This window comes from Rhinatrema bivittatum, chromosome 5 (genome assembly GCF_901001135.1).
Source record: "Rhinatrema bivittatum chromosome 5, aRhiBiv1.1, whole genome shotgun sequence".
In the NCBI taxonomy this organism is placed as follows: domain Eukaryota; kingdom Metazoa; phylum Chordata; class Amphibia; order Gymnophiona; family Rhinatrematidae; genus Rhinatrema; species Rhinatrema bivittatum.
Genome location: NC_042619.1, coordinates 232,680,622 through 233,815,183, shown reverse-complemented (window position 1 = coordinate 233,815,183; position 1,134,562 = coordinate 232,680,622). Strand labels below are relative to the sequence as shown.

The following is a 1,134,562-nucleotide window of genomic DNA, read 5'->3' as shown; positions in this document are numbered from 1 at the left end:
TCGTCTGCATTGGCTTTTGAGAGGGAGCGATTAAGAAATAAGAGTTATTTGGAAGGAATAATTGCTACTATTTTGCAGTGTAGAAAGACTTCCATCTCCTTGGCCTATGTGAGGATATGGAGAGTTTTTGAGGCCTGGTGCAAGGTGTTGATCCTATGTGGGCCTCTGTGGCACATATTCTGGCTTTTCTGCAAAATGGTCTGGTAAAGGGTTTATCTTTTAATTCTCTCAAGGTTCAGGTGGCAGCTCTGGCTTGTCTTCAAGGTAAGATTCGAGGAGCGTCTCTAGCAGGGCATACATACGTGATGCATTTTCTCCGAAGAGCAAAGCATTTGCATCCTCTTTGGAAATCTTGACCTTCTTGGAGCCTTAACGTAGTCCTTAAGAGCATGTGTGTGGTGCCATTTGAACTTCTGAAACAGGTTACTATGAAAGATCTCACTTTAAAGGTGGTTTTCTTGGTGACAATTTGTTTGGCTCATCAAATCTCGGAGCTTCAGGCCTTGTCATGTAGAGAACCTTTTTTGAGATTTTCAGATTCGGGGGTCTCCTTGAGGACGGTTCCTTCCTTTCTGCCGAAGTTGTCGTAGTTCCACTTAAATCAGTCAGTGGAGCTCCCGTCCTTCTCCACTTTGGATCCTACTATGCCTCAGGCCAAGGAGTTGCGGCGTTTGGACGTGAAGTGAACATTGTTGCAATACCTTGAGATCACTAACCGTTTTTGCTTGTCTGATCATATTTTTGTGCAATGGAGTGGTGCAAAAAAGAGTCATAAAGTGTCAAAAGCTACAGTTGTGCAGTGGTTGTAAAAAGCTTTTTGCTCCGTGCACATCTGTCAGGCTCAACCTGTCCCAGAGGGACTAAGAGCTCATTCTACCCATTCTCAGGTGGCCTCCTGGGCTGAATGTCAGCAAGTTTCGCCGCAAGAGATCTGCAGAGCGGCTACTTGGAAATCTTTGCACACTTTCACCAGGCATTATCGTTTGGATGTCCGGGCCCTTGAGGCTATGAGTTTTGGTGAGTGAGTACTTCGAGCGGGACTCTTGCAGTCCCACCCCATCAAGGGAAGCTTTGGTACATCCCAGGAGTCTGGCCTGATCTGGGTACATACAGAGAAAGGAAAAGTGGTTCTTACCTGCTAATTTTCATTCCTGTAGTAACACAGATCAATCCAGAGTCCCGCCCACTAGAGGAAAGGGAGTGTTTCAGAGTCCACTCGACCTGTTACTGTGATTTCTCTGAAGAATGGCAAGTTTTGTTCGTCCTACACGGGTTCTTGTGTGGGCGCAGTTATCTGTTCCATGTTTCCACTTCCCACTGCTTGTTCAGGGGATGTTAGTTGGCAATTATATTGGTATTTGTTTTTTTTATTTTGGCTTGGGTACAGTTCAATACTGAGAGACTGCAGGTGGCACCTCGTGTTATGTGGCAGTATCTCTATCTCCATCTGCTGGAGGGGAGGCAAAACCCAGGAGTTTGGACTGATCTGTGGTACTACAGGAATGAAAATTAGCAGGTAAGAACCAATTTTCCTTTCTTATTTTCTGTGGTAACTCCTCTATCCTTAGTGTGAAGTTCATTATTAGGTTTAAAAGGCCACGAAATATCCAACACTTCAAACTTATATTGATTATGATGCCATTCCCAACAATAGCGAAGTTGGCAAGCCATATTATAAAAGCAGAAATGAGGCAACTTCTGTCCACCATAATTTTTGGGGCACATGAGGGTATTGTATTTCAAGCTAGATTTTTTTCCTCACCATATAAAACTTACTACTATTTTATGTAACTGCTTTACATCTGATTGGGTCAGCCAGACAAGGGAGTATCTGTAGTTTATACAAAATGTTTGGTAGAAGAGCGATGTTAAACAGGGCACTGCGACCTAATAAGGATAATGGAAGATCGTTCCACGCCACTAATTGCTCTTTGACCTGTTCAATAAGCATTGTAATAGTAAGCTGGTATAATAAAGTCAAATCACAAGGGATCCAAATTCCTAAATACTTGAAATGTCCTCTGAACCAAGTTTGGGGCAGTTCTTTTTTTTTTTTAATTTATTCAAGTTGGGCATTGCTTCAGATTTTAAGAAATTAATTTTTAGACCAGCAGAAGTTCAAACTGGTCTATAAAGTTAAGTGTTACATTGGGATCGTTCAGGATTTCTGAAGAATAGCGTGTCATCAGCAAAGAGACAAATTTTATATTCTTTGGTACCAAAGCAAAACCCTTGGATCTCTGCAGAGGTTTTTATTTTAATTGCAAAGGGGTTCAACCGTCAAAATGTACAGCAGTGGGGGAAAGAGGGCAAACCTGTCTGGTTCCACTCTCTAAATTAAAGCAGAAGACTCTCCATTTATGGATATACTAGGTTTTGGACTAGAATATTAATTGGATAAAATTGCTCTAAAAGATTCCAGAACCCATATTTCTGTCATAGCCAGAACATGTAAGCCCACTGAACATTGTCAAATGCTTTCTCAGCCTCGACACTAATAATCAGCCCTTCTGGGTTTTATATATATATATCTCCAGATCATAATGCCTTAATTAATTTGCGGATATTGGTGACTCCATTTCTATTTTTGACAAAGCCAGTCTGATCTGAGACCACCAAACTAGGTACCACCTGGCCAAGCCAATTGAGTCAGCACAGAAGCCGAGATTTTCAAGTCCACATTAATTAAGGAAATTGGTCTGTAAGAACCAGCTTGCGTCAAATTCTTACCAGGTGTGGGAAAGATTGTGAAGAGAGCATAATTCATATCATGATACTAGGTACCCCTATTTAAGCAACTAATATAAGATTTGGTACCAAATCAGTCAAGAGCAGGCGCCTTTGCCAATGACAAATTATTTCAAACTGAGAGAGAGGATTAGCTAATCTCTGACCAGTTTGAGCAGTTATGTGTGGTAGCTCTAATTTTTCAAAACATTTGTCACAAACTCTATCAGGTTTCCTTGAAGATGAAGTTTAACAATAGTTCAGTATAATATGGGTAAAATTTGCATTGGAAGTTTGTAAATTCCCATTCTTATCAGCCAATGCTGTAATATAGTGTTTAGGATATATGTGTTTTTACTAAATGTGCTAACAGTTTGCCGCCTTTATTGCCCTGTCGGAATAACTGAGCCTTATGCTGTACAATAATATTGTACTTCCCTTTGATATAGTAAGTGATTTAAGGATTTTGCCACATAAATTATTTGATCACTTATTTTGGAATGAAGGGATTGAATATGTTTCTTTAGAGTTCTTAATTGTTTGCAAAGAGAGAATTTCCTTATCTCTGTCTCTTATTTTTATGGCTAGTATTTGCAACAATCTGTCCTCTAAGGGCTACTTTCCCCACATTCCAAAAGACAATCACCTTGCACATCCTGGGGCGGATTTTAAAAGCCCTGCTCGCGTAAATCCGCCCGGATTTACGCGAGCAGGGCCTTGCGCGCCGGTGCGCCTATGGAACACAGGCGCACCGGCGCGTGCAGAGCCCCGGGACTCACGTAAGTCCCGGGTTTTTTCGAGGGGGCGTGTCGGGGCGGGACGCGGCGTTTCAGGGGCGGGCCTGGGGGCGTGGTTTCGGCCCGGGGCGGTCTGGGGGAGTGGCCGCGCCCTCCGGAACCGCCCCCGGGTTGCGTCTCGGCCCGCTGGCGCGCGGGGATTTACTTCTCCCTCCGGGAGGCGTAAATCCCCTGACAAAGGTAGGGGGGGGTTTAGACAGGGCCGGGGGGGTGGGCTAGGTAGAGGAAGGGAGGGGAAGGTGAGGGGAGGGCAAAAGAGAATTCCCTCCGAGGCCGCTCCGATTTCGGAGCGGCCTCGGAGGGAACGGAGGTAGGCTGCGCGGCTCGGCGCGCGCCGGCTACACGAAATCGGCAGCCTTGCGCGCGCCAATCCAGGATTTGCGCGGCTACGCGCGTATCTACTAAAATCCAGCATACTTTTGTTTGCACCTGATGCGCCAACAAAAGTACGCGAAGGCGCACTTTTTAAAAATCTACCCCCCTGTGAACTCTACATACTCTTTCCATTTGGTCTTCAGAAAGTCAGTGAATGCCATATTATAGTACAGTACTGGTTGCAATCTCCATTGAAATTGTGATGGTGTGCAATTATAAATAGCTATATCTATCAAAATAGGCACATGAACTGATATAGTAAATAGATCAACAGTCACAGAGCGAAGTTTAGGAAATCAGAGGAGATCAAAAAATAATCTGTCCTCAAGTATGAAGTATGAACCTTTGAATAGTATGTAAAATCCAATTCAGTAGGATGCAAGGACCTCCACGCATCAATGAGCTGCAATTCTTTCATCCAAAAATGTACCCCTTCCGTCTGTTTGTGAAGTACTTTCAGCCGTTTTGGTTTGGTGTCCATCTCTGGATGTTTAGGTAAATTAAAGTCTCCCCTCACTATTAACTTATATTGTAAAAACTGTCCCAATTCAGCCATCAAGCCAGAGAAAAAAGCATGATTATATACATTTGGAGCATACACATTACAGAAGATAAACTTTTTATTAGCAGTGGTACCACTTAAGGAGATATCTTCCCTCATTTATCTGCTATTTTTTTCCAGAATAAATTGGTAGTTCTTATGTATCAGGATGTCAATACCCCTTTACCTGTTAGAATAGGTCACATGATGGCACTGATCCACCCAATCTTGCTTTAATTTCCTGTGCTCCTTGTCTAGTAAATGGATTTCTTGAAGGAACATAATCTGGGTTTTGGCTTTTTTTTAAAGGGATTTAATATTTTCCTTCTTTTGACAGGAGAATGTATCCTATTCACATTTAAGGAGAGTATTCATAGTTCAGCCATAATCTTTATAGAAATAATGACCAATCTTTAAGAATAATTTACTCTGGGAAAAAACAGGATGCCGCCCAGCCTCCACATCCCAGTCTAATGTAATGAATTTCCCATTAGATTTCTCCTTAACCAATTTCCTATACCTAGGCAGCAAGGTCAGTCATCCTACTAATTGCACTTCAACACATTCATCACAATCAACACACAAAACCAACAATATCATCCATACACTTGCATTCTTCATTCGCCACATTACAAACCACCAAAAAGTTAAAAAATAAATAAAAAAATTCATACTCCAAGGAACTGCATAGCTCCACTCGTACATCCTTATGAAGACACACCCATCAGGCTTTTGAAATGCATCTGAATATAATAAAACAGAGTATAACTTTTAATACCAATTAAACTTGGGAAAAAGAGAAAAAAAAAGCACCAAAAACAAGAGCTATGGAAAGTTGCAAGTAATCTAGAAGGTTAGTAGCACGCTGCACAAATGCCTTGTCACAACAAATATATTGGGAAGATATCCTCCTTCCTTTTTTGTCAGATGCAGGCAGTATTGTTTTCTGATGAGGCCTGTCCATTATCAGTTCCAAAAAAAAAAATGTGGATATTGCCAATAGATAGATTTCCACAATCTGGATCAATTCCATTGTTCCTCATTACCATAAAAAAAAAAAAGAGAAAAGCTATTAACGCCGGACTTTGATTCTATATGAAGTGACAACATATTGTCTTAGGCAGTGCAGTAAAATAATCATCAAAATGGTCTCAGATACGCAAACTCTGGTATATAATTATAACTCTCTAAATCCGGCATTTCAAATGCAGTCAATTGCTTCAATTTCAACACTTGGACTTCAACGACATACAAAAAGAACAGCTGCAAACATAAGATGGTGATCAGGTAATCACTCCGTGAAAGAAACACTCCAAAATATTTGTTTCTCTTGATACTATCCACATGTGGCTACAGTTCATGTCTGTAAGAGATTCATTTGTTAAAATTTTGCCATTGTCAACTGAAAATTATAGAAATTTTGCACTAGGACAAGTGGGCTTTATGAAAAGAAATTAAATTCCAAATGTATTCAGTTCCTGGTCCACTTAAGTTCTTTGCCAATATCTAGATCCCTATCTTCGGGATTAATGATTCCAGTTGCTCCATAATGCCAAAGGAATAGAAAGACTAATAGTGACGCCAGACTTTGGTTCTTATTAAGAGACAACGCATTGTCCCTGGCAGAATACCAAAATAAACATCAAAATATTGCCATATACAAAACCTCTGGTATATAAATACAATACTCTAGATCCGGCAAGCCAGTTGCAGTTAATTTACTTCTATTGCGACATTTAGACTTCTGCAACCCAAATAGAAAAGAAGAAAAAAATCAGCTGCAGACACAAAATGGCACTGAGGATACTTTCCACATGTAATTGCAGCTCATGTCTTTCAGTGATTCATTAGGTAATGTTGTCATTGCCAAACCTAAAATTTATAAAAACTTTGCAATAGTGCAAGTGGGCATTATAAATTCCAATTGTACTCAGTTCTGATCCACCTATGCCCTCATGTCAGGCACATTTTCTCTTTTGTTTCCCTTTATTTCTTTTTTCAGGCTATAGTTCAAGATTCCACTGAGCTTTCTATGGAGTTCAGAAACTTATGCACCTGTTCCTTAGCGAGCAAAATGGTCAAGCGATCATCATGAAAAACTTTGTTTCGCAGGGTACTGAAGTGAAAATTTCATTCCTCTAAAATAATTCATAGCGCACCTATCCTCAGATATTTTTGCTGAATAATCATTGAATAGTAGAATACGTGAGCCGTCATGTTTCACTTTTTATACGCTGTAAGGATTTTAATTTTATCTGTAAAAATCAGAATCCTGGCTCTAACGGGCCATGATTTAATAGAATTCTGATTATTCTGGCCAAACCTATGGGCCTTTTCTATCACCACCGGCTCCATGATCAAAGAGAGACCAAGCGATTCTGGTAGCCACCCATGCAATAGCTGCATGAGGTCTGGTTCTCTCACTCGCAAGTTGTTCCTTCTTCCTCTTGTCCTGCTCTTCAATGTGATCTTTTAAAATGGCGTTTTCTTTCTTTATCGCTATCAGTTCCGCTTCAGTGCAGCCTTTAGTTGCTTCCTGCATCACAATTCGGTATTCTCTTTGATCTCATCTATCGAAGACTGAAGTTTATTCAATTTATCTTGCAGTGCCACCGAACCATTTTTTGAGATTTCTTTTATTAGTTCAGTTTTCATTTCTTGCATCTTACGTTTGATCTCTGTCGCCATTTGTAAATCACCAGTCTTTGCTTTTTTTCTCTCGTGCTCCTCAGTGTTTTCGTGGTCATACCTCTCGACGCAGCCCAAAAAAAACCCCCACCTGTTGTGGATCATCTACTATGTGTTATATACTGTCCAGTAAATTTTCTCTGGTGTATTTTGAATTAAACAGAAAAATAAGTTAAAGCCTGACTGTAGCCCTTCTGAACTCGACTTCACAGCTGCCTGACGACACAGGAAGCGCAAGTGTAGCTCTTAATGGTGACCATGACACACTCCCACCCAGCCAGCAGCTGAGTGCTGCCTCCACAGAATCCCCCACTCACACAGATTGTAGGTGGCTACTTCCTTTGCTGCCTTCTGCCCTGTCAGCAGGTTAGATAGCAAAAGACAGACCTTTTTGCTTTATTCCTGCAGAGTACAGAAAACCTCCAGTGTGATAAGACTGTTAAGCTTTTTTTTCTTTGCTGAAGGTGGGCGTTAAGTTCAGTGTAACTAAACATTTTTTGATTGTTAAACTGTCGTGCTGACATAGCGCCATTCACCTGGAGGGAAAATGCCTCAATGAAGCCGTGTGATGGTGCAGGCAGGTGCTTTCCACACGGAGGGATTTAAGTTCCGGGTCAAGCAGAACGGTCATTTCCAACTTTCCTGCTATACAGACACCACCACCAAACCTCACCTCCCCCCCCCCCCCACCCCAAAATGTGTAGGAAATGCCTTCTGCCACTCAAGGTCTGCATTGAGGCCTCAGAATTTAGTGAAAATATATGGACCAAACTATTTCCTCCTCCACTCTCCTGCTAACCCACCACTCTGCCTGCAGGACCATTGAGGGAGCCTTGGATTGGCCCTGCATGGATGGAAAGCTGCTAGAAAAGGAAAATCTCAGCTAATACCCAGAGCATTTCTGAAACTGGAAATGTTTTATTCGAAAAGGCTTTCTCCCTCCTAGGCCATATAGCTCTGTCGATCCACAGCCGCAGAATTTAAACGATGTTTAACTCTTGCTTTAAATACTATCAGTCAACGTTAGACTTCAACACCAGCAAGAGGATGGATGCTTTTGTTTTAGTTCTATATAGAGGTTTTGTTAAATTACGAAACCAATGTTTATCCTCTCTACGGCTGCATCCTTAATAATAGGTTTGTTACCCTGTTGCTGTGCTCTTGATTTTTTTTTTTTGTTTGTTTTTAAAATTTCACTAGCCTGTTGCAATTTTAAAGATGTACCATCAGGGTTAAAATATGAATTTGGAAACTGCTGCCTCTCGTCCCTCCAGCAATGCTGCAGTAGCCAGTTTGCAGCTGGATCAAGGGCTGAAAGGAAAGCTAGAAGCAATAGAGTAGGGGGGCAACAAATAACCCCGGAATAACTGGAATTATCTTTATAGAGATTTTTTAATTTCCGTTTTACTATTCCTTGCAGTGTTCCCCTAAGACCACGATCCCCTAACTCCAGACTGGAAAACTACCATCAGCTCGTCATCTTCAAATAACAAACTTAGACAAATGAATCTGCTTCCTGGTCTGTGTTTACCGCTATATCTCATGACTATTCATAGTGGGTGCCACGGGGAACCAGTCGTGATACTGCAGGAATGAGCAACGCTGGTTTTTGAGGGCCACTAATTAGTCGGGTTTTCAGGCCAACCCTAATGAATACGCATGAAATAGATTTGCATTCAATTGAGACTGGGCATGTAAATCATTGCCATGCATAGTCATATAAGAATATCCTCAAAACCCAACAGGTTGGTAGCCCTCAAGGACCGGAGTTGCCCCACCCTTCTGTTAGTGACGCAGAAGGTCAGCAGTTAGAAAGTGCGCCTGCAGTCCTGCCCTGCTGCTTTATCAGCAAATGACTTTGTATGACTTCAAAAGGGAGCAGAGTAACTGTTAACATGCCTTTCAGGCTAAAGGAAATGTAAGGCCTCTAATCACTTGGATGAGCTGGTTGCCCCTGTATGACTCTGTTTAGGTTACAGCTGCTCAGATTTCTAGGTAAAATTTCCCCCCTTTTTTTTTTATACTTGGTTACTATCTCCTTACCATGGCTAGGAAACCCTATGGCATAATTGTTTTTCAGAGCTGCCATTGCAGTGAATACCTTAAACTTTGGTTGTTTTAGCCTCTTCCTTTCCCTCTCTCCCATTGTCTATAACAACGCATAAAGTCATGTCGTTTTTAATTGTGTAGCTGCACTTTCTGTGCCAAGAAATTGGCTGAATAAAGAAATTGGAGCATGGTGATCCTGTTCGGGTGGAAAAGGATGTGAACTTCTTAAGGGTCACCCCAAGCTCTGCATGTTCTGGCACCAGCTGAGACCATCACAGCTGTCTCAGGATATCGTAAGTGCCAGCTGTCCTAAACAAGATAACATCTCATCTGTACAAAAGTGGAGAGAAAAGGAAGATCATTTTTATTGAAATTCAGATTTAAGGCCTGATGTACTAAAGGGTTTTTCCCATTTTATTGTATGTAGGAAAAATTCTTATTGTTTCTGGTCCTTGGTATCTGATTGCTATTTATTACTTGCTCCCCTACAATTTATGTTTTTGCTTTGTTTCTATAACTAAAATGCACATCACATGGAAAAGTGAAAGAGGATCTGTGTTTACAATTGAATGCAAAAGTTTAGACATCCCTAGTTACACTGCATGATTCGATGAAATAAGTCAGGGGTTGCCAACTCCGGTCATCAAGAGCCACAAACAGGTCTGTTTCTCAGGATATCCACAATGAATATGCATATGAGAGATTTGCATGCATTGGCTTCATTTTATGCAAATATATTTCATGCATATTCATTGTGGATATCCTGAAACCAGGCCTAGTAGTAGCTCTTGAGGGCTGTAGTTGGTTAAACTGTAGGAGCAGTAGTAAGCACTGAATACCAAATAGCCAGTAAGAAAAAATAAATGTTTAGTTTTTAATATAGGATATCTTATAAGGAGCAGTGCAGCTTGCAAAACAATGTACAGTACAATAAACCCCAGCTCAGCTTGGCTTAGCTGTTAGTTCGTTAATGTCACCACCCCTAAGCTTAGACACCAATGGGTTAGTTTATTTGTTTGCATAACATTTTCCAATTGGTTGGTGGTATTTTATTTCTTATATGCTAATAAGACTGGATTTTTATAAGTCATATTATTTCTTGTAAGTTGAGTCCAGAAGGCAAAAAAGAAACTTTGTGCTGACCTTAGAGATATTGAATAACCTTTGGAATACTTAATAGCATTTCAAAGGCCGTGGCTTGTACTGTTGCTGTCTTTCTGTTTCTCCTGAGATGGTGTATTATGCTCTCTGTTTTGCTTTATTTAAAACTCATCTTAAAACCCACCTTTCTAAAGCTGCTTTTAACTCTTAAGCCTGATTGTCCACCTTCAGCCTCATTAACTAATTTTAATCATTAGACTCCCCAAGTCTTTTGGCCTGTATGTTTGTCTTGATTAAATTGTAAGCTCTGTCGAGTAGGGGCTGTCTCTTATGTGTTTGTACAGGGCTGTGTATGTTGAGCAGCACTATAGAAACATTAAGGAGTAGTAGTAGTCTTCACATAGAACCTCCTCAAAAGCACCCTTACAATTTCTGTGCTAAGTGAACAAAAGCTGACACAACCTCTACATCAGTGGTTCTCAACCTAATCCTTAGGATGGACCTAGCCAGTCAGGTCTTTGTGATATCCACAATGATTATGTATGAGGTAGTTTTGCATGCACTGCCTCCATTAAGTGCATATTCATTATGGATATCCTGAAAACCTGACTGGCTAGGTGTCCCAAAGATTGAGTTGAGAACCTTTGCTTTGGTACAAAGTTAATTGTGACATCTTTCTGCAATGTTTAATGCAAAATTACTATTTGCTGATTTTTACAGATTGAAAATAATGAAACAGTGAATATAGCATGTGCAAAAATGTGTTCACCCTTCCACTTAATTCATTACAATTTTATTTTTTTTTTAATAAAAGGCTGTTAAAGCCCAAAATGTTGACTGAATTGTTAAGCCTTCAGTTAGTCAGCTGAAGGCAATTCTAATGTTGAACAAATACTTTGATCCTTCTGACCTCTCAGGTTGTGATTGTTCTGTCCTATTTCAACAGCCATGGGCTTCTCTAAGTAATTGTCTGAGCTTTTGAAAATGAAGATAATTCACTCTTACAAAACAGGGGTATGAAAACATCTCTAAACGCTTCCAGTTAGCAGTTTCAACTGTCAGAAACATTATTAAGAAATGAGTTACAGTATCTTGCATGTTTATAGCCAATCAGTTCAATTTTTGTTTCATCAGTTCAAATTATTTTGTTAAAAAAATTTCAGGCTTAATCAGGTTTTGTTTTGCATACTTTAGACCAGTGATTTTCAACCAGTGTGTCGCCAAGAACACGCAGGTATGTCGCCACACTTCCCGGTCCCCCACTGACCCAGCTGCTTCCCGGTCTTCCTCTGCCCGGGCTTAAAATGCTGTCATCCTGGGCGGAACGCGGCAGAACAGCTGGAGTCTGTGGCACCAGCATGGTCTCTCCTTCCCCCCCCCCCCCCCCCCCACAGCCCGGAAGAGGAAGTGGTGAGCAGCGGGTGAGCAGCGGGTGTGCGCGCAGGAAGAAGAGCCCATGCTAGTGTGGTCAGTGTCGGCCCGAAGAACAGAAGAGAAGCATGGCCTGAGGAATGGGCAGCGCAGTTCGGAGAAAAATGAAGAAGAATGTCAACGTGAATTCTTTGGAAAGAAAATTCATCAACACCAGCATAACCCCAGAACCCTCTTCGACTTCGTCACCAAACTGACGCTACCCCCCCTCCTCGCCCCTTCAACAGACAGCACCACAAAAACCTGTGAAGATCTCGCCCGATTCTTCTCTGACAAAGTCAGCAAACTCATAAATCCCAACATTCACACAACAGAAGACAAGCCCACCGCAATCAACGAAACACCAGCCACCTGGTCCAACTTTGATCTCATCGCCTCAACAGAAGTAAAAAAGATCATCCAGAAAATCAACCCTGCAACACACCCCATCGACTCAATCCCAGTCAAGTCCCTCAAACTCATTCCTGACTCCATCGCCAAACCCATTGCGAACATCATAAATACCTCACTCAATCAAGGCATATTCCCAGAAGCCCTGAAATGCGCCATTATCAAACCAATTCTAAAAAAAACCACATCTCGACCCCTCCGACCTCACCAACTACAGACCTATCTCAAACCTCTCTTTCATATCCAAGATCATAGAGAAACACGTCAACCTCCAACTATCTGAACACCTTGAAAATCATAACATCCTATATCCCAACCAACATGGCTTCAGAAAATCCCTCAGCACCGAGACCCTCCTCCTATCTCTCACAAACACAGCATTAAGAGGATTGGACGCCGGTCAATCGTACCTTCTCATATTACTGGACATCTCCGCGGCCTTCGATACTGTAAATCATAACATACTGATGGCACGCCTGATGGAGATCGGCCTAAGCGAAACAACCCTCAACTGGTTTCGATCTTACCTATCAAACAGATCCTACAAAGTTCACCTCAACAACAACGAGTCAGAACAATATCCTCTCCCTCATGGAGTCCCACAAGGATCATCCCTCTCATCTACCCTTTTCAACATATACATGCTCCCTCTCTGCAAACTGCTCTCCACCCTGGACCTCACTTTCTTCATCTACGCAGACGACATCCAGATTCTTCTCCCCGTCAAAGAAAGCCTACCTAACACCATCGCCTTCTGGAATTCCCTCTCCACCCAAATATCAAATCTCCTCATGCAGATATCCCTCACACTCAACCACAAAAAAACCGAATTCCTCTACATATCTAACAAAAGCACAACCAAATGCAGCAAAGTCAACCCTTCCAGCCAGCCTCACACCACACTCACCAAGGAGGTCAGAGACCTTGGCATCTACCTCGACTCAAACCTCAACATGAAAAAACAAATCAAGTCGACAATCAAAGAAGGTTTTTACAAACTGAAAATCCTCAAAAAACTCAAACCTCTGCTATTCCACCACGACTACCGCACAGTAATTCAAACCCTCATACTATCCAAGTTGGACTACTGCAACTCCCTCTTCCTCGGACTGCCAGCCTCCACCACTAAACCTCTTCAGCTTCTTCAAAATGCCGCAGCCAGAACCATCACGAACACCAACTGTACCTCCCACATCACCCCAATTCTAAAAGAACTACACTGGCTCCCCATAACATACAGATCTCAATACAAAACCCTTACCATACTACACAAAACCATCAACAACCAAAATATCAAATAGTCCAAAGACCCTCCCAAACTACAACATAACCAAAGAAACCTGCGTTCCCAAAACACAGGCCTCATTAGCATACCACATACAAAACTTGCCCATCTGACCTCCACCAGACAACGCTCCTTCTCTGTAGCCGGTCCTTCCCTCTGGAACCAGCTTCCTTTCCACCTCAGATTGGAACCCTCCCCCCAAACATTCAAAAAGCAACTGAAAACTTGGCTCTTCCAGAAAGCCTACCAACTCCCTACCTAACTCCCTTTCCCTCCCCCCCCCCCCCCGGCACTTGCCCGCCCTGGTACATGCCCCTGTACCCACTCCTCCCGCAGTCACTCCCCTGCCCCTCTTATTCCACTCCTGCCCACCTGATTCCCAGCCCATCCGCCCCTTCCTCCACCCCACTCCTCCCTCCCTCCCTCCCCCACCCAATATCTTTGGCCCTCCCAACTTGGCCCTCCTGTCCTTCTGCTAATGCCCCCCCCCCCCATCCTGAAACTTTTCTCTCTACGCCAACCCTTCCGTCCCCCACCTACCTTAGGAATGTATATATGTTACAATGTATAATTTAATCCATGTTACAATGCTCCTATGCACAAAGCATAAATGTTACAAGGTTTAATTAAAAAAATTAATGTTGCAATGTAAAAATAATACGACCCGTCATACTATTTCCTCTGTTACAATGTGAACCGATGTGATGTACCCCTACGAATGTCAGTATACAAAAGCAAATAAATAAATAAATTAAATAAACCCTCGCGGCCGATGGGACTCCTTTCTCCGCAACGGCTGAAAATGAAGGAGGTTAGGGTTGGGAGGAGGCTGCTGCTAGTTCCGGGGTGGGAGGGAGGGAGAGAGAGTGAATGAGCAAGCAAGCATGTGTGTTTGAGATCCTGTGTGTGTATGTGTGTGAACGAGATAGCAAGTATGTGAATGATTGAGAGCCTGTATATGTGAAAGAGAGTATGTCTGTGATTGAGAGCATGAATGTTAAGTTTACTTCTGCCTTTTCTTCTCTTCCAGCTTTTAAGCTTCCCAAGTTTTTTACTCCTTGTTAAATGTAACTTTACCTTATTCACTTCTCTTGTTAATTACTTTTATTTATTGCTTCAGTTATACCCTTGTTTTATGTAAACCGATCCGATATGGTTAATACTATGAAGGTCGGTATAAAAAAGTGTTAAATAAATAAATAAAATAAATACTATTGGGAACCTGATTGTGTAAGTTTGTGATTGAAAACCTGTTTGGGTGAAAGAGTATGTGTGTATGATTGAGATCCTTTGTGTGTGAGAGAGATTATGTGGATGTATGATTAAGAGCCTGTGTGAATAAGTAAGAGAGAGAGCATGTGTGTCTGTGTGTGATTGAGAGCTGGTTTAGGTGAGAGAGCATGTCAGTATGTGATTGAAAGCCTGTGTGTAAATGAGAGCATGATTGTAAGCATGTGAATGAGAGTCTGTATGTGAGAGAAAAAGACAGCATGTATGAGTGTGATTGAAAGCCTGTGTGTGTAAACGTGAAAAGATAAGACAGCATATGTGTAATTAAGAGCCTATATAAGTGAGAGAAAAAGCATGTGTATATGTGAGTGACTGAGAGCATGTATGTATAGGTGTGTAATTGAGAGCCAGTGTGAGAGAGAGCGCTGGTATGTGACAGAGAGGAGAAAGTTCCAAGCAAACCACCCCTCCTCCTGCTAATTCAGAACAATCTCAGGACACCTGGATATCAAATGTTCCCAGGTATGCAGAGCAAAAAAATTTTTGTATCCTTATTTTTCATTACTGGGTCTTTGTGTCTGCTATTTTGAAATATTTTATTGGTATCTAGAAATTTTTATATGAGTTTTTAATTATTGGATATTCCACTCCTCATCTGTTTCGAAATAATCTGTTCTTTTTGTTAATATGGTTTTACTGCTACTGATTTTATATTTCTTGATTTGTTTTATAAGGATGGGTGATGTTTCTCTTTTTCCTTTGTTACACTGCATACAGAGACTCTGGCTTGTTGCAGTTACCAATTCAGTTTTTGTCTGCATGCTTCTAGTTATGCGTTTTGGTCTCTTTATTCTTTGTTAGGTGAGGGTCAGCACATGTGATTCAGGTGAGGTTCTCTACTGGCGTGTAGTTTCTGTGTAGGGCTCTATAGTAGTCTGGCTTGTTCCGTTTTCCTAATAGGAGATGTATTGGTGTCTTAAGGCCTGGTGTAATATTTTCAGTGTTGCCTTTTCTTAGGTAAGGTGGTTACTGTTTAAGTGCTGGAAATTGGTGCTGTTTTGGTGTGGGATGTTTACTATTTATGCAATTTCTGTTCAGACAGAATATGTATCTTTTCCTTGTGTCATTTTAAACAATAAAAATAATTACCGGACCTTGACTTTTTATTTCCGCCGTGAATTGTAATGAGCAGTGTGTCACACGTGTGAGCGTGGCCTGTCAGGTGTGTCACGATGGGAAAAAGGTTCAGAACCACTGCTTTAGACAATACCATTTGTGATGTCATAGAAAAGATTTTCTTCTGACAACAATTCTGTGCATATTTATTGTTGTGTAAGCAATGCTGTACTGTAGACAGCTACTCCAGCTGAACTTTTCATCGGGTCGTTTGCAGTTACCTGTGGGTTCTGCTTTGCGGATCTAATCAGTTTTTGATTTGTTCAATCAGATTTTTCTTGGTCTTTCAGATCTTTCCCTGGTTTCAACAGTTTCATATAACTCCCATTTCTTTTAACAATGGTTCTGACAATTGAAATTGCTAGCTGGAAGCATTTAGAGATTTATTTTTTTTTTAATAGCCTTCCCCTACTTTGTGAGAGTGAATTATCTTCATTTTCAAATGCATAGACAACTGCTGCTTAGAGGAGTCCATGGTTGTTGAAAATAGATGAAAAACAACAATCGCCCAATTTGAGGGGTTAGAAGGGTCAGAGTGTTCAACTGTGGAATTGTCTTCATCTGACTAATTGAAGGCTTAATGAGTCAATCAACTTTTTTGGACCTCTAACATTTGTTTTAACAAGTAGTAATAAACTGGAACGGTGACCAGACTTTTACACACACCATATTCACTATTTATTATTTTCAACCTGTTAAAAATCAGCAAATAATATTTTTTGCATGAAAAATAGCAAAATGATATCATGTTTAATAACTTTCTATACTGCCACTCTAGTTTATATTGATATAGGTGTAATATAGAGTTTAACATTGAACGGTATAGAGGTTGTGCTAACTTCTGTTCACTTAGAGATTGACTGAAACAATTTGATCAAGAGTACCTAAACTTTTGCATACAATTCTGTATAATGTTCTCTAATACACCTAATTTATCTCATTGCCATACACAAACCACATTGAAGGAGATGAATTTACGGAGTCGGTTTGCATTTTTCATGTTCACTGCTGCTGGTCTAGTAAACTTGTTTCCAACCTCTAAGTTATCTGTTTTCTTTCTCCGCTGAGCCTCTGCATTACAAGACCTTTTGACTACATTTTTAAAATTTCTTTATTACTATCTAAACTGTGCAATCCCTAGGTAGAGGTAGTGCTGCCCTAGAAGCACCACGACAGCAGGGACAATATTACAGCCTTAAATGTCCATAACTCTAGTCTGTCTGAGTGCCTGTCCCAGCCTCTTATTTATTTTATAATTTCAACTTGATGTCTCACTGTTTGATTAACCCTAAGCAGGTTACAATGCAAATAAAATCACCCAAATACCATTCTATCAACCAGGTTAAAACAAATTCTCTCCCCCCCCCCCCCTCATCCCATCAAACCTCCCCTTCCCTCCTCTCTCACTCTCCCACACACACACACTTTAGGTAAACCACTCTTTACTGCGCACAAAAACTTAACATTCTGCATACTTTATATTGGTCAAAATAACCCAATTTACATGACAGTCTTTAAGTAATTACATTTTAAATTAATACAGAACATTTGTATTACTTAAAGTTGTAGAGTTTTAAATACTTTGAGCAGAATTTCCCTAGAAATTCATTGTAAGAGTGTCTCTTCCACCCTCTCTCCCTACTCCCCTGGACAGCCTCCTTTCACTTTGCCCTCTGAGGCTCCAACGCCTTCACCTGCCACAATCTCTCCCCTCCCCTCCCTCTCTAGGCTCAATCCCTTTCCCTCTATCTCCACTCCCAGAGTTTGACTCCTCTCTCAGTATTGTCCCTCACACAGACTCCCTCTCTCACACACACATACATAGGCTCTCTCTCTGTAGTGTACATCCACACTCTCTCATACAGGCTGCCTCACTCTCTTGCACACAGACCACACAGGCTCCCTTTCTCTCCCATGCATATACCCTCACACATGCTACTTATGTCTCTCACACATCCCTTACACACTGGCTCCCTCTCTCACACATACCAGTCCTAACATAGAAATGACGGCAGAAGAAGACCAAACGGCCCATCCAGTCTGCCCAGCAAGTTTCGCACTTTTTTTTTCTCATACTTATCTGTTTCTCTTGGCTCTTAGTAACGTTTTGGTTCCATTTCCCTTCCACACCCACCATTAATGTAGAGAGCAGTGTTGGAACTGCATCTAAGTGAAATATCTAGCTTAATTAGTTAGGGGTAGTAACCACCGCAATAAGCAAGCTACACCCATGCTTATTTGTTTACCCAGACTATGTAATTCAGTCCTTGTTGGTTGTTGTCTGTATATAGATCCACTTTTCTTCATTCCTTTCACACAGGCTTTCTTTCTCACACATATACCTTCAAACAGGCTCTCATAAACACCCTCACATACACACAATGGGGTACATTTTAAAAGACAGCGCGCGTACTTTTGTTCGCGCATCAGGCACGAACAAAAGTACGCTGGATTTTATAAGATACGTGCGTAGCCACGAGTATCTTATAAAATCCGGGGTCAGTGCGTGCAAGGGGGTGCACATTTGTGTAACTTGCGCGCGCTGCCAGTTCCCTCCGAGGCCGCTCCGAAATCGGAGTGGCCTCTGAGGGAACTTTCCTTCCACCCCCACTCCCCTGCACCTTCCCCCTCCCTTCCCCTACCTAACCCACGCCCCCACGCCCCCCCCCCCCCCCGATCTAGACCCTCCCTACCTTTATCTGAAAAGTTAAGGCAGTAGTAACTTACGCGTGCTGGTGCGGCAGGCCCTGACACAGGCTGCTGTGTCGGGGCACTCGGCCACGCCCCTGAACACGCCCCGAGCTGAAACTGCACCCCCTGGCCATGCCCCCAACCGCCCCTTTTTTGCAAGCCCCGGGACTTACGTGCATCCCGGGGCTTGCATGCGCTGCTGAGCCTATGCAAAATAGGCTCGGCGCACGCAGGGGGGTTTTAAAAGGGTTACGTGTGTACCTTATGCGCGTACCCCTTTTAAAATCCGGCCCAATCCCTTTTTCACACATACACTAGCTCCCAATCTCTCACACATCTACACATTCCACAATCTCCTCACATAGACTCCCTCTTTCTGGCACCCACACTCATGTTTGCTCTCTCATCCTCCCCTCCATAGGCTCCACCCTCCCCTTACACACACACTCATCTTAACACACACACTAACTCACACTAGGGCCTGCTGCCTCTTCGCCATATTCAGTGACTTCAAGTACTGTTTATGAAAACAGGGACATGAATCAAATTCTGATTGGTTCTTCTTCACTTTGACTGCTTGATTCCCTCCCCCCCCCCCCCCACTAGGGCCAACCTTCTTCTGTGTGGCAGCTGCCCTGAGTGTTGACTTGATTCTGAGAAAGGTTCCTCACAGGATTGGAGGTGGTGTTGCCAGCCACGTCTGAGCTTTGCTGAAGTATCAGGTCTGTCTCCTCTCACCCACACGCAGGCCTGCATTGTCTTGTCCCCTTCTCTAATTCCTGACAGAGGTTGTTCTTTAATAGATTTCAAGGCAGACAATGTGTTTGGCATGGGCCATAGGTTAGTATTGTAGCTTCTCAGTTCAATATCAGGTCAAGGATCCAAATGTGAAGTAACAATCCATTTTGCTGTATGGACAGTGGTGAAGCTTAGTTCTTATTCCTCCACCCTTACAGAACCCTCCATCAGCTGCACTAGTCATTTTGCTTGGCTGTGTTTAAATGTTATATGTAGTGCAGGTCTGATTGCCATGAGACTTCAGGCTCAGTATAACATAAAACTTCCATAACTAGTATTTTCAAAAGGTGCACTTGAAACAATAACATGCAGTATATGTTTACAAATCAGCATAATGCAGATTGCTATTTCTTCACAAAGAGGGTGGTGAATGCCCTCCCCCAGCCGCGGGTGACCATAAAAACAGTTAATGAATTCAAAAGAGCATGGCACAAATATTGTGGATCCCTAAAGACTTAAAGAAAGGGATGGCATAGGAGTAAGCTGCTCGCAGCGGCAGTTAATACCCTAAACAGAACATATGGAGGACGTTCCATGTCAAATGGACCAATTTAGAAAATCATCCACCCTTGACCTTCAAATTGAATAAAATTGTGTGGATGTTTGCTAGAGCCTCAAACAAAACTAAGCAACATTTTTTTTTCGGCTGCATTTCCATAGGTTGAAGAACTAGAGGCAGCTGAATGAAGGTCACTCTTAGAGCACTTTGCTCGACACAACCCAAAACAGCCACTTTGTCCAGGCACTGCAGCCAAACAACCCCTGCTGGGGCCTGAAATGTTGTGGACCATTAAATCCTCTGGTGCTAAGTTCCTATGCAAAGTTTGGAGCCTAACATGAGCTTGCCCCTCTTTTTATGGGCCAGAAAACTATGTGAAAAATTTTACAAAGGAAATTTAAGGCCTACTTTGTCTCCTCATTGCTCCTGATGAATACTTTGATTCAGGCCATACCTGGATCCGTAGTTATGGCCCATGATGTACATCTAGGATTTGCATTAGGAGGCTTGCAGCCAACTGAAAGCAAAGATATAGTTACAGAAAGACATGATGTCACCTTTTTATGCACATTTTCGCTATCATTTGGGTGCAACTAATATCATTAGAAAGAGCACCTTTTTTTGCTACAAAAGTCACCCTGTTTCATCTTGGATCCAGCCTTGCTTTGGTCAGAATTACAGTCCCAAAGACAAGCATCATTTGCATGCATGAATGCACTATGTTAAAAAGAGCCCTCTCTGGCACCCAACTGTGAATCATGCAAATGAGCTAGAGATGTGAAATGTTACAATGCAGCTCAGTTTACGGTGCTTATCACACTTTTAGCTTTTGACACATTTGTTTAGATATGTTTTCATAAATTAGTCAAAGTCCTTGCAAAACTTTGTATGCTGATTAGGCACCTTGCATTGGTCAGTGGTGGCTGAGCCACTGCCAATTCAGCAAATCCGACAACCCCATCACCTAGGGCAGGGCTGCGCAAACTTCTTAAGGCTCACCGCCCCCCCTTCCATCCATACAATTTGTTAGGCTCCCACCCACCAAAGTCGCGTTACATTGTGTATATAAAATGTGGATACATATATACATACACATACACATATGTATAGCCTCTTATCAACCAAGCAGCTGTTGATCCTTTTGCCAAATAGTAGGCAATCACGCTTCCAGCCAGAAGTTCAAAATTCCAGTTTTGATTCACTTCAGGTTCCTGATAGGAGCCATCAGATACACACAAACACAAAGAGAGGCAGATACCACACCACATCCAGACAGGCACCTCACAATACAAACTCCTTTCACAAAACCCTACAGAAAGAGACACTCAAAATCTATACAGCAAACTTATTATTTAACAGTGGTAACACTAAGAACTCAAACAACCCTTCCTGTGAAAAAGCAGCACTGTAAATAATACACTGAGTTCCAGAATACCAATACACTACCTACTGGGGAAACAAAACAAACCCGACTGCTATAGATCCCTACACAGACACTGCAGGCTAGCAGAATCTCTCACCTCCGTCACACACAGAGCAGAGACAGATCCTCACCAAATACAGAATTAAAGGATCACAAATTAGAACCAGCAATATGCAGACAAAAAATGAAATGGAAATGCCAAGAAGCCAGACTGTGTAACAATGGAAAAACAGAATCACCCTTGCTCATAAAACAATAAAATCAAGAAACATAAAGCATCAATTATAATAGTAAAACCATACTAATAAAAGAATAAATATTTCAAAAGTACTGACAAATAGAACATCTATTAAAGTCATATATATATTTTTTAAATTTCCCAAACGCCCATGCTATCGCACGCGCATGTTATAAAATTGGGTGTACATTTGTGCGCGCCGTTTCGAAAATCTGCCCCAAAGGGTGCAGTTGTTTCCCCCGTTGTTGCTCTGAAACAACCCTCACTCCCCCCCAGCCTTCAGGAAGTGTTAAAAATGTAAGCTGTCTGGGGAGGGGGAACTACTGCTGAACAGTAGGCTAAAGTTAGGATGCACACTGTTCAGTGAAAGCTGCCTTCCCAACCTGCGTGCAATCATGTTAGGCATGCTGACCATAGCTGTTGAGGAGGTCATCTTCAGAGCACTCAGTCTGTCATTTCTGCCTCAGCAGGTGCTGTAAACAGCTATGTTGTTCTTAGTGGTGGGAAAGGGGGACCAGCTGTAGTGCCCTCCCCAGAGAATTTGGCGCTTCAATTACTTGTCAAAATTGCCTTGAATGAGAGGTTTTGCCCAAGTCAGGATGTACAGTGCCGAAGGGTGTGCTGTTCAGTGGTAGGTGCCTGCCCGTGACAGTTAGACTTGGCCACTACTTGCCAAAATGACATTGCAGGGGTAGTGCCCACCCACCCCCCTGGTGCCAAAAGTCAGAGGAGACTGGCATACAAGAAACCTACTGGCCCCCATTATAATTCAGAGACCCACTGGTTTGTGGGTTCGTGATCATTGCTGTGTCCACCCTAGCAAGGTAGGGTACCTACCCATTGTTATCCCTGGCCCTCACCTATGTGATTTCTCAGACCCAACTGTAGACAGAAAACCAGACTCTGCATATAAGGATACATTTTTACTTAAAAAGGCATGCAGACACCATAAGTACAAAGAATAGCAAAAAACGTAATGTAAATATTGCAAGATTACACATCAGGAATTTTCTTTCAATCATGGTAAAAAAAAAAAAAAGTAATTTAAGGGCAAAGGTAGGCTATGGGTCGCCCCTAATAAAACCAGAGAACAGCAACAGTCTATACTCAAGGCTCTTGGTGAGAAGGGGGACCCTATTGAGAACCTTGTACCAGTTGAAACTGCTGAGGGGGTTTTCCATGGGCCAGATCAATCTTGAAATATTCCCAGCTCCTCCTTGGGCTGAACTGTTCATGTTGGATCCTTGGTGGTAGAAGCTGCTCTGGCATTTAAACACCCCTATCCCACAGAGCACATTCACCTCTAATACCTCACATTTCGGTCTTGTTGAGTCCAAACAGAGTTGACAAAAAAAAAATAAAATAATAATAATTGCAACAGGCTACAACCCTGAGATGTAGAAAAAGGATATTGGTATGGGTTCCCTGACTGTAATAGTACTGGGAGCAGTTTCCCTCCAGTCCAAAAAGCACTCTCTCTACTTAGTGCTTTGCCCTCCCAGGAGGAGCTCCTTGCTATGGCCAGATCAGAGGAAGTCTTTGGGGCAAAGATAAAGGCAGCCTCTGCGGGTTTCTTTTCCTGCAGCTCTCTTCCAAGATGCCCCCTCCATGAGCCAGCCTGCCTCTGACCCCCAGACCGCTGGGGCTCTCTCCCATGCCACTGATTCCTCATGATGCAGTCACCCACTTGTTCCAGCTCTTCCCCTGCAGCTGCTACTGCATCCTGCCACCAAACATCCTGCCGCCTTATGAGCAATTCAGTCGTGGAAGGCGCTGGCTCTGATTCACGCCAACAGTTCCATGCTCAGTTTCACCGTAGAGCGTTCATCCACATCCTCTTATGACTGCTTGTCCAGGAAGGGGCAGCTTTCACTCAGGCCCCTGCGATACCTTGCGCTGGCCGCAGGGCCTGGCGCAAGATGCGATTGGACGTGCATCTGTAACCCCGATGCAAAACGGGGGTTAGCATGTCCAGAACGCACGTCCAGTAAGAGCACGAGGCTAATAACTCTCATCAGAAGTAAATTCATGTAGAGGAGGCTATTAGCTATTGTGCCCGACGTGCCCATTTTTACCCTCAAAAACTGCAGCCGTTCATTTCTGAGGAGCCCAAAAAGTGTAAAGAAAAGCAGAAAATACTGCTTTTCTGTACTTCCAACAACTTAGTAGCATGGGGATACTAAGATGGAGAAATACAAAAAGGAGAAGTGTTAAAGGTGCCGGGGTCAGGTTAGGATAAGAGACGCTCAATTAATGAGCGTTCATTTTCCTAATCCGTGGCTCTGCACAGGTTAGGGAGACACATGCTCATAAAATTGATCGTCCGCTTTCCTAACCCGCTGCCAGCCACCTCTCCCAGGCCCCTGATGCCGAGGAGGTGCTAGGGGTGCACAATTTTCCCTAGCGCCTCCTTTTTACCGCAGCAACCCCTTTGCATATTGCATCGGGCAGCCCCGGAGAGGTCACTCAGCGCTCGTTAGGAGAGCGCGAGTTCAATCATGAGCGCGTTCGTTTTCTCCGCCCCGATACTGCATCAGCATGAATGATTCTTAGATGGAAAGGCCTGAGCTCCGCCCACGGCCGACCTCTCTGTTCCCCCGTAGAGGGACACAAAGCAAGTATCCCCCGCCTTCAGCAAGTTGGAAGGCGTTTTATGTCCCCGTTTTGATTAAGGGGCTGCTCTAAGGTCAGTTACTGTCCAGCACGCATTGGTTCCCCTTCTTAACTTTAGCTCTGTCCTTGCAGACTGTGCACAAGACCCTGGTGTAGTATAAGCTCATGGGGGAGAGGACTTCAAGGTTGTGTTTTTTTTCTGAAGACTTTTCACACATGTGAGATTGTGCCCACGTTGCAATGCACAAACGCAAAGAGCGTATATTATTTTCTATGCAACTTCCCCAGAGAGCCGATGGTGGGATTTTACTCAGCATGCCTTGCCAAAATGGCTTTGCTCACCAGATTGTATCCGCATTTGGCATGCACAGCACCAGCATCCCCTGGAAGGCCATTTTGATGCCTGAAATCAAAGTGCAAGCTCTTTGATTGCCCGCTGGTCACGCTTTCCAATCATTTCCTGGTTTTCACCAGACTCTTTTGCCTTACTGGGGGGTTTTAGCATGGATTTTCAACTTTACTTACATTTTTTATGGGTTTTTTTTTTCCAGTTTAACATGTTTTTAAGATTCATGGTCTATTTACCTGTCATTTGCTTCCTGTAGCCCACTCTGAGTTATTTTTTTTACCACATGACTAAATGAGACTCCACCCTGAACATTAGTGAGGGTTTTATCCCGCAGCATTGTATTACCTCGGGCTCTCAGATAAGCTTGGTGGTGTTCAAGCTGCTTTTTGCACTTCCCTGAAGGAGCAGCTCAGGACCCGGGACGTGTAATAGGACTTCCTACTTGAGCCCTGGGTTGGTCCCTGACTCCCTGCCTTTCTTTTATTCATTCAGTAACTTTCCTTTCAAATGCAAAGGGAGGGGTGGATGTGGCTGAGAGATTACCCTGGCCAGCTCTCCGTGCAGGTGCTACATCAAGAAGGTATTAGCAGCAGCTGCGATTCCAATTAGCAGTGCAATTAGTAGAGCAGTAGTGCTAATTAGATCACTCAAAATATTCACATCTATTTCTTGGCTATAATCTTCCCACTCAGGGGGGATTATTCATAGGTTATTTTTTGTCCAAAAAGATTTGCTGCTGCTGCTTCTACTTTCCCCTTCCTAATCTCTTACTTTTGATTTTTGCTCATTGCAATAAAAACCTAAGCATCTGACGCGTGTAGTAAACCTCATTAATATTATCATTAGACTCCAAATTAATGAAAGAAGGGTCTTGCATCACTTGGATACAGGCCCAGGCCAGGTCTTATAGGTGAACCAGTACATGATGTTCTTACACTTGTTTTGCAATTCCTTAGCTCAAGTTGTGTAATGGCCATGTTAGTTCACGTGCGTGAGCAGAGATAAAGAAATAGAAGGGGAGACCATTTTCTTGGATGATCGATGCATTTCCTCGACCACCTTTCAGGAGATGCATTCCCTTCAGCAGGTCAAAACAACATGACCTGATTTTTATTTTCACTCAACGAAGGGCATACAGTGAAGAAAATGCATCAACAGGCCGATACTGTAAAAGACATGCAGAAAACGGGCATTCAGTGTTGATTCATCCCACATGCAAAAAAAAAAGTGCATCCAATCTCCATATTTTTGCACTCAGAAATTAACACCTGCCCAGAGCAGGCATTAATATCGCCACGATATTAAGTTGGAGGATGTACAGAAAAGCAGTATTTTCTGCTTTTCTGTACAACTTTTTGGGGTGCTCAGAAATTAAGTCGGAGGAACTAAAAGTTTAAAAGATTAAAAAAAAAAAAAAAAAGGGTGCGCCACAGTCAGGTTAGGGAAACGGACGCTCAGTTAACCAGTGCCCGTTTTCTGAACCCATGGCTGTGCGCTGGTTAGGAAAACGGGCATCGATAAATTCAGCATCTGTTTTCTAAACCTGTGTAGACAGCCGACCTCTCCTGGGTGCCTGCTGCCAAGGAGGCGCTAAGGGCACGCAATCAACCCTAGCGCCTCCTTAGCAGCGTGACCCCTAATTTGAATATTGCATGGCACCCCCAGGAGATATGTCCTCGGTGCACATTTTTATTGCATCAGCCCCATTGTCAGCTTAAAATGGAAAATGGGGGGGGGGGGGGGAAGGGGTTTTGCTGCGCATTGCCCCTGACAAACTCCCTTCGAAGTGAGGCCAGCTCTGCTTTGCAGGGTATAAACCTTGGAGAGGTTATTCCTGTGGAATTTCCAAAAGCACCAGTGACTTTGAACGCACCGGCGTTTACATCTGCATAACTGCTGTACCAAAGGACACGCACGTGCAGGATAGTGCAGCGTAATTGTGACCACTCGCTCAAGTTGTCCTCGCTGGAATAGCAAGGGGCATTTTACTCTGTCTGCTGAAACAATCTCTGGGGGCAAAACCTTCCATTTTTGCACATGGCACAATCCCAAATTGAGGCTTTGTCTGTTTGCAGCTCACTAACCAGGAAGCGTTATTTTTGTTCACTTTGCAAACTTATAGCCGGCACCTATCTGACATTCAAGGCAGGTTACAATAAAAAAAACATATACAAACCAGAACTAAGATAATGAACAAACAAAACGACTAAACTACCGGTGTGTTATAAAAACATTTAAATATTAAATCAGGATTTGGCTTGTCAAAGCATCTCAGGCACCAGTTGTGTCCATTTTGGCAGAAAACTAAAGCAGTTATGTTTGCCATGTTAGCTGAATGCATGGAAATAGAAGTCATTAGGAAAAAAAACATACAAAGGGATACCTGTTTATTGGACTAATGAAGAAATGTATTTAGTCCAATAAAACATTATTGCCTTTTTTTTTTTTTATTTTGCTGCCCTCCTACCCCCACCCACCAACTAGAAAAATATACAAAAAAATATCTAAACCTTGACCAAATCCTAATCGAGACCACAGGCCCCCATTTTGACAGCAGTAGTGCTTGTAGTCTGCCTGCCCTTGGAGCCCTGAAGCACAAACTTCCTGGCCCACCACCAAAGTTAAACTAACCGTGCATAGGTTTCCTATTTTTAGAGTATGATTTACATAGTAGCATCATAGTACGCCAGTTTAGCCCCGGGTTTGTATCTCTCTGCAGGGATCTACTCCATCCCAGCTGCCAGCTGTTAAGAGCTTGACTGCATTTAGACTTTCACTTCTTATCCAAGTCCATTTTTATTTTTTTCCCCAGTCTTGGAGGCCAATGTCATAAGCTGGGTGCTGAAATTCAGCACGCCATTCCCTAACACACATGCTAAAAAAATATCTTTAACTCCGGCTGCAGTAAACTAATGCATCGGGAGTTTAAACAAAAAAGCGCACTAACCCTAAACAACGTGCCCAAAAAAATGCTTAGCACGCACAAAAACACGATTTATGCACACAACAAAATATGATCAGCATGTACATTTTGCAACATAAATTGCAGTTCTTGTACATTACTTAAACTTGGCTTCTTATGTTTGGCACAAGCATGCCTGCCAGGCGATCCACTCTTTCATAAGCATAGGGCTTTAAAGACTGGTGGAGGTATAGCTACAATTTGCATTAATACCTTCAAAATCAAAAAAGTAACTCCGATCTGCCTCCTTTATTGATGTTCTCTTACTGCAAGTTGATGCTATGAAATGCTTGAAGCTATTGTTAATATACAATCCCGTGAATTCCTCTGGACACTCTTTGGGGCAGATGCTATAAAAAACACGCGAACAAATTGTGTTCATTAGGGACGCACGCGGTTTTAACACATGCATATTTTTTATTTGCCAGCACCATGGACACAGTATTTAAATTAATCTGAAATTAAAAGCATGCGAAAATGTGTTGTTCGAAACGGAGCGTCTATAGCGCCATTGTTTTTATTGCATCGGACGTTCAATATTGCATCGCTGGTGCACTCAGTCTGTGTATATCTGTCAAAAAAAGGTTTGGCAAATGTGATACAATTGTTGAAACACAAAAATCAATATTTAAAATGAATAATGCTCCCCTATTGTGCCTGTGACGTCAGCAAGCACGTCATAATCCTATCAGAAGCAGGGAATATCAACAGTTGCAAACAGGTAAACTTCCCCTTTGTGTCAAGTTTGATTGGACCTGTACTGGCTACAGACTGGTCCCTTGAATTCACACGACTTGAGCTTCCTCGAGACTTGAGCTTCATCGAGATTCATTTCATCTCTTCATTTCCTTCATTTTGCAAAGGTAAGAACTGGTTGCTTTCTACTTATATAAACACTTTTTATATTATATATATATATATATATATATATATTTATTGAATAAATTGTTAATGTACGTCCTTAAATATCACATTTGAGGATAGAGCGTGTTAAAGATAAATGTCCGAAAATAGGGCGTCGCAAAATCAATGGGTCCGCTGGTATTGGAAACGTGTGTACAAGGGACAAACTTTTTCATAAGATAAGTGTTCCTGAAAATTTTTCTCTGCGTCCTATTCCTGTATGCCCGGCTCACATCATCGCACAGCCATAAAATTGCATTGTAGAATAAAGTCTCATGCTTGAATGTTTATAATACCTGGAGGCAGCCACCCCCGGCACTGACATTCTTATCCACTTTTCGAACGTCTGTTAGCTTTTTAAAAAATGCTCGATCCCTGTACGCCGGTGACTCGGCATGAAAACCCTTGATTTTTTTTTATTTGTTATTATTTTGTGCTAGCAATCTGGGAGGCCTCTCTCTCTCTCTGTCCATTCTCTGAAGGGCTGTGTTTCTTTGTCCTTCCTGGAGTTTTTCTATACACGTTCAGAAATTCCTTGCTTTCTGGCCCCTAGAAATCCATTTTGCGGCGCCGAGTTAAGAACATCTGATAGCTTAAGGATGCTCAATCCATGTACACTGGTGATACTTTTTTGGTGCCATTAAAGCACGCCTTTTATTTTTTGGTAGCAATCTGGGAAGCCTCTCTCTCTCTGTCCATGTTCTCTGGGGTGCCTGTGTCTCTTTATTTTTCTATCTGTCCATGCTCACTCTGAGGCCTTTCTCATGATGTCCATGCTCTCTGGGGTACCTGTGTCTCTTTATTTTTCTGTCTGTCTATGCTCTCTGGTGGGCCTGTGTTTCTTTATTTTTATGATGTTTGTCCATGCTCTCTCATAGCACATTCTGTTCCTGTCCGATGTTTTCTCATGTATCATAGCCACTAACTGGAGTACTATACTTTTCTTTCCTGTCTCTATTTCGGCAGCGAATAACTGACATGGAGAACGATGGTCGAAATGCCGGTGGTCATGTGGACAGACATCAGAATGCCAATGGAAGAAAACAAAGCTTGCATCCGGATGAAGAGCAAGCAGGCCCTAGTGGTGTCCAATCACCTCCACAGAAGCGTATGCGTGATGTGCGCTTCTTCTGACGCGGAGAAGGAGCAGCTCTGCCGGAATGTGTGCGAAAGCTACCGGACCCTCTTCAATTCCAAGTGCTCACAGTCCAACAGAAAGCAAATCTGGGAGCAGATCGCTCGAGAGGTCAGTCTCCAGGGGGTCAAGACCAGGGATGTGAAGCAGATCCAGCTCAGCTGGCATGACACCCACAGAGAGGTGAAGGAGAAAGCTGCCAAAATTGCAGCTTCGCATAAATGGACAGGTGGTGGACCTTGACGGAGTGACTGCACCTGATGGCTGTGGCTCAGGTCAACCAGAAGGCACAATTTTCAAAATGTCTACCATGTTTGCATTCTTTGTTTATTTCTATGGGCTTGGGCGAGCGACCCAACTCATTTTTGAATGTTTTGTCCATTCCTGCAGCTGCTATGTCCAATGACCCTTCAGCGAACCTCTGAGCCTCACACTGTGTTGTCCACTTCTGCAGCCGGTTGTTCAGGTGGATCTGGGGGCAAGTTTTCTGGGACCTCCACTTCCAGGCCAAAGCTCAAGGTGAGGTTATGTAGCATGATGCAGGCCATAATAATGCATGCAACCTTTTTAGGACTATACTGGAGGTTACCACCAGACCAATCCAAGCATCTGAATCGTCCATTCGATGACAGACCTAGTGCTTGTATGTGCCTCGTTGTACAGTCTTTCCACTGCGGTGTGCGGGGCCTGGAGAGGATTCAGCAACCACGGCTTACTGCCGTACCCAGCATCACCTATAGCAGAGGTAATAAATATTGCATCTTTGACACTGACAAAAACAAACACCAGGAAACACATATCTACACAATAGTAACAACACACTTTAGGATAAGGCAATTTGCTTCTATTTGTGCATTACCCCGTGCCACCTGGTTCTCTGTCAAGACTATGGTTACCTACTGTTACTTACCAATCAACCAGCCATCACCGTGTTTCCCTTCTGGAAAATAGGTTCCAAGCGAGGAATGAACAAGGATGTAGGAATTGTTGCAGTTCCCCAGAAACCTTGAAACTACATTCAGGATCTGTTGACGGGCATCCACCTGCACATTCATCGAATGGAATGACTTTCGATTGTGGAATGCACTCTCCTGTTCCAAGCTGGGGGTAAGTGCGATATAAGTGCAGTCTACTGCTCCCAATACATTGGGCATCCCAGCTATCTCAAAAAATCCACGCCGGACCTCCTGCAGTTGCACTGGGTCCACAGGGAAATAAATATACTGTCGAATGCATTTCATCATAGCCCTCAAGGCTTGACCAAATTGCCGCGAGACTGAGGACTGATTCATTGGGCTGGACGATGAAAAGGTGCCTGCACTGGAAGGAGAAAAGGCCATGGCCACTGCAGTCAGGAGCTGGAGAAGGCTGGAGCAATGGGCTTAGCATCAGGAACAGGAGCAGTGGGCTTTTGCAGCCACAGAGAGAAGAAGCAGACTGGAGCCGTGAGGCCCATGTGGCATCAGAAACAGAAGGCTGAAACCACAGGACCTGAACAGCATCAGGAGCGGAAGGCTGGAGTAGCAGGCCTGTGCAGCAATAGCAAGCAGGCTGGAGCCGCAGGGCTTATATGCATCAGATGCAGAAGAATGGAGCCACAGGCCTCGTGGCATCAGGAGCAGTGGGCTTGCATAGCTATGGAGAGCAGCAGAAGGTTGAAGCAGTAGAGTCACATGGCCAAGAGGAGCAGAAGCAGGCTGGAGCAGTGGGACTGTCCCAAAGAGAGAGGAAGAATCCCATCCATGGGGGGGGCTGCTCCTTGTGCTTCCGGGGGGGGGGGGGGGGGGGGGGAGTGAGTAATTGAGAAAGGGTTCATATTTGTGTGATTGTGTGTGTTTGTATATAAGATAGAGAAAGGAGAAAGTTTACGCACAACTCCCATCTTCCCCTGCTAATCCAGGACAATCTCAGACCATATGGAAATCAAAAACTCCCAGGTGCAGAGAGTGGGGGATATTTTTTTTAATCCTTGGTTTTAATTATTGTTAAGAACATAAGAATTGCCATACTGGGTCAGACCAACAGTCCATTGAGCCCAGTATCCTGTTTCCAGCAATGGCCAATCCAAACATTAAATAAATCTCAAGCTTCTATTGCTTATTAATTAATAGCAGTTTATGGATTTTTCCTCTAAGAACTTATCCAAACCTTTTTTAAACCCAGCTACACTAACTTCCTCTAGCAATGAAGTCCAATGAATTCCAGAGCTTAACTATGCGCTGAGTAAAAAAGAATTTTCTTCAATTTGTTTTAAATGAGCTATTTGCTAACTTCATGGAATGCCCCCTAGTCCTATTATCTGAGAGTAAATAACCGATTCACATTAACTTTTCAAGTCCTTCATGATTTTGTAAACTTCTATCATATCCTCCCTCAATCATCTCTTCTCCAAACTGAATAGTCCTAACCACTTTAGCCGTTCCATGCCTCTTAGCATTTTGGTTGCCCTTCTCTGCACGTTCTCCAGTGCAACTATATCTTTTTTGAGATGCGGCGACCAGAATTGCATACAGTACTCAAAGTGCGGTCTCACCATGAAGCGATACGGAGGCATTATGACATCCTCCATTTTATTCGCCATTCCCTTCCTAATAATTCCTAACATTGCTTTTTTGACTGCTTCAGCACACTGAGCTGACAATTTAAATGTATTATCCACTATGACACCTAGATCTCTTTCCATGCTGGTAACTCCTAAGATAGAACCTATCATTGTGTAACTACTATTGTTGTTATTTGATGTGCACATAAATATAATATAGATGTTGTAAATCTGTTTTGAAGTGTCTGAAGGGTGGGATATTAATCAAATTAGTGATATTTTTGTCTCTGAATCCTGTACTTGTTCTTTTTTATGTAATATCTTTTATTATAAATCCATGATTGTGGAGAGGGTGTGATTGAGTGGGGGAGGGATGCCAGGCTGTAAGGTTCACCTAGGATGCCTAATACCCTTGCACCAACCCTGTCCGTGCTGATAAGTCAACCAACCCAGCAGGCATTCATTTTCTTTTATCCACTTCTGACTTGGGTCTAACACAGTGGATTCACGAACCAACATATCAAGCTGGACAGTCCTTTTTAATTCAGATCAATTACAACTCAGGATTCAATAAGCTACTTGCATCTTATGAAGTGATAATCATTTAGTAATTTGTTTCTATTAAGTGGGTGGTTGTACAATCTACTAATTTGAAGTCCTTGACCTCTGTGATGAATTATTAAAATACAAACATGAACCCCAGATCATTTTCCTGAAGATTTCCCAGTTTTACCATTGGATGATGAGTTCTCAACCCAGTCCTCCCCAGTTGTTTTCAGGATATCCACAATAAATATGCAAGAGGAAAATCTGCATGAAATGCCTCATTGTAAATCTCGCTCATGGATATTCATTGTGCATATCCTGAAAACCTGACTGGCTGGGGGTGTCCCGAGAACTAGACTGAGTAACCCTGAATTAAGGAAATAGGATGACATCTTGAAAAATGTCTTTGACACCCCAGGAGCCTCTTAACTCTGCTCTGTAAAGGAAGATTTAGGTTGGCCCTGGTTTCATTCTAAACTAACAGGCTGATGCAATAGAGTGGGCTCAGGCTAGCCCACCAGGCAACACTCTATTGGACTCATGTTTTGAACGCGCTAAAATATCCCCCAATGCAATACGAGGATTAGCGCATCCAAAACACGACCAATTGAGTGCATAGCTAAAAGCGCTCATCATATGCAAATTCCATGTAGATGAGGATATTAGCTATTACCCCACGTTGCCAAAAATTGCATTTTAACAGGGCAAATTTAATGCCTGTCTGGGAGCTGTCATTGAAGCCTGCTGTGTTTAAAGGCTCACTGAAGGAAAAAAATATCTTGCTTTCTGTGATTCCTCCTATTAGTATTGTTGTGATATAAAGTAGGAGGAACCGCAGAAAGCAGAATCAAGCTGCATTCAATGGCTCAACCAAAAAAAAAAAAAAAAATGATGCTTTCTGTGGTTCCTCATAGGGGGATCCTCAGAAAGCAACATCCACAAAGGGCCAAGTGGTTCAGCTCTTGCCAGACTCCAAATCCCCCCCTCCAGGCCAGGAACCCCTGCCAGCAGTAAGTGAAGGAGTGTTGGGCACTTAATATTAACTTACTGCCGATTGGTCCATTCACTGACAAGTGTCAGTGAAAAGGACCAATGGGGGAACAGCCCTGCCGGGGGTGGGGAGGGAGCTCTGGCCAGGCTGCTGTGGGCGCACAGCCACATCTCCTGGGCACCCGATACAGAGCGCTAGGGATGCACAAATTACCCACTGCGCATCCCTTTCAGCACAGCAGCTCATTTGCCTATTGCATCGAGTGCCCAGGAAAGGAGGATGTGCAGATGTTCAACAAACGTGTCCAGTTTGGACCCAAGTTTTCTACGCGATGATATTGCATCGGCCTGTTAGTCTTCTGAACAAGCAGCGCATCACGATTAAAAGATGTGCAGATCGAAATCTGATAAGAAAGAGTTATCTAGGTCTAGTGTTAAATGTTATCTGATCGGAATTAAATAAGGATAGACTATCTTCCTAAATTATTACAAAAGGCAGAGGACAGGCCTAGACTACTCATAAGGCAATTACTTGGTTTTCTAATGTGAATGAGGCCTTAAACCTGAGATGATTCCATGATTTACAGCAGAGGCTTCTGCCTTTCTCTTTAAACAGAAAAACCTACAGATCCAGAAGGTATTCTCTCATTGTTCTTCTAATTCTGGTGACAAGGAATTAGTCCCCATCCTATCTCAGCAGAGGCATTGCTAGGTATTTAAAAGACTAGGGGCACAAGCCCATAAGCCCTTCCCCCACCCCCTGAGATTTTGTAACTCACTTTGGGCATTCAAGCGATAAGGCGAGTAATAAGTTTCCAAAATAAATAGACTCAATTATTTTTAGCTCCACCTCCTCCCCACCACTACCAAGAACAAACATAATTGGGCATCACACTTTTAAATATTAAACTTACTATTCACCATGCAAAAGCAATTATACAAATTCTGGGTCACATCAGTTAACAGCAACACAAAAACCCTCCTCTGTCAGGCACATTGTGAAACAATACAAAATCTTGCAGAAAATGCACTCTTATAGAGCAAACCTGCCACACGAGAAACTCACTGACACCAATAATCTTATCCAAGAAAAAGCAGCACTGCAAACATTACTCCAGGAACCTAGCACACCAAAACACTACTGCTAAACCAAAAGACTAGCAGAATCCCTCACCTCAGTCACAGAGTAGTATCAGCCTCAGCTGCTAGGGTTCAACAATTACTCCTGATCCAAACTCTGTCCAACACATCACCTGGAATTTATAGAGGCTCTGCTCTATACACCTTAAGCCATGGTTTTTCTACTTGCCAACAGTGTCACAGACTTAGGAGCTAATTTTAAAAGGAGTTACACATGTACATGTAACATACTATGGTAGCAATTTAAAAAAAAAGTAATTTACCTGCTTTAAGTGCAGGTACAACTTGTTGACTATTCAATGGCAAATATTGTAGCAATTTTCAAAAGCCCACTTACAAGGGTAAAGTGATTTATTTACACATGTAAAACCCAATTTTAAGTGTGTAAATGCTTTTTAAAATCAGGCCCCAAGTGTCTACATGGGAGAAAGTGAGGTCAGCAAACAGACGGCGCCATGAGGTTGGGTCTTACTGTTTTAGCAGTCCACACAATTCCCATGGCACGTCTCCGTATGCCACCCACATAATGGACACTAACGTTCCAGTAGAATAAAGCCACTCAGGGCATAGAGAAGAGCTTCCCAAACATGTCCTCAGAATATTTCCGAGATACGTTTTATAATGTTGCTTATCCAATATCATGCATATTCTTTCTGGACAGCCTGTGGGTTTGGGAAGGCTTGGGCTACAGACATGTATCTGTACTAGAGAAGCCCAGAAACTCTGTCTTGGTGTTTCTTCAACTCCCATTCTGAACTGGCTAAGGGCACGCCCTTTCAATTTCAACGACATTTAATTGTCCTGCCCTAACCACTGCTATGTCTAGTCTGAGCTGGAAAGTTCATGTGAATGGACTCCACATTCAGGAATCCTGCTCTCTCTTGCAGAAAAGGCTTCATATCAACCTTATCAAGCTCATACACTATGCACTAAGTACCTGCAGCCCCAAGATTTTTGGGGGGGAAGAGCAGTATTTCATTTGGATTTGGTTCATTTAATGGGGGTTTGTTTTTTTTCAGTTCATTTGCCAAACTGAAAAAAATTAAACTAGAAAAAAAAACTCTGAACCCCCCCCCCCCCCCCCCCCCGAACTGCTTAAAAGGGCCTCCAGCAACCCTGGTTATATTTTTATAATTTCTCATGGAGGTAAAGGGACCTGTGGCCTGGTCTTGGCACTTGGTCTCAACAAGGAGGCCTAGACCTAGCCATGAAACCTGGTCCCAGTACCAAAGTCTAGGCCAGTGCCTTCAATGGTATTGCCCATATCCTAGCACTTGGAAACTGACCCCCTCTGCTTGGAGGACGGCACTGATTAACCATTGGAGCTAGCACCATAATCCATTGTGAAGTGTGACCACCATTCTGGCCCTTTCCTCCAGGCAAACAGCATCACTTTTCAAGCACCGGGACACAGACAAAACTACTGGAAGCCCGGGCCTAGATCTCGGCATCAGTCCTAGCCTCAACACCAGACCTCTGCACTGGGGTCCAACCTGGACCTAGGTGCCAGGCCTCAGTGCTGGCCTAGGCCTGAACCTTGGCCTCAGGGCTAGGCCTTGACATTAGGCCCAGGCTGGGCTAGGTCTCTGTATCTGATCTGGCTCAGTCCCAGGCATTGGTGCTAAAGGCATGGTTCCACTAGAGACCCTCTTCTCCCCCCAGTTTTTAAATACAACAAATATGAAAATATCCACAAATGTTTAAGTATTTTAATATGTTATTTTCAGTTTGTTCATCAGAACATAAGAATTTCCATATTGGGTCAGACCAAAGGTCCATCAAGTCCATTATCCTAATTCTAACAGCAGCCAATCCAGGTCACAAGCATTTGACAAGATCCCAAACAGTAAATAAATCCCATGATGCTATTGCACAGTGATAAATAGTGGCTATTCTCTAAGAGGTAGATTTTCAAAAAATACGCGCGCGCACATATGGACACACACAAGGAGGGGTATATACTTTAGTAAATTTGCACAGTGATACATCTGGGCCTTCCCCAGTTCCCAACCCCCTATCCTACCCTACCCCTATTTTTTTTTATTTTACCTATTGCTCCTGCAAAGCTCTCACAGCACAGCAGCAAATGACCGCTGTACCGGGTGCCTCTAGCCCTGCCCCCCCCCCCCCCCGCCCCTTTCAGGAAGGCACGCGCTTATGTGTATACTGGCCTTTACATATGTGGCCGAGCCTTTTTGAAAATAGGCTCGACACGCGCCAGGTCTGGCCACGCACGTAAAGGCCCGAGTTTCTCCCCAGAACTTGTCCAAACCTTTTTTAAACCCACCTACACTGTTTTAACCACATCCTCCAGCAATGAATTTCAGAGCTTAATTGTGCATTGAATGAGAATTTTTCCAATTTGTTTTGAATGTGCTATTTACTAACTTCATAGAGTATCTCTTAGTATTTATTTTTTTTTAAAGAGTAAGAGTCACATTTATCCATTCTGTTCTACTCATGATTTTATAGATCTCTATCATATCCTCACTTAGCTGTCTGCTCTCCAAACTGAACAGCCTAAACTGTTCAGCCTTTCCTCATAAGGGAGCTCTTTCATTCCCTTTATCAGTTTGGTTGCCCTTCTCTGAACCTTTTCCAGTTCAACTATATCTTTTTTTTTTATATGCGGAGACCAGAACTGGACACAGTACTCCACGAGTGACCTCACCATGGAGCGATAAGGAGGCATTATGACATTCTCTGTTTTATTCTCCATTCCTTTCCTAATAATTCCTAACATTGTTTGCTTTTTTGATCATTGCTGCACACACACCTGAGGATTTCAAAGTATTGTCCACGATGATGCCCAGATCCTTTTTTTGGGTGGTAACGCCTAATGTGGAACTACAGTGTGGGTTACTTATCCCCATCTGCATTACTTTGCACTTGTCCACATTAAATTTTATCTGCTTTTTCAATGCTCAGTCTTTCAGTCTCACAAAGCCCTCCTGCAATTTTTCACAATCTGCTTGTGATTTCACTTGGAATAATTTTGTCATCTATAAATTTGATCACTTCACTTGTCATTCCCCTTTCCATATCATTTATAAATATATTAAAAAGTACCATATAGTTACAGAATCCTGAGGCAGTCCACTGTTTATCCCTCTCCACTGAGAAAACTGACCATTTAATCCTACTCTGTTTCCTAGCTTTTAACCATTTTGCAAATCTACACTAGAATATCGCCTCCTATTTCATAACTTTTTAATTTTCTCAGGAGCCTCTCATGGGGGAATTTATCAAATGCTGTCTGAAAATCCAAATACACTACATCCACCAGCACACCATTATCAACATTTATTAACCCCTTCAAAACAAAAAAAAATCTAACAAATTGGTGAGGCAAGATTTCCCTTGTGTAAATTCATGCTAGCTGTGTCCTATTAAACCATGTCTTTCTGGATGTTATGTGATTTTGTTCTTTAGAATAGTTTCCACAGTTTCTCAGTACTGAAGTCAGATTCGTCAGGCTATAGTTTCCCAAATCATCTCTGGAACCCCTTTTTAAAAATTGGTTTTCTATTAGCCACCCTCCAATATTTGGGTACAATGGATGATTTTGGTGATAGGTTCCAAATTATTAGTAAGAGATCTCCAATTGAATTTTTCAAGTTCTTTCAGAACTCTGGGTTGAATACCATCCAGTCTGGGCTATTTGCTATTCTTTTGTTTGTCAGTCTGCCCTATTCCATCGTTCAGCTTCATGTGATTTGTTTCAGTTCTTCTGCATCACCATCACTGAATATAGTTTCTGGCACAGGTATTTCCACAACATCCTCCTCACTAAACACCGAAGAAAAAAATTCATTTAGTCTTTCTGCTATGGCCTTTTCTTCTATATGTGCTCCTTTAACCCCTTGATCATTTTTTTTTTTTTGCTTTAACTATTTATTTGATATGACCACACTACAGTATAGTAAAATCAACAATAAAATTTCTGGAATAAAGACTGGGGCACATCATTTATCAAAAGGCTCTCTCGATCATCTAACTGTCCAACCAACTCCCTCACAGGCTTCCTACTTTGGATATATTTTTTAAAAGTTTTTCATTATGATTTTTTTTTTTGCCTCTATGGTCAACTCCTTTTCAAATTCTCTTTTAGCCCACCTTACTCCATTCAGAATGAACCAAAAATGACCTCTATTTGTTGTATATTTTGCATTAATTATAAACGAATGCACATCCCTAAACCTTACTACCAAGACTGCATGGGTTAAAGCTATGAGGAAAGGGAAGGATGATTTCCTTTTCAGTGGTGGATGATGCCTCTGTCAACACTGCACTAACAAAACATTTATCACTGCTGTCTCCGTCAGGCAAAACCAGCCTCATAGAAGAGACGAGCCACTTAATATCGAAGACGTACTGTGCTCTACAGTCAATGTAAAGCGAGTTACTCAGTGGAAGAGCCTCAGAAGGACACTCTACTTCTGATCATCTATAATTAAAGATAACAATTAATCTGTCCCTTTGTTTGGGCGGCCTCTGCAAGTGGAAATAATTCCATTACGATTATTCTGAAGTGATTTCTAGATCTCTTTCCTAGCTTTTCAATCCCCCTTTGTGTCCATCTCAGGGGAGTTCAAGACAGAGGCAGGGCTGGATTTCCTACTGGACACATGGGAAGGGGGGGGTGCCTGCCCCATGCAGGGCTTCATGGACTGAATCTGTGGTAAGTTTGAGCAGCCCCATGAAGATCCTCACCTAAACCCTTCCTCAACCCCCAGCCCAAGCCTTCTGCCTACCTCTGATGGTAGAGATGGCGGGGGGAGGGGGAGGGGGTGGAAGAGGAGAAAAACATGGACGAGTTTGCTGAAGAGCTTGTGTTTAGGGGCTATGTGACATGTAACTCCAACCCTGCATGGAGATGCTTCTGTTTAGTAAATGGTCAGGACCAGATTTTGCTGCTGCTCTGAATGAAGTATCAAAATGAAACAACAAGTATCAAAATGAAACAACAGGCATTGGAGGGAAAAGTGCTATCCTAGACTCTGTTTCCTAACTTCTTCCATTTCAAGACATTTATGAATAAAACTGAGGTGCACACACTCTCCTGAGTGATACATTACAGAGAGAGAACCCTAAATGAGAAACATTGCTTTGACTAGTTTAATGAGGTTTGGAAATGTTGCTTTTGTTTCTTGCTCCACTGATCTCGGCTGCTCTTTATGCTTTTTTTAAAACATTTTTATTGGCCTTGGATGGAATAGATAACAAAAAGTCATCCATGCACTGTATTTTTCAGCTTAAGTCATTCCAGCCTTCATGTTATAGCTGCTTCATGCTTTTATACAGAGAAATGTAAAATATGATGACAGATAAGCACAAACCCCATCTAGTCAGAGGTACATAGACCACAGCTGATCGGTGGCTTTCCCTTCAATTCTTGGTCACGATCCTCTGTTTATTGCAGGCTTTTTTAATTTTTAAATTGTATTAATCTTTTTACTACCACAACAGTGGGAGGTCATTCTACGCATCCTCTCATCCTTTCCATGAAGAAATATTTTCACTTGTTATTTTTGGCTCAACAGTTTCCTCCTACTCCCTTGGGCTTCCAAGCTCAATTAGAACCAACCTCTGTTGGGTGCTGATGCAAGTTGCCTTCATTTGCAATGACCCAAGGATTTTTCCCTATAGTTTATAGCTCCCTCCAATCCGTAAAATTACAGTTCTTGGCCAAGGGCCATAGATCATGACTCCCTCTGCAACCTGGTATAATACATACACCCTAACTGCAGCCCCTCTCATCCCCCTGGATCTGGGTACCATGAAGAAATACTTTCCAATGTTATTTCTGCATCTACTTGGATTTCAGCAAAGGTTTTGGTGCGGTCCCGCATAGGAGGCTTGTGAATAAAATGAGAAGCTTGCGAGTAGGTGCCAAGGTGACGGAATAGATCACAAACTGGTTGACTGACAGGAGACAGTGTGCAATAGTAAATGGAACCTACCGTGAAGAGAGAATAGAGTTAAGTGGAGTGCCACAGGGATCAGTGTTGGGACCGGTTCTGTTCAATATCTTTGTGAGCAACATTGCGGAAGGGATAGAAAGTAAAATTTGTCTATTTGCAGATGATATTAAGATTTGCAACAGTGGACACATCTGATGGTGTAGAGAGAATGAAAAGTGATTTAAGCAAGACTGAAGAGGGGTTGAAGACTTTGCAGCTGGTTTTCAATGCCAAGAAGTGCAGAGGCACAGCATCTGGGGTGCGGTAATCCGAAACAGCTGTATGTGATGGGGGGAGGGGAAGGGAAAGATTAATGTGTATGGAGTGGGAGAGGGACGTTGAGATGATAGTATGTGGGGATCTGAAGGCAGCAAAGCAATGTAACAAGGCGATAACTAAAGCCAGACTAATGTGGGGCTGCATAGAGAGAAGAATAACCAAGTAAGAAAAAGGAGATAATCCTCTTGTACAGGTCCTTGGTGAGGCTTCATCTGCAGGCCAATGCAATAAAGTGCACTCAGCCTAGCACACAGGTTAACCCGCAGCTGGACACATGTTTTGGATATACTAGACTAACACCCAATGCAATAAGGGGATTAGTGCACCCAAAATGCACAGCCAAACAAATGCGTAGCTAATAACATTCATCACATGTAAATGCCATAAGAACATGCCATACTGGGTCAGACCAAGGGTCCATCAAGCCCAGCATCCTGTTTCCAACAGTGGCCAATCCAGGCCATAAGAACCTGGCAAGTACCCAAAAACTAAATCTATTCCATGTTACTTTTGCTAGATATAGCAGTGGTTATTTTCTAAGTCAACTTAATTAATAGCAGGTAATGAACTTCTCCTCCAAGAACTTATCCAATCCTTTTTTAAACACAGCTATACTAACTGCACTAACCACATCCTCTGGCAACAAGTTCCAGAGATTAATTGTGCGTGGAGTGAAAAAGAACTTTCTCCAATTAGTTTTAAATGTGCCTCATGCTAACTTCGTGGAGTGCCCCCTAGTCTTTCTACTATCCGAAAGAGTAAATAACGGATTCACATCTACCCGTTCTAGACCTCTCATGATTTTAAACACCTCTATCATATCCCCCCTCAGCCATCTCTTCTCAAAGCTGAAAAGTCCTAACCTCTTTAGACTTTCCTCATAGGGGAACTGTTCCATTCCCCTTATTTTGTTCACCCTTCTCTGTACCTTCTCCATCGCAATTATATTAATATGGAACCTAACATTGTGTAACAGCATGGGTTATTTTTTCCTATATGCATCACCTTGCACTTATCCACATTAAATTTCATCTGCCATTTCGATGCCCAATTTTCCAGTCTCACAAGGTCTTCCTGCAATTTATCACAATCTGCTTGTGATTTAACTACTCTGAACAATTTTGTATTATCTGCAAATTTGATTACCTCACGCATCGTATTTCTTTCCAGATCATTTATAAATATATTGAAAAGTAAGGGTCCCAATACAGATCCCTGAGGCACTCCACTGCCTGCTCCCTTCCACTGAGAAAATTGTCCATTTAATCCTACTCTCTGTTTCCTGTCTTTTAGCCAGTTTGTAATCCATGAAAGGACATCCCCACCCATCCCATGACATTTTACTTTTCCTAGAAGCCTCTCATGAGGAACTTTGTCAAACGCCTTCTGAAAATCCAAATACTCTACATCTACTGGTTCACCTTTGTCTACATGTTTATTAACTCTTTAAAAAAAGTGAAGCAGATTTGTGAGGCAAGACTTGCCTTGGGTAAAGCCATGCTGACTTTGTTCCATTAAACCATGTCTTTCTATCTGTTCTGTGATTTTGATATTTAGAACTTTCCATTATTTTTTCTGGCACTGAAGTCAGGCTAACTGGTCTGTAGTTTCCCGGATCACCCCTGGAGCCCTTTTTAAATATTGGGATTACATTAGCCACCCTCCAGTCTTCAGGTACAATGGATGATTTTAATGATAGGTTACAAATTTTTACTAATAGGTCTGAAATTTCATTTTTTAGTTCCTGCAGAACTCTGGGGTTTTTACCATCCGGTCCAGGTGATTTACTACTCTTCAGTTTGTCAATCAGGCCTACCATATCTTCTAGGTTCACCGTGATTTGGTTCAGTCCATCTGATTCATTACCCATGAAAACCTTCTCCGGTATGGATACCTCCCCAACATCCTCTTCAGTAAACACTGAAACAAAGAAATCATTTAATCTTTCTGCGATGACCTTATTTTCTCTAAGTGCCCCTTTAAACCCTCAATCATCTAAGAGTCCAACTGACTCCCTTACAGGCTTTCTGCTTCGGATATATTTTAAAAAGTTTTTACTGTGAGTTTTTGCCTCTATGGCCATGTAGATGAGGCTATTGGCTATTAAATACCCCCCCCCCCCAATGCAAAAAAAAAAAAAATTTGCAGTGCGCCTTTTAACATGGCAAATTTAACACCAGCCCCAGAGCTGTTGTAAAGTCCTCTGTGCATCATGGGCTCAACTAAAAAACAAAAAATACTTTTCTATGGTTCCTCCTACTTAGTATGATTGCAATACTAAGATCTACTCTTTGCGATGACTAAAAATTATTAAATAATAAAAGGTTTGATTAAAAAAAATGTTTTTGGGTGCACAATATACATGCTCCAGACTGTGTATATTGTACCAATAAATTATCTGTGGCGGGATAAAAACGAATGCTCCTTTTGAGTGTCCATTTTCCTATCACATGCATAGCCACATCTCCTGCCCACCTGATGCTTTTGAGCAATAGGGATGCACAATTTATCCCTAAAGCATCCTTTTTAGTATGGCAGCTCATTAGAATATTGCATTGCAGCCCCAGGAGAGGTAGATGCGCGCACGATGAAAAAACAGGCACCCAGTTTGGATGCACGTTTTTACGCACGTATGTTGCAGCGGACCCCTGGAGTAGTGTTCAGAACTGGAGCCTATATCTCAAAAAGGATATAGGCTCCAGGATATAGACAGTCCAGAGAAAGGTGACCAAAATGGTGTAGGATCTGTAGCAGATGTCTTATGAGAGGCTGATGGATCCGAATATACATACATACATACATACACGCACCACCCTGAAAGAGAGGAGGTGCAGGCGAGATTTAATGCAGACTTTCAGATACCTGAAAGGTTTTAATGATGCCCATTTCCTCAAACATTATCCATAGGAAAGCAAACGGTAGAACTAGGGATCACAATAGGAAATGTCAGGAAATATTTCTTCACTGAGAGGGTGATGGATGCTTAGAATGTCCTTCCAAAGGAGGTGGTGAAAATGAAAACAGTAAACAAATTAAAAAAGGGATGGGATAAACACTGTGGCTCCCTAAAGACTAGAGTGGGAAATTAAGAAAAAGGGTGCAGGGTGGGTAAACAGCATGAAGCAGCAGTTACTAGCCCTAAAAGAAGGCATGGGGATTATAACCAATTAACTGTACTCCAAGCCTTGATTCCAACTGGTATAAGATTACTGGATCTCTTTGTATATTGGCCTTCCTGATACTGCACTTTGTCCGTTGCAACTGATTCTGAATATGGCTGCCCATCTCATCTCCAATACTAAATGTAACAATCATATAACCCCAATTCTTCAATCACTACACTGGCTTCCCATCAAACAACGCATACAATTCAAAGCTATCAATTGTTCATAACCTCGTTTACAACCCCTCAGCTATCTGGGTCTGTTCTGCTCTCAGACCTTTCCAATCAACTCGTCAGCTCTGCTTACTAGAAGTTCCTACAGTCAAAGTGGCAAGATTAGATCTAACAAGAAAACGTGCTTTTTCAGTTGCTGGCCCCCTTTTATGGAACTCTCTTCCAGACTCATTGGGGCAGATTTTAAAACCTGCGCGTGGGCGCAGTTTTGTTCACGCAACCCAGCGCGAACAAATCTACGCCTGATTTTATAACATTCACTTGCAGCCGCGCGCATGTTATAAAATCCAGGGTCGGCGCGCGCAAGCCTGCCTCCGTTCCCTCCGAGGCCGCTCCGATTTCGGAGCGGCCTCGGAGGGAAATTTCATTCTGCCCCCCCCCCCCCCCCACCTTCCCCGGTCCCCCAGCCCTACCTAGAACCCCCCCTTACCTTTGTTGAAGAAGTTATGCCTGCCTCCCGGCAGGCGTAACTTACGAGCGCCGGCCAATGGCCAATGGCCAACCCGCGATCCCGGGCACAGCAGCAAATGACTGCTGTGCCTGGAGGCTCAGGTCACGCCTCGCCCCGGACCGCCCACACCCTGCCCCCGGACTGCCCACGTCCCGCCTCTTTTTGCAAACCCCAGGACCTACGCGCGTCCCGGGGCTTGCTCGGCACGTGCAGGGGCAGCTTTTCGGGGGTTACTCGTGTAACCCTTTGAAAATCTGCCCCATTATGTCTAATTTCAAACATTAAAGACATTAAACACATTTATGTTCCTCAGTTTTCAATAGAATCCCTACTTTTACAATTCTCTCCTACCTGTTGCACTTCCCAGCCGCGTCTGCTCCTGCTCACCTCTTCCATCCGTCTACTAGCTCTGGGCTCCCTCCCTCTGCTGCAAGTTTGCGGTGTCCCCGGATTCCCCGCTCACAGTCTCAGACACTGGCCTTACAGTGGAGCTCCCGCAGGGGCTCCGCGTCTTCCTGCTCCTCGGCCCCGCCCCTAGGTGCACGCACGGCCAACTATCTCCATTATAAAGACCCAAGCGCGGGAAACCCAGGCCCAGCACTCACCAATGACGTCATGACTCTCTAGTATAAATAGAAAGGCCCGTTCCCTTGAACAGTGCCTTGGCAATCGGGTCATACACTCCGGTGTCTCTAGTTTGCCTTCCTGCGTTCCAAAGTCAGCATGGCTTTACCCAAGGCAAGTCTTGCCTCACAAATCTGCTTCACTTTTTTGAAGGAGTTAATAAACATGTGGATAAAGGTGAACCGGTAGATGTAGTGTACTTGGATTTTCAGAAGGCGTTTGACAAAGTTCCCCATGAGAGGCTTCTAGGAAAAGTAAAAAGTCATGGGATAGGTGGCGATGTCCTTTTGTTGATTACAAACTGGCTAAAAGGCAGGAAACAGAGTAGGATTAAATGGACAATTTTCTCAGTGGAAGGGAGTGGGCAGTGGAGTGCCTCAGGGATCTGAATTGGGACCCTTACTTTTCAACATATTTATAAATGATCTGGAAAGAAATACAAGTGAGGTAATCAAATTTGCAGATGATACAAAATTGTTCAGAATAGTTTAATCACAAGCAGATTGTGATAAATTGCAGGAAGACCTTGTGAGACTGGAAAATTGGGTATTGAAATGGCAGATGAAATTTAATGTAGGTAAGTGCAAGATGATGCATATAGGGAAAAATAACCCATGCGTACAGTTACACAATGTTAGGTTCCATATTAGGTGCTACCACCCAAGAAAGAGATCTAGGCATCATAGTGGATAACACATTGAAATTGTCGGTTCAGTGTGCTGTGGCAGTCAAATAAGCAAACAGAATGTTGGGAATTATTAGAAAGGGAATGGTGAATAAAATGGAAAATGTCATACTGCCTCTGTATCACTCCATGGTGAGACCGCACCTTGAATACTGTGTACAATTCTGGTTGCCATATCTCAAAAAAGATATAATTGCGATGGAGAAGGTACAGAGAAGGGCAACCAAAACAAGGGGAATGGAACAGCTCCTCTATGAGGAAAGACTAAAGAGGTTAGGACTTTTCAGCTTGGAGAAGAGATGGCGGAGGGGGGATATGATAGAGGTGTTTAAAATCATGAGAGGTCTAGAATTTGTAGATGTGAATCGGTTATTTACTCTTTCAGATAATAGAAAGACTAGGGGGCACTCCATGAAGTTAGCATGTGGCACATTTAAAACTAATCTGAGAAAGTTCTTTTTCACTCAACGCACAATTAAACTTTGGAATTTTTTTGCCAGAGAATGTGGTTAGTGCAGTTAGTATAGCTATGTTTAAAAAAGGATTGGATAAGTTCTTGGAGGAGAAGTCCGTTACCTGCTATTAAATGAATTGACTTAGAAAATAGCCGCTGCTATTACTAGCAATGGTAACATGGAATAGACTTAGTTTTTGGGTACTTGCCAGGTTCTTATGGTCTGGATTGGCCACTGATGGAAACAGGATGCTGGGCTTGATGAACCCTTGGTCTGACCCAGTATGGTATGTTCTTAAGTAATTTCTCTATTTCCCTACATGTAAACAGATGGACTCAGGACCAGTGGGATGTACCAAAGCTACTCCCCAACAAGGTGGGAGGCTGCCTGCGGTCCAGTCAACACCAGACATGCAAAGGCTGCATCCTCCTAGACCTGCACATCCAGATGATAAAACCTGCAAAAAGTGTGTAGGGAGGGCCACATTGCAGCTCAGCAGATATCGATGGGAGACAACAGACTAACCTCTGCCCATGAGAATGCCTGAGCCCTAGTGGAATGAGCCCTAAACTGAGTAGGTAACAGCTTTCCAGCATCCACATATGCAGCCGTGACCACCTCCTTAATCCAACAAGCTATGGTAGCCCTCGAAGCTGAAGTATCCTACTTCCTCCTGCCATGGAGAACAAACAGGCAATCTGTCTTTCGAAAAGACTCAGAGACCTCGAGATACCACACAACAAGACACTTAATATCCAAGGAGTGCAAAAGGCGAAACTCCTCAGACTCCCTGACCTTATCCAGGGATGGCAAGGAGATGTATTTATTCAAATGAAAGTCCGAGACTAGCTTGGGCAAGAAGGATGGAACAATATGCAGCTGCAACGCCTCCGGAGTCACCCAAAGGAATGGCTCCCGGCAAGAAAAGACCTGCAGCTCAGAAAGCCAACGCGAAGAACATATAACACCAGGAACACAGTCTTCAAAGTCAATAACTAAGGAAAGGCTACACAGTGGTCAGAATGTAGGGCCTGCCAAAAAGTCCAGCACCAAACTATGACTCCATCATGGAACTGGTAACCTCAAGGGAGGCCTCAGGTGCTTCACTCTCTTCAATAAAAACAGGCTACATTAGGATGAGACGACAAGGAAACACCATTCACCAGGCCTTTCAAACAGGCAAGAGTCACAACCTACAACTTCAAGGAATTAAGGGCCAAGCCTTTATTCAATCCATCGTGCAAAAAATCCAGAATTGGAGGGATCTTAACTAAATGAGGAAGAACACCCCCCCCCCCCCCCCCCGCTCCTCAGACCAGGCCTCAAAAACTCTCCAAACCCACACATAAGCCAAGGAAGAGAACTTGCGAGCACGGTGTAAAATGGCAATTACTACAGAGGAATAACCACATTTTAACAGGCGAGCCCTCTCAAGGGTCAAACCGTAGGACAGAATAGAGTCTGATCCTCGTGAAGAACTGGACCCCTGCTGAAGCAGATCCATGTGCGATGAAAGATGAAGGGGGGGCCTCCACCAGGAGTCATCGCAAAACCACATAAAATAGATGCCTGGGCCAGTTCGGTGCCATTAGGAGTATTAGCCCCTTGTAGCCTTTGATCTTGCAAGTTATCCTGCCCAGTAAGGGCCATGGAGGAAAGGCATAAGGCAATCTGGCCAGACCTGTATGAGAGTGACCATTCTCAAGGACCAAGGATATCTCCTGTGACTGTAGACGCGAGGAACTTTTGCATTTCAAGAAGTTGCCATTAAGTTTAGGAACGGAAGGCCCCAACGATCCACAATCAGCTGAAACGCCTCACTCTCTTAGGTCCAGACTCCCTGTTGAGAAAGTCCACTCTTATGTTGTCTTTTCCTACAATCTGAGAGGCTGAGATCATCTCCAGATGACCTTCCGCACCTTTCATCAGCTGGTCTATTTCCTGCAGCACTTGCAGGCTCTTGGTTCCCTCTGGCGAGTGATATAGGCCACCGTCGTTGTGTTGTCAGATGTGGGCCCCTTGATTCCGCAGCCTGTGGCTGAACACCAAAAGCATGCCAGCTGTACTGCCCAGGCCTCTGGTGATTGATGTTCCTGTGAGACTCTTCGGCATTCCAGTGCCCCTGGGATGTTAACTCCAGACATCGAGCCCCCCAACCATAGAAACTCACATTTGTTGAGAGTACCAACCAGGCCAGAGAGGACAAGGGAACTCCCTTTCTCAGATGATCCTCCTGCAACCACCACTGGAGGCGGGAGAAGATTTCCATTGGCAAGTGAAGCCGAACTGGATAACCCTGAGACTGCAGGTTCTAACAAGATAGCAAAGAGCACTGGAGAGGACACATATGCTCCCTTGCCCATGGCACTTCAAGGGTAGCTACCATCAAGCCGAGTACCTGTAAGTAGGACCACTCCATCGGTGTTCATCAACTGATGCATTTAAGACATCAATCTCTGGATCCGAACTTCTGGTATGAAAACTCTGTCCTGTTCCATGTTGAACCAGACCCCCAAATACTCAGATTGGGATGGCTGAAGATTGCTCTTGGTCAGGTTCACCACCCAACTGAACTCCTGCAATAAGGAGATCATTTTTTTTTTTTTTGGCAGACTTCACATTAAAAAAATAAATAAATTATATATATATATATATATATATATATATAGGAGAAATTACTTACCTGATAATTTTGTTTTCCTTAGTGTAGACAGATGGACTCAGGACCAATGGGTATAGTGTACTCCTGATAGCAGATGGAGACGGATCAGATTTCAATCTGATGTCAGTCCTAGTACATATACCCCTGCAGGAAGTGCAGCTCTTCAGTATTCTCCTCGAAAAGCATTGTGGATATATGTATGACTGAATAATTTGAATAACTTGATTAACTTTATAACTTGGTTAACTTGATTAATTTGAACTGGTTGAATTGGCTATAGCTGGAGACCACCAGTGCCCTCAACCAAGAAACCTGGTAGGGTGGTGTCCTAGATGGAGGAAGCATGGCGAACCCGTGAATCACTCGCTCCCGGGGATGTCCCCCAAGAATTCCATGAGTAACAGCAGCCGTGGGTGGGATGCTGAGTCCATCTGTCTACACTAAGGAAAACAAAATTATCAGGTAAGTAATTTCTCCATTTCCTAGCGTGTAGCAGATGAACTCAGGACCAATGGGATGTATAAAAGCTACTCCCAAACCAGGTGGGAGGCTGCCCGTGACCCACTTAGTTCTGTCCTTGCAAATGCTGTGTCCTCCCGAACTTGAACATCCAGGTGGTAAAACCTGGAGAAGGTGTGGATGGAGGACCATGTCACCGCCCTGCAGATCTCGGCGGGTGACAGCATCTTGGTTTCCGCCCAGGACACTGCCTGGGCTCTAGTAGAATGGGCCTTGACTTGTAAAGGCGTTGGTTTGCCTGCTTCTATGTAGGCCGTCTTGATGACTTCTTTGATCCAGCGGGCTATGGTTGCTTGCGAGGCCGCTTCTCCTTGCTTCTTCCCACTGTGAAGGACAAATAGATGGTCCGTCGTTCGTACGGATTCCAACCTTTCCAGATATTGGACTAGGAGTCCGCCGAGTTGAGATGGCGTAGACTTCGAGCCTCTTCCGAATTCTTATGCTCATCTGGCGATGGTAGCGAGATGGTTTGGTTGAGATGGAAGTGAGACACCACTTTGGGGAGGAACGACGGAACTGTGTGTAACTGGATTGTTCCCGGGGTGAGTCTGAGGAACAGCTCCCGGCAGGACAGTGCTTGTAGCTCGGATATACAATGAGCTGAACAGACTGCCAGCAGGAAGGCTGTTTTCAATGTTAATAGACGGAGAAACAGGCCACGGAGAGGTCTGAAGGAGGTTCCTGCTAGGAAATCTAGGACTAGGTTGAGGTTCCAAAGAGGCACCGGCCACTTTAGGGGTGGTCGGATGTGCTTTACTCCTTTCAGGAAGTGGGAGACATCCGGGTGAGAGGCTAGGCTGCCGCTCTCACTCTTGGTTCCGTAGCAGGACAATGCGGCCACCTGTACCTTGATGGAGTTGAGGGACAATCCCTTCTGTAGGCCGTTGTGTAGGAATTCCAAAATCGCAGGAATTTTGACTGAGCATGGAATGATGTCATGGTCCTCACACCAGGCTTCGAATACTCTCCAAATCCTTATGTATGTTAGGGATCTGGAGAACTTGCGTGCTCGGAGTAGGGTGTCAGTTACTGCCCCCGAGTATCCCCTCCTCCTTAGGCGAGTCCTCTCAATGGCCAGACCGTAAGAGAGAATCGAGCTGGATCCTCGTGGAGGATCGGTCCCTGTTGGAGCAGGTCTCTGTGTGGAGGTAGCAGCAGGGGATTCCCTGCCAGCAGTCTTCGCATGTCTGCGTACCACGGTCTTCTTGGCTAGTCCGGGGCCACTAGAAGTACTGGTCCCCTGTGGTGTTCTATCTTGTGGGTGATCGTGCCCAAAAGGGGCCATGGCGGGAAGGCGTATAACAGAGCCTCCTGTGGCCAGGTCTGTACCAGGGTATCGATTCCCTGGGACTGGGGTTCCCGCCTGCGGCTGAAGAATCTGGGTACTTGGGCATTGGATCGTTTGCCAGGAGGTCCATGGTTGGTGTTCCCCAATGGTTTACTATCAATTGGATTGCTGTGGTTGACAGTTTCTATTATCCTGGATCTAGACTTTCTTTGCTGAGGTAGTCCGCCGCGACATTGTCTTTCCCGGCAATGTGGACGGCTGAGATCTCTTGAAGATTCACTTCTGCCCATGACATTAAGGGGTCTATTTCCAGAGACACCTGTTGGCTTCTGGTTCCTCCCTGACGGTTGATGTAGGCCACTGTTGTGGCGTTGCCCAACATTACTCTGACCGCTTTGCCTCAGAGTCTGTGACCGAACCTTAGGCAGGCTAGTCTGACTGCCCGGGCTTCTAGACAATTGATGTTCCATCCCGACTCTTCATCGTCCTATTGCCTTTGGGTGGTTAGGTCCTGGCAGTGTGCTCCTCATCCTCGTAGGCTGGCATCCCTGGTGAGTAGGATCCAGGTTGGGGAGGATAGTCTCGTTCCCTGGCTCAGATGGGCTTCTTGTAGCCAGCATCGTAGTTGGGCCCGAACTCTGTTCGGGAGCTGAAGCCGTACGGTGTAGTTCTAGGACAGTGGATTCCATCATGATAGTAGTGAGCGTTGTAGGGGTCTCATGTGAGCTCGTGCCCATGGGACTGTTTCCAGTGTGGATGCCATGAGGCCGAGAACTTGTAGGTAATCCCTTGTAGGTAATCCCAAGTTCGCTCAACAGGGCTCGTAACTGGGTCATCAGTTTTGATCTCCTTGTCGGTGTCAGGATGACCTTGTCTTGTTTGGTGTCAAAACGGACTTCCAAGTATTCTAGAGATTGGGAAGGCTGCAGGCAGTTCTTGTTTGTGCTGATCACCCACCTGAGGCTCTCCAGTAGAGTTTTGACTCTGTTGGTTGCCTGGTGGCTTTCCTCTGGGGATTTCGCTCTGATCAACCAATCGTCTAGATAAGGGTGTACGCGGATTCCTTCCTTCCTCAGTGTTGCTGCTACCACCACTATGATCTTGGTGAACGTCCGGGGTGCAGTGGCTAACCCAAAAGGTAGTGCCCGGAACTGGTAGTGACGGTCCAGGATCAAGAAGCGTAGAAAACACTGATGCTCTTGATGGATCGGAATGTGTTGGTAGGCTTCCGACAGATCCAGGGAGGTAAGAAACTCTCCCGGTTGTATCGCCCTTATTACTGAGTGTAGGGTTTCCATGCTGAAGCAAGGAATCTTCAGGTGACGGTTGACTGCCTTGAGGTCCAGGATAGGTCTGAACATTCCTTCCTTCCTTCTTGGGAACGATAAAATAGATGAAATAATGGCCAGTATTTATTTGTTGTGGAGGCACTGGTGTTATAGCTTCTAAGGCTAGTAATCTGGTCAGTGTAGCTTCCACTGTCATTCTCTTGGAAAGGTCGTGGCAGGGAGATTCCACAAACTTGTCCGGAGGGAGGTGGTGGAAATCCAAGTAATATCCCTCTCGAATGATGGATAGGACCCACTTGTCCGAAGTTATCTCGACCCATCTTTGGTAGAATAGGGCCAGTCTGCCCCCTATGGTTTCTTCCTTTGGATGGGTCGGCTGATTTTCATTGTGGGGTGCGGCTGGGGCCTGGGCCTCGGATCAGACCGGGGTCTAGCCCTGCTAGGGCTGATCAACCCGGTGGCACTGGTCCCGGCTGGCAACCTGTGCGTCTCCTCGAGCTTCGGAGACCGGAGACTTTTAAATAGATTTCTACCTTACCTTGTTTCGGCGCTTCCCAGTTTCATTCCGGGTGGTCTCCGGCTGCGAAGGGAGAAGGAAAATACCTTCACCGCCGCGCTCGAGGTTGCACCTGCTGCCTCTCAGCCTCACCTGATGTTGGGGGCTAGGTCCCCACCGAGGGTCGGCCGCTGGACCGAGGCTTACCTCCGAGAGATCGCGGAAATCACCTCGGGAAATCTCAACTGGGGAAAGGACCCAACGGGTGTCACTGCAGGAGAGCGGGGCTCATCTGTAGAGGTAAGATTTCTTCTTAATTTGGATTTCTTTGGTAAAATTTACTCTAACGCTGTGCTAGCATGCATAGAGTCCCTAACTGCTATGGAGATGGAAAATACTTAAGTACTGCACTTCCTGCAGGGGTATATGTACTAGGACTGACGTCAGATTGAAATCTGATCCGTCTCCAACTGCTATCAGGAGTACACTATACCCATTGGTCCTGAGTCCATCTGCTACACGCTCGGAAAATATATATTTTTTATACCCCTGGCTGGTGAAATGAGTTATAAACTGTTGGAATACTTTGCAGCTTTCTGATCAAAGTCATTAAAAACCAGTTTAAATCTTGAGCACATTTTTGAGAAAGTCTGGATTCAGTGCATTAACCTGAAATTTGCTGCATAATTTGGAATTTTGGAAATTTCAACAGCCCTCCTGCTTATGTCTAATGGCCTCTGCCTGCACCACGGCCCATCACTGCTCTATGACTTACCTGTGCCTGCATCCACCATGGCACACCTGTGCATGAATGGCAGCAGCTGGCTGCTCTGTGACACACCTATGCATGACTGCAGCCAGCTTGCATATATGTAACACAACAGCATGCCACACCTATGCATGCAAGCACGAGTGGCGTCTGTGTGGGGCCAATGGCACTCCGGTGTGACACATCTATACTGCTGCACAAACTGGTGGGGAAACATTTCTGTAGAAAAAAGTCAATTTATCTTGTAGTGAACTACAACTTTTCCCCAGTCTGTGTGTGAAACAGAATGAATAAAGTCTGAGGTGTACAGATACGTTGTGTGCGTATACAGACATATTCTTAATCAGCAAATTCCCTACTGCAAAGCCATTTGAGTATTTAATGATTGTTGTTAGTTATTACTTAATTAGATCCATTTAGCAGATAATGAAGTGCATACATATCTCTTTATATCACATACAGTATCAGATCCATGAAGCAGTAAAAGGATCAATCCATCACCTGTTTAATGAGCCGACTGTGAATTGTGTCATGAATAGAGTTGTTAAAGGCAGCATCGAGGTTTAATTTAACTGATTTAAGTGTGTGTATATGTTTAAAGCCTGAAGATCCTTTGTCTCGACACTGAACTCTTTCCGAGGAAGAAGAGAAGGCGTGGTGGAAGAAGCAGTCCTACATAAGATGCTCTGAAATCCCTTGCATGGATTTATTTGGGTTTATTTATTTAGCCTGGCTCCCTTCCTCCTAACCTCCAGACCATCAGAACCTGCGCTAATTCCCATTCACTGCCACTTATGGCAAGGGGGCAGAAGATGAAGCAGTATGGGCTTTCATGGCAACCTTAGGGAAAACAGTGTGGCTGAGGTAGGGCCAGAGGCAGCCACCCGTCCTCCTCCTCCTGGCAGGAACAAGGAGGGAGTGGGGGAGACTGGAGGAGACAGTGCAAGCAGAGTGACTGAGCCCTCAAAGGTCTCTTTTTTAAGACAAACAAAAGATGATTTTGGTATAATTCCTGGATGGAGTGATGTTGCTTTACAAGAATTTTCCCTTTAGACACCAGCTTGTGGTGCCAAGCGTACACCTGTTGACAAAGACCTGCATGGATTTTGAAAGGCTGCAGCTGCTACTGTCCTACAGTTGGCAGAGATGGCACAGATGTCAAACAAAGGCATGAGAAACTCTGCTAAGCCCAGCACACAAGCTTATCTTCTCAGAAAGACAAAAGACTCTCTCAAGAACATGGCTGCAAAGAAAAGTGACATTGCACAGTTACAATTTATAACTTACAGTGCTTGGTAAATAGGGGAGTTCTGAGCATGGTAAAGTTTGGATCTGTTTATGGTTTAATTACTGTTTAAAACAATGTGAAAGATTAGAAATAATTAACTTTTTTGCATAGTGAGAGATGTGAACCTTTATGAAAAATTATGCAAGTTTGCCAGAGAATTCACTAATTCTTGCTTCCGAATCTTACAAAATCTGCTGCAGGAAACCAGAGGCTGTGATTGAGTTCAGTTGAATTATTGTTAGTAATTATAAAGGAGATGAATTCTCCCCTTCCCCTATCCACCGTCAGTGTTAGTGGATGCTCCAGTGCATATAATGAACAGCTGCTCAATTGATTTCTAACCTTGATTTCAGCTTATGTTGTGGGTCAGTGTGTGCTCCATCTTGAGTGCTCAAGTCAAATGCTGAACACAAAGACTTTCTCCCCTGGACATAACATAATATGCTTAGGGCATGGCTCTGATCGAGAACCTCCACCAGACTGAAGTTGTGATCCAGGGAAAACCAGAGCCCAAGCAAGCGAATGTGAACAGCGACAGAGCTCCTGGCTCCTGCACAGTCTGACTGCCCATGCAGAAAGATTGTGAGAGACCATTGCACAAGCAGAATTCAAGCAGACTTCTTGATCAGAAAGGGGAAAATGACAGCCTCATCCTCAGTGCAGCTAAAAGTCTGTACATTGCTCCAGAAACTGTACGCATTTAGCCGTGTGAGAGGAGGGGATCCTGGGAGTGTGTTCAGAGCAGGCGAGGAAGAGTACATGTGCAAACTTACGTACTTACTTTAATAAGGAAGATTTTACCCACACAAGAAGCAGGCCTAAGAGTTTGCTGCACACGCCAACTAAATGCAATTTTCAAAGAGAACAGCACATCTACTTTTGCTTGGAGAACTGGTGCAAAGCTCAGGGGGAGCTTTGTCCCAGAGCGGACAGGTTGCAAATTCAAATAGGACTACAAGTGAGCTCCCCCCTGTGTGTAACTTCCTGCTGCTGGTGGGAGCCTCCGTTTTATACTGCAGGGATGGCAGCAAGACCCACCCCACTGGGTGTGAAAAGCTGGGGGCACTCTGCACCTATCTCAGTGCCACATGGCACGGCGCTTCCAAAACAGGGGGGAAGCACGTGAACAAAGTCAAAGCTGAGGTTAAAACACAGCATTTTTAGACAAAACTTTGAACGATCCGAGACGTGTATAAAATGAAAAGGCTCCAAGAAGGAAGGACGGCCAGCTATGTCGACGGCTGGAGGGCTTGGAGACTGCCTGCAACACGCCTCTCAGCCCTCTTTTAGATGCCACTACCCTCTGAGGCACCCATGACGTTTTCTGCCACGTTGGCTCCTGGTGGCTGCAAAGTATGTACACCAAGCAGCACAGCACAAACTGTTCTCCTTGGCAAAAGTTTGTGCTATTTCTTTTATTCAACTTGCTCTTTCAGTCACAGGGACAGCTTCTGTGGCACAGTCCTTACGGGCTCAGACCCACGGGAGCCCTGCCCGGCCTTCACTTGGTCACATTCTGTTCAACTTCAGGGGGAAGTTCTCAGTGATGAGACTGTCGTCCTGAAGGATCACCACCACATTCACCTCAAACTCTGCAAGAGAGAAACATCTGGTTATTTGCACTGGAAGGGGAGATTAAACCTCATGCTGTTTCCCCTCCCCCCCTCTTCCTGGGAGCCACACATGGCATTTGCCGATGAGACACTGCATGGTTTTGTTCAAATTTTAAAGGTTACAGGGTAGGATGGAGGGTTACTAAGGGGCCGATGCAATAATGTTCACGGAAAGCGGGCGCTGACTTTAATGTCCGCTTTGTTAAACGCAAGGGTTTAATCGGCAGCCATTTTTATTACTGGCAGATGGCCAGTTATGAAAACTGACGCAGAGTTTACCGGCATTGGTCTTCATACCTCGGAGGTCTGCAGAGTTATTTTATTTTTTTTACTTTAAAAAAAGAAGTACAGAAAAACAGTTTTTGTTTGCTTTTCTGTGCTTCTTTTACCCGCACTCAGCTATTAACACCTGCTCTTTTTGCACACGGAGTGATTGAGTAATAGCCTCATTCTCATGCATTTGCATGTGATGAGCGCTCTCTCATTCACTCCATGTTGGGAGCGCGTTAAATAGGCGCTAATCCCCCTATTGCATTAGGGGGTGAATTAGCGCCTATTTATCCCGCGCTCGGCTGAGCGCACTGTATTGCATCGGCCCCAATTGAAACCTGAGCTCAGCCTAACAGCAAGTAGGTGCCTGGTGGAAAACAAGTCCTACTAGTGGGATTGCCGTGTTACTCCATCTGAATACAGAGCATATAAAAATAAATATATAAAAGGTGACATTTTTACTGGACTGACAATGCATTTCTTGACTAGCTTCTGCGATTCTGACTCAAGGAAGGGAGTGTAAATGGCTCCCGAATGCTGGTCAAGAAATGTATTAAAATCTGCCCAATATAAAAAAATAAAGGTATTGCCTTATATTTTTGTTTTTATTATTTCTTGACCTTTATTTCCACGCTACTAACAGGAATCAGCATGCTTTGATTTGGCCCTTTAAAAGGCAAGGTCTCACCTTCTGTGTTACATGTAGATTGGACCATACTAAACCTCTTCCTTTTAAGTTGCATTGGCTGCCAGTTGAGCAGAGTGTGATGTTTAAGGCTTTGTGTGTGATTGTACAATTTTTAGAGTTTGTGGCTCGGGTATTCCTAGGTATCTGGCTGACTTGCTGAAAGACCTCTTCAGTCCACATAACAGGATCTACGGGTGGTGCCTAGCTTGACAAGTTAAATTGACCAGTACACAGCACAGGGCCTTACTTATGGAACTCAATCCTGCTAGAATTGCGAGTTGACTTAAATTATTATTTTCGCAAGAAAGTGAAATCAGGACTCTGTAAAAAGAATTTGAAGGTTCATAGATAGGAGCAGTGCCGAGTGGAGGTTTGGTTCTTACTAGTTGATGGGAAAGCATGTGATGCAGAAAATGAAAATAATTATTTTAACAGGGAATTTAAGGGGCGAGGGGTTAGGATCGGGGTTGTAATATAGCCCTCTTGCAAGAATGAGAACGGCGTGGGAGTATGGGCACAGCTTGGCTCAAACTCACTCAGATGCGTCAATTCTTGGGCAGGGAGCCGGAGAGCGCAGTCTATGAAACTTTAAGAACAGGTCAGAAATAGGAGAGCATAGCCGGCATGCGTGGAAAAGGCACTTTAAAAAAACCTTCAGCTTTAAATTATTCTCCCCTTATCTCAGCTGGCAGCAGGAGAGCAGCCCACCTTAACTGCTCTTCTCCTGCTGGCCAGAGGGGGCTTGGGGAAGAGAGAGAGAGGAGAGAGTTTGGTAAGAGCAATAGAAGAGAGACTGGAGCTGGTTGGGTGAGTGTTTTAGGAGAAAATGTCTCAAAGCAGCCACCAGCAAGAGAGAGAGTTAGTGACTGCACTCTGGGGGCCACAAGATGTTTAACTCTGTCCTAAGTAACATCAAAAAGGAAGCTCTAGTGACTTTTATTGGGATTTAACATTTTTCTACTGCTGTTCTGTTTGTCCCTTAAAATTGAACTTGACTCCATTTCAGGCAGCATCCTGCAGTGTTAGAGATGGGCACAGATTGTAACCATCTTTCATTGTACAGCACAGCTACTGGTGTATTGTTTCATGTACCAATAATTTCTGTCATTAACAAAAGCACTATACAGATTAATCATAAAAACATAACAGCTTTTCAGCTTGCAGACTACTTGCTTTTTCAGCAGATAAGTATAATTTAGTCCTGCGCTATTGCAGAGCACAGAATTCCCCCCTACGCAGAATTGCCAGAAAATGGCAGAGGAGACCCCGGCGTGCTGCGAACGGAGTACGCCAAGATGAAGGCCCCAGCACGCCGATCGCAGTGAAAATGAGGCCCCCGTATGCTTTGGGACGCGTGCCGTTTGCGGCAAAGATTAAGGCCCCGGTGACAGTGAATGTGTGTGTGTGAGAAAGGGGAGCAGGTGCGAGAGAAAGCAGGTAGGTGAGCAGGAGGATGCGAAGGAGAGCATGGGGGGGGGATGCTTGAGTGTGGGTGCCAGAGAGGGAGCCAATTTGAGGAGATTGGGAGCTCGTGTGTATGAAAAAGGGATCGTGTGTATGTGAGGGTGCTAGCCTGTGTGAAGGGATTGTGAATGTGTGAGACAGAGCCTGGGTGAAGGGATGCGTGAGAGAGAGACATAGGTAGCCTGTGTGAGGATGTATGCGTGAGAGAGAAAGGGAGCTTGTGTGGGTGTGTATGCAAGAGAGAGGGCCCTGTATATGGGGATGTGTGTGTGTGTGCGAGAGAGTGAGGGAGCCTGTATGAGGGGGTGTGTATGTGTACTAGAGAGAGGGAGCATGTGTGTGAGAGAGAGAGGGACAGAGGGAGCCTGTGTGAGTGGAAGTACTGAGAACGGGGTCAAACTCTGGGACTGGTGATAGAGTAAAAGGGGTTGAGCCTAGAGGTGGAGGGGAGAGATACTGGCAGGTGGAGGAGTTCGGGGCCTGAGAGGGAAAAGTGGCCAGGGGAGTAGGGAGAGCGAGAGGAAGGGACACTCTTACAGTGAATTTCTAGGGAAATTCTGCATCTCTAAGTAATGGAGAAATTACTTACCTGATAATTTCGTTTCCTTAGTGTATACAGATGGATTCAGGAACAATGGGTATAGTGTGCTCCTGATAGCAGTTGGAGACGGATCAGATTTCAATCTGACGTCAGCACCAGTACATATACCCCTGCAGGAAGCTCTGTTCTTCAGTATTCTCCTCGCAAAGCAATTGTGGATATAAGTATGTGTGGATAATTTGATTAACTTGGTTAACTTTGTTTAACTTGAATAACTTGAGAAACGTGATTAACTTGAACTGGTTGACGTGGACTATAGCTGAAGACCATCAGTGCCCTCAACGGAGAAACACCAATACCCGGTAACTGTGGGTGTCCTAGCTGAAGGGAAGCGTGGCTTACCCGTGTTTGTCTTGCTCTCAGGAACGGACACCCGAGGTTTTCGTGCATAGCGGCAGGTTTTCGTGCATAGCGGGATACTGAATCCATCTGTCTACACTAAGGAAAACGAAATTATCAGGTAAGTAATTTCTCCATTTCCTAGTGTGTAGCAGATGGATTCAGGACCAATGGGATGTACGAAAGCTACTCCCGAGCCGGGTGGGAGGCTGCCCATGGCCCACTTAGAACTGTCCTTGCGAATGCTGTGTCCTCCGGAGCTTGAACATCCAGGCGGTAGAACCTGGCGAAGGTGTGAATAGAGGACCATGTCGCCGCCCAAAAGATCTCAGTGGATGACAGCATCTTGGTTTCTGCCCAGGACACTGCCTGGGCTTTGGTGGAATGGGCCTTGACTTGTAGAGGTGGAGGCTTGCCTGCCTTGATTACTTCTTTGATCCAGTGGGCTATGGTTGCCCACGAGGCCACTTCTTGTTTCTTCCCGCTGTGAAGGACGAATAGGTGGTCCGTCTTTCGTACGGGTTCCGACCTTTCCAGGTATCGGGCTAGGAGTCTGCCAACATTAAGGTGGCGAAGACGGCAAGATTCTTCCGAGCCCTCGTGCTCATCTGGAGATGGTAGCGAGATGGTTTGGTTTAGACGGAAGTGAGAAACCACCTTTGGAAGGAAGGAGGGGACAGTGCGTAGCTGTATGGATACCGGCGTGAACCTGAGAAAGGGTTCCCGGCAGGATAGTGCTTGAAGTTCGGAGATGCGACGGGCCGAACATATTGCCACTAGAAATGCGGTCTTCAAGGTTAGTAGTCATAGAGACAGACCGCGGATAGGTGTGAAGGAGGCTCCCGCTAGGACGTCTAGTACTAGATTGAGGTTCCATAGGGGTACCGGCCACCTTAAGGGTGGACGGATCTGCTTGACCCCTCTCAGGAAGCGGGAGACGTCCGGATGAGATGTTAGGCTAATGCCTTCCACTTTGGTTCTGAAGCATGCCAACGCGGCCACCTGAGCCTTGATGGAATTGAGGGACAACCCCTTCTGTAAGCAGTCCTGCAGGAATTCCAGGATTGTGGGAATTTTTGCTGTCCGCGGAAGGATGTCATGGTCTTCACACCAGGCTTCGAATATTCTCCATATTCGTATGTAGGTTAGCAATGTGGAGAACTTGCGTGCTCGGAGTAAGGTGTCAATCACCGCCCTTGAGTATCCGCTCTTCTTCAAGAGTGTCCTCTCAATGGCCAGACTGTAAGAGAGAATCAAGTTGGGTCTTCGTGGAGGATCGGGCCTTGCTGGAGCAGATCCCTGTGTGGAGGTAGAGGGAGAGGGCTCCCAGTCATGAGTCTTCGCATGTGTGCGTACCACGGCCTTCTTGGCCAGTCTGGGGCCACTAAAGTACTAGTCCCCTGTGGTGCTCTATCTTGCAGATGATCCTGCCCAGTAGTGGCCACAGGAGGGGGGGGCGGAAGGCGTATAGCAGGTCTTCACGTGGCCAGGTCTGGACGAGGGCATCAATCCCTTGGGATTGTGGTTCTAGTCTGCGACTGAAGAATTTGGGAACTTGGGCGTTAGACCAGGTTGCCAGGAGATCCATGGCTGGGGTTCCCCAGCCATGGATCCCCTCCCATCTACTAGATAAGGGAGTTTAGTCTTGGAGTCACGTCGGCTGACCAACTTCGGAGCCAGAGTTGCCTTCTGGCTGCCACTATGGATGAGATGCCCCTGGCTGAAGGTACCAGATCAGAGGTTGCATCAGTGAGGAAGGATACCGCTGGTTCTGGTGCTTCACCAGGCATGGCGGCGTTCCTGGTCATGGATAAGCAGGCGTGTTACCACGGCACAGCAGGCAGCAATCTGTAGTGACATAGCTGATACGTCGAATGACTGTTTAGGGATGGATTCCAGACATCTGTTCTGGGCATCCTTGAGTGCTGCTCCTCCCTCAACTGGAATGGTAGCGCGCTTTGTGACCCCGCAGACCATGGCATCCACTTTGGGGAACACTAGTAGATCTTTGGCCGAGGGTTTCAGTGGACATAGGGCTTCCAGGGCCCGCCCCCCCCCCCTTTGAAACTGGCCTCTGGGACCTCCCATTCCAAATTGATCAGCTGTTGTACAGCTTGCAGCAAGGGGAAATGGCGGGAGGCCTGACTGAGCCCTTCTAGGAGAGGGTTCGTCTTTGGTTCCTCTGTGGCACTCCTACCTGGAATGGTGAGCTCCTTCAAGCTGAGAGCCACGAGATCTGGTATCTCGTCTTTGGAGAAGAAGTGCCTCATGGTTCGGTAAGGTTCCGTTCCTGGAGGTATTTCCCCTTCCTCTGGGGGGGTCTTGATCCTCGTCCAAGGTGTCTGTGTCCCTATAGTGAGGTTTGTGACCGGGGGGGAACATATCACTGGAAGGCCTGGAGGGCCCTGGGAGGCAAGGGTCCTCTGGCGGCGGATGTGTCTGTGCCATCGGTGGTGGCTGCATGTGGACAAACGTGTGTAGAGCCTTAAAGAATTCTACCCAGGAGAAGGATCCTGGGTCTAGATTAAAGGCCACTGCGTTCCCCAGGGACCCCGTTTGGGGATAGAGAGTCCGGGGTACTATCGGTGGATCCGGATTCCTGAACTGGCTAGGGAGGGCCTTGTCCAGGTTCTCCTCGCACTGTAGACAAAGAGCTGCGGCCTCCTCATGCTGTGCCGCTCTTATGTGGCAGAATGGGCAGAGGGCGTGTGCCTTGGTTTTCTAGGCCGGTGGTGCAATGGTTTTGGCGCGTAGGTCGTTGAAACCCCAGTATGTGCGTTTAATGTGCGCGCCGGGAGGCTTAGCTATGCACTCCGGGTGTGCTCAAGATGTGCGTGTAGGCCAGGATGCGCGCTCACTGCAATGCGCATATCGCTGTGCGCACAAGCCTTAACTTGTGCGCCCGGCACAGTTGTGCATGTAGCTGTGCGTACGGCACCTATGCGTGTGCCGCTGTGTGCACAAATAACTTGTGCGCCTGGCTTGCCCTGTGCGCATGGTTCAGTTAGGCGGAAAGAGCGGCGAAATGGCGTCGACAACCACGCTAGCAAGATGGCAACCACATTAGAGGGTCTCCACGTGGGAGGACCCTCGTATCCGATCGGGGTCTAGCCCGGCCTGGGCTGATCAATCTGATGGTACAGACGCTGGCAAGTGTCTGTACCTTGGTGATACAAAAATGTGTTGCTTCTAATTGGAAAAACAGTGAGCCTCCGTCAGTACAGAAGTAGTTTAATGAACTTGATATAGGTGCTTTATTAGAAAGAGACACCCACACAGCCTCTAAAAAAACAGAACCAGTTTTTACAAGGTTTAGGAAGATGAATATTTGTTAGGCAAAGGGACAGAGTTTACATTGCAGTTTAATCAAAATCTGTGTACCACAGCATCGTGTGAGATTCCTGTACGGTTTACTGTGATAGGCTTTGATTTAAGACGGTATGACAGGTAATTGGGACTGGCTGATCTTGGAGAATTTTTACAAGCCTCGGAGACCGGAGACTTAGAAAAATAAGTTTCCACCTTACCTTGTCTCGGCGTTTCCCGGTATCGTTCCGGGCAGTCTCTGGCTGCAAGGGGAGATGGAAGTACCTTCACCGCTGCACTCTGTATTGCACCCGCTGCCTCTCAGCCGCTCCCGTTGCCGGGGGCTAAGTCCACGCTGGGAACTGGCTACCGGACAGAGGCCTACCTCTGAGGGATCTTGGAAATCACCTCAGGAAATCTCAACTGGGGGAGGGACCCTTAGGAATCACCGCAGGAGAGCGGGGCTCGTCTGGAGAGGTAAGATTTCTTCTTTGTTTGGAATTTTCTTTCTTTGGTTTGAATACTCTAATGCTGAGCAAGTGTGTATAGAGTCCCGAACTGCTATGAAGACGGAAAATACTGAAAAGCAGAGCTTCCTGCAGGGGTATATGTACGGGTGCAGATGTCAAGACTGAAATCTGACTCCGTCTCCAACTGCTATCAGGAGTACACTACACCCATTGGTCCTGATTCCATCTGCTACACGCTAGGAAATAACTTTTTTCTGTATTAATTTAAAATGTAATTACTTAAAGACTGTCATGTAAATTGTGTTATTTTGACCAATATAAAGTTTGCAGAATTTTAAGTTTTTGTGCACAGAATTTTAAATTTTTTTGTGCAGAATTCCCCCAGGAGTAATAATTGTATAATTCCAGGTTTTCAACCTTTGCAATCTACTAGATAAGGGAGCCCTGACCGACGTGCCGCAAATGCGCAGTAGAGAGCAGCTCTACCGCGCATGCGAGCACGTCGGCCAGCGCAGAGCGTGCCCGGAAAAAAAAAATGGCGCCTGCTCCTTAGGAGCAGGAGCGGCGGCGGCAGCAGCAGCAACCATCAGGAGCGGCGGCGGCGACAAGCAGGAGAAGCAGGAACGGTGGCGACAAGCAGGAGAAGCAGGAACGGCGGCACGCGCGCGAGGGAGGGAGGGAGGGAGGAGCAGTAGCGGCACGCACGCGAGGCAGGGAGGAGCAGTAGCGGCGGCGATGCGCACGGGAGGGAGGGACAACCCCTGTCTGCCGGTTGTGGATGAGCTGAAAGGGGAGGGGAGTGAGAGGAGGGGTGAGGGAGGAGAGAGTGAGGGGAGGGGTGAGGGAGGAGAGAGTGAGGTGAGGGGAGGGGAGAGGGAGGAGAGGGAGAATAGAGGGGGGAGGTGGGAGGGAGACTAGAGGGGGGAGGAAGTGGGAAGGAAATGGACCGAAAAAAAAAAGTTTAAATATAGCCCGTTGTTACAGGCTTAACGGCTAGTCTAATATATTGAGCGACAACAATCATTCCAAAGTTCTCACTATGCTGGACATTCATATCCTCTTTCTTTACAGTATAATGGGAGATGGGGAAAGGCAGAATTCTGCAACGCACATCCTTGGGGACATACCGTGGCAGGGCAATACCAGACCGCTGCATCACTCATTCTTGGGGAAAGAGGCATACTGTGGTAGGGCCAAATGCAATGTCACACATTCTTGGGGAAAGGGGCATACCATGGCAGGGCCAAGGGTGGCATCAGTCATCCCTGCGGTGGGGGTGCTGCGTCACTTATCCTTGGACTGGAGTTGGGGGGAGAATAGGATGTACTGTGGCAGGGCAGAGTGTCGAGTCACTCGTCCTTGGCTTCAGGAGGAGAGGAAGTATGGCGGTGTCGAATGATATCATTCATCCTTGGGTTTGGGGGGGGGGGGTGGGTGGAGGGAGTGCCATGCCATGCCAGGCAGAGTGATGGGAAGAGTGGGGCAAGAAATATGATGAAGCCAACTGCTGGGTCACTCATCCTTGAGATGGGAGAGAGTACTGTGGAAGGCTTGAGGGCTGGGCTACTGGTTCTTGAGGTGAGGGTCATACTGTGATTGAATGTTGCATGCTCATTCTTGAGGTGGGGGACAGCACTATGGCAGAGCCAAGTGCTGTACTGCCTACCCTTTGGGTATGGGGCTGTATCATAGTAGGGCTGAATGCCCCATTGCTCATCCTTGGGGTGTTTAGGAGTGGGGAGTGGGTACTGTACTGTGGTGAGGCCATGTGCTGTGTCACTCATCCTTGGGGTGGGGGGTTGACTGCTATGTCACTATTCCTTATTGCAGGGGCTGTACTGTGCCACTTATCCTTGTGTACAGGACCGAGTGCTGCGTACACTATTGGGCAGATATAGTAAAGTCCGCGAGAGAGCGGGCGAATGCCCGCTCTCCCGACGCACGCACAGGCCACTCTCCTGGGTGAGGCCTGGCGGTAAAAACGGGCAAAAGGAGGCGCTAGAGACACTAGCGCATCTCTAGCGCCTCCTTCTGGACCGGAGCAGCAGCTGTCAGCGGGTTTGACAGCAGACGCTCAATTTTTCCGGCGTTGGTTCTCGAGCCCGCTGACAGCCACGGGCTCGGAAACCGGACGCCGGCAAAATTGAGCGTCCGGTTTTCGACCCGACAGCCGCCGGCCGACTTCAATTTTTTTTTTTCTTTTGTACTTTTGGAAAATTTCGGGACCTCCGACTTAATATCGCCATGATATTAAGTCGGAGGTGCACGAAAAGCAGTTTTTACTGCTTTTCTGTGCACTTTCCTGGTGCCCGAAGAAATTAGCGCCTACCTTTGGGTAGGCGCTAATTTCTGAAAGCAAAATGTGCAGCTTGGCTGCACATTTTGCTTTGTGAATCGCGCAGGAATACCTAATAGGGCCATCAACATGCATTTGTATGTTGCGGGCGCTATTAGGTTCGGCGGATTGGATGCCCATTTTCAACCCCTTACTGAATAAGGGGTAAGGGAAAACATGTGTCCAGTGACAGGTTAACAGTGCGCTCCGTCGGAACGCACTGTACTGTATCAGCCTGTGGGTTAGGCGTGAACTGTTGAACCTACACTAACTTTGGCTCAAAGTTATTTGGTTTTAAGCCTTATTTGTAAATTCTCTTGAGGACAAGATAAGAGAGAAATTAAAAAGCTTATATTCTGTGGGCTTCTCTCCTTGCCATAAAAACAAACCTAAATGCACAAGAAGCTTATAAAGAACTGCAAAAATATTTGGTTTTAGGCCAGTAAACTTGAAGTTGATTTGTCCCTAAACTTTCTCAAAATTTTATGTCAAGTTTATTTCCCTTGGTGATACAAAAATGTGTTGCTTCCAATTGGAAAAACAGTGAGCCTCCTTCAGTACAGAAGTGGTTTACTGATCTTGATATAGGTGCTTTATTAGAAAGAGACACACACACAGACTCTAAAAAACAGAACCAGTTTTTACAAGGTTTAGGAAGATGAATATTTGTTAGGCAAAGGGACAGAGTTTACATTGCAGTTTAATCAAAATCTGTGTACCACAGCATCGTGTGAGATTCCCGTACGGTTTACTGTGATAGGCTTTGATTTAAGACAGTATGACAGGTAATTGGGACTGGCTGGTCTTGGAGAATTTTTACATGGAAGGTCTGTGTGTGACACATTGGTTATGTTACCTACGTGACCTGTGACAAAATAGAATGCATTTGTACTATACGTTACAGAAAAGTCTTTCAATACAAATTTAATCAAACCCTCTGTACAGCAATGCAACCTGAGATACACCTGAACATTACTGGAGTTGAGAACTGTAGAAACGGGAGTCTGGTCTGCTGTGGGCGATGGATGGAATTTATAGCTCCAGGGCCAGTGGCTTTCCTTGGAAAAAAGGATCACACACCTAACCTTTGCTAAACAGAGGACTGTTCAAAATTGTCTGCAGAACTTTGGTTTGATCTTCAAAAAATGAAATGAGAATCTACTGGTAATAAGACATTTCAGCCAGGAGACAACGACTTCTCTCATAAAGAGCCACGAGAACAGAAGGGGCTATGTATACCCACTGATACACAAAATTTATAAGTAAACGATAATTCCACTGTGTTGGCAACAGACCAGCTGTATGGTCAAGGCTGGGACAGATACTGATCTTCTGCGAGCTTATATCTGCTGGATGGACCCATAGACTAAATATTTCTGAAATGATTACACCAATTTCCAATCAATATCAGATCAATGTAGTGATATCGCATCAGAAAAGGGTGTAGCTAACCTGCTGACTTGTACCATGTATGGAGATTTAGAATATACAGGAGATTATCTCCTCATTAATGGGTAACACAAAGACAACAGCTGCGCTTTTAGTGTGTTTGCCTTGCTTTCCTGTAACTGTGGTCATGCTGTCTTGCTGTAGCTGACAAATTTCTGCAATAAAGGATATGCTAATTATTCTACACAGATCGACTCCTTGGGATATCTCAGGAAGAGAAGGAGCCTAGCAGACAACTATAGATTCAGGGCTTTCTCTCTTTACAACCTGCTCTTAAACGCTTGAAAAACAGTGGCTTCTTACCGATCTTGAAGTTGGTGGTCTGTAAGGTTGGACAGGTGAAGAGCCTGGGAAACACCATGTAGATAGGAATTGGCAATACTCTACAAACATCACCCTCAGCGATCTGAATATTCTGAATCTCGGTTGCATCGCGGGCATATCCCTCGGCACAACCTTTAACAAAACACGATGCAAAATAAACACCCAACTGTAACAAGCCCAAAGCAGCAACATGGTATGGTTTCCTTTTGTGCTGCTGCCTCTCTCTTCTCTCCCCATTGTGAGTTTGAAAATCTAATTCTAAACTCTTGACTGGCATGTGTACAGGCCATGGAAAACGTGTCATGTAGCAGCAGAGATCCAGAATGCACACAAGGCAACCACAAAACAGAAGAAAACAAAGTGATTGATGTCAGGCATTCATGGCAGAATTCTCATCCTTATTTTCCTGAAAATGTATTTCTGATTTCTTAACACTCCCTGAAAGGTTGTACATTTCTACATTTAAAAGAGAAGCATCAGAAAAAAAAATGAACAATTCAGCCTTACTGCTGGAACAGAGTGTCATCATGTTTCCACCGCCTGTATACAGTACTTTTTAGGGGGGGGGGGGGGGGGCGGGGGGAGATAGGCGTGGAGGTTAGTTCTAAGCCATTTCGTAGAACATAAGACATTGCCATACTGGGTCAGACCAAGGGTCCATCAAGCCCAGCATCCTGTTTCCAACAGTGGCCAATCCAGGCCACAAGAACCTGGCAAGTACCCAAAAACTAAGTCTATCCCAAGCTACTGTTGCTAGTAATATCAGTTGCTATTTTCTAAGTCAACTTAATTAATAGCAGGTAATGGAATTCTCCTCCAAGAACCTATCCAATCCTTTTTTAAACACAGCTATACTAACTGCACTAACCACATTCTCTGGCAACAAATTCCAGAATTTAATTGTGCGTTGAGTGAAAAAGAACTTTCTCCAATTAGTTTTAAATGCGCCACATGCTAACTTCATGGAGTGCCCCCTAGTCCTTCTATTATCCGAAAGAGTAAATAACCGATTCACATCTGCCTGTTCTAGACCTCTCATGATTTTAAACACCTCTATCATATCCCCCCTCAGCTGTCTCTTCTCCAAGCTGAAAAGTCCTAACCTCTTCAGCCTTTCCTCATAGGGAAGCTGTTCCATTCCCTTTATCATTTTGGTCGCCCTTCTCTGTATTTTCTCCATCGCAATTGTACACAGTATTCAAGGTGCGGTCTCACCATGGAGTGATACAGAGGCATTATCACATTTTCTGTTTTATTCACCATTCCCTTTCTAATAATTCCCAACATTGTTTACTTTTTTGACTGCCGCAGCACACTGAACCGATGATTTCAATGTGTTATCCACTATGACGCCTAGATCTCTTTCTTGCGTGGTAGCTCCTAATATGGAACCTAACATTGCATCACCTTGCACTTCTCCACATTAAATTTCATCTGCCATTTGGATGCCCAATTTTCCAATCTCACAAGATCTTCCTGCAATTTATCACAATCTGCTTGTGATTTAACTACTCTGAATAATTTTGTATCATCTGCAAATTTGATTACCTCACTCATCGTATTTCTTTCCAGATTTCAAGTACCTGGCATGTACCCACACATTAAATAGATCCCAAGCTACTATTCCTTATTAATTAATAGCAGTTTATGGACTTCTTCTCTAGGAACCTATCCAAACCTTTTTAAACCTAGTTACACTAACTGCTGTAACTACATCCTCTAGCAATGAATTCCAGAGCTTAATTATGGGTTGAGGGAAAATAATTTTCTCCGATTTGTTTTAAATGAACTACTAGCTAACTTCATGGAGTCCCTCCTAGTCCTTCTATTGTCTGAGAGAGTAAATATCAGATTTAAATTTACCTGTTCAAGTCCTTTCATGATTTTGTAGACCTCTATCATATCCTCCCCTCAGTCGTGTCTTCTCCAAGCTGAATAGCTCTAACCAATTCAGCCGTTCCATGCCCTTTATCATTTTGGTTGCCCTTCTCTTTATTTTCTCCAGTGCAACTATATCTTTTTTGAGATGCAGTGACCAGAATTGCACCCAGTATTCAAGGTGCGGTCTCACCATGGAGCAATATAGAGGCATTATGACCTCCACTGTTTTATTCACCATTCCCTTCCTAATAATTCCTAACATTCTGTTTGCTTTTTTGATCGCCACAGCACACTGAGCCGATGATTTCAATGTAATTTAAACTATGATGCCTAGATCTCTTTCCTGGGTGGCAAGTCCTAATATGGAACCTAACATCGGGTAACTATAGCAAGGGTTATTTTTCCCTATATGCATCATCTTGCACTTCTCTATATTAAATTTCATCTGCCATTTGGACGTCCAAACTTTCAGCCTCACAAAGTCCTCCTGCAGTTTATTACAATCCACTTGAGATTTAACTACTCTGCATAATTTTGCATCATCCGTAAATTTGATAACCTCACTCATCGTATCCCTTTCCAAAACATTTATAAATAAAGACATTAAAAAACACCAGTCCAAGTATAGATCCCTGAGGCACTCCACTTTTTATCTTTTTCCACTGTGAAAACAGACCATGTAATCCTACTCTGTTTCCTGTCCTTTAACCAGTTTGCAATTGACAAAAGGACATCACCTCCTATCCCATGACTTTTTAGTTTTCTTAGAAGCCTCTCATGAGGGACTTTGTCAAATGTCTTCTGAAAATCTAAATACACTACATCTACCGGTTCACTTTTATCCACATGTTTATTCACCCCTTCAAAAAAAATGAAGATTTGTGAGGCAAGACTTCCCTTGGGTAAATCCATGCTGGCTGTGTCCCATTAAACAATGTCTATCTAAATGTTCTGTGATTTTCTTCTTTATAAAAAAGTTTCCACAATTTTTCCCAGCAGTGAAGTCAGGCTCATTGGTCTATAGTTTCACAGTTCACCCCTGAAGCCCTTTTTAAATATCAGGGTTATATTGGCCATCTTCCAGTCTTCAGGTACAATGGACGATTTTAATGATAGATTACAAATTACTTGTAATAGGTCTGAAATTTCATTTTTTAGTTCCTTCAGAACCCTGGGGTGTATACCATCCGGTCTAGGTGATTTACTACTCTTCAGTTTGTCAATATGGTCTGCTATATTTATTTCTTCCCACTCGTTTGGGCTTCCAACTCATTGGAACACAGGCTGGGATCCAATATCATAAGCTTACATTTGTAATTACCCAGAGATTTTTTGCCGTATTTTATATCTCTTTCCAACTCACTTAGTCCAGCCATTGCAGCAAGGCTCCCTCTGGAACCATGAAATCATGGGCCTTAAATCCAGCCATCAAGTGTCAATGATGCACGATAACTGGGATTCCCTCCCCACCCAGGGACTGTGAATTCCACCTACGCAGCATCCCGTGCCCCTGCTGACCAGAAGGGGTGGAAAATGAATCCAGGTCCCTCCCTGTCCAGTTTGCATGAAAGGGTCACTATCAGATACCTGAAACAAACATCACTGCTTTAACAGTTATTGATCAAAGCACATCCAGAGTCTGCAAGCTTTCTGACACCAGAAGTGTTAAGAGTGGCACTCCAATCTCATGCAATGAAGCACAAAATGCATTCATTAAAATACAAAAAAGCCATGTAACTAGCTGTTCCCAGAGGGATTTTTATCACTGTTATACCATCATAGAACCAATTGTTCCTGAGATGACGACATCATTGGGCTTTTCTGCACTGCTTTTCATACCAATGATGTCATCAGCAGGTGAATGCTTGTAGGTTCTTTTTCCACATTTTGGTATTAAACATAAGATTTTCAAATTGCATGATGGGAATCAAAGAAAAACAGGGTGAGCACTCTGCTATGAAAAGAAGGAGCACAGAGTCCCAAACTCGTTCAAAAGAGAAGAATTCCACTCACCAACACCCAAAACATGTTCCACTTTTGGCAAGGAAGCTGGGCCACTTGCCACATTTTAAACACTGATTTTTTTAAATCTGTGCACAGTTGATGTATATTACTTTTTTGATTATTTTATATTTTTAGCTTTGAAATCTCTATCTAGTGTTTTAGACTCCTGGCTAGTGTATTGAAATAACTGTGTTTGTAATTTATAGCACAAAGGGCTGCTATTGGAAGAGTAGTCAGACATCCAAGATTCAGAATCCCAGGAATAACTGGAGTACAGTTGGCTCTGGCAGAATAAGGCCTGCAATGAAGAGACACCCACTCTCTCAACTGTTACCCTTATGTAATGCTTTTTCTGCTTTGGAAAATGAAGAAGCCCCAGCAACAGAACATGAAGTGATTTCTACAAGGGAAGTAGTCACGCAATCTACCCAGAAACCCTCTAACATGGTCAAATGTCATAAAAGAAAGCTGCTTCTTCTGGGAGACTTGGTCATCACAGGTACAAATTTGGGAACTCAATTTGATAGGGACACAATGGTTAAATGCATTCCAGGATGCTCAACTAATAGAAATGCAAACCAGGTAGTCAATGCAATTATAGAAGAAAGAACGTGGATATCAATGTTATCATCCATCTGGGAACCAGTTGCTTCACTATAAACAGTGTCCAAACGGTACAGGAAGCATTTCCAAATGTAGGGGAGAAGATTAGGCACATGCCAAAAACGGTTGCCTTTTCAGAAGTATGAGCAGTTCATGGAAAGGGAAAGGAAAATTTATATATAGCCAATTTCAATGTCTGACTCAAATCCTGGTGTAAGGAAAATGGTTTTGGATACATTGGAAGCTGGGGCCATGTATGGAGCAATAAAAGTTTATATGGTAAGAATGGCCTACGTTTGTCTATGGCAGGAAAGAGGATGATAGGTTAAAAATTCAGATCATACATTACCAGACATTTAAACTGGAAGTGGGGGTGACAGGAGGTGGCCAGTGAAATTGGAATGTCAAACCCAAGCAACACAGGAAGTGGGAAGACAATCAGTTCAAAAACAACAGAAAAGGCGACTTGGAAGGGCAGCTGGAAAGCTATGACCACAAATGCTCGTAGTATGAACAATACAATTCCAGACCTGCAGGCCCTAAAGGTGGAGGCAGATTTGGACATTGTTGCTGTCACGGAGACATGGTTCACGGAGTCTCATGACTGGGATGCGGCCACCCCGGGCTATAACTTGTTAAGGAAGGACAGAGAAGGGGAAGGAGTAGCTCTGTATGTCAAAATAATATCCAAGCAACTAAATTGCAAAGGAACATGGGGTAAAGAAGAAGCATTATGGATTGTCCTAAAAAGAGAAGATGGTGCTTCCATTTTTAGTGGTGTGATCTACAGGCCTCCAACCTAAACGGATGAACTGGTTAGAGATCGAGGACATTCTAAAGTTTGGGAAGAAGGGAGAAATGCTGCTCGTTTGAGATTTTAATCTGCTGGATGTGGATTGGAGCATCCCTTCTGAGGAATCTACACAAAGTAGAGAGATAGTGGATGCCCTTCAAGGTGCTCTGCTCAAACAAATGGCAATGGAACCCACGAGGGAGGGTGTGATCCTCAATGTAGTGCTTACTAATGGAGATAATGTCTCTGATGTTCAGGTAGGGGCTCACCTGAGCACCAGTGATCAGACAGTATGGTTCGATATCTCAAATAGGATACAGACAAGTCACACAAAGACCAGAGTTTTGAATTTCACAAATATGTACTTTGTCAAAATGTGGATATGCCTAGAGGAAGAACTGGAAAACTGGGAGAAAATGGGTGAGGTGGAACAATAGTGAGCCAAATTAAAAGAAGCTATTGCAAAGGCAACAAATCTATATGTTAGGAAAGTAAATAGTAGTAAGAGGAAAAGAAACCAATCTGGTTCTCTAAGGAGGTGGCTGAAAAACATTAAGGCAAAAAGAACAGCATTCAGAAAGTATAAAGGATCTCAAAAAAAGGAATACAAGGAATATCTGCAAAAATGAGGGAGATGAAGAAAAATCAGAAAAGCAAAAAGTCAAGTGGAAGAAACAATTGCCAAAGAGGTAAAGAGAAGAGACAAAATATTTTTTTAGATATATCAGAGAAAGAAGGAAGGCCCAGAGTGGTACAGTACAATTGAAAGGTGACGAGTAGCAACTTGTGGAAAGAGATGAAGAAATGGTGGAAATATTAAACAAATACTTCAGTTCAGTGTTCACTAAAAAAGACCCTGGAGAAGGACCGTCGCTCCTTAACAAGACTGTGGAAAGGGGTGGAGTAGACTAAACTCTGTTTACAGAAGAGAATGTATGGGAAGAGCTACAAAAACTGAAAGTGGACAAGGCCATGGGGCCGGATGAGGCACATCCCAGGATACTGAGGGAGCTCAGAGATGTGCTGGCGGCTCCGCTGAAAGACTTATTCAATAGATCCCTGGAAAAGAGAATGGTGCCGAGTGATTGGAGAAGAGCAGTGGTGGTCCTGCTCCACAAGAGTGGGAGCAGAGAGGAGGCTGGAAAGCATAAGCTGGTTAGCCTCACACCTCAGCGGTGGGAAAATGAATAGAGACTCTGTTGAAGGAAAGGATAGCGAACTATCTACAGTCAGGAGGATTGCTAGACCCGAGGCAGCATGGATTCATTATGGGGAAGATCCTGTCAGACAAATCTGATTGATTTTTTTTTATTATGTGACTAAAGAATTGGATCAAGGAAGAGCGCTCAATGTGATCTGCTTGGATTTCAGCAAAGCTTTTGATATGGATCGGCAGTTTTGATAGGCAGCTTGTGAGTAAAATAAGCAGCTTGGGAATCAGCGCCAAGGTGGTGGCGTGGATTACAAACTGGTTGAAAGACAGAAGACAGTGTGTAACGGTAAATATAACCTATTCTGAAGAGAGAACAGTGTTAAGTGGAGTGTCACAAGGTTCAGTGTTGGGACCGGTTCTGTTCAATATCTTTGTGAGCTACATTGCGGAAGGGATAGAAAGTAAAATTTGTCTATTTGTGGTTGGTACTAAGATCTTTAACAGAGTGTACACACCTGAAGGAGCAGAGAGAACGAGACATGATTTAAGGAAGCTTGAAGAGTGTTTGAAGATATGGCAGCTGGGATTCAATGCCAAGACGTGCAGAGTCATGCATCTGGGGTGTGGCAATCCAAAAGAGCTGTATGTGATGTGGGGTGAAGAGTTGTTGTGCACGGAGCAAGAGAGGGACCTTGGGGTGATAGTGTCTAGCGATCTGAAGATGACAAAGCAATGTGACAAGGCAATAATTAAAGCCAGAAGAATGCTGGGCTGCACAGAGAGAGGAATAACCAACAGGAAAAAGGAGGTGATAATGCCCTTGTACAGGTCCTTGGTGAGGCCTCACCTGGAGTACTGTGTTCAGTTCTGGAGACTGTATCTCAAAAGGGACAGAGACAGGATGGAGGTAGTCCAGAAAAGGGCGACCAAAATGGTGGTGGTTGGGGGGGTCTCCATCAAATAACTTATGAGGAGAGGTTGAAGAATCTAAATACGTATACCCTGGAGAAGAGGAGGTGCAGGGGAGATATGATACAGACCTTCAGATACCTGAAAGGTTTTAATGATGTACATTCGACAAAACTTCTCCGTTGGAAAGAAATCAGTAGAACTAGGGGTCACGAAATGAAACACCAGGGAGGACGACTCAGAACCAACATCAGAAAATATTTCTTCACAGAGAAGGTGGTGGATGCTTGGAATGCCCTTCCAGAGGAGGTGGTGAAGACAAAAGCAGTGAAAGATTTGAAAGGGGCATGGGATAAACACTGCGGAGCCCTAAAGGTTAGAGGATGGAAATGAAGAAAAGAGTGCATGGGGGTAATTTGCTGATGTGGCGGTTACTACCCTTAACCAACAAGCTTTCATACTGTTGATGCTACTCCATCTTGGCTCTCTGCTTCAATGGCAGGGGGAAAAGAGGAATTAGATTCAGACAGCAACCAATAAGGACAATGAATTTTACGGTCTGGGAAAAGAAATAAGCATGAGGGTAGCTTGCTGATGCGGCTGTTACTACCCTTAATCAATAAGCCTGATACTTTTGATGCAACTCCAACATTGCTCTCTGCTTCAAAAGCAAGAGGTAACAGGGAATTGGACTCAGAAAGCAACCAACAAGGGCCCTGACTTTGACAGTTTGGGAAACTGATAAGCATGGGGGTGACTTGTATGGCGCAGCAGATATTACCATAAGCTTGCTGGGCAGACTGGATGAACGGTTTGGTCCTTTTCTGCCATCATTTCATTTCTAAGAAAGTAAGTTTGTGGGTTTTTAATATGCCCTTTTATTACTGATATGTATTCTTATTCTGTTTTGCATTTTAGCTTTTTTGACTGGAATAATGCTTGTTTCTACTTTGTGTTTTTATCTTGCTTTTTCTGTTTCTTGGTTATGATTTGTTTGTTTTTATATTTTTTAGGGTCATTGTTGCCCATTTTGAGCTATTATGAGAAGTGGGCTATAAATACAATATGATATTATTCCCTTTCATTTCCTTCCTTTGTGGTCACCTGTGATTCCCCCATAGCAATCCATTTGCAGATACTCACTGACTGCATCTACGTTTAGATTTTTACTTTGCAATTAAGATGGTGCCATTAGTAAGTTCAAAGAGACACAAAAGGTTGGGCAGATGGCAACATGATGGTCAGAAATTGACATTATCAGCCAGGTGATGGTTTCTTACGGCTGATTCAGTTCTGGTGTGTAAACACTATTCCTGCTGTGTATTGGCAATTTTAGCCCTTTCTTTATTAGAAAATGGCACAAAAACTTCCAGAACACAGCAAGAAGGAACCTGCAGGGTCAAGGATGACTTGGGTCAGGAGGCACCATGCATTTGTAGCACGTCAGAGATCATTATTTGTGAAATCGTAGCCAAGAAAAGCTGCTAGACTGTCTGTGTGCTCTTCCCCACACGGCACATCCCAGAAGTGCAAGATCCTTCCAAGAATTTCAGAATCAACTCCTTTATATCATCTTCCTTCCTCAACTGGTCATTATGTATATCTAAATGTTGTACGATGGGGACAGCTGTCTTTAAAAATGTAAGCTTCCTGAGCACGGCCTGCTGCAAGGAGAAGAGAACTCACCACACGTTTCCACGCGAACCAGCTGAAGCTCTATGCTTTTGATTGCGATGTCAGCGCTCTCCACCAGCAGCTCCCCAGTCAGAGGCTGCGTGATGATGCAGTTGGTTGAGTTCAGATGCCCTCGGATGAGAAACTTTGGGAGAGAGATTCTCTAAGAGAAGAAAGCAAAAATAACTAGGAAGTGATATGGACAAAAACATATACTGATATGATAGGAGGAGGATAACTAAATACATAAAACAAGGCGTCACAGTAACACAGTAAATAATTTCAGAAGCAGCCGATCCAATATGCCCAGTTACCCTGTCCACACTGCTATGGATACCTCCCAGCTGCCAGTCACAGATTACAACCACCTGCAAGATTTATCATTATCCAAGATGGTCTTCTTTGTCGCCATCCTTCGCACGCCACCATCTTGAGTAGAAAAGCATACAAAATTCCCACTTGGTTCCCTCCTTCCATGCCTCAGCACAAAGCTCCGTAAAAACTTGCAATACAAATCCCTTTGCACAGACTGCCAGACAGACCCAACTGCATGCGTGCCTTTGTTTCTACTAGGACTTCCAGTTCTGCCACACACAGATCCAGCTGCTAGTTTGAGTCTATCATCACAGATTGAGCTAAATAGCCACCACCACTATCCAGCCTCGTAACCTGCCATTCAGCCCCTACTTTGCCACTAGGACTTCCAGTTATTACCGAACATGCATCCTGTCACACAAGCCCAGCTGCCAGTCCATTCTACCACTGCTGCCTGTTGGGCGCCTGCGTGCCTGCTAGGATTTCTAATAGTTCATATTACTGTCTTTGCCGTACGTTCTTGCAGCCCCAACACCCGCTGTTCGCTCAGGCGAGTATGGCTATATGAGAAGGGAAGCCGAAGGCGCAACCAGGCCTGCCTCGTTCTGTGCTGTTGCCAAGGTTTCATCTCTTGTTGTATACGGATCTTTATCAAAAGTCCTACTCTCCTCACTCCAGGCGTTTCCTGCAAGAAAGGTCTATTTCTGGTGGGGTTTTTTGGGTCAATCTGCTCAGATGATGCTCTCCTCCTTTCTAAGATTCAAAGCTCATTACAGCTCAGGGCTGAGACATCAGCACCACAATCCTCTGCATTTAATCTAGGAGACTATATCTATGCACATTTTGGCTTGGTCAACAGGAAGCCTGTAGGTGTGTCCCCCCCAAGACAGGATTATGAAATACTTAGGAAGGGGAAGGAAAGAAAGACACCTGCGCAGAATCCGTGTATACCCTCACTCTAGTTTTAAGATCTGAAAGAACAAAGCTGTTGAAAATACGGTGTAAAACGTTCAGTTACGGAAAGCTGCTTGCAGGCTTTTGCAGTACTGCAGAACGCATTTCTTGTGGAAATTGAGATTTTGGAATGTTCTTTAACTTTCCGAAAGAAAGTAAGAGTGTTTCTCTTCGATTAAGCTTTCTCTGCATTAAGTCTTTTGTTTGCTGCACTGACTTGACTACTGAACATTGCCTTTGGACTTTTATGTATTGTTTATTTTATTGCATTATTATTGCTGTGTTATACCCTTTTGAATGCAAGCTTTTACGATCCACGGGATGTAACTACTTTTACATAAGGGAAAAGAAAACTCAAGAAAAAAAAAAAAGGCTAGTTTTCAAAAAAGCTTTACATGGGTCAAGCTGCCCTCACCCCTCAGTATGGATAGATGTGTGCACCCTGCTTAACAGGGGGTGGGCGGGTGTGGACTTTCCAGCTGCTGCAATCCAGGTGCAAATCCACAGGTACTTTCAGACGAGCCTGGGGTAGTTTCCCTTTGAAAATGAACTTGCTGGTCTGCAAAACTGCCTGAAGAGCACAGAAAATTGCACACCACCCAACCCATACTTATAAAAACCAGGAAAACGAATGCAAATGAGAAAAGATCCATCTTCTTGTGTCCCCATCAGAAACTCAATGTCTTTCCAGAGTTCTGCACAAGTGAGGGCTTTCTGCTGCCACAGCAAGGTCCAAGGAGTCGGCAAACAAGCAGGTCCTCCGCAGTCTGCACCTCGCCGCGCTCACATGAGTGGCAAAGTGCAGACCATTCATTTATCAAAAGAGAGAAAGGACTTCTGATGCTACAGTTTAGCTCATAACTGCAGGTGTCCCGTTTCTTTACAAATAACAGGGGCTGTCTGCCACGCACTAAGAGCTGGTCCAGCCTCTGTCTCTTCAAGGGCTGAGCAGGTTGCATTTTAAGACACGGAGGGAGCATACCTGGCTGATAAATTTCTATAAAATGGCTGGGAGAAATCTTCCCCTTCCAGCCAATGCGTATGTGCCCAGCAGAGGGTGATAGCATTACAGACAAGAGTATTGTAATTTATATTAGTAAAAAAATAATATGAATCTGGCAAAATTAAAAATCATTGGAAGGTGGGGGAGGGGAGGAAAGACCAATGGCCAGACCGGAGGTTGATTCCCAGATCCAACTGCTGCCCTTTGGGCTAGCTGAAGCTGAAAGTGCTGCAGAGGCAGCATTCACAGCCCTAAGAAGGGAGGGAGAGAGTCCCACCTACTGACTGCTTCAGGTTCATGAGCCCGAGGACTGTCACTACAATGGCTAAATTAGAGAGGGGAGGGAGGGAGGGAGAAGTAATAAAAGTGAGAACCCCTGTTCCCTCTAAGCTGTGCATGTATGAGCGCCCACAAAGGTCATGAATCCTGCGCGCATAAGAAATCCAGATATTTGCATTATACGGGCTCACAGTGCAGAGATTTGAAAATGGCCTATAAAAAGTTGCACAAAAAGAAAATATTTGCGCATGCAATTTTTCAAAATTTTGAAGCAACATTGATAAGGACATAAGAATATAAGACTTGCCATATTAGATCAGATTTCAGGTCCATCAAGCCCAGCATCCTGTTTCCAACAGTGGCCAATCCAGGTCACAAGTACCTGGCAGGATCCCAAACAGTAAATCAATCCCAAGCTGTTTATCCCAGGGACAAACTGTGAATTTCCCCAAGTCTATCTTAATAATGGTTCATGGATTTTTCCTCCAGGAACTCGTCCAAACCTTTTTTAAACCCAGCTACACTAACAGCTTTTACCACATTCTCTGGCAATAAATTCCAGAGCTTAATTACACGTTGAGTGAAAAAAATATACATGTTGGCTTCCTGGACCATGGGATGAGGTTTCAAGGACTACAGAGTACAGATGGGGCCCATCTGTTGAAGAAGGGGCTCACGTTTTCCAGCACAGACTGGCAAACCTACTGAGGCGGGCCTTAAACTAGGGATGGGTGAACAAAATCCTAAGGTAAGTAAAACATTAAATACCTGTACAGAAATGGGAAAAAGGGCAATAACTGGAAAGTTATATATACTAATGCTCATAGATTGAGAAATAAAGTCCCAGCTCTAGAGACAGTCATTGAAGGAGCTGACTTAGATAGGGTACCCAGAAAATCATGTCTGAAATAGTTATACCGGGCTACAATCTATTCAGGAAGGACCAGGTAAGAAGGAAGGGAGGAGGCATGGCATTATCTATAAAAAAAAATATTAAAACAAAATAGTAGGACTTATGAGGTATGGAGCAGCACTGTGGGTTAATCTGGAAAGAGGGAATGAAACATCTACTTTTACTGGTGTAATATACAGACTTCCATCACAAACAGAGGCGATGGATAGAGATTCAATAAAGGATGTTCACAAAATTGCTATGAAAAGGGGGGATGCTATTGCTAGGGGATTTCAATCTACCAGATGTTGACTGGGAGATCCCAGCTGCAATATCTTCCAGAAGCAGGGAGCTCCTGGATTCTCTGCAAGGAGAACTGTTCCATCAACTGGTAATAGAGCCCACATGGGAGGGAGCGAGACTGCACCTGGTGCTTACCAATGGGGACAGTATCTCTGATCTTATAGCTGATGATCATCTGGGATCCAGTGAATCCTGGATGGTGTGGTTCAGCATTCGAGCACAAGAGGAGTCAGGAAAACGAATTATGTTAAAATGGGGAAGTACATCAAGGAGTTGTTAGCTGGTTGGGAAAATGTAGGGGAAGTAGAAGAGCAGAGATCGTATAAGGGCAACTAACCTTTTTGTCAGGAAAATAAATAAAGGAAATAGGAAAAAAAGGCTGCAATGATTCTCTAAAGAAGTAGCTGCAAAGGTAAGAGAGAAAAGATTAGCATTCATAAACTACAAGAAATCGCAAAAAAAAAAAAGGAAGGCAGGCAATATCTGGAAAAGCTAGGAGAAGCTGGGAAAATTCAAATAGAAGGGAAAAAACCCAGCAAATACAGTAAAATAGGAGAGACAAAATTTTTTTTTTTTTTTAAGATATATTAGTGATAGAAGGAAGTGCAAAAGTGGCATTGAGAGACTCAGAGGTGAAGGGGGAGGAATATGAAGAGGCTGATAAGGAAAAAAAGCAAAATTGCTTAACAAATATTTCTGTTCGGTGTTCACTGTAGAAGGACCTGGAGCAGAACCACATACAATGAATACAAATAAGATTAGAAGTGAGGTAAACCTCAACTGATTTTCAGAACAATGTGTTTGAGACAAGCTAACTAAACTTAAATTAGATAAGACAATGGGGCCGGATGAGATACAACCGAGAGTATTGAGGAACTTAGAGAAATCCTGGCTGTTCCCTTTTCAATGCTTCTTTAGAGTTGGGAGTAGTTCTGGAGATGGGTAGATGTAGTTCTGTTCACAAAAGTGGAAGTAAGGAGGAGGCTGGAACTATAGGCCAGTTAGTCTGTCCTTTGTGGTGAGCAAATTAATGGAATCACTGCTAAGAGAGAGGGATCTACAGTTTTTGGAATCCAATTGGCTGGAAGATCTGAGGCAGCGTGGATTTACTAGAGGTAAATCTTGTCAGATGAATCTGATCAATTTCTTTGATAAGGGGACCATAGAGTTGGATCAAGGGAGAGCGCTAGTTGTAGTGTATCTGGCTTTCAGCAAGGCCTTTGACACTGTTCCACATAGGAGACTTTTAAATAAACTGAGCCCCCTTGGTATGGAACCTAGAATGACTGACTGGGTTAGAAACTGGCTGAGTGGGAGGTGACTAAGGGTAATGATGTAGGGAGTTTTCTCTGAGGATTGGGGCATTACTAGTGGTGTGACTCAGGGATCAGTCCTGGGACAGTTCTTTTCAAAACGTCTGTGAGTGACATAGCAAAAAGATTGTCAGGAAAGGTTTGTCTCTTTGCTGATGATACCTAAATCTGCAACAGGGTAGACAACCAGGGAGATGTGAAAAACATGAGGCGGGATCTAGCGAAGCTTGAGGAATGGTTTAGAGAATTGGCAGCTAAGATTTAATGCTAAAAAATGCAGAGTAATGCATTTGGGCTGCAAAAATGCATTGGGAGAGGTACAGTATTGGAGGTGAAATTCTGCTAAGCACAAAAGAGACGCAGGATCTGGGGGCGATGGTATCTGATGTTCTTAAAGCGGTCAAACAGGTGGATAAAGCAATGAGCAACGGCAAAAGCCAGAAAGATGATTGGCTGCATAGGGAGAGGAATGGTCAGCAGAAAAAAGGAGGAGATGACATTGCCCTTGAATAGGTCCTTCAAGAGGATATAAACAGGATGGCTTTGGTCCAGAGGGTGGCTATTAAAATGGTCAGTGGTCTTCTTTCTAAAGCATATGGGGACAGACTCAAAGATCTCAACATGTACACCCTACAGCAGGGGTCGGGAACCTATGGCTCGCGAGCCAGATGTGGCTCTTTTGATGGCTGCATCTGGCTCACAGACAAATCTTTAATAAAAAAGTAAAAATCTTAACAAAACCCCCCACCCTTCTGACGCCCCCACAAGACCTCCAAAATTAATTTACTACAACCCCCTACCCTCCTGACCCCCCCCCCCCAAAGACCTGCCAAAAGTCCCTGGAGGTCCAGGAGCGGTCCGGGAGCGATCTCCTGGACTTGGGCTGTCGGCTGCCAGTAGTCAAAATGGCGCCGACGGCCCTTTGCCCTCACTATGTCACTGGGGTCGACCAATGGCGGTGGTAGCTCCTGTGACATAGTAAGGGCAAAGGGCCTTCGGCTGCCAGTAATCAAAATGGCGTTGACGACCCTTTGCCCTCACTATGTCACAGGGGCTACCGCCGCCATTGGTCGACCCCAGTGACATAGTGAGGGCAAAGGGCCGTCGGCGCCATTTTGACTACTGGCAGCCAACAGCCCAAGTCCAGGAGATCGCTCCTGGACCCCCGCTGGACCACCAGGGACTTTTGGCAGGCCTTGGGGAGGGGGTTAGGAGGGTGGGGGGTTGTAGTAAATTAATTTTGGAGGTCTTGGGGGGTGTCAGGAGGCTGGGGTGTTTTGTTAGATTTTTACTTTTTTTATTAAAGATTTGTCTGCGAGCCCTGGACCCCCACTGGACCACCAGGGACTTTTGGCAGGTCTTGGGGGGGGGCGTCAGGAGAGTAGGGGGTTGTAGTAAATTAATTTGGTAGGTCTTGTATGGCTCTCACGGAATTACATTTTAAAATATGTGGCGTTCATGGCTCTCAGCCAAAAAGGTTCCCGACCCCTGCCCTACAGGAAAGACAAGACAAGGAGATATAATATAGAGACATTTAAATATCAAAAAAAAGTTTCCAAGCACAGGAGGAGGGCCTCTTTCAGTGGAAAGGAGGCTCTAGAACAAGGGATCATGGGAGGAGGATGAAAGGGGGTAGACTGAAGAGTATTAAGAGATATTTCTTTACAGAGAAGTAGAAAACGCATGGAACGGCCTCCCAGTGGAGGCAAAAATAGTATCTGAATTCAAGAAAGCATGGGATAAATGCAGGGGATTTGTAAGGCTAGATAAATTAGACAGATGGACAGACTAGATGAGCCATATGGTCTTTTTCTGCCGTCATATTTCTGCATTTCCATGTAAATGTACTATTTAGTAACTTCATTCCATGTTCATCATTCAATCATTCCAACCCTATCATTTTGGTTGCCCTTCTCTGTACCTTTTCTAATTCTGCTATATAATTTCTGAGATGCGGTGACCAGAACTGCAAGTTCAGGCCCATGATTCCAGAGCTCCAGTTGGGAAAGCTGCCGATAGGGCTGGAAGCCCAAGAAGTAGGAATAGGCTGACAGACACCCCTGCACCCTGCAAAAAAAGGAACAAAAAAAAAAAAAAAAGAAGACATTAAGATGCCCTTTCTGGCTGAGATTGTATTTCATTTCTGAGGCAACCTTCGCATTTCAATTGGTTAAATAAGAGAACTTACAAAACCAATCTCATTATTATGAACTGAAGCAAATCAGGGAGGTGCTGGGCTGATGCTTATCAGAATCGTAGCCACAGGTGTACAGCGTGAATGCAGCATTAACAGCTGAAAAGCAGATTAAGGGTAGGGGATTTTTTTAAAAAAAAAAATCAGAGCTTTGATCGTCATAAAAAAAGGTTCACATAATAATAGACAGTCACATAGTAATGATGGCAGAAAAAAGACTAAATGGTCCATCGGGTCTGCCCAGCAAATTTCTCATGGTAGTGACTGCCACTCCGTGCAGGTTACCCCCATGCCTTATATTGAGGGTAGTGATATCTACAATCGACGCAAGCAAATCGCTTGCTGAACAGATCAGAGTTAGGATGAAAGCAGGATGGCTAAAGCAGAGAGAAGTGAGTGTTATGACGGCATCCTGGCCTGGCTAAAAGGAAATGGCGAGCCCGGTGGCTCATTGCTGTGCAGAAGGTCCTCTGCCCCCAGGATTGGCTGCGGAGTCTGTGGAGGAAGCATTCCCAGCACCTGGAGGCAGGTAGGGGGGGGCAGCGAGCCATGGCCGTTGCCTAAGGGTGACACCTAGTAGTATATTCGGGGTCTGTGAGTGCAGGTCCTGGGTAGCGGCGAATAACAAAAAAAGGACTGATGTACAAGATGGGAATCAGACCATTACTGGTCTATGGAGCAGCAGATGGCGGCAAGAAAAAGGAGGAGGAATGGGTGTGACAGAGGTAAGGATGCTACGTTGGATGGCTGGCGTGATATGATGGGGCAAGGTCAGGAACGAAAACATTAGGAAAAGGCTTGATGGTGGAGGAGATCCCAGAGATGAAGAAAAGACGACATGTAAAAAGAAGAGACGAACGTTACATCCGTAGGAAGAGATATTCAGAGGGAGAGCCGTGCTAGTCTGGTGAAGCAAAAAAATGACACAAGGCGAGGGCACCTTACAGACTAAGCAATTTATTGAGATATGAGCTTTCGTGGACAGAGTCCACTTCATCAGGTGCACAAAGTGAGGTACAGAGGTGGGTAAAATATAGGGATGGGGGGGGGGGGGGGGGATACAGTTTCCAGTGGGAAGGTGCTGGAAATGCAAGTGGAAGGCAAAAGGCCCAGGGAAAGGGAAAGGGCGAACCCCCCCCCCCCCAAAAAAAAACCAAGAGAGACATGGGATGAGTTCTTTCACCAGGAGATCAAGGGGGTTGCAGCTCAAGCGAGAGAAGAGAACTGCATGTTACTGACCACATGGTGGAGAGCGGCTAGGACTGAGGGAGAAACTCGCAGAGGAGAAGGCTGGTTTTGGTTTAAAACTATTTCACTGAGTGCATTCATCATTACACTAATTCAAAAAAAAATTCCATATAATACAATATATCCGGTAACAAAACATTCTCTTCGAATCAGAAAACAACGTAACGACAAGAGGTAGAAGAGCCAAAAAGCATGTGGCTAGGGGAAGGCTTTTTACTCCAAAACATGTAAAATAAGTGAAATAATCGCCAGTACAAGAGATCAGTGAATAAACCATGGAGTTGGAAGCTAGGCAGGTTACTCTTCGTCTCCGAGCAGTGCTGCTGCTTTTAGGGGGAAAATGATGATTGCACCCTAATAAAGCAGTTCTGCAGAGTGCCGGCAAAAAGGCACAGACTGTTATAAAACTTCGACGTGACTGGCATCCAATCAAAGGCAGCAATGAAGGATCTACCCAGTTTTAACGTTCTCCCTCCGATTCATGTCCCCCTCCCGAGAAATCCCAAAAACACTGCATCGCCTGCAACCCAGCAGCGTGTGCTGCGAGAGCCGACAACAGGACCGGGTGCTGCTGAAGGACCTATCACAAAGATGAGCCCAGGAACGGTCCTGGTAAAGTCTCCTGTGGGGAATCTTATTACTGTAACAATCTACGCGTGCACACAATGCTTGGCAGTGTAGTCTGGGAGCTGTTCCCACACAGATCCGAGCAAGCAAAATCTCAAACTTTGGCGTAGTCCATTTGACATAAGATAAGTCTAAATGTGGAAAGGCTACATCTGTCCTTGACCTGAAGTGGAAGGGAGGGAGGAAGGACAGAGCTCCTGCATCCAGCACAAAATTTTCCTGCATCCAGCACAAAATTTGGCCAAGAGGCAAATTCTGTGGCTGAGGCTCCCAACATTGCTCCTGATCACCAGACAGGGAGGGTTCTGCCCAGGGCTAAAGCCTGTCTTGTACAGAGGACACCCACACTTGAGCCCGAATATTCAAAGCGAACTTGTACACATAAATCTGCTTTGAGAATGAGCCGGAGCCCGGCACCACCCCTGCACACACATTTACTGCTGCTGGTTAGCAGAGGTGAATGTGGACGAGCAGCCACCCCCCCACTACTGCCCTCTGGAACGCCTCTTTGCTATGCACATAAAACGAGGCCTGGAATCACTTCTACTATGCGTACGGCCCTCCCCCATCCCCTTCCCAGGCAGGTTTAAAAGCCCAGTCACACCTCATGTGCAGAAATGCTGTGAACAGAAAGTAGCTGCCAGTTTCTGGAGAGTGGGAGCGGATAAAGCACCTGGACAGTTTACTGTTGCTGCACACTGGTCCGATTTCTCACTCTCGTTCTGTTCTTTTTCCATCTCTCTGGAGCGGGTTGGCAGTCAGAGAGGGGACGTGATTCTGAATTTCCGTAAGAGCATTTGTTTCCCTCCTTTTTTATGTTGGAGGCTGGATGCATTGACTGCGTATAAACACCCACCCTGCCCCCCTCCTCTCTGTGCAGCAATCCGATTTGCATTCGACTTGCACAGCAGAAAATCTTCTGCAACAGCTCCGACTGCAGAGTTTACAGCTTTTCCTCTTCATGCACAAATATGGGCCTATCCATGTGTGGGCGCGCTGGGGTTATGATCCTAGCTCTGTGTGTGTGTGTGGGGGGGGGGGGGGACGGACAGTAATCCATAATTCAAACACACCAGCATCATCAGTTGTGAAATAGATACAGCTCCTTAGCCAGAAAGTCACATCTTTTCCTGGAAAGCCAGTGGTCTCTGCCAGGTTTTCAGCCTCTCTCCTCACTTCCCCCAAAACCCTAAACGCAGAGCACCTGGCAGACAGCACAGAATTTTCTGAAGGTACTGCAGAACTCCACCCTAGTGTCTGAAAAGAAGTCCCAAGAGGATTTCAGCCAGATAGCATGGAAACAAAACAAAAAAAACCGAAACATTTTACCTCTTTAACATTCTGTAAGGTTTCTGGTGTAATCGTAAAGTCCACCGGGCTAGGAGTCAGCTTTTCCTTTTGTGGCTGCAATACCGCAAGAAAGAAACACAAAAAAGACAACACTTTACTCTGGATGCATAAATAAAAGGGATGTCAGACATGCATACAGGAGACAGACCCTACGCCTCCCTCATTCAGAAGATACTTGCGCAGGCTTAAATGTCCATGCACAGTCTCGCTGGATAATGCCGATGATTTCCAATAAAAATGCAGCAAACGAATCCTTGTTTGGCCAAAATATTGAACATTTTCCAACTGTCAGCTTCCTTAAATGGCCCCTTATTCCCAGTGCTCTTCACTGGGAGCTTAAGATACCTCCTGGCTCCAAGGTCTCTCTTTCTAGTTTTCAAAAGCCATGCATGACTGGGGCGGGGATTATGCTCCAGGGGGACACAATCCTTTTCCGAGAGACGAGGTCAACATTGGTAAAAGTTGGAGATGTTTTGCCTGCACCTATGAGGTTAGACTGTGGAATCCCTCTGGGATCTGCTTTGTCTCCTCTGTGTTTTAATATTTTTATGTGGCCATGGGAGGGTTGCTCCAGACTTTGGGGGTATCCAAATTATGGTGCCACCAGGGAAGCATGCGAATACGGCTATGGCTTGCCTGAATGAAGGATAAGTGGAAATTTCGAAATGGATGGATGAAAATAATTCATTTTAAATGCCCAGAAAACAAGATTATAGGTCATTCCCATCTCTCTGCCAGTTTTCAGTGGTGTGAATGTATCTGTGACTGAAGTAAAGGATTTAGGGGTTATGTCAGATGTTCTGCTAAATTTGGAAAAAAAACATTTTTCATGTTATAAGAAGTGCTTTTTTCAAACCAAAATCAAGAATGGTGTGAAGACTGCATCCATTTTTGGATTTAAGATCGGAATCGGCTGACGCCTTTTCATTGGAAACTCGAGACAAGTTACACTTCAGGTACTGTAGGCATTCCTCACTGTCTGAGGGCCTGATTTACTAAGGCTTTTTCTTCTATTTTCTGTCTCTCGGGAAAATGATTAGTAACTCAGACCCTAAGTTTGTACCCGAGGAAATGAAGGGTGAAGTGATTTACCTAATATCAGAAGGAGCAGCGGCAGGATTTTAACCCCCAGCTCCCCTGGTCCTCAGCCCACTGCCCTAGCCGGACGGTTACTCCCCAGAGACTGAGATTACCACTGCATGAATCCCTATTGAACTACCGTAATGCTTATGCACAGGCAGTATGCCTCAGCTCGTACACAGGCTTCAGGTTACTGCAAGAGCTGTGGTGAAATCTTCATCCCTTTTATGCCATACTGGGTCAGACCAAGGCCCATCGAGCCCAACATCCTGTCTCCCACCGTGGCCAGTCTGGGTACGAGTACCTGACAGATCCCATAAAGTAGATCTAATTCCTGTTACTCTCTCCCAGGGATAGCAATAGCTTTCTTTACTCTACTTGGCTAAATAATGCGTTGTGGATCTACTCCAGAACTTGTCAAAACCTTTTTTAAACCCCGCTATGCCAATCACCTTGACCACCTCTTCTGGAAACACATTCCACAGCTTGATAATGCACAGAGTGAAAAAAATACTTACTATGATTTGTTTTAAATCTGTTGGTTGTTAGTTTCATGGAGGGTCCCCTTGGTTTGGTATTATTTGAAAGTGTAAATAAATGTCCTTTATATATCCGTTCCACCCCATTCATGATTTTATACATTTTTATCATGTCCCCTCTCAGCCAAGCTGAAGAGCCCTAACCTGGGTAGCCTCTCATCTCAGCAGAGATGTTCCTTTCCCTTTTAACGTTTTTGTTGTCCTTCTCTGCACCTTTTCCAGTTCTGCTACATCTTTTTTGAGATGAGGTGACCAGAACTGCGCGCAATACTCAAGGTGTAGCTGCACCATGGATCAATACAGAAGAAATATCACATTTTCCCTTTTATTCCCCATTACTTTTGGGTCACTTCTAAACATTCTACTTGCTTTTTTGACCATCACCATACAGTGAGCTGAGGATTTCAATGTATGTTCACAAGGACTCCAAAAGGTACGGAATCTGGCATTGTTTAGTCATAGATAGTTTTTTTTTTCCTTATGTGCATCCCTTTGTGGTCCCTTCTGCAGATCCTCACAATCCTTTTTAACAGCTTTGAATAGTTTTATGTCATCTGCAGATCTGTTCAGCTCACTCGCTATTTCCTTTTCCAAATCATTTATAAACATATTAAACAGCACAGATCCAGTACAGATTTATTTTATTTATTGAGTTTTATATACCGTCATTCGGTAATGCCATCACAACGGTACTCTGCTAATGACCTTTCTCCATCTAGATTACTGACCATTTTGAGGTCAATATTCAGACCCAGCCGGCTAAGTAAGCTAGCCAAATATCAGATATTCAGACTTATCTGGTTAAGTTAACTGGATAAGTTAGATCGGTGATGGAGATCTAATCCATTGCTCTAAGCAGCTCACAATAAAAACTAGGGATGTGAATCGTTTTAGGACGATTAAAATTATCGTCCGATAATTTTAATATCGTCTTAAACCGTTATGGAACACAATACAATAGAGATTCTAACGATTTATCGTTATAAATCGTTAGAATCGTGAGCCGGCACACTAAAACCCCCTAAAACCCACCCCCGACCCATTAAATTAAATCCCCCACCCTCCCGAACCCCCCCCCAAATGACTTAAATAACCTGCGGGTCCAGCGGCGGTCCGGAACGGCAGCGGTCCGGAACGGGCTCCTGCTACTGAATCTTGTTGTCTTCGGCCGGCGCCATTTTCCAAAATGGCGCCGAAAAATGGCGGCGGCCATAGACGAACACGATTGGACGGCAGGAGGTCCTTCCGGACCCCCGCTGGACTTTTGGCAAGTCTTGTGGGGGTCAGGAGGCCCCCCCCAAGCTGGCCAAAAGTTCCTGGAGGTCCAGCGGGGGTCAGGGAGCGATTTCCCGCCGCGAATCGTTTTCGTACGGAAAATGGCGCCGGCAGGAGATCGACTGCAGGAGGTCGTTCAGCGAGGGTTCCGGCGCCTCGCTGAACGACCTCCTGCAGTCGATCTCCTGCCGGCGCCATTTTCCGTAGGAAAACGATTCGTGGCGGGAAATCGCTCCCTGACCCCCGCTGGACCTCCAGGAACTTTTGGCCAGCTTGGGGGGGGCCTCCTGACCCCCACAAGACTTGCCAAAAGTCCAGCGGGGGTCCGGAAGGACCTCCTGCCGTCCAATCGTGTTCGTCTATGGCCGCCGCCATTTTTCGGCGCCATTTTGGAAAATGGCGCCGGCCGAAGACAACAAGATTCAGTAGCAGGAGCCCGTTCCGGACCGCTGCCGTTCCGGACCGCCGCTGGACCCGCAGGTTATTTAAGTCATTGGGGGGGGGGGTTCGGGAGGGTGGGGGATTTAATTTAAAGGGTCGGGGGTGGGTTTTAGGGGGTTTTAATGTGCCGGTTTTGCGATTTTACGTTTTTTTCGATTTTTTACGATTTTTCACGATATTTTACCCCCCCAAACGGCAACAATACGATTCCCTCCCCCTCCCAGCCGAAATCGATCGTTAAGACGATCGAGGACACGATTCACATCTCTAATAAAAACATAAAAAGACAAACAAAACGCTGCTAAATATAAAGAAAACAAGGTACAGATCAGAGGAATCATATCAATATCTTAATCCCTGTATGCCAGATTAAATAATTAGCTCTTCAGCAATTCTTTTTAAAGTTCTAGCACATTCTATCATGTGCAGTTCTATTGGCAGGGAATTCCACAGTATAGGGTCAGCAACCAAAAACGTTTGCTTATAGGTTTCAGCAAGATGCACTGAAGAGATATCGAGGAGGCCTCTCTATGAAGAGCACAAAATTCTTGGAGAAGTTAGTCCTGGGGGAAATCGCAGAATTGCCAAATTTTGCTCAGAAAATGGCAGAGGAGACCCAGGCATGCTGTGAATGGGGCGCGTGAAGATGAAGGCCCCAGAGTGCCGTTCGCAGCGAAAATGAAGACCCCTGTGTATTGTGGGATGTGCTCCGCTCGCGGCAAAGGTGAAGGCCCCAGTGAGAATGAATGTGTGTGTGAGTGGAGAGAGGGAGGGGAGGGTGTGAGAGAGCAAGGGGGGAGGGGAATGCTTGAGTGTGGGTGCCAGAGAGAGGGAGCCAATTTGAGGAGATTGTGAAGGAGTGTGTATATGTGTGTATGAAAAAGGGATCGTGTGTATGTGAGGGTGCTAGCCTGTGTGAAGGGATTGTGTATGTGAGACAGAGAGCCTGTCTGAAGGGGTGTGTGAGAGAGAGGCATTGATAGCCTGTGTGAGGGTGTATCTGTGAGAGAGAAAGAGAGCTTGTGTGGGTGTGTATGCAAGAGAGAGGGACCCTGTATGAGGGCATATGTGTGCGAGACAGTGAGGGAGCTTGCATGAGGGTGTGTGTATGTGTACTAGAGAGAGGGAATGTGTGTGTGAGAGAGTGAGGGACAGAGGGAGCCTGTGTGAGGGGCAGTACTGAGAACGGGGTCAAAATCTGGGACTGGTAATAAAGTGGAAGGAGTTGAGCCTTCAGGTGGAGGGGAGAGATACTGGCAGGTGGAGGAGTTGGGGCCTGAGAGAGCAAAGTGGCCAGGGGAGTAGGGACAGCGAGTGGAAGGGACACTCTTACAGTGAATTTCTAGGGAAATTCTGCTCAAAATATTTAAAATTCTGCATCTCTAAGTAATATATTTTTTCTGTATTAATTTAAAATATAATTACTTAAAGACTGTCATGTAAATTGTGTTATTTTGACCAATATAAAGTTTGCAGAATTTTAAGTTTTTGTGCGCAGAATTCCCCCAGGAGTAGATTGTACACATGTAACATTTGATTGATCCAGCTAAATTAGCCAGATAAATAGTGCCGCCCACTGACTCTCCGACTGACTACTTAGTCGTATAAGTGACCTATCCAGCTAAATAGTGACTGCTGAACATAGCTGAATATTCAGTGGCCACCACTTAGCTAGCTAAGTCCTACTGATCCGGCTAAGTAGCATTTGAATATCGCCTAGTTTTTAGGAAAATACATATTGAAAATCTAAATACTCTATAATCATCCTTCTCATCTTTATCTACAGGTTTATTTACATATTCAAAACAAGCTAAAAGATTAAGGCAGGATATCCCTCTGCTAAAACCACGTTGACTTTTCCCCATTAAGCAGTGTCTACGTATATGACCAATTATTTTGTTTTTAAATAGCTTCTACCATTTTTCTCCAGCACCAAATCAGGCTCACCGATATATGGTTTCCCGGATGGTCCCAGAACCCTTTTTAAAAATTGGCGTCATATTGGCCACCTTCCAGATACTGTGTCTGCTTTAAATGATGATAGGTTACAGATTACTAGTTTCATGTTTGAGTTCTTGTAGAACTCTGAGGGGGGGACAGAATGCAATTCTGAAGATTTATTACTTTTTACATTTGTCAATTTGATCTATTACATCTTCCATTATCTCAAAGATGTTTTTTTAATTACTCAATCATCACATCTAAAGAATGTTTCGGGTGTGGGTATTTCCAACATCCTTCCCAGTAAAGACCAAGGTAAAGAATTAATTCACTTTTTCTGCTATTTCCTTGTCCTATCTGAGCACTCCTTTTACCCCCATGTTTAGCAGTTCAACTGACTCCCTCACAGGATTTTTGCTTCAAATATACTTGGAAAAAGTTTTAATTAATTATTTTTTGCCTCTCTGACAAGCTTCTTTTCAAATACTCTTTTGGCCTGTCTTTACTGTTTTACATCTAACCATCCAGTGCTTATGCTCACCTGTTTTCTTCATTTGGGTCTGCTTTCCACTTTTGGAAAGATGCCTTTTTGGCTTTAATTGCCTTTCACCTCATCATTAAACCATGCAGGTAGTCCTTTGGTCTAGCTTCCTTTTTTAATGCATGGGCATTTATCTGAGCTTCCAAGATGGTATTTTTAAACAATGTCCACACCTCATGCAAAAACTTTTAGCCTTTGCAACTGCTGCTTTTATTTTTTTTCATGGTTTCCCTTTGTAAAGTTATCTACTGCTGCAGCAGTTTTACTTAATACCCTCTCTCCGGTGATTGTGTCAAATTTGACTGCATTATGATCACTATTACTTAGTGGCTTCACCACAGTAACCTCTCTCACCACGTCATGCATTTCACTGGGGACTAGATCTAAAGCATTATACAGTTCACATAGGTTTCCAGTAGTGTGGCATATTCATTTTAAAACTGTAATGCTTATATATAGAGCGCTGAGGGGGAAGAATCCTTTTATTTGAGGGACAAATTGAGTTGGGCACTGTTGGAGACAGGATGCTGGGCTTGATGCACCCTTGGTCTGACCCAGTATGGCTTGTTCTTATGAGTTGGTATGTGCTGAAGAAATAGCTATTAGTCAGGATGAGCTTCTTGATATTTCATCTTTTAAGGAAGCAAAGGGGGCACAGATTCAAGCTCCAGCTTTGTCGATGGTGGCACCAGTTTTATGGAATCAACTGATGATCAGGCAGGATTGGAAAAAATATACTCGATAAAGGCAAGAGATGGGGCAGGAGTGTTAAGAAGAATTTGGTAGAAGGGTGGAGCGCACTGTTAGCCCGGGTTTGGATGCACGTTTCCGACGCGCTATTACCCCTTACTGTATAAGGGGTAAAGCTAGCGCCATAAGTATCACCATAAGGGGTAAAGCTAGCGTGTCAAAAACGCGCGCCCAACCCCCCGAAACTAATAGCGCCCGCAACATGTAAATGCACGTTGATGGCCCTATTAGTTATTCCCGCGCGATACAGAATGTAAAATGTGCAGCCAAGCCGCACATTTTACTTTCAGAAATTAACGCCTGCCCAAAGTCTAGAGTTAATTTCTGCCGGCGCCAGGGAAGTGTACAGAAAAGCAGAAAAAATTGCTCTTCTGTACACGCTCCAACTTAATATCATAGCAATATTAAGTCGGAGGCCCCAAAAGTAAAAAAAAAAAGTAAAAATCGGCCCGCGGGTTGGAAGACTGACACTCAAATTTGCCGGCATCCGTTTTCCGAATCAGTGGCTGTCAGCCACTGACAGCCACTGTGATTGCCACTGACAGCCATTGAGTGTCGGCTGTCAAACCCACTGACAGCCACCGCTCCTTTTACCGCGGGCCCTAATTTGCATAGGCCACCCTCCTGAATCGCGCGCCCAGGAGAGTGGCCTTTGCGTGCGCCGAGACAGCAGGCACTCGCCCGCTCTCCCACGCGTTTTTCTGCATCGGCCTGAATATGGTGTACAGGAATCACAGGAAGCCTTTGGCTAGAAATATGTTGATCCTGTTGGAGACTCATATGAATATGAAGGGTGTTCAATCACTGCAGACACAAATGCCAAAGGAAAGTGCTAGAAGTGCTGCAACTGCCAGTGAAACGCTGGAGACCGGCAGATCTCACATCTCCCTTCAAAATATCCTTCATTTAAAAACTTCCAAATACAGGGAACACCCATTTGTACTCTGGAACAGTGTAGGAAAAATGCTTTCTGGCAAAAGAGGAAAATATAAAATTAAAAAGGAGCCCCGACCACAGTTTCCAGTGGAACGTTTCTGACAATATTTTGTATACAAAGCACAGCTAATATGTTAATTGGGCTACAGCCCACCAAAGGGAGTAATCTAAACAGAGAAATTACTGGATATGGTTGGAACATGCTTCACTGTTGTTTCCTTGGAAACTCTGGGATCAAAACTACCTTGCAGCTCTTCCGAGAACGAAATGAGCACGGACAAGGGTTAGGGGATGTGGATAAAAACTGGCAGGTGTCGACTTTAAAACGTAAGGTACCCCTCAATCTGGAGTTGCACAAACTTGACTTTTCTTTGAGAATGGAACACGAGTGGCAAGCAGCAACCTGTTTTAGCCAAAATATTTTTCACATGAAGTTGCACAGAAGTGAGGGTATGGGGTGTGTCTGGGGGGGGGGGGGCATTTCTGACACTGTTCCAAATACGGCTGCTTCACAGGGTTCAGGGGAGAATTTTCTACTACACATTACCTAGAGGAAACAGCTTTCTTTTAGGGTCTTGCTTTTGAGCTTCTTGAAGCACCTCTCCTTTGGGTAGCCATGCTCAGAAAGGGGTCACAAATGTCCCCACTTGGAACAGGATCTAACTGGTTCAGACACTGCATGTAGGATATCATCAACCCAATGGACCAATCCGATCCAGGGTATGTTATTAGGTACCTTGTGAGCCTCAGGCCTTTGACATTCAGGAGAATTGTGGGACAGCAGCTTAAGGAACGGGATAAAACTCACTGCACAGCAGCGTGACACTGGGTAAGAGAGTTACTATGTGCCATCATACGTTTGTCACTACACTGTGTAGGATGGGTCATTTTGAAATTCATTAGTGGAAAGGGCTTTTTATGCCACGGGCTTTAATTATGAAATACGCCACCAACTGAGACACTTCCAGCCAGTCCAATAAACAACTAAAAACATGCGATAAGTTTGTAGAGGTTAATGGTGCTACACTGGGCATTCAGAACTGGTGAGATTCTCTTAACAGGCAATCGGAGCACATTCTTGGATCGTCTGAAAGGAAGAAGGACTTTCTAATCCTGGGAACATAATTGGCTTAGCATAAAAATACTTAAAATCTGTTTCACCATTTTAGGCTCTACTGCAGTTCCTTTATCCTTCCCAGGTGGGATTATATGGACTATGACAAGAACTATTATCTAAGATTTCCTTTCAGCCAGATACAGAGAGATTCCTCCACCTGCTCACGAAGTCTGCTGTGTGTTAAGGATACCAGATTTGGCCCATATTTTTCTCTAGGAGTTTTATTTGCCAAACTGACTAGTCTGCAGTCACTCTTCTAATTACTTACCGGTTTTCCTAGAAATATATCTAACAGTGATAAAGTGAATGTGCACTTCTCCTGCAGGAGGTGTACGTTTTACTTCTGTTTGCACTACAAGGCTAGTGCCACCTAAATTCAAATCTAAAATCACAAAACTATTTTTTCATACGAAGGTGGGTTAGGAAAAAAGTGTATGTGCAGGTTAAAGATCTACAGTTCAGATTTTAAGACTTCTCCCTCCCCAGTCTGTTTTTGGCCACAGATTTTTAAAGCCATACAAAAGGCTAATATTTAAACTCGTACCAGGACTAGAAAAATTGATTACATACTAATGGACGCCAAACAAAACATATGATAATGTTGTCAGCTATTCAACTGCTGGTCAGTTATGATATCATAATCATCGGGGTTATTTCGGGGAAATAAGCTTTCACTAAGATACACCACTGCTTGTGAAACTGAACTCGCCCTGTACATATTTTTATATATATTTATATTTTATCGCACGAGGGTAGAAAATGCACCAAATTTCAGTGCATGAACAAGAAATCCATAACTTAAATCCTCACTTTCGCTTATTCCCAGTTCCTCCCCCCCCCCCCCCCCCCAGACATGGAAATTGAATAATTATTGAAAATGTACTTGCTTACTAATGCGTGCATAATGAATTCACACGTCTTGGTGAGGTCCTTGGCCAACAGAGAGCGTCGCATATCACATCGAAGAGTGTACTGTGGGAGAGAGAAAAAGATAAAGTAACAGGAGAACCCTCTAAGTGCTTCACTCAACCGATAAGGATTTTGAGCCACCATGGAGGATAGTGAAGTGAGGGTGATCAGGAGGTGGGGAGAGCAGTTTTAAACTTATATGGGCAATAACTGACGTTTGCAGCACAGTACAAGCATTCACAGACACAGGTGCACAATAAGCATTAAGACAGACAGGGGAACAAAAGCATTAAGACAGACACTATTGGAGTGAAGGGAGATCTGCTGGCCATTGTTCATGAACTTTGCAGGAGAGTCAGATACATTTGATGCAGAGTGGCCAATTCCCTCACTAGGATTAGTGTTAAGAATGATTGTGGCTTGCTATGAAGTGAAATGATCATTGCCTCAGGTGGCACAAGATGTGTTATAGCTCTGCATGAGCAAACTCTCTCTCCTGCATGCAAGGTACAGTTACCGTCACAAGCTATAAAACCCAAAGTTACTGTACCCACATCAGAAATCAGTTTGTTATTCAAAAGCAGAAACAATCTGGTTTGGAAAGACATGCTTTCTAATTAAAGACAAGAAATCCTACCCAGAATTAAAAGGGACATGCTTTGTAGGGCGCGTGTGCACACAAGGCAACACATATGTGGATCTGAAGAAAACACACCCTGTCAGAGTCCTCATGTTCCCCCTGACATGTACTGAAAATCTGGTGTTGATAGGACATAAAAAAAAACACAACCATTTGGAAAGTTGGATACGATCCCCCTCTTTAGAAAACCTTTCCTTCTTTGAGAGTTGGGGTGAGGGAAGGGGATGCTTACACAAAGGAACTTGGAATGTATTTCCAGAAACGTTCAATTCACTTCAGTCACCTGCACCTTAATTCCCAGTAAGTCACTGCTGTTTCCAGAAGACTGGTATTGATTAAATTTTTTGGGACAGAAATCCCCCCTAAGCACACAGAGTACAACAGAGATTATTTTTATCACTTTAAGTGTATCAATGCAAGTCAACAGGTAAAAGCTACTGTTAATGTTAGTATCAGTTTTAATATGAAGCATTTATAGCAAACTGATCTCAAGCTAAAGTCAAGGCATTCAGTGACAAAGCAGGATACAGATTGCTCCACCCAGCTTGCCACAGAATATTTATTACACCAAATAATTACCACACCAAGACCCAACCTACCAGTGTAAAGCCAACAGCCAACAGATGACGTGGAATGATGAGAATGACTTTGCCCACATTACTGAGACTCAACTTTAACTGGCTGAAAATCCATGGAGAAACATTCCATCTCATGTTCCATCTCATGTAGGTATGAGCTAACCGAAATGGATATGCCCCATGTTTCATTGCACATTAGTAACTGCTGTTTTCCTGGACTCACACAGACATGGGACATATGTCACTGATGACATCATTATTAGACAAAATGGCTCCCTCCATTGTAAGTAGATTGTATTACCATATAGACATACATTCTTGAAATACGCCATTGTGTTTTATGGATTTGCAATGACAGAGAGAGACTCAGTAGCAGCTCAACAAGAACTGGTTCAGCAGCCTTCTAAGAATCAATCTTGGATTTTTACTGCTGCTAAACTATATGGCAGCCATCTTAGGAGAGGAGACAGTTAATCTAAAATAGCATCAGCAGAAAAAAATTGACCAGGAAGAAACTGCAACATACACAGCAGCACATGAACAGAAATTAGTGCAACTGGAAGAAGAGAGAAAATTGTGGGTTGCAAAACTCATTCCCCGTTTCATTCCTCTACTGTTCTCCCCATGGGCCTCTTAGCCCATGATCCAAAAATGTCATCTTAAGGTAGCAGGCTAACTCTTCCTGGGGCCAAATATGTGCTTTAAACTTTGCTCTTAAGCAGATGCGCAGAAAATTTCAAGCCTTGGACAACAGTATCTGTCTTACCTGAATATTGACAAAGACTCCATGATATGTCTCATATAACACTTTGTTGCCTTTCGAATGCAGTGGGAACTCAAAAGGAATTTCAATTTTGCCAGTGGGAAGTTTTCCTGGTTTTACCATTTCCATTGTGTTGCTGATGATCTGGATCGGCTGAAGACAAACCATTAGATAGAGTAAACGAAAACAGACTGCAGTGCAAGATCTAAATTTTCTGGTACCAAAGAACCAAAATACAGAAAATATTCACAAAATTTAGCTGCTTGGTTTTTCTGAAAGCAGCCAGGCTGGTAGCTTCAACATAGTGTAAAATGACTTGGCTGCCTAATCATTTCTCTCCTCCTTTTACTTGGCATAAATCTTATAGCCACTTCCGTTATACATTAATAGTTGTCTAGAACAGGGACAGAATTACTAAACCCAACCATAAAGCAAAAAAAGTGTGAAGTTTCTTGGGTCGGAGTGCTAAAGAGTTGCCTGGGAGAAGGCCTCAGCACTCAGTGGGCGGTAGAAATACAGTGAACTGCTCCAGCTGCTTACAAGAAGAAAGAGGTAGGAGAAAGAAACCCAGTCAGGCAGCATACTGTGCAAGAATCAATTTGCTACTACTTACTAAACATTTCTAGAGCGCTACACGACATTTGCAGTGCAGTACGAACATACAAAAAGACAGTCCCTGCTCAATAGAGCTGAAAATCTAATAAGACAAACACAGGACAAGAGACTTGGGGTATTTCACAAAGCAAGACAATGATTAAAAAGAAAAGAAAGTTAGTTATTTACTTTTATATACCGGTGTTCGATTTTACATATCACATCGGTTTACATTTAAACAAAATTTGCAGGAACTTATGCGTTACCTTTGTCAAATACATTAAACATTTAAATATGGGGATTGTTAACAAGGGATATAAAAGAACATGGGGAATGGCTAACACTACGGGATGCAAGAAGGGAAGCACAAAGGGGAGTGCCCCTTCAGCGCGCGACGCCTGGTGTTCTGGCGCCGTTTAATGTCCGTCACAGTCCTCAGTGACATCAGAGGGGGGGCGGGTCGGGTCTCTCAATCAAGGATCACACACCGCCCCTCCCCTCTCAGTTCCAGATGAATTCTTTCACCTTTTTTTCTTTCTTTCTGTCTTTCTCATCACTGTTAGTTATTTCAGGGAGCCCGGTGGTGATGGTGTGTGGCATCCCTGTGCGCAGGCACCCGGTGTTCTGGCGCCGTTTAATGTTAAGTTTTTTTTAGTTAAGACTAAAAGCAGACAATAAGGCATAAGATTTAAAAGTGGTTTCAAAAGGTAGGTCTTTAGATGGGATTTAAACAAGGCGAGAGAGGGAGCATGGCGCACCAGTTCAGGAAGACAGTTCCAAGCACACGGTGCATCTAGGTCAAAAGAACGGTGTCTGGAATTGGCAGAAGAGGAGAAGAACACAGATAGGAGTGACTTATACCACAGGTAGAGTGCACGAGAAGGGGTGTAGAAAGAGATAAGAAAGGAAAGGTAATGAGGTGCTGCAGAGTGAAGGCATTTGTAGGTGAGAAAGGGTTGCTTGATGGACCCTTGGTCTGACCCAGTATGGCATTTTCTTAACTGTATGCAGGAGTGGATAGGGAGCCAATTCAGTGACTTCGGAAGAGGGGTTATGTGAGCATAGTGACTTGGGCGAAAGATAAGTCGCGCAGCTGAATTTAGGACAAATTGCAGTGTAGAAAGATGGCTTGCTGGGAAATCTATGAGGAGCAGGTTGCAATAGTCTAAGTGGGAGGAGATGAGAGAATGGATAAGGGTTCTGGTAGTGTGCTCAGAAAGGAAAGGGCAGATTTTGGCAATGTTATAAAGAAAAATGACACTTTTAGCTGTGTTTTGGATATGCATAGAGAAAGAGAGAAGAGGACTCCAAGGTTACGGACTGGTAGGACAGGGATCACGATCATGTTATCCACAGAAACAGAGAAAGGAGGAAGAGGGAAGGTGGGCTTGGGGGGGGAAGATAAGGAGCTCCGTCTTGGCCATGTTAAGTTTAAGGTGGTGGTGGGACATCCAGGCAGTAATGCCAGACAAGCATCCGGGACTGGATTTCTGGTGAAATTTCTGGTGTACAAAAGGGAGATCTGGGAGTCATCAGCATAAAAATGGTATTGAAAGCTATGAGAGGAAATCAGAGCACCAAGGGAATTAGTATATATTGAGAAGAGAAGAGGGCCCAGGACAGAGCCCTGAGGCACAACAATTGATATTGGAATGGCAGTAGAGGAAGGATCCAACAGAGGAAATGCTAAAAGTGCGATGGGAGAGGTAAGAAGAGAACCAAGACAGGACAGAGTCCCAAAATCCAAGCAAGGACAAAGCATCAAGAGTAGGTGGTGATCAACAGCGTCAAAAGCAGCAGACAGGTCAAGGAGGATAAGAACAGTGTAAAGACCTTTAGCTTTAGCCATAAACAGGTCAGTGGAAATTTTGGCAAGGGCTATTTCAGTTGAATGAGGAGGGCGAAAACCAGATTAGAATGGATCAAGAATGGCTTGAGATGTAAAAAGTCAAGACAGCAGCGATGAACAGCACAGCACATTCAAATAGTTCGTAGGCAAAAGGACAAAGGGATATTTTGATGATAGTTGGCAGGACAGGTTGGATCCAGTGAGGATTTTTTTAAGGAGTGGTACAATTACAGCATGTTTGAAGGCAGCAGGAACAGTAGCAGTGGAAAGTGATAGACTGAGGATATGACAGATAGAAGGGATGATTGCTGTGGAGATGGAGCTGAGGAATCGGGGGGGGGGACGACAGAGTCAGAGGAACAAGTAGCGAGTTTAGAGGAAGAGAGACGACAAGCAGTTTCCTCCACTGTGACTTCAGGAAAGGAGAGTGTGGCGGAGGCTAGGGAAGGGTAGAGGAAAGAAGTGGGGGAGAGGCAGATACATTTATTATATATGTTTGATACTCCGCCTTTTTCCAAGTTAGTCTCAAAGCGGATTACAACAAATGGGATGACGCGAGTAGATGAGATCTCCTGATAAAAGCCAGCAATCTGTTGGCACCAGGACCCAGTGTGAGATGTCCCTGATTGTGAGAGATCGGGCAAGCACAGCTGTGTGCTCATATAAAAAATGACAAGATACATAGGTAAGGGTGTCAAAATGTCCCCTACTATGTACAGAGTATCGTGATCTGGCACTCCCCAGTGCAAGGCGTCTTCAGAAGGGTGCATTTCACAAGACTCATCCGCCCTCTTTGGCTTGTATTCTTTTCTCCTATCCTGTCTTAGATGTGTGCCTAAGGCTCAAAGGAGGAGCTCTCAGGCATCCAGGAGTCTTGTAGGGTCCAAAGTGGAGAAGACCCAGAGGCTAGTTGGTGAAAAAGGAGTTAGTCTCATTTGCTGTTAGTTCTGTTCAAGATCTGACTTTAGACTTGTGAGCTGCTGTTTGGAGTCCGGAAGACTCATCTGAAGTTTTTCAGGAGATTTTTCCAGTTTTCTATTGAAGGAGGAGATCTGTGCCCTCTACCTTACATTTGTAATGAATAAATAACTTCTAACTAAAATCCATGGAGCTTTTAAAACCATTAGAGAGAATTATTTTCAGGAGAACTATAATGGACATGAAAGGTTGAATATATTATGGAATGATTTAAAGCAGTCTTTACAAGGAATCATATTAGAATTGCCATGTACTGGAAAAAGATCAGACAAGAAAATAAAAATAAGCCTACAGAAACAATACACAGAGAATTATTGGCTAAAAAGGGCAACCTAATTTATTATGTGATAAATTGGCATTTGGGTTGAGGAAGCAAAAGCAGTTTGAGAAAGGCAACAAGGCTGAGAAGTCGTTAGTTCTGAAACTTCAGCATTAGAAAAAAAATGAATCCCTATCATTAACATGGCAATTTTCATACTGTCCAGGGTGCCTGAAGGCCTGCAATTACATTCTATCCTATGGGCCTACAAGCTGATTCTCAGAGGGAAACCCCAGTGGCAGGCTGGTGCCACAAAGATTTGTTATCCTGAACAAAATCGGCACATGCAAAAAGTGTGCGGGATAAAACATGCACAGGGATCTTAAAATGGAATCCTTGGTGCGCTTCAGTCGGCCTGTCCTAACCCTGCCCCCAAGGCTGCCACTTTTTCCTACCTCGGAGAGAAACATCCAGTTTTCAAAGAGCTTGTCCTGCAGGGATATCCCTTTGAAAATTATCCCCTAAAGAAGGGTTACTGTTATTTGAGTCGAATAAAATCACAGATAGGTTTAGGGAATTCCATCAGCAATATTATTGCCCAAGGTGACTCCTGAATTTGAATCTAGCTTTTTTTTCATGTTGGGTTCTAATGTCAACTGTCTTGCTTTTGCTCTGCACCTGTTCTCATGATTATTTATTGTCGTTGTGAAGATCTCTGCCTTTCTGGAAAGAGGATTCTAGAAAGAATATATTGATATTTGTTGTATGACATAATTGACTGCATCTGATGTTTGATCTGCTTTTTATCTATTCTTGTTTATTTAATTAATTGCAATACATATAAAAGTTAATACAGATTAATAATGAATTTTTAATGTTGGTAAAGTGCTTGAAAGAATTGGATTAAAATATTCTAAAATAAAGTTTCACTCATGATGCATGAGGGCTGTTGTAGATTACTTAGGAACCCATTGTAAGATGGATGCTAAGGCATTATTTATTAATAAGACTGCAACCAGTAGGGTTCAGACCTGTATGCTTACTGCCCACCCTTGTTAACCTTAGGCCCATCCAAAAACTCAGTTCTGGCTACGCCACTGACTGAGAATCTGATGACGCCTCGCTCCTCGACAAGGAGTGGGCTCTACTGTTCAGTCTTGAGCAGAGGCTTTGTGCTCTTACCCGTCAGCACCTTCCTTCTTCCAGGTCTCCATCTTGCTGTGCCCTAGGGGACATCCAACCACAGCTGTAACAGTTGAAGGCATGGTCCAAGGCCCAGGCAGTGACAGCAGATGGAATATGTATCTGAGATGAACAATCAGTGCCCACAGATGCATTCCTTGGAACTGCTGATTGAAGGCTTCTTGGCCTTGGGTTTCTCTCTCTATACTCAAACACCTTTTTTTTTTTTTTTTTTTTTAAATTAACTTAAAAGTTCCGTCTGAGGGGCTTCTGAGGTAATGGCAGAAAAATAAAAGCAGCAACAAGGCACTATAGGCCAAAAACCAAAAACCTTTTTTTTTTTAAGAGTGAGACTGGGTTACGTTTATGTGGTACTTGGCTGAAGAAAGTCAGAGGAGCTCATGAGGGAGTGTGCACGTGCAGGAACTCCCATGCAAGCTCAATAAAATCTTTACTGAGCTCTGAGAGCTGGGTCTGTATTGGCACTATCAGATGCCGTCATCCATACATTATGTTTAATTTATGCCCGCTTGTCGACAGAGAATGAGTGTCATAACTGGAAGAGAGGAGAATGCAGCAGCTGTGGCTCAAACACGACTGAAGCACTTGGTCTGGAAGTCGGGTGTTCCAAAGAGAGCCCTCAACGCTCTTCTTACCTTAACAGAGTTGTAGAATGCTTCAAACATGCCCACGCTCTTGGCACTGAGCTGCAGGTTTACTGTTCCCTCCATGGTTAAAGAAATTCCATGGTGCTGGATTGTGTCCTTACTCATAACAACTACTACACCAGAAAGGATTTCCTAGTGTGGGAAAGAGAAAACCAGAAACTATAAAATACTATTTCTTATTACACATTCTCTTTAATCCTGTTTGCCTTAATGGCATTTACCTTCTATAACAGGGGGTGGCCAAACTTTCACGTACCAAGAGCCAAGGAACCAGAATGAACGGTACCAAAAAGCCTCTGCTATCACTGGCATCAGTAGCAGGGGATCTTCTTGGTGTTTGGGTACTTGCCAGGTTCTTGTGGCCTGGTTTGGCCTCTGTTGGAAACAGGATGCTGAGTTTGATGGACCCTTGGTCTGACCCAGCATGGCAATTTCTTATGTTCTCTTTCTTTATATCAGGATCGCAGCACAGTGCGATTCTGTGCACTTCCAGCATTGCTCTAGTAATAGTGCTGGTATATTCAGCAGGACATTTATCCTGATGAATATACAGGCCAGGTTTTCAGGCTAACTTTAGCTGGATAACTTGTCCACTAACTGGCCTACTGAATGTAGGGGGGGGGGGGGGGGGGGGGAAATATGCACATGACAAAAAACACAAAGATGAAAGTTTGAGTGAAGTTTGTGTGTTAAAGATTCCTTAAAGGGCAGCAATGCTGACAAGATACTCAAGGTTCACCTGTTGTCAGGAAATAGGAAACTGTGAGCAAACATAGCACTAAACAAGAAATGAGGCTTTCATAAAAACTGCAACATCAATATTGTTCGCCCGGCCTACTCAGAACCAGGGGACATTGCATGCAGTTGACTTGCAATAAAAGTACGAGGTTTCTGCACATCAATTGTACGTGACTGAAAGATGCAAGTAAAAAAATGTCCTAAAAATTGACGCTTACTCTTCTTTTTGTTACCATCTAGATCAATATATGACCCCAGAAGTAGGCAGCAGACCCAATCATTGTTCTCACAGATGGACAGACTGAACCAGCCCCTAAAAGCTTTTACCCGAGATTTGAGAAGTGCTAAAAAAGGATTTCTGAAGTTGTGGCTTTCCTGCTTGATGGTGGACTCTTTTCTGTATGAATTGAGTGTGGTTACTGTGTTAGTGTATTCAGAGATGGACATAGAAGGGAGCACAGCGCTTAAACACTAGTCACAAATATATTGACTTAACTCCCTAAAAGCTATCACCTGCACCTTGTTTGCTGACCTTTATTTCTTTGTAAAGGAAAATAAGAAAGGCATCCCCAGCCTCCATCTCTCCAGGAGACAGAAGCTGGGGGAGGCGGGAGAAGGGATCATGGCAGGAGTGTTGAATTCTCCTTTGGAGCATTATTTATTAGATATTGGGACCCATACGCTTGGAAACAGCTGCATTTCTTGCCACATCAACTCTTTCCTTACTGGTATGAATGGGAATAGAAAACAACAGCTTTCCTTGAAATACCGCCCATGTAAACTAGTACTGAATGTGGAGTGAGGAGTAGGGAAGGAGATCTGCATTTATAAATAGAGGTATGATCCTAATAAAAGGTGCACATCTAATTTAAAAACAACAAAACAATAAAATACAGTAGAGTCAAACCATAATGGAGATCTAAGCACAAAAAAACAAATCTAACATTTTGAAAGACTAACAGGGTACTGTTCCCTTTCCTATACCTGTGACAGATCAAGCCTTCACTTTTATTTCTGCCTTGTCACATTGCTTGAATTATTGGGGCTTGTGCTGCCAAAGGTTCACGTTTTCCTAGACTACTGCTGGGAAGTTAAAATGTTTATTGATCCTACGGTTTGAGCACTAAACTTCTGGCGCTGCTTGAATCCTCATTTGCCACAGAAGTTATGAGATTTTAGTCAGTGCTGGAAACTGTAACTCCCCACTCCTTCATGCTGCTGGGCACACAGTAATAACTGTTCTATTGCGGTGGAAGGAAAACAATCCACCCGCCAGGAGAACATGTCTTCTAGGAGAGAGATGGGTACGCAAGAGAGAGACAGCCAAGCATACTTCAAGGGGATAAATAATGCACAATGGGCAAATGGTTTGATAGGAAGGGAAGCTCTAGAACAAGAAAGCGTGACAAGAGGCTGAAGGCAGAATACTCAGGAATTACATAAGTCAGTATTTCTTCATAGAAAGAGGGGCGGATTCATGAACAGCATCCCCCAATGAAGGTGATGGAGGAGGCAAAAATGATATGGAAATTCCAGAAGGCGTTGCTTAGTGGTTGGAGCAGCGGGCTGAGAACCAGAGAAGCCACGGTTCAAATCCTGCTTCTCCCACTAATGTTCCATGTGACCTTGGACAAAATCACTCCACCTTCCATTGTCCCCAATGCAAACATACAAGGTCATTAATCAAAATGCGTTATAGCCATATCGCATGCGATAAATATCACATCGTGCGGCACAGAAGCAAATTTTACAAATGTATTCAAAGGGGTGGGATTGGGAAGGGGTTTGGGCAGGATCAATGAAAATAAGGGGCATTTATCACACATGTTTAAACGCCAGAAATAACTATACCTTTTTTCCTGGTGTTAAGCTGTGCAATATACCCGAAATACTCTGCATGTAAAACTGGCCCCAAAACCTCACCTCGAGTCACTAGCTGGCCCTCCTGTAGTAGTATAAATAGTTGACTACAATGAAAGCCTTATAAAAAAAGAGGTGAAAGAAGCTATTTTAGCCAAAAGATCTTCATTCAAAAATTGGAAGAAGGATCCAACAGAAGAAAATAGGATAACACATAAGCGTTGGCAAGTTAAATGTAAGACATTGATAAGGCAGGCTAAGAGAGAATTTGAAAAGAAGTTGGCCGTAGAGGTAAAAACTCACAGTAAAACCTTTTTAAAATATATCCAAAGCAGAAAGCCTGTGAGGGAGTCAGTTGGACCGTTAGATGATCGAAGGGTTAAAGGGGCACTTAGAGAAGATAAGGCCATCACGGAAAGATTAAATGATTTCTTTGCTTTGGTGTTTACTGAAGAGGATGTTGGGGAGGTACCCGTAATGGAGAAGGTTTTCATGAGTAATGATTAAGAACATAAGAACATAAGAAAATGCCATACTGGGTCAGACCAAGGGTCCATCAAGCCCAACATCTTGCTTCCAACAGTGGCCAATCCAGGCCACAAGAACCTGGCAAGTACCCAAAAACTAAGTCTATTCCATGTTACCATTACTAATGGCAGTGACTATTCTCTAGGTGAACATAGCAGGTAATGGACTTCTCCTCCAAGAACTTATCCAATCCTTTTTTAAACACAGCTATACCAACTGCACTAACCACATCCTCTGGCAACAAATTCCAGAGTTAATTGTGCGGTGGTTCAGATGGACTGAACCAAATCACGGTGAACCTAGAAGATGTGGTTGGCCTGATTAACAAACTGAAGAGTTGTAAATCACCTGGACCAGATGCTATACACTCCAGGGTTCTGAAGGAACTAAAAAATGAAATTTCAGACTTATTAGTAAAGATTTGTAACCTATCATTAAAATCATCCATTGTACCTGAAGACTGGAGGATAGATAATGTAACCCCAATATTTAAAAAGGGCTCCAGGGGCGATCCAGGCAACTACAGACTGGTTAGCCTGACTTCAGTGCCAGGAAAAATAGTGGAAAGTGTTCTAAATATCAAAATCACAGAACATTTAGAAAGACATTGTTTAATGGAATAAAGTCAGCATGGCTTTACCCAAGGCAAGTCTTGCCTCACAATTCTGCTTCACTTTTTTGAAGGATTTAATAAACATGTAGATAAAGGTGAACCGGTAGATGTAGTATACTTGGATTTTCAGAAGGTGTTTGACAAAGTTCCTTATGAGAGGCTTCTAGGAAAAGTAAAAAGTCATGGGATAGGTGGCGATGTCCTTTCGTGGATTACAAACTGGCTAAAAGACTGGAAACAGAGAGTAGGATTAAATGGACAATTTTCTCAGTGGAAGGGAGTGGGCAGTGGAGTGCCTCAGGGATCTGTATTGGGACCCTTTCTTTTCAATATATTTATAAATGATCTGGAAAGAAATGTGACGAGTAAGGTAATCAAATTTACAGATGATACAAAATTGTTCAGAGTAGAGCTTGTGAGACTGGAAAATTGGGCATCAAAATGGCAGATGAAATTTAATGTGGATAAGTGCAAGGTGATGCATATAGGCAAAAATAACCCATGCTATAGTTACATAATGTTAGGTTCCATATTAGGAGCTACCACCCAAGAAAGATCTATGCGTCATAGTGGAGAACACATTGAAATCGTCAGTTCAGTGTGCTGCGGCTGTCAAAAAAGCAAACAGAATGTTGGGAATTATTAGAAAGGGAATGGTGAATAAAACAGAAAATGTCATAATGCCTCTGTATCACTCCATGGTAAGACCGCATCTTGAATACTGTGTACAATTCTGGTTGCCGCATCTCAAAAAAGATATAATTGCGATGGAGAAGGTACAGAGAAGGGCAACCAAAATGATAAAGGGAATGGAACAGCTCCCCTATGAGGAAAGGCTAAAGAGGTTAGGACTTTTCAGCTTGGAGAAGAGACAGCTGAGAGAGGGATATGATACAGGTGCTTAAAATCATGAGAGGTCTAGAACGGGTAAATGTGAATCGGTTATTTACTCTTTCGGATAATAGAAAGACTAGGGGGCACTCCATGAAGTTAGCATGTGGCACATTTAAAACTAATCGGAGAAAGTTCTTTTTCACTCAACGCACAATTAAACTCTGGAATGTGTTGCCAGAGAATGTGGTTAGTGCAGTTAGTGTAGCTGTGTTTAAAAAAGGACTGGATAAGTTCTTGGAGGAGAAGTCCCTTACCTGCTATTGAATAAGCTGACTTAGAAAATAGCCACTGCTGTTACTAGCAACAGTAACATGGAACAGACTTAGTTTTTGGGTACTTTCCAGGTTCGTATGGCCTGGATTGGCCATTTTTGGAAACAGGATGCTGGGCTTGATGGACCCTTGGTCTGACCCAGTATGGCATGTTCTTATGTTCTTAACACCATTTGCGATAAATATCACAAATTCTGTTACAGGCATTTTTGGGAGAGGCGTGGAGTGGGAGTGAGTGAGAGAGTGCCTCTGGGGTGGCACACATAGTAGTCAATATTTATACTGCTAAAGGAGGGCCAGCTAGTAACTCAAGGTGAGGTTTTGGTGGTGGCCTAGGGTTTGGGGGCCAGTTTTACATGTAGAGTGAGACGTATGAACAGCACAGTAGTCATCGATGAAGATTTGACATGATTTGGACCGAGGAAAGTCTCACACAGATGAGCTATCTACAGTGTTCTCTCACCTTAGCTTGATAGTACCCTGGTAGAGAGTCCATCAAGCTAAGGCGAGAGAATATTGTAGAAATCTCATCTGTGTGTGAATTTCCTCACTCCAAATTACATCAAATCTTCGTGTGCTGTTCGTACGTCTCACTCTGCATGTAAAACTGGCCCCAAAACCTCACCTCGAGTTACTAGCTGGCCCTCCTATAGTAGTATAACTAGTTGACTACTATGAAAGCCTTATAAAGAGAGCCTCTCTCTCTCTCTCTCTCTCTTCCCCCACTTCCCTCCTCCCCAAAAGTGAGAAATGTCTGTCTGGGGACTTCACAACCTGCAAAGTACAAATATCACGGGGTGCGATAACTTCAATGCACGGCGCAATAATGTACCTATGCAAAGCGCTAATATAGCATGGTGCAGTAACTCTTGAATTATCATAGCCATGCCCCTTTTCCTTATCGCGGGAGTTATCCATGCGATAATTATCATATTTTGATGAATCTAGGCCTTAGACTGTACACCCTCTGGGGCAGGGAAGTTAAGTACCTGAAGGGTAACTTGCCTTGAGCTCGGGCTTGGAAAGGCAATCAAATCCACAGATCAAGCAGGATCTGCCAAAGTGAAATAGGTAGATGAGGCAATCTTTTACTCTAGTTAACTTCTATTCAAATGTAAGCAGGTTTCCCGCACCCAGCACCTGAGGAGAGATTATGATTCCTTACAGCAACATCCCCTAACATGCTAATAGAAGCTACCCAAACTTTTTTATAGTTTACCTCTTGGCTTATACTATTTCACAGAGATTTCTACATAGTTTTCCTTTTCAAAGCTTGTAAAATTGAGCATCCGTTTTCCTAACCCACTGCCAGCCACCTCTCCCTGGGCGCACATTTGCCTCTAGGACATGCTTGGCAGCGTGACCTCTCATTTAAATATTCAATCACGTGCCCAGGAGAGGTGGCTGGGCGGCGTCAGGAAAGCGGGCGCTCAACACCGAGAGCCCGTTTTCCACACAGATTTACTGCATCGGCCCCCTAGAGCAAGACAGAAACAGACAGACCAAAGCACACCACATCCAGACACGCAGGCCACACACACATTAGGGTAAGGGCTAGAAAAGGTTTCAGAATTTTAGGTGCCATCCTAAGCATAAACTGAGTGTAGTTTACATTTCCAGTGAAGCTTTGACAGAAGCCGCGCTATATCTCGCTGGGAGTAGGTAAGTGCAGACTCCACTCCTGAAAGATTTTTTAGAAATTAGGGAATGAGAGGGAGGTGTGGTGGGGAGACGATGGAGACTGCAGATTGGGGGGAGCTGGGAGCAGTACTTTTTTCTAATCCATGACCAAGCCTGGGAGAGGGGGGAAGGCTAACAGCGGTCCTCATGATGTTTGTGATTAAGAGGGGGTGTTGGGAGGAGGGTGCAGGGCCCGCTAGGATATCTGTTACATTTGGTGGAGGTAAGTGAGGAAATCAGGCCACAGACCCCTTTAGTTTTTTGGGGTTTTTTTTCCTAAAGTGCTATTTACCCAGATATCTTTTGAAGATATCCAGATAAATAGCAAGTTACACTGGTAAACAAATTTCTGGGAACATTTTATTTCCTCCACAACCTTTGGTGAAACAAGTAGATTTTAACAAGCTGAACATAAATATGCATTTATTATGTCTGTATCACGTACCGTTTTCCAGAAACGTGCGATATAAATTGAGCATTGTTACATGTCTGTAGCAGCATAAGCTATAATGGCAATGTTGGCACCAGAAAACAAAACTAAAAATGTTTTGCCACAGATTTTCGTTTGTAATCACTGTCAGACGCTTCGCCGATGAGAGTCCAGCAATAGTCACCCAGCATGGAGGGGTTCCATTTGCCTTGATACCGTTTCTCCATTTTGACAATGTCTTGATAAAACCTTTCACCATGTTCGTCACTCACGGCGCCAAGGTTGTCTGGGAAGAAGTCCAAGTGAGAATGAAGAAAATGTATTTTCAATGACATGTTGCACTTCATCAATTTGTATGCCTCAAGCAGATTTTCAACCTGTTCGACAGTCTGCTGCCTTATAGTTGCCTAGAAAGTTACAAACGACATTCTTGAAGGCTGTCCACGCAACACGTTCTGTACCTTGTAGAAGACCATCAAAGTGGCTGTCCTTCATCACAGCTCAGATTTGTGGGCCAACGAAAACACCTTCTTTTATCTTGGCGTCACTTATGTATGTGAGATAATGTTTTAAAATTTCACAATTATTGTAACACAAAATTGGCCGTTTCTCAAAAACCTTACGTGATTGTACAAATTTTGAAGTAATATCTGTGATCAGCATCAAAAAATCTATTTGGAACACCAAAAAGCCTAAAGGAAACATAAACTTTGTTTACCAGTGTTATCTGGCCACACAAGTTATCCAGCTACATGTAGCTGGATAACTTTATATAAGTATATTCAGCAGAATAAATGTCCTGCTGAATATACTTATATAAAGTTATCCAGCTACATGTAGCTGGATAACTTTATATAAGTATATTCAGCAGGACATTTATTCTGCTGAATATACAGGACAGCTAACTTCAGCCAGATAACTTGTTCACTAACTGGCCTACTGAATGAACCCTATAAACATTAATAATGTGTTATGGTCTTTTCCTCTAGGACATTGTCCAAACCTCCTTTAAACCCAGCTATGCTAGTTACCTTAATCACGTCCTTTGGCAACAGATTCCACAACTCGATAGAGTGCTGAATGAAAAATTATCATAGTAAAGGAAAATTGGTTCTTATCTGCTAATTTTCATTCCTGTGTTTTGCCTCCCTTCCAGCAGATAGAGACAGAGAAAGTTTTACTGACACTGCCATATAATCTAGTGTGTGCTGGTGTGAATGAGTGCGGGTGTGAATGAGTGCCTGGATGAGAGCTTGTGTGTGCTGGTGTGAATGGATGCCTGGATGAGAGCTTGTGTGTGCTGGTGTGAATGGATGCCTGGATGAGAGCTTGTGTGTGCTGGTGTGAATGGAAGCCTGGGTGAGAGCTTGTGTGTGCTGGTGTGAATGGAAGCCTGGGTGAGAGCTGGTGTGTGTGGGTGTAAATGGAAGCCTGGGTGAGAGCTGGTGTGAATGGATGCTTGGGTGAGAGCTTGTGTGTGTGGGTGTGAATGGAAGCCTGGGTGAGAGCTGGTGTGTGTAGGTGTGAATGGAAGCCTGGGTGAGAGCTGTTGTGAATGGGTGCTTGGGTGAGATCTTGTGTGTGTGGGTGTGACTGGAAGCCTGGGTGAGAGCTGGTGTGAATGGGTGCTTGGGTGAAAGCTTGTGTGTGTAGGTGTGAATGGAAGCCTGGGTAAGAGCTGGTGTGAATGGGTGCGAGAGCATGTGTGTGTGATCAAGAGCTTGTATATAAGAGACCATAAGTGTGATTGAGAGACAGACTGATCAGGAAGATGACTTGTGTGAGAGAGACCGAGACTGGTTGTGGGGTCTAATTGGAGGGGTGTGTTTGTGTGTGTCTGGTTGTGGGTGCTAAGGAAGAGGACTGTGATGACAGAGCTTCAACAGCCCTTGCTGCTTCTGGTGAGTGCTATTGGCCTGCAAGGGAAAGGAGTAGGAGAGCTGCTGGAGAGGGTAAGTAAAGGTGGCTTTTTAAATGTATTTTTCTTGATTGACGGCCATTTTAATTATTGGGTATTATGCGATATCTGCTGTTTTGAAATATTTTATTGATATTTGGACATGTTTAAATAATTTTTATGAGTTTTTAATTGTTGGATATTATTCTGTTCAGCAGCTGTTTTGTAATGTTTTTAGTATAGCTTTACAATTATTTCTGTATGGGGCTCTATAGCAGTTTGGCTTATTCTGTTTTCCCAATAGGAAATGTATTAGTGTTTAGGGTCTGGTTTAATAGTTATATTTCTTAGATAGGGTTGTTACTGTTTGTGTTCCATAATACAGATGTAACTTTGTGCGGGTTAGTCTGTGTGCGTTATTGCAAATCCTGAGGGTCTGTTAGGTGCTGTATTTCTCCAGGTTCGCACTGCATGCAGAGTGGCTTTTTTGTTTTTCCATTCCAATTTCTGTCTCCATATTTATAATTTGTGGTTTTTCTGTACTTGGTGAAGGTCAGTTCTGTGTGTGTGACCGAGGTGAGGTAATTTACTAGCATGTAGGCATTTGTATCAATCTTATTTGTTGTGTTTTCTCAATAGGATATGCATTAGTGGTAAATTACTGTCTTTTCATAAGCAAGGCTATTTTGCCTGGTAGAAAAGGGAATTTGTTTTGCAATTACTGAGATGTCATCAGAACCAGAATATCTTTTTTGTATGGCGAGTTGTACAGGGTAATGCCCTAGATCTGCTCTGCACTCATTGCTGGGGGTTGAGGAGATTCCTGTGGATGCAGAGTGCATGTTTACATTTAGCCCCGTGATGGTCACATGTTCAGTGTGTCACGCATGTGAGAACCATCTGTCAGGTGTGTCCCGGCCAAAAAAAAAGGTTGAGAACCACTGGTCCAGACACCTGGGATGTACCAAAGCTTCCCTAAATGGGGTAGAACTGCAAGAGTCCCACTCGAAGTACCCACTCACCAAATCTCATAGCCTCAGGGGCCTGGACCTCCAAATGATAATGCCTGGTGACAGTGTGCAAAGACTTCCAAGTAGCTTCCCTACAAATCTCTTGCGGTGAAACTTGCTGACATTCGGCCCAGGAGGCCGCCTCAGAATGGTAGACTGAGCCCTTAACCCCTCCAGGATGGGACGACTAACAGATGTACGCGGAGCTTATGGCTTCCTTTAAACACGGCATTAATTGTAGCTTCTGACACCTTATGAAGCATCACTCCAACAGCACAAACAGGTGATCAGACAACCGGAAGCTGTCAGTGACTTTAAGACAGCGCAACAATGCTCGCTTGATATCCAAAAGTCGCAATTTTCTCGCATAAAGTGTCATCGCATCCAAAGTTGGAAAAACCAGAAGCTCTACTGACTGACCTAAGTGGAACAACGATACCACCTTCGGCAGAAAGGAAGGAAGGAACCATCCTCAAGGAGACTCCAGAGTCCATGATCCTCAAAAAAGGATCCCTACATGACGAGGATTGATGCTCCAAGATCCTTCTAGCAGAACAAATCACCACCAAAAAAAACACCTTTAAAGTGAGATTTTCATAGTAGCCCTTAAGAACATGCCATACTGGGTCACACAAAGGGTTCATCAAGCCCAGCATCCTGTTTCCAACAGAGGCCAAACCAGGTTACAAGAACCTGGCAATTACCCAAACACCAAGAAGATCCCATGCTACTGATGCAATTAATAGCAGTGGCTATTCCCTAAGTCAACTTGATTAATAGCATTCTCCTCCAAGAACTTATCCAAACCTTTTTAAAACCCAGCTACATTAACTGCACTAACCACATCCTCTGGCAACAAATTCCAGAGCTTAATTGTGTGTTGAGTGAAAAAGAATTTTCTCCAATTAGTCTTAAATGTGCCACATGCTAACTTCATGGAATGCCCCCTAGTCCTTCTATTATCCGAAAGTGTAAATAACCGATTCACATCTACTCGTTCAAGACCTCTCATGATCTTAAAGACCTCTATCATATCCCCCCTCAGCCGTCTCTTCTCCAAGCTGAACAGCCCTAACCTCTTCAGCCTTTCCTCATAGGGGAGCTGTTCCATCCCCTTTTAAGAGGCTTGAACGGAGCTGCACACATGCTCTTAAGGACTAAGTTAAGACTCCCAGAGGGGTACAAGTTCTAAACCGGAGGACGCAAATGCTTCACCCCTTGGAGAAAACACACACACCACATCAAGGAAAAAGCACTTCCCTGCACTGAAGAGAGGCCGCGGGCTCCACTATTTCTTCTGGAGGAGAGAGAACTGGCTCCATCAGCTTTCTGCCAGCAACGAAGGACAGAGCTCACTAAGGGACCCCAATCCTCTCTGCTCATCCACCTCAAAACCAGGAGGGATGGCCCCACCAGGACCTGCCAACCTCATGGGAGGAAATCACCAACTTCTCTTTTTTTTTTCCTTTAAACTAGGTACAGACTGCAGGTTCCGCACCTCTACCATCTGCTGAAGACAGAGAAATACTGAGGGACTGCAGGTGGCACACTAGGTTATATACCAGTGTCAGTAAAACTTTCTCTGTCTCCATCTGCTAGAAGGGAGGCAAAACCCAGGAGTCTGGGCTGATCTGGGTACGTACAGAGAATGACAGCAGAAAAGGACCAAATGGTCCATTCAGTCTGCCCAGCAAGCTTCTTATGGTAATATCTGCCGGGCCGTGTAGGTCGTATCCAGGTTTCTCTTAAGGGTAGTCCGTGCAGATACCCCCAATCTTTATGATAAGGGTAACAATATTTACAATCAAAAACCAAGCAACTGTCAAACCCATAAACAATTACTGCCTTCCTGAAAATTCCGGCAATGCTGACTTGTTTTGCTTTTGGACTTGGTCGTAGAAGCAGTCCTGTTCTTATTTCCTATCTCTGCCGCTTAGTATCCCCAGACCATAAAAGTCGGTGACTGTGTTGGTTGCTGTCTGACTCCAATTCTCCCTTCCATCCTCCCCACCCCAGCTGTCAAAGTGGAGAGTGATGTACACAATCTGTTTTGAATCTGTTGGTTGTTGTTAGTTTCATGGACTGAAGCCTTGTTTTAATATTTTTTGAAAGGATAAATAATCATCCTTTATTTATCTGTTCCACCCCACTCATGATTTTATAAATTTTTTTCATGTCCCCTCTCAGCCAGGCTGAAGAGCCCTAACCTGGGTAGCCTCTCATCTCAGCAGAGATGTTCCTTTCCCTTTAACATTTTTGTTGTCCTTCTCTGCACCTTTTCCAGTTCTGCTACATCTTTTTTGAGATGGGGTGACAGAACTGCACACAGTATTCAAGGTGTAGCCACATCAGGGATTGATTCAGAAGAAATATCACATTTTCCCTTTTATTTCCCATTACTTTTGGGTCACTTCTAACATTCTTTTTCCTTTTGTACCATCGCCATACACTCAGCTGAGTATTTCAATGTATGTCCACAAGGACTCCAAAGGTCCTATTCCTCAGTAGTGCCTCTCAGTACAAAACCCAGCATTGAGTACCTGTACTTGGGATTATTTTCCTCTATGTGCATCACTTTGTACTTTTCCACATTAAATTTCATCTGCCATTCAGTTACACAGTTTCCTAGTCTCACAAGATCCTGTTGCAGTCCCTCACAATCTGCTGCTGTTTTAATAACTTTGAATAATTTGTGTCATTTGCAAATTTGATCACCTCACTTGCCTTTTCTTTTCCATATCATTTATGAATAAGTTAAACAGCACAGGTCCCAGTACCAATCCCTGTGGTACACCATTTAATGACCTTTCTCCCAGGCCGATGCAATAATCTGTGCATTAAAATTAGACAGCGTACATCAGACCTACAGCCTTGCCTGTGTAAACTGAAAGAAATTCTTTGCTGAACAGGACTGGCTTTAAGGCTTTTCTTTCATTCTATACCTATTGTTCCTATCCTTAATATAAAGAATGCTAAAAAAGCAAAACCCCTAGTGATAGCCTTTTGTAAACCCAGCAGTGGGAATCCTCCAGATGTTGAGAATGCTTTCAGGCATTCGGGTCAACACCAATTCTGAAGACAATGAAGTGTGATAACTTTGATGCATTTACCTCTTTTATGACATCACTCTGGGCTATGGGGGTGGGGAGTGTGATCCTAGTCCAATTTAGTAACCTACCGCCAAAGCACGGTGACTACACACAAAACCCCTCTTTTTTTTTTGTAATGTGTCATAGGGCCCACATGACTGATCCGAGTGAGAAAAAGAGGTACTACCACCAAAAGAGAACAAGCACTCCTTGCAAGGGCAGGAAAAGGACAGGGCTGTCCTAATGATCCCTGCCACAAAGGCAGCATTGCTCCTATCGTTTCCCTGACAGTCACTAACGCTGAAGGCTAGAAAGGATACCGGGCAAAAAAAGTAATCTAATCTTGCAAAATTATTAGATAAGGATCTCTGCAGGACAGGACTTGCAGCTCTGAGATGCGTCTAGCTGAGCATACTGCTACAAGGAAGAAAGTTTTCAGAGATAAGTCCTTAATGGATGCCTGTTTTATTGAATCAAAGGGCAGACTAGTCCTGGGGGAATTCTGTGCTTCTCTGGAGCGCAGAATTCCCCCTGCGCAGAAGTTGGCCATAGAGGCAAAAACTCATAAGAAAAACTTTTACAAATATATCCGAAGCAAGAAACCTGTGAGGGAGTCTGTTGGACCGTTAGATGACCGAAGGGTTAAAAGGGGCTCTTAGGGAAGATAATTTAGTCTTTCTGCAATGGCCTTAATTCTTTGCTTCTGTGTTTACTAATGAGGATGTTGGGGAGATACCAGTTCCAGAGATGATTTTCAAGGGTGATAAGTCAGATGACCTGAACCAAATCACTGTGAACCTGGAAGATGTAGTAGGCCAGATTGACAAACTAAAGAGAAGGAAATCACCTGGACCGGATGGTATGCATCCTAGGGTTCTGAAGGAACTCAAAAATGAAATTTCTGATCTATTAGTTAAAATTTGTAACCTATCATTAAAATCATCCATTGAACCTGAAGACTGAAGGGTGGCCAATGTAATACCAATATTTAAAAAGGGCTTCAGAGGTGATCCGGGAAACTATAGGCCAGTGAGCCTGACTTCAGTGCCAGGGAAAATAGTGGAAACTATTCTAAAGATCAAAATCACAGAGCATACAGAAAGACATAATTTAAGGGAACACAGTCAACATGGATTTACCCAAGGAAAGTCTTGCCTCACAAATCTGCTTCTTTTTTTTTTTGAAGGGGTAATAAACATGTCGATAAAGGTGAACCGGTAGATTTGTGTATTTGGATTTTCAGAAGGTGTTTGACAAAGTCCCTCATGAGAGGCTTCTAAGAAAACTAAAAAGTCATGGGATAGGAGGCGATGTCCTTTCGTGGATTACAAACTGGTTAAAAGGCAGTAAACAGAGTAGGATTAAATGGTCAATTTTCTTAGTGGAAAAGGGTAAACAGTGGAGTGCCTCAGGGATCCGTACTTGGACCGGTGCTTTCAATATATTTATAAATGATCTGGAAAGGAATAAGACGAGTGAGGTCATCAAATCTGCAGATGATACAAAATTGTTCAGAGTAGTTAAATCAAAAGCAGATTGTGATACATTAGGGCAGTGGTTCTCAACCGGTGTGTCGCAACACACCAGTGTGTTGCCACATTTCCCGGTCCCCTGCTGACCCAGCTGCTCCCCGGTCCTCCTCCGCCCGGGCTTAAAATGCTGTCAGCCCAGGCAGAACGCGGCAGAACAGGTGGAGTCAGCGGCACCGGCATGGTCTCTTCTTCCTACCCCCCCCCCCCCCGCGGCCCGGAAGAGGAAGTGGTGAGCAGCGGGTGCGTGCGCGGGAAGAAGAGACCATGCTAGTGTGGTCAGCGTCGGCCCGAAGAACAGAAGAGAGGCGCGGCCGGAAGAATGGGCAGCGCGGCTCAGAGAACTCCTTTCTCCGCACGAGGGCTGAAAATGAAGGTGGTTAGGGTTGGGAGGAGGCTACTGCTGCCGCTAGTTCCGGGGAGGGAGGGAGAGCGAGTGAATGAGCAAGCAAGCATGTGTGTTTGAGATAGCAAGTATGTGAATGATTGAGAGCCTGTATCTGTGAAAGAGAGTTTGTCTATGATTGAGAGCCTGCCTGTGAGAGAGAGAGCATGAATGTAAGTTTACAACTGGGAACCTCTATGTGTAAGTTTGTGATTGAAAACCTGTTTGTGTGAAAGAGTATGTGTGTATGATTGAGATCCTTTGTATGTGAGAGAGATCATGTGTATGTATGATTAAGAGCCTGTGTGTATAAGTAAGAGATAGAGCATGTGTGTCTGTGTGATTGAGAGCTGGTTTAGGTGAGGGAGCACGTGAGTATGTGATTGAGAGCCTGTGTGTAAAAGAGAGAGAGACCATGTTTGTAAGCATGTAAATGAGAGTCTGTGTGAGAGAAAAAGACAGCATGTATGTGTGTGATTGAAAACCTGTGTGTGTAAGCGTGAAAAGATAGACAGCATGTGTGTAAATGTGTAATTAAGAGCCTATATAAGTGAGAGAGAAAAAGCATGTGTATATGTGAGTGACTGAGAGCATGTGTGTATAGGTGTGTAATTGAGAGCCAGTGTGAGAGAGAGCGCTGGTATGTGACAGAGAGAGGAGAAAGTTCCAAGCAAACCACCCCTCCTCCTGCTAATTCAAATAATCTCAGGAGACCTGGATATCAAACGTTTCCAGGTATGCAGAGGAAAAAAAATTTTGTATCCTTATTTTCATTACTTGGTCTTTGTGTCTGCTATTTTGAAATATTTTATTGGTATCTAGAATTTTTTATATGAGTTTTTAATTATTGGATATTCCACTCATCAGCTGTTTCGAAATAATCTGTTCTTTTTGTTAGTATGGTTTTACTGCTACTGATTTTATATTTCTTGATTTGTTTTATAAGGATGGGTGATGTTTCTTTTTTCCTTTGTTGCACTGCATACAGAGACTCTGGCTTGTTGCAGTTTCCAATTCAGTTTTTGTCTGCATGCTTCTAGTTATGCATTTTGGTCTCTTTATTCCTTGTTAGGTGAGGGTCAGCACCATGTGATTTAGGTGAGGTTTTCTGCTGGCTTGTAGTTTCTGAGTAGGGCTCTATAGCAGCCTGACTTGGTCCGTTTTCCTAATAGGAGATGTATTGGTGTCTTAAGGCCTGGTGTAATATTTTCAGTGTTGCCTTTTCTTAGGTAAGGTGGTTACTGTTTAAGTGCTGGAAATTGGTGCTGTTTTGGTGTGGGATGTTTACTATTTATGCAGTTTCGTTCAGACAGAATACGTACCTTTAACTTGTCAATTTAAACAATAAAAATAATTACCGGACCTTTACTTTTTATTTCCGCCATGAATTGTGATGAGCAGTGTGTCACAGATGTGAGCGTAGCCTGTCAGGTGGGTCACGATGGGAAAAACGTCGAGAACCACTGCATTATGGGGCAGATTTTCAAAGGGATATGCGCGTAACCCCCGAAAAGCTGCCCCTTCCACCCCCTGCGCATGCCGAGCCTATGCTGCATAGGCTCGGCGGGGCGTACAAGCTCTGGGACTCGCGTAAGTCCTGGGGCTTTCCTGGGGGGGGGGGGGCGTGTCGGGGGGGTGGTGGAAGGAAGCCTCACTCAGAGGGAACGGAGGCAGGCTGCGCGGCTTGGCACGTGTAGGCTGCCGATTTTGCGCAGCCTTGCGCACGCCGACCCTAGATTTTAAAAGATATGCGCAGCTACGCGCATATCTATTAAAATCCGGCGTACTCTTCTTTGCGCCGGGTGCACGAACAAAAGTACGCGCTCGCGTACTTTATAAAAATCTGCCCCAATAGGAGGACCATGCGAGACTGGAAGATTGGGCATACAAATGGCAGATGAAATTTAATGTGGACAACTGCAAGGTGTTGCATATAAGGGAAAAATAACCCTTGCTGTAGTTACACGATGTTAGGTTCCATATTAGAAGCGACCACCCAGGAAAGAGATCTAGGCATCATAGTGGATAATGCTTTGAAATGGTCGGCTCAGTGTGCTGCGGCAGTCAAAAAAGCAAACAGAATGTTAGGAATTATTAAGAAGGGAATGGTTAACAAAACAGAAAGTGTCATAATGCCTCTGTATTGCTCCATGGTGAGACTGCACCTTGAATACTGTGTGCAATTCTGGTCGCCGCATCTCAAAAAAAGATATAGTTGCAATGGAGAAGGTATAGAGAAGGGTGACTAAAACGATAAAGGGGATGAAACAGCTCCCCTATGAGGAAAGGCTGAAGAGGTTAGGGCTGTTCAGCTTGGAGAAGAGACGGCTGAGGGGGGATATGATAGAGGTGTTTAAGAAGTTCTCGTGGCCTGGTTTGGCCTCTGTTGGAAACAGGATGTTGGGCATGATGGACCCTTGGTCTGACCCAGCATGGCAATTTCTTATGTTCTTAATTGCCAAATTCTGTGCAGAAAATGGTAGGGGAGACCCCGGCATGCCGCGAAAGAAGCACACGAAGATGAAGGCCCCGGCGCACCATTTGCTGTGAAAATGAAGGTTTCCGTGTGTCGTGGGACACACTCTGTTCACGGCGATGATGAAGGCACCATGCGCCGCGAACGGAGTGTGTGCTGTTTGCAGCGAAGATGAAGGCCCCTGTGAGAGTGAGTGTGTGTTTGAGGAGAGGGAGAGGGGTGTGAGAGAGGGAGAGCAGGGGGGGTGAGCAGGAGGGTATGAGAGAGAGCATGGGAGGTGAGAGAGCAGGGGTGGGGGATGTTTGAGTGTGGGTGCCTATATAAGGAGATTATGAAGGAGTGTGTATGTGTGTGAGAGAGATTGGGAGCTCGTGTATATGAAAATGGATCGTGTGTGTTTGAGGGTGCTAGCCTGTGTGAAGGGTTTGTGTATGTGTGAGTCAGAGCCTGTGTGAAGGGGTCCATGAGAATCGGACATAGGTAGCCTGTGTGAGGGTGTATGTGTGAGAGAGAAAGGGAGCTTGGGTGGGTGTGTATGCAAGAGAGGGACCCTGTATGAAGGGATATGTGTGTGTGTGCGCGATAGAGTGAGGGAGCCTGTATGAGGGTGTATGTGTTCTAGAGAGAGGAAGCATGTGTGTGAGAGGGAGGGACAGAGGGAGCCTGTGTGACAGGCAGTACTGAGAACAGGGTCAAATTCTGAGAGTGGCGATAAGAGTGGAAGGGGTTGAGCCTAGAGGTGGAGGGGAGAGATACTGGTAGGTGGAGGAGTTGGGGACTGAGAGGGCAAAGTGGCCAGGAGAGTAGGGAGAGCGAGTAGAAGGGACACTCTTACAGTGAATTTCTAGGGGAATTCTGCTCAAAATATTTAAAATTCTGCATATCTAAGTAATAACTTTTTTCTGTAATAATTTCAAATGTAATTACTTAAAGACTGGTATGTAAATTGTGTTATTTTGACCAATATAAAGTTTGCAGAATTTTAAGTTTTTGTGTGCAGAATTCCCCCAGGAGTAACAGACTGGACTAAGGCCCTTAGCACCAAGTTGCGATCTCACTGGGGTACAACTGGGTAGAATAGTGGCCTAATGCTCTTTACCCCTTTTAGGAAATGCCTTATATCTAGATTCACGGCTACTGCGGTGCCTTTAATTCAACCCCTTCTGCATGCAATGGCTGCTACCCGGACTGTCAAAGAACTGAGCTGCCAGTCACTTGTCCAGGCCCGCCTATAATTAATCTAAAATCTGTGGGATGTATGCTTTTCAAGGAGACAGGGCCTGCTTGGAGCTGTAATCCTCAAAAATTCTCCAAAATCTGACATAGGTTAGGGAAGTGGAAAACTGCCGTGCCTTTAACATAGTTGAAAATTACTGAGGCCGAATAACCTCTCTCTCGCAGGTTTGCCCTTTCAAGAGCTAAGTTATAAAAGAATGGAAGCGGATCTTCCATCGCCACCGGACCTTGCCAGAGAAGAGCCCGCTCCTTTGGCAGAGCTGCATCCAGGAGTCTCAGCACATCCGCATACCAGGGCCTCTTTGGCCAATCTGGGGATACTTAAAATGACCAGGAACGGATGGTTCTCCACTTTTATTGTCCAGCCATGGTAGGATGGCGTACAGCAAACTGAGTCTTGGCCACAGGCACAAGACTGCTTCCGAGCCTCTGGATCCTGGCTCTGCGACTGAAAAAATGTGTCGGCCTTGGCATTTGCACATGCTGCCGTTAGGTCTGTGTGTGGGGAACCCCATCAACTCGCTATCCTCTGAAATGCGTTTGGATTGAGTGCCCATTTTCCTGCGTCCAGCCTCATTCCACTGAGATAATCAGCCTGTAGGTTCTTCTTCTCTGCTATATAGGCTGCTGAGAGGCAGAGAAGATGTTTTTCCACCCATTCAAAGAGCCAGGCAGTTTCCCGCCCTAGCAAGAAGCTGCGAATGCCTCCTTGCCTGTTGACATATGCCACCGCTGTGGCATTGTCTGGAAAAAAAACAAAACAAGCCTACACTTAATCCAGCTCCTCTGCTCTTTGCCCTTGCCAACCACAAAGCTGTATTTATTTACACTGTAAATTCCATGTTTATAATGTTGTTATAATGTTATTTATCTATTATCTCCTTACCCAGTTCTACCTTTTTAGTTTGTCTTATGTTCCGTTATATGTACTGCACAGTTTCCATTTTATGTTTTTGCTTCTACACCTGTTACATGTAAACCGACGTGATGTCCTTCGAACATCGGTATAAAACACACTATAAATAAATAAAGACCATAAAAAAAGACTGGCTCCTGCTTTGTGTGTCTGCAGGGACCTGTCTTCTGGGCTTACACCTGCGTCAATCTTGAATTAAAAAAAAAAAGAGTTGAGATCTGAGACTTCATATTCCTGCGTGGTTTTTATCTTTAGGAACCCTTGGGGTTTTGAGTCCCCTAGATCCTTCACGAACTTATCTAGATTTTCTCCGAAGAGCAGATTGCCCTTGAAAGGCATGTTACACAGGCGAGACCTTTGACGCTGATTCTGCTGCCCAAAAGCAGGGCCATAAAAGCCTCCCAGCCATTGTCCCTGAGAGCATTCTTACCAGGTCATACAGATCGCCAGTCAGCAATGCTAAGGCTGATTGCAGATGCAACAATTCTGGGCTGTTGGACCCAACACAGTGTAGCTTGGGTCACACAGCCTCTACAAATGGGGGCTCGCAAGGCCAGGCCATTTGTCATAAAGGCCTTTATAAGGGTTGCCTCTATTTTCCTATCCTGGAGAGGGGGGGGCCTTCAATCCTGAACCCCCTTCTACCGGAACGGTAGCTTTGTGTGTAACTGTTGAGACCAAACCATCGACTCAGGGGATTCTGAAGAGGCTATTCCTCTCCCTCAGTGGCAGGGGGATAGATTTTACTTAGAATTCTTCCTCCCGCTGGGTATCCCATTCAGTAAGGACCATACACCTAAGGGTGCTATATGGGGTATTAGGAAGCCTTTTGTGGCTTCCTAATATCCTGAAGGTTAGAATCCATTTTGGCTAGGTCTTCTGCAAGAGTAACTGACGCTTTCGGATAATAGAAGGACTAGGGTGCATTCCATGAAGTTAGCAAGTAGCACATTTAAGACTAATCGGAGAAAATTATTTTTCACTCAACGCACAATAAAGCTCTGGAATTTATTGCCAGAGGATGTGGTTAGTGCAGTTAGTGAGCTGGGTTCAAAAAAGGTTTGGATAAGTTCTTGGAGGAGAAGTCCATTAACGGCTATTAATCAAGTTTACTTAGGGAATAGCCACTGCTATTAATTGCATCAGTAGCATGGGATCATCTTAGGTGTTTGGGTAATTGCCAGGTTCTTGTGGCCTGGTTTGGCCTCTGTTGGAAACAGGATGCTGCGCTTGATGAACCCTTGGGTCTGACCCAGTATGGCAACTTCTTATGTTCTTATAACATCAAAGATATTTTATGGTCAACTCCTTCTACCTTAATGCCAAATTTTATTTTGCACTCTCTTATCAACTGAGAAAGGGGCTCAATTGCTAGACCGTAATAGAGGGCAACCCCTGGGACACTTTAGATATTGAGGGCAGGTGTCACAGAATCATTAATTATAACATATGCTGGAAGCAACATATATAAATAGCCCTTATACACCTATTACATTCCTCTGGAAACCCAAAATGTTCCAAAACACCAATTAAGGCCACTGTATACGACCAAAGGCCTTAGCATCTAAAGCAATCATCACACTGCAATCTTGCATGTTTTTGTGGCATTTAGAGGATTGAAAAGCTTTCTAGTATTATTGACAGATATACAACTTTTAATAAACCCTACCTGGTCTGTGCGTATCACATCCAGCATATATGATATGATCCATCCTGAGTTGCAATACTTTCCCCAACATTTTTGCATCTGAGTTTATTAATGATATTGGCCTCAACACTCCCACCTCTGTTGCATCCCCCTTTTGTTTGTAGAGCAGAATAATATTCGCATCGTTCAGCTCCCCCAATGATGTTGGGTTCTCTTAAGTAATTGAACAGCTGTGTAAGCAGTGGTACAAGCAACCTCTGTGCATCTCTTGTAAAAATCAATGTCATATTGGTTGGACCCTGGGCTTTTACCCGCAGGCAAGTTTCCTATTATTTCTATTTCTAACCCAGAGAGTAACTGCAATCTCTGCTGTTAACTGAGGACGCTCAAGTGTATTCAGAGCTGCTTTAACCACCTCTGTTCTACACTCCTAATCTTCCTCATATATCCGATCAAAGTATTGCTTAATGACCTCTCTCATATTCTCTGTAACATTAGTATATACGGTAGCTTCCTTTTGCTGTACAGTTTAGAGATACAATGTCTCTCTTTCAAACCGCCCTTGCCAGGAGAGCTACTGTTTTATTACCATGTTCTTAGCATTTTTGCCTGGTGTTGCTCAGCAAGAATTCAGTTTTATTCGCCTGCAGCGTCCCAAGCTTGTCTCTCCAATTGATCAACTTTTGATAAATTCTATTAGATCCTGTCCATTTATGCTCCTGCTCTAGTTCTACAATTAGCTTTTCAATGCGTGTCTGTTCTGCCAATTCTTTCTTTTTAATATGGTTTGCATAACTAATTATTTTACCTCTAAGTATCATATTAAGTGTCTTCCATCTCAGGGCTGGATCATACAATTCTGGATCGTGATATGAATTACAATCCCCTATTGTATTTATAAAAACTTACAAATTTCTCCCTCCCTAGCAGAGGCAAATTAATTCTCCATATGCACACTGACCTGGGCAATGCATTCCAGCTGAATGTCATTGACACTGGACGGTGATCTGACAGCTGACATGTGATAATATCACAGTATGTAACATTATGACTCAGCTTATCTGAACATTTAAAAAAAAAAAAAAAAATCTATACAGCTGTTATGTCATGCCATGAAATCTTCAGCAGTTGGGTACTGCACCCTCCAGATATCAATCAAATCATACAGGCTTATTAATTTGATCAATGTCCCAAAGACCATCTGACTCCTTGTCGGGTTTGATCTGTCCCTTTGTGGGTTCAAACCGGTTTTCTAGTCAGCTCCACACACTATTTGCACACCCGCAAACTCCTCCAGTTGCTTCACTAATCCAACAAAGTCAGCAGATTGTTGAATATTTGGTCCATACACATTAACCAGTACAAACTCTTATGTGTATATAAACTATAGTGGATGATTACATAACTCCCTTCCTTATCCACCTCAGAACTTAAAACTTGCAGTTGCTTATGTAACAAAATACACAGTCCCCGCTATTGGATGTAAAGGAAGGATAATACACTTCACCTACAGAGTCTCTGGAGTTTTTCCTGCTCTACGAGACATGTGTCTCTTGGAAGAGAACTATCTGTTAGTCTTACAGAAATGTAGCATTCTTGTCCTTTTAATAGGGTTTGAGACATCCCTGTTAAAGACAATGCATCAATCCAGTGGTTATCAACCTTTTTTCCCGTCATGACACACCTGACAGATGATGCTCACGTGTGTGACACACTGCACACTAAATTTAACAGCTATACTAAAAAAAAAAAAAAAAATCCTAGATATTTTATTGTGCAGGAGAAAGATAACATTCTTTAATTTCAATAACTGCTTATAAAATATTTTAAAATTTTTTTTTTTTTTCACAAAAATGTTAATCTTTGCTTACTGCATCAGTAAGAAATCTGGGACTGATATGCATATGCAGCACACAGTTTTTTCGATACAGACAAACTCTCATGCATCTCACTGTCAACCTCAGAAAGTTCTGACCTCTTCTGCAATTTATACAGAGCAGAGTTAGGAAATTTCCCCTTTCAACACATCACATAAAAAATATATTCAAATTCTGGTATTCCCTTCCCTACCAGCCACTTTGTGAAATAACATGAAAACCTGCTAAAAAGACATTTAGAAATTATATAGCATCCCAGCCACACCATAAGATTACTAATACCCAGGACTTGAACAGCAACAACCTAACCTATGAAAAAGAAAGACTGCACTTACTCTTGGAAAAACAAAGCAAGCCAGACTGCTTTAGATTCCTGTACAGATCTTCATTCAAAAATTGGAATAAGGATCCGACAGAAGAAAATAGGATAATGCAGAAGCATTGGCAAGTTAAATGTAAGACATTGATAAGACAGGCTATGAGAGAATTTGAAAAGAAGTTGGCCGTAGAGGCAAAAACTCACAGTAAAAACTTTTAAAAATATATCCGAAACAGAAAGCCTGAGAGGGAGTCAGTTGGACCGTTAGATGATCAAGGGGTTAAAGGGATGAGGGATGAGGGTTAGAGAAGATAAGGCTATCGCTGAAAGATTAAATGATTTCTTTGCTTCGGTGTTTACTGAAGAGGATGTTGGGGAGGTACCAGTACCGGAGAAGGTTTTCATGGGTAATGATTCAGATGGACTGAACCAAATCATGGTGAACCTAGAAGATGTGGTAGGGCTAATTGACAAACTGAAGAGTAGTAAATCACCTGGACCGGATGGTATACACCCCAGAGTTCTGAAGGAACTAAAAAATGAAATTTCAGACCTATTAGTAAATATTTATAACCTATCATTAAAATCATCCATTGTACCTGAAGACTGAAGGATAGCTAATGTAACCCCAATATTTAAAAAGGGCTCCAGGGGCAATCCGGGAAACTACAGACCGGTGTTACGAATCCGGAGGTGGAGCCCTGTTCGGAGGTAAAGTTAGCGCTACCAAAGAGAGAGTCAACCCTCTCTGGTCCCTACCGGAGGGCAAGGCTTGAAGGTTCAGCAGTTGAATGAAGACTTCGCCCTGGAAGCTCGTGGTTCCCCCAGAAGGAGCCCGTAGGAACCCAGCCGCTGGGACTTATGAGATTCCCTGAAGGCTGAAGATTGGTCTGGATGCAGGTGCCTCCTGCAGGTCGTGGATTCCAGACAGCTGGCACCTCCAGCAGGTCGAGTCAGTCCAGGAGGAGAAGCCGAAGAGTGGTTAGGAGCCGTTCCGAAGGTCGAAGCCAGAAGAAGAGTCGAATCCGTTCCAGAAGCAATTTAGGAGAATGGTCCGAGACCAGTCCAGGAGCAAGCCAGGAGAAGGGTCCGCAGCCAGTCCAAGGTCAAGCCAAGTGAAGAAAGACAGCCGGTCCAAGGGTCAGAAGCCAAGAATCAATCCAACGAGGGAGGAGAACAGAAGCGGGACGAAGACCAGGAACACCAGCACTGAATCCTAATAACCAGAAGCCTCAATACCAAGGCAAGGTCTGAGAAACAGACCTTGCCTTATCTACCCAAGGCGAGGGAGGAGTCCCGGGAAGGAGCCATGACACTTCCTGTCGTGGCACCTTTAAATCTTGTCTTAAGCCGCACGCGCGGCTCTAAGTCAGCCAGGAGGGGGAGGAGTCGTCCCAGCCATGCAGAGCCCTGCAGCCGGCCTCAGCAGCAGCCATGGCCATGGGGAGAATGTCGAAGGAGGCTGCCTGCTCCAGCAGGAGCCTCGGAGCTCACCCAATGCCACGGGTGAGTACTTGGTCCCAGCCGCTGACCGCAGCGGCCATGACAGTCAGCCCCAATCACGGCCCGCAGCCATAACACCGGTTAGCCTGACTTCAGTGCCAGGAAAAATAGTGGAAAGTGTTTGAAATATCAAAATCACAGAACATATAGAAAGACATGGTTTAATGGAACAAATTCAGCATGGCTTTACCCAAGGCAAGTTTTGCCTCACAAATCTGCTTCATTTTTTTTGAAGGAGTTAATAAACATGTGGATAAAGGTGAACCAGTAGATGTAGTGTACTTGGATTTTCAGAAGGCATTTAACAAAGTTCCTCATGAGAGGCTTCTAGGAAAAGTAAAAAGTCATTGGATAGGTGGCAATGTTCTTTCGTGGATTATAAACTGGCTAAAAGACAGGAAATAGAGAGTAGGATTAAATGGACAGTTTTCTCAGTGGAAGGGAGTGGGCAGTGGAGTACCTCAGGGATCTGTATTGGGACCCGTACTTTTCAATATATTTATAAATGATCTGAAAAGAAATATGACGAGTGAGGTAATCAAATTAGCAGATGATACAAAATTGTTCAGAGTAGTTAAATCAAAAGCAGATTATGATAAATTGCAGGAAGACCTTGTGAAACTTGAAAATTGGGCATCAAAATGGCAGATAAAATTTAATGTGGATAAGTGCAAGGTGATGCATATAGAGAAAAATAACCTATGCTATAGTTACACAATGTTAGGTTCCATATTAGGTGCTACCACCCAAGAAACATCTAGGCATCATAGTGGATAACGCATTGAAATCATCAGTTCAGTGTGCTGCGGCAATCAAAAAAGCAAACAGAATGTTGGGAATTATTAGAAAGGGAATGGTGAATAAAACGGAAAATGTCATAATGCCTCTGTATCGCTCCATGGTGAGACCGCACCTTGAATACTGTGTACAATTCTGGTCACCACATCTCAAAAAAGATATAATTGCGATGGAGAAGGTACAGAGAAGGGCGACCAAAATGATAAGGGGAATGGAACAGCTCCCCTATGAAGAAAGACTAAAGATGTTAGCACTTTTCAGCTTGGAGAAGAGACGGCTGAGGGGGGATATGATAGAGTTGTTTGAAATCATGAGAGGTCTAGGACAGGTAGATATGAATCAGTTATTTACTCTCTTTCAGATAGTAGAAAGACTAGGGGGCACTCCACGAAGTCAGTGTGTGGCACATTTAAAACTAATCGGAGAAAGTTCTTTTTTACTCAACGCACAATTAAACTCTGGAATTTGTTGCCAGAGGATGTGGTTAGTGCAGTTAGTATAGCTGTGTTTAAAAAAAGGTTTGGATAAGTTCTTGAAGGAGAAGTCCATTACCTGCTATTAATTAAGTTGACTTAGAAAATAGCCACTGCTATTACTAGCAACAGTAACATGGAATAGACTTAGTTTTTGGGTACTTGCCAGGTTCTTATGGCCTGGATTGGCCACTGTTGGAAACAGGATGCTGGGCTTGATGGACCCTTGGTCTGACCTAGTATGGCATGTTCTTATGTTCTTACATCCTAGCTAGTAGAATCCCTCACCTCTGTCAAACCTGCAGAATGCAGATTGACCCTTATCTAATACAGAATAAAAGCATACAGAGAAAAACAAACTCCAAGAAACAGGGGGGAGGGGCAGGATACAGCATGTCTGCAACATTTATGGCTTGCATTGGTGGTGGCACTGATTGCCAGGGTTGAGGGAGAAGCAGCAACAGAGAGCTGTGATGAGGAATTACCGTAAGTTCCAGCTCCTTATCTACACTTTCCTCAAGCAGCAAGCACATGTGGCTGTTATAGAAAGCATAGGCTTGCTATGTCAAATTTTTGGTGACACCTTCCACCCCTTGGTGACACATTGGTTGAGAATCACTGCATTAATCTATTCCCCCATTTAGTAAAGAATGATAAATATCATGCTTATCCTGTTTGACCTCCGTGCGCTCTCTCCTTATGACTAACACTTTATTTCCAATACCAAAGAATCATGTGTCTGCCAATTTCCCCCCCCCCCCCTCAACATCAACATTAACCCCGCTCATCCCTTAACCAAATCGCAAATGTCCCCCACCAACCAAACCTTCTAGCAAAGACAACCCAATCCTTCTTCACCATGTAGAAAGCCCCCCCCCCCCCAAAAAAAAAACAGCAAGCCCCTAACTCTACTGCACTCCTCTCTCCAACCAGTATAAGCCAACCCCCACCCCGTGGGGACAATCTGAGTGGGACACAAATCGGGCCCCAGATGATCCAGCTTGCTGCAAACTCACAAACCTCATCAGCCAACCACCTGAGCATCTGCACTAGCTCTCCTTCCTTGAGCCCCTGCCAAATCTCCAAGTAACTAAGACATGCCATACTGGGTCAGACCAAGGGTCCATCAAGCCCAGCATCCTGTTTCCAACAGAGGCCAATCCAGGCCATAAGAACCTGGCACGTACCCAAAAACTAAGTCTATCCCATGCTCCTGATGCAATTAATAGCAGTGGCTATTTTCTAAGTCAACTTAATTAATAGCAGGTAATAGACTTTTCTCCAAGAACTTATTCAAACCTTTTTTGAACCCAGCTACACTAACCACATCCCCTGGCAATAAATTCCAGAGTTTAATTGTGCGCTGAGTGAAAAAGAACTTTCTCCGATTAGTTTTAAATGTGCCACACGATAAATTCATGGAGTGCCCCCTAGTCTTTCTATTATCTGAAAGAGTAAATAACCGATTCACATCTACCTGTACTAGATCTCTCATGATTTTAAACACCTCTATCATATCCCCCCTCAACTGTCTCTTCTCCAAGCTGAAAAGTCCTAATCTCTTTAGTCTTTCCTCATACAGGAGCTGTTCCATCCCATTTATCATTTTGGTTGCCCTTCTCTGTATCTTCTCCATCGCAACTATATCTTTTTTGAGATGTGGTGACCAGAATTGTACCCAGTATTCAAGGTGCGGTCTCACCATGGAGCAATACAGAAGCATTATGACATTTTCCGTTTTATTCACCATTCCCTTTCTAATAATTCCCAACGTTGTTTGCTTTTTTGACTGCCACAGCACACTGAACTGATAATTTCAGTATGTTATCCACTATAACTCCTAGATCTTTTTCCTGGGTGGTAGCTCCTAATATGGAACCTAACATTGTGTAACTATAGCATGGGTTATTTTTGCCTATATGCATCTCCTTGCACTTATCCACATTAAATTTCATCTGCCATTTCGATGCCCAATTTTCCAGTCTCACAAGATCTTCCTGCAATTTATCACAATCTGCTTGTGATTTAACTATTCTGAATAATTTTCGTATCATCTGAAAATTTGATTACCTCACTTGTCGTATTTCTTTCCAGATCATTGATAAATATAATTGAAAAGTACGGGTCCCAATACAGATCCCTGAGGCACTCCACTGCCCACTCCCTTCCACTGAGAAAATTGTCCATTTAATTCTACTCTGTTTCCTGTCTTTTAGCCAGTTTATAATCCACGAAAGGACATTGCCACCTATCCCATGACTTTTTTTTTTTTTTTAATTCTTTATTTATACATTTTTAGTATTATTACAATTTTTTTTTTTTTTTAATTTTTATATACCGATGTTCCTGTAAAGTATACATAATCACAAAAAGAGTTATTTCAGGTATGGTTCGTTAACTGGTACAAAAAACAATAAATGAAGAAACAGGGAATAGGTATTCTATTCCAATATACCAAATATACCAATAAGCCAGTTATCCTAAACAAAAGAGATTAAACAAATACCACAATATTTATTACCATATCCTTCTTTTAAACTTTTATCTTGATTCTGTAAAAGTAATCCCTGACTAATTTTGGAGGCAGGGAAAATTTTAGAAGAGATCTTTTAGAAATGTTACGGACCCGTAACCTTACAAAATAATAGCACTAACATAGAACTAACTGGGCTTATAACTTTAACCTAACCCCGTATCGGCCGGGGAAGATGTATTGGGCCTACGGGCTTCTACAAACTGGCGAAGTTGATCAACCTGGAGGAAAATAAAACATTCATCTCCTTTATTCAGAGTGCATCTACAGGGATAACGAAGCTTAAATGAAAAGCCTAACGAAACCACCTCTTGCATTAAAGTAAGGAATTCTCTCCTCCTAATTTGGGTAACTTGAGCTAAATCAGGATAAATACGAACAGCCTGACCGTGAAATAATAAAGGAAATTTCCCATGACTTTTTATTTTTCCTAGAAGCCTCTCATGAGGAACTTTGTCAAACGCCTTCTGAAAATCCACCGGTTCACCTTTAACTACATTTTTATTAACTCCTTCAAAAAAGTGAAGCAGATTTGTGAGGCAAGACTTGCCTTGGGTAAAGCCATGCTGACTTTGTTCCATTAAACCATGTCTTTCTATGTTCTGTGATTTTGATCTTTAGAATAGTTTCCACTATTTTTCTCAGCACTGAAGTCAGGCTCACTGGTCTGTAGTTTCCCAGCTCGCCCCTGGAGCCCTTTTTAAATATCGGGGTTATATTAGCCACCCTCCAGTCTTCAGGTACAATGGATGATTTTAATGATAGGTTACAGATTTTTATTAATAGGTCTGAAATTTCATTTTTTAGTTCCTTCAGAACCCTGGGATGTATACCATCCGGTCCAGGTGATTTACTACTCTTCAGTTTGTCAATCAGGCCTACCTAATCTTCTAGATTCACTGCGATTTGGTTCAGTCCATCTGAATCATTACCCATGAAAGCCTTCTCCGGTACAGGTACCTCCCCAACATCCTCTTCAGTAAACACCTTTTCTCCAACACTCAATACCCTACTGTTGTCACTCACAAAACCCCTCCTTTCCCTACTTTATTCCACATACATCCCATTTCCAAACCCCATTCAACCTGCCACCTCCCCCCCCCCCAAACACTCTCCCTCTCTCCCCTCCCCCAAACCATTCCTGATTGCAATAAACATAAGCACAAACCAAACAGCAGGGAAAAAAAACCATGTAGGATAATCAGCAGAACTCATCACCATCTTCCTCCCAGTACCCAACCCTGCTTGTAGCACCCCCAATGTGCCCCTGCCTTGCCGCATCAGCCCTGCAGGGCAAGACAATTCCTGGCAAATTCAAATCCTCACTTTTTCGCAGGGCTGAGTTCACACTTCACGTCAAGTCTATGCCAAACTCAGACAGCCACTTCACTACCTTAGCCCACAAGTATTCAAATAATTTTTTAAAAAGTGAAAAAAAACCCCAAAAAACCCCAAGAGAAACACAGCCAGATGATACAAGCCACAACCAAACACCATCGCTGCTCAGCCAACATGCAGCATGTGGAGGAGCGCACTGCCAGCACCTTGCTCATTGAGCAGCTCCTGCCTCGGACCCTGCAGCCATGTGCAACAGCGTAATGGCATCGCACGAAAAAAAAAACTAAATAAAAAGCAAGAAGTGAAGATAAAAAGAAAGTTACTCTAACAGTACTCTGTCCTCTTGCCTTTCCCCATGCAATTTCTCGGTACCAGTATTTTTCTGATGTAGTCTGCACAGGATGCGCCTCCTGCGTTGCCAACCATTTTTCAGCTGCCCCACCACTTTAACTGCTGCCAGAACCTGGGCCTTCCCCTTCTTGCACGATCCGGAGCCCTGCTGAATAGAGCGGAGTACACTGCACACATTTAGCGCTCTCAGCTTCTTCTTCCTCGCTGTGCCAAAGCCTGTCGCTTCCGCTGGAGTTCTGCAGAGAACTCCTGGAATATGAAGATTCTGCTAGGTCAGCTCACCTGCCTTCCTGGCGGCGTGCATTTATTTTTATCTCCAGAGCTGTGCACTTTAATGAGGATGACCCGAGGTCTCTCGTTCCCTCCTTGCCTTTGTGCCGGTGTTCTAAGAGGCTCCACACCTATCTTTAATCCACTTGGTCCCATATCCAGCTTGAGGATTTCTGGCAGCCATTGTGAGATGAAGCTTACTGAAATTGTTCCTTCTGTGCTCTGCAGGAGGCCATTAATTCTTATATTACTCCAACAATTTCTATTTTCTAACTAGTCTGTTCTCTCTCCCCCACCCCCCCATACAGCCTTTTGGTTTCTTTTCAGAGCATGCAGCTTTCTCCATGCCTCTGTCAGAGATTGCTCGAGCTCCTCACCGCCTTCTTCTACCACTTCCACGCGTGGTGTGTGCTCTTCTGCTGCGGAGACCAGCTGTGCTACTTTGTCATCCACCAGCACCCATGACCTCCTTAATGCCCTCCATGAGGTCTGGTGGCAGTGCCATTTCTGCCATCTCCTCTTCCCCATCCGAGGCCTGCTCGTCTCTCCGATCTCTTTCCTCCGTTGCAATGTTTCTGCCGCTTTGCTTGCTCATTATTGGTCGTTTGGCCCACAGTTCGGGCAGGGATCCTTTAGTAACCTCCCTGGAAGGTTGAAATTGTCACTGAAATGTTATATTTATATCATCAGATACAGGAGCTCCCAGGATTTACTTCCTCACATCTCTAGTGTCTGTCCCCTCTTCTCAGTTGCAAGAACAGGAAGTGCCGAAAGCAGAGATATCACAAACCCAAGTGTGTGGGAGCCAGGACATTACCAACTGATATCTCACTGAAAATCTGGGCCCTAGTCACAGTTTTTAGGATCCAGGGCAAACTATTTTTTAGTTTTTATTTGTGTGTGTGTGGCGGGGGGGAGCATATTTTACAACATACGGTACGTTGGAAGAGTTATGTAAAAGCAATCCATGTTTGCCCGTGGGCCTATGCCTGTAGTCCACGCTTCCTTGCTTATTTGAGTTTGAATTTACACCAGAAAGCTTTATGTTAATTGGGACGCTGCTTCAGGTATGTTCTGGGCCAAGCTGCTGGTGGTGGCTTTGGGAACAGAGCCGCTGACAATGCTCCATGGTCTAACTGGCTTTCATGAGCAGCACAATGCTACCTGAAGAACACACCCACAGAATCAGACACAAAGACGACGCACAACCTGCTCTCCCCCCTCCCCTATGGCTGCACCAAATGGAAAAAAAACCCTAACACATATTGAAAAAGAGCGTACACTCATTATACAATATAAAAATCTCATTACCCACTTCTACCAATCTACCTTAGAAAGTATTCCTGAAGCTAGGCCTCGGCATGCTTTCACCAAATCTTCCTGTAGCTCTTTTCTGTAAGAGCAACAGCAGCTCCTCCTCTTAGATCTGGGCCTGCTAACGTGGCACTTAAGTTGAGGCTTGCTGAAATATCAGGGACAGAAACAGCGCCTCCCTTTGGGCCAAATCAATAGCAGGCAGCAGGTGCCAATTCCCCATCTTCGATCATAGCTATATGCAAATGTCTAAACCAAAAGGAAGAAACTAGGCATCAGGAAATCTTCACCCATCTCCTTGCTGTGCTGCCATACTTTGATTTCTAAGATTCCTGGCTTTTTCCTTGCCCTTACAGTTTCCATCTGCTGAGCAGCTCCTGCACTCCCCTCTCATCTGCTGTCAGTCACGCTCTCTGTGGCAGCTGGGTTCTCTTCCATTTAGTTACTGATAAAATTAAATCTTGAAAAAACAGAAATTAATTCTGACACAATAGTGACTTACAGGTGCAACAACCTTCCACAGCTAAGTGGACTTAAGTCTAGCTAGCCAGCAGATCTCCTTTAAGGGTCCCAGTAGAAACAGCAGGAGCTGATGAGGAAAGGGAGAGGCAGTTACAAAGCAAGGGTGACAGGGAAAATAAAATAAATCTGAAAAGCCATCAGGAGAGTCTGAAAGCTCAATGAGTGAGAACAAAGCAAGGCACATGCATGGATCTGTAGCGCCAATTTATTTAGTATTTGCATTTACAAAAAACGCACCTCCAGCAAGGGCTCTGGGTGAGAACGTTGCATACAACATAAAATATAATTAGCATAAAGCAAAACACTCAACCTAAAATAACCCTGTTAAAAGGGATGTCACCCTTAATAAATCAAGGTCATTTTCAATAAGACTGTACCAGAGCCATGATCCACCGTCTCTGCCAAATTTGGACCCCATCTGGTTCGAGGTCATGCCTCCAAACATAGCGTACAAGTGCTCTTTTACACTAATGCTGAAACACCCTGAATCCTAGAAGGCTTTAACAGGCGTGCATGTTGGGTTCTCTTGCTTCTCAGAGAGCGCGTCCTGTCCGCACGTGTGTAAATAGTTTTCCTCCAAGCCAACGGCATTGCCAAAGCAAACATACAGTCTGCTATCTACCACTACCTGCACGCTGCTATTTACCATTTCTAGGTCATGACGTCAGTCTATTCACTGAAACCTGCAAGATAAACCCATAAAACAGACTTTTGTAATCTTCACATGACTCAGTCCCGTCAGTCCCCAGTCTCCAGGACAAGTGTGACGGGGCTCACCGATTTGGCCCTTCTCTGCTGCCCTCGTGTGGATGCTGAACACGGACCTGCCACACAAAATCCACGCTGCATAACAACATTTCTGACACGTACTGCTTGGTTTTAACCCTGAAATATAGGAACTGGGATGAGATCACCAGATGCACTTCAAGCACGGCTGCTACCTGGTTTAGACCAACATTTTTTGGTTAACTGATGGAAGTGTCATTATCCTCACATCTATATTATCAAGTGTGGAAAAATATTTAGAAGACTTGGGCACCAGTCAAGACATTTTAGAAGCTCGGGAAGGATTTTTCCTTAACTTTGATGTTTATTTATTTTATTTATTTATTTAAGGTTTTTATATACCGGCAATCATGAAAACATATCTTGCTGGTTTACATGGAACGGGAGTGCATTAAATACATCAATTCGAACTGTGGTGACCGAAGGAGCAGTTACAAATAACAAGGGTAGCAGAACTTGGAGAAGAAGGAAGAGATAGGAAAGAATAAACGGTTAAACGGTATAAATAAATTAAATGCTATGTACAAAAGGCATGATTAGTGGTTGAGAGTTTTGTGGAGTCCTTGGAATGTGTCCTTGAATTGTGTCTTGGAAAGCTTGCTTGAATAACCAAGTTGTTTTGCCTATTTATTTCTGTTTTTAAGTGCTTGCTCTACCCTTCCCCTTAGGCTCTCTTCTTTTTTCTTTCCCTCTCTCTGACTGCTCTCGATCCCCTCCAGCCTCTCTCTATCTGCTGTATTGTCTCTACTTAGACCCGGGTGTGGATCCAGCCGCTCTCCATGGGCCAGGCCTTAGCACTGGCTCGTCCACCCTGGCCAGCGGGCACCAAATTTTAGAAGCCGAGGGACTTTTCCAGCCCTGGATAATTATCAATTAGAATTAAGGGCTTCTACTTTCAGGTGTTTGTAAATAAGACAAATTTAGATGTTTATTGCCCAGCTAATTAGGGGTTCTTAGAGGGTACAAACGTTTGGTGTTTTATTAGTGGTTTTCCAGTGCAGATACATTTTCTAGATGAATCACATGTATATATTTCCAGAACACAAAATGTACTGCCATAATAAAATACTCACATTCATCCCAGTAGTCAGCACGATCGCATGCCAACTCCCACCTCCATTAGCCCCACTCCTCTTCCCCTCAGAAAAGCCCAGCCCTACCAAATTTACCTCCACCACTCTCCCCTAGCCTGTCCTCAACTTTCTCCCGAATCCAGTCCCTGGCTCTCTCTCAAACTCCCCACCCTTGCCCATTTCATCCTTTCACCCCCAGCTCTGATGCTTGGCATTGGGAACATTTCTGCAATGGGAGCATGGAGACCATCAGCTGCTGACATCTTGGGCAGCTGAAGCACTGGTGTAACTAGGATTGACGTTTTGGCCAGGCCCGAGATTAATATGAGCGGCCATTAAGCAAGGCAAGGCGGCACAGAGGGAGACGGGGGGGGGGGGAGGATATGAACTCTCTCAAGAGATTTACTTTCATCCTCCCTCCAGGACCTCAGAACTATTCCCCCTTCTCCTCCCTGAGCCCAGAACTCTACCCCTTCCCCTCATATCAGCCACCACAGATAGGGTTGCCATTTTTTTTTTTTTTTTTTTTAAAGAGGAAAAACCTGCCACTCCCCCCCCCCCCCCCCACACACAAAAAATGATCCATCTCCCCTATGCTCAGTGGCATAGCCAGAACTGAGATTTTGGATGGGCCCAAGGTTAACAAGGGTGGGCAGTAAGCATACAGATCTGAACCCTATTAGCTGTACTCTTATTGATAAATATGCAAAAATGCCATAATGTGATTTGATAAATGACCCTATTAGATTGTAAACCCTCTGGGGATAGGGAAATACCTACAGTATTTCCCTATCCCCAGTGCTGAAAAAATTGCAAAAAGTGAAATATAAAATCTAAAAAATGCCTTAGCATCCATCTTACAATGGGTTCCTAAGTAGTCTACAACAGCCCCTCATGCATGAGTGAAACTTTTTAAAATATTTTAACTCTTATTTCAAGCACTTACCAACATTAAAAATTCCATACTAATATTTATTTTATTGCAATTAATTAAATAAACAAGAATAGGTAAAAAGCAAAAAACACACACATCAGATCCAATCAATTATGTCATAAAACAAATATCAATGTATTCCTTTTAGAATCCTCTTTTCAGAAAGGCAGAGATCATCATAACTACAATAAAATAGCAATAATCATGAGAATGGGTCCAGATAAAAAACTGACAGTTCACATTACAACCCAACATGAAATAAAGCTAGATTCAAATTCTGAAGTCACCTTAGCATGAAAAAACAAAAAAAAAAAGGGGAGTCTAGAACCTTGCCATACCATATCATAACAGCCCTGACTCTCAGGATTCAAATAACAGCAACCTTATGAAAAAGAAGCAATGCAAATACTACACCAGGCCCTAGAACATTAATACACCATCTACTGCACCGGAGCAGGCTCTCCCTCACCGGGTATTTATTTGGATATCAGAGATGTATCCCGAACTGACAGGCTATACGTCTCCGAGGCTCTGCAGGTGCTCTCACCAAGGTGTCTGGATTATTATATTTTTGTTGCAGCACGCTGTATTGTGGCCAAATACTGGGGGACTTCAAATGTACCTACTTTGATGGAGGTGCAGAAGAAAGTATCCCTTATATTCAAACTTGGTAAAATTACAGCATGTAAACATGGGACTCTCCAGGCTTTTCAAAAGCTATGGGACCCTTATGTTACTTGGCAGGCAAAGGTGACTCCTTAGAAATCTCGCTTTAAGTGCTTCGTATTTAAGACAAGGTCATCCTTCAGCAGCTAGCAGAAAGTGTAGCTATATGGCTGGGCTGGGTAGAGGAACGCTGAGTTGTATTCTATGTATATTGTATTTCAAGCAGTTTTTGTATTTCCATGTTTCTTAAGATTTTTGGTCGAAAGAGCGGGGGGGTTTTGGGAGGGAGGGGAGAAGAAAAGAGAAAAGAGAGAGTGTGTGTCGATTTTGCCGGAAGTTTTGTACTGCATGATGGATACCATGCACTTATTGTTGTATAGCATATATTGTATAATAAATTCGTATAAAATGCAAATGTGGTTAACTGTTTATTACACTCAATAAAAACACTATAATACAAAAAAAAAAAAAAAATCTTGCTTGTATAATCTTCTGCTTACTATCCCCACAAGCGCCCTCAGAGTGTACAGTCTGTGAAATTTTTATTGTATTATCATACATTTGTGAAATTGTTATTGTACATAGTGAAATTATGTTATTGCGAGTCACTGTATTTTGTGAATTTGCTAGTATACTGTGAAATTGCTTATATAATCCCCTGCTTACGATATCCAAGTGCCCTCTTAGTGCACAATCTGAGAAGTCTTTTATTATATTATTGTTAAATTGTTACTATTTTACACTTAACGTGGCCCTCTATCGTTAACTAGGCTATACCCTGCTGTACCCCCCCCCCCCAGATTTCCCCCCAGGTACAGTCTGTAAATTTATTATACATTTTGTACAGTCTGCTAATGCTTATATAACAAGTTTATCGTTACCTGTACTTCCCCCGAGGTACTGTTTATTTCTCGTTTCCATCCTACCGCTCTCCTTTCTCTGCTGCCGCTTCTCCCCTCCCTTCTCGCCTGCCCCCCTTCCCCCTCCCTGTTTTTTGTATTTTCTATTCTGTCAGTTATTTTGTAAACCGGCGTGATGTTCTCACGAACGTCGGTATAGAAAAGTTAATAAATAAATAAAGCCAGACTGCTACAAGTCTCTATAGAGAAACTATATGCTAGCAGCAATACTGCACCTCAGTCACACACAGGCAGAACATAGACAGACTCTTATCTAATACAGAAATAAAGAACTATAATTTAGAAACAGAAACATGCAAACAAAACTGAAACAGAAAGCCTGAGAAACCAGACTCTGAACAGTGGAAAGTTAAAGAGCAAAATACAAAATTATAAGAAATGCACATATCCAAAGATGGCATATTCCATTGCTAACATCTCAAAATATTTTTTTTTTTTACTTCTGTTTGATCTTTTCATTTTTCTAATCAGTTGGTCCAGGTCTCTTTTTTCCCCATTTTCCCCTTGTCAGTCTTTTCCTAATTCTTTCTCCATGGTCACTTTGTTCTCTTTCCTATCTTCTTCCCTTCCTCTCTCTCACAGGCACACAAAGGCTCATGCTTTCTCTTACAGACTCCCTTACACACACAAACACACACACGCTCCCATTAAGAACATAAGACATCACATACTGGGTCAGTCCAAGGGTCCATCAAGCCCAGCATCCTGTTTCCAACAGTGGCCAATCCAAGTCACAAGTACTTGACATGTACCCAAACATTAAATAGATCCCAAGCTACTATTCTTTATTGATTAATAGCAGTTTATGGACTTCTCCTCTAGGTACTTATCCAAACCTTTTTTTTTTTTTAAACTCATTTATTCTAACTACCCTAACCACATCATCTGGCAATGAATTCCAGAGCTTAATTATGCAACAAGGGGTAGATTTTCAAAACTTGCACGTGCTACCCAGCGTGCACACATGGCCGTGCATATTATAAAATGCCGGGTCGGCGTGCACAAAGGGGGGGGGGGGGGGTGTCAACTTTAGCAAATACGCGCAATGATGGATCGGGGCCTTCCCCAGTTCCCTCCAATTAAGAAGCAGACTGGGAGGGAACTTCCCAACCTCCTAGCCTACCCTCCCTTCCCCTATCCTGCTCTCCCCCTACTCCTATCCTAACTACCCCAAATTTTCTTATTTTACTTTTTGCTCCTGCCTCGGAGCAGGAGCAAGTTGCGCGCTCCGGCACCCTGCCGGCGTGCGATCCCCCAGCACAGCGGCAAATGGCTGGGCCGTTTGAAAATTGGCCCAGCACACATAAGGCACGGGCTTTTACGCATGCCAGGGTTTGAAAATCTACCTGAGTGAAAAAGAGTTTTCACTGATTTGTTTTAAAAATGAGCTACTTGCTAACTTCATGGAGTGCCCCCCGGTCCTTTTATTGTCTGAGAGAGTAAATAACCGATTTACATTTACCTGTTCAAGTCCTTTCATGCTTTTGTAGAGCTCTATCATATCCCACCTCAGTCATCTCTTCTCCAAACTGAACAGCCCTAACCTCTTTAGCCTTTCCTCATAAGACATTCCATGTCCCTTATCATTTTAGTTGCTCTTCTCTGCATTTTCTTCAGTGCAGCTAATATCCTTTTTGAGATGTGGTGACCAGAACTGCACACAGTATTCAAGGTGCGGTCTCACCATGGAGCGATACAGAGGCATTATGACATTTTCCATTTTATTCACCATTCCCTTCTAATAATTCCTAACATTCTCTTTGCTTTTTTGACTGTCGCAGCACACTGAATCGATGATTTCAATGTGTTATCCACTATGATGCCTCGATCTCTTTCCTGGGTGGTCACTTCTAATATGGAACCTAACATCGTGTTTATTTTATTTATTTAAGCAGTTTTAAATACCGTTGTATGGAGAAATCCGTCTGAATGGTTCACAAGATTCAAATATAATAAAAAAACAAAAAAAAGTTAGAAGAATGAAACAATACATATTATAAATATCTAAAAACTATAATCTAAAAAATGTAAAAATTACCATCATTAGGAATAAAATGCTACCCTTAAAAAGATTAAGACAGTGAAGAATACTATAAGGGTTATTTTTCCCTATATGCATCACCTTGCACTTGTCCACATTAAATTTCATCTGCCATTTGGATGCCCAATCTTCCAGCCTCACAAGATCCTCCTGCAGCTTATCACAATCTTCTTGAGATTTAACTACTCTGCATAATTTTGTGTCATCCACAAGTCTGACCACCTCACTCGTGGTACCCCTTTCCAGATCATTTATAAATATATTTCTTACCCCGATTCAGGGTAAGAGGCCCCCACCAGGCCCCCTCAAGGTGCCCCATTGCATCCTGCCAACCGGCTCGCCCCATCGCACGGCCTTCCCGGCCCGACGCTGACCGTGCCTCCTGCCTTCTCGCTGGCCTATCCGAGGCCTGCTCCAGCGCTCACTAATCCCGCCCAGACCAAGGCCCTTTAAATCGGAGCACTCACCGCGGGTGCGCAACCAGATTCAAAGCCAACTTAAAAACTTGGCTATTCAAATAAGCTTATCCACCAAAGACTCTCGCCCTCCTCTTCATATCATTATAGTCCTTTTGCACTTGATATTTAGCATTGCATCGCCTTGCAATTACACTGTTTATTCATATCCCTACTAATGTTTACAATTTTTATACTGTATTAACCTTAATTGTCTGTTACATGGTTCCTCGTTTCAATTTATATGCCTTGCTTACTCTGCAATGTTCCTGCCTGATTTTCTTCGTTCCTTTTAGTTTCCTACTACTCCCAATCCCTGTATGCTGTTATTTGTAACTTTCTCTTCTCTTCAGTTATAATGAAAACCGGTATGATGTTGCTACTAATACCGGTATAAAAAAGTATTAAATAAATAAATATTATAAAGCACCAGTCCAACCACAGATCCTTGAGCCACTCCACTTTTTACCTTTACTCTTTTTCCTATCTTTTAACCAGTTTGTAATCCACAAAAGGACATTAAATGGGACAGATGATTATTTTTAAATAGCCAAAATAGTATGATGGCCCCTTGATCTAATCATTTTTTAAAGATTTTGTTAATCTGAGACTGAATATTTTGATTAGTCTTTAACTTTGTACTAAGTACTTATTTATATTTTTTTTATACCATCTGCATCAGACAAACTGCACTAAGTGGTTTAAACAAAAGTAAAAATACAGGCAAAAAGGAAAAATCAAAATACAAAGCACACAATAAAACAATATCATACATTAATCATAACAACATAGGACTTTACTTTCAACAGGCTTTCACCTGTCATATAGATGTGTTGGATGTAAGGCATATCTCTCTACCTATCAGCAGTTTTCCTTTCAAACCTTTATTGGTTTCTAATCTTCATTTGTATTTATGTATCAGCTTCTGTTCAATTAGGGATTCACTGAAACAAATTTCTGCACACAACTGAACAGTACAGTAAAAAAAGAGGGAATGCTGAAAGATGTTTAAAACAAGTTTAGAATTGCATAACATAAAAGAGCACATTTTATGAGTGATCACTGCAAGGAATGGTGAGAGAAAAGAGAGGATCTGGAACAGAGGTAGAAAGATCTGGAGGAGGATCCAGGATCTGGGGAAAAAGATTCAGGATCTAGAGAACAAGGATCCAGACTAGGAAGAATGGAGATGTCCTTCTCATGGCCGACAGGAGGAAAGTAGAAGTGCATCAAGCCTCATTGTCCTCCTTTGCTGCTTCAGGTCAAAGTGAAGTTCTGAACCATGTGGCACACCATACTGCCATGCAGTTCAGAGGGGCAGAAGGGCCCCAGACAGCAGAGGAGAAATATAGTCTGATACACCTCCTCTATGCCTCTTTTTCCAGCTCAATTAATGGCAGAGAGAAAGGGAGATATGGACAAGGGAGGGTAGAGGACTGCAGGTCACTTGGGGGGGAGGGGTGCAGGAGACAAAGGGCCCTGCTCATGAGTTATGAACATAAGAACATGCCATACTGGGTCAGACCAAGGGTCCATCAAGCCCAGCATCCTCTTTTCAACAGTGACCAATCCAGGTTACAAGTACCTGGCAAGTACCCAAACATTAAATTACATCCCTTGCTACTAATGCTGGTAATAGCAGTGGCTATTCTCTAAGTCGACTTGATTTATAACAGTTTATGGATTTGTCCTCCAGGAACTTATCCTAACCTTTTTTAAATCCAGCTACACTAACTGCCCTAACCACATCCTCTGGCAAGGAACTCTAGAGCTTAACTGTTTATTCGTCTAATCACTGTTTTCAGCTGCAGTGCTAGTCTCTACCTGTATTATCATGTGAGACAGATAAAAATATAAGTGCATGTTCATTTTATGAATAACATGCTTACATTTTTTGTAATAGTTCTGACTTTCAATGTGTAGAAATAGCTAGTTTGTTGACTTATTTCTACATATTGAAGTGGACAGATACAGTAACCACAAAACTTTCAAAATTACTGAGTAATAACAATACCCCTCCCCCAACATTACTATAATCACACCTCTTTTCTTTTGAAGCTGTTATACAAATACAAAAAAAAAAAAAGTCTGACTTACCATCCCAAAGCTAGAAATGGTTGTATGTATGTTTCTGAAGTAATGAATCATACAGTATATTGAAATCCTGTCTTCATGAAAGGTACAAAATTGATCCTAATTATTCTTATTTAATCATTAGTAATTGTATTAAAGGCTCTACCACTGGATAAGCTCCTAGGCCTAAAGTTAGATGCCCTAAGTTGCGGGTAAGAAGAACAGCAGCAATAACAACCACTGGTCAGGGGACTACCACTATTAGAAAATGGAATATTTAAAAAGCGCTACTTTGAATATCTAATTTAAATAATTATTGCTTGCTCATCGCCACATTAGTAAGCCTCGACTACCCAGCTAACTTTTGATGAAGCTGGCTACTGTTAAGGTGGAAGGTAGTAGACATCTAGCCAATAGAGCCCCATCGGTCTTTCCATTCCTTCACAGTTTTTTGTGAATAACTCTGATATCTTTCCGTAAGTCGCTGGATTCTTTGCAGACAGCCGAAGTTCCCAATGCTCATGTAAAACAACCTCTATATAACAGATGTGGACAGAAATGATTTCTTTTATTTATTGTTGGTCCAACATAAGATACCACAACCTTCAAGGAACCCGATGTTTTTTTTTTCTAGAACTAACAGGACATCAGGACCATATAACCCACAAGTCCTTACACTCACAAACAATAATAATTAATAATCATAAAAACTGGAGCGGACAGCCAGAGACTTTCCTTCTTACTTACCCCTTCATGATAGACTTTATTGGCTCTCTTGATCTTGATATCCAGACTGGTCCCCATGTCCCACTTACCGAAAGGCTACAATTTCCTAGCAAAGCGCCAGCCCATCACACCACGTGACGGAAGAGACCGTCACTCCCCGGACACGTAATCAGAAAGGGCGGCGCCGCCCGATTGGGCTATTTCTCGCCCAAATGGGCATTTTTTTTATTTTGTGCAAATTGGGCTAGTTTTGTGCCAGACAAATGGGCGGCCGGGTGCTAGTAACGCTCTTTATCTTTGCTGCTGGCACCTTTTTATCTTGCTGCAGGCAGCCGAGCCGGCAGTCGCAGAGTAATGACTCATCGGCAGCAGCTAATCAGAGGTTGCAGGAAAGGCAGAACTCCCCAAAGCCACTGTTGCTGCAGCTTCCATTGCTTTGGAGAGGAAGAGCGCTTCCACCACTCTGCTCATTAAACAATGTATTTGTACTTACTTTTATAACCAGCAATAACAGATTTACATGCAAGTAAATAGTTTCTTTACAGCTTGTACTGCTATCCCTGGCATTTTCTATCAAGTAGCACCGCTGAACATAACTAACTCCGGGCAGGAGGTTCTACCTAGAGAAAAATATGGTAGAAATGAAAGCAGTGTCAAGTCCAAATCTGAATAGCAGAAGCCTTCCCATCTCAAATACAGCCATCACTATAAGGAGGTCTGATTTCTGGCTTTTCTCAAAAATATGGGTTTCAAAAATTGAGTATTAAATATTAGGATTTAGAGGTCAAAGTTTACAAAAAGCCACAAAACGGTGAATTAATAGGAGCTGAGCCACAGAACTGAGCACCCTCCAGTGAAAAGGGTGTTAGGGCACAAGATATTTCTGTCAAAGCTCACGATTTTACTTGCCTCTAAAATCCTGGATTTGTCCTTGTACTTTCTGTAACCTGTAATTTTACTGTGATTATTTTTTGAATTTTTGTCCTTTCTTCCCCCTTTTATTGAAATCATTATGTATATTACTTTGGCAACACATGTAAAATTGTCACTTTACCCTCCATTGCCTCAGGTACAAAAACTTAGATTGTAAGCCCTCTGGGGATAGAGAAATACAGTACCTGAATGTAAACCGATGAGATATCTCAATTGAGATCGAATGTCGGTATATAAAAATAATAAATAACTTTATTTATTTATTTTTATTTATTTATCTGAATCTGCTAGCTGTTTATCAGAAAACAGAGTAACCTGTCTGCTCACACCCCAGAACCTGTTGAAGTTGTTATTGTCACCACTGAATCTTGGTCTTGAACCCTAACCTCCCCTCGTCCTGCTGAAGCTTCCTAACCCGGCCGCTGCCTGGGACAAAGCAAAAGAGAATTGAAGACCACCTCAGGAGGTAAGAAGTAAGACTAGGGAAGAGGTTTTGAACTAGTGGTAATTAAGGGTTAGCCTCCTGGGAGATGGGGAAAACCAGTGGCACTGTTACGTGGGGGACAATAGAGGAAGAAAGGGGGTTGGGGGAGAAAGAGAGGATGTTGAGCACCATGGGATGGGGTAGAGTCAGAGGGGGAGTAGAGGTGAGGGGCAGAGAGAACAGTGTTGTGATAGGAGGGGCAATGGGGAGTGTGGGGTGAAAGAGTGGAAAGTAGAGAGAAGGGTGGGGGTAGAGAAAAGAGAATGTAAGGTGAGAGGATGGGATACAAAGTGGGGGCAGGGAGCAACTCCTGAACATTAGGCAGCTGGAGGGGGAGTTGAGGAGAGTGAACACCTGTACAATCCTACCTGATTTTCAAACACAAGATACCTGTGTATAGCGTGTTTGAATGTCTGCTTGTGATGCAGATAAAAGCACATGCATACCTTATAAAGAGCATTGACTGGCATAAAGCAGTGTTTCCAAACCTCCTGGAGGCACACCTAACCAGTCACATTTTCAAGGTTGATCCAATGAATATGCATGAGATAATTCGTATACATTGGACACCCAGTATATACACGCTATCTCATGCATATTCATTGTAGCAATTCTGAAAACCTGACTGGTTAGGTGTGCCTCAAGGAGATAGTTGGGAAACATTGGCATAAAGTACACGTTAGTGATGTTCCATGCATTCATTTTTTTAACAAGCCGGTAAACTTGCATCCACACCTTTGAAATGCTTCCCCCCCCCCGCCCGAAGGCCTCTCTTAATGTAGCCAAAAGTGCATGTGTTATGAAAATATGTATGTTCAGGTGGCTCAATGTCCACATATGTAGATCCAGCCAGTGAACTGGTGAAGTCCTTATTTTAAACATGTAAATCCCAAGTGAGCATTTGAAAATGCAACTCTTTATATGCTCTTTAGTTAAAATACCTAATCTGTTGCAAACCAATGTAAGCAGTAGAATTCTTTCAATTTTATTTTTTTTAAATTTAAAGTTTTTATTGAGTTTTTAAACAGTTTAAACAAGCACATCTCATACATGCTGAACAGAATACATGTAAAACAGAAAATCCCCCTGGGTTCCCTCCCCCCCACCCAGATGGTAGAGTCCAATGTGATAACAGATTCAGGGAATCCGATTAATGCCATTGCACGAAAAGAAAAAGCAAATCCGTAAGGATAAATCATATCCTCTCTTCTTCTATGGAACTTCAATGATGTACATTCAGTTAGTCAGTAAATACTTGCCCAAATCCAGAAGAGCATAGGTCTACAGAACACAGAGTTCAAGTAAAACAAGTTGAGTACACGATAGTAATGACAGTTCATAGCTGAGCAATATAGTTTGAGAAGGGTCGCCATGTTTTCATAAAGGAAGGCATGCAATTATGTTAGTAACTGTTAGGGATACCAAGTTATAATAGTAATGACATTTTTCTATAACTTCCCTCAGCTTAGGCACTTGATCCGTTTTCCATCTAAGTGCCACCCGACTGCATGAGGCAATGAAAAGTTGAACACCAAACCATTGTTGGTCTTTGCTTACAGTGTCTGGTAATACATGCAATAGTGCCAATTCAGCCGACGGTGCGATAACTACGTCCAGCCGATCACTTAACCAGGTAAAAATCGCACCCCAAAAGGGTGTGAGTCGGGGGACATCCCCACCAGATATGCAAATAAGTGCCTTGGTCCCCACATCTACGCCAGCAGTCAGCTGGAATATGAGAGTAGAACCTATGTATTTTATCTGGGGTGAGGTACCACCGGTAAACCAGTTTATAGCAATTCTCGTGCTGTCGGGCGGAAATAGAACACCTTCTAACCGTGCATAAAATCCTGCCTCACGTGTTCGCCCCCAATTGTCTGCCCAAGTCTGTTTCCCATTGTCTAATAAAGTTATAGGTCTTGGACTCCTGCGTAAAATATAACTGATAGACTTTGGATATAGACCCTTTAAGCGTGTCACTATTTAAAAAATATGACTCTAGCAGGGACCGACCTGGGCGGAGTAAGTTAGATCTTTGGACTCGCCGTACAAAATGAGAAACTTGCGCGTAGGCCAGAAAGTCATGAGGACCCAATTGGAATAGATCAGAGATCCGTTCCCAGGAGATAATATCACCCTGGAGCATCAAGTGTCCTATAGTAGTAATTCCCCTTTCCCTCCATGATTTTAAGCGCTGAGTTTGAAAACCGGCAGGTAAGAGCTCATTATGCATCAGGGAGATTTGATAGAAATATTTATGATTCCCCACCCGTCGTGTTCGCCTATGCTCCCAAATCCGCAGAGTAACCTCCAACGACCATGGAATACCCTTAACAGGGCGCCAAGTATTTTGAGGTTGCCATGGAAGAGCAGCAAGCTCCATGGACCCTACAATATGTTGTTCAATTTTTACCCATTGTTTGGGAGCTGCACGACGATTGATATCCAGCAGGGCTCTCAATTGGGATGCAGTATGATATTGGGTACCCCCAGTCCCCCCTGTAATTTAGGTAAATACAATACCTGTTTTGCAAGTCTCGGAGGACGCCTCCGCCATATAAAATCAAATATCTTTTTCTGCTAGCTCTGCAAAATTGGTGAAGGTGTGTATACCGGTAGGGCCGAAAAAAGGTACAGGAACTTTGGCAGAACAGTCATTTTGGTGATTGCAATCCTACGGCTGAGGGGGGATATGATAGAGTTCTTTAAGATCATGAGAGGTCTTGAACGAGTAGATGTGACTCGGTTATTTACACTTTCGAATAATAGAAGGACTAGGGGGCATTCCATGAAGTTAGCAAGTAACACATTTAAGACTAATCGGAGAAAATTCTTTTTCACTCAACGCACAATAAAGCTCTGGAATTTGTTGCCAGAGAAGGTAGTTAGTGCAGTTAGTGTAGCTGGGTTCAAAAAAGGTTTGGATAAGTTCTTGGAGGAGAAGTCCATTAATGGCTATTAATCAATTATACTTAGGGAATAGCCACTGCTATTAATTGCATCAGTAGCATGGGTTCTTCTTAGTGTTTGGGTAATTCCCAGTTTCTTGTGGCCTGGTTTGTGGCCTCTGTTGGAAACAGGATGCTGGGCTTGATGGACCCTTGGTCTGTCCCAGCATGGCAATTTCTTATGTTCTTATGTTCTTACCCAACCAGGAATAAGCGCCCCTGTTCCACCTGCTCTGCTCTGTTGTAAGTTTGTCAACCAGCAGATAATAATTAAGATAGTGCAGGTCCGACAGCTTCGCTGATAACTGAATGCCTAGATATTTGATGTGTGATTTGGCCCATCTAAATGGATACTGTTCCCCAATTGCTTGAACTTCTGCCGGGCTCAAATTAACATTAAGCAATTCTGACTTTGCAAGATTAACCTGGAGTCCCGCAACCTCATTGAATCTGGTTAGTTCCCTCATCACTCTAGTTAGAGAATGTATAGGATCTGTAACCATGAGTAGTACATCGTCAGTGAATAACGAGAGTTTATAAGTAGTATCTCCTAAGGTCACACCTTTTAATAACTGGCGATGCTCGAATCCTAGTTGTGAAAGGCTCCAGGTACAGGGCAAAAAGTAACGGGGATAGGGGGCATCCCTGCCTGGTGCCTTTGCCGATGTCGAAAGCCTGTCCATATCCATTATTAACTTTGACCCTGGCTTGGGGCTGATCATATAGTTTTTGCGCCCAGCGTAGAAAATAGGGCCCAAACACTAGTTTTTGCAATGTAAGGAACAGGAACGGACAGTGAAGCACATCGAACACTTTTTCAGAGTTGATGGATAAAAGTACCGCTGGTACCTGTTCCCTGCGGACCCTCCAAATCAGATCCATTACTTTGCGGATATTGTCTGCTGCCATACGCTGTGGTACAAAGCCTACTTGGTTGGAGTGCACCAGACCAGGGAGGCATTTATTGAGTCTAAGGGCCAATACCCAAGCTAGTATTTTAAGATCCACGATGATAAGGGATATAGGCCTGTACGAGCTGCCAGCACGGTGATGCCCGCCACATTTTCTTGAGAGCCAATACTCCCGTCCTCCCTAAGGCTATTGAAGAATTGTGCTAAGGGTTCCGCTATCGTATGTGCGCATTTTTTGTAATAGGCGCACGAGAATTCTTTCAATGTAATCTTCATTTTTGGAGGAATTTTATTGAATTATGGAGGTGTCAAATGAGTTTTGATCATAAAATCCAAGTTATTTAAGGGGGAAAGTGCTATTCTGCATCGTGGGATAGGGGGGAGGACAAGGAGAGGAAGAAAGAGGGGTGGGGAAGAAAACAGGATGTTGAGAACTGTGGTACTTGGCAGAGTACTGTGAACACTTTAAGGATTTTTTAATTACAAAATTCAATTTCTCTTAATGTTACTTGATGCAGTTCATACCCTGTTTAAAATCTGGCAATGCTGATTGCTTGGTTTTAGCAGTGATCTGAAGAGGCATCACTGATCATTTGATTTTAGTAAATTCATGTGGCATGCCCCTTTCCTTTCCCCCATGTCACCACTATGTAGTAGCTAAAAGAATTTATTTTATTTTTTTTCTGTTTTCTTTTCAAGTTTATTTTTTCAAGTGAATTAACAAATGTGACCTCTGTGTGATAAGGCTTTAGTTATGGAGCATAAAGCGGAGGGGGTTGGGGGCCTTCAGATAGACACATACAAGCGCATGTCGATACATCATCCCTAAAATTGGGATGGAGTGGGTGAGGTGTTGGTGGGCCATCTTGCAACTGATGGGAGAGTGATCTCTGGGGTTGACCTTGTGCCTTATGGGGGTCAACAGCATCACTGGTCAACTTCTAAAAGGGTGGCTAGAATGGCTTTGGAAGTCGTGCCATAAAGTTTTACCTTTTGAAAGTAAAAAAATTGCATCCCTAAATGTGGGGATTCTGTATTTTGTAAATATATACAACCATATTAAGAACATAAGTTGCCTTACTTGGTCAGACTGAGGATTTGTCAAGCCCAGCATCCTGTTTCCAGCAGTGGCAAATCCAGGTTACAAATACCTGGCAAATACCCAAACATTAAATAGATCCCATGCTACTTTTGCCAGTAATAAGCAAGCAGTGGCTATTCTCTATTGTGAAGGCAATTTGACGTGTGCCTAAAATAATTCAGCTACACTTAAAAATTATGAAGTTTTTGAAAGGGATATGAGCACATATAATGTTTTTTAGGTATTTGTTTTGCTAGATTTTGATTGTAAGCAACATAGTCTGATAAAAGAGATGCTTATAAAAATGATTAATACTCATCCCAGATTATAAATTTAGAGATAAACTAAAAAATGTAAAACTTAAATTTTGTGCCTCCCATCTTCTGAACACGCTAGGTAATCCCAGCCTCTTATTCCAAACCACAGGTCTCTCAGACCTTATTTCCCAAACTGCCAAGAAACTGTACTTAAGCTTTTACATTAAAATTACCAACATCCACAGCAGCACCACCTTCTCTAACATATTAGTACGAGCTGCTACTTTCTTTTCTCCCTTCCTGTGTCTTCTCACTATTTCTGACCTCACAGATTACTATATAAATACATACTCACATACCTGTTCATGAGATCGTTTTATGGTTGTAAAGCTTAATTATTTTGCTTACAGCTTTTGTCTATGCCTTCTTTACCACCGGTAGTTTTCCTAATTCTCTCAAACTGCTTTGGACAGTTTTCCTGGGAAGGCGGTATAAAAATGTTTCAAATAAAGCTACAAAAGTCTTCCTTGTTGTCCCACAAGAATAGACCAGATGCATGGGGTTTTGTCTCCCTACCAGCAGATGGAGATGGAGAACAACTGGAGCTCTGCCATCACGAGAGGGCCCCGAGCAGCCTCGGCTCTATCTCCAGCAGATGGTAGACGGATGATCTCATGCAGCTACGACTGCCTAGAGGTAGCAAAAATGCGCTCCTGAGATGTGGCCCTAAGTAATCACCTCCCCAGAGTTGAGCAGGGCTGAGTGGAAGGAGGAGGGTAGTCAGTACCCCTGACCTATGCTGGCCATCCCGCTTTGGGGGGGGGGGAGTGGCTATAGAGAAGCCCCCCTCCCCAATCCTTTGATAGGCTGCAGCTACTAAGAAGGCAGCCTTGCCTGGCAGGCTAAATCCTGTAGAGCCCTTTCTGCTGCACCAATATAGCAGACCTTTCTCAGTTTTCAGACCTGGGGGGTTTATGTTTAGAGCTAGTCCATCCACATGACATCCATGTCATGCACTCTGAGGAGTGGCTTTGCCAGACTGGAGAACCTGATCCGTGTATTATGCGATGAAGGATCCGGCTGAGCACGAGAAGCGCAGCTCATCCTGTAGGTACCACCATGGTAGAAGTCACACCATTCGTTATTGCTATTCCTGCATCAGGGGTCTATTATAAAGGCCTGCGTTGCTCACTGGGTGAGGGAGTGTGGTCACCACTACGGAAGGTAAGCTCAGTGGGTTCTCCTCAGCACCGGCCTTGAATGCCTCCGCAGGCCCCTCTGGGGGGAAAGCAGCCATTATAAGAGGTAATCTGTGCATTCATGGAATGAACCACGTATCTTTTGAAAGAGAATAATAATTATGATCAGATTTGGGGATCTTATTGTGCTTGGTGGAGGGCTACCATTTAATTTTACCTGGGGTCACCATATGGGGTAGGCTACCCCCTGTCAGCATAATTGTTTTTGAGTACTTGCTGAATGTTATGCACATGCATAAAGAAACAGCCCAAACCACAGTGTAAATCTACTCCTTCATATATAAGATGTTACCATTGTGCCTTTTGTTTTATAAAACAAAAAACAAGAGGCAAACTGCCTCATGAAGGAACTATTCCTGGGCCCACCTTCTTTAATGCTCGTGGTTTTGGACTAGCTTCAGCAGATGGATTATGTGCCCATTTTGAGTGGTGGGGGTTCCTCTTATTTATTCCTCCCAACAGTCTTCCTCACCCATTTTCTCCTGAATTTGGCATCCTCCTCCATCAAGCCTGCTACCTCAGGCATAGATTCCCCTCGGTTCCCTTTCATCTCCCCTCCTACAAGGGTTTGCTGGTACTCACAGCAAGCTATAAGTGCTGTGTTCGTGCCTCTTCTCCCCCTCGCTCCACCCTCTCTACCTGGGATGCGACTCCCTTCGGCTTTGATGGACAGATGCAGCCGTGGCTTCTCTCCGCCTCTTGGTCCCGGTTCCCCCGGGCTGGCTTGACACTACGGATCCGCCATGTTCCTGATGACGTAAGGGCGCGCGCGCTCCAGACTTTGTACCAGCAAGGGCACGAACCTCGGTGGCATCCCCCCGTGGTGACGTCATCCATTTCCACTTTAAAAGGTCTTTGTTTGCTAACCTCTAACGAGTTAGCAAGGAACTCCAATAGGACTTGCTTCGGTGGTCCACGATACTTGCAACAACAATCCGAGTCAGCAAGGGGGAACCCGTCCCCACTGCTCGGCCATTTCAAACTTACCAGGAGTACCCGCTTCATGGGGGCTCCGCTCTCTCTTCTTGATTTGAGATTGCCAGAACACTCGGAAGACTCCTTATTGCCTGGAAGCGTCGCGGACGTGAACACAGTGAGTTCTATTGTAAATAGGAATCGGTACTCGCTCCACAAGGGCCTACATTCCTACAGCTCTGAAGACTCCCTTCCGTCCAAGACGTTATCGCAGGTACGGAGATCAAGAGTTACATTGGCAAGATTGCAGATAGGAACCGGTACTCGCTCCACGAGGGCCCATGTTCCTAGAATCTTTTACAGACTCTCTTCTACTCTAGAAGCCATTTCATATACAGCAATTGTGAGTTCTTATTACAGACTGTTTGTGGGAACCAGTGCTTGCCTACGGCTCCTGTTCCTGCATGTACTGAAGACTCTGTGGCATAGAGACCATTGCAGACATCTACTATTGTGAGTGTACCATCTTGTATCCAGTATACCCTGTCTACTCACTACTTCTAGTTTCTCTCTACAGCTCAGCAACCCAGAGATTATATTCCAGTATCAGAAGGACTTCAGCCATGCCGAACACAGCGACTCACTACTGCCACCTCTGGTGGTCCAGCTTCCAGTCTAATAAAGCACAATTGTGTTTATCTCATATTCTAGCCTAGCCGGTGGTTCCGCTCAGGATCTCCTCCTGGGGGCGATGTCATCTGGCATCAGCCCAGGGATTCACCATTTCCTCCAAATGGTCATTCCATTCACTACTATCACTCTGTGGGAGCCAACCACTACTAACCACTCACACCACTCACGGAAGTATTAAATAGATAGCTACTCCTCTTTCTTTGAGACTTGCCAGCAGCTTATATATAACAGATTGCTACTCCGTAGCGGAGGCATGATAGATTGCTATCTCAATAGCGAAGGACAATATACCTATTGTTAACTCCTCTCAGAAGAGTATCATTGTACAGATTGCCAACTCCTCTTCCTTGGAGAGTTAAGAACATAAGAACATGCCATACTGGGTCAGACCAAGGGTCCATCAAGCCCAGCATCCTGTTTCCAACAGTGGCCAATCCAGGCCATAAGAACCTGGCAAATACCCAAAAACTAAGTCTATTCCATGTTACCGTTGCTAGTAATAGCAGTGGCTATTTTCTAAGTCAACTTAATTAATAGCAGGTAATGGACTTCTTTTCCAAGAACTTATCCAATCCTTTTTTAAACACATTTATACTAACTGCACTAACCACATCCTCTGGCAACAAATTTCAGAGTTTAATTGTGTGATGAGTAAAAAAGAACTTTCTCCGATTAGTTTTAAATGTGCCACATGCTAACTTCATGGAGTGCCCCCTCGTCTTTCTATTATCCGAAAGAGTAAATAACCAATTCACATCTACCCGTTCTAGACCTCTCATGATCCATAACAGATTGCTACCTCCTTTCCTTATAGGAGCATCTAACAGCAGTTCGCTACAGATCTACAGATAGCTAACTCCTCCCTTCTGGAGGAGCAGGTCATGTCATATCGCTACTCCTCCCCCTTTCAGGAGAACAGCAGAACAGATTGCTAACTCCGCCCTCCTGGCGGGGTAAGCGATAACAGATTGCTAACTCCTCCCCTCTGGAGGAGGAGAGCGTAACAATAAGGACCCAGATGAAATGTCTGTAGCATTGATCTTGGAGTTCTTGAGCATCATGGAAGGCCTGGAATAGGACTAATGGATAGAGGAGCTGGAAGATAGAGTATTCCCAGCTAGCGAGAGTGGGGAAGCAATGGTGGTTCATCTTTTCAGAAGGATAGGGGTGAAGAGGAATATGCAGTTCTTTTGCATTCTCCTTCCAGCTTCTTCTGTGTTGACTCCTGAGTCCACCACAATTTACTTGAGTTCTGGCAGCAGACAAATCCACCGTGACCTGGTAAGAGTTGCCATCAAAAATCTCCCAAGCTCTGGTGACCCTTGGCATTGTAAAGAAAGAGGAGTTGAGCAATGATGCTCCCCAGGATCTGATCCTAGAAGAGTTATAGAGACCTTCTCTGGGTGATTAGAGCACTAATCTCAGCAGAATGGGAAGCCTCAGAGGCAGAGCTCTTAGCATTCCTAAAGTGGACACCCTGTCCAGCCATTCACAAGACACGGCAGCTAAGGATCTGCAGGAAGGAGGACTGAGATAGAAACAGTCCTTTGAAGTTCTATGCTGGTCCTGAAGATGGGGCCACTTGCTGGAGTTTTCCCACTTCATTGTGGATGTCTTTATAGTGCCTCCTAGTCATTCCCCTCTGAAGCAAACAACATAGGATTTCACCTTAGAGCGTCTACTCCAGGTGAAGGCCATGGTCCAAGTTACAAAGGAGGAAAAGGGGCAAGTAAGATATTCTGGCTACCTTATTGTGCTTAAGAAAGAGGGCATCTTCTGGCTCATTCTGCATCTCAAGCAGGTCTACGTAGCACTGCACATATCCAGTTCCGCATGGAGCTCTCTACAGTCAGTGATGGGAAGGCAGGAAGAATTCCTCACATCCCTTGATCTCATGGATGCACACTTCCAAATTTCTATCAAGGGAGACTATCACAGTCCCAGCTTCCAGAGGCAGAAGAAGAGGACAGGAAGGCTCATCTGCATACTGCTCCCAGCATCTCCCGGGAGAGGAGTCCAGAGGTCACCGCAAGCGATCCAGGGATTGAATTCCACAGCCCCAGCTTCCAGAGGCCCCGCACCCTTGGCAATAGAAGAGGACCGGAAGTGCGTGTCTAACGGCATGCAAATCTCAAACCCTTGAATTAACTGAGTGAAGATCAATTTAATGGTGGTTAAAAAGGATCGGTAAGTATAGCTTTGAGAAATCTTTGGACTTATAAAAGTTTGGTGAAAGGTAGAATAGAGAGATATATTATTTAGAGTTTGTGTGTTCTGAGGTAATAAGCAAGCCAGAGATAGTTAATTCTAGTGTCTGTCTTTCCCACCCACTCAACCCTTGATTTTTAGGCAAGAGACACTTTCTCATTAAAAATCAATCAGGGTCTTATCTAAATCATATTATTGTACCAGCCCTTATTGAAAGTGTAATCATCCCCTTGTAGGACACTAGCTGATTAAGTAGTAAATTCACCTGTAAATTTAAAGTACTCTAATTCCAATTCCCTTAGTATCCTAAACTTAACTAGGAAATCAATAAAACTAAGATGAAGGCAGCAGTCCAGCAACAAGAGGGGGCTTTCCATTCTTTTGCATTGAGTGTCACATGTATGATTTTTTACCTGCTGGTGAGAGATTGTATATGTGCACTCGGTGCAAAGAGCTCCTAGCTCTCAGGGAACGAGTCCGATCTCTGGAGGCTACAGTAGCAGACTTGGAGGAGCTGAGGTAGACAGAGAGGTACAATGATGAGACCTTCAGGGACATAGTAGCCAAGTCCCAAATCCAGTCAGGCAGCCCCAGTGCTGCCTTGGATCAGAAAGGTCTCCCAGTAGGAGAACATCACCCTGGTGTAGCAGGAAGTGATCCTGTAGCAAGGACCTGCTCTCCAGGTGATGTCCTCTCGCACTGAGGACAAGTCTCCCAGGGCTACTGCCCAGGAGGGAAGGGTTAGTCTGGCCATCATAGTTGATGATTCAATTATTAGAAATGTAGATAGCAGGGTGGCTGGTGGAAGTGAGGACCGCCTGGTAACTTGCCTGCCTAGTGCGAAGGTGGCAGACCTCACGCGTCACCTAGATAGGATTATAGACAGTGCTGGGGAGGAGCCGGCTGTCGTGGTACACATGAGCACTAATGACATAGGAAAATGTGGGAGAGAGGTTCTGGAAGCCAAATTTAGGATTTTAGGTAGAAAGCTGAAATCCAGCAGGGTGGCATTCTCTGAAATGCTTCCTGTTCCACATGCAGGTCCCCAGAGGCAGGCAGAGCTCCAGAGTTTCAATGCGTGGATGAGACAATGTTGCAGGGAAAAGGGATTCAGTTTTGTAAGGAACTGGGGAAACTTTTGGGGAAGGAGGAGACTTTTCCAAAAGGATAGGCTCCACCTTAACCAGAGTGGAACTAAGCTGCTGGCACTAACTTTCAAAAAGGAGATAGAGCAGCTTTTAAACTAGAACAAGAGGGAAAGCCGACAGTCACTCAGCAGTGCATGGTTCGGAGAAATGTATCCTTGAAGGATACTAATGAAACAGGAGAGTTAGGACATCCCAACAGAGAGGTTCCAATAAAAGCAAATGTAGTCCATGTGCCTATATGTAAAAAATCACAGCAGCTAATGATTTCCAAATTATCCCTAACAACTGAAAAGCAGGTTGTTAAAACAAACAAAAAACACACTTTGAAATGTCTGTCTGTATGCCAATGCCAGAAGTCTAAGAAGTAAGATTTATTTATTTATTTATTTATTTATTTATAGTTTTTATATACCGGCAATCATGAAAACATATCTTGCTGGTTTACATCGAACAGGAGTGCATTATAAACAAAAAACTAGAACTGTGGTGTCCGAAAGTACAGTTACATTTAACAAGGGTAGCCGAACTTGGAGAAGGAAGAAGAGAGGAGAGAAAAGAGATGGTTAAACAATATACAATTTAAATATAGTATACAGAATAAATGTTATATACAAGAGGAGTGGAGTTTTAGGATGGAGAGTTAGAGTGTATAGCAGTAAATGATGAGATTGACATAATTGGCATCACAGAGACTTGGTGGAAGGAGGATAACCAATGGGACAGTGCTGTGTATCAGAGTATAAATTATATCGCAATGATAGGGAGGATCAACTTGATGGGGGTGTGGCTCTTTATGTCTGGAAGTGTTGCGGTTTCTGCCGCTTCCCCTTCGCTAGCTCTGAACAGTGCCTACCTCCGCTGCTGGAAACGCCGTGTTCCGCGTGGCTGGGACTCCGGCAGCTCTGCCGGTTCCATGTGGCGGCTGCCATTGCTTGCCTGTCTCCCTGCTGCCTCGCACGCACGCGAGGACACCCACTTTGTGCGCACAGCTCCCGGAAGTCTGGCCCCGCCTGTGCTGATGCCGCCACGCCCTGAGCCCGTTATAACCGGCGTCCGGACTCCGTCTCCTCGCCTTGCAACGAGGTTCACTACTGCCTAGTAGTTCTGAGTTGCACTTCGTCTGTTCCTCGTTTCTGACTTAACCTTTGGACTGCCTTTTGACTTTGCGTCAGCCTGCCGCCTGCCTCTGACCTTGGCTCGTTCCCGACTTCGCTTCAGCCTGCCGCCTGCCTCTGACCTTGGTCCGTTCCCGACTTCGCTACAGCCTGCTCCAGTCTACAGCCTGCTTCCGTCCACAGCCTGCTACAGACTCCATTCCAGTCTACAGCCTGCTTCAGTCCACAGCCTGCTACAGACTCCATTCCAGTCTACAGCCTGCTTCAGTCCACAGCCTGCTACAGACTCCATTCCAGTCTAGTTTAATAAGTGATGTCTGTAACACTGCCTTATTATACCTACTGTTTTACCACACTTTTGCATTTTCGTCATATGCCATGTACATGCCTTACTCTGATTTGTTGACCAGTGGATTTCATAATTTCAACTTGGACTTTGCTTGATGTATTGTGTTATTTATACAATATGATATTAAGGTTTGGCAATATTATGTAATCTATGATACAAAGTCAATAAAATACCAATTTAAAAAAAAAATTCATATGAGTTTAGTTATAGAATATGATTCTGTCAGCTGTTTTGAAATATTTATTTTTTTATTAGTATGGCTTTACTATTATGATTGCTTTATATTTCTTGACTGTATTGTTTGATGTTTCATGAGGTATGGTGATGTTTCTGTTTTTCCATTGTTGCACTGCAAACAGTCTGGCTTATTGCGGTTTCCAGTTCAGTTTTTGCCTGCATGTTTCTATTTGTACTTTATGGTCTCTTTATTTTGTATTTGGTGAGAGTCTGTCTGTGCTTTGCATGTGTGATTGAGTTGAGGTATTCTGCTATGGTATAATTTCTGAGTAGCGATCTATAGCAGACTGATTTGTTCTGTTTTCTAATAGGAAGTGTATTAGTGTTTTAGGGCCTGGCATAATATTTGCAGAGTTGTGTTTTCATGGGTATGGTTCTTACTGTTTAAATGCTGACAGTTATTGTTGTTTTGGTATGGGAGGTTTACTATATTGTAATTCTAGTTCAGTTTACATATAGCTTTCTGAGGGCCAAGCCCAAATCCAACACACTTTACAATACACACGATACCATATGTAAAGTGTCTTTTTTACAAGGATTCTTCTTTGACGCCACAGCTGTGTATGTAAAATAAATATCTTGAAAAGAATGCCAAAAGTATTACCAGTACATAATATAGACGCTTGTTAATAATGTTGACCAGTCATAATAGGCTTCATCATACAAACCAAATTGCTAGATGATTGGTCTTATTTTTAATCAAACAAACGCAGAAACACCATGTTGTGAATTCTTCAAACACTTAGGACTACAAATACAATGCTGATTTTTGAGCCCTTGACAAAGAACGGCAGTGTTCGAAACATGGACCCATGTTGGGCGTGTTGATAACTCACGGCTTCCAAGCCTAATATCATCAGCGATGTTTATAAGATAAGTCACAAAATATTGCATATAAAAGAGACTTTGCACATTGCAACTGAAAAAAATCTTTAAAAAATTTTTCCATGATTTTGGATTTGACCGATGATTAAAAATAAGGCCAATCATCTAGCAATTTTGCTTGTATGATGAAGCCTATTATGACTGGTCAACATTATTAACAAGCGTCTATATTATGTACTGGTAGTACTTTTGGCATTCTTTTCATGATATTTGCACTCTGCCACAGTACCTAGATTGATTATTCATTGGGATTCACGTGATTGTGTGTTGTAAAATAAATATACATGTTGTTGTAAGTGATATTTTTACCTCTGAAGATTGTTATAGTAGTGGATCCTTAGACCGGGACGAGGGATGACACCCACCTGTAGCACCCAGGTGTGCTCGTCTCTGGAGGGTGGAAAGTTCTGCAGCACAAACTGGCAAGGAGGCCCCAGGAAGGCATCGAGCAACACAGTCCGAGTTCCAGGCAAGGGTCAAGGCAGGCGGCAAGCAAACACAGTCCGAATTCCAGGCAAGGGTCGAGGCAGGCGGCAAGCAAACGCAGTCCGAATTCCAGGCAAGGGTCAAGGCAGGCGGCAAGCAAACACAGTCCGAATTCCAGGCAAGGGTCGAGGCAGGCGGCAAGCAAACGCAGTCCGAATTCCAGGCAAGGGTCAAGGCAGGCGGCAGGCAAACACAGTCCGAGTTCCAATCCAAATCAGGCCAGCAGATCATATCCAAACACAGGTCGGGGCAGGCAACGAACAACGAAATCCAAATCCAGGCAGAGGTCCAAGGCAGGCGGCGAGCAGCAAATCCAAATCCAATCCAAAATCAAGCCAGGAAACAGGAGAGCCAGAAGAACAGCAGACAAGCACTGGAACCTGTTGCAAAGGCATCTTCCCTTCCTCAGAGGGAGTTTAAATCTCCCTGGCTGATGATGTCATCTTCCGGGGCCGGCCTGGTTTGGGCGTCGCAGCCCCTTTAAGAGGCGGGCCTCGCCTCATCTCTCCCGACGCTGTTCCCCGACGTCCAGAGGCAGTCGCGCCGCAGCCCGTGCACTGCTGCCCGCCCCGATGGAGACTCTGTGCCAGCAACGTGGAAGAGGTAGGGGGGGTCTGGCCGCGAGTAAGCGCAACCGGGACCCACAACAAAGATTGTACTTTAAATGTTCTTTTTCATGTAAAATCTGTCATTGCATAATTATTATGTGTGTGTGTGTTGAGAGTGGAAGGGGCACAAGGCTGTAAGATTCACCTAGAACTCTAATACCCTTGGCACCAATCCTGAAAGAGTTTACCACACACAAGCCCTTACCGTCCACCCAGCTCCCACTTCTCCAGGAGGCAAAATATCAAGGTGAGCTTGGATTTTTTTTTTTAATTAGGCAAGTGGTACCCACATAATTAGGACTGTTTCTGTATCTTTAGGCAGCATTTTCTATTACATATCTTAGTACTTGTTAATCTTCTCTCTTTCCATACATAATGCAGAATAGTCAGTTAGTACTGACACTTCTATTAGTAAAGCTGTTTTTCTCAGGGGCAGGCCATCCTTGCCCATAGGCAGAAAGAAGACCCCAGCAGTTTTCCAGCAACAAGCATGTACATAAGAAAGAATGATATTAACTGTAAACATAAAGTAAGGATTTGACAATGAGAGTGAGGGCGGAGCTAGGGGTGGAGTTGGGGTGGAGCTAGGTTGCCCCACCCCCAACCAAAAAATCATTCTGCTGCTAGTGAAGGCAGTTACAAAGTCAAAATGGAAAAGAGCTTTTGTTCGCCGCATCAAAAGTCTGTCATTTATCAGATGAACACCAAAGCTATACCAGTCAATGATTATACAAATATTGCTCAAGCAATTAAGGACAAGTTGTGGCATGGATGACTTGTACATTTGAACTATGACACTAAAATCTATCAGCAAAAGTGAGAAACTCGAAGGTATTCACTTGAAGACAGGCAATCTAGATACATATGAAGACTGCATCACAGGTAAAAATTTGAGATAACAATTTACAACAATTTAAAAAGAAGCAAGCAAAAACCCACTGCAGTTAATACACATGGATTCATGTGAACCCATACCAGTGTTTTGTAGTTGTTGCAATTTGAGTGCATACAATGATGAAATAGAGCAAGCAGACCAATATGATCTCATCATCATGAGAACAATGCAAGAATTGGTCTCCATAGCTGTGCAAACAATCTGCAGGCTATACAATAGGGCAAAGCTAGATTCTTTGATAACCTGATTAGATTAGGTAAACAGTGGCACACACCCTTATCTTGCAGCCTGCACTTTGTCAGACTTGACAAGGAGGAATTATTGATAGGATGGGATCAAGAGAGGAGTGGAGGAGTTTGCTCTGTGACCTGGGGTGAAGGAGAATCCGGTAGACAGGGGATAAATGCAGCAGGAATCATATAAATATTACTCAATCACTGCCCTCCCCAGCATGCTTGGATGGAAGATAGTGGAGGGACTCAGTCTGGGCAATTGATCTTGGACATTGTATAAATGTTATACTTTGTCACTATCTTTTGGTTTCTAGATCTAGGTCATAGATGGGGTTACCTAAGGAATATACACTGCAGTGGGTCTTATAAATAAGTTACTGAAATTTGTTAATGTTTCTTCTCCATGGTCTTTTATTATTATATAAGTATTTTGGTTACTTTGTGTTCACTGTTTGAGAAAATGCTACCGTTGGTAATTTTCAGAGCAGAATATTCACCTATTAAAGGATGATGGAATTAATAATACAATTTTGTGCTAAATATGGGAGTGGAAGTAAGTTGTCCTTCCTAGATCTTTGTGGGAAAAGCAAGATGGCATCCCTTTTAGTAAAGCTAAAGGAATATAATTTTCAAGGAAAAAAAGAAAAAAAAAAGTTTGTTAATTTGTTAAAAGCATTAGTGAGGGGCAAAAAGGTTAATAATAAAAGTATTGCTGAATTAGAGATGATACTGCTGTGCTTAAAAAGGAGAGTGAAAAACAGATTATAGAATTAAAGATGAGAATACTGCAGTTCAGGTACATAGTGTAAAACAGATTATAGAATTAAAGGCAGGGGATGTGGTTGGGAGCATTCCTTCCTTGGAATCTACAAAAATTAGAGATACTGGATGCCCTTTAAGGAGCTCTGCTCAAACAAATGGAAATGGAACCCATGGGGCAGGGTGTGAGCCTCGATCTAGTGCTCACTAATGGAGATAACATCTCCGATATTTGGGTAGGGGCTCACCTGAGCACCAGTGATCATCAGACGGTATGGTTAGATATCATAAATGGGATACAGAGAAGACACACAAAGACCAAACCTTTGAATTTCACAAAAACAGACCATCAAAATGGGGACCATCAAAATGAAGACCTGGAAGATTGTGAGAAAATGGGTGATGTGGAACAGCAGTGGGTCCAATTAAAAGCAACTAATACAAAGGCAACAAATCTATGACCTTGAGCAAGTCACTTTATTCTCCATTGCCTCAGGTACAAACATGCAGGCTGATACAGTACAGTGCATTCCGATGGAGCACACTGTTAACCAGCATTTGGACGCGCGTTTTCGACGCACTAGCTTTACCCCTTATTCAGTAAGGGGTAATAGCGCGTCGAAAACGTGCGTCCAACTCCCCCAAGACTAATAGCACCCGCAACATGCAAATGCATGTTGATGGCCCTATTAGTCATTCCCGCGCGATACAGTAAGTAAAATGTGCAGCCAAGCCGCACATTTTACTTTAAGAAATTAGCGCCTACCCAAAGGTAGGCATTAATTTCTGCTGGCACCGGGGACGTGCACATAAAAGCAGTAAAAACTGCTTTTCTGTGCACCCTCCAACTTAATATCATGGTGATATTAAGTCGGAGGCCCCAAAAGTTAAAAAAAAAGTTAAAAAAAAAAAATTTAAAATGGGCCTGTGGCTCGCGGGTTGAAAACCGGATGCTCAATTTTGCCGGCGTCCAGTTTCCAAACCCGTGGCTGTCAGCGGGCTCGAGAACCGACACTGGCAAAACTGAGCGTGGGCTTTCAAACCTGCTGACAGCCGCCGCTCTTCTCCAAAAAGAAGCGCTAGGGATGCGAGAGTGTCCTGTGCGTGCGCTGGGAGAGCGGGCACTCGCCCGCTCTCCCGCGATTTTTACTGTATCAGCCCGTTAGATTGTAAGCCCTCTGGGGATAGGGAAATACCTACAGTACCTGAATGTAATCCACTTCGAAGCACTGAAAAAAGTGTGAAAAGCGGAATATAAATAGGTCTGAGACTATATATTAGGAAAGTAAACAAGAGTAAGAGGAAAAAGAAAGTGATCTGGTTCTGAAAGGAGGTGGCTGAAAAAAGTAAAGCAAAAAGAACAGTTTTCAAGAAATATAAAGGATACCAAAAAGAGGAACACAGAGAAGAATACCTGGTGGAGATGAGGGAGATAAAGAAAGAAATCAGGATAGCAAAAGGTCAAGCAGAAGAAAGGACTGCCAAAGAAGTAAAGCGAGGTAACAAAACATTTTTCAGATATATCAAAGAAAGAAGGGAGGCCTGAAAAGATATAGTGAAACTGAAAGGTGATGAGGAGGACTGTGTAGAGAGAAGTGAAGAAATGGTGGAAATATTAAACAAATACTTCATGTTGTGTTTGTGGCATCATGTGGACCCTTAATCGCAGTGGAGATGACTCCTCCAGACACCTCTGTTAGTTACCTTGGCTGCCACCGGGGGTGATGCATGTGACTGCCAAAGTGCTACTACTGCTGCTCCTCCCAAAACTGAGGGAGCGTCACATCGGGTGCTCAAGCCACACTCTCCCCATTTCACTTGGCCAGGGGATCAGTGATGGATTTAGGATTTTTGTTGCCTCTAGGCACTGCTGATAGTGTCATTCCTGCCCTCCCCTCCTGGACAAGGGACAGCAGAGTAGAAGACCGAAGGTGCAGCCTTCTTTGTTCTGACTGCTCCAAGCTCACGTCTTCCCTTCACATCCCTGACTGACCTGGAGGAGAGAGGGGCTGGATTATAGAACAGAGGGGATTTTTTGTTGTTGTTGTTGCTCCCTGCTGTGTGCTCTGACTTTAATACTCTCTCTCTCTCTGTTCCCTGCCCTGAACAGAAGGGTAGGGAGTTGGAATAGAGAGTAGAGAAGTTTATTTGCTCTGTCCCTTCCAGCCTCACTGGTGCACTCCTGTTCTCTGCACTGAAAAGAGAGGGGCAGAGTGATATTCAGCACAGCTGGGCAGCAGCAAATCTTCAGCTGGCCTACTGCCACCCCCTCCCCCTCCCAGATTTTTGCCACCCTAGGCACAAGCCTAGTGTGCCTAGTGGCAAATCCAGGCCTGCTGGGGATAGAAGAGAAAATGGAAGGATTAGAAGAAGGCAGCCCAGAAGGGTAAGGAGGAGGTGCTGTGTGCCACACAAAACATGGACCGGCTGACTATGCGCTGCAGGCTGACCATTAATTCCCACACTGGGGCCATGCTATAGCTATGAAAGAGAGGCACAGATGACTACATGTGTTCCCGAAAAGAAATCTTGTATGTTTGAGAGCCACCACTGGTGTCTTATATTGCTGCAAGGTATTGAGAACAAAGCCTGGGTGCTGGACCTGAATATCAAGCACCAGCAAGTCTTCCATGGTACACAGACTGGGAAACACTGGTTTAACTTGCTTTAAACTACAAACCCTGAAGTGTTTCCTATGCCAAGAACTTTTGACTTTCCAGGCCTTGTGCAGGCCAAGCCCAGGAGAAGCTCTGAGTGCATCTTACCTGTATCAACTGGGAGTAGTAGGTCACTGCGCTGCAGACCATAAAATCAGGGAAGAAAGAAAAGATAGCGATAACAGACCAGACATGCTAAGATTTAACCCAAGATAGTGGCAAGCATTTGTGGGAGAAGAGAGGAAGCATCCTGAAGAGCCATGGGCTTTGAAGATCCCAGAGGTAATTGCTGTACAACATTGTTGTACAGCGTTAACCAATTGCCATTTTGAAAACCAGGACAGGTGGGACAGGAGCAACTGGGGATAGCTCTTGACCATGGAAAACTTATAGATGGATGTAAGATGTGTCATGGGAGGTCCGGGAAAGGGGGGAGAGGCCTCAGGGGGGCTGACTTTGGTGGCACTGGGATTTTGCTGTGGCAGAGAGGGGAGGGGGTGTTGGCTGCTGGAAGCACATCCTTTTTTTTTTTTTTTTTTTACATGAAACACAAACTTTTGTTCATTTTTCTTTCTCTTCATTTTAAAAGCAGATTGAAACAAACCTGCAAATTGTTAAAAATTTCCTGCTTTGTTTCAAACGAATGCACGTCCCTAGTGATTAGTGGCATAAATTCTGCCCAAATAGCCCATGCAATGCAGGTGGCCCCGAGAAGAAAGAAAGAGGCCTGCTTACAGTCAGCGCCCCTGAAGAACAGCTGTTGTCACTTGTTTTGCTCTTTTGCTCCTGAATCTACAGAGGTGAAGAACCCTCCCCCCCCCCCCCCACTCTGCTGGATCTCTGGAGGAGGACCCCATGCCACTTCAGGATCCCCTTCTGAAAGTTCTGCTTGGGGGTTCTTAATCTGAGCTTCACCACTGATGGTTATGCAACATATTAGTGTCTGCCCAATAGGAACTTTTTTCCTGCAACTCCACGTAATATTTTTCTTTCTATAGTTTTTTTAAATTTAGTTATTGTAATTTGCGGCCCACTTTCTCATCCACGTGGTTACTGATGGAGCACAAAAACATTCAAATAAAAAGAAAGTAATATACATTTTGAAGTAAATAGTAAAAGACATGGTATATAAAAGTCTAAGCTTGGGAAAAGGAAGTAGAGTAGAACTGAAAGATGTTGCATGTCAACGGTTTAGCTTAAAGTTAACTGTCATAAATCTAACTATATGCTAATTTAATACAGCAGAATTTTGCAGGATTTGTACACTGTTATAGAAACAGTGACAAATACCATTAACTTACTGTATTTTTATCAACTGTTCAAAATGTCCAAATCTTTCACTTTTTCAGCTGGGTCACTGGGAAAGGACTAGCCTTGATGAAAGGAAACGTATACTTGTCCCACATTTGCTACATGCTACTGGGATTACTATAGCCTATTTTTGGAAATCTACTGTTATGCGGCACGGCCCTCTCACCTTCTTACATGGACTCCAGCTCCTGCTCTGCCATGGTCCCCAGTGTTGCCAGCCAAGATGCCCTTGCTCATCGGGCCTCTCCGCGTGGCCCGCGGAGAGACGCTGCCATCGGCACCGCGCCCCTCCCTAGGCGCGCGCACATCGCTAGTCCTTTTAAAGGGCCCGCAGCGGGAACCTGGCCGCAGCCCCGGATGTTGATGTCAGACTCTTCAGTGTATTTAAGCTCAGGCCTCGCTCCATAGCGTTGCCTTTGCAACAGGTCTCCTTGTACTCCGAGTACTCGTTGCTGATAAAGAATCCTCTCTACTTCATGTTCCTGACTCCCATGGTTCCCGGTTCCTGTCTTCCTCGTTCCTGCCTTGTCTATGTGTTGGACTGACTCTTTGGATTTCGACTCTGCTAAGCCTGACTACTCTTCAGCCTATCTCCAGCCCCAGATCTCCGCTACACCTGACTATGCCTGCCTTCTCCATGCTCTGACCATTGCCTTGATTGACTACGCCTGCCTTCTCCATGCCCTGACCATTGCCTTGATTGACTACGCTACAGACTTCTCTGTGTCCAGAATTCTACATTGCTTGCCACGACCTCCGCTTGCCGCCAGCCCTAATCCAAGCCTGTCAGTGATGCCTTCTCTAGCCTATTCCCTGGAAGTGGACTTACAAAGCTCTGGCCTTTCTTTGCTTGAGCGCCTCCAGTTACTCTCAGTTCCATTGGTACCTGAGTTCCTGTGTCAAACCCAGTCCAGGGTAGGACTACGCCACCTATCGACTGCTGTCTCTGGGCTGAACCACCTTTCTTCACAAATCAACCTCGAGGCCCACCTAAGTCCTGCCGGCCCCAGCACCCAAAGGCTCAACCTGCGGGGACGAGGGCTGATATAGGTGAAGCTCCAACGGTATAGGTGAAGCTCCAGCGGCCTCTACCTTCAGCCCACTCCACCTGCTGATGGTGGGGACCCGTAGGTCCCTACCTATGGGTTGCATCAACCCCACCTCGGCCCAAGGGTCAACTTCCAACACAACATCTACTCTGCAATTGGATCACTGGCGACAAGTAGTGAGGCATATTTACCTATTTTATTTTGTTATATATTGCTATTTTATCTAGAATTATATTGATTTTATTATATTTTGGTTTTAGAACTCACATCAGAATGACGTTATAAAAATGCAATAAATAAATAAATTAATAGTCGCTGAACTTGCCATAATGGAATGATTTTCCTTTGCTTTAAAAGATCCATTGGACCAATATGAGTTGATCTGGAGTGATTAATGGAAATGGAGGGCTTCTGGAGACGAGACCTGAATTTATCCTTGCTCTTTAAATGTAAAACATTTTTTGACATATTCCATCGCTGATTTCAATTTGTATCAGTGTATATTGAGAGTACTGATTTATGCTGGGTTTTGTGTGTCTTTAAATAAATAAAGAGATAAAAACAAATATTTTTCATGATGTAAGTATCTGTGAATTTCATTTCAACAAAATTGGATTTGCTGATGTGACAGCTGCTTAACTTTAAACTGAACTGTTAACACATATGCAACACCTTTCACTTCCACCCTGCCCCCTATTCCTAACCTCTGTAAGGTGAATTTTCAAAAGTTGCCCACGTAAAAATTAGCAGTTAGACTTGTAAAATAACATATACACAAGTAAATGCTATTTTAGAAACCTCAACATACCGTACATATGTAAATCATACAGCAACCTAGAAATGGACCAAATGATCCACCCAGTCTGCCCAGCAAGCTTGTGCCAGTATCTGCTGCACTGTGCAGCTTACCACTATGTTTATCAGATTCCCAGACAGTAAAAGTCAGGGCCCTCCTTGGATGCTGTTTGAATCCAATTTCCCTTTACCCTTGCCTTGGAAGCAGAGAGCAATGTTGGAGTTGCATCAAAAGTATCAGGCTTATTGGTTAAGGGTAGTAACAGCCGCATCTGCAAGTTATCCCTGTGCTTATTTATTCCCCAGACTGTAAAAGTCACAGCCCTCGTTGGTTGCTGTCTGAATCCAGTTCCCCTTTCCCCACTGCCATTGAAGCAGAGAGCAATAATAGAGTTGCATTAACAGTATCAAGGCTTATTGGTTAAGGGTAATAACCACCACACCAGCAAGATACCCCCCATGCACTCTTTTCTTCCTTTCCATCCTCTAGCCTTTAAGGATCCACGGTGTTTATCCCATGCCCCCTTGAATTCTTCAATGTTTTTGTCTTCACCACCTCATCTGGAAGGGCATTCCAGGCATCCACCACCCTCTCTGTGAAGAAATATTTCCTGACGTCCTCCCTGGATTTTTATTTCATGATCCCTAGTTCTACTGATTTCTTTCCAACAGAAAAGGTTTGCCGATTGTGCATCATTAAAACCTTTCAAGAATCTGAAAGTCTGTATCATGGTATACATATTCAGATCCTTCAACCTCTCATAAGTCTTCTGATGCTGACCCTCACCATTTTGGTTGCCCTTCTTTGGACTGCCTCTATCCTGTCTTTATCCTGTTTGAGATACAGGCACTAGTACTGAACACAGTACTCCAGGTGAGGCCTCACCAAGGATCGGTAAAAGGGCATTATCACCTCTTTCTTTCTTACTGGTTATTCCTCTCTCTATGCAGCCCAGCATTCTTCTGGCTTTAACTATCGCCTTGTCACATTGCTTTGCTGCCTTCAGATCACCAGATACTATCACACTAAGGTCCCTCTCCCAGTCTGTGCACATTAGTCTTTCACTGCCCATCACATACAGCTCTTTTGGATTACTGCACCCCAGATGCCGTGACTCTGCACTTCTTGGCACTGAATCCCAGCTGCCAAATCCTCGACTAGTCTTCAAGCTTTTTTAAAGCACTTTTCATTTTCTCTACTCCAGGTATGTCCACTCTGTTGCAGATCTTAGTATCATCCGCAAATAGATAAACTTTACCTTCTATCCCTTTTGCAATGTTGCTCACAAAGATATTGAACAGAACCAGTACGGAAACTGATCCCTGTGGCACTCCACTTAACACCGTTCTTTCTTCAGAGTAGGTTCCATTTACCATTACACCTCCTGTCAGTCAACCAGTTTGCAATCCACGCTACTACCTTTGCACCCACTCCCAAGCTTCTCATTTTTTCACGAGCCTCCTATGTGGGACTGTATCAAAAGCTTTGCTAAAATCCAAGTAAATCACATTGAGCACTTTTCCCTGATCCAATTCTTTAGTCACCCAATCAAAAAAATCAATTAGATTTGTCTGACAGGCTCTTTTTCTGGTGACTCCATGCTGCCTCGGGTCGAGCAACCCACCGGATTGCCTCTTTGGTCATCCTTTCTTCCACCTGAATTTTTGCTTGCTTGATTTCTTTCTTCTTCTCCTTCAGTTTCACCAGATATTCTTCTCTGTGTTCCTCTTTTTGGTATCCTTCATATTTCTTGAATGCTTTTCTTTTTGCAGAGAAGCTGCTACTTAGCCAGATAAATCCGTACTTATCGGGATAAGTGCTGTTACGTAGCCGGATAACTTGGAATTTATCCAGATAAGTACAAAAATGTATTTGTGCATTTTTTACTTGCACGCACATGTTCCCAGTTACATGTGTTTTATAACCTGAGTACACTGTATATGCGCAAGTTATAAAACAAATACCGGAGCAGTTTTGTGTGCACCCATACATATAAATATCTGGGTGCACATGCGCATGTTTTAAAGTTATCCTCCTTGTCTTTTAGGTTCCATGTCTTTTACTATTTATCAAAAAATGTACATTGCACTGGTTTCACTTGAACATTTTGAGTTCAATGAAATTCTGATTTTGTTTTTCCTTTAGTCATTATTTTCTCTTTTGGAGTTCTTGATGTGGCTCTTCTCAATCTAATTTCTAAATTTTATTCTGTGGATTTGTTCCTTAAAATCTTTGGTGTGATTGAAGTATCCATCATAGAATTTATTGAAGTTTAATTTTTTTGCCTTTGTCTCTGCATGTCTTTCGTTGGTTCAAAAAGCTGCTACATTGCCTCTCTTCTCTCATAGGCAATGAGAAAGCTGAGCTTGTCCTAAAGTCCCATTGAAATATATTGAAGTGGTTGAACATGACAGCTGGACATATACAAGAAAGGGGAGAATTTCCAAATAGCCTTGATCTTTGCAAGTTACGTGGGTGCAATCGAGGGCAAGGGAGCAATGTTCAAAAGCTGTCTGCATTGGGACAAAGTCCATGGGTACTTTATTTTTATCCACAGATTTTACACCAGTTTTCAAAGCAAAAGTATGAGCCTACATTTGATTTGAATATTGTCACAGGTACGAAGCACTGGCAGACATGTGCACCTTCTTCTTGTGCAGGCACTCTTCTTGTAGAAAACAATGCATGCAGATTTGGAAATTTCAGTCTACACCCACACTTTTCCTGCACCCCCCCCCCCCCCCCCCCGAACTGCTTTTCCTGTAGGTGAGGCTGAGAGCGCACATATCGTGGTACGCCATGCGTAATTTCCTCTGCACTGAGCAAGAGCCATTTTCAGACAGCTAATTTATTCACCTAAACTGCAATTCCCCCCCCCCCCCCCCCCCGAAGAGGTTTGAGAATTGTCTTCTTGACACACATACTTCAGAAGAATTTTCAATGAGAAGGACTTGTGTGTCGTGAAAGCGACTACACGCTATTCATTTGCTCTTTCAGCGGGTGGCAGGGAAGCAGAGCAGCGCTCATACATTTGAAAATCAGAATGTGCACCCGCTGCTTTCCTCCCTGCCCCCCTCCCTGACCTAAGCATGCCCCCAGAAACACTTCTTTTTAATGCAGGTAAAAGCACAGGCTGTGGGACCCGTGCAAACCTTTACCCACATTTAAAGAGGACAATGGTCTGTCAGGCTGTTCTACCTTATTAAATGCCTTTGAAAATTGCCCTCCGTGTGGGGATTTTCTTTACCCAAACTAGGAAGCTCTATCTCTAAATGCGGGATAGTTGACCATCTTAGACTTCTGTCAATAGAGGTTAATCCCTTCAGACAAAGTGCCAGAAGGTTTTTGTGTTATTTGTAACCAATGCAGAATGCTGTATTTTACTATTTTTACCTCCAAACTCACTATTAAAGACATAAATAACATCATTGGATGTCTAAAATCCAGTAATTTTTAGATGACCATTATTTCATATTAAGAATTTCCTATTAGAGTTGCTATAAAATAGCAAGTGCTATTTTATAAACCTCAAATATATAAGTACAAGTAATGATGAGCGAATACATTTGTTTGTATAAAAAAGGGGCGGGCTAGAGGAAGACCAGGGCATTCCAGGGCAGGGCCAACATTTCTGCACATAAGGTACTACTTTATAACCTGCAAAAGTGACACACGTACGGCTGTTACCTGTGCATATTTACATCGCTAATTATCTGGTGTAAGTCAGAATAGAATTCGTTATAACCAAATACTTACTGGGTGAGGGTCTGGGTAAACTGGGTGAGTTCAGGCTGAAGAACCAGGTGGGTCTTGATGACCTAGAGAGAGACTGAGCAAACTGGTGGACTAATTGGTAAAACTGATAATTTCCTTCACACATGCATGTTATAAAATGTGATTATTTACTCGCGTAAAAACTGACAGGTGCTAAGTAAAATACACTAGTGAAATTTCCTTGTGTAATTGATTAAAATTAGGAGCACAAATACACATAACAGATGTGCATAACTTATTTGGATACATTTTGACTTATCCAGATAAGTCTTCAAATGGTAGTTATCTGGCTATCTTTCTTGTCCAGCTAAGCAACACTTTTATTTTACTTATTGGCTATCTTACTTACGGATCGATACTGTAAAACCGCGGGAGAGCGGACGAACGCCCGCTCTCCCGGCGCACGCACCGGCCCTTGGCTGGTGCGAGCTATACAGTATTCAAATGAGGTGACGTGGTGCAAACGAGGGAAAGGAGGCGCTAGGGACACTAGCGCGTCCCTAGCGCCTCCTTTTGGCCTGGAGCGGCGGCTGTCAGCGGGTTTGACAGCCGACGCTCAATTTTGCCGGCGTCGGTTCTCGAGCCCGCTGACAGCCACGGGCTCGGAAACCGGACGCCGGCAAAATCGAGCGTCCGGTTTTCGGCCCGACAGCCGCGGGCCGAATTCAAATTATTATTTTTTTTTTTTTACTTTTTTTTTACTTTTGGGGACCTCCGACTTAATATCGCCATGATATTAAGTCGGAGGGTGCACAGAAAAGCAGTTTTTACTGCTTTTCTGTGCATTTTCCTGGCGCCGGAAGAAATTAGCGCCGACCTTTGGGTCGGCGCTAATTTCTTAGAGTAAAATGTGCGGCTTGGCTGCACATTTTACTTACTGGATCCCGCGCGCATACCTAATAGGGCCATCAACATGCATTTGCATGTTGAGGGCGCTATTAGGTGCCGTGGGTGGGCCGCGTGTTTTCCTCCCCTTACTGAATAAGGGGTAAGGGAAAACACGCGTCCAGAGCAGGCTGACAGTGCGCTCCGACGGAGCACACTTTACTGTATCGACCTGTTAGTTGGATAAGTGTTAAACAGCACTGCTTAGCCTGACACTATGGATCCCTAGAGGCTAGATCTTGGAACTGTAGTAAGGGAAACATGGAGTAATCTGCACAGATTGGCAGTTACTACCCTTAACCGAAAGCATGGGGGTAATCTGCACAGAGCGGCAAGTAGTAGTTTTTTTGAGACTTTTCTGTCTTTTTTTCGCCACTTAGCTGAATATGTTTAAAATACATGCCACATATCGCTCTTACTCCGCGAACACGACCGCGACCGCCGAGATCGGGACACCGCCAAGATCGACTGCAGCTCCAGGCCAGGCCTGCGCAGCCGGCGCTGAAGCCCGTCGGGGCAAGGCCCAGAGTTACAAAGCACTCACCACCGGGGCTCCAGCAGCGGCCACGCGGCTCACCCGATCGTCCATCAGCTCCGCCCACTGAAAAACTAAACTACCTACCAGGGCCCGGATCGCGACACACGTCAGCAGCAGAGGTAAGCGGGGGATTTAAATCCCTGCCGCTCCTCCCGGCGTCCTCTTACTCCGCGAACACGACCGCGACCGCCGAGATCGGGACACCACCAAGATCGACTGCAGCTCCAGGCCAGGCCTGCGCAGCCGGCGCTGAAGCCCGTCGGGGCAAGGCCCAGAGTTACAAAGCACTCACCACCGGGGCTCCAGCAGCGGCCACGCGGCTCACCCGATCGTCCATCAGCTCCGCCCACTGAAAAACTAAACTACCTACCAGGGCCCGGATCGCGACACACGTCAGCAACAGAGGACCAACGCCGACCGTGAAGCAAGGCAAGTTTACTTTAGTCTAGTCCCTGAAAACCCGCCCCCTAAAACCAGATAGCCAATCTATAGACGGCTACAAGGCAGCCTATCGGCTGAGGCCTAGCCGCCCTTTTAAATCAGAAACCACCCAGACGCCACGCGTCGAACGCCACGCGTCGAAGGAGCGCGTCAAAGGGGCTGGCCCCTTTGTGAGCCCCTTCGTGCAGACCGGAGTGCAGACCACCGTACACAACTGAAGCATCACTATCCTACTAACGCAAGACCCTACTAACATAACGGTTGGACAATTGCAGTAAGGACAGAACAACTCTCACCCTCAACCCTCACTACGGCATACCCTCCACAACCAAATGCTATCTCCATCACCGCTAATAGACAGTTTCACCCCAGGATCAACTCTATAGTATTCTTTCACCACATCAAAAGACCAAGTCTATAGCAAGCCCAGATAACCTAAACTAAGCCACTCAATCAAACAAATTCACATAACCAAACATGACTGTATCAACCATCCCCATCATCCACCATTTCAAGAGAGTCACAACTAAAAAACAAGCTTCACCACACTCTTTACAAAAAAGACTAATTCCTATCATCATCTCACCCTTAAACCAACTACTCGGCCTCTCACTCTTCACTTTATCACTCTTGAACGCACAGTCTTTGACAAAGAAAACACACCTCCTACATGACTACCTTCTGGAAACAAACACTGACCTTTTCGCAGTCACTGAAACATGGTTAAAACCAGAAGACATCGCTACTATCAACCAACTCCCCACGCACTCGTACAACATATTCTCTATTCCTAGACTCAAAAAACGAGGAGGCGGTCTCCTCCTCGCAGCAAGAAAAACACTTGGAATGGAGCTAAAAACTACAATATCCTCACACTCCTTGGAATTCGCAATATTTAAATCCGCCCACCTACAAATTGGTCTCATATATGCTACACCAGGATACCTAGAAGCTGATCCTTCACCACTGATTGAAAATATAACTAAACACATCAATACCGACAAACCAGCGATACTCCTGGGGGACTTTAATCTTCATGTGGATGCATCACCTCACTCTCCAAACTGCGAAACATTCCTAAATGCACTATCATTCATGGGTTTTAAACAACTAATTAAAGAACCTACCCATAGAGCAGGTCATACGCTGGACCTCATTTTCATAAACCAGGATCTTTCTCCCTCCTCCCAACCCACTTGCCTCACAGTTCCCTGGTCAGACCATAAGCTGATCAACACCGTACTAGAAATTAACCTACCTACTCCCTCAAAAAAGCAAAATAACACTATCCAATTCAGGAAAATATGCAGCCAGGAGACTATCAACAAAAGCCTAACTACTGAACTTAACAAGCTGGACCTCACTAACGCGGACTCAGCCATTTCATCCTGGAACAACATCACCAAAAAAGTGGCCGATTCCTCATGCCCAATTGTCACCAAAGCTGCCCTAGTAAATAAAGACAACAGAAAACCCTGGTACACACCAAAATTAAAATCCATAAAACAGGATCTCAGAAAAAAAGAACTACTTTGGCGTAAAAATCCAACACCTTCTAACCTCTCAACATTCAAGTCCACGATGCACCTATACAGAACATCCATCCTTCAAGCAAAAAAAGATTTTTACTCACAAAAAATACACCACTTCATCTTTGACCCCAGAGCGCTTTTCTCACTGATCTCTTCCCTCACGAAACCTTCATTGACAGCCATACCAGATGATAAAGCGGCAAGCAAAGCAGAAGAACTTGCAATTTACTTCAAGAACAAGATCCCAAACCTACTAACGCAGTCCAGGAACAACAACAATTATACGCCAACAACACCACATATTACCTTCCCATCACAAAAGACATGCCTGAGAGATTTCGAATTGACTGCCTCCTTAGAGATCGAAAACATCCTAAAAAAAATCAAACCCTCATCACATCCTCAGGATTCCATTCCCACCAATCTCCTCATCTCATGCGCTAAAACCATATCCAAACCTATTGCACAAATCATCAATTGCTCCCTATCCCAAGGGCTAGTCCCCGAATCTCTCAAAATGTCAATCATAAAGCCGCTCCTAAAAAAACCTAATCTCTCACCAGACATCCCAGCCAACTTTCGCCCAATAGCCAATCTACCTTTCATCGCTAAAATCTTAGAACGAATAGCAAACAAACAACTAACAGAATACCTAAACGACAACAATATCCTATCTCCAGCCCAATTTGGTTTCCGCCAATCCAGAAGCACAGAAACCCTCCTAATCTCCTTAACGGATTCCATATTAATGAATCTGGAAAAAAGATGTCCATGTCTTCTCATCCTCCTAGACCTATCAGCAGCATTTGATACGGTCAATCATAACACATTAATAGATCGTCTTTCAGATATTGGAATTAAAGATACAGCCCTCAACTGGTTCAAATCGTTCCTTAAGAACAGACAATATAAAGTCAAGGTCAACAGGGAAGAATCTCAACCAATCTCCTGCAACTTGGGAGTCCCACAGGGATCATCTCTATCACCAACATTATTCAATATTTACCTCCTCCCACTTTGCCAACTCCTTCTTAACCTAAATCTCATCCACTACTTATACGCAGACGATGTACAGATTCTAATCCCAATCACTGAATCTCTCCAAAAAACACTGGATTTCTGGAATACATGCCAACAAGCCATCAACAACTTACTCACAAGCCTAAATCTCATCCTTAATCAAAACAAAACAGAATACCTATTCATTTCTCAAGATGGAAACTACTCACTCCCCAGTACCAACCTCTCCACGCAAATAACATTGTCACCACAAGTCAGAAATCTTGGAGTTATACTTGATACCCAAATGAATTATAGAGCTCTCATCAATAATATAGTAAAGGATGGATTCTTCAAATTACAAGTCTTAAAAAGACTTAGACCACTCCTCCATTTTCAAGATTTCAGACTGGTTCTGCAAGCAATCATACTCACGAAAATTGATTACTGCAACTCTCTGCTAATGGGACTCCCCGCAAACGCCTTAAAACCACTACAGATGTTGCAAAACGCATCGGCAAGGATTCTAACCAAGACCAACAAAAGAGACCACATCTCACCCGTTTTAAAGGACCTGCACTGGTTACCAGTCAATTTCAGAATACTCTTCAAAGTGCTTTCATCAATACACAAAGCACTACACAACCTGGCCCCACTCGAGCTCAAAATCCCTTTACAACTGCACACCTCTACTAGACCAGTGAGACAAGCCTACAGAAACAACCTCCAAACCCATCCAATGAAATCAGCGTTAAGCAAAAGAGCATTCTCCACAGCTGGCCCCAAACTCTGGAATACTCTCCCACCTGAACTCAAATCAGTGCAATGCCCCATTGTCTTCAAAAAAAGACTTAAGACTTGGCTCTTCCACCAAGCTTTTCCATAATTTCAGCTGGCTGAATTCATCTCTGCCAAGGTCCCCTTTAGGTCTTTTTCAATCAATCTATAAGAGAACTACTTAAAAACTCAGGTTTTCAAACAACCGACAAGAGATCTATATAAGAAAGAAACAAGTTCAACTCTAAACATTCCTCGAACCCCAAAGAATACCCCAATGAACAACCCAAATAATACCCCAAAGAACTCATCAATTCAATTCAAATCTTTGGCAGTCCTTGTGCCTATGTTTTTATGCCTTTGCCTACATTAGGCTATATATTGTATCTATGTTATAATCCCCATATATTTATTTCCAAGTTATTTCTTCCTGTTCATTGTAAGACAATTACTTGTCACTGTTAAAGTTTAAAATGTAAACCGAATTGATCAGTAATTCTGTTATTGGAAAGTCAGTATAGAAAAGCTATAAATAAATAAATAAATAAATATCTTTTCGATACGTGAACATGTTATTGTGTAGATTTGTGTGCATTTCCTCACACGATATAAAATACTTCTGCACATGAACATCCATATAACTACATATATGGGCACGCTTGTACATGTTTTAAAGTTATCCTCCCTATATGCATAGTAGAACTTGTATGTATTAATCGTATTGATTTCTCAAGACAACTATTAATGGCAACCAGTCTGTATCCCAGAAGAGGAAACTATTTGGGAGACACATCATCCACTGAGAATTCAAGGAATGTAGATCAACAGCTCTCAGAGTCAGTTTCCCAGTAGACACGCCACTAGCAGATCCTCTGGCTTTTAAAATAACTATTCTAAAACTTTTGTTCGGGCTGTAGTAAGTGGCAATTTTGTGCTGCCTGCATCAGTTCAGAATAAGTTGGCAGATCTATACAGCATTGTGGATGCAGCATTCTTCTGGGTCTTTGTCATTGCTATGAATCATTCTTTTAATTTTGAAAAGTCTTATTTTCAAATATTAAAAAACACTAGGAAATTATGTTACGGCTAATACCTTTGGATATTTTTTAGTGCACACAGGGAGACTTGATTCATAAGCTTATTCTTGCTGGGTGATGAGGTATATTATCTTGTTGAAAGAATCTCGAAGACCCTGTCTTTTATGACTGGCTCCCTAGAGCCTGAGAAAATACAGAGATGACAAGAAAAAAATCTGACAAGTCAACTAGATTAATCTGGGTGCAATTTATTGATTGCTTTTCCAGCCATAGGAGGAGCTAAGACCATGCACAATATTACTCCCTGTTAAAATATTAATTTTATTCTCTTGCATTCATACATTACAAGAGAGATTTGAGGGAGAGGGATGGAAAAACAAATGAAGAACATTGTGTGTCTATGCAAGGCTTAATTTGTAGACAAAAAGGAGGTGAAGCTGTGGAGAGGGGGATGGGGAGAGGTAGAGGCAGAGTCAGGATAGGGTGTGACCTGCGGAGGGTAGGAAGGAGGGAGCCAAGACCAGGGCTGGGTGTGAACTTTCTTCTAAAACACACACACACATAATTGTGAACATACACTTCCTCCTCCTTATCTCAGTGATTCTTCTTCCCCTCCACCAGTGCTCAACCTCCAGCCCATCAATGCTCAGTAGCACTAGAGGTTGAACACTGTTGGGGGTTGCGGATGAAGGGTCAGTGAGGTATGGAGGAAGAGGAAGCATGTAGAGGGAATGGGGCCTTTTTTGTCTACCCTCCCCTTTCTCCTCCTCCTCTCTACCCTACTGATCCTGGATCTCCATCCCAAGCTCCTCCTCAGCATCCCTCCCGCTAACTGATCCCTCCAGTGGTCTTCATCTCCCTCCAATGGTCCTAGAGCCGCCAAGTCTCACTCCCATTCCCTGATGGTTCTCGAGCCCCACTCCCCCCTTATGGTCACTAATTCCCCCTTCCTGGAAAATTATTATTTCCAGCATCTCTCCACTTCCCTCCTTGATTAGTAAGGTACTGGCCTCCTCTTTAAGCCAGAATCAGCTGGGGGAGGGTCTGACCCTTTAAGACAAATATCCAGCAGAAATGATCTTAAGAAAGCGTTAAAAACTTACTTCTTTATGGAAGCATTCGGGAAGATTGACCCCCTCAGTAGCCGTTAACCCAATCACATATGTGGGTATTTTTTAATTTAATATCTTAACATCAGGAGGATCTTTAACCATCTTGATAGTCATGATTATATATCCCTTCTTTCTGTTCTAATTTTTTGTTTAAAATAATAGTTAATTACTTTAGTACTCTTCCTTTGATATAGTTTTAAAATTTTTATTTTTACATTGATCACGATGCAGATTGTATTTTTATTCTAACCTTGTTTTTATTATTTTATTTTATTTGAACCTTTTGATTTTTATGTTCATTATTATTGTAAACCACTTTGGTCAATCCTGTATTGGTAAAACGGTATATAAACATTTTAAATAAATAAATAGGGTAGGCCAGATTGACAAACTGAAGAGTAGTAAATCACCTGGACTGTATGGTATACACCCCAGGGTTCAGAAGGACTCAAATATGAAATTTCAGACCTATTATTAAAATGTTACCTATCATTAAAATCATCCATTGTACCTTAAGACTGGAGGGTGGCTAATGTAACCCCAATATTTAAAAAGGGCTCCAGGGGTGATCCGGGAAATTCAGACCAGTTAGCCTGACTTCAGTGCCAGGAAAAATAGTGGAAACTGTTCTAAATATCAAAATCACAGAACATATAGAAAGATATGGTTTAATGGAACAAAGTCAGCAAGGCTTTACCCAAGGCAAGTCTTGCCTCACAAATCTGCGTCACTTTTTTGAAGGAGTTAATAAAAATGTGGATAAAGGTGAACCGGTAGATGTGGTATATTTGGATTTTCAGAAGGAGTTTGACAAAGTTCCTCATGAGAGGCTTCTAGGAAAAGTAAAAAGTCATGGGATAGGTGGCGATGTGCTTTTGTGGATTACAAACTGGCTAAAAGACAGGAAACAGAGTAGGATTAAATGGACAATTTTCTCAATGGAAGGGAGTGGGCAGTGGAGTGCCTCAGGTATCTGTATTGGGACCTGTACGTTTCAATATATTTATAAATGATCTGGAAAGAAATACGACAAGTGAGGTAATCAAATTTGCAGATGATACAAAATTGTTCAGAGTAGTTAAATCACAAGCAGATTGTGATGAATTGCAGGAAGACCTTCTGAGACTGGAAAATTGGGCATCCAAATGGCAGATAAAATTTAATGTGATAAGTGCAAGGTGATGCATATAGGGAAAAATAACCCATGCTATAGTTACACAATGTTGGGTTCCATATTAGGAGCTACCACCCAAGGAAGAGATCTGGGCGTCATAGTGGATAGCACATTGAAATCGTCGGTTTAGTGTGCTGCAGCAGTCAAGAAAGCAAACAGAATGTTGGGAATTATTAGAAAGGGAATTCTGAATAAAACGGAAAATGTCATAATGCCTCTGTATCGCTCCATGGTGAGACCGCACCTTGAATACTGTGTACAGTTCTGGTTGCCGCATCTCAAAAAGGATATTGTTGCGATGGAGAAGGTACAAAGAAGGGAAACCAAAATGATAAAGGGAATGGAACAGCTCCCCTATGAGGAAAGGCTGAAGAGGTTAGGATTGTTCAGCTTGGAGAAGAGATGGCTGAAGGGGGATATGATGGAGGTCTTTAAAATCATGAGAGGTCTAGAACGTGTAGATGTGAATCAATTATTTACTCTTTCAGATAATAGTAGGACTAGGGGGCACTCCATTAAGTTAGCAAGTAGTGCATTTAAAACAGATCGGAGAAAATTCTTTTTCACTCAACACACAATTAAGCTTTGGAATTTGTTGCCAGAAGATGTAGTTAGTACAGTTATCATAGTTGGGTTTAAAAAAGGTTTGGATGAGGAGATCACATGATACAGTGAAGGGAGCAGACGTGAGATCCCCTTTTTGGCTCCCCGCATCTCATCCAACCCCATCCACATGCACTAAGATTTACTGCACTTCAAACTCCTGCGTGATTACCCTAGCTTATTGGAAGTCTTTTGGTTTACCCGATGGCGTCCAGGTTGGCAAAAAAAGATAAGGATAAAGAGAGGTCCAGGCCTCCCGAGCTGTTACCGAGGAAGAAATCAGGCCCTCTGACACCAGCAAGGCTGCAACCCTAGCGAATATAAAAATGGCGGTGAAAGAAGCTTTAGGACCTGAACTCCTGACGATTTCCACTAAACTCATGGAGCTTTCTGCTTCAATTACGGGCTTTGAAACCCGTTTCTCTGACCTTGAACAGCAAGTGTCAGACATCCAAGATGGCCACCACACATCGCAGATGGAAATCTCCCTTTTGAAAGCCTCTCTGGCCAAACACGCAGAACACCTAGAAAACCGGTCGCGCAGATCTAACCTGCACTTTATTGGACTACCCGAGATCCTAGCAGAGAAAGACCTTCCCTCCTTTTTGGAATCCTGGCTTGTTCAGGAGCTAGATCTCTTTCAGGCACATGGCCCACTGTAGATCGAGCGCGCACATCGGCTGGGGCCTAAAAAGGTAAACATGGCTCGCCCCCGAGTGGTAATTGCAAAAATATTTAATTTCACGCACAAGAGTGAAATTATGCAAGCGCTGCGTTCCGGCAAATCCCTCACCTATGAAAATCAAAACAAGACTTCTCTGCCAATCTAGCCCTGCAGCATCAGGCCATGGCTACATTTTGTGCCAAACTGTATGCCCTTGGTATGTATGCCCTTGGTATGGTGAGTTACTCTGGTCTATCTGGCTCACCTCTGTGTGGTAACTTCCGAGGGCACTCGCTGGCTTTCGACGGATGAGGAAGCCCAACAATTTTTAAGTGAACAAGGCGTCCCTCAATCCAGTGCCTCGAGAGAGTGAGGGGAGGGGGGAGGGAGAGGGAGGGAGAGGGGAGGGAAGGTGAGAGAGAGGGAGGGAGGGGAGAGGGAAGGGGAGAGGGAGGGAGGGGGAAGGGGAGAGGGAGGAAGAGGGAGGGGGGAGAGAGGGAGGGAGGAGGGAGGAGGGAGAATGAGGGGGAGGGAGTGGGAAGGAAATGGACCGAGCCCGTTGTTACGGGCTTAACGGCTAGTATTAAATATTTTACTCTCCCCTATTAAACATGCATGGATCACTCTCACTAAATTGCTGTCGATACTCGACTTTGTACTTATTTCCTGCCCATATGTGGTAACTTAGATTTCACCCCAGGCTGTCAATCGTCTGGGTTTAAAACTTGGGTCTCTAAAGGAATTACAGAGCTGGGGCACATTTTAGATGACACGGGTTCCCCACTTACCTTTCAAGGGGTATTGGAACTCTGTGGTCTTAACAACTCTCAAGTGTTCCCCTATTTACAAATACAACACTATGTTAAATCTTTGCATGCAACCTCCTTACACCTAGCAGTATTTCACTCTCTGGAAGCTTTGTTTCTTCTGGATAAAGAGCACACCCTTCATTGTCTCAGTATTGTAAGAGTGTAAAAAATCATATCCACACAGATATATGTTCCCTATTAGCGGAAAGATGGAACACGGACGGGACATTTATAGTCTCGTGCCCCTGCTCCAATCTTGCTTTAAACATGTGTCTGTTGTATCTCCTAATACGTATTATTGAGAAATGCAGTACAAGTTTCTACGGAGAGCGTATGTTTCTACTTCGGTGGCATTTCACTCCAAACTCTTACCCTCGGCGACCTGTGGGAAATGTCGAACAAGTGTAGGTACACTGTCTCACTTGTTTTGGGGATGCCCTCTTATCAAACGTTTTTGGGGTTATATTGTGCATTATGTGGCAGACCTGGTGGGTATCTCGGTATCACCATTGCCAAAATTATTGCTTTTGGACTGTATTCCCCCACTGCTGGTGCGAGGTATTGGGCCCCGTTTACTTTTCAAAAAAGTGAGTTTAATGGGGAAGAAACTACTACTTCTTCATTGGAAGGGTCCGGATGCCCCATCCTTTTGGACGTGACGGAATCATTTTCACCGAATGATGCAGATGGACAATATGACCTCACATCTCTCTCCACAACACCAAAGGAAGTTTTTGCAGATATGGGATCCGTATATCCATGCCTTATCTCACATATGTAGGAACTTGATTTTGAATAACTGACATATACTGGCATTGTTATTGCTTTCACCATTTGGTAACACAGTGCTGAGTTTTGTCTTGTTTATGGGGGGAGGGGGAGGGGGGATGGGCTGTCTATAATGTTACTTTTCCATGTTATAATTTTTTCAGCTTTGTTTGCATACATAAGTGTACCTGTATCCTCAATGCTGTTCGAATGTATCCTGTGTACAAAATAATAAAAATTGTTTGAACTAAAAGTTATTTAGATGGCAATGGAGTCTGCTGGCACTGGGAGTTATGGTCATTGCTTAACAGTGACACCTAGTGGCCACAATAAGGGTCCGTGGTTGCAGAGCTTCTGAAGGAGATCTGGTGCATGATCCCTGGCTGCAATAACCAGACTAGGTTTTTTGGAGGAAATATTAAATGGGGGCTGAGGGAAGATCCCCAGGTGTGAATGAAGACTCATGGCACTAGATCCCAGTACTGGTTCTGATTGAGCTAGAAATAAAAGAGGAAACTGAAGGGTAAAAAAAAAAATTCATTCTTTATTTTGTCTCACTGGATATTCAGTTACGTTGTAATTCTTACTGACTGCTGCATCAAAAGCGAAATCATAAAAGTGATTTACAATGTACTGTATATCCAGCTATGTTTTGTAATGTTCATATTCAATACATTTTACAGATCTGTAAACTTGTACATCTTAAAAAGAAAAAAAAAGGTTTGGGTAACTTCTTTGAGGAGACGTGCATTAACTGCTATTAATCAGGCTGACTTAGGGAATAACCACTGCTATTACTGGCATCAGTAGAATGGGATCTACTTAGTGTTTGGGTATTTGCTAGGTACTTGTAGCCTGGATTGGCCATTGTTGGAAACAGGATGCTGGGCTTGATGGACCCTTGATCTGACCCAGTTTGGCAATTTCTTATGTTCTTATATGCCGTGAGGTAAAGATATGCATATAATACATGTGAGATATAAAATACTATCATAAATGTGCATGCAACCATTTGTGCATGTAAATGCCATCCTGCACAGTTGTTTGAAAGCTATCTTCCCAGACAATTGCACTGGTTGCTTATATGACAAAGAGCTCAATTTAAGTTTCCTAGCATGTGGATAGATGGATTCAGGACCAGTGGATTATGCACCTCTACCAGCAGATGGAGACAAAGCAAACTGTCGTCACAGTATATATAGTCCTGCCGTGACATCAGCCTGCTAGGATTCTCCATTTCCAGCAGATGGTGGACGTGCATCTCTCGACTGGGGATTGTTTCTGATTTTAGGAGAATTTAAAAAAAAAAAAAAAAAAGCCCCACTCTCCTGCAGTGATACCAAATGGTCCCTCCTCCAGTTGAGAATTCCTGAGGTGATTTCTGTGGTCCCTCAGATGTTTGCCTTGGTCCAGTAGCTGGTTTTTCAGCCGGCGTGGACTTTGGTGATTGTACAGCTTACAGGCAGCGGGTGCAGGAAGCCGAGCTCAGAAGTGATGGTAGATGCCCTCTCCCCCCCCCCTCCCCCCGCAGTTGGAGACTGTCTCTGTATTCAGCTGGGAAGGACTGAGCTCAGGTAAGCTTAGAAAAATAAAAAAATGAAAAATATTTATTTATTTGACGCTTTTATATACCATGGTTCCATATACAATCATAACAGTTTACAATAAATACAAAAGTAAAATCAAGAAATAATAAAATAATCCAAATTACAATAAATATCTTAATAAAAACAAATAAATTACCAAAATAACAAGATAACAGTATGAAATAAATCTATAAGACATTAAAAACATAAAATAAAGAGAGCGTGCCTTATTCTTCAGAAAGAAATTTCATTTAACATCCTTGCTGTTGCGGTCCCGGTCGCCAGGCTAGCGACCGGGTCCTTACCTTTCTGCCGACTCCCCCGGGGCTGCCGTGATCCGCCGCGCCTGGGGCCTGTAGGGCCGCATGGCAGCGTCTCCCTCCACGTGGAGACGCCGCCGAAGGCCGAGCCTGACTCCTCCCACTGCCTGGGCACGCGCGAGGAGGGGGCTCTTAAAGGTCCAGCACCCGGAAGTGCTGAAACGCCCCGTTCCTGACGTCAGACGCTGGCTGGCTATTTAAACCAGCGTCTGACTGCCTTACCTTGCCTTTGCAACGTGGTCGCTCCTTGAGTGGTTAGTTGCCTTGTTCCTGCTTGTTCCAGCTGTGCCTTGCTTCCAGCTCTGGTTCCTGCTTGTTCCAGCCGTGCCTTGCTTCCAGCTCTGGTTCCTGCTTGTTCCAGCCGTGCCTTGCTTCCAGCTCTGGTTCCTGCTTGTTCCAGCTGTGCCTTGCTTCCAGCTCAGGTTCCAGCTTGTTCCTGCTGTGCCTTTGACTCCAGCTCCGACTTCACGATTCTCCTTGTCTTCAGCCAGCCACGACCCTCGGACTTCTTCACGATTCTCCTTGTCTTCAGCCAGCCACGATCCTCGGACTTCTTCACGATTCTCCTTGTCTTCAGCCAGCCACGACTCTCGGATTTCTTCACGATTCTCCTAAGTCCCAGCGACTCGGACCCCTACGGGCTCCTCCTGGGGGGGTCTCGGGTTTCCAGGGTGAAGACGTCATCCATCAGCTCCAGCTAAGCTCTGCCTCCCGGCTCATTACCAACTGTGGACGTCGTCCATATCAGCCGGCCCAAGGGTCCACTATTGACTTTCTTCACAACATAACACTTGCTACAATTATATCAAATTATTCCATTCCCTCAAAGTTTTTTTTTTAAAGCTATGTTTTTAGATTTTATTTTTTAAATCATAAAATCTGTTTGCATCCTTAAGTCAATTGGTAGAGAATTCCATAATTTAGGTCCTGCTATTGATATGGCTGTCTCCCTAACCTCACTAAGATGTGCCATGTTTACAGAGGGTACCATCAAAAGATCTTTATTAGACAATCTTAAGTTTTTCTGAGAGGTATAAAGATGCAGTGCCACATTGAGCCATTCTGTTTTATTGCCGTTAATAAATGTGTGTAAAAGACAGAGAACTTTAAAATCAATTCTGTATTTTACTGGTAACCAATAAAGAAATTAAAATTGGTGTGATATGATCCCAACTTTCTACATCTGGTTAGAACCCTAGCTGTGGCATTCTGCAAAAGTTGCAAAGGTCTTATTGTGCTTGCCAGGAGGCCAAGTAAAAGGGCATTACAAATCTAAATTAGAGAATATTAGTGTCTGGAGTACAGTATGAAAATTTTCATGAGTGAGAAGAGGTTTTAAGCATCTTAATGTAAGGAGTTTGTTATATCCATCTCTGATTTTCCTACTAATGTGCTTTCTCATGTTCAGGTCACTGTCAATTATTATTCCTAGATCTCGTGCAGGCCTTGGTCCCGCCCCCGGACCATCACCCCGCCCCCTTCCCGCCCCTTTTTCAAAGCCCGGGACATACGCACGTTCCGGGGCTTGTGCGCGTCGCCAGGCCTATGCAAAATAGGCTTGGTGCGCGTAACCCCCCTATGCGCGTAAATCCAGCCGGATTTTCGCACGCAGGGCTTTTAAAATCTGGCCCAGACAGTGCTGCGCCTCTTTGGAAGAAAAAAAGTTTCTTTACCGGTGAAATCTCATCCAATGGAATTTTAAGGATCTCTTGGGCATATTTCTTAAAAGTCAGCAATGGCAATTCACCCATTATGATAGGAAAGTTGGGGAATCTTAAATTTAGATGCCTCAAATAATTTTCATTCGATTCGAGTCTCCTCAAAGAGGAGTCCCTTTCATTGATAATAGTGGCGTTTGCACTCTGGAGATTCTTTATATTCTCATTGACATTTTGTAAGGTATTATCATATTCATTAAATTTCTGGCAATGGTCTAGCTCAAGTACCTCAACTTTTTTTGAAACATCATCCAGACATTTGGCCTGATCGTTTAGGTTGGATGCCATACCCTCTATAAGGTCCCAGATTGCGTCTAGGGTAACAACTGCCTGTTTAATAAATTGCTGTGGGGACAAGCGTCTTACCCCCAGTCCGGTAGACAAGTTACCGACCTCCGATGGTTTTGGGATGCAGACTTCTTCTGTTCCTACTACCCCGTCCGAAGCAGCAGCCTGGGTTGACGACGCTCCCCCAACCGCTCCAGCGGCGTCTGAGCCACCCGACTGAGCACGCTCGGTGAGGTCATCGAGCTGCGACTCAGCTCCTTCGTCGCTGGTTAGCTGCAAAGCTTTCGGCGGCGTTCTGGGATCCAGCGGGCTCAACGACAATTCCCCAGCAGAGTATGGGTCTCCTCTCCCCATCTCACCAGCAGGGGTTGAAGACCTCAATTCAGGCGTTGCACAGGTAAACTGGGAAATTAAACATTGCCCCAAAATACTTTCCAGTTCGGGTAGGTAAATACGGATTTTACCCTTTCTTTTGTGAGGCATTTTTTCCAAGTAAAACGCTAAAAAGCTTAATATTAGGATTCTCAAAGAGGGAGCAAACTGAGTCACAACCTCTCAGGTCGCCATCTTGTTTTCCCAGAATTGGTTAAAGGTCATGGTTGTTCCTATTTCTTATTGATCATCTTGTATTTCCAATGTAAAAGTTTATTTTGTAAATTTATTGAACGATGATAAATAAAAAATTAAAAAAAAAAATTGCTGAGATATAAATATTAACTAATTTCAAAATAAGATACATTACAGAGACAGTGAAGGAGGGTTGTTCAGGAATTCCCCTTTCCTGGCCTCTGAGCTCAGAGTGCTGTTGCGATGTTCGACCTGTTCTGAGGTTGGTTCACGGTCGGGGGCAGCCTGGCGGGTTGAGTGGCCTTTTTTGGCTAAGTCTCACTCTGAGGCTTTTCCACTGCGCACCCCATGGTAAGCCATATCAGTGTTTTTTCGTGTTTTTGCCTAAGCATTCGGCTGCCCTCTATAGGACTTCGGTTCAGCGGTGCGTCTTGGTGTGTTTCCAGGGTTTGGACACCTAGTTGTGAGTAGGCTTGGGCATCCGGATTAAGCGGTGTGCAGCTTGGGCGGGTGCTTATGTTGTGTGCACTTATGTTGAGACCCCTAGCCTTGGGATGCCCAGTCCTTGGACACAAATTTGGGACGTATAAAAAAAAGATATATATATATATATATATGTAAAATCATGGTGCCTATAGCTAAGAAGCCTAAGCACCTTGCCTTGTGCACAGCCTGTCATATTCGGGTGTCTCAGCCTTGTGCCAGCGCTATTTAAAGGCTTAGGGAGAATTATCTTCCTTTGATTTTACTAAGCCTAGTTCTTCCCAGCCTGATGAGGTTATGGGTAAAGATGTGTCAGGAGAAACACCTGATATTGGAAGTCTCCTAACTGGTTCCTCAGCAGGGGATAGCAGCTCAATGGGCACAGCAGAGGTGCCTCCTGGTTTTGGCATGGACCCTTCTTCCTTTTCTTTGGTAGAATTTTTTCAGGGTCTGCAGTCCTTTTTTCAGGCACAATTCTCCACCCCATCCAATCCTGTCAGGTCAGTTCCTCAGGCGGTGGCCTCTCCCTCTTCTGGTACTACGTTTAAGTGTTGAAGTACCCCTAAAGCTGCAGGTGTTCCTGACAGGAATTCGATGGCCCTGATGATGAGCCAGATCCTGATTCCCTGGAGGATAGGGAAATTCCTCTGAGACTAGAACTGTATAGGTCTATGTTGCGATTCTTTCATAGAGATGAATTGCTGGCTCTGTTTTCCCAGACATTGAAAATGCTGGGAGTTCCTGTAGCAGATTCTATGTTTGAGTCAAAGAAAAATCCCATTTTGGTGTCTTTGCGTAAAGCCTCTTGTTTTTTCCTGGTTATGGAGGCCATTCAAGAATTGATTGACCTTGAATGGGTCGCCCCAGATCAAATTTTAAAGGGGGTTGGACCTCGGAAGGCCTGTACCCCCCTGGATCCAGTGGTGAGTGAGCATCTACATTTTCCAAGTGTGGATGCGCTTGTCTGTGCAGTCTCTAAATGGAAGACTATACCTGTGGAGGGAGGAGCGGCCTCAAAGGATGTGCATGATAGGAAAATTGAGGCCATCCTTAAGCAAGCATTGAAGCAGTGGCAATGACTTTGCAGATAGCTTCCTGTTGTTCCTGGTAACTCACACTTGTTTGCTTCTCTCTCAGAAGGTTGATGACTTTGGAATGTCATCCAGGGCAGTTATGGAACCTGCTGCCACCACCTTCTTAGCAGATGCGGGCTATGATTTGATCCGTACCTCAGCCAGAGGGGTGGGTTCGGTAATAACGGCCAGATGCCAGATATGGCTGAGGAACTGGTCAGCTGATGCAACCTCCAAAACTAATCTTATGAAGTTGCCTTTTAAAGGCTTGCTTTTGTTTGGGAGTAAGTTGGAGAAGCTAGCCAGTAAGTGGGGCGAATCTCTGGTTCCTCGGTTGTCAGAGGATAAGAAGCAATTGCCACACCCCATTGGTATGAGGGGTCATCTCAGAGGTTCCAAGCATTTTCGGCCCTACAGAGGGATGACTTTTCAGAGACTCAGCCTTTTGGCAGGTCTCAGTCCTTTCATCCCAGACAGACCAGATGAGGTGGGGGCTCGGGTAGTGCAACCTCCCAACCCTCCCAATGAAGGTTTGCTGACCCAGTCCCGGCAACAGGAGATAGAGGGATGCCTCTCTCTCTTTTATCAGAGGTGGGTCAAGATCATATTGGATCAGTGGGTCCTGGAAGTGATACGAGAAGGATATGTGCTGGAATTTTGCAGTGTTCCTCATGATGTGTTGATGGTGTCTCCCTGCCACTCCCCACAGAAGAAGCAGGCGGTGGAGTGTACTCTGTCAAGGCTCCTCAGTCTAAGAGCTGTGGTTCCACTACCCACATCTCAAGAAAATACAGGTCGATATTCCATTTATTTTGTTGTGCCCAAGAAAGAGGGCTCCTATTGTCCCGTCCTGGATCTCAAAGGGATCAAACATCATTTGCAGGTGACTCATTTTTGCATGGAAACATTGCACTCAATGATAATGGCTGTGCAGTCGGGGGAATTCCTAACTTCCTTGGATCTGTCCAAGGTATACTTCCATATTACCATCCGATTGGAGCACCAATGTTTTCTGCAATTCGTGGAGTTTGGGTGCCATTATCAGTTTCGGGCACTGCCATTTGGTTAGCCACCACTCCCAGAACATTTTCCAAAATATGGTGGTGGCAGAACTGAGAAAGGATGGGATACTAATACACCCATATTTAGACGACTGGTTGATTTGGGCCAAGTCTCTGGAAGAGAGCAGTCTGGTGACCTGCAAGATGATATCGGTTGGGTGGTGAACCTAGCTAAGAGCAGTCTTCAGCCATCTCAGTCGTTGGAGTATCTGGGTGTATGATTTAACACGATGCAAGGCAAAGTTTTTCTGCCAGAAGCTCAAATTCCGAAGTTGGTGTCTCAAATGCGTCCTTGGTGAATACTATATGCCCGAAAGTGTGGGCTATCTACAGGTACTCGGGTTGATGGCGGCAACCCTGGAAATGCTACCATGGGCGAGGCCACATATGCGTCCACTTCAGCACTTCCTGCTGTCTCGTTGGAACTCGCAGTCTCAGGACTATTCAATTTGATTCCACCTGCCAACAGAAGAATGCTTTCACCTCCAGTGGTGGTTGCAAGCGATCATCTGAGAAAGGGAGTTTCCCTATCACCACAGGACTGGTTAATACTCACAACAGATGCAAGCCTCCAAGGTTGGGGAGCTCACTGTCAGAAACTAACGATGCAAGGGCACTGAAATACCAGGGAGTCTCTCTAGAAGATCAATTGGCTGAAAGCCGGGGTGGTCTGGATGGCATGCTGGCAGTTCAACAGCATACTGCAGGGTCGAGCGATCCGAATGATGACGAACAAAGCAATGATGGTAGCTTACCAATCAGCAGAGAGGAACCAAGAGCCAGTAGGTATCGCAGGAGATAGACCAACTTATGAAATGGACGGAAATGCATCTTCAGATGATTTTGGCATCGCACATTGCAGGAAGGGACAATGTAAGAGCAGCCTCTCTCAGCAGGGAGAGTCTGGACCCAGGAGAATGGGTATTGTCAGATGAGGCATTCCAGCTGATAATGGATCACTGAGGCCTTCCGTTTCTAGACCTACTGGCGACTTGCTGCAATGCGAAAGTTCCTCTATTCTTTAGTCGCAGGAGAGATCCGAAGTCCTTGGGTGTCGAAACTCTCATGCAAGCCTGGCCAGAGATAAGCTGCTGTATGTCTTTCCCCTGTGGCCCATTTTGGGCAGAATAGTTCAAAGGATTGAAGGCCACAGGGGGATTGTGCTCTCTGTGGCACTGGATTTGCCCAGGAGACCATGGTATGCAGAACTGTGAAGACTCTTGGTAGAGACCCTCCTTCGTCTTCCACCACACAAGAATCTGTTGCAGCAGGGACCTGCCTTCACGAAGATCCAACTCGGTTTTGTCTTATGGTATGGCCCTTGATAGGGCTTTCTTGTTGAAGCATAGATATTCTTCTACGGTGATTGTCACCTTGCTACAAGCTTGAAAGTTCTCCACTTCCTTATTCTATGTGCGGGTTTGGTGAGTGTTTGAGGCTTATAGTGTGAGGATCGAGGTGTTCTTCCTCGTTCTGTTAAGATCCCATTCATTTTGGTATTTTTGCAGGATGGATTAAATAAAGGATTGGCACTATGCATATGTTCTTGTCTGAGTTGAGAGTTTTTTGTTGGTAAGTACAGAAATGGTTGTTTCTTTTTAATCAAGTTTGTTTGTTTGTCTGTCCACAGTTGTTTTTGAAGAGAATACTGGCAGGCTGATGTCAAAGCAGGACTATATATACTGTGATGTCAGTTTGCTCCGTCTCCATCTGCTGGTAGAGGTGCATAACCCACTGGTCCTGAATCCATCTATCCATCTTAAGGAAAAGGAAATTTTCAGGTAAGTAGTAATTTCTCATTACTTTTGATTAAATCATAAAACATTTTAAAATGAAAATTTATTTTTTCTCATTAAGCTGATTATGCTTATCTCTACATCTTTTGCCATCTTCAGATCAAAATTTACTTGTTCTATCTCATTGGAATTATATGTTACAGAAAACACGAGCAAGAGTGATATCTTTTGCTGGACTTATGATTCAGAATGCTTTGCCCAATGCTATATGAGAGAATTATCTGAGCTTTAGGGAAAAGATTAAGGCATTCTTTTTTTTTTTTTTTTATTTATGCCAAATATTTTACATACGGACAGCAATATAAGCTTGCCATTTAAATAGGTACAAGGCAAAATGAAAATACCATTTGAGATTCTTAGTTTAAACTAATACATCCTAGGAAATTAATAATATAAAGTATTTTAGTTAAACCTATGTTCTCATTAATACGAAAACAATCCCTGTTATAAAGAAAATAAAGAACCAAGATAACATACATTTTGAGCAAATTCAGGTAAATTATAACTTTAAGAAATTTGTGGTAGTACTACTTCATTACCGAGACTTGGAATCAGTGCAGGTAATCTAGCATCAAGAAATTTCCTTAACTCAATAGGATCTAGAAACACAAACCTCTCTTGTTGATATTTTACAACGCATTTATTTGGATAGTATATTGTACTTTGAGCTCCCAAAGTTTTCAGTTCCTGATTCATCTGAAGGAAACTCCTCCTACGAGTTTGAGCGTTCCTTGTAATGTCTGGAAAGGTCCAAACCTTCTGACCCAGGAACAATTTCTCTCTATTTTTTAAAGACAACTTAAGTATCTTATCCCTCTCTGAGCTGTTCACAAATTTTACACATAATGTTCCCCTAGATTCAACCTGCTCAGACATAGATTGTTCTAAAAAAGCTGTAAGATTATTTATTTCATTTTGCGATTTTATATTTTGCTGAGAAACTTCATTCTTTCTTTTTCCCAATGATATAAAGAAAATTTCCTCAACAGATGGTAATTCACCTATATCTAGCATTAAGTTCTCTATCATAAATTTTTTATACTGCTCATATGGTGATATAAGTTTAACATTGGGAAAATTAAGAATTCTTAAGTTGTTATATCTTATTACATTTTCTATCATTTCAATTTTCCTATTATTCACTAATTCCCCCTGAATCAATCCTGATTGAACCTTTTCAATTTGCTCAAATCGATTTTCAAGTCTTGCAATTTTTTCTCCATGTTGAGACATTTCTGGTTCCACTTTCATTATCCGATTCTGTATATCTACAACAATATTATTCAAGGACAAAATAACTGATTTTAAATCGGTTAAAGTGGACCAGACATTTTCAAGAGTTACAGGCAGTGACTGAGACACTTTTGAGTTATTGGATAAACTCACTGTTCCTGGAGAGCAGGGTTCATTCCTCCTACCAGAGGCCTCTGTTCTCCCCTTATGCCCCGATGGTGTAGATGTTAGGGGGAATTCAATTCTTCCATTAGAATTCCCCCTAATTTTAGGTCTTGCCCCTTCTTTCTCCAAATTTCCTCCGATAGAGATGACTTCCTCTGACACCTTAGGTCGATTCCTGTCGTCCAAAACTGGAGATTGAGCAAGGTTCGGTGGCATCGGAGCCTCGGACTCTCCGGGGCTTAAAGAGGTGTTTAAATCCAGTGGGATATGTGCTTGCTCAGCACTTACACCCATACTTGGAAGCCCACCCGGAGGTTATGGTACCACTTCGTGTAAAGAAGGTTGCAATAGAAAGCTGAGGTGGGACAGGAGTAGTTGGAGTTGGGGGTTCCCCTCTAACTCTTCCCTTCCTCTTTGTATGAGGCATTAAGAAAAAAGAAAAAGAACTGTAACCCTACTTACACAAATCAATCTGCTATCTTGGAAGGCATTCTTTTTTATGCAGGTTTATAACTAATAATTATAATCAATGTGATTAATTTTATTGTTTTCTATTGAACAACTGATTGGAAATGTGGGGAGTATATGTAAGACTGTATAAATAAATAAAATAAGGGGAGGAGCAGGGATGGAAGATAAGAGTGAGGCAGCAGGTGCTAGCATGAGCAAAGCTGGTATTTTTCACCAGGGCAGGGGTAGGGTACCAAATTCAGGGGTAGATTTTATAAAGTTGCTTGCGCGCACACATGGACGCGTGCTTTTATAAAATCGGGGGTCGGCATGCGCAAGGGGGTGCACAATTGTGCAACTTGTGCACGCCGACGCCCGCAGCCTTTCCCCGTTCCCTCCCCCCTAGCCTGACCTTCCTACCCCTTCCTCTAGCCTTCCCGCCACCAAATCCCCCAATTTTTATTTTACCTGTTGCACCTGCCTGGAGGCATGCGCCAGTAGCATGTGATCCCCCGGCACAGCGGCACAGCCGAGGGCCTCTAGCCCTGCCCACTCCCCAATGCCCCAGGACATAATTGCGTCCCGGGGATTTACGCGCGTGACAGGGCCTTTTAAAATAGGCCCGGCACACATAACCTTTTTAAAATCTGGGCCTCAGTTTTCATACAGGGTGCCGATTAGCCTACAGCTAGCCCTGCCTAGAAGCAGATGGCTTCGTACAGTATCTGAAGAATCCCTGGGACTAAATCAAATTTGTCCAGCCTCTGCAATAGCCCAAAAGTATGCCCCCTTTACACAAGGAAGACCCTAAAAAACAGGCAACCTGAAGTTATACCATCATACCCACCAATGTTCACTAATGTGAACGATGAAATTCTGTGTTACAAACAGTGTGCTATGTGAACACAAGATCTGAAAAAACACCATTCCAAATGTTTAATTAACTGTGGAAGATGTGCAGAAATAAAGGTAAATACACAAAAATATGTATAAGCTGATACCTTTTTGTTTTACTAACTTTATACATTTCTTGACTAGCTTTCAAGAGCTACATTCCCTTCATCAGGCCTAAAGAAAATGACTGTGGAATTAACTTTGTACTGTATTTGATTCTATACCCTTGTAATTTGCTTAATTTCAGAAAAAACAGTTTTATGAGTTTGGAGTTCAAAACACAGGAAAACCATTAGAAGAGGTACAAATATGCCATGGATAAAGTATTTTAAAGAGAAGGGAAATCCAGACTGGGATGTGAGGGTCTTTAGGGGCTGGATGCAATCTGAATTATTTTTGTTAAGAATTTCAGTGTAAGTGAACCTTGTAACCACTTCGTGTTGGAGGATGTGATTTTGAAAACAGTGCCAGCCTGTAAATACTTTTATATAACTTTAATGTGGTACTTGTGAATGACTGTAACTGTACTGTGATGGTGAGAGCTTAGTCTTTAATGTCCTTGCCAGAAATGCAGCTGCTTCACTGAAGGAGTGTGTTTCCTTACATGGAGCTATAGAGTGTCACTGTAGAATTTGCCTTTATTCATTCACAATAGAAGCCAGATTCTCATTATCAAAATACCATGTTAAAGATTTTAAAAGGGCTGTATACTGTCAAATAATCATTACACCTTTTCCATATATTTACTGTACCTTTATCAAAAACAAGTTTTAAATTCTATATATTAAAATGTATGCCAGAAGTTTGAAATATGGATAGCACAAGTATTCAATCAGTAGGTTATTTATACACTTATTATTCTAAAACGTCTCTTGATCTATGTATTTCTACATGACCAGTATGCATTCAGTGTATGGTCATTCTGTAGATTTATAGTTAACATTAGAATTAATTTAAAAGTGTATCAAAGTAAAGAATATAAAAGAAATATACTGCAACTTTGTTTGGCAGGTTCCTTCTCTTTTGGGTGTCTTGATCAATTTAAACAAGCTTCTTATGAATCTATGGTGCCATGAACGTTTGTTTGCAACTACCTGGGTGTTCCCTCTGCTATATTTCTGTCTTTTCCCAGCTCAGCCCAGGCATTGTGATAGGCAGGGGCCATGGGTTGCAGCTCTTTGACTCAGCCTTTGTTGTGTCTCCAGGGAGGATGGAGACAAAGCTAGTTGGCACAGGCCTGCCAGTTGAACCTAGATCTTCCTCATGGAAGTGTGTATCACTTACCATTGAGCCACCAAGTTGGCCACTCCTTTTCTCAACTGGTCTAGTCAGAGCAACAACAGTTCTTGGCCATGGCTTACAGACTGCAACTCCTTCCAGAACCCAGTATGGATGCACTCCAAGTCTGGTCACTGCTGAGAAACAGGTGGTACTCCTTCCACCAGGGTAAGACCACTGTTTATCTTCAAAGCAAAAGTACACCTTTGCATCTGATTTTTCTGTGGATGCTTTTTTTTAAATGGAAAGTAACATGCATAGACTGGAAAATGCAATAGTTATGTGTTTTTTCCTCTCCTGCTTTGGGAACACCTCCTCTTAATGTGGCTAGAGCAATGCTAAGTTGCATGGAAAGGCATAACCACCAGAAAAAAAGGAGGTGATAATGTCCCTGTACAGAGCACTGATTTTAGAATACCATGTTCAGTTCTGGAGGCCGTATCTCAGAAAAGATAGAGGCTAGACGTGGCCCAAAGAAAGACAACCAGCATGGTGTGGGATTTGTATCAAAAGCAACATGAGATGAGACTGCCAGACCTAAATCAATTTACCCTAAAGGAGAAAAGAGGCATGGACATTTGATAGAGAGAAATACCCACAGTATTTTATAGAGACATAGATTTATAGAGATATATTTATAGAGCTAGAAATAGAGAGAAATACCCACAGTTCCTGAATGCAATCTACTATAAAAAGTGTCGAAAAGTGGAATATAAATAAAATAAAAATAAAGTAATAAATAAAATAAATGTAAATACCTGAAAAGTTTTAATAATGCACAAGAAACAAATCTCTCTGAAATGCTTCCTGTTCCACGTACAGGTCCCCAGAAGCAGGCAGAGCTCTGGAGTTTCACTGCATGGATGAGACTATGGTGCAGGGAAGAGAGATTCAGTTTTGTAAGGAACTGGGGAAACTTTTCCGAAAGGATGGGCTCTACCTTAACCAGAGTGGAACCAAGCTGCTGGTACTAACTTTTAAAAAAGGAGATAGAGCAGCTTTTAAACTAGAACAAGGGGGATAGCTGACCGTCACTCAGCAGTGCATGGTTTGGAGGAATGTATCCTTGAAGGATACTAATGAAACAGGAGAGTTAGGGCATCCCAACAGAGAGGTTCCAATAAAAGCAAACGTAGTCCATGTGCCTATATGTAAAAATTCACCTGAGCTAAAGATTTCCAAATTATCCCTATCAACTGAAAAGCAAGTTGTTATTTCAAACAAAAAACACACTTTGAAATGTCTGTATACCAATGCCAGAAGTCTAAAAAGTAATATGGGAGAGTTAGAGTGTATAGCAGTAAATGATGAGATTGACATAATTGGCATCATAGAGACCTGCTGGATGGAGGATAACCAATGGGACAGTGCTATATCAGGGTACAAACTATATCACAATGATAGGGAGGATCAAATTGGTGGGGGTGTGGCACTTTATGTCTGGGAGGGTATAGAGTCCAACAGGATAAAGATCATACAAGAGACTAAATGCTCAGTAGAATCTATATGGTTAGAAATTCCATGTGTGTTGGGTAAGAGTATAGTGATAGGAGTATACTACCATCCACCTGGACAAAATGGTCAGACAGATGATGAAATACTAAGAGAAATCAGGGAAGCTAACCAATTTGGCAGTGCAGTAATAATGGGAGATTTCAATTACCCCAATACTGACTGGGTAAATGTAATATCAGGACATGCTAGAGACATAAAGTTCCCTGATGTAATAAACAACTGCTTCATGGAGCAATTGGTTCAAGAACCAATGAGAGAGGGAGCTATTTAGATGCTGGGGTAGATTTTATAAATTTACGCAAGCGCGTACTTTTGTTCGCGCACCAGGCTTGAACAAACGTACGCTGGATTTTATAAGATACGCGCGTATCTTATAAAATCCGGGGTCGGCGCGCGCAAGGGGGGTGCACATTTGTGCAACTTGCCTGTTCCCTCCAAGGCCACTCCGAAATCGGAACGGCCTCGGAGAGAACTTTCTTTCCACCCCGCCGGCCCTATTTAAACCCCCCCCCACCTTTGTTGGCAGATTTACGCCTGCTTTCAGCAGGCGTAAATCTGCGCGCGCCAGCGGGCTGCTGGCGCACCATCACCCGACCCAGGGGCTGGTCCGGAGGCCTCAACCACGCCCCCGGGCCTGTGCCACGCCCCCGGTCCCGCGCCAAACCCCCCCTCCCACGAAGCCCCGGGACTTACGTGCGTCCCGGGGCTGTGCGCCCTCCGGCGGCCTATGCAAAATAGGCGCACCGGCGCATGAGTGCCCTGCGCGTGTAAATCTGGCCGCAGGGCTTTTAAAATCCGGCCCTTAATTCTTAGTGGAGCACAGGATTTGGTGAGAGAGGTAATGGTGATGGGGACACTTGGCAATAGTGATCATAACATGATCGAATTTAAAATAACTGTAAGGGGGACAATGAGTAAATCTACAGCTCTAACACTAAATTTTCAAAAGGGAAACTAATAAAATGAGGAAAATAGTTAGAAAAAAAAACTGAAAGGTGCAGCTGCAAAGGTTAAAAGTGTTCAACAGGCAGGGACACGCCTGTGCAATACATCTAGACGTGCAGTCCAGATGTATTCCACGCATTAAGGGGGAGATTTTCAAAAGCCTACGTGCGCTGGGCCTTTTATAAAGAGGACCAGCCCAGCGCATGAAGCCCTGGGACGCATGAAAGTCCCGGGGCCAAAGAAAAGGGGCGGGGCAGAGCTTGAGGCCCCCGGCACAGCGGCCGTTTGCTGCCGTGCTGGAGAATCGCGTGCCGGCACTCACAACCTGCGCCTGCTTCAAGCAGGCGCAAGTGGTAAGTTAAAACTTTTGGGGTGGGGCTAGATTAGGGCTAGGGGCTGGAAGGTTAGGGGAAGAGGTAGGAAGGATAGATTAGGAGGGGTGGAAGGCCGCGTGTGTTGGCGCACGCAAGTTGCACAATTGTGCATCCCCTTGCGCGCACCGACCCCCAATTTTATAACATGCACGCACATGTTATAAAATTGGGCGTCCATGTGCACGTGCCGGGTAGCATGCACGCAACCTTTTAAAGTCTACCCCTAAGAAAGGTGGAAGGAAGGCAAAACGATTACCGGCATAGTTAAAAGGTGAGATGAAAGAGGCTATTTTATTTATTTATTTATTTATTTATTTAGAAACTTTTATATACCGGTATTTGTGGGGACATCATACCGGTTCACATAGTAACTGAAAGATTGGAAAATACATTGCAACAGGGGAATGTAACTGGGCGGGGGGAAGAACAGAAAGGCAGTAGGAAGGATAGGAGAACAAGAAGGTAATAACCAAAACAATTTACAATGAAAGTCTCCTTAATAAAAGGAGGTCACCTGAAAGGGGACTGCGAGGGGGAGTGGAAGGAGTTATTCTGTGTAAGCATGGTTGAACAGGAGAGTTTTTAATTTCTTTTTGAATTTAAATGCTCAGGGTTCACAGGTATTTTAGCCAAAAAAAACATCCTTAAAAAATTGGAAGAAGGATCCATCTGAAGAAAATAGGTGGCATTGTCAAGTTAAGTGTAAAACATTGATAAGACAGGGAAAGACAGAATTTGAAATGAAGTTGGCCGTAGAGCCAAAAACTCATAATAAAAACGTAAAAAAATATATCCGAAAGAGAGAAACCTGTGAGAGAGTCGGTTGGACTGTTAGATGACCGAGGGGTTAAAGGGGCTCTTAGGGAAGATAAGGACATAGCAGAAAGACTAAATGAATTCTTTGCTTCTTTGTTGGGGAGATACCAGTTCCGGAGATGGTTTTCAAGGGTGATGAGTCAGATGAACTGAACCAAATCACTGTGAACCTGGAAGATGCAGTAAGCCAGATTGACAAACTAAAGAGTAGCAAATCATCTGGACCGAATGGTATGCATCCTAGGAGTCTAAAGGAACTAAAAAATGAAATTTCAGATCTATTAGTTAAAATTTGTAACCTATCATTAAAATCATCCATTGCACCTGACGACTGGAGGGTGGCCAATGTAACACCAATATTTAAAAAGGGATCCAGTGGCGATCCAGGAAACTATAGACCAGTGAGCCTGACTTCAGTGCTGGGAAAAATAGTGAAAACTATTCTAAAGATCAAAATCACAGACCATATAAAAAGGCATGGTTTAATGGAACACAGTCAACAAGGTGAACCGGTAGATGTAGTATATTTGGATTTTCAGAAGGCGTATGACAAAGTTCCTCATGAGAGGCTTCTAAGAAAACTAAAGAGTCATGGGATAGGAGGTGATGTCCTTTCGTGGATAACAAACTGGTTAAAAGACAGGAAACAGAGAGTAGGATTAAATGGTCAATTTTCTCAGTGGAAAAGGGTAAACAGTGGAGTGCCTCAGGGATCTATACTTGGACCAGTGCTTTTCAATATATTTATAAATAATCTGGAAAGGAATATGATGAGTGAGGTTATCTAGTGTACAGATGATACAAAATTATTCAGAGTAGTTAAATCATAAGTGGATTGTGATACATTGCAGAAGGACCTTGCGAGTCTGGAGGATTGGGCATACAAATGGCAGATGAAATTTACTGTGGACAAGTGCAAGGTGTTGCATATAGGGAAAAATAACCCTTGCTGTAGTTATACGATGTTAGGTTCCATATTAGAAGCTACCTCCCAGGAAAAAGATCTAGGCATCATAGTGGATAATACATTGAAATTATTGGCTCAGTTGCTGCAGCAGTCAATAAAGCAAACAGCAGGTTAGGCATTATTAAGAAGGGAATGGTTAACAAAACAGAAAATGTCATAATGCCTCTGTATCGCTCCATGGTGAGACCACACCTTGAATACTGTGTACAATTCTGGTTGCCGCATCTCAAAAAGGATATAGTTTCAGATGGAGAAAATACAGGGAAGGGCTACCAAAATGATAACAGGGATGGAACAGCTCCCCTATGAGGAAAGGCTGAAGAGGTTAGGGCTGAGGGGGGATATGAGAGAGGTCTTTAAAATAATGAAAGGTCTTGAACAAGTAGTTATGAATCGGTTATTTACACTTTCGGATAATAGAAGGACTAGGGGGCACTCCATGAAGTTAGCAAGTAGCACATTTAAGACTGATTGGAGAAAATTATTTTTCACTCAATGCACAATTAAGCTCTGGAATTTGTTGCCAGAGGATGTGGTTAATGCAGTTAGTGTAGCTGGGTTTAAAAAAGGTTTGGATATGTTCTTGGAGGAGACGTCCATTAACAGCTATTAATCAAGTTGGCTTAGGCTAGGGAATGGCCTCTGCTATTACTGGCAACAGTAGCATGGGATGATCTTAGTATTTGGGTACTTGCCACGTTCTTGTGGCCTGGTTTGGCCTCTGATGGAAACAGGATGCTGGGCTTGATGGACCCTTGGTCTGACCCAGCATAGCAAATTCTTATGTTCTTAACCTTTTTCAGGGTCAAGGAAGCTCTAGAACTAGGGATCAACTCAGGAATAGTAGAAAATATTTTTTTCATGAAAGGGTGGTGAATGCCTGAAATGCTCTCCCAGAGGTGGTAGAGACAACGGAATTCAAAAAGGCATGGGCTAATCAGAGGATCCGTAGTGGCAGGAGAATGGTAATGATGCCCTGGGATAGCCTGCATGGAGTGTTATGTCCGTCGCTGTCCGACGTCTCTGCTCCGCCCACCTTACCTCATTGGTGACTCCATCAACCCGATGGAAGGCTAGCTGCTGCGGCGTCTCCAGGCCGTCCTCCTCCAGCGTTCCCGGACTGGTTCGACATTGCAATCCGCCATTTTGACCAGGTCCCTAAGGGCGCACGCACGTGGCCAGACTGATGTACCAGTGTTGGCGCAAACCTCAGGGGCATCCCCCTGAGATGACATCACTAGCTCCAGATATTTAAGGTCTCTGTTTTCGCTAACAAGACGAGTTAGCAAGGGATTGGTTACCTAGCTTCCTCCTGGTCGCTGCGGATGGGATTCGCTCTCCGCAACCTTAACTACTCTGCCTCCTCGGACTTCACTAGAGGTACCCGCTCCTCTGGGGCCTCGCTCTCTCTTTTTCTTTGCAGGTTGCAGGCCAGAACCGGTACTCGCTCCTCGAGGGCCCATGTCCCGGACTTGCTCCTGAATACCACTTCTGCTAAGAAGTCATCGCTGCTTACAACATTGTGAGTTCCAACTATCTCTCGGAGCTTTCCCTGGGTACAGGTACTCGCTCCTCAAGGGCCTAATGTATACCGTCTCCTGGGCTGCTTTAAGAGACTATTGTGTGAGTGTTACCATTAAGGACTTGTTCCAGAACTCTGCATATACTGCCTACTCACTGTCTTAGTTTCTCTACAGCTCAGCCACCCTGGGATTGCTGTTCCAATACCTGAGGGACTACAGCCCAGCCGGGCGCTTCCAGCTCACTACTGCCACCTTTGGTGGTTTAATAGATTGCTTCTAAGAAGTCTTTGTTGCTTAACATCAGTGTGTCTATATCTATCTCTCAGAGCATTCCTGGAACCAGATACTTGCTCCTCGAGGGCCTAATGCATACCAACTCTTGGGCTGCCTTAAGAGACTATTGTGTGAGTGTTACCATCAAGGACTTGTTCCAGGACTCTGCATTCTGCCTACTCACTGTCTTAGTTTCTCTACAGCTCAGCCACCCTGGGATCGCTGTTCCAATACCTGAGGGACTACAGCCCAGCCGAACACTTCCAGCTCACTACTGCCACCTCTGGTGGTTTACCATATTGTCTAATAAAAGAACTAATGTGTGTCTGTCTCCTACACTAAGCCTGACCGGTGGTCCCTCTCGGGATTTCCCCCGAGGGAGTTGTCACCTGCCACTGGTCTAGGGATCCACCCACAACTATTCTAAATAACTACAGATTGCTAATACCAGCTTTAAAAACAGAGCTTTCTGACAGATTGCTAACTCCCAGCTTTCTCTACAGAGCTTTGACAACAGATTGCTATCTCCTCACAGAGATTCACAACAGATTGCTAACTCTGTAAGCAGCTCTCACAACATGGAGTGTCAGTTCAGTTCAAAACAGCAGTGAAATGACTGTATGATGCTTCCAAGAAGGTATGAGGTAACCTGTGCACATCAGTTACAATCCTAAACTCCTTGCTGGGCAGATTGGATGGGCCACTTTGGTCTTTATCTGCTGTCATTTTAAATGTTACTATGTATATGTGTTATGGAACAATGTGCATACTTTTAGCCACATCATGGCAGGACAACTTTTAAACACACATAAATGGCTTTGAAAATTGCATTCTAATTTGCCTTACAAAAGCTGGATTTCCTATAGTTGAGTATATCTGTTCATATTTTTCTTCTTAAATCCTGCCATTACAAACACTTGCTGGACTACAGTCTCTAAGAACAAAGGAAACTAATTGGAAGTTGATAAACCTAGAGTGACTGACTGAGTTAGAAACTGACTGAGTGGGAGGCAATAAAGGGTAGTGGTAAATTGTTTACTCTGAGAATGGGGACTTAACTAAGGATCAGTCCTGGGACCGGTTCTTTTCAACATTTACGTGAGCAACAAAGAAACTGGTAGGGTTGTTTGGAAAGATTTGTCTTTTTGCAGATGATACCAAATTCTGCCCTAACCTCTTTAGCCAGGAAGATGTGGAAAACATGAGGAGGGATCTAGCGAAACTTGAAGAAAGGTCTAGAGACTGGTGACTAAGATTAAAAGCTAAAAAATGCAGAGTAATGCATTTGGGCTGCAAAACTCCAAGAGAAAGGTACAGTATTGGAGGTGAAATTCTTTTACGCTCAAAAGAGAAGCTGGATCTGGGGGGTATTGTATCTGATGATCTGAAGGTGGCCAAACAGGTGGATAAAGTGACAGTAAAAGCCAGAAAGATGCTTGGCTGTATAGGAAGAGGAATGGTCAGTAGAAAAAAGGAGATGACATTGCTCTTGTATATAGGTCCTTGGTGAAACCTCACTTGGAATACTGTGCACTATTCTAGAGGTCACACCTTCAAGAGGATATAAACAGGATGGCTTTGGTCCAGAGAATGGCTAATAAAGTGATCAGTGGTCTTTATTCTAAAGCATATGGGGATAGACTCAAAGATCTAAACATGTACACTAGAGGAAAGGCGACATAGGGGAGCTATGATAGAGACATTTAAATATCTCAAAGGTTTCTATGCACAGAGGCTAGTCTCTTTCAGTGGAAAGGAGGCTCTAGAACGAGGTCATGGATGAGGGTGCAAGGGGGTAGACTCAGGAATAGTCTTAGGAAATGTTTCTTTCCAGAAAGGGTAGTGGAGCCAAGAACATTATCTGAATTCAAGAAAGCAGGGGATAGATGCAGGGGATCTCTGAGGGAGTGATGGGAATTGTAAGGGCTAGATAAATTAGACCCATAAGCAGACTAGATGGGCTTTATGGTCTTTTTCTGCCATCATATTTCTTTATTTCTAATTCCATGTGGGTTTTCTCCAAGGTTACTTGCAGTAGTATTTTAGAGCTTTACCTTTTATTCCTGGGGACTTCAAGACATTCATGAAAAGTTGGCAACCATAATTCCAAGAGAACAAGATCACATATCCTTCTCCAGGTCCATTGGTAGAATAACTGGCATCCTGGGCAATCCATGAAGGGGTTCCCCTTTTAAGTTCCAGCCAGCTGTAAGGGTGATAAAAGGGGGGGGGGACGGGACCTCTTTAATAAAGCAGCTAGCCAAGATTCCCCTCTGATGAAATGGCCGAGTGAGAACTTATACCTTCTACTGCTGCTGCTGTAGAAGTAGCAGAGGATAAAATGCCCCACCCCTTGCCTCCACTACCCTTTCTGTAAAGAAACATTTCCTAAGATTACTCCTGGTCTACCTCCTTTCACCTACTTCCGACAGCTCTGTCCTTCCCCTACTTTAGGTATTTGCTTGCACACAGGATTTATTGAATACTAGCTGTACCCGGCCACGCGTTGCCGTGGCTCAGTCTGGTTTAATTTCACAATGCGCATTAGCTCTGCTCCGGCCGTCCCAACTCCCTCCCCCCCCTTCCCCGGTGGTGGACGGACTGGCTCGGGGACTATTTTACCCTTTCCTCCTCCTGTGTGTAACTGTCCGGCAGTCCCTACTCCCTCCCCCCCTCCCCAGCGGCAGAGGAAAGGGCTGAGCTGTTTCTTGGAGCGGTGACTCATCTGCCCTTTTCTCCTCCCCTCTGTGACACCCAGCACGTAGCGCAGAGCTCTATGGTCTGCGCATGCATGGTAGAGCTGCTCTCTACTGCGCATTTGCGAGCCATCGGTCACAGCCCATTTATATTGTAGATAGCGTGTGTTGCTTTAACATCCAACAGATGGCGCTGTTTTTAAAAAAAAACATGTTTTTACCTGTCACAGGTGTGACATCTATATAATATAAGTATATAAAAACACGCGCGAAATCGAATGCAACGTTGTGTCAAAATTTCAAAGCAATCTGTGACGAACTTTCGGAGATTTAAGATTTTGAACAAACGAACATTTACATTTTTATTTATATAGATGGCTCATAGACTGTGATAAGAACAAGAAAATTGGTAAATAAATTACAATGTTCCCAGTCACATCTAGATTTTGATATTTATTCCCCAGTTTTCTGAGTTTGTGGCACAACAATCTAATAAACCCTACCTACAGGCAAATACCTGGTTTAGGTGAAGAGTTTGCAATTGCAGATCACAATATTGCAACTCATGGAAGCTGACAATAATGGAAAATAGAATAAAATGCAGGTCAAATAGCTCTCAAGTGAAACCTACTGTATGCTAGATAGCATTTTGATTACAAAATCAGCAATAATTTCCATTGCCAATTTAATTTAATCTGCCTTTCCAAAAGTCAAAGTGGAGGAATACAAAAGAAAAGTTGGGTAATTTACTATTGTAAATTTAGACAGAAACATTTTGTATATTGAGGGTTAAATAAAGGACAGAGAAGTAAGTCACCTTTTAACCCTCAATGTTTCCCAAAACACTCACTCCAATTATTTTTAATAGGACCATTGTGATATATCACCTTATTCCCATCACCCAATTTCCAAAATGTCAAATAGCTACTGAACCTTAGCTACGTTCTCTGGACTTTGCTATGGCATTTCTTTCTACAATGAAGAGAGAAATAGTGAGAGAAAGAGATTTGGTGACAGAAAGATGATGACATCTCATAGAAAAATAAAATGCGATGGCAGATAAGGATAGCAAGGCCCAACTGGTCCATCCAATTTATTCACTGATACATGCCATAGACCTCAGTTGAACTCTAGCTTTCTATTAGCTTCTCTTCAACCAGGGATCCTCACTGATTATCCCAGGCTTTTTAAAATTCTTTTACTGTTTTGGTCTCCATCACCTCCCCTGAAGACCATTCTGTGCATCCACTATCTTTTCTGTGAAGAAATATTTTCTATAATTATTCCTGACTCTGCCTCATAGAGCTTCATATGACTTTCCTTTCCACTGAAAAAAAGTTTACTTGTGTCTTATTTATAACCCATCAGTGTTGCATGTGCAGGCTGCAGCAGGCCCGCGGCCAGGCCCTGTTACCCTCTTTTGCCTGCTCCACCGTCTGGCTCCACTTCTCTCGTGGCCATGGGCCACCGCCTATGACCTCGGGCCACTGCCGTTGCTCCTGTCTCCATGACAGACGTCCATGCTCTGCGGGGACACGCTGCTGTCCCGCGCCACGCCCCTCCCTAGGCGCGCACACATCTCCTCTTCCTTTAAAGGGGCCATGGCGGGAAACTAACCCACGGCCCCGGATGATGATGTCACTGGGTCCCGGTATGTAAGGCCGGACCCAGCCACAGTTAGTTGCCTTTGCAACAAGTCTCCACGCTGGTTGTGCACTTCGTTGCTTCCCCTGGTGATTCCTTCGTGTTCCTGATCCTAGTTCCGGTATTCTCCCTTGTTCCTGTGTTCCTGCGTTACTCTACTTGTTCTACGGATTGACTCTTGGACTTGACCTCTGCTTTGCCTGACCACGCTACTGACCATCTCCTGGACCCGATCTCTGCTTTGCCTGACCACGCTTCTGATCTTCTCCTGGACCCGACCTCTGATTTGCCTGACCACGCCATTGATTATCTCCTGGACTTGACCACTGCCCTGCCTTACCGCTCCACCTTGTCTGCCGCCTGCCCTGACTCCAGCCTGTTCAACGATGCCTCTTCTATATTCATTCTGGACTTGGCCTCTCAGACTTTGGCCTGTTCTTGCTCAGGAGCCCCCTGTCTGCCTCTCGTTCCATTTGGCGCCCGGGTCTCAGGGACTCCGCCTTGTCCAGATCAGACTTGCTACTCTTACTGCTGCTGGTCCCTGGCTGACCTCTTCGTCCATCAGAAGACCTCGGATGGATGCCCACCTAATTCCAACTGGCCCTGGCACCCAAGGGATCAACCTGCGAGGAATGAGGGCTGGTATTGGCGAAGCTCCAGCCGGCCTCCGTCAGTCAGCCAGCTCCGCCTACTGACATTGGGGACTCGTAGGGCTTGCCCTGCGGGTAGCGTCAACCCTACCTCGGCTCAGGGGTCCACCTCCTGCGCAACAATCAGTCTGGCTCTGCACAATGTTAAGGCTCTACAAACAGACGCGAGAACTTTGCTCAATGGACAAATGTATTCTTGAAATAAGACTTGATCTGACTCGCAGATGTGCATTCTCAGTTGCCGGCCCGATTCTTTGGAACTCCTTACCTGAAGACATTCGCCTAATGCCCAATACTAAAGATTTCAAAAAGGCTTTAAAAACTTATTTTTGTACCATTGCCTACATCACATAATTATCTTCCTATGTTCACCTCCTATTATCTTTAACCAAGTAATTCTAATTCTAGTCTATTATCCAGCTATGTTTTATACGAGTCCGCTAGTCTTTGATGTTTTTATTTACAACTCCCCCTTTTTTACTGCTTAAATTATGTTTTTACTCTCATAAAGATTTTATGTATGATTTATTGTAAACCACTTAGATGGATTAATTTAATCGTATTAGTGGTATATAAAAACTTAAGTAAATAAAATAAATATAACCTGGTCTTTCCTCTTGGATATAAATATTTGTCTTTAAGCCCAATCTCATAGATGTTTTGGTTTAGACCCTATAACTTTTTAGTAACCTTTCTCTGGACTTTCTGCATTGCCCAAAATTACGGTTGTCAACTTTTCAAAATATTGTAAAAAAAACAAAACAAAAAACCCCATACACATGCCAGCTCCCCATTTCTCTTCCCACCTCTCATCGTTATTTTTCCCAGCTGGGGCTGGTCCTAAGGCCCAGTTGTGCAGTATAACTCAGTGTTAAGGAGTGTGGGCCGGAGTCAGCTGAAGATAAGAGGCTACCACAGAGCCTGGAGGAGAATGCCCATCACCTCAATCTCTGACCATGGTGTTTAACACCGAACTCAGCTGCTGCTATTGAAAGTGGACCTCCTGACTAGCCCCGACTGGGTAAAAAAAAAAAAAAAGTCAGTGGAGTGATTGAGTCGCAATTTTCTGATCATGTTGGCTACTAATCTCCCCTAAAAAAAACAGCTGGCTGGTTAAATACTGGCCATCTGGCACCCCTAGTCTACATCCTCTTGTAGGTATGGCCAAACTGAATAATATTCCAGGTGAGTTTTAATTAACAACTTGTTCAGAGGCATTATTACTTTTTTTCATTTTATGCCTCTTTCTACTGCACCCTAGCCTTCCTGTGGCTCTGGCCATCATCTTCTCGCACTGTTTTGATATCTTAAAAATAATCAGAAATGATCACCTCGCGACCTTTTTCATGTTTGGTGGACTACAACTCAGTCCCTCATCTAGTTACATACACTGACGCAATGGAAACTTCAGAAGGGACGATAATAGAAACATAATAATGTGGTTTTCTTTGTACAGAACGAAAAAGGCCAACAAATCTGCGTTTCAGCTAAAACTCGCGGGCTCAGTTTAGCTGCAATCTTCCCCCTCCCTTCTTAGCAACGTCACGGTTTCTAAGCGCCATGTCTGCATTAGCGTCACGAAAATCCCCGCCTCTAAATGTATATTCTCACGTGATCGAGTAGGGAAGCCAGTCGCCATGACGATCAACCCCCTTCCACCTTTATTTTGAAACGTCAGCGCGTCATCCGGGCCATTCCTCCCTCCCATTTGATTGACAGTTGCCATAACAACAAGTTTCTCCGGTCGCCATTTTATGTTTGCCGACGCCGTCGCTTCAGTTGAATGTTTCCTTCATATATTTTATTTTTCTAGTTTGTGCGAAATACTTTTCCCGTTCGAGTTAGTAATTAAAAAAAGCAAAATCAAGAATAAAAAATATGAAATAAATGTAAACATTTTCAAAATATATTTTTGAAAAACTAGTGCCGGTTGGACAGGAGGAGGGGAGGGGGGAAGAAAGCGCGCGAGGTTCCGATTTCGGGTTGCCTTTTTTTTTTTTTTTGTGCGTGTGTTTGAAAAAAAAAAAAAAAAAAAGGCGCGGCTGAGTGAATCCTGGTTCGCTGCCGGGGCTTCCCCCTCTTTCCGTGTCTCTCTTTCTCGCTCCCTCCCGCCTACCTTGGCTGCCGCTGCTGGCTCTCCTCCCTCCCTCCCTGTAACCTCCGCGCCGGGCCCGCTTCGCTGCGCAGGTTTGGAACACGCGCCATTTTGTGAAATTTATGAAAAAAAAAATTCTTTCTGAAAGGGGGAGGGGAAAACCCCCCAACTCTTTCACCACCACCCCTCAACTAAAAACCGAAGCGACGCCGATAGCGACTTGAGGAGGGGCGGGCGGTAGGGGGAGCGAGCCGCTGAATCTCCCGTCCCAGGCGGACCCCGCCGATGCCGCAGCCCCCCTCCCCCGCCCGACTTTGGCTTCTAGTTTGAATTCAATTCGCCTTTTTTTTTTTTTTTTTTTTGTGGGAGGGGGAGAAGACGGGAAGGATTATTAATATTCTGGTCCTTTTTACTCCCCTCCCCACCTCGGTTAGTTTGTGCCTAGTTTTTTTTTTTTTCCTCTCTTTTGGATTGGAGCGGCGCTGTTGGGATTTCTAGAAGAAGTGAGATCTGTGGGAAACCGGATTTGCTATTTGGATTTTTTTTTTTTTTTTACTTTTTTTTGTGGTGTGGATTTGACTCGCTGACACCAAAGGCCTTCGTGGAAAGGGAAGAATTACTTAATAAGAATCTAAACAGGGTTAAGGAGTCACCAGGAGGAGAAAGAGGCCGGTAAGTGTTGGCTGCGTTTAACTGCTTCGCTCTCTTTGAACACCTCTAAGGATGGTGCTTGATTGAAACAATTTATTTGTTGCTGCCTGACATTTGCCAGCCTGTCACTTTACAACCGGATAATATATTCATGGTGGGAGGCTTTTTTTCTCTTTCAAACATGTAGTGGTTTGGCTCCCTGTGAAGGAAACCAAGTAGATCCACAGTCCTGGGTTGTAAGGGAAACCAGCCATTTGCTATTATAGAGTGAATGATTGTCTACCGGGTTTATGTGGCCCTGACACCACCAAAAGGCTTAATGCGGATTAGGAAGGAAGACGGGAGAGAGCTCCCAATTAACCTCTGGTTTCTTGGAGACCCAGGGACACCCATTTAGGAGGGTGACGTAAAGTTTAGGTGAGGATAATAAACAACTACTCGTGCTCCCCCCCCCCTCTTGTATTATCATGGATTGGGATCCTGAGACGTCCATTCAGCTTGGCGTGTGCCGGTTTTAGTGCAGTCACTTTTCTAAGAAAGCGAGGGACTTATTAAATAGCAAGACACCCTTCCCCAATCTTCCCAAACTTTGATTCCCAGCAGCTTGCCAGATACAGATGTGGACTAAACTTTCACTGTGGCTGTAGTATGGATAACAGTGATTTCTTATAATTTTAGCATTCGTATCCTAACCTCTTCCTTTTCTTATGGCCAATGAATCGACAGGTCCCTACGATCCAATATTAATTTTTAATATTACTGAGGAGAAAGTTTGTCAACTCACTGGTGGTCAGTAATTACTTTGATAAACCAAAAAAGTGACGGCAAATTGTCAAGAAAATGGATTTTCAACTTACTGAAAAAATTTCTGGAATAGATGCATGCCTAGTTTAGGTGAATTAAAACTGTTTGAAAACAATATAAAATCAATTCTTGTATTTGTTATAAGTTAATTTCTGCTTAAACAGTTGTTCAAGTAGTTCGTTTGAAACGGAGGGACTACTTTCATTTCTAGAGATAGAGATTTGACAGCTGTAATACTTCCAAGGATCCTGATTTCTGAAATCTTGTAGAGCAGGAGCTGTATTTTTTTTTTTTAATTCAAGGAGCTGGTCTTGGTGCAAAGGTTTTAAGTGGTAATAAGAATGTTTACTTTTTAAAATCGGGTAATTAAGCTTTCTGAAGAATTAAGCCAATATTAGTAATTAGTGGAAGATTTCAGTTAATAGTTTTTCTTTGCAGTCACTTTAAAAGGACAAGAGTCACAGTTTGTATGTAGTTATCTGGATCTGACACAAACTTTGACTCCAGTTCCACAGAACACTTTCTTTTTTTCTAGTGGCCGTTTTTCGTTGATAACTCTTGTGCTACATGATGATAGATAAAAGGTGATAAAAGTCGATAGGACTGATTTTCCATCACTATAAACTTTTTGGAAGCATTTGGCAGGAGCTTAATATTTTAAAAACATAATATAATACTAATGTATGACATACTTAGATTTTCAGGGTATGAACGTGATAATAGGCAAATTGCAGTAGTAATTTTCTAAAATAAAGGCGTGAGGTCAGAGTCAGTGGCAGCCTTCACTTCAGCTGCAATGGGAAGAAGGAAGGAAACAGTTCAGAAAGTTCCTGGTTGGTCCCCTGGCTTGACCTGGCAGAAAATCACCACTGCCAAAGTGACCTGCAGTAAATTTGTAGGAATTTATAATCTAGCTCAGAGGGTGCTCAAACTGGTGGTTTTCAGGATATCATTAGTGACTATACATGAGAAATATTTGTATACATAGGAATTAGTGTATGCATATAAATCAAATGCATAATCATTAGTGAGATTCTAAAAACCTGACTGGCTAGGGGCCCCCAAGGACCAGTTTGAGCATCCCTGATCTAGCTGATTTGAGTACACCTTTAAGCATGGACATAGTTTTAATAAAAATATAACTCAAGTGATGAAACAGTGATTGAATATTGTTTAAAAATCTCTCTCCCAGTAAAGGCTGTTACTACCCTTCACCAATAAGCCTTGATACATTTGATGCAATTCCAGCATTTCTCTCTGCTTCAGAGGCAAGGGGAAAAGGGGAATTGGATTCAGACAGCAACCAATGAGGGCCCTGACATTTATGGTCTGGGGAACTGATAAGCATGGGGTGACATGCATGGAGCAGCAGTTTTTACTCTTAACAGAAGGCATGGGATTAACCAATAAGCCTTGATGCTTTTGAGGCAACTGCAACATTGCTCTCTGCTTCGATGGGGGGGGGGGGGGGGAAAGAGGAATTGGATTCAGAGAGAACCAACTCGAGCCAGACTCTTTTTTTTTTTTTTTTTTTTTTAATACAGTCTGGGGTATTGATGCGCAAACATAAGGGAAAATACACAGGACTACTTCTACATCCAAATCCATAAGCAAAGCATGCCAAGCAGCACTGTCTGAATTTTCAAGAAGGCTCCTCACCCAATAAAAATGTTGCTAGCAATACATTTTTATGGGTTGTTATAATGCTTGGGAATAACTGCACAGAGCAGCAATTGCTACTCTTAAGAGAACATGGGGGTTACCTACATGGCGTGGCAGATATTACCATAGAAAGCTTGCTGGACAGACTGGAGGACCATTTGGTCCTTTTCTTTCGTCATTTTTATGTTCCCGTATTAAGTATTTCATATCTGATGATCTCAAGATGGTCAAAAAAGTGAAGAAGATGACATCAAAAGCCAGAACGAAGCTTGGGTGCTTAGGGAGAGGAATTGTCAGAAGAAAAAAAGAGGTGATATTGCCCCAGTATAAATCCCTGTTGAGACCTCATTTGGGAGGGACCTGGGTTTTAACTAAGCATTGACTGTGTAAGAATCAAAGTCTCAACTAGAGTCCGCACCTTCAAAAGTATATAAACTGTTTTGCAGAGGGTAGCTACTAAACTGATAAGTAGTAAGAACATAAGAAACAAGTTCTTTTTCATAAAGCATATGGGGACAGATTTATAGGTCTAAACATATACCCTAGTGGAAAGGTGGAATAGGGGAGCTATGATAGAGATTTTTAAATACCAATGCACAGGAAGCAGGCCTCTTTCAACAGAAAGGAGGCTCTAGAACAAGGGGGGTCATAGGATGAGGGTCAAAGTGGGTAGATTTAGGAGTAATTTTAAGGATGTATTTCTTTACAGAGAGGGTGGCAGATTCAAGAAGCAGGTTTTCCAAAACATGGGGATCTCTGACAGAGTGGTAGGGATTGTAGAGATATGGTAAACTAGATAGGCTGTATGATCTTTTCCTGCCATAATATTTTTATAATTAAAATCTAGGTATTGTAGTTTAGGGAAAAACTTTTTTTTAAATCCTGAATGTAATCTCTGAGAGCTCTTTTCCAAGAAGGCTGGAGTAACCTGTGTGGAGGGGCTATGGTTAAATATGGAAGGGACCTGGGTTTTAACTAATCATTGACTGTAAGAATCAAAGTTGAGGATGAGAAGGCCTGAAATGGCTTAACAGTGGAGGTGGTAGACAGCACATTTCCAATCAGACTTGCTTAGGACAGATATGGAGGTTATTACTAGAAAAATTGAAAGTTAAGATTGGTTATAGCATTGATGTTGGGCTGGTTATAGGAATTATGTTCATCTATCCAAATTGGAAGAGTCTTAACTAGGAAGACTGAATGGACCAATTTGGTCTTTATCTGCTGTTATCTATTATGTTTCTAAGTTTTAAGATGTTGTATATAGATATTACCTATTTCCCAAGAATACAATACTAATATATAATACATTTAAACTCTGTAGATAAAAGGATTCTAGCTGAATAATCACATTTATAAGGATATTTATCTTTTCTGTATTTCAGTTTTAGGGGACAGTAAGGGAATTTTTTTGAGATGAGCATGATTGAGTTCAAATGGGGACACAATTTTTCAACTGGCTAAAGTTATTATGAGCATGCTTTGAAATGTATTGTTTGCATCTTAAATCCTGGTGTTCTAACATTTTTTGATTATTGTAGATGAGATGTTTTGAGTACTATGCATTCAGACTTTGAGAGATACAAATGAATGACAGGGATTGCTATTTAGGTGAACAGTTTGTTCCTCCTTTTGATAGTGAGAAAATTTTACATTTGACTGTTTCAGCGACATAATCCCTTGGGTACACTTAACCTGGAAACTTGAGACAAAGTTGATCTCTTCAAACTTGTTCTTTAGTTAGGTGGGTTTAATGTTATATTTTGTTATGAATGTATTTGGTAAATTTATATTATGAAGTCCAGAAAAAATGTTTTTGCATGGTTACAATGTCCTTTGCCAGTTTACAAATAGAAGTGCTCTAGAGATAGGAAAATGTTTTTTTTTTGTTTCTGGGCCTTAGAATACTTTTAACTTGATACTTCCCAACCTACTCAAGAATGAAGAAATGAGTCTCTGCCAAGAAGTGGTTCAAGTATTAGGTAGTTTCTGTGACCCATATCAATTAGTGGATTTTTGAAAGATAAACCTAGAATTCCACAGGGTAATTTTCTAGTTGTCAGAAATAGTTGCTTTCTCTCTCTTCCTTTTTTCTCCCCTCATTATCACCAAACGTCCTTGTGTTTTCAGGTTCCTTCATTTTAATTATTTTCTGTATACGCTTTTGCCTCTGTATTTGGCTTGCTGGTCCCTCTCTTCTGTGGGTTTGAGCTATATGTTTTTATTTATTTTGAAATTGTATCTGAAGTCTGTATGTTTCAGTGTTATGATGTAGGCTAAAAACATTCAAATTCCTTTTTTTGTAATTTCATAGTGAAGCTTCAAAAATGTATTTTGGAGAAGGAAAATTTACAGAAAAAAAATCTAAGGATACCTAATAAATGTAACATTTTTATTTTACAGTTGAAAAATGTTTTAGTACTTAAGCAGACTATCCACCTAAATTCTACTTTTCTATTATGAGAGTAAATATGGTTTGGTTCTAAAGTGAGCAGCTTCATTAGGATAACTTTTACAGTTTCTCAGACTTGCTGTAATTCTGGAGTCATATCCAAACCTTCATCCTCAGAAGTCTTTCATATCTGATATAAACTCATTTCTCCATTGCTTGGAGGGAGATAAGTAATAAACTTTTAAAGCAGGAGGATTACATAGAAATAGTTAAATCACAAGCAGACTGTGATACATTACAGGAGGACCTTGCAAGACTGGAAGATTGGGCATCCAAATGGCAGATGAAATTTAATGTGGACAAGTGCAAGGTGTTGCATATAGGGAAAAATAACCCTTGCTGTAGTTACATGATGTTAGGTTCCATATTAGGAGCTACCACCCAGGAAAAAGATCTAGGCATCATAGTGGATAATACTTTAAAATTGTCGGCTCAGTGTGCTGCAGCAGTCAAAAAAGCAAATAGAATGTTAGGAATTATTAGGAAGGGAATGGTTAATAGAACGGAAATTGTCATAATGCCTCTGTATCGCTCCATGGTGAGACCGCACCTTGAATACTGTGTACAATTCTGGTCGCCGCATCTCAAAATGGAGAAGGTACAGAGAGAAGCGATGGAGAAGGTACAGAGAAGGGCAACCAAAATGATAAAGGGGATGGAACAGCTCCCCTATGAGGAAAGGCTGAAGAGGTTAGGGCTGTTCAGCTTGGAGAAGAGACGGCTGAGGGGGGATATGATAGAGGTCTTTAAGATCATGAGAGGTCTTGAACGAATAGACGTGACTCGGTTATTTACACTTTCGAATAATACAAGGACTAGGGGGCATTCCATGAAGTTAGCAAATAGCACAGTTAAGACTAATTGGAGAAAATTCTTTTTCGCTCAACGCGCAATAAAGCTCTGGAGTTTGTTGCCAGAGGATGTGGTTAGTGCAGTTAGTGTAGCTGGGTTCAAAAAAGGTTTGGATAAGTTCTTGGAGGAGAAGTCCATTAACTGCTATTAATCAAGTTTGCTTAAGGAATAGCCACTGCTATTAATTGCATCAGTAGCATGGGATCTTCTTAGTGTTTGGGTAATTGCCAGGTTCTTGTGGCCTGGTTTTGGCCTCTGTTGGAAACAGGATGCTAGGCTTGATGGACCCTTGGTCTGACCCAGCATGGCAATTTCTTATGTTCTTATGATGGCAGAAAAAGACCATATGGCCCATTCAGTTTGACCATCTTGATGGATTTTTAGAACTTCTAATAAATACTACTTAAACAAGTCCAGAGGTAACACATTAGAAAATTTTGAAAATGTAGATTATTTCTTTGAGGGTTTTTTCCAGAGTCTCTCTCTGGAGTGTTAGTGTTTTCTTTAATAATAGCACTATTTAGCTTCTTTAGGTTAAATCAGTGTCTCCTGATCAGGTGTGCCACGGAAAAGGCACACTGACAGATATTAAAATCCAGGCTAGCACCTGACTTCTGCTCTTAATACTTTGCAACAAGGGAAACCAGTGGTGACTCTTAAACATGTAAGAGGTCTTTCTGAGACCATGCATGCTTCTTAGCTGCAGCATGAGCTCCGGAGTGTGGTAATTAATGGATTGCATGCAGGGCTCAGATAGCTGGGCCCTGCTTGTTCTTGCAGACCCATTGCACACAGCACCTCCTTATCTTCCATACCCTAAGCCTTCTAGCCTTTGTCCTATTCCTAGGTTAGGTGAAATGGGGAGAGATTTCACTGAGCGCTGGATATGACTTACTCTGAATGTTGATAATAGCAGCTGTGAAGGAGCTCTAGTAGCCACACATGGCAGTCAAAGTAATGTAGTTGGCCACTCTCATCACACCGACTTTTCCCTTCTCCTGTGTTTGCATATAGTGGGAGCTGTTCCATCATGCTGGGTTCTCTTGGGTCTCCATTCTTTTTCTCTATTTGTTTTAAAATTTAGAAGAGATACTGGTGGGGCTTTGAGTGCTTTTCTAGCTCTTCATTTAGCCATGTGAATCGTTTACATGTTTGTGTTGCCTGCTCTGTGGAGGTTGGTGTGCCACACATTTTTGTAAATGTAGATTTGACTTGGGCTTAAAGGCTGGAAAACACTGGCTTAGATGTTTGACCTGAATCTGATAATTATTTCATTTGATCCTCTGTGGATAAAGTGAACTTAATGCATATTCACAGAGAGATGATGCGCATGAGGACATGGAAAACTCAAATTTAATAATAGCCCCCTGGATTTGCTCACGACAGAGGATTTCTAGCATGGTCCTCCACTCTCCTGCTGTCTTACCAGCAGAAATAGTCCCCAATCTCTGATGGCCTTAGGGTACTGACGGATTTAGCACTGCCTGGGTTTGACAATGTTATATTATAAAGATTCACCCCAGCTTTCTCTGCCAGGGAGCCAGGCTGTCACACACAACACTTAGGTCAGCTACCGGGGCTATCTGGAGAAAGCACTGCACGCAGATATGACTGCAGTGGGATGGATGCCACTGTTGCTGGTTCAGAGACCTTTGAGCCTGGCAAGTTAATGCTGGGAACAATTTCTGCAGAAAGGATTCTTAGTCACCACAGAGTTCAGACTAATTGGCTTGTAGTTCCCAGCCTCCTCCTTATGTTCACTTTTTTTTTTTTTGGAAGAGGAATCGCCTCTGCCCATCTCCAGTCCTTTAGAACTGCCAATGTAGACCAATGCCAATGTAGACCACAATACGTCTACTCTCTTTTCTCATATTGAGGAACTATGTTTTTGTTATATTCCATCTCCTCACTGCGAGGATCCTTGTTGGTTTTTACTCTGTCTTTCTTAGCTGCCTATCGTTACCCCATCTCCCAGTTTGAACTTCCCTGTTAAAATGTAATTTTCCTAACTTAATTTGTTGATTGTAAACCAACATGATGTCCACAACGAATGCCGGTATATAAAATGTTTTAAATAAATAAATAAAATAAATACTCCTGACTCTAAAGAAGCATTGAAAAGGTCAGACAGTGGTGCTGCCAGAACCTCTTTAAGTTCCATTATACCCTTGGTATATCTCATCTGGCCCCATTGCTTTATTGCTTTTAGTTTTGTAAAGTTGTCTTGCAGGACTGGGAGTGGGTTGGGTGCTGACTTGACCCTACCCTCCTCCAGAGTAGAGAGAGACATTCTAACCTTCCCCTGCTGTTTTCCCCATGTTGGAAAAAAAATGTATCAAGCAAGCAAAATCAAAATAGAATTTAAACCACTAAGGAAGCTTGTCAGCGCTTGTAGAGCAGGTCCAATGATATTTTGGCTTTCCACAAATATATTTTAAAATCTTTAAAAAGCAATAGGTTTTTGTTTCCTTTTCAAAGTGTACCCTTATTTTATTCATTGTTTTTAGTTCAGTGTGACTGTGGATAATCAAAGAGCAATTTATGACATGGGAACAACTTGCTTGTTTGCAGAAATAAGGTTGATTAGTTTTGTTTTGGAATACTTGTGAAAAAGGAGAAATATCACCTGCTATAAAATAGGCAGAATTTTATTAATTTAAGCCTACTTTTTCCTCTGTGTGTGTGATATTTTGTAGCACTTAAGTCTCATTGCCACAGTTTATTAGGTAAGGTATAGAGGAAAATGCTTTTCTTTGGAAATGTCAGTCTCTAACATTAAAATTGCTTATTTTCACACAGGACAAATTATTTCTAGGGGTGAATCTACTGTGTTCCTGAAATGCCAGATGTTTTTGTTTCCTGAAAAGTTTACTTAGAAACTATTGCAACTTAGTTTCTAAGTACTTCTATAGTGATTCATTTCCTGCTTGGGGACACAAATGAGCAATTCTTTGAGAAAATAGACAAGGTACTAAAAAAAAAAAAAATCCCAGGTCCTGAACTGTAAAGCTAATTAATGGTACTGCTGGACAAAGCAATATTTTTTACTTGCTTACTGTTACCTTAAAAGCTAGCATGGATTTTACATATTGTGAGATTATGGGCAGTACAGAGAAGGGGGTATGCCAGGGATTTGGATGGTTTGTTCCATTTATTGAATTCAGGGTAAACTTGCTTATGAGTTGTTAGAGAGCATATACTTGGCTATCATTATGCTATCAAGTTATATTATTGTAGTACTGCATAACTGGCAGGTGAGCATAGGAAAGCTTAGATAAGTAATCTTCTCAGGTTACTTGCAGGATGATCAAGCAGATTCCCACTTTTTAAAAATTCAGTCAAATAACATCCTATATGTAGCCATACAAGAAGAACCAGAGCAAAATATAAGAAACTAATTACAAACTAGTTTTTTAAATGAGAGCTTTTTTTTTGTAAAAAAAAAAATAAATTTGTGCTTGAGTCATATTTTTAATGGGGAAAAAGCCAATTTTTTTTTTTGTCAATTTTGGGCCAGATGTATATACTTTATAGAAAACCATTTTGATTTCTAACTTCTTTTGTGTAGATATACCTATCCTGAAAATTTGGTTGCTGTAGGATTGAATGATTTGGGGGGTAATGTGTACACAGACAGACAAAGCAAAATATACACCTGATTTTTCAAAAAAGAAAAATGCTAAAAATATATAATCTTTGTTTCTCCAGCAAAAATTCAAACATGCATAGAGGAGGATGTATTGGCATTATCAGGGTCATTTCAAGCTTCTGGCACTTTTTCAGGGTAATCAAAGATTGGCATAATCCTAATATCTAAATTCTTTGAACAAATCAGCATGTAAATGGCATCTCATGAATCCATCATTTAATGTTAGTAAATATGCAATTGTAAAATATTGAATCATTTTGTTAAAATGGTAGTAATTCTCCTAGAACATCTATTTATTCAAAATATAATATAATATAAATCTTAACAATTCCATCAGTCATACTAATTGATGCATCTTGATCAACTAAATCCATTAGTAAATCTTGAACCTTGTTTTTTAAAATCCTCCCGAAAACTAATTGAATATAACATTTTAGTAAATTAGTAATTTTATTTTGCAACACAATTTTATTCTACTCTGTCTCTCTTCTTGATTTAATCTTTTCACTCCTAAGCAGATAGTCAGTCATTCTCTGTTCCTCCTGATGATCCACACCAGTGGTCCCCAAACTATGGGCTGCACCTAGTCTGCTGAGCTTGTTTTTCAGCTCCCCAACCCTGTCCTTCGAGAGGCCAGATCTGGCCAATGGAAGTTTTTTTTTTTTGTTTTATAAAGGTATTGGGAGAGGGGTTAACAGCTCAGAGTTGCATTTAGTATCCTTAACAGAAGGCATGGAGGTAGCCTTCATGGAGTTGCAGTTACTACCCTAAACAGCTTGCTGGGAGGGTGGCTGGACCATTAGATCTTTATCTGCTGTCATATACTTTGTTACTATGTTGAGGAAGCAGAAAGACTGGTGGGGTTTCCAAGGCACCACCAGCGAGAGAAGAGCCGTCAAACCCACACCCAAGATGGGAGGTTAGAAAGCTAGGTCCCTCTGTACCACCACCCCATATGTGAACTGCTGGTGGGGAGGCCAGGCCTCACCAGTGGGAGAAAACTCACTAGATCACCCCCCAAGCTTCTGGTAAGGTGAAGACCTGCTGGACTGCTGCCCCAGATGGGAGCCACAGGTGGGGTGGCCAGGGAGCTGTTGGGAGAAGACCTGCTGGGCCTCTGCCTTGGGAAAAGCCACTGGTGGGGATGTTAGGCTCTGCCAGTTTAAAATCAAGAAGCAAGATACTGATAGGGATATGGAGAGTGAGTGAGATGGGTGTGTGGGGTGGGGGACAATTGAGAGTGAAAGGGAAGAGGGAGGGGAGTGAGAGGGTATATATGAGAGGAAGGGCTAGTTGTGATGGGAGGAGATATGGGGAGAGGGTAGTAAGAGGGAAGGAAATGGTGAATGACAAGGGAGGAGGTATGGGAGGGAAGGGAGTGTGATATACATATAAAGGCACATGCATTCATATATAACTCCCCCATTCTACCTCATGGAGGTGGATGCAGGGGGCTGGATTCCTGTGGATGAGGCACAATTGCCAACTTTCAAAAAAAAATGTAGAATTATTACTGACACTCCCTAGGAAATCTGTCCCCCTTTTCCAGCATTTCAAATCAACCTAAGGGCCAAACATCATATGCTCCTTACCCCTCACCCCAGAAAATCTGAGAGGACCCCCACCCCATACTTCTTTTTCTGTGCACTTATTATAATTTGTAATGTATACTCTCAGGTTATAGTTCTGTATGTTATAATGTATTGCTCACCCCTTGTTCTGTGTAAACCGACATGATACGACCAACCGTGAATGCCGGTATAGAAAAAACACAAATAAATAAATAAATAAATACTCAGCAAAATCCAAGGGGGTCACCCTTCTCAGCCAGTCCCTCTTGGCAATTTGAAATGTGTTATGTGGCCCTTCCTCTGAAAAGTTTAGAGATCTCTTTTCCATACAGTGACATGCTACAGGTTATTTTCCAACACTTTGGGGCCGATGCAATAAAAGTGCACCGGAAGTGGGCACTGAGTGTTCAGCGCCCGGTTTTCTAACATGTGCGCATGCAATATTTAAACTGGGTCACGCTGCCAAGGAGGCGCTAGGGTCATTTGCATGCCTCTAGTGCCTCCCTTGGCAGCGGGCGCCCAGGAGAGGTTGGCTGTCAGTGGGTTTAGAAAATGGACACACTCTTTTTTTTTTTTTTCCTCCTCTAGTTTTTTTGTTAAATCTTTTAAACTTTTCGCTCCTCCGACTTAATATGGCCATGATATTAAGTCTGAGGATGTACAGAAAAGCAGTATTTTCTGCTTTTCTGTACACTTTTTTTGGCTGCTCAGAAATTAAGGCCTGCTCTGGGCAGCCCTTAATTGGATTGGATGCACTTTTTTTTTTTTTTTTTGCATGTGGGGTGAATAACTAATAGCCTCATCAACATGCATTTGCACGTGATGAGCGCTATTAGTTTTGCGGTGCGTTGAACTCGCTAATCCCCTTATAGCATAAGGGGCTGTGAACGCACCTTCAAAATGCGTGTCCAAACACGTTAAAGAGTGTGCTCGACTGAGCACATTGTTTTGCATCGGCCCCTTTCTGAGAAGATGATATAGAAGTTTGATAACAAAGGCATAAGAACTATTAGTTTTGGGAATATACATTTTCCGTCAATAAAGGCGTGGGGACACTAATCCACTGATGAAGTCGGTGAATTGGGAGGGTCTCCTGAGGTGAGAAACTCTGATGTATTGCCTTGACTCTGCTGCAACCAACAATCTGAGAAGAGGTTCTGATGATGTATTCACCCTAACAGGGGAGACAGGGACTACCTCTCATGGGAGAACTGTAGCAATGCTGGAGAGGAGAGGATGGGAAGTACCTTGAGTCTCCTTAGTCAAAGTAAAGAAATCTTCTCCGAACCTACTGTTTGGTCAAGTAACTGACATGTTCTTTGACCTGGTGTGTGTAATGGAACATCTTCCTTAGAGACAAGAATGGGCTTTTGCTCTTGAATAGGAGGTAAATGGTACCAAAAAACATATGGGGCCCAGGGTTTCCAGGGTTTCCAGGAATAACTCCTCTCTGCAAATAGTCTTGATATAGGGTAAGGGCTCTGGTAATGGAAAGTGGTATAAGTAGTAAATCTCCTTTTGGAGCAGGTGTAGGGCAACTAGCATATAGTTGCGTTGGCATGTTCACATAGCACTCCATATCCAAGGCTCAATGTGTCAAATGAAAGTGCAATTTGCATCAGTGAATCTGGCTTGGACGGTACCAGAAATGCATGCTTCAGTGGCACCAGGCACTTAAGACCTTTGCCAAAGAATACATTGAGTGGCTTTGCTTCTGACGCAAAGTCTATTTTGAGTGAGGATGTGTTGACGATGCATGCATTAATTGACTGTCTCAAGGCTGCTTATATCAGTGAAACACTGGCACTGTGTTACGTTGGATGGCCATCGGATAGACCCGCAACCAGCAACTGTCTCCAACTCACCTCAGCGCTTCCTGCGCCCTTCTGATGCAGTAGGAATGCTTCCATGATTCAGCGGGCCCCAGCAACCAACGCTGCTCTTCTGCTGTCTCAATACCGCCACCATTCTGCTACTTCTTGGGGTCTCCATAGGCACATGCACGGTGCATGTGCATGTATTTTAAAGGGAAAATGCTGGGAAAAGCCCTGCGGAGCCTAGTGATGACATCAGCAGTCCCTAACTAAGCGCAGCCAGACTGCCTAATGCTGCTTCAGCAATTGGTTTCCTGCCTTTTGCACAGCATGTTGCTCCTGAGTTCCTGCATTCTCTCGTCCAGCTTGGACTTGCCCAGCCTTGTCCTGTGTCTTTCTGACAGTCCTTGTCCTCTCTTGGCTTGTTCTCGTACTCGTTATAGCCTCAGACCTGACCATGTTTGCCTGCCAACTGGACTCGACTCTTGCCTTGTATTATTCTTTCTCCATTGCCATACAGACCCACCTAAGCCCTGCCAGTTGCCAGAACCCAAAGGCTCAACCTACAGGGGAGGAGGCTGGTATGAAGCTCTAGTCTGGCCCGCTTCAGGGTGCATTCGCTTGCTGTTGGCTTAGGCCTTGTAGGTTTGATCTTAGATGGTGATCCCAGTGCCAAAAGAGCAGTGGGCGCAAGGAAGGTATTCCATTTATTTTGTAGTTCCCAAGAAGGAAAGCACATTTTGTGCAATTCTAGCCCTCAAGCAGGTGAATGAGGCTCTTAAGTCCCTCATTTCCACATACAAACCTGTTGAAGAGTAATTGTAGCAGTGAGAGAGGGAGAATTTCCTACTTCTCTGGATCTTTCAGAGGCTTATGTTCATGTTCTTATTCAGCCAGATCATCAGTAGTTTCTCAGGTTTGCGATCTTGGAGTGTCATAACCTCTTTCAGATATTACCATTTGGTTTGGTTAAGGCTCCAAGAACCTTTTTTTGAAGTAAAGATTGTGGCAGCAGCACCTCGCAAGGAAAGTGTTCTGGCCCACCCATATCTAGACAAATGGCTGATCTGGGCAGAGTCTGAAAAGGAGACCTGTCGGTTTATGGCTACGGTGATTCAATTGCTTTGGGATCTAGGATGGGTAGTCAGTTTTGCCAAGAGCACATATTTTCCATCTCTTGGAGTACTTGGGAGCATGTTTCGATATAAGAAAGCCAAAGTTTTTGTGACAGTGGAAAAGATTTCCAAAATAACTCTGCAAGTTTGGAATTTTACAGTTAGTCTCAGATCCTGGGCAACTATCTTCAAGAGCTGGGTTCCAATGCAGTGGCATTGTACCTAAAGGTTTGGGCAAGTGCTCACCTATGGATGTTACAGAGGATGCTTTTGTCTTGTTGGGGGGCGCAGTCTCAGGATTTTGAGAAGAAATGACAGAGATCAGGAACAAACTGGCATTATGGCTGTCTGGAATCTGTCCAAAGAAATTTCCTTGGAAATCATGGACTAGATTTTTTTTGACAATGTATACCAGTTTGAGCAGTTGGGTTGCTCATTGTCAGGCAGATCTGTGCAAGAACACTGGAACTAACTTGATAGAGTCAACATGGCCTAGCAATTCTCTGAAGACACAGGCTATAAGGAGAGCACTTCAGGCATTTTTGCCCTTTATAGATGGGAAGATGGTGAGTCTTTTCTGACAATGGCATATGTGTTATTGGCAAGAGGGCACCAGAAGTCTCTTGGAGGCAATGGAAGCCAATCGTTTGTTCAGCTTGACGGAGATGCACTTGCAGGCTTTTTCTTCTTCACAATGCTGGTGTGGAAAACAACCAAGCAGATTTTTTTGAGTCGTCATACTCTGGATGTGGATACAGCCTTTGCCTTGGTAACTTGCAAGTGGGGCGAGCCAAAATGGGATCTCCTGGCTATGAAGGTGGCTCCTAGGATGCCCGTGACTCTTAGTTGAGAAGAGAGGACTCAGGTGGGCTGTGGAGATGTACCTTTAAGCGGGCTTCTTCCTGGTCCTAGGGCCAGGATAGTCCACGCCTCTCGCCCTGCCAATTGCCTTATTTCTTGGGCCTAGCTGGAAGAGGCGGCAGCAGTAAAGCTGCCTTGTTTGGAGGTGGGGGCAAGCTAAGTCTAGTTGCAGTTCCTTTGGCTGCTGTGGTGGGGAATTGCAGAGAACAAGCAGTAGGGAAGGGATCTGCCTTCTTTGGGATATCCTCTCTGTAGCTGTCAGCAGTCAGCCAGCTGTGGGGCCCTCAGTCTGCCTTTTTTTTAGGCCTCTTATCTTTTGCCTTGGCTGGCTTCTGAGGTGTGTTTTGGTGGAAACTGATGCCTTTTGTCTAATGTGCTGGCATTATTTTTTTTCCTGGCCTGTAGTGTGATTCAGTTAACCATTCTTATTGGCTACAAAGAAGGTGGGCATGCCTGATGTTAAAGTGGTGGGCCTAATAAACCACTACTATAGATTCTCCTGCAGGTATTCCTGGATTGTCTTCTGCTCTGGCTTAGAAAATTCGTATCTTCTGCTGAACAGAACCTCCACTCTTGGCTTCAGATCTATAGGACCATCTGTGTGGAGTTAACATTGGCTACTTTCTTGTCCAAAATCTCCTGAAATTAACTGACATGCCTATTGCGGAAGGAGGCTTTGACAGCTTTTCCACACTACCAGGTTTAAGTGGGTATGGCTGTATTTCTCTTTGTATGTATGTATACATATCTTTATATATGTGTCAGTATATATACTGTCTGTCTGCCTATGCTTCTTCAGGTCTGCCATTCTGGTCTCTGGAGATTGGACTCATTCTCTGAGAGCCAGGAGTTCTTTTACTTGGTGCACATGTACAACACTTCATCAAAAGGTAGTTTCTGGGCATCTTGTCACTAGTTGATTCCCTCCCACCAACCCAGGCTTTTTTTTTTTTTTTTAAATCTTAAATAGATACCCTCCCCAGTTAAGAGGAAAATCTCCAAAATAGGAGCCCATGAGCAATTTTGAATAATATGCTATTAACCCTGATTTTAGTGATGGACTAATTTTATTCTTGTTGGTCACTCACAAAGTAACATAAGTCATCTAGTTATCAAATTTAAAAACCTTAGATTTTAAAAGGTACCAAATAATTTAAAACTACTTAAATTGAGAGACATATGGTGCCATCATGAGCGGTCTTGAGATAGCCAAACAACAGATTTTGCAGAAATTACTCTGCTTTCTTTTGCAGTTCACAAAAACAAAGATATTAAGTTAGTATTTGTTTGCTTCTATTAGGAATTGTGAGCGTTTAGATTATAATAGGTTTTGAGCTAATTTTGTGAGTTAGTATAAATTTGTAGTTGTTTGTAAGTATTAGAATTGTGAGTTTGCTAAGGTGTAATACTGGATAATCATACACATGGCATTTGGAGCAAAAGACTGGGTGAGAGGGGAGGTGTAGCATAGTGGCTAGAGCAGTGGGCTATGAAGCAGGGAAACCAGGGTTCAAATCCCACTGCCACTCCTTGTAACCTTGCCTCAGGTACAAACCTAATTGTAAGCTTTCTGTGGATAGGGAAATACTTTAATCTTTTTAAGTACTGAAAAGCGGAATATACATCAGAATAAATATAGACCTCAACTTGCTGCTAGACTTCTGTCTGCATCTTCATTTTATTAAGTTGCTAAAATGTTAAAGCTGATTATGGCATAATTTTGTGTGAAGGGATATAAAGGAGAAAACCCCAGAACACCTTAAAGGATAGGCTCCAGAGATCTGTTCTGGTCCATCTTAAACCTAATACAGCAGATAATCCTGGACCGGAGTAGAGGTCCCTAGGAAAGGAGTATAACTCGCCAGACTCAGGGGAGAGAAGGAAGCCTGGGGAAGGTGAATACTGCTATTATACAGGCTCACAAAATTAAACCAAAGTTCTATTTCTAAACACACACAATTCTTAACACTTGCAAACAAGTACTAATTTTAAAAACTAACACACAGTAGATACAGCTAGTTTAACCCTTTTAAGAATTTTTTTTTTTTTTTAAGATTAAGGGGTAGATTTTAAAAAATTGCGCGATCGCGTACTTTTGTTCGCGCACCAGGCGCGAACAAAAGTACGCTGGATTTTATAAGATACGCGCGTATCTTATAAAATCCGGGGTCGGCGCGCGCAAGGGGGTGCACATTTGTGCAACCTGCGCGCGCCGAGCCCAGCGCGAGCTGCCTGTTCCCTCCAAGGCCGCTCCGATTTCGGTGCGGCCTCGGAGGGAACTTTCCTCCGCCCTCCACCCCCCCCTTACCTTTGTTGGCAGATTTACGCCTGCTAAAAGCAGATGTAAATCTGCACGTGCCAGCGGGCTGCTGGCGTGCCGACACCCGACCCGGGGGCTGGTCCGGAGGCCTATACCACGCCCCTGGGCCCACCCCCGAAATGCCGCGTCATTTCGGGAACGCCCCTGACACGCCCCCTCCCCGCCCCTTTTAGAAAGCCCTGGGACTTGCGCGTGTCCCGGGGCTCTGCGCGCGCCGGTGGCCTATGCAAAATAGGCGCGCCGGCGCGCTTAAATCCAGCCGGATTTACGCGCGCAGGGCATTTAAAATCCGCCCCTAAGTGTTTTTTCCAGGTAGTCCAACTTATCACTGGCAGATTAAAGTTCTGCAATCAGAACTCCTCCTGCACTGAGGTTTGTCTTAAGTTTACTTTCAGTGATTTGTCTCATGTTTATTTTTTTATTTTGGTGAAAGGAGGGGAAAAACTAAGAAAAGTGCTCCTGGAGGAATTCTGTGCACAAAAACTTTATATTGGTCAAAATAACACAATTTACATGACAGTATTTAAGTAATTACATTTGAAATTAATACAGAAAAAAGTTATTATTAGAGATGCAGAATTTAAAATATTTTGAGCAGAATGTCCCTAGACATTCACTGTAAGAGTGTCCCTTCCACTCGCTCTCCCTACTCCCCTGGCCATTTTGCGCCCTCAGGCCCCAACTCCTCCACCAGCCAGTATCTCTCCCCTCCACCTCTAGGCTCAACCCCTTCCACTCTATCGCCTGTTCTCAGTACTGCTCCTCACACAGGCTCCCTCTGTCCCTCGCTCCCTCACTTTCTCGCGCACACACATCACCTCATACAGGTCCCTTCTCTTGCATACACATCCACACAAGCTCCCTTTCTCGCTCACACATACATCCTCACAGGCTACTTATGTTGCTCCCTCATGACCCCTTCATACAGTCTCTGTCTTACACATATACAACCCCTTCACACAGGCTAGCACCCTCACATACACACAATCCCTTTTTCATACACATGAGCTCCCAATCTCTCACACAACATACACACTCCTTCACAATCTCCTCATATAGGCTCCCTCTCTGGCACCCACACTCAAGCATCCCCCCACCCCTGCTCTCTCTCACCCCTCTCCTCTCACACACACTCACCGGGGCCTTCATCTTCACTGCAACACATGGGGGCCTTCATTTCACCGCGAACGGCCATTTTGTACGGGGGGGGTGGGGATTCTGCAAAAATTCTGCACTCCACAGTAGTGCAGAATTCCCCCAGGACTAGAAAAGAACTCTTGAAATGTTTTATTATGCAGTATTCCTTTCAAAAGACGTTTTTACAGCACTGTTCCTTGTTCATCCTGGTTTTGAAACAATTTGCCATTAAGCATTCTGTCTAGTTATTTTCTTTTCCACAAGGTGACTGTTTAAATACTTCTTTTGGCAATAGTGAAACATAATCTACAGTGATGTCATCTCAAGATTTTTAAGAACATTAATAGAACAGTCTTCTAGCTGACAATATACTCTGTGGAGGTAATTTTCAAAAGGATTTATGTGCATAAAAGCATATATCAGCAATTTTCAAAAGCCCATTTATGCAGGTAGTCTTGAAAATTCATTAAAATTTGAAATGAGTTAAGCAAGTAAAATTAGTAATTTTCAAAAGCCCATTTAAGTGCATAAAACCTTTTGAAAATGACTTCCTTTGTAGTTTTTAAATGTTTATTTAGTTATCGAGTTTTATATACTGTCATTCGGTTTCGCTATCATAACTGTTTACAATTATTGATCTAAGTAGAAGATCTTAGTGAAGTAATGCAAACATTATAATACAAAGTAATATAAACGTTGTAGTTGGAGGTCATTTGAAACATAACAATGAAATACAAGTACTAATTAGGGGCATGCAATTGTTATAAAATATGGTAAGGCTGGAAGGGATGTTGGTAAAACTATTTAGGTCCAACTACATGCATAGCATGGATCAAACAAATATTTGAAACCTTACAGAGTCTTGGGAAGATTCTAGTCTGGTGTACTGTATGGTGTTTGTTTTGGCATTGTGGGACTAAAATCTACTAAAACATACTCTAAAAATCTGGGGGTTCATTGTGGCTTTTTCTTTGTCAGTGCTGAAGGATTAGGGAGCAAGAGCACATCTGTTCTCATATTAGTTACTGTTTTAGACTGTTCACTATGTTAAGTCAGTTCTAATTTATAACTTCTGTATGAAAAGAACTGCATTTGTTTTCCCATAGATAAGCAGCATGAATTAGCCATGCTGTCGGGGGACGTTCTCTGGGTGGGCAGGTGGCAGAGCTCTCTTAGAAGATAGAGTTTTTTAATAGCAGTGCGCCTGCGTGGAAAATCCTGTGCAGCCCCGGTCCTTCTCAGTCCACTTTTTTTCCATGTGACTACCAGCATGCAGAGCTCCTCTCTCTGAGAAGATTTAAAAAAAAAAAAAAAAAAAAAAAGAATTCAGTGTCACCATACTGTGGCCGCCTGGCTTTAAATTCTGCTGGTGCAGCAAAATAATGTCCGTGACCGATGGCCACTGAAAATGCTACTTGTGCCTCAGTCTGGACCACGAGCAGGCAACTTGTAGGGACTGCGTACGCATGTCCCGCAGGCCCGGCGGCAGTGGGCCGCCAGGATCGCTAAACTAAGAGAAGCGGCATAGGGCTTGTTTGCCCTCAGTAAGGGGTCTGCCCAGTCTTCCCCCGGACCCTCCCGGGCCACCCAAGCTTCGACGCATCGAAGAGCCTCCTCGGTAGGGCCCTCCGGTCTGTCTGGGCTGGCGCCGAAGCGTGCTACCATCGCAGTGAGCTCCCAATGCACCACTGACGCACCAGCGCAAGTGCATTACAGCATCGACCACACGAGCATGCCTCGCAGCATAAGCATAAAACATTGACAACACAATACGACATAGACTCCATCGACGCAGGGTGCCCCGAAGAAGCATTCCACCAGGCATAAACGACCTAGGGACGATCCCCCTCTTTTGGTGGTGGACTCTGACCTAGAACTGGCGTCCTCAGCCAACTCTCAAGGTTCCTCTGCCTTATCCAGGGTATACTCTGGCCTGTCCACTGCCTCAAAGTGCAGAGACAAATTGTATCTTCAGGAACCACTGAAAAAGAAAGATAAGCACCTGCCTAAGGTCACCCATCGGCCGAGAGGACCCAACTCTGACATACTCCCGGCAGTGGTTCCATCCTGGGGTTCTCCCAAAGAACCCCCGCCTGCCCCCCAGGACACATTAGCCTCTCAGGCCATGTTACAAATCTCACTCATCTTATCCCAATTTCTGAAGATGGTTGAGCAACAAGGAAGGCTCCAGGATGAGGCACCCCTGGAGGCTCCCTTATCTCCGCAGGAGAGCCTTAGTCTGGGACCTCCTTCTCCTTGTCCCCAATTCCCGGGTTCTCCTACTGGAAAGGGTTCCCCCCAACCTCCATCCACTTTTCCGGGATCCACCGGATATCCTTCGGACCCTGCGGAGGGCTAACCAGAACTGGTATCTCAACCTGAGGATGTTTCATACTCCAAATTTGTGGAGGAGTTGGGGCAATACTTGAACATCGAGACCTGGAAAATATCTGACCCAAGGGCAGAAGTCCTGGGCATCCTGAAGATATTTTAGTCTTCCTTAGAGCCCACGGCCTTGCCTTCCCATGCAGTCTTAAATGCAGTGATGACCAGAGCATGGGAATCTCCGTTTGCTGGCCCACCTACTTCCCACAAGACTTATCTAAAATTTTTGTATGAGACAATCACCATTCTACTCCATGGTACAGCTTCCACATGCCTCAGTCGTGGTGGAATCCGTGATGCAGAAGGCAAAGAAATCACGTCTGCATTTAAATGCCCCTCTCGGGAAAGACCCCAAGTACCTGGACGACTTCGGGAAGCATGCCTTTCAGTCGGGGATGCTCAATGCCGAAATACAGCAGCACCAATTTTATATTACGCAATACCTCTGAGTGTCTGCAATCATTTAAAACCACTGTTGCAGGAGGCATCCCCAGACCAGCGATCTCCTGAGCAGTTCCATGACCTAGAGGAAGGTCTGAGGCACTTCCTTCACACCATTTATGAGGCCTTTGCTGCAGATCTGGCTGAGGTGTCAAATGCCATCGCTGCATGTCAATTGGCATGGCTTTGGACAAGTGCGATCGTTGAAGACGTGCACGAAAAGCTGGCAGACCTTCTTTGTCTCCTGGACAATCTCTTTGGGGACAAATTTCGCGAGCCGGTGGCACAACTTAAGGAGCAGAAGGTGGCCATCATGTCGCTAATTGTATTTCTAGATTCAGCGGCTGCTAGGCGCTATTTCTCATCATATAGGAAGCCTTGATACCAGCGGTGCACATATGGACCCTACCCGCCCTACCTTCCGCACCTGTATCCACCAGCTACCGACAGCTCGTCAGCGCCAACTCCTTCCTCAACACCCTTGCCGCCCTAAAACACCAATCCTCCTAAACCACCACAGCGTTTTAGGGAACATGTGACCATCTCTACCACTACCAGTGGGAGGCAGGCTCTCCCATTTTTTTCCAGTGTGGGCGGCGATCATCTCCAAACATTGGGTCCTAAGGATAATCAAGGATGGCTACTCCCTCAATTTTGCATCCATTCCGTCTATTCTGCATGTAGTGCGCCAAAGATAGGTCGATGCACAGTGCAGATCCCTACAGTAAGAAATCACCAAGTTATTCCACCAGAGCTGTATCTGCGAGCTGTCTCCTACTCTGCTCCACCAAGGGTTCTACTCCCAATACTTCCTTATCCCTCAAGAAGTCAGGAGGCTTACGATCCATCCTGGATATGAGTTCTCTCAACAAGTACCTAACCAGGGAGAAGTTCAAGATAACGTCACTCAAGTCCATCCTGCCCTTCTTTTGTCCCAATGACTGGATGTGTTCGCTCGACATCAAGGATGCTTACTCGCATATCCTGATGCATCCCACATCCTGGCAGTACCTATGCTTCACAGCCAATGGCCACCACTTCCAATACAAAGTGCTCCCCTTTGGGGTTTCCTCGGCTCCCAGGGTATTCATGAAATGCCTAGTGGTAGCAGTGGCTCACCTCTGTAGGTGGGGATTCAACTGTTCCCCTACCTAGACGACTGGCTGCTGGTAGCCCCAAGTTCTTCAGTCCTGTGTGACCATCTACTGACGGCCATCTGCTGTCTGGACAGCCTAGGATTGCTGATCAACTATGAGAAGTCAAATCTGCACCCTTCTCAGACCCTACAATTCATCTGGGCTTGCATCGACACCACCCAGGACAGAGCCGCCCTCACATCCCTGACCACCTCCATAGAACCACCAGTGCTCCTGCCTTGCCAGATCCTGACCATCCTTGGACACATGGCCATGTCCATATATGTAGTTCCGCGCACACTCTTCCTCATGCCTCGTCTCCTATGGAGCCAGGTTCGCAATCTTCTCTCCACTCGAGTCACCCACACACCCAGCATGAAACGGGACCTGGACTGGTGGCTAACACCGTTAGTGCTCGCGATGGGAGCGCCGCTACATCTCCCAGCGCATCACATCGTCCTCACCACCGATGCCGCCTCCAAGGGGTGGGGCACTCACCTAATCCACCTTCAGACTCTAGGCCTGTGGTCCAACGGGCAGCGATCACAGCAGGTCAATTTCCTGGAGTTCCGGGCCATTCGGAACGCTCTTCGGGCCTTCGAACGCTCCCTCAGGGGAAAGACTGTGATGATCCATATGGACAACCAGTCACAATGTTCTACATCAACAAAGAAGGAGGGTCCGGTTCCTGGAACCTGTACAGATCCTGGAATGGGCAGAAAGTCGGTCTGTCTCATTGCAGGCCACTTACCTTTCGGGCATACACAACTCCAGAGCGGACAGGCTGAGCAGGATCTTCCACCCCCAGGAGTGGGAGCTTCGTCAGGATATGGTGGAAAGACTCTTTCGAACCTGGGGTCTTCCTCGCATCGATCTTTCTGCTACAGAGCGAAATTGGAAGTTACAGACCTTCTGCTTGGTGTACCCTAGTACCCGGTGCCTAGCTCAGGATGCATTCCTCATCACCTGGACGGAAGGTCTTCTCTATGCTTTCCCTCCCATACCTCTCATCTCGCACCATCCAGAAGTGATACAGAGGCATTATGACATTTTCTGTTTTATTCACCATTCCCTTTGTAATGATTCCCAACATTCTGTTTGCTTTTTTGACTGTCGCAGCACACTGAACCGACAATTTCAATGTGTTATCCATTATGACGCCTAGATCTCTTTCTTGGGTGGTAGCACCTAATATGGAACCTAACATTGTGTAACTATAGCATGGGTTATTTTTCCCTATATGCATCACCTTGCACTTATCACATTAAATTTCATCTGCCATTTCGATGCCTAACTTTTCAGTCTCACGAGGTCTTCCTACAATTTATCACAATCTGCTTGCGCTTTAACTACTCTGAACAATTTTGTATCATCTGCAAATTTGATTACCTCACTCGTCGTATTTCTTTTTAGATCATTTATAAATGTATTGAAAAGTATGGATCCCAATACAGATAGGGAAAGCCTTGGGTAGGCTATTCCTGCTTGCCACAAAGTACGCATGGTCTGTGGCTGGCTGGAGGACAGATTCACAGTATGGACTCCAGTTTCCTCTAGCACAACTTTATTCTTTGCATCAGTGGTTCTCAATCTTTTTTCGGTTGGGACACACCTGACAGATGGTTCTCACATATGTGACACACTGAACACATGACCATCATAGGGCTAATGTAAAAGTACAGTTTGCATCCACAGGAACCCCCCTGACCCACAATTATGGATGTAAAGCAGAATTATGACATTCCCTGTACAGCTCACCCTACAAAAATGATATTCTGGTTCTAATGTCATCTCAGTAATCACAACACAAACTCCTACTACCAGGCTCAATAGCACTACTTGTGAAAAGACAGCAGTTTATCACCAATGCATGTCCTCTTGAGAAAATACAACAAATAAGACTGATACAAATGCTTACATGCTAGTAAAATACCTTATCTCGGTCACATACACAGAACCGACCTAACATACTCCCAGGATCTGCAGTAATGCACATCAACTAATCCGCACATAGTTATACCTGTATTATGGAATGCACTCAAACAGTAACAACCCTACCTATGAAAAGCCACACTACAGATATTAAATCAGGCCATAAACGCCAATACACCTCCTGTTAGGAAAACAGAAATAGACAAGCAGCTACAGATCCCAACACAGAAATAATTGTATAACTATACTATTAAGCAGAATAAATGTTTCACAACAACTATGAACAGAATAATATCCAACAATTAAAAACTCATAAAAATTATTTAAAATTCTCCAAAGACCAATAAAATATTTCAAAACAGCAGACACATCATTAATATTCAGTAATTTAAAATGGCAGTCAATCAAGAAAAATAAACTTAAAAAGCCACCTTTACTAACCCCCTCCAGCAGCTCTCCTACTCCTCTTCCATGCAGGCCAGTAGCACACACCAGAAGCAGTAGTGGCTGAAGCTCTGTATTCATGGTCCTCTTCCTTAGAGCCTACAACCAGTCTCTCTGTTGCACACACGTGCACAGACACACACTTTCCCAGTCTCTCTCTCTTACGTACACGTCCACACCTTCCCAAACAGTCTCTCTTACGCACAGACACACAGGCTTCTCATTCCCTTAATATATCTCTCTCGCTCCAGTCATTTCCCTGACCTGTCACGTCTATCGTCTATACACACATCATCTCCCTGACCAGTTTCTCTTAATCACACACTTACATAGATGCTCTCAATCACAGTTGCACATTCTCTCACTTACAGGCTGGCTGTTTCTCACTTCCTGCCCCCCCCCAAGCACAAATGTTAGCTGCAGCAGCCGCCTCCTCTAGCCCCCGCAGGCCAAGAAAGAAGAATCACATCAGCCAAAGGAGGCTAATTCTGCTGTCTCCTGTACTGATTTCTGGCTGCTTCTGATTTTGCTCCGGGCCCATGCTACTGCTTGGGGCTGATGCTCCCGCTGCTACTTTTTCGTGCAGCATGGCTCTTTCTTCTTCCCGCGCACCCCACTGCACATCACTTCCTGTTCCGGGCCAGGGGGCAGGTGCAGGAAGAAGAAAAAGCCCAGCCACAGTTGCCAACCTCCACTACCACTGCTGCCGCTGGGCTTGAACGTGCTGATTACCTGGGCGGTAGCGGCAGCAGTGGAAGACTGTACCTCTCTCGCTTGGTGAAGGAAGAGGAGGGAAGAGCAGCGGGAGACCGGTAGCTCGCGACACACTGGTTGAGAATCGCTGCTTTACACAATAAATACAATTCCAAAATTGCTTACCTTACAGTACTTCACCAAAACAACATCAGCAGGTCAGTTATGTTTAAGGAGCTGCCTTCTCCTCCTTGCCCCTGGGCCTCTCTTGCTCTTCTCTGAACCTACGCTTTATTCCTGCTCAGAAGAGAAACCCTGTATCTAGAATGCCCTGCATTAAGTTGGACCGGGCCCAGACTGCTGAGACCGGTTTATTAAGGTGTTCTGAGGGTTTCTGTAGGGTGCTCTGTCATATACCCTTCCCCTCAGCTCAGTGCTACCTAGATAAATTGTGAATCTGAATCGGGAGATGGCTGATACATAATACCTTTTGGACTTTGAGATCATACTTGATTTATAGATATCTTGTTTGAGATTTTTCAGTCTTTTCGATTGGATGTTATGGGTTATGACCATGTTTTGTTTTTTGTTTTTTTCTTTTGACTCATTGACTTTTTGTTGACTGTGATTTAACATAAAGATGAGAAGCAGTGGTGGTCCGCAGCTGGAAATTGTTTCTCTGGTTGTGGAAAAGAGCTGAGAAAATGGCTGAGATCTTTGCTTAGAAAATTCCATGATCCTGCAGATATTTTCGTTTTCAATGTTAAGTCAACAACTTTGCCGTCTTGAGTACTTGATGGGCTGATGTGTTACTATTTATTTTGGTTGCTACCTGCTATGGTGTAGGAAATATTGGGGCGGATTTTAAAAGGCCCGCGTGCGTAAATCCTTCCGGATTTACGCGCACAGGGCCCTCGCGCGCCTATTTTGCATAGGCCGCCGGCGCGTGTAAAGCCCCGGGATGCGCGCAAGTCCCGGGGCTTTCGAAAAGGGGCGGGAGGGGGCGTGTCCGGGGCGTTCCCGAAATGACACGGCGGGCCAGGGAGCGTGGTGCCGGCCCGGGGGCGTGGTCGAGGCCTCTGGACCAGCCCCCGGGACCGGAGGGCGGAGTGGGGCTGCCGGCGGCGCGCGCAAAGTTACGCCTGCTTTCAGCGTGCCTTGTGCGCGAACAAAAGTACGCGATCGCGCAAGTATTTAAAATCTGCCCCATTGTGCTGTGGATGTGACTCGACAAGTCCCTATTGTGATGGAGGAATGCCACATTATTTTCTAATTACTTCCTCAGGAGGGACTGATTTTTATTTGACATCGCGAAGTGCTTAAGTTTTTCTTATTTGGCATTTTTATGTTCATTTTGGGCTAATGCTATTTACCATTTTTGTCTAATTTTTTACTGGAGTATTTTATTTTAATCTGTTTATGCTTTGTTTCAAATTATGTGATATGGGGGTGGTACCCATACACACTATAGGATGACTCCTTGCTCAGATGGGTCTGGGCTTCAAATTTGGTTTTCTTGAGGGGGGGGGGATGACATACTTTGCAAGTAGGGGCAGGGGATTGAGTAGGGGGAAGGAATACTCATAGCCTTAGTTGTTGGATTTTGTTTTTTGTATAATTGCAGCTAGGGTACTGGATATGTTAAATTACATGGTATATATTGGCATGGGTTTCCACGCTGGTAATTGGAGGATCACTAATCTAGGTGGAACGGTGGTCTCCTTCATTATTTATTTTCTTACTCTTCAGAAATATATTCCAGCTAATATCTTGTGATCCTTAATATTGCATCTTGGAATGTTTCATGTCTGGGAACACCCATTAAACATGAAAAAGTTCTTAGTTATTTAAAATGCCTTAACTCCCATGTGGTGGTGATATAGGAAACACATATGTCCGAGAAGGAACATCAGAAATTGAGGAAACACTGGGTGGCTCAGGTTTTTTCAGCAACAGATACCTTGAAGAATAGAGGTGTAGCTATTCTGTTTCACAAGATTGTTTTCTTCAAATTGTCTCAATCTATTGTAGACCTAGAAGGACGATTTATCATTTTATTGGGCGAACTTCAAGGCATGAAGGTGATTCTTGCCTCTGTATATGCTCCAAATTCCTATACACACACCTTTTTTGTCACTTTAATGTCAAAACATCGTTTGGGATCTTATCCTGTTATCCTGGGAGGTGATTTAAATTGCATTGTTGACCCCACTGTTAAACAGGAGTCCGAGTTGTCCTAGACAGATTCTGGGAAAATGTAGGGGAGTAGAATTTTTATGTTCTAATTTGCATTTAATTGATGCTAAAGTTGATTATACACATCAGGCAAGGGTGCATAACACAAAAACCTGCATTGACTATCTGTTGATAATTGAGGGGCTTTTTTCCAAATTTCAATGAGTAAATAAAGATCTAGTTATTTTGGATCATTGCCCAGTTTTGGGGCGTTTTGCCATAAATTCATATGAATGTAGTCTAGCTTGTGGCGAATGCTTCCATTTTTATATCGGGGCAATGAATTATTCCCAGCCTTTTTTTTTTTTTTTAATTATTTATTTATTGATTTTCATTATTTCGAAGAAAACTTCGATTTATAAAAGAAATATGCGGTCTTGACATTTTCAAAATATTAATGCTAAACATAATTATCTCAAATCTCACCATATGGCATTCCCACCCTTACTTATACAACCAATGGTAATTTAATAGCAAAATAATAATATAGCAATGTAACTGAGGCAGAAATTTAATGAAGATGTATCCATTACATTTTTTTTTTTTTAAATATATTTATTGCTTTTTTAAAGGGGAAAAAAAAAATATACATTTTTGCAGGAACACATTATACATACACATAATGTAATGTCAAAAAGAGAACTTGCGAGATTTAAACAAGTATTAACGTTAACATGCTTGACATATAGAAAGCAGTTGCTAGCAGCCAAGCCTAACAAAATACACAGTAATATATCCTTATACCATATCCTAAACCAACTGGCATCATCGTTTTGTAATATGACATCTATCAACATTACCACCATGCCACTGACCAGGCCAGAACTGCATATGTAAAAAAGTAAGAAGAATAATGGTGCATAGTTATATATGCATAAATATATACATATACAGAGAGATAAAGACATATTCCCCTAGTCGCCCCCATCCCCCCTCAGCACACTAAATTATTTCGTGTGTGTGTGTGTCAGTGATGACATATAAGCAGTCGCAAACAGGTATAGACAATTATATATAGCTATACTGGTTGGCAATATGTACAACTATACAGATGGACAAGATGAAGCTCTACCCAATCCTTTCAAAAGAGAGTAAAAGAAGAGAGTTAGAGTAAGAACAAGAGCAAATGACAAGTGACAGTGTAACCATTGAATTATGGAGTAATGGGTTCGCCAGGTGTAATACTAGCTGCTATCTTTAACAGCCCCCCTAGCCCGTCTTAGGTGTCAGATAATCGGCCAAGGGTTGCCAAGTTTTATCCATCTCCAGTCTCCTTTTTTCTGAGGACTCTTGACAGCTGGTATATTCCAGTGTATATAGGCGTATCAACAACTTAAACCAGAGCTCATATCTTGGACCTTCTGTGGATATCCAACATGCTAAAATGGATTTTTTCCCCGTCATGCTCACCTTACTAAGGAACTGTAAACCAGGCTTACTTAGATTAGAAGCTGGTATCTTGCTTACTCCAAAAAGCCATAACATAGGGTCCATAGGTAAGTGTAAAGACATTAACTGATTACACATAGTGATAATTTGTTCCCAAAAGCCATTGATCACCTCACATTCCCAAAAATTATGAGTGTATGAACCTACATCTTTTTTGCATTTTAGACACTCTGAGGAAGGCGTTATGCCAGCTTTATGTGCCACATCAGCCACCAGATAGAACCGCCTTAAAAACTTGTATTGCAATTCTCTATATAAAATATTTTCAGACCACTCAGATAACTCTGCAAAGCAATTTTTAAATTCTTGATCCGTTAGTTGGAAACTCGACCATTGTTGCCACTTTGAAAATGCCTTCCCCGTACTGTCTGGCGCAATGGTGTTATGTAATATTTTACTATAATTGGCAATCTTGGGTTTCCCATCATTGCTAGCGAACACTATACTGTGTAAAGACCAAAACGACTTACTGAGGCTCAAACCTTTCCCATGTACACGTATAAAATTCCTCAACTGTGCATAAGCAAAATAATCCGTGGAGGGTAACATATATAGTTTTTGTAATTCAGGAAAAGTGTAAGGGTCCCCCGTCTCCTTAGAGAAACATTGGTAGATCCACACCAGCCCTTTAAGTTTCCATCTATGGAATACGGACCTCGAAGCCGCTGGGGGAAAGAGATCATGGTCACAGATTGACAGGAATGCATTAGGTAGGGTACACATCTGTACCCGCTGACAAAGAAAAGCCCAAGCTCTTCGACAGGCCTGTAAGAGAGGTTGCAATCCAACTGATGTCGAAAGAGAAGCCCTCGGCAACTGGAGTAAAGGATTTAAGGAGCTTGACGGACTGAACCCCCACCAGACCCGCAGTTCATTCTGTGGTGTATAATATGAAAGGTCACCAACTATGTCCGTAATATGTCTCAGAAGACATGTCAGATTGTACCAACGTATGTTCGGACAACCCAGGCCTCCCCTTGTCTTTGATTGCATTAACATTTGAAGAGAGATGTGTGCCCGACGTCCGTTCCAAATAAACTTCCGAAACAAGGCATGCACCGCTCTGCAGTCCTTTCGGCTAACCCACAAGGCGGACATCTGCAATACGTATAACCACCGTGGCAGGATTACCATTTTAAGTATCTGTATTCTGCCTGTTATAGAGAGCGGCAAGTTCTGCCATTTCTGAAGCTTGTGCGCTGTATCATGCAACAAGGGATCTAGATTAAGTCTGTAAAAATCATTGATATCTGGTGGTATCTTGACCCCCAGATACTTCATTGCTGTGGACACTCACTTCAAAGGGAAAGGACCCTGCCATGTCAATTTTACCTTCCCCCCTATATCTAAGGCTTCGGATTTATCTTTGTTTATACGGAGGCCTGCAAAGCTTCCATATACTTCTTGGATGTCCAACAAGGGTTGTAGTGATTTTTGGGGGTTGGTAAGATAAATTAAAATGTCATCCGCAAAGGCTGCGATTTTAAATGTATGAGGTTCCTCTCCAAAACCCGTGATGGCCGACGAGTTTGCTATCTTCCGAAGAAGAGGATCAATGGCTAAAATGTACAATAGTGGGGAGAGTGGGCACCCCTGGCGCACCCCTCTATGGATATGAAAGCCCTCTGATTTGAAACCATTCGCTACTATATGGGAACAGGGATTTGCGTACAGCATATGGATGTAGCTCAGAAAGTTACCTTTCATCCCGTACCTTTGTAAGACTGAGAAAAGATAAGGCCAGGAGACCCTATCGAACGCCTTTTCTGAGTCGAATCCTATCGCCAGGGCATTGATATTTTGTGCTAGAGACGAAGACATGGCCGATATAAGTTTGATAATGTTAGCACATGCCGGTCTATTTCTGACAAAGCCTACTTGATATTTGGAAATAAGCTGTGGTAGTATAGTGCTGAGCCTATCTGCTAGGACCTTGGCTAAAAGTTTGAGATCACAATTGAGTAGTGATATCGGCCTGTACGAGCTCGGGACCAAAGGGTCCTTCCCTGGTTTTGGGAGAACTGTTATGTATGCCAGATTAAATTGGGGTGGGAGCGTTTGTTTGCATACCGCCTAATTGAAAAACTGTGTAAGGGTGGGAGTCAACTGATTTTGTAATATTTTGTAAAAGTCAAAGGAGAAACCATCGGGTCCAGGAGCCTTCCCCGCCTTACTAGTGGAAATGGCTGCAAGGACTTTTAGAGGAATAATAGGTCTATTCAAAAAGGAAAGCTGTGTATGGGACAAAGAAGGGAGATCCAAATTCTTAAAGAAAGCTTCTTCCTCTTTGGCGCCTCCTGTGACATCATCCGTATATAGATTTTCATAAAAGGTGCGAAAGATTTCACAAATCTCTTTCCTTGTAGTGACTAACTGCCCCGAAGCTGTTTTCATGGAGGGAATAAAGGTCTTTCCTCTATGTACCCGGATAAGATTGGCCATATGCTTCTCTGCTTTATTCCCATATTTGAAGAAATTCCTATCTGCCACTTGAAATGCTTTCTGGGCCCTCTGATGTAAAACACTATTTAAATCTCTTAGGACACTAAAATATTCCTTTTGTTGTTGTAGGGATGGACAGATAGCCATCGCCTGTTTGAGCCTTCCCAGCTTTGCTTCTAAAGTTAATATCTGTGCATTTATTCTCTTCTTACGAAAAGCTACATACGATATAATTTCTCCTCTAAGTACAGTCTTAGCAGCCTCCCAATATAATTGAGGGTTGGAAGAGTGTTGGGAGTTGTGAGAATCATATTCCTCCCATTTCTGCTGTAAAAATGCCTGGAATGTCTTATCTGTACGTAAATAGCTTGGAAAGCACCAAAACCGTTCCTCCGGTTCCCATTTTTGGAAGCGGAGCTCCACCCATATGATGGCATGGTCCGAAAGCCCCTGAGGACCAATAACTGCCTTGGAGAGTGCATGGAACCCAGCTCTAGGAATTAAGATGTAATCAATTCTGGATAAGGATACGTGTGCTCTAGAAATGTGGGTGCAAAGTTCGCCAGGAATCCAAGAGGGAGAACTCAGAACAAAGGAAAGGAACCCCCTTCCCCCCTCTATTTGTTGCCGCTGGTCCTGGAGGCGCCTTATCAACTGTTGGGTCGGCCGGAAAGTTGAAATCGCCCGCCACTACTACATATCCCTTAGCGTGTGCTACTAATTGGGAAAGTATATAAGTATAAAAACTATGCGAGTATGCATTTGGCGCATATAGACAACAAAGTGTGATTTCCCTACCATTAAGAGAGCCAACAACCATAACCATACGCCCCTCTGGGTCATGTAATATACTAGATGCGGAGAAGGAGGCATCTTTGTGGACCAATATAGCTACGCCACCTTTTTTCCCTGCTGCTGGAGTGTAGTAACAAGAGCCAACCCAATCCCTTTGCAATTTTTGACTTTCCAGTGCATTCAAATGTGTCTCCTGTACACAGACTATCGTGGGATGGTAAGCTTTAAGTTGCTTCAGGATTTTGTATCTTTTAACTGGTGACCCTATTCCATTCACATTCCAGGATAAAATCTTGAGGTCACTCGCCATGTGTAGAGCAATTTATATTTGTGGTGCAGAACAATGTAAACCTTAAGTACCTTCCTCCCAACTTAAACCAGAGCGAGGAGATGCTCCATTCGATCTCAGACGCTTCACCTCACATTTGAAACTCTCTAGATAAAGCTGCCATCATCAGAAATATTGCCATTAACTCTGTGCCATAGTCCCACCCAGAAAGTGTCTTCCCTGTGCTCCCACGTTTACTCCCGTCAGCCTGATACTTACTCACACGCTTTTTACTATTTTCAAACACACACATTCCACATTCATCCGGGTCCCTCATCCCCTCCCATCCAATCCCACCCAGACCCCCCCTATCCCTCTGTGTATCCCCTTCCCTCTTTCCCTGTCCCCCCATTCCATCCCACCTCCTCATAACCTCTCTAAAGAGGAAACCTTTAAATTGACTCCCCTAACTAGGGGTAGAGATCACGTTGTAATGTGATCAAGTGCTTCGCTCCTCCATTTGTGGAGCTGTATGTCCAATAGTTATAGTGTCTTAGCACTCCTCACATCAGTAATTAACCGAAAATATAAACAGATTACGAACAGGTATCCTTTACATTCAGAGCCACATTTCAGACTTAAAGTGAAAGAGAAATAATGAATAAGGTGATAAAAGCACCACGTCAGGGTATGGTCTCTATCTATAAACTTAATACTGCCCACAGTAATTACTCTCCAAGGGGCTAAACAGTCCAAAAAGAAAACAAAAGACCCGCCGGTATAGAAAAAAACAGACCAGAAAAAACATATAGCAAGAGTCTCCAATTTAATCACCTGTGTCTCTCTTCCGCAGCGAAGCGACTGCAATACCTGGTGTCCCTGAAGTTCAAAAGAGCTGCCATATCTTGCGGCTGCCCAGTCATTGATCCTCTGCCATCGATAAAAAAAAATGTGGAATCCCATGATCTGCAGCCATGTGTCACCAAACAAATAGCCATCGATATTGCTAACCTTGGTTCTTTGGTGCCTGTTCGTCACCGCCAACTCTCTGCAGTTTGATCAAGGGGGAAAAAAAGAAAAACGAGATCTTGCTGCGCCATTCAAATCTCTGAGACACACACAAAATGGCCGCCGGTAATTTCCTCCTTCACCCACTCACCGCACATGCGAGGCCAAAAATTTCTTTGCTGCTTCTGGCTCCTCAAATACCGATGTTTGGTTGCCATGCCAGATTTTTAGTCGCGCCGGGAATTGTAGGGTGAAACGCACTTGTTTGTCATATAATTCGGAGCAGATGGGAGAGAAACCTCTTCGAAGCCCAGAAACTTTAGCCGAATAGTCCTGAAATATTCTTATTCTTTTCCCTTCATAGGCAAGGTCTGGCACTTTCCGATACGCTTGCAGAAGTGTTTGCTTGTGAGAAAAGTTTAATATTTTTGCGATTATTAGCCTCGGGCGGTTGTCTCCTTCCTTCCGTTGCCCCAGCCTGTGCGCTCGTTCCACATGAAAAACTGGGGAGAGTTCTGGGATATGCAAGGCATCAGGGAGCCAGGATTCGAGAAAACTGCCTAAATTGGCTTCCGCCAACGATTCTGGAAATCCCATCAGCCGAATATTAGATCTTCTCGCCCTGTTTTCCAGGTCGTCAATTTTGTCAGTATGCGCTGCGACCTGTTTTTCCAGTGCCAATATTTTCCCTGTGAGGGAGAGATTTTCATCTTCCAGGAGCCCGACTCTGCCCTCTAGCCTTTCGAATCGTGGGTTGATATCCTCCAATGCCGTACGTACCTCCGATATTTGTGTTGATATAGAAGCCAATTTGAGGTCTAAGGTTTCCATTAAAATCGCTTTGAAATTCTCTGCCGCCATGGAGGATAAGGCCAGAGGGTCAGATGCTGTTTCACTCGCCGCCATCTTGGGGTCTCCCGTTTTCGTTTTTTCCCTCTCCCTTCTTCCAGCTCTTATTGGCATGCCGGGTGAGGAGCGGTTCATATAATTTGTGATGGACATGTACTCTTATATTCCTCGAATGTTTTTTGAGAAAATTTTGCAGCTAATTTGTCGAGGTAAGCACAAATTCAGAGCGAAGCACCCGGAGCTCTCCTAAACCCGACCTCCTTCGCTCATCACATCACGTGATCCTCCATTACATTTTTAAATAAGAAAAGGCCTAACATAGAACAAACTCCACAATTTTTTTTTTTTTTTAAAGCATGAAGCAGATGGTATTTATTTATTCACCATTTCCCAAAGACCATGATAAACTTACAATGCATAAAAACATAAATACATCATATGCACATAATTCACATAAAGCAAAAAACAAATCGGGTACATATAGTCGACATACATAGACATGAAAAGATAAGATATCAAGATAAAAAAACAGGCAATCTATCCTAATAATCAAAATATTAAATAGCAGAATCTTAATTTTATGTTTAAAGATTTTTATTGACTCAGCCATCTACAGAACAACATTATAAAGTATGGAACATAACACACATGGAATGTACAATAACACAAATAGATAACATAAGGAGATAACCATCCGGTCAAGTTTTTACATAACAAAAAGAGGTTCACATTCCTCCCCTCCCCCCCCCCCCCCCCCCCCCCGGCAACGAGGATGAAAACATTATAATATAAGTGGGATGTATCCAGAATAATAAAAAATAAAGAATAAGAATGGGCTGAACCATTGTGTTACATTTAGGTTTAGATATGTCAAATCAGTTGTAATTAAGCGAGGTTACTGACTAAATTATGCACCATGACAGGTACAGTGAAAGCATAGCCATGTTCAAGTCCTCTGCCTGTGACTGGTGTCACTGGAGTGCCTCCAGCCACAGAATGTATGGGCCCCAAATCTTATGAAAAACATTCAGTCTGTTATGGTGTACAGCTGTAAGATGACCTAATTGATAATACTTGTGGAGTCTAGATTGCACTTGAGCTATACTAGGAGGCTGACTCTTGTTCCAAAACATAGCAAGCTCAGAGCGAGCAGCAATAAAGACTTGTTTGCAAAACTTTGCTGTTCTTTATTCAACTCTGCTATAGTTAGGTTTAATAAAGCATGCCATGGTTGCACATCAAATGTGACTTTAAGAATGCCATTTATCCAGTTTATAATCAAGGGCCAATACTGGGCGAGATGAGGGCACTGCCACCAAATATAGTAATAAGTTCCAACCTGCTCACATCCTCTCCCGCAAAGGTCGGAGATAGATGAAGCAAAACGATGCAATCTTACGGGGGGTTAATGCCAGCGATATAACATCTTATAACAATTTTCCTGTAACCCAGAGGAAATGGAACACTTAAAGGAGTTAACAAATATAGCGTCCCATTCTGTATCTGCAATAATGCGCTCGAAATCTGTAGCCCAAGCCACTTGTTGGCAAAATAGGCTCTGTTTCTTACCATTTAATAGCGCATAACTGCACAATTTTTTAATTCTTAACTAGAAGCTGGGGACGAAGTGACTAGTTTCCTTTGTTCCACAAAATTCTTCAGTTGGTCAGGCACAAAAAAGATAAATATATCCTCCTGTTTTTTTTTTATCAGATACACAGAAAACATAAAACAAAAGAGAAACCTAGTGTGATCACTTCCTGACGAAGGGCAAGAAATTCTTTTCTCCGATTCTGCATGTTTAAAGCGAGATCTGGGAAGATCTTAACAGGTTTATCATAGAAGATAATAGGGTACTTACTAAAATATTTTTTCATGACCTTATTTAGGTCCAGAGAATTAACAAAAGTTACCAATAAAGTACCCCAATCTATTACTTGTAAGGCAGAATTTTCAAGAAAATTCATAAGATCTCCCTGAAAAGGTAATTCAGATCTGTTCAAATTTACATTTCTTTTAGGCAGGAAATAACAAACATTAATCATAGGCAGTTCAAGTTCAGTAAATCTTTTAATAGTTTCTAATGGGACTTCCCCAGCGACTCTGAGGAAGTTAAGAAAATGTAAATTTAAACGCTTGGCATTATTTTCAAAAGCCTCTATACGTCTAGATATAGGTTCTCTATCTTTAACCACTGCAGCATGAAATTCCTGATTCTTTTCTCTCTCTCTTCAAGACTTTTAATTCTGTCCTCAGATTTCTTTATTTGTTTCTGTATATGGAGGATATCTTGTTGATTTTTCCCACTTATAGAATCAAACTTTTCATTCAGGCCTTTGATATTAGTTGCCATACTAGCCATTAAGTCCCACAGCATTTCTAGTGTGACCATGGCAGGACGAGTTAGTTTCCAGGAACTCACCGCCGGCAGCCTGTTCGTCACTCCACTCCTGGGGTTAACCCGAGCCAGTTCTACCTCCTCTTCTGGTCTGGGGTCGGCTGTCTCCAATTCCAGTCCTTCTTCATGGACTTGCAATGCTGCTGCCTCCGGGCTGGAAATGGTGACCTGATCTTGGATTGCCGGTGGCAATCCAAGATCAGGACTCAGTAAAGCCTCCTCTGTAGATTCGGGCTGCCCTCCCAAGCAGCTCGGGTCATCCGGATCCTCTGTTCCCGGGAGTTTTTGTGCAGGTGAGGACATATATCGGATTATTTCCTGCTGTATTGGTGATGGCAATAGTAGGGAAGGGTAAACCCTCACCTTTCCCTTCCTCTTTGGAGGCATTTTGGAAGAAATTTTTCTCTTAAAACCAAGACAGGGGGGCAAGATGGCGGCGTAACCAGACACACACGCGCTGAGCTCCGAATCTTTGCCAAAGTTTCGTTTGAATAATGCCCGCGAAAAGGAAGGGAAAACTCAGAATCTTTCCCTCAGACTCTGAAGTTATGGCCACTCAGCGGTTGTTAATTTCGTATGTACCTGGAAGGACTGAAGAACCGGGAGGTGGTAACTCTGCTGCGGGGCTATCCGAGGAAGCGGTGGCTCCGCCAGGAGAAATATCTCTCACTCCCCCGGATCCTCGTAGACCTGAGATGACTCCGCTTCCCGAGAGCCCCCTGGCCACGGTGTCGCATACCCGTGACGTGGTAGGAGCGACTGAAGCTGAGGGAGGCCAGGGCGCAGAACATGCTGAATCTCCGTTGTGGCCTGGAGAATGCCTGGATATTTCAGGTAGTGAACATCGAGGGCTGCCGCCCACGTCGACTCCGACTTTGGGGGAGGCAGTGTAGAGGAACAACGGAGAAGTCAACATGTCTGGACAGGAAGCCACCCCGGAGGGAATATCTCCGGTAACGAAGAGGGGCGAGGAAATTTACAAACTTCCAAAATTCTGCCCCCTGTTCTAATTTCTTCAAGGGGAAGTGGATTATACTAGAGATTACATGCATTGAATTTAGATTTTTATCCTTTAATGTATGTATAATTGCATTTCCTTTTCAATAAGCGGTTATATTTGATTTGCTGTAATGTATAAAAGTGAATTAAAAAAAAAAAAACCCCAAGACAGACAGGGAGCAACTCCGAACACAACCTCCGTCTATGCTGCCATCTTGCCATTCCCAGCCTTTTTAAAGGGAAAGTGGCAGTTGTACTCTGAATGTGATAAAGACCATAGGGAAAAAACCCTGTTTCGGGAGACAGTGAAGGCAGTCATGCAGGGAGAAATTATAGGGTATGTGGCTCATAACAAGAAGATATTAAACAGATATCGTGACTTTAGGGAAGGTGTTGTGTATGCTTAAAAAATCTTGGTTATTTACCAAATCTTCTTTTGATCAAGAACAATATGGAGACAGGTACAAAGACCTTTGATTTCTTACAAACCAGAGCACAATACACTATTACTGCTTTTAAGCATAAACTCTATTTGTATGGTAACAAAGCTGGGAAAATGCTAGCAAATTTAATTAGAAGACAAAGGGCTTCCAGCTTTATTCCCTCCTCTCATGACATCCATGGTAATTTATGAACTCATCCCCAAGAAAACAAGTGAAGAATTATTACAAGGTGTGTATCTGCCAGCATTATCTGCTCAGGTGGTACAGAAGGTGAAGTTTAGAGAGCGATAGCGAAGCTGACTAATTTGAAGGCTCCGAGGCCAGATGGCTTTGATGCCGGGTTTTTTTTTAAGAACTTAAAGGAATCTTTGGGTGGAGTTTTGTAATCGTTTATCATGTTGGCTACTTTTCCCTGTCTTCCCTCTTCATAAGGAGAAGCCATTATTACACTGATTCCCAAGAGTGGGAAGGATCCCACCTACCCTGCCAGCTATATCACTCCTTAATTTGGATATTAAGCTATATGCAAAAATTCTAGCCACTTAATTAAGATTTGTAATTCAAAGGATCAAGTGGGTTTTCTATATGGTAGGAAGGTATTTCTTGCACTAGAAGGATGTCGTTAAACTTCAGTACCAGACCCTCTGTTAACTGGATGTGACACCAAAAAGGCATTTGATTGAGTTTCTAAAATCAGTTTTTCCTAAGTGTGGTTTTCAGGGCAAATGTTAGCAGCTATTAATATCGTGTATAATAACTCCACTGCGAGAATGTTGACCAATGGTTATTTGTCAGATGTCTTCCCTTTGTTACGGGGTATCCAGCAAGGGTGTCCATTATCACCTCTACTTTTTATTTTGCATTGGAGCCTCTGGTATATTTACTGAATTCTAATGAGTAAGTTAAGGGAATTACCATGGAAGAGGGGCAGGTAAAGACTTTACTATTTACGGAGGATCTTTTACTATTACTATCCCAGGCTCATTCTTCTCTCCCGTTAGCATTACAAATCATTGCCCAATATGGTCAGGTATCTGGCTTTAAGCTTAATTTGGACAAGACTGAAGTAGTAGATGATATGGTTATGTTGAAGGAATCTTGAGTGATTTTCCTTTACAATGTCAGATGGGAACTCTCAAATATCTGGCATACAACTTCATAAAGACCACAAACAATGGTACTCTTGCAATATTCCGCCCTTACTTAGAAAGTGTCAGAGCTCTCTAGAGAATTGAATGACATTTCCGATATCCTTCTAAGGATGGATAGCTCTTATTAAAATATTACCCAAAGTATTTGTATTTCATGCAAATGCTGCCATTATATTCGTTAGGGTCTGATATTAGGAAACTTCAGCTTGCATGTACTCAGTTTTTATGGCAAAAAAGAGGGCAAGGATGTCATTACTGAGGTTAAGGCTACCTAAGGAAGAGGGAGATCTAGGATTTCATAATTTTAGATGATATAATTTGGGTAGTAACATGAGAGTATTGGGAGATTGGCTATTGGGCAACAGTGATTATGTAGATTTCTTTCTTGAGCGTAAGAGCTTTCACTTCATGCCAAACTGGGAGATCTTCCAGATACTATTAATGGACAGGAAAATAATGCACTTTATGCGAAAAACGTGAAGACTATTTAGAAGTAAACTGGGCTTGTCTACTACTATATCTTATTGGTTATGGCAATCCTAATTTTCTTGCTGAGTTCGATAGTCTTTTTTTAGAAAGGAGGAGAAGATAATTTTTTTTGTCTTGAGTGATTTTATTGACAGATTCCTTTGCTGAACGTCAGTGAATATTGGGGCTCAAGGAGAAAGAATTTCACATATTTGCAAATTTGTAGCTATGTTATAAATGTAATGCTTGATAGAAAATTTCCTTTAATGTCTCCTGCCTTTAATGCATATATGAGAATGTCACAAGCATAGGCATTCAGTATCTGCTTTATATACATTTTTATGCAATTTGGATACCTACCATACTATACATTAGAACAATTTACACACGGGCCGATATAGTAAAATCGCAGGAGAGCGGGCGCTCTCCCAGCGCATGCACAGGCCACTCTCCTGTGCGCGCGATACAGTATTTTAATTTATTAAAATTAGGGCCGGCGGTAAAAAGAGGCGCTAGGGACACTAGGGCGTCCCTAGCGCCTCTTTTTTGACAGGAGCGGCAGCTGTCAGCGGGTTTGACAGCCGACGCTCAATTTTGCCGGCGTCTATTCTCGAGCCCGCTGACAGCCACGGGTTCGGAAACTGGACGCCGGCAAAATTGAGCATCCGGTTTTCGAGCCGCGGGCCTATTTCAAATTTGTTTTTCTATTTTTTTTTTTTTTTACTTTTTTTTTTTTTTTTTACTTTCGGGACCTCCGATTTAATATCGCCATGATATTAAGTCGGAGGGTGCACACAAAAGCGGGAATACCTAATAGGGCCATCAACATGCATTTGCATGTTGCGGGCGCTATTAGATTCGGGGGGTTGGACGCGCGTTTTGGACGCGCTATTACCCCTTACTGAATAAGGGGTAATACAGTACAGTGCGTACTGTATCGGCCTGACAATGAGTTAGATGAAAGTCTGGAAGTCTGTTTTGCCCTAATGTATAAGACTACAGAGACTGTTGCTCCTTGAATTACAATTTCACATTTTATATTGAATTATAATTTCTCCAGTACGGGCTAAACGTATGCAAATTGTAGATTCTCCACATTGTAGGAAATGTTCTATTTCAGTATCCACTCTGGTACATTGTTTGTGGGATTGCCCAAAGCTATCTGAATTTTGTAATGTAATTACTAAGTTTTTGCTTGTCATAACTCAAATACCCATACCCATTGATGGAGGGTTTGCAATATTACATCATATTTCTTGGGGGAAGGATATAGGGAAAGCACACACATATTTACTTCTTAAAGCTTGTTTATTGGCAAAATGATGCATTCTTATCCAATGGTTAGATTCAGTTCTGCCAGACATGGAGATATGGAAAATTCAGGTGTTCAGTTGTTTGAGTTGCTGACCTTGAAATTTAGGACATTAGACCTGAAAACAGATAAAGCAAAAGATTTTAAATATTGCTGAATGGAAACCCTTCTTGAAAACTTTAGATTTGGTATCACAGAATGTATATAGCTCTTCACCAACTTAAGCAGGTGTTCTAGTGACTTATTTCTTTCATTGTATCCTAATTTGCAATGCCTTTTGTTTTCCTTTGGGGGGGGGGGTGTAAGGGGGGAATTTGGTGGAGTTTTAAATATAAAATATATTTTTTCCCCCCTCAAATGTTGTTTTGCATTATTGCGAATAAATAGTTATATTAAAAAAAAAACCCCTGCTGGCCTCACCTGTCCTTACTTACTGCTTGACCCCTGACTATATAGGTGGGGATAGCCCCTTTAGCCTGTTGCCAATGCTGGGTGTGTATGTGTGAATGGTAGGCCCCAGAAAAAGAAAAACCATAACATTTACACCACTGTTTCTCTGTACACTGCTTAGAGCCAACACTTTCTGAAAACCTTTCTTCCTTCAGTGTGCCTTTGTACTAGTGTTTCTCTGTGTGGTGCTTAGAGCAAACACTTTCACCAAAAAAAAAAAAAATTCTCTCTCCCTCCAGTGAAGCAGAGTTCCTGCCAGTGCAGACACTTTCTACAAAGTCCTCTCTTTTCAGATACTTCTAGGAGGCTTGGACCTCTGCCTGTGCAGTAGCTTAGTGCAGAAAATCGCTGACCTGACATCATACGTCACAGAGCAAGAGTGGTCTGTGGTTGGCTGGAGGACAGATTCACAGTCTGGACTCCAATTTCCTCTTTCATAACTTTATTCTTCACACATCGCATTTCCAAAACTGCTTACCTTGCAGTACTTCACCAAAATAACATCAGTAGGTCAGTTATGTTTAAGGAGCTGCCTTCTCCTTCTTGCCCCAGAGCCTCTCTTGTTCTCCTCTGAGCCTAGAATGTATTCCTGCTCAGAGGAGACATTCTGTACCCAGAATGCCTTGTGTTAAGGTGGACCAAGCCCAGACTGCTGGAACCAGTCTATTAAGGTGTTCTGAGGGTTTCTATAGGGCACTCTGCTCCACTGCTACAGTAAGCAGAGAAGGATTAGTTGTTCTGCATGCCTAAATTGTTGACCTGATAGCTGCAGCAGTACACAAGATTACCATTCCAGTGGAAGGGGGCATCTGTTTTGAAGGATCTTCAGGATAAACAAATTGAGTCCCTAATGAAGCAATTATTCAAGATTTGATAGCATTTCCCTGTAGGCAGTAGTATGCAGGAGCTATGTAGCCAGAGCCCTGCTACATTGCATTCAGAAGTGTCCACTTGAGCCTGCAGCAGGAGAGTCGCAGTTTCCTCAGGTTATTGGATGGGATTGCAGAGCTCCGTAGTCTCAAAGTGTGGATGAGATGATGGTGCAAGGAGGAAGGAATCAATTTTGTAAGGAAATGGGGAACCTTTTGAAGAAGGGGGAGTCTTTTCCGAAAGGATGGGCTCCATCTTAACCAGGGTGGAACCAGGCTGCTGGCACTAACCTTTAAAAAGGATATAGAGCAGCTTTTAAACTAGAACAAAGGGGAAAGCCGACAGTAGCTCAGCAGTGCATGGTTCAGAGGGAGGTATCTTCAAAGATACTAATGAAGCATTAGAGTTAAAGGATCTCAACAGAGAGGTTTCACTCACCTGAGTTAAAGGTTCCAATGTATCCCTGACAACTGAAAAGCAGAATGTTAATACAAACAAAAAACACACTTTGAAATGTTTTTATGCTAATGCATGGTGGAAAGAGGGTAACCAGTGCTATACCAGGGTACAAATTATATTGCTATGACAGAGAGGAGTATCTTGGTGGTGGAGTGGCGCTTTATGTCCGGGATGGCATAGAGTCCAACAGGATAAAGATTCTGCATGAGACTAAATGTACAATTGAATCGTTATGGGTAGAAATCCCTTGTGTGTTGGAAGAGGATAATGATAGGAGTATACTAACGTCCACCTGGCCAAAATGGTGTGATGGACAGTGAAATGCTAAGAGAAATTAGGGAAGCTTACCAGACTGGTAGTGCAGTAATAATGGGAGATTTCAATTACGAAAAGTGCAATCCAGAGCAAGCTGCACTTTGAAGCAATATCGCATAGTACAAAAAGTGCAGGTTCGTTGTCAGTCCTGACACAGTACTCACAGTAGCTTTCAAAAGGTCAAAGAGATTTTTATTCATTCAATCAGGCAACTCCACTGGTTTATACAGCATGAAACTTTACGGCGTCCCCCGACACGGTCCCGTGTTTCGCCTAGGGCTGCATCGGGAGGGCACGCCACCAGGAATTCATATAGGAGATACTGAAATAAATCAATAAGGAGTCAGGATACAATATAGGACTTATAACCGAACATGAATACAAGAAAGTTAAACCATAATGTTACCTGACAGCTGGTGTATTTAAATTTGGCAGGGAGCGCGCTTCCCCTTAACACTGACAGGTATTTAAAGAATGGCAGAAGGCACACAAGTACCTTGTGCGCACAAGCGAAGCGCATAGCCACGTGCTCACTGTGCTGGGCGCATAACTTTGACCCGTGTGCACAACAGCGCGCACATTGCACTGCACGCGCGCACCAAAACCAACGTGCGCATCTTTGACTCACACCGGAGCGCACAACTGTATTGTACATGCACAAACCATGGCTCCACCTGAAAATAAGCTCAAAGCTCAGGGCCTTTGCTCAGCATGCCAGATTAGAGCTGCACAGCATGAGGAGGCCACGGTCCTGTGTATACAGTACGAAGAGGCCTTAGGGGACCCAACTCATGGCCCTCCCCAGCTGGTACCGGACCGCAGCCCCTCGAGCGGTACGCCGGACCTAGCATCACACAGCGGGACCCCCACTGAAACGGGGCTCCCCAGGGACACGGCGCCCCCTAGTCTAGACCCAGCTTCTATCTCCTGGGTGGAATTCTTCAAAGGTCTGCATACCTTCGTCCATATGCAACCGGGGCCTCCTACAATGCGGTCACAGGCACCACCAGAGGACCTCAACATGCCAGGACCCTCTATGACCAGGGAAGTGATCCCACCACCCAGAAGCCCCACCTTCGGGGACACAGACATCTCGGATGAGGAGTTAGAACCCCTGGAGGAAGGGGAACTCCCTCCGGGGACAGAAGCCCATCGAACCATGAGACACTTCTTCACCAAGGACGAACTTCCAGACCTGGTCACGCACAAATTAAAGCTTGCCATCCCAGGCACAAGTGCTTCGGGGGAACCTAAGACGAACCCACTACTAGAGGGACTCCGTCAGACCTCCCGTCATTTCCCACTATTACAAGCTGTCCAGCAACTAATTTACCTGGAATGGGATGCCCCAGAAACCACATTCAAAGGGGGCCGGGCTCTGGCAGCCATGTACCCTCTGGTCCCTGCCGCCAAAGATCTCCTGGTATGTCCAAAGGTGGATGCCATGGTCTGCGCGGTCTCGAAGCGCACTACTATCCCAGTGGAGGGAGGAGCAGCATTCAAGGATGCTCAAGACAGACATCTGGAATCTATCCTCAAACAGTCCTTTGACGTCTCTGCTATGTCTTTACAGATTGCGGCCTGCTGTGCCGTGGTGACACGTGCCTGCTTAGCAAAGACCAGGAGCAACACTCCTGGGGAAGCCCTGGAACCAGCCGTATCATTCCTCGCAGACACTGCTTCAGATCAGGTATGCACAGCAGCTCGAGGAGTCTTGGAGGAGAAGTCCATTAATGGCTATTATTCAAGTTTACTTAGGGAATAGCCACTGCTATAAATTGCATCAGTAGCATGGGATCTTCTTAGTGTTTGGGTAATTGCCAGGTTCTTGTGGCCTGGTTTTGGCCTCTGTTGGAAACAGGATGCTTGGCTTGATGGACCCTTGGTCTGACCCAGCATGGCAATTTCTTATGTTCTTATGTGGCAGCCAGAAGACAAATCTGGCTCCGAAACTGGTCAGTCGACGCATCCTCCAAAACGAGACTCACAAGGATGCCTTTCAAGGGAACACTCCTGTTTGGAAGCAAACTAGAGAAACTAGCCAACAAGTGGGGTGAGACCCAACTGCCACGGCTACCAGAGGACAGGAATAAGAGAAACCAGCGATCCTTCCCCTGAACCTCCAGCGCTTCAACCCATATAGAAGCTCATATCAAATGGCCCACCCTGCAGGCTGGAGCCAGTCCTGTTGGAAACAGGATGCTGGGCTTGATGGACCCTGACCCAGTATGGCATTTTCTTATGTTCTTTTGGAACTAGCACAATAAAAGGGGAACCAGCTATGGCCCAGGCCCCAGCCGCACCCCACAATGAAGATCAGCCGACCCATCCAAAGGAAGAAGCCATAGGGGGCAGACTGGCTCTATTCTACCAAAGATGGGTTGAGAGAACTTCGGACAAGTGGGTCCTATCCATCATTCGAGAGGGCTATTACCTGGATTTCCACACCCCCCTCCGGACAAGTTTGTGGAATCTCCCTGCCACGACCCTTCCAAGAGAATGGCAGTGGAAGCTACACTGACTAGGTTACTAGCCTTAGAGGCTATAACACCGGTGCCTCCACAACAAATAAATACTGGCCATTATTCCATCTATTTTATCGTTCCCAAGAAGGAAGGAACGTTCAGACCTATCCTGGACCTCAAGGCGGTCAACCGTTACCTGAAGATTCCCCGCTTCCGCATGGAAACCCTATGCTCGATAATAAGGACGATACAACCGGGAGAGTTCCTTACCTCCCTGGATCTGTCGGATGCCTACCTACACATTCCGATCCATCAAGAGCATCAGCGTTTTCTACGCTTCTCGATCCTGGACTAACACTATCTTTCGGGTTAGCCACTGCACCCCGGACGTTCACCAAGATCATGGTGGTGGTGGCAGCAACACTGAGGAAGGAAGGAATCCACATGCATCCTTATCTAGACGATTGGTTGATCAGAGCGAAATCCCCAGAGGAAAGCCACCAGGCAACCAACAGAGTCAAGACTACTGGAGAGCCTCGGGTGGGTGGTCAACACAAACAAGAGCTGCCTTCAGCCTTCCCAGTCTCTAGAATACATGGGAGTTCGGTTTGACACCAAACAAGACAAGGTCATCCTGACACCAAGGAGATCAAAACTGATGACCCAGTTTCGAACCCTGTTGAGCGAACTTCGCCCCACAGCATGGGATTACCTACAAGTTCTCTGCCTCATGGCATCCACACCGGAAGTAGTCCCATGGGCATGGGCTCACATGAGACCCCTACAATGCTCACTACTACCGTGTTTCCCCGAAAATAAGACATCCCCCAAAAATAAGACCTAGTAGAGATTTTGCCGAATTCTTAAATATAAGATCTCCCTCGAAAGTAAGCCATCCCTTGTAAACAGGGGCGGATTGACCTATCGGGGGATCGGGCTTCCCCCGGTGGGCCGGTTAATCCTGTGACGTCATTTTTTTTTTTTTTTTTTTAAATAAGGTTTCCAAAGTATTAGGGGCAGACGCGAGCAGTGGTGTCCCGAGGGGAGCCAATGCCCCCGGGCGCAAGGAGGCTCATGCGGCCGCTGAGCCTCCTTGCCCGAAGAAAAAGATCCTGTTCAAACGCGCTGATCCTCTTCCTCCTTCCTGCATGTGCGGCCCGGAAGTAAAAGTTGCCGGAGTCGCGTGGGCAGGAAGGAGAAGAAGCATCAGCGCGTGCAGAAGAGGAGCTGCCGCGGGCTGCTGCGAATCCCAAGTCGCAGCGGCCCAAGAAGAGGAAGAGGCCCGGTAGCAAGGAAGAGGAAGAGGCCCGAGAAGTTCAGGGCCACTGCAGAGCCCATCCTGCAGCGACCCGCGAAGAGGAGGCCCAGAGGTGAGAGAGAGGCTGAGGGTCTGTAGAGGGTGTGTGCGTGCGTGTATGAGATGAGTTGAGAGATTGTGTGTGAGAGTGAGGATCTGAATGTTTGCAGAGGCGGCATGTGAGAGCCTCTGTGTGTGTGAGAGAGACTGCGTGTGACGGTGAGAGCCTATGCTTGAGCAAGACAGCATGTGGGAGTGAGAGAGAGCCTGTGTGTGTGAGAGTCAGACAGCATGTGCCAGTGAGAGACTGTGTGTATGAATGATTGTATGAGAGACAGCATGTGACAGTGAGAGCCTGTGTGTGTGTGAGAGAGAGAAATGCATGTGAGAATGAGAACCTGACTGTGTTTGAGGGAAGAAGATGGAGAGAAAAGAAATACGGAAGAAAAAAGGACAATATAAAAGGAATTGGCAAAAAAATAAGAAAGGGAAGGTGGGAAAAAAAAAAAGCCTGTGACCAACCGATGAGAAAACTAACATCAGCCAGCAAAGGTAAAAAAAAAAAAAATTACTTTTTAGTGATTGGCACATGTAATCTTTGGGAATGTGCAAGAATAGCACTTTCTCTATGCGGATCTCACAATGTACGAGATCAGCATGGAGAAAGTGGAAGCCCACAGGGCCAGCACAGAGGAGGCAGTAGAATGGGCTTCAGTGTCAGTAGCAGCAATTGGCGCCTCCCCAATAGCCATGTGGCAGCAGTGACAGTGGCAGCAAGATTACTGACATCTGGGGATGGTGGCAGTACCAGTCGGGGGACCCCTTCCAAGCAGTGTGCAGAGGTTCAAAAGCAGCAGAGTCAGCCCAAGCTGACTACCATGAATGCTGCACACTCTTACCTTTCTCTGACAGCACACTGGTGAGGCATTGCTGACGCAGGGGCAGCCAGCAGCTCTACGGTATTAGACATCCCCTGAAAATAAGGCCTAGTGCATCTTTGGTAGCAAAAATTAATATAAGACACGGTCTTATTTTCGGGGAAACAGGGTATCACGATGGAATCCACTGTCCCAGAACTACACAGTTCGGCTTCAGCTCCCGGACAGAGCTCGGGCCCAACTACGATGGTGGCTACAGGAAGCCCATCTGAGCCAGGGAACAAGACTCTCCTCCCCAACCTGGATCCTACTCACCACGGATGCCAGCCTACGAGGATGGGAGCACACTGCCAAGAACTAACCGCCCAAGGGCAATGGAACAAAGAAGAGTCAGGATGGAATATCAATCGCCTAGAAGCCCAGGCAGTCAGACTAGCCTGCCTAAGGTTCGGTCACAGACTCCGAGGCAAAGCGGTCAGAATAATGTCTGACAACGCCACAACAGTGGCCTACATCAACCATCAGGGAGGAACCAGAAGCCAGCAGGTGTCTCTGGAAATAGACCCCCTAATGTCATGGGCGGAAAGGAATGTTCAAGAGATCTCAGCCGTCCACATTGCCGGGAAAGACAATGTCACAGCGGACTACCTCAGCAGAGAGAGTCTAGATCCCGGAGAATGGCAACTGTCAACCACAACATTCCCATTGATAGTAAACCGTTTGAGGAACACCAACCATGGACCTCTTGGCAAGCCGGTCCAACACCCAGGTAACCAGTTTCTTCAGCCGCAGGCGGGAACCCCAGTCCCAGGGAATCGATGCCCTGGTACAGACCTGGCCACAGGAGACTTTGTTATACGCCTTCCCGCCATGGCCCCTATTGGGCGCGATCATCCACAAGATAGAACACCACAGGGGGCCAGTACGTCTAGTGGCCCCAGACTGGCCAAGAAGACCATGGCACGCAGACATGCGAAGACTGCTGACAGGGAACCCCCTGCCGCTGCCTCCACACAGAGACCTGCTCCAACAGGGACCGATCCTCCAGGAGGATCCAGCTCAATTCTCTCTTACGGTTGGCCATTGAGAGGACTCTCCTAAAGAGGAGGGGATACTTGGGGGCAGTAATTGGTTTGCAGCCCTCTAGGACCGGAATTGCCCACCCCTGGTGTAGCAGATGGACTCAGGACCAATGGGATGTATAAAAGCTACTCCTGAACCGGGTTGGAGGCTGCCCGTGACCAACCTGCAGGGGTAAATGTACTAGGGCTGATGTCAGATTGAAATCTGATCTGTCTCCAACTGCTATCAGGAGTATACTATACCCATTGGTCCTGAGTCCATCTGTCTACACTAAGGAAAACGAAATTATCAGGTAAGTAATTTCTCCATTACTCACTCAGATAATAGCAGGACTGGGGGCACTCCATGAAGTTAGCAAGTAGCTCATTTAAGACAAATCGAAGAAAATTATTTTTCACTCTGCGCATAGTTAAACTCTGGAATTCATTGCCAGGTGATGTGGTTTTAGCAGTTAGTGTTACTGGGTTTAAAAAAGGTTTGGATAAGTTCCTAGAGGAACTATTACGGTAATTAATAAGCAGTAGTAGCTTGTGATCTATGTAATGTTTAGGTACTTGCCAGGTACATGTGACTTGGATTGGCCACTGTTGGAAACAGGATACTAGACTTGATGGACCCTTAGTCTGACCCAGTATGGTATTTCTTATGTTATGTTCTTATGAAATTCATCCCAGGATATTGAAGGAGCTGAGAGAGGTTCTAGTAGGCCCGCTGAAAGATATGTTCAATAGATCCTTGGAAATGGGAGTAGTGCCGCAGGATAAGAGAAGGGTGGTGGTGATCCCGCTTCACAAAAGTGTTAGTAAGGAAAAGCCTGGAAACTACAGGGCAGTTAGCTTTATCTCCTTGGAGGGAAAACTAATGGAGATGTTTCTGAAGGAAAGGATAGGGAGCTGTCTGCAAAGCAGTCAATGGGTTGCATGATCTGAGACAACATAGTTTTAGTAGAAGAAGATCTTGCCAGAGAAATCTGATGACTTTTTTGATTGGGTGACTAGAGAATTAGATCAAGGAAGAGTACTAGATGTGATTTATCTGGATTTCAGTAAAGGTTTTAATACCTATCCCACATAGGAGGCTCATGAACAAACTGAAAAGCATTGGAATGGGTCCAAAGGTACTGGAATGGATCAGAAATTGGTTGACTAACAGACAGAGAGTGTCATAAACAGAGCTTACTCTGAGGAGGGTACAGTGATAAGTGGAGTGCCTCAGGCATCTGTTCTGTTCATTATCTTTAAGAATGATATTAAAGAAGGATTAGTAGGAAAAGTTTGTCTTTTTGCGGATCATGCTAAAATTTGCAACAAATTGGACACACTTGAAGGAGTGGAGAGAATGAGAAGTGATCTAAGAAAACTCGAGGAGTGCTCAAAAATCTGGTGGTTGAGATTCAAACGAACAAGAACTTGGTTTAACATTTCTACAAATGTTAAATGGTCTTTACATATAAAATAAAAATAGTAAACCTCAAATAATTAAAAAAAACAATTACAAATCACCATTAAAATTCAATATCAAAATTAAATCATGCCAGTGGGGACCCAATACAAAACCACATAGAGACAAAAAATAGACACCATAAAACACTGATGCTTCACATATACTGCCAAACAAACAAAAAACAAAATAACATATACAAAAATGTTAAAATAAAAGCTAAGGACAATCCATTCTCAAATATTAAACAGACTTCATGTCCCTAAATAACTTGCTACAAAAAAAGATCATACCAAAAACCAGCTTTGGGATCTATAGCCTAAATAAACAATAGGGAATGGAAACAAAATGCCAGAAAACCATATCCACAAAAAAATATTCAAACATTGATGGTTCAAATGATAAAAATCCAAAAGTCTTAAAAGATGATAGCTCAAAAGCTAATAAATTGAAAACCACAACAAATCCATCTTGAGACGATAATCCTTTGCTGGATTCCAAGCAGACAAAGTTTATAAACCTTGTTAGATTCTAAACAAACAAAACTGTGTGATTAACCAATGATGGTTCAGCAATCACATCTTAATACCCAATATATTTTTGCCATTGCCTTTGTCAAGGGAAAATCACACAGCATGGTTTAACATTTTGCATTGCTTCTTATTGATGACTTCCACCAGTGTCCTCATTCAAACTTAATCACCCAACAAATGCTTTTGCCATCTTGGGATTCACTTCATAGAAGTCAGTAGAGATGTGAATTGGAACCGGAATCGGTTCGGATTCCGGTTCAGATTCACATGTGGGTTTTTTCCCATCGGGCCCGATCGCGTTTTGTTTATCGGCTGCCCAGCCGATAAACAAAAAACCCACCCTGACTCTTTAAAAGTAACCCCTTAGCTTCCCCCACCAAACCTTTTTACAGGTACCTGGTGGTCCAGTGGGGGTCCCGGGAGCGATCTCCCGCTCCGGGTCGTCCTCCGGCTACCTGGCCGTCCTTTGCCCTTACCTTGTGACAGGGTATCATTGCCATTGGCCGGATCCTGTCACATGGTAGGAGCACTGGATGGCCGGCGCCATCTTGTGCTCCTACCATGTGACAGGGGCTGACCAATGGCACCGGTAGCCCCTGTGACATAGTAAGGGCAAGGCTATCTGCGCCATTTTGGTTCCTGGCACCCGATGGCACGAGTGCAGGGGATCGCTCCCGGACCCCCGCTGGACTTTTGGCAAGTCTTGTGGGGGTCAGGAGGCCCCCCCAAGCTGGCCAAAAGTCCCTGGGGGTCCAGCGGGGTCCGGGAGCGATCTCCTGCACTCGTGCCGTCGGGTGCCAGGAAACAAAATGGCGCCGATAGCCTTGCCCTTACTATGTAACAGGGGCTACCGGTGCCATTGGTCAGCCCTTGTCACATGGTAGGAGCACAAGATGGCGCTGGCCATCCAGTGCTCCTACCATGTGACAGGATCTGGCCAATGGCACGGATACCCTGTCACAGGGTAAGGGCAAAGGATGGCCTGGTAGCTGGAGGATGGCCCGGAGCGGGAGGTCGCTCCCGGACCCCCACTGGACCACCAGGTACCTGTAAAAAGGTTTTGGGGGGGTCGGGAGGGTGGGGGAAGCTAAGGGGTTACTTTTAAAGAGTCGGGGTGGGTTTAGGGGTTATTTTTGTGTGCCGTTTTTCCCGCCCTCCCCCAAAACGATAAGGGAAGCCCCACGATCAATATTGTGGGGTTTTCCTATTGTTTTGGGAGAGCCCCGATTTTCTGACGATTTTGAAAATATCGATGATATTTTCAATCGTCCGAAGCCCGATTCACATCCCTAGAAGTCAGAGCCATGCATTTAAGGTGCAGAAATCCAAAGGAGCTGTATGTCTGTCTGTGTATATGTGAAAATCTGATGATCATGAACTGTGAGAGAGACCTCTGGGTGATGGTGTCTTATGATCTGAAGGTAGTGAAGGCCCAGAGGGATGCTGGGCTGCATAGAGAGAGGCATAACCAGAAAAAAGGTGATAATGCTCTTGTACAAGCCTCATGTGGAGTAGGTGTTCAGTTCTAGAGATCATAGCTCAAAAAGGATAAGGACTGGATAGAAGCAGTCCAGAGAAAGGCGCCCAAAATGGTGTGTGGTTTGCAACAAAAGTTATGAGTTGAGATTGAAGGCCCTAAATATGTGTACACTAAGGAGAAGTGGGACAGGGCAGAGCAAGCTGGGGGACAAAGCTTAGGTGCTCTATTACAATATGCTCCACAAAGCTCTGAGGTGGCGAAGCTAGGTAGAAATGCTCCTATTTTAGCACATTCATTGAAAGTGTGGTACTCATTTTGTGAAATTTGTGGAATGGTGGAAGTATGAGATTCCCCACTCTTGCCGCTAACTGCAAAGCTTTCTTTGGTTACATATTCTGTTGATATGGCATTGTGGAAGGAGGTGGGGTTGGACAAATTTGGGAGGAAGAGATTTTCAAAAGTTTTCAGTCATTGCAAGATGAATTTGGAGTCCCATATTTACTTTCTGCTGAAAAGAAATGTTTTCAGGGATCCATCAGGCCTGACATCTTTGAGACAAAAGACGAGGGTGGAAAAGGTTTTAATATAATCTGCTGTGGCTCTCAAGCTCATCACGCAGCTATATTGCTCACCTTTGTAAAGTAATGATGATCAGGAGACTAGCTCTGGTTTGTTAGACAAATGGAACTCAGATCTGGATACAGATTTTGATGATACGGATTGGTTGTTGATCTTGATATCCATAAATTATTTTCAATAAAAATCAGGAGCTGACATATCTGCTACTATGTTGTACATATTGATATCCTGTATTTTTTTCTCTATTTTAATGCTACTATTCCCCTGTGCTGGCGGCTGTGTGGTGAGCGAGGGTGCTATATATATTCATATGTGGTGGGGGTGTAGGAAAGTGCAACAATTTTGGGAAGATATTGTAGAGATCATTAATATTGTTATGGGGACTAATGTCATGTTTTCACCTCAACTTTGCTTATTAAATTGTTGAGAAGAATAGGACTTATCAAAATCAGATATACGGTTAGTATCTCATCAACTTGTCTGTCATGTCTCATCATGTCTGTCATGTCTCTTTTTGAAAAATAAAAAGTTATAATAAAAATAAAAATACCTGAAAGTTGGACATTTAACTATTGCATACTTTTGGAAAACCTCATTGCAAGTGTCAGTTTGGCGTAATAAAGCTGTGGCATTGGCTATCTTGGAGTGTATCACCTTTGCCTTAAAATCCAAATTAGAGGCTTATTACTTGGGGAAAGTTTTGGAAACGGAATACTTCAAATTAATATATTAAGTTTGAGAGATGTCTGTGATGCTATATTCATATACTTCTGTGTTTCTCTTTATTCATTTATTGATTGTTAATGCAGTGTAGTATATATATTATGCACTGTCATGGAACATGTCTGTCATTTCTCTTTTTGAAAAATAAAAAGTTATAAAAAAAAAAAAAATAACTGAAAGTTGGTAATAATGCACAGGTATTGAACCTTTTTTGATGGAAAGAAAACTGTAGAACAAAGGTTTATAATTCAAAGCTCCAAGGGTTTGAGCCAGGACAAATGGGATATGTTTCTTCATAGAAAAGGTGGTGGATGCATAGAATACCTTCCCAGAGGTTATTGTGAGGACAAGGATAGTAAGGGAATTCAGGAAGCATGGAATAAATACAGAGGATTCCTAGCAACTTAAATTATGGAGACAAAAGGATAACCTGCACAGGGTAACAATTACTCTAAGGGCCAGATTTTCTAACCCACGCACAGGCGTAGATTTGTGCGAGCAACCCGGCACGCACAAATCTACGCCCGATTTTATAACATGCGTGCGCAGCTGCGCGCGTGTTATAAAATCCAGGGTCGGCGCGAGCAAGGGGGTGCACACTTGTGCACCTTGCGCGTGCCGAGCCCTAGGGGAGCCCCAATGGCTTTCCCCGTTCCCTCCAAGGCCGCTCCGAATCGGAGCAGCCTCGGAGGGAACTTTCCTATCTCCCCCCCACCACCGTTATTATTTAATTTGTGCCTGCCTCCGGGCAGGCATAGGTTGCGTGCGCCAGCCGAGTGGGCCTTCGGAGGCCTCTGGCCACGCCACCGCCTCGGCCCAGACCACCCACGCCCCGCCCCTTTTTCAAGCCCCGGGACATATGCGCGTCACCGAGCCTATGCAAAATAGGCTCGGCGCGCGCAGGAGTGGGTTTTCGGGGTTATGCGTGTAATCCTTTGAAAATCCACCCCTAAAAATGTAAAGAAGAAAATTTGCTGGGCAGACTGGATGGGCCATTTGAGTATTTTTCTGCCAACATGCATTATGTTCCTCTGAACCTCTGCTACATCAGGCTACATAGTGAAGATGTCAGTGTGAAAGCTTTTTTCTCTTGTTTCCATCTGCTGGTAGGGAGGCATAACCATACGTTTGACCGGTCTAGCATAACATAAGGAAAGAAAATTAACAGCTAAGGCTAAATTTCACCTTCTCTGTAAAGACCAGAGTTTCAGCATTGTTGTCTTATTCCCTAGAGGAAAGGAGTGATAGGAGAGATAAGATAGTGACATTTTAAATACTTCCAAAGTATCCATGAAAAGAAGTCTCTAGAACAAGGGATTATGGATGAAAGGGGGTAGGAGGAACCTCATGTTTGATTTATCAGCACTCAAGGACTTTGTCCATTACCTGCTATTAAGTTCACTTAGAGAATAGCCACTGCCATTAGCAATGGTAACATGGAATAGACTTAGATTTTGGGTACTTGCCAGGTTCTTATGGCCTGGATTGGCCACTGTTGGAAACAGGATGCTGGGCTTGATGGACCCTTGGTCTTACCCAGTATGGCATGTTCTTATGTCCAAGTGTGAGCTTAGGTTTTGGTGCTTCTACACAAAACATGACGATTTACATTATTGTACCTGAGGGAGATGCTCCCTTGTGTGTTTCTGTGCCTTCATCTTGGAAGTCCTCAGGTGAATCTTTTGGCCCCACTCATTTTCCCATCTCTGAGAGGCTGGGGACCTAGTGTCTTTGGTCTGATCTTTCCATACTTATTATGCAATGATTTATAAATCACTTTGATTGAGTTTATCTCTGGAAAGCGATTAATAAAGGATATTAAGTACTATAATCTATCAAAGAGCATCTATACAAAATTCTTTTGAAAAAATTGAGCATTCAATACCAGATGAAGCTAGTGCATACTACAGTTAGACAGTAGATCTAGTCTTAAGTGTATGGAACACTCCAGGTTCATGGCAAAGGAGAGTCTATTAATCTAGATACAAATTACAGAGAGAAATTTTGGCATAAAGATCAGAGGTCCCAAAAAGCATTATTTCATTTAACTAACATATACTCAGGCCTATCCTGTAAAGTGCGGCCGCGTTTACCCTGCTCCTAAGCCGCTTTTAACTCACGTTCCGGCCGCGTTAGCCCTTCCTGCGATCCCGAATCCCCTTTAACCTACTCCTACCGCGTCCTAAATTCCCCGGGTAACCCCTTCCGCCCGCGGCATGTATATTGCATGCAAACGAGCGAATTAGCTCGATATTGCATGCAAACGAGCCAATTAGCTATTCCCCTAGCATCCCGTAACCCGCGCCCCGACTAACGCTACCTTTCCCTGCCGTTTTGTTGCGCGTTTAATCTGCAAACTTACCGCCTACCCTGACCCAGGCGGTAGAGGCATGGGTAAGGGTAGGTGGCAAGCTTTCCCCCAGCCCTCGCTCACCTGCCCCGGCCGTGATCATGGGTGCCGGTCTCCGTGGCAGCCCCAGTCCTCTCCCCTCCTCCCGAAGCCAAAAAAAAAAAAGCTTTTTTTTTTTTTTTGGCTTCGGGAGGAGGGGAGAGGACTGGGGCTGCCACGGAGACCGCTTTCCCCCCGTGCAAGTAAGTTGCTTCGCCACTGTCATCTCTTCTCCCCCCCCTCCCGGAGCAGGGCGCGAAAAGCAGCCTTGCTCCGGGAGGGGGGGGAGAGAGATGACAGCGGCGAAGCTTTCCCCCAGCCCGGACGCCAGCAAAAAACTTACTTTTTTGCAGCCAGCCATGAGCAGGAACACGATCTGGCCTGCCTTAGCTCCTCCCGACAAGATGGCCACCTGCACGGGGAAAGCGTGCAATTGGCCGCTCAAGACGTGATGTCGTGACGTCACGTCTTCAGCGGCCAATTGCACGCTTTCCCCGTGCAGGCGGCCATCTTGTCGGGAGGAGCTAAGGCAGGCCAGATCGTGTTCCTGCTCATGGCTGGCTGCAAAAAAGTAAGTTTTTTGCCGGCGTCCGGGCTGGGGGAAAGCTTCACCGTTGCTAGTGTCCCCCCTCCTCCCGGAGCAAGGCGGCTTTTCCGCCCTGCTCCGAGAGGAGGGGGGACACTGAAAAGTCGGTTCGCCGTTGTTTCTGCGCTGTCGCCGCCGTTGCTTCGCCGCTGTCAGTGTCCCCTCCTCCTCCCGGAGCAAGGCGGCTTTTCGCGCCCTGCTCCGAGAGGAGGAGGGATACTGACAAGTCGTTTCGCCGTTGTTTCTGCGCTGTCGCCGCCGTTGCTTCCTGGTATCTGTCATTTCAAATGACATTTGAAATGACAGATACCAGCGTGGCGTGAAGCCTTAGGCCCGCGCACCCAGGATCCTGTATAGGCGCTCTATCCAGTATCCTGGGTTGCGCGGGCCTAAGGCTTTTCGGACACGGCTTACATTTACATATAATTAGGCTTCAGGATCGAGCGGTAGGTGAGCTGCACTGTGCGGGCGGTAACCGCGGGTGCCGTAGGCACTAACGCAGCTCTTCCTACCGCTCGGTACTGGATAGGCCTGAGTGTTAGTCAAAGTTTCCAAGTGGTTTACATGTTGTTGTCATAAAACATAAAACAATATAAAATACAATAAAATCCATACCCAACATTAAAACAAAATATTAAAACAATCAGACAAAATCACCTTTAATAAAACATAACAGGTCAAACATAATAGGTTGCCTCTAATATTTAGCTGACAGAGTTACATTGCTCGCGAAAGGCTCTTTGAAATAGATAAGTCTTGACCAGTTTCCTAAAATTCAATAGCTTTTGCTCCTCTTTGATCTCTTTTGGAGGCATGTTCCTGAAGAGAGGGTTTTGAACATAATTGAAGAGGCTCAGTGAGCGCTAGCAGTATCTCTTGTTTATTTTATATTTCCAATTTCTTAAATAATATATACAACATATTCACTAGATATCATGTAATTCTGCATTTCATATTATTTCCACTTACCTGGGAATTATAAGTTCATATTAACATTGGTGGCTTAGCAACCAACAACCCTTTTTAATTTTCTTTGTCACACCTTTTCATTGGTAGCGCAAAGTGCTGTTTTAGATATTTCTCACTGGACAAGCAGGATGGTAGTCCTCACATATGGGTGACGTCACAGGATGGAGCTTTGTGCGGAAAACTTTTCTGTCAAAGTTTCTACAAAGCTTTGACTGACACTGGCACACTGAGTGCACTGAGCATCTCAGCCTGCAGTTATTGTCAATAGAAATTATTGACATTATCCCTGTGAGCCACAGGTGTCTCCCTCAGTCTTCTTTTTTCCGCTCTGCAGTAAGCATAGCGGTTAGGAGCTCTGTGAGAAATTCTAACATTTTTTTCACGGAAACACTTAAACTTTTACTTCACAAACACTTTTCCCTGCACGGGTCTCCCTTCGCGTACGTCTACTCGACGCCCAGTGAGTACTATGCCCTGTTTTTTCGGTCGGTTCCTGTCACCTTCCTGGCCTGCCAACCGACAGCGGCCTTCCCTCTCGCTATGTTTGTTAGCCACACATAGCCTGCGAGTGTCCCTCTGTAACACTCTGCCTGGTTATTAGCGCTAGTGAGACAGGGACTTCCACGGTTTCCGTTGCTGCCAGGGCCCCTGTCTATTCAGGTCCTTCGATTTCCTCTGTACCCTCGCGCAGTCGATGCCCCCATCGCTACCGTCTGTACCCCCTTCAGACTGTCCTGGACTCTTAGATGCCATCGGTACTCCTCCCCCCGCGTTACACTGATGCTAGCGGTCCCTGCATCGTTTCTATCAGTGCCATCCATGTTTTTCATCCATAGCACTGATTTTTCCTTGGGTTTCATTGGTGCCATCATTGCCCGGATGGATGCCATCGATGTACACCTTGTCTCGTCGGTGCCATCCATGCCAGGGTTAATGCCACAGTCGCCCGGGGCACTTCCATCGATGCCAGGATCATTTCCATCGATGCCATCCTTTATTTTATTGATGCCATCGATGCTTAGGACATTTCCATTGATGCCAGGGTCCATTCCATCGGTGTCTTCGACGTTCCTATCGATGCGGTCATAGACTCCATCGATGCCGGTATAATTTTTTCTGATGCCAATGATGTTTTTTTCGATTATTCGATGCCACATCGTTCTCATAGATACCTACGCTGATGCTGTCAGTGCTTCTGTCACTGTCATCATTGCTCTGGCCGAGTCATAGACATTTTTTCATATATATTTTTGACGATACCCTCGAGGCCGCTTCGGCCGCCATCGACACAGTCAATACCGACATAGTACTGCCATGTAATGCCCTCGCTTAAACACAATGCTCCATGCTTTGGGTTCTTATTAAAGCCCCATATTAGCCTATGTCACTACATAGTGCCAGGAGCAGTGCAGGCATGCTGACAGTCCGTCATCAGTCGCCATCCAAGACAGCGAGGGCATCCATCTCGGCGCTTGGGAAAGACTGGGCCGAGCACCGTGGCATGCATCGTCACCGACACGGTGACCGTCCGCTACCGACGCCATCCAGCACATTGGTGCTATCCTTCTCGATGCTGGACAGTGCTCGGGCCGAGCAATATCATCACTGCCATCAACACTGTTCCGCACAGTATTGGCAGACCTTGGTGCTCCAGAAACACCGGAACAAGTTCCGAAAAAATCTGCACTGGCGTCACGAGACATCGAGCCGCTGCGACGAGGGCCGGGTTCACGAGCTGTTAATCGTCTCCCCTGTTCCCGAGGCGTGCCCCACCGACATCGGTGGGGGATTGTGGCCCTCCACAAAATACTACCGTGGTAGCGCCAGTCACGCTCAGCCTGTTTCCTCTATACCTGCCCCACCATACCAGGCATCAGAGTTGAGATGGGCATCTACTCCCTCGATGACTCCTGAAATCCACAGAGCCAGCAATCTTCACCGACTTGTCCTTCGGCGATCCACGTCAGATGGTAAGTACCCGCTTCTGCGGCATTCCCATTGAGATGTGTTCTCTAATTCGGGCCACATGGTTTGAAAAGTTCTAGGTCATGTACCTTCCAAGAACCGTATTAGTGTCACATATCGCTATGCCAGCTATGTCAGCCACAATACCAAGAGAATCTCTCTTATCATTTCTTTGGGATTGCATCAGGGCATCCTCTCTTCTTCAGCAACGAGGCTCTGTACTGATTAATGCTTCTGGTACCTGCTTCAGAACTAAAGTTCCAGGTGCAATCGCTGATCTGCTAAACACGTGATCCAGCAAATACTGCCTCAAGTGTAAGTCCACCTCGAAGCTTGACAACAGGTCTCGGTGTCTCCTTGTATAGCACACAGAAATGGGGGTAAGACTTTACCGCTCACGCTCCTGTGGGAGGTTACATGATATCCAGATTACATCAGCCACTCCAGTTGGACACCTCCTGGTCTCCCAACTGGCCGGCTATCAGAGCGGCCACCCCACCTTGTACCAAAGTTCCCGGTACACTCCCCCAGATGCTACAAAGTGCAGAGGGGGGGAGGGGGGGTTGGGGAGTTTTAATTACACTATTCTTTCTTTCATCAGAAAGTAGTTACTCTCCGCCCATCCTGGACCTCAGAAATACCAACTTTCTTCAGAAGGCACAGGTAAAATAGTATCTCTCGTTACCATGCTTCCATATCACAGTAAGTACATTACCTCTAATCTTTCTATGTGCTTCATGGTGAGTCAACAATATTACAATCCCAAGCTCTGCCGGTTGCACCAGCTTCGGCAACTGGGGTATTCATTGAATCACTATCGGTGACTGCTGTTTCTCTGCGGAGTGCAACATCATTCACTCTTTCCTTGCATGGACAGCTGCATAACCACAGTCAGTCCACGCAAGGAGCTCTAACTTCTTCATGACTCACTATACATTTACTAACTGGGATTCCTGTCACTGCCATAAATCCCTTATATAACACTTCTGGACACTACAGTCATAATGACTTTCCTGTCCAGCATAAGCGCAGACATTCTAATAAATTGTTACATGTCCTTGCATGCATTTTTCCATAACCTCAGCCCCCCAATTCTTCATTGTCGGGCCATGGGGTTTTTTCACTATGCACTTTCCTCATAGATCCAAAACTGCTATGGGTTAGATTCAGTGAAATTCCATTATCAGTGGGTCTAAGCTGTTCAACCGCTTTTGTCCCTCATTCATATTGCAGATCTAGAACCAAAACCTAGTCTGATTCTGCTCATGCTCGCATTTACTCAGTGTTGTAAAGTTTGACCTAAAAGCCTCTCAACCCAATATGCGTCTATTCCGCTCCAGGCACATAAGAACATAAGAAAATGCCATACTGGGTCAGACCAAGAGTCCATCAAGCCCAGCATCCTGTTTCCAACAGTGGCCAATCCAGGCCATAAGAACCTGGCAAGTACCCAAAAACTAAGTCTATTCCATGTTACCATTGCTAATGGCAGTGGCTATTCCCTAAGTAAACTTGATTAATAGCAGGTAATGGACTTCTCCGCCAAGAACTTATCCAATCCTTTTTTAAACCCAGCTACACTAACTGCACTAACCACATCCTCTGGCAACAAATTCCAGAGTTTAATTGTGCGTTGAGCTTGTAGCCATGAGTTATACTCTTATGCCTTCCAGTACTGCCTCTGCAACAAATCTTTGTGCGGACAGACAGACAGCATAGGGACAATGTGCTTTCCAACACACAAGCACGCACAACCTCTTAGCTGCTCTGCAAGGAAGCTGCGCAGCTCTATCCTTGGCCCTTGCTCACTCCATGCATCCTCGGGCCACTTATCTAAGAGATTTACTAAACGCACTAGCAGACCTTCTCCATGTAGGTTTCCATCCTCTCGAATGGACTCGGACTACATGTGTAGCGGGAATATTTTCTAACGCTGAGGTCAACCGAACTTGCCCTCTGCGTCCAAATCGAACCATACAGTGCACAGAGTCTACTCCCTACACATGTTTCCAATGCTTTCCCATAGACTGCTTTCTTCCATCAAGGGCCTCTTAAATGTGTCTCTTCTGCTAACTCTCATAGCCAGCACTCTTCTAATGTTGAACCGGGACGGGGTTCACTGTTCCTCAGACCCACGTCCTGGCCGTGACCAGTATGCTTCTCATACTTCTCAATCTATTACACCAGTAACCAATTCGCCTTCTCCAAGTCAGTCTCAAATCGTAGACTCACTGATGTTCTTAGGTACTGGTAGCATCACAAAACCTTCCACACATAAATCCTGCCATTCAAAATGGCATGATTTACCACATGACGCATACAAAAGGGTATTACCCTTTTTTCTTTTTTCTACACCACTCTCTTCTCTTGCTCCCTTGGATTCTGCTCCCCAGACATCCTCCACATAGGTACACCTCTGTTCCAATTGGTGTATCGTTTGGGAGTGGGGATACCTGATTAACGGTAAACCCCTTCTGAGTCAGCCTACCATGGATTATCCACTGATCAAGCCGCCTCTATTTTCACTAGTCACGGAATGGAACCTATATCTTATCCTTATAAGTCTTATACATACTCCGTTCGAGCCTTTCCATTCCTCTCATTTCACAATTTGACATGGGAAATTCTTTTCCTCATAAATGTCATTTCTGCCAACAGGGTCAGTGAGTTACACACCTTGTTACGTACTCATCCGACCCTGCATTCCTCCGTGACCGAGTGGTTTTACGTATTCAACTTCATATGCTTCTTAAGGTAGACGTGGCATCTCACCTTACTCAGAATATACTCTGCCCATTTTTCCCATCACCTCTCTCTCACCAAAGCGAGAGGGTTTTTCCACTTCTTGGACAGTAATAGTGCACTTGCGTTCTACCTAGATTGCACTACATTCCATAGGAATTCACCTAGATTGCACTACATTCCATAGGAATTCCACCTAACTCCTTCTGTGGCAAGTGTCAAGCTGTGAGTTCAGTGGGCAAACAGACCTATTCCTCCTAATTGACGGTCTGTATCTCTTTCCTACCAACAAGCAGCCATTTCGCTACAACACTGTGTGTAACCACACTCTGTTGCGTTCGTCCCAGCCTCAATAGCTTCCCCTCGGCCACTGCTGCTTGTACATATTTATCAGGCTGCAACCTGGAGCTCTCTCCATACCTTCGCAGCCCATTATTGCTTACATATGACTAGCCGGCATGCTCCATGTTTGGCCAGTCCGTCTACTCTTATTCTTTTTGGGTTACCTACCCAACATCCTTCCACCAACCCGTTACGTGTTTCAGGAGGCCCTCTGTTCCAAATTCCACCCCCATCATTGCGCCTTTCACGTGTCTTGGGTGCATTTGGTGCACTCTCGGGCATCCTCAGCTCGGTACTCACCCGTACGTGAGGACTACCATCCTGCTTGTCCTGTGAGAAACCAAGTGTTGCTTACCTGTAACAGGTGTTCTCACAGGACAGCAGGATATTAGTCCTCACGAAACCCACCCGCCACCCCGCGGAGTTGGGTCTGTATACGTTTTTACTTTTATTTTAGTTTCGCTTGCGCTTTTAGCTATAAGACGAGACTGAGAGAGACACCTGTGGCTCACAGGGATAATTGCAGGCTGAGCATGCTCAGTGCACTCAGTGTGCCAGTGTCAGTCAAAGCTCTGTAGAAACTTTGACAGAAAAGTTTTCCGTATAGGGCTCCATCCTGTGATGTCACCCATATGTGAGGACTAACATCCTGCTGTCCTGTGAGAACACCTGTTACAGGTAAGCAACACTTGCTTTCCCTGTCCTCGGAGGGTTTACAATCAAAGGGCTTCGTTTACAAAACATTTTTCCCATTAGAAACAGAATGGGGGAAAAAGCCTGTTGCAGTTGTGAGCTCTTGGGCTGTGGTGTAGTTGATGCAGCTTAGTACAGGTAGGCAAACTTACTAGGCCCACACCCACAGCTGGCGACACTCCCTTTGCTGGGACTGAACTGCATCTTTACTAGCCTCATTACCCGCATGTAGACCCCTTGGGTTCCGGGGGCTGGCAGGATTTAGGTGAGAGTCCCTTAGGCGGTCGGAGAGAGAATGTACAGAGTCAGGCTAAGGTCAGAGCAGGCAGTGATCAGACTTAATAGGTTCAGCTGAGGGTCAGGGCAGGCAGTGAGCAAAAGTTAGTCTTGTGTCTGTGGGAGAGGTCGATATCAGCGGCAGGCAAGGGAATGGTCCGTGTTCATGTCCGTAGCAGAGGTCAGTACCAGGCAAGCAAGAGGAGGACCAGGACGAGGTAAGGCTGGAGCATGAATGAAACTGGCTTGAACGAAGCAGTCAGGATCAGGAACTAGCAACAGTACTGCAAGGACCTGTTGCTGAGGCACCTAGCTAGAGCGCAGCTAGGATTTAAATACTCAGCCGCGTCTGTGACATCAGTGGAGTGCCGGCCTGACTTTCTCACTGCGGCGGCTTTATTTATTAATTAAAATATTTATATTTCACCAATAGTAACTTCATTATGCTCAGTGGATTACAGTGAAAACTTAAAATACAATAGTAAAGATGTACATAAACTATGACACAAACATGACACAAAATACTTAATTTCTGTCGTCTTGCACATTTTTTATGAGAAAGCTTCCATAAATAATAAACATCTTAATTTTTCTGAAAATCTTGAAATCTGAATAAAACTCATTTGACAATGCATTCCACAGCCCAGGGCCAGTAATGGATATGGCTCTGTTTATGAGTCTCATTAATCTTGCTTCTTTAACCACAGGAATCTAGTAGATTTAGTTGACCAGATCGTAAAGCTCTTCTAGGTTTATAGCTACTAAATATCCTACTTAAATACAAAGGTGCTCCTTCCAATTGAGCCGTAAAAATTAATGTAAGAATTTTAAATTTAAACCTTTGTTGGACTGGCAGCCAGTGGAGCTCTTTTAACACAGCTGTGATATCACTTTTCGAGGCCTTTAGTACTAATCGTGTGGCCGAATTTTGTGACAGTTGAAAAGCTCACAAACGGTACTATGGCATCCCCATGAATAACGAATTACAGTAATCTATAGTAGTAAAAATGAATGCTTGGACAAACATGCAGAAATCTAAGGCATATAGATATGGTCAAAGATGGCGCAACACTCTTGAGCTTGTAATATCCAGTGGATAACACTGGGTGTAGATAATATGAAAATTTTAATTAAGAGTCAAAATAAAAACCAAGGGGCGATCTGGGAAACTATAGACCAGTGAGCCTGACTTCAGTGCTGGGAAAAAATCGTGGAAACTATTCTAAAGATCAAAATCACAGAGCATATAGAAAGACATGGTTTAATGGAACACAGTCAACATGGATTTACCCAAGGGAAGTCTTGCCTCTCAAATCTGTTTCTTTTTTTGAAGGGGTTAATAAACATGTGGCTAAAGGTGAACCGGTAGATGTAGTTAGTGTATTTGGATTTTCAGAAGGTGTTTGACAAAGTCCCTCATGAGAGGCTTCTAAGAAATCTAAAATGCCATGGGATAGGAGGCGATGTCCTTTTGTGGATTGCAAACTGGTTAAAAGACAGGAAACAGAGAGTAGGATTAAAATGATCAATTTACTCAGTGGAAAAAAGTAAACAGTGGAGTGTGTCAGGGATCTGTACTTGAACCGGTGCTTTTCAATATATTCATAAATGATCTGGAAAGGGATACCATGAGTAATATGATCAAATTTGCAGATGACAGAATTTTGTTCAGAGTAGTTAAATCACATGTGGATTGTGATAAATTGCAGGAGGGACCTTGCAAGCCTGGAAGATTGGGAGTCCAAATGGCAAATGAAATGTAATGTGGAAAAGAAAAGATGATGCATATAGGGAAAAATAACCCGTGCTGTAATTACACAATGTTAGGTTCTATTTTAGAAGCTACCACCCAGAAGAAAGGTCTAGGTGTCAATGGATAATATATTGAAATCGTCTGTTCAGTGTATTGCAGCACTCTGAAAAGCAAACAATGTTAGGAATTATTAGGAAGGAATGATTAATAAAACGGAAAATGTCATAATGCCTCTGTATCGCTCCATATTCTGGTCGCCGCATCTCAAAAAAGATATAGTTGCACTGGTGATGGTATAGAGAAGGGCGAGCAAAATGATAAAGGGGATGGAACAGCTCCCTTATGAAGAAAGGCTAAAGTGGTTATTTTATTTTATTTATTTATTAGCTTTTATATATCGACATTCGTGGGTACATCATGCTGGTTTACAATATAACTGAAGGAGGAAAATTACAAAAAAACAGGGTGGGGGGAGAGGGAGCAGATAGGAAGAGAGGATGGGCGAGAGAAGAGAGGGAAAAACAGGCAGAGGAGACAAAGAACAGTACCTGATGGAAAACAGAAGTAAGTAGCATTGCAAATTATACACTCAGTAAGGGACTGTGTATAACCTTATACACTGTGGAAAAACTTATATAAATTATACACTCCAAAAAGTATTATATACAATAGTATACATTATCTTTAACTAGTACATACAGGAGACACTATTTATGACATTACAAATTATGCATTCAGAAAGGCAACTATATATAGACTAGCGGGGTTGCTATAGGGAAAAGTAAGGTTTAAAGGATAGCTGAGGGGGGAAAAAATAAAAGGGGTATAAAAGGGTTACTATAGGGAAAAAGGTAGGGTATAAGGACAGGGGAAGGGGGAAAGGGGTATAAATGGGGGTAAATAAGGAGGTGAAGAGAAATGGGAGACAAAACAGTATAATTAAAGGAATAAAGGAGAAGGCTATGAATACATTAATGACAAGGGCTCTTTCTCTGAAGGAGTAAAGGGAGCAGGGGGACTACGTAGGTTAGGGCTGGTCAACTTAGAGAAGAGACGGGGAAAGGAGTATGATAGAGGTCTTTAAAATCAGGAGAGGTCTAGAACTGGTAAATGTGAATCTGTTATTTACTCTTTCAGATAATAGGAGTAGGGGACACTCCATGAAGTTAGCAAGTAGCACATTTTAAACAAATTGGAGAAAATTCTTTCACTCAACGCAGAATTAAGCTCTGGAATTTGTTGCCAGAGGATATGGTTAGAGCAGTTAGTGTAGCTGGGTTTAAAAACGATTTGAATAAATTCTTGGAGGAGAAGTCCAATAACTGCTGTTAATCAAGTTGACTTAGAGAATAGCCACTGCTATTACTGGCATTAGCATGGGATCTACTTAATGTTTGGGTACTTGTAACTTGGATTGCTCACTGTTGGAAATGGAATGCTAGGCTTGATGGACCCTTGGTCTGACCCAGTATGGCAACATGTTCCCTGGAGAGCAGACTCTGCTTATAGTTAGCCCTGTGATAGACTGAAGAAGCACTGAGGCAATGTCTGTGTGGGAATTCTAGCACATGCTCAGTAAAGTCAAAACTATACTAGCTTAGAGAGAAGCCTCTTTGGTGATGCAGGATAATGGCACCCACAGATCATGGCTAATACATCCTGCTATCTATGGAAAACAGTGTTTAAGATGATAAAACTTGCTTTACTCTCTTAACCAGTGCTCCTAGCCCCCTGCAATTATGCGGCTACTGTTGAAATTGCATAATTAGCTTGTTGCCACGTAATTTACAATTTGCAATAGAATCAACATTCCTAAAAGCTTTTGCACTTCTTAATTCAGTCTTTTGAAGAAAGTTGCAGGGAGTCTGCCTGCCTGCCTTCAGTTTCAGCTCTCTCTGCTTCTACTCCTTCCCTCAGAAACAGCCTGCAGGGAACCTTTTTCTGTTGTTGTCCCCCCCCCCCCCCCACACCACCTTTTCTCCTCTTCTTGTCCTAAAGTGAACAGGAAATGTGGGGAGAGGATTGTTTGAAATTGGAATTGACAGAGAAAGCATTCAGAATGTTTGATCCCTCAGAGATTTCTTAAATCCTTATCAAAATTAAAGATATTGATATAATTCTTGGATAAAGTGATGACTTTTTACAAAATTTCATCTTTGTAGAAAAGTTTTTGCACCTGCATATGAGGCCAATCATACACCATTTATATAAACCTGGATGTGTTTTTCGGAGGTCTTCAGATGCTTATGTCTCATAGCTGGCAGAGAGAGCATTAATCGAAACATTTGACACTATTGCTGACAAGTTTCAAACTTGTACTAATTCAACCCCTTTTTGTATCTGTTACCAATTGTCCAATATATGTGTACATATATTGTCCAATACCAATTGTCCAATATATGTGTACATATCTTTTTTTTCTAATTAACAGCATGACAAACTGCTAATGTTTAAGGACATTAAGGATATCAAAATGGTGACCATGTATTTGGCAGTTTAAAACTTGTGGAGACGCAGGTCAATCTTCAATTTTTGGATCAGAACTGCTGTCCCCTGATGAAGAATCCACGATTTGAAACTAGGCCTTGTCGGGATATGGACATGGATTGAAAATTCTAAGCGTGCACAGATAAGTGGAAGGGATTGTCCCCGTTGTGAAATTTAAAAAAAACTGTGTGTCGGCGTCTTTGAGAATCGTTTGGGTGCTTCTTGAAAAAAGCCAAATTGTAGGTGGAAAAGTTTTCAAGAAAAAATTCTAACACAGAGAAGTGATGGTGTGGTTCCCCATTGTGAGATTGAAAATCTGTGTGACAGCGTTGTTGAGAGTGGTCTCGGTGCTCCTTGAAGAATTAAAGGTTGAAAAAACCCTATTGTGGGTGTTATAAAATTTAAAGAGATACTCCAAGGAAATGTTTTAAGATTTTTTCACTAAATTCAATCACGCTAAAAATATACAAAAAAAAAAAAAACTTTCACGGGTTGGAGGAGGGGGTTTATGATTAGAAATGCCATACACTGCTGGATGCGATGATATGAAATTGTATGAAACCTTCCTCTTCTTCCCCTAAAAATTTGTCTTGGTGGATAAATTATTATTGGATTTTTTTCAAATAGTGAGAGATTTTTTCTCCGGTTTTCAATAATGATGATAATCATTTGAACATCATTTGAGGTGATATCATGTTTTGTACAATAAGGACATCTTTAGCATACAGAAGCTCATACTTTGAAAGCTGATGGTTGCCTTGAGCTACTAATAAAAAGGCACAAGCTGAATACACAATAAATAAATTTCACAATTAAAAGTTTGTAAAATATTTCTTAATTTGATAGTGGTGATTTTTGTACTTGTAAAATGTTTGTATTTATATATAGTTTAAATATTGTTTAAAACCAGCACGAATGGTTTTCAATTAAAATTAAATATTTTTGGCAGTCAGAGGTATGAATCTTTATGCAAAATTATGCAACTTTTCCACAGAATTGCCTCAATTTTGAAAAGATCTGCCACAGAATTTGAAAACTGTTGCTGCAGAATCTTTAAAAAATATGCCTCAGGAAACCTGGGGCTCTGCTGTTTAACCATCAAAATAATATCTTCATAAAAAAATAAACATGGCATATTTTTTAAAAATTATGCACAAATGTACCCTGTTTAATTTTACATTTAAGGATAATTAAATTCCCTTTGCTGCTGTAGCTCATACCCCTTAAAACAGAAGAGGTCCACTTCCATGCTTCACAGTAGAAATGGTGTACTTCTCTTCATAGTGTTTATGGTTGTCACTATAAAGTTCAATTTTACTCTTATCAATCCAAATTATTTTGTTCCAAGAGTTTTGAGGTTTCTCTGGATGCTGTTTGGCATATTGTATGCATACTGTTTTGTGGCATCGATGCAGCAGTGGCTTTTTTTTATGGCAACTCAACCATGCAGCCCATTTTTGTTAAAGTATTTCCTTATTGTGCATGCTGAAACACCTACACCACTTTGTTTTAGAGAAGCCTGTATTTCAGTAGAAGTTGCCTGTGGGTTTTTCTTTGCATCCCAACAAATTTTCATGGCAGTTGTATCTGAAATCTTTCTTGATCTACTTGGTATTAACAGAACCCATAATTTTCCACTTGATCAGAGTTTGAACAGTACTGATTCGTATTTTCAAATTTTTGGATATCTTTTTTTTATATCCTTTTCCTGATTTTTAAGGTTGAACTACCTTTGCTCGCAGATCCTTTGACAGGTCTTTTGCTTTCCCCATGCTTCAGTAACCACCAAGGTCAGCACAGCCCTGGATGGAATGCACAAGATTTCTCAAAAGCTAAGAAACTCATTGACTATTTATACACAGACACTAATTGCAATCTAACAAGGCACAGGTGTGGATACCTACCCTTCACTGCTGTTTCAATATGTGTGTGTCAGCTTGAGTGTATATTATCAGCCCAAATATTCAAGGTTATGCAAAGTTTAACAGGACCATTTTATTATTTCCTTTATTGCTATTGTTTGTTTAATTATTGTGTTATTGTTAATGTGTGTGATGCATAATAGTTTAATATGAAACACATTAAAAATAACAGACATGTTTTGTCTGAATGCTCATGTTTTCTTAAAATGCTACTCATCTTACAAATTCTGTCAGGGGTATGTAAACTTTTGATCACACTGTATCAGTAATATATGATTTTACAATGCATTTGTCAATCCAACTTCATTAGACAAATTAGGGATTTCGAAAACGTTCTCTGTATATCTGTTCATTACATCTTTGCTCAACTCCCCCAAAAATTTGTCAATTACTCAAGAATTCCAGGTGCTACATTTTGATTACACAATTTATACCATGCCAAGATTGCGTTCTTACTACTTCCTGCTCCTTCCATTAGTATTCTCAGCTTTTGCGTTCTTTGTGGACAAGGAGGACTAAATTTGCCATGATATGTGAGTGACGACACCCAGGGGCACTGAATAGATTTCACTCTCTTACAGGCCGGAGCGCACTGTTAAACCGCGATTGGATGCGCGTTTTGGACGTGCTAGCTTTACCCCTTATTCAGTAAGGGGTAATAGCGCGTCGAAAACGCGCGTCTAACCCCCCCAAACCTAATAGTGCCCGCAACATGCAAATGCATGTTGATGGTCCTATTAGGTATCATGGCGATATTAAGTCAGAGGTCCCGAAAGTTTAAAAAAAAAAAAAATTGAAATGGGCTCGCGGGTTGAAAACTGGACGCTCAATTTTGCCGGCGTCTGGTTTCCGAACCCGTGGCTGTCAGCGGGCTCGAGAACTGACGCCGGCAAAATTGAGTGTCGGCTGTCAAACCCGCTGACAGCAGCCGCTCCTGTCCAAAAAGAGGCGCTAGGGACGTGCTAGTGTCCCCAGCGCCTCTTTTTATCACCAGCCCTAATTTAAATATTTTAGATTACTAAATCGCGCGCCAGGAGAGCAGGCACTTGCCCGCTCTCCTGCAAACTTTACTGTATTGGCCTGTTAGATGATAGAACATTTTGCTCTACTGAGCATGTGTGGGAATTCCTGCTCAGGCATGGCTTCATTAACCCTCTAAGTGTTTCTTTTTTTCATCCAAGCACCAGCATGGATATGTGTATCCCTCTCTCTCTGTGTGAAAATCTTAATTTTTTTTCTTCAAAGTTGCCTTGTTTCCTCTGCAAGCCCGTAAACAGCATTTTTCAGTGCTTTTTGAAAAGAAAAAAAATGTCCTCACAATTTCAGGTAAGAAGAAAGCCACAGTGAGTGGTTTCAGAGACTACATTTATGATAGAAGAATGCCTATTATTGATGGACATGACTTGTGCTACCTTATGCTTAGGACTGGACCATGATCAGACCAATTGTTAATGGATGTCCCCACATGCCTAGGGGCCGGGAAAATGGAGGAACTGTGAAAGTCTCTCAGAAGCTGCAGTCAATCCTCTTCCTGAAGCACAACCTAGTTTGCCTCCCCAGGACTTGAGTTGAGCAGGGGCTCATCCAAGGTATCTCTCTGCTATCTGCAGAACAAGCCAAAACCTCAAGAGTTGAGTAAACAGAAGCTGCATACGCTGAAGAGGCGCCATTCCGTGAAGATGCTGGAATGGCTAGCATTGAAGAAGCATAGTGTTTCGAGCACATTGATGTTGTTGATGCTTGGCACATTCACATGTACATAAGGGTGAACAGGCTCTTCATGCTGTGGATTGTAGATGAGCTTTACTCTTATGTTTGTAAAGAGCAAAGGCCTTTAGGAAATTCTCACAGTTGTTCATCACCTTCAACCCAATCAAATCAGGGTTTTCTGATTGAGTATAGCAATAAAAGATACAATCAGAACAACATCAAAATAAAATGAAGTCATATCAAGTTTAAAGCTACCACAGTCTTAGCCTACCTTTGCTCTGCTTCCATAGAAAATATTTGGCTAGCTGCCACCTGTTGGTCTTTGAATAACTTCACTGCCTGTTACTGCCTAGAAAATGCTTTACATCAAGACAGTTTTGATCAAGCACTTTCCATGTTTAATTCCTTCAACTGTCATTCCAAACTCTTAATCATAGGGATTGTGTATTTTTCACCAGTGATGTTTGAGCAGAACAGACATTTTTAAGCAGCCATCAGCTTCTATTTGTATGGCTGATTATTGTCCTGCTCATCCATGAAGAAAGCAAGATTGCTTACTTGTAACAGGTACTCTGTAGACAGTAGGACAAATTAGCCACGCAGACCTACCCACTTCCCTTTTAGTATTGAAGGTTTGCTTGTTACAAAAATAACCTAAGGATAGATTCTTGGATAGGAGGCGATATCCTTTTGTGGATTGCAAACTGGTTAAAAGACAGAAAACAGAATAGTTTTACCGCCATTTCCTCTTGTCGGCCATTCAGACGCCGACAAGAGGAAATAGCAGTAAAACTTGAGAGAAAATAACAAGGACCAATATCTGGGAAACCTATGTGGATTTAAGAAACATACTTCTTTCGATAAATATTGCCCAAAGTACACCATCCACTATAGTCCCTGAAGCAGCAGCCCTGCGAAACGTATGTCGGACCGGACTTGTGCGGCAGCGCCGACAAAAGGACTGGACTTGTGTGGCAGTGCGGTAGCACCAACAAAAAAAAAAAGGGAAGTACTGTTCCACATCTTTTTAAGAAAAATAATATAAAAAGAAAAAAGTATTCGCTGTTAATAAAAAGGACATTGAGGTTACGGACCGATGATTAAAAATGACCCGTAGCGGTTGAAAATACAAGTTGACATACTTGCAAACTGCGGGTGTTATGATGGTCCTACATAAAAGGTAAACACAAATTGACACACTGAAAGTTAAAAACCTTTTCAATACAACGTGTTTGTTTGAAGTATTTTGTATTATCCCAGGACAAGCAGGATGCTAGTCCTCACATATGGGTGACATCACTGAACGGAGCCCAGGCGGGAAAGCTTTCTGTCAAAGTTTCTAGAAACTTTTGACTGGCCCTGTGAGGCCACTGAGCATGCCCAGCATGCTATGATATTCTCTGCCACAGGTGTCTCTCTTCAGTCTTCACTTTTCCGCGCTGCCGTTCGTACCGCGGACCTATAGCCCTACCGTTTGGGAATCTCTCTCTTGACTGAAAAGTCAATTTTGATAATATTCTCTGTCATAGGAAATCTCTACCTCGCCGGCTGGTGAGTACTGTACTTTTAAAATTTTCGGACGAAAAGTTTTCCCTCACATACACACACGCTCGTTCATCGACGGCCGTCGATTCAAAAATGGCGACGGGTTTCAAAAAATGCCCAGTCTGCAACCGAAATATGTCTATCACCGATCCGCATTTGGAGTGTGTACTGTACCTCGGGGAACAACACGATGTCAGTACATGCACCAAATGTGCAGAGATGACGGTAAAGGGACGAAAAGCCAGGCAAGAGAAGATGGAACACCTATTTTCTCTTCAGCTAATCCCTTCTCCCTCGAAAGCACCGAGGTAGTCTCCGGCTGGAGCAACAAAAAGGGTCTTACTCAAAAAACCGCGTCCGGATGGATCCGGTGATCGTCCGTCCTCGCCATCGTCTGTGATCTCCACAAAGTCGGTAGAGCGTTCTAAAACTAAACATCGACATCGATCATCGTCCGCATCGGTGTCCCAGGACGAGTCGATGCCGAAGCGGCCTAAAAATCAAGACACGCCGGTGGTTGGGCCTTCGCCGTCACCAGTACCTACGATGGCATCGATGGACATCGCAGCACCGCCACCGCATACACTATCAGTGTCTTCACTTATACCACAGCTAGAATTGTCTACACTTATTAGACAAGCTGTTTTACAAGCTCTACAGGATCAGCAAGTTCAGACTAGCCTGTCGATGCCGACCTCTGGGTCGATGCCGATGCCCTCAGCATCGATGCCGATACCTCCACCGTCAATATTGATGCCGTCAGTATCTATGCCAATGTTTTTTCCTTCAACATCGATGCCGGTGATAACACCGATGACAACAACATCTTTCCTTCCGAGATCCTCGACTGGTTTTATAACCACCACACCGAGGCTACAAACACAATCTACATCTATGTTATCTCAAATTCCATCGATGATCCCGATGACAGCATCCCTGCCACCACCTGATCAACCACCAGAAGTACAGGGTGAGGCATTTTACCGGCGCCTCCTACAAAGGTACCAGAATGTCATCGACAACTTGCCACCTATTACACCAAGAACAACATCTACTGATATTTTCCTCGATGATCCACAACCTGGACCTTCAGGGCTTCATGTCCCACCAGCACCAGCAACTCAAACAACTTACAGAGAAGATTCAGAAGACTCCTGGGATGATGAACCCTCTCAATTTTCCTCAGAGGAGTTCATGTCTAATCCTTCCTCTCCTGACCGAAGAAAGAAGTCACCCCCAGAAGATCTTTCCTTCTCATCCTTTATACAAACTATGTCTGATTCCATTTAAATTGACAGCTGAGGAGGACACAAGAGCACAAACTCTTGAAGTATTACAGTTTGTGGATCCACCCAAACAGGTATTAGCAGTACCTGTACATGAAGTCTTATTGGATCTTCAGAAGAGACTCTGGGAACACCCAGCTTCTACACCTGCAGTAAACAAGAGTAGAAACCACCTACATAGTTCAACCAGCTCCAGGGTACCACAAACAACAATTGCCCCACCAGTCTGTCGTTGTGGAATCAGCGCAGAAGAAATCTAAACGTGTGCGCCCACATTCCTCCATCCCACCAGGCAGGGAGCACAGGTTCCTGGACACAATGGGTAAGAAGATCTACCAGAGTTCCATGCTGAGCACAAAAATCTCTGCATATCAACTCTATATCACTCAACACCAGAGAAACCTCTGGAAAGAGATGGAACAATTCATCACTTCCTTACCCACTCAATTCCAAGAGCCTGCTCAAGCAATCATATCAAAAGGTCTAGAGGCAGGAAAACACGAAGTAAGAGCAGTTTATGATAACTTCGAAACTGTTTCAAGAACAGCAGCAGCGGGAATCACTGCTCGCCGGTGGGCCTGGCTCAAGGCATCTGACCTCAGGCTTGAGGTACAAGACAAGCTTGTTGACCTTCCCTGTCTTGGTGCCAATCTCTTCGGAGATAAAATTCAAGAGGCTGTACAACAACTCAAAGATCAAACTGAGACACTCAAACAACTGTCTCAAACCCCTCAAGAACCTCCTAATCAACCTTCTCGTCGTCCTCCTCCACGTAGAGAGGTGAGGCGTTCTTACTACAGGCCACGCAGATACTACCAACAAACAACTAGGGGTAGATCTACCAGGCCAACACAGCGATCTCAGGCCAGACAATCCAGACCTGCCCGTCCACAACCTCCTGCACAGACAGGGCCTGCAACAGGCTTTTGAGGACAACACCAGAGAACAGATTCAGCCTTGCAATCCCAAGCCAAATCTTCCAGTAGGAGGAAGAATATCCCATTTTCACACAAACTGGCAAAACATAACCTCAGATCAATGGGTTCTCTCCATAGTCGCCCGAGGTTACAAACTAAATTTCACTTCAGTTCCTCCAGAATTTCCACCAACATCCTGCCAACAACAAAATTCTCAACTTCATCAATTGCAAACAGAATTATCCACCCTTCTGAGATCCAAGGCCAGTCAACCAGTGCCCTGGACACAGAAGGGCAGAGGATTCTATTCCAGATATTTCCTCATTCCAAAGAAAACCGGAGGCCTACGTCCTATCTTAGACCTCAGAAATCTCAACAAATTTCTAAAGAAAGAAAAATTCAGAATGGTTTCTCTAGGCACCATGCTTCCACTTCTTCAAGCAAGGGATTGGCTTTGTTCTCTGGATCTTCAAGATGCTTATGCTCACATTCCAATATACCCTCTTCATCGCAAGTACCTGCGTTTCACAGTATGCCATCAACATTTCCAATACAGGGTTCTACCATTTGGACTGGCGTCTGCTCCCAGAGTATTCACCAAATGTCTAGCAGTAATAGCAGGACAACTACACAAGGAATGTGTCCATGTTTTTCCATATCTAGACGACTGGCTCATAAAGAGTCCATCTCAAAAAGGAGCAATTACTTCTCTCAACCGGACAATTGCTCTACTCCACTCCATGGGGTTTCTCATCAATTATCAAAAATCCCATCTCACTCCAACTCATCTGCTTCAATTCATAGGAGCAGAGTTGAACACAAATCTAGCAAAGGCCGTTCTACCTATAGAACGGGCAGAGGCCCTCATTCTACTAGCAAAGGCCATTTCCTTACGGACACAAACCACAGCTTATCAGTTTCTGATACTGCTAGGTCACATGGCCTCCACAGTTCATGTTACTCCTATGGCAAGGCTAGCCATGCGAGCTATCCAATGGACTTTAAGGTCACAATGGATTCAAGCCATTCAACCACTTCACTCTCCAATTCAAGTGACCCACCAACTAAGATCATCTCTAATTTGGTGGACCAACAAGGACAACCTGTGCAAAGGCCTACCTTTCCAACAACCAGTCCCAGAGATTACTTTAACTACAGATGCATCCACCTTAGGATGGGGAGCTCATGTACACAATCTCCACACTCAAGGGACTTGGACAAAACTCGAAGCAACATATCAAATCAATTTTCTGGAGCTTCGAGCGATACGTTATGCACTGCATGCGTTCCAGGACTGCCTTTCACACAAAACTGTTCTCATCCAAACAGACAACACAGTAGCCATGTGGTACATCAACAAACAGGGAGCTACGGGCTCGTATCTCCTTTGTCAAGAAGCTGCACAGATATGGGGCTGGGCCCTGAACCACTCAATGTCCCTACGAGCCACTTATCTGGCAGGCATTCACAATATAGTGGCGGATCGACTCAGTCGTCAATTCCAACCACACGAATGGTCCCTGGATCCTGCAGTAGCAACCAGGATATTTCAACGTTGGGGTCAACCAACAATAGACCTCTTTGCGTCACATCTGAATCACAAAGTGGACAAGTTCTGTTCTCTGCACAAACAGAACAATCAGCCAGCCAAGGACGCCTTTGCTCGCCCTTGGAACTCAGGCCTACTATACGCATATCCTCCAATACCGCTCATAACCAAAACTCTAGTAAAACTACAACAGGACCAGGGGTCCATGATACTAATAGCCCCGTATTGGCCTCGACAAGTATGGTTCCCCACACTGCTAGACCTCTCAGTCAGGGATCCAATTCGCCTAGGAGTAGCTCCCACTCTCATAACTCAGGATCAGGGCCGCTTGTGCCATCCCAACCTTCAGTCCCTATCCCTGACAGCATGGATGTTGAAAGCTTGATATTACAACCACTCAATCTTTCATCTCATATATCTCAAGTGCTTATAGCTTCACGTAAACCTTCCACACGAAAAAACTATTCTTCTAAATGGAAGAGATTTACTCTGTGGTGCTCAGTAAAGGATATAAATCTTTTCACTTGCCCCACAACTTCTCTACTGGACTACTTATACCATCTTTCGGAATCTGGTCTCCAGACTTCATCTGTTAGAGTACATTTAAGTGCTATCTCTGCTTACCATAACAAGATAGGAGATGCACCTGTTTCCACACATCCTCTCGTAAGTAGATTTATGAGAGGCTTAACTCACCTTAAACCACCAATTCGAAAACCCATTCCAAGCTGGGACCTGAATTTGGTACTAACAAGACTCATGCGCTCTCCTTTCGAACCCATCGACTCTTGTAATCTTAAATTTCTCACATGGAAGACTATCTTCCTCATAGCCATTACTTCAGCTAGAAGGGTTAGTGAGTTACAAGCACTTGTCACATACGAACCTTATACAAAGTTCCTACATTACAGAGTGGTTCTCCGTACATATCCAAAATTCCTTCCCAAGGTAGTTACGGAATTCCACTTGAACCAATCCATAAATTTACCCACATTTTTTCCAAGGCCCCATTCCCATCCAGGAGAAACAGCCTTACATACCTTGGACTGTAAACGTACACTTGCTTTCTATTTAAACCGTACTGCAGTCCATAGGAAATCCACTCAGCTTTTTGTTTCTTATGATCCAAACAAACCAGGGAAACCAGTGGGTAAACATACCCTATCCAATTGGATAGCAAACTGCATAGAGTTCTGCTATGAACAAGCAGGCCTTCCTCTCCAAGGGCGAGTAAAGGCACATTCAGTAAGAGCAATGGTCAACTTCAGTAGCACATTTTCGTTCAGTGCCAATCATAGACATATGCAAAGCAGCAACATGGAGTTCTCTTCACACTTTTGCAGCCCACTACTGCTTAGACAAAGAAGGAAGACAAGATTCAGCCTATGGGCAATCTGTCTTAAAGAACTTGTTTCCAGTTTAATCCCAACTCCTTCTACAACCAACCTGCTGTGATCTTCGGCTGACTCATTCAACAACAATACTTCACTGTTGCCTCAATACAACATGATTCAGCCTCTAGCTCGCTATTCACCCATATGTGAGGACTAGCATCCTGCTTGTCCTGGGATAAAGCAAAATTGCTTACCTTGTAATAGGTGTTATCCCAGGACAGCAGGATGTAGTCCTCACAGAACCCACCCGCCACCCCGCGGAGTTGGGCTTCATACCTTTATTATTTTATTTTTGCTAACGCTTTATGCTGTATACCAGACTGAAGAGAGACACCTGTGGCAGAGAATATCATAGCATGCTGGGTATGCTCAGTGGCCTCACGGGGCCAGTCAAAAGTTTCTAGAAACTTTGACAGAAAGCTTTCCTGCCTGGGCTCCGTTCAGTGACGTCACCCATATGTGAGGACTACATCCTGCTGTCCTGGGATAACACCTATTACAAGGTAAGCAATTTTGCTTTTTTCGTTGTATCCTGGACTAATTGTATGAATATTTTTGTGGTTTTCATGAATATGGCTACACCATAAGTCAATTACATAATTCAACCACAAAACATATTTCTCTAATCCCCCACAGGATGACTAAGCTCTTGCCTGCTGAGTTCCAATTCAAAAGGCTCAATAATTATGCTGTTGGGAGCGCAGGGCCATTGAAGCTTTGCCCCTCCGATGATTCTGCCATTTAATCTTGGCTTAGCAGGTAGAAGATCTCTGCGGTGTGACGATGTCCTGCTCTGAAAAAGAGCAGGACTCATTTCACAAAAGATGCAGCACAGTTTGGGGTGGTGAGCAAGGCCAATCCGGGCCACCAAAGCTGAACATTTTGACAGGCAAATAGTCTCCTCTCACCCACCCATGTCACATATTAGCAGGAATACCAGCTTTGTATTCTCTCCCTGATCAGCATTTTCATCATAAAACTTGCTGTGTCCTTTGGGTGTGGTCAACCTTGCCATGGTCCACGGTAATAGGTGTGACTTTCCATTGAAATTTATGGGGGAAGAGATTTTTCCAAAGGAAGAAGTGAAATCAATAGGGATTCAATTGGATTCCTCTTTGAATCTAGAGAAACATGTCTCAGGTTTGGTCAGGTCATGTTATTCTAGGATAAGATTGCTTAGGAAAATTAAACCTTGGATGCTGTAGTATTAAGAATGATTGAATGTTTTTGCTTTTGTATTATCTTATCTTGATTATTGCAATGCTTTATTTTTAGGTTTGCCTGTTTAAAATTACCCATAATTGCAAATCATTCAGAATACAGTGGCTTGTATTGTGACAGGAAGTACAAGGAGAACCCTGGCTAAGCCATTATTATTAGGTCTTCATTATCTTCTAGTGAGTGACAGATGTAAATTTAAAAATCTGGTTTTGGCATTTAAAAAGCCAAAAGGAGAAGGTTCCCCACAGTTACATAATTGTTTAATTTGGTATAAACCCAGTCGAACCTTGAGATCGATGTCAGGTCATCTTTTGAAGGTTCAGGATGTTAAAGTATTTAGGCACTCACTTGAAAGTAAAATCATTTTTGGGAATTATCCCAAAATTCTGTAATGATTTACCTCCTTTTATGAAAGAAGACAGATTTGCTATAAACCTATTAATACTTTAAAATTGTCGGCTCAGTGTGCTGCAGCAGTCAAAAAAGCAAACAGAATGTTAGGAATTATTAGGAAGGGAATGGTTAATAAAACGGAAAATGTCATAATGCCTCTATATTGCTCATTGGTAAGACTGCACCTTGAATACTATGTACAATTCTGGTTGCCGCATCTCAAAAAAGATATAGTTGCGATGGAGAAGGTACAGAGCCAGGGCAACCAAAATGATAAAGGGGATGGAACAGCTCCCCTATGAGGAAAGGCTGAAGATGTTAGGGCTGTTAAGCTTGGAGAAGAGATGGCTGAGGGGGGATATGATAGAGGTCTTTAAAATCATGAGAGGTCTTGAACGAGTAGATGTGAATAGTTTATTTACACTTTCGAATAATAGAAGGACTAGGGTGCATTCCATGAAGTTAGCAAGTAGCACATTTAAGACTAATCGGAGAAAATTCTTTTTCACTCAACGTACAATAAAGCTCTGGAATTTGTTGCCAGATGATGTGGTTAGTGCAGTTAGTGTAGCTGGGTTCAAAAAAGGTTTGGATAAGCTCTTGGAGGAGAAGTCCATTAACGGCTATTAATCAAGTTTAATTAGGGAATAGCCACTGCTATTAATTGCATCAGTAGCATGGGATCTTCTTAGTGTTTGGGTAATTGCCAGGTTCTTGTGGCCTGGTTTGGCCTCTGGAAACAGGATGCTGAGCTTGATGGACCCTTGGTCTGACCCAGCATGGCAATTTCTTATGTTCTTATTTGATGAAAGAATATATATAATTTTATGTTGTAAATCGCTTAGGAAGATTTTTTCTGTTAAGCGATAGATAAATGATTTTAAATAAATAAAATAAATTAATTATTTTAGTAATAATTATGTATGTGCTTGTGTTCCTCACTGAGATTTAATGATCGGCGGGTTATAAATTTTATGAACAAATTTCCTAATCTTTAGTTATTTGTAGGGACACTAACATGTGCATGGTATTGAGGGCCAAGTGACATGTGCACATCAGCCAGGGAAACAGGTTAGAGTAGGTAATTGGCGCCCAGATGCTGTAAATAACCTGATGAAAAGAAGAAAAAAGGACATATGAAAAGACTGACGGATATGCACTGATGAGAGGGCTTTATTAGCATCCTCTATTGTAGGAAAACATACCAAAATGGACAGAGAAACGTGTAGTGGCACAAGGGTTAATGGTAACCCATCCTTCAAAAATAATGGAACTGTAGCCGCTATCTTCAATCACACCAGAACTGCAAGTCCGTGGTATAGGCGAATGGGGAACAGGAATCCAAATGTGAAACACATGACCGTGGATTTCCAAATACAGCAAAGCACAGAATCATTCTTAAATGAGCTGACTTAAAGCAAAGTGACATGAGCACTGATGCCATAGGCAAACTACAGCAGAGAACGAGCATCCATGACCCGGTGTATCTTAGGCTACAAGGCATCATGTGCTGACCTCAAAGCCTTAAGCCCTCTATCTTAACAGTATAACAGAGAGCGAGCTGCATGCCAAAGGAGTTGGCAAAGCTGAAGCTACCGGATACCCATCTACATGTGACTGCAGGTTATCTGCAGAACCTGCTGTAAACAATGGTAACCTTGAATGAGGAGCTTGGGGGCAATATTGCTGCTAGTAGTAGATGATTTTTAATCCCTCAACCTGCAGCATGAAAGAAGACAAACAGGATTTAAATGAAAACATGATGTTAAACCACAAACCCAAATTTGTTTTTAAATGTATTTATTTTAATGCTGGTGACACTTGCCACTATGCTAACCTATAAACTTAACCAGGTTACAAAGGATGGGTGTATCTGTATAATACATATCCAAAGCCTTTTTCTACTTGTAAAAGTTGCTTAAGAGCATAAGAATTGCCATTTTGGATCAGATCGAGGTTCCATTAAGCCCAGTATTCTGTTTCCAATAATGGCCAATCCAGATCACAATTCCCTTGCAGGATCCCAAAGAGATAGATCCTATGCTGCTAATGTCCAGGTTTAAGGAGAGGCCTTCCTTAAAGTCCATCTGTTAACAGTCCATGGAGTTCTCCTCTAGGAATCTGTCAAACATTTTTTAAACCTAGCTATGCTAGCTGCCTTTATCATATCCTCCAGCAATGATTCCAGAGTTTTGGATGTGCATTGATTGAAAAAGAATTTGCCCTGCTACAAGATGTCCTCCTTCACATACTTCTTAGTCATTCACCAGCCACTATTTTTTTATTCAAAATGGCTTCTGCTGCCTTAAAACCTATAGCCACATGGGGGCTATAATAAAAGACCCCTATGGTCTTTGCGGAAGTCTGATGTTATTACTATATTAATTTTTTGCTTTGGTGTTTACTGATGAGGATGTTGGGAAGATGCACGTTCTGGAGACAGTTTTCCAGGGTGATGATTCAGATGAACTGAACTAAATCATGGTGAACCTGGAAGATGTAGTAGGCCAGATTGAGAAACTAAAGAGTAGAAAATCACCTTGACCAGTTGGTATACACCCCAGGATCTGAAAGAACTGAAAAATGAAATTTGAGACACGTAACAAATTACTTGTAACAGATCATTAAAATCATCTGTTGTAGCTGAAGACTGGAAGGTGGCCAATGTAACCCCAATAGTTAAGAAGGGCTCCAGAGGTGATCCAGGAAATTATAGACTGGTGAGCCTGACTTCATTCCCGGGGAAAAATTGTGGAAACTATTATAAAGAATAAAATCACAAAACATATAAATAGACATGGTTTATTGGGACACAGCCAGCATGGATTTACCCAGGGGAAGTCTTGCCTCACAAATCTGCTACAATTTTTTGAAGGGATGAATAAGCACGTGAATAAAGGTGAACCAGTAGAAGTAGTGTATTTGGATTTTCAGAAGGGTTTTGACAAAGTCTCCCACGAGAGGTTTCTAAGAAAACTAAAAAGTCATGAGATAGGAGGCAATGTCCTTTTGTGGATTGCAAACTGGTTAAAAGACAGGAAACGGAGTGTAGGATTAAATGATCTATATTCACAGTGGAAAAAGGTAAACAGTGGAATGCCTCCAGGATCTATACTTGGACCAGTACTTTTTAATATATTTATAAATAATCTGGAAAGGGAAATGACGAGTGAGGTAATCATATTTGCAGATGGCACAGAATTATTCAGAGAAGGTAAATCATAAGCTGATTGTGATAAATTGTAGGAGAACTTTGCAAGACTAGAAGATTGGGCGTCTATATGGTAGATGAAATATAATTTGGACAATTGCAAAATGATGCCCATAGGGAAGAATAACCCATGCTATAGTTTCATGATGCTAGGTTCCAGATTAAGAATTACCACCCCGGAAAAAGATCTGTGTGTCATAGTTGATATTACATTGAAATTGTCATCTGTGTGCTGTGGCAGTTGAAAAAGCAAACAGTGTTAGGAATTAGGAAGGGAATGGCAAATTAAACTGAGGATGTCGTAATGCCTCTGTATTGCTCCATGATGAGACCGCATCTTGAATACTGTGTGCAATTCTGGTCGACGCATCTCCAAAAAGATATAATTGCACTGGTGAAAGTACAGAGAAGGGAGACTAAAATAATAAAGAGCATGGAACTGCTCCCCTTTGAGGAAAGACTAAAGACGATAGGTCTTGTTAAACTTGGAGAACGGACAGCTGAGGTGGGGATATGATAGAGGTCTACAAAATCATGAAAGGACTTGAAGGGGTAAATGTGAATTGTTTATGTACTCCTTCAGATAATACAAGGACTAGAGGACACTCCATGAAGTTAGCAAGTAGCACATTTAAAATACATTGGAGAAATTTTTTCACTCAAAACACAGGCTCTGGAATTCATTGCCTGAGGATGTGGGAGATTTCAATTACCCCAATATTGACTGGGTAAATGTAACATCAGGACTTGCTAGAGACATAAAGTTCCTGGATGTAATAAATGATTGCTTCATGGAGCAATTGGTTCAGGAACCAACAAGAGAGGGAGCTATTTTAGATTTATTTCTTAGTGGAACGCAAGATTTGGTGAAAAGTAACAGTGGTGGGGCCACTTGGCAACAGTGATCATAACATGATCAAATTTAAACTAATAACTGGAAGGGGGACAATAAGTAAATCTGCAGCTCTAACACTAAATTTTAAAACGGAAACTTTGATAAAATGAGGAACATAGAAAAAAACTGAAAGGTGCAGCTGCAAAGGTTAAAAGTGTTCAACAGGCTTGGACATTGTTTAAAATACAATCCTAGAGGCGCAGTCCATATGTATTCCGCGCATTAAGAAAGGTGGAAGGAAGGCAAAACGATTACCATCATGGTTAAAAGGTGAGGTGAAAGAGGCTATTTTAGCCAAAAAAACATCCTTCAAAAATTTGAAGAAGGATCCATCTGAAGAAAATAGGATAAAACATAAGCATTGTCAAGGTAAGTGTAAAACATTGATAAGACAGGCAAAGAGAGAATTTGAAATGAAGTTGGCCATAGAGGCAAAAACTCATAATAAAAACTTTTTTAAATATATCCAAAGCAAGAAACCTGTGAGGGAGTCGGTTGGACCATTAGATGACAGAGGGGTTAAAGGGGCTTTTAGGGAAGATAAGGCCATTGCAGAAAGACTAAATGAATTCTTTGCCTCCGTGTTTACTAATGAGGATGTTGGGGAGATACCAGTTCCAGAGATGGTTTTCAGGGGTGATGACTCAGATGAACTGAACGAAATCACTGTGAACTTGGAAGATGTAGTAGGCCAGATTGACAAACTAAAGAGTAACAAATCACCTGGACTGGATGGTATGCATCCTAGGGTTCTGAAGGAACTCAAAAATGAAATTTCTGATCTATTAGTTAAAATTTGTAACCTATCATTAAAATCATCCATTGTACCTGAAGACTGGAGGGTGGCCAATGTAACCCCCAATATTTAAAAACGGCTCCAGGGGCGATCCGGGTAACTATAGACCAGTGAGCCTGACTTCAGTGCCGGGAAAAATAGTGAAAACTTCTCAAGATCAAAATTGTAGAGCATATAGAAAGACAATGATTTAATGGGACACCTGGATTTACCCAAGGGAAGTCTTGCCTAACAAATCTGCTTCATTTTTTTGAAGGGGTTAATATAAACATGTGGATAAAGGTGAACCGGTAGATGTAGTGTATTTGGATTTTCAGAAGGCGTTTGACAAAGTCCCTCATGAGAGGCTTCTACGAAAACTAAAAAGTCATGGGATAGGAGGCGATGTCCTTTCGTGGATTACAAGCTGGTTAAAAGACAGGAAACAGAGAGTAGGATTAATTGGTCAATTTTCTCAGCGGAAAAGGGTAAACAGTGGAGTGCCTCAGGGATCTGTACTTGGACCGGTGCTTTTCAATATCTATATAAATAATCTGGAAAGGAATACGATGAGTGAGGTTATCAAATTTGCGGATGATACAAAATTATTCAGAGTAGTTAAATCACAAGCAGACTGTGATACATTACAGGAGGACCTTGCAAGACTGGAAGATTGGGCATCTAAATGGCAGATGAAATTTAATGTGGACAAGTGCAAGGTGTTGCATATAGGGAAAAATAACCCTTGCTGTAGTTACACGATGCTAGGTTCCATATTAGGAGCTACCACCCAGGAAAAAGATCTAGGCATCATAGTGGATAATACTTTAAAATCGTCGGCTCAGTGTGCTGCAGCAGTCAAAAAAGCAAATAGAATGTTAGGAATTATTAGGAAGGGAATGGTTAATAGAATGGAAAATGTCATAATGCCTCTGTATCGCTCCATGGTTAGACCGCACCTTGAATACTGTGTACAATTCAGGTCGCCGCATCTCAAAAAAGATATAGTTGCGATGGAGAAGGTACATAGAAGGGCAACCAAAATGATAAAGGGGATGGAGCAGCTCCCCTATGAGGAAAGGCTGAAGAGGTTAGGGCTGTTCAGCTTGGAGAAGAGACGGCTGAGGGGGGATATGATAGAGGTCTTTAAGATCATGAGAGGTCTTGAACGAGTAGATGTGAATCAGTTATTTACACTTTAGAATAATAGAAGGACTAGGGGGCATTCCATGAAGTTAGCAAGTAACACATTTAAGACTAATCGGAGAAAATTCTTTTTCACTCAACGCACAATAAAGCTCTGGAATTTGTTGCCAGAGGATGTGGTTAGTGCAGTTAGTGTAGCTGGGTTCCAAAAAGGTTTGGATACGTTCTTGGAGGAGAAGTCCATTAATGGGTATTAATCAATTATACTTAGGGAATAGCCTCTGCTATTAATTGCATCAGTAGCATGGATTCTTCTTAGTGTTTGGGTAATTGCCAGGTTCTTGTGGCCTGATTTTGGCCTCTGTTGGAAACAGGATGCTGGGCTTGATGGACCCTCGGTCTGACCCAGCATGGCAATTTCTTATGTTCTTATGTAAGGCAGTTAGTGTAGTTTGGTTAAGTTCCTGGAGAATTCAAAAAACTACTATTAATCACTAGGGAATAGACACTGCTTGTTGCCGGTATTAGTAGCATGGGATCTGTTTAATGTTTTGTGTTTTTGGCAGGTACTTGAGACTTGGATTGGCCACTTAAACTATGCCAAGCTGTTCTCTCTCTCTCTCTCTCCTTCTCTTGTTCTCTCTCTCTATATATATATCTATATATCTCTCTATCTATATCACCCCATCTTTGCGTACAGTGTCTTCCAGGAATCTAGCTAACTCCCTAAATAATTTTAACACAGCATCTTATGTGTCATAACCAGTAATTTTAAATTTTGATCAAAACTTCACTGGGAGCCAATGCAGACCCAGCAGTGCAAGCGTAACACGATCGCTTTTTTGAAAGGCCTAGGAGCAAATGGGCAGCCTTTGTATTAAATGTAGTACATATAATTTTCAGGCACTTCAAAGCATATTACATTCAGGTGCTGCAACTATCGGTGAACATTTTCTGTCATTTGGAGGGATGAAGGGTGGAGGAGCAGTTGATTTTTGCGGTGTATTCTCTACCTAGCTTGATTGCAGCTAGGTAGAGAGTACATTGTACAGATCGGCTCCTCTTTTGCCTTTCCTCCCTCAAAATGACAGAACGTCCTCACTGATGTCAGCTGTACTGTTCGTACCTCTGTGTTTGTTTGTTTGTAAAAATGCCCCTAAAACGTACCCCAAACCTCATCCGAGTTCATAATGCCCCTTCATGTAGTGCTATCAATAGTAAACTTATACGTGAGCCTCTCCCCCCCTCCCCCCTCCCTTTTCTCCCTCTTCCTCTCTCCCCCTCTGAGCCTGCATTTGCGATTTAAAAAAATAAAAAAATAAAAAATTTTGCCCAGTAACGCACAGCTAATGCAAGCACAACGCACAGAAAAACGGTGTAGTTATTTCTGGTGTTAAAACCTGCATTGCTCTGCGTTATTCTATTTATTGCATGCCATGCTAACCAACCCTCATTTCTATTTGCCAAACTCTACCCACTTGAATGCAAATTTTAAATTTCCATACACATTTTGTGATGCGGTATTTATTATGTGGGTTAGGGCCCTTAACGTGATTTGATAAATGACCCTGCAAGTTTGCATCTGAAGCAACGGAAGGTGAAGGTGAAGTCTAAGGTCACAAGGAGCGGCAGTGAGATTTAAACTCTGGCTTCCTTGGCTCTCAGCCCACTGTTCTAGTGGATGTTTAGTGGAGGCTGTTCCTCCACTAATAATCCACTAGTCCTATACACAAGTTTCACAATAATCTAAATAGCCTAAAACAAGTGACTGAAGCACAGTCTGAGACTGGAAAATTGGGCATCCAAATGGCTGAAGAAATTTATTTATTTAATTTATTTATTTAACACTTTTATATACCGAACTTCATGAATAAAATTCATATCAGATCAGTTTACATGTAACAAGGGGTATAACTTAATCAACCATTTAACCAGAGGCGAAAGTTACATATAAGAAGGAGGTATTAACTTGGGGGCTAGGTTAGCCGGAGGCAAAGGACAGCCTAACAGAATAAACTAAATAGTGCAATGAAACAAAGAAACAGAGGAATACATATAACGCCTAAATTTGGCGGGGCGCTTAGTCAGGTAGGCGGAGTCCTGTCTGGTAGAGAATTGATGGTTTTGAAAGTTAGGGGAAGGCTTGGAGGAAGCGCCAGGTCTTGAGTTTTTTTCGGAAGATTAGAAGACAAGGTTCTAGTCTGAGGTCTGTGGGCATATTATTCCAAATGGCTGGACCCACTGTAGAGAATGCTCATTCTTTGGTGGATGATAGACGCGTGGATTTCGTTGGGGGGACTCGCAGGGTACCTTTATATGCTTCTCTGATAGGTCTTGAAGATGAGTATAATTTGAGTGGAATCTGGAGGTCTAGTTGTTGCTGATTATGAATGGTTTTGTGAATTGTGGTAAGGGCCTTGTGCAAAATTCTGTATTTTATTGGCAGCCAGTGAAGGTTCCGTAGTATTGGAGTGATGTGTGCTCCTCTGTTGGTGTTGGTTAGGATTCTAGCCGCAGCATTTTGGAGCATCTGTAATGGTTTGATGGAAGAGATGGGGAGCCCGAGAAGGAGAGCATTGCAGTAATCTGTTTTGGAGAAGAGCTTGGTTTGGAGTACAGTCCTGGAAATGGAGGAGGGGTTTGAGCCTTTTCATAACTTGTAGTTTATAAAAACAATTCTTGGTAGTGTTGTTTATAGAGAATTTAATGTGGATAAGTGCAAGGTGATGCATATAGGGAAAAATAACCCGTGTTATAGTTACACAGTGTTAGGTTCCATATTAGGTGCTACCACCCAAGAAAGAGATCTAGGCGTCATAGTGGATAACACATTGAAATCATTGGTTCAGTGTGCTGCGGCAGTCAAAATAGCAAACAGAATGTTGGGAATTATTAGAAAGGGAATGGCGAATAAAACAGAAAATGTCATCATGCCTCTGTATTGCTTCATGGTGAGACCGCACCTTGAATACTGTGTACCATTCTGGTTGCCGCATCTCAAAAAAGATATAGTTGCGATGGAGAAGGTACAGAGAAGGGTGACCAAAATTATAAAGGGAATGGAACAGCTCCCCTATGAGGAAAGACTAAAGAGGTTAAGACTTTTCAGCTTGGAGAAGAGATGGCTGAGTGGGAGATATGATAGAGGTGTTTAAAATCATGAGAGATCTAGAACGGGTTAATGTGAATCAGTTATTTATTCTTTCAGATAATAGAAAGACTAGTGGGAACTCCTTGAAGTTAGCATGTGGCACATTTAAAACTAATCGGAGAAAGTTCTTTTTCACTCAATGCACAAATAAACTCTGGAATTTGTTGCCAGAGGATGTGGTTATTGTAGCTGTGTTTAAAAAAGGATTGGATAAATTCTTTGTGGAGAAGTCCATTACCTGCTATTAATTAAGTTGACTTAGAAAATACCACTGCTATTACCAGCAACAGTAGCATGGGATCTTCTTGGTGTTTGGGTACTTGCCAGGTACTTGTAGCCTGGATTGGCCACTGTTGGAAACAGGATGCTGGGCTTGATGGACCCTTGCTCTGACCCAGTATGGCATGTTCTTATGATACTGAGCTTGTTAGACCCTTGGTTTTGACCCAGTATTTATTTATTTATTTAAAAGTATTTCTATACCATTTTTACAAATAAAATGTTATCAAAACGGGTCACAAGAACAAAATAATGAAAATAAAAATCAAATTAAAAGAATAAAATTACAAAAACCAGGTATAACAATTGATCAAAGTAACAAATTTACAAAAGAAAGTAAAAATAATCAAGTGCCATTCAATTGCCCTAATAAAATGGATAAAGGAGGGGAATAGGTGAGAAATGTTAACTTGGTATTTTTCCAAGGTAAAAAGCACAGAAAGGGGGGGAGGAGTAATGGTGGGGAAGAAGACTGGAGAAAATATTAGATGTTACTATGTTTTTGACAATGTTAAAGGCAATTTGAAACAGAGATGTTTTTAGTGATCTTTTAAAAAATGTATAGGATTTGATAATAAACGGAGTGGATTTGGCAGTGAATTCCAAAGGGAGGGTCCTGCTATTGAGAGAGCCCTCCTTCTTGTGATATCTAATCTTGCTAATCCTGGTGATGGGATATCTAAAGGTTTTGTGTTAAAGATCTCAGATGTCTAGCGGGTTTATAGATACGGAATGTGGAGCAAAGCCAGGTAGAAGAATTGTATATTAAATAGTGAATGATGGTAAGAACTTTATATTGTACTCTGAATTTTATGGGTAACCAGTGAAAAGATTGCAAGATAGGTGAGATATGACTTCTAAGGGAGACACCAGATAGAATACGTGCTGCGGCGTTTGAACTAATTGCAATGGATGAGTTGTATTATCAGGCAGACCTAAGTAAAGAGCATTGCAGTAATCAAGACCAGAGAAAATAAGTGATTGAAGAACAGTGCGGAAATCACGTTGGAAAAGTAAAGGGTGGAGATGATTTTTTTGTTACTGAGGAAATGTTGTTTCAATGATAAATCTGAATTGATAATGACACCTAGATTTAAAGCGTAATTTGATATTGGAATGGAAACACTGTTTATAACCAGATGAGAAGGTGGACCAATAGAAGACTCTGATTGATTGTTTGTTTGTTTATTTATTTAAAACATAAGATATAGTATATCTTATGTTTTTATATGTTCTGTTATGTTCTTAATTTAAAATAAAGTAGATTGTGCATGCTGGATCTTGCAAGAATGAAAAAGAACAGCCAAGCAGATGCAAATGGATAGTTTACACTCTGTCAGACAGACGGGAGCCAAAGCAGATGATGAATGAGCCAAAGTGTGGGTGTATGTGCTGTGGCACCTACCTGCCTTCCCCAAGACTATAACCAGATATGATACTGTGCACTGAAATAATTGAAAACACAAGTATGGTTCTTTTTTTTTTTTTTGTTTGTTTGTTTTTTTAAATTTATTCTTTATTGGTTTTTACAGTTTCAAACAAAGCATCCACTTTGTACAGCAATATGGTATTCACAAAATTATAGAATTTCCTAGCATGTAGCAGATGGACTCAGGACCAATGGGTATAGTGTACTCCTGATAACAGTTGGGAGACGGAGTCAGATTTCAATCTGACAGCCTACATATATCCATGCAGGAAGCTCTGCTCTTCAGTATTTCTCCCTCTCCTTAGCAGTTTAGGACACTACACATGCTTGCACAGCATTAGAAAATCCAAACCAAAGAAGAAAGAAAATCTTACCTCTACAAGACTAGCCCCGCTCTCCTGTGGTGATACCTAAGGGTCCCTCCCCCAATCGAGGTGATTTCCGAGATCCCTCAGAGGTAAGCCTCGGTCCGGTAGCCGGTTCCCGGCATGGACTTAGCCCCCAGAGTGGCTGAGAGGCAGCGGGTGCAATACCGAGCACGGCGGTGAAGGTATTTTCCCTCTCCCTCCGCAGCCGGAGACCGCCCAGCACGAAACCGGGAAGCGCCTAGACAAGGTAAGGTAGAAAACTTTCTTAAAGTCTCTGGTCTCTGAGGCTCGGATAGCTGCACAGATTGTCCTTCCAATGTCTGTTCTATTGGGTTGAGCAGCCCCGTCCGGGCTAGACCCCGATCTGGTGCGAAGGTCCTCCCAAGTGGAGACCCTCTAGGGGGACTGCCATCTTGCTTGCGTGGTCGTTGGCGCCATTCCCCACCTTGATCGCTGTATTGTCCGCACAACTGAGCCGTTGCGAACGGCGGCGAGCCGGGCGCACAAACTACTTGTGTGCATAGCGGCGCGCACATCTGTGCCGGACGCGCAATTAGGCCCGTGCGTACAACGGCACGCACATCTACTGACCTGCACGTACATCTTCTAAATTTTGCATGCACAGCGTCTGCGCACCCGGAGCGCACAACTAAGCTTCCCGGCGCGTGCACCTATGCGCACAGACAAATTTTTAAGGCACTTCACGCGCACAAACCATGGTACCGCCGGCCAAGAAAACCAAGGGACAAGCCCTCTGCCCAGCCTGTCGCCTCAGAGCTGCGCAACCCGAAGTGGCCGCTGCCCTGTGCCTACAGTGTGAAGAGGCTCAGGGGGAACCAAGCAAGGCTCCCCTCTGCCAGTAGAGGAATCCGGCTCCAACAAGGATAGTACCCTGGACCTCTCTATCTCCGGCTCGGCCCCTCCCCAGATGGGCCCTTCGGGGAACGCCGCTGGACTCAATATAGACCCAGGAACCTTTTCCTGGGTGGAATTCTTCAAAGGGCTGCAAACCTTTGTCCAGGCACAATTGGTGCCACCGGTGACACAGCCAAAGTCTCCTCCAGAAGACCAAAACCTTCCAGGCCCCTTGTGGCCTCCCCTTAGGGGACACAGACACCTCAGAGGAAGAGCCAGACTCCCTGGAGGAAGGGGAAATCCCTCCCGGAACGGAACCATACCGAACCATGATGCATTTCTTCTCCAAAGACGAGTTATCAGATCTCGTGTCTCTGAGCCTGAAGACGCTGGCCATCCCAGACACAAGCACCGCAGCGGAGCCAAAGACAAACCCTGTTTTGGTCAGGCTCTGTCAGGCCTCATGTCATTTCCCAAGTCTGCAGGCTGTCCAACAACTGATTGACCTGGAATGGAATGCCCCGGAGGCCAGCTTCAAAGGAGGACGGGCCCTAGAAGCCCTATACCCACTGGAACCCTCAGCCAAAGAACTCCTGGGGTTTCCCAAAGTGGACGCCATGGTCTGCGCTGTCTCAAAGCGCACTACCATTCCAGTTGAAGGAGGAGCTGCACTCAAGGATGCCCAGGACAGACGTCAGGAATCCATCCTTAAACAGTCATTTGATGTCGCAGCTATGTCCCTGCAGATTACGGCCTGCTGTGCCATGGTGACACATTCCTGCTTATCGCTGTCCAGGGACACAATCACGTCCGTCGAAACATTGGAACCGGCGATATCTTTCCTCACGGATTCGACCTACGACCTGGTACGCACCTCAGCCAGGGGCGTCTCATCCATAGTGGCAGTCAGAAGGCAACTCTGGCTCCGAAGTTGGTCAGCTGATGTGACTTCCAAGACGAAACTCACAAGAATGTCATTTAAAGGAGCCCTCCTGTTTGGAAGCGAACTGGAGAAGTTAGCCGACAAATGGGGCGAATCCCCAGTACCTCGGTTACCGGAGGACAGGAACAAAAGAAACCAACGCCCCTCTCCCCGAAGATCCAAGGGCAGAGGATCTCAGCGTTTTAGACCATACAAAAACACATACCAAGCACCTTGTCCCGCAGGCAGGGGCCAGCCCTTTCGGAACACATACAACAAGAGGGGAGCCGGCTCAGGTCCAGGCCCCAGCTGTACCCCACAATGAGAATCAACAGACCCAACCACAGGAAGAAGCCATAGGGGGCAGGCTTGCCTTATTCTACCAAAGATGGGTCAAGATAACGTTGGACAAGTGGGTCCTAACCATCATTCGAGAGGGATACTACCTGGACTTCCACAGTATTCCTCCAGACAAATTTGTTAAATCACCATGCCTCTCCCCCTCTGAGAGGACGGCAGTGGAAACCACACTGAGAAACTGCTCTCCATAAGGGTGATAACACCAGTGCCCGCGCACCAACAAAATACTGGGTACTATTCTATCTATTTTATCGTCCCCAAGAAAGAGGGAACGTTCCGACCCATCCTGGAACTCAAGTCTGTCAATCGCTACCTGAGGGTACCATACTTCCGCATGGAAACTCTACGCTCGATCATAAGGACAGTACAGCCAGGAGAATTTCTGACCTCTCTGGATCTGTCAGAAGCCTATCTCCACATCCCGGTCCATCACGACCATCAGTGCTTTCTACGCTTCGTGATACTGGACCATCACTACCAGTTCCAGGTGCTACCCTTTGGACTAGCTGCTGCCCCTCGGACGTTTACCAAAATCATGGTTGTAGTGGCGGTGACACTGAGGAAAGAAGGAGTCCTTGTATATCCATATCTGGACGATTGGCTGATCAGGGCAAAATCTCCAGAGGAAAGTCACCAGACGACCACCAGAGTCAAGAATTTACTGCAGAATCTTGGGTGGGTTGTCAACACAACCAAGAGCTGCCTGCAGCCCTCCCTATCACTAGAATACCTGGGAGTCTGGTTCGATACCAAACAAGACAAGGTCATTCTCACAGGACAAGCAGGATGGTTGTCCTCACAAATGGGTGACATCGAGGATGGAGCCCAACCACGGAAAACTTCTGTCAAAGTTTCTGGAACTTTGACTGGCCCCTACTGGGCATGCCCAGCACGGCACCAACCCTGCAGCCAGCAGGGGTCCCCCTTCAGTCTTCTTTTTTCCGCGCAGCAGTAGCCACGTGGTTAAGGAGCTCTTACCACATTCCTGACAGGAATTTCTTCTCAAACTTCTTTGAAGTAAAATTCGCCCCACAGGGGTCCCCCCTCTATCTAAATTTAGCCTGTGGTACTTCGGCAAGTTTTTTTTGCCATTTTTCGCCGGTTACCGTCGAGTTCAGCCCTCGCGGCCTGCTGGCAGTCGACTGTCCCACGGCTAAATTTTTGGTCAATGGCCATGGCGTCGGGGTTCCGTCAGTGCCCAGATTGTACGCGCACCATGTCTATCACAGACCCTCATAGAGTCTGTGTATTATGTTTAGGGAGTGAGCATGATGTCCTGACTTGCACCAAATGTGCTCTTATGACACCAAAAGGTCGCAAAGCCAGAATGGAGAAGATGGGACTCCTGTTCCATGCTCACACTCCGACGCCATCCATCGCATCGACGTCCTCTGAACCGGCACCGTCGAAGTCCATCCATCGTCGGCAACCTCCCGGTGACCATCTGCCATCGACGTCTCCACGGCCATCGACTCCCGTCCCTTCCCCCGAGGATTGTGGGGATCGGAGGGAAAAGCATCGTCATCTACATCGCAAGTCTCGGACCGTCGAGGAATCGAAGTCATCGACCTCTGTACCGTCCGAGCCTCCACCGAAGAAGTCTCGATCAGAAGCGGCACAGTCTACTTCTGTTTCTGAGACATTGAGGCAACCCTCACCCCATCGGGGTTTGGGAGCCGCAATTCCACCGGTGACGGTGGTCCCTCCGGCTCAGCCTCAGCCTCCCTCTTTCCCGGAGCCGGGTATTGTTACCCCAGGTCTCCGGGAAGAACTGGACTGGCTGGTCCAGGAGGCCATCGACAAAGCGATGCAACGGTTCCAGACTCCTTCGGCACTGACTCCGCCACAGAGAGTGGAACCAGTCACCGACCCGATTCCAGCAGCGCTGGCACCGCTGCTCGCCCGGATGGAAGCGCTCATGACCGCCCTTCCACCGGTGATACCCGGGTCACCGACAGCACCGGTGCGCTCCCCGATGCCAACTTCATCTGGTGCAGAAACACTGTATCGAATTCCTCCTTCGGGAGTGGTTCCATAGATGCCGTGTCGTCCCTCGCCACCGATACATTCCTCCGGGGCGATACACACATTGGCTCCATCGATGCCTTCGATGCCGACACCGATGCCTCCAAGGGTATTTTCGATGCCCCCGGTGATTCCTTCGGGTTTCTCCGAGCCTCAACCGGGACCTTCAGGTATCCAACCCCCTCGCGGTCCTACAGGTCAGCACCCTGACCCTTATGACACCTGGGGTGATGATACTTCTACAGATACCGATGATTTACCTTCACCACCCTCTCCTGCTGAAAGCAGAAAGCGTTCTCCCCCCGAGGCCCTCTCTTTCACCAACTTTGTGAAGGAAATGTCGGAATTAGTCCCTTTTCAGCTTCAGTCTGAGCAAGATGACAGACACCAAATGATGGAGTTACTCCAATTTCTGGATGCCCCAAAAGTCATCACTTCCATTCCAATTCATCAGGTTTTTCTGGACCTTCTAAAAAAGAATTGGGAAACTCCTGGATCTGTTGCCCCAGTAAACAAAAAAGCTGACTCTACTTACCTTGTACAGTCAGCACCTGGCTTTCAAAAACCTCAGCTAGACCACCACTCTGTTGTGGTAGAGTCAGCTCAAAAGAAAGCTAAAAGAATAAAGTCATACTCATCCATACCTCCTACTAAGGAGAACAAGTTCCTAGATAGTATAGGCAGAAAAGTATACCAAGGGGCCATGCTCATTTCCAGGATAGCTTCTTACCAGCTGTATATGACCCAATACAACAGGGTCATTTTTAAGCAGCTACAAGAATTTTCAGATACCTTACCAGAACAATTCCAACAACACCTTCAAACCCTCGTACTTAAAGGATTTGAAGCTGGAAAGCATGAGATAAGAACATCTTATGACATCTTCGATGCTTCCACTAGACTGTCTGCTACAGCCATCTCAGCAAGACGCTGGGCTTGGCTTAAGTCTTCTGACCTTCGCCTGGAGGTTCAGGACAGGCTCTCCGACCTGCCCTGTTTAGGGGATAATTTGTTTGGTGAGCAAATCCACCAAATAGTTGCTGAATTAAAGGATCATCACGAGACCCTTAAACAGCTCTCCTCGATTCCTTCTGACTTCCCTTCTAAACAACCATTTAAGAGGGAACCTAAAAAGTCATTCTTCTGTCCACGGAAGTATTATCCCCCACACACCAAGTCCAGGTCAACGAGGCCGTATCAAAAGCCTCAGTCTCGCCAACCTCGAAAGCAAAAGCCCACAACAGTTCCGCAACCAGGCCCTGCGTCGGGGTTTTGACTTTCACTTAGAGAGCAGATGCCTAATCCCTCTACCAAACATACCAGTAGGAGGTCGACTAAGCCACTTTACAGAAAAATGGCATCACATCACCACAGATTAATGGGTGCTAGCGATAATTGCACAGGGTTACCATCTCAACTTCCTAACTCTTCCTGCGGACTCTCCACCTCTGCAAGCGTGGAGGCTTACCGACCACTCTGTTCTTCTAGAGCAGGAAGTTTCCCTTCTCCAGTCCAACGCTATAGAACCCGTTCCTCTCTCGCAACAAGGACTAGGGTTCTATTCCAGGTACTTTCTGATCCCAAAAAAGTCAGGAGGACTTCGACCAATCCTAGACCTACGGGCCCTCAACAAGTACCTTCACAGAGAAAAGTTCAAGATGGTAACCCTGGGTTCGCTTCTCCCTCTGCAGCAAAGAGAGGACTGGCTCTGCTCTCTAGACCTCAAAGATGCTTATACCCACATTGCGATAACTCAGTCTCATCGCAAATACCTCCGTTTTCTAGTAGGCCAAAACCACTATCAATACCGAGTGCTTCCATTTGGTCTAGCATCCGCACCGCGAGTTTTCACCAAATGTCTCGTAGTGGTTGCAGCGTTCCTCAGGAAGGAAGGCGTCCATGTCTACCCCTACTTGGACGATTGGTTGATCAGGGCCACAACCCAGCAAATCGCTCGGTCTTCCCTGACCCTGACAATTCGAACTCTAATTTCTCTAGGATTTCTTGTCAACTACGAGAAATCCTACTTACTCCCATCTCAAACCTTATCCTTCATTGGAGCAGACTTGGACACCTTACACGCAAAAGCCTTCCTTCCTCATCAACGGGTTCAAACCCTTGTGTCCCTAGCTTGCCAGTTGCAGTCTCAATCCACAGAAACAGCTCGCCAATTCCTCATTCTGCTGGGTCACATGGCCTCCTCAGTTTATGTGACTCCAATGGCCCGTCTGGCCATGAGAGTCATGCAATGGACTCTGAAATCACAATGGATCCAAGCCACTCAGCCTCTGTCGACCATTGTCCGCATCACCAATGCACTCCGTCTCTCTCTTGCCTGGTGGACAAATCAATCCAACCTCCTCCAAGGCTTGCCCTTTCATCCACCAGATCCTCAAATAATTCTCACCACCGACGCTTCCAATGTCTTCTGGGGAGCCCATGTAAACAATTTACAAACCCAAGGATTCTGGTCTCTAGAGGAAGCCAAACACCAGATAAATTTCCTGGAGCTTTGAGTAATCCGATACGCTCTCCGGGCCTTTCAAGATTGCCTATCAAATCACATAATCTTGATTCAGACAGACAACCAGGTGGCCATGTGGTACATCAACAAGCAGGGAGGCACAGGCTCCTTCCTTCTCTGTCAGGAAACTGTGCAGATTTGGGCAGAAGCCCTTTCCCGGTCCATGTACCTCAGGGCCACCTACTTGCCGGGGGTAGAAAATGTCTTAGCAGACCGTCTCAGCCGTGTCTTCCAACCGCACGAGTGGTCACTCAATCCCTTGGTAGCGACCTCTCTTTTCCAGAAATGGGGTTATCCCCACATAGACCTCTTTGCGTCCCCTCAGAACCACAAAGTGGCCAATTACTGCTCTCTCATTCGCACTCAGCACTCTCGGCCCAGGGATGCATTCTCCTTCCCGTGGACAACCGGTCTGCTTTATGCATTCCCTCCATTTCCTCTTCTGTCGAAGACTCTTGTAAAGCTATGTCAGGACAAGGGAACCATGATCCTGATAGCACCTCACTGGCCACGCCAAGTGTGGTTTCCCATACTCCAGGATCTCTCCATCCGCAGACACATTCCCTTGGGAAAGGACCCGCATCTGATCACTCAAAACAACGGATGCCTCCTCCATCACAATCTCCAAGCCTTGTCCCTGACGGCATGGATGTTGAAAGGTTAGTCCTTCAACCACTTAACCTATCGGATTCAGTCTCTCGTGTCCTCATCGCTTCACGAAAGCCTTCCACAAGAAAATCTTCATCTTATAAATGGAAAGGGTACACATCATGGTGCAGTTCTCAGTCCCTTGATCCCCTTTCCTGTCCAATTCCTAAATTTTTGGACTATCTTTGGCATTTGTCAGAATCCGGTCTAAAGACCTCTTCCATTAGAATGCATGTCAATGTGGTAGCCGCCTTCCATAAAGGTATCGGGGGTGTCCCTATCTCAGTACAACCCCTTGTAACACGCTTTCTTAAAGGCTTGCTCCATTTGAAGCCACCTTTAGTCCTCCGGCCCCATCTTGGGACCTTAATCTGGTTCTTGGTCGCCTTATGAAACCACCCTTTGAACCTCTTCATTCCTGTGACCTTAAATATCTCACATTTCCTTTTGGCTATCACTTCCGCTCGCAGGGTTAGTGAGTTACAGGCTCTAGTTACCTATCCACCTTACACTAAACTCCTGCAGGACCGGGCGGTACTCCGCACTCACCCTAAATTCTTACCTAAGGTAGTTTCGGAGTTTCATATTAATGAATCCATCATACTACCTATTTTCTTTCCCAGGCCCCACTCCAACTCCGGGGAACAGACTCTGCATACCCTCGACTGTAAACGTGCTCTAGCTTTCTATCTAGACCATACAGTTGCCCACAGGAAGAGCACTCAATTATTCGTCTCTTTCCATCCTAACAAGTTAGGGCAACCTGTGGGTAAGCAGGCTCTTTCCTCCTGGTTGGCGGACTGCATCTCTTTCTGCTATCAGCAAGCTGGCATTCCCTTTCAAGGCCGTGTTAAGGCACACTCTGTGAGGGCCATGGCGACTTCAGTAGCACACCTTCGATCGGTGCCGCTTCCTGACATCTGCAGGGCTGCTACCTGGAGTTCTCTCCATACATTTGCAGCCCACTACTGTTTGGACAAAGCTGGAAGACAGGATTCCATATTCGGCCAATCTGTCCTGCGTAACCTTTTTCCAACATGACATACCAACACCCTTCCGCCTACCCGGTGGGGTGAGGATGTCCTCTACCAAATTTCACCCCAGTTGTTGTGCCTGTTGCACGCCGTTGGGTACTTTTGGTGCACGTTCGGACATCCTCAGCTCGGTACTCACCCATTTGTGAGGACAACCATCCTGCTTGTCCTGTGAGAAAGCAAATGTTGCTTACCTGATGTAACAGGTGTTCTCACAGGACAGCAGGATGTTAGTCCTCACGAAACCCGCCCACCGCCCCGCGGTGTTGGGTTCGTTTTTTCTTATTTTATTTTTCGGCACTGCCTGTAGCTTTGAAACAAGACTGAAGGGGGACCCCTGCTGGCTGCAGGGTTGGTGCCGTGCTGGGCATGCCCAGTAGGGGCCAGTCAAAGTTCCAGAAACTTTGACAGAAGTTTTCCGTGGTTGGGCTCCATCCTCGATGTCACCCATTTGTGAGGACTAACATCCTGCTGTCCTGTGAGAACACCTGTTACATCAGGTAAGCAACATTTGCTTTCTTCCAACTACAAGGCGAAGGAAACTGATAGACCAGTTGCGAAACCTGTTGACCTGTTTTTGCCCCAAGGTATGGGACTACCTCCAAGTCCTCAGCCTTATGACATCAACACTAGAGATCGTCCCATGGGCAAGGGCCCACATGCAACCACTACAATGTTCCCTATTTCACGATGGAACCCGATGTCCCAGAACTACTCCGTTCGCCTCCAGCTACCGGCAGAGGTGCGGACCCAGCTCCAATGGTGGCTACAAGAAGACCATCTGAGCAAGGGAGTAAGGCTATCCCCTCCGACCTGGGTCTTGCTCACCACGGATGCGAGCCTACGAGGGTGGGGAGCCCACTGCCAGGAACTGACGGCCCAGGGGCAATGGGACAAGGAAGAGTTGGGATGGAACATCAACCGACTGGAAGCCTGGGCAGTCAGACTAGCCTGCCTTCGATTCAGTCACAGACTCCGAGGCAAATCTGTCAGTCATGTCGGACAACGCCATAACATTTACCTACATCAACCGCCAGCAAGGAACCAGAAGCCAACAGGTGTCCCTGGAAATAGACCCCCTAATGGTGTGGGCGGAAGCAAACCTAAAAGGGATCTCAGCCGCCCACATCGCGGGAAATGACCATGTCACTGCAGATTACCTCAGTAGAGAAAGCCTAGACCCAGGGGAATGGATGCTGTCGACCACAGCCTTCCAGTTGATAGTAAACCGCTGGGGAACACCAGCCATGGATCTTCTGGCAACCCGGTCCAACGCCCAAGTTCCCAAGTTCTTCAGCCGCAGACAAGAACCACAATCCCAGGGAATCAACGCCCTCGTCCAGACCTGGCCACAGGAAGACCTGCTGTACGTCTTTTCCCCATGGCCAATACTGGGCGGGATCATCTGCAGGATAGAACACCATAGGGGGCTAGTACTTTTAGTGGCCCCGGACTGGCCAAGAAGGACATGGTACGCAGACATGTGAAGACTTCTGGCGGGGAACCCTCTGTGTCTACCTCCACACAGGGATCTGCTCCAGCAAGAACCAATCCTCCATGAAGAACCAACTCTATTCTCTCTTACGGTCTGGCCATTGAGAAGGACACTCCTGAAGAAGAGCGGATATTCTGGGGGGCAGTGATAGACACCTTGCTCCGAGCAGGCAGGTTTTCCACGTGTCTAACTTACATACGAATATGGAGAATATTTGAAGCCTGGTGTGAGGACTACGACATCCTTCTGCGGACAGTCAAAATCCCCATGATCCTGGAATTTCTGCAGGATGGCTTGAAGAAGGGGTTGTCTCAACTCCATCAAGGTTCAGGTGGCCACGCTGGCCTGCTTCAGAGCCAAAGTGGACGGCATTGGTTTATCATCCCATCCAGATGTTTCCCGTTTCCTGAGAAGGGTCAAGCAAATCCAACCACCACTAAAGTGGCCTGTGCCCCTATGGAATCTCAATCCTAGTACTTGACTTCCTTGCGGGAGCTTCCTTCAGACCTACATGCGGTCTGTCCCTATGGCTCCTGACGGCTCCTGACCTCTAGGACTGCATTCCTAGTGGCAATATGTTTAGCCCGTCGCATCTCCGAACTTCAAGTGCTATCCTGTCGGGAACCGTTCCTTAGATTCACACTGGGATCCATACAGCTCCGCATTGTCCCCTCCTTCCTTCCAAAGGTGGTTTCTCATTTCCATCTAAACCAAACTATCTTGCTGCCAGCTCCAGTTGGACTCTGAAGACTCACACCTTCTTCGCCATCTTAGTCGGCAGACTCCTAGTCCGATACCTGGAAAGATCGGAATCCGTACGGAAGACGGACCACCTATTCGTCCTTCACAGCGGGAAGAAATAAGGGGAAGTGGCCTCGAGTGAATGTGGTTCGTGCAGTTAGTATAGCTGTGTTTAAAAAAGGATTGGATAAGTTCTTGGAGGAGAAGTCCATTACCTGCTATTAAGTTCACTTAGAGAATAGCCACTGCCATTAGCAATGGTTACATGGAATAGACTTAGTTTTTGGGTACTTGCCAGGTTCTTATGGCCTGGATTGGCCACTGTTGGAAACAGGATGCTGGGCTTGATGGACCCTTGGTCTGACCCAGTATGGCATTTTCTTATGTTCTGGATCAAAGAAGTAATCAAGGCGGCCTACGTAGAGGCAGGAAAGCCTCCACCTCTACAAGTCTAGGCCCATTCCACAAGGGCCCAGGCAGTATCCTGGGCAGAAACCAAGGTGCTGTCGGGCGGCAACGTGGTCCTCCATTCACACTTTCTTGAGGTTCTACTGCCTGGATATTCAGGCCCAGGAGGACACACAGCATTTGCAAGGGCAATACTAAGTGGGCCATGGGCAGCCTCCCACCTGGTTCGGAAGTAGCTTTTGTACATCACATTGGTCCTGAGTCCATCTGCTACTTGCTAGGAAATGGAGAAGTTACTTACCTGATAATTTCGTTTTCCTTAGTGTAGACAGATGGATTCAGCATCCCGCCCACGGCTGCCCCAAAATCCGGAAACTTCGGGTGACAATCCCCGAGAGCAAGACAAGCACTGGTAAGCCAGCCTTCACCTCTAGTTTAAGACACCCATAGTTGTCGGGTGTCTGTGTTTTTCGGTTGAGTGAACTGGCGGTCTCCAGTTGGAAATAAATTCAACCAGTAGAAGGTAATCAAGTTAATAAGGTTAGCTAAATTAATCAATTTATTAAAACACACATATATTGCTTTTCGAGGAGAATACTGAAGAGCAGAGCTTCTTGCATGGGTATATGTAGGCTCATATCAGATTGAAATCTGACTCAGTCTACCAACTGCTATCAGGAATACACTATACCCATTGGTCCTGAGTCCATCTGTCTACACTAAGGAAAACGAAATTATCAGGTAAGTAATTTCTCCAATACAAAATAAGAGAATTACAATATAGGATAATCTATCCCTTCTATCTTAGCTACCCTTTAGATCACAATAGTAAGGGGGAGGTAGCATTGAAAAATTAAAGGAGACTAAAAATATAGGAAATCCTTATGTAGAAAAGGCTTAACTCTATACAACTTGCACTATATTCAATATGATGAGTTAACCTAGATACAGCTGGCTTGTAGCATAACCTTCTTGGAATCAATGAAACTCTTTAACTGTTCCGGAAGAAAAAAACCATAATTATCTGTTTTATTTGATAATGCATTTACAAGAGAACCTCAGAAAAAAGTTGCACCCAGAACTAAAGTTTCCTGACGGAAGGCCAAGAAGCCTTTCCTTCTCAGCTGGGTAGATTTAGTCAAATCAGGAAAAATCTTGATTTTTTTTTTTGACCCTTAAAGAGAATGTTGGATTTTTTTAAAATAACTTCTCATTACATCACTCAAATCTTTTTCATTGAAAGAAGATATCAAAAGAGTAGCTCTTTCAATTATTTCACAATTAGATGACTCTAGAAAAACAGTTAAATTCTCTGAATCGAGGGAAGGCTTAAGGTTGTGTATTAGCGCGAGTAGGCAAAAAATACACTTTGTCCAGGGCGGGAGCCGATTCTGTTGTATACTCCAACAGGTCAAGGAAATATCTTCTGAGGGTAACTCGTGGAACTTCTCCCGCAACCCTGGGAAAGTTTAACACTCGCAAATTTAAGTGTCTCAAAGCATTTCTATAAATTCTACCTTCCTATTTTTAGCTCTACATCTTCAGTGATTGTAGACTGAATTGCTTTTACATGATGTAATTCAGCTTCCATATTCTTAAACTTTTCCAAAGTTTCCTGTCGATGAAAATCACTGTTATCCCAGGACAAGCAGGATGCTAGTCCTAACATATGGGTGATGTCACCGACTGAGCCCGAACGCGGGAAAACTTCTGTCAAAGTTTCTATAAACTTTTGACTGGCTGCCTGAGGCTACTGAGCATGCCCGGCATGCCATGATATTCCCTGCCACAGGGGTCTCACTCCAGTCTTCGTTTTTCCGCGTGCCCATTAGCACTGCAGTCGTCGGAGCCCCGTGAGTCTCCTCACAAAATTTACTAAAAAACGTTAATTAAAACTTCAATGTTTTTCCCACATCGGGTCTCATTCCTGTTTGGAACCGGACGGTGACAAACAATTTTCTCAGACTTTTCATTATATTGGTGATTTTTTTTTTCCTCAGACTTCCCATCGACGGCTGTCGGTTTTTTCAACATGGCCTCCGGGTTCAAGAAATGTTCTTGTAACCGGACCATGTCCATTACAGATCCGCATACCGAATGTGTGATCTGCCTAGGAGAGAAACATGAAATTTCATCATGTTCTCAGTGCCAACAAATGACCCCAAAGGGTCGAAAACTCAGACAGGTGAAGATGGCCCAGGTTTTCCAACTACAATTATTACCATCGCCATAGACTTCGACCAAGTCTTCACCTACAGGGGTAACTAAAAAACTCCTACTTAAGAAAAAACATGTCGAGGGTTCGGGGGATGCGCCGTCACCGACACCATCCTCCGCATCGATCAGGTCAGTGTTAGAATTTAAGCAAAAACATAAGCACAAGCACCGTCGACCATCGTCGATTCCGCCATCGACAGAACCGTTAGCGAAACGGCCTAAAGTCGTCGGAACTCCAACCTCGGTGCCTGCGTTACCCTTTACGTCAACATCGCCTTTACCGATGACGACTACACCGGATTTCACATCCCTTGTTCAAAAATTAGTATTAGACGCATTACAAAAGCAACTTCCGGCGCCATCGCCGATGCCGGCAGGACCGCCGATGCCGACATCATCGCCGATACCATCTCTTGGTACTATATCATCTATACTACCGATAATGCAACCATTACCGATGCCTGTCACTTCCTCAATGCCTCCATCGACATCAGTCACTTCGAGAATACCAATCTCAGAATTCTCATTCCTCCCTACCTCAACGACAACTATGTCATTGATGTCAAGATCATTACCTCTTTACACCACTGCTCCCACCATACCATACCTTCCCAAAAAGGTAATTCACTCTGTCATCCACCAAGAGAGCATCATTCCTAACAAAAAGACCAATCTCTGAAGATAGGTCCTTACAGGATATTATTACCAAAAGGTATACGGACTTACTATCTTCTTTACCAACCGCACCAGAAGATGTACCACCTGAACATTCTTCATTAGATGATCCTTTACCAGGACCCTCTGGGATACATCCTACTCAAAAGGCAACACCACCTCATCAACCAACTCAATATGATTCCTGGTCTGACATGGATTCCGAACCATCATCAGAGGATTTTATGTCAGATCCATTTCCGCCACCTGCTACAAAGCAGTCACCACCAGAAGATTTTACATTCCAGTCATTTGTTCAAGAAATGGCAGATAATATTCCTTTTCAGTTACATACCGAACAAGATAATAGGCAACAAACTCTAGAAGTGCTTCAGTTTATTGATCCCCCCCTAAGCACACTCTCGCCATACCTGTCCACGACATTCTGTTACAACTGCAACAACGTCTTTGGGAACACCCTTGTTCAGTCCCTGCAGTAAACAAATGCATAGAGTCTACTTATTTGGTACAACCTTCCTCTGCATACCAAAAAACACAGCTTCCCCACCACTCGGTGGTTGTGGAATCGGCCCAAAAGAAATCTCGACGGACAAGGACCCATTCCTCAATCCCTCCAGGGAAAGACAATAGGTTCCTTGACCAGCTGGACCGCAAAGTGTACCAAGGAGCAATGCTGAATTCCAAAATATCAGCATACCATTTGTATATGACACAATACCACAGAAACCTGTGGAAGCAAATGGAAGAGTTTGTGCCATCTTTGCCTGCACAGTATCAAGAAGCTGCACAGGCTGTTATAAATAAAGGTTTTAATGCGGGCAAACACGAAGTACGAGCCGCATATGACAGTTATGACACCGCCTCACGAGTGGCTGCATCTGGCATTGCTGCAAGACGCTGGGCCTGGCTCAAAGCATCCGATTTAAGACCAGAGGTACAGGACAAGCTGGTTGATCTTGCCTGCCTGGGGGATAACCTGTTTGGTTCAAAAGTCCAGGATGCTGTTTCCCAACTACGGGAGCATACAGAAACACTGCGGCAGTTATCCACACTGCCACATGACCCTTCTACACATTCTGCCAGACGACCATCACGAAGGGATACCAGAAGGCCCTTCTTCAGACAGCGAAAATACTACCCCCCGTCTAGACCGAGACCTCCTAGATCTCAGCAAAGACCTCAACAGCGACAGCAAAGAGCTCCAAGACCAGCACCAGCCCCTCAAACTGGACCTGCCACTGGTTTTTGAGATTATATCCAGAGAACAGAGCCCACATGCCAACCCTTACCCAACGCTACCAGAAGGGGGCAGACTACAAAAATTTTACATCAATAACGTCGGACCAATGGGTCCTGTCTATCATCCACAAAGGATACCATCTCAATTTCAATTCAGTCCCTCCGTATTTTCCACCAAAACCTTCTCATCTCAGCGAAGATCACATTCTTCACCTTCAAATAGAATTATCCACCCTTCTGAGTGCCAGGGCAGTCGAGAAAGTACCCCGGACCCAGCAGGGCAGAGGATTCTACTCCCGTTATTTCCTCATTCCAAAGAAAACCGGAGGCCTTCGTCCCATACTGGACCTCAGGAATCTCAACAAATTTCTAAAAAGAGAAAAGTTCAGAATGGTATCCTTAGGCATAATGCTCCCACTCCTTCAACAAGGAGATTGGCTTTGTTCTCTGGACCTTCAAGATGCTTATGCTCATATTCCAATTTTTCCCCCTCATCGCAAGTATCTGCGCTTCATGGTAGGAAATCAACACTTCCAATACAGAGTTCTACCATTCGGTCTTGCCTTTGCTCCCAGAGTATTCACAAAATGTCTGGCAGTCATAGCAGCACACTTGCACAAACAAGGTGTTCATGTTTTCCCATATCTCGACGATTGGCTCATAAGAAGTCAGTCGCAAGAAGGAGCTCTAACTTCCCGAAATCACACAATTGCTGTGCTTCACAGCATGGGTTTTCTCATCAACTATCCAAAATCCCATCTAATTCCTTCTCATCTTCTCCAGTTCATAGGAGCAGAGTTAAACACTATCATCGCAAAAGCCTTTCTATCGGGCGATCGAGCAGAAACGCTGTCCCTCTTGGCAAAGTCGTTACATTCACGGAAACAGGTAACTGCTCACCATGTTCTAACATTATTAGGCCACATGACTTCCACAGTTCATGTCACTCCTATGGCAAGACTCGCCATGAGAGTAACCCAATGGACTTTAAAATCACAATGGATTCAAGCCATTCAACCTTTGCACTCTCCAATCCAAATCACACAACAACTTCGTTCATCTCTCCTTTGGTGGATGGACAAGGACAATTTACGCAAGGGACAGGACTTCCAGCAGCCAGTCCCACAGATAACTGTAACTACAGATACATCCACCTTAGGTTGGGGAGCTCATATAGACAATCTCCAAACCCAAGGTACTTGGACAAAACTCGAAGCAACGTTTCAAATCAATTTCCTAGAACTTCGAGCTATACGTTATGCGCTGCATGCGTTCAAGGACTGCCTTTCGCACAAGACTGTTCTGATCCAAACGGACAACACAGTAGCCATGTGGTACATCAACAAACAGGGAGGTACGGGCTCGTATCTCCTTTGTCAAGAAGCCGCACAAATTTGGGGATGGGCCCTGAACCACTCAATGTTCCTCCGGGCCACCTATCTTGCAGGCATTCAAAATGTAGTGGCGGATCTTCTCAGTCGTCAGTTCCAACCACACGAGTGGTCCCTGGATCCCTCAATAGCGACCAGGGTAGACGCCATAATTAACGCAATTGTGAAACGCACCACCATTCCGGTGGAGGGGGGAGCGGCTCTCAAGGATGCGCATGACCGACGCATGGACACCATTCTGAAACAAGCCTTTGAGGTAGCAGCCATGTCCCTTCGAATCGTGACTTTCTGCACCGTGGTGACGTGCTCCTGTTTATCACAGGCAAGAAATAACACCCCGGGAGAAGACATGGAATCGGCTCTCGCATTTCTCACAGACGCAGCCTCCGACCTCGTCCGTACGGCAGCCAAGGGAGTGTCCTCCTCAGTGGCAGCCAGAAGACAGCTTAGGCTACACAATTGGGCGGCTGACTCGTCCTCCAAGACTCGACTCACAAGAATGCCCTTTAAGGGTTCCCTACTGTTCGGCAGCGACCTTGAGAATTGGGCTACTAAATGGGGTGCTTCTCCGTTACCCTGTCTACCTGAAGACAGGTCAAGGAGGAACCAGCGTTCTGTTTCTAGACCATCCAGAGGTAGAAACTCGCAGCGCTTTAACCCTTACCGGTCTCGCTCTCAGGCACCTCGTTCTCAGGCCAGGAATCAGCCCTTTCGGGCTAAGCACACCAAGAAGAGAACCGGCCCGGGTTCTGGCCCCGGCCGTAACCCACAATGACAATCAGCCGACCCATCCGAGGGTAGCAGCCATAGGGGGCAGGCTAACCCTCTTCTACCGCAGGTGGGTCGAGATCACTTCGGACCAGTGGGTCCTCGCCATCATCCGGGAAGGATATTACCTGGATTTCTTTCGGCTTCCGCCGAACAAGTTTGTGGAATCTCCTTGTTCGCCACTCAAGGCAGTGGCACTAGAGGTGACCTTACAGAGGCTCCTGGCCCTAAAAGCCATAGTCCCAGTACCTGCGGAAGAGGTACCTTCTGGGCATTATTCCATTTATTTCATAGTACCCAAGAAGGAGGGCACCTTCAGGCCCGTCCTGGACCTCAAGTCAGTCAACCGACACCTACGGGTCCCCAGCTTTCGCATGGAAACTCTACGGTCTGTCAAGAATTCAGTACAGCCAGGGGAGTTTCTCACCTCCCTAGATCTGTCAGAAGCCTACCTGCATATCCCAATTCATCGGGATCATCAGCGCTATTTACGCTTCAAAGTCCTGAATCAGCACTTCCAGTTCCGGGCCTTACCCTTCGGGTTAGCCACCACGCCGCGGATCTTTACCAAGGTAACAGTTGTAGTGGCAGTGGCACTCAGGAAGGAAGGAATCCTCGTCCATCCCTACCTGGACGATTGGCTGATCAGGGCAAAGTCACTGGAAGAGAGTCACCGGGCAACCAACAGAGTTATAGCTCTTCTGGAAAGCCTAGGATGGGTAGTCAACATAAAGAAGAGTTCCCTACAGCCATCCCAGTTGCTGGAATACCTAGGGGTCCAATTTGACACCCAGGAAGAGAAGGTCAAAACTCCGGACTCATCTGCAGGTCTTGCTGAGCGCCAGCCGGCCCACAGCTCGAGATTATCTCCAAGTCCTCGGCCTCATGGCATCCACCCTGGAGGTGGTGCCATGGGCGCGGGCTCATATGAGACCATTGCAACGCGCCCTTCTATCTCAATGGAGTCCACGATCACAGGACTACCCCATACACCTGCCTCTACCAGCCAGAGTGCGGAATCAACTACGCTGGTGGTTACGGCCCGGCCACTTGAGCCGGGGTTCAAGAATGTCCTCCCCAACCTGGATTCTGCTCACCACAGATGCCAGCCTGAACGGATGGGGAGCGCACTGCGAGGAGCTCACCGCCCAAGGACGGTGGAGCAGAGAAGAGTCAAGATGGAATATCAACCGACTAGAGGCACGGGCAGTCAGGCTAGCGTGCCTGCGATTTGCCACAGACTTCGCAATAGAGCGGTCAGAGTGATGTCAGACAACGCCACCACAGTGGCGTACATCAATCGACAGGGTGGAACCAGAAGCCAACAGGTGTCCCTAGAAATAACTCCCCTGATGATTTGGGCAGAGGCCAATCTTCAGGACATCTCCGCCGTACACATCGCCGGGAAGGACAACACTGCAGCAGACTTCCTCAGCAGAGAAAGCCTAAACCCGGGAGAATGGCAGCTGTCACCCACAGTCTTTCAGATAATTGTGGATCACTGGGGGACGCCAGCCATGGACCTATTAGCAGACAGGTCCAGTGCTCAAGTTCCCAGATATTTCAGCCGCAGGCAGGATCCTCGAGCTCAGGGGATCGATGCCCTGGTACAGCCGTGGCCTCAGGGGATCCTACTATATGCATTTCCTCCATGGCCCCTGTTGGGCGCCATTGTTCACAGGATTCAGCGACACAGAGGTCTAGTTCTTTTAGTGGCCCCGGACCGGCCAAGAAGACCCTGGTACGCAGACATGAGAAGACTACTGGCAGGGAATCCTCTACCTCTGCCTCCATACCGGGACCTGCTACGGCAAGGCCCCATCCTCCACGAGGATCCAGCTCAATTCTCTCTTACGGTCTGGCCATTGAGAGGGCTAGACTGAAGAAAAGAGGATACTCAGAGCCGGTGATAGATACACTCCTCCGAGCACGCAAGTTCTCCACATCGCTAACATATATCAGGATCTGGAGAATCTTTGAAGCCTGGTGCAATTCTCACAGCACCAATTCGCATACCGCACAGATTCCTATCATTTTGGACTTCCTACAAGATGGACTTCAGAAGGGTCTCTCCCTCAGCTCCATCAAGGTACAGGTAGCAGCGCTGTCTTGCTACGGTCCCAGACGTGACGGCAAATCCATTGCCCAGCACCCAGACGTTTCACGCTTCCTGAAAGGAGTTAAACACATTCGCCCGCCACTGAAGTGGCCAGTGCCCTTGTGGAACCTTAACCTGGTATTGGAATTTCTAGCGGGATCGGCCTTCAGGCCCCTTCGAGGCCTGTCTCTCCGTTTGTTAACCTTGAAGATGTGTTCTTGCTGGCTGTGTGTTCAGCACGCCGCATCTCAGAGCTACAAGCACTATCCTGTCGTGATCCATTTCTTAGAATCACTCCAGAGGCTATCCATCTTCGTACAGTTCCTTTCTTTTTACCCAAAGTGGTCTCCCACTTTCACCTCAACCAAACCATATCCTTGCCTACCACGGAAGGTTTGAAGAAATCGGAAGAAGGTCAAATGCTACGTCATCTCGACATCGGCAGACTGCTGTCCAGATATCTGGAAATTTATTTATTTTATTTATTTTTAACTTTTATATACCGACATTCTTGCATTAAATGCAAATCATGCCGGTTTACATGTCAGAAGCAGTACGAAAGCCGGACCACCTGTTCGTCCTGCACAGCAGGAAGAAGCAAGGGGAAGCGGCCTCACGGCCGACCATCGCCCACTGGATTAAAGAAGTTATCAAGGCAGCCTACGTAGAGGCAGGAAAACCACCACCTCTACAGGTCGAGGCTCATTCTACCAGAGCACAATCAGCCTCTTGGGCAGAAGCTAAGCTGCTGTCGCCTGCAGAGATATGCAAAGCGGCGACATGGTCCTCCCTCCATACCTTCTCCAGATTCTACCGTCTGGACGTTCAGACCAGGAAGGACACAGCATTTGCGAGGGCAATCCTAAACGGTCCTCGGGCAGCCTCCCGCCCAGTCCTGGAGTAGCTTTTGTACATCCCATTTGTTTTGAGTCCATCTGCTACACGCTAGGGAATGTTAAGATTACTTACCTGGTAATCTCCTTTTCCTTAGTGTATGCAGATGGACTCAGCATCCCGCCCGGCTGCCAGTATACATGGGGATTCGCTGACTCACGGTAAGCCATGTTTTGCTTATAATAGGGCTTCCACCCTGCCGGGTGTCGACGCCTTCCGGTTGAGAACACTGGCGGTCTCCAGCTACCATCAATTGGTCAGGGTAATCCTGTTGGCTATAACAGCTTTTGCAAGGAAGATTACTGAATTGCTTCACTTCCTGTGGGGGTATATGTACCCGTGCAGACGTCAGATCCATCTCCAACTGCTAGCACGAGCACACTATACCCATTTGTTTTGAGTCCATCTGCATACACTAAGGAAAAGGAGATTACCAGGTAAGTAATCTTAACATTACTTTTTTTTTTTTAATTGTACAGTGTTGAGTCAGGCCCGGCCACTGCAATAGCAGCCTGAATGGGGCATAAAAGGGCCTATCCTGCCAGCACAGACAGCATGACTCTAAAGGCTGATGACCAAGAGCGGGGTTGGAAGCACACAAAGGTAAGGCTCCGAACAGGAAGGCAGAAGGGGCAGGCATTGCACAGCATTCACTGCACTAAAGAAGAAAACTGTCGAAAGAGGTGGCTGACGGGAGGGGCTTTATTTATTTTTTTTATTTATTTAGATTTATATTCAGCGCTTCAAAGTGGATTACATTCAGGTACTGTAGGTAATTATCTAAAAGATTTTATATTCCACAGCTTCCTAAACATGTTCAGTGCAGATTACAGAATAAAAATATACATAACACTGGGAACACAATTTTCGTTGAGTTAGATCTGACACTTGTTTTTGACTAACGTTTGACATCTGAATCCAAAAATGACCCCAGTTTTTCTCTCACGTCAACTTTTTAACATACAGGATACCCTCCATTTGTCCCAAAACTCATACAAAATGTACATACAAAGGAAATAAAAGAAAAAATTACCTGAATATACAGTTTGTTTAGAGTTATTTTATTCATACAAAGGCTATATATTGTTACTGTAAGTCAAATTGTGTACAAGTAGTAAAGTTCTGCTACCAAACATACATATTAAGGTAAAAATTTACGCTTATAGCTTTTCCGGCAGTGTTCAATCTGTGGACAATCTCGCCTGATGCTCCAACAGTGGCCAGCCATCATATGTACATCCCATCTACCCTGATACCGTGCCTCCATGACCTTCAAATCTTGGTGGAATCATTCACTTTGCTCATCACTGACTGCACCATGGTTTTTCAGGAAGTCAGCAATCTTGATGCTCATGTTGCAACGAAGCATTTTGAAGCTTTCCAAGAGTTTCTGGACAATTTTGGTGTAATTCTGTGCTCGTGTATTTCCAAGAAAGTCCTTGACAAGGTTTTTGAATGACAACCAAGCATTCTTTTGGAGTTCTGACATTGACCGGATGAAATGTTCATCTTTTAATGAGCTGCCGAATCTGTGGACCGTCAAACACACCGGCCTTTATCTTTTCAAACGACAGGCTAGGAAATGCCAAAATGAGATACTTGAAACAGTCTCCTTCAGTTGGCAAAGCTTTAACAAATTGCTTCATGAGACCCATGCTGTAGAGAAAAAACTTGACGTGATAGAAGAAAACTAACTGCAGTTTTGAAATTAGCATGCCTATTTAAGACTAAAACAGCTGAAAAATCGAACTCAACAGGAATTATGTTAAAAATTATTCCCCAGTGAAATTAAATCATATAAAGCAATTAAATAGACAGTCTTATAATAAATATGGCCCAATTAACTGGCCCATAAACCTCCAGATAAAATAGTGCCTTCACCTGTTTTTGAAAAACTGTGATATCCGTCTCATTATGCAGAGCTAAAGGCAGTGAGTTCCAAAGCACAGAAGCACCACAAGAAAAGGCACATGAGTGAGTTACTAGTAATCTATAATCTATTACTGAAGGTATATAATCTCTACGACTGTAGCTGTGAGTAAACGAGCTGCAGAGTACCGAATCAGTTGCAAGGCTGTAAAGTATTTTACAGGGAGGCCCATATACAAGCTGTTGCAATAATCCAAATGCCCATTAAATAAAGCTTAGAGCTTTGTTCTGAATTGACATCCCCATGGTGCCTGGGAAGGGGGGGCGACTCCTTTAGTGTCAAAACTCATGAAAGGCCTGTGGTATATGAGACCTCCAGTCGCTAAGCCTCTGGTACTATGGGATCCTAACATTGTATTGGCAAAACCAATGAAACCATCTTATGAGCGATTAGATTTGGCTCGCTTGAAGTTCCTCACCTAGAAATTAGTATTCCTAATAGCCATTACAATCAGCTACATGAGTCAGTGAGCTTCAGGCATTGGTTCATTACTCACCCTAAATTCAATTTTTCTACAACAGAATGGTGCTCCACGCTCCTCCCAAATTTATGCCAAAAGTAGTTTTGGCTTTTCATCTGAATCAAGCCATTGCATTGCCCATGTTCTTTCCAAGATCTCATGCACATGAAGAGAAGAAAGCTCTTCATTTGGTGTACTGCAAAAGGGCCTTAACTTATTATCTGGGGAGAAGTCAACCTCATTGTCAGGTTTCTCAATTTTTCATTTCTTATGATTTTAACGGACTAGAAATAGCAGTTGCCAAGTGCACGTTGGCTAACTGGCTGTTGGACTGTACTATACTTGCTCTGGTTGGCCTCTAGATCAATTCTGTCAAGGCTTATCAAATAAAAGCAATGGTTACCTCAGTGGCTCATCTGCAAACTGTCTATTAGGCATTTGCAAAGCTCAACTTGGCTTTCAGTTCACACCTTCAAGTCCCGTCACTGTCTGGACAGTAACTTTGGGCAAGTAGTTTTGTGCAGCCTCCCAGTGGTGCACTCTCCACGGGAGGGGGATGGATTGCTTTTTCACTAAGTGCTCTTCCGTGCAACACTCGGCTTGGATCTCCCTATGTGGTATGGATAGTTTAGCCCTGCTTATAGATGGAGAAAACATGTTTGCTTACTGTAAATGGGGTTGTCTATAGGCAGCAGGATAAATTAGCCATGCTTAATGCCTGCCTGTCTGCCTCACTGGAGAGTCGACTACCTAGTTAAAGCTAAGCTCTGCAATCAAATGAAGGGCTCACAAGGTAGTGTGCGCGGGAACTTCCATGCATGCTCATTTAAGCAAAAGCCCTCTGAGTTAGGAGAGTGAGTTCCATTCGGCGCTGTTAGATGATATCACCCATGTATTATGGCTAATTGATCCTGCAGTATCATTGTGCTTTGCTGCAGTGTTCTTCAAGCTCTCAGCATGTATGGTTGAAAGTATTTTGTCCCTCCCGATGCGGCACTACGTGCAAAACTTGTACATGTCGGGGGACATAGCTATATGACTCTTTCTACTCTCAGAACGTCGAGTTCAGAATGATAAGCTTGATGAAATAAATATACTTTAATATGCTGAATTCTCTTGGATGCATTTCTTCAGATGTTTTCCCCATCAGGGACTTTAAATATTTGCCATTTCTCTCTTCCTAGACTTGTTCATTATTTAAGAGTTTTGGTTTTCCTCCACCTTTATCTTTTGGAGCAAACATTTGCTAAAAAATGCAGAGTAATGCATTAAGGATGCAAAAACCCAAGGGAAAGGTATAGTATTGGAAGTGAAATTCTTCTAAGTACAAAGGAAGAGTGAGATCTGAGGGTAATTGTATCTTGTGATCTTAAGATAGCCAAAAAAATAAAGCGACTGTAAAAGCTAGAAATATGCTTGGCTGCATAGGGAGAAGAATGGTCAGCAGAAAAAAGGAGGTGATATTACCTCCATATAGGTCCCTGTTGAGACTTTACTTGGAATACTGTATACAATTCTGGAGATTGCACCATCAAAAGGATATACAGAGGATGGAGTCGGTCCAGAGGGTGGCTACTAAAATGATCAGTTGTCTTCGTTCTAAAGCATATGGGGATAGAGTTAAAGGTCTAAAACATGTACACACTAGAGGAAAGGTGAGATAGGGGAGATATGATAGAGACATTCAAATATCACAGTGCTTTCCCTGCACAGGAGATGAGCCTTTTTCAATGGAAAAGAGGCTCTAGAATTAGAGGACATGAGATGAGGTTGAAAGGGGGTAGACTCAGGAGTAATCTTAGGAAATATTTCTTTTCAGAGAGGGTGGTGGATGTGTGGAACTGTCTCCCAGTTGAACTGGTGGAAACAAACAGTATCTGAATTTAAGAAAGCATGGAATAAATACAGGTAATCTCTAAGGAAGTGAGGAGAATTATGCTAAATTAATTGTATGAATGGGCAGACTGGATAGGCCACATGGTCTTTTTCTGTCATCATGTTTCTAATTTACAAATAGCAACACCTCTATGGGTGTGATTCAGTGTGCAGTGGTCTGATCTCTAATGACGATTGTTGAAAAGACTGGCATATAGAAGGAGAAGAGTGGGGACTACTTGCGGAAGGGCCTATGGCACCTCTGCGCAATGCTCTCTAGTCTTAAATGGTAGTAATTAGGCTGGGAAATATCTAAGGAAATGTTGCCATTATTAAAGATTCCGTAAAGCAAAATTGACAAACTGCTAACCATGTGCACACAGAATAGACAGGTAGACATCATAACTTCCAACTCGATGAAGAATGATCCAGTGACAGTTCTTGGTAGAATGAGACATTTTTATTGGGAATATATTTAGTTTTTAATCTGCTGAGATCTTGGTGCTATCTTTATGTTCTTCTGTGTGAGTTTGAGGAAGACCGGGTTTGAAAACTTTATTCAAACTCAAAGCAAATGAGGCCAAAAAAATTGGTTTATGGTATATTTTTACTTTTTTTTTAAATCTGTTTTGGAATATTTAATCACTATCACATGGGCAAGATATGTGGTCAATAATATAAACTGTAGTGCTCAGTGACTTTTGAGTAATTCATAACTTTCAGTTGATATAAAAGCAGTTGTGAATTATCAAAGTACATTGGAATATAGCATAAATTGAAATAAGTTCATTGTACCAAGTGATCCAGTGTAACAGGATTCCACTATATTGTACAATTGGTTTCAAATATTTTGTTTTTTATATCAATATTGCACCTATTTTGTAAATAACTACAGTAGTTTTAGAAGATGTTTGCACGATTTTTTCTGTATCATGATTTATATGAGAAAATATTTACCATATTTTCTGCTCCATAAGACACACTTTTTTCCCCCAAAAGTGGGGGGAAAATGTCTGTGCGTCTTATGGAGCGAATATTAAAAACCAAACAAACAAAAAAAAACACAACTAACTACAACCAATGGTTTTTTTTTTGTCCTCATTCCCCATCCCAACCCTTTAAATTTAATTAACTACGACCCCCCTCCCCACCCCCACCCCAAGACTTGCCAAAAGTCCCTGGTGGTCCAGCAGAGATCCGGAGCGATCTCCTGCACTCGGGCCGTCGGCTGCCAGTATTCAAAATGGTGCCGATAGCCTTTGCCCTTACTATGTCACAGGGGCTACCAGTGCCATTGGTCGGCCCCTGTCACATGGTAGGAGCAGTGGTCTGCCCCTGTCACATGGTAGGAGCACAAGATGGTGCTGGCCGTCCATTGCTCCTACCATGTGACAGGGATCGACCAATGGCACCGGTAGCCCCTGTGACATAGTAAGGGCAAAGGCTATCGGTGCCATTTTGAATACTGGCAGCTGACGGCCCAAGTGCAGGAGATCGCTCCGGATCTCTGCTGGACCACCAGGGACTTTTGGCAAGTCTTGGGGGGGGGGGGCATCAGGAGGTGGGGGGTTTGTACTTAATTAAATTTAAAGGGTTGGGATGGGGAATGGGGGCACAAAAAAACATTTTATGCCCTACCCTAATTTGCTCCATAAGACACACAGACGCTTGGGAAAAGAGCCGGTTTAGCACACCATTATTATTATTTTTTTTTTTTAATTTTCCCGCTCTGAATCCTAGGTGCGTCTTATGGAGCAAAAAATACGGTAATTAACCTTTCAGAAGTTGAACACACTTTAAAAAAAAAAAAAAATTGTATAGACCTCAATGAAATTAAAGTGACAGTTAAATTGCTTGTTAGGCTCTAGTGTTTTAGTAGTATTTCAGGAAAGAAAAAAATAGCAACTTGTAAATAATTTTGTCCATACATTTTCTCCTTTTAAAGTATAATATTGCTTTCTTAAGATAGTTGACTATATCTTTTATTATCTTGTTTTTCTTTCTATATATTAGTGTGGTGGTTTTTTGTTGGACTCTCCCCCTCCACCCCACAGGATGATATGAGACTTGAAAGAAGACGATGCATACAGGTAACTGTTTTTGGAGTAGTTGTTAATGTAATGTGATCTTGAACAAATTTATGTAAGTCAGTATTACCATTTGCTTTAAACTTGTACAAGAAAATAATTTGTGAAGAGGCTTTGTTAGTCTCAGATTCTGTTGCCTGTGACTAGTTCCTTGTATAGTACAGTAGGTAATGATAGTTATGATACTTGTATGGAAATTTAAATACATTTATTGATCGTTTAACCCTACGGCTAAATGTGATATACAGTAATTGAACACAAATAGCATCACAATATAACATAAAAACATAATATATAATATCAAATTAATATACTGTTCCTCTGCAAAGCTATTTGAATGCAGATCAACTGGGGAAAAAAGGAAGGAGAGAGGGAATAGAGCAAGAAGTATATATTAGTTAATCTGTTCAGATTTTCAGTAGTGATTGGAGAATAGATGGGAATTTTTACAATACCTTACAGGTTATAGCACCACAGTATTGTGTGGTTGATACATGTGAAAAATTATAGGATGTTACAACTTTTCACTTATTTGATGGTGAAAAAAATTCTAAATATTTTCACATTGTCAAACTGTAAAGAAAAATGTGCATTCCTTGCTGCTTTCTAATCTTTTTTTTTTTTTTTTTTTTTTTTTATTAAAATCCTACTGTGGAAATATCTGTTGCATCAGTACATTGGAGCAATCTTGGTGGAGCAAAAGGGAGTGTTGAGTCAGTCTGGGAATCTCATTGGCCGAATAACCTGATGCTTTGGAGTTAAAATAAATGCTATCTGCTCAATTTAATTTTCCCCGTCACCTAGCTAAATGAGTCCAGATTTGTGGGTTTGTCATCCTAGAGATAGAAGTTGACAACTTTTTAGTGACATTATCACTTCTATAAGGAGTGATGCAGCACAGGCACTTGCCAGTATTTTCTGTCTTCAACAGATGGTGGCATGTGCTGTATTGGTGCAGAAAGATTCTTGGCTAAAGGCTGACTTTGGATTTTTATTCCCTGGGGAGCATTCCTAGGTTCGCTGCCAGGTCCTGTGGCTCTTCTGATGCTAAATTAATAATTTGATAATTGTTCCCTAGGTTCTTGCTTCTGGGACTTTCTCTCCCCCCCCCCCCCCAATTGGTCCTCTGGTTGAGCAGGACATGGTAAGTGGCACCCAGGATTCTTTTGGGTCTTAATTGAGTCAAGAAGTGCAGGTCGGCTCTGGAGAGGACCTCTCCAGTGAGTGTGCCATCCAGTCCCCAAGGAGAAGATCTTCCTGAGACTCTCCTCTCTTTTCTCTCTTCCCCCTCTGGCCTATTCCCCCTCTTCCATCCCTGTCCCTTTGCCAAGCCTCTAGCTGGAAAAGTCAGTGGAGATGGACAGTAGGGTTAAAGTTTTTATATTTTAAAAGATTTTACTGTCTACTGCAGCTGAGCCACCCCATACCCTTTTTCTTTGTATTCTGTTTAATTTAAGGCCCAAGTAGTCCTAGGATTGTCAATACTTTTTTTAATGATTTTTATCTGCTGTGAGTCCTCCTTTTCCATTTTACTTATAAAATATAGTCTCACCACAATATTATCTCTCAGCCAGAAAGTGAGCATGCTGCTAAATGTGATCTTGTTGTGACACCTTAGAAAAGGTCAAATTTTCTATCATATATTGTAGAGAATCCAAAACTTGAAATTGTGCCTGCTCAGAAATACTCTATAATAAATTGATGCACTTAGGTTTTGCAGACAGTTGGCAATAAAAAGTTAACAGAAGGAGAAAAATAATAGTTAAAGAAAGTTTAATGAAAATGAGAGAAAAAGGAAAATTGGCATAAAGGCAAGAAGAAACATAATTGGAGAATTATTTCAATTAAGGGATGCAGGCTATATGAATTACAGAGAACACTAGACCTTGTGGTTCCAGGTAATAACCCAAACATAGTTTAAAAAAAAATATATAAAACCTGTTTATCACAAACACAGATGTCAACGTTTTTGAAATGGACATATTTAAAATAAAGAAATGTTTGCATAGTGGATATAAATTGTCTTGCCAAGTTTACATGAGGTAGTCTAAAAGAATTTTCTGTGTTTGATCATCTATATCATAGATAAGGCCACTTTGTGGATAAAGTCTTTCACTGTAAGACTTTTGAGTTTGTACTTTTTTATTTGAAGAAATTTTGGAAGGGAAAAAGCATTTGTTCATCTCTATTTCTCAAACGACAAGCAGGATGGCAGTTCTCACAAGTGGGTATACATCAGATGGAACCAGATACAGAACTTTTATCTCAAACTTTCTAGAACTTGAGCGTGTCCTACTGGGCATGTGCAGCATATCATAATGCTATGCATCCATCATGGGGGAGGGGGGGTACCTTTAGTCTCATCTTTTTTTGTGTAGCCCACTGGTCATGTATCTTTGCTGTCCTGTTTATTTATTTATTGGTTTTTGTATACCTTCGGTGTAGCCATTACAACGGTTAACAAAGCATGAAAAAAGCAGTTTCTAACACAGAAGTACTATGCATGGTAAAAGTTGACTTAGATAATAACCACTGCTATTACTAGCAACGGTAACATGGAATAGACTTAGTTTTTTGGGTACTTGCCAGGTTCTTATGGCCTGGATTGGCCACTGTTGGAAACAGAATGCTGGGCTTGATGGACCCTTGGTCTGACCCAGTATGGCATTTTCTTATGTTCTTAAGGGTGGTTCTGTATGAGCTGAAGGCTTTCAGAGATCAGTTGATCAATAAAGTGATCTTTGTCCAGATGGACAATCAAATAACAATATTTTACATCAACAATCAGAGAGGAATGAGATTATACTTCCTGTCAGGCGACTGTCCTGTCCCTGTGGATGGTTCTCAGAGCCAAGTATCTGGCAGGTGAGGAGACTATTCTTTCAGACAGATTGCTTGGTCCTGGAACCGCACGAATGGTCCCTGGATGGGGGGAGGGTGGTGGGCAAACCAGATATTTCATGAGTGGGGCACACCCATGGTAGATTTGTTTTTAATCCGATAGACAGGAAGGTCCCACTCTTGTTCCAGGAAAGGGACTCAAGGGAATCTAGTTTCGGACACCTTTGCCCTTAGTTGGGGTCAGGGCCTGCTGTATGCATATCTTCCATTTCTGCTTGTTGCAAAGACTTTTTGTTGAAGCTCAGAAGAAACTGGGAGACTAATACTCTCATAGCATCATTTTAGCCAAGAGAGATTTGGTTTCCATTCCTGCAGAAGATGACAATCTGGAATCCAATCAGGCTGGGGAATTTCCCAAACCTCATCTTTTAAGTTCTGGGGCTGTTGTGCCATCCCAACTTTGGGTATCTGGCTTTCTTAGCCTAGACATTGAGAGGGTAGTCTTGCAGCCTTTACACATTTCAGAGGATGTGTCTCATGTTCTGTCTCAAGAAAGGACACCACAAGGAAGTCCTAATTACTAAAGTAGAGGAGGTTTGTCTTTTACTGTGAGAGAAGAATGCTCTAGATTCTTTTGCTTATACTAAACAAAAACTGCTTGATTATCTTCTGCATCTTACAGAGTCAGGCTTCAGGACCATCAGAGTTCATCTCAGTGCAATTGGTACCTCTTGCCAACATGTAGAAGGTAGACCCTACTCTTACAGCCTTTCGTTGTCTGATTCATGTGGGGCTTGCTTCACTTGAAATATCTCAAGGTTCCTGTTGTATTTTAGGACTTCAGTGTGTTACTGACTCAGCTGATGAAAGCTCCCTTTGAGCATATGCACGCCTGTAAGCTGAAGTATCCGACTTGGAAGGTTATGTGTTGGTAATTTTGTACTGGTTTCTGCTTTTTATTAATTTTTTTTATTTTCCTTTTGCCTCATTTTAATCTGTTTTATTGTTTTTGTCTTTATTTGTTGTGATGTAAGATGTTTTAAAATAGTTTTTTCATATTTATTTTCTACTTTCTATGAATATTTATATTTGTATGCCACTTAGAGCCTGTGCATCCAGCAACTAATGAATGCAAAAAAATGTTTTTGGTGGTGACTGGCGTGCAGAATCTGAACTCCAGGTTCTAGTGACTTATCCAACTTATACCAAATGTTTTCATGATAGTATGCTTCTATGCTCACAGCTTAAGGCATTGTCGATTCCAGGCTGGACAAACTGAGCATCACTTTCGCCCCCCAAAGGGGGACCTAACTGCAGAGGGAAGTCCAATCATCTTCTCACTAAGACTTCTTAATAAGAAGGATCTCTTGCAGCACTGTACAACAGGAAAATGGAGAGCTTTGTTTGATTTCTCTGAGCTCACTCAAACTCCAGGCGCCTTTCTCATCGATTGGTCACAACGTCTGTTTCCACTTATCTCTCAATCACTCCTCAGATGCAAAGACCGGGCGATTCTGCCATATCGCAGATAGGCATAAAACCAAGCGCATCTGTTCCTCATCGCACCAACATAACCAAGATGTCCATGGTACGGTTCCTTATGACTGCTTTCGATCTGCAACCCAATTCTCCTGGACACACCTCCTAGTTTCTTAACTAGACCGAGTGAACATCCTCTCCACGCCTCCCTACATCTTAGGACATGGACATTGCCGAGCTCGCTTATCTATGTTTTTTCTCCTATCCTCGAGATAACTCGCCATCATGTTCAAGTACCAGTAAGATTGTCCCGCTGCGCTTCCGAGTGTTCATCAACAGGTATAGCCCCTTAACTGGCTCACCTGGCGGTCTTTTGTTCTACCTCCATCTCGCTGCAGCAAAAGCAATGCAACTCCTCATTTGTTTTATTTATTTATTTGCTTTTATATACCGACATTCGATCGAGATATCAGATCGGTTTACATATAACTGAACACATAAGGCAAGATTTGCTTATTTTACATTGTGACATTGTAACTAGTATAATAGATGAAGATACACATTGTAAAAAGTATAATAGAAAAAGATACACATTTTCTCACAGGACAAGCTGGATGGTAGTCCTCACATATGGGTGACATCATCAGGATGGAGCCCAATCACGGATAACTTCTGTCAAAGTTTCCAGAACTTTGACTGGCCCCTACTGGGCATGCCCAGCATGGCACTAGCCCTGCAGCCAGCAGGGATCCCCCTTCAGTCTTCTTTTTTCCTTGCAGCAGTAGCTTCGCAGTTTAGGAGCTCTAAAGTGATTCCTGACAGGAATTTTCCTCACAGAATTTTTAAAGTTAAATTGCCCCACAGGGTCCCTCTAACATTTCTTCGACCGCGGTACTCCGGTAAATTATTTTCCGTCGATTACCGTCGAGTTTGGCCCTTGCGGCCTACTGGCCCCGTGGCTCGATTTTTTTTCAATGGCTATGGCGTCTGGGTTCCGTCAGTGCCCGGAGTGAACTTGCACCATGTCTATCACAGACCCCCATGGAGTCTGTGTAATGTGTTTAGGCCGTGAGCACGATGTCCTGACTTGCACCAAATGTGCCCTCATGACACCAAAAGGTCGCAAAGCCGGAATGGAGAAGATGGAACTCCTCTTCTGTGCTCAGACCCCGACTCCGTCCATTTCATCGACGTCATTGGAACCGGCCCCGTCGACTTCGAGCCAGCATCGACCACCGACCGGTGACCGACCACCATCTACGTCTTCACAGCCATCGACACTCGCTACTCCCCCTCAGGATTGAGGGGATTGCAGGGAGAGACATCGTCAGTGACATCACAAGACTCGGACTGTCGAGGGAGCAAAGGCATCGACCTCGCCACCGTCCGAGCTACCGTCGAAGAAGCCCCGTCCAGGAAAGGCACCGACCATTCCTGCGACCGGGTCATCGAGGCCACCCTCACCCAATCGGGGTTTGGGAGCCACGATTCCGCCTGTAAAGGTGGTCACTCTGGCTGTGCCTCTGCCTCCCTCTTCTTTTCCGGAGCCAGGGCTGCTTGCTCCAGGTCTCCGAGAAGAACTGGACCGGCTGGTTCAGGAGGCCATCCATAAGGTGATGCAACGTCTCCAGGTTCCTCCGGCACCGATTGTGGAACCTGTCATCGACCCGATTCCGGCAGCGCTGGCACCGCTGCTGTCCAGGATGGAGGCGCTGATGGCTGCCCTTCCACCGATGGATCCCGGGTCTCCGATGGTTCCGATGCCCTCCTCGAGGACAGCTTCATCGGGAGGAGAAACACCGTTCCACATTCCTCCATCGGGAGTTTTACCTCAGCCATCGATGCCAATACGTCCCTCGCCACTGATTCATCCATCGGTGCCAATACGTCCATCGGCGCCATCGATGCCTGCACCGATGCCTTCCATGCCATCATCTGTACCTCTGGCGATTCCTTCGATTTTTTTTCGGCCCTCGCCCGGGGCCTTCAGGTATCCAACCCCCTTCTAGTCCTACAGGACAGTCTGCTGATCCTTACGATACTTGGGGTGATGCTACTTCAACAGACACCGATGACTTACCTTCACCACCTTCTCCTACTGAAAGTAGAAAGTGTTCTCCTCCAGAGGACCTCTCATTCATAAATTTTGTGAAGGAAATGTCTGAGTTGGTTCCTTTTCAACTTCAGACAGAACAGGATGACAGGCACCAAATGATGGAGTTACTCCAGTTTCTGGATGCCCCCAAGGTAATCACCTCCATTCCCATTCATCACGTACTTCTTGATCTTCTCAAAAAGAACTGGGAAAATCCTGGGTCAATTGCTCCAGTTCACAGGAAGGCTGACACTACTTACTTAGTTCAGTCAGCCCCAGGTTTTCAAAAATCTCAGCTTGACCACCACTCAGTTGTGGTAGAGTCAGCTCAGAAAAAGGTGAAAAGGTCAAAACCTCACTCATCCACCCCACCTGTTAAGGAACAAAAGTTTCTAGACAACATTGGTCGACGAGTGTTCCAAGGAGCCCGGCTCATCTCCAGAATTGCTGCCTACCAGCTTTATAATGACCCAATATAATAGGGTCATCTTTAAACAGATACAGGATCTATCTGAGTCCCTGCCTGAACAATTCCAAGACCAGCTAAACCCTTGTTAACAAAGGTTTTGAGGCAGGAAAACATGAGATTCGAACATCTTTTGACATATTCGACACCTCTACCAGAGTGTCTGCAGCTGCCATTTCAGCAAGACGGTGGGCCTGGCTTAAATCTTCTGACCCTCGCCCAGATGCGCAAGACCAGTTGTCCAACCTGCTGTGTGTGGGAGATAATCTGTTCGGTGAACAGATTCAACGAATGGTGGCTGAATTAAAAGACCATCATGAGACCCTTAAACAGCTCTGTTCGATGCCTTCAGACTTCTCTTCAAGACAGCCCTTCAGGAAGGACTCTAAAAAGTCTTTCTACCGTCCAAGGAAGGCCTACCCACCACCAGCAAGGTCCCGTACTACGAGACCTTATCAGAAACCTCAACCTCGCCAAGTCTGAAAGCAAAAACCACAAGCAGCTCCCCAGCCAGGACTGCTTCAGGTTTTTGACTTCCGCTTGGAGAGCAGCAGCCAGATTCCTCTTCCAAACATACCAGTAGGAGGTCGATTGTGCCACTTTCTCAACATGTGGCAGTCAATCACAACCAACCAATGGGTATTGGCAATCATTGCTCAGGGTTACCATCTGAACTTTCTCGCCCTGCCACCGGACTCCCCACCTCTCCAGAAGTGGAGAACGTCCGACCACTCCATTCTTCTGGAACAAGAGGTCTCCCTCCTTCTCCAGTCAAGAGCAATAGAACCCGTTCCGTACTCGCAGCAAGGCCTAGGGTTCTATTCCCGGTACTTTCTGATTCCCAAAATATCAGGGGGTGTTCGTCCAATCCTGGACTTACGTGCTCTCAACAAGTACCTCCAGTGGGAAAAGTTCAAGATGGTTACCTTGGGATCGCTTCTACCTCTTCTACAAAGAGAAGACTGGCTCTGCTCTCTGGACCTCCAAGATGCATACACATACATTGCGATAACTCCAACTCATTGCAAATATCTGAGGTTTTTAGTAGGTCTCTGGACCTCCAAGATGCATACACACACATTGCGATAACTCCAACTCATCGCAAATACCTGAGGTTTTTAGTAGGCCCCAAGCACTATCAATACCGAGTGCTTCCATTCGGCCTGGCATCTGCACCACAAGTCTTTGCCAAATGTCTCGTAGTTGTCGCAGCTTTTCTCAGAAAAGAAGGTGTTCACATCTGTCCCTATTTGGACGACTGGTAATCAGGGCCCCAACCCAGCAAGCGGCTTGGTCGTCCCTCGATTTGACTCTACACACTCTCATTTCACTAGGATTTCTCATCAATTACGGGAAATCCTATTTAGTCCCATCTCAAACTTTGTCGTTCATTGGGGTAGACTTGGACACCCTGCAGGCAAAAGCTTTTCTACCTCACCAACGAGCGTTAACTCTTGTGTCTCTCGCTCACCAGTTACAGTCTCAAAATACTGCGACTGCATGCCAATTTCTCGTCCTCCTAGGTCACATGGCGTCCTCAGTCCATGTCACACCGATGGCCCGCTTGGCCATGAGACTCATGCATTGGACTCTGAAGTCACAATGGATTCAAGCTGTTCAGCCTCTGTCGGCCATTGTCCACGTCACTGACTCACTCCGTCTGTCTCTCGCTTGGTGGAAGAATCAGAGCAATCTCCTCCAGGGATTGCCCTTTCACGTGCCAGATACTCAAGTCATTCTCACCACTGACGCTTCCAACCTCGGGTGGGGAACTCATGTGAACGATCTGTAGACGCAAGGATTTTGGTCTCCAGAGGAAGCCAAACACCACATAAATTTCCTGGAGCTTCGAGCAATGCGATATGCTCTCAGAGCTTTTCAGGATTGCCTTTCCAATTAAGTCATCCTGATTCAGACGGACAACCAGGTGGCCATGTGGTACATCAACAAGCAGGGAGGCACAGGCTCTTTCCTTCTGTGTCAGGAAGCTGCACAGATTTGGGCGGAAGCTCTCTCCCTCTCGATGTACCTCAGGGCCACCTACTTGCCGGGAGTGGACAGTGTTCTAGTGGACAAGCTGAGTCATGTCTTCCAACCGCACGAGTGGTCTCTCAACCCCTCGGTAGAAAACTCCATCTTCTGACAATGGGGTCATCCCCAGACAGACCTCTTTGCGTCCCCTCAGAACCACAAAGTAGACCATTACTGCTCCCTCATTCACAGCAAAGGCTCTCAGCCCAGAGATGCATTCTCCCTCTCATGGGCAACCGGTCTGCTTTATGCATTCCCTCCACTTCCTCTTCTCTCGAAGACTCTCATGAAGTTACGTCAGGACAAGGGAACCATGATCCTGATAGCACCTCACTGGCCACGCCAAGTGTGGTTTCCAGTACTACAGGATCTCTCCATCCTCAGGCACATTCCCTTGGGACAGGACCCGCTTCTGATCACTCAAAACAACGGGAGCCTACACCATCCCAATCTTCAGGCCTTGTCCCTGACGGCATGGATGTTGAAAGGTTAATCCTTCAACCACTTAACCTTTCAGACCCAGTTTCCCGTGTCTTGATTGCTTCTCGGAAGCCTTCCACGAGAAAATCTTAGTCCTATAAATGGAAAAGGTTTACCTCATGGTGCACTTCTCAGTCCCTTGATCCTTTTTCCTGTCCAATCCCACAGTTTTTGGACTATCTCTGGCATCTGTCAGAGTCTGGTCTCAAGACATCTTCCATCAGAATGCATGTCAGTGCGGTAGCCGCCTTCCATAAAGGGGTCGGGGATGTCCCTATCTCAGTACAACCCCTTGTAACACACTTTCTGAAGGGCTTGCTCCACATCAAGCCACCTTTACGTACTCCGGCCACTTTTTGGGACCATAACCTGGTTCTTGGTCGGCTCATGAAACCACCATTCGAGCCTCTTCACTTTTGTGATCTAAAATATCTCAATTGAAAAATGATTTTCCTTTTGGCTATCACCTCAGCTCACAGGGTTAGTGAGTTACAGGCCCTAGTTAACTATCCACCTTACACTAAACTCCTGCAGGACTGGGCGGTACTCCGCACTCACCCTAAATTTTTACCAAAGGTAGTTTCGGAGTTTCACATTAATCAATCCATCATACTACCTACCTTCTATCCCAGGCCCCATTCCAATCCAGGGGAACAGGCTCTGTATACCCTTGACTGCAAGCGGGCTCTAGCTTTTTATCTAGACCGTACAGTTGCCCACAGGATGAGCACTCAGTTATTCATCTCGTTCCACCCCAACAAATTAGGGCATCCTGTGGGTAAGCAGACTCTCTCCTCCTGGTTAGTGGACTGCATATCTTTTTGCCATCAGCAAGCAGGAATTCCTTTTCAAGATCGTGTTAAAGCACACTCTGTGAGGGCCATGGCGACTTCAATAGCACACCTTCGATCGGTGCTGCTTCCTGACATTTGTAGGGCTGCCACCTGGAGTTCCCTCCATACTTTCGCAGCCCACTATTGCTTGGACAAAGCTGGAAGACATGATTCCATCTTCGGCCAGTCTGTCCTGTGAAACCTATTTCCAACGTGACGTACCAACACCCTTCCGCCTGCCCGGTGGGGTTCAGGATGCCCTCTACCAAATTCCACCCCAGTTGTTGTGCCTGTTGCACGCCGTTGGGTACATTTGGTGCATGTTAGGACATCCTCAGCTCGGTACTCACCCATATGTGAGGACTACCATCCTGCTTGTCCTGTGAGAAAGCAAATGTTGCTTACCTGTAACAGGTGTTCTCACAGGACAGCAGGATGTTAGTCCTCACGAAACCCGCCCGCCGCCCCGCGGTGTTGGGTTCATAACGTTTTGTTGTTTTATTTTTCGGCACTGCCTGTAGCTATCAAATAAGACTGAAGGGGGACCCCTGCTGGCTGCAGGGTTAGTGCCATGCTGGGCATGCCCAGTAGGGGCCAGTCAAAGTTCTGGAAACTTTGACAGAAGTTTTTTGTGATTGGTCTCTATCCTGATGATGTCACCCGTATGTGAGGACTAACATTCTGCTGTCCTGTGAGAACACCTGTTATAGATAAGCAACATTTGCTATATTAAAAATGTTATATCAACTTGGGAATATAAGTTTGGATTAGGATTTACATAGTCTTAGTGAGGTGGAGTCCTTGATGGAGGGCTTTTAAGTTGCGGCTAGGGGTGGGGGGATGGTGGGGCGGTGGTGTGAACGTTCGGATGGCTGCAGGGTGGGCTTAAGGTGGGTTTCATCGGGTTGGTAGCGGCTGGTAGGGTGTCGAGTTATAGGCAGGGATGAGCCTGGGGGGAGGCTATGTATCTGGCGGGAAGGCTTTTCTGAAAAGCCAGGTTTTGAGTTGTTTTTTGAATACTTGAGTATTCAAAAAACATTGAGTTCCTGCAACCACCATTACAGCTTATTACCTTCATCTAGAGGAAAAACCACTTTCAGGTTACTCATTGGTATACCTCTTCATGTACGGCCTATTACTCCTACATCCACTTACAAAATCACCGGTGCTGTGGCAGATTAACATGAATTTCGAACAGCTAATGCTGTTATTCCTTGCACCTCTACACACTTGTCACCTTTGCTCCTCACATACAGGTGTTTTTTCCTATTCGATTTCACTCCTGCAAGAAAACCAAGTGAATTACAACCATTGGTTCACAACCCTCTTTCTCTTCAATTTCACCATAGCAGGGTAACCTTGCACACTTACCCAGAGTTTCTGCTAACTGTAATGTCCCAATGTCTGCATTAACCTAGACATCACCTAATCCACGTTCCATCCAAACCTCTTACACTTAGCAATAAGGAGAAGTTGACATACCTTGATGGTAATCGTGCACTAGCATACTACAATACATGCACTCTGTCACCCAGTCGACCTCACAACTGTTTCTTCGTCAATCCAAACGCACAAGAGTGTCCAATACCGACAACAACTTCATCCAAAGCTATATCCAATTATATCCTTTTCAGCGAAAATGGAAAGTTGCAAATGCTATCTGCAATCCTAATGACACATCAGGTGCATGAGATGACAACCTAGATTGCCTCTCTCTCTATCAAGTACCTCTCATAGACATCTATGAAGAGGCGACACAATCACCGCTACACATTTTTTCACATCCCACCAGTGTTTCCAAAAACAGACGGATGATCCTTTGCGATGGACTATCTTACAGATCCTTTGGTAACTGGAGCCTATTCCATAACCCCCCTATCTGGGGATGCTTCTGGACATGATCTCACTAATCAATTTGATACTCAGTCTACTTCAAATGCTAAAGCTGGGAGCCTTAAACCTGTATCTATGGAGATGTTATGGTCAGCAATTGTATCACTACAAAATAATATTGTTTGTTTAAATACTAATATAAAAGAAATGCAGACCACTCTCTTAAATATAAATCCTTTAGTAACAAGTAATGAAGTATCTCTAGTGAAAGTAAAAGAAGAATTAAGTACTATAAAAGAAGTACAATCATCAATAATAAAGGGAGAAAATATTTTATCTAAAAAAATGGAAAATCTAGAAAATACAGTTCGGTATTGTAATTTGAGATTTGTTAATTTCCCAAAATGCAGTATGACTTCCCCAGGGGAACAATTGAAGAACTATTTTAGAGAAGTATTGCTTTATACATCTGAAAGCCTTCCTTTAATTGTAAATGCTTACTTCTTGAACGAGAGAAATCAAAATGTAAATACTGAAGCTCTTCCACAAGAGGTAACTTTAAATGTTACGGAGCTACTCGAGACCTCATATACTGCCCAGATTGAGATGAGAGGTACTTTGATGGTTAAATTTGCCCACTCCCTTGAGAGGGACAAAGTATTAAAATTGTTTATGCAGAATAGAACCTCTCTCTATCTAGGTCAGAAGATATGGGTCTTTCCAGATGTAGCGAAAGAAACCCAAATTAGGAGAAAAAAGTTTATTAATTTAGCGAATATCGCCAGAACATTTGGTATTCGAATACATGTAAGGTTTCCCAGTAAATGCGTTATGTATGTGGATGGTTCGAAATACATATATTATGATCCAATCGATTTAGAGAAATATTTGGACGAATGCAGAAACCAGGGAGGGGAGGCGGAGACTCCGGGTTATAACTCAGTTGGTAATATGTCTAATCATTAATCTGTTTTACTTCTGTTTATATGTATGAAGATTTATTCTTTTTTTTAGTTATTAGAATTTGATCGAGAGGCTCCCACAACTGTTTGGTAACATGAAATCAGGACAATTTGAATATTAGTGATGTAGCATTTATTATTGAAGTTATAAATGTTCCTGATTTCTTAAGATTCAATGTAATAATTGAATACTAATTATGAATGGAGTTATATTGTTAACTAAAATTTCATAAATAAAGAATTAAAAAAAAAACAAAACAGATACAGCCTTCATAGGAACTGTCCGCCACTATTTCGTTTTGAGCAAAAAAAAAATAATTGACGCATACTAATTGCTCAATACGTCAGCTGGGGACTCCCATACAGCATGGCTAATTTAGCTGCTTAGCTACGTGAAAAGAGCAAGTTTGCTTACCGTAAACGGTGTTTTCCGTAGATAGCAGATGAATTAGCCATGCTGACCCGCCCACCTCCCCGGACAGTTCTAGCATACCTACCCTGCTTTGATACTGACTGAGGAGCCTTAGGTAATCCTGTCAGGATACAGGAGGGAGAGAGTACCTAGCTAAAAGTCTTTGATAGACTTTGAGAGCTCCGCCACCTAGTGGCACGGAGGACATACCCATACAGCATGGCTAATTCATCTGCTATCTACAGAAAACACAGTTTAAGGTAAGCAAACTTGCTCTTTTCTGAAGTGGAGTCCGCAAAACTTTTTGTGGAGGAGCTAAAGACTGACTGAGCCCATGTTTTTTAATTACCATCGTTGGTATTTTTCACCCGGCAGTTCTTTCCCCGCGTTGGGACAGCGATCTTATATATTATTTCGCATACAGAGCGTCTGTGGAGCAGTGGCCTTTTGCTCTAAATTTGCTCTAAATTTGCACTACTTACATTCAGGTCGATACAGTAACGTGCGGTTGAAGATTTCCCGTCTGTAACGTGCTGGGAGCGCACAATACAGACGAGTAAGGCCATCCAGCGATACAGTCTCCAGTTTCACGCGTCCTTAGCGCTTCCTAAAATAGACACATAACCCTTTCCGCACCCAGCATGTAGATGATGTGTAAATGAACGAATTAGCTGTATAATGAAGGAATTAGCTATTCCCCTCCGATACTGTAACGGGCGCTGATATTATCTCCTTAGTAACCCGCTGTTTTGCCGCGGCCTTAACGTGTTAGTTTACCGCCTCCCCCTAGTAGGTGTTAGGACTGTGAGTCTTGTAGCAAACCCATCGACCCCACTTAAAATACTGAAACACAATAAAACAAAAAGCGATACAGAGATGATCGAGAAAATGTAATGCTGTGGGACACATAAAAACCTGTCAGAAAAAAAAATAAACATTTTTAAATACCTGTCGGAGGGCCGCGTGGGTCCAGGCGGGCGGCTGCGGGAGCCGGGGAGCGAGTGGTCGCGTGTAAAATCTAGGCCACGGGCGGGTGGGAGCCTGTTCCAAGCGGCGGCGGCGGGTGGACGCGTGATAGTCTCAGATGGGCGGCGGGATCTGGGCAGAGGGAGCCAGCGGCGAAAACGGCCTCCGGCTCCCTCTGCCTGGATGAATGCACGGCAGTGAAGGAATGGCCGTGCGATTTCAGCGCTCAAGGCAGTCACATTTGAAATAACAGATACCAGCGCGGCCGTGAAGCGTTAGGCCCGCGAACCCAGGATACTGTATAGGCGCTCTATACAGTAAAATGGGTTGCGCGGTCCTAACGCTTGCCTAAGGCTTCGCAGCCGCGGCATGCATTTGCATGCAATTAGAAGAGAGTATCGGGCGCTAAGTGAAGAGAACTGTGCGTGCGGGGAGGAAGGGTGCGCCTGACACTGCCGCACTGTTTCTACCGCGGCCTTACAGTATCGAGCTGCTTGTCTATGCAGAGGACTGGGACATTCTTTCTATTGACAGGAGAAATGGCTGCGGACTGAGAACACATGAGAGACAGCTGACAGGTGATCTTTGCTTTTCACTCAGAGAATCGTTTCATCCCTAGATGACTATCCTATATTCTTCCTCCTGGTATCGGGAGCTCACCACAGTCTTTTCTGAGTTCTGAAGTGCCACTAAAGTATTGGTTTAAGGATTTACTAATTCTTTCTTCCTTTTCTTTAATATGTTACTCAAATTTGGCGATAGCATTTCAGTTCTGATATTCCTAATATTGCTGGGTTCAGAACAAGTTGCTCAGTCTCGGTTTGGTTAAGAGATGCTGGCTTTGGGGGTGTCACAGCACATCATTATCGTGCCCTGTCTCCTTCTTTTTGGAAGGAGATAGGGTGATGCTATGCTTATTGGAGTTGGGTAGGGGGGGTGTGTATAGAAAGTGAGCAATTTTTTTTCTCTTTTCTGTATTGAACTGTGCATGGGGGTATACACACATTCTGACTTCTGCAGTCCCCTCTCTGTGGAGAGGAAACAGCAAATTGAGAGAAGTTCATGACCAGGTGACATGGAGCTGGACCGTGGGTTTAGGCTGGGGAACCCATAGTCCTAATTTGCTGATAATATTTGAAAGTCTAAGTAATGTAATAGGTATCACTTGAAAGAATATGAGATTGGCCAGTCTAAATGTCAATGGACTGGGTAGTCCTATAAAACGTGCCAAGGTGTTACAATTTCTTAAACGATCAAAAGTGCATATTGCATGTATACAGGAAACCCATCTTACTGCTGATGAAAGTAAGAAATTGCAAAAAGACTGGGTGGGTGCCAATTTTTTCTCCCCTGCGGTGGATAAGAAGGCAGGTGTAGCGATTCTTATACATCACAGTGTTTCCTTTCAACTACTCTCTGAGTTTCATGATTCAGAAGGCAGATATATCATCCTTGTTGGAAATTAAATGGTAAGGAAGTTACGATTGGTAATATCTATGGACCTAATTCTCCCAATCCTGGTTTCTTCACTACCATAACTAATCTGATCCAACTCATGGGAAAGGTTACTTATTTTTGGCAGGGGACTTTAACAGCATTCATGACCCTCTGGTTGATCGCTCTGTACTACCTGTAAAAGTGTCCATACAACTCAGAGAATGCACATTAGCCAGCTGTGTCATAATTTGCATCTCATAGATTTTTGGAGAGTATTTCATAGCAACGAACGAGATTACACACATGTTTCTAAAGCACATTTATTTATTTATTTATTTACATGTTTTTATATACCGACTTTCCTCAAAAAAGAAATCAAGACGGTTAACAAAAAACGTCTATACAGATCTATGAGACCATGATGACGCGAACATTTCCATACATAATTCCATAACCAAAATAACAGTCAAATCATAACAATAAAATTGTAACATATACTGTCTACCTATCTAATCACATTTCTAATTGGCAGTCTGGAACAATACTCTGGTTATAAAATTTTTGTCTAACTGTATTAACATTACTGTTAATATATAAAATAATAAAATACAACAGCTAAATCTTAAAAGCATAAAATCTTACTAAAAATTAAAACTAATAAAAATTACATTTCAAAACTTAATATAATAACGCTTCGGATCTGTGTGTTACCGTATAGTGGATCTAAGATGTTAAAATAGATCAACTTGTATCCTTAAAGGCCTGTTCCAATAGCCATGTTTTTATCAGTTTCTTAAATTTCAGAACACATGTTTCAGTTCTAATATCAACAGGAAGGGAGTTCCAAATTTTGGGACCAGCCAAGGACAGGGTCCTATCCCTAACTGAATTCAGATGAGCCATTTTTGGAGAGGGAACTGTGAGCAATGCTTTTCCCAACGATCTTAAATTACGAACAGGAGTGTGAATCCGAAGAGAGGCATTAAGCCATTCAGAATTAGCCCCATATATTGTTTTATGAATCAGAGTCAAGCATTGGCACATTATCAAGGATTGACTATATCCTAGGTTCAACATCCATTTTTCCCTTACTTAGCTCAGCAGGTATTGGACCAGTTGCAGTATTGGACCATACACTAATTTGGATTGATCTAAATTTGGAAGGGCGGATGCCATTGAATCCTTGGTGGAAATTTCCAGTGTATCTGAAAAATGATATACCATTCCAAAGTTTCATACGAGATAAATGGAAACAATTTCAAGAATCGAATGCACAACATAAATATAACCTGGGCCTGTTCTGGGAAATGGGGAAGGCCGTTCTAAGAGGGGAAATAATATCATATGTGAGGAGTAGAAATAAGCATTTACATGCAGAGATCTTAAAACTGAATGCTGATCTGAAAAGTGCTAAGCGAGACTTGATACGCTCCCCTACCAGAGCTAATTCAGCTAAATATCACGCAATATTAAGTGCCCTGCAATCTTATTTACATCAGAAGGCTCTTAAAAATGATCAATTAAGGAACACTCATACTTTCGGTATGGAAATAAGTCTGGGAGATTATTGGCTAGACTGGTGCGCTTGCGACAAGGAAAATCATATATTGAAAAATTAAAAACTCTACAAGGAACATGGGTGGTCCAGGGTGAAGAGATCTGTGCGGTGTTGAGGTCTTTCTATGAAAAATTATACACAGAAGATAGACCGGGGGGAAAGAAAGAAGAAGATTCTTTGAAAAAAATTAAGGTTCCCAAAATTACGTCCTCCCAACTAGAAAGTCTTAATACTCCCATCTCTGATGCTGAAATCTTAACAGCTGTTAAAACCAGCAAGCCAGGTAAAACACCTGGACCCGATGGCTTCTCTTATGATTATTATAAAATCTTAGGCAGAAAAGTTACAGAGGCCTTCGGCTCCTTCTATAGGCAAGCGATAGATATTCATCAATTTCCTCTTAATTTTAATAAGGCTTATATTACAATCCTCCCTGAACCTGGCAAGGACCACATGCAGCCAGTATCGTACAGACCCATATCCCTGCTGAATTGTGATCTTAAATTCTTAGCAATAATATTAGCCTTAAGAATTGGGTTCAACCCTTCCAGGGATTATATCAGTTAATCCGATGGGATTTGTTAAAGGGAGGGCGGCTAGTTCACACATTATCAAGCTTATTACGGCATTTGCTTACTGTCAAACCCACAAAATCCTGGCTATGGCAGTTAGCTTTGACTCGGAAAAGCATTCAATCTTTTCTTTGTGTTGAGACGTTTTGGGCTGCAGGGAAATCTCCTCAACTATATATCTCTTCTATACACAACTCCAACTCGCACATACTAGCCAATGGTCTTACCTCACAAGCATTCATTCCGCAAAGAGGAGTTTGCCAAGGATGCCCCTTATATCCCCATTGCTGTACATCATGGCTATCGACCCTTAAGAATTATTTCAGAAGATGAAAATATCTTGGGTCTTGATAGCTCTGGACCTCCATTTAAGGTGGCGGCCTTTGCGGATGACATTTTGATTTTCCTTACTCACCCGCAAACTTCGCTCCCACGTGTATTGGCGTACCAGACTAGCTACAGGACATTTTTGGGACTTAAAATCAATGCGGGTAAGTCGGAGGCGTTAGAGATTTTTGGGAATCTAAACCAAAGCTGGGAATCTAGGTTTCCACTGCGATGGGCTGCTGGGTTCATTAAGTATTTAGGAGTGCTTATACCGAGCTCCATAGAATCTATATATACCATTAATGTGAATCCCATGCTTCAAAAAATGAAAAAAAGGTTCGAGAATTGGTTATTATTACCCTTCTCTCTGACTGGGAGGATCCACCTATTAAAGATGGCTGAACTTCCCAAGTGGCTTTACCTCCTGCAAACGCTCACAATCTGGCTCCTAGGGCGAGACTTACATTCCATGAATACTCTAATGTGGAAATTTCTATGGAGAGGAAAAGAAGCGAGGCTGGCACTTCAACACTTGTATAAGCCTGTTACTCATGGAGGCCTAGCGTGTCCTGACTTTCAAATTTATAATCTAGATTGTATGCTGCGACATATCAGAGATTGGATTTTGGGCACTGAATATTTTTCACCTACCTCCTATCTTACTAATTGGCTTCAGGGCTACTCCCTTGCATCACTTATACAATCTGATTTTCAGCAAATACCCCATGCATGTAAATCCTTTCTCACGCTCCGTTCAGGGAGACAAGCTTGGGTATATTTATGTAAACGGCTGGGCATCTTATACACTTTGACCCCCTTAACCAACCATTGGTCAGAACCCGCAATTACCACGGGGGAGAGTCCAATCAGTTTTTACCTTGTGGGCTAACAAAGGGCTCTTACGCATTTCTCAACTTTTCCCTACCTCCTCTAATGACATGTATAGCTTTCAAGAGCTCAGTGATACGTTCCAACTTGCCAGGGGGGATTTTTACGCCTATCTGCAGCTGAGACTACATGTGCAGCAAACAAACCTGCACAAGTTTCCCATTGCTAAACGGTTTTTATTGGAAACATTGTTTTGTTCACGGTCACAAGTTAAATTTCCCTGTTCTACATTTACTAAAATACTGCAGTCATATGAAGATACACCCACTTATGCAGACATTTTAAGCAAGTGGGACAAACACCCTGAGATTTCTTTGACCTTGACAAAGGTTAAATTTTATATTCAGCAGAGTGGTCATATTTCTGAAAATGTCACCTTGAGAGAGATGCAATTCAAATTTATTTGGAAACTCTACTATTCCAATGTAAGGCTTTCTGAGTGGGGATCAGCACAACGCCACTTTGCTTAAAATGTGGTACAGTTAATGGGGACTATTTACATTGCTTTTGGTCTTGTCCCATAATTAAATAGTTTTGGTCTAATATAACTAATTACTGTTCTAAGATCTGTAACCGCCCCCTGGCTTTAGATCCCATGTTGTGGCTTTTTGGAATATATCCGTCGACTACCAGTGGACCTACAAAATACCAAAAAAGCTCTTTTGAATAAAGCCGGGTTGATGGCCAAGCAAGTCATATTGAGTGTCTGGGTATCCAGCAAACCTCCTACTTTCATGCATTGGGGTAGGAAAATGTTACGACTAGCTACCTTCGAGTTTGACAGCATCAGCACTCAGTATTCAAAAACAAAAAATTACGGGCCAAATTTTTCATGTCTGGAATTTGGCAATAGTGGCTATGGTCCACTGAACTGATTGCTTAAGCTGGGGATTCAAAGTAGGAATATTATTGAGCTTTTCTACTCATTGGGAGTTCTGTTGGCTACCTCACATGGTCGGTATCAGTAAGTTGCGTTGTCACTAATACACAAAAGTTTCCATTGTTGTACGATAATTATATATGTATCTTTATACTGTGTTATGGTTTCATGTTACCTGAAAAGTTGTATGTACAAAATTTTGGATTATAAAAAACCAAATAAAAATATTACAAAAAAAAAAAAAAAGGGCAACATCTGAAAGCTATGCATGCTAATGCTTATAGCATGGGAAATAGTCACTGATCTAGAAGCACTCATGGAAGAAGTTGATTTGGATGTGGTGGTTGTCATAGACCTATGGTATATGGAAAACCATGACTAGGATATAGTTATACTGGGTTACAATCTGTTCAGAAAGGACTGGGTAGGAAGAAAGGGGTGAGGTGGGGCACTATATACAAAAATAATAAAGCAATAGAATTGCTGGTCTTATGAAGTAAGGAGAAGGAAGGCACTGTGGGTTAATCTGGAAGGAGGGAATGGAACCTCTATTTTTACTAATGTAATATATAGATCTCCATATAGACAGAATAGATAGAGATATAATGGAGGATATTCACAAAATTGTTATGAAAGTACAAGTGTTATAACTAGGGGATTTCAGTCTGCTGGACGTTGATTAGAAGACACTGCAGCTGGGATGTCCCAGATGCAGAGAGATTCTAGATTTTCTGCAAGAAGAAATATTCGGTCAACTGGTTATAGAAACCACATGGAAGTGGGCAATACTGAACCTGGTGCTTACAACAGGCATGGTGTCTGTTATAGTGGATGATCATCTGGGATCCAGTGATCACCGGATGGTGTAGTTCAGAATTAGAGCACAGGAGATAAAGGTTTGTGAAAGGCAAGGTCTTATACTTCAATAAAACTAAATTTATTAAAATGGCCAAGTACCTAAAGGAATCATTAGCAGGATGGGGAAATTTAGGAGAATCAAAAAGTGAGCAAAACTAAAAGGAGTTTTAAGGGCAACTAATCTTTTTGTTAAGAAAGGAAGCGGTCGCTATGTTGCAGTAGCTGAAAAGGTAAGGAAGAAAAAGTTAGCAATCATAAACTACAGAAGATTGCAGAAAGAGATAAATGATATCTGGAAAAGCTAAGACAAGCTGGTAAAGTAATCAAGAATGGACAAATTCAAATGGAAGAAAAAAATAGCAAATATGATAAAACGGAGGAGGAGATCTTTTTTTTTTCCCTTAGATATGTTAGTGAAAGAAGGAAATGCAAAAGTGGCATTGTGAGACTGAGGTAAATACAGTTTTTGAATATGAGGAGGAAAATGCAAAATTGCTTAAATATTTATTTGGTGTTCACTGTGGAATGGCCAAGTGCAGGACCACATAAAGCAAACACAAATAAAATTGAAAATGAGATAAATCTCAATAGATTTTCAGAAAAGTGTGTTCATGAGGAGCTAAATAACTTAAAGTAGATATGGTGATAGGGCTGGATGGGATACATCCAATAATACTAAGGGAACTTAGAGAAGTCATAGCAGCTATGCTGGCTGACATTTTTAGTGCTGCTTTAGAGTTGTGAGTAGTGCTGTAGGACGAGATGGGTAGAAATGGTTTCTATTCATAAAAGTGGAAGTAAGGAGGAGGCTGATCTTTGTGGTAAGCAAGTTTATAGAATTGCTGCTAAAACAGAGGATAACACAGTTTCTGAATCCCATGGATTGCAAGATCCGAGACAGCATGATTTTAGTAGAGGTAGGTCTTGTCAGAGGGAAATAATCTTTTTTGATTGAGTGACCAGATAGTTGAACCAAGGTGAGAGGATTAGATATACTGTACTTGGATTTCAGTAAGGACTTTGACATGGTTCTGCATAGGTGATGTATAAATAAATTGAGCACCCTTTAAAAGGGAGAGTGACAAACTGGTTGAGTGGGAGTTGATAAGGGCAGTGGTAAATGGAGTTCACTCTGAGGAGGCAGGTGTTACTAGTGATGTGCCTCAAGGTTCAGTCCTTGGACTGATTCTTTTCAACATTTTCGTTAGTGACATTGACATTGCAGAAGGATTGTCAGGAAAGGTTTGTCTTTTTGCTGCTAATACCATAATGTGCAACAGGATACATAGCCAGGAAGGTATAGAAAACATGAGGAGAGATCTAGCAAAGCTGAAGGAATGGTCTAGGGTCTAGCAGCTAAGATTTAATCCTAAAAAATGCAGGGTTATGTATTTAGGGAGAGGTACAGCATTGGGGGTGAAAGTCTTCTAAGCATGAAGAAAGAGTGGGAACTAGGGATGACTGCATCTGATGATTTTAAGGTGGCCAAACAGGTGGATAAAGCAACAGCAAAAGCCAAAAAAAATGCTTGGCTGCTTAGAGAGAGGAATGGTCTGCAGAAAATAAGGTGATTGTCCCTGGTAAGACCTCATTTTGGAATATTGAGTACAATTCTGGAGACTGCACCTTCAAAAAGATATGAACCGGTTGAAGTCAGTCCAGAGGATGGCTACTAAAATGATCAGTGTCTTTGTTCTAGAGCATATGGGCATAGACTTAAAGATCTAAACATGTATATCCTAAAGAAAATGCAAAATAGAGGAGATATGATATAGAGATTTAAATACCTCCAAGGTTTCCATGCACAGGAGGTGAGTGTTTTTCAATGGAAAGGAGGCTCTAGAACAAGGGGTCAAGGGGGAGAATGAAAGGGGGTAGGCTCATGAGTAATTCAAGTAAATATTTCTTTACAGAGAGGGTGGTAGAGACAAAAAACAGTATCTGAATTCAAGAAAGCATGAGATAAAGACCAGGGTATCTCTAATGAAGTGATGGGAATTGTGAAGATTAAATTAGTTAGATGGATGGGCAGACTAGATAGGCTGTACAGTCTTTTTTTCTTCTGTCACGTTTCTGTCTGTCTGGTGAGGTTCTAGATATAGCAGAATACTCCGGGTAAGAGTTGACCATAGTCTAGGCTTTAGGCACTTGAAATTTTGGAGGATGGTGAGTTTCATTTTGAGGGAGAAGAATCCTCTCTCAAATTAGGCTTTATTGAAAGAGTATCTTGCTTTGCTCATTGCCTGGGTTGTTTGCTCGCATCGTATATCAGATTCCAAGATCGAGGAGTATCCTGAGGGAGATCCCATCTTTGAGGTGATTAGGAAATCCCTCAAGGCCATTCCCCTCCATAAAGCAGTCAAATGCATGGGTTTGTCTCAGTGGAAGTTTTCTGATTGGGGTCTTGGAGGAGGTAAGCCATGAACAAGGTGTATCCTCTCTTGGCAGAGGACAGAGGATACATTTTGGGTCCCTCAGCTTAATGCCCTTGTATCAGATGTGAACTGCAAGACAATTATTCCAGTATAAGGTAGCATCACCCTTAAGGATATGAAAGATAGGTTGTATCCTTCTTGAAACAGTCTTTCTCATCTGCAATCTTGGTCATCCAGGCCTCTGTTTGTGAGAGATATTTTGCCTGTACCTTATTGTGCTGGATTTAATAGCTCTCAGAGAAACCGAAAATGACTTGGTTGGAATCCAGGGCTGCTTTACATACGGACACAATGTATGACCTTTATTTAGGATCTCTTCTTGGTCTGTGGCATCAGTTGTTGTAGTGCATAAGTTGTTGTGGTTATCACTTGACTGTAGATACAGCATTTAAGGCCAATCTGATCAAGTTTCTCCTGAAAAGGAAATCGTTTGATCTAGAAAAATTATTTAAGATCTGGGAGTGTCCAAGTCTCACAAGCTCAGAAGGATAGAATTGGCAGACCTTAGACTGAGTGGTAGAGTTGGTGAAGACTTTCTTTGCCTCTCTGGTGGCTAAGGATGAGAGAGGCACTCTTCAACCTCTCCTGCTCTCTCAAGAAGGATTCCCTTTTGTTGCTGAACCCAGGGGCACCTCATCAGAACCTCTGCAAGTGGGGTACAAGTCCTCTCCACTCTCGTAGCAGAGTCCAGGAAGTTGGAGGACATTCCCCAAGAATACTCCACTCTGAGGTGACCAAGGACCCCACTTCATTCACTGACATCATCATTGGGGTTCTGGATCAGTGTCCCTTCTCCCCTTGAATCAGAGGAAGGATCAATGGGAAAACCCCTCTGACTCCTTACCTGAGCCTTTGGAACACTTGACACCTCTTGAAGACCTCTATTAATTCCAAATTTCTGGATAAATTGGGTTTGTAAAGACAAGGACACTTGCACGCAAGTCTTTAGCATTCTCCAGATCCTAGATACCCCAGCGGAGTCAACAGCAATTCCAGTACATTCCATTCTGCAAGAATTACAGACAAGAATATGGGAAAATTTGATTTACTATGCTCCTGTAGCCAAAAATTAAACCTCAATTATATAGTCCAAAAAGCTTTGGTTTTGGATTGGTGCAGCTTGTCCCATTGATAGGTCGTTTTGAAGTCAGCACTAAAGCGGGTAAAGAAAATGTTATTCTCCAGCACGAAACTGGGAAAAGATCATAGGCTGCTGGACAACTTTGGGGGGGAAAAGGTATTTCAGAGATTAATGCTTGCATTTCCGTGCATTAGTTCTACATGGTGCAGTACTTACATGATTGCATTTAGAAACTGTAGCTGTTGCTGACCCAGTTGAAGGGGCCCACACCACCTATCTGTATCTGCTCCTGGATGCAGAAGAATGCATATGTCATCACATTTGATTAGTGCATGAGGCATTCATCATGTCTTGCTCGTCATCTGCTTCCATGGGAGCATGTCCTTTGGCGTGGCTATGGACCAGTAGTTTGCGCGATGATGTACATGAGAAGTTGGCAGATGTTCCTTCACAGGGGATTATTTCTTTAGAGATAAGCTTAGGGAGACGGTTGCACAGATAAAGGTGTAGCATGTGGCAGTCCAATTGTGGTCTACTAGCTTTGATTCATCAAGTTGCACCTATTTCACTTTTAAGCATTCCTATTCCAGAGATGTCTTTCTGGCAATTCCAGTAGTATTGCGTTTCAACTGTGCTTCCACAGCAGCAACTTCTGGATGAAGGCTGGCAACGTGAAAGGTGTCAGTGGAAAGCAGTAAAGCAGGCTATCCTAAACCTGGATCCATTTTTTGGCCAGATTCCAGTTACAACAATCATCCCCTCCAGTGGTGGGAGAGGATTTATCTCTACCTGGAGGAGTGGTGGAAAATCACCACAGATCTGTGCAATCTGGTTACATTTGCATTTCTCCCAGCTTACAACACTTCCCCATTGGTAAGCTTTCAATCCTGATCCATCTCACTCAGTGCAGCTCCACCTGGAGGTGGGGCAGCTTCTCAAACAATGAACAATAGAACATCTCTCTCCTGACCAGAAGGAGAGGTTCTATTGTTCACATTTCCTCATCCTCAAGAAGTCTGGGGGATTGAGACCAATCCTGGATTTACAAAAGCTGAACAAGAACCAATTACAGGAGAAATTCAGTACAAACTCCCTTCATCTAGGCAAGGGATTGGATGTTTGCCTTGGATCTGAAAGATGCATGTACCCACATATCCATCTATTCCTCCCATTGGCACATTGGTTTTTGGCAGAATCCTGTCACTGCCACTGCAAGGTTCCCCCCCTGTGAACTCTTGGTAGCATCGAAGGTTGTTACCAAATGCCTAGCTGTAGGAGCAGTTTGTGTTTTCCCCTACGTGGATGACTGGCTAGTGCTGGGATCTATTTGGGGGGGGGGGCTGAACTCTCTGCACAAGATAATCCAACTTTTTCAATCATTGGGTTTCCTAGTAAACTTCAAAACATTTAACCCTGATCCAATCTCAGAGATTCATTTTCATAGGAGCATGGATAGAGTCTCTACAAGAAAGAGCATTTGTCCCAGAAGATCAAACGGACACCATTACCTCCTTCTCTGGCAGATGGGTCAGGCAACAGCCAGAGAAATACTAGTGGTCCTGGACTTACATGGTGGTAGCGGTTTATGTGGTCTCTCTAACCTTTCTCCACATGTGCATCCTTCAGTGGGAAGTCTGCACACAATGGGATCGGTTCATTCAGTTCCTGAAGACCCTGGTGAATGTGTCTCAGGAAATTAGCTCCACTGGTGGTTAAACCTGGGCATTTTACAGGAGGGAGCCCCACTCCTTTTGCTTCCCAGTCAGCTCACAGTATTGGCAGATGCGCCAACCAAGAGATGACGAGCACACAAGGGTCCCTTCCAAACCTAAGGAACTTGGTTGGCAGTGGAATGGCAGTTTCATGTCAACCTATTGGAACTGCGAGCAATCACACGCCTTGAGAGATTTCTTGCCTATTCTCAACAGAAAGGGAATTGTCATCTAGTCTGAGAACCAAGTAGCCATGTTTTATGTCAACAAGCAGGGGAGGCACAGGCTCATGGACTCTCTGCCAAGAGGTCATGAAGATTGGGAATGGGCGTATGACTATTGCAGTGTCTTGCAAGGAACCTACCTTCCAGGGATTTCCAACATGTTGGTGGATTACCTCAGCAGAATGCTATCTGCTCTTACTGCACAACATGGCCAGTGTTTTAGCGGTCATCCCGCCTTCTTTAAGGATCAAGACAAAAGTGTTTTACAAAAATAAAAGAAATTAAAAACGTAATACAGATACCCAAATTATACTATAAACAAACATACAGAATGCCTCTCATCTGACTTTACAAAGCACTGCTCAGCATTTTAAAAAACATAATGGCGCACTCAAAGATACCACTAAAAACCTCTAACCATTTAAAAGCCTAACAGCCAATCAGTGAGGAGATTTATCAGCCTATCAGAGCTTTCAGTCGCAATACCTCTTTAAAGAATGCTAGTGTCTTGGGTTGTATGCCAAAAATCTGAATCTTGGAAAGTAAATATTTGGGTACAGACTCATATTGTAATGTTACTACTGTACCTCATAGAATTTTGTCGTATAACCCGAGACATAGCACTCTTTAAAGAGGTATTGAGGTTGCAAGCTCCGATAGGTTGATAAATCTCCACGCTGATTAGTTGTTAGGCTTTTAAATCATGTGGGGTTTTCGGCGGTGTCTTTGTGTGTGCCACCATTCTTTGAAAATGCTGAGCAGTGCTTTGTAAAATAAGATCAGAGGAGTTGTGTATATTTGTTTATAGTATAATGTGGATATTTGTATTAAGCTTTTAAATTATTTCTTTCATTTTTTGTAGAGTGCTTTTGTCTTGACCCTTGAGGAAGATGGTCAGTGTTTGGCAATCATCCCATGTTGTGCAGTAAGAGTGGACAGCACTCTGCTGAGGTAATCCACCAAAATGTTAGAAATCCCTGGAAGGTAGGTAGGTAGTAGGTTTCACTCGGTGGACGCTTGGCATGTACATGTGAGGTATGTGTGCTTGAGAGTGGGGAGTGAGTGGTTGGAAGGTGTATGTTGATTTATTTTTATTTTATTACTTAAATTTTATGCTACCTGTCTAAGATAGCTTAGGAGGTATTCAGCATATAAATACACAAATACAAATAATTTAAAACAAAGTAATAAACATAATTAAAAGAAAATAATTTAAATAAACCTTAAGTACTACAATCAAAAGAAAAACCATGCATGCTTTTTTTTTTTAATTGCAGTATTTTTTAATTGCATATACTCTATGCAGTGTATTATGAGAGCAATAGAAAAACCCCCACACTTTTCAACCTTTCCTGAATGTTAAATAGAGGATAGTTTCGGCTCCCTAGGTAATTTATTCCAAAACACTGGGGCAAGTACTGCAGTCTCTATAAGCTTAATAGCTGAAGCACCCTGCAATTTTAAAAGAAAATCCTGACTGAAGCACAAAGCTCTTCCAGGGATATAAATGGTTAAACATTCAGACAAATACTTAGGTTTTTTGATACAAAGCTTTATGGATTAAAAATAAATGCTTTAGACATTTTTCTAAATTGGACCAGTAGCAAATGAAGTTGCTGAAGAATGGGGGTAATATGATCTCTATATTTAGCCCCAGTAACAAGGCGAGCAGCTGTGTTATGAATTATCTGAAGCTGATATAATTGAAGTTTAGATAATCCATCAAATAGAATGTTACAATAGTCAAGTAGACATGTAATTAATGCATTCACAACTGTAGATAGTTCATTCTGGTCCAAAAAAGGGTGAAGACTGCGAATAAAGTGCAGTTGAAAATAGCAAGGTTTTATCACTGCTGTAATATAAGAACGAATGGTTAACATATTTAAGATAGTACCTGAAATTCTTACTTCATTTTTCAGATAAACTACCAGATTTGCCAAGGTTATAGCAGGGGCACCAGAATTCGGTGATATATGGTAAATCCATAAGTCTTCAGTTTTAGCTGAATTTAGGAGTAATTTATTTAAAGTCAAGTAGATAAATAATAAATCCAAAATTTCCCAATGGATAAAGAAAAAAAAAAATTGGTTCAAAAAATTCCCAACAATTTTTGCAAACAATATCAAGTACCCAAACACACTACACAAAAAAAAAAAATATGCAAGAAAGCGCAAATCCCATCCAGCAGTAAAGTCTCAAGAACGAGTAATACCCAAATGGAAGGCTTTGACTGCCATCATAGGTAAACAAACCCTTTCAGAATTCCATAAAGAAGTTTTTTTCAAAGTTTTTTTTTTCAACAAAACACCAAGCTAGTAAAGTCTTACAGTCCAACATAAAAATGTGCAGTGCTTATTTCACCAAAACACTGACATGGGCCATGTTTCGCTTCAGTCCAGCTGCTTCGGGGTCAAATAATTAAATACTTCAAATTCTTCAGTAATGGGGACCATCAGGGAGAGAGAGAGAGAGCCGTTTCTGGCATGGAGAGAGCTCTGAAACATCTGTAGACTTCTTCCTGTTCTTTGGCCTTGACATGGTGGTGATTTCCTTGTTGGGAGCCCAGTGTCTGACATCATCATCCTGTGACACTGGGCAGAGTCATGAGAGTCTCTTTAGCGATGCTTCGTCACTGTCTAAGGGGCATGCGGCTTTGACTTTTTCTTTCATTGATTCATGAAGCTGGACTCATTTCTTGAAGTAAGGTTTCTCTCTCTTTCCTGGTTTTTTTTTTTCCTATTGCAATTCCTTCTGGTCGAATGGGGAAAAAGGACAGGAACTGTACACCTTCCCCCACCAATATCTGCAGGGCCATCCTTTCTCTCACAACTGACTATTGAAGGTTTTATGCAATCCCTCAGCACTAGTACCCCTTCGGTGCCTGTTCAGCTTGGCATGGAATCTTATGCAGCTCCTTTGGGGAACTCTATCTCTCTCAGCCATTATTCTCGCCTGCCACCTTTTTTGAATTCTGGGGCTTCAGCAAGTTCTCTGGAAGCTTCTCTGCAACCTCAGGGTGTTCAGAGTTCTCTTCTAGAGGTGGGGGAACTTGCTTTGAATGAATCTCAAAAACTGGTTAGGAATACCAATGAGGCTCTTGCAAATCCAACCCTTGGAAATGTTTCTGCAGTTTCAGCTCTTGAGACTCCTGCACAAGTAACATTGGAAACACTTTGGATTGCCATTAAGGGTTTACAACAGTGTCTGGTGTCTAAATCTGATAATGTAAACTCAGTTTTTGTACAAGTTCAAACTCAAGTATCTGGTCATGACCAGGTGATTAAAAGTAATATTGAATGTATTTCTTCTTTAGGAAAATCAGTATGATTATTTAGGGAAATGTGATTAAGGGTCAGGAATTTATACAATGACGATTGGAAGCCTAGGAAATTGAACTTGAGAAGACTTAATTTTCCTAAATCCTCGAGTGTTTCTCCAATTAAATTGTTAAGGAAATTTTATGTTTAGGTTCTTAATGTTCCTCAAGATTCGGTTCCTCCTATTACTAAGGCTTTCTATTCACCCTTTAGACAGAGTGGAAATGTTAGTGGTCACTCTTTATTACAATCTAATATATTAGAAAATTTGACAGATGTCGGAATCTCAGATTGAAATACAGGGTACTGCTACTCTACTTTTAATAAACGCTATGGAGCATGACTGTATATGGACTAAGAAAGAGTTTTTTCGTTCTGTTAAGAGTTTCTTATGCTAACAACTGGCTTTATTTCCTGATGTCGCTAAGTTGACCCCCACTGAGATGAGTACTTGATATTAGTGCATCATTTCTTTAATAGTTTCCTTGTAAGTGTATTATAAAACTAGGTACTAACAAATATATTTTCTTTGATACTGACCAGTTAGGAAGGTTTTCTTCAAAATCATGAAAGACCCTCTCCCGTTCTCCCTTAATGACGTAGTTTCATTTGTTTGACGATAGTGAGTTTATATTGTTGTTGAGCTTTTCCTTTATTTTTTTCCCTTTCAGTTGAGTAGGTCCCCATAATGTGGTCTTACAGGATACAATTTCCAATTGTATGTATTTTTTTTCTTTTATCCCAGGACAAGCAGGATGCTAGTCCTCACATATGGGTGACATCATTGATGGAGCCCTATTGCGGAAAACTTTGTCAAAGTTTCTAGAAACTTTTGACTGGCACTCTGAGCCCACTGAGCATGCCCAGCATGCCATGATATTCTCTGCCACAGGGGTCTCCCTTCAGTCTTCGTTTTTCCGCGCTGCTGTTGGCATCGCGGAGCAGGAGCCTGTGTGAGTTTTCTCACAATTTCTCTGACTAAAAATCAGATTAAAAAACAATTCTTTCTCTCCCATATCGGGGTCTCCTGTGTTACCACCGGCCGGTGAGTAATTTTTTCTCTCATTTTACTCTCTTGAGTAAACTATTTTTTCCTTCTTATTTCCATCGACGGCTGTCCAGGGAAATATGGCCACGGGTTTTAAAAAATGTTCCAACTGTAATCGGACTATGTCCATTACAGATCCACACCTCGAGTGTGTCCTTTGTTTAGGTCAAACGCATGATGTAACATCTTGTCCAAAGTGCGCTGAGATTACCGTGAAGGGTCAAAAGGCCCGACAAGAAAAGATGGAGCATTTATTCCATCTACAACTTTTGCCTTCCCCATCGACGTCCACTCAATCATCTCTGGCCGGAGTTTCGAAACGTTTAATCCTCAAAAAACATCATCCGGAAGGCTCGGGGGATCGTTCGTCGCCGACCCCCATCCGTGGCATTGACGAGGTCAGCGGCGGAACATCGACCAAAGCATTGCCATAGTCACCCATCGATCCCGGAGGCAGTTCTCTCCCCAGAGAAATCGACCGCAAAATGGCTTCTACTTCAAGAAATACCGAGGCCTTCACCTTATCGCGATGGGCTGATCATCGAACCTCCATAGGGCCCTGTGGAAGGATCAACAACACCTCCATCACGTGTAGCTGCTCTGCCTGTACCAGCTATCACGGAGGAATTGACAGATTTTATCAGACCAAATCGGTGCTCTACCATCGAAACTGATTCCAGCCAAACCACATGAAGACATCCCTGGACGGATGCCGCTGGATGATCCACAGCCAGGTCCTTCAGGGCTTTCTCGACCACCAAGGTCTTCTCCCTCTTCTCCATGTTGAGAAGACCCTTACAATTCCTGGGAGGACAGGCATATGGATACTTCTTCTGAGAGTTTTATGTCTGACTCTTCTCCGGAAGGAAGGAAGAAAGAAATCCCCACCGGAAGATTTATCCTTCACAAATTTTGTTAAGGATATAGCAGACACCTTACCATTTACTTTGGTATCAGAAGAGGACACAAGACAACAAACATTAGAAGTCCTACAGTTCGTGGACCCTCCAAAAGAAGTCTTGGCCATCCCTGTCCACAAATTAGTTAGAATTACAGCACAGACTCTGGGAGCATCCATGCTCCGTACCATCCATAAACAAGAGAGTGGACACCACTTATTTGGTTCAAAATGTCTCCGGATATCAAAAATCACAACTGCCACATCAATCAGTTGTTGTGGAGTCTGCACAAAAGAAATCTAAGAGAATAAGACCTCATTCCTCCACTCCTCCTGGGAAGGATCACAGATTCCTGGACTCCTTGGGCAGGAAAGTCTATCAGGGAGCCATGCTCAATTCAAGGATTGCATCATATCAGCTATATATGACGCAATACCAGAGGAATCTGTGGAAACAGATGCAAGATCTCTCAAATTCTTTACCACAGCAGTACCAAGAAGCAACTCAAGCCATAATACACAAAGGGCTTGAAGCTGGTAAGCACGAGGTCCGAGCCGCTTACGACAATTTTGAAACTACTTCCAGGGTAGCGGCCTCAGGAATAAGTGCATGTCGCTGGACATGGTTGAAGGCCTTGGACCCTCAGGCCTGAGGTCCAGGAAAAACTAGTTGATTTGCCATGCATAGGGGACAACCTCTTTGGCTCAAAGGTGCAGGATGCTGTGACCCAGTTGAAAGAACATACTGAAACATTGCACCAACTGTCTTCAGTTCCACAAGATTCTGCTGCGTCATCTTGCAGTCCTCCAAGGAAGGAATCTCGAAGGCCTTTCTACAGGCAGAGGCATTACTACCCTCCAGCATCAAGGGGCAGATCATCTCGGCCGCAGCAAAGATCTCAGCCCAGACAACCTAGAGCTGCTAGGCTTCAACCTCCACCGCAGACGGGACCGGCTGCAGGCTTTTGAGGTCACCACTAGAGACCAAAGCCATCTCCACAACCGGATCTACCAGTAGGAGGCAGAGTTTCCTCCTTTTACAAACATTGGGTACAAATAACAGACCAATGGGTGCTCTCAATAATATCTCAGGGTTACCAACTCAATTTTGTCTCAATTCCAAGAGATTCTCCTCCAAAACCTCTTCCACTAAGCGAAAATCACATAATTAATCTATAAGCAGAATTATCCACCCTTCTGAGAACCAGAGCCATAGAGGCGGTGCCCCGGACTCAGCAGGTCAGAGGATTCTACTCCTGTTATTTCCTCATTCCAAAGAAAACCGGAGGCCTACGTCCCATCCTAGACCTCAGAAATCTCAACAAAATTCTGAAGAAAGAAAAGTTCAGGATGGTTTCTCTAGGCACCATGCTTCCACTTCTTCAAACAGGAGATTGCCTTTGTTCTCTGGACCTACGCTTACGCTCACATTCCAATCTTCCCGTGTCTGTGCTTCCTGGTGGGTCATCAGCATTTCCAGTACAGAGTACTACCATTCGGACTTGCCTCTGCTCCCAGAGTATTCACAAAATGCCTGGCAGTAATAGCAGCACACTTACACAAGGAAAGTGTCCATGTCTTCCCTTATCTTGGACGACTGGCTCATCAGAAGTCAATCTCAACAAGGAGCTCTGGCTTCTCGGCTTCTCTCGGTCGAACAATTACTCTACTTCACTCCATGGGTTTTCTCATCAATTATCAAAAGTCCCATCTCACTCTGTCTCACCTACTTCAATTCATAAGAGCAGAATTGAACACCATACTTTCAAAAGCTTTTCTACCCGAGGATCGGGCTGATACACTTTCCCTATTGGCGAACTCGATACACTCAAAGAAACAAGCAACAGCTCATCAGTTTCTAACTTTACTGGGCCACATGGCCTCAAAATTTCATGTCACTCCTATGGCAAGACTAGCCATGAGAATAACCCAATGGACTTTAAAGTCACAATGGATCTAAGCCATTTAACCACTGTACTCTCCAATTAAAGTAACCCACCAGCTACGTTCATCTTTACTGTGGTGGGCGAACAAGGGCAACTTGCGCAAGGGCCTGCCCTTCCAACAACCAGTCCCACAGATATCTTTAACTACAGATGCGTCCACCTTAGGTTGGGGAGCTCACATAGACAATCTCCAAACCCAGGGTACTTGGACAAAACTTGAAGCAACATTTCAAATCAGTTTCCTGGAACTTTGAGCTATACATTATGCTCTGCATGTGTTCAAGACTGCCTTTCACAAAAGACTGTTCTGATTCAAACGGACAACACAGTAGCCATGTGGTACCTGAACAAACACGGAGGTATGGGCTCGTATCTCCTTTGTCAAGAAGCCGCACAGATTTGGGACTGGGCCCTGACACATTCAATGTTTCTACGGGCAACTTATCTAGCGGGCATCCACAGTGTAGTTGCAGATCGCCTCAGTCGTCAATTCCAACCACACGAGTGTTCCCTGGATCCCTTAGTAGCGACCAGGAGATTTCAACGTTGGGGGCAACCAACAATAGATCTCTTTGCATCATGCCTGAATCACAAAGTGGACAAGTTCTGCGCTCTGCACAGGCAGAAACACCAGCCAGCCAAGGACGCCTTTGCTCGCCCTTCTATACGCGTATCCTCCAATATCAAAACTCTAGTGAAGCTACAACAGGACAAGGGGTCCATGATACTCATAGCCCCGTATTGGCCTCGACAAGTATGGTTTCCCATACTCCTAGACCTCTCGATCAGAACACCAATTCGCCTGGGTATAGCTCCCAATCTCATAACTCAGGATCAGGGCAGGTTGCGCCATCCCAACCTTCAATTCCTATCCCTGACAGCATGGATGTTGAAAGCTTGATTTTACAACCACTCAATCTTTCAACCAATGTCTCTCAAGTGCTTATAGCTTCATGTAAACCTTCAACACAAAATAACTATTCTTTGAAATGGAAAAGGTTTACTTTGTGGTGCACGCAAAAGAACATTAACCCTTTCTCCTGCCCCACAACTTCTCTACTAGACTATTTATGCCATCTTTCAGACTCCAGACTTCATCTGTCAGAGTACACCTAAGTGCAATCTCAGCTTACCAAAACAAAATGGGAGATGCACCAATATCCATACAACCTCTTGTTTATGAGAGGTTTAACTCAATTCGGCCACCAGTCACAGAATGGGACCTTAATCTGGTCTTAACAAGGCTCATGCGTTCTCCTTTTGAACCCATGACTTCCTGTGATCCTAAATTTCTCACATGGAAGACTATCTTCCTCATAGCCGTTACATCGGCTGGAAGCGTTAGTGAGTTACAAGCACTTGTCATGTACTCACCCTATACAAAATTCCTACATGACAGAGTGGTTCTCCGTTCACATCCAAAATTCCTCCCCAAGGTAGTTACGGAATTCCACTTGAACCAATCCATGGTTTTACCCACATTTTTTCCAAGGCCTCATTCCTACCAAGGAGAACGGGCTTTACATACCTTGGACTGTAAGCGTGCGCTAGCATATTACTTAGACCGCACTGCAGTCCACAGGAAATCCACTCAAATCTTTGTTTCTTTTGATCCAAACAAACCGGGTATCACACTCTCTCCAACTGGCTAGCAGATTGCATACAGTTTTGCCACGAAAAGGCAGGCCTTCCTCTCCAAGGGCGAGTAAAGGCGCATTCAGTAAGAGCAATGTCAACTTCTGTAGCACACTATCGGTCAGTGCCAATTCTTGACATATGTAAAGCAGCAACATGGAGTTCTCTTCACACCTTTGCAGCTCATTACTGTTTGGACAAGGAAGGACGACAAGATTCAGCCTACGGACAATCTGTCTTAAGGAACTTGTTTCCAGTTTAATCCCAACTCCTTCTACATCCAACCTGCTGTGATCTTCGGCTGCCTTATTTTCACCAACAATACTTCAGTGTTGCTTCACTACAAAATGACTCAGCCTCTAGCTTGCTAATCATCCATATGTGAGGACTAGCATCCTGCTTGTCCTGGGATAAAGTAAAATTGCTTACCTTGTAATAGGTGTTATCCCAGGACAGCAGGATGTAGTCCTCATGAAACCCACCCACCACCCCGTGGAGTTGGGTCCGATACGTTGTATTATTTTATTTTGCTAAAGCTTATTGCTACATACCAGACTGAAGGGAGACCCCTGTGGCAGAGAAGACTCCAGTGGCAGAGAAGACCCCTGTGGCAGAGAAGACCCCTGTGGCAGAGAAGACCCCTGTGGCAGTAGAAGACTCCAGTAGCCAAATTCATACTTCAAGGTGTAGTGATTAGAGCCAATGAATCTGTACTCTTCTCGCTGAATTGACAGTCTTGCTCACCACCCCGTGAATGTATAGGTGTAGTGTCAATGACACAACAACGAAGATCTGATAAAGAATGCTGAAAAGTCATACAATACTGAATGAAGCATTTTATTGAGATGAGTACTGCAAAGTTCAATGCTGGTTGGTGTTTTGTTGAGATAAGCACATTTTTATGCTGGACTTTGACTTCACTAGTTTGGCATTTTGTTGAAAAAAGTTTGAAAACTTCTCTATGGAATTCTAAAAGGGCTTTTTTTTTTTTTTAAACTTTTGATGGCAGTGAAAGCTGCCTATTTGGGTACTAATTGTAGTCTTGGGTCTTTAATGCTGTCTATCTTGGGTTTTTCACTTTTTTGCATTTTTTGTTTTGTGCAGTGTGTTTGGGTACTTGAATATTTGCAAAACTTGTTAGGAATTTTATGAACTAGTGTGTTTTTTTTTTAATGTTTGGCTGGCTTTGAATAAATCAAAAGATAATCTGTAATTGAATGTAAACATTGGTACAATTTCAGCTATTTTATTTGGAGATCGGAGTCCAGTTCACAAATGACATGAACATCAACAGCATATAATGATATTTCAGTCCAAAGGATCCAATAAATTTAGTGAAAAGCTGCAAATATTAAACAGCATAGGAGATAACAATGATCCCTGAGGAGCTCCATACACTATTCATCAAGTAGAGACCTGATATGGTCTCTACCATGAAGGTCGGTATAGAAAAAGTGTTAAATAAGTTTAGAAATGTCAGTTCCAACTATTACTTTCTGATTATGCCCTGAGAAAAATGAACTCTTAACATCTGACCAATGATATCAAGATCATTCAACCGACATAGCAATATGGTATGATTGATTGTATCAGAGATCACAGTTAGATCAAGGGAGACTATCAGAGAGTTCTGAACCTTATCCATAGGACGGAGATAATCAATCAGGATAACCAGTGCAGACTCTTTAAATCCTGATTGGAAATTAACCTAATAATTAGAATCTAAATTATTAGTCATTTGAAGAACCACTTCCTTCTCTACCAGCTTTGCCAAAAAAGGGCTAGTTGGAAATTGGATGATGATTTTCACATCTTCAGATATGGTTCTCAAACTGTCATGGTGTGTAGCCATCTTTATTCTTAGCAAATAACTTGCCAAGAAAAAACGTCCCCAATTCTTGTGTTCTCTTCAATTTGCTGGTGTAACGCGTTATAACCAGTGCACATAAAAACTAACCTTTGTGCTAATTCTTGCAAATATAGGAAAGGAGAGAGATTTATTTCAGCTAAAGAATGCATGGCATTGTACCATACAGTCTCAAATGTCTAAAATTTTTACAGAGCATGGCAGCTAAACTTCTGGCAGGGGCCAGATCCACTGGCCATATTATGCCAATTTTGAGTAAGCTACACTGGTTCCTAGTTGAGAACAGAATAAAATTTAAAACACTTTCCTTTGTCTTCATATGTATGAATCAACTGGTCTCTGAATATATTTCTGAACTTCTGCTCTCCTACACCCACAAAAAGAAGCATCAATTCTCAGAATACGCCCTTCTACCCTCCCCACCTCTATCTTTAGCCAGACTAACATGCATGTAGCTGTGGCCATACATTATGGAATAAGTTATCTCTAATGCTGCACTTGGAATAATGTTACCTCACCTTTTGGAAAAATGTCAAAACTTGACTGTTTAGCCAGGCCTTCCCTTAGAATCTACAGTAGAGACTCATCCTCTTGTACCTGCCTACCTGAAATGTGCCTGACTGTGAATTCCACAAGATTTGTCCACTTTGGTGTTTAATTTATTCTTAAAATATATGCAGTATCTACTCATTCTACCGACTTCCATATTCCTACCTAATATATCCTACTTGTCTATTTTTATTTGTAATCTACCTTATATCTGTATATATCTATTACTTATGGTCTCAATGCTTTGTTAATTGGTGGTAGATGAGAAAACTTTATACTAGGATTTATGTGCAGAAAATAATCAAAATATTTAAATATGGAATTGATGGTAACTTATGTGTTTGTTTTCAAGCCCTCTGTGATTGAAATAGAGGACTTTTGACTTTTCCTTTTAGGACCACGTGCAAAGCATTCTTTTCGAAGGGGGAAATTCTGTTAGTTTGTTACATGTAAATAGTGCCATCTGCCAGCTTAGCAGACCAATGCCAGTATTCTTAGGAAACGTTCCTACCTACTTCTTCCCACGATACCTTTTGCTGCTTAGCCTTCCCCAAAGACAGATATCATTAACTGAGTGTTAAGTTTGCACTGAAATTCAGTGAGGGTTTCATAATGCACATGCCAGCTTATTTTTTAACTCCAAATGCAGTAAGTTAATTGTTTGCTAATGCACTGGGAGTTTAAAAAAAAAAAAGGGCATAAATCAGAAAATATGCATATAGAAAAGGCTTAATGCACAGAAATGCATGATTTATGCACATAGCATGTTTTATGCACATTAAAATACAGAGTAATGTACTGGCAATGGAATTTTTGCTTCTGCCCATAGACTTTACTCCATCTTAGACCAAGAGTAAAATTTCCAGCACTAAGAAAACATGGGTTAAACCAGTACAAATCATTGCATTGTGGGGTAAGAACCAATGCCTTCATGTGCATGGAATTTCCAAGCGAGGGCTCTAAGCAGGGCATACAGCTCTATAAATACATTTTAAATGTGCAGAACTCCTTGCTGCCTTGGGAATAAAATTTTTGCACAAAAATTGTGCACAAATGTAGGTAAAATGGCAATGTTCTGAGTGCTTCTTATTACAATGGGACTCCAGTTAGTCTGCTGGTATGCAGAAGAGTAGCCAAGTAGTTAAAGCAGCAGGCTGAGAACCAGGGAAGCCAGGTTTCAAATACCACTGCTGCTCCATGTGACCTTGGATAAGTCACTTCACCTTCCATTGTCTCGGTTGCAAACTTAGGGGTTCATTAAGTTATGGTATTTTTCCCTGATGGAATAATACTGTGGGAGTCATAGTCAATTTTAATGTGGCTCCTTAATATTTTAGTTGATTTGTTTTATTGGTCTGTTATAATTTTTTGGGTTGATTTTTTTTCAGTATTTTATATTTGTCATTTGCTTTTATGTATTATATTATACTGGGAATGTAAAAGTTTTTTTGTATTGTTTTTGTGCAGATTTATATTGTAAAATGCTTTGAATGCCATCGAAGCAATATAGAAATGAGTTAAATAAAATAAAGCCACAGTAAATAGCCCTGCGGCGTTATGATTCTTATTTTTACCCACAAAATACTGTAAAGAAAAGTACTACAGCTAACGTCAAATCAAATAATGTGGCTTGCAGTTTTTTTCAGCAAGTTGTTCAATATACATAGCTTAGGGTATGTGTGGTAAGGAGCTCATTTAAATATGCATGGTGTTAGAACTCAAATAACAGCTTGTCAGAGGTGAGTGGGATTATGGAGCACACCAGGTTTTTGCAGTCTCTCCACTACAAGTCTAGGTGGGATGAGCATCTTGATTAGTAGAGGGGGCAGAGGCGATCTGACTCCTTCAGATGTAGATCTAGGATAAGAACATAAGAAATTGCCATGCTGAGTCAGACCAAGGGTCCATCAAGCCCAGCATCCTGTTTCTAACAGAGGCTAAACCAGGCTACAAGAACCTGGCAAGTACCCAAACACTAAGAAGATCCCATGCTACTGATGCCAGTAATAGCAGAGGCCATTCCCTAAGTCAACTTGATTAATAGCAGTTAATGCACAGACAACAAACACTTCATCCTTTATATTGCCCCATAAAGCTTTCTTTAGGCTGGAGTATAAGCATTTCTTGTTCCCTTCTCTGAATAAAGTACCCTCCAAGAATTTTATATTCCCAGAGCTTATATTCTGTGATAAGCATTCTTTAATATAATGTCTAAGTTGGAGATACACATAAAACTCCTTATGGGATAAAGAAAATTTCCTTTAACTCATGAAAATTGTGCAGCCATTGCTGTATCTCCGATAAAAACTTGTACATTTATTAATCTTTTGACCTTCCAAATTTTAAAGACTTGATCCTGAATCCCAGGATTGAATTGTGGATTCCCATGAATGAGTATGAAAGTGGAAGTTCTTTGAGGTCTCTTAAATAACTTAGAGTCCCAGGCCTTCCTATAGGAACTCAGTAAAAGATGACTTTTGAGATGTAAAGGGATGTCTTTTCCCTCTACCTGAACTAACATATATTCATGGGGAGGGGAGAAGCCCAGGCATTAAAAAAATGTAGCGGAGTATAGTCAGAAGTACCATATAGAAAATCCTTGATATGCCTCAAGAGACATGCCAAATTGTACCTCTGCAAATTTGGACAATTAAGCCCCCCCCCCCCCCCCCCCCCCCCCGCCCGCTGGCTAGTTTCCATCAAAGTACTTAACAGTAACCTTGCTTTTTTTTTTTCTCATTCCATATAAATTTCCGTATACAACTATTTATCCTTTGTCCTTCCTTGTTATCCATAATGGGAGCATTTCCATTTGGGGACATCTATCATCTTGAGTAGGTGAGATTGGTACAGTGTTCTCTCAGCCTAGCTTGATGGACTCTCTACCTGGGTAACATCAAGCTAGGTTGAGAGAACACTGTACCAATCTCATCTTTGGTTGAGTTTCCTCACTCCGAAGGACCTCAAATCTTCACAAGAGTGTATTGTTCTGTTCGTATGTCTCACTCTGAATGTCGAAGCGGCCCCTATTCCCTACACTAGTACCTCACCCCGAGTAACTAGGTGGGCCTCATATAGAGGTATAAATACCTAACTACTATGAGGGCCTTATAGCTGGGTGCGCTCTCTCTCTCTCTCTCTCTCTCCCTCCCTCCCTCCCCCCCCAACCTGGTTGTAGGTAGGAATTACAACAATTGTGGCACTTACCGCAAAGTGCGAAAAAGTTATTCCACTCTGCGGTAATACCTATGCGAAGCGCTAAGATAGCGCACTTTGCAATAAATAAGCTATTACCATAAAACATGCCCCTCTTTCTATCACATGCGATAGTTTGATGAATCCTGGCCCTAGTTTTTTTGAAAATTCACACTTTTATTCAGAAGAATTGCTAACCCCCCTTTTTTCCCATTTGCTTGTGAAAAATAGTATTCCTTTACCTATTCTCTTGTGACTTTTACTTTCACTTTGACATATGTATCTCTTGAATATCAGCTATGGCAGCTTTATATCTTTGTAAAGTTTGTAATACCTTCTTTCTTTTTATCGGGAAATCCAACCCATCTGATTTCTAGGAAACAATTTTAAGGTGATCCCCCATCTAAACAATTCCCATATTAAAAGAAAAAGAATATCTCCATACTTTGGTGCGAAGCTCCTAGCCATACCTAACACCATCTGAACAAAGCTAAATTTGGTGCCTTTTATCAATAAAAAACTTTCCATCTCTTGACCCCCAATCCCTCCAGCACATACTTCTTAAAACACTTATTTCCCTTAGTCCCGCCCTCTTTCCCCAAACCCATCTGTCCCCTGCCCCTCCCCATCCTTCCCCTTTTCTCTTATTTTGTGTTTGCTCTCCTAACAATAGCATGGAGTCTGCTAATTGTGTGCAGGTGCCATCCCCTCTCCCCCTGACAGAATATATTCCAAACACTCAACAATTGAAGATCTAAAAGAGAAAAAAAAAACTAAGTAGAGAAAATATGGAAACAAACTCATTCCATCTTCGAACTGCCCAGTCATACTAGGTTCGCATATATCGTCTGCCCAAGCCTCTCCAGACCATGCAAGTCTTCCAGAACTCTTTGCTGCAAAGTCCAAAAGCTCACAGGGCCATCTCCGACAATACTCAGCTTGCATAGAATCTTCTCACCTTCGATGATAATCTATGCCAATCTCATAGGTGATCCAGGCTTACCAGCTAAGGCCATCTCTGGTATGACCTTCAAAGAAAGATAATAATCCCAGTTAATATGGCAAGGGATATGGATATAGACAGAGGCAACGACCTGCCCTTTGTAAGCTAACAAGAAACTCTCCTGAGCTAATTCTTGTCTTACTTTGAGGATATGTTCTTCTACTTGCAAAATGAATGAAAATTCTACTTTCTTATTCAGTTTCCATACCAAGAAAATGAAGAAGAAAAAAAGCCAGATGATTAAACATTTGCAGTACCCAGAACATGAGTTTCTTCTGAAACTAGATACAGGGAAGCTTAGCTGACTTCTGTATACTTTAAAAACTTTATTCAGGGTAGAGATTGCAGGAATTGCGCAGCTTTTTCCACTTGATCAATTATTTGTACAGCCCCTTTATGCCATATCTTGAAGTGTACAAACACAATATGGCTTAATTACCTCACGTATCAAACATAAAAAAACCCTTCTCAATCATGAGGACCACTCTTAATTCTCTAAAAAAAAAAAAAAAAAAAGAATTAGTATCAGTTAGCAGTGCTCTTTCAATACAATCTCCAGGCTCTTGCTCGCAATGGGCTTCAACCAGTATCATATGTGAGCACTACATTTTACGTCATTTACTTCTTCCTATATATCAATTTTTACTAAATTTTATTCATTTCCTAAAAACTTATTTATTCCCTTTTAATCCTTCTTCACATTATTGAAATACATTTTTTACTTATCTTTCATTAACTCTATGTGTGCTTGAAATTTCTCATTTGCTTGAAAGTTCTTAATTTCTTTTACTACCCGCTGCAGTGCTCCCACTTCATTGACAATGTTTCGGCATGTTCCCATGCCTTCTTCAGGGGACACAATGTTACTCTTGAAAGAAAGAGAACATAGCAGACACTCATATTCAAATTATTTCCCAGTTTTCTTATTTACATGCCTCTTTCCACTACAGTCAGACTTGCTCTTTTTTACAGCCCGAACAGGCTCCACATCGCAGCTCTCCAAATTGGCGTTCAACGCTTATACACCCTTAACCGGAAGTGCAGCACTGCTTAGACAAGGGGCAAGAATTTGAAAATCTATGGTGTATAGTTTTGGAAGTGTTGTCTTGTGATGCGAGGGGTGGAAATATGAATTTGAGGTTGTTAGAGAGGGATCAACATTGGATTTTTAAATTAAGTTCGGTACATCCCGCAGGATTAATCAAATAAGTGGACTGGTCAGTTTATATGTAAGGGAGTGGCTCCGATTGGATGGTAGGTGAGTGGGGGTTTGTTTATATAAACTACACTTTCGGTTAAGGGTGTATAAGCGTTGAACACCATTTTGGAGAGCTGCAACGTGGAGCCTGTAAGTCTGACTGTAGTGGAAAGAGGCGTGTAAATAAGAAAAAAGGGAAATAATTTGAATATGAGTGTCTGCTATGTTCTCTTTCTTTCTAGAGTAACATTGTGTCCCCTGAAGAAGGCATGGGAACATGCCGAAACATTGTCAATGTCTGGCTTAGATAAGTTTAGTTTAGTTTATTGTATTTCTATACCATCGCATCAGACGTACCTTCACAACGGTTTACAAAGTATAAAACATATAATAAATACAATACATTTATAAAATAGTAACTAACTCTGTTAAAAGTATGAAATAAGTTAGTTATTAAAAGCAGTAAAAGTAAAATAGGTCAAATAAAATATAAGATTAAAACAAATACTCAAAAAACAAAACAAACAGCAGACAAACCATATACAGACTCAGCCTAGTGGTGTAACTGGTGTTTCTTATTTGTATCTTACTCCGATCTTCCTTATTTGGTGTTCGATGTTAAAAGCTCATATTCAGTAAAAGCACATTTAAAAAGCCAAGTCTTGAGGTCAGTTTTAAATTGTTTTTTTTCGGTACATAACCTCAAGGATGATGGTAAAGAGTTCCACAATTTAGCTCCAGCAACAGACAATACGCGTTCCCTCACTTGTGTAAGCCTTGCCGATTTAATATTGGGAATTGATAACAAGCCCTTATTAGCCGATCTCAGGTCTCTCTGAGGTATATTCAGCCATTCCGTTCGCTCCCGGTATACAACATTTTGAATTAAACAGGCCATTTTATAATGTATGCGATATTGGATTGGAAGCCAATGAAACTTGATCAATGTGGGGGTAATATGGTCACGTTTCCGTTTACCAGACAGAACACGTGCTGCTGCGTTCTGCAAGACCTGCAGTTGTCTAATATTTGAAAGAGGTAAGCCAAGTAATAAAGAATTACAGTAATCTAAATTCGCAAAAATCAAGGTCTGTAAAACAGATCTAAAATCTTTAAAATTTAAGATCGGCTTTAACTTTCTTAAAGTTAATAGTTTAAAATAACCATCTTTCAATTTGGTGGCAAAATGCTTTTTAAAAGAGAATTCAGTGTCTATAATAATTCCTAAGTCACGGGTATAAAAAACAGGACTTATTTTAGTGTTAGCATTTAACATCAAATCTGGAATATTTTTAACATGACATTTGCGTTCAAGAAGCACAATTTCAGTTTTGTCCATATTCAGAACTAAACTCAAGTGTTGAAGTAGCTGTTTTAAAGATAAAATATACATTTTAACGATTTCTAACGTGGCCTCTACTGAATTTTCAATAGGTACTAAAAACTGAATATCGTCAGCATACAAATAAAATGTTAAACCAAGTCCATTTAAAAAGTGACATATAGGTAAAACATAAATATTAAAAAGAGTGGCTGATAATGTAGAACCCTGCGGAACACCGGTCTGAAATACAAATTTTTCAGAGGTAGCATTATTGATTTTTACACAAAAAGACCTGTTATTAAGAAAAGTTGTAAACCATTGAAGTACCATGCCTCCTATGCCAATTTCAGTAAGCCATTTCAATAAAACCCCATGGTCCACAGTGTCAAAGGCAGAAGACAAATCTAAAAGAACCAAAAAATAGCTTTTACCATTATCAAAACCCCTTAACACTGTGTCCATGAGAGCATTTAAAAGAGTTTCTGTATTAAAATTCTTTCTAAAACCATACTGGTTGGGAAATAAAGTGTTGTTGATTTCCAAGTAATCATCAAGTTGTTTTTGGCTTACTTTTTCCATTATTTTTGCTAAAAATGACAAATTAGAGATGGGTCTATAGTTTTTCAATTGAGTGGTATCCAAAGTAGGTTTTTTCAAGATAGGTTTAATTATTGCATTCTTTAAAATTTCAGGGACGATTCCTTCTGATAGTGATGCATTGACAATATCAGCAATAAATGGTGCTATAGTATTAGCAATTGTTTTGAGACTACAAACTTGAATCGGATCAATTGGATGTTTAGCCGGGTTAAGTTTTTTTATCAGCGATTCGATCTCTAGTGATGAGGCAGTATCAAATGAGTCCCACTTTATATCAGGTTTTAAAGGTAACCTAACTTCTTGGTCTGGGCAACTGTTCTGATTAGAAATAAGTAAGTCTATTTTTTCTTTAAAAAATGTAGCGACTTCATTGCATCTGTCTTCAGACAGTCCTGCCACATTAGATGGAAATTTGGTTAATATATTAACAATCCTGAAAAGCTCTCGGGGATTATTTAATGATTTTTCTAGTTTTGTTCTAAAAAACTCCTTTTTTGCACTCTCTATACTTTTTTTATATTGATGTAAAGCCATCCTGTATGTGGCACTGCAGCGGGTAGTAAAAGAAATTAAGAACTTTCAAGCAAATGAGAGATTTCAAGCACACACAGAGTTAATGAAAGATAAGTAAAACATTTATTTCAATAATGTGAAGAAGGATTAAAAGGGAATAAATAAGTTTTTAGGAAATGAATAAAATTTAATTCACAGAGAGCTGTTTTAATGTCTGTGATTTGCTTGGAAATCAAGGAAAGTTCAAAGCCGAAACAACCTTTTATTTATAACTTTTTTATATACCGAGGTTCAATTAACAAGATTAATTATCACTTCGGTTTACATTACAACCAGCAAAATAACATAGACAAAGTCTTGTTTTACAATGAACAGGGAAGAATAACCTGGATAAAAACTCCGTAATCATTTCACTATTAGTGGTAGGGCATGTTACATTAGCATTTACGGCGGCCATTTTCTCCTCCCGTGCTTGCTTTCTCTTTATCTTTATTCGCCCCCCCTTAATGGGCATATTCCCTGGCGATCTTTGCATAAATATGTCAGTCAACATATAGGAATCTTACCACATTGTCATTTTGTTCTGTGCAACAATATTTAACAGAGGATGAGTCTCGATGAGAGGGAATGGCACCCGGAGCACTGAGAAAAAGACTTCCCTGGCTCACCACATTATGTGACCCATCTCAGTGTAAATTAAAGATGCTAGTTTTAGCCTTTAAAATACTTAAGGGGAAAAGTCCACTGCATCTAATGAAGCATTTTATTTAACATGTTTTGTATACCATCATTCGGTATTGCCATCACAACGGTTAAAGGACGTTAGACACATTCCTATTCCCATAGCAATCTAAAACTTAACTAGGAACTGATCAAAATTGAGATGAAGGCAGCAGTCCAGCAGCAAGAGGGGGGCTTCCCAGTCTTTTGCAACAAGTGTCACATGTATGATTTTTTTTACCCACGGGTGAGAAGTTGTACATGTGCATGCGATGCAAAGAGCTCCTGGCTCTCAGAGAACGAGTCTGATCTCTGGAGGCTGGAGTGGCAGACCTGGAGGAGCTGAGGAAGACAGAGAGGTATATAGATGAGACCTTCAGGGACATAGTAGCCAAGTCCCAACTTCAGACTGGCAGCCCTGGTGCTGCCTTGGAGGAAGAAGGTCTCATGATTGGAGAGCATCACCGGGTGCAGCAGGAAAGGATCCTGTAGCAAGGACCTGCTCTCCAGGTGATGCATTCTCCTTTCGCACTGAGGATATTTCCCCAAGGCCTACTGCCCAGGAGGGAAGGGTTACGTCGGCCGTCATAGCTGGTGATTTGATTATTAGGAATGTAGGTGGCTGGTGGGCGTGAGGATCGCCTGGTAACATGCCTACCTGGTGTGAAGGTGGCGGACCTCACGCGTCACCTAGATAGGATTTTAGACAGTGCTGGGGAGGAGCCGGCTGTCGTGGTACATGTGGGCACCAACGACATAGGAAAATGTGGGAGGGAGGTTCTGGAAGCCAAATTTAGGCTCTTAGGTAGAAAGCTTAAATCCAGAACCTCCAGGGTAGCATTCTCTGAAATGCTCCCTGTTCCACACACAGGTCACCAGAGGCAGGCAGAGCTCCGGAGTCTCAATGCGTGGATGAGACGATGGTGCAGGGAAGAGGGATTCAGTTTTGTTAGGAACTGGGGAACCTTTTGGGGAAGGGGGAGTCTCTTCCGAAGGGATGGGCTCCACCTTAACCAGGGTGGAACCAGACTGCTGGCGCTAACCTTTAAAAAGGAGATAGAGCAGCTTTTAAACTAGAACAAAGGGGAAAGCCGACAGTCTCTCAGCAGCGCATGGTTCAGAGAGAGGTATCTTCAAAGGATACTAATGATGCATTAGAATTAGGGCATCCCAACAGTGAGGTTCCAATAATTAGAAAAGTAGTCCAAGTGCCTGTAACTAAAAACTCACCTGAGCTAAAAAATTCTAACTTATCCCTATCAATTAAAAAGCAGAATAAAAATACAAACAAAAAACAAACTTTGAAATGTTTGTATGCTAATGCCAGAAGTCTAAGAAGTAAGATGGGAGAATTAGAATGTATAGAGTGAATGATGACATAGACTTAATTGGCATCTCAGAGACATGGTGGAAGGAGAATAACCAATGGGACAGTGCTATACTGGGGTACAAATTATATCGCAATGACAGAGAGGAGCACCCGGGAGGCGGTGTGGCGCTTTATGTCCGGGATGGCATAGAGTCTTAAAAGGATAAACATCCTGCATGAGACTAAATGCAAAACTGAATCTTTATGGGTAGAAATCCCTTGTGTGTCGGGGAAGACTATAGTGATAGGAGTATACTACCGTCCACCTGGTCAAGATGGTGAGAAGGACAGTGAAATGCTAAGAGAAATTAGGGAAGCTAACCAAATTGGTAGTGCGGTAATAATGGGAGACTTCAATTACCCCAATATTGAATGGGTAAATGTATCATTGGGACGCGCTAGAGAGATAACGTTCCTGGATGGAATAAATGATAGCTTTATGGAGCAATTGGTTCAGGAACCGATGAGAGAGGGAGCAATTTTAGATCTAATTCTCAGTGGAGCACAAGACTTGGTGAGAGAGGTAACAGTGGTGGGGCCGCTTGGCAATAGTGATCATAATATGATCAAATTTGAATTAATGACTGGAAGAGGAACAATATGCAAATCCACAGCTCTCGCGCTAAACTTTGAAAAGGGAAACTTTAATAAAATGAGGAAAATTGTTAGAAAAAAACTGAAAGGAGCAGCTACAAAAGTAAAAAATGTGCAAGAGACGTGGTCATTGTTAAAAAATACCATTCTAGAAGCACAGTCCAGATGTATTCCACACATTTTAACTACACCTCTTTGGATTGGGCCAGGCTGTGCGATAGCTGCCGTGACCGTGCGATAAGGTGTCATCGCCATTTGCGATGTCTCCCGTAAGTCCTATTTCAGGTGAATTGACGGGTTGAGAGAGAGAGAGAGAGAGGCTGGCCGGCCAGCAAATCTTCACAAGAGACCACTGTTCTGTTCGTAGGTGTCACGTAGAATGTCAAAGTGGCCCCTAACCCCCTACACTCGTACCTAAACCCCATATCTCTCTCTCTCGCTCTCCCCCCCGGTTGGTCCCCTGGTGGTTGAATGAAGGAAATACAACAGGTCTGGCACTTATCGCAGAATCAGAAAATGGTATCGCACAAATTGCGATAAATGCTATATTAGCATAAAACACGCCCCTTTTGCTATCGCATGCGGTACTTACCGCATTTTGATAAATACACCCAACAGTTTCTTGAAACTTCAACGGAATTGAAGATAACTGAGAGGAACACTGTTTATACAGTGTGTATTTTCACAAGATAGAGAAATGATAATGAAAGCTTTTTTCCGTAATAGAAAAGTACAGTTTTTTGGCCAATTAGTATGGGTATTTCCCAACATTACATGTTCCACTCAAGAACGAAGGAAAACATTCTTATCTATGCGAGCTGAAGTAGAGAGCAAGAGAGCTAGATTTAATCTTAGATTCCCATGCCAATGTATAGTGAATAAGCAGGGTGTAAAAAATGTATACTTTGAACCTGAAGAATTGCACAAATTTTTAGATTCCGGGTCCACTGCGAATTCAAGTTAAAGTTAATTTGATTACGGTATGTAAAATGGAAAGTAACATGAAATCCTCTAGTTACTGTAATTTAAATTTTATTTCTATACAAATTCTGCTTAGATCTGGAAATTGCCTTCTTTTGCATTAATATTACATAGGGATTATATTTGCAGTTAAAGTTAAATTTGATAGAGATTAATTATTTCTTTGTTAAAGTGGCAATAACTATCAATGTTAAACTGCAAATCCTATTGTATTTTGCCTAAAAATTGCCTGTAATTATGGTAAAATTCTATAAATAAATAAATAAACAAATAAAAAGGTGGAAAGAAGGCAAAACGATTACCGGCATGGTTAAAAGGGGAGGTGAAAGAAGCTATTTTAGCCAAAAGATCTTCATTCAAAAATTGGAAGAAGGATCCAACAGAAGAAAATAGGATAATGCATAAACGTTGGCAAGTTAAATGTAAGATATTGATAAGACAGACTAAGAGAGAATTTGAAAAGAAGTTTGCCGTAGAGGCAAAAACTCACAGTAAAAACTTTTTAAAATATATCCGAAGCAGAAAGCCTGTGAGGGAGTCAGTTGGACCGTTAGATGATCGAGGGGTTAAAGGGGCACTTAGAGAAGATAAGGCCATCACGGAAGGATTAAATGATTTCTTCGGTGTTTACAGAAGAGGATGTTGGGAGGTACCCGTACTGGAGAAGGTTTTCATGGGTAATGATTCAGATGGACTGAATCAAATCACGGTGAATCTAGAAGATTTGGTAGACCTGATCGACAAACTGAAGAGTAGTAAATCACCTGGACCAGATGGTATACACCTCAGAGTTCTGAAGGAACTAAAAAATGAAATTTCAGACCTATTAGTTAAAATTTGTAACCTATCATTAAAATCATCCGTTGTATCTGAAGACTGGAGGATAGCTAATGTAACCCCAATATTTAAAAAGGGCTCCAGGGGCAATCTGGGAAACTACAGACCGGTTAGCCTGACTTCAGTGCCAGGAAAAATAATGGAAAGTGTTCTAAACATCAAAATCACAGAACATAAAGAAAGACATGGTTTAATGGAACAAAGTCAGCATGGCTTTACCCAAGGCAAGTCTTGCCTCACATATCTGCTTCACTTTTTTGAAGGAGTTAATAAACATTTGGATAAAGGTGAACCAGTAGATGTAGTATACTTGGATTTTCAGAAGGCGTTTGACAAAGTTCCTCATGAGAGGCTTCTAGGAAAAGTAAAAAGTCATGGGATAGGTGACGATGTCCTTTCATGGATTGCAAACTAACTAAAAGACAGGAAACAGAGAGGATTAAATGGACAATTTTCTCAGTGGAAGGGTGTGGGCAGTGGAGTGCCTCAGGGATCTGTATTGGCACCCTTACTTTTCAATATATTTATAAATGATCTGGAAAGAATTACGAGTGAGATAATCAAATTTGCAGATGATACAAAATTGTTCAGAGTAGTTAAATCACAAGCAGATTGTGATAAATTGCAGGAAGACCTTGTGAGACTGGAAAATTGGGCATCCAAATGGCAGATGAAATTTAATGTGGGTAGGTGCAAGGTGATGCATATAGGGAAAAATAACCCATGCTATAGTTACACAATGTTAGGTTCCATATTAGGTGCTACAACCCAAGAAAGATCTAGGCGTCATAGTGGATAACACATTGAAATCGTCTGTTCAGTGTGCTGCGGCAGTCAAAAAAGCAAACAGAATGTTGGGAATTATTAGAAAGGGAATGGTGAATAAAACGAAAAATGTCATTATGCCTCTGTATCGCTCCATGGTGAGACCGCACCTTGAATACTGTGTATAATTCTGGTTGCCACATCTCAAAAAAGATATAATTATGATGGAGAAGGTACAGAGAAGGGCTACGAAAATAAGGGGAATGGAACAGCTCCCCTATGAGGAAAGACTAAAGAGGTTAGGACTTTTCAGCTTGGAGAAGAGACGGCTGAGGGGGGATATGATAGAGGTGTTTAAAATCATGAGAGGTCTAGAATGGGTAGATGTAAATCGCTTATTTACTCTTTCGGATAATAGAAAGACTAGTGGGCACTCCATGAAGTTAGCATGTGGCACATTTAAAACTAATCGGAGAAAGTTCTTTTTCACTCAACGCACAATCAAACTCTGGAATTTTTTGCCAGAGGATGTGGTTAGTGCAGTTAGTGTAGCTGTATTTAAAAAAGGATTGGATAAGTTCTTGGAGGAGAAGTCCATTTCCTGCTATTAATTAAGTTGACTTAGAACAGTGATGGCCAACCTTTTGAGCTCAATGTGTCAAAATTCATAAAAAAAACCGAGCATAACTCGGGTGGTGTGTCACTTCTAGAAAAATCCTAATTTTGTGATATTTGTAGCTCTAATTAATAACAAAAAGTTATAATTTTAATATATGTACTGTATTTATTAATAAAGCAAAAACAAATAATTCTTTACCTTACCTGCTTAGTGACTTTTTTGTTGCTGAATTTCATTGGCTAAATCTTCAATTGAAGGTTGGTATTTCGTACACTTCAAGCCCAAGCAAGCGTTATAAACTTCATCTGTCAATCGGTTTCTTTTATTGGCTCCCATTCATTTTCACACCACTCCCTCCCCAACCCCCAGGCATGCACACATTCATTCTCACACACACAGACCCCCAGGCAGGCACCCATGCATTCACACACATACACTCCCAGGCAGACTCCCATTCACACACATACACACACTAAAGGCAGACCCCCCTCTCTTTTGCCAGCAACCTCGGAACCTCTCTCATTCCTCTGCTGCCACTGTCACTGTTGCCACATGGCTAATGGGGAGGTGCCGATTGCTGCTACTGGCACTGAAGCCCTTCTGCTGCCTCCTCTGTGCAGGTCCCGTGGGCTTCCACTTTCTCCATGCTGATCTCGTACATTGTGAGATCCGCATAGAGAAAGTGCTATTCTTGCACATTCCCAAAGATTACATGTGCCAATCACTAAAAAGTAATTTTTTTTTTTTTTGCCTTTGCTGTCTGATCTTAGTTTTCTAATTGGTTGGTCATAGGCTTTTTTTTCCCACCTTCCCTTTCTTATTTTTTTTGCCAATTCCTTTTATATTGTCTTTTTTCTGTTTCTTTTCTCTCCATCTTCTTCCCTCAAACACACAGTCAGGTTCTCATTCTCATATGCATTTCTCTCTCTCACACACACACACACACACACACACACACACACACACACACAGGCTCTCACTGTCACATGCTGTCTGACTCTCACACACACAGGCTCTCTCTCACTCCCCCCACATGCTGTCTTGCTCAAGCACAGGCTCTCACTGTCACATGCTCTCTCTCATACAATCATTCACACACAGTCTCTCACTGGCACATGCTGTCTCTCATACAATCATTCACACACACACAGTCTCTCACTGGCACATGCTGTCTAACTCTCACAGGCTCTCTCTCTCTCCCACATGCTGTCTTGCTCAAGCACATTCTGTCTCTGCAAACATTCAAGTCCTCACTCTCAAACACAATCTCTCAACTCATTTCATACATGCATACACACACCCTCTACAGACCCTTAGCCTCTCTCTCACCTCTGGGCCTCTTCTTTGCGGGTCGCTGCAGGATGGGCTCTGCTGCGGCCCTGATTTTCTCGGGCTGTGGCGGCCCTGCTACCGGGCCTCTTCCTCTTCTTGGGCCGCTGCGACTTGGAATTCGCGGCGGCCCGTAACCGCAAGTGCTGCTCCTCTTCTGCACGTGCTGATGCTTCTCCTCCTTCCTGCCCACGCGGCTCCGGCAACGTTTACTTCCTGGGCCGCAGACAGGAAGGAGGAGGAGCATCAGCACGTTTAAATGCAATCTTTTTCTTCGGGCTGTGATGACGTGAGCCTCACCACGGCCCTGCCTATCGCTGCGCCGCATGAGCCTCCCTGTGCCCGGGGGCATGGGGGAGGGGGGGGGGGGAACACTAAAAAAACAAATTTTAAAGGGTCGGCGCAGCTGAAAACAAAAAGGCTCGGCGCAGCAGATTAAAAAAAAAATAAAAAATTTCCCGATAGTCCATGAAACGCTGTGCGTGTCAGCAAAATGTGACCTCTGATACGCGTGTCATAGGTTAGCCATCACTGACTTAGAAAATAGCCACTGCTATTACTAGCAACGGTAACATGGAATAGACTTAGTTTTTGGGTACTTGCCAGGTTCTTATGGCCCGGATTTGCCACTGTTGGAAACAGGATGCTAGGCTTGATTGACCCTTGGTCTGAACCATTATGGCATGTTCTTATGTAATATATGGGGACAAAGTAAAATTAGGGTTTTAACAGTGAATATCATAGTTGAAAAGTTAGGTAACATTGGTGGAAGTAATATTAGGGTTAGTTATATATAGGTAAAAAGTTCTTGAAAGGCTATTGAAGGTTTCATGGTTGTGTTGAGATTTCATGGGTGGACCAGGTGGTATCACTGTTTTCTTGGTGTTGTCTGGTTGGGAGTCTGTTGGTGTTGATGATTAAGTGTGTCTGAGAAGGCTCTGGTAAATAGCCAGGTTTTTAACTTTTTTTTTTTTTTTTAAATGAAGGTTTTGGTGTCGCATTGAATTCGTAGATTTTAGGGTAAAGAGTTCCATAGAGATGGGCTGGTGATGGATATAGCTCTCTCTCGGGTTGATGATAGAAGTGTGGTTTTTGCGTAAGGAGTTTTGAGGAGGCCTTTATTCATTGATCGAAGGTTCCTTTTTGGAGCATGTAATTCGATGTGTTTGGTTAGCCAGTAGATTTGTTGTCCTGCGATTATTTTGTGGAGGATTGATAAAACTTTGTAGTCTATTCTGTATTTTATTAGGCGCCAGTGTAAGGAGATGAGAGTTGATGTAATATGTTCTTGTTTGTTAGTTCCTGTAAGAATTCTGGCGGCTGCATTTTGCAGTATTTGGAGTGGACGGATGGTAGTAAAACGGAGGCCAAGGAGTTGAGCATTGCAGTAGTCTAGGTTTGCAAATAATAGAAGTTGCAGGACTGTTCTAAAATCATTTTGTGTGAGGAAAGGTTTGAGACGACTAATTGTCAGTAGTTTGTGATAACCTTCTTTGATTTTATTTATGTGTGTGGAAATCATTGAGTAGGCTACAGAGATTCCAAGAAGGCCAGTTACAGCTCCCATCAGTTAAGGCTTTTCATCATGTTAAGTTTCAGAAAAGAACCTTCTCCATGGTAATCCCCAAGATGCGGAATGAGCGACCCCTGCTGATTAGGGAGGAAAATGTTTTATTGAAATTTAGAAAGAAATTGAAGATCTGGCTTATGCTTAATGATGGGAACCGATGGTCTCTGTAATAGGGTTTTTGAGCCACATTGTATTTTATTGTCTGTCTGTTGAAGAGATTAATTTTATTTTATTGCTTTTATGATATATTTTACTGTTGTTCATCATCTTGGATGATTTATTTAAACCGGTAAGGCTGTTTATACATTTATATTAAATAAACAAATCTTCTTTTGTTGCAACCTTCTTAGTTTTTTTTTCCTAATAATAATTCACAGTGACCACAGAAAAATGTTTCATTTCAAACCCTACAGGAGCGCTCAACCTTGTTGCTCTGCTATCCTGACAGGTAAGGAGGCAGGAGCCATAAAATTTGTGGTAAACAGTCAAGCCAATGCAGTAAGGTGTGTTCAATTTTACTCACAGTTGTGCTCATATTTTGTGCGTGTAGCTCTTACTGCTGAGCAGCAAGAAGTTTTAAACGGATAAAATGTGCATGTAAAACTATGCATCTTGCTTTGTGTCCTCATATGAAAATCCTGTTCAAATGAAGGCATTAAGATTTACCTCTCAATGCAGACAGGTCTGCTGGCTTAACTCACATTTTCTTAGTGCTGGAAATTTTACTCCTGGTCTAATGTGGAATTAAAGGTTCCAGCACTAGTTAAAATGTTGATTTCAGTGGTTCCCCCACCCCCCCTTTTTTTTTTTGTTTTTAAACAGCTTGTTAGTGAAATGAACCATGAGGAGAACATGCACTTTTCTAACTGCAGGAATGGCTTGCATTAAGGGACAGAAGGATTTTAGCAGCAGACACGAGGTCAAGAGTTTATTTATTTAACACTTTTATATACCGACCTTCATGAAAGAAATTCATATCAGATCGGTTTACATGTAACAAGGGGTAAAACATAATCAACCATTTAACAAGAGGCGAAAGTTACATATAACAAGGAGATTTTAACATGGAGGACTAGGATAGCCGGAGAAATAGGAAGCATAACTGAATAAATTAGATAATGCAATAATATAAAGAAGAGAGGCATAAGTATAATGCCTGAACTTGGAGGGGTGTTTAGTTAGGAATCAGTGTCTGGTCTGGTGAAGAAATTGCTGGATATGTAAGTTATGAGAAGGCTTGGAGGAAGAGCCATGTCTTGAGTTTTTTTCGGAAGGTTAGAGGGCATGGTTCTAGTCTGAGGTCTGTGGGCATCTTGTTCCAGATGGCTGGGCCGGCTGTAGAAAAAGCTTGTTCTTTGGTGGATGATAGGCGAGTGGATTTCGTTGGGGGGGTTTGCAGGATGCCTTTATATGCTTCTCTGATAGGTCTAGCAGATGAGTATAATTTGAGAGGAATCTGGAGGTCTAGTTGTTGCTGATTATAGATGGCTTTGTGAATTATGGTGAGGGCCTTGTGTAATATTCTATATTTTATTGGCAGCCAGTGAAGGTTCCGTAGTATGGGAGTGATGTGTGCTCCTCTGTTGGTGTTGGTCAGGATTCTAGCCGCAGCGTTTTGAAGCATCTGTAATGGTTTGATAGATGAGATGGGGAGCCTGAGTAGGAGAGAGTTGCAGTAATCTGTTTTGGAGAAGAGCGTGGTTTGGAGCACAGTCCTGAAATCCTGGAAGTGGAGGAGGGGTTTGAGCCTTTTCATGACTTGTAATTTATAAAAGCAATCCTTGGTAGTGTTATTGATGGATTTCTTAAGATTCAGATGGTTATCGATGATTACTCCTAGGTTCCTTACTTGCGTGATCTGGGTGTTGCCAGCTGGTGGATTGATTAAGGCCGAGTGGTCCGAGGAGATAAATAGGAGTTCTGTCTTGGTTGCATTAAGAACTAGATTCAAGCTGGTGAGCAGACGGTTAGGCGAGAGATTTAGGGAGGGATTCAGTTATGGGAATCAGAATCTGTATGTCGTCTGCATAGAGATAGTGTTTTAATTTTAGGTTAGTAAGCAATTGACAGAGGGGTAGGAGGTATATATTGAAAAGTGTGGGTGACAAGGAAGAGCCTTGTGGTACGCCTAATGTTGATTTGACGTCTGGCGATTCATTGTTATTGATTTTTACTTTGAAGCTTCTGTTACTGAGGAAGGAGTTAAACCAGTTGTGGGCAGATCCTGTTAATCCGATTTCTGATAGGCGATTTAGTAGGATGGAGTGATTCACGGTGTCAAAGGCTGATGATATGTCAAGAAGGACTAGGATAAAAGAGAGCCCTCTGTCCAGGCCCATGAGGATGTGGTCGGAAAGTGAGATAAGGGTTTCTGTACTTGCTGATTTATGAAAACCATATTGGGTTGGGTAGAGGATATTGTGTTCTTCCAGGTAAACAGAGAGTTGTGTATTTACCACTTTCTCCATGATTTTTGCCAGAAAAGGGAGGTTGGATATGGGGCGGAAATTGGAGGGTTCTCTTGTGTCCAGATTGGGTTTCTTCAGGAGGGGTTTGAGGGACGCCGTTTTTAGCCTGTCCGGGTAGATTCCTTGGGCGAGTGAGCAATTTATGATGTTGGCAGAGATCTAGAGATAGCATTCGGGATGAGAAGCAGTAGTTTAGTTGGAATGTGATCTGCTGGGTGGTTAGATGGTTTCAGCCTCTTAAGTATAGATTCGATCTCCAGTGGGGTTGTAGGTTCGAAGGAGTCGAGGACGGCATCAGTACGAGGAATGGAATTGGAGAATAAGGAGGGTGGGGTTGCATTGGTGGGGAGGCGCGCTAATGTGTCTGCAGTTTTTTTCTGAAAGAAGAGTGCTAGTTCATTTGCTTTGGATTGAGCTTGGTCGTCTGGTATGGTGGGGGTAGAGGATTTTGTGAGTTGGGAGACATAAGAGAACAGGGTCCTAGCATCAAATTGAAGATCGTGAATTCTTTTGGCATAGAAGTCTCTTTTTGTCTTTAAGATGGAGTTCCTGTAGTTGTGGAGGGTGCATTTGTAGTCAGACAAATTAATGGAGTTGGGGAGCTTACGCATTTCACGTTCTTTGTGTCTAAGGTCTTGTTTCATCTGCTTAAGTTCTGGGGAGAACCAGGGTTGATTCTTCTTATGTGTCGAGTTGATTATTTTCACCGTTTTAGGGCATAGTTTATTCGCTATTGCCTCAGTGATATTGTGCCAAGAGAGGAGGGCTGTATTGGGGCTGGAGGTGTCCAGATTGGGGAGTTCTTTGGTAAGATGATCACTAAGGGTGTCAGAGGTGCAGGTTTTCCTGAAGTGGATGGTGGAGTGGGGCTGAGAAGGCTTAGGGTTTCCTTGAGTCGTGAGGGTGGTTGAAACCATTGAGTGGTCTGACCAGGGAATAGGGGTACAGATAGGGTCATTCTTGTAAGATATGTTAGAATTGATGAAGATGAGGTCAAGAGTGTGTCCTGCTTTATGGGTAGGTTTATCAATGATTTGCTTATCTGCATTTTTAACCATCTGATTTTTAACCATCTGCAGGCAGGACCTGCAGATGTTTAAAAATCAGAAGTATTTTCAGGCTAGTTTGCTGGGTTATTTTATCCCACTTGTGCTGTACCAATGGAGCTCCTTTGCCTGCTTTTCTGCTAAGAGCTTCGAACATAGTGAATCTGAGCCCTTTCACATCTTTCTTCCAGCTTCGCAGACCAGAGGAGGACCGGGGAGAGGAAGAGTAAATTGTTCTTCTTTAGTAATCAGGGTCTGGTCAACAGGTAACCTCTTAGGAAGCATGTGGCTAGAGAAGAGATTCGGTGGTCCTGTCCAAAGGTGTTTACCCATGGCACATCGGCTAGCTTTGCTACATCATGCTGGAGATGGCCGACTGGAGCAGATAGCAGGAGAAAAGACATCAGAGGGCCAAATGATTCTTTTCGCCATTCAGAACTTCCTCCCACCCTAGTTGAAATGTACATTCAGCCTGTGCAATATGCACATTTTAACTCTCAATACATTAGCATAATAGCTTACTGCATCGGGAGTTAATTTTTTTTATTTTTTATTTTTTTCTTTTAACTTGTGCGTTAGGAAAACTGTGCGTTGAATTTCAGTACACGGTTCTAATGCTCAGCTTTCTGCATTGGCCTGAGTTTTGATATTCCAGCCCTTTGGCAGGATGGGGCTGGGGAGAGAGGTAAGGAGGGTAGCAACTTCAGTGATACTTGGCAGTCTGAAATGCATTAATAAGCAACAAGTAGGTATTAAGTGTGATAAAATGTGGCTACAGAATAGGTGGTTTCAGTCTCTATCTAGACCAAGGTTTTCTTGCTCCAGAGGCCTAAGAGACAAAGGGGCCAATGCGATACAGTGCGCTCAGCCGAGCACACTGTTTAACCTGCTAATCCACCCCCTAATGCAATAGGGGGATTAGCGTCAATTTAACGCACGTCCGACGCGGAGTGAATGAGTTAGTGCTCATCACATGCAAATGCATGTGAATGAGGCTATTACTCATTCACTCCAAATGCAAAAAGATAAATGTGTGTCTCAGACGCACATTTATCTTTCAGATATTAACACCTGCCTGGAGCAGGAGTTAATAGCTGAGCGCATTGAAAAAAAGTCAGAAAAGCAGAAAAAAACTGCTTTTCTGTACTTTTTTAAAGCAAAAAACAAATAACTCGGCAGACCGCCGAGTTATAAAGACCAACGCCAGTAAACTCTGTGTCGATTTTCATAACCAGGCATCTGCCAGTAATGAAAATGGCTGCCGATAAACTCTGTGGCTGTTTTCATTACTGACAGACAGATAGACAAGTTATGAAAACAGAGGCAGAGTTTACCGGCATCTGTCTTCATAACCGGCAGCCATGGCAGGTTGCTTTAGCAAGGAGGCGCTAAGGTCGCGCAAGTGACCCTAGCGCCTCCTTCCTAGCATGACCCCCTAATTTACATATTGCATGGCGCCCCCCCTCTGTGGGGTGCCATGCGTGCGTTAAGAAAGCGGGTTCTGAAAAGTCAGCCCCCGCTTTCTGCGAAGATTATTGCATTGCCCCAAAGAGCGAAAACAAAATATCTATTAGAAAAAGGAGCAGTGATTCCTCTTATCAGTAGCAGAGAGGTTTTCAGGCATCTTTTCAAATTATTTCCTAGTGTAGAAGTCTGTGGACTTTGTCAGTGTTGGAACTCAAGAGTAAACGTTTGTAGCACATTTTTCATATGGCTTTCCTGTCTTCCATTGTACAGGCAAGCAGACTAGTAGATTTTGTACAAGTTAAGCTCTGTGAACTTTTGAAAGTTGTTAGATTTTCACTGGATTTTAGAAAATACCCAGTAATATAATTTGGATATATGAAATATGTTGTGCTTCTGCGTGTGGAGCGTTATTGAAAGTTACTCCTTGGTTTTATCAGCATTTCTTTACAGTTTTTATGTGGCACTCTACCCAGGTTACCATGTGGCAATTGAGAATTTATTTATTTTATTTATTTAAGGCTTTTATATACCGATGTTCTTGTACTAGTACATATCACGTCTGTTTACATAGAACCAAAGTTGGAAATTACATCAAACAAGAGGGTACAGATAACAGGGCTAACTTCGTATGAACTTATAGATAAAGCAGCGAATGACTTAAAATAAAATAAAATAATTATAAATATAAGTATAAATATAACAGGGCTAACTTCGTATGAACTTATAGATAAAGCAGCGAACGACTTAAAATAAAATAAAATTATTATAAATATAAGTATAAATATACAAAATATAAATAAACATAAACATTCAACAAACTTGGATTTACAGCAGACTTGAAAAGCATGAATGCATTATAACATACAGCTTGCGGGGAAATAATGAGATTAAATTATAAGATTAAATGGTTACAGCTTCGGACATCTCGCATCATCGTGAATCTGACCCTGATGGAGAGACCTTTAAGTGAAGGCTTTTGTGAAAAGCCAAGTTTTGAGCTTCTTTTTGAACGTCCGACTACAAGTTTCTAGCCGAAGGTCTGTGGGAAGGGCATTCCAGTGAGAGGGGCTGGCGGTCGAGAATGCACGTTTCTTGAGCGATGACTTGGCTGGAGGTGCATATAAGGTGCTGATTGGTCTCGATGATTGGGGACGAAGTGGGTCACTTAGATTTAGCGAAGTTTGGGAATGAATGGTCTTGTGGGTTATGGTTAGTACTTTGAATATGATTCTAAATTTAATAGGGAGCCAGTGTAGGTTCTTTAGGATAGGTGTGATGTGTTCTCCTCTACTAGAGTTGGATAGGATCCTGGCAGCCGAGTTCTGCAGCATTTGTAATGGTTTGGTGGTGATAGCTGGGAGGCCAATTAGCAGAGAGTTGCAATAGTCAATTTTTGAAAATAGAATAGTTTGGAGGACTCTTCTAAAGTCCTGAAAGTGGAGGAGAGGTTTTAGCTTTTTCAATATGTGTAGCTTGTGAAAACATTCTTTCGTAGTGTTTGACAAATTTTTTGAGATTCAGCCTATTGTCGATAGTAATGCCAAGGTCTCTTACGTGAGTGGGGGAGATCATTAGCGGTGTGATTAGATTGTTGGCAGCCTGACAGTTGTCATCCAGGGTGATCAGCATAAGTTCCGTTTTTGCAGTATTGAGAAGTTAAGTTAAGGCTAGTGAGGAGGGAATTTATGGACTGTAGACAGTTGTTCCAGAAATTGATGGTGTTGGAGATTAGATTCAGTGATAGGCAACAGGATCTGGACGTCGTCGGCGTATATGAAGTGTGTGATCTTTAGACTTGAGAGCAGATGACATAGTGGGAGAAGATAAATGTTAAACAGGGTTGGGGAGAGGGAGGATCTTTGTGGGACTCCAAGAGTGGACTTGACCGGGTGTGATTCCTTGTTGCTTATTCTGACCTTGTATGTCCTATTGTTAAGGAATGATCTGAACCATTCAAGGGATGATCCTGAGATGCCTATGTCTGAGAGCCGGTTGATGAGGATAGAATGCTTTACAGTGTCGAAAGCTGCAGATATATCGAGAAGTGCCAGGAGGTAGGGGGTCTTTTTTTCCAAGCCGGAGAAGACTCTGTCCGTCAATGAGATTAAGAGGGATTCCATGCTGAGGGATTTGCGGAATCCGAATTGGGCTGTTGTGAGAATCTTGTGGTCTTCTAGGAATTCCGAGAATTCCTAGAATAATAAATTTAAATAATAAATTATAAAGAATTCCGAGAATAATAAACACATTGCTTAGTAATATGGTAATTGATCAGTAAAAATGCAGACAACTAGAGGAAATATTCATTAGGGTGCTTCTTGTACAGTCTTATACACAGCCCTTCTTAAAGACTGTATATAGCTCTTTAAATTGTATTTCACTATTTATATGATGTACATTTCTTGGACAATGTTATATAACTACTGTAATCTATTGACCCAACTGTTTGTTTATATTTAATAGCATAGTATCATAGTTACATGGTTACTGACAGCAGATAGACCAAAATGGTTATAAATCTATTAAATAAATAAAATGCTCCATCCAGTCTGCCTAGTAAGTTGCTTAGTGCAATAACCACCTTCTATGTAGGTTATCTCCTTTCCTACTCTGTGCAGGTACTCCCATGCAGAAATGTTGTTATATGTAATAACTGCCACTCTGTGCAGGTTACCCTGATGTCTTCTGTTACGGTTAGAACCACTGCTCTATGCAGGTACTCCCATGCATAAACGTTAATTTCAGGTGTTATAGAGGTTACCCCATTTCTTCATTTCCATTCTTTAGCCACTATTTATTTGTCCCACATCCTTTTAAATTTCATTATCATTTTTGTCTTGTATCTACCACCCATTCTGTGAAGAGATATTTCCTGACATTGTTCCTGAGTCTTCCCTCTTGAAGTTTCATAACATGACCCCCATTTTACAACTTAATTTCCATCAGAAAAGTTTTGGTTTTTGTGCATCATGAATTCTTTTCAGGTATTTGAAAGTCTGTATCATAGCTCCCCTGTCTCTCCTCTCCTCCCCTCCAGGGTATACATATTTAGTTCCTTCAGTCTCCTATCTTAAAGTTTTCCGGTGCAGACCCCACACTGTTTTTATTGCTTGACTCTGCACTGCTTCCATCCTATCCTTAACCTTTTTGATATATGGTTTTCCAGAACTGAGCACAGTACTCCAGGTGAGGCCCCACCAATGACCTGTACAGGAGCATTATCACTTTTTTTTCTCCTTTTTTCCCTGCTAATTATGCCTCTCTATGCAGCCCGTATGTAATTACACAAAGGGTACTTGAATACAACTCTCTATAATCTTGTCATAAAATTACACAAATATTCGAGAGCCAAAATGAATGTATCAAACATACAAAATTTATTTAAACACACCACCCATATATGAACCTGTATAGACAATAAAAACTAAGCTAGCACACTCACACATACACACCCACAAAATAAAAAATATGTCTTTTTGAGATACAACATACAAGTATAATCTCTTACTGCTAATGCATTTCACATATGTTTCTTCTTCATAAATACTCAAAAATTACATATATCATGTGTTTCTACAATTTTTTGAACTGGGATGTTTAATTCTGAATGTCCGACAAAAGTAGATACAAGATCTCTTCGTTTCACCCCTCACAAAAGGGGCTTCCTCAGGGACCGTTATGATTCATCTATTCTAAATATGCTGCCGCACTGCAAAAACAAATATCACAAGAATTACCCACAAATCTAACATCAATATTATTTTCAACCGATGCCATCCCCCTTGTTTTTCATCTCTCCCATTTATTTTATTCCATTTTTAAACAATTGAGGGACTTTCCATCACCAATAAATACCCCAAACCTTATTTAGAATATCTCCCTTTTACTTATAACCATACAATGTGACAATACTACTTACAATCACAAAAAACACAATTTTTCTTCTCCTATTTACCTTATACTGAACCCCTGAAAAACTCAGGTCAAGTTTATAGTGGCCGTACCTACCTCAAAATCTGAATCATACATATGTTTCACTTCAAAAACTTCTTGTAAACTCCATCCAACACCATGTTTTCAATGCACTGAGGCCATCAGTTCAAACACTGCATCTACCGCGGTGTGTCCTTAGATATTCCCTTTAAACGTTGCGAGGTGATTCCACCTTCAATTCCTTTATACCGCTATTACAACACACACCGACCTGTGCTCTCAAGAAAACATATTCTGCAACAATATAACCCAAAGAATTGATATTAAAGTTAAAAAACACTTTTTCTGCGTAGTAAAGGACTTGGTGGTCAATGGTAAGTGGGTGTGTTTTTTAACTTTAATATCAATTCTTTGGGTTATATTGTTGCAGAATATGTTTTCTTGAGAGCACAGGTCGGTGTGTGTTGATTTTGAGGTAGGTACGGCCACTATAAACTTGACCTGAGTTTTTCAGGGGTTCAGTATAAGGTAAATAGGAGAAGAAAAATTGTGTTTTTTGTGATTGTAAGTAGTATTGTCACATTGTATGGTTATAAGTAAAAGGGAGATATTCTAAATAAGGTTTGGGGTATTTATTGGTGATGGAAAGTCCCTCAATTGTTTAAAAATGGAATAAAATAAATGGGAGAGATGAAAAACAAGGGGGATGGCATCGGTTGAAAATAATATTGATGTTAGATTTGTGGGTAATTCTTGTGATATTTGTTTTTGCAGTGCGGCAGCATATTTAGAATAGATGAATCATAACGGTCCCTGAGGAAGCCCCTTTTGTGAGGGGTGAAACGAAGAGATCTTGTATCTACTTTTGTCGGACATTCAGAATTAAACATCCCAGTTCAAAAAATTGTAGAAACACATGATATATGTAATTTTTGAGTATTTATGAAGAAGAAACATATGTGAAATGCATTAGCAGTAAGAGATTATACTTGTATGTTGTATCTCAAAAAGACATATTTTTTATTTTGTGGGTGTGTATGTGTGAGTGTGCTAGCTTAGTTTTTATTGTCTATACAGGTTCATATATGGGTGGTGTGTTTAAATAAATTTTGTATGTTTGATACATTCATTTTGGCTCTCTATGCAGCCCAGCATTCCTCTCACCTTAGCTATCACCTTGCATTGTTATGCTATAACTTCTCTGTTGTACTATATTAACAATTCTATTTGTTACACACTTTGAACTCTGGCTGGAGAGGAGTGTTATAAATGAATGATGAAGATATTTAGAGATTTATGTAGTAACACAGAAGAAAGTTTTAAATGATAGAGAATTTGTTGAAAATTGTCAATAAACCAATGATAATTCTCTACTAAAGAAAACTACTGCAGTATCATTTAATTATAAAATGAGGAAATATGTTGAGGGAAAAAACCTAAAAGGAGTAATTCATGAGATTAAAAACTTGGGGGAACTGTGGACGTAGTTTAAAATTACCATTCAGAGGGAGTCTAGAGGGAATGATGAAATCAGAAGCTTCATCTGCTGTTGGTAAATTGTACTTGCTAGGAAAGAGTGCTTAGATCTTGAGAGAATTATTTGTTTTATATTGTGTGCTAGTTTTAAAGTTAGTATTTGTTTTCCAGTGTTAGAATTGTATGCATACTGGGGAAATAAACTTAGATTAATTTGAGATAGTAAAAGCTACTATTTGTTTGCCAGTTTTAGAATTTTGAGTTTGCTAGGCACTTACTCTTTCACCTTCTCAAAGCAAGTATGGGTTCTTGGGGCAACTAGTTAGTTACTAGTTTGATTTCCATCCCATCTCTCACCTACCCCATTCATATTTTTTGATATATAGATTATTCTTCCCAGGAAGACATTTTTCAAAATAAGTCAATTAATGATTTAGAATAACATTCAAATAACCCTGATTTTAGTGATTTGACTAATTTTAGTCCGGTTGCTGATCATTCACTAACATTAGTCATTTAAGGGTTGATTTTAAAAGATCTACGCATGTCTCTGTGCGTACTGTTCCCGGCGTGCGAACATAGGTGTGATCATTTTATAACATGCGCGTATTAGCGCGCGCATGCTATAAAATGCGATATCTGCGCCGGATTTTAACATTCGTGCACTGGGGTGGGTGGGGGGGGGGGGGGAGTATTCTAAAATATTCGTGGGACACGATCAGGCCTTTGCCCACTTCCCTCCCAGTCCACTCTAATTAAGGTGTGGCCGGGAGGGAGCATTCCTACCCGTAACCCCAGCCTTCCTCTCTCTTCCCCTCTCCTCCCCAACCCCTAAACTAATCCTAATCTTCCCCATTTTTTTATTTTTATACTTATTGCTCTTCGGGAGTGGAAGTAACCTCCACGCCCTGGCTGGCTGCCGGCATGCGCTTCCTCGGGACAGTGGCTAATGGTGCTGTCCCAGCCTGTCCCCTCCCCGCCCCTTTTTCAGGGCCCATTAAAAAATGCGCGTGGTGCGTGCAAGGCCAGGCAGCACACGTAACCCCGTTTTTTATGCACATGGGCCTTTTAAAATCGGGCCTTAAGTAATCAAATTTAAAAACCATATATTTAAGATTCTTAAATTTAAAAACCCTAGTAAAATTTAACAGCTCTTAAATTGAGAGATACCCATGCCTTAAATTAATCAACTTAAGACTTTAGCGATTTAAGCAAATTAAATGCAGACAGAAGTCCAGCAGCAAATTTTGGCTATCCAGTCTTTTACATGGTTTAATGGGGAGAATCAACACGGTTTTTGCAAAGAGAAGATTTATCTTACCAATTTACTAGATTTTTTTGGAGGTGTAAGTAAACATTTGGATAAAAGTAAGCTGGTTGATAGTGTATTTGGATTTTCAGAAGGCATTTGATAAAGCCCATCATGAGAGAGATTTCAGAAAATTCGGAAATCATGGGATCAGAGGCAGTGTCCTATGTGGATTGGTAACTGGATAAAAGACAGGAACCAGAAGATAAGACTAAATGGTCAGTTTTTCAAATGGAGAGAGTTCATTAGTGGAGTGCCCCATTGGGACCTGTGCAATTTAGCATATTCATAAATAATCTGGAAATGGGAACGGTGAATGAGGTGACCAGATTTGCAGATAAGACAAAATTATTTTGTGTCATTAAAACAGCAGCAACTTGTGAGAAACTGCAGAATGACCTTGTGAGACTAGGAGATTGGACATCTAAATGGTAGGTACAATTTGATGTGGACAAGTGCAAAGTAATGCACGTAGGGAAAAATAATCTCAACTTTTGTTACATAATGTCGAGTTCTGTGTTACGTCACCACCCAGGCAAAGGTCCTTGGTGTCCTTGTGAACAGTACTTTGAAATTTTCGGCTCAGTGTGCAGTGGCAGTCAAAAAGGCACATAGAATGTTAGGAATTACAGGTAGTCCTCGGGTTACGACGGTCTCGAGTTACGTTGTTTCATGGTTACGACGCTTTATTACGACGCCTTATTCCGACTTATGGTTACGACGCTTTATTACGACGCCTTATTCCGACTTATGGTTACGACGCTTTATTACGACGGACGTCTTATTCCGACTTACGTGGTTGTGCGTCTCCTGCCAGCCATATCACCCTTCATTATGGCTCCCAAACGTAAGCCAGACTCTTCTGATGCCAGTGCATCAAAGAAAAGGAAGGCCATCACCATGGAGGTGAAATTAGATATCATAAAGAGATCTTATAAGGGGGAAACGGCGACAGACATTGGCCGGTCATTAGGACTTAGTCGTTCTTCTGTTGCTACGATTATCAAGGATAAAGATCGTATCCTTGAACATGTGAAAGGATCTGCTCCTATGAAAGCGACAGTAATAACAAAGCAGCGTAGTGGGCTTATTATTGAGATGGAAAGATTATTAGTGCTGTGGTTGGAAGACCAAAATCAACGCCGTATCCCTGTGAGCCTTATGGTTATTCAGGAGAAGGCTAGGCGATTGTTTGAGGCATTGAAAAGAGAAAAGGGGGAAGGAAGTGAAAGAGAAGAGTTTGTGGCGAGTAGAGGTTGGTTTATGAGGTTTAAGGATCGTGCCAACTTCCATAACATTAAAGTGCAAGGTGAAGCTGCTAGTGGTGATGAGAAAGCAGCAAGTGAATTTCCCAAAGCATTGGCTGAGATAATTACGGAGGGGGGTTACTGTGCTCAACAAGTGTTCAACGTGGATGAGACAGGTTTGTTTTGGAAGCGTTTGCCTAACCGTACGTACATCGCCAAGGAGGAGAAGTCAGCACCAGGTCATAAAGTCTGCAAGGAGAGACTGACTTTGCTTCTTGGGGGCAATGCTGCTGGTGACTACAAACTGAAGCCCATGCTAGTGTATCAGGCTGAGAATCCAAGGGCACTCAAGGGCATTTCCAAGGGTCAACTACCAGTCATCTGGAAGTCTAATAAGAAGGCATGGGTGACATGAGGACTGGTTCACCAACCATTTTGTGCCAGGCGTGGAGCAGTACTGTACCTCCAAGGATATCCCCTTTAAGGTGTTGCTAATTCTGGACAATGCCCCTGGACACCCTGCCCATCTGGATGACTTTCACCCTAATATCAAGGTGGTTTACCTTCCACCTAATACCACTGCCCTAATACAGCCTTTGGACCAAGGAGTCATTGCTACATTCAAAGCCTACCACCTCCGAAGGGTCATTGGTAATGCTTTAGGAGCAACAGAAAAGAATAAGGACTTGACTCTAAAGGACTTTTGGAAAGCATACAACATCCTTGATGCTGTGAAGAACATTGCCGATTCCTGGGATGAGGTGAAGCAGACCAGTATGAATGGTGTGTGGAAAAAGCTGTGTCCCCAGTTTGTGAATGATTTCACAGGGGTTCAAGAGTCAGTGACTACTGTCATAAAGAACGTTGTTATTATGAGTAAGACAATGAATCTGGAGGTGAGGAGGATGATGTCACAGAGCTACTGGCATCTCATGGAGAGGAGTTATCTTCTGAGGACCTCATTCAACTGGAGAAGCAGATGATAGAGGAAGAGGAAGATGTACCAACCCCAGAACCCAAGAGATTTACAAGGCAGGGCTTGGCAGGAGGATTTGCCTTGATAGAGAAAGGGTTGTCAAGGTTTGAGGCTGAGGATCACGACACGGAAAGGTACACTAGGGTTGCCAGAGGAGTCATGGATTCCCTTAGGTGTTACAAGGAGATCTTGGAGGAGAAGAAGATGGTCTCCTTCCAGGCTAACCTGCAGCAGTACTTTAAGAAGGTAGAGAGACCTGCAACAGATCCTGTACCTGTACCCTCTACTTCACCTATCCCTCTGGACTCACCTGCCAATCTTGACTCGGCTGCCCCAGTATCTCCAGCACCTTCTGCAGCTTCCTCCCAATAAGCCTGTTCTCTCTTTGGAATTGTTCTCTGTTTTTTACAGTACAGTACGTAAGTACTACAGTTTTTTTTATTACAGTACTGTACACTGTTTATGACTGTACTGTTGTACAGTATTTCATTATTAAACCTACTGCACAATATTTTACTGTACTTGTGTGTTTATTGATAATTACTAACTGTGTTAGTATAGGCTAAGTGTTTACAGTACAGTACTGTATGAACGTATGGTCCGACTTACGTCGAAATTCGGTTTACGACGCTGCGTAAGAACGGATCAACGTCGTAAGTCGAGGACTACCTGTATATGGAAAGGAACAAAGAATACAACTGAGAATATCATAATGCCTTTGTATAGATTCCTAGTGCGACCACATGTTGAGTACTGTTTGCAGTTCTGGTTGCTCCATCGCAAAAAAGACACAGAAAAGGTACTTAGAAGGGTAACAAAAATAATAAAGGGGATTGAAATGCTCCTCTTATGATGGAGAAAGGCTAAACAGATTAGGGCTCTCTAGCTTGGAGAAGAGACTACTAAAATGGGATATGATTGAGATTTATAAAATCATGAGTGAGTGGAATGCATAAATAGGGAGAAGTTATTTACCCTTTCAAACCATAGTAGGACTACGGGTCACTTCATGAAACTAGCAGCCAGCAGATTTAAAACAAATTGTAGTAAGTATTTTTTTCACTCAGCACACAATCAAGGTATGGAATCTGTTGCCAGATGATGTGATCAATGGACAAGTTCCTGAAAGAAAAGTCCATAAACTGTTATTAGCTAAGCAGACCTGAGAAAGTCATTGCTTATCCCTGGGTTCGAAATAGTTCAACTATTTGGGATCTGCTGGATACTTGTGACCTGGACTGGCCACTCTCAGAGACAGGATGCTGGGCCTGATGGATCTTGGCCTGATCTAGCATGGCACTTCTATGTTCTGTATGGATACAATAAAATATTAGTTGTTAAAGTATATTTCTTAGTAGTGACTTTGCTTAGTTTTTAAGACAATAGTAACTCTTGTGGGGAAAAAAAATTATAACTTTAAAACTTTCATTCAAATTAGTATAACCTTTCTAAATTTGACACAAAAGGTGGGTTAAAACTATCTAGGTTGCATAGGTATTTTTGCAAATATGCTGCATTAAACTTCTACACAACAAAAATACATGAATATCAATTCAACCCCAGGACCCTCTTCTCCTACGTCAAGGACCTAACCAACCCAATCCAGAATGATTCTACGCCGAACACCGCCACCATCTCCAGCGAAAAGCTAGCACTATTCTTCAAAGACAAGGTCGACGACATCATAGCCAAGATCCCCCCCAATCCACACTGACGCAACAGAAATCCTCCCACTCAACCCCACATGGTCACAATTCATCCCTGTCGCATCAACAGAAATTGAACCCATCATCAAAAAAAACAAAAAACAACCCCGTTTCCCACCCTTTGGACCCCATCAAAACCCTAAAACTAATCAGCAAGATCATCGCCAAACCTATAACCGACATCATCAACCTATCACTCGAACAAGGAATATTCCCTGACAAACTCAAAAACGCCGTGGTTAAACCAATCATCAAAAAACCTCAACTCGACAAAGCCGATCCAGCCAATTACAGACCAGTATCCAACCTCCCATTCAAAGCAAAAATCATCGAAAAAAGTCAACAATCAACTTATGGATCACCTTGAATCACATAACATTCTATATCCTACACAACATGGCTTCAGAAAACTTTTCAGCACTGAAACCCTCCTTCTTACACTCACCGATACCATCCTCAGAGGGCATGACCAAGGTCATTCATACCTCCTGATACTCCTCGACATATCCGCCGCCTTAGACACCATCAACCACAGAACACTCCTCACCAGACTCAAAGAAATTGGACTACGAGACACTACAATCAAATGGTTTGAATCATACCTCACAAACAGATCCTACAACATAAAGATAAACACATCAGAATCCTCCCAAGTATCACTTACACACGGTGTCCCACAAGGATCTTCTCTATCCTCAACCCTATTCAATATATACCTCCTCCCACTCTGCAAATTCCTCTTAGAATCACACCTCACTTATTTTGTATATGCAGACGACCTACAAATATTACTCCCCATAAACAAATCCATCGAATACACCCTGGACAGATGGAATAAACTCAGCTTGAATATAACTCAACTGCTGTCACAATTATCACTCTGCCTCAACCAGTCCAAAACTGAAATCCTTCATATCCCAACGATCACCCCTCTACACCCCTCAGCAACAACACCACGAAAAACCTAGGGGTGCAACTCACACCATCAACAAGAAACCTAGGTGTGACTATCGACAACGAACTCAACCTCAAACACCACATCTCCAACATGATCAAAGATGGATATGTCAAACTGCAAACACTAAAAAAAACCCCCCTCAAACCCCTTCTTCACGCTCAGGATTTTCGAACAGTCCTACAATCAATAATCTTTTCAAAACTCGACTACTGCAATACAGTACTCCTTGGCCTCCCCAAAACCTCCATAAGACCTCTTCAGGTTCTGCAAAACGCCGCTGCCAGGACCATCACAAACATAAAAAAATGCAATCACATCACACCCACACTAAAAGAACTTCACTGGCTCCCCATTAGACAGAGAATCCAATATAAAATCCTCACCCTCATCCACAAAAAAATAACGAAATGAACTGGCTAAACATTGCTATACTCCACACAGAGAAACCTCAGGTCTTCAGACACTGGCCTCCTCACCATTCCCAACTCCAAAACTGCACACCTCACCTCCACCCGCAAACGAGCCATATCAGTAGCGGGCCCAACACTGTGGAATTCCATCCCACCCCCTCTCAGAAATGAACCTTCCACCCAAGCTTTCAAAAACAACTCAAGACATGGCAATTCAGAAAAGCCTTCCCGCCAGATTCTTAACCCCCTCCCTGAGTTCAACACTCACGCTAAAATGAAGCCTTCCCGCCAGATACATAGGTCCCTCCCCGGTTTCAATGCTGACTCCTAAATAAATCTCCCTATCTGCCCACACTCCCACCGGTGAACCCCCCTCCCCCGCTCACACTCCCACCGATGTAACTCCCCCACAGCTTCCTTTTGTTTCGTTCCTCCCCCAGCTAGCCTCCCGAAGCCTCTACCTAAACCCTCAGCCAATCTTATCTTCCCAAGCAATGTTGTCATGTTATATTAGAAATGTTTCTCTCCAGCTCTAATACCAGTTAACCTCGTTACAATGTAAAATGTTATAATTTACAAATTACCTCATTACAGTGTAAAATGTTGTTATATTAATATATTATAATTGTTATTAATGCTATTATAATGTATTATAGCTGTTACAATATATATTCATCTTTAGATCTTAGACAAGTTACCACGTTACAATGTAAAATAGGCAGACCTTGCCCTATTCACTCAGTTATATGTACACTGATGTGATATCTCGATTGAATGTCGGTATATAAAAGCAAATAAATAAAATAAAGATGAATAGAGACAATAAGCTTGGTAGATTTAAGAATGTGTGAGTGAAGAGATGTAACTGAGTCTTGATCAGATATTGATCTTTATTTTGCTTGTACACAGAGTTAAAATATTTTGGTAAATTTTAGTTCTAAAACATTTTTCAGATTCTTGATTATGCTTTTAAGTCCAAGTAACCATCCTGTTTGACAGTCAGTAGGTATAATTTGAAGCAGTATCTTTTCATGCCCATATGAGTAAATCAAATTTCTTTGCAAGGCAGACGTATTAATTACAAAACATAAACAATTGACAGAAATTGGGGACTGCATAGCCCTCTCAGCTCTTTGAACTGCTTACTCCAGAGGTTATGAACAATATTTCTGACCTGAAAGTTGGCTGGATTGTCCAGAATTGAGGGTGGGGGTGTGTGTGTGTGTGTGTTTCTTTTAATTTAGTCTTCCTGATGCATAATGGTTTGTGATTTGACCCACAACCACTGTTTGTAATTTGACCCACAACCACTGTGAATCATTTCCTTAAAAACATTTGTTTGAGATAGAGTAGGTAGATTGAAATATGGTATTTTGTTCTTCAATAAGCTTGCAAAATATGAGAACCCTTGGAAGAGAACTCAGTACAAGTGAACTCAAGATTGAAACTTCAGCTTACTGATTTTTCATATTCTATATTAATATATTAGGGCTTACACACACAAGAGACAGCAATCAATATGAGCCACTTGAAAAAAAAATATTTAAGCTCAGAAATGTCACTGCAAAGACATACCAAAAGTCTATTTTCTTCACAAATGGGGATCTGTGTGGGCTGACATATTTTAAAGAGGAAGTAGCATAAACTTTTTCAAGATTGAAGTACTTTGTTGTTGGTGTACCTGGAATCTGCTTTTCTTGTATTATATTTTTGATTTGCTAGTATCTGACCAACAAAAATAATTTCCCTATGATCTTAGTTATTGTTTCCTGCTGCAAGGGCTGTTGGGTAAATATGATGTCACAGTGCTGTAGGTAGTTTGTGCATATATGTGCTTGCTAGTTCCACTGGGGAATTCTCCTGCAGGAAAAAAGGATTGAAGTCCACAGAATCCAGGAATTTGGTGTCTGGTGCCAAAGACCATAATATACGTGAGGCAGGTGGCAGAATCTGTTTTATGTGGAAACTTAAAGAAATCTGAAGTACTATGTCTATCTCATAGAATGGGAAAAGATAGGGGAAGGGCCAGACGAGCAATAGCAGGTGGATTGGGAGAGGGGACCTGAAAGTGGAAGCAGGGGATGAGAGTGGGGGACAGATAAGCAGTAGCATTAGGTGAGGGGAGGGGAGGACCTGATGAGTGGAAATTGTAGATGAAGTAGGGAATGAAGGAGTGGCAGCATTGGTAGTGGAGACAATCTAGTGGGTGGAGTAGTGTTTGTAGGCAGTTAACTAATGTGATCAGTTAATATAATTGGAGGTTAAATGGAATACTGCTGCAAAAGCAGAATGTAATCTGAAACCAGTGTGACTGTGAGCTGTTAATTAAGTCTTGCATTGACTGTGAGATGAACCCAAGTAAGACTGAGAACTGAGAGGCAACAGCAGGCTGACAATCAGGCTGATACTGTAGTGTGCTGGAAAACGGACGCTCATTGTTGAGCGCCTGCTTTCCTAATGTTCGCCCAGCCACCTCTCCTGGGCTCGCGATATCGTAATTAAATGAGGGGGTCATGCTGAAAAGGAAGCGCTAGGGGCAATAGCTCGCCCCTAACGCCTCCTTAGCAGTGGAAGCCAAGGAGAGGTGGCTGTCAGTGGGTTTGGAAAAATGGATGCTCAATTTTATGCAGGTTAGGAAAATGGACTCTCATAAAATTGAGCATCTGACCTGACCTGCTGGCACATTTTTAAAAATTTTTTAAATTTAACCTTTTGATTCTTCCAACTTAATATCACCTTGATATTAAGTTGGAAGTGTACTGAAAAGCAGTATTTTCTGCTTTTCAGTACACTTTTCTGGGCTGCTCAGAAATTAGCGCCTGCCCAAGGGCTGTTAGTTTTGGCAGGTTTTGGACACACATTTTGGATGCACTATACACCTTATTGTATAAGGGGTAGTGGATGGGCATCCAAAACACGCATTCAACCGCGGGTAAAACTGCGCTCAGTGGAGCGCACTTTACTGTTTGGGTCTGTTAGAGCATGTGGAGATTTAATGTTATTACTATGTATAAACTTTCTATGTTGAAGCTGTTCTAGATTGTATTTGCTGTTTTCTCATTGACTGGTAAAAGCTTTTCTCATTTCATCACTTTCTGCTTCTCTCTTCCCCCCCCCCCCCCACCCCCAAACCACAATATAATGCAGAATGTAGAGTATCGGAGAAAGGGTTTACACTTGTACCAGCATGCTTTCTGATGACCCTTGCAGTTTCCATTTTTTATTGCAATGCATGCTTGTTCTGGCAAACAAAAGAAAGCAAGTTGACTGCAAGCATGTTGATCTATAGGCCTAGAAACAAAGTAATTTAAAAAACTTTTTTCAACTTATTCCTATGTGTAATATGCATGATCTACAAAATCTGTTTGAACAATATTTACCCATTTAATATTATACTACATTGACACCATTAGGAATTTTCATAAAAAAATATTAGCATACAAAGCCTACATAGTGCCTTATCTAAAGATAAGAGGCATCAACTTCTAAGTGTGCTTATATTTTGGTATGCAGAACCATTGAGGAAGAAAACTAGAATTATTTTACTGATTTTTATTTGACTTGAAGCCAGCAAATGCTATATTTTTTTTGTCTGGATAAAGAAGATTCGTTTTAAAATGTGTTCTCCAGTCTGTTATTTTGGCAAAAATCTTTGACCAAAAATGTAAAAAAGTACTGACTAGTGATAGTTCTTACCTTTTTGATGCATTTAAATATAATCTGCTGGGTTTCAGGTGTATTTTGTGGCCATTTTTTGTATTGTTATCAAATATTTTTACTGTGAATTCCATTCCATATATATATAAAGGCTTGTAGAAAGTTTTGGATGTGCAAGTAACCCATTTTCTCTCTCTAAGCATATTTTATTTATCCTTGTGCCACTTAGCACGTTAACACATTGAATAACTTGATTGGATTACTTAGAACAGAAAGGATGTTAGGTTTATTGAAAGCTAGTTTTGTTTAATAGGATTTATGGAATTTTTATTGTTAAGAAATTTAGAGGCCCTGATTTGTATCATAGGTCAGTGAAGAGGAACTGTTTTGAGTTTGAACCATAAAGTGCCAAATGTCTATAATAACCAGATTGATAGGTGCCAAAGTCAAGACTTATTTTATTTTATTTGTTGATTTTATAACACCATGCTGGTTTACATTGTAACTGATTAACAAGAGAGTGAAATACAATAAACAGGAATGGGGGGAGTGGGAGCAGCAATGGAGGAGGAGAGAGGACAGCAGAGGGAAGGATAGGGAAAGAGAGAAATTGATAGGAACATTCAAAGAATATAAATTAACAAGAGACAATATATATACAGATGGGCTGAAAGTACCAGACCATTGATGGCAGTGAAAGGGAGAGGTGGGTGGAGGGAGGGACACAGGGAGGATAAGCTTAGGGTGGAGGCGGGGGACTAATAACACTATATTTAAAAGTCTTTGCTAGGTGCGAAGAGTGGGGAGAAAGAGGAGAGGCTGCTAGGAGGAGGGGAGAATGAGTGGGCTAAGGGATTGGTGCAAGCTAAGTTTGGTCAACATCTGGATACACTAATGTAAAGAGCCAGGTTTTGAGCCCTTTTTAAAATTTACGCAGGTTAGGTTCTAGGCGGAGAGCCGTGGGCAGGGTGTTCCATAGGGAAGGGTCGGCAATGGAGAAAGCCCTTTCTCTGGTTGAGGTGTGGTGAGCAGTTTTTAGGGAGCGGGGTGTATAGAGTTCCAGCAAGGTTGGATCTGGAGGGGCGGGTTGATGATCGAAAAAGTGGTGCATTCTCGAGCTAGGTATGATTTTGATTGTACAATAGATTGTGGAGAATGGTGAGTGTTTTGTATTTTATGCGGGAGGCGATGGGTAACCAGTGGAGGTCTTTTAGGATAGGAGTGATGTGATCAGATTTACGTGTGTTTGTGAGAATTCTGGCCATTGCATTCTGTAATAGTTGGAGGGGTTTGATAGTGGAGAGAGAGAGGTCCAGAAATAAGGAGTTGCAAAAGTCCAGTTTAGATAAGATAAGATTTCATTCTTAGTTGAGAGCTGTGCTTCTTGAGTGCCAGTAGACAAGTGTCACTTTGAGTAATTATACCTTCCCATCTCTGTCTAGGTGAATAATACATTGCAATTTAGAAACTGAACGCTCAGAAGCAAGATTTTTGTCGGATGCTAGGAAGATCAAGCAATATGATCTCCTGACTAAGTTTCACTTTGAAAGCACAGCTACCTAAAAATACTGTAAGACTGGAAACCTTATTGTAACGAGAGGAATACTCTTTTTTTTCAGAGAAAAATGGAATAATCTAGTAGATTGGCAATTAAGGGGTTAGGAGTACTTTGTATGATAAGATGTAGAAGGATTTGCAGCTGTAAGTTAATGTTCATTTAGAAAACATTTGAAAGCTATTGTCAGCCCTAGAGAAATGCACAAAAACCCAGTTCACAGTCATGTATGTCCACTCATGTCTTGAGTGCCATTGCTTCCCTCCAACACTCCTTTCTCATCCCAGTGCTATTTTCAGAAGTGTGTTGGGTACGTATTACAGCTAGCAGAAACTTCAGACTGTGCCTCCTAGCTTATGAGCTTACATATTCACTGTCCTGCCAGCAAGCCCCATCCTCTCCTTCCATGGGCTTCCCAAGCACAGTTCAAAGTTTCTGCTAGCTGTAATTGGTTATCCCTTGGCACACCTCGCATTTTATGAATATCACTTGCAATTTGTGAGCCTCTGAGTGGTATTCTAAAGGATTAGTATTGGCATTGGCTTTGCCTTACTTGAGGGCTTCTGATCCTAGGTGTTTATAAATGCAAATTTAGATGCTTATTTTTTTTGGCATTTAGGTGTATTTGACAGGTACTAAGAAAGCATGTTGATCAGTGTTTTTGCTTTGCAAACTAGAATTTTTGGTACATTTATAGGTTTTTTTTCACTTTAATAAAGCATAAATAAATTCATCTTCAATCTTTTAAATCATTTTATTAAAAGTTAAAATTCCAAAATGCAGTGCCAAAAAGCTATGATTCAGGATGGGGGTGTGGCTGGGGGGTTTGCAGGTATGAGTGGCTGAGGGGGGATAGTTTTGGGGCTTCCTCTCCCGAGCTCCCTTCCCTTCTTCCAATTGCACTTCCCTGACCTCCTTCACTCCTTGGGCTGGGTTTGGACTCCACTGCAGTCTGCTCCTCCATCAACTCCATTTCTTGGGCTGGGTGGAGTTTGGGCTCCCTGCTTGTCTGCTACTCCTGCGGTGCCTATTTCTTTTTTTTTCTTTTCCTTTTTGTTGGTAGGGCTTGGTCTCTTCATCAGTCCACTCTCATGATAAAATCTGGGTGCTGGTCCTGTGCCTCTTCTTGACTGACAGTGACTGGATGATGACATCAGAGTATCTCAAGATAGGCTTATTTTCAGGTTTGGGTGGTTTGTTAAAACTGAAAAACTGTTTCCCCATCGGTTATGTTTTGTTGGAGTTTATCAGTTTTAACCAAAAATCAGATGAAATACTTATATTTTCTTTGACAATATTTTATACATGTCCTCAAGAATTTTAAGGGAATGGAATCATGTTACAAAACCTGGTGATTGACTGGCAGGAGATCTTAGCATGTGTGTTGATAGTGAAATTGGCCTCACCTTGGCATTTATCTGTTGCTTGGGGATATATGTAGAATTGTAACAATAGAATCTTTAGTCTCTAATTACTTAGTCCAACAACTCCAACATTTGTTTTGCCAGCTTATCTGTTTTACTAATCTGTTAGATTAGCAGAAAAATGGTATTTTCTTTTATAGTAGGGCTGGGCAAACCATTTTTAAACAGGGTCACATTACTGGTGCTTAGGGGGGATTGGTGGTGGTGGGGGGTTGTTACAGTTGCAAGTATAACCCATAATGAGAGGACCAAAGCAGCACCCATACCAATCAAAAGAATAATTCAAAACAGTTAACAAATAGAATAACATCACATAGTTTAAAACGCCTATAAAAATGTTCTCAGTACCCATATAATATTTCAAAACAGATGCATCGTATAATACCCAATAACTAAAACTAATAAGGATTTAAAAACATTCCTCACTCTCCGTACCTGGGAACTTTTGATTCCATATGCCCTGAGATTGTCAAGGATTAGCAGGCAGAGAGGAAGCACACATGTGCTGTCTCTCTCTCACCCACACACACATGCTTTCTATCACCCACACACACCATGTGCTCTCAACCACCTACATATACACATACTCCCTTACCACCTCCACACACATGCTTTCTGTCATCCACACACAATGCCCTCTCACCCACCCACATACACACACACACTTATTCTCACTGGCTCCTTCATCCCCCGCCTCCTACCAGGTAAGCTCCCATTCATTCTTACCCACATACAGACCCCCAGAAAGGCTCCCATTCTTTCTCTCTCTCTCTGGCAGGCTGACATTCATTCATATACACACCCAGGCAGGCTCCCTGACATCGCTGCTGATAGGATGGGGTTCACTGGCAGCCGCTTTACCTGCTCTCACTGTTTTTTTGCTGCCTGTGGGATGTGGTCCGGTGGCTGCATGGGTCTCTCGCCCTGTTTTTCAGCTGCCAGTGGGATGGGGACCACTAGTGGCCACAAGAATCTCCCTGTGCCTGCCATCAGCACATGCCAATTCTGGCAGGGCTGCGATGATCCTCCCCTTCCTGCTCTGTTTTAATTGGCTGACACTGGGTTGTGTGCTGCTCTCTCACCTATGCTTTACGTCAAGGTCTATGCCTCTGAAGGGGATGTCTCCACCTGCTGCCAATATCTAGGTCGACGTAGTCGTCAAATGCCCGTGATGTCAGGCCATTGTTAATGACATCATTCCAAGGTGCTGATGGGCCAGAGATAATGTGGCAAATTGAGTAGGAGGAACCTGGGTTTGGCCTGTGGGCCGTCATTTGCCCACCCCTGTTTTATAGGTATGCTCACAGATGTTCTTTATACAATGACATTTTGTTTTTTATAAATAATGATTAGGTTGTGAATTTCCTTTGTAGAATTCCGGTGTGTTAGTATTTGTAATATTCTGGTGATGACTAAAATGACTGCATATTCGTGTTTCTAAGACCTCTTCTTTTTTTTTTTTTTTACATATTTCCAATGCTACATTAAAAATCAAAACTTTTTGTGTATACTTTTACAGTTTTAATTCCATTTAATTTGCAAAAACTGCAGTTAAGTTCTGAGGTGACAGCACAACTTTAGTAGATGATTTCCCTGCTCCAGACAGGAATCTCAAGTTGCAAAAGATACTTTTTGCACATGCAGATAAAATGTATTTAAAAAGTACAAAGAAAAAACAGTCAAAACCAATTCCTGCCTCAATGGTGGAGTCAAAAGAAATAGTTACGCCCCAAGGTTCATAATATAGGCCTATCCCCTCAAATTCATGCTTCCCCTCCCTTGAACACAATAGAAATCTTTATATACACAAATACACACTTGTGTGGAATTAGTCACAGCTTTATTAACAATACGATGGTAATGTGCACAGTATCGTACCTAAACCCTTCTATTCTCAGACAGAATTAGCTTACATTGCATTTTCCTATCATAGAACCAGCTGGGCCATCAAAATTTTCAAACCAGGAAGTGCCTTCTGTAGGGACCAGCAGGACTACGGTTATCTCCTGTACAGTCCAGGCCACCATGTGTAATGTACATTGCCCCCAGAGACAGTGTTGAACCCTGCACATGCCCCGTGGTGTATTGGGTTCCCCAGCATTCCATATCTCCTGGCATCATGATAGTTGACAGTGAATCCCTCCGCCACTCTTCCCCTGTCGGTTAGGGGCTTCCCTCTCTGGGTATATGCTCAGCAATCGGGAGTGAGTACCTGATTTTATTTGCAAATACATAAACCAGTGCCCCCAGGCTCAGGTATCCTAAGAACATAAGAACATGCCATACTGGGTTAGACCAAGGGTCCATCAAGCCCAGCATCCTATTTCCAACAGTGGCCAATCCAGGCCATAAGAACCTGGCGAGTACCCAAAAACTAAGTCTATTCCATGTTACCGTTGCTAGTAATAGCAGTGGCTGTTTTCTAAGTCAACTCAATTAATAGGTAATGGACTTCTCTTCCAAGAACTTACCCAATTCTTTTTTAAACACAGCTATACTAACTGCACTAACCACATCCTCTGGCAACAAATTCCAGAGTTTAATTGTGCGTTGAGTAAAAAAGAACCTTCTCCGATTAGTTTTAAATGTGCCACATGCTAGCTTCATGGCTTAGTCTTTCTATTATCTGAAAGAGTAAATAGCCGATTCACATCTACCCATTCTAGACCTCTCATGATTTTAAACACCTCTATCATATCTCTTCTCCAAGCTGAAAAGTCCTAACCTCTTTAGTCTTTCCTCATAGGGGAACTGTTCCATTCCCCTTATCATTTTGGTCGCCCTTCTCTGTACCTTCTCCATCGCAATTATCTTTTTTGAGATGCGGCGACCAGCTGTGACCAATAAATAATACAAAACATGACATGCAAACACAAAAGAAACAAAATCACCCCCCCCTTTTTTTTTTTTTAAACATATGATGGACAGGTTGGGGTGGGTGGGTTATTCTTCCTGGAAGAAGAGTGTTGACAGTGGCCTGCAACCTGCACTCTGCATCATTTCATGCCCAGTGCCCCTTGCCCTTTTTATCTGACAACCTCTGCAGGACTCCCAAACATTATTAGGAGATTTTTCTGCCAAGGCAGGAAGGAGGTTAGGGGGCTGGAACACAGTTTCATGTTTTTGGTTACCATTTACTTGGCTCAGCACTTCTCATATTCCTATCAGCACTAGGAAGACAAAGTTGCCCTGGATCATAAAAAAAAAAAAAAGATACGTTCTGCTTAAAATTTGATGTTTGCGGGAAAAGCGTAAATAAAAATGTTCCCTTAAGTCTAACATAGCTTGTCTTAACTCAAAAATGTTTTCCTATGAAACTGTTTTGTGTGTGTGTATGTGTATGTGTGTGTATATATATATATTTGCTGGGCAAACTGGATGGACCATTTGGTCTTTTTCTGCCATCATTACACTATATATATATATACACACACACACACACACACACATAAGAACATAAGAAAAAAAAAAAATATATATATAGTGTAATGATGGCAGAAAAAGACCAAATGGTCCATCCAGTTTGCCCAGCAAATATAAACAAACAAACAAACAAACAAATAAATAAATAAATATATATATATATATATATATATATATATATATATATATATATATATATATACACATACACATACACATACACACACACACACACACACGAACATAAGAAAATGCCATACTGGGTCAGACCAAGGGTCCATCAAGCCCAGCAACCTGTTTCCAACAGTGGCCAATCCAGGCCATAAGAACCTGGCAAGTACCCAAAAACTAAGTCTATTCCATGTAACCATTGCTAATGGCAGTGGCTATTCTCTAAGTGAACTTAATAGCAGGTAATGGACTTCTCCTCCAAGAACTTATCCAATCCTTTTTTAAACACAGCTACACTAACTGCACTAACCACATTCTCTGGCAACAAATTCCAGAGTTTAATTGTGCGTTGAGTAAAAAAGAACTTTCTCCGATTAGTTTTAAATGTGCCCCATGCTAACTTCATGGAGTGCCCCCTAGTCTTTCTACTATCCGAAAGAGTAAATAACCGATTCACATCTACCCGTTCTGGACCTCTCATGATTTTAAACACCTCTATCATATCCCCCCTTGGTCGTCTCTTCTCCAAGCTGAAAAGTCCTAACCTCTTTAGTCCTTCCTCATAGGGGAGTTGTTCCATTCCCCTTATCATTTTGGTAGCCCTTCTCTGTACCTTCTCTATCGCAATTATATCTTTTTTGAGATGCGGCGACCAGAATTGTACACAGTATTCAAGGTGCGGTCTCACCATGGAGCGATACAGAGGCATTATGACATTTTCCGTTTTATTCACCATTCCTTTTCTAATAATTCCCAACATTCTGTTTGCTTTTTTGACTGCCGCAGCACACTGTACTGACGATTTCAATGTGTTATCCACTATGACACCTAGATCTCTTTCTTGGGTTGTAGCACCTAATATGGAACCCAACATTGTGTAATTATAGCATGAGTTATTTTCCCTATATGCATCACCTTGCACTTATCCACATTAAATTTCATCTGCCATTTGGATGCCCAATTTTCCAGTCTCACAAGGTCTTCCTGCAATTTATCACAATCTGCTTGTGATTTAACTACTCTGAACAATTTTGTGTCATCTGCTAATTTGATTATCTCACTCGTCGTATTTCTTTCCATATCATTTATAAATATATTGAACAGTAAGGGTCCCAATACAGATCCCTGAGGCACTCCACTGTCCACTCCCTTCCACTGAGAAAATTGCCCATTTAATCCTACTCTTAGTTTCCTGTCTTTTAGCCATTTTGCAATCCACAAAAGGACATCGCCACCTATCCCATGACTTTTTACTTTTCCTAGAAGCCTCTCATGAGGAACTTTGTCAAACGCCTTCTGAAAATCCAAGTATACTATATCTACCGGTTCACCTTTATCCACATGTTTATTAACTCCTTCAAACAAGTGAAACAGATTTGTGAGGCAAGAATTGCCCTGGGTAAAGCCATGCTGACTTTGTTCCATTAAACCATGTCTTTCTATATGTTCTGTGATTTTGATGTTTAGAACACTTTCCACTATTTTTCCTGGCACTGAAGTCAGGCTAACCGGTCTGTAGTTTCCCGGATCGCCCCTGGAGCCCTTTTTAAATATTGGGGTTACATTTGCTATCCCTCCAGTCTTCAGGTACAATGGATGATTTTAATGATAAGTTACAAATTTTTACTAATAGGTCTGAAATTTCATTTTTTAGTTCCTTCAGAACTCTGGGGTGTATACCATTCGGTCCAGGTGATTTACTACTCTTCAGTTTGTCAATCAGGCCGACCACATCTTCTAGGTTCACCGTGATTTGATTCAGTCCATCTGAATCATTACCCATGAAAACCTTCTCCATTACGGGTACCTCCCCAACATCCTCTTCAGTAAACACTGAAGAAAAAAAATCATTCAATCTTTCCGCGATTGCCTTATCTTCTCTAAGTGCCCCTTTAACCCCTCGATCATCTAACGGTCCAACTGACTCCCTCACAGGCTTTCTGCTTCGGATATATTTAAAATAGTTTTTACTGTGAGTTTTTGCCTCTACAGCCAACTTCTTTTCAAATTCTCTCTTAGCTTGTCTTATCAATGTCTTACATTTAACTTGCCAATGTTTATGCTTTATCCTATTTTCTTCTGTTGGATCCTTCTTCCAATTTTTGAATGAAGATCTTTTGGCTAAAATAGCTTCTTTAACCTCCCCTTTTAACCATGCCGGTAATCGTTTTGCCTTCTTTCCACCTTTCTTAATGTGTGGAATACATCTGGACTGTGCTTCTAGAATGGTATTTTTTAACAATGACCACGCCTCTTGGACATTTTTTACTTTTGTAGCTGCTCCTTTCAGTTTTTTTCTAACAATTTTTTTCATTTTATCAAAGTTTCCCTTTTGAACGTTTAGCACGAGAGCCTTGGATTTGCACACTGTTCCTTTTCCAGTCATTAAATCAAATTTGATCATATTATGATCACTATTGCCTAGCAGCCCCACCACCGTTACCTCTCTCACCAAGTCCTGTGCTCCACTGAGAATTAGATCTAAAATTGCTCCCTCTCTCGTCTGTTCCTGAACCAATTGCTCCATACACACACCAGTTTCATAGGAAAACATTTTTGAGTTAAGACAAGCTATGTTAGACTTAGGGGAACATTTTTATTTACGCTACTCCCGCAAACATCAAATTTTAAGCAGAACGTATCATTTTTTTTATGATGGCAGAAAAAGACCAAATGGTCCATCCAGTTTGCCCAGCAGGTTTACTATGGTTACCTCAAAGCCTTATGTTAAAGATAGTAATATTAACATCAAGCACTGTCAAATCTATAATAAAATTACTGCCATCAACATTTTTACAGGGTGAGTTTGATCGTGCTTTGCTTTTGGACTTGGCTGTAGAAGCAGTCCTGCACTTTTTCCCTAATGTCTGCGTATTGGTACCCTGGACCGTAAAAGTTGGGGCCCAGCATTGGCTGTCGTCTGAATGCAATTCCCCTTTTTCCCCTGGGTTAAGGGTAGTAATCCCCATGCCTTCAGTTAGGGTAGTAGCTGGCACTTCATGCAGGTTACTCTCATGCACCCTTTTCTTAATTTCCATCTCTAGCCTTTAGGGATCCACAGTGTTTATCCCATGCGTTTTTGAATTCATTTACTGTTTTTGTCTTCACTATGTTTATCATATTTTCTCACAGGACAAGCAGGATGGTAGTCCTCACAGATTGGTGACATCTGTGAGGACTACTATCACGGAACACTTTTGCCAAAGTTTCCAGAACTTTGACTGGCACCTTCTGGGCATGCCCAGCATAGCATCAACCCTGCAGCCAGCAGGGGTCCCCCTTCAGTTTTCTTTTTTCCGCGCAGCAGTAGCCACGCAGGTTAAGGAGCTTTTCAGAGATTCCTGACAGGACTTTACCTCGCGGAACTTTGTTAAAAAAAATTTTTCAAAACATTTTACCCCACAGGGTCCCGTATCGATTTCTTTGCTCTGCGGTCGAACGGTAAGTTTTTTGCCCATTTGTGGTCGATTCCCTTTTTTCCCTCACGGCCTATCGGCCATTGACCGCACCGCGACTAAATTTTGTCGAAGCCATGGCGTCGGGTTTCCATCCGTGCCCCGACTGCACTCGAACAATGTCCATCACTGACCCTCACACTGTCAATGTGAAGTGCTTGGGGTCCGGCCACGATGTCCTTACTTGCACCAAATGTGCCCAAATGACACCAAAAGGTCGCAAGGCTCGGCTTGATAAGATGGGTCTTCTCTTTCGGCCAAAACCCCGACGACATCGATAGCTTTGTTGTCGGAACCAGTGCCGTCTACGTCACGCCAGCACCAGGAGTCCGCTGCTACCCAACGGGCCTCGACGACTCCACGGGTGTCGACTCCCTCTGTTCCCCCTCAAGAAAAACATAGACACCGTCATCCTAAAGCTCAGGACATCAATACCGGTAAACCCTCGACATCGACTTCATCTGAGCCTCCGACAAAGAAGCCCCGTACAGAAAAGGCTTTGTCCTCTTCTATCTCTGGATCACCGAGGCGTTCCCCACCTGGTCAGGTGTCGGGATCCGTGATTCCACCTTCACCGGTGGACCCTCTGGCTACGCTAGTGCTACCTCCCACTCCGGAACCGGGTATTCATGCCCCAGGTTTCCGTGAGGAATTGGATTGGATGATCCAAGAGGCCATTGGCAAAGCACTCCAGGGCTTCCAACTTCCATCGATGCCGGTTCCTCCTCTGGTCCCCGACCCGATACACATGGTGCTTGCACTGCTATTGGCTAGAATGGACAAGTTGATCGGTGCCCTTCCACCAGTGGATCTGAGGAAACCGAGGGACCCAACTCTTCCTCGCCAATTCCCTTATAATCGGAGGAAGATGAAGAAACAATGCTCTTCATTCCACCATCAGGCGTGCCGCCCCTGACACACACCCATCAATGTCACCGATTCCATCGATGCCTCAAACAATGCCTTTGATTCCTCCTTTGGGACCTTCAATGCCCAGGCCAGGGCCTTCAGGAATAACTCTATTACTTCCTTCTGAAGAAAATTTGGGAGCTGGTGATGACCCTTATAATTCTTGGACCGATGATTCGTCCCAAGATTCTGATGATCTACCTTCACAGCCCTCCCCTCCTGATGAAAGGAAGCATTCTCCTCCAGAGGACCTGCCCTTTATTAATTTTGTAAAGGAGATGTCTGAAACAGTCCCGTTCCAGCTTCAGACAGAAGAAGACTCTAGACACCAGATGCTAGAGCTTCTATAATTTCTCGATGCTCCAAAAGAAATCATGCCCATTCCTATTCATAACATCCTTTTGGACCTTTTGAAGAGAAACTGGGAGCACTCGGGCTTGGTGGCACCTGTTAATCGAAAAGCAGATGCCACCTACTTAGTTCAGTCAGCCCCTGGCTTTCAAAGAACTCAGTTGGATCATCACTTGGTGGTTGTAGAGTCCGCCCAAAAGAGGGCCAGATGCTGCAAACCTCATTCATCCATTCCCCCAGGGAAAGATCAGAAGTTCCTGGATGCACTTGGAAGATGGGTATTTCATGGATCAATGCTCATATCTCACATTGCATCCTACCAACTTTACATGATCCAATATAATAGGGCCTTGTTCACAAAGATTCAAGACTTTGCTGAAGCCTTACTTCTGCAGTTCCAGGACCAGCTTCATGCCCTAGCACAAAAAGGATTAGATGCTGGCAAGCATGAAGTACAATCAGCGTATGACATCTTTGACACCGCTTCCAGGGTGTCAGCAGCCGGTATCAGTGCAAGGAGATGGGCCTGGCTGAAATCTTCAGACCTCAGATCAGAGGTACAAGACAGACTGGCTGACCTGCCCTGTGCAGGGGAGAATCTTTTGGGTGAAAAGATTCAAGAAGCAGTGACACAGCTCAAGGATCACCAAGAGACTCTGCGCCAACTCTCTTTACTGCCTTCTTATCCCTCTTCTTCATCCAAAAGATCTTTTAAGAGGGGTTCTAAGAGGCAATTCTACTGGCAGAGAAGATACTATCCCCCAGCGTCCAGGGGTCGGCCTTCTAAGCCTTACCAAAAAGGCCAACCTAGGCAGCCTATAGGGCAGAAGTCACAGCCAGCCACTCAACCAGGTTCAGCGGCAGGTTTTTGACTCCTTTCTAGAGAGCAGTACCCAGCTTCTACTTTCAACCATTCCGGTCGGTGGCAGGTTGTGCTACTTTTCCAGCCTATGGCACACAGTCACCACAGATCAGTGGGTACTGGCAATAGTATCCAAAGTTTACCACCTCAACTTTCTCTCTGTCCCACCGGATTCCCCGCCTCGGCTGACGTGGGGAGCATCCGACCATTCCCCACTCTTGGAGCAGGAGGTCTCCCTCCTCCTAAGTAGATTAGAAATAAAGAAGTAAATGAGATTTTGCCCAGTACCAGGCCTCCTACAGCAAGGACCGATCAAGGTGGTGGAAGATCCAGCTCATTTCTTGTTTATGGCATAGCTATTGAGAGGGATAGGTTTGAGAAGTGAGGATATTCCGCAAAGGTAATCGCCATGCTCCTTACAGCAAGGAAAAGATCAACCTTTGTAGCCTATGCACAGACCTGGAGATTATTAAAGCGCTGGTGTGTCTAAAGAAGTCTCAACCCAAAAAAAGTTGAAACAGCAGCAATACTGCAGCTCCTACAGGATGGCCTGGATAAGGGATTAGCAGTTGGCTCCCTGAGAGTCTAGGTGACTGCTATTTCTTGCTCCGGGGGCAGATCAGAGACGCCTGCATTGCTGCACTCTCAGACTTCACTTGGTTCCTCTGAGGATTGAAACACATAGGCCACTGCACAAACAGGTAGTGCCAGTGTGGGGTCTGACCTTGGTGCTGAGGGTGCTGGCTAAGGCTCCCTACGACTCACTTAAGCTAAGCGATCTGACCTGAAAAATAGCGTTCTTCTTAGCAGTATGCTTGGCAAGAAAAATATTGGAGATGCAAGCCCTGTCGTGCTGGGAGTCATATCTCTCCTTTTCAAAGGAAAAGGTAGTAATTAGGCCAGTCTCATCCTTCCTCCCCAAGGTGGTGTCTGAGTTCTACTTTAACCAACCAATCACCCTGCCAGGATTCAGAAGGGTGGAGTATTCAGAGAAGAGGACGGACTTGCACTTTCTGGACATCATAAGGTTCCTCCTGAAGTTTTTAAAGTCTACAAACAGGTTTAGAAGGATTGCAGACTGTTTGTTCTGTACTCAGGGGTTCGGTGAGGAGAGGCAGCCTCCAAAACCTCTATCGCGAGATGGGTCAGAGAAGCTATCACCTCAGTGTATATAATAAATGGCAAGGAAATGCTGCAAGGCCTGAAGGCACGCTCAACAAGGGCACAAGCCGCCTCCTGGGCAGAATACAGGTCAGTAATACCCATTGACATTTGCAGGGCAGCCACATGGGCCTCAGTGTACACATTTATGAAATATTATAGGCTGTATCTCCATGAATGGAAGGACATGAGATTTGCAATGGGGATCCTGGAAGCAGCCCTAGGGCTTTCCCACCTGGAATGTCAGTAGCTTGTGAAGTCTGGTCTGGCAGGATGAAGAGGAAGGTACAATTAGAACTTACCTTGCTCATCATCTTTCCTCAAGTCCTGACAGACCAGTCCAAATTCCCACCCTTAAAAGGGAAAGATAAAAAGAAAAAAGAGGAGAACCTGTATAGAAGGGGAAGAAGGAATAATCTCCCCCCCCCCCCCAAGGGGCAAGTGAGTGTCTTTCTCAGGGTGAGGAGAAAGGGCCAGCCAGGACCGTCCCTGTCTCTTCCGTTTGTTGACTGGGAATCGGGCCATGCTTTTAATTTATTTGTATGGGCTACCTCAGGGTGTAGAGTCAAGGTATTATCAATACATTTTGATGGTGGTGGGGGAGGGGAGGTAAGCAGGTGGCTTGCCTTCCCAGGAGGTCAATTTGACTACTACCGCCCAGATTGCCCCTTCTTGGTTGGGTGACTGGGGGGTGGGGAGGGTTGGGGAGAGCATAACAGCATTCAGGATACAGCAAAGATTGGAAGGGAAATTGGGGGGGGATAGCAACAGCTTGGGCAAGAACCTACTGACACCTTCCCTGTTGAACCAGCCTATATAGGAGAGGGCCTCAAGGAAGATGTCTGTAACTCCTCCTCCATCTGCTGGTAGGGGGATGAAACCCACTGTGAAGACTGGTTTTCAAGGACATGAGAAAAGAAAATTAGCAAGGAAAGCTCTAATTGTGCCATAACTGTACACAGATCTAGAATTTTAGCCATACTACCAGGTTCTCTTATAGGGCCAATATTTTTAGCTGTTTCTACTGCAGACACTTCCTCACTCACCTTACTTAGAGTAAATTTTGTTTCAGGTTTTCCAGTCTCTCCCTACAAACCTCTGCACTCAGAATATTAGGGAAAGCTGTTGTTGTCCCCTCTACACCACCCACTGCTCTAATGGCACTGTGAGCCATTTCTAGACAAAGTCTGGGAAACCCGATAGACTCCATAGTAGACATAAAAAGAGCCAGCTGACAAACTCGACGAGGAGGACCTGCAAGAGAGTTTGACCCTCTTTAACCATTGTGTTAAAGCTCTCTTTTGGTAACAACACATGCATATACTTCATAGGCTCATAATCTCGCCCCATTGTGCATTTCAAATTTGATTACTGGGAAATCCGGGTTGTTGGAGGTGCTCAGAACCCAGGGCATCGCTCATGGCCTAAGGACCTGTCCAGATATCCAAGAGTTTTGGATGAGCCTCAGGTCTTTCTTTTTGGATTAACTAAAAATATGAATTCCAATGCAGGCGCACATATGTGTTCTGGGGACACTGCCCAATGATACTTCATACATCAAGTTCGAAGTTGTCCTGCTAACAAAGGGTCTCTGTGTTGCCAGGAGGTGTATTTTAGCACGCTGGGTGATGGGAAATCCCCCTGCGCTTCCTCTATGGCATGCGGAGATGCTAGACTTTTTTTTTTTTTTTTGCAAAATCATTTTTATTGTAAAGTCAAGCATTTCCACTAGCACTGCAACATATTCAAAAACAATAGCAACAAGAGAACAAACAGTACAGTAGTGATGCTGGCCTCCTGTTTAGTAACAATACCCACCCCAATAAGCAACCAAAACCTCCACCACTCCCAACACATTCAAACTACACAACCAAACACACCACATACACCCCATTCAGACAACCACCTCACCTTCCAACCATATTCACACCCCCCTTAGGGCCCAAGAGCTCTAAAAACATTTAGGGAAAGAGAAACCCTGATCAAGAGAATTTAGTAGCAAGGCTACTCAGGATTTACTCGCCCCGGGAGAGCTGGTGTACCAAGTTTCAACATATCCTGCTGTAAGCAGTTGAGTCTGGAAATCCAAGGTGAGAGAAGAGTAATAGCAAGCCCAGCAATCAGCATATCGCTTATCCCTAGGCTGAGGAGACTTGGGAAAATCCATGCGTTCCAGCAAAATCATGTCCATCATGCGATGGTGCCAGGCCACAAGTGAGGGTGTACTCGCAGGCTCAATCCACTCAGCAAGTATTGTTCGGCAAGCTAGTAGAAAAGCAGTCCTGCCAAAGCGATCCTGTGCCCCCGTACATTTCACAAAGAGCACCTGCGGTCCTGCCAATAGGAGCACAGCAGACAATCGTAAAGGTATCTGAATACATTTATTGATGCAGGCCAGTATATTTTTCCAGAAAGTCTCCAGGGAAGAGCAGAGAATCAGCCGATGCAACATGGTACCCTCTGTTGTGGAACATTTAATACATAGTGGAGAGGAGAGACGACCCATTCGAAAACGGCGCACATCGTCACAAATAGTATGATGGATAATCCCAAAATTGCAGGTCACGCGACCCGCAGTCCTTCAGTCGTTTATGTAGAGAAGTGAAGCATGAAGTAAGGAAGGGAACTGTAACATCCTTTGCACAAAACGGCGTCCAGTAGCGGGCCAGAAGATCAAGATGAGGAGTCAATCGCATATTTGAAATCAATCTACTCCAGCCCTGTATAGAATTATGTAAGTACGCGCACTCAACCAGTGTTTTAGCAAAAGCAGTTTCGCGTGCATACTCCTCTGATTGCCAGCAAAAGCCTGCAAGTAGTGGCGAGCTTGTAGGTAGGCAAAGAAAAACTTACGGGGTAACTTGTAATTCTCAACCATAGTTGTATATTGTAACACTTGAGGGACGTCCTCTTCAAAGTAATGATAGGCATACCTAAGTCCACAGCGAGCCCAAGTCTTGAAGATGCCACTGGTGGTAATACCAGGATGAAAATCACAGTTACCCACCAGCGGGGTAAACAATGAGAACAAGCCCGGCAATCCATACAGCCGACGGAGCCACTGCCAGGCCCTGCAGCATGGATAAAAAAAACCATTTGGGAATATTGAGAGATTGTACCGTGGCCGCAAGAGCTTGGACCGCGTAGAGAGGGAGACCAGGGCCAAGTCATACGATTTAACATCCCTTCTTCACAGTAAGTATATTCATCAAGAATCCATTCACCAATAAAACGCATCTGACAAGCAACATTGTAAGCACAGAAATCGGGCGGGCCCAACCCACCCCGAGCCTTCGGGTGCACCAGTGTTTGATAGGCAATCCATGCACGCTTATCCGCCCATATAAATTGGATCAACCCCCTCTGCAATTTATTAAGATCATAAACCTTAAGCCAAAGGGGAAGCATGTGTAACTTGTATAGCAATTTAGGAACAATCATCATTTTAACTAGAGCCCAACGCCCTGAAAAATTGAGGGCAAGAGATTGCCAGGCCTGCAACTGCTGCCCCAAGGATGCCAAGGTTTCACATATGTTACACTCATAGAGCTTATCCAATTCTCTGGGGATCCATACTCCTAAATATTTTAGTTTCCCAGGTGCCCATTTGAAGGGGAAGGAGCCAGGCCACGTCTGTGGAAGCCGTGAATGTAGGGCCAATGCTTCTGACTTGGAAAAATTAATGTGAAGGCCTGCTATATCCCGAAACTGTGTAAAAATAGAGAGTATTACGGGCACACTTTACCGGGGGTCGTCCGACAAAGAGCAGAATGTCATCCGCAAACAAAGCAAGTTTAACAGGATGTCCACTCAAACTGATTCCCCAAAATCCTTTATCCCATCGTAACTTCTCAGCTAGTGGCTGTATTGCCAGTACAAATAGTAGGGGGGAAAGTGGGCACCCTTGCCGAACCCCACATTGCAGAGGGAAGGAGACCGATAAACCTCCGTTAATAAGAATTTTGGCACTAGGATTGTTGTACAGAACTTGTAGCCACGTAACAAAGTCCCCAGTTATCCCAGATTGCTGAAGCACCCAAAACAATATAGTCCCAGGATAAGGAGTCAAAAGCCTTTTCGGCATCCAAACTTAGAATAAGAGCTTCCTCCTGGGGATAGTAATTTAGGGCAGCAATGAGCCGTCTCACATTTTGCACCCCTTGACGACGAAAAACAAAGCCAGTCTGATCTGAGTGCACCAAGGTGGGCAAGATAATGCTGAGCCGAGCTGCCAAAACTGCCTCAAGAATTTTGATGTCCACATTTATTAGAGAAATGGGCCGGTAAGATCCCACCTCTTGTAAATTCCTCCCTTGTTTTGGCAATAAAATGATAGTGGAACAATTTTCATCCGGTGGGAGGTTCTTACTCTGAATGAGAGGATTATAATATGAGGTTAAACTAGTCAATAATGGGAACTTTAGGATTTTGTAAAACTCGTTACTTAGCCCATCGGGACCAGCTGCCTTGCCCTTTTTCAGTTTCTGTATGATAGCAAAAATTTCAGAGTCCACAATGGGGGCATTTAATGTATGGAGGGTGTCTCCAGGCAGGTTTGGCCAATTTAGATGTTGAAAAAAAGCTTCCGACTGCAATCGAGGGAAAGGTTTAGATGCATATAGCGACTTTACAAAACTCGCTTCAATATTATGTGGATCATTATGCTAGGTACTATCACTACCCTTAACCCCTGCAATAAAAGACTTGGCTTTGCGAGGTCTGGTTAAGTTCGCGAGAAGCCTACCCGGAACATTCCCATGTTTAAATAATTGATATTTAAAATATCTTAAGGATTTCGACGCTCTCTGGTGCAGAGCATTGTTTAAGGCATTCCGCATCCGGTCAGCCTCTTGCTTGTTGGCTGGAGTTGAGTCGCAAGCAGATTTAACCTGCGCTCGCTTTAACTCTGTGGTAAGACGCAGAATTTCTGCATTTCTCTGCTTGTTACGTGTGGCAACGTAAGCAATAATTTTCCCCCTCATTACTGCTTTTTCAGCGAGCCAAAGCATGTGCGGGTCAATGCCGGGCATATTATTGAATTGAATATACTCGTCCCCATCCCTCTTTAAGGTACTCCTGAAAGCGCACATCAGAGTCTAAATCCAAGAAAAAGCTGCAGGAAGGGACCTACCCAAATTTAAAGTAACAGAGACGGGGGCATGATCAGAAATTGAAATAGGCCCGATAGTGGCGTCTGAGACGCGAGAAAAAAACACGCTCTGGCACCAAAATATTATCCAACCTTGAATAAGAGCTATGAGGATGAGAAAAAAATGAGAAATCCTGTTCCCCTGGGTGTAGAGTCCTCCAAACATCTATTAAATTGAATTCATTACAGAGAAAATTAACGCCTTGATGCATGTCTCAATACAAAATACAAAATACTCACTATCATACATAACACGCTATATAAAAATAACTCCCCCTGGATCGAAGATATGCCACACTTCCACCAGGCCAACCGTCCTACCAGAAACTCCCTTGCGGGCACCCTCCACACCCCTTCACTCAAAATTGCTCACCTCACAAACACCAGAGCGAGAGCCTTCTCCATCGCCGGCCCCACCCTTTGGAACTCCCTCCCCACCGAGCTCCTACTAGAACCTTCACTTAATCAATTCAAAAAAGGAATCAAGACCTGGTTATTTAAACAGGCCTATCCCAACGCCTCTCAACTCTAGCATTTGACTTCTCCTCAACACTCATTATTTCCCTCTCCCTAGTACAGTGTCCCCCCGCCCCCCTACACACCCTCCCTCCCTCACCACCCCATCCATATTATGGCTTCCTGATATTCAGTCACCACCTCTCCTTCCCATCGCCACCCCCCCTGCCCCCTTGTACAGTTCCTACCCCCCCCCGCCTCCCCTATGCGCTTCATCCCCCACCCCCGCGCTACCCCCCACTTTGTCGTCTCTTGTATATAATTAATTTATGTCCAACCTGGTTAACCACATGTAATCTCATTTAATAACTGTGGCGCCTGTTGGCTCTACAGTAAAGTTGTCACCTTTTAACTTCCTATCCTTCCTCCATCTATCATTGTAATTTCCTTTCTCAGTTGTCTGTAAACCGACATGATGTTTTTTTTTTTTTACGAATGCCGGTATATAAAAGTTATAAATAAATAAATAAATAAATAAAATGTCATTACTGCTCGCAGCTCTAGGGGGCTTACAATCAATTTGCTTATCCATGACCGTATTGAAGTCGCCTCCCGAAATGAGGGCGCAATCAGGTAGTTTCGTTAAAATACCCACCAAATGGGTGAAATAATCATGGGAATAGACGTTTGGAGCATAGGCATTACAGAAAGCTATTCTTTGATGGCAGAGTGTCCCCACCACAATGACATAACGACCTTCCACATCCTGTAACACCTCATCCAGCTGAAATGGGACCTGTTTGTGCAGAAGTATTGCTACTCCCCTCTGTCACGAAGAATACGAGGATGAGTAGCAGCTCCCAACCCACTCCTGTTTCAGTTTGTTATGTTCCAGCTCCGTCAAGTGAGTCTTCTGTAAAAAGACCACCTGTGATTTGGAACGCTGAAACATGGATAGCAATTTTTTCCTTTTGATTGGAGAATGTATGCCATCCACATTCAGAGATGTTATCTTAATCATAACATAGGCTCGGCAGTCTCCAGTGAATAGTTTTGGTATTTCAAATGAGATGACTCATGGTCGGTGAGCAACAAAGAATTTAGAGATTTAGAAAAAAGCTATTTATGGGGGGATTGAGTGTGAATTGATTAGTATGTTATAATTCCCCAAAACATTTTTTGGTGCTTTGTTGTATTAGCTGTTTAAAGGGAACATAATAGCAGATAGCATTTAAGTGACAATGACAGTGACGGGACCGAGCGCCCCCCAGCCTGGGCACCCCACCTCCCACATCCGAAACAATAGAAAAACTTTCCAGACAGATTTAAGAAACCGAAAGGGCTCCTGGGCGTATCTTTGAACCCTCCCCCCCCCCCCCAACCTGTGACACACACAGACATGTCTCATCCAACCCCATAACATTTTGCTCCACAAGAGGCACGAAATACCCATCTGCCCCATAGGGCCATGGGCTTCCCTCTGTCCCCTCCCCCCCTCCCCCCAAGCCTTTGCCGCCACCATCCCCCTTCCCTATACTTAAGGCACTACAGCTGGTGACAATGAAACAAACACTTTGAAGTTTACTAAACCACTGAACCGCCCCTCAAAGAACAGTGAACTGTAATAAAAAAAAACGAAACTGTGAGGAAACGAGAATTGTACCCTTAATTAGGGGCCCAAAGTCAGTCATAGGGTAACTACAGTGAATTGAAAAACAGTCTTTTGCAAATGCAGAGCCAGCAGGCTCACACCGCTAGGAATTTGAAGATCTAACTTGCTGGCGAATTTCAGTCCATCAAAGCTGCATCATTCAAGTAGCATTGACTTGTTCCAGCGAGGATATAAAAGAATTGGCTTCCTCCTTTTTAGAGAAAAACAGGGTAGTACCATTGTGCTGCACTCGGAGTTTGGCAGGAAAAAGTAGTGCAAACTGGATCCCCCTTTTATGTAACTCTGTGCATGCAGGAGACATAGCTTTACGCTGTGCTGAGACTGCTGCGGAGAAATCATGAAACAGCATGATCCGGTGGCCCTGATATTCCACACCCCTGTGCTGCCGAAAGGCTCTCATAAGTTGAATTTTTTGGGACCAGTTTAAAATTTTGGCCATCACAGGCCGAGGCTTGCTAGTCGCTTCCCTGGTCGGCCCCATTCTGTGTACCCTTTCGCAGCGCAAGCGACCAGAAATCAAAGTCAGACCCACCTGAGCCGGCAGCCAGACTTCAATAAGATCATACAATTCTTGGTCTGACACGGATTCTGGAAGGCCAATTATTTTGATATTGTTTCGCCGGTTCCTATTCTCTTGATCCTCTAAACCAGTGGTCCCCAACCTTTTTTGCATCAGGGACCGGCTTCAAGCAAGACCATTTTTCCATGGCCCGGCAGGGCGGGGCAGGGGCGGGGCTTTGGTCATATGGTGGTGGGGTTATGGAGGGGGTTGGATTTTAGTGCACACTTATCATTTAATTATGACATTTATAATGTGAATGTGACTCAACTCACCATAGGTTCTCACATGCATGGCACACTGACCCATGATCATCACGGGGCTAGATGTAAAAGTTCAGTTTGTATCCACGGGAACCCCCCTGACCCACAATAATGGATGTAAAGCAGAATTATGACATTCCCCATACAACTCACCCTACAAAAAAGATATTCTGGTTCTGGTGACATCTCAGTAACAGTAACTCAAACTCCTTCTACTTCCAGGCTCAATAGCCCTACTTATGAAAAGACAGCAGTTTACCACCAATGCATGTCCTCTTGAGAAAACACAACAAATAAGACCGATACAAACACTTACATGCTAGCAAAATATTTCATCTCGGTAACAGATACAGAACCGACCTAACATACTCCCAGGATCTGTAGTAATGCACAAACTAATCCGCACACAGTTACACCTGTATTATGGAATACACTCAAACAGGAGCAACCCTATCTATGAAAAGGCAACACTACAAATATTAAATCAGGCCCTAAAAACCAATACACCTCTTATTAGGAAAACAGAACTAGCAAGCAGCTATATATCCCCACAGAGAAATAATTGTAAAACTATACTAATAAGCAGAATAAATGTTTCAAAACAGCTATGAACAGAATAACATCCAACAATTAAAAACTCATAAAAACTATTAAACATTCTCCAAACACCAATAAAATATTTCAAAAAAGCAGACATTACACAATTAAAATGGCAGTCAAGAAAAATAAACTTAAAAAGCCACCTTTACTTACCTCCTCCAGCAGCTCTCCTTCTCCCCTTCCCTGCAGGCCGTGGCACACACCAGAAGCAGCAGTAGAAGCTAAGCTCTATACTCATGGTCCTCTTCCTTAGTGCCCATGTCTCTCACACACACACCATACCAGTCATGCCCCCATGACCAGTTTCTGTCTCTCACACACCAATCATCTCCAGTCTTTGGCACACGCACACTAGTCACCTTCCTGAACAGTTTCTCTCATGCCATACACACACACAGGCTTCCCACTCCCGTGTTCTACTTACATATATGGGCTTCTCACTCTCATAATCACTTTCTCTGTCTCACACACACACACACACACTCACCAGTGTCTCACTCCCATGCTTGTTCTCTCCACATGCACAGGCTTCTCATTCCCATAATCACTTTCTTTCTCTCTCTCTCTCACACACACACACACACACACATCAGTCTCTCACTCCCATGTTCTCTTTCAGATATACAGGCTTCTCACTCCCATGCTGTGTCTCACACACACCCAGGTTTCTCACTCCCATGCTCACTCTTCACATGCACAGGTTTCTCATTCCCATAATCACTTTGTTTCTCACACACACACACACACACACACACACACACACACACCAGTCACCTGATCTCTCTCATGCATACACACAGGCTTCCCACTTCCATGTTCTGTCTTACATATACAGGCTTCTCCCTCACATGCTGTGTCTCACATACACCCAGGTTTCTCACTCCCATGCTCACTCTCTTCACATGCACAGGCTTCTCATTCCCATAATCACTTTCTCTCTGTTACACACACACCAGTCTCTCTCATTTCCATGCTCACTCTCCACGTGCACAGGCTTCTCATTCCCTGAATCGCATTCTCTCACATTCACACACACCAGTCTTTTTCTCTCACACACCCGGTCATCTTACCAAGCAGTCTCTCTCTCTCATGCATGCACACTCACCCAGGTTTCTCACTCCCACAACACCAGGCTTCTTACGCCCATGCTTTCCCACATACCCAGACTTCTCACTTCCATGCTTTTTCTCTCTCTCTCTCACACACACATCAGTCACCTCCCTGACTAATGTCTCACACTCTCACATACACATCAGTCATCTCCCTGAGCAATCACTTTCATTGTCTCTCACATACACACACACATCAGCTCTCTGACCAGTCAATCACACACAGGCTGGCTGCCTGCTTCTCTCTCTTTCTCTCACTCACTTCCTCTCTCTCGCCCCCAGCACAAATGGGAGCTGCAGCAGCCCCCGCAGGCCAAGAAAGAAGCCTCCCATCGGCCGCAGGAGGCTCATGCTGCTGACTCCTTTCTCGGTTATCGGCTGCTTCAATTGCTTGGGGGCCGATGCTGCAGCCGCCGCTGCTACTTTATCACGCGGCACTGCTCTTTCTTCTTCCCGCGCACCGCGCATCACTTCCTGTTCCGGGTCACGGGGGGGCGGGCGCGCGGGAAGAAGAAAAGGCCCCAGCCACGAGTGCCACAGCTTCCTCTAGCCCCGCTGCCGTTCCCACTGGGCTTGAACGCGCTGATAGCCCGGCGGCAACGGCAGCGGGGAAGAGCAGCGGGAGAGACTGGGAGCACGCGACGCACTGTTGGTGCTTGGCGGCGGCGGCGCGGACCGGCAAAAATCCCCAACGGCCCGGTCCGCGGACCGGTGGTTGGGGACCCCTGCTCTAAACGGTCCAGCAGTGAGGAATTTTGCATGGTTAGATCTTGTACTTGCCTTTCCACAATATGCAGCCGGTCTTCCTGATCAGATACTCTATGCTCCGCCTCGTCCAGCCTTTTAGCCTGCCCCCTACTGCATTCTTTATTTCCTCCATGGAGGATTGAATTTTTAACAGCCTGGCATCCAGCACTTCAGCAACCCTAGCAGATATTTTTAGGAGGGCCGTCTCAGAGTCCTCTGCCACCGGAGCTGTGCTATCTCCTGCGATGGCGGCAGCCATCTTGGCCACACTATGCCTTTTCTTCTGGGGAGTCCGCGCCAATTTTTGGCTCATATCAGGTCGCAGAGCGCTCGTTTTGGTCCCCAGCCGCGGCGAATCTACAGCCCCACACGTCCTTTATCACCACCAAGCGCCAGACAGGCAAAAGAAAAACAGACTGAGAGAGGATGGCAGCCGATTTGAACAGAGGTGCTTCGGAGCAAACTCACCAGAGGAGCTAGGTAGGCCGCACCAATCTTGGGCTCACTGCGGGTCTCTGGATGCTCGTTTTTTCGCCAAACTGCGGCGAAATAGCAGCCCTCGACGTCCTGCACTACATCCAGCTGAGAAAAAAATGTTTTTTTTTATAGTTTTAAGGGAGGGAGGGCCCTGAGCCAGCTCACAGTGCTGTCGACCCCAGTGACATCATCCAGGAAGTCGCTAGACCTTTTATTGATGGATTACAAATCCTGGTGTCTGGGACTAGGGGGGAAAAATGCCAAACTGTTCCAGTCTACCTGGAGTCCCTTTATAGCGTGGCTACCCCCATTGGTGCAAGCCAGATTCCCGGGGATCTTGGAGACCCATCGGGTAACCTGAATTTACTCCAGGATTTTATCGGGGAGTCTGACTATTGGGGGTTCCCCCTTCTATTTTTGAATCTAGTATATTGTATACCTTATTCCCGGGGGGGGGGGGGGGGGGGGGGGGGGGAATTTGTTCTTTGTTCTTGTCACATAGGACTAAGCAATAGAACTTCTTCCACTCTGGAAGGTGTCGCTTTGAGTTGTAATTGTTTTCCGACGCTGCTATATTACCACTTGTATTATATTTTTGCTGATATTAAAAGTGAATAAAGATATTTAAACAAAAGAGAGCCAGCTGAAAATAATGTTCAGTAGGGATATGTTGTGATATCACAAGAAAGCTGGACTAGGTGTCACTTCTAAAGCTGCTGCTGCTGTGGCCAAAAGCTCAACATTGGGCAGTTCAGCTCCCTGCAGGCCTCTGAGAAATGGCAGAATGTTCCCATCCTTGGAGTCTTATCAGTCCTTAGACTTTCTCTTGCTTCACTAAATTGAGGGGATGACGAGATCAAATTTAAAAGAAACAGAATAAACCCAAGGGAGAGATTCATAAGAACATAGGTTTTGCCATGCTGTATAAGAGTAAAGGTCCATCAAGCCCAGTATCCTCTTTCCAGCAGTGGCTATTCTAGGTCACAAGTACCTGGCAGGATTCCTAAGTTCAATAGATTCCAAGCTGCTTATCCCAGGAATGAGCGATGATTTTCCCGAATCTATGTTTGGAACGATGCTATTTAAAACACCTAAATGAATGAATGAATAATAATGGTTTAGGGACTTTTCTTCCAGGAACATGTCCAAACCTTTTTTTTAAACCCAGCTACCCTAACAGCTTTTACTACATCCTTTGGCAATGAATTCCAGAGTTTATGTGTTGAGTAAAAATGTCTTCTGTTTGTCTTAAATGTATCACCTAGTATCTTCTTTGCATATCCACTGGTCTTTGTACTTTTTGAAAGCATAAACAAACATAAGAACATAAGAAATTGCCATGCTGGTCAGACCAAGGGTCCATCAAGCCCAGCATCCTGTTTCCAACAGAGGCCAAACCAGGCCACAAGAATGTGGCAATTATCCAGACACTAAGAAGATCCCAGGCTACTGATGTAATTAATAGCAGTGGCTATTCCCTAAGTAAACTTGATTAATAGCCGTTAATGGACTTCTCCTCCAAGAACTTATCCAAACCTTTTTTGAACCCAGCTACACTAACTGCACTAACCACATCCTCTGGCAACAAATTCCAGAGTTTTATTGTGTGTTGAGTGAAAAATAATTTTCTCTGATTAGTCTTAAATGTGCTACTTGCTAACTTCACGGAATGCCTCCTAGTCCTTCTATTATTCAAAAGTGTAAATAACAGAGTCACATCTACTCATTCAAGACCTCTCATGATCTTAAAGACCTCTATCCTATCCCCCCTCAGCCGTCTCTTCTCCAAGCTGAACAGCCCTAACCTCTTCAGCCTTTCCTCATAGGGGAGCTGTTCCATTCCCCTTATCATTTTGGTCACCCTTCTCTGTACCTTCTCCATCGGAACTATATCTTTTTGGAGATGCGACGACCAGAATTGTACACAGTATTCAAGGTGTGGTCTCACAATTTGTGTTTACTCTTTCTAATCCACTCATTTTATAGACCTCTATCATATCTCTCCTCAGTCATCTATTCTCCAAGCTGAAGAGCCTTAACCTCTTTAGCGTTTCCTCATAGGGGAATTATTCCATCCCCTCTATCATTTTGGTCACCCTTCTCTATACATTTTTGACTTTTGTATTTTTATTTTTGAGATATGGTGACCAGAATTGCACACAGTATTCAAGGTGTGATTGCACCATGGAGTGATACAGAGGCATCGGGATATTCTTGGTTTTATTCTCCATTTCTTTCCTAATAATTCCTAGCATTTTATTTGCTTTCTTAGCTGTCACTGCACACTGGGCAGAGGATTTCAACCTATCCATGATGATGCCTAGATCTTTTTACTTGTTAGTGATTGCCAATGTGGAACCTTGCATTTTGTAGCTATAATTTGTTCTCTGTGCATCACTTTGCACTTGTCTATATTAAATGCCATCTGTCATTTGGATGCCTAGTCTCGCAAGGTTGTCTTGCAATTTCTCACAGTCCTCTTGTAATTTAACAACTTTGAATAATTTTGTATTATCAGCAGATTTGACCATTTTGCTCATTATTTCCATCTCTTGGTCACTTATAAATGTTTTACAGCAGTAAGACCCCATATAGATCCATGGTGCACTCCACTAGTCATCTTTCTCCAGTGAGAAAATTGACCATTTAGCCCTACTCTGTTTTCTATCTTTTAACCAGTTCTCAATCCACAATAGAACATTGCCTCCTATTTCATGCCTCAAGAGTCTTTTGTGAGGTACTTTGTCAAATGCTTTCTGAAAGTCCAGATACACTGTCAACTGGTTCACCTTTATCCAAATGTTTATTCACCCCTTCAAATAAATGTAGCAGATTAGCCAAGGGAAATCTTGCCTCACTAAACCCATGTTGGGCTTGTCCCATTAAACTATGACTATCTGTATATATATATATATATATCTGTATATATATATTCAGCAGTTTTGTTCTTTATAATAGTTTTGATCATTTTTCCTGGCACTGATCTGTAGTTTTCTGGATCACCTCTAGGAATCCTTTTTAAAAACTGACTTTACATTGGCCACTCTCCAATCTTCAGGAACTATAGCTGATTTTAATGATATCTTACAGCTTAATAATAGGTCTGCAGTTTCAATTTTTAGTTATTTCAGTACTCCGGGATGTATACCATCTGGTTCAGGGAATTTACGAATCTTTCGTTTTCAATTTTCCCTATTACATCGTCCTGGTTCACTAAGATTTTTAAAATTTCCTCTGAATCATCACCTTTAAATATCACTTGTGGCATGAGTATCTTATATCCTCCTCAGTTAAAACTGAAGCAAAGAAATAATTGAATCTCTTTGCTATGGCCTTGTTCTCAGTTAGTGCACCTTTTACCCGTAAATTATCTAATGCCGTGTTTCTCAACCTTTATTCTGTTGTGATACACCTGTCAGATGATCCTCACATGTGACACACATGATCATCATGAGGCTAAATGTAAATATATATGCTGCATCCACAGAAACCTCTCTTCCCTGTTCCCCCCCCCCCCCCCCCTCCCGACACCCAACAGTGGGTGCAGAGCAGAACTAGGACATTTCCCTGTTCAACTCATCATACAAAAAAGATATTCTGAGTCTGCTGTTATCTTAGTAAAAGCAACAGAAACTCCTTCTACTTCCAGGCACATTGTAAAATACAAAACCTGAAAAAAATAACCCTCAGCATATGGGTAGCAAATCTGCCATACCATAGCAGCAAGGACTCTCAAATAGCAATAGCCCTACCAATGAAAAGGCAGCAGCGCACCACCAATGTTGAGAAAACACAACAAAGAAGACCAATACAAATGCCTGCATGCTTGTAAAGTACCTCCCCTCAGTCACACAGATAGACCAACCTTCACCAAACACAGAAACTATAAATGTGGGGACAAATACTGGAATGGAAACCCAGAGAAGCCATTCTGCATGCAGTGCAAAACTGGAGAACTAGAAACAAAGACATTGCCTCCTACACAAAGCCAAGTACAAAAATAGGAAAAGTGCACATTCCCAAAACTGATATATTATGGCTCTTGCATACCATCACACTCCCTCCATGCACCCATCATCCCTCACTTTTCCCAACTGCTCACTTTCAATTATTCCCTCACACAATCATATCCCTGCCCAGCATCCCCAACCTCACCTCCAGCGTTTTCCTCCTCATGCTCCCTATCTCTCCTGCTCATCTACTCTCCCTTATATCTGGAATTCAAGAAAGCAAGGGATAAATAAAGGGGATCTCTAAGGAAGTGTTTCTCTGTTTCTCCTGGGACAAACAGGATGGCAGTCCTCACACATGGGTGATATCGGATGGAGCCTGGCCCGGAACTTTGATTTCAAACATGCCCTACTGAGCATGTGCAGCTGTAGTTATCACCCTGCCCCCCTAGGCAGAGTCCCTCAGTCTTTGTATCTGCTGAGCCGTGTGGGCATGGTATTCAGGTTTGCTCTCTCCTCAGTTTTTGCTGTGATTTTTTTCTGGTGCTGCAACTATTTTTCTCTTTCTTACAGTGTTTTTATTTTTTGTTTATTTTATTTTTCTATTCCTTTCAACTTTCTGCCAGCCACATGGCAGGCCTTAGTTGCTGTGCATCCTGGAAGTCTAATTCTTTTCCTTAAGAAATATATATTGCATCTGCAGTTTAGTTTGTGTTCTCTCCTTGCTCCTTGCTCTGTCTATTTTTGTGCCTTTGTCTGATGCTGACATGACTGACAGAATACAGTCCGTGGGTGATCTGTATAGGCCACTAAGTCTGAGGAATCGCCTGAGTTCTACCTGGGCAGGAGTTCCATGTCGTTTCACCAGTCGATGGGCATCGATGGAGGCCCGGACAGTGAAGGGATTGAGAACCGCACCTTTCCTGTAGGGGAGGAGAGCTCTTTCCCACATTCTAAGGAGCAGGAGCCCTAGATGATGTAGCCTCCCATCTTGCTTGCCAGTGATGGCAATGCAATCTCCTTGTGAGAGAGAAGTGAGCAGGAGCCTGGGCAAATAGCATTGCTGCTGCACTTTTGGTGCCATGCACAGTAATGGCTGCCTGTGCACACCCGTGCCATTGCACCGATTGTCTGATGCAGCAATGTTAGGATCACGTTGGGGACCAAGGCTGCCATTGAGTGCCATGGTCACCCTTGATGCCATAGAGGTACCGGGGTGCACTTGATGCCATCAAGGTGCATGACCACCCTTGACACTGTAAGTGCCAATGACTGTGGGTGCATAGAGCGCCATGCACACTGTCGATTGCTCTGGCTGGGGGCGGGAGTCCTTCCGTGACATAGGTGTCAGGTGCATTTATGTGCCAAAGATGCTATCGAGAACCATGGGCGCTTGATGTACTGGAGAAACCGAATCGATCTGAGTGTTATTGAGCGCCATGGGCTTTGATTTGGCTGAGTAATGGCACCGACCTTGAGCATTATGGTCTGGACTTCACTGGGGACCGGTACTGCCATTGAGCTCCACAGTCACCCTTGATGCCATCATTGCCACCTTCGATGCCATCAAGGTGCATGGCTGCCCTCGAGGCCATTGAGCACATGGAGGCTATTAGGCCAGCGATGCCATTCGTAATTGCTCTTGACAGTGTCGAGCACCATTGCCGCCATGGGGCACCAGGATCACCATAGAGTGCCTGGTCAACCACAAGGCCATCAACTGCTGGAGCTTGGGGGTTCTGAGAGCCCTCAATCACCATGGAAGCCCTAGGCTGACTAGAGTTTGGTGTCTGGGGCAGCTGTGGTGCTGTTGAACACCAAGGTTGTATTGACCTGAGGCACCCTGGAGTTCCAAGGCATCCAGGATGCACCATGGTCCTGTGCTCTCAAGGCTATCAAGCATTGGGGGTGTTGATGAATCCCTTTGCAGTATATGGAAGGGACACCGAGGCACATCTAGATATGCCATCATTGGCGTAAGGCCGTCAGATGCTATGGGTGCTTATGCTCTTGGGTGCTTAGAGCTGCCATACAACGCTACGGGCGCTGGAATCAGGCATCGGAGGCCCCCTGAGGCTTCGAGCAGCATTGGTGCTGCCAAGCACTGGGGTTGCTATCGAAGCTAGTATCAGCCAAAGACTGGCATGGATGCCTTTAAGCCTGCTGCGTCGACACCCTTGGGCGCATAGCTGAGCTGAGGGGAACCGTTGAGGACACTGGCCATCATAGATAATTTTGGGCACGGATGTGGTGTGTTGGTACCGGTGGCACGCCTATACTGCAGGGCCTCTGCCTTTGGGCACCGTGGGCATCATTGGTATTGCTGGACTATCACCTATGGACACTGGTCTCCATAGGTGCTGCTGACCCTTGGACATTTTCGGCCTGCGGTGTTCACGAGTCATCAATGCCTTTTGGTGCAGGGCACACCATGAGGGCCACCTAGCTGTCGATGTTAGCAGGTACCTGGTGTGCTATCGATAGTACTGCATTCTTTTGAGTATGCTGGGCACACATGTGGCAAGGTTAAGTGCTGTCGAAGCTTTGGGCGGGGCATTAGTGCTAGAAATGCGATCCATCGCTTATGAACGCTGAGGGCGTTATTGGCACTCTGGGCACCATTGCCACTGCGGGCACTGGTGGAAACGGTCAGATGCCACAGAGCACCATGGGCTTCCCTTCTGCCATTATGTGACGGAAAGGTCAGTGAGCCATTCACGACCTCAGTTCAAGGACCTTTTGGAATGTTGTCAGGATCCGTGGGTATCATGGGAGCAACACCGCCTACCACCAGGGATGGCCATAGTCATAACCCCTGTGGCAATGGGGACGCCGTCATCACACTGTACATGCCGACTCCATTAGGAATTAGTGTGACGGTGGAGTGCATCATGTGCGGTTGGGTATGGTGGAGATAGTCTACTTCTCTGACGGCCTCAGGTGCTAGTGGGTGGCATTCTCTCTGTCATTGCTGTGCTTGAGATAGTGGGCCCGCCATCGTCATATCTGGGTATTGGGTTCCTCATCTGTTTCGCACCTTAATGTATGATGAGCCACTTGCAAAGAGGATGCCATCTCACTCTCTTGGATTGCTTTTTGGCAGTATGCAGCCACCAACTCTAATAAATGCTGCTCATTCCCTCTGTGCTGTGGGATTCTACCCACAAGTGCAGCGATGGGGTACGAATGTGCACTGCCTCCCCTAAGTCAGGGTACCGCCGTATGAGTACTGGTCATCGCACTTTTAAAAGTGGAGGGCACTATTCTTCCAATTGTCCTCTGCTGTAGGTGGGAGTGTTTTCTCCTTGTGGCACACGCAGTAGATTGTGTGCCACTACCACAGGACTCGCCTAAGACTGCATTCCTGGTGAACCACTAGGGTTGTAGATACCAGGAGTGTAGTGTCTAGAATCTTTCCCTCCCACAGTAGAGGGGTATGTCTTTCGACCCCTCTCATGTTAGCTTACGTTGTATCACCTTAGGGGGGAAAGCTTGTGGGGTTCTGTCCATTGCAGGCCCATAGCTGAACTGAGCCTTGATTCTTTTGAATCTGTGCGCCTCCTTGCAGGCCAGGATGGCAGTGTTTGTCATTGGACTGTTCTTCCTGGTCTATGGATTACTGTGAAGGCCTATCCCGTTTGACTGGGTGGCACCTGTGCTCGATTTGGTCGCTTATGAAGCTAAGCGGTTAGTGACAGTAACCCACTCTCCCCTGGAGCTTAGAAGGGTTTTTTGGGATCAGGATGCCCTGATTCCCATTGCTTTCATGTCCCTTCAGAAAGGGGAAATATGACTAGGATGCCAGAGGCAACTTTTATGGGCTCCCCCTTGGAGATTGGATTGTCCATCCCAGCAAGGGGGTGATCCTTGTTATCCATTTCTCTAAAAAGGGATTTCATTACCTCTGACTGGCGGTTGCTCTCTATTCCCCGCAGAATCTGAGAGCAAGTCGGGCATTAGCGCTCTTTCTTAGGTCATCCTAAGGTTCAGCAGATCTATTTTGTGAAGGAGCTTTTCTGGATTTGGTCTGCCTGTCGTTCCCGGGGTCTCCCCTTCTGGGCAGCCTCCTGGTGAAGATTTGAAGGGGGGGGGGGTGTGTATCTTAGTGTTTTTCTGCAGTGAATGGTACACCACCTTTTCCCTGTTTTTTCCAAGTTCTGGCCAAGTCTGCTTTTAGCTTTTCATACTTTACTGGATTGATCAAAGTGCTACCCTGCTTACAAGAGCTATCCTATGGACAAGATGGATAGGCCTACCTTTGACAGGGTGGCTTTTGGGCTAGCAATCCCGTTTCAGGGATTGCCTTTCATCCCCTGACTCTCTTGATGTCTCTCCTGGGTGGTCAGATCTATTTGGTACTTTGGTAGGTAAGGTCTGCCACAGATCTGGCTGCTGTTGCCACTTCTTCCAAATGTTGCTTGGGTTTTTCTGCTTATTGTGCCTATCAACCAAGCATTGGTGCGCTTCTGCAAATGCATTCTGTCCTTCAGATGCTAGTGGCCCATAGTTTCTTTCTGGAGGGCTTTCTGGCCCTAGTTGGTTTTTCAGTTGTCTTGTTCCAGTGAAGAAAACTGTGGTCTTTGTCCAAGAGTTCTTGTCTTGGTTGATTCTCTAGTTATCTTTCTATTTCCAGGAGGATCTTTGCTTGTTGGGGTTCGTTGATCCAAAACCTTGACTGTAATAGTCTTGTGAGGCAAAGTATGCTTCTCGTTGAACTTTGCATCATACCCCTGACTTAGGCGCATCTGCTGTGCATCAGAGTATTTGTGTATCTGTTCTGTTTTTTTTTCTAGAACCCAACTCTTTTCCCACCTACACTTGTTTTTGGGTCAGCTGCCTTCCAGGCAAATGGGAGAGAGGTGGTGCTTGCAGCACTGTGAGGTTCGCCACTTTGTCCTGCATGGGCAGCCTATAGCTTGGGAATTACTTGTGTGAGGACTGCCATCCTGCTTGTCCTCTGACAAAGCAGAGTTGCTTATCTGTAGCAGGTGTTCTCTGAGGAGAGCAGGATGTTAGTCTTCAGAAAACCCACCTGTGGTTTCTCTGTTAGCTATATCATGGGCTGAGGGCATCTGCCTAGGGGGCAAGGTAATAACTACAGATGCACTTGCTCAGTAGGGCATGTTTGAAAGGTCTAGAATCTTTGAGATCAAAGTTCTGGCCAGTCTCCATCCAATGATGTCACCCATGTGTGAAGACTGACATCCTGCTGTCCTCAGGGTGTACCAGTTACAGGTAAGCAACTCTGCTTTCCCCCTTTCTTCTCTCTTCCTGCCCTGCATACCCCAACTCTTTCCAAGCCCTTTTTGCTCAGCATCCCCTGATATTCCCTCTCTCCCTGGCTAACAGCCCCTACACCTCTTCTCTCTTCCACCTTTCCCTGCCAGCATTCCTGACATCACCCTGCATCTTTGTCCCTGTGCTCCCTCTCTCCCCTGCTTGGCTCTCCTGCCCCCTTTCTCCCCTCTTCCCCCTCCCTGCCAGCTAGCCCTGAATCCCCTCTTTCCCATGCCTTCCTGCTCAGCAGCATCACATTTCCACTCTTTTCTACTCTTCCTGCCCAGCATCCCCACCCTCTTTTCTCCATTCCCCACAGGATGAAAAGAGCATCAGCACATCACTTCCAGGCCCAGTGGAGGAGGATAAAGTTGATGTTCTGTCTGGCCCAGAAGAGCAGGAGCTGGCAAACCTCGCTCTGAACTGGGTGAAGAACGGAACAGCCTCCCACTGGGCCAGAAAGAGCGATGGAAGTGATAGTATCCTCCTGTAAGGCCCGATAAAGGAGAATTCAGCTGACTCCCTCCTGGGCTGATGAGAGAGAAGCCGCCTCCTGGCCCTACGACGCACCACCCAGGACCTCTAGACACACTAGTATGTTGCGACACACTTGTTGAGAACCACTGATCTAATGGTTCAACTGATTCCCTCACAGGCCTTTTGCTTCAAATATATTTGAAAAAGTTTTTATTATGAATTTTTGCTTCCTCAGCAAGATTCTTTTCAAATTCTGTGTTCGTCTTCCTTAATAATGAAGTACTGTTGGCAGTCCATGGCTATCTTGAATTCTCAGAAGATAACTTAAAACCAGAAGGTTTTAAAGAATGTGCAAGTTGCCAGTTTAGTTCTTGCAAATATTTAAAGCAAACTAAGCAGCCAAAGGTTTCTTTAAAGATTAAGCACCAGTTGAATAGGACCATAAGAGCCCGATATTCAGCTGTGGCAAGTTCAGCAAAGTTAGCTGGATAAATTTATCTAGCTAATTTTATATGGGATATGCAGGTTGAGGCTGCACTGCTGAATATATCCAGTTAACTTAAAGTTAGCCAGATAAGCAGCACAACCAAACTTAAGGGCCGATACAGAAAAACCCACGGGAGAGCCGGCGAGCGCCCGCTCTCCCGGCGCGCGCCCAAGCCACTGTCCTGGGCGTGCGATTCAGAAAAGAAAAATATGTAAATGAGGGCTTGCGGTAAAAGGAGGCGCTAGGGACACCAGCGCGTCCCTAGCGCCTCCTTTTTGACAGAAGCAGCTGCTGTCAGCGGGTTTGACAGCTGATGCTCAATTTTATCGGCGTCTGTTCTTGAACCCGCTGACAGCCACAGGTTCGGAAAACGGATGCCAGCTAAATTGAGCGTCCGTCTTCCAAGCCGTGGGCAGATTTTACATTTTTTTTTTTTAATTTTAGATTTTTTTTTTTTAATCTTTGGGGCCTCCGACTTAATATCGCTATGATATTAAGTCTGAGGTGTACAGAAAAGCAGTTTTTTCTGTTTTTCTGTACACTTTCCCAGTGCCGGCCGAAATTAAAATGTGCGGCTTTGCTGCACATTTTGCTTTCTGTATTGCACAGGAATGACTAATAGGCCCATCAACATGAATTTACATGTTGTGGGTGCTATTAATTTCGGGGGGGGGGGGGGCTGTCCGTTTTCGATGCGCTCTTACCCCTTACTGTATAAGGGGTAAAAATAGCGTGTCGAAAACGCGGGCTAACAGTGTGCTCCGCCGGAGCGCACTTTACTGTATCGGCCTGTTATTTGGATAAGTTAGCAGGATAACACTGAATATTGACATTATCCAACCTACTTATCTGGATAAGTTTGGCCTGCCCTGGAATGCCCCTGCGTTAACATAGAAACATGACAGCAGAAAAAGACCGTATGGATCATCCAGTTTGCTCATCCATCCAATTAATTTAGCATTATAAGTCTCATTACTTAGAGATCCCCTGTGTTTATCCCATGCTTTCTTGAATTCATATACTGTTTTTGTCTTCACCACCTACACTTGAAGTCTTTTCCACAGATCTACCACCCTCTCCATTAAGAAACACTTCCTAAGATTACTTCTGAGTCTACTCCCTTTCAGCCCCATCTCATGACCCCTCATTCTAGAGCTTCCTTTCTATTGAAAATGGCTCACTTCCTGTGCATGGAAACCTTTGAGATATTTGAATGTATTTTTCATATCTCCCCTATCTTGCCTTTTCTTTAGGATATACATGTTTAGATTTTTAAGTCTGTCCCATATGCTTTAGAATGAAGACCACTGACCATTTTAGAAGCCACACTCTGGATTGACTCCATCCTGTTTATATCATTTTGAAGGTAGGATCTCCAGAATTGTAAATAGTTGGTCATACACTTAGGGGCAGATTTTTAAAAAGTATGCGAGCGCGTACTTTTGTTTGTGCACCCGACACAAACGAGTACACCGGATTTTAATAGATACGCGACACGCGCATCTTTTAAAATCCGGGGCTGGCGCGTGCAAGGCTGCGCAAAATCGTCAGCCTGCATGCCGAGCCGCACAAACTGCCTCCGTTCCCTCCGAGGCCGCTCCGAAATCGGAGCGGCCTCGGAGGGAACTTTCTTTCTGGCGCCCCCCCCTGGCCCTAACTAATTCCCCCCCACCTTTATTTCAAAAGTTACGTCTGCCCGGGCCGGCTGCCGGCGCGCCATGTTCCGGTGCAGGGGCTGGTCCGGAGGCCGCGGCCACATCCCTGGAACGCCCCTGGGCCGGAACCATGGCCGTGGCCCCGCCCCCAGATCGCCCCCCCCCCCCCCCCCCCCCTTCCCGGAAAGCCCCGGGACTTACGCGCGCCGGCAGCCTATGTATAGGCTCGGCGCACGCGGGAGGAGCTTGGGGCAGGTTTTCGGAGGTATGCGCGTACCCCTTTGAAAATCTGCCCCGTAGCTAGATAATTTAGGGGAGTTCAGCCTGGCAGAAATTTCAGAACCTGTGGTTTGTCAGGTTGAGTCCCAATCTTAGCCAAACTATTGTAGTATAGATCTCATAAATGTTTGTTTTGTTGCTTGACTGAAATCCTTAAGACTTTCAAATTTTGTGTATGATAGGCTCAATCTGATGGCATTCTACTAGTCAGCTGAATATGAGACTTCAGTAATTTATATAATTTTAATTCTTTTGTGTTGTATAACTTGATTAATCTAATTACCTGATAAACTAACGACTTTTCAGTAGGTTCAATACACAGATAGTTTTGTCATTCATTTCCATGGTTTGACTTTTATGCACATCATTTATTTAAATGAAAGAAATTCTTAACCTTTTTCCCCCCAAACACAATTTTCCTTGAGGAATAGATGATTTGTGTCATTTGAGTCTGTCAATTATTGTTCATCTCTAATTTGACCCTTGTAGTAACAGTTTAGCATGCATTACTGTATATTGATAGGGGAAGATACTTGCCATTGCTTCAGTATCAACTGTTTAAATATATCTTATCAGTAGCAACAAATGAGATGTGACTTGAGTTGCTTCAGATTTCTCTAGGAAGTTCATAAACTGGAAAAAAATTATAGCTTTAAAAATATTACAGAAGGCATGCCAATTATTAATCATGAAAATTTAAATGCATTAAATTAAAAAGTGGCAAGTTTGAGCATTTTGGACACATTTTTGACAGCCGGTCACTGATATATTTGGAAATAGTAATGTCTGAACTTTTTTCTTTTCTTTTTCTTTTTCTTTTTTTTTAACCTATGCACGTGAATTTTAGTGTTACACTTCTCTTTAATTTTGTAAGAATATTATGCAAACAGTGATTTAATAAAATTATCTAGATGATCAGATCAATGACTTAAACAATGGTCAGTCATCATTGTGGGAAGATTTGGGCCACTGTAAGGTAACTCCGCAGTTCAGAAGGGGGTTCAAGCAGCAATCTGAGCACCCTTCCAGTAGGGGGAGGTGAGGCATATGTTGTGATAATGTAACAGAATGTCAGGCACTGATGTCTGAACTATGCTATGGGTTTCTTAAGTTGTGGTGAGAAACAATTTCTTTAGTCTCTGTAGATTTAATTTCTTAAATTTTAAAGCCATAGCATTATAAGAAAAAGGAAAGTTGCTAAAAGTTGTATAGGTGTCTAAAATTAGATAACTAAACAGAACATCTGTTCTGGAGTACATTTTATTTATTTATTTATTTATTTATTTATTTATTTAGTAATGTTTATATACCGCCTTTACAATTCAAAGAATTAATCAAAACGGTTTACAATAAACATACATAAAATAACATAAAATAACATACATGTTCATGTAAAGTCATTCAAGGGAGATATTTTTGGAATGTAAATTGACTGTTTAGAACACCTTTGAGTTTTTTCTGAGTGTTTTCTGAGACTGGATATAGCCTACCATCCAAACTATTCTGACTAATAATCCTATTTAGGGAAGATATTTTCTCTGGTACAATGTGTCCCCCTAATAGGCTTCAACTATAAATTTACAATAGCATAAATGGGGGGACCATTGAAGGGGTATTGCTATGAATCTTGACCAGGTAAGAATTATTGGAGAGAATAGAAAATTAAGTACAATTATAAACAAGGCAAAAAAAAAAAGGTTTTGCATAAACCATAATATATGGACAATGAAGGTGGGGGGATAAGGACTTCCACTCAAGTTTGGTGCTTGCATCCTACATAACACAACTGTAGGAACTAACAGAAAAGTTATTGAGCAAGGAAGAAAAGAATTCTTGTAACATGTGCCCTGTATCCGTAAAACATGTTACTTTTTAAGTTGTTACTTTTCAGATTCTTTAAATTGCTCCCCAGAAATTTGCAAACTCTTGAAAGCAATTGCATAAGTGTCACAAACTAATGTCAGCATTTGATTTGCTTGATCAGTGGTTAGTTTGTTAAATATTACTTCACACACAGAGAGGCAGATCTTCAAAACATACGTGTGTGTGTACTTTTGTTCGCGCCACCGGCGCGAACAAAAGTACACCAGATTTTATAAGATATGCGCGTAGCTTATAAAATCCAGGGACGGCGCACGCAAGGCTGCACAAAATCGGCAGCCTGCGCGCGCCTAGCCGCGCAGCCTGCCTCCGTTCCCTCCGAGGCCGCTCCGAAATCGGAACGGCCGCGGAGGGAACTTTCCTTCCGCATCCCCCCGCCTTCCCCTCCCTTCCCCTATCTACCCCACCCACCAGCCCTACCTAAATCCCCCCCCCTACCTTTGTTGGGCAAGTTACGCCTGCCGCCCCGGCATTCCCCGGCACAGACCGCAGTGCCGGGGGATTCGGGACCGCCCTCCCGGCCCGCCCCGAACCATCGCCACGCCCCCGGACCCGCCTCGGACTGCCCCCTGCCCCGGGACTTACGCATGTCCCGGGGCTTTGTGCGCGCCGGCGGCCTATGCAAAATAGGTGCGCCGGCGAGCGAGTGCCCTGCGCGCGTAAATCCTCCCGGATTTACGCGCGCAGGGGTTTTTAAAATCTACCCCAGAGCTTTTACCAATTGTTATGATTAATGTAATTTATGATTGATCAAAATATATCTATTTCCAATGGTTCAGGGATATACTTAAATTCTATTGGAAAACTTGAGGATAATCTGTGTGTGCAGATAAATTTATCTAGCTAACTTATACCGGGTATTCACACACATGCATACACACAAGTTACTACTTGGCAAATGGAATTATGAAAGTTGAGATCCTAGATGATGCACTTATATATATATTTTTTTTAAATGAGCAAAAATCTTTCTACTTCTAAATGTTCTGTTTTTCCCTTTGATTTATTTGTTTTGATAGGCTTTTTTTTTCTGTAAAATTAAACTTGTGTTTATTGTCCCTGTTTTTTTCCTCTGTTCCTTTCATCTGTGGATCCTGTTCCTTTTTTATGCTGCTTGGGCATTTTTCAGTTGAAGATTCTTTTCTAGTCCATCTGAGTTGTGCTCCGTAACTTAAGAGAAAAGAACCCTAGCGGCAGGAATTGATGTTATATAGCATCCCCCATGAGTGAAAGCAGAGAAATTAGCAGTTTACAAAACAAGGGCTAGATAAAAAAAAAAAAGTAAAAATAAAAATTGTATAACTGAGATAGTAAGATGACCAAATTTTTAAAATTAAATCACATGGGCATTCCCTTATTATGGACAAGTTTCTCATCTTTCAACCTTCAAATGCAGCACAGCCAGACTGTAATTTCCTTGAAGGAAATGTGCTAAAATGTTTTACATTTTAAAGAAATATTAACATAAGTTAATTATTAGTATTTATGTTCTGCCCTTAATTGGTATGAAAAGTCAGGGACCTGAAGCTGTTAGACAGTTGAGATGATTAATCTAATCTATTTTTAGGGCTGGAAATACAATGTTTTCAATTTAGAGGGGTTGTTTCCAATATCTATGCTGGCATGTTTACAGCAAACTAAAATACACCTATAACTAACTTAATCTAGTGTTCCATGATGGAATACTTTATCAGGTTTAGAGATTTTAATTGAACATAGATTGAGATGAGAAAAATCGGTTACTCTTTATTTAGTGCAATTTTATTTTCTTAGTACTGTACATTTAGTATGAAAGAACTACAGTGTTGGGAAACTTTGTATATGGTAATAATTTGTCTTTGGGATTGCATGTAGTCAGAAAATTTCATTTTGGTTCCTTGGTTCAATGCAGGGATTTCAGACAAGCTCACCCTTGTGCCTTTTTGTAAAGCTAACTTTATCTGAAGCAGTGGTAGTTTCGATACAACTGCACCAAGGAGCAAATATTTTACTAGTATCAGTGCAAACTAAAGATATGTTGTCTGTCATTCATAATTCTCTTAAATTGCAGCAACAGCATTAGAATGTTTTGAAGTGAATATATTTATTTATTTATTTTTTTGCAGATAGTTTCCTTTCAATAGTAAAGTTTAAATCCTAATGCAGTATGTAGTTATAATCCCTGTGTATTGTTACTGCATTGCCCTGCCCTTTCTTTAGACTGCAGTGTAGAACATGATTCTAATCCTTTCTGGTTGCTGCTGATTTTTCTTTAAACTTGAAAGTGTTAACTGCAACTTGAAAATGTGACAAAGCTCAATTTCATTTCTTGTTTATTGCTTGTTTTCCTATTGGACAATAGGAAGCAGTTCTACCCTGGCAACTGAAGCAGGCTATTTGCATAGCCTGGTTTGATTGGCTAGTTCTCTGACTTGCTCTTCCAATCATACAGTGTCATCTTACTGGTAGGCTATGCTAATTAGCTGCTGTTGCTGGGGTTCAGGGTGGTTTCTGTGTGCTATTCTGCTGCATTGTGTTGCCTGGTGAGAGACGTTGATAAATGAGTATTTAATGATCTGCAGCAGTTCCCACTCACTGCAGGCAGGCACAGATTTTAAAACAGAAGTGGAAATCAAGATTTAATTGCTGTGTTAAATACCTGTAACCAAAATGTATTCTTGGTTTGAATTATTTTTATTAGCAATTCTATGTGCTGTACATATTATGCTTTTTATACAGCATGGAATTCATTTAATTTTTATTTTGCTTCCAACTAATACGATTAGAGCACAAAAGTGTAACTGATAATCTGTAATGTGCAAAATCATATTCTATGGTTTATATTTGATAGGTAATCGCACATCATAGAATATTAAAATTATTTTAAGATATATTTTGGATTGTTATCATAGTGCCTTTGGAAACTAGGGGATTTAATTTATCGTACAATGTAGTTTTACTATTCATCTTTAAATGTATATGCTTTTCTATGTTTTGATAAATCTTACTGGTTAATATTTCAACAGGTATGCAAATGATTTGACATATGCTCACATGATTCTGTATCACTTGATATATATTTTTATTTTTAAAGCAAATTTATTTTTATGCATTCAAGTAATCTAACACAGCAATCCCAATACTTTATCCATGATGCTGTCTGACTTTTCAATAGTTTTCAGCTTTTCTCAACCACTGTTTGATGTTTTCATGATCGCAACTGTTCTATTTAATGAAAACAGTTTTAAAACAAAATGATAAAAATAGAATGTTAAGCATTCTTAAAATGATTTCATTCTTTGCTTTAGGCTTCTGCATTTCAGCTTATGATTCTATGGAATGTATAAATACATTACCTATCAGATTTAAAAAAATTGTCCCAATACAGATCAAGGATAGCTATTTTAAGAAAGGGGCAATGACATGTTTCTTCAGCAGCTGATTGCTATTATTCCTTGAGGATCTCTGTTACCAGTTTGAAAGCAGACTATTTTGGTAGAGGGTGTGGTTGTGTGTATGTGTATATTTTTGTGTGTGTATATATATATATGTGTGTGTATGTGTGTATATATATATGTATATATATCATTCAGTATTAATATGCTGCAGTAATATGGGGTTAGGACAGATACTTAAAAAAAAAAATGACACTGGACAGCTGAAAATGTTGCTTACACTTTATATGGGGAATGCTAGGAATCATTTGGAAAAGAATGGAGAATAAAATGAGATCATCATGCCTCTATATAGATCTGTGGTACAGTTGCAGCTTGAATATTGTATGCAATTTTAGTCACTCCATCTCAGAAAAGGATATAGTGGAGTTAGAAAATTTACAGAGAAGGGCAACACAACACAAATGGCTAAGGAATTGAAACAATTCTTATGAAGAAAGGCTAAACATGCTGGGACTATTCAGCTTAGAGAGGAGAGGATTGAGGGGGGGGACATGATTTGAAGTCTCCAAAATCATAAGTGGAGAGATCAGATAAATGGTGAACAGCTATTTGTTTTCATATAATACTAGGACTAGAAGACACTCCTTTAAGTTAACAGGTACCACCAGATTTAAAACAAATTGGGGAAAGTATTTTTTTCACTTAATCAAGCTGTGGAATTCATTGTCAAGGATGCAGCTAGTATAGTTGGGTTTAAGAGTTTGGACAATTTATGGAAGAAATTCCATAAATAGTTATTAACCAGGTGACTCAGGGAGACCCACCACTTGTCATAGGGAGCAAGCAGCAAGAAATAGAATCTAATTTTAGAAATTAGCTGCTGTTGGAGACATGATGCTGGACTAGATGGATTTTTAGTCTGACCCAGCATGGCACTTATGTTTTTTTTCACCCTTAAAGTTAAGGTGGTGGTTTTTGCAAAATTAATCTGAGTGGATTTACTGTAAGTAGCAATTTATCATTTTCAAGTTAAGATTTTTTTTTATTTTTGAAGTTTTATTTATTTTAGGGTAAATCGCAAAGTCTCTGATGTAACAAGGTGCACTTGGCTGTGCACGCATTTTTTTTTGCATACAACTTCACTCCCAATTTAACAAGGAGTTTAATGCACAAAAAAAAGCATGCAAACTTGAGTGAAATTTGTGCACAAATTAACGCTTCTCCTTTCAAATCCTATGTTAAGGTGCTAACTATCACTCCCCGATGCAGAGAGATGTGTAGGCTTAACTCATGTTTTCCTAATGCTGCAAATTTAACTCTTGGTGGTGGAATAACGTTTCTGGGATTAGTGTTAGTCTCTGGGGCTGAACCTGGAGATCATGGTGCCGGGGGCCCCATACTTGGGATTTATGCACATTGTTAGAGATGTGGCAGAATAAGTTTGTTTAGATAAGTGAATACCTGCTAAAGAGAAACAAGCCAGGAAGGTTTCTTCTTTGCTGATGTGAGCTCCAGACCAAGTTCTTGCTGTTGGGGCCAGATGAAATTCAGCCAAGGGCCAAATCCAGCCCTTGGGTCATAGTTTGAGGAATACTTCAACTAGAACCCCATGTCCTGGTGTGAGGCTGAGCTTAAGAGTCATTTCTCATCCAGAAATGAGGCGTCATCTGACTCTTGGTCCAGATGGGAATCTTACCCCTTCTTATTCCCGCAACCACGAAAAGACTCTTCCCATGTGATGCCTGTTCCCAGGTCTCTCAGATCAGGGGTTAAGCATGGCATGGAAACTAGTGGAACTGGTGGAGGTACCAAGAAAAGTGGTTAGACAACATGACCCTTTGGGGCTGTCTCTCTAAGAGCCAAAAGCAGATCAGTTCCATCAGTCCAGGGCCCGATCAAGGCAAGGGTCTGGTTGGCACAGGTCCCATCAACCAGGACCTGGTGCCAACCAGAGCGCCATCATGCTATCAGTATGGATGTTGCATTTTAAGACACAGTGAACACACTAGGCATGGCAGGCCAAAGTGCTATTGATTATATTGGAGTAGAGCACTTTGGTGCATAAGCCCAAGATTACCATTGCTGGAACTATGGCATGGAAGGAGGTGCTTCTGGTGCCATCCATGGAACAAGGCTCCATTCAACGGCAGTTGTTGGCGCACCCGGCATGGAGTTCCTCAGAGCTGGCTTCTTCTACAGCAGGTGGAGCTGCCATAGTGCTGAGATCCCCCTTGGCTATTTTGGCAGCCCTTAGTGAGGATTAGCTTATTTTGGGTTTCAGAAGACAGTGTCTCTTCTCTAACTCGGATGAAGTGTGTCCTTCAGCTACTGGGAGCTGAGCTAGTGGAGAATTTTAGCCTCCTTAAACCCTGAGGACTGGAGAAGGAGATAATTTATTTCTTGGACAAGAAAGATTCTATTCTCACATAGTGGGCTGCCCAAAATCCCACATCATTGTATACCTCTCCTCAAGAGCTTCCATGAGTTGGTGGATTCTCCTCCACAGGAATCCCTTCATGAATTAGAAGTGGGATCTTTTTGTTCTGAGTTCCTGATGGCCATTTCGTCTCAGACCAGCAGAGATCGTTGTCGTCGCCATCGCTCAGTTTTCCCACGTGGTTAGGGGAGCAGGAGGATTCCACAGGAATTTCTTCGGATCTCTTGCCAGTCTGGCCTCATCATGCCTCTTCTGGAAGATCTCTGCTACTTATTGTTTTGGATAAGGTGGCAAAGACACTCTCCATTAGTGTTAGGAAGAAAAAGGACAGTAGTTGTTAGGCTGCTTCAGTTTCTTCAAACTCCAGCAGACTCCACAGCTGTCCTAGTTCATAAATTCCTCAAGGATCTGCCGACAATATGACTTCCAGTAGCCTGAAAGCTGGACTTTAAGTATAGGATCCAGGCTTACCAGGGCTTAGGGTGGTCAAACTATTGTACCACTCAGTGATTACTCTAAAATGCCTTCTGGGAAGGATCCAAAAGCATTGAATGTGTTTGGGTGGGAGGGAGATCTTCCAGGGATCTATATTGAGTACCTGATTGCAACTTGCCAGCTGTATATAGTGCAGTATTTACATGAATGTGTGCAAAAGCTAAAACCTTTGTTGAAATAATCATACCCAGGACATGTGGACTTCCATTGAGCTGTGGAAGACGTGAAGGAATGTGAGAATTATCTTATCTGTTCCAGTTATGAATCTTTTAATACCATTGCCAGAAGTTTGGCCACTTCCAAAGGAGATTGAAGACTTGCATGATTGTGAATGAGTGGCCTCTGGGAAGATGTGCATGATTGTCTCATGGATTTACCTTGTACAGAGGACAACTTGTTTGATGACAGAGCCTCATTCCACCTTAAATAGTTATCAGCTGCAGTGGTGGACTAATCTGCTCTTGCCAATGCCTGTATTTTTTCTATGAGCGTTCAATCTTCCAAAGATGTCCCTTATGTTCTTTTCAGTGTCATAAAGTTCCTCCCACTTTTCAGCGCAGCAGCTGCCCCACTAGAGGTCAGCAGAGGGTAAGGCATCAGCTGAACGCTCAACAGCAGATGTAGCCTAAGCCCAGAACCAGTTTTTAATGACTTCGAGACCTGCCTCCGTTAGGGGAAAAAGGGTTCAGTCCTTCTTCCTGGAATGGTTCTGTGTCTCTGAGGACTGATGAGCTTGAAACTTGTGTAGTATGGCTACCATTAAGGCCTCTTTTGCTCTCCTCTAACCCAATGGATTTCAGTCCTGTGCTCCAATTCTTCTCAATCTGCCCGGCTGCAGCTGGAAGTGGAGTTGCTTCTTCAGTAGAAGGCAGTCAAGCCTATCTCTTCTCAGGATTGCGACCAGGGATTTTATTCCTAGTATTTATTTAGTCTCCAAGAAGTCAGGGCGATTTGAGGCCCATACTAGACTTGCGGGGACTGAAAAAGTTGTTAGTTTGGGAGAGGTTTAAGGTGAACTCATTCTAAACTATCCTTCCTGTCATTCAACAAAGGGGTTTGATATTTGTTCAGGGTTTGAAGATGCTTTATGTGCACACCCTCATTCAGCCTGACCATCAGAAGTTCCTTTGTGTGAAGAATGTGCACTACCAATATAAAGTGTTTCCCTTTATCCTCTCTGACCCTGAGAGTGCCTTGTATTGGTGGTGGCACAATCTTTGTTGGCAGGGAGCCCATGCGCTTTGCTACTTAGAGTAAATCCATTCAGATTTAGTTTTGCAACAAACATAACTTCTAATAATTGCCATGCTGGGTCAGACTACAGGTCCATCAAACCCAGCATCCTATCTCAAACAGTAGCCAATCCCTAAAAGTAGATTTTTTTCTTGCTGTTCACTCCCTATGACTATTGGTTGGTGATGGGTCAATGCCTATGAAGAGTCCTGGAGCCCCTCGAGAAGACCAATACTGCTCCTCTAGTTTCTAGGTTTCCTATTCAATTTACAAGTCAAACCTGGCTCTGTCTCAAAGAATTTCAGGGAAAAGCATTTCTCCCTGTCTAAAGAGCTACATTGCTGATAGGCATAGTAAGGTCTGGCCTTCAATGGGGGAATGAGTGTCAGCAAGGTCGACCTGGTCCTTCTCAGATCCAAGGCAGCTTCAGTACATGTGGTTCCTCTGACTCGTCAGCATATGTAGGGCATTCATTATAGCCCTTGAAGCCAATGTGATCAGTTCTATCAACTATTATCTTACCAATTCTCCAGGACACCAGAGATGAGAACATCCCTTCATTGATGGATGTATCCAGAAGTTGTAAAGGTGGGTGTCTCACTGTGTCCCCCACTGCATCAAGTGACTCTGTCTACTGACACCTCCAACAAGGGCTTGGGGGGGGGGGGGGAGGGGGCTGCATGATGGTGTAGCGTGAACCCATGGATTCTAGTCCCCACTGGAGAGTCTCCAGCAAATCAGCCCTAGAACTATGAGACATCTGCTGTGCTTTAAGGTCTTGCTTTCATCTTCTTTCAGGGTAGAGATGGAAAACCAAGTGACTATGATCAAGCATAAACAAGTAGGAATGTACCGGCTCGATGTCCTCCATGAGGCTCTCCAAATTTGTTGTGGGCACGACATCACAGTGCCCATCTCCACCTTCTGGGAATTCAGACTATGTTGGTGGGTCACAGTAGCAGTGTTACAACAGCATGAGTGGTCATTGGATCAACTGGGAAAAGTCAGTTTTCGATAGTTTGCCTTAGAAGACAACTGAGAAGTTTTGCTTCATTTATCCTAGAAGTTACAGATAGTTCCTGATGTTTTGTGCTAGACTAGAGCATCGATTTACTCTCTGCATAGCCACCAATTTCTTCTGATCATCAGGATTATCCAGAAGTTTCTTTGGAGCAAGATGAGAATAATCCTTACAGCACTGGCTTGACCACGGCAAGTGTGTTATCAGTATCTTGCCATCTGCCATTTCAGTCTCTGGTTTTATTGGGAATTTTTCAGACTCTCATCACATTGGAGACTGGCAAGCTCTGTCATCCAAATCTGCTATTGCTGGTCCTCTCAGCATAGATGTTGATCATGTAGTAGTCTCCTTACTCCTCAAAGTGGAAGAGGATATTCTGATTTCTACCAGGAAACCTTCAACCAGAAGATTCTGTGGTTTCAAATGGAAGAGGCTCTCTTCTTGGTGTAGAATAAGCCCTCTGGATACCTTTTCCTGTGGCTGAGGGACTTGCTCAGGGCTGAGGGACCTCTCATCTTCAGACCTTAGCACCGTTTTCATCAGAGTTCATCTTGGTGCCATTGCTGTGTCATTCCTAACTTCTGATCAGTAAATTTTGAAATGGTTAAAATGAGCTGATCCTTTGCATTGGGACCTCAATGTAGTTCTAGCGCAACTCATGAAACATCCATTCAAACCTCTCGAGTCAGTGGACTTGAAATTTTTGACCTGGAAAGTGTTGTTTCTTGAGACCATAACTTTGGCACAAAAGTAAGTGAACAGGTGGCTCTGGTTTCGTGTTTACCATTCCTTCAATTTTTTCATGATGTTGTGGTTCTATGAACTGATTCTTCCGAAAGTGGAATCTGCGTTCTACATTAATCAGGCAGCTGTTCTATCTGCATTTTTTCCAGAATCATATATGCACAAAGTGAGAATGGGTTCTTCATTCCTTGAACTGTAAGAGAAAGGTAGCATGTTACCTAAAGAGGTCTCAACTTCCCCGTTAAACTTTTCAATTGTTTGTCCTTTAATCCTGATAGATTGGGAAGGACAGTTACCAAATAAATTCTGTCCATTTGGTTAGGTACTGGATAGCAAACTGTTAATCACTGGTTGGCTTTCAGATTACAGACTCTGTCAAGGTTCATCCCGCAAGAACCATGGCGACTTGAGTGCTTCATCTCAGGGCCACTTCTGTTGAAAACATTGGCAAAGCTACTTTTTGGTCATCTGTTCACACCTTCACATCCCACTACTTGTTTGGACAGCATAAGAACATAAGAAATTGCCATGCTGGGTCAGACCAAGGGTCCATCAAGCCCAGCATCCTGTTTCCAACAGATGCCAAAACCAGGCCACAAGAACCTGGCAATTACCCAAACACTAAGAAGATCCCATGCTACTGATGCAATTAATAGCAGTGGCTATTCCCTAAGTAAAATTGATTAATAGCCATTAATGGACTTCTCCTCCAAGAACTTATCCAAACCTTTTTGAACCCAGCTACACTAACTGCACTAACCACATCCTCTGGCAACAAATTCCAGAGCTTTATTGTGCGTTGAGTGAAAAAGAATTTTCTCCGATTAGTCTTAAATGTGCTACTTGCTAACTTCATGGAATGCCCCCTAGTCCATGTTCCAAGGAAACAGTAACAGTTGACAAGGAGTTCTATGAAGCTTGTTCACCCAGTACTTTACTCTCCTTTTGGGTTTCCCCAAGTGTTATGGCTAATTTATGCCTGCTTGTTAATGGGGAAACCAAGTTTGTTTACCTGTACACAGCACTCTCCCTAATCAGCAGGATGAATTAGCTATACTACTCACCTGCTTCTCTGGAGAGTCAACTATCTCACTAAAGAGTAAACTCTCTGGAAGAGACAGATGGTTTCAACTGGCAGTGTGTGCCCATGGGAATTCTTGCGCATGCTCAGTCTTTACTGAGCTCAGCTAGATTTGTGATGGCGCCATCAGATGATGTCACTTGTGTTATGGCTAATTCATCCTGCTAGTTTACAGGTAAGCAGACTTGCTTAATTTCTTATACACTTCCTCTAAGCACTTACTCCTAGTCTTTATCAGAGACTGTTTTCTGAGCTAGTTGGGCTTTTGGCCTGACCCAAAATCAGCAGTTGTTATGTTTTAGTGGGTTTTGTATGTTTAAGGCAGGGATATCTGATAATTTTGTTGTCTTTTCAAGAATTTTTTTTTAATGAATTCCTATGTTTTCAGAGAACAAAAAAAATGCCCAAACCTTGTTAAACTATATCGGCTTCAGTTGATCAGGGTTGTAATTACGGTTTCCTCTGTGGAAAGGTTCACAGATGTTTGTTCAAACTGTTTTCTTCTCAAAGCAGGTGATTTTTTTTTAGCTCAGTTTGTTTATTTAGATTTGATTTTCAGCTTTATCAACACAAGCTGAAATCTGATTACATTTCATAAAGTTCAACAATCTAATATAATACATAAGCAATATGTTAATATTTCCATGTTAATTGCCATACTTTCCATGCAACCATCTAAAAAACAATATAGTATGTACCCCTCTTACTTGCTGTTTGTGTGTGTGTGTGTGTGTGTGTGTGTGTGTGTGTAAACACATATACATATGTGAAGGGTATTAATCAGGCAGCCACACTGTCAACCAGTGACTCAAAAAGCACCTATTTTTTTTCTCTCACAATATTGCTGAAAGGAGTAAACTCGCGCACGCACATATATACAAATATATACACATACACATAGGCACAGAGAGACAGATACCCCAAACCTAGACACAGACACCAACAGAGAGACAGAAACCAATACTAGCAGGCACAGAGACAAACAATACCACACCTGGGCAGAAGAACAGACAGAAGACACAACATATCTAGACAAACACAGGCAGACACACCCCACCCAGACACAGAGAGAGACACAGGCAGTCTTCCTGGATTGGGCAGCCAGTGGGGCCCTCGCTTCAGGATTATTCAAGCCCTCCCTTGGGACCCTGCCTCCCAAGTTTGCTCACACCTGCTTTAACCCATCCTTTGGCAGTCCTACATCTTGTACACAGCTGTCTCACTTAAACTGGAGATTCAGGAAATGCTTACTCAGAGTCAAGTATTTACTTGTTCTAGATCCCAGATAGTATGTTTCTACGAGGATAAGCAGGATGGCAGTCCTCACTTATGGGTGACATCGGATGGAGCCTGGCATGGAACTTTGATCTCAAAGAATCTAGAACTTTCAAACATGCCCTACTGAGCATATGCAGTTGTAGTCATCACCCTGCCCCCTTTGCAGAGTCCCTCAGTCTCTTTTTTTTTTTTTTCCCATGGAGCCGTGTGGTTGTGGGAATTGTGTGTGTCACGGTATTCAGCTTTGCTCTCTACTCACACTTTTTGTAATTGATTTTTTTCTAGAGCTGCAGCTGTTTTCTTTCCTTTACCTTTTATTTCTTTTCCTTTTTCTTCGTCTTTCCTCTATCTGCCAGCCACATGGAGAGACTTATTCGTTGTGCAGTCTGGCAGTGTCTATTTCTATTCCTTAAACAGAAGAAAAATAAATACTGCACCAGCAGTTTAATATTTGTGTTCTCTCCTTGGTCTGTCTGTTTTTGTATCTTTGTCATGTGCTGACAGGACTGACTGGATGCTCTCCGTGGGTGATTTGTGTAGGCAGCTGAGCTTGGGGACTCGCCTGAGTTCTGCTCGAGTAGGTGTTCCACGTCGTTTCACAGATCGATAGGCATCGATGGAGGTTCAGACAGTGCAGAGATGAGGACCACATTGTTCCTGGGGGGCGGGGAGGAGCTCATCCTCCTCACATTCAAAGGAACTAGTCTCCACGGGCAGGAGCCCTAGATAATGTAGCCTCCCCTACTGCTTGCTGGTAATGGCAGTGCAGTTTCCTTTTTAGAGAGGGTGAGCAGTAGTCTGGACAAGCAGCTTGCTACTGCACTTTCAATGCCATGCCCAGTAATTATTGCCTGTGCACATCTTTGACCAGTGCACTGTTGATCTGACGCATTGATGTGAGGACCATGAGGGGGACCAGGATTGCCATTGAGCGCCATGGTCACCCTTGATGCTATAGAGGTACTGGACCATCCTCGATACCATCGGGGTGCGTGACTGCTCTCGATGCCATAAGGGCCTTTGGTACCATAAGCATCTTTGGATGTGGAGTCTCGATATACCGGAGTCTTGAGTGATTGGGACTTGGGCCTCTAGGTGGCGGAGTAGCAGCACCGACCTCTAGTGCATCAATGCCTCAATCCCATCGAGGTGCATAGCCTTGATGCCATTGCGGTGCGGAGCTGCCCCAATACCATCAAGGAGCAGGGCTGCCCTGGAGGTCATTAGGCGTGGTGCCCACCGATGCCTTTTGTTGCCACTCTCGACAATGTCGAGCACCAACAACGAGGTACTGGGTACACCAATGAGTGCCCTGGTTGTCCCCAAGGCTTTCGACAGCTGGGGCTCTTGAGAGTCCTCGAGTGCCACTGAAGCTCTTGAGCAACAAGGTTTTCGGCCTTGAACGGATCGAGGGCCGGGGTTACCATTTACTCAAGGCACCCTAGTACACCGAGGAATACAGGCGCAGTGGTCTGGTGCTCTTGAGGCTCCTTGGTGGTGTCCCAGCGGTGCACTTATGGGCATTGTGCTGGCCCATCACTGGCCTACAGCTGTCAGGCACCATGGATGCTGATGATCTCAGGGGCCCTGAGCCATGGATCGGAGGCCTTGCCTGGATTCATGCACCATTGGTGTTAATGAATGCTAGTGAGGCTATCGTTGGCCTCAGCCACTAGCGAGGAACGCTATTGAACTCGCAGCATTGACGTTCTCGGATGGATAGGTGCGCTGAGTGGAACTGTTGATGGTGCTGGCTGTCATCGGTTCCTCTGGGCACTAATGGGGGGTGTCAGGGCTGCAGAGCCTCTGCCTGCAAGCACCCCTGGCATCCTTGGTACGGCCATTGCATTGATGTCTTTGGGCACCGGGGTCTCTATTGGTACCATTGGGCTGTTGAGGACCAAGGGTGCCTGTGGTGCTGGGGATGGTGCTATATACCGTTGAACTGATCAAAATTTGATCAAGCGCTGTTGAAGCCTTGGGTGTAGTGTTTGGTGCCCTTGATGTGATCCATCATTGGTGAGCGTGAAAGTGCTATGGGCTGTAAGGGCGCCATAACCAATGTGGGCAGTAGTGGTCATGGTTGGGTGCTACAGGACATGACCGCAGAGCACCATGGGGCACTGTGGACTTCACTGCTGTCCTTCCATGAAGGAATCTGTGGTGAGCCATTCTGGATGCAGTTCAAGGGCTTTGTCCAGCCTCTTGGAGCGATATTAGGTACTGGAGGGGGTGACTCCATAGAATGCCACCATGCCAGAGCCCTAATGGTGCTGGGAATGCCGTCGTCACACTGCTTCTATGCACTACACTGGGAGTTACTGTGGCAGTGGAGTGCAGCATGCGCGGTTGGGTATAGCAAAGCATCTACTCCAAGCGTCTTGGGTGATGGAAAGCAGCAATCTCCCTGTCTGTGCAGTTCAGACATGCCAGGGTAGTGCCGTCGTTATGTCAGTTCTGCACCACAAAGTGCTGGGGAGCACTCATGAGGAAGGCATCATCACACACTCTGATTTGCCACCGACTCTAGCAAGTGGTGCTTAGGCCTTGCTGTGCCATGGGATTCTATTCACAAGTATGGCGAGTGGGATCATAGGTATGCTGTTATCCATAGGATGGAATTCCATTGTATGAATCCGGGTCATTATGCTTTTACAGCAGAGGACTCTATTCTCCCAGGACAAGCAGGATGGTAATCCTCACATGTGGGTAACGTCACTGGACGGAGCCCTATCACAGAAAAATTTTCTGTCAAAGTTTCTAGAACTTTTGACTGGCACACTGAGCATGCCATGATCCCTCAAGCCACAGGGGTCTCCTTTCAGTCTCCTTTTTTCCACGTTGCAGTTTGCCTCGCGGTTAAGAGCTCTGTGAGAATTTTCACACACATTTCCTCACGGAAACATCCTGAAGTTTACTTCAGAAAAACATTCCCTCATAGGGGGTCTCCCATCGGGATATATTTTTCCATTGTTCGGTGAGTAAAATCACTGTTCCCGGTCGATGCCGCTCCCATTGTTTTTTTTCGGTGTCTGCAGGCCGTCAATGGTTTTTGGACCTCAGCCTCTGCCATTATGGCAACAGGTTTCCGAAAATGTCCGGAATGCCCCCGAACCATGTCTATTACCGACCCACATGATGTCTGTGTGCTGCGCTTCGGCTCCTCACACGACATCTCTACTTGCCCAAGTTGTACCCAGATGACTCCGAAGGGTAGGTGGGCTCGCCTCGACAAGATGGAAACACTGTTTAAAATTAAACTGACTCCATCGATGTCCACCCAATTGTCACCTGCAGGAGCATCGAAAAAATTGGTCATAAAACCTCGCCGGGAGCATCAGAGCAGTGGTGACCGTCCGTCACCGACTCCGTCAAAGGCATCAACATCATCTAACTCGGCGCTGGGGAAAGACCAGGCCGAGCACCAAGGAAGCATCGACACCGGTACTGACAAGAGTCTACCCCCGGCGCTGTTCCGACTCCGCATCGGCTTGAATGGCTATCGAGCCGCTTGCGAAGAGGACATGGGTAGAGGAGCTGTTAACACCTTCTCCACCCAAGCAACCAAGGTGATCCCCACCAACATCGTTGCCGGGTACTGAGCCCCCACAGTTTCCTGCGGTGGTTACAGTAACGCCTAGCCTGCCACCCCCTATAGCTGCGATGTCTACTACAACTTTCAGGGAGTTACCTGACTGTTTTATCCGCCAGGCAGTGCTCGATGGTCTCCGAGACCTACAGACACCTGTGCTGGCCCTCATACTGGCACAGACACCGGAGCCATCGATATTTGCACCATTGCTAACCAGACTCGATACACTCATCGGTGCCCTTCCAACGCAACCCGTGCCACCGATGCCAAACAACCCGTGCAGCCTCTGAAGGCCCCGATTCCCATTCCCAGCTCTTCAGATGATGAGGACTTAGATTCAAGTCCCATTTCACCGATGCCTGGTCCATCAGGGTTCTCGGGACTGAGAGGACCACGTCTTCCATCGATGCCTCCGGTGCCTCCGAAACCTCCCATTGGTGCCACCGCGTCATCTATCGAGGCCATCAAAAGATCCATCGGTGCCAATACAGCACCAGCCTTCTTCAATCCTTCAGGATCTCGACTAGAGACCTTTTCTGACACATGAGAAGATGTAGACACAGACACATCCACGGAGGATATTTTGTCGGAACCATCTCCTCTGGAGGAAAGGAGAAAATCTCCTCCAGAAGAACTCTCCTTTGCCAATTTTATTAGGGAAATGTCAGAGACAATTCCCTTTGATCTTATTCTAGAGGACGACACAAGGCACAAAACAGTGGACGTTCTCCAATTTGTTGATGCTCCAAAGGAAGTAGTGGCCATCCCAGTACACGAGGTTCTGGTAGATCTACAGCATTGTCTCTGGGAACATCCTTGTACTGTCCCAGTGAATAAAAGAACAGATGCAACTTATCTGGTCCAACACATTGCTGGATTCCAAAAACCACAACTGCCCCATCAGTCAGTGGTAATTGAATCTGCACAAAAGAAATCCAGAAGACTTCGACCACACTCTTCCACACCTCCTGGTAAAGACAAAAAAATTCCCGGACGTATTAGGCCGCAAAATGTTTCACGGTTCTATGCTAGTGTCATGAATAGCTGCATACCAGCTGTACATGACACAATACCAAAGGAATCTATGGAAGTAGGTTCAAGAAGTAGCTGACACTCTTCCTCAACAGCAGCAAGACAGCCTCAATGCCATATTACATAAAGGCCTAGAGGTGGGTAAACATGAAGTTCGTGCTGCTTATGACTCCTTTGAGACAGCTTCTCGAATGTCAGTGACAGGGATCAGCACCAGGAGGTGGGCCTGGCTGAAAGCATCTGACTTGAGACCTGAAATCCAAGACAGACTTGCCAATTTACCACACACCGGTGACAACCTATTCGGTGACAAGATACAAGACGCAGTGGCTCAATTGACAGACTACAATGAAACCCTGCATCAATTATCAACAGTGACTACCGAGGCCCCTTCTTCTGGGAGAAGATCCACCAGGAGGGACCCTAAAAAACCATTTATATGCCCACACAGATATTACCCACCTGCATCTCGTGTGCGGACAGCTAGGCTGTCTCAGAGCACATCCTCAACAGCCCAAAACACCCAGGTCTCAGCCACCTCCACAAACAGGCCAAGCATCTGGATTTTGAAACCTTTCCAGAGAACAGCAGCCGCTCCATAAATCCAGAACCAGATTTACCAGTAGGAGGTCGAATTCATCATTTCATAACCAATTGGCTCAACATTACCACAGACCAATGGGTTATATCCATCATAATCCATGGATACTGTCTAAACCGCCTCACGTTATCTCCGGATTCACTGCCCAATCCACTGTGGATGCAAAAAGATCACACAATTCTTCTAGAGTCAGAATTGTCCACTCTTCTGGGCGCCAGGGCCGTGGAACCTGTTCCCCGAGCACAGCAGGGCAGAGGGCTCTACTCTCGCTACTTTCTCATTCCAAAGAAATCAGGCAGCCTCCGCCCCATCTTAGACCTCCGCAATCTCAACAAATTTCTACGAAGAGAAAAATTCAGGATGGTGTCCCTGGGCACCATGCTTCCACTTCTGCAAAACGGAGATTGGCTCTGTTCTCTGGATCTTCAAGACGGTTACGCTCACGTTCCCATCTTCCTACACCACCGCAAATGCCTGCACTTCCTAGTAGGACATCGACACTTTCAATACTGGGTTCTGCCCTTCGGATGTGCCTCGGCTCCCCGTGTATTTACAAAGTGCCTGGCAGTGGCTGCGGCCCACCTGCGCAAGAAACAAATACACGTCTTTCCTATCTGGACGACTGGCTCATCAAGAGCCAATCCAAGCAAGGAGCTCTTGACGCTCTCAAACTCACTATCACTCTACTGCACTCCTTGGGATTTCTTAACTACCAAAAATCCCAGCTGACTCCATCTCATCTCCTGACGTTTATCGGAGCAAATTTGGACACCACAGTAGCGAAGGCCTTCCTTCCCAATTACCACGCAGACTCGATCTCCAGACTAGACGTACGTTTGCGCACGAAGAAAACAGCCTCAGCCCATCAATTTCTAACGTTACTGAGCCACATGGCTTCCATGGTCCACGTCACTCCTATGGCCAGGCTGGCCATGAGAATAACTCAATGGACTTTGAAACCTCAGTGGCTTGGAGCCACTCAACAGCTCTCATCCCAGGTCCAAGTAACCCACCAGTTCTCTGGTGGACGAACAAAGACAACTTGCTAACAGGTCTGCCTTTTCAGCAACCACTTCCATAGATAACTTTGACCACAGATGCATCCACCTTGGGTTGGGGAGCTCATGTGAACAATCTGCAAACTCAAGGTTCTTGGACACAATTCGAAGCAGCATTTCAGATCAACTTCCTAGAGCTTGGAGCTATACGTTATGCTCTCTATGCATTCAAGGACTACTTTCACACAAGACTGTTCTCATACAAACAGACAGCACAGTTGCAATGTGGTACTTGAACAAGCAGGGCAGCACAGGCTCTTATCTCCTCTACCAAGAAGCCATGCAGATCTGGGACTGGGCCCTTGCACACTCCATGTTTCTACGGGCCACTTATCTGGCAGGCATGCAGAACCTAGTAGCAGATCGCCTCAGCTGACAGTTCCATCCCCACAAGTAGTCTCTGGATCCTGTGGAAACGACCAGAATTTTCCAACGCTGCGGTCAACCAACAATAGACCTCTTCGCATCTGAACTGAATCACAAAGTGGACAGAATCTGCTACCTACAAAAGCAACAAAACAAGTTAACCATGGACGCCTTTGCTCGCCCCTGGAACACAGGCCTCCTATAAGCATATCCCCTGATACTGCTGATAGCCAAAACTCTCATGAAGCTACAACAGGACAAAGGGTCAGTGATACTCATAGCCCTGTATTGGCCTCGACAAGTGTGGTTTCCCATGCTTCTCGACCTCTCGATCAGAGAACCCATTTGCCTGGGCACAGCGCCCACTCTCATAACTCAGAACCAAGGCATGTTACGCCATCTGAACCTTTGGACCCTATCCCTCATAGCCTGGATGTTGAAAGTTTGATCCTCCAACTGTTCAAAGTTTCAACTGATGTCTCTCAAGTGCTTGTAGCCTCACGAAAGCCTTCCACACGAAAATACTATCGTTCTAAGTGGAAAAGGTTCACCACGTGGTGCATGCAAAAAGGTATTGATCCCTTTTTCTGCCCCATGCCATCTCTATTAGACTATCTCTGGAACTTTTCAGAATCTGGTCTCCAGACTTCTTCGGTGAGGGTACACCTGAGTGCCATCTCAGCGTACCACAAAGGAGTTGGGGATGCCCCGGTAACAGCGCAATCCCTTGTGAGTAGGTTCATGAGGGGCCTATTACAACTTAAGCCCCTCTACGCCCACCAGTCACCAAGTGGGACCTGAATGTAGTACTTACAAGGCTTATGCGCTCTCTGTTTGTGCCTTTGCACTCCAATGTTAAATTTCTTACATGGAACGTGCTCTTCCTAGTAGCCATTACATCTGCACGAAGGGTTAGTGAGTTACAAGCACTTGTCACATACTCACCCTATACCAGGTTCCTACATGACCGAGTGGTCCTCTGAACTCACCCTAAATTCCTTCCCAAGGTGGTTACAGACTTCCTCTTGAATCAGTCTATAGTCTTGCCCACCTTTTTCCCAAGGCCTCACTCTCACCAGGGCGAGAGAGTTTTACACACCTTGGACTGTAAATGTGCAGTTGCATTTTACCTAGACTGTACTGCAGTCCATAGGAAATCCACCTAGTTCTTTGTTTCTTTTGACAAAAACAGACTAGGAGTTGCAGTGGGCAAGCAAACTCTCTCCTACTGGCTAGTAGACTGTATCGAATTGTGCTATGAAAAAGCAGGCCTTCTCTACAGGGACGAGTGAAGGCGCACTCAGTAAGAGCCATGGCAACCTCAGTAGTACACTTTATCCCAGGACAAGCAGGATGCTAGTCCTCACATATGGGTGACGTCACTGAACGGAGCCCAGGCGGGAAAACTTTCTGTCAAAGTTTCTAGAAACTTTTGACTGGCCCAGTGAGGCCACTGAGCATGCCCAGCATGCTATGATATTCTCTGCCACAGGTGTCTCTCTTCAGTCTTTGTTTTTCCGCGCTGCAGTTAGCATCGCGGGTCCGGAGCCGTTGAGTGTTTGTCTCAACTTTTTCTCTCGACTTAATAGTCTTAAATTTGATATTCTCTCTCACAAAAAATCTCTCGGGTCTCTCCTTACCGGCCGGTAAGTAACCCAGTCTCAGATTTTCTTTTTCGGAGAGTAGAGAATTTTTTCTCAGTCGAATCGACGGCCGTCGATCGATACAAAAATGTCAACAGGTTTCAAAAAATGCCCTGTTTGTGCCAGAAAAATGTCACTTACAGACCCGCACACTGAATGTGTGCTGTGTCTGGATGAAAAACATGATGTACAAAATTGTCCACAATGTGCGGAGATGACGCCAAAAACCCGGAAAACCAGACTCGAAAAAATGGAGCATTTATTCAGCCTGCAACTTATACCTTCTCCGTCGCAGTCATCGAAGTCGTCTCCGGCTGGAGCGACTAAGCGCATAGTACTTAAAAAACCTCGCCCGGGACCGTTGGGGGATCATTCGTCCCCTTCATCGTCCTCTATGTCGACAAAATCGACAGAAAAATCGAAGTCGAAACATCGACACCGGCATCGAAGCCCCTCGTTGTCTGACTCTGCTTCCCAGGAAGCCTCGACAGCGAAACGGGCTAAACATCAGGACACATCGGAGTTTTCAACACCTCGGCCTACCTCGACTCCAGTGCCAGCGACAGATCCAACACAAGGTACGTCTCAGGAACTTGTGCTTCAGCCTACGCCACCGCCCTCAACCGCTCTGCTCCCAACGGTTGTGTGGCCGGAATTGTCAAATTTAATCCGATTTCACAGGCTCTGAAGGATCAGTTTTCAGTACCAACTTCTCTGTCAATGCCGATGCTTACCACATCGATGCCGGCAAACTTGCCGATGCCGGTGGTAACGCCGATGCCGGGGTCATTCTTGACTCCGGTACAGAGGGAATCGACGTCGACACCAAAGATTATTACGTCATCGACGTCGATATATGCTCAAATCCCATCTCTTTCATCGATACCTATGACATCGATGGTACCGCCGTCGACAGTATCGACACCAGGAAGACCACCCTCGACAATGACATCGAGGCCACCTATCATTTCATCGATACCAACAGTACCAGATGATAGTGACCCTCAGGAGTTAGCACTTTTTCAATGTCTTCTACAAAAATACCAAAAAGTCATCGATACAACTCTTCAGAAAACCACAGAAAACATCCCTCCAATGATTTCCATCGATGAACCTTTACCTGGACCATCGGGTGTTTCCACAAATTTAAGAAAAACCCCAAGAACTCCCTATCAAGAACCAGATGAGGAAGATTCTTGGGATGATCAAAGGTCAAACACCTCTTCTGAGGAGTTCATGTCCGAACCCTCACCTCCTGAATCAAGGAAAAGATCCCCACCAGAGGACTTATCCTTTTCCAGTTTTGTCCAAGATATGGCAGACACCATACCTTTCAAGCTTTCATCAGAAGAAGATTCAAGGCAACATACCCTAGAGGTACTGCAGTTTGTGGACCCACCAAAACAGGTTCTGGCAATCCCTATCCACGAAGTGCTGTTGGACCTACAACAACGAGTATGGGAGCACCCATGCACGGTTCCAGCAGTTAACAAACGTGTTGACACTACCTACCTAGTGCAGCAAGCACCAGGTTTTCAAAAGACAGTTACCACATCAATCTGTGGAAGTAGAATGTGCCCAGAAAAAATCCAAAAGGGTACGTCCACACTCCTCAGCTCCTCCAGGGAAGGATCATCGCTTTCTAGACTCCCTTGGCAGAAAGGTGTACCAAGGTGCACTCCTATCTTCCAGAATCTCTGCCTATCAACTGTATATGACACAGTATCAAAGGGATCTCTGGAAGCAAATGGAACACTTTACAAATTCTCTCCCAGAACAATTCCAAGAATCTGCACAAACCATCATTACTAAGGGCCTGGAGGCTGGGAAGCATGAGGTAAGGGCTGCTTATGACAATTTTGACACAGCCTCAAGAACAGCAGCAGATGGCATTACAGCACGAAGATGGGCCTGGTTGAAAGCATCAGATCTCAGGCCTGAAGTGCAAGAGAAGCTTGTGGATCTGCCATGTCTTGGAGATAATTTGTTTGGGGAAAAAGTACAGGATGCTGTCCAACAACTTAAGGATCACACAGAGACCTTAAGACAGCTGTCCCAATTACCACAAGAACCAACGACTCAGGGCCCCTAGGCGTCTTCCTCGTCGAGAACCTAGACGACCATACTACAGACCAAGAAGGTACTACAATCAGCCTACAAGGGCTAGACCTTCTAGGCCTACTCAGCGCTCTTAATCCAGGCAACCAAGAACAGCCCGTACTCAGCCTCCTCCACAGACTGGTCCAGCTACGGGTTTTTGAGCAACAGTCCAGAGAACAGGCCCTCCCTCCTAAACCCCAAACACATACCAGTGGGAGGAAGAATTTCATATTTCCACTCAAATTGGGAAAAGATAACAACAGACCAATGGGTACTTTCCATTGTAGCTCACGGCTACAAACTAAATTTTCTCTCAATTCCTCCAGAATTCCCACCAACTTCCTACCCACAACAAAATTCTCAAATAATTCAATTACAAATAGAATTATCCACCCTCCTGAAAGCCAGGGCTATTCAACCAGTGCCCAGGTCACAGCAGGGCAGGGGATTCTACTCCAGATATTTCCTCATTCCAAAGAAAACTGGAGGCCTACGCCCCATCCTTGACCTCAGAAATCTCAACAAATTTCTAAAGAAAGAAAAGTTCAGGATGGTTTCCCTAGGCACAATGCTCCCACTTCTTCAAGCAGGAGATTGGCTCTGTTCTCTGGATCTTCAAGATGCTTATGCCCATATACCAATATACCCTCCTCATCGCAAGTATCTGCGCTTCATGGTGGGCCTTCAACATTTCCAATACAGAGTGCTGCCATTCGGACTAGCTTCTGCTCCCAGAGTGTTCACCAAATGTCTAGCAGTAATAACAGCACACCTACACACAGAAGGTGTACATGTTTTCCCATATCTGGACGATTGGCTAATCAGAAGCCAATCTCAACAAGGGGCAATACAGTCTCTCAACCGAACAATTGCTCTACTACACTCCATGGGATTTCTCATCAATTATTCAAAATCACATCTAACTCCAAACCATCTCCTACAATTCATAGGAGCAGATTTGAACACCAGCCTCTCGAAGGCTTTTCTACCAGAAGATCGAGCAAGCACACTTTCCCTACTGGCAAACTCGATTCACTCCAAGAAACAAGCAACAGCTCACCAGTTTCTAACATTACTAGGCCACATGGCATCCACAGTTCATGTCACTCCTATGGCCCGATTGGCCATGAGATTAACCCAATGGACTTTAAGATCACAATGGATACAAGCCATTCAACAACTGCATTCTCCAATTCAAGTAACCCATCAACCTCGTTCTTCTCTACTATGGTGGGTGAACAAGGACAATTTGTGCAAGGGCCTACCCTTTCAACAACCAGTCCCACAAATAACTGTGACTACAGATGCATCCACCTTGGGTTGGGGAGCTCACATAGGAAATCTCCAAACACAAGGAACATGGACAAAGCTCGAAGCAACATTTCAAATCAATTTCCTGGAACTTCGAGCTATACGTTATGCTCTGCATGCCTTCAAGGACTGCCTTACAAACAAGACAGTGCTGATCCAAACAGACAACACAGTAGCCATGTGGTACATCAACAAACAAGGAGGGATAGGCTCGTACCTCTTTTGTCAAGAGGCAGCTCAGATATGGGGATGGGCCTTGAACAACTCCATATTTCTCAAAGCCACTTATCTGGCAGGCATTCACAATGTAGTGGCGGACAGATTCAGTCGTCAATTCCAACCACACGAATGGTCCCTGGATCCCTCAGTAGTGACCAGGATATTTCAACGTTGGGGACAGCTAACAGTAGACCTCTTTGCATCACATCTGAATCACAAAGTGGACAACTACTGTTTCCTATACAACTTGAACAACAGGCCAACCAAGGACGCCTTTGCTCGCCCTTGGAACTCAGGCCTACTCTACGCGTATCCTCCAATACCGCTCATAACCAAAACTCTAGTGAAGCTACAACAGGACAAGGGGACTATGATACTCATAGCCCCATATTGGCCTCGACAAGTATGGTTTCCCACACTTCTAGACCTCTCAGTCAGGGATCCAATTCGTCTGGGAGTAGCTCCCACTCTCATAACTCAAGATCAGGGTCAGCTGCGCCATCCGAACCTACAATCCCTATCCCTGACAGCATGGATGTTGAAAGCTTGATCTTACAACCACTCAGTCTTTCATCCAACATATCCCAAGTTCTTATAGCTTCATGTAAACCTTCCACAAGGAAGAACTATGCTTCCAAATGGAAGAGATACACTTTGTGGTGCAAGCAAAATGACATCAATCCTTTCACTTGCCCTACAAAGTCTTTACTAGACTACTTGTACCATCTTTCAGAATCTGGTCTACAGACTTCATCTGTAAGAGTACATTTAAGTGCAATTTCAGCTTACCATAACCAGGTAGCAGATGCACCTATATCTACACAACCTCTTGTCAGCAGGTTTATGAGATGTTTAGTTCACCTCAAACCACCAATTAGACACCTTGTCACACAATGGGATCTAAATTTGGTTCTAACTAGACTCATGCGTTCTCCTTTTGAACCCATAGATTCCAGTGATCTAAAATTTCTTACATGGAAAACTATCTTCCTCATAGCCATTACATCAGCTAGAAGGGTTAGTGAGTTACAAGCACTTGTCACATATGAACCCTACACTAAGTTCTTACATGACAGAGTGGTTCTCTGCACTCATCCTAAATTCCTCCCTAAGATAGTTACGGAATTCCACTTAAACCAATCTATAGTTTTACCCACATTTTTTCCAAGGCCTCACTCTCACCAAGGAGAGAGAGCCTTATACACCTTGGATTGTAAGAGTACTCTGTCTTTCTACTTAAACCGCACTGCAATCCACAGGAAATCCAATCAGCTCTTTGTTTCCTATGACCCAAACAAACCGGACAAGGCAGTGGGTAAACATACTCTATCCAATTGGTTAGCAGATTGCATACAATTTTGCTATGAACAAGCAGGCCTTCCTCTCCAAGGGCGAGTAAAAGCACATTCAGTAAGAGCAATGTCAACTTCAGTAGCACATTACCGTTCCGTGCCAATACTTGACATTTGTAAAGCAGCAACATGGAGTTCGCTTCACACTTTTGCAGCTCATTACTGTTTGGACAAGCAAGGAAGACAAGATTCAGCTTACGGACAATCTGTCTTAAAGAACTTGTTTCCAGCTTAAACCCAACTCCTTCTACATCCAATGTTATGTGATCCTCAGCTGACTCATTTCAACAACAATATTTCACTACCAAATGACTCAGCCTCTAGCTTGCTAATCACCCATATGTGAGGACTAGCATCCTGCTTGTCCTGGGATAAAGCAAAATTGCTTACCTTGTAATAGGTGTTATCCCAGGACAGCAGGATGTAGTCCTCACAGAACCCACCCGCCACCCCGCGGAGTTGGGCCTTCTACCCTTATTATTCTTTTTTGCTAACGCTTTTGCTACATACGAGACTGAAGAGAGACACCTGTGGCAGAGAATATCATAGCATGCTGGGCATGCTCAGTGGCCTCACTGGGCCAGTCAAATGTTTCTAGAAACTTTGACAGAAAGTTTTCCCGCCTGGGCTCTGTTCAGTGACGTCACCCATATGTGAGGACTACATCCTGCTGTCCTGGGATAACACCTATTACAAGGTAAGCAATTTTGCTATCGTTCAGTACCGATTGCTGACATCTGCAAAGCAGACACATGGAGCTCTCTTCACACATTTGCAGCATATTACTGCCTGGACAAGGAAGGACGCCAAGATTCAACCTTTATTTTATTTATTTAAAATTTTTTATAGACCGTCATTCGTCTTCACATCAATACGGTTTACAATACGTATTTTTTGCTCCATAAGATGCACCTTTTTTCCCCCCAAAAGTGGGGGAAAAATGTATTGACATCTTATGGAGAGAATATAAAAAAACCTAAAAATATAACAAAACTCCCCCACCCTCCTGGGGCCGTCGGCGCCATTTTGATTACTGGCAGCCAACGGCCCTTTGCCCTTACTATGTCATAGGGGCTACCGCTGCCATTGGTCGGCCCCAGTGACATAGTAAGGGCAAACGGCTCTCTGCGCCATTTTGATTACTGGCAGCCAACGGCCCAAGTCCAGGAGATCACTCCCGGACCGCTCCTGGACTCCCGCCGGACCACCAGGGACTTTTGGCAGGTCTTGGGGGGGTCAGGAGGCTGGGGGGTTGTAGTAAATTAAGTTGGCAGGTCTTGTGGGCGGGGGTTATTAGTTAATTTAAAGGGTTGGGATGGGGTTGTTTTTTTTTGGGGGGGGGGGGGGGGGTGGTGGTTCCCAGAGAAAGATAAGTTTTCTGATCTGGGGAGTGGACCGAAATGGCCCTCCCCAGACCCGAAAACAAAATGGGGAGAAAAAAAAAGTTATGTACTTGCCTAATTTGCTCCATAAGATGCACAGACGCCCGGGAACAGAGCCGGTTTAGCACACATTTTTTTTTTTTTTAATTTCCTCCCTCTGAATCCTAGGTGCATCTTATGGTCAGGTGCGTCTTATGGAGCGAAAAATACGGTAATAACATCACATGCAATTATACAAAGGAATTGCAAAATGCAATTATACAAAGAAATTAAAATGTCATAAAATATGGCCAATCCGTCTTGAAGAACTTATTCCCAGTATAAGCCCAACTGCTTCCACTTTCAATCTGCTGTGATTTCAGGCTGCCTCATTTTTCTCTACGGTACACCAGTTGTTGTGCCTGTTGCACAAGTTGTACACTGTTGGTCCAAACAAATGAGTCAGCCTGTAGCTTACTAATTACCCACATGTGATGACTACCATCTTGCTTGTCCTGGGAGAAAGCAGAGATACTTACCTGTAACAGGTTTTCTCACAGGACAAGCAGGATGGTAGTCCTCACATATGGGAGACATCATTAGGATGGAGCCGAATCACGGAAACCTTCTATCAAAGTTTCCAGAGCTTTGACTGGCCCCTACTGGGCATGCCCAGCAAGGTACTAACCCTGCAGCCAGCAGGGGTCCCCCTTCAGTCTTCTTTTTTCCGCGCAGCAGTAGCCTCGCGGTTTCGGAGCTCTGAAGAGATTCCTGACAGGAATTTTCCTCACGGAATTAATTAAATTTAAATTGCCCCACAGGGGTCCCTCCTCTAACTTTTCTCAGGCCACGGTACTCCGGTAAGTTTTTGACCGTCTTCCGTCGAGTTTAGCCCTCGCAGCCTACTGGCCGTCGACCGTACCGCGGCGCGATTTTTTTCTATGGTCATGGCGTCGGGGTTTCGTCGGTGCCCGGATTGTACTCGCACCATGTCTATCCCAGACCCTCATGGAGTCTGTGTAATGTGTTTAGGCCGTGAGCATGATGTCCTGACTTGCACCAAAAGTGCCCTCATGACACCAAAAGGTCGCAAAGCCAGAATGGAGAAGATGGAACTCCTCTTTCGTGCTCAAACCCCAACGCCGTCCATCACATCGACGTCATCGAAACTGGCACCGTCGACGTCGCGACAGCAACGTCCACCGTCTGGTGACTGTCCGCCATCGACGTCTTCACGGCCATCGACGCCCGCTACTCCCCCTCGGGATTGCAGGGAGAAACATCGCCATCGACATAGTAGGACTCAGACCATCGAGGGAGCGAAATCATCGACCGAGCCACTGTCGAAGAAGCCCTGTCCAGGAACGGCATCGACCATTCCTGCGACCGGTGCATCGAGGCCACCCTCACCCTATCGGGGTTTGGGAGTCGTGATTCCGCCTGTAAAGGTGGTCTCTTCGACTGTGCCTCTGCCTCCCTCTTCTGTCATGGAGCCAGGGCTGCTTGCTCCAGGTCTCCGGGAAGAACTGGACCGGCTGGTCCAGGAGGCCATCGACAAGGCATTGCAACGACTCCAGGTCCCTTCGGCAGCAACTCCGGCACCAATTGTGGAACCGGTCATGAACCCGATTCCAGCAGTGCTGGCACTGCTGCTATCGCGGATGGAGGCGCTCATAACCACCCTTCCACCAGTGGTTCCCGGGTCTCCGATGGCTCTGGTGCGCTCCCGTTCCGCATTCCTCCTTCGGGAGTTTTGCCTCAGCCATCGATGCCAATTCATCCCTCACCACAGATTCATTCATCGGGGGCGATTCGATGCCTTCGATACCGACACCGATGCCCTTCATGCCGTCCACGGTGCCCCCGGTGATTCCTTCGATTTTCTCGGAGCCTCGGCCGGGGCCTTCAGGTATCCAACCTCCTTCTCGTCCTACAGATCAGTCTGCTGATCCTTATGACACCTGGGGTGATGATACTTCTTCAGACACCGATGACTTACCTTCACCTCCTTCTCCTACTGAAAGTAGAAAGCTTTCTCCTCCAGTGGACCTTTCTTTCATTACTTTTGTGAAGGAAATGTCTGAGTTGGTCCCCTTTCAGCTTCAGATGGAGCAGGATGATAGGCACCAGATGATGGAGTTGCTCCAGTTCCTGGGTACCCCTAAAGTGATCACTTCTATTCCCATTCATCAAGTTCTTCTTGACCTCCTCAATAAGAATTGGGAAAACCCTGGATCCATTGCCCCAGTCCATAGAAAATCTGACACTACCTATTTAGTGCAGTCAGCCCCCGGCTTTCAAAAATCTCAGCTCGACCACCACTCAGTTGTGGTAGAATCGGCTCAAAAGAAAGCAAAAAGGACGAAGCCTCACTCATCTACCCCTCCTGTTAAGGAACACAAGTTCCTAGACAATATTGGTCGAGTGTTCCAAGGGGCCATGCTCATCTCCAGAATTTCTGCTTACCAGCTGTATATGAGCCAATACAATAGGGTCATCTTCAAACAGATACAGGACTTCTCTGAAACCCTGCCTGAACAATTCCAAGACCAGCTTCAAATCCTTGTCAACAAGGGGTTTGAGGCAGGAAAGCATGAGATAAGAACAGCTTACGATATCTTCGACACCTCTACTAGAGTGTCTGCAGCTGCCATTTCGGCAAGACGATGTGCCTTGCTGAAATCTTCTGACTTTCACCCAGAAGTACAAGACAGGCTATCTGACCTACCATGTGTAGGAGACAATCTGTTCGGTGAGCAGATTCAGCAAATGGTGGCTGAATTAAAGGACCATCATGAGACCCTCAAACAGCTCTCATCGATACCTTCCTACTTCCCCTTAAGACAGCCCTTTAGGAAGGACTCTTAAGAAGTCATTCTTCCGTCCAAGGAAGTACTATCCTCCACCAGCAAGGTCCTGAACAATGAGACCTTATCAAAAGCCTCAGCCTCGCCAGGCCCAAAAGCAAAAGCCACAAGCAGCTCCCCAGCCGGGGCCTGCTTCAGGTTTTTGACTTTCACTTGGAGAGCAGCAGCCTGATTCCTCTGCCAAGCATACCAGTGGGAGGTCGATTGTGCCACTTTCACAACATGTGGCAATAAATCACAACCGACCAATGGGTGCTAGCAATCATTGCTCAGGGTTACCACCTAAACTTTCTTGCTCTTCCACCGGTCTCACCACCTTTGCAGGCGTGGAGAGTATCCGACCACTCTGTCCTTCTGGAGCAGGAGGTTTAACTTCTTCTCCAGTTAAGAGCAATAGAACCCGTCCCATTCTCGCAGCAAGGCCTAGGGTTCTATTCCCGGTACTTTTTGATCCCCAAAAAATCCGGGGGGCTTCGTCCAATTCTGGACCTACGTGCTCTCAACAAGTACTTCCAGCGGGAAAAGTTTAGGATGGTAACCTTGGGTTCCCTTCTACCTCTTCTACAAAGAGGAGACTGGCTCTGCTCTCTGGCCCTCCAGGACGCATACACACACATTGCGATCACTCCAAACTCATCACAAGTACCTCAGGTTTTTAGTAGGCCCGAAGCACTATCAATATCGAGTGCTTCCCTTCGGCCTAGCGTCTGTACCACGAGCCTTCACCAAATGCCTCGTAGTTGTAGCAGCTTTCCTCAGGAAAGAAGGTGTGCACGTCTACCCCTATCTGGACGACTGGTTAATCAGGGCTCCACCCCAGCAAGCCGCTCGGTCGTCCCTCGATTTCACCATACACACTCTAATTTCTCTAGGATTTTATTTATTTGATGTGTTTTGTATACCGTCATTCTGTTTCGCCATCAGAACGGTTTACAGAAACATACAACAGATTGTAACATTATCATCACAAAATCTTATATGTAGTGTAGGTTAGTTACATCTACTAGTTATTACTTGCGCATCAAGTTATTACATACTGCAAAGATATTGCCTACAGCTGCTGTTACTTAGCTGGGGATGTATCCTTTTTATGTTGTTGGGTTGTGTGTTTGATTTGTATGCTGGATGATTGAGTGAATTTGATTAGGCTCTCGTGAACAGCCAGGTTTTTAAGTCTTTTTTGAACATTTTCATGCTTGGTTGAGTTCTTATTCCACTTGGTATAGAGTTCCATAGTTTGGGGCTGGCAATGGATATGGCTCTCTCAAGTGTTGAGGCTTACCAGAATGATTGAAAATGTTCTTTCAATTGACAATAGGAGTATCTAAATTCAAGCAACTATGTCTGTGTTTTGAATTTGTTTAAAGTCCTACATTTAGGCTTGAACTATTTCCAATATCAGAGGAGCAATTAATGGTGTTTCTGGTAAAACTTCAGAGGCCCAAGGTTGTTTAGGTCACCATTTTTAACATTTAAATTTGGTACTGAATGTTGTGATAGTCTTCTTTTGAACAGATAGGATTGACTTATTTTTATTTTCTAACAAGATAGTGAGCTTGCTTTTTTGTTGGTGTTAGAGATTTGTTTAGTTAGGCAAGGTTGTTTTGAGAATGAATGCTTGTTTTGTTGCAAAAATCAATTTTTTTTCTAGATAAACCAAGGAATTATTCTTATACTTTGTTAAAAAGCCTTTCATCCAAAAGAGATTGAGAGCCTTAAAAGGTTTTTTTGTATCTACAGAAGAGTTTTTTTAGGAAGTCTCAATAGTTCTTACTCTATAGGGGTAAGTCTTTGCTACAACCCATTGATACTACTATTGAAGAGTGTAATAGAATGTTTATAATATGTAAACAATTGCAACATGGAACTGGACATCAGTTTTAGCAGGAAATAAATAGGTTCAGAATGATATTAGTACATCCCTCTGTCCCTTACCTCAGACATCACATACCGTATTTTTCGCTCTATAAGACGCACTTTTTTTCCCCCAAAAGTGGGGGGAAAATGTATGTGCGTCTTATGGAGCGAATATAAAAAAAACAAAAAACAAAAATCTAACAACCCCCCCCTCCTGACTCCCCCAAGACCTGCCGACTTAATTTACTGCAACCCCCCAGCCTCCTGACCCCCCAAGACCTGCCAAACGTCCCTGGTGGTCCAGCGGGGGTCCAGGAGCGGTCCGGGAACGATCTCCTCGGCTTCGGCCGTCGGCTGCCAGTAAACAAAATGGCGCCGACGGCCCTTTGCCCTCACTATGTCACTGAGACCGACCAATAGCAGCGGTCGGTCCCAGGGACATAGTGAGGGCAAAGGGCCGTCGGCGCCATTTTGATTACTGGCAGCCGACGGCCGAAGCCGAGGAGATCGTTCCCGGACCGCTCCTGGACCCCCGCTGGACCACCAGGGACGTTTGGCAGGTCTTGGGGGGGTCAGGAGAGTGGGGGGTTGCAGTAAATTAAGTCGGCAGGTCTTGGGGGGGTCAGGAGGGTGGGGGGTTGCAGTAAATTAAGTCAGCAGGTCTTGGGGGGGGTCAGGAGGGTGGGGGTTGTTAATTTAAAGGGTTGGGATGGGGGTTTTTTTTTGGGGTTCCCAGAGAAAGAAACGTTTTCTGATCTGGGGAGTGGACCGAAATGGCCCTCCCCAGACCCGAAAACAAAATGGGGAGAAAAAAAAAAGCTATGCACTCCCCTAATTTGCTCCATAAGACGCCCAGGCGCAGAGCCGGTTTAGCACAATTTTTTTTTTTTAAATTTTCCCCCGCTGAATCCTAGGTGCGTCTTATGGTCAGGTGCGTCTTATGGAGCGAAAAATACGGTATGTAGTGTATTTTGAAGGCATGCTTCTTCCTTATATTGCTGAGTTTATTCTGTGGTACTGAGAACATTTGTGCTGTCAAGTACTAGTGTATGGGCTCCTTCTTGTTACTTTACTTTCTGCAGGGTCCATTAAAATTTGTTTCCGCTGCTATTTCTTCATTTTCCTCTACCTTTAAATGTAGAGAGAAACATTTAGCTTTTTCATCTTTTCTCTGTGTGTGAATGTGGACTATATTCTTCAATATTATTTTCTAGCACTTGATGGATCCTAACTTTGCTATCTGCTACTGGTTTGTCATCTGCACAGTACATTCCAGGGCCTCTAGAATGGATGTCGTTTTCTGACTTGGCCAGGTAAACCATATGGAAGATGTCCCTTTCCTGAAATATTGTACTTAGGGAAATGGATACAACCCCAAAATGGGTCTCTGAATTTTTAGGACAGGCTTTAGTAATTTTCCCATTGATAGCAGGGCTGAATTAGCCATGCTGTCTGGGAAGTGCCGCGATCCCGGGTAGGCGGAGTTTCTCTTAGCTGATCAGAGTTTTCAACTCCGTGCGTCTTCGCGGTTGTGTTCCTGCGCGGTTCCCTCACCTCTTCAGTTTCTTTTTTTCCACGAGCTGTTTGCACGAGGGGTTTTGTCTCTTAGCGTATTTTTTGCCTGACTGGATATTTTTTCGTCTATTTTTTTTCGCGTTTTTTTTTTCTCACGAATTCTCAACCCAGATGGCTCCAGAGCCATCTGGTTTCAAATATTGCCAATGTGGCAAAATTATGTCCATCACGGATGGACATAATTATTGCTACATTTGCTTAGGCCCGGACCACGATCAAAAGTCGTGCTGGGACTGCGGCAGGATGTCTCCGAGGGCCCAGCGACACCGGGCCGCGAAGATGGAGAGGCTCCGCATGGGCACTTCGGGCCCACCATCCTCCATCCATTCTTCGCTGGGACCGGCGAAGTCGGGTAAGGCCCATCCGAAGTGGGAGTCCAGCAGGACTCGAGAGACCCGAAAAACGTTACAGGCCAGGGTCTCACACACCCTTAAGGCCTCGTTCGAGAGCCGGGGATCCGGCTGAGGAACTGCGGTACAAAGTACTGGCGGGTACTTTTTCGGAGCCTGCGCCGTCAGCGTCGTCAAAAACACAACACGACGCTTCAAAACGTATGAAGCATGGATACGACGCGTCTATGGCGCATCGCCACGATGACGCATCCTCGACACGTCATACGACGCACGGAGCAGCTAAGGCGCACGGAGCAGATACGGCGCGAGGCCTATCGCACGACGCACCTACGGAGCATAGGTTAATCCTGGACGCTCCTAGAGCACATGGCGTTAAAACAATGCACCTCCAATCACCAGAACGAAGTGTATCGGGCAAATATCGCCATAAGTTACATCATATAGCATCTGCAAAACAGATAAGATCTAGAAGTTCTTCAAGAATGTCCTTAACTTCTGATGTAGACATTGAAGGCTTCTCGGCATCTGAATCTTTATCATCAGGCCGTTCTCCTAGTGGTAGTTCTTTGGCCAGTCTCTCATCGGCTTCTAGAGAGAAGAGATGTTCTCCTTCCTTACAAATGCCATTAACAAAATGTATTTGCCCTTCGCCTGTTATACCTCCTCAAGGTCAACACAAGGGGAAAGCACCTGAGGATATTTTGCTTGCGGCAATTTCAACAAAAGCTCCAAAGCAAAAATTACACATTCCTCTACAAGGTACTTTGGCGGCATCTACTATGACGAAAATCTCAGATGTTCTCAGCTCTTTTTTCCAAGAATTGGAAAAAACGAAAGAATTACCACCACAGCATTCTCCAGAGGGTTCTTCGACATCTCCTCCAAATATAGAACCTCTAGAACCGGTCAAAGATACTCCAACTCAACCCATCAGGCCAGGTTCTCTGGAATCAGTTCATTCTTTGAATTTTTCAACGGGAATGCCATCTGACCCTCAGGAAGGACTACCTGAACCGTATTCTCCTCTGGAGGACTTGACCTATGCAAAATTTATTGAGAAAGTAGGCAGTCTTCTTGAGGTAGAAACAGGAAGAATACCTGACCCCAGAGCTGAAATGCTCGGTATATTAAAGATATTCGAATCTCCTCCCGAGCCCACTGCTCTTCCTCCTCATTCTGTATTAGAAAATCTACTCTTTATAATTTGGAAAACTCCTTTCCTTTCTCATCACTGGCTACTTCAAGGAAAATTGACATCAAATACAAGATGCGTAATTCACCAGTTTACGAGTCTGCCCAGCTACCCCACCAATCCATCGTGGTAGAATCAGCCTTGTCCAAGGCAAAACGAAATAAGTTGCATTCAAATACTCCAGCGGGCAGAGAGAATAAATGCCTAGATGATTTTGGCAAAAAGATCTATCCACTCCTCCATGCTTACCAACAGGATACAGCATCATCAGTTTTACACTACACAGTACCTTTTCGAATCACTCTAAAAACTGTGTCCACTGTGTCTTTCGGAGGACAACACATCACAACAATCTTTCTTAGATATGGAAGAAGGACTCAGTCATTTAATGCGCTCCATTTACGAATCCTTTGAATCTTCAGAAAGAGCGTCTGCTTCGGCTATAGCGGCCAGATGTATGGCTTGGCTCAAAGCCAGCGCAATTCGAACTGATGTACACGAGAAGTTAGCCGACATCCCATGTATGGGTGACAATCTCTTTGGAGATAAATTTGGAGACATCGTATCCCATTTGAAGGAACAAAATGCAGCTGTACTATCTCTCACCACTCCTGAGGATTCTCAAAAATTGCAACATCGATTCTATCCTTACCGTCGCCGGTATTACTCCAGACCATACAACAGGCCTTATTCACAGTACAGGCCTCAACCGTATGTCCCTCCAAGAAAAACAGCTCCGCCGAATTCTAGGGGTCGTGCCAGACAACAAAGACAAGTAAAACAAACGCCAGCCCTTCAACAAACCTGCCTCCTCTTTTTGAAATTAATACAGCCACCACCACTACCGGTTTTCATAGGAGGACGCCATCAATTTTTTCTCCACAATTGGGAATCCATCACTTCAGATCAGTGGGCACTCAACATTATCAAAAACGGTTACTCTCTAAATTTTCAATCCACTCCTTCTCTTTCTCGTATTCCTCCGAAGAGGATGATACAATCCCACTCCACATCCCTCACAGCGGAATTGAACAACCTACAAATTCAACAGTCTATACAGATTATTCCCCTTCATCAACAACACCAAGGGTTTTATTCCCAATATTTCCTCATTCCAAAGAAGTTTGGGGACCTACGACCCATTCTAGATCTCCGAATACTCAACGAACACATACAGAGAGAGAAATTCAAAATGACTTCTCTCAAAAATATCCTACTGCTGATTCAGCACAACGATTGGCTATGTTCCATCGACCTGAAGGATGCATATTCCCATATACCAATCCACCCGTCTTCTTGGTGTTACCTTTGTTTCCAAGTTCAGGATATACATTACCAATACAAGGTTCTCCCATTTGGCCTATCTTCAGCCCCAAAAGTATTCACCAAATGTCTAGCAGTGGTGGTGGCTCACCTCAGGAAACTTTCGATCCAAATATTTCCTTATCTGGACGACTGGTTAATAGTAGCATCGGATCAGTTTACACTGAGAGATCATACATTACGCGCGATCGAATGCCTTCAGAGGTTGGGATTTCTTATCAATTTCGAGAAGTCTCACCTACAACCGACTCAAATACTACAGTTCATAGGCGCTCTCATAAATACGGTGGAACAGAGAGCGTACCTTCCTCACGACAGGATGCAGATCATACAATCATTGGCACACAGCCTGCTTCACAGAAACCGGACATCTGCACGTCAGGTTCTACAACTTCTGGGTCATATGGCAGCAGCAATCTATGTGGTTCCTCACACCAGACTTCACATGCGTCGCTTACAGTGGGGTTTAAAGACTCAGTGGTCTCAGTTCATACAGCCACTCAGCACCAGAATTCAAATTACAAACGCAGTGAAAGAGGACATTCGATGGTGGCTCCTTCCCAAGAACCTTGCCTCGGGAGCTCCATTCCATTTACCACCTCACCAGATAACTCTGACCATGGATGCCTCCAACAAGGGTTGGGGGGCACATCTGGGCGATCTGAAAACTCAAGGTCTGTGGACTTCTCAGGAATCTACATACCAGATCAATCTCCTGGAACTAAGAGCCATTTGGATGGCACTTCATGGTATATACAGACAACCAGGTAGCCATGCTTTACATAAACAAGGAAGGAGGGTCCGGTTCTTGGACTCTATGCCAGGAAGCAATACGGATTCTACATTGGACAGTCAAAGCCCAAGTATCAATTCAAGCAACGTATCTTCCAGGTCTGGACAATGTAACAACAGATCATCTCAGTCGGATTTTTCATCCACGCGAATGGACCTTAAATCCAGAGGTGGCGCAAAACATCTTCCAACAGTGGGGGTTTCCCAGAATAGACCTCTTTGCCACGGAAGCAAACAGGCAAACCCAAACCTTTTGCTCAATTTACCCCAGCAATCAAAGGATGGCTCCAGATGCCTTTCTCATTCCATGGATGCCAGGCTTGATGTACGCCTATCCACCCATTCCACTCATATCTTGAACGATTCAGAAATGCATCCAAGATGTATCAGACATGATTTTAATAGCCCCGGCGTGGCCAAAACAGCCCTGGTACGCGTATCTCGTGAAACTTTCCATTCATCTACCAATAATGCTACAAAACCTTCCACATCTTCTGACACAGGAAGAGGGCTCATTACTTCACCCCATGAATCAATCACTTCATCTCACAATGTGGAGATTGAAAGGCAAATACTAACTCCCTTAGGCTTATCTTCTCAACTAGAGGATGTTCTTATTGCGTCACATAAACCTTCAACCAGACGTAACTACAAAGGAAAGTGGCAACATTACTTGGACTGGTGTACTCCAAAGAACATAAACCCTTTCTCATCCATTGCCACTCAATTACTGCAATATTTGCACACACTCTACGAAGCAGGATTAGCCACCACTTCGGTACGAGTTCATATCAGTGCTATAGCAGTTTTTCATTAACCTTTTAATAACCTTCCAATGTCTAACCATCCGTTGATTTCTAGATTCTTGAAGGGAATGATCCAGCTTCGCCCACCGGTGATTAAGCCCCCAATTCCATGGGACTTAAATGTAGTGCTGGAACAACTAATGCTTCCGCCTTTCGAATCATTAGACTCTAGCCACATCAAATATGTGACATGGAAAACAGTTTTTCTCATTGCCATTACTTCTGCAAGGAGGGTCAGCGAACTACAAGCCTTGGTTCACTACTCCCCTTATCTAGAATTCTACCATGACAAGGTGACCCTTCGTCCTCACCCTTTCTTTCTACCTAAGATGGTAACATTTTTTCATCTTAATCAAACCATAACTCTACCGATTTTTATGTCAAAACCACATAATGCTTGTGAAAAACCTTAACACACGTTGGACTGTAAGAGAGCATTGGCTTACTATAAGAACAGGACTCGGTCAACTTAGAGACCTTCTCAATTGTTCCTTTCCTTTAACCCAAATGATCCTGGACAACCAGTCTCAAAAAGGACCATAGCTGTTGGTTATCACAATGCATACTTTTTTGCTACAATAAACGTTCAATTAAACTACTCACAAAGCCTCAGGCACACCAAATCCGAGCCACCGCAGCATCTATTGCCCACTTGAACAAAGTTCCCTTAATTGATATCTGCTAAGTGGCAACATGGTCGTCTATTCATACCTTCACATCGCATTATTGCCTCCATCAGCAAACGACCTTTGATGCAGCACTAGGCACAGCAGTCTTATCACTAAAAAGAACATGAGACTGTCTACCACTTCAGGGGTTGATGTCCTAACCTCAAAACAATGAAAATACAAGGACACAACCCGGGAGCTTGGGACTCCCAGACAGCATGGCTAATTCAGCCCTGCTATCGATGGGGGAAAAAGCAAGTTTGCTTACCGTAAACGGTGTTTCCATAGATAGCAGGATGAATTAGCCATGCGTTCCCTCCCTCCTCCCTAGACAGTCTCACACAGACAGACATACCTTCTGGACTTACCTCTCGCTTGACTACAAAGACACTGAAGAGGTGAGGGAACCGTGCGGGAACACGACCGTGCAGATGCACAGAGTTGAAAACTCTGTGATCAGCTAAGAGAAACTCCGCTTACCCGGGATCGCGGCGCTTCCCAGACAGCATGGCTAATTCATCCTGCTATCTATGGAAACACCGTTTACGGTAAGCAAACTTGCTTATCATACTTTATTCAGATGGCCTTAGGTTGAGCAAGAATGTTAGTAGCATGTTTAGACATGCATGTCCCTTCAGAGATAAATTGTTGGAGGCTTCTGCCTGTCTTTTATTTTTTGTTTACTTATTGTGTAATGACATTTTCTAGAGGCAGTGGGCCTGGCAGAAAGAAAACATTTCAAAATATAAAATTCTTATCTTGAACAGGTAAACGCCTCCTTTTGAGTAGCGGTCGGAGAGAGAAATGTGCTGATTATTGTAGATCAGCATGAATACGTTTCTCATGGAGTTCATTTATCTGCATTAGGATGTAAACATAGTATGATATCAGATAATTTCTTTAGACTTTGAAGTATTAATCTGCAACATGTTGAACCCCAGGTCCTCTTCGTGGTTTTTATAGTCTTTAGGACACAGTCTTCATTATTTTCTCAGATTTCCGAGCCTGAGGAATCTTAGTTTTAAGAGGTCATTCTTGAGTGCCTATTTTGCAAATAGGAATGATAATAGGGTGTCTGATAAGCACTCAGATTGTTCTTTCCTTTCAGAAGCAGATCAACAAGACATCTACCAACATGTATTCATTATGCTTTCCAACTGGACATGCCTCAGGTTTGAAGGTATGGATTACTGTTTCTAGTATAGAGAGATTCCTTCAGGCTTGGTGTTCATTCCATTCCACACTGTAAATAAAGTAGTGTGGTTGTTGTGTTCGTCCATGTGGATAGATAGAAATAAAGATCAACAAACACATTTTAGATGATACTTTTTTTATTGGATTAACTTAACATTTGTTTATTTTAGTTTTTTATATTCTGCTTTTCAGAACTTCAAAGCGGATAACATTCAGGTACTATAGATATTTCCCTATTTCTAGGGGGCTTACAATCTGGGTAAAGTGACCTGACCAAGGTCACAAAGAGCAACAGTGGTATTTGAACCTTGATTTCTCTGTTTTGTAGCCTGCTGCTCTAACCATTAGGCTGCTTCTCCACTCTTATTTGTGGTGAGCTGTTGAGAACTATTGCTTCTGTTATTAGATCCTTTCAGAATAAGCAATGGATGATACTGCCCAATTCTACAAGTAAATTACAGTTTGCATTTTAACAATTGTGATATTTGTTTTTAACCCTGTAAAGAGTTGAACAGTGAAGGAGGAACATAGTTACAGAGAGGTGAAAAAACTGAAGGAGATAAACAGCAGACCGTACATCTGTAGGAGGACTATTTGAGGAAACCAGTAAACCTTTTAAATCTTTGTGTTTGTTTCAAAGTGTTTGATAATTGTAATTTTGAGTGTCTTACATTCTAGTATAGTTTTGAAGTTCTCTTTTAGTCTCCTGTTCCTAAGGTTTTTGATGTAATGTTCTGAATTGCTATATCAGAGAAGTGGGTCAAAAATTAAACATGAAAAGAAGTTCAGAGACTCAATATAATATATCACATTGAAGAGCAAGGTGACATTTGTGGGAAGGAGAATTCTTTTTCAGGTTAGACTACTTTATTATTGCATTTACTAATAGTAAAAACTTGTCCAAGGATGGGAAATACTTTGGTGTGTATAAGAGGTGTGTAATTGAGATGTATGGTAGAATTGAACCCCATATCCTCATTCTCCTTTCCAAAGCCCCTTTGATCCCCTCCCTCTCCCTCTTTCACTTCCTGACCCCACGCTTGATCCCCTCACTCACCCAAATTCCCTCCATCCTTCCAGGACACCCTCACTCATCCTGGTTCCTCACAAACTCCTCACCCAGATTTACTTTCCATTCCCAAACCCCTCATTCACTCTGGTTCACTACTTCTCCCCACCACAAACTACTCATTCACTATGGTCCACTCTCTCCTCCCACCCCCTGAAACCTCACCTTGATTCCCCACATACCCCTCACTTGCCTTGGTTTACTCTCACTCCCAAACCCAGCACCCACTCTGGTTCACTTCCCCAATCCTCGGTCAGTTTCTTCCCTCCCACCTCCCCCCCCAATAATCTCTGGTTCACTCTCTTCCAGCCCTTCCCCTTGGACCCCCCTCACTCACTGACTCCTATCGGCCAAACAGGAGGAGGATGGTGGCCTTGCTGTGTCTCTGGCATGTCCTCCTCCTCCCTTCTGGGGCTCGAATGTCATGCTTTGAACCATGTGGTTCAAAGCTTGCCATTAAGGCTTGCCGTTCAGGCTCCAGCAGGGGAGGAGGGAGTATACACTGGAGGCCCTGCAAGGCTGACCTTCTCTTCCTGTTTGACTGATAGGAGCCAGTGAGTGAAAAGGTGGGGGGTGGTAGATTGTGCTGTCCATTGTGACCAGTATTTCTCTTAAGGGGCAGGCAGGCGGTTGGGAAAGAGTAAATGCACAGTCAACTGCCATTAATGTTTCTCTTTCGGGATGGGTTCAAGTTCCATACACAGAGAGAGAGAGGGGGGTGGGGTGGGGGTGGAGCAGCAGAGTACAGGGAGGGAGGGAGGGAGCGGAGCTCAATTTGCATACTGACAATGCAGGCGAGGGGCAACTTGCCTTTTTATTATAGTTAGATGATCAAGATATTAAAATTAAACTTCATATCTACCCAATAATGTAAGACATTAAACATTAAGATAATTTTGAAAGAAATACAGAGGTACTTATTCAGATATAATAAGTTAAGTTAGTTCAATAATGAGGTATTGCCTTTAGCTTTTTTTCCCCCCTTTATTTTTACACATTACAAATGTAATATGTGTTGGAGGAAGATTGGACCGCAATGTCCATTGCAGTGAGTGACATGGACTTTAACTGCTGGGTTGAGAGGAGAAAAACTTAAGGGAACTGTCTAGTAGAACAGACTGCACATTAAATACCATAGCTCCTCTCACAAGATTTTAGGTGTTTCAGTAAGACCACCCTGTAACAAGGGGATAACATTGATCAACCATTTAACAAGAAGTGAAAGTTACATATAACAAGGAGGTAGAACTTGGTGTGGCTAGGGTAGCCAGAGGTAAAGGACAGAATATCTGAATAAATTAAACAAAAGCATAAATATAACGTTTAAGCTAGGCGGGGCACCTAGTCAGGGAAGTTGGAGTCTTGTCTGGTCGGGTATTGAAGGTTTTGAGAGTTAAGGGAAGGCTTGGAGGAAAAGCCAGGTCTTAAGTTTTTTCCGAAAGGTTAGTGGGCAGGGTTCTAGCCTGAGGTCCGTGGGCATGTTATTCCAAATAGCCGGGCCCGCTGTAGAGAATGCTCGTTCTTTGGTGGTGGATAGATGTGTGGATTTCGTAGGGGGGACTTGCAGGGTGCCTTTATAAGCTTCTCTGATGGGTCTTGAGGAGGAGTATGATTTGAGTGAGATCTGGAGGTCTAGTTGTTGCTGATTGTGAATAGTTTTGTGGATTACGGAGAGGGCCTTGTGTAAAATTCTGTATTTTATTGGCAGCCAATGAAGGTCCCGGAGAATGGGGGTGATGTGTGTTCCCCGGTTGGTGTTAGTTAGGATTCTAGCCGCTGCATTTTGGAGCATCTGTAATGGTTTGATGGAAGAGATGGGTAGCCCAAGGAGGAGAACTTTGCAGTAATCAGTTTTGGAGAAGAGCGTGGCTTGAATGGTGTTTGCTGAGGAATGGGCGGTGTTAGGTTTGTGCCATATATAGCATTTGAATTTTGGCCAAAAAGCTCAGTTTTTGTCTTTTGACCACACAAACTATTCCAAATTTTAGCTGTGTCATTCTGATGCTTTGTAGCAAACTCCTGACATATGATGTGGGCTTTCTTCAGTAATGGCTTCTTTCTAACTATCCTCCCATGCAGGCCAATTGTATGCAGAATTCTTGATATGGTTGACTGGTGCACCTCCACTCCAGTCTCAGCCACTGAACTTTCTAGCTCCTTCAAAGTGATTTTTGGCCCCTGTGACTTCCCTTACAACTCTTGTCCTTTGATCTGACACTGAGTTTTGAGAAACAGCCTTGTCTAGGCAGTATCTGGGTGGTATGATGCAGCTTCCATTTCCTCACAATTGATCCAGCAGTGCTCACTGGGATATCCAAGCACTTGGATATTATTTTGTAGTCTTTTCTTGTTTTGTGTATGTCTATAATTTTATCTTTAATTTTCTTAGAATGCTCTTTGGTCTTCATTTTCACAGCTTTCCTTCAGGTTCATAGTCTGACCAATGGTACTGGAATTAGGGGGTCTTTTATCCAGAAAAGTTGACCTTTTTAAATCATTCACTGATAGAGACCAATTGTAAGCTAATTGTTAGGGCAATATCTTTCCTCTGTGTAAATTTGGAGCTTCCACAGCACAGGGATTGAATAGTTATACAAGCAGCATTTTTCAGTTTCTAATTTTATTTTATAAAAAATGCAGAGAAATAATGAATTGTGATTTTGAAATTTTAATTTGAGCATACTGGTTTGCAATAAACATAGTGTCTGGAACAATCTGTGTAAGTGTCATCTGTAATCCACACAAATCAAATTTTTTAGGGGGCTGAATACTTTTGCACGCCATTGTATGTATGGTAGAAGGAGAAAAACATGTCCATCCACGTGGTCACCAATTTCTATGGTGCTGAAGAATTGGTGCTAATAAATCATCCCAGAATGGCCAGAGTCCAGTACCTCTTCTGTCAAAGCTCCAGTGTCTCTGCTGCTTTGTATGCCACAGTGCCAATCTTTTGTTGTTATGGTTATTGGTGTTTGGGTGGATCCTTGGACACTGTGGCAGCTGACCATGCCCACGGGGGGCAGTCCCGTGCGGGATCACAGTGTCAGGCTAAACTCCGGACAGACAAACATAGATTTGAATCTTTTATTAAACAGTATATGGAACCACCAGAGGTGGCAGTAGTGAGTTGTGGTTGTAGAGCCCGGCTGGGCATGTCTTTCACAGAACGCTGGAAATGGATCCTCTGTAAGCAGTGCTGTAGTGGAAAGAGACTGAGAGTTATGAGCACACAGTAGATTTAGCATTCAGAGTCCCAAGTAGAATAGGGGAGCTCCTAGACAGGGAGGCAGGCCCTCAAAGAGCGAGTACCTGATCCTTTAGAGCAGAGAGACTCGATAGCGTTGAACTCACTAGCAGTAGCAGAGATTCCACTAGACGAGAGGTCTGGCACCAGCACAGAGGGCAGGCCCTCAAGGAGCGAGTACCAGTTTCCTGATAGCACCTGAAAAAAGGAGAGACGCCCTCGAGGACCAGGTACCCCGTTAGTGACCCCGAAGGGTAGTATGAGTTCCAGTTAGAGCTGGAGTGGCAGAGTAGCTTAGGAACAGAGAGCGAATCCCATTCGTATGAGTTCTGTTGTTAACTCAACGAGCTAGCAAATGCAGTAGGCAGATATACCCTGGAGTTGTGATGTCAGGACAGGGAGACGCCCCTGAGGTTCGCGCCAATGTGAAAATAAAGATGAGGGCGGCGTGTGCGTGTGTACCCGCCCTAGAGGTACCTTGAAGGAGCATGGAGGGAGGCAGCACCAGAGCCGGTCCGAGCACACCGGAGAGGTCGGCAAACAGACGCCGCGGCGGCCATCAGTCCAAGGTGAGTGGGAGGAGCCGCAAGCAGAGAGAGGTAGGCGGGGCGAAGCCGTCGAAGACCGGACGCAACATTCGTTAAGAAGCTCTGGACAGATATTGTGAAAAGCTATGTCCAACATTCCATCTGCTTCTATGTTCTCTCAGCCTCTTCTAGAAAAACTATTGCCAGAACTTCAAACTCAGTCCTTCATTACACCATACTAAAAAGTCCATCTAGAGAAATCTTGTACATCTAAGAATTTTCCAGTTATGAAATTCCAGATTATTCTGATCAGTCTTTTCAAACTCTGGAAGTCTTTTTTGAAATACTATCGGATCCTTCTCCAAAACATCAACGAAGAAACACTCCAACTGAAGATATGACACATCCAGCTTTTTTACTGAAAATATCAGAAAGTATTCTCTTCCAACTAAAAGAAAATACCCAACAAACAGAGGGATTCCAAGGTATCCTGAAATTTATTTAGCCACGAAAACAAATCAAGGCTGTTCTTGTTCATAAAGCGATGCAAGATCTTCAGACAAGAATATGGAAGGCTCCTTGTTCAGTGCTACCAGTAGCAGAATATATAGATATGAAGTACAGAGTACAGCGTCCAGGCAACACTAAAATTCAACTTTTTCACAATTCGCTGTTGTAGTCAGCTTTTCAACTGCTCCACTGGGAAAAGACTCAAGGTTACTGGGTACGATGGGCAAGAAGCAATTCCAATAGCGACGCTTCAGTCAAGAATAGCAGCCCATCAGTTGCAAATGGTACAATACTTATACAGCACTCTTCATAAGATTAAGAAAACTTCACAAACCTTATATCAAGCGGATCAGATTAAATTAATCCCACTTCTGAATGAGCGGAGGAATACGCAAAACATATGACTAGATCTGTCTATGACTTATGATATCTCTAGATCTTTGGCAATAGCCATAGCCACTAAAAGACTATCATGATTGAAAGCATCTGGTCTGAGAGAGGGCATTCATGACAAAATAGATGCACTATGCTTAAGAGACAATTTGTTACGCGTGCCGTCCATTGAAAACCTGCTGCGCGGCCCTCTCACCTTTCTATACAGACTCCAACTTCTGGGTCCTCCTCGCTTGTGGCGGTGGGTCGCCAGCTCAGACCTCGGGCCGCCCCTGGTGCCTCTGGCTCCGCCACAGTTCCCAGCGACTCAGCTCAAGAGGCCATTGCTCGTCTGGCCTCTCTGCGTGGCCCGCGGAGAGACTCCACTACCCGCGCCGCGCCCCTCCCTAGGCACGCGCACTTCACTGATTCTTTTGAAGGGCCCATGGCGGGAACCTGGCCACAGCCACGGATGATGTCAAACTCTTCAGTGTATTTAAGCTCAGGCCTCGCTCCATAGCGTTGCCTTTGCAACAGGTCTCCTCGCTACTCGAGTACTCGTTGCTGATAGAGAATCGTCTCTACACCTTGTTCCTGACCCTCGTTGTTCCTGGTTCCTGTTCTCCTCCTTCCTGTCCTGTCTGTGTTTTGGATTGACCACACAGATATCGACTTTGCTTTGCCTGACCACGCTTCTTTCTATCTCCAGACCCAGACCTCTGCTACGCCTGTCTACGCTACTGCCTATCTCCAGACCCAGACCTCTGGTACGCATGGCTATGCTACTGCCTATCTCCAGACCTTGATCATTGCTTTGATTGACTCTCTCTATTGGTTTCTCCGTGATCAGATCTCAGCATTGCTTGCCATGAGCTCTGCTTTGCCGCCAGCCCTGGTCCAAGCCTGTCCTTGACACCTCTCATAGCCTTCTCCCTGGACGTGGACTTTTTAGGCTTTGGCCTACCTTTGCTCGAGCGCCCTCAGCCAACTTCAGTTCCATTGGCGCCTGAGTTCCAGTACCTTACCCAGTCCAGAGTAGGACTATGCCACCTATCGTCTGCTGTCTCTAGGCTGAACCAACCACTCTTGCTAACTAACTTCAAGGCCCACCTAAGTCCTTCCGGCTCCGGCACCCAAAGGCTCAACCCACGGGGAACGAGGGCTGGTATAGGTGAAGCTCCAGTGGCCTCTGCCTATCAGCCCACTCCACCTGCCGACGGCGGGGACCCTTAGGACCCTACCTATGGGTTGCGTCAACCCCACCTCGGCCCAAGGGTCCACCTCTGATGCAACACAACTTATCTGGAGAGAAGGTAAAGGAGGCAGTGGATTAAAAACCATTCTTCTGTTTTACAAACTCTATCGACATCGACAATATAACTTTCTCAAAAGAGATACCAACAACATTCTTTTAGTAAACCTTATTGCTCTCGAAGATATTATCCATGTATACATTACAAACATCCTTATACTTAGCAACGGCATTAGCCTCAACAATGTCAGCAAAACTGAGCTTAAAACAGGGATAGAGACCTCAACAGACAAACTCCTCAATTATCTTGGATATGTTTTAACTACCAGCCTCCTTTTCACTCCCAGTGTGGAGGGGAGGCTTCAATTTTTCTTTCATCAATGGCCCCTTATCACATCAGACAGAAGGTTATTGCTAAATTTTTAGTCTCTTCCATCCCTGGTCATTCCTCCTCCTTAATATCAATCCAAAGATTAACTTTTAATACCGCAGCAAGAGATAAAAACTCTGTTACTAGCTCATGCAATAGAGCATGGCCCACTGGCACAAAAAGTTGAAGCGATGAAAAAAGTGCGAAAAGCAGAATATAAAAATCTAATAAAATAAAAGGAAAAAGTTTCTGTTACAGATATTTCCTCATCCCTGAGAAACCAGGGGGGTCTTCATCCAATTCTGGATCTCAGAAAATTGAATGCCCATGTGAAGAAAGAAAAGTTTGAAAACAAACTCCCTAAAAACCATTCTAACACATCTGGAGATAGGGGATTAGCTAAAAACATTAGACTTCAAAGATGTTTATCTGCATATACCAATTCATGAGCCACACAGGAAATATCTTCAGTTTGCTCTAGAAAATTAGCATTTCCAATATTAAGTTCTTGTATTTGGTCTAGCAACTGGTCCTAGAATTTTCACAAAGTGCCTGATTATTATTGCTACTCATCTCAGGAAATAAAGTGCTAAGTGTTTCATATTTAGGCGATTTTGTAGTTTCAAACATTTCTTGAAAAAGATCCAAGAACATGATTTATGTTCTCAGGATATTACAATTTCTAGGAGTCATAATAAATTTAGAAAAGTCTCACCTTGTTCCTGCCTATCAACTAGAGTTCATAGGAGCACAATTAAGCACAAAGCATGGAAAGGCTTTCCTTCCCTTTGAAAGGATGTGCAGTCTGATGGAAATAGTTCAGACTCTCTCGAATTATCCTTCAGTGATGGTAAAAATCTTCATATGGATACAAGGTCACATGGCAGCTACTTGCGGTTTAAACATGTGACAAGCAAAATGGCACCTCCAAATATCATTGGAATTAGCGCCTTCTTAAACCAAAAGATTCAGATTTGCAGCATTCTAGTTCATGCCTTACAATGATGGATGCAACTGTTACACCTTCATCGTGATCACTCATTTCATCCCCCGAAAGTTTAGCACATGAAAACCACAAATTCATCTCCACACATATATTATATAACACCATCCAGGTGTCAATGTTTTTTCTTTTAATCATTAACACACCTTCTGCCTCCAATTGTTTATTTTAAATGTTTATATTAAATGCTAAGCTGGGTTACAGAACGTGAACCCCATTTATTTTTTATCACTGTTTATTTTCCATTGTTATGAAGAAAAATTGGGAGAATTTAAAACAACATTAGAAGAACTCCGAGGGACTATAAAAGAAGCTAAAATTAAGAAATTTAAAAGAGATCAGAACGACTATTCGGCCAATAAAATATATTTATGGATGTATAATAAAAATAAATCTCAGGGGAGGAGAGTTCACTTTGAATCATCAAGTGATAGTTCGGGTACATCTGAAGAGTCTGAAGAACAAGAGAATGAGCATCGGGTACAAGAAGAAAGAAAAGAAATAAAGAAAAATTTTTTAGAGGACAGACAAGATCAAAAAAGATACCCGAAGAAATTAAAATCAGCATTAATAAATCCAAATCGAACATCGGAACGGGTGACTCGAACCAGGAGTCAACAGTAATAATAAATTTATCAACAATACAGTTGACAGATATCCAAACAGATATTAAATAGTGGTTTATCGTTTGTTCCCACAGTTTTCCACGATCCATTTGAAAGTCGTATAGCATTATACAGACTTATTAGGAAATTGAATTTGAGGTTATACTTTTCAAATCAGAGCATGGAAGCAACTGATATGTCCATTGTTAAACCCCGGTCCCGATGGAATCCTCCGGGACCAATGGATGCGAATGTAAAAACATTCTTACAGTTGGTATTAAAAGATATAGATGATTTTGAAGAACAAAAAAGATGGGTGCCACAGAACATCACAAAAGAACAAAGGCAAGCGTTGAAGACATTGGGGGATATGGAAGAGATAGTAATTAAACCTGCTGATAAGGGGGGAGCAATTGTAGTGATCGGCAACGTTATGAGCAGGCTGTATTAGATCATCTGGCTGAAATAAAATACTATAAGGTATTGGAGGAAGATCCAACATTAGTGTTAAAAAAGCACATTGAAGAAATTGTAGATCAAGCCAGTTATTTGACAACCAAGGAAAAGGCGTATTTGATACAACAGGAACCAAGAGTTCCATTGATCTATGCAGTCCCAAAAATTCATAAAGATATGCAAAATCCCCCCTATGCACCCATTGTGTCTTTAAATGGAACTATTTTGGAACCCCCTGCAGTGTTTGTGGATAAACATCTCCAACAATTGGTACAAAGTAAACCATCATATGTAAAGGACACTATACATTTTTTGAATATATTGAAAGGTGTGGAGGTTACAAAAGATACCACTTTATTAGTTACTATGGACATACAGTCGCTGTATACACAAATACCTCAACAAGCTGCGTTTGAAGTGGTGAAACGGGAGATAATGGACAATGACATAAGTAACAGAATACCTACCCACTTTTTATTACAACTTACTGAATTGGTGTTGTTTAATAACTATTTTGTCTTTAAAGACAAAACGTATCATCAAGAGCATGGAATCCCTATGGGGTCATCATTAGCACCGGCAGTTGCCAATCTATATGTGGCGAATTTTGAGCATACCAAGATATATACATCAGAGTGGTGGAAGTTGATTAACACCTGGTGCAGGTTTATAGACGACATATTTTTTATATGGCGTGGAACAGAGCAACAATTAAGCACTTTTGTGCAATGGATTAATATACAGGATGACAATTTAAAATTCACATACATAAGTAGCATAAACAGTATTGCATATTTGGATGTGTTAATACAGATACAAGGAGAAATTATTCATACAACAGTTAACAGGAAATTAACTGACCGAAATAACCTATTACGATACGAGAGTTTTCATCCAGTGGGATTCAAACGGGGGTTACCCGTGTCTCAATTTTTTCGTATTCGTCGCATTTGTGCTACTATGGATGAATTTAAAAAGCAGGCGGAGATCCTCAGTAAAAAATTCATGGAGAGAGGTTATCCAAAAAAAGTCATTCGAAAGGCTTATAAGAGAGCACGATATAGCGATAGAGATTCGCTATTGCAATATAAACCTGCTAAAGAACAGAAGAGGATGGTATGTGTGTTACCACAAAGTACTTCCACCACAGTTATTGCTGAATCCATCAAGAAAAATTGGCACATAGTGGCATTACATAGTGGATTGCAAGAGGCACCCCTCATAACAACAAGTAGAGGGAGAAACATCAAGGATCAAGTGATTCACTCACGATTAAAAATGAACGTGAAGGAAACAAAATGTTACCATAAAAAGTGTGGTAAATGCACGGTTTGTGAAAATACAATAGAGGGGGACACTTGGACGGACCTGGTGACTGGGTATAAAATATATAGGAAATCTAACACTGATTGCACAATGAAGGCAGTGATATATGTATTAGTGTGTGACTGTCCGAGCAGTTAAATTAAGAATAGCGGAACACCGGTCTAGAATAAATAATGCAACTATCACAGCCCCGATTGTTCAACATTGTATTGATAACCAGCACACATATGAGCAATTGAAGTGGACAATCATTGACAGTATTGTGGACAATGGTGGAGGGCAATCTTTGTTAAACCACCGAGAACAGTCATGGATATTTAAACTACACACAGAACAACCAACAGGGTTAAATGACCAATTGGATTGGTTCTCTCTGATTTAGAAACAGCTGATAGGTCGACTTAGTATCCAAGAGGTGGGATTATAAATCAAACAGGAAACAGGAAATAACACAGACGCCGCCGGGAATGGTAGAGAGAAACGGAGGTTCGATTGAGCACCGGAGAATTTGAACACCAGTTCTACAAAGAAAATTGCTTATTAAGGAATGAAGATACCCTGAGGAAGACAGCAACCTGCAAATGTCGAAACTTGCGCAAGTCGGGAGTAAAAAAGACATTCGTTAAAAGCTAAGTAATTTGTGGTTAGTCCCGGGACGGCTTATAAAAAAATCAAAAAAAGTGCTAGTCACAGAAACATTTTTTTTTAACAATGGAAAATAAACAGTGATAAAAAATAAATAGGGTTCACGTTCTGTAACCCAGCTTAGCATTTAATATAAAAATTTAAAATAAACAATTGGAGGCGGAAGGTGTGTTAATGATTAAAAGAAAAAACATTGACACCTGGATGGTGTTATATAATATATGAAACCATCTCCTGCCATCCTAAAAATTTTTTTAAGATATAAACATTTTTTTTATATAGAATGAGAAATTATTATCATCAACATTGCTGAGCTGGTATATAGAGGGTCACCCGTACATAAAAAATACTTATATATAAAAAATATACACCGGGTGAATTTTAGTGTATGGTAACCCATATTCGGAAGCAAGAGGTAGGGGGATGTGTCTCTCTCTCTTTTTATCAGAGGTGGGTCGAGATTTCATCAGATCAGTGGGTCCTGGAGGTGATAAGAGGAAGGATATGCGCTGGAATTTTGCAGTGTTCCTCGGGAAATGTTAATGGTGTCTCCTTGCCACTCCCTGCAGAAGAAGCAGGCAGTGGAATCTGTTGTCAAAGTTCCTCAGACTGAGGACTGTGGTTACAATGCCTATGTCTCAAGTAATTGTGAGGGCGATATTCCATTTATTTTGTTGGGCCGAGGAAGGAGGGCTCTGTTCATCCCATCCTTGATCTCAAAGGAGCCTAACCTTCATTTGTGGATGACTCATTTTTGCATGGAAACCTTGTGCTCAGTGATAATGGCTATACAGTTGGGAGAATTTCTGACCTCCCTGGATCTGTCTGAGGCCTACCTCCATATTCCCATCCGAGTGGAGCACCAACATTTTCTACATTTTGCAGTGTTGGGGCACCATTATCGGTTTTGGGTGTGCCTTTTTGGTCTAGCTACTGCTCCCAGAACTTTTTCCAAGGTTGTGGTGGCAGAGTAGAGAGAGAATGGAATCCTAGTACACCCGTATTTAGGTGACTGGCTAATTAGAGCCAAATCTCTGGAAGAGAGCCACCTGGTGATCCACAAGTTGATCTTGTTGCATGAGCTCGGTTGGGTAGTGAATCTAGCCAAGAGCAGTCTTCAGCCATCTCAGAGTATCTGGAGATTCTGTTTGGCATGAGGCAGGACAAAGTTTTCCTGCCAGAAGTTTGGATTCAGAGCTTGGTGTTGTAGGTGTGTCTTTTGGTGAACACTATACGTCCAACAGTGTGGTCCTATCTACAGGTACTTTGCTTGATGGCGGCGACCCTGGAAGTGGTGTCATGGACGAGAGAGCATATACGTCCTCTTTAGCGCTCCCTGCTGTTTCATTGGAACCCACAGTCTTAGGGTTATTCGGTTTGGTTCCCCTTGCCGATGGAAATCTGTTCTCACCTGCAGTGGTGGTTGCAGGAGGTTCATCTGAGAGAGGGAGTTTCCCTAACATTGCTGTTCTGCTAGATTCTCATGACAGATGCGCGTCTCCAGGGTTGGAGAGCTCACTGTAGGGAACTAAAAGTGCAAGGGCGCTGGAATTCAGAAGAGTCTCTCTGGAGCATCAATTGGCTGTAAGCCTGTGCCGTCTGGTTGACACACTTGCGGTTCAGCGATCGTTTACAAGGTTGAGAGGTCCGAATAATGTTGGACAATGCAACGACAGTGGCTTACATAGTTGGCAGAGAGGAACCACGAGCAACAAGCATCTCAATTTATGGAATGGGTGGAAGGGCAGCCCCAGGTTATTTTGGCCTCTCACATTGCGGGAAAAGACAACGTAAGAGCAGTCTTTCTCAGCAGGGAGAGTTTGGACCCAGGAGAATGGGTATTTTCAGATGAGGTGTTTCAGCAGATAGTGGATCGCTGGGGCCTTCTGTTCCTGAACCTGCTGGCGACTTCTTGCAATGTGAAGATTCATTGTTTCTTCAGTCTCAGGAGAGATCCGAGCTCCTTGGGTATCAGTACTGTCATGCAGGTCTGGCTGGAAGACAAGCTGCTGTATGCCTTTTCCCCATGGCCCCTGTTGGGCAGAATTGTTTGCAGGATCAAAGACATAAGGATGGTGCTTCTGGTGGCACTAGATTGCCCCAGAAGACCATGGTATGCAGATATGGTAAGACTCCCGGTAGAGAACCCCCTTCATTTTCCGCCGCACAAAAACCTGTTCAGCAGGGTCCTGTCCTTCATGAAGATCTGACTCGCTTTTGTTTTACGGTATGACCTTTGCGAGGGCTCGCTCGTTGAAGCATGGATATTCTTCTATGGTGATTGCCACCTTGCTACGGACTTGAAATTTGTCCACTTCCTTAGCCTATGTTCTGGTTTGGCAAGTGTTGTGAGGATTGAGTTGTTCTTCCTCATTCAGTTTAGATCCCGCTCATTTTAGAATTTTTGCAGGATGGGTTAAATAAAAGAATGATCCTTAATTCCTTGAAGGTACAGTTTGAGGCTTTTGCCTGTTTCAGAGGCCAGGAGAATGGTGAATCCTTATCTCATCATGATGTGACCCATTTCTTGAAGGGAGTAAAACATCTTAATTCTCTCTTGCGGTTACTGGTTCCCTTGTGGAGTCTTAACCTGATAGTGGATTTGTTGACGGGCCCTACGTCCCAACCTCTATGTAGCCTTTCCTTGCGATTATCTACCTTGAAAACATTATTTCTGGTGGCAATATGTTCTACCTGTCGAATTTCCGAGCTGCAGGCCTAGTCTTGCCAGGAACCATTCCTTCGGCTGACTCCAGGGGCGATACAGCTGCGTACTGTTCCCTCTTCTTTCCTAAAGTGGTTACAGATTTTCACTTGAATCAATCCATTTCCTTACCATCCTTGTGGAAGAATATCGCCTGTTGTGTCTCTTGGATGTCGAGACATTTCATGCGGTATCTGAAGGTTTCTAAACCTTTACATAAGACGGATTGTCTGTTTGTTCTTCATGGTGGAGGAAAGCAGGGCAAACCAGCTTTGCAGGTTACAATAGCTTGCTGGATTAAAAAGGTGGACATGGCTATGTATGTGGATGCTGAAAAGCTGTTGCCTACTCTGGTTAGGGCTCATTCTACTATGGCTCAGGCATTGTCATGGGCAGAGGTTAGATTGTTGTCTCCCATCAACATTTGCCAAGCTGCAACATGGTCCTCCTTACACACATTTTCCAGTAGTTATTGTCTGTATGTGCAGGCCTGGTGGATGCAGCTTTTGCGTGTAGCCTCCCACCGAAGTCGGGAGTATCTTGGCTATATCTCACTGGTCCTGGGCCCATCTATCTACATGCTAGGAAAGGAGAAATTACTACTTACCAGATAATTTTGTTTTCCTTAGTGTACAAAATTATTCAGAGTAGTTAAATCACAAGCAGATTGTGCTAAATTGCAGGAGGACCTTGTGAGACTGGAAGATTGGACATCCAAATGACAGTGCAAGGTGATGACTATAGGGAAAAAAAATCCATGTTGTAGTTACACAATGTTAAGTTACATATTAGGAGCTACCACCCAGGAAAAAGATTTAGGTGTTATAGTGGCTAATAGATTGAAATTGTCAGCTCAGTGTGCTGCAGCAGTCAAAAAAGCAAATAGTGTTAGGAATTATTAGGAAGGGAATGGTAAATAAAACGGAAAATGTCATCATGCCTCTATATCACTCCATGGTGAAGACCGCACCTAGAGTGATTATGGTCGCTGCATCTCAAAAAAGGTATAGTTGCGATGGAGAAGGTACAGAGAAGGGCGACCAAAATGATGAAGGGGATGGAACAGCTCCCCTATAAGGAAAGGCTAAAGAGGTTAGGGCTGTTCAGCTTGGAGAAGAAATGGCTGAGGGGAGGGAGGGGGGATATTGTAGAGGTCTTTAAAATCATGAAAAGTCTGGAACGGGTAAATGTGAATTGGTTATTTACTCTTTAGAATAATAGGAGGACTAGGGGGCACTCCATGAAGTTGGCAAGTAGCACATTTAAAACTAATCAGAGAAAATTCTTTTTCACTCCATGCACAATTATACTCTGGAATTTGTTGCCAGAGGATGTGCTTAGTGCAGTTAGTGTAGATGAGTTTAAAAAATGTTTAGATAAGTTCATGGAGGAGAAGTCCTTTAACTGCTATTAATCAATTTGTCTTAGAGATTAGCCACTGCTATTACTGGCATCAGTAGCATGGGATCTGCATAGTGTTTGGGTACTTGCCAGTCACTTGTAGCCTCGATTGATCACTGTTGGAAACAGGATGCTGGGCTTGATGGACCCTTGGTCTGACTCAGTATGGTAATTTCTTATGCTCTTATGACAGTCATTTCAGACAGTCAGACAGTCTCTTTCAGCCATGAAAACCCAGCTCTGCCTCTGTGGGCCCTGTCTTTGGGTGCAGGCCGCCTCCTCTGGTTATTGCAGCTCTAGTTGTTGTGCACTTTATCACCGTTTCTCTGCTACACATGTTTGGAACGGCCTGGAGCTACATAATCTCCCTTGTGTGATGATTACCATCCTTCTTGTCCTTGGAGAAAGCAGAGTTGCTTACTGGTAACAGGAGTTCTGCAAGGACAGCAGGATGTTAGCCCTTACGAAACCCACCTGCCATCTCTTAGAGTGGGTTTTCTCTTGGTTTGTTATTCTTCGCAAACTCTTTTATAAGACTGACGAGGGACCCGGTGTGGACACGTGGTTAGCAGCACGCTGATCATTCTCAGTGTGCCAGTCAAAATTTCTAGAAACTTTGACAAAAGTTTACCCTGCTGAGCTCCATCCAATGATGTCATCTGTGTGTGAAGACTAACATTCTACTGTCCTTGGAGAACACCTGTTACAGGTAAGCAACTTTGCTTTCAGCAAGGAAGCCATCTACCAGAAGAGCGTATAGTTTTAAATAGAAATATTTTTCATCTTTTTCAGTCAAGTTCCCTGAACCTGTTCACCTGTGCTCCAAAAGATTTTCTTCAGTACTTGTTCTACCTCTCCTATTCAGATCCCAGTACTTTGTCGTTCAAAGTGCTTCTAAGTGCCATTGCCATTTCCCACTCAAGTGGATGGAATGCCAGTCTCCATCCATCCTCTACTATTGAAGGTTCATGAAGGGTTTGTGGCATACGAGACATCCAATTGTGAAGCCACCGGTGCCATGGTATCTCAATATTGTCTTGGTGCCATTGATGAAGCCTCCCTATGTGCCATTGGATTCAGCTTCTTTAAAGTTTCTTACCTGGAAAGTGGTATTTCTAGTTTCCATCGCTTCGGCTAGAAGTGTCTGTGAAGTTACAAGCATTAGTTCATTACTCCCTGTGCCTACGGTTTTTCCACAACAAAGTGATGCTCTACCCTCACCGTAACTTTTTGCCAAACGTGGTTCCTGTATTTAATTTGGATAGTTAATGTTTTTCTCATGTTCTTTCCAAGATCTCATGCACATAAAGGGGAGAAGGTCCTCCATTAATTGGACTGTAAAAGAGCCTTGGCTTATTATCTAAAAAGATCTCGACCACACAATCAAGATTCTCAACTTTTTGTCTCCTACAATCATAACAGATGAGAGGAGCTGTTGCCAAACATACGTTGTCCAGCTAGCTAGCAAACTGTATTGTTAGTTTTTCACTTGATAAAACTTCCTTTCTTCCCATTAAGATCTAAGATGGTGTACTATAAAATTAAGCAATAAAACGACAACTAACCATATTATTTAAAACAAAAAGTAAATAAAATAACTTCATAAAAAAATGCAAATAAAAAATAAAGTAAAATCCAAAGAACGACCAAGCCTAAAAATAGAATTTAAATTGCTACATTTCATAGGTCTTACTGAAGAGCAGTGTTTTAAGATCCTTTCTGAATTTGCAATAATCTTTTTCAAGGCGCAATTCAAAAGGAATAAGGAATGAACCACTTAGCCAAGTAAGAAGGATAGTTAAAATGAAAAGCTTTAAAAGCAGGACAACCTATTTTAAATTGGATTTGCAAAGAGACTGGAAACTAATGCACACTTTGCAAAAGTTGGCATTACATGATCTTATTTTTACTTCCTAAAAATGTCTGACAGGTGTATTCTTAATTTGTTGAAGATGATATTTAGCACGTGAGGAAAGGCAATGATAGAATGTGATACAATATAGTCTGTTCATCACAAGGGAATGGATTAGCAACTTTAGATCACCAGTGCTCAAGAATGATAGTTATCGAATAAGATGTAAGAAAAAGTAAGAAGATTGGACTAATTTAGACCTTTGCACTTCCAACGTAAGCTGGGATTCAATTTAATTTCCAAACAGGTAACAATACTTTTTAATTGACTAGGCGTACCAGAAATAGAAGGCACCTGAAAATCAGAAGTATCAGCTTTGGTAGCAAACTAGATGGTTTCAGATTTTCTAGGATTCAATTTGTTTGGCAGCATAGTTCCTGTTGGTGACTTCAGAGTGAAAATGCTATGTCCTGGCTGGCCTCAAGATCACAGATACTCTCAAGGTTCATCAAGTAAGAGCCATGGCTACCTTAATGGCTCACATAAGAGCCAAGTCCATTGAAGACATCTGCAAAGCTACAAGTTGGTCATCAGTTATTGCCTTCATATGTCCCATTATGGTCAGGACAATCTCCCAAGAAGCGACATTAGCTTTGGGCAAGCAGTTTTGTGCAGCCTGTTCACCTAGTAATCGACTCTCCATAGGTGGGGTCCGGGTTGCTTTTTCAGTAAGTACTCTGCTATGCAGCTCTCAGCTTGGACTCCACATGTATCTTAGGTACTTCAGCACTGCTTGTCAATGGAGAAAGCAAGTTTGCTTAACATAAACGGGGCTCTCCGTAGTCATCAGGATGAATTAGCCATGCTTTATTTATGTATTGTACTTCTGTATCACCAATACTGAGGCCCAAGGCAGTGAACAATAAAACATTCATAATTCACATCAAAACATCCAAAAGAAAACCAAAAGAAATTCAAGGAGTACATCAGCAGTCCCTAAAATCAAGTCCATATTCATTCAAATGCCAGCCTAAAGAGGTAAGTCTTCAGCATTTGTTTAAACATCTTAGTACAGTTCATCAGGAATAGAATTCCAGATGAATTGGAGCAGCCACAGAAAAGGCCCACACCCTCATTTCTATAGACCCGGCCTGGTGAACAGATGGAATGTTAAGCAATCCTCTGTGAAGAACAAAAGAGTTTGAGGGATTGTAGAGATGGCGAGAGTATTAGCCCATGGCAGTGGCTTAATACCCACCTACTTCTCTGGAGAGTCAACTACCTATCAAAAGCTAAGCTTTACAATCAATTGAGGGGCTAATAAAGCAGGGTATGTGTGGGAAATCTCACGCATGCTCAGTGGTAAAACTTTACTGAGCAAGAGAGATGGGTCCATTTGGTACCATTGGAGAGCATCACTCACGTTTCATGGATAATTCATCCTGCTATCTACAGAACCTCATTTACGGTAAGCAAACTTGCTTTCATCACAAGCTTATATTTTATAATATGAGGTGACCCTGTTTCAGTATCCTTTTTGATGGCATCTTTTATTATTTTATGGTTTTTATTTTTATTACGGATTTTATGGTATGTCAGGATAGTCTTTTTTTTATATTTTAAGATTTTTATTGCTTTAATTTTACATCTGTACCTTATTTTATTTTATTTGTACTTTAAAGACAGTTATGTATGTTTGAATTGTAAACACAAAGAGACGGATCGATATGTGGAAAAGAACTATTAATTAAAAAATACTAAAATTCTGAATTTTTGTCTATTTGCCATTATGATATTTTTACACACATACATATGTCCTACCTTTTAATTTTTTAATATATGCTTTTGCACACACACACACACACACACACACACACACACACACACACACACTGTCTTATATTTGGAAGTATTTATGTATTTTATATGTACTTACATTGTTGTGTTTTATAATTTATTTGTTTTAATTTCATGCATATGTGCATTTTTTTGATTTTATATATTTATGTATGTGTGTTTTATACTTGTTTTTAGTAGCCCCTGAGGCAGCTCCTAGAGGAGCGAAACTGGGCCTGAGTCAGGCAAAGATTGAATAAAAGTCCCAGTTTTACTGATCCTTTGTGTTTATCGCTGCTAGCCATCTTGGATTGGCTTCTGCTTTGTTTGAATTGTAAACCAACTAGCTTGTTTTTTAGGCGGTATATAAGTAATGCTAAATAAAAAAAAAAAAAAAAATCTCACTGTAGAAATTTGTGCTTAAGGTTTTTGACATCTCCTTCTTGTCATTCCCACCATGACGAATCTGAGAGAACTGGGAGCTGCTGTATTGATTCTTAACAGAATTCCATGGAGGCAACATTATGATGGAGCCTGCTGTTAGCAACAACACACAAGTTTTCAGCAACTCATTTTGACTAAGTCTATTTGTTCATTGATGCAATATAAGATCAATCTGCAAATGAGACCATAAGTGTTGCAGGTCAAGCCTTTGTATCTCTCCATGGTGCGACCTCATCTTGAGTATTATTTGCAGTTCTGGTCACCACATCTCAAGAAATATATAGCAGAATTAGAAAAGGTACAAAGAAGAGCGACCAAAATGATAAAGGGGATGGAACAATTCCCCTATGAAGAGAGGACAACAAGGTTAGGACTCTTTAGCTAGGAGAAGAGACAGTTGAGGGGAGATATGATAGATGTCTATAAAATAACGAGTGGAATGGAACAAGTAAATGTTAATCAGTTATTTACTCTTTCGAAAAGTACAAAGACCAGGGGAGACATAATGAAGTTAATGGGTAATACATTTAAAATTAGTAAGAGAAAATATTTTTTTACTCAATGCATAATTAAGCTCTGGAATTTGCTGCCAAAGAATATGGTAAAAGCTATTGGTGTAGCTGTATTTAGAAAAGGTTTGGACAAGTTTCTGGAGGAAAACCCCATTAACCATTATTAAGGTAGAGTTGCAGAAATCCAGTGCTTATTCTTGAGATAAGCAACTTGGAATCTATCTGCCCCTTGGGATCTTGCCAGGTACTTGAGATCTAGCTTTGGCCACTGTTGGAAAACAGGGTACGAGACTGATGGATCTTTGGTCTGACCCAATATGGCAGGTCTTATGTTCTTGTCTTGTCTTCTTTTCCTTTTTTGCTTGTATTTGCTTGGTTTTCAAGCTTTGGACAGCCAAATGACAAAGCTGCCTCCATTTGACCCTGTTTAAGACCATATCATAACAACTGTTGAAGTCTGCTTTGCAAATTTTTTTTTAAATTCTTTATTTATAATTTTTCACAACATTACAGACAAGAAATAAGCTTATAATATAGCTTTACATCTATTTAGCTCTTCAACTTCATAATAATAAAAGGAAATCTTAGCTTTCAATATAAGCCATTCTTCTGTATCATATTTTTAAGGCAAAACAAGGACCACAGAGATTTAACAGGAGCATACAAAAAAAATAAAAAATCCAATTTCAATTTATAGGAAGTTTTAGCAGAATCCCTTTTATATATACACCTCAGTTGACTTAGGTATCATTATTCTCATTCTTACATTTATCTATAAATTCCCTCAAATGTACTGGATCATAATAAGCATACTTATTGTTCTTAAATGTAAACGTACATTTACACGGGTATTTAATTACCACTTGGATCCCCAAGGATTTTGCCTCTTGTGACATTTCTACAAATTTTTTCCTTCTTATCTGGGTTTCCTTCATAAGAGCTGGGTAGATCCATAATTTTTGATCATAGAACTTTTTATCACGGTTCTGAAGAAATGTTCTTAAAATCATATCTCTATCCATTTCATTTATGAAGGAGACTAATAGTGTCCCTCTAAAATCTATTTGATCTTCCGAGGGTGCCTCAAGATAAGCTGTTAATTCTGTTTCTATATTAACATCAGGTACTTTATCTTCTTTTCTGACTCCTATATTAGGGACAAAGTATATTTTGGAAAGAACTGGTACTTTGTCTTGTGGGATCAAAAGAACATTAACCAGATATTTTTTAAATAATTCTTTGGATGAAATTAATTTCATACTTGGGAAATTAATTATTCTCAAGTTTAAATATCTCATCCTGTTCTCGATTCTTTCATAATTTCTCTTCATTAACTCGTCAGATTTAATCAAGTTAACTTGTATATCTTTTATAGAAGATAATTGAGCTGAAATCTCATTCATCTTAACCTCATGAGTATTCACTACGGTATTGATATCACTGACTTTGTTATTAGAAACATTTATAGATTTAGTTAACAATGTTATGGAATTTTCCATTGTCATCAAGGCCTTCCATATGGAGTCCAATGTGATCACCTCTGGTTGTATTAATTTTTCCATAATGAGATTAGATGACACCACTCCTTCCTGACAAACTTGTGAAATCTGTGAGATTTCTGTTGCCAGGTTTTCTACACACCTATCTGATGTTATATTTCCCCCTTTGCTGGCACTTCCAGGTTTCTCCTCTGTGTTCCTGAGACTGCTTACATCCTGCTTCTCAGGAACTGGCCCCTGGAAATGTCCCAGGGTTGGGTGTGTGGGTATTTCAGGTGCTCCGGGGCTTAGAGAAGTGTAATTGTCCAGGAAGGTGAGGTTTTGCTCCATCCCTTCACCTTCAACGGACCCAGCACCCGGTGTCGATACTGCTATTGGTGTGAAGAAGCCCTCTATCACTTGCTGTGCAAGGGGGGGTTGCGTAGGTGCAGAGGAATCCATACGCAGTCGCCCCTTGCGCTTAGTATGTGGCATTATGTTATGTAATTAAGAAGAAGGTTCCTACCACACAAACTTCCTTACGAGCGAACTCTTGGTCCTCAGGGAGGTGTGGGAGAGTCCAACGTGCGTTTGTAGACAAAAAGAGTAGTTACTCTGCCGTCTTCGAGCCGTCGCAAGCAAGTCGCAAATAAGTCGCGCGCCCCTTGAACGGCGCGCGGCTTCAACGACGCGCCGGCGGATGCTACGCGCCGCAGTGGGGGTGTTTTTGTAGGCAAAGGGTAGTCGCAATCAATGACGTCAGGAAGGTGGAGCAGGGCAACGGGGCCGGAAACCTCACCCCGACAAGGTCTTTTCTCCTCTCCCTCCTCGTACACCAGCGCAGCAGCGGCGTTTTTGTAGGCAAAGGGTAGTCGCAATTCATGACGTCAGGAAGGTGGAGCAGGGCAACGGGGCCGGAAACCTCACCCCAACAAGGTCTTTTCTCCTCTCCCTCCTTGTACACCAGTGCAGCAGCGGCGTTTTTGTAGGCAAAGGGTAGTCGCAATCAATGATGTCAGGAAGGTGGAGCAGGGCAACGGGGCCGGAAACCTCACCCCAACAAGGTCTTTTCTCCTCTCCCTCCTCGTACACCAGCGCAGCAGCGGCGTTTTTGTAGGCAAAGGGTAGTCGCAATCAATGACGTCAGGAAGGTGGAGCAGGGCAACGGGGCCGGAAACCTCACCCTGACAAGGTCTTTTCTCCTCTCCCTCCTCCTGCTTTGCAAATTTTAAAGTTATGCTTAAAGGTGCCCTGAAATCTAAGGTGCATGGCTTCTCCTATGATTTCACTTTTCAGTTGGCCATAAAACACAATGTTGAAAATTTGTGTCCTCTATCTTTGACATGGCCTGCTCACAGAAAACTGAGATTTCAACACAATTCCTTTCATGATGGCAATTTGGTCCTTTTTGGGAACTTCTCTATTGGAGATTTTGTCTTGCTACCTTACGTTGCAGACAGATTTCAAGGACTGCTGATGGAATTACTTGAATTGCCTGAGGTGTCTACATTATAGCATCAGGGATTCCCATTTGTACAGCAGTGTGTGTGGACAGTAGGTACTGCCAGGTGTATGATGATCTTAGTAGATGGTCTCGCCCCCTCTCATATCTCTCAGTGATTATGGAAGAGGAAAAGGAAGAGGTTGCCTTGATGATGCATTGTATAATCTGTCATCGTTTGTGGTATTAGAAAGAATGCTTCCGAGATAACAGAATTCATCAGTTGCACTGAGTTGTGCCTTCTTGGTAAAAGTTTTTGACTCGACATAGCCATAAAATCAGTTTCCCAACCTTTTCAAGCCCAAGGCACACACCTACATTAACAAAAATGTGTGGCACACTGATTTCCATAGAGCAGGCATTTTGGTCATGGAAAGGACTCGTATGGCCTAAAGAAGAGTCAGGGAAGCAATACAAACCCCATCACTTGTTACAGTGGGCCAGTTCCCTCTGTTAGAAATGTAGGAGAAGGTAAATGTTGGTGTGATTTGGGAAGCTGGCTCAGGCAGTTACCTGGGCTGCCACATGCGAGATCCAGTGCTCTTCTACTGCTGCTTTTCCTCATAATGAGTCACATCCAGTGCTCTGAGTACACACACTGTCTTGCTCAGCTTGGGGGTAAGATAGAGGCTGGAAGGACTCAAAAGGAGGAAACTCAGGAGGGGGGAAGATGAGGAGATGTGCATTATGTTGCACTGCGTGGCTATCCATACCCTGCATGCTGTCCCTTAATTACCATGCTCTGGGGCTCATGCTGTATCTAGGAAGAGGAGGCATGCATGATTACATATATTCTCAGAAAGATGCTCCTACATGTTTAAGAACCATAACTGGTGACTCTTGTTGCTATGAGATGCTGATAGTATATCCCAGATGCCGACCAGGATCTGAGTATAAGGAAATGGTGACTTTTTTCTTTGGCATACTTGCTCAGATTTGAAGGCATGCTGGTTGGGAAACACTGCCATAGATGGCTCTGCCTGGTACCTGACCTCCATTTTTTCAAGCTGATGGTTATCCTGAAGCATATAGTTTCTTGATTTAAACAGTCTGTGATAACTTTGATGTCCTCCAGAGAATGAGCTAGAAGTGCACAATCATCTACAAACAAATCCCTCATCACTGATTCCACTGCCTTAGAGCGAACCTGCTGTAGATGTCTCTGGTTGAGCAGTCCTCTACCAGTGCCTGGCTGGATATGAACACCCCAATGCATGTCTTGGAAGGCATCAAGGAGTATCATGGAGAAGTGTATGGTGTCAGTACAGTGCCTTGTTTTGTACTATTTGAAACTAAGGTGAGTTCAGAGGATTCACCATATTTGTGCACCTTGGCCAACATTTGTTAGTGAAAAGATAGGATGATGGGATATACTTATCTGGGTAGCCAAGTTTCTGCAGAATTTCCTATGGGTTATTATGGTTGATTGTATTGAAGGCCTTTGTCAGATTTACAGAGACCATGTGTAGACCATATATTGATCTTGATGTTGCTCAAAGCACTTCACCTGAATCTGCTTAGCTGAGAGCACTATGTTTCATGTGGTTCATTCCCTTGTGATGGTATCTGAGTCTGGCTCTTTGAAACTCTCAGCCTTGACATTTGAGTGTTTTGACACTTATTTCCATAATATGATCGCTCAGTTAACTGATAGCTTGGAAGTTATCTCATGTGCACCTTCTATGCCACTATCTGAGGATAATGTGTGGAGTGATTTTACTCTTCCTTTGACAAAACACAGAAATGATGGCAGAAAAGGACCAGTAGTCTATCCAGTCTGTCCAGCAAGCTTCCTATGGTAGTATCTGCCGTGCCGTGCAGGTTACCCCCATGTATCAGTTAGTGCTGCTTGACGAGCTTTGCTTATGGACTTGGCCGTAGAAGCAGTCCTGTGTTTTTCCCTTAATGTCTGCACATCAGTACCCCAGATTGTAAAAATGTCATGGCTCGTGTTGGTTGTCTCTGAATCCAAATTTCTCTTTCCTTCCACTATCCCCACCCCCTCTCCCCTCCTTCGAAGCAGAATACGATGTTACAGTTACATCAAAAATATCAAGACTTATTGGTTAAGGATAGTAATCCCATGCTTTCTGTTAAGGGTAGTAACTGCTGTTCTGTTCAGGTTACCCCCAATGTTATCAGTTCCCCAGAAACTGTAAAAATTGGGGCTCTTGTTGGTTGCTGCCTGAATCCAATTCTCCCTTTCTCCTGCTGTTGAAACAGAGAGCAATGTTAGAGTTACATCAAAAGTATCAATGCTTATTGGTTAAAGGTAGCAACTACCGCTCCAGCAAGTTTACCTCCATGCATGCTTTCTTCGTTTCCTTTAGGACTTGGCTGTAGAAACAATCCCGTGCTTTTTCCCTTATGTCTGCAGATCAGTATCCCAGACCATGGAAGGTCAGGCCTTCGGCTGTCGTCTGAATCCAATTCCTCTTCTCCCCCCCCCCCCCCCCCCCCCCCCCCCCCCGGCCATCCAAGAGGGAAGCAATGTTGCAGTTGCATTAAAAGCCTCAAAGCATATTGGTTAAAGGTAGTAATCTCCATGCTTTTTGCTAAGGGTAGTAGTAACTGCCATACCAGCAAGTTACTCCACTGCACGTTTATCTCATTTCCATCCTCTAGCCTGTACAGATCCACAGTGTTTATCTATCCCATGCTCCTTTGAATTATTTGACTGTTTTCTTCTTCACCTCCTTTGGAAGGGCGTTCCAGGCCACCACCACCCTGATCTGATCCATCTAACTATCGCCTATTTCCTCTCTTCCTCTGCTTGCAATGGTTATTGAAAAGGTGCTTTTACATCAGTTGCAGGAATTTCTAAATGGCAACCTTTTACATAATTCTCCATTTGGATTCCATTCCCATCATAATACAGAATCTTTGCTTCTTTCTAGTTTTGACCAGATCCGTTATGAGTTTAATGCTGGTGTTATGTATGTATTGGTTCTCAGTGATTTAATTGTATTTGAAGCCCTTAATCAAACCATCTTATTGGGTAACCTTGAATCCCTGGGCATTCTGTTTCGTCCTGGTTCTCATCATTTCTGACTAATCATTCATATAAGGTAGTTATGGGTGATGCTTGTTTGACATCATGGGTGATGCTTGTTTGACATCATTTCCTTTGTATACTGGCATCCCTCAACAGTCGACCCTTTCCTCCGTTTTGTTTAACATATGTCTTCTTCCTTTGTGCAGAATTTTGTCTGTTGGATACTATATTTAAACTGTATGCTGATGTCATACAGTCGTTCCCCCCCCCCCCCCCCCCCCCCATAACTTCATCTTTCAATTCTGTTTTAGACAAGTTCTCTACATGTTTCTCACAGATTAGAGCCTGGCAGTCTGAGAATAACCTGGTTTTGAATGTTAAGGCAAAGATTACTTTCTTGTTTTGAACGGTGTTTTCCGTAGATAGCAGATGAATTAGCCATGCTGTCTGGGATGTCCTCCAGTCCTGTAGGTGGCGGAGCTCTCAAAGTAAAGTTCTTGAGTCTTGCTGTAGTGTGTGCCTGCTTGGCACCTCCCCCACTTCCCTCAGTCTCCTCAGTCCGTGATTAAGCAGATGATATGGTAGCAAGAACTGTCCGGGGAGGCGGGAGAGTCAGAATTAATCTATCTACGGGAAAACACTGTTTACGGTAAGCAAACTTGCACTTTTTCCGTAGATAAGCAGCATGAATTAGCCATGCTGATTGGGAGTCCCCATCTGGTGACTTGAGTGACACGTTTTAATCATGTCTATGATGAGTTTTGTAATGCCTCAAGACAGTGGAGAAAAACATGCAGATAGTTCCTTGTTTGGTTCTTGCTTAGGAGGTGCCGCCTCAAGTATATTTGACTCCATGCTAGCATCGGCCGCTGAGCTTGTCCAAGCAGTAATGGGTGGTGAATGTACGCAACGAGGACCAGGTTGCAGCCTTGCAAATGTCCACAATGGGCACGTCATGCAGGTGGGTTATGGAAGTTGCCATAGCATGTACCTGGTGTGCTTTAGGTGATGTAGCTAAGGACTCTGAGCGTTTCTGGTAACAAAATTGTATGCAGTTTGTGATCCAAGTTGATAGTGTTCTCTTGGAAACAGGTAGGCCTGGAGTATTAGGGTTAAAAGAGAAGAATAGCTGCGATACGCTATTATCCGAGGCTGTCCTTTGTTTATAGTAGCAAGTGCACACTTGCAATCCAGTGTGTGTAGTCTACATTCTGCAGCATTACTATGAGGCTTAGGGCAGAAGGTTAGAAGAGTGATAGACTGGTTGAGGTGGAAAGATGAAACCACTTTAGGGAGTAAGGCAGGATGCGTGCGTAATGTGACTTTGTTGTGGCAGATTTCTAGATATGGAGAATAGTGTACTAGGGTTTGTAGCTTACGGACACGCCTCGCAGAAGTACGTGCTACTAGAAAGAGTACTTTCCAAGCAAGGAATCTGGGATGACAAGTATGCAGAGGCTCAACAGGTGGTAAAATGAGTTGTTCTAGCACAATATTTAAGTCCCAAGGTACGGGGGGCTTCTGGATCGGTGGGCGTAGACGTAAAACCCCTTTCATAAACCTCGAAATTAGGGGATGAGCAGATATCGGTGTGTCATTGTGCAGAGAGTGATACGCTGCTATGACACTTAGGTCGACTCTGAGGCCTTGGCTAGCTCTTTTTGGTAGAGTAAATGAAGGTATGCCAATAGTTGTTCTGGTGGACAGGTGAGTGGGTCCAGACAGCTGTCCGAGCACCAAGAGGCAAACTATGTCCATTTTTGTCTGTAATTTATTCTCGTGGAGGGCTTTCTAGAAGAGAACAGGATATTCTGGAGCTGAGGTGACAGGTCTAGGCTTTGGAATAACATCCTTTCAATCTCCACGCTGTGAGTTTCAGAGAGGAATGGAGTGGATGTAGGAGGGAGCCGCCTCCTTGGGTGAGGAGGTGAGGGTTGCTTCCCAGGGGGATTGGTTGTTCCACCGATAGCCGAATTAGGTACGCATACCATGGCTGCCTGGTCCACGCTGGAGCCATCAGAATGAGTTCCATATTGTCTGTAATGCACTTCTGGACCGTGCGAGAAATCAGCGGTATTGGGGGGAAGGCATACAACAGGCCGTCCATCCGTCCAGTCTTATGAGAAATGTGTCCTGCGCTAGTCTCATGGAGCTTGGATATATGGAGCAGAAGGTCTGAACATTGCAGTTGCTCTCTGTAGCGAAGAGATCGATTCGTGGCCAGCCCCAGGTTTGAAAGAATTTGAGTGCCACATTCTGATGAAGTTCCCATTCGTGGGGATGAAAAATTCTGCTCAGTTTGTCCAGTTTGATGTTGTTGATGCCAGGTAGGTAGGTGGCTTGCAGGGTTATGGACCTCTTGGTTGCCCATTCCAGGATTTTTATTGCTTCCTTGCACAGGCTCCAGTAACCGGACCCCTTCCCCCCCCCCCCTCCTTTGTTTATGTAGGACCTGGCCACTTGATTGTCCATGTGGATCATGACTGTTTTCCCTTCTAGTGTTTTTTTGAAGGTTCGGAGAGCATTTCGAATTGCCCTGAGTTCCAGTAGATTGATCTGCTGTGTGTGCTCCCAGGTGGACCATAGGCCCTGAGTTTGCAGACGGACTAGATGAACACCCCATTATTTGGTTGATGTGTCTGTGGTGAGTATGATATGATGAGCTGGGGGACGCAGTGGGGCTCCCACTGTGAGAGATGTTGGTGTCAACCACCAGCCCAAGTCCTGTTTCATGCTGTGCGTGATGGTGACAGGCGCAGAGAGATGGCTGGAGAATTGATTCCATTACATCTTTAAGCCCCATTGTAGACGTCGCATGTGGAGACGTGTGTGGGGAACCACATAGCTGCCGCCATATATCCCAGGAGTTTTAAGATTTGGCAAGCAGGTAGACTGCCTTAGGTGGTGTGAGAGTGTTGTCAAGTTGATCGCTCGTACTTCGGGAAGGAAGGCCCGGTCCATTGAGGTGTCAATATGGGCTCCAATGAACTGCAAGGCTAGAGTGGGTTGCAGATTCGATTTTTCGTAGTTGATCATTAGGCCCAAACCATCCAAGCATTTGATGGTAGTAATGAGATTGTCTTGTAGGAGAGATGGGTTGGGTGCTACTAGTAGTCAATCATGTAGGTAAGGGAATATCTGGATTCCCTGTCATCCTATGTGATCCACTGCTACTGCTAGACATTTGGTGAAAACTTTGGGAGCCGAGGAGAGGCCAAATGGCAGTACCTTGTATTGAAAGTAGCAGCCAGTGGCCATAAAGCAGAGGTACCGCCAGGAGGCCAGGTGCTTCGGTATGTGGGAGTAAGCATCCTTGAGATCCATGGAACACATCTAGTCATTGGGTTGAATGAAGGGAAGAATGGACTTGAGGGACATAGTCAAGTGCTTGTTGAGCACTAGGATCTAGGATGGGACATAACCCTCCTGATTTCTTTGGAATGAGGAAGTATTGGGAATAGAATCCTGTGTGAAACTGCGCTACAGGCAGTTCGTGGATGCATTGCTGTTTGAGTAAGTTGTTGATCTCCAGGTGCATTTGATCGTAGTGCACAGCTAGTTGTCTTGTACGAACTAGGTGTGATATGGGGGGAATGGATTGGAAGTTGAGGGAATAACCTTCCTTTATTATTTTCAATACCCAGAGGTCGGTTGTAATGGCTTCCCATGCAGGTAGGAAATTGGATAATCTGCCTCCAAGTGGGAGTGGTAGCAGTTGGTTTGGTTCCCTAAAAACTGGGTGATGGTTTCGGGGGATTTGGATCTTGCTGTGTTTGAGATTGTTTCAGATTCCTCTGATGCTGTCTAGCCCCCTGTGTTTGTGAAGACTGAGGGTGAGAGGCAGAGTAGTATGGTGGCCGTGAAGTCAGATAAGGCCTGAAGGGCTGGCATTGATATGATGGCTTGCGGTAAGACTGATAATACCGCCTGGAGGATGAAGGGTCAGATGGAGAGGTTAGAGACATAACTGCTAGTTTTTGTTCTTTCAACTGGGCTACTGTCTCCTGGAATTGGTCACCAAACAGATTATCAGATAGGCAGTGCAGGTTTGCTAATTTTTCATGCACATCCTCTCGGATGGGACTGACTTAATTTATTTAATTATTTGTTGAGTTTTATATACCGTTATTCGGTGCAGCCATCACATCGGTTTACAAGATTCAAACAGAAAACAGATAATTAAACAATGCTGATCGTTGCAAAAATAACAGTGGGAGGGATGACGGGATTGGGGGGAGGGGGGGAAAAAGAAAGGAAAGGAGGATAGTAACGGTATTGAGATTTATTCATCTTAGAGGCAGTCTCTTTGTGTTGTTTCTTATAAGTTCATAGTGGTATGGCACTGGTTGATGTTGGTTGATGTTTCTTTCTTGCATGGGTTTGGTTGGTGGTATTGATTGTTAGATCGTTGATTTAACTGATTGTCAATGTAGACTTTGTGGAAAAGCAATGTTTTTAGATCTTTCTTGAATGTTTTGATGTTGGTTTGTGTTCTCAAATCAGGCGGTAGGGAGTTCCATATTTTCGTGCAGGCGATTGAGAATGCTCTCTCTCTTGTGGTTGATAGGTGAGCATCTCTGATAGGAGGAATTGTTAGACAAAATGTGTTGTTTGATCACAGGTTCATATGGGCATTTTGTGGGGTGATTTTTAGACCTGTTTGTTTTTGATGATCGGTGTGTACTAATTTATGTATGATGGTCATGGTCTTATGTTCAATTCGGGATTTAATAGGAAGCCAGTGTAGTGAAATTAGTATGGGGGTGATGTGATCGTTCTTTTTTTTTTCTAGTTAGTATTCTGGCTGCTGAGTTCTGTAGAATCTGAAGAGGTTTGATGTTGTATGGAAGGCCAATCAGTAGGGAATTGCAGTAGTCTATGGTTGAGAAAATTAATATTTGCAGTACAGTTCTGAAGTCGTACAAGTTTAGGAAAGGTTTTATACGTCTTAGGGTTAGAAGTTTGTGATATCCTTCTTTGATTTTGGTTATGTGGTTTTTGTAGGATAGGTTTTTGTCAATGATTACTCCAAGGTTTCTGGTGTGAGTGACAGGGGATATTGGGTTCATTTGATTGTTAGCTGTGAGTTGTGGTGGTGGTGTTGGATTGGGTTTTCTGTCCATGATGATTATTTCGGTTTTGTCAATGTTGATTATGAGTTTTAGTTTTGTTAGGAGTTGTTTGATTGAGTCAAGTAGAATAGATGTTTCTTTGTGTGTTTCGTCAGTGGAGTTTTTGATGGGAATTAGAAGTTGTATGTCATCTGCGTAGAGGAAGTGGGTGATTTGATGATCATTTAGTAGCTGGCAAATGGGTAAAAGGTATATGTTGAACAGAGTGGCAGATAACGCTGAGCCTTGTGGAACTCCAGTATTGAGGTTAATTTTCTTAGAGATGTTGTGATTGATACTTGGTTGCTTCTGTTGGAAAGATAGGATGAGAACCATTGTAGGGTAGTTTCAGCTATACCAATTTCTGTCAATCGTTGTAGGAGTATTTGATGGTTTACTGTATCAAATGCTGCGGAGAGGTCGAGGAATATGAGTAGATATTGTTTTCCATTGTCGAATCCTCTTAGTAATAGTGTCGTTTAATGATAGGAGAGTCTTAGTGCTGAGGTTCTTTCTGACTCCATATTGGGTTGGGGATAGGATGTTGTTTGTTTCAAGGTATTTCAACGATCTTGGCTATGAAGGATAGGTTAGAAATTGGGTGGTAGTTTGTTAGGTTTTTTGCGTCAAGCCATGCAAGTCTTCAAGCTGCGATGGCATTGGCTGTGGATTTTGCAGATGTTTCAAACCCCTCGTACATCGTATGTATGAGGTGCCACAGGCCTTCCTCCATATGATGGAACTCTTCAGGGAGGTGCTGGTCCGGAGATCCTTCCTGAAGTCTAGGTTTTAATGACTGTAAATACTCAAATAGATACTGGGTGATTACAAACTGGTGGTGTTGAATTTTTGTTCATATATTTCAAGTCTCTCCTGGGAGGGGTATTTGAATGCAGGCGGGAATTTTGAGCCTTTTGCATAGCTGACTCGACAACTACTGAAGCATGAGGTAATTGAACATGCGAGTAGTAGGATTGTCACATTCTATATTTCAATTCGGACTTCCTGGAAGTGGAAGGGCCCAATAGGGGTTTCTCCCAGGCTCTTTTCATGACTGAATCCAGTACTTTGTGAGATGGAAGAGCAGTAGGTTCTGCCGTGTTCTCAAATATTTTTAGGAGGCCAAGTACATCAGCTCTTGGATCTGGAAATTTTTGGTTTCAATGTTTCGTCGTTGTCCCACCTTCTCGAGGAACTTAGAATAAGTCAGATCCTCTGGAGGAGAGACTAGTTCCGGCTATTCTTCTGGGGGGTTGGAAGGGTATCCTGTTGAGGAACCTGGTGATGATGTCTGAGGTGACTGGTCCCCAAGAGGAGAAGGGGAAGGTGGTGCAGGTGCAGGCCTTGGACTGGGGCTGTCCTGTGGAGATACTGGAGCCTCTTCTAGTGCTTCTGGTAGGCGTCCACCTTGAGTCGCTACTGTTGCCAAGAATTGTGATAAAATCAAGGAAATCTGTGACATCGCCTGCGAGGCTAATGTTTCTTGAGGTGGTATGTCAGGTAAAAGTGACGCACCCCGAAGTGGAGCTTGCGGCGGCAGAGTGGGTCAGTCCATCTCTGAGTCCGGAGTTTTAGAGGACACTGATGACTTTGCCTTTTTGCGCAGAGGCTCATAAGGGCTCGATCTTCGAGATCGCGAGGATGCTGGAGAGGCGTCTGGGGGAGAAGATGAAATATCTTCGTTCACTACCAAGAGAGGCGATGGTTCTTTCTGCCTCTTGTGGCCAGATATGTGCTTTTTTGGTGGCTTCGAAAGTTTTCGCGTTGATGGAGTCGATGACACAAGGTGGTGATGGTGCATCGGAGCTGATGTGCTTTGATGCTTCGAAGACTTGTGGCCATGCTTCGAGTCTGAAGCATGGCTTCCGCTACAGCGCCGGGTGTGTCGGAGCCCTGGCATCGGTTGACGCCGATGTCGTCTTTGACACATTAGGTGCATCACATGTGTCGGCGTCGATGGCAACTTCTTCGCGGTCGACACAAAGCGGGAGGCCCCACCGAAGCAGCCCATGGACGCTCAGACGCTTTCGAAGGACAGGGAGGTCCCAGGGAGGATCGAGCCGACTCCTCTGAGGGGGCATAAGATCCTGAAGCAACCTCCTTTAACAATTCTGGCTGCTCTTTGTCTTTAGGCTCGTGGGGACATGGGCCGCCATCCCTGCAGTTAGCCTGGTCGTGGTTTGGCCCAGGCAAATGTAGCAGTGGGTATGACCGTCTGTAATGGACATTATTTTTCCCGCACTGTTAGAATTTGAAACCCGGTGGATGAGACATTTTCTGTCTTTCGATGACAAAAAATTGAAGAATGTAGTTAAGCCTAACTACGATGATTGAGGCAGAGAAAAAAACCTTTTTTTTTAAATTTTTATTTCCTTCACAGAAAAACTGTGTGAGGAGACCCAAGAGCTCTGCGTGCTGTTAGGCTAGCGGAAAAAAAACGCACTGAGGAGACTCAGGGAAGCGGGGGAGGTGCCAAGCAGGCACACACTACAACAAGACTCAGAACTTTACTTTGAGAGCTTCGCCACCTACAGGACCGGAGGACATCCCAGACAGCATGGCTAATTCATGCTGCTTATCTACGGGGAAAAAGAAGATGCCCCAGTGTGTTGGTCATTTCAGGTGACTATTCCAATTAAGTAGCAAGTTAGAAATCTGGGTGTAGTGATAGATTCTACTTTATCCCTTGCCCCCCCCCCCAATATCCAGTTTTTAGGGCATGGTTCTTTTGTTAAGCTCTTTTTAAGCAATGCAGGTTTTCATGTTATAATTCTGTCCTTATTTTATCATTGTTATATTATTTTAATGCTTTATTTTTGAGTCTTCCTCAGTCATCTGTGAGTTTTACAACTCATACAAAATTTTGCTACCTGTCTGGTTTTAGGATGTCCTTTACATGCATACATTTCCCCAGTTTTGGCTGATTTATGTTAGCTTCCAGTATCCTGGCGCATTAGTTTTAAGATTCTTTAATTTTCATATCTCTTCAGGGTCTTGTCCCCTGCTATTTGGCTGCTGAATTATGTGTACTGTCCATCATGCACCTTACTCTTTTTTTTTTTTTTTTTTTTTTTGTATATTTCACTTTTCGGCATAGTATTTGCTAATGATTCCTTCACCAAAGTATGTCCGGATAAGGAATTTCGTTTACATATCTTTAGGGTTGCTGGGTCTGTATTTTTGAATGAGCTCCCTGAATCTCTTAAAGTGGAGGGGGACCTGTTACGGTTCAGGAAACTGTTAGACTCACCTTTTTGTCCTGACCTTTGTCAACAGTCAGCACTCTTGATTTTTCCTCAGGTGGGCAGGGACAAGCACAGTTGAGGCTGGTTATGGTTCAGCAATATTAATAAGGTCTGTGCTGCTATAGGCAGTTATATTTTGGTTTTTTCTTTGTTTTATTTGCCACATTCTTGTTTATTGTGGTTTTTATGTTCATTGTATTGTCTGTCTTATTTGTTTAATGTTATGTTTAATGTTTTACTTGCTTGCTTGCTATGTTTGTTTTGATTATTATCTGCTGAGATTTTCGGATCAGTGGAATACAAAATTTATAAATAACTGTTGCCACTTGGCCTGGTTTGAATCTGTTGGCAAATTGCTTCATCATTCTGCTGAGAATTACTTTTATTGGCATCTAGGCAGTAATGGACAGCAGAGAAATCCCATGGTGATTATCACAGCTTGTTCGGTCGTGTATAATAGATACGTTTGTTAATTTGATTTATATTCCACTTATATATACATGTAACATATGAATAAAGCATGAGCAGTTGGAGAGGACTCAGTGATGGAGATGTTTAGAAACCTTTGGGAGGAGACCATAATAATGTTAGCACTATTTATTTCAAAATATAAAGCGTATAGTAGCAATCTCCAAGTGTGTATCCAGCATGATCCCATTTTAACACTTGAAAATTCATACAATCCCAGGTGATAAAACAAAATAGTGTATCTCCGTTCCTTGCCCCCCCACCCAGTTCTGACTCCTACCCACTCAAAGCAGAAAAGCAGTGGTGGCAGTAACAGCAGCAGTAGTCAGTATGGGACATGAGAGTTTATATGCTTTTATAGGCCTTGGCCTTCCGTATGGGTTTCTGGTCTAAAAGACAGGAAGAAAATATGGGGCTGCACATTAAGAGGTTGCAGGTTGAACTATGGGCCAGAAGGAGGAGAAATGGAAATTGTTGCAAGAGTTGGCTTATAGCCTTGTTTGTTGTGAATATACTGATTCTCACAGGACAAGCAGGATGGTTGTCCTCACAAATGGGTGACATCGAGGATGGAGCCCACCACGGAAAACTTCTGTCAAAGTTTAAACAGAACTTTGACTGGCCCCTACTGGGCATGCCCAGCAAGGCACTGACCCTGCAGCCAGCAGGGGTCTCCCTTCAGTCTTCTTTTTTCCGCACAGCAGTTGCCACGCGGTGAAAGGAGCTCTCTAACCACGTTCCTGACAGGAATCTGGAAATTAATTTCCTAAGAAAATTTGCCCCTCAGGGGTCTCCCTTCGACCAATTTTTTAGTCATCTTTCGGAACCCGGTAAGTTTTTTGCCTTCTTCCATCGACTGCCGTCGATTTTGGCCCTTGAGGCCTGTTGGCACTTACCGATCCCCAGCCTAAATTTTGGCTTCCAGCCATGGCAACGGGGTTCCGCCGTTGTCCGGATTGTACCCGGACTATGTCCATCACAGACCCCCACAGGGTTTGTGTAATGTGTTTGGGTAGTGAGCATGATGTCCTGACTTGCACCAAATGTGCCTTAATGACACCCAAGGGTCGCAAAGCCAGGATGGAGAAGATGGGGCTCCTCTTCCATGCACCCACCCCAACGCCATCGATAGCATCGACGTCATCGGAACCGGCACCGTCGAAGTTGTACCATCATCGCCAACCCTCCGGTGACCGTCCGCCATCGATTGCTTCTCGGCCGTCGACTCCCGTCCCTTCCCCGGATGGGCGAGGGGATTGGAAAGAAAAGCATCGCCATCGACGGCACAAGTCTCGGCCTGTCGAGGATCCACAGCCATCGACCTCTGTTCAAGCCGAGCCACCGACAAAGAAGCCGCGAACAGACCGGACACCCTCCACGTCTCGTTCGCCGGCATCGAGGAAACCCTCACCCTCCCGGGGTGCGGGGGCCGTGATCCCACCGGTTACGGTGGTCCTTCCGGCCCTGCCTCAGCCTCCCTCTCCCGTTGAGCCGGGTATAGTTACCCCTGGTCTCCGGGCAGAACTGGACAGGCTGGTCCAGGAGGCCATCGAGAAAGCGATGAAGAAATTACAACCTCCATCGGCACCGTCTCCGGCACCGGTTCCAGTGCCGCCCCCAGCACCGACACCGGCACCGGCTTCGCCACCGAGGAGGGAACCGACCACCGAGCCGTTGGTACAAGCGTTAGCACCGCTACTCAGCCGTATGGAGGCGCTCATGACGGCCCTTCCATCGGTGATTCCAGTGCCATCGACAACACCACCGTCTCCGACTGGATTCTCATCGGCAGGAGAAACACCGTTTCGGATTCCCCCTTCCGGGGTGGTTCCATCGGTACCTCATGGCATATCTCCACCGATATATCCTTCGGCTCCATCGATTCCGCGCCAGGCACCGATTCCATCGGCAGCACCGAAGCCATCGATGCCATTTCTGATTCCACCTACGGCACCGATTCCACCTCTGTTTCCATCGATGCCCTCAGAACCTCAGCCAGTTCCATCGGGGCTACAAGCCCCACATGATCCCTACGATACCTGGGGTGATGATGATGATACATCTTCTGACACAGATTTGCCTTCGCCGCCATCTCCTACAGAGAGTAGAAAAAGATCTCCTCCTGAGGATCTCTCTTTCATTAATTTTGTAAAAGAGATGTCAGAAGTTGTACCTTTTCAGTTACAATCTGAAGCCGATGATAGACACCAGATGATGGAACTACTTCAATTTCTGGATGCTCCAAAAATCATCGCTTCCATCCCTATACACCAGGTGTTTTTGGATCTGCTCAAGAAAAACTGGGAATCTCCTTCATCGGTGTCTCCAGTTAATAAGAAAGCTGACTCCACATACCTTGTCCAGTCAGCACCAGGTTTCCAAAAGCCTCAACTGGATCATCACTCTGTTGTGGTTGAGTCTGCGCAGAAGAAGGCCAAGCGTCTTAAGCCACACTCTTCTACCCCACCTACCAGGGACAACAAGTTCCTGGATAGTGTGGGACGAAAAGTGTACCATGGAGCTATGTTGATTTCACACATAGCTTCATATCAGCTCTATATGACTCAATACAACAGAGCTATCCTTAAGCAGATGCAAGACTACGCTGACACGTTACCGGACCAGTACCAACCGCAACTTCAAGCCCTTCTTCACAAGGGATTTGAGGCAGGGAAGCACGAGATTAGGACTGCCTACGATATATTCGATGCTTCCACGAAGGTTTCAGCCACAGCCATCTCAGCCAGACGTTGGGCTTGGTTAAAGTCATCCAACCTTCGCCCAGAGGTCCAAGATCGTCTTGCTGATTTACCCTGCTTAGGCGACAATTTGTTTGGAGAACAAATTCAACAGATTGTGGCAGAGTTAAAAGACCACCATGAGACGTTGAAACAACTCTCGTCTATCCCACCTGAGGTGACCTCCAAGCAACCGCAAAAAGAAGGACTCTAAAAAGTCGTTCTTTCGACCACGTCGCTACTACCCTCCGTCAACTAGGGCTCGTCCTGTACGGTCCTCTAACAGGCCTCAGCCTCGTCAGCCGCGAAAGCAAAGGCCTACTGTAGCCCCACCTCCTGGGCCTGCGGCGGGCCTTTGACTTCCCTGTATTGAGCACAAGCCAACTCCCTCTTCCACACATCCCTGTGGGAGGTCGTCTGTACCACTTCTTACACCGTTGGAAACAGATCACCTCAGATCAGTGGGTGCTAGCAATTATCGCACAGGGTTACCACCTCAACTTCATAACACTTCCGCCAGACTCCCCGCCCCTTCAGGCATGGAGTCTAAACAGCCATTTGACTCAATTACAACAAGAAGTATTCCTTCTTCTACAATCAAATGCTATAGAACCCGTCCCTCCTTGTCAACAAGGGAAAGGATTCTATTCCAGATACTTCCTAATACCAAAGAAATCAGGAGGGCTTCGTCCAATTCTGGACCTTCGAGCCCTCAACAAGTATCTGCAAAAAGAAAAGTTCAAGATGGTAACCCTGGGCGCCTTGCTCCCTCTGTTGCAAAAGGGGGATTGGCTGTGCTCTCTCGACCTCAAGGACGCTTATACCCACATTGCGATAACACAATCTCATCGCAAGTATCTGCGTTTTCTGATAGGCCACGACCATTATCAATACCGGGTACTACCTTTCGGTCTGGCATCTGCTCCACGAGTCTTTACCAAGTGTCTCGTAGTAGTAGCAGCATTTCTCAGGAAGGAAGGTGTCCACGTCTACCCCTATCTGGACGATTGGCTCATCAGGGCCTCTACCCCTCAGTTTGCTCAATCCTCCCTAAAATTGACAATTCACACACTCCTTTCCTTAGGGTTTCTTGTCAATTACGAGAAATCTTGCTTGGTCCCATCTCAGACCTTATCCTTCATTGGGGCAGACTTGGACACCTTACAGGCAAAAGCCTACCTTCCAATTCAACGAGTCCACACTCTCATGTCCTTAGCTCGCCAGCTCCAGTCGCAACACACTGCCACGGCTCGCCAGTTCCTCATTCTCCTAGGACACATGGCATCCTCGGTTCAAGTCACTCCCATGACCCGACTAGCCATGAGAGTAACGCAATGGACTCTACGACACCAATGGATTCAAGCTTTTCAGCCTCTGTCCTCCATTATCACAGTCACACAGGCGCTACGCCTATCCTTAACCTGGTGGACGACTCGGGTCAACCTCCTTCAGGGCTTACCCTTTCTTCCACCGGATCCGCAAGTAATCCTAACCACCGACGCTTCTCACATCGGTTGGGGAGCCCATGTGGACGACTTCCAAACCCAAGGGTTATGGTCCAAAGAGGAAGCCGAACACCAGATCAATTTCCTGGAACTTCGAGCAATCCGCTATGCGCTCCGAACTTTCAAAGATCATCTATTCCATCAGATAATCTTAATCCAGACGGACAACCAAGTGGCCATGTGGTACATAAACAAGCAGGGAGGCACAGGCTCCTTCCTTCTGTGTCAGGAAGCTGCGCAAATCTGGGCGGAAGCCCTCTCCCACTCCATGTACCTCAGGGCCACTTACTTGCCGGGAGTAGACAATGTATTGGCAGACCAGCTGAGCCGTGTCTTCCAACCACACGAGTGGTCACTCGATCCTCTGGTAGCGACCTCTCTGTTTCACAAGTGGGGTTCTCCCCGCATAGACCTCTTTGCGTCCCCTCAGAACCACAAAGTGGACGATTACTGCTCTCTCATTCGGAGCCAGCACTCTCGGCCGAGGGATGCATTCTCCCTCAAGTGGACAACCGGTCTACTCTATGCATTCCCTCCACTTCCTCTTGTGTCAAAGACTCTCGTGAAGCTACGCCAGGACGGAGGAACCATGATCCTGATAGCACCTTACTGGCCACGCCAAGTATGGTTTCCAATACTCCAGGATCTCTCCATCCGCAGGCACATTCCTCTGGGAATGGACCCGCATCTTCTCACTCAAAACGACGGATGCCTCCTCCATCCCAACCTCCAAGCCTTGTCCCTGACGGCATGGATGTTGAAAGGTTAGTCCTTCAACCATTTAACCTTTCGGATTCAGTTTCTCGGGTCCTGATAGCTTCACGAAAGCCTTCCACAAGAAAGTCTTAGTCATACAAATGGAAAAGGTACACATCATGGTGCACTTCTCAGTCCCTTGATCCCCTTTCCTGTCCACTCTCCAAATTCTTGGACTATTTATGGCATCTCTCTGAATCAGGTCTTAAAACCTCTTCTATCAGAATGCATGTCAGTGCGGTAGCCGCCTTCCATAAAGGTATTGGGGGTACTCCTATTTCAGTACAACCCCTAGTAACACGCTTTCTTAAGGGCTTACTCCATCTGAAGCCACCCTTACGTCCTCCGGCCCCATCTTGGGACCTTAATCTGGTTCTTGGTCGTCTTATGAAACCACCTTTCGAACCTCTGCACTCCTGTGAATTGAAGTATCTCACATGGAAAGTATTATTCCTGTTGGCTATTACTTCAGCTCGCAGGGTTAGTGAGTTACAGGCCTTAGTCACCTATCCGCCTTGCACTAAACTCCTGCAGGACAGGGCGGTACTCCGCACTCACCCTAAATTTTTACCCAAGGTAGTTTCTGAATTTCATATCAATCAATCCATCATACTACCTATCTTTTTTCCCAGGCCCCATTCCAACTCTGGGGAACAGACTCTGCATACCCTAGACTGTAAACGAGCTCTAGCGTTTTATCTAGACCGTACAGTTGCTCACAGAAAGAGCACTCAATTGTTTGTCTCCTTCCATCCTAACAAGTTAGGACAACCTGTGGGTAAGCAGGCTCTTTCCTCCTGGTTGGCGGACTGCATTTCCTTCTGTTATCAGCAAGCTGGCATTCCTTTCCAAGACCGTGTCAAAGCGCACACTCTGTGAGGGCCATGGCGACTTCAGTAGCACACCTTCGATCGGTGCCGCTTCCTGACATCTGTAAGGCTGCAACCTGGAGTTCTCTCCATACCTTTGCAGCCCATTATTGTTTGGACAAAGCTGGAAGACAAGACTCCATCTTTGGCCAATCTGTCTTGCGTAACCTTTTTCCAACATGATGTACCAACACCCTTCCACCTTCCCGGTAGGGTGCGGATGCCCTTTCCCAAATTCCACCCCAGTTGTTGTGCCTGTTGCACATCGTTGGGTACAATTGGTGCAGGTCAGGACATCCTCAGCTCGGTACTCACCCATTTGTGAGGACAACCATCCTGCTTGTCCTGTGAGAAAGCAAATGTTGCTTACCTGATGTAACAGGTGTTCTCACAGGACAGCAGGATGTTAGTCCTCACGAAACCCGCCCGCCACCCCGCGGTGTTGGGTTCGTTTTGTTTTTACTTTTTAGGCACTGCCTGTAGCTTTGAAAACCAGACTGAAGGGAGACCCCTGCTGGCTGCAGGGTCAGTGCCTTGCTGGGCATGCCCAGTAGGGGCCAGTCAAAGTTCTGTTTAAACTTTGACAGAAGTTTTCCGTGGTGGGCTCCATCCTCGATGTCACCCATTTGTGAGGACTAACATCCTGCTGTCCTGTGAGAACACCTGTTACATCAGGTAAGCAACATTTGCTTTTTGTGAGCCCCATTCCATGGTCATGACCTGCAGTATATCATCAAGAATGAAAGTGAACAAGGAATAAGACAAAAAGAGGTCTCAGTAATGCCAGTAAACAAACAAGTTATTTTAAACACTTTAGAAAATCCCTCTGCTTTAAACAAAGTACTACATATGGGTCTCTTGTGACAAGACAAATAACCAATAAGAATAGTAAATTGTGCTAGTTTTATCACATTTTTTTAAAATATCAGGTTTTTTGTTATTGGGTCTAACATTTGCTTCTATTTAAAAGCTGTAAAAGAGCTAATAGCTAATGGTACTTGTGTTTTCATGATATAATTGCTCAAGCCAATCTAAAATAAGGTAGAGTTCTGTCATTGTGAGGACATGGAATCTGAAAAATCTAATTAAAAAACATTATATATTTTTAAATTATATTACTTCATCAGCAGTAAGTGTGGATGTTGTCATATCATGAAAATGCCCACCGAGTCTGGATGTTGATTGGCTGTCTTTAACCTCTGTTATGATGACAGCTGTTTGGAGCAGAACATTTATACAGAACCAAGAGACATACTCATTTTTAACTGTTTAAAAAGGTTAATCTTACCTTTTCATCCTGATTGTGTATAGTGCAACAATTTACAGACAAATATTAAGTAATCATCCTACATATCCTATAAAATTATAATTTGTGAGGTATACTATTGACAATTTTCTGTTAACCTATCTTCTGTTTTTTCAGGATAAGAAGCCTGTCTCCATTATCAGCTTTATAAAGTAGTAATTTTTTAAAATATTACCATCATAGCTGTCTTCTTGTGTTTCCAATTTCTTTCCACATTAAGTGGGAGCTTTCCTGAGGACCATCTGACAGTGATTGCCAAGTGAATACTAAAAAAAAAATCAAAAAAAAAATCCTGGTGGCTAGCTAAAATGAGTCTTGGATAATTTTTGATGAAGTGAGATGTTAGAATAAAACTTCTGTTGACTCATTAATGGCAAAGTCCCACTTAACACAAAAATTGCTTCAGATTTGAAATTCTGCAGTATGTATTTGGAATTGATGCTTGACATGCCAATTGACTGTTGGAATCCTTTTGCTGTGATTTTGGTTGCTCTGTTAGTTCAGATCTGATTAATTTGGGATCTAAAATGTATTTTATGCAGTTACTACACAAAAAGATTAGCAGACAAAGCTCTGAAAATTATCCTTTCTCGTTTGTGGCATCAGACAAATAGCTGACATCATTAGATTGTGCGATGACATTGTGTACAGAAAGAACACTTCTTGAATTTTGGTTTTCATTCTCTCTATTTAGTAACTGAATGTGTTAAATATATATATAGAAAACATAAAAGGAGCAGATGTAAATTTGATTAGAATAACCACATGCAAGTAATACAATGTTGTAATTTTTAGAGAGTGACTTTAATTTTCTTGTTTGCTGCTATTTCATGTCATGCCTGTTGGTAGGAGTTACCTATCCCATCATGTATTATGGTGCCACCTAGTGCTTATATGTTGCTGTGACAGTTTAATCTCTAAAGTAAACTAGTAGCAGCCTTTCAGTAATGATGTATATCAGTATGTGCTCATGAGCCAGTAGGCATGAGTATGGTAAAGGTAATAGGGAGCATGTTAAAACACCATGGAATTTTCATGTCTGCTCCTGAATCTTTGTGCAAATGTTTAGAACTATTAAGGGAGCTCCTGGGATGTGAGCTTGTATTCCTGATCTTACTTGCTTCCTCTTTTTCCTTAAGCAAATTACTTTATATCTACAGAATGTCGACATATTTTGTGCCTCCTCTTGAGAAGTTTTCTTAGCACGCATTCCAAATGTATGTTGCTTGGACTTTTGCCTCAAAAATATTTCTGAAATGCAGTTGCTTTGTGTACTGAGATCCTGTTGGATAAAAGGGCTCTATAGATCGAAATTATTGCTATTTTTCAATTAAGAATAGAGATGTTTACAAATAAACTTGCTTTGTAGGTTCCATTAATTAAGTTTAATTCTTCTATTAATGTAAAAGAGAGATTCAAACCTAGATAGAGTACTGACTTTGGAGGGAGCAACTGTCATTTTTTATGGTAAAAGTACGGTCTAAGATTACTTACACCAGATCCAGATAATTTGCACTCAGAATGTATATGTGGAACAATGCTAAGTGTGTCATTTTCTTTTGGCTTGGTGATGCATGTCCTGCTTGTGATATTTTAATTCTGTTGTATGGTCCCCTTACAGCACTCTGACAAGAGGGAAATTTATAGAAAGTTGCTCTCTTCTGTTGGAAGTTAAATCCTTTTTTTCATATTATGCTGAATCTATTTCCTTTAGCATGATAGGAGCATAATAGACAATTGTCAGCAGGAATGATGAAGTGCTTTTCTTTAAAAAAAAAAAAGATCTGAACTCTAAAGTCATCTTAAAGTTTAAAACAAATGAATGACATGAAGGAACATTAATCTACAATTTCACAGTGTGCCTTGTTCAATGGGTGGATTTAATATCCCTCTTCCCCTTTAAAGACTAAAATTTACCAGCTGGCCTTGTGGGGCTGCGGATTTTTGTGAAACTGTATTTCACACTATAATGCACCCCAAGTGTAGTTTAATGGGATAATCTTCCATCAGAATAAATGGAGTTTCATTACTAACATGTACAACTAAGTATCTAATTTAAAAAAAATCCTTTATGTATTATTATTTGTCGATGAGCAGGATGATAAATAACACAGTTGATATCTGATGGCGCTGATGCAGAAACAGCTTTCTTAGAGCCCAGAAAAGTCTACAAGGCTTTTCTGAGCATGCACAAATATTTTTGTGCAGCTGCCATTGTGCGAGACAACTCAGTCTGTTTTAATCCACTTGTGTGACCAGATGCACTAATTTTATCTCTCTATTGCTGTGTTTACTCTCCACTAAAAGTGGATCTTTTTTTTGTTGGTTGATTTTACAGTGATATTGTAATATTCACTAGTTAGGTTTTTGGCACTTTCTAAGTCTTTTTTTTTTTTTTCCTTTTTCGTCGTTACTGCTGCTCCAGTTCCCTTTTTCAGCACTGTTGAACATTAGTGATTCCATGCTGGCCTCATTTTTTTTTTTCAATAAAACATTTTGTTTGATTTCACTGACTATTTGTCTTATAGAAGGACAAGAGGTCCCCTATATGCAATCAAAAGATGTCCATAATGGAAAATCACATCCATCGCCTAAGAAATCTGTGTCAAAACTACAATTTCTCTAGCTCAGTCATCCCTCTGACAAATATTTTTTAGGGGGGAGACGGAGGGTGTGTGTAGGTGTGCACTTCTGTTAGGTACATAAAGTTTGTGAATAAGTCGTGTAGGGCCCTCCCATCTCTCTCCTCTCCTCCTCTCCCCTTCCTTCCTTCCTCCTCCCTTCCCTTCCCTTTAGTCTGCAGTGGATATATTCTCCTTCTCTACACTTTGTTCTTGCAATTTGAAAAAAAGAAAGACTTCACAAGCATGTTATACAAATTTCCATATAAGGGAGATGGGACTTTTGTGCAAGCATTTAAGGGAGATGTAGGTTTCTAACCTCATTTAAAAAAAGAAATTTGTGTGTAGCTTCTTGTATCCCAGAATCCATTTTCTTAAAAAAGTTAGATGTATTAAATTCATTGTTTTGAAGTTGATACTGACAAAAAGGATGTATCATTGCCTACAAAGATTTTAGTTTTCTTCAGGACTGGTATAACTTCCAGAGCTATATAATCACTGAATCACTAATGAAGAAATCAACATTTACCACATAACATAAAATATAAAATCTGAATCAAATATATCAAGTACTAAGCAAAACTCTCCATCCTGCCCAGTACTTACTAATCCTGGTGCCAGTAGTGGTAACAGCAAACCAGGCAATTGCCCAGGGCTTCACATCTCAGGGGACCCCAAATGTTTGCATCTCGGTATAGTTTTTGCAAGTGAGTAGCTCTGTTTGCATTTTAGCTAATTCCTCTAAAGGATCCCACTTACAATTTTCTTTACAGTTTTATGAAGATGACAAAGTAAAATTGAAATAAAACATGTCAGAATTATAGGCCATCAAACTTAAAAGCCTCTAAGGATCCCCATATTACTCTTGTTGAAGGCCTAATCACCCCTTAGGACATCATTGCCTGGTACTCCTGATATAACAATTTACCCTATAATGTAACATGGTATTTTTCAATAAAGCGGAGGTTCCCAAACCTGTCCTGGAGGACCTCCAGCCAGTCGGGTTTTCAGGATATCCACAATGAATGTACATGAGATAAAATTTGCATGCTTTGGAGGCAGTGCAAGCAAATCTTCCTCATGCATATTCATTGTGGATATCCTGAAAACCTGACTGACTGGGAGTCCTCCAGGATAGGTTTGGGAATCACTGCAATAAGTAATTTTTAAACCTTTGTATTTCTTGCCCTTTTATTCTCCTTATCTTCATCTCATGCTTTTCATATTTTTTTCTTTATCTTTTCATTTCATGTCCCCTCTGATTTGTTTTCTTCTTTTACACATTCTCTGAGGTCAAGCAGGATGGCAGTCCTCACACATGGGTGACATCATGCGATGGAGCCTGGGTTGGAAAACTTAGGTCAAAATTTCTGGAACCGAGCCTCTCTGAGCATGCTCAAACATACATTATACTAAGCGGCCATGCGGGGTCCCCAGTCTTTTTTTTTTCCATGGAACCTGGTGTTTCGTAGTGGATTGTATCTCACTTTTTCCCTTTTAAGGATTTTCTTGTGATTTTTTTCCCCGCTATTAAAGTTGCTGTAGGCATCGTGTGGGTTGATCCGTGGTCTCTCGGTTCTCCACTCTATCTTTCCTAGGTAGGTTTTTGGATGTTTCGAAGTAAATTTATTTTCATTGTTGATCCCTGGAGCAGTGGTGCACTCTGTGGCCACTGGCCATCGAGGGCTGTCGCCATCAATTTCAATCTTGCGTCCCTTTTTTTTTGTGATGCCATGTAATCGAGGTTCTAGCAGTGTCCCCAGTGCGGGACGATTATATCTATCACGGATCACCATGATAGATGTGTTGTCTGCTTGGGGGCATCGTATGACATCTGGAGTTGCCACTAATATGCACTTATGAACCCCCAAAGGATGCCGGGTCCATTTAGAGAAGATGGACCAATCCTTCAGGCACTAGAAGACTGATGCATCAGAGGTATCGACATCGAGGATCCTTGGAGCTGCACCTTTGGCCATTAAGCCATTGATGCTGACAGGGCCATCAGCTCTGTTGGTGACTGTGACTGTCAGGGACATGCCATCATCCAACTCTTCCAGGTCACCGGGGAAACACTGTGCCAATCATCAAGGAAAACAGAAGGTTTGGCACCGTGCATCGACAGGGAACGATGCTGGGCATGGGGATGCTCCAGCTCTGGTTAAGATGCCTCTGAAGTGACTCCATGGCAAGGAGCGTCAGTCCTCCACAGTTCCCAAGGGTTCACCACGGCCTCCACCAGTCCTGTCCGTCACAAATCCTCTTCTCTGTTTCGAAGAGTATCTGGTCACACCACCTGGCTTCCAGTCTGTTCTGGCGTCGGCAATCTTTAAGGAGGAGTTGGAGAAGTGAGTGCAGCTAGTCCCATTGGGGCATCTGAGCCTCCACCTACTGGTCCAGCGGTCATCCATGGATCCTTGAAGGTCCCTTGAAGTCAGGGTTGGCTTCTGGGTGTGGGCTCACCCAGCCAATGTCTCCGGTTCCCATATCGCTGACCAAGGACTGAGGGCTACAAGATCCATCCCCGAGGAGGATCCTCTTGGTCCTGGGGGGGGGGGGGGGGGGGGGAAGGGGGCTCCTTGGAAGACAAGGTATTGGATGTTCTCCTTTCTGACCCTTCTCCTCCCGCCAGCAGAAGGATGACCTTTCTTTCGTGGGTTTTGTCTAGAATCTGGCGGAGGCCATCCTATTTACTTTATAAACTGAGGAGAACATAAGAACATGCCATGCTGGGTCAGACCAAGGGCCATTAAGCCCCTCATCCTGTTTCCAACAGTGACCAATCCAGGCCATAAGAACTTGGCAAGTACCCAAAAACCAAGTCTATTCCATGTTACTGTTGTTAGTAATAGCAGTGGCTATTTTCTAAGTCAACTTAATTAATAGCAGGTAATGGACTTCTCCTTCAAGAACTTATCCAATCCTTTTTTAAACACAGCTATACTGACTACACTAACCACATCTGGCACAAGATTCTGGATATTTTCCAGTATGTGAAATCTCCTAAGGAGATCATGGCAGTCCCAATGCACGAGATCTTTATGGAGTTGCTGATGAGGATGTGGGAAAACTCCCTCTTAGTGGTAAGAAGACGGACGCGGTCTATCTCATCCAGAAGGCTTTTGGATTTGACAAGCGTCAGCTGCTGCACCAATCGGTTATGGTCAAATCTCTCAAGATCACCAAGCGTCCTTGGACCCTCTCCATGGTGCCTAAGGAAGGGATCTGAGGCCCTGGATTCTTTTGGGAGGAAGGCATTTCAGGAGGCTATGCTCATTGCACACATAGCAGCCTACCAGTTCTTCATGGGCCAGTACATGCAGGACATCCTGAAACCAGGTGCAAGAGGTGGCTGAATAGCTGCCTTAGCAGCAGCAAGACACCCTCCAGTCACTGATATATGAGGGGTCTGCTGAATCTACGATGTTTTTGAGGCAGCATCTTGAGCAGTGATGGCCAACCTTTTGAGTTCAGTGTGTCAAAATTCGTAAAAAAAAAAAAAAAAGAAAAAAAAAAAGCATAACTCGGATGGTGTGTCACTTCTAGAAAAATCCATAATTTTGTGATATTTGTAGCTCTAATAACAAAAAGTTATAATTTTAATATATGTACTGTATTTATTAATAAAGCAAAAACAAATAATTCTTTACCTTACCTGCTTTGTGACTTTTTTGTTGCTGAATTTCATTGGCTAAATCTTCAATTGAAGGTTGGCATTTCGTACACTTCAAGCCCAAGCAAGCACTACTAACTTCATCTGTCAGTCTATTTCTTTTATTGGTTTTAATATTTAACGCTGAGAATAAGGTCTCACAAAAGTACGTAGAGGGAAAAATTGTGAGTAAAGCCTTCACTAGATTTTTCAGAGTGCTAAATGTGTCTGGTAATCGGTTCCAAGCACTCCAAATTTTCTGTTCATAGTGGCACACCTCTTCATTCTCCAAGTGATACCTTTCCAGATTCTCAAGCTTTGACCTCAAGTCGACAAACACCTGAGCCCAGATGCTGTCTTGAAATTCTGCAAGTTGCATCTCCAAATCATCAATTTGCATCCATTGGAAACCATTTAATTCCAAACTACTGTAGACTACTATATCCGGATACTTAATTATTTTCATTGTCTGTTCCAGGCTTCTAGATTGATTAAATCTTTCACCATACTGGTCAAGTAACGAGTTTAAAATATGCTGGTACTTTATATGCAAGAGCTCCATTTCATTTTGTACAGTTGCGCTGGCCTTCTCAAAATACTTTGTTGCTCGAGGAAAATACTTATAAGTTTTAGTTTCTACATCTCGCTTGAAAATTTTAAGTTTATTTTCAAAAGCTTTAATGTATCCAAACATAACGTCAATACTTTTGCCAAAACATTGTAACTTTAAGTTCAGTTCATTAATATGAACAGAGAGATCTGTAAAAAAAAACCAAAAAAAAAAAAACCATCAGTGTGTTGACCCACTTATGATCATTGAGCTGAGGAAAGTTTCCCAGATCCTTATCCTCAAGAAATTCTTTAATTTCTGCTAAGCACTCCACAAACCACTCCAGAACTTTTCCTCGGCTCAGCCACCTCACATTATTGAACATCAGCAGTCCACTGTAGGTTGAATCAACTTCCAGTAAAAGTGCAGAAAATTCTCGCTTGTGAAGGGGTCGAGCAGCTATTAAATTCACTATTTTTGTTACAACTGACATTGAGTCATTTAATTTGGTGAATCCTGCCTTGGCACATAAAGCCTCCTGATGGATAATACAATGAAAAGGCACAAATGGATGTCCAATAGCTTCCATAAACAAATTTACAAATCCCACTTTTTTCCCCACCATGTTGGGTGCCCCATCTGTCGTCACTGACACAACTTTAGAGATATCAATGCTTAGGTCACGGAATGTTTGTATAACAACCTTACATATTTTGCTTCCTGATGTACTTATTGGCACTGATTCTAACTTTATCAACTCTTCTCTCATTGTGAGATCATCAGAATATCGACCAATAATGGCCAACTGAGCATTTGATGTGACATCAGTAGTTTCATCAAGAGAGAGCGAAAAATATTTACAATTATTTAAGTCTCTCTTTAATTGATGCTGTATGTTTGTGTTCAGTCTCATTATTCTGTCTTTCATGACATTTCTACTGTGTGGTAACTCATATATTCGCTTAATAATTGCATCTTTATTCTGCATATCGTGAAATAGAACTGGTGCACATCTTAGAAGAGTTTCTTTAATAAATTCTCCTTCACTGAGGGCTTTTCCATGCTGAGCTATGGAGTGAGCAATGCTGAAACTTGCAGATGTTAAATTTGTAGAGCCTCTTACAAATTTAAGGATGGAATTTGATTGACTCTAATAGAGGTGTAGCTGCCTGGAAATGTATTCCTTCCTTTCATCCTCACTTTTTTTCAATAGCTGGGAATGATTAGTTTCAAAATGTCTATTTATATTCCACGTTCTGCTTACTACCGTTTTGTTACACAGTACGCAAAATAATCTGCCGTTTCTGTCAATAATGCCATACATCTCGGTCCATATCTCCTGAAAGGGTCGGCTACTGCTACTACCACTTCCTTTATTTAATCTTGGTTTTTTATTTTTTGGGTTCCCCATCAGGGTGGCAGTGACAGGAGATAGATAGCCTGTTAGTCCTGTAGGCAATTAGGGGTTAACTAGACTAGAGTCTCAGATGAGGTGTTCCCTTCCCCCAGAATTGCTGAGCAGTAACTGTGGTGGGGTACAGTGGTAGCACAGTGAGGTCTTGGCAGGGTTAACTGTCTCTAATGGGGTGTTCTCTTCCCCCAGTATTGCTGAGTAGTAACTGTGGTGGGTACACTGGCAGCACGATAGATTTTGGTACCTGCTTTAAGATAATGGCATGTGTGTAAGGAGCACACACGCCTGAGATGACTCTCCTATTCCCCAGGAGCCGTCTGCCGCTTACAGGGCAAATGTTCCAGTGTTTCCAGCTGCCTGGGTGCAAGTCTGTGGATGGAAGCTCTGGCTTCACTGCCTTCACTAACTGAGGTAAGATGGCGTCGTTCATGCCGCGCTCTCAGTAGGAGGGTTTCCCCGCCTCCGGATGCTGACACTGTCTGCTTTGCTGCTCTGGCTTTGCTACCTGACAGCATCCGGAGGCGGGGCAACTCTCCTACTGAAAGCACGGCACGAACAGCGCCATCTTACCTCCGTTAGTGAAGGGCACTGTGCCGCACATGTCAGCAAAAACGTCTCAGCGTGTCACCTCTGACACGCGTGTCATAGGTTAGCCATCACTGATCTAGACCATACAGCTGCCCACAGGAAAAGCACTCAATTGTTTGTCTCTTTCCATTCCATCAAATTGAGGCAGCCTGTGGGTAAGCTGACTCTCTCTTCCTGGTTAGCGGACTGCATATCTTTTTGCTATCAGCAAGCAGGCATTCCACTTCAAGATTGTGTTAAAGCACACTTTGGGAGGGCCATGGCGACTTCAGTAGCACACCTACGCTCGGTACTGCTTTCTGACATTTGCAGGGCTGCTACCTGGAGTTCTCTCCATACCTTCACAGTCCATTATTGTTTGGATAAGGCTGGAAGACAAGATTCCATCTTCGGCCAATCTGTCTTATGCAACCTTTTTGCAACTTGAAGTACCAACACCCTTCCGCCTGCCCGTTAGGGTTCAGGATGCCCTCTACCAAATTCCACCCCAGTTGTTGTGCCTGTGGAGGTGTGATCGCTGCTGGCTTTCGCACCCAGTAGCGCCACCATGAAAGGTGGTGCTATTGGGAGCGTTGCTGGCAGCAATAAGGTGTCCTACCTTTTTGCCGTCAGCGTAGTCGTCACGGAGTCTGCCCCGACTACTCCCTTTCCGGTGCGGACTCCGCCCCGAATTAGATATCGCACGCGAAAAGGGACTTTTCGCATGCGATACCTTTGGAAAATGACACCCTTAGTCTGTTTTAATTTAGGCAATGGAAGGTGAAGTGACTTGCCTAAGGACAAAAAGTGCATCAGAGGGAGAAGCAGGATTTGAACCCTGGCTTCACTGTTTCTTAGCTTGCTGCTCTAACCAGTAGGCTACTTCACATCATTCCACTAGTGAATGATATTAATATACATATTAAAATGGAGAAATTAGAAAACTAGGTGAAAAACATTGCAATTTATTAATTTTCCTCCCGGGCCCAGTGGAGGCCATTTTGAATAATGGCGCAGGCCACCAGTTGCCCCATAATGTGACAGAGGCTACCAGTGCCTTTGATCAGCCTCTGACACATGATAGGGGCAAAGTGCTGGCCGACACGATTTTGAAAAATGGTGCTCACCACCTATTGTTTCTATCTTGTGATGGGCTATACAATGGCACAGGTAGCCCCTATCACATGATGGGGCAAAGGGTCGCCTAGGCCATTTTGAATAATGACAGCTGCTTCCCCAAGAGCAGAAGGTCACTCTTGGATATCCACTAGACTACCAGGGATATTTTGGTGAGTCCTGGGGGGGCTCTGGAGGATGGGCGGGAGGGGGGTGGAATCAGCTGGTGGGGAGTGAATCCATAATATATCGGGCTTGGTAGTGTGTCCGTCAGTGCTCGCTCATGTTCCCCAGCCCCCGCCGATAGATGGCACTATAATATATCGGGCTTGGTAGTGTGTCCGGCAGTGCTCGTGCATGTTCCCCAGCCCACCTTGGAGGCACAAACACTCAAACACTCCTGGGGGAATTCAGCGCTACTGTGGAATGCAGATTTTGCACAGAATTCCTCTTTCCTGCAGATTTCCTCCCTCACCTCGCTGGAAGACTATTCAAAACCAGAAGGACAGCAGCCATCGCGGGATAGGCAGAAAATAGCAGAGGAGACCCTGGCATGCCACGAACGGAGCGTGTCCAGCAGCACACGCTCCGTCCGCGGCAAAGATGAAGGCCCGGCATGCCGTTCGCGGCGAAAAGGGAAAGTCCCCGTGTGCCGTGATCGGTGCGCCCAGGCCTTCATCTTCGCCGCGAACGGAGTGTGTGCCGCTGGATGCACTCCGTTCGCGGCATGCCGGGGTCTCTGCTGCTATTTTCTGCTCAAGGCGAAAATGAAAGGCCCCCGTGTGCCGTGAATGGTGCTCCGGGCCTTCATCTTTGCCACAAACGGCGCGCCGGGCCTTCATCTTCGCCGCAAACGGCGCGGGTCCCACAGCATGCCAGTGAGAGAGAATGTGTGTCGGGGAGGGTGAGAGAGAGCAGGAGGGTGTGAGAACATGGTGGGGGGGGGGGGGGGGGGGATACCGGTGAGAAAGAATGTGTGTGTTAGAGACGGGGGTGACAGAGCATGGTTGGTAAGAGGGGATGGGGAGGGTGTGAAAGAGAGCATGGGAGGTAAGAGAGGGTGGGAGGGGGGGGATGCTTGAGTATGGGTTTCAGAGAGAGGGAGCCTATATGAGGGGAGGGGAATGCCGGTGAGAGAGAATGTGTGTGTGAGAGAGGAGGGGGGGGGGGGGGGGTGGTGGGAGAATGTGAGAGACAGCTTGGTAAATAAACTTTGTCAGCCCTGGCTTTAGCAAATGTGCCTCCACATCCCTTGCCCTGGGTGAAAACAATTTAGTTTTTCCTTTTCAGCTAACGCTTCCATACAAGAGCATATGTGCCAATAAAAAGGCTTGCCGCCCGGGCGTAGAATGGGTACAGTTGCTAGTATTTAATAAAAGGGAAGGATTGGAGGTGGGTCCTAGGAATGTTTTTGCTTTTTAAACAACGAAACAAAAAAAAAAAAAAAAGAGAGATATGGGGAAACACAGAATGGCATGCTCGGGAAATGAGGTGCCATACAAAACAATTTTTTTTTTTGTGAGCACCCCTAATAGGTATTAAGATGATGGCAGGGGTGCATGTTTATTTTTGTACACAATACGTCTACTCCCTTTTTTCTCATATTGAGGAACTATGTTTTGTTATACTCCATCTCCTCTCCGCGAGGAACCTTGTTTTGTTTACTCTGTCTTTTCTTAGCTGCCTATCGTTACCCCCTCTCCCAGTTTTAACTTCCCTGTTAAAATGTAATTTTCCAAACTTAACCTGTTTACTACAAACCGACATGATGTCCACAACGAATGCCGGTATATAAAAATGTTTAAATAAATAAATAAATAAAAATACATTTTTTGGCAGATACTGTGTGCTGTTTGCTAATAGTGCGTTTGTGAGTTTTGGGGTTTTTCGGAGCTATTACTTGTTTAATTTTAAATGACATGAATCAAAAATGGGCATTTTTGATTGGGATTGAGTATTTGTTTAAAGTAGGCCCTATTGTTCTCTCATTGACATGTTGAGTTATATCCCAATTTCTATTCAAAGGCAACCTATATCTAAGGATTCCCTCTTATAGACGGCTGGTTACCAATCCACACAAATCCACTCACCTTGCACTGGAATTGGTTTCTATTGTAAAAAAATGCTTTATATATGACTTAAGGGGGCCCTGCATGAGAGGGGTGGTGTGGGACATCCCACAAAAGCTCAGTGGAAGCATGTAAAAAGCTCTGGAAGTTTCTGGACACATGCAGTGTTACATGTAGGAAAGAATAATCCAAACTATAGGTACATAATGCTGGAATCTATGTTAGGCGTTACCATCCAGGAAAAGGATTTTGGGATAATTTTGGACCAGTGCACAGTAGCAATCAAAAAAACAAATAGAATGTTAGATATTAGGAATGGAAAATCAAACAGAGGATATCACAGTGCCTCTGTACTGATCCAGTGTAATCACACATTGAGTATTTTGTGCAGTTCTAGTTGGCCCATCTCAAAAAACATACAGTAGAACTAGAAAAGATACAGAGAAGGGCAACTAAAATGATAGAATGAAACTGCTCCCCTGCGAGGAAAAGCTGAACAGGTTATAGGGCTCTTTAGCATGGAAAAGAAATGGCTAAGAAGGAGATATTATATAGGTCTATAAAATCTTGAGTGGGGTGGAATGGATAAGAGAGTGGTTATTATTTTTTCACCAAAAATTACTCCATGAAGCTAATAGGTAGTACATTTAACACAAATCAGAGTATTTTTTTTTCACTTGATGCACAAATACATTGTAGAATTTGATGCCAGATGACATTGTGAAAGCAGCTACTATAGTGGGGTTTAAAAAGGGTTTTGACAAGTTTCTAGAGGAAAAGTCATTAAATCACATGAGTGAGGGCACTCACAACATTGAGAATAAAGTACAACCATAAGTAAGAAATTGGTATCGTATGCAATGCTCAAATCAAGAACACCAGACTAGCTAGTGTGTGCTATGCATGACGCTGTGTAGACTTAAGCACTCATTACAATCATATAAGAACGCTCACATCTATTATTTCTTCTTTTTTAGAATTTGGTCTGACCCAGTATGACATTTAAGTTCTTATGTTGCTAGGTGTCATCAACAAGGCAAGAAGTTAAATAGGGAAAAATCACCTTGTTGGAGGCACGCAATCTGCACATAAGGATTTTGTCATTTGTATGGATTGCAAAACACATAGCATAATGCACTATTTCCTGTTTTTTCCCCTATAATTTTCATCCCCATTTTCTTTCTCTCCCCAACACCAGCTCTCCCATCCTTTTTGTCTCCTCCTAGGGACAATGCTTCATACTCCACTGTAGGTATGAATTAACTAAACTCAAATTATAATTAACTTAGCCAGCTGCCTGCATCACATGGACTTCTGCCTTCTCCTGTGCTTGTTAAATGGAGGGAGCTGTGACCTATTCATGTGTCTGTCCAACCCTCTCCCTTTATTTTAAAATTTGGAAGAGAGACTGGTGGGCTTTCAGTGCTTCCCATCTCTTCCTTTGACCATATGAGTCCTTTGTGTCCACACTGCCTATTCCATGGAGTTTGGTGTGCCACACAACATTTTTGTTAATATAGGACTGCCTTGGGCTTGAAAAGTTGGGAAACACTGCTATAAGTTAACAGCACTCTGATAACCAATAGGCTGCAGAAGGTGATTTAGAGCAGCAGCACTTGATAAGTACATCTTACCAACTCCTCTCATAGGCACTGTCTTTAATATTGAGCTCTTGACTGGAAAATGTTCATGCTGCTTGTGTACTATACAGTAATACACAAAGGGCATAGAATACTTCTAAATCAATTTTGAATTGTTGAAAGAAGTGTTTGCATTGGACAAATTTTTTACATATTCCAGCTTTGATGTTCTAACTTGTAGGCATTTGTATTTTACCATGCAAATATACTGAAGAAATATTGTACATCCTGCCCTAGAATTTTTAAAGTATGTGAGTATTGCATGTTAGAAGTTATTTTAGCACTGGAAAGCTAAGATAAAATGTTAAGATTTTTTTTTTATTTATTTACACTTTTTTTTTGCACTTTTTTTTTTTAAATGCAGCTTCCCTCCTGTTGGTTGGGGGTGGAACTGAAATAGCTACAAGTTTCCTCAGCTGCCAGTAATCAACTCCTTCAGTCGGTTGCATGTATTCTGATTGAGCATGGTATGGCAGAAAGCATGATTAAGGTTTTGTTTTTGTTAGCAAAATGACCTCATGTCAACATACTTTAGTAGAGAAATAAAGAAAGAATAAATCTCTCTAAAGTACAATAAATGAATGATTTTTATGAATACTAATTAATATTGTTGATAAAATAGATAACATTTCAGAGAAAATAATCAGTCCAAAAATTAGTTTCTGCTGTGACAGCTTTTTTTGAAAATCATCATTTTGGGTCAAAAAAATTCTTTCTCGCTCGCTCACTCTCTCGCTAGCGCTCTTGCTCGCCGCCCCCCCCCCCCCCCCCCCCAATATCTTTTTTTTGTGCAAATCCAAGCTTCAAACAGTTTCTAAAATATCTCACATGTGTATCCAAATTTTAAAATATTTCATTTTTTTAAGCAGCGTGATTTCCTCGAGATTCTCTAAAATCAAGCACCTAACTCTAGTTTCTGCTGTGAAACATGACAACAAATATTTATTCTCCCAGGACAAGCAGGATGGTAGTCCTCACATATGGGTGACGTCATCAGGCGGAGCCCTATTACGGAACACTTTTGTTCCGTAATAGGGCACACTGAGCATGCCACGAGTTATTTATTTATTTATGACCTTTTAATATACCGGCATTCATAGGATATATCACGCCGGTTTACAAAGAACTGAAGCAGGCAGAAAATACAAAAAACAGGGAGGGGATAGGGGGAGCAGGCAAGAAAAGGGTGAGAGAGGGGCAGGGCAAGGTCAGCGAGAAAGGATAGGGCAGATGGAGAGAGAGTAGCAAAAAACAATAATTGAGCAATATAAGAAATAAAAAACATAACTGTAACTGGGTTCTAAATTATACAATAAGGCGAGGTACTTATTTACATTAAATCTATAGAAGAATTACTTGTTTGGGTTATATCTTTAGCAAGACTGTATGTCTGGGAGGTGGGGGGGACGGGGGAGCAGGGGGGAGAGAAGCAGGGAGTAGAAGTGGGAGGGGAGAGCTTCCAGAGGCATGGGGGTTGAGGGCTGGCAGGGAGAAGGATGGTGGGAAAGGGGTGAAAGGAAGGAAGACTGTGGCAGAACAAATAGGGAGTGGGCTAAGTTTGATTGGTATCTGGGTAGGCTTGCCTGAAAAGCCAAGTCTTGATGCCTTTTTTGAAGGTATGTAAGGAGGGCTCCAGTCGTAGGTAATAGGGAAGTGAATTCCAGAGGGTGGGGCCGGCTATGGTGAATGCTCTTTCTCTGGTATTGGAGAGGTGTGCGGTTTTGAGGAGCAGGGTGTGCAAAGTACCTGCGAGGGCATTTCTGGTGGGTCGATTGGAGGTACGGAAGTGTGGCATGTCTTTAAGCCAAGCGGAATTGTTTTTATGTAGGGCATTGTGCAGGATGGTGAGGGTTTTATATTTAATATGGTATGGGATTGGTAGCCAGTGCAGGTCCTTTAGTATGGGGGTTATGTGTTCAGTCTTATGGGTATTAGTGGTAATTCTTGCCATCGCATTCTGAAGGATTTGTAGGGGTTTGATAGTAGATGCAGGGAGGCCTAACAGAAGGGAGTTGCAATAATCTAGTTTGGAAAGGATTGTAGACTGTAGGACTAAACGGAAATCATGGGCATGGAGGAGTGGTTTCAGTTTTTTAAGTATGTGGGGTTGGTAGAAATCTCCTTTTAATAGGGATTTGATGTGTGGCTTAAAATTGAGGTGTTGATCAAGTAGGATTCCTAGGTCTCTTACAGTGGGTGTAGGTGAATGGGTTAAGGTGGGGGCGGGAGCAGTGGGGAAGGAGGTGTACTTCGGTTGATTGGAAATGATGAGGATTTCAGTTTTATCTGCATTGAGTGCCAGGTGGAGGTTGGCCAATAGGGAGTTAATGGTGGAGAGGCAGGATTCCCAGTATTGTAGGGAGGTCTTGAGTGTAGTTTGAATGGGGATGAGGATTTGGACATCGTCAGCATACAGGAAGAAAGTCAGCCCTAGGTCGGAAAGAAGATGGCAGAGGGGGAGAAGATAGATATTGAAAAGTGTGGAGGATAGGGAGGATCCTTGTGGGACACCTTGTGTGAATGGGATGTGTGAAGAGGTACATTTATCGATTTGTACAAAGTATTCTCTGTGGTTAAGATAAGAGGAGAACCAAGATAGAGCGGTGCCAGTGATGCCTATTTCTGCCAGCCTGGAAAGCAGGATTTGGTGGTTAACAGTGTCAAAGGCTGCAGAGATGTCTAGGATGGCCAGGAGGTATGATTTCCCTTGGTCCATGCCAATGAGGATGGTGTCAGAGATTGCTAAAAGGAGATTTTCGGTATTATGACCTTTACGGAAGCTGAATTGCGAGGGGTGTAGGATATTGTGGTCCTCGAGGAAGTCAGTGAGTTGGATGTTGACTACCTTCTCGAGGATCTTTGAGATGAGAGGTAGGTTGGATATAGGTCTGTAGTTTGCTGGGGTCGTGGGATCAAGGGTGGGTTTTTTTTAGGAGGGGTTTGACTACAGCTAGTTCAAGGGGGTCTGGGACTTTGCCGGAGGTTAGTGAGCAGTTAATTATGTTTGCTATGGGTTTAGCAATAGTAGTGGGTATGGAGAGGAGGATTTTTGAGCGGATTGAGTCTGCTATGTGAGAGGCCGGTCTCATCTTTTTTAGGATAGATTCTATCTCTAGGGTGGATGTGTGTTCGAGGGACTCAAGGAGGTACCTGGTATTATTGGTGAGGGGGGTGGGGGTGGAGGAGGGCTTGGAGGGGAAACGTTGAAGGATGCTGTTGATTTTGCTCTGGAAATACCTTGCGATTTCTTCACATTTTATGTTGGTATTTCCTCCGTGGGAGGTGGGGGTGGGGGACTTAATAAGATCCGCAACATAGGAGAAAAGGGCATTGGGGTTGAATTGGTAGCCATGAATTCTGGAGGAATAGAAATCATGTTTGGCTTGGAGGGTGGCTTGGCGGTCGTTATGCAGGGTCTGTTTGTATATTGCTTTATGGGCAGGAGAGGGTTGTCTACGCCAGATGCGTTCCTTGGACCTGAGGTCTTTCTTTAATTGGTTGGTATACCAGGGTTGTTTTTCTCTCGATGAGAGGGGGATTTCTTTATGTACAATTGGGCAGAGTTCATCAGCTATGGTGGTTGTGATGTTATTCCATGATTGTAAGGCTGCGTCTGGATTGGAGAGGTCAAGGTTCTTGGTTGCATTTTCAAGTGCAAGGGCAAGTTCCTCTGAGGGGCATGTTTTACGAAAGGATATGGTTTTGTTCTGTGTTTGTGATATGCTGGTAGAGAGGGAGGCATTGACAATGAAGTAGTCTGACCAAGGGATTGGGGGGTGGGGGGGTGGAGGGGGTGTTGGGTGCTGAGATGTGGGAGTTAACGAAGAGGAGGTCAAGAGTATGACCAGCTCTATGTGTGGGTGTAGTGATAAGCTGTCTATAACCTAGGGCTTTAAGAGTGATCAATAGGGTTTCACATGCTGAGGTGATCGGGCTGGCATCTATGTGGAGATTAAAGTCGCCAAGTATGATGGCTGGGCGTTCGGGCTTAAGGTTGTCAACGATAAATTCTATGAGGGGGGATGGGTCATGGTCATGTATGCCAGGGGGGGCATAGATGAGGTATACCTGTAGAGTGGTAGATTTGAAGAGTCCTATCTCTAGTTTGGGAGGGGGTTGGGACGGTTGGAGTTTTAGGTTAAGGTATTTTTTGGCAGCCAGGAGTAAACCTCCACCTCTTTTTTTTTTGGGTCTCGGGATGGAGAAAATGTCATAGGTTTGTTGTGGGAGTTGGTTAAAGAAAACATGGTCTGTGTCCTTTAGCCATGTTTCCGTGATGGCACATAAGTCTAGGTTGTTGTCAGAGAGGATGTCATAGAGGATAGGTGCTTTTTTAAGGATAGATTGGGAGTTGAATAATGAAATGACTAGCGTGTGAGGGGTGAGATCAAGATGGGGATTAAGGATTTCCGGTGGCTGAAAGGATGGGTTTGGGAAGGGGTGGTTTTGCGTAGGGTGGGGTGGTGCACAATGGGGATTGTGGAGTGACACATGTCGGATCGTAAATAAAAGGAGGCAGGGAATGAAGAATCAGTTTGGGGAGCTGAGGTAAACCCACACAGTGGGATGAAAAAGGGAGTTAGAAGCAGGGTGGAGGAGTTATGCAGTTACATATGGCACAGTGTGATTAGGTTATGTAGTTTAACTGGAGTATGTGCTTGCAAAAAATTTTTTGTACTGTACAAATAGGAACTGCAGGAAACAAACATTAAGGGAGGATTATACAGTTAAAGGATTAAGCAGTTGGAATATGCACTTACACGGCTTTCAATATACAATTAATAAAAGGAAAGAAATAGCTGTGGCTATACAATTAACGTATCTGGATCAAGCATGTAAAGTATCAGGATCATACAATACTGTTTCAGTAGGTGGTGAGTGGGTTGTAGTAGAGCGGTTAGGCTGAGAGAGGAAGGCAGGTCTAGTGAGTAGGAGGTATCTAGTGCAGGGATGGGGGGCGAGAGTAAAGGGGAAGATAGTCACAAAGTTGGCACAAAGGGGCGCACTAAGGGGCAGGCCCCTTAGTCACGCTCCTTCGGCGCGAGACGCCAAGTGCTTGCCTGGTTCTTTTAAAGGTCTTTCTGTGTCGGATGTGAGGCACCAGGAGTTGGGCGGTCCTTCCGCGGCGATTCGGGCCGGGTGCAGGCAGAGAGGTAGGAGGGCCGCCTGAGGAATCGCTGGGCCTTGAACCTCGGGCTCCGGCTCGGACCCTGATGGGTTTCCCCTGCCGGATGCAGCGAGCTCAGAGAGCGAGGGTAGGGTCAGGTCGAGGGGCGGACACTGGGCGACGCACGGGTCGGCGCGGTCGGCGTTCGGTCGCAAAAGGGAGAGATCCGGGCTTGCCTGGTTCTTTTAAAGGTCTTTCTGTGTCGGATGTGAGGCACCAGGAGTTGGCGGTCCTTCCACGGCGATTCGGGCCGGGTGCAGGCAGAGAGGTAGGAGGGCCGCCTGAGGAATCGCTGGGCCTCGAGTCTCAGGCTCCGGCTCGGAGCCCGATGGGTCTCCCCTGCCGGGTGCAGTGAGCTCGGAGGGCGAGGGTAGCGTCAGGTCGAGGGGTGGATGCTGGCGACGCACTGGTCGGCGTGGTCGGCGTTCGGTCGCAAAGGGAGAGATCCGGGCTTGCCTGGTTCTTTTAAAGGTCTTTCTGTGCTGGATGTGTGAGGCACCAGGAGTGGGCGGTCCTTCCGTGGCGAATCGGGCCGGGTGCAGGCAGAGAGGTAGGAGGGCCGCCTGAGGAATCGCTGGGCTTCGGGCTCCGGCTCGGACCCCGATGGGTCTCCCCTGCCGGGTGCAGCGAGCTCGGAGGGCGAGGGTAGCGTCGGGTCGAGGGGCGAACACTGGCGATGCACAGGGGTCTCCCTTCAGTCTCTCTCTCTTTTTTTTTTTTTTTTTTCCCCCCGCGCTGCAGTTTGCCTCGCGTTTAGGAGATCTTTGAGATTATTATCACAACTTTTCCTCATGGAAACACTTGAAGTTTTACTTCACAAATAATTTCCCTACACGGATCTCCCTTCGCGTACATTTCATCGACGCTCAGTGAGTACTGTTTTCCGGTCGGTTTCTGTCACCTCACTATTGGTTCCCCTGGGTTACCAACCGAATTGTGGCCCTCTTTTCTCCCTATGTCTAACATCCTCGGTCCACCCCACGATGCCTGCGAGTGTCCTTGCGATCTTCCACCGGGGCTAGAGGGATTGGGACAGCCATGGTTCCTGTTGCTGCCAAGGCTGCAGTCAGTGCCCCTGTCAATGCCGTCGATACTATCGAATCTGCCATCGATACCTCCATCGATGCCCTCGGCTAAAGAAAATGCTTCATACTTCGGGTTCTAAACCAGAGCTCCTTGTAATCCTTGGGTGACAAACAATGCCAGGAGTAGTAGAGGCATGGTGACCGTCCGTTACCGACGCCATCCATGACATTGGTGGCATCTTCCTCTGGGCTGGAGAATGACCAGGCCGAGTACCGAGGGAAACATCGTTACTGCCACGGTAACCGTCCATCGCCGACACCATGCTGGACATTGGTGGCAGCATCCTCGGTGCTGGAGAATGACTGGGCCGAGCACAGAGGGAAACATCGTTGCCGGCACCGACATGGTTCAGCTTTGGGTGCCGGCACTGATATCGCACTGGCATCGTCCATTGAGCCAGTTGCGAAGCAGGCCCAGGTCCAAGAGTCTCCATGCTCCTCTGCACCCAAGGCACTGAGGCGTTCCCCACCTACTCCGGTGCCGGGTACTGAGCCACCACAAATTCTTGTGGAAGTGCCAGTAACGCCTAGCCTGTCTCCCCCTGTAGCTGCGCTATCCATACCAGCTTCCAGGCAGGAGCTGGACGTCCTCGTCTGTCAGGCTGTCCTTGATGCCTTCCGGAATCTACTAACACCGGAGCCATCGATATTCGCATCGTTGTGGCACCGCCTTGTTGTGGTACCTACCCAACGACAGCCTAAGTCATCGACACAGACTCGTTCTTCTGAGTCTCCAGGGACCCCTATACCTATCCCGGGATCCTTGAAGGACGATAGGCACTCTGATCCCACTTCGGCACCAATCCCATTGAGACCTAAGTAAAGGATGTGTCTGAAACCATCCCTTTCGACATGGCCACTAAAAAGGACCAGAAGTTTTCGGAAGGTTCTAGGTCATAACATTTTCCAAGAACCATATTGGTGTCACATATTGCTATTAACCAGCTATGTTTGACACAACACCAAGGGAACCTCTCTGCTATCCACATGAAATTCGAGCAATATGTGATTGCTTCGAAACATCCTCTCATTGCCAGCAACGGGACTCCATACTAGATGGTAACCTGTATTATAGCCCCTGATTTACGGCCCAAAGTCCAAGATAAACTAACTGATCTGTCATGCACCGCAGATAATCTCTTCGAGCACAAGGTCCAGCAGACAGTGGCTCAATTGCAAGACCACTGCGAGACCCTGCGACAGCTCTCTACGTTTCTTGCACAGCAAAAAGGGATGCTAGAAGGACCTTTTACTGCTCACGCATGAGACCAACTGATATCCAGATCACACCAGCTCCACCAGTTGGGCAGGCTCCTGCATTTTTCAACCTTGCCAGACAACAGAACGGCCATCCCACTGAGGACCAGGGTTTGGGAGACCGTTCCCTAGACACAACAAGGCAGAGGATTTTAATCCCGCTATTTCCTACTTTCAAAGAAAACAGGCGACCTCCGCCCATCCTGGACCTCAGAAATCTCAACAAATTTCTTCAGAAAGAAAAATTCAGAATGGTGTCTCTCGGCATCATGCTTCCCCTACTACTACAAGAGGGTTGCCTCTATTCTCTGAACTTTCTATACGCTTCATAGTGAGTCAACAACATTTCCAATATCAAGTTCTGCCACTTGAACTAGCTTAGACAACTTGTGTATTTCACCAAATGCCTAGCAGTGACTGCTGCTCATCTACAAAGAACAGTATTCACGTGCTTCCTTACCTGAACGACTGCCTAATATGGAGTCAATCCAAACAAGGAGCTCTAAATTCTCGAAGACTCACTATAAATCTACTAAATTTGGCTGGGATTTCTGATCAACTACCATAAATCCCTTTTGGAGCAGATCTGGGCACTACAGTCACAACGGCCTTCCTGCCCAACAGCCATGCAGACATCCTATCAAATTGTCCACATCTCTGCGCGCATGCAACATAGCCTCAGCCCATCAATTCTTTCATTGCTGGGCCACGATTTCCATGATCCACGTCACTCCTATGGCCAGACAAACCATGAGAAAAACTCAGTGGATTTTAAAATTTCAGTGGCTCTAAGCTGTTCAGCTGCTTTTGTCCCTGATCCACATCACCGATCCAGTACCAAATCCTCAGATGATCTTGGCCACGGTGCAGCCAACTTGGGTTGGAAAGCTCGTATCAACACCCTCCAAACCCAAAATGCGTAGACTCTGCTCCATGAAAAGTCTCAGATCAACTTCCTGGAGTTTCGAGCTATGCGTTATGCCCTTTATACCTTCAAACACTGCCTCTCTCACAAAACTTTGTGGATACAGACAGACAACATAGTGCAATGTGGTACTTAACTAACAGGGATGCACATGCTCTTATCTGCTCTGCCAGGAAGCTGCACAGTTCTTTGCTTGGGCCCTTGCATACTCTATGCATCTCCGGGCCACTTATCTAACAGGCATACCGGACATACTAACAGACCATCTCAATCGATGTCTCCATCTCCACAAGTGAATCCATATGTAGCGAGCAAAATCTTCTAGCGCTGAGGTCAACCAACCATCGACCTCTTGCTTCCGAATCCAACCACAGAGTGGACAGATTCTGCTCCCTACACAGGCATCGAAATGCGTTAGCCATGGGCACCTTTGCTCGCCCCTCCAACAAAGGCCTCCTATATGCGTCTCTTCCGATACTGCTCATAGCCAAAAGTCTCGTGAAGCTACAGCAGGACAGGTTTTCAATGATTCTCATAACACCATACTGGCCTTGACAAGTATGCTTCCCCATACTTCTCAACATATCACTCCAGGAACCAATTCACCTGCCCACAGGTCAATCATAACACAGACTCACTGATATTCTCAGGTACTTGTAGCTTCATGACAACCTTCCACACGTAAATCTTACCATTCGAAATGGGCAAGATTTACCAAATGGTATGCCCAAAAAGGTATTGGCCCCTTTTTCCTGCCCCACTCCATCTCTATTAGACCGAGGGGTTAAAGGGGCTCTTAGAGAAGATAAGGCCATTGCAGAAAGACTAAATGCATTCTTTGCTTCCGTGTTTACTAATGAGGATATTGGGGAGATACCAGTTCCGGAGATGGTTTTCAGGGGTGATGAGTCAGATGAACTGAATGAAATCACTGTGAACCTGGAAGATATAGAAGGCCAGATTGACAAACTAAAGAGTAGCAAATCAGGTATGCATCCTAGGGTACTGAAGGAACTAAAAAATGAAATTTCTGATCTATTAGTTAAAATTTGTAACCTATCATTAAAATCATTCATTGTACCTGAAGACTAGAGGGTGGCCAATGTAACCCCAATATTTAAAAAAGGCTGCAGGGGCAATCCGGGTAACTATAGACCAGTGAGCCTTACTTCAGTGCCGGGAAAAATAGTGGAAACTATTCTCAAGATCAAAATTTGTAGAGCATATAGAAAAACATGGTTTAATGGAACACAGTCAACATGGATTTACCCAAGGGAAGTCTTGCCTAACAATTCTGCTTCATTTATTTGAAGGGGTTATAAAACATGTGGATAAAGGTGAACCGGTAGATGTAGTGTATTTGGATTTTCAGAAGGCGTTTGACAAAGTCCCTCATGAGAGGCTTCTACGTAAACTAAAAAGTCATGGGATAGGAGGCGATGTCCTTTCGTGGATTACAAGCTGGTTAAAAGACAGGAAACAGAGAGTAGGATTAAATGGTCAATTTTCTCAGTGGAAAAGGGTAAACAGTGGAGTGCCTTAGGGATCTGTACTTGGACCGGTGCTTTTCAATATATATATATAAATGATCTGGAAAGGAATATGACGAGTGAGGTTATCAAATTTGCGGATGATACAAAATTATTCAGAGTAGTTAAATCACAAGCAGATTGTGATAAACTGCAGGAAGACCTTGTGAGACTGGAAAATTGGGCATCAAAATGGCAGATGAAATTTAATGTGGATAAGTGCAAGGTGATGCATATAGGGAAAAATAACCCATGCTGTAGTTACACAATGTTAAGTTCCATATTAGGTGCTACAACCCAAGAAAGAGATCCAGGCGTCATAGTGGATAACACATTGAAATCGTCGGTCCAGTGTGCTGCAGCAGTCAAAAATCAAACAGAATGTTGGGAATTATTAGAAAGGGAATGGTGAATAAAACAGAAAATGTCATAATGCCTCTGTATCGCTCCATGGTGAGACCGCACCTTGAATACTGTGTACAATTCTGATCGCCGCTTCTCAAAAAAGATATAATTGTAATGGAGAAGGTACAGAGAAGGGCAACCAAAATGATAAAGGGGATGGAGCAGCTCCCCTATGAGGAAAGGCTGAAGAGATTAGGGCTGTTCAGCTTGGAGAAGAGACGGCTGAGGGGGGAGATATGATAGAGGTTTTTAAGATCATGAGAGATCTTGAACGAGTAGATGTGAATTGGTTATTTACACTTTCGAATATTAGAAGGACTAGGGGGCATTCCATGAAGTTAGCAAGTAGCACATTTAAGACTAATTGGAGAAAATTCTTTTTCACTCAATGCACAATAAAGCTCTGGAATTTGTTGCCAGAGGATGTGGTTAGTGTAGCTGGATTCAAAAAAGGTTTGGATAAGTTCTTGGAGGAGAAGTCCATTAATCAAGTTTACTTAGGGAATAGCTACTGCTATTAAATGCATCAGTAGCATGGGATCATCTGAGTGTTTGGGTAATTGCCAGGTTCTTCTGGCTGGTTTGTCCTCTATTAGAAACAGGATGCTGGGCTTGATGGACCCTTAGTCTTGACCCAACATGGCAGTTTCTTATGTTCTTATGTTCTTATTCTGGTCCTCATACATCCTCCGCACGAGTACACCTCAGTTCCATTTCAGCGTACCACCAGGGAGTAGGGGATCCCCTGTTAACAGCTCATCCCCTTAAGAGTCGGCTTATCATGGGTTTTCTACAACTTAAGCCTACTCTACGATCACCGGTTACAGAATGGGGCCTGAATGTAGTGCTTAGAAGGCTCATGCATTCCCCGTTCAAGCCTTTGCATTCCTATAACATTAAAACTCTAACATGGAAAATACTTTTCCTTGTAGCCATCACCTCTGATAAAGGGTCAGTGAGTTACAAGCCCTTGTTGCATACTCACCCGACACTAGGTTCCTCTGTGACCAAGTGATCCTCTGTACTTGAATTTCTTCTTAAGGTGGACCCAGCCTCTCGCCTTACTCAATCTATAGTCTGCCAACTCTTTCCCAAGGCCTCTCTCTCACCAGGGTGAGAGGATTTTGCACACTTTGGATGGTAAATGTGCACTTGCATTCTATCTAGACTGCACTGCACTCCATAGGAAATCCACCCAACTCTTTGCTTCTTTGACAAAGACAAGCTGCGAGTTGCAGTGGGCAAACAAACTCTCTCCAACTGGCTAGCAGACTGTATTGAATTCTGCTATGAGGAAGCAGGCCTTCCTCTCCAGGGGTGAGTGCAGGCACATTTTGTAAGGGCCATGGCAACATCGGTAGCACACTATTGTTAAGTACCAATTGCTGACATTTGCTAGGCTGCGAAATGGAGCTGTCTTCACATATTCGCAGCTCGCTACTGCTTAGATATTGAAGTCCATCAAAACTCTGCCTTTGGCCAATCTGTCTTGAAAAACTTTGTTCCAGTATTATCCCCAACTCTTTCCTCTACCACCTGCTGTGATTTCAGGCTGCCTCATCATTGCCAATAGCACCCCAATTTATTGTGCCTGCTGCACGAGTTGTCTGCTATTGGCCTGTTGTAATATGAGGCAGCCTGTAGCTTGCTGATCACCCATATGTGAGGACTACCATCCTGCTTGTCCTGGGAGAAAGCAGAGTTGCTTACCTGTAACAGGTGTTCTCCCAGGACAGCAGGATGTAGTCCTCACGAAACCCACCTGCCACCCCGAGGAGTTGGGTCTGCTTACATTTATTATTTTATTTTTTTGATCAAGCTTTTTGCTACAAACGAGACTGAAGAGAGACCCCTGTGGACACAGGGATCATGGCATGTTGGGCATGCTCAGTGTGCCAGTCAAAGTTTCTAGAAATTTTGACAAAAGAGTTCCGTAATAGGGCTCCGCCTGATGACCTCACCCATATGTGAGGTCTACATCCTGTTGTCCTGGGAGAACACCTGTTACAGGTAAGCAACTCTGCTATCTGGAAACTTAAAATATTTTTGTAACCAGCAACACAGTAGACTCTAATGCTGGTTCACGGGATATTGTTCTAAGATTGGTTCATGCAGCATTTGTGGATCTTTTTCACTCTAATAATCATTTCTTTAAAAAAAAATATTTCTTTAAAACTTTTTTCTGTTAGCAATATTAATTAGTAATAGTAATTCAGTTGTAATTTAAAGAGGTATATCCTTTATTTTTCTACCTCAAGGTTTATAATTTTGGGATATAACTTTATTTTGGTATTACTGCCACATATATATATATATATATATTTTTTTTTTTTTAACATACTTTAATAGATATCTGGAAACTGACCTGTAAGATCATTTTGCTATAGTGACTGTCATTTTTAGGAAGGTGAAATACCCCAATCAGTAAAATGGATGCCTGAGCCTCTTACTGATTCTTTTGACAATGAACACAGATCATCATCGTAGTTTATGTATCATCATGCTTTTCCACTCTAAGAGTTCAAACTGTTTTACAGGGAGATTATAAAAGAAATCCATCAATCCAAATAGCGAGTTATAGTAAGCAATTCAGTACTAAAATTCTAGTTGGACAAAAATAGGGGAGTAGAAGAGAATACTATTTGCATATCGTAGGAATTATTGCACTGCTCAGGCATACCAGATATGGTTGTGTGGACTAGAAAGTATGCATTTTGGTTGAGTGGAGGGCAGAGATCTGATTAATTAACAGTATTGTGATTTCTGTGGGCTAGGGAAGGGCATCAGGTGTCTCAAGAGTCAGGCTGCGAGCCAGACAGACTTTAAATAAGAAGCAAATCAGCCATTGCAATTTGCTTCAACTTTAAATTAGTTCAGCCTAGTTAGAATTACATTGTGTGTACTGGTTATTATTCCATAGCATCTAGAAAAACTTCAGATTCTTTAAAATCTGATTTGGGCATTCTAAAAGTTTTTTGGATATAGATTTAAGTTTGCAAGCTAGGCTTATGTGAGTATATTCTTCAGTGATTTTCAATATATTTCTCTTTCCACTGATCTAATTTATACATATCTTATGTAATATTAATGTGAAGAAATAGGAGTCAGTTAATAATTATATTTATTGCAATTCTTTCTTTTGGTTCTTTTTAATTTTGTTATTGTTTTTCCAAGGTACTTCCAGGGGCAAGGCATCCTCACAACTCATCAGTGTATTGATAAAGATGTTAAAATATGGTATAATGTCCTTTAAAAGAAATGAGTGAAGAGTAGAATGCCACAATATTTGCCTTTGTTTAGGGAAACTAGTTTTGCTTTCTCTGCAGTGGTTAACATTTGGAAGAGCTTGTAAATCATGCAGAGTACTATTTTTCAACTACATATTTATTTATTTAATTCAAATTTATAAACCGCCTTACCAGTTTAGATAAATCGTCCAAGGCTCTGTACATAAGTTGAATGTTTACCTGTTAGTGTACTGTATTATATAGTACAAAAAACCTACCCAAGGCTAAAACTTTCCTTGGTTAAATTTTGTGGTATTCTGGATATTTTACAAGTCTCTCACTCCAACATTTTTTTATGTTTTTAATTCTAAGAAGATTAAGCAATGGGTTCAGTTGTCAGAAAGGAAAATAGAGTTCTCAGTTTATTCTAGGTTGAAGTAGTTGCAATGTAATAGAAAACAGAAGGTACCATATTAGTTTAACAAAAAATAAATTAATTGAAAGAAAACCAGCAAAGTATTTGGCTAGATATAATCTTGATATGGGTAAGTAATGTTTTTAAAAAGGTAAGCTTTTAGGACTACTAAGGTCCTTTCTTGAGGTATTGTGCATTCACACTGAATCACTTAGCTTTTTTGTTGCTACATTAAAACGCTGTTTTAAAATTGGCAATAGCATCATGAGGGAATAAATTGTAGTATAGCTGATGATTTTGTTTTTCTACATTCATCTGATGTTTTTCAGCTAGCAAGTTGAAGAATTGCCAGTGCAACAGTTTTTCTTATTGAGTATTTTGTGGATTGGTGTGCAGTTTTAGTTCACATATTATAATGTTTTTATGTCCATATTGGAAAGGGGTTGAGAAAGATATGTAACCTAAGATATGTTGAGAGAAAACAGGAGAAACATAGATATGAGAAGGAGCTGAAATGTTGCATAGATTGTGTTTTTCTGAAATCTTACAATATTTTTCTAGGCGGCGAGACTTCAGCATGCAAACCTTCATCTGTACGGCTTGCACCATCGTTTTCATTCCATGCTGCTGGCCTCCAAATGGCTGGACAGATGCCGCACTCACATCAGTATAGTGACCGTCGCCAGCAGAACTTAAATGACCAACAGGTTTCTGCCTTATCTTACACTGACCAGATCCAACAACCTCTAACGACTCAGGTATGTGATTTTAGAATAAACACTTTAGTATGTAGTTTAGAATCTTGTTTTTCCTTAAGAATTTTAGAGCAAAAATGGTGAGACATTTTATATCTCCATAATCTAATTTTTATGTTCGTATTAGGTGTGTTTGTCTTTTTGATTCTTTATTTTTCCCCCACAAGTTTTTCAGCTTTAAAATTCCTTAGGTATATCAGATCTTTAGAGGGATAGCCGTGTTAGTCTCGTGTAGCAAACATGACAAAAGGTTGGTGGCACCTTGTAGACTAATTTATTGAGGCATGAGCTTTTGAGGACAGAGTCTACTTTGATACATGAAATGTAGTGCAAGAGGTGAGTAAAATATATGGAGGTGGGAGAGGGGAGAAGATGATACAGAACAAAGAGAAGGTACCCACCTCCTGCACTATGCTTCATGCATCTGATGACGTGAACTCTATCCCCAAAAGCTCATGCCTCAGTATGTATTAGTGCACAAGGTACCACCTGCCTCTTATTTTAGGTAAGTGAGACCTAGTTAAATTATAGTACATTAATTTATCCCAGGGCAAGCAGGAAGATAGTCCTCACATATGGGTGACGTCACTGGACGGAGCCCTAACGCAGAAAACGTTTGTCAAAATTTCTAGAAACTTTTGACTGGCCCACCGAGCATGCCATTATCCCTTGAGCCACAGGGATCTCCCTTCAGTCTTCTTTTTTCCGCACTGCAGTTAGCTTCGCAGTTAAGGAGCCCTGTGTGGTACGTCACACATTTTTTCCTCATGGAAAAAGTTCAAAAAAATTCTCAATTTTTCCCCTTCATAGGGATCTCCCATTTTTACATTGATTGGTGAGTAAACCCTTTTGTGGTTGATACCTTTCCATCAGGTTTTGTTGCCAGAAGGTTGTTGACGGCTGTCCGGCCTTCAAACAATTATTTGTAATGGCAACCGGGTTCAAAAAATGCCCAAATTGTCCTCAGACAATGTCAGTTACTGACCCCCATGTCAAGTGTGTCCTTTGTTTGTGCCGGGACATAGTTTAACTGCATGCCCTCAATGTGCCGAAATGACGGCTAAAGGCAGATGGGCCTGTCTGGGAAAGATGGAAAGCCTTTTCCATGTTCAACTTCTTCCATTGACCTCGACGTTGACGCAGTCGTCGCGGGCAGGAGAGGCTAAAGAAATAGTCATTAAAACCAAGCGGCGTGAATGAAGTGGTGACTACCCGTCCCCGACGCCATCACGGTCCTCGATAAAATCAACTTCGGTGTTGGAAAAGAAAGGTACAGAGCACCGAGAGAAACATCGGCACCGGCATTGACGGATTTCCACGCCCGATGTCGGCTCGATTCCCGGGATGGCTCCGATAACCATCGAGCCACCACAGAAGAGAGTTCGGGCAGAGGAGCCATCTATGCCTTCGATGCCTCTTAATCCAAGGCGATCCCCACCGATATCGGGATCTGTGGAAGAGCAGGCTCTGCCTTCTCTGCTACCCCCCCCTATAGCTGCTCTGATCTCACCAGCTATAAGGGAGGAACTGGACAGGTTCATCCGCCAGGCAGTAGTCCAATCTCTTCGGGATCTCCATCCACCAGTGCCGATGCCAGCACCGACACAGACACCGGAGCCATCAGTGTTTACACCATTACTCGAAGGAATCAATGCCTTGATTGGTGCCCTGCCGATGCAACCATCGAAACCAATGACACCGATACCAATTCCCGGTTCTTCGGAGGATGAAGCCTCAGGTTTTACCTTTACTATTGCCTGAGCCAATACCAGGGCCATTGGGTATCTCTCAACCGAGGCTTCAGACTATTCCATTGGTGCCATCGATTCCGCAGCCACCTCCATCGATGCCACCGATGCCTCATCCTAAACCACCAATGCCTTTACATCCTTCGATGCCATTTCTTCCTCCTCATTCCACTCCTCCACATTCCACTCCTCCACATCATCCCTCATCGGATACCTGGTAGGATGTGGATACCGATTCCTCCTCTGAAGATGTGTTATCTGACCCATCTCCACCAGAAGAGAGGAGAAAGTCACCTCCAGAGGACCTCTCCTTTTCCAATTTTGACAAGGAAGTGTCTTATACAATTCCAATCCAGTTATTAACTGAAGAAGATACAAGACATAAAACTCTGCAGGTTCTACAGTTTGTAGATCCCCCCCCCCCCGGAAGTACTTGCCATCCCAGTCCATGAAGTCCTAGTTGATCTTCAGCATAGATTATGGGAACATCTTTGTTCAATTCCACCAGTGAACAAGTGGACGGACGCTACATACTTAGTCCAACACATACCAGGCTTTCAAAAGCCTCAGCTCCCACACCAATCTGTGGTGGTTGAGTCCGCCCAAAAAAGACAAAAAAGAATCCGTCCACATTCATCCACACCTCTTGGCAAGGAGCAGAAATTTCTGGATACTCAGGGAAGAAAGATGTTTGAAGGTTCCATGCTTGTTTCTAGAATTGCATCATACCAATTATACATGACGCAATACCAACGAAACTTATGGAAACAGATACAAGAACTGTCTGAATCTCTGCCTCAGCAACACCAAGATTCCTTCAATTCTATAATTTATAAGGGCCTAGAAGCAGGTAAACATATGAGGTACGTGCAGCCTATGACTGTTTCGAGACATCTTCTAGGATGGCAGCGACAGGTATTAGCGCAAGAAGATGGGCCTGGCTAAAGGCATCTGATCTCTGGCCTGAAATTCAGGAGAAATTAGCAGACCTCCCTTGCACTGTTGACAAACTTTTTGGAGAAAAGGTGCAAGATGCTGTTGCACAATTAAAGGACCATAATGAAACTCTGTGCCAGCTTTCCATTGTATCTACAGAAACTCCCATCTTCTGTAAGGCGAACAAACAGGAAAGATACTAGAAAACCTTTATTATAGACCATTAAGGTTTTATCCAACAATACCTCGTGGTAGGGCAACAAGGCCATCCCAAAGAGGTCAGTCCAGGCAACCAAAGGCATCTAGACCTTAACCTCCCCCGCAGACAGGCCCGGTATCGGGGTTTTGAAAGCTTTCCAGAGAGCAGCAGCTACTCCAGGAACCCAGTCCAGCACTTACCAGTTGGAGACCGAATCTCATTCTTTCTACCCAATTGGGAAAATATCACAACAGATCATTGGGTACTATCCATTGTGAAACAAGGTTACCATCTGGATTTTCTCACAGTACCCAGAGATTCCTCACCAAACTCCCTCTGAATACACAAGATCATACCAATCTTTTGCAAACATAATTATCCACCCTGCTGAGAGCCAGGGCCATGGAACCAGTTCCCCGACCTCAGCAGGGCAGAGGATTCTACTCCCGCTATTTTCCCATTCCAAAGAAAACAGGAGGACCACAACCTATCTTAGACCTCCGAAATCTCAACAAATTTCTACGGAAAGAAAAATTCAGGATGGTGTCCCTAGGCACCATGCTGCTTCTTCTTCAAGCAGGAGATTGGCTCTGTTCTCTGGATCTTCAAGACGCTTACACTCACATTCCAATATTCCCTCATCGCAAGTTCCTGCGTTTCCTGGTGGGTCATCAACACTTTCAATACCAGGTTCTGCCTTTTGGACTTGCATCGGCACCCCGAGTATTTACAAAGTGCCTAGCGGTAGCAGCGGCCCATTTACGCAAGAAAAGCATACACATCTTTCCTTATCTGGACAACTAGCTCATAAAAAAAACCAGTCGAAACAAGGAGCTCTCGACTCTCTCAAACTCACAATCAATCTGCTTCACTCGTTGGGATTTCTCATCAATTACCAGAAATCCCATCTCATACCATCTCGCCTTCTACATTTCATCAGAGCAGAATTGAACACCACCGTGTCAAAAGCCTTCCTACCAAAAGACCGCTCAGACACACTTTCCAAATTAGCGAAATCTCTGCGCGCAAAAACGGCTACGGCCCATCAGTTTCTAACTCTGCTGGGCCACATGTCTTCCACATTCCATGTCACCCCTATGGCCAGATTAGCCATGAGAGTAATGCAATTGACTTTGAGATCACAGTGGCTCCAAGCCATTCAACCACTGTTGTCTCCAATTCACATAACCCACCAGTTACGTTCATTACTCCTCTGGTGGACGAATACGAGCAACTTGCTAACAGGTCTACCGTTTCAGCAACCAGTTCCACAAGTGACCTTAACTACAGATGCATCCACCTTAGGTTGGGGAGCACATGTAGACAATTTTCAGACTCGAAGAAACATTTCAAATAAACTTCCTAGAGCGAGCTATACGTTATGCTCTATATGCATTCAATGACTGCCTTTCACACAAAACTGTTCTCAGACAGACAGACAACACAGTTGCCATGTGGTACCTGAACAAACAGGGGACATACAGGTTCTTATTTCCTTTGCCAGGAAGCTGCTTAGATTTGGGAATGGGCACTAACACATTCCATGTTTCTCCAGGCCACTTACCTAGCAGGCATACACAACGTAGTTGCAGATCGCCTCAGTCATCAGTTCCATCCCCACAAGTGGTCCTTGGATCCAGCGGTAATGACCAGAATCTTTCAACATTGGGATCAACCAACAATAGACCTTTTTGCATCCGAACTGAATTACAAAGTGGACAGATTCTGCTCCCTATACAAGCAGAGAAACCAGTTAGCCATGGACGCCTTTGCTCGCCCCCGGAACTCAGGCCTCCTGTACGCATATCCTTCGATATCACTCATAACAAAAACTCTAATGAAGCAACAACAGGACATGGGGTCAATGATACTCATAGTCCCTTATTGGCCTCGACATGTGTGGTTTCCCATACTTCTCAACTTATCGATCAGATAACCAATTCGCCTGGGCTCAGCACCCACTCTCATAACTCAGGACCAGGGCAGGTTGTGCCATCCCAACCTTCAGACCCTATCCCTCACAGCCTGGATGTTGAAAGCTTGATCCTGCAACCACTCAATCTTTCAACTAATGTCTCTCAAGTGCTTGTAGCTTCACGGAAGCCTTCCACACGAAAATCCTATCATTGTAAGTGGAAAAGATTCACCACGTATTGCACGCAGAAAAGTATTGCCCCCTTTTCCTGCCCCACGTCAACTTTATTAGACTATCTCTGGCACTTTTCAGACTCTGGTCTCCAGATTTCGTTGGTAAGGGTACACCTGAGTGCTATCTCAGCTTACCACAAGGGAGATGGGGATGCCCCGATATTAGCGCAACCCCTTGTCAGTAGGTTTGAGAGGTTTAATTCAACTTAAACCCGCTTTGCAGCCACCAGTCACAGAATGGCACCTTAATTTAGTACTAGCAAGGCTCATGCGTTCTCCTTTTGAGCCCATAGATTCATGTGATGTTAAATTTCTAACATGGAAAGTTATCTTCCTAGTAGCTATTACATCTGCTAGAAGAGTTAGTGAGGTAGAAGCACTTGTAACATACTCAACCTATATCAGGTTCCTACATGACAGAGTGGTATTCCATACTCACCCTAAATTCCTTCCCAAGGTGGTTACTGACTTCCACTTGAATCAGTCTATAAATTTGCCCACATTCTTTCCAAGACCTCACGCACATCAAGGCGAAATAATTTTACACACCTTGGACTGTAAACGTGCGCTAGCGTATTATCTAGACCGCACTAAAGTCTATGGAAAATCCACCCAGCTCTTTGTTTCTTTTGACAAGAACAAACCGGGTTTGGCAGTGGGCAAACAAACACTCTCTAACTGGCTAGCAGACTGTATAGACTTCTGCTATGAAAAAGCAGGCCCTTTTCTCCAGGGACGAGTAAAAGCACACTCAAGAGCAATGGCAACTTCAGTAGCACACTATCGTACTGTTCCAATTGCTGTCATCTGCAAAGCTGCAACATGGAGCTCTCTTCACACATTTGCAGCTCATTACTGTTTGGACAAGGAAGGACAACAAGATTCAGCCTTTGGACAATCTGTCTTAAAGAACTTATTTCCAGTATAATCCCAACTCTCTCCACGTCCAACCTGCTGTGATTTCAGGCTGCCTCAATTTTCCCAACAGTACACCAGTTGTTGTGCCTGTTGAACAAGTTGTATGCTATTGGTCCACTACAAACATGACTCAGCCTGTAGCTTGCTAATCACCCATATGTGAGGACTAACATCCTGCTTGTCCTGGGATAAAGCAAAATTGCTTACCTGTAATAGGTGTTATCCCAGGACAGCTGGATGTAGTCCTCACGAAACCCACCTGCCAGCCCGCAGAGTTGGATCCAAAACGTTTTATTATTTTATTTTTCACTAACACTCATTGCTACAAACGAGACTGAAGGGAGACCCCTGTGACTCGAGGGATAATGGCATGCTGGGCATGCTCAGTGTGCCAGTCAAAATGGCGTAGAAACCAAGATCCAGCACAACTACTAAAATACAGATCTCTAACATCAACCCAGACAACGAGGATGACAACAAATGTGAGAAGCTAGCTACCTACTTCCACGACAAGGTTGCTAATATGGCTCGCTTTACTAATCCCTCTCCATCAGTTTCCCTTACGACCACTAACACCATAATCACCTCAGCCACACTCTCAAACTTCGAAACAACAACAGCATCAGAAATTGAAGTGATCCTCAAGAAAATCAAACCAGCCATGCACCCGATTGATATCATACCAACAAAAACACTACTCTCCATTCCTACAAGAATTGCCTCTCCCATTACTAACATTATCAACAAATCTATATTGTCTGGTATTTTTCCAACGCAACTCAAGCACGCAATTATAAAGCCCACACTCAAAAAATCTGACCTGGATCCCTCAGAACCTGCCAACTATCGTCCAGTATCGAATCTCCCTTTCTTGTCCAAAATCATGGAGAAAGTCATCAACAAGCAACTCACAGACTTTCTAGACGAAAATCTATTACTCTTCCCATCACAATATGGCTTCCGTAAGAACCATAGTACAGAAACCCTCCTAGTATCTCTCTCAGAGTCTATACTAAAACCCCTCGATACTGGTCATTCTTACTTACTGGCTCTTCTTGATATTTCTTCTGCATTTGACACTGTCGACCACAATACCCTCCTTTCCCGCCTATCGCAAATTGGCATTACAGGCACTGCCCTATGCTGGCTCCAATCTTTTCTGATGGACAGGACATACAGTGTTAAAATAGACTGCCATGTTTCGAAACCCAGAAAACTAGCACAAGGTGTTCCACAAGGATCCTCTCTTTCATCTACACTGTTCAACATATACTTATCTCCCCTCTGTCAACTTCTGGTGAAACTGGATCTCCCATATTTCATATACGCAGATGATGTACAGATCCTCATCCCCATCAACGATTCCCTATCTAATGCTCTAAAAATCTGGGATTCTGCTCTGGTGGAAATAAAAAAAAAACTACTTACTGAAAACTTCCTAGCAATAAACACAACCAAGACAGAGCTCCTCATCATCACATCACACAATAACATCTCCTCTAACCCTAACCTACATTCACCTTCGGACTCTCTCAACTTACAGCAAGTCCGCAACCTTGGCGTTATCATCGACAATCATTTCTCATTAAAGAAATTCATCACGGCTACAATCAAAAACGGATTCTTCAAGCTACATACTCTAAGAAGAATCAAACCGCTTCTACATCCACATGACTTCCGGACAGTGCTACAATCTACAATATTGTCAAAATTGGATTACTGCAATGCCATACTACTAGGTCTCCCTAAAAACACCATACAACCATTACAGATGCTACAAAATGCTGCAGCACGCTTACTTACTAATACTCACCGCCATGAACACATCACACCAGTGCTCATGTTCCTTCACTGGCTGCCTGTAGCATCTAGGATTTTATTCAAAGTTCTCTCCCTCATTCATAAGTCGATTTATAACCAAGATATGCAGTGATTCTCCGATCATTTTATCTTCCGCACATCAAAGAGACCAATAAGAAAAATGCACCAAGCCAAACTCATTTCTTCTTCCCTTAAACACATCAGACACATTACTACAAGAGACCACTCCTTCACGATTGCGGGAACAAACCTCTGGAACAAAATGCCCACAGACCTGCGTCTAGAACCCCGCCATAAGAAATTCAAGCAGAACCTCAAAACCTGGCTGTTCAAACAAGCTTACACTCAATGACCATCTCTTTTCCTGAAATGCCATTATTGCTTATGTTTCTCTGATCCAATGCCACACGCCAATTTATTTATTCCCCGCTGCTAAATTTTACTTGATCGAGCTCTTTCCTCCCAGTTAGACTCGCCATCTACTATAGAATATGTTTATCATTAGTTTATTTGTTAATTGTTCTTAATTTGTTCTTAATTTATTCTTAATTGATATATTTTATGTACACCTGAATTTCTTATTGACTGTAAAGCTTGTTGCTGATTTATTGTTTATTGTAAACAGAGGTGATGCTATTAACGTGCCGCGGTATATAAAAAAAATAAATCATGAAATAAATAAATAAGTCAAAAGTTTCTAGAAACTTTGACAGAAAGTTTTCCGTGATAGGGCTCCGTTCAGTGACGTCACCCATATGTGAGGACTACATCCTGCTGTCCTGGGATAACACCTCTTACAGGTAAGCAATTTTGCTATCTACCAGGCAATATTTTGTGGAGGAAAATTAAGTAGGAAATCGAAATCCAGAACTTGCAGGGTTGCATTCTCAGAAATGCTGCTCATTTCATGCACAGTGTAGCACCTCTTCTCCTAGGACAGGCAGGATGGTAGTCCTCACAGATGGGTGACATCATTAGATTGCGCCCTTCACGGGAAATCGTTTGTCAGAGTTTCTAGAACTTTGACTGGCACACTGAGTATGCCCAGCATGCTATTATCCGCGCGGGGTCCCTCTTCAGTCTCTCTTTTTTCTGTGAAGTAGTTGCCTCGCGGAAGTGGAGCTCTGCTCTTAGCTTGTCCTTTTCAAAGTGATTTCATAGTCGTTTTTCGATGTTCTCTGCACCAGATTCCTCTTCTTCGGTCAGTGCCGTCCGGCATGCGGTAGGTGTTTAAATTTTCCCAGTGAGTCGCCTCTCGGTGACAGACGGTCATCGACCGCTTGCCGACTATTTTTCATGGCATTGTCCAGTTTTCGCCGATGACCCCAGTGCCCGCGAACCATGTCGATTACTGATCCACATGAAGTCTGTATTCTCTGCCTGGGGGGCGTCGCATGATGTTGGAGGGTGCCATCTGTGTGACCAGATGACCCCCAAAGGCCGTCGTGCCCTGCTGGATAAGATGGAAAAGCTTTTTCCCAGAAAGTCTGATCCATCTACTCCAACATCGGGGGCGTCGACACCTAGAGGCCAAGGGGAGCCATTAGATATGACATCCCTCTCTATCCCTCTGGGCGGGTCCCTCATGAGAGACGAGCCGGTGATAGGCCATCTTCGAAGTCGTCGCACTTAAGGACATCAGGATTTTCACCTTCCTCGGCTCCGGGGAAAGACGGGGCTGAGCACAGAGGGAAGTCCCGCAAGCATCATTACCAGTCACCGTTGGCACATGGCTCTGGGACCAGTGCGGCATTGGCGGCCGCCGTGCTGCCACAAAAGCAACCCCGTGGAGAAGAGGCACTCTCCTCTAGCAGACCCAAGAATCCAAGGCAATCCCCACTGGCTGTGGTGCTGGGCACAGAGCCTCTTCAGGGCTCCGAAGTGGCTCTAGTGATGCCACCTCCTCTTCCTCCATCCGTCTTAACTACAGCAGACTTTCAGGAAGAGTTGGACCTCAGGGTTCAGCAGGCAGTGCTTCAAGCCCTGAGGGGTATCAAGCTGCCGTCTGCACCGGCCCCCTGCCGGAACCTGCGCCATCCCTCTTGGCGCCCCTGCTAGAGCATCTAGATGTCCTTCTGGGTGTACTTCCGACGGAGCTGGTGCCCAGGGGACCATTGGTTCCCCAGCAGCCACCGATGCCTCCCCCCCCCCCCCCCGAGTGGTTCCCATTATCAGGTCTTCCAAGGAGGAAGAATCCATGCGGCAGATGGAGCCCTCAGGGCCCTTAGTGCTGCAGCTGGGGTTCCTCTATCCCATTTCCGGACCATCAGGAATCTCTGTGCCGTCGATGCCCCCAGGACCATTGATTCTCATGATGCCCTCCATGTCAAAAATGAGAGGCTTGGGCAGGGACCTTCCACACCGATCCTCTAGGGACCTTAGCGAGGAGGAGCCCCCATATGTTCCCTGGGGAGATGACACATCCGAGTCTTCCTCTGAGCACTCAGATGACTACCTTTCCGAGCCATCTTTGCCAGATGAGCGGCATCTATCTCTCCCAGAGGATCTTTTCTTTGCAGGCTTCGTCCGGGCTGTGGCTGAGGCCATCCCATTTCAGCTTCTCACTGAAGAGGATGCTTGGCACAAAATGCTGGAGGTCCTATAGTTTGTTGATGCCCCAGAGGAGATAATGGCTGTCCCAGTCCATGAGATCTTCAAGGAACTTCTTAGGATCTGGGAGCACCCTGTGTCCATTCCTCCAGTCAGTCGGAAGGCAGACTCCATTTACTTGGTGCAACAAGCCTCTGGCTTTGAGAGGCACCACCTCCCGCACTAGTCTGTAGTGGTGGGTCTGCCCTCAAGATGGCCAAGCGCTCTTGCACCCACTCCTCTGCCCTGCCAGGTCAGGAACACAGGGCCTTAGATGCCCTAAGTAGGAACGTCTTTTAGGGTGCTATGCTCATCGCCTGCATTGAGTCCTACCAACTGTATATGACCCAATATTACGAGAACCTGTAGAAGCAGGTCTAGGAATTGTCAGAGTGCCTGCCCCAGCAGCAGCAGGATGCTTTCATGGTGGTAGTGCAGCAAGGCCTGGTGCGGTCCACCTACGACATTTTTGAAATGGCAGCGAGGGTGGCTGTAGCGGGCATTGGTGCCTGCAGAATGGCCTGGTTTTGTGCCTTGGACCTTTGACTAGAGGTCCAGGAGAAGCTGGCGGATTTACCCTGCACAGGGGAGAATCTCTTTGGAGATAAAGTTAGGGAAGCAATGGCCCAGTTAAGACTACCACGAGACCCTGCAACACTTCTCAGCGAGTATCTCAGGTCCGCTGTCCTCATTAAGGAAATCATCATGATAGGGCACCAGGAAGTCCTTTTACCACCAGAGAAAGTACTACCCTCCTTCCTCTTGGCACGCACGTCACGTGCCAGCTCTTGGGGTCACTCACGTCAACAGTGGAAACCCAGGCCTCAACAACCCCCACCCCAGTAAAGCCCTCCTTATGGGGTTTTGACTTTGGGCCAAGGGAGCATGTGCCAGAATGCCATACCCTCAGGGGCTGGCTAAGTCTATTTGCGGACCTCTGGCCCAGCATTAAGTTGGACCTGTGGGTTCTTGCATCGTTCACCGAGGGTACCTGCTGAACTTCAGGGAGATCCCCGCGGAAAGGCTTATGACAGAGCTCTCCACCCTACTAATGGCTGGGGAGGTTGAAACTGTCCCCCCCACCCCCCCCCCCCCCCACACACACACCAACGGGGCCAGGGGTTCTACTCTCTGTACTTCCTGATACCAAAGAAAACAGGGGGCCTGCACCCTATTCTCGATCTGAGGGCCTTGAACATGTTTCTTCAAAGAGAAAAGTTCAAGATGGTCTCTTTAGGCACCCTGATCCCTCTCCTGCAAAAAGGAGACTGGATTTGCTGCCTCGACCTAAAGGATGCCTATGCCCACATCGAGATCTTCCCCAGCCACAGGAAGTATCTCCACTTTCTAATGGGCAAGGAGCATTTCCAATACCATGTGTTGTTCTTCGGCCTCGCTTTGGCTCCACAGGTCTTCACCAAGTGCCTGGCGGTTGTGGGGGCTCACCTGTGCCGGCAGGGTGTGCATGTATTTCCCTATTTGGACGATTGGTTAATCAGAAGCAACACCCAGCAGGGAGCGCTCTGCTCCCTGATGCTAACTGCCCATGTGCTGCAGACTCTGGTGTTTGACATCAACTACCCCATGTCTCTCATCTCAGCCCATCTCTACATCTGGGCTTTATTGGAGCCAGACTGGACATGGTTCAGGCCAAGGTGTTTCTGCCCCATCACAGCTCGCTTGCCCTGGCATCACTGACAGGTTTGGGTTGCTGCAGTTGTCAGGTTTCAACTCGCCTGTTGCTCCATCTTCTGGGTCACACGGCTGTATCTGTCCATGTTACCCCATTTGCCCCTTGTGTATGCGCAGTGCTCTGTGGACTCTGCACGCTCAGTGGCTACAGGCAATCCAGGACCTTGGCGCACATGTCTGCATCACGCATCCTCTGCAGGCCTTCCTGTCTTGGTGGGAAAATCTCTCTAATTTGGAGCGGGGACTTCTGTTTCAAGCTCCCCTGCACCAGATTGTGCTCACCACCGATGCATCCACCCTGGGTTGGGGGTGCACATGTGGACAGTCTCTGTACACAGGGTCGATGGACGGCACAGGAAACTCACTGCTAGATCAACTTCCTGGAGTTCCGAGCGATCCACTATGCTTTCTGGGTGTTTCGGGATCGTTTGTCCCAGAGAGCTGTCCTGATCCAAATGGACAATCAGGTCACGTTGTGGTCATCTTCTTTTGTCAGGAGGCGGTGTATATATGGTTCTGGGCCCTATCCCAAGGCATGCTCTTTGAGCAATTTACCTGGCTGGGACAGAAAATACATAGGAACATAGAAATGACGGCAGAAGAAGACCAATCGGTCCATCCAGTCTGCCCAGCAAGCTTCACACTTCTTTTTTCTCATACTTATATGTTTCTCTTGGCTCTTAGTAACCTTAGGTTCTATTTCCCTTTCACCCTGTGCTTCCACCATTGGCTATCACCAGAGCCGTAGCCAGACCATTTGCCACCTATGACCAAGTGAAAAAGTGCGCCTCAACCAGAACACAACATACAACACTACAATCTTGGAGATTTTATTTTTATTTTTACCCAGCAATTTCCTCCTGCTCCTTTGGGCTCCCAGCTGAGTTGGAACCAGTATGGGGATCCTGGCGCCAGGAGCCTTATTTATAAAAATGTATAACCCACTCTATCTGCAGTTCTAGGTAGGGTGCAAAATGACATATTAAAATTTATAACCATCAAAAAGCTCACAAACAAGACAAAAATATTTTTACATCTACCCATCAAATACTGTTCACCGTGTTTAAATTAGGTTTCTAATGTTGAAATAATGAGCATGTTCAATATTTGTATCTGTATCTTATGGATAGGTCAGAGGATTTGGTATCATCGGATGTATACAATGTTTACAGTATAAAAGGCTGGGAAATTGCCCATGAAATTTCTCTTTGAAAATATGGGGGCCATCCGAAGCCATGAGTACTTGCACATCCACAGAATTTGCTCTTTCTTTATAGTAGATACAAAGTCAACACCTTAAAGCACATGCAGGAATTTCAAAATTAAAAATTATTTGTTTAGAATACATGAAAAAGAACATTCAAAGTACAGTCTTCTGAGTAAAAATATCGCTAACATGTATATTATATTTACATGCACTGCTGTGGTGCCAACTGAAAAAGCAAAAAAATGCTTGGAACCCATAGTACGCCCTATGGTAATGTGTGCTGGGTGTGGGTTTGGCCCTGCAAAAGCCATGAGTAAACAGAACGACAATAACAGTATAGTAAATCATTTATCCCTGAACAGAACTAAAATCACCACAAACAGTAACCACCCTACCTATGAAAAGACAACACTGTAAACACCAAGTCCTAGAACACCAATACCCCTCCTATTAGGAAAATGGAACAAGCCAAGTTGTTACAGATCATTACACAGAAACTACAAGCTAGCAGAATCCCTCATCTCGGTCACATATGCAGAACACAGACAGACCTTCAAATATAGAAAAAAGAGATTGTACAGTATAAATAGAAACGGACAGACAAAACTGGAAACAAGCCAGACTCTGTATGCAGTGCAACAATGGAAAAACAGAAACCACACATTTTCTCATAAAACATCAATTAAAGTCAAGAAATATAAAACAATCATAATATTAAAACCATATTAATAAAAAGAAAACCATTTCAAAACAGATGATTCATAAAACTTTTCCAAATGCCAATAAAATATGCCAATAAAATATTGCCAATAAAATAATGCCAATAAAATATTAAATGTTTGATATCAAACAACACCCAAAAATAAAAACTAATAAGGATTTTTTAAAAAATCCCTTGCTTTCCCTTCCTGGCTACTTTTTATTTCTAGATGCCCTGAGATTGTCATGGAGTAACAGGGGAGAGAGTAGGGGGATTGCTGTGCACAAACTTTTTCTCCTTTTATTCCCATACTCAATCACACACTTACACATATACTCTCTGCCATGCTCAATCACACTCACACCCACACTCTCTCGCTCTCGCTTGTTTCCCCCTCTGGAAGCAGAAGGAGCAGCAGCCTCCTCCTTTAGCCCCAGAGCCCACTAAACTCCTCCTCCTAGCATCCGGGCTATGCTGCACCTCACCTGCTCCTGCTCCAGACTTAGGGAAGGTCTATGCTATATCTTCTGGCTGGTGGGAGGTGCTGCTCCTCCTGCACTTGACTACCGGGAGAAGAGGAGAAGATGATGATTCTTCTTGTGGAACTGCAGGCTGTGTTGCTCCTGAGTGTCTGGGGCAAAGGAGGCTGATGTTTTTAGCGACCCAATGTGTGCTGCACTGCTCTAACAGCTGCTGGGGAGGGGAAGGGAGACTGAGGTATTTTCTTTAAGCTGTCGGGCACCCTGCTTTTTCTGCTCCTGACTATTCATCTCGTGCTGACTGCACTGTTTCAGACTGCAGAGTGATGGGTTCCTGCTCAAGCTGCCTCCGTTGATATTTTTGTTTCAGTTTCCCCCATCCCCTTTCAAGGACGACTCTATGAGGAGGAGAGGACAACAAGAACAGGCGCAGCATTTCATTCTCTTCCCGGCAAACTTCTGGACTGTATCGGGAGGAGGGGAAGTGGCGTTTCTGCAACACTGTGTGAGAGCAGTATCGCCTTTAGGATGGATGACATTTATGGTTGAAGCTGTATCGGCCATAAGCTAGCTATGCCTCTGGCTATCACACTCTGAGCTTCCTACTGTTTGCGAGCACCCACAGGCCTCCACTGCATTTGCTGATGTGTTTCATAAGAAGCAGGCCAAGACTTTAACATTGCACCGCCCATATGACTGTCCATTTCACGTGCTGCCTGGGAAGATGCTACCACGAGAAAGGGTCTATTTCTTGTCTGTACCTGAAACTCTGGCTATGTTTGTGTATATTAAGGAGACCCTGGAATGGGGATTTATCATACCCTCCTCATCCCCAGCCCAGTGCCAGACCCTTTTTTTTTGTCAGGAAAAAGGATGGGTCACTGTGGCCCTGCACCAACTACAGAGGCCTAAATGCCATCACGATAAAAAAATAAATACTCCCTGCATTTCATCTCAAAACCTTTTGATTATCTCCAGGGCATTACGATCTTTATCAAGGTGGACCTTAGAGGTGTATATAATTTGATCTGCATCCAGGAGAAAGATGAGTGGAAAATGGTATTCAGCACTTGCGATGGCCACTATGAATACCTAGTCATGCCTTTTGGGCTATGCAGTGCTCCACCATTATTTCAAAATTTTATCAATGACATTTTCAGAGATCTTCTCAATCCCTGTGCCCTGGTTTACCTTGACTATATCTTAATTTCTACAAGGACAAGCAGGATGTCAGTCCTCACAAATGTGCAACATCATCCGATGGAGCCCAGTACGGAAAACTTATGATAAAGTTTCTAGAACTTTGACTGATCCTCTCTGAGCATGCCTGAGCGTGCATTATATCACTCATTCATCAGTCTTACGTTTTCCATGGAGCCCATTGGTTCATGGTTTTTGAGTCTTTCACCTTTTTCCAACTTTTTTGGCTTTTTCCTCCGTTTTGGAGAAGTTGCACTGACAGGATTCACATCTCGTTAACAAGGGATCCTTCTGTTCCCTAGGTACGTCGTGTAGCGCTATAGAAATGTTTAGTAGTAGTAGGTAATCATCCCTGGGTAGGTTTCTCAGTCATTTACCTGTTTTCTTTTGTAGTAAAAACCCTGGGACAGCTGCATCCCTTTTGTTTCACAAAGCCATGTCTTTGGGGATCTAGTGATGCCCTCAATGCACGAGGACCATGTCCTTCATGGATTCCCATAATAGATGTGTCCTCTGACTTCGCATTATGTCTGGGGTTGCTGCAAATGCACCCAGAAGACCTGCAAAGCATGCAGGTATAGCCTTTTTATCTTCCTGCGTGCCCGGTAGACATCACTTCCTGTTCCTGGCCACAGGGGCGGGAAGAAGAAAAGGTCACATTCCTATTGCCGGCTTCCACAAAACACTGCTGCCGTTCCCCTCGGGGCTTGAAGATGCTGATAGCCCGGGCAGGAACAGCAGCAGTGTTTGTCTTGCTGAGGTGAAAGGGAGGGGAAGAGCAGTGGGTGCGGGACACACCTGCCGGTGCTTCGCGACACACCGGTTGAGAACTGCTGGTCTAGTACATGGAGCCTCCAAAGGAGATCATGGTAGTCCCGGTTCATGATATCCTTATGGAGTTACTGATGAGGATGTGGAAGAACCCCCTCTTACGGCTCCCATCAATAAGAAGGTGGACACGATGTACCTCGTCCAGAAGGCTTCCAGATTTGATAAGCGACAACTGCCGTACCAGTCTGTTGTGGTTGAATCTGCTCTCAAAAAGGCCAAGCACCTTCGGACCCTCTCCTCTAGACCCCCTGGAAGAGAACTGAGGACCATGGATTCTCTTGGGAGAAAGGTGTTTCAGGGAGAATATAAGGTATGCCATACTGGGTTAGATTAAGGGTCCATCAAGCCCAGTATCCTGTCTCCAGCAGTGGCCAATCCAAGTTTGGGTACTTGCCAGGTACCCAAACATTAAATAGATCCCATGCTACTAATGCCGGCAACAACCATTGGCTGTTCCTTGTTGATTAATAGCAGTTTATGGATTTCTCCTCCAGGAACTTATCCAAAACTTTTTTAAACCCAGCTACACTAGTTTCCTTAACGACATCCTCTGGCAACGAATTCCAGAGTTTAATTGTGTGTTGTGAAAACGAATTTTCTCCGATTTGTTTAAATGTGCTATTTGCTAATTTCATAGAATGTCACTACTCCTTGTATTATCCAAAAGAATAAATAAGTGTTGCGGACACGCCTTGTGGCTACGTATTCCGTGGTGAATGCGTGCGGGAAAGCCCTGGGAAGGGGCGTAGAGGCGTGATCGCTTGCTCCTGTGTAAGTGTGAGTCCCTGGTCCACAAAATAACTCAGAGAAGAGCCCCAAGATACCCCGAGGATAGGAAAGCAAGTGCGAGCTTGGACACAGTTCGAGCTCATGAAGAATGGAACCGGAACAGGAGACTCCTGGTCCGAAGAGCGAAGAGTCAGAGTTCATAGAAGGAGGATTCCTGGAACTTGGACTAGATGAGGATTCCTGGACATGGATGAAGAAGAGGTGTACTCTTGAAGATGAGACTCTTGGAGAGGATGAAGAGAGACGCTCTTCGGTATGAAGACAGACAAGATGAGACTCTTGGAGAAGAGAAGAGATGAGACTCTTGAAGTTAGGGAGTGCTATCCCTCAAGGCGCCCTGCACAGCCCAAGGACTGGTCGCGGACCAGATTTGGTTGTGGACCCTGTCTCATAGGATGAGGCTCAGGGCCACACATCTGGCCGGACTGGAGAATGGGGTTGTGAACAGACTGAGTTGTTCCTTCAGTCCCCAAGAATCATCTCTGGATCAAGGAGAATGATTCAGATCTTTCGCCTCGGGGATCCCCAGAGATGGATCTGTTCGTGGCCGCTTGGAACAGGAAGGTCCTTCTCTTCCCCCCCCCCCCCCCCCTCATACAGGACCTATGGTAAGCTAGCCTCAGACACTTTTGCCCTCCACTGGGGCCAGGGTCTTCTGATTGCCTTTCCTCCTCTTCTGCTGGTAGTGAAGATTTTGTTGATCATAATAACCGCTTATTGTGCATGACAGATTTGGTTTCCCCTCCTCTGGGATTTGTCCATTTGGAAACCAATCAGGCTGGGGACTTCCCCAGCTCTCATCACTCAGGATTAGGGTAGGTTGCAGCCTCCCAACCTCCAGGCCCTAATGCTCACAGCTTAGATGTTGAGAGGATGATCCTCCAGCTGATCAACCTCTCTGAGGATGTGTCTTATGTCTTCGTAGCTTCCAGAAAGCCTTCCACTAGAAAGTCCTATGGACTGAAGTGGAGGAAGTTTGCCATGTGGTGTGAGCAGAGGGCCCTAGACCCTTTCTCCTGCTCTACGCAAAATCTGCTTGACTACCTGCTACATCTCTCCAATCCTGGTTTCAAGACCAACTCTGTTAGCATTCATCTTAATACGATTGGTGCATATCACCACTGTATAGAAGGTAAGCCCATCTCTGTACATTCTATAGTTGTATGCTTCATGCAGGACCTGCTTCATTTGAAGTCTCCCTTAAGGCTGCCATGTCCTGGGACCTCACTGTGGTGGTAACTCAGCTGATGAAAGCTCCTTTCGAACCACTGCACTTGTCTGACCTGAAGTACCTGATCTGGAAAGTTGTATTTTTGGTGGCAGTCACTTCAGTGTGCAGGGTCAGTGAACTCCAGGCCTTAGTGACTTATCTACCTTAAACTGAGTTTTTTCATGATAGGGTGGTCTTTCATACACACCCTAAATTCCTGCAATAGGTGGTGTTAGACTTCCATCTTAAGCAGTCCATCGTCCTTTCAACATTTTTCCCAGGCCTCATATGCACCAAGGTGAACAAGCCCTGAATAGTTTGGACTGCAAAAGAGCCTTAGCCTTCTGTCTGGAGCAGACAGAATCCCATAGATAATCCACACAGCTTTTTGTTTCTTTTGATCAGAGTAAACTGGGGATCGCCATTGCCAAACATTCAGTTGGCTAGCAGATTGCATCTCCTTCTGTTATGCTTAAGAACATAAGAACATAAGAAAATGGGTCAGACCAAAGGTCCATCAAGCCCAGCATCCTGTTTCCAACAGTGGCCAATCCAGGCCATAAGAACCTGGCAAGTACCCAAAAACTAAGTCTATTCCATGTAACCATTGCTAATGGCAGTGGCTATTCTCTAAGTGAACTTAATAGCAGGTAATGGACTTCTCCTCCAAGAACTTATCCAATCCTTTTTAAAACACAGCTATACTAACTGCACGAACCACATTCTCTGGCAACAAATTCCAGAGTTTAATTGTGCGTTGAGTAAAAAAGAACTTTCTCAGATTAGTTTTAAATGTGCCCCATGCTAACTTCATGGAGTGCCCCCTAGTCTTTCTACTATCCGAAAGAGTAAATAACCGATTCACATCTACCCGTTCTAGACCTCTCATGATTTTAAACACCTCTATCATATCCCCCCTCAGTCGTCTCTTCTCCAAGCTGAAAAGTCCTAACCTCTTTAGTCTTTCCTCATAGGGGAGTTGTTCCATTCCCCTTATCATTTTGGTCGCCCTTCTCTGTACCTTCTCCATCGCAATTATATCTTTTTTGAGATGCGGCGACCAGAATTGTACACAGTATTCAAGGTGCGGTCTCACCATGGAGCGATACAGAGGCATTATGACATTTTCCGTTTTATTCATCATTCCTTTTCTAATAATTCCCAACATTCTGTTTGCTTTTTTGACTGCCGCAGCACACTGCACCGACGATTTCAATGTGTTATCCACTATGACACCTAGATCTCTTTCTTGGGTTGTAGCACCTAATATGGAACCCAACATTGTGTAATTATAGCATGGGTTATTTTTCCCTATATGCATCACCTTGCACTTATCCACATTAAATTTCATCTGCCATTTGGATGCCCAATTTTCCAGTCTCACAAGGTCTTCCTGCAATTTATCACAATCTGCTTGTGATTTAACTACTCTGAACAATTTTGTGTCATCTGCAAATTTGATTATCTCACTCGTCGTATTTCTTTCCAGATCATTTATAAATATATTAAACAGTAAGGGTCCCAATACAGATCCCTGAGGCCCTCCACTGTCCACTCCCTTCCACTGAGAAAATTGCCCATTCAATCCTACTCTCTGTTTCCTGTCTTTTAGCCAGTTTGCAATCCACGAAAGGACATCGCCACCTATCCCATGACTTTTTACTTTTCCTAGAAGCCTCTCATGAGGAACTTTGTCAAACGCCTTCTGAAAATCCAAGTATACTATATCTACCAGTTCACCATTATCCACATGTTTATTAACTCCTTCAAAAAAGTGAAGCAGATTTGTGAGGCAAGACTTGCCCTGGGTAAAGCCATGCTGACTTTGTTCCATTAAACCATGTCTTTCTATATGTTCTGTGATTTTGATGTTTAGAACACTTTCCACTATTTTTCCTGGCACTGAAGTCAGGCTAACCGGTCTGTAGTTTCCCGGATCGCCCCTGGAGCCCTTTTAAAATATTGGGGTTACATTTGCTATCCTCCAGTCTTCAGGTACAATGGATGATTTTAATGATAAGTTACAAATTTTTACTAATAGGTCTGAAATTTCATTTTTTAGTTCCTTCAGAACTCTGGGGTGTATACCATCCGGTCCAGGTGATTTACTACTCTTCAGTTTGTCAATCAGGCCTACCACATCTTCTAGGTTCACCGTGATTTGATTCAGTCCATCTGAATCATTACCCATGAAAACCTTCTCCATTACGGGTACCTCCCCAACATCCTCTTCAGTAAACACCGAAGCAAAGAAATCATTTAATCTTTCCGCGATGGCCTTGTCTTCTCTAAGTGCCCCTTTAACCCCTCGATCATCTAACGGTCCAACTGACTCCCTCACAGGCTTTCTGCTTCAGATATATTTAAAAAAGTTTTTACTGTGAGTTTTTGCCTCTACAGCCAACTTCTTTTCAAATTCTCTCTTAGCCTGTCTTATCAATGTCTTATATTTAACTTGCCAATGTTTATGCTTTATCCTATTTTCTTCTGTTGGATCCTTCTTCCAATTTTTGAATGAAGATATTTTGGCTAAAATAGCTTCTTTCACCTCCCCTTTTAACCATGCCGGTAATCGTTTTGCCTTCTTTCCACCTTTCTTAATGTGTGGAATACATCTGGACTGTGCTTCTAGAATGGTATTTTTTTAACAATGACCACGCCTCTAGGACATTTTTTACTTTTGTAGCTGCTCCTTTCAGTTTTTTTCTAACAATTTTTCTCATTTTATCAAAGTTTTCCTTTTGAAAGTTTAGCACAAGAGCCTTGGATTTGCACACTGTTCCTTTTCCAGTCATTAAATCAAATTTGATCATATTATGATCACTATTCCCAAGCGGCCCCACCACCGTTACCTCTCTCACCAAGTCCTGTGCTCCACTGAGAATTAGATCTAAAATTGCTCCCTCTCTCGTCGGTTCCTGAACCAATTGCTCCATAAAGCTATCATTTATTCCATCCAGGAACGTTATCTCTCTAGTGTGACCTGATGATACATTTACCCAGTCTATATTGGGGTAATTGAAGTCTCCCATTATTACTGCACTTCCAATTTGGTTAGCTTCCCTAATTTCTCTTAGCATTTCACTGTCCATCTCACCATCTTGACCAGGTGGACGGTAGTATACCCCTATCACTGTAGTCTTCCCTGACACACAAGGGATTTCTACCCATAAAGATTCAATTTTGTATTTAGTCTCATGCAGGATGTTTATCATGTTGGACTCTATGCCATCCCGGACATAAAGCGCCACACCTCCTCCCGACTGCTCCTCTCTGTCATTGCGATATAATTTGTACCCCGGTATAGCACTGTCCCATTGGTTATCCTCTTTCCACCATGTCTCTGAGATGCCAATTAAATCTATGTCATCATTTACTGCTATACATTCTAATTCTCCCATCTTACTTCTTAGACTTCTGGCATTAGCATACAAACATTTCAAAGTTTGTTTTTTGTTTGTATTTTTATTCTGCTTTTTAATTGATAGGGATAAGTTAGAATTTTTTAGCTCAGGTGAGTTTTTAGTTACAGGCACTTGGACTACTTTTCTAATTATTGGAACCTCACAGTCGGGATGCCCTTATTCTAATGCATCATTAGTATCCTTTAAAGATACCTCTCTCTGAACCATGCGCTGCTGAGCGACTGTCGGCTTTCCCCTTTGTTCTAGTTTAAAAGCTGCTCTATCTCCTTTTTAAAGGTTAGCGCCAGCAGTCTGGTTCCACCCTGGTTAAGGTGGAGCCCATCCCTTCGGAAGAGACTCCCCCTTCCCCAAAAGGTTCCCCAGTTCCTAACAAAACTGAATCCCTCTTCCTTGCACCATCGCGGGATTGCATCTTGTGGGTCATGTGAAGGCTCACTCTGTCTGAGCCATGGCAGTGACAATGGCCCACTTGCTAGCAGTCCCCATGGAGGAGATCTGCAAGGTTGTGGCATAGTTATGTCCACTCATTCACATCACATTACCGTTTGGACAGGGATGGCCAATGTGACAGCAGGTTTGGCCAATCTGTCCTTTGGAACTTTTGAGGTGTAGAACCCAACTCTGTACCCACCTAATGCCCGCTGTTTTTGTTTAGATGGGCCTCTCTTCTTTTACTAAAGAGGCTTGTTGCCAACAAAATATGGTTGTTGGTGCCCATTGGCACCAGTTGTGCCTTAGCTAGCGATTCACTCGTGTGAAGACTGCCATCTTGCTTGCCCTCGGAGAAAGCAGAGTTGCTTACCTGTAACAGGTATTCTCCAAGGACAGCAGGATGTCAGTCCTCATGAATCTTGCCCATGTCCCTGTGGAGTTGGGTCTCCAATTTGTGGGTTATTTTCCTTGATTTCTGTGTTATAAGACTAAAGGGATCCCGCATGGATGCGTGGTAAAATACATGCTCGGGCATGCTCAGAGAGGCTCAGTCAAAGTTCTAGAAACTTTGACATAAGTTTTCTATGCCAGGCTCCATTGGATGATGTCACTCGTGTGAGGACTGACATCCTGCTATCCTTGGAGAGCACATGTTAAAGATAAGCAGCTCTGCTTTACTTCACGTCCCTTCAACACCACGAAGAGGTAAATACTATGCTACATCTGAGGCAACAAGGCTTCTATGCGAAACTCGAAGTGCTCATTCAAACAGTCCACACTCCCTTTCCTCAGATATAGTTTCTCTGCGCAAGGTTTCAAGATGGGCCCCTCTGCAACTCTGCAGTTTATTTTATTTATTTATTGCTTTTTATACTGCTTATCAAAGAATCTAAATGGTGTACATATTACATACATAATATTTATAAAACATAACATAAGTACCATAACATCTTCTCTCATATAAAAAAAAAAAACAAATAAAAAATATTTAAACATAAACGTGGCTTTCCACTCTTTTCTGCCATTCCCATAACCGCTGCTTAAAATACTTTCCTAGCACCCCTATTCCTGAATTGCTCTTAGAAAAAGCCAGGTTTTTAGTGCTTTCATAAATAATTTATGATCTTCCATTGCATGCAGCTTATCTGCAGTGTATTCCAAGCTGTTAAACCCGCTACCGATATAGCCCTCACACAAAATACACTCAAATGAACAAATTTAACAACTCCTTTTATCGTATATATAACTGAAATCTAGTCCCCAGTCTAGCCTATTCCACCCCATAGACACACTTATGCATTACAGTCAAAAATTTATATTTAATCGTAAACTCCACCAGCAACCAATGCAAATGACTGAGAATTGGCATGATATGTTCATATGTTCTTACACCACATAACACTCTGGCTGCAGAATTTTGAAGCAGTTGTAACGATTTGATCATATTTTTTGGTAAGCCCAAAAATGAGTTACAATAATCAATATTTAAAATCAACATTTGTAGGACTAACCTAAAATCCCCACACTCAAGATATGGTTTAAGATGACGCAACATCCGCAATTTAAATTAAACCTGTTCTTACCAATATTCCAAACATAATCCTTCGACAATCCAGTATGTAAGTATACTCCCAAATCCACAAACTCCTCTGGTCAAGTTAAAATCAAACCCTGCAAACAAAAAGGCCGGGAGATCTACATCATTCAAATTTCCTTTAGTCAACACTGCAGTTTCAGTTTTATTTAAATTCAGTGCTAGACAATTCTGGTTCGACCAAGATTTAATGGCCTGAAGGATTGGCTGGTGGGCCTCAAAGCTCTGCAGCGTTTCCTCGAAAGCAAACTCTTGCCATGTTCTTTCTTCCAAAAGAAATTTTCCCCTGCTCAAAGAAATTACACCATAGGAGATCGGAACCTTCTAGCCATTAAATTGTCACTTGAGGAATATTGACACCATTTAGATGAGATTACACATCCTTTCACCATATCCATAGACCACAAGATATTACTGTACCTTCAGGAGACCAAGAGACTTAACCTGCATTGTTTTGATATCTGCCTAGTATACTGACCCACCAAGAAAGAATACTAGAGCAGACACACTCCCCAGGTCCTTTGAAACCATGAACACACTCTTGGATCTACAACAGATAATCGCCCTGCCAAGGTCATTGCTGCCATCACACTTTTGTTATTCCTGGCTTAGTCAGTGGTCCCGAACGGCTCTGCGAACGAGTCCTTCCATTGGGCCACGACTTGAAGCTTGCTATCACTTAGGCATCAAGGGGATCATTGAGCTGGTCTCGTGCCACTACTGGTGGTCCTATCTAGCTCAAGATGTCAAGTGGTATGTGGAATCATGTGAAAATTGTGCCCTTAATAAGACCATGCACATGTGTTGATAGTGGGGCTGCTTCAACCACTGCCTGTATTTGACAAACCATGGACCCATATCACCATGGACTTCATAACCGACTTCCCACCCTCAGTGGGTCATACTGTCATCTGGGTCATTGTTGACAATTTATCTAAAATGGCCCTTTTTGTACTTATGGTATCTTTGTCACAGTGCCCTTTCTCACCCAACATTTCTTTAAGAGCATCTTCCGACTCCACAGTTTGCCAGAGCACAACGTGAATGATAGAGAGAGTGCAGTTCATGTCTAAATTCTGGCAAAATCTCTGCAAAAACCTAGGGGTGACTCTGGACTTTATATCTGCTTACCTTCCAGAAACAGAGACTTGGAAAGGGTCAACCAAATTCAAAGGGTTCCTTCGCACAGCAAGGCAGTTGGTCCCCTCTACTGCCATGGGCAGAAATTAGTTACAATAACCACAGTAGTGAATCCTCTGGTTCTTTGCCCTTCTGAATCATCTACAGGAGACATCCCGATATTCCATTACCTATGCAACCATCTACATAGGCCCCAGAAGTGGAGCAAGTGTCTTTTTAGACATGGCTGAAATCTGGAAGATGATCAGAGAGCTTTTGTTTGTGGCTATGGAGATGTACAAGCAGAGTGCAGGCAAGAAATACCGTGTAGCCCCACCAAATTCTTGACTGGCAGCAACGTGTGGCTAAATGCCAAGAATATCCACTTGAAACTACCCTTGACCAAATTTGCATCTTGATTCATTGGCTTTTTTTCTATCCTACAGCAACTTGGACCAGTCACATAATCACTTGGTTACCTTCCTCACTAGGAATATACAACTTATTCCATGTGTCCCTTTTAAAGCCTTTGATCCTCAATTGGAAAGTATGAAACACTCCAACACCCACCAGGGTGATCACTGACCCAGACATCAAATATGAGATTCAAGACATCCTGTATGCCAAGCTCTTGTGGGGAAAACTCTATTTTCATAGAATGGAAAGGATATAGACAAGAGGAGACATCCTGGGAGCCTGCAACCAACATCTGTGCTCCCAAGCTGATTCGAGATTCCATCACCTCTTTCCCCACAAACCCAGGAGGGGCTATCCTGTGGGAATGCTTTAGAAGGGGGGGGGGATACTGTAACACCCTTTACCTCCAAGTGCATCCAGAATAGCATTCTGCACCATGCAACATTCAAACATCCTGGCTAAACCTTCCTCTCATCCCGAGCTTTCCTTGGGGCAGTGGCTGATGACATCACATCCTGACTAGCATGTAAGGAAGCTTAGCAACCAGCCGGTGCCTCAGCAAGGTCCTCCTGTGCTAGTCTGTGCTACATTGATACTATTCCTGTCTTGTCCAGACTTGCCTTGCCATGTGCCTGCCTTGTCCAGTGTTGCCTAGTCGTGCTCCTGCCCTGCCCTGCCTTGTTCTCCTGTCCTGCTTTGCCTTGCCTTCCAATCAGCCTTTACGCAGCCTGTTCTTCTGTGGTCAGTGCAAGCTGTCTTCTGACCTTGCTTGTTCTCTGCCTCCCTCGATCCTTGGCTATACTTTATGCTGCCTGAACTCTGCCAGCCCTGACTCCAGCCCCCCTTGATTCTGTCTAACTCCTCCTTCCTTGCACCCTCTCCAGAGAAGTCCTGCTGGCACGAGAACCTGAAGGCTCAACCCAAGGGGAAAGGGGGCTGGCCAAGCAGAAGACCTTGTCTTGAGACGTATGAGCTGCCGTCTGTTAGGATCCGGACTATATTCCCACACCTTGGGCTGCATCAGCCTAACAGCAGCCCTAGCGCACACATTCCCTAAAGCATAACACACATGACTAAAGCCAGGCTGAGCTTCAGAATCTCAATGCATGGATAAGATGATGGTATAGGGAAGAGGGCTTTAGGTTTGTTATGAACTGGAGAACATTCTGGGGAAGGAGAAGCCTATTTCAATGGGATGAGTTCCACTTTAGTCAGGAGGGAGCCCGGTGCTAAGATCTAAAAGATATAGAGCAGATTTTAAAATAGATCATGGGGGAAAGCTGATAGTTGCTCAGAAGCACATGGTTCAGAGGGAGGTATCTTCTAAAGTACTTGCAAAACGGGAAAGGTAGTAGAAAATCTCAGAAGAGAAGCTTTAAATAGCACACAGAATGATTCTAAACTGCCTACATCATCTGATAATTAACAGGTTTTAATCAGAAATAGAAATACAAATAAAACATACTTTAAATTATCTGTGAATGCCAGAAGTCTGAATAGAAATATTGGAAAGTTAGATTGTTTGGCGAAATAGCACTTTTTATGCCTGTTGATTTCTTACTTTGTACTGAGGCCTTTTTGTTTTCTAGTAGCATCTTTCTCTTGCAATCCTTGAGCTTACAGGCAAGTGGCAGCCTAATTCCCACTATGTTCTGTAACAGCTTGTGTGGAGTCCAGGAGGTTGCATAAAGTTTGCATGGACCCTGCGAGCTGCTGAACTTGAAAGGCCAGACAAATCAGTGGAGTTCATGGCCTCTGCAGTTAGTCTTGGGATGGGGTTAGTGAGCCCTTGGGTCGCTGTTAAGTTGATGCAGCCTATCTTGTGCGTGTCCTAATCCTTCCCTCCTGGGCATGTGCCCCTGGAGACCTATCCAGCCTTTATAGTTGGTGATTCAGTTATTAGGAAGGTTGATAGCTGGGTGGCTGGTGGACGTGAGGATCGCTTGGTAACTTGGCTGCCTCGTGTGAAGGTGGCAGACCTCACACATCATATAGGTAAGATTTTAGATAGTGCTGGGGAGAAGCCAGCTGTCTTGGTACATGTGGGTACCAATGATATAGGAAAGTACAGGAGGGGAGGTTCTGGAAGCCAAATTTAGGGCGTCAAGTAGAAAGCTGAAATCCAGAACCTCTAGGATAGCATTCTCAGAAATGCTCCTTGTTCCACATGTAGGACCGCAGAGGCAAGCAGAACTCCAAAGTCTCAATGCGTGGATGACACGATGGTGCAAGGAAGAGGGTTTTAGATTTGTTAGGAACTCTGCTTCGTTTTGGGGAAGGGGGGACCTTTTCGGAAAAGATGAGCTCTACCTTAACCAGAAAGTGCCAGCAGCATGGTTCCAAACCTTTAAAAAGGAAATAGCGCAGCTTTTAAACTAGATGATGGGGGAAAGCCGACAGTCGCTTAGAAGCATATGGTTCGGAGTGATGTATCTTTGAAGGATGCTAAGAGGACAGGAAAATAGAGCATTCCAGTAGAGAGGTTGCAATAAATGCCAAAGGGGACCAGATGCCTTTATGTAAACTGCAGAAAGATTCCAAACTGCACCTGTCAACTGATGAGCAGGTTGCTAATACAAATAAGCAACCTGCTTATTTGTATTAGTATTTTGAAATGTCTATTTACAAATGCTAGAAGTCTAACATATAGAAACATAGAAATGACGGCAGAAGAAGACCAACAGCCCATCCAGTCTGCCCAGCAAGCCCTCGCACTTCTTTTTTTTTTACTCTTACTTATCTGTTACTCTTGGCCCTTAGTAACCTTTTTGGTTCTGTTTCCCTCCCCCCCCCCCCCTCCATTAATGTAGAGAGCAGTGTTGGAACTGCATCTAAGTGAAATATCTAGCTTAATTAGTTAGGGATAGTAACTGCCGCAATAAGCAAGCTACACCCATGCTTGTTTACCCCGACTATGTAATTCAGTCCTTGTTGTTGTCTGTATATAGATCCACGTTTCTTCATTCCCCCTTGCCATTGAAGCAGAGAGCTATGCTAGATATGCATTGAAAGTGAAGTATCAGACTTTCTCCCCTGCTGTTGAAGCAGAGAGCTGTGCTGGATGTGCATGAAGAATCAGTCTTTCTCCCTTGCTGTTGAAGCAGAGAGCTATGCTGGATATGCATTGAAAGTGAAGTATCAGGCTTATTTGGTTTGGAGTAGTATCCGCTGTAACAAGCAAGCTACTCCCTGCTTTTTTGTGAATGGAAATCCTTTTTTTTTCCCCCCCTACATTACCTTGCCGTTGAAGCTTAGAGCAATGTTGGAGTCGCATTAACTGTGTATGTTTATTGAATAAGGGTATTATCTCTGGTAGTAGCAGTCATTCCCACGAGCCACCCACTCTTCATACACATCCTCTAGACTTTATGGATTCACAGTGTTTATCCCACGCCCCTTTGAAGTCCTTCACAGTTCTGGTCTTTACCACTTCCTCCGGAAGGGCATTCCAGGCATCCACCACCTTTCCGTGAAGAAATACTTCCTGATATTGGTTCTGAATCTTCCTCCCTGGAGTTTTAAATCGTGACCCCTGGTTCTGCTGATTTTTTTCCGATGGAAAAGGTTTGTCGTTATCTTTGGATCATTAAAACCTTTCAAGCATCTGAAAGTCTGTATCATATCACCTCTGCTCCTCCTTTCCTCCAGGGCGTACATATTTTGATTCTTCAATCTCTCCTCATAAGACATTCAATGAAGACCTTCCACCTAAATTAAGATGAGAGAGAATGTATAGAACTGGATGAAGAGGTAGATATAATTGGCATCTCAGAGATCTGTTGGAAGCAGGATAACCAATGGGACACTGATAACAGGGTACAAATTTTATCGAAATGATAGGATGGATCAAATTGGTGGAGGGGGTGGCATTATATGTTAAAGAGAGCATTGAGTCAGATAGCATAAAAGTTCTGCAGGAAACAAAATGCAGTGTTGAATCTTTATGGTTATAAATTCCAGGTGAAAAAGCGAAAAAAAAAATAGTAATGGGGGTGTATTACCGTCCACCTGTGCAGAATGAACTAACAGACAAATGCTAAAATATTGCTCTGTTCTTTCTCTCCCCTCTTCCAGTTCCAAGTTAATTTTTCCCTGTTTTATTGTAACTTTCTCACATCTTTTTTCTGATTCCCTGTATTTAAAAGTTCAAGGTTCTTATTGAGAATATTGTTTATTACGCTACGTTATGCTTTTCACACTTTTCACACTTTGTTAATTGTAAACCGGGTTGATGTGATGCCTGTCATGAAACTCGGTATAACAAAAACAATAAATAAATAAATAAATAAAAGAAATTAGGGAAGCTAACAAAATCAGTAGCACAGTACTAATGGGTGATTTTAATTACCCCAGAATTGACTGGGTGAATGTTACATCAGAACATTCTAAAGAAGTAAAGTTCCTAGATGAAATAAATGATTGCTTCAAGGATTGCCAAAGAGGTAAAGAGAGGTGACAAAACATTTTTCAGATATATCAGAGAAAGGTCCAAAGTGGAATAGTGAAACTAAAAGGTGACAATGATCAATGTGTGGAGAGAGATGAAGAAAAAACAAATATTAAATACTTTAATTTGGTGTTCCCTAAAGAAGACCCTGGAAAAGAACCTTTGCTTGTTGACAAGACCGTTGGTGGAAATGGGACAGATGAAACTCCGTTTACAGAAGAGAATGTGTGATGAGAGCTAGGAAAACAAATTGGCAAGGCCAAGGGGCTGAATGAGGTTCATCCCAGGATACTAAGGGAGCTCGGAGATGTGCTGCAGGTCCGCTGCATGACCTGTTCAGTAGATCCCTGGAAAATGGGAGTGGTGCCGAGTGATTGGAGTAGAGCGATAGTGGTCCCGCCTCAAAAGAGTGGTAGAGAGGAGGCCGGTTAGCCTCACCTCAATGGTGGGTAAATTAATGGAGACTCTGCTGAAGGAAAGGATAGTGAACTGTCTACAGTCAGGAGGATTGCTGGACCAGAGACAACATGGATTCACTAGGGGAAGGTCCTGTCAGACAAATCTGATTGATTTTTTTTTTTTGATTGGGTAACTAAAGAATTGGATTGAGGAAGAGCACGTGATCTACTTGGATTTCAGCAAAGCTTTTGATACCGTCCCGCTTAGGAGACCTGTGAATAAAATGGGAAGCTTGGGAATGAACGCCAAGGTGGTTACCTGGATTACAAACTGATTGACAGACAGAAGACAGTGTGTGATGGTAAATGGAACCTGCTCTGATGGGTGAGCGGTGTTAAGTGGAGTGCCTCAAGGGTCAGTGTTGGAATAGATTCTGTTCAATATCTTTGTGAGCGACTTTGCGGAAGGGATAGAAAGTAAAGTTTGTCTATTTGCGGATTATACTAAGATCTGCAACCGAGTGGATACGCTGGAGGGTGTAGAGATGTGAATTAAGGAAGCTTTGAACAGCTGGGATTCAATGCCAAGAATTGTAGAGTCATGCATCTGGGGTGCGGTAATGCAAAAGAACTATATGTGTTGGGGGGTGAAGGGCTGTTGTGCGCAGAGCAAGAGAGGGACCTTGGGGAGATAGTGTCCAGTGATCTGAAGACAGCGAAGCAATGTGTCAAGGTGATAGCTAAATCCAGAAGAATACTGGGCTGCACAGAGAAAGGAATAACTAGTAAAAAAAAAAAAAAAAAAAAAGAAAGATATCCCTTTCTACAGGTCCTTGGTGGGGCCTCACCTGGAGTACTGTGTTCTGGAGACCATATCTCAAAAGGGACAGAGACAGGATAGAGGTGGTCCAGAAAAGGGTGACCAAAATGGAAAGAAATCAGTAGAACTAGTGGTCATGAAATGAAACTCCAGGGAGGAAGACTCAGAACCAATGTCAGGAAATATTTCTTTATGGAGAGGGTGGTGGATGCCTGGAATGCCCTTCCAGAGGAAATGGTGAAGACAAAATCTGTGAAAGATTTAAAGGGGCATGGGATAAGCACTGTAGATCCCCAAAGCCTAGAGGACAGAAATGAAGAAATGAGTGCTTGGGGGTAACTTGCTAGTGTGGCGGTTACTACCGTTAACCAGTAAGCCTTCATACAGTTGATTTAATGACTGGAAGAGGAACAGTGTGCAAATCCAAGGCTCTCGTGCTAAACTTTCAAAAGGGAAACTTTGATAAAATGAGAAAAATTGTTAAAAAAAAACTGAAAGGAGCAGCTACAAAAATAAAAAATGTCCAAGAGGCATGGTCATTGTTAAAAAATACCATTCTAGAAGCACAGTCTCAGATGTATTCCACACATTAAGAAAGGTGGAAAGAAGGCAAAACGATTACTGGCATGGTTAAAAGGGGAGGTGAAAGAAGCTATTTTAGCCAAAAGATCTTCATTCAAAAATTGGAAGAAGGATCCAACAGAAGAAAATAGGATGAAGCATAAACATTGGCAAGTTAAATGTAAGACATTGATAAGACAGGCTAAGAGAGAATTTGAAAAGAAGTTGGCTGTAGAGGCAAAAACTCACAGTAAAAATTTTTTAAAATATATCCGAAGCAGAAAGCTTGTGAGGGAGTCAGTTGGACCATTAGATGATCGAGGGGTTGGCAGCTGCTATCGAGGTCTGTGGGGTGAGTGCTGGCTATTCCTTCAGTTTCTACGCTGCTGAGTTTTCCTCGTTTTGCCTGCTGGCCCCCCCAGTGACTGTTTCTACTCACCTCTTCCGGGCTCTGACGTCGGAGGGAGGAGCCTTCAGACACCAATATCAGCGGCGTCTGGACGGCGCGTCGCCAAAGCCGCGCGCCTAATGGGCGCGCAACTTTGCCGACTAGCCAGACTGGCCGGATTTCTTTATTCATACGTAGCAGCTGTCTAGCGGAACTGGACTGAATAGTGACAGTGTCTTAAAGAGATCTCTTTTTATTTTACTTCTTAGATATATTCACATTGCTGTTTGGCTTTACCCCCCTCTTGGTAATGCCACATACCAAGAGGAAGGGTAAAATATCAACTTCTACTCCTCTTTCCTTGGATAATCAGCCTCGTATTCAAGATCTCTTTTCTAAAGCCATAGTTCAATCACCAGGTAGCGAGGTCGCTGGAGTTTTGACCCAAGAGCAGGGGTCTAACTCCCTGACCCATGTAACATCTTTGAGCCCTGGAGCTCCCATAACACCAGACCCACCTACTGGAAAGATTGGACGAAAATTATTGTTCGAGGACTCCAATTTGAATTCAAATCTGAACTTGGTCTCTAATCCATCTATAGACCAAGTGGGGGGAAAGATTATAGATTCTCCTCTACCGACCCCTGGGTATCAAGATTTAATGGAGCAGAGGGTGGAACACAGTACGGTAGGGATACCAAAGGTGAATGAGATGGCAGGAAGTCAGGGGAGTGCATTGATAGACATTCCTTTAATAGTTCCCACTAAGTTTACATTAGAAGAAATAGGAACGATGTTTTTATCTATCCAAAAATCAATAAACAATCTGGCTAAAGTAGTTCAGGAGGGATTGGAAAATAATAAGGTATTACAATTAAAAACTGAGAAATTAGGCACATCAGTAAATAATCTTGAAAGGAAAAATGAAGAGATGGAGAAAGTTCAAATTAATTTAATTAAATCAGAGAAGGCCCAATCTGATAAATTAGAACAACTTGAGAATCAAATTAGGCGGGTTAACCTGAGGATTCTAAATTTTCCAAAAACACATTTGTTATCCCCAAGAGAATTATTTAGGCGTTACCTTATTAACGTCTTAAAATATACTGATGCTACTCTTCCAGGAATAGCAAGAATATATTATATTACTCAAAACTCTGAGAGACTGGGACAACAAAGTCAAAATCAAGATCAACAAAATGAAGATATAAATGTTTCTGATCTTTTAGAGAAATCATCAGAAATGGAAATAAAAACTCGAGCCACGTTATTGGTTCAATTTTCTGATATTTCTCAAGGGGATGCAATCCTCAGGCTATATTTTAGATATCAGAATTTAAAATTTCATGGCTATTCAATTAGAATATTTCCTGATGTATCTATGAGTACACAGTTGAGGAGGAAGCAATTTCTTACAATGAGAGACAAGGCAGTTCAAAGGGGAGCCAAATTTATTTTAAGATTCCCCTGTAAATGTATCTTATTACATCAGAATTCCAGATATGTATTTCATCACCCTGACCACTTACGCACATACCTTGACTCCTAATCTCATAATCCCCTTTGGGTATTCGGGGGTAAGAGAGTATAAGAATATGGTTTAGACACTTTTCTTTTTGAAGTATATTGATAGTTTTGAAGACTGCTCTTTATTCTTTTCAGCCAGTGTCTGTAATTGCTAGTAATTTTATTTTCTTTCTTAAGTATACAGAAGCTATTATAGTAATGTTGTTTGTTCATCTGTTATATTGATTCAAGCTCTGTAATATCTTATTGAAAAGCAAAAATTTAATAAAGTATAAATTAAAAAAAAAAGATGATCGAGGGGTTAAAGGGGCACTTAGAGAAGATAAGGCCATCGCGGAAAGATTAAATGATTTCTTTGCTTCGGTGTTTACTGAAGAGGATGTTGGGGAGGTACCCGTAATGGAGAAGATTTTCATGGGTGATGATTCAGATGGACTGAATCAAATCACGGTGAACCTAGAAGATGTGGTAGGCCTGATTGACAAACTGAAGAGTAGTAAATCACCCGGACCGGATGGTATACACTCCAGAGTTCTGAAGGAATTAAAATATGGAATTTCAGACCTATTAGTAAAAATTTGTAACTTATCATTAAAATCATCCATTGTACCTGAAGACTGGAGGATAGCAAATATAACCCCAATATTTAAAAAGGGCTCCAGGGGCGATCCAGGAAACTACAGACCGGTTAGCCTGACTTCAGTGCCAGGAAAAATAGTGGATAGTGTTCTAAACATCAAAATCACAGAACATATAGATAGACATGGTTTAATGAAACAAAGTCAGCATGTCTTTACCCAGGGCAAGTCTTGCCTCACAAATCTGATTCACTTTTTTGAAGGAGTTAATAAACATGTGGATAAAGGTGAACCGGTAGATATAGTATACTTGGATTTTCAGAAGGCGTTTCATAAAGTTCCTCATGAGAGGCTTCTAGGAAAAGTAAAAAGTCATGGGATATGTGGCGATGTCCTTTCGTGGCTTGCAAACTGGCTAAAAGACAGGAAACAGAGAGTAGGATTAAATGGACAATTTTCTCAGTGGAAGGGAGTGGACAGTGGAGTGCCTCAAGGATCTGTAATGGGACCCTTACTTTTCAATATATTTATAAATGATCTGGAAAGAAATACGACGAGTGAGAAAATCAAATTTGCAGATGGCACAAAATTGTTCAGAGTAGTTAAATCACAAGCAGATTGTGATAAATTGCAGGAAGACCTTGTGAGACTGGAAAATTGGGCATCCAAATGGCAGATGAAATTTAATGTGGATAAGTGCAAGGTGATGCATATAGGGAAAAATAACCCATGCTATAATTACACAATGTTGGGTTCCATATTAGGTGCTACAACCCAAGAAAGAGATTTAGGTGTCATAGTGGATAACACATTGAAATCGTCTGTTCGGTGTGCCGCGGCAGTCAAAAAAGCAAACAGAATGTTGGGAATTATTAGGAAGGGAATGGTGAATAAAACGGAAAATGTCATAATGCCTCTGTATCGCTCCATGGTGAGACTGCACCATGAATACTGTGTACAATTCTGGTTGCCACATCTCAAAAAAGATATAATTGCGATGGAGAAGGTACAGAGAAGGGCTACCAAAATGATAAGGGGAATGGAACAACTCCCCTTTGAGGAAAGACTAAAGAGGTTAGGACTTTTCAGCTTGGAGAAGAGACGACTGAGGGGGGGGATATGATAGAGGTGTTTAAAATCATGAGAGGTCTAGAATGGGTAGATGTGAATCGGTTATTTACTCTTTCGGATAATAGAAAGACTAGGGGGCACTCCATGAAGTTAGCATGGGGCACATTTAAAACTAATCGGAGAAAGTTCTTTTTTACTCAACGCACAATTAAACTCTGGAATTTGTTGCCAGAGGATGTGGTTAGTGCAGTTAGTATAGCTGTGTTTAAAAAAGGATTGGATAAGTTCTTGGAGGAGAAGTCCATTACCTGCTATTAGAAGAACATAAGAAAGAACATAAGAAAATGCCATACTGGGTCAGACCAAGGGTCCATCAAGCCCAGCATCCTGTTTCCAACAGTGGCCAATCCAGGCCATAAGAACCTGGCAAGTACCCAAAAACTAAGTCTATTCCATGTAACCATTGCTAATGGCAGTGGCTATTCTCTAAGTGAACTTAATAGCAGGTAATGGACTTCTCCTCCAAGAACTTATCCAATCCTTTTTTAAACACAGCTATACTAACTGCACTAACCACATCCTCTGGCAACAAATTCCAGAGTTTAATTGTGCGTTGAGTAAAAAAGAACTTTCTCCGATTAGTTTTAAATGTGCCCCATGCTAACTTCATGGAGTGTCCCCTAGTCTTTCTACTATCCGAAAGAGTAAATAACCGATTCACATCTACCCGTTCTAGACCTCTCATGATTTTAAACACCTCTATCATATCCCCCCTCAGTCATCTCTTCTCCAAGCTGAAAAGTCCTAACCTCTTTAGTCTTTCCTCATAGGGGAGTTGTTCCATTCCCCTTATCATTTTGGTAGCCCTTCTCTGTACCTTCTCCATCGCAATTATATCTTTTTTGAGATGCGGCGACCAGAATTGTACACAGTATTCAAGGTGCGGCCTCACCATGGAGCGATACAGAGGCATTATGACATTTTCCGTTTTATTCGTCATTCCTTTTCTAATAATTCCCAACATTCTGTTTGCTTTTTTGACTGCCGCAGCACACTGAACCGACGATTTCAATGTGTTATCCACTATGACACCTAGATCTCTTTCTTGGGTTGTAGCACCTAATATGGAACCCAACATCGTGTAATTATAGCATGGGTTATTTTTCCCTATATGCATCACCTTGCACTTATCCACATTAAATGTCATCTGCCATTTGGATGCCCAATTTTCACTTAGAGAATAGCCACTGCCATTAGCAGTGGTAACATGGAATAGACTTAGTTTTTGGGTACTTGCCAGGTTCTTATGGCCTGGATTGGCCATTGTTGGAAACAGGATGCTGGGCTTGATGGACCCTTGGTCTTGACCCAGTATGGCATTTTCTTATGTTCTTATCATTGCTCTCTGCTTCAGTGGCAGGGGGAAAAGAGGAAAAGGAGAATTAGATTCAGACAGTAAGCAGCAAGGATAGTGAATTTGGCAGTCTGGGAAAACAAATAAACATAGGGGTGACTTGCTGATGTGGCTATTTCTAACCAATAAGTCTGAAACTCTTGATGCAGCTCTAACATTGCTCTCTGCTTCTACGGCAGACGGTAACGGGGAACTGGACTCAAAAAGCAAGCAACAAGAGTCCTGACTTTGACAGTCTGGGAAACTGATAGTATGGGGGTGACTTGTATGGCGTAGCAGAAAATTCCATGTGCTTGCTGGGCAGACTGGATGACCATTCGTTCTTTTCTGCCATCATTTCTATGTAAGAACCAACAAAACGGGAACATATTTTAGATCTAGTCCTTAGTGGAACACAGGATTTGGTGAGAGAGATAAGTGTTGAAGCCACTTGGCAATAGTGATCACAGTATTAAATTTGACTTAATAACTGGAGGGAGCACAAAAATGAAATCTGACAGCATTTAACTTTCGAAAAGGTGACTATGATAAAATTAGGAAAATGGTTAGAAAAAAAACTGAAATGAGCAACTACAAAGGTAAAGAGCTCAGCTCAGGCGTAGATGTTTAAAAATACCATCTTGGAAGCCCAGAACATTAGAAAAGGTGGAAAGAAGGCTAAATGACTGCTGGCATGGTTGAAACGTGAGGTGAGAGAGGCTATAATAGCTAAAAACATCTTTCAAGAAATGGAAAAGGTATCCAAATGAAGAAAACAGGAAACAACATAAGCACTGGCAAGTTAGATGCAAAGCATTGATAAGGAAAGCAAAGAAAGAATTTGAAAAGAAGCTTGCTGTGGAAGCAAAAACTTATAATAAAACCTTTTTTTAGGACATTTGAGGCAAAAAGTCTGCAAGGGAGTCAGTTGGACCATTAGAGGTCAAGGGGTAAAAGTAGCACTTGGGGATGACAAAGCTATAGCAGAGACACTAAATTAATTATTTGCTTCTGTATTCGCTGAGGAAGATGTAAGGGACATACCCATGCCAGAAATGATATTCAAAGGTGATGATTCAGAGAAACTGAAACAAATCTCAGTGAACCTGGAAGATGTACTAGGGCAGACTGACAAACTAAAGAGTAGCAAATCACCTGGATCATATGGTATACATCCCAGAGTGCTGAGCTGAGAAATGAAATTGAGAACCTGCTATTGGAAATTTGTAAACTATCAATAACATGTATGGTAACTCAAATCTGGTGGGTTGCCAATGTAAGGCCAGTTTTTAAAAAGGATTCAAGAAGTGATCCAGAAAATTTACAGACCAGTGAGTCTGATGTCTGTGCCAGGCAAAATAGTAGAAACTATCATGAACAAAAAAGCTGAACATAAAGGTAAGCATTGTTTAATGGGTCAAATCCAACATGGATTTAGCGAAGGGAAGACTTGCCTCACAAATTTGCTATATTTTCTGAGGGCATAAGTAAACATGTGGATAAAGGTGAGTCCATTGATCTAGTGTATCTGAATTTCCAGAAAGCATTTGATAAAGTCCTTCATGAGAGACGACTTAGAAAATTAGAAAGTCATGGGATAGGAGGCAGTGGCTTATTGTGGCTTGCCAACTGATAAAAAGAAAACGGAGAGTAGGGCTAAATGGTAAATTTTCCCAATGGAGAAGGGTGAATAGTGGAGTGCCCCAGGGATCTGTTCTGGGACCGATGCTTTTTAATATATTTATAAATGACCTGGAAATGGGAGCAACAAGTGAGGTGATCAAATTTGCCGATGACACAAAATTATTCAAAGTTGTTAAATCACAAGAGGATTGTTAGAAATTTCTAGAAGATATTGCAAAACTGGGAGACTGAGCATGCAAATGGCAAACGAAATTTAATGTAGACAAGTGCAAAGTGATGCACTTAGGGAAGAGTAACCCAAATTATAGCTACAAAATGCAAGATTCCATATTAGGAGTCGCAACTCAGGAAAAGGATCTAAATGTCATCGTTGAAAATAAGTTGAAATCTTCCCGCTCAGTGTGCAGCAGCAGCCAAGAAAGCAAATAGAATGCTAGGGATTTTTAGAAAAGGAATGGAGAGTAAAACAGAATATCATAATGCCTCTGTATTGCTCCATGGTGTGACTTCATCTTGAGTATTGTTCAGTTCTGGTCACATCTCAAGAATGATATAGCAGAATAGGAAAAGATACAGTGAAAGAGAGTGGCACAAACGAGGAAAATGAGATCTGTCCACTGGGATATTCACAGAACTGGAATCTGTAATGATCTTTCCCCTCTCACATTACACAAAAGGAAAGAGCTGGCAGTTACTACAGTTCTGAAGAAAGAAAACATACAATACTGGTGGCTATTTCCCTTTGGCCTAGCATTCGCAATTAGTGGAGTTACATATAAGCTCAAGACTGTCTGTGATGATGAAAATTCTATGGATAGCAGGTATTGCGATTCCTGCTACTGTGGAAAATACCCGGATCCTACAAAGAGCGATTTTTCCAAGTGGCAGAGAGTAGAAAGAGAGACAGAAGGCTTTGACGAAACTCAGGAGGATTTGCTTCTCCCAGGGGTTTTGAACACTTAGCTGATTGGATTACTATTGTCATAGTTTGACTAAGCAAAAACAGTTGTCATGTGGCTTGAGGATTGGAACTCCCTCATTTCTTTATTTTAAATAGCAGGAAGAAAAAGCAAAAAAGAAGTTTACCACTTGAATGTTTCAGGTTTATTCTCTGCTTTCGCTCTTCCTTTTGAGGATGTTAAGAGGAGGTAGCTAAATTCACACATGCTCCATACTTTAAATTTTGACCCATTAAAGTTTTGTTTTCAATGGTATGTTAGTGTGCTTGGCACCATTGGAGATATATTATTATTTTTATTGCTTCTTTGTATGTATTATATCTTGGAGCAACAGGTTGTGGTGTGGTGTCACCATTCCCCTGAGTCAGAGTGCTCTGGTCTTTTGAACAGATCATGAAATAGTAGGGGGTAACAGTGGGAGGGAAGGGCTTGTAGGGATGGAGTGGGATATTAATCTGCAGACGGATTTGAATGGTATACAGATTGATCGTGGTTTGAGGATTTTTTATGTTGGGTGGCGGGAGTGGATATTGGTTTGGAGATTAGTGTTATTGCCTCAGGAAACATCCAAGTTTGTATTTGGTTTGGACCTATTTTGAATCTAATTTATTTTTATTAAATCTAAAGATGGCATTTAGAATAGTAACTCTAAATGTTAAAAGCTTGAATCCTCCCTTTAAAGGATGCTGATTAAGGAGATAGCTTCTCTACAGGCTGTGATTCTTTTTATCCTGGAGGTTCACTTCCGTAGGCATGGTGAGAGATTGTGTGCATGAAGATATATCTCCTGACAAATTTTTAGCATCCTGTTCTTCTAGGAAAAATTTGGGGGGGGGAAATTCTTGTATATGATTGCAGCGGTGAAGGTGCTGCGTAAAGATACAGAGGGGAGATTTCTTATTGCCCAATTAGATTTACAATCTGAAACATATATATTGGTTAATATTTATAGCTGAAATAAGAGCCCAGCAACTTCCTTTTGAGGCTTTGGATAAGGTGCTGCTTGAATTCCCCAGTAGTCGTATAATCATTTGGGTTCCTTCACTGGATAATTCCTCAGGGGTGAGACTAGTGACAGAGCTTCATAGAGTACAATTTAAGATGAATGGAAAGGTAGGGGTTAGTAGATGTGTGGCATGCTCACCCTTCGGATTGTAACTTTTCTAAGCTCCAAGTATTGTTTTCGTTTTAGTGAAAGAAAAAACATTATATTGAACTAAGGATGCAGACGTTAGACGTAACTTTAAAGAAAAAAATCTCCACCTGTGGTGAGGTAAAATATTTCTCACAGGACAAGCAGGGATGGTTGTCCTCACAAATGGGTGACATCGAGGATGGAGCCCACCACGGAAAACTTCTGTCAAAGTTTAAACAGAACTTTGACTGGCCCCTACTGGGCATGCCCAGCAAGGCACTGACCCTGCAGCCAGCAGGGGTCTCCCTTCAGTCTTCTTTTTTCCGCGCAGCAGTTGCCACGCGGTGAAAGGAGCTCCCTTACCACGTTCCTGACAGGAATTCGGTACTTTTCTTTCCGAAGAAAATTTGCCCCTCAGGGGTCTCCCTTCGACAAATTTTTGTCACCTTCGCGGAAACCGGTAAGTTTTTTGCCTTTTTCCTCGACTACCGTCGAATTTGGCCCTCGAGGCCTGTTGGCACTTACCGAGCCCGCGACTAAATTTGGCCTTAAGCCATGGCAACGGGGTTCCGTCGATGTCCGGATTGTACCCGGACTATGTCAATCACAGACCCCCATAGGGTTTGTGTTTTGTGTTTGGGTAGTGAGCATGATGTCCTGACTTGCACCAAATGTGCCCTAATGACACCTAAGGGTCGCAAGGCCAGGATGGAGAAGATGGGGCTCCTCTTCCATGCACCCACCCCAACGCCATCGATAGCATCGACGTCATCGGAACCGGCACCGTCGAAATTGCACCACCATCGTCAACCCTCCGGTGACCGTCCACCATCGATGACTTCTCGGCCGTCGACTCCTGTCCCCTCCCCGGATGGGCGAGGAGACCGGAAGGACAAGCATCGCCATCGACGGCACAAGTCTCGGCCTGTCGAGGATCCACAGTCATCGACCTCTGAACAGGCCGAACCACCGACTAAGAGGCCTCGATCAGACTTGGCACCGTCCACGTCTCGTTCGCAGGCATCGAGGAAACCCTCACCCTCTCGGGGTGTGGGAGCCGTGATCCCACCGGTTACGGTGGTCCCTCCGGCTCTGCCTCAGCCTCCTTCTCCCGTCGAGCCGGGTATTGTTACCCCTGGTCTCCGGGCTGAACTGGACCGGCTGGTCCAGGAGGCCATCGAGAAAGCGATGCAAAGATTCCAACCTCCATTGGCACCGTCTCCGGCACCGATTCCGGCACCGCCACCGGCATCGACCCCGGCACCGACTCCGCCACCGAGGAAGGAACCGACCACCGAACCTTTGGTGGAAGCGCTGGCACCGCTACTACAGTAGCACCGACAGCGCCATCGTCTCCGACTGGATTTTCATCGGCGGGAGAAACACCGTTCCTGATTCCCCCTTCCGGGGTGGTCCCATCGGTGCCTTCTCGTATATCTCCACCGATTTATCCTTTGGCTCCATCGGTTCCAAGACAGGCACCGACTCCATCGGCAGCACCGAAATCCTCGATGCCGTTCCCAGTACCGATTGTACCACCGGTTCCTCCAAGGTTTCCTTCGATGCCTTCGGATCCTCAACCAGGTCCATCGGGGCTTCAGCCCCCAAGTGATCCCTATGATACCTGGGGTGATGATACATCTTCTGACACAGATTTACCATCACTGCCTTCTCCTACAGAGAGTAGAAAAAGATCTCCTCCAGAGGATCTCTCCTTTATTAATTTTGTAAAGGAGATGTCCGAAATTGTACCTTTTCAGCTGCAATCTGAGACCGATGACAGACACCAGATGATGGAACTGCTTCAATTTTTGGATGCTCCAAAAATCATCGCTTCCATCCCCATTCACCAGGTGTTTCTCGATCTCTTAAAGAAAAACTGGGAATCTCCTTCATCTGTATCACCAGTTAACAAGAAGGCTGACTCCACATATCTCGTCCAGTCAGCCCCAGGCTTTCAAAAGCCTCAACTGGATCATCGCTCTGTTGTGGTTGAGTCCGCACAAAGAAAGGCCAAGCGTCTAAAGCCACACTCCTCCACTCCGCCGGTCAAGGACAATAAATTCCTGGACAGTGTGGGACGGAAAGTGTACCATGGAGCTATGCTGATTTCTCGCATAGCCTCATATCAACTCTACATGACGCAATATAACAGAGCCATCCTTAAACAGATGCAAGATTTTGCTGACACATTACCTGACCAATACCAGCCACAGCTTCAGACCCTTCTTAACAAAGGGTTTGAAGCAGGGAAGCACGAGATCAGAACGGCTTATGACATCTTTGATGCCTCCACAAAGGTTTCAGCTACTGCCATTTCGGCCAGACGTTGGGCTTGGTTAAAATCATCCAACCTTCGCCCAGAGGTCCAGGATCGTTTAGCGGATTTACCCTGCTTAGGGGACAATTTGTTTGGAGAACAAATTCAGCAAATTGTAGCTGAATTAAAAGATCACCACGAGACGTTAAAACAACTTTCTTCTGTTCCGTCTGAGGTTTCCTCCAAACAACCACTTAAGAAGGACTCTAAGAAGTCGTTCTTTCGGCCACGCCGTTACTACCCTCCATCGGCCAGGCCTCGTCCAGCTCGATCCTCTACTAGGCCTCAGCCGCGTCAGCCTAGGAAACAAAGGCCTACTGTAGCCCCTCCTCCTGGGTCTGCGGCTGGCCTTTGACTCCCCTGTAGGGAACACATGCCAAACCCCTCTTCCAGACATTCCTGTAGGAGGTCGACTGTACCATTTTCTACAACCTTGGTTGCAGATCACCTCAGATCAGTGGGTGCTAACAATTATCGCACAGGGTTACCACCTCAACTTCATAACTCTTCCGGCAGACTCCCCGCCTCTTCAAGCGTGGAGTCTATCCACCCATTTGGCTCAATTACAACAGGAAGTATCTCTTCTTCTGCAATCAAATGCTATAGAACCCGTTCCTCCCTCTCAACGAGGCAAGGGATTCTATTCCAGATACTTCCTAATACCAAAGAAATCAGGGGGACTACGTCCCATTTTGGACCTTCGAGCCCTCAACAAATACCTTCAAAAAGAGAAGTTCAAAATGGTAACCCTAGGCGCGCTGCTCCCTCTGCTACAAAGAGGGGATTGGCTGTGCTCTCTCGACCTCAAGGACGCTTATACCCACATTGCGATCACACAATCCCATCGCAAATATCTGCGGTTTCTAGTAGGCCACGACCATTATCAATACCGTGTCCTACCTTTCGGTCTGGCTTCTGCCCCACGAGTCTTTACCAAATGTCTCGTAGTGGTAGCAGCATTCCTAAGGAAGAAAGGTGTCCACATCTACCCCTACCTGGACGATTGGCTAATCAGGGCCTCCATCCAACAGATAGCTCAATCCTCCCTAAAATTGACAATTCAAACACTCCTTTCCTTAGGGTTTCTTGTCAATTACGACAAATCTTGCTTAGTCCCATCTCAAACCTTATCCTTCATTGGGGCAGACTTGGACACCTTACAGGCAAAGGCTTACCTTCCTCTTCAGAGGGTCCACACCCTAATATCCCTGGCTCGCCAGCTCCAGTCTCAGAACACTGCCACGGCTCGCCAGTTCCTCATTCTCCTAGGACACATGGCATCCTCGGTTCAAGTCACTCCCATGACCCGACTAGCCATGAGAGTAACACAATGGACTCTACGACACCAATGGATTCAAGCTTTTCAGCCTCTGTCCTCCATAGTCACAGTCACACAAGCGCTGCGCCTATCCTTAACCTGGTGGACGACTCAGGTCAATCTCCTTCAGGGCTTACCTTTTCTTCCACCGGATCCGCAAGTAATCCTAACCACCGACGCTTCTCACATCGGTTGGGGAGCCCATGTGGACGACTTTCAAACCCAAGGGTTATGGTCCAAAGAGGAAGCCGAACACCAGATCAATTTCCTGGAACTTCGAGCAATCCGCTATGCGCTCCGAACTTTCAAAGATCATCTATTTCATCAGATAATCTTAATCCAGACGGACAACCAAGTGGCCATGTGGTACATAAACAAGCAGGGAGGCACAGGCTCCTTCCTTCTGTGTCAGGAAGCTGCGCAGATCTGGGCGGAAGCCCTCTCCCACTCCATGTACCTCAGGGCCACTTACCTGCCGGGAGTAGACAATGTATTGGCAGACCAGCTGAGCCGTGTCTTCCAACCACACGAGTGGTCACTCGATCCTCTAGTAGCGACCCTCTCTGTTTCACAAGTGGGGTTCTCCCCGCATAGACCTCTTTGCGTCCCCTCAGAACCACAAAGTGGACGATTACTGCTCTCTCATTCGGAGCCAGCACTCTCGGCCGAGAGATGCATTCTCCCTCAAGTGGACAACCGGTCTGCTCTATGCATTCCCTCCACTCCCTCTTGTGTCAAAGACTCTCGTGAAGCTACGCCAGGACGGAGGAACCATGATCCTGATAGCACCTTACTGGCCACGCCAAGTATGGTTTCCAATACTCCAGGATCTCTCCATCCGCAGGCACGTTCCTCTGGGAAAGGACCCGCATCTGCTCACTCAAAACGACGGATGCCTCCTCCATCCCAACCTCCAAGCCTTGTCCCTGACGGCATGGATGTTGAAAGGTTAGTCCTTCAACCATTTAACCTTTCAGATTCCGTTTCTCGGGTCCTGATAGCTTCACGAAAGCCTTCCACAAGAAAGTCTTACTCATACAAATGGAAAAGGTACACATCATGGTGCACTTCTCAGTCCCTTGATCCCCTTTCCTGTCCAATCTCCAAATTCTTGGACTATTTATGGCATCTCTCTGAATCAGGTCTTAAAACCTCTTCTATCAGAATGCATGTCACTGCGGTAGCCGCCTTCCATAAGGGTATTGGGGGTAATCCTATTTCAGTACAACCCCTAGTAACACGCTTTCTTAAGGGCTTACTCCATCTAAAGCCACCCTTGCGTCCTCCGGCCCCATCCTGGGACCTTAACCTGGTTCTTGGTCGTCTAATGAAACCTCCTTTCGAACCTCTGCACTCCTGTGACTTGAAACATCTCACTTGGAAAGTGTTATTCCTTTTGGCTGTTACTTCAGCTCGCAGGGTTAGTGAATTGCAGGCCCTAGTTACCTATCCGCCTTACACTAAGCTCCTGCAGGACCGGGCGGTACTCCGCACTCACCCTAAATTTTTACCTAAGGTAGTTTCGGAGTTTCATATCAATCAATCTATCGTACTACCTATCTTTTTTCCCAGGCCCCACTCCAACTCTGGAGAGCAGACCCTGCATACCCTAGACTGTAAACGGGCTCTAGCTTTTTACCTAGACCGTACAGTTTCTCACAGGAAGAGCACTCAATTATTCATCTCTTTCCATCCTAACAAGTTAGGACAACCTGTGGGTAAGCAGGCTCTTTCCTCCTGGTTGGCGGACTGCATTTCTTTTTGCTATGAGCAAGCTGGCATTCCTTTTCAAGACCGTGTTAAAGCACACTCTGTGAGGGCCATGGCGACGTCAGTGGCACACCTTCGATCGGTGCCGCTTCCTGACATCTGCAAAGCTGCAACCTGGAGTTCTCTCCATACCTTTGCAGCCCACTATTGTTTGGACAAGGCTGGAAGACAGGACTCCATCTTCGGCCAGTCTGTCTTGCGTAACCTTTTTCCAACCTGATGTACCAACACCCTTCCACCTACCCGGTAGGGTGCGGATGCCCTTTCCCAAATTTCTCCTCAGTTGTTGTGCCTGCTGCACACCGTTGGGTACATTTGGTGCAAGTCGGGACATCCTCAGCTCGGTACTCACCCATTTGTGAGGACAACCATCCTGCTTGTCCTGTGAGAAAGCAAATGTTGCTTACCTGATGTAACAGGTGTTCTCACAGGACAGCAGGATGTTAGTCCTCACGAAACCCGCCCGCCTCCCCGCGGTGTTGGGTTCGTTTTATTTTTCCTTTCTAGGCACTGCCTGTAGCTTGATAATCAGACTGAAGGGAGACCCCTGCTGGCTGCAGGGTCAGTGCCTTGCTGGGCATGCCCAGTAGGGGCCAGTCAAAGTTCTGTTTAAACTTTGACAGAAGTTTTCCGTGGTGGGCTCCATCCTCGATGTCACCCATTTGTGAGGACTAACATCCTGCTGTCCTGTGAGAACACCTGTTACATCAGGTAAGCAACATTTGCTATACCCAGTCCTAGATGTTGGATTTTGTTTATGAAGAAGTTTTAGCTGATTAATGGATTGCAACAAAAGTGTTTATTCATCTTTCTGTTTTTCCTACAGCTAAACAGGATATTAAACTACTTCTGATGATAGCCTTAAGGCAATCCCAAAAAAGTACTGGTGCTGTATTAACAGTATCAGTAAAATGTATATAATCAAAGATATCCAATTCTAACATTTGTCACTGAATAAATTGCCATTTACCTTCCAGAAGAGTCTCATTTGTAAACATAAAAAGGTCCCACCAAACTGGCATGATCTGAGCATGTTATAAGTCTAATGTCCAATCCGAAACTCCACAACACCCCACCCACTCTATATGTGATAAATTTTAATATGGGATGAGGTAGGTTTCATACACAATCTGTTGCATGCCTCCACGGCTTTGCTTACAGAATTTTCTCAAATGTAATCATGAACTTACCCCCTTCCTAACCACAATTATTATTTTATTAAATATTTTTCTGTTTCTCTCTATTAATTTTTATATAAAAAGTGTAATGTGTGAAAACATTTTAAAAAAAATGCTACATATCTAATGCAATCTGAACCAGCTTTGCGCACAACGCCTCTTCAATTTCTTATGCACTTTAAATGTCCTGAAAACTTAACTGTCAAATTCTCCCAACATGGCCATGTTTCGAAATGAAGAATTTCTTCATCAGGGGAGTCCTCGTTTCATGTCGTCTCATCTCATCTCCTCACTGTCGGGTTTCATCGCTTAATACCATTGGTGTTCTCGTTTCTCCTTTCTTTCCAACAAATCTTCTTTTAAACTGGTCAGCAGATCTAAATTTCACCAATGGAGAGTTACTAAGTTATTCGTCACCGCTACTTAAACCAATCCCATTCCTTTAGTTCTTTTAATCAATTGTATTTTTATTTATTTATTTATTTAAAAGTGTTTGTATACCGTCTTTACAAACAGTGTTTAATCAAAACGGTTTACATAACTAAATAAAAAACAAATGTAAATAAAGATTTAAATTTAAAAGAACATAAAGATTATCAAATTATAAAAGCTCAAAATTACAAAAATATATAATAAAAATAAAAATCTAAAACAATGAATAGTTTACATAAAAAATAAATCAATATATAATAATGTTGTGCCCTATGTGATGGAGAAGTAGTTATGTTATTTAGTGTGTGATATATGGAAAGCAGATTGAAATACATGTGTTTTTAGGGATTTTTTGAAGTGTTTGGAGTTGGATATGGATCTTAAAGAGTCTGGTAATGCGTTCCATAAGATTGGTCCAATGACAGAGAATGATCTTTTTCTGGTGATGTCAAGACGGGCCTGTCGTGGTAATGGGATGTCTAAGAGGTTTTTGTCCAGTGATCTTAGATGTCTGGTGGGTTTGTAAATCCGGAGAATGGAACATAAGGTAATTGAATTAGGAGTGTAGATGAGAGAGTGTATAATGGACAGGATCTTGAATTGTATTCTGTATTTAATTGGTAACCAATGTAATGATTGAAGTATCGGAGTGATGTGATTTTTTATGGATGAGTTTGTTAAGATACGTGCTGCTGCGTTTTGGATCAGTTGAAGTGAGTGAAGTGTGTTATCTGGGAGACCTATATAAAGAGAATTACAGTAGTCAAGCCCAGAAAAGATGAGTGATTGAAGTATAGTCCGAAAATCGTGAAAGAAAAGTAGAGGACGAAGCCGTTTCAAGAGTTGAAGCTTATAAAATGAATTTCTGGTAATTATGGATATGTGTTGTTTTAATGAAAGATCTGAATTAATGGTTATACCTAAATTTTTTGCAGATTTGGAGATGGGGATAGTGATACCCTTAAATACTAATTGAGGGGGGGGGACCTATGGATGAATCTGTAATTGATGAGAGGTGGACTATTTCTGGTTTTTTTGGATTTAGTTTTAGTCTATTGTGAGAGAGCCATGTGTCAATAGTCGTGAGGTATAAAGATACTAAGGATAATGTGTGAGTCCAAGAGGTGTTGTATGGTACCATAAACTGTATGTCATCGGCGTAGATTTTGAATTGTATGTTTAGTGAGACTAAGATGCGGCAAAGAGGTAGTAGATAGATGTTGAAGAGAATAGGGGATAGAGAAGAATCTTGTGGAACACCCGATGCAATAGAGTATGGTTCAGAAGAATGAATTGTATCAGAATTGTATTAGAATTGTATCAGAATTGTATCAGAAGCCTCTTGTGTAAAGTTATTCTCGTAACCAATTTATATTAATGAAGCCCATTTGATTTCTTCATTGAGACCCAGGGGAGTTAGTTTTGAGTTTAAAGATCTAATGCTGTTCACGATAATTTAAACTCTTCTCCAGATCTCCTCCGTGAACATTTTCTTCCACCATACCATAAGTAAAAAGTCATGGGATAGGTGGCAATGTCCTTTCGTGGATTGCAAACTGGCTAAAAGACAGGAAACAGAGAGTAGGATTAAATGGGCAATTTTCTCAGTGGAAGGGAGTGGACAGTGGAGTACCTCAGGGTTCTGTGTTGGGACCCTTACTGTTCAATATATTTATAAATGATCTGGAAAGAAATACGACGAGTGAGATAAGTATGCTATTCAATAAGCTGCTTTTGATATCGTTAACTACTGTATCCTATTGGTAAGGCTATTCTGATCATACCTGTTATTCATTTTGTTATCTCTTATCTTATGTTTCATGAAAGCCTGTTCTTAGCCTGTTTTAAGCTTATTGCTGTTTTTCTTTGTGTGACCTGATTATACAATAAAAAGATTATATACAAAAAAAAAAAAAAAATTTGCAGATGACACAAAATTGTGCAGAGTAGTTAAATCACAAGCAGATTGTGATAAATTGCAGGAAGACCTTGTGAGACTGGAAAATTGGGCATCCAAATGGCAGATGAAATTTATTGTGGATAAGTGCAAGGTGATGCATATAGGGAAAAATAACCCATGCTATAATTACACGATGTTGGGTTCCATATTAGGTGCTACAACCCAAGAAAGAGATCTAGGTGTCATAGTGGATAACACATTGAAATCGTCGGTTCAGTGTGCTGCGGCAGTCAAAAAAGCAAACAGAATGTTGGGAATTATTAGAAAAGGAATGATGAATAAAACGGAAAATGTCATAATGCCTCTGTATCACTCCATGGTGAGACCGCACCTTGAATACTGTGTACAATTCTGGTCGCCGCATCTCAAAAAAGATATAATTGCGATGGAGAAGGTACAGAGAAGGGCTACCAAAATGATAAGGGGAATGGAACAACTCCCCTATGAGGAAAGACTAAAGAGGTTAGGACTTTTCAGCTTGGAGAAGAGACGACTGAGGGGGGATATGATAGAGGTGTTTAAAATCATGAGAGGTCTAGAACGGGTAGATGTGAATCGGTTATTTACTCTTTCGGATAGTAGAAGGACTAGGGGACACTCCATGAAGTTAGCATGGGGCACATTTAAAACTAATCGGAGAAAGTTCTTTTTTACTCAACGCACAATTAAACTCTGGAATTTGTTGCCAGAGAATGTGGTTCGTGCAGTTAGTATAGCTGTGTTTAAAAAAGGATTGGATAAGTTCTTGGAGGAGAAGTCCATTACCTGCTATTAAGTTCACTTAGAGAATAGCCACTGCCATTAGCAATGGTTACATGGAATAGACTTAGTTTTTGGGTACTTGCCAGGTTCTTATGGCCTGGATTGGCCACTGTTGGAAACAGGATGCTGGGCTTGATGGACCCTTGGTCTGACCCAGTATGGCATTTTCTTATGTTCTTATGTTCATATCAATAATTGCCCATTGAAGGTGCACAAACTGATGGTTCTGATTTATGCAGTGTTTGACAAGTGGGGCCTCCTTAGTTCTGGTATTGAGTCTTGATTTATGCTCAATTAATCTGGTTTTAATAGCCCTCTATGTACGCCCTACATAAATCTTTGGGCATGGACATTGTATAATATATATCACATTCTTGGAAAGACAATTAGAATTTCTCCTTCTTCATACACAGTACCCTGTGACTGGATCATGCCATTCTTCTCCCTCTTATCGTTGATTCGCATATTACATCGAGTGCATTGTCTATGTTGACCCTGATTCAATGCACTGGTGGTCCCACTCATAATATCTGCATGTACTACCAAATCCCTGATGTTTGGGCCCCTAGTCGTAGCAATAAGTGGCCTCTCTTCAAACACCTTATGCATCGATAAGATATGCCAGTGCTTCCATATCAAGGATATGACCGATGCTTTAGCTGTGCTTTGGGATAATATGCATGTCAGTCTACTTTGATCTTTTTTATTCTGGTACTCCAAAAGTGGTTCACGATCGGTATATTTAGCCCTCTTATAGGCTCTATTAATTGCTTTCTTCGGATATCCCCTAGATCTGAATTTCTATTTCAACCACTGAGATTGTTTTTCAAATTCCTCTTTGGTAGAACAGATCCTCCAAAAACAGAAGAACTGACTAACTGGCAATCCTTGTTTTAAGGAATGTGCATGGTGACTGTGATATCGTAAAAGAGTATTTCTTTCTGTTGGTTTATGGTATACAGTTGTATTTAACTGTCTACCTGTTCTCCGAATTTCCACATCCAGATAGTTGATATATTTCTGGTCACTATTGGAAGTGAACTCTAGGTTGGGATCTACTATATTGATCCATCGTAGGAAAATATTTAATTCCTTTTCAGACTATGTCCATATCAAAAAAATATCGTCGATATATCGACGCCAGTACATGATCTTCTGCCACCATTTGGATGGATAAATGTGTTGTCCAATTAAGAAATCGAATAGGCTTCATTAATATAAATTGGTTACGAGAATAACTTTACACAGGAGGCATCTGATAGAATTGATTAAAAGAACTAAAGGAACGGGATTGGTTTAAGTAGCGGTGACATATAACTTAGTAACTCTCCATTGGTGCAATTTAGATCTGCTGACCAGTTTAAAAGAAGATTTGTTGGAAAGAAAGGAAAATGAGAACGCCATTGGTATTAAGCGATGAAACTCGACAGAGGAGACGAGATGAAATGACTCCCCTGATGAAGAAATTCATTTCGAAACATGGCCATGTTGGGAGAATTTGACAGCTAAGTTTTTGGGACATTTAAAGTGCGTAAGAAATTGAAGTGGCGTTGTGCGCAAAGCTGGTTCAGATTGCGTTAGATATGTAGCATTTTTTTAAAAGAGTTTTCACAAGACATTACACATTTATATAAAAATTAATAGAGAGAAAACAGAAAAATATTTAATAAAATAATAGTGGTTGGGAAGGAGGTAGGTTCACGATTACATCTGAGAAAATTCTGTAAGCAAGGCTGTGGAGGCATGCAACAGATTGTGTATGAAACCTATCTCATCCCATATTAAAATTTATCACATATAGAGTGGGTGGGGTGTTGTGGAGTTTCGGATTGGACATTAGACTTATAACATGCTCAGATCATGCCCAGTTTGGTGGGACCTTTTTATGTTTACAAATGAGACTCTTCTTTTTTTTTAAAATTCTTTATCAATTTTTCAATTACAAAAATTCACATCATTTTTGTAATACAGAAAATATGGAATAACCAATTGTAATAATAAAGAAACAAAAAACTAAATCCTATCACTTTTACATCACCATCTTTTTCTTAATCAAAATATTTCCATTTACCCAAAAATCAATACTCAATGAGAAGACTCCTTGGAATTTAAAAGAGAGAATTACAGGAAACATAAATATACTAAAGTTAGAGAATGGCCTTTATACGCTACACAACAAAAAATTTCATATATTGGTGGGAGTCTATGTGGCTGGTTTTCTCAAATCAATAAAAGACTTTAATTGTTCAGGAGAAAAAAAGAATAAAGGTATCTGCCCTTTTCTTAAGCACACATTTACACGGGAATTTTAACATAAAAGAAAAACCTAAAGCAATCACTTCTTGGCGTAGGGCTAAAAAGCCTCTACGTCTTATTTGTGTAGCAGCAGCCAAATCAGGGTAGATTTTAACATTAGCATTCATATATGACACTGGAAAAGATCTAAAATATTTTCTCATTACAAATTGTAGGTCAGTTAAAGAGATAAAGGAGACCAGAAGCGTTGCTCTTTCCAGTACATCAATATCTGAACTTTCTATTATCTCAGTGAGATTCCCTTGCCAATTCTGGGCAAAAGCTGTAATTGCAGACTATGGAAGAAAATAGCATTTATTAATAGATGGAAGTTCTTCCTGGGATATCCCCAGTATTTCCCCCATAAATTTCTTTAAGGTAGTATATGGAGTCTCTCCATTCACTCTAGGGAAATTCAAAATGCGCAAATTCAATTGCCTTGACTTAGTTTCCAGAGTCTCAATCCTTTTCGCCAAAGTATCTCTATCTCTTACTGTGGCAAATTTGAACTCCAAATTTCCGGAATCCTTCTCTTCCAAAATATGAACTTTACCAGAAAGTACATTTATTTGATTTTGCATATGGGAAGTTATTGTGGTATTTTGTAATATTGAATGCTCCAATCTTGTATTAAAACCATTAAAGGTATTCACTATGCCAGCCATCATGTCCCACAGTGCGACGAGTTATGACCTGAGGGCGTTCGGGGATAACCAATGGGGCAAATTCGGGTAATCCTCCCGAGGGTTCTTCCCCGATTACCCCTGGTCCCAGCCCAGTACCTGATATTATTTCGCTATTCGGGGTCCCTGGATTGTTGGCAACCGTTGATCCCGCTTCTCCCGAAGCTGCAATTACCACTGTTCCCTCTGCAGACAAACCAGGAAAGAGTCCTCCGATAAGCGGTCAGGGCTGCAACACCACCTCAGCCCTCTGCGTCGGCGCTTGTCTCAGATCTGGGCTCAAGGATAACTCCTCCGTTGACTGAATCTAAGCTCTCTCTCCGACTAGTCCCGCGGTATCCTCGTTCCTCGGTTTGTTTGTTGTTGGGCTGAGGAAGTTCATAATTTCTTGTTGACCCATTACAGAAGGTAAGGAAACTGAGGGGAAAACACAAATTTTCCCCTTTCTTTTCACAGGCATTGTTATGAAGAAAAAGTAACTTTAGGGAGCTTCAAGAATCCTGACTTCCCGAGCTTCTTAATGTGCCGCCATCTTAGGAGCCCTCATCCTTGGTGAAAATCCCAAATGAGACTCTTCTGGAAGGTAAATGGCAATTTATTCAGTGACAAATGTTAGAATTGGATATCTTTGATTATATACATTTTACTGATACTGCTGATACAGCACCAGTACTTTTTTTGGGATTGCCTTAAGGCTGTCATCAGAGGTAGTTTAATATCCTGTTTCAGCTGTAGGAAAAACAGAAAGATTAATAAACACTTTTGTTGCAATCCATTAATCAGCTAGAACTTCTTCATAAACAAAATCCAACATCTAGGATTTCCTAGCGTGTAGCAGATGGACTCAGGACCAATGGGTATCGTGTACTCCTGATAGCAGTTGGAGACGGATCGATTTCTATCTGACGTCAGTCCTATTACATATACTCCTGCAGGAAGTTCAGCTCTTCAGTATTTTCTGTCTTCATAGCAGTTCGGGATTCTATGCACACTAGCACAGAGTTAGAGTAATTTTACCAAAGAAACCTTACCTGGACGATTGGCTGATCAGGGCAAAATCATAATAAAGAAAAATCTAAAAACATGGCTCTTTAAAAAAGCATTCACTAAAGAGTGTGGAGGGTAGAGAATGAAAGTACAAGGTAATGCAGATGAGAATGAATTTAATCAATCCTACTTTTAAGAAGTAATATATCAAAGCGATAGTAACTCAATAATATACCTGGACTTGACCAACATTACTCAAATAATGATTTTATTTATGAAATTGTTACCGAACTTTATTGGCACCTGTTAGAATGTAAGATATCCTACATCTACTTACCTTAGTCTATGTGCCTATTTGTAAACCGTTGCGATGGTATATAACTTAGCGATGGTATAGAAAAGTTTTTAAATAAATAAATAAATCCTCAGAGGAAATTCACCAGGTAACCAACTCTACTGGAGAGCCTCGGGTAGGTGGCAACACAAACAAGAGCTTTCTGCAACCCTCCCAATCTCTGGAATACCTGGGAGTCTGGTTCGACACCAAACTAGACAAGGTCATCCTAACACTGGCAAGGAGTTACAAACCCTGTTGAGCGAGCTTCATCCCACATTATGGGACTACCTCCAAGTCCTCTGCCTCATGGCGTCCACACTGGAAGTAGTGCCATGGGCAAGAGCTCACATGAGACGCCTACAGTGCTCCCTACTGTCATGATGAAACCTGCTGTCCCAGAACTACACGTTCGCCTCCAGCTCCCGAACAAAGTTCGGACCCAAGTACGATGGTGGCTACAAGAAGGCCATCTGAGCCAGGGAGTGAGGCTATCCTCACTGACCTGGATCCTGCTCACTACAGATGCCAGCCTACGAGGATGGGGAGCACACTGCCAAGAGCTGACCGCTCAGGGGCAATGGAGCAAAGAAGAGTCGGGATGGAACATCAACAGACTAGAAGCTCGGGCAGTCAGACTAGCCTACCTATGGTTTGGTCACAGACTACGGGGCAAATCAGTCAGTCATGTCGGACAACGCCACAACAGTAGCCTACATCAACCGTCAGGAAGGAACCAGAAGCCAACAGGTGGCTCTGGAAATAGACCCCCTAATGTCATGGGCGGAAGCGAACCTTCAAGAGATCTCGGCCGTCCACATCGCCGGGAAAGAGAACGTTGCTGCGGATTACCTCAGCAGAGAAAGTCTGGACCCAGGAGAATGGAGACTGTCGACCACAGTATTCCAATTGATAGTAAACTGTTGGGGAACACCAACCATGGACCTCCTGGCAAACCGGCCCAATGCCCAAGTGCCCAGCTTCTTCAGTCGCAGACGGGAACCTCAGTCCCAGGGAATCGATGCCCTGGTACAGACCTGGCCACAGGGGAACTCTATTATACGCCTTCCCACCGTGGCCCCTATTGGGCGGAATCATCTACAAAATAGAACATCACAAGGGACCAGTACTTCTAGTGGCCCAGGACTGGCCAAGAAGACCGTGGTACGCAGACATGTGAAGGCTGCTGACAAGGAGCCTCCTGCCGCTACTGCCACACAGGGACCTGCTCCAACAAGGTCCAATCCTCCACGAGGATCCAGCTCGATTCTCTCTTATGGTCTGGCCATTGAGAGGACTTGCCTGAGGAAGAACGGATACTCGGGGGCAGTAATTGACACCCTGCTCCGAGCACGCAAGTTCACCACATCCCTAACATACATAAGGATTTGAAGAGTATTCGAAGCCTGGTGTGAGGACCGCGACCTCATTCCACGCTCAGTCAAAATCCCTGCAATTTTGGAATTCCTGCAGAACGGCCTACAGAAGGGATTGTCTCTCAACTCCATCAAGGTACAGGTGGCCGCATTGTCATGTTACGGAACCAAGAGTGAGAGCGGCAGCCTAGCCTCTCACCCGGATGTCTCCCGCTTTCTTAAAGGAGTCAAGCAGATCCGACCACCTCTAAAGTGGCCGGTGCCTCTATGGAACCTCAACCTGGTTCTAGATTTCTTAGCAGGAGCCTCCTTCAGACCTCTTCGTGGCCTGTCTCTCTGACTATTAACATTGAAAACCGCCTTCCTGGAGGCAGTCTGTTCGACCCGTCGTGTCTCCGAGCTGCAAGCACTGTCCTGCCGGGAACCGTTCCTCAGACTCACTCTGGGAACCATCCAGTTACGCACGGTCCTCCCCAAAGTGGTTTCTCACTTCCATCTTAACCAAACCATCTCGCTACCATCGCCAGATGAGCATAAGAATTCGGAAGAGGTGCTGGGAAAGTGTGCTGTTTGAACTGAGGGAAAGTCAGGAACAAGCAGCTAAGAAAAAAAGTTTCTTGTGATGAAACTGGGTAGGGGGTTTTGGATTTTACAAGGTGGGTGTGTTAAAAGGAGGGCCATGAATCTTACTGGAGGTGGGGAAAAGTACACTACAGATCATAGTTGGAACTACAGACAATACATGGGAAGTGCTTGGTAGATATAAACAGGAATTTAGCTGACATGAGGAAGTGCCTGCAATCTAAGGTCCTGCAGTAAACACCCCTACCTTAGCTGAGTAGCATGGATTTAACATCACATCCATTGCCTTCCAATATACTTTGCATACAACACATACAGAAAGTAGCAGAGCTGCTCTGCCTATGTTTGAAAAAAAAAAAAACCCCCAACAAACTTTTATGAACAATCAGCTATTCTAAACTGATGTAAACAAATTGCTTCTTGGCCAGGCTAGGAGGTAGTGCAGGCGATCCTAAATTCTGTCTTCTTCAATCTGGACCTTCAGGATTACCACAAAAAAATACGCATGAGATTGATACAAGATCTATTTGCATACAGTGCATGTTCATTGTGGCAATCCTAAATATCCAACTAGAGTCTAATTCTTGAGAACCGAGTTTGGAGACCCTGGGGTAGAGGGATGGATCTTTTGGATGTTCTGGTGTTCAGTTCACTTGTTATCTACAAGATGATGACACTAAAATCACACTTAACATTTCTAGGTTTCAAACTCTTGTTTATTAAGTAACTGAGGGGACAGTTTTTAAAGTTGTCGAGCCTGCAAGCATATTTTCAAAGGGAAACTTTTCTATAGAGTTTCCCTTTGAAAATCTGTAGCCAATTAGTGCTGTAGCTACTTGGTACCCATAGACAAGTCAGCACCATAAAGGTTGCACAGAGATTTCAAATAAAATCTCCTTGTGTCCCTTCGGGACCTCCGACTTAATATTGCCATGATATATTAAGTCAGAGTGTGCACCGAAAAGCAGTTTTTACTGCTTTTCTCTGAACTTTCCCGGTGCCCGAAGAAATTAGCGCCTACCATTGGGTGGGCGCTAATTTCTGAAAGTAAAGGGGCGGATTTTAAGAGCCCTGCTCGCCTAAATCCGCCCAAAACCGGGCGGATTTAGGCGAGCAGGGCCCTGCGCGCCGGTGAGCCTATTTTACATAGGCCTACCGGCGCGCGCAGAGCCCCGGGACTCGCGTAAGTCCCGGGGTTTTCGGAGGGGGGCGTGTCGGGGGCGGGGCCGAGCGCCACACCGTTTTCGGGGCGTGTCGGCAGCGTTTTGGGGGCGGGCCCGGGGGCATGGTTACAGCCCGGGGCGGTCCGGGGGCGTGGCCGCGCCCTCTGTACCCGCCCCCAGGTCGCGTCCCGGCGCTCTAGGGGCCCGCTGGCGCGCGGGGGTTTACGTCTCCCTCCGGGAGGCGTAAATCCCCCGACAAAGGTAAGGGGGGGGTTTAGACAGGGCCGGGGGGGTGGGTTAGGTAGAGGAAGGGAGGGGAAGGTGAGGGGAGGGCGTTAGAGGATTCCCTCCAAGGCCGCTCCGATTTCGGAGCGGCCTTGGAGGGAACGGGGGTAGGCTGCGCGGCTCGGCGCGCGCCGGCTATACGTAATCGATAGCCTTGTGCGTGCCGATCCAGGATTTTAGCGGATACGCGCGACTACGCGCGTATCTACTAAAATCCCGCGTACTTTTGCTGGCGCCTGATGCGCCAGCAAAAGTACACGAACGCGCCGTGTTTGAAAATCTACCCCAAAATGTGCGGCTTGGCTGCACATTTTACTTTCTGAATTGCGCGCAAATACCTAATAGCGCCCTCAACATGCATTTGCATGTTGAGGGCGCTATTGGGTTTGGCTGGTTGGACGCACGTTTTCCGCCCCTTACTGAATAAGGGGTAAGGGAAAACGCGTGTCCAATGGCAGGTTAACAGTGTGCATGGACTGGGACTGTATCGGCCCGCAATAAGAGAGCGAGGAAAAGCCATCCGCTCGTCTCCGTGCAGTGGGCCGCCCCCCCCCCAATTGGAGGTTTTCTACGATTCTTTGCTGATCGATGACCTAGTATCCTCTCGGATGAGCGGGTTCTGTCCATCATATGGCAGGGGAATAGACTGAATATATTGGGTGTTCTGCCAGATTCTCCTCCGAACCCCCTTTGGAGGCCAACAGCATGTCAGGAGATTCTTTTGGCAGAGCTCTCTGCCTTAGTAACAGCCAGGGTGGTCAAGCCTTGTTCCATCAGGACAGTGGGGATGGGGTTTCTACTCCCGGTATTTTCTGATTCAAAAGAAAATTGAGGGTATCCGTCCTATCCTGGATCTGAGGGCCTTGAACAGATTTCTAAAAAGAGAAAGGTTCAGATGGTCTCTGGACACCCTGATTTCCCTCTTCAAAAAGAAGGGGGCTGGCTATGCTCCCTCAATTTAAAAGATGCCTACACCCACGTTGAGATCTTAGAAGTCACAGGAAATATCTCAGGTTTGTGGTGGATGAATGCCACTTTCAGTACAGGGTGCTACCATTCGGTCTGGCCTCCACAACTCGGGTCTTCACCAAGTATCTGTTTATGGTGGGGGCCCATCTGCGCAGGTTGGGAGTGCAGGTTTTCCCCTACTTTGGACCATTGGCTGTTCAAGAGCACCAGGTGGGGGTGACACATATTCCCTGCACTTGACCATCCGGGTGGTGGAGTCTATGGGGTTCATTATCAACTACCCGAAGTCTCATCTCAGCCTGTCACCTCAGCTGGACTTCCTCAGAGCCCAGCTGGACAAGACTCAGGCGAAGGCTTTTCTGCCCCACACCAGAGAGCTGAACTTGGTGTCCCTTGCGGGGGTAGTGCAGTGAAGTCAGTGGGCCTCCGTGAGGCAAATGTTGAGGCTGTTAGGGCACATGGCTACTACCATCCATGTTACTCCCTTTGTGCGCTTGCACATGCGCAGGGCCCAATAGACCCTGAGGTCCCAATGGCGTCAGGCCACCTAGAGCCTCCAGATTCGCATCCGGGTTACGCTGTATCTCTGGGATTTCTTGTCCTGGTGGGAACCTCTCCGATCTGAAGCGAGGGGTGTTGTTTCAATCTCCCCCTGATCAGATTGTCCTCACCACAGATGCTTCCATCCTGGGGTGAGGGTCCCGACTGGAAGGGCTTCACACCCAGGGAGTGTGGTCTGCCCAGGAAGCACAATGCCAAATCAACTTCCCGGAACTCCAGGCAATCAAGTACTCTCTCTGGGCTTTCGGAGATCAGCTGGCTGGTAAGGCAGTCCTGATCTAGACAGACAACCAGGTCATGATATGGTATATCAGTAAGCAGGGGAGCACGAGATTGTTCCTCCTGTGTCAGGAAGCGGTCCAGATCTGTTCCTGGGCCCTGTCCCAGGGGATGATGCTCTGAGCCATGTACCTGGCTGGAATGGACAATGTGAAAGTGGACTGATTGAGTCAAGCCTTCAAGCCTCACAAGTGGCTCCTGGACCAGGCGGTGGCAGATTGGATCTTTCATCTCTGCAGAAACCCAGACGTGGATCTGTTTGCATTCCCCTGCAACAGCAAGGTGGCTTAGTTCTGTTCCCTGTACCGGGTGGTTGGTGTTCCGGCCTCTGATGTCTTTGCCCGTAGGGCCAGGATTCTCTGTATGTGTTTCCTCTGCTTCCTCTAGTGATGAAGACTCTCTTGAAGTTTTGCCAGGACCAGGGGACTATGATCCTCTTAGCCCCTCATTGGCCAAGGCAGGTCTGGTTCCCACTCCTGTGGGATCTCTCCCTCCAGGAACCGATCAGCCTGGGGACTTCCCCAGACCTTATCACTCAGGATCAGGGCAGGCTGTGGCATCCCAACCTCCAGGCCCTTTGTCTCATGGCCTGGATATTGAGCGGTTGATTCTGCGGTCCCTTGACCTCTCAGATGATGTGTCTCGGGTCCTGGTGGCTTCCAGAAAGCCTTCCACTAGAAAGTCTTATGGGCTGAAGTGGAGGAGGTGTTTTCAGTGTGGTGCGAGGAGAAGGGACTGGATCTCTCTCTTTTTTTTTTTTGCTGCACTCATAAACTGTTTGATTACCTCTTCCACCTCTCAGGGGCTGGTTTGAAAACCAACTCAGGGTTTACTTGAGCACAATTGGAGCTTACTACAAGGTGTGAATGGTTCACCCATCTCCATGCAGCCTTTAGTGGAACGATGTGAGGCCTGATTCAGTTGAAATCTCCCCTGAAGCTTCCCGCTGTGTCTTGGGACCTCAGTGTGGTGTTGGTTCAGCTGTTGAAGGCTCCTTTTGGGCTGCTAAGCTCCTGTGACCTGAAATATCTGACCTGGAATGTCATGTTTTTGGTGGCAGTCACATCAGTGAGCTTCAGGCGTTAGTAACTTATCCTCCATGCATGAAGTTCTTTCATGACTGGGTGGTTCTCCACACCCACCCTAAGTTCCTGCCCAAGGTGGTGATGGAGTTTCATCTTAACCAGTCAGACGTCCTGCCTTCCATCTTTCCCAAGCCTCACTCACACCAAGGCGAGTGGGCCTTGCACGGTCTGGATTGTAAGAGGGCGTTAACCTTCTATCCGGAGCAGACAGAAGGTCATAGACCATCTACGCAGCTTTTTGTCTCTCTTGACAGGAACAGATTGGGAGTTACCGTTGGTAAGTAGACACTGTCCAGTTGGATAGCGGATTGCATCTCTTTCTGTTATACACAGGTGGGACTGCATCTTGATGGTCATGTCAAGGCTTATTCAGTCAGAGCCATGGCAACTTTGGTGGCCCACTTGCAGGCAGTTCCTATGGAGGAGATTTGCAAGGCAGTGACATAGAGTTCCCTCTACACATTCTCCTCCCACACTGTCTGAATAGGGATGGCCGACATGATAGTAGTTTTGGCCAATCCGTTCTCAGGAATCTTTTTCAGCTCTAGAACAAAACTCTTCCTGCCTAGGGTCTACGTTTTTCAGGTTCTGGCTGTCTCCCTCTGTTACCAACAGCACCAGTGTTGTTGTGCCCATTGGCACTTGGTTAGGTGTCTGTTGATCCCTTGTTTTCAGGAGCAGTAGCTAGGGATTCACCTATGTGTGAGAACTACCATCCTGCTTGTCCTAGGAGAAAGCAGAGTTGCTTCCCTGTAACAGGTGTTTTCCTAGATTAGCAGGATGTTAGTCCTCATGAAACCTGCCCGCCACCTCGTGGAGTTGGGTTTTTCCTATGTTTGTTCTTTTATTTTTTCATAATTCTGTTACGAGACTAAAGAGAGGACCCCTCGTAAACGTGTGGATTAAGGCATGCTGAGCCTGCTCAGTGTGCTAGTCAAAGTTCTAGAAACTTTAACAGAAGTTTTCTGTGCTGAGCTCATCTGATGATGTCACCTGTATGTTGATGTCACCCATATGTGAAGACTAACTTCCTGCTGTCCTAGGAGAACTCCTGTTACAGGTAAGCAGCTCTGCTTAATGCAGATGGTTGGTGCTAATGGCAAGGAAAAGGGGACAACTAGAGTCAGAGTAATGTGGGTAGCTACAACTGGATGAGCCAGTCTCTTTCTGCTAGCATATTTTGTTACTATATGAAGTGTATGAAAAGTTAAATTAGAGGTCATTTCTTGGTCTAATTTAGTAAAGAGAAAAGTTTTTTAAAATTTTGTTCTTTCCTTACTAACTGTTACTCCTGGGGGAATTCTGCACAAAAAAACTTAAAATTCTGGGCACAAAAACTTAAAATTCTGCAAACTTTATATTGGTCAAAATAACACAATTTACATGCCAGTCTTTAAGTAATTACATTTTAAATTAATACAGAAAAAAGTTATTACTTAAAGATGCAGAATTTTAAATATTTTGAGCAGAATTTCACTGTAAGAGTGTCCCCTCCACTCGCTCTCCCTACTCCCCTGGCTACTTTGCCCTCTCATGCTCCAGCTTCTCCACCTGCCTGTATCTCTCCCCTCCACCTCTAGGCTCAACCCCTTCCACTCTATTGCCAGTCCCGAAGTTTGACCCCGTTCCCAGTACTGCCCCTCACACAGGCTCCCCCTGTCCCTCCCTCTCTCACACATGCTCCCTCTCTCTAATACACATACACACACCCTCATACAGGCTCCCTTGCTCACACACACATCCCCTCATACAGGGCCCTCTTTCTTGCATACACACCCACACAAGCTCCCTTTCTCTCTCACATACATCCTCACACAGGCTACCTAAATCTCTATCTCACACACCCATTCAAACAGGCTCTGTCTCACACATACACACACACACACACACACACACACACACACACACACACACACACACACACTCTCCTTCACAGTCTCCTCATATAGGCTCCCTCTCTCTGAAACCCACACTCGAGCATCCCCCCCCCTGCTCTCTCACACCCTCCTGCTCTCATCCTCCCCTCCCCCCCCACACCCCCTCCCCTCATATAGGCTTCCTCTCTGAAAACCACACTCAAGCATCCCCCCCTCCCCCCGTTCTCTTACCTCCCATGCTCTCTCTCACACCCTCCTGCTCTCTTCCTCCCCCTCTCCTCTCTCACACGCGCACACACATTCTCACCGGGGCCTTCCATCTTTGCCACGAGCACGGCACATGGGGGCCTTCCATCTTTGCTGCAAACGGTGCGCCGGGGCCTTCATCTTCGCCGCGAATGGAGCATGTCCCACGGCACACGCAGGACGCGCGCCGTTCGCATGCCAGGGTCTCCTCTGCTATTTTCTGTGCAGAATTTGGCAATCCTGCGCAAGGGGGAGGGGGGGGGAATTCTGCACTCCGCAGTAGCTCAGAATTCCCCCAGGACTAAACCATAAGCAGTCTTTAAAACTCTTAAGGTTGCAATAAAGTCAGTGCTTGTAGGACACGTGTCAGCCCTTCTTACTTCACTTTTATGTTTGTTAGTTTAAAATTGCCCAAAATAAGAAGAGTTGAGGGAAGCCTGTGGCATCTGAACTTCTGTATTTCATTTTATATATATTTTTTAAGGTAAACATTTGAACAAAATCTGATAGTGTTGTTAAAACATCATTGGTTTGAAGATTTTGTCCTGTTTGTCCTGAGACTACATTTTCAGTACACTGAAGCAGACCTTAACACCTTAGTAAATAATCCCATAAAATACCGTGATCAAAGCAAAATGTTAAAGGGAGCAAATAGAAAAAGGATAGCATGTGTAAAAGAAAATACAGCAGCTGAGTATAATTATTGTGTATTTAGCTTATGCATTTTCATTGTAGTTGAAGGTGAGTTACATCAGTGTGCCTTCAGATCTGATCAGATGTGCCACAGAAAAGTCACAACTGTTTGATCCAGACCAGTACCTAGGCTCTTAAACATGTAGGAGTTTCTTTATATAAACATGAATAATACAGCTTGAGCCTTGGAGTGTGGTAATTAATGGGCAGCATTCAGAGCATGCATAACCGGCCCTCCTCATCTTCTCACTCTGAACTTCCTCTGAGTCTTTTGAGTCTCTTTCTTATCCCTAGACTGAGTGAGACAGGGAGGGGGTGCTCTGAGACTCATTCTGAGTGCTGGGAGCAGCATTAGAGATGGAACTCTGGAAGCCATTGTTAACTAACTGAGCTGGCTACCCACATAACACAGAATTCTCCCTTCTCCTGCACTTGTACATAGAAGGAACTGACCCATTGTGATGAGTTTGTGTGTCTTTGCTTTCTCTCTCCCTTCAATTAAAAAAGCCTTCTAGTTCTTCTTTTGGCCGAATGAATCCTCTCCATGTCTGAACTGCCTACTCATGAAGGTTGGTGTGCCACATAACATTTTTGTTAATATAGGGGTGTGCTTTAGGCTTGAAAAGTTTAGGATATACAGGTTTATTGGACTATTTCCTATATGTTTAAAGTGATGCCTGTTATTGAATTATTACAGAGGCGGATGCCCCAAACCTTCCGTGATCCAGCTACTGCACCCCTGAGAAAGCTCTCTGTTGACTTGATCAAAACCTACAAACATATTAATGAGGTAAGAATCATAAACAATGCAGTTAATCCACAATATTTTTGCAATTATACATATAGGTCACTTGCTTGATTATTTAGGTCCCAGGATTTTTATAAGTCTTAGAAACCTTTTAATTGTACATCTTGGTGACCAATAAATCATACCTGTGTTCTTTTTTTCAGTCAGAATTTTGTGTTTTAATTAAAAATTACGAGGCCAATATTCAAAACAGCACTTAGCTGGCTAAAATCTCAGTCAACTATGTCAGGGGTGGGGAATGGGCAGATCAGGGAGGAGTTGAGTTGGCCTGATAAGTTACCCAGCTAACTCGATATTCATAGTTAGCCAGCTGAATTATCTGGCCAACTCTGGTTGGGCTGTAGGGCTGTACTAAAGTTAGCTGGTTTAGCTTTATCTAGCTAACTTTAAGATAGGTATTTTTAGAGCCACAATTGCTCCACTGAATATACAGCGCTAGAACTGGCATAGCTGGACAGCAGCTGACTATGAATCTACACATGTTTATCATCCAAAACATTAGCTGTGGTACTGAGCGTAACTGATCTCAAATTCCTATAATATAAACAGTACAGAATCTGAACTATAGCTAAAGAAATCTATAACTTCTTCCCATTTCCAGTTTAACCTCTCTCCCTTTGATCCCCCAAAATTCTGCACCTAGACATCAACTAGATAAACATATATCCTAATCCCTACATACAGTTGTTGTCTTAATCAATAAGCAACACCCCACTCCAAGATTCAGTCATTCCCCTGTTAGAGAAAAAATATGTTTAATGGATAAGCAGGTCTGTAATCAGTTATACAATTGGTGATGTCATTTGATGGTGCAGAGATGAATAGCTGTCTCAGAGCTCAGAAGGACCATGCCATTTTCCAAAGGACTCCGGTGGGCCAGGAGTAAGTGGGCATTGCTCCTGTTTCTTTTTCTATCGAGGACCCCAGTGACAAAGGGTAAGTGGAGACTGAGGAGGTCCCCAGCTCCTGCAGATTTTTGGGAGATGGGAGGGAGATTAGAGGAGCCTGGGGAGGCCCCATTTTGTTTTTTTGGGGTGTGGTTTTGTTTTTGGGTTTGGCAAACAACCCCATACACATGTTGTGTCCCCCCCCAAAAAAAAATAAATAAAAAACTGAAATGAAATTTTAGGGCCTGCACAACCCTACTCATTACTGCTTAGAAAATGTTTCATGTCAAGACAGCAGTTTTGGACAAGCAGTTCTAAAGAGCTTATTAATTTATTTCTTCAGTTCTTTCCTCCAGCCTTTGGCATAATATGAGTTGCATTTTCTTTTAAATAAAAGCATAAAAATCAATTTCCTGAACATACCTAGATCAGTCCAGACAAATGGGTTTTATTCATCCCTACCAGCAGATGGAGGTAGAGAACAAAAACTTTGGGCACTGCCACATATACGAGAGTGCCACCTGCAGTCCCTCAGTTTTTCTCTACTTCCAGCAGATGGTAGAGGTGCTAACTCTGCAGTCCTGACTGACTGGATTGTTTAAGGAAAATTTGCTCCCCGAGGTGCCAAGTTCCTGGTCAGGAGGACACCCCAGTTGGGTTTAGGTATCTCCGATTTTGTTCAGCTGCATGGCCATTTTGGAGCGCGCGGTTTCAGTCGCTTCAGAGGCCGATTTGTGCACGCTGGCGGGAAAGTGAGGAGTTAGTGTGATCTCTCCTGTTTTCAGTCTCTGCCGCGTGGTGCGCCCCTCCTCCTCGTGGTTTCGGCTGCGTTACCAGGCTGTGCGCAGCAAAATTGATTACATTTTTTTTTAAAGCCAGTAATTCTTTATTTTCTGAGTTCTTTACTTTCTTGGAGTTATGTCAGAAAAGCAGCATGGGGAGACTTGCCAGTCCTGTGGGGATAGGACGGCCCTTCTTAATGACCTCCTCCTCTGCACAGTGTGTGCAAGAGTGGGGGAGGGAGTGTCGGAGCTAAAATTGAAGGCGTGGATGCCTGCCAGGACCGCGGCTGCGGTGCCGGGGGCGCGTAGCAGGGAGTGGCTATGGCTGCGGAAGCGGAACCTGATAGGGGGGTGCCGCCCCAGGGTTCCGGGGAGTCCCCGCTGCTTCTTGTTCCTATGACCGGACTGCAACCGGAAGACCTGGATGTTTCGGGTCCGAGCAGCCCCAAAAGCTCTTCGGGAGCCCCGGAGGGTTTTCTCCCGAATTTGTGCTTCTCTTACATGAGGCCTTCCTGGCTAGGCAGGCAGGTAAGTGCTGGGGGAAGGGAAACCCTGCGGATTCGGCGAAGCGGAAGCAAGGCCCCATTAAAGGTTCTGAGGGATTGTGAATCCTACCCCGCAAGGTAAGCCCAGAGCGCTTGGTGTCTGTCGGAAGATTCGGAGGAGTCCTGGGAGGATGAAGACATTTCCTCAGGAGCCAATCGTGAAGAGGATCCAGTAGGGGATCTCCCCATGGACCCAGTGGATTCTAGAATGGATCAGGAGGTTGCGGAGGCGGAAGGCGATGATCCATGAGTGATCCGTCTATTTGAGAGAGGAGCTTCGCCTGCTTGTTTCCCAGGTGTTAGAGGAATTGGGAGTTAAACTTACTCTGGAGGATTCGGATGCGGAGGGGTTAATCCAGTGCTGGATGGCCTCAAGAGACCTCCCAGTGCTTTTCCCATTCCAAAGAAGATCCAGAAATTGATTACCCGAGAGTGTGATTCCCCCTACTCGGGGTTGCGGGTCGGCAGGGCGATGACCAAGCTTTATCCGCTGCTGCAGGAATATTTGGAGGTCCTCAAGGTTCCGAAAGTGGATGCGGCGGTTTCGGCAGTCACCAAAAAGACTACCAACCCGGTAGATGGAGCTTCTGCTCTGAAGGATGTTCAGGGTCTGAAGTTGGAGGTGCACATCGGGCGAGCCTTTGGGGTGCTGGGTCTGGGGCTGCAGGCGGCGGTCTGTGCAAGTCTCATGCAGTGTACCTGTTTGTGTTGTATTCAGAAGCCGCAGGAGCAGTCGGCCTCTGGGAGTCTCCGATCCAGGTGGCTTGCCTGGAGATGGGAGTGGCCTATGGTGCTGATGCCTTATACGACCTGGTCAGAACCATGACTCGTGGGATGGTGTCTGTGGTGGCAGGCAGACGTCACTTATGGCTGCGAAATTGGTCAGCTGATCTTTCATCAAAGTCACAGCTCTGTAATATGCCTTTTCAGGGAAAGCTGCTGTTTGGTGAGTACCTTGATCGTCTGATGAAGTCTCTGGGAGAGACGAAAGGCAATAGGCTGTTGGAAGATTGAAAGTCTGTTCGGAAGCCTTTCTCCTCTCGACCTCGTTTTCTAGAGTCAAGGCGTTTTCGTTCGGCGAGATCATCGGGGATTTTGGCCCCAAGAAAGTCCCGCATAGACAACAGTCCTTTTGGGGGACTGGAAGGACCTCGAGGCGTTTTCGTCCGGCGAGATCATCGGGGGTTTTGGCCCCAAGAAAGTCCCGCATAGACAACAGTCCTTTTGGGGGACTGGAAGGACATCTAGAGGCGGATCCACCCAGGGAGTGGGTGACAGTAAGACCTCCCAATGAGATCCGGCAGGTCCACTCTTCGTCTCTAGTGATCGGGGGCAGGCTGGCCCGTTTTTACGAGGAGTGGACTAAGATTACATCCAACCAATGAGTCTTGCACATGGTGAGTGAAGGTTACACCTTAGAGTTTTCTCGTCTTCTACGGTCTGCTTTTCTGGAGTCGTGTTGTCTTTCCCGAAGCAAGCGGGCAGCTGTCCAGGAAACGCTTCAACGCTTGTTAAGTCTAGAGGCTGTAGTGTTGGTTCCGGTGTCCGATCGGGGACAAGGCAGGTATTCCATCTATTTCGTAATGCCAAAAAAGGAGGGTACCTTCCATCCTATCCTAGACCTGAAAAAGATCAACCAGAGTTTGAAGGTACCATGTTTTCGGATGGAGACGTTGAGGGCCATAATTGCAGCAGTACGAAGAGGAGAGTTTTTGGCATCCCTGGATCTCATCGAGGCTTATCTTCATATTCCCATCCGTCAGGAACATCAGAGGTTCCTCAGATTCATGGTGCTGGGTCAGCATTACCAGTTTCAAGTGTTTCCCTTCGGTCTGGCCACCGCTCCACGTATCTTCACGAAGGTGTGATGGTGGTGGTAGCTGCAGTCCTGCGACAAGAGGGGTTGTTGGTGCACCCTTACTTGGACGACTGGCTGATCCGGGCGAAGTCTCTGGAAGAGTGTGTGCATTCATTAGACCGAGTGAGGTCACTCCTGGAGTCTCTGGGCTGGATCATCAATGTGCAGAAGAGTCATCTGACACCCTCTCGTTCCCTCGAGTACTTGGGAGCCCGTTTCAACACCCAGCAGGGCAGAGTGTTTCTCACAGATGAAAGGATAAGCAAGATTCAGGAGCAGATAGCTTGCCTACTTCGTTTACCGATGCCAAAAGCCTGGGATTATTTACAGGTCATGGGCTCGATGGCATCCACGCAGGAAGCTCAACTGTTCGAGTTGGCAGAACTCCATTTCCAGGGGATCACCGCCTCACACGTAGCAGGAGTCAACAATGTCCAGGCGATTACCTCAGCCGTCAACAGCTGGATCCCAGGGGAGTGGGAACTTTCTACGGGAGCCTGGAATCTCCTTTGCGATCGGTGGGGAACTCCTCAGTTTGATTTTATGGCAACGAGCCTCAATGCCAAAACACAGAGGTTCTTCAGCCATCGGAGGAAGTCAGGGTCGATAGGGCTAGATGCCCTGGTATGTCCGTGGCCAACCGGTATTCTCCTGTATGTCTTTCCTCTGTGGCCACTTATAGCAAGGGTACTCAGACGGATAGAAGGTCATCTGGGGTCTGTCGTAATGTTGGCTCCGGAGTGGCCTCATCGTCCTTGGTTTGCGGACCTGCTTCGTCTGTCAGTGGATGGTCCTCTGTGCCTGACACACTTACCGAATCTATTGCGACAGGGTCCCATATTTTTGGATCAGGAGATTTGCTTCCATCTCGCGGCCTGGCTTTTGAGAGGAGGTGATTGCGTATGAAAGGATATTCTGACTCAGTGATTGCTACCCTTCTTCAAGCATGGCATCCTTCTACCTCTTTGGCCTATTCCAGGGTCTGGAAGGTGTTTGAGGCCTGGTATGGACAGCAGGGATTGGACCCTCTTCAGGTTTCCGTTTCCCATATTTTGTCCTTTTTGCAGGTGGGCTTATCCAAAGGGTTGGTGGTCATAGTTCTCTTTGAGTCCAGGTTTCGGCCTTAGATTGTCTCAGAGGGAGAATACAAGGGATGGTGTTAGCCTCCCATCCGGATGTGGTGCGTTTTTTACGAGGGGTCAAGTATCTCCGTCCGCCTCTGTGCAGCATTTGTCTGGAGTGGAATCTCAATCTAGTGTTGAGAGCCCTTTGCGAGGATCCTTTCGTGCCTCTGGGCCGCATGTCTTTGAAGGTCCTTACTTTGAAGACGGTCTTCTTGGTGGCTATATGTTTGGCCAGGAGGATTTCGGAGTTGCAGGCACTTTCTTGCCATGATCCGTTTCTCCAAATTTCGTCAGACAAGGTGTCTTTGAGCGGTGTTTTCCTTTCTCCCCAAGGTGGTGTCAAGTTTTCATGTGAACCAACAATGGAGTTGCCTGGGTTTCCGGATTGGGCTTGGGATCCCTCGATGGGACAAGAGCTACATCTTTTGGACGTGACACGGGTGGTGTTGGCGGTACTTGAAAGTCACTAACGCTTTCCTTCGCTCTGATCATTTGTTCGTCCTGTTCGGGGGAGCAAAGAAGGGGGGGGGGGGGGGGGGGGGGGGAGAAGGCATCCAAATCCTCTATTTCTCGCTGGTTGAAAGAGACTATCTCTGCGGCATACATAGCCAGAGGAAAAACAGTTCCAGTGGGAATTAGGGCACATTCAACTCGAGCTCAGGCGGCATCGTGGGTTGAGTGTCAGCTAGTGTCTCCCCAGGAGATCTGTAGAGCCGCAGTGTGGTCCTCTTTGCATACTTTCACCAAGCATTACCGTTTGGATGTGCAGGCTCCGGAGACTGCCCCTTTTGGGGAGTGTGTTCTTCGAGCAGGTCTTTCGGGTTCCCGCCCAGTGTAGGGAGGCTTTGGTACATCCCATTTGTCTGGACTGATCTGGGTATGTTCAGGAAAGGAAAATTGGTACTTATCTGCTAATTTTCGTTCCTGTAATACCACAGATCAGTCCAGAGGCCTGCCTTGAGGATCTATGCTGAAAGACTGCTTTAGATTGGCTGCAAAGCAGAGTTGCCTTTTTTGGTCAGAGTTTTTAGTTTTGCTGTTCTAAATTAGTTTCTCAGTTGGTCAGGGGTATCCAGTTGGAGCCTCGTTCGCCCTGCAAATTTAGTTTTTAATTATCTTGGCTTGGATATCTATTAATACTGAGGGACTGCAGGTGGCACTCTCGTATATGTGATAGTGCTCAAAGTTTTTGTTCTCTACCTCCATCTGCTGGTAGGGATGAATAAAACCCATTTGTCTGGACTGATCTGTGGTATTACAGGAAGGAAAATTAGCAGGTAAGTACCAATTTTCCTTTCATGCAGCCCTTAGCTTGGGAGTCCCCACTTGTGTGGACGATTACTAGGGGTGAGACCCTTGAAAAATATTCTGCCTGTTTTATTTTCGTTCCAAGGGTGGGCCATTTTGGGTCCACCCATGGATCATTGTTTTTTATTTCGGTGTGCCATTTTCTAAAAAAAAAAAAATAATAATAATAATTAAAAAAAAAATAAAAATATATATATATATATATATATATATATACACACAAAAAACCCCCCCAAAACCAAAAGTTTTAGGGAAAAAAGGAAAGCACTACTGCTTCTTATTTAACTAAACCAAAAAACTCCATTATTTAATTAAAATTGTAATACTTTATTGAAAATATAACATATTATCAATTTAACATTTTTTTCAGAACAAACAAACATCTGATGAAAATATATTGTTTACTGCTCAATTTTAACCTTGATATCAGTTTCCACAAACTTAGTCTTAAACCCAACTGATATTTACCCTCAACTCTATACTACCTCTAACCTCAATCTGTCCCTTGATTACCCAAATAACACAAACATAAATTTTCTTTAAAACATTGCTGTTGGTCTTCTGTAGTGGGGAACACCACTATAAATTCAAACTTTTATGTTAAGTGTCCTCATTATTACTTTAAGGTGTTACAATGCAATGACTGGGTAAATGTATCATCGGGTCACGCTAGAGAGATAACGTTCCTGGATGGAATAAATGATAGCTTTATGGAGCAATTGGTTCAGGAACCGACGAGAGAGGGAGCAATTTTAGATCTAATTCTCAGTGGAGCACAGGACTTGGTGAGAGAGGTAACGGTGGTGGGGCTGCTTGGCAATAGTGATCATAATATGATCAAATTTGATTTAATGACTGGAAGAGGAACAGTGTGCAAATCCACAGCTCTCGTGCTAAACTTTCAAAAGGGAAACTTTGATAAAATGAGAAAAATTGTTAGAAAAAAACTGAAGCAGCTACAAAAGTAAAAAATGTCCAAGAGGCGTGGTCATTGTTATTGTATTCCACACATTAAGAAAGGTGGAAAGAAGGCAAAACGATTACCGGCATGGTTAAAAGGGGAGGTGAAAGAAGCTATTTTAGCCAAAAGATCGTCATTCAAAAATTGGAAGAAGGATCCACAGAAGAAAATAGGATAAAGCATAAACATTGGCAAGTTAAATGTAAAACATTGATAAGACAGGCTAAGAGAGAATTTGAAAAGAAGTTGGCTGTAGAGGCAAAAACTCACAGTAAAAACTTTTTAAAATATATCCGAAGCAGAAAGCCTGTGAGGGAGTCAGTTGGACCGTTAGGTGATCGAGGGGTTAAAGGGGCACTTAGAGACGATAAGGCCATCGCGGAAAGATTAAATGATTTCTTTGCTTCGGTGTTTACTGAAGAGGATGTTGGGGAGGTACCCGTAATGGAGAAGGTTTTTATGGGTAATGATTCAGATGGACTGAATCAAATCACGGTGAACCTAGAAGATGTGGTAGGCCTGATTGACAAACTGAAGAGTAGTAAATCACCCGGACCGGATGGTATACACCCCAGAGTTCTGAAGGAACTAAAAAATGACATTTCAGACCTGTTAGTAAAAATTGGTAACTTATCATTAAAATCATCCATTGTACCTGAAGACTGGAGGATAGCAAATGTAACCCCAATATTTAAAAAGGGTTCCAGAGGTGATCCGGGAAACTACAGACCGGTTAGCCTGACTTCAGTGCCAGGAAAAATAGTGGAAAGTGTTCTAAACATCAAAATCACAGAAAATATAGAAAGACATGGTTTAATGGAACAAAGTCAACATGGATTTACCCAGGGCAAGTCTTGCCTCACAAATCTGATTCACTTTTTTGAAGGAGTTAATAAACATGTGGAAAAGGTGAACCGGTAGATATAGTATACTTGGATTTTCAGAAGGCGTTTGACAAAGTTCCTCATGAGAGGCTTCTAGGAAAAGTAAAAAGTCATGGGATAGGTGGCGATGTCCTTTCATGGATTGCAAACTGGCTAAAAGACAGGAAACAGAGAGTAGGATTAAATGGACACTTTTCTCAGTGGAAGGGAGTGGACAGTGGAGTGCCTCAGGGATCTGTATTGGGACCCTTACTTTTCAATATATTTATAAATGATCTGGAAAGAAATACGACGAGTGAGATAATCAAATTTGCAGATGACACAAAATTGTTCAGAGTAGTTAAATCACAAGCAGATTGTGATAAATTGCAGGAAGACCTTGTGAGACTGGAAAATTGGGCATCCAAATGGCAGATGAAATTTAATGTGGATAAGTGCAAGGTGATGCATATAGGGAAAAATAACCCATGCTATAATTACACAATGTTGGGTTCCATATTAGGTACTACAAGCCAAGAAAGAGATCTAGGTGTCATAGTGGATAACACATTGAAATCGTCTGTTCAGTGTGCTGCGGCAGTCAAAAAATGACTACATTAGAAATACAAACCCCTAGGTTTGTATTTCTAATGTAGTCATCCTAACTTCATAATTGGCAACAAGATAAATTAGTAAATTGATTATTCCTTAGGTGTACCAATCAAATAACTTACCTAAATGAGTACTATTCAATGCAACTGCTGTGGAGCCTTTATATTGAGGGTAATCATATGGAAACTTAAGGCTTGCCCCTTTTGTTCAAAACTCTCTACCTTGGAAAAGGAGCTGGATGACTTTAAAGCTGAATTAGCTTCAATAAAGAGAGTCTCAGCCACTGTACATTATTCAGGAAATAATTTCCCCTTACCACTGAATAACCAAAACTCAAGAAAAAAGAGATTTACTGTGGGCTCAGGTAGGATAAGACCTGTAACCCACAGACACCCATTATTGAAAGCTGTGGAGCCCACAACTCTATCCCCCCACTCACACAGGCCATTAAGGAACTTAAAAAGTATTACAGTGGGCTCTGGTAGAATAAGACCTGTGTTCCGGAGACACACACTGTATCAAGTGCAACAAGTACAAAATACCTTCTCTGTATTAAATTCTGAAGAAGTCCTTGAGAAAAAGATTGAAGTGTTATCGGAAAGGAGAGAAAAAACCCAATGCATACAGAAATTCCAGATCAGAAACCAAAGAAAAAAGCTCATGGTGATGGATGACTCTGTCATAAGAGGCATTAATCTCTTCCCTTGCACAAATGCAAAGAGAAAAGTGGATAACAAAACTCAACTAAATAGGTCACAAAAGGAGTCCAGGAACAGCAGTAACCTGAACGATGAAAGCTGGAAAGCTATGAGCACAAATGCTCGTAGTTTGGGTAATAAAATCCGAGAGCTGCAAGCCCTAATGGTGGAGGCGGACTTGGACGTTGTTGCTGTCACGGAAACGTGGTTTACGGAATCTCATGACTGGGATACAGCAATACCAGGCTATAACTTGTTAAGGAAGGACAGAGAGGATAGGAAATGGGGAGGAGTGGCTCTTTATGTCAGAAACAATATCCAAGCATCTGAGCTGCAAGGAAGATGGGCAAAGAAGAAGCACTATGGGCCGACTTAAAAAAAAGATGGGGCATCCATTTTTATTGGAGTGGTTTACAGGCCTCCAAACCAAAAGGAAGAGCTGGACAGAGATCTGGTTGAAGACATCCACAGGATAGCAAAGAAAGGAGAAGTGGTGATCATTGGAGACTTTAACATGCCAGATGTAGACTTGAGAATCCCATCTGCAGAATCTAATAATAGTAGAGAAATAGTAGATGCCCTGCAAGTAGCTTTGTTCAGACAAATGGTAATGGAACCCACGAGAGAAGGAGCTATACTCGACTTAGTGCTCACTAATGGAGATAATGTCTCAGACGTCCAGGTGGGTGCCCACCTCAGCACCAGTGATCATCAAACGGTATGGTTTAATATCACAAAAAGGACACGGAAAAGAAGCACAAAAACCCAAGTTTTGATGTTCAAAAACACAGACTTAGATGAAATGGGGAAGTACCTGGAGGAAGAACTAAAAGGCTGGGAAAAAGAGAAAGATGTGGATCAACAGTGGACCAATCTAAAAGGAGCAATTACCAAGGCAACTAATCTATATGTTAGAAAAGTAAAGAAAATCAAAAGAAAAATGGAACCTATCTGGTTCTCAAAGGAGGTGGCTGACAAAATAAAGGCTAAAAGAACAGCGTTCAAGAAATATAAAAGATCCCAAAAGGAGGAGCACAAAGAAGAATATCTGGTAGAACTGAGGGAGACAAAGAAATTAATCAAGATGGCAAAAAGTCAAGCGGAAGAGAGGATTTCCAAAGAGGTAAAGAGTGGTAACAAAACATTTTTCAGATACATCAGTGAAAAGAGAAAAGTTCAAAGTGGTATATTGAAATTGAAAGGTGGAAAGGATCAATGTGTGGAGAGAGACGAAGAAATGGCAGAAATATTAAATGAATACTTCAGTTCTGTGTTCACTAAAGAGGACCCTGGAGAAGGACCATCACTAGTAGTTAACAAGAAACTGGAGGGGAATGGAGTAGATGTAACTCCATTTACAGTAGAAAATGTATGGGAAGAGCTGGTGAAACTGAAAGTGGACAAAGCCATGGGGCTTTGAAGTTCATCCCAGAATACTGAGGGAGCTCAGAGATGTGCTGGCGGGTCCTCTGTGTGACCTGTTCAATAGATCCCTAGAAACGGGAGTGGTGCCGAGTGATTGAAGGAGAGCGGTGGTGGTCCCGTTTCCAAGAGTGGGAACAGAGAAGAGGCTGGTAACTACAGACCGGTTAGCCTCACTTCGGTGGTGGGAAAAGTAATGGAGTCACTGTTGAAAGAGAGAATAGTGAACTATCTACAGTCGGGAGAATTGCTGGACCAGAGGCAGCATGGATTCACCATTGGAAGATCCTGTCAGACAAATCTGATTGACTTTTTTGACTGGGTAACCAAGGAATTGGATCGAGGAAGAGCACTCAATGTCATCTACTTGGATTTCAGCAAAGCTTTTGACACTGTCCCAGACAGGAGACTGGTGAATAAAATGAGAAGCTTAGGAGTGAGTGCCGAGGTGGTGGCCTGGATCGCAAACTGGTTGACGGACAGAAGACAATGTGTGATGGTAAATGGAACTCTCTCTGAAGAGAGAGCGGTTTTAAGCGGTGTACCGCAGGGATTGTTGTTGGGACCGGTCCTTTTCAATATCTTTGTGAGCGACATTGCGGAAGGGATATAAGGTAAGGTATGTCTTTTTGCGGATGACACTAAGATCTGCAACAGAGTGGACATGCCGGAAGGAGTGGAGAGAATGAGACGGGATTTAAGGAAGATGGAAGAGTGGTCGAAGATATGGCAGCTGAGATTCAATGCCAAGAAGTGCAGAGTCATGCATATGGGGAGTGGAAATCCGAATGAACTGTATTCGATGGGGGGAGAAAGGCTGATGTCCACGGAGCAGGAGAGAGACCTTGTGGTGATGGTGTCTAATGATCTGAAGTCGGCGAAACAATGTGACAAGGCGATAGCTAAAGCCAGAAGAATGCTGGGCTGCATAGAGAGAGGAATATCGAGTAAGAAAAGGGAAGTGATTATCCCCTTGTTACAGGTCCTTGGTGAGACCTCACCTGGAGTATTGTGTTCAGTTCTGGAGACCGTAGCTCCGAAGAGACAGAGACAAGATGGAGGCAGTCCAGAGAAGGGCGACCAAAAAGGTGGAAGGTCTTCATCAAATGACTTATGAGGAGAGATTGAAGAATCTAAATATGTACACCCTGGAGGAAAGGAGGAGCAGAGGTGATATGATACAGACTTTCAGATACTTGAAAGGTTTTAATGATCCAAAGACAACAACAAATTACACAAATTACATATTCTGAAAAGAATAAAACCTCTATTCCACGCACATGACTTTAGATCAATCCTGCAAGCAATAATCTTCTCCAAATTAGATTATTGCAATTCTCTACTACTAGGCCTCCCAGCTTCCTACACCAAGCCTCTGCAGATGGTCCAGAACACAGCAGCCAGAATCCTTACAAACTCCAGGAAAATCGAACACATCTCTCCCATCCTCAAAGACCTTCATTGGTTACCGATCCACTTCAGAATTATTTATAAAACCATCATGATGATCTACAAGAACATCCACCAATACACTCAACTCGACCTACAAATCCCTTTTAAAAACACACACATCCGCCAGACCCATCAGGGAACACTACAAAGAATCACTTCAGGTTCCACATGCTAAAACCTTCCAACATAAATCCTACAGTTCTAGAGCTCTCTCATCAGCAGGTCCAACCCTTTGGAACTCTATCCCACCGGACTTAAGACAAGAACCATGCATTCACACTTTCAGGAAAAGACTAAAAACTTGGCTTTTTAAAAAAGCTTTCCCAGAACTGGATTAAATTCTCCACACTTCAACCCATCAACACATCTTTTGCTTATAACATTATACATATTTATTAATTTGGAAACAGTTGGCTGAAATGTAAATATTCTCTTTTTTAATTCCCTCCCCCTTTCTGGTCCTAGTTATTATTCCCTGTTTTTTGTAACTTTCTCACGTCCTAATTATTGTTTTAATATTTTTTAAGTTTCACACTATATTTAATGTTGAATTGGGAAATGTTTATCACTATGTTACTCCCTGCCTCCACACACATGTTAATTGTAAACCGGGTTGATGTGATTCTTATCATGAAACTCGGTATAATAAAAATAATAAATAAAATAAATAACAAACCTTTTCCGTAGAAAAAAAATCAGCAGAACCAGGGGTCACGATTTGAAGCTCCAGGGAGGAAGATTCAGAACCAATGTCAGGAAGTATTTCTTCATGGAGAGGGTGGTGGATGCCTGGAATGCCCTTCCGGAGGAAGTGGTGAAGACCAGAACTGTGAAGGACTTCAAAGGGGCGTGGGATAAACACTGTGGATCCATAAAGTCAAGAGGCCGTCAATGAAGAGTGGGTGGCTCGCCAGAATGACGGCTACTGCCTGGAGATAATACCCTTACTCAATAAACATACACATGGTTACTGTGACTCCAACATCGCTCTAAGCTTCAACAGCAAGAGGAAATGTGGAAAAAAGGATTTACACTCACAAAGCGGGGAGTAGCTGGCTTGTTACGGCGGTTACTACCCCAAACCAAATAAGCCTGATACTTCACTTTCAATGCATATCCAGCATAGCTCTCTGTTCAACGGCAGGGGAGAAGAAAAACGGATACTTCACGCATATCCAGCATAGCTCTCTGCTTCAACGGCAGGGGAGAAGAAAAACGGATACTTCACGCATATCCAGCATAGCTCTCTGCTTCAACGGCAGGGGAGAAGAAAAACGGATACTTCACGCATATCCAGCATAGCTCTCTGCTTCAATGGCGGGGAGAAGAAAAACAACCAATAAGGGCTGAATAACATAGTCTGGGTAAAACAAATAAGCATGGGTGTAGATTGCTTATTGCGGCGGTTACTACCCCTACTACCCCTAACTAATCAAGCTTGATATTTCACTTGGATGCAGCTCCATCACTGCTCTCTACATTAATGGTGGGGGTGGGGGTGGAAGGGAAATAGAACCAAAGAGCTAAGAGAAACAGATAAGTATGAGAAAAAAATGTGTGAAGCTTGCTGGGCAGACTGGATGGGCCGTTTGGTCTTCTTCTGCCGTCATTTCTATGTTTCTATGTTTCAAACAGAATGTTGGGAATTATTAGAAAGGGAATGGTGAATAAAACGGAAAATGTCATAATGCCTCTGTATCGCTCCATGGTGAGACCGCACTTTGAATACTGTGTACAATTCTGGTCGCCCTACGAGGAAAGACTAAAGAGGTTAGGACTTTTCAGCTTGGAGAAGAGATGGCTGAGGGGGGATATGATAGAGGTGTTTAAAATCTTGAGAGGTCTAGAACGGGTAGATGTGAATCGGTTATTTACTCTTTCGGATAGTAGAAAGACTAGGGGGCACTCCATGAAGTTAGCATGGGGCACATTTAAAACTAATCGGAGAAAGTTCTTTTTTACTCAACGCACAATTAAACTCTGGAATTTGTTACCAGAGGATGTGGTCAGTGCAGTTAGTATAGCTGCGTTTAAAAAGGGATTGGATAAGTTCTTGGAGGAGAAGTCCATTACCTGCTATTAAGTTCACTTAGAGAATAGCCACTGACATTAGCAATGGTAACATGGAATAGACTTAGTTTTTGGGTACTTGCCAGGTTCATATGGCCTGGATTGGCCATTGTTGGAAACAGGATGCTGAGCTTGATGGACCCTTGGTCTGACCCAGTATGGCATTTTCTTATGTTCTTATGAAGGGACATGGACATTCCGGGACTTTAACCTGAAATCTGCACATAGATATTTCTCCTAGGACAAGCGGGATGGTAGTCTTCACATATGGGCGACGACATTGAATGGAGCCTGGCAAGGAACTTTGATCTCAAACATTCTAGAGCCGGGCTTCCCAAACTTGTCCTGGGAACCCCTCAGCCAGTCAGGTTTTTAGGATATTCACAATGAATATGCATGAGGTAAATTTGCAAATCATGGAGACTCTGTATATACAAATTCAACTCATGCATATTCATTGTGGATATTCTGAAAACCTGAAGCTCTTTTCTAGAGCTGTTAGCAAGCCCCATTGAGCATGTGCAGCTATAATCATCACTCTGGCCTTTAGGCAGAGTCCCTCAGTCTCTTTTTGCTGAGCTGTTGTCTCGTGGTTGTGTAGCTTGTGATGCAGTGTCCCAGAACTCGAAGATCCTGTCCAAGTTCCTCTTGTCAGTGGAAGACCAAGACAGTGCCATGTCTTGCCCGCCTCCAAGGGAGGACTCCGCTCCCCCCCCCCCCACCCCAGCGATGGATTACCTTCACTTCTGCAGGCGGACATCAGCCTGGACCGGTGTTCCAGCAGTCGAGCTCCGGGTCACTCCCTCTCCACCCATGTCCCCGGGTTCTTTGACGGGGTACCCATTGGACGGGTAGCGAGAATGCAAATCCTCCTCTGCAGGTGGTCTCCTTGACTTGGAACCTGAGCTTAGTTTTGAAAGGATTTGGCCTCCCTTCCTCTCTAGCCTTGTCTCTTTGAGTATTGTTATTGATATTAGTCTCCTTGGAGGCCTTTGGTAATTTTAAAGGAAAAGGTATCTTTGGATCCAATACTGTCCCTCGTTGGAGAGTAGTGTTTCTCTTTGGAAAAGCAGGATGCTAGTTCTCACAAGTGGGCGACATCATCAGATGGAGCCCGGCATGGAAACCTTTTGACAAAGTTTCTAGAAGCTTTGACTGGCACACTGAGCATGCCCAGCATGGCATTATCCATGCATTCATGTGGGGTCCCTCTTCAGTCTCTCTTTTTCCGCTGAGTTATTGTTTTGCGGATGTGGAATTTGCGCTGTTTCTTGGAAAACTTCCACATTTCTGTTCTTTTCTCGGTTTTGTTCCTGCGCTGGGTCCCTTGACGTCATCCTGGCCCTAGTTAGTGGGTGTCGTGGTGAGGTTTTGTGTTCTTCACAGTCTATCCCCGACTGTGCCGATCCCTGCTGACTGCTGTCAATAATTTCTGGACTCAAAGCCAGGGCAACAAGAACACTCAAACTCAGTACAATAGTACAAATTGAAATTTATTTGGCTTTACCAAGTGTTCCTGTGAGATGCGATATGCCCTCTATCTGTAATAACTAGCATCTCCATGACTATATGACATGCCCTGACTTATATAATCAAAATACAGCACTACCGAAGTTTCCAGAATGAATGACGTGGCTGCCCAAAGACTTCTTTACAAAGATACGTTATGCTGTTGTCATGACAATCTATCATGTATAGGAAATGCTTGTGAGGACCTCCCTCAACTGAGAATTCTTCTAACCCTGTTCATCCTCCCACCATAAAAGTTCCTTTATCAACCTGGCTTTGATGCACTTTGTTCTTCTGTTCTTCTCTTGATATTCTTTGTTGTGTAAACACATAGCAAGTCTGTGGTTTCAATAGGAAGCTCAGCATGAATTCCGTTTTCTGGAGCCAGGACTTAATTAAAACTGTACCCTCAGGGGCATCTTCATTCACCTGGCTCCTGTCCGTTGAAATAGGCATCTGCAAGACAAAAGCCTGCATCCTGGACCCAGCTTCCCTGTATTGTCATTGATGCCTTCCTGGCCTTTAATTATATGCTTTGCAGAGCTTACAAGTTTCCTAAATCTTCTACATCCTTCGAATCTGTGATAGTCAGAAAGTCACTCAGAGTTCATTCACCTCTGACAGGCCACAGTACAGCAGAGGCATCTGGGTATTTTTGGTTGTCTTAATCAGACATATTCTTCACTGCCAACAATCGACTGCTCGTCAATTAATTTTTGGCATGGTGGCGTCGGACTTTTACCGCTGCCCCCCACCCCCGACTATGTCCATCACTGACCCCCAAGAGGTCTGTGTCTTGTGCCTGGGGGAAGCGCACGACGTTAGGGGGGGCCTTCTCGTGTGCCTTGACAAAATAGAGATGTTTGGTCCCAGGAAGTCCGGTCCTTCGACCTCCACATCGGGGTCATCGATGCCCCTGGGGAAAAAGGATCCGATGGCTGCCGGAACCATGCTATCTTCTCCACTGCCAGGTCTCCTTGTCGAATTTGGTGGTGGGACTGGCTTACTTCTCTTTCCTTTCTTTCCAGGTCCGGATTGTCATTGTCTCCCTCAGTGCTGGGGAAAGACTGGGCTGAGTACCATGGAAAGGCGAAGAAGCACAGTCATTGGTCTCCAACTTCGCACGAGACCAAGATCGGGAAGGCACCGGTGGCAGCAGAGATGCCTCTGAAGCGGCCTTGGGCCGAGGAAGCATTGCTCTCCATCGAGGCCAAGGGCCTGAGGTGGTCCCCACTGATACCGGTGCCAGACATTGGTCTCCCTCGGGGCCCAAGGGAGACCAGATAGCACCTCCTCCTGTTCTAGTTGTTTTCTTGTCGGCGGTGTTTGAGGAGGAGTTAGATCGCAGGGTGCAATTGGCGGTCAGCAGAGACCTACAAGGCATCAAGCTGACGTTTCTTTTGGGGCCGCCACGATACTGGAGCCGGCGCTAGCGATGCTGGCACTATTTCTGGAGCGCCTGGATATGCTCCTTGGTGCCCTGCCAAAGCAACTTCTGCCAGTGCCCCAAGTGCTCTTGATGCCCCAGAGGGCACAGACACTGTCTCTGATGGAGACCATTCCCATCGCCGATTCTTCGGATGAGGGAGTACCGTCTGGCTCAGTGGCCGGCATTGCCTGAGCCACTACTGGGTCCTCCAGTACCCGCGATGCCATCTGTGCCCTGTACCAAAACTGTAGTGAGGGCTCCTTCACTGGTGTCCCTGGGGGACCTCAACAAGGAGGATGCCCCATACGACCTGTGGGGAGATAATGCATCAGAATCTTCTGGTGACTCTAAGGATCAACCCTCCGAACCATATCCTCTGGAGGAGAGGAGCAAATCCCCTCCAGAGGATTTGACATTCACGGGTTTTGTTTGGGCCATGACGGATCTGTCCCCTTCCAGCTCCTCACTGAGGTGAACTTCAGGCTTAAGATGCTGGAAGTTCTCCAGTTTGTGGATGCGCCCAAGTTGGTGGTGGCTGTCCCAGTCCATGACAATTTCAAGGAATTTTGTCCGGCTCTGGGTGCACCCCATCCTCAGTACCTCCTGTTAATAGGAAGACCGATGTGGTATATCTCGTTCAGCCTACTTACAGGATTTGAATGCTGCCATCTCCCGCACCAATCCATGGTGGTGGAGACTGCCCTACGGAAGGCAAAGTGTTCCTGCCTCGGCTCCCCCAGGCCGGGAACACAGGGCCCTGGATGCCCTGGGAAAGAAAGCCTTCCAAGGGGCCATGCTGGAGGCACACATTGCCTTCTACCAGTTATATATGAGCCAGTATTCCAGGAACCTCTGGAAGCAGGTTCAAGATCTGACCGAGTGCCTGCCTCAGCAACTGCAAGAGGGCGTTTTGAAGTAGTCCACCAGGGCTTGGAATGTGATAAGCATAAGATCCGGTCCACATACGACATTTTCGAGATGTTGGTGAGGGTGCCTGCAGCGGGCATTGGAGCCCAATGCATGACTTGGCTCCAACCTCTGTCCAGAGGTTTGGGAGCACCTCGCAGACTTGCCATGTAACAGAGAGAGAGTCTCTTTGGAGACAGGATTGAGGGAATAGCACAGCTGAAGGATCATCATGAGACCCTCCAGCATCTTTGGGCCAGCACCTCAGACCCTCTGTCCTCGGCAAGAAGCCCTCACGGCAGGGGCTGAGCGCCCCTTTTACCTGCTGCGCAGCTACTACCCGCCGATGACCAGGGCAAAGCCTCAGCAGGCCAGCCCCAGGGCTCGGCCAAGGCAACAACTAGACTCAGCCAGCGCTCCCAGCAAAGCCTCGCCATGGGATTTTGACTGGCTAAGAGGGAGTGTAAGGCAGCCGTCTGTACCCTCGAAGGGTCGACTGTGGTTCTTTGCGGACCGCTGGCCATCCATCACCTCGGACCAATGGGTCCTGTCCATCATTCGTTGAGGGTACTGGTTGAACTTTTGGGGCATCACTCTGGACTCTCCCCCGTGTTTCTTTTGGGGCTCTTTCAGTGAATCAGGAGGTTCTCCTGAAAGAACTCTCCACCCTCATAATGGCCAGGGCCATCAAGCCGTCCCACCACAGCTATGGGGGAGCGGGTTCTACTCCAGGTATTTCCTGATTTCAAAGAGAACAGGGGGTCTCCAGCCCATTCTGGACCTGAGAGCCTTGAACAAATTCCTGAAGTGGGAGAAGTTCAAGATGGTCTTGCTGGGCATCCTGATTCTGCTCCTGCGAAGGAGGGACTGGCTTTGATCCCTTGATCTAAAAGATGCATACACCCACATTGAGATTTCCCGAACTTGCAGGAAATATCTTCGATTCGTGGTGGGTGAGGAACACTTCCAATACAGGGTGCTGCCTTTCGGCCTGGTGTCTGCACCCCACGTATTCACCAAGTGCCTGGCTGTGGTAAGGGCCTACCTGCAGCAGCTGCGAGTGCAAGTTTTTCCCTACCTGGATGACTGGCTTATCAAAAGCACCACCCAGGAGGGAGCACTGCATTCGCTGCACTACACCATACGGGTGTTGGATTCTGGTCAACTACCCGAAGTCACCGCTCAGCCTATTGCCTCAGCTGGACTTGATTGGTGCCAGGTTTGACACAGCTCAAGCCAGGGTGTTTCTGCTCTGGAATCGAGCTGTCACCATAGTGTCCCTGGCGAGAGTGATTTCTGAGTTGTCAGGTGCCTGCGCACTATATGCTACATCTGTTGGGACACATGGTTTCAACTATCCATGTCACTCCCTTCGTGCATCTACACATGTACGGGGCGCAGTTGACCCTGAGGTCCCAGTGGCGCCAGTTTCCTCAGGACTTTCGGACATGCATCAGTGTTACTCTACCACTCCGAGATTACTTGTTGTGGTGGGAGAATCTGTCCAATTTGCTGATGGGGATTCCCTTCCAGCCCTTCCCTGCTCAAATTGTGCTTATCACAGTTGCCTCCAACCTGGGTTGGGGTGCCCATTTGGAAGGTCTCTGCACCCAGGGTTGATGGTCCACTCAGGAAGCGAGGTGTTAGATAAACTTCCTGGAACTCCATGCGATTTGATACACTCTTTGGGTGTTTCAAGATTGCCTCGCCAACAAGGCGGTCCTCATTCAGACCGACTGACAGATGGTGATGTACCTCAGCAAGAAGGGAGGCACAAGATCGTTCATCCTCTGCCAGGAGGCGGTCCAGATCTGGTCTTGGGCTCTGTCGCAGGAAATTCTGCTACAAGCCATGTACCTGCTGCAGACGGAGAATGTGGTGGCAGACGACCTGAGTCGTTTCTTTCAACCCCCACGAGGGGTTCCTGAAGCAGGTAGTTGCAGATTGGATCTTCCATCTCTGGGGAACCCTGGACATGGACCTATTCGCTTTTCCCTGCATTAGGAAGGTATTTAAGTTCTGCACCCTGTTCAGAGAGAACGGCAAACCAGCATCAGATACCTTCGTCCAACATTGAAGCACAGGACTCCTGTATGCGTATCCTCCTCTTCCGCTAGTGTTGAAGACTCTTTTTAAGCTCCAAAAGGACCAGAGAACCATGATCCTCATCGCTGTGTATTGACCGTGGCAGATCTGGTTCTCCCACTTGCAGGATCTCTCCATCTGGAAGCTGATCAGTCTGGGGACATCCCCAGACCTCATCATGCAGGATCAGGGCAGATTGAACCATCCCAATCTCCAGGCCTTGTCCCTAACGGCTTGGATGTTGAGAGGGTGATTTTGCAGCCCCATGACCTCTCAGATGAGGTGTCTTGGGTTCTGGTGGCATCCAGGAAGCCTTCCACTAGGAAGTCTTATGGCCTGAAGTGGAGGAGGTTTTCTGTTTGGTGTGAGCACACGGCTTGAATCCATTCTCTTGCTCCACACCAAAGCTACTTGATTACCTCCTGCACCTCTCGGAAACTGGCCTAAAGACTGAGATCCGGGTGCATCTCAATGCTATTGGGGCCAATCACCAAGGGGGGTGAATTGTTCACCCGTCTAGAGATACCACCCATCGTGGGGTGCTTTGAGGGGTCTGCATCAGCTGAAGCCTCCCCCCTGCTTTTGTCCTGGGACCTTAATGTGGTCTTGTCCCAGTTTATGAAGGCTCCCTTTGAGCCTTTGTGCTCCTTTGACCTGAAGTACCTGACCTGAAAATTCGTCATCTTGGTGGTGGTCACATCGGTGCGCAGGGTTAGCGAACTTCAGGCCTTGGTGTCGTATCCACCTTACACAAAGTTCTTCCAGGATAGGGTAGTCCTGCGCACACACCCTAAGTTCCTGCCTAAGGTGGTGATGAATTTCTATCTAAACCAGTCAGTCGTCCTACCTACCTTTTTTCCAAAGCCTCATTCACACCAGGTCAAATGGGCTCTGACAGTTTGGATTGCAAGAGAGCCATAGCCTTCTACCTGGAGCAGACAGCAGGCTATAGGTAGTCCATGCAACTTTTTGTCTGATTTGACAGGAACAGATTAGGAGTTGTGGATGACAAGCAGACTCTGATCAACTGGCTAACAGATTGCATCTCCTTCTGCTACACTCAGGCGGGGCTGCAGCTTGGGGGCCATTCAGGGCTCATTCTGTCAGAGCCATGGCAGCTTTGGTGGCTCACTTGCGAGCAGTCCCTGTGGACGAGATCTTCAAAGTTGCGACATGGAGTTCCCTCCACACCTTTGCCTTGTGCTACTGTCTGGACAGGGATGGCTGACGCAACAGCAATTTCGGCCATTCTGTCCTCTGGAATCTTTCAGCTGTGGAACCCAACTCTTTCTACTTCAGGCCCCTTGTTCATGTTCAGGCTGATTCCCTGTGTTACCAACAGCACCTCGGTTGTTGTGCCTGTTGGCACCTGGTTAGGTGACTGTTGGTCCCCTTGTTTCAGGAACAGCCTGTAGCTAGGGATTCACCCACTTGTGAGGACTACCATCCTGCTTGGCCTAGGAGAAAGCAGAATTGCTTAACTGTTACAGGTTTTCTCCTAGGACAGCAGGATGTTAGTCCTCAGGAAACCTGCCCACCACCCTGTGGAGTTGGGTTTTCTCCTAGTTTATTTTATTTTTCATAATTCTGTATTATGAGACTGAAGAGGGACCCCGTGTGGATGCGTGGATAGTGGCATATTGGGTATGCTCAGTGTGCCAGTCAGTTTCTAGAAACTTTGACAAAAGTTTTCCGTGCTGGGCTCCATCTATTAATGTCACCCACTTGTGAGGACTAACATCCTGCTGTCCTATGAGAACACCTGTTACAGATAAGCAACTCTGCTATCCCTTCTTTCGGAATAGGACTTTTACTTATGCTGGTGAGAAAGTTGGACAATGTAGGCCAGGACATGGATGGCCATTTTCAAGTTCATTGAGGATCACGTTTGAGATGTTTGTAGGTGACCATTTTTTTTCTTGGATAGGTCTTTTGTCTATTGATGTGCCCTGTTAAAGCACAGTGGTTTCTGTAGCACTGACTTCAGAAGAAATCAATGAGATTAGCACTTCGGCCTGCTCTAGCAAGAGTTTGCTGGTGTCAGAAGGCTGGCAAGCACAAGAATCTCATAGACTAGTCAAAATCTGTCATTCCAGAGGATAATGGCAGGGCAGTGCCCTTGCTTCTATTGCATCCCTGCTCTAAGCATCTCAGTATAGGTGTGTACACCGGGCAAGGTTACACCTTGGATGTAGGAGCCTTGAAGAGCCATCATGGCTTCCTCCCATCAAGTTTTAGTGGAACTTGGGTTTCTCTACTTGTCTGGATTGAGCTTGCATGGATGATAACGAAGCTGAAATTTAAAGTTTCGTGTAATTTCCTTTCCTTTAGTTGTGCCAGACCTATCCAGAACCCACCCAGGGAAGTCGCAGTGATCACAGGCTTTCTGTCTGACAAGTTCAGAAAACTACCAGCAATTTTGTTGTTGCCCAGTCTGAAAGTAGTTGGCCTAGCCATGACCTTGGTGTAAGATTTATCTTATTCCTAGATTTAATGATTACACTGGGGAACACAATTTTCGTTGAGTTAGATCTGACACTTGTTTTTGACTAACTTTTGACATCTGAATCCAAAAATGACCCCAGTTTTTCTCTATCACGTCAACTTTTTAAGGTATGGGATACTCTCCCCTTGTCCCAAAAATCATACAAAATGTACATACAAAGGAAATAAAAGAAAAAATTACCTGAATATACTGTTTATTTAGTTATTTTATTCATACAAAGGCTATATATTGTTACTGTAAGTCAAATTGTGTACAAGTAGTAAAGTTCTGCTACCAAACATACATATTAAGGTAAAAATTTACGCTTATAGCTTTTCCAGCAGTGTTCAATCTGTGGACAATGTCGCCTGATGCTCCAACAATAGTCGTCATATGTACATCCCATCTACCCTGATACTGTGCTTCCATGACCTTCAAATCTTGGTGGAATCGTTCACCTTGCTCATCACTGACTGCACCAAGGTTTTTCGGGAAGTCAGTAAGATGGCTATGCAGAAAATGATGCTCATGTTGCGACGAAGCATTTTGAAGCTCTCCAAGAGTTTCTGGACAATTTTAGTGCAATTCTGTGCTCGTGTATTTCCAAGAAAGTCCTTGACGAGATTTTTGAATGACAACCAAGCATTCTTTTGGAGTTCTGACATTGTCCCGATGAAATGTTCATCTTTAATGAGCTGCCGAATCTGTGGACCGTCAAACACACCGGCCTTTATTTTTTCAAACGACAGCCTATTACCATAAAACATGCCCACATGCGATATTTAGTGCATTTTGATAAATCCAGGTCTAAGATAGGCTGTAGAGAAAAAACTTGACGTGATAGAAGAAAACTAACTGCAGTTTTAAAATCAGCATGCCCATTTAAGTCTAAAACAGCTGAAAAATCGAACTCAACAGGAATGATGTTAAAAATTGTTCCCCAGTGTTATGGGGTGACGTTGTTTTTTTTTTAAGCTGCATTACTTGTGGTGATTTGGAAACCAAAACATACAATTGCCTTTGGTTATCTTAATTTTGACATAGGAATTGAAGCGCTGAAAGCAGCACCAGACCTGTCTAGGGGGAAGAAAGCCTGCTTTGAATTATTTTTCTCTCTATCCATCTGCTGGCAAGGGAACATAGCCCACTTGTCTAGACTGGTTTTGGCGGATCTAAAGAAAAGGAAATTAACAGATAAGCTTAAATTCCATTGTATACAACTTGGTAGAATATTATAGTCTCTTGATGCTATCCCCCAAAAGAATTCTCTAAAATCATCAATTTGTTTATAATCGACTTTTCTCACAGGACAAGCAGGATGGTTGTCCTCACAAATGGGTGACATCAAGGATGGAGCCCAACCACGGAAAACTTCTGTCAAAGTTTCAGGAACTTTGACTGGCCCCTACTGGGCATGCCCAGCACGGCACCAACCCTGCAGCCAGCAGGGGTCTCCCTTCAGTCTTCTTTTTTCCGCGCAGCAGTAGCCACGCGGTAGAAGAGCTCTTAACCACGTTCCTGACAGGAATTTCAAACTCTCAGTTTTGAAGAAAATTTGCCCCACAGGGGTCTCCCTTTCTCAAATTTTCGGTCCGCGGAACTTCGGTAAGTGTTTGCCGTTGTTTGGTCGACTTCCGTCAAATTTGGCCCTCAAGGCCTGTTGTCAGTCGACAGTCCCGCGGCTAAATTTTTGGCTCTTCGCCATGGCGTCGGGGTTTCGTCGGTGTCCGGACTGTACCCGAACTATGTCAATCACAGACCCCCATGGAGTCTGTGTTTTATGTTTGGGAAGCGAGCATGATGTTCTGACTTGCACCAAATGTGCTCTCATGACTCCAAAGGGTCGCAAAGCCAGAATGGAGAAGATGGGGCTCCTCTTCCACACTCGTATCCCAACGCCATCGATTGCATCGACGTCATCGGAACCGGCACCGACGAGGTCTCATCATCATCGACAACCCTTCGGTGACCGTCCGCCTTCGGTGACTTCCCGGCCATCGACTCCGGTTCCTTCCCCTGATGCTCGAGGGGATCGAAAGGAGAAACATTGCCATCGACGTCATAAGTCTCGGCCTGTCGAGGAATCGACGTCATCGACCTCCGTACAGACCGAGCCACCGCCAAAAAAGCCTCGATCAGAGGTGGCACCGTCCACTCCTGTTTCGCAGGCACCGAGGCAACCCTCACCCCCTCGGGGTTAGGGAGCCGCGACTCCACCGGTGACGGTGGTCCCTCCGGCTCAGCCTCAGCCTCCCTCTCCCGTCGAGCCGGGTCTTGTTACCCCTGGTCTCCGGGCAGAACTGGACCGGCTGGTCCAGGAAGCCATCGACAAGGCGATGCTACGATTCCAACCTCCTCCGGCACCGACACCGGCACCGAGGGTGGAACCGACCACCGAGCCCATTGCAGCAGCACTGGCACCGTTGCTAACCCGGATGGAAGCGCTCATGACAGCCCTTCCACCGGTGATACCTGCGTCACCGACACCGGCAAGGCCGCTGTCACCAACAGGTTTTTCATCAAGTGGAGAAACACCGTATCGGATTCCCTCTTCGGGGATAGTTCCATCGGTGCCATGTCGTCCCTCGCCACCGACCTTGTCTTCGGGGGCGATACGCACCTCTGCTCCACCGAGGTTTCCAATGCTGGCACCGATTCCATCGAGACCGACACCGATTCCTTCGGTGCCCATACCGGCACCGATATCGGCACCAATTCCATCGAGGATTTTCTCGATGCCCCCGGTGACTCCAACTAATATTTCGGAGCCTCAACCTGGACCCTCAGGGGTTCAACCCCCTCGAGGTCCTGCAAGTCATCACCAAGATCCCTATGACACTTGGGGTGATGATACATCTACTGACACCGATGATTTGCCTTCACCACCCTCTCCTGCAGAGAGTAGAAAGCGTTCTCCCCCTGAGGACCTCTCTTTCATAAATTTTGTGAAGGAAATGTCAGAGTTGGTTCCTTTCCAACTCCAATCTGAACAAGATGACAGGCACCAGATGATGGAATTGCTCCAATTCCTGGATGCCCCTAAAATCATCACTTCTATTCCCATTCATCAGGTTTTTCTAGACCTCCTTAAAAAGAATTGGGAATCTCCTGGCACTGTTTCCCCGGTCAACAAAAAAGCTGACTCTACATATCTTGTACAGTCAGCTCCTGGTTTTCAAAAACCTCAATTAGACCATCATTCCGTAGTCGTAGAATCAGCTCAAAAGAAAGCTAAACGACTGAAGCCACACTCTTCCATGCCTCCCACTAAGGAAAACAAATTCCTAGATAATATAGGTAGGAAGGTGTATCAAGGAGCTATGCTGATCTCCAGAATAGCTTCTTATCAGCTTTATATGACCCAATATAATAGAGTCCTCCTGAAACAGATGCAGGAATACACGGATGCCTTGCCTGAACAATTCCAGCCACAGCTTCAATCCCTCCTAAATAAAGGATTTGAAGCTGGGAAGCACGAAGTAAGAACAGCCTATGACATCTTCGATGCTTCCACAAGAATTTCAGCCACAGCCATCTCAGCCAGACGCTGGGCTTGGCTTAAGTCATCTGACCTGCGACTAGAAGTTCAGGACAGGCTATCTGATTTACCCTGCCTAGGGGATAATTTGTTTGGCGAGCAAATTCAACAAATTGTTGCTGAATTAAAGGATCATCATGAGACACTTAAACAGCTCTCATCTATTCCTCCTGACTTGCCTTCTAAACAAATGTTTAGGAAGGACTCCAAAAGTCTTTCTTCCGTCCACAGAAGTATTATCCCCCTTCAACCAAGTCTAGGCCTGCAAGGTCTTATCGTAAGACTCAACCTCGCCAGACACACAAGCAAAAGCCAACAGCAGCTCCACCACCTGGCCCTGCGACAGGTTTTTGACTTTCACCTGGAGAGCATTTACCAAACCCCTCTTCCAAATATACCAGTAGGAGGACGGCTGTGCCACTTCCTAGAAAGGTGGCAACACATTACCACAGATCAATGGGTAATAGCAATTATTGCACAGGGTTACCACCTCAACTTCCAGTCTCTCCCTCCCGACTCCCCACCTCTGCAGGCGTGGAGACATACCGATCACTCTGCTCTTTTAGAGCAAGAAGTTTCTCTTCTCCTACTATCCAACGCTATAGAACCCGTTCCTCACTTACAACAAGGGCTAGGGTTCTACTCCAGGTACTTCCTGATCCCAAAAAAGTCAGGAGGACTTCGTCCAATCCTAGACCTACGGGCCCTCAACAAGTACCTTTACAAGGAGAAGTTCAAGATGGTAACCCTGGGCTTGCTGCTCCCTCTCCTACAAAGAGGGGATTGGCTATGCTCTCTAGACCTAAAAGATGCATATACTCACATTGCGATCACACAGTCTCATCGCAAATACCTGCGCTTTCTGGTAGGCCGAAACCACTACCAATACAAAGTACTTCCTTTCGGCCTGGCATCTGCACCACGAGTCTTTACCAAATGTCTCGTAGTGGTAGCAGCATTCCTCAGACAGGAAGGTGTCCACGTCTACCCCTATCTGGACGATTGGTTAGTCAGGGCCCCAACCCAGCAGCTAGCTCGGTCCTCCCTGACGCTAACAATTCAAACTTTGCTATCTCTAGGGTTTCTTGTCAATTACGAGAAATCCTACTTAGTCCCATCTCAAACCTTATCCTTCATTGGGGCAGACTTGGACACCTTACAAGCAAAGGCCTACCTTCCTCATCAAAGAGCAATAGCTCTTGTGTCCCTAGCTCACCAGCTGCAGTATCAACACACAGCCACTGCTCGCCAATTCCTCGTTCTCCTGGGACACATGGCCTCCTCAGTCCATGTAACTCCCATGGCTCGTCTCGCCATGAGGGTTACACAATGGACTCTAAAACAACAATGGACTCAGGCTCTTCAGCCTCTGACCTCCCTTGTTACAATCACACATGCACTCCGGCTGTCTCTTGTCTGGTGGACAAATCAATACAACCTCCTACAGGGCTTGCCCTTTCTTCCACCAGATCCCCAGATAGTCCTCACCACCGACGCTTCCAACATCGGTTGGGGAGCTCATGTAAACACTCTACAAACTCAAGGATTCTGGTCACCAGAGGAAGCCAAACACCAGATAAATTTCCTGGAGCTGCGAGCAATTCGCTATGCTCTAAGGACTTTTCAAGATTGCCTGTCAAACCACTCAATCTTGATTCAGACAGACAACCAGGTGGCCATGTGGTACATAAACAAACAGGGAGGCACAGGCTCCTTCCTTCTGTGTCAGGAAGCTGCGCAGATTTGGGCGGAAGCCCTCTCCCGCTCCATGTACCTCAAGGCCATCTACTTGCCGGGAGTAGACAATGTCTTGGCAGACCAGCTCAGCCGAGTCTTCCAACCACACGAGTGGTCACTCAATCCTCTGGTAGCGACCTCTCTGTTTCACAAGTGGGGTTATCCCCACATAGACCTCTTTGCGTCCCCTCAGAACCACAAAGTGGACAATTACTGCTCTCTCATTCAGAGCCCACACTCTCGGCCCAGGAAAGCATTCTCCCTCACCTGGGCAACAGGTCTGCTCTATGCATTCCCTCCACTTCCTCTTCTGTCGAGGACTCTCGTGAAGCTACGCCAGGACGGAGGAACCATGATCCTGATAGCACCGCATTGGCCACGCCAAGTGTGGTTTCCCATACTCCAGGATCTCTCCATCCGCAGGCACATTCCTCTGGGAAAGGACCCGCATCTGCTCACTCAAAACGACGGATGCCTCCTCCATCCCAACCTCCAGGCCTTGTCCCTGACGGCATGGATGTTGAAAGGTTAGTCCTTCAGCCTTTTAACCTTTCGGAATCGGTTTCTCGTGTCCTGATAGCTTCACGAAAGCCTTCAACAAGAAGATCTTACTCATACAAATGGAAAAGGTACACATCATGGTGCACTTCTCAGTCCCTTGATCCCCTTTCCTGTCCAATCTCTAAATTCTTGGACTATTTGTGGCATCTATCAGAATCAGGACTAAAAACCTCTTCTATTCGAATGCATGTCAGTGCGGTAGCCGCCTTCCATAAAGGTATCGGAGGTGTCCCTATTTCAGTACAACCCCTGGTAACACGCTTTCTTAAAGGCTTGCTCCATTTGAAGCCACCTTTACGTCCTCCGGCCCCATCTTGGGACCTTAATCTGGTTCTTGGTCGTCTAATGAAACCACCTTTCGAACCTCTGCACTCCTGTGATCTCAAATATCTCACATGGAAAGTGCTATTCCTTTTAGCTATTACTTCAGCGCGCAGGGTTAGTGAATTACAGGCCTTAGTTACCTATCTGCCTTACACTAAACTCCTGCAGGACCGGGCGGTACTCCACACTCACCCTAAATTTTTACCTAAGGTAGTTTCGGTGTTTCACATCAATCAATCCATCATACTTACCTATCTTCTTTCCCAGGCCCCACTCCAACTCCGGGGAACAGACTCTGCATAACTTAGACTGTAAACGTGCTCTAGCCTTTTATCTAGACCGTACAGTTTCTCACAGGAAGAGCACTCAATTATTCGTCTCTTTCCATCCTAACAAGTTAGGACAACCTGTGGGTAAGCAGGCTCTTTCCTCCTGGTTGGCGGACTGCATTTCCTTTTGCTATGAGCAAGCTGGCATTCCTTTCCAAGACCGTGTCAAAGCACACTCTGTGAGGGCCATGGCGACTTCAGTAGCACACCTTCGATCGGTGCCGCTTCCTGACATCTGCAAAGCTGCAACCTGGAGTTCCCTCCATACCTTTGCAGCCCACTGTTTTTTGGATAAAGCTGGAAGACAAGATTCCATCTTCGGCCAATCTGTCTTGCGAAACCTTTTTCCAACTTAATGTACCAACACTCTTCCACCTTCCCGGTAGGGTGCGGATGTCCTTTACCAAGTTCCACCCCAGTTGTTGTGCCTGTTCCACGCCGTTGGGGTACATTTGGTGCACGTCAGGACATCCTCAGCTCGGTACTCACCCATTTGTGAGGACAACCATCCTGCTTGTCCTGTGAGAAAGCAAATGTTGCTTACCTGATGTAACAGGTGTTCTCACAGGACAGCAGGATGTTAGTCCTCACGAAACCCGCCCGCCACCCCGCGGTGTTGGATTCGTTTATTTTATTTTTCGGCACTGCCTGTAGCTATAAAAACAAGACTGAAGGGAGACCCCTGCTGGCTGCAGGGTTGGTGCCGTGCTGGGCATGCCCAGTAGGGGCCAGTCAAAGTTCCTGAAACTTTGACAGAAATTTTCCATGGTTGGGCTCCATCCTCGATGTCACCCATTTGTGAGGACTAACATCCTGCTGTCCTGTGAGAACACCTGTTACATCAGGTAAGCAACATTTGCTATCTCCAAGCCTGTTTCACAGAAGCATCTCTTTTGCAAGGCAATAAATATCTCCAAAGATTTTTTTGAGGTACACAGCATTCTCTTGGCAAGTCCATAAAGGATGCAAGGATTCAATTTTACACACATCCCAGAAATCGATGTGATGTGCAAACGAATGTTGGTATAAAAAAAAAAACAATAAATAAATACATAAATAAATAAATATAATCAACAAGAAATCCTATTCCTTGCAACAAACACCATACTTTCAAAAGTTAATCTGGAGAAATATACAGAGTTTCTAAGAATTTATTGTTCATATGTCATTTATCCGAAGCCTTTAAAATTGAATTGCTTGTCTTGTTACCAGAATATGCCATGTATTCTTATTTTCTGACTTTCCCTTTTGAATTATATAAATTACATTTATACGTTTTAAGTATAGTCGTTCAGATCAAATCCATGCTGTATTACCAATTTTACTTTGATTTGCAGTTGGCATGCTTTATTAAATATAAGAAATTTAAAGGACAATCTTTCTTACTTTTCATTTATTCTGCTTCTTGGATTGGTACTTATGTATTAAATTTATAGTCTATCTTTTTGTAAAAATAAAAAGAGCATTCTCCACTTAGAGAGAACATTCCTTAAAATAATTCAAAACATTAGATAAAAATAAACTTATGTGGTCCTTCAGAGAAATACCACCTTCTGTAATGGGTTTTGCCATAGGGAACCAGTTAAATCAATGTTTTCCAAATCTGGATACCAACAATGAGCATGCATGAGATATCTTGAAAACTAGAGCTGTTAAGAAACACTCTGAGAATTGAGTTGGGGAACACTGAATTAAACAGAAGAAATCGTTGAATTTTTTTTTTCCCAGAGAAACATCCCTGTATATTGGTGATCCCCCATAAACTATATAAATCCTTAGTAAATAGGGTATGCTATATTATAAATAGAATGTGTTTGCATAATAACCACTAAATCTGGTTGGTATTTTAATTTATCCCAGGACAAGCAGGATGCTAGTCCTCACATATGGGTGACGTCATCCACGGAGCCCTTAAGCGGGAAAAACTTCTGGCAAGTTTCTAGAAGCTTTTAACTGGCTGCCTGAGGCTACTGAGTATGCCCGGCATGCCATGATATTCCCTGCCACAGGGGTCTCACTCCAGTCTTCTTTTTTCCGCGCTGCTAGCTGCATCGCGGGTTATAGGAGCCCTGTGAGTTACCTCACAACGATAAAGTTCATTTTCCAACTTTTTACCCCTTACGGGTCTCGCTCGGTTTGTCACCGGCTGGTGACAAACACCATATACTTTTTCGCTGAAAAAAGGAATCCGAATTCATCGACGGATGTCGACGGAGAAAACTTCAGGATTCAAAAAATGTCCGGCCTGCAACCGGACTATGTCGATCACGGACCCGCACGTCGAGTGCGTTCGCTGTTTGGGTGGAGACCATGACATCGCCTCTTGTGCCCAATGCCAAGAAATGACGGTGAAAGGTAGGAAACTTCGCCATGAAAAGATGGCTCAGATTTTTCAAATCCAGACGTCGCCGTCGCCCACGACTTCGACTAAATCTTCACCGGTAGGCATATCGAAAAAGATACTGCTAAAGAAAAGAATCCCGGAGGGTTCGGGGGATGCTTCATCGCCAACACCATCCGTGGCATCGTCAAAATCGGTATCTGAGGTTCGCACAAAGCATAAACACCGTAGGCACCATTCAATTCCTCCATTGCCACCGCCAGAGGAACCGGTACCTAAACAGCGAAAACTATCATCGACCTCCGTAACACCTACAGGGGAATCGATACCATCGACTTCTGTGACAGACTTAACCGCTTTGATTAAGCAAATTGTCACTGATGCCCTTAAGGAAAAGATACCGGCGACATCGCCGATGCCGACCCTAGGGTCGATGCCGACTTCTCAGTCGATGCCGGCCACCGGGCCGATGCCGATGGACCAGTCGATGCCGACTATCGAGTCGATGCCCTCCTCGATGCCGATGAACCAGTCGATGCCGACTATCGAGTCGATGCCCTACTCGATATCGATGCCGGTGCCATCGTCGATCTCGATGCCGAAGACGACTGCAGCGTCTGCATTAACAACGCTCTCTATGCCGATGGACGTGTCCAGCTGCTCTTCAGCGATGCCTGCTGCTCAACTGATATCAGCAGCCTCATCGTCGATACAAATGCCAGAGCCATCGATGGAATCGACTATTTTACAAACCTCGATGTCCACAATGGCTTCCAGGCCTATCTCCTCAATGATTCCCATTTCCATGTTCTCTTTCCTAACTTCAGCAATGCCAGCTACTTCACAAGTAACACCTCATTACACCCTAGCTCCGTCCAGAGCTCCTGTACAAGGGAAGAAGGCATCAGGAAAGTCTAAGCACACTTCCATGCATGCTCCAGAAGTTTCTTCTGAGAAAAGGCTGCATGCCATGCTTACAAAAAGGTATCAGGACCTTTTAGCTTCCTTGCCTGCACAGCCTGAAGAGGAGAGTGATGTCAGTGATGGTGCACCTGACAGTCAAGATCCTTTACAAGGCCCATCTGGGGTATCACCATCTAGAAGGCTGGACCATCATCCATACCAGCCCCCAACAGAGACACATGGTCGGATACACAATCGGAGCATTCTTCAGAGGATTTTTTATCAGAAGGTACTCCGCCTCAGGCCAAGAAACAATCCCCTCCTGAGGATTTATCATTTGCTTCCTTCATCCTGGAAATGTCAGAATCCATCCCTTTTCAGCTCCAAGCTGAAAAGGATGAAAGACAACAGACACTGGAGATACTACAATTTGTAGATCCCCCAAAACATAACTTGGCTATCCCAGTGCATGAAGTGCTGCTGCACCTTCAACAAAGGATTTGGGAACACCCGTGTACAACACAACTCATTAGTCGTGGAATCTGCTCAAAAGAAATCACGCAGATCCAGGACGCACGCCTCTATTCCTCCAGGGAAAGACAACAGATTCCTGGACCTTATGGGACGAAAGATTTACCAGGGAGCTATGCTGAATTCCAAGATTGCTGCGTATCAGCTGTATATGACGCAGCATCAAAGAAATCTTTGGAAACAGATAGAGGAATTTCTCCCATCCCTACCTCAACAACAACAGGAGGCAGCACAACAAATTGTGCAGAAAGGTCTAGATGCTGGAAAACATGAGGTGCGAGCGGCATATGATGCTTTTGAGACTTCTTCTAGAACTGCAGCATCAGGCATCAGTGCACGAAGATGGGCCTGGCTGAAGGCTTCGGACTTACGTCCAGAAGTCCAGGATAAACTTGTGGACTTACCTTGCCAAGGTGACAACTTGTTCGGCACAAAGGTGCAAGATGCCGTGGCACAGCTTAGAGAGCACTCTGAAACATTAAAGCAGCTCTCCACTTTGTCACATGACACTGCACCTCACCCTACCCGCAAGCCGCCACGTAGAGACACAAGACGGCCTTTCTACGGGCCGAGGAGATATTACCCTCAGACCTCTAGACCACGGTCTACAAGACCTCAACAACGGCCTCAGCAGAGAGCTGCAAGGCCGCAGCCTCCGCCCCAAACAGCTTCCACCTCTGGCATTTGAAAGCAGTCCCGGAGAACAGAGCCAACCAAACCCCTTTCCAGATTTACCAGTAGGGGGAAGGATTTCCCAATTTTACAACGAATGGGAAAGCATCACCACAGATCAGTGGGTCTTATCCATAGTTCATCAGGGTTACCACCTGGACTTCACAGCTCCCCCGCAGGAGTTTCCACCACAAAACTCCTATCTCGAACACATTCCTCAATTACAAATGGAATTATCTACTCTTCTGAAAGCAAAAGCTGTGGAACACGTACCACACTCACAGAAGGGAAGAGGATTCTATTCCCGGTATTTCCTCATTCCAAAGAAAACCGGAGGACTTCGTCCCATTCTAGATCTCAGAAATCTCAACAAATTTCTAAGGAAAGAAAAATTCAGAATGGTATCCTTAGGCACCATGCTTCCTCTCATACAAAGGGGAGATTGGCTTTGTTCTCTGGATCTCCAAGACGCTTATACTCACATACCTATATTCCCACCTCATCGCAAGTACCTAAAATTCAAGGTGGGACACCAGCATTTTCAATACAGAGTCCTACCATTCGGCCTCGCCTCTGCTCCCAGAGTATTCACCAAATGCCTAGCAGTAATAGCAGGACATTTGCACAAACAAGGTGTTCATGTCTTTCCTTATCTCGACAATTGGCTAATAAAAAGCCAGTCGCACCAAGGAGCACTAACTTCTCTGCATTACACAATACAGTTACTTCACAGACTGGGATTTCTCATAAATTATCAAAAATCCCACCTCCACCCGTCTCATCTACTCCAATACATAGGAGCAGAATTAAACACAAACCTTGCACAGGCTTTTCTTCCAGAAGACCGTGCACAAACACTGTCCCAGTTGGCGTACTCCATGTCCATACAACCACAAGTGACAGCTCATCAGTTTCTAATCTTACTAGGCCACATGGCTTCAACAGTTCATGTCACTCCGATGGCAAGACTTGCCATGCGACTAACCCAATGGACTCTTCGATCACAATGGATCCAAGCCATTCAACCACTGCATTATCACATCCAAGTAACCCACCAGCTACGCTCATCGCTACAATGGTGGACAATCAAGGACAATTTGCGCAAGGGCCTACCCTTCCAAAAACCGATCCCTCAGATAACATTAACTACAGATGCATCCACCTTGGGATGGGGAGCTCATGTAAACTCTCTTCAAACTCAAGGAACTTGGACAAAACTCGAAGCCACACATCAAATCAATTTTCTGGAACTTCGAGCTATACGTTATGCGCTGCATGCGTTCAGGGACTGCCTTTCACACAAGACTGTGCTAATCCAGACAGACAATACTGTAGCCATGTGGTACATCAACAAACAGGGAGGTACGGGCTCGTATCTCCTTTGTCAGGAAGCTGCACAAATTTGGGACTGGGCCTTGAACCAATCAATGTTCCTACAAGCCACTTATCTAGCAGGGATTCAAAATGTACTAGCAGACCGACTCAGTCGCCAGTTCCAACCACACGAATGGTCTCTAAATCCCTCTATTGCGACCAAAATATTCCAACGTTGGGGACAACCAACAACAGACCTCTTTGCGTCGCATCTGAACCACAAAGTGGACAACTTCTGTTCTCTGCACAAACAGAAGAACCAACCAGCCAAGGACGCCTTTGCTCGCCCTTGGAACTCAGGCCTACTATATGCATATCCTCCAATACCGCTCATCACCAAGACACTGGTGAAGCTACAACAGGACAAGGGGTCCATGATTCTGATAGCCCCATATTGGCCTCGACGAGTATGGTTTCCCACACTGCTAGACCTGTCAGTCAAGGATCCAATACGCCTGGGAGTAGCTCCCAATCTCATCACTCAGGATCAGGGCCGGTTGCGCCATCCCAACCTTCAATCCCTATCCCTGACTGCATGGATGTTGAAAGCTTAATCTTACAATCACTTAATCTCTCAACTAATGTTTCTCAAGTGCTTATAGCTTCCCGCAAACCTTCCACAAGAAAGAATTATTCTTTCAAATGGAAACGGTTTACTTCCTGGTGCAAGCAAAACAATATTGATCCTTTCACTTGCCCCACAACTACTCTTCTAGATTATTTGTACTATCTCTCAGACTCTGGTCTTCAGACATCGTCAATCAGAGTGCATTTGAGTGCAATCTCCGCTTATCATAACAAGATAGGAGATGCACCTATATCCACGCAACCTCTCGTCAGTAGATTCATGAGAGGTTTAACTCACCTTAAACCACCAATTCGGCCTCCAGCTACACAATGGACCTGAATCTGGTTTTAACAGGACTAATGCGTTCTCCTTTCGAACCCATAGATTCCTGTAATCTTAAATTGCTCACATGGAAAACTATTTTCCTTATAGCCATCACATCTGCTAGAAGGGTCAGTGAGTTACAGGCACTTGTCACGTATGAACCTTATACAAAGTTTCTACATGACAGAGTGGTTCTCCGAACACACCCAAAATTCCTTCCTAAAGTAGTTACGGAATTCCACTTAAATCAAACAATAGTTCTACCCACATTCTTTCCAAGACCTCACTCTCACCAAGGTGAAAGAGCTCTACACACTTTGGACTGTAAACGTGCATTATCTTTTTATTTAAATCGCACTGCGTCCCTCAGGAAATCCAATCAGCTTTTTGTCTCTTATGACCCAAATAAGCCAGGTAAAGCAGTGGGAAAACATACTCTATCCAATTGGTTAGCAGATTGCATTCAATTTTGCTATGAAAAAGCAGGCCTTCCTCTCCAAGGGTGAGTAAAGGCACATTCAGTAAGAGCAATGTCAACCTCAGTAGCACATTTTCGTTCAGTGCCAATCATTGACATTTGTAAAGCAGCAACATGGAGTTCTCTTCACACCTTTGCAGCTCATTACTGTTTAGACAAGGATGGATGACAAGATTCAGCCTATGGACAATCTGTCTTAAAGAACTTGTTTCCAGTTTAATCCCAACTCCTTCTACATCCAATCTGCTGTGATCTTCGGCTGACTCTTTTTTTCAACAAGGCATTCGGGTTACCTGCATGGACAACGACTCAGCCTCTAGCTTGCTAATCACCCATATGTGAGGACTAGTATCCTGCTTGTCCTGGGATAAAGCAAAATTGCTTACCTTGTAATAGGTGTTATCCCAGGACAGCAGGATGTAGTCCTCACGGAACCCACCCGCCACCCCGCGGAGTTGGGCATCAGACTTTATATATTTTTGCTAACGCTTATTGCTACATACAAGACTGGAGTGAGACCCCTGTGGCAGGGAATATCATGGCATGCCGGGCATGCTCAGTAGCCTCAGGCAGCCAGTTAAAAGCTTCTAGAAACTTGCCAGAAGTTTTTCCCGCTTAAGGGCTCCGTGGATGACGTCACCCATATGTGAGGACTACATCCTGCTGTCCTGGGATAACACCTATTACAAGGTAAGCAATTTTGCTTTCTCATTACTCTTAAATGATACATACAGGTCGATCCAGTAAGGCCGCGGTAGAAACAGTGCGGCAGTGTCAGGCGCACCCTTCCTCCCCGCACGCACAGTTCTCTTCACTAACTCCCCGATACTCTCCTCTAATCGCATGCAAATGCATGCCGCGGCTTTAAAGCGGTAGGGAAGGGTTATGGCCGCGTAACCCATTTTACTGTATAGGCGCTTAATACAGCGCCTATACAGTAACCAGGGTGCGACGGTACCTGTCATTTCAAATGGCATTTGGAATGACAGGTACCAGGAAGTGTAAAAAAACACGAAAAGTCTTTGTTGCTTCGTCGCTGTGTCTCTCCTCCCGGAGCAGGGCGCGAAAGCAGCCTTGCTCCGGGAGGAGGTGAGGCACAGCGGCGAAGACAGACGGGAGAGGAGAAAAAGCAGAGCCGAGCAAAGCGAAAGCGTGCAGGAAGCCGGCGAAATAGACCTGCGAGCAGAGGCAATAGCAGCGGTTCGGTAAGCCTGGCACCCTCCTTGATGTAGTACGTCCCGGATGCCCCCCCCTCCCCCTCCCCAGCGCGCCCGCCACTACCCCTTTCATCAGCTGCATCCACTGCGACCCGGCAGTCCCGTGAGGCCTACAAAAAAAAAAAATCCCCGGCTCCCGCGCCCCCGCACTGGCCCGCCGACTCTACCCCTACCCCCCTCCTCCCGATCGGGCATGTAGGCGGCGGCGACGAAAACCAAAGCAATTTTTTTTTTTTTTTTTCAAAAAGCAACATCACACATTGCATAAAATAATTTCTCCAGCCTTAAAGCGACTTACTTTTGGGATCTGTCAAGTAAGTCGCAAAAGTAACTTACTTTTCTGAAGCCATCACGATCGTAGCTCAAGACGAAGATGGCCGCCTGCACGGGGGAAAGCGTGCAATTGGCCGCTGAAGACGTGACGTCACGTCTTCAGCGGCCAATTGCACGCTTTCCCCGTGCAGGCGGCCATCTTCGTCTTCGTTCGGAGGAGCTAAGATCATGTTCCTGATGGCTTCAGAAAAGTAAGTTACTTTTGCGACTTACTTTTGGGATCTTGACAGATCCCAAAAGTAAGTCGCTTTAAGGCTGGAGAAATTATTTTATGCAATGTGTGATGTCGCTTTTTGAAAAAAAAAAAATTGCTTTGGTTTTCGTCGCCGCCGCCTACATGCCCGATCGAGAGGGGGGGGGGGGGGTTTAGTCGGCGGGCCAGTGCGGGGGCGCGGGAGCCGGGGATTTTTTTTTTTTGTAGGCCTCACGGGACTGCCGGGTCGCAGTGGATGCAGCTGATGAAAGGGGTAGTGGCGGGCGCGCTGGGGAGGGGGGGGCATCCGGGACGTACTACATCAAGGAGGGTGCCAGGCTTACCGAACCGCTGCTATTGCCTCTGCTCGCAGGTCTATTTCGCCGGCTTGCTGCACGCTTTTGCTTTGCTCGGCTCTGCTTTTTCTCCTCTCCCGTCTGTCTTCTCCGCTGTGCCTCACCTCCTCCGGGTCGCAGTGGTAGCATGGCACTGTGAGGGGGGCGAAAGGGTATATACCCATGAACGGATTTGAGTGGGAGCGCTCTGTGAAGCGGGACATGCCCGTGAGGGGCATAATGGGTGGATGCAGCTGATGAAAGGGGTAGTGGCGGGCGCGCTGGGGAGGGGGGGGGGGGGCATCCGGGACGTACTACATCAAGGAGGGTGCCAGGGTTACCGAACCGCTGCTATTGCCTCTGCTCGCAGGTCTATTTCGCCGGCTTGCTGCACGCTTTTGCTTTGCTCGGCTCTGCTTTTTCTCCTCTCCCGTCTGTCTTCGCCGCTGTGCCTCACCTCCTCCGGGTCGCAGTGGTAGCATGGCGCTGTGAGGGGGGCGAAAGGGTATATACCCATGAACGGATTTGAGTGGGAGCGCTCTGTGAAGCGGGACATACCCGTGAGGGGCATAATGGGTGGATGCAGCTGATGAAAGGGGTAGTGGCGGGCGCGCTGGGGAGGGGAGGGGGGGGGGGGCATCCGGGACGTACTACATCAAGGAAGGTGCCAGGCTTATTGTTTTATTGTGTTTGAGAATCTTAAGCGGTGTCGATGGATTTGTTACACAGTCCTAACTCCTACTAGGGGGAGGCGGTAAACTAACAGGTTAAGGCCGCGGCAAAACAGCGCGTTCCTAAGGAGATAATATCAGCGCCCGTTACAGTATCGGAGGGGAATAGCTAATTCCTTCATTATACAGCTTTTTCGTTCATTTACATGCTGGGTGCGGAAAGGGTTAGGTGTTTATTTTAGGAAGCGCTAAGGACGCGTGAAACTGGAGACTGTATGGCTGGATGGCCTTACTCGTCTGTATTGTGCGCTCCCAGCACGTTACAGACGGGCAATCTTTAACTGCACGTTACTGTATCGACCTGATAGTGAGGGAATTCTGTTTAAATTATGTGCTTAAAAATACATTTTAAGTTTTGTAATTTCAAGTAGTATTTTCTGTACAATAGTCTTGTGTGTTCTTTTACAGGTTTACTATGCAAAAAAGAAGAGGCGGCACCAACAAGGCCAGGGAGATGATTCCAGTCATAAAAAGGAAAGGAAAGTTTATAACGATGGTTATGATGATGACAATTATGATTACATTGTAAAAAATGGAGAAAAATGGATGGATCGTTATGAAATCGACTCTTTAATAGGCAAAGGTTCCTTTGGACAGGTGAGGAAGTTAAAAAGAAAAAAAAATATTAAAATATAGAAATGATAATAAACACTTGGGATAATTAAATTGATAGTTATACAAAAGTAAGATTTCTCATTATTTTGAGTTTTGTTTATTTTTCAGGAGAACTGGATGATCGAGTTTCAAAACCTTCTTTTAGCTACACTTGCCCTTATGAATCTTAGTAAATTGTCTCATCTGTGCTGATTTTCACCGCATTAGGAATCACATTGATTCCATGAACACAGCATATGTAACTGAAGAGAAGGCTCAGGGAGGAATTTTTTTTTTTAAAATCAGGTTGTACAGCTATATTATATGATGAAATAAGGGCAACATTGGAAATAATTTCAAAAGTGTAAACAATTGAGCCAGGGAAGTTGACATTTTTAAGAATTCAACTAATACTTCTGCTTTAAAGTAGCAATGCAAGAGATTCTACCATCTGTCAAGCTTTGTTCAGTCAGGAAATAATATCACATTTACATTTTAAAAAGAACCAATTAAGGTCCAGGCTGGGCTTGTCAATGTGTTGATTTAGTGCAAAACCTACATTTAGCTAGACAGTGTTTATCTTTGAACACAAGGTAAACAAAGGCTCTTATTGTATGGCATGTTTTGGTGATTTCAATATATGTTAAAGAGCCCATGCTAAAATAATCAACCTAATAAATGAAGGTTGACCGACGTGCCGCAAATGCGCAATAGAGAGCAGCTCTACTGCGCATGTGCGGGCGAGCACGTCGGTCTTAGGCAGCGTCAGGAAAAAAAAAACATGGCGGCAGCAGCGGGCGGCGGTGGTAGCGGCGGCAGCGGGCGGTGGCCAGTAGCGAGGGAGGGAGGAGAGAGAGGGAGTGGGAGGGAGTGACTGAGTGGGAGGGAGGGAGGGATAGAGTGAGGGGGAGGGACTGGGAGGGAGAGACTGAGTGAGGGGGAGGGACTGAGTGAGAGGGAGAGAGGAGTGGGTGAGTGTGTGGGAGGGAGGTAGGGGGTGGGGAAGAGTGAGGGGAGAGGGAGAATGAGGGAGAGGTGAGAGACAGGGATGTGAGTAACACTATAAAGTACCCAAGGTTTGGCTTTATAGCCAGCTTACATGTTATAGAACTCCAAAAAACTTTCTTTATGCACAACTACCACAAAGTTTAGGGAGTGGGAAAAACAAGTATCTGTCACTGAATGGTATATGGAATTCCAAAAATTTTAATTTGATCCTCTGTTGTGCTTTAAATCCTTTCTGACTTTTCCTAAAAGCGGTAATGTGGTCCACTCTGTGACTCAAGATTGGTGCCATTTAGTAGAGTGCACCTTTCCATACAATACATTTTCCGGCAGGGCTGAATTAGCCATACCATGTGGATGACATATCCAGTGACACCAAATGGACCTCTCTATCATAATTACTAGAGTTTTTGCTTTACTGAGAATGTGCAGGAATTCCCTCACAGGCATTGCCTCGTAGCCCCCTCACTGTGGATCCATCAAGTCTAGAGGGCATGAATAAAGTGGAGACATTCAAACACTGCACAGAGCGGCAGTAGCCACAGCGGCATTCAAACACTGCACGGAGCGGCAGTAGCCACAGCGGCATTCAAACACTGCACGGAGAGGCAGTAGCCACAGAGGCGTTCACGGAGCGGGATGCCAGTGGCCAGTAGTTGGTGTTCCACCTTCACGGAGCGGAAGGATGGAGGGCTGCTATTTCCAAAAAAAAACAAAACAAAAAAATAAAAATAGGGGTGGGTAAGAGTATGGGGCAAGGGGGTGGCCTGCTTGTTGCAGTGGTTGCTACCCCCAATTGAGCTGGATGTCACTTGGATGCAGATTCAAAGCTGCTCTCTAAATTGGGTGGAGGGGAATTAGGGCTGGAGGGTACTGGAAGCCAATAGTAACAGGTGGGAGAGAGAAAAAGGGAAAAAAAATGGATAAAGTGCGTAGCTTGCTGGGCAGACTTGATGGGCCATTTGGTCGTCTTCTGCCGTCATTTCTATGTTTCTATGTTTTCATCTGAGCACTAGCACGGAAGTGAACCTCTCTTCTCTGTTTTTTCTTACAAAATGTCCAAACTAATATCTTTAAAGTTGTTTTACTGCCTCAGCCGCTCCCAAACAGCACTTTTCAATGCTATGTTAAAAAAATAAAAAAAATAAAAAAAAATTTCAATGGAATGTATTCCAGGAAAGCCACGGTAAGTGTGTTTAAAGACTGTCATTGTAGTAGGATTGACGATATTGCTTGATATTTCAATAAGTGGTTAGTACCACAAGGTTCCGCATTATCTGCAGAATTTTAAAATATTTTTTTACAGCCTTTGTGTGAGGTTTCATCTTCTTTGCAGGTGACATATAAGATTTACGCTGATAAGTTACAATTTTATTTACTAAGGGATAGGAACATTTCCTGTGAATTTTTAAAATCATTTTAAGATTATTAAACATTGGTTTAAAAAGAATAACTTGGTACTTAATTGCGCTAAGACTATCATATTATGGTTCGGAGCTCTGCCTTTACCTGCTGTGCCTCTTTTGCCATTTTTAGATGGTGTTGGTTTTCGGTTATCAGAAGTACGGAATTTGGGTTTTGTGTTAGATTCTGTTAGTCCAGGCACAACTTCAGAAGGTAGCTAAAACAGCATTTTTTAGAGTTACGGTTCCTGAAACCTCTCAGATATATTCTTCCTGTTTTAGACTTTCAATTATTGGTTCAAGCCTGAAGACTGGAAATGGCCAATGTAACCCCAATATTTAAAAAGTGATTCGGGAAACTATAGACCGATGATCCTGACTTCAGTGCCGGGAAAAACTGTGGAAACAGTTCTAAAGAAAAAAATCACAGAACATATAGATAGACATGGTTTAATGGGACATAGCCATCTTGGATTTATCCAAGGGGGAAGTCTTGCCTCACAAATCTAATATTTCCTAGCGTGTAGCAGATGGACTCATTACAAATAGGTATAGTGTGCTCGTGCTAGCAGTTGGAGACGGATCTGACGTCAGCATGTGGTACATATACCCCTGCAGGAAGTGCAGCAACTCAGTAATTTCCGTCTCCAAAGCAGTTTGGAGCTACCTTACGCTCGCTGAGCGTTTTCCCAAATTATAACGACTAAATTCTTAGAAGAATCCTACCTGAAGACGAGCCCCGCACTCCTGCAGTGATACTCTCGGGTCCCTCCCCCAGTTGAGTTTCCCAAGGTGATTTCCGTGGTCCCTCGGAGGTAAGCGCCTCGGTCCGGTGGCCGGATCGCGGCAGGGACCTAGCCCCCGAGTGAGAAGGGCTCGGGCGCGGCATAGAGGCAGCCTCGGTCCCGGTGAGGACTTAGCCCCCGAGCGAGACGAGTTCGGGCGTGGCTTAGAGGCAGCGGGTGCACTTCCTCGAGCGCAGCGGTGACGGTACTTACCCTCTCCCCCCGCAGCCGGAGACTGCCCGGGTCGCAGCCGGGAAGCGCCGAAGATCAGGCAAGGCGTACATCTTTACTGGTCTCCGAAGAGCGAGGATTAGCAGGGTCTGCCTACGTGGCAGCCCACCAAGGAGGTCGCCATTTTGCCTGCCTGCTCGCCGTCACCATCTGCCCTGGTTCGCCGCCTCGATCTAAGCGGGGCGACGGGCGCGTATGTTAGGCGCCCGAAGATATTTGGGCGCCCATTGCTTGATAGGCGCACATTGCTAAGCGCATTGTTAAGCGCACGTTCCTAAGCGCACGCTGATAGGCGCACATTCATAGGCGCACGTTCATAAGCACACGCTGATAGGCGCACATTCATAGGCGCTCATTGATAGGAGATCAGACGCGATGGAGCATATGAGAGCCCATGGGGCCGCAGAGCCGGCACCTCCAGAATCAGGCATAAGAGCTCTAGGCCTCTGCTCAGCATGCCACCTCAGAGCCACACAGAGCGAGGAAGCAGACTCCCTATGTGCCCAATGTGAGGAGGCCCTGGGAGTTCCAGGCCAGGGCCGGTCTCAGCCCAGTTTGACTGCCAGTTCCTCAGGGAACACCCTGAACCTAGCAGGCCGCGGTGAGCAGCCAGGGAACCCCACAGACCTGGTGCCCCTACGGCTAGAACCTGCTTCACTCTCCTGGGTGGAATTATTCAAGGGGATTCATGCCTTCGTCAAGATGCAGTCTGATCCCCGACCGGACCCACACGTACCGGATGACCCTGGCCCGGGACCCTCAAGAGCTAATGGCCACCCGCCACCCGGAAGCCCCACTTATGGGGACTCTGATTACTCTGAGGAACGTGGCGAGCCCCCTGAGGAAGGAGAACTCCCCTCGGGGATAGAACCGTATCGAACCATGAGACGCTTCTTTCCTAAGGAGGATCTTCCAGACCTGGTCTCTCAATGCCTGTCAGAGCTGGCTATCCCGGGCCAGGGCACCCCAGGGGAACCTAGGATGAACCCCCTGCTAGAGGGCCTGCGTCAAACGGCTCCCCATTTTCCCCTCCTACAAGCAGCACAGCAGTTGATTGATCTGGAGTGGAATGCGCCGGAGGCTTCATTCAAAGGGGGTCGGGCTTTGTCTAGCATGTACCCCCTGGACCCGGCGACCAAGGAGCTGCTGGCGTGCCCGATGGTAGACGCCATAGTTTGCGCAATTGTGAAGCGCACCACCATTCCGGTGGAGGGAGGGGCGGCCCTCAAGGATGCACATGACCGGCGCATGGACGCCATTCTGAAACAAGCCTTTGAGGTGGCAGCCATGTCCCTACGATTTGCGACCTGCTGCACTGTGGTGACACACTCCTGTTTATCACAAGCCAGGAACAACACCCCGGGAGAAGAAATGGAATCAGCCCTCTCGTTCCTCACTGACGCTGCCTCTGACCTAGTCCGTACAGCAGCCAAGGGAGTGTCATCCTCAGTGGCAGCCAGAAGACACCTCTGGCTACGAAATTGGTCGGCCGACTCCTCCTCCAAGACTCGTCTTACAAGAATGCCCTTTAAGGGATCCCTCCTGTTCGGCAGCAACCTTGAGAAACTGGCTAATAAATGGGGAGCATTTCCATCACCCCGTCTACCGGAAGACAGGTCAAGGAGGACCCAGCGCCCTTTTCCTAGACCATCCAGAGGTAGAAGCTCTCAATGCTTCAATCCTTACAGGGCTCGCTACCAAGCACCTCGTTCTCAGACCAGGAACCAGTCCTTTCGGACTAGGCACAACAAGAGGGGAACCGGCTCGGGGTCGGGTCCCGGCCGCACCCCACAATGAGAATCAGCCGACCCATCTGGGGAAGAAGCCATAGGGGGCAGGCTAACCCTATTTTACCGCAGGTGGGTCGAGATTACTTCGGACCAGTGGGTCCTCGCCATTGTCCGGGAGGGGTATTACCTGGACTTCCTTCATCTCCCTCTGGACAAGTTTGTGGAATCGCCTTGTCCGCCCCTCAAGAGGGCGGCACTGGCAGCTACCTTGGAGAGACTCCTGTCCCTAAAAGCCATAATCCCAGTGCCTGCATGGGACATAAATTCTGGGCATTACTCCATTTATTTCATTGTCCCCAAGAAGGGGGGCACCTTCAGGCCCGTCCTGGACCTCAAGTCAGTCAACCGGCACTTAAGGGTCCCAGGATTTCGCATGGAAACTCTCGGTCAGTCCGAAGTGCAATACAGCCAGGGGAGTATCTCACATCCCTGGATCTCTCAGAGGTCTATTTGCATATCCCAATTCATCGGGATCACCAGCGTTACTTACGCTTCAAAGTCCTGGAATAGCACTTTCAGTTCCGGGCTCTACCCTTCGGGTTAGCCTCCGCGCCATGGACCTTTACCAAGGTAATAGTAGTGGTGGCGGCGTCACTCAGGAAGGAAGGCATTCTCGTCCATCCCTACCTAGACGATTGGCTGATCAGGGCAAAGTCACCGGAGGAGAGCCACCGGGCAACCAACAGAATTATATCTCTTCTGGAAAGCCTAGGATGGGTAGTCAACATAAACAAGAGTTCCCTACAGCCTTCGCAGTCGCTGGAATACCTAGGAGTCCGATTCGACACCCAGGAAGACAAGATAAGCCTGACCTCCAAGAGGAAATCAAAACTCCAGGATCACTTGCAGAATCTGCTGAGCACCACTCGGCCCACAGCTTGGGATTACCTACAGGTCCTCGGCCTAATGGCCTCCACTCTGGAAGTGATACCATGGGCACGGGCTCATATGAGACCGTTACAGCGCGCCCTCCTATCTCGGTGGCGCCCATGAGTACAGATCTACACCGTGCATCTACCTCTTCCGGCCAGAGTACGGAATCAGTTATGGTGGTTGCTGCAGCCCGGCCACATCAGCCGGGGGTCAAGGATGTCCTCTCCAACCTGGACCCTGCTCACTACAGATGCCAGCCTGAGCGGCTGGGGAGCACACTGCGAAGAGCTAACCGCCCAGGGGCGGTGGAACACAGAAGAGACGGGGTGGAACATCAACCGGCTAGAGGCACGGGCAGTCAGGTTAGCCTGCCTGCGATTTGCCCACAGACTTCAAAACAGAGCAGTCAGAGTGATGTCGGACAACGCCACCACAGTGGCATACATCAACCGACAGGGCGGAACCAGAAGCCGACAGGTATCCTTAGAAATAGCCCCCCTGATGGCTTGGGCGGAAGCAAATCTCCAGGACATCTCCGCTGTCCACATTGCCGGGAAGGACAACGCCACGGCAGACTTCCTCAGCAGAGAAAGCCTGAACCCGGGGAAATGGCAGCTGTCATCCACGGCCTTCCAGATGATTGTGGATCAGTGGGGGACTCCGGGCATGGACCTACTAGCAGACAGGTCCAACGCTCGGGTACCCAGATACTTCAGTCGCAGGCGAGATCCTCTATCCCAAGGGATCGATGACATGGTGCAGCCATGGCCTCCGGGGATCCTGCTATATGCCTTTCCCCCATGGCCCCTGCTGGGTGCCATTATACACAAGATTCAGCGGCACAGAGGCCTAGTTCTTCTGGTGGCCCCGGACTGGCCAAAAAGATCCTGGTACGCAGACATGAGAAGACTACTGGCAGGGAATCCTCTGCCCCTGCCCCCTCAAAGGGACCTGCTGCGACAAGGTCCCATCCTCCACGAGAATCCAGCTCAATTCTCTCTTACGGTCTGGCCATTGAGAGGGCTAGACTGAAGAAAAGGGGATACTCGGGGCCGGTAATAGACACGCTGCTCCGAGCACGCAAGTTCTCCACATCACTAACTTATATCAGGATCTGGAGAGTATTTGAAGCCTGGTGCGAAACTCGCAGCACTAATCCGCATGCCGCTAAAATCCCCATCATTCTGGATTTCCTGCAAGATGGACTTCAGAAGGGTCTGTCCCTCAGTTCAATCAAGGTTCAGGTGGCAGCGCTATCCTGCTACGGCCCCAGGAGTGCCGGCAACAGCATTGCCACACACCCAGACGTTTCACGTTTCCTGAAAGGAGTCAAACACATTCGCCCACCACTGAAGTGGCCAGTGCCCCTGTGGAACCTCAACCTAGTCTTGGAATTCCTAGCGGGACCCGCCTTCAGACCCCTCCGGGGCCTGTCCCTCCATTTGTTAACCTTGAAGATGGTGTTCTTGCTGGCCGTATGCTCAGCACGCCGCATCTCCAAGCTACAAGCGCTGTCCTGCCGCGATCCGTTTCTCAGAATCACTCCAGGGGCTATCCATCTTCGCACAGTTCCTTCCTTCTTACCCAAAGTAGCCTCACACTTCCACCTTAACCAAACCATATCCATGCCAACCACGCAAGGTTTGAAGAAGTCAGAAGAAGGTCGAAGACTGCGCCATCTCGACATCTGCAGGCTGCTGTCCAGATACCTGGAAATGTCGGAAGCAGTACAAAAGATGGACCACCTGTTCGTCCTTCACAGTGGGAAGAAGCAAGGAGAAGCGGCCTCACGGGCGACTATTGCTCGCTGGATCAAGGAAGTTATCAAGGCGGCCTACGTAGAAGCGGGAAAACCACCACCTCTACTGGTCAAGGCTCACTCTACCAGAGCCCAAGCGGCCTCCTGGGCAGAAACTAGGATGCTGTCGCCTGCAGAGATATGTAAAGCGGCAACGTGGTCCTCCCTCCATACCTTCTCCAGATTCTACCGTCTGGACGTCCAGGCCAGGGAGGATACAGCATTTGCAAGGGCAATACTAAACGGACCTCGGGCAGCCTCCCACCCAGTTCGGGAGTAGCTTTTGTACATCCCATTTGTAATGAGTCCATCTGCTACACGCTAGGAAATGGAGAGATTACTTACCTGATAATCTCGTTTTCCTTAGTGTAGGCAGATGGACTCAGCATCCCGCCCAGCTGCCGATAGACATGGGGTTTCACCAATTCGAGGTAAGCCATGTTTTTCTTACATAGGGCATCCACCCTACCGGGTGTCGACGCCTTCCGGTTGAGAACACTGGTGGTCTCCAGGTACTAACAATCGGTCAGGTTAATCACATTTGGTTAATAAATTGGTCAGTCACACATATATCCATGAAGCTTTTGCAAGGAAGATTACTGAGTTGCTGCACTTCCTGCAGGGGTATATGTACCACGTGCTGACGTCAGATCCGTCTCCAACTGCTAGCACGAGCACACTATACCCATTTGTAATGAGTCCATCTGCCTACACTAAGGAAAACGAGATTATCAGGTAAGTAATCTCTCCATTTTTTTTGAAGAGGTTAATAAACATGGGGATAAAGATGAGCTGGTAGATATAGTGTATTTGGATTTTCAGAAGATGTTTGACAAAGTCTCTCATGAGTCTTCTAAAAAAAATCAAAAAGTCATGGGATAAGAGGAAATGTAGTTTTGTGGATGCAAACTGGCTAGGATTAAATGGTCAGTTTTCTGAATGGAGAGAAGGAAATAGTGGCGTGCCTCAGGGAGCTGTACATGGACCAGTGCTTTTTAATATATTTATAAATAATCTGGAAAAGGGAATGATGAATGAGGTGGTCAAATTTGCAGATGACACAAAATTATTCAGCGTGGTTAAATCACAAGTGGATAATTATAAATTGCAGGAGGACCTTGCAAAACTGGAAGATTGAGCGTGCAAAGGCAGATGAAATTTAATATGGACTATGTATTTATTTTATTTTATTTATTTAAAAGTATTTTCCGTGCCCTTTAAAGTTCAGGGCGGATTACGAATTAAACATACATAATTAAAAAGCAAAACATAAAATAATAAAATGAATACATTGAAAACTTAAAGTGACATAACATAAAATAAAAATCATGAAAGCAATAAAAGATTAAAAGTAGTATATGTTGCGGTTCCGGCTGTGAACCTCGCATCCCCCCCTTACCTTTCTGCCCGGGGGCAACGCTGCCGAAAGCCGCTGATCCTTCAGGCCTGCTCAGGCCTACATCTCGGCGTATCCTTCAGGGAGACGCCGTCGTATGCGGTCCGGGCCCCGCCCCTTAGGCTCGCGCGCGCATAGAGCCCCTTTTTAAAGGGTCTCTGGCACGAAACTCAGGCCAGCCCCTTGTGTTGACATCAGACGCCGGTGGGGATTTAAACCCGGCGTCTGACCCCGATTCTCTGCCTTGCAACGTGGTCGACTCGGTAGAGTGCTTAGTTGCTGTTACCTGTTCCTGTTTGTGCCTGTTCCTGCCTGCCTGCTCCTTGCTTGTTCCTCTCTGCCATTCCTGCGTTCCTGTTCCTGACCGCTCCAATCCCTGGTTTTGGAGCCCTCTTTTGGATTCTCTTCTGGTTCTGACCTCGGCCCGTCTTCAAGTCCGCCTCCTGCCGCCTGCCTCGACCCTGGTACGTTCTCCCGTCTTCGTCTCCGGTCGGATCTCCTAAGTCCCAGCTGTCGGATCTCCACGGGCTCCTCCCGGGGGGTCTCGGCTTCCAGGGCGAAGCCACCTAAGTCCCAGCGGTCAGATCTCCACGAGCTCCTCTCGAGGGGATCTCGGCTTCCAGGGCGAAGCGACCTAAGTCCCAGCGGCCCGGATCTCCACAGGTTTTCCTGGAGGGGTCATGGGCTTCCAGGATGAAGATAGTCAGCTCTCGTCTGGCTACCGCCTTCCGACCGAGTTCCATCCCGGAGAGTTCTTCTACTTCATCTCCATCCGGTCGGACCAAGGATCCACCTTCCAGTCACAACAGTTTGCAAGGCCATGGATCCGGCGGGCCTCCAGGCCATACCCGGAATAACGCTGCGTATACAGCAGCAACAACAATGTTTGGATGCTTTGGCAGCCACAGTAGAGTGCTTGGCTACTCGGCTGGACGTCACGCCCCCGGAACCGGTCCGGGAGCAAGTACCACCCCCGGTAGTGAATATTCACACTCCAACCCAGCTACCAGACCCGTCTCGCTTCTCAGGGGAATCGAAAGCATGTCAGGGTTTCCTGAACCAGTGTTTCATGCGGTTCTCTTTGCTGCCCGCACAGTTCCCCATGGACTCGGTCAAAGTGGCCTACATCTTCTCCCTCTTAGATGGACGGGCATTGAGCTGAGTGTCTCCCATGTGGGAGCGGAATGACACCATGTTAACCAACCTTTCGCTGTTTGTGGAGAACTTCAAACTGGCTTTTGACGAACCTGCACGTATGGCTTCCGCAACTTCGGAGTTCCTTCAGCTACGCCAGGGAGCTCGCCCCTTGGCAGTGTATGCCCTCGAGTTTCGTACCTTGGCTCTGGAGGTTGGTTGGCGTGACAACTCACTACGCGGAGTATTCCTAGAGGGCCTCTCGGCAAGGATCGAGGATGAGTTAGCCACCCGGGATCTTCCCGAGGATCTGAACGCGCTAATTGACGTAGCAGGGCGCATTGATCGGCGCCTCCAGCAGAGGGCTAGGGAGGCCTCCGCGTCGGATGGCTCCTTTGGCTCCAGCCTTTTCCAGGCCACTGACACCTGCAACCAGGAACACCTCTGCGCCTCCAGAGAACTCCACGGAGGAGCCAATGCAACTGGGGCGTACATCTCTATCCCTCGAGGAAAAGCGGCGGCGTCGAGCCTGGGGTTATGCCTGTACTGCGATGGTAAGGGGCGTTTCCTGGCCCAATGTAAAGAGAGGGCGGAAAACACCAAGGCCTAGGAGGGACCGGGGAGCTACTCCTAGGCTGTGTCAACTCTGCTCCTCAGTGTACTGTACCAGTAACCCTGAAGTTCCCTGGAGGGTCTTTCGAGACCCTAGCCTTCGTCTATTCCAGTTCCGGCAGGAATTTTATTCTTCGTGAGCTTGTGCAACAGCTCCAGATTCCCACGCTACCTCGCAACCCTCCACTACTGATTACTTCCATTCGAGGTACTGTGCTGCCCGGAGAGATTTCTACTGTTATCACACCGCTCACCTTGCAGACCGGAGTTCTGCATTCTGAGGAGATCTCCTTCCTGATTTTGGAGAAAGCGGTACACCCGGTGGTCCTCTGACTACCCTGGTTGCGACAGCATTACCCGATGATCCATTGGGATTCTCTACAAATCGCCCGATGGAGCTCCCATTGCTTCAAGAATTGCATCAGGACACCCCTGGTTCAACGATTAACGCTGGCGCTTACCGAAGTGCTGCCACCGACACCTTACGAGGATTTTGCGGACATTTTTTCTAAAGAAAAAGCGGAGATTCTGCCGCAACACCGGCCATTTGACTGTGCCATCGAGCTTCTTCCCCGAACCACTCCACCTCGAGGAAGAGTCTACCCTCTGTCTCAACCAGAGACACAGGCGATGTCGGAATACAAGCTGAAAACCTAGCCAAGGGGTTCATTCGCCCCTCCAAGTCTCCTGCCGGTGCAGGATTCTTTTTTGTAGGAAAGAAGGACTGTTCCCTGAGGCCTTGTATCGACTATCGGGGCTTAAATGCCATAACCAGGAGGGACCGATATCCTCTTCCGTTAATCCCCGAACTCTGGACAAGCTTCAAGGAGCCAGAATTTTCACCAAATTAGATCTACGAGGGGCCTACAACCTTGTCCGGATCCGTCCCGGGGATGAGTGGAAGACCGCTTTTAACACCCGGGTCGGACATTATGAATTTTCACCAAATTAGATCTACGAGGGGCCTACAACCTTGTCCGGATCCGTCCCGGGGATGAGTGGAAGACCGCTTTTAACACCTGGGACAGACATTATGAATACTTGGTGATGCCCTTCGGGTTGTGCAATGCCCCAGTAGTTTTCCAGCATCTAATGAACGAAGTGCTCCGCGAGATGTTGTACTCCTCGGTAATTGTATATCTGGATGACGTCCTCATCTATTCCCGCGATTTGTCCTCCCATCGTCAACATGTCAAGCAAGTGTTACAGCTCCTTCGGGACAATCACTTACATGCGAAGTTGGAGAAGTGCATGTTTGAACAGGAGTCGTTGCCGTTTTTTGGATACATCATCTCAGCAACTGGCTTTCATATGGACCCGGAGAAGGTATCGGCCATCAGGAAGTGGCCTCGCCCTACGGGCCTGAAGGCCCTACAATGTTGCTTGGGGTTCGCAAACTTCTATAGACATTTCATACCTCAGTATTCGCGCTTGGTAGCGCCACTGACTGCCCTGACCAAGAAGGGAGTGGACACCCGTGTTTGGTCCAATGAGGCTTGTCAAGCCTTTGAAAGTCTTAAGGAGGCCTTCCTGTTGGACACATGTTTACACCATCCAGACCCACTTCGACCCTTTTTCCTGGAGGTGGATGCCTTAAATATTGCGGTAGGAGCCGTACTGTGCCAGAGCTCCAGTACCGGGCGACTGCTACCCTGCTCTTACTTCTCCAAGAAATTTACCCCCATGGAGTGCAACTACAGTATAGGCGACAAGGAGTTATTAGCCATCAAGTTGGCTTTCGAAGAGTGGAGACAGTGGCTGGAGGGAGCCAAACATCCCATCACAGTATATACCGACCATAAAAACTTGGAGTTTTTATGCCAGGCTCAACGATTGAATCCCAGGCAGGCCCGCTGGTCCCTCTTTTTTAATCGGTTTGATTTTGTTCTCCGGTATCGTCCAGCCTCTAAAAAATGTCTGAGCAGACGCACTGTCCCGCAGTTCCGTATTGGAGGAAAATGATGACCCTACACAATACATCATAGACCCAGCCAAGATCAATCTGTCTGGTACCACGGTGTCCGCTCTTGGAAGGACTGTCGTTCCGCGTCGGGATCGCAAGAAGGTCTTAAGTTAGGCACACGACTCTCTCACAGGTGGTCATGCAGGCCGAGAGCGAACTCTTGATCTCCTTAATCGCTACTACTGGTGGCCGAACTTGCGACAAGATGTCCAGCTGTACGTAAATTCCTGTCCTACTTGTGCCAGGCAGAAACCCTTGAATGGACGACCCTGGGGACTCTTACAGCCCTTGCCAGTACCCACGGAACCCTGGACGCATATAGCTACCGACTTTGTGGTAGACCTGCCAGCCTCCGAGGGAAACACGGTTATTTGGGTCACCGTAGACCGCTTTTCGAAGTTGGTTCATCTAGTTCCACTTCCAAAGCTCCCTTCTGCTTCCGAACTGGCCCTACTCTTTGCCCAACACATCTTTCGTGCTCACGGCCTCCCTCAGAACATAGTATCCGATCGCGGGCCCCAGTTTACTGCACGATATTGGATGGCTTTGTGCAAAAAGTTCGGGGTGCAATTAGACCTATCAACAGCTTTCCACCTGCAGAGCAACGGGCAAACGGAACGAATGAATCAGTCACTAAAGGCTTTCCTTCGCAGTTTTGTCACTGAAAGGCAAGACAACTGGACTGCGCTACTCCCCTGGGCCGAATTCTCATACAACAATCATACACATTCTGCTACTGGGAGATCCTCTTTTCAGATAGTCTTTGGACGACAACTCCGGTTCCTCTCCCTACGCCTGTCCCCTCTCCAGCGGCTCAACTACCGGCCATGCAGCTACATAACCTCTGGACCTCCATACATCGAAGACTCACCAAGGCAGCCAGTTTAGCACGAAGAACTGCTGACCGACACCAGCGCCCGGCGACAAGGTTTGGTTGTGCGCAAAGAACCTGCACCTCCGGGTACCCTCCCGGAAGTTAGCACCCAGGTATTGTGGCCCATTTCGCATCGCAGAGAGAGTGGGCATGGTATCCTACAAGCTTCGTCTTCCTACCACACTGCGTGTGCACAACGTGTTCCACGTATCCTTATTGAAACCCGTGGTACTCTCCAGATTCCATTGTCCTTCACCAGACCCTGCTTCCACGCTGGTACAGAGTGATCCGACTTATCAAGTTCGTGAAGTACTCGACGTTCGATTTTACCAGTGTCACTGGGAGTACCTTTTAGCCTGGGAGGGCTGTGGTCCTGAGGAGAACTCCTGGGAACCTGCTCGAAATATTCTGGACAAGTCCCTGCTACTTCAGTTTCATCAAATCATCCTGGCAAACTGGGCCCGTTAAAGAGGGGGCATAAGAAGGGGGGTACTGTTGCGGTTCCGGCTGCAAACCTCGCAGCCGGCCCCTTACCTTTCTGCCCGGGGGGAACGCCGCCGAAAGCTGCTGATCCTTCAGGCCTGCTCAGGCCTACATCGTGGCGTCTCCTCAAGGGAGACGCCGTCGTACGCGGTCTGGGCCCCGCCCCTTAGGCTCGCGCACGCGTATAGAGCCCCTTTTTAAAGGGTCTCTGGCGTGAAACTCAGGCCAGACCCTTGTGTTGACATCAGATGCCGGCGGAGATTTAAACCCGGCGTCTGACCCCGATTCTGTGCCTTGCAACATGGTCAACTCTGTAGAGTGCTTAGTTGCTGTTACCTGTTCCTGTTTGTTCCTGCCAGCCTGTTCCTGCCTGCCTGCCTGCCCCTGCCTGCTTGTTCCTCTCCGCCAGTTCCTGCGTTCTTGTTCCTGACCGCTCCAATCCCTGGTTTTGGAGCCCTCTTTTGGATTCTCTTCTGGTTCTGACCTTGGCCCGTCTTCCAGTCCGCCGCCTGCCTCGACCCTGGTACGTTCTCCCGTCTTCGTCTTCGGTCGGATCTCCTAAGTCCCAGCGGTCAGATCTCCACGGGCTCCTCCCGGGGGGATCTTGGCTTCCAGGGCAAAGCCACCTAAGTCCCAGCGGTCGGATCTCCACGGGCTCCTCCCGGGGGTATCTCGGCTTCCAGGGCGAAGCCACCTAAGTCTCAGCGGTCGGATCTCCTCCCGGGGGGGGATCTCGGCTTCCAGGACGAAGCCACCTAAGTCCCAGCGGCCCGGATCTCCACAGGTTTTCCTGGAAGGGTCAAGGGCTTCCAGGGTGAAGATCGTCAGCTCTCGTCTGGCTATCGCCTTCCAACCGAGTTCCTTCCTGGAGAGTTCTTCTACTTCATGTCCATCCGGTCAGACCAAGGATCCACCTTCCATTCACAACAGTATATGTTATAAGGCACATAAATCTGGAAAGGCTAATATGAAAACATGGTGTTTAAGTGCTTTTATTAAGTCTTTTTTTGTTGGTGAGTATTATGGTGTGTTCCATAATATGTCCTGTGATTGAAAAAACACACTCTCGTGTCATAGTCAGTCTAGTTGCTTTGGGAGATGGAACTTGCAAAAGAAGTTGATTCTTTGATCTGTGGTTTCTACAGGGAGTTTATAAATGTAAGGTGGCAGACAGCCAGGAGTTGTTGTTATAGATGAAGTTGCGAATGATAGTCAAGGTTTTATATTGAATGCACCATTTGATTGGTAGCCAGTGCAATTGAAAGAGAATCGGAGTTATGTGATCATGTAATTAGAGAGTAGCCATGCTGCAGCATTTTGCAAGAGTTGTAGTGGGCGAGTGGTAGATTGAGATAAACCTAAATATAGAGAATTATGGTAATCTAAACTGGTAAGTATCAAAGATCGACGTACTGTTCAGAAAAGAGTAGGATTGAGTAGTGTTTTGATATATTTAAGAAGTCGAAGTTTATAGAAGGAAGATTTGGTTAAGGATTTAACGTGTGTGGATAAATTCAATTTAGGGTCCAATATGATGCCGAGATTACGTACCTGTTTAGAAATATTGATAGTTATGTTATCAATAAGGATGGAATTGGGAATATTATCAAATTGTGGGGGTCCTAAGATATGTTTTTCAGAGATTTACACTGTTTGTTGTGGGAAAGCCTTTTTTTTTTTTAAACTGTTGATAGGCAAAGTTCAAGAAATGTTAGAGTTTAATGCCAATTGTGTACCTGAGAATATCAGTGAGTTTGTGTTATGAGGTTGACCTGTGGGCAGGCAAATTGGTTCCTGGAGTGATAGGTTGAGAAGTATGGGGAAGCATACTTGTCGAGGCCAGTACGGGGTTATGAGAATCACTGAAAACCTGTCCTCCTGTAGGTTCATGAGAGTTTTGGCTATGAGCGGTATCGGAAGAGACGTATATAGGAGGCCTTTGTTGCAGGGGCGAGCAAACGTGTCCATGGCTAACGCATTTCGAAGCCTGTGTAGGGAGCAGAATCTGTCCACTCTGTGGTTCAATTCGGATGCAAGAGGTCAATAATTGTTTGACCTCAACGCTAGAAGATTTTACTCGCTACACATGGATTCAGAGACCACTTATGGGGATCGATTGAGATGGTCTGTTAGTATGTTCGGTATGCCTGTTAGATAAGTGGCCCGGAGATGCATGGAGTGTGCAAGGGCCCAGGCCCAGAACTGCGCGGCTTCCTGGCAGAGCAGATAAGAGCCTGTGCATCTCTGTTTGTTCGAGTATCACATTGCCACTATGTTGTCTGTCTGTATCCACAAAGTTTTGTGTGAGAGGCAGTGTTTGAAGGCATAAAGGGCATAACACATGGCTCGAAGCTCCAGGAAGTTGAACTGAGACTTTTCATGGAGCGGCGTCAGCACATTTTGGGTTTGGAGGGTGTTGTTACGAGCTCTCCAACCCAAGTTGGATGCGAACGTGGCCAAGATCATCTGAGGATTTGGTTACTGGATCGGTGATGTAGATCAGGGATAAAAGCGGTTGAACGGCTTAGAGCCACTGAAATCTTAAAATCCACTCAGCTTTTCTCATGGCTAGTCTGGCCATAGGAGTGACGTGGATCATGGAAACCATGTGGCCCAGCAATGGAAGAATTGATGGGCTGAGGCCATGTTGCATGCGCGCAGAGATGTGGACAATTTGATAGGATGTCTGCGTGGTTGTTGGGCAGGAAGGCCGTTGCGACTGTAGTGCCCAGATCTGCTCCATATGGGATTTATGGTAGTTGATCTGAATTCCCAGCCAAATTTTGTAGATTTATAGTGAGTCTTAGAGAATTTAGAGCTCCTTGTTTCGATTGACTCCTTATTGGGCAGTCGTCCAGGTAAGGAAACGCGTGAATGCTGTTGTTCTTTATATATGAGTGGCAGTCATGGCTAGGCATTTGGTGAAATACACAAGTTGTCAAAGCTAGTTCGAACGGCAGAACTTGGTATTGAAAATGTTGACGACTCACTATGAAGCGTATAGAAAGTCCAGAGAATAGAGGCAAGCCCTTTGTTGTATTAAGGAAAGCATGGTGCCGAGTGACACCATTTTGAACTTTTCTTTCTGAAGAAATTTGTAGAGAAATCGGAGGTCCAGGATGGGCGGAGGTCGCCTGTTTTCTTTGAAAGTAGGAAATAGCGGGATTAAAATCCTCTGCCTTGTTGCGTCCGGGGAACGGTATCCCGAGCCCTGGTCCTCAGTGGGATGGACCGCTCTGTTCTCTGGCAAGGTTGAAAAATCCAGGAGCCTGCCCGACTGGCGGAGCTGGTATGATCTGATATCAGTTGGTCTCACACGGGAGCGCTAAAAGTTCCTTCTAGCATCTCTCTTTGCTGTGCAAGAAACATAGAGAGCTGTCGCAGGGTCTCGCGGTGGTCTTGTAATTGAACCACTGTCTGCTGGACCTTGTGCATGAAGAGATTATCTGCGGTGCATGGCAGATCAGCTAGTTTATCTTGGGCTTCGGGCCATAAATCAGGGGCCATAAGCCAGGTTCACCATCTAGCTGGCAATGGGAGGACGTTTCGAAGCAATCACATGTTGCTCGAATTTCATGTGGATGGTGTCAAATATAGCTGGTAAACAGCAATATGTGACACCAATATAGTTCTTGGAAGAAGTTATGACCTAGACTCTCCCGAAAACATCTGGTCCTTTTCAGTGACCAGGTCTAAAGGGATGGTTTCAGACACGTCCTTTTCTTAGGTCTTGATGGGATCGGTGCCGAAGTGGGATTAGAGTGCCCATCGCTGTTAGAGGACCCCGGGATAAGTATAGGGGTCCGTGAAGGCTCAGAAGGACGAGTCGGCGTCGATGACTTAAGCTGCCGTTGGTAGGTGCCACAACGAGGCGGTGCCACAACGGTGCGAATATCTATGGCCCCGGTGTTCGTAGATTCCGGAAGGCATCGAGGACAGCCTGATGGACGAGGACGTCCAGCTCCTCCTTGGAAACTGGTATAGGTAGCGCAGCTACAGGGGGAGACAGGCTAGACATTACTGGCACTTCCACGTGAATCTGTGGTGGCTCTGTACCTGGCACCGTTGTCGGTGGGGAACACCTTGGTGTCTCGGGTGCAGAGGAGCATGGAGACTCTTGTACTCAGGCTCACTTCGCAACTGGCTCAATGGACATTGATGCTGCTGTGGTATCAGTGCTGGAACTGAACGCGGAACCACGTTGGTACTGGCGACGATGTTTCCATTGGTGCTTGGCCCGGTCATTCTCCAGTACAGAGGAAACTGCCACCGATGTCCAGAATGGTGTCGGTAACGGACGGTTACCATGGCAGTGATTGTTTCCCTCGGTGCTCGGTCCGGTCATTCTCCAGCTCTGAGAAAGCTGCCACCGATGTCCAGAATGGCATCAGCAACTGTTACCGTGGCAGTAACAATGTTTCCCTCGGTGCTCAGCCCGGTCATTCTCCAGCACTGAGGAAGATGCCACCGATGTCATGGATGGCGTCTGTGATGGACGGTCACTGTGCCAGTGACGATGATTCCCACAGTGCTCGGTCTGTTCATTCTCCAGCAGCGAGGAAGATGCCCTCACTGTCCCGGATGGCATTGATGACAGATGGTCACCGTGCCTCTACTGCTCCTGGCATTGTTTCTCACCCAAGGATTGCATGGGGCTCTGGTTGAGAACCCGAAGTATTGTAGAGATTACTTACCTGATAATCTCGTTTTCCTTAGTGTATGCAGATGGACTCAAAACAAGTGGGTATAGCGTGTTCATGCTAGCAGTTGGAGATGGATCTGACGTCAGCACGGGTACATATACCCACACAGGAAGTGAAGCAATTCAGTAATCTTCCTTGCAAAGCTGTCATAGCTCTATGAGTACTGACCGATCGATTAATTAAACAGGATTACCCTGACCGGTTGATAGGAGCTGGAGATCGCCAGGATTCTCAACCGGAAGGCGTCGACACCCGGCAGGGTGGATGCCCTATGTAATAAAACATGGCTTACCTTGAGCCTGTGAAATCCCATGAATATTGGCAGCCGGGTAGGATGCTGAGTCCATCTGCATACACTAAGGAAAACGAGATTATCAAGTAAGTAATCTCTACATTTCCTAGCGTGTAGCAGATGGACTCAAAACAAGTGGGATGTACAAAAGCTACTCCTGGACTGGGTGGGAGGCTGCCCGCGGTCCATGCAGGATTGCCCTCGCAAATGCGGTGTCCTCCCTGGCCTGGACATCCAGACGGTAGAATCTGGAGAAGGTATGGCGGGAGGACCACGTCGCCGCCTTACAGATCTCAGCAGGTGACAGCATCCGAGTTTCTGCCCAAGAGGCTGCTTGCGCTCTGGTAGAGTGAGCCTTAACCTGTAGAGGCGGTGATTTTCCCCGCGTCTACGTAGGCTGCCTTGATAACTTCTTTGACCCAGCGGGCGATAGTTGCCCGTGAGGCCGCTTCCCCTTGCTTCTTCCCGCTGTGTAGAACGAACAGATGGTCCGTCTTTCGTATTGCTTCGGACACTTCCAGGTATCTGGACAGTAGCCTGCTGATGTCGAGATGTCGTAGAATCCGACCTTCTTCTGACTTCTTCAAACCTTCTGTGGTAGGTAAAGAGATGGTTTGGTTGAGGTGGAAGTGCGAGACTACTTTGGGTAAGAAGGAAGGGACTGTGCGAAGATGGATGGCTTCTGGCGTGATTAGGAGAAACGGATCACGGCAAGACACGGCAAGACGGCTCTGAGACGCGTCGTGCAGAGAAAACAGCCAGCAGGAACACCATCTTCAAGGTTAACAAACGGAAGGACAGGCCTCGAAGTGGACGAAAAGCGTGTCCCGCTAGAAAGTCCAAAACTAGGTTGAGGTTCCACAGAGGAATGGGCCACTTCAGTGGCGGACGAATGTGTTTGACACCTTTCAGGAAGCGTGAAACGTCTGGGTGTGTGGCGATGCTATTGCCGTCACTCCGGGGACCGTAGCAGGAAAGTGCTGCCACTTGGACCTTGATGGAATTGAGGGACAGACCCTTCTGAAGACCATCTTGTAGGAAGTCCAAAATGATAGGAATCTTAGCGGCATGTGGATTGGTGCCATTAGCTTCGCACCAAGCTTCAAATACTCTCCAGATCCATATGTAAGTTAGTGATGTGGAGAACTTGCATGCTCTGAGGAGTGTATCTATTACCGGTCCCGAATATCCTCGTGACTTCAGTCTAGCCCTCTCAACGGCCAAACCGTAAGAGAGAATTGAGCCGGATCCTTGTGGAGTATGGGACCTTGTCGCAGCAGGTCCCTGTGCGGCGGCAGGGGTAGTGGACTCCCCGCCAGTAGTTTTCTCATGTCTGCGTACCAGGGTCTTCTTGGCCAGTCCGGGGCCACTAGAAGAACTAGGCCTCTGTGCCACTGAATCCTGTGTATAATGGCGCCCGGCAGGGGCCATGGTGGAAAAGCGTACAGCAGGATCTCCTGGGGCCATGGTTGTACCAGTGCATTGATCCCCTGAGACCGAGGATCGGCTGAAATATCTGGGTACTTGAGCGTTGGACCTGTCCGCTAGTAGGTCCATGCCCGGGGTCCCCCACCGATTCACAATCATCTGGAACGCTGTGGGTGACAGTTGCCAATCCCCGGGATGTAGACTTTCTCTGCTGAGGAAGTCTGCCGCGGTGTTGTCCTTCCCGGCGATGTGGACGGCGGAGATGTTCTGGAGATTTGCTTCCGCCCAAGTCATCAGGGGAGCTATTTCTAGGACTACCTGTTGGCTTCTGGTTCCGCCCTGTCGGTTGATGTATGCCACCGTGGTGGCGTTGTCTGACATCACTCTGACTGCTAGGTGTCGCAGTCTGTGGGCAAGTCGCAGGCACGCTAGCCTGACTGCCCGTGCCTCTAGTCGGTTGATGTTCCATCTCGATTCTTCTCTGCTCCACCACCCTTGGGCGGTGAGTCCTTCGCAATGTGTGCCCCAGCCGCTCAGGTACTTGTAGCTTCACGAAAAAATTCCCCACCTAACTTCCTCTTCCAGGCTGTGCTGATAATAAGGCCATCCTGCCCGTGTGGCCCCCCACCCTCACATCTTCTTTCTAGATGGCCGCTTAGTGCTGCAATCAGCTTTGCTGTTAGTATTCTGCCCAGGCTTGAAAATGCTGACAGCCCAGGTGGAGGAGGAGATGCTTGAATTCCGCTGGAGCAGAGGAGGGGGAGAGAAGATTTGCTGTATCAGCAGGAGACCAAGGAGCGCAGTATTCTGGCATGGAGTTGGCGACACACCAGCTTGTACTTTGCAACACAGTGGTGTGTCATGACACATTGATTGAGAATCACTGGTTTAGCCGCTGTTACTTATTACGTTACGTTTAATTCCAAATACTATGTTAAAACAATCCTGCATAGGTAAGTCACTTTGTGAAAATGATATTGTTGCCTTTATGAGGTCATTCTGTGACTTACAGAACTTGTATTATCCATCATTTAAAAGTAATTGAACAGACGAAATATATAACCTTAAATTAATGCTTGGAGGTGTTGACATCATTAGATGGTGCCTTCCTATTGTTTGATTTCAGCTCTTGAAAGAGAGCCATCGTGAGCTTTGTATTCTGTTGCCTTTTTTGCCAGAGTGCCTTGGGGCTGAGTAGAATACTGCCATCTTGGAGCTGCTTTTTGACATGCCATTAGCTTGAGCCATAATTAGGAAGTGCAGCCCAATTCTTCTGACTGGCAGAACAAAATGCAAAGTGGGTTATTTGTGAAATCCCAGTTATGCGTCTTTTAACAGTACTTTGGTTTTAATGATTAAGAAGTTCTTTTATTTGTGTTAAGATTTTTGTTCAGGTAGTATAATTGTAACACAGTCTCTCTTTTTTTAGGTTGTAAAGGCTTATGATCGTGTAGAGCAGGAGTGGGTGGCCATTAAAATTATAAAGAACAAGAAGGCTTTCCTAAACCAAGCACAGATTGAAGTACGGCTTCTTGAGCTGATGAACAAACATGACACGGAAATGAAGTACTATATAGGTAATCAAGATTGGGTTTTAGCCTTTATTTTTAAAAATTAGTAGAAAAGCCTGTCATTTAATGGCAGGGAAAAATAGATGGAGGAGTATAAACAGAGTCTCCCTTTCAATCCCCTCCCCTCTCCTTATCTGGCCCCCTTCCTTGTCTCTCTGTTTCAACAGTTTCCTCCTTCCCCTTGTGCTTAGGTTCTCCCTCCCTTCTGGACAGTACCCATTTTATCTGTTTTTGTTCCTTATCTTCTTGGGCTGGTAGGGCCTTAGCTGTTCACCAGCCATGCTGCAGAGTTCCCATGGTACAATTTTATCCTTGACTGCTGGCCTGCATATAATGGTGGGAGCTACATGCAACCCACACATATATACTCCTCCCCAGTAGAATCATCAAACACCATGCAACCAGCAAACTGCCTGTTATATAGCATGGATGTTTCTTGAGTTTCATGTCCTACCTGTGATCTGTGAAAAATGGGGTATCTATGATAAAAATATTACAGCAGAAAAAAACTGTATGGCTTATCTTGTCTGCCTATCCACATCAACTATATCAGCTTACAATTACTCTCAATCTCTTACATTCCCTCTGTTTTTATCCCCTGCTTTCTTGAATTCATATACTGTCTTTGTCTCCACCACCTCCACGGGGAGGCTATTCCTAGTATTCACCACCCTTGCTGTAAAAAAATATTTTCTTAGATTACTTCTGAGTCTACTTCCTTTCAACCTTATCCCATGACCCTCGTTCTAGAGCCTCCTTTCCATTGAAAGAAGTTCACTTCCTGTGCATGGAAACCTTGGCGGTATTTAAATATCTATCATATCTCCCCTATCCCACCTTTCTTGTAGGGTGTAAATGTTTAGATTTATTTATTATTTCCACACTTTCTATTCTGCTGATCTACCAATCTCAGGAGATTACAGTCAACATACACAGCATATAGGGATAGAGAGTAGATCTTTGTCCCCATATGCTTTAATTTGAAACCATTATAATAGCCAGTCTCCTGGATCAACTCCAATCCTTTGAAGGTGTGGTCTCCAAATCTGCACACAGTATTCCAAATGAGGTTTCATCAGGAACATGTATGGGTCAATATCACCTCCTTTTTTTCTGCTGACCATGTCTATCCATATGCACCCAAGCATCTTTCTGGCTTTTTCCATCACCTTATCCACTTGTTTGGCTGCCTTAAGATCATCAGATACGATCACCCCGAGAACTCACTCTTCTTTCATGCTTAGGAGAATTTCACCCCTTTGATTTCCCATAGGTTTACATATTCTAAATGCATAACTCTGCATTTAATTAGCATTAAATCTTAGCTGCTAGACCTTAAGACCATTCCTTGAGTTTCACTAGATCCCTCCTCATGTTTTCCTCATTGTCTACCCTGTTATAGATTTTGGGGGTAATGTCAAAAAGACAAATCTTTCTTGACAATCTTTACAATGTTGCTTACAAAAATGTTGAAAAGAACCTGTCCAAGGACTGATCCCTTAGGCACACAGCTAGTAATGCCCCCCCCTCCTTAGAGTGAACGCCATTTACCACTTTTCTTTGTCACCTCCCACTCAGCCAGTTTCTAACTCAGTCACTCTAGGGCCCATACCAAGAGCACTCAATTTATTTATAAGTCGCCTATGCAGAATTGTGTCAAAGACCTTACTGAAATCTAAGTGCATTAAATCTAGTGCTCTCCTCTGGTCTAACTTTCTGGTCCCTGACCGACCAGACCTACCTCTGGTATAACCATACTGCCTCAGATTCCAGACATTCCACTGCCTTATGTTTTAGCAGTAATTCTTTTAATTTGCTCACCACTGGGATCAGACTAACTGGCCTGTAGTTTCTGGCTTTTCCCTTACTTCCACTTTTGTGAATAAGAGCCAGATCTCCCTATCGCCAGTCCTCTGGAACTACTCCCGACTCTAAAGAAGCATTGAAAAGGCATCCAGTGGAGCTGCCAGACTTCTGTAAGTTCCCTTGGTACTCTCAGATGTATTCCATCTGGCCCTATCGCCTTATCTAGAATGAAGTCAGTATTAAAAGCCATTTAGACCAATAACTTAAAGCTACCGGTCTAAATCCCAAATTTTGGGATATTTAGCCAGTTATCCGGCTAAGTTACAGCCAGATAAGTAATTTCCAGTTATAATTTAGCTGTATAAAAAAGGGGTGTTCCAGGGTATGACAAAATTAGCTAGCTAACTTAGTCAATTTTCAGCTATAACTGGCTAAGCCAGATAAATTTAGACCTGCTTAAGAGCAGGTCTAAAGTTCAGGCTTTGTGTGGCTGGATAACTTTATACTTAAATGGCCTTCTTTAGAAGAATATAGCTGGTTAAGTGGCGAACCTGTTAAAACAAACAAACAAACACATTTGTAGACCTATAGGCCCAAACTAGTCCCCCCACCTCCCTCCTACCCAAGCTCTAAAGGCCCTGTGGAGCCAAACCTGTTGCCCCTTCCCCATAGCGCCCTATCTCTGGTATAACCATACTGCCTCAGATTCCAGACATTTATGTTTTAGCAGTAATTCTATTAATTTGCTCACGATTCCATGATCAACACAGCAATCCCTACACTTTCCACCACATTAAACATGAACTTCGCCACAGATGTCAGAGACCTTGGAACATGGCTGGACAACCATCTAAACCTTAAAAAATTTATAAACACCACCACCAAGGACTGCTTTTACAAACTACAGGTCCTCAAAAAGCTAAAACCTCTTCTTCATTTCAGTGACTTCCGCCTAGTACTTCAGTCCATCATCCTAACAAAACTTGATTACTGCAACTCCATCCTTCTCGGACTCCCCTCTAGCACTATCAAACCCCTTCAGATGGTACAGAACGCCGCTGCTAGAATTCTCACAAACGCCAAAAAAAGAGATCATATCACCCCTATTCTAGGCAATTTACACTGGCTACCAATCAAATACAGGATTCAGTTCAAAACACTCACCATCATTCATAAAGCTATAAACAACATCGCGCCCATCACATTAAAGACACAACTTTGAGCCCACACATCTTCCAGACCCATCAGAAGCGCCTACAAAGGATCTCTCTTTGCACCACCTGCAAAATCACTATTAAGAAAGAGAGCACTATCAACAGCAGGTCCACACCTATGGAACACACTTCCACCAGACTTACGACTTGAACCCAGCCTACCAGAGTTCAAAAAACAACTAAAAACTTGGCTCTTTAGACTTGCGTTCCCAGACCTATAATGTAACCAGGATCGGAGCTACTTACTCTGAGCTGTTTATTCAACAGTAATTCTATGTTTATCTGTTAATGTAAATAAGCCTTGTTTAACGTTTTCAATGTAAAAAGTTTCAAAGTTTCAATGCAATGTTATGTAAGTTTAATGTTTTAATGTAAACTTAATGTTTTAATGTAAAAAGCCCTGGCCAGACAAGCCCCGGGCGAGTTCCCGTTCTCTGTAAACCGGATTGATTTGTATCTCATACAGGAATTTCGGTATAGAAAAATTAAAAATAAATAAATAAATAAATAAATCTCAATGTTAAAAAAAACAAAACAAAAAACCCATATATATTAGGGCCAGAAGTCAGGGGTGTACACTTCCATTGTAGTAGCCTAGCAATGTCATAAGCGCCAGGCCTGCATCACAGTAGGATGCTACCGTGATCCAGGCTGAAGAAAAACTACATTTTATAGTATGGGGAAGGGGTGGAAGGGAAAGGATTGGAGTAGGCAGAAGGAGGGAGGGCTCAGGAGAGAACCATATGCACTTCCTTCTATCATTAACATCTAGAAAAAAAGAAGTCTTGTCCCCCTGTTTTAACATATTTGTTTTTTTTCTTCCATTTTCATCTTTGCATTTCTGACTACTTTCCCAGCTTCTTTTCTTAGTATTGTGTGTCTCTTTCTGCAGTCTCTTGTAGTTTGTTTTCCCATCGATAGCAGGGCTGAATTAGCCATGCTGTCATGGGATCTGTCAATCAGGTCCTGGAGGCGGAGCTTGTCAAAGCAGAGATTAGAGTTTTTGCTCTCTGTGGCTGCACATGTGTTCCCGCGCAGGAAAGTAACAGAATCTCCTCAGTCTGTTCTTTCCGTGCATGGGATCGCACGTGGAGCTGTTCTTCTCCTTAGCGTTAATCATTAAACATGTCAAAATCGGGGTTTAAACCCTGTAATTGCGGCAAGGTAATGTCGGTCACGGATGGCCATGACCGATGTTACCGATGCCTGGGGCCAGATCACAATTGTGAGAATTGTGAATTTTGTTCAAGGATGTCTCCGAGAGCCCTGAAACAGGCCTACAGGCTTCAGGAACTTTTTGCCTCCCCGGATCCATCGGAGGCTCATTTGTCATCTGGCCCAGCTATCTTACCGGCTCCCTCAAAAAAGAGGGCATCATCATGGGATCCTCAGTCCTCCAATCTTGGAGGTAAGGACTTGGCGGACCGGCAAAGGCCATCGGATTTTAAACAATCCATAGAGCTAGAATCGCCGGCGCAGGAGACAATGGCGACCAAAATGTCGGCGCCTAGAACTTCTGCACCTAAGATGCCTTAGACCATTAACACATCTGCGCCTGAAGAAGGATCGGCGCACAAGACTGCGCACATGGCGCCGAAGTCACGTGTGCGCATGGCGCCGAAGTGCCCTGCGCGCACGGCGCACAAAACTTCGACGCACAAGGTGCTGAAGATATCTGCGCGCAGGGCGCCGAGGACACTTACGCGCACGGCGCCGAAGACATCGGCGCTGATAACTCTTATGCGCATGGAGCCAAAAAGATATGCGCACAAGTCTACATTTGCGCACACATCCAAATCTGTGCACAAAACATTTGAACACTCGTCTCATGGGTTAAAGAGACGACGTGAACGCTCACAGAGGTCTTACTCCACCTCTCCATCGATAACCCCACCTCGTTCGGGTACTTCCCTCTCTTCGAGAGCTACTTTGACAGAATTTACAATAAAACGTAGAAAGCGATCACCGTCTTCACATAAGTCATACAGACTCGCCGTCACATTATTATCATAAGCACTCTCGGCACTCCCATAACGGAAAGTCGGCAAAGAGGAGTGCAACATGGGAAGTAAGTCCTTTGACTTCTAAATCATCTCATATACCAACTGCAAATACCTTCTCCCACAGAGAGATAATACAAGTGGTTTCCTCTAATGCTTCTACAGCTTCAGAGGATTCGATGGACATAGTATATGAAAAGAAACAGAAAGATCATAGAGTATCTAGTACGGTATCTCAAACCACTCCAATGCAACCTAAAGCATGTGAGTCACAAGAGCCAGATAATCGTACAATAATGTCCCCTCATACAAAAGAGGCATTTTGTCAATCGTCTCAATCCTTAGCAGGATTTTTTGAAACACTTCAGTCATCATTCAGAATGTCTAATCTTGCCTCTGTCAGTTCTCCGGAACATAAGACACAGACTGATAGAGAACCGTCGGTGGAGCCTACAACATCTCCCATAGTGAACCGACCAGCTTCACCGAATTATAAACAGGATACATCTTTTGATTCTCCTTCACCGCAAACATCCCCATCATCCTCTACGGGATTCCCATCAGATCCGCAGGAACAACCTCAGGAGCTGTATTCCCCTCCGGAAGACCTTACATACCCAAAATTGGGTACAATACTGCATCTAGAGGTCAAAAAAGAGACAGACCCTAGATCAGAAACCCTGGGTCTCCTAAAGATTTTCGATACTCCAGGAGAACCAACATATCTTCCACCACAAGAACTTCTGCATTCAGTCTTACAGAAATCCTGGGAAACATCTTATGCAATCTCAGCGGTTTCCAGGAAGACGGATATAAAATTCCGTATGAGGAAAACATCACCATACTCTATACCACAATTACCTCATGCTTCAATTGTAGTAGAGTCGGCGATGCAAAGATTTAAGAAAACGAAATCGCATTCCTCATACCCACCAGGCAAAGACAACAAATATTTGGATGAGTTTGGCAGAAAAATATACCATAACTCAATGTTGAATGCCCGAATTATGCACCATCAATTCTACATGGTACAATACCTATTTGAGTGCATACAAGCTATAAAAGGTATGTTGTCTTCAACTGCGGTTCAAATACCTCTGCCTCTTCATGACATGGAAGAGTGTTCTCGACACCTTTTGAGGTTGATATATGAAGCATATGAAACATTTTCCAGGGCATCTGCAACAGCCATTGCAGCCCGAAGACTAGCATGGTTACGCTCAAGTTCTATACGTGAAGATTTACACGAGAAACTAACAAACTTCCCATGTACAGGAGATAACCTGTTCGGAGAACAATTCCAGGACACAGTAGGTAAACTGAAGGAGGAAGCTCTAGCAGTACAATCATTAACATCACAACCCCACTATTTGACCACACGTCGTTATATGGGATCTACGCGTCGACAGTCATATGCCAGGAGACCTTACAGGTCTTACCAGTCCTTTCGTACACAGACATACCCTTCTTACAGCGTCCTGCTCCACACAGTATACCTCCAACCAACGTAGAGGTAAAGCACGTAACCAGAGACAGCAGGCACAACAGCCGGCTACTACAGTAAAATCGACTCCATCTTTTTAGTTACCCAGCCACCATCACAGCATCAAGCACCACCCGGCAGGATTCATTCTTGCCTAGCAGCCTGGGAGAGGATAACATCTGATCAATGGGTTTTGGAGATAGTACGGCACGGTTAGCAACTCCAGTTTGTCACAAAACCCATACTACCTCATCTTTCCACTCTCAAGATTCACAACTTCCAACCACAGCTGGGGGAGGAAATTGCTTTGCTTTGTGAACAACAAGCAATCCGACAAATTTCCCCGGGGAACCAATCAGTAGGATTTTATTCCCCATACTTCCTCATACCCTAGTAGTCCTAGGCCATAAGGCGGTGGCTATTTTCAAGGTTCCCAACACCAGGCTACACATGAGACGCCTGCAATGGGGCTTGAAACGTGAATGGAAACAACACTCACAACCATTGACACAGAAGGTATCGTTGACCTCCGAGATGAGAGAGGACATAATATGGTGGCTCCTGAACTCCACCCTGTCCAAGAGAGCATTGTTCAGTTCCCCTCCTCACAACGCAGTCTTAACCACGGATGTGTCTCGCAAGGGCTGGGGTGCACACCTCGAGATTTACGAAACACAAGGGTTATGGACAATCTCGGAACAGAACCTGCAAATAAATTTATTGGAACTCGGAGCAATTCGAAATGCATTACAAGTGTTCCAAGACCACCTGAAGGGCCGCAGGGTCATGATCTACACGGACAATCAAGTGGCAATGTTTTACATCAACAAACAATGAGGGTCCGGTTCATGGTCCCTCTGCAAGGAGACCCTGACAATCTTCGAACACACTCACAGAAATTGCATACATCTGCAAACAACTTACCTACCAGGCATGGCAAATACAAGAGCGGACAGGCTAAGCTGCATCTTTCATCCTCACAAATGGGCACTCAATACAGAAATAGCCCAAAGCGTATTCATGCGGTGGGGGACACCTTCGATAGATCTCTTTGCAACGGAGATCAATGCTCAAGTTCCCAAATTCTGTTCGATAAGACCAAGCCAATTCAGGATCATGCAAGATGCCTTCCTCATTCTGTGGACGACAGGCCTCCTATGTGCCTTTCCTCCCATACCACTCATAACAAGGACAATTCAAAAGTGCATAGCAGACAAAGCTCAACTGATACTCATCGGCCTGGCCGAGGCAACCATGGTACAATTTCCTTCTCCGACTATCCATCATGGATCCAATTCGGTTACCGAATCGACAAGATCTTCTCTGCCAAGATCAAGGGACGCTTCTAAACCCGCTGCACTCATCTCTCCATTTGACAGCGTGGAGATTGAGAGGCTCCTTTTAACAGAACAGGGAGTTTCCACTTCAGCACAATTGATTTTACTAGAATCCAGGAAACTCTCAACAAGGAAAAACTATAGATATAAATGGAAACGATACTCGACCTGGTGCATTTCTAACAGGGTACCACCATTAGACTGTTCATCCGAGTTACTCATTGATTATCTACATACACTGTACACAGCTGGTCTTGCAACCTCATCCATCAGAGTTCATCTCAGTGTCATAGGGGCATATCATAGACCAGTTAACAATATGCCTATATCCAATCACCCCTTACTTTCTCGTTTCATCAAGGGGTTAACTCACCTTCGTCCTCCGATCTCCAAACCTCCAGTTCCATGGAACCTCAACATAGTTCTGGAACAGCTCATGCTACCAAAAGTGGTTTCTCAATTCCATCTCAATCAGACCATGGAATTACCCACCTTTTTCCCTAAACCTCATGCAAATGATAGGGAAAAACTACTGCGCACATTAGATTGCAAAAGAGCATTAGCATACTATAAAGAAAGGACAAACTCGGACTCCCGTGTTTCTCAATTCTTTGTCTCCTTTGACCCAAAGGCACCTGGATTACCAGTGGCTAAACGCACCATCTCCAGCTGGATAGCGCAGTTCATCAAATTCTGTTACGACAAATAGAAACTACAACTACATTTAAAGCCTAAAGCTCACCAAATCAGAGCAGTAGCAGCCTCATTGGCACACCTAAAGAATGTGCAACCCATAGACATTTGCAAGGCAGCTACATGGTCATCGCTTCATACCTTTACATCTCACTACTGCCTTGATCAACAGGCAGCCACTGATGCGAAGATAGGGCAAGCAATCCTACAATCTCTATCATCCTATCCAAGGTGACCGCCACATTGTCAAAGATCACATACAAATATATATCATAAACAACGTGATCGGGAGCTTGGGACTCCCATGACAGCATGGCTAATTCAGCCCTGCTATCAACGAGAAAAAGCAAGTTTGCTTACCGTAAAGAGTGTTTCCGTAGATAGCAGGATGAATTAACCATGCTGACCTACCCTCCTCCCTGGCAGTCACCTAGTCTTCGACTACACTTCAGCTTAATCACAGACTGAGGATATTCCGTTATTTTCCTGCGCGGGAACACACGCGCAGCCACAGAGAGCAACAACTCTAATCTCTGCTTTGACAAGCTCCGCCTCCCGGACCTGATTGACAGATCCCATGACAGCATGGCTAATTCATCCTGCTATCTACGGAAACACCATTTACGGTAAGCAAACTTGCTTATGCTAACCTGTTTTTCCTTAGCTTTTCAGCTACTACTTTAGAAACCATAGTGGCTTATTTTTTCTCTTTTCTTTATTTACTTTCTTAACAAAAAGGTTTGTTGCCCTTTATTTTTGTAATCTATTTATTTAAAATTAATTATTGGTCGCTTTCCAGATAAAATCTTCCAAAGCAATTTACAAAAACATCAAATAAACAATCACATAAAAATATAACAAACCAAAAATAATAAATCAGTAAAATAATCTAACTCCTAAATTATTAACTGCCATTATCTTGAGCTATTTTCTGATTCCCCACATTGAACTTCAAAATTTCACAGGAGAGACAAATTCCATAATAACTTTATATGGACTCTAATCGCTGAAAGCCACTGTCATAAGCCAAGTTTTCAAGTTCTTATGAAACTTCAAAATATCCTTTTCTTCCTTTAACTTCAGAGGGAGGGAGTTCTATAGAGCTGGAATCCCTACTGAGAATGACCTATTTTTTAATTGTTTCTGGCGAAAAACGTTAATATTTGGTAATTCAAGGAAGTTTGCTGCTCTTCTACTTCCCCCTAGATTTCTCCATTCAACTAACTACATGAGGTTGTAATCCCCCATTTTAACATTCAGTTTTCCTGAAGTCTAGGACCCTTGCTTTGAATGAACGTTTATCTACCGTGCTCTAATACTGAACCAACCATCCAGTAGACACTGAATCCCAGATAATTGCCCACTACAATATCAGAAACACTGTGCTGTTTGGTAAGCACCAGGTCCAGTATTGTCCTCTCTCTTTTGAGTTCATTACCATTTGACAGAACAATTATCCCTGCAGGAAATCCAAGATCTCCCTACTTCTAGAATATACTGTTGCTGGGATGTCCCAATCAACGTCTGGCAGATTGAATTCCCTTAGGAACTGCACCTCCCCTTTACAGCAATTTTGTGAATATTTGCCATTAAATCTGTCTCTTCTGTCTGCTATGGAGGTCCGTATATTATAAATAGATATTTCATTCCCTCTTTCAGAGTAACCTACAGTGCTGCCTCCTTTCTTTGTAAGCCCTGTTTTTCTGTTGCTTTAATATTATATTTTATATATAGTACCATACCTCTTCCCTTCCTTCCTATCTGGCCCTTCCCAAATACATTGCAGCCCTGTATAACTATATTCTGATTATGATTTTCCATGTGCCACATCTCCATGACAGCCACTACATCCAAGTCAGCTTTTTCTATGACTGCCTCTAGATCTTGTATTTTCTCACAGGGCAAGCAGGATGGTAGTCCTCACATAGGGGTGACATCACAGGATGGAGCCCAATCACGGAACACGTTTGTCAAAGTTTCTAGAACTTTGACTGGCCACCTACTGGGCATGCCCAGCATGGTACTAACCCTGCATCCAGCAGGGGTCGCCCTTCAGTCTTCTTTTTTCCGCACAGCAGTAGCCACGCGGTTAAGGAGCTCCGCAGAGATTCCTGACATGAATTTTCCTCACGGAATTACTGAAAACTTGTTTACCCCACAGGGGTCCCTCCTTCAACTTTTTCAAGCCCCGGTACTCCGGTAAGTTTTTTACCCATTTTCTATCGATTCCTGTTGCGTTTGGCCCTCGCGGCCTACTGGCCGTCGACTGTACCGCGGCTAAAATTTTCCAAGGCCATGGCATCAGGGTTCCGTCGGTGCCCAGACTGTAACCGCACCATGTCCATAACATACCCCTATAAGGTCTGTGTAATGTGTCTCGGATGTGAGTACGATGTCCTGACCACCAATTGTGCCCTAATGACACCAAATGGTCGCAAGGCCAGAATGGAGAAGATGGAACTTCTCTTCCATGCTCAAACCCCGATGCCGTCTATTGCATCGACATCGTTGGAACCGGCACCGTCCACTTCGCGCCAGTATCGACCACCGGCTGGTGACCGTCCGGCATCGACGACTTCTCGGCCTTCAACTCCCTCTACCTCCCCCTCAGGACTGAGGGGATCGTAGAGAGCGACATGGCCATCGACAACAGAAGTCTCGGACCATCGAGGGATCGAAATAATCGACCTCGCCATCGTCCGAGCCACTGTTGAAGAAACCCCGTCCACAAAAGGCACCGACCTTTTCAGCGACCGGGTCACCGAGGCAAACGTCACCCGGACGGGTATCGGGAGCCGCTACTCTGCCTTAAACGTGGTTCCTCCAGTTATGCCTCTGCCTCCTTCTTCCCTTCCGGAGCCGGGGCTGATTGCTCCAGTCTCCATGAAGAACTGGACCGGATGGTTCAGGAGGCCATCGACAAGGCGATGCATCGACTACAAGTTCCTCCAGCACAGACACCGGTGCCGATTGCGGAATCAACCAACGACCCGATTCCGGCAGCATTGGCCCTGCTGCTCTCGAGGATGGAAGCGCTTATTGCCGCTTTTTCACCAATGGATCAAGGGTCACTGATGACTCCGGTGCCCTCTCCTCTTACTTTGTCATCGGAAGGAGAAACACCGTTCTGCATCCTCCATCGGGAGTCTTACTGATGCCTCAACCATTGATACCGATGCGTCCAACACCACCGATCCATCCATCGATCCCCTCGATGCCTCCACCGGTGCCTTTGATGCCTTCATCAGTGCCTCCAGTTCCTCCTTCCATTCCTTCAGAGCCTAGACCTGGGCCTTCAGGAATTCCACCGCTTCGTCCCCCTCTGGTTCCTAGAGGGGCAGGTGCTGATCCTGATGATACCTGGACTGATGATTCTTCACCAGACACCGATGACTTGTCTTCACCACCTTCTCCTACTGAAAGCAGGAAGTGTTCTCCTCCAGAGGACCTTTCCTTCATAAATTTTGTGAAGATGTCTGAATTGGTTCCCTTCCAATTACAGACGGAACAAGATGACAGGCATCAAATGATGGAGCTGTTGCAATTCTTGGATGCTCCCAAGGAAATAACCTCCATCCCTATTCACCAGGTTCTTCTGGATCTCCTCAAAAAGAACTGGGAACACGCTGGCTCTGTTGCTCCAGTCAACAGGAAGGCTGACACCACTTATTTAGTACAGTCAGCCCCAGGTTTTCAAAAACCTCAGTTGGATCACCAATCTGTGGTTGTAGAATCGGCCCAAAAGAGGGTAAGGAGATCGAAACCCCACTCTTCCTTTCCCCCAGGCAAGGAGCAGAAATTTCTAGATGCCATTGGTCGCCGTATCTTCCAGGGCTCAATGCTCATCTCCAGAATTGCCTCTTATCAGCTCTATATGACCCAATACAACAGGGTCATATTTAAGCAGATACAAGAGCTGGCAGACTCCCTGCCTCAACAGTTCCAAGATCAACTTCAAACCCTAGTGAACAAGGGCTTTGAGGCAGGCAAGCATGAGATAAGATCATCTTACGACATCTTTGAAACTGCTACCAGGGTATCTGCAGCTGCTATTTCGGCAAGAAGATTGGCCTGGCTCAAGCCTTCGGACCTTCGCCCTGAAATACAGGACAGATTATCCGACCTGCCCTGTGTAGAAGACAATCTGTTTGGCGAGCAGATTCAACGAACGGTGGCGGAACTCAAGGACCATCATGAGACTCTGAGACAGCTCTCTGATGCCTTCTGAGTATTCCTCCAAACAGCCTCTCTGGAAGGACACTAAGAAGTCATGCTTCCGTCCGAAGAAATCCTACCCACCACCGTCTAGGACTCGTTCTACGAGACCTTTCAAAAAAACCCGGTCTCGTCAATTACGAAAACAAAAGCCCTAAGCAGTTCCTCAGCCGGGCCCAGCTTCCGGTTTTTGGCTCCTGCATAGGGAGCAGCAGCCAGCTTCCACTGCCACAGATACCAGTGAGAGGTCGATTCAACAACAGGTGGCACTCCATCACCTCAGACCAGTGGGTCCTTGCGAAAATCGCTCAAGGTTATCATCTGAACTTTCTCTCCATTCCCCCGGACTCCCCACCTCTACTGACATGGAGAACATCCGACCACTCCATCCTCCTGGAACAGGAGGTCTCCCTCCTCCTCCAGGCCAAAGCAATAGAACCAGTACCATACTCTCAGCACGGCCTAGGGTTCTATTCCTGGTACTTTCTAATCCCCAAAAAATCAGGAGGCATTCGTCCAATTCTGGACTTACATGCCCTCAACAAGTACCTCCATCGAGAAAAGTTCAAAATGGTAACCATGGGTTTTCTTCTTCCTCTTCTGCAATGAGGAGACTGGCTCTGCTCTCGACCTCCAGACGCATACACACACATTGCGATAACTCCATCTCATCGCAGATACCTGAGATTTCTGGTAGGCCCCAAGCACTATCAGTACCAAGTGCTTCCATTCGGCCTCGCGTCTGCACCACGAGTCTTCACAAAATGCCTCATAGTAGTTGCAGCCTTCCTCAGGACTCAAGATGTTCACATCTACCCCTATCTAGACGATTGGTTAATCAGGGCTCTCACTCAGCAAACTGCTCTGTCGTCCCTACATCTTACCTTACACACTCTGATTTTGCTAGGATTTCTCGTCAACTACGACAAATCCTACTTAGACCCATCTCAGATTTTATCATTCATAGGGGCAGACTTGGACACCTTGCAATCAAAAGATTTTCTGCCTCAACAGCGAGCTTTCACTCTCGTCTCTCTCGCACACCAGCTACAGTTGCAGCACCACACGACTGCACGCCACTTCCTCATCCTGCTGGGACACATGGCGTCCTCAGTTCAGGTTACCCCAATGGCCCGCTTGGCCATGAGAGTCATGCAGTGGACTCTAAGGTCACAATGGACTCAATCTATTCAGCCCCTGTCTACCATTGTCCACGTCACCAACTCACTTCATCAGTCTCTAACTTGGTGGAAAAATCAGATCAATCTTCGCCAAGGCTTGCCCTTCCAGGCTCCAGACTCTCAAATCATTCTCACCACTGATGCTTCCAACCTCAGTTGGGGAGCCCATGTGGCCAGACTGCAGACACAAGGATCTTGGTCTCTAGAGGAAGCCAAACACCAAATCAATTTCCTGGAGCTACGAGCAATCAAATATGCTCTCAGGGTATTTCAAGATCGCCTGTCTAATCAGGTCATCCTGATTCAGACAACCAAGTGGCCATGTGGTACATCAACAAACAGGGAGGGACGGGCTCCTACCTTCTGTGTCAGGAAGCTGCGCAGATATGGGCGGAGGCCCTCTCCCATTCAATGTACCTCAAGACCACCTACTTGCCGGGAGTGGACAATGGGTTGGCAGACAAGCTGAGTCACACCTTTCAGCCACATGAGTGGTCTCTCAACCCCTCAATGGCGGACTCGATCTTCCAACAATGGGGTTACCCTCATATAGATCTCTTTGCGTCACTTCAAAACCACAAAGTAGAGAGCTTTTGCTCTCGCTCGCAGCCAACACTCTCAGCCAAGAGATGCGTTCTCCCTCTCATGGGCGACTGGTCTCCTATATGCATTCCCTCCACTTCCACTTCTCTCAAAGACTCTCGTGAAGTTACGTCAGGACAAGGGAACCATGATCCTGATAGCACCTCACTGGCCATGCCAAATGTGGTTTCCAATACTCCAGGATGTCTCCATTCACAGGCACATTCCCTTGGGAAAGGACCCGCTTCTAATTACTCAAAACGACGGGTGCCTACGCCACCCCAATCTTCAAGCCTTGTCCCTGATGACTTGGATGTTGAAAGGTTAATTCTTCAGCCACTTAACCTTTCGGAACCAGTTTCCCATGTCCTGATTGCTTCACGAAAGCGTTTAGTAATGGAATTAGGTTTAAGTCATGGTGCTCTTCTCAATCCCTTGACCCCTTTACCTGTCCAACCACGAAGTTTCTAGACTATCTCTGGCACTTGTCAGAATCAGTTCTAAAAACTTGCTCCATCAGAATGCATGTCAGTGCGGTAGCCGCCTTCCATAAAGGTATCGGGGACATTCCTATTTCAGTACAGCCCCTTGTAATATGCTTTCTGAAGGGCTTGCTTCACCTCAAGCCTCCACTGCGTCCCCAGGCTCCTTCTTGGGACCTCAACCTTGTTTTGGGTCGGCTCATGAAACCACCATTCGAGCCTCTCCATTCCTGTGATCTTCGCTATCTCACATGGAAAGTGATTTTCCTTTTGGCAATCACTTCTGCTCTAGTTACCTATCCGCCTTACAGTAAACTTCTGCAGGACCGGGCAGTATTCCGCACTCATCCTAAGTTCTTACCTAAGGTAGTATCGGAATTTCATCTCAATCAATCCCATTATACTACCTACCTTTTTCCCAGGCCCCATTCCAATCCAGGAGAACAGGCTCTGCATACCCTTGACTGTAATCGGGCTCTAGCTTTCTATCTAGACCGTACAGCTGCCCACAGGAAAAGCACTCAATTGTTTGTCTCTTTCCACCCTAATAAATTAGGGCAGCCTGTGGGTAAGCAGTCTCTCTCCTCCTGGTTGGCGGACTGCATATCCTTTTGCTATCAGCAAGCAGGCATTCCACTTCAAGACCGTGTTAAAGCACACTCTGTAAGGGCCATGGCGACTTCAGTAGCACACCTACGTTCGGTGCTGCTTCCTGACAATTGCAGGGCTGCTACCTGGAGTTCTCTCCATACCTTTACAGCCCATTATTGCTTAGACAAGGCCGGACAACAAGATTCCATCTTCAGCCAGTTTGTCTTGCTCAACCTATTTACAACTTGACGTACCAACACTCTTTCGCCTATCCGTTAGGGTTCAGGATGCCCTCCGCCAAATTCAACCCCAGTCCTAGTGCCTTGCACACCTGGCTACATTTGGTGCATACTCTGACATCCTCAGCTCCGGTACTCACCCCCATATGTGAGGACTACCATCCTGCTTGTCCTGTGAGAAAGCAAATGTTGCTTACCTGAAACAGGTGTTCTCACAGGACAGCAGGATGTTAGTCCTCATGAAACCCGCCTGCCACCCCGTGGTGTTGGGTTCGTTACGTTTCTTATTTTATTTTTCAGCACTTCCTGTAGCTTTTAAACAAGACTGAAGGGGGCCCCTGCTGACTGCAGGGTTAGTGCCATGCTGGGCATGCCCAGTAGGTGCCAGTCAAAGTTTTAGAAACTTTGACAAAAGTGTTCCGTGATTGGGCTCCATCCTGTGATGTCACCCATATGTGAGGACTAACATCCTGCTGTCCGGTGAGAACACCTGTTACAGGTAAGCAACATTTGCTTTATTTCCCACACTATGAGTATTATGTATACATAGCTATAGAGATGTCCTTTATGTCCCTTTTCTATACAAGTATTTAATGTATTACTTATTTTAGGGTTTTGTTTACCCATCCCTGACAATCCTAGTTTAAATTCCTCCTCAGCAGGTTTGCCAGTTTGTATTGGAAGATGTGCCCCTTCTTCAACAGGAGAACAATTGCTTTTCATTAGATCAGTATGGAGTCTAAGCCAAGTGACTAAGTAAAAATAGTGATCATTATTGGCAGGGTCTTGGGTCACTGGCTCTTTACTTTACATTTTAGTGCTTATTGCTAGAGAAATAATGGCATGTTAATTAAGAAGTAGTATTGGGACTGGGCATCTGATACACACATGCCAATTTTCAGCACCATTAAAAAGGTGGCAAAAATTCTCCATGGACAAGCAGGATCACATTCAGCCACATAAGTGATTGATGTCATCTGACAGCAAAAGTGCTGTGCCTTAGACCTCAGAAAGACAAAAGCTTTTCTGAAATGTGTAGAAGTTCCTGTGCATCTGTAAAGTATACCTATAAGGACCGTTTCATAAGATATATAGTTTTATTTCTTTTTTGTATTTTGCCTCTCTAAACTTAAGAAAATCTGAATCCATTTCATAGAAACAGACAATTTCTGCCTACAGATGTATTCTGTAAAATAAGGATATACCCAGAGCCACTTCGTTTTAGCTCAAAAATTAAAAGCAGGAAACTGAAGGGGAGGGGTAGATTGGATCAGTAAGATAATTCTGACTTCAACTGCTCCAGATATCACACACAAATTTATATTTTAGCAGAGTATGATTTGCCAGCGTGAAGCAGATAGAGACCTGAGACCTGTACAAGATTTTAGCACAACACGAGATGATGTCGAGATGATGTCCAAACAAGTAACTGCAGATATAAAACTCAGGAAAATACTGTAGACATTTTGCTAAACAGGCCATGATTACAATTGAGGTCTGACATGGACAGCCTTGCCATCCCATCAGATTTAAAATGAACTCTAGCCAGTTGGTAACAACTTTCTGACATAGCAGAGTGTCCCTTTGATTGTCATAAGGCTCAGCCATACCTAATGAGATATTTGTAAGGCCAATAATCAGATGCCTATAAACTGGCTAATCAGTGAAAGAGGCCTAATACCAGACATCGGCCACTTATGATCTGAATACCGATGATGACAGACTAAACCCCCCCTACGATGAATGCTTGCAAAATCATCAGCACAGAAGTCTAAACCAAGAAGATCACAACAGATATCAATCAGCAAGTGCAGGAAGCACAATGGCATGCTCTGCTAAAGATTTAAATTTAGCCAGACTTCTGAAGCAGCTACATTTCAGGTGATCTGAATCTTAGAGGAAGTAGCAACTTTAAGTAGTTAGCTTTATTAATAAATTTTGCATGAATCCCTGTTTTCTTAGCATATGGCCAGGGAAATCCAAAATCAGTGGGTTATGCACTTCTACCAGCAGATGGAGACGGAGCACATCTGACATCACAGTATATATACCCCTGCAGTGTCATCAGCTTACCAGTATTCTCTGTCTCCAGCAATTGGTGGATGTGCATCTCCCCATTGGGGATTTCTTAAAAAGAAAAAGAGAAGGAGTATTTGCCCCACTCTTCTCTGGTGATATCTTATGGTCTCCCCCTAAGTTGAGAATTCCTGGGGTGATTTCTGTGGTCCCTCAGATGAGTGCCTTGGTCTGGTAGCTGTTTTTTTCAATGGCCTGGACTTAGCTATTTAAAAAATCCCCAAACAATTTAAAAGGCAAGCGGGTGCAGAAAACCGAACATAGCTGTGAAGGTTTATGCCCTCTTCCCCCCCCCCCCTCCCCCCGGCAGCCAGAGAACTAGCTTGTACTCAGATGGGACAGGCTGTGCTCAGGTAAAGGCTAATTTAAAAAATAATATATTAATAGTGAAGGGGAATTGAGTAGGTAGTCCTCCCCACCTACCGTTCCGGTGAAGGAGTTCAGGGGCGGGGCAGCCTTGCGGGTCGAGCAGCTCTTTTGGCTAGGCCCTGCTCTAAGGCTCATCTGGTTCACCATGTGTTAGGCTACGGCAGTGATTTTGTGCGTTTTTTGTGCACTGCAGACTGCCCTCGTCTGTTTCTGTCAGAATGCTGTGCGGCCCATTGTGCATTTGGTTGGGCACATAGTTGGGTGCCTAGCTAGGCGCATAGGAGCGCCTGAGCCCAGTGCGCGCACACGTGTGTTTTTTTTGCATGCACTTTCTGAGCGTCCTGGAGTAGCTCAGTTTGGGCACTTATATGGACACAGTGTTGAGCACCTAATATTTTGAGTGCACTAATGTTAGATGCCTGTTAGGCAGACTAATGATGCCAATAGCGAAGATGCCTAAGTGCCTTGCCCTGCGTGTTGCTTGTCATAATCGGGCATCTCGGCCTGGAGTTCCCTTTAATTTGTGTTAGCACTGTTTGGAGGCTAAGGGAGAATTGCCTCCATCTGATTTTAGTAAGCCTGGTTCTTCCCAGCCTAGTGCAGGAATGGAAAAATAGCTGCCAAAAGGGTCAACTGATTTTGAAGCTCAACTAACTGGTTCGCCAGCGGGGGAAGATAGTTCAATGAGCACAAGACATCTCCCCCCTGGTTTTGGCATGGATTCTTCTGCCTTTTCTTGAGTAGAATTTTTTCAAGGACTATACTCCTTCCTTCAGACGCAGTCCCCAGCTAATCTTAAGTCAGGATCGCAGACGGTGAAATCCCGCATGCCTGGTGCTGCAGGTAAGCATCGGGGTATGCCTGGAGCTGATCTTCCCAGTAGGGATCCAGATGGGACAGAAAAGGACACTAATTCTTACTCCCTGGAGGATGGGGAAATTCCTCCAGAATTGGAGCCGAATAGAACTATGTTGCGGTTCTTTCATAGAGATGAGTTACTGGCTCTGATTTACCAGACATTGAAGATGGTGGGAGTACCTGGGACTGAATCCATATCTGAGCCAAAGAAAGATCCCATTTCGCTTTCCCTGTGGAAATCCTTATGTTTCTTCCCTATTATGGAGGCCATTCAAGAATGAATTGATTGTGAATGGGGTGCCCTGGAAGCTAATGTTATAGGGGGATGAGCCTTGGAAGGACTGTATGCCCTGGATCCAGTTGCGAGAGAGCAATTGTGTTTTCCGAATGTGGTTGCACTTCCCGTAGAAGGGGGAAGCAGCTTTAAAGGATGCACAGGCTGGAGAATTGAGGCTGTCCTTAAGCAGGCTTTTGAAGCAATGGCAAAGAATTTGCAGATAGCTTCCTGTTGTTCCCTGGTAGCTTGCTCTTGTTTACTGCTCTCTCAGGAGATTGATGAATCTGGTATAAATTCCAGGGTCGTGATAGAACCATCTTTGCTTCGGTGTTTACTGAAGAGGATGTTGGGGAGGTACCAGTACTGGAGAAGGTTTTCATGGGTAATGATTCAGATGGACTAAACTAAATCACGGTGAACCTAGAAGATGTGGTAGACCTGATTGACAAACTGAAGAGTAGTAAATCACCTGGACCGGATGGTATACACCCCAGAGTTCTGAAGGAACTAAAAAATGAAATTTCAGACCTATTAGTAAAAATTTGTAACCTGTCATTAAAATTATCCATTGTACCTGAAGACTGGAGGATAGCTAATGTAACCCCAATATTTAAAAAGGGCTCCAAGGGCAATCCGGGAAACTACAGACCGGTTAGCCTGACTTCAGTGCCAGGAAAAATAGTGGAAAATGTTCTAAACATCAAAATCACAGAACATATAGAAAGACATGGTTTAATGGAACAAAGTCAGCATGGTTTTACCCAAGGCAAGTCTTGCCTCACAAATCTGCTTCACTTTTTTGAAGGAGTTAATAAACATGTGGATAAAGGTGAACCAGTAGATGTAGTGTACTTGGATTTTCAGAAGGCTTTTGACAAAGTTCCTCATGAGAGGCTTCTAGGAAAAGTAAAAAGTCATGGGATAGGTGGCGATGTCCTTTCGTGGATTACAAACTGGCTAAAAGACAGGAAACAGAGTAGGATTAAATGGACAATTTTCTCAGTGGAAGGCAGTGGGCAGTGGAGTGCCTCAGGGATCTGAATTGGGACCCTTACTTTTCAATATTTTATAAATGATCTGGAAAGAAATACGACGAGTGAGATAATCAAATTTGCAGATGATACAAAATTGTTCAGATTAATGAAATCACAAGCAGATTGTGATAAATTTCAGGGAGACCTTGTGAGACTGGAAAATTGGGCATCAAAATGGCAGATGAAATTTAATATGAATAAGTGCAAGGTGATGCATATAGGGAAAAATAACCCATGGTGAGACCGCACCTTGAATACTGTGTACAATTCTGGTTGCCGAATCTCAAAAAAGATATAATTGCGATGGAGAAGGTATAGAGAGAGGCTACCAAAATGATAAGGGGAATGGAACAGCTCCCCTATGAGGAAAGACTAAAGAGGTTAGGACTTTTCAGCTTGGAGAAGAGACGGCTGAGGGGGGATATGATAGAGGGGTTTAAAATCATGAGAGGTCTAGAACAGGTAGATGTGAATCGGTTATTTACTCTTTTGGATAATAGAAAGACTAGGGGGCACTCCATGAAGTTAGCGTGTGGCACATTTAAAACTAATCAGAGAAAGTTCTTTTTCACTCAACGCACAATTAAACTCTGGAATTTGTTGCCGGAGGATGTCGTTAGTGCAGTTAGTATAGCTATGTTTAAAAAAGGATTGGATAAGTTCTTGGAGGAGAAGTCATTACCTGCTATTAATTGAGTTGACTTAGAAAATAGCTACTGCTATTACTAGCAAAGGTAACATGGAATAGACTTAGTTTTTGGGTACTTGCCAGGTTCTTGTGGCCTGGATTGGCCACTGTTGGAGACAGGATGCTGGGCTTGATGGACCCTTGGTCTGACCCAGTATGGCATGTTCTTATGTTCTTAACCCACAGCCACCTTTTTGGCAGATGCAGGCTGCGATTTGGTCCACATTTTGGCCAGAGGAATAGCTTCGGTAAAAGCAGCTAGGCGTCCGCTATGGCTGAGAAACTGGTTGGCTAATACAGTCTCACAGTCTAACCTTATGAAGTTGCCCTTTAAATTCTCACTCATTTGGGAATGAGCTGAAGAAAATGGCCAATAAGTAGGGTGAGTCCCTGGTTTCTCGATTACCAGAGGATAAGAAACAGGCTCCATGTTCCTTCACCATGAGAGGTCGTACTAGGGGGTTCAGACGTTTTCGACCCTACAGAGGGAGTGGCCTTTCAGAGGTTTCGAACTTTGGTTAGATCTCAGTCCTTTTGCCCCAGGCAGCCCAGATAGGGCGCAGGCTCAGGTAGTGGAGCAACCTAAGCCTCCCAATGAAGGTATGCTGACCCATCTTCGGGAACAAGAGAGGAATTCGTCTCTCTCTTTTTTTTAATCAGAGGTGGGTCACAATCATGACAAACCAGTGGGTTCTAGAGGTCATAAGAGATGGCTATGTGCTGGAGTTTTGCAGTGTTCCTCGGGACAGGTTTATGGTATCTGCAGAAGACAGGCAGTGGAGTGTATGTTGTCAAGACTTCTCAGCCTGCAGACATTGGTTCCAGTGACCACATCTCAAGAAGAAATGGGCCGATACTCCATTTATTTCATTGTGCCCAAGAAGGAGGGCTCTTTTTGTCCCATCCTGAATCTCAAAGGAGTCAACAGTCATTTGCGTGTGACTTGTTTTCACATGGAAATCTTGTGCTCAGTGATAATGGCAGTACAGTTGAGGGAGATTCTGACTTCTCTGGATATGTCCAAGGCATACCTGTATATTCTCATATGACTAGAGCATCAACTATTTCTGTGTTTCACAGTTTTGGGGCATCATCAGTTTCGAGCGCTACCTTTTCATTTGGCAACTGCACCCAGAACGTTTTCCAAGGTTATGGTGGTGGTGGCAGCAGCGGAGTTGAGAAAAGATGGGATCCTGGTACACCCATACTTGGACGACTGGCTGATTCAGGCCAAGAATCTGGAAGAAAGTCTCCAGGTATCACACAAGATGATCTCCTTGTTGCAGGAGCTAGGTTAGGTTGTGAACCTGGCCAAGAGCTATCTTCAGCCATCACAGTCGCTAGAGTATCTTGGTATTCATTTCAACACGAAACAGGGCAGGGTGTTCCTGCCCGGAGGGCTGTATTGAGAAGCTAATGGCGCAGGTGCGTCTATTGACTACCATAATACGCCTGACAGTATGGTCCTATATACACGTGCTTGGATTGATGGCAGCGGCTCTGGAGGTGGTGCCATGGAGAAGGGTGCATATGCATTGTCTTCAGCATGCTCTGCTGTCTCGTTGGAGCCCCCAGTCTCAAGACTATTTGATTGGCTCCACCTGCCGATGGAGGTCTGCACTTAAATGCAGTAGTGGTTAAAAGCAAATCATCTAAGAAAGGGGGGTTTCCCTATGATCACTGGTTTGGCTAGTATGCACGACAGATGCAACCTCCAGGTTTGGGAGCTCACTGTCAGGAGCAGACAGTGCAAGGATGCTGGAGTGCAGAAGAGTCTCTCTGGAACATCAATCAGCTGGAAGCCCATGCGATCCAGTTGGCATGCTTGCGGTTTGACGACAGATTGCAGGATTGAGTGGTCCAGATAATGTCCTACAGTGCAACAACAGTGGTTTACATCAATCAGCAGGGAGGAAAAAGAGCCAGCAAGTGTTGCAGGAAATAGCAGACTTCTAGAATGGGCAGAACTGCATTTTAAGGAGATCTCAGCCTCGTACATTGCAGGAAAAGAGCCGACTTTCTCAGCAGACAGAGTCTGAACTCAAGAGAATGAGACTTGTCAAATGAAGCATTTCAGCTAATAGTGGATCATTGGGGTCTTCTGTTTATGGACCTAGTGGCGACTTATCATAATGTGAAAGTCTCTTGATTCTTCAGTCGAAGGAGAGATACAAAGTCTTTGGGCATCAATGCCCTTATGCTGGATTGGCGGATGATGAATCGGAAGATCGAGAGTCACAGGGAAATGGTGCTTCTTGTGGCAGCAGATTGGCCCAGAACACTGTGGAATGTAGATTTGCAAAGGCTCCTTGTGGACTCCCCCCTCTGGCACACAGGGATCTGCTATGGCAGGGACCTGTTCTTCACGAAGATCCGATTCGATTTTGTCTTACGGTATGGCCTTTGAGAGGGCTCGGTTGCTGAAGCATAAATATTCTATGTGGTGATTGCCACCTTGCTACGAGCAAGAAAGTTCTCTACTTCCTTAGCCTATGTGTGGGTTTGGCTAGTGTTTGAGGCTTGGTGTGAAGATTGAGGAGGTCTTCCGCATTCGGTTAAGATCCCACTCATTTTGGAATTTTTGCAGGATGGATTGAGTGTTTGAGGCTTGGTGTGAAGATCGAGGGGGTCCACTAGAGCTCAGGCAGTGTCATGGGCAGAGGTTAGATTGTTGTCTCCTGTCAACAAATGTCGAGCTGCAACGTAGTACTCTTTACACACCTTTTCCAGGCATTATCACCTGGATGTGCAGGCCCGGGAGTACGCAGCCTTTGCGTGTGCACTTTTGACTGGACTGTGGATAGTCTCCCGCCCTGTTCAGGAGTAGTTTTGGTACATCCCACTGGTTTTGGATTTACCTGTCTGTATAGTAAGAAAGGAGAAATTACTACTTACCTGATAATTTCCCTTTCTTTAATAAGGACAAGTAAATCCACCTTCCCGTCCTTGGCTGCCGGATGGTTGTGCTATTGTCCTCCTGCGAGGCTGAGTGTTCCAGGGAGTACTAGTAAGTGTCAATCTAGTCCTTAGACGAGTGTTATTACACTCTTTGAGCTCAGTGTTTTCCTGTTGGCTGAGTGCTGGAATGGATATCTGTTAATAATCAAGTTTTGTTAGTTTGTCCATAATTGGCTTTTGCATTGATACTGATGGGCTGATGTCACTGCAGGGGTATATATATATATATATATATATATATATATATATATATATTGTGATGTCAGTGATTTACTCTGTCTCCATCTGCTGGTAGAGGTGCATAACCCACTGGTTTTGGATTCACCAGGAAAATATGAGGTACGGTAAGTAGTAATTTCTTCTTTTAAGTGATAGCCCAGCCCGGAGGTGATAATATTAGAAAGGGTGGGGGTCATATAACCTATAATTGACTTGTATGTGTTTACAGAACCTTGGAAGTGGGGGTCCGCTAAGGCTTAGCCCATTTGTACATGTCAAATAATTATTCTGGCGATCTGTTTGTTGCAATAGGAATCCAGGATTTTCAGATTCGGCTTATGATTAGCATTCCCTGTGTATAGTCAGCATTAAATTTAGAATGGCATGTTTTCAGATGTTGTCTAGAAAAGAAGGGAAAATTAATGGTCAACTGGAAAAACTATTGATAAAAGGCCCCTTCCAACAAACAACTGAGGAAGGAAATGATAGTTTTTACATCTGTAAAGTAAGAGAGAACATATACAAGTTATTAACCTCACAGAATTACATTTTTTTAATTGATTTCAAACAATATTACATTGAACCAATGCATATAGAAAAATCAGAAAGGAAAATTCACTTATTTCACAATACCATTATTACAAGAAAAAGGTAATTTCTTATCTGAATATTATAAGAATACTCAGAGGGCAAACTTTAAAGCAGATTATACTACACTTATTACTAAGAAAACTGCATAGATATTACACCTTTCTTAATAGCCAACTCCTTCTAGAGGTTCTCAGGAGTAAGAGACCAGATCCTGACTCAGCTGTTCTTCTTCCATGAAAATATATCTATTATTTTGAAATACAATTATATATCTACAAGGAAATCTAAGATGAAACTTAGCTCCTCTAGCAATTACTTCATTTTTCATCTGAAGAAAAACTTTCCTTTTTTCCTGCATCTTTCTTGTGATTTCAGGAAATATCCTAATTTGCTTTCCATAAAATAATTGTTGTTGTTTACGAAAATATAGTTGAAGGATCTTATCTCTGTCTACTTGCTGCACAAACGATACCAAGAGCGTGGCTCTCTCCTCAGTTGTTGTTTCAAAGGATTTCTCTATTATGTCCGATAAATTATCAAATGACTTTTCCTCCTGCTTTTTTTTTTATCCTGTTTAAGAGGTAGGTAAATTATTTTAGAAATCAGAGGTAGTGATGTTTCTGTATAACCTAATATATTTATTAGATAACTCTTAAAAAGATCTTTTGCTGACATCCATCTTGTCCGAGGAACATTAAGAATTCTTAGATTTGTTTTCCTCAATTCATTCGCAAAATAGGCAATCTTCTTTAACATAATCATATCTGATTTTATCAGATTACATTGAACCTCTTTGACTTCTTTTAACTCTAATTCAGTTTCTTTAACTTTAGCTTCTATCTCGGTAATAGCCTTCTCTTGAAACACAGAATTACATTTTTACTGTGTGTCTCTTATTCAGAGAGAGAGAGAGAGAGAGAGAATGCAGCTTCTGCTGTATTCAGTGTCATTATTATCTCTTTACTTGCGCTGTAATAATTATACAGGAAAATGGTTAAAAATACTTTATATTCTGTTATTGTCAGGAAACCTCTGAAATAATGGGTGCTTTCTTATCTTTCTTTGTCTGATAGTGTGGTGTTTTCAGTAGTTTACAGTACCACTCTGCTCAAGGTGGAGCCCATCCCATCGGAAAAGGCTCCCCTTTCTCCAGAAAGTTCCCCAGTTCCTAACAAATCTTAAAACCCTTTCTTCCCCGCACCACCAAATCATCCACACTTTGAGACTATGGAGCTCTGCCATCCTCTGAGGTCCTGTGCATGTTAATGAAGAGCATTTTTGAAAATGCAACCCTAGAGGTTCTGGATTTCAGTTTCTTATCTAAGGGTGTACATTTAACCTCCAGAACCTCCATCCTGCAACTTCCTATGTCATTAATACCTACATGTACCAAGCAAGCTGGCTCTTCTCCAGCACATGCTAAAATCTTATCTAAATGGCATGCAATGTCTGCTACCTTTAGACAAGCCACCAAACGATCCTCACACCCATCAGCCACCCAGCTATCTGCTTTCCTAATGATTGACTCACCCACTATAACAGCTGTCCTAACCTTCCTTCCTGGGCACAGACTCCTGGAGATACATCCTCGGTGCAAGAGGATAATGCATCATCTGAAGGGCAAGTCCTAGCTACAGGATCACTTCCTGCCACCAAGGTGATTGTCCCCTGCTAGGAGACCTTGCTCCTCCAAAGCAATTCACAGGCTGCCATTCTGAAGTTGGGACCACTTTCCTCTGTCCCTGAAGATCTCCTTTATATACGTGTCTGTCTTCTCAGCTCCTCAAGATCCACTTTAAAATGGCGAGAGTCTCAGCTACAGCACAGCCATTGGGGTGCTCATCTTATCTTTGCTAGGAGCCTCAGGCCTCCAGAATGATGTGTATGACAGACTCACAAACATTGTTGCACTAATGGTGGACCCTTGGCCCGAGGTAGGGTTGACACTACCTGCAGGGCAAGCCCCATGGATCCCCTCTGTCGGGAGGCGGAGCAGGCTAGGAGATGGAGGCCGACTGGAGCTTCACCAGTACCAGCCCATGTTCCCCCTTATGTTGAGCCCTTGGATGCTGGGGCCGGCTGGACGTAGGTGGGCCTCTGTGTGATGACTCCCAGTTGATGTAGACAAGGGTATGCCAGCAACCAGCAGAGATATTGGAGGGCTGAAGGATGGTCCAGACGAGGCAGGGTTCCAGAGACCCAGATGCCAACAGGAACAGAGGTGAGCAGGGGGCATCCAGGAAAAGATAGGCCGAAGCCTGAGAGGCCAGGTCCATGGGATACCAAACGAGAGTTCAAGGCAAGCTGGAGTCTGGATAGACGGCAGGAAGGCACAGTACCAGAAGCAGAGCTGAGGTCAGAGCCAGAAGATCAGATCAGGCGTAGTCCAGACGAAGCAGGGGTCAATACCAGAGAATCAGTCCAAGCGTAGTCCAGGCGAAGCAGGGGTACAAGGAACAGATGAAGGAACAAGCAGAACCAGGAACAACGACAGGAACCAGCAACTAACACACAAGCAATCGTGGAGACCTGTTGCCAAGGTAGGGAACAAGTGGCTGGGCCCTTCCTTTTATACAGAGACCCAGTGTGGTCACCATCCGGGGCCGCAGGCTACTTTCCTACCGCGGCCCCTTTAAGAATGTGCGCACCTAAGCCAGGGCCCGGAGGAAGCAGAGCGACGGCGTTACTCTGCGGCCCGCGCAGGGAGGAACCAAGCAGGAGTCAGAAGCGGCAGAGGTGGCTGCAGGCGCTCTGGAATGGAGGTGGCTACCCACCACCGCGAACGAAGGTGAACCGGAGTTAACAGCTGGATTCCTGGGGTGAGTAGGCCCAGGCATGGGCCCACCACAGCCGAGACGTGCCGTGGTGAGCCATGCACTGTTGAGAAGCTCTTTAAAGAGAAAATATGTTGCCCAATATGGTTTGTTTATCTCCCCTGTTTTGTTGAAAGTTTGTGCTTAGTTAAATATTCCCTCTTGTGTGACTGTTCATCCTGCTTATTAACAGAGAAAACTAAGTTGCTTACCTGTAATGGTTGCACTCTTTAGGTAAGATAATCAGCCACACATACCCACTCTCCCTCTCCTGTTGGTGTTGGTTTAGCTTAGCTTATATGGTGGTGATTATGCAAAAATGTCTGTGCATGCTCAGAAAAGCCTTGGAGGGTTTTCTGAGCTCTGAGAGAGCTTTTTTCTATTTATTTATTTATTTATTTATTTATTTAAAGGCTTTTATATACCGATGTTCATGTAATATTACATATCGCGTCGGTTTACAGAGAACTAAAGTTAGAAATTACATCGAAACATGTGGGGTACATATAACAAGGCGAATGTAATAAGAATTATAGATAATCCAAAAACTTAGTATTACATCTATTACATGTAATAAGAATTATAGATAAACAAAACTTGGTATTACATCAAACATAGTAAGCATATGTGATACATATAACAAGGCATAAGTAGTAAGAATTATAAAATTATAAAACCAAAATTTAGTATTACATCTAACGTATTAAACACAATTGTATGAAACGTGGGAACATAAGTATATACCTGAAAACAGACAAACAAAAGGGCGATAGCCCCAGAGATTTTTCTAACCCTGGATCATGGTCCGGGAGTAGACTAGCATGGGATAAGGTTAAGAATGAGAAATGAGTGGTCAGAACAAAGCTGAGGTGATGGGGTTAATTGAAACCTTTAAGTGAAGGCTTTTGTGAAAAGCCAAGTTTTAGTCGAAGGTCCGTGGGGAGGGCATTCCAATGTGTGGGACCGGCGGTCGAGAATGCACGTTTCTTAAGCAATGACTTAGCTGGAGGTGCATAGAGTGTGCCTAAATAACTGGTTCTGCTTGGTCTGGATGATGAGTGATGACGAAGGGGGCAGTTTAGTTCTAGCGAGGTTTGGTAGTGAATGGTCTTGTGGGTTATGGTTAGAACTTTGAACAAGATTCTGGATTTAATGGGGAGCCAATGTAGGTTTTTTAGGATTGGTGTGGTGTGTTCTCCTCTGCTAGAATTGGTTAAGATCTTGGCAGCGGAGTTCTGTAACATTTGTAGTGGTTTGGTGGTGATAGCTGGAAGGCCGATTAGCAGGGAGTTGCAGTAATCAATTTTTGAGAATAAAATTGCTTGGAGAACTGTTCTAAAGTCCTGAAAATGGAGGAGAGGTTTCAGCTTTTTTAATATGTGAAGTTTATGAAAACATTCTTTTGTTGTATTATTGACAAATTTTTTTAGGTTCAGCCTGTTGTCAATAATTACACTGAGGTCTCTTAAGTGTGTGGAGGAGGTCATTTGGGGTGTGATGGGTTTCTACATCAGTAGAATCAGTAGGGTTTCTACATCAGTACCATCAAATGATATCACTCACTTGTGGCTGATTATCTTGCTGTCTATGGTGAATGCTGGTTACAGGTAAGCAGTTTAGTTTTATCAACTAATCTGATGCTGATAGGACTCGGGAAACATTTGAGCCTTGTTTTTGTTATCTTTCACTGTTAATTTAATGCAGTTTTGTACATTTGACAGCTATTGACAGCATATGATTGTTTGAATGAAATATGCACTCTGTAAAGTATTTGTACTGCTTATACTATTTCAATAAAAGGAAAAATGCCTTCCCCTCACTATCCTTATTAGGTACTGATAGGTCTTGTATGATATGTGATGGCATTTCTAGCTCTGGAACTTTCTTAAAGTTCACATACCTCAGATGAGGAGTTACCTTTTGGACCTATCTCTTCTTCAGAAGGTCCTTATCTAAACTTTTTCTATATTTTATTTATTTTATGCTGGTTTAGGAATTATCCCAGGGCAAGTAGGATGCTAGTCCTCACATATGGGTGATGTCACTGACGGAGCCCTATCATGGAAAACTTTCTGTCAAAGTTTCTAGAAACTTTTGACTGGCACACTGAGCCCACTGAGCATGCCCAGCATGCCATGATCCCTCGCGCCACAGGGATCTCCCTTCAGTCTTCGTTTTTCCGTGCTGCAGTTAGCATCGCGGAGCAGGAGTCCTGTGTGAACTTCTTCACACAACTTTTGTCTAAAATCAAATTTAAAATCCCTCTTTTTCTCATTCCCCACATCGAGATCTCTCTTCAACCACCGGCCAGTGATAAAAATTTTTTGTTTCCGACTCGATTCGAGTTCACAAAACATTTGGTCAGATAGCCATTGATGGCTGTCCCGTTTTTCATGGCCACAGGTTTTAAAAAATGCCCTAAATGTAATCGAAGTATGTCGATTACTGTTCCACACTTTGAGTGTGTACTATGTTTGGGACAATCCCATGACGTTTTGTTGTGCTCAAAATGTGCGGAAATGACCGCTAAAGGTCGAAAGGCACGTCAGGAGAAGATGGAACACCTTTTCCACATCCAGCTACTGCCTTCTACGTTGATGTCCACTCATTCTTCTCTGGCCAGAGCGTCGAAAAAGCTGGTTATTAAAAAACGTCAATTGGAGGGTTCTGGAGACCGGTCGCCACCGACCCCATCTGCGGCATCGAATTCAACGTCCGGGCTTGTAAAAGTCACTGAACACCGTATAAAACATCGGCATCGACATTCCTCGATTCTGGAGGCCCTGTTATCGCCGGAGCAGCCTGGAGCCAAGAGACCTCGTCTACAGGAATCACTGAGGCCTTCTACACCAAGGCATTCCTCACCTCTAGAGGTGCCGGACATCGAGCCACCACAGGGCCCTGTGGTAGAGCCGATGACGCCTTGACTGCCACCACTTATAGCTGCTCTGCCTGCATCAGCTATAATGGAGGAACTGAGTGGATTCATCCGTCAGGCAGTGTGAGAAGCGCTTCAGGAATTCTGACCATCGGCACTGATGACTCCTCCAATGCTGATACCATTGTTGAAGCTGACACCATTGTCGATGCCGGTGCCTGCACCGATGCCGGTGCCATCCCCAAAGACAGGACAAGCACCGATGCCGGGACCAGCACCGATGTCATCACCATTCCCGATGCCAGTACCCATACCTGGAAGTCCAATACAACCAGATGCTTTGATTTTTCAACCGCTCATGGAAAAACTCGATGCCCTCATCGGTGCTTTGCCATCACAACCTATTCCTACTAAGCCAGCAGGTATAGGAGATACTTTTGGTCCGTCCCCACTCGATGAACCTCAACCAGGACCTTCAGGATTGTTCAGACCAGCGGTGATGTTACATGGAAACCGATGTGATGTTTTCCTAACGAATGTCGGTATACAAAAATTTTAAATAAATAAATAAAATACCATCAATATCACCGAGGTCTTCTCTTGCTTCTCCTTCCAAACATACACCATATGACTCCTGGGAGGATAGAAACACAGATTCATCATCGGAAAGTTTTATGTCTGAACCATCTCCTCCTGAAGGAAGAAAGACGTCTCCTCCAGAAGACTTATCCTTCACCACTTTTATAAAAGATATGGCAGACACAATCCCTTTTAAATTAGTGTCTGAGGAGGATACAAGGCAACAAACATTAGAAGTTCTTCAATTTGTGGATCCCCCTAAGGAAATCCTAGCCATTCCTATTCATGAGGTCCTGGTAGAGTTAAAACATAGATTGTGGGAACATCCATGTTCAGTCCAGCCAGTCAATAGCAGAATGGACACCACATATCTAGTACAGCATATACCTGGTTATCAAAGGGCACAACTACCACACCAATCAGTAGTGGTTGAGTCGGCTCAGAAAAAAATCTAAGAGAGTATGACCTCATTCGTCTACCCCACCAGGGAAGGATCACCAATTCCTAGACTCTCTAGGAAGGAAAGTCTTCCAAGGAGCAATGCTTAACTCCAGGATAGCATCTTACCAACTCTACATGACACAATACCAGAGAAATCTCTGGAAACAAATGCAGCAGCTCACTGATTCCCTACCTCAGCAATACCAGGATGCAGCTAATGCAATTGTCCATAAAGAACTAGAAGCTGGAAAACATGAGGTTCGTACTACATACGACAGCTTCAAAACTTCTTCAAGGGTTGCAGCTTCGGGGATCAGTGCATGCTGTTGGGCCTGGGTGAAAGCCTCTGACCTCAGGCCTGAGGTACAAGATAAATTGGTAGACTTATCTTGTGTGGGCGACAACCTTTTTGGATCAAAGGTTCAGGATGCAGTAGCCCAACTTAGAGCATACAGAGACACTGCGTCATTTATCTGCTGTCCCACAAGACTCTTCTTCAGTGTCACGTCATCAACCAAGAAAAGATACCAGAAAGCCGTACTACAGGCCCAGAAGGTATTATCCACCGGCACCTAGGGGCAGATCTTCCCGACCACAACAAAGATCTCAGCCCAGGCAATCTAGAACTGCTAGGCCTCAACCACCAGCGCAAACAGGACCAGCTGCTGGTTTTTGAGACAACACCAGAGAACAGCAGCCATCTCCACAACCCCAACCCAAACGTACCAGTAGGAGGTCGAGTCTCCTTCTATTACAACCATTGGTTACAGATAACAACAGACCAATGGGTACTCTCCATAATATCACATGGTTATCAACTCAATTTCCTATCAATTCCAAAAGACTCTCCTTCAAAATCTCTTTGGATAAATAAAAATCACATCACTCTTCTGCAAGCAGAATTATCCACCCTTCTGAGAGCCAGGGCTGTGGAACCGGTACCCGGCCTCAGCAGGGCAGAGGATTCTACTCCCGTTATTTCCTCATTCCAAAGAAAACAGGCCTACGTCCCATCCTAGACCTCAGAAATCTCAACAAATTTCTACAGAAAGAGAAATTCAGGATGGTCTCGTTAGGCACCATGCTTCCCCTTCTTCAGACAGGAGACTGGCTCTGTTCTCTGGATCTACAAGACGCTTACACCCACATTCCAATATTCCCTCCTCATCGCAAGTATCTGCGTTTCCTGGTGGGTCAACAGCATTTCCAATACAGGGTTCTACCATTTGGACTTGCCTCAGCACCCAGAGTATTCACAAAATGCCTAGCAGTAGTAGCGGCGCAATTACACAAGAAAAGTGTACACGTTTTCCCCTACCTGGACGACTGGCTCATCAGAAGTCAATCTCAACAAGGAGCTCTGGCTTCTCTCAGACGAAGAATCAATCTGCTCCACTCGATGGGTTTTCTCATCAATTACCAAAAGTCCCATCTCATCCCGTCTCACCTACTACAATTCATTGGAGTAGAGTTGAACACCATACTATCAAGAGCCTTCCTACCCGAAGATCAGGCGGAAACACTCTCTTTATTAGCAAACTCGCCACGTTCGCAGAAACAAGCGACAGCTCATCAGTTTCTAACTCTACTAGGTCACATGGCCTCCACAGTTCATGTCACAGCTATGGCCAGATTAGCCATGAGAATATCCCAATGGACATTGAGATCACAATGGATACAAGCAATTCAACCACTGTCATCTCCAATTCAAATAACCCACCAGTTACGTTCATCTCTCCTTTGGTGGGTAAACAGGGACAACTTGCACAAAGGCCTACCCTTCCAACAACCAGTTCCACAAATAACTCTAACTACAGATGCAGCCACCTTAGGTTGGGGAGCTCACATAGACAATCTCCAAACCCAAGGTACTTGGACGACACTCGAAGCAACATTTCAAATCAATTTCCTGGAACTTCGAGCTATATGTTATGCTCTACATGCGTTCAAGGACTGCCTTTCACACAAGACTGTTCTGATTCAGATGGACAACACAGTCGCCATGTGGTACCTGAACAAACAGGGAGGTACGGGCTTGTATCTCCTTTGTCAAGAAGCCGCACAGATTTGGGACTGGGCCCTGACACATTCCATGTTTCTCCGGGCCACTTTTCTAGCCGGCATTCACAACATAGTTGCAGATCACCTCAGTCGTCAGTTCCAACCTCACGAATGGTCCCTGGATCCCCTAGTAGCGACCAGGATATTTCAGAGTTGGGGACAACCAACAATAGACCTCTTTGCATCAGACTTGAATCACATAGTGGACAGATTCTGCTCTCTACACAAACAGAGACACCAGCCAGCCAAGGACGCCTTTGCTCGCCCTTGGAAGCCAGGTCTTCAATACGCGTATCCCCCGATACCGCTAATAACCAAAACTCTAGTGAAGCTGCAACAGGACAAGGGGTCCATGATACTCAAAGCCCCATATTGGCCTCGACAAATGTGGTTTCCCATACTTCTCGACCTATCGATCACAGAGCCAATTTGCCTGGGCACAGCACCCAATCTCATAACCCAGGACCAGGGCAAGTTGCGTCATCCCAAACTTCAATCCCTGACAGCCTGGATATTGAAAGCTTGATTTACAACCACTCAATCTTTCAACTAATGTCTCTCAAGTGCTTATAGCTTCACGTAAACCTTCCACAAGAAAAAACTATTCTTCAAAATGGAAAAGATTCACCTTGTGGTGTACTCAAAAAGACATCAACCCTTTTTCCTGCCCCACATCATTCTTACTAGACTATCTATGGCATCTTTCAAACTCTGGTATCCAGACCTCGTCTATAAGAGTACATTTAAGTGCAATCTCAGCTTACCATCAAACAATAGGAGATGAACCAGTATCCGTGCAACCTCTTGTCAGTAGATTTATGAGAGGTTTAATTCACCTTAAACTACCAATATGGCCACCAGTCACAGAATGGGACCTTAATTTAGTGCTAACAAGGCTCATTCTTCTCCTTCTGAACCCATGAATTCCTGCAATGTTAAATTTCTCACATGGAAGACTATCTTCCTAATAGCCATTACATCTGCTAGAAGGGATTGTCACATACTCACCCTATACGAAATTCCTACATGACCGAGTGGTATTCCGTACACATCCAAAATTCCTTCCCAAGGTAGTTACGGAATTCCATTTGAACCAATCCATAGTTTTGCCCATATTCTTCCCAAGACCTCATTCTCACCAAGGTGAGAGGGCTTTACATACCTTGGGACTGTAAACGTGCGCTAGCATACTACTTAGACCGCACTGCAGTCCACATGAAATCTACTCTTTGTTTCTTTTGATCCAAACAAACTCTATCCAACTGGCTAGCAGATTGTATAGAGTTCTGCTATGACAAAGCAGGCCTTCCTCTCCAAGGACGAGTAATGGGGCATTCAGTAAGAGCAATGTCAACCTCAGTAGCACACTATCGTTCAGTGCCAATTCTTGACATATGTAAAGCTGCAATATGGAGTTCTCTTCACACTTTTGCAGCTCATTACTGTTTGGATAAAGAAGGAAGACAAGATTCAGCTTACGAACAATCTGTTTTAAAGAACTTGTTTCCAATATAATCCCAACTCCTTCTACATCCAACTGACTGTGATTTTCGGCTGCCTCAATTACTAATTACCCATATGTGAGGACTAGTATCCTGCTTGTCTTGGGATAAAGCAAAATTACTTACCTTGTAATAGGTGTTATCCCAGGACAGAAGGATGTAGTCCTCACGAATCCCGCCCGCCACCCCGCAGAGTTGGGTCCGATACATTTTATTATTTTATTTTTGCTAACGCTTATTGTTACATACGAGACTGAAGGGAGACCCCTGTGACTCGAGGGATCATGGCATGCTGGGCATGCTCAGTGGGCTCTGTGTGCCAGTCAAAAGTTTCTAGAAACTTTAACAGAAAGTTTTCCGTGATAGGGCTCCGTCAGTGAAGTCACCCATATGTGAGGACTACATCCTGCTGTCCTGGGATAACACCTATTACAAGGTAAGCAATTTTGCTTTTTCATCAGTTAAACTTTTCAGGTGGATTTGTCGTCTTCTATTGTATTCTCCCACTAATCTTCACTCAGAAAATACCTTTCCATTCTCAGGGACCAAATCAATGACTTTATTCTCTTAGAGTCTTTGGATGGCTATAAATCACATTTTCCATTTCCTGCTCTCCAGTTAGTCATTAAAAGTAGAAATAGCGCTTATCTTTTTTTCTAGCCACTTGCTTAGTTTTTTTCATTGCTAATTTTGAAGTGAAGCTATTTTGATATCTGGTTATGTTATGTGCAGGTAACTCTTAACTAGTTAAATTCATCATTATGACCCTATTAGGGATGCCTGTCTTTGAAGATGAGATGATTACTTACCTGTAATTGTCGTTCCCCAAAAATAGCATTCCAATGAAGTCGTGCAACCTCCTTTTTTGACTGTTGTCCATACTCCCTTTTACTGCTATGAGAAAAAAAGCTGCGCAGTTGGTTCCATTAGCTCTAGCTCACTGAGTAGTACCTAAACTTTAAGGAGCTTCTCCGATACTGTGTATGAAAAGTCATATGACCTCTCAGTGTGACTGTTAGAATGCAGTCTTTAGAAAGCAATGATTGCAAGTAGTTACCCTTTAACTAATGCGCGGCCTTTATTTCTTATGATGTTTTAATGTATTAATTTACCATATTCACTATTAATCTAGTTAAATGTGCTTTTCACAGGTCTAATTTTGTTTTCCATTTTTTTTAGTGCATTTGAAGCGACACTTTATGTTCCGAAACCATCTCTGTTTAGTGTTTGAAATGCTGTCCTACAACCTCTACGATTTGTTGCGTAACACCAATTTCCGAGGTGTCTCACTCAACCTGACTAGAAAGTTTGCACAGCAGATGTGTACTGCATTACTTTTCCTTGCAACCCCTGAACTTAGTATCATTCACTGTGACCTCAAGCCAGAGAACATTCTACTCTGTAATCCTAAACGCAGTGCGATCAAGATTGTTGACTTTGGAAGCTCTTGCCAGCTGGGGCAAAGGGTGAGTATTATAAATTAATTATGAAAACGTATTGAAATGGAAGTTTTGAAAATATTCAGGGCATGAAAAATACACCCAAGATTTTGCCAGTCAGGAAAAATAAATTATTATTAAATTTCCTTCTTTGGCAGCCTCCCTCTCTCCCATACAGCTTCTCCCCCTTCTTTCTGTCTGTCCCTTTAGTTTTCAGAGCTTCCTACTCTACATTTCTCTTCACAGTTACTCAACTTTCCTTAAAGCAGTGGTGTTTTCAACCTTTCATGACTACTGTGCTCCTTTCAAAAGTTTGAGAATACTGTGTTACCCCCAAGGTTGCAAACAATCAAAATTAACAGAAAATACTGGGGTAGATTTTCAAAGGGGTAAGCGCGTAAGATACGCGCGTACCCCCCTAAAACCTACCCCAAACCCCCCCTGCGCGCGCCGAGCCTAAGCCCTGAGGCTTGCAAAAAGGGGCGGTTGGGGGCATGGCCAGGGGGCGCGGTTTGGGATCAGGGGTGTGTGGGCGGTCCGGGGGCATGGCTAAGTGCCCCGACACAGCGGCCTTTGTCAGGGCCTGCTGCACCGGCGCACGTAAGTTACTACTGTCCAGAGGCAGTAGTAACGTTTCCGATAAGGGGGGGGGGGTCTAGATAGGGCCGCGGGGGGAGGTGGGTTAGGTAGGGGAAGGGAAGGGAATGTGAGGGGGGTAGAAAGAAAGTTCCCTCCAAGGCCGCTTCGATTTCAGAGTGGCCTCGGAGGGAACGGGCAGCGCGCGCAGGGCTCGGTGTGCGCAAGTTGCACAAATGTGCACCCCCTTGCGCACGCCGACCCCGGATTTTATAAGATACGCGCGGCTACGCGTGTATCTTATAAAATCTGGTGTACTTTTGTTCGCGCGCGCGTATGTTTTTAAAATCAACCCATTATGTTTATATTTCAGTATGATATTTGGGCCTGTTTCAATTAATTTTTAATTGCCAAATAACAAACATACACACACAAACTGAATCTTGCAGGAACACTCCCCTATCCACCTCCCTGCTCCTCACATTAAAAAGAAATATGCCCGAGATAGTATGTAGTGTGTGTTAGGCATATATACTACATGCAGAAACTAGATCTAACGAGTGTTGGCTATTTTCCAATACTTACACAGAATTTAAAAAATACATATAAATTGCATATAATGTATAAAATAATTTAGTTCTTTACAAAGTCATACTCCAATACGTAAACTGGATATAAAATGTTTTTCCTTCTCAATAGTTATTTAAGGTCGTCCCCCTCCCCCCCAACCACACACACACACACACACACACACACACACACACACACACACACACACTCTTTTCTGCTAGTTCATTCTCTAGTTTTACTTTCTATTTTCTCTGACCTTCTACGCTGGTCTCGCTTCATCTATCTCATTAGTCATGACACATGACACAGTAGACATGACACATGACACAGTAGTCATGAAAGGTTGAAAACACCACTGCTTTAAGGAAAGTTGAGTAACTGTGAAGAGAAATGTAGAGTAGGAAGCTCTGAAAACTAAAGGGACAGACAGAAAGAAGGGGGGAGAAGCTGTATGGGAGAGAGGGGGAGGCTGCCAAAGAAGGAAATTTAATAATAATTTATTTTTCCTGACTGGCAAAATCTTGGGTTTCCCAACCAGTGTGTTTCCCAACCAGTGGGTTTCCCAACCAGTGTGTTAGTGTGCCTCAGACCTGATCTAGTGTGCCATGGAAAAGTCACCAATGCCTGATGCTCAGGTCCAGACCAGCACATGGACTGTGCTCTCAGCATCTCACAGCAACAAGAGTCATCAGTAGTGGCTCTTAAACATGTAGAAGCTCCTTTCTGAAAAAATGTGTAATCATGCATGTCTCTTCTTCCTAGCTACAGCATGAGCAATGGAATGTGCTAATCAATGGGCAGTATATAGATCATAGATAGCTGGTTCCTGCTTTGTGCAGCATACATAGGACCTCCTCATCTTCACCATCCTGAGCTTCCTCCTTTGAGTCATTCCAGCCTTGTCTTATTCCCAGACTAAATGAGATAGGAAAGAGTATGTTCTGAGCACTAGATGTAACTCACTCTGAGTGTTGGGTGCAGCAGCAGTGAAGGAGCTCTGGCAACTACATGTAGCAGCCAAGGTAATTACCTGATCCAGCTGCCTGCAACATATAGGTCTCTCCCTTCTCCTGCACTTTAGGTAGAGGGAACTGACCTATTCTGACTAGTTTTTGATCCCTCTCCCTTTGTTTTAAAATGTGGACGAGAGATTGGTGTGGCTTTCAGTGCTTCCCTAGCACTTCTTTGACTGTATGAGTTCTCTCTGCTGCTTGCTCTTAGGAGGCTGGTGTGTCTCAACATTTTTGTTAATGTAGGCATGCCTTAAGCTTGAAAAGGTTGGGAAACACTGATCTATCTCTCCCTCACCTGTCTCTCATATTTTTCTTTAATCTGTTTTTTCTCTATCTTTATTCTTCATTTATCTCTTTCTCACTTCATTACCAACACTTTAGTTCTTTCCCTCTTCTCTGTCTCCCATCTCTCACCCTTCATTTCTTTAGTTCTCATTCTTTCACTTTCCCTGTTTCTTTCCCCATTGTCTCCTTTGTGACCTCCATTATTTTCTTTGCTGGCTGACAGCACATAAGAAATGACATGCTGAGAACAGACCAAAGTCCAGCATCCTTTTTCCGACAATGGCCACTCCAAGTCAAAAATACCTGATATATCTCATAAAGTAGATGTTTCCTGTTAATCACTTCCAGGTCTGGCAACAGCTTTCTTTAGTCTACCTGACGAATAGTATGCTATGGACTTTTCCTCCAGGAACTTGTCCAAATCTCTTTTAAGCCCCACTAAGCTTGACATGTCCTCTGGCAATAGATTCCACAGCTTGATTGTGTGCTGAGTGAAAAAGTACTTTCTATGATTTGTTTTAAATCAGCTGATTGTTAGTTTCATGGTAACTCCTTGTTTTAGTATGTTTTGAAAGACTATATAACCATCCTTTATAATTGTATGATTTTATAAATTTGTCATGTCCCCTCTGTTGTCTCTTTTCCATGTTAATGAGCCCTTCCATCTCTTTTATTATTTTTATTGCTCCCTTCTGCACCTTTTCTAGTTTTGCTATGTCTGTTGTTTTTAGATGGGTTGACCAGAGCTGTACACAGTACTCAAAGTGCAGTCAAACCATAGCTCAATACAGAAACAGTATATTTTCTTTTTTATTCCCCATTCTCCCAGGACAAGCAGAATGGTAGTCCTCACATGTGGGCGATGTCACTGGACGGAGCCCTATCACGGAAAACTTTTCTGTCAACGTTTCTAGAACTTTTGACTGGCACACTGAGTATGCCCAGCATGCCATGATCCCTCGAGCCACAGGGGTTTCCCTTCAGTCTCTTTTTTTTCCGCGCTGCAGTTTGCCTCGCAGTTAGGAGCTCTGTGAGAATTCTCACACAAACTTCCTCACAGAAAAATCCTGAAATTTACTTCAGAAAAAAATTCCCTCATTAGGGGTCTTCCATCGGGATTTATTTTTCCATTGTTCGGTGAGTAAAATCACTATTCCCGGTCGGTGCCACTCCCACCGTTTTTTTCCGGTGTCCACAGGCTGTCGACGGTTTTTGGGCCTCAACCTCTGCCATTATGGCAACAGGTTTCCGAAAATGTCCGGAATGCCCCCGAACCATGTCTATTACCGACCCACATGATGTCTGTGTGCTGTGCCTCTGCTCCTCACAGGACGTCTCTACTTGCCCAGGTTGTGCCCAGATGACTCCGAAGGGTAGGCGGGCTCACCTCGACAAGATGGAAACCCTGTTTAAAATTAAACTGACTCCATTGATGTCCACCCAATCGTCACCGGCAGGAGCATCAAAAGAATTGGTCATAAAACCTTGCCAGGAGTACCAGGGCAGTGGTGACCGTCTGTCACCAACTCCGTCAAAGGTATCGACATTATCTGTCTCGGCACTGGGTAAAGACTGGGCCGAGCACAGAGGGAAGCATCGACACCAGCACCAACAGAAGTCTACACCAGTGCCGATTACCACACCATATCGCACCCGAGCAACCAAGGCGATCCCCACCGACATCGGTGCCAGGTACTGAGCCCTCACAGGTTCCTGCTGTGGTGCCAGTAACGCCTAGCCTGCCACCCCCTATAGCTGCGATGTCTACACCAGCTTTCAGGGAGGAACTGGACGGTTTTATCCACCAAGCAGTGCTCAATGGTCTCCGAGACCTACAACCACCAGTGCTGGCCCCCATACCGGCACCGACACCAGAGCCATCGATATTTGCACCATTGCTAACCAGACTCGATACACTCATCGGTGCCCTTCCAACGCAACCCGCGCCATTGATGCCAAAGCAACCCGTGCAGCCTCTGAAGGCCCCGATTCCCATTCCCGGCTCTTCAGACGATAAGGACTTAGATTCCAGTCCCATTTCACCGATGCCTGGTCCATTTATTTATTTATTTAAAAATCTTTTCTATACTGTCGTTAAGCTAGATGCCGTCACAACGGTTCACAATAAGGCACATAACATCATGTTGCTTAAATGTCTTAAATTAAATCAATTAAACAGGTGCCATCAAAATACTGTAACATAGTTTCATATTAAATATTAATTGGTGGGTGAGATAAATCGTCCAATTCTATCTATATCAGCTATAAGATAAACTAATACTTAAATCTAGTCCTTTGTTGTTGAAATAAAAATAAAAAGTAAAAATAAAATATACACAATTTGAGTAAGATGGTGTGTGTGTGTGGGAGTTCTACTGGCCGCATCCTATATTTCCCTGGATTCTACTCTCCATTCTCTTTGTGGTATGCCTGCTTAAATAGCCATGTTTTTAGACTTTTTCTGAAAGTTTTGATGTCTCTTTGCAATCTGATTTCTAAAGGCATGGTGTTCCATATTATAGGTCCAGCTAGGGATAGGGCCCTATCTCTTACTTGAGTTAGTCTAGCTGTTTTTACTGAGGGAATAGTTAGGAGTGCTTTGTTTGCTGATCTCAGGTTTCTGTTAGGGACGTGTACACGAAGGGCCATGTTCAGCCATTCTGCCTTTTTGTCATGTATTAATTTATGTATGGTACATAGTCTTGTATTGTATTCTTTGCTCAATGGATAGCCAGTTTAGTTCAATTAGGGTATCGGTGATATGGTCTCTATTACGTTTACCAGTTAGAATTCTTGCAGCTGTGTTTGTAATACCTGTAGTGGTCTTATCATTGTGTATGGTAGGCCCAGTAGAAGGGCATTACAGTAGTCAGTGCTAGCAAAAATTAAAGCTTATAATACTGATTGGTAGTCTGTTAGCATTAGTAGTGGTTTTAGTCTTCTAAGAGTCATAAGTTTGACGTATCCTTCCCTTACTTTTAGAGAGATGTTGCTTCATACTGAGTTCCGTATCGATTATTACTCCAAGGTTTCGTACTTTCTCAGCTAGTTGTATTTTTTGGTTGTTATTGAGTGTGATTGGGTTTTGAATGATCGTTATGTTTTTTCTTTCTAGATGTAGGAATTCTGTTTTCTCTATATTAATAACTAGTTCCATTTGGTCCAGAAGCTGTTTTATTATATCTAGATACATGTTGGCTATGTTTAATGTTTTCTCAATTGTCATCAATTGGAAGTATTAATTGAATATCATCAGTGTATATGTAGTGTGAGATGCCCAAACCAGCTAGCAGGTGACATAACGGCAGCATGTATATGTTGAATAGTGTGGCAGATAGGGCTGATCCCTGCGGAACTCCTGTTTGAAGGTTTATTTTCTCTGACATTACGTCTTTGATTTGTACTTGGAAGTATCTGTTATTTAGGTATGATTTGAACCATTTGATTGTTTTGTTGCTTAATCCTATTTCTTCTAATTATTTAATAGTATGTCATGATTTACAGTATCGAATGCCGCTGATAGGTCTAGCATCACTAAAATGTAATGTTTCCCGCTGTCAAACCCTCTCATGATGTTATCTGTTAACGCAAGCAGTAGTGTTTCAGTGCTAAAATTCTTGCGAAAGCCGTGTTGTAATGGGTACAGGATATTATTGCTCTCTAGGTGTTCTGCTAATTGATTTTGTATGTTTTTTTTCTATTAATTTTGCAATTAGAGGTAGGTTTGATACTGGTCTATAATTGCTCAGGATGAGTGAATCGCTGTTCTTTTTCTTTAAAATTGGTTTTACTATTGCTCCTTTTAGTGAATCTGGCATGTTCCCTTCTTTTAAGGATAGATTAATGATTTTTGTTAAAGTTGGAGAGACTGTGTTGGCTAATTTTTTTATGTCTATGATTGGTATTGTCATATGCACGTGGAGCGGGGTTTAGGTTTTTTTTGTATCAATTCAACTTCTATTTCAGATATTTCATTGAATGTCTCCCATTGTTTAATGTCTCTTTTTTGCATTTTGATTTTTTGTTTAGTTATTTTTGGAATCTTTGTTTTTAGGTTTGTAATTTTGTCATTGAAAAATGTAGCTATTTCATTACATCTATTTACTGGTAGATTTTGTGAAGAGTCAGATTTATCATTTTTGAGATTTTTTACTATGGTAAACAAGGTTCTTGGGTTGTTTGTGAATTTCTCTATTTTATTGCTGTAGTAATTTTTCTTTGCGTTGAGAATAATTTGTTTATTGTAGGCTAGTTGTTTCCTGTATTTAGTCAAGTTTTCAGTTTTATTTTTTTTTTCCATTCCTTTTCTTTTTTCCTCAGATTTCTTTTAACTACCTTTACCTTTTCATTATGCCAAGGGTTTGTTTCTTTGGGTTCCTTGATGTTAATATGTTTTATTGGGTTTATCTCATTAGCTAAGATTTTGGTTGTTTGCATCTATGCTGTCGTAGCCGAGTCGCAGTTGGTGCAATCTATTTCAGCTATTTTTTCTTCTAATTTGTCTTTCAGGGTGTCTGTTATAAGGTGGGCGATATTTAAATTCATTGGGTTCTCTTTTTTGTGTCACTTGTTGTTCAGTATGTTTGATAGAGGATTCTATTAGGAAGTGGTCTGACCACAGGATCGGTGTATATTCCGTTGTATTTATTTATTTATTTATTTATTTAATTTTATTTATTTATTTGAGTTTTTTCTATACCGGCATTCGCGAAGGGGATCGCATCATGCCGGTTTACAATTAACAGGGTGTGACAACAGAGAAGAATAATAACATTAACAGGTGCAAAAAAGAAAAACATAGCAGTTACAATAAAACAGGGACGAGATATAACTTGGAATAGTGAAGCGGTGACAGTGGTTAACAGAGAATAAAGAAGCCTGCCAACATGGCAAAGTTATTGGTTACCTTGTTGGGTACCTTGTTGTTTTAATGTGTTACCTTGTTGTTTTAATGTGTTCTAGAGAATGTCCTGCCTTGTGGGTGGGTTTGTCAGTAGTTAGGATGAATCCTAGTGCCGTCATGATATCTATTAGTGTTTGACAGGTGTTAGATCGGGGTGCGTATCCATGTGTAGGTTGAAATCACCTAGTACAATTGTGGGTTTAGAGGTGTTTAAGTGTGTTGTTAGGAATTCAATTAGTGGGGAGATGTTTAATTGTAGTAGTGTAGGGGGCAGTATATAAAGCAAATTTGTATGGTGTTAGTTTCAAAAAGAGCGACTTCATGGTTTTTTGGAGGTATTGTCAGGATTAGTTTACATTTAAATCTCTTTTCAATTATTAGGAGCAGTGTCGTCCCCCCCCCCCCCCCTTTTATTTATTCTGGGGATTGAGAAGACGTCATAGTTTTTATGTGCTATTTGATTTTTTAAAACGGTGTCTGATTTTTTTAACCATTATTCAGTAACTGCTATGAAGCTTGGTTTTGTGTCATATAATAGGTCCGTAATTATAGGGAATTTCTTAGTGATTGTGCGTTTACTAGTAGGAAGGTTATCATTAATAAATTATTTGTGATGGCGTTATTTGTTATTTTGGCCTTTCTTATTTGTATGATGTTTGTAGATTAAGTTTTCTTAGTTTCATTTGTTATGTATCTATTTCTGTGTTTATGTGAGTAGTTATTTCCATATTTACATTTGTTTAGGCAGGTTTTGATAGATTGAAATCCTTGTACAGTTTTTTCGTTATCCATGATTAGTGTTGTCCGCTCTGGATATTGTTGTTAGTTCGTTCTTTGCTGTGGGGTTTCTCGGGGGTGTACGAAGGGGCATACAAAGGGGCCTGCCCCTTTGTTGCGCCCCTTCAGTGGACGACGCCGGCGCACGGCGCCTCCAGGTCCGGCTCCGTTTTAAATCCCCTCGTCTTGGCGCGCTTTCCCCGACGTCAGTGACGACAGCAGCATCGGCCAAGGGGGAGGGGTGTGGGTCACACTTCTGGGGGCCTCGGGTGTCCGCGCCTGTGGAGAAGGAGAGAAGAAAAAAAGAACCAGCGTCTGTTGAGAGGGAGAGAGGGAAAGAGAATTAATCCAGGTTAGTGGTGCCTCGGTGTTTCAATCAGGCAGGGCAGAGGACTCCATCAGGGCTCTCGGGACCGAGAGGACCACATCTTCCATCGATGCCTCCGGTGCCTTCGAAACCTCCATCGGTGCCACCGCGCCATCGTTCGAGACCATCGAAAGATCCATCGGTGCCAATACGTCCTACAATACCAGCCTTCTTCCATCCTTCAGGATCTCAACTACAGACCTTTTCTGACACTTGGGAAGATGTAGACACAGACACATCCACGGAGGATATTTTGTTGGAATTATCTCCTCCGGAGGAAAGGAGAAAATCTCCCCCAGAAGAACTCTCCTTTGCCAGTTTTATTAGGGAAATGTCAGAGGCAATTCCCTTTGATCTTATTACAGAGGAGGACACAAGGCACAAAACATTGGACGTTCTTCAATTTGTTGATGCTCCAAAGGAAGTTGTGGCCATCCCAGTACACGAGCTATTGGTAGATCTACAGCATCGTCTCTGGGAACATCCTTGTACTGTTCAACCAGTGAATAAAAGAACAGATGCAGCTTATCTGGTCCAACACATCTCTGGATTCCAAACCCCACAACTGCCCCATCAGTCAGTGGTAGTTGAATCTACACAAAAGAAATCCAGAAGACTTCAACCACGCTCTTCCACACCTCCTGGTAAAGATAAAAAATTCCTGGACGTATTAGGCCGCAAAATGTTTGACGGTTCTATGCTAGTGTCACGAATAGCTGCATACCAACTGTCCATGACACAATACCAAAGAAATCTATGGAAACAGGTTCAAGAAGTAGCTGACACACTTCCTCAAGAACAGCAAGACAGCCTTAATGCCATATTACATAAAGGTCTAGAGGCGGATAAACATGAAGTTCATGCTGCTTATGACTTCTTTGAGACAGCTTCTCGAATGTCAGCAACAGGTATCAGTGCCAGGAGGGTGGGCCTGGCTGAAAGCATCTGACTTGAGACCTGAAATCCAAGACAGACTTGCCAATTTACCACGCACCGGTGACAATCTATTCAGTGACAAGATACAAGGCGTAGTGGCCCAATTGGAAGACCACAATGAAACCCTGCATCAATTATCAACAGTGACTACCGAGGCCCCTTCTGTGAGAAAATTCACCAAGAGGGACCCTAAAAAAACATTTTATCGCCCATGCAGATATTACCCACCTTCATCCCGCGCACGGACAGCTAGGCCGTCTCAGAGAGCACATCCTCGACAGCCCAAAACACCCAGGTCTCAGCCACCTCCACAAACAGGCCAAGCATCTGGATTTTGAAACCTTTCCAGAGAACAGCAGCCGCTCCATAAATCCAGAACCAGATTTACCAGTAGGAGGTCGAATTCATCATTTCATAACCAATTGGCTCAACATTACTACAGACCAATGGTTTATATCCATCATAATCCATGGGTACCGTCTAACGTTCCTCACGTTACCCCCGGATTCACCGCCCAATCCACTGTGGATGCAAAAAGATCACACAATTCTTCTAGAATCAGAGCTGTGCACCCTTCTGGGCGCCAGGGCCATGGAACCTGTTCCCCGAGCACAGCAGGGCAGAGGGTTCTACTCCTGCTACTTTCTCATTCCAAAGAAATCAGGCAGCCTCCACCCCATCTTAGACCTCCGCAATCTCAGCAAATTTCTATGAAGAGAAAAATTCAGGATGGTGTCCCTGGGCACCATGCTTCCACTTCTGCAAAACGGAGATTGGCTCTGTTATCTGGATCTTCAAGACGCTTACACTCACTTTTCCATTTTCCCACACCTCCGCAAATACTTGTGCTTCCTAGTGGGACATCGACACTTTCAATACCGGGTTCTGCCCTTCGGACGTGCCTCTGCTCCCCATGTATTTACAAAGTGCCTGGCAGTGGCTGCGGCCCACCTACGCAAGAAACAAATACACGCCTTTCCTTACCTGGACGACTGGCTCAAGAGCCAATCCAAGCAAGGAGCTCTCGACACTCCCAAGCTCACTATCATTGTACTGCACTTCTTGGGATTTCTTATGAACTACCACAAATACCACCTGACTCCATCTCATCTCCTGATGTTCATCGGAGCAGATTTGGACACCACAGTAGCGAAGGCCTTCCTGCCCAGCGACCGTGCAGACACACTCTCCAGACTAGCCGTATGTCTGCGCACGAAGAAAACAGCCTCAGCCCATCAATTTTTAACGATACTGGGCCACATGGCTTCCACTCCTATGGCCAGGCTGGCCATGAGAATAACTCAATGGACTTTGAAAACTCAGTGACTCCAAACCACTCAACCGCTCTCATCCCAGATCCAAGTAAACCCACCAGTTATGTTTATCGCTTCTCTGGTGGACGAACAAAGACAACTTGCTAACAGGTCTGCCTTTTCAGCAACCACTTCCACAAATAACTTTGACCACAGACGCATCCACTTTGGGTTGGGGAGCTCATGTGAACGATCTGCAAACTCAAGGTACTTGGACACAACTCGAAGCAACATTTCAGATCAACTTCCTAGAGCTTCAACCTATACATTATGCTCTCTATGCGTTCAAGGTCTACCTTTCATACAAGACTATTCTCATACAAACAGACAACACAGTTGCAATGTGGTACTTGAACAAGCAGGGCAGCACAGGCTCTTATCTCCTCTGCCAAGAAGCCGCACAGATCTGGGACTGGGCCCTTGCACACTCCATGTTTCTATGGGCCACTTATCTCGCAGGTATGCAGAACGTAGTAGCAGATTGCCTCAGCCGACAGTTCCATCCCCACGAGTAGTCTCTGGATCCTGTGGTAACGACCAGAATCTTCCTACACTGGGGTCAACCAACAATAGACCTCTTTGCATCTGAACTGAATCACAAAGTGGACAGATTTTGCTCCCTACACAGGCAACAAAACAAGTTAACCATGGTCGCCTTTGCTCGCCCTTGGAACACAGGCCTCCTATATGCGTATCCCCCGATACCGCTGATAGCCAAAACTGTTGTGAAAATACGACAGGACAAAGGGTCAGTGATACTCATAGCCCCATATTGACCTCGACAAGTGTGGTTTCCCATGCTTCTCGACCTCTCGATCAGAGAACCATTCACCTGGGCACAACGCCCACTCATAACTCAGAACCAAGGCATGTTACGCCATCCAAACCTTCAGAGACTATCCCTCACAGCCTGGATGTTTAAAGCTTGATCCTACAACTGCTCAACCTTTCAACTGATGTCTCTCAAGTGCTTGTAGCCTCACGAAAGCCTTCCACACGAAAATCCTATCGTTCTAAGTGGAAAAGGTTCACCATGTGGTGCACGCAAAAAGGTATCGATCCCTTTTCCTGCCCTTTTCCTGCCATCTCTATTAGACTATGTCTGGCACCTTTCAGAATCTCGTCTCCAGACTTCTTCGGTGAAGGGTACACCTGAGTGCCATCTCAGCGTACCACAAAGGAGTTGGGGATGCCCCGGTAACAGCGCAACTCCTTGTGAGTAGGTTCATATTACAACTTAAGCCCCCTCTACACCCACCAGTCACCGAGTGGGACCTGAATGTAGTACTTAAAAGGCTCATGTGCTCTCCATTTGAGCTTTTGCACTCCTGCGATGTTAAATTTCTTACATGGAAAGTCCTCTTCCTAATAGCCATTACATCTGCATGAAAGATTAGTGAGTTACAAGCACTTGTCACATACTCACCCTATACCAGGTTCCCATATGACCGAGTGGTCCTCCGTACTCACCCTAAATTCCTTCCCAAGGTGGTTACTGATGTCCACTTGAATCAGTCTATAGTCTTGCCCACCTTTTTCCCAAGGCCTCACTCTCACCAGGGCGCAAGAGTTTTACACACCTTGGACTGTAAATGTACACTTGCATTTTACTTAGACCGCACTGCAGTCCATAGGAAATCCACCCAACTCTTTGTTTCTTTTGACAAAAACAGACTACGAGTTGCAGTGGGCAAATAAACTCTCTCCAACTGGCTAGCAGACTGTATCGAATTCAGCTAAGAAAAAGCAGGCCTTCCTCTCCAGGGCCGAGTGAAGGCGCACTCAGTAAGAGCCATGGCAACCTCAGTAGCACACTATCGTTCAGTACCGATTGCTGACATATACAAAGCTGCAACATGGAGCTCTCTTCACACATTTGCAGCACATTACTGCCTGGACAAGGAAGGACGCCAAGACTCTGCCTTTGGCCAATCCATCTTGAAGAACTTATTTCCAGTATAATCCCAACTCCTTCCACATCCAATCTGCTGAGATTTCAGGCTGCCTCATTTTTCCCAACAGTATGCCAGTTGTGCCTGTTGCATAAGTTGTACACTGTTGGTCCAAACAAATATGAGTCAGCCTGTAGCTTGCTAATCACCCATATGTGAGGACTACCATCCTGCTTGTCCTGGGAGAAAGCAGAGTTGCTTAACTGTAACAGGTGTTCTACCAGGACAGCAGGATTTAGTCCTCACGAAACCCACCTGCCACCCCACGGAGTTGGGTCTGAAAAGTTTTATTTTATTTTTTGCTCACATCTTTTCTACAAATGAGACTGAAGGGAGACCCCTGTGGCTCGAGGGATCATGGCATGCTGGGATGCTTAGTGTGCCAGTCAAAGGTTCTAGAATCTTTGTCAGAAAAGTTTTCCATGAATGGGCTCCGTCCAGTGACGTCACCCACATGTGAGGACTACATCCTGCTGTTCTGGGAGAACACCTGTTACAGGTAAGCAACACTGCTTTCGTTTTTAGATTGTTCTTAACATTCTCACAGGACAAGCAAGATGGTAGTCCTCACATATGGGTGACACCATCAGGATGGAGTCATCACGGAACACTTTTGTCAAAGTTTCTAGAACTTTGACTTGGCACACTGAGCATGCCCAGCATGCTACCTACCCTGCATCCAGCAGGGTTCCCCCTTCAGTCTCTTTTTTTTTCCACGCAGCAGTAGCCACGCGGGTTGAGGAGCTCTGACACCTATTCCTGACCGGAATTTTCCTCATGGAAATTTTTTCTAAAAAATTGTCAAACTTCACCCCATCCGGGGTCCCACTTTCGAATATTGATACCCGCTAATGTTAAGTAAGGCTTTACCTCGTTTTTGCGGCCTCCGACCGCACCGTGGTTAAAAATTTTCCTTAGTAAGAATGGCGACGGGTTTTTGATGGTGCCTCGACTGTCCGAGGACGATGTTCATCACGGACCCGCATCAGGTGCGCCCAAATGACACCTAAGGTTCGCCAGGCCTGGTTAGAAAAAATGGAGTTTCTGTTTAAAACTAAACAGCCAACACCATCTAAAAACCTCATCCTCATCGACGCCATCGCCTTCAACTCCTCGGCATCGACCAGCCACCAGCTATTCTCGACCGCCGGGATCTCTTCCGAAGAAGTCCACCTCTTCGTACTCTGCGCCGGAGAAGGACCGTGCCGAGCACCGGGAAAAGCATCGGCATCAAAAGGCTTCGTCTGCCAATCCAGGGCAGGCCTTGACGTCTGCATCGACGGAGCCATTGAGGAAGAAGGCCCGCGCTGAGGAGCCCCCAACCTCCTCCATGCCTGTGTCACAGAGGCGTTCCCCACCTTCAGTGGTGCTGGGAGCCGTGATGCCACTTTCACCGGTGGACCCTCCGGCGACACCTGTACAGCCTCCAAGTCCAGAACTGGTATTCCAAACACCAGCTTTCCGCGAGGAATTGAACCCGATGGTTCAAGAGGCAGTCATCCAAGCACTGCGCTTCTATCGACACCGGCCCCGGCTCCAATCTCTGTCACCAATCCGATGCCCACGGTACTGGCTCCATTACTGAACAGGTTGAACACCCTTATCGGGGCACTTTCACTGGTGCCCCCGAAGACACAGATATTTCCATCGACTCCGATTCCCCTGTCATCGGAAGATGAAGAATCATCAATGCCAGATCGGTTCCAGGCCCATCGGGGGTACTTCCACCGAAGCGTCCATCGAGGTCACTGATTCCATCGGTGCCCATCCAGTCTTCGGTGCCGCCTCCTATTCCCTCGATGCCACGACCAGATCCAGCTGGAATAGGCCTTTTTCTACCATCTGGAGGCCCACTCGATGAAGGAGATCAGCCATACCAGCCCGGGTCTGATGATACCTCAGATACCCAGAATACTGATGACATTCCTTCGGAGCCTTCTCCTCCTGATGAGAGAAGACGTTCACCTCCAGAGGATCTGTGTTACGATTGGGCGATAGCCCGGTGTGGTGAACACCATCTGCAGGGGTGCTTAGGATAGGGAGACAGGAATCTCATCAAAGTCTCTGATAATGGCTGGAGAGGAATCTCTAGTGCTGGCTGTATGGAGTCTGTAGAGCTGGGTGTTGGCTGGAAGGGAGTCTCCAGCACTGGGAGCTGGTTTGAAGGAGTCAGGTGCTGTCTTGGTCTCTGGTGTCAGGTGCAGGCTTGAAGTGATCTCTGGTGTCAGGTGCTGGCTGGAGTGGAGTCTCTGGAACCGGATGCAGGCTGGAATTAGTCTCTGGAACAAGATGCGTGGGGTTAAGTACCCCACGCGTACCCCCATGCTGCTCCAGTCTTTGGAAAAGACTGGAGAAGCATGGGGGTACGTGTGGATGTGAGTGCCAGTAAGCGTGGGCTGAACACTGGAACTGGGTGCATGTATGGGTGGAATTCGGACAGCGTGCAGGTAAGTGTGAGACTGACTTGTAGGTATGTGTGAACTGGACTGAGGGAATCAAGACAGCAGAACAGACAATGACTGGACTAGACAGAACCAAGACAAGACTTACACTGAACAGAAAACACAAATGCCCGAAGGCAGCAAGACAAGGAGCCAGGACACAGAGCCCGAAGTCAGCAAGGCAAGAAGCCAGGACACAGAGCCCGACGGCAGCAAGGCAAGGAGCCAGGACACAGAAGGCCCGAAGGCACACAGAGGGAAATGGGAGGCTAGAGCAGGGAGCCCAAAGGAACTCGATGCCGAAGCACTGAGGCATTGGCTAGGCGGGGTTAAGAAAGAAGTCCAGGACATAGAACAGATAGATAGGACGGACTGGGCCAGCCAGGAGAGAGTAATCGTGAGGGACCTCTGGTGGTGAGGAGGCTGCACAGCAGCCATAGTCGTAACAATCTGTCCTTCATTAGCTTTATAAAGGAAATGTCAGAAACCATTCCCTTTAAGCTACAAACAGAGGAAGACTCCAGACACAAGATGCTGTAAGTCCTCCAATTTGTGGATGCCCCCAAGGAGGTGATGTCTATACCTGTTCACGAAGCCCTCCTTGAACTTCAACAATGGACATGGGAACATCCAGGTACGGTGCCACCAGTAAACCGTAAGACGGATGCCACCTACATGGTCCAAGCAGCTCCTGGGTTCCAAAAGACCCAACTGTCTCACCATTCTGTGGTGGTAGAGTCTGCTCAGAAGAAGGCAAGACGATCTAGGCCACATTCTTCTACACCTCCTGGGAAGGAACAGAGGTTTCTTGATGCCCTGGGACGCAGGCTATTCCATGGATCCATGTTAATTTCACGTATTGTAGCTTACCAGCTTTACATGACGCAATACACAAGAAACCTTTTTAAATTTCTTCAAGACTTCTCGGAGTCCCTTCCAGACGAATTCCAGGAGCAACTCAACTCTATACTCAAGAAGGGCCTCGATGCTGCCATCTGGCACACAATCACTACGGATCAATGGGTCCTCTCGGTAGTGTTTCAAGGTTACCATCTCAACTTCTCATTGGTCTCCCCACCTCGGCCGGGGTGGGGTATCTCCGACCACTCCTGGAGGAGGAAATAACCCTCCTCAAATCCAATGCCATAGAACCAGTGCCCCCTCTACAACAGGGAAAAGGGTTCTATTCTCGATATTTCCTAATACCAAAAAAATCAGGAGGCCAATTTTAGATCTTCGTGCCTTAAAATCTACAAAAGGAAAAGTTCAGAATGCTAATCTTGGGCTCCCTGCTCCCTCTTCTCCAAAAGGGAGATTGGCTTTGCTCTCTAGATCTACAAGACGCATATAGCATATACCTCCATTTCCTAGTCGGACACCGACACTTCCAGTATCGAGTGCTACCATTCAGCCTAGCATCAGCACCTTGGGTTTTTACAAAGTTCCTGGCATACCTAAGGCGATAAAGCATCCATGTCTACCCTTACCTAGATGTTTGGTTTCTAAGGGATCCATCCGAGAAGGAGGTCCTAACCTCCCTCCGTCTAACCCTACAGCTACTACTGTTACTGGGATTTCTATTAAACCACCCAAAATCCAATCTGGTTCTGTCACAGATCCTCTCCTTCATTGGAGCAGACTTAGATACCATACAGGCAAAAGCTTTTCTCCCAAAGGATCGTGCCCCCACACTCTTGCAACCCTTGCGAAACTAGTGCTGGCTCACGGATCCACAGCAGCTTGTCACTTACTAACACTCGGGCCGATTCAGTAAAGTCCGCGGTAGAGCGGACAAACGCCCGCTCTCTCGATGCGCTCACAGGCCACTTGCCTGTGCGCGCGATTCTGTATTTAAATTAGGTGGTGTGGTAGAAACGGGCAAAAGGAGGCACTAGGGACACTAGCGCGTCCCTAGCGCCTCCTTTTGACCCGGAGCGGCGGCTATCAGCGGGTTTGAAAGCCGACGCTCAATTTTGCCGGCTTCTGTTTACTTTTTTTACTCTTCGGGACCTCCAACTTATCACCATGATATTAAGTCGGAGGGTGCACAGGAAAGCAGTTTTTACTGCTTTTCTGTGCACTTTCCCGGTGCCGGCAGAAACTAGCGCCTACCTTTGGGTAGGCGCTAATTTCTTAAAGTAAAATGTGCGGCTTGGCTGCACATTTTACTTTCTGTATCACGCGGGCATACCTAATAGGGCCCTCAACATGCATTTGCATGTTGAGGGCGCTATTAGGTGCCGCGGGTTGGACGCACGTTTTCCGCCCCTTACTGAATAAGGGGTAAGGGAAAACGCACGTCCAAGGGCAGGTTAACAGTGCGCTCCATCGGATGGACACTACCTATTTAGTGCAGTCAGGCCCTGGCTTTCAAAAATCTCAGCTCGACCACCACTCAGTTGTGGTAGAATCGGCTCAAAAGAAAGCAAAAAGGACGAAGCCTCACTCCTCTACCCCTCCTGTTAAGGAACACAAGTTCCTAGACAATATTGGTTGACGAATGTTCCAAGGGGCCATGCTCATCTCCAGAATTACTTCTTACCAGCTGTACATGACCCAATACAACAGGGTCCTTTTCAAGCAGATACAGGACTTCTCTGAAACCCTGCCTGAACAATTCCAAGAACAGCTTCAAATCCTTGTCAACAAGGGGTTTGAGGCAGGAAAGCATGAGATAAGAACAGCTTACGATATCTTCGACACCTCTACTAGAGTGTCTGCAACCGCCATTTCGGCAAGACGCTGGGCCTGGCTCAAATCTTCTGACCTTCGCCCAGAAGTACAAGACAGACTCTCTGACCTGCCCTGTGTAGGAGACAATCTGATCGGTGAACAGATTCAGCAAATAGTGGCTGAATTAAAGGACCATCATGAGACCCTCAAACAGCTCTCATCGATACCTTCTGACTTCCCCTCTAGACAGCCCTTCAGGAAGGACTCTAAGAAGTCATTCTTCCGCCCAAGGAAGTACTATCCTCCACACCAAGGTCCCGAACTACAAGACCTTATCAAAAACCTCAGCCTCGCCAGACCCGGAAGCAAATGTCGCAAGCAGCTCCCCAGCCGGGGCCTGCTTCAGGTTTTTGACTTTCTCTTGAAGAACCAGCAGCCTGATTCCTCTGCCAAGCCATACCAGTGGGAGGTCGATTGTGCCACTTTCACGGCATGTGGCAATCAATCACAACCGACCAATGGGTGCTAGCAATCATTGCTCATGGTTGTAACTTTATTGCTATGTAATTGTAATTTTATTGCTATGTAATTCAAATTGTTTAAGTTGTTGTTTAATTTTCATACTATGTTACTCAAAGTTTTCTTAGATGTTTCTTGTTCTATGTAATGCTCACAGGCAAGTTTATTGTTCACTGTAAACCGGTTTGATTTGTATCCTATGCAAGAAGATCGGTATATAAAAGCTAAAAATAAATAAATAAATAAATAAATAAATTATTACCTCCTAAACTTTCTTAGAACATAAGAACATAAGAAAATGCCATACTGGGTCAGACCAAGGGTCCATCAAGCCCACCATCCTGCTTCCAACAGTGGCCAATCCAGGCCACAAGAACCTGGCAAGTACCCAAAAACTAAATCTATTCCATGTTACCATTGCTAATGGCAGTGGCTATTCTCTCGGTGAACTTAATAGCAGGTAATGGACTTCTCCTCCAAGAACTTATCCAATCCTTTTTTAAACATAGCTATACTAACTGCACTAACCACATCCTCTGGCAACAAATTCCAGAGTTTAATTGTGCGTTGAGTAAAAAAGAACTTTCTCTGATTAGTTTTAAATGTGCCCCATGCTAACTTCATGGAGTGCCCCATAGTCTTTCTACTATCCGAAAGAGTAAATAACCGATTCACATCTACCCGTTCTAGACCTCTCATGATTTTAAACACTTCTATCATATCCCCCCTCAGTCGTCTCTTCTCCAAGCTGAAAAGTCCTAACCTCTTTAGTCTTTCCTCATAGGGGAGTTGTTCCATTCCCCTTATCATTTTGGTAGCCCTTCTCTGTACCTTCTCCATCACAATTATATCTTTTTTGAGATGCAGCGACCAGAATTGTACACAGTATTCAAGGTGCGGTCTCACCATGAAGCGATACAGAGGCATTATGACTTCACCATTCCCTTTCTAATAATTCCCAACATTCTGTTTGCTGCTTTGACTGCCGCAGCACACTGAACCGACGATTTCAATGTGTTATCCACTATGATACCTAGATCTCTTTCCTTGGTTGTAGCACCTAATATGGAACCCAACATTGTGTAATTATAGCATGGGTTATTTTTCCCTATATGCATCACCTTGCACTTATCAACATTAAATTTCATCTGCCATTTGGATGCCCACCGGACTCACCAAGCGTGGAGAGTCCCCGACCACTCTCTCCTTCTGGAGCAGGAGGTTTCCCTTCTTCTCCAGTTAAAAGCAATAGAAACCTTCCCACTGTCGCAGCAAGGCCTAGGGTTCTATTCCCGGTACTTTTTGATCCCCAAAAAATCCGGGGGGCTTCGTCTAATTCTGGACCTACATGCCCTCAACAAGTACCTCCAGCGGGAAAAGTTCAACATGGTAACCTTGGGCTCTCTTCTACCTCTTCTGCAAAGAGGAGACTGGCACTGCTCTCTGGACCTCCAGGACGCATACACCCACATTGCGATATCTCCAGCTCGTTGCAAGTACCTCAGGTTTTTAGTAGGCCCAAAGCACTATCAATACAGAGTGCTTCCATTCGGCCTAGCATTGGCACCACGAGTCTTTACTAAATGTTTCGTAGTTGTCGCAGCTTTCCTCAGGAAAGAAGGTGTTCATGTCTACCCCTATCTAGGCGACTGGTTAATCAGGGCCCCAACCCAACAAGCCGCTCGGTCGTCCCTGGATTTGACCCTACACACTCTAATTTCTCTAGGATTTCTCGTCAATTACGAGAAATCCTATTTAGTCCCATCTCAAACCTTGTCGTTCATTGGGGCAGACTTGGACACCTTGCAGGCAAAAGCCTTTCTACCTCAACAACGAGCGCTAACCCTCGTGTCTCTCGCTCACCAGTTGCAGTCTCAACATACAGCAACAGCTCGGCAATTCCTCGTCCTTCTCGGACACATGGCGTCCTCAGTCCATGTCACACCAATGGCCCGCCTGGCCATGAGGCTCATCATTGGACTCTAAGGTCACAATAGATTCAAGCTACTCAGCCTCTGTCGACCATTGTCCACATCACCGACTCACTCCGTCTGTCTCTCACCTGGTGAAAAGATCAGAACAATCTCCTCCAGGAACTGCCCTTTCAACTACCAGATCCTCAACTCATTCTCACAACCGATGCTTCCAACATCGGGTAGGGAGCCCATATGAACGATCTACAGACACAAGGATCTTGGTCTCCAGAGGAAGCCAAACACCAGCTAAATTTCCTGGAGCTTCGAGCAATGCGATATGCTCTCAGACCTTTTCAGGATTGCCTTTCAAATCACATCATCCTGATTCAGACGGACAACCAGGTGGCCATGTGGTACATCAACAAGCCGGGAGGCACAGGCTCCTTCTTTCTGTGTCAGGAAGCTGCACAGATTTGGGTGGAAGCACTCTCCCACTCGATGTACCTCAGGGCCACCTACTTACTGGGAGTGCACAATGTCTTGGCATACAAGCTGAGTCGTGTCTTCCAACCGCACGAGTGGTCTCTCAACCCCTCTGTAGCGACCTTCCTCTTCCAGCAGTGGGGTTATCCCCAGACAGACCTCTTTGCGTCCCCTCAGAACCACAAAGTGGACAATTACTGCTCCCTCATTCGCAGCAAACACTCTTGGCCCAGAGATGCATTCTCCCTCTCATGGGCAACTGGTCTGCTTTAAGCATTCCCTCCACTTCCTCTTCTCTCGAAGACGCTCGTGAAGCTCCGTCAGGACAAGGGAACCATGATCCTGATAGCACCTCACTGGCCACGCCAAGTGTGGTTTCCCATACTCCAGGATCTCTCCATCCGCAGGCACATTCCCTTGGGAACGGACCCGCTTTTGATCCCTCAGAATGACGGATGTCTACACCATCCCAATCTTCAGGCCTTATCTCTGACGGCATGGATGTTGAAAGGTTAATCCTTCAACCACTTAACCTTTCAGATTCAGTTTCTCGTGTCCTGATTGCTTCACGGAAGCCTTCCACAAGAAAATCTTATTCCTATAAATGGAAAAGGTATACATCATGATGTTCTTCGCAATCCCTTGATCCCTTTTCCTGTCCAATCCCAAGGTTTTTGAACTATCTCTGGCATTTATCGGAATCAGGTCTAAAGACCTCTTCCATCAAAATGCATGTCAGTGCGGTAGCTGCCTTCCATAAAGGTGTCGGGGATGTCCTTATATCGGTGCAACCCCTCGTAACAAGTTTTCTGAAAGGCTTGCTCCATATCAAGCCACCTTTACGTTCTCCGGCCCCTTCTTGGGACCTTAATCTGGTTCTCGGACGGCTCATGAAACCACCATTCGAACCTCTTCACTCCTGTGACCTAAAATATCTCACATGGAAAGTGATTTTCCTTTTGGCTATCACTTCAGCTCGCAGGGTTAGTGAGTTATAGGCCCTAGTTACCTATCCGCCTTACACTAAACTCCTGCAGGACCGGGCGGTACTCAGCACTCACCCTAAGTTTTTGCCTAAGGTAGTTTCGGAGTTTCACATTAATCAATCCATCATACTACCTATCTTCTTTCCCAGGCCCCACTCCAACCCAGGGGAACAGGCTCTGCATACCCTTTACTGTAAACGGGCTCTAGCGTTCTACCTAGACCGTACAGTTGCCCACAGGAAGAGCACTCAGTTATTCGTCTCTTTCCATCCCAACAAATTAGGGCAACCTGTGGGTAAGCAGACTCTCTCCTCCTGGTTGGCGGACTGCATATCTTTTTGCTATCAGCAAGCAGGCATTATTTTTCAAGAGCGTGTTAAAGCACACTCTGTGAGGGCCATGGCAACTTCAGTAGCACACCTACGATGGGTGCCACTTCCTGACATTTGCAGGGCTGCCACCTGGAGTTCTCTCCATACCTTCACAGCTCACTATTGCTTGGACAAAACCGGAAGACAAGATTCTATCTTCGGCCAGTCTGTCCTGCGTAACCTGTTTCCAACGTGACGTACCAACACCCTTCCACCTACCTGGTGGGGTTCAGGATGCCCTCTACCAAATTCCACCCCAGTTGTTGTGCCTGTTGCACGCCGTTGGGTACTTTTGGTGCATGCTCGGACATCCTCAGCTCGGTACTCACCCATATGTGAGGACTACCATCCTGCTTGTCCTGTGAGAAAGCAAATGTTGCTTACCTGTAACAGGTGTTCTCACAGGACAGCAGGATGTTAGTCCTCACGAAACCCGCCCGCCGCCCCGCGGTGTTGGGTTCGTAACGTTTTGTTTTATTTTTCGGCACTGCCTGTAGCTTTCAAATAAGACTGAAGGGGGGACCTCTGCTGGCCTACAGGGTTAGTGCCATGCTGGGCATGCCCAGTAGGGGCCAGTCAAAGTTCTGGAAACTTTGACAAAAGTGTTCCGTGATTGGGCTCCATCCTGTGATGTCACCCATATGTGAGGACTAACATCCTGCTGTCCTGTGAGAACACCTGTTACAGGTAAGCAACATTTGCTATCTCCTTTTGCTACCAGCAAGTAGGCATTCCGCTACAAGACCATGTGAAAGCACACTGTTAGGGCCGTGGCAACCTGTATGGCACACCTTCGGTCGGTGCCACTTGTTGATATTTGTAAGGCTGCGACCTGGAGCTCTCTCCATACCTTCGCAGCCCATTATTGCTTAGATAAGGCTGGCTGGCAAGATTCTGTTTTTGGCCAGTCTGTTCTATGCAACTTATTCTCAGCTTAACTACCCAACATCCTACCAGCGACCCGTTCATGCTTTTCAGGATGCCCTCCTACTCAATGTCACCCCTGTTGTTGTGTCTGTTGCACGTCTTTGGGTGCATTTGGTGCATTGCTCGGGCATCCTCAACTCGCTACTCACCCATATGTGAGGACTACCATCCTGCTTGTCCTGTGAGAAAGCAAAATTGCTTACCTGTAGCAGGTGTTCTCACAGGACAGCAGGATGTTAGTCCTCACGAAACCCACCCGCCATCCTGCGAAGTTGGGTTTGCTTACGATCTATTTTATTTTTTGCATGTACGTTTTGCTATAAATGAGACTGAAGGGGGACCCCTGCTGGATGCAGGGTTAGTGCCATGCTGGGTATGCCCAGTAGGTGCCAGTCAAAGTTTTAAAAACTTTGACAAAAGTGTTCCGTGATTGGGCTCCATCCTGATGATGTCACCCATATGTGAGGACTAACATCCTGCTGTCCTGTGAGATCACCTGATACAGGTAAGCAGCTCTGCTTTCTCATATCCCCTTACTGGTTTCCCATCCTTCGTGACCTCGCAGTCCATCCTTACCTTCGCCTGGGAGCAGATAAAAACATAAGAAATTGCCATGTTGGGTCAGACCAAGGGTCCATCAAGCCCAGCATCCTGTTTCCAACAGAGGCCAAACCAGGCCACAAGAACCGGGCAATTACTCAAACACCAAGAAGATTCTTGCCAGTGGCAAGTAGTTGTTCCACCTTCAGGCAGCAAAATACTGCACGGAGCGGCAGTAGCCACAGAGGCATTCACGGAGCGGGATGCCAGTGGTTTGTGTTCCACCTTCACGGAGCGGAAGGTTGGAGGGCTGCCATCTCCAAAAAAACAAAAAACAAAAAAACCAAAACAAAAAAACAAAAAACAAACAAGCAAAACAGAGGTGGGTAAGAGTATGGGGCAGGGGTGTGGCCGTTTATTGTGGCAGTTGCTACCCCTGATTGAACTGGATGTTCATTGGGATGCGGATACGGCACTGCTCTCTGCATTGGTGGAGGGGTGGAAGGGAATTGGGGCCGGAGGGTGCTGGAAGCCAATAGTGACGGGGGAGGGGGAGAAAAAAAGGGGTGGGGAGGAAGATAAAAAAAAAAAAATGGATAAACTGCGTAGCTTGCTGGGCAGACTGGATGGGCCGTTTGGTCTTCTTCTGCCGTCATTTCTATGTTTCTATGTTTCTATGCTACTGATGCAATTAATAGCAGTGGCTATTCCCTAAGTAAACTTGATTAATAGCAGTTAATGGACTTCTCCTCCAAGAACTTATCCAAACCTTTTTTGAAACCAGCTACACTAACTGTACTAACCACATCCTCTGGCAACAAATTCCAGAGCTTAATTGTGCATTGAGTGAAAAAGAATTTTCTCCGATTTAGTCTTAAATGTGATAACTCAGAGCAATGGTCAGCTGCGTCATCCGAACCTCCAGGCCCTGTCGCTGACCGCATGGATGTTGAAAGGCTAATTCTTCAGCCTCTCAACCTCTCAGACACTGTATCCCAAGTCCTTGTAGCTTCACGAAAGCCTTCTACTAGGAAATCTTATCATTCGAAATGGAAAAGGTTTACCTCATGGTGCATAACAAAGGAAATAGACCCCTTTACTTGCCCCACAGAGAAGTTCGTAGACTACTTCTGGTATCTGTCAGAGTCTGGTCTACAAACCTCCTCCATCAGAGTGCATGTCAGTGCCGTAGCCGCGTACCATAAAGACATAGGAGAGATCTCTATATCAACCAACCCTTAGTAGTGTCGATATAGAGGGGCTTACTACATATAAAGCCCTCATTGCGTCCTCCAGCCCCTGCCTGGGACCTCAATGTAGTGTTAGCAGGGCTCATGAAACCTCCGTTTGAGCCTCTACACTCCTGTGAGCTGCGTTATCTCACTTGGAAAATGCTTTTTCTCCTAGCTATAATGTCAGCTCACAGAGTGAGCTACAGGCGCTAGTGACATACCCACCTTGCACAAAATTTCTCCATGATCAAGTGGTGCTTTGCACTCATCCTAAATTTTTACCAAATCCATTATACTACCTACTTTCTTTCCAAAACCCCATTCACATCCAGGTGAGCAAGCGCTGCATTCCTTGGTCTGCAAACGTGCCCTAGCATTTTATTTGGAGCGCACTGCAGCCCATAGAAAGGTCCACTAGCTGTTTGTCTCCTTCAGTAAAACTAAACTGGGGATTCCGGTGGGCAAACAGACTTTATCCTCCTGGCTTGTGGACTGTATTTCTTTCTGCTACTAACAAGCAGGCCTTCTATTGCAGGAACGCTTGAAAGCACACTCTATAAGGGCCATGGCAACATCAGTAGCGCACTCCGTTCAGTGCCTCTTACTGACATCTGCAGAACTGCTACATGGAGTTCTCGCAATACATTTGCAGCTCATTATTGCCTGGTCAAGGCTGGCAAGCAAAATTCCATTTTTGGCCAGTCTGTTCTACGCTATCTATTCTCAGTTTAATAACCCAACTTCCTTCCAGCGGCCCACTGGAATTTCAGGATGCCCGCCTAACCAAACCCACCCCTGTTGTTGTGCCGGTTGCACATCTTTGGGTGCTTTTGGTACATTTACTCGGGCATCCTCAGCTCGCTATTCATCCATATGTGAGGACTACCATCCTGCTGGTCCTGTGAGAAAAGCAGAGTTGCTTACCTGTAACAGGTGTTCTCACAGGACCAGCAGGATGTAGTCCTCATGAAACCCGCTCGCCACCCCGCAGAGTTGGGTTCGCTTTCGATTTATTTTATTTTTCGCTCGTACTTTTACTATAAACGAGACTGAAGGGGGACCCCTGCTGGATGCAGGGTTGGTAGCATGCTGGGCATGCTCAGTGTGCCAAGTCAAAGTTCTAGAAACTTTGACAAAAGTGTTCCGTGAGGGCTCCATCCTGATGATGTCACCCATATGTGAGGACTAACATCCTGCTGTCCTGTGAGAACACCTGTTACAGGTAAGCAACTCTGCTTTCTATTTGCTTTTCTGACTGCTGCTGCACACTGAGCCAAGGATTTCAACGTATTGTCCATAAGGACTCCAAGGTCCTTTTTCTGGGTGGTGACTCCCAATATAAAACCCAGCATCGGGTACCGGTAGTTGGGATTATTTTTCCCTATGTGCATCACTTTGTACATTTCCATATTAAATTTCATTTGTCATTCAGGTGTCCAGTCTCCTAGACTCACAAGGTCCCGCTGCAGCACCTCACAATCCGCTGCCTTAACAACTTTGAATAATTTTGTGTTATCTTGCAAATTTAATCCTTACTTGTTCCCGTTTCTGGATCATTTATTAATATGTTAAATAGCACCATCACTGTGGTAATTCACTAACAACCTTTCTCCATTTGGAAAACTGTTCATCATGTTGAACCTTCTGTTTCCTGTCTTTCATCCAATTACCAGTCCATAATAGGACTTTTCTCAATAAATTAAGGTCAATGGATAGGAGGCAGGCTCTCATGGGGGACTTTGTCATATGTTTTCTGAAAGTCCAAATACATTATGTCAATCAAATCATCTTTATCTACATATTTATTCACACCTTCAAAAAAAAAATCTAATAGTTTAATAAGGCTCTTCATTTTGCTCTGACTCCCCTCCCCCCACTCCCTTAATCTCTTGCTAGCTTCCACCTTCCCCTACAACTCAAGACATCCATTCTGTCTTTCTCCATCTTGCTCTTGTTCTTTCTCCACTTGTCAGACACCCTGTCACTACTGGTTTTCTTCTCAACTTCCAGCCCCCTTCTTAGCTCTTCCCATCTTTCTGTCTTCCCAATTTTGCTCTCTCTTCTCAGTCTTGCTCTTTCTTCCATGGCAACTGGTGAACAGAAGGAAAGCAACCACCACAAGCTTGGGAATAGGCAGCACGCCCCTGTGGGATTCAGGATAGGTAACAAGCACCACAGGAGCAGTGAACGTGTTGCACCTTTGGTCCTTGAGCCTGCCTCCTCTTTCTCCTACCAGCTTTCAGGTTTCATTTCTAATTGGGAAATTCAGGCAATAGGAAGACAGGAAACATAGCAATTGTGGATCAAGCAGCACAGTGCTTGTATGGTCCCCTGCGGTATCTGCTACCTCTGCTTTATTACAGCAACTGGTTGCTTCTCCTTCTCTGATGTTAATTGTACCAGTTTTGCCTGTTCACAGGTGCTGCAAGACTTGGAAATACCACAGGTAATCAGAGAGGTGGGAGGGAGTGCAGATCAGTGTTAGATCACTGAGAGCAGTGAGGCTAGCTTTTTCTGTGGCAATGGCAGGTAATTGGCTCCTGCAGTTTAGGCTCTTTCATGTGCTGCAGTAGTGGTATGATGTACATCTTGACAGCTTCTTTGTACCTCTGATTAAGAACCACTGGCTTACAGCAGCAGGAGCCTATTTTGCCATTCCTGACACCTCTCTTGGCTGTGCCAGTATATGGTGCTGCAACTTGTAATTACTTATTTTAATATTTATACTTCAAGCAATACCACTTAAGAATTGTGAGATATGAGTTTCAAAAGCAGTAATTGCAAATTGCAGCATCTTATATGGCAGAGCATGGAGAGCTGTCGAAAGGACAGGGTCCTGCTACTCTGGGAAGATGGGATGTGAAAGGTTGTGGGAGAAATAATAGTACAGGGCTCAGGGAACAGGACATGAAGTGGCATGAGAGTATGCAGAAAGAGAGAAAGGAGAAGAAGCTGAGGGTAGAGATGGTGAGTGGCCATGGGGGAATGTGCAAACTCTTCCTCTTTAGCACTGTGCACTGACAGGAAGACTGTCAATTCTCACTCAGCAGTCAAAACCCTTTGGGATTCTTCATCAATAAACACTTTATGGAGGAAGCCCCTTTGAAAATTGTTCCCTCCTCCATCCCCTAGTGTGGAGAAAAGGAGTGAGGTCAGGACTGTCCTAGCAATTCCCCAGCAGGGAGGGCCACCTTGGGGAAGGAATTTTCAAAGGGAAAATTCATGGGCAAACACCACAGGGAATCTGAATATTGTCCTTTTATTTGGATCAAAAGTGGTATATTAACTTTGTGGTGTGGTAATAGGAAAACAAAATCTAAGCTACATTTGTATTAGGTAATTATCTAGATAAACAGCTTTCATATACATGTTGATGTACTCTGTTTCTGTTTATTTTATTTTAGATATATCAGTATATCCAGAGTCGTTTTTATCGATCACCAGAGGTGCTACTGGGCATGCCTTATGATCTTGCTATTGACATGTGGTCCCTTGGATGCATTTTAGTTGAAATGCATACTGGTGAACCTCTCTTCAGTGGAGCTAATGAAGTATGTAAAATATTTTCAGTGTGAATGTGTCTAGCAGACAGTCCTTTGATTTGTATTTAGGATTGATTGCATTATCATTAACACAAGCAAGATTTTCTCCTGTTTACACATCCTTTCTTTCAACATTTTCTCAATTTAGCTCTTATCATGAAGCTATTACATAGCCACCTAGTTTTACTCTTTTTACATTTTTCCAGTGTGTAAACTAAGTCCACAGCTACTTCTGATTAGAGAGTACTTTCTTTTTGACTAACCAATCTGTAAGTGTTAAGATCAAAGCTCTAAGAACATAAATGCCATGCTGGGTCAGACCAAGATTCATAGGGTCCAGTATCTTGTCTCCAACAGTGACCAGTCCAGGTCATAAGTACCCAGCAGATCCCCAATAGTTAATCTGTTTCTTATATCTCACTCCCATGGGTAAGCACTGGCTTTCCTGAGTGTACCTGGCCAATAACTGTTTATGGATTTTTCCTTCCAGAATTTGTCCAGTCTTCTTTTGAACCCCACCATGTTAGTTGCTTTGACTATATCCTCTGTTAACAGATTACATAGCTTGATTGTACACTGAGTGAAAAAAATTCTTCATGCAATTTTTTTTTTTTGCTCCGCTCTCCGAACAAATGCAGTAAATGCAACTTCAACTTAGAGAGCAATTGCTGGGCGAGTTAATTTCCATAATTATCATCTGCAGTGAGAACCAACACTGTGAAAATGATCTAATACATATAAAGTGCTATGAATCTATTGAGGTAAGAAAACTGCAGGGGGAAAATAAATTATTTTTAGGGAAAAAGGATATCAAATAATTTTTATTGGAACAACTTGATACAGCTGTGACAAGTTTCTGAGAGTTGTACTCTCATCTTCAGGTCATTGAGGAAACAGCACGGTTACACTGGATTTAAATAGAACAGAGTTACATCTTAGGTTGCTTGTGTTTGCCATTATAGCTCAGTAAAGGGGAAAGGAGCAGGAGGAGGCTGACAAATTTGGTGGAGACAAATATAGTTGAAAGGTTGAGAAAGCCAGTGTCCGTATTAAGTAATATTTCATACAAGCCAGAAAAATTGCTCTCACAATTTTGTCTCTCTAATAAGATCCCAAAAATCATGAAACTGTATCCTTTCAAAGGAAGGGATTTATACTTAAAATAGTGACTTTTGGAACATTTTGCTGCTGCTACTACTACTACTACTAAACATTTCTATAGCATTACACAACATACACAGCACTGTACAAACATACAAAAAAACAGTCCCTGCTCATTAGAGCTTACAGTTTAATAAGAGAAATATATAGGACAAGAAACTTGGGGTAGCAGGTGTAGTTATGACTAGACATGGGTAGCAGGAGTAGTTATGGCTAGAACACTAAATCTGTTCTAAAGAAAATTGGACATCTTTTTATAAGAAAATTATATTAGTGGGTATGATATAGTAAAATGCTAGGGAAAAGCGCAAATCTGGTCAATCTGAGCTGATTCCCATTTTGAGGGTGAGGTATGATTTTTTTCATTGCTGCAGAATTGACTACAGATGCACATTGTTTTTTTTTCTCCTTCACCTAGATTTCAATGAAGAGAGAATGTTAGGCAGTAGAAGGTTGGAATTGATGAACCTGTGGTTTTCTTTCAGCCTAGCAAACTATGTAGCTGTGTATCAACTTTGAGTTCACTTTCTTTCATATTAAAAGTTAAAACCACTTACAAAACAGTGGTAAGATGAACTGCCACGCTTTTCATAAATTGGGTCCTTTATTGTTAGTTTAAAACAATCTTTACCAAAAGAAAGTTTTGGCTTTACAACTATTTTTTTTCTTTTCTGATTTTCACCTGAATTTTGTAAAACTCAAAATGTAGAATTTTGTTTTAGTTTTGCAGAATTAATGATGAGCCCAGATCTCCGCTTACCCCATCCCCAGTGTCCAGCCAGGATCCCCCCTACCCCACCCAGTATGATAAACTTACTTCATGTCCAACTTCCCTGATACTTCTCTCTCTCACTGGCACAGTAGGAGAAGCTGAATGGTGCTGCTTTTTTTGCATTGATTTTCTCCTGGTTTGTTTGTTTGTTTTTTTTGTAGTAGCAGCAGCAGTAGTAGTAGTAGTCACTGAAAAATTCTTACATAAATTGAAAATGAGGAGCCTTGCATATAGGTTACTGTAATTTGACATTCGTACCTTGTATAAAGTTAATGTTTTATCCTCTTTCATACTTACAAATAGAATTTGTCATACATGGTAAATCTGTGTGTTAGAACTAGGAATAAAAAAGGAGTGCATATAAACACTAAAAACAAGATATTTGTTCTCATTTGTCTGTGAATGTTTCGATAGGTGGATCAGATGAGCAAAATTGTGGAAGTTCTTGGTATACCAACTGCTCATATTCTTGACCAAGCACCAAAAGCAAGAAAGTTCTTTGAGAAGTTGCCCGATGGCACTTGGAATTTAAAGAAGACCAAAGATGGAAAAAGGGTTTGTTATATAATATGCATAAGAATCAAATTGTTTAATTTTATGAGAGAGAGATAATTCAGAACTTTATTTTAATTGTTTAATATTCTTAATAATTACAGAGATAATTATATCAAAAGGAGTGTGGAATTTTTTTTTTTTCAATTTTAAAACCTGAAGACTTTTCCCATTCTGTAAATCATGCCCTTAGTTTGATTTTGTTTCTGGAGTGCTAGTTCCTCATAATGCATTTTACATGTACGCTTGCTGATGGGTCATGCTTACGAGGCTTAGGCCCGGATTTTCAAAAGCCTACACACGCCGGGCCTATTTTAAAAAGGCCCAGCCACACACGTAGAGCCCTGGGATGCGAGTAAGTCCTGGGTCTTCGGAAAAGGGGCGGGGTCAGAGGCTCCCAGCACAGCGGCCATTCCTCTGTGCCGGGGGATCGCGTGCCGGCAGGCTGCCAGCGTGCGCAACCTGCACCTGCCCTGAGGCAGGCGCAAAAGGTTAGACAAAGGTCGGGGGGGGGGGGGGGGGAATCTAGGTTAGGGCTAGGGGGCGGGGAGGTTAGGGGAAGGGAGGTTAGTGAAGGGGGTTGGGAAGGGAGGGAACGGGGGAAGGCCATGGGCATCGGTACGCACAAGTTGCACTAATGTGCGCACCCCCTTGTGCACGCCAACCCCCAATTTTATAACACGTGCGCACATGTTATAAAATCAGGCATCCATGTGTGCACGCCAGGTAGCGCGTGCACATGGATGCCTGCGCACAGGTCTTAAAATTTACCCCTTAGAGTTCTAGAACTTGGAACACTTCGCAGTAACTAGCTGCTGTCTATCTGTTGCCGTAATTGCCAGTTCCTTTCCTTTTCTTTCTCAGCTCAGTGAAGTTTTTTGTTGATACATTAGTTTTGGGGGTGGAAGGGGGTGATTAGAGCTGACAAAATTGTAGTTCTATGACAAAAATGATTCTGTTTAAGAGACTTTCCTTTAGTCTCATTAGATTAAAAATACATTGAAGTATGATAAGAAAAATAAAGGTTAATAAAGGATAACCAGTTCATCAGAATTAAATGCAATCCAGCCATTGCAGTTCCTGAAAATAGTTGGCACAAAAGTATAAAGACATCTTTTGAATATACATTTTTTTTTTCTGATTGATCAATGCATCTTAAGGGGCCAGCCAGTGGCAAAGAAGCTTTAGCATTATCTGATGACATTTGTTTTGTGATCCCATTTTGAAAAGTTATAAATATACAATGCAATACAAAAAGATTAAAACCGAAACCTTAAAGTCCTACAAGAGCTAAGCCATACCAACAAAGCATAACATCACAATTAAGTCATACAATCCGTTCAGATTTAAAGTGTTCTATAGCAATTTTGATATAAGCATGATCCCGATGGGGCTTATACTTAGTAGGCCGGTTGCTCAAGAAATATTGCTGGAAGCACCCGGGATTGCATTGAACTGAGATTACGGGATATAAAAGGTGGACCCGATTCAGGCACTGGAGGACTACGGAGGCAAAGTGGCAGTGTGAGGGGATTGTTTATTGGGTCTAAATAGCCAATATTTAGTGGTATATTTAGCAAGGGGGAAGGGCTGGGCCAGGCCCTATAACTGATTTATTTTTAAATTTCCGGGGGTTAGGGGGTTCTTTGCCAGGGATGGGGGTAGAGGGGCAGGGAGGAGACTTATGTGGTAGGGGGGTGGGAATTGGGCCAGGAGGCCCAAGGTTGGTGTTTTTTTGTCTCCTTTTGTTTTTAAAGGATGGAAACTTAACAGAATATCTTTTGAAGCATATCTAAAGTTATTCAGCTAACTTAGTCTGATATATCCAAAATTTGGTTATGTTAGCCAGGTCCTGGAATTCTCCCTGAATGCTGTCTCTTGTTTTTTTTGTTTGTTTTTTAAATCCGACTAAATTATAGTTGGATGATAATTCTCAGAGGACAAGCAAGATGGTAGTCCACACATATGGGTGGCATCGTCAGATGGAGCCCCGACACGGGCCTGTTTTGGAAAAGTTTTCCATTTTTCACTTTTTTGCGATATTTTTTGTCTGCATTCAACGCAGGGTCCTTCTCAGTCCTCCCTGTAGGGTTCCTAGTCAGGGTTTTCACCATCTATCAATAAGTTTCCTTTCGCGGTTGATTCCTGCAGCAGCAGTGCCTCGGTGCCTGCCGCCATCAATTTTGATCTTGCTTCCCATTTATTTCATACTGTCATGGTCATGTCTGGTTTCAAGCGATGCCCTTGGTGGCTGAGGGCCATGTCCATCATGGACCCTCAAGATGAATGTGTCCTCTGCCTGGGGGCATCGCTTGACTTCCAGGGTTGCTTCAAATGCACCTAGATGACCCCGAAGGGACATTGTCTTTGGCTCAATAACATAGAAGAACTCTTTAAGCCGGAGAAGACCAAGTCATCGAAATCAGTGGCATCAAAGGACCACTGACCCGCAGCAGTGTCGGTACCGTCGGCTGCTAGGGGCACCAGAGACCGGCCACTGTCAGTCTCCTCCAGGCCTAGGATGCCGAGAAAAACCATCCCGAGCATTGAGGGAAGCCAAAGAAGTGATCCTGTGGTGAAGAGCACCAGTCCTCCATCTGTGCTGGGGGTCTGCGACAGTCTCAACTCATCCTGATGCCAGTCACCAATCCTCCTCTTAGTTCCGAAGAGGATCTGGCCACCCCTCCTTCATTCCAGTTGGTGTTGACAATGTTTGAGGAGGAGCTTGAGCAGAGAGTTCAACTGACGGTCAAGCGGGCAATGTGGAGCATTGGTCCCATGTCACCAGCAGCACCAGAGCCAGCATCGTCCATCTTAGAGCCGCTGTTGAAGCTCCATGTGCTCATCGGTATGTTACCAACCCAGCTGCTGTCAGTTCCCAGGCCTGTTGGGGCACAGCAGCCTCCCCTTGCCGATACAATGGTCACTGCCGATTCCTCAAAGGAGGAAGCTCCACCTAGGCCAGCTGAGACGCCAAGGCCTGCATCTCCCTGTCCACCTTAGCTGGTGCCTGCACCTCTGGACAAAGGCTGAGCACCTAGGGCCCCATTCGATATTGGCTTTAATGAAGATGAGGGCCCCTATGATCCCTGGATGGGATAACACCATGGAGTCATCCTCCAATGGCTCTGAGGGTCTCCCCTCAGATCTTTCTCACAGGACAAGCAGGATGGTAGTCCTCACAAATGGGTGACATCGAGGATGGAGCCCTGTACGGAAAACTTTTCTGTCAAAGTTTCAACAAGCTTTGACTGACACTGGCACACTGGGTGCACTGAGCATGCCCAGCCTGCAATTATCCCTGTGAGCCACAGGTGTCTCCCTCAGTCTTCTTTTTTCCGCTCTGCAGTCAGCATAGCGGTTGGAGCTCTGTGAGGATTTTTTAACTAATTACCTCATGGAAACACTTAACTTTTCACTTCAAAAAACACTTTTCCCTGCACAGGTCTCCCTCCGCGTACGTTTTTACGACGCTCGGTGAGTACTAATTCTTATTTTTCGGTCGGTTCCTGTCACTATCTTAAGGCTGTTAACTGACTGAAGCCTTCCCTTCCCCCATTTTTCAGTTAGCTTTAAACAGCTTGCGAGTATCTCTGTGACACTCTGCTTGCTTATGCTAGTGGGGTAGGGATTTTTTCCTTAACTTTAGGACCTCTGTAGCTTCAAGTCCTTCGTTCCCTGGTATCCTCACGCAGTCGATACCCTATCGCTACACCGGGACCCTCCTAAACCGCCCTGGGCTTTTATATGTCATCAGCGCCCCTCCCCCCACGGTGCCCTGATGCCTTTATCCATGTGCTACCAGGCTTTTTCCTCCTACGCACTGTTTTTTTTCCTTGGGCTTCCTCGGTGCCGTCCCTACCCGGATGCATGCCATTGACGCACACGCTGTTAGTCACTGCCATGCATACTCGGGTCGCCGCCACCGCTGCCCGAGACACTTTTTAACGATCCCAGGGTCACTTCATCGATGCCACCCCCCCTTTTGGGGATGCCATCGATGCCCCATCCTCCCCACCGATGTCCAGCCCTTTTCCATCGGTGGGCATCGGTGCCACATCGATTCGTCGGTGGGCATCGATGCCGGATGGTCCCCATCGGTGGACATCGGTGCCGGATGGTCCCCATCGATGGACATCGGTGCCGGATGGCTTGTCCGTCGATGGCATTGGTGCCGGATGGCCGTCCGTCGATGGCATCGGTGCCAGGTCCTTTTGCATCGATGGACACCGATGCCCAGGTGTTTCATCCATGGGCATCTATGTTAGAATGCATCCATCGAGGGCAGTCGATGCCAGGCTGCTCCCATCGATGAAATTCGATGCCCAGGTGGGTCCCATCGGTGGGTATCCATACCGGCTCGATTCCGTGGATGGGCATTGATGCCAATGCCAGCCTTATGGCTGGCATCGATGCCCATGCCGATTCCAGGACTGGCGTTGATGCCGGGATGGAATTCATCGACTGGGAGATCCATGCCATCGATTCCATACGTGTCCATATCGATGCCACCGACACACGTGTCTGGGGCACCGATGCCATGTACACTTGGAAATCTGAGTCTGTCCAAATCGATACCGTCAACGTCTGTGGCCCTATAGTTGATGCCCGTGGCCATGCCACAAACGGCATAAATGCCCGCCTCCATGCATCGATGCCCTCGACACCTCCGTTTTCCTTCGGTGTCCTTGACGCCCTATTGATTCGACTTCGACTCAGTCGATGCCGGTATCTTTTTCAATAACGGCAATGTTTTTTCGATTATTCGATTCCTCATCGTTTCAAAGATACCTATGCCACTGCTGTCAGTGCCCGTCACTGTCATCATTCTCCTGGCCAGTCATCGACGATTTTTCATACCCATTTTGATGATATCCTCGAAGCCCCTTAGGTTGCCTTCAATATCGTCAATACCGACATAGCACCGCCACATAATACCCTCGCCTCCTCACATTGCTCCACGCTTTGGGTTCTTTTTTAAGCCCCGTATTAGCTTAAGACACTCCATTGTGTCAGGAGCAGAGCAGGCGTGCTGACAGTTCGTCATCGATCGCCTTCCAGGACGACGAGGGCTTCCATCTCGGCGCTGGGGAAAGACCGGGCCGAGCACCGTGGCACCCATCATCGCCGACATCGTGATCGTCCGCCGCTGACGCCATCCAGCACATCGGTGCCATCCTTCTCCAGGCTGGACAACGCTCGGGCAGAGCGACATCACCACTGCCATCAGCACTGTTCCTACAGTTTTGGCAGTCCTTGGTGATCCAGAACTTCCGGATCCAGGTCCGACAGCTTCTGCATTGGCGTCACGACACATCGAGCCGCTGTGACGAGGGAAGGGAACATGAGTTCCGTTAGGGCTCCTCTGTTCCTGGCGTGCCCCACCGTCAAGTGGTGTGGGACTATGGCCATCTGTTACACTTAGCAGTCTAAACGCCACTCACGCCTGGCCTGTCTCCTCTGTACCTGTGCCACCATACCGGGTTTCAGAGCGAGATGGACGTTTACGTACCCAGCCTTACCCTCGAGGACTCCGGAGACCGTCGGAGTCAACAATCTTCACCGGCTCGTCTTGCGGCGATCCACGTCGGATGGTAAGTACCCGCTTCGGCGGCATTCCCATAGAGTTGTGTTCTCCTATTCGGACCGTGGTTCGAAAAGTTCTGGGTCATGTGCCTTTTAGAACTGTATTAGTGTCACATATCGCTATGTTAGCCACAATATCAGGAGAACCCCTCTATCTTCTTGGGATTGCAGCAGGGCTTCTTCTCTTGTCAGTAACAAGTCCCTGTGCCGACCAATGCTCTGACTCTTGGTTCCCTCCCAACCAAGGTCCAGCTGCATTGGCTGATCTGCTAAACATGAGATTCAGCAACCATTGCCCCATGTACAAGTCCACCTTGAGGCCTGGCCACAGGTCTCAGTGTCTCCTTGTACAGCATACAGAAATGCGGGGTACCACTTACCGCTCACACACCTGCAGGAGCCTACATGATATCCTCCATTGGGACACCTCCTGGTCTCCCATCTGGTCAGATATCAGAGCGGCCACCCCACCTTGTACCAAAGTCCCGGTACACTCCCCCAGGCGCTACGAAGTGCAGAGGGGAGAAGGGAGGGGGGTTGGGGAGTTTTTAATTGCACTATTCTTTCTTTTAACAGAAAATAGTTACTCTCCGCACATCCTGGACCTAAGAAAATCCAACTTTCTTTAGACGTCACAGGTACAATGGTATCTTTGGTTACCATCACTCCATACTGCAGTAAGTACATTATTTTAATGTTTCTATGTGCTTTATGGTGAGTCAACATTACAACCCCAAGCTCTGCCGCTGGCACCAGCTTCGGTAAGTGAACTGTCTCTTGCATCACTGTTGGTGAATGCTGTTTTCTCTGCGGAGTGTAACATCATTCACTTTCCTTGCATAGACTACTGCTAACCACTTTCAGTACATGCAAGGAGCTCTCACTTTTTTCAGGACTCACTATACATTTACTAACTGGGATTACTGTCACTGCCATAAATCCCTTCTGTAACACTTCTGGACACCACAGTCTTAAGACCCTCTTGTCCAGCATGCGCACAGACATTCTGATACATTGTTATATGTCCCTGCGCATATTTTCCATAACCTCAGCCTTTCAACTTTTCATGGTTGGGCTATGGGGTTTCTTCCCACTATGCATTTTTCTCATAATTCAAAACTGCTATGGGTTATATTCAGTGACATTCTATACTCAATGGACCTAAGTGGTTTCATTGCTTTCGTCCCTGATTCTTATCCCAGTTCGAACTAGGACCTAGTCTCCTTCGACTCATGCTCGCAATTCCTTAGGGTTATAAAGTTTCTCCTGAAAGCTGTCAACCCATTATGCATCTATTGCACTCCAGCATAGTTTCTCATAAACTTCCTGGACGTTGCACCCATGAGTTATGCCCTTATGCCTTCCAATACTGCTTTTGCAACAATTCTTTGTGCAAACAGACAGACAGCATAGGGACAATGTGCTTTCCAACTCATAAGCACGCATTACCTCTTAGCTGCTCTGCTAGACAGCTGCGCAGCTCTACCCTTGGCCCTTGTTCACTTCATGCGTCCTTGGGCCACATATCTAAGAGATTTAATGAACGCTCTATCAGACCTTCTCCACGTAGGTTCTATCCTCTCGAATGGTCTCAATTATATGTGTACAGGGCAAATCTTTTAACGCTGAGTTTAACTAAACTTTCCTCGGCGTCTGCATCATTCCATACGATGCACAGGTTCTGCTCCCTGCACATGTTTCCTTTGCGTTCCCTTAGATGCCTTTTCTTCCATCAAAGGCCTCTTCAATATATCTCTTCTGCTGCCTCTCGTAGCCAGCATTCTTCTAATGTTGAACTGGGATGGGGTTCAGTATTCTTTTCCCCACTCCCTGACTGAGATCAGTATGCTTTCCCATACTTCTCAATCCATCATATCAGTAACCTTTTATTCTCTCACCAGTCAGTCCCAAATCATAGACTTACTGATGTTCTTAGGTTCTGGTAGCGTCACAAAACCTTCTAAACATAAATCTTGCCGTTTAATATGGCAGGCTTTACCTCCTGACGCTAAAAAAAAAAAAAAAAAAAAAAAGAGGTATTACCCCTTTTACTTTTCCACCATTTTTTCTTACTCCCTCGGATTCTGTTCTCCAGACATCCTCCACATAGATACACCTTTCTCTTAGGAGGTGTATCGTTTTGGGAGTTGGGTTCCCGTTTTCGGTAATCCTCTCTGAGTCGGCTTACCATGGATTATCCACTGATCAAGCCGCCTCTATTTCTCTAATCACGGAATGAACATATATATTCTCCTTATAAGTCTCATACATTCTACGTTTGAGCCTTTCCATTCCTCTCTTCCACAGTTTGGCAAGGGAACTTCTTTCCCTCTTAATGTCATTCCTGCCAGCAGGGTCCGTGAGTTATGCACTCTTTCCATACTCACCTGACTCCGTTCCTCTGCCACTGAGTAGTTCTACGCATTCAACTTTCTATCCTTTTCAGGTAGATGTTGTATCTCCTTTCCTCAGGAAATACTCTATTAATTTTTCCTAACCTCTCTCTCTCGCCCTAGGGAGAGACTGGGTTTTCCACATTCCTGGACAGTAATGCTGCGCTTACATTCTATCTACATTGCACTGCATTCCATGTGAATTCCACTTGACTCTTTCCTTCATGCAAGGGTCAAGCTGCTACTTCCAGTGGCCACACAGACCTAATCCTTCTGATTAAGTGGTCTATATTTCCTTTCCTACCAACAAGCAGACATTTCACTACAACACTGTGGGTATCCACATACTGTTGTGTCCGTCTTAGCCTTAACAGCTTCCCTTTGGTTACTGCTGCTTGTACTTTTTTATCAGGTTGCAGCCTGGAGTCCTCTCCATACCTTCGCAGCCTATTATTGCTTACATTTGACTAGCCGGCATGCTCCATGTTTGGCCAGTCCGCCTACTCTTACTTTTTTCAATTCACTACCCAACATCCTTCCACGAACCCATTATGGTGTTGCGGATGCCCTCCGTTCCCATTTCCACCTCAGTCGTTACGCCTTTGCGCATCTGCGGTGTATCTGGTGCATTCCCGGGCATCCTCAGCTCGGTACTCACCCATTTGTGAGGACTACCATCCTGCTTGTCCTGTGAGAAAGCAAATGTTGCTTACCTGATGTAACAGGTGTTCTCACAGGACAGCAGGATGTTAGTCCTCACGAAACCCGCCCGCCACCCCGCGGAGTTGGGTCTGTATACTTTTATTTTAGTTTCGCTTGCGCTTTTTAGCTATAAGACGAGACTGAGGGAGACACCTGTGGCTCACAGGGATAATTGCAGGCTGGGCATGCTCAGTGCACCCAGTGTGCCAGTGTCAGTCAAAGCTTGTTGAAACTTTGACAGAAAAGTTTTCCGTACAGGGCTCCATCCTCGATGTCACCCATTTGTGAGGACTAACATCCTGCTGTCCTGTGAGAACACCTGTTACATCAGGTAAGCAACATTTGCTTTCTCCTCCTGGAGAGTGAAGAAAGTCTCTGTCTGAGGACTTAACCTTCGCAGGATTTATAAGGACGATGATGGAAGCCATCCCATTTCAGTTACTGACAGAGGAGAATACAGGCACAAAATGCTTGCAATCCTCCAGTTCGAGGAGCCTCCTTAGGAGATTCTGGTGGTCCTGATGCATGATATCCTTAAGCAGCTATTGCTGAGGATATGGGGACAGCCCCTCACAGTGTCTCGTCTGAATAAGAAGACTGATTGGGTTTACTTTGTCCAGAAGGCTCCCGGACTCGATAAGTGACAGCTTCCCCACTAACTGGCAGTAGTCAAATCCGCTCTCAAGAGTGCCAAGCAGTCTCTGACCCATTCTTTTCCGCCCCCCCCCCTCCTCCCCTCCCTAGGGAAGGATCCCAGAGCAATGTATGCTCCTGGGAGAAAGCATGGCCCCATGGAAAATCTCATTGCCCACATAACTTCCTACCAGCTTTATATGAGCCAGTACTCGTGGGACATCTGGAAGCAGGTGCAGGAGGTGGCCAAGCAGCTGCTCCAGCAGCAGCAGGACACCCTCATGTCACTGGTCTACAAGAGCCTAGAGTGTAAGAAACATGATGTCTGAGCGGCCTACGAGGTTTTCGAGATGGCATGAAGAGTTTCTGTAGCAGTAATCAGAGCCTGCAGAATGGCATGGCTGCAGGCCTCTGATCTCCAACAAGAGGTACAGGAAAGACGCGCAGACATGCCGTGTAGTGGGAAGAATCTCTTCAGAGATAGGGTGAAGGATGCCGTGGCCCAGCTCCGGGACCACCATGAAACTCTCCAACAGCTCTCCATTAGCACTCCGGACCCATCCTCCTCGGTTATGAGGTCAGCAAGATCAGGGCACAGGAAGGTCCTTTCTTTTGCCAGAGGAAGTACTATCCTCTGCTCCACCAACTCCTGTCAACAGCATCATGCTTTTATGACCATTCCAGGCAGCAGAAAGCCCCCAAGGCCCAGCCGGCGCCTCAGTCAACTCCATGGATGGGATTTTGACTGGCTCTTAGGTAGTGTAGTCCAGTTACACATACCCGAGGTGATGGATCTGCCGTTTGGGGGCAGGCTGCGGATCTTTGTGAACCAGTGGCCCAGTATAACCTCAGACTGGTGGGTTCTTTCCATTGTCAGTCAGGGGTAACGATTGAACCTACTAGGTGTCCCACCAAATTGCCCTCTGAGCCTATTCTGGTGGCCTGTAACATATCAGGAGGTGCTACTAGTGAAGCTCTTCTCCCTCTTAACAGCCAGAGCAGTCGAGCTTGTTCCCTCAAAGCAAAGAAGACAAGGATTTTACTCCAGGTACTTCATGATTCCAAAGAAAACAGGAGGCTTCCTTCCCATCCTAGACTTAAGGACCTTGAAAAGATTTATCAAAAAAGAAAATTTCAAGATGGTTTCTCTGGGCACCTTGATTCCCCTTTTACAAAAAAAAGACTGGCTATGCTCCCTTGATCTGAAGGACGCATACCCACACAGAGATCCCCCCCATGTAACCGGAAGCATCTCGGATTCATGTTGGGAAAACAGCACTTCCAGTATCAAGTGTTGCCGTTCAGCTAGCGTCCGCCCCACGGGTCATCACAAAATTCCTGGCCATGGTGGCAGTGCACCTCCTCAGGCTGGGAGGTGCATGTTTTCCTTTATCTTGATGGTTGGCTGGTTAAGAGCATATCTCGGGCAGAGGCTGTCAGGTCCATACGCTTAATCCTCCATGTGTTGGCATCACTGGGGTTCGTCATCAACTACCCAAAATCCCATCTCAGCCTGTCATTTCAATTTGACTTCTTCATAGGCGCCCTGCTAGATATGACACAAGCCAAGGCTTTCCTGCCCTGTCAAAGGGCCATCACTTTGATGACCATTGAGGCAGAGATTCAGCAGAGCCAACAGGTGTCAACATTGCACATGTTGAGGTTGTTGGGCCATATGGAAAGAAATAGCAAATAAAACAGAGGATGTCATAATTCCTCTGTATCGCTCCATGATGAGACCGCACCTTGAATTCTGTGTGCAATTCTGGTCACTGCATCTTAAAAAGGATATAGCTGCACTGGAGAAAATGCAGAGAAGGGTGACCAAAATAAGGGGCATGGAACAGCTGCTCTATTAGGAAAGGCTAAAGAAGTTAGGGCTGTTCAGTTTGGAGAAGAGACGACTGAGGGGAGATATGATAGAAGTCTAAAAAAAATCATGAAAGGGTTTGAATAAGTTAATTTAAATCGGTTATTTATTCTCTCAGATAATAGAAGGATCAGGGGGCACTCAATGAAGTTGCAAGTAGCTCATTTAAAACAAATCGAAGAAAATTCTTTTTCACTCAGAACATAGTTAAGCTATGGAATTCATTGCCACAGGATGTGGATATAGCAGTTAGTGTTACTGGGTTTAAAAAAGGTTTGGATAAGCTCCTATAGGAAAAATCTATAAACTGCTATTCGTAATTTTAATAGTAGCTTGTGATTTGTCTAATGTTTGGGTACTTACCAGTACCTATGTCTTGGATTAGCCACTGTTGGAAACAGGATACTGGGCTTGATGGACCCTTGGTCTGACCCAATATGGCATAGCTTATTTATTTATTTATTTAAAAGTTTTTTTATATACCACTTATACATGATATGGTCTAAGTGGTTTACAAACTAAATCACATACATAATTCAAAATAAAGCAAACAGTAATAAAGTATAATCAAAAATTAAAATATAATACGTTTAAAAGTTTAAAAACAAAGCATGTAAACACATGAACAAGGAGAACATAGCACAGATGGGATATTGCTTTTAATCAGTATAAGTTAAATTGAAAGCGGTGCAGCAAAGATATGTTTTTAATTTTTTCTTGAATTCCTTTGTATTGGATATGGTTCTAAGAGAGGTTGGGAGAGAATTCCAAAGTAGAGGACCTGCCACTGAGAGAACATGTTTCCTGGTCAATTCTAGTCTCGCGATTTTAACTGTTGGAACCTCGAGGAGATTTTTGTCTAGTGATCGTAAATGTCGCCAGGGTTGATAGAGACGAAGAGTTGTACATAGCCAGATAGCTGATGGGATATGGATTAAATTGAATATTAGAATTTGTGGAGTCATTGTTTGATGGGTAGCCAATGAAGATTTAGCAAAACTGGGGATATGTGATCTTTTAGTTTGGAACCGGGAGTCTTAGGTTCTTATGTTCTAACCATCCATGTCGCACCCCTTGGCACGATTACACATGTGCCAGGGCCTAATGGACCTTGAAGTCACAGTGATGCCAGGCCACACAGAACCTCCAGGATCGCATCTGAGCCACCTTGCCCCTCCGGGACTCTTTGTCTTGGTGGCGGGTACTTTCAAATCTGGAACAGGGGATCTCATTCCAAAGTCCTCCTACAAAAATTATCCTAACCACAGATACGTCCACCCTGGGATAGGGAGCTCATGTAGATGGGCTCAGCACCTAGGGTCTCTGGTCTGCCCAGGAAAGCTGTTGCCAAATCAATTTCCTGGAGTACCGGGCAATCAGGTACGTGCTAAAAAGGGATCATGGGGTGATCCAGAAAATTACAGATCAGGGAGTCTGTCTGTGCCAGGCAGAATGGTAGAAACTATCATAAATAACAAAATTGCTGAACATATTAAGCATAGTTTAATGGGACAAAAGCCAACATGGATTTAGCCAAGGGAAGTCTTGCCTCACAAATTTGCTACATTTGTTTGAAGGCATAAATAAACATGGATAAAAGTGAGCCAGTTGGTATAGAGTATCTGGATATCAAGAAAGCATTTGTCAAAGTCCCTCCAAAGAGACTTAGGAAATGAGAAAGGTGAGGGATAGATGGCAGTGTCCTATTTTGGATTGCCATGTGGTTAAAAGATAGAAAACAGAATAGGGCTAAATGGTAAATTTTCCCAATGGAAAAAGATGAATAGTAGAATGCCCCAGGGATTTTTTCTGGGGCCACTGCTTTTTAATAAATTTATAAACCACCTGGAAATGAGAACAAGTGAGGTGATCAAATTTGCCACTGACACAAAACTATTCAAAGTTGTCAAATCACAAGAGGATTGTGAGAAATTGCATGAGGACATTGCAAAACTGCACTTAGGGAAGAGTAACCCAAGTTATAGCTACAAAATGCAAAGTTCCATATTAGGAGTCTCCATTTAGGAAAAGGATCTGGGGTCATTGTTAAAAAATACATTGAATTATTCTGCTTAGTGTGCAGCAGAAGCCTAGAAAGCAAATAGAGTGCTAGGGATTATTAGGAAAGGAATGAAGAATAAAACTGAGAATATCATAATGTCTCTGTATCACTCCATGATGCGACCTTATCTTGAGTATTGTGTCAGTTTTGGTCACCACATCTCAAAAAAGATATAGCAGAATTAAAAAAAGGTATAGAGAAGGGTAACCAAGATGATAAAGGGGATGGAACAATTCCCCTATGAAGAAAGGCTAAAGAGGTTAGGACTCTTTACCTTGGAGAAGACAGCTTAGGGAGATATGGTAGAGGTCTGTAAAATGAGTGGAATGGAACAAGTAAATGTTAATCAGTTTACTCTTTCGAAAAGTACAAAGAGCAAGGGTCAAACAAGTTAGCTACTGGATAATACATTTAAAACTAATAAGAGAAAATATTTTTTTACTCAACGCATAATTAAACTATTGAATTTGTTGCCAGAGGATGTGGTGAAAGCTATTAGTATTGCTACATATAAAAAAAGGTTTGGACAAGTTCCTGGAGGAAAAGTCCATTAACCGTTGCTAAGGTAGAGTTACAGAAATCCACTGCTTATTCTTGGAATAAGCAACTTGGAATCTGTCTACCCCTTGGGATCCTGCCAGGTACTTGTGACCTGGCTTGGCCACGGTTGGAAACAGGATACTGGGCTTGATGGACCCTTGGTCTAACCCAGTATGGAAAGCCTTATTTCTGTGGGCTTTCAGAGATCGGCTGTCCAACAAAGTTGTCCTGAATCAAACCGACAACCAGGTCGCAGTGTGGTATGTCAATAAGGGAGGTACAGGCTCATACCTCCTGTGTCAGTAAGCAATTCAGATCGGGTCATGGGCCCTATCCCACGGGATTGTGCTCAGGGCCATGTATCTGGCCATTTTAGCGGACAGACTTGAGATGTGCTTTCAGTCCCCATGAGGGATCCCTGGACCATCGTGTTGTGAATCAGATATTCCGCCTCTGGGGGAGCCTGGACATGGATCTTTTTGCATCCCCTTGCAACAGAAAGATACCTCTGTTCTGCTCCCTCTACAGAACAGATGGCAAACCAGCCTCAGATGGCTCTTGTCTGACATTGGGGCAAAGGTCTTCTGAATGTGTATCCTCCAATTCCCTTAGTGGCGAAGACTCTATTGAAGCTATGCAAGGACAAGGGGACTATGATCCCCGCAGCCCCTTATTGGCCAAGACAGGTCTATTTTCCACTCCTATGGGAGTTATCTATCCAAAGACAATCAATCTAGGGACTTCCCCAGATCTATCATGCAAGATTGAGGTAGGTTGCAACATCCCAATCCTCCAGGCCCTGTTGCTCACAGTCTGGATGTTGAGAGGTTAATTCTGCAATCACTCGATCTCTGAGAATATGTCTCGGGTCCTGGTGGCTTTTAAAAAGCCTTCCACTAGAAAGTCCTATGGACTGAAGCGCAAAATGTTTTCCATGTGGTGTGAACAGATGATCCTAGATCAGTTCTCCTGCCCCACTCAGAAACTGCTTGATTACCTTCTATACCTATCAGAAAAAATGGCTTAAAACCAACCTCTGCTAGAGTTCATCTCAGTGCAATTGATGCATACCGCCATGGTATAGATGGTATACCCATCTCTGTACAGCCTATAGTTGTATGATTCTTGTGGGGCCTGCTTCAACTGAAGCTTCCCCTAAGGTCTCCATTTATGTCTTGGGACCTAAACTTGATATTAGCTCAGCTGATGAAAGCTCTTTTTCAGCTGCTGCACATGTGTGACCTGGAAGGTCATATTTTTGGTGGCGGTCACCTCAGCGTACAGGGTCAGCGAGCTCCAAGTCTTAGTGTTTTATCCACCTTACAGTAAGATTTATCATGACAACAGTGGTCTTGCGTATGCACCCTAAGTTCCTGCCTAAGTTGGTGACGGACTTCCATCTTAACAAGATCATCATCCTACCAACATTCTTTCCCAGGCCCCATTCGCACCAAGGCGAACGAGCCCTGCACACTGTGGACTGCAAGCGAGCCTTAGCTTCTGTCTAGAGCAGACAGAAGTCCATAGACAGTCCACCCAACTTATTATTTTTTATTTTTTTATTAGCAATTTTTATTGCTGTTAATCACAAACATTTATAAACAGTATCATTAATATACAGAGAAGTAAACAGCCTATTACAATTATTTATTTATTTATTTAGCATTTTTATATACCGACTTTCCAATAACAGAATTACTGATCAATTCGGTTTACATTATAATGTATAATACCCCTTCCTCCCCCCACATCATGCTAAACAGAACTACGTTTTGCCAAGTTGTTAATACATCATGCAAGTTAAGATTTACTTAAAGTCAGAGGTCCAGTTGGTAGCCGTGTGTTTCAGAGATGGGATGTGAAGAACAGTCGTCTCCAAGAGATGTAAGGATTCCAGATAAGATTGAATTTGGTAAGGTGATGGTACTTCAGCGCAGTTAAACAATAGAGTGCATACTCTGTCCAAGCGTCATAATATTTCATCCGAGGTGGGTGCTTGTGGTCTTTTCCAGGAGAACGCAATCTCCATCTTAGTGGCAGTGCATACCTGTTGTATAAGAGTTTGGGTGACTGGCGGTAGGGTGTCATCAAAAATAGAAGTGCCTGTTCTTTGGAAAGAATATGAGTTATGTTGAGGATCTCTGATAGCATCTCCGAGACTTATTTCCAAACTGGTTGGATATAGTTACAGTCCCACCAGAGATGCAGGTAAGTGCCAAGTTGTCGACACTCGCGCCAACAATGAGGATTTAAGGTAGGGTAGCAATGATGCAATCTGGCTGGAGTGAGGTGCCATATAAGTTAAGGAGAGTGTAGTCAGAGTCATACATTGTAATACGGAGCAAAAGATAGCGGCCCTGGGGATCCGCAATACATGTTTTACATTCAAAAACCAGGTGAGATGCAAACAAAATACCCACTCCTGCATATTTAGCATTTTTTTTTTTTTTTTGAAATTTGTTTTATTTGAGAAATGTAATACAAAGGATACAAAATCATCAATAATCTACATTGAAAGTACAATTAGAATATGAACAATAAAAGAAATACAATGAAAACTTTCAATCTGTCTCTGCGTTTCCCGTTTTTTACCCCCCCCCACTCCCACCCCTCCCCCCATCAGTACATGGGATCTCGTAATGAAGGGAAAAATGTCAAAAGAGGTCCAACGAAATGGGTCATGACCGCACCTGTTGTTGCTTCCATGTTAAGTATGGAGTCCAAGTACGCTGATATACCCCCATCTGCTTCCGCCTATGTGCTGTAATCTTGCTAAGGGCACATAATTTAGATACCCGGGATTGGACCTGCATCAAAGTAGGAACCCCTTTATCCTTCCAGTGAAAGGCAATCCCGCAGCGAGCTGAAATGACCACCAATCTAATGAATCGGTGTAGCGTTGTGTCGCCCTGAGCATACTCTGCATTAAGGAGAGCCACTGAGGGAGTCAGAGTGATAGGCTTATGTAGAATATCCGAGAGCCAAGTATCTAGACTCTGCCACAACTTTGAGACAACCGCACAGTCCCACCACATATGGTAAAAAGATCCTCTTTCCCCACAACCCCTCCAGCATCTATCGGAAGTAGTAGGATAAATTTTATGCAGCTTAGAGGGGGTATAATGCCATCTAGAAAGAAGCTTGTAGCTATTTTCCAAAAACGAGGCCGAGATTACACCCTTGCCACCAGAGGCAAAGATATTGTCCCAAAAATCCTCGCCCTGGGGAGCTCCAAGATCGACCTCCTAGGAGGTAATAAAGGAGGGCTTTGTATGCATGCCCTGTATGAGCAGTCTATAAATTTTGGACATTAAGCTTGTAACTTTATCAGCGGACCTGCAGAAATTCTCAAATAGAGAGATTGGTTTCATCAAATCCGGCGAAATATTGGAGGCTCGGACATAGCTAATTAACTGCAGATAGCGATATATTTCACCCTGTGGCAAATCATGTCTGGACTGCAAGGTTGAAAACTCCACCCACGAAAGATTCTCCCAAAGGTGACCATAGTTATATACACCCTTATCTAGCCAACCCTTGAACACCTGGTGAGCCTTTCCCTCTAGAAAAGTTCTGGAGTAAAAGGGAGAGAAGGGGATAGATCCTGTCTTATCCCCCACGACAGAAGACTTCCATTGATGCCAAAGTTGTAGCGTACATTGTATGGGAGTAGGTAAACCCTCCAATTTAGGACACAGGCGGCTAGGTTGCCAGAGCAAGTTAGTCAACAGAAAGGGCCCCATCAATTCCTGCTCCAAAGTGATCCAGGGTTTGCGTGTATTTATTCTGTGCCAATCTACTACAGCTCGGAGTTGAGCAGCCTCATAATATCGTGTGAGGTTGGGTACAGCGAGGCCCCCCTTTACCTTGGGTTGATACAGCACCTTTTGAGCCACTCTCGGTTGCTTCCCCTGCCACAGGAATTTCATGATCCTGCGTTGCCACTTCAGTAGTGTCGCAGCAGGGATCATACAAGGGATAGTTTGGAATAAGTAGCTTATCCTGGGCAGAAGATTCATTTTGAAAGTGGCTATACGGCCCAACCAGGATATATGGTATCGGTTCCATTCTTCCATCTCCCGATATAATTTTGTGAGAAGAGGTGGATAATTGAGGCTGAAAATATCCTTGTGTGCCCCTATATAGATACCTAGGTATTTAATTTTGTCTTTCGCCCACCGGAAGGCAAAACGAGCTTTCAGGTCTCGTACATGTTCCTCCTGTAAAGTAACGTTTAAAATTTCAGTTTTATCCCAATTAATTGAATACCCGGACACTTGGCTGTAAGATTTGATGATATCTACCACAGCTGGCAAGGATCTCTAAGGGTCAGTCAGGGTCAGGATGACATCATCGGCAAACATGGCCAATTTGGAGGAGTAGGAACCCACATTTACACCCTTAACCTCCCCGGAGTCTCGGATCCTCTGGGCCAATGGTTCAATAAACAAGGCAAAGAGCAGTGGTGAGAGCGGGCATCCCTGCCTGGTGCCCCACCCTACAGTAAAGAACGGGGAATAACCCCCATTAACTTTAATACAAGCCCTCGGCTTATCGTATAATTTGCAGATCCACTGAATAAAAAAATCCCCAAAACCCATATTGCGTAATACCTGAAATAAAAAGGGCCAGTGTACCAAATCAAAAGCTTTTTCTGCGTCCATGGCCATAAAAAGAAAAGGAATATTATGACGTCTGACCCACCAGAGGGAATCCAGTAACTTCCTGACATTATCAGATGCCATACGACCCTGGATAAAACCGGCCTGATCCTGGTGAATGATCTGTGCTATATAGCCATTAAGCCTGTTTGCCAAAATTTTGGCTAGGAGCTTAAGGTCTATATTCAGCAATGATATAGGCCTATAGGAGCCACATTTGGTGGGGTCTCTCCCCGGCTTGGCGATAACCGTGATACCGGCCACATTAGAGTTGGGATTTAGGGTGCCATCGGATCGGAGTGCATTAAACATATCAGTGAGCGGAGCAGTTAAATCAGTGACAAAACACTGATAAAATCTGGCCGTAAAGCCATCTAACCCTGGTGATTTATTAGCTTTAAGCTGCTTAATGGCATAGAGCACTTCAGCTTCTGAGATTTCTTGATCAAGTACCATTCTAGCTGACTCTGGTAAAGCGGGTAAGGGGACGCCCTGTAAAAAGGCCTGGATATCCCGTGAGTCTATATCTTTGTTATGAGAGTATAACCCAGAGTAGAATTGAAGGAAACGCTCACGAATAGCATCGTTAGAGGTGAGCATACCGCCCTGGTCATCCGTAATTTTTGGGATAATATTTTGTAAGCGCTTGGCTCTCAGCTTATTCGCGAGTAGTTTCCCAGCTTTATTGCCCCCCTCAAAGAAAACTTGGTTGGCTTGTTCCAACTCATGGGCAATTTTAGCCGCATCCAACGCCCCAATTTGGGACCTATAATCATCCACAGCCACTTTAAGAGCTGCTGTAGGTGACTGTTTATGTTGCCGCTCTAACTCCAATAATTTGGCTGTTAAGGATATACGCTCTCACGTATCAAGTTTTTTAACAAAGGTAGCACGAGCAATAAAGGTCCCCCCGAATCACCGCTTTTAAGCAGTCCCAAAAAAGTATAGGAGATTGGCCGGGTAATTTATTATGGGTGGTATAGTCTGCAAGAACTTGTCGGCACTGCTCTACAAAAGGTTCACTGTCAAGAAGGCTATCATTTAATCTCCAAAAACGTTGGCCCTGGTCGTACTTAGGGAAGGAGATCTCAGCCCATACCGGCGAGTGATCAGACCACGTAATCGGGTCGATAACTCCTTTACGTACCTTGTGTAATACCCCCTTATCAACAAAAATATAATCTATCCTTGTATATAGATTATGGGGATTAAAAAAAAAAGGTATAATCCTTTACAGTGGGATGCAGGAATCGCCACGCATCTACCAACTGAAATTGTGAGAGGAATTTAAGCAGACTAGAACGATCTTTTTTCGGGGTGGAACTCCTACCGCCAGACGTATCTTGGGAAGAATCTAAAGGTATATTACAATCACCCATGACTATAAGTTGACCTTTGTTTTTCTTTTGGACCAGCTCCGCTAAGGAGTCAAAGAATTTACTTTGTTGTACATTAGGTGCATAAAGATTAAGTAGTGTATACTTTTCCCCTGCAATAGTAAGGAGGAGCATCAGGTATCTACCCATAGGATCAGCAATACATTCATGCAGCTCAAATGCAAAATCCTTTTGGAATAGAATCCCCACACCTGCATATTTAGCCAATTTAGAGCTGGGCGCCCAAAACTGATGCGGATAAAGATCAGAACGCATTAGATGTTCATAACGCCTCTTTAAGTGGGTCTCCTGTATAAAAGCAATGGCTATGCCAGCTCTCCGTAGATCTTTATAGAGCAATTTATGCTTACGCGGCGTGTTAAGCCCTTTAACATTAAAGGACATAACCTTAAATGTAGCCATCAAAATAGGTGTAAATGAGGAAAAGTCCCCTGAACAGAGAGCATACACGGAGACTCCACTTAAATCGAAAGATAACCCTTAAAGTCCCTTCCAATATAACCCAAGTTAAATCACTCAAACATATGAGATCCCCCAGAAACCCCGCTCCCACCCACCTCCCCCCACCCCTATAGGAACCACAATCATCTCTTGGGTTCCGCCACCCAGCACGGGTAAATGATGACAGCTTTCCAGTCGCTATCCCACCCGGTAGCATCCATATAGAACAAGAAAACAACCTTTAACCATCCCTCCAGTTCTGCTGAATCAGCATAGAAGGAGAAACAAAAATCAAGTCTGCAAAACAGGAAGATCCAGATCAAGTAGGAGCTCCTTGCATGATTTCCGGGTCAGGGGTTCTCCTCAGTCTCTTGCCCCCCTTTCCCGTCCGCTGCCAACGTGGTTCTTCCCTGCGATCGGCACGTGGAGAAGATGATGACGGCAGATCCGCTACGCTATATCCTAGGTCCTTGAGGATTCCAGCTGCTTCGTGCACCGATTGTGCCTTGTATGATTTCCCTTGCAGGGAAAAACTGATGCCAAATGGAAAAAGCCAGCGGTATCTGATGTTTTCTCTGATCAATACAGTAGTAATGGGTTTCATGTCCTGGCGCTTTTTAATTGTAATAGGAGAAATGTCAGCATACACTTGCACTTCATGCCCCTTCAGCTGCAGCTTCCCCCTCTTTCTTGCCAAAGATAAAACTTGCTCCTTCACAGGGAAGTCATGGAAGCAGGCTATCACATCTTTAGATCTGTTAAGGGCCCGCTGTCCCTGCACTCTGTGGGCCCTTTCCAGCTTTACCTTGGGGATCTCCCCAGCGCTATCAGTCTCCTTTCCAGTCTTTTGGTGCAGTAACTCGGTGCAGAGCGTGGTAATGACTTGCATACAGTCAGCAAACCCTGGAGACTCAGGGATACCCCGAAAACGAAGGTTAGCTCTCCTGTTCCTATTTTCTAAGTCTTCCAGTTTTGAGGAGAGCTGTGTGATTTCAGTAGCCATTTCCTTCTGATTATGTTGGAGAGAGCACAGTTTATCAGTGTGAGCTTCTGTGAGTGTTTCATATTCAAAAATTCTCCTCCCCATATCACTCAACTCCTCTTTCATGTCTCCCACGATTTCTCTAATTTCTGACTTAAACGAGGTAAGATCCCAGCTCAAGGCACCGAACCAAGCTTTGAACTCACCCCGGGAGGGTACCTCCGAATCAGGGAGCGCCGCCGTCTCAGTCGTGTCCTCCGACAGCATATCTCCCGTCGCGGCTGCCATTTTGTTTTTTACAGCCGAATCTTCCCGATCCAATTTCTTATATGAAAATTTATGAAAATCGGGTTTTGAAGCCCGAATCGACATCTAGAGCCTGCAGTGAAGGTCCTGATAAGCTTTTCGTTGTGAAAATGAGGAGGATGGTTAAGATATTCAGGGAATGCAAACCGGCATAGCCAGGAGCTCCGGGTTAGGCAGCCACTCGAGTCGCTGACGTCATCAGCCCCCCTATTTAGCATTTTTTTAGCTGCAGAGTAGAATTGCTGATTAAATTTAGACTATTTCATGAGAAATCCGAACCTGCGAGTGAGATGTGTTTCTTGTATGAACACAATGTCAGGGTTGGAGACTATCAATTCCTTATAGAAAAAGGAATGCTTTTTTTTAGAAAAAGGAATGCTTTTTTTTTTTTTTTTTTATTAATATTTCACATTACATAGTCAAGAACTTCTTGATTTCTTAACATCATATGGTTTTAAACAGAATAAATCCATATACAGGAGAGAAAAAGAAAAAGTTGTAAATTTACATTTAACCATATTTTCAAAGTCCACTATAGAAGGAGTAGATCATACACTTGATAAAGGTTATGTATAATCTTATATTATAGAAATTTAGGAAATTACAAACACATTCCAATCTGGAGAGTCAAATTACTAATTTGTGAGAACTATATAAAACTTATGGGGTTGCTAGACCAGATGTCTCATTCTTAGTTCTATCTGTTATAAATTTTGTTAATTGTGAGGGTTGAAAGAAACATTCTCACAGGACAAGCAGGATGGTAGTCCTCACATATGGGCGACATCACAGAACACTTTTGTCAAAGTTTCCAGAACTTTGACTGGCCCCTACTGGGCATGCCCAGCATGGCACTAACCCTGCAGCCAGCAGCGGTCCCCCTTCGATCTTCTTTTTTCCGCACAGCAGTAGCCTCGCAGTTAAGGAGCTCTGCAGAGATTCCTGACAGGAATTTTCCTCACGGAATTACTAAAAGTTAATTTGCCCCACAGGATTCCCTCCTTCAACTTTTTCAAGCCGCGGTACTCCGGTAAGTTTTTTACCCGTTCTCCGTCGATTACCGTTGAGTTTGGCCCTCGCAGTCTACTGGCCGTCGACTGTACCGCGGCTCAATTTTTGCCATGGCGTCAGTGTTCCATCGGTGCTTGGACTGTAATCGCACCATGTCCATCACAGACCCCCATAAAATCTGTGTAATGTGTCTTGGACGAGAGCACGATGTCTTGACCTGCACCAAATGTGCCCTAATGACACCAAAAGGTCGCAAGGCCAGAATGGAGAAGATGGAATTCTCTTCCGTGCTCAAACTCCGACTCCGTCCATTGCGTCGACGTCGTCAGAACCAGCTCCGTCAACTTCACGCCAGCATCGACCACCGGCCAGGGACCGTCCGGCATCGACGACATCTCAGCCTTCGACACCCTCTACTCCCCCTCAGGACCGAGGGGATCGTAGAGACAAACATCGAAAGTCTCAGACCATCGAGGGAGTGAAATCATCAACCTCTACACCATCCGAGCCGCTGTCGATGAAACCCCATCCAGAAAAGGCACCGACCTTTTCGGCGACCGGGTCACCGAGGCAACCCTCACCCGACAGTGTATCGGGAGCTGCGACTCCGCCTTTAAGGGTGGTCCCTCCGGCTATGCCTCTGCCTCCTTCTTCTGTTCCGGAGCCGGGGCTGCTTGCTCTAGGTCTCCGAGAAGAACTGGACCGGATGGTTCAGGAGGCCATTGACAAGGCGATGCAACGACTCCAGGTTCCTCCAGCACAGACACCGGTACCGACTGTGGAACCGCCCACCGACCCGATTCCGGCAGCGTTGGCACCGCTGCTTTCCAGGATGGAAGCGCTCATTGCCGCTTTTCCATCGATGGACCCCGGGTCGCCGATGGCTCCGGTGCCTTCCCCGCTTACTCTGTCATCGGGATGAGAAACACCGTACCGCATCCCTCCATCGGGAGTTCTACGTCAGCCATCAATGCCGATACGTCCATCGCCACCGGTCCAACCATCGGTGCCGATACGCCAGTCGGCGCCAACGAGCCATCCATCGATGCTTGCACCGGTGCCTTCGATGCCTTCATCGGTGCCTCCAATTATTCCTTTGATTCCTTCGGAGCCTAGACCAGGACCCTCGGGTATCCCACCACCCCGTCCTCCTCTTGTTCCTAGAGGGGCAGGTGCTGATCCCTACAATACCTGGACTGATGATTCCTCCCCAGACACCGATGATTTGCCTTCACCCACTGAAAGTAGAAAGCGTTTTCCCCCAGAGGACCTTTCCTTTATAAATTTTGTGAAGGAAATGTCTGAATTAGTTCCCTTCCAATTACAGACTGAACAGGATGATAGTCATCAGATGATGGAGTTGCTAGAGTTCCTGGATGCTCCCAAGGAAATAACCTCTATCCCTATCCACCAGGTTCTTCTGGATCTCCTCAAGAAGAACTGGGAACATCCTGGCTCCATTGCTTCAGTCCGCAGAGAAGCTGACACTACCTATTTGGTATAGTCAGCGCCGGGTTTTCAGAAAACTCAATTGGATCATCAATCTGTAGTGGTAGAATCTGCACAGAAAAGAGCAAAGAGATCAAAGCCTCACACTTCTTTTCCCCCTGGCAAGGAACAGAAGTTTCTAGATGCCATTGGTCGCCGTGTCTTCCAAGGATCAATGCTCATCTCCCGAATTGCCGCTTATCAGCTCTATATGACCCAATATAATAGGGTCATTTTTAAGCAGATACAAGATTTCACAGACTCCCTGCCTCAGCAATTTCAAGATCAGCTCCAAACCATAGTAAACAAGGGTTTTGAGGCAGGCAAGCATGAGATCAGATCATCTTACGATATCTTTGACACTGCTACTAGGGTATCTGCAGCCGCTATTTCGGCATGGAGCTGGGCCTGGCTCAAATCTTCCGACCTTCGCCCTGAGGTACAAGACAGGTTATCCAACCTACCCTGTGTAGGAGATAATCTGTTTGGCGAACAGATTCAACGGACTGTGGCGGAACGTAAGGACCATCATGAAACCCTAAGACAGTTCTCTCTGATGCCTTCTGACTACTCTTCAAAACAGCCCTTCCAAAAGGACTCAAAGAAGTCATTCTTCCGCCCGAAGAAGTCCTACCCGCCACCAACCAGATCCCGTCCAACGAGACCTTTTCAAAAAGCCCAGTCTTGTCAGACACGGAAACAAAAACCGCAAGCAGCTCCTCAACCAGGTCCTGCTTCAGGTTTTTGACTTGTACCTAGAGAGCAGCAGCCAGCTTCCATTGCCTCACATATCAGTGGGAGGTCGACTGTGCCGCTTCAACAACATATGGCACTCAATCACCTCAGACCAATGGGTACTGGCGATAATTGCTCAGGGTTACCATCTGAACTTTCTCTCCGTGCCACCGGACTCCCCACCTCTACCGACGTGGAGAACATCCAATCACTCCATCCTTCTGGATTAGGAGGTCTCCCTCCTCCAGTCCAAGGCAATAGAACCTGTATCCTACTCTCAGCATGGCCTAGGATTCTATTCCCGGTACTTTCTAATCCCCAAAAAATCGGGAGGCGTTCGTCCTATTCTGGACCTACGGGCCCTCAACAAGTACCTCCAGCGAGAGAAATTCAAAATGGTAACCTTAGGCTTGCTTCTTTCTCTTCTACAAAGAAGAGACTGGCTCTGCTCTCTGGACCTCCAGGACACATACACTCATAATATGATAACTCCATCTCATCGCAAATACCTGAGGCCCCAAGCACTATCAGTACCGAGTGCTTCCATTCGGCCTAGAGTCTGCGCCACGAGTCTTCACAAAATGCCTCGTAGTAGTTGCAGCCTTCCTCAGGACTCAAGGTGTTCACGTCTACCCCTATCTAGACGATTGGTTAATAAGGGCTCCCACTCAGCAAGCTGCTCTGTCGTCCCTCAATCTAACCTTACACACTCTAATTTCATTAGGATTTCTCGTCAACTATGACAAATCCTACTTAGTCCTATCTCAAACCTTGTCGTTCATTGGGGCAGACTTGGACACCTTGCAGGCAAAGGCTTTTCTGCCTCGACAGCGAGCTCTCACCCTCGTGTCTCTTGCGAACCAACTGCAGTCTCAGCACTCCACAACTGCACGCCACTTTCTCATCCTCCTGGGACACATGGCGTCCTTAGTTCAGGTTACACCAATGGCCCATTTGGCCATGAGAGTCATGCAGTGGACTCTAAGGTCACTCTGTCAGTCTCTTGCCTGGTGGAAAAATCAGATCAATCTCCTCCAAGGCTTGCCCTTTCAGGCTCCAGACCCTCAATTAACTCTCACCACTGATGCTTCCAACCTCGGCTGGGGAGCCCATGTGGCCAATCTGCAGACACAAGGATCTTGGTCTCCAGAGAAAGCCAAACACCAAATAAATTTCCTGGAGCTTCAAGCAATCAGATATGTTCTCAGGGCATTTCAGGATCACCTCTCAAATCAAGTTATCCTGATCCAGACAGACAACCAGGTGGCCATGTGGTACATCAACAAACAGGGAGGCACAGGCTCCTTCCTTCTGTGTCAGGAAGCTGCACAGATATGGGCGGAAGCTCTCTCCCATTCAATGTACCTCAGGGCCACCTACTTGCCGGGAGTGAGCAATCTGTTGGCAGACAAGCTGAGTCGCATCTTTCAACCGCACGAGTGGTCTCTCAACCCCTCAGTAGCGAACTCCATCTTCCAACAATGGGGATATCCTCAGATAGACCTCTTTGCGTCTCCTCAAAACCGCAAAGTAGAGAACTTCTTCTCTCTCATTCACAGCAAACACTCTCAGCCCAGAGATGCATTCTCTCTCTCGTGGGCAACCGATCTACTTTATGCATTCCCTCGACTTCTTCTTCTCTTGAAGACTCTCCTGAAGTTAAGTCAAGACAAGGGAACCATGATCCTGATAGCACCTCACTGGCCACGCCAAGTGTGGTTTCCAATACTTCAGGATCTCTCCATTCGCAGGCACATTCCCTTAGGAAAGGACCCGCTTCTGATCACTCAAAATGACGGGTGCCTCCGCCACCCCAAATTTCAAGCCTTGTCCCTGACGGCATGGATGTTGAAAGGTTAATCCTTCAGCCACTTAACCTTTCTGAACCAGTTTCCCGTGTCCTGATTGCTTCACGGAAGCCTTCCACGAGAAAATCTTACTCTTACAAATGGAACAGGTTTACGTCATGTGCTCTTCTCAGTCCCTTGACCCCTTTACCTGTCCTATCACGAAGTTTTTGGAGCGCTACCCTTCAGCCTAACAACCGCCCCCAGAACATTCTCCAAAATCATGGTAGTCGTGGTGGCAACAATATGGAAGGAAGGTATCTTGGTTCACCCTTACCTGGACGACTGGCTGATCAGGGCAAAGTCTTCGGAAGAGAGCCAGCAGGTGACCAGGAAAAGTCAAGAACCTACTGCAAGAACTCGGTTGGGTCGTGAACACGGGCAAGAGCATTTGGCAGCCCTCCCAGTCTCTAGAGTACCTGGGGGCCTGTTTCGACACCAAACAGAACAAAGTCTTTCTTCCTCCCCCAAGGAGAAGGAAGCTGATGGAACAGTTACGATGATTGATGACCAAAGCGTGCCCCAGAGTATGGGACTATCTTAAAGTCCTAGGCCTCATGGCATCAACCCTGGAAGTCGTTCCATGAGCAAGGGCCCACATGCGACCACTCCAGCGATCCTTGCTCTCACGCTGGAACCCACTGTCCCAGGACTACTCAATTCGCCTCCATCTACCAGCAGAGGTATGTTCTCAGCTTCATTGGTGGCTACAGGAAGACCACCCAAGCAGAGGAGTAAACCTATCCCCACCGAACTGGATTCTGCTCACCACGGATGCGATCCTGCGGGGGTGAGGAGCAAACTGTCAGGAACTGACGGCCCAGGAACTATGGAGCAAGGAAGAGGCGGGATGGAACATAATAAACCGCCTGGAAGCTCTAGCAGTCAGACTAGCTTGCCTGTGATTCAGCCACAGACTCTGAGGCAAAGCGATTCAAGTAATGTCTGACAATGCCACAATGGTGGCCTACATCAACCGCCAGGGAGGAACCAGGAGCCAGTAGGTATCCCTGGAGATAGATCCTCTCATGGCATGGGTGGAGATAAACCTACAAGGGATCTCGGAATCACACATCGCAGGAAAATACAACGTCTCAGCAGATTTCCTCAGCAGAGAGAGCCTGGCCCCGGGGGAGTTGACACTGTCGACCACAGCCTTCCAACTGATAGTGAATCGCTGGGGCGTACCAGCCATGGATCTACTGGCCACCTATCTCCGTGCCCAAGTCCCCAGGTTCTTCAGCCGCAGATGAGAGCCACACTCCCAAGGGATCGACGCCCTTGTCCAGACCTGGCCAGAGGAAGTCTTACTGTATGCCTTCCCCCCAGGGCTGCTACTGGACAAGGTCATCTGCAAGATAGAATATCACAGGGGACTAGTTCTACTAGTAGCCCTGGATTGGCCAAAATGCCCATGGTACGCAGACATGCAAAGACTCCTTGTGGGAGGAGACCTCTGTGCCTACCTCCACACAGGGACCTTCTCCAACAGGGCCCAATTCTTCACGAAGATCCATCTCGATTCTCTTACGGTTTGGCCCTTGAGAGGACTCGCCTGAGGAAGCTCGGTTACTTGAAACCCGTGATTGACACTCTGCTCCGAGTGCGCAGGTTCTCCCCATCCCTGACATACACATCTGGAGAATATTCGAAGCCTGGTGCGAGGACCGCAGGACTCTCCCACGGACAGCCAAAATCCCCATGATCCTGGAGTTCCTGCAGGACGGTATGATGAAGGGGCTGTCTCTCAACTCACTCAAGGTCTAAGTAGCTGCCCGCTCCTGCTTCAGAACCGAAGTGAATGGTATTCGTCTAGCAGCTCATCCGGATTTGACCCGTTTCCTAAAAGGGGTTAAGCAACTTCTGCCACTCCTAAAGTGCCCGGTGCCCTTATAGAACCTCAATCTGGTATTAGACCTCCTAGCGGGGGCTTCTTTCAGACCAACATGCGGTCTGTCAATTACGCCTCTTAACATTGAAGACTGTATTCCTGGTGGCAATATGTTCAGCTTGTCATATCTCTGAACTACAGGCACTATCCTGCCGGGAATCCTTGTTTTGGTTCACTCCTGGAACCATACAGCTGCGCACCGTTCCCTCCTTCCTACCGAAAGTGGTTTTCGAGTTTCATCTGAACCAAGCCATCTCCCTACCATCTCCTGATGAACATAAGGACTCTGAAGACTCATGCCTTCTTTGCCATCTAAATGTCGGTAAACTCCTGGTGCGATACCTGGAAAGATCGGAACCGATGCGCAGAACGGATCGCTTATTCGTCCTTCACAGCGTGAAGAAGCAAGGAGAAGTGGCCTCGCGGGCAACCATAGCCCGCTGGATTAAAGAAGTAATCAAGGCAGCCTGCATAGAGGCAGGGAAGCCCTTACCACTGCAGGTTAAGGCTCATTCTGCTAGGGCCAAAGCAGTATCTTGGGCAGAAACCAAACTACTATCACCCGCCGAGATCTGTCTGGCGGCAACATGGTCCTCCCTACACACCTTCTCCAGATTCTACCACCTGGATGTTCAGGCCCGAGAAGATGCAGCCTTCGCAAGGGCAGTACTAAGTGGGCCACAGGCAGCCTCCCGCCCTGTCCGGGAGTAGCTTTTGTACATCCCACTGGTCTGAGTCCATCTGGCTACACTAAGGAAAACGAGATTATCAGGTAAGTAATCTCAGCATTACTTACCTGATAATTTTGTTTTACTTAGTGTAGACAGATGGACTCAGCATCCCACCCACGGCTGCCCCCAGAGGAGGACCTGGGAAAGCGAACCTCTAGACTAAACAAATACGGGTAAGCCATTGCCTACCCTTAGTTCAAGACACCCACTGTTAGTCTGGTGTCGGCGTTGACTTAGTTGTGTGCACTGGTGGTCTCCAGTTTTTTGAATCAGTTGAATCAGTTAACCAAGGTTAATAAGTATAACCAAGCTATGCCATATATATATATATCCACAATGGCTTTTCCAGGAAGATACTGAGGAAGTGAGGTCAGTGCCAGGGGTATATGTACCCAGGATGAAGTCCCCTTGAAATCTGAATCCGTCTCCCACCTGCTAACAGAGGAGCACATAACCCACTGGTCTGAGTCCATCTGTCTACACTAAGGAAAACAAAATTATCAGGTAAGTAATTTCTCCAATATGCAACACCTTGCACTTGTCCACATTAAATTTAATCTGTCATTTGGATGCCCAATCTTCCAGTCTCGCAAGGTCCTCCTGCAATGTATCACAATCCGCTTATGATTTAAGTACTCTGAATAATTTTGTATCATCTGCAAATTTGATAACCTCACTCGTCATATTCCTGTCTAGATCATTTATAAATATATTGAAAACCACTGGTCCAAGTACAGATCCCTGAGGCACTCCACTGTTTACCCTTTTGCACTGAGAAAATTGACCATTTAATCCTACTGTTTCCTGTCTTTTAACCAATTTGCAATCCACAAAAGGACATCGCCTCCTATCCCATGACTTTTTAGTTTTCTTAGAAGCCTCTTATGAGGTACTTTGTCAAACGCCTTCTGAAAATCCAAATACACTACATCTACTGGTTCACCTTTATCCACATGTTTATTAATTCCTTCAAAAAAAATGAAGCAGATTTGTGAGGCAAGACTTCCCTTGGGTAAATCCATGTTGACTGTGTTCCATTAAACCATGTCTTTCTATATGCTTTGTGATTTTGATCTTTAGAATAGTTTCCACTATTTTTCCCAGCACTGAAATCAGGTTCACTGCTTGATAGTTTCCTGGATCGCCCCTGGAGCCCTTTTTAAATATTGGGGTTACATTGGCCACCCACCACTCTTCAGGTGCAATGGATGATTTTAATGATAGGTTACAAATTTTAACTAATAGATCAGAAATTTCATTTTTTAGTTCCTTCAGGTTCACAGTGATTTGGTTCAGTTCATCTGACTCATCACCCTTGAATACCATCTCTGGAACTGGTATCTCCCCAACATCCTCATTAGTAAACATAGAAGCAAAGAATTCATTTAGACTTTCTGCAATGGCCTTATCTTCCCTAAGAGCCCCTTCAACCGCTCAGTCATCTAACGGTCCAACCAACTCCCTCACAGGTTTCTTGCTTTGGATATATTTTAAAAAGTTTTTATTATGAGTTTTTGCCTCTACTGCCAGTTTCATTTCAAATTCTCTCTTCACCTATCATCAATGTTTTACCCTTAACTTGACGATGCTTATGCTTTTTCCTATTTTCTTCAGATGGATCCTTCTTCCAGTTTTTGAAGGATGTTTTTTGGCTAAAATAGCCTCTTTAACCTCACCTTTTAACCATGGCAGTAATCGTTTTGCCTTCCACCTTTCTTAATGCATGGAATACATCTGGACTGTATTTTTAAACAATGTCTAGGCCTGTTGAACACTTTTAACCTTTGCAGCTGCACATTTCAGTTTTTTCTAACTATTTTCCTCATCTTGTCAGTTTCCCTTTTGAAAATTTAGTGTTAGAGCTGTAGATTTACTTATTGTCCCCCTTCTAGTTATTAGTTTAAATTTGATCATGTTATGATCACTATTGGCAAGTAGCCCCACCACCATTACCTCTCTCACCAAATCCTGCATTCCACTAAGAATTAAATCTAAAATAGCTCCCTTTCTCATTGGTTCCTGAACCAATTGCTCCATGAAGCAATCGTTTATTACATCCAGGAACTTTGTCTCTGGCATGCTCTGATGTTACATTTATCCAGTCAATATTGGGGTAATTGAAATCTCTCATTATTACTGCACTGCCAAATTGGTTCGCTTCCCTGATTTCTCTTAGCATGTCATCCATCTTTCTGACCATTTTGTCTAGGTGGAGGATAGTATACTTCTATCACTATACTCTTTCCCAACACACATGGGATTTCTACCATATAGATTCTACTGAGTATTTAGTCTCTTGTATGATCTTTATGTCCAGGAGGGTATAGAGTCCAACAGGATAAAGTGCCACATCCCCACCAAGTTGATCCTCCCTATCATTGCGATATAATTTGTACCTTGATATAGCACTGTCCCTTTGGTTATCCTCCTTCCATGAGGTCTCTGTGATGCCAATTATGTCAATCTTATCATTTACTGCTATACATTCTAACTCTCCCATCTTACTTCTTAGTCTTCTGGCATTGGCATACAGACATTTCAAAGTGTGTTTTTTGTTTATATTAACAAGCTGCTTTTCAGTTGACAGGGAAAAAATATAGGCACATGGTCTACGTTTGCTTTTATTGGAACCTCTCTATTGGGATGCCCTAACTCTCCTGTTTCATTAGTATCCTTCAAGGATACATTCCTCTGAACCATGTATTGCTGAGTGATTGTCTGCTTTCCCCCTTTTTCTAGTTTAAAAGGTGATCTATCTCCTTTTTAAAAGTTAGTGCCAGCAGCATGGTTCCACTCTGGTTAAGGTGGAGCCCATCCTTTCGGAAAAGTCTCCCCCTTCCCCAAACGTTTCCCCAGTTCCTTACAAAACTGAATCCCTCTTCCTTGCACCATCGTCTCATCCACACATTGAGACTCTGGAGCTCCCCCTGCCTCTGGGGACCTGCACGTGGAACAGGAAGCATTTCAAAGAATGCCACCCTGGAGGTTCTGGATTTCAGCTTTCTACCTAAAATCCTAAATTTGGCTTCCAGAACCTCTCTCCCACATTTTCCTATGTCGTTGGTGCCCACATGTACCACGACTCCAGCATTGTCTATAATCTTATCCCAGGACAAGCAGGATGCTAGTCCTCACATATGGGTGACATCGATAATGGAGCCCAATGTAAGGAAAAACTTCTTTCAAAGTTTCTATGAAACTTTTGACTGGCACCAGAGTGCCTACTGAGCATGCCCAGCATGCCATGATATTCCCTGCCACAGGGGTCTCCCTTCAGCCTTCTTTTATCCGCGGAGCTGTTAGCCTCGCGGTTACTAGGAGTCCTGTGGAGAATTCTCCACATCTTAAACTTTTAGAAAAAGTTGGAAAAACTTCAGCCGCAAGGGTCTCCCCTTAGTATACCATTGCGGTAAGTTTTTCTCCTTGTTTCGCGGTTCCGTTCCGTTTTTGACCGTGTTTTTCCCTGGTCATCGGTCGTCGACGGCTGTCCGACCTGAAAATGGCTTCGGGATTCAAAAAGTGCCCTAAGTGCACTAGAAATATGTCGATTACCGACCCCCACCAAGACTGCATTCTCTGCCTTGGTGAGAACCACGATGTTAGGCCTGCCCCTTGTGTGCCACCGAAAGGACGATTCCGGCTAGAGAAGATGTAACAACTGTTCAAAATTCAGCTTTTACCGGCAGCATCATCCTCAACGCAATCGTCTCCGGCTGGATCGATTCGTAAGGTGGTGTTAAAGAAACGAGTCCCAGGTGAATCGGGAGATGGTTTTATTTCCTCCCCCTCTCCATCGTCAAAGGCATCGACATCGGGAAGCGAAAAGGCCAAGGAAAAAGAAAAACATCGGCATCTTAGGCCGCATACGTCGACCACCGACCCGATACCCGTGGTGCCATCGACAGAAATCGAATTGACGGCTAAGAGACCTCGGCTGGACATACAGGCTCCGGAGCCATCGATACTAGGGCGATCCCCGCCAATTCCGGCGCAGGGAACCGTACCCTCTCAGGGCTCTGAGGAGGTACCGGCATCGCCACTACCGTCTCCCCCCATGGGTGCTCTGTTTTCACCAACCATGCGGGCGGAACTTGATGTTTACATACGTCAAGCGGTTTGGGACGCATTCCTCGAAGCGATACCGAGGCCACAACCTTCGACACCAGCGATGCCATAGACGCCGATTCTGGTACCGACTGATATTTTGCCCTTGATACCGATGTCACCGGCCATTCCGGCACCGATGCCCTCGATGCCGATTCCAGCCACTCCAACACCAGTGCCGTCGATGCAGATTCCGGTGCCAGCACCGATGAAACCATCGATGCCGATTCCAGAAGTCTCCATTTTTCAGCCTCTCATGGAAAAATTGGACACCCTAATCCAGGCTGTATCCAATAAACCTCAAGATGTGGATCAAGGCATGATTCCAGAACTACTACCTGGTCCTTCTGGCATTCTCCCACCTCTGAGACCACAATCTCCAGCAATTCCTGCCATTCCATTCAGACCTCTCAGACCATCAGGTCATCCAGCAGATACTGCAACTGAGTCTGACACAGATGTCTCTACAGATGAAGATATGTTATCCCAACCTTCACCTCCAGAGGATAGGAGAAAGTCACCCCCGGAAGATCTTTCTTTCTCCAATTTTGTTAAAGAAATGTCAGAAACTATACCTTTTCCACTTCTCTCTGAACTTGACACCAGACAGAAGACATTAGAGGTGCTACAGTTCATAGATCTACCTAAGGAAATACTGGCTATACCAGTACATGAAGTGCTGTGGGAGCACCCTGGATCAGTAGCATCGGTTAAGAAGCGAGCAGATGCTACGTATCTCGTCCAGCCTATTCCTGGATTTCAAAAATCTCAACTACCACACCAGTCGGTGGTAGTTGATTCAGCCCAGAAAAAAGCTAAAAGGCTCAAGACACATGCTTCCACACCACCAGGAAAGGACAATCAATTCCTGGACAGTTTAGGCAGAAAGATCTTTCAGGGCGCAATGTTGGTTTCAAGAATAAATTCTTATCAGTTATTCATGAACCAATATCAACGCAACCTCTGGAAGCAGGTAGAAGGCCTTATCCAGGATCTTCCAGAACAATTTCAGGAAGCATTCTCACAACTCGTGCATAAAGGCCTAGAAGCAGGCAAGCACGAAGTAAGAGCTACATATGACAGCTTTGAGACTGCTTCTCGATTGTCAGCCTCAGGAATCACGGCTCGTAGATGGGCTTGGCTGAAATCTTCTGAGTTAAGGCCGGAAGTTCAAGAGAGGTTAGCCGACCTTCCTTGCTTGGGTGAAAACCTATTTGGGGACAAGGTCAAAGAAGCAGTGGCCACCATAAAGGACCACACTGAAACTCTCAAGCAACTATCACTGATTCCTCAGGAGCCACAACCACCTTCTAGAAGACCTCCTAGAAGAGAAGTTAGGAGGCCTTACTACCGTCAACGACGATACTACCCTCCAACCAGCCGGCCAAGACAAGCTCATCCAACTCAGCGTCCTCAGTCTTGGCAAAGGCCTGCTAGGCCTCAACCACCTGTACCAGACTGCATCTACCTCAGATTTTTGAAATACATCCAGAGAGCAGAACCCCCTTTCAAAATCCACTTCCAGAATTACCAGTGGGAGGTCGCATAACCTTTTTTCATCACACATGGACCTCCATAACCACAGACCAGTGGGTACTTTCCTTCATAGCTCAGGGGTACCAATTGGATTTTCTCACTGTACCAAAGGAAACTCCACCAATCCCATCTTGGACAGTGAACCAACACTCAAAAATTCTAAAAGCAGAATTATCCACCCTTCTGAGAGCCAGGGCCATAAAACCAGTTCCCAGACCTCAGCAGGGCAGAGGATTCTACTCCCGCTATTTCCTCATTCCAAAGAAAACCGGAGGCCTTCGTCCCATCCTAGACCTCAGAAACCTCAACAAATTTCTCAGGAAAGAAAAATTCAGGATGGTATCATTAGGCACCATGCTACCTCTTCTTCAAAGAGGAGATTGGCTCTGCTCTCTGGATCTTCAAGACGCATACGCTCACATTCCCATTTTTCCTCCTCACCGCAAATACCTGCGATTTCTGGTAGAAGGACAACATTTTCAATACCGAGTGCTTCCATTCGGCCTAGCCTCAGCACCTCGAGTATTCACAAAGTGCCTGGCAGTAGGGGTGGCACATCTCCACAAACAAAAGGTGCATGTATTCCCCTATCTAGACGATTGGCTCATAAAAAATCAGACACAAAAAGGAGCTCTCAATTCCCTCAAGCTCACAGTCAACTTGCTTCACTCCTTGGGATTTCTCATCAACTACCAGAAATCCCAATTCACTCCATCTCACCTGTTGCAATTCATAGATGCAGATCTAAACACCACCATATCAAGGGCTTTTCTTCCAAGAGACCGGGCTCAAACACTCGTTCTCCTAGCACACTCTTTCCGGACTCAATCTCAAGTTACAGCTCATCAGTGCCTCACCCTACTGGGTCACATGGCCTCCACAGTTCACGTCACTCCCATGGCCAGACTAACCATGCGACTAATGCAATGGACACTCAAAACTCAGTGGATTCAAGCCATTCAACCATTGTCCACTCCTATTCAAATAATGCAGGAACTGCGTTCCTCCCTCCTCTGGTGGACATCCATGAACAACTTGCTCAAAGGTCTACCTTTTCAGCAACCAGTTCCACAAGTGACATTAACTACAGATGCGTCCACCTTAGGCTGGGGAGCACACATTGGTCATCTAAAGACTCAAGGGTCGTGGACAAAACTCGAGGCCTCTTTTCAAATAAACTTCCTAGAGCTTCGAGCTATACGTTATGCGCTACATGCGTTCAAGGACTGCCTTTCACAAAAGACTGTTCTGATCCAAACGGACAACACAGTAGCCATGTGGTACATCAACAAACAAGGAGGAACAGGTTCCTACCTCCTTTGCCAAGAAGCAGCACAGATTTGGGATTGGGCCCTATCACATTCAATTCTTCTACGGGCCACTTACCTAGCGGGCATCCACAACATAGTAGCCGATCGCCTAAGTCGTCAGTTCCAACCACACGAATGGTCCTTGGATCCAGCGATAGCAACCAAGATCTTTCAACGCTGGGGTCAACCAACAATAGACCTCTTTGCATCTCACCTGAACTACAAAGTGAACAATTACTGCTCTCTGCTCCGGCAGGAGAACAGCCTACCAAAGGACGCCTTTGCGCGCCATTGAACTCAGGCCTGTTAGATGCGTATCCACCAATACCGCTCATAACCAAAACTCTAGTGAAGCTACAACAGGACAAAGGGATCATGATACTCATAGCCCCATACTGGCCTTGACAAGTATGGTTTCCCACGCTGCTAGATCTCTGTCAGGAATCAGTTGCGCCATCCCAACCTTCAATCCCTGTCCCTGACGGCATGGATGTTGAAAGCTTGATCTTACAACCACTCAACCTTCCAACCACTATATCTCAAGTGCTGATAGCTTCACGTAAACCTTCCACTAGAAAGAATTATTCCTACAAATGGAAACGGTTTACTTTGTGGTGCACTCAGAAATCTATAGATCCTTTCACTTGCCCCACTACCTCACTACTAGACTACCTATACCATCTTTCAGACTCTGGTGTTAAGACCTCATCTGTAAGAGTCCATTTGAGTACAATCTCAGCTTACCATAATAAGCTAGGAGACACTTCTATCTCTTCACAACCCCTCGAAAGTAAGTTTATGAGAGGTTTGATTCACCTAAAACCTCCACTACATTCCCCTAGCATACAATGGGACCTGAATGTAGTATTAGCCAGGTTCATGCGTTCTCCATTTGAACCCATAGACACCTGTGTCCTGAAATTTCTTACATGGAAAACTGTATTCCTCATAGCCATTACATCAGCTAGAAGAGTCAGTGAACTACAAGCATTTGTCACATATGAACCTTTTACAAAGTTCCTACATGACAGGGTGGTCCTCCGTACTCATCCTAAATTCCTCCCAAAAGTAGTCACGGAATTCCACCTGAACCAATCTATAGTTTTACCAACATTTTTTCCAAGGCCTCACTCTCACCAGGGAGAAAGAGCCTTACATACCTTGGACTGTAAACGTGCACTATCCTTCTACTTAAACCGCACTACAGTCCAAAGGAAATCCAGTCAACTATTTGTATCTTATGATCCAAACAAACCAGGTAAAGCAGTGGGTAAACATACTTTGTCAAACTGGTTAGCAGATTGCATACAGTTTTGTTATGAGAAAGCAGGCCTTACTCTTCAAGGGCGAGTAAAAGCACATTCAGTCAGAGCAATGTCAACTTCAGTAGCACACCTTTGCTCTGTACCTATTCTGGACATTTGTAAAGCAGCAACGTGGAGTCCTCTTCACACCTTTGCAGCTCACTATTGCTTAGACAAAGAAGGAAGACAAGATTCAGCATATGGACAATCTGTCTTAAAGAACTTGTTTCCAGTGTAACCCCAACTCCTTCTACATCCAACCTGCTGTGATCTTCGGCTGATTCATTTCAACAACAATACTTTACAGTTGTTTCACTACCAAATGACTCAGCCTCTAGCTTGCTAATCACCCATATGTGAGGACTAGCATCCTGCTTGTCCTGGGATAAAGCAAAATTGCTTACCTTGTAATAGGTGTTATCCCAGGACAGCAGGATGTAGTCCTCACGAAACCCACCCGCCACCCCACGGAGTTGGGTCCGATACGTTTTATTATTTTATTTTTGGCTAACGCTAATTGCTACAAAACAGACTGAAGGGAGACACCTGTTGCAGGGAATATCATGGCATGCTGGGCATGCTCAGTAGGCACTCTGGTGCCAGTCAAAAGTTTCATAGAAACTTTGAAAGAAGTTTTTCCGTACATAGGGCTCCATTACCGATGTCACCCATATGTGAGGACTACATCCTGCTGTCCTGGGATAACACCTATTACAAGGTAAGCAATTTTGCTTTATCTAGGTGCCGCGTGAGGTCCGCCACCTTCGCACCAAGCAGGCAAGTTACCAAGCGGTTGTCACGTCCACCAGCCACTCAGCTATCTACATTTCTAAATATTGAATTACCAACTATAATGGGCAACCTAACCCTGCCCTCCTGGGCAGTAGCCCTGGGAGACTTGTCCTTAGTGCAAGAAGACAATAAATTGCCTGGCGAACAGGTCCTTGCTACAGAATCACTTCCTGTTACACAAGGGTAATGTTCTCCAACTGGGAGACCTTTCTGAGCCAAGGCAGCACTGGGGCTGCCAGACTGGATTTGGGACTTGGCTACTATGTCCCTGAAGGTCTCATCAATGTAACTCTCTGTCTTCCTTAGCTCCTCCAAGTCTGCCACTCTAGCCTCCAGAGATCGGACTTGTTCCCTGAGAGCCAGGAGCTCTTTGCACAGAGTGCACACTTAAAATCTCTCCCTGGAAGGTAAAAAGTCATACATGTGACACTCAATGCAAAAGACTGGAAAACCCCCTCTTTCTGCTGGACTGCTGCCTTCATCTTAATTTTGTTGAGTTCCTAGTTAGGTTTAGGATACGAGAGTTGGAATTAAGAGTACTTTAAATTTACAGGTGAATTTACTAATTAATCTGCTAGTGTCCTACAAGGAGATGATTAAATGTTCAATAAGGGCTGGTGCAATAATATGATTTAGATAAGAGCCTGATTGATTTTTAATGAGAAAGTGTCTCCTGCCTAAAAATCAAGGGTTGAGTGGGTGGGAAAGACAGACAGTAGAATTAACTACCTCTGGCTTGCTTATTATTTGTCACACACGAACTCTAAAGAATATAATCCACTATTTTACCTTTCTCCAAACTTTTTTAAGTCCAAATATTTCCCAGTGTTATACTTACCAATCCTCTTTAACCACCATTAAATTGATCTTCACTCAAAGATTTGAAGGGTTTGAGATTCATGCATTGTTAACCGCACGCTTCTGGTCCTCTTCTACTGCGAAGGGTGCGGGGCCTTTGGAAGCTGGGACTGTGGAGTTCAACCCTGGATCGCTCGCTGTGACCTCTGGAGTCCTCTCCCGGGGGATGCTGGGAGCAGTATGCAGATGATCCTTCTGGTCCTCTTCTACTGCCAATCCAGCAGAGTACAGCATAATATAAAACAATAATCAAATAAAATGTGATCAATAATGAAACAAATTTTAAATAACCCTACTAGAAAAAAAACAGAATTATACACTCAGTACGTATTCAACCTTCAGAATTAGAAAAAGCCTGTTAAAACAAAAAAAAGATTTTTGCCTTTTTTCAAAAGTTAAATATCCTAGAAATCGTAAACTTGGCAGAAGTAAATTCCATAGTACCAGAGGTGGAACAGCAAAGATTCTAGCTCTAGTCACAGCTAATAGTAATATCTTAAAAGAAGGAACAGTCAAATTTAACATTCTCATTGTTATCAAAGAATGAGAAGTATAGATAGAAAGTGCAGATTGCAGGTATACAAGAGCATCACTTTCAAAGGGCAAGGAGGCAATTTTGAACTTAACCCTCCATGAGATAGGTAACCAGTGTAAAACCTGCGAACTGGGAATAATATGCTCAAAACGTAAAGTTCCAGTTATTAATCGGTCTGCAGTATTCTGAACTAGCACTGTCTCCTTCTCATTGTAGTGTTGCAGCACATATCTGTTTTTTGCGCTACAAGAAAGCTTTCTAAAGTGAAGTAAAGGAAAACTTTTTAAAATAATTACTTCACAAGTTGAGTGAAGGGTGGCTGGTGGACGTGAAGACCGTCTGGTAACTTGCCTGCCTGGTGCGAAGGTGGCAGACCTCACGCGTCACCTAGATAGGATTATAGACAGTGCTGGGGAGGAGCCGGTTGTTGTGGTACATGTGGGCACCAACGACATAGGAAAATGTGGAAGAGAGGTTCTGGAAGCCAAATTTAGGATTTTAGGTAGGAAGCTGAAATCCAGAACCTCCAGGGTGGCATTCTCTGAAATGCTTCCTGTTCCATGTGCAGGTCCCCAGAGGCAGGCAGAGCTCCAGAGTTTCAATGTGTGGATGAGACGATGGTGCAGGGAAGAGGGATTCAGTATTGTAATGAACTGGGGAAACTTTTGGGGAAAGGGGAGACTTTTCCGAAAGGATGGGCTCCACCTTAACCAGAGTGGAACCAAGCTGCTGGCACTAACTTTCAAAAAGGAGATAGGGCAGCTTTTAAACTAGAACAAGGGGGAAAGCCGACAGTCACTCAGCAGTGCATGGTTCGGAGAAATGTATCCTTGAAGGATACTAATGAAACAGGAGAGTTAGGGCATCCCAACAGAGAGGTTCCATTAAATGCAAACATAGTTCATATACCTATATGTAAAAAATCACCAAAGCTAATGATTTCCAAATTATCCCAAACAACTGAAAAGCAGGTTGTTAAAACAAGCAAAAACACACTTTGAAATGTCTGTATGCCAATGCTAGAAGTCTAAGTAGTAAGATGGGAGAGTTAGAGTGTATAGCAGCAAACGATGAGATTGACATAATTGGCATCACAGAGACTTGGTGGAAGGAGGATAACCAATGGGACAGTGCTATATCAGGGTACAAATTATATCGCAATGATAGGGAGGATCAAGTTGGTGGGGGTGTGGCACTTTATGTCCGGGAGGGTATAGAGTCCAACAGGATAAAGCTCATACGAGAGACTAAATGCTCAGTAGAATCTATATGGGAAGAAAACCCATGTGTGTTGGGTAAGAGTATAGTGATAGGAGTATACTACCGTCCACCTGGAGAAAATGGTCAGACAGATGATGAAATGCTAAGAGAAATCAGGGAAGCAAACCAATTTGGCAGTGCAATAATAATGGGAGATTTCAATTACCCCAGTATTGACTGGGTAAATGTAACATCAGGACTTGCTAGAGACATAAAGTTCCTGGATGTAATAAATGATTGCTTCATGGAGCAATTGGTTCAGGAACCAACAAGAGAGGGAGCTATTTTAGATTTAATTCTTAGTGGAACGCAAGATTTGGTGAGAGAAGTAACGGTGGTGGGACCACTTGGCAACAGTGATCATAACATGATCAAATTTAAACTAATAACTGGAAGGGGGACAATAAGTAAATCTGCAGCTCTAACACTAAATTTTAAAAAGGGAAACTTTGATAAAATGAGAAAAATAGAAAAAAACTGAAAAGTGCAGCTGCAAAGGTTAAAAGTGTTCAACAGGCATGGACATTGTTTAAAAATACAATCCTAGAGGCGCAGTCCATATGTATTCCGCTCATTAAGAAAGGTGGAAGGAAGAAAAAACGATTACCGTCATGGTTAAAAGGTGAGGTGAAAGAGGCTATTTTAGCCAAAAAAACCATCCTTCAAAAACTGGAAGAAAGATCCATCTGAAGAAAATAGGATAAAACATAAGCATTGTCAAGCTAAGTGTAAAACATTGATAAGACAGGCGAAGAGAGAATTTGAAATGAAATTGGCCATAGAGGCAAAAACTCATAATAAAAACTTTTAAAATATATCCAAAGCAAGAAACCTGTGAGGGAGTCGGTTGGACCATTAGATGAGAGAGGGGTTAAAGGGGCTCGTAGGGAAGATAAGGCCATTGCAGAAAGACTAAATGAATTCTTTGCCTCCGTGTTTACTAATGAGGATGTTGGGGAGATACCAGTTCCATAGATGGTTTTCAGGGGTGATGAGTCAGACGAACTGAACGAAATCACTGTGAACCTGGAAGATGTAGTAGGCCAGATTGACAAACTAAAGAGTAGCAAATCGCCTGGACCGGATGGTATGCATCCTAGGGTTCTGAAGAAACTCAAAAATGAAATTTCTGATCTATTAGTTAAAATTTGTAACCTATCATTAAAATCATCCATTGTACCTGAAGACTGGAGTGTGGCCAATGTAACCCCAATATTTAAAAAAGGCTCAAGGGGCGATCCAGGTAATTATAGACCAGTGAGCCTGACTTCAGTGCCGGGAAAAATAGTGGAAACTATTCTCAAGAACAAAATTGAAAAGCATATAGAAAGACATGAATTAATGGAACATAGTCAACATGGATTTACCCAAGGGAAGTCTTGCCTAACAAATCTGCTTCATTTTTTTGAAGGGGTTAATAAACATGTGGATAAAGGTGAACCGGTAGTTGTAGTGTATTTGGATTTTCAGAAGGCGTTTGACAAAGTCCCTCATGAGAGGCTTCTACGTAAACTAAAAAGTCATGGGATAGGAGGCGATGTCCTTTCGTGGATTACAAGCTGGTTAAAAGACAGGAAACAGAGAGTAGGATTAAATGGTCAATTTTCTCAGTGGAAAAGGGTAAACAGTGGAGTGCCTCAGGGATCTGTACTTGGACCGGTGCTTTTCAATATATATATAAATGATCTGGAAAAGAATACGACGAGTGAGATTATCAAATTTGCAGATGATACAAAATTATTTAGAGTAGTTAAATCACAAGCAGACTGTGATACATTGCAGGAGGACCTTGCAAGACTTGAAGATTGGGCATCCAAATGGCAGATGAAATTTAATGTGGACAAGTGCAAGGTGTTGCATATAGGGAAAAATAACCCTTGCTGTAGTTACACGATGCTAGGTTCCATATTAGGAGCTACCACCCAGGAAAAAGATCTAGGCATCATAGTGGATAATACTTTAAAATCGTCAGCTCAGTGTGCTGCAGCAGTCAAAAAAGCAAACAGAATGTTTGGAATTATTAGGAAGGGAATGGTTAATAGAACGGAAAATGTCATAATGCCTCTATATCGCTCCATGGTGAGACCACACCTTGAATACTGTGTACAATTCTGGTCGCCGCATCTCAAAAAAGATATAGTTGCAATGGAGAAGGTACAGAGAAGGGCAACCAAAATGATAAAGGGGATGGAACAGCTTCCCTATGAGGATAGGCTGAAGAGATTAGGGCTGTTCAGCTTGGAGAAGAGACGGCTGAGGGGGGATATGATAGAGGTCTTTAAGATCATGAGAGGTCTTGAACGAGTAGATGTGACTCGGTTATTTTCACTTTCGAATAATAGAAGGACTAGGGGGCATTCCATGAAGTTAGCAAGTAGCACATTTAAGACTAATCGGAGAAAATTCTTTTTCACTCAACTCACAATAAAGTTCTGGAATTTGTTGCCAGAGGATGTGGTTTGTGCAGTTAGTGTAGCTGGGTTCAAAAAAGGTTTGGATAAGTTCTTGGAGGAGAAGTCCATTAATGGCTATTAATCAATTTTACTTAGGGAATAGCCACTGCTATTAATTGCATCAGTAGCATGGGATCTTCTTAGTGTATGGGTAATTGCCAGGTTCTTGTGGCCTGGTTTTGGCCTCTGTTGGAAACAGGATGCTGGGCTTGATGGACCCTTGGTCTGACCCAGCATGACAATTTCTTATGTTCTTATGAGTAAAATACGTAAGAAGGGAGAACATGTAACTTCCCTAGTGTTACACTGAGCTATTTACAGAGCAAGAGCTAGAGCTAAGATATAATGGAAAATGATTTATTTACACAGGGTCACATATAGACATGCCCAAGAGTATTTCTGAATCTAGTTTAATTCAGCACCCAGTAGGTAACACCCTTATATAAATATATATTAAGAAAAGTCAGAAGTGCTATTGAGTTGACAAATGCTACCTGTGGTTGGCAGATGCATAATTGTATTAATTTTGTCCTAACATATTTTGTATAGTCATATAATTATAAAAGTAAATGCAGACTTTTAGCCTTGTTATATCTCATCCTAGCTACTTCAGAAATCATTTGTATTTTTCAGAATTTAAGATTATTTAAATCTATTTAGTTCTCTATAAATAATGAGGAGTGTCTATTTTTTAAGATTTTTTTTCTAACAGATAAACTCATAATTTATTTATTTATTTATTTATTTATTTATTTAACAGCTTTTAATATACCGGTGTTCGTGCGGGCACATCACGCCGGTTTACAATAAACTTGAGAAAGGAGGAAAATTACAAAAAACAGGGCGAGGGGGAGGGAGCAGGCGAGAAAAAGGGGGTGGGAGTGAGGGGTATAGATAGAGGAGGAAGGGATAGCAGCTGAGAAAGTAGAGGAGCGTAACCATAATTATAGTGGAGGAGATTACAGGGGGAGGTATTTACCGCAGAAGGACTGCAGAGGTGTGATAATTTAGAAAGGGTTATACATTATAACTTATTTACATTATACATTCTATAAATTGTAACTTATTTACAGCAGTGTGTGAATACAATTAACTTACGTCAAGGCAATTTCAGGTGGCATGATAATGAGAGATCCAATGGGGTGTGCAGGATTTGTGGTGGGAGGGAGGAGTTGGCTTCATTTTATGTAACCAATTTAATTTTCTGCATTACAGTTAGAAAATTCTGTTACCCTTTTTTTAATCTCCCCAACAGGAATATAAACCAGCTGGAACTCGTAAACTTCATAACATACTTGGAGTAGAAACAGGAGGACCAGGGGGTCGTCGTGCTGGAGAATCAGGTCATACTGTAGCAGATTACTTGAAGTTCAAAGATCTAATCTTAAGGATGCTGGACTATGATCCCAAGACTCGAATTCAACCTTATTATGCCCTACAGCACAGTTTCTTTAAGAAAACAGCAGATGAAGGTACAAATACAAGTAGCAGTGTATCTACGAGCCCTGCCATGGAGCAGTCACAGTCCTCAGGAACCACCTCAAGTACATCATCAAGCTCAGGTATCTCTTCAGCGCATGATAAAACTAGTGAAATGGGTGGAAAACTATTCCTGAAAAGATGACAGCCAATTTTTAAAATCAGTTTTACAAATATGAGCTTTGCATTCTTTTCTCATCACTTTTAAATTGTATTTATTTTGTAGTAATATCCTTGTACACAGCATTGTACATGGTTATTCATGTAATTTATATAAAATAATTTGTAACCTGTGCCCTCCAGTAGTGCAGGGCTGTGAACAAAAATATATGCACATTAAAAACATATTACAATAATTGGCAAGCACATTAAAAAATATTGATACATAATCGTTATCAAATTGCAGAGGATTAGATGAGTACAAATATTGAGGAGAGAGAGAAAAAAATAGTTGCAAAATCCCTGTGGCTAAATATTTACATTCTGAGATGATCAACTTGTGTACGATAAATTGGAGAATATCACTATAACCCCATGATTTCCCGTCAATAGGGATGAATTAGCTATGCTGTCTGGGAAGCGATGCAACCCCAAGTAGGAGGAGTTTCCTCAGTTAGTCACAGAGCTTTGATTCTGTGCAGCTGCGCTGTGGTGATCGGCTCACGGGATTTTTCCTCACAGGAATTTTTTTCAGCGATTTTTTTTTTTTTTTTGCGTTTTTTCTCAGACTGGATTTGATTCCAGATGGCTCCAAAGACATCTGACTTTAAAATACTGCCAATGTGGCGATGATGGACATAATTATTGCTACATTTGCCTAGGCCCAGACCACGACCAAGCCTCGTGCAGAGACTGTGGTTGCATGTCTCTGAGGACCCAACATCAGCGAGCAGCCAAAATGGAGTGTCTGAAGATGGGCTCATATGCCCCACTGACTTCAGCTCACTCTTCGCCGGGACCTTCGAAGAAGAGTAAGGCCCATACCAAAAGGGCTTCCTCCCTGGGACCCACCGAGCTGAAATGCACCGTGTTAGGTACCTGGCCAGGGTCTGATACACCCTTGGGGCCTCCAAAAAGAGCCGGGGCTCTAGCAGCGGTACAGCACAAAAAAGGATTGGGAGATGCGTCGACTGAATCACAGGGCTCGGGGTCTGGTCGACTACGTTCTTCAGTGCCAACAGCATCGACACAAAAGAAACATAAAACAAAGCCGGCCACGGCGCACCATTGGTGCATGGCACTAGACAAAAGCACAATGCATGGCCGAAGCATGGCACATGACTGGCGCAGTCAACACCATCTCATGAGAAGTGTCATCAACTCACGATGCATCAAAAATATTCATCGATGCATTCCTCTCAAAAAGACCAGAGAAGAGAGAGCATTTTCATGAATCTCCAAGAGCTCAAAGCATAAGCTCAGATATTGATGTAAAGATTCTTTCTGCTCCAGAAACTCACTCTTCAAATCACACATCATTAAGTGAGCACTCTTACTCAGGTCTCTCCTCAGTGTTTCGCTCCAAGAGGCTATCTCCTTCATTGCAGATTCCTCTAGCTAAGCGTTTTCGACCATTTCTGGTCATTCTGCCAAGAATTCAGCTCAAACGAACATCTCCTGAGGATATCTTATTGGCTGCCATTCCAACAAGGCCATCTCCTACACAGCTACACATGCCACCTCAAGATACCTTAGCAGGTTCTGCAATAATGAAAATTTCCGAGGTTTTGAGTTGTTCTTATTTATTTATTTATTTAACAATTTTTATATACCGGCATTCGTAGGACACATCATGTCGGTTCACATTTAACTGAGAAAGGAAATTACAATGAACGAGGATAGAGAGAGTCAACGATATTACAATGAACTAGGAACAAGGATAGAGAGAGTCAACGAGCAAGGATACAACTTTGTAAAACGAACTGGATGATGATTATGCATGTTAAGAGTAGGTATGCATCAGGATGTAAAGGATGCATGTACCCTTAAGAACTTAACATATGAAATTATTTACAATAATAATATTAAATGTAGGGGCAGGGGCAGGGGGAAGGGGGTAGCGAGGAGGGGAAAGGAGAGGAGGGGGTAGGGGTATAGGAGAACGTTAAGGCAATGGCACTTTCAAGGAAAGGCTGTTTGTAGGAAGAGAGGGGAGGGGTAGGGGAGAGGCAGCAGGGTGCTGGGGAAGGGTGGGGGAGGGAGCAGGGGGGGAGCTGGGAAGGTGAGGGAGCTAGAATGGTAGGGGAGAGGGGGGAGCTGGGAATTTTATTTATTTTGGGATGGCGAAGGGGAGGTTGAGGAGGGGGTGTGTAGGCTGAGCGGGAGCTGAGTAAGTTCGAGACAAGACAATGACTAGGATTGGGAGGAGTTGGGGTATGCCTGTTTAAAGAGCCATGTCTTGATTCCTTTTTTGAAATGGCTCAGGGACGGTTCTAGGCGGAGTTTAGCAGGAAGGGAGTTCCAGAGGGTAGGACCCGCAATGGAGAAGGCTCTGTCCCGGGTAGTGGTAAGGTGCCCAATTTTGAGTGAGGGGGTTTGAAGGGTGCCAGCGAGGGAGTTTCTGGTGGGCGATTAGTTTGACGGAAATGTGGCATATCCTCAAGCCAGGGGGAGTTGTTTTTGTATAATGTGTTATGGAGGATGGTAAGTGTTTTGTATTGGGAACGGTAGGAAATGGGGAGCCAGTGGAGATCCTGTAGTATGGGAGTGATGTGGTCAGTTTTCCTGGTGTTTGTTAAGATTCTAGCCATAGCATTTTGGAGGATTTGGAGGGGTTTAATAGTGGAGGCAGGTAGACCTATGAGAAGGGAGTTGCAATAGTCGATTTTAGATAGTATGGTGGTTTGCATAACAGTGCGGAAGTCGTGGGCGTGGAGGAGGGGCTTCAGTTTTTTGAGGGTTTGAAGTTTAAAGAAGCCCCCTTTTAGCAGTGATTTAATGTGAGATTTGAAGCTTAGCTGATTGTCAAGGGAAACTCCTAAGTCTCTGACACTGGGTGGTAGTGTGTAAGCTTGTGAGGCGTTTTGATTCATTTGGTGGATCGCGTCGATTGATTGATTTGTTAGGATAAGGATTTCTGTTTTAGAGGCATTGAGTGCAAGGTGGATATTGGAGAGGAGAGAATTGATGGATGTCAGGCAAGTTTCCCAATATTGCAGGGTTTCAGTAAGGGATTTCCGAATGGGAATGAGTATTTGTACGTCGTCTGCATATAAGAAAAATTTTAGTCCTAGTTTAGAGAGAAGGTGGCAGAGTGGGAGTAGATATATATTGAAGAGGGTGGACGATAAAGAGGAGCCTTGTGGTACGCCTTGTGTGAGGGGAATGTGAGCGGATTCAAAGTTATCAAGTTTGACTAGGTACTTTCTGTGGTCAAGGTATGAGGAGAACCAGGATAGGGCTGTATTTGAGATGCCTATCTCCGCTAACCGTGATAATAGGATTTGATGGTTCACGGTATCGAAAGCGGCAGAGATATCAAGGAGGGCAAGTATATATGATTGACCGTGGTCCATGCCTTTGAGGACGGTGTCAGTTATTGCAAGCAGGAGTTTTTCGGTGCTTCGGTCTTGACGAAAGCCATATTGAGCGGGATGTAAGATGTTGTTTTCTTCTAGGAAATCAGTGAGTTGCATGTTAACCACCTTCTCCATGATTTTGGAAATAAAAGGCAGATTGGAAATGGGCCTGTAGTTTGCTGGGTCATTGTGGTCGAGGGTAGGTTTTTTCAGTAGTGGCTTCACGATGGCAAGTTTCAGTGGTTCGGGGACTTTCCCAGTGGTGATGGAGCAGTTTATAATATCTGCTATTGGCTTAGCAATAGCGGAAGGAATGGTGAGGAGAATTTTTGATGGGATGGCATCTGCGATATGTGTGGCTGGTCGCATCTTCTTTAGTATAGATTCAACTTCCTTCGAGGAGGTGAGGTCAAGGGAGCTGAGATTAATTTTATTGTCAATAGGTAGTGGGTCTGTGGGGGCAGGGTTGGAGGGGAGCCGAGTAAGAATTTGGGAGATTTTGTTTTTAAAATAATCTGCTAGTTTCTCACATTTCTCTATACTATTTTTTTCTTGGGAGGATGGAAAGGGAGATTTTGTGAGATCTGCAACGAAGGAGAATAAAGCGTTAGGATTGAATTTGTAGCTGTGGATTTTTGCTGCGTAGAAGTCACGTTTGGCGTGCAGGGTTGCTTGTCGGTATGTATGTAATGTATGTTTGTAGGCCATTTTGTGTGTGGGTGTAGGTTGTTTGCGCCAGGTACATTCCTTGGCTCTGAGGTCTTGCTTCAGTTTTCTTAATTCATTGGTGTACCATGGCTTTCTCTCGGTACGTGTAGGGGTTATTATTTTGTGGATGGTGGGGCAAAGGTCATTGGCTATGTTAGAGATGGACTTGTCCCAAGATAGTAGAGCGGTATCTGGGTTAGTTAGGTCGAGGTTTTCGGTTACTTTGTTGAAGGCTAGGGAGAGTTGCTCCGAAGGACATGGTTTACGGAATGATATCTTTTTATTATGTGAGCTTGAGATCGGTGTTTTGGTATTGATGGTGAGATGGGCATTGATGAGAAAGTGGTCGGACCAGGGGATGGGGGTGGAGATGGGTGCATGGGGTGCTGTAATGCTTGTGTTAACAAAAAGGAGGTCAAGTGTGTGACCAGCTTTATGTGTGGGTTCTGAGATTAGTTGACTGAAGCCCAGAGCTTTAAGGGTGACGAGTAGAGTTTCGCAAGCAGGCGTAATGGGGTGGGTGTCTACATGGAGATTGAAATCTCCGAGTATCACTGCGGGTGTGTCCGGCTTTATGTTGTCGGTGATGTATTCAATGAGGGGGGATGGGTCCTGTTCAAGAATGCCGGGGGGGGGGCATAGACAAGGCAGACCTGCAGGGATTTGGATTTGAAAAGACCAATTTCAAGTCTTGGGGGGGAGAGATGATTTGTAGTTTGAGGTTAAGGTGTTTCTTGGTGGCTAGGAGTATACCTCCTCCTCTTTTTTTGGGCCTTGGGATAGAGAAAATGTCATATGTCTGGGTTGGGATCTGGATTGGGTTGTCATATGTCTGGGTTGGGATCTGGAGCAAACACAGGAGATTCTACCATCACACTGCCCTCAGGTCTCCCTGCCTCCATCACCGATTCCTGGACCATCAGACCCAACCATAATATCTACACCAGGCCCACCACTGAGCTCTGATTCGCAGATATCTACATTTTTATCAAATTCTTCCACAGGACTTCCATCTGACCCGCCGGAAGGCCTACCGGAGCCATATTCTCCCCCAGAAGACCTAACATATGCCAAGTTTATAGAAAAAGTAGGTAACATACTTCAAGTAGAGACCGGAAAAGTCCCTGATCCCAGGGCAGAAATGATGGGGATTTTGAGAATCTTCGAAACACCCCCAGAACCAACTGCATTACCACCCCACTTGATCCTAGATAACGTTCTACACAAAATCTGGGAAACACCTTTTTCTACAACTGCCGCCTCTAGAAAAATAGACATAAAATAAAAGATGCGTAATTCAATCATCTGTGAAACTTCTCAACTCCCTCATCACTCTATAGTGGTAGAATACGCACTATCAAAAGCAAAACATACCAAGTTACATGCCAATGCCTAGACGATTTTGGCAAAAAGCTATACCACTCAGCGATGTTGTCCACTAGAATACAAAACCAACGGTTTTATATAACCCAATATCTTTACGAGTGTCTTCAGAAATTACGCCCGCTCTGTTTAGTGGAGGATAACACTCTTCCACAACCTTTTCTGGACATTGAAGAAGAACTCCGACACTTGCTCAGATCAATATATGAAGCCTTTGAATCATAGGCAAGAGCCTCCGCTTCCACCATAGCGGCCAGATGACTCACTTGGCTGAAAGCGAATGCGATTTGGTCTGATGTGCACGACAAGCTGGCCGACATCCCATGCGGGGGCGACAACTTATTTGGAGACAAATTCGGTGAAACTGTATCTCACTTAAAAGAGCAGAGTACGGCCGTACTCTCCCTCACCACCCTCTCTGATACTCACAAGAGCCAGCAGAGATTTTATCCCTCTTATTGCAAGAGATATTATCAAAGTCCATACGCTAGACCAGGGGTCCCCAACCACCGGTCCGGCGACCAGGACCAGGCTGTTGGGGGGTTTTTGCCGGTCCGCAGTGCCGCTGCAGACCAACACTAAACACTGACAATGTGCTCTGCGGCGGCTCAGAGCACACTTTGTGGGGTGGATGCTGCTGAGCAGTGAACTACTGCTGTGCTGTGTGCCGGATACACAAAGCAAGAAGATCAGCAGGGCCGTGGTGGAGCTCACGTCACCACGGCCTGAAGAAAAAGGTCGTGTCTAAATGTGCAGTGCTCCTCCTTCCTGCCGGCGCGGCCCCGGAAGAAAAATTTTGCCAGAGCCACGCAGGCAGGAAGGAGGAAGAGCATCAGCCGCATGCAGAAGAGGAGCAGCGCGGCCCGAGAAGACCAGGGCCGCTTTAGAGCCCATCCTGTGGTGACCTGTAAAGAAGAGGCCCAGAGATGAGAGAGAAGCTGAGGGTGTGCGTGTGCGTGTATGAGATGAGCTGAGAGACTATGTGTGGGAGTGAAGACCTGAATGTTTGCAGAGAAAGCATGTGAGAGCCTCTGTGTGTGTGTGAGACACCATGTGACAGTGAGAGCCTGTGCCTGAGCAAGACAGCATGTGGGATTGAGAGAGAGCCTGTGTGTGTGAGAGTCAGACAGTACGTGCCAGTGAGAGACTGTGTGTATGAATGATTGTATGAGAGAGAGCATGTGAGAGTGAGAAACCTGTGTGTGTGTTTGAGGGAAGAAGACAGATGGAGAGAAAAGAAATAGAAAAAAAGACAATATAAAAGGAATTGGCAAAAAATAAGAAAGGGAAGGTGGAAAAAGAAAAGCCTATGACCAACCAATTAGAAAACTAAGATCAGACAGCAAATGTAAAAAAAAATAAATTACTTTTTACTGATTGACACACGTAATCTTTGGAAATGTGCAAGAGTAGCATTTTCTCTATGCAGATCTCACAATGTACGAGATCAGCATGGAGGAACTAGAAGCCCACGGGGCCTGCACAGAGGAGCCAGCAGAATGGGCTTCAGTACCAGTAGCAGCAATCAGCACCTCCCCAGTAGCCACGCAGCAGCAGTGACAGTGGCAGCAGAGGAATGAGAGAGGCTTTGAGGTTGCTGGCAAAAGAAAGAGAGGGGGTCTCTGCCTTTAATGTGTGCATGTCTATGAATGGAAGTCTGCCTAGGGGTGTATGTGTGTGAATGCATGGGTGCCTGCCTGAGGGTGTGTCTGTGTATGAGAATGAATGGGTGTCTTCCTAGGGTTTGCTCACAGCCAGGGGAGGTCATGAGAGGGAAGGCGTCAGGTGGAGGAGAGAAGTGTGAAGTTTGGAAAACAAGGGAAACAAGCCCGGTGCTCCCACTCATTCTGAACCTGTGGTGAGTTGAGTCACATTCACATTATAAATGTCATAATTAAATAAGTATGCACTAAAATCCACCCCCATATGACCAAAGTCCCACCCCTGCCCCACCCCCACCCCGCCCTGCTGGGCCATGGAAAAATGGTCTTGCTTAGAGCCGGTCCCTGGTGCAAAAAAGGTTGGGGACCACTGCGCTAGACCATATATGCACTACAGATCTCAACCATACGCTCCACCCAGAAATTCCTCCCAATCCACTCCATCAAGGGGCAGATCTAGGCAACAGAGGCAGCAGAAACAGCCACCATCTTTTTGAGGACCCTGGAACCATCACCACCACCACCAAACTTTATAGGAGGACACCTTCTGTTCTTCCTCAGCAGCTGGGAATACATCACATCAGATCAATGGGTGCTCAATAACATTAGGGAGGATTATCACCTGAATTTCTTAACCATCCCATCTCTTTCTTGCATCACTCCGCTTCGGAATGTATATTCCCACTCATCATCCCTCAACGCAGAGTTAGCTAACCTACAAACTCAGAAATCTATTCAAATAATCCCTATTCAACAACAAAATCAGGGATTCTATTCCCAATACTTCCTTATTCCAAAGAAGTCAGGGGGCCTCCATCCCATTCTGGATTTACAAAACCTCAACAAACATATTCAGAAAGAAAAGTTCAAGATGACCTCTCTCAAAAACATCTTGCTACTGATACAACCCAACGGTTGTCTATGCTCCATCGATCTGAAGGATGCATACTCCCATATTCCCATGCACCTATCTTCCTGGCGTTATCTCTGTTTTTGGGTTCAGAGCTACTATTACCAATACAAAGTTCTGCCATTTGGCTTGTCCTCTGCTCCAAGAGTGTTCACAAAATGCCTAGCAGTGGTGGTGGCTCATCTCAGACAATTATCGATCCAAATATTCCCTTATCTGGACGACTGGTTGCTAGTGGCATCTGATCCGTGTATGCTACAAGCACATATGTTACGCACGATCAACTGTCTTCAGACACTGGGATTTCTCATCAATTATGAGAAATCACACCTACAACCTACACAGCTCCTTCAATTCATAGGGGCTCTCATCAATACAGTGGACGAGAAAGCCTACATTCCCAGAGACAGAATATAGATTCTTACTGCATTAGCTCAGAACCTATTGAACAAACACCAAGCATCAGCATGCCAAGTTCTTTAACTGCTAGGTCACATGGCAGCAGCCATCTACGTGGTTCCTCACACCAGACTGCATATGCGACGCTTACAATGGGGCCTAAAGACTCAATGGTCACAGTTCCTACATCCCCTTAACTACAGAGTTCAATTCACCAATCCAATGAAAGCAGACATTCGGTGGTGGCTCTCCCCCCAACAAACTATCCTCAGGTGCCCCCTTCCTGTTGCCCCCTCATCAGCTAACGCTTACAACGGATGCCTCCAGTAAGGGTTGGGGAGCCCATCTAGGCGACCTAAAGACTCAGGGACTTTGGACCCCTCAAGAATCCACTTACCAAATCAATCTCCTAGAATTACGTGCAATCTGGAAAGTACTTCAGACCTTCTCTGCTCAGGTCCGAGGAACACGTCTCATGGTATACACCGACAACCAAGTCGCCATGTTTTACATAAACAAGGAAGGAGGGTCCAGTTCAAGGACTATGTGTCGAGAAGCGATTTGAATTCTTCGCTGGGCAATGACAGTCCAGATATCCCTCCAGGCCACTTACCTTCCAGGTCTTAACAACGTAATGGCAGACTGCCTAAGCAAGGTTTTTCACCCACACGACTGGACATTAAATCCAGAGGTGGCCTTAACCATTTTCCAACAGTGGGGATTCCCCACAATAGACCTCTTCACCATGGAAGTCAACCGGCAGACGCAGACCTTTTGCTCCATCTACCCCAGCAAACTTCGATACGCCCCGGATGCTTTTCTCATTCCATGGGCACCAGGCTTAATGTACGCCTGCCCTCAAATTCCACTGATTTCATGAACAATTCAGAAATTCAAGATGTAGCGGACATGATCCTCATCGCCCCAGCATGGTCAAGACAACCATGGTATGAGTATCTCATGCGACTTTCCACACACCCACCAATACCACTGGGGAATCATCCGCAACTTTTAACACAGGAAGGAGGCTCTCTCCTCTATCCAATGCATCAAACCCTTCATCTCACGGCATGGAGATTGAAAGGCAAATATTAAACCACCTAGGCCTACCTACGCAGGTGAAAGATATCCTTATCGCATCCAGGAAGCCTTCAACCAGACGTAACTGTGCTGGAAAATGGCATCGCTACCAAAAGTGATGTAAGCTAAGAAACATAGATCCCTTCTCAGCCACTGCCACTCAACTGCTACAGTATCTTCACACACTTTAAGAAGCAGGTTTAGCCACCACAACAGTCCGAGTACATATCAGCACTATAGCAGCGTTTCATTACTCTCATAATGATCTATCAATTTCTAATCATCTGTTGATCTCCAGATTCATGAAGGGCATGCTTCGACTCCGACCACCGGTGATGAAACCACCCGTGCCATGGGACCTAAACGTGGTTGTGGAACAGCTAATGCTTCCTCCCTTTCAACCATTAGACACAAGCCACATAAAATACCTAACTTGGAAAACAGTCTTCCTAGTAGCTATCACATCGGCAAGAAGAGTCAGTGAATTGCAGGCCTTAGTTCACTACTCCCCTTATTTAGAATTCTACCACGACAAGGTAACCCTTCGCCCTCACCCCACCTTCCTGCCTAAGGTGATCTCTGTTTCATCTTAATCAAACCATTACTCTACCTATCTTCATGCCAAAACCTCATAACAATGAATGTGAAAAGCTTCTACATTCCCTAGACTGTAAAAGAGCTTTAGCTTACTATAAACAAAGGACTCAATCCACCATGAGGCCTTCTCAGCTCTTCCTTTCCTTTAATCCAAATGATCCTGGTCAACCTGTCTCAAAGAGAACTATCGCCAGTTGGTTATAACAATGCATTCTATTCTGTTACAACAAAAGTTCTATCAAACTCCAAAGCAGGCCTCAGGCGCACCAGATACGCGCCACAGTAGCATCAGTTGCCCACTTGAACAAAGTTCCATTAATAGATATCTGCAAGGCGGCAACTTGGTCGTCCATCCACACCTTTACATCTCACTATTGTCTACAACAACAAATGATCTCTGATGCAGCACTGGGCACTGCGGTCTTATCCACTCTTCAAAACAGATAAGACTGTCTACTACTTGTACTAACCTTCAAAGATATATAAACATGGCCATAACCCGGGAGCTTGGGACTCCCAGACAGCATGGTTAATTCAGCCCTGCTATCAACAGGAAAAAGCAAGTTTGCTTACCATAAACGGTGTTTACGTAGATAGGGTGAATTAGCCATGCGATCCCTCCCTCCTCCCTAGACAGTCCCACAAAGGACACATTCTGTTTATTACTTCTCGCTTGGCTACAAAGAAACTGAAGAAGAGAGGGAATCGCGCGGGAACACCACCGCGCAACTTCACAGAATCAAAGCTCTGTGACTAACTGAGGAAACTCCATCTACTTGGGGTCACGACGCTTCCCAGACAGCATGGCTAATTCATCCTATCTATGGAAACACCATTTACGGTAAGCAGACTTGCTTTTTTATCCATTTTATTATACTGCTGCATCATTTTATCTCCAATCTTTGTGGCTGCATAGTTGAATAGTTTGGTGGATCAATTCAACAACTTTGACCTCTTTCAGATTATCAAAATATAGACAAATAACATTTTACTGAATTGCATTGAAAGCACGAAATTGCATGCAAGTCCAATCAATTCTATGAATGAGAGAGATTTTTTCTTTCTGAACAAGCAGGATGTATCATCTACACAAGTAGGTGATGCCACCTGACAGTGCCTGCAAAGACGCTCTCATAGAGAGTTTTGAAAAAGACTGTCCAAGTTGTTACAGATATGCATGAAATTTCTGCACATGTACCACCTCACAGAGTGCTGTCAGTTCATTTTTGTCCACCCTGGTAATGTGATGTGCTTTCTTGTGCAGCAAAACTATAAAATAATTTTTCATGGTTTGCTCCTTCAGGCTGGTTTCTTTCTCCTTTGCCACAGTAATATTCTTTGATAGCAGTTTTGGCTATTTTTAGAGCCTTTGTTCTTTTCTTTTGGGATCGAGTGGCACCAATCCTTTTTTCTTCAATACCCTCTGTTGCATCTCAAGCTGGGCCTTTTCATAGAGGAAATTTTTTCTCTCTTTATTTTGCATCGACTGTTTTTCTCAGTATATCCCAGCGACTTCAAGTACTGCCCCTGTTGTGACTTCATCCAAAGCCTACCGTATTTAAATCTGCATCCACTGTCTGGCTCTATAACGTGATATCCCTCTTGGCATTTGGTCAAAGATGTGACTGAAGGCCAATAATCTCTGAAAACTGAAACTTTAGGATACCTTTGCCTCTAAGCAAAAGACTAGTTGTAAATCCAGCATTGAAAGCTTCAATGTAAAAACAAAAACAAAAAACCCCACAGAGCTGTACTTACTGCTGGTGAAGAATTGGTGCTGAGAGAGCCTCATTTGACTTCAACACCAATATCAAAACATAGGGCCAGGAACAGGAAGCCACTGTTACTGCTTGGCACCTAAGAAGGGATCCTTATGATCCTAGAGCAGGGGTCCTCAAACCTGTCCTGGAGGGCCACCAGCCAGTCGGGTTTGTGGGATATCCTCAATGAATATGCATGAGAGAAAATTTGCATGCACTGCCTCCACTTGTGCGCATAGACTTACACGCACATAAAACCTTGTGCGCATAAGTTGCACGCACAGAGCCGAGCGCATATCTACGGCTGGACGCACAGCTGCGCGCACAACTCATACGCTCATCTTAAGCGCACCGGAGCGCATAAGAGTTTACACGCCGACAGCCATGACACCACCAGAAACAGGGATAAAGGTTCAAGGCCTCTGCCCAGCATGCCACATCAGAGCTGCACAAAGCAAGGAGGCAGACACCCTGTGCACACAGTGTGAGGAGGCCCTGGGAGATCCAGTTCAGGGCCAGTCCCACCCAGGGCCGAGTACTAGCTCCTCAGGGTGTACCCTGGACCTAGCAGATCCCAGTGAGACCTCCCCACAGACGGGGACCCCCAGAGAACCAGCGCCCCTCAGCTTGGACCCAGCGTCGATCGCATGGGTGGATTCACGCCTTTGTTCAAATGCAAACTGAACCTCTGGCTGATCAGTCACATGCTCCACCGGAGGACCCTCATGCCCCAGGCCCTTCAAGGCCTAGGCACAGGCTTCCACTACCCAGAAGCCCCACCTATAGGGACACAGACATCTCTGAAGAGGAAGCCGAGCCCCTAGAAGAGGGGTAGCTCCCCCCGGGAACAGAGCCTCACCGAACCATGAGACGCTTCTTCACAAAGGACGAGCTCCCGGACCTGGTCACCCAATGTCTGACGGCGCGCGCTATCCCGGGCCCAGGTACTTCGGGGGAACCTAAACCGAACCCCCTGCTGGAGGGTCTTCGCCAGACTTCTCGCCATTTCCCTCTGTTACAAGCGGCACAACAGCTGATTGACCTGGAATGGAATGCTCCGGAGTCCACATTCAAAGGGGGACGAGCTTTGGCAGCCATGTACCCCCTGGACCCGGCAACCAAAGATTTTCTGGCATGCCGAAGAGTTGATGCCATGGTCTGCGCGGTCTCTAAGCGCACCACTATCCCAGTGGAGGGAGGAGCAGCGCTCAAGGATGCACATGACTGGCGTCTGGCATCCATCCTCAAACAGTCATTTGACGTAGCCACTATGTCTCTACAAATTGCAGCCTGCTGCACCGTGGTGACACGCGCCTGCTTATCACAAGCCAGGAACAACACCCTGGGAGAAGATATGGAACCAGCAGTATCATTCCTCACGGACTCTGCCTCCGACCTAGTGCACACAGAGGCCAGAGTAGTGTCATCTGCGGTAGTGGCCAGGAGGCAATTCTGGCTCCAAAGCTGGTCGGCCGATGCATCTTCCAAAACGCGCCTCACAAGATGCCCTTCAAAGGAATCCCTCCTGTTCGGCAGCGAACTAGAGAAACTGGCCGACAAATGGGGCGAGTCCCCATTGCCGCGCCTGCCGGAGGATAAGACGAAGAGAAACCAGCGACCCTTCCCCAGGTCCTCTAGGGGCAGAAGTTCACAGTGCTTCAATCCTTACAGGAGCAGCTATCAAGCGCCCCGCCCTACGGGCAGGAACCAGTCCTTTCCGAACAAGCACAACAAGAGGGGAACCAGCTCAGGTATAGGCCCTAGCCACACCCCACAATGAGATTCAGCCGACCCGTCCAAGGGAAGAAGCCATAGGGGGCAGACTAGCCCTATTCTACCGCAGATGGGTCGAGATAACTTCGGACAAGTGGGTCCTAGCCATCATTCGGGAGGGGTACCACCTGGATTTTCTACGAACCCCTCCGGACAAGTTCATGGAGTCCCCCTGCCACGACCTCTTCAAAATTGGGCATCCAAATGGCAGATGAAATTTAATGTGGATAAGTGCAAGGTGATGCATACAGGGAAAAATAACCCATGCTATAATTACACAATATTGGGTTCCATATTAGGTGCTACAACCCAAGAAAGATCTAGGTGTCATAGTGGATAACACATTGAAATTGTCGGTACAGTGTGCTGCGGCAGTCAAAAAAGCAAACAGAATGTTGGGAATTATTAGAAAGGGAATGGTGAATAAAACGGTAAATGTCATAATGCCTCTGTATCGCTCCATGGTGAGACCGCACCTTGAATACTGTGTACAATTCTGGTCGCCGCATCTCAAAAAAGATATAATTGCGATGGAGAAGGTACAGAGAAGGGCTACCAAAATGATAAGGGGACTGGAACAACTCCCCTATGAGGAAAGACTAAAGAGGTTAGGACTTTTCAGCTTGGAGAAGAGACGACTGAGGGGGGGATATGATAGAAGTGTTTAAAATCATGAGAGGTCTAGAACGGGTAGATGTGAATCGGTTATTTACTCTTTTGGATAGTAGAAAGACTAGGGGGCACTCCATGAAGTTAGCATGGGGCACATTTAAAACAAATCGGAGAAAGTTCTTTTTTACTCAACGCACAATTAAACTCTGGAATTTGTTGCCAGAGGATGTGGTTAGTGCAGTTAGTATAGCTGTGTTTAAAAAAGGATTGGATACGTTCTTGGAGGAGAAGTCCATTACCTGCTATTAAGTTCACTTAGAGAATAGCCACTGCCATTAGCAATGGTAACATGGAATAGACTTAGTTTTTGGGTACTTGCCAGGTTCTTATGGCCTGGATTGGCCACTGTTGGAAACAGGATGCTGGGCTTGATGGACCCTTGGTCTGACCCAGTATGGCATTTTTTTATGTTCTTATGTTCTTAAGAGGGCGGCAGTGGAAGCTACACTGTCCAGACTACTGGCCCTCGAGGCCATAACCCCAGTGCCTCCACATGAAATAAATACTGGACATTCCATTTATTTTATTGTCCCCAAGAAAGAGGGAACATTCAGGCCCATCCTGGACCTCAAGTCGGTCAACCGCCACCTGAGGATTCCCTGCTTCCGCATGGAATCCCTACAATCCGTAATAAGGGCCATACAACCGGGAGAGTTTCTCACATCCCTGGATCTTTCAGAGGCCTACCTACACATCCCAATTCATCAGGAACACCAGCGCTAGCTACGCTTCAAAGTCCTGAACCTTCACTACCAGTTCCGGGCACTACCCTTCGGGTTAACCACAGCACCCCGGACGTTCACCAAGGTAATAGTAGTGGTGGCGGCAACACTGAGGAAGGAAGGAATCCTCGTTCACCCATACCTAGAGATTGGCTGGAGGAAAGCCACCAAGCAACCCGCAGAGTCGTAACTCTACTGGAGAGCCTAGGATGGGTGGTCAACACAAACAAAAGCTCCCTACAGCCCTCACAGTGGCTGGAATACCTAGGAGTCCGATTCGACATCAAAGACGACAAGGTCAGCCTGACCCCCACAAGGAGATCAAAACTGTGGAGAACCGGCTGCAAACTTTGCTGAACGATCCACGCCCCACAGCATGGGATTACCTGCAAGTTCTTGGGCTGATGGCATCCACACTGGAAGTTGTGCCATTGGCACGAGCCCACATGAGGGCCCCTACAGCACTCACTTCTATCACGGTGGAGCCCACGGTCCCTGAACTACACCGTACGTCTATCACTCCCAGGCAGAGTCCGGACCCAGCTATGTTGGTAGCTGCAGGCCAGCCACATGAGCCGGGGATCAAGACTATCCTCCCCATCCTGGACCCTACTCACCATAGATGCCAGTCTACGAGGATGGGGAGCACACTGCGAGGAGTTAACCGCCCAAGGGCAGTGGAACACAGAAGAGGCGGGATGGAACATCAACCGCCTAGAAGCACGGGCAGTCAGACTAGCCTGTCTGCGGTTCGCTCACAGACTTCAAGACAAAGCGGTCAGAGTAATGTCAGACAACGCCACGACAGTGGCCTACATCAACCAACAGGGGGAACCAGAAGCCAACAGGTGTCCCTAGAAATAGACATCCTGATGGCGTGGGCGGAAGCAAACTTCCAGGAGATCTCCACCGTCCACATCGACTGGAAAGCCAACATCACGGCAGACTTCCTAAGCAGAGAAAGTCTAGACCCAGGAGAATGGAGGCTGTCGTCCGCAGCCTTCAAAATGATAGTGAATCAGTGGGGGACACCGGACATGGACTTTCTGGCAAACAGATCCAACGCCCAAGTATCCAGATACTTCAGCCGCAGGCGGGAACCGCAGTCCCACGGGATCGATGCCCTGGTACAGACCTGGCCCCCGGGGACCCTACTATATGCCTTCCCGCCATGGCCCCTATTGGGCGCAATCATTCACAAGATACAACTACACAGGGGGCTAGTTCTTCTGGTGGCTCCGGATTGGCCAAGAAGACCCTGGTACGCAGACATGAGAAGACTGCTGGCAGGGACCCCCCTACCCCTGCCCCCCACACAGGGACCTGCTACAACAAGGTCCGATCCTCCACGAGGACCCAGCTCAGTTCTCTCTTACGGTCTGGCCATTGAAAGGGCCCGCCTGAAAAAGAGCGGATACTCGGGGGCGGTAATCAACACTCTCCTCTGAGCTCGCAAGTTCTCCACATCGTTAACATACATAAGGATCTGGAGAGTATTTGAAGCCTGGTGCGAAGACCACAACATCGTCACGCTCAATTACAGTTCCCGTGATCTGGAATTCTTACAGAATGGACTACAGAAGGGTCTGTCCCTCAACTCCATCAAGGTACAGGTGGCCGCATTATCATGCTACGGCTTCAAGAGTGAGGGCGACAGCATAGCTTCTCACCCAGACGTGTCACGCTTCCTGAAAGGAGTCAAACACATTCGCCCACCACTAAAATGGCCGGTACCTCTGTGGAATCTCAATCTCGTTTTGGATTTCCTAGCGGGAACCGCCTTCAGACCCCTCCGAGGCCTGTCCCTCTGCCTGTTAATCTTAAAGACTGTGTTTTTGATGGCAGTGTGTTCAGCCCGCCGCATCTCGGAACTACAAGTACTGTCCTGCCGTGAGCTGTTCCTCAGGCTCACCCCGGAGTCCATCCAACTACGCACGGTTCCCTCCTTCTTCCCCAAAGTGGTCTCACACTTCCACCTTAACCAGACCATCTCGCTACCAACAACGGATGGTTTGAAGAATTCGGAAGAAGCCCGTAGTCTACGCCACCTCACTATTGGCAGACTCCTATCCAGATTCCTGGAAATGTCGGAACCCGTACGAAAAATGGACCACCTTTTCGTCCTTCACAGCAGAAAGAGACAAGGGGAAGCGGCCTCGCGGGCAACCATTGCCCGCTGGATCCAGGAAGTCATCAAAGCGGCCTACGTAGAAGCTAGCAAGCCACCACCTCTACAGGTCAAGGCCCATTCTACCAGAGCCCAGGCAGTATCCTGGGCAGAAACTAGAATGCTGTCACCTGCCGAGATCTGCAGGGCGGCTACATGGTCCTCCATCCATACCTTCTCCAGATTCTACCGTCTGGATGTTCAGGCTTGGGAGGACACTGCATTTGCAAGGGCAATACTAAGTGGGTCACGGGTAGCCTCCCACCCGGTTTGGGAGTAGCTTTTATACATCCCATTGGTCCTGAGTCCATCTACTACACGCTAGGAAATGGAGAAATTACTTACCTGATAATTTTGTTTTCCTTAGTGTAGACAGATGGACTCAGCATCCCACCCTTGGCTTCCGTTACGCATGGTCTTTCAAATGATTCAAGGGTAAGCCACGTTTTCATTTACCTAGGACATCCACCTTGCCGGGTGTCGACGCTTTCCGGTTGAGTACACTGGCGGTCTCTAGCTATAGTCAATCAACCAGTTCAAGTTAATCAAGTTTTAACGTTTAACCAAGTTATGAAGTTATTCAAGTTAATCAAATTATTAAGTTATTCAATCAGTCAGTCACACATATATCCACAATGCTTTTCGAGGAGAATACTGAAGAGCTGCACTTCCTGCAGGGGTATTATGTACTAGGGGCTGACGTCAGATTGAAATCTGATACGTTTCCAACTGCTAGCAAGAGTACACTATACCCATTGGTCCTGAGTCCATCTGTCTACACTAAGGAAAACGAAATTATCAGGGAAGTAATTTCTCCATTGGAAAATACTTTTGTAGGATTAGGTTTTTGTCCCTTTCTCTACAAAAGCCAACTAACAAAGTTGCTCTCTGTGGAATATCATCAGTTGATGATTCCAGGAATGAAGTCAAATTAAGTGATTGCAGAACAAGATCCAATCCCGCCCCCCCCCCCCCCCCCCCCCGAGTCCTTAATCTGGTTTTCAGGATATAAATAGATCTTTGATATATTACTTTCATCAATTGGTAATATAGACAAAATCTCTACAAGATATTTTTTTAGTAATTCAACAGCAGATAATAATCTGGATATAGGAAAATTTAAGAATCTCAAGTTTCTAGCTTGATTCTCATTTTCCAGATTCTCTATCTGCTTATGAATTGTCAACCCATCCTTTATAGAGGAACAAGCCGTTAAGCCCGTTGAAACGGGCGAGATTCCATCGGTCAGACTGCATGTCTGTTAGATCCGCTCTGTTCTCCACAACATCTTACCCTTCCCACTTACTCACTCATATCCTCTTCCCTTTTCCTTCCATCCCCTCTCATCTTCCCTTTCCTTCCCTCTCCCTCAGCCCTCCTCCACTCCCTCTTTTTCTCTTCTCCACAACTTCTTATCTTCCCACTTATTCATATCCTCTTCCCTTTTCCTTCCATTCCCTCATCTTCCCTATCCTTCCCCTTCTCACCTCATCCACAACCCCTTCCCTCATCCCTCCTCCACTCCCTCTTTTTCTCTTCTCCAGAACTTCTTACCCTTCCTACTTACGCATTCTTATCCTCTTCCTTTTTCCTTCCATCCCCTTCTCACCTCATCCATAACCCCTTCCGTCGCCCTCAGCCCTCCTCCACTTCCTCTTTTTCTCTTCTCCAGAATGTCTTACCCTTCCTACTTACGCACTCATATCCTCTTACCTTTTCCTTACATCCCCTCTCACCTTCCCTTTCCTTCCCCTCTCACCTCATCCTCAACCCCTTCTCTCTCCCTCAGCCCTCCTCCACTCCCTGTTTTTCTTGCTGTGCTCTTGCCAGATCTTGCAAAGTTCTCACGCCTGTTGTGTGTTTGAGACTGATGACAACACTCCGTTCTCTCCCCCCTCCCCCCAAGCACCGCGAAGGGCCTTAGGCGGCGGCGGCGGTGCTGGGGGGGAGGGGGGAGAAATCGCAGCGCCTGTGATGCAATGTGCAAGATGCTGGCCGCTCGCCCGCCACCTCAGAGTCCCGTTGAGCTCCATTTCCTCCCAGCTCCGCTCTGACCGACGTGCTGTCACGCATGCGCGGCACATCGGACAGAGCCGCGCTGTATTGCGCATTTGCGGGCTGTCGGTCAGAGCCCATTTATATTGTAGATTATTAACTTCCTGTATTACTTTCACTTGTGCAGATATTATTTTACATTGTTCTTCTAATTGATTTAAACAGTTATTATGTGACTCCATCATATTTTTAATTTCTGCAGTTGTTTTACTATTCTGAACTATTGAACTAGACATAACTTTCTGCAAGTTTGTAAGTGCCTTCCATACATCTCCTAGAGTTATATTTTCAGGGTCTGTGGGTTCTGTAACCATCTCCATAGGTCCAGAACCCATCAATGATCCTACCTCCTCAATATTCCCACTGATAGTGGGTTGAACAATAATAGGGGAAATTCTGGATTGTAAGGCTAGGCACTTCTGTCAAAGGTTGAGGAAGCTGCTGTGGCCAAGATTGAGGTAGCTGCTGTGGCCAAGGACTGTCAGGCTCCAGACGAAAAAGATATTTCTGGAATAGCCTCACGAGCTGATTGACTTACCCTTCTTACAACAAGGGAATTCATTGGTCCCCTGACAACTGGGGATGAAGTCCACACTTTAACATTTCTTTTCCTACCCATATAGGTAAAGAAAAGAAAACAGGAAAATTCTTAGGAAGGGGTGTGCCCCTTTGGCTGCGCGCCGCTCCTTCCCCGAATTTGTATCTGAGGGAGTCGTCCCCGGATGATGAATTCACTGGGGGGGGGTGGTGCGGGTAGGTCAGCGATGTTCCCAGCTCCAGCGTTGCAAAAACCAGGAGCTTCTCAGACACAGTCCCTTAGCCAGTTCCTCTCTTACGAGAGGCTTCTCCTTCAGTCTTCTCCAGTTTCTGAGCTGCTCCTTCCCCGAATTTGTATCTGAGGGAGTCTTCCCTGGATGATAATGTCACCGGGGGTGGTGCTGTGGGTAGGTCAGCAATGTTCCCAGCTCCAGCATTGTAAAAAGTAGGAGCTTCTCAGATACAGTCCCTTAGCCCGTTCCTCTCTTACAAGAGCCTTCTCCTTCAGTCTCCTCCCTTACAGTTACATTTTACCTTGTCAATAAAAGCAGTGCTGTTTTACTGCTCTTGCAAAAAAGAAACCTCCCTGACTTGCTTGTTTGGTTTTTGTTTTGTTTTTTCTTTAGAAGGCATTCTCCTATGTAAGCAAACTCAGTTGTGTGTCAAATTTGTAATAAAAATGAGGTATGGGTCTAGGCAATGCAAAAGAGCATAGAGAAAACCAGAACAGATAACTACCCCACAGCTGGAGCAAAGTGAAATAAACCCCCTTCCCCACCAGTACCAAAAAATCACCATAAGAGAATCTAGTTAAGCAAGTTGCAGAGAGAATTTGCTAAATAGCCTATGTAGAAAAGATTTTCTGTAAGCAAATTGAAAATGAAATAGCTAAAATATGTCTGAAAATGCCACAAGTCATATTGAAATGCTGAATTCCAGCAGTTATCCAATCTGGAAATTTTATATGATTTTTCTTTTAAAAATTAAGGGACTTTGCAATATCATAGAATCTGATTCAGCTACACAGGAAATAAATAAAGACTTGAAATAAAAATGATCAGGATGCTGTGAATATAATTGTCCAGATACTAAACACTTCACAAACAAGTTATGCTATTAACCAAACTAGCGGGTCTCAACACACCAGTGTGTCGCCAAGCACCGGCAGGTGTGTCGCAGCTTCCGGTGTCCCACTGCCCCACTTGTGCTTCCCTTCTCCCCAGGGGTGGATTGGCCGATGCAGTTGATAGGGGAGTGCCACCGCCGGAGGCCGGGCCGGCGGCGGCTTAAAAAGCGGAGAGACGCTGAGCTCCGGCGTCGGAGGACAGGCCAGCAGCGGCTGAAGTGCGTAGAGATGCTGCGAGGCTCCGGCCGGTGGCAGCTGAAGTGTGGAGAGACCGTGTGTGCTGCCGCCGGAGGCCAGGCCGGTGGGCTGAAGAGCAGAGAGACTCTGAGCGCTGCCGTCGGAGGACAAGTCGGCGGCAGCTGAAGAGCAGAGGCCAGGCTTATTGGGCCAAGCAATAAGAAGAGGCTCCACATGAGCGTGTGTGTGTGAGTGGCAGTTGTGTGCCTGTGGTAGAATAGTTGCCCAGGTGCATGAGTGGCAGCTTGTGTGTATGTGGTAGAATGGGTGCCTGCATGAGCAAGTGGCAGCTTTGTGTGTGTGATAGAATGGGTGCCTGCATGAGCGAGTGGCAGCTTTTGTGTGTGTGTGATAGAATGGGTGCCTGAGTACATGAGTGGCAGCTTTGTGTGTGTGTGTGTGGTAGAATGGGTGCCTGAATACGTGAGTGGCTGCTTTGTGTGTGTGGTAGAATGGATGCATGAGTGGCAGCTTTGTGTGTGTGTGTGTGTGATAGAATGGGTGCCTGAGTGATTGGATGGCAGCTTTGTGTGTGTGGTAGAATGGGTGCCTGAGTGCGTGAGTGGCAGCTTTGTGTGTGTGTGTGTGTGGTAGAATGGGTGCATGAGTGGCAGCTTTGTGTGTGTGTGTGTGTGTTTGTGTGTGTGTGTGTGTGTGATAGAATGGGTGCCTGAGTGACTGGATGGCAGCTTTGTGTGTGTGTGTGGTAGAATGGGTGCCTGAGTGACTGGATGGCAGCTTTGTGTGTGCGTGTGGTAGAATGGGTGCCTGAGTGACTGGATGGCAGCTTTGTGTGTGTGTGTGTGGTAGAATAGGTGCCTGAGTGCGTGAGTGGCAGCTTTGTGTGTGTGTGTGTGGTAGAATGGGTGCCTGAGTGAGTGGCAGCTTTGTGTTTGTGTGTGTGTGTGTGGTAGAATGGGTGCCTGAGTGCATGAGTGGCAGCTTTGTGTGTGTGTGTGTGGTAGAATGAGTGCGTGAGTGGCAGCTTTGTGTGTGTGTGTGGTAGAATGGGTGCCTGAGTGCGTGAGTGGCAGCTTTGTGGGTGTGTGATAGAATGGGAGCAAGAGCATTTGTGTGTGATTAAGAGCTTGATGTAAGTGAGAGAGCATATGTGTGATTGAGAGAGGCTGTGGTCGGAGGTGATGTGTTTCTGTGAGAGAGAGACAGAGACTGGTCAGGAAGATGACTAGTGTGTGTGTGTGAGACAGAGACTGGTCAGGGAGGTGACTGGTGTCTGTGTGAGAGACAGATTGGTCAGCAAGGTGACTGGTGTATGTGAGACAGAGACTGGTCAAGGAGTTGACTGGTGTGTGCGTGTGAGAGACAGAGACTGATTATGGAGGTTACTGGTCTGTGTGAGACAGAGACTGTGTATGAGTGACTGGTTGTGGGCCCTAAGGAAGAGGACCTTGAGGACAGAGCTTCAGCAGCCACTGCTGCTTCTGGTGTGCGCTATTGGCTTCTAAGGGAAAGGAGTAGGAGAGTTGCTGGAGAGGGTAAGTAAAGGTGTCTTTTAAAGTTTATTTTTCTTGATTGACTGCCATTTTAATTATTGGGTATTGTGTGATGTGTCTGCAGTTTTGAAATATTTTATTGATATTTGGACAATTTTTAATACTTTTTATGAGTTTTTAATTGGTGGAGTAGTTCTGTTCATCTGTTTTGTAACATTTATTGGTATAGTTTTACAATTATTTCTGTGTGGGGATCTATAGCAGCTTGGCATGTTCTATTTTCCTAATAGGAGGTGTATTAGTGTTTAGGGCCTGGTTAAATATTTGTAGTGTTGCCTTTTCATAGGTAGGGTTGTTACTGTTTGAGTGTGTTCCACAATACAGGTGTAACTTTGTGCGGGTTAGTTTGTGTGCATTATTGCAGATCCTGGGACTATGTTAGGTGCTATATTTCTCACAGGACAAGCAGGATGGTTGTCCTCACAAACAGATGGTTGTCCTCACAAATGGGTGACATCGAGGATGGAGCCCACCACGGAAAACTTCTGTCAAAGTTTAAACAGAACTTTGACTGGCCCCTACTGGGCATGCCCAGCAAGGCACTGACCCTGCAGCCAGCAGGGGTCTCCCTTCAGTCTTCTTTTTTCCGCGCAGCAGTTGCCACGCGGTGAAAGGAGCTCTCTAACCACGTTCCTGACAGGAATTCGGTATTTTTCTATCCGAAGAAAATTTGCCCCTCAGGGGTCTCCCTTCGACAAATTTTTGTCACTTTCGCGGAAACCGGTAAGTTTTTTCCCTTTTTTAATCGGCGGCCGTCGATTTTGGCCCTTGAGGCCTGTGGGAACTTACTGAGCCCGCGCCTAAATTTGGCCTTAAGCCATGGCGACGGGGTTCCGTCGATGTCCGGATTGTACCCGGACTATGTCCATCACTGACCCCCATAGGGTTTGTGTTTTATGTTTGGGTAGTGAGCATGATGTCCTGACTTGCACCAAATGTGCCTTAATGACACCTAAGGGTCGCAAGGCCAGGATGGAGAAGATGGGGCTCCTCTTCCATGCACCCACCCCAACGCCATCGATAGCATCGACGTCATCGGAACCGGCACCGTCGAAGTTGCACCACCATCGCCAACCCGCCGGTGACCGTCCACCATCGATGACTTCTCGGCCGTCGACTCCTGTCCCCTCCCCGGATGACCGAGGAGATCGGAAGGATAAGCATCGCCATCGACGGCACAAGTCTCGGCCCGTCGAGGATCCGCAACCATCGACCTCTGAACAGGCCGAGCCACCGAAGAAAAAGCCTCGGTCGGACCTGGCACCGTCCACGTCTCGTTCGCAGGCACCGAGGAAACCCTCACCCTCCCGGGGTGCGGGGGCCGTGATCCCACCGGTTACGGTGGTCCCTCCGGCCCTGCCTCAGCCTCCCTCTCCCGTCGAGCCGGGTATGCTTACCCCTGGTCTCCGGGCAGAACTGGACCGGCTGGTCCAGGAGGCCATCGAGAATGCGATGCGAAGATTCCAGCCTCCACCGGCACCGCCTCCGGCACCGATTCCGGCACCGCCTCAGGCACCGACCTCAGCACCGACTCTGCCACCGAGGATGGAACCGACCACCGAGCCTATAGTGGAAGCGTTGGCACCGATACTAAATCGTATGGAGGCACTTATGCGCGCCCTTCCATCGGTGATTTCATTAGCACCGACTACACCATCATCTCCGGAAGGACATTCATCGACAGGAGAAACACCGTTCCGGATTCCTCCGTCCGGTGTCGTTCCATCGGTGCCTTCACATACCTTTCCACCGATTTATCCTTCGGCTCCATCGATTCCAAGATCGGCACCGATTCCATCGGTGGCCCCGAAGCCCTCGATGCCGTTCACTGTTCCGCTTGCAGCACCGGTTCCATCGATGCCTTTGGATCCTCTACCAGGTCCTTCAGGACAGCAAACCTTACATGATCCTTATGATACCTGGGGTGATGATTCATCTTCAGATACAGATTTACCATCCCCACCATCTCCTACAGAGAGTAGAAAACGATCTCCTCCTGAAGATCTCTCCTTTATAAATTTTGTAAAGGAGATGTCAGAAGTTGTGCCTTTTCAGCTGCAATCTGAGACCGATGACAGGCACCAAATGATGGAGCTGCTCCAATTTCTGGATGCCCCCAAGATCATCGCTTCCATCCCCATTCACCAAGTATTTCTGGATCTTTTAAAGAAAAACTGGGAATCACCTTCATCTGTGTCACCAGTCAATAAAAAAGCTGACTCAACCTACCTCGTTCAGTCAGCACCAGGATTTCAGAAGTCTCAACTGGATCATCGCTCTGTTGTAGTTGAGTCTGCGCAAAAGAAAGCCAAGCGTTTAAAGCCACACTCTTCCACTCCCCCTATCAAGGACAACCAATTTCTTGATAGTGTGGGAAGGAAAGTGTATCATGGGGCTATGTTGATATCTCATATAGCTTCATACCAACTTTATATGACTCAGTACAACAGAGCTATCCTTAAACAAATGCAGGACTACGCTGACACCTTACCGGACCAATACCAGCCACAGCTTCAAGCCCTCCTTCACAAAGGATTTGAAGCTGGGAAGCACGAGATCCGAACGGCCTACGATATCTTCGATGCTTCCACGAAAGTCTCAGCTACTGCCATCTCAGCCAGACGTTGGGCTTGGTTAAAATCATCCAACCTTCGCCCAGAGGTTCAGGATCGTCTAGCCGATTTACCCTGCTTAGGGGATAATCTGTTCGGTGAACAGATTCAACAAATTGTGGCGGAATTGAAGGATCACCACGAGACGTTGAAACAACTTTCGTCTGTTCCATCTGAGGTATCCTCCAAACCACCACCTAAGAAGGACTCCAAAAAGTCATTCTTTCGGCCACGTCGTTATTACCCTCCGTCGACTAGGCCTCGTCCGGCTCGATCCTCCACCAGACCTCAGCCACGCCAACCTCGGAAACAAAGACCTGCTGTAGCCCCACCCCCCGGGCCTGCGGCAGGCCTTTGACTTCCCGACTCGGAGCACATGCCATATCCCACTCCCCCACATCCCTGTAGGGGGTCGTCTGTGCCACTTTCTACAGCATTGGATACGGATTACCTCAGACCAGTGGGTGCTGGCGATTATCGCACAGGGTTACCACCTCAATTTCATAACTCTTCCGGCAGACTCCCCGCCGCTTCAAGCGTGGAGTCTATCCAGCCATTTGGCTCAATTACAACAGGAAGTATCTCTTCTTCTGCAATCAAATGCTATAGAACTCGTTCCTCCCTCTCAACGAAGCAAGGGATTCTATTCCAGATACTTCCTAATTCCAAAGAAATCAGGAGGGCTACGTCCAATTTTAGACCTTCGAGCCCTCAACAAGTACCTTCAAAAAGAAAAATTCAAGATGGTAACCCTGGGCACGTTACTCCCTCTGCTGCAGAAAGGGGATTGGCTATGCTCCCTCGACCTCAAGGAAGCTTATACCCATATTGCGATAACACAATCCCATCGCAAATATCTGCGGTTTCTCGTAGGCCGCGACCATTATCAATACCGAGTACTGCCTTTCGGTCTGGCATCTGCTCCACGGGTCTTCACCAAATGCCTCGTAGTTGTAGCAGCATTCCTCAGGAAGGAAGGTGTCCACGTATACCCCTATCTGGACGACTGGCTGATCAGGGCCTCCACCCCTCAGATTGCCCGGTCCTCCCTACAATTGACAATCAACACACTCCTTTCCTTAGGGTTTCTTGTCAATTACGAGAAATCTTGCTTCGTCCCATCTCAAACCTTATCTTTCATTGGGGCAGACTTGGACACCTTACAGGCAAAGGCCTACCTTCCGCTACAACGGGTCCAAACTCTCATGTCCCTAGCTCACCAGCTCCAGTCTCAAGACACTGCCACAGCTCGCCAATTCCTAGTTCTCCTAGGACATATGGCATCCTCGGTTCAAGTCACTCCCATGACCAGACTAGCCATGAGGGTAACACAATGGACTCTACGACAACAATGGATTCAAGCTTTTCAGCCTCTGTCCTCCATAATCACAGTCACACAAGCGCTGCGCCTATCCTTAACTTGGTGGACGACTCAGGTCAACCTCCTTCAGGGCTTACCCTTTCTTCCACCGGATCCGCAAGTTATCCTAACCACCGACGCTTCCCACATCGGTTGGGGGGCCCATGTGGACAATTTTCAAACCCAAGGGTTATGGTCCAACGAGGAAGCCGAACACCAGATCAATTTCCTGGAACTTCGAGCAATCCGCTATGCGCTCCGCACTTTCAAAGATCATCTCTTTCATCAGATAATCTTAATCCAGACGGACAACCAAGTGGCCATGTGGTACATAAACAAGCAGGGAGGCACAGGCTCCTTCCTTCTGTGTCAGGAAGCTGCGCAGATCTGGGCGGAAGCCCTCTCCCACTCTATGTACCTCAGGGCCACTTACCTGCCGGGAGTAGACAATGTATTGGCAGACCGGCTGAGCCGTGTCTTCCGACCGCACGAGTGGTCACTCGATCCTCTGGTAGCGACCTCTCTGTTTCACAAGTGGGGTTCTCCCCGCATAGACCTCTTTGCGTCCCCTCAGAACCACAAAGTGGACGATTACTGCTCTCTCATTCGGAGCCAGAACTCTCGGCCGAGGGATGCATTCTCCCTCAAGTGGACAACCGGTCTGCTCTATGCATTCCCTCCACTTCCTCTTGTGTCAAAGACTCTCGTGAAGCTACGCCAGGACGGAGGAACCATGATCCTGATAGCACCTTACTGGCCACGCCAAGTATGGTTTCCAATACTCCAGGATCTCTCCATCCGCAGGCACATTCCTCTGGGAAAGGACCCGCATCTGCTCACTCAAAACGACGGATGCCTCCTCCATCCCAACCTCCAAGCCTTGTCCCTGACGGCATGGATGTTGAAAGGTTAGTCCTTCAGCCTTTCAACCTTTCAGATTCCGTTTCTCGAGTCCTGATAGCTTCACGAAAGCCTTCCACAAGAAAGTCTTACTCATACAAATGGAAAAGGTACACATCATGGTGCACTTCTCAGTCCCTTGATCCCCTTTCCTGTCCAATTTCCAAATTCTTGGACTATTTATGGCATCTCTCTGAATCAGGTCTTAAAACCTCTTCCATTAGGATGCATGTCAGTGCGGTAGCCGCCTTCCATAAAGGTGTACAGGGTGTCCCTATTTCAGTACAACCCCTAGTAACACGTTTTCTTAAAGGCTTGCTCCATCTGAAGCCACCCTTACGGCCTCCGGCCCCATCCTGGGACCTTAATCTGGTTCTTGGTCGTCTAATGAAACCTCCTTTCGAACCTCTGCACTCCTGTGAGTTAAAGTATCTCACATGGAAAGTGTTATTCCTTTTGGCTATCACTTCAGCTCGCAGGGTTAGTGAATTACAGGCCCTAGTTACCTATCCGCCTTACACTAAACTCCTGCAGGACCGGGCGGTACTCCGCACTCACCCTAAATTTTTACCTAAGGTAGTTTCTGAGTTTCATATCAATCAATCCATCATACTACCTATCTTTTTTCCCAGGCCCCACTCCAACTCTGGAGAACAGACCCTGCATACCCTAGACTGTAAACGAGCTCTAGCCTTTTACCTAGACCGTACAGTTTCTCACAGGAAGAGCACTCAATTATTCGTCTCTTTCCATCCTAACAAGTTAGGACAACCTGTGGGTAAGCAGGCTCTTTCCTCCTGGTTGGCGGACTGCATTTCTTTCTGCTATGAGCAGGCTGGCATTCCTTTCCAAGACCGTGTCAAAGCACACTCTGTGAGGGCCATGGCGACGTCAGTGGCACACCTTCGATCGGTGCCGCTTCCTGACATCTGCAGGGCTGCAACCTGGAGTTCTCTCCATACCTTTGCAGCCCACTATTGTTTGGACAAAGCTGGAAGACAGGACTCCATCTTCGGCCAATCTGTCTTGCGTAACCTTTTTCCAACCTGATGTACCAACACCCTTCCACCTTCCCGGTAGGGTGCGGATGCCCTTTCCCAAATTCCACCCCACTTGTACTGCCTGTTGCACGTCGTTGGGTGCATTTGGTGCAAGTCAGGACATCCTCAGCTCGGTACTCACCCATTTGTGAGGACAACCATCCTGCTTGTCCTGTGAGAAAGCAAATGTTGCTTACCTGATGTAACAGGTGTTCTCACAGGACAGCAGGATGTTAGTCCTCACGAAACCCGCCCGCCACCCCGCGGTGTTGGTTTCGTTTTGTTTTTACTTTCTAGGCACTGCCTGTAGCTTTGAAAATCAGACTGAAGGGAGACCCCTGCTGGCTGCAGGGTCAGTGCCTTGCTGGGCATGCCCAGTAGGGGCCAGTCAAAGTTCTGTTTAAACTTTGACAGAAGTTTTCCGTGGTGGGCTCCATCCTCGATGTCACCCATTTGTGAGGACAACCATCTGTTTGTGAGGACTAACATCCTGCTGTCCTGTGAGAACACCTGTTACATCAGGTAAGCAACATTTGCTTTCTCTTTCCATTTCTCCAGGTTTGCACTGCGTGCAGATTGGTTATTTTGGTTTCCCATTCCAGTTTGTCTCCATATTTATAATTTGTGGTGAAGGTCAGTTCTGAGTGTGTGACCGAGGTGAGGTATTTTACTAGCATGTAGGCATTTGTATCAATCTTATTTGTTGTGTTTTCTCAATAGGACATGCATTAGTGGTAAATTACTCTCTTTTCATAAGAGGGGGTATTGTGCCTGCAAGTAAAGGGAGTTTGTTTTGCTTTTACTGAGATGTCGTCAGAACCAGAATATCTTTTTTTTTATATGGTAAGTTGTATATATAATGCCCTAGTTCTGCTCCGCTCCCATTTTTGGGAGTTGAGGGGGTTTCTGAGGATGCAGAACGTATATTTGCAGTTAGCCCCATGACGGTCATATGTTCAGTGTGTCATGCATGTGAGAACCATCTGTCAGGTGTGTCCTGGCCAAAAAAAGGTTGAGAACCACTGAACCAAACTAAAAAAAAAAGATCTCGCCTATACAGGCATTACATTTTAACAAAAAACTTATTGTGAAAATGTTTGAATATCATATCTTGGTCATGAGTGGTGCAAAACTGCTTTGCAAATATCCATTTTTTAAAATAATTTTTCATGCAAATATAAGTGCTCCATAATATGATATATATTGCAATCCTCCCACAATGCATCAAGAAAGTGCTGTTGATTTGTCTGTGGTTCAAACAAAAGCCCCTTCCATCAAAATGATTTTAAGAATGGCTATCTAACACCACGATATCTCTGATGAAGAAAAGGGTTAGTGTTCCAATTATTCACACGCTGAACTCTGTTTTGAGTTGACCCTGACGGTGGACATTCCATTAAATATTTTGAGCATTCCTGTTTGTGAGGACTGATTTTTAAATGTATGTACAATATGATTATAACCCCAAAAAGCACTATATTGGACCTAAGTCACTGGATTACTTCATGCAGTCTAAGTGTCAAGATATGCTGGTCAAACATTTTCACAATAAGTTTTTGTAAAATATAATGCCGGTATAGGTGAGATCGTTTTTCTAGATTATATATTTTCTCACTGTTGTTCATTTTTTTTATTAACTGAACTATGGCAAAAGGCATCTGGCAACATTTGAAAGCAAATAGAAAACAAACCTGAACCCAAAGTGAGAGAGAAATACTTTCAAGTAGGATAAAGAATAATCTGCTTCCACATACAGTGCAGTATGTGAAATCATTAGCTGAATAACTCCAAACCCTAGAAGATCCAATTGAGGAAATAAACATTGCATTGCTAGCAATTCAAGGATTCCCTTAGGTATATTATGGTATAACCAGAAGTTTTTATGTGTACATTATGTCTGAGCTGACGTCAGAAAAAATTCCATCATGCATTTCTACAAGAACACTACCACCAGAAAAAGGTTTCCCCAGATGCAGAATCTGCATATAATGTATGCACAGTTTGGAGAAACTTCAAAGAAAATGAGACAGAACAAGGCAAGGAGACACAGCAGGAAGCAGCACACACTGGGACACAAGGTACATCAGGGGATCTGTTGCTGAGGCAAAGAAACTTGTCCTTAAGTAATGGGAGCCTGTGATGCCATCAAGAGGCACCGTTCCTGAGTTCTCACCATGAGTCTTTTAAGTCCTGGAACATCAGTTGCACACACTTAGGGGAGTTAAAGGGGCTCAGCATAGTGGTGTTACCTGCCATTCATGGCTGTGTCCAAGCCACGGCATGGGGCCTGCCGTGTTGGGGTGAGTGAGGCAGCCCACGGGCCCATACCACAAGCCACGGATCGAGACAAAGAAACAGAGCAGTTTTGGAGAAATTTGTATGAAGTTCCTGTAGAGAAGCAAACTGGTTGCCCAGCATACAGGAGAATATAGGAAAGGCAAACATTAAAACTGGAATGTGTTGAAGTTACAACAGATGAGCTGGAAGTCAGATTAAAGATAGTCCCAAACTACAAAATTTATCATTCTGGACGTGGTTCTCTTATTAAGCCCTTTTTTCTTTTATATTTTTTATCCTTCTTATTGATAAACATGGAAGCAATGCATGTTGGTGGGATAAGAGGTTTGCGATTAATACTGGGATGGATTGGTGGAGAGGCAGGTCAAGTTGCAGATTTGAGGGGGGTTGGTTGGGCCTTTGGCAGGGAGGTTACTATTGGGATGGGTTGGTATATTTTGGACAACTGGGGTAATCCCACCCCTCAGGTCCCGAAGGATTTTCCACATTTACAGAATGTCGGTATAGAAAAAAAAAAAAAACCTCAAAGGGTTATTGGTGTTTAGAGGGGTGTTGGTGGGTGGTAATGTTTGTTATACAGCTGTTTTTGTTGGCTTTGCCAGATGGGAGAAAAAGGCATACTTTTATTATGATAGCATGGATATATACTGGCGACTAAGATCAGTGCTATAGAGTCATGGGCAGGTATGCAGTGTTTCAGAAATTTCTATTAAGCTCTGATTTCAAAGATTGGCGCTTTATTTACTTGTTACATCTGGTTTGTCATTCTCTAGAATGTATAGCTTAAATGCCTGTTGCATTAAACTGCCTTTCTTTTAACGTGAGAGGAATTTCTTCTCCAGTTAAGAGAGAGCGAATTTTGCAGCATGCCAGAAGAAATCATGCGTAGATACTTCTTACAAGAAACCCACCTAACTGATTTAGGACACAAAGTTAGTGTGGTTGGGTGAAGTCAATGTACTATTATTCTTACGATTCCTGAAGCTGAGATGTATGTATTCTTGTCGACAAAAATTTGCCTGTAGTAGTCCATAGATCCCTGAATGACATGGACGGTAGATTTGTCTTCCTTGAATGCACTCTATATTCTGTTAATTTTACCTTTCCTAGTGTGTAGCTAGATGGACACAGGACCAGTGGGTTATGTGCTCTTCTGCTAGCAGATGGGAGACTGAGTCAGATTTCAAAGCTGACATCACCCTAGATATACCCCTGCAGTGACCTCAGCTCTTCAGTATCTCTCAGTCTCCTAGCAGTTGCGGACACTATCCCACACACTAGCACAGTGTTAGGAAATTACAGCAAGAAGACAAAATTTACCTTAAGAAGAGGAGCCCTGCTCTCCTGCGGTGATACCTAAGGGTCCATCCCTCAGAGGTGAGCCTTGGTCCGGTAGCCGGTAACCCCAGCATGGACTTTGCCTCTAGAGCAGCTGAAAGGCAGCGGGTGCACATCTGAGCGCAGCGGTGAAGGTAAAGTCCTCTCCCCCCCATAACTGGAGACTGTCCCGGCACGCGATTGGTAAGCACCGAGACCAGGTAAGAGGAAAACTTTAAACTAAGGTCTCCGGGGCTCGGAGTACCGTCCTGATTCTGAATTTCACCCGGCAAGGTAAAAGGGGAGCACGGATTGGGTTGAGCAGCCTTGGTTGGGCTAGGCCCCGGTCCGGTTCAGGGGGTCCAAACACGGAGAGACCCTCGGGGGGCGCCATCTTCCCTTCTTGTCCGGCGGTACGCGCGGGGCAGGCCGGTCGGTCAATGCGCCCAACTTGTGCGCCTTCAACGTAGATGCATGCACAGCTGCGCGCATAACTCATGCACGGCCGCGCTTACAGCAACAGCGCGCATTGTGCTTACGCACATTGAAGCACATTACCTGTGCATCTAGATATAGAGGCAATGGCACCAGCGTCCAAGATGCCCAGAAGGCACTCTCTTTGCACAGCCTGCCACATCAGAGCCGCACAGCCTGAACTTGAGTCCTGCCCGTGTCATCACTGCAAAGAAGCCCAGGGGGGGGAGACCAAAGCCTGGTCCCTCACTGTCTGAGGATGGGTCTGGAGCCACTACATATGATAGCACCCCGGATCTCTGCAACTCCGAAATGGCTTCTCTACAAGAGGGCACCACAGGGGTCCCTACTCTGACTCCCCCTGGGATTAACGCGGACCCAGGGACTTTCTCCTGGTTAGAATTTTTCCAAGGGCTGCAAGCCTTCATTCAGGCGCAATCAGCCCTGGCTGTGACCCGGATTCGACCCCTGCCGGAAGCACACGATCCTCCCGGCCCTGCATGGATGCCTCGAGACATGCCTCGCCTCACTAAGAATTTCCCTGACAGGGACCCGGACACCTCAGATGATGATGGCGACTCCCTGGAAGAAAGAGAAATCCCTCCAGGCCTGGAATCATACAGAACCATGCTTCGCTTCTTCCACAGGGATGAATAACCAGCCCTTATTTCCCAGACTCTGAAGACTGGGTATTCCAGGCACGGATCCTATGGCGGAACCAAAGAAGAACCCCATCTTGGTGTCCCTTCGTAAGGCCTCATGCTGTCTCCCAATGATGGAAGCCATCCAGGAACTAATTGACATGGAGTGGGATGCCCCAGAGTCCAGCTTTAAAGGAGGTTGGGCCTTGGAAACCTTGTACCCCCTGGAACTGGCAAACAAGGAACGCCTGCGTTTTCTGAAAGTGGACGCCATGGTCTGTGCCGTCTCAAAGCGAACAACCATTCCCATTGAGGGAGGGGCTGCATTTAAGGATAGATGATTAGAATCCATCCTTAAGCAGGCCTTCGACGCAACAACATTAATACTACAGATTGCTTCCTGCTGCGCACTGGTAGCACATTCCTGTTTATTCCTCTCAAGAGAGGCAAACAACTCAGGAACATATACCGGTGAAACGATTGAACCTGCAGCAGCATTTCTGATGGATGCAAGCTCAGATCTGGTGCGTACCTCAGCCAGAGAAGTAGCCTTGGTAGTGGCAGCCAGAAAACAGTTGTGGTTGTGGAATTGGTCTGCTGACGCGACCTCTAAAGCGAATCTCACAAGGATGCCCTTTAAAGGATCTCTCTTATTCGGAAGTGAATTGGAGAAGTTAGACAGCAAGTGGGTAGAATCAGTACCTCGGCTAACGGAGGACAGGGTTAAAAGATCCCAGCGCCCCTCCACCCAAAGAACTAGGGGCAGAGGCCCTCAACGTTTTCGCCCCTACAGGAACTCGCAGTTCCAGGCACCTTGTCCCTCAGGAAGGTCTCAGCCCTTTCGGAACCGACAAACCAAGATAGGAACAGGCCCGGGGGCAGGCTCTGGCCATACTTCCCAATGAGAATGGGATGACCCATCCACAGGAAGAGGAAATAGGGGGTCGACTTTCCCTCTTCTATCAAAGATAGGTTGAGATCACATTGGACATGTGGGTACCCACAATGGACATGTGGGTACTAAACACCATTCGAGAAGGGAGTTCCGCAGCATCCCTCGGGACAAATTTGTCACCCTGCCACTCCCACACCAAGAGACTGGCAGTGGAAGTCACGCTGACAAGACTACTCAGTCTGAAGGCAATAACTCCGGTTCCTACGCCCCAACAAAATAAGGGGCGCTATTCTATCTATTTTATCGTCCCCAAGAAAGAAGGATCATTCTGTGACCCATCTTGGATCTCAAGAACGTCAACCATCATCTGCGAATAATTTATTTATGTTTTTTTATCTACCGACATTCATAGGTACATCATGCCAGTTTACACAGAACAGCATTAACAGGAAAAAGAGATACATGGAACTATCAATGGTAACAAACAGAGGTGGGAAGTTTCAGGAATTCAAGGAGAAAGGGTAAAAATTATAATAAACAAAATGAGAACAATGAGAATAGAGAAACCAACTGCAATGTTTCAAAAACAGGGATCAGGTATAAACAATGGAAAACGCGTAAACAGTGGATTGAGCAAAATTACTGAAGTGGGCATAAAACAGTTGGGCATAAAACAAGGAGTTGTGAAAAAGGTGAGAAGGGTTAAGGGTAAGCTTATTTGAAGAGCCAGGTTTTGAGTTTTTCCTCAAATGTTTTGGTGCACTTCCGCATGGAGACTCTTCACTCCGAAATAATGGCAGTACAACCAGGAGAGTTCCAAGCCTACCTTCACATTCCAGTCCATCAAGATCACCAGCATTTTCTACGCTTTGCGATACTGGGTCAACATTACCAGTTCCGAGTGCTACCCTTCGGCCTAGCCACCACCCCCAAAAAATTTTCCAAAATTATGATGGTCGTGGCGGCAACACTGAGGAAGGAAGGAATCTAGGTATACCCTTTCTTGGACGACTGACTGATCAGGGCAAAGTCTTCGGAAGAGAGCTGGCAGGTGACCAGCAGAGTCAAGAACCTACTGCAGGATCTCGGTTGGGTCATGAACACAATCAAGAGCAGTCTGCAGCCCTCTCAATCTCTAGAGTACCAGGGGGCCTGTTTCGACACCAAACAGAGCAAAGTCTTTCTTCCTCCCCCGAGGAGAAGGAAGCTGATAGATCAGTTACGATGATTGATGACCAATGCGCACCCCAGAGTATGGGACTATCTTCAAGTCCTAGGCCTCATGGCATCAACCCTAGAAGTCGTTCCGTGAGCAAGGGCCCACATGCGACCACTGTCCCAGGACTACTCAATTCGTCTCCAACTACCAGCAGAGGTACGTTCTCAGCTTCAGTGGTGGCTATAGGAAGACCACCTAAACAGAGGAGTAAATCTATCCCCACCGAACTAGATCTTGCTCACCACGGATGCGAGCCTGCGAGGGTGGGGAGCCCACTGTCAGGAACTGACGGCCCAGGGACAATGGAGCAAGGAAGAGGCGGGATGGAACATAAACCACCTGGAAGCTCGAGCAGTCAGACTAGCGTGCCTGCGATTCAGCCACAGAGTCCGAGGCAAAACGATTCAAGTAATGTCGGACAATGCTACAACGGTTGCCCTCATCAACCGCCAGGGAGGAACCAGGAGCCAGCAGGAGTCTCTGGAGATAGATCCTCTCATGACATGGGCGAAGATAAACCTACAGGGGATCTCTGCGTCCCACATTGCAGGAAAAGACAATGTCTCAGCAGACTTCCTCAGTAGAAAAAGCCTGGACCCAGGGGAATGGACACTGTCGACCACAGCCTTCCAACTGATAGTAAATCGCTGGGGTCTCCCAGCCATGGACCTACTGGCTACCTCTCTCAGTGCCTAAGTCCCCAGGTTCTTCAGCCACAGATGAGAGCCACGCTCCCAAAGGATCGATGCTCTCGTCCAGATCTGGCCAGAGGAAGACTACTGTACGCCTTCCCCCATTGGCCACTACTGGGCAAGTTCATCCGCAAGATAGAACACCACAGGGGACTAGTTCTACTAGTGGCCCCTGATTGGCCAAGACGTCCATGGTACGCAGACATGCAAAGACTCCTTGTGGGGAGCCCTCTGTGCCTACCTCCACACAGGAACCTTCTCCAGCAGGGCCTAATTCTTCACGAAGATCCATCTCTATTCTCTGTTACGGTCTGGCCCTTGAGAGGACTCGCCTGAAGAAGTGCAGTTACTCGAAGGCCGTGATTGACATTCTGCTCCACGCACACAAGTTCTCAACATCTCTGGCATACATACGGATCTGGAGAATATTCAAAGCCTGGTGCGAGGACCGCAGGATACTCCCGTTTTCGGCCAAGATCCCCATGATTCTGGAGTTCCTACAGGATGGTATGAAGAAGGGGTTGTCACTCAACTCCCTCAAGGTCCAAGTAGCAACTCTTTCCTGCTTCAGAGCCAAAGTGAACGGAATCTGTCTATTCAGCTCATCTGGATTTGACCCGTTTCCTAAAAGGGGTTAAACAACTTCGGCCACCCCTATGGAACCTCAATCTGGTATTAGATTTCCTAGCGGGGGCTTCCTTCAGACCAACGCGTGGTCTGTCACTACGCCTCTTAACATTGAAGATGGTATTCCTGGTGGCAATATGTTCAGCTCGTCGCATCTCCGAACTACAGGCACTATCTTGTCGGGAACCTTTCCTTAGGTTCACTCCTGGAACCATACAGCTGCGCACCGACCCCTCCTTCCTACCGAAAGTGGTTTCCGAGTTTCATTTGAACCAAGCCATCTCCCTACCATCTCCGGATGAACATAAGGAGACTCACGCCTTCTTCACCATCTAAATATCAGCAGACTCCTGGTGCGATACCTGGAAAGATCGGAACAGGTGCGCAAAACGGATCGCATGTTCTCCACACCGGGAAGAATCAAGGAGAAGCGGTCTCGCGGCGACCATAGCTCACTGGATCAAGGAAGTCATCAAGGCGGCCTACATAGAGGCAGGAAACCCCTTACCCCTACAGGTTAAGGCTCATTGTACTAAGGCCCAGGCAGTATCTTGGGCAGAAACCAAACTGCTGTCGCCCGTCAAGATCTGTCAGGCGGCGACATGGTCCTCAATATACACCTTCTCCAGGTTCTACTGCCTGGATGTTCAAGCTCGAGAAGATGCAGCCTTCGCAAGGGCAGTACTAAGTGGGCCACGTTCAGCCTCCCGCCCTGTCCGGAAGTAGCTTTTGTACATCCCACTGGGCCTGAGTCCATCTGGCTACACGCTAGGAAATGGAGAAATTACTTACCTGATAATTTTGTTTTCCTTAGTGTAGACAGATGGACTCAGCATCCCACCCATAGCTGCCCCAGAGAAGGAGAACCTTGGGAAGCGAACCTCAAGATTAAGCAAATACGGGTAAGCTGTTGCCTACCCCTTGTTCAAGACTCCCACAGTTTGTCCGGTGTCAGCGTTAATTGGTTGAGTGCTCTGGCGGTCTCCAGTTTTTTTAAATCAGATGAATCAGTTCAATCAAGTTTAATCAGTTTTAATCAAGCTATTTAAGCAAATATATATCCACAATGGCTTTTTGAAGAGAATACTGAAGAGCTGAGGTCACTGCAGGGGGTATATCTATAGGGTGACGTCAGCTTTGAAATCTGACTCCATCTCCCATCTGCTAGCAGAAGAGCACATAACCCACTGGTCCTGAGTCCATCTGTCTACACTAAGAAAAATGAAATTATCAGGTAAGTAATTTCTCCATTTATTAATATTTATGATCCTAATGTGGATCAAGGAGAATTTTATAGAGTATTTATAGATCAGTTAGTCACATTTAGATATAGGTCACTTTGTATTGGGGGAGATTGGAATGTTTACCCTGACCCACCGATAGAAAAACATCTTCCCCTAAGCCACTTCATTTTGTATCTACTCTGTTTCTGACCTGATTGAGACACCTCATTTGACAGATGTGGAGGCATTTTCATTTGGGGCCAGAGATTACACTTTTTATGATCAATAGATTTAGTTTCTCAGTGATTATCCAGCACTATTTCTGATCATCACCAGTACAACTGTTTTCTTTTCAGAGGCAGCCAAGCTAGGTCCTTCTGGGGACAGTAAATTCTGCAGTTTGATAAAAGAAGCCATGGTAGAATATAATTTATATAACCCTGAGAAAGACTATGAGCTGGCATTACACTGGATGAATTTAAGGCTTTTCAGCTTGGCAAAATAGTTATGCTAGCTTTCTTCAGAGAGAGAGAGAGAGCAGGAAATGGGTGGATGCACTTACTGCTCAAATACATATCTTAGAAGCTTTGCATAAACAGGTCTGTTTCCCTTGTACATTAAAAAAAATTAGAAGCAACTAAGCGAGAACTTTAGTCCCTTGAAATGTATAAAGTAGGGAAGGCCTTGAAATACACTTGGCTTAAATTTTTTGAGCATGGCAACAGGCCAAGTACATTCCTGGCTAGATCTGTAAAGAAAGAAGGCTGATAAATCCTATGTTTTACAAGTTAGGAAACCTAATGGCTCCCTCACTTCAGATCTGAAGGAAACTGAATACTCCTTTGTTTTATAAATTCGTTTTTCACTAATTTATGTATTGACACTACATGGGTCTCTAGGGATGACATACAGTCTTTTCTTAATGCATTGAATATGCCTAAGCTTCAGGTGGACCAGTCTGTAAGGTTATCAACCCCAATCACCTTATCAGAAATACAAATTGCTGTTACGGAAATGCCTGAGGGGAAGTGTCTGAATCTGGATGAATATTCATAGATTTCTTTAAAAAATATCTCCCTGAGGTCACGTAGTTCTTGCAGCCTATCTTTGTGGATGTGGATGGCTCCGTGAGAGAAATGGCTGATGTGAATATAGCCCTCATACAAAAACCTGGGAAGGATGCCCAGGATTGTGGTTCATATCACCCTATATCCTCTCTTAACTCAAGCATAAAAATCCTAGCTAAGGTTATGTGATTGAGGCTGGGCCATGTATTGCCCACTCTTGATTCATAATGATAAAACGGGATTTATCAAAGGTAGGGTATCTACTTCAAATATGAGAAGACTTCATTTTCTTCACCTAGCTAAGCAAAGAAGCATTTCTGGCCTTATATTATCCTTAAATGCAGAAAAGGCCTTTGATAAGCTATCCTGGCCTTCCTCTTTGTGGTATTGACACATGCAGGGATACCAGATAGGTTTATAGCATGGATATTGGCTATGTATAAAAAACCAAGAGCAAGATTAATAATCAATGGTCAGCTCTCTTCTTTCTTTGATATTACGAGGGGAACTAGTTAGGGATGCCCTCTGTCCCCATTACTTTTTAATCTAGCTAGTGAACCCCCTGGCTAGGGCAATTCGACAGTGTCCGACTATCCAGGGACTTCGACTAGGGGAGCGTGTCCATAAGATATCGTTACATACCAATGATTTGTTGGTCTCTTTAACTGCCCCAAGAATGTCAGACCCTGTATTGTTGGAACTTCTGGATATATATTTTTGGTGAAAAAATGCCTTTGCCGAATTGTCTCTCTGTCTTCCATAAAGCAGATAAGGGCTTTAAATATCTTAGAATTCAGATCACAAGGAATTTTAGGGACCTATACTCTTAAAAAAAAAAAAAAAAAATTATGGCCCAAAACTGAGTCCATTAAGACAAAATCTAGGTGTGGGAGCATTTGTCAATTTCGTGAGCAAGTTGGATTAATTTACTTAAAACGAATATATTACCTAAGTTGCTACATATATTTAAGCACTCCTGTATGTCATGTCTCCCGATGTGTTTACTGAATTGCATAGACTTTTGGATAAGTTTATTTGGGAGGCACCGCAGAGCACGAATCAGTTTGGAGAAGTTATGGTTACCAAAGTCACAGGGTGGTATGGTGCTCCCTAATTTGTGTATCTATTACTGGGCAGCTTAATATGGAGGACATTTCATGGTTGGACCTCGAGAGGAAACAGGTGCACATGGTTAATTTAGCCTTGCTCTCCTTCCTTCCTCCCAGTTCTCCCCTGAGGAGTAAAATTGGATGGATCCATTCCTCTGTTTGCTCACATGCTTTCTGTTTGGAGTCAGGTCCAGAAATTTTTAGGATTATCACCTATGGCGCCCTTATATGAAAATCTTGTTTTAGCTAGTTGTACCTTCTCCCCTTTGTTTAAGGAATGGAGAGAGAAGAGTCTGGTCTTCATCTCACAGTTATGGGAGGAGGATGCCCTTATGCCTTTTCTGAACTAGAGTCCGAATTTGAGTTGCGTGTTTCCTCCTTCCAGTTAAAGGACGTCCTTCAGTCACATTTTAACTTGGCTGGGCCCTTAAGGCAAATAACTGGGGTGGAAAGGTTCCTGAGTGACCCCGGTACTAACAGGAAGGGAGTGACACTTGTATAGAGAATTCTGGCTGGGAAATATGGACTTGGCATATCATCCTCCCTGATTGAGATATGGAATGAGGGTTTGGCAACTGAACTTTTGATACTAGAGCCTGGAAAAGTATTTGGCAGACTGCACTCCTTATCACGGTTGGTGCTAGGTGCACAGAACTTATGGTCAAGTTGTTGCACAGAACTTACCGTACCCTGTTATATTAATATAGGTTTCTTCCTGGTGTGAGCCCTTTATGTTGGTGGGGGTGTGGGGAAAGGGGTACTTATAAACATATGTGGTGGTTTTGGAAACAGATCACACAAGAGATATCCACTATATTTATTTATTTATTTATTTATTTATTTATTAGATTTTATATACCGCGGTTCCTGTATGAGATACAGATTGCCTCGGTTTACAGTAAACACTAACTTCGCTCATAGGCCATACATAGACCAAAATATATTAGGCGAGCCCTTTATGTTGGCGGGGGCATGGGGAAAGGGGTACTTATAAACATGTGGTGGTTTTATCTAGTGGTGAGTCTGTTTTAGAAACAGATCACACAAGAGATATCTAATATATTAGGCATCCCTGTGTATGTTACACCTCTGCTAGGTCTTCTGGGATGCTGAACTGGGTCATTAATACCTTTAAAGTATTGTAATTTGGTTGCCCAACTACTTTTGGCTGCTAGATTTACGTTTGCAACGTTTTGGAAATCTAGTCCAAACTTGAATCACTGGAAAGCACAAGTGTCCAATGTGGCTGATATTGAGTGCCTACAATATGATTTGAAGGGCCTGTCCTTGAAATACAAGAATTTTTGGACTTTATAAACAGATAAGAACATGCCATACTGGGTCAGACCAAGGGTCCATCAAGTCCAGCATCCTGTCTGCAACAGTGGCCAATCCAGTCCATAAAAACCTGGCAAGTACCCAAAAACTAAGTCTATTCCATGTTACCGTTGCTAGTAATAGCGGTGGTTATTATCTAAGTCAACTTAATTAATAGCAGGTAATGGACTTCTCCTCCAAGAACGTATCCAATCCTTTTTTAAACACAGCTATACTAACTGCACTAACCACATCTTCTGGCAACAAATTCCAGAGTTTAATTGTGCGTTGAGTGAAAAAGAACTTTCTCCGATTAGTTTTAAATGTGCCAGATGCTAACTTCATGGAGTGCCCCCTAGTCTTTCTGTTATCCGAAAGAGTAAAAAAACGATTCACATCTACCCGTTCTAGACCTCTCATGATTTTAAATACCTCTATCATATCCCCCCTCAGCCGTCTCTTCTCCAAGCTGAAAAGTCCTAACCTCTTTAGTCTTTCCTCATAGGGGAGCTCTTCCATTCCATTTATCATTTTGGTCGCCCTTCTCTGTACCTTCTCCATCGCAATTATATCTTTTTTGAGATGCAGCAACCAGAATTGTACACAGTATTCAAGGTGCGGTCTCACCATGGAGCAATACAGAGGCATTATGACATTTTTTGTTTTATTCACCATTCCCTTTCTAATAATTCCCAACATTGTTTGCTTTTTTGACTGCCGCAGCACACTGTACCGCCGATTTGAATGTGCAATATAACAGAACTGGAGCAGGATAGTATATATAAATATCTAGGAGTAGAAGAACATGGGGAAATTTGGCATAAAGTACTGTGAGAAAAGATCAGTAAAGAGTACTGTAGGATATTGAAACATATATTGAAAAGTATCTTAACAGCATGGAATAAAAAACAAGCTATTAATCAGCATGCGATCCCTGCACTCTCATACAGCTTTGGAATAGTTGACTGACCCCCATAAATATCTTGAAGAATTTGATGTAAAAGCAAGAAAGCTCCTCCATGCCCATCAGGAAATCTAGAAGAACCAGTATATGCCGAGATTATACATCCCTAGAAATGAAGGCGGTTTAGGTCTCATTGAAACTGATTATGCATATATTGCTGTCATAATAGGCCTTCAAGCATACTTAATGACATAAGTGGACTCAAATAGTGCTGAAGTATGAAAGTGAACATGCATCATCACTGTTCATTCTTAGGCTTCGATTGTTGTTCCAGCAAATAGAAGGAATGAAAGCATATCAATCAGTTCATAAGGGAAAGGAAGCTACAGAATTAGCAAAACAAGAGAAAAAACTCCTTAAAGAGTCAGACCAGCAAGCAAGAAAGAAGCACAAATACAATGGAAAATACAAAGAGAAACTCCACATAGATCAAGATTTGACACAGCAGTGGCTAAGAAGAGGTGAATTCAAGCCTATGGATCAGAGATCAATAATTTGCAGAAGACTGGATGTTAGGTTCTATATTATGAGCTACCACCCAGGAAAGATATCTAGGCATCATAGTGGATAATACATTGAAATCGTCGGCTCGGTGTGCTGTGGCAGTCAAAAAAGCAAACAATATTAGGAAGGGAATGGTGAATAAAATGGAAATTGTCATAATGCCTCTGTATCGCTTCATGGTGAGACCGCATCTTGAATACTGTGTACAGTTCTGGTCGCCGCATCTCAAAAAAGATATAGTTGCGATGGAAAAGGTACAGAGAAGGGCAACCAAAATGATAAAGGGGATGGAACAGCTCCCCTATTTATTTATTTATTTTTTATTTTTATATACCGATGTTCCTGTATAGAATACATATCGCACTGGTTTACAGAGAACTGAACTGTCGCCCCCGGAGATGGATACATGGAACAGAGTTGATACTATCTTATGTTAAAACTAGACTAACAGTGAACAAATGAGAAGCAATTTAAAACAGGTTTGCTTAAAGAGATTGGAACCAATTAAAACATATTTACAGTGTCCTATTTACAGTGGTATAGGTGGAGGAAGGACTGTGCAGTACCATTCCTCGGTGAGGAAAGACTAAAGAGGTTAGAACTGTTCAGCTTGGAGAAGAGATGGCTGAGGGGGGATATGATAGAGGTGTTTAAAATCATGAGAGTTCTAGAACGGGTAAATGTGAATCGGTTATTTACACTTTTGGATAATATTTATTTATTTATTTATTTATTTGGAGATTTTTATATACCGCGGTATGTAAAGGTCTACATCACCTCGGTTTACATTAAACAAAAACTTAGCACAAGGCTTTACAAGTAATAGGTTAAACAGTAAGTAAACAATAAATAGCAACAGGTTTTACATAGAACAGTTCATAGGAAAGTAAACAATTAACTTCAACAGAAGGTGACAACTTTATACAGCAAAACTGATTTTCAATTCAAGTTAGACATTGATCAACTATAGTATGCTTGTTCAAACAACCATGTTTTGAGGTTTTGTTTGAACGTTTTGTGGCAGGGATCACAACGTAAGTCCAAAGGCATATTGTTCCATAAGTTGATCCCAGCAATCGAGAAGGAACGTTCTCTTGTGGACACGTGTTTGATGTATTTGAGTGGATGAGCAGCTAATTTGGCTTTGTGGATATTTCTAATTGGTCTATTAGATGTGTGGAAAATGAGCTGGTCAGAAAACCATTGCATTTCTTGGTTGTGTATTGATTTATGGATGAGAGAGCACTTTAAAAGTGATCCTGTACGTTACAGGAAGCCAATGTAAAAACATTAAAGCAGGGGTGATGTGTTCGTGTCTTCGGGTATTCGTAAGTAAGCGAGCAGCAGCATTTTGCAGCATCTGTAAAGGTTGAATTATGTTTTTTGGGAGACCCAGCAGTAGTGCGTTACAATAGTCTAGTTTTGGTAAGATAGTAGCTTGCAACACTGTCCGGAAGTCCTGTGCATGTAAAAGAGGTTTAATTCTTTTGAGCGTATGTAACTTAAAGAAGCCATTTTTAATAGTAGATGAGATAAAATTTTTAAAGGAGAAGTGATTGTCAATCATGACCCCCAGGCTGCGTACGTGCTTTAAATGGAGGCTGTCAGTTGTAAGGATAGATGATGTGTTAGCAGCGTTGTTCTTGTTCGGTGTGATGATGAGTAGTTCCGTCTTGTTCGTGTTTATTGCTAGACATTTTTCCGTGAGAAGCTCTTTTATTTCAGCAAGGGCCGTATCCCAAGTTTTCAGGGCTTTGTCCAGTGAATCATTGATGGGAATGAGGATCTGCACGTCGTCGGCGTATATAAAATGGTGGAGATCCAATTTGACTAGTAGTTTACAGAGCGGAGATAGATAAACATTGAATAGAGTTGATGACAGTGAGGACCCTTGTGGGACACCTTGTGCTAGATTTCTGGGTTTTGAGGTTTGGTGTCCTATCTTGACACTGTATGTCCTGTCTTTCAAAAAAGATTGGATCCAGCATAATGCAGTGCCATTGATGCCAGTTTGAGATAGTAGAGAGAAGAGGATATTGTGGTTTACAGTATCAAATGCCGAAGAGATGTCCAGAAGAGCTAGAAGATAAGAGTGACCAGTATCCATATTTTTGAGAATGGTGTCAGAGAGTGAAACGAGCAAGGTTTCAGTGCTATGGTTCTTCTGGAATCCATATTGCGAAGGGAAAAGTAGTTGATTTTCGTCTAGAAAGTCAGTGAGTTGTTTGTTTATGACTTTTTCTAGGATCTTAGATAATAGAGGGAGATTCGAAACTGGTCGATAGTTTGCTGGTTCTGCGGGATCTAGATCAGGTTTTTTGAGAGTAGGCTTTATAATGGCGTGTTTAAGTTGCGTGGGAAAAACCCCATCTGTTATGGATTTGTTTATGATGTTAGAAATAGCCGGTGCAATTCTAGTTGGAATGGCCAGTAGTGTTTTTGTTGGCATTATATCAATTGGGTGTAAGGCTGGTTTTATTTTTTTTATTATTGCTTCAATTTCTAATGTAGAGGAAGTTTCAAAGTTTGCAAGTATGGGTGCAGTGCTTGTGGTGTTTGAGGGCAGTAGATTTACCGGCAGAACAGGGGAGGAAAATCGAGCCATTATATTATTAATCTTGTCCTGGAAATAGGAGGCCAATTTCTCACATTTATTTTTATCCTCATTTTCAGCATAGATGTAAATTGAAGGAGAGATTATGTTAGCGACGTATTGGAAGAGGGCACGTGGATTGAATTGGTATTGGTGAATTTTTGACGCGTAGAAGTTTTTCTTGGCTTCATCAGTTGATTTTCGATATTTGTGCAGCATCAATTTGAATTTTTGTAGATTAGTTGATTCTTGGTTTTTCTGCCATTTCTTTTCCAGTTTCCGGAGTTCACGTTTCATGTTTCTGAGGTCCGTAGTGTACCATGGTTTTTTGTCTTTCTTCTCTGAGTTGACTTCTTTTGTGATAGTCGATTAGCAATGCAGCTTGTGATTTGGTGCCAGGACAAACAGGCTGAGTTGGCGTCAGTGAGATCTAATTTATGGAAGTCATCTGTGAGGGCTTCAATGATTTCCTCCATTTGGCATTTTTTCCTGAATTCAATGGTTCTCAATTTAGGGTGAGTAGCATTGAGATTACAATTAACTGTGCAGCTAGTATTTACTCGGTAATGGTCTGACCATGGTATGGGTGAGCATTTGGGGGGTTTCGTACTGATTACTGAGTTCGTGAATATCACGTCCAGTGTGTGGCCTGCATTGTGCGTTGGGCCTGATACATATTGTGTAAATCCCATTGCCCTGATAGTGGAGAGAATTGCTTCACAAGCTGGTGTGAGCGGGTCGCGGTCGAAATGTAAGTTCAGGTCACCTAGTATGATGGTTGGTAAGTTGATGTTAATGAATTTGGTGATATATTCCGTAAGAGAAGAAGGGTTTTTTTCCAATATGCCCGGAGGTGCATAAATTAAGCAAATTTGAAGGTTTATTGATTTAAACAATCCAATTTCGATTTTGTGTGGTGGTGAGCTGGTTTGCAGAGAAAGTTTGAATTTCTTTTTTGCAGCCAGTAGAATACCCCCTCCCTTCTTTTTGGGTCTCGGGATGGAGAATATATCATATGAATCTGTTGGTAGTTGGTTTATTGTTGGGGTGTCTGTGTTTTTGAGCCATGTCTCTGTTATGGCACAAATGTCCGGGGACTCATCAGAGAGGATATCTCCTAATAGTATGGCTTTTTTTAGTAGTGATTGTGCATTCAGTAGAAGGATGGAGAATGTCATTAAGCCCATGATTTGCGTGATGGGAGACGTCATGATAGGAATAAGTGATCTGTAGCATGAGTAAACCGTGTTTGTTCTTGTTGAATTGGTTGAACCGTTAGAGTATTTCAGAACTGGAATGTGGGAGGTGAACATAGAGAGTGCTTTTTTCCCAGCCATGTCGCTCACAGAAAGTGATTGTTTCTGTGAAGGACTAGGGGCATTCCATGAAGTTAGCATGCAGCACATTTAAAACTAATTGGAGAAAGTTCTTTTTTACTCAGTGCACAATTAAACTCTGGAATTTGCTGCCAGGGGATGAGGTTAGTGTTGCTTGGTTTAAAAAAGGTTTGGATATGTTCTTGGAGTAAAAGTCCATTACCTGCTATTAATCAAGTTGACTTAGAAAATAGCCACTGCTATTACTAGCATCTGTAGCATGGGATAGACTTAGTTTTTGGGTACTTTCCAGGTACTTGTAGCCTGGCTTGACCACTGTTGGAAACATGATGCTGTGCTTGATAGACCCTTGGTCTGAATCAGTATGGCATGTTCTTATGAGTGTACAATCCTATCTTCGACATAAAGGCCTTGAACAAATTCCTCTTCAAAGAAAGGTTTAGTATGGTTTCACCAAACATATTTATTTCCCCTTCTAAATAAAGAAGACTGGTTATGTTCTCTAGATCTCAAGGTGGCATACGCTCATACAGACGTACATATCGGTCGCAGTAAATATCTCAAATTTATCGCAGGTATTCATCACCCCCAGTACACATTTTCTTTTGGCATAGCATAAGCATGACAGGATTCCACAAAGTGTCTATCTAGCACAACTGGTGGTTTGTGTTTCCTCATTTGAATGATTGGCTGATCAGGAGCATATCTTAAGTCATGGCAATGGATTCTATGGGCACACCATCTGGATGCTGAAGTTGTTAGGGGTGATCCTACAATACCCAAAATCCAACCTGAGCCCAAAACCTTTGGAGTTCATCAGAGCTTTGCTAGTCATGACTTAAGCAAAAGCCTGTTTCCCTACTTGAAAGTATCACTGAGTTAATGTCAGTGGTAGAAAATTTACATGGTGAAAGACATCAGTCTGAGATGTTGAGAATGTTAAATCATCTGGCTTCAGCAGTTTTTGTCATCCTCATGGCACATCTCCACATGAGACAAACCCGAAAGACCTTAAAGCCACAGTGAAATCAGTCCATTCAGGGGTTAAAAGAGCATATCTATGTCAGACACTCCCTGTCTCTGTGGCTTTTTCATTACAGTCTTTTTGATGAAAGGATTAGCCTTCCAAATTTCTTGCCACCAAATTGTTCAGACATAGGCTGCTTCCAACCTAGGTTGGGAAGCTCATTTATAGGGACTTCACACCTGGGACTGGTCTACCTAGGAAATAAGATATCACATCATTCCCTTGGCATTACAGGCAGTAATGAATATTCTAAGGGCATTCTGAAATTTGGTACACAAAATTGTCCTGGTTCAAATAATCAGATAGTCATGTTTTACATGAACAAGTAGGGAGGAACAGGATCCTTCCAGCTGTGTCAATATGTGGGTCTGGGGCCTTCTTTGACAGGATGATCCTAAGAGCCACGTATCTAATTGGGAAAAGAAAGTGCCCTAGCAGACATTAATTTGGATACTAAACTCCTATGAATGGTCCCTGGATTAGAATATGGTGGACAAGATATTTCTTGAGTGGGGTACACCCGAGATTAGATCTGTTAACAACCTCACTGTACAGGAGAATATCAAGGGTAGACTAACACCAGACACCTTCTCCCTTCATTGGTGTCATTGCACATCTTCTCATTTCCCTGGCTATGAAAACTTTTTATTAAAACTCAAAAGGCATTGGGAATTCTATAGCTCCTTGCTGAAACAAGTTTGGTTGCAAATTCTTCAGGATATATCAGTCAAGTAACCAATCATGTTGAGCAATTCATGAAACTTGATTACAAAGAATAGGGAACATTAGCTCATGCGAAATATGATTTCTAACCCTCATTGCTTGGTTGTTGAGAGGAAGTTAATTTATTCCTATGGATTCTCTGATGTGGTACCTCATGTCTTCTGTCTAGTGGTGAAAGGAATTTACCACAATATCGTATGAATTCAAGTGGAAGAGGTTTATCTTTTAGTGAGAAGACAGAGCCCTAGATCCCTTCTCTTGCTTTGTACAAAAACTGCTTGAATACTTTCTACATTTATTAGAGTCTGGCATCAAAAGATACTCCATTAGGGTTCACCTCAGTGCAGTTGACACTTTATCATAAGTATGTAGAAGGAAAAATAATTTCTGTACATCATTTAGTTGTCAAATTTATGAGGGGCTTCCTTCAGTTGAAGTATGATGAAGTTAGGTTCTTTGTGTTTTTGAGAATTCTTATTTTGTACTGAGACCTTTTCGTTTGGTAAAAACTTTTTTCCCTTGCAGAACTGACAGACAGGTAGCAGCCTAACTCCTGCTGTGCTCTGCAGTTTCTGATAGTTAGAACTAAACTGCTATATCAAAGTGAAGCTTGGAATGTGTACTCCCTATTCTTCACAAGAAGGAATAATGCAACTATTGCTATTGGCCAGGAAGCCAGTACCTTGAGCTATCGTTGGTTACACAATACCAGTTTTAGTGGGGACTTAGCCCCGAGTTCACTAAAAGTCTTGGCTGGAAGTAGAGGAGCTAGGTCTGTACCAACTAAGGCAACTTAGAAAGGTAAATAAAGAGAAGAGGAAAAAGAGACCATTATGGTTTTCTAAAGAAGTAGAAGAAAAAGTAAGGGAGAAAAGGTTGGCATTCATAAACTACAAGAGATCGCATAACAAAGAACATAAGTTGCCATACTGGGTGAGACCAAGGGTTCATCATGCCCAGCATCCTGTTTCCAACAGTGGCCAATTCAGATTACAAGTACCTGGCAAGTACCCAAACATTAAGTAGATCCCATGCTACTAATGCCAGTAATAGCAGAGGCTATTCCCTAAGTCAGCTTGATTAATAGCAGTTAATAGACTTCTCCAGGAATTTATCCAAACCTTTTTTAAACTCAGCTACACTAACTTCCCTAACCACATCCTCTGGCACTAAATTCCATAGCTTAATTGTGCATTGAGTGAAAAAGAAATTTCTCCAATTTGTTTTAAATGAGCTGTTTGCTAACTTCATGGAGTGCCCCCTAGACATTCTATTATCCGAAAGAGTAAATAACTGAGTCACATTTACCCATTCTAGGCCTCTCATGATTTAATAGACCTCGAGCATAGCTGTCTCTTCTTAATGCTTGAATTGTACAAAAGAGAGCTTCCTTCTGAATCTCATCGGGTGTTAATATATGCAAGCAACATATCAAGGTACACTCGGAGGTTCTTTTTCATCAGGCCAGTGGTGCCCAAGTCAATCGGGTATATGTCATAATCTTTCTGCCACATTTTCTTGATCTCTGATTGCATCTCTGAAGATCTTCTCTCTCTCCCAACCTCGTACAGAATAGCTGCTTGGAACTGCACTTAGCAATCCTGTTCTAGTATTTTCTCCTTTACCACTCTGTCTTATTTCCTAGCATCGAGCTTTTTATTGGTTGGTCTGGAAATGTCTCTGGTAATCACTTCGTCATTCACTACAATTTTCTCAGAGTTGTGGTCCCAGTTATTTTTCGGGTCCAACAATATTAGTGTTTACGTAGTTTCCAGTGGGTCAGTCGTGCCACCTTGTTGTGCCTTTGCATATACATTGCCCTTCTAACATAAGCACATCGTGCTCTGTAGTGAGAGGTGCAACTGTTTCCGGATGTGCACTACACAACATGCCTTTGTCTGTTCAGCCATTTTTTTATGTGCTGATTGTGAACAGTCTTATCCGTAGTCCACTATCCTGTGCTGCAATTATCAATCTCTCATCTTTAGGTTTAATATTCACCACTCTTAGGTCAAATTTTGATCTGCATGCGATTGTTGAAGGCAACTCTTTTTATTTACCACCTTTCGTGTGCTCTTGCTAATTGTTTTTCCTGGTCTAACCCTTTAAACATTTTTCTCTTATTTTGTACATTCTTTTGCTTCTTTATCCATGTATGCTGTTGAGGTTTCATTAATTCTTTCTGTTCTAAAGAATAATTGTCCAAATTTGACATTGTTTATAGCCATTTATGTTTATACTTTAGGAGCTTCTAAGCATTTGGGTCTGTTAAGTAAGCCTGGAGGCCTATTAATAGCTCTGTGTATGTAATCAATTGCCATAAGACCTATACTGTCTTCAGATGTAATCTTGACCTACACCGGTTCTTACGTAGTAACTGATGGGCATGGAACAGGTTTCTTGTTCTTATGTACAACTGATTGAGATCTTTCTGGAACCAGTCTATGATTCCAAATTTGTATGAAAATATGGGAACCGTAAATTGATTGAGAGTTTGTGTCTTCTGTGTTGTTAAAGCACAGAATAAGACACTGTATTGATAGTACTCCTTGCTGATCATTTCTTTCAATGTTTTATGTTGGATTGTTGTACCATCTATTCCTAGATATTTATACATGCCTTCCTATTTAAGCTCTTATATTGCAGTCTTCAGCCAAGGATATGTTTATTTTTCCTCCAGTGAAAGTCACTTTGGAATATTTTGTAATGTCATCTGAGAAGCTCTTTTCTACTTAAAGTTGTTCCACTAAATTATGATCACAGGAGCTGTGAAGCTACAATCCTTCTAAAAATAGTAGGGGCAGTTTTATCTGTTGATTATTTCTGTCTCCAGGATTAAGGATTAATCCATAGCCCAAGGAATTAATAAGAGAATGCACTGGATTTAATGTCAGATAAAAGAAGTAGTGACAGGGAATTTCCCTGAAATAGTCTACTCTGGATCTTGTGGTTAGGAATGACACATTTTCGTCTTTCTAAATCACATGGAGTATAGGGTTTAGCGCTTTGAAAATCAATCAGGGTGGCTCTACATGTAAATTACTCGTGAAACCCCATTTCACATGTATTTGTACCCACAGTAGAAAAACTTTCCAAGGGAATGAAACTGGAGAGGGAAAAGTATTTTAGATTGTAGAAAGCATGTGTGCAAAGGCAGTGGACTGTAACAACCCACAATTTTTCAAAGTGGACTTGCATGCATAAGTCTGCTTTGAGTAAAAACTTGCAGGCAGCCATATCTGAAAAAATTAAGAGAAGCTGAAAAGTAGTCAGGAATGCGAAAATTCAAATAGAAGACAAAATAGCAAATACAGTGAAATAGGGGAGGGGGGAACAAGACTTTTTTTTTTTTTAATATGTTAGTGATAGGGGATTAAAAAGTGAAGGGGAGGTGATATTACCCCTGTATAGGTCCCTGGTGAGACCTCACTTGGAATACTGTATACAATTCTGAAAACCACACCTTCAAAAGGATATAAGCATGATGGAGGCGGTCCAGAGGGAAACTACTAAAATGGTCATTGATCTTTGTTCTAATCCACATAGGAATAGACTTAAAGAGCTAAACGTGTACCCTAGAGGAAAGGCAAAGGTTTCTATGCACAGGAGGTGAGCCTTTTTCAATGGAAAGGAGGATCTAGAACAAGGGGTCATGAGATGAGGTTGAAAGGGGGGGGGGGGGGTAAGTCTCAGTGGTAATCTTAGGAAATATTTCTTTACAGAGAGGGTAGTGTGTGTGTGGAACAGCATCCCAGTGAAAGTAGTAGAAGCAAAAACAGTATCTGACTTCAAGAAAGCATGGGATAAAAACAGGGGATCTCGAAGGAAGTGATGAGCATTACAATGCTAAATTAATTGGACAGATGGGCAGACTTGATGGGCCATACAGGGCTTCATTTTCTAAAGTATCGCAGGCCTGCGATACTTTAGGGAATGAGGGGCGGGGGCCGAAATGGGGGGTGGGCCTGCGCTAGCCGGCAGCGATCGCACCGTCGTGGTGCGATCGCTGCCGGTTTCGCACCCAATAGTGCCACTATAGAAGGTGTAGCTATTGGGCGCGAACTCGGATGTGAAAAGGGCCTTAACTTTTTCGTTGTTCGCAGAATCGGCCCCGGTGACGCCCCAACTCCTCCTCTTCCGGGGCCGACTCCACCCCCATTTTCGCACGCGAAATGTCCCTTATCGCGTGTGATCCGGGTGGAAAATGAGGCCCACAATCTTTTTCTGCTATCATGTTTCTGTGTTTTCTATAACACTGTCCCAGGTCTACACGTCCTTGTGAGGGCAGCCTAACCTGAACCTTTCTAGGCATTGCTTAAGTACAGTGAAACTTGTCTATTTAGCATTAGGTGAATAAATTCTTATTATCTTACCTGTTGTCTGTTTGCAAAGTAAATCTCTTTTTCTTTTCACTTTTCTTACTATTTGTTAAACTTTTTAGCTAGTTCTGTCCTTTGACTGATGATCCTAGTTTTTTTGTATTTGGTCTGGAGGTGCATTTCTCTGTGAGGGATCTCAATGTCCCTAAAAATCACAAGGGAATAGTTTGTAGAGCTGTTTACTTACCCAGCAGCAAGTAGGAATCAGTTGTCTGGCAGGAGGTACCCAGTCTAAGGCACATGTGTACAGGTGGGGTCTTAGCAGTGCTCAGCTGAATCCCCTCATTGTGTATAGCAGTGGTTCTCAACTTTTTTTCGGTCGGGACACACCTGACAGATGGTTCTCACATGCGTGATACACTGAACATGTGATCGTCACAGGGCTAAATGTAAACATGTATTCTGTATCCACAGGAACCCCCTCGACCCCCAGCAATGAGTGCAGAGCAGACCTAGGGCATTACCCTGTACAACTCGCCATACAAAAAAGATATTCTGGTTCTGATGACATCTTATCATGTGATAAAATCTGTTTTGAATAACACTTTTCCATAGTTATGAAGTTAACATGTTAACTGCCCTTTTCCTTAAGTTTACTCCACATAAGAATGTATGTAACACCAATTGATGTCACCTTCACTTAAATCTTCAATTAATGTATCTTAAGCCTTATCTTAACAAACACTGTAAAGATGTCAATTTCACTGTAAGTAACTCTGTTTATTTTTTGTAAACCGATGTGATATATTAGTTCGAATGTCGGTATATAAAAATAAATAAATAAATAAATCTTAGTAAAAGCAAAACAAACTCCCTTTACTACCAGGCACAATAGCCTTCCTTATGAAAAGACCGTAATTTACCACTAATGGATATCCTATTGAGAAAACAACAAATAAGATTGATACAAATGCCTACTTGCTAGTACAATACCTCACCTCAGTCACACACCCAGAACTGACCTTCATCAAGTACAAAAAAAACACAAATTATAAATATGGAGACAGAAACTGGAATGAAAAACAAAAAAAGCCACTCTGCATGCAGTGCAAACCTGGAGAAATGGAAATAGAAATATAGCACCTAACAAAGTCCCAGGATCTGCAATAATGCACACAAACTAACCTGCACAAAGTTACATCTCTATTATGGAACACAAACTGTAACAACCCTATCTAAGAAATACAACTATTAAACCAGACCCTAAACACTAATACATTTCCTATTAGGAAAACAGAATAAGCCAAGCTGCTATAGAGCCCCACACAGAAATAATTGTAAAGCTATACTAAAAATGTTACAAAACAACTGCTGAACAGAATAATATCCAACAATTAAAAACTCATAAAAATTATTAAAACATGTCCAAATATCAGTAAAATATTTCAAAACAACAGACATTGCATAATACTCAATAATTAAAATGGCAGTCAATGAAGAAAAATAAAACTTAAAAAGCCACCTTTACTTACCCTCTCCAGCAACTCTCCTACTCCTTTCCCTTCCAGGCCAGTAGCACTCACCAGAAGTAGCAAGGGCTGCTGAAGCTCTGTCCTCACAGTCCTCTTCATTAGCGCCCACAACCAGACACACGCACACACTCACACACACACTCACACACACACTCACACACACACTCACACATTCACACACACACACACACACACACACACACACACACACATGCTCTCAACCCAGGCACCCATTCACACACATTCACACACACACACGCTCTCAACCCAGGCACCCATTCACACACACACACACATACACACACACGCTCTCAACCCAGGCACCCATTCACACACACACGCTCTCAACCCAGGCACCCATTCACACACACACACACACACGCTCTCAACCCAGGCACCCATTCACACACACACACACACACACGCTCTCAACCCAGGTACCCATTCACACACACACACACGCTCTCAACCCAGGCACCCAATCACACCCAAGCTCTCAACCCAGGCACCCATTCACACACACACACGCACACACACACACCCAAGCTCTCAACCCAGGCACCCATTCACACCCAAGCTCTCAACCCAGGTACCCATTCACACCCAAGCTCTCAACTCAGGCACCCATTCACACCCACACACCTAAGCTCTCACCGCCAAACCTCTTCTTCCTTCACTGCAGGGATGGGCTCTAGTTCCGCCGGGGCTTTACTCTGGCGAGCCTTTTTTTTGCCGCCACAGTGATGGGCTCCCTTGGCGACCTTGCTTGGTCGGGTTTCCTCTTCGCTGCCACGGGGATAAGCTGCCATGGTGGCCTTGCTTCGTCAGGGTTCGACACTGCCATTCCTCCCACCCCCTCGAGCTATGCGATGCCCCTTCTTCCTGCCTCACCAGCCAATCAGAGGCTTCCTCCCTTCTTCCTACTCCCACTGGCAGGTAGAAGGGAGGAGGCTTCCGATTGGCCTGCGCGGGGGCAGAAAGAATGAAGGAGACTTCCCATTGGCCCACGGGGTTGGAAAAAGGGAAAAAGGAAGTACAACCGGGGCAGTGGGACACCTGGAGCCATGACACACAGGTTGAGAATCACTGGTCTATAGGGTTAGCCCTGAGTGGGTGTTTGGGGTAACACTAAGCTATTATGTGACATGAAGCCTTCCATCAAACCACCTGTTGTATTATGGGACTTGAAAGTGGTATTAGCTGAGGTAATGAAAGCTATTTTTATGCCTCTGAATTCTGTGAGCTCAAATACCTGACCTGGAATATCATATGTTTGGTCACAGACACCATCTTCAGTCAGATGCCCCTAGTGTCTTATCCATTTTATGCTAAGTTTCAGCATAATAGGGTAGTGCTGTTCACTCTTCTCAAGTTTCTGCTTAAGGTGATGTCGGACTTTCAACTTAACCAGTCAGCAGTTCTACCAGCAATTTTTCTCAGGCCTTATGTTTTATTTAGTTAAAAACTGTATAGTCTGCAAATCTAAAATTTTCCAATGTTCATAGAAATTAATAAGCCCTGCATAGTTTGCTTTGCAAGAGATCTGTTGCCTTTTTTTTGGATCATACCAAAACGTCTAGATGCCTCACCCAACTTTATTTCTTTTGATCTAATTGGGCTCAATGTATTTGGCTACAGCAGTACTATTTGTAATTGGATAGCCGATTTACTCTCCTTTTTTTAATGCCCAGGCAGGTCTAACTCTTAGAAGGGCATGTCAAGCCTCATAATCAGGCCGATTCAGTAAAGTCCGCGGGAGAGCGGGCGAACGCCTGCTCTCCCAGCGCGCGCACAGGCCACTTGCCTGTGGTGCGATACAGTATTTAAATGAGGCCCGGCGGTAGAAACAGGCAAAAGGAGGCACTAGGGACACTAGCGCGTCCCTTGTGCCTCCTTTTTGACAGGAGCGGCGGCTGTCAGCGGGTTTGACAGCCGATGCTTAATTTTGCCGGCGTCGGTTCTCAAGCCTGCTGACAGCCACCGACTCGGAAACCAGACGCCGGCAAAATTGAGCATCTGGTTTTCGACCCGCCGGCTGACTTCCAATTTTTTTAAATTTTTTTTCAACTTTTTTTTCTCTTCGGGACCTCCGACTTAATATCGCCATGATATTAAGTCGGCGGGTGCACAGAAAAGTAGTTTTTACTGCTTTTCTGTGCACTTTCCCGGTGCCGGAAGAAATTAGCGCCTACCTTTGGGTAGGCACTAATTTCTGAAAGTAAAATGTGTGGCTTGGCTGCACATTTTACTTTCTGAATCGCGCGCAAATACCTAATAGGGCCATCAACATGCATTTGTTGAGGGCGCTATTAGGTTCGGCGGGTTGGATGCGCGTTTTCTGCCCCTTACTGAATAAGGGGTAAGGGAAAATGCGCGTCCAATGGCAGGTAAACAGTGCGCTCCGTCGGAGTGCACTGTACTGTATCGGCCTGAATGTGAGCCATGGTGGCATTGGTGGGCCATTTTAAATCAGCCTCCATTGAGGAGATTTGCAACACTATGATGAAGAATTCAACCCACATTTACATCTCATTTTTTTATAGATCTCAGAATCCCAACATGACAAAAGGTTTGGTCAGTCAATCCTTCAGAGTCTTTTTCAGGGGTAGAATCCAACGCCATCTCACCTTGGACCCATTAATTTTATTTTGGGTTAACTTTCCAAAAGTAAATAATAAAAATAAAATCCTAAATGTGAATTCATCCAACAAAAATATTTCAGTGTCTTTGGGAAAATTTAATTTTCCCATTTTTTTTATTTTTATTTTTTTTGTTGAAAGACAGTCCTTAGCTAGGGATTCTCAGTGTGGATGATATATCTCACTTGCCCTTAGAGAAAGTAAAGTTGCTTACTGATAATAGCTGTTCTCAGAGGATAATCAGCCACATAAACATTTCCTCTCCCCGGATATAGTTGTTGAAATAAGCTATGTTATAGAACTGAGGTGGCATGTGAAGAGGAAATTCCCTGTGTACCCAGCTTGGAAAGGCTTTTCCAGAACACTCTTAAGACCATCCATGATAGAGGGTGTTGGATGATGTCACCCACTTATATGGCTAAGTACCTTGCTGTCCTCTGAGAATACTTGTTACAGGAAAGCAACTTTACTTTATTTTAAAAAGGCAGCTATGTCAAACTCTGGATCAGCACTTATCAGAAGTTTAGCCAATCTGAATGACCAACAATAGTGTTATACAAATAACTATATAAAGTGGTATTCTCTGTATCCAGTAATTATTATTGTCTATTTGGGAACAGGGAAGTATTGTGGCAAAAATAATTTTGCACTAAATATGTGGAATTGATAGGAACAAGTAGACTGTAAAAAAAAAACCAAAAAAAAAAAGTAGTGTATTTACGGTATATGTCACTTTTGTTTTACCAAATTATTCCTTTCTTCATGATTGCAGAATATGAGCTGAAAATAACATTTTTTTTCACTCAAATGTATATATTGGTGATTTTATTTATATGTAAAAATTTGTTTAAAAGGTCAGCTCGCATTGTTTGATACAGAGAATGCCACTTTATGTACTTATTTGTTTATGACTAGTTATTTATTCATTTATAGGTTTTTATATACCGACAACCGTTTGCACATCGTGTCGGTTTACAGATAACTTAAAACTTTTTGGCAGTGCCATTACATTGAACAATAGCTATGCGTACAAGGGAAGAACATGATAATATTAAATTGAAAATAATAGTTAGTAATTAGTGCTACACCTTCTATTTTCTAATCAACAATAGTGTTAATCTTTAGAAACGCTTTCAACCTAACTAAAACTGTTTACTGACATGGAAGATTTGAAGCTGCTGCTCATTTTATCTAAACTATTTTTCATATATTTGGATTTAGCTAATTTATTTTTTACATTTTTATACCGCTCATTCAAATACGGTTTGGGGCAGTGGAGCCTACATTAAATGAAATGTAAAAACATAGACAGCAATACAAATATTCTGCATAAACAAGATAAATCAAGCATTAATTCAGACTTCAAAATAAACACATTTTTACAAAATGATCTAAATAAAAATCTAACTACCAGGTCTAGCAACGAATCTTGATACATCCTATTCATCTGTATATGCCTCTTTATCATGTATTTCTTTCATCATTAATGTAACCATAAACCCAGAAAAAGACATTATGGAAGAGCAAGCTAGACCATTTCCATACCCTATTTAATAATAGGCTTCCTTATTGCAGCTAGATGGAATCTTTAATTTAGAAATGAAGATACAGGAAAAGTGTAATTTGATAATATTTGTATCAGGATCAGAAGAGGCAAAGACAGCTCAGAATAGCCAAGCCCTCATATTGTCTTCTAAATATTACATAATCTATAGTTGCAATGATGTTTGGTTCTAAATTCCAAAGATGTGGTCCTGCATTGGTAGAAATCCTAAAAGGACTTTTTCTTATTTTATATCTTGAGAGCAAAGGGGTAGATAAGATTTCCTGTGAGGAGTGAAATGACCTTTTAGGTATATAACAACCTAATAGATCTGCAAGGTATTTTAGACCCATAACATTGAGAGCTTTAAAATCTCAAGTGAATCTTGATGAAATGGGAAGCCAGTGTAGCCTAGCTAAAGCTGGTACAATATGGTCATATACTGTATTAGCTATGCTATGGACAAGTTGTAACTGATAGATGTTTCTTAGGCAACCCAATATATAGTGAGTTGCAATAATCAATTCAGGGAAAGTCACATGATGCGGAGAGCTCAAGTGGGTGTGCTAGCTTGAGCTCTGGGTGCTGTCCCCTGGAAATCCTTATCAGTCTGCAAAGTTAGTGACTCTAAACGAGCAATTTTATTCTCTGGGACTGACTTTATATCCTTAGATCACTATAAGCAGTGTTCTCCAGGCCCCATGCCGACCAAATTGCCAATAAAGGAGAAAGAGAAAAGCAAAACTGCAGGGGAGAAAATAGCCGCCAGGAAGGATAAAGGCCTGCCTGACAACATGGTGGGCATGGCGGGAAGAGGACCTACCTCTAAAGCTATTGAAGCAAACACTAGCAAATTAGGTGCTATTTCAGAACAAATAGTTAACTTGAAAATCATATTAACGGATTGTGATCTGTGGCTGGACATTTTAGAAAGCCGGATATCGATAGTTGAGCATGATACACTAGCAGCGACAAGCAAGTTGCAGAAATTAGAATCACGAATAGCAGCATACCAAGGTAAGCTTGATGACCTTGAAAACCCGGCCCGCCGTAAGTTCAATGAGCCTATGGATGATCAGAATAAGAACATAAGACTTGCCATACCGGGTCAGATCAAAGGTCCATCAAGCCCGATATCCTGTTTCCAACTGACCAAGCCAGGTCATGAATACCTGGCAGGATCCCAAGGTGTAGTTAAATTCCAAGCTGCTTATCCCAATAATAAGCAGTGGATTTCTGCAACTCTACTTTAATAATGGTAAATGAACTTTTCCTCCAGGAACTTTATGAACGCCTCTTGCCTATCGATTTTGTACTGCGCACCAACTGTGTATATAGTTATTGTTATAGTTCAAGTACTTATCATATACCCATGGCTTCTAACCGTGGTTGTGTGTTTTATGTAAGGGCTCCTCCCAAACATTTGTTATATGTTACCTAGCTCACTATATTCTGTTTTATGTAAGGGCTCCGCCCAATGGTTTGTGTTTGCTGTAAACCGACGCGATGTGCAAACGGTCATTGGTATAAAAGAAACGTTAAATAAATAAATAAATAAATGCAACTACAAAAATAGCTTTCATCACATCCTCTGACAAAGAATTCCAGAGCTTAATTTTACATTGGGTAAAAAAATTTCTCTTATTAGTTTTAAACGTTACCTAGCAACTTCATTGTGTGTCCCCTGTTCTTTGTACTTTTCGAAAGAGTAAACAACTGATTTAACATTTACTCGTACCAATCTACTCATTTTATAGATGTCTATCATATCCCCCCTCAGCTGTGTGTTTTCCAAGCTGAGCAGCCCTAACTTCTTTAATCTTTCCTCATAGGGGAGCCGTTCCATCCCATTTATCATTTTGGTCACCCTTCTCTGTAACTTCTCCAGTGCAACTATGTCTTTTTTGAGATGTGGTGACTAGAATTGCACACATTATCCCAGGACAAGCAGGATGCTAGTCCTCACATATGGGTGACATCATTGATGGAGCCCTATTGCGGAAACCTTTCTGTCAAAGTTTCTAGAAACTTTTGACTGGCCCTGTGAGGCCACTGAGCATGCCCAGCATGCCATAATATTCTCTGCCACAGGGGTCTCTCTTCAGTCTCTTCAGTCTTCGTTTTTCCACGCTGCTGTAGGCATCCCGGAGCGGGAGCCTTTGTGAGTTTCCTCACAGTTTTTTGTCTGACTAAAAGTCACATTTCTCATTCATTTTCTCCCACATGGGATCTCTCAGGTTTCCAGCGGCTGGTGAGTAAATCTTTGTCTCGTTTACTCTCTTAGTAAAATTTTTTCCTCTTACGTTCTCATTTCATCGACGGCTGTCGATGTTAAAATGGCTACGGGATTTAAAAAATGTCCCATCTGTAATCGGACAATGTCCATTACAGACCCACACCTTGAGTGTGTGCTTTGTTTAGGGGAAAAACACGACGTAACAACCTGCCCTAAATGTACAGAAATGACCGTGAAGGGAAGAAAGACCCGCCGAGACAAGATGGAGCATTTATTCCATCTGCAACTTCTGCCATCTCCGTCTACATCGACTAAATCGTCTCCGGCCGGAGTCTCCAAACGCATAATTTTGAAAAAACGTTTTATCCCAGGACAAGCAGGATGCTAGTCCTCACATATGGGTGACGTCACTGAACGGAGCCCAGGCGGGAAAACTTTCTGTCAAAGTTTCTAGAAACTTTTGACTGGCCCAGTGAGGCCACTGAGCATGCCCAGCATGCTATGATATTCTCTGCCACAGGTGTCTCTCTTCAGTCTTCGTTTTTCCGTGCTGCAGCTAGCATCGCGGATCCGGAGCCGTTGAGTTTTTTACCTCAACTGTTAATCGACTTAATAGTCGTGATTTTGACATTCTCTATCACAGATTATCTCTCGGGGGTTTTTCTTGCCGGCCGGTAAGTAACCCAGTCAAAAATTTTGATTTCGGAGATCTTCAAACTTCTCCTCAGTCGAATCGACGGCCGTCGATTTCACAATGTCCACAGGATTTAAAAAATGCCCTGTGTGTATGAGAAAAATGTCTCTTACAGACCCGCACACCGAATGTGTGGTATGTTTAGGAGATAAGCATGATGTTCATAATTGTCCACAATGCGCTGAAATGACTCCAAAAACTAGAAAAATCAGGCTCGAAAAAATGGAACATTTATTCAGCCTGCAACTCATTCCTTCCCCATCGCAGTCGTCGAGGTCGTCTCCGGCTGGAGCGACTAAGCGGGTAATAATTAAAAAACCTCACCCGGGACCTTCGGGAGATCACTCGTCCCCTTCATCGTCCTCGACGTCAACGAAATCGATGGAAAAATCGAAGTCGAAACATCGACACCGTCATAGAAGCCCCTCGTTGTCCGACCCGGCTTCCCAGGAACCCTCGACAGCGAAGCGGCCTAAAAATCAGGAAACCTCGGAGTCATCAACGCCTCGGCCTACCTCCACTCTGCTCCCAACGGTTGTGCGGCCGGAATTGTTGGATTTAATCCGTCAAGCGATTTCACAGGCTCTGAAGGAACAACTTACCATACCGACTTCATTGTCGATGCCGATGTTTGCCACATCGATGCCGGCAAATTTGCCGATGCCGGTGAGCGCACCGATGCCGGGGTCATTTTTGACTCCGATGGTTCAAAGGGATTCGACGTCGACACCAAAAATAATTACGTCATCGACGTCGATATACGCTCAAATCCCGGCTGCAATGGTACCACCGTCGACAGAATCGACACTGAGAGCATTACCCTCGACAACTACTTCGAGGACACCCATCCTCCCCTCGACAATAACAGGGCAGGAAGATACTGATGCTCAGGAATTGGCACTTTTTCGACGACTTTTACAAAAATATCAAACGGTCGTCGATAAAGCTCCTCAGAAAGTTATGGAACTGAATCCTCCAATAATTTCTATCGATGACCCTTTACCTGGACCATCAGGTATTTCTGCTAAGACAACCCCAAGAACTCCATATCAACATGAAGAAGATTCTTGGGATGATCAAGAAACTAATACATCTTCTGAAGAGTTCATGTCAGAACCATCACCACCTGAAGTAAGAAAAAGATCCCCACCTGAGGACTTATCCTTTTCAAGTTTTGTCCAAGAGATGGCGGATACAATTCCATTCAAACTTTCCTCAGAAGATGATTCAAGACAGCATACCTTAGAGGTGCTACAATTTGTGGACCCACCAAAACAAGTTTTGGCAATTCCCATCCACGAAGTCCTGTTGGACCTATAACAACGAGTGTGGGAACACCCTTGCACGGTTCCAGCAGTAAATAAACGGGTAGACACTACTTACCTAGTGCAGCAGGCACCAGGCTTTCAAAAAACACAGTTACCACATCAATCTGTGGTAGTGGAATCTGCCCAGAAAAAATCAAAAAGGGTACGTCCACATTCCTCAGCTCCCCCAGGAAAGGATCATCGCTTTCTGGACTCTTTGGGCAGAAAAGTGTACCAAAGCGCACTTTTATTTTCCAGAATCTCTGCTTATCAACTGTACATGACACAGTACCAGAGGGATCTCTGGAAGCAGATGGAGCATTTCACGAATTCTCTTCCAGAACAATTTCAAGAATCCGGACAATTAATCATTGCCAAGGGCCTAGAAGCTGGGAAACATGAGGTTAGGGCTGCTTATGACAATTTTGACACAGCCTCAAGAACAGCAGCAGCTGGCATCACAGCTCGAAGATGGGCCTGGTTGAAGGCATCAGATCTCAGGCCTGAAGTACAAGACAAGCTGGTAGATCTGCCGTGCCGTGGAGACAATTTATTTGGGGAAAAAGTGCAGGATGCTGTCCAACAACTTAAGGATCACACAGAAACCTTAAGGCAACTGTCACAATTACCTGAAGAACCAACAACTCAGGCACCTAGACGTTTTCCACGTAGGGAACCTAGACGTCCATACTACAGGCCAAGAAGGTACTACAATCAACCTACTAGGACTAGACCTTCTAGACCTACCCAGTGTTCTCAGGCCAGGCAACCAAGAACAGCCCGTACCCAGCCTCCTCCACAGACTGGTCCAGCTACGGGTTTTTGAACACAAATCCAGAGATCAGACCCACCCTCCAAAACCCCAATCAAAACATACCAGTGGGAGGAAGAATTTCCCATTTCCACACCAGTTGGGAAAAGATAACAACAGACCAATGGGTACTTTCCATTGTAGCTCACGGTTACAAACTAAATTTTTTCTCAATTCCTCCAGAATTCCCACCAACTTCCTACCCACAACAAAATTCCCAAATAATTCAATTACAAATAGAATTATCCACCCTTCTGACATCCAGGGCCATTCAACCAGTGCCCAAGTCTCAGCAGGGCAGAGGATTCTACTCCAGATATTTCCTCATTCCAAAGAAAACTGGAGGCCTACGTCCCATCTTCGACCTCAGAAATCTCAACAAATTTCTAAAGAAAGAAAAGTTCAGGATGGTTTTTCTAGGCACAATGCTCCCACTTCTTCAAGCAGGAGATTGGCTCTGTTCTCTGGATCTTCAAGATGCTTACACTCACATTCCAATATACCCTCCTCACCGCAAATATCTGCGCTTCATGGTGGGCCTTCAACATTACCAATACAGAGTACTGCCATTCGGACTGGCATCTGCTCCCAGAGTTTTCACCAAATGTCTGGCAGTAATAACAGCACACCTACACAAAGAGGGTGTGCACATTTTCCCATATCTGGACGATTGGCTCATCAGAAGCCAATCTCAACAGGGAGCAATACAGTCTCACAACAAAACTATTGCTCTACTACACTCCATGGGATTTCTCATCAATTATCCAAAATCACATCTAACTCCAAACCATCTCCTACAATTCATAGGAGCAGACTTGAACACCAACCTCTCAAAGGCATTTCTACCAGAAGATCGAGCGAACACACTGTCTCTACTGGCAAACTTGATTTACTCCAAGAAACAAGCAACAGCTCATCAGTTTCTCACATTACTAGGCCACATGGCATCCACAGTTCATGTCACTCCTATGGCAAGACTAGCCATGAGGGTAACTCAATGGACTTTAAGATCACAATGGATCCAAGCCATTCAACCACTTTATTCTCCAATTCAAGTAACCCACCAGCTACGCTCTTCTCTACTATGGTGGGTGAACAAGGACAATTTGTGCAAGGGCCTACCCTTTCAACAACCAGTCCCACAAATAACTCTAACTACAGATGCATCCACCTTGGGTTGGGGAGCTCACATAGGGAATCTCCAAACACAAGGAACATGGACAAAGCTCGAAGCAACATTTCAAATCAATTTCCTGGAACTTCGAGCTATACGTTATGCTCTGCATGCCTTCAAAGGCTGCCTTACAAACAAAACTGTGCTGATCCAGACAGACAACACAGTAGCGATGTGGTACATCAACAAACAAGGAGGGACAGGCTCGTACCTCCTTTGTCAAGAGGCAGCTCAGATTTGGGGCTGGGCCTTGAACAACTCAATGTTTCTCAAAGCCACTTACCTGGCAGGCATTCACAATGTAGTGGCGGACAGACTCAGTCGTCAATTCCAACCACACGAATGGTCCCTGGATCCAACAACAGTGACCAGGATATTTCAACTTTGGGGACAACCAACAGTAGACCTCTTTGCATCACATCTGAATCACAAAGTGGACCACTACTGTTACAGATACAATCTGAACAACAAGCCATCCAAGGACGCATTTGCTCGCCCTTGGCACTCAGGCCTGTTATATGCGTATCCTCCGATACCACTCATAACCAAAACTCTAGTGAAGCTACAACAGGACAAAGGGACCATGATACTCATAGCCCCATATTGGCCTTGACAAGTATGGTTTCCCACACTTCTAGACCTCTCAGTCAGGGATCCCATTCGTCTGGGAGTAGCCCCCACTCTCATAACTCAGGATCAGGGTCGGTTGAGACATCCCAACCTTCAATCCCTATCCCTGACGGCTTGGATGTTGAAAGCTTGATCTTACAACCACTCAATCTTTCAGCTAACATTTCCCAAGTTCTTATAGCTTCACGTAAACCTTCCACAAGGAAGAACTATGCTTCCAAATGGAAGAGATACACTTTGTGGTGCAAGCACAAAGACATCAATCCTTTCACTTGCCCTACAAAGACTTTATTAGACTACTTGTACTATCTTTCAGAATCTGGTCTACAGACTTCATCTGTAAGAGTACATTTAAGTGCAATTTCAGCTTACCATAATCAGGTATCAGATGCACCCATTTCTACACAACCTCTCATAAAAAGATTTATGAAAGGTTTAATTCTTCTTAAACCACCAATTAGACACCCAGTCACTCAATGGGATCTAAATTTGGTTTTATCTAGACTCATGCGTTCTCCCTTTGAACCCATTGATTCCAGTGACCTAAAATTTCTTACATGGAAAACTATCTTCCTCATAGCCATTACATCAGCTAGAAGGGTAAGTGAGTTACAAGCACTAGTCACATATGAACCCTACACTAAGTTCTTACATGACAGAGTGGTTCTCCGAACTCATCCTAAATTCCTCCCTAAGGTAGTTACGGAATTCCACTTAAACCAATCTATAGTTTTACCCACTTTCTTTCCAAGGCCTCATGCTCACCAAGGAGAAAGGGCCTTGCATACCTTAGATTGCAAGCGCACTTTGTCTTTCTACTTCAACCGCACTGCAGTTCATAGGAAATCCAATCAACTCTTTGTTTCCTATGACCCAAACAAACCAGGTAAAGCAGTAGGCAAACATACTCTATCCAACTGGTTAGCAGATTGCATACAGTTTTGCTATGGGAAAGCAGGCCTTCCTCTCCAAGGGCGAGTAAAAGCACATGCAGTTAGGGCAATGTCAACTTCAGTTGCACACTATCGTTCAGTGCCAATACTTGACATATGTAAAGCAGCAACATGGAGTTCTCTTCACACATTTGCAGCTCATTACTGTTTGGACAAGCAAGGACGACAAGATTCAGCCTATGGACAATCTGTCTTAAAGAACTTGTTTCCAGCTTAAACCCAACTCCTACTACAACCGAACTGCTATGGTCTTCGGCTGACTCATTCAACAAAAACATTGCACTACACAATGACTCAGCCTCTAGCTCGCTATTCACCCATATGTGAGGACTAGCATCCTGCTTGTCCTGGGATAAAGCAAAATTGCTTACCTTGTAATAGGTGTTATCCCAGGACAGCAGGATGTAGTCCTCACAGAACCCACCCGCCACCCCGCGGAGTTGGGCCTTTTTATTTTTATTATTCTTTTTGCTAAAGCTTTTGCTACATTCTAGACTGAAGAAAGACACCTGTGGCAGAGAATATCATAGCATGCTGGGCATGCTCAGTGGCCTCACTGGGCCAGTCAAAAGTTTCTAGAAACTTTGACAGAAAGTTTTCCCGCCTGGGCTCCGTTCAGTGACGTCACCCATATGTGAGGACTACATCCTGCTGTCCTGGGATAACACTTATTACAAGGTAAGCAATTTTGCTGTCCGGAAGGGTCGGGGGACCATCCATCGCCAACGTCATCGATAGCATTGATGAAGTCAGCAATCGAACACCACTTGAAGCACCGTCATCAGCACCGACACCCATCGATACCAGAGGCGCTTCTCTCCCCAGAGGAATCAACCGCGAAATGGCCAAGAATCCAGGAAACACCGGTACCTCCGACGCCGAGGCCTTCATCCCATGGAGACGCACCAGTTGTCGAACCTCCACAGGGCCCTGTGGAAGGAACATAAACACCTCCACTGCCACCGCGTACAGCTGCTCTGCCTGCACCAGCTGTTACGTAGGAATTGTTGTATTTCATCCGTCAAGTGGTGCTCCAGGCCTTAAAGGAACAGATGTCGATTCTGGTGCCTACACCGATGCTGGTGCCTGCACCGATGCCGGCACTACAGCCTAAATCGATGCCGAGGTGACCGTCGATACCCGACCCGATGCCATCAATGCCGATGTCACCTGGGGCTCCAGGACATCCCGAATTTGCGCTGTACCAGCTTCTCATGAAGAGATTTGATGAAGTAGTCGGTGCTCTTCCATCCAAGCCACGAGAAGAGATTCCTGAACGGATACCCCTCGATGATCCGCAGCCAGGTCCTTCAGGACTTCCTCGTCCACCAAGATCTTCTTTGATATCTCCACATCAGGATGATCCATACGATACTTGGGATGATGGGCATACAGACACTTCCTCTGAAGGATTTATGTCAGATCCTTCCCCTCCAGACCAAAGGAAGAAATCTCCACTGGAGGATTTATCCTTCACAAACTTTGTTCAGGATATAGTGGACACCATACCCTTCACCTTGGTAACTGAGGAAGATGCTAGACAGCAAACATTGGAGGTCCTCCAATTTGTGGATCCTCCAAAACAAGTATTAGCCGTACCTGTCCATAAAGTCCTCCTAGACTTACAGCATCGACTCTGGGAGCACCCATGCTCAGTACCTGCTGTCAGTAAAAGAATGGACACTACTTATTTGGTACAGTCTGTTCCTGGCTACCAAAAGGCACAGTTTCCACACCAATCAGTGGTTGTGGAATCCGCACAAAAGAAATCAAAAAGGATAAGGCTGCATTTCTCCACTCCTCCAGGAAAGGATCATAGATTCTTAGATTCCCTGGGGAGGAAAATTTATCAAGGAGCCATGTTAAATACCAGAAATTCATCTTATCAGTTATACATGACTCAATATCAAAGAAATCTGTGGAAACAGATGCAAGAATTTTCAACTTCATTACCACAGCAATATCAAGAAGCAGCCCAAGCAATCCCAAAGGACTTGAAGCTGGCAACACGAAGTCCGAGCCACTTATGATGGTTTTGAAACAGCCTCCAGGGTAGCAGCCTCTGGTATAAGTGGAAGATGTTGGGCATGGCTTAAGGCTTCAGACCTCAGGCCTGAAGTCCAGGAAAAATTAGTTGACTTACCATGTCTGGGTGACAACCTTTTTGGTTCCAAAGTGCAAGATGCTGTAGCACAATTAAAAGAACACACAGAAACCCTGCGCCAACTTTCGTTAATTCCGCAGGATTCTGCTACCCAGTCATCTCGTCGGCCTCCAAGAAAAGAATCTAGACGACCCTTCTATCGACAGAGGCATTATTACCCTCCAGCATCAAGGGGCAGATCTTCTAGACCACAGCAAAGAGCTCAGCCCAGACAACCTAGGGCGGCTAGGCCTCAACCCCCGCTGCAGTTGGGACCAGCTGCAGGCTTTTGAGGTTTTTCCCAGAATCCAAAGCCATCTCTTCAATCCTCATCCAGATCTTCCGGTAGGAGGCCAAGTATCCTCCTTCTACAACCATTGGTTACAAATAACAACAGACCAATGGGTACTTGCAATAATATCTCGAGGTTATCAACTGAATTTTCTCTCAACTCCAAGAGATTCTCCTCCGAGACCTCTTCCTCTAAGCAAAAATCACACAATCCAATTGCAAATAGAATTATCCACCCTTCTGTGAGCCAGAGCTGTAGAGTCGGTGTCCCGGACTCAGCAGGGCAGAGGATTCTATTCCCGCTATTTCCTCATTCCAAAGAAACCGGAGGCCTACGTCCCATCCTAGACCTCAGAAATCTCAACAAATTTCTGAAGAAAGAAAAGTTCAGGATGGTTTCTCTAGGCACCATGCTTCCACTTCTTCAAACAGGAGATTGACTTTGTTCTCTGGATATTCAAGACGCTTACGCTCACATACCAGTATTCCCTCCTCATCGCAAGTATCTGCGCTTCATGGTGGGTCGTCAACATTTCCAGTACAGAGTACTACCATTCGGACTTGCTTCTGCTCTCAGAGTATTCACCAAATGTCTGGCAGTAATAGCAGCACACTTGCACAAGGAAAGTGTCCATGTCTTTCCCTATTTAGACGACTGGTTCATCAGAAGTCAATCTCAACAAGGAGCTCTGGCTTCTCTCAGTCGAACAAATTACTCTACTTCACTCCATGGGCTTTCTCATCAATTATCAAAAGTCCCACCTCATTCCGTCTCACCTGCTTCAATTCATAGGAGCAGAATTGAACACCATACTTTCAAAAGCTTTTCTACCCGGGGATCGGGCAGACACACTTTCCCTACTGGCAAACTCGCTTCACTCAAAGAAACAAGCAACAGTTCATCAGTTTCTAACCTTACTAGGCCACATGGCCTCCACGGTTCATGTCACTCCTATGGCAAGGTTAGCCATGAGGGTAACCCAATGGACTTTAAGATCACAATGGATCCAAGCCATTCAACCACTGTCCTCTCCAATTTAAGTAACCCACCAGCTACGTTCATCTCTACTTTGGGTGAACAGGGGCAACTTTCGCAAGGGCCTACCCTTCCAACAACCAGTCCCGCAGATAACTTTAACTACAGATGCATCCACCTTGGGTTGGGGAGCTCACATAAACAATCTCCAAACCCAGGGTACTTGGACAAAACTCGAAGCAACATTCCAAATCAATTTCCTACAACTTCAAGCTATACGTTATGCGCTGCAAGTGTTCAAGGACTGCCTTTCACACAAGACTATTCTGATCCAAACAGACAACACAGTAGCCATGTGGTACATCAACAAACAGGGAGGAACAGGCTCGTATCTCCTTTGTCAAGAAGCTGCACAGATTTGGGACTGGGCCCTGACACACTCAATGTTTCTCCGGGCCACTTATCTGGCAGGCATTCACAACGTAGTGGCGGATCGACTCAGTCGTCAGTTCCAACCACACGAATGGTCCCTGGATCCCTTAGTAGCGACCAGGATATTTCAACGTTGGGGACAACCAACAATAGACCTCTTTGCATCACGCCTGAATCACAAAGTGGACAAATTCTGAGCTCTGCACAGACAGAATCACCAACTAGCCAAGGACACCTTTGCTCGACCTTGGAACTCAGGCCTTCTATAAGTGTATCCTCCAATACCGCTCATAACCAAAATTCTAGTGAAGCTACAACAGGACAAGGGGTCCATGATACTCTTAGCCCCATATTGGTCTCGACAGGTATGGTTCCCCACACTTCTAGACCTCTCGATCAGAGAACCAATTCGCCTGGGTGTAGCTCCCACTCTCATAACTCAGGATCAGGGTCGGTTGCGCCATCCCAACCTTCAAACCCTATCCCTGACAGCATGGATGTTGAAAGCTTGATTTTACAACCACTCAATCTTTCAACCAATGTATCTCAAGTGCTTATAGCTTCACGTAAACCTTCAACACGAAAGAATTATTCTTCGAAATGGAAAAGGTTTGCCGTGTGGTGCATGCAAAAGAGTATTGACCCTTTCTCCTGCCCCACAACTTCTCTACTAGACTACTTATACCATCTTTCAGATTCTGGTCTCCAGACATCATCTGTAAGAGTACATTTAAGTGCAATCTCAGCTTACCATAACAAGATGGGAGATGCACCAATCTCTACATCCTCTTGTCAGTAGATTTATGAGAGGTTTAATTCACCTTAAACCACCAATTCGGCCACCCGTCACAGAATGGGACCTGAATTTGGTCTTAACAAGACTCATGCGTTCTCCTTTTGAACCCATGAATTCCTGTGATATTAAATTTCTTACATGGAAGACTATCTTCTTTATAGCCATTACATCAGCTAGAAGGGGGTTAGTGAGTTACAAGCACTTGTCACGTACTCACCCTATACAAAATTCCTACATGACAGAGTGGTTCTCCGTACACATCCAAAATTCCTTCCCAAAGTAGTTACGGAATTCCACTTGAACCAATCTATAGTTTTGCTCACATTCTTTCCAAGGCCTCATTCTCACCAAGGAGAACAGGCCTTACATACCTTGGACTGTAAGTGTGCGCTAGCCTTTTACTTGGACCGCACTGCAGTCCACAGAAATTCCACTCAATTCTTTGTATCTTATGATCCAAACAAACCGGGAAAAGCAGTGGGTAAACATACTCTATCCAATTGGCTAGCAGATTGCATACAGTTTTGCTATGAAAAAGCAGGCCTTCCTCTCCAAGGACGAGTAAAGGCGCATTCAGTGAGAGCAATGTCAACCTCAGTAGCACACTATCGTTCAGTGCCTATTCTTGACATATGAAAAGCAGCAACATGGAGTTCTCTTCACACCTTTGCAGCTCATTACTGTTTGGACAAAGGACGACAACAAGATTCAGCCTACGGACAATCTGTCTTAAAGAACTTGTTTCCAGTTTAACCCCAATTCCTTCTACATCCAACCTGCTGTGATCTTCGGCTGCCTCATTTTCAACAATAATACTTCACTGTTGCTTCACTACAAAATGACTCAGCCTCTAGCTTGCTAATCAGCCATATGTGAGGACTAGCATCCTGCTTGTCCTGGGATAAAGCAAAATTGCTTACCTTGTAATAGGTGTTATCCCAGGACAGCAGGATGTAGTCCTCACGAAACCCATCCGCCATCCCGTGGAGTTGGATCCGATACGTTTTATTATTTTATTTTTTGCTAAAGCTTTTTGCCACATACGAGACTGAAGAGAGACCCCTGTGGCAGAGAATATCATGGCATGCTGGGCATGCTCAGTGGCCTCACAGGGCCAGTCAAAAGTTTCTAGAAACTTTGACAGAAAGTTTTCCATATGTGAGAACTACATCCTGCTGTCCTGGGATAACGCCTATTACAAGGTAAGCAATTTTGCTTTACTCAAGGTATTTATTTATTTATTTATTTAGCATTTTTATATACCGACTTTCCAATAACAGAATTACTGATCAATTCGGTTTACATTTTAACAGAACAATAACATTGACAAGTAAATGTCTTACAAAGAACAGGTCGATATAACTTGGATAAGTAAATATGGGGTTAACCAGTAAAGATACATTGCCTAATATAGGTATAAGTAAAAGATACAGTGCCTAATGTAGGTTAAATAAACAGTTGCTAATTATAAGGGGAGGCCTAAGTTAAATAAACAGTTGCTAATTATAAGACTAGGTTATGTCTTATAGGTATGGTCTCATCATGGAGTGATATAGAGGCATTATGACACTCTGTTTTATTCCTAATAATTCCTAACATTCTATTTGCTTTTTTGATTCCTGCAGCACACTGAGCCAATGATTTCAATATATTGTCCATTGTGATGCTCTTTTTTTCTGGGTGGTAACAATCCTACTATGAAACCTAGCATTGTGTAACTACAGCATGGGTTATTTTTCCCTATATGCATCACCTTGCATTTGTCCACATTAAATTTCATCTTCCATTTGAACGCCCAATCTTCCAGTCTTGTGAGGTCTTCCTGCAATTTATCACAATCCGCATGTGATTTATCTAATCTGAATAATTTTATGTCATCTGCAGATTTGATCACCTCACTCACAATATCCTTTTCCAGATCATTCATAAATGTATTGAAAAGCACTGGTTCATGTACAGAGCCCTGAGGCACTCCACTGTTTATCTTTTCCATGAAAAACTATTTAATCCTACTCTGTTTCCTGTCTTTTAACCAGTTTGCAGTCCATGAAAGGACATCGCCTCCCATTCCTTGATTTTTAGTTTTCTTAGAAGCCTGTCATGAGGGACTTCGTCAGAAACTTTCTGAAAATCCAAATACACTCCACTGGTTCACATTTATTCATATGTTTATTAACCCCTTCAAAAAAAATGTAGCAGATTTGTGAAGCAAGACTTTCCTTGGGTAAATTCATGCTGGACATATTCCATTAAACCATGTCTATCTATATGTTCTGTGATTTTGTTCTTTAAAATAGTTTCCACTATTTTTCCCAGCATGGTCAGACTCGCTAGTCTATAGTTTCCCGGATCAAGCTTGGAGCCCTTTGAAATATCGAGGTTACATTGGCCACCCTTCAGTCTTTAGGTACAATGGACACTGTTAATGATAGTTACAAATGTTTACTAATAGGCTTGAAATTTCATTTTTTAGTTGTTTCAGAATCCTGGGGTGTATACCGTCCAGTCCATGTGATTTTCTTCTCTTCAGTTTGTCAGTCTGGCCTATTACATCTTCCAGATTTACCATGATTTGGTTGAGTTCATCCGAATCATCGCTCTTGAAAGCCACCTCTGGAGCCAGTATGTCCCCAACATCCTCATTAGTGAACATGGAAGCAAAGAATTAATTTAGTCTTTCCAAATGGCCTTATCTTCCCTAAGTGCACCTTTAATCCCTAGATCATCTAATGGTCCAACCCACTCCCTTTCAGGTTACCTACTTCGGATATATTTTAAAATGTTTTTATTATGAGTTTTTGCCTCTACGGCCAATTTCATTTCAAATTCTCTCTTAGCCTGTCTTATCAGTGTTTTACATTTAATGTCAATGCTTATGCTTTTTCCTGTTTTCTTCAATTTGCTATTACAAGTCATTGTAATTTTATTATAAAAATGCTGATGTGTATATATAAATGACAGTAATTTTAAGCTACATTTAGAATTTCACCTTCTAGTATTTTCACCTTCTAAAACTGGGATGAAGCAATATGTCTGTTGTGGAAACAGGAGGATTATGTTTTTTTGTGTGTCAGGCCCACTTCTCAGAAACAGGAGTTCAGTGGCAAAAACATGGAATGTTTTTTTAAAGAGAGGAAAAAAATTTCAAAATTTTTCCCTTGCAAGTTCCTTGTCAATTAATTTATCCCACTAACAGTGTCATTCATCAAAATGTGTTATGGCGTTAATGCCCGCCACAACTGCATAACGGCCAAAATAATTGCAGTACCGCATTGCGCGAATGCAAATTTTTGAAAGGGCGGGATCGGGGAGGGGTTTGGGCAGGATTAATGAAAATGAGGGGCATTATCACACTGTGCGATAGCAACGCCAGAAATAAATACACATTTTTTCCTGGCGTTGAGCTGTGCGATATGGCCGAAACGGCCGTAGCGCAGTTTGCAATAAAGATAAACAATTGTTCCTTCTGTTAAATTCCTCTCCCCTTTTATTCTGCTCCCAGTTTTGAACATCCCTGTTTTATTGTAACTTCAGTGTTGCTCCTCACTTGTTAAAATTTGTATTGTATCTTTCATTTTAAAGTTTGTATTGTATCGTTCATTTTACACCCTCTGTTAAATGTAAACCAGCATGATGCGATCCCTATCGCGAATGCCGGTATAGAAACACATTAAATAAAATTAAAAAAAAAAAGATTGCAAATTGCATTTCAGTAATTTCTGGGCTTGGGGAGAGGGAGTGGAATGGAGTAGAGAGAGCCTCTGGGAAGGCCTTCACAGTATTGAATTATTTAAATCACTATAGGAGGGCCAGCTGATAACGTGAGGTGAGCTTTTGGTGGTGGTTTAGGGGTTTTGGGCCAGTTTGACATGCCGAGTGAAAAGTACGAACAGCACAGTACACCTTGGTGAAGATTTGATTTCATTTGGAGTGAGGAAAGTCTCACAAAGATGAGATTTCTACAGGGAAATCTCATCTTTGTGAGACTTTCCTCATTCCAAATGACGTCAAATCTTCACCGAGGTGTACTGTGCTGTTCGTACATCTCACTCTGCATGTCAAACTGGCCCGAAAACCCTAAACCACCAAAACCTCACCTCGAGTTATTAGCTGGCCCCTCCTATAGTGACATAATTAGTTGACTACTATGAAGGCTTTAAAAAGAATCTCGCCCTCCCTCTCCCCTTTCCCTCTTTCTCCCCCTGTCTCCCTCTTTCCATAAGAAAATGCCTATCTGTGCACTTTGCAACTTTTCCTTATTGCAGGTGTTATTCATGTGAAATTTATAACATTTTGATGAATCTAGGCCACTGAGAGAGAACTTTTAAACATGTTAGATTGATATTGTACCTTTCATCCAAATTGTGGTGATCATGCTCCATATCTGAGTATTTTCTGTGTTTTGGACCTTCATGATTCAAAATTAGATTTTTCTAGATTACAAAACAAAGATCTTACTACACAGAAAATATTTACATGGTGCTTTCCCTTTATAGATCTCTATCATTGTGACCCCAAAATTGGCTCATGTCTTGTTAATTTCTAAACTGAGGCTCAGGTTGTGAAATTTACTTACCTAAGATCACAGAGAGACCTAGTGGTAAAGAGATGATTCAGATAAATGCCCCAGGACTTCTTTCTACTGTAGTTAAATTCCAACTGGAACACACCTCCATCTTGCTCATTCTAGTTCATTCTGTTTTTTGTGGCATTCATTCTGTATGACTTGCGACTTAATGTATTTTTGTAAATTTTGTGTTTTAAATTAAAAAATATCAAATATAAATGTGAATAAATGTCTTTTGAATTTAAAGGTGGCTCATCTGGGACAAGCAACAGTGGAAGGGCACGGTCAGATCCAACACATCAACATCGACATAGCGGTGGGCACTTCACTGCTGCTGTCCAAGCAATGGACTGTGAAACACACAGTCCACAGGTAAGTCTTTGAATCAAGTGTCTCCCTTTTCCTAGAAATATCTACTCTGTGTCCAACAGCACAATGTTCATCTATGTGCATCAAGAGCAAAAAGTGTTTTTCTTGTACTCAAGATGCTCAGTGACAGACAGATTACCATACTTTTCACTCATGTTTCATCAGGAAGAAATAAATATAAATCATTTGCAATCTGCTCATGCTGTAATAAAAAAAAACAAAAAACTACAAAATAATTTAGATTTATAGTTGCTAAGCACGTCTGTACCTTATTGATCTTTTAAGTGTTATGCTTTTTTTTATTGTTCCTTAAACTGGCACCTGATGATCTTTATATTTAAGAATAGGATTATGCTGGTGCCATATTGTTTAAATCAAAATTGGAAATAAACATAAACATTCATCAGCTTGAGACCAGGGTTCATGTAGAAAGCCAAAATTTATTTAAACACACAAGTATTTGACCAGTCAGCATGGAGCTAGCAGATACCTACTACTACTTAACCTTAATATAGTACTACCAGATATATGCACCATTTTATAGGTAAACATAAGAGACAGTCCCAAGCCCAAAAAACAACAAATAGGTTAAAATAAAAAAAACGTCTGATTGGGAAGAATTGGAACCAAGTGAGTTACTAGGTGGAATTAATTGAGGAAAGGAGGTACATTAACTCTGTCAACCAGCAGGAAATCAGGCCAGCTGCCTTCTATAAGTCTATATCTGAAAATAGGAAGTGGGGTGGATGGGTGTACGGAGGAGAAGTGTTTTGAGTTCCCTTGAGATTAAAATGTCCACCATGAAATGCAGTTCTATGCAAATGCTCAGAATCACTCATACCAACTTTCTAAACAAAAAGAAATTTTCCTTAGCACAGAGGTTTCTAAACCGCCAAGTCATTCAGATTTTCAGGATATCCACAAGGAATATGCATGAGATACAGTGCCATGTAAAACTCTTAATACCCTTGTACAATTTTCACATTCTTCCGTAAAAAAAACCCAAAACAAACAAAAAACAAACAAATCAAAATGCATCAAAGCAGAAGATTTGTTTCACTAATCTATACAATATACTTCACTTTTGCATCATGAAAGAAGAATTGTAGAAATATTCCAAAAGTAATTAAGAATGAAAAAAAAAACAAAAAGTCTTAATTGCACAAGTCTTCACTCCCCTTGACTCAACTTCGTGGAAGCTCCTTTTGCAGCATTAAGTGTTGAGCCATTTTGGATAAACATCTACCAACTTTGTATAGTCAAAAGGAACAGTTTGCCTATTCTTCTAGTCAGAAGAGCTGAAACATTTTCAAGTTGGCTGGGGATCATATGTGGACTTCAGTCTTCAAGTCTTGCCACAGATTTTCTATTAGATTAAAGTCTAGGACATTCACTTTCTTCTTGATGAACCACTCCATTGTTGCTTTTGTGTTGTGCTTAGGAAAGGTGAATTTTCATCTAGTCCCAGGTATGTGGCAGACTGGATCACAGTTTCTTCCAGGATCTGCCTGTGATTTGCACTTTCCATCTTTTCTTCGATCTTCAAAAACCTCCTTGTTCCACTGCTGTAAAGCATCCCAACAGCATAATGCCGCAACCACCATTCTTTACTGTGGGGATGGTGTTAGGGTGATATGATGTTTGTTTTATGCCATTAACATTAGAAATCCAGAAACTTGATAGCAAAAAAAAGACCATATGGCCCAACCAGCATGCTCATCTTTCCAAATAATTTAGCATTATAATTCTCATCACTTCCTTAGAGATTCCCTATATTTATCCCATGCTTTCTTGAATCCCAGTACTGTTTTTTTATCCACCACTTCCACTTTCACATATCCACCAACCCTCTCTGTAAAGAAATATTTCCTAAGATTACTCCTGATTCTACCCCCTTTCAACCTCAACTCATGACCCCTCATTCTAGAGCCTATTTCCATTAGCCTCCTGTGCATGAAAATCTTTGAGATCTGTATCATATCTCCCCTATCTCGCCTTTCATCTAGGAGGGTATACATGCTTAGATCTTTAAGTCTATCTCCATATGCTTCAGAACTAAAACCACTGGCCATTTTAGTAGCCACCCTCTGGACTGACTCCATCCTGTTTATATCCTTTTGAAGGTGCAGTCTTCAGAATTCTGCACAGTATTACAAGAGTGGCCTCACCAGGGACCTATACAGGGGCAATATCACCTCCCTTTTTCTGCTGACCATTCCTCTCCCTATGCAGTCAAGCATCTTTCTGGCTTTTACCATCACTTTATCCACTTGTTTGGCCACCTTAAGGTTATCAGATACAACTATTCCCAGATCCTGCTCTTCCTTTGTGCTTAGAAGAATTTCACCTCCAATACCTTCCTTGGGTTTTTGCTTCCTGAATGAATTTCTCTGCATTTTTTTTTAGCATTAAATCTTACCTGCCAGACCTTAGACCATTCCTTGAGCTTTGCTAGATCCCGCCTCATGTTTTCCACATCTTCCTGGTAGTCCACCCTGTTACAGATTTTGGTATCATCGGCAAAAAGTCAGACCTTTCCCGACAACCCTTCCGTTATATTGCTCACAAAAATATTGAAAAGAACCAGACCAAGGACCCATCCCTGAGGCACACCACTAGTAACCAACCACCTCCTCATAGAAAATTCTGTTTACCACTACTCTTTGTTGCCTCCAACCCAGTCAGTTTCTAACCCAGTCACTCCTGGATCCTTACCAAGGGTGCATAATTTATAAGTCTTCTGTGCAGAACCATGTCAAAGGCCTTGCTAAAATCCAAGTACACTACATCTAGCATTCTCCCTTTATCCTCTAGTCACCCATTCAAAGAAATCAGATTTGTCTGACAAGATTTACCTCTGGTAAATCCATACTGCTTCAGATTTTGGGGTCCATTGGATTCCAAAAAGTGCACTATCCTCTATTTTAGCAGCAATTCCATTAGTTTGCTCACTACAGAGGTCAGACTAACTGATCTGTAGTTACCAGCCTTCTCCTTACTTCTACTTTTATGAATAGGAATGCCCTTTTCCAGTCCTCCGGTACTACTCCAAAGTCTAAAGAAGTATTTAAGTAGAAGTGTGATTGATCTACACAGCATACCCTAAGACCAAACAATTCCTCTTTGATCTCATCAGACCACAAAACCACCTCCCACGTGCCTGCAGTGTCTCCTAAGAGTTTATTTGCAAATGCTATGAGATACATCATGTGGTATTTCTTAAGTAGTGGCTTCCTTCTTGTCTCCCTCCCATATATAGGTCATGTTTATGGAGTTATCATGAAATTGTTGAACAGTCAACATTTTCCTCATTCTCAACCAGAGGTAATCTGAGGCCTCATGTGACCTTCCACAGTTGTTTCCTTAACCCACGGTTACTGACTTTGGGGATATTACGTGATTGTGGCAGTGTTTTATGGTGTCACTGTACAGTATGGACCTGACAATATCTCAAGGGAATTCAAACACTTTGAAATTTTCTTAAAGCTTTCCCCAATCCACACCTTTGAATAACATCCCAGAGTTGTTTCAGCAGCTCCTTGTTCGGCTTGTTTTGACTTTTACTTCAAATTCACCTCATACAAAATAAACAGCTTGATTCATCTAAGAGTATTTGAATTGGTCAACTACTGTGATTGGACTCAGGTGGGCTCTATTTAACTTATGATTCTTGTTAAGTCAGTTTTTTGAATTTCAGCTCATTTGGGTTTGCTCTGACAAATGGTGTGAAGACTTGTGCAGTCAAGATTCTTTGTCTTTTTATTCTTAATTACTTTTGGAATATTTCTATAATTCTTTCTTAATGAAAGTGTAAGGTATGTTGTGTAGATCAAACACCTATTTAAATGCATTATGATTTGTATTTTTTTAGACAACAGAATGTGAAATATATATATATATATAAGGATAGACTTTATAAGAAACTGTAGATTTCCATGTACAGCCTCTGATGCATATACAGTCTTATCCACATGCAGGGCCAGTGGAAGCATTAGGTGGATTAGGCAACTGCCTAGGGTGCCACCAGTCTGGGTGCGGCGACAGAATGACTTCCTTCTCTCCCACATGGCCTGAAAGGGGAAGTGGTGGGTCCGCATGGGCGGGAGAAAGAACAGAGCATTGCTTGAGCCATTGCAGGAAGAGGCAGCATTGGTCCCAGGTTTATGTGGCATTTGTGCACAGAACAAACAGCAGCAACAGCGCCCCTGCCTTTACATAGGCGCATTCCCTGGACCGTGCCTGGGCCAGGAAGAGGCATCAGCCTAGGTTCAAATGCAGGAGGAACAGCAGCAGCACACACCCCCTCCCCCCCCCCTTCCTGCAGGAAACAGAGCAGCATCAGCCCCTGCAGCCTCAAGAAAAATGAAGAGTCCGTCTGTCTCCTGGTGCTGAAAGAGGAGGCTGCCGCTGGACTTGTACTTTTACTGGGGAGGTGGGAGGAAGTGAATGAGTGAGAGCAAGTGTGTGTCTGACTGTGAGGGCATGTGTGTTTGTGAGTGTGTGTGTGTCTGTCAATGAGAGCATTTGTGTGTGTGTATGTGAGAGTGTGTGTGTATGAGCATGCCTGTGTGTTATTGTGTCTGAGAGCATATCTGTGTGTTGAGAGCATATTCTATGATTGAGCATTTGTGTATATATATGAGAGAGAGATTGTGAGGAACAACCCCTCCCCTCTCCCCTGCTAATCTACAATAATCTCAGGGCATATGGAAATCAAAAGATCTCAGTTTTAAGGCTTGGATAGTGTTTGAAATATTTTATTGGCCTTTGGAATATTTATGAGTTTTAAATTATTAGATGTTATTCTATTTGTCAGTTGTTTTGAAATATTCTTTTTATTAGCATGGTTTTACTTCTATTGATCTATATTTCCTGATTTTATTATTTGATTTTTTTTCTGAGGAACTGTAATATTTCTGTTTTTCAGTTGTATTATATAATAGTCTGGCCTACTGCGGTTAACAGTTCAGTTTTTGTCTGCACGTTTGTATTAATACTTCATGGTTACTTTATATTCTGCATTTTTGTGAGGGTCTGTATTTTACATGTATGGCTGAGCTGATGTATTCTGCTAGTATGTAGGTTCTGTGTAGGAATCTATAGCAGCTTGGCTTTTTTTCTGTTTTCCTGATAGGTGTATTGGCGTTTTAGGGCCTGGTGTAATAATTACAGTTTTGCCTTTTCATAAGTAGAGTTGTTAGTGTTTGCGTGCTGGCAGTTATTGGAATTTTGATATGGGAGATTTACCATATTGAAATTGTAATTCAGTTTATTTGTGGTTTTCTGATGGCCAAGCCCATACCCAACACTTTATTGCGACAGTTTTGTTCTTTGTAAACCGACCTGATTCGATACTTGTATTGAGAATGTCGGTATATAAAAATCCGAAATAAATAAATAAATAAATACCAATTCCAAGGGTCTTTTGGGGTTTTTTTTTTTACTTTTTCAAGGGTTTTACAGCACTGCATGTAAATATAATATACATGTTGAAAGTGATATTTTCACCTCAGAAAACTGTAGTTAAATGTTCTTGTTCATGTAAGGTGGTATTATAAAAGCATTATTTTTAATTGTGTGTGGAGAGGGTGTGATGGTGGGGGGGGACAGCAGGCTGTAAGTTTCGCCTAGGGTGCCTAATACCATTGCACTGGCACTAATCACATGCATATTCCTTATGGATATCCTGAAAATCCGACTAGTTGGAGGTCCCCAGGACAGGCTTGGGAATCACTGCTTTAGAGAAAATGTGAAACCACAAGTTGCATCTTAGCTAGAATTGTTTGCAAACTAGCTGCCTGATTCACTAAGGCTTTTCTTCCATTTTATCTATGGGAAAATACCTTGATGAATCAGGCCCTAGGTTATTATTTTGGAAAACTATAGTAAAGCAGGAAATATTATATGGCCAGAGTATGTTTACTCTACTGGGAATATATACTGTATGTATTTCCTGTATGTTTGTCTTGATTAGATTGTAAACTCTACTGAGAAGGGACTATCTGTTATATGTTTTTGCACAGTGCTGCATAAATCAAGTAGGGGTATAAGAGTGATAAGTAGTAGTAGTAGGAATACTCCTGACTATAAGGGCATAATCAATGGGTAACTTTTTCTAAGCTGTGAATCCGTGCTGGCAGTGAGTGAATTGTAGCATTACAGCTGCACACTATTGCATAGCACAGATGTATCTTTATTTAATCACTAATAACTAGGGATGTGAATCGTTTTTTGACGATTTAAAACAATCGTCAGATATATTTTAAATCGTCAAAAATCGTTAGAGCCGCGATACAATAACAATTCCCCCGATTTATCGTCAAAAAATCGTAAATCGGGGGAGGGGGAAGGCGGGAAAACCGGCACCCTAAAACCCACCCCGACCCTTTAAAATAAATCCCCCACCCTCCCGAAGCCCCCCAAAATGTTTTAAGTTACCTGGGGTCCAGTGGGGGGGGGGGTCCCGGCGCGATCTCCCGCTCTCGGGCCACGGCTGCGTTAAAAGAAATGGCGCCGGTGGCCCTTTGCCCTTACCATATTACAGGGCAAAGGTAGCGCCGGCGCCATTTTTGTTCCTGTCACCCGACGTCACGAGTGCAGATCGCTCCCGGACACCCGCTGGACCCCCAGGGACTTTTGGCCAGCTTGGGGGGGCCTCCTGACCCCCACAAGACTTGCCAAAAGTCCAGTGGGGGTCCTGGAGCGACCTCCTACACGCGGGCCGTATTGCCAATATTCAAAATGGCGCCGGCGCTACTTTTGCCCTCACTATGTCGACATAGTGAGGGCAATACGGCCCGCGTGCAAGCCGTATTGCATTGGCTGGAAAGTATTTCAGATAGGGAGGTTGCAGGAGAGTTTTCAGACTTCAAGAAGGTAAAAGCAGAGCCTGAGATTCCAGGACCTTCCTTAGTGCTTGCATGGATACCCCTGAACCAGGAGGTAACAGAATTGCCCAATTTACAGTTACTAATATTTTCAAGATTCTTTCTGGTGGAAAAGAACACAAGTATCCCAAGAGAAGTCCCGATAGGTATATTCTTGGTTCTGGCATCAGAAGCACTGAAGTTAGACACCCATCATTTTCTGAGAATCTTCAGAGGATTTGAATGATAAGCATGTGCTACTAAATAGCGAACGCTTTGAATTTTCTGTGAGTTCTGCATGAGCTTTTTCATAAAAAAAAAAGTTGCTGTGGCCCTTATTCTAGAGACTGTAGAACCAGACACTGATAGTTCTAAGGGCCCTTTATTTAACACAGTGACCAAAGGCACAAGATATTGCCAGGACATGCAGATTTATAGGAGCACATTAAGAAAGATTAGGCCTACGTGAATATAAAGACTGCTATGCCCAAAGTCTTGGTCAAGCTAAACAGGCTACCTAAGGATAAATTGGAATTGAGGGTTAAAGCCCCTAACATGGATTTCAGTATTGCCACGAAGAAGAGAAGGGTGACAACCTGAAAATAATCTAAAGACTGAACTCTTATTGCAACCATGCATTCAACATGTTTGTCTATAGCCAAAATCTAGTGTTGTTAGAATAGGCAGACCGCCATTAGTAAACTTGCTGTGGCTATATCTCATCTACTCCTATCCTTATTAACTGGGTATGGGGTCAAATGTCTTGGCAAATACAGTCCATGGCTTTATCTTTTCTCATGTAACGCAGTAATCTATCAGGCTTGTGGCTATAGATCACGTACTACTTTTAAGAACTATTAACTTGAGCCTCATTTTGAAAATACAAACCAGTTTCGTGCTTAGCATGAAAATCTTGTTAAGGAGGTACCTAAAGTAAAGATGGCTCTTATACCATGGAAAAATCTGGACCTAGGTAATCTCCCTTTTTCCCCAACATGGATTTCCAAAGAAGGACTGAATTTTCATTTCCCAAGGGATTCATGATTCATACTTCAAAGAAGGGGGACACCCTTACACTAGTGATGCAAGTTATAACTCCCAGAACAACTTGCCTCAACAAATAAGAGGGAGACAACAGAGTTTATTTTTCAGTCTTTGAAAAATCCATTGCAGAAGTTTGGGTCTTGCACATCATTCAAAATGGTAAGCTTGCTGAGTGATTTTTTCATAAGCTTAAAAGTTGTCCAGGTGGAGAAGATGTGATGCCAAGATGACGTGATAGCTGACTGAATCTCCTCTCCAGAACCCAGAGAGCTGATTTACAACTATACTTAATTAATCCCCCCTCTCTCACTAATGAAAAGGGTGATTTTATGTAAGCTCCCGGCTTGCTTCACATCCTTCAGGTGAGCGGCTAACTCTTTTACCAACTTGGGCATTAAAGTTCTTACTAACATGAGCGACTTGTATAGGTTGAAATATGCCCCTGTGGTTACCAAGATCAAGCAAGACTTATTGGACTGGTGGGGCTGCTGTCTCTCTTGGTGGGGTAAGATTAACGCGATTAAAATGAATATTTTCCCCCACCTATCTTATCTATTTCAACATATTCCATGCTTTCTCCCCTCGAGTTTCTTCTCTTCTCTCAACAGTATCCTTTTAGATTTTCTGTAGGAGGGGAAGGTGGCCAGGGTTAGCCTTCATACTCTGTGCAGACCTAAGGAGCAGGGCAGGATAGCTTCTGGAGTGTTCGCATGGATATATTGGGATTTTTCTGCCCCATGGTTAGTTCTTGAGAGGCATCTAGCTGAGGGCACAGACCTGGTTTCTCTTCTCTCTGGGGATCCCCTCTTGATGGGATGCAAAACAGCTTGTCATAACTGTCCCCTTATTGCCTGTACAGATAAGATGTAGAAGATGGTTTGTAAAAGACTGCTCATTAATACACCGGGACCCATGGCCTTTTCCCCACTATAGAAAAACCCTACTCTTACATATATATATTTAGCAGTGAGGCTAAACATTAGTGGATGGCGGACCTACGCTGTTTGGGCAACATGTACGATGGGGAACATTTATTAACTTTCACGGATGTCCAGGATGAGTTTGATATTCCCGATAATACTTGTTCTTATTATGAGAGACTTAAACAGGATCTATTGTGGAGGGGCAGAGAGGGCTGGAAATGGTCTAGTCCCACTCCTTTGGAGCTGGTGTTGGCAGATGGCCCAGCCAAAAAGAAGACTTGTGCTATTTTGTATCGTGCTTTCCCTGTACGTACCAGGATCATTCCAGACGGTGGGTTATGTCCCCCATCCAGCGGATGGAGTCAGAACCAAAAACTCTCAGGGGAGGGCCTATATAGCCACGCCTCCCCTGCCTCAATCCTCAGTATAGTTCTGACTCCAGCAGATGTGAGCGGGGGACACGGTGGTCCCCAGCACTTCATTAAGTCTTTGTTTTTCTGAAGGATCAATTAAAAAAAAGATTAATAGGGATATTGTTTTCCTCATTTAGAGAGTGTAGTTAGAGGGGAGACAAGTCCTGTGGGCACTGCTGACAGGACAGGTCCGTTCAACGAGGGACTCTGGCTCTTACCAGGAGCTTGCTGACAGGCTGTACTTTTCCTGTCATTTCCTCTCTCTTTCTCCCTCTCTCTTTCTCTTTCTGTCCCTACTGGGTTGCGGTAAGTGTTGTTTATTTTTCTTTTTCTTTCAGCCGCCGGTAGGGACAGGAGTTTGTAAGGGGTGAAAGTCGGTAGGGCCGACCGCTCCCCCCTAGCCCCGGAGTTTCTTTCCCCCTCCTCCCTCTCGGGGAGTGAACGGAGTCCCGGCCTGCAGCCCTGCGAAGACCCATTCCCCGGGGCTGCCCACCGTCTGGAAGGTACTTTCCCCGACGGTTTCTTCGGGTCGGTGAGGGGTCCGGAGGCCGTTTTAGCCTGTGCGCTCCAGCGCCAAAGTTTTCAGCGCGCGCCGCAGCCGCCCCTCCCCCTCTCCTCTGCCACGATGCAGAGATCGCCGCCCAGCTCCGGAGCTCGACAAGGGGGCCAGCAGCCCGTGGAGGGGCTTTCTTCTAGCTTCCCTGAGGGGGAGTACAGCTCACCTTGTGGGCAGGTCGGAGGGGAGTCGGACCGCGCCGGCAGAAAGCATCAGGCCCCGTTCCCCCTCAGCGCGGGAACAGCGGCCATCTTGTTGGCTGATTCGGAGGCAGCTCTTTCTGAGGAGGACATGGACGTGCCGCTCTCGATTTCTTCTCACAGTTTGGGGCTTTTGAGCACAGCGGAGCCTGACAGACAAGGGGAGGATCCCTCGAGGGGGCCCCCCCTCGGGAGTCTCAGCTTTTTCTCCAGAATTCGTTGTGCTAATGCATAGGGCCTTCTTACAGAGCAAGGATTCGGGCCTTGGGGCTTGGGGGCCCCCTCCCCCCAAATTGGCCTGCTTGACCCTCTTTTCCATGGCTCTTCCGACCCGAAGGTTGGCCTCAGGAGTATCCCATTCCCTTGAGATCAACTGCAAGATGTTATGGTGAGTGGAAAAAGCTTTCGCTAGTGGTCGTAGGCCCACTATTTATTTATTTATTTATATATCTTTATATACCGACTTTCAAGTTCATTTCAAGGCGGTTTACATACAATTGAGTTGCAGTAGCAACACTCAAAAATTACACAAATGTAAAACATATCCTAATACATCTTACATTACCATGATGTAGTTAAACTAAAATATTTTTCAAAATAATCGTAGAACCCCACCCATTCATATTATTACTAAAAATTACCCTACTTTCCATACATTTAACATTTAACATTCCATACATTTAACATTAACTAGAAGAGGGTCCCCCTTCTTGAGCTTCGGATCAGGTGCCACCGGATCCGGAGGGGGGTCAATGTCCATTTCCTGCAGGATGTGAGGGATGAGATCATCCAACTCCGCTGCCTGAAAAATGCGGAGGACCCTTGGGTCGTCGCCCTCCACCTGGGCCGCCAGGGAGGGATCGTCCGCATCCGGGTCCTGCGCTGGATCCCCCGCCGGTTGAAGCTGCAGCGGTGCCAGGGCCACGGGGGGGAGCACGAGAGGGAACCGAACCCCCTCCGGATCCGGTGGCACCTGATCCGAAGCTCAAGAAGGGGGACCCTCTTCTAGTGGGCCTACGACCACTAGCGAAAGCTTTTCCCACTCACCATAACATCTTGCAGTTGATCTCAAGGGAGTGGGATACTCCTGAGGCCAACCTTCGGGTCGGAAGAGCCATGGAAAAGTTGTACCCTCTTCCTACTGACTTCCTAGAAATCCTCAGTTTCCTGCTGTTGATTCGACGGTATCCGCGGTCACGAAGCATACCTCCATCACTGTTACGGGTGGGACGGCGTTGAAAGATGTCCAGGATCGCAGGCTGGAGGTGTACCTCAAGCGTATCTTCGAGGTCTCAGCGTTAGGGATGAGGGCTGCTATCTGCAGTTCCCTGGCACAGCGCACAGCTCTTCGTTGGGTGCAACAGCTTCTCACATCTCAAGCCTTGCCAGATGCAGAGGCTCTTCAGGCGGATAGACTGGAAGCGGTGGTCGCCTATGGGGCTGATGCTCTGTATGATCTGTTAAGGGTCCTAGCTCGCTCCATGGTAGCGGCGGTGTCCGCTCGCCGACTTTTGTAGCTGCGCAACTGGTCGGCCGATGCTTCGTCCAAGACATGCCTGAGTTCCCTTCCCTTTAAGGGTAGGTATCTATTCGGGGAGGATTTGGATCAGATCATCAAGTCCCTTAACGAAAATGCGGTACATAAGCTACCAGAAGATCGGCCACGTTCTTCAAGATCCTTTTATTCCTCCAGGAACCGGTACCGAAATCAACGAAGGACGCGTCCCGCGAGACAGCAGACACCCCGGGCGCCTTCTGCACGATCACTCGCCTGGAACCGGTCCTTTCGTGGGCGCCGCCACGGTAAGGATGCACAGGGATCAGGTTCCTCCTCAAAAGCTTCACAATGATGCCAGATGGACCCACGAGGAGATTCCTCACCTGGGGGGTCGCCTTGCTCTCTTCTACGAAGAGTGGGTCCAAATTATGTCTGATCAATGGGTGCTGGACATCTTAAGACACGGCTACGCCTTAGATTTTGTACATGTGCCCCGAGACCGCTTCCTGTTTTCCCCTTGCGGTTCTCGTCTCAAGCAAGGAGCCGTTCGGCAGACCCTCGATCGCCTACTACAGCTGGGCGCCATAGTCCCGGTCGCGGCCTCCGAGCTGGGTCGAGGTCATTATTTGGTCTACTTCGTGGTTCCCAAGAAGGAGGGCACTTTTCGACCTATCCTGGATCTCAAGACGGTCAACAAGTCTCTCAGAGTTCCTCGGTTTCGCATGGAAACGCTCCGGTCAGTGTTAGCGGCCGTGCACCCGGGGGAATTCTTAGCTTCTCTGGATCTTACAGAAGCATACCTACACATCCCGATCCATTGCAACCATCAGCGCTACCTGCGTTTCAAGATCTTGGGTCAACACTTCCAGTTTCGCGCTCTCACTTTTGGCCTGGCTATGGCCCCGCGGGTCTTCACCAAGATCATGGTGGTTGTAGCGGCGGCGCTGTGCAGGGAGGGTATTCTAGTTCACCCCTACCTGGACGACTGGCTAATTTGGGCGAAATCGCGGGCGCAAGGCTGCCGTACAGTCGACAGAGTAGTTCAGCTTCTCCATTCCCTGGGATGGATCGTCAACTTCACAAAGAGCAAGCTGGTGCCGTCCCAGTCGCTGGATTTCTTGGGAGCCCACTTCGACACAAGGCGGGCCAAGGTGTTTCTGCACCCGGACAGAGCACATGCTCTGCGCGCTCAAGTCACAAGTTTCATGGCACTCGACGCTCCCACAGCGTGGGACTACCTACAGGTGCTGGGAACCATGGCTTCAACCATCGATCTGGTCCCGTGGGCCTTCGCTCATCTCAGACCTCTCCAGAGGTCCCTGCTTACGCGGTGGAACCCAGTGTCGAGAGATTTCCAGGCAGTGCTACCCATTCCGAGAGTAGCCTTACTCAGCCTCCAATGGTGGCTGGACCCCCAGCGTTTGGCTCAGGGAGTGTCTCTGGAGAACCCGGATTGGGTGGTCGTCACCACGGATGCCAGTCTCGCCGGCTGGGGGGCGGTCTGTCGGGACAGTTCTCTACAAGGCCGATGGACGGAAGAGCAGTCGAGGTGGCCCATCAACCGGTTGGAGACCAGGGCAGTCCGACTAGCTCTACAGGGGTTCTACCCAATGGTACACAGTCGAGCAGTCAGGATCCTCTCGGACAATTCAACCACTGTGGCATACATCAATCGCCAGGGAGGCACGAGAAGCCATCTAGTTTCGTTGGAGACCGACAGGCTGCTGGAGTGGGCGGAGCTACACTTACAGCGACTAGCGGCTTCACACATAGCGGGCGTGGACAACGTCCAGGCGGATTTTCTCAGCTGACAACATCTGGATCCTGGAGAGTGGGAACTCTCAGAAGACGCAATGCGGAGGATAGTGCAGCACTGGGGACGCCTCATGTAGATCTAATGGCAACCGCGGCAAATGCAAAGGCTTCCTGTTTCTTCAGCTGCAGACGAGAGCACGGCTCGGAAGGGGTCGACGCGCTGGTTCTTCCCTGGCCACGACAGTGTCTCCTGTATGTCTTTCCTCCGTGGCCTGTAGTGGGCAAGGTCATCCGACGGATAGAGACGCATCAAGGCCCGGTGATCCTGGTTGCGCCGGAGTGGCCTCGGCGACCGTGGTTCGCAGATCTCCTCAACCTGGCAATGGAGGGCCCTCTTCGTCTCAGTCATCTACCACGTCTCCTTCGCCAGGGACCAATATTTTTCAAGGAGGCAGATCGCTTCTGTCTTGCGGCTTGGCTTTTGAGAGGCGCCAGCTAAGACGACGTGGCTATCCGGAATCTGTCATCTCGATGCTCCTGAAAGCTCGGAAGACATCCACTTCGGTCACCTATGTCAGGGTATGGAAGGTTTTTGAGGAATGGTGCAGGACGAAAGCGATTCTGCCAATGCAGGCCTCAGTGACGCACGTGCTTTCCTTCCTACAGGCTGGTCTGGAGTTGGGCCTGGCTTATAATTCTCTCCGAGTTCAGGTGGCAGCTTTTGGAGCCTTCCTACGTAGTGGCGACAGGGGGCTCCTGGCCTCGCATCCGGATATCCTACGTTTTCTCAAGGGGGTAAAACACTTGAAGCCTCCAATTCGACCACCTTGTCCTTCATGGAATCTGAATTTGGTCCTTCGGGCTCTCTGTGGTCCACCTTTCGAGCCTCTGAGTACAGCCACCGTCAAGGATGTCACCCTCAAGACCATTTTTCTGGTGGCGATCAGCTCGGCACGTCGGATCTCCGAGCTGCAAGCTCTATCCTGTCGAGAGCCATACCTTCGGTTCACGCCAGGTGGAGTATCCCTGCGTACGGTTCCATCGTTTCTTCCTAAGGTGGTCTCGGCTTTCCATCTCAACCAGTCGGTGGAGCTCCCATCATTTGTCTCCTCTGAGTCGAGTGACCTGCGCAGGCTGGATGTACGACGTTCCTTGATGCATTATTTGGAGATTACCAATGATTTTCGGCTCTCCGATCATTTATTTGTCCTTTGGTCGGGACCCAGGAAGGGCTGCATGGCATCCAAGCAATCTATCGCTCACTGGTTGAAGGGAGCGATTATAGCAGCGTACATCGGGGCGGGTAAGTCTCCACCCTTAGCGGTTAGGGCACATTCCCTCCGCGCTCAGGCGACGTCGTGGGCGGAAAGTACTTCAGTCTCCTCTCAGGAAATCTGTAGGGCGGCCACATGGAAGTCGCTCCACACTTTTGCAAGGCATTATCGCCTGGACGTCCGCGCGCCGTCTGGTGGTCAGCTTGGAGAGAGGGTCATACGGGCAGGGCTGTCCGCGACCCACCCATGATGGGGAAGCTTTGGTACATCCCACCGTCTGGAATGATCCTGGTACGTACAGGGAAAAGAAAATTATTCCTTACCTACTAATTTTCGTTCCTGTAGTACCATGGATCATTCCAGACCCCTCCCTTGGTTGGGGGTTCTTTTGTGGGACATCCCTGCTTTCCTGTCTTTACAATTCTTCACTCTGTACCTCTTGATGCTGCGAGCTGGTTCTAGACCACAGTACTGTTTGCAAGTTCTCAGTTAAGAGTTTGATTCCAAGTTTAGTTCTGTTGGTTGACAGCTGTTTTTACATTTTGTGATTAATTGATCCCTCTGGTTCTGTCTCTTCTCGTCTTGGCTTTGCTAGTCCAGTTACTGAGGATTGAGGCAGGGGAGGCGTGGCTATATAGGCCCTCCCCTGAGAGTTTTTGGTTCTGACTCCATCTGCTGGACGGGAGACATAACCCACCGTCTGGAATGATCCATGGTACTACAGGAACGAAAATTAGCAGGTAAGGAATAATTTTCTTATCTGCCAGACAGGGCTGGATCTCCAACCAATACTAAAGGTGGAACAACAATGAGGAACGGATTTGGGGTTTCCCATATCTTCAAAGAAGTGGATGAGTTTATGGCGTAATGCGCATAAATCCTCCATTTGTGCTAAATGGACTGAGCTTCTGGTCCATATAATTATGCATACTTATCGCTACCCCCAATTCCTCGCCTTTATGCTGGCAGGGTTACAATCTCCCTGGGACGTATATGCACGTCTGGTGGAGCTGCCATTGGATTGCTGTTTTTTGGCAATGGGTCGGTCGCTTAATTACACAGATCGCGGCCTGCCCCCTCTCTATTTCTCCGGCACTTTGTCTTTTATGTTTATGGAGGACTCCATGGGTGAGCAAATACCGTCGGATGTTAGTGCAGCAGATGCTACATATTGCTCGCTTCGTTATTGCTTGGGAATGGAAATCAGTTCCTACTTTAAAGGACTGGAGGACGCAGCTACATTCAGAAGCTCTGTTAGAAAAACTGACTTACATGTTACGTGACCTGGTTAAAATGTATGACTTGATTTGGGGTCCCTAATAGAGTTTTTATAGTTTTCTTTGATTTTTCTTTTCATTGGAGGGCAACATGTACTGTACACGACTTTTATTGTATGGGATAAAGCTTGTCTTGTCCTTATTGTTATTCTACTGCTTGATGTATATTCTGACTGTGCTAAAAGAAATAGAAAAATAAAAGAAAACGGGTGATTTTAAAAGTTTACATACCCCGATGGTAGCTCCGAAGAAAATCACCGAGTTAAAGCATTTCTCTTTTGCGGGAAACACCAAATAAATGAGTGGCGCCATGGCAGGCAGCAACACGCAGAAACCATAAGGTGAGGCATCAACATCAATACTAGCTCTGTCAGAAGACGAAATACCGACCAGGGCCGAGTTTAGAGCCTGGTTCTGCGAGCTACCCAGCGATATTAAGAACAATAAAAAAAAAAAAAAAAGATCTGCTGGCACAGATAAGTGAGCTGTGTGGTGAGATGGTGGAGGTCGGGCAGAGAGGGGAGGAAAACGATACTTGCTTAGATCTATATGCAGGGCATATCGATAAGCTTAGTCACATATGCCAAAAAGAAAATGATTTAATGGCTGAGAAAATCGAAGATTTGGAAAATTGATCCAGGTATTGCAATTTGCAATTCTGGGATATACCAGAATCGGATACTTTCTCAGATTGCAAGGATATCATTCTCAAAATCTGTACCCATACACTGGAGGTGCTGGAAGCCCCAGTGGAAGCCAAGTTGCTGGACACATGCATTGAGAGAGAGTGCACAGGGTCTTGGGACCCAGGAGTACAAACATGCCTCGGGATATCATCATTTGCTTTCACTCCTTTTCTATAAAAGATCATATATTTAACATTGCCAGGAAAAAAACAGATCTCAATTTTGTCAGATCTGTTGGCTGTTACAATGCGAAAGCGATATCAAATGAGAAGAGTAACTTCAAGGCTTTGGAGAGAGAATCTTAGATATAGGTGGTTGTATCCCTTAGGAATCTCCTTTACAGTTAAATGAATTTCTTATAGAACTAAGACCATATTGGAAGCAGAGGAGCACCTTAAAGAGCATGATTTTGGCCTTATCCCAGATAACCAAGCCCTCAGGATCTTCCTCTTTTGCGGGATGGCTTCCCTCGATGACACCAAGGTCTGCTAGGAATTTGGGCAGATCATTACAAGGGTTTGTGGGGGCGACTGGGGGTATGGTTAAGAGGAGGGAGAGTCCAGGGTAGGGAGTCTCTGGGGTATTAGGAATGGAATTTTGGCGAGAACTGAGATTTGTCTTTGGGATTTGAAGGAAAAGAGGGGTGTGAGTGTGTTCGATAAAGGAGAGCAATGGATTGGTGTGGGGGCTTGGTATGCTCTAACGGGTAGATTTTAAATGCCCGGCGCGCTTAAATCCCAGGGTTTACGTGTGTGGTCAGGCCTTGCACGCATAAGGCGAATTTTCAAAGAGGCCCAGTCATGGGCTTAAACCCCAGTATGTGCATAATTGCTGGGCCTTTTCAAAGGGGTGGGGAGGGGCAGACCGAGACAGCATTATTGATCGCTGTCCCGAAGACCTCTAGCACCAGCCAGAGTGCGCAACTTACTTTAGCCTGGGGACCTGAAGTAAGTCATTAAAGAAAAAAAAAAGATAGGTAGGGTTTAGGTGGTAGGGAGAAGAGGGAAGGGAGTTTAGGTAGGGAGGGGCAGGAAAGTTCCCTCCCAGTCAACTCTTTAATTGCACTGCAACCAACTACATAACAAGGTAACTGCTCGTTATGAGGATGTTTGTGCAGGTGCCGATCCTGAGGCAGCCTTGAGTTCTGACTGCCTCCCTAGGACAGCTCCCGTGTTTTATTCTTTATTCGTTTATTCAAACCAATTTTATATCAAGATATAAAAATTGGTTTGAATAAAGAATAAAACACGGGAGCCGTCCTAGGGAGGCAGTCAGAACTCAAGGCTGCCTCAGGATCGGCACCCGCACAAACATCCTCATAACAAGCAGTTACCTTGTTATGTAGTTGGTTGCAGTGGTATAGCACAAGGCAACGAGGTTAGTTGATATATAACTCTTTAATTGCAGCAGACTGGGAGGGAACAGGGGAAGGCCCAAATGCGATGCCGTGTGGAGTTTGCAGAAATTCTCCCCCTGTTGTGTGCGCCGCCCACACATACACATGCGGATTATAAAATCCAGCATGCATGAACGCACACGTGTTATAAAATTGGTGTGTCCATGTGTGCGCGCTGGGAAGCACGTGCACATTATAAAATCTACCCCTAATTGTACATGATACAGCAATTTTGAAAACAGCGCACAGAAGTCCAATTTCCATTATATCAACATGGGATTCTTGGTAAGATGATATCAGGGGTATTTATTTTATTGATTCACTCATTGTTTACCAAAAAAGTTAAGATTAAATCATGGCTTTATTTCAGCTAATTTCTATAAATGTAAAAGGTCTCTGTGCACCCAAAAACAGCGGCAGCTATATCGAGAGATAGGGAGATTATATCTACAAGAAATTCACCTTAGGAGTAGATACAAAAATTTAATGAATTCACCAGAATATGTTCACTGCTTCTTTGCCCCTAGTTCTAACTTGACTAAATATTTGGGGGTGGGAATTTTGATATTTAAAAGTTTAACTTTTGAACTCAAAAAGTTTAACAAAAGATCCAGTGGGTAGATAAATATTTATACAAGTGGTGATAAGTGGTATTCTCTACACTTTGGAAATCATCTATGCTCCTAACAAGGACCAGGGGGAGTTCTTTGATAAAATGCGCACAGTTTTGTCATGGGTATGTGCTGGAAATCTTATTTGGTGGGGGGAATTTTAATCTTGCTAGGGTACAGGGTTAGCTTCCTCTATGGGAGGGGAGTCTAACATATCAAAAATTCATAGGGAAAAATTGAAACATTTAATGGAAGAGTAGAATTTGATAGAAATTTGGAGATCTCATTTCTCGGAGTTATTCCTTTTATAGTACTCCACATAATACATATTCAAGGATTGATTACTTGCTGGTAGATAAAGGACTGGTAAATGGGATTTCCAATACAGAAATAGAAGTTATAACATAGTCGGACCACGTGCCTGTTTGGATGGATATTACATTTCGAAAGTATGACTCAGGATGAAAATTTTGGAGGCTAAACAAATCTTTATTATCAGATGAGAAATTCAGTGCCGGCTTAGCAGAAAACATTGAAGATTTTTTGAAAATTAATAATAATGGTGAAGCATTTCCGGTAGGCATATGGGATTGTTTGAAGGTTCATGTGAGGGGCATCCTAATTTCTAGAGCTTCTTACCTGATAAAGAAAAAAGAAAGGGACAGTTTAGAATTTTGAGCTAAAATAAAGGGGTTAAAGCAGAAACATCAATTGCCTGGATCTAGATGGACACCAACTTTACTTAATAATGCTAGAGAGGAACTTAAGAGGATGGAATTGGGGTCCATAGCTCATCAATTGGAATTTGTCCAGCAAGAATACTTTGAAGGGGAGAACAAAGTGGGTAGGCTGCTGGCATGTAAATTAAAGCAATTTATGGTGCAAAACAATATTCAGAAAGTAAAAGCTACTAATGGGAAAATACTAACTAACAACTTGGACATTAGAAATAGGGTCCTTGAGTTTTATGGGGATCTATATAGAGCTGATAGTTCCATCCTGGTTAATAAGATGGAGAAGTACTTAAAGGAAACACACTGCCAACCATAAGTGTAAAAATACAACACTGGCTAGATAGTGAAATTTCATTGACAAAATCTTGTTAACTGTCCAAAATCTCAAAGTGGGAAAGTCCCCAGAGCCAGATGGGCTAACAGTTATATTTTATAAAAAGTTTGCTCCGCACATCATGAGCCATCTACAAAGGATGTTTAATTATCTGCAGAATGAGGGGTCATTACTCCCGGACTCCAATCTAGCGGGTATCCCAATATTGGCTAAACCAGGCCAAGACCTCACAATCTGTGGGTCGTATCGCCTAATGTCATTAATAAATCTAGACTTAAAAATTCTGGCTAAAATACTTGCAGATAGGTTGAATAAGATCATTGGGCAGATCATAACATCTGGACTAAGGATAAGAACATAAGAAATTGCCATGCTGGCTCAAACCAAGGGTCCATCAAGCCCAGCATCCTGTTTCGAACAGAGGCCAAAACCAGGCCACAAGAACCTGGCAATTACCCAAACACTAAGAAGATCCCATGCTACTGATGCAATTAATAGCAGTGGCTATTACCTAAGTAAAATTGATTAATAGCCATTAATGGACTTCTCCTCCAAGAACTTATCCAAACCTTTTTTGAATCCAGCTACACTAACTGCACTAACCAAATCCTCTGGCAACAAATTCCAGAGCTTTATTGTGCGTTGAGTGAAAAAGAATTTTCTCCGATTAGTCTTAAATGTGCTACTTGCTAACTTCATGGAATGCCCCCTAGTCCTTCTATTATTCGAAAGTGAAAATAACCGAGTCACATCTACTCGTTCAAGACCTCTCATGATCTTAAAGACCTCTATCATATCCCCCCTCAGCCGTCTCTTCTCCAAGCTGAATAGCCCTAATCTCTTCAGCCTATCCTCATAGGGAAGCTGTTCCATCCCCTTTATCATTTTGATTGCCCTTCTCTGTACCTTCTCCATCGCAACTATATCTTGTTTGAGATGCGGCGACCAGAATTGTACACAGTATTCAAGGTGCGGTCTCACCATGGAGCTATATAGAGGCATTATGACATTTTCCGTTCTAACTGGTATCTCCCTAACATCCTCATTTGTAAACACGGAGGCAAAGAATTCATTTAGTCTTTCTGCAATGGCCTTATCTTCCCTAAGAGCCCCTTTAACCCCTCTGTCATCTAATGGTCCAACCGACTCCCTCACAGGTTTCTTGCATTGGATATATTTTAAAAAGTTTTTATTATGAGTTTTTGCCTCTATGGCCAATTTCATTTCAAATTCTCTCTTCGCCTGTCTTATCAATGTTTTACACTTAGCTTGACAATGCTTATGTTTTATCTTATTTTCTTCAGATGGATCCTTCTTCCAGTTTTTGAAGGATGTTTTTTTGGCTAAAATAGCCTCTTTCACCTCACCTTTTAACCATGACGGTAATCGTTTTTCCTTCCTTCCGCCATTCTTAATGTGCGGATTACATATGCCCTGCGCCTCTAATATTGTATTTTTATACTTTTTTATTTTCAAGTTTCAATTTTTTATAACAGAAACATATATAATATACTGAATATAAATATATAGTGACATTAATTACATTGATATGCTTATATTCAATAATACACTCAATAATACACCTTCTTACAATTCTTATCTCAGTATTTGTTTATCTAGGAAAACTGAAGGACATTTAGTTATATAATTGAGCGATATAAGGTATAACAGAGAGTATCCTACCCTCTTACATTTAACATAATCAGAGTAAGCAACTTTTATCTCTTTTATTAGCTCTCATCCATTTGTTGCATTAGGGGGGTGACTATCTAAGAATGCCCGAAAAGCTGGAATATCATAGAAAACATATTTTTGTTCTTTATAAAATAATTCACATTTACAAGGGTAACGTAGAAAAAATTTTACTTCCCTAGCAAGAGCTTCAGATTTTAACTTCAGAAATTCCTGTCTCCTTAATTGGGTCGCTCTTGCCAGGTCAGGGTAAATCCAAACTTGTTGACCATGACATTTTTTTACTCTATTTCGAAGAAATAAACGTAACAATGAATCTCTCTCCGAAGGAAAAATAAAAGAAACAAATAAAGTTGCCCTTGTTAATATCTCAGTTTCTGTATTTTTAAACAATGTCCATGCCTGTTGAACACTTTTAACCTTTGCCAGCTGCACCTTTCAGTTTTTTTCTAACTATTTTCCTCATTTTATCAAAGTTTCCCTTTTTAAAATTTAGTGTTAGAGCTGCAGATTTACTTATTGTCCCCCTTCCAGTTATTAGTTTAAATTTGATCATGTTATGATCACTGTTGCCAAGTGGCCCCACCACCGTTACTTCTCTCACCAAATCTTGCGTTCCACTAAGAATTAAATCTAAAATAGCTCCCTCTCTTGTTGGTTCCTGAACCAATTGATCCATGAAGCAGTTATTTATTACATCCAGGAACTTTGTCTCTAGCAAGTCCTGATGTTACATTTACCCAGTCAATATTGGGGTAATTGAAATCTCCCGTTATTATTGCACTGCCAAATTGGTTTGCTTCCCTGATTTCTCTTAGCATTTCATCATCTGTCTGACCATTTTGTCCAGGTGGACGGTAGTATACTCCTATCACTATACTCTTACCCAACACACATGGGATTTCTACCCATATAGATTCTACTGAGCATTTAGTCTCTTGTATGATCTTTATCCTGTTGGACTCTATACCCTCCCGAACATAAAGTGCCACACCCCCACCAAGTTGATCCTCCCTATCATTGCGATATAATTTGTACCCTGATATAGCACTGTCCCATTGGTTATCCTCCTTCCACCAAGTCTCTGTGATGCCAATTATGTCAATTTCATCATTTGCTGCTATACACTCTAACTCTCCCATCTTACTTCTTAGACTTCTGGCATTGGCATACAGACATTTCAAAGTGTGGTTTTTGCTTGTGCATATTGATATTGATACCTAGGCTAAGTTCTGGCCAGTATTGTCTTTTAGCTTTTCATTCTTCACTGGGTTGTCCAAAGTGCCTTTCTGTTCACCTAAACTATCTTGTAGACAGGATGAATAGGCCTACCCTTGACAGGATGCATTGTGGGTGAGCTTCAAGCCTAGCTTATCTCCCTGCTCGGAGATTTGAGCTAGCGATCTCGATTTCAGGGATTGCCTTTCATCCACTGACACTATTGATGCTGTCCTGTGTGGTCAGCTATGTCTGGTTCTTTGGCATGTAGGGTCTGTCACAGACCCTGCCATTGTTGCTGATTCTTCTTCTTGGGGTTTTCTGCACATTGTATCTATCAGCCAAACATGGGGCACACTTTTGCAAATGCATTCTGTCCTTCAGATGCCAGTGGTCTGCACTTTCTTTTTGGAAGGCTCTCGAGTGACAGTTGGTTTTTCAGTTGTCTTGTGACATCAAAGGAAACTATGTGGTCTTCGTCCAAGAGTTCTTCTCTTGTTTGCTGCTTCTAGGCCTTTTCATGTATCCTGAAGGTTCTAGACCTACTGTCATTAGGGTTTGCTAATCTGGAACCCTGCTTGTAGTAATTTCCATGATGCAGAGTATGTTTCTTGCTGGCATTCATATTACTCCCCTGCCTTAGGTGCTTCTGCTACGCATTTGGGTTTTGTGTTTGTCTTTTCCTCTCTATGGGTTGGCTGCCTCACAGGCAAAAGGGAGAGAGATGGTGCTTTCAGCACTGTGCAGTTTCCCACTTTGTCCTGCTCAGACAGCCAATAGCTTGGGAATCACCCATGTGTGAGGACTGCCATCCTGCTTGTCCTCAGAGAAAGCAGAGTTGCTTCCCTGTAACAGCTGTTCTCTGAGGACAGCATATGTCAGTCCACCTCCCCTGGGAATTGGCTTCTCCATATATTAGCTATATCATGGACTTATGGACTCTGCCTAGGGGCAGAGTAGGGCATGTTTGAAAGTTCTAGAATCCTTGAGATCAAAGTTCTGGGCCGGACTCCATCTGATGATGTCACTTATGTGTGAGGACTGGCTGCTGTCCTCAGAGAACACCTGTTGGATCCAGAAAGCAGAGTTGCTTACCTGTAACAAGTGTTCTCTGAGGACAGCAGCCAGTCCTCACACAAAGGCAACATCGGAAGGGACACATATATCCTGTACCAGTTTGGGAATAGTAAATTTATTAAATGACAAAGTATCCTTCATCCTGTTAAATACAGCACTTCCGCAAATTGAAAGTTCTCTGCCAATCTTTCTTTGCTTTACAGGCTCTGGCATTCGTGGTGTCTTCCATAGAGACGGTTCTTTGGCCCAGTTTTCATTTGAGAGTTCTTCAGTACTAGCTCATACCCATGATCAAGCTAGATGAGCAGTTTCAGCTAAATCTGACCAGGGAGATCATAGTATTTTTAACTGTGATGAATGACCAGGTTGAATCTACAAAGAGGCAAGAAACTAAATATGCCAGAGATTGCTACCAATGCAGTTCTCAAGGTCAGAAACCACCTTCCTGCATCTCTCTGCCCAGGGGCTTTGATCTACACAAGACTAGTCCCTTTACATTAATGTCCTGGAAATAACTATTGTCTTTTAAACATTTACAGCTTTTCGAGATCAGATTTGTCATCAGTGCATGAAAATCCAGACAATCTGGTAAAGATAAACTATTTGATCACAGAAGGTGGAATAAGGATTGCCAGTTTAACCTAGGAGACAGCCAAAATGCTGATAGGAGCATATATGGTGAGCCTGATGTCGCAAGACATGTGACTGGGTAGGCAGTCTAGCTCAGGAGAGCAGTTCTTGCTCTGATGGAATGGGAGTTGATGATTCCTCACAATCTGAAGCTAAGATTCTTCATTCACTTCAAGAGCAATAGGACAGATGCACTTGCTCAAGATGAGGAACAAATTAAATCTCTATTTTATCTCCTGTACTAGTGAAGATAAGATCTTGCACAGTAGAGGAATACTGACCAAAACATCCTTGTTTTCCATGGTCTTCTCTGTTCAGATCCAGATACTATCTCAGATTAGCAAACTTCCAGACATCTAAAGCAAATTCTTATTCATTATGGGGTAGATTTTAAAATATGTGTGCGTGCATCCATGTGTGCACGGTTCCCGGCACGCGCACATGGATGCGCCGATTTTATAATTTGCATGCGCATGTTATAAAATCCGTTGGCTGCGCGTGCATGTGTGGGGGGCACGCGCTGGGAGGCAGAATTTTGCATTGATATACGCGCTGAAATAATCGGGCCTCCCCCAGTTGCTTCCGAGTCCACTCCAGTTAAGGAGCGGATTGAGAAGGAACTTCCCTACCCCCCTGCCTAAACTTCCTTCCCTTTCCCCCCTCCACCCGACTTCTAAATCTAGCCTAACTCTAACCCCTTTTCTTCTTGGTTTTGTAACTTACCTGCTCTGATGAGCAAAAGTAAGTTATGCCGGCCAGCCTCTGGCACGCATTTCGTCAGGACAGCAGCTAATGGCTGCTGTCCTGGCCGGTCTCCATCCTGCCCCACCCAAACCACAGCCCTGGCATGCCCCTTTTTCAGGGCCCAGTACTTACTTGTGTGGCCAGACCCTTTTGAAAATGCATGCGGCGCACGCAGGGCCCGGCCACACGCATAAGTGCCAATTTTTATGAGCGTGCCTGTTTGACAATTTGGTCTTATTCCAGTGTGCTGTTTCTGAAACTGATGGCCTGAAGGTTGAGAAAAATACACTGGGAGCAAAGTCTGTTAAGCTGTCTGGAGAATATTTGCTCTATCTTGAAGAAGTAGACATGTCAGGCCCTCAAAAATATTGTTAATCAAGTTTTGGATTTTTTTTTGTGTTCCATGCCCCTATACTCGGGTCTGAATGTTAGTACAATAACTGACTATAATCCAACCATCAACTATTTGATTGGTCCAGTTGACTGTTTCAGTGGATGACGTCCCAAGGTCAAATTAATCCAGCTAACCAGCCATTATCAGCTGCTTTGTTTGGATCTCAGTGACCACCAGCCTCAGAATCTCTCACACCCACACCCTGTCAATCATACATCCCTTTGCATGCTACCAAGTGCTAGTCAGCACCTTAGACCTACTGCTGCCACTGCCTCTCTGCCACTGCCTCGTGCCTGCTATGGCATCAAGTGGAGGACAAAAGAGGAAGTGCGTAATGTTGAGTACTGAGTAGAAAATATCTTTTAGTTTTCTTAATTTTTCGTTGATCTTATATTGGATTTTTATTGTACATTTTTCTTTCGACTCCGTTTTGATTTTTTTTATTTTATATGTAAACCGTAGAGATAGAAACTTGTTTTCTGTGCAGTGGTATAGAAAAACTTTATAAATAAATAAAATAAAATAATCAAATGTATTGAGCAAGACTCATTAAGGTCTCAAGTTCAGTGTGAGTAGTCTTAGAAAAATAATTTTAAATGGTCTCTGGAAGTAAAAGTAGTCTTTCTAATTTAATGTTGCTACAGAATCTTAAGTCCATGAATGTGTGAAAGGCATTAAATCAAAAATACAGAGTATAGGTAAAAATAAAAATATAGTGAAACTAGAATTCCAGTACATGGATGGATGATTATTGAAAAGGCCAAGGACTTTCACATGAAAATTATTCTTAGTGATGAATGTTTGTTTTCTCACAGGACAAGCAGGATGGTAGTCCTCACATACGGGTGACATCATCAGGATGGAGCCCAATCACGGAACATTTTTGTCAAAGTTTCTAGAACTTTGACTGGCACCTACTGGGCATGCCCAGCAAGGTACCAACCCTACATTCAGCAGGGGTCCCCCTTCAGTCTTCTTTTTTCCGTGCAGTAGTAGCCACGCGGGTTAAGGAGCTCTCTGGAGATTCCTGACAGGAATTTTCCTCATGGGACTTCATTAAAAAATTTTCAAAACATTCTACCCCATAGGGGTCCCTCTATCGATATCCATACTCCGCAGTCAAAAGGTAAGGTTTTACCCTTGTTGCGGTCGATTCCTGTCAAGTTATCCCTTCAGGGCCTACCAGCCATCGACCACACCTCAGCTAAATTTTTGTCGGAGTCATGGCGTCGGGTTTTCGTCGGTGCCCCGACTGTATTCGAACATTGTCCATCACTGACCCGCATGAGGTCTGTGTTATGTGTTTGGGGTCTGGCCATGATGTCCTTACTTGCACCAAATGTGCCCAAATGACACCTAAGGGACGTAAGGCTCATTTAGAGAAGATGAACTTTCTCTTTCAGTTGAAAACCCCAACTCCATTGATAGCTTCGATGTCATCCAAGCCGGTACCATCGACTTCTCACCAGCACCGGGACACCACTGCTGTTCGACCAGCGTCGACGATTCCAAAGGTGTCGATTGCCGCTTCAAGAAAGGGACCGAGGAGAACATCGTGAAAAGCGTCGACACCGGCATCGGAAGGCTCAGTCCGTCAATTCAGGCACGTCCTCGGCATCGACGTTGACAGAGCCACCAACAAAGAAGCCCCATCCAGAAAAAGCCCCATCCTCTTTTGTGACCGGGTCACTGAGGCAGTCCCCACCTTCAGTGGTGCCGGGATCCGCGATTCCACCTTCACTGGTGGACCCTCCGGCTACACCAGTGCTGCCTCCTACTCCGGTGCCGGGTTCCATGCCCCAGGCTTCCGTGAGGAGTTGGATCGGATGATCCAAGAGGCCATCGGAAAAGCACTTCAGGGCTTCCAACCTCCATCGATACCAGTACCAGTCCCCGAGCCGGTCACCGATCCGATTCCCGTAGCGCTCGCACCGCTACTGGGTAGATTGGATGCGTTGATCGGTGCCCTGCCTCCAATGGAACCAAGAGCACCGGTGGGTCCAGTACCTTCCACACCGATTCCATTATCATTGGGTAATGAGGAAACACAGTTACCCACTCCACCGTCTGGAATTTTACCACCGACTCGTCCATCGATGTCACCGGTCCCTTCGGTGCCTCCGTCGATGCCATCGGTTCCTCCATCGATGCCTCATTCGATGCAGTCGATGCCTCGGCCTGGTCCTTCAGGATTAAAACCATTTCTCCTTGCTGGAGACCCAGTAGGTGCTGGAGATCAGCCCTACGATTCTTGGACCGATGATTCGTCCCAGGATTCGTATGATCTACCATCAGAGCCCTCTCTCCCAGATGAAAGACGACGCTCTCCACCAGAAGATCTGTCTTTTATTAATTTCATCAAGGAAATGTCTGAAACCATTCCTTTTCAGCTTCAGACAATGGGCCTGGCTCAAATCATCGGACTTAAGACCAGAAGTCCAAGACAGGTTAGCAGATCTACCCTGTGTGGGCGATAATCTCTTCAGGGAAAAGATCCGAGAGACTGTGGCGCTGTTGAAGGATCACCATGAAACTCTGCGCCAGCTTTCTTCTGTTCTGTCTGAGTTCCCGTCTGCCCCTAAGAGAACTTTCAGATGTGACTCTAAGCGGCCGGCCTACAAGCCAAGGAAGTTTTATCCTCCGGCTTCTAGAGGACGCCCTTCTAGACCGTACCAAAAAGGTCAATCCAGGCAGACTCGGCCTCAAAATTCTCAGCCAGCTTCTCAGCCTGGACCAGCATCAGGGTTTTGACTCCTTCCTAAAGAGTGTAAGCCAACCTCCTCTTCCATCCATACTGGTCGGCTCTGCCACTTCAACAGCGCTTGGCATACAGTCACCACAGACCAGTGGGTACCGGCAGTAGTCACTCAAGGTTACCACCTAAATTTCCTGACTGTTCCAGCGGACTTTCCGCCTCGGCTGACGTGGGGAATGTCCGACTACTCTTCCTCGTTCGAACAAGAGGACTCGCTCCTCCTCAAGTCCCGAGCAATAGAACCAGTGCTCCTCTCCCAGCAGGGGCAAGGGTTTTATTCCCGGTATTTTCTAATACCGAAAAAGTCAGGTGGCGAATGCCCGATACTGGACCTCCGCGCCCTAAACAAATTTTTGCAGAGAGAAAAATTCAAAATGGTAACCTTGGGCTCTCTACTTCCTCTTCTACAAAGAGGAGATTGGCTGTGCTCTCTAGATCTCCAAGACACTTACACACACATCTCAATTACTCCATCTCTTCGCAAATACTTGCGATTCCTGGTCTGCCCCCGTCATTTCCAGTACTGTGTATTACCATTCGGCCTAGCGTCCACTCTACGAGTATTCACCAAGTGCTTGGTGGTGGTTGCAGACTTCCTCAGGAATCAGGGTGTCCATGTCTACCCTTATCTCGACGATTGGTTGATAAGGGCTCCGACTCAGCAGGGCATACTAACCTCCCTGCGTCTCACTATCAACACCTGATTTCCTTAGGGTTTCTAATCAACTATCCCAAATCCAAGATAGTTCCATCCCAAACCCTATCCTTTATAGGGGCCGACCTAAACACTGTACAGGCAAAAGCCTTCCTCCCCCAGGATCGCGCTTTCACCATAACATCTCTGGCTCATCAACTACAGACTTGAGTGTCTTCAACTGCTCGTCATTTCCTCATACTGCTGGGTCAAATGGCGTCCTCGGTGCATATCATTCCAATGGCTCGCCTCGCCATGAGAGTAATGCAGTGGACCTTAAAATGCCAGTGGATTCAAGCTTGTCAGCCAATGTCCAGCATTATCCAGGTTACCAAATAGCTCCGTCTGTCACTAGCCTGGTGGATGCACCACGCCAATCTCATTCAAGGCCTTCCATTTCAGGCTCCAGATCCTCAAATTACCTTAACAGACGCATCCAACCTCGGGTGGGGTGCACATGTAGGCAACCTGCAGACTCAGGGAACCTGGTCTCCAGAAGAAGCCAAATAAATTTCCTGGAGCAATGGGCAATCAGATATGCCCTCAAGGCCTTTCCGGACTACCTCTCAAACAAAGCCATCCTGGTTCAAACCGACAATCAGGTTGCGATGTGGTACATAAACAAACAAGGGGGAACGGGCTCCTACCTCCTCCTGTGTCAGGAAGCTGCACAGATATGGGCATGGGCCCTTTCCCGCTCGATGTCCCTCAAAGCAACCTACTTGCCAGGAGTGGGCAATGTGTTGGTAGACAAGCTGAGTCACAATTTCCATCCGCACGAGTGGTTTCTCAACCCCGTGGTAGCAGACACGATATTCCAGTGTTGGGGTTACCCTCACATAGACCTCTTTGCGTCGGTCCACAACCACAAAGTAGACATCTTCTGCTCTCTCATTCGCAGTCACCACTCGCAACCAAGAGATGCCTTCGCCCTCTCCTGGGCCAGTGGTCTCCTTTATGTGTACCCTCCACTTCCTCTCATTTCAAAGACTCTCATGAAGCTCCGGCAGGACAAGGGATTAATGATTCTGATAGCTCCCTACTGGCCACGCCAGGTGTGGTTTCCAATCCTCCAGGACCTATCAGTCCGCCGACACATTCCTCTGGGGAAGGATGCCCTTCTAATCACTCAGAACGAAGGGTATCTGCGACACCCCAACCTCCAAGCTCTGTCTCTGACGGCCTGGATGTTGAAAGGTTAATACTCCAACCTTTTAACCTTTTGGAGTCTATCCTGAGTCCTAGTGGCTTCACGAAAGCCTTCAACGAGAAGGTCTTATCGCTCTAGGAAATAAAGTCTCTGATGTCCAGGTGGATGCCCACCTCAGCACCAGTGATCATCATACGGTATGGTTTAATATCACAAAAAGGATACGGAAAAGAAGCACAAAGACCCAAGTTTTGCAGTTCAAAAACACAGACTTTGATGAAATGGGGAAGTATCTGGAGGACGAACTAGTAGGCTGGGAGAACGAGAAAGACGTGGAACAACCGTGGACCAAACTAAAAGGGGCAATTACCAAGGAAACTAATCTATATGTTAGAAAAGTAAAGAAAAGCAAAAGAAAAATGAAACCTATCTGGTTCTCAAAGGAGGTGGCTGACAAAATAAAGGCTAAAAGAACAGCATTCAAGAAATATAAAAGATCCCAAAGGGAGGAGCACAAGGAAGAATATCTGGTAGAACTGAGGGAGACAAAGAAAGTAATCAAGACGGCAAAAAGTCAAGCGGAAGAAAGGATTGCCAAGGAGGTAAAGAGAGGTGACAAAACATTTTTCAGATACATCAGTAAAAAGAGAAAAGTCCAAAGTGGTATAGTGAAATTGAAAGATGAAAAGGATCAATGTGTGGAGAAAGACGAAGAAATGGCAGAAATATTAAACAAATACTTCAGTTCAGTGTTCACTAAAGAGGACCCTGGAGAAGGACCATCGCTGGTTAACAAGAAACTGGAGGGGAACGGAGTAGATGTAACTCCATTTACAGTAGAGAATGTATGGGAAGAGCTGGGGAAACTGAAAGTGGACAAAGCCATGGGGCCTGATGAGGTTCATCCCAGGATACTGAGGGAGCTTAGAGATGTGCTGGTGGGTCCGCTGTGTGACCTGTTCAATAGATCCTTAGAAACTGGAGTGGTGCCGAGTGATTGGAGAAGAGAGTTGGTAGTCCCGCTTCACAAGAGTGGGAACAGAGAAAAGGCTGGTAACTACAGAACGGTCAGCCTCACCTCAGTGGTGGGAAAAGTAATGGAATCACGGTTGAAAGAAAGAATAGTGAACTATCTACAGTCGCGAGAATTGCTGGACCAGAGGCAGCATGGATTCACCAGGGGAAGATCCTGTCAGACAAATCTGATTGACTTTTTTGACTGGGTAACCAAGGAATTGGATCAAGGAAGAGCACTCGATGTCATCTACTTGGATTTCAGCAAGGCTTTTGATACGGTCCCGCACAGGAGACTGGTGAATAAAACGAGAAACTTAGGAGTGAGTGCCGAGGTGGATTGGATTGCAAACTGGTTGACGGACAGAAAACAATGTAAATGGTAAATGGAACTTACTCTGAAGAGAGAGCGGTGTTAAGCAGAGTGCCGCAGGGATCGGTGTTGGGACCGGTCCTGTTCAATATCTTTGTGAGCAACATTGCGGATGGGATAGAAGGTAAGGTTTGTCTTTTTGCAGATGACACTAAAATCTGCAACAGAGTAGACACGCCGGAAGGAATGGAGAGAATGAGATGGTATTTAAGGAAGCTGGAAGAATGGTCGAAGATATGGCAGCTGAGATTCAATGCCAAGAAGTGCAGAGTCATGCACATGGGGTGTGGAAATCCGAAAGAACTGTATTCGATGGGGGGAGAAGGGCTGATATGTACGGAGCAGGAGAGAAACCTTGGGGTGATAAGTCTCTAATGATCTGAAGTCGGCGAAACAATGTGACAAGGCGATAGCTAAAGCCAGAAGAATGCTGGGCTGCATAGAGAGAGGAATATCGAGTAAGAAAAGGAAAGTGATAATCCCCTTGTACAGGTCCTTGGTGAGGCCTCACCTGGAGTACTGTGTTCATTTCTGGAGACCGTATCTCCGAAGGGACAGAGACAGGATGGAGGCGTGCCAGAGAAGGGTGACCAAAAAGGTGGAGGATCTTCATTGAATGACTTATGAGGAGAGATTGAAGAATCTAAATATGTACACCTTGGAGGAAAGGAGGAGCAGGGGTGATATGATTCAAACTTTCAGATACTTCAAAGGTTTTAATGATCCAAAGACGACAAACCTTTTCCATTGCAGAACCAGGGGTCACGATTTAAAACTCCAGGGAGGAAGACTCAGAACCAATGTCAGGAAGTATTTCTTCACGGAGAGAGTGGTGGATGCCTGGAATGCCCTTCCGAAGGAAGTGGTGAAGACCAAAACTGTGAAGGATTTCAAAGGGGTGTGGGATAAACACTGTGGATCCATAAAGTCTAGAGGATGTGAATGAAGAGAAGAGGCAAGGGGATGGCTTGCTTGCAGGAATGACAGCTACTACCTGGAGATTAATATCCTTATTCAATAAACATACACACAGTTAATGCGACTCCAACATTGCTCTATGCTTCAACGGCAAGAGGAAATGTGGAAAAAAGGATTTGCATCCACAAAAAAGCAGGGGAGTAGCTTGCTTGTTACGGCGGTTACTACCCCAAACCAAATAAGCCTGATACTTCACTTTCAATGCACATCTAGCATAGCTCTCTGTTTCAGCGGCAGAGAGAATGAAGAAAAGATGATTTATATTCAGCATCAACCAACAAGGAATGAATTACATAGACTGGGTAAATAAATAAGCATGGGTGTAGCTTGCTTGTTACGGCGGTTACTACCCCGAATCAATTAAGCATGATACTTCACTTGGAATACATATCCAGCGCAGCTCACTGCTTCAACAACAGGGGGGAATGAAGTAAAGAGGATTTATATTCAGACAACCAACAAGGACTGAATTGCACAGGCAGGGTAAACAAACGGGAGTAGCTTGCTTATTACAGCGGTTACTACCCCAAACCAATTAGCTAGATACTTCACTTAGATGCAGCTCCAGCACTGCTGTCTGTATCGATGTTGGGGGTGGAAGGGAATTGGAACCAAAAAGTTACCAATAAGGGCCCTGACCTCAGCGGTCACAGTAACAGATAAGTGTGAAAGCTTGCTGGGCAGACTGGATGGGCCGTTTGGTCTTCTTCTGCCGTCACTTCTATGTTTCTATGTAAGGTTTACGGTCTGGTGCACTTCCATGTCCATAGATCCCTTCACTTGTTCCACTGCGAGGTTCCTGGACTATCTCTGGCACCTTAGTATCACGTTTCATGAGAGGCTTGCTCCATTTAAAACCTCCACTGCGCCCTCCTGCCCCTGCTTGGGACCTTAATGTGGTTTTGGGACAGATCATGAAAATTATGTTTGAGCCTCTCCACTCCTGTGATCTCCGCTATCTCACCTGGAAAGTAGTTTTTCTTCTTGCGATCACGTCTGCTCGCAGAGTTAGTGAATTACAGGCATTAGTTACCTACCCGCCTTACGCTAATATTCTGCATGACAGGGTAGTGCTCCGCACTCACCCTAAATTTTTACCGAAGGTAGTGTCGGAATTTCATATTAACCAATCTATTATCCTACCTACCTTTTTTCCCAGGCCCCATTCGAACCCAGGAGAACAGGCTCTGCATTCTTTGGACTGCAAACATGCTCTAGCTTTCTATCTGGACCGCACGTCGGCCCACAGGAAATCCACTCAATTGTTTGTTTCTTTTGATACCATCAAATTGGGAAATCCTGTGGGAAAGCAGACCCTCTTCTCCTGGTTGGCGGAATGCATTTCATTTTGCTACCAGCAAGCAGGCATTCCGCTATAAGACTGTGTAAAAGCACACTCTGTAAAGGGCCATGGTGACATCAGTAGCGCACCTCAGTTCGGTGCCGCTTGCTGATATTTGTAAGGCTGCTATCTGGAGTTCTCTCCATACCTTTGCAGCCCATTATTGCTTAGATAAGGCTGACGCTCAGAATTCCATCTTTGGCCATTCATTCTACGTAATTGTTTTCAGTTTAACTTCCCAACATCCTTCCACCGACCCGTTCAGGATGCCCTCCTAACCAAATTTCCACCCCTGTTGTTGTGCCTGTTGCACGTCTTTGGGTGCATTTGGTGCTTTGCTCGGGCATCCTCAGCTTGGTACTCACCCATATGTGAGGACTACCATCCTGCTTGTCCTGTGACAAAGCAGAGTTGCTTACCTGTAACCGGTGTTCTCAAGGACAGCAGGATGTTAGTCCTCACGAAACCCACCCGCCAGCCCATGGAGTTGGGTTCATTTACTTTTTCTTATTTTATTTTTCGCACATACTTTTTACTATGAGACGAGACTAAAGGGGGATCCCTGCTGGATGCAGGGTTGGTGCATTGCTGGGCATGCCCAGTAGGTGCCAGTCAAAGTTCTAGAAACTTTGACAAAAGTGTTCCGTGATTGGGCTGCATCCTGATGATGTCACCCATATGTGAGGACTAACATCCTGCTGTCATGTGAGAACACCTATTACAGGTAAGCAACTCTGCTTTACTCTTTTTTTCTTCTTTCTGACTCAGTAGCTATGTATTTATTTATTTATATATTTATTATATACTTGGTATAAGTCAAGATATCTGACTTTTCATATTCTCCAACTTACCTAAAGTGGTTGAAAAATAGGTCAGTTACTGTATACTAAGAATTCATTTGGCTATTTCTAATATCAGAAGTTAGATTGATAGTATTTGTCTTCTCACCCACATATTTTTAAAGATTTTTAAGAGCAGTTAATTTGCAGATGCCTAAGAATTGAGGCCTCCATCATCTTAGAGTTTGAATATTGTGTTGATTGCTTTTATGGAGCCTTTGTTTGAACCTATGCGTTCAACTTCTTTTTATTTTCTCATTATTAAGGCAGTATTTTTGATTGCAGTTTTCTCAGTCGGAGCAAGTGAATTGAAAGCTCTGCCTTCATTGTTTCATAGTAATATAGGAGACGACTACAGAAAATAACCCAGTGACTCATCCAGTTTGCCTAGTTATTCCTGTCGACACTGCTAAAGATACATCCCAACTGTTATCCATAAAGGATGATCACTTATAAAATATCACTCCTGTTCCAAGACCGTTTTTGTCTTCCTCTCTTGTACTCTACCATCTTGGATAGATGAGAGTTCAAGATCCTTTAGTTCACATCCAGCATACCTCCCTTCCCATGTATTAACCACAAAGCTTTTAATTAACTAAATAGCTACCAGTGCTCATCAGCCTGCTGCACTGGGAGCTGTAACTGCAGATAGAAAGCTGGTTACCCCATGGCCTGTGGTTGTGCTGAGTCATGCTTCAGCACTTTCTTCACTTTTTTTGCAGCCAAGGGTCTGCTGTACTTATTTCAGGCCTTCTTGAATTCTGTTATTAGACTCCTCCACTTGCTCTGGGAGGGTATTCCATGTATCCACCATGCTTGGCATGAAAAAATATTTCCTGGTGTTGCTCATGAATCTACCCCCCTTGGAGCCTCATATAATGACCATTTATTCTAGAACTTCCTGTACATTTTTGTGCATTGATATTTTTTAGGTTTTTGAATATTTGTTAAATCTTCCCTGTCTCTTCTTTTCTCTAATGTCTACATACCTAGGTCCTTTAGTCTCATAGGGCTTTTAATCCAGACTCCACACCATTTTGGGAGCCTTTCTCTGGATTGCTTCCTCTGTCTATATCCTTCTAGATGTATGGCCTCCAGAACTGGACATAACTCTAGGTGAGGCCTCACTAACAATATGTTCAAGACTTTATCACTTCCTTGTAGTTATCTTTCCCTATTCACACTAGTATTCCGTCTAGCTTTGGCCATCATCTTGTTGTATTGTTTCACTACCTTGACATCAAATATAATTACTTCAAGGTGTCTTTCTTATTTGGTGGACATCAGTATGTCACCTGCCTCATGTACTGCTCCCTTGGATTTCTGCAGCCCAAATGTAGAATTTAAAAAGGCTTTAAAAACACATCTTTTTACCACAACTTATAATATCACCTAATCAATTCCTTTTTCTTTTTGACAAACCTCGACAACAATACCTCCAAAGGACTACCATATGTTTTTTAGTGTTCTTAAAGAGTAATTTTATATGTTTTTATTTGTTTTTTAGTAGTGTAATTTAATGATGTATATGATTTCTATTTTTATTGTGTACTTTTATTAACTATGTATGTTATATTTTGTAAACCGCTTAGCCGGACAGGTCTCTGCCCAATTTTGCGGTATATGAATCCTTTTTTTTTTTTTTTTTTAAATAAATAAACTCTGCATTTTTTTAATGCATTAAAAATTCAGCTGCCAAGCAGGCAACAGCTCCTCAAATTTTCTTAGAGTGCTTCTAATTCTGTCTCCATCCATGGGCATGTCTGCTCATTGGCAAATCTTGATGTCATCTGCCAAAAGACAAGTTACTTTTCTGACAGTCTTTTCCAGACAATGTAGTGCCAAGAACTGTCCCTAGTTTTGGTTCTTCAGTTAATTCGCTTTTTCACATTAACAAAGAAACTATTTTACCCATTTGAATTCAAAGCCAGTTATCTTAAAGAGATTAAATTTCATACTCTGACTGCCAAGAGGGCATTAAAGTATTACCTGAAAAAGTTCTTCAGGAATTCTTGAAAGTTGTAAACTTGATGCTAGTAAGAGGTCTATCAGCATCTAAGATTTCCACCTTGAGAAAGTGCCATCAAATTTTTCAAAATTTCCTCTGAGAACATTCAGCTAGGACAGTCTCTACTTTGCAATCAGCTGTGTAGTCTTACATCTGAACTTTAACAAAATTCTACAGAGTAGATAAATAGGCATCAACTGATGCAATATTTGGGAGATGGAATGCACAGCAGCTTGTAAAATTAATCTTATGATATAATTAGAGAACTTTGTTTTCAGGTTTTTATTTTATTTTTCTCATGAATTTCAGTGTTAATTACCTCAAAAGTTGGAGAAATTGGTGGAAAAAATGACTTGCTATTTTTCAGGGTAAATTTTTTTTTGTAAGAAACACTGATAAATTCCTTTGAAAAAATAAAATATAAATTGAAAATGAAGGTTCTTGGAGATAATGCTATGATATATCCCACAGATCCCTGGTTTTCCTTCTCTTCAATTCCTCTTTGATTATCTCCTACAGCAGTCAGAAACAAGCTCTTCCATTAATGTTTTGGGTATGCTACTTGCTTATTCAGATCCTTTTGATCTGTATAGTTTCTAGATTAATATATGGAACCACAGAACCTTGTTGAGATGGGCATTTCATGTCATAAAATGCTGAAGAAGCTCAGATTGGGTGAGAAGGACAACTCAGGCATAGAAGATAGAACAGGATGTGTTAAGATGCAATTTCAGCTTTGAAGCTGGTGGTTTCCCCCGAGCCATTGTGCCAACAGGTTATGACTTCAGTTAGAGATAATACATTTTTTTATTTTTCATTATTAAATCTATAACAGTAGTTTTATCTTTACTCTTCTTTTTTTCTGAAGTTCAATGCTAAGAAACTCAGATAAGCACAAAAAGTAGTTTGCCATTTGTTTATTACAATATCCTTTTGTACTGAATAGAGTTTTAGCATTTTGTTATAACCAGGTATTATAGTTTAATACCTAAATAATTGCCACAGAACAGCACATCATCTAATTTTGAGTTATCAATTGCAGGTACGACAGCAGTTTCCTCCTTCTGTTGGTTGGACAGGAACAGACGCTCCTGCACAGGTCACGATCGAAACCCACCCAGTCCAAGAAACTACCTTCCATGTAGCCCCTCAGCAACAGAATGCATTACATCATCCCCATGGAAATAGTTCCCACCACCACCATCACCACCATGGACAGCAAGCCTTGGGCAACCGGACAAGACCAAGGATCTACAATTCTCCAACAAATAGTTCCTCCACCCAGGATTCTATGGAAGTGGGCCATAGCCACCACTCTATAACATCCTTGTCTTCCTCAACTACTTCTTCCTCTACATCGTCATCCTCTACCGGTAACCAAGGCAATCAGGCCTACCAGAATCGCCCAATGGCTGCTAATACTTTGGACTTTGGACAAAATGGAGCTATGGACATGAATCTGACGGTGTATTCTAATCCTCGCCAGGAGACTGGCATAGCTGGACATCCGACATACCAGTTTTCGGCTAATACAGGTCCTGCTCATTATGTAACTGAAGGACATCTGGCAATGATGCAAGGAATTGATAGAGAAGAATCTCCCATGACTGGAGTCTGTGTACAGCAAAGTCCTGTGGCTAGCTCGTGACTATATTGAAACTAGGTTTGTTTCTTGTGTGTTTTTTTAGAAGTGTTGTTTTTCCAAAAAGAAAACAAAACTGCAAAGCTGCTTGAATCAAAAGGAGATAAACACACTGAACCGCTACAAGAGAGCAAAGCTATTTTTTTAAACTTGAAAAGATTGCAAAGGGACAGTGAAGTGAAAGTATTTTTGTTATTTTTTTAAAGAGCAGCATCCAAACACATTGTATTGGATAGCTCAGAGAAGTCACCTCATCTTTTGCTTCCCTCCCATTTTAACTCATTGAAGTTCAATCGCAAATTTTGTATTCAGCCGCAGTTAATTGTACCAATCATAGTCTGTTGCCAACAAAATTTTTAAAAATAGGGCTGCATATTGTTAAAAAGAAAAAATGCGTCCTATAAGTCCCTTTTTTCTGTAATTTGAGTTTTCAAGTTCTCCAAAGCATGGGCACAGAAAAAGTTATGTGAAAAGGGACCTTCCAAACACAGAACTGCAGCTTCAGCTGTACAAAACGAAGGTTGTATTAGTGTTTGAATGGTACATCAAGCATGCTAAGTGGCGGTCAGTGGAACTCTCCTTGTCTGAATCTACTGAGGATCAAAGCAGCAGTTCCAGTGGGATTATGTGAGTCTCACCAGGGAGACCACAGTCAGCTAGTGCTGAAACATGACTGGTCTCATTACTGGGAAGCACTGAGAAGCAATCATCGGGTCAGTCTTGGGGTGGTGTAAGTGGTGGTCTTTGGGATACCTTTGGCCTTATGGATTTGGACTCGAGGTAGAAGAGCCTACCATTTCAGATGCAATCACTTTGGGACATTCTTTTGCAGACAGTCCTTAATGCTGAAAACACAGAGAATGGGTAATTCTAGAGGCCTTTCTTTTAAAATAGACTTTTGTGACCCGCTAATTGTAGGGTTCTGCAAAGTCACTTTGCGTGTGTCATAAAGTTGACTTCCTTATTGGTTGAAGGTCACAGAAGTAGTGGTTTGCGTTTGATGGAAATAGCTACAACTGTGTCCTTTCTTGCTTCTTTTCTTTTTTTTCTTTTTCTTTTTTTTTTTGCTTTTTCTCGGCACGTGGTATCTCCACCATTACTTCTGCACAAAGATGTCTTCTGTTCATCCTGAACATTTTTAAAAATGCAGAATTTTATGTGACTGCTTTTTGCCTCACAATTATGCTGTGAATTTTACAAAAATTTATTTTCTTTTTGATAATTTATTGTACCAAAGCTGTTTTTATAGCACATAGATGTCTGTAACCAATAATGTAGCAGTTCTGCACTTTGACACAAGGTGTAACTAGACCATTTTTAAATGTCATTTGGAAATTATGGCTGTTGTATTGCTTAAACAAAACTGGAACTGTTGCTGAACTCGTAGCCATACATTTACAGCAATCTGTGTACTGAACATAGTAGATTGACATTTTGTTGATGATTAAAACATCTGTTACATTATAAATACCTGTTCAGAATTCTAAAGGTTAAAGGGGGATGGATGGTAAGTCCAGAAGTTATGAAACCAGCACCAGCTCCTTGTATTCTTTATTTAATATACCCAGGCAAACTTGAGTGAAAGAGTATTGGTTGCCATGAGCAATCCAAAGCAGTACCATAAGTCAAAATAACCTCATACAAGTTCTGAGGTTCAGGTTGAATTACCAAGGTGCCTACATTTTGGGTTATGTTGTCTAACTATAAAACAGTTCACTTTGCAGTTACTATCATCATACCCCCAAAATTTGCAAAAGAAATACATTGAGAAGTTATGGGAGAAGATGGTAAAAATAAAATTCTGTGGATATTGTTCAGTTTAATAAGTTAACTAGGTCAATTTTATTTTATTGAACAAAAAAAGGTGTTGATCCTTGAGCGGCTTATTACTGCGTAGGTAGAAATGAATATTGTGACTTTTTAAAATCCCACTTTAAATCAAGGAAATCCTGTTCTTTTTGAATGAAATGTCAAAGCTGCAGATAAAGGTATTTAACAGAAGAGTTTAGAAAAGTTTTACAGTGATGGAAGAGCTATCACTTTTTGAGACTCAAAACTCAACAGAGGGGTGGGGGCATGGGGTTGGGAGATTAACATGTTAGAAAGGAATCCATTACATATCTTGGTGTAGGAGGTTAAGAAAGTAATAAACATGTCATTTTTGCAGTGCTGGTTGCCACACCATAGCAGGCACCAAAAATTAACTTTTTAAAACATTTGCATAAAGAAAACTAATCTTAAAACTCAGTGCATCTGCACACCATGTTACAGTCCAGTTTTGTGTGCTTTACTACACAGTTTGGTTACAGGACTTCTGTGCATTGTAAACATAAACAGCATGGAAAAAGGTTATATACCTGTGTTCAGATTGTAAGATCTAGTCCGGACTTGCTGTGTATATTGTAACGTTAAATGAAAAAGAGATGAGCCCTTTGTAATATAGTCATGCAGTCTTATGTATGATAAAACAGTTGAATAATTTGTTCTCTGACTCTTTATTTAACTTAGTAAATGATGGCAGATAAAAAAAAACCAATTTGCCCATTTGTCTGCCCAATTCTTCCTCTCAGGTTTTCTACCACTTGGGTAGTTGAGCATATATAAATTCCTTAAACCAACATCAGCTTTTCACTGTGATTTGTACCCGATCTGTCAACTCTGTTTTTACCACAGATGTCTCTCAAGCATGCTCATCGATGTTAGGGTTATAACCATAGCTCCTCTGTGCAGGATACCCCAGCCTTATTGGAAGTCTGATGTCAGTACTGCTGCTGTGTGGATTGTAATCATGGCCACACTATCAGGCCTATCCTGTAAAGTGCGGCCGCGTTTACCCTGCTCCTAAGCCGTTTTTAACTTCGTTTTCGGCCGCGTTAGCCCTTCCTGCGATCCCGAATCCCCTTTAACCTACTCCTACCGCGTCCTAAATTCCCTGGGCAACCCCTTCCGCCCGCGGCATGCATATTGCATGCAAACGAGCGAATTAGCGAGATATTGCATGCAAACGAGCGAATTAGCTATTCCCCTAGCATCCCGTAACCCGCGCCCCGACTAACGCTACCTTTCCCTGCCGTTTTGTCGCGCGTTTAACCTGCAAACTTACCGCCTACCCTGACCCAGGCGGTAGAGGCATGGGTAAGGGTAGGTGGAAAGCTTTCCCCCAGCCCCCGCTCACCTGCCCCCGCCGCGATCATGGGTGCCGGTCTCCGTGGCAGCCCCAGGCCTCTCCCCTGCTCCCGAAGCCAAAAAAAAAGCGAAAAAAACGTTGCAGCCCCCCTCCGATGTCCGGACTGGGGCTGCCACGGAGACTGCAACGGCAAAGCGACTTTTCAGTGTCCCCCCTCCTCTCGGAGCAGGGCGCGAAAAGCCGCCTTGCTCCGGGAGGAGGGGGGACACTAGCAACGGTGAAGCAACGGCGAAGACAGCGCAGAAGCAACGGCAAAACGACTTTTCAGTGTCCCCCCTCCTCTCGGAGCAGGGCGCGAAAAGCCGCCTTGCTCCGAGAGGAGGGGGGACACTGACAGCGGCGAAGCAACGACGAAGACAGCGGCGAAGCGACTTTTCAGTGTCCCCCCTCCTCTCGGAGCAGGGCGCGAAAAGCCGCCTTGCTCCGGGAGGAGGGGGGACACTGACAACGGCGAAGACAGCGGCGAAGCGACTTTTCAGTGTCCCCCCTCCTATCGGAGCAGGGCGCGAAAAGCCGCCTTGCTCCGGGAGGAGGGGGGACACAGACAACGGCGAAGACAGCGGCGAAGCGACTTTTCAGTGTCCCCCCTCCTCTCGGAGCAGGGCGCGAAAAGCCGCCTTGCTCCGGGAGGAGGGGGGACACTGACAGCGGCGAAGCAACGGCGAAGACAGCGGCGAAGCGACTTTTCAGTGTCTCTCGGAGCAAGGCGGCTTTTTGCGCCCTGCTCCGAGAGGAGGGGGGGACACTGAAAAGTCGCTTCGCCGCTGTCTTCGCCGTTGCTTCGCCGCTGTCAGTGTCCCCCCTCCTCCCGGAGCAAGGCGGCTTTTCCCGCCCTGCTCCGAGAGGGGGGGGGACACTGAAAAGTCGCTTCGCCGCTGTCTTCGCCGTTGTCAGTGTCCCCCCTCCTCCCGGAGCAAGGCGGCTTTTCGCGCCCTGCTCCGAGAGGAGGGGGGACACTGAAAAGTCGCTTCACCGCTGTCTTCGCTGCTGTCAGTGTCCCCCCTCCTCCCGGAGCAAGGTGGCTTTTCCTCCCTGCTCCGAGAGGAGGGGGGACACTGAAAAGTCGTTTCGCCGTTTCTCCGCCGCTGTCTTCTGGCTTCGCCGGTGTCCGGGCTGGGGGAAAGCTTCGTCGCTGTCAGTGTCCCCCCTCCTCCCAGAGCAAGGCGGCTTTTCGCACCCTGCTCCGAGAGGAGGGGGGACACTGACAAGTCGTTTCGCCGTTGCTTCTGCGCTGTCGCCGCCGTTGCTTCCTGGTATCTGTCATTTCAAATGACATTTGAAATGACAGATACCAGCGTGGCGTGAAGCCTTAGGCCCGCGCACCCAGGATCCTGTATAGGCGCTCTATCCAGTATCCTGGTTGCGCGGGCCTAAGGCTTTTCGGATGCGGCTTACATTTACATATAATTAGGCTTCAGGATCGAGCGGTAGGTGAGCTGCACTGTGCGGGCGTTAACCGCGGGTGCCGTAGGCACTAACGCAGCTCTTCCTACCGCTCGGTACTGGATCACCCTGATATGTAAGTTATACCAATCTTCTTGGAAGCCTCATGCAGCTGTATCACAGATGTAATCATGGTCACTTCATGCTGAGGGTTGTAACTATTTGATTTATGAAAATTAAGGAAACATTGGTACATACAGCAGCACTCTGTCAAGTTAATTAAATCATTCTCATATAACCTCGCTATTATCACATAGGAGCTATTTGGCCTTTTTTATTATAGATTTTTTAAATTCTTGTTATGCAGTACTGCAGGTTTTCCATACCATTCTCACATATCAAATTGATTTATTCTTCGGGATACTATATAGCAAGACCTTGGTAAACCACTGTCCAGAAGAATATATCAGTTTAGTACGTTAATATACAAAAAAGGAAAGATAAACAATATTGCAATAATGTATAGTTGATAAAATGTTAGATTAAGAGTTGAATGCAGAGTCTAGAGGTACTTTTGATAGTGAAATAATCTCTAAACACAAGCAGTTGATTTTATCATACACATGTTGATTTCCAAGGGTGCTGAGACACAACACTTTCTCATAGGACAAGCAGGATGGTAGTCCTCACATATGGGGTGACATCATCAGATGGAGCCTGACACGGAAAACTTTTGTCAAAGTTTCTAGAAGCTTTGAACCGCAGACTGAGCATGCCCAGCCTGCTACTATCCGTTCGTCCATGCGAGATTCCCCTTAAGTCTGTTCTTTTCTGAGGTGCAGTTGCCTCACGATCATGGAGCTCTTCTCCTTTTGTTATTTTCATCAATCAAGTTTCGAATTTCTTGTTTCCCTCGTCAGGTCCCCCTTCGCAGTCTGTGCCCCCTCGGCGTGGTAGATTTTTTTCTTACTTATTTTTCCATCTTTTGCGGTCGATTCCCAACCCCACCTCACGGTGACCACCAGTCATCGACCACACGCCGAGTATTTTTATGGCGTCGACTGGCTTTCGTCAGTGCCCCCAGTGCCTGCAGACCAAGTCCATCATGGATCCACATGAGGTTTGTATCCTCTGCCTTGGGGCCTTGCACGACATCCTTGTGTGCCATCTGTGTGATCAGATGGACCCCCAAAGGGCATCGGGCGCATCTCAACAAGATGGTGAAGGTTTTTGGAGCTCCACAATCTTCTCCTTCTACTCCTGCTCGATTCCATCGACTCCGAGAGGTCGTCAGGAGTCTTCAGACACACTTCCCTTGGCAATTCCCCTCGCTAGTACCTCCAAGGATCAATCCTCGATGGTCTCACTGCTCTCCTGGATATCGGGATCTTCTGCTTCCTCGGCGCCGGGGAAAGACCGGGTCGAGCATGGAAGGAGGTCCCGCAAACATAGTCACAGGTCGCAGTCTGGGCACGGCAACAGTTCCGGGATGGCATCGGCAGCTGCCACTGAAGTGACACTGGCCATCGGATGCCCCATCCTCCGATGCCCCAGGTAGTTCTAGGCGTTCCCCACTGACACCGGTGCTGGGCACCATGCCATGTCAGAGACCCGAGGAAGAGCCAGTGACGCCTCATCCTCCTCTTAGTCCTAGCCACTCCGGACTTTCAAGAGGAGTTGAACTGCAGGGTGCAGTCCACGGTGCTTAAAGCCATCCAGGCCGTTGAGTTGTCTGCGCCACTGGCCCCCATACCGGTGCCTGAGCCTCCACCCTCGATGCTAGTGCCCCTGCTGGAGCATCTGGACGTCCTCCTGGGCACCCTTCCGACGCAACCGGTGCCCAAGGATCTGTCTGTTCCGCAGTTGCCACCGATGCCCTCCACTGGAGCCATCCCGATTCTCGGGTCGTCCTCTGAGGAAGTTACATTTGGAACCATGTTTCCCAAGCCCATACTGGGTCTTTCTGGCCTTCCATGGCCTCCGGTCCCTTCAATACCAGGGGAACCATCGAATCCCGCGATGTCTTTGAGGCCTCCAAAGCCATCAGAGCCCAGAGTGGATGCCCCTCACAGACCTCGCCCATGGCACACTGGTCCCAGGGAGGAGGAAGGGCCTTATGAACATTGGGGTGAGGACTCCATGGACTCGTCCTCCGTGTATTCAGACAACCCCCTCAGAACCCTCCCCTCCGGAGAAGCGATGGCGGTTGCTCCCCAAGGGCTTGTCCTTTGTGGGGTTTGTCAGGGCAATGGCCAAGGCCATCTTCTTTCAGCTTCTCACAGAGGAGGATGCACGACACAAAATGCTGGAGGTTCTCCAGTTTATTGTTGCTCCTAAGGAGATTGTGGCGGTCCTTATCCATGACATCTTTAGGGATCACACTCCATTTCAATCTCCCCCGTCAATAGGAAAGCCGACGCCACCTTCTTGGTGCAGCAGGCCATGGGGTTTGACAAGCGACAACTCCCCCACCAGTCGGTGATAGTGGAGACGCGTTTAAAAAAAGCCCTGGCATTCTCGCACCCATGCCTCCGCTCCTCCGGGATGTGAGCACAGGGAGCTGGATGCCCTAGGGAGAAAAGTCTTCCAAGGCACCTTGCTGGTAGCCCTCATTGCCGCCTATCACCTTTTCATGACCCAGTGCAACCTCAGTCTCTGGAAAAGGGTCCAGAATTTCACAGAGGGCCTCTCCCAGCAGCAGCAGGGAGGCCCTTTCATCCATTGCCCTGTTGGGTCTTGAGGCCTAACCTTAGCGTTCCACCTAAGATATTTTTGAGACAGTGGTTCGCAAAGCCACCATGGGCATTGGTGCCAGGAGAATGACATGGCTCTGGGCCTCTGACCTCCTACCGGAGGTCCAGGACAGGCTATCCGAACACCCCTGCACAGGTGAAAACCTCTTCGGGGATAAGGACTGGGATGTGGTGGCACAATTAAAGGACCAACATGATACCCTTCAAAAGCTGTCCACTAGTGCCTCTGAAGGCCCTTCCTCAGCCAGGAATCCTCCAGGCAGGATTCTCAGAAGCCCTTTTATCGGCAGAGGAAATATTATTCTCTGGGCTTGTAAGCCACACACTGGTTCCAGGGGCCATCCTCACCAGCAGCAAGCACCTAGACCCCAGCCGGCACCCCAGCAACCCCCAGCCACGGGCTTCGGACTGGCAGCGAGGGAGTGGAAGTCAGTTGACCATACCCCTGACATCGGATCCCCCAGTCAGAGGCAGGCTCATAAGCTTCACCCATTACTGGGAAGAGATCACGTCAGACCACTGGGTCCTCTCTGTTATCTGTCATGGGTACCATCTAAATTTCAACCAGCTCCCAGAGGCCTCTCCCCCATGTCCATCATGGGAATCATCTGCCCAACTGATCATTCTTCAGACAGAACTTTCCGCCCTTCTTGTAGCAGGCGCAGTGGAGAACCGGTCCCTTGCTATCAGCAGGGCCACGGGTTCTATTTGAGATATTTCCTCATTCCGAAGAGGAATGGCAGCTTATGCCCCATTCTCGACCTACAGGTGTTGAACAAATTTCTTGTAAGAGAAACATTCAAGATGGTCTCTCTGGGCAAGCTGTTCCTGCTCCTCAGAGGAGGAGACTGGCTTTGCTCCCTCGATCTCAAGGAGGCTTACACACACATTGCGATTATCCCCAGCCACTGGAAGTACCACCGCTTCATGATGGGGAAAGCACATTACCAGTACAAAGTGCTGCCCTTCAGGCTGGCATCGGCCCCCCACGTTTTCACGAAATGCTTAGTAGTGGTGGCCGCCTACCTCAGGTGTCTCTCGGCCCATGTGTTCCCATACCTGGATGACTGACTGGTCAGGAGCGATTCTCGCTCCGGAGCCTTGCATGCTCTGGCCTTGATGGAGCAGACCCTGCAGACTGTGTCATTTGTTATAAACATCCCCAGGTCGCATCTCTGTCCATCTGGACTTCATAGGCACCAGACTGGACACAGCATAAGCGAAAGCTTTTCTGCCCAGAGTCCGGGTGGTCGCCCTTGCCTTGCTGACTACCCTTGTCTGCAACAGTCAGAGGGTACCAGCCTATCTTCTGCTCCATCTACTGGGCCACATGGCGGCTTCTGTCCATGTAACTCTTCTGGCTCACCTCTGCATTAGGAGATCCCAATGGACCCTGTGATCCCGGTGGTGGCAGGCATCTCAGGATTTTGAGGTTCCGGTCAAAATTACGGATCCTCTATGAGTGTCCCTTTCATGGTGGGAAGATCTTTCCAACCTGGAAAAAGCACTTCCCTTTCAGCCCTCTCTGCCTCAGGGGATCCTCACCACCGATGCTCCCCCCCCCCCCCCCCCCACAGGGCTGGGGAGCCCATGTGAACGGTCTCCACACACAGGGCCTCTGGACCACCGCCGGAGCCTGCTGTCAGATAAACTTTCTGGAGCTTCAGGCAATCCAATATGTTCAGAGACCAGTTGTCATCCAAGGAGGTCCTGATTTGGATGGACAGCCAGGTCATGGTATGGTTCATCAACAAACAGGGTGGCACAGGCTCATTTCTCCTGTGCCACAAGGCAGTCCAGGTGTGGAACTGGGCCCTTTCACAAGGAACGTCTCTTCAAGCAACTTACCTGCCGGACCACGTCAACATGCTGGTGGACCGATTGACCTGCTCCTTTCAGCTGCACAAGTGGTCAATCCAGAGGTAGCGGCCGGGATCTTTCACCTGTGGGCACACCGGATTGTGGACCTTTTTGCCTCCCTGCACAATCACGAGATGAGCAAATTCTGCTCCCTGGTGCCTGGGGACGGCCATCCAGCCTGTGATGCCTTCTCCCTCCACTGGGGGAGGGGCCCTCTATGAGTTACCCCCTCTACTGTGCCTCTCAAGGATCCTGCTAAAGCTTCAGCAGGTCAGGGGGACCATGATCTTAGTGGCGCCGTCTTGGCCCCGTCAAGTGTGGTTCCCACTTCCGCAGGATTTGTCTATGCGGCTGCCCATCTGGCTGGGGATGGCGCCCAATCTCATCTCGCAGAATCAGGGTATGCTGTGCAATCTGAACCTCCAGGCACTGGCCCTTATGACGTGGATGTTGTGCGCCTAGTCCTTCAGCCCTTGGCGTGCTCGGACTGCGTCTCCCAGGTCCTGGTGGCATCTCGCAAGCCCTCCACCAGGAAGTCCTACAATCTGAAGTGGAAAAGGTTTTCTATCTGGTGTGTGTCATGATTTAGATGTATTCTCATGCCCCCTTTCCTCAGCTGTTGGACTACCTGTGGCACCTGTCCGAGTCTGGACTTCAGACCAACTCTGTCAGGGTGCACCTTAGCACTGTCAGCCCATACCATCGAGGTGTCGCTGGCACGCCCGTTTCGGTCCAACCTTTAGTGGGCTGTTTCATGCAGGGTCTTCTCCAGCTGAAGCCCTCCTTCGGACTCCGGTTACATCCTGGGACCACAGCGTGGTCCTGGTATGGCTCATGTGCCCTCCGTTTGAGCCGCTGCAGTCTTGCAACCTGAAGTTTCTCACCTGGAAAGTCATATTCCTGGTGGCAATTACTTCGGCTCTAGGTTCAGTGAGCTTCAGGCTCTGGTTACGTACACCTCATACACGAAGTTCTTTCACAATCGTGTGGCTTTGCATACGCATCCAAAGTTCCTGCCCAAGGTCGTAACTGATTTTCATATCATATCAATCAGTCCATCGTTTTACCCACCTTCTTTCCGAGGCCTCATTCCCACCCGAGGGAACGGGCTCTTCACACTTTGGATTGTAAAAGGGCCTTGGCTTTCTATCTGGATTGCACTGCCGGCCACAGACAGTCCACCCAGCTCTTCGTGTCCTTCGACTCCAACAGGCTGGGAGTGGCAGTGGGTCAACAGACCTTGTCGAACTGGCTTGCGGATTGCATTGCCTTTTGCTATGCACAGGCAGGCCATCCGCTGGCTGGCAGAGTAAAGGTTCACTCTATGTGGGCTATGGCGGCGTCGATGGCTCATTTATGCGCAGTCCTGTCGTCAAAATCTGCCAGACCGCAACCTGGAGTTCTCTCCACACATTTGCGGCAAATTATTACTTGGACAAGGACGGACATCAAGACAGTGCCTTCAGTCAATCCATCCTGCATAACCTATTATAGGCTTGAAACCAACTCCTTGTGCTTTTGTGGGAACCAGACAGTCCCCTCTCAATCTACAGCGCCACCGTTGTGTTGTGCCCATTGGCACCTTGTTGGTCTCTCCAGTCACGGGGACAGTCTGGAGCTTGGTATTCACCCATATCTGAGGACTACCATCCTGTTTGTCCTAGGAGAAAGCGCAGTTGCTTACTTGTAACAGGTGTTCTCCTAGGACAGCAGGATGTTAGTCCTTAGGAATCTCACCTGCCTCCCCACGGAGTTAGGTTCTCCTCAGGTTTGTTGTTTTATTTTTCGCTTATATTTTTTTCTATGTTACGAGACTGAAGGGGGAACCTCACGTGGACACGCGGATAGTAGCAGGCTGGGCAAACATTTTCCATGCCGGGCTACATCGGATGATGTCACACCATTTGTGAGGACTAACATCCTGCTGTCCTAGAAAAACACTTGTTACAGGTAAGCAACTGCGCTTTCTCCAGAGCATTCCATTGAAGACTTGAAGATCCCTCTGAGCATGTGTTTTAGTTCCATGACTGCACGTTGTGCCTTGGTTCATCTTTTCCCATTGGTACTAAGTCATATTCCTGAGCTCCCCTTTGTTTTTCATTGCGCCATGCAGTAATTTTGGTGATAGTTTTCTTATTTTCCCGTAGATAAACAGCATGAATTAACCATGCTTTCTGAGACGTCCTCCGGGTGGCTAGGTGGCGGAGCTCTCTTAGAACATAGAGTCTTTCAGTGCATTGTGCCTGCTTGGATCCTCCCCCCGCTCCCCCCAGTCTCCTCTCCATTTTTTTCCACGCGCCTGACTGCATGCGGAGCTCTTCTCCTCAGCGGAACACTTCTTTGAAGTAAAAAAAAAAAAAAAGTTAAAAACAGAAAATCTGTGGAAAAGGTGTTTCTCACAGGACAAGCAGGATGGTATTCCTCACATATGGGTGACATTACAGGATGGAGCCCAATCACGGAACACTTTTGTCAAAGTTTCCAGAACTTTGACTGGCCCCTACTGGGCAATTCCCAGCATGGCACTAACCCTGCAGCCAGCAGGGGTCCCACTTCAGTCTTCTTTTTTCCACGCAGCAGTAGCCTCGCGGTTTAGAAGCTCTGAAGAGATTCCTGACAGGAATTTTCCTCACAGAGTTAATTAAATTTAAATTGCCCCACAGGGGTCCCTCCTCTAACTTTCTCAGGCCGCGGTACTCCGGTAAGTTTTTCACCGTCTTTCGTCGATTACCGTCGAGTTTGGCCCTCGCGGCCTACTGGCCGTCGACCGTACCACAGCTCGATTTTTTTCTATGGCCATGATGTCGGGGTTTCATCGGTGCCCGGAGTGTATTCGCACCATGTCTATCACAGACACTCATGGAGTCTGTGTAATGTGTTTAGGCCGTGAGCATGATGTCCTGACTTGCACCAAATGTGCCCTCATGACACCAAAAGGTCGCAAAGCCAGAATGCAGAAGATGGGACTCCTATTCCGTGCTCACACCCGGACGCCGACCATCGCATCGACGTCATCAAAACCGGCACCGTCTAAGTCGCACCAGCATCGACCACCGTCCGGTGACCGCCTGCCATTGACGTCTTCACGGCCATCGACTCCTGTTACTGCCCCTCAAGATCGAGGGGATCGTAGGGAGAAACATCGGCATCGTAAGTTTCGGACCTTCGAGGGAGCGAAATCATCGACCTCGCCACCATCGAAGAAGCCCCATCCAGGAACGGCATTCCCCATCCAGGAACGGCATTCCTGCGGACCGGGACCTCGAGGCCACCCTCACCCGATCAGGGTTTGGGAGTCGCGATTCCGCCTGCAAAGGTCTCTCCGACTGTGCCTCCGCCTCCCTCTTCCGTTACGGAGCCGGGGCTGCTTGCTCCAAGTCTCCGGGAAGAACTGGACCGGCTGGTCTAGGAGGCCATCGACAAGGCGATGCAACAGCTCCAGGTTCCTCCGGCGCTGACACCGGCACAGAGAGTGGAACCAGTCACCGACCCGATTCCAGCAGTGCTGGCACCGCTGCTATCCCGGATGGAGGCGTTCATGACTGCCCTTCCACCGGTGATTCCCGGGTCTCCGATGGCTCCGGTGCGCTCCCCGTTAACAGCTTCATCGGGAAGAGAAACACCGTTTCGCATGCCTCCTTCGGGGGTATTGCCCCAGCCATCGATGCCATGTCGTCCCTCACCACCGTTTCATTCATCAGGGGCAATACGCACATCGGTGCCATCGATGCCTTTGATGCCGGCACCAATGCCCTCCAGAGCGTACACGGTGCCCCCGGCGATTCCTTCGATTTTTTTCGGAGCCTCAGCCGGGGCCTTCGGGTATCCAGCCCCCTTCTTGTCCTATAGGTCAGCCTGCTGATCCTGATGACACCTGGGGTGATGATACTTCCACAGACATCGATGACTTACCTTCACCTCCCTCTCCTACTGAAAGTAGAAAGCGTTCTCCTCCAGAGGACCTTTCTTTCATTAATTTTGTGAAGGAAATGTCTGACTTGGTCCCTTTTCAGCTTCAAATGGAGCAGGATGATAGGCACCAGATGATGGAGCTTCTCCAGTTCCTGGATGCCCCTAAAGTGATTACTTCTATTCCCATTCATCAAGTTCTTCTTGACCTCCTAAAAAAGAACTGGGAAAACCCTGGATCCATTGCTCCAGTACACAGAAAGGCTGACACTACCTATTTAGTGCAGTCAGCCCCTGGCTTTCAAAAATCTCAGCTCGACCACCACTCAGTTGTGGTAGAATCGGCTCAAAAGAAAGCAAAAAGGACGAAGCCTCACTCCTCTACCCCTCCTGTTAAGGAACACAAGTTCCTAGACAATATTGGTCGATGAGTGTTCCAAGGGGCCATGCTCATCTCCAGAATTGCTTCTTAACAGCTGTACATGACCCAATACAACAGGGTCCTTTTCAAGCAGATACAGGACTTCTCTGAAACCCTGCCTGACCAATTCCAAGAACAGCTTCAAATCCTTGTCAACAAGGGGTTTGAGGCAGGAAAGCATGAGATAAGAACAGCTTACGATATCTTCGACACCTCTACTAGAGTGTCTGCAGCTGCCATTTCGGCAAGACGCTGGGCCTGGCTCAAATCTTCTGACCTTCGCCCAGAAGTACAAGACAGGCTCTCTGACCTGCCCTGTGTAGGAGACAATCTGTTCGGTGAACAGATCCAGCAAATAGTGGCTGAGTTAAAGGACCATCATGAGACCCTCAAACAGCTCTCATCGATACCTTCTGACTTCCCATCTAGACAGCCCTTCAGGATGGACTCTAAGAAGTCATTCTTCTGTCCGAGGAAGTACTATCCTCCACAACCAAGGTCCCGAACTACAAGGCCTTATCAAAAACCTCAGCCTCGCCAGGCCCAAAAGCAAAAGTCGCAAGCAGCTCCCCAGCCGGGGCCTGCTTCAGGTTTTTGACTTTCACTTGGAGAGCAGCAGCCTGATTCCTCTGCCAAGCATACCAGTGGGAGGTCGATTGTGCCACTTTCACAGCATGTGGCAATCAATCACAACCGACCAATGGGTGCTAGCAATCATTGCTCATGGTTACCGCCTAAACTTTCTTGCTCTTCCACCGGACTCACCACCTCTGCAAGCATGGAAAGTACCCGACCACTCTCTCCTTCTGGAGCAGGAGGTTTCCCTTCTTCTCCAGTTAAGAGCAATAGAACCCGTCCCACTTTCGCAGCAAGGCCTAGAGTTCTATTCACGGTACTTTTTGATCCCCAAAAAATCCGGGGGGCTTCGTCCAATTCTGGACCTACATGCCCTCAACAAGTACCTCCAGCGGGAAAAGTTCAAGATGGTCACCTTGGGCTCGCTTCTACCTCTTCTGCAAAGAGGAGACTGGCTCTGCTCTCTGGACCTCCAGGACGCATACACCCACATTGTGATATCTCCAGCTCATCACAAGTACCTCAGGTTTTTATTAGTCCCAAAGCACTATCAATACCGAGTGCTTCCATTCAGCCTAGCATCGGCACCATGAGTCTTTACCAAATGTCTCGTAGTTGTCGCAGCTTTCCTCAGGAAAGAAGGTGTTCACGTCTACCCCTATCTGGACGACTGGTTAATCAGGGCCCCAACCCAGCAAGCCGCTCGGTCGTCCCTGGATTTGACCCTATACACTCTAATTTCTCTAGGATTTCTCGTCTATTACGAGAAATCCTATTTAGTCCCATCTCAAACCTTGTCATTCATTGGGGCAGACTTGGATACCTTGCAGGCAAAAGCCTTTCTACTTCAACGAGCGCTAACCCTCGTGGCTCTCGCTCACCAGTTACAGTCTCAGTATACAGCAACAGCTCAGCAATTCCTCGTCCTTCTTGGACACATGGCGTCCTCAGTCCATGTCACACCAATGGCCTGCCTGGCCATGAGGCTCATTCATTGGACTCTGAGGTCACAATGGATTCAAGCTATTCAGCCTCTGTCGACCATTGTCCACATCACCGACTCACTCCGTCTGTCTCTCGCCTGGTGGAAAAATCAGAACAATCTCCTCCAGGGACTGCACTTTCAAGTACCAAATCCTCAACTCATTCTCACCACCGACGCTTCCAACCTCGGATGGGGAGCCCATATGAAGGATCTGCAGACACAAGGATCTTGGTCTCCAGAGGAAGCCAAACACCAGATAAATTTCCTGGAGCATCGAGCGATGCGATATGCTCTCAGAGCTTTTCAAGATTACCTGTCAAATCACGTCATCCTGATTCAGACGGACAACCAGGTGGCCATGTGGTACATCAACAAGCTGGGAGGCACAGGCTCCTTCCTTCTGTGTCAGGAAGCTGCGCAGATTTGGGCGGAAGCGCTGTCCCACTCGATGTACCTCAGGGCCACCTACTTGCCGGGAGTGCACAATGTCTTGGCAGACAAGCTGAGTCGTATCTTCCAACCACATGAGTGGTCTCTCAACCCCTCGGTAGTGACCTTTATCTTCCAACAATGGGGTTATCCCCAGACAGACCTCTTTGTGTCCCCTCAGAACCACAAAGTAGACAATTACTGCTCCCTCATTCGCAGCAAACACTCTCAGCCCAGAGATGCATTCTCCCTCTCGTGGGCGACCGGTCTGCTTTATGCATTCCCTCCACTTCCTCTTCTCTCGAAGACTCTCGTGAAGCTCCGTCAGGACAAGGGAACCATGATCCTGATAGCACCTCACTGGCCACGCCAAGTGTGGTTTCCCATACTCCAGGGTCTTTCCATCCGCAGGCACATTCCCTTGGGAACGGACCCACTTCTGATCACTCAGAACGACGGATGTTTACGCCATCCCAATCTTCAGGCCTTGTCTCTGACGGCATGGATGTTGAAAGGTTAATCCTTCAACCACTTAACCTTTCAGATTCAGTTTCTTGTGTCCTGATTGCTTCACGGAAGCCTTCCACAGCCAATCTTATTCCTATAAATGGAAAAGGTATACCTCATGGTGCTCTTCGCAATCCCTTTTCCTGTCCAGTCCCAAGGTTTTTGGACTATCTCTGGCATTTATCGGAGTCAGGTCTAAAGACCTCTTCCATCAGAATGCATGTCAGTGCAGTAGCCGCCTTCCATAAATGTGTCAGGGATGTTCCTATATCAGTACAACCCCTCGTAAAACATTTTCTGAAAGGCTTGCTCCATATCAAGCCACCTTTACGTCCTCCAGCCCCCTCTTGGGACTTTAATCTGGTTCTCGGCCGGCTCATGAAACCACCATTCGAACCTCTTCATTCCTGTGATCTAAAATATCTCACTTGGAAAGTGATTTTCCTTTTGGCTATCACTTCAGCTCGCAGGATTAGTGAGTTACAGGTCCTAGTTACCTATCTGCCTTACACTAAACTCCTGCAGGACCAGGCAGTACTTCGCACTCACCCTAAGTTCTTACCTAAGGTAGTTTTGGAGTTTCACATTCATCAATCCATCATACTACCTATCTTCTTTCCCAGGCCTCACTCCAATCCAGGAGAACAGGCTCTGCATACCCTTGACTGTAAACGGGCTCTAGCGTTCTACCTAGACCTTACAGTTGCCCACAGGCAACTTTCCATCCCAACAAATTAGGGCAACCTGTGGGTAAGCAGACTCTCTCCTCCTGGTTGGCGGACTGCATATCTTTTTGCTATAAGCAAGCAGGCATTCCTTTTCAAGACCGTGTTAAAGCACACTCTGTGAGGGCCATGGCGACTTCAGAAGCACACCTACGATCGGTGCTGCTTCCTGATACTTGCAGGGCTGCCACCTGGAGTTCTCTCCACACTTTCACAGCCCATTATTGCTTGGACAAAGCCGGAAGACAAGATTCCATCTTCAGCCAATCTGTCCTGTGTAACCTATTTCCAACGTGACGTACCAACACCCTTCCTCCTAGCCGGTTGGGTTCAGGATGCCCTCTACCAAATTCCACCCCAGTTGTTGTGCCTGTTGCACGCCGTTGGGTGCATTTGGTGCATGTTCGGACATCCTCAGCTCGGTACTCACCCATATGTGAGGACTACCATCCTGCTTGTCCTGTGAGAAAGCAAATGTTGCTTACCTGTAACAGGTGTTCTCACAGGACAGCAGGATGTTAGTCCTCACGAAACCCGCCCGCCGCCCCATGGTGTTGGGTTCGTAACATTTGTTGTTTTATTTTTCGGCACTGCCTGTAGCTTTCAAATAAGACTGAAGGGGGACCCCTGCTGGCTGCAGGGTTAGTGCCATGCTGGGCATGCCCAGTAGGGGCCAGTCAAAGTTCTGGAAACTTTGACAAAATTGTTCCATGATTGGACTCCATCCTGTGATGTCACCCATATGTGAGAACTAACATCCTGCTGTCCTGTGAGAACACCTGTTACAGGTAAGCAACATTTGCTTATTATATCTTAGCCTCATCCCTTTTTTTTCCACTTTCTTCGACATGCCGCGGCCACCAGGCTTCAAATTTTGCAATGCGGCAAAATCATGTCCGTGATCGACGGCCACACAAAATGTTACATATACCTGGGACCAAACCACGACCAGATCGCCTGTGGGAACTGCGGATGCATGTCACTCCGAGCCCAGCAGCAGAGGGCTGTCAAAATAACAAAACTGCGAGAAGCAGCATTGGGCTCGTATGCCCCTTCGGAAGAGTTGACTCGATCCTCACCAGGCACCAGCACCCCCCCCCCCCCCCCCCCCCGGGCCTCCAAGGAGTCGACACAGCGCAGAGCCTCCTCAATAAGACCTCCCAGTTTGTCCGTGCCGGCGCCAAAGCGAGTGACAATGGCCACGATGCAGGAAATTCATCGACGACGCTGAAGACTACATCTGCGCCAAATGGTGTCAGGGCCCCGATGCACCACTGATGCGTCTGATGCAGGGAGCCGACCGCATGCGTCGGGATTGAAGCATAAGCACAAAACATCCACGCATCGAAGCAAGTCGCTGCTGACGCCATTGACGCACACACCAGCAAAGACCCCCAAGAAGCACTCTTCAGGACACAAAAGACCCAGAGAGCCTTCCCCTCTCTTGGTCGTGAATTCAGACGCGGCACCCTCTTCACCAGCCACCTCTCATACTTCCTCGACTTTGTCCAGAGTCTACTCTGGCCTGTCCACTGCCTCCCAACACAAAAGGAGATCAGGTCTTCAAGAGCCTTTACATAAGAGGCAGAAGGGACCCCCCACGATCCCTCCTTCACCCAGAGGTCCAAACACGGATATACTACTGGCTGCAATATCCCCTAGTGGTCCTCCCAGGGATCGTGGACCGCCACCCTCTGATCCACACAGACAGCCTCCACCAACCCCTCAAGACACCTTGGCCTCTGAGGCGATGTCCCAGATTTCCCTTATCCTGTCGCAGTTCCTTACCACTCTGGAGCAGCAGGGGAAACACCAAGCAGAAACACCATTGGAAGCCCCAACATCACCGCAAGACAGTCCCAGTTCAGTGCCTTCCCCTGGCCAACCTTTACCAACTCCTCCTCCTGGGGATCCCCCCCCCCCCCAGCCGTCTAAGCCACCAGGATCCTCCACAGGGTACCTCTCTGTTCCAGCGGAGGAACAACCTGAGCTGGTGTGTCCTCCGGAAGACTTGTCCTATTCTAAGTTTTTTGAGAAAGTGGGGCAACGCCTCAACGTCAAGATGAGGAAAATCCCTGATCCAAGAGCAGACGTCCTAGGCATCCTCAAGATATTTGAGTCACCGGCGGAGCCCACGGCTTTGCCCTCTCATGAAGTCCTAGACGCAGTCATGACCAGATCCTGGGAAACTCCTTTTGCAGGACCATCAACTTCTCACAAGATGGACCTCAAATTTAGGATGAGGCAATCCCCGTACTATTCTGCAGTACAGCTTCCTCTTGCCTCTGTAGTCATGAAGTCCGCCATGCAGAGGGCTAAAATGTCTCGCCTTCACTCAAACACTCCTCCTGGGAAAGATTCAAAGTATTTAGATGACTTCAGGAAGAAAGCTTTCCAATCTGGGATGCTGAATGCGAAGATGCAGCAACACCAATTTTATATTATGCAGTATTTGTACAAGTGCCTGCAGTCGTTGAAGCCCTTGCTTCAGGAAGCATCTCCAGACCATCGACCTCTTGAGCAATTTCATAATTTGGAGGAGGGATTGAGGCATCTCCTGCGAACACTATATGAAGGGTTTGAAACTTTGTCCAAGTCCACGGCTAATGCCATTGTGGCCCGACATCTCTGGCATGGCTCTGGGCCAGTGCCATCCATGAGGATGTTCATGAGAAGCTCGGCAACCTACCCTGTCTCCCAGATAACCTTTTCGGGGATAAATTTAGAGAAATGGTATCCCAGCTCAAAGAGCAGAAGGTAGCCGTAATGTCCCTGGCTTCTCCTGAGATGCGGCTTACTCGAAGCGATACTTACCTCATATAAAAGACCATATTACCAGCGCAGACCTTACAGGCTGTACCCGTCTTACTGGCCTCCTCCATATACTCTGCCTTGTCCCCAGTCTTCGCAGCAACAGGGGGCTCGGCAACGTCAACGCACTCCTTGGCAGCCTCGTCCACCTCAGGATTCCAACCCCCCTAAATCTTCCCAGGGTTTTTTTGGCAAATAAATCCATCGCTACCACTCCTGGTGGGGAGGGCAGGCTCTCCCACTTTCTTCAGGCATGGAAGGACATCACATCCGACCTCTGGGTTCTGCGTATCATACAGGAGGGTTACTCCTGGAGATCAGCAGCTTACTTCAGCAACAGTGCATCTGCGATCTGCCTGCAATGCAGTTCCACCAGGGCTTCTATTCCCAATGCTTCCTCGTACCCAAGAAGTCGGGAGGGTTATGTCCCATCCTAGACCTTCGAGCTCTCAAAAGATATTTATTTATTTTTATATACCGACATTCGAACTAGTATATCACATCGGTTTACATAAAATAAATAGAATTGCTTACAATGGTAACTTAACAGCGTTTCTTATAATAGGACATGAGAACAGCTTAGTTGGAGAAATAGGTAGAGGTAGAATCATTTGGAGTGTCAACATTTTTGAATTTAAGTGGTCTTAGGCAGGAGGGGAAATAACATTTTAACAACATCAGTATAAAACAAGAGTTAATCAGAACAGGTCTAGTCACAAAACATCAATTTTGTCAGAAAGGCTTAATGTTGGTCAGAGACCATTTCGTCCGTAAAGTCAAGTGTTAGTAAGAAACAAGTGTAGCATTTTAGGGATCGTGGCAATTTAAGAGTGGGGGTTTGGTGGCTAACGGCCTGGTTGTGTTCACCCGAAAGCTTTTCGGAAAAGCCATGTCTTTAGTTTCTTCTTAAAAGTTTATATCAGGGCTTCCATCCTTAGCTCGGTTGGTAGGTTGTTCCATAAGATGGGTCCCGCCAAAGATAGTGCACACTCCCAGACTGTGGTAAGGTGTGGCGATTTTGGGGAGGGGGGTGGGAAGACATCCGGTGTTTGAGGAACGTAAGCTCCTTTGAGGTATCTGAAAGTGTAAGGTAGCATTGAACCAGTCTAAATTCTCATTGTGAAGTGTTTTGTGGATGATGGTTAGGGCTTTGTATTGGATTCGGTATGGGATCGGTAGCCAGTGTAGCTCTTTAAGTATTGGGATTATATGATCCGATCTTTTAGTGTTTGTGATCGATCTTGCAGCTGCATTTTGTAGTAGTTGCATTGGTCATAGGGTGGATGCCAGGAGGCCTAGAAGAATAGCATTGCAGTAGTCTAGAGCTGAGTACTGCTTGGAGTACAGTACGGTAATCTTGATTGTAAAGGAGTGGTTTGAGTTTCTTTAGTATTTGAAGTTTATAGTAGCCGTCTTTTATCACAGTGGTAATATGTTCTCACAGGACAAGCAGGATGGTAGTCCTCACATATGGGGTGACATCACAGGATGGAGCCCAATCACGGAACACTTATGTCAAAGTTTCCAGAACTTTGATGGCCCCTACTGGGCATGCCCAGCATGGCACTAACCCTGCAGCCAACAAGGGTCCCCCTTCAGTCTTCTTTTTTCCGCGCAGCAGTAGCCTCGCGGTTAAGGAGCTCTGCAGAGATTCCTGACAGGAATTTTCCTCACGGAATTACGAAAAGTTAATTTGCCCCACAGGGGTCCCTCCTTTAACTTTTTCAAGCCGTTGTACTCCGGTAAGTTTTTACCTGTTTTTCCATTGATTACTGTTGAGTTTGGCCCTCGCGGCCTACTGACCATCGACCATACCACAGCTCAATTTTTTCCATGGCGTCGGGGTTCTGACGGTGCCCGGACCGTAATCGCATCATGTCCATCACAGACCCCCATAAAGTCTGTGTAATGTGTCTTGGACGAGAGCACGATGTCTTGACCTGCACCAAATGTGCCCTAATAACACCAAAAGGTCGCAAGGCCAGAATGGAGAAGATAGAACTTCTCTTCCGTGCTCAAACCCTGACGCCGTCTATTGCATCGACGTTGTCAGAACCAGCTCCATCAACTTCGCGCCAGCATCAGCCACTGGACGGTGACCGTCCGGCATCGACGAAATCTCGGCCTTCGACACCCTCTACTCCCCCTCAGGACTGAGGGGATCGTAGAAATAAACATCGCCACCGGCATCGAAAGTCTCAGACCATCAAGGGAGCGAAATCATCAACCTTGCCTTTGTCCGAGCCGCGGTCGAAGAAACCCCGTCCAGAAAAGGCATCGACCTTTTCGGCGACCAGGTCACCAAGGCAACCCTCACCCGAAAGGATATCAGGAGCCGCGATTCCACCTTTAACGGTGGTCCCTCCGGCTATGCCTCTGCCTCCTTCTTCTATTCTGGAGCTGGGGCTGCTTGCTCCAGGTCTCCGAGAAGAACTGGACCAGATGGTTCAGGAGGCCATCGACAAGGCAATGCATCGATTCCAGGTTCCTCCGGCACAGACACTGGTACCGATCGTGGAACCGACCATCGACCAGATTCCAGCAGCGTTGGCACCGCTGCTCTCGAGGATGGAAGCGCTCATGGCCGCTTTTCCACCGATGGACCCCGGGTCACCAATGGCTCCGGTGCCCTCCCTGCTTTCTTTGTCATCGGAAGGAGAAACACCATTCCGCATCCCTCCATCGGGAGTTCTGCCGATGGCTTAGCCATCGATGCCGATATGTCTCTCGATTCCACCGATCCACCCATTGGTGCTGATACGTCTGGCGCCACCGAGCCATCCATCGATGCCCTCGATACCTGCACCGGTGCCTTCGATGCCTTCATCGGTGCCTCCACTCAGTCCTTTGGAGCCTAGACCAGGACCTTCAGGGATCCCACCGCCCCATTCTTCTCTAGCTCCTAGAGGAACAGGTGCTGATCCCTACGATACCTGGACTAATGATTCTTTACCAGACACCGAAGATTTGCCTTCACCACCTTCACCTACTGAAAGCAGAAAGCGTTCTCCTCCAGAAAACCTTTCCTTTATAAATGTTGTGAAGGAGATGTCTGAATTGGTTCCCTTCTAGTTACAGACTGAACAAGATGACAGGCATCAAATGATGGAGCTGTTACAATTCCTGGATGCTCCCAAGGAAATAACCTCCATCCCTATCCACCAGGTTCTTCTGGATCTCCTCAAAAAGAACTGGGAACATCCTGGCTCTGTGGCCCCAGTCCACAGGAAAGCTGACACCACCTATCTCGTCCAGTCAGCTCCAGATTTTCACAAACCCCAATTGGATCACCAATCTGTGGTTGTGGAATCCACCCAGAAAAGAGAAAGGAGATCAAAACCTCACACTTCTTCCCCCCAGGCAAGGAACAGAAATTTCTAGATGCCATTAGTCGCCGTGTCTTCCAGGGAGCAATGCTCATCTCTAGAATTGCCTCTTATCAGCTCTATATGATCCAATATAATAGGGTCTTATTTAAGCAGGTACAAGACTTAACAGACTCCCTGCCTCAGCAATTTCAAGATCAACTCCAAACCCTAGTAAACAAGGGTTTTGAGGCAGGCAAGCATGAGATCAGATCATCTTACGACATCTTTGACACAGCTACCAGGGTATCTGCAGGTGCTATCTCTGCAAGACGATGGGGCTGGCTCAAGTCTTCCAACCTTCGCCCTGAAGTACAAGACAGACTATCCGACCTGCCTTGTGTAGGAGATAATCTGTTTGGCGAGCAGATTCAACGAACAGTGGCGGAGCTCAAGGATCATCATGAGACCTTAAGACAGCTCTCTCTGATACCTTCTGAGTACTCTTCAAAACAACACTTCCGGAAGGACTCTTAAGAAGTCATTCTTCCGCCCGAAGAAATCCTACCCGCCACCATCTAGAAATCATTCTACGAGACCGTTTCAAAAAGCCCAGTCTCGTCAGACACGAAAACAAAAACCGCAAGCACCTCCTCAGCCGGGCCCTGCTTCCGGTTTTTGACTCCTGCATAGAGAGCAGCAGCCAGATTCCATTGCCTCACATACCAGTGAGAGGTCGATTCAACAACAGGTGGCACTCCATCACCTCAGACCAGTGGGTCCTGGCGATAATTTCTCAGGGTTATCATCTGAAATTTCTCTCCATTCCACCGGACTCCCTACCTCTACTGACATGTATAACATCCGATCACTCCATCCTTCTGGAACAGGAGGTCTCCCTCCTCCTCCAGTCCAGGGCAATAGAACCAGTACCCTACTCTCAGCACGGCCTAGGGTTCTATTCCCAGTACTTTCTAATCCTCAAAAACCCGGGAGGTGTTCGTCCAATTCTGGACCTACGTGCCCTCAACAAGTACCTCCAGCGAGAGAAGTTCAAAATGGTAACCTTGGGCTGTCTTCTTCCTTTTCTATGAAGAGGATGCTGGCTCTGCTCTCTAGACCTCCAGGACGCATACACTCATATCGCGATAATTCCATCTCATCGCAAATACCTGAGGTTTCTAGTGGGCCCCAAGCACTATCAGTACCGAGTGCTTCCATTCGGCCTCGCATCTGCACCACGAGTCTTCACAAAATGCCTCGTTGTAGTTGCAGCCTTCCTCAGGACTCAAGGTGTTCATGTCTACCCCTATCTAGACGATTGGTTGATCAGGGCTCCCACTCAGCAAGCTGCTCTGTCGTCCCTGCATCTTACCTTGCACACTCTAATCTCGCTAGGATTTCTAGTCAATTACGACAAATAGTACTAAGTCCCATCATGAACCTTGTTGTTCATTGGGGCAGACTTGGACACCTTGCAGACAAAGGCTTTTCTGCCTCAACAGCGAGCTCTCACTCTCGTGGCTCTTGCACATCAGCTGCGGTCTCAGCACTCCACGACTGCACACCACTTTCTCATCCTACTGGGACACATAGCATCCTTAGTTCAGGTCACCTTAATGGCCCGCTTGGCCATGAGAGTCATGCAGTGGACTCTAAGGTCACAATGGACTCAATCCATTCTGCCCCTGTCGATCATTGTCCATGCAACCGACTCACTCCGTCAGTCTCTCGCCTGGTGGAGAAATCAGGTCAATCTCCTCCAAGGCTTGCCCTTCCAGGCTCCAGATCCTCAAATAACTCTCACCACTGATGCTTCCAACCTCAGCTGGGGAGCCCATGTGGCCGATCTGCAGACACAAGGATCTTGGTCTCCAGAGGAAGCCAAACACCAAACAAATTTCCTGGAGCTTCGAGCAATCAGACATGCTCTCAGAGCATATCAGGATTGCCTCTCAAATCAAGTTATCCTGATCCAATTGGACAACCAGGTGGCTATGTGGTACATCAACAAACATGGAGGCATGGGCTCTTTCCTTCTGTGTCAGGAAGCTGCACAGATATGGGCGGAAGCTCTCTCCCATTCGATGTACCTCAGGGCCACCTACTTGTCGGGAGTGGACAATGAGTTGGTAGACAAGCTGAGTCGCATCTTTCAACCACACGAGTGGTATCTCAACCCCTCAGTAGCGAACTCCATCTTCCAACAATGGGGATATCCTCAAATAGACCTCGTTGCGTCTCCTCAAAACCACAAAGTAGAGAACTTCTGCTCTGTCATTCGCAGCAAACACTCTCAGCCCAGAGATGCATTCTCCCTCTCGTGGCCAACCGGTCTACTCTATGCATGCCCTCCACTTCCTCTTCTCTCGAAGACTCGTGAAGTTATGTCAGGACAAGGGAACTATGATCCTGATAGCACCTCACTGGCCACGCCAAGTGTGGTTTCCAGTACTGCATGATCTCTCCATTCGCAGGCACATTCCCTTGGGAAAGGACCTGCTTCTGATCATGGAAAACAATGGATGCCTCCGCCACCGCAACCTTCACGCCTTGTCTCTGACGGCATGAATGTTGAAAGGTTAATCCTTCAGCCACTTAACCTTTCTGAGCCAGTTTCCCGTGCCTTGATTGCTTCACGGAAGCCTTCCACGAGAAAATCTTATTCTTACAAATGGAACAGGTTCACGTCATGGTGCTCTTCTCAGTCCCTTGACCCCTTTACCTGTCCAATCATGAAGTTTTTGGGCTATCTCTGGCACTTATCAGAGTCAGATCTAAAAACATATTCTATCAGAGTGCATGTCAGTGCGGTAGCTGCCTTCCATAAAGCTGTCGGGGATGTTCCTATATCAGTACAACCCCTTGTAACATGTTTTCTGAAAGGCTTGCTTCACCTCAAGCTTCCACTGCGTCCTCCGGCCTCTTCTTGGGACCTCAACCTGGTTTTGGGTCAGCTCATGAAACCATCATTCGAACCTCTTCACTCCTGTGATCTTTGCTATCTCACATGGAAAATGATTTTCCTTCTGGCAATCACTTCAGCTCACAGAGTTAGTGAATTACAGGCCCTAGTTACCTATCCGCCTTACACTAAACTTCTGCAGGACCGGGTGGTACTCCGCACTCACCCTAAGTTCTTGCCTTATGTAGTATCGGAGTTTCACATTAATCTATCCATTATACTACCTACCTTCTTTCCCAGGCCCCATTCCAATCCTGGAGAACAGGCTCTGCATACCCTTGACTGTAAACAGGCTCTAGCATTCTACCTAGACTGTACAGCTGCCCACAGGGAAAGCTCTCAATTGTCTCTTTCCACTCTAACAAGTTAGGGAAGCCTCTGGGTAAGCAGACTCTCTCCTGGTTGGCGGACTGCATATCCTTTTGCTATCAGCAGGCGGGCATTCCGTTTCAACACCTTGTTAAAGCACACTCTGTGAGGGCCATGGCGACTTCAGTAGCACAGCTACGGTCGGTGCCGCTTCCTGACATTTGCAGGGCTGCCACCTGGAGTTCTCTCTGCACCTTTGCAGCCCACTATTGCTTGGACAAAGCCAGAAGACCAGATTCCATCTTCGGCCTGTCTGTCCTTCGTAACCTATTTATAACGTGATGTACCAACACCCTTCCGCCTGCCTGTTAGGGTTCAGGATGCCCTCGGCCAAATTTTATACCAGTCCTAGTGCCTTGCACACCTGGGTACATTTGGTGCATTTCTCGGACATCCTCAGCTCGGTACTCACCCATATGTGAGGACTACTATCCTGCTTGTCCTGTGAGAAAGCAAATGTTGCTTACCTGTAACAGGTGTTCTCACAGGACAGCAGGATGTTAGTCCTCACGAAACCCGCCCGCCACCCCGCGGTGTTGGGTTCGTTACGTTTTCTAATTTTATTTTTCGGCACTGCCTGTAGCTTTTAAACAAGACTGAAGGGGGACCCCTGCTGGCTGCAGGGTTAGTGCCATGCTGGGCATGCCCAGTAGGGGCCAGTCTAAGTTCTGGAAACTTTGACAAAAGTGTTCCGTGATTTGGCTCCATCCTGTGATGTCATCCCATATGTGAGGACTAACATCCTGCTCTCCTGTGAGAACATCTTTTACAGGTAAGCAACATTTGCTTTTTTAAAGTTGAACTCTCTATCTAGGACAATTACTAGGTCTGTTACTGAAGAGAAAATGTGGTTCTTTATTGGATATGTTTTTGATGAAGGAAAAATTCAAAATGACGACACTCAAGTCCATCCTGCCCTTCCTTTGACCCAGCGATTGGATGTATTCACTGGACCTCAAATATGCCTATTCGCACATACCCCGATATACCCTTCTTCCTGGCAGTTCCTATGCTTTATGGCCACTATTTTCAGTACAAGGTGCTCACATTTGGCCTCTTCTCAGCCTGAGTTTTTACCAAATGCCTAGCACTAGCGGTGGCTCACCTCCGGGGGATTAAATATTCCCCTATCTGGACAATTGGCTACTGGTGGCTCCCAATCCGTCCCTCCTGCAGACCAATCTCCTCACAACCATACACTGCCTGGACAACCTAGGGCTGCTAGTGAACTACAAAAAGTCAAATCTGCAACCCACTCAAGTCTTACAGTTCATTGGAGCCCATATCGACACCACTCGGGACAGAGCCTTCCTTCCAGAAACCCGAGCTCTTGCCCTAACATCGCTCGCCAGATGTCTCCAGAAGGCCACCACTGCTCCTGCTCGTCAAGTCCTGACAATCCTCAGCCACATGGCAGCAGCTATCTTTGTCGTTCCCCACACTTGCCTCCACATACAGCATCTGCAATGGGGCCTGAAGACCCAATGGAACCAATTTTTCAACCAACTCTCCACTCCTGTCACCCTCACGCCCAGGATGAAGAGGGATTTGGAGTGGTGGCTTACACCAGCTGCTTTCAGGGAGGGAGCCCCCCTGCGAGCTCCAGCACATCACACCATCCTTACCACAGATGCTTCCACCTAGTGATGGGGTATTCACCTAGCCCACCTTCAAGCTCAAGGCCTGTGGTCAGCCTAGGAGCGTTCACAACAGATCAACCTACTAGAGCTATGAGCCATTCGAAATGCTCTTCAAGCCTTTGAACCAGCACTCGTAAGGGAAGACAGTCATGGTCCACACGGACAACCAGGTGGCCATGTTCTACATCAACAAGGAAGGAGGGTCTGGTTCCTGGAACCTCTGCAACGAGGCTTTGGGGATCCTGGAATGGGCAGAGAGCAAATCCATTACCCTGCAGGCAACGTACCTGCCCGGCATCAAACGCCAGGGCGGACAGATTGAGCAGAATCTTTCATCCTCGCGAGTGGGAATTCCATCAGGATGTAGCAGATGGAGTCTTTCGGACCTGGGACCTGCCACACATCGATCTGTTTGCTATGGAACTCAATCGCAAAGTGCAGATCTTCTGCTCGGTGTACCCCAGCTCCCAGAGACTAGCGCAGGACATGTTCCTCATCGACTGGACGGAGGGTCTGCTGTATGCCTTCCCCTCTATATCTCTGATCTCTCGTATAAAATGCATCACAGACAACGCAGACCTCAGGCTCATCACTCCAGCGTGGCCCAGACAACCGTGGTACACGTATCTAGTTAGACTATCGGTGGACCAACCGATCCCCCTGGGCAACAGCTCATGCCTCCTCACCCAAGAAGGAGGCTCCCTGCTCCATCCGCTCCACTCATCTCTCAATTCACTGTGTGGTGATTGAAAGTCTAGTACTCCACCACCTGAACCTTTCACCCTAGCTTCAGGATATCTTAGTTTCCTCTAGGAAGCACTCCACAAGGACGAATTAACTCAAGAAATGGGCACGTTATGCCTCTTGGTGCTCTGAAATCGGAACGGACCTGCTTACCTGTCCACCTGAGCGATTACTGATTTACCTCCATCTACTGTACCGGAAAGGACTGGCTACAGCCTCAATTATAGTTCACCTCAGTGCCATAGCAGCTTATCACTCTCTGCACGACGAAACTCCAATCTCTTGTCACACGCTCATCTCCAGATTCATGAAAGGGATTTTACGTCTCCGGCCTCCAATACCATGGGATTTGAATGTGGTGCTAGAGCAACTGATGCTACCGCCCTTTGAACCACTGAACACTTACCATTCCAAGTTCCTCTCCTGGAAGGTGCTGTTTCTGGTCGCACTCACCTCCGCAAGACGTGATAGCGAGCTGCAGGCCCTGGTGCACTAGTCGCCATGTCTGGAGTTCTATCACGACAAGGTTAAGAACATAAGAACATGCCATACTGGGTCAGACCAAGGGTCCATCAAGCCCAGCATCCTGTTTCCAACAGTGGCCAATCCAGGCCATAAGAACCTGGCAAGTACCCAAAAACTGCATCCGGCTTTCCTTTCTAAAGTGGTATCAGTTTTCCACCTTTACCAAACCATTACCCTTCCAACCTTTTACCTAAAGCCACATAGTAATGAGGCAGAGCGTAAGCTACACATATTGGATTGCTAGCGGGCACTCGCTTGCTACAAACGCCGCACACGTGCTGAACACAGAGCCTCCCAGCTCTTTGTATAATTCAACCCCAACATGCCAGGACTTCCGGATTCCAAAAGGACCCTTTCCTCTTGGATATCAAACTGCATACAATTCTGCTATCAGAAATGTGCGGAGATCTTGCCGACCTCCCCTCAGGCTCACCAGGTCCGTGCCATGGCTGCTTCTATAGCTCACCTGCATGAGGTGCCCATTCCAGACATTTGCAGAGCTGCCACCTGGTCCTCGCTGCACACATTCATGGCCCACTAATTCTTGGACAAACACACCGCAACTGACGCAGATATGGGCAAAACCATTCTCAAAGCGGGTACGTCTTAATGCTGCAAAGTCAACAGAGATGAACTGTCCACCTAACTTCTTTACTGTCTTGAGCACACTACCTCAACTGATCATTGGGACATGATCAGGGATTTACGCTCAATACATCAGCTGGGAACTCCCAGACAGCATGGTTAATTCGTTCTGCTTATCTACGGGAAAAGAGCAAGTTTGCTTGCCGTAAAACAATGTTTTCCATGGATAACAGATGAATTAGCCATGCTGACCCTCCCGCCTCCCCGGACAGTTGGTTACTACTATCAGTTGCTTGGATATGGACTGAGGATAATGGGGGAAGTGGAGGAGGATTCAAGCAGGCACATGACACTGAAAGACTCTGTGTTCTAAGAGAGCTCCACCACCTAGCCACCCGGAGGACATCCCAGACAGCATGGCTAATTCATCTGCTATCTACAGAAAACACAATTTACGGTAATTAAACTTGCTCTACCAGCTTCCTCTCATGGGTAAAGTGTGCCTTAGTGCAGTGTTTTCCAACCGGTGTGGGTCAGGGAAGCTGATGCCAGGGGTTGGGGGAGCAGTGTAGAGGGTGAGGGAAGATGATTGAAGGAGAGAGAAGACGATAAAGATGCCAGGGAATGATGTTGAGGGAAGGTGATGCCAGGTTGTGGGGGAAACAGAAGATTGATGATGATGTCAGGGGGGGGGGAGAGAAGTGGAGAGAGGGAGGGTGATATGCCAGAGGGAGAGGGAAGATGATGCTAGGAAGTGAGGGAGAGGGCAAGTGATGCCAGGGTTGAAGGGAGAGGGAACAGAAGATGATTGGCATGGGGAGTGGAGGGATAAGGAAGAGAAAGCGATGCCAGGGGATGGAGGCAGAGGGAAGGTGATGATGATGCCAAGGGAGGCGGGTGAAGGCAGAGGGAAGGAGATGATGGTAGAGGAAGGTGATAATGATGTGAGGGGGTGGGGTAGAGGAGGTGGAAAGTGATGATGCCTGGGGATGGAGAGGGAAGGTGATGATACCATTAGGTGAGAGATGATGCCAGAGGGAGAGGGAAGGTGATGATGCCAAGGGGATGAAGGAGAAGGGTGAAGGCAGAGGGAAGGAGATGATATGAGGGGGTGGGGTAGAGGTGGTGGAAAGTGATGATGCCTGGGGAAGATGATGATGCCAAGGGGTGAGGGAGAGGGACGGAGATGATACCATGGGGTGAGAAGAAGAGGGAGAGGGAAGGTGATGATGTGAAGGAGTGGGGAATAGGTAGTGATGCCTGAGGGTGGGGGAAAGGGATAGCAGGGAAGGTGAATATGATGCAGAGATTGGGGGAGAGAGATGGAGGGAGAGGGAAAGGTGATGATGCCGAAGGTGAGGAGGGAGAGAGAAGATGCCAGGGGCTGGGGGAGAGAGGGGTAGAAGGAAAGGGAAGGTAATGATGATGATAATATTGGGTAAGGAGGTGGAGATGATGCTAGGGGTTTGCAGGAGAGTTGTGAAAGGAGAGGGAAGGTGATGATGCAAGGCTGGGGGAAGAGGTAGTAGGAGCAGGAAGGTGATGATGGTGGTGGTTGTGGAAGATGGAAGATCTTGATGCCACAGAGTGGGGGAGGGGTAGAAGGAAAGGGAAGGTGGTGATGATGCCAGGAGTGAGGAGATGGAGAGATATGATGATGCCAGGGAGTGAGGGAGAAGGAAGGTGTGGTGATCATGATGCCAGGGAGGTGGGGGATAGGGAAGAGAAGATGATGCCGGGGGATAAGGAAGAAAAGATGATGCCAGGGGATAGGCATGATTATGATACTGGGGGAAGAGGAAAGAGAGAAGGTGATGATGCCAAGGGACAATGGGAGAGGGAAGAGCAGAGAAAGTGATGATGAGGAAGTGGATGGTGTGCCCCAACAAAGTGACCCCTGTGCATGAAACAAAACAGGTTGGGAACCACTGCCTTAGTGTTTCCCCTACCCCCTTCTTTGTTCTTGGGGTTTTTTTGGTGTTTTAAGGTTTTTCTTTCTTTTTAGACATTGCTGTTGGTAGGCCCATTTTCCAGAGGTTTCAGACAGGCCTCCTGGCCGCTAGCCATTTTTTTGTTCTAGACCCATCTGTTTAAAAAAAAAAAAAAAAAAAAATTCTCCCTCTGATTTTGCATTGTCTGTTTTTCCAGTGATGACACAGAAGGCAACCAGTGGCAGTGCCCAACCTATGATCAGCAAATGACCGATCACAAAACTTGCTACAAATGTCTTAGTGAAGATCATGGTGTCCCACTGCAGCATGTGCTCCAGAATATTGCCAAGAGCAAGATTAACAAGATGAGAGTACCAGTTCATCTCCACTAAGTTGGCACCAAAGAAACACAAGAATTATGGAGCTGTGCTAACTGTTGGAGGCTGGGAGCGTCTAAAGAAGACATAGGCTGAGAAAATAAGCTTGGATAGGCCAAACAGAAACAGCACTGAGCTCCAGTGTTCTGAGAGTAATCTCTCAGTACCAAATCACAGCTTTAGGTTTGGTGCACCCTGAGTAGTCTTCTCCATTTAAATTTGCACTTAGCATTCAAAGGAGAAGGAACATTGGTATCACTCTCCTTTACACGGCTCTGAGCAGACGGATATTGGCATGTGCACTCCCATTGCCAAACTGGTTGTGCATGGAGTGAAACTCTACCTTCCATCCTGCATGCTTACCAGTATCAAGGTTTTGGGTCACCTTGAACATACCTCCTTCCGGAATCCAATTCAGACTGAATTCAGCAATTTTCAAAGAACTTGAGGCAAGAGGCAAAGGCCTTCACTTAGTACATGAAAAGTGCCGGGCAGCAAACAACTGGTTTGACTCCATTCAGAGCAGTGAGTGATTCACCTACTGCGGCTTTCCCAGTGCAACCAGGTATCTTTGGCCCTTCATCAAGTTTTGAGGTTCGATGTCAGTGGCAAGCACACAATGCCACGGTCAGATGGCCTTTGAGAGGGAAGTCTTCCTGAAGGTTCATCAATGGCCAGCTCCAGTGTTCTGAGAGTCATCGCTCAGTAACAAATCATAGCTTTAGGTTTGGTGCATCCTGAGTAGTCTTCTCCATTTAAATTTGCTCTTAGCATTCATGGGAATCTCCTTTCAAGTCAGAGAAGATCTGTTCTGAACCTTCTCCTCTACAGGTTAGGAGTAGGCTTTTAGTGGAAGAACTCTTCTGTAATTTTGTGCAGGCTACGATAAAGTTTATTCCCAGTTGCAGATAGAGGAAAAACTCAGGGCAACACTGTTCAATCTCAAATACTTGGATGCCACAAAAGAGTTAATAGCAATGCGCTTTCACCTCCTCTAACAGAAAGTGTGGAATAGATTATGGAAAATGCTCCCAATTGATAAGAAGATAGATACCAAACACCATGTCCAAGAGGCTAAGGATTTTGACTGGTTCCAACTGCTTTGAGTGAAATTTTGTATTCAAAAAGGTTGGTAATAAATAAACTGATTCTGCATCCAGGGAAGTACCTGAGCCCTAGGAGGCAATTTTTCTACCTGAGCAGGCACCTCCCAGACAGCAACAGATCTTGAGGCCTGAGTACTATTTACAATGTCAACAGCTTTTTTTTTCTGAATTACACTACTTTGTTATTGAATGTCTGACCAGTGATCCATGTTGAATAGATTGAGATTGATATTTTGTTTTCTTAAAAAACATCACTAGATATATCATTTGTAGATTTTGCACCTGAGAGGTTTGAACTTTTTTATTGAATGGCATAATGTACTCTAATTGGGGTTTGAACTTGCCATGGATTTTGTTTTGGTGATTGAAGCTTATAGGGCAGAGCTTCCCAAATGGGGTCACAAAACCTCCAGCTGGGGTCACAAGTGCATCAAAGGGCAATCCTCTCCAGACATCACCAACAGCAGAAGTAGTGGAAATCAACATGGGATCTTTGAGCTAGCATGCACTCTCGGGTCCTGCAATAGTCCCGCCCTCGCTTGAGTTTCCATGTTAACAGGAAGCCATGTGTGAGGAGGGAGTGGGGCCACTGCAGGGCCTGTGAGCTTTTACTGGCTCAGATCCTGTGCTGACTTTCATTACTAATGCTGCCAGTTGCAGTTCAACATCAGGCATTGGACCAGCCATTGGGGAAGAGTGGACAGAGTGTGCACAGGTCTGTGCAGTTGTCACTTCTTTTCTATCCTCTCCCATCACTGAGCTTACCTAAGAGAAAAATGTTGCCCCTGTCATCAGCTTGCCCTCTCTTTCCATTAGCTGTCATCCACTTATAACCTGAGGCCCAAAGGAAAATGTTGCTGCTGATCCTAGTCAAGGGGATGTCTGGTTGGGGCTATTTGAAGGGAGGCATCAGATACAGGAAAGGTTTGAGTGTTGGATCAGAGGAAGAGGAATTGGCTATGGAAGGTGAGAGGGGGGGTTGCAAGAGAGGAGCTAGGGGTGAGAGTATCGGGGGGGGGGGGTATGTGAGAAAAGCGAGAGGAAGGGGATGACATGTTCAATTGGGGTTACAAAAATGGCTTGGAGGTGAGAGAAGTTCAGTGGGGAAGATGTGAAAAGCTGGAGTGGGTGAGCAAGCGACTAGGTTGGGAAGGGGAGAGGAACTGGGGGATGTAAGGGGATTAGCTAGAGGGGCAGAGGTTGAGAGGCCCTCTGGAGAGGGATGGAGGTTGAGAGAGGGGATCAGTTGGAGTGCAGGAATGGTGAGTGGAGGGATTGTTGGAAGCGAACTACACCCCCGCTAATTAGGATTGGTTGTCCTCTGGGGTCATGTGAATTTTCAAGTGCTAAAATGGGGTCACATTGGCTAAATGTTTGGGAAGCCCTGTTATAGGGACTAGATAAAGGGAATATTTTGGACCCACCTATTTTTCAGGATGTTGACAGTACTTTTCTGAACTGAGGCAGTTAAAGTTCACATTTAAAGTCAGAACATATTGTTTTTTTTGTCTTGTAAGCATTATAGGCTGGTATGCGATTTTGTGACTTTGTGTCCTGAAGTAGCTTCCTGCAAAACGTGAATCACATTGTCTTTGCTGATTATATTTGAAAGAACCCAGAAAAGAAATAATTGGAAAAGGTTTGGATAATCTTTATGCCCTTGTGGTCAACTGTTTCTTCAGTTGTGCTGACCACCAGTATTATGTGCTTATCAAGATAAGTTTAATTGGGTTTTTTTTAAGGGACAACATTATGTGTTATCATTTATACTACAAGCACTTTAATACTTTAGCACTTTTACAATGCATCTGTTCTATATTATTAAGAAGGGATTTTTCCAGTGATAGAAATTGATTTCAGCCATTTATTTAACACTCATTGGTGTTAGTGGGCTGTCTTGAAATTTTTCCCTTTATTTGCCAACATTTTGGCAGTCGTTTGCTGATGTGAATGGTGCTTTAGCTTAATACATGTTTAAATTCATGCCAGTGATTCTTTTGTTTTTGTTCTCTCAAATAACACAGTATCTTGTGAAACATTCATCCTTTACTTGCCTATCTGAAAAACTTCAGTTTAGCAAAATTACATTTTTGTAAGTTTTTTAGCTAGTTAGATGAATCCAGAGCCAGTGGGTTAATCACCTCTACCAGCAGATGGGGACAGCAAAGCTGACATCACAGTATATATACTCCTGCAGTAACAGCCTGCCAGTATTCTCCGTCTCCAACAGATAGTAGACGTGCATCTCCCTACTGGGGATTGCTTCAAGTTTTAGAAGGAGAAATAAAGAAAGGAAATTTAATTCACCCCGCTCTCCTGCAGAGATTACCAAATGGTTCCTCCCCCTGAGATTTCCTGAGGTGATTTCTGTGGTCCCTCAGATGAGTGCCTTGATCCGGTAGCTGATTTTCTCAGCTGGCATGGACTTAGCTATTAAAACAGCTGAAAGGCAGCGGGTGCAGGAAGCCGAGCACAGCGATGATGGTATATGCCCTCTCCCCCCGCAGCCGGCGACTGTCTCAGTACTCAGCCGGGACGGGCTGAGCTCAGGTAAAGCTTAAAAAAATATAAATAGAGACAGAGAAGGAGTTTGTAGGGCTTCCGTCCTCCTTCCGGTCTCTGTGCTCAGTGCGCCATTCCAACGTTTGTTCCCACCCCTGAGGGAGGTTAAGAGATGTGGGCAGCCTGGTGGGTTGAGCACCCCTGTTTGGGCTAGGCCCCACTCTTAGGATTTTCTCTGTGCACCACATGGTAGGCTGGAGCTGCATTTTCTCACGCTTTTTCCTGTGCGTTAGGCTGCCCGCATCAGGATCGTTCGTTCATGCAAGTGCATCTGGTTGTGCATCCAGGTTGGGCATACAGTTTTCGGACACTTAGTTGCACACCTGCTTGGGCGACTAGAATGGAGTCAAGCAGCTTAGAGGCTACAGGAACATACCAATGCACTAGAGAGGCTAAAAGACTTGCCTTGCTGGCTTTTCCCATTATCTGGGCTAGGGATATGCTGATTCAAATTTGTCAGCATGCAATTGTCCTAACTACAGATGTTTCCAATCTGGGATTGGGAGTTAATCTAAATATACTTAACTACCTGGGTTCCTGTTGCGGTCCCGGGCCATGCCCCGGTCCCTCCACCTACCTTGGGGGCGGCCCGGGCCGTTTCCACCCTTCCCCGGCCTGTTTCTGATCATCTTCGGGCTCGCAGGCCCTCCAGCGAGGCTGAACCCCATTTAAAGGGGCCAGCGCGGGAAAATCTCAATCTGGCCTTGGATGACATCAGACGCCTTCAGGGGATAAGTACCCTGCAGCTTGATCACTCCAGTGCCTTGCAACAAGGTTCCTGGTCTTCGGCCTGCTGTAGCTGTGTTCCTGATTTGTTCTTCGTCCCGCTTCTGCTCTGCCCTCCTCGCTGGATTGATTCTTCTGAACTCCGACCCCTGGACTGGCTTCGGACCGCTCTCTGGACTTCAACCTCTGGACTGGCTGTGGACTGCTCTCTGGACTTCGACCCTGGACTGGCTGTGGACCGCTCTCTGGATACCGACCCCTGGCCTGGCTGCGGACCGTCCTTTGGACTCAGACTCCTGAACCGACCTTTGGATTACCTACGACCTGCTGGAGGCGCCAGCCGTCTGGAACCCACGACCTGCAGGAGGCACCTGCATCCGGACCATCTTCCATCTTCAGGGAATTGCCTAAGTCCCAGCGGCCGGGTCTCTACGGGCTCCCCCTGGGGGGACTTCGGTCTCCAGGGTGAATCTCCTAAAGTCCCAGCGGCTGGACTTCTAAGGGCTCCTCCCGGGGGAGTGCCGGCTTCCAGGGCGAAGATTCTTCTTTCATCAAGGGTCCGACGGCAGCCATCCTTCCAGTGGGTACCGAGTCCTTGGTCACATAGGACTCCACCGAAGTCCAGTAACTCCACTTGCCCCGGGTCTCTGAACTGCCTCCTGGTTGGGACACGTGCTGTAAGCCCTCACAGCATTTCACCTTCTGTCCCAACCGGCCCAAGGGTCCACGAACGTAACAGTTTGCAAGGCCATGGACCCGGCGGACCTCGCCGGCCTGAGAGCCATTCCAGGTATTGCCCAGAGGCTGCAACAGCAGCAGACATGCCTCGACACTCTGACGACAACAGTGCAGAGGTTAGCTGATCGTGTTGAAGGAACCACGGCTGCCAGCTCCACGGTACCAGGAACAGGGGCCACGCCCGCCGCTACAGCTCCCATCCAGATGCCGGTACCTTTACGATATTCCAGAGATGCGAAACTATGCCGAGGGTTTTTAAACCAGTGCTACATTCGCTTTAACCTGCTTCCGCTTCAATTTCCGACAGACCGGGTCAAGACAAGCTTCATTATTTCTCTTTTGGACGGGAAGCCCCTGGCATGGGCCTCCAATCTTTTGGAGCGTCAAGATTCTCGCCTGGACAACTTGGTACAATTCATCTCTGCCTTCAGGCGGGTCTTCGATGAATCTTCCCGCAAATCCACTGCGGCCTCAGAGTTACTCCAGTTACGCCAGGGAAACCGGCCACTGACAGAATACGCCGTAGAGTTCCAAACTCTCGCCTCCGAACTAAACTGGGGGAACGACAGCCTGCATGGCATTTTCCTGGAGAGCCTCTCTACAAGGCTACAAGATGAATTGGCCACCCGAGACCTCCTGGATGACCTGGACGCTCTGATCGACCTCGCAGGTCGTGTGGACCGTCGCATCCAGCGCCGGTTTCGAGAGAATAAACCGACCTTTAGACTGGGACTTGCTGAATCTACTCCTCCGCGCAGCGGGAATTCGCAGTTTGGTTCTCCAGGGACCCAAGATATCGAGCCCATGCAAGTGGGTCAGGGACCTCTTTCCCAAGAAGAGAGGAGGAGACGTCGGTCGCTCGGCCTATGCCTGTACTGTGGAGGCAAAGGCCATTTCCTTGCTCATTGTAGTGAACGTCCGGGAAACTCGCAGACCTAGGGACAGCCGGGGAGCTAACCCTAAGTCATACCACTTCTGACTCCCCATGTGTTGTGCCAGTGACCTTACTCCTCCCGGAGGAGGAGTTCGACATGCAAGCTTTGATCGATTCAGGAGCAGGGGGTAACTTCATTCTTCAGGAGCTGGTTCAACAACTCCAGATCGGGGTACAACCCCAAAGACCCCCCCTCTGTGTGTCCTCCATTCAGGGGAGAATACTTCCTGGAGTCATCACCACCCGCACCGAACCTCTCATTCTTCGCACGGGCGTCCTGCAGCAGGAGGAGATCTCCTTCTTTGTTTTAGAGAGATCCATGCACCCGGTCATCTTGGGCCTACCCTGGCTTCGGAAGCACTCGCCCGAAATTGCATGGGATTCCCTTCAACTAGCATCGTGGGGACCTGCGTGCCTTAATTCCTGCCTAGCCACGGTAGCTCGGCCACCGATTTCTCTCTTAACCACGACTCTGGGGTTGCCGCCAAACTATCAGGATTATCTCGATGTGTTCTCCAAAGAAAAGGCCGAGATCCTTCCGGAGCATCGCCCTTTTGCACAATTAATCTTCACCCTGGCGCCACACCACCATGAGGACGGGTCTACCCATTGTCCCTCCCGGAGACTCAAGCCATGTCGGCATATATCCAGGAGAACCTAGATCGGGGGTTCATACGACCATCTACCTCTCCAGCCGGGGCAGGTTTCTTCTTCGTGGCGAAGAAAGACGGGTCCCTCCGACCCTGTATAGATTACCGGGGCCTGAATAGTATTACACGGCAGGATCGGTATCCTTTGCCCCTGATCCCAGAACTTTTGAACCAGCTGCAAGGGGCCAAAATATTTACCAAGTTAGACCTCTGCGGAGCCTATAACCTCGTTAGAATTTGCCCAGGAGACAAGTGGAAGACCGCGTTCAACACAAGGGACGGACACTATGAATACCGGGTCATGCCCTTCGGTCTCTGCAATGCTCCAGCAGTGTTTCAGAACCTCATGAATGAGGTCCTACGAGAAATGTTACATACAACGTTTACCTAGACGATGTACTAATCTACTCCAAAGACCTACAGACACACCGTCAGGATGTTCGTCGAGTGTTACAGAAGTTACATGATAATCGGCTTTACGCAAAACTCGAGAAATGTTTATTTGAACAAGAATCGTTACCCTTTTTAGGGTATATTGTATCCTCTACGGGATTTCACATGGATCCAGAAAAGGTCGCTGCCATCAAGGATTGGCCCCAACCGGTGGGAGTGAAGGCATTACAGAGGTTCCTTGGGTTCGCCAACTTCTACCGACAATTTATCCCACACTACTCCCAAGTGGTGGAACCCTTGCCGGCCCTTACCAAGAAGGGAGCTGACGCAAGGAAGTGGACGACGGATGCCCTACAGGCCTTCCAGAAATTAAGAGGCATTTCTCCAGGATCCCTGCCTGCAGCACCCCGATCCTCAACGACAGTTTATCATGGAAGTGGATGCCTCAGACATTGCCGTCGGGGCCGTTCTAAGTCAAGTATCTCCTGGAGGGAAGCTCCTGCCCTGTTCCTACTTCTCTCGGAAATTCTTGCCGACAGAAAAGAACTACGGAATAGGGGATAAAGAGTTGCTCGCCATTAAAATGGCATTCGAGGAGTGGCGCCAATGGCTGGAGGGGTCCCAACTGCCAGTGATTGTTTATACAGACCATAAAAACCTTGAATACTTATGCCGTGCCCAGCGGCTCAATCCCCGGCAGGCTAGGTGGTCGCTCTTCTTCAGCCGCTTTGATTTCCGCCTCCACTACCGGCCGGCCGACAAGAATGTTCGAGCGGACGCTCTCTCCCATACCGCTGAAATGGAGGATGTGCCTGACCCACCACAGTACATCCTTGATCCAGCCAAAGTGCTCCTCGCGGCTTCCAACACGGTCCCAACAGGGAGGACGGTGGTACCCCTTAGACTGCGAAAGAAGGTTCTTTCCTGGGCACACGACTCTCTCACAGCCGGCCACCCGGGAGTAGCCAGGACCCAGGAATTACTCTCGGAATATTACTGGTGGCCCCAATTTAAGAGGGATGTTCGCCTCTACGTGAACTCTTGCCCGACCTGCGCCCGACATAAGACCGCCCCTGGGGTCTTCTTCAGCTTCTACCGATTCCCATGGAACCATGGACTCATCCACAGATTTTATTGTAGATCTGCCAGCTTCAGAAAGGAGGACGGTGATTTGGGTCGTCATAGATAGATTCTCCAAGATGGCCCACTTTGTGCCCCTCTCCAAATTACCCTCAGCACCTGAACTGGCGAACTTGTTTACCCGACATATCTTTCGCCTTCATGGGCTTCCTCTCCATATTGCCTCGGATAGAGGTTCTCAGTTTACGGCGAGGTATTGGCGAGCACTATGTGAGAAGTTCGGGGTCCAGCTTGACTTCACCACCGCCTTCCATCCCCAAGCTAACGGGCAAGTAGAACGGGTAAACCGGACCTTGAAGGCGTTCCTTCGTGGGTGACCTACAAGATGACTTGCTTCCGTGGGCTGAATTCTCTTACAATCACCACAAGCACTCTTCCCCCTTCAAGTCCCCCTTCTACACGGTCTACGGCAGACGCCTGCAGCCCCCTCTACCAGTACCAGTAGATGTGCCGTCTCCCACCGTACAAACCACCGCCCGACGGTTACGTCAGATCTGGCATTCCACCCGGAAGAGACTTCAGTGCGGCGGTTATTATGAAGAAAGTGGCCGATCGTTTGCGACGGCCAGCCCCGGTGTTCCTTCCTGGTGAGAAAGTATGGCTGAGTACTAAATACCTTCGTCTGCGGCTTCCTTCGATGAGGTTGGCTCCTAAATACATTGGTCCCTTCGCAGTTAAGGACACGATTGGGGCAGTCTCCTATCGCCTTCAACTTCCACGCACGTTCAGGATCCACAACGTCTTCCACGTTTCTTTGTTGAAACCCTTGGTTCTTTCTCCGTATCACAAGAAGTCATCTACACCCGCTACACCTGAGGCACTGGAAGATGCCATTTATCAAGTTAAAGACGTGCTGGATGTAAGGTATCATCACAGGCGTTGGGAGTACCTTCTCTCCTGGGAAGGTTATGGTCCTGAAGAGAATTCCTGGGAGCCCGCCATCAATATTCTGGACAAAAACGTCCTTCACCAGTTCCATCTGGATCACCCAAGTAAACCCAGACCTCCTGGGAAGGGGGTGTAGGAGAGGGGGTAATGTTGCGGTCCCGGGCCGTGCCCCGGTCCCTCCACCTACCTCGGGGGCGGCCCGGGCTGTTTCCACCCTTCCCCGGCCTGTTTCTGATCTTCTTCGGGCTCGCAGGCCCTCCAGCGCGTCTCACCCTCCTTGGGAGAGACGCCGGCGTGGCTGGCCCTGCCCCCTGACGCCCGCGCGGGGAGGAGCCCCATTTAAAGGGGCCAGTGCGGGAAAATCTCAATCTGGCCTTGGATGACGTCAGACGCCTTCAGGGGATAAGTACCCTGCAGCTTGATCACTCCAGTGCCTTGCAACAAGGTTCCTGGTCTTCGGCCTGCTGTAGCTGTGTTCCTGATTTGTTCTTTGTCCTGCTTCTGCTCTGCCCTCCTCGCTGGATTGATTCTTCTGGACTTCGACCCCTGGACTGGCTTCGGACCGCTCTCTGGACTTCGACCCCTGGACTGGCTGTGGACCACTCTCTGGACTTCGACCCCTGGACTGGCTGTGGACCACTCTCTGGATACCGACCCCTGGCCTGGCTGCGGACCGTCCTTTGGTCTCAGACTCCTGAACCGACCTTTGGATTACCTACGACCTGCTAGAGGTGCCAGCCGTCTGGAACCCACGACCTGCAGGAGGCGCCTGCATCCGGACCATCTTCCATCTTCAGGGAATCGCCTAAGTCCCAGCGGCCGGGTCCCTACGGGCTCCTCCTGGGGGGACTTCGGTCTCCAGGATGAATCTCCTAAAGTCCCAGCGGCCGGACTCCTAAGGGCTCCTCCCGGGGGAGTGCCGGCTTCCAGGGCGAAGATTCTTCTTTCATCAAGGGTCCGACGGCAGCCATCCTTCCAGTGGGTACAGAGTCCTTGGTCACATAGGACTCCACCGAAGTCCAGTAACTCCACTTGCCCCGGGTCTCTGAACCGCCTCCTGGTTGGGACGCGTGCTGTAAGCCCTCACAGCATTTCACCCTCTGTCCCAACCGGCCCAAGGGTCCACGAACGTAACAGTTCCTCCAGGAGAAAAACTCCATATAAACCCCCTGGAGCTAAGGGCAAAACATTATGCTCTCAGGATTTTCATAATTCAGGTAACCAATCAAGTTGTCCTGATTCAGAAAGTCAGGTGGACATGTTTACCTGAACAAACAGGGAGAAATAGGATCTCTTCTCATGTGTCGGGCAGCAGGTTGTAGAGCTAGTCCTGTCACAAGGGATGGTCCTGAGAGGTAAGCAAGAAAAATGGTATGGCAGTCAATTGAGTCTGTCAATAGACCACCACAAATGATCCCTAAAAATATGGAAAATATCTTTTCTCAGTTGGGAGTTCCTGATGTAGACATGTTTGCAGTATATCAGAGCTCAAAGGTAGTTATATTGTGTTACAGAAGATCAGAGACCAGTCTAGTGTTGGATGCCTTTTTCCATGTGTACTCTTCAGAACCTCTAGTGTTTGCATTTTCGTATGGGTATCCTCCAGTACCTCTAATGTGAAAAACCTTAATAAAATTCAGAAGAAAAACCCCTTATCTAGTGAGTCTCATCTGTGTCAATAGTTGAATTGCTTGTCTTTAGAGGAAACAAAGTTGCTTATCTGTATTAGGCGTTCTTTGAAAACAGTAGTTCACTAGCCACATATGCCCACACCTCCTTTTCTAGAATTATAGCTTATTATAGAATGAAGGCGTACTGTATAAATGTGGAAACTATTGTACATGCTCAGAGCGCTCTGAGTCTTTCCTAGATAGCTCTGGGAAAATTATTCATTATTTTCAGAAAACAGGCAAGTCATTTTGCTATATTACATAGCATAGTAATGTATCAGAAACAATTAGACACTTTCAGTAGTGATATAAAAAAGTTTAAATTGAGCAAATTTTACAGAGATGAGAGAAATTATTCGTAAGGTTATGTCTATACATGGATGCAGAAAGGGAAGAAATATACCAGTTGGTCACGTTCTGGCTTTTCATCGTCAGGAGAGTCGTCTGACGATGATAAATCAGTCACTATACAGGATGAGGTGCCAGCCAAACGAGTTACATTTAAATCTGGACAAGATGACAGGGTGTCTACGGAAGGTGGGGACCATAGGGTTCCTTTTTTAAGGTCTCAAATCAAACAACCTCAAACAGATACAGCTCAAAAAAACTGCTCAAAGGGGGTTTTACAACCGGTACAAGAGATATTAAGTGAAAACACAACCCACAAGTGTGTGGGATCAGTTTTTAATATCTCTTCTAAACATCTTACTCCAGATATGTGGTCGGTCCTTAATAAGGGCCTTACATTTGTTCTGTCTGAGAAACTCGATCCTTTTTTCACAAGGGTAGAATTGCAAAACTTTTTTAGAAGGATCAAGTTAAGGGAATTTTTTGGTACACCCCTGGGTGAGCCAGTTTCTGGTATACAATTATATAGACCTTCAAAATGGATGCCCCCTACCTCCCCCCCCCCCCCCCCCCCCCCCCCCCACCGCATCCGCTGGTTACAGCTTTTGAGACCTTAGTGATGAGAGATTTGGATACAATTGAAGCAGATATGGAAAGGATTAAGTTTAATTTAAACATAGCGGAATATCAAGCAATTAAGAAATTGAAGGTTGATCCCTCTATAATAGTATCTGCAGCAGACAAAGGTGGTGCCGTAGTGGTGTTAGATTCAGCATGGTATATGCAGGAGGCTTCTCAACAGTTAGCAGATTCAGCCACGTACATCAAATTAGAAAGTGACCCTACTGGTGAGTTAGCGTCCCAGGTCAAGAATTTGTTGGATACTGCACTACATAACAGAGTAATTTATTGTAAAGAATTTCATTGGTTATTTCAACCTTGCCCTACTGTCCCTTATTTTTACACAGTGCCAAAGATTCATAAATCATTGTTAAACCCACCGGGACGGCCTATCGTCTCCGGCATTGGCTCAGTGTTTGAACCCATTGCTAAATACATTGACCGTTTACTTCAGCCATTGGTCATTCAAGTACAGTCTTGTGTCAGAGATTCTATGGATTTCTTGGGATGTATGAAAGAGGTGCAATTAGATCATGTACAATGGCTAGTTATGGCAGACATATCTTCCTTGTACACATGTATCCCCCAGTTGCAAGCTCTGCTGATTGTGCAGAAATTATTAAAAGGGGTAGTGTCGTCTAGCAGGAAGTATAACCTGTTGATAGAACTGGTTGAACTAGTTCTAACTGAAAGTTACTTCAGATTCAATGATATCTTTTATAAACAAGTCAGATGTATCCCAATGGGTTCTCCATTGGCACCCACGGTTGCAGGATTGTATGTGGCAGAGTATGAAGTGCAGTTTATATACCCTTCCAGATTTTTTGAATATATCACGGTTAGGAAGCGGTACATAGACGACTTGTTTTTCTTGTGGGAGGGAGACGAAGCTTTGTTGTCAAGTTTCCAAAGGTATATGAATCAAAGTGATGTGCATCTGCAGTTTACGTTTGTTAAAAATACCATTTCAGTTGCTTTTCTTGATATGTTAATCACTAAAGGTGATAGTGGTATAGTAACGTCCGTGTTTAGGAAGCCTACAGATAGAAACACACTGCTTCACGCTACTAGTTTCCATTCAAGAAAGCTTAAAGACAACATTCCATGTGGGCAGTTCTTGAGATATAGAAGATTGTTCCTCTACGAAGGAATATAGAGTTAAGGCTCAGGAACTTACAGACAGATTTTTGGAACGAGGGTATAGTAATCGACTTATTAAGAGGGCGTTTAAACGCGGTCTCTACGCGAATCGTGATAATCTGTTAAAAGTACAGCATTAGGATGAATTGCTACCAAACTCATTTCCCCATGTGAATGTCTTTAAACGTAAAAGCATTAGCATATACCATATTATTCATAATACTATTTGTTACCGAATATTAATGGCACCACCTATGTAAATTATGATCCACCTTTTTCTTTGATATAGGTGCCCTATTGTAAACCGTTATGATGGTAAATAACTTAATGACGGTATATAAAAACTCTTAAATAAATAAATTGTCTGCACACTGCCATATTCATCCAAAACTACAGCTATAAAACAAAGTATATTGAAACATTGGCCTGTGTTATCCTCTTTCTCAGGTTTTGTAGATTGACCTATTTTTGCCACTAAAAAGGGTAAAAATTTAAGAGACAGGCTGAAAGGAAGTATGGCGCCTATAATGGACACTTGTCATCGTGGCCAACATCAATGTGGACATTGTTCGGTTTGTTCTAATGTGTTACAGATACAATAATATCAGTTTAAATCCAATGCTCATCCATATATATTACCTGGACACTTTTCTTGTTCTACTGAAAGGGTAGTTTGTTATAATATGCCCTTGCGCATTGGTTTATGTTGGCCACACTGTTAGACTATTCTTTGTCTTATAGATCTAACATAAGAGTTGTGTACGCACTAGGAAAGAGTCAGCTCCACTAGTTGGTCATTGATTACAGAAAACACACAAAGTAGATGACATAAAATTGTTTGTCGTAAAACAGTGCCACAATCCTGAAGGTGACATACAACGTCTCTTGACTCAGTGGGAGCAGAAATGTATTTTCGAATGGCGAACTTTAACACCCCATGGGTTAAATGCTGAGATAGAGTGGGTAGCTTTTTTGTGAAGTATTTATTGTTGGAGGATCAGTTTGGCAGGATAAAACATCTTTTATAGTGTTTAAAGGTTTGATCTGGTAGCAAACAGAGTATGGTGAAGCAGTAGGTGATAGCGTGTTGGGCAGCATTAGAGGTGGGTGAGTGACGACTTGTCAGCAGAGAACCTATTTTCGCATATAGATGCTTTTTTTTAGTGTATGTGTGATTGTGAGTGTAGGGTTGTTTGTAGGTTTGGTGGATCGTTCGTGGGTGCATGAGGGTATATGAGTATTATATATGGTTGTGTGGTATTTTGTCAATGAGGCTAGTGAGCACGCCATAACGTCATTGTGACGTATTGGGTGTAACGAATGTATTAGTTCCTTTATTATTAGCTTTGTAGATGTTTTGGATGTGTTGTCGATGATTGGATATTATGGGGTAAGAGCGGTATGGTTGAATATTGAAAGTAGATTTTTTTTTATTATTTTTTGTTGGTTTCATATGCTGGCTATATGTGATGATGTCATCGCGCAGTGTCGCATGTAGGGTATGCTGACGCATGCGGCTCTCAGTAGTAGGGCGGTGGCCACTTGAAACATGCTTTAAAAACGGAATGTTACGCTGTATCTCCTAATGGTGAGTGTTTGCAAAGTTGGAAGTTTTGATCTATCCGAGTTGGAGACATCAAGAAGTTTACATCATTTGTGAGAAATGGATTTTTGAATGCTGCCTTTTAGGTATGACAACGATTTGAAGATGGGTGATGGGAGTTGGTGTTTAGTGTGGTAAGATAAAGTGTGGGATAATGGAGAGTGCTGTTTAGTGTGTATGGTCTGTGTGTTTATCGTTTTAAGTGCTTGAAAAACCACAGTGAAGATACAGCCTCTATTGCCCAGATACTTGTCGGTTTTGGGAGAATTATACGTTTGGTGGTAAGACACAGTGTGAGACAATATAGTTACAGTGTGGGACAATGGAAAGTTCTGTTTAGTTTGCATGGCTTGTGTGCTTGTCATATCAGGCTTTTTGAAAAATCATAGAGAAGATATAGCCTCTAGTGTCCAGTTACCAGTTGGGTTTGGGAGAATTATACATTCGGTATCATGTCAGATACATGAGGACGGCCTGGGAATTAATTGAATTACAGACATTCGGGCGATACAGTAAGGTGCGGTAGAAAGAGGTGCGTTAGGGCCGGGCGCACCCGCGTTTGCGACACGCACAGTTCGGATCACATACCACTCAATACTCTATTTAAATGGCATGCAAATGCAAGCCGCGTCCAATGCACATCCATGAAGCGCAATCCATTTTACTGTATAGGCGCTATACAGCGCCTATACAGTATCCTGGGTGCGCTGGTACCTGTCATTTCAAATGACATTTGAAATGACAGGTACCAGGAAGTGGATCCCAACTTTAACCAAAAGAAAACGTAAAAACCTAAAATCACCTCCTCCCGAAGCAAGGCAGGCGAAAAGCGACTCGACATGTAAAGTATTGTGAATAAGTGTAACCAAAGTAAACGCCCACGAAGTGTATGAACGTACGCCGTGACGTCACGCACGCCCATTCATGTGCTTTCGCTGACTTGGGGGCCCGTCAATTTGGGCGCTCAAGCCAGCTAAGCGTATGAACGTACGCCGTGACGTCACGCATGCCCGTTCATGTGCTTTCGCTGGCTTGAGCGCCCGTGCACTACGGGTGTGCGTTCGTCCATCTTCGCCGGCGGGGGCCGCTGGAAGCCGCTTTCGCCGCCGGCTGCCCCCAGGAGGCAGGGGAGCTGCGGTGTGCGCCTCCGGAGGAGGGCAGAGAGGGCTGAAAGAAAAAGTAAGTTTACTTTGGTTACACTTATTCACAATACTTTACATGTCGAGTCGCTTTTCGCCTGCCTTGCTTCGGGAGGAGGGGATTTTAGGTTTTTAGGTTTTCTTTTGGTTAAAGTTGCTTCGGGAGGAGGGGAGAGAGGACTGGGGCTGCCCCGGAGACTGGCACCTATGGACGCGGCCAGGGCAGGTGAGCGGAGGCTGGGGGAAAGTTTGCCACCTACCCTTACCCCTGCCTCTAACGCAGGGGTAAGGGTAGGCGGTAAATTAGCAGGTTAAAAGCGCGGCAAAACTGCAGGTTTAAAAAGCGATAATCGGGGTGCGCGTTACTGTATGGGAGGGAATAGCTAATCCGATCGTTTACATCTCATATACATGCCGCGGGCGGAAAGGGTTACCCGTTGATTTAAAGAAGCGGTAAGGATGGGTTAAAAGGGATAGTGAATCGCAGTTTGGACCAACGCGGCCAAATTGTGAGTAGAAAGCGGGTTAGAAGCAGGGTAACCGCGGCCGCACTTTACTGTATTGGCCTGATTGTTTGGTAAAGTTTTGTTTACACTATTGTCTAGGTAAATGTGTCTTTGATGGTATATTTCACAAGGTAACTCAATTTGGGTTTGTTTTCTCAGTGGGTATCATCCCCCTGAGGAAGCAGATGATTGTGAAACAAGGGCCGCTTGTTGGGGTCACACCACAGTGATAATATGTATTTATTATCAAGAAGAAGGGTTACCTGGTAATGAAGAAACCAATACAGGGAAGTTTGCCAGATGAAGTCTGATAGATGAAGATACATAAGAGTGGCACAAACTATTATTTTATTTTTTTATTTATTAATTTTTTTATATACCTGCATTCGGTATATAAAAAATGACTAACTATTAAAACATGACTTACTATTACAATAGTCAGTCATGTTTTAACATGAAAAAATAGGCGAAAGCTGGATGTATAGTTGTAAGTGGTTACGACCACAGGGTGTTTAAGTATATGACTATGTATTTAATGAAACACATTGATATATAGGCCTTTGGGTCATGAGGCTTACTATTCCCTTGAATATGGTGTGATGTTTTTAGTGTGTGAATGAGTGTGTGAGTGTATGTTTTTTAGGACACATTTAAAAATTTGAGATAATAAAACGGTGTACTTTTCTCTTATATATTTGTGTGTATAGCATAGTAAATGACAGCCGATAAAGACCAAAGTGGTCTATCTAGTCTGCCCGGCAATGTATTCAGGATTGTAACTACTATTCATACAGGTTACACCCTCGCTGCCTTATTCAGAGTTGTAACTGTTGCTCCAAGCAGGTTATATACACACAGATGAGTTACCACATGTTACTCCAGTGGTTTTTTTTCATCCTCTGTATTTATCCCATACCCTTTTGAATTCTGTCACTGTTCTTGTCTTCACCACTACTTCCAGGAGGGCATTCCAGACATCCACCACTTTTTCCATGAAAAAATGTTTCCTGAATGTTCCTGAGTCCATCCCCTTGGAATTCAAACCATAACCTCTAGTTCTATACCTTCCTTCTAAAAGGAGAAAGAGCAGCTTTTAAACTTAGAACAAAGGGGTAAGCTGACAGTCACTCAGCAGCGCAAAGTTTGGAGTGAGGTATCCTCGAAAGATAATGAAGCAGGAAAGTTAGGCATCTCAACAGAGTGCTTCCAATAAAAGCAAAAGTAGTCTGTATCTATAAGTAAAGAATCACCTGAGCTAAAAGATTCCAAATTATCCCTGTCAACTGAAAAGCAGACTTTTAATACAAACAAAAGCACATTTTGAAATGTCTGTATGCCAGATGTCTAAGAAGTAAGATGGGAGAGTTAGTGTATAGCAATGAATGAAGAGATACTTGGCATCTCAGAGACATGGAGGAAGGAGGATATCCAATAGGAGAGTGCTATATCATAGTACAAATTATATCTCAATGATAGAGAGGTGCAACTTAGGCGGGGGGTGCTTTATGTCCGGGATGGCATAGAGTCCAGCAGTATAAGGAATCCTGCAAGAGAGTAAATGCACAACAGAATCTTTATGGGTAGAAATCCCATGTATGTTGGGGAATAGTATAGCAATAGAAGTATACTACCATCCACCTGATCAAAATGATGAGATAGACGATGAAATGCTAAGAGAAATTAGGGAAGCTAACCAAATTGGTGGTGCACAGAGTTCATAGAGAAACAGATATTGTGCCTAATGGTTAGATTGTTTGATGCAAGAACGGGGAACCCGATCTATGTTTAAATTATGCTTGATCGCACACAGAAAATCAAGCATGTGGGGAAGTGGGGCAGGCTTGTCCTGCTCTGCTGATGATAACATGGGAGCAAGCAGGGAAGGAGTAGGAGAGAATAGGGGGAGGGGTGGTGACCAGTAGCAACAGCAGCAGTTTGAAATGCTGCCTTGCAATTGGTCACGGTGGGTTAGGAGTTGGAGCACCAGTTGCTAGGCGCTCAGTCAGCTTGAGACAGCGAGGCAAGATCGGGGCTTGCTTTGCTGTTGTGCCGTTGTAGGCTGACTCCAGTGGGATCGGGTAATAAAAAAAAAAAAAAAATTCATCTACGATTTCCTTTGCCACCGTGAGGAGAGGTTTAGAGAGGGGAGCCAGGCGGTTGAGGGAGGTGCCGGAGAGAGGCGATCGCGCGGCGACCGAGCCCTTACACGTGGGGATTGAGGAGGCGGGTACCGGTAAGTCCTCCCCCATGGTCCGGCTATCTGCCGCTAGTTGCACGGCCCCGTTGCCTCCTCCATCTCCCTCCCTTCCCCCCCCCCCCTTTGGAGGGCATTTTCCGGCGAGAGGGAGATACGGACTCGGGTGAGAGCAGTCCCGAGTCCGAGGAGGTGGGGCCGTTTCCACCCCCCCCCCGCTTCCTCCATGGCCCCCCCCCCCCCCCGGCTTGTCTTTCCCGCCATTGCCCTTTTCTTTCCTCCCTAGGCTGCCTCTGGCTCTGGGTTTCTCCAGCCTAGGTAGTGCGGGTGCTTCTGGGGGGGGAGGGGGAGGTGGATGCAGCCCCCGGTGTTTTCCCCTTGGGGTTCCCCCCGGCACGCCTATCGGCCCCCCCTTCCGATTCCCTTCGTAGCATCGAGTCAACAGGAGGCCACAGGGCCGACTCGAGTAGAGGGAGGCAGCGAAACAAAAAGGGCAAGGGTAAATCCCCTTTAAAGAAGAAGGAGACCGCTTTTCGGTTACCTGAGGAGCGGGGGAGGGGAAGGAAAGGGAGAGTGCAGAGAAGCCTACAGCGCAGTTCTGGGGGGACCCAAGGGATGGATTATGTGGGGGTTAGGCAAAGTAGTAAGCAGCCTGGCCTCCAGGCTGGGGAGAGAGAGATAAGGTAATTGGCCTCCCCTGTCAGGGTTAGGGAGATAGTCGTGGTCAGAAGGGATTTATATCAGGGATAGACTTGTCAGGGGCCCAGGGAGAGCAGTCTCAAGCAGCTTTTATAGCTGATGTTTTGGGGCTTCTTATGGCTGTGGGACACGGCAAAAGTGCTGGGCCGACAGGAGGGGATTCCCTCCCAGATAGGACAGGATTTGGAGGGTGGCCATGCGCCCAGGCATTCACGCAGGGAGGAAGCAGTGGCAACATGAGGGTTTTTCGGAGTGGGAGCACACCGGACAGGGCTGGGCAGCTGCTTAGTCGGGACGGACATAGAGGACAGATAGGAGTGGGAGCTAGTGAGCGAAGGTCAGGGGCGGGAGAGAGTTGGGATGTTTTTCCGTCCACAGATGACGTCGAAGACGTGTTTCCGGGTACATCAAGACAGGAAGCGTGGCGAGAGACGGAGTACTCGACAGGAGTCATGGAGCAGGGAGTCACGGGAAGGGAAAAGAAAGGAGAGCCCGTGGACCTGCCGGTCGGATGCACAGCAGGACTACAGACAGGTAACCAAGGAAAGGAGGGGTCACCAATAGTGAAGGGTAGGAAAAGGAAGCATAGAAGTCCAAGTTCTAGTTCATCTAGTTCGTCGTCTTCTTCTAGCTCTAGTGATCAGGGGCCTATGCAGAGGTCAGCTTTAGGGGAGGGGGCCCAAACAAGATATGGGTCACCCCGCCCTGGCCTCGCTAGTTGAATTGTGGGAGGAATTACCCAAGAGGATGGTACGGAGAATTCGTAAACGGAAATATGTGGATATTTTTAAGTTGTTAGAGGGGAGACAGGGAGGTAGAAAAGGTAGTAAGAAATCGAAAAAGAAGGGGAAGTGAAAGTCAGCCAGCCCAAAAATTTCCAGAAATATAGTTAACTGGATGAGGGATTCCTTAGGTTAGCTAGTGTGGTGGGGCATTTTGATGCTTCACAGTATGGGTCCTTGCTGTCTTATGCGGACAGTATATTGGGAGCATTCTGGGATTATGAAGGTTGGGCATGGCTCAACTATGATGAGAAATTCCGGGATAAGATGGCAGGGAATAGGTTCATGACTTGGGGGTCACAAGATATTCACCTTTGGCTGACCCAAATGACCTTAAAAGGGGTGGTGCAGAATAGAGGTGCAGGAGAGGGGGCGTGGGGCACGGAGCATCTCCGGTTGGAGGGTTCGGCGGCAATAAAGGTAGTTTCTTTCGAGAGCAAGGGGATAGTAGGATGTTGGAAGGGGGGAACGCAGTTACATCCAAAGGACAGGATGTGTGCTGGAGATATAACAAGCTTACCTGTCTCTTACCTGAGTGTAAATTTAGGCACGCGTGCGCAACCTGTGGAGGGGCACATCCAGCAACCAAGTGTCCACAAGGACAAGGCGCGGGGGCAGTTAAGGGAGGAAAATAGTGACTTGTTGTATTGTAAGGCGAATTCGCCCATAGTTTTGTCGGTTTAATTGCAATGGTTAACATGTTATCCTGATTTGGAGAGGGCGGAGTTTTTGAGGGACAGTTTCAGTGCGGGTTTTAGGGTTCCGTACGAGGAGCCAGGGAAAGGGGGGACGGTAAAAAAATGCTCGGTTGGTTGCCCAGCGAGCGGATGTGGCAAGGGAAAAGTTGGTTTCGGAGATCCGGTTGGGGAGGGTGGCAGGGCCTTTCGAGACACAGCCGTTCAAGCGCATGCATTTGTCCCCCTTGGCGGTGATTCCCAAGAAGATTCCGGGGAAGTTCCGATTGATTTTGAATTTGTCTTATCCACCAGGGGAGGCAGTGAATGATTTCATCCCTTCGGAGTTTCGGTTGGTATGATATGCATCTTTTGATGAGGCAGTGGCGTTAGTAAGGGAGGCGGGAAGAGGAGCTTTAATGGCTAAGGCCGATATAGAGGCGGCTTTTCGATTGTTGCCTATGCATCTGGACAGTTTCCCATTATTAGGTTTCACTTTCGAAGGGGCATTCTACGTGGATCGTTGTTTGCCCATGGGTTGTTCCATTTCCTGTGCCTTTTTTGAAACATTTAGCACTTTTCTGCATTGGGTGACGATGAACGTTACACGACGCAGGGAGATGTTGCATTATTTGGATAATTTCTTGTTCGTGGGTCCAGGTAGCAGTTCGGTTTGTCAGGAGCAGTTGAAAGGCTTCTTGGAGGTATGCAGACAGTTAGGGGTCCCGATAGCCGCTCACAAAACAGAAGGGCCTAGTTGTCAGATTTCCTTTCTAGGAATTGAGTTGGATTCACAGGCAATGGTGTCGCGTTTACCAGCAGATAAGATTATCAAGTTAAAAGAGCTGATGAGTTCGGTCCGAGAGGCAAAGAAGGTTACTTTGCGATGTATGCAGTCTTTGATAGGATCCCTGAATTTTGCTTGTAGGGTGATACCTATGGGGAGGGCATTCATTCGTAGATTATCTTCGACAACGAGAGGTGTGAGAGCAGCTCATCATTTTATCCGCATAAAAAATAGTGTGAAGGAGGAATTGGCGGTTTGGGAAATATTCCTGGCTTCGTTTAATGGCGTGCGTATGATCCTGGCAGGGGAAGTGACCAATCGCGAGTTGCAATTGTACTCTGATGCGGCGGGAGGTGTTGGTTTTGGGGTATATTTTCAAGGTCGTTGGTGCGCTCAGAAGTGGCCTGAGGAATGGGTTGCAAATGGGATCACTAAGAACATAACTTTCCTCGAATTGTTTCCCATAGTGGTAGCAGTAACAATCTAAGGACAACAATTACAAGACAGGAAGGTAGTTTTTTGGTGCGACAACTTAGGGGTTGTCCAGGTCATCAACAGGCAGGCCGCCAGTTGTTTGCAGGTTTCTAGGTTGATGAGGGAGCTGATATTGTTGTGTTTGCAATTAAATATGACAATCACAGGAAGGCATGTGCCGGGTGCTCAGAATTTGATTGCTGATGATCTTTCTCGTTTCAAGTGGAATGTGTTCCAGGAACTGGCTCCAGGAGCTCGAACGACGGGGGAGGTTTTCCCGGAGCACCTCTGGCAGCTGGGAATGAGGAAGCGTGGCAGTTAATTCAGCATGCGGTGGCACCGGCTACGTGGAAGGCATATGCAGCGGGCAGGAGAGTAGTGTCGAGTTTTTTGCGAATGGTGGGGTGGAACGAGGGACCTGTGAGGGAGAATGATGTAGTGAGTTTCATTATGTGGGCCAAAGGGAACGGGTATTCGTTAGCTTCGGTTAGAGCTCAGCGGGGTTCGCCTTTTTCCAAAAATTAAGGGGCTGGGGTAATCCCGTTGAAAGTTTTTTGGTGCGGCGGGTGCTTGGAGGATGGGGGCGTACCAGAGGAAGGGTGGAAGATAGGAGGAGACCGATTAAGTATGATCAGTTGGTAGTGATAGTAGATAAAGTGGGGGTAATATGTTGGTCGCAGTATGAGGTTTTGCTGTTTCGAACGGCTTTCATATTAGCCTTTTTCGGTGCTTTTAGGGTAAGCGAGTTGGCAGCGCGCTCGTCTACTTGCTCGGGGGAGGGTTTGCAGGTCGAAGGAATGCGGTTATTCGCGAATAAGGTTAATTTGTGGTTGCATCGGTCGCAAACAGATCAAAGAGGTCGTGGGCAATGGATTACATTAGTTCCTGCGGCGGACGAGGCGGTTTGCCCAGTTAGGATTTTGCACAAGTTCGTGAGAGTGCGGCCGTTTGTTACTGATGCATTCAAATGGTATGCCCTTGTCAATATTTCAATTTGCTACAGTGTTAAAATTGACGGTCCGGTCGTTGGGGTGGAAGAGTGAATGCTTTACACCGCATTCATTCCGGATTGGAGCGGCGACCACGGTGGCGGAGTTGGGCCTTACTAGCGGGCAGATTCAATCCATAGGGCGTTGGAGGTCCAAGGCATTCCGATATGTAAGACGGTAAAAGGAGGCGAGGGGAGTTGATTTCCCAATCGGTAAAGTCAGTTTTTGTTTTTCAGAGATGGATGGGGTGCAAGGACGCTTAGAATGCGCCTGGGTCGTGGGCCATTCTTTCGTGCGATGGGCATTTCATCGGGCCAAGAGACGTCCATATGGAGCGAACCTGGAGTTAGACGTTCAAAAGTTTAAAGTGCATTGGTTTTTTAAAGGGGGAATGAAATGGGGGCAGTTGACAAGCTTTTTGCAGAGTTTGGTTGAGTCACAGGGTTCTCCTAAAGTTTTAATAATTCATTTGGGGGGTAATGATGTTGGAGTTTTCTCATGTAGGCAGTTGCTGGCAAACATGAGAGAGGATCTCGCAGGCATCATGAATGCGATGCCTGGAACGCGAGTCGGTTGGTCAGATATAATAGTTCGAATTAAGTACCATAAATTAAATTTATGGAAGAAAGGGGTTAAAAAATTAAATAGGAAAATTGGGAAGTGGGTGCAGGAACAAGGGGGATTTTGGGTAAGGCATGAGTGGTCTTGGGAAAATTTGGCAGGTTTGTTTCGACAGGATGGCGTTCATTTATCCAATGTAGGGGTCGATTTGTTTAATATCACTCTGCAAGAAAGTTTGGAACAGCACCTATTAAGCAGGGGCAGGGCCGCAGTGGGGGACAAAGACAATTAAGTGGTCTTTGTTGTAGCGGAAGCCTGAGCCCTAAGTTATAAGTTTGTATTGAATGATGAAAGCAATTAGGGGGGAGGGGAGGTGAGAATACCGTGTAGTTTGGGGCTGCTACACGGGATGGCCAAAGAACAAGGGGGGGGGGACGGACGATGCTCTGGCCACATGCTTACCCTCGCTGGAGCCAAGGCGGGGTAAGTAGAGAAGTGGGGGGGGGGGGGGGGGGGGGGCGGCGATGACACGGCTTACCATTGGGACGAGGTGGTAAGCGGAGGATTAAGAAGAAGGGGAGGGGGAATGGGGGGGTTGGTTTTTGGATTATTGTTAATTTAAGGGCTCAGGGCAAGTTATTTGGAATAAACTGCGGCCTGTTGTTAAGCCATTACCTGCGTAGTGTCGTTTTGTACAGGGGGCGGTGGAGATACGAGTGAGCAGAAGTCTTGCATACCTATGTTATGTGAAAGGGTTAAATGCTTAATGCAAGGCATTGTCTGTCTTTGAAGCTGCAGTGAGCTTTTCTTTGTTTACAGTAATTAGTGCTGATTTCCTGTTTGTTTTTGTAAGCTCTGTGAAACTGCATGGCAGAGAAGGGGAAAGATGGCATGCCAGGAAATGGAACTGGGGAGGGGGAGGGGAAAATGCCAGACAGGGAAAAGGAGGCATGTCACTTGCTATCACCACCAATAAGAAGGGAAGACCAGGTACAGTGGTGGAAGAATTTGTAACGCTTCTTTTTTAACACAAAAGGTGGACCGTGAAAAGAGGAGACACCTAAAAATGAGAAAATATACTTTGGCATGCAATGAATGTTTAATGATCTGAAGGTAGTGAAGCAGTGTGACATGGTAGCGACTAGAACTAGAAGGATGCTAGGCTGCATAGAGAGAGGCATAACTAGCAGGAAAAGCAGGTCATAATGCCCCTGCACAGGTCACTGCTGAGGCCTCACCAGGTGTATTGTGTTCAGTTCTGGAGTCATATCTCAAAAAGGATATAGAGCGGATAGAAGCAGTCTAAAGATAGGGAACAAACATGGTGCAGGGTCTGCTCCAAAGGACTTTTGAAAGGAGACTCGAGTACTTAAATATGTGTACTGTAGAGGAGAGGAGATTATTTAAGTTTTTTATCTAACGACATTCGTAGGAACATCATGCCGGCTTACATCGAACAATATTAACCGAAACAAGAAGTTACATGGAACAAGGGAAATTGAAACAGGGGCTTAAGACAGTAAAGGGTAATTAATAACTAAATTGAAAATCAGTAAAGCTAAATAACGATAAAATAATGACTAGTGTAATTTAAAGCAGAGGATATGGGAGCAACAAAATAACATGGGAGAAGAATGGGCAGTGAACACAGGATAAGGCGAGTTATTTTAACCAAAGGTATTGGAGAATAAGGTTTGAGGCATTAAGGTGTTTCAATAAATTGAGTAGGCTAAAAGGATGATTAAATGACCATTTGCAAAGAAAGAGAACTGAAGGATTGAGGGAGAGCAGAGAGGGGAGTTAAAAGTACAGGGCTGGTAGGAGGGGAGTGCGAGGAGGAAGGTGCTGGTAAGAAAGGGGATTAAGGGTAGGATTGTTTAAATAACCAGGTTTTAAGTTTTTTTTCTTAAATTTCTATATGCATTGATCTTGTCGGAGGTCGGGAGGCATGGAATTCCAGCTGTGAAGGCTTCCAATGGTGAAAGCATGATCTTTTGTGGTGTTTAGGTGGTAGAGTTTAGGTGATGGTGGGGGGGGGGGGGGGCAATATGATACAGACTTTTAAATATCTGAAAGTATTAACAATGCACAAGAGACAAACATAAGAAACATAAGAAATTGCCATGTTGGGTCAGACCAAGGGTCCATCAAGCCCAGCATCCTGTTTCCAACAGAGGCCAAAACCAGGCCACAAGAACCTGGCAATTACCCAAAAACTAAGAAGATCCCACGCTACTGATGCAATTAGTAGCAGTGGCTATTCCCTAAGTAAACTTGATTAATAGCCGTTAATGGACTTCTCCTCCAAGAACCCATTCAAACCTTTTTTGAACCCAGCTACACTAACTACACTAACCACATCCTCTGGCAACAAATTCCAGAGCTTTATTGTGCGTTGAGTGAAAAAGAATTTTCTCCGATTAGTCTTAAATGTGCTACTTGCTAACTTCATGGAATGTACCCTAGACCTTCTATTATTCGAAAGTGTAAATAACTGATTCACATCTACTCGTTCAAGACCTCTCATGATCTTAAAGACCTCTAGCATATCCCCCCTCAGCCGTCTCTTCTCCAAGCTGAACAGCCCTAACCTCTTCAGCCTTTCCTCATAGGGGAGCTGTTCCATCCCCTTTATCATTTTGGTTGCCCTTCTCTGTACCTTCTCCATCGCAACTATATCTTTTTTGAGATGCGGCGACCAGAATTGTACACAGTATTCAAGGTGCGGTCTCACCATGGAGCGATAGAGAGGCATTATGAAATTTTCCGTTTTATTAACCATTCCCTTCCTAATAATTCCTAACATTCTGTTTGCTTTTTTGAGTGCTGCAGCACACTGAGCCAATGATTTTTTTTTTTTTATATTTAAATCTTTTATTGGCATTAACAGGCATCCTAAACACATACCGCTAGCATAAAGCAGTGAAAACCAGTACATAAATTGATAGTAACTAGCTGAAAAAACAACACCAGAATATAAATGATGTCCCCAAGTCCCCCCCTCCCCCCATAGAGGTGTATAACCAAGTGCCGAAAATAGAGGACCAGACACATAAAGTCATAATAAAATATTATGCGGGTATGGTACAGGTGAGAAGGCGAACTCTACACTGTCAGCCTGAAGAAAGGCCTCCACCACCTCCGAGATCCCTCATGACGCTAAGGGCTGCGCCTAGGAGAGCGGGCATCGCTCTCCGGAAGATACAAGAATCCAGCCCAAATCAGCAAATGTCAACCAGAAAAAACCTGTTGCCAGCGTTCATATAATCCCCAGGTCTTATGAAAAGAATGAGAGGATTTATTCTTGTAAGCTGTGATACGCCCCAGACCGTGCATTTTTTGAACAGAGACTTGGATCATCTGTAACGTTGGAATTCTCGGATCTTTCCATAGTTGGGCAATGGAGCATCGCGCTGCTGTAACCACATATTTAATAAAGTAATCATGATATTTGTGTCCATCAGTCCTGTCTTTATTTAGCAATGCTTGTGAGGGCGTCAACTGGAACTGAATTTTCAATATGGTAGAAATCCAGTCGGAAACCAAAGTCCACAGTTTCTGTATCTCTGGGCATGTCCACCAGAGGTGAAAGAAAGTCCCCTTTGCACCACAGTGTTTCCAACATAGACCGTCAGAGCCCGGAACAATGTGTTGTAGACGGGTGGGGGTGATATACCACCTAAAAAACAATTTGTAACCATTCTCAATGTGCAAAGCTGATATTAAACCTTTCCGCAATCCCTGAAACACCCGCAGCCAATCCCCCGCCTCCCAATCACATGCTAAATCCGACTGCCAAGCTCGGATATGGGGTGCCAGGATATTGAATTTACCACTCAGTAAACTATAAGTGTTAGAAATATGTTTATCGACTCTATCCGCCTGGCGGCACATATTTTCAAAGGTAGGTATGCCCTGGGTCAGTGCAGTGTCCACCTGATGTCTTTGGAAGTAATGTCTAACTTGCAGGTATTTGAACTGATCCCCCATTGGCAATTGGTACCGCTCCCTAAGTGAATTAAATGGGATCAACCCCCCCGGCTCCCAGATGTGGGAAAATTGAATTATACCCCGCTGAATCCATTGGGAAAAGACCCGAGGGTGGCCCGCCGGCCGAAAATCTTTATGGTGGAACAAATATGTACTATGAAAAACAGTTTGCAGGCCCACCAAAGCTTTCTTCCACTGGTTCCAGGTGTGGAGGGTGGCCTCGACCGAACCCGGCAGCTGCATCACAGGGCGCCAGGAAGACCGTGGCTGCCACAACAGGGCCCCCAGAGGCAAAGACCCCAGTATCGCCTGCTCTAGTAGCGCCCATGGCTTACAACGTGTAACGCAGTGCCAGTCCACCGCCGCCTTTAGCTGAGCAGCCCCTAGGTACTTAGCAAGATTAGGCATACCCATACCTCCCTGCCATCGCGGGAGATACAAAGTCTCCCTAGCTATCCTGGGCTTCTTACCCTTCCATAAATATTTATTCAGCCGTTTTTGCCACTTAGCCAGAAGATTGGCAGGGATCACTAGTGGCAAAGTTTGAAATAAATACAAGAGGCGTGGCAGAATATTCATTTTCAGGACCGCTAATCTTCCCAGCCAGGAGATATGGTAGCGGTCCCATTCCTCTAGATCCTTATATATTTTAGCCAGTAATGGGGGGTAGTTTAACTGGAACAAGTCGGATCCCAGGCCCAGATTAACCCCCAAATATTTTAACTGGCGCTTAGCCCATCGATAGGGAAAGTGTTGTGTGATCTGCGTTACCATCTCGGGGGCAAGGGTGACATTGAAAAGTTCAGACTTTTCCCAATTGATAGTGAAGCCAGAAACCGCACTAAAGGCCTGGAGTTCCCTTGTTAGCGTCTGTAAGGACAGCAGGGGGTCCGTAATGGTAAACAGTAAATCATCTGCAAAAAGAGACAATTTTGAGGAGAACCCACCAACCTGTACCCCCGCTATACTATTGTTGTGCCGTATGCAATATGCAAAGGGTTCCAAAAAAAGGGCGAAGAGTAGCGGGGATAAAGGACAGCCTTGCCGGGTTCCCCGTTGGACTGCAAATGAGGAGGAGTAAGCACCATTAATTTTTAAACAAGCGGTCGGCCCCTCATATAATTGACGAATCCACCGTAAAAATTTGTCCCCTAAATTATACTTTTGTAAAGTTTGGAATAAAAAGGGCCAGTGCACATAATCAAAGGCCTTTTCGGCGTCAATAGCCAACAAAGCCATTGGAGTATGCTGAGTCCTAGCCCACCACATGGCATCAATAGCCTTCCGAACATTATCGGACGCCATCCGGCCCGGGATGAAACCAGCTTGCTCAAAATGAACCAACGCAGGTAGAAAGGTGTTAAGCCGTTGGGCAAGGATTTTCGCTAGCAATTTCAAGTCTAAATTAATTAAGGAGATGGGACGGTACGAACCACAGACCGTAGGGTCACGCCCAGGCTTGCCAATTAGGGTCACCCCTGCCAAATTTGCCTCCCTGGACAGGGTACTTTGGGTTTGAAGCGAGTTAAATAATTTTACAAGAGGGGCCACCAATATATTAGCAAATTTTTTATAAAAAACGGCCGTGTACCCGTCCAAGCCCGGTGATTTTCCCACTTTCAGGGAACGTATGGCCCACAGTACCTCCGCTGCCGTAATATCACGGGTTAAGAACTTTTGGTCTTCCAGAGTTACCTGTGGTAGCGGAATGGACTGTAAGTATTCCTCTATAGCGTCAGGGCTAATGCGAGAATTGTGAGCGTATAATTCAGAGTAGAACCTGGTAAAGCGCTGCCTAATATCCAGATTAGAGGTAAGCATATCCCCTCGTTCATCCTTTATCTTTATTATGTTGCACTGGACTTGCCTAGCCTTCAACTTACGGGCCAAATGTCTCCCTGCCTTATTCCCCCCTTCATAAAAGAGCTGTCTGACTCGGTCCATTTGATAAGCTATCTGCGCCGCTTCTATGGACACCAGATGCATACGCAATTGGTCCATTTGCAGCAAAAGGCGCGGTGCCCCAGTTTTGGCATGCAAAAGCTCCAACCTCTGCAGCTGTTGTATGGTCTCGAGCTTGTCCTTCTGCTTTTGTTTCTTGACTGAGGCTCCTCTAGCTATAAGTTTACCCCTTATTACAGCCTTAAGGCAATCCCATAGCGTGGTCGGTGTAATTTCTGGGGTATCATTAATTAACAAATATTCCTGGATGTCAGAATATAAAAGAGCGCAGAAGCCCTCATCCTCCAATAAGCTGTCGTTGAGCTTCCAGTAGCGTTGTCCGGAATCGGATGTCAGAACAGCTAGTTGTAAAGACACCGGACCGTGATCAGACCAGGTGACAGCCCCAATGGCAGGTTGGGTAACCTGGTTGGAGCATCCCTTGTCGACTAAGAGGTAATCAATTCTAGAGTATGTTTTATGAGCCCTAGAATAAAAGGTATAATTTCTCTGCTTGGGGTGCCAAACCCGCCATGCGTCAATCAAACTATAACGCCTTAAAAAACTATGGAAGCCCTGGCGCTCCCTCCGTTTGTTGGAGGTACAGCCATTGGAATTATCTAACCTGGGATTCGTGGTTAAATTGAAATCCCCTCCGATGATGAGATGGCCCTCTGCGCTCTGATCAAGAAACTGCGACAAACGAGCCAGGAAAACGTCCTGAGCCACGTTAGGTGCATAAACACTGAGTAAAGAATATTTGACATTCGCAATGGCCACATTCACTAAAACATACCGCCCCTCAGGGTCTGGATAGCAGCCTAGAAGCTCATAGTGTAAATTCTTGTGGATAAGGATGCCCACCCCCAAATATTTATGGGCCAGCGGCCGTGCCGCCCAGTATTGTCCCGGATACTCGCTATGACGGAGTAAGCGCTCATATCGTTTTTTCAAATGTGTTTCCTGTAGGAACGCTATCATAGTGCTATGTTGGGTCAAATCCGAAAAAAGGGACTGGCGTTTTAGAGGGGTGTTAAGGCCCTTAACATTTAGGGTTTGGATATGGATAGACGTCATATCAAAACCATAAGAGAAATCCTAGTTTTAATCGGATGTTGGCCATACCAGAGCGAGCTCCCCACCTGTCCCCACAACCAGCTTCTGTCTGTCCCCCAAATAAGAAAAGACCATAAGTCAGTCCCACCTCTATGCCCCTTCCCCGCGCCCCCACCCCCCGATCGGTATGGTCCGCCGTAGAGGCCCATACCCTGTAAACATGGGAGGACACAATCATGTCAGCAACAGCCCTCCCCCTTCGACAGCTGCAAACCTTATAAACTTTCAGAAGTAAACATACAAACACTCCTGGAAATCAGAGATCAGATTACCAACTGAGAATGAACAACAGTGCAAAGATAGAAAACCTGGCAGCACAGAGTGTAACTAAGGATAAAGAACCCCAGGGCCTGCACCAAGCATACCCAGTGTGTCCCAGCTTACTCAGCGCCCACCCAGCGCAGTGCTAAGCAATATGATCTGCACTGTCCAGGCTCCAAACAACAAAAAACCAGAGCCCAGGGAGAACTCATCCCTGCGGGTCTTTGTCCGGGTGCCGCCGCAGCCGCTTGTCACCGCGATTAACTCTTTGCCACCTGGGTGGATCCTCCCTGCGCAAGGTTGGCTTAGGTGCCGCAGGCAGCTCCGCAATCTCTCCATAGCCAGCTGTCTGCAGTATTTGCGAAGCCTCCGCTGGGGTTTTTGCCCGATGCGCTTCTCCTTTCACAGAAAAGGACAACCCAAAGGGGAACAGCCATCTGTAACGGATTTCTTCCCGTCTCAAAAGCTCTGTGACTGGCTTGAAATCCCGCCGTTTCTTAATGGTCACCGGGGAGAGATCTATAAATATCATAACCTCATGGCCTTGCCATTGCCACTTGTTTTGTCGCCGAGCGATGCCTGCTAGCTGTTCCTTTAAGACAAAGTCCTGAAAGCAGGCAATAATGTCCTTGGGGAGATTATTGACCCTGGGGCCCTGAACCCGGTGCACCCGGACCAGCTGGATCTCTGCATCCGCAGATAAGGGCTGGGCCGTCTCCCCAGCCAGCAGCAGCATGCCACAGATTTGTTTCACCACAGCAGCACAATCTGCATATTCAGGGAGCTCAGGTATGCCCCGAAAGCGGAGGTTATTCCGCCGAGACCCATTCTCTAGGTCCTCGACCTTATCTTGCAGGCGTTCTACCTCGGATTGTATAAGGGAGATATTGGTACGGTTCACCTTCACCTCCTCACTGTTTGCCTCAGCTCGGGTCTCAACTTCAAAAAGTCGCCGCCCATTCTCGGCCAGGTCCCCTTTAATATCTTCAATCGAGGCACGAAGGTCGGCAGTATTGGCGGCCAATTCTTGTTTTAAGTCCGCAAACCAGCGTTTCATGTCTGCCTTGGTAGGCAGATCCAAAGTATCCATCTGTTCCTCCTCCATCTCCCCCGGCGATTCCGCCGCGTCCACGCTGCCGGCCGCCATTTTGTTTTCCAGCGAGTCTTCCGCTAATACCGATTTGTGGTAGGAATACTTTTTAAAATCGAGCGGTTTCTTCCGGCTCGACATGGGATGGTTGCTGAGGTGCCCCGGGTGCGGTTTTTCCCCCAAAGGAGTGCTATTGGAGTGCTCGATGTAATGCGATGCTGTCGCTAAACGGAGGAGCCGCAGGTTCAGGCTGCCATCTGCATGGATGACGTCACTTCCTCTCCTGAGCCAATGATTTTAAAGTATTATCCACTATGATGCCTAGATATTTTTCCTGGGTGGTAGCTCCTAATATGGAACCTAACATCGTGTAACTACAGCAAGGGTTATTTTTCCCTATATGCAACACCTTGCACTTGTCCACATTAAATTTCATCTGCCATTTGGATGCCCAATCTTCCAGTCTTGCACGGTCCTCCTGTAAGGTATCACAATCCGCTTGTGATTTAACTACTCTGAATAATTTTGTATCATCTGCACATTTGATAACCTCACTCGTCATATTCCTTTCCAGGTCATTTATATATATATATTGGAAAGCACCAGTCCAAGTACAGATCCCTGAGGCACTCTACTGTTTACCCTTTTCCACTGAGAAAATTGGCCATTTAATCCTACTCTCTGTTTCCTGTCTTTTAACCAGTTAGTAATCCACGAAAGGACATTGCCTCCTATCCCATGACTTTTTAGTTTTCTTAGAAGCCTCTCATGAGGGACTTTGTCAAACGCCTTCTGAAAATCCAGATACACTACATCTACTGGTCGGAGGGTGCACAGAAAAGCAGTTTTTACTGATTTTCTGTGCACTTCCCCGGCGCCGGCAGAAATTAACGCCTACCTTTGGGTAGGCGCTAATTTCTTAAAGTAAAATGTGTGGCTTGGCTGCACATTTTACTTTCTGTATCGTGCGGGAATGACTAATAGGACCATCAACATGCATTTGTATATTGCGGGCGCTATTAGTCTCGGGGGGGGGGTGGGTTGGACACGTGTTTTCGACGCGCTATTACCCCTTACTGAATAAGGGGTAAAGCTAGCTCGTCGAAAACACGCGTCCAAAAGCTGGTTAACAGTGCACTCCACTGGAGCGCATTGTACTGTATTGGCCTGTTTGTTGGCAAAGAGCCTGTATGCTGGGCAGGAATGCTCAGTGCCTTTGTGTAGGATTCCTGGTTAGTGTCTGTCTTCAAACACAGGCAGGGATGCAGGTTGATCACAGGTGCAAAGATGCAGCCTTTGTGCAGAAATCCTTTTTGTTGGTGCTGGCCATTTGGTGTCGATGGCTATTGTCAATGGAAGTGCTTTGATCCTAGCAGCAGCCTGGAATTTTACTTACTTTATAGGAAGTGAACAGGCATTGGGCATGCATGTGGCAGAGGGTGAAGTGCAGCTTTTAATTGGAAGATTCTCCTTTGTTTTATTTTTGAAGTGCCTGGATGACCACACGGTCTTAAGAAAGCTTTAAGATAAACCTTGTCCAATCAGGATCAGAGTTCATATGTTTCAGACAAGGACAATTTGGGGCCTCGTCAAATAAAATGTATAACTTCAACATGAGCAGGCTTAGGGACCCTTCCCAGATACAGTAGCCCCCCCAATTCCTGGCTTCATTGTGCCCCTGTATAATGAAAGTACAGAGGGGAAACACAAAAATTAGATGCCTAAGAATGTCCGTTGAAGAGCTTTATTAAGGAGACCTCTAGGTCCAATTCTTTAGATGCCCGACTCAGGCCGAGTTTCGCTCCCCTCACGGGGGCTGCCTCAGGGACTACAATGAATGAAAGTCAAATATTGACATTACTATACATAAATACATGACTCACAAAAATAATAAAAACAAATACTTAAAAGGAAACAAATGGATATAGAACATGTATAAAACATATAAATTGGAACAAAATTCTTATGAATAATCAAACAGAAGTGATAATGAAATAAGTAAAAAAAACTGAATTAAAGCAAACGGATGCGAACATATATATTAAATTAAAAACGCAAAAATACATTCATCTGATGAATTAGTGTCTAATAGAGTGAACATACAGTAATAAACATATAAAAAGGTTATAGATGATTTTACATGTGTAAAATGAACTGCTATGCGTGTATTAAAGGTCTTATTACCATAGGGTTTCTTTCTTGAACATTAGGACTATATAAAGGAATGAGTCAACAAGAAAAAATGAAATAATAACAGATATCAAAAACATAAAAAATAAGAAAATTAGTAATAATAAATGGTGAAAAGAATGAACAAATAGAAAAAATATGTACAAGAAACAAGTCAGCAAGAAAGTGGGACAAACAGAAACAAAATGGAAATTAAGTACTTAAGTCATGAGTCAAAAAAATACACAAAAGTGAAATCTCAATGGGCTATAATGTATGTAGCTATCCCAATAGACTGCTTACTTGAGGTGTAGAAATAATTAATGAAAGTACAGAGCAATGATTACCCAAAGAAACATTTTATTGTGGTTAAAGCATGGCCGCAGCATACAACAAATAACAAGTATAATGCAAAGCATTTGGCAATTCACACTAATACAAGTGGTAACAGCCGGCCTAACTTAAACAGAGAGAACCACTACCAATCTGGGTGACCAGCACTAGATAACTGTCATCTAAGCTGCACTCGCCAGGCCAACGAAAATTGTTTAAGCTGAGGGTTTTTGCCAGCAGTCCTGGACCCAAATCAGTTGAACGAAGAGACAAAGGGTGATCGGTACAAAACAGCCTTTATTGGAAAGAGCCTGACTCTGGCCGAGTTTCACTCCTGAAAGGATAAATAATAATCCAGTAATAATTGTCAGTGCTCTTTTGAGTAGAAAGTGATATTTTTCTGTGGATCTGTTTATTTGGGCAACTTAGCCTACTCTGTGTTTAGACTTGATCTCTTTAATAGGCCTATATATACATTAAAAGTATTATTTTTGAAACTAAAAATAAAGAATGAAATTTACTTCTTTAATGTGAAACCTGGCTTGTTTGCTACTGCACAAATACTTAATTCTGCGTCAAACCTGAGATAAGCACTCACGGATTTCATCTTCAACTGAAATGAGATGTTTTCTGTCCTTACTCTTGATGCTTGCTAAACAAGAAAAAGCTTGCTCACACATGTAAAAAGTTGAAAACTGCAGCAAAAATGTTCATTGCTTTCCTGTGATGGTGTGCAAAGTTCAAAAAACTGTTTAGTTTGTTTCAATCATGATCTCTCCTGGAACCCCTAGTGACCTCTCGAGGAACCCTGGTTGAGAATGGCTGCCTTAAATTGGAAACAAACACTGTCTTTCTACATGACAAAACTAGAAAGTCCACCCAGCTGTTTGTTTCATTTGACCCTAACAGATCTGGACTAGTAGTCACAAAATTTACTGTTGCAAATTGGATTTCGGACGTCATTTCCTCTTGTTATTGTTGCGCAGGAGGTAGACCCTTGGGCCGAGGTGGGGTTGGCGCTACCCACAGGGCAAGCCCTATGGGTCTCCACTGTCGCAGGCGGAGCTGGCTGACTGACGGAGGCCAGCTAGAGCTTCACCAATACCAGCCCTCGTTCCCTGCAGGTTGAGCCCTTGAGTACCAGGGCCAGCTGGACTTAGGAGGGCCTCCGTCCAAGGTCTTCTCTGGGATGACGAGGTCAGCCAGGGGCCAGCAGTGGTGGTAGGAATAGGCAGTCCGATCTGGACGAGGTGGAGTCCCAGAGACCCGGGTGCCAAGGAATACAGGAGGAAGGCAGAGGGCGCCCGAGCAAGAACAGGCCGAAACCTGAAAAGCCAAGTCCAGAATGTAGACGAGTGGAGCGTCGTAGAGCTTGCTGAAGTCAGGGCAGGCGGCAGGCAAGAAGAGTAGCAAGGCAAGTGTGGGACAATACCAGAAGTCAGCAGAGGGATACTCAGGCAAGGCAGAGATCAAACTAGGAGACGGGCGATAACTTAGTCATGCGATGCAGAGGTCAATAGCAGGAGACAAGCAGTAGCGTAGTCAGGCGAAGCAGAGGTCAATACCAGGAGATAAGCAGTAGTGTACTCAGGCAAAGCAGTGGTCAAAGCCAGGAGGTCAGTCAATGGAACAAGCAAGGTAGAGACGAACACAGGGTCAGGAACCAGGAACATGAAGTAACAAGCAACTCAGGACACAACCAGCATGGAGACCTATTGGCAAGGCAAGAAAATGTAGGCTGGGCCCAGCCTTATATAGCGGGACCCAGTGATGTCATCATCCGGGGCCTCGGGTGAGGTTCCCACTGCGGCCCCTTTAAAAGAACAGCTATGCGCATGCGCATAGGGAGGGGCGCGGTGCGAGACAGCGGCAACTTCCCGCCACGGAGCAGGGCCGTCCACTGCGGATTTGGGTGCACAAGGAGCGGCCCGGGGTCAGAGGCAGCGGCCATCGATCGCAAGAGCAGCAGAGCCAGGTGCTGGAGCAGGCAAACGGGGATAAGAGTTCCTGGGTGCGGGCCTGCCATGGCCAGCACACCCAACAGTTATACCAAAACAGGCCTTTAGAAGGCCATGTAAAAGTGCATGATGAGATATGACAGCATCTACAGCTAATCCTGGCTGTACTTCTGTTGACAAAACATATAAAGCTGCTACATGGAGTTCAGTGCATACTTTTGCTTCTCACTATTGCCTGGATATTGGCTCCCATTCTGATAGTAAATGTGGTCAGCAATTTAGGATTATTTAACAAATATTTCTATTCAATGTTCACTGAGGAAGGGCCAGGAGTAGAACCATAGAAAATAGACACAAATAGGAATGGAAGTGAGATAAACCTCAAACAATTTTCTGAAGACTGCATTTGTGAGAAGGTAGCTAAACTAAAAGTATATAAAGCAATGGGGCTGAAGGGGATGCTTCTGAGAGTTATAAAGGAAATTGGAAATTGGTTGACATTTTCAGTTGTGTGCTTTATATTCATAGACTACATGAATCAAAAAAAAAAAATAACCCATGTCCAACTTTTCTTGGATCCCCTAACATGTCCTGAAAATTTCATGTCCATAGGACTCCAAATACCAATGTTATTAGTGGGGTACACATGTACTTATATCGAATAAGCCTTCCTTCTTTCAGAAAGTAGGATAAAAATACATAAGAACATAAGATATGCCATACTGGGTCAGATCAAGGGTCCATCAAGCCCAATATCCTGTTTCAAACATTGTCAATCCAAGTCACAAGTACCTGGCAAGTACCCAAACATTAAATAGATCCCATGCTACTAATGCTGGCAACAAGAAGTGGCTATTTCCCATTGATTAATAGCAGTTTATGGACTTCTCCTCCAGGAACGTATCCAAACCTTTTTTTAAACCTAGCTACACCAACTGTCTTAACCACAACCTCTGTCAATGAATTCCAGAGCTTAATTGTGCATTAAGTGAAAAAGTATTTTCTCTTTGTTTTAAATATGTTACCTCTAACTTCATGGAGTACCCCCTAGTCCTTGTATTATCTGAAAGAGTAAATAATCGATTCACATTTACTTATTTAAGTTCTTTCATGATTTTGTAGACCTCTATCATATCCCCATTCCCCCCCCCCCCCCCCAGCTGTTTCTTCTCCAAGCTGAGCAGCCCTAACTTCTTTAGTCTTTCCTCATAGGGGAGCTGTTCCATCCCCTTTATCATTCTGGTTGGCTTTCTGTGTACTTTCTCCAGTGCAATTATATCTTTTTTTGAGAAGCAGTGAACAGAATTGCACACAGTATTCAAGGTGCGGTCTCACCATGGAGCGATACAGAGGCATTTTGACATCCTCTGTTTTATTTGCCATTCCCTTCCTTATGATTCCTAACATTCTGTTTACTTTTTTGACCCCCAAAGCACACTAAACAGATTTCAATGTAATATCAGCTATGACTCCCAGATCTTTTTAGGGTAGTAACTCCTAATATGGAACCCAACATTGTGTAATTATAGCAAGGGTTATTTTTCCCTATATGCATCACATTGCACTTGTCCACATTAAATTTCATCTGCCATTTGGAGCCCAATCTTTCAGTCTCACAAGGTCTTCCTGCAATCTATCACAAACCGCTTGTGATTTAACTACTCTGAATAATTTTGTATCATCCGCAAATTGGATAACCTTGCTTGTCGTATTCCTTTCCAGATCATTTATAAATATATTAAAAAGCACAGGTCCAAGTACAGATCTCTGAGGCACTCCACTGTTTACCTTTTTCCACTGTGAAAATTGACCATTTAATCCTACTCTCTGTTTCCTGTCTTTTAACCAGTTTGCAATCCACAAAAGGACATCGCCTCCTATCACATAACTTTTTAGTTTTGTAGAAGCCTCTCATGAGGGACTTTGTTGAACGCCTTCTAAAAATCCAAATACACCACATCTACTGGTTCACCTTTATCCACATGTTTATTAACCCCTTCAAAAAAATGAAGCAGTTTTGTGAGTCAAGACTTCCCTTGGGTAAATCCATGCTGGCTGTGTCCCGTTAAATCATGTCTATCTATATGTTCAGTGATTTCATTTTTTATGATAGTTTCCATGATTTTTCCCAGCACTGAATTCAGGCTCACCATCTATAGTTTCCCAGATGACTTCTGGAGCCCTTTTTAAATATTAGGGTTACATTGCCTACCTTCCAGTCTTCAGGATTTTAATGATAGGTTACAAATTATTTGTAATAGGTCTGAAATTTCATTTTTTAGTTCTTTCAAAACCCTGGGGTATATACCATCTGGTCCAGTTTGTCAATCTGGCCTACTACATCTTCCAGGTTCACAGTGATTTGGGTCAGTTCATCTGAATCGTCATCTTTGAAAACCGTCTCTGGAACGAGTATCTCCCCAACATTTTCATCAGCAAACACTGAAGCAAAAATTCATTTAGTCTTTCTGCGATGGCCTCATCTTCCCTATGTGCCCCTTTAACTTCTCGATCATTAAACGGTCCAACCAACTCCTTCACAGGCTTCCTGCTTCAGATATATTTTAAAAAGTTTTTAATATGAGTTTTTGCCTCTGTGGCCAACTTCTTTTCAAATTCTCTCTTAGCCTGTCTTATCAACGTTTTACGTTTAACTTGCTAATGCTTATGCTTTTTCTTATTTTGTTCAGATGGATCTTTCAATTTTTGAAGGACGATCTTTTGGCTAAAATAGCCTCTTTTACCTCATCTTTTAACCATGCTGGTAATCGTTTGACCTTCCTTCTACCTTTCTTAATGTGTGGAATACATCTGGACTGTGCTTCTAGGATGGTATTTTTTAATAATGTCCATGCCTGTTGTAAACTTTTTACCTTTGTAGCTGCACCTTTCATTTTTTTTTTCTAACTATTTTTCTCATTTTATCAAAGTTTCCCTTTTGAAAGTTTAGTGCTAAAGCTGTGGACTTACTTATTGTTCCCCTTCCAGCCTTTAATTCAGATTTAATCATGTTGTAATCACTACTGCCAAGCAGCCCCACCACTGTTACCTCTCTCACCAAATCCTGTGCTCCACTAAGAATTAGATCTGAAACAGCTCCCTCTCTCGTCAGTTCCTAAACGTTTGCTCCATAAAGCTGTCCTTTATTTCATCCAGTAACTTTATCTCTCTAGCATGTCCCGACATTGGAGCAGATTTTTAAACGAGTGCATGCAGGGTACATTTGTGCATGCTACCTGGCGCACACAAATGTACACCCAATTTTATAACGTATGCGCACGCCACCTGGTGCGTACACATGGACACGCAGGTGAGCGCATGTTATAAAATCAGGGGTTGGCGTGCGCAATAGGGTGCACAATTGTGCAGCTTGCACGCGCCAAGCCCACGCTGTGCTGCCCTCCCCCGTTCCCTACTCCCCCACCCCACCTTCCCTTCCCTTCCCCTACCTCCCCCGCCCTTCCCCCCTACCTTTTTCCATTTTGGGCTTTTGTTCTAAAACTTACTTCAGTCCTTGCCGGGAGCCTCTGACCCCGCCCCCGCCCCCTCCCCACCCCACCCCTTTTTGCAAGCCCCGGGACTTACACACTTCCCGGGGCTTTACGCGCGTTGCCGGGCCTTTTGAAATAGGTCTGGCGTGCGTATGACTGGTTACACCCGTAAATCCTCTTGCCCTAAGCGTTTTACAACAAAATATAAATACCATTATAATAAAGCATCTATAAAATACATAGAAAAATAAAAATAAGCAGATTAACATTCAAGAAATATAGCTTGATCCCATTCCATGCTCACTAGGAAGGCAGATCTGCTAATCTGAAGGCCCAAATAATTTATATAATATTAGCAATTAATAAGCAATCCCTACATGATTGCATACTATTTAAAGAGAATTACAAAACCGCTATTGTCTTTTGCAAAAAATAAAATGTATATTTCACTAAACAAAGTAAAACAAAACGTGTACCATTCCTGATGCAAGGAGTGCACCATTAACATGAGGCCCTGCCTGGTAGCCTCACTACAGCATTCAGACCTTTTGAAAAGCCAAATAGCAATCATAAAAACAGTTTACTTTCTGATGCAATAGAATTCTATTTGATCTCAAGCTTTTCCTTACGTTATTCTTGGCTAAGGATTCTTTCTACTAGTCCCAACCTCTTGACTTGTGGGAAAAAAAAAAAAGTCCCGCAACCACAAGGGATATTTTTTTCCATTATGTTATGATTAGAGCTCCAGTCTTTTAATGAACAAGTGTAGAGCAAAAAACAAAAAAACAGGGTTCTGTCAGTGCAGGAAGCCCATGTCTGAGTTTTCAACTGGGACAAAGGTTGCCTAACCTGCATTCAGGATCTCTGTCCCCTTGGAGAAAAAGTTTTACAGTATTAAAGTTTCAGATGAGGAAATGCTCTAGCAGCTGCATCAGCTGTACAAACAGGGCAATGCTTATTATCTCTTGGAAATGATCTCTCTGATAGACAATTACCATACTTTACATTGAAAGCAACATGCGCTTTTTGGGCCTGATTTTAAAAAGCATTTACATGCTTAAAAATGGGTTTTACATGTGTAAATGCTCTTTACCCGTGCATGTGGACTTTTGAAAATTGCTACAATATATGCCATTGAATTGTCCATAGGATATTCACGTGCAAGTGCACTTTGGGGTGAATTTTCAAAAGTACGTGCAGGAGGCCATGCGCGCGCAGTTCCTGGTGCGCGCACATGGATGAGCTGAGTTTATACCATGTGTGCATCGGCGCGCGCATGTTATAAAATCTGATACCCGTGCGCAATTTGGGGGATGCCATCGGGCCTTCCTCTGTTCCCTCCCAGTCTGCTCTCGAGAGCTGGAGTGAGTTCCATGCACCGGCTGGCTGCCGGCGCGCGCTTCACCGGGACAGCGCTGTCCCGGCCAGCCCCTTTTCAAAAACCCGGCACTTCCACGCGTCCTGGGAGATACGCGCGTGGCCAGGCCACTCTGAATATGCGCTCGGTGCGCCTGTGGCCCGGCCGTATACATATCTCCCGGTATTAGCACACGCCGGGCATTTAAAATCACCCCATTTATGGGCGAAAATGGCTTTTTTAAAATTGCTATGATAGTTTGTTATATTTACATGTGTCACTCCTTTAAAAACTGCCTCCTTAATGTGTCTGCAACTTAGAAAGAAATGTTAGAAGTGATACGCATGTAGTATGCTTGTTATAGAAAACGAAAATATTTAGATCCTCTTTAGATCTCTTAAACTGCTGCATTTCAATAGAAATTAAATGGCAGAGGACCAGTTAAAAGAGCATATTAGGCAGATATAATAAAAAGATGCTAAATCCTATGTGGATATAAACAGGATTAATAAAATCTGCGGTGAAGCTTGTTTATTGCGTGTGTTCATAGAATCCTGACAATCACTCTAAAACAGTTAATTTGCATATTAAGAGGCTGTTATTTTTAATCTAACAGTATTTTTCACAATACCCACATACAGGTTCTGAGCATCCTGGGAACTGAACTGATGTGAAGCCTTTCTGGTAACCACTGGCAACTGCTCAGCACTTGGGGCGTCTATAGAATTTAACTTTTATTTAGCGAAAAACAGGTAGCAGGAGGGGGGAGCTGTGCATCTCGGCCTCCAAACTGCAGCATTTTTATTTTCTCTATTCAGAGTTACACGGGTATCGTCATCGTTCATTTTTGACTGTGGATCAATGGTTCTTTCCTTTTCCAACATAAAGCCGTCATAAAGTATTGGAAAAGCAGTACTATCTGCTGCCAGAAAACATTTTATTTGAACTATTTGTAAATCAGCTTACACTTCAAAGTCACTTGTTTATGTGCTCTTTAAGCGGTAAATCTCTCTGCGCAGAGGTATTTTTAAAAGTCAGAGCCCCACCTAGAAGAGTTCCTCTTTGGGTTGCACTAAACATTAACTAACAGTACATGCCTGGCTGGAAGGGATCATTGCAGTAACAAGCTAAGTCAGTAACTTTAAAACAGGTGTGTGGATGCACAACTATGTATGTGTACGGGCGCGTGGCCAAATGCACTGAAATTTTATATCATGCGCGATCATACTTGCACATGTTTAAAAAAAAAAGTGCCCTGGCACGTGTATGTGTGCTTCTAATTTTAAGCTTGCAAGCACACAGCAGCATACTTTCGACTGTGAGCCGTGCAAGCGAGGGAATTTTATAACGAGCGTGCGCCCAGCCCATGACCAGTTTCAGCAGTTCGTCCACCAGTTTGCCCAGTCTACAACCAGGTCCCCCAGAACCCCCTCCCCTGCTTCCTTAGCCTGCACACCCCCCAGTTAACCCAGACCCCTCAAGCACTTAATGGATGGCTGGAAATAGTTTTATTCGGACTTACACTTCCTCTATAGCAAGAAGGAACTTTGTGTTGAACTGGATCTGGATACATGCCCAGGCGCATAGCTACATGCATGCATATTTATTAGCCCCGCCCAGGAACACCCATTCCCCACCCACATTCCACCATTTTGTTATGGTTTTGAGGTGATGGAGTGGATTCTTGGGCACTGCGGAGATGGCCACGCCAACGGGGAGGAGCCCCATGAGGAACCGCAGTACCACGCAAACACAGAAGATTTGTCTTTTATTATACAGCTGGATGGTACCACCAGAGGCAGCAGTAGTGAGGTGATCCAGTAAGAGCAGTCCAGGGATCTTCGGCAGAGGATACCCATCTCACAAAGGCAGATGTTAACAGCACACGATAGTATAGGGAGTTCCGATTGCAGGTTCCCAGTGTAGAGCTGTAGATGAGACAGACTGACAAAGTTAGATTACTCACTAAGATGGTAGTTGTATAGTTGGATATCCCAGCAGGCAGAAGTAGTTGGTTGCAGGCACCAATGCAGGGAGAACAGGCCCTCAAAAGTGAGTACCTGGTCCCAGAGAGGTACTTGAAATAAAGCAAAGGGCCCCCGAGGAGCGGGTACCCAGGTTAGAAGAAATACCCCGAAGGGCAGAGAGAGCTTCCAGCGGCAGCATGGAAGCGGCAGAGTAGCTCAGACCGGAGGCATATCCAATCCTTGCTAACTCGATTTGTTAGCAAACGAAGGGCAGGCTAAATACCCGGATGGCATGACGTCACTCGAGGGGACGCCCTCGAAGTTCCTGCCATGACATGGATAAAGATGTGGGTGGCATGCATGCACCCTAGGAGGCCCTCAGGAGAAACGTGGTGGATAGCCTTGCCATAGCCATTCCAGGGACGCCGGAGAGAGCGGCAAGCAGACACGGTGGTAGCTTTCTTCCCAAGGCTAGTGGGGAGAGCAGAGAGAAAGGTGAGGCACAGAGGTCAAAGCCATCTGAGACCACCGGATGCAACAGTACCCCCCTTCAAAGGTCCCCCTCCAGATCCCCTACCTGGTCTTGGTTTTTGAGGATGCAATCGGTGGTATTGACGAAGCATCTCTTTATCCATGATATTAGCCAAAGGTTCCCAAGAGTTTTCTTCAGGTCTGTAACCCTCCCATGACAGGAGGTATTCCCAAACTCTGCCTCTCTTTCCTACATCAATGATGGCATCAGCCTTGTACTCAATGTCTTCTTCTGCATCAACAGGAGTAGGTTCAAGTGTCTTGGTGGAAAACTCGCTAAGGATAAGCGGTTTCAGTAGCGAGACATGGAACGCATTATGAATCTTCATTACTGGAGGAAGTTTCAGACTGTAAGTGAGCGTACCCAATCGTCGGAGGATAGGAAAAGGTCCGACAAAGCGTGGGGCAAATCAAGCTGATGGTAGCTTGCGTCTCAGATGTTTTATAGACAGCCAGACCTTGTCACCAGGCTGGAATACAGGAGCTTTGCTATGGTGAGCGTCATAGCCTTTCTTTGTTTTGTCCTGCTTTTTGGAGCACATCTTTAGTCTTTCTCCAGCGTTGTTGGATATCTTTGGCAGTAGATTGAGCTGCCATGGATGAATTTGAAAGTGGACATGGTAATGGTTAGGGTTGTCGTCCGTAGACCACGTCAAAAGGTATATATCCAGTAGGTGATGCTGGATGGGAGTTGATGGCGAATTCAGCCCAGGGCAACAGTCAGCCCAGGGCAACAGTCCAGCCCAGTCATTCTGACGTGAACCAACATAGGCACGAAGGAACTGCTTGAGTGTTCTATTCATTCTCTCAGTTTGGCCATTTGGCTGAGGATGGTATGCAGAGGTGAAGTCAAGTGTGATGTGGAACTTCTTACACAAAGCCTTCCAGTACTTGGTTGTAAATTGGGCTCCTCTGTGAGAGACAATGTGTTTTGGCATGCTGTGTAGGCGAAAGGTATGGGTGATGAATAGTTTAGCAATCTCCATGGCTGAAGGCAAGCCAGGGAGATCCACGAAGTGAGCCATCTTTGAGAAACGATCCACTGTTACCCAGATGGTATTGTTACCTCCAGAAAGAGGTGCGTCCACTACAAAGTCTGTAGCAATGTGGGTCCAGGGCTCATCTGGTACTGGTAAGGGATGAAGCAGGCCCCAAGGACGTCCGAGCAGAGGTTTCTGTCTGGCACAATTGGAACAGGAAGCTACATACGCAAAAGTGTCTTCCTTCATGGTGGGCCACCAGTAGTACTTCTGTAGCTTCGCCAGAGTTCTTCGTTGACTAGGATGTCCAGCCAGTTTCGAATATTGAGCCCATGCTAACAACTTCTTTCTTAGGTTGCAGGATACAATGGTCTTGCCTGGAGGTACCGGATGTGTAGCTGATAGAATAACTCTCTTTGGGTCTATGATATGCTGGGTTCATCAGGTATGTCTTCAGAGAGAAAAGAGCGAGATAGGGCATCTGCTCTGATGTTCTTATCTCCAGGATGGTATTTCAGCACAAAGTCAAATCTGTTGAAAAACAGGGACCATCTCACCTGTCTGTGGTTAAGGTGCAGGGCGTGACGGAGGTACTCCAGATTTTTGTGATCAGTGAAAACAGTGATCTGATGTTGTGCACCTTCAAGCCAGGGGCGCCAATCTTCGAATGCCATCTTTATTGCCAGTAGTTCTTTATCCCCAATGCCGTAGTTCTTCTCCGCTGGTGAGAAACGTCAGGAGAAGAAAACATGGACGCAAGATTTTTGAGTCGCTGGTCTGGCTTAGCACGGCTCCTACACCTACATCCAAGGCATCGACCTCCACAATGAAGGGCCATGAAGGGTCCAGATGGCAGAGACATGGCTTTCTTGAGAAGGTGTCTTTTAGTTTCTGAAATGCTGTCACAGCTTCCGTAGACCAGTTAGCGACATTGGCACCCTTCTTAGTCATTATTAGAGATGTAAATCGTGTCCTCGATCGTCTTAACGATCGATTTCGGCTGGGAGGGGGAGGGAATCGTATCGTCACCGTTTGGGTGTTTAGAGTATCGTAAAAATCGTTAAAATCGTGAACCGGCACACTAAAACCCCCTAAAACCCACCCCCGACCCTTTAAATTAAATCCCCCACCCTCCCGAACCCCCCCAAATGCCTTAAATTACCTGGGGGTCCAGCGGCGGTCCGTAGCTAAATCGGGGGAAGGGGGAGGGCAGGAAAACTGGCACAATAAAACACCCTAAAACCCACCCCCGACCCTTTAAATTAAATCCCCCACCCTCCCGAACCCCCCCCCCAAATGTCTTAAATTACCTGGGGGTCCAGCGGAGGTCCGTAGCTAAATCGGGGGAAGGGGGAGGGCAGGAAAACTGGCACACTAAAACACCCTAAAACCCACCCCCGACCCTTTAAATTAAATCCCCCACCCTCCCGAACCCCCCCCCCCCCCCAAATGCCTTAAATTACCTGGGGGTCCAGCGGCGGTCCGGAATGGTCTCCTGCAATTGAATCGTGTTTTCGACCCCGGCTGAACGACCTCCTGCAGTCGATCTCCTGCCGGCGCCATTTTCCGTATGGAAAACGATTCGCGGCAGGAGATCGCTCCCGGACCCCCGCTGGACCCCCAGGGACTTTTGGCCAGCTTGGGGGGTCCTCCTGACCCCCACAAGACTTGCCAAAAGTCCAGCGGGGGTCCGGAAAGACCTCCTGCAGTCGAATCGTGTTGGTCTATGGCCGCCGCCATTTTGCGCCGCCATTTTGCAAAATGGCGGCGCAGAATGGCGCCGGCTGAAGACAACACGATTCAATTGCAGGAGGCCGTTCCGGACCACCGCTAGACCCCCAGGTAATTTAAGGCATTTGGGGGGGGGTTCGGGAGGGTGGGGGATTTAATTTAAAGGGTCGGGGGTGGGTTTTAGGGTGTTTTATTGTGCCGGTTTTCCTGCCCTCCCCCTTCCCCCGATTTACGATTTTTTGACGATAAATCGGGGGAATTGGTATTGTATCGTGGCCCTAACGATTTTTGACGATTTAAAATATATCGGACGATATTTTAAATCGTCAAAAAACGATTCACATCCCTAGTCATTATTGTTAATGGAACAGTCAGTGAAGAGTAATTCTTGATGAAGGTTCTGTAGTAGTTGGTAAATCCCAGAAATTGTCTAAGAGCTTTTAGACCAGTGGGTTGTGTCCTTTTTTTTTAATACTCTCAAGCTTTTGAGGGTCCAATGGAAACCTTTGTTCGAAACAATGTACCCTAAGAAGGGCACAGATTCCTTGTGGAATTCGCATTTAGACAACTTGGCGTATAAGCGGTTCTCGCGAAGCCTCTGCAGCACTCTTTTGACATCTTCCAGATGGGTGTTCATGTCCTGGGAAAATATCAAGATGTCGTCTAAGTACACGACGACACATTGGTAGAGAAGATCATGCAGAATGTCGTTCATCATGTTTTGGAAGACAGCCATGGCGTTGCACAGGCCAAAGGGAATCGCTAGGTATTCAAAGTGTCCATCCCTGGTATTAAAAGCCGTTTTCCATTCATCGCCAGAGCAGATGCGAACCAGATTATAGGCTCCTTTAAGATCGAGCTTGGAGAATATCTTGGCTCCCTGTAGTCTATCGAATAGCTCCAAGATGAGTGGTAAGGGGTAGCGATCCTTCACAGTGATCTCGTTTAGACCTCTGTAGTCAATGCATGGATGTGATGTTCCATCCTTCTTCCCCAAGAAGAAGAAGCTTGCGTCGGCAGGAGACTTGGAGGGTCTTATGAAGCCTTTCTGAAGATTCTCCTGGATGACATTGCTTTATTTTCTACTACAGAGAGAGGATAAACCTTTCCTTTGGGTGGTTCTGTGTTAGGCTTCAAGTTGATGGCGCAGTCGTATGATTTGTGTGGAGGTAGTACATCAGCAGTTTCTTTGGAAAATACATCTTGAAAAGATGCATATTGAGGCGGTAACCCAAGCAACAATGGGGTAATTGACATGCAGGTTTTTAGGAGAGACTTCCATCAGGCATTTGCCATGACAATCTGGACCCCAACGTGAAAGCTCCAAAGTGGCCCAGTTGAATTGTGACACATGTTTCTGCAGCCACGGTAGCCCAAGTACCAAGGGGTGCATGGCCTTCTCTAGCACAAAGAAGGAAATAGTCTCTGTATGAAGAGCACCGGTACGTAAGCTCACTGGTTCAGTGAATAGGGTTACTTCACCTGGTAAGGGCTCCCCATAAATAGAAGACAGGAGTAGTGGAGACGCATTGTAGTGGTGGGGATTCGCAAATGTTCCACTAGACCAGGGGTGGGCAATTCCAGTCCTCGAGGGCCACAAACCTATCGAGGTTTTAGGATATCCTAATGAATATGCATGACATAGATTTGCATACAACTGAGGCAGAGTGCATGCAAATCTCTCATGCATATTCATTAGGGATATCCTGAAAACCAGACTGGTTTGTGGCCCTCGAGGACTGGAACTGCCCACCCATGCACTAGACGTTTCAAAATGAAATTTTCCCCTGCCCCAGAGTCCACCAAAGCCAGGGTCTGGTATTCTAGAGGTCTGCAGATTAAGGATACAGGAAGAGAGAGTGGAGGAGAGAGAGCAGTTAGACCTAAGAAGAGTCCTCCCACAGGACTTAGGTCTGCCAGTTTCCCAGACATATAGGGCATGTTTGTACAGCATGACCAGCTTGTCCACAATACATGCATAGTCCCAACCTCTTTCGTGTTCTTCTCTCTTTAGAAGTCAAATGACTGTGGACTAATTGCATTGGTTCTTCTTCGCCAGCAAATGGACCAGAGGGTATAGGCCTGGGTACAGGCTTGACTCGAGTCTCTCCCTGAAGTGGTCTTCTGGGACTCTTGACCTCTTGAACCTTGTCACAAAGTCGGTGGTCAATCAGTGTTGCCAACTTCATTAGTTCAGCTAAGGTCTCAGGCATCTCTCGAGCCTCCAGCTCATCTTTTAATGGGGAGTTCAGGCCTTCAAAGAAGAGGGTCTTCAGGCATCTAGGGTCCCAATGTAATTCTGAAGCCAACATCTTGAATTCTATGGTGAAGTCTGGCAAAGGTTTATTACCTTGTTTGAGATGAACCAACGTAGATCCTGCTGTCATATATTGGGCAGGGTCATCGAATACTGATCTGAACAGTTCAAGGAACCCAGCAAGATCATTCAGGATAGAGTCATTGTGCTCCCACAGCAGAGAGGCCCAAGCCAACGCTCTTCCATCCAGATAAGACAGGATATAAGTGGTCTTGGCATAGGCTGTAGGAAAATGATTAGGTTCCAGAGAAAAGTGCATGCAACATTGATTGATAAATCCTCTACATTTCCAAACTTCACCTGAGAAGCGTGTTGGAGCAGATAGAGGTACAGTTGTCTTGACCATCACTTCTGGCTGTGTAACTTCTTTACCTGGGGTGGTCGGTGTATTCATCTGTGCATGCAACTGGTTAAAGGCAGTAGTCAAATTATCCAGCGAGTTCTGTTGTTCAGAGATTCGCTGGGCCAGGCCTGGAATGGCCTGCAATGTGGTGAGCTGAGCCGAATCCATGGAGTTAGCAATCTGTTATGGTTTTGAGGTGTTGGAGTGGATTCTTGGAGGAGCCCCATGAAGAACCGGAGTACCAGGCTAGACTCGAGACACGCAAACACACAAGATTTGTCTTTTATTATACAGCTGGAAGGTACCACCAGAGGTGGCAGTAATGAGATGATCCAGTAAGAGCAGTCCCAGGGATCCTTGGCAGAGGAGACCCGTCTCACAAAGGCAGATGTTAACAGCACACAATAGTATAGGGAGTTCCGGATGCAGCTTCCCAGTGTAGAGCTGTTGATGAGACAGACTGATAAAGTTAGATTACTCACTAAGATGGTAGTTGTATAGTTGGAGATCCCAGCAGGCAGAAGAAGTTGGTTGCAGGCACCAACGCAGGGAGAGCAGGCCCTCGAGGAGCGAGTACCTGATCCCAGAGAAGTACCTGAAATAAAGCAAAGGGCCCCCGATGAGCGGGTACTCAGGTTAGAAGAAATACCCTGAAGGGCGCAGAGAGCTTCCAGTGGCAGCACGGAAGCGGCAGAGTAGCTCAGACTGGAGGCGTATCCAATCCTTGCTAACTCGATTTGTTAGCAAACGAAGGGCAGGCTAAATACCCGGATGGTGTGATGTCACTCGAGGGGACGCCCCTGAGGTTCCCGCCATGACCGTGGATAAAGACATGGGTGGCATGCGCACGTGCACCCTAGGAGGCCCTCAGGAGAAACATGGCAGATAGCCTTGCCATAGCCGTTCTGGGGACGTCGGAGAGAGCAGCAAGCAGACGCGGTGGTAGCCATCTTCCCAAGGCTAGCTGGGAGAGCAGAGAGAAAGGTGAGGCACAGAGGTCGAAGCCATCTGAGACTGATGGACGCAACACTTTTATTTCCCCAGTGTGAGATATTTGCACATCAGTACTTTTGCGAGTATGTGGGCAGCTCATAAAATTGGGTGGACAGGCACATGGTTTTAAAATTCACTTTTAAGTGTGTTTATTGAAAATAGGAGACTTTGGAGGCTGTAATATCTCTTACTAGAGTAGCAAGCACAGTTTTAATCTACAGATGAAGATGTATTATATTTTGGGGGGGCCTGCTAGGCCCTTCTTTTGATGACTTCTGATGCCTTTAAAGCCTATGGGGCGGATTTTAAAAGGGTTACGTGCACAAATCTACGCCCACGCACAAGTCTTAAAATCCGGCCCTATGTGTAACATCTATATGTAATTTATTGATATTGGTCCCGTGAAAGATTTTATAATCGTTTTTTCCCCCTGAGATCAGTATGGTAACAAATAATTTAAACAGTGCCAAAATATTAGTCAGTCATATAATATTTTTAAATATAAATAGCTATTTTATTTAACTATAATAAATTGCAGGGAGAGTCATGATACCATTTACAAAAAATATTTTAATTCACAACTCTGTTAAGAAAAGGACCATCATATGTGGACTTAATTCAGAAAAACCACATCCTCTGAATTATAATCATTGGTCCAGCAGTCCTAAGAAAATTTTGAAAACTGAAAATAAAAATGAAAATTACTTATCTCCTATGAAGTTGTCTTCTAAAAAGAATTCTGACATCTTCTCCCATCAATTGCTTATATATGTCTGGCTGGTTATCAAACCAAGGAATTCCAGTGAAGCCTCTGTTGTCAATAATGGTGCTTTCACCCTTTACCTTCTTTAACTAATCAACCCCAATGTGGATCCATGTTTCAGATGATGGAACAAAAACCTGTGTAGACATTTTCCATCTTTCTCTCTGAAGTCTGCAGCTGCAAGGACAGCTTCAGATGTCTCTTTTCCTGGACAGATGATACACAAACGTGACAGGTGTAACTCGTCTCTTCCCTTCCCCAAGCCCCACTTCCCCCCCCCCCCCCCCCCCTCCCGCTGGCCTCTTTTCACTGCCCCTGTAAAAGGAAATTCTTCATCAGACTGTTGCTCGAGAAAGAAGATATTAATTGGATGAACATGGCCACAGCAATAGGTCAGCTACATATTTCTTTATATCCAATGCAATCATTGGATATAAAGAAATATGGGATAAACCGACAATGAAGTGTGGAACGATGGGCAAACACACTAATATGAACACAATCCAACAGGTATGTTGCAAAATGAATTGCGAAGGTCCATGTAAAACAAACCAGAAAAAACAATTTAAACAGGAAAAGTTCAATAATTCTAAAATGCAACAAATACATCATCTAACTTCCCAAAATATTTAGTGACCACATCTGCTGCATTTCAATTCATAAGCATTCAACAAGCATCATGACAAGCAATGCATCAAGCATCATACTACTGCAAGGTTGGCCGTAGAAACCAGACCCTCTACACATTTCTCAGCCTAGGGACACAGAGCCACCAAAGCCTTGCTCCTGACATTGTCCTGGATTGGAATATTGATTATCGAGTAAATATTGTCTGCATTGCAATGATAACTTAGTCCAAAAAAGAGCAAGATCCACTTAAGAGTAGGCAATATAATTCTTTGGGTGGTGAGCAGGCCAGTCCTGGCTATCAAAGGCGTCACGCAACAAAGGGGCTCTCCCCTTTGTGCACCCCTTCGTGCAAACCTTTGTGTATATGTAAAAATTTATATTTATGTTTCCTTTGTTAACTAAGCTATTTCATTGTATTCGACTAAGGAATTTTTTCCTGCTTTTTCTGTTTCACTTTAAACCGGCATGATTTGCATTTAATGCAAGAATGTCGGTATATAAAAGTTAAAAATAAATAATAATAATAAAGCTGAAGACTGACAGACAACTCATCACAACTCCCCCCACCCAAGCAATGCAGACACAGAAAGATTGATTACTTTTGTATTCCTTGTCATACTAGCTTCAAAATCAATACTTGCTGTGAACCTCTGGATGTGGTCAACCCTGCTACAGCCCATGGCAATGAAACCTCGCTTGCCACGGGTTCCTCATCAACCTAATTGTGGCCATGTTTTGAAAACTGATGCTGCTATAGCCAATACATTCTGTGACCTCACAATGTGATACACCCAATGGTACCCAACTGACACACTGAAAAATGGCACCAGCTTGAATGATTATCGCTACCATCCCTTTCAATTGTTTTATGCCAGTTGCATCTCTTGCAGAAGGAGAGGAGAACAAGGTCCCTCTTACTGGGGTTACCCTGCACACATCGCTGCCCTTATCTGACACACTGCCATGCCAATACTACATTGTCACCACACATATGGATGCCACCTCAAATGACCACTGTTGTCATTTTCCAGGGGTTGGAGGCATCCTCATAACGAGGTCACCCGATAGATGTGCCACCTGTACAAGGTCAAATGAGGATCCAACTGATATATTTTAAATGGCAGGCATGCTCACTGTAATTTATCCCCAATTCAAAATGTGGAATATGTCTAGCGACAGAAGCCGCACATGTTCCCATATGTGATGCAGTGAAGCTCAGTGTTGAGCACATTGCCTCATAAAGTAAGCAGCCTGTCATAAGAAAGAGAGAGAATCTGCCATCCCTTAACTTACCAGATCAACAAGCAGGTTTTATAGTACCAATTTTAACTTGCCCTAAATAATATCATGTTACCTAACAGTCACAGGTGAAAAACAAACCTGTGCGGAGCAACCTGTCATAATGGAAGAACTGAAGACAGAAAATCATATCACACCCCTTGCAAAGCTACAGGCATACCAGGGAGTTTACAGTACTTCTGAGAGAGCAAGAGGGAGGACAATAATGCCCAAACCAAAGGCCTAGCACAGGCTGCCTATCCTGTAGCTCCGGCTATTAGACAGTAGATGTGACGCCTTGGTAGACCTAAAACTCCCCAATTGCTTCTAAATTGTTATATTACTCCTAGGAAGAAAGTTATGTGGCCAGCCGACCCATTAGGAGGTCATTCCCTCATAGCTAGGCGAGAATAGGACAGGGTTGTACAGATAGTAGAGACATAGCTAAAGGGTATCAGCAACTGCTGAAAAAGCCCATCTGCCATCCATCTGCTTGGCAGGTAGCCCAATAAAAATCCTCCATTGCGTACAGAACCACTTTGGCCCAACTAAATTGGAAGGTCATTCCCTCTGCCGTCCTGGCTTATGACACCCAAATCGGTGACAAAAACCCATTTTGCAAGCTAAGGGGGGATCATTTACTAAGGCTTTTTTCCCATTCTGTGTCTATGGGAAAAATGCTTAGTAAATGACCCTCTAAGATCTTTTAAAGACCTAAAAATAGAACCTTCCCAGATTTGACCCAAATAATTCAACCCCACTGCCCACTTTCTAGAGCACTTAATGAATGAGATTTTCGTGAACTTTAAGACATTTAAGAGGGTGATACCATTGAAGGATAACTTTATCACATTCATAGTTAAGATGAGTTGAAAAGTATGGTAATGCTATCAGTTACAGCAAAAGCAGCAGTTAAAAATATTGAGGCTTGTTAGATAGAGAATGTTCTTCGGTACAAAGTTTGAGAACATGTGTGAATCATAGCATTAAACTATGAGTTAGGAAAACTACTTTTATTTAAGTTAAAATCCTGTTGTCTCCTTGAGTTTACTTATCAATATTTAGGAATTATTATTTTATCTCTCCTTTGGCAGCTTCCATATTTGTACTTTTGGTAAGTGAACTGAATGCTGTTGGAAAATGTTTTCTGTAGAGAAAGTTTGGAAACTGGTAGAAATGGAAGCTCTATGAATGTAAACTAATGCTGCATGTCATTATGGCAGTTTGTGCTGAGTCACTGGTCAATAGGCCAGATGTTTCTCATAGACACAAAGTTGTCCATTTTCAGCCACAATCCAGCCAGCAATGATAACCAATAAACTTATCTAGCTAACTTTAGGATTGCTCTATGACATTAAAGCCTTCTCTACATCTCTCACTTCACTTCTCTGTTTATTTTTCTCTCTTATATGGTTTGATCTGTTATTAGTCTCTCTCATTTATTCAGGATCCCTCTGAAGAGTCCCTTAGTCTTTTGACTTTTTCTTTTCTTTTATTATTCTTATTTTTATTTTATTTATTTATTTATTTATTTATTTATATTTTTATTTCATTCCATTTTATTTTTTCTTCCGCTATTCTCCACTCCTTTTTTACATATCTTCTTAGTTCTTTCTCCCTAACCAAGCCTAGTACAAGCACAACTAATTTTGAATTATTCATTTGTTAGACTTTTATTACTTATGACCCTCATTACTATGTAATCCAATTCTTATTTGCCTTGATTACTATGTAATTTAAATTGTATACTTAGTTTTTCTTCTCTTTGACTGTTACTTAAAGTTGCTTAAATGTTCATTGTTCCATGTAATGCCGTCAGGCAAGTTTTTGTTCTTTGTAAACCGGTTTGATTTGCATCTAATGTAGGAAGATCGGTATAAAAAAACAAAAAATAAATAAAATAAATGATCAGAGCTAGCCAGATAAGTTATCCGGCTAACTCTGAATATCGAAGTTAGCCAGCTAACTTAACTCAGTTCCCGAATGTCCCTATGTTTTCAAGCTACGTCTTTGAATATGGACTCTAAAATGTAAACCCCCCCCCCCCAAAAAAAAACCTTAAGTAAATCAGACCTATTATAATGCTTTGTTGCAAACAGAATAGTGACAATCACAGAATCAATAAGATTCTTTTGAATTTTGATATGTCTTGTAGTGTAATTTTGTTTAACTATGTTTTATGTGTTTTTGATTATTGTAAATTCCCCTTCAAGCATTTTTTGGAAAGGTGGATCATTCTCCCTGCCTTGCCTGATTCCTTGCCTTGCCTCTCATGCCTTGCCCTGTGTGTTCCTGCCCAGTCCTGGTGCCCAGTGCCTTGTTTGTCCATCTCTGCCTAACTTCAGGTTTTGACCCTGGCCTTGGATTCTGACTACTCTTCTGGATTGCCACCTGCCCTGACCTCAGCTTGGACCTTGACATTGTCTGTTCTCTGCCTACCCCAACCTTTACCTGGACGTCGACACCACTTGATCTCCACTTGCCCTAACCTCAGCTTGAACCTGTACACAACTTGCTGCTGCCTGCCCTGACCTCGGCCTGATACTCGATTGCATCTACCCGCTCCTTACAGGACTCTCGCCTAAGCCCTGCTGGACCCTGGGGCTGGTATAAACATAGAAACGTAGAAAGTAATGGCAGAAAAGGACCCTACGGCCCATCCAGTCTACCCAGCAAGCTCCCATAGTTATCAGTCTCCCATTTTAAAAGAGGGGTGATATGATCATATTTAATTGTTCCAGTTATCCTGGCCATGGAATTTTGAATCATTTAAATAGATTTAAGGATGTACCTTGGAAGACCTAAAATTAATGAATTGCAATAATCAATATTTGAAATTACAAGAGCTTGGAGCACTGCCCGGAAGTCAGGGAATCCATGACAGGCCTATGAAGCATGCGGAGTTTCCAAGAAGATTTCTGAACCAGTTGTATAAGATGAGATCTGAAGGGTAAGTCGGATTCAATAATTACACCAAGATTCCTGTACTCATGAACTATGGGTAGATCATGCCCTTGAAAGGAGAAATTTGAAAGAAAATATTACTCTGAATGTCTGCTCATATGAATGATTTCTGTTTTTCCAAGATTTAAAGACAAACAATTGTGTGAGAGACAATGTTTTGATCATGGACAAGTAAATGGCAAGTGATCCCAATGTGATGTTGCTGTCCTTATTGCAAGGAAACAGGAATTGTATATCATCAGCATATAAATAATACTGCAGCCTTAAACCTGCCAAGAGCTTGCATAAAGGTTTCAGACAGATATTAAATAACATCGCTGAGAGCAAGGAGCCCTGTGGCACACCAGTGGTTAATGAGAATCAGGATGAAATCAGTGTACCATTTTTAACGTGCTGAGTTCTATTGGACAGGTAAGGAACTAAACCAAGCTGATATTTTACGAACAATTTATGCATGTACTTTTGGCAGCTACTCATATATTTTTACTCCCGACCAATATCGGGAGTAAATGATTGTAAATGTCTTAAAAGTGAAATACTGACAGGGTGGAGGGTCTGAGTGAAATGGAGGGACTTCAGATTGAAGAGCCAGGAGGGTCTTGATGAACTGAAGATGGACTGGGCAAACTGGTAGACCAGTTGGTACAACTGGTAATTTCATTGCCATGCGCATGTTAGAAATTCTCCTGACTTATGAGGGTAAATGCATCTGAAATACACATGTTAAATCTACTCAAGTATGACTTTAAAATTAGTCGGAAAAATACTCGGGCATATCAGTTGCACTCACTTATCTGGCTAAATTCCGGCTTGCCAGGTTAAATAGCAGCTTTGCTGTATTTAGCTAGATAGGTTCTGAGGTATCCAGCTAAGTAGCAGCATTGATCCAGACAAGTGCCAATTTACCTGGCTAAATAGCAGCAAAACTATTAAAATGCTACTTATCTGGCTAAGACCTAGATTCATCATTTGCTATATATATATATAGCAAAAATAGCACCTACGATAAAAAAGCGTGGTTAGGCTACTTTTTCTGATACCGCATCGCATAGGTATTTACCACAACACGCAATACCATTATCGCACCACATGTTGTTTTCACATCACACACTTAGTAATCTACCGCAGCCGTGTTACCAGCCTAAAAGGTTTTTATCCCAAATGGTGGTTCGGGCTGTGAGGGAGAGAGAGAGACTCTGTAGAGGCTCACAAAAAAGTTACCTATTTATACTACTGTAAGAGGGGGCACTAGTAACTCAGGGTGAGGTTGGTGGGGTGGGGTGGGTTTTGGGCGACAGTTTTACATGCAGTCATTTGTACGAGCAACACAGTTACTATCAGTGAAGAATTAATCTGATTTGGGTGATAAAAATTGAAAGAAGCGTAGGTTTGTACCATGTTCTCTCTACCTAGCTTGATTGCACTTCAAATCTACTCTTCTTTAACTTTTCATCTCTCCAAATCAGATTAAATCTTCACTGATGGTAACTGTGCTGTTTGCAAGTATGACTGTGCATGTAAAATTGCCCCCCAAAACCCACCCCACCCCCCAAACCTCACTCCGAGTTCATAATGCCCCCTCTTAAAGTGATATAAAAAGTTCAAATATAAGTGAGCCTTCACAGAGGCTCTCTCTCTCTCCCCTCTTCCCTTTCCTCTCCCGAATCGGCATTTGCGATAAATATCGTTTTGGCCGGTAAGACAGGCATAATATACAGAAAAAAGGTGTGGTTAAATCCCGTGATAGTATGTGTTAGTTTATCACATGCCACGCTAACTGGCCCTTATTTTCATTTATTCCGCCCAAACTCCTCCCACTCGAATACTAATTCTAAATTTGCATACGCTTTTCGTGATACAGTATTTATTGCATGAGTTAGGGCCCTAACCCCCGCAATTACGCCCTAACACATTTTGATAAATGACCCTGTAAGTCAGATAGCCGGATAGATTTAAAATGTGCTACTTATCTGGCTATCTGATTTAGCTGGATAAGTAGTGCTTTTTAGACTTATCTGGCTATCTGGCTTAGCTGGATAAGGAGTGTTTTAAGACTCATCTGGTTAAGTAGCGGCTTTGCTGCTGCTTAGCTGGATAAATCAATCCTTATCCAAATATGTTCTACTACTTAGCAGGATAGCTCGGAATTTCTTTGGATAAATGCAAAAATGTATTCCTTGTTTTTGAACATGCATATGCATGTTCCCAGGTACATTTAAGCATAGTTATAACCTGCGTACATCATATATGCACAGGTTATAAAACACTGGAGCAGTTTTGTGCATGCGTATGTTTTAAAATTATCCCTTCAGTGTCTCTGACAGGATATCTGTCATGTTAGAAGGAATGAAAAGTAAAGGGAGCAGCATTTATTGATATAGCCAGTCAGAGCCGAAAAACTTAATGAAGACTGAGTGACAAGAGGTATGAATATCTGTTAAAATGGAAGTAGGGCGAAACGGATTGCTAGGTGGTAATTCTGTGTGCTGCCATGTAGGAGATCTGGGTTAGATTCCTGAGCCTGGCTTCTACTTCCCATCACAGAATGGTGACGCCTAGTGATCGGATTCTGGATTCATACACTTCGTGTTTTCAAAGGGAGCCGCAGACTGTGGTCCGTGGCCTTAGGCCGAGGACAGTCACTACAACAGCGTGTCTAAACAGGAAGGAGGGGGTCTAAAGGTTAAAAATGGGGGGAAACCCTGAATAATTGCAACTAACACTTCATGGTGCTGTGTTATTATTGAAGTTGAACTCCTGGACCAAAAATGAAGAGGAATAGCACTAAATAATCTTTGAGATAATTAGGAATAGATCAGCCTTCCAAGGTTATGGTGACACTATGACACTAGTCAAAATCAGAGTGGGCAGAGAGAGAAGTAGAAGCAGAGGAAAGTCCCACCCTAGGGATGATTCTGCTCTCTGAAATGAATAGTTCCTGGTGGCCTGCAGAGATTTAGTAATCTGGTTGCTGAGAACCAGTCCAAATTGGCGAATTATTCTTTGTACACACATTTAGTACTACTCAGCACCAGATAAATAGTTTTATTAGATTGAATTCCACCATGGAGACATTGTTACACAAGGATGGATTGCTTTGTTTCTTTCATTTGACCAAGCATGCTATGTTATGACAATTTATTTATTAGTTGCTAGTTCATCAGGCATTTTTCAGCTTAGCAACATTTCTTATAAACATCCTTCCTCACATAGCAGAAAATATAATTTTCTGTATTTCAGGGCCATCTTTCAGTATACACTGTTTACCATACAGTAAACAAATTTTAAGTCTATTATGGTATAAAAAGATTTTGTAGACAAAAAACAGGTCTATATTCAGTAAGCCAATGAGCAGCCACGTTATCCAGCTAAAGTTAGTCAGATAACTTTTCATGGATATTCAGCAGGACAAGTCTCAAATTTAATATATTCTGCTAAAGTTATCTGACTAAATTTAGCCATATACCTTTAAACCCAACTGGATAGATTCTGAACAGGGACATCGTTAGCTCTGGGCACATGTGGCCCAGGCTCCGAGATTCAGCTGTGGCCACTGCTGAAAATGTTTTTTCAATCTCCAATTTATGCTATCTGCAGGTTTCCGTTGCATGCAGGACTGCCTGTTTCACATTGATTCTGTGCGGCTCTGCTGCACTTTGGGATCTGGAAAGTCTTGAAGGAGTCAATGTAGGTTGACCAATTGCCTGGTGTTATGCTTGGCGGTCTGTGGGCTGCTCCTGAAATCTGCTGCACTCACCCTCCAGGGTGAGTGCAGCAGAATGCCAGGCTGGTCATGCTGCGCCTCAGTGGTAGCAGGATGCTGCTAGCACAGCTCTTGGATCCAAGCGGCAGGACACTGCTGGCGTACATGTGCCACCGTGCTTCTCCTTAGGCATGCTCATGTACAATCTCCTCACATTTTTAAAGGACTGTGATGGGAATGCCCCTATGGCCCCTACTGATGACGGTAACAGATCAGCCTATAAAAGGGCAATCCTCCAAACACAGCTTGCCTCAGCAACGCATCCAACCACTTGTTAAATAGTGCGTGTTGCTTCCCAGCATCCCAGTCTTTGTTCCAGCATTGTCTTTTGTCTTCTCTCTTGTCTGTTCCTTCCATGTTGTCTGCCTGTTCTTGTCCTCGCTTACCCATCCTGCCTATCAAGCTCTCTGCTCCTCTGCTTGGATTGATACCTGGCTTGATCTCAGCCTGGACCTTGGATACGCTTGACTGCTGCCTGCCTCTGACCATTGTCTAGACTCCAGATACCTCTGACTGCCACCTGCCTATGACCCAGCTATCTACAGACCTCTCCTGCCATCAGTAGAAGCCCCACCTAAGTCCTGCCGGCCCTGGAACCCAAAGGCTCAATCTGAGGGGAACGTGGGCTGGTATAGGTGAAGGTCCTGGCTGATCTCTGCTTCGCCTGGGTCCACCTGCTGACAGTGGGAACCTTCAAGACTCCTCCCTGCAGGTAGATCCAATCTTGCCTTGGCCCAAGGATCCACAGATACAACACCCAGTTTTGGACCAGAGAGTCTAGATTTGAATCAAATTGTGCAGGGTCCGGTTACATAGGTAAACAGACACCATAATTTCCAGTTAAGGCTGCACACAGAGGAAAGAAGCAAAGCAATGCACATAGGGAAAAATAGCCGCAACTACAGGTACACATTGCTGGGTTCTGTGTTAGGAATTACCACCCAGGAAAAGGACCCCAGAGTCCTTGTGGACAATACCTTGAAATTTTTGGCTCAGTGTGCAGCAGTGGTCAAAAGGGCAAACAGAATGTTAGGGATTATTTGAAAAGGAATAGACATCAAAACTGAGAATATCACAATGCCTTTTTTTTTTTTTTTTTTACACTGCACTTTGAGTATTTTATGCAGTTCTGGTCACCCCATTTCAAAAAAGACAAAGCGGTCATAGAAAAGGTACAAAAAAGGGTGACACAAATGAAAAAGAGGATGGAAAATCTCGCTTATGGAGAAAGGCTAAACAGATTAGGGCTCTTTCACTTGGAAAAGAGATGACTGAGAGGGGATATGATTGAGATTTATAAAATCGTGAGTGGGATGGAGCGGGTAAATAGGGAAGGGTTATTTACCCTTTCATATAACACCAGGACTAGGGGACAACCAATGAAACTGGCAACTGGCAGATTTAAAACAAATATTAGGAAGCTATGGAATCTGTTGCCAGAGGACATGGTGCAGACAACTAACATAGTGGGGTTCCAAACAGGATTGGACAAGTTCTTGAAGGGAGAAGTCTATAAAAAGTTATTAGCCAGGTAGACTTGGGAAAGCTGGCACTTATCCCTGGGAGTGAGATACAAGAGATCAAATACTGGGGATCTGTCAAGTACTTGTGACCCAGACTGGCCACTGTCAGAGACGCATGCTGGGCTCGATGGACCTTGGTTTGGCCCAGCATGGCACTTTTTATGCTCTTATTATAGGGAGATATCTCATGTTTACCAATGAAAAACCAAATATGAATTATAATAGCCATGTACAGGCCAAATTCTGACAGGCCCCAAAAGGCACTGTCACAACAAGAAAGAAGAAGGAACTTTGCCCAGGGGAACTTTAACTTATCTCTGTGGAAAATGAAGAAGCCTTGACCTGATACACTTGAAGGATACCTTATCAGATGTGCCTGTTTGTAGGGGCCTGTTTAAGTAAAGAAACCAGACAGAAGGACAATATGACTAAAGCATAAGCAGGAATCATGGTTTGGCCAAAGCAGTGTGCAGAGATCATAAATACCCCCACCCTTGGAAGAAAGAGGGGGGGGGGTGCAGACTGAGATGGAGAAAAACAAATTAAAAATAGTAAACCGGATTCACATTCAGCATCATTGGGAGTATAACGCTTACAGAAGTTCAGTAACTATTAAACTTTAAACAAAATGGCATGAAAAATTCAACAGCCAAACTTTTGCCCAGTCCTCTTCAGAAGATTCATCAGGGGACGAAATTCCTACAGCACCTGTACAAAGCATTCAATCAACTTTATCCTCAGCTTCCTCCTTGGTTTTCCCATCTGGTTCAACCTTTCCACCTTTTGCACCGATGCCTTACGAACCCCCTCCTTTTTTAGAGATACCTCAACCTCTGAAAAATTCACGCTACCCTCGAGCACGAGGTCGCCCACCATCACAACAGAGTTCTCGAATCACCAGAACCACTCACCAGCAACAACATCCGGTGAACTTTTGGCAATGACTCTTCAAAATGATGATTTGGTCTTGAATCTTTCTTCTCGCACGATTTCGACATCTGAAATGAACATTCTGGAGAAGGGCTTGTCATTCATCCCGACTTGTACATTTAACCCATTTGACTTTCAGATCCATCTATATAGGTTCTTTCGATTATTGAAATTAAAATTGTTCTTTTCTAGCTCTCCGCCGCTACCTGATAATTCTATTATGGCTAAAAAATCTAGATGGGTACCTCCAGGTCCCATTGACCCTGTCTTAACCACTTTTGAAAAATTGATACAGTTATATGTTGAAAGATGTGGCTATGGCCCGCACAGTGTTAACTTTAATATTTCAAAAACTGAACAACTTGCCATTAGGTCTTTAGCCAATGACCAAAATATTGTAATCAAACCAGCGGATAAGGGTGGTGGGATTGGGATTTTAGATAGAACCAAATATGTAGCGGAAATCATTCATCAATTACAAGATCCTATTTTCTATCTTCCATTACCCTCTGATCCCACCCCTGCTTTACAAACCACTATTAAGAACCTGATAGCTATGCCCTTGATCACAAATTTATTACTAATCGAGAAGTTCAGTTTCTTTATACTGAATATCCAATTACCCCTACCTTTTATATCCTTCCTAAAATACACAAATCTTTATCTAACCCCCCTGGACATCCAATTGTCTTGGGTATTGGCTCTTTGCTTGAACCATTATCCAAATTTGTGGATTCTTTTCTCCAACCTTTTGTCCCTACTAGTTGCTCATATATACGAGACTCCGCACACTTAATTTTGACTCTACAAGACTTAGTTATTCCTCAATCTTCTTTCTACTTTGTTACACTAGACATAGTCTCTCTATATTCCAACATACCCCAGGAAGTTGCCTTGACACTCATAGAATGTATTCTTGATTCTCATCCTAGACCACACTGAGTTCCAACTGATTTTCTAGAGGCATTAACACGACTGGCATTAACACGTAATTTTTTTCTTTTTGACTCAACCTACTACCAGCAGATTAAAGGCACTGCGATAGGTGCCACTATGGCCCCCAGCATCACATGCCTTTTTGTGACTGATTTTGAAGATAAATTTATTTATCCTTCTACTTGGTAGTCAATGATTTATTTTTGGGGTCGTTACATTGATGACGTTTTTCTGATTTGGTTGGGCACAGACACTCAGTTTTTCATATTTTAGACTGGCTGAACAGCTGCAATCCCCATCTGCAGTTTAACTTCAACATCCAACCTTCTGAGATTTCATTTTTGGACATCTGCATTTCTTATGACTCTCACAGTTTTGTCACATCTATCTTTAGAAAAGTAACTGACCACAACACACTTTTACGATTTGACAGCCATCATCCTCAAATTCTAAAATATAATATCCCATTTGGACAATTTTTAAGGCTGAAACACCTTTGCACTACTAAATCTGAGTACATTTCAAAAGCACAGGACATGATGACTCGATTTAGAGAGAGAGAGTTATTCCCACACACTCTTAAAGAAAGCATTTAAGAGAGCTCTCTTTGCAAATTGTGAGTTACTTTTCAAACCCCAACCCAGATCTTCTGACAGTGTATTCAACTGCATTTTACCTTATTCTGTCCATAGCAAATCAATAGTCTCCATTATACGTCGTTATTGGCCCTTGCTATCTATACATGACACTTTCAAATTTCCTTTCCGTTTCACTTTTCACAGAGGCAGAAATCTTTGAGACTTTTTGGTCCACTCAGACTTACGCCCATTATACACCTCCCCTTCGGTTTACAATGGACACCGTCCCTGCGGAGGGTGCTCAGTCTGCCCTTTATCATTATCTCTAACCTCTTTCACACATCCTCAATCCAATAAAGTATATGCATTGAATTTCAATTCAAACTGCTTAACATCTGGTGTTATTTATATTATTCTCTGTCCATGCCTAAAGATGTATGTTGGCAAAACCACAAGACCCATAAAGACTCGGATTATTGAACATAGATCCAGTCTCTGTACTATTCGTGATAATGCGTCTCTTGTCCCCCATTGGATAGAACAATCACATAAAATTTCTGATCTTCGTTTTTTCATAATGGACGTTATTTCCCCCCCCCCCCCCCCCCCCCACCTCGTGGGGGTGATTTTTCTGAAATTCTTATTCGCAGAGAGCAAAAGTGGATTTTCAATTTAAACAGCTTAACACCAGATGGGTTAAACACAAAAACTGAATGGCGGTTTTTTACCTAATTTTCTATAATTTTTGTTTTAGCTTGGTTGTTTTTCTATTTAGGTTCTGTTGGTCCTCTAATTTTTACCTACTGTGAGTGTTTCGTTCAATTTTTTGACAATTGTTTCCTTAATATGTGCATGGTGTTTATTTCTGGTTTTTGTTACCTCAGTGCTTCTTCTACTGTATCAGTTTTCTGATTGATTGTTAAATTTGTATTATTTTTAGTTTTGTTTATTTCTACTTTTTACATGTTGCTTTTTTAGTTGAGCTTATCGCTGCTCAATCCATACTCATTAAATTATTTCCTCCCATTTTTTCACATGACGTCCCGTTGGAATTTACCCTCATGCAGAGTCTACTTCTAGGTCCTCCTTTCACTTTCAATTTACTTGACAACTTGTTTTTGTAGTCTTCCTTCATGTCCAACACACAGCATTTACCTTTGGTTGGCTGCTAAATTTTTCGCGCCAAATTGTCCAAAGTTAAATAGCTACCGTTTTTATGGAAGCGTCACACTCCCAGTGACGCTGTTTGTGAAACCGGTTACAGGTACACTTTTCAATTTGTTTATTTTATTTGTTGTCTAATTTTTCAAACATGTTTACTTTGTTTAAAATGATGCCAGTAATTTTGCTTTAACTTTCTTTGTTTATTTACCTTTGATGTTTTGCTTTCATTTTCACTTCACCGGTTTTCCTACTTATCCTCCCATGACCTTTTTCTAGCATTGATTGTCGGAATTTTTGAGCCAGATAATTTTTCCGCTATGAATCTGTTTTTTTGTTAAGAAATTACCGTAGTTATATAGGTATTCTTACTAATCTTCTCCATCCAATGTTTTTCCACGTCCTATATGGCATCCCGGTGGAGTTCTACTCTTTTACTTTCATTTTGTTGACAATTTGCTCTTGTGGCGTTTCTTAACGTCCGGTATACAGCATTCACTCCTGTTTGGTTGTTGAATTTTTGTGCCATTTTGTTTAAAGTTTAATAGCTACTGAACTTCTGTAAGCGTTATACTCCCAATGACGCTGAATGTGAATCCGGTTTACTATTTTTAATTTGTTTTTATTTGGGTTTGAACATGTCCTAACCTATTGTCATTCATACTTCTAACTCTGTTTAAATACTCCTTGTTTACTTTTCACTTTTTTACTTCTTTATTTTTTTTTGCTTTTGCTTTCATTTCATTTTTTGTTTTCATTTCATTGCTTCACCTTTTTATTTCCCGACGTCCATCTTGTCAGACCTGTTTGTTGGAATATACTGTGTTAGAATAATTACTGCTATACAATAATTTTTTGTTAAATAATTTTTTCCTGCCAAAAGTTAAATTTTGCTGAGGTTTACATAGGCACTAGTTCTCATGCTAATACTAATTTCAGTTATGCCATAAAGCTGATTTATAGTATACTACACTCTAAGTTCTGCTGGCACCATTTTCCTTGTTGTTCACCTTTTGATATGTTGTTTTTGTAACATTATCCTTGTTTTACTTTCTAGAAAAAATAAAGTATTGTTTTGTCCCTCCTGACGCAGCCTCACGGTGAGACACGGGTCCGTGTCAGGGGACCCGTTTTGAATACATCCTGTCATAACACTGTGGAGTTGCCGTTTCAAAAAAATATATTTTCTTCACTTAAAATTATGTGTGGACATTGAATTTTTTCTGCACATTTTCCTGATCTATTTGAGTGTTTTGCGTGCAGCAGTGCTCCCCTTTTGTTTTTTTGGATCAAAATTTCCAAGTTCCATATCCAGATCTAGTTTTGACAATGGATGCTTTGAACCAAGTTGGGAAGCACATCTCAAGATTCTATGTTCACAGAGAACATGGGCTCCACGAGAAAGAAATCTCACACAAATGTTCTGATGCTCAAAGCAATTTTCAATGCACTAAAGGTATTTGAAAGATGGATTTCAGGTCAATAGTTCAAGTACAGACAGACAATCAAGTTGCTATGTATTATATATACAAGAAAGGAGGTATGGGGTCAATGACTCTCCTCGAGAAAGGAGGTATGGTGTCAATGACTCTCTGCAAAGAAGTATGTGATATATGGAAATGGGCAGTGGACTAGAAAACATATCTAATGGCAATATATCTTCTCGGAAAGTTAGACATCATAGCAGATAGCTTGAGTCATTGTCTAGAACCTCACAAATGGTCTCTTCATCCAGATATTGTAAATCATCTCTTCAGCTTTGGGGACCACAAAGATAGATCTTTTTGCATCACCATGAACAACAGACAGCCCCTATTTTGTTCAAAGATACCAACAGAGCATCAGATGTGCTTCTCATTTCATGGACTATGGACCTTCTCTATGTATGCCATCCAATTCCATTTATTCTGAGAGAAATTTTCAAACTCAGAAGAGAAAAAAGGGAAAATAATTCTTGTCACTCATTTCTGGCCATGATAGATATGGTTTTCTTGGATGCAGAGGTTAGCAATAGCTCCTCCAATCATCTGGAAACATTTCCAACATTCCTAACTCAGCACAACGGTTCCATGCTTCGCCTAAACTTTCATTCTCTAACGATCACAGCAGGGATATTGAAAGATTAATTCGACAAATATCCTTTCTAGAATTCATAAAACAAGTGATTCAATAGTTACAATTAATTTCAAATGGAAAAGATTTTCTATATGATGCGTCAAATGTAAGTTGGACCTTTTTAACCGTTCAGCGTCTTTCATCCATCAGTATTTTCTGAGTAGGTCTGATTCAGCATTAAAGTCTAATTACATCATGCTTCATTTAAGTGCCAGATCATAATTTAGTAAAAGAATACCCAATAATCCACCAGCCCATTGTGCAAAGATGTATACAAGGTCCCTTAAGTTTAAGGCCTCCTATAAAAGACTCACCAACGCAATGGATTCTGAGCAGGACAGGATATTAAATGTCTTTATTGTGATTTTTTTACATGGATAAATTGCTATTTTATAAGAGATTTTTTTACATGTAGAATTGGTGACTTACTCGTGTATATTTACACCTGCTCATTATCTGGCATAAGTGATATTAAATGTCTTTATTGTGAATAACTGGATGGGAGGTCTGCATGAACTTGGGGAGAGATCAGACTGAAGAACCAGGAGAGTCTCGAAGACCGGAATAAAAGTCTGGGCAAACTGGTGGTCTAATTGATAAAACTTGTAATTTCACTGATGTGTTAATGTTAAAAAAAAAGGTGCATATTCTTGAAGATCTGCATGTAAGGCTCCTGAGTTACTAAAGCTTGGAGTTCACTTTGCACACAGAAGTTATCACTATCAGAAATAACACTTTTCAGGACAGAAACTTTAAATATACCTTATTTATGTGTGCACATTTGAGGATTATAGAATAGCATATATGTGAGTATATGCTATTTACGCATGTATATGCTAATTATTACACATGTAACATTTTGAAAATTCACCTTTCAATAAATAATTTCACATCCCGGAGCTCTCTTTAATTACATATCCTTGAGTTTTGTGTCATTGCATAAGATAGAGCCCTCTCTAATTCGACCTTATGGATCCCTGTTCTCTCTGCAGTGTCACCTATCATTGCATGCTGTTTCTATTTCAGATTTAATGAGACACTTCTGTGCTAGGAAGCCAGAATAAGTTTGACTCCTGTTATACTTGTTAGTGATGCATGCGGATGACGTCAGTGGTATAATTTTCCCCTTCCACTTTACTGAGCTCCATGCATCACATGAGAATGGTAAGTTTATATTTTCTTATTCTTTCTCCATATTTGTCTAGTATAAATAGCTATTTTTTTCATTTTATTCTAAATAGATCTCTTTTATTCAATATGTTATGTATATATACAGTATCTTATAGTAAATAGTAACTATCTTCTGCCACAGGATACAAATCTGCTACTGTTTATTGCCACCCATACAGTGTCAGTGGGCAAATTTAACAAACATAAAATCATGTTTAATGGTCTTAATTTTTCTAGAAAACACTTCTGTTTTTACAAAGATACTTTAGCCAGTTGTCATTAGTTCTGTTTTCTCAAATGTATTTATTTTACAACCAGATTTCTAAACAAAGAATGTGATGTGAGAGAAGTTGAAGTTAGATTGCCTTCCTCTTCCAACCTGTCCTATACGTACAGTTCAGGTAAAGTTGTCTGCCTCCCTCTCTGGATCTGTCAGGTCCCCTGCAGGCTGCACTCACAGGCTCCGGAAGGACAGATGGATGAGCAAGCAGGACAAGTACAGGTCTAGGCGACTACTTCAGGTCATGCCGGGTAAGAGATACAAAAAGTTCATCTTGCTCTTGGCAATAGGGAATCTGTATTTCTAGTTCCAAACCAAGGCTCAGTGAAGGAGATTAGTCCCACTCCAGATGTGGGGCAAATAGGGTTTGCAGACAAGCAAGTCAAGTTCAGAGTCAAAGCACAGACCCGGAGTTCCATGGCAAGAAGCTTGGCAGCTTTCAAGTTGTTGGAAAGGTTCCTTGTTCCCAGCAATCCCTTTTCACTGGTCCAGGTTTTGGAGACTAACCTTTAGGGTATCCTCCCTGGAGCTTTAGGTCTTTTTATGCATTCCTAGATTAATTCTTTAGCCAGGGCATCTGTCCTCCATCCTGAGTTGTCCCTAGCTCAAACCCCACAGGGACCACATCTCGCAGAATTCTTCCTTCGGGTTCAGATGTCTGCCTCCCTTTCCTGGCCCATATTTGTTCTGTTGTGGGACATAAACAACTGCTCTTCACTGAATGAATGCTCCTAGCAGCAGCATGCTGCCCCTTTTAAGATAAACTAGCTTACTGCATGCTGAGAGTTAAAATCTAGCATTATTATTTTTTTTAATTTTGTTATACTGCCTTTCTAGTTAAAATCTAAGTGGTTTACAAATTAAAATAAATTGAATCCATAAAAAAAACATTTATTGCATATAATAAAATATAAGAAATAAAATTTCCTGGTCCAATTGACTAACACATAATAAAACATGCACTTAAATAAAAAATACTATCCCCATTACTAGAAGTTATGAATCATCTCTAGTCATTAACTATCAGTTTCAAATGCTTGCTCAAATAACCAAGTCTTAATCATTTTCCTGAATTTCCACTGTTTGGATTCTTTACGAGCCTCAGATGGCAGAGAATTCCCGCAGTTAAAGGCCCTTGGTAACTAAAACAAGAGTCCCTGCTACATTGCAGTCTTATTTGTGTTGCCAGAGGTAAAACTAATAAATCCATCGGGCTAGGTGGGTACTTTCAATTGGGTGGCCGATGTTAACTTGAATTTTGATCTTGAGGATTTGAATGCAAACATTTAAAGTCCTGGCCTATTTGCCCCCCCCCCCCCCCCCCATCTGAACAAACTCTGAAAAGAACTGCATCTTGCTGTCTGGCATAGAAAGCTAGGGCAGTACGTAAGCCTATATTTAAGAGGGAATTTTGTGGTTGAAGAGGGGCAGGGGAAACAGATGTAACCCCCTCATCAGGGGTCATCTTCGGTGGCTGCAGGGGATGGTGAGTGACCCTTTTGCAGCTCCAAAACAGATAAAAAAAACAAAACAAAAAACCAGGATTTGATAGTTGGGGACCAGCCAAAGCTGGAAGGCCCAAGGAGAGACTTACACTTTGCCGAGAAACAAAGCAGGTCCACACCCAAGTGCTCTAAAGCAGAGAAAATGTATTCAGAGGATAAAGCAAAGTCCAATAAAAAGCAGACAGATTAACAATACAGTTGGAAAAATACCAGAAGAGAATCCATCAAAGGTTTCACCACACTTTCAAAAACTTCCCAGTTACTTACAACAAAAATCCTTTGTTCTTCTCCAGACCTTCTGCAGAAGGCTGGTCACAGTGTCTCCTTAAACCTTGGAGTCCTGGACCTCCCAGAAGGCTCACAGGTAGTACTGGCAGGAACTTCTCCTAAATGCCTCCAACACTTTTAGTACACACTCCGGCCTCTTGCCTTGTGGGAGCCTCAGCCCATCTCCACGCTGTTCCCCAGCAGATCTCAACACACTCCTTCCCCTTTTACTCTGAAAAGTTCCTAATGATAATACATACGCCATTAAACCCTTAAACTTTTCCCTTCTAGTGGCCAGTAGGAAGTCCCACAGAAAATATTGTAGGCAATGAAGGATGAGTCCTTGGAGGAGAGCAAGTTTGGAAGATGAGAGGATGTGGTTGAAGAGCTCCTTAAAGAAAGGAAGATCAGGTTAGGAGAAAGAAGAAAAGGGATATTGATTATACGGTTTATCTTTAGATTATATACCTGTTTTATTCATGTAGGAACAAATTGTTTTTCCTACTTCTTTGTGTAATGATGACCAAGCCTCACTATTCTTTAGAATGTGAAAACTTCCAGCAATGGAGAGTTTCATGGTTTGTGTTAAATTTTGAGTGATAGAGTCCATCCTGTACAAGATGCATCGATGAAAAGAACAAGGGGAGATACAGCAAGGGCCTTGGTTCCCTTTAGCTACATGAGAGGAAATGAGTGCTGTCTTTATTTTGCTTGGGCAGAGGTGCTCGCTCTCTCGAGTGCTTGGAAGGATTCCAGGAGGGGTCCTTATCAACTGCAATGCTCTGAAGGCAATTATCCACAGGTCCTTCAGTTTCTGAAGGGTTTGAAGGGAGAACTTACCCAATTGGGAGCATGAGGCCGAACCAGAACCAGTGTTCCTACTAATTGACTAAAGAGACCCGAGAAATTGTTTTTGTGAACTCCTACCAGCTCTCTGTTCCTGTATGTACTGTTGAATCCTTTTACTTTCATCTTTAGTAATAGCTATTTTGTTTTTAGAACTACACCCAGTTGTGGACATCTTTTATTGAGAGACTGTGTGGTGATCCCTTTGGGCTGCACAGCTTTACTGTCCACCATGGAAGAATTCTGAGCTGGAGCCAAAGTCCAGATTTCCTCAATTTCTACAGCCTCTAACGCTGGCCACCCTCTCTGTTTCAGGGAGTGCCTTGAGAAGAAAGGTTGCTGCTTTTTGGTGCCCAAACAGGGATCCAAAAGGAACTGAAGAGAGCATTCCAAAACTATTTTTGTGTGTTTACTTGAAAACTGCATCACTTTTGTGCATTAAGTCTTTCTTGTGAAATTGTACGTTTCGGCAATTTCAAGATGGTTTCTGTTCCCCCAATGTGTTTTTTTTTTTGTTTTTTTTAAACATGCATGAAGTGAAATTGAAAGTGTGGTTCCCTTTGCAGGAGGAATTTTCACCTGAAGCATCTGATGCAAATGACCACATGCTGGAGAATACAAACGAGTGAATTGGATGACCACCAATCACATGCTTTGTGCAAGTGAGCGCAAGAAGAGAGTTGCTTTTGTACAGTTGCAGGAAACTCGAGAGGCATGGAGCTGAGACTCCAATTGTACAGTTCTTTGTTGGCTGATTGAGGAAGAGCTTCACCAAACAGAGGGGGAGGCAAGAGAAGTGCGTCCCAGAGCATTGCACCAGGAGGCTGAAATGACTTACTACCTGTGTGACCAGGTCTGGATGTCCATCGAGACTGAGGTGAACATCGGATGGTGTGAATGCTATGGCTGTTACCAGGTAAGGATCCTAGGCCAGTGGTCATACAGTGCACCTGCTGCCTAGAGAGCCCCTCTATGAGCTTGGAGATATGGTCTGCTTTTGGTGGCTCAGCGGAGTTATACATAGGATTGCTGGAGGTAGCTGGCACTGCACCAGAGACTGCCACAGCTGCATTGCCAGAAACTAATACCAGCCCATAGTAACCCACCTTGTCTGGAGGAACAGATGGCTGCAACAGAGCCCGGAGCAGTAGTGTGAGATTTGGGAAAAATGGGTCCATCTCCTCTCAAAAATCCCATTGTGCCTGGGGCAGGTCTGGTAGGAGGCAGGCCTGTTGTGGAGAAGGAGACCAGAGCTGTTGGAGGTGTGCACATTCCCTTGAAGGTTAATGAACTGCTCCCATCTTGCCTGGAACTGTTGGAGGGAAGATCCTTGAAGTGAGAGCCTCTGTGTGTACCAAGCAGGAAGGTGCTCTGAACAATGAAATCTTGGGGATGAGGATGGGGGCAAGTAATAAAATGCTTGCACGAAGAGGTCCTGGGCCTGTTTCCTGTTCCAGCACTTGGATTGCAACTCACACTTGGACAAATTGGGTGGCCCATAGTACCAATGAAACGGAGTCTGTTTCAGTATCCATCAGTATCTTGTGCAGCTTATGAGCACATCCACAGACAGATGAAAACAATACAGCATTATGTGGATCTTGCTCTGGGAACCTTGGTGGAAGAGAGCTCCACCTCTGGTATTTCCCTAAGTTGGTCTATAGCTATCTCTGATCCTGAGGAAGTCTCCTCTTGCAGCAGCAACAGTGGGCAGTGGATAACTTGTCCTATATATTCAGTGGAATAAATGTACCGCTAAATATACTTCCCTAAATTTATGCAGCTATATGTAGCCAGATAACTTAAAAATCTAACCATCTGAGGGGATTATTTTCCAAGCTGCATTAAGGGCTTTTCGCATGCGTTAAGGTGTTTTTGGCATGCAAAAAACACCATAACGCATGGTGCGATGCGAATTTAGATAAGGGATGGAGTTTGGGGCGGGATTTCTGACCAAGTGGGCTGGCTTCGCAACTTGCAAATCCATATTGCACAGTTTTAAACGAGGGAAATAACTACACCTTTTTCATTTGCGTTAAGCTGTGTGACATGGCTTTATCACACTTTGTGATGTTTCGCACATGGCATTGTTAGCCTTTTAAGCTACCTACCACCACTGGGGGGGGGGGGGGGGGGAGGTGGAGGAGAGAGAGAGCCTGAGCCTAGCTATAAGGCCCTCATAGTAGTTAGGTATTTATACCTCTATAGGAGGCCCACCTAGTTACTTGAGGTAAGGTTTAGGTATAAGTGTAGGAGTTAGGAGCCACTTTGACATTCAGAGTGAGACGTATGAACAGAACGATACAAGAGTGCACTGTTCTGTTCGTGTGTCTCATTCTTTTTTTTTTTTTTTTTAATTCTTTATTCATTTTTAATACATAAACAAAATCAAATTTGCTTATAAGAAATACTGTGAGTACATTAATTATCACAAGCAAGTTTTTTCCATTTGCCACCATTTTCAGCAAAAATCTTAAACAACAACTGTAAACAAACCATTTGAAACTATATAAAGCTGGCAAGCAAATTTTTTAGTCACTTTTAAACATTAATCAGTTATTAAGACCCACTCCCAGCAGAATACTTAGGGGAAGATTCAGAAATCTTTTAAGGAAGAAAAAAGAAGGATAATAGAACCATACTTTTATCAAAGTGCACGTAACAACAGTTCCATATCTATTTTACTGGGTTAGTATGTTTACTTTCCTGGCCTCTATAAACTCTTTTAGTTGCTCAGCAGTAAAAAAATACATAACGCTCATTTCCCTTCATAAGGAAACATTTGCAAGGGAAACAAAATCTTTACCACATAACCCAGCCCTACAGCCTCTTGTCTGAGGGTTAAAAACCCCCGACGCCTGGCCTGAGTGGCTGGGGCTAAATCAGGAAAAATATTTACTGCGGCCTCATAGAAATTAACCGGATATTTCCTAAAATATGCTTTCATCACTAGGTGAATATCTTTAACTGTTATAAACGATACCAAAAGTGTTCCTCTGCTTATTATATCCAAGGTAGAATCTTCTAAAAACCCTGTCAAATTCCCTGCAAAGGGGGTATTGGCAGAGTTTCCTGAACGTGTCGACACAGGAAGAAAAAAGCAAGATTTGCTTCAATTATTTCCAGCTTTTCAAGGAAAAATTTCTTCAAGTAGTGTAGGGGATTTCCCCCACTACCTTAGAAAAAGTAGTAAAAAGTAGATTCAAATGTCTAGATTTATTTTCAATAAATTCCATGCGTCTAGATAGTATTTGGCTATCTTTAATGGCAGCAATCTTATACTGTTGAAACTGCTTGCCTTCCTCCTCCAAACCATTCACTTTCTCTTTTAAGCCATCAACTTGAATTTGTATGCTAGCAGATTTTTGAGCACTTTGTAAATTTGAAAATTCCATTTTTTCATTCAAAGAGTTTATAGCCGAAGCCATCCCAGCCATAAAGTCCCAGAGGGAGTCTAAAGTCACCTGTTTAGGCCGTGTTGGAATAGCAATTAACTCCCTCCTGATGGTATCCTCTGGAGACATACCTCCTTCCAGGATTACACTGGTTTCGGTTAGTCCCACAGCTCTCAGTTCTTCCACCGGACTCAATGTATGGTGTCCCGGTGCTATCCCATCGGGAGTCAGTGAGGAGTCGTCTGGATTCGGGCCGGCTTGAATCACTGCCGAACCTCCACTCCTTGTCTCCTCGACTAACCTCTGCGCAGGTGGCTCCCTCTGTTCCGGGCTTAGAGACACCTCCCCTGCCGGCGAGGAAGGCTCTTCCACGCCGTCACGCACATCAGATTCTTTGGTTCTCTGCTGTTGAACTGTTGGACACATAAAGCCGATGATCTCTGTCTGAATAGTTGTGGAGGGGGTCGGCTCGGACAGGTAAGTCCGAACTTTGTCCTTCCTCTTAGCAGGCATTTTTTGGCAAAATAGACAGAAAGACAGAGCGCTCCTGGTTAGGACTCAATACATGCGGCCATCTTGGATCTCCCTCTTGCTCGTACGTCTCATTCTGAATGTCAAAGTGGCAGAATTTGCACTAATACCTAAACCTCACTTCGAGTAACTAGGTGGGCCTCCTATAGAGGTATAAATACCTAAATACTATGAGGGCCTTATAGCTAGTCAGTTTCTCTCTCTCTCTCTCTTCCCTCCCCCCCCCTCCCAGTGGTTGTGGTTGTAGGTAGGAATTACAACAATTGTGGCACTTACCGCAAAGTGTGAAAAGTTATCACACTCTGCGGTAATACCTATGCGAAGCGCTAAGATAGTGCACTTTGCGATAAATAAGCTATTACCATAAGACACGCCCCTCTTCCTATCGCATGCGATAGTTTGTTGAATATAACTAGTTAGATTTTTAAGTTATCCGGCCTTGTGTGGCTGGATATCTTCCTACTTTAAGAGATATCTGGTTAAGTAATGCTTGTATAGAAGCTCTGTTAGGTTGTGCACCCCCCCCCCCCCCCCCGGCCTCAATTCCCTTTTAATTGTAAAGGGAGTATCCTGAGGTCGAGGGCTCCCCATCCCCTTCCCTGGACCTTGCATTATTTAAAATGCAGCTGCCAGACACTTCTACCTTCCACCTCCCCCAATCTCAATGTTCAGGGCTGCACCTCCCACCTTCCCCAGACCATTCCCCGGAACCCTAAAACTCCTGTCAGGAGTGGGGATATGAACTTTCCTGCTCCCTGGGTGAGGTGCAGTGCAGCTTCTGTCATAGGCTCCTCGAGCAGCAATGCTGTAGATCTTTTTGCAGCGGCAATTGCTACAGAAACTTAAAATCAGCACAGGGCCTGTGAGCTGTCATCCATCCACAAGCCCTGAGGCAGTCCCAACCTTTTTCTCCACACAAACTTATTCATTATAATATCCTGAAAAACCTAAGTGACTGGAGGTCCCCCAGGTTTGAGAACAACTTTCCTTGTTCCTTCAGCCTTCAAACAGGTCATTTTTTTTGGCTGAATTCAACTGCTGAGACCTTCTTTTGAAGGGGGATATTTTTATGAATTGCTTTTTGTTGTTTTTATTTTTTGAAAAAAGCGATTTTTTTTTTTTTGCATTGCTTTTTTTGTTTCTTGGTCATTTTTTGTACTTAGCTTTAGAAAGTAAGAATAGAAGGGAAGGAGTTGTCTTGCTCTAGTGTCTTTTATTTTTTTATTTCCTGCCTTTGGATTTAGTAGTTCAAAGGGAAAGTTTTTCTTTGAAGCCTAAGAGTTGAAAGGAGCTTGTTACCTGTGTTAATTGTTTGAAGGCCTGAGCTCTATAGGTCAGCACAGTTAAAAAATAAATAAAAAAAAATATCTGCCATTCTTTGAGGAAGTGAACTACAAAAAGGTAATTTTTTTTCTGGCTGAATTCAACTGCTGAAACCTTATTTTGAAGTGGGATATTTTTTATTAATTGTTTTTTATTGTTTTTAGTTTTTGAGAAAGGGATTTTTAAGCATTACCTTTTTGTTTAATGGGCATTTTTTCTACTTGAAAGAGTAAAAAGGAAGATACGCCCTCCCCCCTCCCCTGGGCCGGTGCAAGAGGATTAGGTGCTCTAGGCACCTTCTGCCTTGTGCCCGCGCCCCTCTTGTCTCGCTGCGCCCCCCTTCCCCAGTTGTGCCCCCCCCCCCCGTGGTGCCGCCGGCCCCGATCTCGGCCCTGATCACGTTGAGCTGCGAGCAGCTGAAACCCTACTCATCCTCCTTGCCGCCGCTCGTGGCCGGCAGCCCCACAAGGCTTGCGCCCTCTAATGGTCTGCGACCTAGGCCCAGGCCTAGTGGTTCCGCCGGCCCTGCCCCTCCCCCAACTCCCACCCACGCTTACTTGCAATTCTAACTTTGTAGACTAAATCACTAATTAGAGCTTTGGACTACATAGAATAACCTGACATAGGTTGGGAGAGTATCACAAGGAAGTAATTTAGATAAATTTAATTATTTGTGGAATCAATACACATGTAACGTTTAGAGGAAGTTTAATTAGTAATGTCATAGTATGTACTTCAGGTAATTAATTTTCAGGATAAATTACTAATCATCACTTGGAAAAAAAAAGTACTGCTTGATACCAGAAAGAGAAGGGGATAGCAAGTGAATTAGATCATTTTGTAGTTGCTGCAAATAGAACAAATTATGTAAATTTATTGTGAGTTGATTGTTGGCAATCATATTAGATCTTGTGGTAATAATAATTTGAAGGTGCTCTGGTTTATTTTTATACTCTTGGCAACACCCAAAACTATATACCTTTATAGATTCATACATATATTTTGTAGTTTGAAAGAATAAGATAAGACATTTCATATTTCCAAGCTTCAAGTAAACAAGCAAACAGGACCACAAGCAGAGATTCTGAGTGTGGAGATGGACTTAGATTCCCACAGACTAGCTAATTTTACTTGCAAGACAGTTGTGGAAAAGGGGCTTTGGCAGGTCTTTTTCATTTCTTTCAACAGGTACTAGAAGCTGCCAACAACTGAAGGATGGTCAGGAAGCATCGCATTGCTACAGAGGTGGATTTAGGATTTTGCCACTCCTGCCCACCTCCTGCAGAGGTCTGTTACGGAATAGGAGAAGGCTGTTCTCTGTTGAATGACATTCAGCAGAGCTGGAAGGCAGAAAATCTTATCCAGCCTGCTGCCCCTAAATATTTGCTGCCCCAGGCACATGTATAATGGGTGCCTATTGAAAAATCCAGGGTTGTATTGCTGGAGCTGTCACCGCTATTACCACAGATGTCTTTATCCACAGTGAGGAACCAGTTCAGTGTGACAGATGTCTGAAGATAGATTCCCTAAGGATACAAGTTGCAGAACACAGAGAGGAGGTGGCAAGACTGAGAAGCTTCTGAGAGAATGAGGACTACATCAATTAAATGCTTATCAAGGTATCTAAGATAGAGAACTCAAGCAGAGGGGAAGGTGAAACTGGATAAGAGATGACAGCTGGACCCAGATTACTATGGCTACTAGACCCTTCACCACAACTCTGAATTCCCTTGACCTGAAGAACCGATATGGAGCCCTGGATGTGGAGGAGGAGATACCATCCTATGATAAAGAGGAACCAAAACATGCATACCCCAAAGCTGCAGGCACAACAACCACTCCACTTAGAGGGCGGAGGGTAATGGTAGTTGGTGACTCCCTTCCGAGGGGCACAGAGGCATCCATCTGCTGACCAGACATGTTATCCTGGGAAGCGTGTGGTCTGTTGGGTGCCAAAGTCCAAGACATTACAGAGAGATTATCAAATACCCTCAAGCCTACTGACTACTGTCCGACTGCTTATCCATGTTGGCATGAATGATACTGCAAGGTACCATACAGATCATATCAAAAGTAAATTTATGGCTATGGAGAGAGTAAGGCTGATAGGCGCACAGGTGGTATTCTCCTCCATCCTCTCAATCAAGGATAAAGGATCAGGCAGGGAAGCTCATATTTTGGAGATAAATGAATGGCAGCGTAGATGGCGTTGGCAAGAGAATTTTGGCTTCCTGGATCATGGGATGAAATTTCAAGGATTGCTGAGCAGAGATGAGGGTCTACCTGTCAAGAAGGGGTGCAGCTTCTATCAACACAGAATGGCAAACCTACTGAGGAGGGCTTTAAACTAGCATCATTGGGGATGGATGAACAAAACCCTACGGTAAGTAAAACATTAAAACTTGTATAGAAATGGGAGAATGGGAAAAAAAAGGACAATATTTGGAAATCCATGTATATTCATACTCATAGTGTGGGGAAAAAAAGTCCCAGATCTAGAGGTAGTCATGGAAAAAGCTGATTTAGATATAGTGGCTGTCATGGAGCCATGGTACACAGAAAGCCGTGACTGGGATATAGGTAAGAAGGATACAATCTAGTCAGGAAGGACTAGGTAGGAAGGAAGAGCAGCAATATTAAGACAACAGTATTGCTGGGTTTACGAGAAAAGGAAGAGGTACTGTGGGTTGATAATTGGAAAGAGGGAACAGAAACATGTATTTATATTAGTATAATATAAAGACCTCCATCACAGACAGCAAAAATGGATAGAGATTTAATGGTAGATATTCACAAAATGCTATGAAAGGGGAGGTGCTATTATTAGGGGAGTTTAGTCTGATGGATGTTGATTTGGACATCCCAACTACAGTAACTTCTAGAAGCAGGGGAGATCTTAGATTCTCTGCAAGGAGAACTGTTCTGTCAGTTGGTAAAGGAACCTACTTGAGAGGGACAATACTGGACTTGATGGGGACAGTATCTCTGTTGTAGTGGACGATCATCTGAGATCCACTGATCACCAATATAACAAGGGGCCGGCCAACTCACCCCACAATGCCACAACTCTCCTCAGTGGCAGAAATACCGCCATCTTGCTTCCTTATCACCATTGATCCTGCACACATCACTTCCCAGCTGTGAGAACCTGGCCACAATGCTGGCCAATGACGTCAGCAGGCTGGGGTATTTAAACCCCGCTGTTCTGGATACCTTTGCCTCTGCAACAGGTCTTCCTGCCAGTGTGCAGTGCATGTTGTTCCTGATGCTGCCTTTGTTCCTGCTCCTGTCCTTGCCCCCACTCCATTTCCTGTTCTTGCTCTTCTTCAGCCCTGACCTAGCCTTATCTCTATTCCTGCCCAGCCTTGCTCCCAGATCCAGACCCAGTCAAGCCTTCCTTCCTTGCTCCAACCATTGCCTCCACTCCCTGGCCTATTTCCTTTCTCCACTTTGCCTGTTCCAATTCCCTTCTTCCACCTTTTCTTCCCTTGCCTTTTCCTTGCCCCTTTGGACTGATCTCTCGTGCTTGACCTTTGCTTTTTTTCTTGACCTTGCCTGATTGCTTCCTGCCCTGACCTCCGCTTGGATTTCCTCATTGCCTGAATGCTGCCTACTCAAACTCCTGCCCAGTATCTGTCTTCACCAGAACCCCACTAGCCCCGACTACTGTCTGGAACATAACCTAGCTCACACGCTGCCTGCCCTAACCTTTGTCTGCCACTGTACTACCTTAACTCTTTGGGTTCCTCCCCTAAGTCCTACTGGCCCCCGAACTTAAGGGCTCAGCCTGCAGGAAAAGGGCTTGGTAAAGGTAAAAACTAACCTCCATCCCCAAGCCTGTCCACCTGCTGATGGCATGGGCCTAGTGGGTTCGTTTACTAGGCAATGCCAATCACATCTCAGTGCAAGGGCTCACCATTCGTGACAACCAGATGGTGTGGTTCAGTATTAGGGCGCAAGAGATGAAGGCTCATTGAAAGGCAAGGGTACTAGACTTCAAGAAAATTAAATTTTTTAAAAAACGGGGAGTACCTCAAGGAGTTGTTAGCTGGTTGGAAAAATCTAGGGAAAGTACGAGCAGTGGGCAAAGCTAAAAGACGATATTGTAAGGGCAACTATCCTTTTTGTTAGGAATGTAAATAAAGGAAAGAGGTTTTCTAAAGAAGTAGCTGAAAAGGTAAGGGAGGAAAGATTAGCATTCATAAACTACAAGAGATCGCAGAAAGAGGAAAACAGGTGACAATATCTGGAAAAATTAAGAGAAGCTGGGAAAGTAGCCAGGAATGAACAAATTAAAAAGAAAAATAGCAAATATGATAAAAGGCGGTGGGGAAGACTTTGTTTTAGATATGTAGTGATAGAAGGAAGTGTAAAAGTGGCATTTTGAGACTCAGAGGGGAAGGAAAGGAATATGTAAATGCTGATGAGACAAAATAATTGCTTAACAAATATTTCTGTTCAGTGTTCACTGTGGAAGGGCTTGGAATAGACCACATAAAATGAACACAAATAAGATTGGAAGTGAAGTAAACCTCAACTGATTTTCAGAAGTGTGTTTGTGAGGAACTAACTAAACTTAAAGTAGATAAGGCGATGGGGCCAGATGACAAACATCCAAGGGTACTAAGGGAACTTAGAGATGTCCTGGCAGCTCCACTGACTGACATTTTAAATGCTTCTTTAGAGTCAAGAGTAGTTCCATAGGACTAGAGATGGGTGCATATAATTCCTATTCATAGAAGTGGAAATAAGGAGGAGCCTGGGAACTACCAGACCAGTTAGTCTGACTTCTGTGATGAGCAAATTAATGGAATCACTGCTAAAACAGAGGAGAGTATAGTTTTTGCAATCCAGTGGATTGCCGGATCCGAGGCAGCATGGTGGTTTTACCAGTGGTAAATCTTGTCAGACAAACCTGATCAATTTCATTGATTGGGTGACCAGAGAGTTGTATCAATGGAGAGTGCTAGATGTTTAGTGTACTTGGATTTCAGTAATTTCACATAGGAGACTTTGATGAAATAGGGAAGTACCTGGAGGAAGAACTAAAAGGCTGGGAGAACGAGAGAGATGTGGATCAACAGTGGACCAATCTAAAAGGAGCAATTACCAAGGCAACTGATCTATATGTTAGAAAAGTAAAGAAAAGCAAAAGAAAAATGAAACCTATCTGGTTCTCAAAGGAGGTGGCTGACAAAATAAAGGCTAAAAGAACTGCATTCAAGAAATATAAAGGATCCCAAAGGGAGGAGCACAAAGAAGAATATCTGGTAGAACTGAGGGAGACGAAGAAATTAATCAAGACGGCAAATCCCACTCTTTGCCAAGACGGCAAAAAGTCAAGCGGAAGAGAGGATTGCCAAGGAGGTAAAGAGAGGTGACAAAACATTTTTCAGATACATCAGTAAAAAGAGAAAAGTTCAAAGTGGTATAGTGAAATTGAAAGGTGGAAAGGGTCAATATGTGGAGAGAGACAAAGAAAATGGCAGAAATATTAAACAAATACTTCAGTTCTGTGTTCACTAAAGAGGACCCTGGAGAAGGACCGTCGCTAGTTAACAAGAAACTGGAGGGGAGTGGAGTATATGTAACTCCATTTACAGTAGAAAATGTATGGGAAGAGCTGGAGAAACTGAAAGTGGACAAAGCCATCGGGCCTGGCGAAGTTCATCCCAGGATACTGAGGGAGCTCAGAGATGCGCCTGCGGGTCCGCTGTGTGACCTGTTCAATAGATCCCTAGAAATGGGAGTGGTGCCGAGTGATTGAAGAGCGGTGGTGGTCCCACTTCACAAGAGTGGGAACAGAGAAGAGGCTGGTAACTACAGACCAGTTAGCCTCACTTCGGTGGTGGGAAAAGTAATGGAGTCACTGTTGAAAGAGAGAATAGTTAACTATCTACAGTCAGGAGAATTGCTGGACCAGAGGCAGCATGGATTCTCCAGAGGAAGATCCTGTCAGACAAATCTGATTGACTTTTTGGACTGGGTAACCAAGGAATTGGATCAAGGAAGAGCACTCGATGTCATCTACTTGGATTTCAGCAAAGCATTTGATACAGTCCTGCACAGGAGACTGGTGAATAAAATGAGAAGCTTAGGAGTGAGTGCCGAGGTGGTGGCCTGGATCGCAAACTGGTTGATGGACAGAAGACAATGTGTGATGGTAAATGGAACTCTCTCTGAAGAGAGAGCGGTTTTAAGCGGTGTACCTCAAGGATTGGTGTTGGGACCGGTCCTGTTCAATATCTTTGTGAGCGACATTGCGGACGGGATAGAAGGTAAGGTTTGTCTTTTTGCGGATGACACTAAGATCTGCAACGGAGTGGACATGCCAGAAGGAGTGAAGAGAATGAGACAGGATTTAAGGAAGCTGGAAGAGTGGTCGAAGATATGGCAGCTGAGATTCAATGCCAAGAAGTGCAGAGTCATGCATATGGTGAGTGGAAATCCGTATGAACTGTATTCGATGGGGGGAGAGAGGCTGATGTGCACGGTGCAGGGGTGATAGTGTCTAATGTGACAAGGCAATAGCTAAAGCCAGAAGAATGCTGGGCTGCATAGAGAGAGGAATATTGAGTAAGAAAAGGGAAGTAATTATCCCCTTGTACAGGCCCTTGGTGAGGCCTCACCTGGAGTACTGTGTTCAGTTCTGGAGACCATATCTCCAAAGAGACAGAGACAAGATGGAGGCGGTCCAGAGAAGGGCGACCAAAAAGGTGGATGGTCTTCATCAAATGACTTATGAGGAGAGATTGAAGAATCTAAATATGTACACCCTGGAGGAAAGGAGGAGCAGAGGTGATATGATACAGACTTTCAGATACTTGAAAGGTTTTAATGATCCAAAGACAACGACAAACCTTTTCCATCAGAAAAAAATCAGCAGAACCAAGGGGTCATGATTTGAAGCTCCAGGGAGGAAGACTCAGAACCAATGTCAGGAAGTATTTCTTCACGGAGAGGGTGGTGGATGCCTGGAATGCTCTTCCAGAAGAAGTGGTGAAGACCAGAACTGTGAAGGACTTCAAAGGGGCCTGGGGTAAAAACTGTGGATCCATAAATCTAGAGGATGTGAATGAAGAGTGGGTGGCTCGTGGGAATGACAGCTACTACCTGGAGATAATACCCTTATTCAATAAACATACACATGGTTAATGCGACTCCAACATTGCTCTAAGCTTCAACTGCAAGAGGAAATGTGGAAAAAAGGATTTGCATTCACAAAAAAGCGGGGAGTAGCTTGCTTGTTACAGCGGTTACTACCCCAAACCAAATAAGCCTAATACTTCACTTTCAATGCATATCCAGCATAGCTCTCTGCTTCAACGGCAGGGGGGATGAAGAAAAGTGGATCTATATACAGACAACAACCAACAAGGACTGAATTACATAGTCTGGGTAAACAAATAAGCATGGGTGTAGCTTGCTTATTGCGGTGGGTACTACCCCTAACTAATTAAGCTAGATATTTCACTTAGATGCAGTTCCAACACTGCTCTCTACATTAATGGTGGGGGTGGAAGGGAAATAGAACCAAAAGGTTACTAAGAGTCAAGAGTAACAGATAAGTATGAGAAAAAAAAAAAGTGTGGAACTTGCTGGGCAGACTGGATGGGCCGTATGGTCTTCTTCTGCCATCATTTCTATGTTTCTATATTTCTATGAGATTTATAAATAAATTGAATGCCCTTGGTATGGACCTAGAGGGACTGACTGGGTTAGAAACTGGCTGAGTAGGAGGTGATAATGAGTAGTAGGGTTTTACAGGGTTAAAAAATGTATTTTGGTTTTCAGTTTGTTTTTGGGAAGCTTTTCCCCACAAATTTCATTTTGTGGAATGTTTGATTTGTTTCATTCATTCATTAAAAAAAAAAAAAAAAAACTAACATAAAAAAAAACAAAACCCAAAAATGAAAAAAAAACAAAAACAAAATGGGGCCTCTCAAGGCCTCCTGTCCCCACCATCCATCCCTCTCACTTGGAAAAATGCCAAGGCCCGGATTCCCTTCGGCCCCATTTAACCGGTCCAGTGGGGTGAGGTCAAGGCCGTGGTAGGTCGCCGCGACCCTATCCTGATGCTGCCTGATGGAATTAATTAACTCTGGCGCACATTTCCCAGTGAACAGTGCCATTTTGTTGTATAACATTGCCTTACAATGCCGCACAGCAGAGCCGTAGTGTGCCTATGGCCAATATGGCCTCAACCCATAGGTGCCACTAGTAGAAAGGCATCGTAGCTCTGTACCTCTAGTAGACCGGTGATGCAAGAGGCGTGGCCACTCAGTTTATGACTACTTGCCTCCCTCTTCCCCCTGCCCAGTGACAGAGCTGCTGAGGAGCAGGAAGCCCTTCTGTCACAGCTGTTCTGTGCTTGCACAGCCACTAGAAGAGTCAAAAACCTGAGGCGGTCACTTCCTGGTACTGATCGCCGACAACATCGTGCCCACCCTCCCCACCCCAGGTTTGAACCTGCTAAGTGCAAGGGTGGGAAGCAGAGGTCTGGTGAGGGCATAGACGCTTACGACTGCTCACGTGCTGGCTACTGGGAAAGAGGGAGGTTCACCACCTGCAGAAACTGTGAGCCATGGAGCTGCTTGCTCTGCCTGGCTGCTGCAAACCCTGGAACCAGGAGAACTCTGCCCTACCCCTGCCAGGGGCTGGACCCCAGACTACGTGCTGCTACTCCAGATCCACACCTCAGAGTCACCATTACTAGTGCTCATCTGCCTGAAAGGAGGGACTGAAGGAGCCTCTGCCTGACCCCAGTCACCTGCCTGGTGGTGGTTTGTTTTTTTTAATTTTCAAAGATATTTTCTTAAAGTTCAACCTCTGCCCAGTGTTATTCTGTCTCTCCTATAACACCCTTTCCTGCCTCCCTCCCCCCCCCCCCCCAAGACGCACACATACAAGAAAAACTAAGTGAGTTCAGCAGGGTGGACAACTGGTGTTGAGGGGGAGGGGGGCAAAGTATCACAAGAGATGGGCCAAGATAGCGAGAATGGAGGAGGTTGGTTGGGGGGAGTTAGACAGAAACTGGTGTGGTCAGTGTAGGGGGATTGAAAGAGAGAATCTGGTAGGACCAGAGTATGCGGATGGAGAGAGAGAGAGTAAGAGAGAGACTGATGGGGATGAGGTTGAAAGAGTTAATCCTTTCTTTGGGGGTAGGAGAGGGGGAGGATAAGGGTTCTCACCCCCTCACTCCTCAAAGGTGAGAGTTTTGTGGCTCTTGCTGGGTGAAAGGTTGGCCAGCTCTGGGCAGGTGCAGCATGGGTCCCCAGTCTGCAGGGCGGTCAGGGACCTGCCACTTAAGTAAGTGAAGGAATGTAAGTGGGGAGAGGCAGGGGAAGGAAAGCAATTGCTAGGGATGTGGGGAAGCTGAGGACAGACACGGTGAAGAGAGAGAGAGAGAGGCATGGAGCAGATACTGAGGAAACGGTTGCTGGGGAAGAGGCAGGGAACAGATGGGAAAGAGGGAAAGAAATGGAGGGTTGGTGGAGGCAAGGGATAAGAAATGTGGAAGGATATGATCTGTGGCGGGGATGAATTATATGGGGAGCAGGGAGCCTGGGGTCAAGTATTGAGGAGAAGTGTACTGCTGCTGGAATCCAGCCTGGCCGGGAAAGGGGTGAGTGCTGCTTGGAGGAAGACCTAAGAAGGGAAGAAGAGGGTGAGTGCTGCTGGGATACTTGGGAAGGGGGGGGGGAGGGGCCGAGGAAGAGAAGGAGAAGGCTGCTGGGTCCAGCCTAAGGAGGGTGCTGGCTGGATATTGCTGCTGGGGGTTCTGCCTTAGGAGGGCCGGAGAGTAGAAGAGGAAGCATGCTGAGGGTTCAGCCTGAGGAAGATGGGGTAGGAAAGGGGGAGAAAAGCTGGGGGTCTATCCTGAGAAGGGTGGAGTTAGAAAGGGTAAAGTGCTAGGGTTTGTCCAGGGGAGGGAAGAGAGGAGGAAGAGTGTTGGGATCCATCCTGGGAATGGATGGAGGTGGGAGTGGGAAGAATGAATGGGATCTTCCCATCATCCCCTCCCCCCCATCCACATGAGTCTCGGGTGATCAGAACTCAAAGGTTCCCAGCTTTGCTTCTTGGAGTTTTCAGTTCAAATTTTGTCTGCACATTTCTATCCTGTATTTGGTGAGGAGTTGTTTGAGTTTTGTGTGTGAAAGAGGTGAAGGATTTTGCTAGTGTTTAGTTTCTGTGTAGGGATCTGTAGTTCAGCTTCTTCCTCTTTCGTGTAAGAGGTGTATTGGTGTTTTAGGACACATTTTTATATTTGCAGGCATAAGAGTTTCACTTTTGGGATCATGTTCGCACTTGTCTACTATAGATTATAAATAAAAATACTGTTGTATGTTTATATTTAAAAAAAAAAAAAAAAAAATAAAAAAAATATATATAGATATATATATATATATATAATTCAACAGAGACTCCAGCTCATGGTGTTGTGTATAGGGAGAGGGCACAGTTTTTCACGTGGCCATAGGTGTCAATTTTCCTGGCTATGGCTCTGCCATACAGCAAAATCGCACCCTCTGTTGAGGAGGATGCACCAGAGTTAATTAACTCTGGCGTGACCCTCAGCGGACAGTGTCAGTTTAAGAAGAAAGAAGAGGATGTGATCATTGGAGCGATGGCCTGGCATGGAGACCAGGTCCCAACACCTGGGCCTGGACCTAGGTCCGACACTGCAGTTCGGCCCAGAGGCCAGGTCCCGACACCAGGCCTCAGTCTAGGCCAGGTCCTGAGCCAGGCACAACCACAGTGGATGGCAACAATTTAGAAGAAAGAAGAAGATATGATTATTGGCGGTCTAAGGCCAGGGCTCCAGGCCGGGTCCTGACCCTAGGCCAAGGCCCCAGGGATTGGGGTCTGGCTTCCAGGCCAGGGCCTGGGTCCAGGTCAAGACCCTGGGCATCGGGACGCAGTGTTGGGCCTGTGCCTGGACTCTGGCCTAGGCTGAGGCCAGTCATTGGGACCCGGCTTTGGGCAGGGATCTGGGCTGAGGCATCAGGACCTGGCCTGGCCGCTTCCTTGAATACTTAACTGATCAGGTAAGTGTTTGGGGTGCTTGGGTCTTGGCCAAGGCTCTGGTATTGATCCTGGGCCTAGGCTGAGACTCTGGAGTCTTGCTCGGGTCTAGGCCATGACCCCAGTCTCGGGTCTAGTCTACCCCGACCAGATATTTTAAACTAATTATTCGAATAAAGTTCATTTCATTTGGGAGAGCCGATAATTCACTTTGTGGCCCCCTGAATGAAACAAATTGCCAGTATTCATCATATTTTGCAAATTTTGTTTAAAATGAATGCACATCCCTGATAATTATTGGTAAATGGAGTTTTCGCTGAGGAGGGGATGAGTGTCTCAGGGATTCGTCCTTGGACTGGTTCTTTTCATCATTTTTGTGAGTGACATAGCAGAAGGATTTTCGGGAAAGGTTTGTCTTTTTTTTTTTATGATACCAAAATCTGTAACGGGGTGGACAGCCAAGAAGGAGTGGAAAACATGAGAAGGGATCTAGCAAAACTCAAGGAATGTCTAGGATCTAGCAGCTAAGATTTAATGCTAAAAAATGCAGAGTAATGCATTTAGGATGCAAAAACCCAAAGGAAAGGTACAGTATTGAAGGTGAAATTCTTCTAAGCACGAAAGAAAAGCAAAATATTGGGTTGATTTTATCTGATGATCAATCAGGTGGATAAAGCAATGACAAAAGCCAGAAAGATGCTTGGCTGCATAGGGAGAGGAATGGTGAGCAGAAAAAGGGAGACGATATTGCCACTATATAGGTTTCTTGTGGACATTATTTGGAAAATTGTGTACAATTCTGGAGACCACACCTCCAAAAGGATATAAACAGAATGGAATCAGCCCAGAGGGTGGTTACTAGAATGGACAGTGCTCTTCATTCTAAAGCATATGGGAATAGACTTAAAGATCTAAACATGTACACCTTAGAGGAAAGGCAAGATAGGGGAGATATGAAAGAGACATTTAAATATCTCAAAGGATTCCATATATAGGAGGTGACCCTCATTCAACGGAAAGAAAGCTCTAGAACAAGGGGTCATGGGATGAGGGTGAAAGGGGGTAGACTCGGGAGTAATCTTAGGAAATATTTCTTTTCACAGAGGGTTGTGGATGCATAGATTGGCCTCTCAGTGGAGGTGATGGAGACAAAAATTGTTTCTGAATTCAAGAAAGCATGGGATAACTACAGGGGATCACTAAGGGGATTTCTCCGTAGGGAAAATGCTGGGGAAACATGGGAGGCAGGTTGTAGAGTTCCTTGGGAATACGGCAGGGTTGTCAACCTCCTTGGAATATTGTCATTGACACTCTATCTGCCATGCCTCTGGCAATTCTGATCCCTTCATTCCCCTAAATCACCGAAAGGGCCAGATTCCAAGGGAACCTCCCCTTGACGTTCTCAGTGATTTGACCTGTGCTGTGGTTTGTGTGTGTGTGGCAGGGAGGCAGGTGGGGGGGTTAGAGTGCCATCAGATTGCCTTGTGCTGTCCTGATTTGCACTACTATATGCAAGCATTGTGGACAGGGGATCATGAGCAGAAGCATCAGGAAACAGTTATGGTCATAGTGGAAAGAGATGGGAGACCTCATTAGTACACCATGCCTAAACTTTTGCCTACAGGAACTACAGCTGATATAACAGATCCTGCTTGGTGCAGCCCATAGACTTTCTGCAGTTGCTCCAAGGTTACTAAACTGAACTATTCCTGCTCACTTGCCTGTTGCAAGGATTTCCAGTTTGCAGAACTGGACAAGAAAGAGGACATTTCTTTGTATTCTGTTTGTGGTTTGTTTGTTTTTTTTTCCTTCCCTTTCGGGTGCTATGGTGTATCCAGTTACCCGATGAGGTAGTCAAGATACCTAAAGTGGAATACATTTACCTTTGCCAGAACAAGAAGGAACCAGAGCCCTAAATCAGATGACCCGCTCAGTCTTGAAGAGAGCTGGAAGGCCAGAAAATAATGAAGACCTGCTGTTTTTAAGAGCTTCAGTTATTTGGGAACCGGGGGTTTTAGGGGGGTCATTGCCAGGGATCATATTGCTATTTAAGCATTTGTTTTTACTTATTTAAGTAATAAGTGCTATCATAAGTGATGTAGTTTTGTAAGTGGGAAAAAAACCCTCAAAATATTTTGAAACAAATGCATATTGGGGCAGATCTTAAAACCTGTGCGCGGGCGTAGATTTGTTCGTGCAACCCGGCACAAACAAATCTACGCCTGTTATAAAATCCAGGGTCAGTGCGCGCAAGAGGGTGCACAATTGTGCAACTTGCGTGCTCCGAGCCGCGTAGCCTTCCTCCGTTCCATCCGAGGCCACTCCGAAATCGGAGCGGCCTTGGAGGGAACTTTCCTTCCGCCTCCCCCCACCTTCCCCTCCCTTCCCCTACCTAACCCGCCCCCCAGCCCTTACCTTTGTCGGAGAAGTTGCGCCTGCCTACCGGCAGGCATAGCTTGCACACACCAGCCGCCAGCTGGCCCACGATCCCGGGCACAGCAGCAAATGGCCGCTGTGCCTGAAGTCTCCAGCCATGCCCCCGCCCCCAGACTGCCCAGGACCGCCCATTCCCCGCCCCTTTTTGCAAGCTCCGGGACATACACGCATCCTGGGGCTTGCGCGCGCCACCAAACCTATGCAAGATAAGCTCGGCGCGCGCAGGGGCAGGTTTTCGGGGTTAAGCGCGTAACCCTTTGAAAATCTGCCCCATTATGTTTGAAAATCTCTATATATTATAAATTGTAAGGGATTCCAGGTGAACATTTCAGCACATATGCGCACACAGTGACACTCACCCAGAGCTGGGGAACAGGCCAGCCTACCACAGGAGGCCTTAGACAGCAGGTTGAGAAGCAGTGGAATCAGCACCATGGTAGTGCAGTGGTAGTGAAAAGGCTGATGAGGTTTCCCAGGCCCCACCAGCAGCAGGAAGATGAGGCCCAACATGGGAGGGGTTGAGTGACAGGGAAAGGGAAGACAGGGGAGGGTCAGAGAAAATAGGGAGGGGGGTGAGTGAGAGAGAAGACAGAGAGGAGAGGAGGTCATGAATGAGAGGGGAGAGAAAATGGAAGAAAGTTGGGACGACAAGATGGGGTTGGGAAGGATGAGTGTGGTGAGAAGAAGGGAGTGATGAGGGAGGGGGAGAAAAAGAGGAGAGTTTGAGAAAAGGGTGATAGGAGTGGGAGAATAGGAGGATAAGTGAGGAAATGAAGACAGGGAAAAGGAGGTGACTGAGAAGGAAGGGGAATGAGGGAGAGAGGAGGAGAGTAAGTAGGGAATGCTAGTGGGAGAGGGGGAGGGGATAAAGTATAGAGTGCACACATCTCACAGTCCACAGACAGCCCACTAGTGGGATTGGCGAGTGAAGCAAGCAGGGGCACAGCTCCTAGTAAAATACAAAATTGGGTGAATTTTCAAAGGGCCGCGTGTGTAAAGATCGTGACTTTATGAGCCTAGCCGGGCCCTGCGTGCACTGCGCGCATTTTCAAAAGGACCCGGCCACGTGCGTAAGTCACAATATGCGCACAAGTGCTGGGCCCTGAAAAAGGGTGGGGCAGGGCGGGATCGTGGGCAGGGCGGGATGGAGGCTGCACGGGACAGCAGTCATTAGCTGCTGTTTCAGGGAAATGAACGCCGGCAGCTGGCCGGCATGCGTATCTTGCTTCTGCTCCGGAGGAGCAGTAAGTAATAAAATAAAACATTTAGGGAAAGGTAGGTTAGGTTTAGGGGGGGTGGGGAGGAGAGGGGAAGAGGGAGGAAGTGTAGGCAGGGGGGCTAGGGAACTGGGGAAGGCCCGTTTCGGTAGCTGCATGTATTTTACGAAAATTTGCCTCCTCTGCGCATGCCGCCTGCACATGTGCATGGCCATCCGATTTTATAACATTCGCGCGCATGTTATAAAATCGGTGCGTCCCCCTGCGCGTGCCGGGAACTGCGCACACATGGGCGGCCACGCGCTGCTTTGAAAATCTACCCCAATGGTTCCAACAACCTTCCTCTCTTTCTTTTCTATTTTCTTTATTTGGTGTAGGGTTGCTTTTGTATATTTTTGTTCCTACAGTACCTGAATGTAATCCGCTTTGATGTGGCTGAAAGTTGGAATCTGAATAAATGAAATAAATAAATACTTATACGTTGATGGTGTCATATCAGTCTCGATCCATTTTGCTTTTCAGAGCATTCACATTTGAAGGATGCCATCTGCTATTTATTCTCTTTCCTCCTCAGCCTAATTTCTGCTGATGCAGAAGAGTTCTAGATCTGGCTAATGACCGGACATTCATTTTTTAAAGTTGTTTTGCTTACATTGATGTCCTCTATGGAATGCTCATTAGATATTGTGTTATATAGGTTTGTGTGTTTTTGGTTTTTTTTTTAAGTGTTAAACTGGCTACCTGGGTAATACATTTTAAGGAGTTTCTCACCAGTAGGATTTCTTTTAGGATCTTTAAATTGGAGATGTTATGGCCTTGGGTCTCTAAACCGCAGATCCCCCCAGAGATTTTACAAATGTTCAATGAAGTGTGTATTTTTTTGTTTTTTTTTTACCCAGATTATACCGCTGTTTAAATTGTCTTGACTTGTTCTAATTACTTTACGAGGTAGCCATGTTTGGTAGCCAGTGGCTTAAAGGCCTGGGTTCAGTTCTCTCCTTTTCACACAGAGCAGCATCAGTTGTCTTTCCAGACGGTTGGTATGCTTTTTGGATAAAGGTACTGCTAAGTCAGTTTTGTCTTTTTCTGGAGGGTCTGCGGAACTCTGGAACACTTTTTTTTTTTTTCAAATTTTTCCTTCAGCGCAGACTGGTAATGGATGAAAATGTAATGTGTCCTAACTGCTTTTATTTGCAGGCGGTGACTTCCATTTTTCTCAGGTACGGCTCCTGTGCAGGTCACAGAGGCACTCATACAGCCATTTAGGGTGAATAACCTGGCCATCATCTGCATAATATGTCATATTACTTGTTTATACTTTAAATTTCTGTTTTATGATATTTTATTTATTTCATTTAAAAGATTTCTAAACTACCTCCCCAATTCATAGAGGAACGCCCGAGGCAGTGTACAACAAGATAAAAGGAAAGTATGTGCCGGAAACAATTGTTTACAGCGGTTCCAAAGTTTTGTCCTTTTTTTACTGGTAGGAGTAGGTATAAGGCTGATTAGGTGCCACTGTTCTTTAGAATGCAGAATCTTTCAGCAATGGGGGAGGTTCCAGGGATTTGCATTAAATTTTGAGTGCTAGTCTCCATCCCCTACAGGGTGGGTCGTTGGGCACATATATATATAGGTGACTCCATGAGAGCAAGGGAGATACAGCAAGGGCTATGGCTCTCTTTAGCTAGAGAGGGGAAGAGGTGTTCTCTCTCAAGGACTTGGAGGGATTCCAGGAGGAGTCCAGTGGCATGCAGTACTCTGGAAAGCATTTGCCCCAGATCTCAGGGGCAGGATGGATGGGGAGGCTGGAGACATTAACAGGGTGTATTGAGTGAAGGAGTAGCTTCTAATGGTCAGAGCCACAGAACATGAAGAAGCTAGAATTCAAATCCCACTATCTCTCTCCTTGCGACCTTGGGATAGTCACTTCACCCTTCATTGCCTCAACTACAAACTTAGGGCCTGGTTTAATTTTCTCCCATTCTGTGTCTGTTGGAAAAATGCTTTATAAACGAGGCCCTTAGATTGTAAGCCCTCTGGAGATAGGGAAATACTTATAGTTCCTGAATGTAATCCACTTTGAAGTGTCACAAAAGGTGGGATTTAAGTAATAAATATTATTAAGTTATATTAGTATTGCTAAGTGAGCAAGGAGGATTCTCCAGTTTCTGAGGGATTTGAAAGGAGAACTTACCCCGTTGGGAGCATGACACGGACCCAATTTTCCTTATTAATTGACACAAAGGACAAGAGAAGCTGATTTTGTATTTTTTGTGCTGTAGAGTACTAAACTCCTACCAAATGCCTATTCCTATTGTTTGTACTATTGAAACTTATTACCTTCATCTTTAGTAAAAGCTGTTTTGTTTTTGGCACTACATCCCGTGCGGGCATCCTTTTATTGAGAGACTATGTGGTGATCCCCTTGGGCCTTACAACTTGACGGTCCCCTATGGAGGAATCCAGATCCAGATAACTTTAAACATAATTAGCTATGTTCTTTTGAATATAGCCAGATAAGTGTAAAGTTATTTTGCCTCGGTTAGCCAGATAACTTTAATTGAGGATACTCAGTGGGATGTTTATCCCACTGAATATCCAGGACAAGTTATCCGGCTAACTGTAGCAAATAACTTGTCTGCTTACCAGCTTACTGAATATTATCCCCTTAATGTTTAATATTTAAAATATGTATATTTCACATTGTGTGGAATTTTAATGTGAACTGCCCTTCTCACCAATCAGATTGGATATTAAATCCTGGAAATGCAATACAGATTGTATGCTCAAAAGAACTTTATTTCGCCAATGCATCCATTCCGCACATATTAAATCCTGAGAGTCACTTTGTTTTCTAACAGCAAAACATCTGCAGAGTTGTGATTTTAGTTCCCTCCTGACGCAGTTGTTGTATGAAACATGGTCCATGTCGGGAGACCTTGTAACCCATTACAAGCTTGGAAATATCTGATGATACATCTGTGAAACTATAAATAAAAATCTTTTTAAGTTTGAAGATAAGACATTTGAGATTTCTCTGCCCTACTGTATTTTGTTTTCAGTCAGTCTGTGGTGGGGGCATTCACGTTACTCTATTTGCATAAAAATATATGAGACCAATGATTAAATCTGATTGAGTGGTTCTAAAATGCTTTAATGTTCCATTTAAAAAAAGAAAATTTTTGGAACAGTGTTTAGTGAATATATTCCACTTTGTTAGATGAAGGTCTCCAGACAATACTTGTTGTTACAGGCTATATTCAGTGGTTTTATGCACTTGAAGTACTTGTTTTAACATTTCTGCCTTTTGCTCAGATCTCTTCATATATTGCTCCTTGTCTCCACTGTTTTCCAGTTCCACCTCTAACCTTGCTTTTCTCACTGACGTACCTGAAAATGCCACATCATCATTTATGGAATGTTTTTCCAAGAAAACAGTTCAAAGTGTATTCCAGGAATATAGTAGATATTTCAGATACAATATGCAAACAGAACGACCAAGTACAGTAGACAAAGGCTTGTCATCTTGCCGTTCCTCTCTAGCTATCGTTTCCTCCATTCATGCTTTCGCCAACATGACTTCGTCTCTTGCTTCTTTCAGCTTTACCAGATATTCTTTCCTGTGCTCATTTGTTTTGTACTTTTTGAATGCCTCTGTCTGCTCTTAAATTTTTAGCCAACGTTTTGGAGAATCATACCGGTTTCCTTTTCCTCTTTCTTTTATTTACTTTCCTGACAACTAGACATGTTGCCCTTGCTTATAGTTCCTTTTAGTTTTGCCCACTATTCTTGCACTTCACCCTTCTCCTCCTACCCTTACAGCATCTCATTAAGGCACTTTTCCATTCTATCAAAGTCGGCATTTTTTGAATCCAGGACGTTGAACTTTCTATGGCTTTTCTCCCATTTGGCTGTTATATCAAGCTCAGATATGCACCAACCTGAGCATTAAAGAACTGTCTCCTTTTGTAAATTCCAGGTCTAGTATTGCTCCTTCCCCTTGACAGTAATATCAGCATTTGTTTGTGGAGCACCCCTTGAAGAGAGTCCAAGATCTCTCTACTTCTAATTGAGTCCAATCTACATCCAGCAGTTTAAAATCTCCCACCAACACAAGCTCAACTTTCTTTCCCACCTTTTGACCTTTTGGATGTCTTTAGCCAGTTCCTCCATTGAGTTGGTGATCTGTAAACCATCCCATTGTAGATGCAAGTGCCATCGCTTTTTTCCAATACAGGTCACATTGCCACCTCCTTTCCCCAAACAACCTGCATTTCTGTTCATTTGATGTTATCATACCCTTTCCATTACCGCTTACAGGAAAACCTTCATTTGCAGAAAATACCAAAGTCAAGAACCTAGGAAAAAGTTTTTATTTGAAAGAAGATGCTTCCAGGGTTCACCTTGCTCCAGGCAATACCAGTAATGCAGATCTTGTCAACATGATGGTAGAAGCTCAAATCACCAGTCAAAACTTGGAATGGGTGTTGGACTGAATCCAGAGACAGTAATAACCACATACCAATCTTCAATTCAATAGACCCTCCCTTTAGAAGAAAGGCTGATGTTTAGAAAAACATTTAATTTCCAAGAGCTGGGTCCTTCAGATAATTTCAGAAGGTTATAGATTACACCTGTTAGAATATCCTCCAAATCATCCACTTATGAGAACCATGACTCTCTGCAAAACCAGAAGATACGTGAGCTGAGCATCTCTTCCCTCTTGGAAACAAAGGCAGGTGAACCTTCTCACTAATGTTCTTTGGAACCTAGATATTTCCTGGTTCCAAAGAAAACAGGAATATTCCTTTCTAGATCTGAGGGCCTTGAGTAAATATTGTAAAAAGGGAAAGTGTAAGATGCTTACCCTGAACACTTCTGTGTACCTACTGAACCAAAAGGAATAGCTATGTTACTTGATAAATCCACTAAATTAAAAAAAAAAAAAAAAAGCTCAGGCTGAACAGCCCCTCCCCATCTCTCAAGGTATTAAAAAAAAAAAAAAAAAAGTAGCATGGGCTAAGCATCCCTTCCCCCCCCAAATGTAGCATGGGTTGATCAGCACCGTATTCCCCCCCATCCCTTACCTTAAAAAAGTGTTGCCACAAATCCCCCAGAAGTGCCTCAGGAGCCCAGCGGGCTCCTCCCTTCTTCCATTGGGTTGAATACTAAGTGCTGGTGCAGCTGTCAGCTATACTGGCACTTAGTATTCACTTATTCGCTTCACTCGGATATATAGACTGATGATTGGTTTCTTCCCTAATAGCATTTCTTTCTATCCAGTTAAATTTGGTGGGTAATACGTTACTCAGAGGTGGTGTGTGTGTGTGTGTGCAGGGAGGAGGGGGAGTAATATTCAAATTTCAGGGTTTTTGTTTTTTTTTGGTCAACTCCAAAAGTTAGCCAGACAAACCCTTTGAATATCGACCTCACAATGACTCTGCTGAATGTACTTGGAGTTCCCAGAGCCACATTCATGATGATTCAGATTTCCTGACAATTTATGGGATCTTGTATTTATGTTTTTCAAAAACAGGGAAACATGAATGCCCTGTGATTTTAAGGAGGCTGTGATCAGCTTGCAGATTTTATTATGTAATTTTTTTTTATAGTGTCTTTATCTAGTTATTTGATACCTTGAGTTTCATGCACATCCAGTGTCTTTCGAGGTCGTTTACCATAATTTGTATCCTCCCAGAATCTGTGTGCATGAAGAAGCTTTGAAAATCTCTCTGCTTGCAAAACCAGTATGAGAACAATAGGTAGGAATAGACCATTACTTTTTAACTGCTGGCTGAGGCCATTAGGCAGTCAGCTGTTATCTTAAATTAATTGCATAGTGGCATACAGGTAACAGTGGGTGCAAAAATAGTATATTAATTTGTCAATCTGTGCAGGTATGCATTGAAGTCACAAAGCAGTCACCAAACACATCCCATAGTCTGGGCTTTGTATGGTGATATAGCCAAAGGAAACTTAGACCAAATACTGAGAAGACGTGTTTTAAAGATGTCCAAAGTTTAAAGTTTAAAAAAAATTACAAAAAAAGTTCAATTTTAGTTTGAAATGTAGGAAAATATCATTTGAGCTGAGTGAGAATGGTTTATCAAGGCTGATTAATAATAACAAAGCATAAATCTGGCCAAAATTTGGGTACCATGTTTCAATGACATGTCATCAAACTACCATGCCACTGCTAGAGAACCACAATGTCTAAGCAAGTTTAGCAGTCTCGCTTTTCTTGGGATTTGCTTCCATGCTGAGCACAAAGGTAGTATTGCCATTTCAAAAAGGAAATCTTCAGAGGCAAATAATATTTTAGAAACCAAATCCTTAATTGATGTATGCTTTTCTAATCATGCCCGAAACCAAAACAAGTTGGCATTTGTCCATAGTGTTTAAATCTTCTCTTTAGTTTAGATTATCTGATAACATGTTTAATAGAATTGGCAAGATACTACAGATGAACCTAAAAATCGCAAACTCTTAATGCTGTCTCAAGCCCATCATTTTCTTTTTCTTCATGTGGCACCCTAGTCCAGATGCCTTGCAACAACAGTAAGCAGAGAATTTTCTCATAGTGGGAATTTGGGACCACAATGCTAAAATCCCTGAAAACTGCGGGGAAAAATTATAAAGCACCCAATGTCATCTGGGATTTTTCTCCCCCCACCCCCCATCTCAATTTCCAGGTACCTCATTATTACAATGTGCATTCCCACTTGAGTAGGATCCTGCAGAGAATGGCTGGGGCAGGGGAGGGAAAGAGAGATTTTTCCGCTCACCTCCACAATGTAATATTGCTAAAGTGGCATTGCACAAGAATCAGCTTTATTCCTTTTGAAGCAGAGCAGAGAACTGCCTGATTGTGTAACCACTGACATATGGTCATCAGGCCAGTTTTACATGATAGAATCATGCCAAAATGAGTACACTGTGTCAGTTTATAAGGCTGGAATTGTACTCTGAGGTAGGTCGCCTTAAACCCAAGAGCAAGGGGAGACTGATCTGCTGGTATTCTGGAAGGTGAACTGGAAGGACATTAATCTTACATGGGGATAGAGCTGTGGGAGTGGACACTAGCTTGTTAGAACAGAAACATTACTGTGGCTACGCCATGTTCTGATCTGAGACCCTTGTTCAGAATTAAAGTACCTCACTCCGTCAACGTGATGACCTAGATAGGCAAGAGAGAAGCACCTATGTCAGAGATATGGAAGCATTTGCTTACCCATTCCCATTTGTCTAATACATACTACATTAATGGTTTTATGAGAGATGCTTTTATCATTATTAGTGTAATAAAAACATCAGCCAATCAGTTGCCTTCATCCCCTGTCATATAAAACCTTTTTATGTACATAACACAGTTTAATGATATAAAAATGAGCGGCATCAAATCAACCCCTTGAGATTAGAAATGGAAATATCTGCCTAATTCAAAGCATATGTTGCTAGTAATGGGCCTCTTTGAGACTCTTATCATTTTAAGACTAATCTCATTCACCTTTTAACTTGAGAACCAATTAGCTTAGTTTTGCTTTTTCTAAAGTAAAAAAAAATGCATGAAAGCTTTTTTTTTTATGAGATCTCCCATCAGACTTCCAAGTTGAGTGCATCACAGTAGCTGTACCTGCTGTTTTCAGTCCCAGGGAATGCACATGAGATCACTCGGGAAGCCTCTATTCTGAGAATTTTGGAAGCATTCAAAAATTTATGTAGAGTTCATGGGACAGAGCCATTCAACTCTGCCCAGTCCCCTTCCATTGAGTTGACCCAAATACCAGATTTGGCAGCACAGAGTGAAAATAATTCTCATGAGTTGAATGTCTCCAGCTATTCGACTATTTGCACACCGCAGGAATTTGGCAGAACCTAGGCCTGGATGTATGAATTTCACTTCATACTGGCAGGCAGGCATTGCGGTAGAATGATCAGAAGAGTGGCTGGGAAAGTGCAATACAAGTTACGATAAACATAGTATTGGCAGTATAGCAGTTCAAGTACATCCTTCACTCACTGTCACCTTGAACAAGTTACTGAAGCAATCTCCCCCAGATGGAAACCTCAGGTTTATGCTCTTTGGAGCAGGGACATCATAACCACTTGAATTACCTGCTCTGAACAGCTCTGTGCACATTCATGATGCTATATAATCATAAATAACTGATCAATTATTCTAAACAGTATAATAATGAAATAAGCTTGATCCTGGATAATTGTGTAACTACTTACATATGAACATATTAGATGTTAGAAAGCAAGGACCAGTTGACCCATCTAGTATGCCCTTGTTGTCCTCTTCTCTGGTTCTGTTACCGCTTTGGGTGAATAGGCGTATTAATTACCATTAGCTAAATCAATACCAGATCCCCCTTTACCTTTAACCCAACATCCAAACCCTATTCATGCTGCTGCTTGCTGTATCTAGCCTAAGCGTGCTCATTGATGTTAGGCTCGTATCCGCAGCTTTTCCGTGCAGGTTGCCTCAGTCTTCTTGGAAGCCTCATGATAATCCAATGTTGCCCGTTAGGGTTGTAACTGTGCCGCTCCATACAGGTTACCCCAGCCGCCTTGGAAGTCCGATGCAGCCACACCTATGAGGTTAAGAGCGTAGCAATGGCTGCTCTGCACATAGTATGCTTGCATACGTATGTAGCATCCTTTCCCTTCCTGGATACGATTCACTAAATTTAATGGATGGCTTGGCTTTTTTTTTTTTTTTTTTAATACAAAGCGGTTAAATGCAAGGACAGAACTTGATGTAAAAACTGCCTGTAATAGAATGAAAAAGTTTTAAACATATTCAGCTCTGAAAACCCATTGTCGATTTAACAGCATTCATTTCTTATTTTTAACAGTTTTTAGTTTAAATCATGACACAAAATACACCATTTAACTGCGTAATCAAGAATTGTAGAAAAATAGAGAAGTTTGATAGGGACATTTTAGTACAAAGTCTTTTCGAGAGGCTTTCTCGCTATAAAACCCTTGGAGGCTTCTACTTCGTAAGCTAACTTTACAAAAGTGCGAGTCTGTAAACTTTACATTTCCTCTGACATTGTTACCAAAGATTATAAAGGGGAAGCTAGGGGGCAGAGGAGACAGAGAGGCTTTAAGCTTTAAGGACCGTAAGCACATTACCAAGGCCCTCTATTCATAGGGCTACACGTGCAAGTGCCCAGCTGGAGTGATGGTCCCCTTTGCTTTGCAAGAAAGGGCATTAGGGCTGCTGCTGAAGTAAACGCAACAAACAACAATCTGAATACAGCGATGGAGTTGGACATAACCCAACAATCCACAGAGCGAAAAGCAAAATGCACCTTCCACCTGGGATCATTTGCTTCAAAGCTCTCAAGCATCCCGATCTCTTGACTACAGCAATGCTGCGTCTTAGCAAAACGTGGCTTCCTGTTGCAAATCTGTCTTTCACTAGGAGGCTCTATATTTATAAGGAGGCTGTACTTATCTGATATTTTGGGCAGACCCTTTAAGATATACATCTTTCTCTTCAACTAGAAATTCCCTTGAATCCCTATAAACAGCCTTATAGACAGGATGCACCATATCCATGGAAGTACTTGATTACATAGGAATAATCAAACAGTAGTTTGACTATGCTTACCGTGTGCTGCATGCTTGTGGAGAGGGGAAGAGAGCGAGTATAAAAGATTTATGGATGGAGCTACTATCTCAGATTCAATTATATTACTATTAGAAATAATAAACAATTTGTGTTTTGTGTCGTGTGTGTTGGGGGAAGGAGGAAGCCTGCATGTTAAACTACAGTTTACATGACTGGAGATGCAGAATTTTTCTAGCAGCTGATTCTTTGGAGGTTGTGATGCTTTTTATTTGTCCACTGGAAGACTAATTCAAAGATGACATTTTGAGGCCACATAGATCTCTCTTTCAGATGTAATGTGCACATCCTATCAATAAAGGACCTGTGTGTCTTGAAAGCTTATGAACAAACTAACTAGATATAATTCTTATGTTGGCCTGATAAAGGTTATCACAACCTGCAGAGAATTTATGATTGGGAATGACATAATAGACAGAGGAAAATTGGCATTAAACAGCCAAAAGCTTAAGAGAAAAAAACCCAGAGCTGAGAACTTTAGTGGCCAAGTCTGTTGTGCATTTGGAGGGTCCCAATGATTAGCAGCTTTTGGTACTGAGCAGAGGCTGTGGATGGGTGGCAGCGGCTCCTCGACAGACGGTGGTTATGGGCAATTGGGTTTTGCAAGAAACGACTTGTAGATGTGAAATGAACGTGAAAGATCTATCACAGTGCAAAATTTCCACCTGCCCATTAAGCTTCTCCTGAGTTAGCATTATTTTATTCAAATGTTTCATATAAAACTGAACAAAATAGCAACAAAACATTGTTTTCTATTTCTTTTTCAGTATAATCTTCTCTTCCAGACGAGATGAATTTAAAATTAAAAAAAAAAAATTAAGGCTGTGTTTCCTTTTCTTCTGGCAGAGGGAATTATTTGAACATGTATTGGATTGGTTGTATTTTTACACTAGACAGAATTATTTTTAAGAAATTGCTTTGGGATAGAAATACAGTACAGTTCTTCCTCTTTATAAGAAATAACCTTGAAAACAAGTTTATTATAAAGACAGTTTGTCTTAAGACCATTTGACTGCTTTAATTTATTGTGTGCAAGAATGAGTTTGAGGACAAAACTTCAGCATATTATAGCTGAGGTGTGTCTACAAAAGGATTTTCTGTAGCGAGGGATTATCATGGGATTCTACCTGGCCTACAGAGCCAATCGGTTATCGTTAATGTGAGCAGATCAGTTTTGGTCAAAATGATTGATCATGAAGTTCAACAGTGTTGGCTAAAAATGGAGCATCCAAGAGCAGCTGCTCTCCGCAAAGCTCAGCATTACTTTAATACTTTTATAGGCGGATTCACTAAAGTGTGCTACCTTGCTGCCATGCAATAATGCTCGCTATTAGTGAATTAGGTCCCCATTAGAAATGGCAGGAGCCTCAGCCAATAACATGCGGTAACGCACCTTAGTGCATCAGCCTCTTAATGGCTTGGATAGCAATTGGCATGGTTTTAAGCCATCCTTTTGAAACTAATGACGGTAAGAGCAAGACAATTTTTTTTCCCCTGGGTATTTTACATACAGACAGCAGGCTGAGAGATCTTTGGGTTCTCTCGAGAATCAACCACCAAGAGAATTCCCGACTGACTGCTTCAGCTTAAAGCCCAGCTAGGGACAGATACTTTACCACCTTGCAAAAGAGAGCTTCATTTTTGTAAACAGTTTCACAGTATAGCAGTTGTGTGAGCGAGTGCTGCTGTTCTGCTTCCCCCCCCCACCGCTGTATGGCTTTTAGACATAGCTCGAGGAAGAATGGAAAGAAAGGCGTAGGAGCTCCTAACAGAGCTGAGCTGTCAGTCTGATATACGGAAGGAAAAGAGCATGCGTCCAAAAGGGGTGGAAAAAACAAAAACAGCACAAAAAAAAAAAGGGACCCGACGTATACTGGGAAGAAATGCCTACTGAATATTTGCTTATGTTTCTTGTATGTTTTTTTTTTGCATCTCATTCATTCTAGAAGTCTGTATCTAATCCTACATTAATTACATATCCCTGTACATTATTATTATTATTTTTTTACTACAGTTCCTTTTGTACATGCTGGGTTTATTACTGAAATTGAAGGTACCTACGTAAGGCATTATTATGTACATTGTCCCGCTGAAGCGCAGCCTTTCTGCTTACCTTGGCTTTAAAGCTGTGGTGCCCACACTCTCTGGGCAGCCTCTTCTGCTTAGAAACCCTGCTCCCAGAAAGGGTTAGAAAATGGAGCGCTCGATTGCTTTGAATCATTGAGCAAGAATTTTCAGTCTTTTCTTTAATTTCTTACCCCTTGTATCTTTTTGCTTTCAATGAAAACCCTGAATATAGATTATGTGCACGTAGCCCACAGCAATAGCTGGAAGTGAGAACCGACTTGGGGCTCCACTGCTAAGAGAGGACCCTGCAGATTAACCCATGCCTTTGCTCATTTTTTTTTTTTAAATGAAGCTTTGACTTTGACATTGGGCAGGTGGACATTTTACACCTTAAATGCTTCTTTATTTCTGTAAAAAAAAAAAAAAAGAAAAGAAAAGAAAAAAATTGTATAAGATATTGTTCTGCCATGGTCCTAAACTTTGGATTCATTCTCTAGGTTTGCCACGTCTCCATTTCTTTCTGTTTGGTCCTCTCCGGTCTTCTCCCCTTCTTCAGTCTTTACCTCGGCTTCCTGGTTCAGTTTGCTGGACACAGACCAACTCAAGGGCATCTCTGCTCGGCTGGTCATCTCCGCCAGTTCTTTGGCACTGTACGGGGGCGTATTGGTCTCATACGTGTCATGAAAACTGTTGTAGTCCACCTCATAGAAGCCGTCCTCTAGTGTGAGCACTGGTGTAAAGCGATAGCCCCACAGGATCTCCGAGGCAACGTAGGAGCTTCGAGCTTGGCACGTCATTCCTGCAAGAAGACAAACACGTTTGTAATGCAAAACCAAATGCTGCTGTGCAAATATTTGTCCTCTGCTAGATCTCGCTTTTCTTTCCCAATCTGGTTCTTACGGATGGGGAGCCATCTTATGAGGACCTCCGTTCTTATTTTTTTTCTATTTGGCTCTTTACTTATTACCATCTACTTCTCATCAGGGTGAAATCCTTTGCATGGCAGTATTTTCCTAGTTTTCTCCCACATTCCTTTCCATAGCTAGGTAAAATACTACAGCAACCTCCTCGGGCAAAGGAGGAGCATTGGGCTCTTTTCAGTCCTACCACACTTTCAATACTGCTATTTGCTGATTGCAAGATGTTTCACAGAAACTTAAAATATGATGGTGGATACTGAGCACAAGGCCTATCCAGTCTGCCCATTTTCCCTTCCTGCTGCAAAACTGCATGCCACAGAATCTCTGGTTTTCCCTCATTTCCCACCTAATCATCCGTACTTACAGTACGTTTTACTGATTTGAATTCCAATCCTGAATTTTGCCCCTGCGTCCTACATTGGAGACTACTCCATGTATCCACTGCCATTTCTGTGAAGAAATATTTTCTTATGCTATTCCTGAGTCCATATCTTTCCAGCTTCATTTCAAGTCTCCTTATTCTAAAATTTCCTTCCACAGACACACATAATTTATACCTCTCAGATATCTATCATACCTCCCTCCTCCACCCCCACTCTAGTAGGAGTGTGTGTGTGTGTATATATGGAACCATATGGTTTCCATAAGAAGAATAATTAATTTTCCAAGTGACTGCATTTCACATATCACAAAACCATACTTTGCAATCAAAGCCTTACATATTTTGTAAACAGCTAAAAACAGTTAAACCTAATCTCTTAAATGCTAATATCCCAAAGCATCACAAAATGATTTAGATTTGCAATTCTTCTCAGTAGGTCTTGATAATTTATAGGGATCTGATGATAAAAATGTGTTAAATCATTGACCAATGGTGAATTGCTGAAGTCTTAGAAACAAACCAAAATCACCTCTCTTCCCAACCCCCCCTGAACAATAAAGAAAAAAAACCAAAGCCAAAAGAATCCCCCCCCAAAAGATAATTTTTCAAGATAAAGATTTATGTCAAGGGGTGACAAAGTGATAGAAATGTAAATAATCGCAAACAAACTCTTAGATCCCCAGAATGCGTGTGAAATATGGTGCTGGAAGAGCTATCACCATCTCGCTGCTACCATCGCAAACACACAACTTGTTTCCAAGTCTTTGCTTATCTCAGAGGAGCTCAGGCTATCACAGTTGTCATCAGCGAGCCATCTTTCTTTGAAGAATCTTTAGTTTGACTCTAAGAAAGAAGTCCCTGGTAACTGACACCTTTGGCACCTCGGCTAAAACAGTGACACCAGTCCTGGAATTTACTACACTGTCTTGGGCTCGTAGGAGCAGGGACGTTAAGGGGGGGATATAATCACTGGTCATAACTACTTGCCATGCCAATATATTGTGTTGCACCAATTAGGCAATATTTGGAAACTATGGTCCAGACAAGAAGACAGCATTTGAAGATATTAAAAAGGAAATTTTAATTTTAAGAAAGAACAATTTTACTGCTGATATGATCAAGGTATAGCCTAGCAAGACTGTGCATGGGTGCTTTGCAGATGATGTATACGGAACTGCTGTACATGAATTTTGGAGATCACACAAGTCTTTTCTGAGTCTGAAAAGTCATTCACAATGTAATCTTTGGACAATTTTCATATTGGTCCAATAAAAGGTATCACAGCCTGCAAAGAATTTGGGGTAGATATTCAAAAGCTGTTTAGATGGATAAATGAAAAGCTATTCGTCTAAATGGCTAAGCTGCTATTTTTATAAAGCTTAACCGGCTACAATAAAGATAGTTAAGTTGGGGGCATTTCGGAGGCAGGCAATATGCATTCCCGGGAGTAGCAGAGTTAGCCAGATACACTGCAGGGCTGGTCTAAAGTTAGCCGGATACCCCTTAGTTGGCTAACTAAGATATCCGGCACTGCCGGATACGTGTATCCAACTAACTTAGGCAGAGATTCATCATTTTGCTATAAATTTTGCACTGGGCGATTTGGGCTGCTGGCTAGAGGCTTACATCTAAGTTAACTATTTATACCACTATAAGAGGGGGGGATTCATAACTCGGGGTGAGGTTTTGGTGGCGTGCTAGGTTTTGGGGGGCAGTTTTACATGCACAGTCAGAGGTACGAATAACACAGTAGACATCAGTGAAGATTTTATGTGATTTGGAGTGATGAAAGGTCACAAAGATGAGATTTGTACATTGTACTCTCGACACCCTAATGCATTTTGATGAATGACCCCCTTAACTAGCTGCTCAGCTGCGGAATATGGATCCCCTGTTGTTTTCCAGGAACAATGATGCCAATATTTGGGGAAAAAAAATAAAGAATGGATAACTTATCCAGCTAAATTTAGCTGGATTAGTTGTCCTAGATATTCAGTGGGATAAATATCCCACTGATATCCCTCATTAAAGTTATCCGGCTACCTTTAGCTGGATAACTTTAAACTTAACTGGTTATCTTTTGAATATCGCTGGTTTGATTCATTCTCTCCCCCCCCCAAACCCCCCCCCCCCAAAAAAAAACATCTTGTGTGGGCCTGGCAGCTGAAGAACAAACCCCTCTGACAGCATTTTGAAAATAACAGTGGCAGAGGTCTGGGGCCGCATTCCTCCCGCCGCCCCCCGTGATCCAGCATAAATTGTAAGCAGTAACCCCTCCTCTCTACATCCCTTCCTCCCTCCCCTCCCACCTCTCTCCCCTATTCCAGCCCTAACCCTCCTACCTTCCTAATGTCTATCAAAAACTCTCTCTTCTGTCAAGATCACAATCTGACTGGCACTTTCAGCTGGCTAAATGGCTTTCAATATTGGAGTTGTATATGCAAATGTATGCAATAATCTGAAGAATGAGCCTATAAGAATACTGTATCAGTTCTGGGATGGTAACTTTCAAACGGGCCCGCGGGTGCACATGGATGGATGTGAGTCCATCCATGGCTGCGCCCAGGTGTCGCAGCCATTTTATAACATATATAAGCACGCACATGTGCCCATGTCATAAAATAGCCTGGCTGTGCTCACATGTGCGCCAAATTTTAAGTGGGTGCACGCAAGTGTGAGCAAATGCCTCTTGTACCGCATAAAATGGGGGCGCGAGCTGAGGTTATTTCCAGTTTTATCGGTTTGACCCCAGTTCACCCAGTTAAGAGAGAGGTCCTCCAAACCCTCCTAGTTTAATAGCTTTCATGCCACCCGGTTAGCCCCATCTCTTAAAACCCTGCAGCTCTATTTTTTCGGGGGGCCTCAGCGCACACAGGATCACGTATTTATGCATACATCTCAGGTTCACACCCTGAAACTACCATGCCTTGCCCACGCCCTGTCCCTTTTTGAAAACATTCGAGATGTGCATGCTGCGGGAAATACGTGTGTATACGGGTGGCTTTTAAAAACCGCTCGGCCCATGAGAGCCCAACATATTTGTGCAATCCCCTAATTAATAGGGATGTGCATTCATTTTGCGACGAAATAAGAAATAGAGATATTTCCTATTTTGTCGGTTTCGGGGGGGGGGGGGGGGGGACGACGAAACGATAAGAAAACTCACAAAATTTCGTGTGGTGTTATTATCGTTTTTGGGGAGGGGAGAAAGGCATATTAAAAAAAAACCAAACCTCCAAACCCAACCCTTCAAATTTAATTAATTGCAACCCCCCCTCAAGACTTGCCCGACTCCCCCCCCAAGACTTATCGAAAGTTCCTGGTCGTCCAGCGGGGTCCCGGGAGCGATCTCCCCCTCTTGGGCCGTTGGCTGCCACTAATTAAAATGGCGCCGATGGCCCTTTGCCCTTACCATGTAACAGGGGCTATCGGTGCCATTGGTCGGCCCCTGTCACATGGTAGGAGCAATGGATGGCCCGCGCCATTTTTTAAGATGATGGCGGCTGTCCATTGCTCCTACCATGTGACAGAGGCCGGCCAATGGCACCGATAGCCCTGTCACATGGTAAGGGCAAAGGGCCATCGGCACTATTTTGATTAGTGGCAGCCGACAGCCCAAGAGGGGGAGATAGCTCCCGGGACCCAGCTGGACCACCAGGAACTTTCGATAAGTCGTGGGGGGGGGGGGGGTCAGGCAAGTCTTGGGGGGGGTCGCAATTAATTAAATTTGAAGGGCTGGGGTGGGTTTGTTTTTTTTTGTTTTTTAAATCTGAAGGGTTGGGGCGGGTTTAGGACATCATTTTAGGGGGGGGGGGGGGTTTGAGACGAAATAAAATCAGCCCGAACCGCGGGAAAACGAAATTTCTCGTGGCGGGCCGATAACGAAGACCGTACCGAAAGATTCGGCCGAATAACATCTCTACTAATTAATGTGTGTGTTGGGCTTTTAAAATTCCCCCTCAAGAATTTAGTGCATCGCAGAGTAGATTCAGTTGCAAAACAAAAATCAGAAGAAGATTGAACCCTGATGGATCTGTTTTATTCTTTTTTTTTTTCTGTCAAACACTGCAAGTAGAGGTCTCCATCAGAGGTGGAATCTGAAGAAATCAATATTTGATACATAAGAACGTAAGAAAATGCCATACTGGGTCAGACCAGGGTCCATCAAGCCCAGCATCCTGTTTCCAACAGTGGCCAATCCAGGCCACAAGAACCTGGCAAGTACCCAAAAACTAAGTCTATCCATCGGCTATGGCATGCCCTCTGATGACACGCCGGCCGCGACACGCCCCCCAGGAAAGCCCCAGGATGCGAGTAAGTCCTTTGCGTGCCCTGGCAGCCTATGCAAGATAGGCTTGGCACACGCAGGGGGGGGGGGGGGGGGGTTGGTTTTCAGGGGTTACGCGCGTAACCCTTTGAAAATCTACCCCACAGTCAACTTAATTAATAGCAGGTAATGGACTTCTCCAAGAACTTATCCAATCCTTTTTTAAACATAGCTACAATAACTGCACTAACCACATCCTCTGGCAACAAATTTCAGAGTTTAATTGTGCGTTGAGTGAAAAGAATTTTCTCCGATTGGTTTTAAATGTGCCACATACTAATTTCAAGGAGTGCCCCCTTGCTTTCTATTATCCAAAAGAGTAAATAACTGATTCACATTAACCCATTCTAGACCTCTCATAATTTTAAACACCTCTATCAAATCCCCCCTCAGCCATCTCTTCTCCAAGCTGAAAAGTCCTAACCTCTTTAGTCTTTCCTCATAGGGGATCTGTTCCATTTCCTTTATCATTTTGGTCACCCTTCTCTGTACCTTCTCCATTGCAACTATATCTTTTTTGAGATACGGCGACCAGAATTGTACACAGTATTCAAGGTGCGGTCTCACCATGGAGCGATACAGAGGCATTATGACATTTTCCGTTTTATTCATCATTCCTTTTCTAATAATTCCCAACATTCTGTTTGCTTTTTTGACTGCCGCAGCACACTGAACTGATGATTTCAATGTGTTATCCACTTTGACGCCTAGATCTCTTTCTTGGGTGGTAGCTCCTAATATGGAACCTAACATTGTGTAACTATAGCAAGGGATAATTTTCCCTATATGCATCACCTTGCACTTATCCACATTAAATTTCATCTGCCATTTGGATGCCCAATTTTCCAGTCTCAAAGTCTTCCTTAAATTTATCACAATCTGCTTGTGATTTAACTACTCTGAACAATTTTGTATCATCTGAAATTTGATTACCTCACTCGTCATATTTCTTTCCAGATCATTTATAAATATATTGAAAAGTACAGGTCCCAATAAAGATCCCTGAGGCAGTACGCTGCCCACTTCCTTCCACTGAGGAAATTGTCCATTTAATCCTACTCTCTGTTTCCTGTCTTTTAGCCAGTTTGTAATCCACGAAAGGACATCGCTACCTATCCCATGACTTTTTACTTTTCATAGAAGCCTCTCATGAGGAACTTTGTCAAATGCCTTCTGAAAATCCAAATACACTCCATCTACCGGTTCACCTTTATCTAAATGTTTATTAACTCCTTCAAAAAAGTGAAGCAGATTTGTGAGGCAAGACCTGTCTTGGGTAAAGCCATGCTGACTTTGTTCCATTAAACCATGTCTTTCTATATGTTTTGTGATTTTGATATTTAGAACACTTTCCACTATTTTTCCTGGCACTGAAGTCAGACTAACTGGTCTGTAGTTTCCCTGATCACCCCTGGAGCCCTTTGTAAATATTGGGGTTACATTTGCTATCCTCCAGTCTTCAGGTACAATGGATGATTTTAATGATAGGTTACAAATTTTTACTAACAGGTCTGAAATTTCATTTTTGAGTTCCTTCAGAACCCTGGGGTGTATACCATCCAGTCCAGGTGATTTACTGCTCTTCAGTTTGTCAATCAGGCCTACCACATTTTCTAGGTTCACCGTGATTTGGTTCAGTCCATCTGAATCATCACCCATGAAAACCTTCTCTGATATGGGTATCTCCCCAACATCCTCTTCAGTAAACACTGAAGCAAAAAAAATCATTTAATCTTTCCACGATGGCCTTATCTTCTCTAATTGCCCCTTTAACCCCTCGATCATCTAACGGTCCAAGTGACTCCCTGACAGGCTTTGTGCTTCTGATATATTTAAAAAGGTTTTTACTGTGAGTTTTTGCCTTTACAGCCAACTTCTTTTCAAATTCTCTCTTAGCCTGTTTTATCAATGTCTTACATTTAACTTGCCAACTCTTATGCATTATCCTATTTACTTCTGTTGGATCCTTCTTCCAATTTTTGAATGAAGATCTTTTGGCTAAAATAACTTCTTTCACCTCCCCTTTTAACCATGCCGGTGATCATTTTGCCTTCTTTCCACCTTTCTTAATGTGTGGAATACATCTAGACTGTGCTTCTAGGATGGTATTTTTTAACAATGACCACGCCTCTTTCACAATTTTTACACTTGTAGCTGTTCCTTTCAGTTTTTTTCTAACTATTTTTCTCATTTTATCAAAGTTTCCCTTTTGAAAGTTTAGCTCGAGAGCCATGGATTTGCTTACTGTCCCCCTTCCAGTCATTAATTCAAATGTGATCATATTATGATCACTATTGCCAAGCGGCCCCACCACCGTTACCTCTCTCACCAAATCCTGTGCTCCGCTGAGAATTAGATCTAAAATGGCTCCCTCTCTCATCGGTTCCTGGACCAATTGCTCCACAAAGCTGTCATTTATTCCATCCAGGAACGTTATCTCTCTAGCATGTCCCGATGATACATTTACCCAGTCAATATTGGGGTAATTGAAATCTCCCATTATTACCGCACTACCAATTTGGTTAGCTTCCCTAATTTCTCTTAGCATTTCATTGTCCGTCTCACCATCTTGACCAGGTGGATGGTAGTATACTCCTATCACTATAGTCTTCCCTAACACACAAGGGATTTCTACCCATAAAGATTTGATTGTGCATTTAGTCTCATGCAGGATGTTTATCCTGTTGGACTCTATGCCATCCTGGACACAAAGCGCCACATCGCCTCCTGGGTGCTCCTTTCTGTCATTGCAATATAATTTGTACCCCGGAATAGCACTGTCCCATTGGTTATCCTCTTTCCACTATGTCTCTGAGATGCCAATTAAGTCTATGTCATCATTCACTGCTATACATTCTAATTCTCCCATCGTACTTCTTAGACTTCTGGCATTAGCATACAAACATTTCAAAGATAGATCACAAGCTACTATTGCTTATATTATTTACCATCATAGCAGTTTATGGATTTCTCCTCTAGGAACTTATCCAAACCACATCCTCTGGCAATGAATTCCAGAGCTTAACTATGCACTGAGTGAAAAAGAATTTTCTTCAATTTGTTTTAAATGAGCTACTTACTAACTTTATGGAGTGCCTCCTGGTCCTTCTATTATCTGAGAGAGTAAATAACTGATTTACATTAACTTGTTAAAGTCCTTTCATGATTTGGAGACATCTATCATATCCCCCCTCAGTTGTCTCTTCTCCAAACTAAACAGCCCTAACCTCTTTAGCCTTTCCTCGTAGGGCAGCCATTCCATGCCCCTTATCATTTTGGTCGCCCTTCTCTGCACTTTCTCCAGAGCAGCTATATCCTTTTTAAAGATGCGGTGACCAGAACTGTACACAGTATTCAAGGTGCGGTCTCAGCATGGAGCGATACAGAAGCATTTTGACATTTTCCTTTTTATTTTCCATTCCCTTCCTAATAATTCCTAACATTCTGTTTGCCTTTTTGATTACCACAGCACACTGGGCTGACAATTTCAATGTATTATCCACTATGATGCCTAGATCTTTCCTGGGTTTTTTTTTTGTTTTTTGTTTTTTTTTTAAATCAAAGTAAAAAATAAACACCAATGCTCCTGCAACTGAAAGGAAGCATAGTATAATGTGGCACAAAAGACCAATTGGCCCATCCAGTTTACTCAGGTGTGTAGAAGCCTGACCTCTTACAGGACATCACTACTTTGTCAGTCAGCTTTTGCTTGCTTCCTTCTTTTGAGCTATTTAAATACATAATTTAAAAAATACCATTTCATATATTACCTTCCACTTACTGCATAAGATTGCTCTTCCAGCAATGTGATATGTCAATAAACAGATCTTTGCTTGTATAATTATCTGTAATTGAACAGTGATTTGCATCTGCCTGCCAAACCATGTGTTCCTACTCTTGTGCATATTTGTAGGAGAAGAATAGATTGTGCAGGACACAAATATCTTGATTAGGAAATATGCCAGCTCAAAAGGAGGTAAACAGCTGATGCTCTGTTGAACAGCCCTAATTAAAAATCTTTAATTAAGAGTAATAGTAATATAGAGTCAGACATTGCTTACAAAGCACTAAGTGCCCTGAAGAGTGGCAAAAAATACAGTGACGATAGATTATAAGAACATATTTTTTGCTAAACGGAAAAGTCCTTCCAAGGGCGCTGCACCACTGATGGGGCTGATGCATTTTCTCAGCTTCAGTTCTAGGCAGGAAACGACGTTTTATTCCAGTACAAAAATTGCTGGGATATTTTATTTGATGAACTCGAAATAATTTTTGGCCAGGATTAACCTTTTGAAACCTCTCCCCTTGCTCTTTCCTGGGTATTGTGAAGGTAGTTGTAGGCATGCTTAAGATTTTGGATGATAATTGGGTCCAATGGCTACTGAAGAACTGTGATTAACAACCCATGGAGCAACAGAACAAGTTATTTGGATTAGCGGATTAACAATTGCTTTTTTTTTTTATAAATACTGGGGATGGGGGGGGGGGGGGGGAGAGGGAGAGAGCGTTTAGTAGGATATTACTACATTAGCAAATGCACCTGGGATGCTGTTAATACTGAAGGAAAGAGGGGGAAATTGGCTGGGTCTATGGAAATGTGGTGTGGTGGATGCAAAATCAATGTCAGAATTCAAGAAGGCTTCGAGATAAGCCCAGAGGATCCTTAGTTTTGAGGAAGTCAAGGTAAAGCAAGCGATAAATAAGGGAAGAGGAAAGAAAAAATGTGAGACTGGACGGGCCTTATGGGATTTATCTGCCATCAGATGCTCTGCTTCTGTTTACCAGGCATCTGAAGCAGGGCCGGAGAGAGCAGGAAATAGGTCCGTGCTAGCTAAGAAAAGTAGGCCCCTATGTAAGGTTCTGATGTGATACCTAATAAGAGAAATCGTTTTCTACATTTCCCAAATAATTTTTATTTATTTAAGAAGGCTTTACGAGCTTTTTTGTTAGCAAATTCTTCAATTACAATTTAAATTTGTATGTAAGGCAGTGTGGCAAGAGATGGGAGTACCTCCTTTCTTGGGAAGGATACAGGCTGGAAGAAAATACCCAGGAACCTGCCTCCAATATTTTGGACAAAAACCTCCTCAAAAAATTCCATGCTTCTCATCCCAAAAAATCTAAGCCCTCAGGAAGGGGGGTTTAGAGGAGGGGGGGGGGGGGGTACTGTTGCATTTGGTGGCTCATGGCTTCCCATGAGCTGGTGCACTCACCTCAGCGTTCCCCGATGTTGGGGAAGTCTGGCTGCCACACCAGAGCTCCAAACAGAGCCCTTCCTCTGCTTGTGCAGCTCCTGCCGCAATCGCTCCGGCACCAGTGTGCTGCACTTCTAAGTGTGTGCATGCCTGATTCTACCCTTCTTAAAGGGCCAGTGGCAGGAAATGGGTCCCGATGCCTGCTGATGACCTCATCACCTCAGGATTACTTAAAGCCAGCCCCTGCCTTCAATCCTTGCCTTGGCAATAGGTCAACTCCTGTTGGAATACCATTTTGCCTGAGTTCCTGAATTCTTTGGCTCTTCGGTTAGTTCTTATCTTCTGTAGTCCTCACTTTCCCCTTCCTTTCCTTCAGATTGATTTTGGCTTGACACTGGACATTGACCTTGCATTTCTCGTCGCCTGCCTCAACCATTGCCTGGACTCTGACCTTGAGCTTCTCTGCTTGCCCCTGACCTTGGCTTTTGTACCTGCTTCGCTTGCTTCTCCGGATCCCTGGCTGATCCTATGCTGACCCTTCGGTGTGCTCCTTGCAATGTTCCGACTACCTGGACTTCCACGTCTGCAGAAACCCCATCTAAGACCAGCTGGCTCTGGCACCCAAGGGTTCAACCTAATGGGAGTGTGGGCTGGTATTGGTGAAGCTCCAGCAGGGCCTTTGCTTTCACTTGCTCCGCCTCCCAATTGTGGGGACCTGTGGGGCTCCTCCTTACGAGTAGCATCAACAACCCCTTGGTCCAAGGGTCCACCAGCACATTATATATATATTCCCAGCTGTAGCCTCCTGCTCCTTTAGGCTTCCTGCTAAACTGGAATCAGTCTTTACTAGGCTATGGTGCCATAAGCCTTCATTCACAGGCAAGTTTTCCTCCATTTTTAAATCCTTCTTCCACTGCAGCAATGTTCTTGGCCAGGGGCCATAGACTATGGCTCCTTCTGAAACCCAGTACTTGTGCATCCTGTACAATGATGAGCAGAAACTGGGCTCGGGAATTCAGTTCAAGTCTCTTGGCTGCCAGTGAAGTTGCCATTGAGTCAGCTGGCCAGCCTTTGTTTTGCATTACTTAATTTTTCAAGCAGGATTCATGCTCACTGTAGGATAAGTTGAATCCTCATCTACGTTTTTGACTGGGCCTAGCAGTTTCCTCCTCTTCCTATTTGAGCTTCCAACTTGATTGGAAACAGGAAGGCTATCCAGCATCCTCAGCCTTCACTCTCATCTACCTGTTGATTTTTTTTCTTCTTTAATATCCCCTGCCAGTTCACTTAGTCCAGTCATTGTAGTGATAGTCCTCAGACTGAAGCCATGCACCAGGACGTCTTTTGGAGCCCTGCAACCTCAATCAGGCCACTAGGTGTCACCATTGCTGGATGACTTGGACTCCCTCCTCACCAGGGGCTGTGAACGCTGCCTGCACAGCAATCCCCATCCCGACTGGTCTAAGGGGGTGGAAGACCTGACACGGGGAGCTAATGTTTGATTCTCAGAATGGCAGCACACAGGACTTCTGTTGAGCCACCAAACTGGCCCCCTCACCTAAATTTTAAGATCTACCATGGCAAATATCAGTATATTCACAAGCTCAGTTTCCATGTCAACCATTGTCTATCCTAAAACGTTTACTTTTTATTAAAATCTCTAAATCAGCGAAAGTATTGCATCCCAGCTTAAATTTGTTCATAAAAATCACAAAAATTATTCTGTCGTCATAATGGGCAAATGTAATAGCTTGATCTCCTATTGCTTAAAGTTCTAATGGGAAATAATGTGTACCACATGTCATAGTCAGAATTTTAATTAAAGGTTTAAAGCATAGCCTTTAAATCTGATTTGCAGGTGCAATTTCACTGACACGGGAGGTTCAGAGAGAAAAGGGAGAACCAGAACTAATACAGCTTGAAAAAAAAGTGGTACACTCTGTATCTTGCAGTATTTAAAAAGTACACAGGGCAAGCAGCAGCATTCGCCCTGTATTAATTAGCAGTTTATTGCTAAGGTAAATTCTAATGTATTTAACCTTCGACCATGTTTGGAGAAAGCATCACAAATGACCTCATAAAACATTACAGAGTGAGGATTACCTCTCTTATTTTTAAAATACTGTGATTTGGGATGTTATAGCAAAAACAGATCAATCAGCATGCGTAAACGGGAAAGTGATTTGTGAGGGGAGGAAGGGAGTTAGGTTGAATTTTCAAAGTTGTACAGTTGTACAGTTTTGCAGTGAAAAGTATCCACACACATTAGCACATGTAAATGTGTGCAGGTAGTTTTTCTGGTATGCATGTGTCCTTTTCCCTTTGATAATTAGTATAAAGTCTGAGGGTAAAAAGTACCCACAACCTTTGCAAGCATTTTAAATATTACCCCAGAAAGCACAGGCAGTATAACATGATTTATATTTGCCCAGAAGCTCCCTTCTCCTCCTTTAGAGATTCCAGCTTAATTGAAACCAGTCTCTAACAGGGCTATGGTGCCATAAGCCTTCATTTGAGGCCACTTGAGGCTTTCCCATTTTAAAATTGCTTCCCTTACATTTAGACCTACCATCTCAGTAACAGTCCTCCTCTGGGTGCCGTGGGCCTTGTCATCCTGGTTGTTGCCAGGGAGATGCAAAGGTAGTGGTATAGTTGATATATGTTGTAATTCAGTGGTTCCCAGACCTGTCCTGGGGGAGCCCCAGCTAGTCGGGTTTTCAGGATGAATATGCATGGCATTGATTTGCATGCACTCCCTCCATTGCTTGCAAATTTATCTCATACACAGTATATTCATCAGGGGCATGGTTGGCACTGGGCACACAGGGCCTGTGTCTTTCCAAAGATCAGTAACATAAGACTTGCCCATGGCCCTACTCATTTTTTTGTCATTTATAGAATTATTCTGCCTGCACCGTTGTTACATTTGTTGGTTCACAAGTTGTACCCATGAGCTGACACACTCACCTGATACTGCCGAGCTCAGACCCTACCGCTGCTCCACCCAGCCACAGACGCCACTGGGCCTGACTCATTAGCTGTGCTCACACACTAGATGCCTCCTTTTAAAGGGCCGTGATGGAAACATGGTCACAGCGCCCTCAGATGATGTCAGATGCTTCAGCCCTTATAAGGGCCCCTCTTCCTGCCAGACGCCGCCTCAGGAACGGGTCAACTACCCTTCTGGTAATGTGAGTTGCTGCTTCAGCGTGGGGTCCTGATCCTTCCAGCCTTACACTCGCCTTCCAACCTTGTCTTCATCTCGTCAGCCTGCCCAGCCGTCTCTTCAGTTTGCCCAGCCTTACCTCATCACCTCTTTCCTATCCTTGGATGGATTACTGGTGTTGAACTTAGCCTGGACTCTAGTTATCCCTGGTTGCGACCTGCCACTGAACACAGCCTGGACTTTCATTATCCCTGCCTGCTGCCTGCCTCTGACCTCAGCCTGATCCTGTGTCTACTCTTCAGCCTGCATCCCAGAAACTGCCTCCTAAGATCTGCCAGCCCCTGGAACCCAAAGGCTCAACCTGAGGAGAAAGAGGTTGGTACAGGCAAATCTCCAGTTCAGTCTTTGCACAGACTGTTCTGCCACTTACTGGTGAGGAGCTACAGGGCCTTTCCTGTAGGTTGCGCCAACCTCACCCCAATACAACAGTCCACAATCCTAACAACCATCCACTACTGCTCTGCTGCTTTGGGAGTGAAGGCTGCTTTGCTCCACTGATTCCCTGCTCCTTGCTGACAGAAAAGGGGAGGCCACTGTCAGCAGGGTCTACACCGTCAAAGAAGGCTGCTTGTATGGACTGGGACTGAGTGATCCCGGAATGAAGGCTGCTCTTGGCTGTACTGCTGAAGAGATGAAGCTGCTGCTGCCTGCATCCTGCATGTTTCAATGAGAGAGTGACTATGTGTGTGTGAACATAAGAGAAGCAATTTGTGTGTGTGTGTGTATGTGTGTGTGTGTGTGTGTGTGTGTGTGAGAGAGAGAGAGAGACAGCATGTGTGTTTGTGAGAAACGCTGCATGGCTCCCAGAAGGAGACTGCTTCTACCTGCATGTTCCATACAGAGAGAGACAGCCTGTATAAGTGAGCATGTGTGAGTATGTGTATGAAAGAGAGAGAAGAAAGTTTATGTACTCACTCCCCCTCCCCCCACTAATCCATGATAATCTCAGGGTGACTGGAAAGCAGAAGGTTCCAGGTATGCACAGCAGGAGATTTTTTGTAATCCTTATTTGTTTTAATTATTGTGTGTTATTTGATGTGTCTGCTGTTTTGAAATATTGTATTGGTGTTTAGGAAATTTTCATAGGAGTTTTTAATTATTGGATATTCTTTTAATTGGCTATTTTGAAATATTCTTTTTAAGAAAATAGTTTTACTATTATGATTTATATTGCTTGATTTTATTGTTTAATGTTTTATGTGGAATGGTGATGTTTCTGTTTTACCATTGTTGCTCTGCATACAGAGTCTGGCTTATTACAGTTTTTAGTTCATTGTTCATCTGCAATTTATAGTCTTTTTATTCTGTAATTGGTATGGCCTGTCTATGCTCTACATGTGTGACCGAGGTGAGGTATTCTGCTAGTGTAGAGTTTCTGTGTAGGGATCTAAAACAGCATGGCTTGTTTTCCTAATAGGAGATGTATCGGCCTCTTATTTTATAAATGTCTACAATACTATAACCCAAAGGCTGTATAAAATTGCTGCATACTGTGCTGTGCTTCGGTCTCTCAGCCAGATGTGAGAGTACCTTAAGATCTGGGAAAGATATGCATTAATGATGCAATGTACCCATAATACTCATGTACACACACAATTAGTGAAATGCATATATCTATACAGATTACACGCCATCATTCTTATAATGTTTCAAGTTGATTCATGAGTGCATCACTAATCATTGGTTCTGTTGATCCATTGGTAGATTGTTCATTGCCACTGTCCTGAGGATGACAGAACAGAAGGTAAGGATGGATGAGAGAGAGAGAGAAGGCAGGTTCAGGGGCCCTGGTGTCAAATTTATGCTAATTTATGTAAATGAGGGGAGGGTCAGATTCCTCCATTTCCTCACCCCCATCCTCAAATGTCCAGTCCTGGTCAGTGGAAAAGTTGGCAACCCTGGTGGGTGGGGGAGAAAGGACCTATGGGCCTGTGCCCCGGATCTTTGAAGTACCTAGCAACACCTCTGATATTTATTGTTCTAATTTTAATAATATAAAATGTATCTTCACAAACATATTTGCTGCAAGTATATCCACAGGTATTAGAGTATCCATCTTTTAGTTTCCCCAAACTCTTAGCCACAAAACCCCTAATATTCTTACCCATTTTTGAAGGTTGACTGCCAAGTAAATCTCTGAAAATTGGATTTTCTGCAGTGTACTCCAGGGTTTACATACACATTCCATATAATGTTTATGACTGTAGTCATAAATATAACCATCTCATTATTTTGTTTTCATAATTCTTCCTATTTTTAACTGAAAATAAATCATTCCTCTTACAATGGATGACAGAATTATGCCCTTTCTTAATGTTATCTGAATATTCTTTATCCTTAAAATCAGCTGATACTTTTCCAGAGTCATTCTCCAATAAGCATTTCCTCTTCATTTTTTTAAAATTATTCTTTTGGTCACAGGACTACCCCCACCCCATCTTACACCTCACTTCACCTGTAGTTCAGTCCTTTGGTTGGAGGTCACGGATTATTGTTGTGAAATAATTGGGCCTACCTCTTCAACAACAGTCAGCCAGGGTGTCTCAGATTCACTGGGATAGAAAACTAAATAAGAAATGCATTACACTAGAGTCCTCAGGAAATTAAAAAGTCACAGGATAGGAGGCAATGTCCTACTGTGGGTTGGTAACTGGTTAAAAAAATAGGAAACGGAGAATAATACTAAATGGCCAATTGTGAAAGATGAATAACTGCATGCCCCTAGGATCTGTACTGGGACTGGTGCAGTTTAACATTTACATAAATGATCTGAAACAGAGATCAACAAGTGAGATGATCACATTTGCAAATGACATACAATTATTCAAGGTTGTTAAAACACAAATAGAATGTAACTGCAGAAAGACCTTCCCAAACGGGGAACTGAGCATCTAAATGGCAGATGAAATTTAATCTGTGATGCACATAGGGGAAAATTATCCTAATTGTAGATTCACGATGCTGGGTTCCACAGTAGGAATCATCAACTGGGAAAAGAATCTTGGAGTAGTTGGTGGACAATACATTGAAATCCTCAGCTCAATGCGTGGCAGTAGTCAAAAAGCAAACAGAATACCAGGGATTAGTCAGAAGGGAATAGAGAATGTCATGCCTCTATCCTGATTCATGGTGCGATCCCACTTCAAGTTATTGTGTACTGTTCCGGTTGCCCCATCTCAAAAAAACTGGAACTGGAAAAAGTACAGAGAAGGACAACAAAAATGATGAAAGGGATAGAGTGGTTCCCTTGGGAAGAAAGACTAAACAAGTTACGGATCTTCAGAGACAACAGAGGGGATCAGCAGCGGATTCCCGAGGAAGACCGGCCCGGGGATTCGCCGCCCAGGACACATCATGTGGTCTGCCGAGCGTGGCTCCGTCATGGCCGCCCATGGCAGACCACGTGACTGGAGCGACCGGCCCACCAGGGGATGCTCGATCCCCCGATAGGCCAATCCGCCCCTGGAGGGGCTATAATATAGGTTTATAAAATCATGCGTTGAGTGTAACAGGTAAATAGGGAACAGTTATTTTACCCTTCCAAATAGTACTAAGATTAGGGACACTCCAAGATACTAAACAGCAAATTTAAAAGCAAACTAGAAAAAGTATTTTTTCACTCAAAGCACAATCAAGCTATGGAATTTGTTGATGAAGGATGTGGTAGAGACATTTAGCATGGTTGGGTTTAACAGGGGTTTCCTGAAGGAAAAGACCATAAACAATTATTAGTCTGGTAGACCTGGGAAAGCCACTGCTCTTATCTCTGGAAGTGAGCAACAAGGAACTGGATCTACTCTTTGGTATCTACCAAGTACTTCCTAGTGACCAGATTGGCCACAGTCAGTGACAGGAAGCTGGGATAAGTGGACCTTTAATTTGACCCAACATGGCACTTCTTATGTTCTTAGAGCTGTGCTTGCCAAAGTATTTCTGGTTCTAAATTTGGTTTCCTCCTGTGTGACACTAATGGCAAATCCCTTGCTGAACAAAGCCCAAAATGTAGCATGCCCCATGAGTTTTCTTATGACTCTCGTGCACCAAAGCACTGCTCAGAGGAAGATCTGAGATGTTCTTGTGACTTTGAATGCTGGGATCTCAACATTTTGTTCTCTTCCCGGTAATTTGAAACCATCCTACAACTGCAGCTTCCTTCAAACACACTAAAATAATCATAACACTCCCTTCTGCACTAAGCAGGGCTTGACCTGAGAGATTTATTTGTTCACGTGATATGAGGAGCTGGAATTGCTACTCAACATATCAATTGGAACATGTCTGGGGATCTGTCAGTTATCTGGTGCCAACAAAGCAATTCATTAGTATGGGAGAAAAAAAAGACAATAACAGATCAGTCACAGAGACCAGAGTTGAAAGCTGCCTGGGCATGGGCCCAGCTTGGCATACAGACATGTCTAATCTGCAAGCAGGTTTTAGTTTTTGTGTATATGTTTTCCACAGCTGGTTAACTGGACTATATATCAGTCTGTCTTCACGCATTACTATTTTACAGTGCTGACATGCTAGAAACCAAGTGCCATTATTTCTGGGAACGAGGATGTGCACATGCTCATGACTGTAAAGAAAACGAGTTATTCAAGGAAGGTATTCGGAAAGCTTTTCCATCATCTATTCCCCTGATCCCCAAAGCACTTCTTACAGTAGCTTGCAAAATTTTATGATGTTCCCTTGTACTTCAGAAAAGCCCTGGAAATGTCCAAATTGTCTTTGTGCTGCATTGATTTATAAATCCCAACAAACCAGGAGCTCCCTGTCATTTGGAAAATAATTTGGCACCAAAAGGGCCCCAATGCATAAATGTTATTTATAACAAGTTCTACCTTTCCTTCCTCCACAGTCATTGTCATTGTATGATGGACAACCAAAGAGTGCCAGCAGGAAAAGAGAAGCACTTAAATTTTCCTTGATTATAAAATGTATACAAAGAGTTAAATGTTCATTTGATACTGTGTGTAAACAGATGCGTTTTGCTATAATTTGGCAGTGAGTTCAGAATCTCCTTTCTAATGCTTTTCCCATTTAAAAATGGTCTTTGGTATATGCATATGCCTGCTTACCTTTAGGTATGTTGTGTTATAATAAAGTGAGCATTTCAGAACACATGTTTTCCTAACAGGAAGGGTTAATTATAAGTCCTGGTGTGATATTTGCAGTGTTGTCTTTTCATAGGTAAGGTTGTTACTGTTTGAGTGCTGGCATTTGGTGCTGTTTTAGTATGGGCAGTAATTGTAATTGTAAATCAGTTTTCTCATGGCTTTCTAAGGGCCAAGCTCATATCAAATGCACTTTACAAGATTGCAGTTTTCCCAGATGCTGGCCAGGTAACACAGGAGAGATGTAAAGTTTTTCTCATGAAGAAGCAGAGGGTTCTCACTTTAGGAGTGACATTCTTTCTCAGATTTCCTTGCAAATGTCTGATCTAAGTTTCAAGGTGGTAATTGTTTTTTATGATCCTATTTTGCTGGAGGGATTACTACAGAATAGGGATTCTCCATCTTCTGTGTTGAAGCCTAGTATATATAATGAATCTAATGAATGAAATTGTCCATTTCTCAGTTTATTTTCTTGGTTTCTCTCCCCAGATATGGTCTAATGTTGGAATGCAGGGTTACACTCTGTAGTGACATAGTATACTGTCACTTTCTTATATCATGTTCTTGATAAGTATGTCTGGAAAAATTAAAGGATAAAAAAAAAAGGAAAATAGAAAAGTACCGTATAATGTGATGGCAATGAAACTATGAAATACATACAGAATGATATAGAAATAAAGAAAAAATCCAGGAAAGGCTGTTACAGTTAGAACTGGCAAAATCAGTGATGAAAAAGCTCTGGGGTAGATTTTAAAAGAAGCGCGCATGGCCTATAAGTGTGCACGCTACTCGGCGTGCGCATGTTATAAAATCCGGGGTCGGCGCGTGCAAGGGGGTGCACAATTGTGCACGCCGAGTCACGCTGCCTTCCTCTGTTCCCTTCCCCCTAATGTGACCTTCCCACCCCTTCCCCTAACCTTTCCCCCCTCCTAGCCCTACTCTAACCCCCCCAAAATGTTTATCTTACATTTTGCATCTGCCTCTGGGCAGGCGCAAGTTGTGCGCGCCGGCCAACTGCCGGCGCACAATCCCCAGCACAACAACAAATATGGCCGCTATGCGAGGAGCCTGACCTCGCCCCTGCCCGCCCCCTCCCCTTTTTGCAAGCCCCGGGAATTACACGTATCCTGGGGATTTACGCGCATCGCCGGGCCTTTTAAAAATAGGCCTGGCGCGCGTAACCTTTTGAAAATCCAGCCCATAGGGAATAATTTTCAAAGGCACTTATATGCATGAAACTCTTTGAAAAAAGCCCCATTGGGTGTGCATGCGGAAAATGATTTTGTGTGTCCGTTTACACCCAAACTGAAGAACACTCCGGGGGATGAAGCTGGGGTGGGATCAGGATTTCCATGCATGCTTTCAATTTTTGAGTCACAATGAAATAATCCTTGGGTGGCCAGGCAGTCTTGATGTTGCAAGCCACTGAAGCAAATTGTTGGCTTTTTTGAGTGTCTTAAGTGGCCTAAAGTGCAAATCTAACCAAGATGAACAGTTGTTCTACTCCTTTCAACCATTGTCCAATGGCATTATTAAAAATATTAAAGCAAGAAGTTTCTCCACAAATGGCAAAAATTCTAAATGTATCACTTTCAACTGTCACATTACTTGCAACTTTAAAATGAGCATTAGTTAGCCAGTACCAAAGAAAATCAATTCTGTTTCTGACTTCTTGAACTGGAGGCCGATATCATCTATGGCCAAAATACTAGAGACAGTAGTCCTGCACCAGCTAGATGATTTTCTGGATGACAATATAATATTGGATCAACACCAACATGGATTCAGAAAGGGGTTTAGCACTGAAGCCCTGTTTCTGTCATCATTTGATATTTATTTATTTTATTTAAAATTACTTCTATACCGAGTCCTCCACAGTTCGGGGCGGTTTACAATAAAACATATATAAGATTAATAATTCAAACATACAGATAAAATAAATAAAACAATGCAATTAAAGTTAAAATAAGCAATGAGAAAAGATTTTTAAAAATGTAGATTGAAAGGGGAGTATAAGCAAGTCAAAAGAGAAGTTTAGATAGTAAAGTAAAAGCGAAGGGAATTAGGATTCACATAAATCAGTGAAAGCAGACTTAAAAAGGTGGACTTTAAGTGCTTTTTTTGATGTCTTTAGGGTCAGTAATGAATCTGATTTGAGGAGGAAGTGTGTTCCAAGTGATAGGGCCTGCAACAGAGAAAGCTCATAATGTTTGGATTTGATCCCCGTACCGATTATGTCATGGTAATGCTCGCTATATCAGCAGCTTTTGACACCTTGGATCACTCAATTTGAATATACAGATTAAATTCAATAGGTATAGATGGTTTGGTATTGGAATGGTTCTCTTGATATTTGACAGGCCGAGAACACCAAATTAGAATTGATTCCATAACTTGGGTACAAATTTCCTCTGGTGTCCCGCAGGGACCTGCTTTATTGTCCACTTGGTTCCAGTTTATCAGATTTTGGTATGTTTAGCGGGTAAATTAGAAACTGTATGTGGATGACGTACAATGTTTCATCCCTTACACTGTCAGCTGGTCAATCACGCTGAACTTGGTTCTACTGGGCATGAATTATTTTAGCTACTAGCTTGCACATAATCGGCTCAAACTGAACATCAGCAAAACAGAAATCCTGCTGTCTGGAATAAAACTTCCACTCATTAATGTTCCATCTATTCTCTTTCAGGGTAATTATATTCCAATTGCCTATCAAAGAAGAAATCTTGGGTTCTTGCTGGATTCCAATTTAACAATGCATCAAATTTCTAAGGTAAAAATACTGAAAGCACTTCTTGAGCAGCAAGACTTTGGAACAGCTCTGCAGTCTCTCAGTGGAAGGGAGTGGACAGTGGAGTGGACAGTGGAGTTGTCAGGACAGTGGACTGGACAGTGGAGTGCCTCAGGGATCTGTATTGGGACCCTTACTGTTCAATATATTTATAAATGATCTGGAAAGAAATACGACTAGTGAGATAATCAAATTTGCAGATGACACAAAATTGTTCAGAGTAGTTAAATCACAAGCAGATTGTGATAAATTGCAGGAAGACCTTGTGAGACTGGAAAATTGGGCATCCAAATGGCAGATGAAATTTAATGTGGATAAGTGCAAGGTGATGCATATAGGGAAAAATAACCCATGCTATAATTACACGATGTTGGGTTCCATATTAGGTGCTACAACCCAAGAAAGAGATCTAGGTGTCATAGTGGATAACACATTGAAATCATCGGTTCAGTGTGCTGCGGCAGTCAAAAAAGCAAACAGAATGTTGGGAATTATTAGAAAAGGAATAATGAATAAAACGGAAAATGTCATAATGCCTCTGTATCGCTCCATGGTGAGACCGCACCTTGAATACTGTATACAATTATGGTCGCCGCATCTCAAAAAGGATATAATTGCGATGGAGAAGGTACAGAGAAGGGCTACCAAAATGATAAGGGGAATGGAACAACTCCCCTATGAGGAAAGACTAAAGAGGTTAGGACTTTTCAGCTTGGAGAAGAGACGACTGAGGGGGGATATGATAGAGGTGTTTAAAATCATGAGAGGTCTAGAACGGGTAGATGTGAATCGGTTATTTACTCTTTCGGATAGTAGAAAGACTAGGGGGCACTCCATGAAGTTAGCATGTGGCACATTTAAAACTAATCGGAGAAAGTTCTTTTTTACTCAACGCACAATTAAACTCTGGAATTTGTTGCCAGAGAATGTGGTTCGTGCAGTTAGTATAGCTGTGTTTAAAAAAGGATTGGATAAGTTCTTGGAGGAGAAGTCCATTACCTGCTATTAAGTTCACTTAGAGAATAGCCACTGCCATTAGCAATGGTAACATGGAATAGACTTAGTTTTTGGGTACTTGCCAGGTTCTTATGGCCTGGATTGGCCACTGTTGGAAACAGGATGCTGGGCTTGATGGACCCTTGGTCTGACCCAGTATGGCATGATCTTATGTTCTTAATTGGACTACTGTAATTCATTGTACTTTGGACTTCCTGCAATTACCCTATGGCACCGTACAAATGATTCAAAATGTGGCAGCAAGAATCCTAACTGGAACATGACTTGGGGATCATAACACTCCTGTTCTGCTCCGTCTTCATTGGCTACTGATTCCATACAGAATACAATATAAAGGACTATCCATTATTCATAATCTGATTCACAAAGATTCTTCAATATGGCTTAAAGTGACCCTTTGTCTTTATAAACTGGCCAGATAGCTACGATCTTTTAGAAGTTCCAATTCAGAAAGTTTCCAGAACATTAGAAATTGCCATACTGGGTCAGACCAAGGGTCCATCAAGCCCAGCATCCTGTTTCCAACAGTGGCCAATCCAGGCTACAAGAACCTGGCAAATACCAAAACACTAAGAAGATCCCATGCTACTAATGCCAGTAAAAGCAGAAACCATTCCCTAAGTCAACTTTATTAATAGCAGTTAATGGACTTCTCCTCCAAGAACTTATCCAAACCTTTTTTAAACACAGCTACACTAACTGCACTAACCACATCATCTGGCAACAAATTCCAGAGCTAAATTGTGCGTTGAGTGAAAAAGAATTTTCTACGATTAGCCTTAAATGTGCTACTTGCTAACTTCATAGAATGCCCCCTAGTCCTTCTCTTATCTGAAAGTGTAAATAACCGATTTACATCTACTCGTTCAAGACCTCTCATGATCTTAAAGACCTTCAATCATATCCCCCCTCAGCAATCTCTTCTCCAAGCTGAACAGCCCTAACCTCTTCAGCCTTTCCTCATAGGGGAGCTGTTCCATCCCCTTTATGATTTTGGTTGCCCTTCTCTGTACCTTCTCCATCGCAACTATATCTTTTTTTGAGATGTGGTGACCAGAATTGTACACAGTATTCAAGGTGCGGTCTCACCATGGAGCGATAGAGAGGCATTATGTCATTGCTGCGTCAGTCTGTCGCAGATGGCTGCGACCGCTCTGCCTCACCTCTTTTCTACCTTTCTCCTCCTCCATAAGTAAGATGGCTGCCTCCAGTGTTGAGTACTGAAGCCCTCGGTATCTCCAACATAGCATGGGCGTCCCCGTCCGCCATGCTCCTTCCTGTGGCCTCCTAGGGTGCGCGCACGCTGCCTACGCTTATGAACATGTCATGGAGGGAACCTCGGTGGTGTCCCCACCGCATGACGTCAGTACCTCCGTGAATTTAAGCCTCCGCTCTGCTCCAATTCAACGAGTTAGCTAGGACTTTGGTTTTGCTACTCTGACAGCTTCTAAGCTGCTCGCTTGGATTCCTCGCTCCTGCAGAAGCTCTGGGCACCCGCTCCTTGGGGGCCTCTTGCTTCTATCTACCCTTCAGGGTTCTACTACCTAACCTAAGACAACCGCTCCTCGGGGGTCTTAGCTACTTTCCTTTTCAGGATCCCTCAGCGCTCCTAGGTACTTGCTCCTCGAGGGCCTTTCCAGCTCAGGGTATTCTGTACCACGAACCTCAGGTCCCTTCCTTTACTTGCTACCAAGGAGGATTCTTGCACTGCCTCTCTGTGAGTACCTCTATGCTCCAGCTCTCCATTTCCACCCTTCAGTTTCAGCTTATCTCGCTCTGCGGAACACTACCAACCTTGTTAAATCCAGGTGAGACCATCTACATCTGAGACTGTCTGAGCTTATTGGAATATCGCTGGACTACAGTGCTATCCATTCCTGTGCAAGCATCATCTATCTACAGCAGTACAATAAAGCTTTCCACCTGAGTGTCTGCTTTCTGAGTCTAGCCTATCGCTGTGGTTACCCACGGGGCCCCTCCCCATGGGAGGAGTCATCACCACTGCGACCAAGAGTCCACACTATGCCACAAACCCAACAGTCATTTTCCATTTTATTAACCATTCCCTTCCTAATAATACCTAACATTCTGTTTGCTTTTTTGACTGCTGCAGCACACTGAGTCAACAATTTCAAAGTATTATCCACAATGATGCCTAGATCTTTTTCCAGTTTTCTACTGCTGTAGATAGAGGATGCTTGCACAGGAACGGCTTACACATGGAACCTAACATCGTGTAACTACAGCAAGGGTTATTTTTCCCTATTTGTACACCTTGCACTTGTCCACCTTAAATTTCATCTGCCATTTGGATGCCCAATTTTCCAGTCTCGCAAGGTCCTCCTGCAAGGTATCACAATCCACTTGTGATTTAACTACTCTGAATAATTTTGTATCATTTGCAAATTTGATAATCTCACTCATCTTATTCCTTTCCAGATCATTTATAAATATATTGAAAAGCACCAGTCCAAGAACAGATCCCTGAGGCATTCCACTGTCTACCCTTTTCCACTGAGAAAATTGACTATTTAATCCTACTCTCTGTTTCCTGTCTTTTAACCAGTTTGTAATCCATGAAAGGATATCGCCTCCTATCCCATGACTTTTTAGTTTTCTTAGAAGCCTCTCATGAGGGACTTTGTCAATCGCCTTCTGAAAATCCAAATACACTATATCTACGTTCATCTTTATCCACATGTTTATTATCCCCTTCAAAATAATGAAGCAGATTGTTAGGCAAGACTTTCCTTGGGTAAATCCATGTTGACTGTGTTCCATTAAACCATGTCTTTCTTTATGCTCTAAGATTTTGATTTTAGAATAGTTTCCACTATTTTTCCAGGCACTGAAGTCAGGCTCACTGATCTGTTTCCCAGATCACCCCTGGAGCCCTTTTTAAATATTGGGGTTACATTGGCCAGTCTTCAGGTACAATGGGTGAATTTAATGATAGGTTACAAATTTTAACTAATAGATCAGAAAATGTTAATGTATATTTAGTTTTAAGTTAGATTTTATGATTCTTTTCAGTGTTTTTATGATTTATTGTATACTATGTTGAACTTATTGTAAAGAAACATTGTAAACTGGTGTGAAGGTTTATACCATCATTGGTCTAGCAAAAAAACAGGAAATAAATAAATAAATAAATAAATAGATTTTTTTAGTTCCTTCAGTACCCTAGGATGCATACCATCCGGTCCAGGTGACTTGCCACTCTTTAGTTTGTCAATCTGGCCTTCCATATCTTTCAGGTTCACAAAGATTTGGTTCAGTTCATCTGACTCATCACGCTTGAAAACCATCTCGGAACTGGTATCTCCCCAACATCCTCATTAGTAAACACAGAAGCAAAGAATTAATTTAGTCTTTCTGCAATGGCCTTATCTTCCCTAAGAGCTCCTTTAATCCCTTGGTCATCTAACAATCCAACTGACTCCCTCACAGGTTTCCTGCTTCGGTTATATTTTAAAATGTTTTTATTATGAGTTTTTGCCTCTACGGCCACTTTTATTTAAATTTCTCTCTTTGCCTGTCTTATCATTGTTTTACACTTATGCTTTTTCCTATTTTCTTCAGATGGATCCTTCTTCCAATTATTGAAGGATGGTTTTTTTTGGCTAAAATAGCCTCTTTCACCTCACCTTTTTAACTATGCCAGGAATTGTTTTGCCTTCCTTCCACCTTTCTTAATGCATGGAATACATCTGGACCGAGCATCTAGGATTGTATTTTTAAATAATGTCCATGCCTGTTGAACACTTTTGATCTTTACAACTGCACCTTTCAGTTTTTTTCTATTTTCCTCATTTTATCAAAGTTTCCCTTTTGAAAATTTAGGACCGGATTTTCAAAGAGTTACGCGCACTGGGCCTATTTTCAAAAGGCCCGGCGACGTGCATAAAGCCCGGGACGTGTGCAAGTCCTAGGGCTTTACTAAAGGGGCGGTCCGGGGTCAGAGGCCTCTGACACAGTGGCCATTTGGCGCTGTGCCAGGGATCGCATGCCGGCCAACTGAAGTAAGTTTAAAAACAAAAGAAAACAGCAGAAAAAGGGCAGGAGAGGGAAGGGAAGGTGGGGTGGGGGGTAGGGAAGTTCCTTCCGAGGCCGCTTCAATTTCGTAGCGGCCTGGGAGGGAATGGGAGAAGGCAGCGCGGCTCGGTGTGTGCAAGGTGTACAATTGTGCACCCTCTTGCGTGCGCCGACCCCCAATTTTAAAACTTGTGCGCGCATGTTATTAAATCGGGCGTACATGTGTGCGTGCCAGGTAGCACGCGCAAATGTTTGCCCATGCGCATGTTTTAAAATCTACCCCTTAGAGCTGTGGATTTACTTATTGTCCCCCTTCCAGTTATTGGTTTAAATCTGATTGTGTTATGATCACTATTGCAAAGTGGTCCCACCACCGTTACTTCTCTCATGAAATCCTGTGTTCCACTAAGAATTAAATCTAAAATAGCTCCCTCTCTCGTTGGTTCCTGAACCAATTGCTCCATGAAGCAGTCATTTATTTCATCCAGAAATTTTGTGTCTAGCAAGTCCTGATGTTACATTTACCCAGTCAATATTGGGGTAATTGAAATCTCCCATTATTACTGTCCTACCAAATTGGTTAGCTTCCCTGATTTCTCTTAGCATTTCATCATCTGTCTGACCATTTTGTCCAGGTGGACGGTAGTACACTCCTATCAATATACTCTTACCCAACACACATGGGATTTCTACCCATATAGATTCTACTGAGAATTTAGTTTCTTGTATGATCTTTATCCTGTTGGACTCTATACCCTCCCGGACATAAAGTGTCACACCCCCACCACGTTGATCCTCCCTATCATTGTGATATAATTTGTACCCTGATATAGCACTGTCCCATTGGTTATCCTCCTTCCACAAGGTCTCTGTGATGCCAATTATGTCAATCTCATCGTTTACTGCTATACATTCTAACTCTCCCATCTTACTTCTTAGACTTCCGGCATTGGCATACAGACATTTCAAAGTGTGTTTTTTGTTTGTATTAAGAACCTGCTTTTCAGTTGATAGGGATAATTTGGAAATCTTTAGCTCAGGTGATTTTTTACAATTAGGCACATGGACTATGTTTGTTTTTAATGGAACTTCTCTGTTGGGATGCCCGAACTCTCCTGTTTCATTAGTATCCTTCAAAGATACCTTCCTCCGAACCATGCACTGCTGAGTGACTGTCTGCTTTCCCCCTTGTTTTAGTTTAAAAGCTGCTATTGTAAGCTTGCAGAAGATGAATAATTGGAGAACTTGGAAAATAGGTCCCATAGAGGCAATTTAAGGTTTTAAGGTGGGTCTGAAACAAACAAATTTGCGGACTGTGTTGAAAACATTACAAATAAGCAAATGCAATCTTGGTGGTGGGTAATGATTGATTGGGCACATTGGATGCTAGGTTCTCCTAAAAAAAACCCCATATATATCGCCAGAGATGATATTGAATATTATGTCTTCCCAGTCAAAGAAGTGATTATGGCACAAGTTCGATTTCTTTGCTCACTGAACTGGGAGATTATGGCACACGTTCGATTTCTTTGCTCACTGAACTGGGAGGGTCACCATATTGAAATCTACAGTGATCTTTCCCCAACTACATTGAGAAGAGGGAGAAAACTGAAGGAGATTATAGATTTACAGAAGACAAAGAACATTTGGGATTATTGGCTATTCCCATTTGGTGTGGCTTGGTCTGCCTTTCACCATTAGTGATGTCATCTGGCGAGTAAAATCATTAAAGGAGGCAGTGGCAGTCCTTCAAGAGATAGGCATTAAAATTAAGTTAACATCAGCTCCAACACAACCACTACAATAGGATCCTTCGATGTGGTAAAAGGTGACTAAGGAGGGAACAGACTCTGTTGGAACACCTGAGAATGGGACCTTAGGAAATTAATTGGTTAGGCTACAATGGCTTTCAAAGGAACTGTATGGTTGATAATTGATTTGCTGCTTAGGATTTGTATGTTCTTGTGGAATGGGAGAGGGGACTTTCTCCCCTGCTTCAACGGCAGGGGAGAAAGTCAGATACTTCACTTTCATTGCATATCCAGCATAACTCTCTGCTTAAACGGCATGGGGAATGAAGAAATGTAGATCTATATACAGACAACAACCAACAAGGTCTGAATTATTTAGTCTGGGTAAACAAATAAGCATGGTATAGCTTGCTTATTGCGGCTGTTACTACCCCTAACTAAGCTAGATATTTCACTTAGAGGCAGTTCCAACACTGCTCTCTACATTAATGGTAGGGGTGGAAGGGAAATAGAATCAAAAGGTTACTAAGAGCCAAGAGTAACAGATAAGTATGAGAAAAAAAAAGTGCAAAACTTGCTGAGCAGACTGGATGGGCTGTTTGGTCTTCTTCTGCCGTCATTTCTATGTTTCTATGTGGGTGGCATATCTCAGTCTGCCTATTGGAATTGCTTGCCGATGTTTAGGATAAGACTATTTTATGACTGGGTGAAGAGACTGTCTTGTCATGGTTGTCATTTCTCAAGGGTGGGGTGACCTGGATTGGTACAGGTCTGCTGTATTTGGAATGGGGAGGCGGTATAGGTGAATTATAGATTGGGATAGTGATAACTTTTCATTCATTATGGTGATGAGGAAAATATTCCTTCATGATGCTGAAATATTAGAGTTGAGTCCATTAACCAGATTAATGATGGCATCTATTAGAATGGTGTCACTGAATGGAAATGGTCTAAATTCTCCAATGAAAAGACAACTCCTTTTCAAAGAAGCAAGGAATCTTAAGAAACCAAGAAATCCATTTAAAAAAGAAAGATGAAAAACTAATGAGGTGTAGACTCTTTCCTTCTAAGTTTTCTGCCTCTAGTGCTGTTAAGAATAAATGGGGGAGGGGAGGAGAAGAATTCTGATTTCTAAGGATTTGAATGCAGCTGTTAAAGAGGTGAGGAGAGATGTGGAGGGTAGGCACACACTGATTAAAATTAAAGTTAACATGGTGACTTATCAATTATCTATTTGCAAATTCTAATTAGGCTACCTTTTTGATTTATTGTGAGAAGTTTTAAGTATAAATGTTGAAACGCATGCAATCTTTAGAGGAGGTTTTATCCCCATCTCTCTACCTTTTGATAATTCCTTGGGTGCAGGCCTGATCTTATAGAGTCACAGAAGGAAAGCAGGCTGATGGCTAATTTAAGATTGGTTGATGTCTGGAGGATGTCTAATTTGACTGATAGTGACTACACCTCTTTCTCCAAACCTCATAATACTTAACTCAAGGATCAACTTACTCTTGGTTGATAAATCTCTTGTTGCAGGTGTTTTGTATTCTGAAATTGGCAATATTACTCGGTCTGATCATGTCTTCATTTGAACTGAATGTTGCAATTTGCAAAATGATAGAGGAAGACAACTTTGGAGGATGAATGACAGTTTATTAAATGATGCTGAGATTTGTCAAAGCTTGGAAAATGACATTCAAGAGTATTTATAGCTCAACGAGAATGATGAGTCAATTCCCCAAATAGTCTGGGACTGCCTTAAGGCCGTGCTTAGAGGGAAGTTGATTGTTTTGTCTGTTAAACAGAAAAAAGACAGAGGGAACAAATTTGTGCGACTATGAAATTCTATTTGCTTGTTAGAAAACTTACATAAAAAGAAAACTGACCCCAAAATTCTCAAATAATTGGAGGCAGAGAAGGAGTAAACTGCATGCTTTATATGTTGATATTAACCCCAGCTAAATTTGACCAGGCAGTTCCATTTTGAACATTGTAACAAGGTAAATAAGCTTTTGGCTTTAAAAATGAAAGCAAAGCAATTTCAGAATCATATCCTTTGAATTAAAGAAAAGAGGGGAAAACATTTTTTGAGAATAAAATAAAAAGCTGTTACTACAGTTCTATCAGGATCTGTGTGGCAAGGATATCTCTAGTGTAGCTGAGCTTATGAATACTTACCTCAAAGTGATCAACCTACTTGTTTTTTCACAGGACGTGCAGTCTAGACTGAATAAAGAAATCACAGAGCTTTAAATTTTACTGGCAAAACAATTTGAAATTGAACAAATCTGGTATAGATGCATTTTCAGCTATGTTTACATATTATGTATGTTTGAAATCTGTAAACCATTTTGGTCTGTATTGGAATATTGGTATATAAATGAATTAATTTGTAACTTGTAAATTCTATAAGAAATTTGGTGGTAAGGTTAGCTACTCCTGGGGGAATTCTGCAGAAAAAAATTTAAAATTCTGTGCACAAAAACTTAAAATTCTACAAACTTTGTATTGGTCAAAATAACACAATTTACATGACAGTCTTTAAGTAATTACATTTTAAATTAATACAGAAAAGTTATTACTTAAAGATGCAGAATTTGAAATATTTTGAGCAGAATTTCCCTAGAAATTCACTGTAAGAGTGTCCCTTCCACTCACTCTCCCTACTCCCCTAGCCACTTTGCCCTCTCAGGCCCCAACTCCTCCACCAGCCAGTATTATCCCCTCCACCTCTAGGCTCAACCCCTTCCACTCTATCGTCACTCCCAGAGTTTGACCCCGTTCTCAGTACTGCCCCTTACACAGGATCTCTCTGTCTCTCCCTCTCTCACACACATGCTCCCTCTAATACAAATTCACACACCCTCAAACAGGCTCCCTCACTCTCTTGCACACACACACACACATCCCCTCATACAGGGCCCTCTCTCTTGCATCCACACCCACACAAGCTCCCTTTCTCTCTCTCACATACATCCTCACACAGGCTACCTATGTCTCTCTCACGCGGCCATTCACATAGGCTCTGTCTCAGGCATACACAATTCCTTCACACAGGCTAATATCCTCACATACACACGATCCCTTTTTCATACACATGCGCTCCCAATCTCTCACACACATACACACTCCTTCATAATCTCCGCATATAGGCTCCCTCTCTCTTACCCCCTCTGTACCTCCTATGCTCTCTCTCACACTCTCCTGCTCTCTCTCACCCTCCCCTCCCCCCCCCCTCTCTCTCTCTCACACACACACACACACACACACACACACATTCTCTCTCACCGGGGCCTTCCATATTCACTGCGAGTGGAGCACACTCCATTCGCGGCACACGGGAGCCTTCCATCTCCGCCATGAGGAAAGCACACTCCGTTTGGGGCACACGGAGGCCTTCCATTTCACCATGAATGGTGTGCCGGGGCCTTTATCTTCGCCACGAACGGAGCGCGTCCTGCAGCACATGCAGGACGCGCCCCTTTCGTGGCATGCTGGGGTCTCTGCTATTTTCTACGCAGAATTGCCAAATTCTGCGCAGAAAATGGCAATTCTGTGCAGGGGGGAAATTCTGCGCAAATTCTGCTAGGGCAGAATTTCCCCAGGATTATTTAGCTAAGATATTTAATATAGTATTGGAGGAAAGTGATCTTGCCCCCCCCCCCTATAAATGTGGGCAATACCTTGTGTGGATCACACAGGCCTATTTCATTATAAAATATAAATATAAAACTCCTTGCTTAAATTTTAGCTAATTGTTTTGGGGGACTGGCCACTGATTTGATACATGAAGACCAATTTGGGTTCATACTTGGCAGGCAGGCAGTGGACAATGTTAGATAGAAACATATATATATAGAAACACAGATAGGACGGCAGAAAAAGACCAATCGGTCCATCCTGAAATTCTGAAATTGCTTTGCTTTCATTTTTAAAGCCAAAAGCTTATTTACCTTGTTACAATGCTCAGAATGGAACTGCCTGGTCAAATTTAGCTGGGGTTAATATTAACATATAAAGCATGCAGTTTACTCCTTCTCTGCCTCCAATTATTTGAGAATTTTGGGGTGAGTTTTCTTTTTATGTAAGTTTTCTAACAAGCACATAGAATTTCATAGTCGCACAAATTTGTTCCCTCTGTCTTTTCTGTTTAACAGACAAAACAATCAACTTCCCTCTAAGCACGGCCTTAAGGCAGTCCCAGACTATTTGGGGAATTGACTCATCATTCTCGTTGAGCTGTAAATACTCTTGAATGTCATTTTCCAAGCTTTGACAAATCTCAGCATCATTTAATAAACTGTCATTCATCCTCCAAAGTTGTCTTCCTCTATCATTTTGTAAATTGCAACATTCAGTTCAATTGGAGACATGATCAGACCAAGTAATATTGCCAATTTCAGAATACAAAACACCTGCAACAAGAGATTTATCAACCAAGAGTAAGTTGATCCTTGAGTTAAATATTATGAGGTTAAGTATTATAGGGTTATTTTATTTTATTTTTATTTTATTGAATGATTTTAGGATATGTCGTTAAAGACCGTCCATTGAATTGTAAACCGAAATGAAGTGTATACAATATGTTCGGTATATAAAAATGCCTAAATAAATCCAGTCTGCCCAGCAAGCTTCCACACTTGTTTTCCCACACTTATCTATATCATCAACCACCAAGTTCAGGGCCCTTGTTAGTAACTGTTTGATTCAAATTTCCTGCCATCCCCTGTCATTGATGCAGACAGTAATGTTGGTGTTGCATCAAAGGTGAGCATACGGCTTAATGGTTAAGGATAGTAACTGCCACATCAGGCAAGTTACCCCGATGCTTGTTTACCCAGACTGCACAGATCAATGCCTTGTTGGATATTGTCTGAATCTTGTTTTCCACATTTCCCCCTGCCGTTGAAGCAGATAGCAACACTGTATATGCATTCAAAGTGATGTATCAGGCTTAATTGGTTTAAGGTAGTAACTGCCGTTGTAAGCAAGCCACCCCCACTCTAATTTGTTTACCCAGATTGTGAAGTTCAGTCCTTGTTGGTTGTTATCTGAATGCAAATCCTCTTTTCCATATTTTCCCTTGCCATTGAAGCAGAGAGCAATGTTGGAGTTGCATTAACCATGCGAAGGCTTATTAAGTAAGGGTAGTATCGCCATGTACAGTAATCCACCTCCATGGCTCTTCTTTTCATTCCCATCCACTTGCCTTTATGGATCCACAGTGTTTATCCCATGCCCCTTTGAAATCCTTCACAGTTTTAGTCTTCACCACTTCCTCCGGAAGGGCATTCCAGGCATCCACTACCCTTTCCATGAAGAAATACTTCCTTACATTGGTTCTGAGTCTTCCTCCCTGGAGCTCAAATCGTGGCCCCTAGTTCTACTGGTTTTTTTCCAACGTAAAAGGTTTGTTATTGACCATGGATCATTAAAACCTTTCAAGTATCTGAAAGTCTGTATCATATCACCCCTGCTCCTCCTCTCCTCCAGGGTGTACATATTTAGCTTCTTCAACCTCTCCTCATAAGTCATTTTATGTAGACCATCCACCTTTTTGGTCGCCCTTCTCTGGACCATCTCCATCCTGTCTCTGTCCCTTCGGAGCTACATTCTCCAGAACTGAACACAGTTCTCCAGGTGAGGCCTCACCAAGGCCCTGTACAAGGGGATCATCACTTCCTTTCTCTTACTAGATATTCCTATCTCTCTGTGCAGCCCAGCATTCTTCTGGCTTTAGCTATCGCCTTGTCACATAGTGTCTAACGAACTGAAGTCAGCGAAACAATCACCCCAAGGTCTCTCTCCTGCTCTGTGCACATCAGCCCTTCACCCCCCATCAAATACAGTTCTTTCGGATTTCCACACCCCATATGCATGACACTGCATTTTTTGGCATTGAATCTCAGCTGCCATATCTTCGACCACTCTTTCAGCTTCCTTAAATCCCATCTCATTCTCTCCACTCCTTCCGGCGTGTCCACTCTGTTGCAGATCTTAGTGTCATCCGCAAAAAGACAAACCTTACCTTCTATCCCGTCCGCAATGTCGCTCACAAAGATATTGAACAGGACCGGTCCCAACACCGATCCTTGCGGTACACCACTTAAAACCGCTCTCTCTTCAGAGAAGGTTCCATTTACCATCACACATTGTCTTCTGTCCGTCAACCAATTTGCAATCCAGGTCACCACCTCGGCACTCACTCCCAAGCTTCTCGTTTTATTCACCAGTCTCCTGTGCGGAACCGTATCAAAAGCTTTGCTGAAATCCAAGTATATGATATCGAGCGCTCTTCCTCTATCCAATTCCTTGGTTACCCAGTCAAAAAAGTCAATCAGATTTGTCTGACAGGATCTTCCTCTGGTGAATCCATGCTGCCTCTGGTCCATCAATTCTCCGGACTGTAGATAGTTCACTATTCTCTCTTTCAACAGTGACTCCATTACTTTTCCCACTACTGAAGTGAGGCTAACCGGTCTGTAGTTACCAGCCTCCTCTCTGTTCCCACTCTTGTGAAGCGGGACCACCACCGCTCTTCTCCAATCACTCGGCACCACTCCCGTTTCTAGGGATCTATTGAACAGGTCGCACAGCGGTCCCGCCAGCACATCTCTGAGCTCCCTCAATATCCTTGGATGAATCCCATCAGGCCCCATGGCTTTGTCCACTTTCAGATTCTTTAGCTCTTCCCATACATTATCTACTGTAAATGGATTTTCCTCTGTTCCGCTTCCATCCAGTTTGGAATCCAGGCTACCACATTGGTACTCACTCCTAAGCTTCTCTTTTTTTTTTTTTATTTATTTATAGAATTTTAACCTTCCATACAGGTAAACTCAAAAAAAAAAATACAATGGATTTTTGCAGTTTCCTATCTTTAAACATTCCAATATTAAGAAACAGTAATTACTACATTATACATAAAGTAGATTAACTGCAACATCTCTCCATGTAATATTAATGAAACGAGAGACAACTCCTATCTTGAGCGATCAAAAGAAATTCAGAAAATCTGTCTCTGTTGTAATATTGGAGATAGAGAAATTAGTGTTACTTATCATTCTCATACCGTAATCAAGATATTCCTTGATTTGGACTTACCAAGGAACTTGAGTTTAAAAAAATTTGTAACTGATCAGGTTCAAAGAATACATTCTTAACCCCTTGTTTATTCACTATACATTGGCATGGGAACCTAAGACTAAACTTGGCTCCCAAGCCCACTACATCATTACACAATGAAAGAAATCTTTTCCTACGTTCCTGAGTAGAATGTGTAACGTCTGGAAAGACCCATATGGACTGACCCAAAAAGGGTATCTTTCTATTGCGGAAAAAAGCTTTTAGTATCATTTCTCTGTCTTGTGCAAATACACATTATATAAACATAGTTCCTCTTTTAGTTGGTTTTATTTCCCCAGATGTTTCCAGGAATTGTGTTAACTCTAAATCTGAATCAGGCACCTGATCATTTGATACTATAGAGACAGTTTTGGTCATGTAAATTTTTGCCAATGTAGGCATCAATTCTTTGGGAATTTTTAATACTTCCATTAAATACTTTTTAAACATTTCTAAGGGAGATACCTTTTCAGATAAGGGAAAGTTGAGTATATGAAGATTCAAATATCTAATTGAATTTTCAATATTCTCTAGTTTCCTTTGTTGTATTATATCAGACTTAATCAATTGTGTTTGATTAGTTTGTAAAGTAGAAACCTTTTGTTCTAAATAAGCTATGTTTTGCTTATTTGTGGAAATACCAAATTCCATAGGATGAATTTTCCCTACCAAACTAGAGGTAACATCCACAAGAGAAGATACTGACTTTTCTAAAACCATTATTGCAGTCCATATAGAGTCCATTGTAATTTCAGTAGGTTTAGGAATAGCTGGGCGCAATATAGTAAACTCAGTTCGTTGGCTAGCCACAAGATTACTTGATTCCCCCGATGTTTCTTTTTTCTCTCCAGGAGTAGAGGCTTTAGTTTCAGAGGGAATCAATGCTTCATTCCCCAGCATAATGCCCTCCGTGAACCCCACCGCTCCGGGTTCCGGGATAGACTCACTTATGACAAGAGAAACATCTCTGTCATTTATTCGTCTTTCTGGTGTTTTTAATACTTCTGAGGGAAACGGGGGTAGACGGCGCTCCGGGACTTAAGCTGACTTGTGTGTCCGGCGAACAATCCACACGCTCCTCTGGATTGAATGCCAAGGACTGCCGCGGAGTTATAGTAGCCACTACGGGAAGCATAAAGCCTTCAATCATAGGTTGCAGGGTATCTGGGATCTGGGGTCCAGCCCCAGACTCCCTAATCCTTGCTTTCCTTTTCGAATGTGGCACAGGTTTTCTTTATTAAACTGTGTCAAGGATTCTGACTTCCCAAATCTCTAGATCCAATAACTTAATTGTAGGAGTTGGCAAATGAGGGTACTCAGAGAGGAACAGAGAGAGAGGATTTTTAAAGTAAAGATGGTACTTACAATTGATGAAGATCCAAAAAATTTTTGCAAAATCTCGGACAAAGCCATGTGCCGGCGGCAGCTAGCTGCGTGCCGCAGAAAGGGGCGGTTTTAAGGCCTACCATCCCCTTTCTGATGATGTCAGTGGTAAGTCCAATCAGGCCAGGATGTGTCCTCACCCTCATAGGAAACAAATTTGGTAGTTTAAGCTCCTCTCCGGGTCCTCTCTCCTCTCTCCTTCCCCCTAAGCTTCTCATTTTATTCACAAGCCTCTTGTGCGGGACTGTAGCAAAGGCTTTGCTGAAATCCAGTAGATGACATCCAGCGCTCTTCCTTGATCCAATTCCCTAGTCACCTAGTCAAAAAAGTCAATCAGATTTGTCTGACAGGATCTTCCCCTGGTGAATCCATGCTGCCTCTGGTCCAGCAATTCTTCCGACTGTAGATAGTTCATTATTCTTTCTTTCATCAGTGACTCCATTACTTTTCACACCACCGAGGTGAGGCTAACCGGCCTATAGTTTCCAGCCTCCTCTCTGCTCCCACTCTTGTGAAGCGGGACCACCACCGCTCTTCTCCAATCATTCGGCACCACTCCCGTTTCCAGGGATCTATTGAACAGGTCATGCAGCAGACCTGCCAGCACATTTCTGAGCTCCCTCAGTATTCTGGGATGAACTTAATCAGGCCCCATGGCTTTGTCCACTTTTAGTTTTTCTAGCTCTTCCCATACATTCTCTTCTGTAAACGGAGTTACATCTACTCCACTCCCCTCCAGTTTCTTATTAACTAGTGACGGTCCTTCTCCAGGGTCCTCTTTAGTGAACACTGAACTGAAGTATTTGTTTAATATTTCTGCCACTTTTTAATCTCTCTCCACACATTGATCCTTTTCATCTTTCAATTTCACCATACCACTTTGAATGTTTCTCTCCTTTCTCTGATGTATCTGAAAAATGTTTTGTCACCTCGCTTTACCTCTTTGGCAATCCTTTCTTCCGCTTGACTTTTTGTCATCTTGATTACTTTCTTCGTCTCCCTCAGTTCCACCAGATATTCTTCCTTGTGCTCCTCCCTTTGGGATCCTTTATATTTCTTGAACGCTGTTCTTTTAGCTTTTATTTTGTCAGCCATCTCCTTTGAGAATCAGATAGAAAAGTAAAGAAAAGCAAAACCTAACATATAGACCAGTTGCCTTGGTAATTGCTCCTTTTAGTTTGATCCATTGTTGTTCCACATCTCTCTTGTTTCTTCAGGTACTTCCCCATTTCATTAAAGTCTGTGTTTTTGAACTGCAAAACTCGGGTCTTCGTGCTTCTTCTCCGTATCCTATTTGTGATATGAAAGCATACCATTTGATGATCACTGGTGCTGAGGTGGGCACCCACCTGGACATCAGAGACATTATCTCCATTAGTGAGCACTAAATAGAGTATAGCTCCCTCCCTCATGGGTTCCATTACCATTTGTTTGAACAGAGCCCCTTGAAGGGCATCCACTATCTACTAGCATGTTATCTTTCAACCCAATCATCGGAGCCCAGAAATATAATAGTCCTCGATATAACTGCTGTGACCAGAATCATCCCAGCAACCACTCAGACAACCAATCAAGCTTACAGAGGACAGAGCACCTATCCAGCCGAACCAACTAAATTACAAACACCTTCAGCAATTCATCTAAATTAACTCATACAGACAGACACCCTCTCTCACCCATCCTCAGACACCTCTTGAATTCATACAGACTCACACCATTGGGCTTCCAAACCCAGACCCAATCAAGCGCATCTCAAAATAAACCTCCACCAAAACCATCCTCACCATGCTCACATATAACATCCCAATCATCCACAACCTTAGGAGAACCCCCATATCTAACTTCACCAATGTCATACAAAAAAGAATCATCCCTATCACAACATCACCATTGAACCAACTTCTAGGCCTCACGCTACTCTCAGTAACCCTCATCAATGCACAATCCGTAACTAAGAAGACACACATCCTCAACGATTACCTCTTGGATAGCAACCCAGACATCTGTGCCATCACAGAAACCTGGTTCAAAAACTCTGACATTGCCTTAACCAATCAACTACCAATTCAGACATACGACATCTTCACCTTTCATAGACTCAAAAAAAGAGGAGGCGGACTTCTTCTAGCCACTAAGAAAGAACTCAGACTGACCGCACATTCTATCAAGACAGAATCCAAATTAGAATTGGGTCTAGTCAAATCGAAACACCTACAAATTCTGTTAGTCTACGCTCCCCCGGGAGTTCTAGAAACGGACCCATCACCCCTCGTAGAATCCATCGTGAAACACATTAATTCAGACCTTCCAACAATAATTATGGGGGATTTCAACCTCCACATAAACGCAATACCTCGCTCTACCAACTGTGAAACTCTCCTCACCACTCTTGGCGCGATGGGATTCACTCAGACCATAAACAGCCCCATGCATAAAGCTGGTCACACCCTGGATCAAATATTCATTAATGCTAACTTCATCTGCACATCAGAACCTTCCTGTACCCCAATCCCTTGGTCAGATCATTTCTTAATAGAATCTTCCTTTTCCACTCACAAACAGACACACACCTCTCCTCACACATCTACCATTCAATTCAGGAAAACATGTCCTTCCGACATACTCGGCGATCAGCTATCCAAAGAACTCTCCAACCTAGACCTAGCTAATCCTGACTCAGCCATATCCTCCTGGCAAAAGATTACAGAAACAGTCGCAAACAAATGGTGCCCAATAATCTCCAAGTCACTCAACCCAACAAAAAAGGGAAACCAACCTTGGTTCTGCTCAGAACTGAAACAAATGAAACAGGACTTTCGCCAGAAAGAAAATAGATGGCGCAAAACCGCAAACAATACAACCCTCGCATCATACAAGGGTTTCTTAAATCACTACAGGACCGCCATTCTACAGAAAAAAAAGGAATACTATGCAAACAAAATACACCATTTTCAATATGATGCTCAGGCCCTTTTCTCTTACGTATCACAAATCACCAAATCAACCCCACCACCTATTCCTGATGAACAAGCTCTCTCCAAAGCCATAGAACTTGCTTCTTACTTCCAACAGAAGATCTTAAATACCCTCGCCCTCCTTCCTACAAATACCACTCCCATCAAGTCAGGTGAGAATTCCAATTCTCTAAACAGACCCAAATTTGACTGTTTCGAATCAATCTCCACCAAAGAGATTGAATCTCTTCTAAAAAGACAGAAACCTTCTAGCCATCCAGCTGACAATATTCCATCGAGACTCCTGCTTCTCATCCCAAACTTGATCTCAGGACCTCTGACCAACATAATAAACAGCCTCCTATCCCAAGGAAGCTACCCAGACATCCTAAAAACCGCTTCACTCAAGCCCCTCCTCAAGAAACACAATCTAGACCCAAACGTACCAGCAAATTTCAGACCCATCTCTAACCTCCCATTCGTCGCTAAACTAACGGAGAAACTGGTAAACACACAGCTTTCTGACTATCTGGAAGACCACAAGATCTTACACCCTTCGCAATATGGTTTCCGTAAATCACGCAATACTGAAACCCTCCTCATCTCACTAACAGACCATATTATTATAGGGTTAGATAAAGGACACTCCTTCTTACTAGTCTTATTAGACATCTCGGCGGCTTTCGACACCGTCAATCACTCCATCTTGTTGGATCGCCTAGCAGATATTGGCATCTCTGGTTCTGCATACAACTGGTTCAAGTCCTTCCTCAGCAATAGGACTTACAAAGTCAAAATCAATAATAAAGAGTCACCTCTAACAAAATCTAATCTGGGCGTACCACAAGGATCTTCGTTATCCCCAACCCTCTTTAACATATACCTCCTCCCCCTCAGCCAATTGTTAACAGATCTCAATCTAACTCATTATCTGTACGCAGACGACGTACAGATTCTAATCCCCATAACAGAATCACTCTCAAAAGCGCTCTCCCATTGGAATAACTGCCTTTTATCCATCACCAACCTACTCAACAGCTTAAACTTGGTCCTCAACGCTTCTAAGACAGAGCTTCTCCTCATCTCCTCAAATGATATCAATATCCAGCAACCAACACCACTCAACCCCCACATCACATGTAAGCAGGTTAGAGATCTTGGGGTGATTCTAGACAATCGACTAAACCTAAGGAAAATGGTCAATTCAACAACGAAAGATTGCTTTTACAGATTACAGGTCTTAAAACGACTTAAACCTCTCTTATTCTTCCACGACTTCAGGACAGTCCTCCAAGCGCTACTGTTCGCCAAAATAGACTACTGCAGCGCCCTTCTACTAGGACTCCCCAAATCCACTACCAAACCTCTTCAGATGATTCAAAATGCGGCAGCAAGATTGTTGACCAGTACCAGCCGCTACGAACACATATCACCAATTCTCAGGAACCTACACTGGTTACCAGTAAATTACAGAATTCTATACAAATCAATCACCTTAATCCATAAAACCATCCATCATCAACTTCAACTTGACCTAGAAATACCTTTCAAACTTTACTCCTCTAACAGACCAACTAGAGACATTTACAAAGGCACTCTTAATGTTCCACCCACTAAAGCTACACGCCTCGCTACGACCAAAGACAGAGCCTTTTCAACAGCAGGCCCTTCCATCTGGAACAGTATCCCATCAAACCTCAGACTGGAGCCATGCCTATTAACTTTCAGGAAAAGACTTAAAACCTGGCTCTTTCTCCAAGCCTTCCCTGAACCACCAGACAATCACTAGCTGGCCTTCTTTCTTACCCAGCCTGTCACTCCGTTTCTCAAAGAAAAAAAAAATAAATGGACTCTTAGACTTCAGATTAAAGCACCGTTCTTAAGTTTGTAACTTGTACTCCACGGTAAAATTACTTTACTGGCCTTTTCTTCTTTCCAGCTTGTTGCAAGCTTCCAAGTTCCCGCCCCCTGTTGATTGTAACTTTGACTTATTCCTGCTTTGGTTATCTTTCGTTTACGTGAATTTGTTACTCTAGTTTTTTCCCTCTGTTAAACTGTAAACCGATCCGATATGGTAATCTACTATGAAGGTCGGTATATAAAATTGTTAAATAAAATAAATAAATCTCTCTACCATTGTTAGATTCTGCAGAAGGGATTCTCCAGTCTACATCCAGCATATTAAAATCTCCAACAATCATTACTTCTCCCTTCTTTCCCATCTTTTGGATGTCAACCAGATCTCTGTCAAGCTCTTCCATTTGCTTTGGAGGCCTGTAAACCACTCCAATAAAAATGGATGCCCCATCGTCTTTTTTTAGGTCTGCCCATAGTGCTTCTTCTTTGCTCTATCTTCCTTGCAGCTCAGATGCTTGGATATTGTTTCTGACATAAAGAGCCACTCCTCCCCCTTTCCTGTCCTCTCTGTCCTTCCTTAACAAGTTATAGCCCGGTATTGCCGTATCCCAATCATGAGATTCCGTGAACTACGTCTCCGTGACAGCAAGAACGTCCAAGTCCACCTCTACCATTAGGGCTTGCAGATCTGGGATTTTATTGCCCAAACTACGAGCATTTGTGCTCATAGCTTTCCAGCTTTTTTCGTTCAGGTTACTGCTTTTCTTGGACTCCTTTTGTGACTTTTTTAGTTGAGTTTTGTTACCCACTTCACACTTTTCCATTGCATTTGTATTTGGGGGTGACATTCTAATTTCTTACTGCCACTCCCGGCATCTAGTTTAAATGCCTTTTGACATAGGATTTGAATTTATCTCTTAGGATCCTTTTTCCTGCCATAGACAGATATTGGAGACAGAATGGAGAATTAGCCTAGTGGTTAGAGCAGTGGGCTATGAACCAGGAGACCAGGGTTTGGGTCCTGCTGTCACTCCTTGTGTCCTTGGGCAAGTCACTTTACCCTCCATTGCCTCAGGTACAAACTTAGAATGTAAGCCCTCTGGGGATAGGGAAATACCTACAGTACCTGAATGTAAACGGATGTGATATGTCAGATTGAATGTCGGTATATAAAAAAATAAATAAGATGTAAAACCATCTTTGACAAAGAGCTTTTTACTGTTCCATACATGGCCCCAGCTTCCAATAAATCCAAAACTTCGTTCCTTACACCAGGATTTGAGCCATACATTGAAGTTATTAATATGGCTTAGCCTCTCCTTCCCCTTTCCATGAACAGGTAACACTTCTGAAAAGGCAATGGATGTCATCATGTGAGTAATCTGCTTCGCTAGAGATTGGAAATCTCTCTGTACCTCTTGGATGCTGTTTCTAGCAAGGTCGTTTGTTTGCAGATGGATGATAATATCAACTTTAGAGTCTTTACTTTCTTCTTTGATCACTTTGACTATTTGAATAGCATTTCTGCTGGCCGATGATCCTGGAAGGCTTTTAACTGTAGTCTCTCTCTCGCTAAGAGTTCCCAGATTAGTGCCTCTGATGACAGTCACCCAGCACAATGAGCTTTTTCCTTTGGTTACTGATTGTTTTATGGAATTTCTTTATGCATTAGATTTCTTCTTTCTTTTCCAATAACACTTCAATCTCCTTCGCAATAACTTCTTCAATATCTAATAATGAGAAGGCGTTTTGTACTTGTGCCACTTGACACAGCGTGTGTCTCCACATCACAGGTCTAAATCTACCAGAGTCCACTGTAATCCTGTTGTTTTTTTAGTTCCTTAATGCCCTGTGTGATTGGGGGGGGGGGGGGGTAGACTTGTGGGCTGCACAGCTGTCAAGAATGGGTGTCTGTGGGTCACAGGTCTTATCTTACCTGAGCCCACTGTAAACCCCTTTTTCCTTGAGTTTTGTTTTTTCTGTGGTAATGGGGAATTAATTCCTGAATAATATAAAGTGGGTGAAACTTTCTTTATTGCAGCTAATTCAGCTTTAACTTCAGCCAGCTCCTTTTTCAAAGAAGAGAGTTCTGAACAAATGGGGTAAATTTATTTGATGGATAACACCTAAGGAAATACCAAATTACTAATTTATCTAGTTGCCAATTATGTATTTATGCAGACTATATCAGAAAAACAAGACTGAGGACTTGATTGCCCCCTGAAATGCACTGAGTCAGCTGCCTAAAGCAGTTTAGCTAGAAAGCAGACTAAATGGCTCTCTCTCAAGTTTCAATTTTGCCCCTTTGTGTAACAGACAGTGCACAATCTTTGGCAAATATAATGCCCTAGTTCTAAGCACAGATAAATAACACAACAAAATTGCACTTAGCTTCAGCAGTCAAGGCTCTGGCTCATGAAGATCCCAGCTCCAAAATGATTCAGTTACCAAAGCACATGAGACTATGGCAAACCAAATCCAATTAGTCCCACACCCACAAACACTGGCTGAGGAAATGTCTGATCTGATTTTAAATAGTTGGCCCTTGAAAGCAGACTAAATGGCTCTCTCTCAGGTTTCAATTTCGTCCCTTTGTGTAACAAACAGTGCACAATCTTTGGCAAATATAATACCCTAGTTCTAAGCACAGGTAAATAACAACAAAATTGCACTTAGCTTCAGCAGTCAAGGATGATTGTTAAAATTGATTTGGGTTGCTCATGAGAAGAAATGGCTGGCTATCCTACTTATTATTGATGCTGAAAAAGCATGTGATAGGGTCAATTTGAGTTTTATGCATAAAGTCCTGCAGAGATTAGATGCAGGGCTCAAATTTATTACCTGGATTCAGAAGATATATACTTCTCTGGAGGCATATATCAAAGTTAATGGGTGCTACTCAGAGACCTTTATTTTGGGGAGGGATACTTGCCAGGGGTGTCCATTATTACCTCTTTTGTTTGTGTTGGTTATGAAACCCTTTGCAAAGAAGATTAAAGTCATTTCAATTTTATGAGAATCAAAAATGGTTTTGTGAAACATAAAATATCTCTTTTTGCAGATGACATTGGGGCGGATTTTAAAAGGGTTACATGCGTAATATACACGCGTAACCCTTTTAAAACCCTCCTGTGTGCGCCAAGCCTATTTTGCATAGGCCCAGCGACACAAGCAAGCCCTGGGACGCGCATATGTCCTGGGGCTTGAAAAAGGGGGCAGGGGTGTGGGTGGGGCATGGGCAGGGCCGGAGCCTCCAGGCACAGCAGCCATTTGGTGCTGTGCCTGGCATTGCGAGCCGGCCGTCAGCCGGTGCGCACAACCTATGCCTGCCTGGAGGCAGGCACAACTTAGAAGGTAAAGATAAGGGGAGGGGAAGGTGGGGGAATGGAGGAAGGTTGCGCGGCTTGGCGCGCGCAAGTTGCACAATTGTGCATCCCCTTGCACACGCCGACCCTGGATTTTATAACATGTGCGCAGCTGCACACGCATGTTATATAATCGGGCATAGATTTGTGTGCACTGGGTTGCACGCACAAATCTATGCCCACGCACAATTCTTAAAATCTGGCCCATTATTTTTACTCTTGAAAATTCAGGAGTTTCATTGTCCAATCTAATTAAGGAAATGGGAGAGTTTGGTAAAGTCTAGGGCTTTAAAGTCAATAGGTAGAAATCTGAGATACTGAATATTAACTTCTCAAGTTTGGAGGTTGATAGTGTGAGGGAAAAATTTCCTTTTAAATGGGCCAAAGACAAATTGCATAGAATTTATCCTACTGTGGCTGTGACTGGAAATGAGAGGAATTTTTTTCATATTTGGTGGGAATGTTCTCCAGTCCAGAAATATTGTGGCATGGTGATTGATTTAATTAGGGAAGCAACTCAGTTTAAAATTAAATAGAGATCCCAAAATGTTTTTATTGGAGAGTTTACCTTCTTGTGAGGTAGAGACTAAGGTGATAAAGTTGATCTCATAAATTATTATAGCAGCTTGCTGTGAAATTGTGGCGGTCTAGAATAAGGCTTGTAATACTGTTCTCACAGGAAATCTAACGAGGTATTTGTCGTAATAGAAAATGATGTACAAGAAAGACTAAAGTACCTCTATTTTCCAATGATATTTACCCAAAACAAAACCAAATTTTTTGTTGATTAATGACCTCACAGGTGCAAATGTGCCACTATGTGCACATAGTGGCGAATGACCGTGCAAATTTGCACCTGTAAGCCCGGTATGAGGTCAATAAACAAAAAAAAATTTGGTTTTCTTTTGGGTAAATATCATTGGTCTAGAATAAGGAACATCTACCCTCAATAGGATCTTTACAACATCTGGAAAAGATATTATATCGGGAAGTTAATGACCGCTAGACATGATAGTTAATCAATGTTGCGTCTTTTGGGACTCTTTGAGAACTGGATTTATGTTGGAAGTGCTTAAGATCTGCAGAGTATTTTTTGTTTGTGGCGATAAAGTTTCTTCTTTTAAATGTGATATTTATTTAATAATGTTAAATAAAATTTATAAACAATCTTCCTGATTTATTGATGCTGGGAAAGATGGGCGAGGTGGGGTTTTTTTTATTTGAGGGATACTGTGTTATTCAAAACTGTCAGACTAACCTGTTCTCCGCTTAATGTTCAGTGTGATTTATGTTTTTCAGATCTTTATTGTGAATTTCTATGTATTGCTTTATTTCAATAAAAATTTAAATAAAAGAATATAAAGAAACAAGGGTAAACAAAAGTAATACATTTTTATCTGTCACTAGCTACTGCTACGCATTGTAAATACCATTGAAGAAACAATGAAACTTGCCAATATGTATCTTGAAATAATCAAACAGCTCCTAAATCAGATGGAACTAGTAATAAACAAACATCGACAAAATGGAATTCTTACACCTAGAACGTAAAAACATACATCACATACAACCAACACCCACACTCAAAAATACTCAAGCTACTGTACTAGCAACAAAAGTACAGAATCTAGGAGTAATAACTGACCCTGAGCTAAACATGAAACAATAAATCTCATTGAAAATAAAAGAAGGATATGCGAAACTAATGATCCTGAGGAGACTAAAACCTTTACTAACACTAAACAATTTTCGCACAGTCCTGCAAGCAATGATATTCGCTAGCACAGATTACTGTAACTCCCTACTATTAGGACTACCACAATCCACATTGCGGCCACTGCAAATTTTACAAAACTCAGCTGCTAGAATTTTGACTGGCAAAAAAAAGAATGACCATATTACAGGAACACTCGCTGAATTACATTGGTTCCCAATCGAACAAAGAATACAATATAAGGCTTTATGTATTATTCATAAACTAATCCACGAGGAAAAAGCTGACTGGCTTAACACTGCACTACGCGTACATGTCCCGCAAAGAAACCTGAGATCGGCTAATAAAGCTCTACTAACTATCCCCTCTGTCAAAACAGCACGCCTCACGCAAGTAAGGGAAAGAGCACTATCTCTGGCTGGCCCTGTGCTTTGGAACACCATGCCACTCAAAATTAGGCTGCAGAGAAATTTAAAAATATTCAAAACAAATCTGAAAACCTGGCTCTTTAAACAAGCTTTTTATAAAGATAAAGAGAAGGAAAAAAACAGTTGATTAACAAGGACGCACCGATATTGAAGTTGTTACTTGTAACAAACAAATGCATATTAAGGTTAAATACAAACCGCCTAATTTGGTCCCAATATACAAGCTTAACTTACACACAATGGGGTAGATTTTCAAAGGGGTACGCGCATACCCCCCGAAAACCTACCCCAAACCCCCCCTGCGCGCGCGCCGAGCCTATTTTGCATAGGCTCGGCAGCGCGCGCAAGTCCCGGGGCTTGCATGGAGGGGCATGTCGGGGGCGTGCTGGGAGTGACGCGCCGTTTCGGGGGTGTGTTGTGAGTGACGCGGCGTTTCGGGGGCGGCGACGCAGGCGTGGTTTCAGCCCAGGGGCGTTCTGGGGACATGGCTGCGGCCTCCGGACCAGCCCCCGGACTGGAACAATGAGCGCGGCAGCCGGCCCGGCACGCACAAAGTTACGCCTGCTTCCAGCAGGCGTAACTTTGCCAACAAAGGTAGGGGGGGTTAGGTAGGGGAAGGGAATGGAGGCAGGCTGTGTGGCTCGGCGCGCGCAGGCTGCCGATTTTGGGCAGCCTTGCGTGCGCCGACCCCGGATTTTAATGGATTTGCGCGGCTACGCGCACATCAATTAAAATCCCGCATACTCTTGTTCGTGCCTGGTGCATGAACAAAAGTACGCATGTGCGCAGATTTATAAAATCTGCCCCATAGTTTGTGTTAAAATGTTACCATACTATGATGGCACATGATTAAGTTGTAATCTATACCACTCCTTTTATTATCGTGCCTTACTGTAAACCGTTGTGATGGTTATGTAACTTGACGGTATAGAAGAACTTTTAAATTAAAAAAATAAATAAATAAAAGCTATGCTCCCTTCATCAGATCATTGAAGATACAGTGCAGTTCCATTTTATTTAAATAGTTCAGGGTCAGCTAGGCACGAGGTTATCTGCATTTGCCAGGGCAAAAACCACATGGGAAAGTCATCCGTGCTTCTTTATGAATGAGGTCTAAATGCTCCAATACAATGTGAAGAAGGAAGCTACAGCTGTGAAACAGACCAAAAACTAAGCAGAAAAACCTTCGCAGACATAAAATAGCCCATTACAGAGAAGAGCAAAGTTGCATCTCAGGCAAACTTTTCTTAAGGGAAGATCTCTGCCTTAATGACCTCACAATCCGGGTACTTAAAAGCAATTTCAGAACTACACAAGAATGCAAACCGTTTTAAATTATGTAGATCAAAGAGTTTGGGACCAACCTAAAAAGGACTTACTAAAGACATTGGCTTACTCATCCCTTACCAGACACAGGCTCCTTGGAACTGTACAGTTTAACTGTTTCCGTCACCTCTGCGGCAGATCCACTCCACCCCTTTGCTGAGCTGTAGTTGTAACATGGCCTGCAACTTTCTGACATGCAGAGAACCTCATGCCTTGCTGATTCTGTGCTGTTTAAACCTAGTGCAATTGCAATGTCGCCGAGGGTGCCACATAAGAGCCAACTTTAACTGGAGCTGAGAGAAGCTATTTCCAACAGGGAAAAAATGCTTAAGAGGAAGGGCACAAAAAGGAAAAACTGGGTGAAAATAAAACGAAAGAAAAGGAAGGGAGTGTAATCCCAACAAATGGGGGTTTATGGATTGCTCTAACTCGCCCGCAGTGTGACCCTGAGACTCATGGAGGGAGGGGATGTCTCACTGTACCTGTACAGGCCCAGCAGGCTGCCCACTGAGCTAAGTAAGAAATCATAGCGCTAAAAAGCTAGTCAAAGATGGATTGAGTGTGTCCAGTAATGAGGACCTACAAACTCGTTTGCTTGACCCCTAATTCTGCAATGTGTTTTTTTTTAAATGCAGGTGTCATGATCTGTTGCATTCTATCTATTTTTTTGGTCTAAGAAAGTACTGCCAGTGGTTTCTAAGGAGCAGAAGGTTTTGTTGTTTTTTCCTTTCATTGATATGTGAGGTAATAAAATATTACAGCTCTTTTCTGCTAAGTCTGTGAATTTTGCCACGAGAAGAAAATAAAATAAAAGTGACAAAACTGCTCTCATAGGCTAGAATGGGAACTATGCAGCTGCAGCTGGGACCTTCCTGAGACACTGCTGTCCTGAGCTGGAATAAAAGTATTTGGGCTTTGGGACTCGGGAATAAAAATGTTGCAAATATATATATATACACAATTGCATGGTCCCTTGTGGGCTAGTCGACGGGCAGAGTGGAGGGCATTAATGGGAATATCTGTGCACCTCAAATTTCAGTTTTTTGAGCCATGCTGAATATTATTTTGTCCACCTCACAAATCTTTTGAATAGACCCTTTCCTGATCATTACTATTTTGCAAAACTCAAATTTCCATAGCTATCCTCCTTCTGGAGCTCAAAAAGATCAGGAGTGAATTGACCCCCATTTAATTAATCTAATAACACTCAAACAAAAATAAACCTTAAGGTAGAAAGAACATAAAATCCACAATATGAGAACAACAAAAAGAATTGGTGCATAATCTATCTGACCTATGATTATAGTCTTTGACACATAGTACAGCAGGGAAATTCATGTGTAATGATGTGTGTCTGATTTATGAAGATCAGGGTTTTTTTTATAATGTTTATAATGCAGCTCAGATTTGAAGAGCATTATTTATATTATGCATTACTCTGTAGGGAAGAAGCCATTCGCCCGAAAAGGATATGCACAATTGAACCAAGGCCTGCCGTCTTGCACAGACTGAACCAACATCATCAGCCATGCATTGACCTCTACAGTTTCACTTTTAAAAATTGTGAGAAACTATGCAGCAAGAAGAAACTGCAATTGTTTGCCTATCAGGCATCTGTCTACACCTCACCCTTTGCTAGTACACCCTGAACTCACAAATTGCTAAGCAAATCCATGGTAGAAACTTTGTATCTAGCCATGAAACCAGCTATGAAGAAGGTAATGTTCATGAATGTCCTCTGATGAATCTCATTACCAACAGTGAGAATATGCATATACATCTGGACTCCAAAGACATCATATCAATATCCCACCGATCCCATTCTCCTGCACAGTGATGACAGCAAATCAAATGTTAACATCAAATCCTTTAAAATTGAATATGTTATGAAGTCCCAAGCAAAGGAAAAGATTCTGGACTACACAGACTGCGGAACCTTTTCCCAGATTCAAGGAATCTTTTCTGGAACCTTTCCTCAGAACTTCACAACCATTGTTGCAGTTCACTACAACAATGTGAACTAGCAAGCTTAAGACTGAGTTCCTTGCTCAGCACAGCCTGCTCCATTAACTGTGGAGTAGCTGCCTTGTCATACTTGCCAAACTTATCCCCACTAGAACCTTGTCTTACCAAGTCCTTCTGTACCCCATTCCTGTCAACATACCTCACAGAGACATCTGTGAGATCTCTGGGTTCTTTGTTCCTGCGACTGTGCTGTAACCTGTCATTTGCTTGGCGGGGGTGTTGTTGGATTCCCCTTGTACCAAGTCATAAGACAGGTCCCAGATCTCTGCAGGACTACAACCTGTCACAGCTAAGGGTGAGATAAACTGACTTAATTAATTTTGCAGCTGGGTTAATTAGTTTGGTGTTACATATTAAGAAGTGCAGGTTGATTTTGAGATAATGCAGGAATATTTGTCTTATAACAGTGCTATGCTCTGTAAAGTTAAATTGAAACTTAAATCAAAACTATATCTACCATATGAAACCATTATCTGCTGCTACAATAAACTTATCTATCTCACAAAGGTGTACATTTCTGTTCCCTTAAACTTCTGAACTGGGATCACAGGTTATCTATTAAATTAGGTAATCATCTGTAGCCATAAATACCCCTACAAATCAAATAAACCAGCCAAGCAAATCATTCAATTGTCCTTACAAATATTTTCATTACTTGGATCATACATTGAGGGTTTCAGCATTTGAACATGTCTTGAGACCTGAGAAGAGATCACTTACAAAAGCTACTACAAATCAAATGGATTATGAATTGGCAAACTTAATTTCCTTTCGAAGTGAGAAGCACTTTGTCCTTCTCCAATTTAATGCCTTGGATATTTAGCAAGACTTAAGATCTTATGGTCCATTTATGTGGGCTTAATTACCATAGACCCAAGTAGTCACCGCAAGACTTGCCTGAAAATGAAAAGTCACTTTATAATTATTTGATACGAAAGATTCATTAATTTGAAAATTGTCTTATTTCCAAAATTTTTTGAAATGGCAAAATCCATTGTGAGGGATTTTTGGTTCCTCTGATTTGGACAATTTAGAAAAGATTTAGTCACAAATTCTGAAATGCAGTGAGGCAGGTTACTAATTTCATAAACTCCAGTCATTATTGGAACTAATACCGATGGGATTATCTTACTATCACAGTGTTCCTTGTATATTTATGAATTCCTATTTCTTGCATATTAATTAGTCTTAATTATATAATTAACGTACATCTTCCATGATCAGAGCTGTTTTTGTAAAAGCCTAATAATGTGATCCACATATTCCCTACTCACATAGAAAAATCAGAATAAAATCTGTACATACTGCCCCACTGTGTGCACATCTGCTTTCCAACATCCAGCTGTTAGTGATATCAAAATAGAAAGGGACTTTTCCAGAAGGCATAAGGTTTACACAGGAAGGCACGAACTAAAGGGGTGAAAAACTAGATGGGATTTTATGTGAGTCTGCCTGTGCAAAGCATTGGGAATTAGATTCCCATAGAAGTTCCAGGCTTTTTAAATTCACTTGCATCCCAGGTAATCCTGCAAAAAAGGCAAAAGCAATAAGGGAATAATGAAATAGATATCATGAAAAGTTTGAATCTGGCCCATTGCTAAGGTAACTAGAAATCCTGCTTTCTTCCAGTACTTCTCAATGCAGGCAGGGAAGCTGTCTCCTGTTATAGCACGTAATCACCCTGCAATGCAGGTTATTTCTTCCAGTGGAAACACCAGGCTTACTAAAATCATCAGGCCAGTTTCACGCATTTAAATTCTAGACACAATACAAAGAGAAAAACTCACACTCAAATCATAAAAGGTAATGTTCAAAGTTTCATGTGACCCATACATGTTCATATGTGGGTGTGTGGAGATGTACCACAATATTTTATAATATGTGCATATCTGGTCCACAGGGATTATAAAATATGAGTATATCCACCCCCTCCCCCCAAAAAATATGCATGTTATGTTTCAGTACACACAAATATTTGCAATGTATTGAAAGCGTATGTTTTTCTACCTGTTTTATAAACATATGTGCATATATTTTACAAGTAGGAAAAAATAACTTGTTTGCATAAAACCGTGATTTGTAAGCAGAAGTAGATATATTTTAAAATATACTTGTGTTTTTTATGTCACCAGTTTGTCAATACCTCCGCCAGTTCACCCAGTCCATCTCCAGTTCATCAAGGCCCTCCTAGTACTTCACCCTGAACTCCCCCCCGGGGAGTAAATCCCTTATAAAATGGCAACTTACGCACGTACCTCTTGGCCTGATACTGAATACTTCTAGACCGCCCCCTTTTTTTGCACAGATAAATGTGTTTGTGAAACTGAAAATATGCACGTACATTTGATGTTTATAAAATAGCATGTACTCTAATACTAGCTACTTATGTGCGTTAACTCCTTTGAAAATTAAATTGATAAAGTGGAGAAGTCATAGAATGCATCTGTACAATATGTAGTTCAGGTCTTTCATACATAATAGGGACGAAATGTTTGGTGTCATATTGGTCCTAGGGGTGATTGGATACTTTGGGGACTGTGATATCATTTCTTTGACCAACAAAAAGAAATCATACATAACTGTTACTCTGTTATCTTTGGGATGCTTCCTATGTCCCTTCTTCAGGCATCCTATAGTTGTTTGAGTGAGACATCTGCAGAAACAGATTCATTAGGTCAACATAGCTAATGCACAGTAACATCTACATACAGTATGAAAAATGTATTTTGGGTTGCTACAATAAAAGTTATGACAACCTCTAAAGTAGCAACAAGTTAGTGTGCAAACTCCTACCTTCTGATCTGTTGAGTTTCTTAGTACAATGGATTTTTGGCCTTGCTCCCTACAGGGTAGTTGGCCTTACAGGATCATATCTGTCTGTGTATATGTGTGCGCCTGTCTATTCCCCCTAATTAGATGTCCCCCACCACCTTAGTCTTACTAACTTTTAAACCATTCATCGAATTTCATCTAAATTTCTCCCACAGAGAATAGAGCACCCATTGTAAGTACTTTGTCACTCAGCACACAATCAAACTGAGGAATTTGTTGCCAAAGGATGTGATCAAGGCGATTAGCATAGCCGGGTTTAAAAGAGGTTTGGACAAGTTCCTGGAGGAAAAGTCCATATTACATTATTATCCAGGTAGACTGAAGAAGGCTATTGCTATCTCTGGAAGTAACAGGACTTTTAGCGATCTGCTGGGTATTTGTGATCCAGACTGGCCACTGCCGGAGCCAGGATGCTGAGTTTGATGGACCTTGATCTGACCCTGCCTGGCACTTCTCATGTTCTTATGACCCCTGATTCACACTTACCCTGTGCCCTTAATAACCATGACACTTAGAATTTTTGGTTTTTATTTCTTTCCTATAGAGAAACAGGCCAGTTCGGTTGAAGCCTATGCTCTGGAATTTGCTGCCAGAGGATGTGGTTGGTGCAGTTAGTGTAGCTGTGTTTAAAAAAAGGATTGGATAAGTTCTTGGAGGAGAAGTCCATTACCTGCTATTAAGTTCACTTAGAGAATAGCCACTGCCATTAGCAACGGTAACATGGAATAGACTTAGTTTCTGGGTACTTGCCAGGATCTTATGGCCTGGATTGGCCACTGTTGGAAACAGGATGCTGGGCTTGATGGACCCTTGGTCTGACCCAGTATGGCATTTTCTTATGTTCTTATGAATAAACTGTGATGTCGTTGAGCTGTCATGCCCTCTGTCCCTGATTACATAGTTTGAAATATAGCAACATGCCACATAACTCAACTCTGTCTAAAGAAGAAAAATATACTGTAATTTCAGGGAGGCTATAGCACAATGTGATGCCATCAAGAAGTTTTGAAACTCTCTGCCACTGGTTTGCATTGAACATGTTGAAAGATGCCCATGACCAGGGGGCGTAGTATCCATAGTGCACAGTGGTGCACAGGCACCACCATCTAAGAAAAGAGATGTGCCTTGCACCACCAACTTTCCCGGGGCCTGACCCAAGGCCTCCTCAGGGCTTCCCTGGACATGATGACAAAATGACACCAGTTTAAAGGCTGACCAGTGCCTTTTTGTTGTATGACCATATATTTGTATGGCCATACAACAAAATGGTGCCTGCCAACCCTAAAACTAGCACCATTTTGACATCATTATGGTGCCAGTCTCACTGCCGAATAAGCACCATTTTTAAGGGATGTCAGAGGGACAGGAGGTAAGTGGGTATCATTCCTGCCCCTTTTACTAACTAGGATTCCCAAGGATGTGGGAGCTGGAATTTCCAAATCTGACACCTCTTTTACAGGTGGGGGGGCGGGGACCCTGGGGAGGTCCCATTTTGCAGGAGCACAAAGTGACTGTCACTGTTGGTACACCACCTCCTTTGGCACTCACCTTATTCCCCTAGCCATAACAATATACACATTTTTGAGCCATAAAAGGAAATTACCAAATGAAAGCACTGAAAAATGTATCTTTAGAGGGATATCTATTTCTTGAAATTCTATAACTCCACTTGAAAATCACCTCTTATCTGACAATTTTTGCAAGAATACTTATTTACTATGCATATTTTAATGTACAGTTTTTAGACTCTCGTATGAGTTGACCATTATTTATACCACTGTTGTATGTGATTAAATGTGAGATATTTTATTAAAGAAAAAATATTTTATGGGACAGAGAGGAAGGTTTCATACTACGTTCTTGTTTACCACTACAATAACTGTGAACTGGCGGCAATAGATCATCAGGCCACCGTGAAGTTGATTTCAAGACGGAAGAACATGCCGACGAAAAGCTTCATGCTGACGAAAAATCCGGATAAATATTGACTCGCTCAAGAATTACAGACAGCTCAAAGGAGAAAAAAACCCCTGAGGAAAGATCCGTGGGATCTGAAACACGGCCATGTTGGGACACAGTTCACCTCAAACAGATAAGTTGGTTGTACGCCTAGATCAAAGTCTTGACATTAGTAAAAACAAGCGGGTGCTTTAAACTTGCACATTGATACGGCATTAACGCTGAGAATTTTAAATTCATGCTACATACAGAAAAATATTAAAAAAACTCGGCCGGAGGAGGTTGGTTGATGATTTCAAAGAACATATTACCCGATTTTAGTGGAAAAAGGAAATTAGGCTTTACAAAAAAAGTCACACAGCTCCTTGCCTTTTCATGAACAACTGCAGTACTTGATCAATGAGTTCCCCATACAATTTATTTATTTAAAAATTATTTGTATCCCCCCATCCTTCAAAGTTCGGGACGGAGAACACGATAACATCCATAAAAATATCAGAAATGTGGCAAACCTTAGCAGGAACAGGTAAAACTACAATGGATTTATACTTCTTGGGATATAGTTAAGAAAAATAACTGTAGGACAAATATGCTTCTATATTACCAGTGACTAATTGGGAACAGCAGGTACCCTAGCGCTGGCACATACTGCAGTGTTCCTCTTTCTTTGTTTTTGTTTTGGAGCTTGTCAGGCTTAACTCCCTCAACCAGGTTGCCTATAATCAAATGATTAATAATGCTGGAAAACTCCTCGGAGCGTGAGAAGTATATTTGTTCCATTTGCCAAATTGTTCCAGATGTAAATTTGACTGATATTTTTGTACGTGTTTGTTCATAAATAATTAAATACAGCGCACGCATACGGCACATTTCATTCTAAAACCTGGAGGCATATTATGCCTTTGTCCATGAACAAACTCCAATCACTGCAGCATTCGCTGCTGAGGGCTGGGGCTAGTGGCTTAGCTTTCCATAGCTATTTGAGAGCTTCGTAATGAATTACAAGAACGAACAAAATAGCTCTTCTGGAAACAAGTCTCCTAAATTTTAAAAGGTCATGTCCTAGGGTCTAACACCATGACGTGGACAGTTCAAGAGATCACGTTTCTTGATCAGAAGAGTAGAGAAGCCATGCTGGATAAAGAATTAACGATGGAGGAATTTGGTAATCCAGAAAGCGACTAGCATAAAGGACTGGTGAATCAGCAAGGGAGATGAAGTTACTGAATATCCTTAAGAACTATCTTTTATAGGCAGTAAGAGTCACCCTGTCGCGCCTTACCAGATCAAAGACAATTCTGAATCTGGTTCTTACAAATAAACAGGCCAATGCGCTGATTGATCTCTCTGAGGTGCCCGATGCAATATGCAAATGGGATGCCACTGTGAAAAGGAGGCGCTAGGGAAAATTGTGCACTCCTAGTGACTCCTCCTCAGCGGGCGCCCAGGAGAGGTGACTGTCATTGGGTTAGGAAAATGGATGCTTCTTACTTGAGCTTCCCTTTTCCTAACCTGACCACGACACACATTTAAAAAAAAAAATACTTTTTTTTTTTTGACAGTTCTCCTTTTTGTGTTCCTCCAACTTTATATCTCCACAATATTAAGTTGGAGGAAATAGAGAAAAGCGGTATTTTCTGCAGTTCTATACACTTTTTGGGCTCCTCTAAAATTTATACCTGCTCTGGAGCAGACTTTAATTTTTGAGGGTAAAACTTTGTGCAACGGGCGCACATTTTTTTGTTTGCATTGGGGAAATAGCTAAAAGCCTCGTCAACATGGATTTACATGTGATGAGCGCTATAAGTTTCGTGCTGTATTGGACATGCATTTTGAAGGCGCCGACCCCCGTTTTGCATAGGGATTATGGACACGCATCCAAAACGCACATCCAATACCGTGTTGAGCCGTGAGCTGCGGCCAGTGCATTGTATTGCATTGGCCTACAAAAGGGGCCTGTGAAAGACCCATTTAGGGAACTTTGTATGATACAATTTTAAAAGATGGAAGAAGCAAGAGATTTATTGGGGTAAATTTTCAGACTTGGTGGAGAACTATTCAGTTGAAAATCAGAGGTTATGTGGGTAAAAAAAAAATCCGAATCCCATCTACAAGAATTTTCAGCTGGCTAAAAGTAGGTGTGTTCTTTCATAACAAATGCACTTTTTGCCATATTAAAAAGGGGTATTCCTTTGGGGGGGGGGGACGTATATGGAAGTTTAAAAAATGCATGTACATAGTCAATGCACATACTTTACGCTTCCATTACAGAATACTTACAGTGTAGGCTTACTTTTGATCCATACAATTATCTGATCTATATTGGTCGTTTGTGTTTGAAGTTCAGGTTGATTTCTGTGGGCTGAAAAGTAAGTGCAAGCTTTGTTTTGCAACTTGCTAAAAATGTACCCAATTATATCTCAATTTCTATGTATTATATTTTATCTATCTATCTATCTATATATATATATATATATATATATATATATATATATATATATATATTCTCACACACACACACACACACACACACCTATGATTAGCCTATCCTTTATCTCAGTGTTTCCCTGCCCTTTCCTGGAGGCACTCCTATTCAGTCTGGTTGTCAGGATATCCATAATGAATATGCTTGAGATAGGTTTGTATACATCAGAGACCTAGGGTATGCAAATCTGTCTTATGCATGTTCATTGTGGCAATCCTGAAAACCCGACTGGATAGTTGTGCTTCCAGGAGAGGGATGGGAAACGCTAATTTACCTCACGAAGAGAGGTGCCAGTTCTGCAAGCACTATGACCTTCCGCATAGCAAAATATTCCCTGTATCCCTCTGCTCCGGAACAGGAAACCCAAGCCCTCTGAACTAGAACTGGAGTTTCCCAAATGTGTCTGTACTAGATGCATTAAAATGCAGAATATACCATATAATAAAAATGGTCATACTAGCAGGACAGCCTCAAAAACCAAGGTCTAGAGAAGCAAGCACCACTGTTTGTCACTTTTTCATACTGTAAAAAATAAAATAATAATTGTCTCCATGACAAGTATCTTCTGTTTCCCATAGTTTGAATGGATGGTCATGGCTTTCCTCAGTGCTTTTTGTTTACAGTGCTTCAACATTTCACATAGCCTTTCATAACCACAAACATTTAACACGCTTACTTTTCCAGGGGCTGCCTCCCCTCTCTACTTATGGTTACTGTCTTCCTGTCTGATGCTTAGTGGCCCAATGCTCCTAAATGCAATCTGACTTTTTCAGCCAGCTGCACATTTCCAGCTCAAGGCGGCTTCCTCTGCCTCAGCGCGTTCCTTGCCTTCTTTCTCTGGCCTCAGTCCTTCAACTCCCTGATTGGCCTAGTCCAGGGGGAGTGAGTTAGCCATGATAAGGCATTGCCGCCGCTTACTAAGGTACTGCTGCTGATCTCCAGCTTGCAGTGATGCTTTAGCCTCCTGGATTTCCACCATCTCAGGGTACATCGGTGAAAGGAGGCTCCGCCTGCGTCAACACATTCCTTGTCTCCCCCGTTTAGTGAATGCACTGCTGTTTCTTGTAAAGTTTTCTTCTTTTCCATGGTGACCTCTCTGGTAAGTAGCATCCGCTCGCTCTCCCGTTGTGCCATTTCTGTTGCAATCTCTTTTATCTCAGCCACCAGCTACAGTCATTCACCTGGACTTCGAGGAGTGGGCTTGTCCAGCTCCTCTACCTTAGCTGGCTTTCCTGGCTTATTATCTCCAGCCTTTCCCTTAGTTTTTATCTCAGTCCTGCCAGGCTGCTCCAATGCTTCTGCTTTGGGGTTGTCTTCATCTTGAAGTGGCTCCTTTTCTTGTTTCTCTGGGTTCTTCTGGCCGGCTAGCACAGAGGAACTCCATGGCTGTTGTGCATTTTGCACGGGCTTGCTTTTAACCTGCCCTGCAACTCTGTCAAGTCAAACCCAACTCCAGTCCTCTGTGCTTGCTTGCTTTTAAACGGCTTTTCTTTTCAAGGAGACACATCCTGCAAGGCTCCATTGCAAGCTTCTTGGCCCATTAGCCCAAGTCACTGTGGGTGCATTCAGCAGGTTTTCATATTCTTTACTTGCCCTCGGCTGGGCCTGTTTCTGCATTTCTGGGAGCACCTCTACTGTCTGCTCCAGTGGTGCAGTCTATAGCACCTTTGGTGCTTCGCCAGGCCGCCTCTGCTTCCAGAGGTCCCAAGCTGCTCTCTGGTTTCATTATTTCCTCCTACCTCTTCCCTTTCTCAGTGGTGTTCGGTTGCTTCTGTAACTGTGGTAACTGCAGTTCTCGCAGGAGGGCTTGTTGTAGCAACTGGAGGGGTGGCACAAGGCAGAAGGTGCCTAGGGCACCTAATCCTCTTGCACCAGCCCTGTATATAAGTCAGACTTCTGTAACCCAGTCTCTGCTTTGTACAACATTTAGAGCAGGCAGATTTCCAAACAAACTTCCTCTCTTTTTCTCCTGAGGAATGGATTTCTGGCTGTACTATGCTTAGCATAGAAAGTCCCACCACTGCTGCCTTATGTGGCACAACACATGAGAGGTCTTGGCTTTTTATTAACAGTGCTTCAAGTCTTCATTTTACATAGCCTTTCATAACCACAAACATTTAAAATTCTTACTTTTACCGGGGCTGCCTCCCCTTTCTACTCATGATTACTGTCTTCCTTTCAGATTCCCAGGTCTCTCTCCTGCTCACCTCTGAGCCTACATTATATCTTGCTCTGGGAGCCACGTGGTACCCATAATGCTCTGTCTTAAGATGGACTGGGACCAGATAGCTGGGACTGGTCCTTTACAGAGTTCTGGGGGCTTTTCATGTATGCTCCTTCACAGATTACTAGCAAAAAGTACCCAGCTTTGCTTGAGTAATCGAGTCTATAATATTGTGTGTGTGTGTGCGTGTGCCTCTGCCTGCGTGTATGTGCCTGTCTGTGCCTGTGCCTACCTTTTCATATTCCTGCGTGTGTGTGCCTGTATGTGTTTGTGTCTGCTTGGGTGTCTATGCTTGCATGTGGAAGCCTCTGTGTGTGTGTGTGTGTGTGTGTGTGTGTATATGAATGTGAGAGCCTGTGTGTGTGTCTGTCTATGCATCTATGTGTGGTTGCACCTGGGTATGTTTGTGTATGCTTTTATGCCTCTGGGTGGGTGTGTAGTAGTATGATAGACAAGGCTTTGCAGGCAGACCAGATTATCTTTGCATGGTGCACTTTCTACTGTTCCGGGTGCCACCTGGTGGCCAAACACAGATACAACAGTGTGGTGGATTGACTGACACAACATAAGCCTTTGAACTAATCTAGCCAATTGCTCTAGTCACCTTTCTTGGGTCAAGAAGGATTTTCTTTTAACTTGTGAAACATTTGTTTTCATCTTGTAATCTGTAACTTGATCCCAAAACACATTGTGGCAAATTTTAAAAGCCCTACGTGCACTGGGCCTAAAGCCCCGGGGCTCGAAAAAAGGGGCGGGCCGAGGCGTGGCCAGAGCCTCCAGGCACAGCGGCCATTTGGTGCTGTGCCCGGGATTGTGTGCCGGCCGTTGGCTGGCAGGCGCAACTTATAAAATAAAGGTTGGGGGGATTTAGGTAGGAGAAGGGAGGGGAAGGCGGGTGGGAGGGAACGGGGAAAGCCATTGGGGCTCCCCTAGGGCTCCGTGCGCGCAAGGTGCACTAGTGTACACCCTCTTTTGCGCGCCAACCCTGGATTTTATAACATGCATGTGGCTGTGCGCACATGTTATAAAATCAGGCGTACATTTGTGCGTGCCGGGTTGCACGCCTTCAGATCCGGACCATTATTTTCAATTGTTCATATGAAAAACACACCATTATGCCAGGGTTTCCATACCATCATCATTTGACCTTAGCTGGTAGCAATGAAATAGATTTCAAGGCCTACAAGTTTAGCTTTATGCCAGTCTGAGAAGAGGTATTGGATAAAATGACAAAAATAAAATGAATGAAAATATACTGACATTCTACTAAAGTGTATGAGTCCAATGATGTTAGAAGTGAGGCTCCATTAGAAGTGACTTAATAAAGGACACTTTGTAGGGATGACCTGGGAGTCTGCAGTGTCCTGTAATATTTACCCTTTGTCTATACTTCTATCCAATTTATCTGGCTTTAGCGGGGTTAATATTTGAAATTATATTAATTGTATTTACACTCAAGCCCAGTGGCACCCACTATGCAAACCATGCATTTGGACAGGCTGGCAACTCTGTGAGAATTTGCCCCCCAATAAACCTTACTCTAATTCTGCTGCATGGCCCACCTATAAGCAATATTCAGAAACTCGTAAACTTCTTGTTGGAAAAAAAAATAGTAGAGAAACCTGTGAAGGGTCTGTTAGAATTCACACTGGGCTTGTGTGTGGAGAGGGGGGCAGACAGCACAATAATTATTTGCACAGGGCAGCAAAACAGGTAGCAATGGCCCTGCTTACACTGAAGGTATCTCTAAATCTCACACTACATGCCAGTCACCCTTCTCCATTATAAATGTGAGAATTTCTTTCCCTCTTTAGGAATTTCACGTTGGCATTCTTAAAAATTAATTTTTGATGACAAAATACAGTAGCCACATCAAAGAAGAAGAAAAATACAATAGTACCTGTTGCCTCCACCATTCCTTCTAAGATTACAACAATCTCCAGTTCCTCTTTGGCCATCTGTGCTTTGGAAATCTCCCAGAAAGGACTCTGTTGGTTAATTTCATGGCAGATAATTAGTGGCGATACCAGAAAGAGACGATCGTCACCTGTGTCATAGCCTACGTTGATATCTGTCTGGTTCAGTGGGATAAACTCCCCTTCCTTCGTCTGTTTGGATTTGATCAACTTGGCCCGTATTGATGCCTCCACAATGTGTGAGTTCCTAAGGTCCCCTACTCGGAACATCAGGCACAGTTTTCCATCCCGCATGGAAATAACTGCATTTGTAGAAAAGACCAAGGTCTCTGCCCTCTTCTTGGGCTGGGAAATTTTCACAAACATGCAACCCACCATAAAAGCATTCACTATAGAACCTAAAACGGACTGAACTAATAGGAGAATTATGCCCTCAGGACATTTGTCTGTGATGACTCTGTAACCATACCCAATGGTTGTTTCTGTCTCTATAGAGAATAAAAAAGCAGAGACAAATCCATTAAGGTTATCGACACATGGACTCCATGACTTGTCCCCTATATGGTCCAGATCTCCTCGAATGTAAGCAATCAACCACCAGATCATTCCGAAAAAGAGCCACGTCACAGTGTAGACCATGACAAAGATGAAAAGGTTGAACCTCCATTTGAGATCAACTAATGTGGTGAAGATATCACTCAAGTAGCGGTAAGTCTCTCTCACATTCCCATGATGGACGTTGCACTTCCCATCTTTCCGAACATACCTCTGGATTTTCCTTTTCTTACATTCATGACTCCTGTGCTTGGGTAGGTCCTCTCTGACTTGTTTGGGCAATTTTGGCTGCCGAATGGTGATAGTGCTCTCCACGTCCTGCTCCATTAAATCTTCTTCCAAGACATGAACTGACGTTATTGAAACAAAACAAAACAAAAATATTACAATTATAGTATGTATTTGTTTACATGATTGTATAAACACAGCATTTCTTTTTGTATCAGTGTAAATGCAGATGGAGCAGCTGCTGTCTGAAAAAAAAACCCAGTTATTATCACATTGTACGACTGACATCCTTTGAAGGGAAATTGCTTTTATTCTTTCTTTTATTTCTTTCTTAAATCTTTTCAAGAACTATATCCTGACTGCATCAATATTTAAAGAACTGGTGATCTGGTATGTATGATTTATCTTACTCTTTTGCAAATTATTATTTAAAAATAATTTCTCTTTAGTGGAGATGGGGAGGGGTGTAGCCTGAGGACCCTAGAAGATCGTACTGATGTGACAGACTTGACTATGATTCTCTATGGTAGCTCATGGTCATTGAATTTACTGGACTCACCAAGATTCCAGACTTTCAAATCCTAGCATCAGTCTATGGTTTCTGGCATTTTCAGCACCTATGAATTCATGCATAGTATATCGGAGTCTGTGACAAAAATACTCCTCCCTTGCCTCTCCCCCAAATTCCAGCAAAATTCAACATATTGTGTCCTCCTATCACAGACCCACAATTGCTTTTAAACTCAAGTCGTTTCTCCTTCAGACTTGAAATACTTTTTACATGCTGATACTGCTAAACTAAACATGGACATATCATCTCTTCTTCTAATGGCTGCAACTAGGAGAGCCCAGAAATGTCTGAGGCCTTTTTTTTTTTGTAATCCTCTCTTTCAACCTGCATTGTTATATCCCTATATAATACATTAGCTGAGAATGAATTATTGTTAGCTAGTAATGTATCGATGCACGGCAAAGTTAATGTAGAATCCTTTGATATCAAAGAAAAAGGATTTAAGAGGCATGATTTTTTTAAAATATATTTACAAATGCAGCATTATATAACTTCAACATTTTTGCAAGAGATCTTGAAATATAGTTTGTGTCAATATACTTCCTTTTTGGATAATGATAATGTTTCTATATAAATTTCTTATTAATCTGAAACCCCAGAAGGTAATGGTAGATTTGATCTATGTCTGGAAAAGAGATTGCAACTCAAGCTTGCAAGGTATTGATCTTTATAAATGTAATACTTCCATAACTCAAATTTCTAACAGTGTTGAATTATGGGAGTTGCAATTTCATGTGCTTCCTAAAATAAACTTGTTGCCACTAAGAGTCAGTAAAATGGGATTTATTTGATCTGATTCCTCTTTAAAATGTACTGCTCAAGGTACTTTGTGGGTGTGTCCAAAAAATCAAAATATTTTGGGAAAGTGTTTTTCATGAGTTGGGGATTGTTAATGGCAAAAGTTATTTTCCACAACATTTTGTATGTTTGAGCTACTTAGATGAAGATATTTTTGTTCATAAATATGAATTATTCTTGGCCAAGCCCTTTTTGATTGCTAAGAAATGTATTCTATTTAATTAGTTAAGGATAATGCAGCTAATTTCCTGGATTGGACAACATGAATGGCAGATCTGGTTTTTATGGAACAGCTCAGCAATACTGAAATCTTCTAAGGACTCTGCTGGGTTTTTTTGTTTTTGTCAAATTTGGAATCCATGTATGCACGGCACGCCTTGCCAAAGGGCTATCAAAGATGGATGAAAAGATAACCCATTATTTTGGAACTGGTTATACTTTTATTTTTGGTTTTCTTAGGCCCGACCATTCCAAGTCTATTTTCATCTGGTTTTCTTACACTTCTATTTGTTTGTCAAGATGCTGTCTTCTCTTGGTTTGTATCGAGGGGTTTAACTGTTATTTGATTGCCTAAAACCATAGCATAATCTTTATACTATGTATGTTTTCACTGATCAATGAATAAAATAGTTGAATCTTTAATGGATTATTCTGCATCCAGCGCACCAATACCTTAGCACGCTTCCCTCTGTAAATAGTTGGCCACACATGGTGCTCCTGGCAATAAAATCTCCATTGCTTAACTACTCAGAAATTCTGCACCATTGATTTAAGTGACATTGTTTTATGACTTCTGTTTAATAACACCTTTCACCTTCCTCCCCCCCCTTCCCACCCAAAAAAAAAAAATCAAAAATACAATCTACCAACCAAAAAAAAAAAAAAAAAAGGGGGCTTTGTAAATGAGGTAGTAAAACTAAACCAGATGGATTTCCCAACTGTACAGCTATTACTGTCCTTTGATAGTATTAATATATTTGCTCTCATTGTCCACTGCTTGTGTAACAACACCTGGCAGCTCATTAGTAACGGCTGACTGTGCTAATGTCTATCAGCTATAACTCACTTTAACATTTCCCGGCAGGCCCAGGTGATGGCACTCAGCCCTCACTACAGTCAAACACAAGTTCTTTATGCTGGGTCTGCCGCTGTTGAGCATCTGACCTCTTGACTTCTTTCTGTGATCAATTTAAACAAATTAAATGGTTCTTATTTGTCTTCTCCTGCCACCCTTTGCATTTCCTTAATTACATTAACATTTTCAAAAAGTGTACCATGTCAAGAAATCTGCTTGCCTGACAGCACCAGTTAAAGAAAGGTAAATGCACCCTTTCCTCATGGATGAGTTCAACTGATTAGGCATTGCACTCATACCTTGGCACTCTCCAGATTTCACCCAGAGACTTCTGAAATTTGTTTCAATTACTAGATCTCCGGGGAAGCACCAGATCCCCTGCCTCTCTGTTTAATGCTCCAGCCCCTCCCCTTCAGGAAGCCTGCAGGGAACAGGAAGAGGAGGGGCTGGAGAAGGAAGCAGAGCCATCGTTTTCTGTTTTGCAGTGTAAGCTCCATCTCCAACCCCTCCCTTTCTTCAGAAGCCTCTAGGGAAGAGAAGAAGAAGGGTGAGCTGGCAGCACGTGGGGAGAAAGATGTGGAGAAGAAATGGAACACACAAAGCTCAGCCAGAAGCTGTGATTCCAGGACTTGGGATTCAGCTGAAGGTAGAGCGAGGCAGCACAAATCAGAGAGCCGTAATTTATAGGGGAGAGGGGAAGAATAATGTGCTAGGTCATGAAAGGAGAGAGAGTGAGTGTGGATTAGCAGGGGAGGGGGAAGATGGAGGAAAGAGCTCATATGCATTCCCCCCCCCCCCAAACAGCAATCTCAGGGTGACAACAATACAAAAGTTCTCAGGTTTCGCAAGTATACATCATTATACACCGGATGGGCTGTATGGTCTATATCTGTCATCATGTTCTATGTTTCTAGCCAATCCTGCTGGAAAACATGGAAATGCTAGTCTGTGGAGCATTGTTGTTCGACAAAGTGAAAAGGTAATATTACTTACAGCAATACTGATCAAATAAAGTTAAAAAAAAATGTATAGTCACATTGAGAGAAGATCAGCATGCTACTGATTTTTATAATAGCTTATAATATCGAATCATGTATCTGAACAACTATGGCACACTCTGGTTAAAGTAAAATCCATTTCGAACTTATGTGCCTATTTGTAAACCGTTGTGATGGTATATCACTAAACGACGGTATAGAAAAGTTTTTAAATAAATAAATAAGATAATCGATAGGGAATGCATCTGTTGGGAAACTTGTCAAATGAATATGAACATGCCATACTGGGTCAGACCAAGGGTCCATCAGGCCCAGCATCCTGTTTCAGTGGTCAATCCAGGCTACAAGTACCTAGCAAGTTCCCAAACACTAAGTATATCCCATGCTAGTGATGCTAGTAATAGCAGTGGCTATTTTCTAAGTCAACTTAATTAATAGCAGGTAATGGACTTCTCCAGCTACACTAACTGCACTATCCTCATCACCTGGCAACAATTTCCAGAGTTTAATTATGCGTTGAGTGAAAAAGAACTTTCTCCAATTAATTTTAAATGTGCTACATGCTAACTTCATGTATTGCCCCCTAGTCCTTCTATTATCCGAAAGAGTAATTAACTGATTCACATTTACCTGTTCTAGACCTCTCATGATTTTAAACACCTCTATCATATACCCCCTCAGCCGTCTCTTCTCCAACTGAACAGACCTAACCTCTTTAGTCTTTCCTCATAGGGGGCTGTTCCATCCCCTTTATCATTTTGGTAGCCCTTCTCTGTACCTTCTCCATCGCAACTATATCTTTTTTGAGATGTGGTGACCAGAATTGTATACAGTATTCAAGGTGCGGTCTCACCATGGAGCGATACAGAGGCATTATGACATTTTCCGTTTTATTCACCATTCCCTCCCTAATAATTCCTAACATTCTGTTTGCTTTTTTGACTGCTGCAGCACACTGAGCCGACGATTTTAATGTATTATCCACTATGATGCCTAGATCTCTTTCCTGGGTGGTAGCTCCTAATATGGAACCTAACATTGTGTAACTATAGCATGAATTATTTTTCCCTATATGCAACACTTTACACTTATCCACATTAAATTTCATCTGCCATTTGGATGCCCAATTTTCCAGTCTCACAAGGCCCTCTTACAATTTATCAATGATGTTTAAAGTCTGTTTCTTTGGAATATATTCTCTGGACTGTGGTTTACAATTTTTAAGAAAAATATAATGTTGAAAATTTTTTTGAACAACTCTAAAAATAAATAAATAAATAAATCATAGTGCAATATAGTTTTGAAAGTGAATGATTGAGAAGACCGATTGATTTTGGTTGAAACGTTCAATGTCAGGCTTGCTGACACCTTCATTTAGGCTATAATTATAATCTGATTTATTGTTCCCATTTATTTTTGGTTAGTTCCTTTTTTGGGTAACTTGACGACTCTCCTTGAAATTGAAATTGGATAATTGAAATTTGCCATTATTACTGCACTGCCAAATTGGTTAGCTTTCCTGATTTCTCTTAGCATTTCATCATCTGTCTGATCATTTTGGCCAGGTGGATGGTAGTATACTCCTACTTATCCAGGATATCTTTGGAGATACCCAGTTAAGTAGAAAGTTATTTGGCCACACAAGGCCAGATAACTTGAAAACTTATCTAGCTAAATTCCATCAAGTAGATTTTTATGTTATCTGGCTACATGTAGCTGGATAACTTTAAGCCAGTATATTCATTGGGATATTTATCCCTCTGAATATAAAGGACACGTTATCTGACTAACTTTAACTAGATAATTTATCTACTAAACGGCCTATTGGCCAATATTGGCCTCCCCATCTCTTCCATGGTAGCTTGCCACTGATATGGGGTTGGGGGCTACTTGTCTGTCAACTCACTAGGGCAAGGGGCTAGGGGGTCAGCTTGGGAGACAGATTTCCCTGGCGTTTCTGCTCCTGCTGCTTTGAGTGGAAGACAGGGTCACCAGACTATTACTGACAGCCTCACCTGAAACCAACACTGAGTGTACTTTTTTTTATATGAAACTCCATATCATTGTTTTTAAGATGGCTCAGTACCTTTCTTCTACTAGTGGCCTTCTGACAGTGAATGTATTCTACAACAAGCTGGTCCTCTACAACTATAAAGTGCCTCCACATTTCTGATGTCTTGTGGAATCCCCTCTCCCTTTCATTGTGTGCTGTGGCTGGAGTTGAGGGCAGACCAGGAGGGGAAAAGCCAGGAACATTTCTCATGGTGTCCACTACCTCTCTTCTTGGGAGGTGCTCATGGTCCTGGCAATATCTTTTTCTGGCTCCTGCAGCTGCTCACTTGTGGACAGCATGCTAGTAATTAGATTCCCCAAATACTCCTGAGCTACTAGAAGTTCCAGTATCCTCTGAGTTTAGCAATCTCTCACATGATTCATCTGAATCATTGTTTTCTCTAAATAGCTGCAGATACTGCTCAGGAGGAATTGGGGGGGGGGGGCACTCTAATTTTCATGCCCCGTCACTGTTGATGCCACCCTTCACTGATTATGCATTCTTCTGCCCCTGCATCATAGGAACAGAGATGGGAGCAGGGGGGAGATGCTCTTCCAGCATGAGCTTCTTCTTGCCTGACCCTATCCCTGGTTTCCCTCAGCTAAAGAAATCATCTTGGGCTCAAGACTCCTGGTCTTCTCACTAGTGCTATCATCATTAATACTGCTTATGCTAACCCTAGGTCCCTGTGGGGGAGAATTCAGCCTCTACCTTTTCTTCCCTGTGGCAAGATAGACTTTGAAACAGTCACTAATAGTGGCTGGAGGTTTTTAGTGTTACAATGCATTGTACTGTAATGTGTACACCAGTGTAACCCCCAGTCCAGTTTTGGAGCTTAGACAGCAGGGGGTACATGGGATCCCAGGGCCACTTTATCTTTTCTTACATTCTCACCAGGCCCCGGGGTAGGGTTCTTTCCAAGAGAGGGGGGAGAATAAATCCTCCAAGGACCAAGGAATTAGGAGGGCTCTCAATAACACTGTCCTGGGGGGGGGGGGGGGAGGGAGGATCAGTTCACGTTTACTAGAAAGGATGTGATTGCCAACATCTACTTTGGAGGTGTTGCGCAGGAGGCGGTGGGGTTGATGCTACCCGCAGGGCAAGCCCTAGGGGGCCCCACTGTCAGTAAGCTGAGCTGGCTGACTGACGGAGGCCGACTGGAGCTTCGCCAATACCAGCCCTCGTTCCCCGTCGGTTGAGCCCTTGGGTGCCGGGGCCGGCTGGAGTTAGGTGGGCCTCCGTCAGAGGTCTTCAGATGGACGAGGAGGAGGTCAGCCAGGGACCAGCAATGGTAGGACTGGAAGGTCTGAACTGGACGAGGCAGAGTCCTGGAGACCCGGGCGCCAAATGGAACTAGAAGCAGACAGGGGGCGTCCGAGTAAGAACAGGCCGAAGCCTGAGAGGCCAAGTCCAGAATAAGTATAGCAGAGGTGTCGTTGAACAGGCTGGAGTCAGGGCAGGCGGCAGGCAAGGAGGAATGGCAAGGCAATGGTCAGGTCCAGGAAATGATCAGTAGCGTGGTCGGGCAAAGCAGAGGTTGGGTTCAGGAGATGATCAATGCCGTGGTCAGGCAAAGCAGAGGTCGGGTCCAGGGGTCAGTCCGTAGAACAAGTAGAGTAAACGCAGGACACAGGAATAAGAGTAACAGGATCAGGAACACGGACGAGACAGAAACCAGGAACACGAAGGAATCACCAGAGGAGGCAACGAAGTACACGACCAGCATGGAGACCCGTTGCAAAGGCAACTAACTGAGGCTGGTCCCGGCCTTCTATACCGGGATCCAGTGACGTCATCATCCGGGGCCACGGGTTGGTTTCCCACCGCGGCCCCTTTAAAAGGAAGGAAGATGTGCGCATGCATGCCTAGGGAGGAGCACGGATGTCCGTCGCGGAGACAGGAGCACCGGGGGAGGCCCGAGGTTGAAGGCGGCCCATGGCCGCGAGGGAAGTGGAGCTAGACACTGGAACAGGCAGATGAGGGTAAGAGAGCCTGGCCGCGGGCCTGCCGAGGCCAGCACATGCAACAGGAGGCTCAAGCTGAGTGTCCAAAATAAATCTTTACTGTAGAATTTCTTAAATGGCAAAATTGGCACTTTACATATCAGATCTTGGTAATAATAGCTTGAAATCACAGTTCTCCAATTTGTTTCATATGTGCGTCTCTCAGCAGTTGGGCCAGGGAAACCTCTCACCCTCCATGGCTTGGAAAGGCAAGACTTCAAAAGTGGGCAGGCAAATCCTAGTTGGGAGGAAAACCCCCCCTTCCAAAAATACAGGTAGACAAAAAGACAAGGTCTCAGTCTCTGCACTAACTCCCCAGGCTGAAGACTCTGGCTGGGAACCTCCAACTGTAATTAAAGGTTTTGCTCACAATTTTCTTCTTCAGATGACGCACAGAAAAGATCCAGGCAGCAAGATACAAACAGCTTTCTCAGTTGTCTTCTCTTCAGAGCAGCAGCAAAACTTCTCCCCAAACCCCCCCCGCCAAGGCGCAAAATCTGGAATTCTCCTGCAGTGAGCCACCCCTGATCCAGACAGAGAGCAGCAGAACCCACCCTACCTCCTGTTCTCACTTAGGGCCAGATTCATTTAAGGCTTTTCACCCATTTTGTGTCTGTGGGAAAAACCCTTAGTAAATCAGATACTTAGCCAGGGACTACCCGAAAATCCTCGGAGCCAGGGGTACCAGGGCTTTCGCAGGAAAAAAAATTCTTAAAAGATAAGTTCAAAATCCCTTAAACAACCCCTGGGACTAGCACCAGAAAAGTACTTGCCCCCCTTCCTACTCCATGTAGGGTTCCATGCCTCGACGGCTAGTACACAGAACAGGGGAACAAACTCAACACAGGACAAATAGCCGCTTCGCCTCTAACTGCTAACCAAAAATGCCACTCCTAGCTATGATGCATATAATTATGTATGCAAATTATAATCTGCAAAGAATCCTGGAGATTTGCAGAATATAAGAAATGTAAATAAATAAATAAGACTCAGGCTGCTTTTATACCAGCAGGGGGCAACCTACAACCTCTCTGGAGATGCTGTTCCACGAATGGTGCACCCTCCCTATCTCCTTTTCTGAGCTCAAAAAAAGGTTCAAGAACTAGGGCCATATAGTAGTAATTCCCAAAGGGTCGCCACACCAGTATTAGTGCAGAACGCACAACAATTTCTTTTGCTACAGAGCGTGCCACATACAGTCTGCTTGCTAACTATGACTTTGTAGGCTTATGCTAGTAACTGACACAGGGCATGATTTACGAAACCTTTTTTCCCATAGACACTGAATGGGAGAAAAGCCTTAGTAAATCAGGCCCTGCGTCAGGCATGCGCACACACACAATACTGACTCCTTTTTGCACATATAGAAAGTCAGAGAGAACAAAGAAGAGAGAGGCTGCTGTTATACCTGTATTTATAACACCACTGTTAAAACAGATCTCTTTCTGTGCTGCAGAGACACGCTGTTACTCCTGCCTGTTCAATGATACCATAACTCTGAAATCAGTGAACAGACAGATTAAATTGCAGTGTCTCCACTTACACAGCAACACTGTGACAACAGACCAGCCCACCTTTCTTTAAGTTTCTTTTTCCTTTGCTTTCCAAATCTTTTTTTTTAATTATTTGTTTATTGAATATTTCCATATATAATTATAACAATTCAAGGAAAGGAAACAATATAATAAAGAAAAAACATTTCAACTCTATATTGTAAATTCCTTATATGTCAAGGAATAAAACAAAGATTAACAAGGATATGAATAAGGCTTTAAACACTAACAGAGCAGTAAAGCAGGAAATAAGAAAAAAAAAGAGATTGTCCTATATAATCTCCCATTATAATTAACTTCCAGTTCAACAGAGGTCTATTAGGTTAGGGAATCCAAATAAGATTTCAGTTGAACCAGTTGGTTAAACACATACTTTTTTTCTTGATATGTGACAATGCAGCGGCATGGAAATCTTAACAGAAATTTAACCCCTTTTTGTTGGGACTCCACTCTCATTGATAAGAATTCCCTTCTCCTGAGCTGTGTTTCTCTTGAAATATCAGGAAAAATTCTTATATTCTGGCCATAGAACTTATCATTTTGTTTTCTGAAGTAAAATCTCATTAAAGATTCTTTTTCAGAAAGAAAGGAAAGTTGAACAATGAGAGTGGCTCTTAGATTTATATTCATTTCAAAAGATTTCTCTAACAAATCTGATAAATTTACATTATCATTTCCCTGAGCATCTTGTTTCTGAGTTTGTTTTCCAGTTCCTGTTTCTGTGGTAGATAATAAATCTTATCTATTTCATTATTATAACCCAAAACATTCACTAAATAGCTTTTAAACAGATCTTGTGCAGATATTAAGTGAGTTCTGGGGAAATTGAGTATCCTTAAATTATTTTGTCTGAGTTGATTTTCCATTATTTCCAACTTATTACTATGTATTTTCTCAGACTTAATTAAATTTAATTGAATCTTATCCATCTCATTCACCTTTTCCTCTACCTTATCTATCTTAATTTGAAATGCCAGGGAGGAATTGGAGGTATCCAGATGGGAGGCATAGCTGATACATCTGATCCAATTGTTATTACCCCTAGAGGTTTTTCTCTTGAGGAAATTGGGACAATGTTAGTGACATTACAGAAATCTGTTAATAACATTGCTAATACTATGCAAGAAGTGTTAAATCTTTTTTTTTTAACCTTTTCTTTGGCTCTGAGAGAACTTCAGAATCATAACCTCTCTCAAATTCAAGTGAGAAGTGCTTCAAAATGGTGCACGGTTCTAAGCTGCTTTCAGTTTCAGGTTAAAAAAAAAAAAAAAGAGGAAGCCCTTGTCAATCCAGGCAGCTGCCAGCTGGGAATGACTGGTTGAAAAAATGTGCTTCACTTTCATTGGTCCTCGTCCTTCCTTGCCGTTTCCCACCCTAGTTCTGATCTCTCTGGCTTGCCTTGCAGTGTAAAAAAAGGTGCCGTTAAGCTTGCCCCATGACCAATGGACTCCAAAAATGAATGCAAATGAAAAGACCCTTAGGCTGTGAATTTCTTTTTTTTACTTCCCATTACAAATAACACAGCCACACCAGCGAGTGTTGTTCCACAAATAAATGTTCATGGGGGTACTTAGTAATTCTGAACAACTTGGTAGATAATACGCTTTCTTCTACAAAAAATAAAATCCAATACACAGCCAAAGAATCTGCAGATTAGAAAGTTACTCCTCTCCTACCCCTAGCAGGATACTTTTTAGAGATTTAAAGCACATTGCAGTAGTCGAGATAGGATATGAATAAACGTAGCAAGATTATGCTTACTAAAGTAAGGTTTTTTTGTAAACTGAAACAAATATTTAGTTGAAAATAAGGGTTCATAGCTACCCTGGTGACCTGAGAATTCAAAATGAATTTTGAATCTATAATAACACCAAGATTGCGGATGTAATTTTCCACTAATAACCTGCAACCATTTAAAGACAGGTGAGGGGCATCAGCCTGAGGAACCAACTGACCTAGCTCAGCTTCAATGTATTTACTGTTACCCAGTTCCGAACCACAGACAAGCAAGCATTCTCTAAGGTGTCATGGGCATCTGCCAATTGCCCCACGTGCAGAATAAAGCTGAATGTGACCTGCATATGAATCAAACTGCATACCAAATCCTCTAATAATGTCACCTAGAGGTTTCAAATATATGCTGAAAAGCAATGGAGATAATATTGCCTTTTATCAGAAAACATCTAAGCAGTTTACAACTCAGAACACACACAATTTCATAATTCAAACAATATCATATGAACCATATAAGAGCAAAACCATTAAGACCCCCTAAATAAAATTAAAATACATAAAAAAATCACATAAAATATGTTGTCTGGCACCTTTTCACTAAGACCAGGAAGTTCATGCACCTTGCCCTCCGTACTCTCCCCTCGCTTCCACGCCCTTCAAGCAAAGATAGCCACATACTGCTGTGAAAAAGGGGTGAGCCAAGGCTGATGTTTAGTGTGCTTTACAGGATGGGTAGGAGGAGGGGCAAGAGTGTCTAAGGCTGAAGAGAGTATAGGGCTGGATTTTCAAAAGGTTGCGTGTGCCGGGCCTATTTTCAAAAGGCCCGGCAATGTTCGTAAAACCCCGGGACGCATGTAAGTCCCGGGGCTTTACAAAAGGGGTGGAGTGGGGAGGGAGCGTGGCCAGAGGCCTCCGCACGACTGCTGGGCCTGGGATGGCGTGCCGGCAGTTGGCCAGTGTGCGCAATTTACTTCAGCCCCAGGACTAATGGATTAATGTGAAAGTTATCTGGTGATGGTCTGAGATCGGGAGAACTGAGGTGGCGAAGTCTGAGAGACAGCAGTTGGAAGCAAAGACTAGGTCAAGGCAGTGGCCATGCTGGTGAATAGAGGTGGTAGAGGAGAATTGGAGATCAAATGAAGACATTAAAGAAAGGAGTTTTGAGGCATAAGATTTAGAGGGGTCATAAACATGGAGGTTGAAGTCATCAAGGATAAGGGAAGGGAAAGATGGGTCAATGAAGAAGGAAAGCCAGGAATCAAAGTCAGTGAGAAAAGAGGAGGGAGATTTATCAGGGGGTTGATAGAGAGGTAGAGGTAGTAGAGTGAATAGGTGGATGGAATGGGCTTCAAACAGGGGCGGATTGGCCCATCGGGTGATCAGGTATCCCCGGTGGGCCGATCTCACCAATCACGTGGTCTGCCGTGCGCGGCCGTGACAGAGCCGCGCTCGGCAGACTACGTGACGTGTCCTGGGCCGGCCTGGTGGTGAATACCCGGGCCGGTCCGACATGGTGAGTCCGCCGCTGGCTTCAAAGGAAGAAAAAGAGTGGGGCTGAGATGGGAGAAGGGGTTGAAATCTGCAGGAGAGGGAGAGCAGCAGTCCAAAAAAACCAGCATAGCCTACTGGATGAGGTGTGTGGTAGAAAAGATAACCTCCATGACAGAGAGCAGCAACTGAAACAGTGTCCTCAGGGAAAGCCAGGTCACTGTTATGGCAAGACAATGAAGAGAACAAGAGGTAGAAAGGTAATGAATAAAAGGTAAGCTTCTTGGAGATAGAGTTTGCATTCCACAAGGAGCATGAGAAAGGAAGAGAAAAGGGAGGGAGAAGGGGAATAGTGATAAAATTGGAGGGGTTACAGCTTGATATGGGACAATGGAGTGAAAATTGCCTTGAATGGCCAGGATTGGGACTGATATCCCCAGCTAAAAATAGAAGGAGGAGCAGGAGAATATGGAGAAGACAGGCAGCGGTGTGCTGATAGTGACGACGATGAGATGGAGTCAGGGGTAGTGGAAAAGGCAGGATGGAGGGGAAGAAAACTTTGAATTTCAAGAGCAGTGGACAATACAAATGACAGAATGACAGGTGAGATAGAGAATGTAGGGATAAAACATTTTCTGTTTTATTCACCTTTCCCTTCCTAATAATTCCTAGCATTCTGTTTGCTTTTTTGATCGCCGCAGCACACTGAGCCAATGATTTCAATGTATTATCCACTATGACACCTAGATCTTATTCTTGGCTGGTAGCTCCTATTATGGAACCTAACATTGTGTAACTACTAGGGATGTGGATTCGTTTGCAACGAAATAGGAAACATAGACGACATTTCCTATTTCGTCACGTTTCAGAGAGGTCGACGAAACGATAGGAAAACCCACGAAATTTTGTGTGGTTTTCTTATCATTTTTGGGGGGGCATATTTTTGGGGGGCATATTAAAAAAAAAACCCAAACCCACCCCAACCATTCAAATTTAATTAATTGTAACCCCCTACCCTCCCGACCCCCCCCAAGACTTGGCCGAACCCCCCCCCCCAAGACTTACTGAAAGTCCCTGGTGGTCCAGCAGGGTCCTGGGAGCGATCTCCCCCTCTCGGGCCGTTGGCTGCCACTAATTAAAATAGCGCTGATGGCCCTTTGCCCTTACCATGTGACAGGAGCTATCGGTGCCATTGGTCGGCCCATCACATGGTAGGAGCAACGGATGGCCCGCGCTATTTTTTAAGATGGTGCCAGCCGTCCATTGCTCCTACCATGTGACAGAGGCCAGCCAATGGCACCGATAGCTTCTGTCACATAGTAAGGGCAAAGGGCCACTGGTGCCATTTTGTTTACTGGCAGCCAATGGCCCGAGAGCGGAAGATCACTCCCAGGACCCCCGCTGGACCACCAGAGACTTTTGGCAAGTTTTTTTTTTTTGTGGGGGGTTGTAATTAATTAAATCTGAAGGGTTGGGGTGGGGGGTTTCGGTTTGGGACAGCCGGAAAAAAAATCAGCCTGAACCGCAGGAAACGAAATTTCCCATGGTGGGCCGATAAAGATTTACCATTGCATTTTGTTTCTTGAAAAACTTTCATCCTGTTTGACTGAAAGCCCCCTTTCACATATAGTGCCACCCCTCCACCAATTTGATCCTTCCTATCATTTTGATATAATTTGTACCCTGGTATCAGTGTCCCATTGGTTATCCTCCTTCCACCAGGTTTCTGAGATGCCAGTTATATCTACCTCTTCATCCAGTGATATACACTCTAACTCTCCCATCTTATTTTATAGACTTTTAGCATTTGTATTGGGGATGTGCAGGGGAAAAATATTCATTTTTGTTTTTGGGAGTTCCCCCCCCCCCCCCCACGAATTTCGTTTGTGGATTGCTTGATTCATGAGAAAAAAATGAATCAAATTTAAAAAAACAAAAAAAACGGCCAAAAATCGAAAACATGGGCTCCAACCCACTTGGAAAAATGCTGGGGCGAGATTCCCCCTGGTCCCCACCTAGCCAGTCCAGAGAAGATCTGCCAGCAAGGCCTACACCCAGGCCAAAGCCTTCAGGCTGGATCGCAGCGTCGGGCCTGGCCCTGGGCACTGGCCTAAGCCCAGACTTCGGGACCCGTGGCTCAGCCTTGCCATCGTATGCCCCCGATGAATCAGGTAAGAGACCCTGGCATTGCACTTAGGCCTAGGCCATAGTGCCTACTTTGTGTCTCAGTCTATGCCTCAGCTGAGGCACCGGTGTCGCGCTAGAGCATGGGCCACGGTCCCTACTTTGGGACTCAGCCTACACTTTAGGTGAGGCTCTGGCTTTGGGCCTAAACTTAGGCCCAATGCATTAATTTCAAAAGAATGCAATGAATAAGATTTGTTTCATTTGGGGGGCCCCCCCAATTGTTTTGCATCCCCTGAATGAAACGAATTGCTCTTATTCATCGTGTTTTTAAAATTTGTTTGAAACAAATGCACATCCCTAATTTGTATACAGACATTTCAAATTATGTTTTTTGTTTGTATTAACAATCTACTCATCAGTTGATAGGAGTAATTTTAAATCTTTCTGCTCTGTTTGCTCTATATTAAAGGCACCTGGTCCACTTTAGCCTTTATTTTAACCTCTCCACTGGGATTCCCTAAATTCCCTGTTCTCATAGTATCCTTCAAATATACATCATTTCAAGCCACGCACTTCTGAGCAACTGTTGGCTTTCCCCCCATCATCAGAACCACTGCCTGGATTCTGGAAGTTTGAGCTTTTATTCGCTACCACCTGGGGATTTTTCCCCTTTTTTTTTCACAGATCTTCTAGCTCACTACTTCTAGTCTGGATCACTGCAGTAATGATAATGAGGCTGATAAAGAGAGTTCTTCTGGAGCCGTGAATCACAGACTCCAAATCCAGCCACCCTGTTTTGCCATTAACCATGATCAGGACTCCCTCCCCCCCAAAGGCTGCAAATGTTGCCCGTATTGCACCTCCAACCCCAGCTGACCCGGGGGTGCGGAAGATCCACCTGGGGGACTTTCTGCATGGCAGGGCACAGCACTGGGTCACCGAGTTCATTTATTGCTCTTAATGATTAAAGATAAAACAGTTTAAAATCCAGTAAGCAGGGTAAAGGTGTGAGGCTAACTGGGCAGACTGATGCAGGCTTGTCTTTTTGTTTCTAACTAGAGCAGATCCTTTTCATTTTAGCATGCACATTGGATGGAATCCCAGATACCAAGGCCCATACTATCCTCACCATCAAACAGCATAACCCAGCAACCAATGAAGACTTGTTTCACGCATGGATAGAAAACCAAAACTCTGAAAGGTTCTGAAATCTCTGCGTTACACACACCGTTAATCACAGACAGAAGAGAAACAGCTTGCAGGAAAGTGAGCAATAGCAAGTAGAAAAGCTAACTAAGACCAGAAAGGCTTCCAGGTCTGTCTCTGACAAATGTAATTTGTGGCAGAGGCCGGAATTAAGCAATTGCTGTCAGCAATTGGCGACTAACATTAAAATGAGTACCCAATGCTAATATAGCTATTAATGCTATATATTTTACTAGATGAATGCTGCCATTCTATCTTACTTATCAGAGGAGATTCTTGGCAGCTTTGTGCCATATGCCAGTACTGATGGTATGCGCACAGAGTTACAAAGCAGCAACATTCCTGAAGCTGCTATTGCAAACATCACCACGAGCATCTTGCATCCTACTGTCCGCCTCTAGTCATCCTCCTCCACCCCTAAAACAAGTGGAAAGAATTGACAGGTTGATTCTCACCGCTTCCTTCAGAAGTTGGCTCACTGAATAATTCAAAGTGACATCCTCCCCAGAGTTGGCTGCTTGCGTGTGACTCTAAAGTTTACTGGGTCTAGCTGGATCAGTCTGCTGATCAAGTTCATTCATTTCCATCATGTGAGGTCTTCCAGTCTTGTACTTCTTCCTTCGAATCCTGATCACAGAATGCCATTTTGTTTGTTTTGTTCCAGTCATTGTTTAATCTCTAGTTTTGTATCACCTCTTCTTCCCTCTTCCTTCACTGCATTTTCATAAAGTGATTTTAGGGAATGTGGTCACACTTTAAGTCCCAAAGCATGACCAATAACAGAGTCCACTTTGAATCCTTTGTCTTGCTGTGGCTGAACGTACATAGTGAACACAGGGGTTCATCCAGTTCACTTTGAAATGCAGAGCTCTAGTGTCAGAGAGGAGTGGGATCTTTATAGGTTCTAATACCTTTTATTCCACCAACAAAAATAAAGGTGATGGCATTGCATGAACTTCACATCTGAAGAGACCTATGTGAGAAGATGATCGACATCCGGAAAAAAAATTCTAGTAGTGGTAGAGGCCAAAAAAGTAGTAGAATTCAAGCATGGATAGGATAGATACCAAAAGAACCCGCAGGTTGAGTGAGATCCATGACAGTGTGGTAGACTGACACGAATGAGCAGACTGGGTAGACCAAGTGATCCTAATGACATCTTCTATGTCTTCTGTCCCTGTGTGGGTCTAAAAGCATAGGTACTGCATATTCATTTTACATGTTCAATAAAAAGGTCTCACAACCTATAAAGATTCCCAGGCCATTGTGCTACTTACTGTTTCACTATCTCCATGCCTCAATAATAATATATTTCATACAGTAGTATTGAGTACCACTCTCTACAGAAGAACGCTTTTGTCAAGACATTCTAAGAAAGTGAAAACAGTATATTTGTTTAGAAACCTTTCTCATCTGTAACGGTAAATCAGATATATTATTATGCAATATCCCCTTGTTGATACCAGCAGCTAATGACTGGTTTGTTGATTCTCTTCAAAACTGTTCAATGTGGCAACAAACCGGTCATTAGCTGATGGCAACCGTTGATTTCAAGGAGATTATAAATCAATTTAATTGAGAATTCTTAACGAAGAAGCACACTTAATGTTCTTTCCATTCTTTGCAAAGTTGCGTTTCTGCTACCAAACAAGAGTCTGAAGTGTGAAGGGCAGTTGCGTTACAAGATGTTGGTTTGATGCAAAGTTAATTATTATTTTTTAAACAAGTTGTTTAATAGCCTGTATGCTCTTTGTACACTAGGCAGCATTTGAGTCATTCATATGGCAAATAGAAAGATTTACAAAAACAAAAGCATTGAACAATGTCCTAGAGGCCAGATTTATAGAACAAGGCAAAATTAAATAGTAATAAACAATAAATAAAAATAGAAACCCTTTGCAAAGCATGCTAGGTTGGTGGCATGACCTGCAACACATAAGACTCAGGTTTGATTCCTGAGCCTGGTTTTTGCTCTCTGGGCTGGCCAGTGCCGAGTATGCTGCGGAGGCAGCCAGCGTTCACAGCCCCTGGGAAAAGGGAGTCTCAGTTACTGTACAATGGTGACACCTGGTGGCCAAATCTAAGGCATGCACATACCAGGCTCTGGAAGGAGCTGCAGTCTGTGACACTCCTCACCCCCCCCCCACCCCTGGCGGTGGACTGATGCTGCAATGACAGGGCTAAGCGAGTTGGCACAGGGAGATTATAAAATAGGGGAAGAATCTCCAAGTAGCTGTGAATGAAGGCTCCTGGCTCCCTAGCCCAGTACAGGCTGGTTCTAATTGAACTTCCAGTTCAATTAGGAGCAAGCAAGACAACAACAAAAAACATTTTTAAACATCACAAAATACCCTGGGAAAATCATGACTATTTTTACGTACACAGGAAAATTGTATTTGTTCAAAAGTTCATACGAATATCTCTCAAAATTTCCACCACTCTGCAATAAACGACTGTCAAAACAAAGACTAAATCAGAAAAAAAAATGCCACAAATTGTCATGCTTTAGATATTTTTAAAATAGCAGACCTTCTGCCAAACCTTATTAAAAATAATAATAATAATTGAGACTGTGCAACAAACATGCCTAAAGGTCACTGAGGTGCCAGGAAGTGCATGCTGCTTCTAACTGCAGGGACAGAGCTACTGCAGCAACTGTGCTTTAAAATTAACAGTTCTTGCACTGCAAGGAGTGCTCTGCTTATGTGGAGCCAACAACTCCAGGGTTAACGACCTTAAGACCTGGAGAAAATCAGAGACTAAAGGACACTGAATAGTGTGCCTGGAGTCACCTGACTTTGGGAACCAATGGAAACTGGACAGAAACCAGGAAGTAACTGGATTCACTGCTCAGCCAATCCAGAGGGAGGCAAAAAGATATTGCACCTTTTCTTATTTGAATTTGTCCAGGTGTTTACCAGAGGAGAGCAGAGAGAAAGAGAAAGATGGAAGCAAGGAGAGCAGTCCAGCAACCTGCATAAAAGGGTTGGAAAACGTCAGGCAGTTTCTATGGAACAGCCGATTCAGTAAAGTGTGTGGGGGAAAAAGGGCGCTCAATGTTGAGCGCCTGCTCTCCCAACGCATGCCCAGTCACCTCTCCTGGGCCTGCAATCCTGTATTTAAATGAGGGGTCACACCAAAAAGGAGGCGCTAGGGAGCATGCCTCTAGAGTCTCCTTAGCAGTGGAAGCCCAGGAGGGGTCGGCTGTCAGCAGGTTCAGAAAAACAACACTTAATTTTACGAGCATCTGTTTAACCGATCCCGCTGACAGCCACGGGTTAGAAAAATGGACACTGGTAAAACTGAGCATCCGTTTTCCTAACCTGACCCGCCGGCACTTTTTTTTAATCTTTTGGTTCCCGACTTAATATCGTTATGATATTAAGTCAGAGGATGTACAGAATTTCAGTAATTTCAGCTTTTCTGTACACTTTTTCCGGTTGCTCAAAAATTTGCACCTGCCCTTGAGCAGGTGCTAATTTCTGAGCATAAAATGTGAGGATTGGCCGCACATTTTTTTTTTTCAGTTTCCTGGGCAAATGACTAATAGTGTCATCAACATGCATTTGCATGTGATGAGTGCTATTAGTTTCGGCAGGGGTTGGACATGCGTTTTCGATGCGCTAAACCCCTTACAGTATAAGGGGTGAAGGACGCTCGTCGAAAATGCGCGTCCAATAGCAGGTTAAACGGTTCGCTCAGCTGAGCCCACTTTACAGTATCGGCCTGAAAGGTCGGGAGTTTGGAGTGGAGAAGGACAGCATTTGGGAACTGAATACCCAGACTGAGAGGCACTCCAGGACTGTGGAAGCTGGATGCTGCCCCAATCCTGATCTTCGCTGAATCCAGTGGCAGAGATAAGCAAATAAATTCTTTAAGAAGGGTACAAGGGAAATTAGAGGTATTTCTTTTTTCACTTATTGTCTGGGGGGAGGACTGAGCAGCCCAGAGGCTGTCTCTGCATTTGCAAGGGATCCGAGCAGAGGGCAGTGTTGTGAGGACCTTTGCAATATACAGATAGGACTGATACAAAGACTTCCAGATTCCTCAGTCTTTTGCTTTGTTTAGGAGGGAAACAGACCAGGACAAAGTGTTTTCCGAGGGACTGTTTCCATATACAGACAAATCTAATACCAAGCTCTCTAGTAAAAAAAACCCAACACAGCATTTACTTGGTTTAGTTCGTCTGCTTATATCTACATCACTTGGGCCTTCCAAGAGTTTTTTTTTTCCCTTGCGCACATGATTAGACTGCAAGGGGTTTTGTGTTTCCACTTTGCTGAGTCTACATATATTCTATAGAGCTTATGGCAAGTATCTGTTTAAGAACTGGAACAGCTGCTTTGCTATTAACAATTCAATATTGATATGCAAAATCTTTAAGTATTATCTCATTCTGTGTTTCAAGCTTTCCCTTTGATTCTTATACTGCCTGTTTGGTTCCTGGTGATTCCCCTGTTTCTTTTGATTGATTACTCAAAACACTTTAATAAGATTTGCACTATGCGGTGACTGTTTTGTGCACCCTCCTGTCCCTGGAAGGGTGGGAGGTAATAGAACTGTTCCTCGGGTGCTATGGGGTGGGTGCAGCCTAGGGCTGTGCCTTTGCCCTGGTTCCTATTATCCAAGTGCCTACACCCATTTCAATTTCCCAGGCGACTCCACTGTGACTGGGAGGGTCAACTATTTTATTTTCTTTCTGTGGCTGTCTCACATCTCCCTTGGTGTGCAGGTCTACTGTTTTACCTGAGGGGAGGGCGCTACCCTTACATCAACAGTCCAAACTGGCTACGGGTAATACTGGGAACCCTCCATACAGTTTATCCTGATGGAAGAAGACATTATGGTGCCACTCTCTTAGTAAAATCAGAGCTACAAGCTCATAGAGCACAGCTTCCCACTCCAGATCTAGCTGGATTATCGGGATACCCATAACAAATATGCCTAAGATAAATTTGCATACACTGGAGAATCTGTATATGCAAACTTATCTCATGCATATTCATTATGGAAATCCTGAAAACCCATGGAGGTGTCCCCGGGACAGATTTGGAAAGTGCTCTCATAGATGTACTGCCAGTAAAAACCAGGACTGTCTCGGTCTGCCCCCCGATGACCTGTTGTCTCTGCTGGAAAAAGCCCACTTTGTGATAATGAGAAGCTGGGGTCTCAGATGTGAGCGAGCCACATTCTGTACAGGATCCAGGCAACATCTGCCTTGTTTTTCTGCTAGTTATCTTTTTCTTTTTTTTCCTTCTCAGAGTTAAACATGGAATGGTTAGTCCAGGTGGTGTCGGTGTTCATGACACCATCGGCACCCAGAGATATCATGAGCAGAGAAACACAGCTTCAGCTGAGCAATCCATTCTCACTGTGCAGAGGCTCCGGGATAAAGCCCGACTTTATTTTGATACCTGAGCACACGAGGAACATGGGGCCTTCACATTTCCATTAAGCTGTATTTATTTATTTCAAAACATTTGATATTCTGTCTTTTTCCCAAAATGGCCTCAAAGTGGCTTACAATCAAATAAGAGTGTATTTATTATTTATTTATAATCCTGCATTTCCGGTAGCATCCATTGCGGATTACATCGTACACACATAATAAAATACATACAATCACACATCAACAAATAGACCACAGGATAAAACAAAGTAAAATAGCAAAAACAGAATAAATTCTTAAAAGCCTTAGTTAAAAGAAAACACTTTTAACATCTTTTTGAATTTGAAATACTCGGGCTGGCTATGAATCTCATAGGGCACAGCTTTCTATAACTCGGGATCATACACAGAGAACGCTATAGATCGTGCCACATGTATCTGATGGTATATTGCCCAACATGGTGAAGCTGACCAAGCTAGCCTACCCCTAATGCCCACTATCACCCCTCTGCACCCTCCTCTCTCATCTGTGCTCCCCCCCACCATACCTCCTCTACCCTCTTCTCTTCCCCCCCTGCCTTCCTGTTCTCCCTCTCTTCCTTTCACATCTTAATTTATGTGTATACTGCCTTCAATCCCCCTCATGTCAACTGCTAATTTTATGTCCTAGAAAGTACGATCTCTTTCTCGTCTATTTAGCACTTTGTACAGAGTTACTAGTTATTACTATGTATATAATTACCACTATATATTAACAGTTATGCACCTTCTTCCTATCATGTTATGTGCCGCCTTCTTATCATGCTATACAAACAAATTGTTCCATGTAACTTTCTTCACTCGTTATTATTTAACTAAACTGTTCCATGTAAACTGATACGATGTGCAAACGGTTATCGGTATATAAAAACCTTTAAATAAATAAATAAATAAAAGATTAGCCTGGAAATTTTGTCTTGCAAACAAAAAGAATCTTGGTAAATCGCTTTATGAATGAACACTGAAGACTTCAACTGAACCCTTTGTAGAAGAGGTAGCCAATGTAGTTCCATCAATGCAGAATAATTACTTTCTCTCCACTGCAGGCCCAACACTATTTGCACTGCAGCAATTTGGGTCAGTTGCAGAACCTGAATCAGATATTTCAACAATCCCGTATCCAATGAATTGTAGTACTCCCAATGTGTTAAAACTATTACTTGAACAGCTAATAAAAATCTAAAGGAAAAAGTATATTCTTTCAAAGATTTTAGCATATGCAACTTTAAAAAAAAAGCAAGTTTGGCTACTTTTTAAATTTGTGTCTTTAGACTAACAGATAGACAAAGTGATAACATTAATTGAAGGGTCATGTGCACTTATATCATTGACTCATAGTGGATATTTCTTCCTTACTAATGAAGCGTGTAGGGGAAGGCGCAGATGAAAATCATTTTACAGTAGAAAATGTATGGGAAGAGCTAAAGAATCTGAAAGTGGACAAAGCCATGGGGCCTGATGGGATTCATCCAAGGATTCTGAGGGAGCTCAGAGATGTGCTGGCGGGTCCGCTGTGTGACCTGTTCAATAGATCCCTAGAAACGGGAGTGGTGCCGAGTGATTGGAGAAGAGCGGTGGTGGTCGCGCTTCACAAGAGTGGGAACAGAGAAAAGGCTGGTAACTACAGACCGGTTAGCCTCACTTCGGTGGTGGGAAAAGTAATGGAGTCACTGTTGAAAGAGAGAATAGTGAACTATCTACAGTCCAGAGAATTGATGGACCAGAGGCAGCATGGATTCACCAGGGGAAGATCCTGTCAGACAAATCTGATTGACTTTTTCGACTGGGTAACCAAGGAATTGGATCAAGGAAGAGCACTAGATGTCATCTACTTGGATTTCAGCAAAGCTTTTGATACGGTTCCGCACAGGAGACTGGTGAATAAAACAAGAAGCTTAGGAGTGAGTGCCGAGGTGGTGACCTGGATTGCAAACTGGTTGACGGACAGAAGACAATGCGTGATGGTAAATGGAACTTTCTCTGAAGAGAGAGCGGTTTTAAGTGGTGTACCGCAAGGATCGGTGTTGGGACCGGTCCTGTTCAATATCTTTGTGAGCGACATTGCGGAAGGGATAGAAGGTAAGGTTTGTCTTTTTGCGGACGACACTAAGATCTGCAACAGAGTGGACACGCCGGAAGGAGTGGAGAGAATGAGACGGGATTTAAGGAAGCTGGAAGAGTGGTCGAAGATATGGCAGCTGAGATTCAATGCCAAGAAGTGCAAAGTCATGCATATGGGGAGTGGAAATCCGAATGAACTGTATTCGATGGGGGGGAAAGGCTGATGTGCACGGAGCAGGAGAGAGACCTTGGGGTGATGGTGTCTAATGATATGAAGTCTGCGAAACAATGCGACAAGGCGATAGCAAAAGCCAGAAGAATGCTGAGATGCATAGAGAGAGGAATATCGAGTAAGAAAAGGGAAGTGATTATCCCCTTGTACAGGTCCTTGGTGAGGCCTCACCTGGAGTACTGTGTTCAATTCTGGAGACCGTATCTACAAAGAGACAAGGACAAGTTGGAAGCTGTACAGAGAAGGGCGACCAGGAAGGTGGAGGGTCTTCATCGGTTGACGTACGAGGAGAGATTGAAGAATCTAAATATGTACACCCTGGAGGAAAGGAGGAGCAGGGGTGATATGATTCAGACTTTCAGATACTTGAAAAACTTTAACGATCCAAAGACAACGACAAACCTTTTCCGACAGAAAAAAATCAGCAGAACCAGAGGTCACGAGCTGAGGCTCCAAGGAGGAAGACTAAGAACCAATGTCACGAAGTATTTCTTCACGGAGAGAGTGGTGGATGCCTGGAATGCCCTTCCGGAGGAAGTGGTGAAATCCAAAACTGTGAAGCACTTCAAAGGGGCGTGGGATAAACATTGTGGATCCATCAGGTCCAGAGGACACACATAAAATAGCAGGTAGCAAAACACTGCACGGAGCAGCAGTAGCAACAGAGGCATTCACGGAGCGGGATGCCAGTGGCCAGTGGTAGGTGTTCCACCTTCATGGAGCAGAAAGATGGAGGGCTGTCATCTTCCAATTAAATTAAAAAAAAAACAAAAAAACAGGGATGGGATCCATCAGGTCTAGAGGACGCATATAAAGAGCAGGTAGTAAAACACTGCACGGAGCGGCAGTAGCCACAGAGGCATTCACGGAGCGGGATGCCAGTGGCCAGTGGTAGGTGTCCACCTTCACGAGCGGAAGGATGAAGGGCAGCCATCTCCCAATTAAAAAAAAAAAAAGAAAAAAAACAGGGATGGGTTCATGGGCTATAGGTATTACCAATTATTAGGCTTTTCAATATTTGATGATAGTTAATGTGACTTTCAAGGCATACTTCACTTTCAATGCATATCCAGCATAGCTCCCTGCTTCAACGACAGGGGAGAAGAAAAACTAATACTTCACACATATCCAGCATTGCCCTCTGCTTCATGGCAGAGAGCTATGCTGCCACTTACCCAACTAATCAAACTTAATATTTCACTTGGAAGCAGCTCCATCACTGCTCTCTACATTAATAGTGGGGGTGAAAGGGAATTAGAACATAAGGTTACTAAGAGCCAAGAGAAACAGATAAGTATGAGAAAAAATAAGTGTGAAGCTTGCTGGGCAGACTGGATGGACCGACTGGTCGTCTTCTGCCGTCATTTCTATGTTTCTATGTTTCAGTTGAATAGCCATGCCTCTGCTTTCTTTTAGAAAGCAAGGTAGGACGATTCAAGGCAAATGGATAATGCTGTATCTTGTTCCAGATTTTGGGTGCATAGCAGCCGAAAGCCCGAAGTCTTGTGCGGGCCAGTTTCACGGAAGTCAGAGGGTGTGTAGGAGAGCCGGGCATTTTGGGAGAATCAGAGCTCTTTGGCAGGGTTGTAGCAGACAAGAAGGGATGGACATGTTACACTATCTTGAAAAAGAAGGAAGGAAGATCGATTTGTAGCCTGTGAAGTAAAAAAGCAAGATGAGGCTTAAAACCCCATGTGGCAGCCCCTTGGAATCACCACAAAATGGCTGGAGTTAGGATTTAGGCAGTGGAGGGAGGGGTGTACCAGTTCTGGAACAGCACCTCCAGGGAGGCTGCTGGAGTGCTCAGCCGGGCCCTCTGCCTGTTGCATGATAGACCAATGTGGTTTGCAGTTGTGAGGAAGTAGGAGCTTTTTATTGTTTGTAGGTTTGGTCTGCTCCTCCTGGATTGTAATCCAGGAGGCAACTTCAGCTCCCGGTGGATTGTAATCCAGGATAGGTGGGAGGCGCATTTAAAAAAGGAAAAACAAATCTGATGCTTTACAGCAGAGGTTTCCAAACCCATCCTCCAACCATCTCAGCTTTCAGGATATCCACAATGAATATGCAAGAGATAAATTTGCATGCATCGGAGGCCCAGTACATGTACAGTTTTGTCATGCATCTTTGTTGTGGATATCCTGAAGACCGCTGTGAGGTAACAGGGGTAGGTTTGCCAACCCTTGTGTCAAGCCGTCACAAATAAAAAGAAATCACGGGTACTCGGAGAGCGAAGCTGTTTGACTCTGGCAGTGGGGAATAAGATTTTCCATGAGGATGCGTTCCCAGGTGGCAGAGTCCATTTATTTTCATTTCCTCTCTTTAATTTGTTTTTTTGTGCTTCAGGAAATGTGGAGGCATGGAGTGTTTAATCAGCAGCTCGCTGCATATATTGGCTGTGTTATTTTTCCAGAACTCTCTGGTGAGGGCTCCTCTCTGCCTCTGAAGAAAGAACTCTGGCTGAGGTTGGTGGCTCCCTGCAAATACCATTTTTCTCCATTCAGCAACGATGCTTTCTCAGTGAAAACCTGTTTGCAGCACATCATTGAAGAGGGGCTTCTTTAAAGCTGACTTATTCAAAGATGTGGGGGTTTTTTCCATTGACTAAGGCCTTTAGAATCAGAGTAAGGGATAAGCAAGGGCCTCTGATTTTCCTGTGGTCCCATGGCAGAGGCCACAAAAACCACGCCCTTGCCACGGGATTGCTGGGTCCCTAAGAAATTGCAAGAAGCTAGAAGCTGGGTCTAATGCAGCGAAGCATGTACCTGTCTCCCTTCCCCCTCTCTCTCAAACCCTGTTTGCCCTTGCAACAATCCCCTCTCCCCGGCAGTCCCACCCTCCAGTGATTCTCCTGTCTGAACCCCACTACCAACCTGACCAACCAGGAGCAGTGCAGCAATAGCACGGCAGGTCACATCTTCCTCCCCTGCCACCAGGAGCTGGGTTTACTCTCACGACACCGTAGTGCAAGCGGCAACTTCAGCTCCCGGTGGCAGAAGAGAAGGCGGCAGCCCGAGGTGCCACTGCTTTCCTATTGGACAGATTGATGGTAAAAAGGGGGATCAGAGAGGAGGGGGGTGAGAATGTGGTCAGTGCGGTGAGAGTGGACTGGAGGGGATGGACACGAGAAGGGTGAGAGAGGAGATCAGTTGGGGATAGGGTGAGTGAGGGGACTGGAGGGATGGGTGAGCAGGGGAAAGGGAGAGAGGATCAGTGAGCGTGTGTGAGAGAGAGAGAGAGGGAATTAACAGATGTATGAGAGAGAGAAAGAAGGCACCAGAGCTGAACGTGTACAGGAGGGGATTGGTGCCAGGGTTTGGGTGTGTGAGAGAGGGGGCACCAGTATTGGGGGTTGGGTGTGCGTGTTTGTGTTTAAGGGAAAGTTCTATGGATCAGGAGACAGAAGGACGGAAAGAAGATCAGAGGGCTGGGTAGGGGATAGTGGAGGGGGTGGTAGTAGTACCAGAGCTGGGAGGAGGGACCTCTTTCCCGCTCTTCCTTCAAAGATTCACCCCTCCTTGTCCATGATTGTGTTCCTTCTCCCCTAATCTTCAATTCAATCTCAGATCCTCCCCCCATCTCCTCCCCCCCCCCCCCATGCCTGAGATTGCCTCGTCGTCTTCTCCCCCATGTCTAAGATGTCCTGCCTGTGCCAGCCCCCCCCCCTTCCCTTCCCAACCTGCACTGATACCTGAGATCTTATGCTCCTAACCCATGGGGAGGGAGATTTTCCCGAGCCATTTCACTGTGCAAGTGGCAATTTAGCTGAGTAAATGGAATGTCTAATAATTACCCTCAATTTCACTCCACAGTGCATGGATTTTCACTCGCATTTTCAAGGAGGTGTTCTTGGGATGGGATTAGGTCGAGGGAAGCAGCAACGCGCATGGTTTTATGCTTTAAAAAGTATGGCCTAGAGGAGGCACTAAGCCGCAATGTTTTATCGCAGGAGGGGTTCCACTATCGTGGGGGGGGGGGGGTCGCCATGGTAGCAGGGCCCCTCCCTCGAAAAAGCATTATGGCTGTATGGTGCATTCTTTTGTTTTGTGGGCAAACGCCGTGGGACAAAAGAACGTGGCACGTGGCTCTTTAACATGATGGTGCCCCCAACCTCACTGATCCGCCATCACCTTAAAGGGCCTCTGGCCAAAGAAAGAAATTGTGGCAAATGGGGAGGTTGAATAGGGGTTCAGAGCTGACCCTCCCCACCCCCCTACTCAACTCCGGGCCACCAGTGGAGGTGGCCCAAATTCCCCCCAAAATGTAAATTAAAAAAAAAAAAGCACCCTCTTGATGACGGCCCCTGACTTCTCTGGCTCCCCCAACCCCCAAGTGATATCCAAAGTCCCCTCCGCTAAGACACAGTTATCTCCCCACACCCTACACGTCAAAGCCAGGTTCCCGGCCCCACCTGCCCATGCTCGCCCCCTCCCCCCAGAAGTCAGAAAATCAAAAAATAAGTGTGCAGGCCCCCACACCCGGCTCAGTCAGTGCCATTTTCCGAAACGACGCCTACCTGACCTTGCCCCAGCCATGTGACTGGGGTAAGGTCTGGGGATCGTAGCCAAGGCCCGGGCCTCCCGTTTCACATCTACAGATTTTCAAATGGTGTCGGTATTTTATCGCCGCCGACCACCACCTTAGTCAGCCGCGCCAAAATATTTGCATAGGATTGCCTATGCATGACCTTCTTTGCATACATTTGCATCATTTATGCATGCAAATTACATGGAAAGAAGATCATTGTAATGGGGAGGGGGAGCCTGAGTGGGGAGATGCAAATTATCACTTATATCGTGCGATATGAGGTGCATTAGAGCCCTGCCCTGGCTTGATGCATTTCCCTGGTTTTCTGTGATGTTGAAAAGGGGTTTTTGGAAGATCCTGTTTAAACGTGATTATTGCACTGCGCTCTTCCCCTGAATTATGGTAGATGATTTTACACTGGTGAAGAAACAAGGGGACCGGGAGCAGGCATGCTGCAGGCACGCCAGGAAGAAACCGAGAAGGGAGCCCTAGGCGTCCTCTGTTCTGGGAGTCTTACATAGGAAGGGCATGGTGTACCAGGATGGGGGCTGGCAGAAAGAAAGCGAGGCAGTACAGTGAGCCTGCCGATAGGGGGTATACTTGTGCCGACAATACAAGTTCCTGCCTCCCTCCAACCTCTTCTATCAGTGACTCACCGAGGGTGCCCGGAGGCCAATCTAGGGCCAGACCCAGTGCTGGAAGCAGATCGACTGCACGTGTCGCTCAGCGCTTCAGAGAGCCGGGCGCCCGGGGAGAATGCGATGTAAAAGCTTTACCGCTAAATAAACCAGACTGACCGGTCCGAGAAGAGGCCATCAAGGCTAAGAGCGGGAGCTTTAGAAACCTCCCTCCAGGCTGCTAAGAGAACATGTGCTCAGCTTCTGTGTTTGTTCCTCTTGGATCTTTCTCCGCATGGTGCCGCTGTGCTAAATATTTAGCTTTCTTACCTGGAGCATGGCTGAAGCTCGTACTTTCTCCCTCTCTGTCTGTCTTCCGCCGCCGAGGCTCCTAATGAAGAGCTTTGCCTTACAGGCTGCAGCTGCCGATCACTTCCTTGCTGACACACGGCGTGTGTGACCTGCTGAATTGCTAAATAAACTGCTGTCACCCACTTAATCAATCACTTTCCTCCTTGGATGCTGAAGCTTGCTCTGCACCAAATCCTTTCTGGACTTCCTTCTTTCTAATGCTCTTGAAATCTACGTTGGTCGTGGGGTTTTTTTTTTTGGGTGTTTTTTTTTTTTTTTTGCTGTCCTTGAAGAATGGTTTGATGTGCATCATTAGGGAAAATGCTGCTTCAGAATAATGAACGGAATATGCTGGTGGCAGCACTGATTTTTCATGTAATACGGAGCGCTGCCTAATGCCAGCAGGCTGGAAATCCAAAAGGGAACAACAATGGGGGGTCCCTCAGCGGAAACTCATTAGGATGTAACGCTCTGCAAACGCACGACTGCACTGCAAGGCAAGGAGCTGGGGCCCGATGCACTTCAGTGCTGCTGTCCTACAGGAGGAAAGCACAGGGCACCTATGTAATGCATCTTCCTGTCCCCTCCAAGGTTGGCTTCTTCCGCTGTCCAGGTATCAAAGTGCCTTGATCCTTTAATTAAGGGCAGGCATGGGGTGGACTCACAGGGGAGGAACCTGTCCTCTGTTTCCCTATAATCCCAGAGCCTGTCTCCCGGTGCCAGCACAGGACTGGCACCGGGAGACAGGCTCTTGCTTTTGGGACTGGTCGGCTCAGTAGCTTGGCACAGGTGTTCCGAGCCTTTCGTCTCTTGGGTCTCGGTAAGATACTACAAGATTGTATTTTCCATAGAATGAAAAGCTTAAAGACAAAGGGTCATCATAGGAAGATGAGAGAGAGAGAAGCGCAAAAGGAACATGAGCACAGACTTCAGGGCCGGTGCTAGCTTTTTTGCTGCCCTGTGTGAAAAAAATTACTGTGCTTCCCCCCCCCCGCCCCCCCCCCTCCCCAATTCATTCAGTCTCTGTCCCCGGCCCCTCAAATAAAGCCCAGCTCCCTCCTGCAATCTATATTTTTAAAAACGGACACCTCCCCAAACGGAACCCATGGTCAAGGGAAGTGTATTAGGTACCCTAGGCAAACCTTACAGCCTTGCACCCACGCCATCCTCCCTCCCCCCCACACAATCTCCCACACCTTTTACAGATACAATTAAATTATGCATTTAGAACAAATTTGACATAACAAAACTTTCTTCTGAGGCAAAATCATCACTTACAACATGCATATTATATATTTATATGCACTGCTGTGGTGCCAACCAGAAAATCCTGCAAAAAAGGCCCCTGGAGCTCCTATGGAATTAGACTTTTTGTAATGCATGCTGCGTGTGGCCTTGGCCCTCAGAAAGCCATGAGCAAACAGAATTACCATTACAATATAGCAATGCTAACCTCCCATACCAAAGCAACCCTAACTGCCAGCACTCAAATAGTAACAACCTTATCTATGAAAAGGTAATACTGCACATATTACATCAGGCCCTAGAACACCAATACACCTCCTATTAGGAAACAGAACAAATCAGACTGATACCTACAGATAAATTATATGATAGCAAAATACCTCACCTCGGTCACACAAGGAGAACACAGACCCTGACCAAACACGGAATAAAGAGACCAGAAAGTATAAGTAGAAACATGCAGAAAAGAACTAAACTGGAACCCACAACAAGCAGAGCAACATTGAAAAACAGAAACATTACCATTCTTCATAAAACATTAAATAATAAAATAGAGAAATCATCAAACATAATAGTAAAATCATAGTCATAAAAAGAATAACCATGTCAAACCAATTAACCAATAGAACATCCAAAATTTCCCAAACACCAATAACA

General features: G+C 44.3%; 3 protein-coding genes across 9 annotated transcripts; 1 reads left to right on the top strand and 2 right to left on the bottom strand.

The window, feature by feature from the left end:
* Positions 1–53,861: 53,861 nt before the first annotated feature.
* Positions 53,862–146,573, bottom strand: VPS26C (VPS26 endosomal protein sorting factor C). Of its 3 annotated transcripts, XM_029603457.1 has the most exons (9): positions 146,373–146,443; positions 142,962–142,981; positions 104,167–104,310; positions 98,652–98,801; positions 96,650–96,730; positions 87,118–87,192; positions 76,673–76,823; positions 67,623–67,775; positions 53,862–56,376 (listed from the first exon to the last, which is right to left on the bottom strand). In XM_029603457.1, exons 3-9 carry the CDS (start codon positions 104,281–104,283, stop codon positions 56,294–56,296), a joined length of 810 nt encoding a protein of 269 aa, XP_029459317.1. In that variant the 5' UTR covers positions 104,284–104,310; positions 142,962–142,981; positions 146,373–146,443; the 3' UTR covers positions 53,862–56,293. The 3 variants fall into 3 exon arrangements, with proteins under 3 accessions (XP_029459317.1, XP_029459316.1, XP_029459318.1); XM_029603456.1 differs by lacking the exon at positions 142,962–142,981 and having other exon boundaries at positions 146,373–146,562; XM_029603458.1 differs by lacking the exons at positions 104,167–104,310; positions 142,962–142,981 and having other exon boundaries at positions 146,373–146,573.
* A 65,479-nt stretch (positions 146,574–212,052) lies between these two features.
* On the top strand, positions 212,053–908,960 carry DYRK1A (dual specificity tyrosine phosphorylation regulated kinase 1A). 4 transcript variants are annotated; one of them, XM_029603452.1, is made up of 13 exons: positions 212,053–212,763; positions 330,365–330,441; positions 482,533–482,604; positions 552,919–553,115; positions 617,340–617,432; positions 657,344–657,532; positions 679,729–679,876; positions 716,217–716,503; positions 744,661–744,807; positions 747,146–747,286; positions 791,967–792,273; positions 868,239–868,363; positions 905,878–908,960. In XM_029603452.1, the coding sequence occupies exons 2-13, from the start codon at positions 330,432–330,434 to the stop codon at positions 906,481–906,483; spliced, it is 2,322 nt and encodes a 773-aa protein (XP_029459312.1). In that variant the 5' UTR covers positions 212,053–212,763; positions 330,365–330,431; the 3' UTR covers positions 906,484–908,960. The 4 variants fall into 4 exon arrangements, with proteins under 4 accessions (XP_029459312.1, XP_029459313.1, XP_029459315.1 ...); XM_029603453.1 differs by lacking the exon at positions 482,533–482,604; XM_029603454.1 differs by lacking the exons at positions 212,053–212,763; positions 330,365–330,441; positions 482,533–482,604 and adding exons at positions 604,574–604,754; positions 606,662–606,788 and having other exon boundaries at positions 552,993–553,115.
* A 128,745-nt stretch (positions 908,961–1,037,705) lies between these two features.
* KCNJ6 (potassium voltage-gated channel subfamily J member 6) lies at positions 1,037,706–1,132,808 on the bottom strand. 2 transcript variants are annotated; one of them, XM_029603450.1, is made up of 3 exons: positions 1,132,640–1,132,808; positions 1,103,044–1,103,964; positions 1,037,706–1,041,504 (listed from the first exon to the last, which is right to left on the bottom strand). In XM_029603450.1, exons 2-3 carry the CDS (start codon positions 1,103,939–1,103,941, stop codon positions 1,041,179–1,041,181), a joined length of 1,224 nt encoding a protein of 407 aa, XP_029459310.1. In that variant the 5' UTR covers positions 1,103,942–1,103,964; positions 1,132,640–1,132,808; the 3' UTR covers positions 1,037,706–1,041,178. The 2 variants fall into 2 exon arrangements, with proteins under 2 accessions (XP_029459310.1, XP_029459311.1); XM_029603451.1 differs by lacking the exon at positions 1,037,706–1,041,504 and adding an exon at positions 1,094,224–1,094,296.
* Positions 1,132,809–1,134,562: the final 1,754 nt, after the last annotated feature.

Coding starts and splice junctions, on each gene's coding strand:
- VPS26C (XM_029603456.1), bottom strand. CDS start 146,429: ATGGGGACCAGTCTGGATATCAAGATCAAGAGAGCCAATAAAGTCTAT. Junction 67,776..76,672: donor GGTTCGCGTGGAAACGTGTG/GTGAGTTCTCTT, acceptor GTTTTGTTAAAG/GTTGTGCCGAGGGATATGCC. Junction 56,377..67,622: donor GACCACCAACTTCAAGATCG/GTAAGAAGCCAC, acceptor TCTCTCTTGCAG/AGTTTGAGGTGAATGTGGTG.
- DYRK1A (XM_029603452.1), top strand. Junction 716,504..744,660: donor CTTGCCAGCTGGGGCAAAGG/GTGAGTATTATA, acceptor ATTTTATTTTAG/ATATATCAGTATATCCAGAG. Junction 747,287..791,966: donor AGACCAAAGATGGAAAAAGG/GTTTGTTATATA, acceptor TCTCCCCAACAG/GAATATAAACCAGCTGGAAC.
- KCNJ6 (XM_029603450.1), bottom strand. CDS start 1,103,941: ATGGAGCAGGACGTGGAGAGCACTATCACCATTCGGCAGCCAAAATTG. Junction 1,041,505..1,103,043: donor AGGAATGGTGGAGGCAACAG/GTACTATTGTAT, acceptor GTCTTCTTGCAG/GAATGACGTGCCAAGCTCGA.